Source organism: Phyllobates terribilis, unplaced genomic scaffold (genome assembly GCF_046119375.1).
Source record: "Phyllobates terribilis strain yellow unplaced genomic scaffold, ASM4611937v1 Scaffold_2__4_contigs__length_985480577, whole genome shotgun sequence".
In the NCBI taxonomy this organism is placed as follows: Eukaryota; Metazoa; Chordata; class Amphibia; order Anura; family Dendrobatidae; genus Phyllobates; species Phyllobates terribilis.
Window position 1 is genome coordinate 179,065,610 of NW_027362762.1, and position 1,153,433 is coordinate 180,219,042.

Below are 1,153,433 nucleotides of genomic sequence, written 5' to 3' on the forward strand. Positions count from 1 at the left end.
AGCTCTAGCTGGGCTCCCTGAATCTAGCTAACAGGAGCCTCGTGCTCCACTGCTGAACTATTAACTGAGTTCTCTAGACTAGACTTAGCTCCACTGCAGACTGACCTCTCTTAGGCTTCTCTACTGCAGGAACTCTTCAGAGGAGCTGAACTGCCTAGCTCCACCTTCCCTATTTATATCCCTAACGGGCTCCCTCTGCTGGTCTGAGGTGGAAGGTGGAGATGTGTGAATGTTTATGGGGGCCTCTTGTGGAGGATTCCATCAATGCACTCTTCTAGAAGCTGTGATACCAAGCGCAGCTGGGCGTCACAGATGCTATTGACGACGAGGTTAGGTTGCGCCTTCCTGGACAGAGACGGAGTACTGGAAGCACGTCAACAACTGCATCCTCAACCACAACTCTGCCTCTGACCACAAGTCGTAGTGGCTCTTCAGGTCGCATGGGCTCTAAGCCTTGCATAGCCTGGGCATTTTTTCAGATCGATAAGGATGACCCAACTCGTGTTATCTGTAATATTTGTCACCAAAAGCTAAGTAGGGGCCAAAAAATCCATAGTTTGAGTATTTCATGCATGAACCGTCACATGGATATGAAGCAAAAGTTGCAGTGGGAAGCTCACTGTGCTACAATGCGGCCTAGCGGGCCGGGCCAACCACCGTCTGCCCCATCTTGTGCATCCGCGGCCTCTTCATCCTCTGTGACTGGGGGGACAGCAGTCACACATGTTTTTGGACGCAGACCTGCCACCTCTTTACCCGCAACAGCCAGTGTGATTGGCCATTTCATTTGGAAGTGGAAACACCAGCTGGTGTTGAGCGCTCTCCGACATTGAGAGCACCACCTTTGGATCAAGGCAACCTAAGTTTTCCTCCTGTATCTTCCTCACAGACCGGCAAGTTTGCCGGGGACTCCCTACTCAACTCCGTCTAAGCACAACAGCCAGCCCTCGGTCCCTCAGATGTGGACAAGTAAAAGACCATTTCCTCCTAGCCATGAGAAAGCTAACAGGTTGAATTTCACCATCTGCAAGCTCTTGGCTACAGAAATGCTGCCTTTCCGCCTGGTGGACACAGAGGATTTTCGAGACCTTATATCCGTCGCAGTGCCCCACTACCAGATGCCCAGTCGGCACTACTTCTCAAAGAAAGGTGTGCCTGCGCTACACCAGCATGTCGCACACAACATCACCGCTTCTTTGAGAAACTCTGTGTGTGACAGGGTGCATTTCACCACAGACACTTGGGCGAGTAGGCATGGACAGGGGCGTTACATGTCGCTGACTGGGCACTGGCTAACTATGGTGACAGCAGGACAAGGAGCTGCTGTCCAAGTCTTGCCGTCCCCACGAGTTGTACGTCAATCCTCTTTATCTAGAAGTTACTCCACTGCTTCTGCCTCCTCAACCTCCTCTCGGTCCTCCACCTGCAGCCAAAGCCTGTCTGGTAATGCCACCCGCTTTCTAACTGCGCAGAAGGAATCCTGCACACCTCCCTACTATGCTGGCAGCAGGGCTCAATGGCATCAGGCGGTGTTTACTTTGAAATGTCTGGGAAATGTGCGTCACACAGCTGAGAAGTTGTGGTCAGCTCTGGAGACCCTGTTTCATGAATGGTTGTCTCCACTGGACCTGCAACCAGGGAAGGCCGTGTGCGACAATGCTGCAAACCCGGGTGCGGCCCTTAGCCAGGGCAATGTCACACACGTGCCTTGTATGGCTCACGTGTTGAACCTGGTTGTCCAGCAATTTTTAGCCCACTATCCCGGACTAGATGGCCTTCTGCAGAGGGCACGGTCGCTGTGTGCTCACTTCCGCCGTTCGCATCCCGCAGCTCAACGACTTACATCTCTACAGAAGTCGTGAAGCCTGCCAGTTCACCGGCTGAAATGCGATGTGCTGACACGGTGGAATTCAACTCTGCACATGTTGCAGCGACTGTGGCAGCACCGACAAGCCCTGGTGCAATACGTTCTGACGTATAGCCTGGGCCAACGAGATCCAGAGGTGGGGCAAATCACGCTGCAGGAGTGGTCTCAGATCAGGGACCTATGAAGTTGACACGCCCCCTGGGCCGTGGGGTACCCGGAGCCGGGCCGGTAGACGCTGGGGGTTGTAGTCACTGTGGCGGCGACCCGGTCCGTGACCCAGGGCGGCTAATCCAAGGGTAATTTGTATATATGGGTTTTATAATGTCCGACTATGCCACCTGTGGAGTACGGCCAAAGGGGCCGCTGCTGCGGAACAGTCCTCTGAAGCTGGTGGTTTTGCAGCAATGGTATTATTACTCCCCACAGGAAGAGTGTAGCTTCAGGGCAGTGTGGGTGGATGATGGTGGTTGTAGTGCAGGGAGTCAGTAATGAACACAGAGTCCGTGTGATGCAGTCCCAAGTAGAGATGAGCGTTGTTCTACTCGAACTGTTCGCTAATCTCAAATTCGAGCTGTTTTGGGCGGTGTTCGAGCCGTTCGGCGAACACGAACAATTTGAGAAAAATTCGGCTGTTCGAGGTTATGTTCGATAACTGTTCGTGCACCAAAATCATAACTGGATTTTTTCTCAGTAATGATGAAAATTAATGTTAATACGCAGTTTGAGTGTACAGCGGGGTGGGGGGAGGCGCAGGGGATGGATCTCTGCAGGAACAATGAAGATCTCCATTTTTTTTTTCTCTTTCCCGCATTTACAGTGGGGAGGTGCAATCTGTCAGCCTATCAGCAGCGCACACACGGAGCGAAGTGCTTTTTTTCACACAAGCAAGGGCATGTGTCATTGGCAGTGTATGTCACATGTCCTTGCCCTATAAGACCAAGCCATTTTCCCCGTCGCCACCATTTTCTCACTGCTGCAGCTGCATGTTAGACGGCACCGCTGTTGCTGTGTGCGCTATACCTTGTTAATTTCAAGCCAATTTTCGCACAAATCTACAGATAGCTTGGGAGTAGGGAATAGTTGTGATTGCAGTCCTTTTAAGGACTAGGTTACAGCATTTCCTACGACTTTTATCAGGCAGGTCTGTGCTCTTAAATAGATAGATTGTGGGAGTAAAGACTAATTGTAATTGGAGTCCTTTTCAGGACTAGGTTACATCAGTTCCTATCAGTTTTTGCCAGGCAGGTCTGTGCCAGTGCTGTGCAAGTTTTTTTCACAGCATTTGGCTGAATCTAGCAAAGCTAATCCTTTTTGGCCTATTGCAGAGTGTGTTAGTCAGTGGAGTAGCCTATCTGTGTTGCAAGATATACCACCTGTGTATAGAATACCAATTTTTTTACTGCACCTAGTGAAGTAAAATCTTTTGGGCATAGCATCATTCTATTAGTCCATCTATACTGACCTCCATCAGGTTGCAAATTGAATATAATTTTTTTCTGCATCTAACTCTGAAAAAATATTTGGGCTTCTAGCTGTATGTGGGACTTGTTGTATTAGTCCATCTATACTGACCTCCATCAGGTTGCAAACTGAATATATTTTTTTCTGCATCTACCTCTGAAAAAATATTGGGCTTCTAGCTGTGTGTGGGACTTGTTCTATTAATCCATCTATACAGACCTCCATCAGGTTGCAAACTGAATATATTTTTTTCTGCATCTACCTCTGAAAAAATATTGGGCTTCTAGCTGTGTGTGGGACTTGTTGTATTAGTCCATCTATACTGACCTCCATCAGGTTGCAAACTGAATATATTTTTTTCTGCATCTACCTCTGAAAAAATATTGGGCTTCTAGCTGTGTGTGGGACTTGTTCTATTAATCCATCTATACAGACCTCCATCAGGTTGCAAACTGAATATATTTTTTCTGCATCTACCTCTGAAAAAATATTGGGCTTCTAGCTGTGTGTGGGACTTGTTGTATTAGTCCATCTATACTGACCTCCATCAGGTTGCAAACTGAATATATTTTTTTCTGCATCTACCTCTGAAAAAATATTGGGCTTCTAGCTGTGTGTGGGACTTGTTCTATTAAACCATCTATACAGACCTCCATCAGGTTGCAAACTGAATATATTTTTTTCTGCATCTACCTCTGAAAAAATATTGGGCTTCTAGCTGTGTGTGGGACTTGTTGTATTAGTCCATCTATACTGACCTCCATCAGGTTGCAAACTGAATATATTTTTTTCTGCATCTACCTCTGAAAAAATATTGGGCTTCTAGCAGTGTGTGGGACTTTCTCCATTAGTCCATCTATACTGACCTCCATCAGGTTGCAAACTGAATATAATTTTTTTCTGCATCTAGCTCTGAAAAAATATTTGGCCTTCTAGCAGTGTGTGGGACTTTCTCTATTAGTCCATCTATACTGACCTCCATCAGGTTGCAAATTAAAAATAATTTTTATCTGCATCTACCTCTGAAAAAATATTTGGGCTTCTAGCTGTGTGTGGGACTTGTTCTATTAATCCATCTATACAGACCTCCATCAGGTTGCAAACTGAATATAATTTTTTTCTGCATCTAGCTCTGAAAAAATATTTGGCCTTCTAGCAGTGTGTGGGACTTGTTCTATTAGTCCACCTATACTGACCTCCATCAGGTTGCAAATTCAAAATAATTTTTTGTCTGCATCTAGCTCTGAAAAAATATTTGGCCTTCTAGCAGTGTGTGGGACTTTCTCTATTAGTCCATCTATACTGACCTCCATCAGGTTGCAAACTGAATATATTTTTTTTCTGCATCAACCTCTGAAAAAATATTGGGTTTGTAGCTGTGTGTGGGACTTGTTCTATTAATCCATCTATACAGACCTCCATCAGGTTGCAAACTGAATAAAAAAATTTTCTGCATCTACCTCTGAAAAAATATTTGGGCTTCTAGCTGTGTGTGGGACTTGTTCTATTAGTCCATCTATACTGACCTCCATCAGGTTGCAAATTGAATATAATTTTTTTCTGCATCTAACCCAGCCAATAGTTTTGGCCTAATACCACAGTTTGGCCACTCAGCTCTGCTCGGTTCCCATCCATTGTTTTTTTGTGCAAACAACTCCAGAGTTGTGAATTAGTTAACCACCAAAATGAGTGGAAAAAGGCCTGCTGCTGGTGGAAAGGGGAATAGGCGTGTTGGGAAGGGGAAAAAAGGTTGTGTCCGTGGGGTAGGTGTTAAAGCAACAGTAACATCTGCAGAAGAAAAACCATCTTCCAGCCAAACTAAAATGTCTACTTCTTTTAGCGGACAATGTGATAAGATCCCTTTCTTACGGCCACGCCAATCGCTACAAATTCCAGATGAGGCACAAAAACAGCAGGTGCTTCAACGGATATCAAGTGCTGCTTTAAGTGGGCTCTCCTCCACATCAACTTCAACATCACAAATACTCCAGTCCTCAAAGGTGTCACCCCAATCGCACTTGCTTCCTCACAGCTCCCAAATCTCCAGCTGCCCGTCTGAGTATGAGGTAGAACAGATGGTTGAGTCTGCAGAGCTGTTTACTCATACTATAGCCTGGGAATCAGAGGTCGACTCCAGCGCTTCTGTGAATCCAGACGAGGAAATGATCTGGACTGATGCCCAGAATCTTTATGAGTCGGATCCAGGACCAGACGCAGAAGGTTCTGACCATAATGTAGACCCTCATTCCCAAACTGTAACTCCTGTTGGTGGAGACAATAAGGAAGACGATGATAAGACTCAAATACCTGATTGGAGCGACAACTTTAGTTTTTTGTCAGGGCAGGAACAGGTGGGCTCTGAGGACGACGGGTGTGATAACGCACAGGGTGATGATGATGAGGTTGGAGATCCCACTTACTGTCAACCCACAGTCAGCCAAGAGATGAGGTCAGCAGAGGAGGTGGAGGAAGATGCTAGTGACGACGAGGTCAGGTTGCGCCTTCCTGGACAGAGACGTAGTACTGGAAGCACGTCAACAACTGCATCCTCAAACACAACTCTGCCTCTCACCACAAGTCGTGGTGGCTCTTCAGGTCGCATGGGTGCTAAGCCTTGCATAGCCTGGGCATTTTTTCAGATCGATAAAGATGACCCAACTTGTGTTATCTGTAACATTTGTCAGCAAAAGCTACGTAGAGGCCAAAAAATACATAGTTTGAGTACTTCATGCATGAACCGGCACATGGACATGAAGCATAAGTTGCAGTGGGAAGCTCAGTGTGCTACAATGCGGCCTAGCAGGCCGGGCCAACCACCGTTTGCCATATCTTGTGCATCCGCGGCCTCTTCATCCTCTGTGACTGGGGGGACAGCAGTCACACCTGTTTTGGGGCGCAGACCTGCCACCTCTTTACCCGCAACAGCCAGCGTGATTGGCAGGTCATCATTTTCTTTGGAGGTGGTAACACCAGCTGGTGTTGAGCGCTGTCCGACATCGATAGCACCACCTTTGGATCAAGGCAACCTAACATGTCCGCCTGCATCTTGCTCACAGACCGGCAGTTTGCCGGGGACACCCTTATCAACCCCGTCTAAGCACAATAGCCAGCCCTCGGTCCCTCAGATGTGGACAAGTAAAAGACCATTTCCTCCTAGCCATGAGAAAGCTAAGAGATTGAATTTCACCATCTGCAAGCTCTTGGCTACAGAAATGCTGTCTTTCCGCCTGGTGGACACAGAGGATTTTCGAGACCTTATGTCCGTCGCAGTGCCCCAGTACCAGATGCCCAGTCGGCACTACTTCTCAAAGAAAGGTGTGCCTGCACTCCACCAGCATGTCGCACACAACATCACCGCTTCTTTGAGAAACTCTGTGTGTGACAGGGTGCATTTCACCACAGACACTTGGACGAGTAGGCATGGACAGGGGCGTTACATGTCGCTGACTGTGCACTGGGTAACTATGGTGACAGCAGGACAAGGGGCTGCTGTCCAAGTCTTGCCGTCCCCACGAGTTGTGCGTCAATCCTCTTTATGTCAAAGTTCCTCCACTGCTTCTGCCTCCTCAACCTCCTCTCCGTCTTCCACCTGCACCCAAAGCCTGTCTGGTCATGCCACAAGCTTTCTAACTGCGCAGAAGGGATCCTGCACACCTCCTTACTATGCTGGCAGTAGGGCTCAACGTCATCAGGCGGTTTTTACATTGAAATATCTGGGAAATGTGAGTCACACAGCTGAGGAGTTGTGGTCAGCTCTGGAGAACCAATTTCATGAATGGTTGTCTCCACTGGACCTGAAACCAGGGAAGGCCGTGTGCGACAATGCTGCAAACCTGGGTGCGGCCCTTCGCCGGGGTAATGTCACACACGTGCCTTGTATGGCTCACGTGTTGAACCTGGTTGTCCAGCAATTTTTAGCCCACTATCCCAGACTAGATGGCCTTCTGCAGAGGGCACGGTCGCTGTGTGCTCACTTCCGCCGTTCGCATCCCGCAGCTCATCGACTTACATCTCTACAGAAGTCGTTGGGCCTGCCACTTCACCGGCTAAAATGCGATGTGCCTACCCGGTGGAATTCAACTCTGCACATGTTGCAGCGACTGTGGCAGCACCGACAAGCCCTGGTGCAATACATTCTGACGTATAGCCTGGGCCAACGAGATCCAGAGGTGGGGCAAATCACGCTGGAGGAGTGGTCTCAGATCAGGGACCTATGCACCCTTCTGCACAGTTTTGAAATGGCGACGAAGATGTTTAGTGCTGACGATGCCATTATCAGCATGACTATTCCGGTGATTTACTTGCTGGAGCACATGTTAAACAGAATTCGGAGTCAGGTGGTGGCACAAGAGGAGGTGGAGGAAGTAGAGGAGGAGGAGTTGTATGCGGAAGGGCTAACATCTGCAAGGTCCAGACGGTCGGCAGCACCAAGGCGGCAGGCATGTGAGGGTGGGGGAGATGGTTTTACCAGGGCGCATGGTAGCAGCCAAACTAGTGAGGAAGGTGCAGGAGCCCAGGAAGAAGTGGAGGACGAACTGATGGAAGACTCATCAGATGAGGGAGACCTTGATCACATTTCTGTTGTGCGAGATTGGGGGGAGAGGACAGAGGAAGGAAGCATGATTGTTACCTCGCCACCAACACAACAGGGACTTGGTGCTCCTGGATGCGCAACACAGATGAGTGCCTTCTTGCTGCACTACCTGCAACATGACCCTCGAATTGTGAGAATTAGAAATAATCCTGACTACTGGGTTGCCACACTGTTAGATCCCCGGTACAAACGTAAATTTGCAGAAATTATTCCTGCCATAGAAAGGGATGCACGCATGCAGGAGTATCAGCAGAGACTGTTGCAGAATCTTACATGTGCTTTTCCACAAAATACCAGTGGTGCACGTAGTGAATCTCACAGTTCCAACTTGCCAACCGTGGGACCGTCAAGTGTTCAGCACTCAAACCGTAACAGAACCACAGTATCTGCTGGTAACATCAATTTTGCGGAATCATTTCACCACTTTTTTAGCCCATCCTTTGCAAGGCCACAGGAGACAAGAAGTCTGACACATAGTCAACGCCTAGAGACGATGGTACAGGAGTATCTCCAAGTAAACATTGAAGCCATGACTGTGTCACTGGACCCTTGCTCTTTTTGGGCTTCCAATCTGGATAAATGGCCGGAGCTAGCCACTTACGCCTTGGAGATCTTGTCATGCCCCGCAGCCAGCGTTCTGTCTGAACGTGTGTTCAGCGCTGCTGGTGGTGTGCTGACAGATAAGCGCACGCGGCTCTCCACTGATAATGTAGACAGACTCACGTTCATAAAGATGAACAAATCATGGATCCGAAATGACTTTTCTACCCCTGTGTCATCCTGGGGAGAGTAAAAGCTTGATGATTGGTTAAAATCACCCTACCAACCATTTTAAGCTTTCAAATTACTAATCATGTTTATCTGTATCTTGGCTGGAAAATAATTTGGGCTTTGTAGCAGTGTGCAGCACTGATTCTATTAGGCCATCTATAATAAGCTCCACCAGATTTAAAATTACTAATCATGTTTATCTGTATCTTGACTGGAAAATAATTTGGGCTTTGTAGCAGTGTGCAGCACTGATCCTATTAGGCCATCTATACTAAAGTTTCACCAGATTTAAAATTAATAATAATTTTTAGCTGCATCTAGCCCGGAAAATAATTTCGGGGCTCCGAGATGCGCAAGACACATAAGTGCCTTCTTGCTGCACTACCTGCAGCATGACCCTCATATTGTCAGAATTCGAAGTAATCATGACTACTGGGTTGCCACACTCTTAGATCCCCCAAACTTTTCGATCAACCTTTTTATTTTAATAAAGACCAAAAAAATGGTCATTTTTGAAATTATAAGCATTAGCAGGTTGTTAGAAACTGAAATCAAACAGTTTTCAACTCAAAACTTTATTCTAGGTGATGTTACATTTTCACATAGGACCCCTTGTTCGAAAGGAGCTTCTGAACTCTCTCGTCCATTGAATTTGTCAGGTTTTGGATGGTTTCTGCTTCAATTGTTTTGCATGAGGACAGAATACCCTCCCAGAGCTGTTGCTTAGATGTGAACTGCCTCCCGCCATCATAGACACTCCTTTTAATGATGCTCCAAAGGTTCTGAATGGGGTAGAGGTCAGGGGAGCATGGGGGTCACACCATAAGTTTGTCCCCTTTTATGCCCATATCAGCCAGAGATGCAGATGTTTTATGTGCAGCATGAGATGGTGCATTATCATGCAAAAAAATGATCTTGCTGTGAAATACACGGTTCTTCTTCTTGAACCATGGCAGGAAGTGCTGTTTGAGAAAATCCACATACATTATGGAGTTCATCTTTAGCGCCTTCAGGGATCCTAAAGGGGCCGACAATCTCTCTCCCCATGATTCCAGCCCAAAACATTACTCCTCCTCCTCCTTGTTGGCGCTGTAGCCGTGTTTGCGTGGGGTGTCCATCAACCAGCCATCCTCCACTCCATCCATCTGGACCATCGAGCGCTGCATGGCACTCATCCGTGAACAAAACAGTTTTGAAATCAGTCTTCATGTAATGTTTGGCCCACTGGAGCCGTTTCTGCTTGTGTGAAGTGGATAGAGGAGGTCGACAGGATGGCGTATGCACAGCTGCAAACCTCTGAAGGACCCTGCATCTTGTTGTTCGGGGGACGTTGGAGGCACCAGCAGCTTCAAAAACTTGTCTGCTGCTATGACAAGGCTTTTTTGCCGCTGCTCTTTCAACCTGACGTAATTGCCTGTAGGAAAGAGTCCTCAATTTGCCCTTATCAGCACGCACACGTGTGTACTGTGAATCAGCTACATACTTCTTGATTGCCAAGACACTTCATCCTGATCATCGCACAATGTTGATTGTAGTCATGCCTTGACCTAAACACTCCACAATTTGTTGCTTCTCAGCAGCCGACACATCCTTTTTCTTTCCCATTTTGGCAGAAAATGTAGGCTGCTTAATAATGTGAGACAGCCTTCTTAAGTAGTCTTGCCTTTCATTGGACACACCTGCCAAACTAATTAGCACAGGTGTCTGCAATTGCTTACAGTAATATAAAGAGCCCTGACACACATCACCATCAATGAGTTTAACTGACAAACAAACAAATTCTTCCCTTATCACTCCTAAACACTTTTTGCATAATAATTTGGAACACAGTGTACATGTGCTTTTCCACAAAACACCAGTGGTTCACGTAGTGAATCTTACAGTTCTAACTTGCCAACCGTGGTCTGTATGGAGTTGTTCAATAAAGGGCCCAAAATTAAGATAACATAGATGGGAGAGGTCTCTATGAATAGGAATTCCTAAGTATTTGATACCCTGTGAGGGCCAGGCAAAGGGAAAGTTGGACTGGATGGAATCCTATATGGATTTGGGGAGGGAGACATCGAGGGCCTCAGACTTCGCTGCATTGATTTTAAAATTTGACCATGTAACAAAGTGTTCTATTTCAGCCATAACAGCATGGATGGATATATGTGATTGAGTGATATATACTAGGACATCATCAGCAAATAGAGAGCACTTGTACTCGGTGCCTCCCACCTCAATCCACCTAATATTGGGGTTATGGCGAATTGATGAGAGCAGGTGCTCCGTCATTAGGATGTATAAGAGAGGGGACAGAGGACATCCCTGCCTTGTCCCATTGGTGATTGTGAAAGGTGATGAAAATGTTCTGACGCGCCCCCTGGGCCTTGGGACACCCGGAGCCGGACCCTTTTTGGTGGATGCTGGTGGTTGTAGTCTCCGTGGTGGCGACCCGGTTCCGTGGCTCAGGGCGATCAAACCAGTGGCGGAACTATTTATGTGGTTTTGATGTTTAAATGTCCGACTACGCCACCCGTGGATTGCGGTCAGAGTGAACCGCCGCTCCAGGGCAGACCGCTGAGGCTGGTGTTGTGGGTGCAGCAGAGCGTAGCATAACTCCCCACGGGAGGAGTATAGCCTCAGGGCAGTGTATGCGGAGGATGGGGGTGATGGTGCAGGGCAGCAGCAGTAACGACACGGAGTCAGTGATGCAGTCCAGGGCCTTTACTCACAGTTCTTATTATCCAGACCACGTCTGCAGGTAACGGCTGCCCACGTCGTACTGTGCTCACCAGGTGAGGGGCTCAGACAACTCCCAGATAACTTTGGAGCGCTTCACAGGACCTCCTTTGTGTGTCCTTTGTCTGGCCTTTCTTACCAACCCTTCTGTCCGGCTGCCTCGGGCCTCCTCTTGGTAAACTTGGTGCCAGTTTCCCTGACCCTATGTGGTGCCTTCATAGCGGGTGTAGCGAGGGGCTGCGCCACATAAAATGTCACAGCCTCCTGTTTCTAGCTGAGGGTCGTTTCCTGCCTCCACTAGTTTCGGGGACCGGTCTCCCCCTTTGGCCTGACCCCTCCACGCAGGTGGATTCGGGCGTGCGGTGGCGACTCGCCCGTCCGCACCCCTGGGATCCCTTCGTTCCTCGTTCCTGGAGCCTTCTCCACTCCTCTTCCTTCCTTCTCCCTCTTCCAGGCCTGGGCCTCTGTTACTAGGCCCGCCTCCGGAGCAGAGCTCATGCAGAGCCCCTGCTCCCTGCCACTTCTGCTCAGACTTCTCTGCACTGAACTAAGATGGTGCCCACCTTTTATACTCCCTTCTCAATGCACCCAGGAACTGCTTCCTCCCTGCTCCTGCACTACAGGGCTCCCCTTCCTCAGTGTTCCCTCCCCCCACTCCAGCCAGGGACAGGGACTGTCGTGCCCATCTCAGGGGCATATTGGTCGCTCTGCCCCACGGCAATGTGGTGTAATGCATGCAGGTGTCGGGTCCTGATCCACACTACATCCTTACCTGAGAGTGAGATATCACACCTCTGGGTGAGGTGCAATACCTCTGTAGCAACCGAGCCCTCAGGGTGCTACAGTTCCATTTATCTTCAGCCTAGGTGACGTATTGCGATACAGGGCCGTGATTTTGGCTATAAAAGGGTCCCCTAGACCCCTACCCCAAGCTTTTTAAGAGAATCATATATGGCGTGCCAGGAGACTCTATGGAATGCTTTCTCAGCATCCAATGAGAGTATCTAATTACAAATTTTTAACTGCATCTAGCCCAGGAAATACTTTGTGCCTAGTAGCAGTGTCTGCTAGTCAGCGGATTATCCCGGCTGTTAAGCAAGCTACACCACCTGTAGTTTGGACACTTAATTTTTTCAAAGGAAATGCTTCGGGACCACGGGATACTCAGTGAAGAGCATCAGGAGGCACCCCAAGGCATAGGGGCTGGGACTGGCAGTAGGATGCCTTGCGGTGGACAGCCGAGCTCGATCCTTATAAAAGCTTTTTAACTGCAGCAGCTTTAGTGGACGCTACTGGAGCTGGAATTACGCGGCTGCTGGCATGAGACTTGCCCTCCAATAGATCCTTGTAAATGGATTTAAAGTGTATTCATTCAAATTAGAGAGACAATTTAAATTAAAAAGCTTAGAGCTGCCTCCACCACAGGGGGGCTCGCTCGACCCACCAGCGGACAGGCACCAGTATTGGGAGAGGGGGGCTGGCCGTCAGGGTTCACCGCGGCTCTGGCACAAACCCGGCGACGCGGAGGTGGCACGGGCAGGAGCGGACTGAACGTGTCGGCTTCTCACTTTTTGGATTTTAGAAGGGCATTACATGCCTATATCTGTGTCTCCCCCTCCTTTAACTCCTCCACCTCTTTTCTTTTCGCATGACTATATGTACTTGTCACTTTTCCATGTGTTAGTTGTGTCTTCTGAGCAGTTTGTCAGCTTTTGGACACCTTTGAAGGTGTTTTCTATGTGTTTCTATGTGTTCTTGTTTGCATGCCATTGGTTTTAACGGTGTTCGAAGGTGTTCGACGAACAGTTCGACGAACAGTTCGGCGAACACACGGGTGTTCGACGAACCGAACCGAACCGAACTCGAACACTACGGGGGTGGCTCAACACTAGTCCCAAGATCTTTACTCACAGTTGTTGCAGTCCAGATTACAGGTACCAGAGCAATCTCCCCCTTCGTGCTGTGCGTACTCAGTGAGGGGCTCAGTCCACCCCAAGATAGCTCCGGAGTACTTAGCAGGACCCCCTTCTGTGTGTCCTATCTCTGGCCTTCTCCCTGCACCTCACACCCAATGACACTTCTATCCGGTATCCTCGGGCCTAGGCGGGCTACGTGTGTTCCGTCCCCTGGGTCCTATGTGGCTACCTTCTTAGTGAGACTGGTGTGGACTTTGGCCTGCAGTACATGAAATGCTGCAGCCTCCGGTTTCTAGTTGAGCCTTGCTGTTTCTCCGCTAGTTGAGGGACCGGTTCCCCTTATCTGGCCTGACCCCTCTACCTCCTGGTAGCAGCTGGCGTACGGGTGGCCTTCTGCATGGCCCGTACCCCTAGGGTCCCTTCGGTTCCTGGAGCCTTCCTGCTCCCACTCCTCTCTTCTCTCCTTCAGTCCTGGGCCTCCCAGGCTAGGCCCGCCTCCCGAGCACAGCTCATGCAGAGCCTCTGCTCCTGACACTTCTGCTCCTCTGACTGGCTTGCTCTTTCTAAGATGGCTTCCTATTTATACTCTCCCTGTCATGTGCTCCCCTAAGCTGCTTTCTCCGCCCACACCCACTACATAGGACCCTCCCACCAGCTAGGGACCTGGGACTGTGCTCTCCCTTAGGAGCAATCTCGCCCTACCCCCACTGCGGGTATGTGTTGGATGCAGGTGTTAGGGTCCCGAGCCATACTCCTTCCTTACCTGAGGGTGAGATACCACACCTCTGGGTGAGATGCAGTAACTCTGTGGCGACTGAACCCTCAGGGGCGCCACACACCCTTCTGCACAGTTTTGAAATGGCGACAAAGATGTTTAGTGCTGACGACGTTGCCATTATCAACATGACTATTCTGGTGATTTACATGCTGGAGCACACGTTAAACAGAATTCAGAGGCAGGTGGTGGGACAAGAGGAGGTGGAGGAAGTAGAGGAGGAGTCGTATGCGGAAGGGATAACATCTCCAAGGTCCAGACGGTCGGCAGCACCAAGGCGGCAGGCATGGGAGGGTGGGGGAGAGCGATTAACCAGGGCGCATGGTAGCAGCCAAACTGTGGAAGAAGGTGCAGGAGCCAAGGAAGAAGTGGAGGACGAACTGGCGATGGGCATGTAAGACTCATCAGATGAGGGAGACCTTGATCACATTTCTGTTGTGTGAGGTTGGGGGGAGAGGGCAGAGGAAGGAAGCATGATTCTTACCTCGCTACCAACACAACAAGGACTTAGTCCTCCTGGATGCGCAAGACACATGAGTGCCTTCTTGCTGCACTACCTGCAACATGATCCTCGGATTGTCAGAATTCGAAGTAATCCCGACTACTGGGTTGCCACACTCTTAGATCCCCGATACAAAAGTAAATTTGCCGAAATAATTCCTGCCATAGAAAGGGATTCACGCATGCAGGAGTATCAGCAGAGGCTGTTGCAGAATCTTACATGTGCTTTTCCACAAAACACCAGTGGTGCACGTAGTGAATCTCACAGTTCTAACTTGCAAACCGTGGGACTATTGAGTCTTCATCACTCAAACCGTAACAGTAACACAGTATCTGCTGGTAACAGCAATTTTGTGGAATCGTTTCACCACTTTTTAAGACCATTCTTTGCAAGGCCACAGGAGACAAGAAGTCTGACACATAGTCAACGCCTAGAGAGTATGGTACAGGAGTATCTCCAAGTGAACATCAAAGCTATGACTGTGTCACTGGACCCTTGCTCATTTTGGGCTTCCAATCTGGAAAAATGGCCGGAGCTCGCCACTCACGCGATCTCATGCCCTGCAGCCAGCGTTCTCTCTGAACGTGTGTTCAGCGCTGCTGGTGGTGTGCTGACAGATAAGCGCACGCGGCTGTCCACTGAGAATGTAGACAGACTCACGTTCATAAAGATGAACAAATCATGGATCCGCAAGGACTTTTCTACCCCTGTGTCATTCTGGGGAGCCTAAAGGCTTGAGGATTTGGTAAAATCACCTCACCAACCGTTTTAAGCAACTCTGGGGCAATTGATGCCACTTAAGTGGTGTCTGTGCCACAATTTTTGGAAAAAATGGAGACTCTTTTTGGAGTCCCCTTGCTGTGTTTTACGTGACCTTGGCATCGTCAATTTCAGGTGGGTTGGGTCGCTACCCCCCCCTTTTAACTGTAAAAAACTACATACACTATGGCTTCGGGTAACACAGATGGTTGAGTCTGAAGAGCTGTTTACTCAGAGGTCTACTCCAAAGCTTCAGTGTCTGCTAGTCAGCGTAGAATTTTTAACTGCATCTAGCCTAGGCAATACTTTGGGCGTAGTAGCCCAGCTGCGAAGCAAGCTGCACCGCCTGTGTATCTAATAAGAATTTTTAAATGCATCTAGCCTAGGTAAACTGTGGGGACCCCCAACCAAACCTAGACGCTCAGCCCCCCTACCGCCCCCCTTTCCTGGACAATACAATAATGTAACTCTTACATCTGGATGGGTGAGGATCGGTCACAGCTTTATTAACTCTTTATACTCATTCCATTAGAAAGGCATTTTATTTCTAAAATAATTCAGCTTGTTGCAGCATGTCCTGGGTCTCCACACCGGCAAGTTGGCCAACAAGTGTAACTCTCCAACATGTCCTTTCTATTTCCAGGCCACGGAGGATCCTGCGTACTCGTATGCAGGACTCTGACCCCCATCCATCACTCTTAACGCTTGTTCCACTCCGTCCTGGAGTCCTGACAGGAATATTTCCAGTCCAATATCCATTAAGTGAACACCGTCGGTCCGTATGAGGCCTGCTTTATCTCCTTCCAGTTGTCGGTGTTGTATCACTACACCACCTCTGTCTCTTCTAAATTTTGCCATCCGAATATTTATTACCCGCCTTGTCCGTTCGATGGCTGTGATGTCTCGCGCACCTTTCCATACCGCCATCGGCACAATCTCTGACCATACTATAGTTAGTTTTGTGAAAAATTCTCTGAAGCGCTCAGTGTTTCATTATTGCCATTAGTTAGGGGCTCTTGTGATGACCTAGGTCATTTCCCCCGGCCTGTATAACTAAGATGACCGGACCTCTTGCCTCTCTCTCTACCTTGATTATCTCCATTAGTACCTGTGGCCATAGCAGGCCTCTAATACCTCTCCAGTTTAAATATGTGTTATGAAACTCTAATTTCCTCCCGCCTGGGCGGACTTTCGCCCTTTTTTCTGCCCAATATATATACGAGTGGTCTATCACTCACACTGTTGGCTTAGCGTCACCTGTAAAAGAAACAAACCACGTTAGGATAACAAGTCCGGTCGTATGTATCTCGCCAAACACGTGGATCGCCATCTCCCTATCCTCTGAACTTCCGTTTCTGACAGTCCTGCTCTTGCTGCTTCCGTGGCCGCGCCTATGCGGAATGAGTGTGTCCCGTAATCTTTGGGGTGGTTCCCTGCTGATGTTATGCATTTATTAAATATAGCTTGGAACTGGTATCTTGATAATGGCGTTCCATCAATGTGTGATAGGAAGAAATTACTTTGTGATCTGATGGTTATATATGTTTTTACTATTGTTACCCGACTCAGTGTACCGTTTGTGGGTTGTAGAAGTACCCAAGTGCCCCTGCCCGCTGGAACCGTTTTCAATTGGCGTATGCGTAGACGTATTGCATTATTGGCTATGACTACGTCCTGGTGTAATAAGCCTCCACTGGTGGTAATTTTGGATTGAGGGACTAATTCGCTTATGCATAGCGCCCCGAAGAAGGCGATCGCAAATGCAGTAGACAGTAGTGTTGCTTCAAATTGTGAGTGTCATGTTAATGGTGTTAGGGATATGATGTGAGAAATCAGTTTTAGTGACACGGGACAGGACGTCTACACTCCTGACTTGGCTGACCCCTTTTCCACCCTTTTATGGATTGTCTGATGATGAATCTCTTTGTCACATCTCCCCAATTCAGTAGTTGGAAGTGAAATGCTACTCCGGTCAGACACCGCTGCGCTGACGCCCCTGATATGCCCCTCATGATTAGCTTGTGGAGAAATTCTATGGTGACTTGTAATCTGGCTTGTTCATATTGGTCAACCCATTTGCCTGCTACTAGTCGTGTCCACTCTTCCCATGCCTTACCATATGCTTGCCACGTCGACGGGGCAACTGACGCTCTGATTAATGGCATCAACTATTCGCCACTAGATCCCATAGGGAGGGTGGGCAACTGTTGCCCGATGGGTGGGCGTTGGGGAGGAGCTCTGTGAAAATCTGCCAATTGAATTGTGATAAAGCGTTAGCAGCAGCTTTAGACCCCTCATCATCGTGGCTAGCGCGGACTCATGCATTGTGTTTTAGGCACAGGAATGCTAGCCGGCGTAGACAGGAGAGACGATGATACCATCTTATTAATGCAGTGCGCTAGGCTGGTGTTTTTTGTTATGAAGCGTATATTTTTGTTAGCCAGGAGCGCGCCCCATATTTCTATTGCTACCACTATTGGGAAGAAAAAATTTTTTCCGGGCTAGATGCGGCTAAAAATTATAATTAATTTCAAAGCTGGTGGAGCTTGGTATAGATGGCCTAATACAATGAGTACCACACACTGCTACTATGCCCAAAATTATTTTCCATGCAAGATGCAGCTAAAAATTATTATTAATTTGAAAGCTGGTGGAGCTTAGTATAGATGGCCTAATAGAATGAGTACCACACACTGCTAATATGCCCAATATTAGTTTACAGGCAAGATGCAGCTAAAAATTATTATTAATTTCAAAGCTGGTGGAGCTTGGTATAGATAGCCTAATATAATGAGTACCACACACTGCTACTAAGCCCAAAATTATTTTCCGGGCTAGATGAAGCTAAAAATTATTTTGAATTTGCAACCTGGTGGAGGTTAGTATAGATGGACTAAAAGAACAAGTCCCACACACTGCTACAAGCCAAAGCCCAAATATTTTTTCAGAGCTAGATGCAGATAAAAATTATATTGAATTTTCAACCTGGTGGTGGTTAGTGTAGATGGACTAATAGAACAAGTCCCACACACTGCTACAAGCCGAAGTCCAAATATTTTTTCAGAGCTAGATGCAGATAAAAATTATATTGAATTTTCAACCTCGTGGAGGTTAGTATAGATGGACTAATAGAACAAGTCCCACACACTGCTACAAGCGGAAGCCAAAATATTTTTTCAGAGGTAGATGTAGATAAAAATTATATTGAATTTGCAACCTGGTGGAGGTTAGTATAGATGGGCTAATAGAACAAGTCCCACACACTGCTACAAGCCGAAGACCAAATATTTTTTCAGAGCTAGATGCAGATAAAAATTACATTGCATTTTCAACCTGGTGGAGGTTAGTATAGATGGACTAATAGAACAAGTCCTACACACTGCTACAAGCCGAAGCCCAAATATTTTTTCAGAGCTAGATGCAGATAAAAATTATATTGAATTTTCAACCTGGTGGAGGTTAGTATAGATGGACTAATAGAACAAGTCCCACACACTGCTACAAGCTGAAGCCGAAATATTTTTTCAGAGGTAGATGCAGATAAAAATTATATTGAATTTGCAACCTGGTGGAGGTTAGTATAGATGGACTAATAGAACAAGTCCCACACACTGCTAGAAGCCGAAATATCTTTTCAGAGCTAGATGCAGATAAAAATTATATTGAATTTGCAACCTGGTGGAGGTTAGTATACATGGACTAATAGAACAAGTCCCACACACTGCTACAAGCCGAAATATTTTTTCAGAGCTATATGCAGAAAAAAATTATATTGAATTTGCAACCTGGTGGAGGTTAGTATAGATGGACTAATAGAATGATGCTATGCCCAAAAGGTTTTACTTCACTAGGTGCAGTAAAAAAATTTGTATTCTATACACAGGTGGTGTATCTTGCAACACAGATAGGCTACTCCACTGACTAACACACACTGCAATAGGCCAAAAAGGATTTGCTTTGCTAGATTTAGCCAAATGCTGTGAAAAAAACTTGCACAGCACTGGCACAGACCTGCCTGGCAAAAAGTGATAGGAACTGATGTAACTTAGTCCTGAAAAGGACTGCAATTACAATTAGCCTTTACTCCCAACCTATCTATTTAAGAGCACAGACCTGCCTGATAAAAGTCGTAGGAAATTATGTAACCTAGTACTTAAAAGGACTGCAATCACAACTATTCCCTACTCCCAAGCTATCTGTAGATTTGTGCGAAAATTGGCTTGAAATTAACAAAGTATAGCGCACACAGCAACAGCGGTGCCGTCTAACATGCAGCTGCAGCAGTGAGAAAATGGTGGCGACGGGGAAAATGGCTGGGTCTTATAGGGCAAGGACATGTGACATACACTGCCAATGACACATGCCCTTGCTTGTGTGAAAAAAAGCAGTTCGCTCCGTGTGTGCGCTGCTGATTGCACCTCCCCACTGTAAATGCGGGAAAGAGAAAAAAATGGAGATCTTCATTATTTCTGCAGAGATCCATCCCCTGCCCCTCTCCCCGCCCCGCTGTACACTCAAACTGCGTATTAACATTAATTTTCAGCATTACTGAGAAAAAATTCAGTTATGATTTTGGTGCACGAACAGTTATCGAACATCACCTTGAACAGCCGAATTTTTTTCAAATCGTTCGTGTTCGCCGAAGGGCTCGAACACCGTCCAAAACAGCTCGAATTTGAGATTGGTGAACAGTTTGAGTCGAACACCGCTCATCTCTAGTCAGGATATTCCTATGCCCTGACCATGGTGGATCACTACTCCTGGTTCCTGGTGGTCGCCCCTGTCAAGGGCCTGACGGCAGAAACTGCGGAGAAGACGTTTCAGGCGTACTTCTGCAGGACCCATGGATACCAGGAGCAGGTGCTGACAGATCAAGGCTCAGCCTTTGAAGTCGAATTGTTCAAAGAGTTCTGCCATCTGTACGGGTGTAAAAAGATCCGGACTACACTGTACTGTGGCGCCCCTGAGGGTTCGACCGCCACAGGGATGCTGCACTTCTTCAATGGAGTGTGGTGTTCCTCCTCTGAGGTAAGACCAGTGTGATAGTCGTGACCCAACCTTTTGCATCCAACACCACATTTCTCCACCAGAGGGGGCTAGTATGCACTAGGTGCTGCTCCCCTGGTTACAGGGAGACTAGGGAACCAAGAGAGAGGGGAACCAGTTAGTGGGTGAGGGTGGAGGACTTACAAGTTAGTTACACTTTAGATTTCATATTTAATTCAAAGCCATCTTTGGTCTTGGTCTTTTGATGGGTCTTTGACTGTTCTTAAGTCATGACCTCCCTCCGGGAGCGCAGATCCTGTGTGGGCCTGCGCCGGCAAGGGACACAGCCCTTGTACCCTGGCCTTGGGACAAGAGGTAGGTTGCAGACAAAGAATGTCTCAACCCGGCCAAGGACCAGGATCAAGAAGGCCCGGAGCTTAGGAGTGTGGCTCCATAGCAAATGGATCCCAGGCAGGATGCAGACCGAGCGGTGTACGCCACCTGTCCTCGCCGACCTGATATATTCAGTGGGACTCCGGCTGCAAGAGGGGTACCAGCCCCCGACACCCGACCTTGCTACTCTACGTCCTGGACGGGAAAGCCCGGTTAGGCCCAGAGGATCCCACCGGATATCGGACGGAGCGGAGCTGCCACCCGTACCCTTGTTCTGAGAGGAGCTCAGAGGGAGAACCGGCCTATTTGCACACACACGGACAGGAAAGAATTCGGTCTGTAGTTCAGGAACACTCTGCTGTAGGGTCGCGACTGAATGCTGGACTTACTCGGAGGTTGTCGGACCCCCATCCCTGGTGACCGCAGGACTCCGCGGGGAGCAGGGAGTCGCCTTCCTTTGCCATTTAAGTGAGTAAAGCCTTGGAAGTTCACCCCTATGGCCTCCGGACTGTTATTTCTGCGCCACACCGCGGGATGCGGGATCCCTTTTCCTTAACTACTACCCCCTCCATCCTGTCCCTCTGCCCTGAGGCCTTGCTCCGCCTGTGGGGAGTAGTATAAACTTTGGCCGCGGTACCACCAGGCCTCAGCGGACTGCAGCGGCGCTGGTGACCCTTTACCAGGCACCACAGGTGGTGCAGTCGTTAATCAGCCACTCAACCCGGACAAGCCCATACCATCTCTTTCTAATGTGATGGCCCAGAGCACGGGTCGGGCCCGGGCCACGGCTGCATCCCACCTCACCATCACAGGGCCTGACACTGAGTCCCCCAACACCAAGGGTACAAATAGGCAGCTGGTAGTTGGGGGCAGCCCGTTCCTGCCTGCTGTACCTGGCTGGACACAAATATAGTGCGAAGCCCCACGTCAATTTTTTTTTAATTATTTCATGAAAATTATTACCTTTCGATGGTTCCCAGGACAGCTCCAGCTCTGCTACATCGAGATGACAGGCTGGATCGCAGCAGAAAGTTGCCATCCAGCCTGTCATGCCGCAGGCAGACACTGAGAAGCGCAGGCATGCTTGCGCTCCTCAGTGTCAGGCTGTGACGGCATCCAGAAGAGCCGAGTCTCTCACACTCACCGCATGCGCAGGAGAATTCTCCCACGCTGTCAGTGACGTGCATGAGGTGAGCTGAGTTCATTGTCGGCTCATCTGGATGCCGTCACAGCCTGACACTGAGGAGCGCAAGCATGCCTGCGCTTTTCAGTGTCTGCCTGCTGCATGACAGGCGGGAAGGCAACTTTCTGCTGCGATCCAGCCTGTCATGTGAATGTAGCAGAGCTGAAGCCGTCCTGGGAACCATGGAAAGGTAAGGATGATGTTGCTTTATTATTTTACTTTTATTGCAGGAGATCGTTGGCTTCAGCTGGAATGGGCGTGAAGGTAGGTATGGTTTAATTTAGAACAATAAAGAATTGTGTGTTTATTTCAATTAAAGGACTTTATTCTGGGTGTTTGTGTTTTTTTTAACTTTGACTATTGGGTTAGTAATGGGGGTGTCTTATAGACACCTCTCCATTACTAACCTGGGCTTGATGTTAGCTGGCATTATAATCTGACATCAACCCCAGCCCTATTACCCCACTGCCACCGCTACAGGGCAGTGGGAAGAGCGAGGCTAAGTGCCAGAATTGGCGCATCCTATGGATGCGCCATTTCTGGGGCGGCTGACGGCTGGTGTTTATAGCCTGGGAGGGGGCCAATATTTATGGCACCCTTCCTGGGCTATTAATTTCAGCCCCCAGCTGTCTGCCTAGCCTTTGCTAGCTATTAAAATAGGGGGGACCCAACGTCATTTTTTTTGGGGTCCCCCATTTTAATAGCTAGTAAAGGCTAGGTATTCAGCTGGGGGCTGATATTAGTAGCCTGGGAAGCTCCGTGGGTATTACCCCCTTCCCAGGCTTCAAACATCTGCCCCAGCCGTCTGCTTAACCTCCTCTAGAGACTAAAATTACGGGGAACCCCACGCCAATTTTTTTTTAATAAATCCTTTATTTTAACACTAAATGACAAGTACAGTAATCAACACTGTAACTGTACTTATTACATATGTGACTGACATGTTTCTATCTATCTAATCTATGTGTGATGCTCTATCTTTCTGTTCTAAATTGTCGGGTACAAATGCTGAATTGCCGGCCGGCTTTTTTAAAGAGACGGTGCATGAAAACACTATTATTTTTTTAAATAAATCCTTTAACACTAAATGACAAGTACAGTAACCAACACCTTCACTGTACTTCTTATATATGTGACTGACATGTTTCTATCTATCTAATCTATGTGTGAAGCTCTATTCTTTCTGTTCTAAATTGTCGGGTACCAGTATATGCCGCTGATGAATTGCCAGCTTTTCATGTTTCACTGTGAGCACTGTTCCCATCGATTTGGGCAACCACTGTAATGCCACAACCACCACGGCTGTGGCATTAGCGTCTTAAAAAAATATTAATTCCTGCTATTCCATTTAATTGTAATGTAAGGGAGATAATGTAATGTCAGCGCTTGAGCAGGAGAATTCTCCCACGCTGGGATGGCATTCTGATCACAGGCTGGATCGCAGCTGACCGCTGCCATCCAGCTTGTCATCCTTCAGAGACACTGCAGAGCGCAGGCATTATGTGAACTTCCGATTCCGGTATTCGATATTGTAAAAGTATCGGAACTCAATATCGGAACTCCGATACAGCGAATATCGGTCGATACCCAATATTTCAGTATCGGAATGCTCAACACTCGTTGTTATATATAAAAGTTTGAAGATTACACCTTTCGTTTTGCCTGTCACAAAAGATTTACAACAGGATTTGTCCGCGCTCAGTTTGGCCTGCAGCAGCAGGTCTTTTCCAGGGGCACCACAAGGAGGAACGGACTCTCCCCCATACACTGCTTAGTCTTCTTCTGCTTATAATATCTTTTGCTCTGATTTTTAGTCTTATGCTTAATGTTCTTCCACTTTTTGTTCTGCAGCTTCTTGTTCTTCTGCTTCTTGGTTTTCTGTCTCTTGTTCTTCTGTATCTTGGTGGTTGTCTTCTTGTTCTTTGTCCTCTTGGTCATCTTCTTCAGGGTCATCTTCTTGGTCTTCTTCGGGGTGGTCTTCAGGGTCGTCTTCAGGGTCGTCGTCTTCGGGGTCCTCGTCTTCTTTGGGGTGGTCTTCAGGGTCCTCGTCTTCAGGGTCGTCGTCTTTGGGGTCCTCATCTTCTTCGGGGTGGTCTTAGAATCATAGAATCATAGAATGGTAAAGTTGGAAGGGACCTCCTGGGTCATCTGGTCCAACCCCCTGCTCAAAGCAGGATTCACTAGATCATCTCGGACAGATGTCTGTCCAGCCTCAGGGTCTTCAGGGTCGTCGTCTTCAGGGTCATCGTTTTCGGGGTCCTTGTCTTCTTTGGGGTGGTCTTCAGGGTCCTCGTCTTCGGGGTCGTCGTCTTCAGGGTCCTCGTCTTCTTCGGGGTGGTCTTCGGGGTGGTCTTCAGGGTCGTCGTCTTCGGGGTCCTCGTCTTCTTCGGGGTGGTCTTCAGGGTCGTAGTCTTCAGGGTCATCGTCTTCAGGGTCGTCGTCTTCTTCGGGGTGGTCTTCAGGGTCGTCGTCTTCGGGGTGGTCTTCAGGGTCGTCTTCAGGGTCGTCGTATTCGGGATCCTCGTCTTCTTCGGGGTGGTCTTCAGGGTCGTCGTCTTCAGAGTCGTCATCGGGGTCCTCGTCTTCCTCGGGGTGGTCTTCAGGGTCCTCGTCTTCAGGGTCATCTTCGGGGTCCTCGTCTTCCTCGGGGTGGTCTTCAGGGTCCTCGTCTTCAGGGTCGTCGTCTTCGGGGTCCTCGTCTTCTTCGGGGTGGTCTTCAGGGTCCTCGTCTTCAGGGTCCTCATCTTCGGGGTCGTCGTCTTCGGGGTCCTCGTCTTCTTCGGGGTGGTCTTCAGGGTCCTCGTCTTCAGGGTCGTCGTCTTCGGGGTCCTCGTCTTCTTCGGGGTGGTCTTCAGGGTCCTCGTCTTCAGGGTCGTCATCTTCAGGGTCCTCGTCTTCTTCGGGGTGGTCTTCAGGGTCCTAGTCTTCAGGGTCGTCGTCAGGGAGATCCAGAGTGATTACCAAGAACCATTTCAAAAAGCTTGAACTTGGAAATGTAGCAGAAGGTACAAGAAGGCTGAGGAACTGCCGAGAACCAGCTGATGGTACTGGAACCCGGATGGGTAGCAGAAGGCACTAGAGCCAATGGAACTACCGAGGACCAGCTGACGGTACTGGAACCCGGTTACTAAGCAGGAGGTACCTGTGCCAGAAAGCACTACCAAGGACCAGCAGACGTTGGTGGAACTTGGAAACCGAGAAGGAGGCACCTAAGCCAAAGGCACTGCCGAGAACCAGCTGACGGTACTGGAACCCGGATGGGTAGCAGAAGGTACAAGAGCAAATGGAACTACCGAGAACCAGCTGATGGTACTGGAACCCAGATGGGTAGCAGAAGGTACAAGAGCCAATGGAATTACCGAGGACTAGCTGACGGTACTGGAACTCGCTTACTAAGCAGGAGGTACCTGTGCCAGAAAGCACTACCAAGGACCAGCAGACGTTGGTGGAACTTGGATACCAAGAAGGAGGCACCTAAGCCAAAGGCACTGCCAAGTACCAGCTGACGGTACTGGAACCCTGATGGGTAGCAGAAGGTACAAGAGCAAATGGATCTACCGAGAACCAGCTGACGATACTGGAACCCGGATAGGTAGCAGAAGGTACAAGAGCCAATGGAACTACCAAGGACCAGCTGACGGTACTGGAACTCAGTTACTAAGCAGGAGGTACCTGTGCCAGAAAGCACTACCAAGGACCAGCAGACGTTGGTGGAACTTGGATACCGAGAAGGAGGCACCTAAGCCAAAGGCACTGCCGAGAACCAGCTGATGGTACTGGAACCCCTCATGGGTAGCAGAAGGTACAAGAGCCAATGGAACTATCGAGGACCAGCTGATGGTACTGGAACTCGGTTACTAAGCAGGAGGTACCTGTGCCAGAAATCACTACCAAGGACCAACAGACGTTGGTGGAACTTGGATACCGAGAAGGAGGCACCTAAGCCAAAGGCACTGCCGAGAACCAGCTGACGGTACTGGAACCCAGATGGGTAGCAGAAGGTACACATGAAAAAAAAAGTTGCAAGGCCGCGAGCCGGCCTGAGTTACCGAAACCCACAGTCCTACAGGGGGTGCTTTTCCTATTGGCACTATGGAACCAGCCTTCATTGCCAGATCCCGCAGCCCACATGGGAGTCACCTAAACTCACCTAACCCGACCGCAACACGACAGGACAACGTATTGGAGGCAAAGTGATGTTGACACTACCCGGAAACAGCTGGCGTGCTGGAACCAGGCTGGGCAGGAGGGAGTGCAGACGGCACTTCTGAGCGGCAACTGGCGGTGTTGGAGCTCAGGGATAAAACTGAGAACAGAGAGGAGCCAGAGGTGTAATTGGAGCAAGTTTTAAATCTGTAGTACAGTGGATGTGGACAGAGCAGGAGAATTTGCCGGACACACAGCTGTGAATCAGCTGACGTTACTGAACCCCAATAACACGGCAGCAAGTGTTGACTGTGCAGGCGGCACTTCTGAGCGGCAACTGGCGGTGTTGGAGCCCAGAGTAAATAGTGAAAACAGAGAGGAGCCAGAGGCCTAATTGGAGCACGTTTAAAATCAGTAGTAGTGTGAATGTGGACAGAGCAGGAGAAATTGCCGGACACACAGCAGGGGAACAGCTGACGTTACTGAACACCAATAACACGGCAGCAAGTGTTGACTGTGCAGACGGCACTTTAGAGCGGCAACTGGCGGTGTTGGAGCTCAGGGATAATACCGAAAACAGAGAGGAGCCAGAGGTGTAATTGGAGCAAGTTTTAAATCTGTAGTACAGTGGATGTGGACAGAGCAGGAGAATTTACCGGACACACAGCTGGGGATCAGCTGACGTTACTGAACCCCAATAACACGGCAGCAAGTGTTGACTGTGCAGACGGCACTTCTGAGCGGCAACTGGCGGTGTTGGAGCCCAGGGTAAATAGTCAAAGCAGAGAGGAGCCAGAGGCCTAATTGAAGCACGTTTAAAATCAGTAGTAGTGTGAATGTGGACAGAGCAGGAGAAATTGCCGGACACACAGCAGGGGAACAGCTGACGTTACTGAACACCAATAACACGGCAGCAAGTGTTGACTGTGCAGACGGCACTTCTGAGCGGCAACTGGCGGTGTTGTAGCTCAGGGATAATACTGAAAACAGAGAGGAGCTAGAGGTGTAATTGGAGCAAGTTTTAAATCTGTAGTAGTAGTGAGAATGTGGACATAGCAGGAGAATTTGCCAGACACACAGCTGGGGATCAGCTGACGTTACTGAACCCCAATAACACTGGACCAAGTGTTGACTGTGCAGACGGCACTTCTGAGCAGCAACTGGCGGTGTTGGAGCTCAGGGATAATACTGAAATCAGAGAGGAGCCAGAGGTGTAATTGGAGCAAGTTTTAAATCTGTAGTACAGTGGATGTGGACAGAGCAGGAGAATTTGCCGGACACACAGCTGGGAATCAGCTGACGTTACTGAACCCCAATAACACGGCAGCAAGTGTTGACTGTGCAGGCGGCACTTCTGAGTGACAACTGGCGGTGTTGGAGCTCAGGGATAACACCGAAAACAGAAAGGAGCCAGAGGTGTAATTGGAGCAAGTTTTAAATCTGTAGTACAGTGGATGTGGACAGAGCAGGAGAATTTGCCAGACACACAGCTGGGGATCAGCTGACATTACTGAACCCCAATAACACAGCAGCAAGTGTTGACTGTGCAGACGGCACTTCTGAGCGGCAACTGGCGGTGTTGGAGCCCAGGGTAAATAGTGAAAGCAGAGAGGAGCCAGAGGCCTAATTGAAGCACGTTTAAAATCAGTAGTAGTGTGAATGTGGACAGAGCAGGAGAAATTGCCGGACACACAGCAGGGGAACAGCTGACGTTACTGAACACCAATAACACGGCAGCAAGTGTTGACTGTGCAGACGGCACTTCTGAGCGGCAACTGGCGGTGTTGGAGCTCAGGGATAATACTGAAAACAGAGAGGAGCTAGAGGTGTAATTGGAGCAAGTTTTAAATCTGTAGTAGTAGTGAGAATGTGGACAGAGCAGGAGAATTTGCCGGACACACAGCTGGGGATCAGCTGACGTTACTGAACCCCAATAACACTGGACCAAGTGTTGACTGTGCAGACGGCACTTCTGAGCAGCAACTGGCGGTGTTGGAGCTCAGGGATAATACTGAAAACAGAGAGGAGCCAGAGGTGTAATTGGAGCAAGTTTTAAATCTGTAGTACAGTGGATGTGGACAGAGCAGGAGAATTTGCCGGACACACAGCTGGGAATCAGCTGACGTTACTGAACCCCAATAACACGGCAGCAAGTGTTGACTGTGCAGGCGGCACTTCTGAGTGGCAACTGGCGGTGTTGGAGCTCAGGGATAACACCGAAAACAGAAAGGAGCCAGAGGTGTAATTGGAGCAAGTTTTAAATCTGTAGTACAGTGGATGTGGACAGAGCAGGAGAATTTGCCAGACACACAGCTGGGGATCAGCTGACATTACTGAACCCCAATAACACAGCAGCAAGTGTTGACTGTGCAGATGGTACTTCTGAGCGGCAACTGGCGGTGTTGGAGCCCAGGGTAAATAGTGAAAACAGAGAGGAGCCAGAGGCCTAATTGGAGCACGTTTAAAATCAGTAGTAGTGTGAATGTGGACAGAGCAGGAGAAATTGCCGGACACACAGCAGGGGAACAGCTGTCGTTACTGAACCCAAATAACACGGCAGCAAGTGTTGACTGTGCAGACGGCACTTCTGAGCGGCAACTGGCGATGTTGGAGCTCAGGGATAATACTGAAAACAGAGAGGAGCCAGAGGTGTAATTGGAGCAAGTTTTAAATCTGTAGTACAGTGGATGTGGACAGAGCAGGAGAAATTGCCGGACACACAGCTGGGGATCAGCTGACGTTACTGAACCCCAATAACACTGGACCAAGTGTTGACTGTGCAGACGGCACTTCTGAGCAGCAACTGGCGGTGTTGGAGCTCAGGGATAATACTGAAAACAGAGAGGAGCCAGAGGTGTAATTGGAGCAAGTTTTAAATCTGTAGTACAGTGGATGTGGACAGAGCAGGAGAATTTGCCGGACACACAGCTGGGAATCAGCTGACGTTACTGAACCCCAATAACACGGCAGCAAGTGTTGACTGTGCAGGCGGCACTTCTGAGTGGCAACTGGCGGTGTTGGAGCTCAGGGATAACACCGAAAACAGAAAGGAGCCAGAGGTGTAATTGGAGCAAGTTTTAAATCTGTAGTACAGTGGATGTGGACAGAGCAGGAGAATTTGCCAGACACACAGCTGGGGATCAGCTGACATTACTGAACCCCAATAACACAGCAGCAAGTGTTGACTGTGCAGATGGTACTTCTGAGCGGCAACTGGCGGTGTTGGAGCCCAGGGTAAATAGTGAAAACAGAGAGGAGCCAGAGGCCTAATTGGAGCACGTTTAAAATCAGTAGTAGTGTGAATGTGGACAGAGCAGGAGAAATTGCCGGACACACAGCAGGGGAACAGCTGTCGTTACTGAACCCAAATAACACGGCAGCAAGTGTTGACTGTGCAGACGGCACTTCTGAGCGGCAACTGGCGGTGTTGGAGCTCAGGGATAATACTGAAAACAGAGAGGAGCCAGAGGTGTAATTGGAGCAAGTTTTAAATCTGTAGTACAGTGGATGTGGACAGAGCAGGAGAAATTGCCGGAAACACAGCAGGGGAACAGCTGACGTTACTGAACCCCAATAACACTGGAGCAAGTGTTGACTGTGCAGACCGCACTTCTGAGCAGCAACTGGTGGTGTTGGAGCCCAGGGTAAATAGTGAAAACAGAGAGGAGCCAGAGGCCTAATTGGAGCACGTTTAAAATAAGTAGTAGTGTGAGTGCGGACAGAGCAGGAGAAATTGCCGGACACACAGCAGGGGAACAGCTGACCTTACTGAACCCCAATAACACGGCAGCAAGTGTTGACTGTGCAGACGGCACTTCTGAGCAGCAACTGGTGGTGTTGGAGCCCAGGGTAAAGAGTGAAAATCGAGAGGAGCCAGAGGTCTAATTGGAGCACGTTTAAAATCAGTAGTAGTGTGAATGAGGACAGAGCAGGAGAAATTGCCGGACACACAGCAGGGGAACAACTGATGTTACTGAACCCCAATAACACGGCAGCAAGTGTTGACAGTGCAGACGGCACTTGTGAGCAGCAACTGGCGGTGTTGGAGCCCAGGGATTACAGTTCAGGTGGTAGAAACATGAACACAACAGGAGACCTGGATACTGTTGCCAACCAATTATTTAATCTGGAAGAGGACTGGCAAATTCATGCGAGATCCAGGCCTTGTTCATTTTCAGAAAAGTAAGCCGGTCAACGTTATCGGAGGATAGTTGGATGCGACGGTCTGTTAGTACACCACCTGCGGCACTAAAGATGCGTTCCGATAATACACTAGCTGCAGGGCAAGCCAGCACCTCCAATGCATACTGGCTAAGCTCTGGCCATGTATCCAGCTTAGAGACCCAAAACTTGAAAGGGGAAGAGCCGTCTGGGAGTACACTGAGAGGGCAAGACATGTAGTCTGTCACCATCTGACGGAAACGTTGCCTCCTGCTGACTGGAGCTGTCTGTGATGGTGTAGACATTTGTGGCGGGGACACAAAACTTTGCCACATTTGGGCCATACTCATCTTGCCTTGTGTTGAGGCCATGCTTCTGCTCCCTCTTTGTGCAGAGCTTCCTCCTCTGCCTCGACGCACTGAGATGCTTTGGAAAGCACTAGCAGCACTGCTCTCGGGTGGAATGGAGAACATGATGGAATGCACCAGTGCGTCTTAGTACTCCCGCATTTTACGCTCCCGGTTCAACGGTGTTATGAGGCTTTGTAAGTTGTCCCAGTAGCGAGGATCTAGGAGGGTGGACACCCAATAATCAGCCATGTTGAGAATGTGGGCGATGCGGCGGTCGTTTCTCAGGCACTGCAGCATGAAATCAACCATGTGCTGCAGACTGCCAACTGGCCAAGAAACTCTGTCCCCTGCTTGAGGCGTGATCTCTGCCTGCTCTGCATCACCCCACCCTCGCTCTAGATACTGACTACTAGAGCATTGTGTACCTCCCTCCTCTGGACAGATGTCTTCCTCCTCCATTGACTCCTCCTCATCCTCCTCACAAAGTGTCCCCTGCCTAGGCCTTTGTGAGGAACCACATTGCGCAGACTGTACAGAAGCAGATGGCATTTGTGACTCCTCATCCTCCACCTCTTCCAAAACCTGCTCCCTTAGTGCTTGCAGTGTTTATTCAAGCAGGCAGACAAGGGGGATAGTCATGCTGACTAGTGCATCATCTGCACTCGCCATCCGCGTGGAATAATCGAAGGCACGCAAAACGTGGCAAATGTCCTTCATAGAGGCCCACTCAGCGGTGGTGAAGTGTGAACGGCGCGCACTGCGACTTGTTTGCGCCTGCTGCAGCTGGTACTCCATTACTGCTGCCTGCTGCTCACACAACCTCTCCAACATATGTAACGTTGAATTCCACCTGGTGGGTAGGTCACATATGATGCGATGCTCCGGAAGACGTAATCGGCGCTGCAGAGCTGCAATGCGCAATCTTGCGTTGCTGGAACGCCGCAAGTGAGCGCACTCCATGCGGACCTTGTGCAGCAGTGCATCAAGATCCGTATAGTCCCTCAAAAAACTCTGCACAACCAAGTTGAGCACATGTGCCAGACATGGGATGTGAGTGAGGTTGCCTAGGCCCAGAGCTGCCACCAGATTTCGGCCATTGTCACACACTACCATGCCTGGCTGGAGATTCGCTGGCACAAACCACACGTCGCTCTGCTGCTTCATGGCATTCCAGAGTTCCTGCGCTGTGTGGCTTCGATTCCCCAAATAAATAAATTTTAATACTGCCTGTTGACGTTTGGCCACGGCTGTGCTCATATCGGTCGTAACAGGTAACCGTTCATGGGTCGATGTGGAGGTAGACCGTGACGGGTCCTGCAGCGCTGATTCAGAGGAACTGGAGTATGAAGAGGAGTCAATGTGTACAGACTGGATTCCTGCAATCCTTGGAGTTGGCAGAACACATACAGCGCCACTCTCAAGATCTGTACCCGGCTCCACAACATTTACCCAATGGGCAGTGAGGGAAAGGTATCGTCCCTGTCCATGCTTACTGGTCGACGCATCGGTGGTCAGGTGGACCTTGCTACTGCCGGGGTTTTGTAGCGCATGTTTAATTTTTCCCTCCACATGCTGTTGCAGGGCAGGGACGGCTTGCCTGCTGAAATAAAAGAGGCTGGGTGGTTGTATTGTGGGACTGCCAATGCCATCAAGTTACGGAAGGTGTCTGTCTCCACCAGCCTGAATGATAGCATTTCAAGGGCCAGTAGTTTTGCAATGCTAGCATTCAGAGCCTGTGCTCAGGGGTGGTTTGCCGAGTATGGGTGCCTTTTCTCCCATGCCTGTGCTAACGATGGCTGTAGACTGGCCTGGGAGTGTGAGGATGACAGGGAACATGGTGCTGTGGGTGGAATGACACTGTGTCTCTGTACAATAGTGCCAGAGGTTCTTCCATGGTGATCCTGTGAGGAAGCCGAACCAGCTGTGTGTGAGCTGGAGGAAGAGGCTACAACATGAGCTGAAGAGGTGGTAGGTGGCGCTGTAGGTTGGCCTAGGTCTCCAGTGTGTCTTTGTAACTCCACCACGTGCTTGGTCCGCACATGTTTCCACATATTTGTGGTATTGAGGTTGCTGACACTTTTCCCTCTTTTCACCTTCTGATTACACAGCTTGCATTTGACAAAGCAAATGTCATCTGCAACTGTGTCATAAAAGGACCAGGCACTGCAAGTCTTGGGAGTGCCCGCTTTGGGTTTTGGAAGAGCCATGCTCCTAATGGGTGCAGAAGTGGAGGCTACAGGCAACCAAGTCTGTCCCCTCCCTCTCCCTCCTTTTGGGGCCGTTCGGGGAATCTCTTCCTCGGTAGCTGCTCCCACTACCTTCCTGTCCCTCACGCCATGATAGGTCAAGGACCTCATCATCTACACCACCCTCTTCAAACAACTGCTTCTCCTGGGTAGTCTCAACAGCACAGTACGCACCAGAAAGTGGCACCTGAGTCTCATCATCAGATGCGTACTGAGGTGTGCTGCTGACCATAGGCACTGGCCCACCCGCCTCTTCAGATTCAGAGAGACAAAACGGTTGCGCATCACTGCATACTACCTCTTCTTCAAATTCTCGAATTCTGCTTGGCTGGCCCCCTCTTTCCAAGCCAAGAGATTCAGAGAACAGATGTAGAGATGGCTCCTGTCCAGGGCTCTCTGACTGCCTCGGCAATTTGGCAGGTGGTGAAGAGACAGATGGGTGCTCTTCAGTGCTCAGGACCTGAGAGGATCTGGAACTAATTGAAGTAGATGCGTTAGCTGCCATCCATCCGGCAACGGCTTCAATTTGGTCCTCCCGCAGCAGTGGGGTACGGCTAGCTCCTACAAAGCTGCGCATAAAGGACTGTTCCCTGGTAAAACTGGGGGATGCTGAGTCACTGGTGCTCGCAGCAGGCACAGAATCCTCACGTCCTCTCCCTGCAGGCACAGAATCCTCACGTCCTCTCCCTGCAGAAACTCCACGCCCACGCCGACGACCACATGCCTTACTCCCTGCCTTCTTCATCTTGGTAGACTGATAAAGATAGGCAGAAAAGTACTAAGGGCTTAGTGTGCTTATTCCTGAACAGCTGCTAACAGGTATAAGAAACACTAATTTTATAAAGTGTGGACTAGACTTTAATATGAGCTAATGTGGCCTACACAACTGTAAATTGGAGTGTTTGGTGAACTTTATTTAGGTTTTTTTTTTGTCACAAAAAGACACTGGATGTGCCCAAAGATGTAATACCGATAGTATCACAAACTTTTTGTAGCTATTACAATGCAGGAAGGTAACTTACAATGCAATAGATGAGGCTACAAAAAATAGGCTAATACTAATCTGGCTGGGGCTGCAGGGCACAAGGCTGCAGAAAGGCTCCTCTATCTACTCCTATATAGTGTGCAGATGCAGAGCACTGTGCACTAGCGCTGCAAGACAAAATAAAACTTCTCTATCTACTCCTATCTAGTGTGTTTGGAACCAATCTAGCTGGATACGGATGGAACCACCACACTAATAGGAGAAATCAGGAAAAATGATCAATTAGCAAAAAAGGACAATGTATGAGGCAGTGACACACGCTGAGCGCACTACAACCAGACGTGGCTGAAGCACACACTACAGCGTGAGCTGCACTCACACACAGAGACCTTGCAGACAGCAGTGAACAGCACAGAGAACTGTGCAGTAGCGCTGCAAGGCACAGCGGTTTATAAAGTAGCTTGGGTAAAGCAGAATAGAGCAAATAGGTAGCTAAAACTGTCCCTCAGAACAGCACCGTCCTATCCCTAACTGAATTCACAGCAGAGTGAGCTCAAAATGGCGGCGGCGGCTTTTATAGTGCATCATGACATCATTTCAGCAGCCAATCACAGCCATGCCATTAGTCAACATACCTACATGCCTAACAGGATGTGCCCACACTTCTTAGGATCCTCATTGACTGAATAAAATGAAACTGGCTCATTGCACTATGGGAACTTCCGATTCTGTTATCCGATATTCTAAAAGTATCGGAACTAAGTATCGGAATTACGATACCGCGAATATCGGCCGATACCCGATATTTCAGTATCGGAATGCTCAACACTATTGATGACCAGTGGGAGAGAGAACCCTACACTGTGTTACAGTCAAGATTCGATAATAGGAAGACCTGCCTAATTAGTAGAGATGGAGGAAGAACAACTGCAATGGTATCAAGGGACCACCTGAAGTTGTGTCCACACCTGCTAAAGCCTCAGGAGGAAGTGCCTCTCACTGAACCGGACGAGCCTAAAGAAGCAGTAATCCACACTGAATTAGGAGATTTCCCAGCAGATTTGCCTCAAATAGGAGGAACGGTGATAATATCTGTGATCCTCTTTTTCCAACAGCCAGAAGTGTTAGAACCTTGCTGTTAGGTTTTTTTTCCTTTGCTGGTCACATGACCTTGTTGGCCTATTTAATCCTGCTCCGCCCTTCTGGCTTTGCTGGACTTCATTGTATATCTACTTTCTAGCTAGCCTGTGCTCTGTATCTAACTCTGTTAGTTTGCTTGGTCTACGGACCTCTATGTTCTATCTATTTTGTTTGTTCGTCTGTCTGCTACTATTTCTGTTAGGAGGTGTCCCATATTCCTTCCAGTCCTTAGTACTTGTAGGGATTCCCTCCTCACATCTATAGGTCTCCGTACAGACTAGATTAGGACTTTAGCAGGTCTGATCGCAGGATCAGGTTCCCTGTTACATCGTAGGGATTCAGCTGAGTCTTATAGTAGGGACAGATCTCCTCTCTTTCCTTAGCTTTGGTAGCAGAACATAACAGTAAGTCCAGCCCTGCTTTGCTTCCGAGATCAGTCGTGTTCAGGATGGTATGGCCGTAGACACTGTTCCTCCGGTGGTGGAGGACGGGGAATATGAAATTTCTCGCATCCTTGACTCTAGACGGTATAGAGGTAGTTTGCAGTATCTTGTGGCCTGGAAAGGTTTCGGACCCGAGGATAACTCTTGGGTGAGGTCAGATGATGTTTCCGCGTCCAGACTTATCAGAGTGTTTCACAGGAGATTTCCTGATAAGCCTGGTCCTAGGGGATCCGGAGGATCCTCTTAGAAGGGGGGGTACTGTTAGAACCTTGCTGTTAGGTTTTTTTTCCTTTGCTGGTCACATGACCTTGTTGGCCTATTTAATCCTGCTCCGCCCTTCTGGCTTTGCTGGACTTCATTGTATATCTACTTTCTAGCTAGCCTGTGCTCTGTATCTAACTCTGTTAGTTTGCTTGGTATACGGACCTCTATGTTCTATCTATTTTGTTTGTTCGTCTGTCTGCTACTATTTCTGTTAGGAGGTGTCCCATATTCCTCCCAGTCCTTAGTACTTGTAGGGATTCCCTCCTCACATCTATAGGTCTCCGTACAGACTAGATTAGGACTTTAGCAGGTCTGATCGCAGGATCAGGTTCCCTGTTACATCGTAGGGATTCAGCTGAGTCTTATAGTAGGGACAGATCTCCTCTCTTTCCTTAGCTTTGGTAGCAGAACATAACAAGAAGACCCTCTACAGCAAGAAGAACCTGTAAGTGCTCCAGAAGAGCCTGCTCAAGAAGAATCCCCGGAAGAAGGATCCCCGGTTGGAGCAGAGGAAGAAGTCCCAGACAATGGTATACTTGCCAGTCCCATGGAGAGGTTAAGGCAGTATTACAACCTATCCACACATAGAACTGACAGGGTAACACAGATACAATCCACACTCCCGTACTACGTAGATCCACACGTAGCACCAAAGGCCAGGCCCCTGTTAGGTTTAGTGAATAAATAGGAATGCCTACAGTATAAATAGTTGCCCCTGGGGTATGTTATAATTGTGAAATTTGCCATGTATTTAATTAATGTTTTGTTTTGCCTTGCTTATGGACAATTTAGGTGACATGGACACTTTAAAATTGTATTTAGTTACCCGTAAGGGTATATATATAAAAGACTCTGAGGCTGAGGACTGTGAGCAGCCCAAAAACTATTCATGTACATAATTGCACTCCCTGGAGTGCCTTGTTACTGACCACTGAACAAAAACCCGTTTGGAAGACGTGGTCCATCACTGGATCACCTATGCCCTGCAGCCACGCCCAGGGCCTACGTGGAGAGTTTGCTGACGGGTCCCTCATACTACTTATCCACTTTTGGTGAAAAGGACACCAGGTTACGGGACTTGCTGTAACCATATTGTTATTATTGTAAATATTATTGCAAATGTATTATTGTTGGTTAACTTGTTTTTGCAAAAATGCTTCAGTACAGGAGTACTGAGTTTTACTAGGGGGGAATGTGGCGCCCAGCTGCGCATGGTGCCACAGAACCCGGAAGGGTGCATGAATGGATTTCTCCACAAGAGGCCCTCACTACATGCAAACACCTCCACCTTCCACCTCATACCAGCAGAGGGAGCCCTGTTAGGGATATATAAAGGGAAGGTGGAGCCAGGCAGCTCAGATAGTTCTTAGTGCAGAGTGTTCAGAGAGGAGCACGTAGGCTGCTTTGTGAGGCAAGCTAGGCCTCCAGCAGTATTGAAGCCTAGTTAGGGCTCCGAGCGTGGCCGAAGGCGAGTGGAAGAAAAGAGAGATAAAGGGGGCAGAGAAGCATACCAGGCTCACCCCAGTATATATACCGGACACCGGGTCCGAGCCTACAGGGACCCTTCACACCCAGTAGGGTTAACCGGAATCCCAGGAGGAGGCCCCGACGTCCAGGGAAAGTGGTTACCAACCGGAGGTCCTACTTCAGAGCAACAGGTGGAGTAAAAAGGAAGACACATAAGCTAGGCACAGTTGCAGGCTGGCCAGGAGCTTACACAGAGGCAGACACGGATCAGGAGGCCTTATACCCGCTCCCTGGGGAGAAGTCCGAAAGTGCGCCCTTCACCTAGAGTACCCTGGACCATAGCTACCAGCTGTACCAGTAAAGGTAACGAAGCAAAACCCCCTGTCTCTGTCCGTTAATCTGGCCGCGCCATTACATCTCTACCTGCACCACAATGCCCAGCGCACCCATCATCTATCTATCTATGCTGCCCTGAGGCCCGCTCCACCTGTGGGGAGCTGTACTATCTTTAGCTGCCTTGTCACCTGCCTCAGAGGACTGCTGCAGTGCTGGTGACCTTCACCAGACACCACAGGTGGCGTCACGAATTTCTCCGAACTTTATTAATAATCGCTACCCCTTTTGTGTGCCCTGGGCCAGCCACCGTGATATATATACTGTCCCCAAACAGGTAAGGCCCACGGGGGCGCGACACAGGCAATCCCTGCATGTTCATTGGCTCTGTATATAGAGCACCAAATAGGCAGGGAGGGGACCTGAGCTCCCGCTGAGCAACCCCGGAAATACTCGGCGAGCGCCCAGCATCTCGAACATGCTCGCTCATCACTAGTCAGGTGCTTGCCTGAGCATCTCACTGCTCGAGTTGCTCAGCGCTAGCCGTGTATTTCCGGGGTTGCTCCGCGGGAGCCTTTGGTCCCCTCCCTGCATGTTTAGTGCTCTTTAGAGCACCAATCAACATGCAGGGATTGCCTGCCACTCACTGTAATGCCATAGCCATGTTGGTTGTGGCATTACAGTGATTGGCTGGCCGCATAGCGTCATCGGGTCTATATCAGACCTGGCACCGCCATGTTCGTCACAGTCACTCCGGAATTAGACAGTGTAGGGAGAGGTGCTGCTGCGTCAGGGAGAGATTTGCTTGTGTATTAGGTAGTGTAGGGAGAAAAACCGTACATTACACATATCCATCTTAACAAACAGTCCTTTTGAGGACTAACTAATCCATCTGCAGAGATATCAGGCAGGCAGTGTATATAGGCAGGCAGGCAGGGTATATAGCAGACTGCAGTGCATATAGCACAAGAGGCTCCATTCTAATTCTGCCTTCTGCTGCTGTTAGATATTTCTATACAAGGGCCCAGGTCTCAGGGGCCAGGAATACTTTTCTTTGGATCTTAATCCTCATTATTTGCTTAAAAAGCAATCCAGAGAACACCATTTTTCTGCGTCATTTGCTTGTTGGCACTGCAGAATACAGCCAGGTCCTTTACATATTACAGCGCTAGAAATACAGCTATTTAAAACTGTGTTTTCTCCATCAAACGGATCACATATACGTTGTCAGAAAATACTGCCATTTCTGGCCTCCATTAAAAAATTCTTTCAGTGTTTCAGTGAAGCTATTCACAGCAGTTTGCTGTTCAAACTACTTACCTACAGGCCAGGTATTTCAAACTCTGTTTTCTCCATCACACGGATCACATATATATTGTCAGAAAATACTGCCATTTCTGGCCTCCATTAAAAATTTCTTTCAGTGTGTCAGTGAAGCAATTCACACCAGTTTGCTGTTCAAACTACTTACCTACAGGCCAGGTATTTAAAACTCTGTTTTCTCCGTCACACGGATCACATATACGTTGTCAGAAAATACTGCCATTTCTGGCCTCCATTAAAAATTTCCTTTAGTGTGTCAGTGAAGCAATTCACACCAGTTTGCTGTTCAAACTACTTACCTACAGGCCAGTAGGATCACATATATTTTCGCTCCAAACTCAGTCATTTGTAGTGAGCGTGGAAGATACTGTCCTCCATTTAAAATGGACAAGGCACGTGGCAAGGGACGGGGAACTGGACGTGATGGTGATGGTGCATGCAGAGGCTGAGGACAAGGCCTTGGGCAAGCTGAAATTGTGCGACAACAAACACCCACATCTTCTCACCTGACCTTCCTGTCCCAATTTCTAGGGGACCGCAGCACACCACTAATGAACCCAGAGCAGTGTCAAAAGGTTGTTGGTTGGATAGCGGATAATGCTTCCAGTCACTTAGCCACCACCACCACCACCACCCTGTCTTCTACACGGTCAAGTCTCAGTAGCCGTGAGTCTGGACCGCATATTCCTCACCCTGATCCTCCTTCCTCCCACCATGCCGAGTGCCCAGAGACAAAAGATCCCACACTTGGACACTGAAGAGCTGTTCACTTTTCCATTTATAGATTCGGGCCTCTCGCCCGTTCCACTTGATGTGGGGCAAGAGGAGATCGCATGTATCGATGCCCAAATATTTGAGCAGCCACGGTCACACGAAGGCGACGGTGGGAAAGTGTCACAAGAGGTGGACGATGATGAGACACAATTGCCAGAAAATCAGCAGGAGGACCAGGGTGCGGAAGTGGAAGACGAGGTGGTGGATGATATAGTAACTGACCCAACCTGGCAGGAGGACATGCAGAGCGAGGACAGCAGCACACAGGGGGAGGGAGGAAGAGCATCCCAACAGGCAGGAAGAAGCAGTGTGGTGGCCGCAGACAGAAGGCAGGCAACCGTTTCCCGTAACATCAACACGAAGGAAGTTGCCAGTACAACTGTTAGGTATTCCCGAGTCTGGTTGTTTTTTAAAGAATCTGCCGATAACCCCTAAAGGGCCATTTGCACCACCTTTCAGGCCAGCATCAGGAGGGGTGGCAAAACGACCAGCCTGACCACCAACAGCAAGATCAGGCACATGGCAGCAAAGCACCCGACTTTGTGGGCCGAACCCCAGGGTCCAGGAACAGTGTCAGCAGTTGGCACCATTGCTTCTTCCACTGTTGTGTATGCAAGCCAATCCCCTGTCCATGGTGCATGCGAAGATGCCTCCTGCCCTGCACCTGTCGTAGCGCACTCTCAAGTAGCAGCTTCAGGAAGCATGTCCATGTCCTTGTCCCAGCGCAGCGTTCAGTTGTCTATATGCCAGTCCTTGGAACGCAAGCGCTAATATGCAGCCAACGCCCCACAGGCCGCACTACTAAATTCTCACATTTCACGACTGCTTGCACTAGAAATGTTGCCTTTTAGGCTCGTGGAGACGGAAGCATTCCACAACCTGATGGCGGCCGCCGTCCCTCGGTACTTGGTTCCCAGCCGCCACTATTTCACCCGGTGTGCCGTCCCCGCATTACACAAGCACGTGTCCCAAAACATTAGCCGTGCCCTCAACAACGCAGTTACTGGGAAAGTCCACCTAACCATGGACACGTGGACAAGTGCTTGTGGGCAGGGACGGTACATCTCGCTGACGGCACACTGGGTTAACATAGTGGAAGCCGGGACCCAGTCGGACCTTGGGACGGAACACGTCCTCCCAGTGCCAGGGATTGCGGGCCTTAGGTCAATTAGGGTTGCCCCCAAGGTATACAGCTCCTGCACCTCATCCACCTCAGCCTCCTCCTCCTCTTCAGCCTCCATCTCCGAAATGACCACATCAGTCACGAACTTGAAGCACTGCAGCAATGCCTCAGCCAAGCAGCAACAGACTATGCTGAAGCTAATATGCTTAGGTGACAAACCGCACAATGTTGAAGAGTTGTGGACAGCTCTGAAAGAGCAGGCAGATCTGTGGCTCACACCGCTGAACTTACAGCCAGGCATGGTCGTGTGTGACAATAGTCGGAACCTGGTGGCGGCTCTGAGGTGAGCCGAGCTCACACACGTACCATGCCTGGCCCATGTGCTTAACCTCGTGGTTCAGCGGTTTCTCAAATTCTACCCGGAGCTGCTGGATCTGCTTGTTAAAGTACGATGCCTGTGTGACCATTTTAGAAAGTCAGCTACAGCTTCTGCCTCCCTTGCCGTGTTTCAGCAGCGATTGCAGCTTCCGGCTCACAGACTGGTGGGTGATGTCCCCACGCGTTGGAACTCTACACTGCAGATGTTGGGAAGGATTTGTGAGCAGAAGAGGGCAGTTGTTGAGTACCAGCATCAACAAGGCCATCGGTATTCAGTTCAGACTCCACACATAAGACCTCAGGGGTGGACATGGATGTCAGACATATGTACCATCCTCCAAAACTTTGAGGACTCCACCAAGATGGTGAGCGGCGATGACGCCATAATTAGCATCACCATCCCGCTTCTCTGTCTTCTGAAATGCTCTCTGCTCACAATCAAAGAGGATGCAAGGAACCATACAGGGTGATTACACACAGCCAAGCCTCATCTCATCCCAACGTGGATTGGGTGACAATGAGGAAGAGGAGGAGGCGGAAGGACAGGAGCTAGTTTCATGCACTATAGATGGTACTACCTGCACAGCTGTCATACCGTCTGTTCAGCGTGGATGGCCACAGGACAGAGAGAAGGAGGAGGAGAGCATGGTCAGTCATCCTCTTGGAGAGGACACGCAATTCTTGCCTGTTTGTAGTCTGGCACGCATGGCTGAGTTTATGTTACGCTGCTGACGTGCCCCCTGGGCAGTGGGGTACCCGGAGCCGGGCCAGTAGACGCTGGGGGTTGTAGTCACAGTGGCGGTGACCCGGTCCGTGACCCAGGGCGGTCAATCCAAGGGTAGTAGATGTATATAGGGGTTTTATAATGTCCGACTACGCCACCTATGAAGTGCGACTAATGAGGCCGCCGCTGTGGAACAGTTCTCTGAAGCTGGTGGTTTGGCAGCGAGGGTGTTATACCTCCCCACAGGAAGAGTGTAGCTTCAGGGCAGTGTAGGTGGATGATGGTGTTTGTAGTGCAGGGAGTCAGTAATAAACACAGAGTCCGTGTGATGCAGTCCCAAGATCCTTACTCACAGTTGTTGCAGTTCTTGTTACAGGGACCCATGTAATGGCCCACGTCATTCTGTGCTCACTCAGTGAGGGGTTCAGCCGACCCCCAGGTAACTCCGGAGTATTTAGCAGGGCCCCCTTCTGTGTGTCCTTACTCTGGCCTTCTCCCTGCACCTCACACCCAGTGACACTTCTATCTGGTACCCTCGGGCCTTGGCGGGCGACGTGTGTTCCGTCCCCTGGGTCCTATGTGGCTATCTTCTTAGTGCGACTGGTGTGGACTTTGGCTTACAGTACATGAAATGCTGCAGCCTCCGGTTTCTAGTTGCGCCTTGTTGTTTCTCCGCTAGTTGAGGGACCAGTTCCCCTTATCTGGCCTGACCCCTCTACCTCCTGGTAGCAGCGGGCGTACGGGTGGCCTTCTGCACGGCCCGTACCCCTAGGGTCCCTTCGGTTCCTGGAGCCTTCCTGCTCCCACTCCTCTCTTCTCTCCTTCAGTCCTGGGCCTCACAGGCTAGGCCCGCCTCTGGAGCAGAGCTCATACAGAGCCTCTGCTCCTTTCACTGAACTGACTGAACTGAGCTCTGATCTAAGATGGTGTCTCTATTTTATACTCTCTCTGTCATGTACTCCCAGGATCTACAGTACATCCTCCACCCCATCCACTACAAGGTTCCCCCTCTCTAGGTGGTGCCCCCCACTCCAGCCAGGGACCAGGGACTGTGCACTCCCGTAGGAGCAATCTCGCCCTGTCCCCCGGAAATGTGGTGTAGTGAATGCAGGTGTTAGGGTCCTGACTCCTGAGCCATACTCCTTCCTTACCTGAGAGTGTGGTACCACACCTCTGGATGAGATGCAATACCTCTGTGGCGACCGAACCCTCAGGGGCGCCACACTGCTTTTCCCATGACCATTGAGTTCTCAAAATTTTGGGTGACAGTCATTACTGGTTGGTGACACTTCTAGACCCATGCTACAAGGAGAACTTTATATCTCTTATTCCTGAAGCGGACAGGACAAAAATGGGGCTGTACCAGAAGGCCCTTGTTGCGGAACTATTAAAAAAATTCCCATCTGAAAACGCTGGAGGCAAAGGTCACACTTCGTTGGACAACCAAGCAGTACAGGCGAGAGAGACACAACTCTAATCCAGCAGAGGCAGGGGAACACTGTCAAAGTTCTGGGAGAGTTTTTTCAGACCATCCCATTTAACAGGCCCTGAGGCGCGGGGTACTCTCACAAGGAGTGCAAAGTTTTGGAAGATGCTGCGGGAGTACCTTGCCGACCGTACCAACGTCCTCCGTGATTCCTCTGTGCCTTATAATTATTGGGTATCCAAGCTGGATACGTGGAATGAACTGGCTCTCTATGCCTTGGAGGTTCTGGCCTGCCCTGCCGCCAGCGTTTTATCAGAGCGGGTTTTTAGTGCCGCTGGTGGAATTATAACTGATAAGCGCATCCGCCTGTCAACTGAAAATGCTGACAGGCTGACTCTTATAAAAATGAACAAGGGCTTCTCAACACCACCGAATGATAGCAGCGTAACATAAACTCAAATCCAGTGTCTTTTCTTGGGAGGTGTATTCCCATGCACCTTTTCACACTCAGACATGGGTATACACTTCCTGATTTTGGCTATTTGCTCTTGTCCTCCTCCATATCATCATCCTCCACCACCATATCACCAGGGTGACCGTGGTCCGTGATGCAACACCCACATAATTTTTTTAAAGACTGTTTATGATGCCCGTAAAAAAAAATTTTTTATTCAGTATGTTCATATATACCCCCCAGGGGTAAATGTTTGTCAGCCCATACACTTAGTGCATGGGCACTACACGTCTCTTCCAAGGGGCATTGAAGTGCCTCCAAATTTTTGGCAGCCCTTGCATTCACTGCATAGGCCAACACTGTGAGAGACTCTCTCCTTTCTAATGGGAATTTGTCATTACTCTGGCCCTGCTCTATGTGTCTTTAAATTCTTAGTGGGGCTTTTCCTAAAATTGTTTAGCCGTTGGACTCACTGCATACCCTATAACTGTATAGCAGACTCTCTCCTTTCTAATGGGAATTTGTCGTTACTGTGGCCCTGCTCTATGTGTCTTTAAATTCTTAGTATGGTTTTTCCTAAAGTTGGTCAGCTGTTGGACTCACTGCATACCCTATAACTGTATAGCAGACTCTGTCCTTTCTAATGGGAATTTGTCGTTACTGTGGCCATGCTCTATGTGTCTTTAAATTCTTAGTGGGGTTTTTCCTAAAATTGGTCAGCCTTTGGACTCACTGCATACCCTATAACTGTATAGCAGACTCTCTCCTTTCTAATGTGAATTTGTTGCTACTGTGGCCCTGCTCTATGTGTCTTTAAATTCTTAGTGGGGTTTTTCCCAAATTTTGGCAGCCCTTGCAGTCACTGCATGGGCATTACCACTATAGGAGACCCGCTCCTTTATAATGGGAACATTTTTTTTACTGAGACCCTCCTCTTTGTCTCTTCAAAGGGGTATTGGGTTGTGTCCAAATTTTTGGCAGCCCTTGCAGTCACTGGATACGCAATAACCATATAGGAGACCCACTTGTTAATAATGGGAACAACAAAGCATAGCCGGCTGATGGCTCTCTAACAATAGCGAGGGCCGACTGCTGGCCTTTTAAGAATAGTAAGGGCCGACTAATGGCCCTATAAAAACAGGTTTTATGACCTTCAGAATCCCTCCATCATAAATAAAACAGGACGTGTCTGATGATGTGTCACATACCACATTGCCAGATAAGGTTGTAAAATGTTAAAATGACACTTCCCGGTGAATGCATTTGTCTTAAAAAATAACGTAAAAAATATAAAACAATAGGATCTTTCTTTAGTATAAAAAATAGCGTCACCAATTTAACCTCAATGTAATCACATTGTTCAGCTCCTGCACCTCCTCCTCCATCTCCGAAATGACCACATCAGTCACAAGCTGACAGCACTGTAGCACTGCCTTGGCCAAACGGTAACAGACTGTGCTGAAGATAACATGCTTAATGCTTAATTGACAAACAGCCCAGCACTGCAGAGTTGTTGAAAGCTGTAACACAGCAGCCTGATCTGTGGCTCTCACCGCTGAACATACAGCCAGGCATGGTCGTGTGTGAACTGGGGAGGGCACGGGTAATGTTGTGGGACCCGTGCTTGTAGAAGGTGGAGACGATACCGGGAGACATAGTGGCGGCTGGGGACCAAGTATGGATACCCGGCCACCGGCATGAGCTTATGAAAAGCTTCCGCCTCCACGAGCCTATAAAGCCACAATGCTCTGACAACGTTGTTGACCGCAGTGACCTGGGAGTCAGAAATGCTTTCAGGGGTCTTCCCCATGCTGTTCCCATGTCATTTGAGCACTGTTCCCATCGATTTGGGCAATTTTTAGGCCCTCTGCAGACCGCCGGGGGGAGCCGCCTGAAAAATGCTTGAGTTTCCCATAGACTTATATTGGGCTCGTTGCTCGGGTCGGTATGTATGGCCCCTCCTTCCTGGTATACGTGGCCCCCATACCAACCTGGTATACGTAGAGCTCATCCCAATCCTGGTATGCATGTCACCCCTTGAATCCCCATCCTGGTATGCATGGCACCCCTTGATCCCCCATCCTGGTATGTATGGCACCCCTTGATACCCGATCCTGGGATGCATGGTACCCCTTGATCCCCCTTCCTGGTATGTATGGCACCCCTTGATCCCCCTTCCAGGTATGCATGGCACCCCTTGATCCCCCATCCTGATATTCATGGCACCCATTGATCCCCCATCCTGGTATGCATGGCACCCCTTTATCCCCCGTGCTGGTATGCATGGCACCATTTTATCCTCATTCTCGAATGCATGGCACCCCTTTATCCCCCATCCTGGTATGCATGGCACTCCTTTATCCCCCATCCTGGTATGCATGGCAGTCCTTGATCCCCCATCCTGGTATGCATGGCAGCCCTTGATCCCCCTTCCTGGTATACATGGCACCCCTTTATCCCCCATGCTTGTATTCATGGAACCCCTTGATCCCACATCCTGGTATGCATGGCACCCCTTGATCACCTATCCTGGTATGCATGGCACCCCTTGAGCCCCCGTCACGCTGTCCACAAAAAATAAATAATCATACTCACCTCCTCTCTCCCCCAGCACTGTCTCGCTCTGCTGCCGACACTCTCACTGCCATGCGCTATCACGCAGTGTAAGATGCTGTGTTGGAATAGTCACGCCAGGACTGTGTGCATGGGGAGCAGTGACCATTCAGTCTCTTGAATAGCCGGCACACTGTACCGCAACGCGGCTCCTACTGCAGCTCTGCGGGTCAGTGTGCCTACTATTAAAGACCATGAATATTCACTACAACCCATGGGAGTGGGTTGTAGGGAATATTCATGAGCTTTAATAGAGGGCACACAGACCGCAGAGCGGCAGCAGGAGCCGCGCTGTGGCTACAGTGTGCCGGCTATTAAGGAAAATGAATATTCATTGCTCTCCACGCCCATGGGCGTCGGGAGCAGGAAATATTCATTTTCATTAGTAGCAGGCACAGCTTAAGCTGCAGCAGGCGGCTGCTGCCTCCTGTGCCATGTGATGCCCCCACACTTCCTACCACGCAGAGCAATACAGTATGTACAGGTATATAGTATTCGGACTATAAGACACCCCCCCCACTTTCCTCCAAAATTTTGGAGGAAAAAAGTGTGTCTTATAGTCTGAAAAATACGGTAATTCATCTTTTTCAGGAGATATTTCACATTATGTACTTAAGCTTCATGGGTGCCAATAACAAAGAGCAGGACTGTACCAGCCACTGGCTATATGATCACAGCCATGTATGTTTGTCTCTGAAATGCTGTGGCCTTTCAGAACATACTTTTAAGAGCCACCAGGGACCGAGCTGCACTATTGACTAGCAGTACAGGCAGATCCATGATGGCTTCTCCCCGCCTGTTGATAGTGACTGACAAGCCTCTGCCCACATGCACGTATAGGCAGAAACTTGCCTGTAAGCATAACTCCCAAATTTTCCAGATGTAGCAGGACAGCCCGAAATTTGTGGAGCTGTCCAACTGATTTCATGATTCCTGTGATACGGTAAAGATCTCCAGTACAAAACACAGCAAAGCAATCCCACAGAATTATGGATCCTCCACCATGCTTAACTGTTGGTAAGGTGTTTTTATTCCTTATAAGCTTCATTGTGCCATCTGTAAGCAATCTGTTACTTTGCATTGCCAAAAAGCTCTATTTTTGTTTCATTTGTCCACAGAACATTTTTCCTGAAGAATTGCGGTTTGTCAAGGTACTCTTTGGCAAAGATCAGTCATTCCTTTTTTTGTCTTTTCTTCAGCAATGGTTTCTTCCTTGGCCTTCACCCATAAATCTCTGCTTGGTTTAGTGTGCGGCGTATGGTACTTGTTGAAACCATGACCCCAGACTGTTCCAGGGTGGCCTTCAGGTCTTTGGATGTTTGACATGGTGTTTATTCCACCATTTGCAAATCATTAAAAATTAGAAACAAATTAGATTCACAATGAGTTGATCCACTCATCTCTAGGTTTCCAGCACTAGAAGTACAGATCCCTACAAGCACTTCAGCATAGAGGCCTTTTATGTAATGTAGTGGCCAGTGGTGTTACTATAGTCCAATGGGTCGCGATGCAAAATTTGGACTTGGGCTCCCACCTGCATGTTCGTCAGATGTATGGGCCCTTGTATTATTTCAGATCCCGTTAAGACATAAGTGTTCACCACCAAAGTAACAATGTCCCCCCTTCTGTAATAATGTCCCCAATTCTAGCCCCTTCCAGTAATATACGTCCTCCATCCTGCCCCCTTTCCAATAATAATGTCCCCCATCCTGGTATAACGTCCCCCATCCTGGGCCCCTTCCAGTAATATATGTTCCCCATCCTGGTATAATGTCCCACATTCTTGGCACTTTCCAGTAATAAATGTCTCCCATCCTGGCCTAATGTGGCCCATCCTGGGCTTCTTCAAGTAATAATGTCCCTGTTCTGCAACATATGTAAAATAAACTAAATTATTTTTCTCACCTTCCCCTGCTCCCATGAAGCTTCTATAACCAGCACAGAAGCAATCTCTGCTACCACAATCATTAAGCCCTTGGTTGTGGCCATGGAGGAGAGCTCAATTTCAGAGTGAAGCTAGCTGTCTTCTGTTTCATTGAAATCTGGCACTAGACAAAAGGAGCTTAGGGTCAGACTAAGGCCTTGTGTATAACATGGCTGAGTGCTATCTGATGTTTTATCGGATAGCACTCAGCCCAATGTTATACTATGGGGCAGTGCAGAGCTGTGATTATTTTCTCATGTCGTATCAGCATGAGAAAACAATCTCAGCTTACAAGTCTATGGGTGCATGTGAAACATCGGACTGCACTCGGATGTCATCCCAGTGCAGTCCAATATATGCCGAGACAGGCAATGGAGGAGATGGAGAAATTACTTTCTCCATCTCCTCCGCACTTGTGCTGAGATTTTCTCATGCGAGACGATGGTAGCACAGAGCACTGACACTCGGCCCCCGCTCGCAGCAGACCTGGAGTCGAGTGTCATTAGCCGATGTTATACGCTTGGGTGACCCCAGTTTAACAGTGAGTTAGAATTAGAGCCAAAGAATCTGAGAGTTGTAGTGCATTTATTTACACATGTTGTGGTACTATTTAAAGGGAATCTGTCAGTAGGTTTTTGCTATGGAAATGGATATCAGAAAATGAGAGACAGAGGGCCTGATTCCAGTGATGTTTCACTTACTGGACTGCTTGGGGTAGTTTTGATAGAATCCCTGTTTTGTCTGATATGGATGGGAAACATATCTGAGCATGGCTTATTGACATATATTGTAATTTAATTTCTGGACACTGATCAGTGTAAAGGTACATTTACATTGCACAATTATCATGAATGAACATTGATAGCAATGTTGTTTTCATGATGATAGTGTAATCTAAACAGGCTGCCGATCACCCAACTAACAAGCAAAATGCTCCTTCATTGGGTAAAATGATTTTTTGGTTTGTATCAAAAGATCATCGTTCTTGCCAGTGCATGTCTAAATGGAGGTGTGAAGCAGGCTGAGGCCAAGATCAGACAGCCGTATTCCACGGTCCTTGTACAGAGGACAATGCCCAGACCGATCACCCGTCTCCTGACCTGGACTAAACCTCATAGGCATACATGGGGCTGATGAGTTGAGGTGAGAAGATCTGTGGATGGTCCGAGCATTGTACTCTGGACATGGACCGTGAAATGCTGCTGTCAAAACCTAGCCTAAAGGGCACGACATTTTTTACATTTTAAAATGGCTTATCCAGGACTATTTTTTTTTCTTATGGGACTAAGAACTTACAGGTCTACCTGCCTGCTTCGACAGTTCACAGACCGCTCCTGCCAGCCATTCAGCTGCTTCAACAGAGCAGTTCTTCCACTTCCGGGCTGCTCTATTGACGGGGCATAACTGTCAACTTCATGCTGATTGACAGCCAGCATTAATGCAGAAAAAAATGCATAAAAAGCACATATTTATGCTGCATTTCTCCTGCCAACTCTCCAGTTATTTGCAGCAGATTTTTCAGCTGTAAATACTGAACATGTGCAAACAGTCTGAGGCCTTCTTCACATCTCTGTATAAAACACCTACGTGAAAAACTGGTACCGGTGTCATCAGTATTTACCATCAGTGTCGTCATTGTTAGGCATGAGAAAACATTTCAATGTTCGGAAAAGTTCACCAAACAATTTGATATTCGCCGAATGTTCGTCGAACATTTCCGAATCCCATAGGAGTCAATGGGGGGACCAAAAAAATGCATGTACAACACCCAGAAACGAGACAAAAAGCTGCCAAAACACATCAAATTAGGTGTAGACACAAGGGAAGTGCCATCAATTGACCCAGATTACAAGTACTATAATTATTATTACTGTGACAGCGACATTTATTCAGTTGCGCTTTACATGTCAAAAGGGGTCACTGACTGGTACAACAGGAGAGAGGACCCTGCCTGCGAGGGCCCACTGTCACGGATATGGTTTGTGGAACCACTGTGCCATGGACCCCGGAGAGCCTGGAGGGGCGTGACTAAGCGAGCACCGGACTGTTCACTAGAACCTCTGATGGTGAGGTTAGACTAGGCTCCCGATGAACGCCAGGTGCCACTCCAGGACAGACCAATGGACGCGCAGCAGCTGGACCCAGTAGGACAGACTTGATGGAGCAGCAGGCAGAGTCTGTATCAGAGTTCAGCAGGCAGAGTCTGTATCAGAGTGCAGCAGGCAGAGTCTGTATCAGAGTGCAGCAGGCAGAGTCTGTATCAGGAGTGCAGCAGGCAGAGTCTGTAACAGAGTTAAGCAGGCAGAGTCTGTATCAGAGTGCAGCAGGCAGAGTCTGTATCAGGAGTGCAGCAGGCAGAGTCTGTATCAGGAGTGCAGCAGGCAGAGTCTGTATCAGGAGTGCAGCAGGCAGAGTCTGTATCAGGAGTGCAACAGGCAGAGTCGGTATCAGAGTGCAGCAGGCAGAGTCTGTATCAGAGTGCAGCAGGCAGAGTCTGTATCAGGAGTGCAGCAAGCAGAGTCTGTAACAGAGTTAAGCAGGCAGAGTCTGTATCAGAGTGCAGCAGGCAGAGTCTGTATCAGTAGTGCAGCAGGCAGAGTCTGTATCAGGAGTGCAGCAGACAGAGTCTGTATCAGGAGTGCAGCAGGCAGAGTCTGTATCAGGAGTGCAGCAAGGACTGGTAAGCAACCTTACACAACTTAGACTGCAGAACGCGAAGGTTCCACTACAGCGAACTGTGGTGCCCCTGAGGGTTTGGTCGCCACAGAGGTACTGCACCTCCACCAGAGGTGTGGTGTCTCCCTTCTCTCAGGTAAGGAGGGAGTGCTGCACGGAACCTGGCTGGGGTGGGGGGAACCCAAAGTTAGGGGGAACCAGTAGTGGGTGTGGGTGGAGGAAGTAGTTTAGGGGAGCACTCATACAGTAGATATATAAAAAGGTAGACATCTTAAAATAGTTGGTGGATTGAGTAGGGACAGTTCAGAGGAACAGTCTGGGAACCTAGTCTCTGTAGGAGCTCTGCTCCACTACAAGGGCCTAGGACAGAGGCCCAGGAGGGGAGCAGGGAGTAGGCTCCATTCTACAGAAAGGAAGGATCCTAGGGGAGTACGGCGAGTGCAGGTGGCTCCCGTACACCACGAACCTGCCAAGTGTCAGGAGGATCTAGGCCGCAAGAAGGGGACCGGCCCCTGGCCCAGTCGTGCAGCTTCAAGCCTCAGCTGGAAAAACCGGAGGCTTCTGACTTCTATAGCCAGGAGCCAAACCCCCACTTCAATCCAAGTAAGGTCAAGCAGGTCTGTGCAACTCCGACGGACAGGGGGGACCTCGCAGCACCCGAACAGGATTCACAGTGGGAAGAACAGGGCAGGAGGGAGTAAGACCCAGCGTGAAGTCGGTCTAGAGAGGTACATAAGAAAGTGGGGTTCTGCCAGGTACACCCGAACTGCCTGAGGAAGGACTGAACCCCTGCCCGGTGAAAGCAGTGAGATGCGGGAGGCTTGCACCAGTACAGTGCACCTGTGGACTGTCTAAGAACTGCGAGTAAATCTTGGATGACTGCACTGAGCTGCCTCCGCTCCTTTATTTCGCCGGTGCCATTTCCCTCCCTGCACTACAACGCCCAGCGCACCTCCATTTTATCTACGCTGCCCTGAGGCCTGCTCCACTTGTGGGGAGCCATTCCATCTTAAGCTGCCCTATCATCTGCCTCAGAGGACTGTCGCAGCGCTGGTGATCCTCACCAGACACCACAGGTGGCGTCACAACAAATCCCCTATAAATATTCCCCTTGTTGCACTGACCGCCCTGGGTCACGGACCGGGCCAGCCACGTGATCTCCCCCAAAAGCAGCCATAAGGCCCGGCTGCCGAGTACCCCACAGCTCTGGGGGACGAATCACAACCCAATAGATGAAGACCCAATAAGGATTCCCCACATTTAAAAAAATTTGTGGCGGACGCCTGCAAAGTGGTATCAATTTCACTACTGTAGAAATACTGTAAATAAGACCCACACCTCTTCCAGTAGAGCCAACCCAGGAGATGGAGACCTAACCAGGAGTGTTCACATTGTCCTAAATGAGGGCCTAACACCACCAAAGTGGCATCAATGTCATCAGACTACAAGTCGTTTAACGTAGACCCATACCTGTCCCACCACAGCCAACCCAGGAGATGCAGACTCAATCGGAAGTGTTTGCATTTAAAAAAATAGGGCCTAAGACCACCATTTTCGTGACCAACAGATTGGAGGTGGTGTAGTTCAACCTCTTAGCTTTGTCACGTATAGGATGAAGCAATCTTTTACGTGACCACAACAGCGGGATTGAGGGCTGGCTGCAGTGCTGAGAGAGGGCAGAGTACGGTGAAACGGGCAAACTGATAGACCATGAGTGAGGTGCAGGTGGAGATGTTACAGTGGATTGAGAAACGTGTGGTGTGCTGAGAGAAACAAACACAGCAGGCATGTCTGCTTCACTTACCGCTGACGAGCTGTCACTCAGCCTAAATGCAGCGGGTATACAGCTGGTTCTGTCGGACACTTGCGTGACACAACTTGGCATGGTAACAGAGGAGGAGAAATAAGCAGCAGAGGTGTTTGATGGGGTGGCTGATGGTTGTTTATTGAAAATCAATTTAGAGTTTATCATGTTTGTGTACCCATTTAGGGAGAATAATATCTACACCAAATGCTCAATCTCAATACAGTATAACTATAGAAATGCATGGAGACCAAAACCTCTTCCACTACAGTCAGCCCAATGGATGGAGACCCATTCAGGATTCCCCACATTTCCAAAAATTAGTGGCAGACGCCAGCAAAGTGTAATCAATTTCACTACAGTAGAAATAGTGTAAATGAGACCCACATCTCTTCCAGTACAGACAATCTAAGAGATGGAGACTTAACCCTAGAACGCATGACCATAAAAATGACCATAAAAATCTACCACTACAGTCAGCCCAATGGATGGAGACCCATTCAGGATTACCCACATTTCCAAAAATTAGCGGCAGACGCCAGCAAAGTGTAATCAATTTCACTACAGTAGAAATAGTGTAAATAAGACCCACGTCTCTTCCAGTACAGACAATCTAAGAGATGGTGACTTAACCCTAGAACGCATGACCATAAAAATTTACACTTTCACATACCTGGGGCCTTTTAGGCCCGTGTGCAAATAATAAATAAATGACCAACTGGAAATGACAAACAACTATATACCTGAGGAATACCTAGAGTTTCAAAATTCTAACTAAAGAAATCTTGCAGAAAATAGAAAACAATTAACAGGGCGGGCCTGCGAGGCCCCAGGTATGCATTCTAGGGTTAACCAGGAGTGTTCACATTGCCCTAAATGACGGCCTAATAAATGCCACCGAAGTGGCATCAATTTCTCTAGAGTATAAGTATTGCAAAGGAGGCTAAAACCAGTTCCTCTACAGCCAACCCAATAGATGGAGACCCAATCATGATTCTCCAAATTTTAAAAAATTAATGGCAGACACTAGCAATGTCTAATCAATTTCACTACAGTAGAAATAATGTAAATAAGACCCACACCTGTTCCAGTACAGCTAACCCAGGAGATGGAGACCTAACCAGGAGTGTTCACATTGCCCTAAATGAGGGCCTAACACCACCGAAGTGGCATCACTTTCACTAGAGTATAAGTATTGCAAAGGAGGCATAAACCAGTTCCACCACAGCCAACCCAATAGATGGAGACCGAATCAGGATTCCCCACATTTAAAAAAAATTGTGGTAGACGCCAGCAAGGTGGCATCAATTTCACTACTGTACAAATAGTGTAAATAAGACCCACACCTCTTCCAGTACGGCCAACCCAGGAGATGGAGACCTAACCAGGAATGTTCATGACGCGCCCCCAGGGCCGTGGGGTACTCAGCAGCCGGGCCTCTGGATGCCGGTGGGGGATATCACGGTGGCTGGCACAGTCCATGGCCCAGGGCGGTCAACAAAAGGGGGGAATTATTTATAGGGGATTTGTAAAGTTCGTGACGCCACCTGTGGAATGCGGCCAAAGGGAGCCGCCGCTGCGGAGCAGTCCTCTGAGGCAGATGTTAGGGCAGCTTATGATGGAACGGCTCCCCACAGGTGGAGCAGCAGGCCTCAGGGCAGTGTAGAAAGCGAGGGTGTGCTGGGAGTTGTAGTGCAGGGAGGGAAAGATGGCGCAGCTGGAATAATGGATGACTGCACCGTACTGCCTCCGTCCGAGTCTTTACTCACAATTCCCATGAGAGTTCATCTGGTGCACTGTACGGGTGCCAGCCTCCCACGTCGCGCTGCGTTCACCAGGACGAGGGTTCAGCTCTTCCTCAGGGAGTTTAGGAGTACCTTACAGTCCAGGAAGGATGGGAAATTTTTAAAAATGAGATTCTCAAAACACAATCGTTAACAATCCCGAAAAGTAGGAAGAATGGGAAGCATTTAAGGAAACCAGGATGGATGAACACAGAACTTAAACACATGCTAAAAAGAAAGAAAAAAATGTTTATCAAATGGAAAGAGGGAGGCATATCTAAAGAAGATTATAATGCAGTCTGCAGATCCTGCAGGGCACGTATCAGGTTAGCTAAAGCTGACAATGAATTAAGGCTTGCAAGAGATGTCAAAAATTAATAAAAAAGGATTTTGGGGGTATGTCAAAAGTAAAAGAAAAGTCAAAGATGCTATAGGATTTTTGCAGGATGAAAATGGTGAAATGGTAAGAAAGGATGTTGAGAAGGCCGAACTTTTTAATTCCTATTTTGCATCTGTTTTCTCTCAGAAAGAAAATGTAACATCAACGGATCTTCACTGTCCTATTAAAGGAATAGAAGAATCCAAGTTATCTGTAAACAGAGAGATTGTGAGGGAATATTTAGCTAACATAAATGAGTTCAAGTCTCCAGGTCTAGATGAATTACACCCCAGAGTACTGAAGGAGATCGTAGAAGAAATCTTTGAAAATTCTTGGAGAACTGGAGAAGTCCCAGAAGACTGGAGAAGAGCAAATGTTGTTCCTATCTTCAAAAAGGGGAAGAAGGTGGACCCAGGGAACTATAGGCTGGTGAGTCTGACTTCTATACCAGGAAAGATCTTTGAACAAATTATTAAACAACATGTATGTAAGTATCTGGATAAGAATGAAGTGATTAACCAGAGTTAGCATGGGTTTGTAACTAACAAGTCATGTCAGACTAACTTAATTTCCTTCTATGACAGAATCACTGAGTGGGTGGATCAGGGAAATGCTGTAGATATAGTATATCTTGACTTCAGCAAAGCATTTGACAAAGTATCTCACACCATCCTTATTGAAAAAATTACCAAGTATGGAATGGACAAGGCAAATGTTAGGTGGATTCATAACTGGCTTAGTGATCGGACTCAAAGAGTGGTCGTAAATGGCTTCACATCCAGTTGGATGAATGTCTCAAGTGGGGTGCCACAGGGCTCTGTCCTGGGACCTGTATTGTTCAACATCTTTATCAAAGATTTAGATGAGGGAATTGAGGGTAAACTGATTACATTTGCTGATGACACAAAGCTAGGAGGGATAGTTAATACTAGAGAAGAGAGAGAGAGGATTCAAAAAGACCTAAATAAACTGGAGCAGTGGGCAGTAACTAACAGAATGGTTTTTAACAGGGAAAAATGCAAAGTACTACATCTGGGCAATAAAAATGAAAAAAGCATATACAAAATGGGAGGAATAGAGCTAAGCTACAGTACATGTGAAAAAGACTTAGGTATACTAATAGATCATAGACTAAACATGAGTCAACAGTGTGATGCAGCAGCAAAAAAGGCAAATACAATTCTGGGATGTATTAACAGAAGCATACAGTCTAGACCACGTGAAGTCATTATCGGACTTTACTCCTCTTTGGTCAGACCTCATCTGGAATACTGCGTCCAGTTTTGGGCACCACAGTTTAAAAAAGACATCGACAAACTGGAGCAAGTTCAGAGAAGAGCGACCAGAATGGTGACCGGTCTGAAAACCTTGTCCTATGAGGAACGGTTACAGGATTTGGGAATGTTTAGCTTGCAAAAAAGAAGACTGAGAGGAGACTTAATAGCTGTCTACAAATATCTCAAGTGCTGTCACATTGTAGAAGGATCATCTTTATTCTCATTTTCACAAGGAAAGACTAGAAGCAATGGGATGAAACTGAATGGGAGGAGACACAGATTAGATATTAGAAAAAACTTTTTGACAGTTAGGGTGATCAATGAGTGGAACAGGCTGCCACGAGAGGTGGTGAGTTCCCCTTCAATGGACGTCTTCAAACAGAGGCTGGACAGACATCTGTCTGAGATGATTTAGTGAATCCTGCTTTGAGCAGGGGGTTGGACCAGATGACCCAGGAGGTCCCTTCCAACTCTACCATTCTATGATTTTATGATTCTATGATTCTATGATGACAGAACCCCACTTTCTTGTGTTTCTCTCTAGACCGTCTTCACGCTGGGTCTTTCTCCCTCCAGCCCTGCGCTTCCCCACTCTCAATCCCACTCGGGTTCTCTGAAGTCCCTCCTATCTTTCTAGAATTCCCGGGCCTGCTTGACCCTCACGGGGATTAGAATAAGGCTGCGGCAACTTGTCTATGAAATCCAGAAGCCTCCGTTTTTTCCAGCCGAGACTTGAAGTTACACGACTGGTCCAGGGGCCGGTCCCCTTCTTGCTTACTACGATCCCTCTGTCTTCTGACAGATTCGGGCCATACGGGTGCCGTCCTGCACTCGCCGTACCTCCTGGGATCCCTTCTTTAAATTGGAGCCTACTCCTCTGCTCCCCTCCTGGGCCTCTAGGACTGGGCCCTACTAGTGGAGCAGAGCTCCTAAAGAGACTCTGCTCCCTGACTGACTGACACACTCTTCTGCTTTTCCACCCTAAGATGGCTTCCCTTTATATATCTCACTCTATAGTGCTCCCCTAAACTGCTTCCTCCACCCACACCCACTACTGGTTCACCCTACCTTTGGGTTCCCCCTACTCCAGCCAGAGACAGGGCTCAGCAGCCACGCACGTGCTTGTTACCCTTCCAGCCAGCCTGGAGCAGTGTAGTGTTGGATGCAGGTGTTGGGGTTCCGGGCAGCTCTCCCTCCTTACCTGAAAGAAGGGGATACCACACCTCTGGGTGAGGTGCAGTACCTCTGTGGCGACTGAACCCTCAGGGGCGCCACATTCACATTGCCGCAAATGAGGGCCTAACACTACCAAAGTGGCATCAATGTCATCAGACTACAAGTAGTTTAACGCAGACCCAAACCTGTCCAACTACAGCCAACCCAATGGATGGAGACACAATCAGAATTCTCCACATTTCCCAAAATTAGGGCCTAAAACCTGCAGCAGCAGCAGCAGCAAGAGCAGGCACAGAAGCCATATCACAGACTGCAATTTCAAGAGATCAATGCAGCACACTCAAAACGACAACATCGCCTACTCTGTACAGTCTGCAATTGGGGTGCAAAAGTCCTTGGAGATCCATTACTTGTTCATCTTGATGAAAGTTAGGTGGTCTACACTTTCAGGGGACAGCCTGGTGCGCTTATCCATCAAAACACTACCAGCAGCACTGAAGAGAGAGCACTGGCTGCCGGGCATGATAAAACCTCTAAGGTGTGACAGGCGAGCTCAGGCCATTCATCCATTTTTGAAGACCAAAATGTAAAAGGGTCCAAACCCTCCCTGATGGTATTGATATTGCACTCTAGATACTCCTGCACCATCCTCTCCAGTCGTTCACCACATGTCAGACTTGTACTCTGTTGTGCTGATGCACGAGCTGGTGCAAAAAATGAAAATGTGTGAAAGGACTCCCAGAAATTGCTTCTGCCACTTACTCTGCTGCTGCTGCTAATGTTTTGGCATTGACGAACTGACGTGCCAGAGGTTGAAAGACTACAGCTGCGATGCACACTGTGTGCCTCACTGTTATCTTGGGGAAAACCTCTATTAAGGTTGCTTAAAAGCTTTTTTCGATACTCCAACATAAGCGGGTCCATTTCCAGGGCGGGAAGCAACTGGAAAAATTGACTCTTATAACGTGGATATAACAGAGTGGCAACCCAGTAGTCAGCATTATTTTGAATCCTAACTATACGGAGATCATGTTGCAGATAGTGCATCAAGAAGGCACTCATATGTTGGGGTCTTCCAGGAGGTCTAAAGCCAGGTTGTATTGTGGGCTGCGTAACACTGATGCTTGTTTCCTCTGTGCCCTCCTGCCAACCACATTCAAACGAGAGGGGATGATTATCCTCTTCATCCTCTGACAGCTGCTCACCCATCACCTCTTCCTCCTCCATTAGTTCCTCGGCTCTTGCACTTTCACTAACAGTTTGCCTGGTATCACCAAACCCCCTCAATCGATGTAATCTGCCATCACTTGGCATCCACCTGTGTGACGACAGTCTGGAAATTTGAGACATTGGTATCCCTTACGCAACCTCCTCTTCTTCTGGGGCTACCACCTCCTGCCGCAGGTTATTCAAAGTTTGCTCCAGCATGTATATGACTGGAATAGTGATGCTGATAATGGCATCGTCAGCGCTAACCAGTTTAGTAGCCATTTCAAAACCGTGCAGAAGGGTGCAGAGGTCCTTAATCTGTTCCCACTGCGCAAACGTGATATGCCCCAAGCTATACATCATGACATACTGCGTCAGAGCTCGTTGCTGCTGGCACAGTCGCTGCAACATGTGCAGAGTGCAATTCCACGGCGTCGGCACATCGCATATTAACCTGTTAACTGGCACGGACAAAGACCTCTGTATCAATGCAAGTCAATGACATGAGGGGTGCGAACTGCAGAAGTGAGCACACAGCTACCGTACTTTGAGAAGCAGCTCATCCATGCCAGGATAGTGGCGGAGAAATCGCTGTACCACCAGGTTGAGGACGTGAGCCATGCAAGGCACGTGTGTGAGCTAACAGGTTCGTACCATTATCGCACACGGCTTTCCTTTGGCTCTAGGTTCAGCGGAGACAGCCATTACTCAAACTGAGCCTGGAGAGCTGCCAACAAGTCTTCACCTGTATGACTGCGATCTCCAAGACATATTAATCCGAAGAATGCCTGATTACAGTGAGCCCTGACTATGCAGTACGGAGGTGATGTGTATTCGCTCCACACCCTTGGAACGCGTGTCTCGTTAAGGCAGAGATTGAGTGGGCAGGTGGAGTCCCTAGAGGAGGTGGAGAACGCAGAAGCAGTGTGGAGGACGTGTGAAATACAGAGGTTTCTTCTGCAAGCCTTGGGGATTCCAAGATTTGTGGAGCAGCCCCTTCCCCGCCTGCCCCCACATCCACCAGAGTCACCCAGTGCCCAGTCAGCGAGATGTAACGCCCTTGGCCATGCTTACTCGTCCACGTGTCTGTGGTGAAATGCACCCTGGCACACATAGATTTAGACAAGAAATGGGCGATGTTGTCTGCGACATGCTGGTGTAGCGCAGGCACAGCTTTCTTAGAGAAGTAATGGCGACTGGGCAACTGGTACTGGTGCGGAGAGAGGGAGGAGTATGGTGAACCGAAAAAACTGGTGGAGCGTGAGTGAGGTGCAGATGTTACGGTGGATTGAGAAACATGCAGTGTGCTCCGTGAAACAAACTAGCAGGCGAGTCCGCTTCCCTTACAGCTGACGGGCTGACTGGAGCGGGTAAAGAACCGGAGTTTCTGCGATTGGAGACCTGCATGACAATACTTGGCATGGTAACAGAGGAGGAGGAAAAAGCAGTGGATGCGTTTGATGGGGAAGCTGATGGTTGTTAAGGTGCGCTGGTCCGTATTTCAGCGCGGTAAGGTAAGGCATGTAGTAGTCAAATTATTGCAGTTTTTCCTTCTACTGAGTTTTTTATCACAAAGTTTGCAGATAACATGAGTTGGCTCATCCTTTGCAGTGACAAAAAAGGCCCATGCTAGGCAACCCTTGCTGAAGACCCGTGACCGCTGCTGGCCACAGCCACGGTTGTGGCTAAGGATGCAGTGCTACTCATGCTTGCATCACTCCGTGTCTGCGCCGTAGGGCAAAATGTAACCTCCTTGTCTTCCTCCTCCACCTCCTCAGATGAGCTACTCGGCTGCGTGACTCTGGGATCACACCAAGTAGGATCTTCAACCTCGTATTCATCCAATGTGTTATTCCATTCCTCGTCCTCAGAATGACCCCTCTCCACTTGTTGCCCTGACAGCACAGTACAGTCCGCATGAGCCTCAGGTATCTGAGTCTTATAGGGATCACCTCCCTCCCCTGTGGTTAACGTCTGGTGACGAGGGTCAGGAACCTGCTCTGACCCTACTTCGTCCTACCCCTAATCCAAGCTAAAAAAAATTTGGCCATTGGTGCAGATGCTTTCCTCCCCTTGACTCTGTGACTGTTTAGAGTACACTTCTGATGCCCATGGTGTAGAATGGGTGAAGAGTTCTACAGACTCGCCCATCTGTGGTTCGCTACAGTCAGCTGGGCAGTTGGCCAGTTGTGACGCAGGGGGCAGCATGGGTAATTGGGGTTCCACCTCTGTGGACTGTACTGCGTGTGATGTTGAGGTGGAGGAAGAAGAGGAGAGGGCACTGGAAGCAGAGCTTGCCATCCACTGGAGCACCTGCTCTTTCAGGGCCTTATCAACAAGGCGTATCGCTGTGCGGCTGCTAAAGGAAGGGATTGCAGTAGGCCGTCCACTAACATAAGTTGTCAGTTGTCTTTGGATAGGATCTGTTTGTGTTGGTTCACTAGTGCTTTCACTAACATTTTTACGTACCCCACGTACACTTTGAACACCAAACCTATTCCCCCTTCCACCACGCCCTCTCTTTTTCCCACTCATGTTGGTCAGATACAGTGGTAGGAACCGAAGAAATTTTTTTTTTGAATGTGGAAGAGGCCAGTTTGACATAGAATATATGCTCCAAAATATTTCAAACTCAGATCTAGCCAGCTGTATCACTTTACTCAGAGCAAAAAATATTTTTGGGTTACTCTGCATAAGCTCTGCATCCACCTGACTTTGACCTCCACTGACGTAGTAGCTGGCTTATAGCACTGTATGAGTTTTGGCACAGGAAAAAATATTTTTTGGACTGGGCCTAGTAAGAGAAGTTTTATTTTACTGTGAAACCAGGACAAGTTCAACGCCACTAAAATAGGATCTGCTTTTTAGTAGACTGGATCAACTTTGCCACAGTAAAAAACATTTGGTGGACTCTGCCTGCCAACCAAAAATATATATAGGTTTGACTTTGCGTACAAGCTGAATTTGACCGCCACTGACGTAGTAGCTGGCTTATAGCACTGTATGACTTTTGGCACAGGAAAAAATATCTTTTGGATTGGGCGTAGCAAGAGAAAAAAATTATTTTTTTTACTCTGAAACCACCTGAAGTTCACTAAAATAGTATCTGACACAAAAAAAAACTTTAGTGCACACAGCTTTCAATATCACAATAGCAACAGAAAAAAAGCAGATTTTGTGCTCTGCAATAAGAAGCTCTGCAGACTGTGCAGAGCACAATTTCAACCTCACGAATCCGAATGTGCCATATTCATGCCAATTTGAAACTTTCGAGCATTTGCCGAACACATTCTCTCAACACTAGTCATCGTCAGTGTTTTTCTGGTATGGATAAAGAAAGAAAGAAATTACTAAGCTTCTCCTATACTTTTGTAATGTTAAACATGTACAGCAGACGGACAGCACGTTTTTTCACAAACTCATAGACTTACTTGTATTGGCACTTGTCATCAGTGCTGCTGGGAAAAACCTATGTAAAGCACCATAGGTTATAATGGGTTCACACATTATAACACATGCCACACATACTGGAAACACAGACGTATGAAGGAGGCCTGATAAGGTTTTTTTTATATTTTTGGTGATTAAAAAATACAGAACTTTGTAGAAAAAAAAATTGTTAGTGTCGCCATAATATTGTGAGACACACATGTGAACACACATTTTATAAAGATTTTATATTATCAATAAAAGTTAATTTTTATTCACAACTTTTTTCCTCTTCTTTCCCCTTCCCTTATGACTGAACGAGCTGTTATAAGAGCATACAGATGAATATCTAAGCAGAGCACCAGATAGAGCGCCCCCACAGGCCGCCCCGAAGCACAAGCATATCATTATCTCCAAACTGAAAGTAAAGATTACACAAGAAGCACAGGACAGATTTCATCAACCAAGGTATCATTTTGATCAGTGCAATGTCGCCCACCTGACAGTGTATGTAGTTTACTCAGCACTATCCTGCTGACAGGTATGCTTTAAAGGTATTACAGTAATTTAAAGGCAGCACATCAAAGGTGTTATCAGAGCATAAAAAAAAAACAACAAAAAAAATCATACACACCCAGGCAAACATACATCACACATACATCATACACACACCCAGGCACACATCACACATACATCATACACAAACCCAGACACACGTCATACATACATGATACCTGCATGAACACACACAATACACATCACAGACACATGACCTGCACACATACACGTTATACATACATATGACATGTATACAGTATATACCCACTCTCTTCTTCAGTAGTGGGGGAGGGAGGCTGAAGTTGCAAATCAGCAGCCAGATGATCTACTGTGTGCAATGCACTGTCTCTGTCAAGCCTCCTTGCCCTCCCTCTTTTTCCCACTGCTGAACTGCTAGTTACATAACAGGAGGGAGGGAGCTCCTGTGTGTGAACATCAGCCACAGCTGGGAAAGGGCTGCACTTGTCTCTCCTCTCCTCAGGGTCAACAGTCTTGTTGTTCCCACCCACCTCCTTTCTCAACCAATTAAAGCCCCATCTCCCCTCACCTCATCATTGATGCTATGCAGTTGCTCTGCACATAAATGATTCCTATGCTATAACTGAAGAGAAGGACCAGGGTGCTGAGAGAAGGAGGAGCTACACAAGGTACACAGCAGCACCACAGCAGGGCTGTGTCAGGCAAACCCTGTGTGTGTGGAGCATACACAGGAAATAAAGTTTATTCAATTAAAGAAAACGTAAACTTGAGATTATGGGCAGCACACTAGCGATGCCCTTTACTACTGCAGAGCTTAATAGTAGCATAGCTCCGGGTGGGCCCCTCAGCGTGCGGGTCCCTGGGCAGCCGTCCCTTCTGCCCCCCGGCCAGAGCCGGCTCTAGGTTTTTGTGGGCCCTGGGCGAAAGAGTCTCAGTGGGCCCCTTTAACACATACCACGATTCATGAAGCACAGATACCGCAGAGAAATATATATATAGTACAAGGCCAAAGATTTCACTTCCTACATTACATGAGCGATATCTATTGTAAATTCTACAATAGCTCAGAAACCGGCAAATCCTCGCAGCGCACAGTGCAGACTGGACAGTATAGTCGTCCATACAGTATTATGGGCCCCATATACTGCTCCATGCAGAATACTGGTCCCCATATAATGCTCCATACAAGATACTGGTCCCCATATAACGCTCCATTCAGGAAACTGGCCCCCATATAACGTTCCATACAGGATACTGGTCCCAATATAATGCTCCATATAGAATACTGGCCCTCACATAATGCCCCATGCAGGATGTCACCCCCACTTATAATGCCCCATGCAGGATGTCATCACCCCCCACCATATAATACCCCATGCCTCCATACATATAAAAAAGAAAAAAATCAAATACCTCACTTCTCACCTGCTGCCGGTGGTCAGCTCTGGACTCCAGCATCGCCGGCGTCTTCCCGCTCTGCGCTGTGACGGCTCAGGAGAGAGCACGGTGTAAAAACGTCACTGCACCCTCTGACCTGAGACATCACAGTGCAGCAGCCGCGGAAAAGACCAGACCTGCTGCGGAGGCACGAGGAGAGGTAAGTATTGTGCTGCCTGGGCCCTGAGCAAGCGAGGGGTAGTGAGCGCTGACACCGCTCTCCTCCACTCATGGGTCCCATTGCGCGCCGGGGTACCCGACAGTGAGTGCCCCCCTCTGCTCTGGCCCCCGGCCCTTGCCCGGGTGCGCCGGGTGCTGATGCCAGCCCTGCCCCTGTAGCTATGCTACTGTGGGCGATCTTTTACTCATTGTTCAGTGCGCATCTGGAGCAGAGTTGGCCATCTAAATTATAATACATTTGTACTCCCCTGCTGCAATCTAACACTGGGCCTACATATCACCAAATAGTTCACCGTTATATATTACAGATGAGTTCTGGTCACATAGGGTTAGCGTAATATGAATATGCCCAGTTACCTCCAGTAATGAAAGACAGTGAAGTATTTAAGCGCCTGCTTGTACTATATAAGAAGCTTCAGTTTCTGCATCACAGTGGTAAATGGCTGCTTTCAAATGAGTTTTTGAAACAACATCAGCTTTAATTGCTTTTATTTTAATTGAATTACCCATTGGTTATCATAGCTGCCTCGGATATATGAAGATTATAATGTGAAACACTTGCAGTGTCATTATTTGTAACTGGCAACACTCCCTGAATAAGATGAACACTCCACAGGCAGAGAGGAGCAGAACTCATTCTACGGGGGTTTGGTAGCCATGCGAATTATAGGAAATATTCTTTTTTTTTCAGCTTCTTTGTGCAGCACCATACTGAATAATAAAGTCAGTATAAATGGAGTGTCTGTATGTAGCAAACACATTTACCAAGCTTTAATTTACTTGCTTGAAGCACACATGTATATTATAGCAGGAGGTTTAAAACAGCAGGCGGCTTAGTGGAAATCTGAATTCATGGACTCGTGGGTAAAATATTTCAAATGCGAATATAAAGCTATGTTCCTACAATGAGTATTTGGTGGGGTTTTGATGTTGCTGATTTTCCGCAGCATTTCATATAGTTTCATAGTTTTAAGGTTGAAGGTAGTTCATCAATTTTAACCTATAGCCTAACATGTTGATTTCTGCACCTATTGGGTAAATTAGGTTAGTTTAAATTTTTTTCATTGCCTTTCTTACATGTGCTTTTATCACGTTTTTGACTCTGCGTTTTTTGTCTCATTTTGGTATGTATTGTTTTAAATAAAGCTCCTTTGTTTTTTGATACTTCCTTGTATTTGACTTTCACAAAACTTTATTGATACAGTCATGTACACATTAAATGCGCTTTTAGTGTGTTTCTGCAAGCGGAGGCGCCTTAAGGCTGCGTGCCCACTATGCGTTTTTCAAGCGTTTTTGGCGTGGAATTTCCGCAGCGAAAACGCTTAAAAAACGCTTGATAATACGTGCCCCATGGTCCCCAATGATAATCCACATGTGGAAATTTCCTCTGCGGATTATCATTGCGGAAAAATACGCAGCATATTCATTAATTTTGCGGACACGCAGCGTTATTGCCGCTATTGACTTGCATTGAATCGCATGCGGATATTAAGCAATTCAATGTGCGGATGGTACCCGGGTCTGGAGAAGAGGAGACTCTCCTCCAGACCCAGGTACCATATTACCTGTTAAAAAAATAATTTAAAATAAAAAATAATAGATTATAGTAACCTTCCGATGGCCCCCGGTTTCCTGTACGATGCGTTCGGTCTGCTGTACGTCTCGCGATGGTCTAAAAGGACCTGCAGTGATGTCATTTAGTCATGGGGGTCATCGGAAGGTAATTCTAGTCTTTATTTGTTATTTTTTACCATTTTTATTCTTTTTTTTAACTATTTCTTGGTCACACTATATAAATCCATGCCGGTTGCATGGATTTATTTACTGTGACCAAGTTGTCAAGCACTTTTCCAAGTGATGCTAAAATCACTTGGAAAGCGTTTGATAACCCGCAGGCAGAAATGCATTCAAAAACGCTTGACAAAAGCTTCTACCTGGCAGGAAAAACGCATGTAAAATCCGAATGCGTTTTTTCTGCCAGGGAGATGCGGAAAAAATCTGCAGCATTTCTGCATCGTTTGCACTTAGCCTAAAAATGCATATGCGTTTTTTACCTGCCTCTTTTGTAATGCAGTATTATAGTATGTGTGTAGTACTTGTTTTAATCTAAAAGGGATGCAATTAGAAAAATAATACAGTTTGTAAGATAAGTACCACGACAGGAGACAAGGGAGACAACCTATCTATGTGATAAACAGATTTTAGGTAACTTCACCAGGCATGAGAACCATAAGAACTCAGTTTACTACGCTAGGCATTGTGACTAGTGTTGAGCGAGCATGCTCGACACTGCTCGGTACTCGCCCGAGCATCACGATACTCGGGATGTTTGGCGAGCACCGAGCATTTCAACTCAGTTTACTACACTAGGCATTGTGACTAGTGTTGAGCGAGCATGCTCGACACTGCTCGGTACTCGCCCGAGCATCACGATACTCGGGATGTTTGGCGAGCACCGAGCATTTCTGGGTTACTCGGGCGGGAGCTCGGGTCTCCGCCCTGCATGTTTGGCGCTCTTTACAGAGCCAATGAACATGCAGGGATTGCCAGCCAGTCACTGTAATGCCGCAGCCATGTTGTTTCTGGGCATTACAGTGATGGGCTGGCCGCACAGCATCACCTTGAGTATTTAAAACCGGGTGCTGCCATCTTGGACACAGTCACTCCGGATCAGACAGTGTAGGGACAGCGCTGCTGATTTAGGGAGAGATATATCCTGCAAAATAGTTAGTGTAGGGTCTGTAAAGGCTGCCAGATCAAACAAAGAGTCCTTCTCAGGACTAATATCCATCCCAGATATCAGGCAGGCAGGCAGGCTGTATAGGAGACGCAGTGGTTATACCAGCAAACGCTGCATTACAGTCCTGTGTGCTCCTGTTGCTGAAATTGCAGGACTTAGCTCCAGGTCTCAGGGGCCAGGAAAAATCCTTTTTTTTCATCTAAATCCTCTTTTTTTTTTCCTCCTTCACACTGTACAAATACCCGTCTTATTAACCTTTTGGTGTCCCCCCCAAAAAAATCCAAAAAAAGTGTGTCACTGATTTCTCAGACACATATATCTGTTGAAAATAGTCTGGTGTAGGCTAGAGAAATAGAAGTGTGGTTTTGCAGTTCCATGGTTCAAACCTCTGTATTATCCACTTTTGGGCCATTTGTATCTAAAAAAACAGTTTGAGTGTGTCGCTCACTGTTCAGCTGCAAATATATATATTTAAAAAAGTCTGGTATACACCAGTAAATTATAACTGTGGTTTTGCTGTTCCATGGTAAAAAATCTCTATTATCCTGTTTTTGGCATTTTTTGCCGAGAAAAAAAAACTAATAGCGTCTCCCTGATTTTTCAGACACAAATATGTGTCACCCTGGCCTGGATGCCTCAAATATAATAAAGCTGTGTCTGAGAGCAAGGGGGAAGTTCTCTAGTCAGGGGAACATTAGCATGCAATACCTCCTGTCTCAGTCCAGTAGGGGGAGCAGGCTGCCCCTATAAAAGCTGGAACTGGGGGCAGGGTTAGAGAGAACTGGACAACCTGTCTCTGGATAGAGAAGTGTCCCAGAGCAGTGAGGGACAGTTGTATTGTACCCTAAGAGGAAGTGTGGCAGTAGGAGAGCCACAAGCCAGAGACAAGGGGCGAAGTGAGCCTGTCTTGGCAGACAAAGAACTCAATTTACCAGACTTTGGTGTCAGAGGCTGGGAGGATTCCACATCCTACAGCAGATAACCAGTCCGCAGGGGACTGTATGTTCCTTGGCCTAAGAAGCCCGGAGGCTCTGCTACAACAGAAGGGACCAGCAAAGCCGTACCAGGCCGGGAGCAGAAAGGAACCCACATTGCAGGCCATACAGGCGAAAATACACGGAGAGCTCGGAAACGTGGGCTGTTACCCTATAAGGAGGAGATAGCGAGAAGGAGCGCAGAGAGCACGGTAGGCATACACCCTCACCCTGACCAGGGCCAATTTCCCAATTGCTCTCAGACATCCAGGTCCCCTCCTAGCCGGGACTGTTTGTGGGTCAGTTCACCTGTTCAAGTAAAGACCCTGGACTGCAACCTGTTGTCTGTGTGCTCCTTGCTCCTCCAGCACTAACGGTACTGGGACGAACTGCACCATCACCCCATCTTCCATTATACTGCCCTGGGGCCGCACTCTTCCCGTGGGGAGTCACACTATCCCAGCTGCATACATCATCAGCCCCAGCGGTCTACCTGGCAGCGGCGGTCCGCACTGACCGCAATCCACGGGTGGCGTAGTCGGACACATCAACAGCGCGTCGCAGACTACCAGTGGTCTGACCACCCTGAGCCACGGAACCGGGTTGCCACTACTACCCCCATCGTTTCCTGAATCCCCAGCTCCGAGTGCCCCACGGCCCAGGGGGCGAGTCAGCTTTGGCGTAGTCGGCAGGATAGTAACCAACCCGCCACAAACGGGTATTTCATGCCTGGAAAAAAAAAAAGACTGTACACGCACCTGAAAAGAGGTTTCCCGCCATCCCGAGCCGTTTCCCGCCATTTTCAGCCATCTCCCGCCATCTTCTGTTGGTTCCCGCCATCTTCAGCCGTTTTCCCGCCATCAGATGCCATCTTCAGGATGCCGCGCGGGAAGAAGAGGGGCGTGGACGTCCAAACCGCGCGAGACCCGAAGCTTTGCCCCACGCACCGACGCTGCGCAAGGTCCTGGAAGGGAGAGAGAGTGACACTGACGTCACCAGGATGCGACGCAAGGTCCTCGTCCGGAGCAGCACCAGCGGAGCCGCGGCCTACAGAAGAGGATCGTCGGAAGGTAGGCCACGCTTAACTAGGGGGGAGGAAGATGTCAGACATGGAGGAGCCCACTACCTCCAGCGCAGCTGCAGCAGCAGCGGTGATGCCATTTTCCCTGCCCTACATCCCTGGAGCGGCCTGGCTGCCTAAGTATTCAGGGGAGCCCCATGCCCTAACTGACTTTAAGGAAAGGCTGTACAGTTTGTTCCAAGTCTACCCCCTGACAGAGGAACAGAAGGTTAGCATACTAACAGGGCAGTTAACTGGCGCAGCCCAAAGGGAGGTAAAGTCATGGATGGCCCGCTGAGGAGAAAAGGACCGTAAAGGGTATTCTGGCCCGGCTGCGGGGTATCTTTGACACACGTACCTCCGCTGAAATTAAAATGAGGTTCTATGGATGTAAGCAGCGGGCACAGGACAGCATCAGAGACTATGCCCTAAATTTGCAGGAAGCCCTGAGGGCCATCCAACAAACTGACCCTGGCAGCGTGCAGGAAACGGTTAAACTACTAACAGAACAATTCATAGAAGGTCTGCTGTCTAGCGCCCACAGGGCCCAACTGCGCCTCATGTTCTTTCAGAACCCTGATCTGACCTTTGCCCAATTTAAGGACAGGGCCATGAGGGTGCTCCGTGAACCCGCAACAAGTGGCGCTATAAACCTACGGCGCCCTGCTCTCACCTACCACCAGGAGGCGGCGCCCTCCCCTATGGACTCTGTGGGGCCCTGAACCAAGCCCCGTCGAAAGATCTGCATCACCAAGTCCAGGAGCTGACCAGAAGCGTCGCGGCATTGACCAGGACCGTGCAGGCGTTACAAGTGGACCCGTCAAGACCCATCGAGCTGGCTTCAAGTCCGGAGGATGTCCCGTGGCGTCGACAGAGGAGGATCCCGTTGTTCCGAGGGAGGCCCACAGACTGCTACGCAGAGGATGGACAACCCATTTGCCGTCGATGCAACCAGCCCGGACTCATTTCCAGGTACTGTAATTTAAACGGGTCCAACCTGGGGCAGAGGGCCCACCCCCAGGCATAAGATCACCAGGCCCTTACAATTGGCGTAATAAGTACGTTGGGGGGCGCCCAGTTTTACCCATGGTGCTGGACGGTATCCCCATGAGCACCTTGCTGGATACTGGGTCGCAAGTAACCACTATCCCTTATGTACTTTTTAAGCAGTATTGGACTGATGCTGATATCACACGGTATCCAGACAGTAACTTGAGCATCATCGCCAGTAATGGCTTACCTGTGCCGCAGATGGGGTTCAAGGAGATGACCATTAAAATTGGTAAAGTTGAACTACCGGCACAGGGAGTAATTATTGTGGACATTGACCGTCGTGAGAGTCACCCTAAAATAACTGTGGGTACTAACGTCATTGAAAATTGTCTTTCAGAGGTAATTGTAATTCTACAACAGGTGGCGGTGAATGCTAGTTCCAGCCAACAGAGAGTCCTCAACAAGGAGATAAAAGCCCTGATGAGACGGCAGCAGGTAGAAATGTCTGGTGGTGAGATCGGTAGCGTAAGACTGAGTGACCCATTCCCCATTTCCATGCCTCCCAAAAGTGAAATGATGATCTGGTGTCGGCTGCAATCGGGTTGAGAGGTAGAGATTACCAAGCCATGGTAGAACCCGTGTACTCGGACAGCAGGCCCACCATTTTGACAGCCCGGGGGGTGGTTGATGTCCGTCATGGGAGGGTGCCCGTTCGCATCCTCAACATTGGGGAGAGGGAGGTACATTTACGCAGGTACGCTACACTTGCCAAACTGTTTGCTGTTGAGCACAAAGCTATCAGGGCCGTGGAACCCTTGCCTCCATCTCCTCAGGCGGAGGGTAATGGCTCCCAGAAACAAAAGGAGGACTGGTGCCAGAAACTCCATGTGGGTGCTGACTCCACTCCCCTGCACCAAAAGCAAGGAGTCTACCGGGTGGTACACGAGTACGAGAGAGTCTTTAGTAAGCACCCGCTAGACTTCGGCAGAGTAAAAGGGATAGAACACCACATCCCCACAGGGAGCCACCCACCAATAAAAGAGAGACACAGACCAGTACCCCCTGCACATTATCAGAACGCCAAGGGTATGCTGCGGGAAATGAAAGAAGCTGGGGTCATTAGAGATAGCTGTAGCCCCTGGGCAGCCCCCCTGGTTCTGGTGAAAAAGAAAGATGGCACCATGAGAATGTGCGTGGACTATAGACAAATCAACCGTATCACCCACAAAGACGCATATCCGCTGCCTAGAATAGAGGAGTCTTTAGCTGCACTAAAATCAGCTTACTTCTTTTCTACTTTGGACCTTACTAGCGGATACTGGCAGGTTCCTGTGGCAGAGGCTGATAAGGAGAAGACCGCCTTCACCACCCCGATGGGACTGAGCGAGTTCAACTGTTTGCCCTTCGGGCTCTGCAGCGCACCAGGGACCTTCCAGAGGCTGATGGAATGCTGTCTAGGGCACCGAAACTTCGAGACTGTCCTCCTTTACCTGGACGACGTGATCGTCTATTCGAAGACTTACGAGGATCATCTAAAGCACCTTGCCGAGGTGTTCGAAGCCCTGGCAGGCTATGGCCTGAAGGTGAAACCATCAAAGTGTCACCTGCTGAAACCAAAGGTCCAGTACCTAGGGCACGTGGTAAGTGCGGAAGGAGTGGCCCCCAACCCTGACAAGGTCACGGCAATCAAGAGCTGGCCAAGCCCCTCGAACATCAAAGAAGTAAGGCAGTTCCTCGGGTTGGTAGGCTACTACTGAAGGTTCATCTCCGGGTTCACTAAGATGGCAGCTCCTATGCAGGACCTCCTGATAGGACAGTCTAAGTCCAGAAGCCCACAGCCACCCTTCAAGTGGGATAAACCGGAAGAGGAGTCCTTCCGCTAGTTGAAGATGGCCCTCACAGGGGATGAGATCCTGGCCTACCCTGATTATGGCCAGCCTTTTATTCTCCACACAAACTCCAGTAATGTGGGACTGGGAGCCGTACTGTCACAAAACCAACAGGGCAGAGAAAGGGTGATCGCGTACGCCAGCCGGAAGCTGAGGCCCACTGAGAGGAACCCGGAGAATTACAGCTCCTTCAAGCTAGAATTCTTGGCGGTGGTGTGGGCCGTAACGGAATGCTTCAAGCATTACCTGGCCTCCGCAAAGTTCACTGTGTACACGGACAACAACCCGTTAACACACCTAGACAGTGCAAGACTTGGTGCCCTGGAACAGCGGTGGATGGCCCGTCTCTCCAATTATGACTTCGTGATCAAGTACCGGGCAGGCAAAACCAATGCCAACGCTGACGCCCTATTGAGAATGCCTCACTTACCTGAAGGTGACGAAGACCCAGAAGAGCTGGAGAAGGTAGAACTCCCCGCGTTTCACCGGTACGGAGCCGCTCAATACTCCCACCGTGTGAAGGAGGAAGATTTAACCACCGTTATGATCAATCCACTACCTCACCACAGCTGGGCCGAGACCCAAGATAGTGACCCTGCAGTCCGCCTGGTGAAAGATCTGCTGACCCAGGAAGACGTCCGCTTAGGTCCGGATGCTCCAGAGGAAGCCAAGCAGCTATGGAAAGAGAAGAACAAGCGGTTCCTCTATGAAGGCAAGCTGTGCAGATGACTTGTCAACCACCGGACACACGAGCTGACCTGGCAAATCGTAGTCCCAAGGCGGGATGCAGCTATGGTCCTGGGGGCTTACCATGACAGAGCGGGGCACTTCGGTTGGAAGAAGCTGGAGTTCCTGCTAAGAGGACGGTTCTTTTGGGTCGGCATGATAGGGGCTGTAGAAAAGTGGTGCAGAGACTGTGGCCCTTGTCACCTAAGGAGGAAGGACCGCACCAGCCAGAAGACACCTTTGAGGCCCATCGTCACCACGCAGCCTCTTGAGCTGGTAGCTCTGGACCATGTCAAATTGGCTCCAAGCCGGTCAGGATACATCTATGCCCTGACAATCGTGGACCACTATTCCCGTTTTCTAGTGGTGGTCCCGGTAAAGGACTTGACAGCCCAAACAGCGGCCAGAGCCTTCCAGCAATACTTCTGCCATCCACACGGGTATCCAGAACAGGTCCTGACAGACCAGGGTCCAACGTTCGAGGCTGAAATCTTCCAAGAGTTCTGCAACCTCTATGGCTGTAAGAAGATTCGGACAACGCCTTACCACCCACAAACCAACGGGATGTGTGAGAAAATGAAAAATATAGTCATTGATCTCCTGAAGACATTGCCCCTGGAGGAACGCAGCCTGTGGCCAGAAAAACTGCCGGGCCTGATAGACTTATACAATCATATCCCGGTGAATGCTACAAACTGCACCCCGGCTTACCTGATGCGAGCTAGACCAGGTAAGCTGCCCGTAGACCTGGAGATGGGAGTCCTAACACCTGAAGACACCTCCCCGGATGCAGACTGTGATACGGAAAGGCAACCGCAGTACAAGAAGGTACAGGAGAGTGTGGAGAAGAGCCTGGCCCAGGTGAGAGAGAGGCAAGAAAGACTCTTCAACCAACACGCCCCTGCTGATCCCCTAGAATCTGGTGAGCAGGTCCTGAAGCGGAAGAGAAGGCTACATAAGTTGGACGACCAGTGGGAAAGGGAACCCTACACCATACTGCAGTCTGACCACGACAACCCGAAGGTGTGCGTGATCACCAAGGACGGAGGAGAAACCACTAGCACCGTCTCCAGAGACCACTTAAAAAGGTGCCCCGAGCAACTTCGTAGTGCAGAAGAGGATCAAAGTGACCTTGAACCCGCAGAGGTCAAGGAAGAAATGACCAGCACCGTTCTCGGGGAGTTCCCTCAGTCCTGGACTCGAATAAACGATGCAATAGTGGTACCCGTCCTGCATTTCCTGCAACCGGTTCCGCAACAACCTACACCGGAGCCAGAAGACAAAGAGGAGCAAGCAGTTCCAGAGGCAGAAGAGCCTGTACCAGCAGCCCAGGAGAGTCAACCCTCTGCTGACAGTGAGCCTGCCATGCCTGCGGTGAGCCAAAGGACCCGCAGACAGCTGCCTGCCTTACCTGTACACCCAGCTGGTAGCTGTACCCCTAACACTAGTGGGGAAAGCCAGGTCAGTCCACCACCAGACAGTGGGTTAAGGAGGTCAACCAGGAGCACAAAGGGGCAGATACCCGCTTGCTGGAGAATATAGGGTGCACTAAAATTGTAAATAACTATGTTGCCAAATGTTGAAATGTTTGCCAAGTTACCTGCATGATTATTAATAGTGTATTTCAGTTTCTTGCAGTTACCGTACGGACTCAAAGGTTATGGACTTTTAATAACCAAGACTTTGTATGGACTGCTTTCGGAGCCTGACCAAGGAATGAACTAAGACTGTAAAGGACTTGGGGTAGGACAGACCCCCACCTGGTTAAGGCTCCCCGTTGTGTTGGTGAGATGGACACCCTGTCACAGACCACACTGTGACCTTAAGAACTCAATCTGTGCGTCACTTTCCTGATAATGTTTTATAGTCATGTGTATTGTCTTTGTTTACTGTTTAGTCCCGGAGTACTAAATTTTACTAGGGGGGAATGTGTCACCCTGGCCTGGATGCCACAAATATAATAAAGCTGTGTCTGAGAGCAAGGGGGAGGTTCTCTAGTCAGGGCAACATTAGCATGCAATACCTCCTGTCTCAGGCCAGTAGGGGGAGCAGGCTGCCCCTATAAAAGCTGGAACTGGGGGCAGGGTTAGAGAGAACTGGACAACCTGTGTCTGGATAGAGAAGTGTCCCAGAGCAGTGAGGGACAGTTGTATTGCACCCTAAGAGGAAGTGTGGCAGTAGGAGAGCCACAAGCCAGAGACAAGGGGCGAAGTGAGCCTGTCTTGGCAGACAAAGAACTCAATTTACCAGACTTTGGTGTCTGAGGCTGGGAGGATTCCACATCCTACTGCAGATAACCAGTCCACAGGGGACTGTATGTTCTTTGGCCTAAGAAGCCCGGAGGCTCTGCCACAACAGAAGGGACCAGCAAAGTCGTACCAGGCCGGGAGCAGAAAGGAACCCACGTTGCAGGCCATACAGGCGAGAATACACGGAGAGCTCGGAAAAGTGGGCTGTTACCCTATAAGGAGGAGATAGCCAGAAGGAGCCCAGAGAGCACGGTAGGCCTACACCCTCACCCTGACCAGGGCCAATTTCCCAATTGCTCTCAGACATCCAGGTCCCCTGCTAGCCAGGACTGTTTATGTGTCATTTCACCTGTTCAAGTAAAGACCCTGGACTGCAACCTGTTGTCTGTGTGCTCCTTGCTCCTCCAGCACTAACGGTACTGGGACGTCCTGCACCATCACCCCAATCTTCCATTATACTGCCCTGGGGCCGCACTCTTCCCGTGGGGAGTCACACTATCCCAGCTGCATACATCATCAGCCCCAGCGGTCTACCTGGCAGCGGCGGTCCGCACTGACCGCAATCCACGGGTGGCGTAGTCGGACACATCAACAGCACGTCGCAGACTACCAATGGTCTGACCACCCTGAGCCACGGAACCGGGTTGCCACTACTACGCCCATCGTTTCCCGAATCCCCCGCTCTGAGTGCCCCACGGCCCAGGGGGCGAGTCAAATATATCTGTTGAAAATAGTCTGGTGTAGGCCAGAGAAATAGAAGTGTGGTTTTGCAGTTCCACGGTTCAAACCTCTGTATTATCCCCTTTTGAGCCGTTTGTATCTAAAAAAAAACAGTTTAAGTGTGTCGCTCACTGTTCAGCCGCAAAAATATATATATTTAAAAGAGTCTGGTATATACCACTAAATTATAACTGGTTTTGCTGTTCCACGGTAAAAAATATCTATTATCCTGCTTTTGGTATTTTTTGCCGTAAAAAAAAAATAATAGTGTCTCCTGATTGTTCAGACACAAATATATCTGTTGAAAATAGTCTGGTGTAGGCCCGAGAAATACAAGTGTGGTTTTGCAGTTCCAGGGGTCAAATCTCTGTATTATCCTGCTTTTTTGCATTTTTTGCTGTAAAGAAAAACAGTAGTGTCTCCTGATTGTTCAGACACAAATATATCTGTTGAAAATAGTCTGGTGTAGGCACGAGGAATACAAGTGTGGTTTTGCAGTTCCACGGGTCAAATCTCTGTATTATCCTGCTTTTTTGCATTTTTTGCCATAAAGAAAAACAGTAGTGTCTCCTGATTGTTCAGACACAAATATATCTGTTGAAAATAGTCTGGTGTAGGCCAGATTACTATTACTGTGGTTTTGCAGTTCCACTGGTCAAATCTCTGTATTATCCTTCTTTTGGCATTTTTTGCCGTAAAGAAAAACAGTAGTGTCTCCTGATTGCTCAGACACAAATATATCTGTTGAAAATAGTCTGGTGTAGGCCCGAGAAATACACGTGTGGTTTTGCAGTTCCACGGGTCAAATCTCTGTATTTTCCTGCATTTTTGCATTTTTTGCCGTAAAGAAAAACAGTAGTGTCTCCTGATTGTTCAGACACAAACATATCTGTTGAAAATAGTCTGGTGTAGGCCAGATTACTAGAACTGTGGTTTTCCAGTTCCAAGGGTCAAATCTCTGTATTATCCTTCTTTTGGCATATTTTGCCATAAAGAAAAACAGTAGTGTCTCCTGATTGTTCAGACACAAATATATCTGTTGAAAATAGTCTGGTGTAGGCCCGAGTAATACAAGTGTGGTTTCGCAGTTCCATGGGTCAAATCTCTGTATTATCCTGCTTTTTTGCATTTTTTGCTGTAAAGAAAAACAGTAGTGTCTCCTGATTTTTCAGACACAAATATATCTGTTGAAAATAGTCTGGTGTAGGCCCGATAAATACAAGTGTGGTTTTTACAATTCCACGGGTCAAACATCTGTATTATCCTTTTTTGGTATTTTTTGCCGTAAAGTAAAACAGTAGTGTCTCCTGATTGTTCAGACACAAACATATTTGTTGAAAATAGTCTGGTGTAGGCCAGATTACTAGAACTGTGGTTTTGCAGTTCCACGGGTCAAATCTCTGTATTATCCTTTTTTTGGCATTTTTAGTCGTAAAGAAAAACAGCAGTGTCTCCTGATTGTTCAGACACAAATATATCTGTTGAAAATAGTCTGGTGTTGGCCAGATTACCAGTACTGTGGTTTTGCAGTTCCACGGGTCAAATCTCTGTATTATCCTGCTTTTGGCATTTTTTGCCGTAAAGAAAAACAGTAGTGTCTCCTGATTGTTCAGACACAAATATATCTGTTGAAAATAGTCTGGTGTAGGCTCAAGAAATACAAGTGTGGTTTTGCAGTTCCACAGGTCAAATCTCTGTATTATCCGGCTCTATTGCATTTTTTGCCATAAAGAAAAACAGTAGTGTCTCCTGATTGTTCAGACACAAACATATTTAATGAAAATAGTCTGGTGTAGGCTCGAGAAATACAAGTGTGGTTTTGCAGTTCCATGGGTCAAATCTCTGTATTATCCTTTTTTGGCATTTTTTGCCATAAAGAAAAACAGTAGTGTCTCCTGATTGTTCAGACACAAACATATCTGTTGAAAATATTCTGGTGTAGGCCAGATTACTAGAAAGGTGGTTTTCCAGTTCCACGGGTCAAATCTCTGTATTATCCTTTTTTTGCATTTTTTGCCATAAAGAAAAACAGTACTGTCTCCTGATTGTTCAGACACAAACATATCTGTTGAAAATAGTCTGGCGTAGGCCCGAGAAATACAAGTGTGGTTTTGAAGTTCCATGGGTCAAATCTCTGTATTATCCTTTTTTGGCATTTTTTGCCATAAAGAAAAACAGTAGTGTCTCCTGATTGTTCAGACACAAACATATCTGTTGAAAATAGTCTGGAGTAGGCCAGATTACTAGAACTGTGGTTTTCCTGTTCCATGGGTCAAATCTCTGTATTAGCCTTCTTTTGGCATTTTTTGTCATAAAGAAAAACAGTAGTGTCTCCTGATTGTTCAGACACAAATATATCTGTTGAAAACAGCCTGGTGTAGGCCAGATTACTAGAACTGTGGTTTTGCAGTTCCACGGGTCAAATCTCTGTATTATCCGGCTTTTTTGAATTTTTTGCTGTAAAGAGAAACAGTAGTGTCTCCTGATTGTTCAGACACAAATATATCTGTTGAAATAGTCCGGTGTAGGCCCGAGAAATACAAGTGTGGTTTTGCAGTTCCACGGGTCAAATCTCTGTATTATCCTGCTTTTTTGCATTTTTTGCCGTAAAGAAAAACAGTAGCGTCTCCTGATTGTTCAGACCCAAATATATCTGTTGAAAATAGTCTGGTGTAGGCCAGATTACTAGAACTGTGGTTTTGCAGTTCCACGGGTAAAATCTCTGTATTATCCTTCTTTTGGCATTTTTTGCCGTAAAGAAAAACAGTAGTGTCTCCTGATTGTTCAGACACAAATATATCTGTTGAAAATAGTCTGGTGTAGGCCAGATTACTAGAACTGTGGTTTTGCAGTTCCACGGGTGAAATCCTTCTTTTGGCATTTTTTGCCATAAAGAAAAACAGTAGTGTCTCCTGATTGTTCAGACACAAATATATCTGTTGAAAATAGTCTGGTGTAGGCCCGAGTAATACAAGTGTGGTTTTGCAGTTCCACGGGTCAAATCTCTGTATTATCCTGCTTTTTGGCATTTTTTGCTGTAAAGAAAAACAGTAGTGTCTCCAGATTGTTCAGACACAAACATATCTGTTGAAAATAGTCTGGTGTAGGCCAGATTTCTAGAACTGTGGTTTTCCAGTTCCACGGGTCAAATCTCTGTATTATCCTTCTTTTGGCATTTTTTGTCATAAAGAAAAACAGTAGTGTCTCCTGATTGTTCAGACACAAATATATCTGTTGAAAACAGTCTGGTGTAGGCCAGATTACTAGTGTTAGAACTCTCCTGTTAGGTTTTTTCTAGTTTGCTGGTCACATGACCATTTTTGCCTATTTATTCCGGCTCCGCCCTCCTGGCCTTGCTGGACTTCATTGTATTTACTACTCTTGAGCTAGCTTGGTGCTCTGTTACCGTTCTCTGTTAGTTTTGCTAGGTCTTCGGACCTCTATGTTCTTTGTTGTGTGTTTGTCTTTGACTGCTACAATTTCTGCTAGGAGGTGTCCAACTTTTTCCCAGTCCCTAGTTCTTGTAGGGATCCCTCCCTTGCATCTATAGGTCTTCGTACAGACTAGCCGAGGACTTTAGCGGGTCTGATCGCAGGATCAGGTTCCCCGTTACATCGTAGGGATCCAGTTTAGTTCTATTGTAGGGACAGATCTCCTGTCTTTCCTTAGTGCTTATAGCAGATCATAACAGTAAGTCCAGCCCAAAAAAATTCTCTAAGGAAAGACCTCCAGTTTCCATCATGGTCTCGATTCAAGATTTGGCTCAACGCTTGCAGGGACTCTCTTTGGAGGTGGCCGAGCTCCAACAACACGTGAGTAGCTGTTCTGGAGCACATTTGGTAGAGCCAAAGGTACGTCTGCCTGATCTATTTTTTGGTGAACAACAAGATTTTTTTTCTTTTAAAAATGCTTGTTTATTGTATTTTCGTTTAAGACCCGGATCCTCTGGTGATGAATCACAGCGCATAGGGTTCATAATGTCACTTTTGCGCAAGGATCCTCAGGGATGGGCCTTTTCTCTCCAACCTAGTGATCCGTGCTTTAGATCAGTGGATAGTTTTTTTCTGCTTTGGGTTTGTTGTACGATGATCCTGATCGTGTCTCATCTGCTGAGTCTGAATTGAGACGTTTGAGGCAGGGATCAGGTAATGTGGAAAAATATTGTTCTCACTTCCGTCGGTGGTCTGCCCAGGTGGGGTGGAACGATTCAGCTTTGAAAAGTTTGTTTCTTGCGGGGGTAGGGGAAAGGGTTAAAGATTTGCTGATTGCTTATCCCACACCTGGAAACTTGCAGGAGGCTATGCAATTAGCTATACGGGTGGACAGGAGACTGCGTGCAAGGGTTAATGAGAGCAAATCCTCTGCTATGTCAGCTCCGAATCTTGAGAGGGTCTGTGCTGAAAAAGGAGAGCCGATGGAGATTGGGGCGATGACACCCCGCTGTCAGGAAAAAGACCGCAGGCTTTCTGAAGGTTTGTGCTTCTATTGTGGAAATTCTGGTCATTTTATTAAGAACTGTGTGCTTCGTATGAACAAAGAAAAAAAAATGGTCAGTTATGCACGTATAGCCTGTTTAAATACTAAGGGAGTATTCCTATCTGCTACTACCGCTGCTCAGGAAGAATTAATTGAATTTCAGGTATTTGTGGATTGTGGTTCTACTCTGAATGTGATTGATGGGGGATTCTTGGAAAAACTTACATTAAAACCTAAACCTTTGTCATCCCCTATTGCTGTGGTTTCTGTTGATGGCTCTCCCTTGAAGAGTGTTACTCACAAGGTCTGTGAGTTTCCCCTCACTATTAATGGTGTTTATCAAGAGAATTTGGATTTGGTAGTATTGAATAATTTGCCTTCTCCAGTAATATTGGGGTTGCCCTGGTTAAAATTGCATAATCCTGTACTGGATTGGTCTACCAATGAAATTAAGTCCTGGAGCCCTAAATGTTATGACAAGTGTTGTAACGGACGTATTGCTGCGGTGGAAAAAGGGGAATTACCTGTACCTATTCAGGATTTTTGGAGAGTTTTTTCTGAGGAGGAGTCACAAATTTTGCCTCCCCATAGAGACTATGATTGTACCATTGAATTTGTCCCTGGAGCGACTCTTCCTAAAAGTCGTTTATTTAATCTTACTATTTCTGAGAGAAAGGCTTTGGAGGAATACATACAGACAAGCTTGGCCGCCGGTCACATTAGGCCTTCCAAGTCTCCTGTGGCTGTTGGATTTTTTTTTGTTAAAAAAAAAGATGGCGGTTTACGTCCTTGTCTGGACTTTCGTGAGATTAATAAAATTACTGTACGCAATCCTTACCCACTGCCATTGATTCCTGATTTGTTTAACCAGTTAGTGGGGGCCAAGTGGTTCTCTTAAATTGATCTCCGGGGGGCATACAATTTGTTGCACATGAAGGAGGGTGATGAATGGAAGACTGCTTTTAACACTCCTGTGGGTCATTTTGAGAATCTGGTTATGCCTTTTGGTCTTACCAATGCTCCAGCATTTTTTCAGAATCTTATTAATGACATCCTTAGACCTTTGATCGGCAAAAATGTGGTTGTGTATTTGGATGACATTCTGATTTATTCGCCTGATCTGGAGTCTCATTGGCGGAGCGTACGTGAGGCTTTACAATTATTAATGGACAATTCGCTTTTTGCTAAGCTAGAGAAATGTGAGTTCGCTGTACAGAGAATTAGTTTTTTTGGGTTACATTATCTCCAGTGAAGGTTTTGAGATGGACCCGGTTAAAGTTCAAGCTGTGCAGGATTGGCCTAGGCCTATTGGTTTGAAATCGATACAGAGGTTTTTGGGTTTCGCCAATTATTACAGAAAATTCATAAAAAATGTTTCTATTATTGTCAAACCGCTGACCGATCTCACTAGGAAAGGTGCTAATGCGGTTCAGTGGACTTCTGAGGCCATTGAAGCTTTTGTGTTTCTAAAGGAGAGGTTCACCTCTGCTCCCATCCTTATGCAGCCTGATGTGACTAAGCCGTTTTTGGTTGAGGTTGATGCTTCTTCTGTGGGGGTTGGTGCGGTGTTGTCTCAGGAAAGCAAGGATGGAGTACATCCCTGTGCCTTTTTTTCAAAAAAATTTTCTGAGACTGAACATAATTACGATATTGGTAATCGGGAATTGCTGGCTATTAAACTCGCATTTGAACACTGGCGTCATCTCTTGGAAGGTGCTGAATTTCCCATTCAGGTTTTCACTGATCATAAAAATCTGATCTATCTTGATGCTGCCAAGCGCTTGAATGCCCGTCAGGCTGGGTGGGCACTTTTTTTCTCGCGGTTTAATTTTTCCGTTACTTACATCCCGGGTACCAAGAATGTTAAAGCGGATGCTTTGTCTCGCAGCTTTTCTCCCATGGTCAGTGCTGAGGAGGAGGAGGAGAGCAATTTACAAGAAGGTGTTGTGATTGCTGCTTTGGACTCCGTTTTGGAGGATGAGATTCTTAAAGCTCAGGAGAATGCCCCATCTAACACTCCCCATGGGAGGTTGTTTGTGCCTAGGACCTTTAGGAGAGATTTGTTTGTTGAGTGTCATGAGTCTCGGTTGGCAGGTCATCCAGGAATTTCTGAGACCAAGAGACTTGTGGGTCGCAGTTTTTGGTGGCCTGGATGGCAGAAGGAAGTCATTAAGTGGGTGCGTCAATGTACTGTGTGTGCTAGATCTAAGTCTTTGCATGCTCCTGCTGCGGGGTTGCTTTGCCCTCTGGAGGTTCCTAGTGCACCTTGGACACATCTGGCTATGGACTTTATTACTGATCTTCCCCCCTCTGAAGGTTTCACGGTCATCTGGGTGGTCGTGGACCGTTTTAGCAAGATGTGTCACTTGGTTCCCTTCATCAAACTGCCTTGCGCTAAGACACTCGCTAAGGCCTTTGTCAAGGAAATTGTCAGACTACATGGCGTTCCTACTGACATTGTTTCTGATAGGGGACCTCAGTTCGTGGCTCGTTTTTGGCGTGCCTTTTGTGACAGGTTGGGAGTTCATTTGTCGTTTTCATCCGGATATCATCCTGAGTCTAATGGCCAGACAGAAAGAAAGAACCAGGATGTTGAGCAGTTCTTGCGTTGCTTTGTGGCAGACAATCAAGAGGGGTGGTCTGAGTTTCTGACACTTGCTGAATTTGCTCTTAACAACCATACATCCTCTTCTGCTGGGTGTTCGCCTTTTTTTTGTTGTACTGGGAGACATCCGTCTTTTGGGTCATTCTCCAAATTGGTATCGGCTGTGCCGGAGGAGGAGAGTTTTTCCGGTGATTTGGAGAGAGTTTTGACGGATGTGCGTGATAATCTTCTGGAGGCTAACAAAAAATCTAAGAGGTACTTTGATAGGAAACGGCAAGAGGTTTCGTTTGCTATTGGTGACATGGTTTGGTTGTCCTCTAAGAATCTGCGATTGAGGATTCCTTCGAAAAAATTGGGTCCCAAGTTTGTTGGGCCCTTTAAGGTGCTTCAGATACTTAACCAATCTGCTGTTAGGTTGGAGGTTCCTACCTCCTGGAAGATTAATCCGGTGTTTCATGTTTCTCTGTTGAAAAAAGCTGATATGTCGGTTGGTGACGCCTCTGCCACTGTTGCTCCGGTGGTGGAGGACGGGGAATATGAAATTTCCCGCATCCTAAATTCTAGACGGTATAGAGGGAGTTTGCAGTATCTCGTCGCTTGGAAGGGATTCGGACCCGAGGATAACTCATGGGTGAGGGCGGATGATGTTTCTGCTTCCAGACTTGTCAGAGCGTTTCACAGGAGGTTTCCTGATAAGCCCGGTCCTAGGGGATCTGGAGGATCCTCTTAGAAGAAGGGGTACTGTTAGAACTCTCCTGTTAGGTTTTTTCTAGTTTGCTGGTGACATGACCATTTTTGCCTATTTAATCTGGCTCCGCCCTCCTGGCCTTGCTGGACTTCATTGTATTTACTACTCTTGAGCTAGCTTAGTGCTCTGTTACCGTTCTCTGTTAGTTTTGCTAGGTCTTCGGACCTCTATGTTCTTTGTTGTGTGTTTGTCTTTGACTGCTACAATTTCTGCTAGGAGGTGTCCAACTTTATCCCAGTCCCTAGTTCTTGTAGGGATCCCTCCCTTGCATCTATAGGCCTTCGTACAGACTAGCCGAGGACTTTAGCGGGTCTGATCGCAGGATCAGGTTCCCCGTTACCTCGTAGGGATCCAGTTTAGTTCTATTGTAGGGACAGATCTCCTGTCTTTCCTTAGTGCTTGTAGCAGATCATAACAACTAGAACTGAGGTTTTGCAGTTCCACGGGTCAAATATCTGTATTATCCTTCTTTTGGCATTTTTTGCCATAAAGAAAAACAGTAGTGTCTCCTGATTGTTCAGACACAAATATATCTGTTGAAAATAGTCTGGTGTAGGCCCGAGTAATACAAGTGTGGTTTTGCAATTCCACGGGTCAAATCTCTGTATTATTCTGCTTTTTTGCATTTTTTGCTGTAAAAAAACAGTAGTGTCTCCTGATTGTTCAGACACAAATATATCTGTTGAAAATAGTCTGGTGTAGGCCAGATTACTAGAACTGTGGTTTTGCAGTTCCATGGGTCAAATCTCTGTATTATCCTTTTTTGGCATTTTTTGCCGTAAAGAAAAACAGTAGTGCCTCCTGATTGTTCAGACACAAATATATCTGTTGAAAACAGTCTGGTGTAGGCCAGATTACTAGAACTGTGGTTTTTCAGTTCCATGGGTCAAATCTCTGAATTATCCTTCTTTTGGCATTTTTTGTCATAAAGAAAAACAGTAGTGTCTCCTGATTGTTCAGACACAAACATATCTGTTGAAAATAGTCTGGTGTAAGCCAGATTACTAGAACTGTGGTTTTGCAGTTCCACGGGTCAAATCCTTCTTTTGGCATTTTTTGCCGTAAAGAAAAACAGTAGTGTATCCTGATTGTTCAGACACAAATATATCTGTTGAAAATAGTCTGGTGTGGGCCCGAGAAATACAAGTGTGGTTTTGCAGTTCCACGGGTCAAATCTCTGTATTATCCTGCTTTTTTGCATTTTTTGCCGTAAAGAAAAACAGTAGTGTCTCCTGATTATTCAGACACAAATTTATCTGTTGAAAATAGTCTAGTGTAGGCCAGATTACTAGAACTGTGGTTTTGCAGTTCCACGGGTAAAATCTCTGTATTATCCTTCTTTTGGCATTTTTTGCCGTAAAGAAAAACAGTAGTGTCTCCTGATTGTTCAGACACAAATATATCTGTTGAAAATAGTCTGGTGTAGGCCAGATTACTAGAACTGTGGTTTTGCAGTTCCACGGGTCACATCCTTCTTTTGGCATTTTTTGCCGTAAAGAAAAACAGTAGTGTCTCCTGATTGTTCAGACACAAATATGTCTGTTCAAAATAGTCTGGTGTAGGCTCAAGAAATACAAGTGTGGTTTTGCAGTTCCACTGGTCAAATCTCTGTATTATCCTGCTCTTTTGCATTTTTTGCCGTAAAGAAAAACAGTAGTGTCTCCTGATTGTTCAGACACAAATATATCTGTTGAAAATAGTCTGGTGTAGGTCCGAGAAATACAAGTGTAGTTTTGCAGTTCCACGGGTCAAATCTCTGTTTTATCCTGCTTTTTTGCATTTTTTGCCGTAAAGAAAAACAATAGTGTCTCGTGATTGTTCAGACACAAATATATCTGTTGAAAATAGTCTGGTGTAGGCCAGATTACTAGAACTGTGGTTTTGCAGTTCCATGGGTCAAATCCCTGTATTATCCTTTTTTGGCATTTTTTGCCGTAAAGTAAAACAGTAGTGTCTCCTGATTGTTCAGACACAAACATATCTGTTGAAAATAGTCTGGTATAGGCCAGATTACTAGAACTGTGGTTTTCCAGTTCCACGGGTCAAATCTCTGTATTATCCTTCTTTTGGCATCTTTTGGCATAAAGAAAAACAGTAGTGTCTCCTGATTGTTCAGACACAAATATATCTGTTGAAAACAGTCTGGTGTAGGCCAGATTACTAGAACTGTGGTTTTGCAGTTCCACGGGTCAAATCTCTGTATTATCCTTCTTTTTGCATTTTTTGCCATAAAGTAAAACAGTAGTGTCTCCTGATTGTTCAGACACAAATATATCTGTTGAATGTAGTCTGGTGTAGGCCCGAGAAATACAAGTGTGGTTTTGCTGTTCCACGGGTCAAATCTCTGTATTATCCTGCTTTTTTGCATTTTTTGCCGTAAAGAAAAATAGTAGTGTCTCCTGATTGTTCAGACACAAATATATCTGTTGAAAATAGTCTGGTGTAGGCCAGATTACTAGAACTGTGGTTTTGCAGTTCCACGGGTAAAATCTCTGTATTATCCTTCTTTTGGCATTTTTTGCCGTAAAGAAAAACAGTAGTGTCTCCTGATTGTTCAGACACAAATATATCTGTTGAAAATAGTCTGGTGTAGGCCCGAGAAATACAAGTGTGGTTTTGCATTTCCATGGGTCAAATCTCCGTATTATCCTACTTTTTTGCATTTTTTGCTGTAAAGAAAAACAGTAGTGTCTCCTGATTGTTCAGACACAAATATATCTGTTGAAAATAGTCTGGTGTAGGCCAGATTACTAGAACTGTGGTTTTGCAGTTCCACGGATCAAATCCTTCTTTTGGCATTTTTTGCTGTAAAGAAAAACAGTAGTGTCTCCTGATTGTTCAGACACAAATATATCTGTTGAAAATAGTCTGGTGTAGGCTCGAGAAATACAAGTTGGTTTTGCAGTTCCATGGGTTAAATCTCTGTATTATCCTGCTTTTTTTAATTTTTTACCGTAAAGAAAAACAGTAGTGTCTCCTGATTGTTCAGACACAAATATATCTGTTGAAAATAGTCTGATGTAGGCCCAAGAAATTCAAGTGTGGTTTTGCAGTTCCACGGGTCAAATCTCTCTATTATCCTGCTTTTTTGCATTTTTTGCTGTAAGGATAAACAGTAGTGTCTCCTGATTGTTCAGACACAAATATATCTGTTGAAAATAGTCTGGTGTAGGCCCAAGCAATACGAATGTGGTTTTGCAGTTCCACGGGTCAAATCTCTGTATTATCCTGCTTTTTTTGCATTTTTTCCTGTAAAGAAAAACAGTAGTGTCTCCTGATTGTTCAGACACAAATATATCTGTTGAAAATAGTCTGGTGTGGGCCCGAGAAATAGAAGTGTGGTTTTTCTGTTCCACGGATCAAATCTCTGTATTATCCTGCTTCTTTAAATTTTTTACCGTAAAGAAAAACAGTAGTGTCTCCTGATTGTTCAGACACAAATATATCTGTTGAAAATAGTCTGGTGTAGGCCAGATTACTAGAACTGTGGTTTTGCAGTTCCACGGGTCAAATCCTTCTTTTGGCATTTTTTGCCGTAAAGAAAAACAGTAGTGTCTCCTGATTGTTCAGACACAAATATATCTGTTGAAAATAGTCTGGTGTAGGCTCAAGAACTACAAGTGTGGTTTTGCAGTTCCACTGGTCAAATCTCTGTATTATCCTGCTCTTTTGCATTTCTTGTCGTAAAGAAAAACAGTAGTGTCTCCTCATTGTTCAGACACAAATATATCTGTTGAAAATAGTCTGGTGTAGGCCCGAGAATTACAAGTGTGGTTTTGCAGTTCCACGGGTCAAATCTCTGTATTATCCTGCTTTTTTGCGTTTTTTGCCATAAAGAAAAACAATAGTGTCTCCTGATTGTTCAGACACAAATATATCTGTTGAAAATAGTCTGGTGTAGGCCAGATTACTAGAACTGTGGTTTTGCAGTTCCATGGGTCAAATCTCTGTATTATCCTTTTTTGGCATTTTTTGCCGTAAAGTAAAACAGTAGTGTCTCCTGATTGTTCAGACACAAACATATCTGTTGAAAATAGTCTGGTGTAGGCCAGATTACTAGAACTGTGGTTTTCCAGTTCCACGGGTCAAATCTGTGTATTATCCTTCTTTTGGCATCTTTTGGCATAAAGAAAAACAGTAGTGTCTCCTGATTGTTCAGACACAAATATATCTGTTGAAAACAGTCTGGTGTAGGCCAGATTACTAGAACTGTGGTTTTGCAGTTCCACGGGTAAAATCTCTGTATTATCCTTCTTTTGGCATTTTTTGCCGTAAAGAAAAACAGTAGTGTCTCCTGATTGTTCAGACACAAATATATCTGTTGAAAATAGTCTGGTGTAGGCCCGAGAAATACAAGTGTGGCTTTGCATTTCCACGGGTCAAATCTCCGTATTATCCTACTTTTTTGCATTTTTTGCTGTAAAGAAAAACAGTAGTGTCTCCTGATTGTTCAGACACAAATATATCTGTTGAAAATAGTCTGGTGTAGGCCAGATTACTAGAACTGTGGTTTTGCAGTTCCACGGATCAAATCCTTCTTTTGGCATTTTTTGCCGTAAAGAAAAACAGTAGTGTCTCCTGATTGTTCAGACACAAATATATCTTTTGAAAATAGTCTGATGTAGGCCCGAGAAATTCAAGTGTGGTTTTGCAGTTCCACGGGTCAAATCTCTCTATTATCCTGCTTTTTTGCATTTTTTGCTGTAAGGAAAAACAGTAGTGTCTCCTGATTGTTCAGACACAAATATATCTGTTGAAAATAGTCTGGTGTAGGCCCGAGAAATACAAATGTGGTTTTGCAGTTCCACGGGTCAAATCTCTGTATTATCCTGATTTTTTTGCATTTTTTCCTGTAAAGAAAAACAGTAGTGTCTCCTGATTGTTCAGACACAAATATATCTTTTGAAAATAGTCTGATGTAGGCCCGAGAAATTCAAGTGTGGTTTTGCAGTTCCACTGGTCAAATCTCTCTTTTATCCTGCTTTTTTGCATTTTTTGCTGTAAGGAAAAACAGTAGTGTCTCCTGATTGTTCAGACACAAATATATCTGTTGAAAATAGTCTGGTGTAGGCCCGAGAAATACAAATGTGGTTTTGCAGTTCCACGGGTCAAATCTCTGTATTATCCTGCTTTTTTTGCATTTTTTCCTGTAAAGAAAAACAGTATTGTCTCCTGATTGTTCAGACACAAATATATCTGTTGAAAATAGTCTGGTGTGGGCCCGAGAAATACAAGTACGGTTTTTCTGTTCCACGGGTCATATCTCTGTATTATCCTGCTTCTTTAAATTTTTTACCGTAAAGAAAAACAGTAGTGTCTCCTGATTGTTCAGACACAAATTTATCTGTTGACAATAGTCTGGTGTGGGCCCGAGAAATACAAGTGTGGTTTTTCTGTTCCACGCGTCAAATCTCTGTATTATCCTGCTTTTTTGCATTTTTTGCTGTAAAGAAAAACAGTAGTGTCTCCTGATTGTTCAAACACAAATATATCTGTTGAAAATAGTCTGGTGTAGGCCCGAGAAATACAAGTGTGGTTTTGCAGTTCCATGGGTCAAATCTCTGTATTATCCACTTTTGGGCCATTTTTACCTAAAAAAAACAGTTTGAGTGTGTCGCTCACTGTTCAGCCGCAAATATATCTATTTAAAATTTTCTGGTATACCCCAGTAAACAATAACTGTGGTTTGCCATTCCACAGTAAAAAATCTTTATTATTCAGCTTTTGGTATTTTTTCCGTAACGAAAAACACCATAGTCTCTCCCTGATTGTTCAGATTGTTTAAAAGAGTCGGGTGTAAGCCAGAGAAATAGAACTGTGGTTTTCCTCTTCCACGGTTCTAATGTACTTTTTATTACCCTTTTTCCATTGATAGTGCGAGTGTAAGCTATTTTACTTCCTTTAAAATGGGCAAGGCGCGTGGCAAGGGACGCGGAAGTGGACGTTCAAGTGATGGTGCATGCAGAGGACGGGGCCGTGGCCAAGGTGAAAATGTGCCACAACCAACAGCCACATCTTCTCGTTCCCACTTCTTGACCGAATTACTAGGGAAGCACAGAACAACACCAGTATTGCGAACTGATCAGTGTGAACAGGATAATAATTGGGTAGCAGATAATACTTCCAGTTACCTGGGCACCACCACCTCCGGTCTGTCTTCCACACGGTCAACTCTTAGTAGCCGTGAGTCTCGACCGCATACTCCTCCTCACCCTGATGCTCCTTCCTCCCACCATGCCGAGTGTCGTCAGACAGCAACTGATCCCACACTTGGACACTCTGAAGAGCTGTTCACTGGTCCATTTCCAGATTTGTGCCCCTCGCCTGCTCCGCTTGAAGTGGTGGAAGAGGTGATCCTATGTAGCGATGCCCAAATATTTGAACAGCCACGGCCACAGGAAGTTGACGCTGGCAATTTGTCACAAGAGGTGGACGATGACGAGACACAATTGCCAGGAAGTGAGGAGGAGGATCGTGGTGGCAAGTGGAAGAGGAGGAGGTGGTGGATGATCTAGTAACTGACCTAACGTGGCAGGAGGACATGCAGAGCGAGGCCAGCAGCACACAGGATGAGGGGGGCAGAGTACCCCAACAGGCACGAAGAAGCAGTGTGGTGGCCACACACAGAAGGCGGGCAACAGTTCCCCGTAACACCAACACGAGGGACGTTGCCAGTACAACCTGTAGGTCTTCCAGAGTCTGGAATTTTTTTAAAGACTCTGCTGATAACCCCAATAAGGCCATTTGTACCACCTGCCATGCCAGCATCAGCAGGGGTGACAAAACTACCAGCCTGACCACCACCAGCATGATCAGGCACATGGCAGCAAAGCACCCGACTTTGTGGGCCGAACCCCAGGGTCCACGACCAGTGTCAGCGGGTGTCACCACTGCTTCTTCCGCTGTTGTGCATGCAATAGAACCCCCTGTTGTGTGTGCAAGGCAATCCCCAGTCCATACTGCATGCAAAGATGCCCCCTCCTCTCAGTCTTCACTTGTTATGGCAGTTTCTCAAGAAACAGCATCAAGGTCCATGTCCACGTCCCACCGCATCGTTCAATTGTCCATATCCCAGACCTTTGAACGAATGCGGAAATTCGCAGCTAACGCCCCACAGGCCACAGTCCTAAATTCGCACATTTCACGACTGCTTGCGTTGGAAATGCTGCCTTTTAGGCTGGTGGAGACAGAATCCTTCCGCAACCTTATGGCGGTGACCTTTACTCGGTACTCGGTCCCCAGCCGACACTATTTTGCCCGGTGTGCCATCCCCGCACTACACAAGCACGTGTCCCAAAACATCTGCCGTGCCCTCAACAACGCAGTTACTGGGAGAGTCCACCTGACAACGGACACGTGGACAAGTGCTTGTGGCCAGGGACGGTACATCTCCCTGACGGCACACTGGGTAAACATAGTGGAAGCCGGGACCCAGTCGGACCTTGGGACGGAACACATCCTCCCCACACCGAGGATTGCGGGCCCAATGTCAGTCAGAGTTGCCCCCACAGTGTACAGCTCCTGCGCATCATCCTCCTCCTCCTCCTCATGTTCAGCCTCCATCTCAGATATCACCACATCAGTTACAAGCTGGAAGCACTGCAGTACTGCCTCCGCCAAGCGACAACAGGCTGTGCTGAAACTCATAAGCGTAGGTGAGAAACCTCACACTGCTTGTGAGTTGTGGACAGCTGTGAAAGAGCAGGCAGATCTGAACCTACATCCAGGCATGGTCGTGTGTGACAATGGCCGTAACTTGGTGGCGGCTCTGAGGCGAGGCGAGATCACACACGTACCATGCCTAGCTCATGTGCTTAACCTCGTGGTTCAGTGGTTTCTTAAATCGTACCCCGAGTTGCCAGATCTGCTCGCCTGTCAGCTCATTTTCGCGAGTCGGCTACAGCTTCCGCCGCCCTTGCTGTGTTGCAGCAGCGTTTGCAGCTTCCGTCACACCTACTGGTGTGTCATGTCCCCACACGTTGGAACTCTACCCTCCACATGTTGCAAAGGATTTGTGAGCAGAAGAGAGCAGTTGTGGAGTACCAGCTGCAACAAGGCCGTCGATATTCAGGTCAGACTCCACACATAAGACCTCAGGGGTGGACCTGGATGTCTGACATATGTACCATCTTGACAAACTTTGAGGAGTCCACCAAGATGGTGAATGGCGATGACGCCATCATTAGTGTCAGCATTCCACTTGTCTGTCTTTTGCAACGCTATCTGCAGAGAATTAAAGAGTAGGCATTGCAGCCAGAGTATGATGAGATTGATCAAGAAGCCGTAGCGGTCGATTACACACAGCCCAGCCTCATCTCATCCCAACGTGCATTGGGGGACAATGAGGGAGAGGAGGAGGAGGAGGAGGAAGAACAAGAGCTTGTTTCACGCGCTATAGACGGTAGTACCTGTACAACTGTCATACCGTCTGAGGACAGGGGGGAGGAGGAGGAGGAGGAGGAGAGCATGGTCAGTCATCATCTTGGTGAGGACACGGAAGTCTTGCCCGTTACCAGTCTGGCACGCATGCCTGACTTTATGTTACGCCGCCTTAACCGTCACCTTCACGTTGTCAAAATGTTGGGTGACAGTCATTACTGGTTGGTGACACTTTTAGACCCCCGCTACAAGGAGAACTTTCACTCTCTTATTCATGAGGTGGAAAGGTCTACAAAAATGGGGCAGTACCAGATGGCCCTTGCTGCAGAACTGTTAAAAAAATTCCAATCTGAACACGCTAGCGGCAGAGGTCACAGTTCGTTGACCAACCAAGGCGTACAAGCGAGAGAGATGCAACTCCAATCCAGCAGAGGCAGGGGAACACTGTCAACGTTCTGGGACAGTTTTCTGAGACCCACCCAGCTTACAGGCCCTGAGGCACGGGGTACTCTCACAAGGAATGGAAAGTTTCAAAAGATGGTGAGGGAGTACCTTGCTGACCGTACCAGCGTCCTTCGTGATTCCTCTGTGCATTTTAATTATTGGGTATCCAAGCTGGACACTTGGAATGAACTCGCTCTGTACGCCTTGGAGGTCCTGTCCTGCCCTGCCGCTAGCATGTTATCCGAGCGTGTTTTTAGTGCCGCTGGGGGAATTATAACTGATAAGCGCAATCGGATGTCAATTGACAATGCTGACAAGCTGATCTTTATCAAAATGAACAAGGGCTGGATTGGGCCAGACTTCTCGTCATCACCACCAAATGACAGCAGATTAACATAAAGTCAAATCCACTGTGTTATTTCGGGAGGTGTATTCACATGCACCGCTTCACACCCACACATGGGTATACGCTTCCTCATTTCTCCTTATCCTCAGCCTCCACCACCACTATACCACCAGGGTGACCGTGGTCCGTGTTGCCATTATTGAAAGTTCCTCCGTCCTTATTTTTGTCAGCTTTTGCTTGGAAGGCATAAGCAAAGACTGTGGGAGACCCACTCCCCAATAATGGGATTGATATTTTTAAGATACTGTACTGTATGGCTCTTGTAAGGGGCATTAAAACCGTCCTGTTAAGCTACTGCGACCTCCACCACTTTTCCGAGGGGCATTAAAAGCGTCTTGTTAAGCTACTGTGACCTCCACCACTTTTTCGAGGGGCATTAAAACCGTCTTGTTAAGCTACTGGGACCTCCACCACTTTTCCGAGGGCATTAAAACCATCTGGTTAAGCTACTGGGACCTCCACGTCTCTTCTGAGGGGCATTAAAAGCGTCTTGTTAAGCTATTGCTACCTCCACCACTTTTCTGAGGGGCATTAAAACCGGATTGTTAAGCTACTGGAACCTCAACCACTTTTCTGAGGGGCAATAAAACCATCTTGTTAAGCTACTGGGACCTCCACGTCTCTTCTGAGCGGCATTAAAAGCGTCTTGTTAAGCTACTGTGACCTCCACCCACCACTTTTCCGAGGGGCATTAAAACCGTCTTGTTATCTACTGGGACCTCCACCACTTTTCCGAGGGGCATTAAAAGCGTCTTGTTAAGCTACTGGGACCTCCACGTCTCTTCTGAGGGGCATTAAAAGCGTCTTGTTAAACCACTCTGAACTCCACAGCTCTTCCAAGGGGCATTGAACTGTTGTTTTTAATTAACTGTAACCTCCACGACTCTTCGAATGGGCATTGCATTTCCTCCTAATTTTTGGCAGCTTTTTCTTGGAAGGCATAAGCAAATACTATGGGAGACCCACTCCCCAATAATGGAAATAATGTTTGTAATATGCTGTACTGCATGGCTCTTGTAAGAGGCATTGCAAGTTCCTCCGTCCGAATTTTTGGCAACTTTTGCTTGGAAGGCATAAGCAAAGACTATGGGAGACACACTCCCCAATAATGGGAATAATGTTTGTAATATGCTGTACTGTTTGGCTCTTCTAAAGGTCATTAAAACCGTCTTGTTAAGCTACTGTGACCTCCACCACTTTTCCAAGGGGCATTAAAATCATCTTGTTAAGCTACTGTGACCTCCACGTCTCTTCCGAGGGGCATTAAAACCATCTTGTTAAGCTACTGGGACCTCCACGTCTCTTCCGAGGGGCATTAAAACCATCTTGTTAAGCAACTGGGACCTCCACATCTCTTCCGAGGGGCATTATAACCGTCTTGTTAAGCTACTGTGACCTCCACCACTTTTCCAAGGGGCATTAAAACCGTCTTGTTAAGCTACTGGTACCTTCACGTCTCTCCCGAGGGGCATTAAAACCGTCTTGTTAAGCTACTGGGACCTCCATGTCTCTTCCGAGGGGCATTAAAACCGTCTTGTTAAGCTACTGTGATCTGCACCACTTTTCCAAGGGGCATTAAAACCGTCTTGCTAAGCTACTGGGACCTCCACGTCTTTTCCAAGGGGCATTAAAACCGTCTTGTTAAACCATTCTAAACTCCACAGCTCTTCCAAGGGACATTGAAATGTTGTTTTTAATTAACTCTAACCTCCATTACTCTTCCAACGGGCATTGCATTTCCTCCTAATTTTAGTCAGCTTTTACTTTTCAATGCATAGGCGAACACTAAGGGAGACCCACTCCCCAATAATGGGTAGAAGGTTTTTAGTATGCTGTAATCCACGTCTGTTTCAAGGGCCATAAAAGTTCCTCATAAGTTTTGGAAAGCCTTCCATTCACTGCTTAGGCCAACAGTGCACAGGAGACCCAGTTGCTATAAATGGAAAAAACGGTTTAGCTAAGGCCCTCTGACCTCCATGTCATTTAAAAGAGGCATTGGAGTGCCTCGAAATTTTTGGTAGGCATTGCACTCACTGTATGCCCTATAATTGTGTAGCCGAACCGCTCCTTTTGGTACAGAAACATATCCTACAAGACATGTGTGGTTGACTGGCCTGATATCGATGTGAATGGTCCCTGTTCCTCCTGCTCTTTCTCCTTTGCCACCACCTCATCCATCATTCATCACCTGAAGCTTTGTTTTAACAGGAGTCATAGAACTGGGATAGTTGCAGGAAAACATCCAGCAATCCTCGGAGGAGGTAGGACATGCGCCAAAACGCTGACCACCTCAGGCCTAGCCGCTACTACATATATGCGCTTGCATTCCAAGGAACAGAAAGCTAAGGAGATGAATGGCCTCATGATCATGAATAATTTACTCGTTGTGTAGGAGGCTGACCACTGCTGCTGTCTACCTTTTGAACTTTGTGTTGAATCCTGATTGACCCAGGATCCGCAATCCTCTATGTCAGGAGGACGTGTTGCATCCCAGTGTCCAACTGTTTCCCCGGCTTCCACAATATTAACCCAGTGTGAAGGCGTGAGATGGACCATCCCTGGCCACATTCACTTGTCCACGTGTTTGTGGTTAGGCTGTCCTTCAAATAGGGGTGGCTGGGGACCGCTTATGGACACCCGGCCGCCCCCAGGTGGCTGGGGACCGTGTGTGGACACCCGGCCGCGGGGCGGCTGGGGACGGAGTACGGACACCCGGCCGCTGGGCGGCTGGGGACTGAGTATGGATACTAGGCCGCTGACGCAGCCATGACATGGTGGCCAGATTCCGCCTCCACATGCCTAAAAGGCCCAATTTGAAGTGCAAGCAAGCTAGCAGTATGGTATTGCAGCCTGGGGGTGGGTAGGTGGCAGGCTGCACACTTACGCTTGCATTCCAAGAAAACAAAGCAGATGCTGACTTCTATCATCATCATGCTCCCCCCCTTGGCACTCTCAACTCCCCTGATGGAGAAGCCAGGGCCCACCGGAGGAGTCTGGTTCTCTGGTGGGCTTGTCCAATGCTGCCCTAAAGCAGGCCAGGCTCAGAAAAGTGTGGGGGAAGTTCAGCGGAGAAATAGGGCGGCTGGGGCCTGTGTGTGGACACCCGGCCGCCGGGCGGCTGGGGACTGAGTATGGATACCAGGCCGCCGACGCAGCCAAGACATGGTGGCCGGCGTCTGCCTGCACATGCCTAAGCAAGCTAGCAGTATGTTATTGCAGCCTGGGGGTGGGTGGCAGGCTGCATACTTGCGCTTGCATTGCAAGGAATGGGTGAGGTACAATTGAACACTGCTCTGGGAGAAGTACTTGCACGGGGATAGTTGCAAGTCAGCATTTTCTGATGCAGCAAGGATCACTTCTGATGGGCACACTTTTAGGCAGTGACCTGGGTGTCAGAGATGATTCCAGGGGTCTTCCCCATGCTGTTCCCATGTCTTTTCAGCACTGTATGCATGTGTCACACAGCACATGGCCAGATAAGGTTGTAAAATGTTAAAATGACATTTCCCGGTGAATGCATTTGTCACGGTTGAAAGCAATACAGAAGTGCAAAAACACATAACAAATGCTACTTGTGAACATAGCCCAAGGTGTGGAGGAGTATTTTTGTTTTTAGTTATTTATTTTACCTTATACACAAGTCTTTACCCTGGAAAGGAAGTTCCTTAACATATTTCACAGGAAAGCACTTTCAGTTTCGTTTTTGAACGTTTTCTTGTGACCCCGTAAAAGTGGCTTAATACCTCTGACCACGTTGTTGACAGCAGTGATCTGGGGGTCAGAAATGCTTCCTGGGGCGATGCCCATGCTGTCCCCATGTCATTTGAGCACTGTCACTATCGTTTTGGGCACTTTTTAGGCTTTCTACAGACTGCCGGGGGTGCCGCCGCTAAAATGCTCGGGTCTCCCATAGACTAATGTGGCACTCCAGGGGTCTGGTTACCACAGTAATAGAAATATTATGTCTGAGAGCAAGTGGGAGGTTTTTCTGGTCAGGAGCCCTAAGCATGCAACACGGCCCGCCCAGACCTGGGAGGGGAGGAATCTACCCTTATAGACTGGGTCTGGGGCGGGATTAGGGAGTGAAGTCCCAGACAGAGACGCAGTCAGAGCCTGGAGTGAAGTTCCAGACACAGGGAGAGTTACAACAGGAGCTCTGTAGGAGCAGGAGCGAGTGCCAGAGGCTGGAAGCTAGAAAGCTCGCCTTGGCTGAAGACACTAAACCCGGACATGGAGTCCGAGGCTGTGGGGACATCCAGGTCCAGCAGCAGAATCCAACCGGCAGGGGATTCCATGTCCTCTGGCCTTAGAAGCCCGGAGGCACGGTCACAAGCAAGGGACCAGCACCGCCATCGTGAAGCGGAGGCTAACGGAAGGCCCCAAGTCACCGGCCATACGGGTGAGCACCACACGGTATACTCAGGGACGTGGGCTACTTCTACCCGCATAGAGCAAGGCAGCCAGGAAAGAGTGCAGATAGTCGGGGAGGCCTACAACTCCACCTGGCCAGGGGAGATCCTGCTTGCTCACAGACTGACCAGGCCCCTACTGCTAACCAGTACTCCCGGGAGGGTCTGCTTTATACCATCAGTAAAGACCCTGAACTGCACCACACGTCTCTGTGTTTCATCGCCGCACCAGCACCATTACTACTGGGACGCTCACACCATCACTCCCATCATCCACACTAGCTGCCCTGAGGCAATACTTCTCCCGTGGGGAGTTATCCCATACTCGGCTGCGCAAACAACATCAGCCTCAGCGGTCGGCAGCGCAGCGGCGGTCCCCACTGACCGCAATCCACGGGTGGCGTAGTCGGACATTTGCTATACATTAAGACTGCCACTGGTTTGACCACCCTGGGCACGGACCGGGTCACCGCCACACGGAGACTACAACCCCCAGCATCCTACAACAGGCCCGGTTCCGGGTTCCCCTGCACAGCACAGGCCTAGGGGGCGCATCATTTATCCAACTCCAGACTACCGAGAGTTAATCGAGTCTCCTTTTGTTTAGGGTTTGAAGGACAGGTCCCAACAAAATGTCCCTTTTTCCCTGAGAAAAACGTACGCCTTTTTTCTTGGGAATCTCTGGAGGGATAGATGATGTAGAGAGACCTCCTAACTGCATAGGTTCCTCCACCTCCCCCTGTACTGGTTCACCACCAGAACCGTTCACGCAACAAGAACTCCAGCTTCTTCCATCCGAAATGCCCTGCTCCGTTGTGGTATGCCTCCAGAACCATAGCCGCGTCTCGTCTTGGGACCACTACCTGCCAGGTCAACTCATGTGTTCGAGAGTTAACCATTCTCCGGCACAGCTTCTCCCTGTAGAGGAACAGCTTACTTTTCTCCTTCCACAGTTGCTTGGTCTCCTCCGGAGCATCTGGGTCAAGACGGGCATCGGCCTGGGTCAGCATTTCCTTCACCAAATGGACTGCGGGATCACTGTCTTGCGTCTCCGCCCAGCTGTAGTGGGGCAAGGGATTGAACGTCACGGAGCGCCTGTCCTTCACACGGTGGGAATACAGGGTAATCCCATGACGGTGGAACGCAGGGAGCTCAACTTCTTCCAGATCTTCTGGATCTTCCCCTACGTCCGGTAAGTTCGGCATCCGCGTTGGCATTTGAGCGTCCTGCCCGGTATTTGATGGTGACTTCAAAGTTGGACAGGCGGGCCATCCATCTCTGTTCAAGGGCACCGAGCCTTGCAGTGTCCAGATGTGTCAACGGGTTGTTATCCGTGTACACTGTGAACTTGGAGGAGGCAAGGTAATGCTTGAAACGTTCGGTCACTGCCCACACTACTGCCAGGAACTCCAGCTTGAATGAGCTATAATTCTCAGGGTTCCTCTCCGTGGGCCGTAGCTTTCGGCTGGCGTAAGCGATCACCCGTTCTTTTCCTTGCTGGATCTGGGACAGTACGGCTCCTAGCCCGATGTTGCTTGCGTCCGTGTGGAGGATAAAGGGCTGGCTGTAGTCTGGATATGCCAGGATTTCATCCCCCGCGAGGGCCATCTTCAGCTGGCAGAAGGACTCCTCTTCCAGCTTTTCCCACCTAAAGGGCGGCTTCTGGTTTTTGGCTTTCCAAGATTGACCTATCAGGAGGTCCTGCATAGGGGCTGCCATTTTGGTGAAACCGGGAATGAATCTTCGGTAGTAGCCTACCAACCCGAGGAACTGCCGCACTTCCTTTATGCTGGAGGGTCTTGGCCAGTCCTTAATCACGGTGATCTTATCAGGGTCAGGAGCCACTCCGTCAGCACTCACCACGTGTCCCAGGTATTGCACCTTTGGTTTCAGGAGGTGACACTTGGAGGGTTTCACCTTTAGGCCGTAGTTAGCCAGAGCTTCGAACACTTCTGCCAGGTGTTTCAGGTGGTCCTCGTAGGTCTTGGAATAGACGATGACATCGTCCAGGTATAACAGGACCGTCTCGAAGTTCCGGTGTCCCAGACAGCATTCCATCAACCGTTGGAAGGTTCCTGGTGCGTTGCAGAGCCCGAACGGCATACAGTTAAATTCGCTGAGACCCATCGGGGTGGTGAATGCGGTCTTCTCCCGGTCCGCCTCTGCTACAGGAACCTGCCAGTACCCGCTAGTGAGATCCAAAGTAGAGAAGAAGTTAGCAGATTTTAATGCAGCTAAGGACTCTTCTATCCTTGGTAACGGGTACGCATCTTTGTGTGTGATACGGTTGACCTTCCTGTAGTCTACACACATTCTCATGGTGTGGTCTTTCTTTTTCACTAAGATTAGTGGAGCTGCCCAGGGGCTACAGCTGTCCCTGATTACCCCAGCCTCCTTCATGTCTCTAAGCATCCCCTTGGCGTGTTGGTAGTGTGCCGGGGGTACGGGTCGGTATCTCTCCTTTATGGGAGGATGGTCTCCCGTGGGGATGTGGTGTTCTACCCCCTTTACTCGCCCGAAGTCTAGCGGGTGTTTACTAAACACTCTCTCGTACTCTCGAACCACCCGATAGACTCCCTGTTTCTGGTGTGAGGGAGTGGAGTCAGTACCCAAATGCAGTTGCTGACACCAGTCCTCCATTGGTTTCTTAGAGCCGTTACCTTCCTCTGGTTGAGATGGAGGCAAGGGTTCCACGGCCTGTACAGAGTTCTGGTTGATGGTGAACAATTTGGCTAGCGTGGCATACCGGGGCAGGTGTACTTCTCTCTCCCCGATATTTATGATGCGAAAGGCACCCTCCCATGGTGTACATCGACCACCCCCCATGCTGTCAAAATGGTGGGCCTACTGTCTGAGTAGACGGGTTCTACCATTGCTTGGTAGTCTCTACCTCTTAGACCAATAGCTGCCCGGCACCAAATCATCATCTCACTTTTTGGGGGCATGGCAATAGGGAACGGGTCACACATTCTCACGCTACCTATCTCACCACCAGATAGTTCCACCTGTTGCCGCTTCATCAGTGCCCGGATCTCTTTTTGGAGCACACGCTGCTGGCCGGAACTGGTGTTCTTGGCAACCTGCTGTAAAATGAGAATCACCTCTGCAAGACAATTTTCAATCACATTAGTTCCCAAGGTTATTCTAGGGTGACTCTCATGACGGTCTATGTCCACTATAATCAGTCCTTGTGCCGCCAGTTCGACTTTACCGATCTTAATGGTCACCTCTTTGAATCCCACCTGCGGCACGGGCTGACCATTGCTGGCGATGATACTCAGGTCGTCATCTGGGTAGCGGGTTATGTCCGAGTCATTCCAGTACTGTTTAAAGAGCACGTACGGGATGGTGGTCACCTGTGACCCAGTGTCTAGTAGGGCACTCATAGGAATGCCATCCAGTACCACAGGCAAGATTGGACGTCTCCCTACGTATTTATCACGCCAGTTTGATGGGCCTGATGGTCTTATGCCTGGGGGTTGGCCCTCTACCCCAGGTTGTGCCCGTTTAAATGACAGTACCTTGCCACATGTCCGGGTTGATTGCAGCGGCAGCAGATGGGTCGTCCGTCCTCGTTGTATCTGTCGCTGGGTCTTCCTCTGGCCGGTGGGGTCCTCCTCAGTCGGCGCCACGGGACGTCCTCCGGTCCGGATGCCAGCTGGATCTTTCCTGGAGAAGAGACCTGTAAAGACTGCACAGTTCTGGTTAGCGCGGCAACGCTCTTAGTCAGCTCTTGGACCTGATGGTGCAGGTCTGTAGCCGGGTCACTGTTTAAAGCCTGCGCATCAGCTCCCACAGGCCCTGCAGACAAGGGCGCCGTCTCCTGGTGGTAAGTGATAGCAGGGCGCCTGTGGGTCACAGCGCCACCTGGTGCCGGTTCTCGGAGCACCCGGATGGCTCTGTCCTTGAACTGTGCAATGTCCAGGTCAGGGTCCTGTAAGGCCATTGCCCGCAACTGGGTTCGGTGGGCATTGCACAGTAGACCCTCAATAAATTGTTCAGTCAACAGCTTATCTTCATTTCCCACGCTGTCAGGGTCTGCCTGCTTAATGGCTCTCAGGGCCTCTTATAGGTTTAGAGCATAGTCTCTTATACTCTCATGTGCCCGCTGTTTACAACCGTAAAATCTGAGCTTTATTTCGGCTGAGGTGCGGGTATCAAATGTGTCTTTCAGCCGGGCTAGTATTTCACTGACAGTCCTCTTCCTCCCAGGTGGCCAGGACTTTACCTCCCTTTGGGCTGCCCCGATTAATTGGGCCACCAGGATGCTCACTTTTTGCTCTTCTGTGAGGGGGTACACCTGGAAGAGGCTATCCAGTCTTTCTCTAAAGTCATTTAGAGTATGAGACTCCCCTGAGTACTGGGGTAGCCAGGTTGCCCCCGGGATATAGGGCATGGTGAATGGCATGACTGCTGCAGCGGTTGCGCTGGCGGTGGCTGTGGCAGTGGAGCTCCCCTCGGTGTCCGGCATCCTCCTCCCCCCTAGTGGACCATGGCCTACCTTGCGATGCTCTTCTTCCGTAGGCCGCGGCTCCGCAGTCGATCGTCGGGGTTGAGGACCTGGCGTCGCGCTCCGATGACGTCAGCGTCGCTCTTCCTCCCTTCCAGGACCTTGGGCAGCGTCAGAGCGTGGGGCGGAGCTTCGGATCTCACGCCATTTCGGCGTCCACGCCCCTCTTCTTCCCGTGCGGCGTCCCGAAGATGGCGTCCGAAGGCGGGAAGAAGGCAGAAGACGGCGGGAAACGGTCCAAGATGGTGTCTGATGGCGGGAATCGGCTCCGGATGGCGGGAAACGACGCCGGACGGCGGGAAACTTCACCACAGGTAAGTATAAAAGTCTCTTTTTCAGGCACGCAGTACCCGGTGGTTGCAGGCACGAAATCCTGCCGACTACGCCAAAGTTGACGCGCCCCCTGGGCCTGTGCTGTGCAGTGGAACCCGGAACCGGGCCTGTTGTAAGATGCTGGGGGTTGTAGTCTCCGTGTGGCGGTGACCCGGTCCGTGCCCAGGGTGGTCAAACCAGTGGCAGTCTTAATGTATATCAAATGTCCGACTACGCCACCCGTGGATTGCGGTCAGTGGGGACCGCCGCTGCGCTGCCGACCGCTGAGGCTGATGTTGTTTGCGCAGCCGAGTATGGGATAACTCCCCACGGGAGAAGTATTGCCTCAGGGCAATACATGTGAGAGATGATGGGAGTGATGGTGTGAGGGTCCCAGTGCTAATGGTGCTGGTGCGGCAAGGAATCACAGAGACGTGAGGTGCAGTTCAGGGTCTTTACTGATGGTACAAGGCAGACCCTCCCGGGAGTACTGGCTAGTATAAGGGGCCTGGTCAGTCTGCGAGCAAGCAGGAGTTCCCCTGGCCAGGTGGAGTTGTAGGCCTCCCCGTTTATCTGCACTCTTCCTGGCTACCTTGCTGTCAGCGGTTACAAGTAGCCCACGTCCTTGAGTATACCGTGTGGTGCTCACCCGTATGGCTGGTGACTTGGGGCCTTCTGTTAGCCTCCGCTCCTGGATGGCGGCGCTGGTCCCTTCTTTGTGACTGAGCCTCCGGGCTTCTATGGCCAGAGGACCTGGAATCCCCTGCTGGCTGGTTTCTGCTGCTGGGTATATATCAGTGCCCACAGCCTCGGACTCCTGTGTCCGGTTTTAGTAACTTCAGCCAGGGTGAGCTATATCTCTGCTCACAGCCCCTGGCCTTCTGCCTCTGCTCCTACAGAGCTCCTGATGTATCTTTTCCTGTGTCTGCAGCTTCACTCTAGGCTCTGCCTGCTCTGCTTGTTCTGCAGGCTCTGTCTCTGTCTGCAGCTTCACACACTAATCCCGCCCCAGACCCAGTTTATAAGGGCAGATTCCTCCCCTCCCAGGTCTGTGTGGGCCGTGTTGCATGCTTAGGGCTCCTGACCAGAGAAACCTCCCACTTGCTCTCAGACATAATATCTCTATTACTGTGGCAACCAGACCCCTGGGGTGTCACATAAACAAGGAGTGCATTTGTGGCCAAACTGCAGTTCTCGCTTTGTCCTGACAGCAGAGGTGGTGCTAGAGAGCAAAACTGAAAAAAATTCTGCGTTTGTTCATAGTGGAGCCGGAGTCAGCATGGTTGATGCTGAGTTTGCTAGGACTCATGGTCTTGCTTGGTGTGTTTTAGCTGAACCTATTTCCATCTTTTCCATTGACTCAGCGCCACTTGCACAAAAAGCATTTACTCAGATTGTACATAATGTAAAACTGAAGGTTGGGTCAGTTCATTGTGAAATCATCCCTTGTTATGTTTTGGACAATCTTCCCACTCTGATTGTCTTGGGTATACCTTGGCTTGTTAAACATAATCCGTTGGTGGATTGGCAAACCGGGGAGATCATTGAATGTGGTGATTACTGCCATGAGAACTGTTTAGATATTTCCATTGCTACTGTCTCTATGGAAATATCTACCTGCTTTTCTGTCTGGTTTTGAGGACATTTTTTCTGAGAAGGGGTGTCAGGATTTGCTTCATCATCGTGCTTTTGACTGTCCTATTAACCTGACTCCCAAAGCTAAACTACCGAAGTCCAGGCTGTATAATTTCTCTGGCCCTGAGAGACAAGCCATTAAGGATTTCATTGCGGAAAGTCTGAAGAAGGGACATATCAGACCCTGATCTTTACCCGTGGCGGCAGGGTTCTTCTTTGTGAAGAAAAAAGATGGCGGTCTACGTCCCTGTTTAGATTTCCGGGAATTAAATCAAACTACCATCCGTGATCCATACCATCTTCCTCTGATTCCTGATGGGTTCAGCCAGGTTGTGGGAGCTAAGGTATTCTCCAAGTTGGATTTAAGGGGAGCCTACAATCTGCTTAGAGAGGGGGGCGAATGGAGAACAGAGTTCAATGCCCTGGAAGGACATTTCGAGAGTCTGGTTATGCCTTTTGGTTTGACCAGGGCACCTGTGTTATTCCAGCATTTCATAAATTATATTTTCTATCATTTGGTGGGGAGGTTTGTGGTGGTCTATCTGGACGATATTTTGGTTTATTCACCTGATCTTGAGACTCATTGGGGGCATGTTAAGCAGGTGCTCCAGATATTAAGGGATAACAAACTTCATGCCAAACTGGAAAAATGTGTTTTCGCTGGTCAGGAGGTGCAGTTTTTGGGGTACTTGTCATCTTCGGCTTATCGGATGGATCTGGAGAAGATCCGTGCAGTTCTTGACTTCCCGAGAACCTGAAGGCTCTACAACGTTTTCTGGACTTTCCTAATCTTTACAGGAAATTCATCCAAAATTACTCTGTTATAGTGAAACCCCTTACTGACATGACTAAGAAGGGGTCTGATTTTTCCAAATGGTCGGATGCTTCCCTTCTGGCTTTTTCTTCCTTAAAGAATCATTTTGTCACTGCACCTATACTCAGTCAACCTGATGTTTCTCAACCCTTTATTGTGGAGGTCGATGTGTCGGATGTCGGGGTTGGGGCTGTGTTGTCTCAGGGTTCATCTCCTGGTAAATGGGGTCCATGCGCCTTCTTTTCTAAAAAATTGTCTTCGGCTGAGAGAAATTATGACGTAGGTAATAGGGAACTTTTGGCGATCAAATTGGTGTTCGAGGAATGGCGACATTGGTTGGAGGGGGTTGTCCATCCTATTACTGTTATTACTGACCATAAGAACCTGTCATATCTCCAGTCAGCTGTCAGCTAAATGTCTCAACCCCTTTTAAGCCAGCTGGTCCCTACTATTAACTAAGTTCAATTTTGTTGTTACTTTTTGTCCAGGGGTCAAAAATGTCAAAGCTGATGCTTTGTCCCGGAGCTTCCCTGGTGGTGGTGACCATGACAACCCTGTCCTGATATTATGGAAAGGGGTAGTCATTTTGGCACTTTATCCTGTACTGGAGGGTGAGGTTTTGGAGGTTCAGGGGGACGCCCCTGCCTCCTGCCCTTCAGGAAAGTTATTTGTACCATCTGATCTGCGCCGCAAAGTAATCAAGGAACATCATAACTCTGTGCTTACTGGACAACCATGTGGTAAGACAACCGCGGACCTCCTCTCTCATCATTTTTGGTGGCCGTGGTTACATTGGGATGTAATTGAACCATCGAATGGTCAGATCGAGCATGTCAATCAGAACTTGGAGACCTACCTCAGGTGTTTCGTCTCCAAAAATCAGGAGGATTGGGCATCCTACTTACCGCTGGCAGAATTTGCCATTAATAATCATCGGCATGAATCCACAGATAGGTCACCGTTCTTCGTTGCATACGGTTATCACCCGCAGTTTGGTACCTTTAGTAGGGGAGGAGCTTTGGGAGTTCCTGAGGAGGAACAGTTTGCCTCATCGATCTCCTCGGTATGGCAGGGTGTTCTGAGTAATCTAAAGATCATGGGAGACAGGTATAAACATATGGCTGACAGAAAACGCTTGCCAGGTCTGGACCTGAATGTGAATGACTTTGTGTGGTTGTCTACCAGGAATTAAAGACTGAAAGTTCCTCCTTGGAAGCTGGGGCCTAGATTTATTGGTTCTTATAAAATAACCGCCGTCATTAACCCAGCAGCATTTCGTCTTGAACTTCCTCAGGCCTTCAAGGTCCACAATGTGTTCCACAGGTCCTTACTCAAAAATTATGTGGAACCTCTTGAGCCCTTGCATCTACCGCCGCCCCCAGTAATGGTTGATGGTAATCTGGAGTTCCAGATTTCGAGGATTGTAGATTCTTGTCTTCAACATCGTTCTCTACAATACCTTGTGCACTGGAAAGGTTATGGTCCGGAGGAGAGGATGTGGGTTTCAGAGTCAGAAGTGAACGCTCCCAGATTGGTTTGCTCATTCCACACCTCTTTCCTGAGAAACCCGGCCCTGAGTGTCCGGAGGCCACTCGTAGAAGGGGGGTACTGTCACAGGTGTGTCAGAGGTGACAGACAGTCGCCCTGCAGTGGGTTGTAGGAGATCTCTAAGTTTGGCATTGCAGACAGCTTCTTAGATAAGAGGCTGTCTTTAGGAACGAGCGGCTACTTCTTTCTTGCTAATTAGGTCTCTGGCCTGGTTGTATATATAGTACAGACCAAAAGTTTAGACACACCTTCTCATTTAAAGATTTTTCTGTATTTTCATGACTATGAGAATTGTACATTCACACAGAAGGCATCAAAACTATGAATTAACACATGTAGAATTATATACTTAACAAAAAAGTGTGAAACAACTGAAAATATGTCTTATATTCTAGGTTCTTCAAAGTAGCCACCTTTTGCTTTGATGACTGCTTTGCACACTCTTGACATTCTCTTGATGTGCTTCAAGAGGTAGTCACCGGAAATGGTCTTCCAACAATCTTGAAGGAGTTCCCAGAGATGCTTAGCACTTGTTGGCCCTTTTGCCTTCACTCTGCGGTCCAGCTCACCCAAACCATCTCGATTGGGTTCAGGTCTGGTGACTGTGGAGGCCAGGTCATCTGGCGTAGCACCCCATCACTCTCCTCCTTGGTCAAATAGCCCTTACACAGCCTGGAGGTGTGTTTGTGGTCATTGTCCTGTTGAAAAATAAATGATGGTCCAACTAAACGCAAACCGGATGGAATAGCATGCCTCTGCAAGATGCTGTGGTAGCCATGCTGGTTCAGTATGCCTTCAATTTTGAATAAATCCCCCACAGTGTCACCAGCAAAGCACCCCCACACCATCACACCTCCTCCTCCATGCTTCATGGTGGGAACCAGGCATGTAGAGTCCATCCGTTCACCTTTTCTGCGTCGCACAAAGACACGGTGGTTGGAACCAAAGATCTCAAATTTGGACTCATCAGACCAAAGCACAGATTTCCACTGGTCTAATGTCCATTCCTTGTGTTCTTTAGCCCAAACAAGTCTCTTCTGCTTGTTGCCTGTCCTTAGCAGTGGTTTCCTAGCAGCTATTTTACCATGAAGGCCTGCTGCACAAAGTCTCCTCTTAACAGTTGTTGTACAGATGTGTCTGCTGCTAGAACTCTGTGTGGCATTGACCTGGTCTCTAATCTGAGCTGCTGTTAACCTGCGATTTCTGAGGCTGGTGACTCGGATAAACTTATCCTCAGAATCAGAGGTGACTCTTGGTCGTCCTTTCCTGGGGTGGTCCTCATGTGAGCCAGTTTCTTTGTAGCGCTTGATGGTTTTTGCAACAGCACTTGGGGACACTTTCAAAGTTTGCCCAATTTTTCGGACTGACTGACCTTCATTTCTTAAAGTAATGATGGCCACTCATTTTTCTTTACTTAGCTGCTTTTTTCTTGCCATAATACAAATTCTAACAGTCTATTCAGTAGGACTATCAGCTGTGTATCCACCTGACTTCTGCACAACACAACTGATGGTCCCAACCCCATTTATAAGGCAAGAAATCCCACTTATTAAACCTGACAGGGCACACCTGTGAAGTGAAAACCATTTCCGGTGACTACCTCTTGAAGCTCATCAAGAGAATGCCAAGAGTGTGTAAAGCAGTCATCAAAGCAAAAGATGGCTACTTTGAAGAACCTAGAATATAAGACATATTTTTAGTTGTTTCACACTTTTTTGTTAAGCATATAATTCCACATGTGTTAATTCATAGTTTTGATGCCTTCAGTGTGAATGTACAATTTTCATAGTCATGAAAATACAGAAAAATATTTAAAGGAAAAGGTGTGTCCAAACTTTTGGTCTGTACTGTATACCTGGTGTTTCTGAAAGGGAGCACCAGCTATATTCTGTTCTACTTGTGAAGGATGCAATACATGTATGGTAGTTAAGACAGGGTAATGCTAGACCAGAATAGGAGGTCACAACTTTCCCCTTTTCCTAGTGTCTGGGCTCCATTTCCCTTTTCCCTCTGTGTTGCACTAGTCTTTCTCTCACCTGGCGTGAAAACATCTGACAGAAGGCAACTGTAAGTAGGATTTTTTGATCCCTCCTCATCCACCCCAATCCCCCTCTCCCCTTCCCCCTCCCCATCCCCCTTTCTGCCACCAAGTGCTGATCACTACTTGATCAGCACTTGATCGCTCGACTTTTGTCTGTTTTTTTTTTTTCGTGCTTCCTGCAGTGGCCGAGCGCTGATCAGTGACCACAGATCACTGATTCCCACTCATGCTCACTGTTTTACATCCCCCTCCTTTGCACCACATCCATGCACACATCCAGCAGCCGCCGAGCATTGATCGGTGACATAGTTCACCGATCCGCACTCATGCTCGCTGTTTGCACCACCTTTAGTTGTTCCTTTTTTTTTTTTCAGAAAAAAAAGTTTACACCAAGCACACTGACACACACACACACTCTAAATAAAGGACTGACACACATGCACCACATACATAAAAAAAAAAGTCCCGCTCATCCCAAACTCGCTATTCAGCGGAGGAGGCATATGCTTTCCTTGCCTCCGACTCTGACAGCGAGGGCGAGGATCCCACCTTTCTTTATTTTTCTGACTCCTCGTCGTCGTCCGCCTCTTCTTCCTCCTCCTCTTCCTCCTCAGGTGCTGCTGAACCACCACGCAGACGCCGCAGGAATGAAGATGAACCAGCGCCCCCCACTACAGACCCCGTATGGACCTCACCCCCTGAATATTATGAGACACTGATTCCCGATTTCGTAGCGGAATCAGGAATCAAGTTTGACACCACCGGCCTCACAGAGATAGATTTTTTCAAAGTCTTTTTCTCTGAGGATTTAGTAAACCTCATGGTGGGCCAAACTAATTTGTAAGCTCATCAATTTTTGGAACAAAACCCCTCTTCATCATTTTCTAACTGGTCTCCTGTAGACGCAGTAAAAATGATGAAGTTTTGGGGCCTGGTCCTTCATATGGGGATCCTGAAGAATCCAGAATTTTGGCAATACTGGAGTGTTGACGTTTAACACTCCAGTGTTCCGCATGGCTATGATCCAGACACGTTTTGAGGCTATCCACAAGTTCTTGCATTACAATGATAGTGCAAGGTGTCCTGCATGCAATGACCCAAACTTTGATTGTATTTCCAAAGTTCGGCTGGTCATCAAGCACTTCAACAACAAATTTGCTGAAGTGTACATGCCCCAAAGGGACATGTGCGTGGATGAGTCCCTAATTAATTTTAAGGGGCGGCTTGGATTCCGGCAGTACCTGCACAGTAAGATGGCCAGGTATGGAATCAAGCTGTATAAACTGTGTGAGAGTGACGCGCCCCCTGGGCCTGTGCTGTGCAGGGGATACCCGGAGCCGGATCACTGGTGGGATGCTGGGGGTTGTAGTCTCCGTGTGGCGGCGACCCGGTCCGTGCCCAGGGTGGTCAAACCAGTGGCAGTCTATTGGTATTGTAATTGTCCGACTACGCCAACCGTGGATTGCGGTCAGTGGGGACCGCCGCTGCGCTGCCGACCGCTGAGGCTGATGTTGTTTGCGCAGCCGAGTATGGGATAACTCCCCACGGGAGAAGTATTGCCTCAGGGCAGCTAGAGTAGATGATGGGAGTGATGGTGTGAGCGTCCCAGTACTGATGGTGCTGGTGCGGCGATGAAACACAGAGACTTGTAATTGCAGTTTCCAAAGCTTTACTCACGGTTGTGATTCTGGTCCCTTGTGCACATGAGGGACCGCCTGAGCCGTGCTGCGTCCACCAGGTGAGGGACTCGGTCAACACCCAGGCAATTCCGGAGTGTGGTTCAGAGCTCCCTTCTCTTTCCTTTCTCTGGCCGTCCCCACCAGTGACCCACCTTTGTCCAGCTTCCTCGGGCCTTCTGTTGGCGAAACCTCTCTCCGGTTTCCCTGACCCTATACGGTATGCCTTTCTGGTGGATGTAGTGAGGGGTGGCACCAAGATGTGGTAACAACCTCCGGTCTTTGGCTGAGGAATCTGTTGCCTCCACCAATTTGGGTTCCGGTACCCTGTTCTGCCAACCCTTCACCCTGTATCTCCTCTGGGCATATGGGGTTCCTTCTGTCCTCGTGTCTCTGGGCCTTTCTCTGTGTTCCTGTTCCTTGCTTCCTTTCTTACTGTCCTTTCTGTTCATTCTCCTTTCTCTCTCTCTCAGGCTCCAGCCTCCTGCCAAGGCCTGCCTGCAGAGCAGAGCCCATGCAGGGGCTCTGCTTCCTGTCTTCTCCTCTCACTCTTAGCTTCTTCTCTGCACTGCACTGACTGCTGTCCTAAGATGGTGCCCACCTTATATACCTCCTTCTAACACCCGAGCCCAGGTGACTAGCAACCAATGGGCTCCTACCTATGCCCAGAGACCCACCCCTATCTGCTCCTACACCACTGGGTTTTCCTCCCCCTCCCCACTCCAGCCAGGAACAGATGCTGTCGTGCCTGCACTTCTGTCTAGTGGGAGCACCGTTGAGCTGTCCCTCGGAAATGGGGTGTGTGTGGTGCATGCAACTTACTGAGTCCTGGTCCACACTCCATCCTTACCCGGGAGTGGAATACCACACCTCTGGTTCGAGGTGCAATACCCCTGTAGCAGCCGAGCTCTCGGGGTGCTACATTCCCCCCTGGTAAATCACAGCACATCCTCGGGCTGGAAAAGAATAAAACAATTTTCAACATACAAAATTTTTAGAATGCATTCGCATATAAGACATTTAACCAAAAAATCATCCCTTTATGGGAGGTACTCTTTTCTTTCCAACGTTACTGGTATAAACATTATAAGACTTTCTTCATACACGGAAAATACTATAGGCTCTTTTAGCAGCAAATTAAACTTTTTCAGTATAAGACATTCTTAAGTAAAACATTTTTTTTTTTTTCAAAAACACATTCTTGAGTTCTGGCCGTGGTGCGACTTGCGACCAGGTGTTCTTTCTTCTTAGGGGAATGGCTGCTCTCAGTCCCCAGCCAGATTAGGAAAAAGGGATGGCTGTTCTCAGTCCCCAGCCAGATAAGGGATATAGGGGTAACTTCCACACAGTTCCACATCAGTCCCAACGGGGACCACACTCCACTCAGCAACAGTTTCTATACCCTTACGGGTAACTATATACAGTTCCATTTACCGTTTACTGGTAACGGTGTCCTCCTGATGCTCCTTCCTCGTAGCCTTCAGATCCTTCCGGATCCTCAGGGTAGTCCATGTCTGGGCGGTACCGCAGCTCCTCCTCTGTTAGACGGTGGACATGGAGGGCATACAGTCCCTTTGCGCCCTTGTGTAGCAGGCCTTGCGACCGAGCCTGGAGAAGGTCGCTGTTGATGACGCCCGGGGTCAGAGGGTGCGACTTTGGGCCTGGGCTGGTGGAGGCAGTGACCAGGGCTGGAGGGCTCGGCAGCAGGGCTTGTTGCGGGGTCTGGAGCAGGTCGGTGTTTGCAGTGCCCGGGATCGGCGGCTCCACCAGGGGGCCCGGGAGCAGGCTGACGCTGGCAGCGTCCGGGACAGGGAGACTCCTCTTACCTGCTCCCGCGACCGCTCCTGCATCACGCGTCTTCTCCTGGTGCTGGTCGGGGCCCGCGATGGCTAGGGCACTGCCGATGCTGGGCAGCTTAGTCTGCTGCCGATCCGCCATCTTGCTCTCCGTTCCTGGTGTCCTCCTCCCCCCTGGTGGACCGTGGCCTACCTTGCGTTGATCTTCCTCCGTAGGCCGCGGCTCCGCAGTTGATCGTAGGGGTTGAGGACCTTGCTTCGCGCTCCTGTGACGTCAGCGTCGCTCCCTCTCCCTTCCAGGACCTTACGCAGCGTCAGTGCGTGGGGCGAAGCTTTGGATCTCGCGCACTTTCGGCGTCCACGCCCCTCTTCTTCCCGCGCGGCGTCCCGAAGATGCCGCCCGATGGCGGGAAAACGACTGCAGATGGCGGGAAGACGGCGGGAAACGACCCAAGATGGCGTCCGATGGCGGGAAATGGTCCAAGATGGCGTCTGATGGCGGGAATCAGCTCCGGATGGCGGGAAACGACTCCGGACGGCGGGAAACTTCGGGAAATGGCGGGAGACTTCTTTTCCAGGTACATGTACAATTTTCTTCAGGCACGCAATACCTGTTTGTGGCAGGTTGGTCTCGATCCTGCCGACTACGCCAAAGTTGACGCGCCCCATGGGCCTGTGCTGTGCAGGGGATACCCGGAGCCGGATCGCTGGTGGGATGCTGGGGGTTGTAGTCTCCGTGTGGCGGCGACCCGGTCCGTGCCCAGGGTGGTCAAACCAGTGGCAGTCTATTGGTATTGTAATTGTCCGACTACGCCACCCGTGGATTGCGGTCAGTGGGGACCGCCGCTGCGCTGCCGACTGCTGAGGCTGATGTTGTTTGCGCAGCCGAGTATGGGATAACTCCCCACGGGAGAAGTATTGCCTCAGGGCAGCTAGAGTAGATGATGGGAGTGATGGTGTGAGCGTCCCAGTACTGATAGTGCTGGTGCGGCGATGAAACACAGAGACTTGTAATTGCAGTTTCCTAAGCTTTACTCACGGTTGTGATTCTGGTCCCTTGTGCACATGAGGGACCGCCTGAGCCGTGCTGCGTCCACCAGGTAAGGGACTCGGTCAACTCCCAGGCAATTCCGGAGTGTGGTTCAGAGCTCCCTTCTCTTTCCTTTCTCTGGCCGTCCCCACCAGTGACCCACCTTTGTCCAGCTTCCTCGGGCCTTCTGTTGGCGAAACCTCTCTCCGGTTTCCCTGACCCTATACGGTATGCCTTTCTGGTGGATGTAGTGAGGGGTGGCACCAAGATGTGGTAACAACCTCCGGTCTTTGGCTGAGGAATCTGTTGCCTCCACCAATTTGGATTCCGGTACCCTGTTCTGCCAACCCTTCACCCTGTATCTCCTCTGGGCATATGGGGTTCCTTCTGTCCTCGTGTCTCTGGGCCTTTCTCTGTGTTCCTGTTCCTTGCTTCCTTTCTTACTGTCCTTTCTGTTCATTCTCCTTTCTCTCTCTCTCAGGCTCCAGCCTCCTGCCAAGGCCTGCCTGCAGAGCAGAGCCCATGCAGGGGCTCTGCTTCCTGTCTTCTCCTCTCACTCTTAGCTTCTTCTCTGCACTGCACTGACTGCTGTCCTAAGATGGTGCCCACCTTATATACCTCCTTCTAACACCCGAGCCCAGGTGACAAGCAACCAATGGGCTCCTACCTATGCCCAGAGACCCACCCCTATCTGCTCCTACACCACTGGGTTTTCCTCCCCCTCCCCACTCCAGCCAGGAACAGATGCTGTCGTGCCTGCACTTCTGTCTAGTGGGAGCACCGTTGAGCTGTCACTCGGAAATGGGTTGTGTGTGGTGCATGCAGCTTACTGAGTCCTGGTCCACACTCCATCCTTACCCGGGAGTAGAATACCACACCTCTGGTTCGAGGTGCAATACCCCTGTAGCAGCCGAGCCCTCGGGGTGCTACAAGAGTACCTCAGGGTACATTCACAAGTTTAGAGTTTATGAAGGGAAGGACTCCCAGATTGAACCCCCTGAATGCCCCCCTGTTCTGGGAGTGAGTGGGAAAATTGTGTGGGACTTGGTGCACTCACTGCTGGTTAAAGGTTATCACCTCTGCCTGGATAACTTTTATACCAGTGTCCCTCTCTTCAAGTCCCTCTCTGTGTGATGTACCACAGCCTGCGGTACTGTCCACAAAAATCAGAGAGGCCTCCCAAAAACGTTAATTGGGCAGCTGCTCAGCAGGGGAGAGAGCAGAGCCCAATTTAGCGACCACCTATTGGTGGTCAAGTAAAAGGACAAGAGGGATGTCTTTCTCTTGACCACCATATATGGTGATGGCAGCACCCTCAGCACTGTGCAAGGTTCCCCTACACAGGTCATCAAACCAGACTGTGTAGTGGGGTACAACAAGTACATGGGGGGGAGTTGATCTCTCTGATCAAGTCCTCCAGGCATACAGTGCTTTGAGAAAGACCAGGTGTGGTATAAGAAGCTGGCTGTGTACATCGTACATCGTACAGATGGCAATGCACACCGCTTTCCTTCTATCACTATGTGCAGGCCAAACTTCTATGTCGTACCTTCGCTTCCAGGAGGTAGTGATCAAGGCCCTGATATTTGGTAGTGGTTATGGAGCGGGCCCCAGTACTTCCGGAACTGAAGGGCCTTGAATTGTACCAGGCCAGCATTTCCCGAGGGAGGTCCCTCACAGCGAAAAAAAAAGTTAAGTCACAAAAGAAGTGCCGAGTGTTTTATCGAAGGGGAATACGCAAGGACACTACTTATCAATGCGACATCTGCCCCGACAAACCTGGCCTGTGCATGAAGGAAAGCTTCAGAAGGTACCATACTTCCATGCACTACTAAATTAATTTCTGACGTATGACAACCTGACGAACACTACACAAATGACGTAGTGTTCGTCAGGTTGTCCTATGTCAGTTGTGTAGTGCTCGTCAGGTTGGGTTGTCCTATATAACTGACATATAACACTACATTATAACATTCACAAATCAGTTATCAGTTCCAAAAAGGGGGCACTTGTTGGGCATTTCCACTGTTTAGGCACATCAGGGACTCTCCAAACGTGACATAATGCCTGCAGACCATTCCATTAAAGTCTGCATTCCAAAGCGTCACTCCTTCCCTTCCGAGCCCTGACATGCGCCCAAACAGTAATTTTCTCCAACACATGGGGTATCAGCGTACTCAGGAGAAATTGGACAACAGATTTTGAGATCCACGTTCTCCTGTTACCCTTGTGAAAATATATTTTTTTACCATTTTTATGGAAAAAAAGCTTTTTTTTTTCAACGTTATAATTTTCTTTGAAGTACCAGGTGGCTCAAGATGCTCACATTACATCTAGATAAATTCAATGGGGGTTCTAGTTTCCAAAAAGAGGGAACTTGTTGGGCATTTCCACTGATTAGGCACATCATGGACTCTCCAAACGTGACATGATGCCTGCAGACAATTCCATCAAAGTCTGCATTCCAAAGCTTCACTCCTTCCCTTCCGAGCCATGGGGTATCAGCGTACTCAGAAATTGAACATCAACTTTTGGGGCCTAATTTCTCCTGATACCCTCGTGAAAATAAAAAAATTGCATCTAAAAGATCGTTTTGTGGGAAAAAAAAGATTTTTTTTCATGACTCTACGTTATAAACTTTTGCGAAACACTTGGGTGTTCAAAGTGCTCACCACACATCTAAATAAGTTCCTTAAGGGGTCTAGTTTCCAAAATGGGGTCACTTGTGGGGGGTGTCCACTGTTTAGGCACATCAGGGGCAATCCAAACGTGACATGGCATCTGCTGTCAATTGCGTACTCAGGAGAAATTGATGAACAACTTTTGGGGTATATTTTCTCCTGGTACACTCGTGAAACTAAAACAAATGCAGCTAAAAGATCGTTTTTGTGGGAAAAAAAGGATTTTTTTTTTCACGACTCTACGTTATAAATAGGGTTGAGCGAGTATGTTCTGTCCAAATATCCTCGGGCCGAGCTCCGAGTATTTATAGCTGCTCGGTGATAAGGTTAAATCACTCCAGTGTGCATGATTTGCAACTGTTTGACAGCTTTATTACATGTGAGGAATGTGTAAGAAATAGACATTCCTCCCATGTAATAAAACTGTCAAACAGTTGCAAATCATGCACACGGGAGCGATTTAACCTTATCACCGAGCAGCTATAAATACTCGGAGCTCGGCCCGAGCATACTCGGCGAAAGGGTTAATAGAACATACTCGCTCAACACTAGTTATAAATAGTGTTGAACGAGCACTAAAATGCTCGGGTGCTCAAAGCTCGGGCCGAGCTCGCCGTGATACTCGGGTGCTCGACCCGAGCAACGAGCCCAATGTTAGTCTATGGGAGACTCGAGCATTTTTGTGGTGGCACCCCCGGCAGTCTTTTAAAAGCCTAACAAGTGCCCAAAACGATAGTGACAGTGCTCAAATGACATGGGGACAGCATGGGGATCACCCCAGGAAGCATTTCTGACCCCCAGGTCACTGCTGTCAGCAACGTGGTCAGAGGTATTAAGCCACTTTTACGGGCTCACAATAAAACGTTCAAAAACGAAAGTGAAACTTTTTCCCTGTGAAATATGTTAAGGAACATCCTTTCCAGGGAAAAGACTTGTGTATAAGTTAAAATAAATGACCAAAAACAAAAATACTCCTCCACACCTTGGGCTATGTTCACAAGTAGCATTTTTTATGCGTTTTTGCACTTTTGTATTGCTTTCAACTATGACAAATGCATTCACCGGGAAATGTCATTTTAACATTTTACAACCTTATCTGGCCATGTGCTGTGTGACACATGCATAAAGTGCTGAAAAGACATGGGAACAGCATGGGGAAGACCCCTGGAAGCATCTCTGACTCCCAGGTCACTGTCTAAAAGTGTGCCCATCATAAGTTAATCTTGCCTCATCAGAAGATGCAGACTTGCAACTATCCCCATGCAAGTTCTAGTCCCAGGGCAGTGTTCAATTGTACCTCCCCCATTCCTTGCAATACAAGCGCAAGTATGCAGCCTGCCACCCACCCACCCCCAGGCTGCAATACCATACTGCTTGCTTGCTTGAACTTGAAATTGGGCCTATTAGGCATGTGGAGGCGGAATCTGGCCACCACGTCATGGCTGTGTTGGCAGCCTGGAATCCATACTCAGTCCCCAGCCGCCCGGCGGCCGGGTGTCCATACTCGGTCCCCAGCCGCCCCGCGGCCGGGTGTCCACACACGGTCCCCAGCCGCCTGGAGGCAGCCGGGTTTCCACAAACGGTCCCCAGCCGCCCCTATTTCTCCTTGGAACATCCCCCCACACACTTTTCTTAGCCTGGCCTGCTTTAGGCAGCATTTGAAGAGCCCACCAGAGAACCAGACTCCTCCGGTGGGCCCTGACTTCTCCATCGGTGGAGTTGAGAGTGCCAAGGTGAGGAGCATGATGATGATGACAGAAGTTAGCATCTGCTATGTTTTCTTTTAATGCTAGTGTAAGTGTGCAGCCTGCCACCCACCCACCCCCAGACTGCAATTCCATACTGCTAGCTTGCACTTGAAATGGGGCCTTTTAGTTTGGAGGAGGCCGAAGCTTGCCACTACCTCATGGCTGCTTCGGCAGTGAGGTATCCCTACTCAGTCAGTCCCCATCCGCCCCTATTTGTCCTGGTGTGCTTTATACATAAGATTAAGCGCGTATACCAAAACATTACCTGTGCCCTCCCCAGTGCATTTAGTGGGAAGGAGAGCCTATTCCACTGTAGTGTGTGCATGCCAAACCCCTGTTCATGGTACATGCGAAGATGCCTCCCACCTTGCACCTGTCGTTGCAGACTTGCAACTATCCCCATTCAAGTCCTTGTCCAAGGGCAGTGTTCAATTGTACCTCTTCCATTCCTTGCAATGTAAGCACAAGTATGCAGCCTGCCACCCACCCACCCCCAGGCTGCAATACCATACTGCTTGCTTGCTTGCATTTTAAATTGGGCCTTTTAGGCATGTGGAGGCGGAATCTGGCCACCACGCCATGGCTGTGTCGGCGGCCTGGTATCCATACTCAGTCCCCAGCCGCCTGGTAGCCGGGTGTCCCCGCTTGCTCCCCAGCCTCCAGGGGGTGGCCGGGTGTCCATACTCGGTCCCCAGCCACCCCTATTTGTCCCGGTAACCTTTCCCACACTTATCTTAGCCTGGCCTGCTTTAGGGCAGCATTGGCCGAGCCCACCGGACTATCAGACTCCTCCGGTGGGCCTTGGCTTCTCCATCAGGGGAGTTGAGAGTGCCAAGGTGAGGAGCATGATGAGGATGAGAGAAGTTAGCATCTGCTTTGTTTTGTTGTAATGCAAGCGCATGTATGTAGTAGCGGCTAGGCCTGAGGTGGTCAGCGTTTTGGCGCATATCCTACCTCCTCCGAGGATTGCTGGATTTTTTCCTGCTACTATCCAAGTTCTATGACTCCCGTTAAAACAAAGCTTCAGGTGATAAATGATGGATGTGGTAGTGGCAAAGGAGAAAGAGCAGGAGGAACAGGGACCATTCACATCAATATAAGGCCAGTCAACCAGATATGTCTTGTAGGATATGTTTCTGTAACAAAAGGAGCGGTTCGGCTACACAGTTATAGGGCATACAGTGAGTGCAATGCCTACCAAAAATTTCGAGGCACTCCAATGCCCCTTGGAAATGACATGGAGGTCAGAGGGCGTTAGCTAAACCTTTTTTTCCATTTATAGCAACTGGGTCTCCTGTGCACTGTTGGCCTAAGCAGTGAATGGAAGGCTTTCCAAAAATTATGAGGAACTGCAATGCCCCTTACAAGAGCCATGTGTGGCACCCCAGGGTCTGGTCACCACAGTAATAGAGATATTACGTCGGAGAGCAAGTGGGAGGTTTCCTGGTCAGGATCCCTTAAACATGCAACATCCTCCTGTCCCAGTCATGGGAGGGGAGAATTCTGCCCTTATAAACTGGATCTGGGGCGGGTTTGAGTGAGTCAGAGAACAGTCAGAGTCAGAGTGAGATCAAGGGAAAGTAACAGCAAGGAGCTCTGTAGGAGCTAGGAGCTAAAGACCAGGGGCTGGAAGCTGAGCAGAGCTTGCCCTGGCAGAAGACAATAGGAACCGGACACAGGAGTCCGAGGTTGTGAGGACTTATATATCCAGCAGCAGAAACCAGCCGGCAGGGGATTTCAGGTCCTCTGGCCATAGAAGCCCGGAGGCTCAGTCACAAGCAAGGGACCAGCACCGCCGTCGTGGAGCGGAGGCTAACAGAAGGCCCCAAGTCACCAGCCATACGGGTGAGCACTACACGGTACACTCAGGGACGTGGGCTACTTCTACCCGCTTACAGCAAGGTAGCCAGGAAGAGTGCAGACAGACGGGGAGGCCTACAACTCCACCTGGCCAGGGAAACTCCTGCTTGCTCACAGACTGACCAGGCCTCTTATGCTAGCCAGTACTCCCGGGAGGGTCTACCTTATAATCCTCAGTAAAGACCCTGAACTGCACTGCAAAGACTCTGAGTCATTCCTGCTGCGCTTGTGCACCATCACCGCCATCATCCACACTCACTGCCCTGAGGCTATACTCCTCCCGTGGGGAGTTATCCCATTCTCTGCTGCGCACACGACACCAGCCTCAGCGGTCTGCCTCCCAGCGGTGGTACTCCCTGACCACAATCCACGGGTGGCGCAGTAGGACAATTAACCTCAAAACCTAAGAAAGTCTGCCACTGGTTTGACCAGCCTGAGCCACGGGACCAGATCACCGCCACGGAGACTACAGACCCCAGAGACCCGGCACCGGGTATCCCACACACGTGTACACACGGCCCAGGGGGCGCGTCACATGCAGTACAGCATATTACAAACATAAGTCCCATTATTGGGGAGTGGGTCTCCCATAGTATTTGCTTATGCCTTGCAAGCAAAAGCTGCCAAAAATTAGGACGGAGAAACTTGCAATGCCACTTACAAGAGCCATGCAGTACAGCATATTACAAACATAAGTCCCATTATTGGGGAGTTGGTCTCCCATAGTATTTGCTTATGCCTTGCAAGCAAAAGCTGCCAAAAATTAGGACGGATCAACTTGCAAAGCCCCTTACAAGAGCCATGCAGTACAGCATATTACAAACATAAGTCCCATTATTGGGGAGTGGGTCTCCCATAGTATTTGCTTATGCCTTGCAAGCAAAAGCTGCCAAAATTTAGGACGGAGAAACTTGCAATGCCCCTTACAAGAGCCATGCAGCACAGCATATTACAAACATAAGTCCCATTATTGGGGAGTGGGTCTCCCATAGTATTTGCTTATGCTTTCCAAGCAAAAGCTGCCAAAAATTAGGACGGAGCAACTTGCAATGCCACTTACAAGAGCCATGCAGTACAGCATATTACAAACATAAGTCCCATTATTGGGGAGTGGGTGTCCCATAGTATTTGCTTATGCCTTGCAAGCAAAAGCTGCCAAAAATTAGGACAGAGCAACTTGCAATGCCCCTTACAAGAGCCATGCAGTACAGCATATTACAAACATAAGTCCCATTATTGGGGAGTGGGTCTCCCATAGTAATGCTTATGCCTTGCAAGCAAAAGCTGCCAAAAATTAGGACGGAGCAACTTGCAATGCCCCTTAGAAGAGCCATGCAGTACAGCATATTACAAACATAAGTCCCATTATTGGGGAGTGGGTCTCCCATAGTATTTGCTTATGCTTTCCAAGCAAAAGCTGCCAAAAATTAGGACGGGGCAACTTGCAATGCCCCTTACAAGAGCCATGCAGTACAGCATATTACAAACATAAGTCCCATTATTGGGGAGTGGGTCTCCCATAGTATTTGCTTATGCCTTGCAAGCAAAAGCTGCCAAAAATTAGGACGGAGCAACTTGCAATGCCCCTTAGAAGAGCCATGCAGTACAGCATATTACAAACATAAGTCCCATTATTGGGGAGTGGGTCTCCCATAGTATTTGCTAATGCTTTCCAAGCAAAAGCTGCCAAAAATTAGGACGGAGCAACTTGCAATGCCCCTTACAAGAGCCATGCAGTACAGCATATTACAAACATAAGTCCCATTATTGGGGAGTGGGTCTCCCATAGTATTTGCTTATGCCTTGCAAGCAAAAGCTGCCAAAAATTAGGACGGAGCAACTTGCAATGCCCCTTTCAAGAGCCATGCAGTACAGCATATTACAAACATAAGTCCCATTATTGGGGAGTGGGTGTCCCAAAGTATTTGCTTATGCCTTCCAAGAAAAAGCTGCCAAAAATTAGGACGGAGCAACTTGCAATGCCCCTTACAAGAGCCATACAGTACAGCATATTACAAACATAAGTCCTATTATTGGGGAGTGGGTCTCCCATAGTATTTGCTTATGCCTTCCAAGCAAAAGCTGCCAAAAATAAGGACGGAGGAACTTGCAATGCTGGCACCCTGGTGGTATAGTGGTGGTGGAGGCTGAGGATAAGGAGAAGAAGATAAAACAGCTGAAACGAGGAAGCTTATACCCATGTGTGGGTGTGAAGCGGTGCATGTGAATACACCTCCCGAAATAACACAGTGGATTTGACTTTATGTTACTCTGCTGTCATTTGGTGGTGATGAGAAGTCTGGCCCAATCCAGCTCTTGTTCATTTTGATAAGGGTCAGCTTGTCAGCATTGTCAGTTGACAGGCGAGTGTGCTTATCAGTAGAGATGAGCGTTGTTCTACTCGAACTGTTCGCCAATCTCAAATTCGAGCTGTTTTGGGCGGTGTTCGAGCCGTTCGGCGAACACGAACAATTTGAGAAAAATTCGGCTGTTCGAGGTTATGTTCGATAACTGTTCGTGCACCAAAATCATAACTGGATTTTTTCTCAGTAATGATGAAAATTAATGTTAATACGCAGTTTGAGTGTACAGCGGGGTGGGGGGAGGGGCAGGGGATGGATCTCTGCAGGAACAATGAAGATCTCCATTTTTTTTTCTCTTTCCCGCATTTGCAGTGGGGAGGTGCAATCTGTCAGCCTATCAGCAGCGCACACACGGAGCGAAGTGCTTTTTTTCACACAAGCAAGGGCATGTGTCATAGGCAGTGTATGTCACATGTCCTTGCCCTATAAGACCAAGCAATTTTCCCCGTCGCCACCATTTTCTCACTGCTGCAGCTGCGTGTTAGACGGCACCGCTGTTGCTGTGTGCGCTATACCTTGTTAATTTCAAGCCAATTTTCGCACAAATATACAGATAGCTTGGGAGTAGGGAATAGTTGTGATTGCAGTCCTTTTAAGGACTAGGTTACAGCATTTCCTACGACTTTTATCAGGGAGGTCTGTGCTCTTAAATAGATAGGTTGTGGGAGTAAAGACTAATTGTAATTGGAGTCCTTTTCAGGACTAGGTTACATGAGTTCCTATCAGTTTTTGCCAGGCAGGTCTGTGCCAGTGCTGTGCAAGTTTTTTTCACAGCATTTGGCTGAATCTAGCAAAGCTAATCCTTTATGGCCTATTGCAGAGTGTGTTAGTCAGTGGAGTAGCCTATCTGTGTTGCAAGATATAACACCTGTGTATAGAATACCAATTTTTTTACTGCACCTAGTGAAGTAAAATCTTTTGGGCATAGCATCATTCTATTAGTCCATCTATACTGACCTCCATCAGGTTGCAAACTGAATATAATTTTTTTCTGCATCTAGCTCTGAAAAAATATTTGGGCTTCTAGCAGTGTGTGGGACTTGGTCTATTAGTCCATCTATACTGACCTCCATCAGGTTGCAAATTAAAAATAATTTTTTTCTTCATTTAGCTCTGAAAAAATATTTGGGCTTCTAGCAGTGTGTGGGACTTGTTCTATTAGTCCTTCTATACTGACCTCCAGCAGGTTGCAAATTGAATATAATTTTTTTCTGCATCTAGCTCTGAAAAAATAGTTGGGCTTCTAGCGGTGTGTGGGACTTGGTCTATTAGTCCATCTATACTGACCTCCATCAGGTTGCAAATTAAAAATAATTTTTTTCTGCATCTAGCTCTGAAAAAATATTTGGGCTTCTAGCAGTGTGTGGGACTTGGTCTATTAGTCCATCTATACTGACCTCCATCAGGTTGCAAATTAAAAATAATTTTTTTCTGCATCTAGCTCTGAAAAAATATTTGGGCTTCTAGCAGTGTGTGGGACTTGGTCTATTAGTCCATCTATACTGACCTTCATCAGGTTGCAAATTAAAAATAATTTTTTTCTGAATCTAACTCTGAAAAAATATTTGGGCTTCTAGCAGTGTGTGGGACTTGGTCTATTAGTCCATCTATACTGACCTCCATCAGGTTGCAAATTAAAAATAATTTTTTTCTGCATCTAGCTCTGAAAAAATATTTGGGCTTCTAGCAGTGTGTGGGACTTGGTCTATTAGTCCATCTATACTGACCTCCATCAGGTTGCAAATTAAAAATATTTTTTTTCTGCATCTAGCTCTGAAAAAATATTTGGGCTTCTAGCGGTGTGTGGGACTTGGTCTATTAGTCCATCTATACTGACCTCCATCAGGTTGCAAATTAAAAATAATTTTTTTCTGCATCTAGCTCTGAAAAAATATTTGGGCTTCTAGCAGTGTGTGGGACTTGGTCTATTAGTCCATCTATACTGACCTCCATCAGGTTGCAAATTAAAAATAATTTTTTTCTGCATCTAGCTCTGAAAAAATATTTGGGCTTCTAGCAGTGTGTGGGACTTGGTCTATTAGTCCATCTATACTGACCTCCATCAGGTTGCAAATTAAAAATTATTTTTATCTGCATCTACAGTACCTCTGAAAAAATATTTGGGCTTCTAGCAGTGTGTGGGACTATTTGTATTAGTCCATCTATACTGACCTCCATCAGGTTGAAAATTCAAAATAATTTTTTTCTGCATCTAACCCAGCCAATAGTTTTGGCCTAATACCACAGTTTGGCCACTCAGCTCTGCTCGGTTACCATCCATTGTTTTTTTGTGCAAACAACTCCAGAGTTGTGAATTAGTTAACCACCAAAATGAGTGGAAAAAGGCCTGCTGCTGGTGGAAAGGGGAATAGGCGTGTTGGGAAGGGGAAAAAAGGTTGTGTCCGTGGGGTAGGTGTTAAAGCAACAGTAACATCTGCAGAAGAAAGACCATCTTCCAGCCAAACTAAAATGTCTACTTCTTTTAGCGGACAATGTGATAAGATCCCTTTCTTACGGCCACGCCAATCGCTACAAATTCCAGATGAGGCACAAAAACAGCAGGTGCTTCAACGGATATCAAGTGCTCCTTTAAGTGGGCTCTCCTCCACATCAACTTCAACATCACAAATACTCCAGTCCTCAAAGGTGTCACCCAAATCGCACTTGCTTCCTCACAGCTCCCAAATCTCCAGCTGCCCGTCTGAGTATGAGGTAGAACAGATGGTTGAGTCTGCAGAGCTGTTTACTCATACTATAGCCTGGGAATCAGAGGTCGACTCCAGCGCTTCTGTGAATCCAGACGAGGAAATGATCTGCACTGATGCCCAGAATCTTTATGAGTCGGATCCAGGACCAGACGCAGAAGGTTCTGACCATAATGTAGACCCTCATTCCCAAACTGTAACTCCTGTTGGTGGAGACAATGAGGAAGACGATGATAAGACTCAAATACCTGATTGGAGCGACAACTTTAGTTTTTTGTCAGGGCAGGAACAGGTTGGCTCTGAGGACGACGGGTGTGATAACGCACAGGGTGATGATGATGAGGTCGGAGATCCCACTTACTGTCAAACCACAGTCAGCCAAGAGATGAGGTCAGCAGAGGAGGTGGAGGAAGATGCTAGTGACGACGAGGTCAGGTTGCGCCTTCCTGGACAGAGACGTAGTACTGGAAGCACGTCAACAACTGCATCCTCAAACACAACTCTGCCTCTCACCACAAGTCGTGGTGGCTCTTCAGGTCGCATGGGTGCTAAGCCTTGCATAGCCTGGGCATTTTTTCAGATCGATAAAGATGACCCAACTCGTGTTATCTGTAACATTTGTCAGCAAAAGCTAAGTAGAGGCCAAAAAATACATAGTTTGAGTACTTCATGCATGAACCGGCACATGGACATGAAGCATAAGTTGCAGTGGGAAGCTCAGTGTGCTACAATGCGGCCTAGCCGGCCGGGCCAATCACCGTCTGCCATATCTTGTGCATCCGCGGCCTCTTCATCCTCTGTGATTGGAGGGACAGCAGTCACACCTGTTTTGGGGCGCAGACCTGCCACCTCTTTACCCGCAACAGCCAGCGTGATTGGCAGGTCATCATTTTCTTTGGAGGTGGTAACACCAGCTGGTGTTGAGCGCTGTCCGACATCGATAGCACCACCTTTGGATCAAGGCAACCTAACATGTCCGCCTGCATCTTCCTCACAGACCGGCAGTTTGCCGGGGACACCGTTATCAACCCCGTCTAAGCACAATAGCCAGCCCTCGGTCCCTCAGATGTGGACAAGTAAAAGACCATTTCCTCCTAGCCATGAGAAAGCTAAGAGGTTGAATTTCACCATCTGCAAGCTCTTGGCTACAGAAATGCTGCCTTTCCGCCTGGTGGACACAGAGGATTTTCGAGACCTTATGTCCGTCGCAGTGCCCCAGTACCAGATGCCCAGTCGGCACTACTTCTCAAAGAAAGGTGTGCCTGCGCTCCACCAGCATGTCGCACACAACATCACCGCTTCTTTGAGAAACTCTGTGTGTGACAGGGTGCATTTCACCACAGACACTTGGACGAGTAGGCATGGACAGGGGCGTTACATGTCGCTGACTGGGCACTGGGTAACTATGGTGACAGCAGGACAAGGGGCTGCTGTCCAAGTCTTGCCGTCCCCACGAGTTGTGCGTCAATCCTCTTTATGTCAAAGTTCCTCCACTGCTTCTGCCTCCTCAACCTCCTCTCGGTCTTCCACCTGCACCCAAAGCCTGTCTGGTCATGCCACAAGCTTTCTAACTGCGCAGAAGGGATCCTGCACACCTCCTTACTATGCTGGCAGTAGGGCTCAACGTCATCAGGCGGTTTTTACATTGAAATGTCTGGGAAATGTGAGTCACACAGCTGAGGAGTTGTGGTCAGCTCTGGAGAACCAATTTCATGAATGGTTGTCTCCACTGGACCTGAAACCAGGGAAGGCCGTGTGCGACAATGCTGCAAACCTGGGTGCGGCCCTTCGCCGGGGCAATGTCACACACGTGCCTTGTATGGCTCACGTGTTGAACCTGGTTGTCCAGCAATTTTTAGCCCACTATCCCAGACTAGATGGCCTTCTGCAGAGGGCACGGTCGCTGTGTGCTCACTTCCGCCGTTCGCATCCCAAAGCTCAGCGACTTACATCTCTACAGAAGTCGTTGGGCCTGCCACTTCACCGGCTAAAATGCGATGTGCCTACCCGGTGGAATTCAACTCTGCACATGTTGCAGCGACTGTGGCAGCACCGACAAGCCCTGGTGCAATACGTTCTGACGTATAGCCTGGGCTAACGAGATTCAGAGGTGGGGCAAATCACGCTGGAGGAGTGGTCTCAGATCAGGGACCTATGCACCCTTCTGCACAGTTTTGAAATGGCGACGAAGATGTTTAGTGCTGACGATGCCATTATCAGCATGACTATTCCGGTGATTTACATGCTGGAGCACATGTTAAACAGAATTCGGAGTCAGGTGGTGGCACAAGAGGAGGTGGAGGAAGTAGAGGAGGAGGAGTTGTATGCGGAAGGGCTAACATCTGCAAGGTCCAGACGGTCGGCAGCACCAAGGCGGCAGGCATGTGAGGGTGGGGGAGATGGTTTTACCAGGGCGCATGGTAGCAGCCAAACTAGTGAGGAAGGTGCAGGAGCCCAGGAAGAAGTGGAGGACGAACTGATGGAAGACTCATCAGATGAGGGAGACCTTGATCACATTTCTGTTGTGCGAGGTTGGGGGGAGAGGACAGAGGAAGGAAGCATGATTGTTACCTCGCCACCAACACAACAGGGACTTGGTGCTCCTGGATGCGCAACACACATGAGTGCCTTCTTGCTGCACTACCTGCAACATGACCCTCGAATTGTGAGAATTAGAAATAATCCTGACTACTGGGTTGCCACACTGTTAGATCCCCGGTACAAAAGTAAATTTGCAGAAATTATTCCTGCCATAGAAAGGGATGCACGCATGCAGGAGTATCAGCAGAGACTGTTGCAGAATCTTACATGTGCTTTTCCACAAAATACCAGTGGTGCACGTAGTGAATCTCACAGTTCCAACTTGCCAACCGTGGGACCGTCAAGTGTTCAGCACTCAAACCGTAACAGAACCACAGTATCTGCTGGTAACATCAATTTTGCGGAATCATTTCACCACTTTTTTAGCCCATCCTTTGCAAGGCCACAGGAGACAAGAAGTCTGACACATAGTCAACGCCTAGAGACGATGGTACAGGAGTATCTCCAAGTAAACATTGAAGCCACGACTGTGTCACTGGACCCTTGCTCTTTTTGGGCTTCCAATCTGGATAAATGGCCAGAGCTAGCCACTTACGCCTTGGAGATCTTGTCATGCCCCGCAGCCAGCGTTCTGTCTGAACGTGTGTTCAGCGCTGCTGGTGGTGTGCTGACAGATAAGCGCACGCGGCTCTCCACTGATAATGTAGACAGACTCACGTTCATAAAGATGAACAAATCATGGATCCGAAACGACTTTTCTACCCCTGTGTCATCCTGGGGAGAGTAAAAGCTTGATGATTGGTTAAAATCACCCTACCAACCGTTTTAAGCTTTCAAATTACTAATCATGTTTATCTGTATCTTGACTGGAAAATAATTTGGGCTTTGTAGCAGTGTGCAGCACTGATCCTATTAGGCCATCTATACTAAAGCTTCACCAGATTTAAAATTAAAAATAATTTTTAGCTGCATCTAGCCCGGAAAATAATTTTGGGGCTCCGAGATGCGCAAGGCACATAAGTGCCTTCTTGCTGCACTACCTGCAGCATGACCCTCATATTGTCAGAATTCGAAGTAATCATGACTACTGGGTTGCCACACTCTTAGATCCCCCAAACTTTTCGATCAACCTTTTCATTTTAATAAAGACCAAAAAAATGGTCATTTTTGAAATTATAAGCATTAGCAGGTTGTTAGAAACTGAAATCAAACAGTTTTCAACTCAAAACTTTATTCTAGGTGATGTTACATTTTCACATAGGACCCCTTGTTCGAAAGGAGCTTCTGAACTCTCTCGTCCATTGAATTTGTCAGGTTTTGGATGGTTTCTGCTTCAATTGTTTTGCATGAGGACAGAATACCCTCCCAGAGCTGTTGCTTAGATGTGAACTGCCTCCCGCCATCATAGACACTCCTTTTAATGATGCTCCAAAGGTTCTGAATGGGGTAGAGGTCAGGGGAGCATGGGGGTCACACCATAAGTTTGTCCCCTTTTATGCCCATATCAGCCAGAGATGCAGATGTTTTATGTGCAGCATGAGATGGTGCATTATCATGCAGAAAAATGATCTTGCTGTGAAATACACGGTTCTTCTTCTTGAACCATGGCAGGAAGTGCTGTTTGAGAAAATCCACATACATTATGGAGTTCATCTTTAGCGCCTTCAGGGATCCTAAAGGGGCCGACAATCTCTCTCCCCATGATTCCAGCCCAAAACATTACTCCACCTCCTCCTTGTTGGCGCTGTAGCCGTGTTTGCGTGGGGTGTCCATCAACCAGCCATCCTCCACTCCATCCATCTGGACCATCGAGCGCTGCATGGCACTCATCCGTGAACAAAACAGTTTTGAAATCAGTCTTCATGTAATGTTTGGCCCACTGGAGCCGTTTCTGCTTGTGTGAAGTGGATAGAGGAGGTCGACAGGATGGCGCATGCACAGCTGCAAACCTCTGAAGGACCCTGCATCTTGTTGTTCGGGGGACGTTGGAGGCACAAGCAGCTTCAAAAACTTGTCTGCTGCTATGACAAGGCTTTTTTGCCGCTGCTCTTTCAACCTGACGTAATTGCCTGTAGGAAAGAGTCCTCAATTTGCCCTTATCAGCACGCACACGTGTGTACTGTGAATCAGCTACATACTTCTTGATTGCCAAGACACTTCATCCTGATCATCGCACAATGTTGATTGTAGTCATGCCTTGACCTAAACACTCCACAATTTGTTGCTTCTCAGCAGCCGACACATCCTTTTTCTTTCCCATTTTGGCAGAAAATGTAGGCTGCTTAATAATGTGAGAGAGCCTTCTTAAGTAGTCTTGCCTTTCATTGGACACACCTGCCAAACTAATTAGCACAGGTGTCTGCAATTGCTTACAGTGATATAAAGAGCCCTGACACACATCACCATCAATGAGTTTAACTGACAAACAAACAAATTCTTCCCTTATCACTCCTAAACACTTTTTGTATAATAATTTGGAACGCAGTGTACATGTGCTTTTCCACAAAACACCAGTGGTTCACGTAGTGAATCTTACAGTTCTAACTTGCCAACCGTGGTCTGTATGGAGTTGTTCAATAAAGGGCCCAAAATTAAGATAACATAGATGGGAGAGGTCTCTATGAATAGGAATTCCTAAGTATTTGATACCCTGTGAGGGCCAGGCAAAGGGAAAGTTGGACTGGATGGAATCCTATATGGATTTGGGGAGGGAGACATCGAGGGCCTCAGACTTCGCTGCATTGATTTTAAAATTTTACCATGTAACAAAGTGATCTATTTCAGCCATAACAGCATGGATGGATATATGTGATTGAGTGATATATACTAGGACATCATCAGCAAATAGAGAGCACTTGTACTCGGTGCCTCCCACCTCAATCCACCTAATATTGGGGTTATGGCCAATTGATGAGAGCAGGTGCTCCGTCACTAGGATGTATAAGAGAGGGGACAGAGGACATCACTGCCTTGTCCCATTGGTGATTGTGAAAGGTGATGAAAATGTTCTGACGCACCCCCTGGGCCTTGGGACACCCGGAGCCGGACCCTTTTTGGTGGATGCTGGTGGTTGTAGTCTTCGTGGCGGCGACCCAGTTCCGTGGCTCAGGGCGGTCAAACCAGTGGCGGAACTATTTATGTGGTTTTCATGTTTAAATGTCCGACTACGCCACCCGTGGATTGCGGTCAGAGTGAACCGCCGCTACAGGGCAGACCACTGAGGCTGGTGTTGTGGGTGCAGCAGAGCGTAGCATAACTCCCCACGGGAGGAGTATAGCCTCAGGGCAGTGTATGCGGAGGATGGGGGTGATGGTGCAGGGCAGCAGCAGTAACGACACGGAGTCAGTGATGCAGTTCAGGGCCTTTACTCACAGTTCTTATTATCCAGACCACGTCTGCAGGTAACGGCTGCCCACGTCGTACTGTGCTCACCAGGTGAGGGGCTCAGACAACTCCCAGATAACTTTGGAGCACTTCACAGGACCCCCTTTGTGTGTCCTTTGTCTGGCCTTTCTTACCAACACTTCTGTCCGGCTGCCTCGGGCCTCCTCTTGGTAAACTTGGCGCCAGTTTCCCTGACCCTATGTGGTGCCTTCCTAGCGGGTGTAGCGAGGGGCTGCGCCACATAAAATGTCAGAGCCTCCGGTTTCTAGCTGAGGGTCGTTTCCTGCCTCCACTAGTTCGGGGACCGGTCTCCCCCTTTGGCCTGACCCCTCCACGCAGGTGGATTCGGGCGTGCGGTGGTGACTCGCCCGTCCGCACCCCTGGGATCCCTTCATTCCTCGTTCCTGGAGCCTTCTCCGCTCCTCTTCCTTCCTTCTCCCTCTTCCAGGCCTGGGCCTCTGTTACTAGGCCCGCCTCCGGAGCAGAGCTCATGCAGAGCCCCTGCTCCCTGCCACTTCTGCTCAGACTTCTCTGCACTGAACTAAGATGGTGCCCACCTTTTATACTCCCTTCTCAATGCACCCAGGAACTGCTTCCTCCCTGCTCCTGCACTACAGGGTTCCCCTTCCTCAGTGTTCCCTCCCCCCACTCCAGCCAGGGACAGGGACTGTCGTGCCCATCTCAGAGGCATATTGGTCGCCCTGCCCCACGGCAATGTGGTGTAATGCATGCAGGTGTCGGGTCCTGATCCACACTCCATCCTTACCTGAGAGTGAGATATCACACCTCTGGGTGAGGTGCAATACGTCTGTAGCAACCGAGCCCTCAGGGTGCTACAGTTCCATTTATCTTCAGCCTAGGTGACGTATTGCGATACAGGGCCGTGATTTTGGCTATAAAAGGGTCCCCTAGACCCCTACCCCAAGCTTTTTAAGAGAATCATATATGGCGTGCCAGGAGACTCTATGGAATGCTTTCTCAGCATCCAACGAGAGTATCTAATTACAAATTTTTAACTGCATCTAGCCCAGGAAATACTTTTTGCCTAGTAGCAGTGTCTGCTAGTGAGCGGATTATCCCGGCTGTTAAGCAAGCTGCACTACCTGTAGTTTAGACACTTAATTTTTTCAAAGGAAATGCTTCGGGACCATGGGATACTTAGTGAAGAGCATCAGGAGGCACCCCAAGGCATAGGGGCTGGGACTGGCAGTAGGATGCCTTGCGGTGGACAGCCGAGCTCGATCCTTATAAAAGCTTTTTAACTGCAGCAGCTTTAGTGGACGCTACTGGAGCTGGAATTACCGCGGCTGCTGGCATGAGACTTGCCCTCCAATAGATCCTTGTAAATGGATTTAAAGTGTATTCATTCAAATTAGAGAGACAATTTAAATTAAAAAGCTTAGAGCTGCCTCCACCACAGGGGGGCTCGCTCGACCCACCAGCGGACAGGAACCAGTATTGGGAGAGGGGGGCTGGCCGTCAGGGTTCACCGCGGCTCTGGCACAAACCCGGCGACACGGAGGTGGCACGGGCAGGAGCGGACTGGCCGTGTCGGCTTCTCACTTTTTGGATTTTAGAAGGGCATGACATGCCTATATCTGTGTCTCCCCCTCCTTTTACTCCTCCACCTCTTTTATTTTCGCATGACTATATGTACTTGTCACTTTTCCATGTGTTAGTTATGTTTTCTGAGCAGTTTGTCAGCTTTTGGACACCTTTGAAGGTGTTTTCTATGTGTTTCTATGTGTTTTTGTTTGCCTGCCATTGGTTTTAACGGTGTTCGAAGGTGTTCGACGAACAGTTCGACGAACACACGGGTGTTCGACGAACCGAACCGAACTCGAACACTACGGGGGTGGCTCAACACTACTTATCAGTTATAATTCCCCCAGCGGCACTAAAAACACGCTCCGATAACACGCTAGCGGCAGGGCAGGCCAGGATCTCCAAGGCATACAGAGCGAGTTTATTCCAAGTGTCCAGCTTGGATACCCATTAATTAAAAGGCACAGAGGAATCACGGAGGACGCTGGTACGGTCGGCAAGGTACTCCCTCACCATCTTGTGAAACTTTCCACTCCTTGAGAGAGTACCCCGCGCCTCAGGGCCTGTAAGCTGGGCGGGTGTCAGAAAACTGTCCCAGAACATTGACAGTGTTCCCCTGCCTCTGCTGGATTGGACTTGCATCTCTCTCGCCTGTACGCCTTGGTTGGGCAACGAACTGTGACCTCTGCCGCTAGCGTGTTCAGATGGGAATTTTTTTAAGAGTTCTGCAGCAAGGGCCTTCTGGTACTGCCCCATTTTTGTAGACCTCTCCACCTCAGGAATAAGAGAGTGAAAGTTCTCCTTGTAGCAGGGGTCTACAAGTGTCACCAACCAGTAATGACTGTCACCCAACATTTTGACAACGCGAGGGTCAAGGTTAAGGCAGCGTAACATAAAGTCAGCCATGCGTGCCAGACTGGTAACGGGCAAGATTTCCGTGTCCTCACCAAGATGACGTCTGACCATGCTCTCCTCCTCCTCCCCCCTGTCCTCAGGCCACCCACGCTGAACCGACGGTATGACACTTGTACAGGTACTACCGTCTACAACGCATGATAGCAGCTCCTGTTCTTCCTCCTCCTCCTCCTCCTCTCCCTCATTGTCCCCCAATGCACGTTGGGATGAGATGAGGCTGGGCTGTGTGTAATCGCCCGCTACGGCTTCTTGATCCATCTCATCATACTCTGGCTGCAATGCCTCCTCTTTAATTCTCTGCAGAGAGCATTGCAAAAGACAGACAAGTGGGATGCTGACACTAATGATGGCATCATCGCCACTCACCATCTTGGTGGCCTCCTCAAAGTTTGTCAGGATGGTACATATGGACATCCAGGTCCACTCCTGAGGTCTTATGTGTGGAGTCTGACCTGAATATCGACGGCCTTGGTGCAGCTGGTACTCCACAACTGCTCTCTTCTGCTCACACATCCTTTGCAACATGTGGAGGGTAGAGTTCCAACGTGTGGGGACATCACACGCCAGTCGGTGTGCCGGAAGCTGCAAACGCTGCTGCAACACAGCTGTAGCCGACTCGCGAAAATGAGCTGACAGGCGGCGTACTTTCACGAGCAGATCTGGCAACTCGGGGTACGATTTAAGAAACCGCTGAACCACGAGGTTAAGCACATGAGCCAGGCATGGTACGTGTGTGATCTCGCCTCGCCTCAGAGCCGCCACCAGGTTACGGCCATTGTCACACACGACCATGCCGGGATGTAGGTTCAGCGGTCTCAGCCACAGATCTGCCTGCTCTTTCACAGCTGTCCACAACTCACAAGCAGTGTGAGGTTTATCACCTAAGCTTATGAGTTTCAGCACAGCCTGTTGCCGCTTGGCGGAGGCAGTACTGCAATGCTTCCAGCTTGTAACTGATGTGGCGATATCTGAGATGGAGGCTGAACATGAGGAGGAGGAGGAGAATGCGCAGAAGCTGTACACTGTGGGGGCAACTCTGACTGACCCTCTGACTGGCCCACAATCCTCGGTGTGGGGAGGATGTGTTCCGTCCCAAGGTCCGACTGGGTCCCGGCTTCCACTATGTTTACCCAGTGTGCCGTCAGAGAGATGTACCGTCCCTGGCCACAAGCACTTGTCCACGTGTCCGTTGTCAGGTGGACTCTCCCAGTAACTGCGTTGTTGAGGGCACGGCAGATGCTTTGGGACACGTGCTTGTGTAGTGCGGGAATGGCACACCGGGCAAAATAGTGTCGGCTGGGGACCGAGTACCGAAGGACGGCCACCGCCATAAGATTGCGGAAGGATTCCATCTCCACCAGCTTAAAAGGCAGCATTTCCAACGCAAGCAGTCGTGAAATGTGCGAATTTAGGACTGTGGCCTGTGGGGCATTAGCTGCGAATTTCCGCTTTCGTTCAAACGTCTGGGATATGGACAATTGAACCCTGCGGTGGGACGTGGATGTGGACGTTGATGCTGTTTCTTGAGAAACTGCCATAACAAGTGAAGACTGAGAGGAGGGGGCATCTTTACATGCAGTATGGACTGGGGATTGCCTTGCACACACAACAGGGGGTTCTATTGCATGCACAACAGTGGCAGAAGCAGTGGTGACACCCGCTGACACTGGTCGTGGACCCTGGGTTTCACCCCACAAAGTCGGGTGCTTTGCTGCCATGTGCCTGATCATGCTGGTGGTGGTCAGGCTGGTAGTTTTGTCACCCCTGATGATGCTTGCATGGCAGGTGGATCATATGTCCTTTTTGGGGTTATCAGCAGAGTCTTTAAAAAAATTCCAGACTCTGGAAGACCTACCGCTTGTACTGGCAACGTCCCTCGTGTTGGTGTTATGGGGAACGGTTGCCTGCCTTCTATCTGCGGCCACCACACTGCTTCTTCCTGCCTGTTGGGGTACTCTGCCTCCCTCCCCCTGTGTGCTGCTGGCCTCACTCTGCATGTCCTCCTTCCACGTTGGCTCAGTTACTGTTATGATCTGCTACAAGCACTAAGGAAAGACTGGAGATCTGTCCCTACAATCAAACTAAACTGGATCCCTACGATGTAACGGGGAACCTGATCCTGCGATCAGACCCGCTAAAGTCCTCGGCTAGTCTGTACGAAGACCTATAGATGCAAGGGAGGAATCCCTACAAGAACTAGGGACTGGGATAAAGTTGGACACCTCCTAGCAGAAATTGTAGCAGTCAAAGACAAACACACAACAAAGAACATAGAGGTCCGAAGACCTAGCAAAACCAACAGAGAATGGTAACAGAGCACCAAGCTAGCTCAAGAGTAGTAAATACAATGAAGTCCAGCAAGGCCAGGAGGGCGGAGCCGGATTAAATAGGCAAAAATGGTCATGTGACCAGCAAACTAGAAAAAACCTAACAGGAGAGTTCTAACAGTACCCCCTCTTCTAAGAGGATCCTCCGGATCCCCAGGACCGGGCTTATCAGGAAACCTCCTGTGAAACGCTCTGACAAGTCTGGAAGCAGAAACATCATGAGTTATCCTCGGGTCCGAAACCCTTCCAAGCGACGAGATACTGCAAACTCCCTCTATACCGTCTAGAATTAAGGATGTGGGAAATTTCATATTCCCCGTCCTCCACCACCGGAGGAACAGTGGCAGAGGCATCACCAACCGACACATCAGCTTTTTTCAACAGAGAAACATGAAACACCGGATTAATCTTCCAGGAGGTAGGAACCTCCAACCTAACAGCAGATTGGTTAAGTATCTGAAGCACCTTAAAGGGCCCAACAAACTTGGGACCCAATTTTTTCGAAGGAATCCTCAATCGCAGATTCTTAGAGGACAACCAAACCATGTCACCAATAGCAAACGAAACCTCTTGCCGTTTCCTACCAAAGTACCTCTTAGATTTTTTGTTAGCCTCCTGAAGATTATCACGCACATCCGTCCAAACTCTCTCCAAATCACCGGAAAAACTCTCCTGCTCTGGCACAGCTGATACCAATTTGGAGAATGACCCATAAGACGGATGTCTCCCAGTACAACAAAAAAAAGGCGAACACCCAGCAGAAGAGGATGTATGGTTGTTAAGAGCAAATTCAGCAAGTGGCAGAAACTCAGACCACCCCTCTTGATTGTCTGCCACAAAGCAACGCAAGAACTGCTCAACATCCTGGTTCTTTCTTTCTGTCTGGCCATTAGACTCAGGATGATATCCGGATGAAAACGACAAATGAGCTCCCAACCTGTCACAAAAGGCACGCCAAAAACGAGCCACGAACTGAGGTCCCCTATCAGAAACAATGTCAGTAGGAACGCCATGTAGTCTGACAATTTCCTTGACAAAGGCCTTAGCGAGTGTCTTAGCGCAAGGCAGTTTGATGAAGGGAACCAAGTGACACAACTTGATAAAACGGTCCACGACCACCCAGATGACCATGAAACCTTCAGAGGGGGGAAGGTCAGTAATAAAGTCCATAGCCAGATGTGTCCAAGGTGCACTAGGAACCTCCAGAGGGCAAAGCAACCCCGCAGCAGGAGCATGCGAAGACTTAGATCTAGCACACACAGTACATTGACGCACCCACTTAATGACTTCCTTCTGCCATCCATGCCACCAAAAACTGCGACTCACAAGTCTCTTGGTCTCAGAAATTCCTGGATGACCTGCCAACCGAGACTCATGACACTCAACAAACAAATCTCTCCTAAAGGTCCTAGGCACAAACAACCTCCCATGGGGAGTGTTAGATAGGGCATTCTCCTGAGCTTTAAAAATCTCATCCTCCAAAACGGAGTCCAAAGCAGCAATCACAACACATTCTTGTAAAATGCTCTCCTCCTCCTCCTCAGCACTGACCATAGGAGAAAAGCTGCGAGACAAAGCATCCGCTTTAACATTCTTGGTACCCGGGATGTAAGTAACGGAAAAATTAAACCGCGAGAAAAAAGTGCCCACCTAGCCTGACGGGCATTCAAGCACTTGGCAGCATCAAGATAGATCAGATTTTTATGATCAGTGAAAACCTGAATGGGAAATTCAGCACCTTCCAAGAGATGACGCCAGTGTTCAAATGCGAGTTTAATAGCCAGCAATTCCCGATTACCAATATCGTAATTAAGTTCAGTCTCAGAAATTTTTTTTTAAAGAAAGGCACAGGGATGTACTCCATCCTTGCTTTCCTGAGACAACACTGCACTGACCCCCACAGAAGAAGCATCAACCTCAACCAAAAACGGCTTAGTCACATCAGGCTGCATAAGGATGGGAGCAGAGGTGAACCTCTCCTTTAGAAACACAAAAGCTTCAATGGCCTCAGAAGTCCACTGAACCGCATTAGCACCTTTCCTAGTGAGATCGGTCAGCGGTTGGACAATAATAGAAACATTTTTTATGAATTTTCTGTAATAATTGGTGAAACCCAAAACCCTCCGTATCGATTTCAAACCAATAGGCCTAGGCAATTCCTGCACAGCTTGAACTTTAACCGGGTCCATCTCAAAACCTTCACTGGAGATAATGTAACCCAAAAAAGTAATTCTCTGTACAGCTAACTCACATTTCTCTAGCTTAGCAAAAAGCGAATTGTCCATTAATAACTGTAAAACCTCACGTACGCTCCGCCAATGAGACTCCAGATCAGGCGAATAAATCAGAATGTCATCCAAATACACAACCACATTTTTGCCGATCAAAGGTCTAAGGATGTCATTAATAAGATTCTAAAAAATGCTGGAGCATTGGTAAGACCAAAAGGCATAACCAGATTCTCAAAATGACCCACAGGAGTGTTAAAAGCAGTCTTCCATTCATCACCCTCCTTCATGCGCAACAAATTGTATGCCCCACGGAGATCAATTTTAGAGAACCACTTGGCCCCCACTAACTGGTTAAACAAATCAGGAATCAATGGCAGTGGGTAAGGATTGCGTACAGTAATTTTATTAATCTCACGAAAGTCCAGACAAGGACGTAAACCTCCATCTTTTTTTTTAACAAAAAAAAAATCCAACAGCCACAGGAGATTTGGAAGGCCTAATGTGACCGGCGGCCAAGCTTGTCTGTATGTATTCCTCCAAAGCCTTTCTCTCAGGAATAGTAAGATTAAATAAACGACTTTTAGGAAAAGTCGCTCCAGGGACAAATTCAATGTTACAATCATAGTCTCTATGGGGAGGCAAAATTTGTGACTCCTCCTCAGAAAAAACTCTCCAAAAATCCTGAATAGGTACAGGTAATTCCCCTTTTTCCACCGCAGCAATACGTCCGTTACAACACTTGTCATAACATTTAGGGCTCCAGGACTTAATTTCATTGGTAGACCAATCCATTACAGGATTATGCAATTTTAACCAGGGCAACCCCAATATTGCTGGAGAAGGCAAATTATTCAATACAACCAAATCCAAATTCTCTTGATGAATACCATTAATAGTGAGGGGAAATTCACAGACCTTGTGAGTAACACTCTTCAAGGGAGAGCCATCAACAGAAACCACAGCAATAGGGGATGGCAAAGGTTTAGGTTTTAATGTAAGTTTTTCCAAGAATCCCCCATCAATAACATTCAGAGTAGAACCACAATCCACAAATACCCGAAATTCAATTAATTCTTCCTGAGCAGTGGTAGTAGCAGATAGGAATGCTCCCTTTGTATTTAAACAGGCTATACGTGCATAACTGACCATTTTTTTTCTTTGTTCATACGAAGCACACAGTTCTTAATAAAATGACCAGAATTTCCGCAATAGAAGCACAAACCTTCAGAAAGCCTGCGGTCTTTTTCCTGAGAGCGGGGTGTCATCGCCCCAATCTCCATCGGCTCTCCTTTGTCAGCACAGACCCTCTCAAGACTTGGAGCTGACATAGCAGAGGATTTGTTCTCATTAACCCTTGCCCGCAGTCTCCTGTCCACCCGTATAGCTAATTGCATAGCCTCCTGCAAGTTTCCAGGTGTGGGATAAGCAATCAGCAAATCTTTAACCCTTTCACCTAGCCCCGCCAGAAACAAACTTTTCAAAGCTGAATCGTTCCACCTGGGCAGACCACCGACGGAAGTGAGAACAATATTTTTCCACATTACCTGATCCCTGCCTCAAACGTCTCAATTCAGACTCAGCAGATGAGACACGATCAGGATCATCGTACAACAAACCCAAAGCAGAAAAAAAACTATCCACTGATCTAAAGCACGGATCACTAGGTTGGAGAGAACAAGCCCATCCCTGAGGATCCTTGCGCAAAAGTGACATTATGAACACTATGCGCTGTGATTCATCACCAGAGGATCCGGGTCTTAAACGAAAATACAATAAACAAGCATTTTTAAAAGAAAAAAAATCTTGTTGTTCACCGAAAAATAGATCAGGCAGACGTACCTTTGGCTCTACCAAATGTGCTCCAGAACAGCTACTCACGTGTTGTTGGAGCTCGGCCACCTCCAGAGAGAGTCCCTGCAAGCGTTGAGCCAAATCTTGAACCGAGACCATGATGGAAACTGGAGGTCTTTCCTTAGAGGAATTTTTTTTGGCTGGACTTACTGTTATGATCTGCTACAAGCACTAAGGAAAGACAGGAGATCTGTCCCTACAATATAACTAAACTGGATCCCTACGATGTAACGGGGAACCTGATCCTGCGATCAGACCCGCTAAAGTCCTCGGCTAGTTTGTACGAAGACCTATAGATGCAAGGGAGGAATCCCTACAAGAACTAGGGACTGGGATAAAGTTGGACACCTCCTAGCAGAAATTGTAGCAGTCAAAGTCAAACATACAACAAATAACATAGAGGTCCGAAGACCTAGCAAAACCAACAGAGAACGGTAGCAGAGGACCAAGCTAGCTCAAGAGTAGTAAATACAATGAATTCCAGCAAAGCCAGGAGGGCGGAGCCGGATTAAATAGGCAAAAATGGTCATGTGACCAGCAAACTAGAAAAAAAGTCACAGGAGAGTTCTAACAGTTACTAGATCATCCACCACCTCCTCCTCTTCCACTTGCGCATCACGATCCTCCTCCTCACTTCCTGGCAATTGTGTCTCGTCATCGTCCACCTCTTGTGACAGATTGCCAATGTCGATTTCCTGTGGCCGTGGCTGTTCAAATATTTGGGCATCGCAACAAGGGATCTCCTCTTCCACCACTTCAAGCGTATCAGGCGAGGGGCCCAAATATGGAAATGGACCAGTGAACAGCTCTTCAGAGTGTCCAAGTGTGGGATAACTTGCTGTCTGACGACACTCGGCATGGTGGGAGGAAGGAGCATCAGGGTGAGGAGGAGTATGCGGTCGAGACTTACGGCTACTAAGAGTTGACCGTGTGGAAGACAGACCAGAGGTGGTGGTGCCCAGGTAACTGGAAGTATTATCTGCTATCCAATTAATAACCTGTTCACACTGATCAGTTCTCAATACTGGTGTTGTTCTGTGCTTCCCTAGTAATTCAGTCAAGAAGTGGTAGCGAGAAGATGTGGCTGTTGGTTGTGGCACATTTTCACCTTGGCCACGGCCCCGTCCGCTGCACGAACCACCACCAGAACGTCCACTTCCACGTCCCTTGCCAGGCGCCTTGCCCATTGTAAATGAAGTAAAATAGCTTACACTTGCACTATCAATGGAAAAAGGATAATTAAGAGTAGATTAGAACCGTGGAAGAGGAAAACCACAGTTATTGTTTACTGGGGTATACCACACTATTTTAAATAGAGATATTTGCGGCTGAACAGTGAGCGACACACTCAAACTGCTTTTTTTTTAGATACCAAAGGCCCAAAACTTGATAGTACAGCGATTTAACCCGTGGAACTGCGAAACCACACTGGGATGTCGGGCCTACACAAGACTATTTTCAACAGATATATTTTTGTGTCACAACAGTCAGGAGACACTACTGTTTTTCTTTACGGAAAAAACTACCAAAAGCTGAATAATAGAGATTTTTTAATGTGGGATGGCAAAACCACAGTTATTGTTTACTGGGGTATACCACACTTTTTTAAATAGAGATATTTGCGGCAGAACAGTGAGCGACACACTCAAACTGCTTTTTTTTTAGATACCAAAGGCCCAAAACTGGATAGTACAGCGATTTGACCCATCGAACTGCGAAACCACACTGGGATATCGGGCCTACACAAGACTATTTTCAACAGATATATTTTTGTGTCACAACAGTCAGGAGACACTACTGTTTTTCTTTACGGAAAAAACTACCAAAAGCTGAATAATAGAGATTTTTTACCGTGGGATGGCAAAACCACAGCTATTGTTTACTGGGGTATACCACACTTTTTTAAATAGAGATATTTGCGGCTGAACAGTGAGCGACACACTCAAACTGCTATTTTTTTAGATACCAAAGGCCCAAAACTGGATAGTACAGCGATTTGACCCGTGGAACTGCGAAACCACACTGGGATGTCGGGCCAACACAAGACTATTTTCAACAGATATATTTTTGTGTCACAATAGTCAGGAGACACTACTGTTGTTCTTTGCGGAAAATATACCAAAACCTGAATAATAGATAGTTTTTACCGTGGGATGGCAAAACCACAGTTATTGTTTACTGGGGTATAACACACTTTTTTAAATAGAGATATTTGCGGCTGAACAGTGAGCGACACACTCAAACTGCTTTTTTTTTAGATACCAAAGGCCCAAAACTGGATAGTACAGCGATTTGACCCATGGAACTGCAAAACCACACTGGGATGTCGGGCCTACACAAGACTATTTTCAACAGATATATTTTTGTGTCACAACAGTCAAGAGACACTACTGTTTTTCTTTACGGAAAATATACCAAAACCTGAATAATAAAGATTTTTTACCGTGGGATGGCAAAACCACAGTTATTGTTTACTGGGTTATACCAGACTTTTTTAAATATATAGATTTGCGGCTGAACAGTGAGCGACACACTCAAACTTTTTTAGATACAAATGGCCCAAAATGGATAATACAGAGGTTTGAACCGTGGAAGTGCAAAACAACACTTCTGTTTCTCTAGCCTACACCAGACTATTTTCAACAGTTATATTTGTGTCTGAAAAATCAAAGACACGCTTTTTTTTTGGGGGGGGGGGACACACCAAAAGGCTAATAAGACGGGTATTTGTACAGTGTGAAGGAGGAAAAAAAAGGAGGATTTAGATGAAAAAAAAAGGATTTTTCCTGGCCCCCGACACCAGGTGCTAAGTCCAGCAATTTCAGCAACAGGAGCACACAGGACTGAAATGCAGCGTTTGCTGGTATAACCACTGTGTCTCCTATACAGCCTGCTTGCCTGGTATCTGGGATGGATATTAGTCCTGAAAAGGACTGTTTGTTTGTTCTGGCAGCCTTTACAGACCCTACACTAACTATTTCGCAGTTTATATCTCTCCCTAAATCAGCAGCGCTGTCCCTACACTGTCTAATCCAGAGCGACTGTGTCCAAGATGGCGGCGCCCGGTTTTAAATCCTCGAGGTGACGCTGTGCGGCCAGCCAATCACTGTAATGCCCACAACCAACTTGGCTGCAGCATTACAGTGACTGTCTGGCAATCCCTGCATGTTCATTGGCTCTGTAAAGAGCGCCAAACATGCAGGGCGGAGACCCGAGCTCCCGCCCGAGTAACCCGGAAATGCTCGGTGCTCGCCGAATATCCCGAGTAGCGTGATGCTCGGGCGAGTACCGAGCAGTGTCGAGCATGTTCGCTCAACACTAGTTATAAACTTTTACGAAATACTTGGAGGTTTAAAGTGCTCACCACACATCTAAATATGTTCCTTAAGGGGGTCTAGTTTCCAAAATGGGGTCACTTGTGGGGGTTTCCACTGTTTAGGCACATCAGGGGCTCTCCAAACGCGACATGGCATCCGCTGTCTGTTCCACCTAATTTTGCGTTGAAAACGTCAAAGCGTGCTCCTTCCCTTCCGAACCCTGCCGCGCTCCCAAACAATGGCTTTCCCCCACATAAGGGGTATCAGCGTACTCAGGAAAAAGTGAACAACAACTTTTGGATTCCATTTTTTCCTGTTATCCTGAACAGGAAATAAAAAAATCGGAGTCTGAAGTGAAATTTTAGTGAAAAAAAGTTAAATGTTCATTTTTTCCTTTCACGTTCAATTAATTGCTGTGAAGCAAGTGAAGGATTAATAAACTTTTTGAATGTGGTTTTGAGCACCCTGAGGGGTGCAGTTTTCAGAATGGTGTCACTTTTGGGTATTTTCTGTCATAAAGGTTCCTCAAAGCGACTTCAAATGTGATGTGAACCCTAAAAAAATGGTTTTGTAAATTTTGTTGGAAAAATGAGAAATCGCTGTTCAACTTTTTAACCCTTATAACTCCCTAACAAAAAATAAATTTTGGTTCCAAAATTGTGCTGATGTAAAGTAGACATGTGGGAAATGTTATTTATTAATAGTGATGAGCGAGCACTAAAATGCTCGGGTGCTCGATGCTCGGGTCGAGCACATTGGAATACTTGGGTGCTCGACCCGAGCAATGAGCCAATGTAAATCTGTGGGAAACTCGAGCATTTTTCAGGCGGCTCCACCCCGGTGGTCTGCAGAGGGCCTAAAAATTGACCAAATTGATGGGAACAGTGCTCAAATGACATGGGGACAGCATGGGAAAGACCCCTGGAAGCATTTCTGATTCCCAGGTCACTTCTGTCAACAACGTTGTCAGAGGTATTACGCCACTTTTACGGACTCACAATAAAACATACCAAAACGAAACCAAAATGGATTTTCCTGGGAAATATGTTAAGCAACATCCTTTCCAGGGTAATGACTTGCATATAAAGCAAAAAAAAAAAACAAAAACAAAAATTCTCCTGCACGCCTTGGGCTATGTTCACACGTAGCGTTTTTGATGCGTTTTTTTCACTTTTGCATTGCTTTCAGCCGTGACAAATGCATTCACCAGGAAATGTAATTTAAACATTTTACAACCTTATCTGGCCATCTGGTGAGTGAGATATCATCACACACATTGTGTTTCATTTAAGAAAGAGGGACTCTGAAGGTCACAGAGCCTATTTTTATAGGGCCATCAGGCGGCCTTTACTATTCTTAAAGTGCCAGCAGTCGGCCCTCACTATTCTTAGAGAGCCATCAGCCGGCTATGTTTTATTGTTCCCATTACTAAAGAGTGGGTCTCCTATACAGTTATTACGTATGCAGTGAGAGGTAGGGCTGCCCAAAATTTGGACGCACCCCAATACCACTTTGAAAATTTGGATGCACCCCAATACCCCTTTGAAGAGACTTAGAGGAGGGCCTCATAAAAAAATGTTCCCATTATTAGGAAGTGGGTCTCCCTTTGTGTTTGCCTATGCAGTGAATGCAAGGGTTGCCAAAAATTTGGAGGCACTCCAATGCCCCTTGGAAGAGACGTAGAGGGCCTTATGAAAAAATGTTCCCATTATTAGGAAGTGGGTCTCCTATAGTGTTGACTTATGCAGTGAATGCAAGGTTTGCCAAAAATTTGGATGCACTTCAATGCCCCGTGGAAGAGACATGGAGGTCAGAGGGCCTCCACAAAACAATGCTCCAATTATTAGGAAGTGGGTCTCCCATAGTGCTGGCCTATGCAGTGAATGCAAGGGTTGCCAAAAATTTGGAGGCACTCCAATGCCCCTTGGAAGAGACGCGGAGGTCAGAGGGCCTCCTGAAAACAATGTTCCCATTATTAGGTAGCGTGTCTCCCATTGTGTTTGCCTATGCAGTGAATGCAAGGGCTGCCAAAAATTTGGAGGCACTCCAATGCCCTTTGGAAGAGACGTGGAGGAGGGCCTCATAAAAAAAATGTTCCCATTATTAGGAAGTGGGTCACCCATTGTGTTTAACTATGCAGTGAATGCAAGTGTTGCCAAAAATTTGGAGGCACTCCAATGCCCCTTGGAAAAGACGTTAAGGAGGGCCTCATAAAAATTGTTCCCATTAGAAAAGAGCTGGCCTTCTATACTTGTAATGCCCATGCACTAAGTGTATGGGCTAACAAACATTTACCCCTGGAGGGTATACATGAATATACTGTATAAAAAAATATTTTTATGGGCATCATAAACACCCTTTAAAAAAATTATGTGGGTGTTGCATCACCGACCACGGTCACCCTGGTGATATGGTGGTGGAGGATGAGGAGATGGAGGAGGACAAGAGAAAATAGCCAAAATCAGAATCAGGAAGCGTATACCCATGTCTGGGAGTGAAAAGGTACATGGGAATACACCTCCCAAGAAAAGACACTGGATTTGAGTTTATGTTATGCTGCTATCATTTGGTGGTGTTGAGAAGTCTGGCCCAATCCAGCCCTTGTTCATTTTTATAAGAGTCAGCCTGTCAGCATTTTCAGTTGACAGGCAGATGTGCTTATCATTTATAATTCCACCAGCGGCACTAAAAACCGGCTCTAATAAAATGCTGGCGGCAGGGCAGGCCAGGACCTCCAAGGCATAAAGAGCCAGTTCATTCCACGTATCCAGCTTGGATACCCAATAATTATAAGGCACAGAGGAATCACGGAGGATGTTGGTACGGTCGGCAAGGTACTCCCTCAGCATCTTCCCATACTTTGCACTCCTTGTGAGAGTACCCCGCGCCTCAGGGCTTGTGCGATGGGAGGGGCTGAGAAAATTCTCCAGAACTTTGACAGTGTTCCCCTGCCTCTGCAGGATTGAAGTTGTGTTTCTCTCACCTGTACTCCTTGGTTGTCCAATGAAGTGTGACCTCTGCCGCCAGCGTTTTCAGATGGGAATTTTTTTAAAAGTTCCGCAACAAGGGCCTTCTGGTACAGCCCCATTTTTGCAGACCTGTCCGCCTCAGGAATAAGAGATATAAAGTTCTCCTTGTAGCGTGGGTCTAGAAGTGTCACCAATCAGTAATTACTGTCACCCAAAATTTTGAGAACGCAAGGGTCATGGGAAAGGCAGCATAACATAAACTCAACCATGCGTGCCAGACTACTAACAGGCAAAACTTTTGAGTCCTCACCAAAAGGATGACTGACCATGCTCTCCTCCTCTTCCTCCGCCTCTCTGTCCTCTGGCCATCCACGCTGAACAGACGGTATGACAGCTGTGCAGGTACTACCGTCTATAGCGCATGAAGCTAGCTCCTGTTCTTCATCCTCCACCTCTTCCTCATTGTCCCCCAATCCACATTGGGATGAGATGAGGCTGGGCTGTGTGTAATCACCCTGTATGGTTCCTTGCTGCATCTCATCGTGCTCCGCCTGCAATGTATCCTCTTTGATTGTGAGCAGAGAGCATTTCAGGAGAAAGAGAAGCGGGATGGTGATGCTAATTATGGTGTCATCGCCGCTCACCATCTTGGTGGAGTCCTCAAAGTTTTGGAGGATGGTACATATGTCTGACATCCATGTCCACTCCTGAGGTCTTATGTGTGGAGTCTGAACTGAATACCGATGGCCTTGTTGATGCTGGTACTCAACTGCCCTCTTCTGTTCACAAATCCTTCCCAACATCTGCAATGTAGAGTCACAAAGCGTGGGGACATCACACAACAGTCTGTGAGCTGGAAGCTGAAAACGCTGCTGAAACACCGCAAGGGTGGCGGAAGCAAAAGATGACTTTCTAAAATGGGCACACAGGCGGCGTACTTTAACAAGCAGAATCGGCAGCTCCGGGTAGGATTTGAGAAACCGCTGAACTACGAGGTTAGGCACATGGGCCAGGCATGGTACGTGTGTGAGCTCCCCTCGCCTCAGAGCCGCCACCAGGTTCCGGCCAATGTCACACACGACCATGCCTGGCTGTAGGTTCAGCGGTGTGAGACACAGATCTGCCTGCTCTTTCAGAGCTGTCCACAACTCTTCAGCATTGTGTGGTTTATCACCTAAGCATGTTGCCGCTTGGCCGAGGCTGCAGTGCTTCCAGCTTGTGACTGATGTGGTCATTTCGGAGATGGAGGCTGAGGAGGAGGAAGAGGTTGAGGAGGATGAGGTGCAGGAGCTGTAGACCATTGGGGCATCCCTGATTGACCTAGGGCCCGCAATCCTCAGCGTCAGGAGGATGTGTTCCGTCCCAAGGTCCAACTGGGTACCGGCTTTCACTGTTCCACTTCCATGTTAACCCAGTGTGCTGTCAGCAAGCACTTGTCCACGTGTCTGTGGTTAGGCTTCCCAGTAACTGCGTTGTTGAGGGCACGGCTAATGTTTTGGGACACGTGCTTGTTTAATGCGGGGACGGCACACCGGGAGAAATAGTGGTGGCTGGGGACCGTTTACCGAAGGATGGCCACCGCCATCAGGTTGTGGAATGCTTCGGTCTCCATGAGCCTAAAAGGCAACATTTCGCGCGCAAGAAGTCATGAAATGTGAGAATTTTGTAGTGTGGCCTGTGGGGCGTTGGCTGTGTATTTGCCCTTGTGTTCCAAGGACTGGGATATGGACAACTGAACGCTGCGCTGGGACAAAGACATGGATGTGCTTCCTGATGCTGCTACTTGAGAGTGTGCAAAGACAGGTGAAGGGCAGGAGGCATCTTCTCGTGCACTATGGACAGGGGATTGGCTTGCATGCAAAACAGCGGAAGAAGCAATGGTGCCACCTGCAGACACTGTTCCTGGACCCTGGGGTTCGGCCCACAAAGTCGGGTGCTTTGCTGCCATGTGCCTGATCATGCTGGTGGTGGTCAAGCTGCTAGTTTTGCCACCCCTGCTGATACTGGCCTGACAGGTGGTGCAAATGGCCTTTTTGGGGTTATCGGCAGAGTCTTTAAAAAAACTACCAGACTCGGGAAGACCTAACAGTTGTACTGGCAACTTCCTTCGTGTTGGTGTTACGGGGAATGGTTGCCTGCCTTCTGTCTGCGGCCACCACACTGCTTCTTCCTGCCTGTTGGGGTGCTCTGCCTCCCTCCCCCTGTGTGCTGCTCTCCTCACTCAAAAATGTCCTCCTGCCAGGTTGGGTCAGTTACTATATCATCCACCACCTCGTCTTCCACTTCCGAACTCTGGTCCTCCTCCTGACTTTCTGTCAATTGTGTCTCATCATCCTCCACCTCTTGTGACATTTTCCCACCGTCGCCTTTGTGTGACCGTGGCTGCTCAAATATTTGGGCATCGCTACATGCGATCTCTTCTTTCCCCGCTTCAAGTGGACCGGGCGAGAGGCCCGAATCTATAAATGGAAAAGTGAACAGCTCTTCAGAGTGTCCAAGTGTGGAATCATTTATCTCCGGGCACTCGGCATGGTAGGAGGAAGGAGGATCAGGGTGAGGATTATGCGGTCCAGACTCACGGCTACTGAGACTTGTCAGTGTGGAAGACAGGGTGGTAGTGGTGGCTAACTGACTGGAAGCATTATCCGCTATCCAACCAACAAACTTTTGACACTGCTCTGGGTTCAATAGTGGTGTGCTGCGTTCCCCTAGGTATTGGGACAGGAAGGTGGGGCGAGAAGATGTGGGTGTTTGTTTTGGCACAATTTCCGCTTGCTCACGGCCTTGGCCTCGGCCTCAAAATGCTCCATCACCATCACTTCCAGTTCCCCGTCCCTTGCCATGAGCCATGCCCATTTTAAATGGAGGACAATTTCTTCCACGCTCACCACAAATGACTGAATTTGGAACAATCTTATATGTGATCCGTGTGACGGAGAAACGACAGTTTTAAATACCTGGCCTGTAGGAAACTATTTTGAACAGCAAACTGGTGTCAATTGCTTCACTGACACATTGAAACAAATTTTCTATGGTGGTTAGAAATGGCAGTATTTTCTGAAAACGTATATGTGATCCGTGTGACGGAGAAAACACAGTTTTGAATACCTGGCCTGCAGGTAACTGTTTTGAACAGCAATTTGGTGTCAATTGCTTCACTGACACACTGAAACAAATATTTTATGGAGGCCAGAAATGGCAGTATTTTCTGAAAACGTATATGTGATCCATGTAACTATTTTGAACAGCAAACCGGTGTCAAAAACTTCGCTGACACAGTGAAAAAAAATTTGGAATGAGGCCAAAAATGGCAATATTTTCTGAAAACGTATATGTGATCCGTGTGACGGAGAAAACACAGTTTTAAACACCTGGTATGTAGGTAACCATTTTGAACAGCAAACTGGTGTCAATTGCTTCACTGACACACTGAAACAATATTTTAATGGAGGTTAGAAATGGCAGTATTTTCTGAAAACTTATATGTGATCTGTTTGACGGAGAAAACACAGTTTTAAATACCTGGCCTGTAGGTAACAATTTTGAACAGACATCTGGTGTCAATTGCTTCATTGACACATAGAAACAAATTTTTAATGGAGGTCAGAAATGGCAGTATTTTCTGAAAATGTATATGCGATCCGTGTGACAGAGAAACCACAGTTTTAAATACCTGGCCTGTAGGTAGCTATTTTTAACAGTAAACCAGTGTCAAAAACTTCGCTGACACAGTGAAAAAAATTTTGGATGGGGGCCAAAAATGGCAGTATTTTCTGAAAACGTATACATGATCCGTGTGACGGAGAAAACACCGTTTTAAATAGCTGGATTTTTAGCGCTGTAATATGGAAAGGACCTGGCTGTATTCTGCAGCGCCAACAAGTAAATGGCGCAGAAAAACGGTGTTCTCTGGATTGCTTTTTAAGCAAATAATGAGGATTAAGATCCCAAAAAATTATTGCTGGCCCCTGAGATCTGGGCCTTTGTCTAGAAATATCTAACAACAGCAGAAGGCAGAAATGGAATGGAGCCTCTTGTGCTATATGCACTGCAGTCTGCTATATACACTGCCTGCCTATATACACTGCCTGCCTGATATCTCTGCAGATGGATTAGTCCTCAGAAGGACTGTTTGTTGAGATGGATATGTGTAATGAAAGTGTTTTCTCCCTACACTACCTAATACACAAGCAAATCTCTCCCTAGCTCAGCAGCACCTATCCCTACACTGCCTGATTCCGGAGTAACTGTGACGAGCACAGCGGCGCCAGGTCTGATATAGACCTGATGATGCTGTGCGGCCAGCCAATCACTGTAATGCCACAACCACCATGGCTGCGACATTACAATGAGTGCAAGGCAATCCCTGCATGTTGATTGGCGCTCTAAAGAGCGCCAAACATGCAGGCAGGGGACCAGAGCATCCGCCCGAGCATCTCGCAAGTAATCGGCGAGCTCCGAGCATCTCAAGTACTGAGATGCTCGGGCGAGTACTGAGTACTTACGAGTATGCTCGCTCACCACTATTTATTAACTATTTTGTGTAACATATGTCTCTGATTTAAGGGCATGAAAAGTCAAAGTTTGAAAATTGCGAAATTTTAAAATTTTTTGCCAAATTTCCATTTTTTTTCACAAATAAACGCAAGAGATATCGAAGAAATTGTACCACTACCATGAAGTACAATATGTCACAAAAAAAAATCTCAGAATCAGCAGGATACGTTGAAGCATTCCAGAGTGATTGCCTCATAAAAGTGACAGTGGTCAGAATTGTAAAAGTTTATTTGGTCATTAACATGCAAACCACCCTCGGGGGTAAATGGGTTAATGGGTCAAACAATTAATTAACTCATTCCTAATGTGACAGCTAAGCTGCTTCTCTTTGTCACGGCTGTGATGTTAGGTGATATTGAGCATGTTGCTTCTCACAACTGCTTTTCCAGGTTTGCATCAGCCTGGAGCACAGAAAATTATTTGTGATTTGTGATGTATTTGTGAAGTTTTGTAAAGAATGTACATCACATAGGACTTGCTGGGACTCCTATTTATACATCACATAGGAGACACTGGGACTGCTGTATATATCACATAGGAGATGCTGGCACTGCTGTATATACATCACATAGGAGAAGCGGAGACTGCTGTATTTACATGACATAGAAAACACTGCAATTGCTGTGTTTACATCACAAAGTAGACGCTATGACTGCTGTATATACGTCACAGGAGACGTTGAGGTCTTATACATCATTGAGGAGTCCTGGGGGCCGTATACAGTACAGACCAAAAGTTTGGACACACCTTCTCATTTAAAGACTTTTCTGTATTTTCATGACTTTGAAAATTGTACATTAACATTGAAGGCATCAAAACTATGAATTAACAAATGTGGAATTATATACTTAACAAAAAAGTGTGAAACACCTGAAAATATGTCTTATATTCTAGGTTCTTCAAAGTAGCCACCTTTTGCTTTGATGACTGCTTTGCACACTCTATAGAATGGGATTTGGGCGTTCCAACTCAAACCAATTTACATGTGATTAGGATAATTATTTCACTAGGTAGGTTTTCATAGTGACTATATAACCACCCCTATTGACTTTCTTACATTAGACCTGAGGAAGGCTATATATCTTTAATTTTAATAGCCGAAACGCGTTGTTTTATTTATAAGTTTTATCTATTTACTAACTTGAATAAATCTTCTGAAGAATTAAATCCTTTTTTTGGATAATCATTCCTTGTGACCCTGGGAGCGCTCAATTGGCTGGATACATACTCTGAACCCTATTCTTACGGACTCCAGCTGGGAGATCCGTTTAATCCAGATAGAAGCTGCATACCAGTGGACCAGCTACCCACATTAGACCAGAATTGGTCGATAAGCCTTGGTACAAGATCTGCTAAAGGTGAGCAGTTCATTTTTCTTCTGTTTCTATATATATATATACATCTACACTTAGATCTGCGCCTGTTTTTTGTTTCTCCCCCCACCAGACCTACAGCCTTGGGGTCGAACACATTGCACACTCTTGGCATTCTCTTGATGAGCTTCAAGAGGTAGTCACCGGAAATGGTTTTCACTTCACAGGTGTGCCCTGTCAGGTTTAATAAGTGGGATTTCTTGCCTTATAAATGGGGTTGGGACCATCAGTTGTGTTGTGCAGAAGTCAGGTGGATACACAGCTGATAGTCCTACCGAATAGACTGTTAGAATTTGTATTATGGCAAGAAAAAAGCAGCTAAGTAAAGAAAAACGAGTGGCCATCATTACTTTAAGAAATGAAGGTCAGTCAGTCTGAAAAATTGGGCAAACTTTGAAAGTGTCCCCAAGTGCCGTTGCAAAAACCATCAAGCGCTACAAAGAAACTGGCTCACATGAGGACCGCCCCAGGAAAGGAAGACCAAGAGTCACCTCTGCTTCTGAGGATAAGTTTATCCGAGTCACCAGCCTCAGAAATTGCAGGTTAACAGCAGCTCAGATTAGAGACCAGGTCAATGCCACACAGAGTTCTAGCAGCAGACACATCTCTACAACAGCTGTTAAGAGGAGACTTTGTGCATCAAGCCTTCATGGTAAAATAGCTGCTAGGAAACCACTGCTAATGACCGGCAACAAGCAGAAGAGACTTGTTTGGGCTAAAGAACACAAGGAATGGACATTAGACCAGTGGAAATCTGTGCTTTGGTCTGATGAGTCCAAATTTGAGATCTTTGGTTCCAACCACCGTGTCTTTGTGCGACGCAGAAAAGGTGAATGGATGGACTCTACGTGCCTGGTTCCCACCGTGAAGCATGGAAGAGGAGGTGTGATGTTGTGGTGGTGCTTTGCTGGTGGCACTGTTGGGGATTTATTCAAAATTGAAGGCATACTGAACCAGCATGGCTACCACAGCATCTTGCAGCGGCATGCTATTCCATTTGGTTTGCGATTAGTTGGATCATCATTTATTTTTCAACAGGACAATGACCACAAACACACCTCCAGGCTGTGTAAGGGCTATTTGACCAAGAAGGAGAGTGATGGGGTGCTATGCCAGATGACCTGGCCTCCACAGTCACCAGACCTGAACCCAATCGAGATTTTTTGGGGTGAGCTGGACCGCAGAGTGAAGGCAAAAGGGCCAACAAGTGCTAAGCATCTCTGGGAACTCGTTCAAGATTGTTGGAAGACCATTTCCGGTGACTACCTCTTGAAGCTCATCAAGAGAATGCCAAGAGTGTGCAAAAGCAGTCATCAAAGCAAAAGGTGGCTACTTTGAAGAACCTAGAATATAAGACATATAAGTATATAATTCCACATGTGTCAATTCATAGCTTTGATGCCTTCAGTGTGAATGTACAATTTTCAAAGTCATGAAAATACAGAAAAATCTTTAAATGAGAAGGTGTGTCCAAACTTTTGGTCTGTACTGTACATCACTGGGGTGGGCTGGGGGGCAGAGAAATCACTTGGGTGGGCTGAACATATATTTTACTGAGAAAGGCTGGAAGCATAGATATCAGTGGGGAGAGCTGAGGGGCATATACATAACTGGGGAGGGCTGGGGGCATATACATCACTGGGGAGGTCTGGGGGGCATAGACATAACTGGGAGGGCTGGGGGCATAGACATCACTGGGGAAAGCTGGGGGCTTAGATAACACGGGAGGGCTGGGGCACAAAGACATCATTGGGGAGGGCTGAGGGACATAGACATTACTGAGATGGGCTTGGGAAGCATAACCATCGCTGGGGAGATTTTGGGGCCATATACATCACTGGGGAGGTGTTGGGCGGCTTACACATCACTGGGGATAATGGGGCTGCCATTGCTCTCTTCATCTGTATGACGGGAGCACATTGTGTGCTATCTCCCCCCACATAGTACGTCTTCTTGGCCATCGTGAGGACGTATTCCTTTAATGCATGCACATGCAGTGTTCAGTAGAGAATTCTGCATGCGCGTTCTCGCAGTGCAAGTGAGGGTTGAAAGGGCAGGCTGATGGCAAAATGTGGCTGCCGTCCCAAGCACTACCATCCACAGGAGTCTGCCACCTCTGGGATAATGAACTAAATCTGTAGCCATCAAGGGTCCACATTATACAAGTACCTTCCTGAACTCAATATGTTTAAAGCTTTCCTTGTATTTGTCATCATCGGCAGTGACTATTGGGTGTTGCATGCCACCCTATGAGCCTATTGAACTTAAAGGGAACCAGTCATGAATAAAAAGAAATGGTATTTATCTGTAACAATAGTGCTTATCTACAGGTAAATACAATTTTATAGATGTGAAGGTGTCTATAACTGGAAGTTCAGCAGAAGGGACAAAATTAAGTTAGATTCTTCTTGCAGTCTCTCTCTCTTCCTCTCTTCCAGTCAAGTAGGTGTCGCCATGGGCTGTGAGCAGTCAGCGCTCTGTACACAGTGTGCATACTGTGATCTCTACCCCTAATTCCCTAATCCTTGGCTGACATCCTGCTTGACAAACAGGCTTCCTAGCAGGATGTCAGTCAAGGAGCAACTGGTGTGATTGAAATGGACAGACCTTGTACAGAGCGCAGACAGTTCACAGCCCCTGGCAACACCTTCTAGATAAATGAATAGGCAGCAGGGTGGTTCAGTGGTTAGCACTGTTGCCTCTTAGCACTTGAGTTTTAGGTTCAAATCCCACCAAGGACAACATCTGAAAGGGGTTTTCATGTTCTCCCTGTGTTTGTGCTGGGTTCCTTCCGTTTCCAACACTCCAAACACATACTGATAGGAGACTTAGATTTTGAGTTGCAATGACACTGATGATAATGTTTGTAAAGTGCTGTAGAATAAATTCTGTTTTCTTTTATGACAGGAACGCTTTAAACTCAAGAGTGTGACATACCCAGTAGTCATTGCCTATGAAAAATATGAGGAAGACTTTGAAGATCTTGATAACTACAAGTTTAGCCCATGAGCATAACAGGGCCTAAAGTCACAAATTTCATAGAGCCAACATAAAATCCCTCCACATAAGACCATCCCACCATCCGTGATCTCAGCTATAAGGGTTCAGCCCCTGCTAGCAACTGAATTACACTGTGACTTTAAGAGACAATGCTCCCCTCTATATGTGTGTGCACTTTGACTAGTTCTCTCTCCCCTGCAGCTTGCTCTTCTAAAACACTCCCTGCCTCCTGTGACTGTGTTAACCCCTCTAGTTGCTGGATGCTTCTGAAGCACAACACTTCCTGTCTCCTGTGCTTGTGTTATTTGTAACAGCTGCTGGATGCTTTTGAAGCAACAGCACTGTTTCTGCATGTCACACCTAGCATTTCTGGTTAATGTCATATTATTTTGGGGTAGGCTAAACAAAGTTTAAAAATTTATTAAATATTATCTTTGTATCCAAAATATATGCTAAACCAAAACATGGCATGGACAACAGACATGGTAGGTGACAGAAAAAAAAAACAATATCAGGGATACGAATGTGTTAGCTGCTAGCAATAGCAAAATTGGTACTGCTGGTAACAGACATCCAGTCAATAATAATATCTATCTCAGGCCATATCCGGCCTCTTTTCCTTCTGGCAGGCATATTAATGGGGAAGATGATGCAGAATACAGAGTGATGTTGTCCCTGACAACAACACCATCAACTGGAGTCAGTGTTCTGCTCAGTCCACCTTCTCCGCTGCCATAAGATTAAATATTTACATAGCGGAATTGTCCCCTAACCCACAACAGCTTGCAGACTAGGGATCATACCACGCAAAGTAAAACTTTGACCAGTTGATTTTTTGGATGAGATGAACAGTCAACCTTTGTTCTCAGAAGACTGGATCATGGAGGAGATAATGAACACTATTCTAATACCAGGTTATGTTGCAGGCTCTGCAAGCAGTGATGACCGAGACACATAGGGACACTGTCAGTTGTAGTGGCACTCTGAGCCAGAATATATTGGGTGGAAATTTGGTGGGGCATGCAAGGAAAGGCAGACCATTTCACACAAGGAGGCATATATCAACTGAACCAGGGATAATTATGTTAATGAAGATGATATTGATGACTCTGTGGTAGAGTAAACCTGATATCCAGACATAGGTGACAATAAGGTCTTTCTGACAGCCAAGACACACTTTTAAATAGTAAGTGGTCAGTGTCATCTTCGCCACCATCATCATTGTTATCCTCCTGTACTGCATGTTGTCCTCTAAGAACACTTCCTCCTTCTCTGTCAAAATCGCAAATATTTATTGTGTGTCGAGGAAACAACCATACACTCCCAGTCTTCAGCTGGTTTGTCTACTAATCTTGCACCTTGTTAAGTAGCTGGTTGTGCAGTTACTGAGAGACAGTAGGCTGGTCTCCGGGCTTGTCTTTTAGCTACAAAGTGTGTGTCACCCCAGGCCTGGATGCCACAAATAATAAAGGCTGTGTCTGAGAGCAGGAGGGAGGTTCCCTGGATAGGGACAATTAGCATACAGCACCTCCTGTCCCAGGCCAGTAGGGGGAGCAGGCTGCCCCTATAAAAGCTGGAACTGGGGGGCAGGGTTAGTGAGAACTGGATGACCTAGCTCAGGACTGAGACTAGTCCCAGAGAAGGAGGGACAGTTCAGCTGTAGCTGAGGAGTCCGTGAGGCAGAGGAGAAACTGCAAGCCAGGGACAGAGGCGACGAGAGCCGGTCCAGGCTGAGAGAACCACACAACCGGACATTGGGGTCCGAGGCTGTCAGGGTTGTAAGCCCAGCAGCAGAGAACCAATCCGCGAGGGATTTCATGTCCTTTGGCCTAAGAAGCCCGGAGGCTCCGCCACAACAGAAGGGACCAGCAAGGCCAAGAGAGGCCAAAGGTAAAAGGAACCCAAGTTGCAAGCCATACGGGCGAGAAGTACACGGCCAGCTCAGGGACGTGGGCTATTACACCACGAAGAGGGGGATAGTCAGAAAGAGCATAGAGAGAACGGTAGGCCTACACACTCACCCTGACCAGTGGGGCTCACCCGAATGCTCTCAGACACCCAGGTCCATTCCTAACCGGTACCACTGTTGGGTCATTAATAATACCTACAATAAAGACCCTGGACTGTTTGAAGTGGACTCTGAACTTTAACTATTGCGGCCTGCACTATCACCCCCAGCATCCACCTACACTGCCCTGAGGCTACACTCTTCCCGTGGGGAGTTATCCTACCCCTGTGCTGCACACCAACACCAGCCTCAGCGGTCTGCCTTGCAGCGGCGGTCATCCCTGACTGCAATCCACGGGTGGTGTAGTCGGACATTCAAAACACTGATAAATAGACTGCCACAATTTGGTCTGACCACCCTGAGCCACGGGATTGGGTTGCCACTACTACCCCCAGCATCGTACAGAAGCCCGGTTCCGGGTACCCCACGGCCCAGGGGGCGAGTCAAGTGCACTGCACTTTAGATACCTGGGACAGCAACTATGACCAGACAATATGTGAGTTTCACAGGTTAGTGGGTGAATGTTTTTTATCTGAGATAGGTGATATGAGGCCACTATGACTGGTATATATATTTTTTTCCAGCACCAGGCAACGGTTATGTCTGGTTTACTTTGACATCCGATATTGGCAGCTAATAAGGGATGTGTGTCACTTTCTGAAGACCTTTGAAGAGGCAACAAAATTTGTCAGTAGGGACACGTGGGAAATCAACAATATTTATGCTGGAAAAAACACCATCATACGAGAGGAGAGAGCAAAAATAATTTTCACCTGTTCAATGCTGTCCTGTGTCTGTTGAGGACCCTTAAGGTGCATGTCACATACTACAAGATTTAGAGAAGAAGGACAAACATCAACTCGTGGATGTGGAGGGGTACATAGATTTGGCACATGCAGGGAATGAGTCAGACAATCAGAGTGAAAATGATAATAACGACACTAGCCACAACAACCAGCTGTCGCAGTGGGTTGATGACAATCAAACAATGGGGCCCTCGGATGTTCTATCGGGCATGGCAAGCTGTATGGTACAATGCTTGTGGGAGGACAAGCATATTATTAACACAAAGTAAAGTGATAATCATTGAATAACCATGCTTTAGACTTTCACTATCAAAGTAAAAGGGAAAATTCAGACCCGTGGATTGCCAAAGCAATGAAGACCACGTTATCTGCCAGAAGTAGAAAACCTAACATTTGTCAAAATGAATCTGGCATTGATCAGTGCAAACGTTCATGCACAGACAGCTGATGCCAATGCTTACTTCGGCTATACCATCTGGCTGCTCTGGCTGCCTCACTGTCCAGTGACTGTCTTTTACACTGTTCTACTGCTTCCAGTGTTCCGATGAACCACACTAAGCTGGGCATCTAATCACTGTCCATCATGCTGTCTATACTGCAGTACATTTGTTGCCAAGGCTGCCAATGCTGCTCCTAAACTGCCACACATTTCCTTTTCTGCCTCGACCTCTCTACTGTGCTGCTCCTCTCATAGCCATAGCCATACCAGCCACAAATCTCCTTGCTCCTCACTTTGGATCATACTGCTAGACTGTACTATTGAAGTGGGTAATAGTGATGGGCGAGCACTAAAATGCTCTGGTGCTCGATGCTCGGGTTGAGCACATTTGAATACTCGAATGCTCAACCCAAGCAACCAGCCCAATGTAAGTCTATGGGAAACTCGAGCATTTTTACAGCGGATCCCCTGGCGGTCTGCAGAGGGCCTAAAAATTGTCCAGATCGATCGGAACAGTGCTCAAATGGCATGGGAACAGCATGGGGAAGACCCCTGGAAGCATTTCAGACTCCCAGGTCACTGCTGTCAACAATGTTGTCAGAGGTATTATGCCACTTTTACGGGCTCACAATAAAGCATACAAAAACGAATCCAAAATGTATTTTCCTGGGAAATATGTTAAGGAACATCCTTTCCAGGGTAATGACTTGTATATAAGGCAAAATAAATAAAACAAACATACTCCTCCACACCATAGGCTATGTTCACACATAGCATTTTTGATGCGTTTTTGCACTTTTGTATTGCTTTCAACCGTGACAAATGCATTCAGCGGGAAATGTCATTTTAACATTTTACAACCTTATCTGGCCATGTGGTGTGTGAGACATGATCAGACACATCCCCTTTCATTTATAAAATAGGGACTCTGAAAGTCACAAAGCCTAATTTTTATAGGGCCATCAGGCGGACTTTACTATTCTTAAAGGGCCAGCAGTCGGCCCTCACTATTCATAGGGAGCCGTCAGCCGGCTATACTTTGTTGTTCCCATTTCTAAAGAGTGGGTCCCCTATACTGTTATTGCGTATGCAGTGAGTGGCAGGGCTGTCCAAAATTTGGATGCACCCAATACCCCTTTGAAAACTTGGACGCACCCCAATACCCCTTTGAAGAGACTAAGAGGAGGGCCTCGTGAAAACAATGTTCCTAATATTACGAAGTGGGTCTCCCATTGTGTTTGCCTATGCAGTGAATGCAAGGGTTGCCAAATATTTGGAGGCACTCCAATGCCCCTTGGAAGAGACATGGAGGTAAGAGGTCCTCCTGAAAACAATGTTCCCATTATTAGGAAGTGGGTCTCCCATTGTGTTTGCCTATGCAGTGAATGCAAGGGTTGCTAAAAATTGGGAGGCACTCCAATGCCCCTTGAAAGAGACAAATAGGGCCTCATGAAAAAATGTTCCCACTATTAGGAAGTGGGTCTCCCATAGTGTTGGCCTATGCAGTGAATGCAAGGGCTGCCAAAAATTCGGAGGCACGCCAATGCCCCTTGGAATAAACATAGAGGGCCTCGTGAAAGCATGTTCCCATTATTAGGAAGTGGGTCTCCCATAGTGTTGGCCTATGCAGTGAATGCAAGGGCTGCCAAAAATTGGGAGGCACTCCAATGCCTCTTGGAATAGACGTAGAGGGCCTCATGAAAAAATGTTCCCAGTATTAGGAAGTGGGTCTCCAATAGTGTTGGCCTATGCAGTGAATGCAAGGGCTGCCAAAAATTGGGATGCAGTCCAATGCCCCTTGGAAGAGACGGAGAGGGCCTCATGAAAGAATGTTCCCATTATTACTCCTTCAAAAGGGAGCAGAGATAAAGGTAGCACTCCCGAAGTCTTCTTAAAAAATACATCCTTTATTGTTATGTGCGGGACATATCAGCGTGCAGCATCGGACTGAGACCCCGAAGGGTGTGCGGGGGAGGGGAGAAAAGAACAACGGCCGTTTCGCTGCCTTCCGGCACTTCAACGGGTCCGAGGTAGTGTTGGCCTATGGAGTGAATGCAAGGGCTACAAAAAATTTAGAGGCACTCCAATGCCCCTTGGAAAAGACGTGGAGGAGGGCCTCATAAAAAAATGTTCCCATTAGAAAGGAGCGTGTCTCCTATACTTGTAATGCCCATGCACTAAGTGTATGGGCTGACAAACATTTACCCCTGGGGGGTATACATGAACATACTGTATAAAAAATTTTTTTGCAGGCATCATAAACACCCTTTAAAAAAATTATGTGGGTGTTGCATCACGGACCACAGTCACCCTGGTGATATGGTGGTGGAGGATGAGGAGAAGGAGGAGGATAAGAGCAAATAGCCAAAATCAGGAAGCGTATACCCATGTGTGGGTGTGAATAGGTGCATGGGAATACACCTCCCAAAAAAAGACACTGGATTTGAGTTTATGTTAGGCTGCTATAATTCGGTGGAGTAGAGAAGTCTGGCCCAATCCAGCCCTTGTTCATTTTTATAAGAGTCAGCCTGTCAGCATTTTCAGTTGACAGGCGGATGCGCTTATCAGTTATAATTCCACCAGCGGCACTAAAAACCCACTCTGATAAAACGCTGGCAGCAGGGCAGGCCAAGACCTCCAAGGCATAGAGAGCCAGTTCATTCCATGTATCCAGCTTGGATACCCAATAATTATAAGGCACAGAGGAATCACGGAGAACGTTGGTACGGTCGGCAAGGTACTCCCTCAGCATCATCCCAAGCTTTGCACTCCTTGTGAGAGTATCCCACATCTCAACACCTGTGCAATGGGAGGGGCTGAGAAAATTCTCCCAGAACTTTGACAGTGTTCCCCTGCCTTTGCTGGATTGGAGTTGTGTCTCTCTCACCTGTACTCCTTGGTTGTCCAACAAACTGTGACCTCTGCTGCCAGCGTTTTCAGATGGGAATTTCAGATGGTACTGCCCCATTTTTGCAGACCTGGCCGCCTCAGGAATAAGAGATAGAAAGTTCTCCTTGTAGCTTGGGTCTAGAAGTGTCACCAACCAGTAATGACTGTCACCCAAAATTTTGAGAATGAGAGGGTCACGGGAAAGGCAGTGTAACATAAACTCAGCCATGCGTGCCAGACTGCTAACAGGCAAGACTTCCGTGTCCTCAACAAGAGGACGACTGATCATGCTCTCCTCCTCCTCCTCTCTGTTCTCAGGCCATCCACGCTGAACAGATGCTATGACAGTTGTACAGGTAATACCGTCTGTAGCGCATGAAACTAGCTCCTGTTCTTCCTCCTCCTCCTCCTCCTCTTTCTCGTGGTCACCCAATCCACATTGGGATGAGATGAGGCTGGGCTGTGTGTAATCACCCTGTCTGGTCCCTTGCTCCATCTCATTGTGCTCCACCTGCAATGCATCCTCTTTGATTGTGAGCAGAGAGCATTTCAGAAGACAGAGAAGCGGGATAGTGACGCTAATTATGGTGTCATCGCCGCTCACCATCTTGGTGGAGTCCTCAAAGTTTTGGAGGATGGTACATCTGTCTGACATCCATGTCCACCCCTGAGGTCTTATGTGTGGAATCTGAACTGAATACCGATGGCCTTGTTGATGCTGGTACTCAACTACTGCCCTCTTTTGCTCACAAATATTTCCCAACACCTGCAGTGTAGAGTTGCAATGCATAGGGACATAACACCCCAGTCTGTGAGCCGGAAGCTGCAAATGCTGCTGAAACACGGCAAGGGCGGCGGAAGCTGTAGGTGACTTTCTAAAATTGGAATACAGACGGAGTACATTAACAAGATAATCCGGCAGCTCTGGTTGGATTTGAGAAACTGCTGAATCACAAGATTAAGCACATGGGCCAGGCATGTTAAGCATGTGAGCTGGCCTCGTCTCAGAGCCGCCACAAGGTTCCGGCCATTGTCACACACGACCATGCCGGGCTGTAGGTTCACGCGTGTGAGCCACAGATCTGCCTGCCCTTTCAGAGCTGTCCACAACTCTTCAGCATTGTGCGGTTTGTCACCTAAGCATATTAGCTTCAACACAGCCTGTTGCCGCTTGGCCAAGGCAGTGCTGCAGTGCTTCCAGCTTGTGACTGATGTGGTCATTTCGGAGATGGAGGCTGAAGAGGAGGAGGAGGCTTAGGAGGATGAGGTGCAGGAGCTGTAGTCCTAGGGCCCGCAATCATTGGCGTCGGGAGGACGTGTTCCATCCCAAGGTCTGACTGGGTCTCGGTGCCGTCAGCGAGATGTACCGTCCCTGCCCACAAGTGCTTGTCCACGTGTCTGTGGTTAGTTGGACTTTCCCGGTAACTGTGTTGTTGAGGGCATGGCTAATGTTTTGGGACGCGTGCTTGTGTAATGCGGGGACGGCACACCGGGAGAATTAGTGGCGGCTGGGGACCGAGTACTGAGGGACGGCTGCCGCCATCAGGTTGTAAAATGCTTCCGTCTCCATGAGCCTAAAAGGCAACATTTTGAGTGCAAGCAGTCACGAAATTTGGGAATTTGTTAGTGTAGCCTGTGGGGCGTTGGCTGCATATTTGCGCTTTCGTTCCAAGAACTGAGGTATGGACAACTGCGCTGGGACAAGGACGTGGACGTGCTTCCTGATGCTGCTACTTGAGAGTGTGCAATGACAGGTGCAGGGCAGGAGGCATCTTTGCATGCACCATGGACAGAGGATTGGCTTGCATGTACAACAGCGGAAGAAGCAGTGGTGTCACCCGCAGACACTGCTCCTGGATCCTGGGGTTCTGCCCACAAAGTCGGGTGCTTTGCTGTCATGTGCCTGATCTTACTGGTAGTGGTCAAGCTGGTAGTTTTGCCACCCCTGCTGATGCTGGCCTGGCAGGTGGTGCAAATTGCCTTTTTGGGGTTAGCGGCAGAGTCTTTAAAAAAACAACCAGACTCGGGAAGACCTAACAGTTGTACTGGCAACTTCCTTCGTGTTGGTGTTATGGGGAACGGTTGCCTGCCTTCTGTTTGCGGCCACCACACTGCTTCTTCCTGCCTGTTCGGGTCCTCTGCCTCCCTCCCCCTGTGTGCTGCTCTCCTCGCTCTGCATGTCCTACTACCAGTTTGGGTCAGTTACTATATCATCCACCACCTCGTCTTCCACTTCTGCACCCTGGTCCTCCTCCTGACTTTCTGGCAATTGTGTCTCATCATCGTCCACCTCTTGTGACACTTTCCCACCGTCGCCTTCATGTGACCGTGGCTGCTCAAATATTTGGGCATCGCTACATGCGATCTCCTCTTCCCCTCCTTCAAGTGAACCGAGCGAGAGGCCCGAATCTATAAATGGAAAAGTGAACAGCTCTTCGGAGTGTCTAAGTGTGGGATCAGTTGTCCCTGGGCATTCGGCATTGTTGGAGGAAGGAGGATCAGGGTGAGGAATATGCAGGCCAGACTCATGGCTACTTCCACTGTGTTGGAGACAGGGTGGTGGTTGTGGTGGCAAAGTGACTGGAAGCCTTATCCGCTATCCAACCAACAACCTTTTGACACTGCTCTGGGTTCAATAGTGTTGTGCTTCGGTCCTCTAGATGTGGGTGTTTGTTGTGGCACAATTTCAGCTTGCCCACGGCCTCGGCCTCTGCATGCACCATCACCATCACATCCAGTTCCCCATCCCTTGCCATGCGCCATGCCCATTTTAAATGGAGGACAATATCTTCCACGCTCACTACAAATGGCTGAATTTGGAGCAAAATTATTTGTGATCCGTGTGACAGAGAAACCACAGTTTTAAATACCTGGCCTATAGGCAACTATTTTGAACAGCAAACTGGTGTCAAAAACTTCACTGACTCACTGAAAATTTTTTTTAATGGAGGCCAGAAATTGCAGTATTTTCTGAAAATGTATATGTGATCCGTGTGACGGAGAAACCACAGTTTTAAATAGCTGGATTTTTAGCACTGTAATATGGAAAGGACCTGGCTGTATTGTGCACTGCCAACAAGCAAATGGCGCAGAAAACGGTGTTCTCTGGATTGCTTTTTAAGCAAATAATGAGGATTAAGATCCCAAAAAAAATATTCCTGGCCCCTGAGACCTGGGCCTATTTCTAGAAATATTTAACAGCAGCAGCAGACAGAACTGGAATGGAGCCTCTTATGCTATATGCACTGCAGTCTGCTATATACACTGCCTGCCTGCCTATATACACTGCATGCCTGATATCTCTGCAGATGGATTAGTCTTCAGAAGGACTGTTTGTTGAGATGGATATGTGCAATATACTTCTGTTCTATTTACACTACCTAATAAACAAGCAAATCTCTCCCTAGCTCAGCAGCACCTCTCCCTACACTGTCTCATTGCGGAGTAGACTGACAAGCACAGCGGCGCCAGGTCTGCAGGATTACAGTGAGTGGCAGACAATCCCTGCATGTTCATTGGCTCTGTACAGAGCACCAAACATGCAGGGAGGGGACCCGAGCATCCGCCCAAGCATCTCGCAAGTACTCGGCGAGCTCCGAGCATCTTGAGTACTGAGATGCTTGGGCGAGTACCGAGTACTTGCGAGTATGCTCGCTCATCACTAGTGGGTAAATGTATTTACTTGAATGTACACAAATATGAAACAGCTCCCAAAATAGGGCTGATTTTTGAAAAGGCTTCCTGACAAGAAGCCATGTAGTTTCTTCACTTTGTTTCCCTTCCCCTAAAAAGGAGATAGTTTTTGATGGCTTGATAAAAAGCTATTGAAATTGCCTAATCATTTTTTAAATAGCAAACAAGTGGCAGACCCCCCCAAAAAATATAATTTTTCAATCCTACTTAAGATAGTTAGGAAACAATAACGTCTTCATGTTCAAAGCAGTATACCTGTTTTATCGCCGTAATTAAAGGTATTATAATGTATATGGATAGTTTCGCTTCTTCATTTAGCAAAGAGCTAAGCTCTTTATACTTCCCAAATGGGTAATTTTTGCACCCAACTGTGTGAAAATGCCATGACCGAAACGGCTGTGTGTGGTTAAATAGGTAGAGGTCTCTTGGATGTTAAAAAGTCTGTGTTTGTATTATAGAGCTTAAACAAGTTCAATATACTTGAATGGGAAATATGAGTGTTATATACCTATTTTCCCGGTAATTAGAGGCTTTTTAGTTATTCTGCTCACAGCAAATTTCATTTTTGAGGAAAATGTGACAAAGCCAATGAATTTGAATTTCAAAAGATTTGCTCATCTCAAGATTTGCTCATCTTTTAAAAAAAAATGTAAAAGATCATACAGGTTGGGAATACATCTCAATTTATTTCTTGCAAAAAGCCCTTATTCACTGAGTCTCAGTGAATATGGACTTTTTGCCAGAAACGCGTTGAGATGTATTCCCAACCTGTATGATCTTTTAAATTATTTTTTAATAAATTGAGGACTTTAATTATTTTTGGGACTCACCAAAATTATTTTCTTATGTGAAGCCTTAAGTCACGGCTACTGGTTGGAGACCCACAACATTGTAAGATGGACTGAGTCATATAAATAGGACATGGTGAGGCAGCTTTTTTGATTATTTATCTTGTGCGCAAAGTTAGTTCAGGGGTTGCCTAGTGGAGACATCATGCTGACTATGCCAACAACATCAAGCTCGCTCATCAGGGCTATGCTATACAGGGTGTCTACAGCTAGATACTGTACCGATGGCATCCCTACATGCTGTTTCCCCCTTCCCCCAGCAGGGATGCCGACATGCTTACCACCACGGCCGCTCAGTGGCGTTTCCATCCCCTGTCACGGCTCCCTGCTCCCAGGACCTGCGTACATAAAATTGTGTTCTATCAGCAGACAGTGAATATACGTTTGGACAGCTGCTTCATCTGCTTCATCTGCTCCAGCTCAAGTATCAGAAACCTTGGCAGCGACTACTCAGCCTGTAACCCAGGCACCTGGAGTTGGTTCTTGTCTGTCTGCTCCACCATGATATGACGGAGATCCCAAGCAATGCCGTGGGCTCGCTGCACTTTGAACTGCTGGCTCACCAGTTCCCCTCCGATCGGTCTAAAGTGGCATTCCTAATGTCCTATCTAGAAAGAGAGGGCCTAGCATGGCTCAACCCCTTGTGAGAGACAGGGGACCCTGTAACCTCAGATCTGAAGGCCTTCCTGGGGGCATTCCGTAAGGTCTTTGATGAGCTGGGCAGTATCACTTTAGCTGCATTCTCTCTCCTCAGACTGCATCAGGCAGATCTGACTGTAGGCCAATATGCCAGTCCAGTTCTGCATTCTGTCTTCCAAACTCAGCTGGAAAAATGAGGCTCTGATAGCTGCCTTCTGGGAGAGATTGTCTGGATGAATTAAAGACGAACTGGCTTGTTGAGATATTCCCACTTCTCTAGATGACCTAATTTATCTGGCTATCTGTATCAACCTCAGGTTTCAGGAGTGCTCCAGAGAGACAGCACGCGAGAGAAATCCACTTCGCCTGGCTCCATCCTTTCAGAGGCCACTTATTCTCCAGCCTTCCGCAACAGCAGTCTCCCCTGAATCTATGCAGGTCAATTTCGTTAAACTGGCTGAGCAATAACAGGAGATCCGTCTAGCCAAGGGATTGTGCTACTACTGAGGTAGCACGGGACACATATCTGCTCTTGTCCCAAGAAGTCGGAAAACTCCCAAGCCTAGGGTCTATATGAGAGGCTACCCTGGGTGAGAGTAATACCTCTCTATGAATGATCCTGAAAGTATCCGTATCATGTGGAGGTTCCCGATTCATTGAGATATCTTACCTGGATTCTGGTCCCGGTAGATCAGTATGAGATTTCTGTTCGACGCCTCCAGAGTCCTTTGATTGCGTCTTCTGTTGATGGAAGGGCCCTATCCGAATCCATTCTCATTGTTACGGAGCAGGTAGAGCTCTGGATAGGAATGCTTCACACGGAGAAGATCGCCTTTTATGTACTTCCTGGTCTGTTACATCCAATTCTCCTGCGTCTTCCGTGGCGACGCATTCATGAGCCCATCCTAGACTGGAGATCCGGAGAGGTGCTTTGTTGAGGACAGTCTTGTCACGAAAGGTGTCTTGTTCCTGTGTGTCTAGTTCGGCCACTGGTGGCGCCATCTACTCTGCCGGGCCTGACACCCGCTTACTGGTCATACACTGACTTCTTCGATAAGAAAGAAGCGGAGAAGTTACCTCCAAATAGGCCATACGACTGTCCCATAGACCTGCTTCCAGGATCCTCACCACCTCTAGGCCGCATCCACCTTCTGTCACAGGTGGAGACCCTAGACATGTCTGACTATGTAAAGGAGAATCTGGCAAGGGGTTTCTTCCAGAAGTCTTCCCCACCGGCAGGAGCTGGCTTCTTCTATGTTAAGAAAAAGGATGGAACTCTCCGGCCATGTATAGATTATAGGGGTCTCAACCAGTTCACGATTAAAAACAAAAATTTGTTGCCACTAATCCCAGAATTATTTAATCATCTTAGAGGTGCCAGGATATTCACCAAGCTGGATTTGAGAGGAGCCCACAACCTAATATGCATAAGCCAAGGAGATAAGTGGAAGACTGCTTTCAACACCCGGGACGGCCATTATGAGTACTGAGTTATACCGTTTGGGCTCAGTAATGCCCCAGCTGTCTTTCAAGAATTTGTGAATGACATCTTCCGAGACCTCATGGTGGTTTATATGTATGATATTCTGTTGTTTTCTCCCAATCTACCCTCTCATAGGAGGAATGTTTGCCAAGTCTTGCAGAGCCAGAAGGGTACATCATAAACAGAAGGAAGAGACAAAGTCATAGTCAGGTAATGGTCGAAGGTCAAAATAGGAGTAGGATAGCAGATCAGAGCAAAGGGGTTAAACAAACGGATGGTCAGAACAAGGTCCAAGGTCAGGCAGCGATACATCAACAAGCAAAATACAAGGCAAAGAGTAACCAAACACACTTAGCTGAAACTACGGCTGACAGCTATCTGGGACTGGCAGCTCAGTTAAATATCTGAACAATCAAGGGAACCAGGAGCACCTGAGAGCTCAGTGCCTTCCAGTCTCAGATTGAATAGCCAAGCGGTCAATAAAAACAGACAGCTCAGCATGCCCCTGCAACATATTGAACAACTGAGCTTTCAATCACTACACAGACAGCTCAGCAAAACTGTGATGAAATCCATGGACAGATGACTCAATGGTCTTTCTGGAAATGGCTATGGAGTCAATTCCCGACCAGCAATGGCTGATTTCACAAGCGGATACAAAATCTTTAATATCAATATGTATGGACGGCCACAAAAAAATCTAGCAATGGCTTTTCATGTAGCAGTAACCCCAGGATGACCACTCAAGACAGAATAATAAAACTCCTGCAATAGACACAATATTAAGTATACAGGCACAAATAATTTGGATCCTGGAGTAGTGGAAGGAGCCAATGACTGGACTTTAGGGATCTTCTCTTCCAACTCTGAGTTTTCCATAGAAACCCCAATACCCTGAGGAAGAATGGAGGATGGAGGCTCTGGAGGAGAACTGAATCGAGACTGCATGATTATGCGTGATCTTTCACATTCTTAGTACCCGGCCTAAATGTGATAAAGAAATTTAAACCTAGAAGTAAACAAGGACCATCTGGCCTGTCTGGGGGTTATTCATTTAGCTGATTCAATGTAACCTAAATTTGTGTGATCAGTGACCACAGTAACTTGATGAACCACCCCCTTCAAAAAATGCCTCCATTCCTCAAAGGCCAATTTAACAGCAAGTAACTCACGATTCCCAACATCATAATTTCTCTCCACAGACAAGAATTGTTTAGAAAAAAAAGCACATGGACACAGGTTAGTCAGAGTTTTGGGCCATGTTATGGATGCGCCATTTCTGGGACCACTGAGAGCTGATATTATTAGCCTCAGAGGGGGCCAGGATCCATGGCACCTTCCCTGGCTATTAATATCAGCAAACAGCTGTCTGCTTAGCCTTTGCTGGTTAGATTTTATAGGGGGAACCTACATTAATTTTTTTCTCGGGTCCCCCTGTAATCTAGCCAATAAAGGCTAAGCAAACAGCTGTGAGAACCAGGGAACATCTTTGGCTAATGGGCCCTTGCCTGTCTAGTAATATCAGCCCCCAGCGGTCGGCTTTCCCTCTGCTGGTCATGAAAATGATGCTGGAGCCCATGCCATTTTTTTATTTAATTCTTCATTTTATTTCATTTATAAGAAATCCCACTCCCACTGTGCTTGTTTTGACACTATGTAAACTCACCCGCAACATGTCAATTTCTGTAGTGGAGACTCCATATTTTGACCAATTGAAATGACATCACATGCGGTGGATCCGCATGTACTGACAAAACAAATGTGGCATTAGAAAGCAGCATTTTGGACTCAGCGAAAGTACCCACCCCGGGTCCGACTGTAATCCAAGGGTTAAATTGATGTCCCATGTTTCTTTTTTCAAATATCTTTATTTAGCTCCAAAAAGCATTCATTGCTGTACAACAACGCATGCAAAAAACGCATGCAAAAAATGCTTATATTACTAGACAGGGAAGGGGCCATTAGCCAAAGATGTTTCCTGGCTATTAATAACAGCTCACAGCCGTTTTCTTAGCCTTTACTGGCTAGATTACAGGAGGGACCGCAGAAAAAAATTGACGTAGGGTCCCCCTTTAAAATCTAACAAACAAAGGCTAAACAGACAGCTGTTTGCTGATATTAATAGCCAGGGAAGGGGCCATGGATCCAGGCCCCCTCCGAGGCTAATAACATCAGTCCTCAGCGACCCCAGAAATGGCTCTTCCATAAGATGCACCTATTTTAGGTCTTAGCCTCGCTCTTCCCACTTGCCCTGGTGCAGTGGCAAGTGGGGTAATAAGGTTGGGGTTCATGTCAGCTTTGTATTGGCAGCTGACATAAAGCCTATGCTAGTAATAGAGAGGCATCTATAAGACGCCCCCATTACTAACTCCATAGTAAACATTAGAAATAAACACACGGCCTGAAAAACCCTTTATTTGAAATAAAAGTCCACACGGTTTTAATCATTTATTTTAAAGTAAAAAACACTGTATGCTCAACTAACATCTTAATCCCTGATGCCCTCATCTCCTGTAAGTAATCAAAAATAAAAAACAACCATATCCCTCACCTGTCCGCCGTGATGACATAATCCCGAGTGTCCCACAGCGATCATTTGTAGGATAGTCACATCAGCAGTTACTGATGAGGCTGCTCTACAAGACAGCAGGCTATATACTGACACAGGAGTGTGATCACTCCTGTGTCAGTGTATAGCGCTGAGCTGCAGTGAGTGTGGTCAATGGAGTTCAATCAGCTGAGAGCTCTGGTGACCTCACTTACGGCGCCACTGCTGCATGAGAACTTTCTCACACGGCAGCGCAGTAAGTGAGGTCACATGAACTCGTCAGCTGATGAAATCGTGTGACCTCTCTCACGGCAACTCATCGCGATACACTGCGGGAGCAATCGCACTCCTGTCAGCGTATCGCCGGCTGCTGAATAGAGCAGTCAAATCTCCAGATGTGTTACATAGTTACATAGTTACATAGTTTATAAGGCCGAAAAAAGACAAGCGTCCATCCAGTTCAGCCTATTTCTTGTGCACTGCAGCTATTCCGCAGCGTTGATCCAGGGGAAGGCAACAAAAAACCATGCGGTATAGGCCAATTTACATCATTGAGGAAAAATTCACTTCCCGACACCAATCTGGCAGTCAGATTAAATCCATGGATTAATTAACTAAGCATAAGATGTAATTTTATTGTTCTCAAGAAAGGCGTCCAGGCCTCTCTTGAACTCTTTAAGTGAGTTGGACATCACCACTTCCTCTCCCAGAGAGTTCCAGAGTCTCACGGCTCTGACCGTAAAGAATCCCCTTCTATGCTGGTGCAGGAACCTCCTTTCCTCCAGACACATAGTGTGCCCCCTCGTCTTTGTCACCATCCTTGGTATAAACAGGTCTTGGGAGAGATCTCTGTACTGCCCCCTGATGTATTTATACATGTTTATGAGGTCTCCCCTAAGCCTTCTCTTTTCCAATGTAAATAGGCCTAATTTTGACAACCTCTCTGGGTATTCTAGTCCCTCCATTCCCTTTATTACCTTAGTCGCCCTCCTTTGTACCCTCTCTAGCTCCAATATGTCTTTCCTGAGCACCGGAGCCCAGAACTGTGCACAATATTCTAAGTGCGGCCTTACCAGCGCTTTATACAGAGGAAGAACAATGTTCTCATCATATGCCCCTATTCCTCTTCTGATGAATGCCATGACTCTATTTGCCTTCGCAGCTGCAACCTGACACTGGGCACTCCAATTTAATTTGCTATTAACCAAGACGCCCAGGTCCTTCTCCATGTCAGATTTCCCCAACGGTTTCCCATTTAATATGTATGGGTGACTGCTGTTTTTCTTTCCCATGTGCATGACCTTACATTTATCGGCATTGAACCCCATTTGCCATTTTTTGGCCCAACTCCCCAATTTATCTAAATCCTCCTGTAGCTGTGCCCTATCCTCATCTGTATTAACTACTTTACAAAGTTTAGTATCATCTGCACATATTGCTATTTTACTATGCAACCCTTCCACTAGATCATTAATAAATATATAAAATAATATAGGGCCCAAGACAGACCCTTGAGGCACCCCGCTAGTAACTCTGACACACCCTGAGCTTACTCCATTGATAACCACCCTCTGCTTTCTATCACTCAGCCAGCTATTTACCCACTTGCACACATTATCCCCCAGACCAAGCATTCTCATTTTATATACCAACCTTTTGTGTGGCACAGTATCAAACGCTTTGGAGAAGTCAAGGTATACAACATCCACTGACTCTGCCCGGTCCAGCTGTGAGCTCACCTCCTCGTAGAAGGCCATCAGGTTTGTTTGGCAGGAGCGATCCCTCATGAATCCATGTTGATATGGAGTTAGACAGTTATTATCATTAAGATATTCTACAATAGCATCTCTAAGAAATCCTTCAAACAATTTACCCACAACAGACGTTAAGCTTACTGGTCTATAGTTCCCAGGGTCACTTTTAGACCCCTTTTTGAATATTGGTACCACATTTGCTTGGCTGTGCTATCAGTGAGATCTGCGTGGGACACTCGATATTACCTGGACTATGGTGGATAGGTGAAGATTATGGTGGTTTATTATTTTTTCTTTATTACAGGAGATATGGGCATTGGGGATTAGAAACATCAAAAGGTCCGCTCATCTCTTGTCAGAACAACGTCCAAGGTCTGGCAGCAATACATCAACAAGCAAAATACAAGGCAAAGAGTAACCAACCACACTTAGCTAAAGCTACAGCTGACAGCTATCTGGGATTGTCAGCTCAGTTAAATAGCTGAACAATCAAGGGAACCAGGAGCACCTGACAAGAGCTCAGCATCTCCCAGTCTCAGATTGGATGGCCGAGCTGACAATAAAACACAGATATCTCAGCACACCCCTGCACCAAGCTGGACAACTGAGCTGTCAATCACTGCACAGACAACTGAACACTAAGGAGTGGAATTGTTACAGCTACTTAGCTGTCAGGTCCCCATTCCAGAGTCTCTACTGTCTGAACCTGTACCTGTACCCTGAATTCGTCTTATCTGTACCTGTACATATGCCCTGAATCTGTCCTGTCTGAACCTGCTTATCGGTTCTGCCTGAACACTGAGCCTGTCCTACGATCCTGAATCCGCTTTGTCTTAACCAGCTCCAATATCTGCTCTGGCTGTTATCCTGTTCCTACCATACAAGCTACTCTGAGTCCATACTGACTCGCCCCCTGGGCCGTGGGGCACGCGGAACCGGGCAATAGGGAGACGCTGGGAGTAGTAGTGGCGGCCCGGTCCCGTGGCTCAGGGTGGTCAAACCAATGGTAGTCTGCTACTGTACTTTAGATAATGTCCGACTACGCCACCCGTGGATTGCGGTTATTAGGAACGCCACTGCAAGGCAGTCCGCTGGGGCTGATGATGGGCGCAGCTGAGGTGATGTGACTCCCTACGGGAAGGGTGCAGCCCCAGGGCAGTGTAGTGGATGTTGGGAGTGATGGTAGTGCGAGTCCCGGTGCTGATAGTGCTGGAGGCGCGAAGGAGCACACAAACAACAAGTTACAGTCCAGGGTCTTTACTCACAGTTCGTTTGTTCCAGGTCACTTCGGCCAGCAGTGACCGCCTGAGCCGTGCTGCGTCCACCAGGTGAAGGGCTCAGTCAACTCCCAGGCAGTTCAGGAGCATGGCACAGGACCCCCTTTTATCCTTTCTCTGGCCTGCCTCACCAGTGACCCACTTTTGTCCAGCCGCCGTGGACCTGTGCGGTTAAACGTGGGCCCCGTCCTCCGCTGTCCTATATGGTGCCTTCCTAGCAGGTTTGATGAGGTGTCGCACCAATATATGATCACGACGACCGGTCTTTGGCTGAGGGTTGTTTCTCCTCCACCAACTTGGGATCCGGTACCCTTAATCTGCCTGACCCTGCACCCTGGATTCTCGTGGGTTCTTAGGGTCCCTTCCACCTTCTTGTTCCTGAGCCCTTCTGTTTCTCTGTCTCTCCTTCTTTGCAGTTCCTTTCTGTTTCTGTTCCTTTCTCTTGGAGCTGAGATGAGCCAGAATCTCAGCACCCCTTCACCTCCTCCTCGGCCTCTTCTCCAGGCCCACTTCTCCTTCTCCTCTCAGGCCCCGGCCTCTTCCCTAGGCCTGCCTCTGGAGCAGCACTCAGCCTGAGCTGCTGCTCCCTGTCTTCTACTCTCCACAGAACCTAGATCTAAGATGGTGCCCACCTTTTATACCTCCATCTAGCCATGAGCCCAGGTGACCAGCAACCAATGGGCTCCTTCCTACGCTCAGGAACCGCCCCCTATCTGCCCCTACAGCACTGGGTGTTCCACCCCTCCCTCCCCACTCCAGCAGGCACATGGTCGGTCGTGCCTGCACTTCTGTCTAGTGGGAGCACCGTTGAGCTGTCCCTCGGAAATGGGGTGTGTGTGCTGCATGCAGCTAACTGAGCCCTGGTCCATACTCCATCCTTACCTGGGAGTGGAATACCACACCTCTGGCAGAGGTGCAATACCCCTGTAGCGGCCGAGCCCTCAGGGCGCTACAATACCTTTTTCCCTGTCCCCTTGGGGTCAGCTGCTGCGGAGTCGGGGTCTGTCCTGGAATGGTACCTGGTGACCACCTGCGGCTCAAGTCTAACCACACCATTAGAGGCTCTAGTGAAGAACCAGGTGGTCGCTTAGTTACACCCTTTCATGTTGTCCGTGACGCAGTGGGTCCACACCCACCAGCGTGACAGATACTCCTTGGTCCTATCTCTCATCCTCACACACAACTTCCTTTTCCTATTTCATTCAGTGTTAACATATGATTGGTCATCAACCGAGCCTGTAAACACAACTCTGATGCATGGTGCATGTCTTCTAACTCCATTTTCAAATCAGACACAAAAAGGCAGACATACTTAGAGGAAATACATCAAATACCACAGTGGACTCTAGATACATTGGCAAGGATATTCCTCTCAAATTTAGGGCATTTAGGATCAATTTAAAGTGGCATTACCATCTCCTTACAAGTTTACTTCTGGATATGCTGCCACTCTTGTCCACAGGCTTTGTGGAATTACAGTCACATTCAAGTTTATATGGCTTAACAGCAATATCAGACGGTCCACAAGCAAGAAATGAATAAACTGAATGTCAAGTAAAAAAGTAAAAGCCAATACAATCATAACCCTTTGTAACAACAAACACAGCACAGTGTAAAGAAGCCATTTTCCATTTTGCTGTAGCATTGTGAATAGGGAGGAGGGGAGCTATTCTACCAATGTCTCATCTACGGCTCTCAGGAAATTAATCACGTGAATTTCATCTCCTTGTAACAGCTTTATTTTATTTATTTTTTATTTTCATGATCACATTGTTTTAATGTGAGTGTAGGGGGGGGGACATTTGTGCAGCCACGGGTGGTAATACAAATTTAACTTCCTGCCACTTAAATCTCCATCCATGAAAGGCCCATTAGTATAATCGCATTTTCTGCTTGCTCTACATCAGCTGAAAGAGCAGTTCTGCTGCATTCAGTGACAGGAGAACGGCAGAATAAGAAGAAAAATGACCAGTGTCATGTGTCCAGGTTTAACTCCTTCAACACTAGTTTGGTCAGGCAATTTTGTATGCAAAATCTTTCCAGCATAATACCTGGGTGTCATAGGATAGTCTGTGCTCTTCCCTTTAGATTCTTAAAATGTAAAAAAGACAAAGTAATGTATGTAAAATAATTGGATTTCAGGGACATAGCTAGATTTTGTTGCATTTCTTGAGAAATTGATATTGTTTTATGTGTGTTTTACCGAAAATGCAAAAACAAATTACCACATTTAAAAGTTAAAGTCCACGCAAAATATGTTTTCGAAAATACTTTGCTGATTTTATCTTTATAGTATGGTGATATTGCTGTTTTCATTTATATCCTGTTGATTATAGAACACAACATATGCCGCAGTGCAGCACAAAGATTATTGTCACTCACAGCCTCTTTTCAATCTATGCATAAAAAAACTATGACTGGGCTCTTCCAGAATCAGAAAGACGGCCTGTCCCTGATATTGCAGATCAGCTCTATTGCATCTGTTGGGCTGAGATGCAATAATGTACACAGCCTGTGGACTAGTGAGTAGTGTTGAGCATTCCGATACTGAAATATCGGGTATCGGCCGATATTCGGGGTATCGGAATTCCGATACTTAATTCCGATACTTTTGCAATATCGTATACCGGAATCGGAAGTTCCCATAATGCAATGAGCCATTTTCATTTTATTCAGCCAATGAGGATCCTAAGAAGTGTGGGCACATCCTGTTAGGCATGTAGGCATCTTAACTAATGGCATGGCTGTGATTGGCTGCTGAAATGATGTCATGATGCACTATAAAAGCCGCCGCCGCCATTTTGAGCTCACTCTGCTGTGAATTCAGTTAGGGATAGGACGCTGTTGTTCTGAGGGACAGTTTTAGCTACCTATTTGGTCTATTCTGCTTTACCCAAGCTACTTTATAAATCGCTGTGCCTTGCAGTGCTAGTGCACAGTTCTCTGTGCTGTTCACCGCTTTCTGCAAGGTCTGTGTGTGTGAGTGCAGCTCACCCTGTAGTGTGTGCTTCAACCACGTCTGGTTGTAGTGCACTCAGTGTGTGTCACTGCCTCATACATTGTCCTTTTTTGCCAATTCATAATTTTTCCTGATTTCTCCTATTAGTGTGGTGGTTCCATCCGTATTCAGCTAAATTGGTTCCAAACACACTATATAGGAGTAGTTAGAGGAGCCTTTCTGCAGCATTGGGCCCTGCAGCCCCAGCCAGATTAGTATTAGCCTATTTTTTCTAGCCTCATCTATTGAATTGTAGGTTACCTTCCTACATTGTAATAGCTACAAAAAGTTTGTGATACTATCGGTATTACATCTTTAGGCACATTCAGTGTCTTTTTGTGACAAAAAAAACCTAAATAAAGTTCACCAAACACTCCACTACACAGTTGTGTAGGCCACATTAGCTCATATTAAAGTCTAGTCCACACTTTATAAAATTAGTGTTTCTTATACCTGTTAGCAGCTGTTCAGGAATAAGCACACTAAGCCTTTAGTACTTTTCTGCCTATCTTTATCAGTCTACCAAGATGAAGAAGGCAGGGAGTAAGGCATGTGGGTGTGGGCGTGGACGTGGAGTTTCTGCAGGGAGAGGACGTGAGGATTCTGTGCCTGCAGGGAGAGGACGTGGGGATTCTGTGCCTGCTGCGGGCACCAGTGACTCAGCATCCCCCAGTTTTACCAGGGAACAGTCCTTTATGCGCAGCTTTGTAGGAGCTAGCCGTACCCCACTGCTGCAGGAGGACCAAATTGAAGCCGTTGTCAGATGGATGGCAGCTAACGCATCGACTTCAATTAGTTCCAGATCCTCTCAGGTCCTGAGCACTGAAGAGCACCCATCTGTCTCTTCACCACCTGCCAAATTGCCCAGGCAGTCAGAGAGCCCTGGACAGGAGCCATCTCTACTTCTGTTCTCTGAATCTCTTGGCTTGGAAAGAGGGGGCCAGCCAAGCAGAATTCGAGAATTTGAAGAAGAGGTAGTATGCCGTGATGCGCAACCGTTTTGTCTCTCTGAATCTGAAGAGGCGGGTGGGCCAGTGCCTATGGTCAGCAGCACACCTCAGTACGCATCTGATGATGAGACTCAGGTGCCACTTTCTGGTGCGTACTGTGCTGTCGAGACTACCCAGGAGAAGCAGTTGTTTGAAGAGGGTGGTGTAGATGATGAGGTCCTTGACCCATCATGGCGTGAGGGACAGGAAGGTGGTGGGAGCAGCTCTGAGGAAGAGATTCCCTGAACAGCCCAAAAAGGAGGGAGAGGGAGGGGGCAGACTTGGTTGCCTGTAGCCTCCACTTCGGCACCCATTAGGAGCATGGCTCTTCCAAAATCCAAAGCGGGCGCTCCCAAGACTTGCAGTGCCTGGTCCTTTTTTGACACAGTTGCAGATGACATTTGCTTTGTCAAATGCAAGCTGTGTAATCAGAAGGTGAAAAGAGGGAAAAGTGTCAGCAACCTCAACACCACAAATATGTGGAAACATGTGCGGACCAAGCACGTGGTGGAGTTACAAAAACACACTGAAGACCTAGGCCAACCTACAGCGCCACCTACCACCTCTTCAGCTCGTGTTGTAGCCTCTTCCTCCAGCTCACACACAGCTGGTTTGGCTTCCTCACAGGATCGCCATGGAAGAATCTCTGGCACTGTTGTACAGAGACACAGTGTAATTCCACCCACAGCACCACTTTCCCAGTCATCCTCACACTCCCAGGCCAGTCATAAGCCATCGTTAGCACAGGCATGGGAGAAAAGGCGCCCATACTCGGCAAACCACCCCCGAGCACAGGCTCTCAATGCTGGCATTGATAAACTACTGGCCCTTGAAATGCTATCATTCAGGCTGGTGGAGACTGACACATTCCGTAACTTTATGGCATTGGCAGTCCCACAATACAATGTGCCCAGCCGCTTTTATTTCAGCAGGCAAGCCGTCCCTGCCCTGCAACATCATGTGGAGGGAAAAATTAAACATGCACTACAAAACGCCGTCAGTAGCAAGGTCCACCTGACCACCGATGCGTGGACCAGTAAGCATGGACAGGGACGATACCTTTCCCTCACTGCCCATTGGGTAAATGTTGTGGAGCCGGGTACAGATCTTGAGAGTGGCGCTGTACGTGTTCTGCCAACTCCAAGGATTGCAGGAATCCAGTCTGTACACATTGACTCCTCCTCATACTCCAGTTCCTCTGAATCAGCGCTGCAGGAGCCGCCACGGTCTACCTCCCCATCGACCCGTGAACGGTTACCTGTTATGATGACCGATAGGAGCACAGCCGTGGCCAAACGTCAACAGGCCGTATTAAAATTAATTTCTTTGGGGAATCGAAGGCACACAGAGCAGGAGCTCTGGAATGCCATCAAGCAGCAGAGCGACGTGTGGTTTGTTCCAGCGAATCTCCAGCCAGGCATGGTAGTGTGTGACAATGGCCGAAATCTGGTGGCAGCTCTGGGCCTAGGCAACCTCACTCACATCCCATGTCTGGCACATGTGCTCAACTTGGTCGTGCAGAGTTTTTTGAGGGACTATCCGGATCTTGATGCACTGCTTCACAAGGTCCGCATAGAGTGCGCTCAATTGCGGCGTTCCAGCAACGCAAGATCACGCATTGCAGCTCTGCAGCGCCGATTACGTCTTCCGGAACATCGCATCATATGTGACCTACCCACCAGGTGGAATTCAACGTTACATATGTTGGAGAGGTTGTGTGAGCAGCAGGCAGCAGTAATGGAGTACCAGCTGCAGCAGGCGCAAACAAGTCGCAGTGCGCGCCGTTCACACTTCACCACCACTGAGTGGGCCTCTATGAAGGACATTTGCCACGTTTTGCGTGCCTTCGATTATTCCACGCGGATGGCGAGTGCAGATGATGCACTAGTCAGCATGACTATCCCCCTTATCTGCCTGCTTGAAAAAACACTGCAAGCACTAAGGGACGAGGTTTTGGAAGAGGTGGAGGATGAGGAGTCACAAATGCCATCTGCTTCTCTACAGTCTGCGCAACGTGGTTCCTCACAAATACCTAGGCAGGGGACACTTTGTGAGGAGGATGAGGAGGAGTCAATGGATGAGGAAGACATCTGTCCAGAGGAGGGAGGTACACAATGCTCTAGTAGTCAGTATCTAGATCGAGGGTGGGGTGATGCAGAGTAGGCCGAGATCATGCCTCAAGCAGGGGACAGCGTTTCTTGGCCAGTTGGCAGTCTGCAGCACATGGTTGATTTCATGCTGCAGTGCCTGAGAAATGACCGCCGCATCGCCCACATTCTCAACACGGCTGATTATTGGGTGTCCACCCTCCTAGATCCTCGCTACCGGACAACTTACAAAGCCTCATAACACCGTTGAACCGGGAGCGTAAAATGCGGGAGTACCAAGACGCACTGGTGCATTCCATCATGTTCTCCATTCCAACCGAGAGCAGTGCTGCTAGTGCTTTACAAAGCAGCTCAGTGCGTCGAGGCAGTGGAGGAAGCTCTGCACAAAGAGGGAGCAGAAGCAGCGCCTCAGCACAAGGCAAGACCAGTATGGCCGAAATGTGGCAAAGTTTTGTGTCCCCGCCGCCACAAATGTCTACACCATCACAGACGGCTCCAGTCAGCAGGAGGCAACGTTTCCGTCAGATGGTGACAGACTACATGTCTTGCCCTCTTAGTGTACTCCCAGACGGCTCTTCTCCCTTCAAGTTTTGGGTCTGTAAGCTGGATACATGGCCAGAGCTTAGTCAGTATGCATTGGAGGTGCCCTGCTGCTAGTGTATTATCGGAACGCGTCTTTAGTGCCGCAGGTGGTGTACTAACAGACCGTCGCATGCGACTATCCTCCGATAACGTTGACCGGCTTACTTTTCTCAAAATGAACAAGGCCTGGATCTCTCATGAATTTGCCAGTCCTCTTCCAGAATAAATAATTGGTTGGCATCAGTATCCAGGTCTCCTGTTGTGTTCATGTTTCTACCACCTGAACTGTAATCCCTGAGCTCCAACACCGCCAGTTGGCGCTCCGAAGTGCCTTCTGCACAGTCAACACTTGCTGCCGTGTTATTGGGGTTCAGTAACGTCAGCTGTTCCCCTGCTGTGCGGACGGCAATTTCTCCTGCTCTGTCCACATTCTCACTACTACAGATTTTAAAGTTGCTCCAATTACACCTCTGGCTCCTCTGTTTTCAGTATTATCCCTGAGCTCCAACACCACCAGTTGGCGCTCGGAAGTGCCGTCTGCACAGTCAACACTTGCTGCCGTGTTATTGGGGTTCAGTAACATCAGCTGTTCCCCAGCTGTGTGTCCGGGAAATTCTCCTGCTTTGTCCACATCCACTGTACTACTGATTTAAAACTTGCTCCAATTACACCTCTGGTTCCTCTGTTTTTAGTATTTACCCTGGGCTCCAATACCGCTAGTTGCTGCTCAGAAGTGCCGTCTGCACAGTCAACGCTTGCTCCAGTGTTATTGGAGTTCAGTAACGTCAGCTGTTCCCCAGCTGTGTGTCCGGCAAATTCTCCTGCTTTGTCCACATCCACTGTACTACTGATTTAAAACTTGCTCCAATTACACCTCTGGTTCCTCTGTTTTTAGTATTTACCCTGGGCTCCAATACCGCTAGTTGCTGCTCAGAAGTGCCGTCTGCACAGTCAACGTTGGCTCCAGTGTTATTGGGGTTCAGTAACGTCAGCTGTTCCCCAGCTGTGTGTTCGGCAAATTCTCCTGCTCTGTCCACATTCACACTACTACAGATTTTAAAGTTGCTCCAATTACGCCTCTGGCTCCACTCTGTTTTTAGTATTTACCCTGGGTTCCAGCACCGCCAGCTGTTTCCTAGCAGTGTCTTTGGCACGGGTACTCCCTCCTGCCCAGCCTGGTTCCAGCACGCCAGCTGTTTCTGGGTAGTGTCAACGTCGCTTTGCCTCCAATGCGTTGTCCTGTTGTGTTGCGGTCAGGTAAGCCGACTCTATGGTGCCTGCAGTTTAGGTGACTCCTATGTGGGCTGCGGGATCTGGCAATGAAGGCTGGTTCCATAGTGCCAATAGGACAAGCACCCTCTGTAGGACTGTAGGTTTTGGTAACTGCGGCTGGCTCGCAGCCTTGAAACTTTTTTTTACATGGGTACCTTCTGCTACCCATCCGGGTTCCAGTACCGTCAGCTGGTTCTCGGTAGTTCCATTTGCTCTTATACCTTCTACTACCCATCCGGGTTCCAGTACCGTCAGCTGGTTCTCGGCAGTGCCTTTGGATTAGGTGCCTCCTTCTCGGTATCCAAGTTCCACCAACGTCTGCTGGTCCTTGGTAGTGCTTTCTGGCACAGGTACCTCCTGCTTAGTAACCGAGTTCCAGTACCGTCAGCTGGTCTTCGGCAGTTCCATTGGCTCTTGTACCTTCTGCTACCCATCCGGGTTCCAGTACCGTCAGCTGGTCCTCGGTAGTTCCATTTGCTCTTGTACCTTCTACTACCCATCCGGGTTCCAGTACCGTCAGCTGGTTCTCGGCAGTGTCTTTGGCATGGCTATTCCCTCCTGCCCAGCCTGGTTCCAGCACGCCAGCTGTTTCCGGGTAGTGTCAACGTAACTTTGCCTCCAATGCGTTGTCCTGTCGTGTTGCGGTCGGGTTAGCCGACTCTATAGTGCCTGCAGTTTAGGTGACTCCTATGTGGGCTGCGGGATCTGGCAATGAAGGCTGGTTCCATAGTGCCAATAGGACAAGCACCCCCTGTAGGACTGTGGGTTTTGGTAACTGCGGCCGGCTCGCGGCCTTGAAACTTTTTTTTACATGGGTACCTTCTGCTACCCATCCGGGTTCCAGTACCGTCAGCTGGTTCTCAGCAGTGCCTTTGGATTAGGTGCCTCCTTCTCGGTATCCAAGTTCCACCAACGTCTGCTGGTCCTTGGTAGTGCTTTCTGGCACAGGAACCTCCTGCTTAGTAACCGAGTTCCAGTACCATCAGCTGGTCCTCGGTAGTTCCATTGGCTCTTGTACCTTCTGCTACCCATCCGGGTTCCAGTACCATCAGCTGGTTCTCGGCAGTGCCTTTGGATTAGGTGCCTCCTTCTCGGTATCCAAGTTCCACCAACGTCTGCTGGTCCTTGGTAGTGCTTTCTGGCACAGGTACCTCCTGCTTAGTAACCGAGTTCCAGTACCATCAGCTGGTCCTCGGTAGTTCCGTTGGCTCTTGTACCTTCTGCTACCCATCCGGGTTCCAGTACCGTCAGCTGGTCCTCGGTAGTTCCTCAGCCTTCTTGTACCTTCTGCTACATTTCCAAGTTCAAGCTTTTTGAAATGGTTCTTGGTAATCACTCTGGATCTCCCTGACGAGGACCCTGAAGACGAGGACCCTGAAGACCAACCCGAAGAAGACGAGGACCCCGAAGACGATGACCCTGAAGACGAGGACCCTGAAGACCACCCCGAAGAAGACGAGGACCCTGAAGACCACCCCGAAGAAGACGAGGACCCCGAAGACGAGGACCCAGAAGACCAACCCGAAGAAGACGAGGACCCCCGAAGACGACGACCCTGAAGACCACCCCGAAGAAGACCAAGAAGATGACCCTGAAGAAGTTGACCAAGAGGACAAAAAAGAGAAGACAAGCACCAAGATACAGAAGAACAAGAGACAGAAAACCAAGAAGCAGAAATACAAGAAGCTGCAGAACAAAAAGTGGAAGAACATTAAGCATAAGACAAAAAATCAGAGCAAAAGATAATATCTAAATTATAAGCAGAAGATGACTAAGCAGTGTATGGGGGTGAGTCCGTTCCTCCTCGTGGTGCCCCTGGAAAAGACCTGCTGCTGCAGGCCAAACTGAACGCGGACAAATCCTGTTGTAAATCTTTTGTGACGGGCAGAACGAAAGGTGTAATGTCCAACCTTTTATAGATAACAACTACAGGAATGCCTGTCACAAATCAGAATATGATGAAGAAGAAGAATATGAAGAAGATGAAGAAGTAGAATATGAAGAATGTAAAAAAAAAGAATAATACGAAGAAGGTGAAGAAGAAGAAGATGAAGAAGGTGAAGAAGAAGTGGATGAAAAAGATGCTGAGGATGATGAAGGAGAAAGTGTGGGAGAAGTAAAAAAGAAGGTGAAGAGCATGGAAGTAGTGAAACATAAATATCTGACAAAATATAAAAATACTTAACATAGTCAATATTTCCGTAACTCAGAACTAGTGTTGAGCCACCCCCGTAGTGTTCGAGTTCGGTTCGTCGAACACCCGTGTGTTCGCCGAACTGTTCGTCGAACTGTTCGTCGAACACCTTCGAAAACCGTTAAAACCAATGGCAGGCAAACAAAAACACATAGAAACACATAGAAAACACCTTCAAAGGTGTCCAAAAGCTGACAAACTGCTCAGAAGACATAACTAACACATGGAAAAGTGACAAGTACATATAGTCATGCGAAAAGAAAAGAGGTGGAGGAGTAAAAGGAGGGGGAGACACAGATATAGGCATGTCATGCCCTTCTAAAATCCAAAAAGTGAGAAGCCGACACGGCCAGTTCGTTCCTGCCCGTGCCACCTCCGTGTCGCCGGGTTTGTGCCAGAGCCGCGGTGGACCCTGACGGCCAGCCCCCCTCTCCCAATACTGGTGCCTGTCCGCTGGTGGGTCGAGCCCCCCCGCAGTGGGGGGGGGTAACATCTGCAGAAGAAAGACCATCTTCCAGCCAAGCTAAGATGTCGACTTCATTTCGTGGACAATGTGATACGATCCCTTTCTTACGGACACGCCCATCGCTACAAATTCCAGATGAGGCACAAAAACAGCAGTTGCTTCAGCGGATATCAAGTGCTCCTTCAAGTGGGCTCTCCTCCACCTCAATTTCAACATCACAACTATTCCAGTCCTCAGAGGTGTCACCCCAATCGCACTTGCTTCCTCACAGCTCCCAAGTCTCCAGCTGCCCGTCTGAGTATGGGGTAACACAGATGGTTGAGTCTGCAGAGCTGTTTACTCATACTATAGCCTGGGAAGCGTAAGTCTGCTCCAGAGCTTCTGTTAATCCAGACGAGGAAATGATCTGCACTGATGCCCAGAATCTTTATAAGTCGGATCCAGGACCAGATGAAGAAGGTTCTGAGCATAATGTAGACCCTCGTTCCCAAACTGTCACTCCTGTTGGTGGAGACAATGATGAAGACGATGATGAGACTCAAATACCTGATTGGAGCGACAACTTGACTTTTCGGTCTGGGCAGGAAGAGGTTGGCTTTGAGGACGACGGGTGTGATAACACACAGGGTGATGATGACGAGATTGGAGATCCCACTTACTGTCAACCCACAGTCAGCCAGTCGATGAGGTCAACGGAGGAGGTGGAGGAGGATGTGACTAGCCCAGGGGATGGGGATGACTCGGTACCCGGGCCTTTGCCTGGCCTTGGGGATGTCGCGGTGGTTGGCTCCCTGGCCCGTACCCTGGGGTCACTCTTTAAAAGAGTGGATAATTGTTAATTTTATAAGAGTTTGTGACGCCACCTGTGGTATCTGGTGAGAAGCACCAGCGCTGAAGCAGTCCACTGAGACCCGTGATAAGGCTGCTCGATGGTATAGCTCCCCACAGGTGGAGCTAGGTCTCAGGGCAGCGTATGCAGGGGGAATGCAGGACAGGCGAGACCCAGCTGGGTCAGAGCAAGAACGGGAACGGACACGGTAGTCACTTCAGTTCCTTTTACTGGAGGAAATTCAGGCACATCCCGGAGCACTGAAGGGTGAAGGGTGAATATCAGGATCCTCCCCAATGAGCGGGTGTAGGGCCTCCTGTTTCTTGCCTCTGCGTAGTAAGTTTCTGACCTGCCTGGAGCTAGGCCTAACTTTGTCTCTGTCCTGCGCTGGCTGACCTTGTGGTAGGGCCTTCTCTTGGAGTTCACGCTCCCACTATGCGGGGCCTAAGCGTCTCCTGGCTCTGTTACGTATCAGCACCTTAGCCATCCTGGGACTTGTAGTTCTCCAGGGATTCCGGTTATGCCTTACTGAATCTAGTTAGCAGGAGCCTCGTGCTCCACTGCTGAACTATTAACTGAGTTCTCTAGACTAGACTGAGCTCCACTGCAGACTGACCTCTCTTAGGCTTCTCTACTGCAGGAACTCTTCAGAGGAACTGAACTGCCTAGCTCCACCTTCCCTATTTATATCCCTAACGGGCTCCCTCTGCTGGTCTGAGGTGGAAGGTGGAGATGTGTGAATGTTTATGGGGGCCTCTTGTGGAGGATTCCATCAATACACTCTTCTAGGATATGTGATACCAAGCACAGCGGGGCGTCACAGATGCTATTGACGACGAGGTTAGGTTGCGCCTTCCTGGACACAGATGGAGTACTGGAAGCACGTCAACAACTGCATACTCAACCACAACTCTGCCTCTGACCACAAGTCGTAGTGGCTCTTCAGGTCGCATGGGCTCTAAGCCTTGCATAGCCTGGGCATTTATTCAGAATGATAAGGATGACCCAACTCGTGTTACCTGTAATATTTGTAACCAAAACATAAGTAGAGGCCAAAAAATCCATAGTTTGAGTACTTCATGCATGAACCGGCACATGGATATGAAGCATAAGTTGCAGTGGGAAGCTCACTGTGCTACAATGTGGCCTAGCAGGCTGGGCCAACCACCGTCTGCCCCATCTTGTGCATCCGCGGCCTCTTCATCCTCTGTGACTGGGGGGACAGCAATCACACATGTTTTTGGATGCAGACCTGCCACCTCTTTACCTGCAACAGCCAGTGTGATTGGCAGGTCATCAGTTCATTGGGAAGTGGAAACACCTGCTGGTGTTGAGCGCTCTCTGACATCGAGAGCACCAGCTTTGGATCAAGGCAATCTAACATGTCCGCCTGCATCTTCCTCACAGACCGGCAGTTTGCCGGGGACATCCTACTCAACCCCGTCTAAGCACAACAGCCAGCCCTCGGTCCCTCAGATGTGGAAAAGTAAAAGACCATTTCCTCCTAGCCATGAGAAAGCTAAGAGGTTGAATTTCACCATCTGCAAGCTCTTGGCTACAGAAATGCTGCCTTTCCGCCTGGAGGACACAGTGGATTTTCGAGACCTTATGTCCGTCTCAGTGCCCCAGTACCAGATGCTCAGTCGGCACTACTTCTCAAAGAAAGGTGTGCCTGCGCTCCACCAGCATGTCGCACACAACATCACCGCTTCTTTGAGAAACTCTGTGTGTGACAGGGTGCATTTCACCACAGACACTTGGACGAGTAGGCATGGACAGGGGCGTTACATGTCGCTGACTGGGCACTGGGTAACTATGGTGACAGCAGGACAAGGGGCTGCTGTCCAAGTCTTACCGTCCCCATGAGTTGTGCGTCAATCCTCTTTATCTCGAAGTTCCTCCACTGCTTCTGCCTCCTCAACCTCCTCTCGGTCCTCCACCTGCACCCAAAGCCTGTCTGGTAATGCCACCTGCATTCTAACTGCGCAGAAGGAATCCTGCACACCTCCTTACTATGCTGGCAGCAGGGCTCAAGGCATCAGTGTTTACTTTGAAATGTCTGGGAAATGTGAGTCACACAGCTGAGGAGTTGTGGTCAGCTCTGGAGACCCAGTTTCATGAATGGTTGTCTCCACTGGACCTGCAACCAGGGAAGGCCGTGTGCGACAATGCTGCATCGCCGGGGCAATGTCACACACGTGCCTTGTATGGCTCACGTGTTGAACCTGGTTGTCCATAAATTGTTAGCCCACTATCCCGGACTAGATGGCCTTCTGCAGGGGGCACGGTCGCTGTGTGCTCACTTCCGCCGTTCGCATCCCACAGCTCAATGACTTACATCTCTACAGAAGTCGTTGGGCCTGCCAGTTCACCGGCTGAAATGCGATGTGCCGACATGGTGGAATTCAACTCTGACCATGTTGCAGCGACTGTGGCAGCACCGACAAGCCCTGGTGCAATACGTTCTGACGTATAGCCTGGGCCAACGAGATCCAGAGGTGGGGCAAATCACGCTGCAGGAGTGGTCTCAGATCAGGGACCTATGAAGTTGACGCGCCCCCTGGGCCGTGGGGTACCCTGAGCCGGGCCGGTAGATGCTGGGAGTTGTAGTCACTGTGGCGGTGACCCGGTCGTGAACCAGGGCGGTCAATCCAAGGGTAATTTGTATATATGGGTTTTATAATGTCCGACTACGCCACCTCTGGAGTGGGGCAAAAGGGGCCGCCGCTGCGGAACAGTCCTCTGAAGCTGGTGGTTTTGCAGCAATGGTATTATTACTCACCACAGGAAGAGTGTAGCTTGAGGGCAGTGTGGGTGGATGATGGTGGTTGTAGTGCAGGGAGTCAGTAATGAACACAGAGTCCGTGTGATGCAGTCCCAAGATCTTTACTCACAGTTGTTGCAGTCCAGATTACAGGTACCAGAGCAATCTCACCCGTCGTGCTGTGCGTACTCAGTGAGGGGCTCAGTCCACCCCCAGATAGCTCCGGAGTACTTAGCAGGACCCCCTTCTGTGTGTCCTTTCTCTGGCCTTCTACCTGCACCTCACACCCAGTGACACTTCTATCCGGTATCCTGGGGCCTTGGCGGGCGACTTGTGTTCCGTCCCCTGGGTCCTATGTGGCTACCTTCTTAGTGAGACTGGTGTGGACTTTTACCTGCAGTACATGAAATGCTGCAGTCTCCGGTTTCTAGTTGAGCCTTGCTGTTTCTGCGCTAGTTGAGGGACCGGTTCCCCTTATCTGGTCTGACCCCTCTACCTCCTGGTAGCAGCAGGAGTACGGGTGGCCTTCTGCACGGCCCATAGCCCTAGGGTCCCTTCGGTTCCTGGAGCCTTCCTGCTCCCACTCCTCTCTTCTCTCCTTCAGTCCTGGGCCTCCCGGGCTAGGCCCGCCTCTGGAGCAGAGCTCATGCCGAGCCTCTGCTCCTGTCACTTTTCCTCCTCTGACTGGCTTGCTCTTTCTAAGATAGCTTCCTATTTATACTCTCCCTGTCATGTGCTCCGCTAAGCTGCTCCCCTAAGCACCCACTACATAGGACCCTTCCACCAGCTAGGGACCTGGGACTGTGCTCTCCCTTAGGAGCAATCTTGCCCTACCCCCACTGCGGGTATGTGTTGGATGCAGGTGTTAGGGTCCCGAGCCATATGCCTTCCTTACCTGAGGGTGAGATACCACACCTCTGGGTGAGATGCAGTAACTCTGTGGCGACTGAACCCTCAGGGACGCCACACACCCTTCTGCACAGTTTTGAAATGGCGACGAAGATGTTTAGTGCTGACGACGATGCCATTATCAGGATGACTATTCCGGTGATTTACATGCTGGAGCACACACTAAACAGAATTCAGAGTCAGGTGGTGGGACAAGAGGAGGTGGAGGAAGTAGAGGAGGAGTCGTATGCGGAAGGGATAACATCTCCAAGGTCCAGACGGTTGGCAGCACCAAGGCGGCAGGCATGGGAGGGTGGGGGAGAGGGATTAACCAGGGCGCATGGTAGCAGCCAAACTGTTGAGGAAGGTGCAGGAGCCGAGGAAGAAGTGGAGGACGAACTGGCGATGGGCATGGAAGACTCATCAGATGAGGGAGACCTTGATCACATTTCTGTTGTGCGAGGTTGAGGGGAGAGGGCAGAGGAAGGAAGCATGATTCTTACCTCGCTACCAACACAACAAGGACTTGGTCCTCCTGGATGCGCAAGACTCATGAGTGCCTTCTTGCTGCACTACCTGCAACATGACCCTCAGATTGTCAGAATTCGAAGTAATCCCGACTACTGGGTTGCCACACTCTTAGATCTCCGGTACAAAAGTAAATTTGCCGAAATAATTCCTGCCATAAAAAGGGATTGACGCATGCAGGAGTATCTGCAGACGCTGTTGCAGAATCTTACATGTGCTTTTCCACAAAACACCAGTGGTGCACGTAGTGCATCTCACAGTTCTAACTTGCCAACCGTGGGACTGTCGAGTCTTCATCACTCAAACCGTAACAGTAACACAGTATCTGCTGGTAACAGCAATTTTGTGGAATCGTTTCACCACTTTTTTAGACCATCCTTTGCAAGGCCACAGGAGACAAGAAGTCTGACACATAGTCAACGCCTAGAGAGGATGGTGCAGGAGTATCTCCAAGTGAACATCGAAGCCATGACTGTGTCACTGGACCCTTGCTCATTTTGGTATTCCAATCTGGAAAAATGGCCGGAGCTCGTCACTCACGCCTTGGAGATCTTGTCATGCCCTGCAGCCAGTGTTCTCTCTGAACGTGTGTTCAGCGCTGCTGGTGGTGTGCTGACAGATAAGCGCACGCGTCTGTCCACTGAGAATGTAGACAGACTCACGTTCATAAAGATGAACAAATCAAGGACTTTTCTACCCCTGTGTTATCCTTGGGAGACTAAAACCTTGAGGATTTGGTAAAATCACCTCACCAACCGTTTTAAGCAACTGTGGGGCAATTGATGCCACTTAACCCTAGAACGCATGACCATAAAAATCTACACTTTCATATACCTGGGGACTTTTAGGCTCGTGTGCAAATAACATGGAATAACTCAAACTCAAATGACAAACAACTATATACATGAAGAATACCTAGAGTTTCAAAATTCTAACTAAAGTAATCTTGCAGAAAATAGAAAACAATTAACAGGGCGGGCCTGCGAGGCCCCAGGTATGCGTTCTAGGGTTAAGTGGTGTCTGTGCCACAATTTTGGGAAAAAATGGAGACTCTTTTTGGAGTCCCCTTGCTGTGTCTTACGTGACGTTGGCATCGTCAATTCCAGGTGGGTTGGGTCGCTCCCCCCCCCTTTTTATCTGTAAGAAACTAGATACACTATGGCTTGGGGTAACACAGATGGTTGAGTCTGAAGAGCTCAGAGGTCTGCTCCAAATCTTCAGTGTCTGCTAGTCAGCGTAGAATTTTTAACTGCATCTAGCCTAGGCAATACTTTGGGCGTAGTAGCCCAGCTGCGAAGCAAGCTGCACCGCCTGTGTATCTAATAAGAATTTTTAAATGCATCTAGCCTAGGCAGACTGTGGGGACCCCCAACCAAACCCAGACGCTCAGCCCCCCTACCGCCCCCCTTTCCTTGACAATACAATAATGTAACTCTTACAACTGGATGGGTGAGGATCGGTCACAGCTTTATTAACTCTTTATACTCATTCCATTAGAAATGCATTTTATTTCTAAAATAATTCAGCTTGTTGCAGCATGCCCTGGGTCTCCACTCCGGCAAGTTGGCCAACAAGTGTAACTCTCCAACATGTCCTTTCTATTTCCAGGCCACGGAGGATCCTGCGTACTCGTATGCAGGACTCTGACCCCCACCCATCACTCTTAACGCTTGTTCCACTCCGTCCTGGAGTCCTGACAGGAATATGTCCAGTTCAATATTCATTAAGTGAACAACGTCGGGCCGTATGAGGCCTGCTTTATCTCCTTCCAGTTGTCGGTGTCGTACCACTACACTGCCTCTGTCTCTTCTAAATTTTGCCATCCGAATATTTATTACCCGCCTTGTCCGTTCGATGGCCGTGATGTCTCGCGCACCTTGCCATACCGCTATCGGCACAATCTCTGACCATACTATCGCTAGTTTTGTGAAAAATTCTCTGAAGCGCTCAGTGTCTAGTTTCATTATTGCCATTAGCTATGCGCTGTTATGATGACCTAGGTTGTTTCACCCGGCCTGTAGAGCTAAGATGACCGGACATCTTGCCTCTCTCCCTACCTTGATTACCTCCATTAGTACCTGTGGCCATAGCAGGCCTCTAATACCTCTCTAGTTGAAATATGTGTTATGAAACTCTAATTTCCTCCCGCCTGGGCAGACTTTCGCCCTTTTTTCTGCCCAATACATATACGAGTGGCCTATCACCCACACTGTTGGCTTAGCGTCACCTGTAAAAGAAACAAACCACGTTAGGATAAAAAGTCCGGTCTTATGTATCTTGCCAAACACGTGGATCGCTATCTCCCTATCCTCTGAACTTCCGTTTCTGACAGTCCTGCTCTTGCTGCTTCCGTGGGCGCGCCTATGCGGAATGAGTGTGTCCCGTAATCTTTGGGGTGGTTCCCTGCCGATGTTATGCATTTATTAAATATAGCTTGGAACTGGTATCTTGATAATGGCATTCCATCAATGTGTGATAGGAAGAAATTACTTTGTGATCTGATGGTTAGATATGTTTTTACTATTGTTACCCAACTCAGTGTACCGTTTGTGGGTTGTAGAAGTACCCAAGTGCCCCTGTCCGTTGGAACCATTTTTGATTTGTGTATGTGTAGACGTATTGCATTATTGGCTATGACTACGTCCTGGTGTAATAAGCCTCCACTGGTGGTAATTTTGGATTGAGGGACTAATTCGCTTATGCATAGCGCCCCGAAGAAGGCGATCATAAATGCAGTAGACAGTAGTGTTGCTTCAAATTGTGAGTGTCATGTTAATGGTGTTAGGGATATGATGTGAGAAATCAGTTTTAGTGACACGGGACGGGACGTCTACACTCCTGACTTGGCTGACCCCTTTTCCACCCTTTTATGGATTGTCTGATGATGAACCTTTGTCACATCTCCCCAATTCAGTAGTTGGAAGTGAAATGCTACTCCGGTCAGACACCGCTGCGCTGACGCCCCTGATATGCCCCTCATAATTAGCTGGTGGAGAAATTCTATGGTGACTTGTGATCTGGCTTGTTCACATTGGTCAACCCGTCTGCCTGCTACTAGTCGTGTCCACTCTTCCCATGCCTTACCGTATGCTTGCCACGTCGAAGGGGCAACTGACGCTCTGATTAATGGCATCAACTATTCGCCACTAGATCCCATAGGGAAGGTGGGCAACTGTTGCCCGATGGGTGGGCATTGTGGAAGAGCTCTGTGAAAATCTTCCAATTGAATTGTTATAAAGCGTTAGCAGCAGCTTTCGACCCCTCAGCATAGTGGCTAGCGCGGACCCATACATTGTGTTTTAGGCACAGGAATGCTAGCCTGGGTAGTAGGCCTAGCACTGGGGGAGACGATGATGCCATCTTATTAATGCAGTGCGCTAGGCTGGTGTTTTTTGTTATGAAGCGTATATTTTTGTAAGCCAGGCGCGCGCCCCATATTTCTATTGCTACCACTATTGGGAAGAAAAATTATTTTCAGATAAATGCAGCTAAAAATTATTATTAATTTAAAAGCTGGTGGAGCTTGGTATAGATGGACTAATACAATGAGTCCCACACACTGCTAGAAGGCCAAATATTTTTTCAGAGCTAGATGCAGATAAAAATTATTTTTCATTTGCAACCTGATGGAGGTCAGTATAGATGGACTAATAGACCAAGTCCCACACACAGCTAGAAGTCCAAATATTTTTTCAGAGCTAGATGCAGATAAAAATTATTTTTAATTTGCAACCTGATGGAGGTCAGTATAGATGGAGTAATAGAGAAAGTCCCACACACTGCAAGAAGGCCAAATATTTTTTCAGAGCTAGATGCAGACAAAAAATTATTTTGAATTTGCAACCTGATGGAGGTCAGTATAGATGGACTAATTGAGAAAGTCCCACACACTGCTAGAAGGCCAAATATTTTTTCAGAGCTGGATGCAGATAAAAATTATTTTTAATTTGCAACCTGATGGAGGTCAGTATAGATGGACTAATAGAGAAAGTCCCACACACTGCTAGAAGGCCAAATATTTTTTCAGAGCTGGATGCAGATAAAAATTATTTTTAATTTGCAACCTGATGGAGGTCAGTATATATGGACTAACAGAGAAAGTCCCACACACTGCTAGAAGGCCAAATATTTTTTCAGAGCTGGATGCAGATAAAAATTATTTTTAATTTGCAACCTGATGGAGGTCAGTATAGATGGACTAATAGAGAAAGTCCCACACACTGCTAGAAGGCCAAATATTTTTTCAGAGCTAGATGCAGAAAAAAATTATATTCAGTTTGCAACCTGATGGAGGTCAGTATAGATGGACTAATAGAACAAGTCCCACACACAGCTAGAAGCCCAAATATTTTTTCAGAGGTAGATGCAGATAAAAATTATTTTTAATTTGCAACCTGATGGAGGTCAGTATAGATGGACTAATAGAGAAAGTCCCACACACTGCTAGAAGGCCAAATAATTTTTCAGAGCTAGATGCAGACAAAAAATTATTTTCAGTTTGCAACCTGATGGAGGTCAGTATAGATGGACTAATAGAACAAGTCCCACACACAGCTAGAAGCCCAAATATTTTTTCAGAGGTAGATGCAGAAAAAAATTATATTCAGTTTGCAACCTGATTGAGGTCTGTATAGATGGATTAATAGAACAAGTCCCACACACAGCTATAAGCCCAATATTTTTTCAGAGGTAGATGCAGAAAAAATATATATTCAGTTTGCAACCTGATGGAGGTCAGTATAGATGGACTAATAGAGAAAGTCCCACACACTGCTAGAAGGCCAAATATTTTTTCAGAGCTAGATGCAGACAAAAAATTATTTTTAATTTGCAACCTGATGGAGGTCAGTATAGATGGACTAATAGAGAAAGTCCCACACACAGCTAGAAGCCCAAATATTTTTTCAGAGGTAGATGCAGAAAAAAATTATATTCAGTTTGCAACCTGATGGAGGTCTGTATAGATGGATTAATAGAACAAGTCCCACACACTGCTAGAAGGCCAAATATTTTTTCAGAGCTAGATGCAGAAAAAAATTATATTCAGTTTGCAACCTGATGGAGGTCAGTATAGATGGACTAATAGAACAAGTCCCACACACAGCTAGAAGCCCAAATATTTTTTCAGAGGTAGATGCAGATAAAAATTATTTTTAATTTGCAACCTGATGGAGGTCAGTATAGATGGACTAATAGAACAAGTCCCACACACAGCTAGAAGCCCAAATATTTTTTCAGAGGTAGATGCAGAAAAAAATTATATTCAGTTTGCAACCTGATGGAAGTCTGTATAGATGGATTAATAGAACAAGTCCCACACACAGCTAGAAGCCCAATATTTTTTCAGAGGTAGATGCAGAAAAAAAATATATTCAGTTTGCAACCTGATGGAGGTCAGTATAGATGGACTAATAGAGAAAGTCCCACACACTGCTAGAAGGCCAAATATTTTTTCAGAGCTAGATGCAGAAAAAAATTATATTCAGTTTGCAACCTGATGGAGGTCAGTATAGATGGACTAATAGAACAAGTCCCACACACTGCTAGAAGCCCAAATATTTTTTCAGAGCTAGATGCAGAAAAAAATTATATTCAATTTGCAACCTGATGGAGGTCAGTATAGATGGACTAATAGAATGATGCTATGCCCAAAAGATTTTACTTCACTAGGTGCAGTAAAAAAATTGGTATTCTATACACAGGTGGTATATCTTGCAACACAGATAGGCTACTCCACTGACTAACACACTCTGCAATAGGCCAAAAAGGATTAGCTTTGCTAGATTCAGCCAAATGCTGTGAAAAAAACTTGCACAGCACTGGCACAGACCTGCCTGGCAAAAACTGATAGGAACTGATGTAACCTAGTCCTGAAAAGGACTGCAATTACAATTAGTCTTTACTCCCACAATCTATCTATTTAAGAGCACAGACCTGCCTGATAAAAGTCGTAGGAAATGCTGCAACCTAGTCCTTAAAAGGACTGCAATCACAACTATTCCCTACTCCCAAGCTATCTGTAGATTTGTGCGAAAATTGGCTTGAAATTAACAAGGTATAGCGCACACAGCAACAGCGGTGCCGTCTAACACGCAGCTGCAGCAGTGAGAAAATGGTGGCGACGGGGAAAATGGCTTGGTCTTATAGGGCAAGGACATGTGACATACACTGCCAATGACACATGCCCTTGCTTGTGTGAAAAAAGCACTTCGCTCCGTGTGTGTGCTGCTGATAGGCTGGCAGATTGCACCTCCCCACTGTAAATGCGGGAAAGAGAAAAAAAAATGGAGATTTTCATTATTCCTGCAGAGATCCATCCCCTGCCCCTCCCCCCACCCCGCTGTACACTCAAACTGCGTATTAACATTAATTTTCATCATTACTGAGAAAAAATCCAGTTATGATTTTGGTGCACAAACAGTTATCGAACATAACCTCGAACAGACGAATTTTTCTCAAATCGTTCGTGTTCGCCGAACGGCTCGAACACCGCCCAAAACAGCTCGAATTTGAGATTGGCGAACAGTTCGAGTAGAACAACGCTCATCTCTACTCAGAACGTCTTAAAAAAAATATTAATTCCTGCTATTCCATTTGATTGGGCTAAACCTCTATGCCTTTATTGTCTCCCCCACCTCCCCCAATACATTGTACATTATTCTTAGTTGTTTTCCTTCATGTAGAATTAACCTTCAAGGAAAGAAAGGGTTTATTTTCATTCCGATATTTCTGTCCCATTGACTTGCATTGGTTTCCGGTATCGGAATCGGCGATATCCGATACTTTTTCGGTATCGGTCCGATCCAATCCGATCCGATATTTCCCGATATCGGAAGGTATCGCTCAACACTACTAGTGAGGCATTGTATTTAAAAGAATACAGACATGTTTTTTATTATCATGTATAACCCCTTTAAACCTTTCTCATCTAGGCAAATTTTCATTTTTGCGCTTTCATGTTTGCTGACCCTTGTTCAAAGAGCAATAACCTTGGTTTTATTTTTTTATTTTATGTGTAAAACGTTGTAGTTTTGAAAGACATTAATTTTGCCTTATGACGTACTGGGACACAAGAAAAAAAATCAAGTGTGATTTAATGATAAAAAAGCGCAATTCCGACGTTGTTTTGGGGATATTGTTTTTTTGCATTTCTGTTTTTGTTGATCTGGCAGCATTATTATTCAGATCAATATGACTGCAACAATACCAGAATTGTATATTTTTTAATCTATTAGTAGTAAAAAAATATTTTAATATAATACATATGACGCTTTGATAACTTTAAATTGTATTTATGTGGTGAGGTGAGGTTTTTTCTTTACACCATTCATCCAATGGATTAATTAATTTTATATTTTGCTAGATTTTAATAGATATTTTGAACGTGTAAAATGATTACTTCTTTTAAAGAAGCACTCCTCCCATCAACATTTTTATCCTCTTAAAATATTGCAGTCATCATATTATATAGCACTGTGTACTTACAATTGCTCATTTTGCCCTTTTGCCCAGCTAATTCTTCTCTTTTCCATTAGGTCTTAAAAACTGACTAGCTGAATCGTTTTAAGCTCTATGTCAAAACAGGAGGTCAATTTTGCCTGTATGACTCACTGCAAAAGTGAATGGCAGGGTAGAGGGGAATAGCAGCTGGGTCAGGAGTTGAAGAAAGGAACGATTTCTGCAGGGAAAAGAGACTTCCTGTTTCTACATAGAGCAGAGAAAAGAAAATAATTAGATGAGCTGAAAGGCAAAATAAGCAAATGTAAGTACACAGTATATACAATATGATGACTGCAATATGTTAAGAGGATAAAAACTTTGATAGGAGTGCTTCTCATTTATTATGCTTTGCTTATATAGCGCCGTCATATTCCGCAGCACTTTACCGACATTATCATCGCTGTCACCATTCGAGCTCACAATCTAGATTTCCTATCAGTATGTTTTTAGAGTGTGGGAGGAAACCGGAGAACCCAGAGGAAACCCACACAAAAACGGGGAGAACATACAAACTCCTTGCAGATGTTGTCCTTGGTGGAATTTGAACCCAGGACCGCAGTGCTACAAAGCAACAGTGCTAACCACTGAGCCACCGTGCTGCCACGGTAAGTTTAATTTGCTTATTATTTGTTTATAGTGGGTGGGGGTGATTCTGACTCGCCCCCTAGGCCTTGGGGCACCCGGAACCGGGCTTCAGTGCAATGTTGGGGGTAGTAGTGGCAACCCGATCCCGTGGCTCAGGGTGGTCAGACCAAATGCTGTGGCAGTCTATTTGTAGGGTTTTGAATGTCCGACTACGCCACCCGTGGATTGCGGTCAGGGATGACCGCCCCTGCAAGGCAGACCGCTGAGGCTGATGTTGGTATGCAGCACAAGGATAGGATAACTCCCCACGGGAAGAGTATAGCCTCAGGGCAGTGTAATAGGATGCTGGGGGTGATGGTGCAGGCCGCAATAATAAGGGTTCAGAGTCTGCTTCAAACAGTCCAGGGTCTTTGTTGTAGTTAGTACTAATGACCCGACAGGAGTACAAGGTAGGAATGGGCCTGGGTGTCTGAGAGCATTCGGGCAAGCCCCACTGGTCAGGGTGAGTGGGTAGGCCTACCGTTCTCTCTCTGCCCTTGCTGACTATCCCCCTTTTTGTGGTATGATAGCCCACGTCCCTGAGCTGGCCGTGTACTACGCCCGTATGGCTTGCGACTCGGGCCTTAGGTACCTGTTGCTTCTCCGTGCTGTACTGGTCCCTCTGTGTGGTGGAGCCTTCAGGCTTCTTAGGCCAAGAACCTGAAATCCCTTGCGGGTTGGTTTTCTGCTGCAGGGCTTGCAACCCTGACAGCCTCGGACCCCAGTGTCCGGTTGTGTAGTTCTCTCTCAGCCAGGATCGGCTCTCGTCGCTTCTGTCCCTGGCTTGCTGTTCCTCCTCTGCCTCCCGGACTCCTCAGCTGCTGCTGACCTGTCCCTTTCCTCTGGGAATCCTTCTGGATGCTTCAGAAGTGAGTCCGGGTCTCTCTAACCCTGCCCTCAGTTCCAGCTTTTATAGGGGCAGCCTGCTTCCCCTACTGGCCTGGGACAGGAGGTGCTGCATGCTAATGGTCCCTGACCAGGGGACCTCCCTCCTGCTCTCAGACACAGCCTTTAATATTTGTGGCATCCAGGCCTAAGGTGACACATTCCCCCCTAGTAAATTTTAGTACTCCGGGACTAAACAAGAAACACAAATACAGGGTATAAATGCATGACCATAAATACAACAGGGAAAGAAATAACAAACAACTCCACATATTTAGTTCTTTAGGTCACAGTGTGGTCTGTGACCGGGTGTCCATATCACCAACACAAGAAGAGGGTCACAGTATGATCCGTGACCGGGTGTCCATTTCACCCCTAAGGCGAAGTTTTTAAGCGATGTGGGGACCTGTCCCTATAAACCCCAAGTTCCTGGCCTTAGGCGTGGCGGCAAGGCTGAGCTACCTACTTTGGACCACAAGAAGGCCACGCCGGACAGGTTTTTCTTCCGTGGTCGTCTGCTTGTTTTTACTTGTTCTTCCTGCTCTCCTGTAGGCACTTGCTGGGTAGGCTGAAGGAAGTGTAGGACGAGTACCACTATTGCATCGTTTATCCGAGTCCAGGTCCGGGGGAACTCTCCGAGAACTGTGCTGATCATTTCTTCCTTGTCCTCTGCGGGCTCAAGGTCATCTTGATCTTCATTTGGACTCTGTAGCCACTCAGGGCACTGTTTTAGGTGGTCTCTGGAGACGGTGCTAGTGGTTTCTCCTCCATCCTTTGTAATCACACATACCTTCGGGTTGTTGTGGTCGGACTGCAGTATTGTGTACGGGTCTCTCTCCCACTGGTCGTCCAGCTTGTGAAGCCTTCTCTTCCACTTCAGGACTTGCTCTCCAGGTTGCAGGGGACCAGCAGGGGCGTGTTGGTTGAAGAGCCTCTCTTGCTTTTCTCTCGCTTGAGCCAGACTCCTCTCCACACTCTCCTGTACCTTCTTGTACTGTAGCCGCCGTTCCGTATCCCAGTCCGCATCTGGGGAGGTGTCCTCGGGTGTCAGGACTCCCATCTCCAGGTCTATAGGCAGCTTACCTGGTCTTGCGCGCATCAGGTAAGCCGGGGTGCAGTTGGTAGCATTCACCGAGATATGGTTGTACAAGTCTATCAGGTCTGGCACCTTCTCTGGCCACAGGCTGCGTTCTTCCAGGGGCAACGTCTTGAGAAGATCAATCACGATATTGTTCATTTTCTCACACAGCCCGTTGGTTTGCGGGTGGTAAGGCGTTGTCCGAATCTTCCTACAGCCGTAGAGGTTGCAGAACTCCTGAAAGACTTCCGCCTCAAACGCTGGACCTTGATCTGTCAAGACCTGTTCCGGATACCCGTGTGGGCGGCAGAAGTGTTGCTGGTAGGCACTGGCCGCTGTTTGGGCTGTCAGGTCTTTAACAGGAACCACCACCAGGAACCGGGAGTAATGGTCCACAATCATGAGGGCATAGATGTAGCCGGACCGGCTTGGAGCCAACTTCACATGGTCCAGAGCTACTAGCTCAAGAGGCTGCCTGGTGACAATGGGCCTCAAGGGTGTCTTCTGGCTGGTACGGTCCTTCCTTCTGAGGTGGCATGGGCCGCAGTCCCTGCTCCACTTCTCTATGGTCCCTCTCATACCGATCCAGTAGAACTGCTCTCTCAGCAGGAGCTCCAGTTTCTTCCACCCGAAGTGTCCCGCTCTGTCATGGTAGGCCTCCAGGACCATTGCTGCATCTCGCCTTAGGACCACTATCTGCCAGGTCAGCTCGTGCGTCCGGTGGTTGACAAGCCTTCTGCACAGCTTGCCCTCGTAGAGGAATAGCCTGCTTTTCTCCTTCCATAACTGCTTGGCTTCCTCTGGAGCGTCCGGGCCAGGGCTAGAGTCTGCCTGGGTTAACAGGTCTTTCACCAGGCGAACTGCAAGGTCACTATCTTGCGTTTCAGCCCAGCCGTGGTGGGGTAAGGGATTGAACATGACGGTGGTTAGGTCTTTGTCTCTTACCCGGTGAGAATACTGAGTGGCCCCACACCGGTGGAACGCCGGGAGCTCCACTTCCTCCAGCTCTTCCGAGTCTTCTTTTCCTTCAGGTAGGTGGGGCATTCTTGATAGGGCGTCTGCTTTGGCGTTGGTTCCGCCTGCCCGGTATTTGATGGTGAAGTCATAATTGGATAGCCGGGCCATCCACCGCTGTTCTAGGGCATCTAGTCTTGCATTGTCCAGGTGTGTCAGCGAGTTGTTGTCCATGTACACAGTGAACTTTGCGGAGGCCAGGTAATGCTTAAACCGCTCTGTGACGGCCCACACCACTGCCAAGAATTCTAGCTTGAAGGAGCTGTAATTCTCCGGGTTTCTTTCAGTGGGCCTCAGCTTCCGGCTGGCATACGCGATCACCCTTTCTCTGCCCTGTTGGTTTTGTGACAGTACGGCTCCCAGCCCCACATTACTGGCATCTGTGTGGAGGATAAAAGGCTGGCCATAATCGGGGTAGGCCAGGATCTCATCCCCCGTGAGGGCCATCTTCAACTGGCGGAAGGTCTTCTCTTCCGGCTTGTCCCACTTGAAGGGTGGCTTTTGACTTCTGGATTTGGATTGACCTATCAGGAGGTCCTGCATTGGAGCTGCCATCTTAGTGAACCCGGGGATGAACCTTCGGTAGTATCCTACCAACCCGAGGAACTGCCTCACTTCTTTGATGTTTGAGGGGCTTGGCCAGCTCTTGATTGCTGTGACCTTGTCGGGGTCGGGGGCTACTCCTTCTGCACTCACCACGTGCCCTAGGTACTGGACCTTCAGTTTCAACAGGTGACACTTTGATGGTTTCACCTTCAGGCCATAGCCTGCCAGGGCTTCGAACACCTCTGCCAGGTGTTTTAGATGGTCCTCGTAGGTCTTCGAATAGACGATCACGTCGTCCAGGTAAAGTAGGACCGTCTCGAAGTTTTGGTGCCCTAGACAGCATTCCATCAGCCTCTGGAAGGTCCCTGGTGTGTTGCAGAGCCCGAAGGGGTATACAGTTGAATTCGCTCAGTCCCATCGGGGTGGTGAAGGCGGTCTTCTCCTTGTCAGCCTCTGCCACAGGAACCTGCCAGTACCCGCTAGTAAGGTCCAAAGTAGAGAAGAAGTTAGCTGATTTTAGGGCTGCTAAAGACTCATCTATCCTAGGTAATGGGTACGTGTCTTTATGGGTGATACGATTGATTTGTCTATAGTCCACGCACATTCTCATGGTACCATCTTTCTTTTTTACCAGAACCAAGGGGGCTGCCCAGGGGCTACAGCTATCTCTAATGACCCCAGCTTCTTTCATTTCTCTCAGCATGCCCTTTGCATTCTGATAATGTGCAGGGGGTACAGGTTTGTGCCTCTCTTTTATTGGTGGGTGGCTCCCGGTGGGGATGTGGTGTTCTACTCCCTTTAGTCGGCCGAAGTCTAGCGGGTGCTCACTAAAAATTCTCTCGTACTCCTGAACCACCCGGTAGACTCCTTGTTTTTGGTGCAGGGGAGTGGAGTCAGCACCCACATGGAGTTTCTGGCACCAGTCCTCATTGTGTTTCTGGGAGCCATTACCCTCCACCGGGGGAGATGGAGGCAAGGGTTCCACGACCCTGATAGCATTGTGTTCAACGGCAAACAATTTGGCTAGTGTAGCGTACCGGGGTAAGAGTACTTCCCTCTCCCCGATGTTTAAGATCCGGACGGGCACCCTTCCATGGCGGACATCAACCACCCCCCTGGCTGTCAAAATGGTGGGCCTGCTGTCTGAGTACAGGGGTTCTACCATGGCTTGGTAGTCTCTCCCTCTTAACCCGATTGCAGTCCGACACCAGATCATCATTTCACTTTTGGGAGGCATGGCAATGGGGAACGGGTCGCTCATCCTCACGCTACCGATCTCACCACAAGACAGTTCTACCTGTTGCCGTCTCATCAGGGCTCTTATCTCTTTCTGGAGGACCCTCTGTTGGCTGGAGCTCGCATTCATCGCCACCTGCTGCAAAATCAGAATTACTTCTGAAAGACAGTTTTCAATCACATTAGTACCCAAGGTTAATTTAGGGTGGCTTTCACGACGGTTAATGTCCACAATGATCACTCCCTGTGCCGGCAGTTCCACCTTACCAATCTTGATGGTCATCTCTCTGAACCCCACCTGCGGCACGGGTTGGCCATTGCTGGCAATGATGCTTAAGTCATCGTCTGGATAACGGGTTATATCTGTGTCACTCCAGTACCGCTTGAAAAGTACGTAGGGGGTGGTAGTCATTTGGAACCCGGTGTCCAGCAGTGCACTCATGGGAATACCGTCCAGCACTATGGGTAAGACCGGGCATCCCCCCACGTACTTATCACGCCAATTAGACGGGCCTGATGACCTTATGCCTGGGGGTTGGCCCTCTGCCCCATGTCGGACCCATTTAAAGTACAGTACCTTGCTATGTGTCCTGGCTGACTGCAACGGCGGCAAATCGGCTGTCCATCCTCAGTGTAACGGTCGGCGGGTCTCCCTCTGAACGACGGGATCCTCCTCTGTCGACGCCACGGGACTTCCTCCGGACTGGAAGCCAGCTTGATTGGTCTTGATGGTTCCACCTGCAACGACTGTACGGTCCTGGTCAGTGCAGCCACACTCTTTGTTAGCTCCTGGACCTGATGGTGCAGGTTTGCAGGCTGAGATGGATTTAGTGCCTGTGCATCAGCTCCCACAAGGTCTGCAGGGTAGGGCGCCGCCCCCTGGTGGTAAGTGATGGCAGGGCGCCAGGAAGCTACAGCACCACCTGGTGCGGGTTCTCGAAGCACCCGGATGGCCCTATCCTTGAACTGCGCAAAAGTCAGATCGGGGTTCTGTAGGGCCATGAGGCGCAGCTGGGTTCTGTGGGTGCTGAACAGCAGACCTTCTATGAACTGGTCAGTCAACAGTTTATCAGTGTCCTGCACGCTGCCAGGGTCAGCTTGCTTTATTGCTCCCAGAGCTTCTTGCAGGTTCAAGGCATAGTCTCTGATACTATCTTGGGCTCGCTGCTTACAGCCATAGAACCGCATTTTGATTTCTGCTGAGGTATGGGTATCAAAGGTACTCCGCAACTGGGTCAGAATGTCTCTTACAGTCCTTTTCTCCTCATCTGACCATGATTTCACTTCCCGCTGGGCTGCACCAGTTAGCTGCCCCGTCAGAATGCTCACTTTCTGTTCTTCTGTCAGGGGATAAACTTTAAATAAACTGTGCAGTCTTTCCTTAAAGTCAGTTAACGTATGGGATTCCCCTGAGTATTGGGGCAGCCAGGCTGCTCCGGGGATGTAGGGCATGGAGAACGGCATCACCGCTGCTGCAGCCACGCTGGTGGTAGAAGGTCCCTCCACGACCGTCATCTTCCTCCCCCCTAGTTAAGTGTGGCCTACCTTCCGTTGATCCTCTTCCGTAGGCCGCGGCTCCGCTGGTGCTGCTCCGGGCGAGGACCTTGCGTCGCGTCCTGGTGACGTCAGCGTCGCTCTCACTCCTTCCAGGACCTTGCGCAGTATCAGTGAGTAGGGCGGAGCTTCAGGTCTCGCGCGGTTTGGACGTCCACGCCCCTCTTCTTCCCGCGCGGTGTCCTGAAGATGGCGTCCGATGGCGGGAACACGGCTGAGGATGGCGGGAAACGGCTGAAGATGGCGGGAAACGGCTCTGGATGGCGGGAAACCTCTTTTTCAGGTAAGTGTCGTCTTTTTCAGGCACGCAATACACGTTTGTGGCGGGTTGGTCACAATCCTGCCGACTACGCCAAAAGCTGACTCACCCCCTGGGCTGTGGGGCACCCGGAACCGGGCTTCAGTGCATTGTTGGGGGTAGTAGTGGCAACCCGATCCCGTGGCTCAGGGTGGTCAGACCAAATGCTGTGGCAGTCTATTTGTAGGGTTTTGAATGTCCGACTACGCCACCCGTGGATTGCGGTCAGGGATGACCGCCGCTGCAAGGCAGACCGCTGAGGCTGATGTTGGTATGCAGTACAAGGATAGGATAACTCCCCACGGGAAGAGTATAGCCTCAGGGCAGTGAAATAGGATGCTGGGGGTGATGGTGCAGGCCGCAATAATAAGGGTTCAGAGTCTGCTTCAAACAGTCCAGGGTCTTTATTGTAGTTAGTACTAATCACCCGACAGGAGTACAAGGTAGGAATGGGCCTGGGTGTCTGAGAGCATTCGGGCAAGCCCCATTGGTCAGGGTGAGTGGGTAGGCCTACCGTTCTCTCTCTGCCCTTGCTGACTATCCCCCTTTTCGTGGTGTGATAGCCCACGTCCCTGAGCTGGCCGTGTACTACGCCCGTATGGCTTGCGACTCGGGCCTTAGGTACCTGCTGCTTCTCCGTGCTGTACCGGTCCCTCTGTGTGGTGGAGCCTCCAGGCTTCTTAGGCCAAGGAACCTGAAGTCCCTTGCGGGTTGGTTTTCTGCTGCAGGGCTTGCAACCCTGACAGCCTCGGACCCCAGTGTCCGGTTGTGTAGTTCTCTCTCAGCCAGGACCGGCTCTCGTCGCCTCTGTCCCTGGCTTGCTGTTTCTCCTCTGCCTCCCGGACTCCTCAGCTGCTGCTGACCTGTCCCTTTCCTCTGGGAACCCTTCTGGATGCTTCAGAAGTGGGTCCTGGTCTCTCTAACCCTGCCCTCAGTTCCAGCTTTTATAGGGGCAGCCTGCTTCCCCTACTGGCCTGGGACAGGAGGTACGGCATGCTAATGGTCCCTGACCAGGGGACCTCCCTCCTGCTCTCAGACACCGCCTTTAATATTTGTGGCATCCAGGCCTAGGGTGACACAATTCAAACTATTTAAAGGGGTTTTCGCACAAGCAAAAGTTACTTTTAATCAATAGATCTTGGAATAACAATAACTTCCACAATTGGATGTGTTTAAGTTAAATGTTCCTGCAATAATTATAAATGTGCCCTTGCTGTGTACTGTGTAATAGATGCATCTAACAATACAGGAACATGGTCTGATCATACCACAGCTCCTGGGCAGGGGAAGAAGAAAAAAAGTATACAGAAAGGACAGCAGGGGATTGCAAATGATTCTTTATTTGAAGTAAAACATTGTTTTAAAACAGGCTGGAAAATGTTTTACTTGACAGAAAGAATCAGCTGTGATCCCCTGTTGTAATATCTGTATACTCTTTTGCGTCCTCGCTGCCAAGGAGCTGTGGTATGATCAGACCATGTTCTGTACACGGTCAGACACGGCCATTACACAGTACACAGTAGGGGCACATTTATAAGATTATCTCAGCACAGGAATATTTTATTTAAACACATCCAATTGTGGAAATTACTATTCCAAAATCTATTGATTTAAATTAACTTTTGTTCGTGGGAAAACCCCTTTAAGTTTAACTTTAATATTTTTTAAAACGTTTTCAATTTATTTCAATTTTTTAACTCCCTCAGCCAACTTGAACTTGTTATGCTTTGTACTATATACTGCAATACTTAAAGGAGTTATCCAGGACTATATTAGTTTATTGGCTCATAGTAAAAAAATAACAGGGAGGTAGTTGCTAACCACCTGCCTGTTCTATCCAGCGCTGGATCAGAGTGGTTACTAACTGCTCCTGCGATTCAGATGCTCCACGTCAACAGAGCAGCTCTTCCTCTTTCGGGCTATTCTGTCAACCAGAAGTGACTTCCATCATCATGCTGATTGACAGCTGAATACCTGCAGTTAGGCAGCGGGGAGCCAGCTGTCAATCATCATGATATTGGTAGTCATGTGGCACCCCTGAGGGTTTGGTCACCACAGAGGTACTGCATCTCAACCAGAGGTGTGGTATCTCACTCTCAGGTATGGAAGGAGCACAGCTCGGGACCCTAACACCTGCATCCAACACATACTCGCAGTGGGGGTAGGGTGAGATTGCTCCTAAGGGAGAGCACAGTCCCGGGTCCCTATCTGTTGGGAGGAGCTATGTAGTGATTGTGGGTGGAGGAAGTAGCTTAGGGGAGCACATGAAAGGAATGTATAAATAGAGAAGCCATCTTGTTTAGTCAGGACAGTCAGAGGTCAGTCTACAGTGAGAGGAGTTGGGAGCAGAAGCTCTGTAGGAGCTCTGCTCAGCCGGAGGGCCTGAGGAGAAGCCCAGGACTGAAAGAGAAGAGAGGAGCAGGAAGGGCTCCAGGAACGAGGTAGGGACCCCAGGGGTACGGGCATTGCTGGAGGCCACCCGTACACCCGAATCTACCAGGAAGTGGAGGGGTCAGGCCACACAAAGGGGACCGGTCCCTCAACTAGCAGAGCACTTTATGTCTCAACTAGAAACCAGAAGCTGCAGTATTTCAAGTTCTGCAGCCAACAGTCCATATCAGCCTCACCAAGAAGATAGCTATAGAGGACCCAGGGGACGGAACAGACGTCGCCCGACAAGGCCCGCAGGTACCGTATTGGGACACTAGGTATGAGGTGCAGGGAGATGGCCAGAGAAAGAACACACAGAAGGGGGTCCCGCTAAGTACTCCGGAGATATCTGGGGGTGGACTGAACCCCTCCCTGAGTAAGCGCAGCACGACGAGGGAAGTTACACTGGTACCTGTAACTTGGACTGCAATAACCGTGAGTAAAGACCCTGAGGACTGCACTCCACCATTTCTGTGATTATTATCTGCGCCATCAAACCCTGCAGTACAACGCCCAGCATCACCTATAACATCTACACTGCCCTGGAGCTAAGCTCTACCTGTGGAGAGCCACACCAGCTTTGCTGCACTAACATCAACTCTAGAGGACCTGCTCCGCAGCGGCGGCTCCCTTTAGCCGCATACCACAGGTGGCGTCAAGAACTTTGTACATAAATCCCCTGTACCACAGAACTCCTTCAAGATTGTTGGAAGATCATTTCCAGGGACTACATCTTGAAGCTCATCAAGAGAATGCCAAGAGTGTGCAAAGCAGTCATCAAAGCAAAAGGTGGCTACTTTGAAGAACCTAGAATATAAGACATATTTTCAGTTGTTTCACACTTTTTTGTTAAGTATATAATTCCACATGTGTTAATTCATAGTTTTGATGCCTTCAGTGTGAATGTACAATTTTCAAAGTCATGAAAATACAGAATAATCTTTAAATGAGAAGGTGTGTCCAAACTTTTCGTCTGTACTGTATGATACTCTTTATATTTTATTGTCAATGAAGTTAGGTTGTTTCCTCATCAGACTTCAGATTTCAAATTAAAGGTGTAGATTATGCAAAATAGTTAGATTTTTTGTGTGTTATAATTGCCATGTGATATCCATTATACTCATATCCTCCACATTACTTTGATTTAACCACTTCGCGCCAGAGCCTGTTTTTGCCTTCACGACCAGGTCAATTTTTTCAATTCTGACCACTGTCACTTTATGAAGTAATTACTCTGGAACGCTTCAACGGATTCCCCTGATTCTGAGATTGTTTTTTCGTGACATACTGTACTTCATGATAGTGGTAAAGTTTCTTCGATATCACTTGCATTTATTTGTGAAAAAATCGGAAATTTGGTGAAAATTTTAAAAATTTTGCAATTTTCAAACTTTGAATTTTCATGCCCTTAAATCAGAGAGATATGTCACACAAAATAGTTAATAAATAACATTTCCCACATGTCTACTTTACATCAGCACAATTTTGGAACCAACATTTTTCTTTGTTAGGAAGCTATAAGGGTTAAAAGTTAACCAGCGATTTCTCATTTTTCAAACAAAATTTACAAAAACATTTTTTTAGGGACCACATCTTATTTGAAGTGACTTTGAGGGGCCTTTATGACAGAAAATACCCAAAAGTGACACCATTCTAAAAACTGCACCCCTCAAGGTGCTGAAAACCACATTCAAGAAGTTTATTAACCCTTCAGGTGTTTCACGGAATTTTTGGAATGTGGAAGAAAACAATGAACATTTAACTTTTTTTCACAAAAAATGTTACTTTAGACCCAATTTTTTTTATTTCACAATTTCACAATGGACTACACAATTTGTAGTGCAATTTCTCATGAGCGCGTTAATACCCCATATGTGAGGGAAAACCACTGTTTGGGCGCACTGCAGGGTTCAGAAGGGAAGGAGTGCCATTAGACTTTTTGAATGTAAAATTTGTTTGAATAATTAGCGGACACCATGTTGCGTTTGGAGAGCTCCTGATGTGCCTAAAAAGTGGAAACCCCCCACAAGTGACACCATTTTGGAAACTAGATCCCTTAGGGAACTTATCTAGATGTGTGATAAGCACCTTGCACCCCCAGGTGCTTCACAGAAGTTTATAATATTGAGCCGTAAAAATAAAATTTTCACATTTTTCCCACAAAAAATGTTTTTCATCCCCTAATTTTGCATTATCATAAGGATAACTGGAGAAATTGCACCATGAAATTTGTTGTGCAATTTCTCCTGAGTACGCCGATACCCCATATGTGGGGAAAAACCACTGCTTTGGTGTACGGCAGGGTTCGGAAGAGAAAGGAGCGCTATGTTGGCTGGGATAGGTTGCAGACACCATGTCTCATTTGAAGAGTCGCTGACATGCCGAAACAGCAGAAACCCCCACAAGTGACCTCATTTTGTAAACTACACCTCTCAAGGAATTCATCTAGGGAAGTAATGAGTATTTTTAAATTTTTAAATTTATACCATTGGGCAGTGAAGAAAACATAATTATATTTTTACCACAAATAAATGTTTTACCCTCAGATTTTACATTTTCACACAGGGCAATGGGTAAAAATGGTTCCAAAATTTGTCACATAATTTCTTCTAAAAGTGGCAATACCCCATATGTGGCTGTATCGTACCGCTTAGCTATACGGCGAGATCTGGGAGGGACGGAGCGCTATTTGACAATTGGAGAGCAAATTATTGTAGAATAGGCATTTGGATTTGGGAGCACAATATTTTCTGAATTTCTTTTGGGGGGCAAGGGCCATTTCACTGTTCCAGAGCCTTTCTGCTACCAGTAACTTGGAAGTCCATATTTTTAAAAGATGACGGACCTAAGTGGGGACTATCTTTTTTTGAGGACTGAGTTGAAGCTTTTATTGTGAACATTTTACGTAACATTTATCCGGCGCTCTAGGCTGAGCACTTACATCGGGGTTTCCATCTAAATTTCCAAGTGATGTAATTCAGATGAAACCCCTGCGGGATCCATTCACTGTAATGAGGCTGCAGAGTTACTCTGGACTCCGTCTGGCCTCTGTTTAGCGGTGTCCTTTTTTTCAGAAGTGCACAAAACTGTGGCCAACCACATTTGCGCAGAGCGCAGGATAAATGTGAGCAGAGCCTTACTGCGATCTTTGGGAGACATAATAAACAAATCAGTAGCAGGTGAAGAATTGGTTTTATTTATTTTTGACACTGTTCCTCGTGCAGTACAAGTGATGAGATTACTTTATTCTTCTGGTCGGTGCGATTACAGAGATACCAGATTTATATCGGGTTTTTATGACTGACAGCTGTCACACACTAAAAGACACTTTTTTTTGCAAAATCTAGTTTTTGCATCGCCATATTTTGAGATCTATAATTTTTCCTTATTTCCGCCGACAGAGTCATGTGATGGCTTGTTTTTTGCGGGACGAGTTGACATTTTTATTGGTACCATTTTTGGGTACGTGACATTTTTTGATCGCTTTCTATTCCGTTTTTTGGGAGGTAAAATTAACAAAAACCAACAATTCAGGAATTGTTTTTTGAGGGTTTTTTTTATGCCGTTCTGCGTGTGGTAAAAGTGATAAGGCAGCATTATTCTTTGGGTCAGTACATTTACAGCGATACTACACTTACACAATAAAACAATTTTATAGAAAAAATATTTTTTTTGCATCGCTTTATTCTGAGAGCTATAACTTTTTTATTTTTCGGCTGATGGAGCTGTATGGCAGCTTTTTTTTGCGGAACAAGATGACGTTTTCAGTGGTACCATTTTTATTTCCATTTTGCTTTTTGATCGCATTTTTTCCACTTTTTGTTTGGCGATATGATGAAAAAGCTTAGCTTTTTGCTCCGTTTTTTATTTATTTTTATTACGGTGTGCACAGAAGGAGTTAATTAGTGTGAAAGTTTTATAGATCGGGTTGTTTCGGACACGGCGATACCAAATATGTGTACTTTTTTGTTTTTACATAAATATACGGATTTATTGGTTTAATATTTTATTTATTTATTTTTATTTATTTTGTGATTTTTTTTTTAATAGTTTGAAAACATTTTTTAGACTTTTTTTTACATTTTTACTTAGTCCCTGTATGGGACATTAATTTTATTTTTCTAATCACTGTTCTCATGCAATGCAATAGACATGTATTGCATTGCATGAGAACTTTGCTGACAGTTTCACACTGTCTGTCTCCTGCTAGACTTCAGCTGCAGGCTGAGCCTAGCATGACACCATGGTGACCTCTGGCTGCCATGACAATGGCAGGTCCTGTAAGACATCAGGGGGCCATCGGAGAGGTAAGTGGACGACCCCCTCTACTCTCACTATCTTCTAAATGCCGCGATCACTATAGATCATAGAATCATAGAATCATAAAATCATAGAATGGTAGAGTTGGAAGGGACCTCCTGGGTCATCTGGTCCAACCCCCTGCTCAAAGCAGGATTCACTAGATCATCTCAGACAGATGTCTGTCCAGCCTCTGTTTGAAGACGTCCATTGAAGGGGAACTCACCACCTCTCGTGGCAGCCTGTTCCACTCATTAATCACCCTAACTGTCAAAAAGTTTTTTCTAATATCTAATCTGTGTCTCCTCCCATTTAGTTTCATCCCATTGCTTCTAGTCTTTCCTTGTGCAAATGAGAATAAAGATGATCCTTCTACAATGTGACAGCCCTTGACATATTTGTAGACAGCTATTAAGTCTCCTCTCAGTCTTCTTTTTTGCAAGCTAAACATTCCCAAATCCTGCAACCGTTCCTCATAGGACATGGTTTGCAGACCAGTCACCATTCTGGTCGCTCTTCTCTGAACTTGCTCCAGTTTGTCTATGTCTTTTTTAAAATGTGGTGCCCAAAACTGTACACAGTATTCCAGATGAGGTCTGACCAAAGAGGAGTAAAGACCGATAATGACTTCACGTGATCTAGACTGTATGCTTCTGTTAATACATCCCAGAATTGTATTTGCCTTTTTTGCTGCTGCATCACACTGTTGACTCATGTTCAGTCTATGATCTATTAGTATACCTAAGTCTTTTTCACATGTACTGTTGCTTAGCTCTATTCCTCCCATTCTGTATATGCTTTTTTCATTTTTATTGCCCAGATCGCGGCATATAGAAGATAGCAAAGGGTTAACATCATTGGGACCTGATCTAATCAGGTCCCGATGATGTCCCCTGTCAGAGCTGTCGCTCTGCACCGCACCCGCAGCGCTTGCAGGACCCTGGGGGTCCTGAGGGCTGCGGGACCATCTGACATTTATGTACAGTGGGCGGTCTGGAAGCTTTTAAAGGGATACTTTTCAGTAGGTTTTTTTTTGTTTCAATTTCACCCCCACAATGCATTTAATAATTAGATGCAAATTTTTGTTCATGTGCAGAAGTGCTTAAGAGATACAGATTATAAAAATTGTGAAATGGATAGTGCTGTTGCTGTAAAGTAATCTTATCAAAATAGTAGGTGGAGGGTTGGAATGACATCTCTATAGTTCTCTTTATAGAGCTTGATAAACATGGTGCAGTCAGAAAGGGAAAACAGAAATGGGAACTACAAAGGAGAAAGAGTTTAGAATTATTAAAGTAAAGCCTGAGGAAGTCAAAACTAGATAAATCTAGATATTTATCTCACAATTGTGTAGACTGGAATATATTGAGGACTGTGATACTGATTTCTGGGAAACTTGGGTGACCACCAATACATGTGCAATTTCACTGTACAGTAGTTATCATGTGAGTTTGCATATGCAAATATGATAGCCAACTGCTTTATCTTGGTTTTGCAGATGTAGCACTAAATGGATTCACACACAATGGCTACATGAAATACAATTTACAGAAATGATGATGAAAAATAAGTACAAGACATTACAAAACATGCAGGAACATACAAAATACATAAAAAAGATATTATCAACAACTAAGCAGACAATAACAATAAACATGTATTATATTCAGCTTCCATATTTGGGGGAGCCCGCACTTCCCTGCTGTACAGCTGACGTCCACATGGACACGAGAGTAGTCTTTGCATCATTCAGTTTCATTTGGACTCCTCTATTCTTTATCTAAAGGCCCCGTCACACTTAGCGACGCTACAGCGATCCCGACAACGATACGACCTGTCAGGGATCGTTGCTGTGTCGCTATGTGATCGCTGGTGAGCTGTCAAACAGGCAGGCTCACCAGCGATCAGGGGAGCAGCGACATCGTGGAAAGAATCTTTCCACGATGTCCTGCTCCTGGTTACCAGCCTGCCTGATAAACAGCGGATTACTAAGTGCGCGTGTGCCCCTAGTAACTCGCTGTTTATCATGGTTACCAGCCTGATCGCTGGTCCCGCTGGTTACACACAGCGATGTGTGCTGACCAGCGGGAGGGCAAAGACCAAAAAATGGTCCAGGACATTCTGCAGCGATCAGCGACCTCACAGCAGGGGCCTGATCGCTGCAAAGTGTCACACATAGCGACATCGCTGGTGAGGTCGCTGTTGCGTCACCAAAACCGGGACTCAGCAGCGATCTCGCTAGCGATCTCGCTATGTGAGACGGGGGCTTAACTTTAACTTTTATTTCCTTAAAACATTATGAAATCCTCCACGTGTTGTTAATGCTTCTATCTGAACAGTGGATTGGTTTCATCAGTATGAAGAGATCTGAGCTCAGCATTTTTGAATTTCATTGTCCTGGAATTAATCACCTTGCACTTTTAAAGACTGAAGCATAACTGAAACTAGCAGCTAACATGTGGATAGGTGATAAGTTTTGTTATGGGACAAAAAACTTTAGCCACATTTTTTAAACTTAAAAAAAAAAAAAAAAAACATTTAGAAGTTAAAATGTACGGTATTTGTTTTTATTTTTTATAGTCTCTTTTCTCTGCTGCAGTGAGAAGATTATTTTTGTGGAACATGTTGAAATGGACAATCTGAGGTCTTATTTACATGTCAGTGATTCTCGTATGAATTCTATCCATGATAGTCACTTATAGAACTGATACCTATTATAGGCATATTCAGATGTCAGAGTTTTTTTGTAGACCAAAAAAAAAAAAGGATTCTATGTTTTTGATCTTAGTCTAAGATCAAACTCACCAATGCATGTCTATGGGTCTGTGAAATTAATAAATTGTACACCATGGGATTTCATCCTAGTTGCATCCCAATGCTGTTCGATTTTCTTGATTGCTTGATTAAAAAAACTTTAGAAAGCTTGTAGGCAAAAAGAACAAAACTGATGAAACTTTGATAAAAAGTGACACACTGGCCAGACAATGATAAAATATGATCTAAAATACTAATGAAAATTTGTCCATTTTTATCTCCATAACAAGATTAATTATCCTTCTCCTCCTAAGTTTGTTATTGGGCAAATTTACTTGATTAGAATCATACCAAATTGAAAATTCCCTGATTACCGAGAAAAGACAATTATTATTCTCTGAGGTCTCTAGAGGCACCAAAACACAATATAGCGTGAGAAGTGACTCTGTATGCCACCTACGCAGCTGGTGCAGCACCCTGGTCCACCAGACAGGTTTTCGGCTCCACCAGTTCAGAAGTCAGTGATTGACTTCATACGGTCATTTGTAGACTGACGTACATTATTGATGTCAATGACATACGTTGTTTCATAACGTGACTGTATGTGACATGCAGAAGTAGTGCTTTTGCAGAGTGTGACATTATTATTATTATTATTATTTATTACAGTGCCATTTATTCCATGGCGCTTTACATGTGAAGTGCTTTAAAAGCATCCAGCAACCAGAGGGGTTAACACAGTCACAGGAGAAGGGAGTGAAGAGAAAGGTGGTGTGTGTGTTCTGTATATCACAGAAGTGCCCCAGCAAGTGAAAAGGATTCAAGTCAGGAGTGAAGCTGAGCACAGGTCAGGTAGAGTTCCTGAACTGGCAGTGCAGAGTATTGTCAGGGATAAAGATAAGGACTGGAAGAAATGCTGTCACAGGGATCATCTCCCTCAGCAAACCCTCCCCCACTCCTCCATCTCACTGTGCTGTAAAGAATGCTGTGTTCATTAATGTGCTTTTGCATTAGAACTGTGCTGTCCTGTACTACTGGGAAGATGGTGAACTTACACTGGCTGCGTGGCTTCTTATTAAATGCTACTGTTCTACCATTTATGAAGACTCTTGTCAAGTGAGTCTGGTCAGCAAATGAAATAACCTACGTGTCTGTGACTGAGTGTCAATACCCCTGTGTGCCTGAGAGAAGCTGCCGAACATGGTCTATGGTCGCCCTGAGTAACGGTTCCCCCAGTATTCCAAAGAAGTCTTGTAACCTGTCTCGCCCCTATCTGAACCTAGCGGCGTGCGTGTAACATGTAGCCTCATAGAACCAAAGACTTGCTCGTAGGGCCGAGGAACTGTGGAGGTTGCTTAAGGAGTCAGGAAAAGGCCTACGACAGGCAAGTATAATTTGTTTTCTAAATTGTTATCCCCTTTCTGGTCCTCAAAAGATACTGAAGTTTTGGAGAGATTTATAACAAATTTAATTTGTTATGGACCGGTTCACTCATCTCTATTAATGGTAATCATCTGAGAATTTTCCAAGAGGCACATGTTGCATTGTTCCGAGTAGCTCCTATGACCAGAGCAATGTAAAATGCCCAGCAATAAAAGAATATTAAAATTTGCTGTTCACCAGGGTTTAATCTTTGCTCTCATAATCAGCTTTACACTAGTCTATTTGGGCATTTTTGGCAGAGATAAATTTAGATAAGTGAGGTGGGGTACATAACTTTAGCTTCACTGCACCAGTCTCCTGTGACTAGATAGTAAAGTGATTAGATAAATGTTTGTATCTGCTTTTCTTTTATGACAATCTGTGTCACTGCTAATGACCAGCACAGAGCCACTAGTGCCCCTTAACAATGCCTTAGAGCTGTTCACATGGACATGCAGTCAGACAGGTGACAGATGCTGCCTTCGGCTGTTTGTATTTACCTGCAGGGAGATTGGGCTTATTCAGCCCCTAAAAAACAATAAAGAAATGATGCCTTGGTAGAAAAAAAAAATGTAGATCTCTATTGCCTGTAGATAATGTTCAATTAGTGAATATATCCAGTATTTATAGAGAACATGTACTGTAACTTTTACATCAGACCAAAGATTTATGGAGGTAGAACAGTCAACTTTTTGTATATTATAGCTCACCTTTCTCTGATTTGGATTGCAACATCATGAAAATCTTTAATTACATATATGCAAATTAAAACAAATATATTTTTACACAGTACAGAAAGTCTACAACAGTTCACAGCTAAAAACAATAGCAACTATTTCACAGTCCAGTCCTGCTTGTTAGATCAGATCATGGCACACTAACAGTCTTAGAGGCTTAAAGCACCACTCTATTTCAGCGCTAGAGTGGTGACACTAATGTAAAACACGGTCCAGGAAAAGCAAAAGAAACACTTCGGTAGTATCAATGTTGTTTGGATTGGAGTTGTCAGCAAATGCACGTAGCATGGTAAAAATAAGCCAGTGAAAAATAGTGGTGCTCTGGTAAAAAGTTCCCACAGCAGGAAAAAAACTTGTAAAACCAAATGAAAAAGAAAGCGGCACTCACCGTATAAAATCACACATTTATTGAAATTCTTTAAATCATGCGGTCAGGGAGAGAGCTGGTCAGATAACGGCCTTTTCTTGTATAGAGACGCTTCTACGGGTCTATTTCAACTTGTTCTAGCTCTCATAGACTTACATTTAGTAATAACTTCTGGATCGCCAGCAAATTGTGATGCTAATCACTATACAAGGACTTACCGAGGGGCAGGATAGTCAAGAGTTCCAGGGTCAGCACCAAGAGGGCTCATAATAGACAGAGGTAAAAGACAAAAGCGGAGTCAGGAAACAGTCCGAGGTCAGAGAATCAGGAAGGTAGCGGATCAAAACTCAGGGGTAAGTCAGACGGAGAGTCAGAAGGTAATTCCAAGTTTGTCAACGAAGATCAAGATATAGTTCAGCTCGCAGAGTGGAAAAACACCACTTGAGCAGAGCTACAATTGACAAAGGGCTGGCAGTTGTCAAAGTTCTAAATAGCCCTGTAATTACCCAGGATAGATGGCACCTGCAGGAGATCCCATAGACCCAGCCAGTTAGGACAGCTGAGCTGTCAATCACAACACTCAGCCTCGGATTGGGCGACAGCGCTGTCACTCATAATCCTGACAGCTCAGCCAGCCCTTGATCCCATAGGGCAGCAGAGTTGTCAGAACTTAGATTAGTGGCACCACTCCAGTTGTAAAATTAAAAAACAAAACTGCTGAAGTGGTACTTTAAGGTTACAGTCACACTATCAGTATTTGGTCAGTATTTCTCATCAGTATTTGTAAGCCAAAACATGAGTGGGTCAAAAATCCAGGAATGGTGATGTGTTTCTATTATACTTTTTCTCTTATTGTTCCAGCCCTGATTTTGGCTTACAAATACTGATGAGAAATACCGACTAAATACTGATAGTGTAACCGTAGCCATGTACATTGACAGTGACACTTGTCAGATTTGAAAAATTGGGCTCGGTTAGTGAAGTCAAAACTGGTTCCTTCAGTAAGCAGTTAAATATTTTACTTCACCTATACGGCCATAGGCTACGGTAGCCATATGCGGCAATAACTCTGAACATTTCAGAATATCTCAATAATTCTGAGACTGTTATTTTGTGACACATTGTACTTCATGTTAATGATAAGTTTAGGTCAATATGTTTTTTGACTTTTTTCTATAAAAATATATGAAATTTATAATAATTAACAATTTTCAGACTTTGAAAGTTTACACCCTTAAATCAAATAGGCATTACCACCCAAACTAATAAAAAAATAACATTTCCGACATGTCTACTTTATTTCAGCATCATTTTTCAAATGTCTTTTCATTTTGTTAAGATGTTAGAAGGGTTAAAATTTAGCAGGAATATTTAACTTTTTCAAGGAAATTTACAAATTCTATTTTTTATGGACCTATTCAGTTTTAAAGTGACTTTGAGGGAACTATATATTAACTGTGCAAGTCTGTTTTGGTAGTGGCACACCTGCTTAAATTGACATATTGGAGACGCATACACACAACACCGATATAACGGACAGGCTTTTTCTTGATTTAGCCTTTTTGGCCGTCACGTAAACCCTGCCTAACAATTCTAGTCACTTGAATATTTTTCCCGGGTTGTCTAAATGTGGTAAAACACTTTTGGAAATTAATTAAACATTATAATTATGTCCAAAATAGATTTTAAATCAAAATGTGATATTTGCAATGCACCTGGTAGTATGAGAGAAAAAAATATATACCATGGAAAAAATGTGGGAGTCCCTAGCAGCAGCACGAGCACCCCTGGCACTGATGGCACCAACCTTCCCGGCAGTGGTAATAGTACACCTGGCCTCCTTTTCTGCTGGCAAGCATGTCAGTGGTGAAGAAACAGAGGACTTCATGGAATTTATGTCTCAGTCACATCAGGATGATGTAGTCTCTATCAGCTAGAATCAGCGATCTGCTCCATCCACCTTCTCTGCCACCATAGTACTTAATGTTGTACATAGTGGAATTTCAGTTCTGATAACTACACCTGTTTCTCTTCATACATGAAGTCACCTAACCCATAGCATCCCATGGGCAAAGGAACATATTACACCAGAACAACTTATTCCAATTAATTTATTGAAAGAATTGAACAGTAAGCCTTTGTACTAGGATGACATGGGGCAGGAGGAGCTAAAGGACAGGATTCTGATGCCAAGTTGTTTTGTTGGCTCTTCTCAGCCATAATTGTTGGTGTACTGGCACAGATAATAACACTCTGAACCAGGGAAAATTTCTTGGTGGGAATCAATCAGGTGAGCAAGAAACTCAGGCCATTTTACACATAAAGGCAACTGTCAGCTGAGCCAAGGATAATGCTGCTGATTATTCGGAACAAAATTGGCATGCCGAGTTTGTGATATAATCAGAGGGGGAGTGTGGCATAAAAAAGTAGAGACAATGTCCAGCCAAAACACCTTCTGGAGGAAGATCTACTTCTTGTTGATATAGGAGGCTCAACTGTGCCTGAAAGTTATGATGGTGGTTGTGGTAGTGGTGGACATCTCGGACCCTGGTCTTCTGTAACATGGAAACTAATTCCAACACTGGATATGTTAGCACCAATCTATTGCAGGCTGTGTTGTTGGAAAATGAGCCGTGTACATTGCATACATCAACTAAGAACTATCAGCACATGAAATGGCATCACTTGCTCATATGGGGAATGCAAACTGACCCACAAGATCAGCAAGGCTCAAGCTATTTTCCTTCCTACTTTTCTTGATTGCCTTTCTGGTACCAGGTCTGCACCCGCAATTATTTCCTTTTCTTTGTCATCAGCCCCATCATCATCCTAATCTACTACTTTCTGTACTGTTCCTCCTCTACTTTCATCACATTGTCACTTAGCATTTTTTGTGTGTACAGCTGGGGTGACTTTCCCAAGTAGAACCCTATGCAGGTTTGGGCCCCTGCACAGGGTAGGACCCAAAGCAATAAATATTGTAACTTATCAATCAAAAACTTTTGGAATTCCATAGATGACATTTTATCTATTAAAATTCTCAATATTTATTGAAATTGTTAATAATTCTTTTGGGTGGGTGAATTGGAGAATTACCCACATAAGATTTGCTACCTGCTTGTTGAAGCAAACAAAAAATCTTGGACTTCTGTATATCTAATTTTCTTAAACAAAATTCTCAATTTTTATCAAAATTCAGAATGATTTTTTGGGGCGGAACTCCCTCAGCACTGCAGCTAAAACAAATAACCAAGGCAGCAGATGAGCATAATTACAATATATGATATGATTGACCAAATGTTTCATCTGCTACTGCACCAACTTAGTGCACATCAGCACACAGAGTTGCAATGTCTGAACAGCCAGGTTCAGTCGTACCTGCATTGTTTCTTTTCTTCGACTGATATCTTGAGTCCTGATCCTATAAACTTGTGGCTCAGCAGTTTGGACCAGTGGCAAGAAGTGGGCATATTTTCATGTCCAGCCTCCAGTGTACTGTCACAGAGGGATTTCAGCAGGGCCAGTGGCTTTGACAGCAGATATGGAAAACCTTGTATCTGTGAAAATGAATCAGATATGGATCCGTGTGGACTTTCATTTATCTACGGTTGATGCTAATCATTGAGTCGTCCATATCATCTGCCTGCCTGACTGTCTGTTCTCTATCTTCAACACTGTGGGCAGCAACTAACAGAATGGTTTTTAACAGGGAAAGTTGCAAAGTCCTACATCTGGGAAAAAAAATGGAAAAAGCATATACAGAATGGGAGAAATAGGGCTAAGAAACAGCACATGGGAAAAATACTTGGGTATACTAATAGATCACAGACTAAACATGACTCAACAGTGTGATGCAGCAGCAAAAAAGGCAAACATAATTCTGGGTTGCATTAACAGATGTTAGAACTCTCCTGTTAGGTTTTTTTTAGTTTGCTGGTCACATGACCATTTTTGCCTATTTAATCCGACTCCGCCCTCCTGGTCTTGCTGGACTTCATTGTATTTACTACTCTTGAGCTAGCTTGGTGCTCTGTTGCCGTTCTCTGTTAGTTTTGCTAGGTCTTCTGACCTCTATGCTTTTTGTCGTGTGTTTGTCTTTGACTGCTACTATTTCTGCTAGGAGGTGTCCAACTTATCCCAGTCCCTAGTTCTTGTAGGGATCCCTCCCTCACATCTATAGGTCTTCGTTCAGACTAGCCGAGGACTTTAGCGGGTCTGATCGCAGGATCAGGTTCCCCGTTACATCGTAGGGATCTAGTTTAGTTCTATTGTAGGGACAGTTCTCCTGTCTTTCCTTAGTCCCTGTAGCAGATCATAACAACAGAAGCATACAGTTTAGATCATGTGAAGTAACTTTCTCCCTCTCTTGCTGTTTGGTCAGATCTCATCTGATATACTGTGTCCAGTTCTGGGCACTACGTTTTAAAAAAGACATAGAAAAAATGGAGCAAGTTCAGAGGAGAACAACCAGGATGGTGAGCTGTCTACAAACAATGTCCTATAAGGAAAGGTTAAAGGATTTGGGAATGTTTAGCTTGCAAAAGAGAAGACTGAGATGAGACTTAATAACTGTCTACAAATATCTCAAGGGATGTAACACTGTGGAGGGATCAGCTTTATTCTCATTTGCACAAAGAAATACTAGAAGCAATTTTATGAAACTGAATGGGAGAATATACAAATTAGATATTATAAAAAAACTCTTTGACAGTGACGGTGATCAATGAGTGGAACAGGCTGCCATGAGAGGTGGTGAGTTCTTCTTCAATTGAAGTCTTCAAATAGAGGCTGGACAGACATCTGTCTGAGATGGTATACTGAATCCTGCATTGACCAGGGGGTTGGACACGATGATCCTGGAGGTCCCTTCCAAGTCTAACATTTTATGATTCTACATAGTTTTCTTAACACCAGTGCTGATAGGCCACAATCATCCAGGCATCTGATCCTTGTCCATCATGTAATCTATACTAATCTATACTACTGCTGCTGCTGGGTCTGTCATTGCTGGCCCTACACTGCCTAATAGGGATGAGCGGACCCGTGGATGTTCAGGGTCAGCTAAACTGCAGTTCAAAGTTCAGTTCAGCGTCAGAATATGACTGAACCCAAAATAAGTCAATGGGGACACAAATTTTGGTGCTTTAGAATGGCTGAAATAATGGTTATAGTATGGGCTAGTGGGCTGCAAAAGGATGCAAAATGGTGGTAAGAGCAGGACAATTGCCCTGCAACAAATGTGGATAGGGAAATGACTTAAATAACATACAATAAAAAAAAAAAATCTTGAACCAGGAGGCGGAGGTTGAAGTGGAAGATGAGGTAGAGGCAGACGTAGCGTTGTAGGTGGAAGAGGCAGAGAGGAGGTATCCAACACTGCTTTTGTATTGTTTTTTTTAGGGAACTGACTTATAAGAACATAGAACTAAAAAAATAAAAAATAAAAATCTAGAACTAGGAGGTGGAGGTTGAAGTGGAGGAGGTGGATGTGGCGGTGTAGGTGGAAAAAGCAGAGGAGGAGGCAGAGGCAGCCAACACTGGTTTTGTGTTTGTTTGTTTGTTTTTATTTGGGGAGGCTCCAAAATTAAACGAATGGCAAATGGAGTGTAACAATGGCTGGATGCGGAAAATATAGTTGTCTAATCAGCCAAAGGTACGGACAAGTCCTGTAGGATCCACGCCTGGTTCATTTTAATGAATGTTAGCTTCCCCATATTGACTGATCACACCCCCTGCCATGCTAAACACATGTTCCGACAGTACACTTGCTGCAGGACAGTCGAGCACCTCCAAGACATAAAGGACAAGCTCAAGCCATGTGTCCAATTTGGAGACTCAGAAGATAAATGGGGCAGACCCATCAATTAGTACATGGAGATGTGTGGACACATACTCTTCCACCATGTTGTTGTAATACTGCCTCCTGATAACATACAGACCATATCAGATAGTGGTGTTGGATGTTGTAGCATGCTGAGAAAGTTTTGCCACATTTCGGCCATGCTAACCCTGCCTTCCAAGGTGGTGGCGGTGCCCCAGCTGCATTGGCGACTTCCTCGTCCTTTGCCTTGTTCTTCCACTGAGCCCCCGCTGCCAGGTGGGAACGACGTTAGTAGTGCTTCTACCAGCATGCGCTTGTATTCACGCATTTTGCTATTCCGCTCCTGTGACAGACGTAATAATGGTACACTGTCCTTGTAGCAGAGATCCAGAAGGGTGGCCACCCAGTGATCAGCAGTGGTAACAATCCGGGCAACTCAGCGGTCGTTGCGCAGGCACAACAGCATGTATTAGCTCATGTGTGCCATGCTGCCCAGAGGCAGTGACAAGCTGTCCTCGGTGGGAGGTGTATTGTCTCAGTACAGGAAACCATATACTCTGTATGCCCTAAGCCACGTTCCAGTGATGCCCATTAGCTACTTTGAGTGCTACCTGTTACGCTCGCGCCCGGACTGACTGGCGTGAGCGTGATTAGTGATCCCACTGTACCATGAACCGAGGAGTGCCTGGAGGGGCGTAACTAAGTATCATCCCGGTCCGACCAAGGTCTCACGGCGGCTCAGTCAACTCCGTGAACCAGGGAGGAACCGAGCAGAGGGACCAGGCGCTACTCCAAGTCAGACCCCGGTCACAGCTGTTGACCCACACCGGGGAATGCAGGAACAGTCAGGTTAGCTGGTATGCAGACAGGTGGGTACTGGCAGGCACGGCTGGTATGACGGCAGGTGGGTACTTAGCAGGCACGGCTGGTATGTAGGCAGGTAGATACTGGCAGGCGCGGTTGGTATGCAGACAGGCGGGTGCTGACAGGAACTGCTGGAATGCAGACAGGCAGATACTGGCAGGTAAGAACGCAGGCTGGATTGGGACCAGTATAGACTGGGATACAGGAACAGAGCCCCAGGTGCAGTGGACTAGCAGAGCAAAACCACAGGAGAGGTGAACAAGCAGAGCGGAGGAAAACCGCAGGTGCGGTGAACAAGCAGAGCGGAGCAAAACCGCAGGTGCGGAGAACAAGCAGAGCGGAGCAAGACCGCAGGTGCGGTGAATAAGCAGAGCGGAGAAAAACCGCAGGTGCGGTGAGCAAGCAGAGCAGAGCAAAACTGCAGGTGCGGTGAACAAGCAGAGCAGAGCAAAACAACAGGTGCGGTGAACAAGTAGAGTGGAGCAAAACCACAGGTGCGGAGAACAAGCAGAGTGGAGCAGAACCGCAGGTGCGGTAAACAAGCGAAGCAGAGCGGAACCGTCGGAGCGGTGAACAAGCAGAGCAGAACAGAACCGCGGGTGCGGTAAACAAGTGGAACAGAGCGGAACCGCCGGAGCGGTGAACAAGCAGAGCAGAACAGAACTGCAGGTGCAGTAACCAAGCGAAGCAGAGCGGAACCGCTGGAGCGGTGAACAAGCAGAGCAGAACAGAACCGCAGGTGCGGTAAACAAGCGGAGTAGAGTGGAACCGCCGGAGCGGTGAACAAGCGGAGCAGAACAGAGCCGCAGGTGCGGTAAACAAGCGGAGCAGAGCGGAACCGCTGGAGCGGTGAACAAGCAGAGCAGAACAGAGCAGAAGGTGAAGGCAGACAGGATAGGGCTCTGTGGAACAGACTGGAAAATACAGGAAGATGGTTAGAACACAGGAGGTAGATACGGAGGCAGGGAAAGGGGACAAGCAGAACCAGATACACACAAGGTACTTACAATGAAATAGCGAGTGGACACAAAACTCACAAACAGAAGTACAGAGACAATGATTTGGAGTTAGGTGCAGGTTCAGACACTGCAGGCAAAGGGAAGGTACGGACATAGAGAGAAATAAGTAACGGGCTAGGACACTGTTCAGACAGGAACTGAACCGGGAACAAGATACAGGAACGAGCCTGGGAACTCAGCTCCCAGGGTGGCGGAAACAAACTAGAAGTCAGAGATACAGGTAGCGGCCCTGGGTACTCAGCCCCCAGGGTGGCGGAAACAGACTAGAAGTCACAGGTACAGGAAAAGGCCCTGGGTACTCAGCTCCCAGGGTGGCGGACAGACTAGAGTCAGGACAGGACCTGGCACCTCAGTTGCAAAAGACAAACTGAGTGAAAGTGTTGCTCAGGCACCTCCTACTGGGTGGAGGGGGTTTAAGCATCCAGTTACTCACAGCAATAGGCTGGGGACGCATTAGGACTGTGCACACAGTAGCTATAAGAAACAAGCAGAAAACCACGCCGACGCCCTAAGCAATCAGACAAGAGACATGGACACAGCAGGTAGTGGAGCAAAGAGTGCAACATGGAGTGACAGGTAAGATTGCGGTCTTGCATGGTGGGAGGTGGTGCACCATGCAAGCACGCCGCCAGGGATGTTACACCACCCTGCTGTGAACATGGTTCCTCGTTCTCCTCATCCTCCAAAACTGTCCCCTGGCTGGACAGTTGTGTACCTGGCCGCTGTTGGTACATGAACCCACCCTCCGAGCCATGTGTGGACGACAGGCCTGATAATGGTGTGAATGGTCCCTGTTCCTCCTGCTCTTCTTCCTCCTGTGCTACCATCTCATCCATCCTCACCTGAAATGTTTTTTCCAGCAGGCATAGAAGTGATATAGTAATGCTTATGATGGCGTCATCAGCGTTGGCCATGTTGGTGGAGTATTCAAACATGTCCTGAATGGAGGCCCACTCATTGGTAGTTAAATGGTGTTGTTCTGCAGAGCAACTCAGCCATGTGTGCTGCAGCTGAAATTCCGCTTTTGCCTGCTGCTGCTCGCACAGTCTCTCCAGCATAAACAAGGTGGACTTCCACCTTGTTGGTATGTCGCATATAAGGCTATGAGCTTGAAGGCAAGCGCAGAGAGCTGAGCAGCAGTATGGTGAAAACATCGAAAGCACGCACACACTGATCGCACTTTCAGCATCAGCTCTAACATAGGAAGCTCGGCACTGCCAAATTTTGCACATGCACCAGGCAAGGGATTTGCATAAAACCGGCTAGGCCTAGAGCTGTTACGAGATTTCGCCCATTATCGGGCTTGAGGTTCATTGGCACCAACCATGGTGGAGGATGCAGAGTAGGAGGAGGCAACCATGACAGAGAAACATCCAGCAATCCTCGGTGGTAGTAGTACATGTGCTAGAATGCCTTCTGCCTTAGGCCCAGCCACCACTACATTTACCCAGTGTGCAGTTAGGGAGATGTAATGTCCCTGGCCATGCTTACTGATCCACATTTTGGTGGTTATATGGACCTTGCCACTGATGGCATTGCGCAGTGCACACCTGATTTTTGTCCGCAACATGTGTATTCAGGGCAGGGATGGCACGCCTGGAAAAGTAGTGTTGGCTGGGAACAACATAGTGTGGAACAGCCACTGCCATCAGCTTTTTAAAATTGTCTCCACCAGCCAGAATAGAAGCATTTCAAAGGCCAAGAATTTGGAAATGCTGTCATTCAGGACCATGGCTCATGGGTGGGTAGGGAGGTATTCCTCTTTCTCTCCATGGTTTGGAGGATGGATAGCTGAACACTTCCATGGGACGGCGTAGAGATGGTTTGTGAAACTTATTGTGGTGGTGCTGTCACATCCTCTCTTTGTGGGGAGGCAGATGGCTCTGTTGATTGTGAGCAGGAGGAAGAGGTCAAGACCACAGCAGAAGAGGGAGTATGAGGAGGCTGAGATCTGTAATGGTTTTTAATGTGTACACTCCACTGCACCTCATGCTTGGAATTCAGATGCCTCGTCATGCAAGTGGTGCTCAGGTTCAGAACGTTTATGCCTCACTTCAGGCTCTGACGGCACAGCGTGCCAACCTCCCATGTCTTGTCGTCAGCACATTGGCTGAAGAAATGCCACGCCATGGAGCTCCTTTTAGCTGGCTTTGGTTTGCTCATTTCCTTGCCACAATGGGCAATAGCAGCCAATTTACTGGCTAGGGGAAGCCCGCTGTGCTTTTGCACCCTGCTGCCTCTTTTGCTGAGCTACTGGGGCAGTGTGACCATCTCCTCTTCCTCTGAACTGTGCACGGCACTAACATGACCTTCGGTCCTTGTGGGGTCTAGGACTTCATTGTTCCCCGCATCTTCTTCCACCCAATCCTCACCCCTGCTCTACTTGCTGGTCTGCACAGTGCAGAAAGATGCTGCTGTTGTCATCTGTGTTTCGTCATCCTCTGAGATGTGCTGCAGTGGTCCGCTGACTTTGTGCACTAGCCCTCCCATGTACTCATCCTCCAACTTAAAAAGTGGTTGGGCATCAGTGCACTCAGTTTCTTCCACTTCTGGAGCAGTGCCAGGTGGATGGGCCACGGAACCCCAGCAAACGGAGTCATCAAAAAGCAGAAGAGTCTGCTGCAGGACTTGGGGCTCAGACTGCTTGGCTGATTTGCAAGGGGGTGAGGTGGAAACTGGATGACCATGGTGCTCAGGTGCCAACTCTATGCTTTCTGCAAGGGATCGGGTAGAAGATAAAGTGAAGGAACCGTAGGCATGGTCAGCAATTCAATCTACAACCAATTAAACATGTTCTGGACTCACCATTCTTGTTGCGGTAGTCAGCCCTACGAAATGATGCAGAACGTCCTGACGCCTGCATGCACCAGAGGAAGGTGTTTCATTTGGACACGTAGCGGGCACTGAACAACCACGTCCTCTCCTTGCAGCAGCTACATCATCACTAGAGATGAGCGGTGTTCGACTAGAACTGTTCGTCAATCTCAAATTCGAGCCGTTTTGGGTGGTGTTCGAGTTGTTCAACGAACCCGAATGATTTGCAAAAAATTCGGCTGTTCGAGGTTATGTTCGATAACTGTTCGTGCACCAAAAGCGTGTCCTGCGTGTCTGGCGCTATTTAGAGCACCAATCATGCAGGGATTGTCTGCCACTCACTGTAATGCCACAGCCATGGTGGTTGTGGCATTACAGTGATTGCCCAAATCGATGGTAACAGTTCTCACAGTGAAACATGAAAAGCCGGCAATTCAGCAGCGGCATACACTGGTACCCGACAATTTAGAACCGAAAGAATAGAGTATCACACATAGATTAGATAGATAGAAACATGTCAGTCACATATATAAGAAGTACAGTTACAGTGTTGGTTACTGTACTTGTCATTTAGTGTAAAGGATTTATTAAAAAAAATATTAGTGTTTTCATGCACCGTCTCTTTAAAAAAGCCGGCTGGCAATTCAGCAGCGGTACCCGACAATTTATAACAGAAAGAATAGAGCATCACACATAGATTAGATAGATAGAAACATGTCAGTCACATATATAATAAGTACAGTGATAGTGTTGATTACTGTACTTGTCATTTAGTGTTAAAATAAAGGATTTATTTAAAAAAAAATTGGCGTGGGGTTCCCCATAATTTTAGTCTCTAGCCGAGGTTAAGCAGACGGCTGGGGCAGATGTTTGAAGCCTGGGAAGGGGGTAATACCCACAGAGCTTCCCAGGCTACTAATATCAGCCCCCAGCTGAATACCTAGCCTTTACTAGCTATTAAAATGGGGGACCCCCCCAAAAAAATGACGTGGGGTCCCGCCTATTTTAATAGCTAGCAAAGGCTAGGCAGACAGCTGGGGGCTGATATTAATAGCCCAGGAAGGGTGCCATGAATATTGACCCCCTCCCAGGCTAGAAACACCAGCCGTCAGCCGCCCCATAAATGGCGCATCCATAGGATGCGCCAATTCTGGCACTTAGCCTCGCTCTTCCCACTGCCCTGTAGCGGTGGCAGTGGGGTAATAGGGCTGGGGTTGATGTCAGCTTATAATGCCAGCTGACATCAAGCCCAGGTTAGTAATGGAGAGGCGTCTATAAGACACCGCCATTACTAACCCCATAGTCAAAGTTAAAAAAAAACACAAACACCCAGAATAAAGTCCTTTAATTGAAATAAAGACACAATTTTTTATTGTTCTAAATTAAACCATACTTACCATCACGCCCATTCCAGCTGAAGCCAATGTCTTCTGCAATAAAAATAAAATAATAAAGCAACATCATCCTTACCTTTCCATGGTTCCCACGACGGCTCCAGCGATTTGAACCGTGGAACTGCAAAACTCCAGTTCTAGTTCTCTGGCCTACACCAGACTCTTTTAAACAGATATATTTGTCTCTGAACAGTCAGCGAGACACTCAAACTGTTTTTTTTATGCAAAAAGGTGGATTACACCCAGATTTGAACCGTGGAAGAGGAAAACCACAGTTCTATTTCTCTGGCCTACACCAGAATCTTATATATGTGACTGACATGTTTCTATCTATCTAATCTATGTGTGATACTCTATTCCTTCTTGTCTAAATTGTCGGGTAACGGTGTATGCCGCTGCTGAATTGCCGGCCGGCTTTTTTAAAGAGAGCGTCTTCTGAGCAGTTTGTCAGCTTTTGGACACCTTTGAAGGTGTTTTCTATGTGTTTCTATGTGTTTTTGTTTGCCTGCCATTGGTTTTAACGGTGTTCGATGGTGTTCTAAGGTGTTCGACGAACAGTTCGACGAACAGTTCCTCGAACATCCCGGTGTTCGATGAACCGAACCGAACCCGAACACTATGGGGGTGTCTCAACACTAATCATCACCACCAGCAGCACCACGACCACATTCACATCCCCTATTTGATGTTCTACTCATGTTTTTCCCTCAAAAAATTACCAGTAGAGAAGAGGCTGGATTTGGGCACACTGCACCAGGCCGTATTGTGGTCACGCTACACCAGCCTGTATTATGGACACGCTGCACCAGCCTGTATTACGGGCACACTACAACAGCCTGTATTACGGGCTTGCTACACCATCCTGTATTACGGTCATCTATATCAGGTTGTATTATGGACACGCTGCACCAGGCTGTATTACAGGCACGCTACACCAGCCTGTATTATGGTCACACTACACCAGGCTGTATTACGAACAAGCTACACCAAGCTGTATTATGGGAATGCTACATCAGTCTGTATTAAAGTCACACTGCACCAGGCTGTATTACGAGCACGCTACACCAGCCTGTATTACAGGCATGCTGCACCAGACTGTTATGACACGCTACACAAGGCTGTTTTGGCACACTACACAAGGTTGTTATGGCACTCTATTCAAGGCTTTGAGGGCACGCTGCACCAAGTTCTTATGGGACTGTACACCAGGCTGTTAGGGCACCAGGTGTCAGAATGGCAGCGCAACACGTGATACGGCCTTTATATAGGCTTGGCATGGCTGTAATTGGCCCGAAACTGCCCATAGCCATAGAGCTTGTTGATTGGCTGAGCTGCAGCCTTTCAACAAGCTTTATTAGGCTAGAGAACCCAACAGCAACACAGACTTCTGTTTGGAAGTTCGGGTTCAGTACAGGACACTAGGTGTTCAGTACAAACCCCGAACTTTACCATTCGGGTTCACTCATCCCTACTTATGGCTTGTTTGTCTCACCAAACCGGAAGCACACTTTCTTTGACCAACCTTGGTTTCTGTATTTTTCTTCAGTTGCAAAATTAAGACAGAGGGGTATTAAACTTCCCTCCTTATTAAAGACTAACAGTGTTAGACAATGAGGCTGACTCCCATGAGGATGAACAAACATCATAACAAGTCTCAATTAATTTTAATAATAATGCATACGATAAGGTCTATCTACTATCAACTGAAATCCTTTCCCTGAGCCAACACTTAAGGGCAAATTATGAAAAATGTTGTAACATCTGCCCAACCTAACAATTTGAAATGAAAGGAAAATACCACCAAACACCTCTGGGCTACAGAGGCGGATAAGTCGATACTATGGAGATGAAGAATGTATTCAAGGGTGACTTCCAAACGTGATACCTCATCACCACCCACATTACTGCTACCTACAAAATCTTTCCAATTCTGCCAACCATAAAACTGTCACGTGGAAGGAGAAACAGATGTCCTGATCAAATCCATTAGCTGGTCTCCACTAGGTCCCACATAATTAACGGGCATGGAATGACTTCCGGGTTGGCATTCAACAACAGCTTCCAGAAATCCTGCCAAAGTGAATGGGGCAAGGCATTAGCCATAGCATTGTTATAACCGGAAACATGACGAGCTCTAAACCATATGTTATGTTGAAGACAGTGTAGAACCAAGTGCCACAACTGGCCCAGGACTGGTAAGGAAGAAGATGACAAGTGGTTTATGCAAAGAACCAAACTTAAGTAATTGGTCCAGAAGAAAATCTTTTGGTTGGCGAACTCCTTTTGGCAAAGCTCAACTGCCGCTACTATAGGACATAATTGCAACAATGTTAAGTTTTTACAAGGGCCAGACTTTTTCCAAGAAGAAGGCCATGGGCAGCACGGTAGCTCAGTGGTTAGCACTGCAGCCTTGCAGCGCTGGGGTCCTTGTTTCAAATTTCTCCAAGGACTATATCTGCAAGGAGTTTGTATGTTCTCCTTGTGTCTGCATGGGTTTCCTCAGCGTACTCCGGTTTCTTCCCTTACTCCAAAAACATACTGGTAGGGAAATTAGATTGTGACCCCCAATGGGGACAGTGCCAATAATGTTTGTAAAGCACTGTGGAATTAATAAAATGAATCATGACATCAAGTCCAATAGACCCAGAAGAATTTGTGAACAGCAAGATGTCATGCTAATAGGAATGACTCTGCAAGCAAAAACCAAACAACCTAATAGTGACTGCATTTGACAAAAGGTGACCAAAAACCATCAATGAAAACAAAAAACCATCAATGAGGTTTTAAAGTTTTTTAATCTTATCAGAGGGTAACCTATATACCATTCACTTGGTATTGATCTGTATGCCTAAACAAGATAACACACGTCAGGCCCTCTGTCTTCTCTTGAGCAAGGGGTACTCCAAATTTTTCCGTGAGGGACTAAAAAATATCTAATAATAATTAGGACCAACAAAAAGGAAATCATACAAGTAATGAGGAATGAATCTGGAACCAGTTTCATAATGCACCACCCATTCAAGAAATGTACTAAAATGCTCAAAATAGGGGCATAATGTGGAACAGTTCAAGGGAAGGCAAGACCAAAAATAGTATTTGCCATCAATGGAACATCCCAAGAGATTATAACAGTTTGGATGCATCGGGAGAAGGCAAAAGGCAGATTCTATGTCAGATTTGTCTAAAACTGCTCCAATACTCTGTAAAGAAAAATGCTTCTGTCAAAAGAGACATAAGACACTGCAGTATCTTTGGAAGGAATAAAATCATTTACTGAAGAACCATTCGATGAGATAGGTTATGTATTAGGCAGAATTTTCCAGGTTCTTTCTTGGGGACTACTCCCAGAGGGGGAACCTGTAAATTTGAATATGGGGGGAACTGAAAGGACCAACTATTCTATCCAAGGAAACTTTAAACAGCTTGTCTCTTAAAACCTATGGATGATCTTTAGCTGATCTTAAATTGGAAGCAAAAAGTGGAAAAATCCTAAATTGGAAAAGAATGAAAAAACTATAAAAATCAAACCAAATCTAATTTGGCTGGTGGCTGATTTATTGCGGTTAAGCTTAGAGATGAGCCAACATTTTAATGTTCGGCTCAGAAATGTTCGCCGAATATTTAAACATTTGCCGAATTCATTTGCCAAATGTTCATCGAACATTTCCGAATACCATAGGATTCAATGGGGGGGCAAAAAAAATGCATATACAACACCTTAAAATGGGCGCAAAAGCTGCCAAAACACATCAAATTAGTGGTAGACACTAGGCAGGCAGGCAGGCTGTATAGGAGACGCAGTGGTTATACCAACAAACACTGCATTACAGTCCTGTGTGCTGCTGCTACTCAAATTGCTAGACTTAGCCCCAGGTCTCAGGGGCCAGGAAAAATCCTTTTTTTTTTCATCTAAATCCTCTTTTTTTTTTTTTTCCTCAGTCACACTGTACAAATACCCGTCTTATTAACCTTTTGGTATTCCCCCCCCCCAAAAAAAAATTGAGTGTGTCTGTGAGTGTTCAGACACAAATATATATTTTTTAAAAGATTCTGGTGTAGGCCAGAGAAATAGAACTGTGGTTTTCCTCTTCCACGATTCAAATCTGGGTGTAATCCACCTTTTTGCATAAAAAAAAACAGTTTGAGTGTCTCGCTGACTGTTCAGACACAAATATATCTGTTTAAAAGAGTCTGGTGTAGGCCAGAGAACTAGAACTGTAGTTTTGCAGTTCCACGGTTCAAATCTCTGTATTATCCACTTTTTTGCATTTTTTCCATAAAAAAATACAGTTTGAGTGTCTCACTGACTGTTCAGACACAAATATATATTTTTAAAAGATTCTGGTGTAGGCCAGAGAACTAGAACTGTGGTTTTCCTCTTCCACGGTTCAAATCTGGGTGTAATCCACCTTTTGCCTTTTTTAAATAAAAAAAAAAACAGTTTGAGTGTCTCACTGACTGTTCAAACAGAAATATATCTGTTTAAAAGATTCTGGTGTAGGCCAGAGAACTAGAACTGTGGTTTTCCTCTTCCACGGTTCAAATCTGGGTGTAATCCACCTTTTTGCCTATTTTACATAAAAAAAAACAGTTTGAGTGTCTCGCTGACTGTTCAGACACAAATATATCTGTTTAAAAGATTCTGGTGTAGGCTAGAGAAATAGAACTGTGGTTTTCCTTTTCCACGGTTCAAGTCTCCTTTTTATTACCCTTTTGCCATTGATAGTGCGAGTGTAAGCTATTTTACTTCACTTACAATGGGCAAGGCGCGTGGCAAGGGACGTGGAGCTGGACGTTCTGGTGATGGTGCGTGCAGAGGACGGGGCCATGGCCAAGGTGAAAATGTGCCACAACCAACAGCCACATCTTCTCGCTCCCAGTTCTTGACCGAATTACTAGGGAAGCACACAACAGCACCACTATTGCGAACTGATCAGTGTGAACAGGTTATTAATTGGATAGCATATAATACTTCCACTCACCTGGGCACCACCAACTCCGGTCTGTCTTCCACACGGTCAAGTGTTAGTAGCTGTGAGTCTCGACCGCATTCTCCTCCTCACCCTGATGCTCCTTCCTCCCACCATGCCGAGTGTCGTCAGACAGCAACTGATCCCACAGTTGGACACTCTGAAGAGCTGTTCACAGGTCCATTTCCATATTTGGGCCCCTCGCCTGCTCCGCTTGAAGTGGTGGAAGAGGAGATCCCATGTAGCGATGGCCAAATATTTGAACAGCCACGGCCACAGGAAGGCGACACTGGCAATTTATCACATGAGGTGGACGATGATGAGACACAATTGCCACGAAGTGAGGAGTAGGACCGTGGTGCAGAAGTGGAAGAGGAGGAGGTGGTGGATGATCTAGTAACTGACCCAACGTGGCAGGGCGAGGCCAGCAGCACACAGGGGGAGGGAGGCAGAGTACCCCAACAGGCAGGAAGAAGCAGTGTGGTGGCCGCAGACAGAAGGCGGGCAACCATTCCCCGTAACACCAACACGAGGGACATTGCCAGTACAACTGGTAGGTCTTCCAGAGTCTGGAATTTTTTAAAGACTCTGCTGATAACCCCAAAAAGGCCATTTGTACCACCTGCCATGCCAGCATCAGCAGGGGTGACAAAACTACCAGCCTGACCACCACCAGCATGATCAGGCACATGTCAGCAAAGCACCCGATTTTGTGGGGCGAACCCAAGGGTTCACGACAAGTGTCAGCAGGCGTCACCACTGCTTCTTCCACTGTTGTGCGTGTAAGAGAACCCCCTGTTGTGTGTGCAAGGCAATCCCCAGTCCATACTGCATGCAAAGATGCCCCCTCCTCTCAGTCTTCACTTGTTATGGCAGTTTCTCAAGAAACAGCATCAACATCCATGTCCACATCCCACCGCAGCGTTCAATTGTCCATATCCCAGACCTTTGAACGAAAGCGCAAATTCGCAGCCAACGACCCACAGGCTACAGTACTAAATTCGCACATTTCACGACTGCTTGTGTTGGAAATGCTGCTTTCTAGGCTGGTGGAGACGGAATCTTTCCGCAACCTTATGGCGGTGGCCGTCCCTCGGTACTCGGACCCCAGCCGACACTATTTTGCCCGGTGTGCCATCCCCGCACTACACAAGCACGAGCCCAAAACATCTGCCATGCCCTCAACAACGCAGTTACTGGGAGAGTCCACCTGACAACGGACAAGTGGACAAGTGCTTGTGGCCAGGGACGGTACATCTCCCTGACGGCACACTGGGTAAACATAGTGAAAGCCGAGACCCAGTCAGACCTTGGGACGGAACACATCCTCCCCACACCGAGGACTGCGGGCCATATGTCAGCCAGAGTTGCCCCCACAGTGTACAGCTCCTGCGCATCATCCTCCTCCTCCTCATGTTCAGCCTCCATCTCAGATATCACCACATCAGTTACAAGCTGGAATCACTGCAGTACTGCCTCAGCCAAGCGGCCACAGACTGTGCTGAACTCATAAGCTTAGGTGATAAACCTCACACTGCTTGTGAGTTGTGGACAGCTGTGAAAGAGCAGGCAGATCTGTGGCTGAGACCGCTGAACCTACATCCAGGCATGGTCGTGTGTGACAATGGCCGTAACCTGGTGGCGGCTCTGAGGAGAAGCGAGATCACACACGTACCATGCCTGGCTCATGTGCCTAACCTCGTGGTTCAGCGGTTTCTTAAATCATACCCCAAGTTGCCAGATCTGCTCGTCAAAATACGCCGCATGTCAGCTCATTTTTGGAAGTCGGCTACAGCTTCCGCCGCCCTTGCTGTGTTGCAGCAGCGTTTGCAGCTTCCGGCACACCGACTGGTGTGTGATGTCCCCACACGTTGGAACTCTACCCTCCACATGTTGCAAAGGATTTGTGAGCAGAAGAGAGCAGTTGTGAAGTACCAGCTGCAACAAGGCCGTCGATATTCAGGTCAGACTCCACACATAAGACCTCAGGAGTGGACCTGGATGTCTGACATATGTACCATCCTGACAAACTTTGAGGAGTCCACCAAGATGGTGAGTGGCGATGACGCCATCATTAGTGTCAGCATCCCACTTGTCTGTCTTTTGCAACGCTCTCTGCAGAGAATTAAGGAGGAGGCATTGCAGCCAGAGATTGATCAAGAAGCCATAGCGGGTGATTGCACACTGCCCAGCATCATCTCATCCCAACGTGTATTGGGGGACAATGAGGGAGAGGAGGAGGAGGAGGAGGAAGAACAGGAGCTGGTCTGATGAGCTGTAGACGGTAGTACCTATACAAGTGTCATACCGTCGGTTCAGCGTGGATGGCCTGAGGACAGGGGGGGAGGAGGAGAGCATGGTCAGTCGTCATCTTGGTGAGGACACGGAAGTCTTGCCCGTTACCAGCCTGGCACGCATGGCTGACTTTATGCTACGCTGCCTTAACCGTGACCCATTGTCAAAATGTTGGGTGACAGTCATTACTGGTTGGTGACACTTTTAGACCCCCGCTACAAGGAGAACTTTCACTCTCTTATTCCTGAGGTGGAGAGGCCTACAAAAATGGGGCAGTACCAGAAGGCCCTTGCAGCAGAACTGTTAAAAAAATTCCCATCTGAACACGCTAGCCGCAGAGGTCACAGTTCATTGCCCAACCAAGGCGTACAGGCGAGAGAGACGCAACTCCAATGCAGCAGAGGCAGGGGAACACTGTCAACATTCTGGGACAGTTTTCTGAGACCCGCCCAGCTTACAGGCCCTGAGGCGTGGGGTAATCTCACAAGGAGTGGAAAGTTTGAAAAGATGTTGAGGGAGTACTTTGCCGACCGTACCAGCATCCTCTGTGCCTTTTAATTATTGGGTATCCAAGCTGGACTCTTGGAATGAACTCGCTCTGTACGCCTTGGAGGTCCTGGCCTGCCATGCCGCTAGCGTGTTATCGGAGCGTGTTTTTAGTGCCGCTGGGGAATTATAACAGATAAGCGCACTCGCCTGTCAACTGACAATGCTGACAAGCTGACCCTTATCAAAATGAACAAGGGCTAGATTGGGCCAGACTTCTCATCACCACCAAATGACAGCAGTGTAACATAAAGTCAAATCCACTGTGTTATTTTGGGAGGTGTATTCCCATGCACCGCTTCACACCCACACATGGGTATACGCTTCCTCCTTTCGGCTGTTTTTTGCTCTTCTCCTTATCCTCAGCCTCCACCACCACTATACCACCAGGGTGACAGTCTATGTTGCCAGTATTGCAAGTTCCTCCATCCTAATTTTTGGCAGCTTTTGCTTGGATGGCATAGGCAAAGACTATGGGAGACCCACTCACCAATAATGGGAATAATGTTTTTAATATGCTGTACTGCATGGCTCTTGTAAGGGGTATTGCAAGTGCCTCCGTCCTAATTTTTGGCAGCTTTTGCTTGGAAGGCATAGGCAAGGACTATGGGAGACCCACTCCCCAATAATGGGAATAATGTTTTTAATATGCTGTACTGCATGGCTCTTGTAAGGGGCATTAAAATCATCTTGTTAAGCTACTATGACCTCCACGCCCCTTCTAAGGGTCATTGATATTGTCTTTTTATTCCACTGGGACCTCCACATCTCTTCCAAGGGGCATTAAAATTGTCTTGTTAAGCTACTGTGACCTCCACGTCTCTTCCAAGGGGCATTGATATTGTCTTTTTATTCCACTGTGACCTCCACATCTCTTCCAAGGGGAATTAAAACCGTCTTGTTAAGCTACTGTGACCTCCACTGTCACAGTTCCTCCTGTGGCGGAAGACGGCGAATATGAAATTTCTCTTATCTTGAATTCTAGATGGCATAGAGGGAGATTACAGTATATTGTCTCCTGGTAGGGTTTCCGTCCCGAAGACAACTCCTGGGTTTGGACGGATGATGTCTCTGCTCCTAGGCTTGTTAAAGCTTTCCACAGCAGGTTTCCGGATAAGCCTGGCCCTGGAGGATCCTCATAAAAGAGGGGGTACTGTTAGAACCCTCCTGTTTGTTTTTTCTATCTTGTGTTTGCGGTCACGTGACCGTCTGCCTTTATATTCCAGCTCCGCCCTTCTGGCTGTGCTGAACTTCAATGTTTGACTGTCTCTCTAGCCTGGTGCTTCTGTGCCTTTCTCTGTCAAGTTCGCTTGGTCCTCTGGGACCTCTAGTACTTTTTGTCAGTTTGTTTTTTTGTGTTCTGCAACAACTTCTGTTTTGGAGGTGTCCCATTGGCAGAGTGTACGTGAAGTTTTGCAGTTATTGAGTGATAATTCACTCTTTGCTAAGCTGGAGAAATGTGAGTTCGCTGTGCAGAAAATTAGTTTTTTGGGCTACATTGTCTCAAGCGAGGGCTTTGAGATGGACCCTGTGAAGGTTCAGGCTGTGCAGGAATGGCCTAGGCCTATTGGTTTGAAATCTATACAGAGATTTTTGGGTTTTGCCAATTATTACAGGAAATTCATTAAGAATTTTTCTGTAATTGTTAAACCACTAACCAATCTCACCAGGAAAGGTGCGAATACGGCCCAGTGGACTACTGAGGCCATTGAAGCGTTTGAGTATCTCAAAGAGAGGTTCAGTTCTGCCCCTATCCTTATGCAACCTGATGAGACCAAGCCTTTTTTGGTCGAGGTCGATGCTTCGTCAGTGGGGGTCGGAGAAGTTTTGTCTCAGGAGAACAAGGGGGGAGTACATCATTGTGCCTTCTTTTCGAAAACATTTTGGGAAACCGAACTTAATTATGATGATGGAAATCGGGAGTTGCTGGCTATTAAACTTGCGTTTGAACATTGGCATCATTTTTTGGATGGCGCTAGATTTCCTATTCAGGTTTTCACAGATCGTAAGAATTTGATCTATCTGGATGCTGCCAAGCGCTTGAATGCCCGTCAAGCTAGGTGGGCACTTTTTTTTTCTCGGTTTCATTTTTCTGTTACCTATATCCCTGGTACTAAGAATGTTAAAGCCGATGCTTTATCTCGCAGCTTCTCTCCTACCGTCGGTTCCGAGGAGGAGGAGAGCATTTTACAGAAAGGAGTTGTGGTGGCGGCTTTGGACTCCGTTTTGGAGAATGGGATTCTGAATGCTCAAGATGATGCTCCATCTAACACTCCCCATGGGAGGTTGTTCGTGCCTAGCGCCTTTAGGAGAGATTTGTTTGTGGAGTGTCATGAGTCTCGGTCGGTCATCCAGGAGTTTCGGAGACTAAGAGACTTATCAGTCGCAGTTTTTGGTGGCCTGGATGGCAGAAGGAAGTCATCAAGTGGGTGCATCAGTGTACTGTGTGTGCTAGGTCAAAGGCTTCACATACTCCTGCTGCGGGGTTGCTTTGCCCTCTGGAGGTTCCTAGTGCGCCTTGGACGCATCTCACTATGGATTTTATTACTGATCTTCCTGTGTCCGAGGGTTTTACTGTCATCTGGGTGGTCGTGGACCGTTTTAGTAAGATGTGTCATTTGGTTCCATTCATTAAGTTGCCCTGTGCCAAGACACTCGCTAAGGCATTTGTTAAGGAGATTGTAAAGCTCCATGGTGTTCCCACGGATATTGTTTCTGATAGAGGAGCTCAGTTTGTGGCTCGCTTTTGGCGTGCTTTCTGTGACAGGTTGGGAGTCCATTTGTCATTTTCGTCTGGTTATCATCCTGAGTCGAATGGACAGACTGAAAGAAAGAACCAGGATGTTGAACAGTTTTTGCGTTGTTTTGTGGTGGACAATCAGGAGGTGTGGTCTGAGTTTCTGCCTCTCGCAGAATTTGCTCTTAACAATCATACATCCTCCTCTGCTGGGTGTTCTCCTTTTTTTGTTGTACTGGGAGACATCCGTCTTTTGGTTTGTTCTCCAAATTGGGGTCGGCGGTGCCGGAGGAGGAGAATTTTTCCGGTGATTTGGAGAGAGTTTGGACTAATGTACGTTGTAACCTTCAAGAGGCTAACAAGAAGTCCAAGAAGTATTTTGACAGGAAACGTAAAGAGGTTTTGTTTACTGTGGGTGACATGGTTTGGTTGTCCTCGAAGAACCTGCGGTTGAGGATTCCCTCTAAAAAACTGGGTCCTAAGTTTGTGGGTCCTTTTAAAGAGCTTCAGGTTGTTAACCCGTCTGTTGTTAGGTTGGATGTCCCTACTTCCTGGAAGATTAATCCTATGTTTCATGTTTCCTTGTTGAAAAAGGCTGACGTATCTGATAGGGACGCCACTGTCACAGTTCCTCCTGTGGTGGAAGACGGCGAATATGAAATTTCTCGTATCTTGAATTCTAGATGGCATAGAGGGAGATTACAGTATCTGTTCTCCTGGAAGGGTTTCGGTCTCGAAGACAGCTCCTGGGTTAGGACGGATGATGTCTCTGCTCCTAGGCTTGTTAAAGCTTTCCACAGGAGGTTTCCGGATAGGCCTGGCCCTGGAGGATCCTCATAAAAGAGGGGGTACTGTTAGAACCCTCCTGTTTGTTTTTTCTATCTTCTGTTTGCGGTGACGTGACCATTTGCCTTTATATTCCAGCTCTGCCCTTCTGGCTGTGCTGGACTTCAGTGTTTGACTGTCTCTCTAGCCTGGTGCTTCTGTGCCTTTCTCTGTCAAGTTCGCTTGGTCATCTGGGACCTGTAGTACTTTTTGTCAGTTTGTCTTTTTGTGTTCTGCAACAACTTTTGTTTAGGAGGTGTCCCATTTTTGTTCCAGTCCTTAGTTCTTTTAGGGACCCCTCCCTTAATTCTATAGGTCTTCGTTCAGACTAGTCGAGGACTAAGGCGGGTCTGTTCACTAGGAACAGGCAGCCCGCTACATCGTAGGGATTCGGCTTAGTCTTACTGTAGGGACAGCTTTCCCCTATATTTCCTTAGTACATGTTGCAGATCATAACATCCACGTCTCTTCCAAGGGGCATTAAAACCACCTGGTTAAACCACTCTGAACTCCACGTCTCTTCCAAGGGGCATTAAAATTGTCTTGTTAAGCTACTGTGACTGTGGCGCCCCTGAGGGTTCGACCGCCACAGGGATGCTGCACCTCTTCAATGGGGTGTGGAATCCCTCCTTCGAGGTAAGAACGGTGCAATGGTCAGGACCCCATCTCCACATCCAACACCACACTCCTCCCACAAGAGGGGGCTAGTAGGCACTAGTGTGCTGCCCCTACTGGGAAAATGGGAGACTGGGAAACCGAGAGATAGGGGGAACCATGTAGTGGGTGAGGGTGGAGGACGCACATTTAGTTTACACTTAATATTTCATATTTAATAAGCAGCCATCTTGGGCTCAAGGTTCTTTTATTGTGATCTTCATCCCTGAACGTGGCTTCTGGGTGAACCTGCAGCGGATGGAGACACGGCCCTCGTACTCTGGCCTTGAGTCGAGGGGCAGGTTGGAGTTAACGTATGTCTCAACCCGGTCAAAGACCATACCCAAGAAGGCCTGGAGCTTAGGAGTGTAGCTCCACCGCAAAAGGATCCCAGGGGGATGCAGACAGAGTGGTATACGCCACTTGTCCTCGCTATTCTGGCCTTATCAGAGGGATTCCGGCTGCAAGAGGGGTACCGGCCCCCCGACACCTGACTTTGCTACTCCACGTCCTAGTCAGGGAAGCCCGGTAGGCCCAGAGGATCCCACCGGGTAACGGAAGTAGCAGAGCTGCCATCCGTAACCTTTTTCTGAGCGTAGTCCAGAGGGAGACCCGGCCTATGTACACACACAGACAGGAGAGGACTCAGTTTGAAGTCTAGGAACACTCTGGTGCGGGGTCCTGATTAAGCACTTGAACCACTCGGAGGTTGTCGGACCCCCGTTCCTGGTGACTGCAGAACTCCGTGAGGAGCAGGGAGAAGCCTTGCAGCTGCACTCTCTACCGTGAGTAAAAACCTGGAAGTCAACCCCTATGGCCTCCGGACTCTTTATTTCTGCATCGCACCGTGCAGCACCAGACCTCCTACACTACAACTCCCTCCATCCTCGTCTCTGCCCTGAGGCCCTGATCTGCCTGTGGGGAGTAGTATCAACGTCGGCTGCCACAACATCCCGCCTCAGAGGACTGCAGCAGCGCTGGTGGCCTTCACCAGGTACCAAAGGTGGCGCAGTCGATAGCAACCACTCAACCCTGATAGCCCGTACCACCCTTTTTAATGTGATGGCCCTGGGCACGGAACGGGTCCAGGCCACGGTTACTACTACCCCCCACCAAACATCTGACCCGGCTCCGTGTAATCCCCTCATCTTCTCAGGGTAGGGCTGCGAGCGTCACACATGACCTCCACGTCTTTTCTAAGGGTCATTGATATTGTCTTTTTATTCCACTGAGACCTCCATGTCTCTTCCAAGGGGCATTGATATTGTCTTTTTATTCCACTGTGACCTCTACATCTCTTCCAAGGGGCATTAAAACCATCTTGTTAAGCTACTGTGACCTCCACGTCTCTTCCAAGGGGCATTAAAACCGTCTTGTTAAACCACTCTGATCTCCACGTCTCTTCCAAAGGGCATTAAAATTGTCTTGTTAAGCTACTGTGCCCTCCACGTCTCTCCAAAGGGTCATTGATATTGTCTTTTTATTCCACTGTAACCTCCACCACTCTTCCGAGGGGCATTGATATTGTCTTTTTATTCCACTGGGACCTTCACGTCTCTTCCAAGGGGCATTAAAACCGTCTTGTTAAACCACTCTGAACTCCACGTCCCTTCCAAGAGGCACTTAAATTATCTTGTTAAGCTTCCGTGAACTCCATGTCTCTTCCAAGGGTCATTGATATTGTCTTTTTATTCCACTGTAACCTCCACCACTCTTCCAAGGGGCATTGATATTGTCTTTTTATTCCACTGGGACCTCCACCACTCTTCCAAGGGGCATTGATATTGTCTTTTTATTCCACTGGTACCTCCACGTCTCTTCCAAGGGGCATTAAAACCGTCTTGTTAAACCACTGTGAACTCCACGTCTCTTCCAAGGGGCATTAAAAACATCTTGTTAATCTACTGTGACCTCCACGTCTCTTCCAAGGGGCATTAAAACCATCTTGTTAAACCACTCTGAACTCCACGTCTCTTCCAACGGGCATTAAAATCATCTTGTTAAGCTACTGTGACCTCCACGTCTCTTCCAAGGGTCATTGATATTCTCTAGTGTTGAGCGAGCACTAAAATGCTCGGGTGCTCGAAGCTCGGGCCAAGCTCAACGTGATACTCGGGTGCTCGAGCCCAATGTTAGTCTATGGGAGACCCGAGCATTTTTGCGGCGGCACCCCCGGCAGTCTGTAGAAAGCCTAAAAAGTGCCCAAAACGATAGTGACAGTGCTCATATGACATGGGGACAGCATGGGCATCGCCCCAGGAAGCATTTCTGATGCCCAGGTCACTGCTGTCATCAATGTGGCCAGAGGTATTAAGCCACTTTTACGGGCTCACAATAAAACATACAAAAATGAAACTGAATCTGTTTTCCTGTGAAATATGTTAAGGAACATCCTTTCCAGGGTAAAGACTTGTGTATAAGGTAAAATAAATAACCAAAAGCGAAAATACTCCTCCACACCTTAGGCTATGTTCACAAGTAGCATTTTTTATGCATGTTTGCAATTTTGTATTGCTTTCAAACGTGACAAATGCATTCACCGGGAAATGTCATTTTAACATTTTACAACCTTATCTGGCCATGTGCTGTGTGACACATGCATACAGTGCTGAAAAGACATGGGAACAGCATGGGGAAGACCCCTGGAAGCATCTCTGACACCCAGGTCACTGCCTAAAAGTGTGTCCATCAGAAATGATCCTTGCCGCATCAGAAGATGCAGACTTGCAACTATCCCCGTTCAAGTCCTTGTCCCAGGGCAGTATTCAAATGTACCTCCCCCATTCCTTGCAATGCAAGCGCAAGTATGCAGCCTGCCCCCCACCCACCGCCAGGCTGCAATACCATACTGCTTGCATGCTTGCACTAGAAATTGGGCCTTTTAGGCATGTGGAGGCGGAATCTGGCCACCACGTCATGGCTGTGTCGGCAGGCTGGTATCCATACTCAGTCCCCAGCCGCCCAGTGGCCGGGTGTCCACGCTTGGTCCCCAGCCGCCAGGGGGCGGCCGGGTGTCCATACTCGGTCCCCAGCCGGCCCCGCGGCCGGGTGCCCACACACAGTCCCCAGCCACCCCTATTTGTCCCGATGCGCCTTATACACAAGCGCACATACCAAAACATTACCTGTGCCCTCCCCAGTGCATTTAGTGGGAAGGACAGCCTAACCACAAACACGTGGACAAGTGAATGTGGCCAGGGATGGTCCATCTCACTGACGCCTTCACACTGGGATAATATTGTGGAAACCCGTACACAGTTGGACACTGGGATGCAACACGTCCTCCAGACATTGAGGATTGCGGGTCCTGGGTCAATCAGGCTTCAACACAAAGTTCAGAAGGTAGACAGCAGCAGTGGTCAGCCTCCTATACAAGGAGTAAATTATTCATGATCATGAGGCCATCCATCTCCTTAGATTTCAGTTCCTTGGAGTGCAAGCGCATGTATGTAGTAGCAGCTAGGCCTGAGGTGGTCAGCGTTTTGGCGCATATCCTACCTCCTCCGAGGATTGCTGGATGTTTTCCTGCTACTATCCCAGTTCTATGACTCCCGTTAAAACAAAGCTTCAGGTGATGAATGATGGATGAGGTGGTGGCAAAGGAGAAAGAGCAGGAGGAACAGGGACCATTCACATCAATATCAGGCCAGTCAACCACACATGTCTTATAGGATATGTTTCTGTACCAAAAGGAGCGGTTTGGCTACACAGTTATAGGGCATACAGTGAGTGCAATGCCTACCAAAAGTTTTGAGGTACTCCAATGCCCCTGGGAAGTGACATGGAGGTCAGAGGGCCTTAACTAAAAGTTTTTTTCCATTTATAGCAACTGGGTCTCCTGTACACTGTTGGCCTAAGCAGTGAATGGAAGGCTTTCCAAAAATTATGAGGAACTGCAATGTCCCTTGAAACAGACGTGGATAACAGCGTACTAAAAACCTTCTACCCATTATTGGGGAGTGGGTCTCCCTTAGTGTTCGCCTATGCATTGAAAAGCAAAAGCTGACTAAAATTAGGAGGAAATGCAATGCCCGTTGGAAGAGTCGTGGAGGTTAGAGGTAATTAAAAACAACATTTCAATGCCCCTTGGAAGAACTGTGGAGTTCAGAGTGGTTTAACAAGACGGTTTTAATGCCCTTTGGAAGAGACGTCTAGATCAGAATGGTTTAACAAGATGGTTTTAATGCCCCTTGGAAGAGACGTGGAGGTCCCAGTGGAATAAAAAGACAATATCAATGCCCCTTGGAAGAGGGGTGGAGGTCCCAGTGGAATAAAAAGACAATATCAATGTCCCTTGGAAGAGTGGTGGAGGTCGCAGTGGAATAAAAAGACAATATCAATGCCCCTTGGAAGAGACATGGAGGTCACAGTAGCTTAACAAGACAATTTTAATGCCTATTGGAAGAGACGTGGAGTTCAGAGTGGTTTAACAAGACGGTTTTAATGCCCATTGGAAGAGACGTGGAGGACTCAGTAGCTTAACAAGACGGTTTTAATGCCCCTTGGAAAAGACTTGGAGTACAGAGTGGTTTAACAAGACAGTTTTAAAGCCCCTTGGAAGACACGTGGAGGTCTCAGTGGAATAAAAAGACAATATCAATGCCCCTTGGAAGGGTGGTGAAGGTCCCAGTGGAATAAAAAGACAATATCAATGCCCCTTGGAAGAGTGGTGGAGGTCGCAGAGGAATAAAAAGACAACATCAATGCCCCTTGGAAGAGACGTGGAGGTCACAGTAGCTTAACAAGACAATTTTAATGCCCCTTGGAAGAGACTTGGAGGTCCCAGGGGAATAAAAAGACAATATCAATGCCCCTTGGAAGAGTGTTGGAGGTCGCAGTGGAATAAAAAGACAATATCAATGACCGTTGAAAGAGTGGTGGATGTCACAGTGGAATAAAAAGACAATATCAATGCCCCTTGGAAGAGTGGTGGAGGTCGCAGTGGAATAAAAAGACAATGTCAATGCCCCATGGAAGAGTGGTGGAGGTCCCAGTGGAATAAAAAGACAATATCAATGACCCTTGGAAGAGACGTGAAGGTCACAATAGCTTAACAAGATGATTTTAATGCCCCTTGGAAGAGACGTGGAGTTCAGAGTGGTTTAACAAGACGGTTTTAATGCCCCTTGGAAGAGACGTGGAGGTCACAGTAGCTTAACAAGATGGTTTTAATGCCCCTTGGAAGAGACGTGGAGATCAGAGTGGTTTAACAAGACGGTATTAATGCCCCTTGGGAGAGACGTGAAGGTCCCAGTGGAATAAAAATACAATATCAATGCCCCTTGGAAGAGTGGTGGAGGTCCCAGTGGAATAAAAAGACAATATCAATGCCCCTTGGAAGAGTGGTGGAGGTTACAGTGGAATAAAAAGACAATATCAATGTTACGTAGAAGAGTGGTGGAGGTCGCAGTGGAATAAAAAGACAATATGAATGCCCCTTGGAAGAGACGTGGAGGTCAAAGTAGCTTAGCAAGACGGTTTTAATGCCCTTTGGAAGAGACGTGGAGTTCAGGGTGGTTTAACAAAACGGTTTTAATGCCCCTTAGAAGAGACGTGAAGGTCCCAGTGGAATAAAAAGACAATATCAATGCCCCTTGGAAGAGTGGTGGAGGTCCCAGTGGAATAAAAAGACAAAATAAATGCCCCTTGGAAGAGCGGTGGAGGTCACAGTGGAATAAAAAGACAATATCAATGACCCTTGAAAGAGTGGTGGAGGTCGCAGTGGAATAAAAAGACAATATCAATGACCCTTGGAAGAGACGTGGAGGTCACAGTAGCTTAACAAGATGATTTGAATGCCCCTTACAAGAGCCATGCAGTACAGCATATTAAAAACATTATTCCCATTATTGGGGCGTGGGTCTCCCATAGTCTTTGCCTGTGCCTTCCAAGCAAAAGATGCTAAAAATTAGAATGGAGGAACTAGCAATGCCCCTTACAAGAGACATGCAGTACAGCATATTAAAAACATCATTCACATTATTGGGGAGTAGGTCTCCCATAGTCTTTGCCTTTGCCTTCCTAGAAAAAGCTGCCAGAAATTAGGACGAAGGAACTTGCAATGCCCCTTACAAGAGCCATGCAGTACAGCATATTAAAAACATTATTCCCATTATTGGGGAGTGGGTCTCCCATAGTCTTTGCCTATGCCTTCCAAGAAAAAGCTGCCAAAAATTAGGACGGAGGAACTTGCAATGCCCCTTACAAGAGCCATGCAGTACAGCATATTAAAAACATTATTCCCATTATTGGAGAGTGGGTCTCCCATAGTCTTTGCCTTTGCCTTCCAAGCAAAAGCTGCCAAAAATTAGGACGGAGGAACTTGCAATGCCCCTTTCAAGAGCCATGCAGTACAGCATATTAAAAACATTATTCCCATTATTGGGGAGTGGGTCTCCCATAGTCTTTGCCTATGCCTTCCAAGCAAAAGCTGCCAAAAATGAGGACGGAGGAACTTGCAATGCCCCTTACAAGAGCCATGTAGTACAACATATTAAAAACATTCTTCCTATTTTTGGGAAGTGGGTCTCCCATAGTCTTTGCCTATGCCTTCCAAGCAAAAGCTGCCCAAGTTAGGACGGAGGAACTTGCAATGCCCCTTACAAGAGCCATGCTGTACAGCATATTAAAAACATTATTCCCATTATTGCGGAGTGGGTCTCCCATAGTCTTTGCCTATGCCTTCCAAGCAAAAGCTGCCAAAAATTAGGATGGAGGAACTTGCAATGCCCCTTACAAGAGCCATGCAGTACAGCATATTAAAAACATTATTCCCATTATTGGGGAGTGGGTCTAACATTGTCTTTGCCTATACCTTCCAAGCAAAAGCTGCCAAAAATTAGGACGGAGGAACTTGCAATGCTGGCAACACGGACCTCGGTCACCCTGGTGGTATAGTTGTGGTTGAGGCTGAGGATAAGGAGAAGAGCAAAAAACAGCCGAAAGGAGGAAGCGTATACCCATGTGTGGGTGTGAAGCGGTGCATGGGAATACACCTCCCAAAATAACACAGTGGATTTGACTTTATGTTACTCTGCTGTCATTTGGTGGTAATGAGAAGTCTGGCCCAATCCAGCCCTTGTTCATTTTGATAAGGGTCAGCTTGTCAGCATTGTCAGTTGACAGGCGAGTGCGCTTATTAATTATAATTCCCCCAGCGGCACTAAAAACACGCTCCGATAACACGCTAGCGGCAGGGCAGGCCATGACCTCCAAGGCATACAAAGCGAGTTCATTCCAAGTGTCCAGCTTGGATACCCAATAATTAAAAGGCACAGAGGAATCACGGAGGGCGCTGGTACTCCTTGTGAGAGCACCCCGAGCCTCAGGGCCTGTAAGCTGGGCGGGTCTCAGAAAACTGTCCCAGAATGTTGACAGTGTTCCCCTGCCTCTGCTGGATTGGAGTTGCGTCTCTCTCGCCTGTACGCCTTGATTGGGCAACGAACTGTGACCTCTGCCACTAGAGTGTTCATATTGGAATTTTTTTAACAGTTCTGCAGCAAGGGTCTTCTTGTACTGCCCCATTTTTGTAGACCTATCCACCTCAGGAATAAGAGAGAGAAAGTTCTCCTTGTAGCGGGGGTCTAAAAGTGTCACCAACCAGTAATGACTATAACCCAACATTTTTACAACGTGAGTGTCACGGTTAAGGCAGCGTAACATAAAGTCAGCCATGCGTGCCAGACTGGTAACGGGCAAGACTTCCGTGTCCTCACCAAGATGACGAATGACCATGCTCTCCTCCTCCTCCTCCCCCTTGTCCTCAGGCCACCCACGCTGAACCAACGGTATGACACTTGTACAGGTACTACAGTCCACAGCGCATGATACCAGCTCCTGCTCTTCCTCCTCCTCCTTCTCCTCCTCTCTCTCATTGTCCCCCAATGCACGTTGGGATGAGATGAGGTTGGGCTGTGTGTAATCGCCCGCTATGGCTTCTTGATCCATCTCATCATACGCTGGCTGCATTGCCTCCTCTTTAATTCTCTGCAGAGAGCGTTGCTAAAGACAGACAAGTGGGATGCTGACGCTAATGATGGCGTCATCGCCACTCACCATCTTGGTGGCTCCTCAAAGTTTGTCAGGATGGTACATATGTCAGACATCGAGGTCCACTCCTGAGGTCTTATGTGTGGAGTCTGACCTGAATATCGATGGCCTTGTAGCAGCTGGTTTTCCACAACTGCTCTGTTCTGCTCACAAATCCTTTGCAACATGTGGAGGGTAGAGTTCCAACGTGTGGGGACATCACACACAAGTCGGTGTGCCGGAAGCTGCAAACGCTGCTGCAACACAGCAAGGGTGGCGGAAGCTGTAGCCGACTTGCGAAAATGAGCTGACAGGCGGCGTACTTTGACGAGCAGTTCTGGCAACTCGGGGTACGATTTAAGAAACCGCTGAACCACGAGGTTAAGCACATGAGCCAGGCATGGTACGTGTGTGATCTCACCTCAGAGCCGCCAGCAGGTTACGGCCATAGTCACACACGACCATCCCTGGATGTAGGTTCAGCGGTCTCAGACACAGATCTGCCTGCTCTTTCATAGCTGTCCACAACTCACAATCAGTGTGACTTTATCACCTAAGCTTATGAGTTTCAGCACAGCCTGTTGCCGCTTGGCTGAGGCAGTACTGCAGTGCTTCCAGCTTGTAACTGATGTGGTGATATCTGAGATGGAGGCTGAACATGAGGAGGAGGAGGATGATGCGCAGGAGCTGTACACTGTGGGGGCAACTCTGACTGACATAGGGCCCGTAATCCTCGGTGTGGGGAGGATGTGTTCAGTCCCAAGGTCCGACTGGGTCCCGGCTTCCACTATGTTTACCCAGTGTCCCGTCAGTGAGATGTACCATCCCTGGCCACAAGCACTTGTCCACGTGTCCGTTGTCAGGTGGACTCTCCCAGTAACTGCGTTGTTGAGGGCACGGCAGATGTTTTGGAACACATGCTTGTGTAGTGCGGGGATGGCACACCGGGCAAAATAGTGTCGGCTGGGGACCGAGTACCAAGGGCCGGCCACCGCCATGAGATTGCGGAAGGATTCTGTCTCCACCAGCCTAAAAGGCAGCATTTCCAATGCAAGCAGTCGTGAAATGTGCGAATTTAGGACTGTGGCCTGTGGGGCGTTGGCTGCGAATTTGCGCTTTCATTCAAAGGTCTCGGATATGGACAATTGAACGCTGCGGTGGGACATGGATGTGGATGTTGATGCTGTTTCTTGAGAAACTGCCATAACAAGTGAAGACTGAGAGGAGGGGGCATCTTTGCATGCAGTATGGACAGGGGATTGCCTTGCAAGCACAACAGGGCATTCTCTTACATGCACAACAGCGGAAGAAGCAATGGTGACAGCCGCTGACACTGGTCGTGGACCCTGGGATTTGCCCCACAAAGTCGGATGCTTTGCTGACATGTGCCTGATCATGCTGGTGGTGGTCATGCTGGTAGTTTTGTCACCCTTGCCGATGCTGGCCTGGCAGGTAGTCCAAATGGCCTTTTTGGGGTTATCAGCAGAGTCTTTAAAAAAATTCCAGACTCTAGAAGACCTACCGGTTGTACTGGCAACGTCCCTCGTGTTGGTGTTACGGGGAACAGTTGCCCACCTTCTGTCTGCGGCCACCACACTGCTTCTTCCTGCCTGTTGGGGTACTCTGCCTCCCTCCCCCTGTGTGCTGCTGGCCTCGCTCTGCGTGTCCTCCTGCCACGTTGGCTCAGTTACTAGATCATCCACCACCTCCTCCTCTTCCACTCCCGCACCACGGTCCTCCTCCTCACTTCGTGGCAATTGTATCTCGTCATCGTCCACCTCATGTGACAAATTGCCAGCGTCGCCTTCCTGTGGCTGTGGCTGTTCAAATATTTGGCCATCGCTACATGGGATCTCCTCTTCCACCACTTCAAGCGGAGCAGGCGAGGGGCCCAAATATGGAAATGGAACTGTGAACAGCTCTTCAGAGTGTCCAACTGTGGGATCAGTTGCTGTCTGACGACACTCGGCATGGTGGGAGGAAGGAGCATCAGGGTGAGGAGGAGTATGCGGTCGAGACTCACGGCTACTAACACTTGACCATGTGAAAGACAGACCGGAGGTGGTGGTGCCTAGGTAACTGGAAGTATTATCTGCTATCCAATTAATAACCTGTTCACACTGATCAGTTCGCAATAGTGGTGCTGTTGTGTGCTTCCCTAGTAATTCGGTCAAGAACTGGGAGCGAAAAGATGTGGCTGTTAGTTGTGGCACATTTTCACCTTGGCCACGGCCCCGTCCTTTGCACGCACCATCACCAGAACGTCCAGTTTCACGTCCCTTACCATGCGCCATGCCCATTGTAAATGAAGTAAAATAGCTTACACTCACACTATCAATGGCAAAAGGGTAATATAAGGAGATTTGAACTGTGGAAGAGGAAAACCACAGTTCTATTTCTTTGGCCTACACCAGAATCTTTTAAACAGATATATTTGTGTCTGAACAGTCAGAGAGACACTGAAACTGTTTATTTTTATGCAAAAATGTGGATTACACCCAGATTTGAACTGTGGAAGAGGAAAACCACAGTTCTAGTTCTCTGGCCTACACCAGAATCTTTTAAACAGATATATCTATGTCTGAATAGTCAGCGAGACACTGAAACTGTTTTTTTTCATGCAAAAAGGTGGATTACACCCAGATTTGAACCGTGGAAGAGGAAAACCACAGTTCTAGTTCTCTGGCCTACACCAGAATCATTTAAACAGATATATTTGTGTCTGAAGAATAAGCGAGACACTCAAACTGTTTTTTTTATGGAAAAAAGGCAAAAAAGTGGATAATACAGAGATTTGAACCGTGAAACTGCAAAACCACTGTTCTAGTTATTCTGGCCTACCCCTGACTCTTTAAAACAGATATATCTGTGTCTGAACACTCACAGACACACTCAACACACTCAATTTTCTTTTTTGGGGGGTGGGAAACCAAAAGTTTAATAAGACGGGTATTTGTACAGTCTGACTGATGGAAAAAAAAAAAAGAGGATTTAGATGAAAAAAAAAGGATTTTTCCTGGCCCCTGAGACCTGGGGCTAAGTCTAGCAATTTGAAAAGCAGCACACAGGACTGTAGTGCAGTGTCTGTTGGCATAACCACTGCATCTCCTATACAGCCTGCCTGCCTGCCTGATATCTGGGATGGATATTAGTCCTGAGAAGGACTGTTTGTTTGATTTTGCAGGCTTTAGAGACCCTACACTACCTATTTCGCAGTATAAATCTCTCCCTAGCTCATCAGCACTCTCCCTACACTGTCTGATCCAGAGCAACTGTGTCCAAGATGGCATCGCCCGGTTTTAAATACTCGAGGTGACGCTGTGCGGCCAGCCAATCACTGTAATGCCCACAACCAACATGGCTGCGGCGTTACAGTGACTGGCTGGCAATCCCTGCATGTTCATTGGCTCTGTAAAGAGCGCCAAACGTGCAGGGCGGAGACCCGAGCTCCCGCCCGAGTAACCCGAAAATGCTCGGTGCTCGCAGAACATCCCGAGTAGTGAGATGCTCGGGCGAGTACCGAGCAGTGTCGAGCATGCTCGCTCAACACTAATATTCTCTTTTTATTCCACTGTAACCTCCACTACTCTTCCAAGGGTCATTGATATTGTTTTTTTATTCCACTGGGACCTCCACCACTCTTCCAAGGGGCATTGATATTGTCTTTTTATTCCACTGGGACCTCCACGTCTCTTCCAAGGTGCATTAAAAGCGTCTTGTTAAGCTACTGTGACCTCCACGTCTCTTCCAAGGGTCATTGATATTCTCTTTTTATTCCACTGGGACCTCCACCACTCTTCCAAGGGGCATTGATATTGTCTTTTTACTCCACTGGGACCTCCATGTCTCTTCCAAGGGGCTTTAAAACCGTCTTGTTAAACCACTTTGAATTCCACGTCTCTTCCAAGGGGCATTAAAACCGTCTTGTTAAACTACTGTAACCTCCACGTCTCTTCCAAGGGGCATTAAAACCGTCTTGTTAAACCACTCTGAACTCCACGTCTCTTCCAAGGGGCATTGAAATGTTGTTTTTAATTACCTCTAACCTCCACGACTCTTCCATCGGGCATTGCATTTCCTCCTAATTTTAGTCAGCTTTTGCTTTTCAATGCATAGGCGAACACTAAGGGAGACCCACTCCCCAATAATGGGTAGAAGGTTTTTAGTATGCTGTAGTCCACATCTGTTTCAAGGGGCATTGCAGTTCCTCATAATTTTTGGAAAGCCTTCCATTCACTGCTTAGGCCAACAGTGTACAGGAGACCCAGTTGCTATAAATGGAAAAAACGGTTTAGTTAAGGCCCTCTGACCTCCATGTCACTTCCAAGGGGCATTGGAGTGCCTCGAAATTTTTGGTAGGCATTGCACTCACTGTATGCCCTATAACTATGTAGCCGAGCCGCTCCTTTAGGTACAGAAACATATCCTACAAGACATGTGTGGTTGACTGGCCTGATATTGATGTGAATGGTCCCTGTTCCTCCTGCTCTTTCTCCTTTGCCACCACCTCATCCATCATTCAGCACCTGAAGCTTTGTTTTAACTGGAGTCATAGAACTGGGATAGTAGCAGGAAAACATCCAGCAATCCTCGGAGGAGGTAGGATATGCGCCAAAACGCTGACCACCTCAGGCCTAGCCGCTACTACATACATGCGTTTGCATTCCAAGGAACAGAAAGCTAAGGAGATGGATGGCCTCATGATCATGAATAATTTACTCATTGTGTAGGAGGCCGACCACTGCTGCTGTCTACCTTCTCAACTTTGTGTTGAAGCCTGATTGACCCAGGACCCGCAATCCTCTATGTCTGGAGGACGTGTTGCATTCCAGTGTCCAACTGTGTCCCGGCTTCCACAATATTAACCCAGTGTGAAGGCGTCAGTGAGATGGACCATCCCTGGCCACATTCACTTGTCCACGTGTTTGTGGTTAGGCTGTTGACGCGCCCCCTGGGCCGTGGGGTACCCGATGCCCGGCCGGTAGATGGTGGGGGATGTCACAGTGGCTGTGACCCGGTCCGTGACCCAGGGCGATAAAAAGTGGTTATTGATAGGGGATTTATAGTGATTGTATAAAGTTTGTGACGTCACCTGTGGTATGCGGCTAAGGGAGCCGCCGCTGCGGAGCAGGTCCTCTGGAGCTGATGTTACTGCAGCAGGGATGGTGTGGCTCTCCACAGGTAGAGCTTAGCTCCAGGGCAGTGTAGATGTAATAGGTTGTGCTGGGCATTGTAGTGCAGTGGTTGATGGCGCAGCAATAATCACAGAGACAATGAAGTTCAGTCCTCAAGGTCTTTACTCACGGTTGTTGCAGTCCAAGTTACAGATGCCAAAGTAACTTCCCTTGTCATGCTGCGCTTACTCAGGGAGGGATTCAGTCCACCCTCAGGTATCTCCGGAGTACTTAACGGGACCCCCTTCTGTGTGCAGAGCCCTGCTCCACTCCTCTCCTGTAGACTGTTCTCACTCACTGCTCTCACTGGACTGATCTGATCTCTCTAAACAAGATGGCTTCTCTATTTATACCTTTCTTCCATGTGCTCCCCTTAGCTACTTCCTCCACCCACACCCACTACATAACCCCTCCCACAGCTAGGGCCCCTGGACTGTGCTCTCCCTTAGGAGCAATCTCGCCCTACCCCCACTGCGGGTATGTGTTGGATGCAGGTGTTAGGGTCCCGAGCTGTATTCCTTCCTTACCTGAGAGAGAGATACCACACCACTGGGTGAGATGCAGTACCTTTGTGGCGACCGAACCCTCAGGGGCGCCACATACCCCCCTGGTAAAACACAGCATGTCTGCGGGCTGGAATAGAGTAAACAGAGTATGTTACAGCCATGCAAATTTTTAGAATGCATTCGCATAGAAGACTTTAAACAACCTTTTTCTTCCCTTTATGGGAGGCACATATAAAACATTTTTCCAGATAAAACATTTTAGATATAAACCATTCTTTTATAGGTTGCAGCACGATCTGCAACCGGGTGTCCCTTTCCTTTATTAAGGTGCAAACTAGCAAACTTGAGCATGAGGGACCCGTCCGAAAACCCTCAACGTAGGCCCTTGGCGTGGCTGCAGGGCATGGATGATCCAGGTGTTGGACCACGTCTTCAGCCACGCCAAACGGGTCTTAGTTCTGAGGTCATCTGTTGTTACATAAAACCAATAAGGGGCACTTTAAGAAGTGCAATTATTTACAATGGAAAGATCTTTGGTTATTCACCGTCCATAACCTGGTAGTCTTTTTAAACGGGTATCAACAAAACCTAAAATGCACACAAATTAGCTTTGGAAACTGGCAGGGTTGTACCCTTCCAGGTAACTATAAACAGTTTCTGCAAAACAAACAGTCTAACAGGGGTGCTCCCTCCGGGGGAACTCTTGGTTCCTGCAGGCTGACCCAGCCGGGCCCTCAGCCTGGGGCAGGCCTCTTTGATTTGCTACACAGTATACTTGAAGGGCATACCAGCCACGCTAGCCCTTGTGATGGGTAAATGTGACTTAGTCACCGGGATATAGATTTCGGCCGGGATGCCCCTGTTGGAGGTGTGGTTCCACATCCCGCCGGTTCACAAACACATCTCTGTCGGTGTGTGGTTCCCTCACAAAGCCCCACCACGCGTCCAGATCGAACTTGACAACTATCCCCTCCAGACGGGGACTACGGGTGGTAGCTCTTGCTTGGTGGGCCCGGGTTTTGGCCGCCATGTTCCGGGCCTCCATCCTTTCCCACCGCACCTGTCGGTCGTGACGTTCCCACTCCAGCTGCAGGAGCTCCCTCCAGCCGGCGATGTCGTCTTGCTGGGCCCTCTCCATTCTCCTTCCCAGCTCCTGGATTTTCATCTGGAGGAATTCAGTATCCTTAAGGGATAACTCTGCCATAGCCTCCTCCAAGGTAAGAGGCCTTGCTGCCTGTTGCAGACCATGGATGGGAGCTGGCTCCTGTCTTTCTCTATCTTGCCCTCCGGGTGCGGTCTGTCTGGACTCTTGGAGACCACACCCTATCTCCCAGGTTTCTTCTCTCCTCTCCCCTTTCGGGGGCAGTTCCATGGCAACTTGCTGTCGGACACACCTTGGGGCGGCCCCCCCAGCTTGGCAGACACATCCACATACATGGTCACTGTTGCTCGGGGCGGGCCTCGCTTTTGGCGTTATTCTGGAACCCGGCCCATGATGGGAGGCGGTTTCTTGTTGTCTTTTGGCTCACACATAATGGCACCCGTTCTTCTAGGGTGGGCGCCACATTCAGTATAAAACACAGTCCTTGTTGGCGCACAATACCAGGTGATAACGGGTGGGTTCATATCCTGTTCGTGACGCCAAAGATGACGCGCCCCCTGGGCCGTGGGGTATCCGATGCCGGGCCGGTAGTTGCTGGGGGATGTCACAGTGGCGGTGACCCGGTCCGTGACCCAGGGCGGTCAATAAAAAGGGGTTATTGATAGGGGATTTATAGTGATTGTATAAAGTTCGTGACGCCACCTGTGGTATGCAGCTAAGGGAGCTGCCGCTGCGGAGCAGGTCCTCTGGGGCTGATGTTACTGCAGCAGGGATGGTGTGGCTCTCCACAGGTAGAGCTTAGCTCCAGGGCAGTGTAGATGTAATAGGTTGTGCTGGGCATTGTAGTGCAGGGGTTGATGGCACAGTCCTCAGGGTCTTTACTCACGGTTGTTGCAGTCCAAGTTACAGGTACCAAAGTAACTTCCCTTGTCGTGCTGCGCTTACTCAGGACGGGATTCTGTCCACCTTCAGGTATCTCCGGAGTACTTAACGGGACCCCCTTCTGTGTCCTTTCTCTGGCCGTCTCTCTGCACCTCATACCAAGTGTCCCTATCCGGTACCTGCGGGCCTTGTCGGGTGACGTCTGTTCTGTCCCCTGGGTCCTCTATAGCTACCTTCTTTTTGAGACTCATCACCAGACGTTAACCGCAAGGGAGGGAGGTGATCCCGATGAGACTCAGATACCTGAGTCTCATGCAGACTGTACTGTGCTATCAGGGCAACAAGAGGAGAGGGGTCACAGTGAGGACGAGGAATGGGATAACACATTGGATGATGACGAGTTTGAAGATTCTACTTGGTGTGAACCCAAAGTCACGCAGCTGAGTAGCTCATCTGAGGAGGTGGAGGAGGAAGACAAGGAGGTTACATTTCGTCCTACGTCGCAGACACGGAGTGATGCAAGCACGAGGAGCACTGCATCCTTAGCCACAACCATGGCTGTGGCCAGCAGCGGTCACAGGTCTGCAGCTTGAAGGCTCAGCAAGGGTTGCCTATCATGGGCCTTTTTTGTCACTGCAAAGGATGAGCCAACTCTTGTTATCTGCAAACTTTACAATAAAAAACTCAGTAGAGGGAAAAACTGCAATAATTTGACTACTACATGCATGAACGTTCACATGCTCAAACAACATTCTTTATGCTGGCAATCTTACCACGCTGAAATGCGGACCAGCGCAACTGAACAATCATCAGCTGCCCATTCAAACGCATCCTCTGCTTCTTCCTCCTCCTCTGTTACCATGATAATTATTATCATGCAGGTCTCCCATCGCAGAAACTCCGGTTCTTTACCTGCTCTAGTCAGGCTGAGTGACAGTCCATCAGCTGTAATGGAAGCGGACACGCCTGCAGCGTTTGCTTCACCGAGCACACCGCATGTTTCTCAATCCACTGTAACATCTGCACCTCACTCACGCTCCACCAGTTTTTCAGGTTCACCATACTCCGCCCTTTCTCGGCACCTTAGCCAGCCCTCAGTCCCGCAGTTGTGGTCACGTAAAATATTATTTCATCCTACGCATGACAAAGTTAAGAGGTTGAACTCCACCATCTCCAATCTGTTAGCCACGGAAATGCTGTCTTTCCGCTTGGTAGATACAGACGGTTTCCGAAAACTGATGGCGGTCGCAGTCCCCCAGTACCAGTTGCCCAGTCGCCATTACTTCTCTAAGAAAGCTGTGCCTGTGCTACACCAGCATGTCGCAAACAACATCACCTGTTCCTTGTCTAAATTTACTTGTGCCAGGGTGCATTTCACCACAGACACCTTGATGAGTAAGCATGGCCAAGGGCGAGACATCTCGCTGACTGGGCACTGGGTGACTCTGGTGGCTGTGGGGGCAGGCGGGGAAGGGGCTGCTCCACAAATATTGGAATCCCCAAGGCTTGCAGAAGAAACCTCTGTATTTCCCACTTCTGCATCCTCCACCTGCACTAGGGCCTCCACCTGCGCACTCAACCTCTGCCTTAATGAGATACACGTTCCAAGGGTGCTGAGCAAATACACACCATCACTGTACTGCACAGTCAGCGCTCACTGTAGTCAGGCAGTCTTCAAATTAATATGCCTTGGAGATCGCAGTCATGCAGGTGGAGAGTTGTGGGCAGCTCTCCAGGCTCAGTTTCAGCAATGGCTGTCTCCGCTGAACCTAGTGCCAGGGAAGGCCGATAACGTTGCGAACCTGTTAACGGCCCTAGGCCGAGGCAAGCTCACACATGTGCCTTGCATGGCTCACATCCTCAACCTTGTGGTACAGCAATTTCTCTGTCACTATCCTGGCCTGGATGAGCTGCTTCACAAAGTACGGAAACTGTGTGCTCACTTCCACCGTTCGCACCTCTCATGTCATCGACTTGCATCAATACGGAGGTCTTTGTCCGTGCCAGTTAACAGGTTGATCTGCGATGTGCCGACGTGGTGGAATTCCACTCTGCACATGTTGCAGTGACTGTGCCAGCAGCAACAAGCTCTGACACAGTATGTCATGACGTATAGCTTGAGGCAACGCAGTACGGACTTGAGGCATATCACGTTGCGGAGTGGGAACAGATTAAGGACCTCTGCACCCTTCTGCACGGTTTTGAAATGGCGAATAAACTGATTAGCGCTGACGATGCCATCATCACCATCACTATTCCGGTCATATACATGCTGGAGCAAACTTTGAATAACCTGCCGCAGAAGAAGAGGAGGTTTCGGAAGGGATACCAATGTCTCAAATTTCCTGACTGTCCTCACACAGGCACCCCAATTGTAGACTGTACAGACTAGGCGATGTTGTCGTTTTGAGAGTGCTGCATTGATCTCTTGAAATTGCAGTCTGTGATATGCCTTCTGTGCCTGCTCTTGCTGCTGAGGCAGATTTTAGGCCCTAATTTTGGGAAATGTGGAGAACTCTGATTGTGTCTCCATCCATTGGGTTGGCTGTAGTGGGACAGGTTTGGGTCTGCGTTAAACTGCTTGTAGTCTGATGACATTGATGCCTCTTCGATGTTGTTAGACCCTCATTTAGGGCAATGTGAACACTCTTGGTTAGGTCTCCATCTCCTGGGTTGGCTGTGCTGGAAGAGGGGTGGGTCTTAGTTACACGATTTGTACAGTAGGGAAATTGATGCCACGTTACTGGCATCTGCCACTAATTTTTTTAAATGTGGGGAATCCTGATTGGGTCTCCATCTATTGGGTTGGCTGTAGTGGAACCTTCCTATTCTGCCGTCTAAGTTGTGTAAGGTTGCGTACCAGTCCTTGCTGCACTCCTGATACAGACTCTGCCTGCTGCACTCCTGATATAGACTCTGCCTGCTGCAATCTTGATACAGAGTGTCTGCTGCACTCTGATACAGACTCTGCCTGCTGTACTCTGATACAGACTCTGCCTGCTGCACTCCTGATACAGACGCTGCCTGCTACACTCTGATACAGACTCTGCCTGCTGCACTCTGATACAGACTCTGCCTGCTGCACTCTGATACAGACTCTGCCTGATGCATTCCTGATACAGACTCTCCCTGCTGCACTCTGATACAGACTCTGTCTGCTGCACCATCTAGTCTGTACTACTGGGTCCAGCTGCTGCGCGTCCGTTGGTCTGTCCTGGAGTGGCACCAGGCGCTCATTGGGAGCCAAGTCTAACCTCACCATCAGAGGTTCTAGTGAACAGTCCGGTGCTCGCTTAGTCACACCCCTCCAGGCTCTCCGGGGTCCATGTCACAGTGGTTCCACAAACCACGTCCGAGACAGTGCACCCTCGCAGGCAGGGTCCTTTCTCCTGTTGTACCAGTCGGTGACCCCTTTTGACATGTAAAGCGCAACTGAATAAATGTCGCTGTCACAGTAATAATAATTATAGTACTTGTACTCTGGGTCAATTGATAGTACTTCCCTGGTGTCTATACCTAATTTTATGTGTTTTGGCAGCTTTTGGTCCCATTTCTATGTGCTGTATATGCATTTTTTGGTCCCCCCATTGACTTCTATGAGATTCGGAAATGTTCGAAGAACATTCGGCGAATAAATTTGGCGAATATCAATTTGTTCGGCGAACTTTTCTGAACCGAACATTGAAATGTTCGCTCATGCCTAGTTAGAAACCGAGCAAAGTATATTTTTAGTGCGGATGAGGCCTATATAACATAGGAGATATTATCCAAATTATTTCACACTGACATGTCCCCTGCAGTATAACGTTAGGAACCGAACAAAGAATATTTTTAGTGTGGATGAGGCCTGTATAACCTACGACATATTCTCCAAACTATTTCAAACTGAGATGTCCCTGCTGTATAATGTTAGGAACCGAACAAAGTATTTTTTTAGTGTGGATGAGGCCTGTATAACAACCGAGATATTCTCCAAACTATTTCAAACTCAGATCTAGCCTGCTATATCACGTTAGGAACAGCAAAAAATAGATTTTATTACTCTGCATAAGCTCTGCATACAGCTGAATTTCACTGCCACTAAAGGACTAGGTGGTTTATAGCAGAGTGCAACACGTTTGCGACAGAAAAAAATATTTTTTGGACTCTGCCTAGCAACAGAAAAAATATTTCTTTTTACTCTGAAAACAGCTGAAGTTCACCGCCACTAATGTAGTATATGGCTAATAGCAGAGTGTATCACGTTTGCGATACAAAAAAATCTTTGGTGGACTGTAGCTAGTAAGAGAAAAAAATATATATTTTTGCTCTGAAAACAGCTGAAGTTCACCACCACTAATGTAGTAGCTGGCTTATAGCAGAGTGTATCACGTTTTCCACACAAAAAAATATTTTTTGGACTCTGCCTAGCAAGAGAAAAAATCTATTTTTTTTACTGTGCATACAGCTGAATTTCACCGCCACTAATGTAGTAGCTGGCTTATAGCATAGTGTATCACGTTTGCGACACAAAAAAATCTTTGGTGGACTGTAGATAGCAAGAGAAAAAAAATATATTTTTACTCTGAAAACAGCTGAAGTTCACCGCCACTAACGTAGTAGCTGGCTTATAGCAGAGTATATCACATTTGCCACACAAAAAGATTAGTTTTTGGACTCTGCCTAGCAAGAGAAAAAAAACAATTTTTTACTCTGAAAACAGCTGAACTTCAACGCCACTAAAATAGTAGCTGGCTTATAGCAGAGAGTATCATGTTTGCTATGCAAAAAAATATTTTTTGGACTCTGCCTAGCAAGAGAAAAAAATATTTTTTTTTACTCTGAAAACAACTGAACTTCAACGCCACTAAAATCATGTTTGCGACACAAAAAATCTTTGGTGGACTCTGGCTAGAAACAGAAAAAAAAAAAATTTTTACTCTGAAAACAGCTAAAGTTCACCGCCACTAACGTAGCAGCTGACTTATAGCAGAGTGTATCACATTTGCCACACAAAAAATTATTTTTTGGACTCTGCCTAGCAACAGAAAAAATCATTTTTTTTACTGTGCAAGTGTGCATACAGCTGAATTTCACCCACCAAAAAATGACAAAGTGGGCTGCTACAGCTTGCACTATCACATTAGCAAATGAAAAAAAAAAGGGTTTTGTGCTCTGCACTTGAGAAGCTCTGCAGAGTCTGCATATAGCTGAATTTCAACCCCACAAAATCAAAAGGTGGGCTACAAGGGCTTGCTTGCTTGGTTTATCACATTAGCACGTGAAAAAGTAGATTTAAGTAATACTCATGCATGGAGCACAATACAAGCAGGGTACAACACAATTCCATGACATGGGCCCTGCTGTTTCTGTCAGAATCTCAGTAATTGTACAAGAAACCAGGGATTGAAGCTTGAAGAGGACAATTTGCATATTCCAGGTGCCTTCTGGGAAAAGCGAATAGTCTCCTTCAGCTAGAAGATCGTTGGGTACAGCCGGGACCAGCTGCTTGGAAAGCATCGCCAAACCAGGGATTGAAGCTTGAAGAGGACAAGTTGCACATTCCAGGTGCCTTCTGGGATAAGCGAATAGTCTCCTTCAGCTAGAAGATCGTTGGGTACAGCCGGGACCAGCTGCTTGGAAAGCATCGCCAAACCAGGGATTGAAGCTTGAAGAGGACAATTTGCATATTCCAGGTGCCTTCTGGGAAAAGCGAATAGTCTCCTTCAGCTAGAAGATCGTTGGGTACAGCTGGGATCAGCTGCTTGGAAAGCATTGCCAAACCTGGGATTGAAGCTTGAAGAGGACAATTTGCATATTCCAGGTGCCTTCTGGGAAAAGCGAATAGTCTCCTTCAGCTAGAAGATCGTTGGGTACAGCCGGGACCAGCTGCTTGGAAAGCATCGCCAAACCAGGGATTGAAGCTTGAAGAGGACAATTTGCATATTCCAGGTGCCTTCTGGGAAAAGCGAATAGTCTCCTTCAGCTAGAAGATCGTTGGGTACAGCCGGGACCAGCTGCTTGGAAAGCATCGCCAAACCAGGGATTGAAGCTTGAAGAGGACAATTTGCATATTCCAGGTGCCTTCTGGGAAAAGCGAATAGTCTCCTTCAGCTAGAAGATCGTTGGGTACAGCCGGGACCAGCTGCTTGGAAAGCATCGCCAATCCAGGGATTGAAGCTTGAAGAGGACAATTTGCATATTCCAGGTGCCTTCTGGGAAAAGCGAATAGTCTCCTTCAGCTAGAAGATCGTTGGGTACAGCCGGGACCAGCTGCTTGGAAAGCATCGCCAAACCAGGGATTGAAGCTTGAAGAGGACAATTTGCATATTCCAGGTGCCTTCTGGGAAAAGCGAATAGTCTCCTTCAGCTAGAAGATCGTTGGGTACAGCTGGGATCAGCTGCTTGGAAAGCATTGCCAAACCTGGGATTGAAGCTTGAAGAGGACAATTTGCATATTCCAGGTGCCTTCTGGGAAAAGCGAATAGTCTCCTTCAGCTAGAAGATCGTTGGGTACAGCCGGGACCAGCTGCTTGGAAAGCATCGCCAAACCAGGGATTGAAGCTTGAAGAGGACAATTTGCATATTCCAGGTGCCTTCTGGGAAAAGCGAATAGTCTCCTTCAGCTAGAAGATCGTTGGGTACAGCCGGGACCAGCTGCTTGGAAAGCATCGCCAAACCAGGGATTGAAGCTTGAAGAGGACAATTTGCATATTCCAGGTGCCTTCTGGGAAAAGCGAATAGTCTCCTTCAGCTAGAAGATCGTTGGGTACAGCCGGGACCAGCTGCTTGGAAAGCATCGCCAATCCAGGGATTGAAGCTTGAAGAGGACAATTTGCATATTCCAGGTGCCTTCTGGGAAAAGCGAATAGTCTCCTTCAGCTAGAAGATCGTTGGGTACAGCTGGGACCAGCTGCTTGGAAAGCATCACCAAACCTATGACTCCTATCATAGGAGTCTGTTATAGACCACCAAATATTGCAGAAGCCACGGAAAGTCTATTAATGAGACAAATAGACGAAGTAGCAAAAAATAACGAGGTGATTATTATGGGGGACTTCAACTACCCCGATATAGACTGGGAAACCGAAAGCTGTAGATCTCAGAAAGGAAACAGGTTTCTGTCAATTATCAAAGACAATTATTTGTCACAACTTGTGCAGGAACCAACTAGAGGGACGGCCCTTTTAGACTTAATATTAACTAACAGGCCAGACAGAATAACTGAGGTGCAGGTCGGGGGGCACCTGGGAAATAGTGACCACAACATTATACAATTCCACATGTGCTTCAGTAGGGAGCCCAGCAAGGGAGTCACAAAAACACTGAACTTCAGGAGGGCAAAGTTTGATCAGCTAAGAGATGCCCTTCACCTTATAGACTGGGATAGTATCTTTAGTAATAGGAGCGCGGATAGAAAATGGGAAATTTTCAAAACAGTCCTACATAGTCACTGTAGAAGGTACATACCTTATGGGAATAAAAGGGCTAGGAATAGGAGGAAGCCAATGTGGCTAAATAAGGAAGTCAAGAGGGCAATGAAAAACAAAAAAAGGGCTTTCGGTAAACTTAAACAAGAAGGCAACGAGGAAGCGCTAATATCTTATAGGGAAAAAAACTAAATCTGTAAGAAACAAATAAGAATAGCAAAAGAGGAGACAGAGAGACTAATTGCCAAGGAAAGTAAAACGAATCCCAAACTGTTCTTTAACTATATAAACAGTAAAAGGATTAAAACTGATGGAGTTGGCCCATTGAAAAATAACCTGGGTAAAATCATAGAGGGCGATGAGGGTAAAGCAAACCTACTCAATAGCTTCTTCTCCACTGTTTTCACAAAAGAAAACAATTTATCGGAGGAAATGCAGAGTGATAAAGTAAACCCTCCGCTAAATATCACCCACCTAACCCAGGAGGAAGCTCAGAAACGCCTAAATAATATCAAAATAGACAAGTCACCAGGCCCAGATGGCATACACCCCCGGGTACTAAAAGAATTAAGTAATGTGATAGACAGACCGCTGTATCTTATATTCAAGCACTCTTTATGGACAGGGACTGTCTCACTTGACTGGCGCCAAGCAAATGTGGTACCAATATTCAAAAAGGGGTTTAAAAGTGACCCTGGGAACTATAGATCAGTCAGCTTAACGTCTGTTGTGGGTAAATTGTTTGAAGGATTTCTTAGAGATGCTATTGTAGAATATCTTAATGATAATAACTGTCTAACTCCATATCAACATGGATTCATGAGGGATCGCTCCTGCCAAACAAACCTGATTGCCTTCTACGAGGAAGTGAGCTCACAGCTGGACCGGGGAGAGTCAGTGGATGTTGTATACCTTGACTTCTCCAAAGCGTTTGATACCGTGCCACACAAAAGGTTGGTATATAAAATGAGAATGCTTGGTCTGGGGGATAATGTGTGCAAGTGGGTAAATAGCTGGCTGAGTGATAGAAAGCAGAGGGTGGTTATCAATGGAGTAAGCTCAGGGTGTGTCAGGGTTACTAGCGGGGTGCCTCAAGGGTCTGTCTAGGGCCCTATATTATTTTATATATTTATTCATGATCTAGTGGAAGGGTTGCATAGTAAAATAGCAATATTTGCAGATGATACTAAACTTTGTAAAGTAGTTAATACAGATGAGGATAGGGCACAGCTACAGGAGGATTTAGATAAATTGGGGAGTTGGGCCAAAAAATGGCAAATGGGGTTCAATGCCGATAAATGTAAGGTCATGCACATGGGAATGAAAAACAGCAGTCACCCATACATATTAAATGGGAAACCGTTGGGGAAATCTGACATGGAGAAGGACCTGGGTGTCTTGGTTAATAGCAAATTAAATTGGAGTGCCCAGTGTCAGGCAGCACCTGCAAAGGCAAATAGAGTCATGGCATGCATCAGAAGAGGAATAGGGGCATATGATGAGAACATTGTTCTTCCTCTGTATAAAGCGCTGGTAAGGCCGCACTTAGAATATTGTGCACAGTTCTGGGCTCCGGTGCTCAGGAAAGACATATTGGAGCTAGAGAGGGTACAAAGGAGGGCGACTAAGGTAATAAAGGGAATGGAGGGACTAGAATACTCAGAGAGGTTGTCAAAATTAGGCCTATTTACGTTGGAAAAGAGAAGGCTTAGGGGAGACCTTATAAACATGTATAAATACATCAGGGGGCAGTACAGAGATCTCTCCCATGACCTGTTTATACCAAGGATGGTGACAAAGACGAGGGGGCACATTATGCGTCTGGAGGAAAGGAGGATCCTGCACAAGCATAGAAGGGGATTCTTTACGGTCAGAGCCGTGAGACTCTGGAACTCTCTGGGAGAGGAAGTGGTGATGTCTAACTTACTTAATGAGTTCAAGAGAGGCCTGGACGCCTTTCTTGAGAACAATAAAATTACATCTTATGCTTAGTTAATTAATCCAGGGATTTAATCTGACTGCCAGATTGGTGTCGGGAAGTGAATTTTTCCTCAATGATGTAAATTGGCCTATACCGCATGGTTTTTTTTTGCCTTCCCCTGGATCAACGCTGCGGAATAGCTGCAGTGCACAAGAAATAGGCTGAACTGGATGGACGCTTGTCTTTTTTCAGCCTTATAAACTATGTAACTATAAAAAAAAAAGTGCTGCAACATCAATTTGACAAGTACACAGCACACAACTTATCTACACTATCTGGCTTCCATACAAGCGCCCATCTATCTAGCTAAAATCTCTCAGTACACAAGGGCACACTGAGCAGGACCCTCTGGCAGCAGAGACATGCATAAAATGATGCTGAGGGAACATGTCCGCTCTTTATATAGAGAGGACATGTGATTTCAGCAGCCAATGGCAGGAGCCCTTGTGTCTGGAGAGTGTGGATGCTTCCTCTGCTCTAATTGGCTAGCCTACAGGAAAAAAAAAAAAAAGAAAACAAGCACGCCGTTGATCTGACCTGTTCTGAGTTTTCCCCAGCCCCTCCACTCATCTGACACGTCCCACTGCTCATCATAAACAAGCACTATGGTAGCCAAACTGTTCAAAACGCTGTCGTTGCCCCGCAATTACATTCCCGCATTTATTCGCCAAACGTTGCCGGTTTTTCCAGAATTTAAGAAATTTTGCTCGCCTTTCCGATCACGAATCCCAATGTGCCATATTCGTGTCAAATTTAAGTTGTAAGATCGGATTTCGAACAAATTCACTCATCACTAGTTAAGATATAACCACGGGCCCATCTCGACTATGCTCACTGGAGTCTTTTTGTTCAATTTAGAAGGGTTTTCCCAGCAGTTTGGAAGGGGGCGTGGACATCAAAAGGCGGAGTGAGCTCCGCCACAGGAGGATTATTAGTGTTTGTATTTGCATAAAGCAAAGATGCAGCAGTGCTCTTTGTTGAATAACCAACACGCTCCTGGGCGAGGGGTGGTCACTGAACCATGACCTTGTGTAGATCCTGATACAGTGGTTATAAAAGGGATTTTGTTTCTGAGCCATCATTAGTCTCAACCAGACAACCATGGATCGAACGTCCAAGCCAATGTCCAGCTGTAAAGCGAGAATTCATACCTCCACCAAGCAGTACCCCCATGAGATTTACAGGAGCTAAAAATAACATCCTGGTAGATGAAGAGTTCCGTACAATGCTCGGGGTGTTTCTGACCCATGATATAAAAAACCTGGAACAGATTATTTTTGCCACTTTCAGTTTCTTATAGTAAACTCGATCTGACAAATGTCAGCATTCTTTGCTCACCATATGCTGGTCAACTGATATTAATGACCATACTGTGTGTACGGTATATACATATACAGTGCCTACAAGTAGTATTCAACCCCCTGCAGATTTAGCTGGTTTGATAAGATGCAAATAAGTTAGAGCCTTCAAACTGCAAACGAGAGTAGGTTTTATGAACAGAAGCATAAATCTTACAAACCAAAAAGTTATGTTGCTCAGTTGAATTTTATTAAATTTTAAACATAAAAGTGTGGGTCAATTATTACACAACCCCTATGTTTAATATTTTGTGGAATAACCCTTGTTTGCAATTACAGCTAATAATCGTCTTTTATAAGACCTGATCAGGCCGGCACAGGTCTGTGGAGTTATCTTGGCCCACTCCTCCATGCAGATCTTCTCCAAGTTATCTAGGTTCTTTGGGTGTCTCATGTGGACTTTATTCTTGAGCTCCTTCCACAAGTTTTCAATTGGGTTAAGGTCAGGAGACTGACTAGGCCACTACAACACCTTGACTTTTTCCCTATTGAACCAGGCCTTGGTTTTCTTGGCTGTGTGCTTTGGGTCGTTGTCTTGTTGGAAGATGAAATTACGACCCATCTTAAGATCCTTGATGGAGGAGCGGAGGTTCTTGGCCAAAATCTCCAGGTAGGCCGTGCTATGCATCTTCCCATGGATGCGGACCAGATGGCCAGGCCCCTTGGCAGAGAAACAGCCCCACAGCATGATGCTGCCACCACCATGCTTGACTGTAGGGATGGTATTCTTGGGGTCGTATGCAGTGCCATCCAGTCTCCAAACGTCACGTGTGTGGTTGGCACCAAAGATCTTGATCTTGGTCTCATCAGACCATAGAACCTTGAACCAGTCTGTCTCAGAGTCCTTCAAGTGATCATGAGCAAACTGTAGACGAGCCTTGACATGACGCTTTGAAAGGAAAGGTACCTTACGGACTAGTCTGGAACGGAGACCATTGCGGTGGAGTACGTTACTTATGGTATTGACTGAAACCAATGTCCCCACTGCCATGAGATCTTCCCGGAGCTCCTTCCTTGTTGTCCTTGCGTTAGCCTTGACTCTTCGGACAAGCCTGGCCTCGGCACGGGAGGACACTTTCAAAGGCTGTCTTGGCCGTGGAAGGCTAACAGTAGTTCCATAAGCCTTCCACTTACGGATGATGCTCCCAACAGTGGAGACAGGTAGGCCCAACTCCTTGGAAAGGGTTTTGTACCCCTTGCCAGCCTTGTGACCCTCCACGATCTTGTCTCTGATGGCCTTGGAATGCTCCTTTGTCTTTCCCATGTTGACCATGTCTGAGTGCTGTTCACAAGTTTGGGGAGGGTCTTAAATAGTCAGAAAAGGCTGGCAAAAGAGATCTTTAATCCACACATGTGAAGCTCATTATTCTTGGTGCCTGAACTACTTCTTAATACTTTAGGGGGACCAAACAGAATTCTTGTGGTTTGAGGGGTTGAATAATAAATGACACTCTGAATTAACTTTTTACGTTTAAAAAAAAAAAAAAATTGCTGCAGTGCATTTCCCACTTCCAGGCTGATCTACAGTACAAATGTCACAATGCCAAGTTAATTCCGCATGTGTCAACCAGCTAAATCTGCAGGGGGTTGAATACTACTGTATATATTTATTTATACATATATGTATATATATACATATATACTGTATATTATACAGATTCAGCCCCACCTCACAACCGCACAGCCCTCCTCCTCCAAAACCAGCTTCTACACCATTACAGAAGATAAACTTTCCTCTCTACTATCAAGATCCCATCTCACCATCTGTGCACTCCACTTGATCCTGTCCTACCTCATCCCAAACCTCACCAGTCTTCATCTCAGCCCTAACCCATCTCTTCAACCTATCACTAATAGCTGGTGTTTTCCCCTCATTTTTCAAACTTTCAAACATGCCTTCATCACACCCATCCTCTGTTCAGCTATCGCCCTATATCACTTCTCCCCTATGCCTCAAAACAACTGGAACAACGTGTCCATTTTGAACTGTCCTCCCACCTCTCCTCCTGCTCCCTCTTTGACCGCTTACAATCTGGCTTTCGACCACATCACTCCACTGAAACTGCCCTGACTAAAGTCACCAATGAGCTACTAACTGCCATATCCAAGCGACACTACTCTGTCCTCCTCCTCCTGGACCTGTCCTCTGCTTTTGACACAGTGTACCATTACTACATATTTTCTCATCTCTTGGCATCACTGACTTGTCCCTATCTTGGATTTCTTCATACCTAACAGACCGGACATTCAGCATCTCCCAGTCACACACCACCTCCTCATCTGGTCCGCTATCTGTTGATGTCTCCCAAGGTTCAGTTCTAGGACCCCTGCTCTTCTCCATCTACATCTACGGCCTGGGACACTTCATAGAGTGCCACGGCTTTCAGTATCATCTCTATGCTGACAACACACAGATCTACCTCTCTGGACCCGATATCACCTCCTTACTAACCAAAATACCACAATGTCTCTCTGCTATCTCATCCTTCTTCTTAGATTTCTAGAACTTAACATGGATAAAACGGAATTCATCATCTTTCCACCATCTCACTCAACCCCTGCACCAAACTTATCCATCAAAGTCAATGGCTGCTCACTCTCCCCAGTCCCACAAGCTCGCTGCCTCGGAGTAACCCAGGACTAGAGATGAGCGGTGTTCTACTAGAACTGTTCGCCAATCTCAATTTCGAGCTGTTTTGGGCGGTGTTCGAGTCGTTTGACGGACGCGAACGATTTGCAAAAAATTCGGCTGTTCGAGGTTATGTTTGATAACTGTTCGTGCACCAAAAGCGTGTCCTGCATGTCTGGCACTATTTAGAGCACCAATCATGCAGGGATTCTCTGCCACTCACTGTAATGTCACAGCCACGGTGGTTGTGGCATTACATTGGTTGCCCAAATCGATGGGAACAGTGCTCACAGTGAAACATGAAAAGTCTGCAATTCAGCAGCGCCATACACCTGTACCCGACAATTTAGAACCGAAAGAATAGAGTATCACACATAGATTAGATAGATAGAAACATGTCAGTCACATATATAAGAAGTACAGTGACAGTGTTGCTTACTGTACTTGTCATTTGGTGTTAAAATAAAGGATGTATTAAAAAAAAAAATTGGCGTGGGGTTCCCCGTAATTTTAGTCTCTAGAGGAGGTTAAGCAGACGGCTGGGGCAGATGTTTGAAGCCTAGGAAGGGGGTAATACCCACGGAGCTTCCCAGGCTACTAATATCAGCCCCCAGCTGAATACCTAGCCTTTACTAGCTATTAAAATGGGGGACCCCCAAAAAAATGACGTGGGGTCCCCCCTATTTTAATAGCTAGCAAATGCTAGGCAGACAGCTGGGGGCTGATATTAATAGCCCAGGAAGGGTGCCATGAATATTGGCCCCCTCCCAGGCTGGAAACACCAGCCGTCAGCATCCCAGGAATGGCGCATCCATAGGATGCGGCAATTCTGGCACTTAGCCTCACTCTTCCCACTGCCCTGTAGCGGTGGCAGTGGGGTAATAGGGCTGGGGTTGATGTCAGCTTATAATGCCAGCTGACATCAAGCCCAGGTTAGTAATGGAGAGGCGTCTATAAGACACCCCCATTACTAACCCCATAGTCAAAGTTAAAAAAAACACAAACACCCAGAATAAAGTCCTTTAATTGAAATAAACACACAATTCTTTATTGTTCTAAATTAAACCATACTTACCATCACGCCCATTCCAGCTGAAGCCAATGTCTTCTGCAATAAATATAAAATAATAAAGCAACATCATCCTTACCTTTCCATGGTTCCCACGACAGCTTCAGCTCTGCTACATTCACATGACAGGCTGGATCGCAGCCGAAAGCTGCCATCCAGCTTGCCATGACGCAGACACTGAGAAGCACAGGCATGCTTGTGCTCCTCAGTGTCTCGCTGTGACGGCATAAAGGTGAGCCGAGGTCATGTCCAATGAACTCAGCTCACCTCATGCACGTCACTGACAGCGTGGGAAAATTCTCCTGCGCTTGCAGTCAGCGTGAGAGAATTCTCCTGCTGAAGCGCTGAGCGCAGGAGATTTTTCCCACGCTGTCAGTGATGTGCATGAGGTGAGCTCATGTCCAATGAACTCAGCTCACCTCATGCACGTCACTGACAGCATGAGACAATTCTCCTGCGCTCAGCGCTTGAGCAGGAGAATTCTCCCAAGCTGGGATGGCATTGAGATGACAGGCTGGATCACAGCTGAGCGCTGCCATCCAGCTTGTCATCCTTCAGAGACACTGCAGAGCGCAAGCATGCCTGCGCTTTGCAGTGTCTATGAAGGATGGCATGCTGGATGGCAGCACTCAACTGCCATCCAGCCTGTTCCCAGCGTGGGAGAATTCTCCTGCTGAAGCGCTGAGCGCAGGAGAATTTTCCCACGCTGTCAGTGACGTGCATGAGGTGAGCTCATGTCCAATGAACTCAGCTCACCTCATGCACGTCACTGACAGCGTGGGAGAATTGCCTGCGCTCTGCAGTGTCTATGAAGGATGGCATGCTGGATGGCAGCGCTCAGCTGCCATCCAGCCTGTCATCTCAATGCCATCCCAGCATGGGAGAATTCTCCTGCTCAAGCGCTGAGTGCAGGAGAATTTTCCCACGCTGTCAGTGACGTGCATGAGGTGAGCCGAGTTCATTGGACATGACCTCGGCTCATCTGGATGCCGTCACAGCCAGACACTAAGGAGCGCAAGCATGCCTGCTCTTCTCAGTGTCTGCGGCATGGCAAGCTGGATGGCAGCTTTCGGCTGCGATCCAGCCAGTCATGTCAATGTAGCAGAGCTGAAGCTGTCATGGGAACCATGGAAAGGTAAGGATGATGTTGCTTTATTATTTTACTTTTATTGCAGAAGACATTGGCTTCAGCTGGAATGGGCGCGATGGTAAGTATGGTTTAATTTAGAACATTAAAAAATTGTGTGTTTATTTCAATTAAAGGACTTTATTCTGGGTGTTGTGTTTTTTTAAATACTTTACTAGAAATTCATGGCGGTCATGTCTAATATTGGCATGACCCCATGAATTTCGGGCTTAGGACCAGCTGATAATGCCTAGCTGGCCCTAACCCCTTTATTACCCAGTGAGCCACCGCACCGGGGCCCTGGATGAGTTGGGCATGATGGTAAGTATGGTTTAATTTAGAACAGTAAAGAATTGTGTGTTTATTTCAATTAAAGGACTTTATTCTGGGTGTTTGTGTTTTTTTTTAACTTTGACTATGGGGTTAGGAATGGGGGTGTCTTATAGACGCCTCTCCATTACTAACCTGGGCTTGATGTCAGCTGGCATTATAAGCTGACATCAACCCCAGCCCTATTACCCCACTGCCACCGCTACAGGGCAGTGGGAAGAGCGAGGCTAAGTGCCAGAATTGGCGCATCCTATGGATGCGCCATTTCTGGGACGGCTGACGGCTGGTGTTTCTTGCCTGGGAGGGGGCCAATATTCATGGCACCCTTCCTGGGCTATTAATATCAGCCCCCAGCTGCCTGCCTAGCCTTTGCTAGCTATTAAAATCGGGGGACCCCACGTCATTTTTTTGGAGGTCCCCCATTTTAATAGCTAGTAAAGGCTAGGTATTCAGCTGGGGGCTGATATTAGTAGCCTGGGAAGCTCCGTGGGTATTACCCCCTTCCCAGGCTTCAAACATCTGCCCCAGCCGTCAGCTTAACCTCCGCTAGAGACTAAAATTACGGGGAACCCCACGCCTATTTTTTTTTTTAATAAATCTTTTATTTTAACACTAAATGACAAGTACAGTAATCAACACTATCACTGTACTTCTTATATATGTGACTCACATGTTTCTATCTATCTAATCTATGTGTGATGCTTTATTCTTTCTGTTCTAAATTGTGGGTACCGGTGTATGCTTCTGCTGAATTGCCGGCTTTTCATGTAATACATTCTACATTATTCTTAGTTGTTTTCCTTCATGTAGAATTAACCTACGAGGAAAGAAAGGGTTTATTTTCATTCCGATATTTGTGTCCCATTGACTTGCATTGGTTTCCGGTATCAGAATCGGCGATATCCGATATTTTTTGGGTATCGGTCCGATCCAATCCGATCCGATATTTCCTGATATCGGAAGGTATCGCTCAACACTAGTTATAAATTGTGGGGTACCGATGCTGAATTGCCGGCCAACTTTTTTAAAGAAACGGTGCATGAAAACACTATTATTTTTTTTCATAAATCCTTTAACACTAAATGACAAGTACAGTAACCAACACTGTCACTGTACTTCTTATATATGTGACTGACATGTTTCTATCTATCTAATCTATGTTTGATGCTCTATTCTTTCTGTTCTAAATTGTCGGGTACCGGTGTATGCCGCTGCTGAATTGCCGGCCAGCTTTTTTAAAGAGAGTGTCTTCTGAGCAGTTTGTCAGCTTTTGGACACCTTTGCAGGTGTTTTCTATGTGTTTCTATGTGTTTTTGTTTGCCTGCCATTGGTTTTAATGGTGTTCGACGGTGTTCTAAGGTGTTCGACGAACAGTTCCACGAACATCCCGGTGTTCGACGAACCGAACCGAATCCGAACACTATGGGGGTGGCTCAACACTACCCGGGACTCTAATCTCTCCTTCAAACCACATATCCAAGCCCTTTCCACTTCCTATTGACTCCAACTCAAAAATATCTCCTGGATCCGTACATTCCTTAATCATGAATCTGCAAAAACCCTAGTGCATGCCCTTATCATCTCCTGCTTCGACTAGTGCAACCTCCTGCTCTGTGGCTTTCCTTCTAACAATCTTGCACCCCTCCAATCTATCCTAAACTCTGCTGCCCGACTAATCCACCTGTCTCCCCACTATTCCCCATCCTCTCCTCTCTGTCAATCTCTTCACTGGCTCCCCATTGCACAGAGACTCCAGTTCAAATCCTAACCATGGCATACAAAGCCATCCACAACCTGTCTCCTTCATACATTTGTGACCTAGTTTACAGGTACTTCCCTGCACGCAACCACCAATCCTCATAAGATCTCCTTTTCTAATCCCGTCTTATCTCTTCTTCCCACAATCGCATTCAAGATTTCTTTCGTGCATTTCACCTGCTCTGGAGCTTTCTACCCCAACATATCAGACTCTCGCCTACAGTGAAAACCTTCAAAAGGAACCTGAATACCCACCTCTTCCAACAAACCTACAACCTGCTGTAACCCTTGTTTCACTATACCGCTGCATGACCAGCTCTACCCTCACCTACTGTATCATCACCCATCACTTGTAGACTGTGAGCGTTCATGGGAAGGGCCTTTCTCTTCTTGTACCAGTCGGTGTCTTGTATTGTTCAAGATTATTGAACTTGTTTTTTATTATGTATGCTCCTTTTTTCACATGTAAAGCGCCATGGAATAAATGGTGCTAGAAAAATTAATAATAATAATAATAATAATACAGATGCTTTTCAGCACTCAGTATGATTAACGTTATCTTTATTTTGCAAGTAGATGCAATTATGACAATGCCAAATTTATATAGCTTTAAGTACTTTATTAATTTTTCATAAAAAAATACACATAAAATAAAATCATTTTTTTAAATATTCAGTGTCTGAGACCTATAACTTTTTTATTTCCCTATAGACAAAGGTGTGTGATTACTTGTTTTTGCAGGACATGCTGTAGTTTTCACTGCTACAATTTTGGGGTGCATACAACTTTATAATCATTTTAAATTTTATACTTGGTATCAAGCATGAACAATAAATCTGGAATTTTTTTTTATATTTTAATGGATGTGACTAGTGACAAAACATTATCTTTACTTATGTTACCTTTAGTTAAAAAATTGCACTAATATTCTGTCTCCGATCTTCATTCCATTATTCATTTTCTGACCACCTAATATGTACAGTACTTTTAGTTGCAGACTTTTTGCTCTAAGTAATACATGCTGGATGTAAGTTCATATGTTCAGAATGATGCTGTCTGGATACTGTTTATGGACACCTTTGACTTGTGAAAAATGACCTTTACTTACAGTACAGACCAAAAGTTTGGACACACCATCTCATTTAAAGATTTTTCTGTATTTACATCACTATGAAAATTGTACATTCACACTGAAGGCATCAAAACTATGAATTAACACATGTGGAATTATATACTTAGCAAAAAAGTGTGAAATAACTGAAAATATGTCTTATAGTCTAGGTTCTTTAAAGTAGCCACCTTTTGCTTTGATGACTGCTTTGCACACTCTTGGCATTCTCTTGATGAGCTTCAAGAGGTAGTCACCGGAAATGGTTTTCACTTCACAGGTGTGCCCTGTCAGGTTTAATAAGTGGGATTTCTTGCCTTACAAATGGGGTTGGGACCATCAGTTGTGTTGTGCCGAAGTCTGGTGGATATACAGCTGATAGTCCTACTGAATAGACTGTTAGCTGCTTTTTTCTTGCCATAATACAAATTTTAAGTAAAGAAAAATGAGTGTCCATCATTACTTTAAGAAATGAAGGTCAGTCAGTCCGAAAAATTGGGAAAATTTTGAAAGTGTACCCAAGTGCAGTTGCAAAAACCATCAAGCGCTACAAAGAAACTGGCTCACATGAGGACCGTCCCAGGAAAGGAAGACCAAGAGTCACCTCTGCTTCTGAGGATAAGTTTATCCGAGTCACCAGCCTCAGAAATCGCAGGTTAACAGCAGCTCAGATTAGAGACCAGGTCAATGCCACACAGAGTTCTAGCAGCAGACACATCTCTTTAACAACTGTTAAGAGGAGACTTTGTGCAGCAGGGCTTCATGGTAAAATAGCTGCTAGGAAACCACTGCTAAGGACAGGCAACAAGCAGAAGAGACTTGTTTGGGCTAAAGAACACAAGGAATGGACTTTAGACCAGTGGAAATCTGTGCTTTGGTCTGATGAGTCCAAACTTGAGATCTTTGGTTCCAACCACCGTGTCTTTGTCCGACGAAGAAAAGGTGAACGGATGAACTCTTCATGCCAGGTTCCCACTGTGAAGCATGGAGGAGGAGGTGTGATGGTGTGGGGGTGCTTTGCTGGTGACACTCTTGGGGATTTATTCAAAATTGAAGGCATACTGAACCAGTATGGCTACCACAGCAGCTTGCAGCGGCATGCTATTGCATCCGGTTTGCATTTAATTGGAACATCATTTATTTTTCAACAGGACAATGACCCCAAACACACCTCCAGACTGTGTAAGGGCTATTTGACGAATAAGGAGAGTTATGGAGTGCTACGCCAGATGACCTGGCCTCCACAGTCACCAGACCTGAACCCAATCGAGATGGTTTGTGGTGAGCTGGACCGCAGAGTGAGGGCAAAAGGGCCCACAAGTGCTAAGCATCTCTGGGAACTCCTTCAAGATTGTTGGAAGACCATTTCCAGTGACTACCTCTTGAAGCTCATCAAGAGAATGCCAAGAGTGTGCAAAGCAGTCATCAAAGCAAAAGGTGGCTACTTTAAAGAACCTAGACTATAAGACATATTTTCAGTTGTTTCACAATTTTTTGTTAAGTATATAATTCCACATGTGTTAATTCATAGTTTTTATGAATCAGTGTGAATGTACAATTTTCATAGTGATGAAAATACAGAAAAATCTTTAAATGAGAAGGTGTGTCCAAACTTTTGGTCTGTACTGTATGTTGCTTCTTTTCATTTAAAAAAAATTGCATAAATATTCAAACTCCAATCTTCATTCCATTATTCATTTTCAAACCCACTTTTGCAACATTGCTCATAGTTTCAGACTTTTTTTCTCTCAGTAATAAATGCTGGATATATGGTTAGTGTGCTCAGGATTCTGCTGCCTCTTCGAGCTCATGTATCAATACAGCTACATACCTGGACTGATTTACCCTGTTCCCGCTCATGAAGGATATTGTGCTTTCCTTCATGTCTACATTTTGAGTGAGCTGGCCTCCCTAATAATTTGTATGCCTCCACCTTTTTTTCTCTTAGTTTTGTACAACCCTTTCACCCACCTGCTGCTATGTGTAAGGCCACGGTCCCACTATCAGTATTTGATCAGTATTCGGTCAGTATTTTTTCTCAGGAGTGGGAGCCAAAATCAGGTGAGGAACAATCAGAGAAAAGGTATAATAGGAACAAGTCACCAACTCTGCTTTTATCACCCACTCCTGGTTTTGGTAAGGGAAGAGCAGAAAGAGCTACCAGTGTCAGGAGCAGAGCAATTGCAATTAGGACATACATAAAGAAGATACAAAAGTTCAGTGTACATAACCTTCAAAAGAGCATTTAAAGGTGACCAAATTGTTGTAGATGTGCAGATGTTGCTCCTCTCTCATTAGTATCCTTTGACTTAATGTTCTTTTATCCCTATGCCTGTTATAATCATCTCTCATTCTGATTCTCTAACTGAATCATGATAACAGATGATTCTAAATGCAATAAAAAAAAGCTCAGCAAGAATTTCTAATCTACAAAGATGTTATTACATTGTCGTTTCTAAATACGCAGGTTTCATCTGCAGTACACTTTAAATGATTGCATGGTATAGAAGATCTATTTTACTGAATGAAAGCCCTTTAATTTACTTCTGCTTTCTAGTGATTATTTAATTTGCCTAATGCCATTTGCGACTTAGCATATTTGATACTGCTTTCACTGGTAGTTTAGCTAAATTTGCTCTGGTTAGAGTTCTGTTCTGTCATCCATGAATCTATGATTAATTGAATGATCTAAATGATCTATAATTCCTTAAAAAACTTTTACTTCTTTTAATAATGTTTGATATTCAATAATATTAAAAATACAGTAGATCAACAAGCAAGACAATTTGCTGGCTACAAAAATAGTGGAGTCTACACTTCTAGAACATACTTTTTTAAATACATTTTATAGCCTATTGTGATGCAGTGATGGGTATGTTGCTGGATAGGAGATATATTACTTCCAGTAGTGCCACTAGTGAACAGCAGGGAAGGAGGTCAAGACCTGACCTGGACCTTCTCTGTTATTCTGGGTTTTTGGGGCAATGCCCGGATTGTACAGCTGCAGGTCTTAGGACAGCATAAATAGACAGCCAGACCTCCTGAGTGTGTGTTTGTGGGTGGGAAAGAGCTGCGGGATGTTTTGTGACAACATCTGATCTGAACGAACTGGTACGTCTGGGTCCTAACCTATGTTGTGGAAACAAGCTGGACTTTTGCTTTGTCTGATGTAAAACTGTGTTTTCTTCTGCTGCCAGTGTGAATAAAACACTGAGCTTGGACTAAAAACCTGTGTGTGCCTCTTTACTGCGTCCCTACCATTTCCTACCAGAGCGAATCCCCACAATTGATGGCTTGAAGAGGGCATACGCAGTGAGGCCAGTGTTAAAACCAGTCGTTTTTGCTTCTGACTAGCCTGCCAGTGTATGTCCTGGATAAAGGAATTGTCACAAACCCAGACAAGGATTTCTGCAGAGATGGAGGCGGCGGTGAAAGTGCTCCTCGAAGCCACCCGGCAGCAACCAGCTGCTGGTTCAGCACCTGACGGCGCTACAGACAGCAGAAACTATGCGGGCGGTCAACGCAGCAATCCTCAAAATGGAATCCTCAGATGATGTTGAGACATACCTGGACATGTTTGAGGCAGTAGCCGAGAGGGAGGGTCTACCCCTGGATCAATGGGCAGAAGTCATCACTCCATTTCAGGAGTTAGGACTAGTGATGAGCGAGCACTAAAATGCTCGGGTACTCTTTGCTCGGGTCGAGCAAATTGGAATACTCGGGTGCTTGACCCGAGCAACGAGCCCAATGTAAGTCTATGGGAAACTCGAGCATTTTTCAGGCGGCTCCCTCCGGCGGTCTGCAGAGGACCTAAACATTGCCCAAATAGATGGGAACAGTGCTCAAATGACATGGGAACAGCATGGGGAAGACCCCTGGAAGCATTTCTAACTCCCAGGTCACTGCTGTCAACAACGTTGTCAGAGTATCACGCCACTTTTACGGACTCACAATAAAACATACAAAAACAAAACCAAAATGGATTTTCCTGGGAAATATATTAAGGAACATCCTTTCCAGGGTAATGACTTGTATATAAGGCAAAATAAATAACCAAAACCAAAAATACTCCTACACACCTTGGGCTATGTTCACACGTAGCGTTTTTGATGCGTTTTTGCACTTTTGCATTGCTTTTAACAAAGACAAATGCATTCACTGGGAAATGTCATTTTAACATTTCACAACTTTATCTGGCCATGTGGTGTGTGACACATCATCAGACACATGCATACAGTGCTGAAAAGACATGGGAACAGCATGGGGAAGACCTCTGGAAGCATTTCTGACTCCTAGGTCACTGCCTAAAAGTGTGCCCATCATAAATGATCCTTGGCACAAGCAAAGATGCCTCCCGCCATGCACCTGTCGTTGCAGAGTTGCAACAATCACCATCCATGTCCTTGTCCCAGTCCAGCTTTCAGTTGTCCCTACCCCATTCCTTGGAATGCAAGCGCAAGTATGCAGCCAGCCACCCACCCACCCACTCACAGGCTGCAATACTATACTGCCAAATTTTTGACCGCTGCTTGCACTTGAAATGTGGCCTTTTAGGCTCGTGGAGGCGGAAGCTTTTCATAACCTCATGCCGGCGGCGGCCGGGTGTCCATACTCGGCCCCCAGCCACCACTGTTTCTCCCGGTGTCGTCTCCGCCTTCCACAAGCACGGGTCCCACAACATTACCCGTGCACTTACTAGGAAGGACCGCCTACCCACAAGCACGTAGACAGGTGAATGTGGCCAGGGACGGTACGGAGCCAGTCCACAGCTTTTTTGCTGAGAGTTGTATTTAGCTCGGTGAAAAGACTGGCATAGAGGGAAACCGTATCTACCCAGGGTGTCATTTCTCCGTCACCAGGTTCCGCCCATTGTCACACACAACCATGCTTGGCTGTATGTTCAGCGGTGAGAGCCACAGATCAGGCTGTGTTACAACAACTCTGCAGCGCTGGGCGCTTTGTCAATTAAGCAGTAAGCATGTTATCTTCAGCACAGCCTGTTGCCGCTTGGCCAAGGCAGTGCTGCAGTGCTGTCAGCTTGTGACTGATGTGGTCATTTCGGAGATGGAGGAAGAGGTGCAGGAGCTGAACAATGTGATTACATTGAGATTAAATTGGTGATGCTGTTTTTTATACTAAAGAAAGATCCTATTGTTTTATTTTTTTTACGTTATTTTTTAAGACAAATGCATTCACCCGGAAATGTCATTTTCACATTTTACAACCTTATCTGGCAATGTGGTGTGTGACACATCATCAGACACATCCTTTTTTATTTATGATGGAGGGACTCAGAAAGTCATAAAGCCTATTTTTATAGGGCCATCTGATGGCCCTTACTATTCTTAAAAGGCCAGCAGTCGGCTATGCTTTGTTGTTCCCATTATTAACAAGTGTGTCTCCTATACTGTTATTGCGTATCCAGTGACTGCAAGGGCTGCCAAAAATTTGGACGCAACCCAATACCCCTTTGAAGGGACATAGGGGAGGGTCTCAATAAAAAAAATGTTCCCATTATAAAGGAGCCGGTCTCCTATAGTGGTAATGCCCATGCTGTGACTGCAAGGGCTGCCAAAATGTTGGAAAAACCCCACTAAGAATTTAAAGACACATAGAGCATGGCCACAGTAACGACAAATTCCCATAAGAAAGGAGAGAGCCTGCTATACAGTTATAGGGTATGCAGTGAGTCCAACGGCTGACCAATTTTAGGAAAAACCCCACTAAGAATTTAAAGACACATAGAGCAGGGCCACAGTAACAAGGTACGACATGTTCCCATTAGAAAGGAGAGAGTCTGCTATATAGTTATAGGGTATGCAGTGAGTCCAACGGCTGACCAAATTTAGGAAAAACCCCATTAACAATTTAAAGAGACATAGAGCAGGGCCACAGTAACGACAAATTCCCATTAGAAAGGAGAGAGTCTCCCATAGTGTTGGCCTATGCAGTGAATGCAAGGGCTGCCAAAAATTTGGAGGCACTTCAATGCCCCTTGGAAAAGACGTGGAGGAGGGCCTCATAAAAAAAATTCCCATTAGAAAGTAGCAGGCCTCCTATACTTGTAATGCCCATGCACAAGTGTATGGGCTGACAAACATTTACCCCTGGGGGGGTATACATGTGTGGCACCCCTGAGGGTTCGGTCGCCACAAGGGGGGGTACTGCAGCCTGTCAGCAGGTGTAGTGTCTCCTCACCCAGGTAAGGAAGGTGCACTGGTCAGGACCCTGAATCTACATTCAACACTACACACTCCTGACCTATGGAAGGCAAGTATGCACCATAGTGCTGCCTCAGCAGGATCACGAGTAGGGGGAACCAAAAGTTAGGGGAACCATGTAGTGGGTGAAGGGTAGAACACACTTTTAGCTACACATATAGTTTTATATATATTACCCAGCCATTTTAAGCACAAGGTTCTTTGATTGTGGTCTTCACAGCTGACAGTGGCCTCATGTAGGAGCCTGCAGTGTGCTGAAGATACACGGTCCTCGTGCCCTGACCTTGACACGAGGAGCGGGAAGGAATTAACAGAGTCAAGTTCCCTTGCTTGAGAAGGTTGGGAGCTTTAGTGACAGCTCCACAAGCAAAAGGATCCCAGGGAGCACGGACGGAGCGGCGTACGCCACCTGTACTCTCCATTCTGGCCTGGCCAGAGGGACTCATGCTGCATGAGGGGTGACCGGCCCCCGATATCTGACTTTGTTACTTCATGTCTCAGTCAGAAAAGCCCGGAGGCTTAGTGGATCCCGGGAGGCATACAGACGGAGCAGCCTACGCCACCTGTACCCCTCTACCTGCGTTTATCCAGTGGGACCCAGCCTTTGCACGCACACACATAGGAGAGGTTCAAAGGGGACTGTTAGGAACACTCGAAGGGTCCCGATGGAGGTACCTGAATTCCTTGGGTGCACTGAGCTCTCATCCCTGGTGGCCGCAATGATCCGTGAGGAGCAGGGAGAAGCCTTGCCGCTGCTAAAAGAACTGTGAGTAAAAGACCTGGAAGACTATCCCTATGGCCTCTGGTTCCTTCATTTCTGCACTGCACCACACAGCACCTGAGTGACCCAGGACTACTCTCCCCATCCTCCTGTCACATCTGCCCTGAGGCCCTGCTCTCTCCTGTGGGGAGTTATAACATCGCCTGCTGCCATTACATCCAGCCTCAGAGGACTGCTAGCAAGGCTGGTGGCGCATCACCAGACACCACAGGTGGCGTAGTCGATAATACCACTCAACCCTGATAGCCCATTGCTTTCATGTGACGGCCCTGGGCACGGAACGGGTCCAGGCCACGACTGCCTCCCCAACATCTGACCCGGCTCCGAGTACCCCATTTCCCAGGGAGGGCTGCGAGCGTCACACATGAACATACTGTATAAAAAATTTATTTACGGGCATCATAAACACCCTTTAAAAAAATTATGTGGGTGTTGCATCACGGACCACGGTCACCATGGTGATAAGGTGGTGGAGGATGAAGAGAAGGAGGAGGACAAGAGCAAATAGCCAAAATCAGGAAGCGTATATCCATGTGTGGGTGTGAAAAGGTGCATGGGAATACACCTCCCAAGAAAAGACACTGGATTTGAGTTTATGTTACGCTGCTATAATTCGGTGGTGTTGAGAAGTCTGGCCCAATCCAGCCCTTGTTCATTTTTATAAGATTCAGCCAGTCAGCATTTTCAGTTGACAGGCGGATGCGCTTATCAGTTATAATTCCACCAGTGGCACTAAAAACCCGCTCTGATAAAACGCTGGTGGCAGGGCAGGCCAGGACCTCCAAGGCATAGAGAGCCAGTTCATTCCACGTATCCAGCTTGGATACCCAAGAATTATAAGGCACAGAGCAATCACGGAGGACGTTGGTACGGTCGGTAAGGTACTCCCTCAGCATCTTCCAAAACTTTGCTCTCCTTGTGAGATTACACCGTGCCTCAGAGCCTGTGCGATGGGAGGGTCTGAGAAAACTCTCCCAGAACTTTGACAGTGCTCCCCTGCCTCTGCTGGATTGAAGATGTGTCTCTCGCCTGTACTCCTTGGTTGTCCAACGAAGTGTGCCCTCTGCTGCCAGCGTTTTCAGATGCAAATTTTTTTAATAGTTCCGCAACAAGGGCCTTCTGGTACAGCCCCATTTTTGTAGACCTGTCTGCCTCAGGAATAAGAGATGTAAAGTTCTCCTTGTAGTGTGGGTCTAGAAGTGTCACCAACCAGTAATGACTGTCACCCAAAATTTTGAGAACGCGAGGGTCATGGGAAAGGCAGCGTAACATAAACTCAGGCATGCGTGCCAGACTACTAACAGGCAAGATTTCCGTGTCCTCACCCAGAGGATGACTGACCATGCTCTCCTCCTCCTCCTTTCTGTCCTCTGGCCATCCACGCCGAGCAGACGGTATGACAGCTGTGCAGGTAGTACCATCTATAGTGCATGAAACTAGCTCCTGTCCTTCCTCCTCCTCCTCTTCCTCATTGTCACCCAATTCAAGTTGGGATGAGATGAGGCTTGGCTGTGTGTAATCACCCTGTATGGTTCCTTGCTCCATCTCATCGTGCTCCGCCTGCAATGCAACCTCTTTGATTGTGAGCAGGGAGCATTTCAGAAGACAGAGAAGCAGGATGGTGACGCTAAATATGTCGTCATCGGCGCTCACCATCTTGGTGGAGTCCTCAAAGTTTTGGAGGATGGTACATATGTCTGACATCCATGTCCACTCCTGAGGTCTTATGTGTGGAGTCTGAACTAAATACCGACGGCCTTGTTAATGCTGGTACTCAACAACTGCCCTCTTCTGCTCACAAATCCTTCCCAACATCTGCACTGTAGAGTTCCAACGCGTGGGGACATCACACACCAGTCTGTGAGCCCGAAGCTGCAAACGCTGCTGAAACACGGCAAGGGCGACAGAAGCTGTAGCTGACTTACTAAAATGGTCATACAGGCGGTGTACTTTGACAAGCAGATCTGGCAGCTCCGGGAAGTATTTGAGAAACCGCTGAACCACGAGGTTAAGCACATGGGCCAGGCATGGTACGTGTGTGAGCTTGCCTCGCCTCAGAGCCGCCAACAGGTTCCAGCCATTGTCACACACAACCATGCCTGGCTGTATGTTCAGCGGTGTGAGCCACAGATGTGCTTGCTCTTTCAGAGCTGTCCACAACTCTTCAGCATTGTGCAATTTGTCACCTAAGCATATTAGCTTCAGCACAGCCTGTTGCCGCTTGGCAGAGGCAGTGCTGCAGTACTTCCAGCTTGTGACTGATGTAGTCATTTCGGAGATGGAGGCTGAAGAGGAGGAGGAGGCTGAGGAGGATGAGGTGCAGGAGCTGTAGACAGTGGGGGCAACCCTGATTGACCTAAGGCCCGCAATCCTTGGCGTCGGGAGGACGTGTTCCGTCCCAAGGTCCAACTGGGTCCCAGCTTCCATTATATTAACACAATGTGCCGTCAGCGAGATGTACCGTCCCTGCCCACAAGCACTTGTCCACGTATCCATTGTTGGGTGGACTTTCCCAGAAACTGCGTTGTTGAGGGCACGGCTAATGTTTTGGGACACTTGCTTGTGTAATGCGGGGACGGCACACCGGGAGAAATAGTGGTGGCTGGGGACTGAGTACCGAGGGACAGCCGCTGCCTTCAGGTTGCGGAATGCTTCCATCTCCATAAGCCTAAAAGGCAACATTTCGAGCGCAAGCAGTCATGAAATGTGAGAGTTTAGTAGTGTGGCCTGTGGGGCGGTGACTGCATATTTGCGCTTGCGTTCTAAGGACTGGCGTATGGACAACTGAAGGCTGCGCTGGGACAAGGACATGGACGTGCTTCCTGATGCTGCTACTTGAGAGTGCGCAACGATAGGGGCAGGGCAGGAGGCATCTTCGAATGCACCATGGACAGGGAATTGGCTTGCATGCAGAACAGTGGAAGAAGCAATGGTGCCACCTGCAGACACTGTTCCTGGACCCTGGGGTTCGGTCCACAAAGTCGGGTGCTTTGCTGCCTTGTGCCTGATCATGCTGGTGGTGGTCAGGCTGGTCATTTTGCCACCCCTGCTGATGCTGGCCTGGCAGGTGGTGCAAATGGCCTTTTTGGGGTTATCTGCAGAGTCTTTAAAAAACAGTCAGACTCGGGAAGACCTAACAGTTGTACTGGCAACTTCCTTCGTGTTGGTGTTACGGCGAAAGGTTGCCTGCCTTCTGTCTGCGGCCACCATACTGCTTCTTCCTACCTGTTGGGGTGCTCTGCCTCCCTCCCCCTGTGTGCTGCTCTCCTCGCTCTGCATGTCCTCCTGCCAGGGTGGGTCAGTTACTATATCATCCACCACCTCGTCTTCCACTTCCGCACCCTGGTCCTCCTCCTGACTTTCTGGCAATTGTGTCTCATCATTGTCCACCTCTTGAGACACTTTCCCACCATCGCCTTTGTGTGACCGTGGCTGCTCAAATATTTGGGCATCGCTACACGCGATCTGCTCTTGCCCCTCTTCAAGTGGACCGGACGAGAGGCCTGAATCTATAAATGGAAAAGTGAACAGCTATTCACAGTGTCCAAATGTGGGATCAGTTGTCTCCAGGCACTCGGCATGGTGGGAGGAAGGAGGATCAGGGTGAGGAATATGCGGTCCAGACTCACGGCTACTGAGACTTGACCGTGTGAAAGACAGGGTAGTGGTGGTGATGGTGGTGGCTAAGTGACTGGAAGCATTATCCGCTATCCAACCAACAACCTTTTGACACTGCTCTGGGTTCAATAGTGGTGTGCTGCGGTCCCCTAGGAATTGGGACAGGAATGTCTGGCGAGAAGATGTGGGTGTTTGCTGTGGCACAATTTCAGCTTGCCCACTGCCTTGTCCACTGCCTCTGCATGTGTGGCACCCCAGGAGTCCGATTGCCACAGTGGCATTGCCTCCCTCACAAGAGGGTGATGCCATGCCTGGAAGCAAACAGGGGTCCCCTAGTCAGGTATACTAACATGCAACACATTCCTGGCTCCAGACCAGCAAGGGGAGCTCCTCCCCTTAGCAACTGGGATCTGGAGGCAGGGTTAGTTAGACTTAGTGAGAGGAGTTGAAGTCAGGACGTTGAAGAGGAAAGACCTAGGGAGTGGAGCTGTGCGGCAGTTCACCCCTGAGGATAGGAGCACGGAAGAAACGGACACCGGAGTCCATGGTTGTGGGGCACCAAAGGTCCAGCAGCAGAAACCGGAGGGCAGGAGACTGCAGGTCTCCTGGCCCCACCAGACGCCCGGAGGCTCAGCAGCACAGCAGGGCCCAGCACCGCCACGTGGGAGCGACACTCCAGGAAGGCCCGACCTGCCTGCCATACGGGTGAGCACAAGGATGTTGTACTCAGGGACGAGGGCCACAGCACAGCTACAAGCAGCAGGGCAAGAGAGATTAGTGCAAAAGGGAAGGCCTACAACTTCACCTGGCGAGGTGAATTCCTTACTTGCTTCCAGGCTGCCCGTACTTCCACTTCTAGCCAGCACCCGTGTCCCGGTCTGCCTAATCACCGCAAGTAAACATAAGAGGTAACCGCCATTGAGTTGTGGACTGATTATTAACTGCACCATCACCCCTGCACTACACCGCCCAGCATCATCTACTACAATACAACATCTACACTGCCCTGGAGCTAAGCTCTAACTGTGGAGAGCCAAACCAACTCTGCTGTGTCATCATCAGCTACAGAGGATCTGCACCGCAGCGGCGGCCCCACATAGCCGCATACCACAGGTGGCCTCACGAATTGCATGCATAAAAACTATAAAATCCCCCTTTTCACTGACCGCCCTGGGTCACGGACTGGGTCACCGCCACTGTGACAACTCCCTTAGCAACGACAGGCCCGGCAACGAGTACCCCACGGCCCAGGGGGCGCGTCACATGCACCATCACCATCACGTCCAGTTCCCTGTCCTTTGCCACGTGCCTTGCCCATTTTAAATGGAGGACAGTATCTTCCACGCTCACTACAAATGACTGAGTTTGGAGCGAGCTTATATGTGATCCGTGTGACAGAGAAAACAGAGTTTTAAATACCTGGCTTGTAGGTAACTAGTTTGAACAGCAAACTGGTGTGAATTGCTTCACTGACACACTGAAAGAAATTTTTAATGGAGGCCAAAAATGGCAGTATTTTCTGACAACGTATATGTGATCCGTGTGACGGAGAAAACAGAGTTTTAAATACCTGGCCAGTAGGTGAGTAGTTTGAACAGCAAACTGGTGTGAATTACTTCACTGACACACTAAAGGAAATTTTTAATGAAGGCCAGAAATGGCAGTATTTTCTGACAAGGTATATGTGATCCGTGTGACGGAGAAAACAGAGTTTTATATACCTGGCCTGTAGGTAAGAAGTTTGAACAGCAAACTGGTGTAAATTGCTTCGCTGACACCCTGAAAGAAATTTTTAATAGAGGCCAGAAATGCCAGTATTTTCTGACAACGTATATGTGATCCGTTTGACGGAGAAAACACAGTTTTATATAGCTGGATTTCTAGCGCTGTAATATGGAAAGGACCTGGCTGTATTCTGCAGTGCCAACAAGCAAATGGCGGTGTTCTCTGGATTGCTTTTTAAGCAAATAATGAGGATTAAGATCCAAAGGAAAGTATTCCAGGCCCCTGAGACCTGGGCTTTGTATAAAAATATCTAACAGCAGCAGAAGGCAGAATTGGAATGGAGCCTCTTGTGCTATATGCACTGCAGTCTGCTATATACCCTGTCTGCCTGCCTATATACACTGCCTGCCTGATATCTCTGCAGATGGATTAGTTAGTCCTCAAACGGACTGTTTGTTAAGATGGATATGTGTAATGTATGTTTTTTCTCCCTACACTACCTAATACACAAGCAAATCTCTCCCTGACGCAGCAGCACCTCTCCCTACTCTGCCTGATTCTGGAGTGACTGTGATGAACATGGCGGTGCCAGGTCTGATATAGACCTGATGACGCTGTGCGGCCAGCCAATCAATGTAATGCCACAACCAACATGGCTACGGCATTACAGTGAGTGGCAGGAAATCCCTGCATGTTGATTGGCACTTAATGATGAGCGATTATGTTTTGTTAACCCTTTTGCCGAGTATACTCGGGCGAGCACCGAGTATTTATAGCGTGCTCGGTGATATGTTTGAATCACTCCCGTGTGCATGATTTGCGACTTTTTGACAGCTTTGATACATGTGATGAATGTCTGCTTCTTTCACATTCCTCACATGTAATAAAGCTGTCAAACAGTCGCAAATCATGCGCAGGGAGTGATTGAAACATATCACCGAGCACGCTATAAATACTTGGTGCTCGCCCAAGTATACTCGGCGAAAGGGTTGACAAAACATACTCGCTCATCACTATTGGCGCTCTAAAGAGTGCCAAACATTCAGGGAGGGGACCCGAGCTCCCGCCGAGCAACCCCGGAAATACTCGGCGAGTGCCGAGCATCTCGAGCATGCTCGCTCATCACTAGTCAGGACCACAGAAGACCTATTGTGATTTACCGGCTGAGCAAGCGGTGGACTACACAATCGTCAAGTTAAGATTCTGACATGACTTGGTGTAAATGTGTTGGTTTGGACCCATCGGGTGCATCAGTTGGAGTTAAACCCTTCAAAACTAACGAGGTCCCAGTGTTATAACTTACTGCACCTGATACAAAAGTGGTGGCAGCCTGAGGCACTGTCTCCCACTGCCCTTGTGGACCGCATAGTGGCTGATAAATTCTGAAGGGCCTTACCACAACCTCTCCAGTGCTGGGTCAGACATTCGTTCCCTAGTAATGCCCTCCAGATGGTGAACCTCATAGAGAGGTAAAGGGCTACTGAGGTACACTGGGGAGGGTGGTGGGAAAGTCCTGAAAGTCGCCGCCCGAGACCCATGGCGCAGAAACAAGGAGGGCCGCTCAGGATGTATCCGGTAGAGAACTGACCCCAATAGTCTGTTAGTGTTGCCAGGAGCCAGGCCATGTAAGGGCCGACTGCCACCTTGCTGAGCCCATGGACGCAAACTTTGTGTAGCGACAGTCCCTATATCCTAAAATAGTCAATGTGATCGGCACCACGGAAGCCCCCTTGATAAACATTTATGTCAAGTTGAAATAGAAGGCATCGGAGCCTTGTGACCCCTGTACAGGTTAACCTGGTGCGACCCAGCGAGTTCATCAGACGGAAAATAGGGGTATTATGTATCCACGGGGACTTAAAGACTATCCCACTGCACTGTTTATAATAAAAAAACGAGCCAGGAGATGTTGCCATGAGGTGGGAGTGGTTGCTAGTCTGTACTACAAGCTGATAGATGGTAGGGTTTTTCCCTTATCTGCCCTGTGGCCAACAGTTGTCCCACCCAGTGAATGTGAGAACACGCAAGTAGCGACACTGTCGCATTGTTCAAAAGTGGTGCAACAACCTTGTGGCCCTGAGGAAGAGGTGCAGAAAACCCTCCTGGAAGTGATAGCGGTGGAAATAGAGGACTTGCCATCGGGACCGAATTGTCAGACTTAAATGTCTCTGGTGACAATTTTGGTACGGCGCAACTCCAAGATCCTACTTTATCCCAGGTCAGGGAAAATGTAGTAATTGTTGATGGGGAACCCCAGCAACTTGGGGCAGACATAATGGTTCCTTACTTTGAAGTTAGCCGAGACTTGGTGTACCGGGTCAATCTAGTACGAGGCGAAACTATAGAATAATTGCAAGTGCATGGACCTTGCCCACCAACATGTACTTGTCAGACACCTGGGCACTAAGAAAACCCTGGATCGAATTCTGCAGCGGTTTTACTGGCCAGGTGTTTTCCAAGAGGTGAAGCGGTATTGTGACTCCTCTTCAGTATGTCAGGTGACGAGCCCCCAGCTGCATTTCGGGAGTTCTTTGGTACCTCTACCGATTATAGAAGTACTGTTTGAAAGAATAGCCATGGATTTGGTAGGGCAGTCATTGAGCCCACCAGGGGTCACTAGCATATTCTGGTAGTCCTTGATTATGCTATGCGGTATCTAGAGGCGGTTCCTCTGCGCCATACGCTGGCTAAACTCATAGCCAAAGAACTAATGGGCATGTTTTCTGGGGTGGTGATACCTAAGCAGATTTTAATAGACCAAGGAACTGGCAAGTGCCCTTGACGGAGGCCGCCAGGGAGAAAACGGCCTTTATCACACCCGAAGGGCTGTATCAAGATAAGTTATTACCTTTTGGCTTGCATGGTGCTCCGGAAAAGTTCCAGCAGCAAATGGATGACATTCTCCTTACACATCAGCTATATGCCTCAGCATACCTCGGTGATATTGTGGTCTATAGCGTGGACTGGGAGAGTCACCGATCAAAGGTGTAAGCGGTAGTGGACTCCCTTCGGCATGCAGGATTGATCGCCAAACCAAGGAAAAGTACCATAGGGTTGGAAGAACTTCCGTATCAAGGGTATATCATTGGACGGGGAGTCATCAAACCCCAGACGAATAAAATAGAAGTGATACATAACTGGCCCCGTCCTCTCACGACGAGCCAGGTGAGAGCTTTCCTAGGATTAGTTGGGTATTACAGGAGATTTATTCCCAATTTTGCAACGCTGTTGTTTCAATTGATGGACTGCCTGAAAGGGAGGCAATCCATAATGGTCCGCTGGTATGTTCAGACCTAGGAGGTTTTCGTGACATTGAAGTCGGTGTTTTGTGGGACACCTGTCCTGGTTATGCCCAACTTCAAAATAAAGTTTATTGTGCAGACAGATGCCTTGAAAGTACTGTAGGTCTAGGCACAGTACTGTCTCAGGAAATTAACAGGGAAGAGCACCCCATTGGTTACCTGAGCCAAAAGCTCACCCCAACCGAAACCAGGTACAGTATAGTGGAGGGGGAATGCCTTGCCATTAAGTTGGCACTCGTATCTCTCCGCTATTATTTGCTGGGGAGGACATTCCACCTGTGACCGGTCATTCCCCTCTTACTTGAATGAGTCAAGCCAAGGAGGGGAATGCTTGTGTCACCCGATGGTTCCTTTTCCTACAAAATTTAAAGTTTACAGTGGAACACCAGGCAGGCAAGCTGCAGGATGCCCTATCCAGAGTCCATTGTATGGCGATTGTCCACCCCTCCCAGGTTGAACAAAGTAGGGTGATGTGATGCAGTGAGGTGTATGGTGCTGGATGGGAGATAAATTCCTTCCAGTAAGTGCCTTTCTTACTGGTGAACTGCTGGGAAGGAGGTCGAGACCTGGCCTAGACCTTCTCTGCTATTCTGGGTTTTTGGGACAATGTCCGGTTTGCACAGCTGCAGGTCTTAGGACAGCATAAATAGACAGCCAGAACTCCTCAGTGTGTGTTGGTGGGTCAGAAAGAGTTGATGGATGTTTTGTGGCAACATCAGACCTGAATGGACTGGCATGTCCGGCCCTAAATTATGTTGCGGAAACAAGCTGGACTTTTACTTTGTCTGATGTAAGACTGTTTTTTTTCTGCTTCCAGTGTGAATAAAACACTGAGCTTGGACTGAAAACCTGCATGTGTCTCTTTACTGCGTCCCTGCCATTTCCTACCAGAGCGAATTCCCACGCCATGTACAATATTACACAGTTTTTTTTATTGTTCATTTGTTTTCTAAATGCAAAATTAAGCAACGTTCTAAAAAACATCTTCATTAAAAAAGGCCCAGCATGTTGTTGCTGTAGAGTCTGTGCAGTTCCTTTATATGACTGACTGTGTTGCTACATCTGACATTGAGCACACACAGCATGCTGCTGGTTGCTATCTCTTCTGTCCCTTCTTTCAGTGGTAGAAACAGCAGAAAAAAGGGGAGGGCGTTGTACATAGTAAGTTAGCAGATCAGAGTAGGGAGATTGAGATAGTTGAACACCTAATAACCCCCTATAAACATAAGACTAACGTTGGCCCAACCCGTTGATATCACCCAACGTTCTGTATATGAGGGCCTCCCAACTCTCCTCGGACAGATTATATCAGGGGAAAGAAGGTTCCAGCATGTCAGATTTCTGACATCTTAAACTTTTATTTTCTAAGAGATAAGTCACCGCCACAGGAGTCTGGCAGTTGCTCTTTCTTAGAGAACACACAGGAACCGAGCGCTCCTGTGTATGGGGGACTCAGGAGTAATAGCTGTTGAATGAATGACCCTTTGGCTGACAGCTATATATTATGAATAGGTGCTGTAGTCTTCAGGGAGGAGAGGTCACAGGGTGTACTGTATCAAGGTGTAAATAGGGAGGGAAGAACATATACAGCTAAGTTAGCAGGCAAAGGGGACAAATCAGTGTATATCAGGGTAGAATGAAAGAATAAAAACCACAGCAGTACAGAGAGAGCATGTCCCTAATATTGTAGGCTATTGAAAGGGAAGTAGTATATGAATGAAGTTTTACTAATATATGAGAATGAATGAAGGCAGCTGCATCCTGGATGCACAGGACTCACACCAGACATGTATTGCTGTATTGGATCCCACTCGGATCAATTTTTTTCTATGAGGCCGTGCATATGTCCGATTTTTTTTCCCTCGGACAGAGTATGCCTGAGCAAAAAATCAAAGCATGCCCGATTTGCACCCAATATTTTGATCGCACTTGGCCATGCAAGTCAATGAGTGTGTGGAAAATATGGGACTGCACTCAGATAACATCTGAGTGCAGTCCGATTTTCACGGACTGACACAATGGAGAGGATGGACAATGTTTTTTTTCCATATTCTCCTCATCCGAGAAAATTAGCTTACACTATAATAATCAGAGTGTGATTAGCATAATTGGCCTGAGTCTCTCGAATGAGAAAGAATGCAATCATATGACCCTAGACTAGAAGTTTGAAATTAGCTGCCTGTTTCAAACTGTATGTTGAGGTCTGAAAAATAAATGAAGATTAGAGATTGCAGATTGAAATTTAGTACAGCTTTTTTTTTAAATTTCAGGTTAACTAATAAAATATACTATTGTTTCCTAAATTACACAACTGTTGCATAAATCCAATCCTTGTGATGATACTCTGGCGCAGGGATCGTTGACATTCAGACTGAAAAGGGGATTACAAAGTTATTACCGTAAATAAATGATGTATGTTTCTAAATATTATCTAAAGAAATTTAGAAGGTTTATTGTCAATAAGTTGATACAAAAAAACAAATTTCCAAGAAATTTTTACTTATATAAAGTGGGCTAAAAATCAATCAGAAATATATTCTGCTGTTTTAAATATATGTATTTTGTAGGTTGATAGAAAGAACTTTGAACGTAGAAAACATAAAGGTAAAGCAAAGCTTCTTCATTCCCTCTGTATTTGGAAGGTTAATTAATGGAAAGTCTCAGCTGTCTTTCGAGACTCTATTCCATCTGGTGCACTTGGCAAAATATTGGAATGAAAGAAATGAGTCTCCGAGCTCCGTTCTATTCCCTCATACGCTCTCAATCAGCAAACAGTAATAAATATACATATATTGTATATTATAGCCTTCACTAGGCAGAATGAGAAGCAGAGCGGATTCAGAAGCAATAGTAACTGGGAAGACGTAGTCACTAGAATGGACATGTCGAGATTCTCATGTGAATACAAATCTTGTACACTACGCCAAGCATCTATCAACCATTTATTGAGGAGTCAGGAAAGAATGATACATTTGTCTTTCAACTGACAGTATTTTTTTGTCATAGTATTAATACAATGCTGGAAATGAATAAGTATTTTTGTCCGGCAAAGTTGTAGTTTATAGAGACAATAAATCCTAACTATGATAGAAAAAGGCATTAGCTTGATATAATATGTTGTAGATATGTTGCAAGATGCACTGATGACAGTAAGGCTATGTGCCCACGTTGCATTTATGAAGCAGAAAATTTCTGCTGCATGAGGCTGTGTGCCCACGTAGCATTTTTCAAGCGTTTTTGATGCGGAATTTCCGCAGCGTAAACGCTTGAAAAACGCTTGGTAACACGCACCCCATGGTCCCCAATGGGATTCCGCAAGTTCTATGCACATGCTGCGGATTTTTCCGCAGCGTTTATGCTGCGTTCAAAAATCCGCAGCATGTCATTTAATTTTGCGTTTCCGCAAGCAGAATTGCCTTTGTTCAATGCATAAAAAACGCAAGGCAATTCCGCATGTGGAAAACGCGTGATAAACGCGCGAAAAAAGCGCGATAAACGCGTGCGGAATTCCGCATGCGTTTTTCCGGGAGAGGACTTGCATTTATGCAGCAGAAATTTTCTGCTTCATAAATGCAACGTGGGCACATAGCCTAAATGCAAGTCCTCTCCCGGAAAAACGCATGCGGAATTCCGCACGCGTTTATCGCGCTTTTTTCGCGCGTTTATCACGCGTTTTCCACATGCGGAATTGCCTTGCGTTTTTTATGCATTGGACAAAGGCAATTCTGCTTGCGGAAACGCAAAATTAAATGACATGCTGCGGATTTTTGAACGCGGCATAAACGCTGCGGAAAAATCCGCAGCATGTGCATAGAAGTTGCGGAAACCCATTGGGGATCATGGGGTGCGGGTTACCAAGCATTTTACAAGCGTTTCCGCTGCGGAAATTCCGCATCAAAAACGCTTGTAAAACGCTACGTGGGCACACAGCCTAAGAATTTATTTAGAAACATGTGTGTTTTAAATGTAATATTATTATTCACTATTTGCATGTAGTAAATTAAATTTGTAAGCCAAGATGAGGCATCTGCAAGTCATAGAAATTCCCATTGGAATTGGAAAGAGTGAGAACATTCTAATCAGCATTTGCTTGGGCCATGGTACACAATTAGTTCTGTCATAGATTTACTGCAACAGAGAGGAGCCTGAATGACTGCAGCATCTGAGTTCACATACTCCTACATAGGATAGTAGCAATTCTCCCTCTTATTAAATGGTGCTGGTTTCTTTCAGCAGTGCAGGAGTTAAACTGTTCAGCTTTGAGTCTCTGTAGCTTCCTTCTTGGAAGTTCTCAGCTGTGCAGTATCAGCCACTCCGCTCTCCTACATAGTTTCTGCTCTGGCAATCTGGATTGCCAGTGTTAAGTCTTATACTGCCTGGTAAGGAATGGAGGATTCAGTGTTTGGTAGAGGAGTTTAAGGAGAGTTGTTCTGTGACTGTTGCTTGGTGTTTTGGCTGTATGCGCAGTCGCTTCCTCTTCTATTTTTGATTACTTTACTAATCCCTTCGGTGTTTTCCCTCTCTTGTCCGTGAGTGTATATTTTGTGTAACATACCTGGCGGCGTCCTTGCATAGTGGTCCATCTCCCACTGTGCAAGAGCGCGCACTTGATCTCCTGTCCAGGGTGTCTCTCTGGCTTCCCTCCATGCTGTCTGTTTGCTTCTGTGTCTGCTGCTTAAGGGCGGCGCCCGATCACTTCCTGCTTTTTGTACCTGCTGTAGGCACACCCCTTGTGCGTCCTCAGCCTATTGCTGTCTATCACCTGGTATTTAAACCAGCTGCCCCAATTAACTGATGCCTGAGCATCTTGCCCTGTCAGTTGGCTTTTGCCTCTGACATGCCAGGTCCTGTCTTTGTTACCTGTCTTGCAGTATCTGTTTCCATGTCTGTACTGTGTCCTATCTGTGTACCTTAACCTGCAGTCTGTACTCGTTCCTTGCCTGTTCGTTCCGCCTTCCTGGAGGCTGTATTTCCAGGCCAGTCTGAACACGCTCCTTGCCTGTTCGTCCCGCCTCTCTGGGGGCCGTATTCTCAGACCCGCTCCTGTATCCCGCTGCAGTGTCGGTCTCTTCCGTACACTCAGTTCCAGTCTGAACTCTCTCCTATCTTTTACCTGTTTTTTCTCTATGTCCGTTCCTTTCCTTTTTCTGCAGAGTCTGTGCTCGTACCTAACTCCTGCTCGTTGTCACTTTACTTCCGTTTGTGAGTTTGTGGTCCACTCGCTACTTCTCTGCAAGTACCCTGTGGGTATCTGGTTCTGCCTTTCCCTTCTAGTGTGTTCTGTGGGAACAGAGCCTTGTCCACCGCGTCTGCGGTTTTCGCTTTGCCCAGCTCTGTCCACCGCGTCTGCGGTTTTCGCTTTGCTCAGCTCTGTCCACCGCGTCTGCGGTTTTCGCTTTGCTCAGCTCTGTCCACCGCGTCTGCGGTTTTCGCTTTGCTCAGCTCTGTCCACCGCTTCTGCGGTTTTCGCTTTGCTCAGCTCTGTCCACCGCGTCTGCGGTTTTCGCCTTGCTCAGCCCTGTCCACCGCGTCTGCGGTTTTCGCTTTGCTCAGCTCTGTCCACCGCATCTGCGGTTTTCGCTTTGCTCAGCTCTGTCCACCGCGTCTGCGGTTTTCGCTTTGCTCAGCTCTGTCCACCACGTCTGCGGTTTTCGCTTTGCCCAGCTCTGTCCACCGCGTCTGCGGTTTTCGCTTTGCTCAGCTCTGTCCACCGCGTCTGCGGTTTTCGCTTTGCCCAGCTCTGTCCACCGCGTCTGCGGTTTTCGCTTTGCTCAGCTCTGTCCGCCGCATCTGCGGCTTTCGCTTTGCTCAGCTCTGTCCACCGCGTCTGCGGCTTTCGCTTTGCTCAGCTCTGTCCACCGCGTCTGCGGTTTTCGCTTTGCTCGGCCCTGTCCACCGCGTCTGCGGTTTCGAATTTGTCTCCCAGTCTGTACTGGACCCTACCCAGCCTGCGCTCTAGTCTGCCTGTCCCTGTATTCCCCGGTGTGGGTCAACAGCCGTGTCCGGAGTCTGACCTGGAGTAGACCCTGGTTCCTCTGCTCGCTTCCTCCCTGGTGCACTGGCGTCGTATGCCGTCGTGCGACCTTGGTCGGATCGGGCAGATACTTAGTTACGCCCCTCCAGGCACTCTCCGGTTCATGGCACAGTGGGATCACTACATAAACAAGCACACGCCAACCAGTCCGGGCGTGTGCATTACATTTTGTATGTTTGGTATTTTTATTTATCCCTGTACATCCTTTCCTTGTTTGTCTGGTTTGTGTATTTACATACACTATTCCTCCCCACTTCCCTGGGTGGGGAAGGGGACAGATAAGGACTGATTCAGGAGAACAGGAAGGTACATGACCCCAGCATCTTCACCATCAGAAGTAACCTGGGGAGCAGGGATAGCTAGGGTGCCCCTAGTGTTAGGGACAGGGTAAGAGCCCTTGGTCCTGAGTTATCAGGCAACAGAATCATGACAAGATCAAAGTAGTATAAAGTTTGAGTTATGACAAAAATGTATTAATGTAGTTTATTTAATTAGAGGTAAATATGTGTCCACCCTTACCTTTCCATGAATTTCAAAAAGGACTCCAATTTCTTCTGATACAAATTCTATATATTATTATGACATGCTAGGAAGACCATAGACAGTATGTAATGTACATCACAGCCAAATAGCATAAAATTATCTCCATGGTATTGTGAAATTATGCTTTTTTAATGCCTTTACGACATGGTCAGTAATAATACGTAGCTGTGCCCTGGCCCTTATGGACCAGCTACGTACTATTACACGCGCTACGATCTCGCCCACACACAAGCGGTGCGGGGCGATCGCTGCCGGGTGTCAGCTGATTGTCACAGGAGCCGCTGGCACATTAACCCCTGAAATGCTGCGATCAAAGTTTATCGCAGCATTCCGGGAGCAAGGGGAGGTAAGCGCCGATACTTACCTCTTCTACAGTGTCCCGCGCTGTCTTAGCCGGGTCCCGGATGTTGTCATGGTGACCCGATATCATCATGACGACATCCGGGTCACCAGGAGGCAAGAAGTTATTTTGGTCATGCGCAGTGCATGACCAAAGTAATTTCTGCATGCAGCGTTGACAGGCTGTATATAGTAAAGAGATGCTGCTGCTGCATCTCTATGCTATATAAGCGATCAGGCTGCAAAAAGTGAAAGTCCCATGGTGGGATAAATAAACCAATAAAAGTACACATATTTAGCATCGCCGTGTCAGGAACGACCTGAACTATAAAACTGTCCCACTAGTTAACCCCTTTAGTGAACATGGTAAAAAAAAACAAAAAAAAAACAAGGCAAAAAACGATGCTTTATCATCATACCGCCAAACAAAAAATGAAATAAAACGTGATCAAAAAGACGAATGTAAATAAAAATGGTACCGCTGAAAACGTCATCTTGTCCCACAAAAAAGAAGCCACCATACAGCTCCATCTGCCAAAAATTCAAAAAGTTATAGTGCTCAGAATAAAGTGATACAAACAATTATTTTTTCTAGAAAATAGTTTTTATTGTGTAAAATCACCAAAACGTAAAAAACTATATAAATGTGGTACCGCTGTAAACGTACTGACCCAAAGAATAATGCTGCTGCAAAAAAAAACAACAATTCCTCAATTGTTGGTTTTGTTTATTCTGCCTCCCAAAAATCAGAATAGAAAGCGATCAAAAAATGTCACGTGACCAAAAATGGTCCCAATAAAAATGTCAACTTGTCCCGCAAATAACAAGCCCTTACATGGCTCTGTCGGACGAAATATGGAAAAATTATAGCTCTCAAAATATGGCAATGCAAAAACTAGTCTTTGAAAAAAAAGCGTCTTTTAGTGTATGACAGCTATTAATCCTAAAAACACTATATGAATCTGGCATCGCTGTAATTGAATCGACCCGAACAATAAAGTCATCTAATCACTTATACCGCATGAGCAAAGGCATAAAAAATAAACTTTAGGGTTAGGTTTGTGCTAGGGTTAGGGTTGTGCTAGGGTTAGGGTTAGGGTTGTGCTAGGGTTAGGGTTGTGCTAGAGTTAAGGTTGTGCTAGGGTTAAGGTTAGGGTTGTGCTAGGGTTACGGTTGTGCTAGGGTTAGGGTTAGGGTTGTGCTAGGGTTAGGGTTGTGCTAAAGTTGGAATTTTTTTCAAAAGTAATGAAAAAAAAAAGATGACTATATGGCGACCAGTGTTAAGTGCCTGTGCTCGCTACTTGAGTTTGCATTGGGTGCTCGGGTATGCACTGAGTATCGCGGGTGTTCAAGTGACATGCTCGAGTCTCCGCCCCATTTGCTTCATGGCGAGAAAAAGTTGCATGGATTGCCTGCCATGCACGAGCGATCTCCGCATGTTTTTTTTGGGTGTCTAACAGCCATGAAACATGCGGGGCGGGGACTCGAGCATGTCACTCAAGCACCCGCGATACATGATGCATACCCGAGTACCCGATGCAAACTCAAGTAGCAAGCACTTGCGCTCAAGACTAATGGCAACTTATTCAATATGATGACCTAATGTTATCAAATTCTGTGTCGTACCTCTGGGTTGAAAATGTTCAATATACCCTTGATAAAATCCTTGAGGGGTCTAGTTTCCAAAATGGGTTCACTTGTGGGGGTTTCAACTATTTAGGTGCGCCAGGGGCTCTCCAAACGCGACATGGCATCCCCTTTCAATTCTAGCCAATTTTGCGTTCAAAAAGTCACACAGTGCTCCTTTCCTTCTGAACCCTGTTGTGCGCCCAAACAGTGTATTTTCCCCACATATGGGGCATCGGCGTACTCAGGAGATATTGCAAAAAAGTTTTTGGGGTCCATTTTCTCCTTTTATCATGGTGAAAACAAAAAATTTGGGGCTAAAACATAATTTTTGTGGAAAAAGTTTGATTTTTTTATTTTTGCTGCTCCATGTTATAAACTTCTGTGAAGCACCTGGGAGTTCAGTGTGCTCACCACACATCTAGATAAGTTCCGTGAGGGGTCTAGTTTCCAAAATGGTGTCAGTTGTGGGGGGTTTCCACTGTTTAGGCACATCAGGGGCTCTCCAAATGCAACATGGCGTCCGCTAATTATTCAAGCAAATTTTACATTCAAAAAGTCAAATGGCGCTCCTTCCCTTCCGAACCCTGCCATGCACCCAAACAGTGGTTTTCTCTCACATATTGGGTATTGGCTTACTCAGGAGAAATTTCACAACAAATGGTATGGTGCAATTTCTCCTGTTACCCTTATAAAAATGCAAAATTGGGGGCTGAAAAACATTTTTGTGGGAAAAATGTGAAAATTTTATTTTTGCGGCTCAATATTACAAATTTCTGTGAAGCACCTTGGGGTTCAAGGTGCTCAGCACACATCTAGATAAGTTCCCTGAGGGGTTTAGTTTTCAAAATGGTGTCACTTGTGGGGAATTTCCACTTTTTAGGCACATCAGGGGCTCTCCAAACGCAACATGGCATCCACAAATTATTCAAGCAAACTTTACATTCAAAAAGTCAAATGGCGCTCCTTCCCTTGCGAACCCCTGCCGTACACCCAACCAGTGGTTTTCTCCCACATATGGGGTATCGGCATGCTCAGGAGAAATTGCACATGAAATGGTATTGTAAAATTTCTCCTGTTACCCTTATAAAAATGCAAAATTGGGGGCTGAAAAACATTTTTGTGGGAAATATGTGAAAATTTTATTTTTACGGTTGAATGTTATAAACTTCTGTGAAGCACCTGGGGGTTCAAGGTGCTCACCACACATCTAGATAAGTTCCCTGAGGGGTCTAATTTCCAAAATGGTGTCACTTGTGAGGGGGTTTCTACTGTTTAGGCACATCAGGGGCTCTCCAAACTCAACATGGCGTTCGCTAATTATTCAAGCAAATTTTACATTCAAAAAGGCAAATGGCGCTCCTTCCCTTCCGAACCCTGCAGTGCGCCCGAACAGTGTTTTTTCCCCACATATTGGGTATCAGCATGCTTAGTAGAAATTATACAACAAATGTTGGGGTCCATTTTTTCTGTTATCCTTGCAAAAATAAAAAAATTGGGGTCTAAAGTAACATTTTTGTGAAAAAAGTTAAATGTTCATTTTTTTCTTCCACATTCCAAAAATTCCTGTGAAGCACCTGAAGGGTTAATAAACTTCTTGAATGTGGTTTTGAGCACCTTGAGCGGTGCAGTTTTTAGAATGGTGTCACTTTTGGGCATTTTCTGGCATAAAGGCCCCTCAAAGTCACTTCAAATGTGTGGTCCCTAAAAAATGGTTTTGTACATTTTGTTGGAAAAATGAGAAATCACTGGTCAACTTTTAACCCTTATCCTAACAAAAAAAAAATTTGGTTCCAAAATTGTGCTGATGTAAAGTAGACATGTGGGAAATGTTATTTATTAACTATTTTGTGTGACATATCTCTCTGATTTAAGGGCATGAAAATTCAAAGTTTAAAAATTGCGAAATTTTCAAAATTTTGGTCAAATTTCCATTTTTTTCACAAATAAACATAAGTCATATTGAAGAAATTTTACCTCTATCATGAAGTACAATATGTCATGAAAAAACATTCTCAGAATCAGGGGTATCCGTTACAGCGTTCCAAAGTTATTACCTCATTGTTATGTTCTGCAACTTAGAACTAAGGAATAGGAGGGAAAAGCTGTCCCTGCACGAAGACCTGTAGGAAGGGGAAAGGGGTCTCTAAAAGATCTAAGGGCTGGGAGCAAAGGCAGGAGACCTCCTAAAAGAAAAGTTAGTTGCAGAAACGAAGATTAAAGGGAACAAAACTGGTGGAACAAGAACTCCCAGGATAACAATTGTCCAAAACACAAAGAACTAAGCAAGGCTACTTAGCCAGAGCACACGCGTAACAACACTGATGTCCAGTGGAGAATGGGAGCCAGGTGCTGGGTAATAAAGAGTGCAGAGATCACGTGACCAAGAAACCCAGCACCAGAGGAAAAGACTAGAAGCCAGCAAACCACAACAAGATGGCCGATAGTAAAACAAAATAGATTCTAACACTCAGAATTGTAAAAAATGGCCTGGTCATTAACGTGCAAACCACCCTCGGGGGTAAAGAGGTTAAGTCAATCATCTTATGCCACTTATCGTGGATGTATCTACTTCATAATTTTTTGCTTTGTTGTGGATATCGATTTTTTTGCAAGAGGTACAACGTGAAGTGCAGCCATATTGCATTCAACTTTTCACTCCTTCCCATAGCCAATTTGCGCTTTTGCGGTTTTATTTTTTCCTCCTCTTCTTCCAAGAGCCATGACTCTTTTTATTTTTTTCTGTCCATATAGAAGCGCGAGGGCTTGTTTTTTTGCGGTACGAGTTGTACTTTTGAATAAATTTATTCATTTTCCACATAGTGCACTGTAAAATGAGAAACAAAAAATTCTAAATGTGTTGAAATTGCGAAAAAATGTAATTCTGAAGTTTTAGGGGGAATTTTTTTTATACTGTGTGGTAAAAATTACCTTGTACAGTTTTTTTAATTATTTTAGTGGTGAAAAAAAAGGAATTTGTAAAAACTTTGCAGATACAGTGTTGCTATTTTCTGAGAAATGTATAGGAAAATTGCATTGACCCAAGCTGCATATCGCGGTTTGTATTGTGACGTTACGATCGGCAACCCTAGGTTCCATTTTTAGTAGACAGACATACTGGTTAGTAGCCACCGGCACTGCCAGAGAAGTTTTCTGCCTTTTCAGCTGTAATTATACAGAATCAAGTAAGCTGTGGATGGCGCCATTTATATGGACAGTTGGATCTTTTACTAGCTGCACCACAACAGGTTAGTGTACCCATTTACTATTCCTATTTGGATTGAATGTGGTTTCGCACAACTTGGTATATCTGGTGGTTTATGTAATATTTTTACTAAATCCTGGTATCTTAATACAGAATTATACACTACTTATCATTATGCACGAGTAGACAGTTAATTATTAGTATTCTATTACAATCCTGTGGTGGTTCATAATCACTATTTTGCTGAAGTTGATTATTATAAAGTTTATTAGTTAGCACAAGTGGTATTTTTCAAATTTCGAGACTTGTAACGTTTTCATTTTTCAGTTGATTGAGCTGTGTGTTTGCTTATTTTTTGTGGGACGAGACAACGTTTTTGTTGATACCATTCTGGAAGAGATATGATATTTTCATCGCTTCTTACAGCTTAATTTGTGGTGTTGCGGCGACCAAAAAAAATGCAATTTTGGGGTATTGGAATTTTTTCTGTTTACAATGTTTACTGATCGGGTTAATTATTTTTATATTTTGATAGACTGGCCTTTTTGGACTTGGCAATACCACATGTGTATTTTTTAACTTTTTTATCTTTATTTTTAATGGGGTGGAATAGGGAGTGATACAAACTCCTATATTTTTTGTTGTATTTTTTTCATATTTTTTAGAACTTTTTGTTTTTACTCTTCACTGTTTTTGCTAGTCCCCTTAGCGGACTTGAAACTGTGATTGTCTGATCACTTATGCTACATACAGCAATACTACATAGTACAGAACAGTCAGCCTTTGTTCTCAGAAGATTTGTTGCCGGAGGAGATGAACAACACGATTCTAATGCCAATCTGTGTTGCAGGCTTTGCGAGTCATGGTGGTAGAGAAACTATCTTTGGTACTAGGACTCTAAGTCAGAGCAATATTTATGGGTGGGAATCAAGTGAAGGGTGCAAAGACAGCTGGCCATTTTATACACAGAGGCACTCATAAGCCGAATCATGGATGAAAATGATGAAGATGATGACAAAACAAGGGAACCAGACAGGGATAATGAAGAGTTGGGTCATCACAAAGGGAGGTTGATGGCATCAGTGAAACACAATGCAGGTGACGTGCATAAAAAACATCCTCTCGGGCCAAATCAGCTTTCAGAGCGGTTAGCTCTGGAGCAGGTAATGTCGCACATGCTGTTGGCGGATGAGGCTCGACAATGCCTGAAAGCTCTGGTCATGATGGTGAGTTATACATGTCAGCTTCTCACGTGTGGGAATTTTTTTCCACGTTGCTGGATCCATCCTAGAACACAGAAATTATATCACTCTGTCAGAACATGAACTGGCATCACTTGTTCATGTAGGAATAGCAAACCAAACAGCAAGATGAGCAAGGTTCAAGCAGTCCTCCTTCCTCTGCTCAGGATCATCTTCCTGGTAACCAGTCTGCACCTGCAAGTAGTGCCTTGTCATTGAAATCAGCTCCTTCATCATCCTCACCTACTGCTTTCCATACACTTCCTCCTATACTTCTATTGCATCATCAGTTCTCATTTTGTGTGCCAAAGAAAAATCTGTTTAATCATCCAATTGCATGAAAATTGTTCTCCCATTCACAATTGTCCAAATTCACAACTATTGATGCCAGATCACCTGGATTGTTTTGCCTTTTGTGAAATAATTACGTTCGCTCATGCCAATTGGAAGATATTTAGCCTCAAATATTAATTGTACCAAAAAGCTGTCCCTGTCAGGTTTGGTCACAAAATCCAACATTTGTTTAACCAACAATTTATTGTATTATGTGCATCAAGTTTTCGATACAACAAACTCACCTTCTTTCTAAGGCCTCAGTCAGACATCTGTTTTTCTCATGTACAAGAAAAATGGGCCGATTATTTTGATCAAAGTTTGATCAGAATGTGGTTCAATTGTCATCCGTTTTTCTCGTATATGAGGGAAAAAAAAAAGTTTCACTCCATTCTCTATTGTAACACTCATGAAAATTGGACCGCACTCGGATGGCACTTAGAGTGTGGACATATTTTTTCACAGAATTTTAGACTTGCATTGCCCTTTTTGATCTACCCTCAGATCAAAATTGGACATGTCTTTGCGATTATCCTAAAAATCATGGACATGTGAATGGCCCCATAGACTAACACAGGTATGAGTGGTATCTGTGAAAACTTTGGAGAGCACTCGCAAGCAAGTTTGCATTACAGAGCTCAAAACGCATTCAATTCACTCCAAGGGGAACTCATAGTGTACTACGCATATTTTCTAGGCAATTAGAGGTTTTTTTTTTCAATATGTTATTTGTGCAAATTAATTCTCCAAAAATTAAATTTCTTTGGAAAATTTGGTGAATGCCAAACTTGTATGTATGTGTTGATTATGGTACCTATAAAGAAAGTAAACTGTTTATTTGTATAGTAGGTAAAGTTCCTGCAGATTAATTATATCACTATTTAATAGCACATTTCTTTATTGATACTTTGCACTTTAACATGTGGCAGGTGGGCTATGTGCCCCCTTGGAGTTATGATTTCAATCTCTGCAGGCTCTTACACAAGCATTTTTAATACTGGTTCACTTATCCCAGCTTGTCACACACACCGTTCTTGGTTTTCTATATGCTATGTTGTTATTGTTGCCTCTTCTTCTGGTGCCTATCTTTACCGTGTGACTGACATGCACTGCTACTTCAGTCTCGTCACACTGTCCCATCATCACTGATACATGGCCAGATAGATGTGGCAGCTCACAGCTATGAATAAATGTGTTTCCAATATCTTGTTTCTTTGAGGAAAATAGCATCAAAATGCAGCTGGTTTAAAGTCCATCATTGCTCTGGGAGTCTTATGAATAATTGAATAAGCAACATGCTTACCAAGAGTCTCAGCGGTGCAGTGAGCGGAGGGAGCGGATGGTTTCCCTGTATCTCTTGTTTAACCAAGTCTGTAAGATCCCAATTAGCTACATCTCCCAGGAGATCCTATTCAGGCAATCTTTACAAATTGGTATATTAGGCCTTTAGTAGAATTCATCAAAGACATTACTGCTACTGATATGTAGTAAGCCAGTAAGGTGGCATATTTGCTCATAAATGTGATATTTCAGGCAGCAAGGGAGTGATCAGCATGAAAAAGAACCTTCTCTGTAAAAATCCAGATTAGGGTCTGGTTGCTGGTGTAGGGAGAGAAGAGTAGGCTCATGTGCCATCCAAACTGTTTTGCTCTTGGACTTTCTAATGACCTTAGGAATCAGATGACAAAGCTTCTTAAACTGTTGTCCGGCCTTAGGGTACAAGTCTGCAGTCACTCCATGTGACTGCAGACTTGTAGATCCGCACAGTGCACGCACTGCGCGTTGTAAGGATTCTCCAGTGCCAGTGCCTGTAGCATGTGACTACAAGTATGCGATTTGCATACATGTGGTCACATGCTGACTAGACATGCACAGCATTACTCAATGCAAGTGTATTGAGCAAGGCTGAAACGTTTAGTCGGAATATGGTCGGAAGTATGCAAATAGTATACTTGTGGTCACATGACTGCCTGCTCCCGGCACTGGAGAATCCTTACAGTGTGCGGTGCGGCCGGACAAACCCTTTAACTTGTTTTCATTGGACAACCCCTATAATTTGTATCCATGAGATAGCTGATAACTTATTGATTAGGGGGGGGTCTGAAAAGTGGCGCCCACACCAATTGTCAGAACATGGCACTTTTATCCCTTTTAGAATGGAGCTTCAGAGTGCATGCACAACGGCTGCTCTATTCACTCCCTATGGGACTACCGAATATGTGCTCATTTTGTTATGGCAGCCCACATAGAAAAATTGAGTAGTGGTCGAGAATGTGCACTGCAGCTCTATTCTAACGGATAAAAATGTCATATCAGTGATCAAAGTTCCCATTCTAATGATTGCTGAAATCCCAGCAGTTGGACACCCACTGGTCAATAATTCATCACCTATTCTGTGGATAGGTGATAACGTTTTTTCACCAGAGAACCCCTTGTTCATCGTACAGAGTTTTCTACTTGGGGAAACCAGATGATACAATAGTAGAAGTTAATTATGTATTTATATATAGTATGGCAGACAGTAAGCCTTTCTACCGAGTAGCTAGGGAAAAGCAATAGCGTTCAGTTAGAGTGTGTTAACACAGAGGTTTTCTGAGGTGGAGGAAAAAGCTGCTCTTTTTGTAGGTGTTTTTTTTTACATTTGTTCTTTGATGCAGTTTTTGAAGCATTCTTGTTCCACACGGTGTATTGCAGCTGTTGCCTTGATAGTATCAAGTTTGAAGGTGATTCCTCAAGGAGTCTGCCTTATAAAAATGAAATGGCACTCCTATTTTTTCTGTTTAGGGTTTTTAAAACATTGTTAGAAAAAAAACCTCTGAAAAAAAACCTTACCATATAAACAGCAATGTAGATTTTCGAGTGAAAATAGGAAGAATATTCAAAGATTATTTGAAGCAGTCTTTGAGGAGAATTTTGAGATGGATGCTCTCAAAAATCATCCTCACAAAGCTACATATGAACCTAGTCTTAGTAGACAAACAGCTTTGGATTTTTTTATGGAGATGCAAATTGCTTTGCCTGTATAAGAAGAAAAATATAAATGCTTGTGACCATTCTGAAAGAAAATCCACTATGTTGGATTAAACTTCTCTGTGCCATGAAAGCTCGTAGCTCAGAAGGTATCAGAGGATACCTTTTCTTTTTAGAATGATCATTTGCAGAGCATTGAATCAGCTGGGTACCACTAAGAGGCACATCAACTGTATTTGCTGCTGGCCTTTACAGCAACATTTTTCTAGTGAAAGTAATCAAGTAGCATGGGACAGACACGGTGCACTCTTTCTAGGAGTTATTTGTCTATTAGCCAGAGAAGAAAGCTACTGAGAAAGTATAGCTTTCATCCTCGTGAAACCAGTCTGTTAATGTAATATGTTGTTGTGTATTTAAAGACGCACTCCGCCCATTAAAACTTGTATCCTCTTAATATATTGCAGTCATCATATTACAGAGCTTGGAATCATATAGCTAGTCTGTTTGTAATCACGTGATGTCATAGACCTAATAGAAAAGAGAAGAATTAACTGGGTAGAAAGGCAAAATGAGCAATTGTAAGTACACAGTGCTAAATAATATGATGATTGCAATATATTAAAAGGATAAAAACTTTGATGGGAGGAGTGCTCCTTACATATCCTTCAGTGGACCATCGTACGTTCCCAACTATATAAGCTGATTGACAAGGGCAGGAGCTTGTCTTGTTGTGACACCCTAATTAACACTACAAAGAAATATTTTTTGCAACTTTTCTTTTTCTGCATAACAATCTCTATGATGTTGGGTTAGTAGAATTTGACTGAACAGTTTTGGTAGCATCGGGATGGTGGATCCTGAGGAAGAAGTCGGATGACTTTGAATCGCTTTGACAATAAATCACTTTGAATTATCTTCTGGCTCATGGATCCTTTATCGGAATTTCAGCAGTGCGGAGTAAACCCACCATCCCTATACTACCACAGTTTATCCTTGTAGGCACTGCAGCAGCGAATATAGTGGTTGTGTCGCACATAACCCCATCAGGTGAGCACCTCCTGCATTTTTTAATTTCATCTAACTTGGATAAGACCCTGTTGTACTTTACATTTTTTTAGCATACTGAACAGCTTTGGCATACGTTAAACACTAACTTTATTCATGTTTCTTTACTGTATTTTCCTAGTAGGCTACAATGAACTAGATACTACAGGTGAGGTGCAGTGGACATTTCCAGTTGATGTGATCCCCGATGCAGCCAAAATTGCCACTCATGAAACAATACCTAACTAAAACTTGCTGCTGATGCTAAATTTCCATTGTCCCTGAATTGTATGGCTTAATGTAAAATCAAGAAAGAGAGAAAATTGCTTATAAAAATCAGGTGATGACATTCAGATTCTCAGTGTCTTAGTTACAGAAGACGTGATGTGCTTTCCACTAAGTGTTCGGTTTTACCTGTGATCTTTGATAATTTTCTGCCATGTGAAACCATTTTATAGACATTGCTGGACAACAATAGTTGTCTTGCACACATGTTCTTAATGTAGATGATGTGAATATGGCCCTATGGTGCTCATAAAAGGTTGCACAAAACATTTCAAAGAGATTTTTCAGTAATTTGGTGGGATCCGGGTGTAATTATAGTTCAAACAAAGAATAAACACCAAATCACCAAATGCTGGTACTAATACCCAATCTATTAATATAACAATACTGTATACTAACAAGCAGATAAAACACAGTGTTACAAATATAGCGATCAAATGATCACATTGTGCGACATAAAAATTTTAACAAAATTTAAAAATGTGTTTAAAAAAATAAGAAGTCAAAGTTTAAAAAATACAATTTTTACAATCAAAAATGTTTTATTAAAAGAAAAAAGAGAAAACAAATGACTATGTATTTGTAATGACTCATACTATAAAATGATAATCTAAGTGATTCTGCTAAGTGAATGTTGGAAAAAGAAAAAAGGAAGAAAACAAGCAATTATACTACGAATGAAGAATAGATATGTTATGAATCCTTGAACATCGACACTAAAATATTTTTTCAAGTGTTTTTATTATGCAAAAGTAGTAATACAAAATATACTCGATTCACCATTTGAGTGTTTTTTAGGTCACTTTTATTTTTTGTCTTGTGGTTTTTGTTGCAGTTTTCTGCATCAAATTCTTCAGAATGGTACATAATATTCGTGATTGTGCAATGTAAAAAAAAAGGTCTTTATTCTTGTCTTTTACCTGTTTTACATCTTTTTAGCCCAATAAGTTTCCAAAATGGCTCAGATATTGCTCCAAAATAATTGTTGTACATAAAATCACTTCATGTGGGGACTAAAGAACATTCACACTCAACTTTAATTTTTTAAATTGCTGCAATGAATGAATCAGCACAAAAAAATCTGGAAACCCCAAACCCCAACCACAATGGTGAACTTAAAATAAAAAGCATGCAAACACATAAAGTACAATTTAAAAAGGTGCAGACTAAAATAAGAATTAGGAGCAAATGAAAAACAGGTGTAAAATACCAAAAAGTAGACAAAAAAAGCCACAAATGGAGTAATGGATGGTGCTCAAAGTTGCTATATTGCTGTAATAATACTGACCCTCACAAAAGTTAAGATGTAATTTACACTGCACAGTGGATACTTTAAAAACAAAACATAAACAAGAATTGTAAATTTGATATATTTCCACTTCCATCAAAAAAAGTAGCTGAAAAGTTATACAATATAATGGTTACTTTTTTTTTTTATCTTGCATGCTGACCAACGCAAGAAGCCTGACCAATAAGGCGGATGAGCTGCGGGCGCTTATATCGGAGGAGAGGTATGACATCGTAGGTATAACAGAGACTTGGCTAGACGATAGCTACGACTGGGCGGTAAATTTAACAGATTATAGTTTATTTAGAAGGGACCGGAAACAGGGGAAGGTCGGAGGAGTCTGCTTATATGTAAAGTCACGTCTAAAGCCCAGACTAAGGGAAGATATAGGAGAGGGAGAAGAGGGGGTCGAGTCCATGTGGGTAGAGATAGAGGGGGCAAAAAAATAATAATAAAATATTACTGGGGGTCTGCTATAAGCCACCCAATATAACAGAGGAGAATGAGAAACTGCTATTAGGACAAATAGACAAAGTAGCAAAACATAATGAGGTGATTGTAATGGGGGACTTCAACTACCCGGATATTGACTGGGAAACAGAAACCTGTAGATCGCAGAAAGGAAAAAGGTTCTTGACAAATATCAAGGATAATTATCTCTCCCAACTAGTGCAGGAACCAACGAGAGGGAAGGCAGTGTTGGACTTAATATTGACTAATAGGCCTGATAGAATAACTGAGGTACAGATAGGGGGGCACCTAGGTAATAGCGATCATAATATTATCAATTTCAAAATGCCCTTCAGTAGGGTTATCAATAAGGGAACAACTAAAACATTAAACTTTAGGAGGGCGAAGTTTGATCAGCTGAAAGAAAACCTTCAACTTATAGACTGGGACAAAGTTCTTAATCAAGGAAATACGAATAGTAAATGGGAAACCTTCAAAAGAATTCTGAATACTCAGTGCGAGAGGTATATACCGTATGGGAATAAAAGGGCCAGAAATAAGAGGAAACCAATATGGTTGAATAAGAACGTAAAAGGGGCGTTAAATAGCAAAAAAGAGGCATTCAAGAGATTAAAACAGGAAAACAGCAAGGAGGCACTAATGTGTTACAAGGAAAAAACGAGAACCTGCAAAAAACAAATAAAAATAGCAAAGGAGGAAACAGAGAGACGTATTGCTAGGGAAAGTAGATCAAATCCCAAACTGTTCTTTACGTATATAAATAGTAAAAGGATTAAATCGAATAATATTGGACCGATAAAAAGTGATGAAGGCAAAATCATAGAGAAAGATGAGGATAAAGCTAATCTATTAAATAAATTTTTTTCGTCAACTTTCACAAAGGAAAAAGAACTAACAGGCGAAATGAGAAGTGACAAGCTTAATCCTCCACTAAGTATGACAAATCTAACCCAAGCTGGGGTACAGAAACGCCTCAGTAACATTAAAATAAACAAATCACCAGGACCTGATGGCATACACCCACGGGTACTAAGGGAACTAAGTAATGTGATAGACAGACCGTTATATCTTATATTTAAGGACTCTGTTGAGACTGGGTCTGTACCACTTGATTGGCGACAGGCGAATGTAGTGCCAATATTCAAAAAGGGAGCAAAAAGTGACGCCGGAAACTATCGGCCGGTGAGTCTGACGTCCGTTGTGGGCAAAATTTTTGAAGGCTTTATTAATGAGGCAATCATGGAGCATCTTGACGCTAATAATCTATTAACCCCGAACCAACATGGATTCATGAGGAATCGCTCCTGCCAAACAAACCTGATTGACTTCTACGAGGAGGTTAGCTCTCGAGTAGATCAGGGGGAACCAGTGGATGTCGTGTATCTCGACTTCTCAAAAGCGTTCGATAGCGTGCCACATAATAGGTTGGTATACAAAATGAGAATGATGGGGCTGGGGGAAAATGTCTGCAAGTGGGTAGCTAACTGGCTAAAGGATAGAAGGCAGAGGGTGGTTATAAATGGAATATACTCAGATTGGGTAAGCGTCACTAGTGGGGTACCACAGGGGTCTGTACTAGGCCCAATGTTATTTAATATCTTTATTAACGACATAGTCAACGGGATAAATAGTAAAATATCAATATTTGCAGATGACACAAAGTTATGTAAAACAATTAATACAAAAGAGGATAGTGAAGACCTTCAGAGGGATTTGGATAAGCTGGGTAGGTGGAGCATTAAATGGCAAATGAGGTTTAACGAGGAGAAATGTAAGGTCATACATATGGGAAGGAAAAATGGAAGTCACCAGTACTCACTGAATGGGAAATCATTGGGGAATTCAGAGATGGAGAAGGACTTGGGCATCTTGATTGATAGCAAACTAAATTGGAGTGCCCAAAGTCAGGCCGCTGCTGTAAGGGCAAACAGGGTAATGGGATGTATCAGAAGAGGTATAGCTGCAAAGGATGAGAACATTGTTCTTCCACTGTACAAAGCACTGGTCAGACCACACTTGGAATACTGTGCTCAGTTATGGGCCCCAATATATAGAAAGGATATAAATGAGCTTGAAAAGGTACAAAGGAGGGCAGCAAAATTAATAAAGGGAATGGAGGGACTGCAATACCCAGAGAGGTTGGCAAAACTAGGACTATTCAGCCTGGAAAAGAGAAGGTTGAGGGGGGACATAATAAATGTGTACAAATATGTTAGGGGACAGTATAGAGACCTTGCCCGGGATTTGTTCAAAAGGAGGGATATTACGGTAACAAGAGGGCACTCACTAAGACTGGAAGAGAAAAGGTTTCAGCACCAGCATAGGAAGGGGTTCTTTACGGTAAGAGCAGTGAGAATATGGAATTCACTGAGTGAGGAGACGGTAATGTCGGATTCACTACACCAGTTCAAGCGGGGACTGGATGCTTTTCTAGATACCAGGCAGATTTCTGCATATACTTAAAAATAGAATAAAATAGTAGGTTGATACAGGGATTTATTCTGACTGCTGGTTTCAGAGTCGGGAGGGAATTTTTCCTCAGGTGAAGATTGGCTAAATCATTTGGGGTTTTTGCCCTCCTCTGGATCAACTTTAGCAACTACAGAACTTACAGGTCGAACTTGATGGACGTAAGTCTTTATTCGGCTTTACAAACTATGTACTTACCTCTCCTGATTCCGATGGTGAACATTGCATCCCCTCTCTGCAGTGGACAGTCTCCTCTATTCTGCTGCGTGTCAGGCTTTCAGGGCAACCTAACGTGCTCCTGTTTCGTTGTCTGCCTGGGTTATTTAAAACCAGTTTGCTGCCTGAGTATTCAGGTAATCAGCATTCCGGCTACTATGATACACCTCCCAGCTTAGAATACTGAACCACTGTTGCAAATATGAATGTACTATTTCAGTCATTATTGGTCCAGCATTGCTATGTCAGACACCGCTGCTACAACACTCCTACTACAGTGAATGCTGTTCCATCTATACTACATAAGTCATTGCTGTTCTATCTCTGTTGCTTCAGTCAATGCTGTTCAAGTTTTGTTTCTATCAGTCATCATTATTCGTGTCCTGCTACACCAGTTCAGAGTCTCCTCTACAGCCTGTTAGTTTTTTGACACCGCTTCACTCCAACTCGACCATCTCGCTACACCAACGTCACCTGTCCATATTGCTGAAATACTGCTAATCTGGCCCAGAGGCTTTGAGAATCCACCTCAATGTTATGATTGCGTAACAACTCACACGAGAAAATAGGTAAAACACTAAAAAATAGACAGTAACCCAGTCGGTTCCTTTACAGACTAGAGATTCTGACCCCGCAGTCCCTAGCAGTTCCTACATGGGCTGGAATAGCCCTAAAAACAGACTAAACAATGGCAGCTTGGACTTATGCTCTCTGAAAGGCCATAGAGTGTATCACGTTCCTCCCAAGGAACTGGAGGGTAGAGCAGAGTGCAATTTACCTATAATAATAATAATTTTAATTTATATAGAGCCAACATATTCCGCAGCTCATTACAATTAAGTAGGGACATATATAAACAATATAAACAATACAATGTATCATATTTCAACAGTTACAGGAGGATTGAGGGCCCTGCTCGCAAGCTTACAATCTACAGAAGGGAAGTAGTGCTGAGAAAGAAATCCCAGAGTCAGTTAAAACAAACCACGAAATACAAAATGAGAAGATAGGGTACATACTGCAAGAGAGTATGCTGCCTACTTCCTAAACAAGAAACAGAAGAGCAGGGTGAAAGCATAATCAAGATAAACCCTAGCTGGTCTTTCACTGACTGGCATAAACTATGGCATTATTACTGGACATCCAAATGAGAATATAACCAACAGGAAACACCAGCAGGGGGGAAGTATATATAGCCGCACCCCAAAGGTGATTGGGCAGACAAATAAATAAACAAAAACATCTGTTAACCTAAAAAGACTAAAGCAAGGATACCAGACAATAAACACCTGGAGAAAAGGTATAACTGCTGTGGCTCAGCGAAAAGAGAAGCTGACCACAAAGCACAGGTTCATGGTTTCGAACCCAGACGCATGATAATAAGATATAAGAATATGAAATGGAGTCATAGCTTTTTGGATGTAGCTATGAAAAAAAGGTGCCTTGTCCTTCAGAGTACAATTGCCTTACTCCATTTAGGAATTACGTGGTAATAAAAAAAAAGGCTACTTTTTGGTATAATAAATTTGATTCACTAAAACGCACCCTTGAATTATTTTTACCTATACGCAAAGTCAGCTAAAATGTCTTAAAACTTTTACAATATTTTTTTTTTATAAAAAATATCTCCCTATGAGAAAATAATTGTAATTTGAAGATAATGAAGGATTCATTGAGTAAGGCTTACAACATGCTGTAGCTGGACACAAAACGTCATTGTTCTCATCTGCTGTTTTCAATATCTATGTCTCTGCTCATTACCACATCTCCATATCAGTATTATATGACACTTGTCTCTTTATTATCACCTTACTGTGCTTTTTCTATTCCCTTTTCCTCCAGCTCTATATCCTGCTACCAATTTATATAACTCCTTCCTGCTGAGCATTTTTTTTCCAGTTTCTTAGCCCATTTTATTTTCCGGAATATCTTCTCACCTATAGCACATCCACATTTTATTTGGTTTCCTTTGTCCTTTCTGTAGGCAGCAATAAAAAGGCTGTCCAGCATTTCTTTATGTGTTGATTAGGTGTTACACAACTTCTAACTCCGCTTCATGTTCCAATGTACGAAGACTATAGAGAATTAGCAATGTCTTATTAACACATAATCACAGCACTAATAATCATACAATATCGCCAACGCTTCACCATTCTCAATTAGATGTAATTTCTGCCAGTACAATGGAATTGGTGCCCGCTCCCACCCAAGTCGATTAATTAGTAGGGACACTGCTGAGGGTCAGTAGACTAACAGTTCTTTTACCATTCATTAACCAGATCATTGGGGATGATGTGAGTATGAGGCAGTGGAACATTTTTCAGTCAAAACTTATTAAGGACCATACTCTGAAGATAAGAAAAAGCTAATTATGCTGTTAAGGAAGCAATTAAATGAGAGGGAGCAAGTTGGAATGGGTAGCAAGGTTTTCTAGATTAAAACAATGGGGATATTTTAAATAAGGCAATTAAAAAGCGGGCCAGTGGTATTATGATAAGCTCCAACCCACAGGGATCATTTCATTGACGATAACCCAACTCTTAAGTTCCAGCTACACAGTTAGGAACCAAAGCAATTTATCTTCTGTTTTATTCTGAAGATGAAATAATGAAGACGGTGTAGAGAAGTTTGGTTATTTTAATCAATTAATTTATACATGCAAAAGTGATTCTGTGAATTAAAAAATGATGAAAATAATTGACTTTTAAATTATATGATAAAATCTTTATATTAAAGTCAGAACCCATGACATCTTCACAACATTATAAAGATATAGCTTTTTCTGCATCCTAATGACCCAATTAATGGAGCCACAATCATATGGAAAACAATGGATAATACATTATGAGCCCATTGTGTTTATGATTATTGGTTATTAGGTGAGTTATTACTATTGGGGGCATTATTTAGCAATATCGTTCTCTATCTCTTCCTACCTTACTCTATTACTCACCAAATTAATTTAACCCTTTCTTTTTTTTCTTAATCAATTCTATATTGAAAATGTGGTTAATACATCATATTGGAAAATTTCTATGTAATCCTTTAATGCGTTGCTTAACTTCAACCATTTCTTGACCAGGGAACTTTTTGCTTTTGCGCCTTCGTTTTTCATCGCCTTCTTCAAAGATTCAGACCTTTTTTTCTTGCTCCGTCAACAGGAGGGTTGTTTTGCTGGAAAAAGATGTTGTTTTGAATAACACCATTCATTGTAATAATATAATGTACTGAAAAAAGGAGATAAAAATTCCAAGTGGGACTTAATGGTAAAAAAAAGATGTAATTCTGCAATTTTTTTTCTTTTTGCCTTTTGTTCAGGATAACGACGATATTAAATTGCATATTTTTTTTTTAAATGGGGTTTCCCCATGAACAAAGTACCGGTACATTTTAATCAATAGATATTGGAAAAAGAAATAGTTCCACGACTAGATGTGTTTAGCAATGTTTCTGTGCTGAGATAATCTTATAAATGTGTCTCTGCTGTGTACTATGTAATGACTGTCTGACCGTACAGGGACATGGTCTGATTATACCACATCTCCTGGGCAGGGGAGAAACAAAAGAGAGGATACAGCAGGATAGTTTCAGACAGGGTGTTTAGCGGCTTCTCCACCTTTGCAGGCACATGGCAGATGAAAGATGCACTAAATTCATTAAGAGGCACACATCTCTTAATAAATTGGACACATCTTACTCTAGCTCAGTGTTTCCCAAACTCCAGTCCTCACGGACCCCACAGGTCGTGTTTTCAGGATCTCCTTAGTATTACACAGGTGATGGAAGTATCATCAAGGTATCAGGAATTCTCTCACCTGAGCAATACTAAGGAAATCCTGAAAACATGGCCTGTGGGGTCCGTGAGGACTGGAGTTTGGGAGACATTGCTCTAGCTCATTCTTTGTCAAAACTGATATACAAAATTCCTTTTGATTAAATGGGGCCTTCATGTACTTTTACACATATGTTACATATTTTATGTAAATGTGAAAATAAAAAACAATAATGTAAAACTAAAAGAAAATCTGAAAATTAATTTTAATCAGTTTTTGTTATAAAATATTTTTCATATATGATATTTATATATGTTATTAATTATTATGTGACTATTTACAGAAAAAATATTGACATAAATTACCTTTCATATTTGCTATTACAGCAATATGAATAGGCTAAAACTTCCTGCTTTCTGTATATCAGTTTTCCTACATAGATTAGGACAAGAGCAAAATAAATTCATACTAATTAGTGGAAAATAGACTTTTGACCACACTGTTAGGCTGAGTTCACACGATGCGTATTTAATGCGTTTCCGCTGCGTTTTTGCAGTTGCGTAAACGCCGCGGAAACGCATTAAAAACGCATGGTAGAAGGGCATCAATGTTCCCCAATTGAAATCCGCATGTGCTGTGCCCATGATGCGGATTTTTCCGCAGCGTAAACGCTGCGCTCAAAAATCCGCAGCATGTCAATTAATTTTGCGGAAACGCGGCGTTTTCGCCGCCATTGATTTGCATTAGAACGCGCCAATTCCGCAAGACTGCATTTGTACTTGCGCTATTGGCGTGTTCTAATGTGCGGATGGTACCCGGGTGTAGAGGAGAGGAGAGTCTCATCCACACCCAGGTATCATTAAAAAAACCGTAAAAAAAGAATAAAATAAAAAATAAATGTATACTTACCTTCTGTCGGCCCACGCTGCGCTCCTGCTTGGTTCCCGGCACTTGCAGTGAGTTGTAGGACCTGCGCTGACGTTAGAGTCATGTGACGGGTCACGTGACGCTGACGTCAGCAGGTCTTTCAATTCAAAGTTGCCAGGAGAACGGAGTGAGCGGGACACCGGGGGCCATCGGAGGTAAGTATATACACTCTCTCGGGTCACACTATATAAATCCATGCTGTTTGCATCTTGACTTTTTAGATTTTTTTGGAAAACTTATCAAAAATTCACAGACTGACAATATTTTTTATGGATACATATAACCATAATAAATCATTATGATTATCATTGATACAGGTATACAGCCCATAATTTTTATATGATAAGATTAGCTGCATTCACTGTAAAATTTACGATGATAATTACAGTCAAAATGTATAAGTTTCTTCAACTTAAAAAAAATCACAGATTCCTTAATTTTTTTTCAGTTCATTGTTTGTGACTGAAATGTCACAGATCAATCGATCAATCAATCAATCAATCAATAATCCTTATATGGAAGGGTTTCTTGTTTGTTTAAAAACTTTTCTATTGTGGATTCATTACATTTAATTTTCTATCATTTTCGGAATTTGATATTTTTATACTGAACATGATATGGCTTCATAGGTCGAATTTCACTTTCAAATGCTGTAGCACAAACATGAAATCCTATCACAAATGAAGCCAACAACCATATATTATCAGAATGTGAAAAAAACAATTTGTTCTGAAAATGTTTATTTAAGTGTCAGCAGCAGTGTTTCTCAACATAAATAAGGAACAAAAATAACAGAAAAAATCAGAATCAGATTTGTCAGTCACATGACCACTGGGATTAAAGTAACACTCGGAGTAAAATTGAACTACGTTACACCTAGTGAGGGGATAATGCATGAGTCAAAAATTCTCTAGTCTATTTGGTGTTTTTTCAGTCCTTAACATTCACTTATAAACATTTGTACATGGCTGTATTTAGAGATGAGCAAATAAATTCAAGTGCAATAGAACTTTTCTTCAATGTTACAAACATCCGCATTTGCCAAATCGCTGTTTTTTTTGTAATTTGCTTCTGTGCAGATTCAGAAAAATGGTAGCTGTTGGCTTCCTTTTTCTGAACCATAAAAGGCTATCAAAAAGTTAAAACATTTTAAAAAAATGGCTTCTCACCATCACCCATCTGGTTATGGTCACATTTTCTGATCTCATCTGAGAGTGCTACAATGCCTGAGTCTCTTACACTGAGCTAGAATTTACGGCACTGATGAGACCCGGATTGTTTTGCATATGTCATAATGTCATAACATCGTGACATTTTGCATGCTTGCATAGAACCTTCCTGGTCCTCATCAGTGTCAGAAGTCACACCCTGGAGTGAAGAGGCCCTGGAATTTCAGTGTTCGCTGCTTGGATTAGAAGTTGCAGTAAAGGTCGAAGGGGTGGCAGTGTGGAGTGGAAGGGCCAAAGAGGTGAGCGGTAAGGTAAGTGTAATGTCTATCAGAGGCCACAGGGTCAAAAAGGCTACCTTGGACAGACTTGGCATAAGATACTCTGTTGGGAAGATTCCAGAGGAACCCCGACCTTAACACTTTAACCTCTGTTCAGGGATCTGGTCTTACAATGGGTTCCAATGGATTGTTTCCACTGAAGGGCTGCCGTCCGGAAGAGTGAACCAAGGGATCGCGAAGGAGGGTCAAAGCCAAGAGGTCATGTCAAGAGCAAAATAGTAAAACAAGAGGATAGTTGAACACCGAGATCAGAAGACAGGAGAAATCAGGAAACCAACAGAAGCAATGTGTAACCGAGTTACTCACCACTCAGGCCACCCTGCGGGGTCCCCTGCTCCGGCTTCTGTGCATCAGGGTCTACACTTAACGCACAGGTCCCCTAGCAGTGTGCTTAGGGCGTGCGTGCTCCCTGTCTCTCAAAGAGACAGTGCGCACGCTCCTAATGTGTTCCCAGTCAATAACCAGGAGACACTTAGTACTTAAGGCACCGCCACCTTTTGGGGAGTGCTTGAGCAACATTAGTGTTTAGTCAGTCTGCAAGCTGCTATCACATCGTTAGGTCCCTGTACTTGTCCAGTTAAACCTATACCAGTCCTATGTACCTGAGCCAGCATAGTCTGAATCTGTACCTTAAGCCTGAAGCCGCACTTGCGGTACCTGAACTTGAAACCGCACCTGTTGTATCTAAACCTGAAACCGCTCCAAAGGTACCTGAACCTGAAACTGCTCTGGCGGTTTAAATACCGGGTAGTGAAGAGCAGGGGCGTACATAGGAATTATGGGGCCCTATAGCAGAAGTTCTAATAGGGCCCCCCCCCCCCCCCCAAAAAAAAGTAAATAATTGTCGGGGTCACAGAAGAGCAGATCTCACAAATTTCCAGCCTCTACATAGTAATTTTCCTCCTGCTGAAGTCCTAGATTCCTTTTTCATTGCCCCATAAAGTGTGATGCCAACAAAAGTGTTCCCAAACACAGTATGATACCCCCATGGTGAATTCCTCCACATTCACAGTATAATGACCATATTGTACCCCACCTCAACTCCCAAGGCAAAGTATGGTGACCCCAACACAGTATTATCTCCCAACTGTGACCCCCACACAGCCCTCCATGCAGTATAATGGGCCTACATACAATATAATGACCCCACACCTCTCCACACTCCACAGAGTATAATGCACTCACCATGGTCCTCCACACAGTATAATGCACTCGCCATGATCCTCCATACAGTATAATGCACTCGCCATGATCCTCCATACAGTATAATGCACTCACCATGGTCCTCCACTCAGTATAATGCACTCACCATGGTCCTCCACTCAGTATAATGCACTCGCCATGGTCCTCCACACAGTACAAGACACTCGCCATGGTCCTCCACACAGTATAAGACACTCGCCTTGGTTCTCCACACAGTATAAGACACTCGCCATGGTCCTCAACACACTATAAGACACTCGCCATGGTCCTCCATGCAGTATAATGCACTCGCCATGGTCCTCCATGCAGTATAATGCACTCGCCATGGTCCTCCACGTAGTATAATGAACTCCCCATGGTCCTCCACGCAGTATAATGCTCTCCCCATGGTCCTGTATGCAGTATAATGCACTCGCCATGGTCCTCCACACAGTAAAATGCACTCGCCATGGTCCTCCACACGGTATAAGACACTCGCCATGGTCCTCCACACGGTATAAGACACTTGTCATGGTCCTCCACACAGTATAGACACTCGTCATGGTCCTCAGCACAGTATAAGACACTCGCCATGGTCCTCCACACAGTATAATGCACTCGTCTACGCAGTATAATGCTCTCTCCATGGTCCTGTATGCCGTTTAATGCATTCGCCATGGTCCTCCACACAGTATAATGCACTCCCCATGGTCCTCCACGCAGTATAATGCACCCCATGGTCCTGTACGCAGTATAATGCAGCCCCCCATAGGGTAAAATGCAGCTTCCCCCCACCATAGGGTAAAATGCAGCCCCCAGTCCTCCAGTTTTATCAGTACTCACTGATTTATAAATAAATGCATACTTACCACTCCTCGTTCCCCACTGCTTCAGTCTCTGCAGCGCGTCTCCGTCATCACCTCAGCAGCTGCCAGCTCCACTGTATGACAGAGCGTGGAGCGTCATCACGCCGCTGCGTCAGACGCAGAGGAGGAATGATTGGAGAGAGAGTGTCACATGATGTTCCCTCCTCCATCGTTGCTATCAACCAGGGCCGACTCCAGGTTTTCGTGGGCCCCGGGCGAAAGAATCTCAGTGGGCCCTTTAATACATACCAACATTCATGATGCACAGATACGGCAGAGAAATATAGGTATAGTACACAGGGCCCAGGCTGTCCCCTCATCCTTCATATATACAGACATGCACACACACACAGTACGCAGACACGCACACACACACACATTACACAGACACGCACACACACAGTATGCAGACATGCACACACACAGTAGGCAGACATGCACACACACACAGTACGCAGACACGCACACACACAGTACGCAGACACACACACAGTATGCAGACACGCACACACACAGTACGCAGACACGCACACACACACAGTACGCAGACATGCACACACACAGTATGCAGACACGCACACACACAGTACGCAGACACACACACACACAGTACGCAGACATGCACACACACACAGTACGCAGACACGCACACACACAGTGCGCAGACATGCACACACAGTATGCAGACACGCACACACACAGTACTCAGACACGCACACACACACTGTACGCAGACATGCACACACACAGTATGCAGACACGCACACACATAGTACGCAGACACGCACACACACACAGTACGCAGATGTGACGCTCTCAGCCCTCACCCTGGGAAGTGGGGTTACTCGGAGCCGGGTCTGATGGGTTGGGATGCAGTCGTGGCCCGGACCCGGTCTGTGCCCAGGGCGGTCACGTAAAAGATTGAATTGGCTATCAGGGTTGAGTTGTAATTTTCCGACTACGCCACCTACGGTTCCCGGTGATGGACACCAGCGCTGTTTCAGTCCACTGGGGCCGGTGTTACAGACAGCTAAGATGTGACGGCTCCCCGCAGGCGGAGCAGGCCTCAGGGCAGTGCGAGAAAGGATGGTGGGTGCAGTGCCGTGCAGGAAATAACAGGCTGAAGCGGGGTGTGAAGTCATCCAGGGTTTTTACTCCCATTAAGATGAGCTTTAGCCGCAAAGCTTCCCTCTGCTCCTCGCGGCGTGCTGCGGCCACCAGGAAGGGGGTCCAGCACTTTCCAGATAGATCAGGAGCACCTGTCGAGACCCCTCTGGTGTGTGTTCCTCTCCCAGGTAAGTTCTCCCACTAAGTCTCCTCTCAACTGTATGTGTGGTTAGAACTAGGTGTAAGGCCGGGTCCCACTGGATGAACGCAGGTAGAGAGGTACAGGTGACGTATGCCGCTCTGTCCGTATCCCTCCTGGGATCCACTGAGCCTCCGGGCTTTTCTGACAGAGACGTGAAGTAACAAAGTCAGATATCGGGGGCCGGTCACCCCTCTTGCAGCAGGAGTCCCTGCTGTAAGAGTAAGAAATACAGGTGGCGTACGCTGCTCCCTCCGTATCCCCCAGGGATCCTTTTGCCTATGGAGCTTTTCTCCTCCGCTCCCCTCCAGGCCTTCTTAGGTCAGGACCTTGACTGGGTAGAGGCAGTAGTTAACTCTGACCCACTCCTCGCCTCAAGGCCAGAGAACGAGGACCGTGTATCTTCAATAGGCTGCAGGTTCTATCCGAAGGCCACAATCAGCGGTGAAGATCACAATCAAAGACCTTGAACCTAAGATGGCTGTTAGTTAAATATGTTTTGATAAGTGTACCCTTAAAGTGTGTCCTCCACCCTCACCCACTACATGGTTCCCCCTATCTTTGGTTCCCCCCACCTCCTATATCCCGGGCCGGGGCAGCACCCTGATGCATTTAGGCCCCCCTACAGGACAGGAGTGGTGTAGTGTTGAGTGATGAAGTAGGGTCCTGAGAAGTGCTCCATCCTTACCTGGAAGAGGAGATACCACACCTCAACTGAGGTGCAGTGCCCCTGTGGCGACTGAACCCTCAGGGGTGCCACACAGACATGCACACACACACACACGCACACACACAGTATGCAGACACGCACACACACAGTACGCAGACATGCACACAGACACAGTATGCAGACACACACAAACACACAGTACGCAGATATGCACACACACAGTATGCAGACACGCACACACAGTACGCAGACATGCGCGTACACACAGTACGCAGACACGCGCGCGCACACAGTGCGCAGACATGCGCACACACAGTACGCAGACATGCACACACACAGTACGCAGACATGCGCACACAGTACGCAGACATGCACACACACAGTACGCAGACATGCGCACACACACAGTACGCGGACATGCACACACACAGTATGCAAACATGCACACACACAGTACGCAGACATGCACACACACACACAGTACGCAGACACGCACACACACACAGTACGCAGACATGCACGCACACACAGTACGCAGACATGCACGCATATGGTATGCAGACATGCACGCACTTGGTACGCAGACATGCACGCACACGGTAAGCAGACATGCATGCACACGGTAAGCAGACATGCACGCACACGGTAAGCAGACATGCACGCACATGGTAAGCAGACATGCACATGGTACACAGATATGCACATACACAAACAGATACACAGATAAGTACACATACAGACATACGTACATATTTGAGCACATTCTTAAAAACACATAAAACAGACATAAATATATATATACACAGTCATACACACTGACATACACACAAGACACATTAGAAATATATTTAATATGGGGATTGGGGAATCTGGCGACAAGCCTCACTCACCTGCCCCTTGGGCTGTGTCCGGTCCAGCTGTGCAGGGCCGCCGGCTTGTCTCATGGCCATCACAGGCCCTGGACCATCAGAGGGGCCCACTCGCCTTTGGGGCCCACACCACTTCCCCAGCATCTCCGCAGGGAGGACTTCCGGCGGTGTTTGATTGCCAGCACTTCATCAGGGCCCCCCTCCTGCTCCACCGGCGCTGCTTAACTGACGACACTTCATCAGGGCCCCCCTCGGGGCCTCCCTTCATCAGGGCCCCCTTCGAGGCCTCCCTTCGTCCGGACCCCCCTCGGGGCCTCCCTTCATCAGTGCCCCCCTCGGGGCCTGCCTTCATCAGGGCCCCCCTCGGGGCCTTCCTTCATCAGGGCCTCCCTACATCAGGACCCCTTCTTCATCTGGACCCCCCTCCTGCACCCTCCGCTCTGCTGCTTGATTGCCGCCGCTACCCCCCGGCACTATTTTCAGGCATGGCCACGCGCAGTGCGCTGTGCGGCTGTGTCTGCTAGTAATGATGGCAGGGGTGACACAAGCACAATTAAAGGTGCAGTGTCGCCCCTGCCGTGTCATTACTATAATACACAGCCGCAGAGCGCACTGCGCGCGGCCATGCCTGAAGACAGTGCCGGTGGGTGGCGGTGGTAATCAAGCAGCTGAGTGGGGAGTGCTGGAGGGGGGAGACTGCTATGAGGCCCCCCCAGCTCACAGGCTCCATAGCAGCCGTGTGGCCTGCCGCCATTGGCGGTACGCCACTGGTGATGAGCGAGCATGTTCGCTACTGCTCGGTGCTCGCCCGAGCATCTCACTACTCGAGATGCTCGTCGCTCGCCGAGTATTTCTGGGGTTGCTCGGCGGGTGCTCGGGTCCCCTCCCTGCATGTTTAGAGCTCTTTAGAGCACCAATCAACATGCAGGGATTGCCTGCCACTCACTGTAATGCCATAGCCATGTTGGTTGTGGGCATTACAGTGATTAGCTGGCCGCACAGCGTCATGAGGTCTATATCAGACCTGGCGCCGCGATGTTCATCACAGTCACTCCGGAATTAGTGTAGGGAGAGGAGCTGCTGCATCAGGGAGAGATTTGCTTGTGTATTAGGTAGTGTAGGGAGAAAAACCGTACATTACACATATCCATCTTAACAAACAGTCCTTTTGAGGACTAACTAATCCATCTGCAGAGATATCAGGCAGGCATTGTATATAGGCAGGCAGGCAGGGTATATAGCAGACTGCAGTGCATATAGCACAAGAGGCTCCATTCCAATTCTGCCTTCTGCTGCTGTTAGATATTTCTATACAAAGGCCCAGGTCTCAGGGGCCAGGAATACTTTTCTTTGGATCTTTATCCTCATTATTTGCTTAAAAAGCAATCCAGAGAACACCGTTTTTCTGCGCCATTTGCTTGTTGGCACTGCAGAATACAGCCAGGTTCTTTCCATATTACTGCGCTAGAAATCCAGCTATTTAAAACTGTGTTTTCTCCGTAAAACGGATCACATATAAGTTGTCAGAAAATACTGCCATTTCGGGCCTCCATTAAAAATGTCCTTTAGTGTGTCAGTGAAGCAATTGACTGCAGTTTGCTGTTCAAACTACTTACCTACGGGCCAGGTATTTAAAACTCTGTTTTCTCTGTCACACGGATCACATATACGTTGTCAGAAAATACTGCCATTTTTTGCCTCCATTAAAAATTTCCTTTAGTGTGTCAGTGAAGCAATTCACAGCATTTTGCTGTTCAAACTACTTACCTACTGGCCAGGTATTTGACGCGCCCCCTGGGCCGTGGGGTACTCGGTAGCCGGGCCTGTCATTGCTAGGGGAGATGTCACAGTGGCAGTGACCCGGTCCGTGACCCAGGGCGGTCAATAAAAGGGGCTTTTGGGAAAGGGGATTTATAGTTTTTATATAAAGTTCGTCACGCCACCTGTGGTATGTGGCAAAAGGGAGCTGCTGCTGCGGAGCAGGTCCTCTGAAGCTGATGTTAGTGCAGCAGAGTTGGTTCAGCTCTCCACAGGCAGAGCTTAGCTCCAGGGCAGGAAATGGTGATGTTATAGATGTTGCTGTGCAGTGTAGTGCAGGGGATGATGGCGCAGTAATAATTTGCAGAGACAGTGGGGTGCAGTCTTCAGGGTTTTACTCACGATTTTTAGACTCCAAGTTACCAGAGCCAGGGTAACTTCCCACGTTGTCCTGTGCTTACTCAGGGAGGGGTTCAGCAAACCCGCAAGTACCTCCGGAGTACATAACGGGACCCCCTTCTCTGTGTTCCTTCTGGCCGTCTCCCTGCACCTCACACCGTGTCCCAAGCAAGTGACCGCGGACCTTGTCGGGCGACGTCTTCTTTGTCCCCTGGGTCCTCTATGGCCACCTTTTTGGTGAGTTAGATGTGGCTTTTGGCTGCAGCACCTGAAATGCTTCACCCTCTGGTTACCTAGTTGAGACTTGAAGAACTCTGCTAGTTTAGGGGCCGGTCCCCTTCTGCGGCTCAATACCTCCACCGCCTAGGAGATTCGGGTGTACCGGTGGCCTCCAGCACTGCCTGTACCTCTGGGATCCTTTCGGCTTTACTGGAGCCTTCCTTCCTGCTCCTCTCTTCTTTCTGTCCTGGGCCTCTCTCACTAGGCCCTCCTCCTGAGCAGAGCTCCTGCTGAGCTCCTGCTCCACATACTCTCCTCCTCTGATTGAAATTATCAGACTGACCTCTCCTCACAAGATGGCTTCCCCTTTTTATATCCTCCTTCCCAAGTGCCCCCCTGAACTTCTTCCCCCACCCACACCCACTACATGGTTCCCCCTCCCTTTATTCCCCCCACTCCAGCCAGGGACAGGGCTCAGCAGCGCAGCAGTGCATCTTGTCCCTCCTGCTGGTCTGGAGTAGTGTAGTGTTGGATGCAGGTGTTAGGGTCCCGGGCAGTACTCCTTCCTTACCTGAGAGTGAGATACCACACCTCTGGGTGAGATGCAGTACCTCTGTGGCGACTGAACCCGCAGGGGCGCCACATATTTAAAACTCTGTTTTCTCCGACACATGGATCTCATATACATTGTCAGAAAATTCAGTGTGTCAGTGAAGCAATTCACAGCACTTTGCTGTTCAAACTACTTACCTACAGGCCAGCTATTTAAAACTCTGTTTTCTCCGTCACACAAATCACATATAAGTTCGCTCCAAACTCAGTCATTTGTAGTGAGCGTGGAAGATACTGTGTGGCGCCCCTGAGGGTTCGGCCGCCACAGGAATGCTGCACTTCTTTAATGGAGTGTGGTGTTCCTCCTCTGAGGTAAGCCTGGTGTGATGGTAGTGACCTAGCCTTTTGCATCCAACACCACAATTCCACCAGAGGGAGCTAGTATGCACTAGGTGCTGCTCCCCTGGTTACAGGGAGCCTGGGGAACACAAAGTGGTAGGAAAAAGTTAGTGGGTGTGGGTGGAGGAACAGTTAGTTAGTTACACTTCTAATTTTATATTTAATAGTATGCCATCTTTGATCTTGGTTCTTCTTTCTGGTCCTTCGGTCTCTTGCTGGTCCTTTTGGTTCTGTGTGGACCTGTCCTGTCAAGTGGTCGTACTGTGCTGTCAAAATACTGTGTGTAAAGTGACTTCCCTCCGGGAGCGCAGATCCTGTGTGGGCCTGCACCGGTATGGGACACAGCCCTCGTACCCCGATCTATGGGACGAGAGGTAGGTTGCAGACGAGGAATGTCTCAACCCGGCCAAGGACCAGGATCAAGAAGGCCCGGGAGCTTTAGAGTGTGGCTCCCTAGCAAATGGGTCCCGGGGAGGATGCAGACGGAGCGGAGCACTCCACCTGTCCTCGCCTACCTGATCTATTCAGAGGGATTCCGGCTGCAGGAGCGGTACCGGCCCCCGACACCCGACCTCATACTCTATGTCCAGGACGGGAAAGCCCGGTTAGGCCCTGAGGATCCCGGCGGGCTTCGGATGGAGAGGAATTGCCACCCGAGCCCTACACCTGAGAGGAGCTCAGAGGGAGACCCGGCCTATCTACACACGCACAGATGGGAGAGGGTAAAGTCTGTAGTGCAGGAACACTCTGGTGTAGGGATGCTACCTCACACTGGACTTCCTCGGAGGTAGTCGGACCCCCGTCCCTGGTGGCCGCAGGACTCCGCGAGGAGCAGGGAGAAGCCTTGCGCTGCTTAAGAGAACTGTGAGTAAAGCCTCGGAAATTCATCCCTATGACCTCCGGACTGTTCATTACGCGCCATACCACGCGACGCGGTGCCCGCACTCCCCGCGATACTACTACTACCCCCTTCATCCTGCCTTGCCTGCCCTGAGGCCGCGCTCCGCCTGTGGGGAGCAGCGAGAACTTTAGCCGCCATGACATCGGGCCTCAGTGGACTGTAGCGGCGCTGGTGGCGCATCACCACACAACACAGGTGGTGTAGTCGACAATTACCACTCAACCCGGAAAGCCCTAACATCATTTTCAATGTGACGGCCCTGGGCACGGAACAGGTCCAGGCCACGACTGCATCCCCGTTCTCAACGTCGGACCTGGCTCTGAATACCCCATCTTCCCAGGGCAGGGCTTGCGAGCGTCACAACTGTCCTCCATTTAAAATGGGCAAGGCACGAGGCAAGGGACGGATAACTCAACGTGATGGTAATGGTGCATGCAGAGGCTGAGGACAAGGCCGTGGGCAAGCTGAAATTGTGCCACAACAAACACCCACATATTCTCGCCTGACCTTCCTATCCCAATTTCTAGGGGACCGCAGCACACCACTATTGAACCCAGAGCAGTGTCAAAAGGTTGTTGGTTGGATAGCGGATAATCCTTCCAGTCACTAAGCCACCACCACCCTGTCTTCCACACGGTCAAGTCTCAGTAGCCGTGAGTCTCGACCGCATGTTCTTCACCCTGGTCCTCCTTCCTCCCACCATGCTGAGTGCCCAGAGACAACTGATCCCACACTTTTACACTGAAGAGCTGTTCACTTTTCCATTTATAGATTCGGGCCTCTAGCCCGGTCCACTTGAAGCAGGGCAAGAGGAGATCGCATTTAGCGATGCCCAAATATTTGAGCAGCCACGGTCACACAAAGGTGACGGTGGGAAAGTGTCACAAGAGGTAGACGATGAGGAGACACAATTGCCAGAAAGTCAGGAGGAGGACCAGGGTGCGGAAGTGGAAGACGAGGTGGTGGATGATATAGTAACTGACCCAACCTGGCAGGAGGACATGCAGAGCAAGGACGGCAGCACACAGGGGGAGGGAGGCAGAGCACCCCAACAGGCAGGAAGAAGCAGTGTGGTGGCCGCAGACAGAAGGCAGGCAACCGTTCCCCGTAACACCAACACGAAGAAAGTTGCCAGTAAAACTGCGAGGTCTTCCCAAGTCTGGTTGTTTTTTAAAGACTCTGCCGATAACCCCAAAAAGGCCATTTGCACCACCTGCCAGGCCAGCATCAGCAGGGGTGGCAAAACAACCAGCCTGACCACCACCAGCATGATCAGGCACATGGCAGCAAAGCACCCGACTTTGTGGACCAAACCCCAGGGTCCAGGAACAGTGTCTGCAGGTGGCACCATTGCTTCTTCCGCTGTTGTGCATGCAAGCCAATTCCCCGTCCATGGTGCATGCGAAGATGCCTCCTGCCCTGCACCTGTCATTGCGCACTCTCAAGTAGCAGCATCAGGAAGCACGTCCATGTCCTTGTCCCAGCGCAGCGTTCAGTTGTCCATACCCCAGTCCTTGGAACGCAAGCGCAAATATGCAGCCACCGCCCCACAGGCCACACTACTAAATTCTCACTTTTCACGACTACTTGCCCTCGAAATGTTGCCTTTTAGGTTAGTGGAGACGGAAGCATTCCGCAACTTGATGGCGGCGGCCATCCCTCAGTACTCGTTGCCCAGCCGCCACTATTTCTCCTGGTGTGCCGTCGCCGCATTACACAAGCACGTGTCCCAAAACATTAGCCATGCCCTCAACAACGGAGTTACCGTGAAAGTCCACCTAACCACGGACACGTGGACAAGTGCTTGTGGGCAGGGACGGTACATCTTGCTGACGGCACACTGAGTTAACATAGTGGAAGCCGGGACCCAGTCGGACCTTGGGACGGAACACGTCCTCCCGACGCCAAGGATTGCGGGCCCTAGGTCAATCAGGGTTGCCTCCATGGTCTACAGCTCCTGCACCTCATCCTCCTCAGCCTCCTCCTCCTCTTCAGCCTCCATCTCCAAAATAACCACATCAGTCACAAGCTTTAAGCACTGCAGGATGGCCTTGGCCAAGCGGCAACAGGCTGTGCTGAAGCTAATATGCTTAGGTGACAAACCACACAATGCTAAAGAGTTGTGGACAGCTCTGAAAGAGCAGGGAAATCTGTGGCTCACATCGCTGAACCTACAGCCAGGTAGCTTCCGCCGCCCTTGCCGTGTTTCAGCAACGTTTGCAGCTTTCGGCTCACAGACTGGTGTGTGATGTCCCCAAGCATTGGAACTCTACACTGCAGATGTTGGGAAGGATTTGTGAGCAAAAGAGGGCAGTTGTTGAGTACCAGCATCAACAAGGCCGTCGGTATTCAGTTCAGACCTCACACATAAGACCTCAGGAGTGGACATGGATGTCAGACATATGTACCATCCTCCAAAACTTTGAGGACTCCACCAAGATGGTGAGCGGCGATGACACCATAATTAGCATCACCATCCCGCTTCTCTGTCTTCTGAAATGCTCTCTGCTCACAATCAAAGAGGATGCATTGCAGGCAGCGCACGATGAGATGAAGCAAGGAACCATACAGGGTGATTACACACAGCCAAGCCTCATCTTATCCCAATGTGGATTGGGTGACAATAAGGAAGAGGAGGAGGAGGAGGAAGGACAGGAGCTAGTTTCATGCACTATAGACGGTATTACCTGCACAGCTGTCATACCGTCTGTTCAGCGTGGATAGCCAGAGGACAGAGAGGAGGATGAGGAGGAGGAGAGCATGGTCAGTCATCCTCTTGGTGAGGACACGGAAGTTTTGCCTGTTAGTAGTCTGGCACGCATTTCTGAGTTTTTGTTATGCTGCCTTTCCTATGACCCTCACATTCTCAAAATTTTGGGTGACAGTCATTTCTGGTTGGTGACACTTCTAGACCCATGCTACAAGGAGAACTTTATATCTCTTATTCCTGAGGCGGACAGGTCTACCAAAACGGGGCTGTACCTGAAGGCCCTTGTTGCGGAACTATTAAAAAAATTCACATCTGAAAACGCTGGCGGTAGAGGGCAAACTTCGTTGGACAACCAAGGAGTACAGGCGAGAGAGACACAACTCCAATCCAGCAGAGGCAGGGGAACACTGTCAAAGTTCTGGGAGAGTTTTCTGAGATCCTCCCATCGCACAGGCTCTGAGGCGCGGGGTACTCTCACAAGGAGTACAAGGTTTGGGAAGATGCTGAGGGAGTACCTTGCCGACCGTACCAACGTCCTCCCTGATTGCTCTGTGCCTTATAATTATTGGATATCCAAGCTGGATACGTGGAATGTACTGGCTCTCTATGCCTTGGAGGTCTGCCGCCAGCGTTTTATCAGAGCGGGTTTTTAGTGCCGCTGGTGGAATTATAACTGATAAGCGCATCCGCCTGTCAACTGAAAATGCTGATAGGCTGACTCTTATAAAAATGAACAAGGGCTGGATTGGGCCAGACGTCTCAACACCACCGAATGATAGCAGCGTAATATAAACTCAAATCCAGTGTCTTTTCTTGGGAGGTGTATTCCCATGCACCTTTTCACACCCAGACATGGGTATACGCTTCCTGATTTTGGCTATTTGCTCTTGTCCTCCTCCATCTCCTCATCCTCCACCACCATATCACCAGGGTGACCGTGGTCCGAGATGCAAACCCACATAATTTTTTTAAAGGGTGTTTATGATACCCGTAAAAAACATTTTTTATGCAGTATGTTCATGTATATCCCCCAGGGGTAAATGTTTGTCAGCCCATACACTAAGTGCATGGGCATTACAGTATAGGAGGCCCACTCCTTTCTAATGGGAACATTTTTTTATGAGGCCCTCCTCCACGTCTCTTCCAAGGGGCATTGAAGTGCCTCCAAATTTTTGGAAGCCCTTGCATTCACTGCATAGGCCAACACTATGGGAGACTCTCTCCTTTCTAATGGGAATTTGTCGTTACTGTGGCCCTGCTCTATGTGTCTTTAAATTCTTTGTGGGTTTTTTCCTAAAATTGGTCAGCCTTTGGACTCACTACATACCTTATAACTATATAGCAGACTCTCTCCTTATGGGAATTTGTCGTTACAGTGGCCCTGCTCTATGTGTCTTTAAATTCTTAGTGGGGTTTTTGCTAAAATTGGTCAGCCTATGGGCTCACTGCATACCCTATAACTGTATAGCAGACTCTCTCTTTTCTAATGGGAATTTGTCGTTACTGTGGCCCTGCTCTATGTGTCTTTAAATTCTTAGTGGGGTTTTTCCTAAAATTGGTCAGCCGTTGGACTCACTGCATACCCTATAACTGTATAGCAGACTCTCTCCTTTCTAATGGGAATTTGTCTTTACTGTGGCCCTGCTCTATGTGTCTTTAAATTCTTAGTGGGGTTTTTCCTAAAATTGGTCAGCCGTTGGACTCACTGCATACCCTATAACTGTATAGCAGACTCTCTCCTTTCTAATGGGAATTTGTCGTTATTGTGGCCCTGCTCTATGTGTCTTTAAATTCTTAGTGGGGTTTTTCCTAAAATTGGTCAGCCGTTGGACTCACTGCATACCCTATAACTGTATAGCAGACTCTCTCCTTTCTAATGGGAATTTGTCTTTACTGTGGCCCTGCTCTATGTGTCTTTAAATTCTTAGTGGGGTTTTTCCTAAAATTGGTCAGCCGTTGGACTCACTGCATACCCTATAACTGTATAGCAGACTCTCTCCTTTCTAATGGGAATTTGTCGTTACTGTGGCCCTGCTCTATGTGTCTTTAAATTCTTAATGGGGTTTTCTCAAATTTTGGCAGCCCTTGCAGTCACAGCATGGGCATTACCACTATAGGAGACCCGCTCCTTTATGATGGGAAAATTTTTTTTACTGAGACCCTCCTCTATGTCTCTTCAAAGGTTTATTGGGTTGCGTCCAAATTTTTGGCAGTCCTTGCAGTCACTGGATACGCAATAACAGTATACGAGACCCACTTGTAAATAATGGGAACAACAAAGCATAGCCTGCTTATGGCTCTCTAACAATAGCGAGGGCCGACTGCTGGCCTTTTAAGAATAGTAAGGGCCGTCTGATGGCCCTATAAAAATAGGCTTTATGACTTTCAGAGTCCCTCCAGCATAAATAAAACAGGATGTGTCTGATGATGTGTCACACACCACATGGCCAGATAAGGTTGTAAAATGTTAAAATGACATTTCCCAGTGAATGCATTTGTCTTAAAAAATAACGTAAAAAAACAAAACAATAGGATCTTTCTTTAGTATAAAAAACAGCCTCACCAATTTAACCTCAATGTAATCACATTGTTCAGCTCCTGCACCTCCTCCTCCATCTCTGAAATAACCACATCAATCACAAGCTGACAGCACTGCAGCACTGCCTTGGCCAAGCGGCAACAGGCTGTGCTGAAGATAACATGCTTAATGTTTAATTGACAAACCGCCCAGCGCTGCAGAGTTGTTGAAAGCTGCAACACAGCAGCCTGATCTGTGTCTCTCACCGCTGAACATACTGCCAGGCATGGTCGTGTGTGACAATGGGTGGAACCTGGTGACGGAGAAATGACACCCAGAGTGAAAAGCTTCCGCCTCCATGAGCCTAAAAGGCCATATTTCAAGTGCAAGCAGCTGCCCAGAAATCTAGCAGATTAGTGTTGCGGCCTGTGGGTAGGTGGCTGGCTGCATACTTGCGCTTGCATTCCAAGTAACAGAAAACTAAGCAGATGGTGGCCTCTATCATCATTATGGCCTCACCTCGGCACTATGAACTCTCCTGAAGGAGAAGCCAGGGCCCACCGGAGGAGTCTCCGGTTCTCTGTTGGGCCCGTCCAACCCTGCCGAGAAGCAGCCCTGGCTAAGAAAAGTGTGGGGGAAGGTTCCCGGACACTCTATGGCTGCTTTTTTAATGTGGATCGGTCATGCTTATGCATGTTATTTCTTAAACTGCATTGCAGATCAGGCCATTGGCCAACTCTGTATTCATGAAATTAAATGCGCAAAGAAAGATGTTTGTGTGTCAAAGCACCACCGACAAGTGCGAGTTGATGTTGGACGAGCTGCCATTGCTTCTGCAACAAGCTGCATTAGAGGACTTCCTGGGAGAAATGACACCCAGGGTAGATACGGTTTCCCTCTATGCCAGTCCTTTCACCGAGTTAAATACAACTCTCAGCAAAAAAAGCTGTGGACTGGCTCCGTACCGTCCCTGGCCTCATTCACCTGTCCACGTGTTTGTGGTTAGGCGGTCCTTCCCAGTAAGTGCACTGGGGAGGGCACGGGTAATATTGTGGGACCCATGCTTGTGAAAGGCAAAGACGATACCGGGAGAAATAGTGGCAGCTGCGGACCAAGTATGGACACCAAGCCGCCGCCGGCATGAGGTTATGAAAAGCTTCCGCCTCCACGAGCGTAAAAGGCCACATTTCAAGTGAAAGCAGCTTTAGAGTACTTCCTGGGAGAAATGACAGCTGGGTAGATATGGTTTCCCAAGTACTTTCACCAAGCTAAAGAATATGGCTGTGGTGAAATACAACTCAGCAAAAAAAGCTGTGAACTGGCTCCGTACCGTCCCTGGCCACATTCACCTGTCCACGTGTTTGTGTTTATGCGGTCCTTCCCAGTAAGTGCACTGGGGAGGGCACGAGTAATGTTGTGGGACCCATGCTTGTGGAAGGCGGAGACGACACCGGGAGAAACAGTGGTGGCTGGGGACCGAATGCCGTCGCCGGCATGAGGTTATGAAAAGCTTCCGCCTCCACAAGGCTAAAAGGCCACATTTCAAGTGCAAGCAGCTGTCAAAAATTTGGCAGTATAGTATTGCAGCCTGTGGGTGGGTGGGTGGCTGGCTGCATACTTTCGCTTGCATTCCAAGGAATGGGGTAGGGACAACTGAACGCTGCACTGGGACAAGGACGTGAACGGTGATTGTTGCAAGTCTGCAACGACAGGTGCATGGCAGGAGGCATCTTCGCATGCTCCAAGGATCACTTATGATGGGCACACTTTTAGGCAGTGACCTGTAAGTCAGAAATGCTTCCAGAGGTCTTCCCCATGCTGTTCCCATATCTTTTTAGCACTGTATGCATGTGTCTGATGATGTGTCACCCACCACATGACCAGATAAGGTTGTAAAATGTTAAAATGACATTTCCCAGTGAATGCATTTGTCACGGTTGAAAGCACTGCAAAAGTGAAAAAACGCATCAAAAACGCTACATGTGAACATAGCCCAAGGTGTGGAGGAGTATTTTTGGTTTTGGTTATTTATTTTGCCTTATATACAAGTCATTACCCTGGAAAGGATGTTACTTAAAATATTTCCCAGGAAAATCCATTTTGGTTTTGTTTTTGTTTGTTTTATTGTGAGTCCGTAAAAGTGGCGTAATACTCTGACAACGTTGTTGACAGCAGTGACCTGGAAGCCAGAAATGCTTCCAGGTGTCTTCCCCATGCTGTTCCCATGTCATTTGAGCACTGTTCCCATCGCTTTGGGCAATTTTTAGGCCCTCTGCAGACCGCCGGGGGGAGCCGCCTGAAAAATGCTCGCGTTTCCCATAGACTTACATTGGGCTCGTTGCTCGGGTCAAGCACCCGAGTATTCCAATTTGCTCAACCCGAGCAACGAGTACCCGAGCATTTTAGTGCTCGCTCATCACTAATACAGGGCAGTCCCACCCTGGGCTCTCAGAAAGGAGCAATCAAAACCAGATCAGTTCCCTGATCCTGTGGCACCAAAAGTCCCAGGAATAAAACAGGACTGATGATGTCAAGCATCACCCACAACAAAGGTGCTGTACAGCCTAGCGATTGAAGCAGAGATCGGAACAAATGTTACAATGAGCATAAGGATTTGTTTTATCCTTTAGGCTATGTGCCCACGATGCAGAAATGCTCAGGATTTTTCCTGAGCATTTCTGCATCTCCCTGGCAGAAAAAACGCATGCAGATTGTACATGCGTTTTTCCTGCCAGGGACATGCGGATGTGAAGCGTTCTTCACATGCATTTCTGCATGCGGATTGACAAGCTCTTTCCAAGCGATTTTAGCGTGGCGCCCCTGAGGGCTCAGTCGCCACAGAGGTACTGCACCTCACCCAGAGGTGTGGTGTCTCCTTATCTCAGGTAAGGAGGGAGTGCTGCCCGGAACCCCAACACCTGCATCCAACACTACACTACTCCAGGCCGGCAGGAAGGGCAAGACACAATGTATGTTTCCTGCTGAGCCCTGACCCTGGCTGGAGTGGGGGGAACCCAAAGGTAGGGGGAACCAGTAGTGGGTGTGGGTGGAGGAAGTAGTTAGGGGGAGCACTTTGGTAGGAGAGATAAATAGGGAAGCCATCTTAGGGTGGCAGGCGAGTAGTAAGAAGACAGTTCAGAAGAACAGTCTGGGAGCAGAGTCTCAGTAGGAGCTCTGCTCCACAACCAGGGCCTAGTGTCAGAGGCCCAGGAGGGGAGGAGGGAGTAGGCTCCGTTCTAAGAAGGGATCCTAGGGGGTATGGCGAGTGCAGGACGGCACCCGTATGCCCCGAATCTGTCAGAAGACAGAGGGATCGTAGCCGCAAGAAGGGGACCGGCCCCTGGCCCAGTCGTGTAGTTCAAGTCCCGTCTGGAAAAACCGGAGGCTTCTGGCTTATATAGTCAGTTGCCGAAGCCGCATTCTAATCCCCGTGAGGGTCAAGCAGGTCTATGAACTCCGACGGACAGGAGGGACTTCAGAGCACCCGAGCGAGATTGAGAGTGGGCAGCGCAGGGCAGGAGGGAGAAAGACCCAGTGTGAAGTCAGTCTAGCTAGGAACACGAGAAAGTGGGGTTCTGCCAGGTACTCCTAATCTGCCTGAGGAAGAGCTGAACCCCTGCCTGGTAAACGCAGCGCGACGCGGGAGGCTGTAAGCTGACAGTGCACCCTGAGGAACTAAAGAACTGTGAGTAAAGACTCGGATGACTGCACCGCACCGCCTCTGTCCATTATTTCGTCTGTGCCATCTTTCCCCCTGCACTACAACACCCAGCGCAACCTTCACCGCCTTACACTGCCCTGGAGCTAGCTCTACCTGTTGGAGAGCCACACCATCCCTGCTGCCGTAACACCAGCTCCAGAGGACTGCTCCACAGCGGCGGCTCCCTTTAGCTGCATTCCACAGGTAGCGTCACGAACAATCCCAAAAACCCCATATAAAAATATCCCCCCTTTTGCACTGACCGCCCTGGGTCACGGACCGGGCCAGCCACCGTGATATCCCCCAACCGGCATCCAGAGGCCAGGCTGCTGAGTACCCCACGGCCCTGGGGGTGCGTCATTAGCATCAATTGGAAAGTGCTTGTCAACTTGGTCACACTATATAAATCCATGCAAACGGCATGGATTTATATAGTGTGACCTTAAAGAATGTTTAAAAATAAAAAAATAAATCTATACTTACCTTCCGATGGTCCCCGGAGTCTTGCTTCGCTCCGTTCTCCCTTGCCGGGAGCTCGCGATGCACTGCTCTGAAGGACCTGCCGTCACATGACTATGACATCAGCGCTGGTCCTTCTGTCCACCGCGAGCTGCCGGCAAGGGAGGACAAGCGCAGCGGGGGCCGTCAGAAGGTAAATATGATATTTATTTTTTATTTTATTCTTTTTTTCACAGGTTCTATGGTACCCAGGTCCAGAGGAGAGTCTCCTGTCCTCCACACCCGGGTACCATAGCCGCATATTGAAACGCATGGAATGCGCATCTACATATGCAGTGATGCATAATCCATGCGTTTCAATGCAAGTCAATGGCGGCGAAAACGCAGCGCTTCCGCAAAATAATTGATAGTGCTGCATTTTTTTCCGCAATGATAACCCGCAGCGGAAATTTCCGCAGCATGTGCACAGCATGCGGATTATCATTGGGGACCATGGCAGGCCTTCTACCATGCCTTTTTTAAGCGTTTCTGCAGTGTTTTTGCCCCTGCGGAAACGCTTAAAAAACGCATCGTGGGCACACAGCCTTACATGTTACGTTTATCATGATCTATTCCCAAGAGACCCCAGAGCATAGCAAGAGACATTAAATTTGCAACGAATATTTTCTCCATGAATTGAATTTCATAGGAAAATCCACGCGAACAAGAGAATTAGAATTTTGCCTGGTCCAGTCATCTCTATGGGAGGTATTGGGAGCTATATTGTACATTATGGCAATTTCCTATGATAGTGTTTAGTATATGTAAATGGGGATCCAGTAATGACAGATAAGGTGTATTTGTACTCGAATCTCTTCTAAATCTCCGCTCCATCTGAAGCATTGTTGTCAAGGGCTCTTTGTAGGACAGGTGTTAGAAAATGCTGCAGCTTAAGCTGTTTGTGAGTCTGTGTGGGTTGGGGAGAATGACAGGCAGGGGGTATGAATAATGTTGATCATGCAGTTTTGCATCTGTTATCTAAGGGCTGTGAAATGATATAACGATGATGAGGATTTAACCTTTTCATATGAGGATCTACTTATTACATATTTGAAAAACTCAAAGCAGTGCTGGTAGGTCAACAGAGCTGAAGAGTTAAAATGTAAAGTATTTGCGCATTGCATTTGACAGCAAGCCTCAAATCCAGATCTTTCACATCAAATGCCTTTGCTGAGGCAAAATAGTCATATCTAAAAATATACCATCTTCAGTACACAACAATGTGCTGAAACTGAAAGGCTTCCCTTCCATATACAGATGCATGCTTTACTTCTACACCTCAACCATATTTGTTTCCTGGATCCATATGTTCAACCACTGGATAAAAAGATTTTTTTATATTAATATTTAGCTGCAAAAAAAGTTTTGTCCGACTGTTTCACATATGTCTCACTGAATGGTTTGTTAACTTTAGGCATATAATATGTCAAATTTATAAACATTAAATATGTAAGCATAAAAATATATTAAGCATTTTTTATGTATTAAATGTGTGTGTGTGAGCATGTAGTGTAGTGTGAGTGCAATATACTCACTTATCACCACTGTGTCCAGTATCCAGTGCCGTTCTCAGCTGACGTCACTGCAATTCTGACTATCCGGCTCTTTGTATACGCTATGCATGAGCCGAAAGTCAAATTTACAAGGAAAGTCTATGAAGCTTCGTTCTGACGCTCCATAGGCTTTCATTGTAAATGAGAATCCTGGGTCATACAGAGCGCAGCATGACCCCGGCCAGCCGGCAGAGTGGTGATGTCATTGAGCAGCAGAGAACAGTGCTGCATACCGGAAACAGCGGTGATAGTGAGTATATTACTACACTCACACTACACTACATGCACACACATATTTAACCCCTTAAGGACCCTGGGATTTTCCTTCTTTGCATTTTCATTTTTTGCTCCCCTTGTTCCCAGAGCCATAGCGTTTTTATTTTTTGGTCAACATTGCCGTGTGAGGGCTTATTTTTTGCGGGACGAGTTGTACTTTTGAACGACATTACTGGTTTTACCATATCATATATGGGAAAACGGGAAAAAAATTCCAAGTGCGGTGAAATTGCAAAAAAAGTGCAATACCACAGATGTTTTTTTTTTTTTTTTTTTACCACGTTTACTGAATGCTAAAACTGACCTGCCATTCTTATTCTCAAGGTCATTATGAGTTCGTAGATACCAAACATGTATAGGTTCTTTTTTATTTAAGTAGTGAAAAAAAAATTCCAAAGTTTGCTAAAAAAAAAAATGGCACCATTTTCCAAGACACGTAGCTACTCCATTTTTCGGGATCTGGGGCCGGGTGGGGGCTTATTTTTTGGGCGCCGAGCTGAAGTTTTTATTGATACCATGTTGTGGTAGATACGATGTTTTGATCGCCCGTTATTGCATTTTATTGCAATGTTGCAGCGACCAAAAAGCGTAATTCTTTTCTCATTACGCCGTTTACCGATCGGATTAATTTTTTTTTTATATTGATAGATCGGGCGATTCTGAACGTGGTGATACCAAATATGTGTATGTGTTTTTTTTTATTATTTTATTTTGAATGGGGCGAAATGGGGTGATTTAAACTTTTATATTTTTTTAATATTTTTAAAAACTTTTTTTTTACACTTTTTGCATGCTTCAATAGTCTCCATAGGAGACTAGAAGCAGCACTTGTCTGATTGCCTCTGCTACATAGAGGTGATGAGCAGATCATCTCTATGTAGCAGAAATGCTCCTGTACTATGAGCACCGACCACTAGGTGGCGCTCATAGTGATCTTTACATGACAACCACTGGGGTCTACTGCAGACCCAGGATTGTCATGCCCATGCATCGGTGACCCGCGATCACGTGACGGGGTCACCGATGGGCAGGGTAAGTGACGTGCTTCCGGCCTGGCGCTGTTAAATGCTGCTGTCAGAGATTGACATGTTAACACCCGCGGGTGGATCGTGATTCCACCCGCAGCTGTTGCGGGCACATGTCAGCTGTATAAATCAGCTGACATGTGCCCGGTTCAGTGTGGGCTCACCGCCGGAGCCCGCCCTGAACAAGGGGTGACAGCCTGGTGCATACTATTACGCTCCAGGCTGTAAAGGGGTTAATACATAAATCATTTTGTGTCAGGTTTCTTTTTGTGCATTAAAGAAGCACTATCTTCTGAGCAGTGTTCAGTGAGCTTAGAAATTATATTTAATTCATTTTAATTATTTTAGTAGCCTCAAGTTCTGCTTCAGTTTAAAGAAATTACTGGGGCAAATGTGACATGCAGAAGTAGTGCTGTTGCTTTAAAAGCATTCAGCAACTATTAGAAGTAACACAAGCATATGAGACAGGAAGTGTTGTGCTCCAGAAGCATGCAGCAACTAGAGGGGTTAACACAGTCACAGGAGAAGGGGAGTGTTTTAGCAAAGCCCCAGGGGGATTGTGGGGAAGTTGTTTACTGTCTGGCTGGAGCAGAAGAGAAAGGTGGTGTGTGTGTTCTGCATCTGACAGAAGCGCCCCTGCAAGTGAAAATGATTCAAGTCAGGAGTGAAGCTAAACACAGGTCAGGTAGAGTTCCTGAACTAGCAGTGCAGAGTATTGTCAGGCAGAAAGATAAGGACTGTAAGAAATGGTGTCACAGGGATCCTCTCCCTCAGCAACCCCCCCTCTTCCTCCATCTCACTGTGCTGTAAAGAATGCTGTGTTCATTAATGTGCCTTTGCATTAGAACTGTGCTGTCCTGTACTACTGGGAAGACTGTGAACTGCTGTGCTGCTAAAGAAACTGCACTGTTTGTCACTGGAGCCTGTTGCTCATAAGACTTAACTTGCACTGGCTGTGCAGCTTCTTATTAAATGCTACTGTTGTACCGTTTATGAGGACTATTGTCAAGTGTGTCTGGTCAGCAAGTGAAGCAACCTATGTGTTTGTGCCTAAGGGTCAATACCCTTGTGGGCCTGAGAGAAGCTGCAGCACATGGTCTATGGTTGCCCTGAGTAACGGTTCCCCCAGGATTCCAAAGAATTCATGTAACCTGTCTTACCCCTATCTGAACCTAGCGGCGTGTATGTAACACAAACATAACATAACGATTAATGCATGGGAGGACATACCATTAGAACTAATCTGTCTGTCAAGTGGTCGCACAGGGGCCAAGAGGTAAGGTGGCCACTTCTACCTGTAAAGCAGCAAGCAGCTTCTATCAAATATACATAAATGGGTCCATTATGGTGAGGTTTTGGACTGTAAATGGCCGATATACAGTTCTTGCACAGGGGCTCTTTTTTCCTATATCCGCTCCTCGGATATGACCAATCTACATTGACTGATAATAAGGAAACAAGCTTTTCTACATAGGTTTTTCTACATAGAACACCAGCAAAATTCTCTTTCTTCAATAAAAATGATTTTTATGCAAGTTTAAAAACTATTGTTCTTGCCTGCAAGTTGTCCTGTGTAAACAGAACAATGTTCACAGAACAATTGTTTTATCGATCATTTTACGCACACGTGAAGTGTTTGGCCTGTCTAAACAGGCCATTAAGGGGGTATTCCTAAGTTTCGATGTTATCCAATATCTGTAGAATAGAGGATAACTTTCCAACTGCTAGGAGTTCAACCAGTGGAACCCTGACAGATTCCGAGAACCGGGCCTCTGAAGAGCGCCATGTGAATGGTGCAGTGGTCAATCATTCACGCATCCATTCCATTCATCCTTGGTGGAAATGACAAAGACAACCTGAGAGCAGAGCTTGGTTATCTCTGGCTGTTCCATTAAAAATGAGTGGAGCGACACTGTTCATGATTGACTACCGAAACCGGGCTGTTCACAGCCCTGTTTCTTGAGATCAGTGGGGATCCCAGTGGTCGGACCCCCAGAGATCAGGAAGCTATCATTTCCAAACTTGAGAATACCTCGTTATAATTAACTGCTGATCGCCTTGCAGGTAGCTCATCAGTGATCGTTTAACCCTAGAACGCATACCTGGGGCCTCGCAGGCCCGCCCTGTTAATTGTTTTCTATTTTCTGCAAGATTACTTTAGTTAGAATTTTGAAACTCTAGGTATTCCTCAGGTATATAGTTGTTTGTCATTTTTGTTTGAGTTATTCCATGCTATTTGCACACGGGCCTAAAAGGCCCCAGGTATGTGAAAAAGTAGATTTTTATGGTCATGCGTTCTAGGGTTAATGGTCATGATCAGGCAGTGTAAATGGACCTTTAGTCTATGGGGCTCTTTTTTACAAGTAGTTTTCTCTGTTATCACAGTTTTTATTAACTTTTAGACAGGAGAAAGACAGTATTATGTGGTGCCTATTTCAGATGACAGGCTATCTGTGTGTTAGATAGTTGTCTTGATGTCTCAACGCTAGAGCCATTGTTATGTAGTACTTATCTGTACTGGCTAACAGAGGGGGGTCCTGGGTGAGGAAACTTCTCTATATCACCATAATGCCCCAATATGGCATAAACTTGGGCACATTTCCACCTGTAATGAGTGCTGACCAACAATATAACAAGCCAATTGGTGGCAGACTAAAGCACCACTTCAACGTTTTTTTTTCAATTTTACCACTGTAGTGATGCCACTAATCTAAGTTCCCTGTCCTTAATATTATACTTACCAGACGCTGTCTTCATCTTTTATCGGCTCCTCTCCAGTCGGTCTTTTTGCAGTCTGTGACCTACTGGATCGCTCCAGTGTTTGCTTAGTGAGCCGGAAGTTACTACTCAATCTACTCAATGTAAGTCTATGAGAGCCAGAAGGGACCAGAACAAGGCTTACATAAACTTACACTGTGAGCTTGTGACCATTATCTCTGACTTTCGATCAGTCAGAAGTTGCGGTTACAAGATGGCGGAGCGGGACTGGGGCGACGTAGGGAGCAACTAAAGACAGTGACTGGTAAGCATATTACTAGGGTCAGGGAACTTATATTAGTGGCACCACTTCAGTGCTGAAATAAAAAAAATGCTGGAGTAGGGCTTCAAGGATTTTTAACACTGGTTTACATAAACTGCATGAGGATGAACAATATGGTAGTTAACATGGTAGTTCAATCTCCATACAGTGCATACATTGTAAACAACACATCTCCCCATGTAAACTGCGATTAGGGTCTGCATGTACAATCCGGAATGCTGCATTTGTTTATTCTTTGACTGATCGCTGGTACGTTCACATGGGCCAAAAGCCCTTATGAATGAACATTCATCCAATTATTGGCCCACATAATCATATATTAGTTTTTCACTGCAAAAATCTCTATTTAATGGATATACAGTTACATAATGTTGTAATATCCTGTTGTCTCTCCAACCTATGTCTCTCTTCACTATCATTTACAATTCACAACCGATGGACATATCGTCTCATAAAACTTCATAAGGCTGAAACCTGACATAAAAAGTTGGTTTTATCTTATATGGTACATTGGCTCTCCCTTCTTATTTCTTCATCTATCATTCACAGAACTCCAACCTTCTTTCAGGCAATGGGCAGGACACTAGTTCCTTTTTTAACTTGCTAATCTAACAGCACAGCTGTTGTATCAAAGGTCTTGGGTCTGTCTCTGAATTTTTAATCCCTTTTGGCTATTTCAGAAGTCTCTGTCACTTTCCATTCCCCTCTTGTCCTCTCACCTCTGTACAGCTGAGCCTTTCCCCAGTATGATATGATGCAGTCACAGACGCCTGCATATTGTGTCAAAGGCTTTACATTTTTCTTCTTCTAAATGTACAGATTGAAATGCTCGAGTGCTCAACCCGAGCAACAAGCCCAATGTAAGTCTATGGGAAACTCAAGCATTTTTCCGACGGCCCGCCCCAGGAGGTCCACAGGGGGCCTAAAAATTGCCCAAATCGATGGGAACCATGCTCAAATGACATGGGAACAGCATGGGGAAGACCCCTGGAAGCCTCTCTGACTCCCAGGTCACTGCTGAGAACAATGTTGCCAGAGTATTACACCACAATAAAACATACAAAAACGAAACCAAAATGGATTTTCCTGGGAAAAATGTTAAGAAACATCCTTTCCAGGGTAATGTCTTGTATACAAGGCAAAATAAATAAACAAAAACAAAAATGATCATCCACACCTTTGGCTATGTTCACACGTAGCGTTTTTGATGCGTTTTTGTACTTTTGCTTTGCTTTCAACAGTGAAGAATGTCATTTTAACATTTTACTACCTAATCTGCCCATGTAGTGTGTGAGATATGATCAGACACATCCATACAGTGCTGAAAAAACATGGGAACAGCATGGGGAAGACCCCTGGAAGCATCTCTTATTCCCAGGTCACTGCCTAAAACTGTGGTCATCAGACGTGATCCTATATTACTGCGGTAATAATACCTTTGGCAATGTGACAAATATTAAATTCCATTTAAAATGAGCAAGGTGTGTGTCAAGGGACAGGGAAGTGGACGTAATGGTGATGGTGCACGCACAGGCCGAGGCCATGGGCAAGATGAAACTGTGCTTGCTGAGGAAGCACAACAAACACCCACATCATGTTGAACTACCTTACTGTCCCAATTTCTAGAGGGCCGTGGAACACCACTATTGAAGCCAGAGCAGTGTGAAAAGGTTGTTGGTTGCATAGTAGATAATGCTTCCAGTCAGTCTGCCGCCATCACCACGGCAGTCTTCCACATGGTCCAGTCTCAGTAGCCGTGAGTCTGGACTACATTATTATTACTCTAGCGCCATTTATTATATGCCACTTTACATGTGAAAAAGGGGTATACATTGAAAAAACAATTACAATAATCTTGAACCAAAATGTGACAGTGACTGGTATAGGAGAGGAGAGGACCCTGCCTGCGAGGGTTCTCAGTCAACAAGGGATGGGTGAGTATACAGTAGGTGAGGATAGAGCTGGTCGTGCAGCGGTATGGTGGAGCGAGGGTTCCTGCAGGTTGTATGCTTGTCAGAAGAGGTGGGTTTTCAGGTGCCTTTTGAAGGTTTTAACAGTAGGCAAGAGTAATGTTGGGGTAGAAAGTTGCAGAGTAGGGGGGATGCACGGGACAAATCTTGTATGCGATTGTGGTCAGAGGAGATAAGAGGGGAGTAGAGAAGGAGATCTTGTCAGGATCGGAGGTTGTGTGCAGGTAAGTACCGGGAGATTAGGTCAAAGATGTATGGAGGAGACAGGTTGTGGATGGCTTTGCATGCCAAGGTTAGGAATTTGTAATTGGAGTCTCTGGGCAATGAGGAGCCAGAGAAGGGATTGACAGAGAGGAGAGGCCAGGGAATAACGGGGGGACAAGTGGATTAGTCGGGCAGCAGAGTTTAGGATAGATTGAAGGGGTGCGAGAGTGTTGGAAAAGAGGCCACAGAGCAAGAGGTTGCAGTGGTCGAGGAGGGAGATGATGAGGACATGCATTAGTGTTTTTGCAGATTCGTGGATGAGGAATGTGTGAATCCGGGAGATATTTTTTACTTGGAGTCGGCATATTCCTTACTCTGATGCTCCTTCCTCCCACCATTCCGAGTGCCCTGAGACAACTGATCCCACACTTGGATACTCCGTAGACCTGTTTTGTTCATCTTTCCATTTATAGATTCTGGCTAGTGGTGAGCGAACACTAAAATGCTCAGGTACTCGTTGTTCGAGTCGAGCAAATTGGAATGCTCAAGTGCTCGGTCCGTGCAATGAGCCCAATGTAAGCCTATGGGAAACTCTAGCATTTTTCCGGCGCCACCCCCCCTCCCCCTCAGAGGTCTGCAGAGGGCCTACAAATTGCCCAAATCGATGGGAACATCTCTAACTCCCAGGTTACTGCTGTGAACAATGTTGTCAGAGTATCACGCCACTTTTACAGACTCACAATAAAACATACAAAAACGCAATCCGAAATGGATTTTCCTGGGAAAAATGTTAAGGAACATCCTTTCCAGGGTAATGACTTGTATATAAGGCAAAATAAATAACCAAAAGCAAAAATGCTCCTCAACACCTTGGGCTACGTTCACACGTAGCGTTTTTGATGCGTTTTTGCACTTTTGCATTGCTTTCAACGGTGAAAAATACATTCACCGGTAAATGTCATTTTAACATTTTACTACCTTATCTGGCCATATTGTGTCTGAGTCATGATCAGACACATCCTGTTTCATTTATGAAGGAGGGACTCTGAAAGTCACAAAGCCTTCTTAAAGGGCCAGCAGTCGGCCCTCGCTATTGTTAGAGAGCCATCAGCCGGCTATGCTTTGTTGTTCCCACTATTAATGAGTGGGTCTCCTATAATGCTATTCCATATGCAGTGACTGCAAGGGCTGCCAAAAATTTGAATGCACCCCAATATTCCTTTGAGGAGACATAGAGGAGGGACTCAGGAAAAAAAAATTGTTCCCATTATAAAGGAGCTGGTCTCATATAGTGGAAATGCCCATGCAGTGACTGCAAGGGCTGCCAAAATTTGGGAAAGACCCCAATACCAATTTAAAGACACATAGAGGTAGGCCTCAGTAACGACATGTTCACATTAGAAAGGAGTTGTTCTGCTATACAGTTATAGGGTATGCAGTGAGTACAACGGCTGCCAAAATTTGGGAAAAACCCCAATAACAATTTAAACACACATAGAGCTGGGTCACAATAATGACATGTTCCCATTAGAAAGGAGCGATTCTGCTATATAGTTATAGGGCATGCAGTGAGTACAACGGTTGCCAAAATTTAGGAAAAACCCCAATGCCAATTTAAAGACATATAGAGCTTGGCCTCAGTAATGACATGTTCCCATTAGAAAGGAATGGTTCTGCTATACAGTTATAGGGTATGCAGTGAGTACAACGGCTGCCAAAATTTAGTAAAAACCCCAATACCAATTTAAAGACCCATGGAACTGGACCTCAGTATCGACATGTTCCCATTAGAAAGAAGCTGATCTGCTATACAGTTATAGGGTTTGCAGTGAGTTCAATGGCTGCCAAAATTTAAGAAAATCCCCAATACCAATTTAAAGACACATAGAGCTGGGCCTCAGTAACAACATGTTTCCATTAGAAAGGAGCAGTTATGCTATACAGTTATAGGGTATGCAGTGAGTACAACGGCTGCCAAAATTTTGGAAAAACCCCAATAACAATTTAAAGACACATAGAGCTGGGCCTCAGTAACAATATGTTCCCATTAGAAAGGATCGGTTCTGCTATACAGTTATAGGGTATGCAGTGAGTACAGCGGCTGCCAAAATTTGGGAAAAACCCAAATAAGAATTCAAAGCACATGGAGATGGGCCTCAGAAACGACATGTTCCCATTAGAAAGTAGTGATTTTGCTATACAGTTATAGGGTATGCAGTGAGTACAAGGGCTGCCAAAATTTAGGAAAAACCAAATACCAATTTAAAGACACATAAAGCTGGGCGTCAGTAACAACATGTTCCCATTAGAAAGGAGCGGTTCTGCTATACAGTTATAGGATTTGCAGTGACTGCAATGGCTGCCAAAAATTTGGACGCACTCCAATGCCCCCCTTGAAAGAGACGTAGCAGAGGGCCCCATGAAAAAAATGTTCCCATTATTAGGAAGTTGGTCTCTCATACTGTTTGCCTATGCAGTTAATGCAACGGCTGCCAAAAATTTGGAGGCACATCAATGCCCCTTGCAAGAGATATAGAGGTCGGAGGGCCTCATGAAAAAACTGTTCCCATTATTAGGAAGTGGGTCTCCCATTCTGTTTGCCTATTCAGTGAATACAATGGCTGCCAAAAATTTTGAGGCACTCCAATGCCCGTTGCAAGAGACGTAGAGGTCGGAAGGCCTCATGAAAAAAATGTTCCCATTATTAGGAATTGGGTCTCCCATACTGTTTGCCTATGCAGTGAATGCAATGGCTGCTAAAAATTTGGAGGCACTCCAATGCCCCCTGCAAGAGACGTAGAGATCAGAGGGCCTCATGAAAAAAAATGTTCCCATTATTAGGAATTGGGTCTCCCATACTGTTTGCCTATTTCAGTGGAATGGAGCAAAACAATTAAGCTCCACCACTTATATACTGTCCGGGAGATCTTGATATGCACATAATTCTTTATAATGCACAGAGCTGATTTCTGAGAGTCTCTGTTTGTATAGACAGCACAGTAGGAGGGGAATTGTTGCCCCTCTATGAAATGTTTGAATGTGCTGCTATATATGCTTAAGCTTAGGGTTGTGTGCAATATGTCTAGCTTGTTCGTCCACACATAATGATGTATCATTGTAATTTATTGTTAGTTTTTAAAGATTATAAGAAAAAGTTATATTTTATTATCTGGATCTTTGCTACATAGAGATTGAATATATATCTGGTTAAAACCTCCTACACGTTGTCAGACTGCTAACAAGCAAGACTTCCAAGAGGACGACTGACCATGCTCTCCTTCTCATCCTCCTCCTCCTCGCTCTCCTCAGGCCATCCACGCTGAACAGACAGTATGACAATTGTGCAGGTAGTACCGTCTATTGAGCAGGAAACCTGCTCCTGTTCTTCCTCCTCCTCCTCTTCCTCATTATCACCCAATCCATGTTGGGATGAGATGAGGCTGGGCTGTATGGAATCACCCTGTATGGTTCGTAGCTCCATCTCATCGTTCTCCGCCTGCAATGCCTCCTCTTTAATGGTGAGCAGTGAGCATTTCAGAAGACAGAAGCGGGATGGTGACGCCAATTATGTAGTCATCGTCGCTCACCATCTTGGTGGAGTCCTCAAAGTTTTGGAGGATGGCACAGAAGTCTGGCATCCATGCCCACTCCTGAGGTCTTATGTGTGGAGGCTGATCTGAATACCGACGGCCGTGTTGATGCTGGTAGTCAACAACGGCCTTCTGCTGCTCACAAATCCTTCCCAACATCTGCAACGTTGACTTCCAACATGAGGGGACATCGCAAACCAGTCGGTGAGCTGGAAGTTGCAATCGCTGCTGAAGAATGGCAAGGATGGCAGAACTTGTAGCTGTCTAAAATGGGCACACACGCGGCGTACTTTGACAGATCCGGGTAGGTTTTGCGAAACTGCTGAACCACGAGGTTAAGCACATGGGCTAGGCCTGGTATGTGTGTGAGCTCACCTCGCTTCAGAGCCACCACAAGGTTCCGGCCATTGTCACACACGACCCTGCCTGGCTGTAGGTTCAGCAATGTCAGACGCAGATCTGCCTGCTATTTCAGAGCTGTCCACAATTCTTCGGCGGTGTACGATTTGTCACCTAAGCATATTCGCTTCAGCACAGCCGGTTGCCACTTGGCCGAGGCAGTGCTGCAGTGCTTGCAGGTTTGACTGATGTGGTCATTTCAGAGATGGAGGCTGAAGAGGAGGAGGAGAATGTGCAGGAGCTGTAGAATGTGGGGGAAACCCTGATTGACCCAGGGCCCGAAATCCTCAGCATCAGGAGGAAGTATTCCGTCCCAAGGTCCGAGTGGGTCCCGGCTTCCACTTTATTAACCCAGTGTGCTATCAGCGAGATCTCCCGTCTCTGCCTACAAGCACTTGTCCACGTGTCCATGGTTAGGTGGACTTTCTCAGTATCTACGTTGTTGAGGGCACGGCTAATGTTCTGGGACAGGTGCTTGTGTAATGCAGGGACGGCACACCAGGAGAAATAGTGGTGGCTGGGGACCGAGTACCGAGGGATGGCCGCCGCCATCAGGTTGTGGAAAGCTTTCATTTCCATGAGCCTAAAAGACAACATTTCGAGCGCAAGCATTCGCGAAATGTGTTAATTTAGTAGTGTGGCCTGTGGAGCGTTGGCTACATATTTGTGCTTGCGTTCCAAGGACTGGGGTAGGGACACATGGGGACAAGTACGTGGACTTGGTTGCTGATGGTGCTAGTTGACAGTGTACAATGACAGGTTCAGGGTGGGAGGCATCTTTGCATGTGCTATGGACAGGGGATTGGTGTACGCGCACAACAGCAGAAGAAGCAGTGGTGTCCCCCCAGACACTGTTTCTGGACCTTGGCGTTTGGCCCACCTAGCCGGATGCTTTGCTGTCATGTGCCTGATCATGCTGGTGGTGGTCAGGCTGCTCATTTTGCTACTTCTGCTGATGCTGGCTTGGCAGATGGTGCAAATGGCCTTTTTGGGGTTATCTGCAGAGTCTTTAAAAAAAGCAGACTTGGGAAGACCTAACAGTTGTACGGGGAACGCTTTCCTGCCTTGTGTCTGTGGCCACCACACTGCTTCTTCCTGCCTGTTGTGGTGCTATGTCTCCCTGCCTCTCTGTGCTGCTGTCTTTGCTCTGCATGTCCCCCTGCCAGGTTGGGTCAGTGACTATATCATCCACCACCTCGTCTTCCACTTCCGCCCCCGAGTCCTCCTCCTGACTTTCTGGCAATTGTGTCTCATCATCATCCACCTCTTGCGACAGTAATTGCACTTTCCCACCGTCGCCTTCGTGTGACCATGGCTGCTCAAATATTTGGGCATCGCTACACGCGTTCTCCTCTTACCACGCTTGAAGATGTCTGGGCGAGAGGCCCGAATCTATACATGGAAAAGTGAACAGCTCTTCTGAGTGTCCAAGTGTATGATCAGTTGTATCCAGTCACTTGGCATTGTGGAAGGAAGGAGGATCAGTGTGAGGAATATGTGGTCCAGACTCATGGTTACTGAGACTTGACCGTGTGGAAGACAGGGTGGTGGTGGTGGTGGCAAAGTAACTGGAAGCATTATCTGCTATCCAACCAACAACCTTTTCACACTGCTGTGTGTTCAATAATGGTGTACTGCGGTTCCCTACTAATTAGGACAGGAAGGTTTGGCGACAAGATGTGGGTATTTGTTGTGGCACAATTTCAGCTTGCCCACAGCCTTGGCCTCAGCCTCTACATGAACCATCACCATCACGTCCAGTTCCCCGTCCTTTGCCATGCGCTGTGAAGACCCGGCGTCTTCTGTGGGCGTAACGCTGCTCAGACAACACAGGGTGAGGGTAAAACTGAGTGGCAATACTTTATTGAACCACAAAGTGGACAATAAACACACAGAACAGTCCCAGCAAATACCCAAGATGGTAAAACATTACAGAGTCTGACCCTTCCTTCTACGCCCACCTGGGAAAGAACAGCTGCGACTTTGGAAACTTCCAGGACTGACTACATCAACCAGTGCCCCCCCCGCTTATGGCAGGCCCCCACAGAGAGGAGGTAGCAGCAAGTTTAGGAAGCCAGCAGTCCATCGAGGTACAAGTCCCACCCTGGCCTCTCTGAGAGTTTTCATGGGTTACAGGCGACCGGTGGGTCCCTCCTGGCAACCCCAAACAACATATCCATGGGGTCAGGTGACTTCTTCGTCCTGACCTGGTCTCCCCAAAATGTATCCATGTCTCTTTGATGGTTAATGGAGCAGATCTTCCCAGCCAGGGCCGGTACCCTTAGGCTAGAATCATGTAAAATACAAATCTGTGTCTCTTTGGGTAAAGCCATGCAATCTATCTGCTCCTGCTGTCCTGAAGGATGTCTCTCATTCTCCTTGTAAAGTCTTTCTCCAATCTCTGTTTCAAGTCTGACTGCTACAGAAGCACATGTCCTTTTAAATACACATCCACAGGTCAAGGGTCATCAGTCACATGTCAGAGGTAAAGGTGCAGGGCTCAGCTATCATTGTTTTAGCTAATCTATTTACATAGTTGGTATCACAGGGGCTGTTGCAAACAAACATCTAGCTGACCCCTAGTATAGTTTGTCATTAGCATTGTAAACATGATTGTTTCCAAAGGAATAGAATTCAACATTCAGAGTTATACAAATACTGGTCTGTTCTTATTGACTAGACACAAATACACAAAGATAATAGGATGATCCAAAAATATCCATCACATCTTCTTAATGTTTAAAAAAATTCTTGCTTTATTCAAATTCTCATAAAAAAACATTTGTAGAGATCAAGATCTCCACAAATGTTTTTTTATGAGGATTTGAATAAAGCAAGAATTTCTTTAAACATTAAGAAGATGTGCTGAATATTTTTGGATCATTCTTGCATGTGACTTGGACGCTATTCCCTGCACCTTCGTGGATAACTGCACCTGCTGTGGACAATTTAAGGGTGAGCTGATAAAAAAATGTTTTTTTTTTCCTATATTACAAAGATAATGGGGTATTTCTCTTGCCTTAACAAATCTAATCATCTGGCTTATTAAGATTTTAGGCTGTATCATCACACGCGCCTTGCTCATTTTAAATGAAGGACAATATTTTCCACATTCACTACAAATGGCTGAATTATATGTGATACATCTGACGTACAAACACGGTTTTAAATAGCGGCCCTGTAGTTTACTATTCTTCGCAGCGAGCTCGTGTGAATAACTTCACTGACACACTGCAACAAACTGTAAGTGGAGGACAGAAATGGCTGAATTTGGACCGCAGTTATATGTGATACGTCTGACGGACAACCACGGTTTTAAATGGCGGCCCGGTAGTTTACTATTCTTCACAGCGAGCACATGTGAATAGCTTCACTAATACACTGCAACAAACTGTAAATGGTGGACAGAAATGTCTGAATTTGGACCGCAGTTATATGTGATACGTCTGACGGACAACCACGGTTTTAAATAGCGGCCCTGTAGTTTACTATTCTTCACAGCGAGCATGTGTGAATAGCTTCACTGACACACTGCAACAAAATGTAAATGGAGGCCATTATTTTCCACGTTCACTACAAATTTCTGGATTTTTATCGCTGTAATATGGCTGTATTCTGCAGTGCTAACAAGCAAATGGAGCAGAAAAATGGTGTACTCTGGATTGCTTTTTAAGCAAATAATCAGGATTAAGATCCAAAAAAAAATTAGCCCTGGCCCTTGATATCTGGGGCTATGTGTCACGGGGTTACCGCAATGGGGTGGTGCCAGAAAGCCGCAGTGTCTGAGGGCTCCTACTCCGGCTCCAAAAAGAAGCACTTCTCCTTCATTTTAAGACATGTTTTATTTCTTCTGGCAGAACAGGGGTTAAACGACCATGTTGGAAATCTTAGTGCTCACAGCTGAGCTCGGTTAGCCACTCCTTTTCCCTTTATAATCTGGGCTCTGATTTTAGTCCTTGTCAGAGCTAGCTTTTGCTGCAAGACTAACGGAGGGATGGGAGTTATTATGAGAAGGAGAGTTGGAGGGATTATCAGAAACTGTTGTTTGGTTTGTATGCATGGTAATTCCTTATCCTTCTCCATTTCTCCCTCTCGGAGACCCTTTCAAACACCATCAGGAAGGCCTCTTCATCATCTTCCGGGGTCATTTTCTGCAAGGCCCGTCTTACCGCCTTCTGGATGTAGGAGTCATCAGCCGGACTTGGGGTTGGGGTGCTCATAATACCCTGGATGGCGGTTGCCAGAAGCTGCATCTGCTGCCGCTGCTCCTGCTGGTGCTGCTGGATCTGCTGTAACAACAGCCTGTTGATCTCCTGCTGGTGCTGCTACGACTGGACAAGGTGTTTCAGCAGGTCCTCCATTTTGTTCGGCGTCGCTGGCTGACTTGTAGCAGACTTCACCCAGGACATGCAGTCCTTCCTATAGAAATAAATGGACCGAACACCATAATACAATAACATAATAAATGGTCAGGGTACTCCCTAATGAACATGAAGCCTACAAAAAACGGAGTAGAGAACCCTCAAAAGCAATTATTAATGCATAAAATGATTTTTATTTATAGAAAAATTAAAATTACATATATCACATATAGCAAAAGATCAAACGGGGTAGGAAAAACACAGTGCAGAAACGGCAATTATGAGTGGGTCCCCCATGGGGTGAAAGTTGGCCAACCTTACACTTAGGGTAGCACAATCAGTAAAATACTCAACAGTGCAAGCACAAAGAAATCATATGTCAGGAATGGAAGGCCTAAGTAGCAAAGAGGGGAGTTCAAATGACCAAAATGATAAAGTGGGTACAGTAAGAGACTCACCCATAGGGACGCAAGTCACCACCCAGCCAAACTGCAGCCCCGACGCGCGTTTGGACACACCTTCTCATTTAAAGATTTTTCTGTATTTTCATGACTTTGAAAATTGTACATTCACACTGAAGGATTCAAAACTATGAATTAACACATGTGGAATTATATACTTAACAAAAAAGTGTGAAACAACTGAAAATAACTTATATTCAAGGTTCTTCAAAGTAGCCACCTTTTGCTTTGATGACTGCTTTGCACACTCTTGGCATTCTCTTGATGAGCTTCAAAAGGTAGTCACCGGAAATTGTCTTCCAACAATCTTGAAGAAGTTCCCAGAGATGCTTAGCACTTGTTGGCCCTTTTGCCTTCACTCTGCGGTCCAGCTCACCCCAAAACATCTCGATTGGGTTCAGGTCTGGTGACTGTGGAGGCCAGGTCATCTGGCGTAGCACCCCATCACTCTCCTCCTTGGTCAAATAGCCCTTACACAGCCTGGAGGTGTGTTTGGGGTCATTGTCCTGTTGAAAAATAAATGATGGTCCAACTAAACGCAAACCAGATGGAATAGCATGCCGCTGCAAGATGCTGTGGTTGCCATGCTGGTTCAGTATGCCTTCAATTTTGAATAAATCCCCAACAGTGTCACCAGCAAAGCACCCCCACACCATAACACCTCCTCCTCCATGCTTCACGGTGGGAACCAGGCATGTAGAGTCCATCCGTTCACCTTTTCTGCGTCGCACAAAGACACAGTGGCTGGAACCAAAGATCTCAAATTTGGACTCATCAGACCAAAGCACAGATTTCCACTGGTCCAATGTCCATTCCTTGTGTTCTTTAGCCCAAACTTGTCTCTTCTGCTTGTTGCCTGTCCTTAGCAGTGGTTTCCTAGCAGCTATTTTACCATGAAGGTTTGCTGCACAAAGTCTCCTCTTAACAGTTGTTGTAGAGATGTGTCTGCTGCTAGAACTCTGTGTGGCATTGACCTGAGCTGCTGTTAACCTGTGATTTCTGAGGCTGGTGACTCGGATAAACTTATCCTCAGAAGCAGAGATGACTCTTGGTCTTCCTTTCCTGGGGCGGTCCTCATGTGAGCCAGTTTCTTTGTAGCGCTTGATGGTTTTTGCAACTGCCCTTGGGGACACTCTCAAAGTTTGCCCAATTTTTCAGACTGGCTGACCTTCATTTCTTAAAGTAATGATGGCCACTCATTTTTCTTTACTTAGCTACTTTTTTCTTGCCATAATACAAATTCTAACAGTCTATTCAGTAGGACTATCAGCTGTGTATCCACCTGACTTCTGCACAACACAACTGATGGTCCCAACCCCATTTATAAGGCAAGAAATTCCACTTATTAAACCTGACAGGTCACACCTGTGAAGTGAAAACCATTTCCGGTGACTACCTCTTGAAGCTCATCAAGAGAATGCCAAGAGTGTGCAAAGCAGTCATCAAAGTAAAAGGTGGCTACTTTGAAGAACCTAGAATATAAGACATATTTTCAGTTGTTTCACACTTTTTTGTTAAGTATATAATTCCACATGTGTTAATTCATAGTTTTGATACCTTCAGTGTGAATGTACAATTTTCAAAGTCATGAAAATACAGAAAAATCTTTAAATGAGAAAGTGTGTTCAAACTGTTGGTCTGTACTGTATATATATGTATATACTGTACATATATATATATATATATACACTGCTCAAAAAAATAAAGGGAACATTCAAATAACACATCCCAGATCTGAATGAATGAAATATTCTCATTGAATACTTTGTTCTGTACAAAGTTGAATGTGCTGACAACAAAATCACACAAAAATCAACAATGGAAATCAAATTTATTAACCAATGGAGGCCTGGATTTGGAGTCACCCCCAAAATTAAAGTGGAAAAACACACTACAGGCTGATCCAGTTTTGATGTAATGTCCTTAAAACAAGTCAAAATGAGGCTCAGTATTGTGTGTGGCCTCCACGTGCCTGTATGACCTTCTTACAATGCCTGGACATGCTCCTGATGAGGTTGCGGATGGTCTCCTGTGGGATCTCCTCCCAGACATGGACTAAAGCATCCGCCAACTCCTGGACAGTCTGTGGTGCAACGTGACATTGGTGGATGGAGCAAGACATGATGTCTCAGATGTGCTCAATTGGATTCAGGTCTGGGGAACGGGCGGGCCAGTCCATAGCTTCAATGCCTTCATCTTGCATGAACTGCTGACACACTCCAGCCACATGAGGTCTGGCATTGTCCTGCATTAGGAGGAACCCAGGGCCAACCGCACCAGCATATGGTCTCACAAGGGGTCTGAGAATCTCATCTCGGTACCTAATGGCAGTCAAGCTACCTCTGGCGAGCACATGGAGGGCTGTGCAGCCCTCCAAAGAGATGCCACCCCACACCATTACTGACCCACTGCCAAATCGGTCATGCTGAAGGATATTGCAGGCAGCAGATTGCTCTCCGCGGCGTCTCCAGACTCTGTCACGTCTGTCACATGTGCTCAGTGTGAACCTGCTTTCATCTGTGAAGACCACACGGTGCCAGTGGCGGCTTTGCCAATCCTGGTGTTCTGTAGCAAATGCAAACGTCGGACCCTCATACCACCCTCATGGAGTCGGTTTCTAACCGTTTGTGCAGACACATGCCCATTTGTGGCCTGCTGAAGGTCATTTTGCAGGGCTCTGGCAGTGCTCCTCCTGTTCCTCCTTGCACAAAGGCGGAGGTAGCGGTCCTGCTGCTGGGTTGTTGCCCTCCTCCTACGGCCCCCTACACGTCTCCTGGTGTACTGGCCTGTCTCCTGGTACCGCCTCCAGCCTCTGGACACTACGCTGACAGACACATCAAACCTTCTTGCCACAGTTCGCATTTATGTGCCATCCTGGATGTACTGCACTACCTGAGCAATTTCTGTGGGTTGTAGAGTCCGTCTCATGCTACCACGAGTCTGAAGGCACAACCAACATTCAAAAGTGACCAAAACATCAGCCAGAAAGCATTGGTACTGAGATGTGGTCTGTGGTCCCCACCTGCAGAACCACTCCTTTGTTGAGTGTGTCTTGATAATTGCCAATAATTTCCATCTATTGTCTATTCCATTTGCACAACAGCATGTGAAATTGATTGTGACAATATAGTGACAATATATATATACACTGCTCAAAAAAATAAAGGGAACACTTAAACAACAGAGTATAACTCCAAGTAAATCAAACTTCTGTGAAATCAAACTGTCCACTTAGGAAGCAACACTGATTGACAATCAATTTCACATGCTGTTGTGCATTGTATATATTTAGCATGGATGACTATGCTTTTCAATTCAATTGGAAAAATATATACTGATATATATCTGAATACTGATGTATATCAACAAATGTATACAGTATAACCAGGTCAATAGAAGTGTTTGGGCACATTTATCTGGAGAATTAACTTTTATATACAGGTGCATCTCACTAAATTAGAATATCATCAAAAAGTTAATTTATTTCAGTTCTTCCATACAAAATGTGAAACTCATATTATATAGAGTCATTACAAACAGAGTGATCTATTTAAAGTGTTTATTTCTGTTAATGTTGATGATTATGGCTTATAGTCAATGAAAACACAAAAGTCATTATCTCAGTTTATTAGAATAATTAACAAAAAACTAATTAATCTGCAAAGACTTCCTAAACGTTTAAAAAGGCCCCTTTGTCTGCTTCAGTAAGCTCCACAATCATGGGGAAGACTGCTGACTTGACAGATGTCCAGAAGGCAGTCATTGATACACTACACAAGGTCCCAGAGTTCCAGTTTTCATTTGGAAATCAAGGTCCCAGAGTCCAGAGGAAGAGTGGAGAGGCCACAATCCAAGCTGCTTGAAGCCTAGTGTGAAGTTTCCACAGTCAGTGATGGTTTGGGGAGCCATGTCATCTGCTGGTGTAGGTCCACTGTGTTTTATCAAGACCAAAGTCAGCGCAGCCGTCTACCAGGACATTTTAGAGCACTTCATGCTTCCCTCTGCCGACAAGCTTTTTGGAGATGGAAATTTCATTCTCCAGCAGGACTTGGCACCTGTCCACATTGACAAAAGTACCAATACCTGGTTTAAAAACAACAGTATCACTGTGCTTGATTGGACAGCAAACTCGCCTGACCTTAACCCCATAGAGAAACTATGGGGTATTGTCAAGAGGAAGATGAGAGACACCAGACCTAACAATTCAGATGAGCTGAAGGCTGCTATAAAAGCAACCTGGGCTTCCATAACACCTCAGAAGTGCCACAGGCTGATCGCCTCCATGCCACGCCGCATTGATGCAGTAATTGATGCGAAAGGAGCCCCGACCAAGTATTGAGGGCATTTACTGAACATACGTTTCAGTAGGACAACATTTCGGATTTTAAAATAATTTTTCAAGCTATTGTTATAAAGTATTCTAATTTACTGAGATAATGACTTTTGTGTTTTCATTGGCTGTAAGCCATAATCATCAACATTAACAGAAATAAACATGTTAAATAGATCACGCTGTTTGTAATGACTCTATATAATATATGAGTTTCACTTTTTGTACTGAAGAACTGAAATAAATTAACGTTTTGATTATATTCTAATTTAGTGCGATGCACCTGTATGTCAAAATTAGAGACCAAACAGCATAAACCTGGCTTATCAAGAATGCAGAAAAATCTGACTGCTAGTTGAGATGTTTACTGATAGCAGCCAAGAAATCACTTTGTATAAATGGATAATAAATAAACAAGCTGTCACCAGAAAGATGACATGTCAATAAATCAAAACTGATCAAAATGTACCCAATAAAAACTCTCTTGAGAGAAAGATACATTGCACTAATAACAACCAAGTTTATAAACCGCCACTGGAATTCTAAAAATAAATAAAGAAATAAGTTATAACAATTAGAAAAAAAACATTTTATTAAAAGAAAACATTGGATCTGTGTTCCAACCTTACTAACAATTTTATACACGTCTCAAATATAGACAAACACAAAAACATGCAATTTACAATATATGCAAACATGTAATATTTTAATTACTTTAAAATGCATTACTGCTATATTTACTATCAATCTGAGGTTCACAGCACAAATTTTGATAAAATTGAGAGCAAGCCTGTCAAGGCAACCTTTAGGCTATGTGCCCACGTTGCAGAAATGAAGCAGAAAATTTCTGATTCATTTCTGCAAGTCCTCTGCCGGAAAAATGCATGCGGAATTCCGCACGCGTTTTTCGCGCGTTTATCGCGCGTTTTCCACATGCGGAATTGCCTTGCGGTTTTTATGCATTGCTCAAGGCAATTCCGCTTGCGGAAACGCAAAATTAATTGACATGCTGCGGATTTTTGAACGCAGCATAAACGCTGCGGAAAAATCCACAGCATGTGCATAGAACTTGCGGAATCCCCTTGGGGACCATGGGGAGCAGATTACCTAGCGTTTTACAAGCGTTTCCGCTGCGGAAATTCCGCATGAAAAACGCTTGTAATCCGCAATGTGGGCACGCAGCCTTACTTGGAGAGGATCTGTTTTTGTGCTTTTCCAGTGCAATTTCAGCAGATTTGTACCTATCCATTTATTTCACAGTATTTAGAAGCTGCTCACATTTTTCACTCTTGTTTTCAATGTCCAGTTTTTTGATGATACGTATAACCAATATTTACTGGCCTGAACCAGCCTCTGCTGAATGAGGTCAGTGGCATAGAGAACATCTGACTGCAGAGTTATGAAGAGACTCCCACATTTTACTAATCGAACAAGGACGATTTTTGCACTGGAGAATGATGGAAGGTTGCCTTTCAGCAGAGACATCCCAGCTGGTGAGATATGGGGACAATCGCTTGAAATATTAATCCTCAGATCTGCCTGAAACCAAACTATAAAGTGTCTCTGCCAGTGGTCTCTTACCAACTCTAAAATGGTTTAAGCTACTCCATTCACCAGATGCCAGGGGGTTGCCCCGGATTTTACCCTTTAACACCTATACGGGGACCTGGAATTACTCAGGGCTGAGGCCACATAATCAGCTTCTGTATATGTGCAGGCTCACTGGAGAGGTCAGGTCACTGGGTCAGAACCAGGAGGGCAGTATGCTACAAAATGAACAAGGAAAAGATTGCTCAGTAAACAGGTGGCAGTCAGACAACAGGGATATAAGTAAGCAAGAGGTAGAAGCTAAAAGCACAGGACTGAACCAGAGAAAACAAAACTGCATCTGCCAGTTACCAGCAGTAAGCTGGGAACATCAGTAGGGTGTGGTGCTGTCCTATTGGCCAAGGCAGAGATCTGATTAAACCATCTGGACAGCAAACACATCCATATCTCCAGGCTGGATGGCAATACAACTCTCAGTGGCTGGACAGCGTGTGCACTGCACAGAGCTTCTGGTCTCCATGTCTGTCCAATCACCAACAACACTAGCAGAATGAATATGGCAGTGCCTGATGACAGGAGCAGACATTGTATGAACAGGTCCTGGAGGAGATGTGACACAAAATGTGTGAATGAATGCAATATATAACTTGAAAAATGATATGCTGCTACATTTTTTGTTGTTACCCCAAATTAGTTGGACTGAAATTATTACTGTCTTGTAGGGCATGTGTGACACCCCAGGGGTCTGGTTGCCACAGTGATAGAGATGTTATGTCTGAGAGCAGGTGGGAGGTCCTTTGGTCAGGGATCCTGTGCATGCCACACCTCCTGCCCAGTCTTGGGAGGGGAAGAACTTACCCTATATAAACCCGGGGGCTGAAGCAGGGTTAGGAGTCAAGGAGAGTAGAGACAGAGAAGCAGCATAGGAAGAAACAGCAGAAGCTCAGTGGGAGCAATATTACTACGAGTCAGGGGCTGGCAGCTGCAGAGCACGCCCTGACTGAGAAGCTTTCTTACCGGACCCGGCGTCCGAGGCTGTGGGGACTAACTCTTACCCAGCAGCAGAAGCCGACCGGCAGGGGATTTCAGGTCCTCAGGCCCAGAAACCCGAAGGCACGGTCACACGCGTGGGACCAGCGCCGCCATCGTGGAGCGGACGCCATTAGAAGGCCCCGAGTCACCGGCCATACGGGTGAGCACCACACGGTACACTCAGGGACGTGGGCTACTTATATCCGCTTCTAGCAAGGTAGCCAGAAGAGTACAGTCAGTTTGGGAGGCCTACAACTCCGCCTGGCCAGGGGAGATCCCATCTGCTCAAGGACTGACCAGGCCCCGTTCACTAGCAAGTACTCCGGAAGGGTCTATCGTTGTTACCAGTAAAGACCCTGAATTACACCGCACCGTCTCTGAGTGGTTCCTGCTACCCCCATCATCCACATCTGCTGCCCTGAGGCCATACCCCTCCCGTTGGGGGTTATACCATCTACGCTGCACCATCCATCCACCGGCCTCAGCGGACTGTCCTGCAGCGGCAGCTCCATAGCTGCATTCAACGGGTGGCGTAGTCGTCCTGCATCTACCGCTGTTACATCGCCGCTCAGTTTGACTCCCTGGGCACGGACCGGGTCACCGCCACGAGACTACAACCCTCAAGAGATCCGGCTCCGGGTAAGCTCCCGCGTGCGCAACGCAGCGCGACACAGGCCCAGGGGCGCGTCACATGCAGCTTCTATCTGGCTACTGTGCAGTAATCTCACAAGCATGTTGCAAGTTTGGATAAGTCAAGGTTATTTAAAGGCAGTGATGTAGAGAAGTTTTAATTCAAAGTGACTGCTGCATCTTTACAAGGAGTGCATCAGAAGAGAAACTGTGGCAGCGGGTAACCTTTTAGAGACTCAAAGTAAAATAGTAGGGTAGGTTGCGTAGCCTACATTAATTTTGATACATACAAGCCAACCTGGTGGGAGGCTACCCACCTTTAAAGACTTCATTGCCAAAACAGAGGCTTCTTGAAGGTTTCTCTTACTCTTGGCATAGTTGGTAGTATCACAGAACAACATGTCACAGTCAAACTTGGCCGATGATCCAAGCTATATCTGCCAATCCTCCTGCCCTCTCCTCTATAACTAATTGAAGCAACTACAGTCAGTGTACCAAAGCTTAATGGGAAGAACATTCGACTTTCTGATTGGAATAAAAGGTTACTGTCACACGATTGTATCTAGTTCCTGTAATCCACAAGCTGGATCTGGTGCTCAACACCATAAAGAGAAATGTTTAGAAAGTAGTGTTAGCATAGTCATCCAAGTAGACAGACACTCAGGATGCCATATTTTCATGCCTGAAGATGTTGACGTCGCCACAGCCTTGGCAAATTGACCTACAATATAGCCAATGATATGATGAAACATTTCAGCAATCTTGTTAAGCTTGTCCCACAGACTTTAAAGACTATTAAGCAAAATCTAGATGGTGTGTTGTGGTGCCTGACATGGTCCAAATAGTCAGTGACCAATTTGTAGCTAAACTGACTAGCAGAAATCTCCAGCAGTCTATGAGACTGTCTGATCAAAGGAAATTTCCACAATTGTTCAGAAGGCCATCAAATTGAGGATAGTAATAGTGAAACTTTGCCTGTGAAATGGACCCATAGTCTTTCCTTGCTACTAAAACTGCTTTGGATGTCAACTCAACCCTCTTCAGCCCTTTGCATAGAACTGACACAATGGTGGCATAAATTGTCACAGACAACTGGTGCCAACAACTCTTGAACAGTCTGCAGCTGAGGGATGAACAGCAGGTAACCTTAGTAGTAAAAGCTCATTATTGGTTCTTAAGAGACCTGTCAAGCAGTGCCTGGTTTCCTGCATATTTACTGGACACCTGGTATATCTGACTGGGGCCAGAAATAAATATTAGACAGGGCTGAACAGCACAGCTGCGCTCAATATGTGGTGGCTGCTGAAGAGTGTTATGGGTCTGCTCCTGTTCAAATAAAGTTATCAATATAGACGAGCGAATCTCTCAAAATTGATTCCACCAATTCAAAAGAAATTTATCGAGCTCTGAGATCTCTCCAGACTCCAAAGCAAAGTAAATAAGGAGCTGGGAATTGGTTTAAAAAATATTAAATACATCATACTCACCTATCCTAGGCCTTCACCTGTCCTACAACACATACCCTGCCACGGCTCCCCAGTTTTCCACGGTGGTGTTGGGTTATGACATATGTTGCCCACATAAGTGTTTGCGTGAGACCAATCATGGCCTTTGTCAGAGAGGAAGCGCAGGAAGAACCAAAGACCAGCAAAGAGGATGCAGAAGCTGTGGCAGCAGATGGAGGAAGGTGGGTAAGACATGTGAGGACTAGCAAAGGTGAGTATAATTTATTCTAGATTTATCTCCTTTTCAGCAATCAAAGAACGATAAAAAAAATGAAGGCTGGCCACCTGTTTACTGGATTCATTCAGTAAAAATCCCCAAAAATGCAGAATTGAAAAATTTGTAATGAATTCGTTTATTTACAGATTGATTAACTCATCTCTAGTCATCAATATTTTATGACCCACAACTTACAATATATAACCTTGAGACCCAAACCAAGATAGGATCCTAAACTTGTGAAATTTATTAAGGACAGATTTATTTACTTTCCTATTGGATACAGTACTGCTTTTAGCTGGCAGAAAACATTGCAAATTCCTTATTGTCTTTTCCCATTAAAAGTGGTATTTTATGTAGTAATTGTACTTGTTGCATTTTACCTTTACATATTTGTCAATAGAGAAAAATATGCACAGTACAGAAACACCAAAGATAGTGATCGATTTGCAGAGGATTGAGTTCAAGGGCAGCACAGTGGCTTTTTAGCACTGGGTTCCTGGGTTCAAATGCCACCAAGGACAACATCTGCAAGGAGTTAGTATGTTCTCCCTATGTTTGTGTGAGTTTTTTCAGGTTTCCTCCCACATTCCAAATGTGATGGGTAATTTAGATTGTGAGACCCAATCTGGACAGTGATGATGTGTACAAAGCACTGTGGAATTAATGATACTATAGAAGTGAGTAAAAATAAAAAAATAAAGTTGAATTTGCTCAAATTCGTGGTTTCACACAATTTTGAAAACTTGAGATTTGATTGAAGATTTAAAAAATCTCTCTCTCCTCTTTCCGTCCCATTCCATCACCCCCTTTTGTATCCAATACTGAAATACACACAGATTTATTCCAAATTTTTGGGAAAATTTGGAAACGCCCAGAAATTTGTAATTCAGAACATCCGCTCATCTACAATAGTGATTGATTCCATTTAAAACATACAGTGCACTACTCCCCAACTATCAGTAAGATGGAGTTTAAGCATTATCCTCTTTCTCTTTATAGCGTCCTGTTTATGTTCGGATACAATCTGCTGCAGACTTGTGTTTCCGTTCCTAGAAGTGAAATATGTAACAGGCTCCTCATGTGACAGTTATTATCCTGGTGTCTCCTTTGTGACAGAGGGCATTTGGGCGTTAGGGCTTGGGTGCTCATGTCATGTCTAACATGACCCAGATCAATTTCCCTGTGACTAAGGCAGAATTAACACAGGCAACAGTTTTTATTTAATAGGATGCATCTCTGAATTTGGCAATAAGTACTATTTGAATGAATTTTCCCTATAACTGAACATAAAAAAAACATTGACATATTCCTCTGAAGAGAACTGGTTTGGTGTCAATTACCCCTTCACTCCCGAGCATATCTTTCTCATTTTCCCATTGATATAGGCATTTGGGAATCTTGTTTTTTTTAGCCTGATGATTTGTAGTTATGAATTTCACCATTCAATTTACCATAAAATGTAGTGAAAATTTGAAGTGAGATGAAATGGTCAAAAAAACGCAATTCCACCACTGTAAGGTTTCGTTTTTAAGGTGTTCATTATATGGTAAATATAACCTTTCAACCTAATCAACTTTATTCTGCAGGTCGCTTTGATTATGGTAATACCAAACTTGCATTTTGAACAAAGTTTGAACTATTTTTGTTATTTTATGCAATTTTCTGAGACCTGTGTTTTTATTTTGCCATTGATGGAGATGTGTGAGGGTTGTTTTTTTTGCGCAGTGAGCTACCATTTTCATTTATACAATTGGGGGCTGCGTACTGTTTTGATCACTTTTTATTTTGCTTTTTTTTACAGAGGTGTAGTGATTGAAAAGCTCCAATTCTGGCATTTCAATTTTTTTCACCTTATGATGTTACCATGAGGGTAAATAAATTTTTATGTTTTGCCTAGACCAGACATTTACAATCAAGGCAATACGTAATGTTTTTTTTTCTTGTCATTCTATTTATTTGTTTTTAATGGAGTAAAAGAGGGGTGATGCAAATTGTTTTATATTTTTTATTTTTTTAGATTTTTAAAACTTTTTAATTTTTTTTACTTCCCTTAGGGGTCTTGAGACCTGTGATCATCTGATAGCTTGCAATACTGGTGTATTGCAGTTTATAGTGTAAATCACAGTCTTCTATGAAACTCTACTGGTTGGGCTTCACAGGAGTACCAAGAGGGTAGCAACAGGGGAGTTCAGCAGGCCCTCGGCTTCCATGGCTATCCATCGGAACACCTTGATCATATTGCAAGTTTCCGATGGCAGCTGGTTCATGAGTGCACTGGCAAAAGTTTAATTGAAATATCATTGCCAGACATTGAGAGTGGTATCTAAATGGTTATGATCAAAGATTGGAGATCAGCAGCTAATTGTTACAGTTACCGGCAATATAACTGCGTTTGTAGAGAGATCAACTCTTGAGACAGCTCCACAAATGCAGGGTCCAGTGCGGATGTACAGTTACATCTTATGCATCAAGTGCTTAATAGACTTTGGTTGTCATCTGTAACTGTATAATTCTCAGTTTCGAGCTGAAATTTAGGTTTGCAGCTTAAAAGGGTTGTCCGGTCTTAAATCGCAAGTCAGCAGTCACTCTATGTGCGTACGCTGTGAGGATTCTCCGGTGTCAGCACCGGGAAAGCTGGCTATATGCATATTTCCGGCCACATTCCAACTAGACTATTTCCGGGACGCTTAATACAAGTGTATTGCATGAGGCTTCAAACAGTCTAGTTGGATTCTGGCTTGGAGTATGCATATGGCATACTTCTGGTCACATGACCGCTGTTCCCGATGCTGACACCGGAGAATCCTTTTAGCGAGCAGTTCGTTCGCTGTGAGGATTCACAAGCCTGCAGTCACATAGAGGGCCTGCAGACCTGTCATTTAGGATCGGACAACCCTTTTAATAACAAATTAGCAGAGATAAAACAAATATCCTGAGAATCGCAAGAAATTGAAATACAAAGTATATTGGAAGGTTGTGCAAGCTTTTTAATTAATTAAAGTGATTAAACTGTATTTATATAAAATCCATTTATCTAGATACAAAAACTGCAAAACAAGATTCAATATTAAACATACACTTTAGAAAACATAACACATTACATTGTGCGATACTAAAATTTCTACTAATCGCGATAAATGTAATGAAAACATTAAAAGCATTCTATAATCACTATAAACATCACCGATTTCCATACTACAATTCTTCAGTTCCTTCAGTGATTGACTTCTATTAAACACTTGAGGCATGAGTTTGGTTAATACTGGAAAATTCATTTCAAATATCATCCTCTCTGCATCTTATAGCTTGATCTTTAACAATGGCCTCTTCCAAGACTTAGAGAGACCGCTACTAATTAGGGACCACAGAAAGAAAAACCCCTAAATTGTACAGTGATTTAAAAGCCACACAGTTTGAACAGAGAAGCAGGAGAGACGCTGTCATCTTCAAAATTAAAATGTTATCCGGCATTATTATTTCCTGTATCTGTCTTTTTCACATCCGCCTGTGAAAATGTCAAATATGCAATTAAGTTGCTTCTTCCATGGAAAATCTGAGTTTTTTCCTCTTTCCACCCCTGTAAAACAAGTAAACAGTCAATTAGAGTGTTACCTGCCTCTGTATGTGCTTGCTGCTAATTATCTATGCTTTGCATGCTGCTTTTCTGGGAGGCAAGGAGTGATGGCGAAGGTTATCTTGAGCTAATTAAATAGGTGAATGCCCCGTTGCTAGAAATACCCCAGATTCTGGCAGAAACATTAATAGAAAACATTGTCCACTCTCTAGCTGCAAAATATAATAGAAAAGAAATTATGACTGTTGTAATTACTACTTATCATCAGGCGGTGGGTGGTGCACTATGTAATTTTTTTTTTATATCACCTGACATTAAAAGGTCTTGTCTTCGGACTTTAACTAGAGAATAGAAATGAAAGTGTAGAGTTTTATTCCTCTGTTTTATTTTTTACAGTCTGTGTGCAATTTATATGGTTTTCTTGAAAATGTGAGGCTCAGGTATTACATGGAACCATATAATTGGCACCAACTACTGTATGCCAATAATCTAATTTTTATCTTTTAAACTTTCACTGTCATTTCAAACAACTTGTTCTCATTTACCAGTATAGATGACACGCATGAAAGTTTTAAATTATTTTATTTAACGCTTTTTGATGTTTTACACATTAACAACCTATCCAAAGTGGTCACCACGTTGTGTCTCGCTTTCTTCTAGATGGCCATCGACTGTCTGTCTCTAAGTAAAGTCCGTCACTGGTAATAGAGTTTACAAGATAGGATACAGGATTGGAGTCGAGACTATTATACTGTTTTCTGCTAATAGAAACTCAGCTGCAGAGTCTCTCCTATACTTCTGTGTGATCACTCATCTCTATAGACCGATGATTGATCAGTGCAAGAGTCGGGGCAGTACCCTATGAGATGGCTGTGAAACATATAAAACATTCGGGACCTCAGACATACCTCAAGCCACCCCTTTCTTCATTTTGATAGCTATGATGATCGACAGTCTGTATTACCCAGGATGTCAACTTGACATACCAGAAGACACTTTTCCTACTTTTCAGCACCCTTCTTAGTTTCTGCAATAGCTAGTTTTAAAGGGAACCTAAAAGTAGATGCCTGCTGCTCGATCCACAGACAGCATGTATCATACACTGACTGTATGATTTCAGCCAAGCATGTTGACTTTGAAACGCTGCTGCATTTCAGAATTTTTTTTTATAAGTCATTGGGAATTAAGCCGCACGAGTGACTAATCGGCAACCCTAGGGCCTGGCAACTTCTCCGCACCCACTCCCCTTGAGTGATGGGTCTCTCCCTACATGTGTGTATAGGGAGAGACCTGTCAGTCATTGGCAGTGGGGTCTGGCTTTCTGACTAATCACCAGTGCGGACCAAGTTCCATGGCGGTTCAAACACATATGGCTAAAATAAGTGTGACATACATACTGTATGTGCATCAGACAACATGTACCAGCTGTTAGGTTCCCTTAAAGAATGCATACCCAGAAGGGCATGTATTCAGGACCTGTAGTAGCAGAAATGATAGAAAGGAAGTCATTGTCAGCATAGCACTGAAAGACTCCCATGCAATCTATATGCCCCCTCAATGGGGTAAATACAAAGTAGTAGTGCAGAGGCAACAATGCAAAAATGATGAAAAGAAGCCTGCAGCACCAATAAAAGTAACTCAGACAGGGATAGAATAGGTTCTTACTGAGGACTGTGCCCTTTTTTATGAAAAGAAAGGTATACTTTAAGGACTCTTGGAGTTTATGGTTCATTACTACAGAAGTTGCAGTTGCACTCTGATCCAGAAACGCTACTGTTAAAAGGGAATCTGTCACAAGGTTTTTACCACCAAATCTGAGAGTAATATAATGAAGAGACAGATACCCTGATTCCAGCAATGTATGACTTATTAGGCTGCTTGCTGCAGTTTTAATAAAATTACTGAGTTATCAGCAGGAAATTATCACTAGGGGACTAGTAATCCTGTTGCCATGTAGTTCTCCATATTCATGAGCTCTGTATAACCCCATCTCACCACTGAAGGCAGGTTTCTGCCTATGCACAGTGTACACGTAAAACTGTAAATCAATCGTGTGCGCGGGGTTATACAGGGCTCAGCATTCAGAGAACTGATAGATCTGCAGCAGAGAAAACACTGATTTTATAAAAACTGCAGCAAGTAGCCCAGTAAGTGATACATCGCTTCAATCAGTGTCCCTGCCCCAACATCAGGCTGCTCTCAGATGGGACAGCAAAAACCTGGTGCCAGATTTCTTATAAATTAGTAGACCTCAGTACTATAAATGTCACATATCAGTTTGGGGCCCCTGATCCAAATTTGGCATTAAGGTTTACTACTGTGATAGGAAGGAAAGACAAGTTCAAACATACTTTCCTGGCAGAAAACAGATATTTCATGGTTGAAAAATCAACTTTAAATCTTTTATAGTAAAATGGGCTGCTAGAAAACTAGGTCAAAGATTAATATTATTGTATGCACATAGGATTATGGATTCAAAATATTGTAATCTAAATAATCTAAGAATCCTCAGCCTTTCTACGATGTTCTTAGCACCATTCAAAAGTATGTGACAATTTACAGTACCAACAGAGGTATACACAGGAGAGAAGGCCCCATACAAAAATGAAACAGGGCTCCCATTATAGTTTTTTTGTTTTGTAACCCTAGAGAAAGAACCTAGTGACTTTTTTACTCTTTCACCCATTTTCTGCAGCTTTAACCATGTAGTTCTGCTGTATACAGGAGTTCTGCATACAGAGTCATAGGTAAAGGCTCATGGGTCCTAACACAAAAGTTCATCTTGGGATCCCCCTACTACCCTCACTACCAATGACAAAAACCTGAAATCTTACCATGTGTATGTTAGTCTTTACATCATATAAATATTGGCTTATAAACACAGAAATATTATTGCTCTGAATTAATTTTGTGGGCTGGAGAGTGATTTCCGGTCTGACAGAATACTGAAATGCTGTAGCTGATCAGCGGCTGCTGATTGACTGCAGTGGTCATGTGATATAACATAGAATTGACATCACAGGAATGGTGATGGTCTTTTATTTTGTTTCTTGTTGAGAAACTATTAAAAAGGAAATTGTCTTGTAGTGGACAAGCCCTTTAAATCAGACTTCAGTCCCCCGAAATTATTTCAGACGTTAATTCAAAAGGTTAGATCCCAACATAGTTCAAAACCTCCATTACCCCTAAATCAACACCATAAATCAGACCCCAGAATAATTCTAGAGACCCAGACCTGACTGCAAATCAATCCAGACCTCAGACCAGATCCATCCATTTACTTCTTACTTCTCAGTCAGGTCCTCTTCAGCTCCGAGCATCACTACACTGGCTGTGTAAGAACTCAGATTGATGGTGTGTAATAACTGGAGCTTTTGTATACTCATCTAATGGAGATCGCATAGGCCACAGCTCCTACCATAACTTGACCGACGGTTGCCTGCCCCTCTGGTTTCTTGGCCAAGACGATTCTAATGGACTGCTTGAATCGGTTCTTGCTATGTAATAAGAAAGTGGATGAGACCGATCATGTCTGTGACCCCTCTTACCAAGGGCACCATTGCATCTCTTAGGGCTGCTTCTCTGGTATATACACTATGCCTTTAGTAACATTTGAGAGAAAACAAGCAGTCTACATGCTTTCTAATGCCAGCTGTAGTCTTGCAAAAAGAACAAATTCTAAAGAAAAGGGACACATAGTAAAATAAAGAATAAGATATATTCTCCAGTAGATGATGCATTTGTTTTGTACGCTGCGTTGCATGAACATTATTTATTTTAGGTTTATGGACTCTGTGGTAATAATACATTTCTCTTCTGTGGCTTTCCATTTGTCTCGGCTAAGAGACCTGAATAATCTTCCCAGATACCAGTCTAATTGTATGAGTAAGGAGCTGGTGCAGCGACTGAGTAAAACAACACTTCCCGTTTGCATAAGACATTAATCTCCAATAGACAAAGAGAATTGGGCATTCAATTAACAAGTACGTTCCACAGCTCAGTCCATGACAGTGGGTCTAGTTAAAAAGCAGTAACTGTAATAAATAAATAGGTTTGGCTTATTTTATTAGATTACTTTATTATTCCTAATACTACGTTATTTTTTAATTCAGCCTCCATGAAATATGTGCTAATCTGAGAGGAGCATGATGTAGAGGCAGAAACCCTGGTTTCAGAAATGTGTTACTTTCTTGGCTACTTGCTTTAGATGTGATAAAATCACTTTTTTGGATATATCATAGGTCTGGTACGTATCTTTGGGGCTTTGCACCTGACTTCTTTGTGCTGTTTTTGGATTTTTTTCTTTTTGTTTCATTAGCAAGAGATTATCACTTGAGGACTAGTAATCCTGCTGCCATTAAGTCCTCTGCATTCATGAGGGCTATCAAACCCCACCCCCACTACTGATTGGGAGCTTTCTGCCTATTAACAGTGATGTGGGAAGGATTATACAGAGCTCAGCATTCAGAGAACTGGTAGATCTGCAGTAGATAAAACAGTGATAATAATATCAAAACTGCAGCAGGCAGCCCAGGAAATGATACATCGGAAGAATCAGGATCTCTACCCCAGTGTCATGCTGCTCTCACATAGGGTATCAAAATCCTGGTGAGAGATTACCTTTAAACAAATATAAGAGGGCAACAACATCTCAGTGGACAAAACATTTTGTCTCTTTTGCTCCATTCTACACTTTTACAAAGTGTTGAAAAAGCCCTTCAGGCCTGAGCAAAACCCGGCGGAACTGTTCCCAGGCAGAAGAGTTGCAGAGGGGACGAAATTAGACAGTGCCCTGAGTCCAGGGACATTGATGAAACCAGCCTTCAATATAAAAGGTCAATGCCCAAAATAGGAGTGTATTTGGTGCCAAGAGAAGTGGCAGACCCTTTTGCTGCAGCTCCAGCAGCCAATCCAGTAGGCTGCAACCGCTGCCACCAGCCAGACCCAAAGGTCGACGGTCAAGCACCATAGCCCAAAGCTACGCCGGTCAAGGTCCAGACTACACCTGTCGATGGTCGAGCACTGAAGTACCGAAAGACGCTGGTCAAGGCCCCTGACCCAGACAACTCCAGTCAACAGTCAAGGATCAGATTCCACCGACACAGACCGAGGAGACACCCATCAGTGGTCAAGCACTGAAGAGGTCCTGAGAATACCAGGCCAGAGACTTCAGCCTAGGCTGGTGATCAGAGGAAGCTGTCACTTCAAGCACAGACTTACGGTAACAGGCTTGGGCACAGAGAGGGCAGCAGACCAGATGGGGTCTGGCCGATGCTAGATCAGCCTAGAGAGCATTGATAGACTTTGTAATGGAGATGTGCGGCTAGAAAAGCAGAGCAGTGGCCCTAGTCAAGGCCCAGGAAGCTGCAGCAACTGCTAGAGACTGTTCCCGCCAAATATTGTGCTTGCCCCTTTCTCCCATTAGAAGTAGTTTCGACAATAGACTTGGAGCTGATTTAGGAGTTTCTTTTTGTATACTAATTCATATACCTTTGCTATCTAGTTTCTTGTCAAAGACTTTGTAAATATTGTTCTTTTGTGATTTGCCACTCTCAATCGTCTTACCATCCACTAGATCCCCCAATTCTTGCACTTAGCTTTGACTCTTCCCGATTGCCCTTGTGCATTGGCAATCGGGGTATTGGTTTTGTGGTTGATGTCAGCTGTGCAATGACTGCTGACATCAAGCCCAGGGGTTACTAATGGAGAGGCATCTGTCAGAGACCCCCATTACTAACCCCATAGTCAAAAGAAAGAAACACACATACAAAAGTCCTTTATTTGTAAAAGGCACTCCTCGACAATTTCCCTTTTTTACCCATTTATTTCCATAAAAAATAATCCTCAATCAGCTGACATCAACTCCAAAACCATTACCCTGATTGCCAACGCACCAGGGCAATCAGGAAGAGCTGAGGCTAAATGCCAGAATTGGCGCATCTGGGAAGGGGCAAATATCCATAGACCTTCCCAAACTATTAATATCAGCCTGCAGCTGTCTGCTTAGCCGGCTAAGCAGACAGCTCTGATCTGATATTAATAGGCTGGGAAGCTCCATGGTTTTTGGCCCCATCCTAGACTAATAAGACCAGCTCACAGCTGTCTGCTTTGCCTGGTTATTAAAAATAGGGGGGACCCACGCCATTTTTTTACATTTATTCCTAAAAAGCTGCAGGATAGGCTCCACAGAGCTTATTAAATATCTGATGGCTATCTCTTTCTCTCTATCAATCTACAAGTAACTATCTCTGTATATAATATTGCTTTATCAGTTAGAAAACTAGCTTTAAATGACATAGAGAATACAGTATGTAAAATATTATGTAAAAAATGCATTGCATATGGATTGCATATGCATGTCATATGAATGCTTACTGAGAAAAATCACATTGTACTCACATGACACTCTTCCGACTTTTCAGGAGCAATATCAGAGCATTTTTTTTTTAACGCAGATGAGAGCGATCCCTAAAACAAAAAAATAGCCTATTAAAATTCCAAATGGCTTATCCTTCTGTCCCCCAACTACCTATTAGACATAATATATGCACAGTGTAGGAATAACTCTTTATCTTCTTGTCTCTGCAGCCAGCTTGTGTAAAAAAAAGGTTTTTCATCTCCACCTTTTAGGAGCCATAACTTTTAGTTTATTATTTTTCTATTTACATAGCTGTTTGAGGACTTGCTTTTTGTTGGGCAAGTTTTATATTTAATAGCACTATTTATTGTACTAATTTCTATATTTTTAAGTTCAAAGGGCTGTATTATGGTTTTTTTTGTGGGGTAAGCATTCTTTTTTATTAATATAATTTTGGGCTATATATACATTTTTAATCGCTTATTATTATTGTTTTTATGTGTTTTTATTGTGTTGTTCATTGTTCAGCAATTGTGATAAATTACAATATTAATACTTTGTACTGGTATATATTTATTTTTATTATGATTATTATTAATAATAATAATCTTAATAATAATAATATTTTCATAATAAATAGGAAAAGGAAAGCTGTGCTTCTTTGGTATTTATATTTTCTGTAGCCTAATGCATATAGCATATATTTTGTTAGTCCCTCTATGAGGCTTGAACATATGAATGCTTGATTGTAATAGATTTGTATTATTGCCTATCCGCATAATCCTCTGGAAAAACTTGAAGAGGTATTCTCAAATTCTTAAATTGCTTCAGTTAGTTCAACATAAAAATAAGAAAGTTTGCATTTTTTCTATCTGCTGTCATTGTCTTGCAATGAAAGCTTTTATCTTTCATAGTTTACAGCTGGTTTCCAAGGAGCTTGGCCACTAATGGTGCCTGAACAGACTGTGGTCGAGTATGCATAGTAGCCACATTCCAGAAGATGTGTTAAGCCCTATATCCTAGGCACCTCTCTCCAGCCTATTGATTCCCCTCCCTCTCAGATCCTGACAAGCTGCTGTTATAAATCTTGATAAATCACCAGTCCCCACTATTGGCTGCTTTCAGACCAGCTCTCCTAATAAGGGCTCTTACTGTCCCAAGCAATGTGCTTGCTCAAATGTCCTGTCATCTCTATATGTAAATACAGTGATAGCAGTGTAGACTCAGAAAAAAAACACTAATAGCTGAATGTGTTACAGCAGAACCTGTGCTGAGCTTTATAGTTCTACTAATACTACAGCTCTCCTGCTCACCAGGCCTATATATATGGCTGCATCCTGTTACTTGTCATATGTTTTTTTGTCCTGAGGAACAAGTGTGGTACTTCAAAACACATAGACAAAACAAACAAACGCTTATTTTTCCAGTGTGGATTTGGTCTTATTATTATCTACCAGCAGCACGGATTTTCCTTTTTTTTTTCCTTTCCACATACTTGGATTCAGCCTTTGGACCCGTGGACCTGCTGCAGCTGGTATTACATGCTTTCTCAAATGTTGTGGGATCACAAAATTATCAGGCTGGCATAACCTTTTATCTGTTTTTAACAAAATTTTTAACTGGACAAGACCCTATTGTGCTTTTCTTTCCTTCTTAGTACTTAGCTCACCAGTAGTGTTGAGCGAGCACTAAAATGCTCGGGTGCTCGAAGCTCGGGCCGAGCTCACCGTGATACTCGGGTGCTTGACCCGAGCAACGAGCCCAATGTTAGTCTATGGGAGACCCGAGCATTTTTGCGGAGGCACCCCCGGCAGTCTGTAGAAAGCCTAAAAAGTGCCCAAAACGATAGTGACAGTGCTCAAAAGACATGGGGACAGCACGGGCATCGCCCCAGGAAACATTTCTGACCCCCAGGTCACTGCTGTCAACAACGTGGTCAAAGGTATTAAGCCACTTTTACGGGCTCACACTAAAACGTTCAAAAACGAAACTGAAACTTTTTTCCTGTGAAATATGTTAAGGAACTTCCTTTCCAGGGTAAAGACTTGTGCATAATGTAAAATAAATAACCAAAAACAAAAATACTCCTCCACACCTTGGGCTATGTTCACAAGTAGCATTTTTTATGCGTTTTTTCACTTTTGTATTGCTTTCAACCGTGACAAATGCATTCCCCCGGAAATGTCATTTTAACATTTTACAACCTTATCTGGCCATGTGCTGTGTGACACATGCATACAGTGCTGAAAAGACATGGGAACAGCATGAGGAAGACACCTGGAAGCATCTCTGACACCCAGGTCACTGCCTAAAAGTGTGCCCATCAGAAGTGATCCTTGCCTCATCAGAAGATGCAGACTTGCAGCTATCCCCGTGCAAGTCCTTGTCCCAGGGCAGTGTTCAATTGTACCTCCCCCATTCCTTGCAATGCAATCGCAAGTGTGCAACCTGCCACCCACCCACCCCCAGGCTGCAATACCATACTGCTAGTTGGCTTGCACTTGAAATTGGGCCTTTTAGGCATGTGGAGGCAGACGCCGGCCACCATGTCATGGCTGCGTCGGCGGCCTGGTATCCATACTCAGTCCCCAGCCGCCCGGCGGCCGGGTGTCCACGCTCGGTCCCCAGCCACCAGGGGGCGGCCGGGTGTCCATACTCGGTCGCCAGCCGCCCCGTGGCCGGGTGTCCCTACACGGTCCCAAGCCACCTGGGGGCGGCCGGGTGTCCATAAACGGTCCCCAGCCACCCCTATTTCTCCTGGGAACTTACCCCACACTTTTGTTAGCCTGGCCTGCTTTAGGGCAGCATTGGACGAGCCCACCAGAGAACCAGACTGCTGCGGTGGGCCCTGGCTTCTCCATCAGGGGAGTTGAGAGTGCCAAGGTGAGGAGCATGATGATGATTATAGAAGTTAGCATCTGCTTTGTTTTCTTGGAATGCAAGAGTAAGTCTGCAACCTGCCACTCACCCACCCCAAGGCTGCAATACCATACTGCTAGCTTGCACTTGAAATGGGGCCTTTTAGTTTTGAGGAGGCCGAAGCTGGCCACTACCTCATGGCTGCTTCGGCAGTGTGGTATCCATACTCAGTCCCCAGCCGCCCGGCGGCCGGGTGTCCACGCTCGGTCCCCAACCGCCAGGGGGCGGCCGGGTGTCCATACTCGGTCCCCAGCCGCCCCGCGGCCGGGTGTCCACATGTGGTCCCCAGCTGCCTGGGGGCGGCCGGCTGTCCATAAACGGTCACCAGCCACCCCTATTTCTCCTTGGAACTTCCCCCACACTTTTCTTAGCCTGGCCTACTTTAGGGCAGCATAGGACGAGCCCACCAGAGAATCACACTCCTCCGGTGGGCCCTGGCTTCTCCATCAGGGGAGTTGAGAGTGCCAAGGTGAGGAGCATGATGATGATGATAGAAGTTAGTGTCTGCTTTGTTTTCTTGGAATGCAAGCGCATGTATGAAGTAGCGGCTAGGCCTGAGGTGGTCAGCGTTTTGGCGCATATCCTACCTCCTCCGAGGAATGCTGGATGTTTTCCTGCTACTAACCCAGTTCTATGACTCCCGTTAAAACAAAGCTTCAGGTGATGAATGATGGATGAGGTGGTGGCAAAGGGGAAAGAGCAGGAGGAACAGGGACCATTCACATCAATATCAGGCCAGTCAACCACACATGTCTTGTAGGATATGTTTCTGTACCAAAAGGAGCGGTTCGGCTACACAATTAAAGGGCATGCAGTGAGTGCAATGCCTACCAAAAATTTCGAGGCACTCCAATGCCCCTTGGAAGTGACATGGAGGTCAGAGGGCCTTAACTAAACCGTTTTTTCCCTTTATAGCAACTGGGTCTCCTGTGCACTGTTGGCCTAAGTAGTGAATGGAAGGCTTTCCAAAAATTATGAGGAACTGCAATGCCCCTTGAATCAGACGTGGATTACAGAATACTAAAAACCTTCTACCCATTATTGGGGAGTGGGTCTCCCTTAGTTTTCACCTTTGCATTGAAAAGCAAAATCTGACTAAAATTAGGAGGAAATGCAATGCCCGTTGGAAGAATGGTGGAGGTCGCAGTGGAATAAAAATACAATAACAATGCCCCTTGGAAAAGTGGTGGAGGTCGCAGTAGCTTAACAAGAAGGTTTTAATGCCCATTGGAAGAGACGTGGAGGTCGCAGTAGCTTAACAAGATGGTTTTAATGCCCCTTGGAAAAGTGATGGAGGTCGCAGTAGCTTAACAAGACTGTTTTAATGCCCCTTGGAAGAATGGTGGAGGTCACGGTGGAATAAAAATACAATATCAATGCCCCTTGGAAAAGTGGTGGAGGTCGCAGTAGCTTAGCAAGACGGTTTTAATGCTCCTTGGAAGAGATGTAGCGGTCGCAGCAGCTTAACAAGACGGTTTTAATGCCCCTTGGAAGAGACGTGGAGGTCGCAGTAGATTAACAAGACTGTTTTAATGCCACTTGGAAGAATGGTGGAGGTCGCGGTGGAATAAAAAGACAATATCAATGCCCTTGGAAAAGTGGTGGAGGTCGCAGTAGCTTAGCAAGACGGTTTTAATGCCCCTTGGAAGAGACGTGGAGGTCGCAGCAGCTTAACAAGACGGTTTTAATGCCCCTTGGAAGAGACGTGGAGGTCGCAGTAGATTAACAAGACTGATTTAATGCCCCTTGGAAGAATGTTGGAGGTTGCAGTGGAATAAAAAGACAATATCAATGCCCCTTGGAAAAGTGGTGAAGGTCGCAGTGGCTTAACAAGACGGTTTTAATGCCCCTTGGAAGAATGGTGGAGGTCGCAGTGGAATAAAAAGACAATGTCAATGCCCCTTGGAAGAGACGTGGAGGTCGCAGTAGCTTAATCAAACCGTTTTAATGCCCCTTGGAAGAAACGTTGAGGTCGCAGTAGCTTAACAAGACGGTTTAATGCCCCTTGGAAGAGACATGGAGGTCGCAGTAGATTAAAAAGACTGTTTTAATGCCACTTAGAAGAATGGTGGAGGTCGCGGTGGAATAAAAAGACAATATCAATGCCCTTGGAAAAGTGGTGGAGGTCGCAGTAGCTTAACAAGACTGTTTTAATGCCCGTTGGAAGAGACGTGGAGGTCGCAGTAGCTTAACAAGATGGTTTTAATGCCCCTTGGAAGAATGGTGGAGGTTGCAGTGGAATAAAAAGACAACATCAATGCCCCTTGGAAAAGTGGTGGAGGTCGCAGTAGCTTAGCAAGACGGTTTTAATGCCCCTTGGAAGAGAATTGAAGGTTGCAGTAGCTTAACAAGACGGTTTTAATGCCCCTTGGAAGAATGGTGGAGGTCACAGTGGAATAAAAGACAATATCAATGCCCCGTGGAAGAGACAAGGAGGTAGCTTAACAAAACCATTTTAATGCCACTTGGAAGAAACGTGGAGGTCGCAGTAGCTTAACAAGACGGTATTAATGCCCCTTGGAAGAGACGTTGAGGTCGCAGTAGCTTAACAAGACAGTTTTAATGCACCTTGGAAGAGACGTGGAGGTTGCAGTAGCTTAACAAGATGGTTTTAGTGCCCCTTGGAAGAGACGTGGAGGTCGCAGTAGCTTAACAAGATGGTTTTAATGCCCCTTGGTAGAGACGTGGAGGTCGCAGTAGCTTAACAAGACGGTTTTAATACCCCTTGGAAGAATGGTTGAGGTCACAGTGGAATAAAAAGACAATATCAATGCCTCTTGGAAAAGTAGTGGAGGTCGCAGTGGAATAAAAAGACAATATCAATGCCCCTTGGAAAAGTGGTGGAGGTCACAGTAGCTTAACAAGACGGTTTTAATGCCCCTTGGAAGAGATGTGGAGGTCGCAGTAGCTTAACGAGACGGTTTTAATGCCCCTTGGTGGAGACGTGGAGGTCGCAGTAGCTTAACAAGACGGTTTTAATGCCCCTTGGAAGAATGGTTGAGGTCGCAGTGGAATAAAAAGACAATACCAATGCCCCTTGGAAAAGTAGTGGAGGTCACAGTGGAATAAAAAGACAATATCAATGCCCCTTGGAAAAGAGGTGTTGGTCGCAATAGCTTAACAAGACGGTTTTAATGTCCCTTGGAAGAGACGTGGAGGTCACAGTAGCTTAACAAGACGGTTTTAATGCCCGTTGGAAGAATGGTGGAGTTCGCAGTGGAATAAAATGACAATATCAATGCCCCTTGGAAAAGTGGTGGAGGTCGCAGTAGCTTAACAAGACGGTTTTAATGTCCCTTGGAAGAATGTTGGAGGTCGCAGTGGAATAAAAAGACAATATCAATGCCCCTTGGAAAAGTGGTGGAGGTCGCAGTAGCTTAACAAGACGGTTTTAATGCCCCTTGGAAAAGTGGTGGAGGTCTCAGTAGCTTAACAAGACGGTTTTAATGCCCCTTGGTGGAATAATGGAGGACGCAGTGGAATAAAAAGAAAAATATCAATGCCCCTTGGAAAAGTGGTGGAGGTCGCAGTAGCTTAACAAGACGGTTTTTATGCCCCTTACAAGACCATGCAGTACAGCATATTAAAAACATTATTTCCATTATTGGGTAGTGGGTCTCCCATAGTCTTTGCCTATGCCTTCCAAGCAAAACCTGCCAAAAATTAGGAAGGAGGAACGTGCAATGCTGGCAAACAAGAGCCATGCAGTAAAGCATATTAGAAACATTATTCCCATTATTGGGGAGTGGGTCTTCCATAGTCTTTGCCTATGCCTTCCAAGCAAAAGCTGCCAAAAATTAGGACGGAGGAACTTGCAATGCTGGCAACACGGACCACGGTCACCCTGGTGGTATAGTGGTGATGGAGGCTGAGGATTAGAGATGAGCGTTGTTCTACTCGAACTGTTCGCCAATCTCAAATTCGAGCTGTTTTGGGCGGTGTTCGAGCAGTTCGGCGAACACGAACGATTTGAGAAAAATTCGGCTGTTCGAGGTTATGTTCGATAACTGTTCGTGCACCAAAATCATAACTGTATTTTTTCTCAGTAATGATGAAAATTAATGTTAATACGCAGTTTGAGTGTACAGCGGGGTGGGGGGAGGGGCAGGGGATGGATCTCTGCAGGAATAATGAAGATCTCCATTTTTTTTTCTCTTTCCCGCATTTACAGTGGGGAGGTGCAATCTGTTAGCCTATCAGCAGCGCACACACGGAGCGAAGTGCTTTTTTTCACACAAGCAAGGGCATGTGTCATTGGCAGTGTATGTCACATGTCCTTGCCCTATAAGACCAAGCCATTTTCCCCGTCGCCACCATTTTCTCACTGCTGCAGCTGCGTGTTAGACGGCACCGCTGTTGCTGTGTGCGCTATACCTTGTTAATTTCAAGCCAATTTTCGCACAAATCTACAGATAGCTTGGGAGTAGGGAATAGTTGTGATTGCAGTCCTTTTAAGGACTAGGTTACAGCATTTCCTACGACTTTTATCAGGCAGGTCTGTGCTCTTAAATAGATAGGTTGTGGGAGTAAAGACTAATTGTAATTGGAGTCCTTTTCAGGACTAGGTTACATCAGTTCCTATCAGTTTTTGCCAGGCAGGTCTGTGCCAGTGCTGTGCAAGTTTTTTTCACAGCATTTGGCTGAATCTAGCAAAGCTAATACTTTTTGGCCTATTGCAGAGTGTGTTAGTCAGTGGAGTAGCCTATCTGTGTTGCAAGATATACCACCTGTGTATAGAATACCATTTTTTTTACTGCACCTAGTGAAGTAAAATCTTTTGGGCATAGCATCATTCTATTAGTCCATCTTTACTGACCTCCATCAGGTTGCAAACTGAATATATTTTTTTCTGCATCTACCTCTGAAAAAATATTGGGCTTGTAGCAGTGTGTGGGACTTGTTCTATTAATCCATCTATACAGACCTCCATCAGGTTGCAAACTGAATATAATTTTTTTCTGCATCTACCTCTGAAAAAATATTTGGGCTTCTAGCTGTGTGTGGGACTTGTTCTATTACTCCATCTATACTGACCTCCATCAGGTTGCAAATTGAATATAATTTTTTTCTGCATCTAGCTCTGAAAAAATATTGGGCTTCTAGCTGTGTGTGGGACTTGTTGTATTAGTCCATCTATACTGACCTCCATCAGGTTGCAAACTGAATATATTTTTTTCTGCATCTACCTCTGAAAAAAATATTGGGCTTCTAGCTGTGTGTGGGACTTGTTCTATTAATCCATCTATACAGACCTCCATCAGGTTGCAAACTGAATATAATTTTTTTCTGCATCTAGCTCTGAAAAGATATTTGGCCTTCTAGCAGTGTGTGGGACTTTCTCTATTAGTCCATCTATACTGACCTCCATCAGGTTGCAAACTGAATATAATTTTTTTCTGCATCTAGCTCTGAAAAAATATTTGGCCTTCTAGCAGTGTGTGGGACTTTCTCTATTAGTCCATCTATACTGACCTCCATCAGGTTGCAAATTGAATATAATTTTTTTCTGCATCTAGCTCTGAAAAAATATTGGCCTTCTAGCTGTGTGTGGGACTTGTTGTATTAGTCCATCTATACTGACCTCCATCAGGTTGCAAACTGAATATATTTTTTTCTGCATCTACCTCTAAATAAATATTGGGCTTCTAGCTGTGTGTGGGACTTGTTCTATTAATCCATCTATACAGACCTCCATCAGGTTGCAAACTGAATATAATTTTTTTCTGCATCTAGCTCTGAAAAAATATTTGGCCTTCTAGCAGTGTGTGGGACTTTCTCTGTTAGTACATCTATACTGACCTCCATCAGGTTGAAAACTGAATATAATTTTTTTCTGCATCTAGCTCTGAAAAAATATTTGGCCTTCTAGAAGTGTGTGGGACTTTCTCTATTAGTCCATCTATACTGACCTCCATCAGGTTGCAAATTGAATATAATTTTTTTCTGCATCTAGCTCTGAAAAAATATTGGGCTTCTAGCTGTGTGTGGGACTTGTTGTATTAGTCCATCTATACTGACCTCCATCAGGTTGCAAACTGAATATATTTTTTTCTACATCTACCTCTGAAAAAATATTGGGCTTCTAGCTGTGTGTGGGACTTGTTCTATTAATCCATCTATACAGACCTCCATCAGGTTGCAAACTGAATATAATTTTTTTCTGCATCTAGCTCTGAAAATATATTTGGCCTTCTAGCAGTGTGTGGGACTTTCTTTATTAGTCCATCTATACTGACCTCCATCAGGTTGCAAATTAAAAATAATTTTTATCTGCATCTAGCTCTGAAAAAATATTTGGGCTTCTAGCTGTGTGTGGGACTTGTTCTATTACTCCATCTATACTGACCTCCATCAGGTTGCAAATTGAATATCATTTTTTTCTGCATCTAGCTCTGAAAAAATATTGGGCTTCTAGCTGTGTGTGGAACTTGTTGTATTAGTCCATCTATACTGACCTCCATCAGGTTGCAAACTGAATATATTTTTTTCTGCATCTACCTCTGAAAAAATATTGGGCTTCTAGCTGTGTGTGGGACTTGTTCTATTAATCCATCTATACAGACCTCCATCAGGTTGCAAACTGAATATATTTTTTTCTGCATCTAGCTCTGAAAAAATATTTGGCCTTCTAGCAGTGTGTGGGACTTTCTCTATTAGTCCATCTATACTGACCTCCATCAGGTTGCAAATTAAAAATAATTTTTATCTGCATCTAGCTCTTAAAAAATATTTGGGCTTCTAGCTGTGTGTGGGACTTGTTCTATTACTCCATCTATACTGACCTCCATCAGGATGCAAATTGAATATAATTTTTTTCTGCATCTAGCTCTGAAAAAATATTGGGCTTCTAGCTGTGTGTGGGACTTGTTGTATTAGTCCATCTATACTGACCTCCATCAGGTTGCAAACTGAATATATTTTTTTCTGCATCTACCTCTGAAAAAATATTGGGCTTCTAGCTGTGTGTGGGACTTGTTCTATTAATCCATCTATACAGACCTCCATCAGGTTGCAAACTGAATATAATTTTTTTCTGCATCTAGCTCTGAAAAGATATTTGGCCTTCTAGCAGTGTGTGGGACTTTCTCTATTAGTCCATCTACACTGACCTCCATCAGGTTGCAAACTGAATATAATTTTTTTCTGCATCTAGCTCTGAAAAAATATTTGGCCTTCTAGCAGTGTGTGGGACTTTCTCTATTAGTCCATCTATACTGACCTCCATCAGGTTGCAAATTGAATATAATTTTTTTCTGCATCTAGCTCTGAAAAAATATTGGGCTTCTAGCTGTGTGTGGGACTTGTTGTATTAGTCCATCTATACTGACCTCCATCAGGTTGCAAACTGAATATATTTTTTTCTGCATCTACCTCTGAAAAAATATTGGGCTTCTAGCTGTGTGTGGGACTTGTTCTATTAATCCATCTATACAGACCTCCATCAGGTTGCAAACTGAATATAATTTTTTTCTGCATCTAGCTCTGAAAAAATATTTGGCCTTCTAGCAGTGTGTGGGACTTTCTCTATTAGTCCATCTATACTGACCTCCATCAGGTTGCAAACTGAATATAATTTTTTTCTGCATCTAGCTCTGAAAAAATATTTGGCCTTCTAGAAGTGTGTGGGACTTTCTCTATTAGTCCATCTATACTGACCTCCATCAGGTTGCAAATTGAATATAATTTTTTTCTGCATCTAGCTCTGAAAAAATATTGGGCTTCTAGCTGTGTGTGGGACTTGTTGTATTAGTCCATCTATACTGACCTCCATCAGGTTGCAAACTGAATATATTTTTTTCTGCATCTACCTCTGAACAAATATTGGGCTTCTAGCTGTGTGTGGGACTTGTTCTATTAATCCATCTATACAGACCTCCATCAGGTTGCAAACTGAATATAATTTTTTTCTGCATCTAGCTCTGAAAAAATATTTGGCCTTCTAGCAGTGTGTGGGACTTTCTCTATTAGTCCATCTATACTGACCTCCATCCGGTTGCAAATTAAAAATAATTTTTATCTGCATCTAGCTCTGAAAAAATATTTGGGCTTCTAGCTGTGTGTGGGACTTGTTCTATTACTCCATCTATACTGACCTCCATCAGGTTGCAAATTGAATATAATTTTTTTCTGCATCTAGCTCTGAAAAAATATTGGGCTTCTAGCTGTGTGTGGAACTTGTTGTATTAGTCCATCTATACTGACCTCCATCAGGTTGCAAACTGAATATATTTTTTTCTGCATCTACCTCTGAAAAAATATTGGGCTTCTAGCTGTGTGCGGGACTTGTTCTATTAATCCATCTATACAGACCTCCATCAGGTTGCAAACTGAATATATTTTTTTCTGCATCTAGCTCTGAAAAAATATTTGTCCTTCTAGCAGTGTGTGGGACTTTCTCTATTAGTCCATCTATACTGACCTCCATCAGGTTGCAAATTAAAAATAATTTTTATCTGCATCTAGCTCTGAAAAAATATTTGGGCTTCTAGCTGTGTGTGGGACTTGTTCTATTACTCCATCTATACTGACCTCCATCAGGTTGCAAATTGAATATAATTTTTTTCTGCATCTAGCTCTGAAAAAATATTGGGCTTCTAGCTGTGTGTGGGACTTGTTGTATTAGTCCATCTATACTGACCTCCATCAGGTTGCAAACTGAATATATTTTTTTCTGCATCTACCTCTGAAAAAATATTGGGCTTCTAGCTGTGTGTGGGACTTGTTCTATTAATCCATCTATACAGACCTCCATCAGGTTGCAAACTGAATATATTTTTTTCTGCATCTACCTCTGAAAAAATATTGGGCTTCTAGCTGTGTGTGGGACTTGTTCTATTAATCCATCTATACAGACCTCCATCAGGTTGCAAACTGAATATAATTTTTTTCTGCATCTAGCTCTGAAAAAATATTTGGCCTTCTAGCAGTGTGTGGGACTTTCTCTATTAGTCCATCTATACTGACCTCCATCAGGTTGCAAACTGAATATAATTTTTTTCTGCATCTAGCTCTGAAAAAATATTTGGCCTTCTAGCAGTGTGTGGGACTTTCTCTATTAGTCCATCTATACTGACCTCCATCAGGTTGCAAATTGAATATAATTTTTTTCTGCATCTAGCTCTGAAAAAATATTGGGCTTCTAGCTGTGTGTGGGACTTGTTGTATTAGTGCATCTATACTGACCTCCATCAGGCTGCAAACTGAATATATTTTTTTCTGCATCTACCTCTGAAAAAATATTGGGCTTCTAGCTGTGTGTGGGACATGTTCTATTAATCCATCTATACAGACCTCCATCAGGTTGCAAACTGAATATAATTTTTTTCTGCATCTAGCTCTGAAAAAATATTTGGCCTTCTAGCAGTGTGTGGGACTTTCTCTATTAGTCCATCTATACTGACCTCCATCAGGTTGCAAACTGAATATAATTTTTTTCTGCATCTAGCTCTGAAAAAATATTTGGCCTTCTAGCAGTGTGTGGGACTTTCTCTATTAGTCCATCTATACTGACCTCCATCAGGTTGCAAACTGAATATAATTTTTTTCTGCATCTAGCTCTGAAAAAATATTTGGCATTCTAGCAGTGTGTGGGACTTTCTCTATTAGTCCATCTATACTGACCTCCATCAGGTTGCAAACTGAATATAATTTTTTTCTGCATCTAGCTCTGGAAAAATATTGGGCTTCTAGCTGTGTGTGGGACTTGTTGTATTAGTCCATCTATACTGACCTCCATCAGGTTGCAAACTGAATATATTTTTTTCTGCATCTACCTCTGAACAAATATTGGGCTTCTAGCTGTGTGTGGGACTTGTTCTATTAATCCATCTATACAGACCTCCATCAGGTTGCAAACTGAATATAATTTTTTTCTGCATCTAGCTCTGAAAAAATATTTGGCCTTCTAGCAGTGTGTGGGACTTTCTCTATTAGTCCATCTATACTGACCTCCATCAGGTTGCAAATTAAAAATAATTTTTATCTGCATCTAGCTCTGAAAAAATATTTGGGCTTCTAGCTGTGTGTGGGACTTGTTCTATTACTCCATCTATACTGACCTCCATCAGGTTGCAAATTGAATATAATTTTTTTCTGCATCTAGCTCTGAAAAAATATTGGGCTTCTAGCTGTGTGTGGAACTTGTTGTATTAGTCCATCTATACTGACCTCCATCAGGTTGCAAACTGAATATATTTTTTTCTGCATCTACCTCTGAAAAAATATTGGGCTTCTAGCTGTGTGCGGGACTTGTTCTATTAATCCATCTATACAGACCTCCATCAGGTTGCAAACTGAATATATTTTTTTCTGCATCTAGCTCTGAAAAAATATTTGTCCGTCTAGCAGTGTGTGGGACTTTCTCTATTAGTCCATCTATACTGACCTCCATCAGGTTGCAAATTAAAAATAATTTTTATCTGCATCTAGCTCTGAATAAATATTTGGGCTTCTAGCTGTGTGTGGGACTTGTTCTATTACTCCATCTATACTGACCTCCATCAGGTTGCAAATTGAATATAATTTTTTTCTGCATCTAGCTCTGAAAAAATATTGGGCTTCTAGCTGTGTGTGGGATTTGTTGTATTAGTCCATCTATACTGACCTCCATCAGGTTGCAAACTGAATATATTTTTTTCTGCATCTACCTCTGAAAAAATATTGGGCTTCTAGCTGTGTGTGGGACTTGTTCTATTAATCCATCTATACAGACCTCCATCAGGTTGCAAACTGAATATAATTTTTTTCTGCATCTAGCTCTGAAAAAATATTTGGCCTTCTAGCAGTGTGTGGGACTTTCTCTATTAGTCCATCTATACTGACCTCCATCAGGTTGCAAACTGAATTTAATTTTTTTCTGCATCTAGCTCTGAAAAAATATTTGGCCTTCTAGCAGTGTGTGGGACTTTCTCTATTAGTCCATCTATACTGACCTCCATCAGGTTGCAAATTGAATATAATTTTTTTCTGCATCTAGCTCTGAAAAAATATTGGGCTTCTAGCTGTGTGTGGGACTTGTTGTATTAGTGCATCTATACTGACCTCCATCAGGCTGCAAACTGAATATATTTTTTTCTGCATCGACCTCTGAAAAAATATTGGGCTTCTAGCTGTGTGTGGGACATGTTCTATTAATCCATCTATACAGACCTCCATCAGGTTGCAAACTGAATATAATTTTTTTCTGCATCTAGCTCTGAAAAAATATTTGGCCTTCTAGCAGTGTGTGGGACTTTCTCTATTAGTCCATCTATACTGACCTCCATCAGGTTGCAAACTGAATATAATTTTTTTCTGCATCTAGCTCTGAAAAAATATTTGGCCTTCTAGCAGTGTGTGGGACTTTCTCTATTAGTCCATCTATACTGACCTCCATCAGGTTGCAAACTGAATATAATTTTTTTCTGCATCTAGCTCTGAAAAAATATTTGGCATTCTAGCAGTGTGTGGGACTTTCTCTATTAGTCCATCTATACTGACCTCCATCAGGTTGCAAACTGAATATAATTTTTTTCTGCATCTAGCTCTGGAAAAATATTGGGCTTCTAGCTGTGTGTGGGACTTGTTGTATTAGTCCATCTATACTGACCTCCATCAGGTTGCAAACTGAATATATTTTTTTCTGCATCTACCTCTGAAAAAATATTGGGCTTCTAGCTGAGTGTGGGACTTGTTCTATTAATCCATCTATACAGACCTCCATCAGGTTGCAAACTGAATATAATTTTTTTCTGCATCTACCTCTGAAAAAATATTTGGGCTTCAAGCTGTGTGTGGGACTTGTTCTATTACTCCATCTATACTGACCTCCATCAGGTTGCAAATTGAATATAATTTTTTTCTGCATCTAGCTCTGAAAAAATATTGGGCTTCTAGCTGTGTGTGGGACTTGTTGTATTAGTCCATCTATACTGACCTCCATCAGGTTGCAAACTGAATATATTTTTTTCTGCATCTACCTCTGAAAAAATATTGGGCTTCTAGCTGTGTGTGGGACTTGTTCTATTAATCCATCTATACAGACCTCCATCAGGTTGCAAACTGAATATAATTTTTTTCTGCATCTAGCTCTGAAAAAATATTTGGCCTTCTAGCACTGTGTGGGACTTTCTCTATTAGTCCATCTATACTGACCTCCATCAGGTTGCAAATTAAAAATAATTTTTATCTGCATCTAGCTCTGAAAAAATATTTGGGCTTCTAGCTGTGTGTGGGACTTGTTCTATTACTCCATCTATACTGACCTCCATCAGGTTGCAAATTGAATATAATTTTTTTCTGCATCTAGCTCTGAAAAAATATTGGGCTTCTAGCTGTGTGTGGGACTTGTTGTATTAGTCCATCTATACTGACCTCCATCAGGTTGCAAACTGAATATATTTTTTTCTGCATCTACCTCTGAAAAAATATTGGGCTTCTAGCTGAGTGTGGGACTTGTTCTATTAATCCATCTATACAGACCTCCATCAGGTTGCAAACTGAATATAATTTTTTTCTGCATCTACCTCTGAAAAAATATTTGGGCTTCAAGCTGTGTGTGGGACTTGTTCTATTACTCCATCTATACTGACCTCCATCAGGTTGCAAATTGAATATAATTTTTTTCTGCATCTAGCTCTGAAAAAATATTGGGCTTCTAGCTGTGTGTGGGACTTGTTGTATTAGTCCATCTATACTGACCTCCATCAGGTTGCAAACTGAATATATTTTTTTCTGCATCTACCTCTGAAAAAATATTGGGCTTCTAGCTGTGTGTGGGACTTGTTCTATTAATCCATCTATACAGACCTCCATCAGGTTGCAAACTGAATATAATTTTTTTCTGCATCTAGCTCTGAAAAAATATTTGGCCTTCTAGCAGTGTGTGGGACTTTCTCTATTAGTCCATCTATACTGACCTCCATCAGGTTGCAAATTAAAAATAATTTTTATCTGCATCTAGCTCTGAAAAAATATTTGGGCTTCTAGCTGTGTGTGGGACTTGTTCTATTACTCCATCTATACTGACCTCCATCAGGTTGCAAATTGAATATAATTTTTTTCTGCATCTAGCTCTGAAAAAATATTGGGCTTCTAGCTGTGTGTGGGACTTGTTGTATTAGTCCATCTATACTGACCTCCATCAGGTTGCAAACTGAATATATTTTTTTCTGCATCTACCTCTGAAAAAATATTGGGCTTCTAGCTGTGTGTGGGACTTTTTCTATTAATCCATCTATACAGACCTCCATCAGGTTGCAAACTGAATATAATTTTTTTTCTGCATCTAGCTCTGAAAAAATATTTGGCCTTCTAGCAGTGTGTGGGACTTTCTCTATTAGTCCATCTATACTGACCTCCATCAGGTTGCAAACTGAATATAATTTTTTTCTGCATCTAGCTCTGAAAAAATATTTGGCCTTCTAGCAGTGTGTGGGACTTTCTCTATTAGTCCATCTATACTGACCTCCATCAGGTTGCAAACTGAATATAATTTTTTTCTGTATCTAGCTCTGAAAAAATATTTGGCCTTCTAGCAGTGTATGGGACTTTCTCTATTAGTCCATCTATACTGACCTCCATCAGGTTGCAAACTGAATATAATTTTTTTCTGCATCTAGCTCTGAAAAAATATTGGGCTTCTAGCTGTGTGTGGGACTTGTTGTATTAGTCCATCTATACTGACCTCCATCAGGTTGCAAACTGAATATATTTTTTTCTGCATCTACCTCTGAAAAAATATTGGGCTTCTAGCTGTGTGCGGGACTTGTTCTATTAATCCATCTATACAGACCTCCATCAGGTTGCAAACTGAATATATTTTTTTCTGCATCTAGCTCTGAAAAAATATTTGTCCGTCTAGCAGTGTGTGGGACTTTCTCTATTAGTCCATCTATACTGACCTCCATCAGGTTGCAAATTAAAAATAATTTTTATCTGCATCTAGCTCTGAAAAAATATTTGGGCTTCTAGCTGTGTGTGGGACTTGTTCTATTACTCCATCTATACTGACCTCCATCAGGTTGCAAATTGAATATAATTTTTTTCTGCATCTAGCTCTGAAAAAATATTGGGCTTCTAGCTGTGTGTGGGATTTGTTGTATTAGTCCATCTATACTGACCTCCATCAGGTTGCAAACTGAATATATTTTTTTCTGCATCTACCTCTGAAAAAATATTGGGCTTCTAGCTGTGTGTGGGACTTGTTCTATTAATCCATCTATACAGACCTCCATCAGGTTACAAACTGAATATATTTTTTTCTGCATCTACCTCTGAAAAAATATTGGGCTTCTAGCTGTGTGTGGGACTTGTTCTATTAATCCATCTATACAGACCTCCATCAGGTTGCAAACTGAATATAATTTTTTTCTGCATCTAGCTCTGAAAAAATATTTGGCCTTCTAGCAGTGTGTGGGACTTTCTCTATTAGTCCATCTATACTGACCTCCATCAGGTTGCAAACTGAATTTAATTTTTTTCTGCATCTAGCTCTGAAAAAATATTTGGCCTTCTAGCAGTGTGTGGGACTTTCTCTATTAGTCCATCTATACTGACCTCCATCAGGTTGCAAATTGAATATAATTTTTTTCTGCATCTAGCTCTGAAAAAATATTGGGCTTCTAGCTGTGTGTGGGACTTGTTGTATTAGTGCATCTATACTGACCTCCATCAGGCTGCAAACTGAATATATTTTTTTCTGCATCGACCTCTGAAAAAATATTGGGCTTCTAGCTGTGTGTGGGACATGTTCTATTAATCCATCTATACAGACCTCCATCAGGTTGCAAACTGAATATAATTTTTTTCTGCATCTAGCTCTGAAAAAATATTTGGCCTTCTAGCAGTGTGTGGGACTTTCTCTATTAGTCCATCTATACTGACCTCCATCAGGTTGCAAACTGAATATAATTTTTTTCTGCATCTAGCTCTGAAAAAATATTTGGCCTTCTAGCAGTGTGTGGGACTTTCTCTATTAGTCCATCTATACTGACCTCCATCAGGTTGCAAACTGAATATAATTTTTTTCTGCATCTAGCTCTGAAAAAATATTTGGCATTCTAGCAGTGTGTGGGACTTTCTCTATTAGTCCATCTATACTGACCTCCATCAGGTTGCAAACTGAATATAATTTTTTTCTGCATCTAGCTCTGGAAAAATATTGGGCTTCTAGCTGTGTGTGGGACTTGTTGTATTAGTCCATCTATACTGACCTCCATCAGGTTGCAAACTGAATATATTTTTTTCTGCATCTACCTCTGAAAAAATATTGGGCTTCTAGCTGAGTGTGGGACTTGTTCTATTAATCCATCTATACAGACCTCCATCAGGTTGCAAACTGAATATAATTTTTTTCTGCATCTACCTCTGAAAAAATATTTGGGCTTCAAGCTGTGTGTGGGACTTGTTCTATTACTCCATCTATACTGACCTCCATCAGGTTGCAAATTGAATATAATTTTTTTCTGCATCTAGCTCTGAAAAAATATTGGGCTTCTAGCTGTGTGTGGGACTTGTTGTATTAGTCCATCTATACTGACCTCCATCAGGTTGCAAACTGAATATATTTTTTTCTGCATCTACCTCTGAAAAAATATTGGGCTTCTAGCTGTGTGTGGGACTTGTTCTATTAATCCATCTATACAGACCTCCATCAGGTTGCAAACTGAATATAATTTTTTTCTGCATCTAGCTCTGAAAAAATATTTGGCCTTCTAGCACTGTGTGGGACTTTCTCTATTAGTCCATCTATACTGACCTCCATCAGGTTGCAAATTAAAAATAATTTTTATCTGCATCTAGCTCTGAAAAAATATTTGGGCTTCTAGCTGTGTGTGGGACTTGTTCTATTACTCCATCTATACTGACCTCCATCAGGTTGCAAATTGAATATAATTTTTTTCTGCATCTAGCTCTGAAAAAATATTGGGCTTCTAGCTGTGTGTGGGACTTGTTGTATTAGTCCATCTATACTGACCTCCATCAGGTTGCAAACTGAATATATTTTTTTCTGCATCTACCTCTGAAAAAATATTGGGCTTCTAGCTGAGTGTGGGACTTGTTCTATTAATCCATCTATACAGACCTCCATCAGGTTGCAAACTGAATATAATTTTTTTCTGCATCTACCTCTGAAAAAATATTTGGGCTTCAAGCTGTGTGTGGGACTTGTTCTATTACTCCATCTATACTGACCTCCATCAGGTTGCAAATTGAATATAATTTTTTTCTGCATCTAGCTCTGAAAAAATATTGGGCTTCTAGCTGTGTGTGGGACTTGTTGTATTAGTCCATCTATACTGACCTCCATCAGGTTGCAAACTGAATATATTTTTTTCTGCATCTACCTCTGAAAAAATATTGGGCTTCTAGCTGTGTGTGGGACTTGTTCTATTAATCCATCTATACAGACCTCCATCAGGTTGCAAACTGAATATAATTTTTTTCTGCATCTAGCTCTGAAAAAATATTTGGCCTTCTAGCAGTGTGTGGGACTTTCTCTATTAGTCCATCTATACTGACCTCCATCAGGTTGCAAATTAAAAATAATTTTTATCTGCATCTAGCTCTGAAAAAATATTTGGGCTTCTAGCTGTGTGTGGGACTTGTTCTATTACTCCATCTATACTGACCTCCATCAGGTTGCAAATTGAATATAATTTTTTTCTGCATCTAGCTCTGAAAAAATATTGGGCTTCTAGCTGTGTGTGGGACTTGTTGTATTAGTCCATCTATACTGACCTCCATCAGGTTGCAAACTGAATATATTTTTTTCTGCATCTACCTCTGAAAAAATATTGGGCTTCTAGCTGTGTGTGGGACTTTTTCTATTAATCCATCTATACAGACCTCCATCAGGTTGCAAACTGAATATAATTTTTTTCTGCATCTAGCTCTGAAAAAATATTTGGCCTTCTAGCAGTGTGTGGGACTTTCTCTATTAGTCCATCTATACTGACCTCCATCAGTTTGCAAACTGAAGATAATTTTTTTATGCATCTAGCTCTGAAAAAATATTTGGCCTTCTAGCAGTGTGTGGGACTTTCTCTATTAGTCCATCTATACTGACCTCCATCAGGTTGCAAATTGAATATAATTTTTTTCTGCATCTAGCTCTGAAAAAATATTGGGCTTCTAGCTGTGTGTGGGACTTGTTGTATTAGTCCATCTATACAGACCTCCATCAGGTTGCAAACTGAATATATTTTTTTCTGCATCTACCTCTGAAAAAATATTGGGCTTCTAGCTGTGTGTGGGACTTTTTCTATTAATCCATCTATACAGACCTCCATCAGGTTGCAAACTGAATATAATTTTTTTTCTGCATCTAGCTCTGAAAAAATATTTGGCCTTCTAGCAGTGTGTGGGACTTTCTCTATTAGTCCATCTATACTGACCTCCATCAGGTTGCAAACTGAATATAATTTTTTTCTGCATCTAGCTCTGAAAAAATATTTGGCCTTCTAGCAGTGTGTGGGACTTTCTCTATTAGTCCATCTATACTGACCTCCATCAGGTTGCAAACTGAATATAATTTTTTTCTGTATCTAGCTCTGAAAAAATATTTGGCCTTCTAGCAGTGTATGGGACTTTCTCTATTAGTCCATCTATACTGACCTCCATCAGGTTGCAAACTGAATATAATTTTTTTCTGCATCTAGCTCTGAAAAAATATTGGGCTTCTAGCTGTGTGTGGGACTTGTTGTATTAGTCCATCTATACTGACCTCCATCAGGTTGCAAACTGAATATATTTTTTTCTGCATCTACCTCTGAAAAAATATTGGGCTTCTAGCTGTGTGTGGGACTTGTTCTATTAATCCATCTATACAGACCTCCATCAGGTTGCAAACTGAATATAATTTTTTTCTGCATCTAGCTCTGAAAAAATATTTGGCCTTCTAGCAGTGTGTGGGACTTTCTCTATTAGTCCATCTATACTGACCTCCATCAGGTTGCAAATTAAAAATAATTTTTATCTGCATCTAGCTCTGAAAAAATATTTGGGCTTCTAGCTGTGTGTGGGACTTGTTCTATTAATCCATCTATACTGACCTCCATCAGGTTGCAAATTGAATATAATTTTTTTTCTGCATCTAGCTCTGAAAAAATATTGGGCTTCTAGCTGTGTGTGGGACTTGTTCTATTAATCCATCTATACAGACCTCCATCAGGTTGCAAACTGAATATAATTTTTTTCTGCATCTACCTCTGAAAAAATATTTGGGCTTCTAGCTGTGTGTGGGACTTGTTCTATTACTCCATCTATACTGACCTCCATCAGGTTGCAAATTGAATATAATTTTTTTCTGCATCTAGCTCTGAAAAAATATTGGGCTTCTAGCTGTGTGTGGGACTTGTTGTATTAGTCCATCTATACTGACCTCCATCAGGTTGCAAACTGAATATATTTTTTTCTGCATCTACCTCTGAAAAAATATTGGGCTTCTAGCTGTGTGTGGGACTTGTTCTATTAATCCATCTATACAGACCTCCATCAGGTTGCAAACTGAATATAATTTTTTTCTGCATCTAGCTCTGAAAAAATATTTGGCCTTCTAGCAGTGTGTGGGACTTTCTCTATTAGTCCATCTATACTGACCTCCATCAGGTTGCAAATTAAAAATAATTTTTATCTGCATCTAGCTCTGAAAAAATATTTGGGCTTCTAGCTGTGTGTTTGACTTGTTCTATTAATCCATCTATACTGACCTCCATCAGGTTGCAAATTGAATATAATTTTTTTTCTGCATCTAGCTCTGAAAAAATATTGGGCTTCTAGCTGTGTGTGGGACTTGTTGTATTAGTCCATCTATACTGACCTCCATCAGGTTGCAAACTGAATATATTTTTTTCTGCATCTACCTCTGAAAAAATATTGGGCTTCTTGCTGTGTGTGGGACTTGTTCTATTAATCCATCTATACAGACCTCCATCAGGTTACAAACTGAATATATTTTTTTCTGCATTTACCTCTGAAAAAATATTGGGCTTCTAGCTGTGTGTGGGACTTGTTCTATTAATCCATCTATACTGACCTCCATCAGGTTGCAAACTGAATATAATTTTTTTCTGCATCTAGCTCTGAAAAAATATTTGGCCTTCTAGCAGTGTGTGGGACTTTCTCTATTAGTCCATCTATACTGACCTCCATCAGATTGCAAACTGAATATAATTTTTATCTGCATCTAGCTCTGAAAAAATATTTGGCCTTCTAGCAGTGTGTGGGACTTTCTCTATTAGTCCATCTATACTGACCTCCATCAGGTTGCAAATTGAATATAATTTTTTTCTGCATCTAGCTCTGAAAAAATATTGGGCTTCTAGCTGTGTGTGGGACTTGTTGTATTAGTCCATCTATACTGACCTCCATCAGGTTGCAAACTGAATATATTTTTTTCTGCATCTACCTCTGAAAAAATATTGGGCTTCTAGCTGTGTGTGGGACTTGTTCTATTAATCCATCTATATAGACCTCCATCAGGTTGCAAACTGAATATAATTTTTTTCTGCATCTAGCTCTGAAAAAATATTTGGCCTTCTAGCAGTGTGTGGGACTTTCTCTATTAGTCCATCTATACTGACCTCCATCAGGTTGCAAATTAAAAATAATTTTTATCTGCATCTACCTCTGAAAAAATATTTGGGCTTCTAGCTGTGTGTGGGACTTGTTCTATTACTCCATCTATACTGACCTCCATCAGGTTGCAAATTGAATATAATTTTTTTCTGCATCTAGCTCTGAAAAAATATTGGGCTTCTAGCTGTGTGTGGGACTTGTTGTATTAGTCCATCTATACTGACCTCCATCAGGTTGCAAACTGAATATGTTTTTTTCTGCATCTACCTCTGAAAAAATATTGGGCTTCTAGCTGTGTGTGGGACTTGTTCTATTAATCCATCTATACAGACCTCCATCAGGTTGCAAACTGAATATAATTTTTTTCTGCATCTAGCTCTGAAAAGATATTTGGCCTTCTAGCAGTGTGTGGGACTTTCTCTATTAGTCCATCTATACTGACCTCCATCAGGTTGCAAACTGAATATAATTTTTTACTGCATCTAGCTCTGAAAAAATATTTGGCCTTCTAGCAGTGTGTGGGACTTTCTCTATTAGTCCATCTATACTGACCTCCATCAGGTTGCAAATTGAATATAATTTTTTTCTGTATCTAGCTCTGAAAAAATATTGGGCTTCTAGCTGTGTGTGGGACTTGTTGTATTAGTCCATCTATACTGACCTCCATCAGGTTGCAAACTGAATATATTTTTTTCTGCATCTAGCTCTGAAGAAATATTGGGCTTCTAGCTGTGTGTGGGACTTGTTCTATTAATCCATCTATACAGACTCCCATCAGGTTGCAAACTGAATATAATTTTTTTCTGCATCTAGCTCTGAAAAAATATTTGGCCTTCTAGCAGTGTGTGGGACTTTCTCCATTTGTCCATCTATACTGACCTCCATCAGGTTGCAACCTGAATATAATTTTTTTCTGCATCTAGCTCTGAAAAAATATTTGGCCTTCTAGCAGTGTGTGGGACTTTCTCTATTAGTCCATCTATACTGACCTCCATCAGGTTGCAAACTAAATATAATTTTTTTCTGCATCTAGCTCTGAAAAAATATTTGGCCTTCTAGCAGTGTGTGGGACTTTCTCTATTAGTCCATCTATACTGACCTCCATCAGGTTGCAAACTGAATATAATTTTTTTCTGCATCTAGCTCTGAAAAAATATTTGGGCTTCTAGCTGTGTGTGGGACTTGTTCTATTAGTCCATCTATACTGACCTCCATCAGGTTGCAAATTGAATATAATTTTTTTCTGCATCTAACCCAGCCAATAGTTTTGGCCTAATACCACAGTTTGGCCACTCAGCTCTGCTCGGTTCCCATCCATTGTTTTTTTGTGCAAACAACTCCAGAGTTGTGAATTAGTTAACCACCAAAATGAGTGGAAAAAGGCCTGCTGCTGGTGGAAAGGGGAATAGGTGTGTTGGGAAGGGGAAAAAAGGTTGTGTCCGTGGGGTAGGTGTTAATGCAACAGTAACATCTGCAGAAGAAAGACCATCTTCCAGCCAAACTAAAATGTCTACTTCTTTTAGCGGACAATGTGAAAAGATCCCTTTCTTACGGCCACGCCAATCACTACAATTTCCAGATGAGGCACAAAAACAGCAGGTGCTTCAACGGATATCAAGTGCTCCTTTAAGTGGGCTCTCCTCCACATCAACTTCAACATCACAAATACTCCAGTCCTCAAAGGTGTCACCCCAATCGCACTTGCTTCCTCACAGCTCCCAAATCTCCAGCTGCCCGTCTGAGTATGAGGTAGAACAGATGGTTGAGTCTGCAGAGCTGTTTACTCATACTATAGCCTGGGAATCAGAGGTCGACTCCAGCGCTTCTGTGAATCCAGACTAGGAAATGATCTGCACTGATGCCCAGAATCTTTATGAGTCGGATCCAGGACCAGACGCAGAAGGTTCTGACCATAATGTAGACCCTCATTCCCAAACTGTAACTCCTGTTGGTGGAGACAGTGAGGAAGACGATGATGAGACTCAAATACCTGATTGGAGCGACAACTTTAGTTTTTTGTCAGGGCAGGAACAGGTTGGCTCTGAGGACGACGGGTGTGATAACGCACAGGGTGATGATGATGAGGTTGGAGATCCCACTTACTGTCAACCCACAGTCAGCCAAGAGATGAGGTCAGCAGAGGAGGTGGAGGAAGATGCTAGTGACGACGAGGTCAGGTTGCGCCTTCCTGGACAGAGACGTAGTACTGGAAGCACGTCAACAACTGCATCCTCAAACACAACTCTGCCTCTCACCACAAGTCGTGGTGGCTCTTCAGGTCGCATGGGTGCTAAGCCTTGCATAGCCTGGGCATTTTTGCAGATCGATAAAGATGACCCAACTCGTGTTATCTGTAACATTTGTCAGCAAAAGCTAAGTAGAGGCCAAAAAATACATAGTTTGAGTACTTCATGCATGAACCGGCACATGGACATGAAGCATAAGTTGCAGTGGGAAGCTCAGAGTGCTACAATGCGGCCTAGCCGGCCGGGCCAACCACCGTCTGCCATATCTTGTGCATCCGCAGCCTCTTCATCCTCTGTGACTGGGGGGACAGCAGTCACACCTGTTTTGGGGCGCAGACCTGCCACCTCTTTACCCGCAACAGCCAGCGTGATTGGCACGTCATCATTTTCTTTGGAGGTGGTAACACCAGCTGGTGTTGAGCGCTGTCCAACATCGATAGCACCACCTTTGGATCAAGGCAACCTAACATGTTCGCCTGCATCTTCCTCACAGACCGGCAGTTTGCCGGGGACACCCTTATCAACCCCGTCTAAGCACAATAGCCAGCCCTCGGTCCCTCAGATGTGGACAAGTAAAAGACCATTTCCTCCTAGCCATGAGAAAGCTAAGAGGTTGAATTTCACCATCTGCAAGCTCTTGGCTACAGAAATGCTGCCTTTCCGCCTGGTGGACACAGAGGATTTTCGAGACCTTATGTCCGTCGCAGTGCCCCAGTACCAGATGCCCAGTCGGCACTACTTCTCAAAGAATGGTGTGCCTGCGCTCCACCAGCATGTCGCACACAACATCACCGCTTCTTTGAGAAACTCTGTGTGTGACAGGGTGCATTTTACCACAGACACTTGGACGAGTAAGCATGGACAGGGGCGTTACATGTCGCTGACTGGGCCATGGGTAACTATGGTGACAGCAGGACAAGGGGCTGCTGTCCAAGTCTTGCCGTCCCCACGAGTTGTGCGTCAATCCTCTTTATGTCAAAGTTCCTCCACTGCTTCTGCCTCCTCAACCTCCTCTCGGTCTTCCACCTGCACCCAAAGCCTGTCTGGTCATGCCACAAGCTTTCTAATTGCGCAGAAGGGATCCTGCACACCTCCTTACTATGCTGGCAGTAGGGCTCAACGTCATCAGGCGGTTTTTACTTTGAAATGTCTGGGAAATGTGAGTCACACAGCTGAGGAGTTGTGGTCAGCTCTGGAGAACCAATTTCATGAATGGTTGTCTCCACTGGACCTGAAACCAGGGAAGGCCGTGTGCGACAATGCTGCAAACCTGGGTGCGGCCCGTCGCCGAGGCAATGTCACACACGTGCCTTGTATGGCTCACGTGTTGAACCTGGTTGTCCAGCAATTTTTAGCCCACTATCCCAGACTAGATGGCCTTCTGCAGAGGGCACGGTCGCTGTGTGCTCACTTCCGCCATTCGCATCCCGCAGCTCAGCGACTTACATCTCTACAGAAGTCGTTGGGCTTGCCACTTCACCGGCTAAAATGCGATGTGCCTACCCGGTGGAATTCAACTCTGCACATGTTGCAGCGACTGTGGCAGCACCGACAAGCCCTGGTGCAATACGTTCTGACGTATAGCCTGGGCCAACGAGATCCAGACGTGGGGCAAATCGCGCTGGAGGAGTGGTCTCAGATCAGGGACATATGCACCCTTCTGCACAGTTTTGAAATGGCGACGAAGATGTTTAGTGCTGACGATGCCATTATCAGCATGACTATTCCGGTGATTTACATGCTGGAGCACATGTTAAACAGAATTCGGAGTCAGGTGGTGGCACAAGAGGAGGTGGAGGAAATAGAGGAGGAGGAGTTGTATGCGGAAGGGCTAACATCTGCAAGGTCCAGACGGTCGGCAGCACCAAGGCAGCAGGCATGTGAGGGTGGGGGAGATGGTTTTACCAGGGCGCATGGTAGCAGCCAAACTAGTGAGGAAGGTGCAGGAGCCCAGGAAGGAGTGGAGGACGAACTGATGGAAGACTCATCAGATGAGGGAGACCTTGATCACATTTCTGTTGTGCGAGGTTGGGGGGAGAGGACAGAGGAAGGAAGCATGATTGTTACCTCGCCACCAACACAACAGGGACTTGGTGCTCCTGGATGCGCAACACACATGAGTGCCTTCTTGCTGCACTACTTGCAACATGACCCTCGAATTGGGAGAATTAGAAATAATCCTGACTACTGGGTTGCCCCACTGTTAGATCCCCGGTACAAAAGTAAATTTGCAGAAATTATTCCTGCCATAGAAAGCGATGCACGCATGCAGGAGTATCAGCAGAGACTGTTGCAGAATCTTACATGTGCTTTTCCACAAAACACCAGTGGTGCACGTAGTGAATCTCACAGTTCCAACTTGCCAACCGTGGGACCGTCAAGTGTTCAGCACTCAAACCATAACAGAACCACAGTATCTGCTGGTAACATCAATTTTGCGCAATCATTTTACCACTTTTTTAGCCCATCCTTTGCAAGGCCACAGGAGACAAGAAGTCTGACACATAGTCAACGCCTAGAGACGATGGTACAGGAGTATCTCCAAGTAAACATTGAAGCCATGACTGTGTCACTGGACCCTTGCTCTTTTTGGGCTTCCAATCTGGATAAATGGCCGGAGCTAGCCACTTACGCCTTGGAGATCTTGTCATGCCCCGCAGCCAGCGTTCTGTCTGAACGTGTGTTCAGCGCTGCTGGTGGTGTGCTGACAGATAAGCGCACGCGGCTCTCCACTGATAATGTAGACAGACTCACGTTCATAAAGATGAACAAATCATGGATCCGAAACGACTTTTCTACCCCTGTGTCATCCTGGGGAGAGTAAAAGATGGATGATTGGTTAAAATCACCCTACCAACCGTTTTAAGCTTTCAAATTACTAATCATGTTTATCTGTATCTTGGCTGGAAAATAATTTGGGCTTTGTAGCAGTGTGCAGCACTGATTCTATTAGGCCATCTATAATAAGCTCCACCAGATTTAAAATTACCAATCATGTTTATCTGTATCTTGGCTGGAAAATAATTTGGGCTTTGTAGCAGTGTGCAGCACTGATCCTATTAGGCCATCTATACTAAGCTCCACCAGATTTAAAATTAATAATAATTTTTAGCTGCATCTAGCCCGGAAAATAATTTTGGGGCTCCGAGATGCGCAAGACACATAAGTGCCTTTTTGCTGCACTACCTGCAATATGACCCTCATATTGTCAGAATTCGAAGTAATCATGACTACTGGGTTGCCACACTCTTAGATCCGCCAAACTTTTCGATCAACCTTTTCATTTTAATAAAGACCAAAAAAATGGTCATTTTTGAAATTATAAGCATTAGCAGGTTATTAGAAACTGAAATCAAACAGTTTTCAACTCAAAACTTTATTCTAGGTGATGTTACATTTTCACATAGGACCCCTTGTTCGAAAGGAGCTTCTGAACTCTCTCGTCCATTGAATTTGTCAGGTTTTGGATGGTTTCTGCTTCAATTGTTTTGCATGAGGACAGAATACCCTCCCAGCGCTGTTGCTTAGATGTGAACTGCCTCCCGCCATCATAGACACTCCTTTTGATGATGCTCCAGAGGTTCTGAATGGGGTAGAGGTCAGGGGAGCATGGGGGTCACACCATAAGTTTGTCCCCTTTTATGCCCATATCAGCCAGAGATGCAGATGTTTTATGTGCAGCATGAGATGGTGCATTATCATGCAAAAAAATGATCTTGCTGTGAAATACACGGTTCTTCTTCTTGAACCATGGCAGGAAGTGCTGTTTGAGAAAATCCACATACATTATGGAGTTCATCTTTAGCGCCTTCAGGGATCCTAAAGGGGCCGACAATCTCTCTCCCCATGATTCCAGCCCAAAACATTACTCCTCCTTGTTGGCGCTGTAGCCGTGTTTGCGTGGAGTGTCCATCAACTAGCCATCCTCCACTCCATCCATCTGGACCATCGAGCGCTGCACGGCACTCATCCGTGAACAAAACAGTTTTGAAATCAGTCTTCATGTAATGTTTGGCCCACTGGAGCCGTTTCTGCTTGTGTGAAGTGGATAGAGGAGGTCGACAGGATGGCGTATGCACAGCTGCAAACCTCTGAAGGACCCTGCATCTTGTTGTTCGGGGGACGTTGGAGGCACCAGCAGCTTCAAAAACTTGTCTGCTGCTATGACAAGGATTTTTTGCCGCTGCTCTTTTAACCTGACGTAATTGTTTGTAGAAAAGAGTCCTCAATTTGCCCTTATCAGCACGCACACGTGTGTACTGTGAATCAGCTACATACTTCTTGATTGCCAAGACACTTCATCCTGATCATCGCACAATGTTGATTGTAGTCATGCCTTGACCTAAACACTCCACAATTTGTTGCTTCTCAGCAGCCGACACATCCTTTTTCTTTCCCATTTTGGCTGAAAATGTAGGCTGCTTAATAATGTGAGACAGCCTTCTTAAGTAGTCTTGCCTTTCATTGGACACACCTGCCAAACTAATTAGCACAGGTGTCTGCAATTGCTTACAGTGATATAAAGAGCCCTGACACACATCACCATCAATGAGTTTAACTGACAAACAAACAAATTCTTCCCTTATCACTCCTAAACACTTTTTGCATAATAATTTGGAACACAGTGTACATGTGCTTTTCCACAAAACACCAGTGGTTCACGTAGTGAATCTTACAGTTCTAACTTGCCAACCGTGGTCTGTATGGAGTTGTTCAATAAAGGGCCCAAAATTAAGATAACATAGATGGGAGAGGTCTCTATGAATAGGAATTCCTAAGTATTTGATACCCTGTGAGGGCCAGGCAAAGGGAAAGTTGGACTGGATGGAATCCTATATGGATTTGGGGAGGGAGACATCGAGGGCCTCAGACTTCGCTGCATTGATTTTAAAATTTGACCATGTAACAAAGTGATCTATTTCAGCCATAACAGCATGGATGGATATATGTGATTGAGTGATATATACTAGGACATCATCAGCAAATAGAGAGCACTTGTACTCGGTGCCTCCCACCTCAATCCACCTAATATTGGGGTTATGGCGAATTGATGAGAGCAGGTGCTCCGTCACTAGGATGTATAAGAGAGGGGACAGAGAACATCCCTGCCTTGTCCCATTGGTGATTGTGAAAGGTGATGAAAATGTTCTGACGCGCCCCCTGGGCCTTGGGACACCCGGAGCCGGACCCTTTTTGGTGGATGCTGGTGGTTGTAGTCTCCGTGGCGGCGACCCGGTTCCGTGGCTCAGGGCGGTCAAACCAGTGGCGGAACTATTTATGTGGTTTTGATGTTTAAATGTCCGACTACGCCACCCGTGGATTGCGGTCAGAGTGAACCCATTTGTGTGTCCTTTGTCTGGCCTTTCTTACCAACCCTTCTGTCCGGCTGCCTCAGGCCTCCTCTTGGTAAACTTGGCGCCAGTTTCCCTGACCCTATGTGGTGCCTTCCTAGCGGGTGTAGCGAGGGGCTGCGCCACATAAAATGTCAGAGCCTCCGGTTTCTAGCTGAGGGTCGTTTCCTGCCTCCACTAGTTCGGGGACCGGTCTCCCCCTTTGGCCTGACCCCTCCACGCAGGTGGATTCGGGCGTGCGGTGGCGACTCGCCCGTCTGCACCCCTGGGATCCCTTCATTCCTCGTTCCTGGAGCCTTCTCCGCTCCTCTTCCTTCCTTCTCCCTCTTCCAGGCCTGGGCCTCTGTTACTAGGCCCGCCTCCGGAGCAGAGCTCATGCAGAGCCCCTGCTCCCTGCCACTTCTGCTCAGACTTCTCTGCACTGAACTAAGATGGTGCCCACCTTTTATACTCCCTTCTCAATGCACCCAGGAACTGCTTCCTCCCTGCTCCTGCACTACAGGGTTCCCCTTCCTCAGTGTTCCCTCCCCCCACTCCAGCCAGGGACAGGGACTGTCGTGCCCATCTCAGGGGCATATTGGTCGCCCTGCCCCACGGCAATGTGGTGTAATGCATGCAGGTGTCAGGTCCTGATCCACACTCCATCCTTACCTGAGAGTGAGATATCACACCTCTGGGTGAGGTGCAAAACCTCTGTAGCAACCGAGCCCTCAGGGTAATACAGTTCCATTTATCTTCAGCCTAGGTGACGTATTGCGATACAGGGCCGTGATTTTGGCTATAAAAGGGTCTCCTAGACCCCTACCCCAAGCTTTTTAAGAGAATCATATATGGCGTGCCAGGAGACTCTATGGAATGCTTTCTCAGCATCCAACGAGAGTATCTAATTACAAATTTTTAACTGCATCTAGCCCAGGAAATACTTTGTGCCTAGTAGCAGTGTCTACTAGTCAGCGGATTATCCCGGCTGTTAAGCAAGCTACACCACCTGTAGTTTTGACACTTAATTTTTTCAAAGGAAATGCTTCGGGACCATGGGATACTCAGTGAAGAGCTTCAGGAGGCACCCCAAGGCATAGGGGCTGGGACTGGCAGTAGGATGCCTTGCGGTGGACAGCCGAGCTCGATCCTTATAAAAGCTTTTTAACTGCAGCAGCTTTAGTGGACGCTACTGGAGCTGGAATTACGCGGCTGCTGGCATGAGACTTGCCCTCCAATAGATCCTTGTAAATGGATTTAAAGTGTATTCATTCAAATTAGAGAGACAATTTAAATTAAAAAGCTTAGAGCTGCCTCCACCACAGGGGGGCTCGCTCGACCCACCAGCGGACAGGCACCAGTATTGGGAGAGGGGGGCTGGCCGTCAGGGTTCACCGCGGCTCTGGCACAAACCCGGCGACACGGAGGTGGCACGGGCAGGAGCGGACTGAACGTGTCGGCTTCTCACTTTTTGGATTTTAGAAGGGCATGACATGCCTATATCTGTGTCTCCCCCTCCTTTTACTCCTCCACCTCTTTTCTTTTCGCATGACTATATGTACTTGTCACTTTTCCATGTGTTAGTTGTGTCTTCAGAGCAGTTTGTCAGCTTTTGGACACCTTTGAAGGTGTTTTCTATGTGTTTCTATGTGTTTTTGTTTGCCTGCCATTGGTTTTAACGGTGTTCGAAGGTGTTCGACGAACAGTTCGACGAACAGTTCGGCGAACACATGGGTGTTCGACGAACCGAACCGAACTCGAACACTACGGGGGTGGCTCAACACTACTGAGGATAAGAAGAAGAGCAAAATACAGCCGAAATGAGGTAGCGTATACCCATGTGTGGGTGTGAAGCTGTGCATGGGAATACACCTCCCGAAATAACACAGTGGATTTGACTTTATGTTCATCTGCTGTCATTTGGTGGTGATGAGAAGTCTGGCCCAATCCAGCCCTTGTTCATTTTGATAAGGGTCAGCTTGTCAGCATTGTCAGTTGACAGGCGAGTGCGCTTATCAGTTATAATTCCCCCAGCGGCACTAAAAACACACTCCGATAACACGCTAGCGGCAGGGCTGGCCAGGACCTCCAAAGCATACAGAGCGAGTTCATTCCAAGTGTCCAGCTTGGATACCCAATAATTAAAAGGCACAGAGGAATCACGGAGGACGCTGGTACGGTCGGCAAGGTTCTCCCTCACCATCTTTTGAAACTTTCCACTCCTTGTGAGAGTACCCTGCACCTCAGGGCCTGTAAGCTGGGCGGGTCTCAGAAAACTGTCCCAGAATGTTGACAGTGTTCCCCTGCCTCTGCTGGATTGGAGTTGCGTCTCTCTCGCCTGTACGCCTTGGTTGGTCAATGAACTGTGACCTCTGCCGCTAGCGTGTTCAGATGGGAATTTTTTTAATAGTTCTTCAGCAAGGGCCTTCTGGTACTGCCATATTGTTGTAGACCTCTCCACCTCAGGAATAAGAGAGTAAAAGTTCTCCTTTTAGTGGGGGTCTAAAAGTGTCACCAACCAGTAATGACTGTCACCCAACATTTTGACAACGCGAGGGTCATGGTTAAGGCAGCGTAACATAAAGTCAGTCATGCGTGCCAGACTGGTAACGGGCAAGACTTCCGTGTCCTCACCAAGATGACGACTGACCATGCTCTCCTCCTCCTCCTCCTCCTCCCCCCTGTCCTCAGGCCACCCACGCTGTACCGACTGTATGACAGTTGTACAGGTGATACCGTCTACAGCGCATGATACCAGCTCCTGTTCTTCCTCTTCCTCCTCCTCCTCTTCATCATTGTCCCCCAATGCACGTTGGGATGAGATGAGGCTGGGCTGTGTGTAATCGCCCATTATGGCTTCTTGATCCATCTCATCATACTCTGGCTGCAATGCCTCCTCTTTAATTCTCTGCAGAGAGCGTTGCAAAAGACAGACAAATGTGATGTTGACGCTAATGATGGCATCATCGCCACTCACCATCTTGGTGGACTCCTCAAAGTTTGTCAGGATGGTACATATGACAGACATCCAGGTCCACTCCTGAGGTCTTATGTGTGGAGTCTGACCTGAATATCAACGGCCTTGTTGATGCTGGTACTCCACAACTGCTCTCTTCTGCTCACAAATCCTTTGCAACATGTGGAGGGTAGAGTTCCAACGTGTGGGGAGATCACACACCAGTCGGTGTGCCGGAAGCTTCAAACGCTGGGCGGAAGCTGTAGCCGACTTCCGAAAATGAGCTGACAGGCGGCGTACTTTGACGAACAGATCTGGCAACTCAGGGTACGATTTAAGAAACCGCTGAACCATGAGGTTAAGCACATGAGCCAGGCATGGTACGTGTGTGATCTCGCCTCAGAGCCGCCACAAGGTTACGGCCATTGTCACACACGACCATGCCTGGATGTAGGCTCAGCGGTCTCAGCCACAGATCTGCCTGCTCTTTCACAGCTGTCCACAACTCACAAGCAGTGTGAGGTTTATCACCTAAGCTATTTCAGCACAGCCTGTTGTCGCTTGGCTGAGGCAGTACTGCAATGCTTCCAGCTTGTAACTGATGTGGTGATATTGGAGATGGAGGCTGAACATGAGGAGGAGGAGGAGGATGATGCGCAGGAGCTGTACACTGTGGGGGCTACTCTGACATAGGGCCCGCAATCCTCGGTGTGGGGAGGATGTGTTCCGTCCCAGGGACCGACTGGGTCCCGGCTTCCACTATGTTTACCCAGTGTGCCGTCAGGGAGATGTACCGTCCCTGGCCACAAGCACTTGTCCACGTGTCCGTTGTCAGGTGGAGTCTCACAGTAACTGTGTTGTTGAGGGCACGGCAGATGTTTTGGGACACGTGCTTGTGTAGTGCGGGGATGGCACACCGGACATAATAGTGTCGGCTTGGGACCGAGTACCAAGGGACTGCCACCACCATAAGGTTACAGAAGGATTCAGTCTCCACCAGCCTAAAAGGCAGCATTTCCGAAGCAAGCAGTCATGAAATGTGTGAATTTAGGACTGTGGCCTGTGGGGCATTGGCTGCGAATTTGCGCTTTCATTCAAAGCTCTGGGATATGGACAATTGAACGCTGCGGTGGGACATGGACGTGGACGTTGATGCTGTTTCTTGTGAAACTGCCATAACAAGTGAAGACTGAGAGGAGGGGACATCTTTGCATGCAGTATGGACAGGGGATTGCCTTGCACGCACAACAGGGGGTTCTATTACACGCACAATAGCGGAAGAAGCAGTGGTGACCCCGCTGAAACTGGTCGTGGACCCTGGGGTTCGCCCCACAAAGTTGGGTGCTTTGCTGACATGTGCCTGATTATGCTGGTGGTGGTCAGGCTGGTAGTTTTTTCACCCCTGCTGATTCTGGCATTGCATGTGGTACAAATGACCTTTTTGGGGTTATCAGCAGAGTCTTTAAAAAAATTCCAGACTTTTGAAGACCTACCGGTTGTACTGGCAACGTCCCTCGTGTTGGTGTTACGGGGAACGGTTGCCCGCCTTCTGTCTGCGGCCACCACACTGCTTCTTCCTGCCTGTTGGGGTACTCTGCATCCCTCCCCCTGTGTGCTGCTGGCCTCGCTCTGCATGTCCTCCAGCCACGTTGGGTCAGTTACTAGATCATCCATCACCTCCTCCTCTTCCACTTGCGCACCACGATCCTCCTCCTCACTTCGTGGCAATTGTGTCTCGTGATTGTCCACCTCTTGTGACAAATTACCAGCATCGACTTCCTGTCGCCGTGGCTGTTCAAATATTTGGGCATCGCTACATGGGATCTCCTCTTCCACCACTTAAAGCGGAGCAGGCGAGGGGCACAAATATGGAAATGGACCAGTGAACAGCTCTTCAGAGTGTCCAAGTGTGGGATCAGTTGCTGTCTGACGACACTCGGCATGGTGGGAGGAAGGAGCATCAGGGTGAGGAGGAGTATGCGGTCGAGACTCACGGACACTAAAACTTGACCGTGTGGATGAGAGACCGGAGGTGGTGGTGCCCAGGTAATTGGAAGTATTATCTGCTATCCAATTAATAACCTGTTCACACTGATCAGTTCGCAATACTGGTGTTGTAGTGTGCTTCCCTAGTAATTCGGTCAAGAAGTGGGAGCGAGAAGATGTGGCTGTTGGTTGTGGCACATTTTCACCTTGGTCACGGCTCCGTTCTCTACACGCACCATCACCAGAATGTCCCTTGCAACGCACCTTGCCCATTGTAAATGAAGTAAAATAGCTTACACTCGCACTCAATGGAAAAAGGGTAATAAAAAGGAGATTAGAACCGTGGAAGAGGAAAACCACAGTTCTATTTCTCTGGCCTACACCAGACTCTTTTAAACTGATATATTTTTGTCTGACCAGTCAGGGAGACACTATTACAGTTTTTTTTTACGGCAAAAAATGCAAAAAGCAGGATAATACTGAGATTTGAACCGTGGAACTGCAAATCCACAGTTCTATTTCTCTGGCCTACACCAGACTCTTTTAAACAGATATATTGGTGTCTGACCAGTCAGGGAGACACTATTACAGTTTCTTTTTACGACAAAAAATGCCAAAAGCAGGATAATACAGAGATTTGACCCGTGGAACTGCAAAACCACTGTTCTATTTCTCTGACCTACACCAGACTCTTTTAAACAGATATATTGGTGTCTGACCAGTCAGGGAGACACTATTACAGTTTTTTTTTACGGCAAAAAATGCCAAAAGCAGGATAATACAGATATTTGACCCGTGGAACTGCAAAACCACAGTTCTATTTCTCTGGCCTACACCAAACTCTTTTAATCAGATATATTGGTGTCTGACCACTCTGGTAGACACTATTACAGTTTTTTTTTACTGCAAAAAATGCCAAAAGCAGGTTAACACAGAGATTTGACCCGTGGAACTGCAAAACCACAGTTCTATTTCTCTGGCCTACACCAGACTCTTTTAAACAGATATATTGGTGTCTGACCAGTCAGGGAGACACTATTACAGTTTTTTTACAGCAAAAATGCCAAAAGCAGGATAATACAGAGATTTGACCCGTGGAACTGCAAAACCACTGTTCTATTTCTCTGGCCTACACCAGACTCTTTTAAACAGATATATTGGTGTCTGAAGAGTCACAGACACTCTCAATTTTTTTTTGAGGGGGGGGGGTAATACCTAAAGGTTAATAAGACGCGTATTTGTACAGTCTGACTGAGGAAAAAAAAAAAATTCAGGATTTAGATGGAAAAAAAAAGAATTTTTCCTGCCCCCTGAGACCGGGGAATAAGTCTAGCAATTTGACCAACAGGAGCACACAGGGTTGTAATGCTGCATTTGCTGGTAAAACCACTGCATCTCCTATACAGCCTGCCTGCCTGCCTGCCTGATATCTGGGATGGATATTAGTCCTGAGTAGAGATGAGCGTTGTTCTACTCGAACTGTTCGCCAATCTCAAATTCGAGCTGTTTTGGGCGGTGTTCGAGCCGTTCGGCGAACACGAACAATTTGAGAAAAATTCGGCTGTTCGAGGTTATGTTCGATAACTGTTCGTGCACCAAAATTATAACTGGATTTTTTCTCAGTAATGATGAAAATTAATGTTAATACGCAGTTTGAGTGTACAGCGGGGTGGGGGGAGGGGCAGGGGATGGATCTCTGCAGGAACAATGAAGATCTCCATTTTTTTTTCTCTTTCCCGCATTTACAGTGGGGAGGTGCAATCTGTCAGCCTATCAGCAGCGCACACACGGAGCGAAGTGCTTTTTTTAACACAAGCAAGGGCATGTGTCATTGGCAGTGTATGTCACATGTCCTTGCCCTATAAGACCAAGCCATTTTCCCCGTCGCCACCATTTTCTCACTGCTGCAGCTGCGTGTTAGACGGCACCGCTGTTGCTGTGTGCGCTATACCTTGTTAATTTCAAGCCAATTTTCGCACAAATATACAGATAGCTTGGGAGTAGGGAATAGTTGTGATTGCAGTCCTTTTAAGGACTAGGTTACAGCATTTCCTACGACTTTTATCAGGCAGGTCTGTGCTCTTAAATAGATAGGTTGTGGGAGTAAAGACTAATTGTAATTGGAGTCCTTTTCAGGACTAGGTTACATCAGTTCCTATCAGTTTTTGCCAGGCAGGTCTGTGCCAGTGCTGTGCAAGTTTTTTTTCACAGCATTTGGCTGAATCTAGCAAAGCTAATCCTTTTTGGCCTATTGCAGAGTGTGTTAGTCAGTGGAGTAGCCTATCTGTGTTGCAAGATATACCACCTGTGTATAGAATACCAATTTTTTTACTGCACCTAGTGAAGTAAAATCTTTTGGGCATAGCATCATTCTATTAGTCCATCTATACTGACCTCCATCAGGTTGCAAACTGAATCTAATTTTTTTCTGCATCTAGCTCTGAAAAAATATTGGGCTTCTAGCTGTGTGTGGGTCTTGTTCTATTAATCCATCTATACTGACCTCCATCAGATTGCAAACTGAATATAATTTTTTTCTGCATCTAGCTCTGAAAAAATATTGGGCTTCTAGCTGTGTGTGGGTCTTGTTCTATTAATCCATCTATACTGACCTCCATCAGGTTGCAAACTGAATATAATTTTTTTCTGCATCTAGCTCTGAAAAAATATTTGGCCTTCTAGCAGTGTGTGGGACTTGTTCTATTAGTCCACCTATACTGACCTCCATCAGGTTGCAAACTGAATATATTTTTTTCTGCATCTACCTCTGAAAAAATATTGGGCTTCTAGCTGTGTGTGGGACTTGTTGTATTAGTCCATCTATACTGACCTCCATCAGGTTGCAAACTGAATATATTTTTTTCTGCATCTACCTCTGAAAAAATATTGGGCTTCTAGCTGTGTGTGGGTCTTGTTCTATTAATCCATCTATACTGACCTCCATCAGGTTGCAAACTGAATATAATTTTTTTCTGCATCTAGCTCTGAAAAAATATTTGGCCTTCTAGTAGTGTGTCGGACTTTCTCTATTAGTCCATCTATACTGACATCCATCAGGTTGCAAATTAAAAATAATTTTTATCTGCATCTACAGTACCTCTGAAAAAATATTTGGGCTTCTAGCTGTGTGTGGGACTTGTTGTATTAGTCCATCTATACTGACCTCCATCAGGTTGCAAACTGAATATATTTTTTTCTGCATCTACCTCTGAAAAAATATTGGGCTTCTAGCTGTGTGTGGGACTTGTTGTATTAGTCCATCTATACTGACCTCCATCAGGTTGCAAACTGAATATATTTTTTTCTGCATCTACCTCTGAAAAAATATTGGGCTTCTAGCTGTGTGTGGGTCTTGTTCTATTAATCCATCTATACTGACCTCCATCAGGTTGCAAACTGAATATAATTTTTTTCTGCATCTAGCTCTGAAAAAATATTGGGCTTCTAGCAGTGTGTGGGACTTGTTGTATTAGTCCATCTATACTGACCTCCATCAGGTTGCAAACTGAATATATTTTTTTCTGCATCTACCTCTGAAAAAATATTGGGCTTCTAGCTGTGTGTGGGACTTGTTGTATTAGTCCATCTATACTGACCTCCATCAGGTTGCAAATTGAATATAATTTTTTTCTGCATCTAACCCAGCCAATAGTTTTGGCCTAATACCACAGTTTGGCCACTCAGCTCTGCTCGGTTACCATCCATTGTTTTTTTGTGCAAACAACTCCAGAGTTGTGAATTAGTTAACCACCAAAATGAGTGGAAAAAGGCCTGCTGCTGGTGGAAAGGGGAATAGGCGTGTTGGGAAGGGGGAAAAAGGTTGTGTCCGTGGGGTAGATGTTAAAGCAACAGTAACATCTGCAGAAGAAAGACCATCTTCCAGCCAAACTAAAATGTCTACTTCTTTTAGCGGACAATGTGATAAGATCACTTTCTTACGGCCACGCCAATCGCTACAAATTCCAGATGAGGCACAAAAACAGCAGGTGCTTCAACGGATATCAAGTGCTCCTTTAAGTGGGCTCTCCTCCACATCAACTTCAACATCACAAATACTCCAGTCCTCAAAGGTGTCACCCAAATCGCACTTGCTTCCTCACAGCTCCCAAATCTCCAGCTGCCCGTCTGAGTATGAGGTAGAACAGATGGTTGAGTCTGCAGAGCTGTTTACTCATACTATAGCCTGGGAATCAGAGGTCGACTCCAGCGCTTCTGTGAATCCAGACGAGGAAATGATCTGCACTGATGCCCAGAATCTTTATGAGTCGGATCCAGACGCAGAAGGTTCTGACCATAATGTAGACCCTCATTCCCAAACTGTAACTCCTGTTGGTGGAGACAATGAGGAAGACGATGATAAGACTCAAATACCTGATTGGAGCGACAACTTTAGTTTTTTGTCAGGGCAGGAACAGGTTGGCTCTGAGGACGACGGGTGTGATAACGCACAGGGTGATGATGATGAGGTTGGAGATCCCACTTACTGTCAACCCACAGTCAGCCAAGAGATGAGGTCAGCAGAGGAGGTGGAGGAAGATGCTAGTGACGACGAGGTCAGGTTGCGCCTTCCTGGACAGAGACGTAGTACTGGAAGCACGTCAACAACTGCACCCTCAAACACAACTCTGCCTCTCACCACAAGTCGTGGTGGCTCTTCAGGTCGCATGGGTGCTAAGCCTTGCATAGCCTGGGCATTTTTTCAGATCGATAAAGATGACCCAACTCGTGTTATCTGTAACATTTGTCAGCAAAAGCTAAGTAGAGGCCAAAAAATACATAGTTTGAGTACTTCATGCATGAACCGGCACATGGACATGAAGCATAAGTTGCAGTGGGAAGCTCAGTGTGCTACAATGCGGCCTAGCCGGCCGGGCCAACCACCGTCTGCCATATCTTGTGCATCCGCGGCCTCTTCATCCTCTGTGACTGGGGGGACAGCAGTCACACCTGTTTTGGGGCGCAGACCTGCCACCTCTTTACCCGCAACAGCCAGCGTGATTGGCAGGTCATCATTTTCTTTGGAGGTGGGAACACCAGCTGGTGTTGAGCGCTGTCCGACATCGATAGCACCACCTTTGGATCAAGGCAACCTAACATGTCCGCCTGCATCTTCCTCACAGACCGGCAGTTTGCCGGGGACACCCTTATCAACCCCGTCTAAGCACAATAGCCAGCCCTCGGTCCCTCAGATGTGGACAAGTAAAAGACCATTTCCTCCTAGCCATGAGAAAGCTAAGAGGTTGAATTTCACCATCTGCAAGCTCTTGGCTACAGAAATGCTGCCTTTCCGCCTGGTGGACACAGAGGATTTTCGAGACCTTGTGTCCGTCGCAGTGCCCCAGTACCAGATGCCCAGTCGGCACTACTTCTCAAAGAAAGGTGTGCCTGCGCTCCACCAGCATGTCGCACACAACATCACCGCTTCTTTGAGAAACTCTGTGTGTGACAGGGTGCATTTCACCACAGACACTTGGACGAGTAGGCATGGACAGGGGCGTTACATGTCGCTGACTGGGCACTGGGTAACTATGGTGACAGCAGGACAAGGGGCTGCTGTCCAAGTCTTGCCGTCCCCACGAGTTGTGCGTCAATCCTCTTTATGTCAAAGTTCCTACACTGCTTCTGCCTCCTCAACCTCCTCTCGGTCTTCCACCTGCACCCAAAGCCTGTCTGGTCATGCCACAAGCTTTCTAACTGCGCAGAAGGGATCCTGCACACCTCCTTACTATGCTGGCAGTAGGGCTCAACGTCATCAGGCGGTTTTTACATTGAAATGTCTGGGAAATGTGAGTCACACAGCTGAGGAGTTGTGGTCAGCTCTGGAGAACCAATTTCATGAATGGTTGTCTCCACTGGACCTGAAACCAGGGAAGGCCGTGTGCGACAATGCTGCAAACCTGGGTGCGGCCCTTCGCCGGGGCAATGTCACACACGTGCCTTGTATGACTCACGTGTTGAACCTGGTTGTCCAGCAATTTTTAGCCCACTATCCCAGACTAGATGGCCTTCTGCAGAGGGCACGGTCGCTGTGTGCTCACTTCCGCCGTTCGCATCCCGCAGCTCAGCGACTTACATCTCTACAGAAGTCGTTGGGCCTGCCACTTCACCGGCTAAAATGCGATGTGCCTACCCGGTGGAATTCAACTCTGCACATGTTGCAGCGACTGAGGCAGCACCGACAAGCCCTGGTGCAATACGTTCTGACGTATAGCCTGGGCCAACGAGATTCAGAGGTGGGGCAAATCACGCTGGAGGAGTGGTCTCAGATCAGGGACCTATGCACCCTTCTGCACAGTTTTGAAATGGCGACGAAGATGTTTAGTGCTGACGATGCCATTATCAGCATGACTATTCCGGTGATTTACATGCTGGAGCACATGTTAAACAGAATTCGGAGTCAGGTGGTGGCACAAGAGGAGGTGGAGGAAGTAGAGGAGGAGGAGTTGTATGCGGAAGGGCTAACATCTGCAAGGTCCAGACGGTCGGCAGCACCAAGGCGGCAGGCATGTGAGGGTGGGGGAGATGGTTTTACCAGGGCGCATGGTAGCAGCCAAACTAGTGAGGAAGGTGCAGGAGCCCAGGAAGAAGTGGAGGACGAACTGATGGAAGACTCATCAGATGAGGGAGACCTTGATCACATTTCTGTTGTGCGAGGTTGGGGGGAGAGGACAGAGGAAGGAAGCATGATTGTTACCTCGCCACCAACACAACAGGGACTTGGTGCTCCAGGATGCGCAACACACATGAGTGCCTTCTTGCTGCACTACCTGCAACATGACCCTCGAATTGTGAGAATTTGAAATAATCCTGACTACTGGGTTGCCACACTGTTAGATCCCCGGTACAAAAGTAAATTTGCAGAAATTATTCCTGCCATAGAAAGGGATGCACGCATGCAGGAGTATCAGCAGAGACTGTTGCAGAATCTTACATGTGCTTTTCCACAAAATACCAGTGGTGCACGTAGTGAATCTCACAGTTCCAACTTGCCAACCGTGGGACCGTCAAGTGTTCAGCACTCAAACCGTAACAGAACCACAGTATCTGCTGGTAACATCAATTTTGCGGAATCATTTCACCACTTTTTTAGCCCATCCTTTGCAAGGCCACAGGAGACAAGAAGTCTGACACATAGTCAACGCCTAGAGACGATGGTACAGGAGTATCTCCAAGTAAACATTGAAGCCACGACTGTGTCACTGGACCCTTGCTCTTTTTGGGCTTCCAATCTGGATAAATGGCCGGAGCTAGCCACTTACGCCTTGGAGATCTTGTCATGCCCCGCAGCCAGCGTTCTGTCTGAACGTGTGTTCAGCGCTGCTGGTGGTGTGCTGACAGATAAGCGCACGCGGCTCTCCACTGATAATGTAGACAGACTCACGTTCATAAAGATGAACAAATCATGGATCCGAAACGACTTTTCTACCCCTGTGTCATCCTGGGGAGAGTAAAAGCTTGATGATTGGTTAAAATCACCCTACCAACCGTTTTAAGCTTTCAAATTACTAATTATGTTTATCTGTATCTTGACTGGAAAATAATTTGGGCTTTGTAGCAGTGTGCAGCACTGATCCTATTAGGCCATCTATACTAAAGCTTCACCAGATTTAAAATTAAAAATAATTTTTAGCTGCATCTAGCCCGGAAAATAATTTTGGGGCTCCGAGATGCGCAAGACACATAAGTGCCTTCTTGCTGCACTACCTGCAGCATGACCCTCATATTGTCAGAATTCGAAGTAATCATGACTACTGGGTTGCCACACTCTTAGATCCCCCAAACTTTTCGATCAACCTTTTCATTTTAATAAAGACCAAAAAAATGGTCATTTTTGAAATTATAAGCATTAGTAGGTTGTTAGAAACTGAAATCAAACAGTTTTCAACTCAAAACTTTATTCTAGGTGATGTTACATTTTCACATAGGACCCCTTGTTCGAAAGGAGCTTCTGAACTCTCTCGTCCATTGAATTTGTCAGGTTTTGGATGGTTTCTGCTTCAATTGTTTTGCATGAGGACAGAATACCCTCCCAGAGCTGTTGCTTAGATGTGAACTGCCTCCCGCCATCATAGACACTCCTTTTAATGATGCTCCAAAGGTTCTGAATGGGGTAGAGGTCAGGGGAGCATGGGGGTCACACCATAAGTTTGTCCCCTTTTATGCCCATATCAGCCAGAGATGCAGATGTTTTATGTGCAGCATGAGATGGTGCATTATCATGCAGAAAAATGATCTTGCTGTGAAATACACGGTTCTTCTTCTTGAACCATGGCAGGAAGTGCTGTTTGAGAAAATCCACATACATTATGGAGTTCATCTTTAGCGCCTTCAGGGATCCTAAAGGGGCCGACAATCTCTCTCCCCATGATTCCAGCCCAAAACATTACTCCACCTCCTCCTTGTTGGCGCTGTAGCCGTGTTTGCGTGGGGTGTCCATCAACCAGCCATCCTCCACTCCATCCATCTGGACCATCGAGCGCTGCACGGCACTCATCCGTGAATAAAACTGTTTTGAAATCAGTCTTCATGTAATGGTTGGCCCACTGGAGCCGTTTCTGCTTGTGTGAAGTGGATAGAGGAGGTCGACAGGATGGCGTATGCACAGCTGCAAACCTCTGAAGGACCCTGCATCTTGTTGTTCGGGGGACGTTGGAGGCACAAGCAGCTTCAAAAATTTGTCTGCTGCTATGACAAGGCTTTTTGGCTGCTGCTCTTTCAACCTGACGTAATTGCCTGTAGGAAAGAGTCCTCAATTTGCCCTTATCAGCACGCACACGTGTGTACTGTGAATCAGCTACATACTTCTTGATTGCCAAGACACTTCATCCTGATCATCGCACAATGTTGATTGTAGTCATGCCTTGACCTAAACACTCCACAATTTGTTGCTTCTCAGCAGCCGACACATCCTTTTTCTTTCCCATTTTGGCAGAAAATGTAGGCTGCTTAATAATGTGAGAGAGCCTTCTTAAGTAGTCTTGCCTTTCATTGGACACACCTGCCAAACTAATTAGCACAGGTGTCTGCAATTGCTTACAGTGATATAAAGAGCCCTGACACACATCACCATCAATGAGTTTAACTGACAAACAAACAAATTCTTCCCTTATCACTCCTAAACACTTTTTGCATAATAATTTGGAACGCAGTGTACATGTGCTTTTCCACAAAACACCAGCGGTTCACGTAGTGAATCTTACAGTTCTAACTTGCCAACCGTGGTCTGTATGGAGTTGTTCAATAAAGGGCCCAAAATTAAGATAACATAGATGGGAGAGGTCTCTATGAATAGGAATTCCTAAGTATTTGATACCCTGTGAGGGACAGGCAAAGGGAAAGTTGGACTGGATGGAATCCTATATGGATTTGGGGAGGGAGACATCGAGGGCCTCAGACTTCGCTGCATTGATTTTAAAATTTGACCATGTAACAAAGTGATCTATTTCAGCCATAACAGCAGGGATGGATATATGTGATTGAGTGATATATACTAGGACATCATCAGCAAATAGAGAGCACTTGTACTCGGTGCCTCCCACCTCAATCCACCTAATCTTGGGGTTATGGCGAATTGATGAGAGCAGGTGCTCCGTCACTAGGATGTATAAGAGAGGGGACAGAGGACATCCCTGCCTTGTCCCATTGGTGATTGTGAAAGGTGATGAAAATGTTCTGACGCACCCCCTGGGCCTTGGGACACCCGGAGCCGGACCCTTTTTGGTGGATGCTGGTGGTTGTAGTCTTCGTGGCGGCGACCCGGTTCCGTGGCTCAGGGCGGTCAAACCAGTGGCGGAACTATTTATGTGGTTTTGATGTTTAAATGTCCGACTACGCCACCCGTGGATTGCGGTCAGAGTGAACCGCTGCTACAGGGCAGACCGCTGAGGCTGGTGTTGTGGGTGCAGCAGAGCGTAGCATAACTCCCCACGGGAGGAGTATAGCCTCAGGGCAGTGTATGCGGAGGATGGGGGTGATGGTGCAGGGCAGCAGCAGTAACGACACGGAGTCAGTGATGCAGTCCAGGGCCTTTACTCACAGTTCTTATTATCCAGACCACGTCTGCAGGTAACGGCTGCCCACGTCGTACTGTGCTCACCAGGTGAGGGGCTCAGACAACTCCCAGATAACTTTGGAGCACTTCACAGGACCCCCTTTGTGTGTCCTTTGTCTGGCCTTTCTTACCAACACTTCTGTCCGGCTGCCTCGGGCCTCCTCTTGGTAAACTTGGCGCCAGTTTCCCTGACCCTATGTGGTGCCTTCCTAGCGGGTGTAGCGAGGGGCTGCGCCACATAAAATGTCAGAGCCTCCGGTTTCTAGCTGAGGGTCGTTTCCTGCCTCCACTAGTTCGGGGACCGGTCTCCCCCTTTGGCCTGACCCCTCCACGCAGGTGGATTCGGGCGTGCGGTGGCGACTCGCCCGTCCGCACCCCTGGGATCCCTTCATTCCTTGTTCCTGGAGCCTTCTCCGCTCCTCTTCCTTCCTTCTCCCTCTTCCAGGCCTGGGCCTCTGTTACTAGGCCCGCCTCCGGAGCAGAGCTCATGCAGAGCCCCTGCTCCCTGACACTTCTGCTCAGACTTCTCTGCACTGAACTAAGATGGTGCCCACCTTTTATACTCCCTTCTCAATGCACCCAGGAACTGCTTCCTCCCTGCTCCTGCACTACAGGGTTCCCCTTCCTCAGTGTTCCCTCCCCCCACTCCAGCCAGGGACAGGGACTGTCGTGCCCATCTCAGGGGCATATTGGTCGCCCTGCCCCACGGCAATGTGGTGTAATGCATGCAGGTGTCGGGTCCTGATCCACACTCCATCCTTACCTGAGAGTGAGATATCACACCTCTGGGTGAGGTGCAATACGTCTGTAGCAACCGAGCCCTCAGGGTGCTACAGTTCCATTTATCTTCAGCCTAGGTGACGTATTGCGATACAGGGCCGTGATTTTGGCTATAAAAGGGTCCCCTAGACCCCTACCCCAAGCTTTTTAAGAGAATCATATATGGCGTGCCAGGAAACTCTATGGAATGCTTTCTCAGCATCCAACGAGAGTATCTAATTACAAATTTTTAACTGCATCTAGCCCAGGAAATACTTTGTGCCTAGTAGCAGTGTCTGCTAGTCAGCGGATTATCCCGGCTGTTAAGCAAGCTACACCACCTGTAGTTTAGACACTTAATTTTTTCAAAGGAAATGATTCGGGACCATGGGATACTTAATGAAGAGCATCAGGAGGCACCCCAAGGCATAGGGGCTGGGACTGGCAGTAGGATGCCTTGCGGTGGACAGCCGAGCTCGATCCTTATAAAAGCTTTTTAACTGCAGCAGCTTTAGTGGACGCTACTGGAGCTGGAATTACGCGGCTGCTGGCATGAGACTTGCCCTCCAATAGATCCTTGTAAATGGATTTAAAGTGTATTCATTCAAATTAGAGAGACAATTTAAATTAAAAAGCTTAGAGCTGCCTCCACCACAGGGGGGCTCGCTCGACCCACCAGCGGACAGGCACCAGTATTGGGAGAGGGGGGCTGGCCGTCAGGGTTCACCGCGGCTCTGGCACAAACCCGGCGACACGGAGGTGGCACGGGCAGGAGCGGACTGGCCGTGTCGGCTTCTCACTTTTTGGATTTTAGAAGGGCATGACATGCCTATATCTGTGTCTCCCCCTCCTTTTACTCCTCTACCTCTTTTATTTTCGCATGACTATATGTACTTGTCACTTTTCCATGTGTTAGTTATGTCTTCTGAGCAGTTTGTCAGCTTTTGGACACCTTTGAAGGTGTTTTCTATGTGTTTCTATGTGTTTTTGTTTGCCTGCCATTGCTTTTAACGGTGTTCGAAGGTGTTCGACGAACAGTTCGACGAACAGTTTGGCGAACACACGGGTGTTCGACGAACCGAACCGAACTCGAACACTACGGGGGTGGCTCAACACTAGTCCTGAGTAGTGTTGAGCCACCCCCGTAGTGTTCGAGTTCGGTTCGGTTCGTCGAACACCCGTGTGTTCGCCGAACTGTTCGTCGAACTGTTCATCGAACACCTTCGAACACCGTTAAAACCAATGGCAGGCAAACAAAAACACATAGAAACACATAGAAAACACCTTCAAAGGTATCCAAAAGCTGACAAACTGCTCAGAAGACACAACTAACACATGGAAAAGTGACAAGTACATATAGTCATGCGAAAAGAAAAGAGGTGGAGGAGTAAAAGGAGGGGGAGACACAGATATAGGCATGTCATGCCCTTCTAAAATCCAAAAAGTGAGAAGCGGACACGTTCAGTCCGCTCCTGCCCGTGCCACCTCCGTGTCGCCGGGTTTGTGCCAGAGCCGCGGTGAACCCTGACGGCCAGCCCCCCTCTCCCAATACTGGTGCCTGTCCGCTGGTGGGTCGAGCGAGCCCCCCTGTGGTGGAGGCAGCTCTAAGCTTTTTAATTTAAATTGTCTCTCTAATTTGAATGAATACACTTTAAATCCATTTACAATGATCTATTGGAGGGCAAGTCTCATGCCAGCAGCCGCGTAATTCCAGCTCCAGTAGCGTCCACTAAAGCTGCTGCAGTTAAAAAGCTTTTATAAGGATCGAGCTTGGCTGTCCACCGCAAGGCATCCTACTGCCATTCCCAGCCCCTATGCCTTGGGGTGCCTCCTGATTCTCTTCACTGAGTATCCCATGGTCCCGAAGCATTTCCTTTGAAAAAATTAAGTGTCCAAACTACAGGTGGTGTAGCTTGCTTAACAGCCGGGATAATCCGCTGACTAGCAGACACTGCTACTAGTCACAAAGTATTTCCGGGGTTAGATGCAGTTAAAAATTTGTAATTAGATACTCTCGTTGGATGCTGAGAAAGCATTCCATAGAGTCTCCTGGCACGCCATATATGATTCTCTTAAAAAGCTTGGGGTAGGGGTCTAGGGGACCCTTTTATAGCCAAAATCACGGCCCTGTATCACAATACGTCACCTAGGCTGAAGATAAATGGAACTGTAGCACCCTGAGGGCTCGGTTGCTACAGAGGTATTGCACCTCACCCAGAGGTGTGATATCTCACTCTCAGGTAAGGATGGAGTGTGGATCAGGACCTGACACCTGCATGCATTACACCACATTGCCGTGGGGCAGGGCGACCAATATGCCTCTGAGATGGGCACGACAGTCCCTGTCCCTGGCTGGAGTGGGGGGAGGGAACACTGAGGAAGGGGAACCCTGTAGTGCAGGAGCAGGGAGGAAGCAGTTCCTGGGTGCATTGAGAAGGGAGTATAAAAGGTGGGCACCATCTTAGTTCAGTGCAGAGAAGTCTGAGCAGAAGTGGCAGGGAGCAGGGGCTCTGCATGAGCTCTGCTCCGGAGGCGGGCCTAGTAACAGAGGCCCAGGCCTGGAAGAGGGAGAAGGAAGGAAGAGGAGCGGAGAAGGCTCCAGGAACGAGGAATGAAGGGATCCCAGGGGTGCGGACGGGCGAGTCGCCACCGCACGCCCGAATCCACCTGCGTGGAGGGGTCAGGCCAAAGGGGGAGACCGGTCCCCGAAACTATTGGAGGCAGGAAACGACCCTCAGCTAGAAACCGGAGGCTGTGACATTTTATGTGGCGCAGCCCCTCGCTACACCCGCTAGGAAGGCACCACATAGGGTCAGGGAAACTGGCGCCAAGTTTACCAAGAGGAGGCCCGAGGCAGCCGGACAGAAGTGTTGGTAAGAAAGGCCAGACAAAGGACACACAAAGGGGGTCCTGTGAAGCGCTCCAAAGTTATCTGGGAGTTGTCTGAGCCCCTCACCTGGTAAGCACAGTACGACGTGGGCAGCCATTACCTGCAGACGTGGTCTGGATAATAAGAACTGTGAGTAAAGGCCCTGGACTGCATCACTGACTCCGTGTCGTTACTGCTGCTGCCCTGCACCATCACCCCCATCCTCCTTATACACTGCCCTGAGGCTATACTGCTCCCGTGGGGAGTTATGCTACGCTCTGCTGCACCCACAACACCAGCCTCAGCGGTCTGCCCTGCAGCGGCGGTTCACTCTGACCGCAATCCACGGGTGGCGTAGTCGGACATTTAAACATCAAAACCACATAAATAGTTCCGCCACTGCTTTAACCACCCTGAGCCATGGTACCGGGTCGCCGCCACGAAGACTACAACCACCAGCATCCACCAAAAAGGGTCCGGCTCCGGGTGTCCCAAGGCCCAGGGGGTGCATCAGAACATTTTCTTCACCTTTCACAATCACCAATGGGACAAGGCAGGGATGTCCTCTGTCCCCTCTCTTATACATCCTAGTGACGGAGCACCTGCTCTCATCAATTCGCCATAACCCCAATATTAGGTGGATTAAGGTGGGAGGCACCGAGTACAAGTGCTCTCTATTTGCTGATGATGTCCTAGTATATATCACTCAATCACATATATCCATCCATGCTGTTATGGCTGAAATAGATCACTTTGATACATGGTCAAATTTTAAAATCAATGCAGCGAAGTCTGAGGCCCTCGATGTCTCCCTCCCCAAATCCATATAGGATTCCATCCAGTCCAACTTTCTCTTTGCCTGGCCCTCACAGGGTATCAAATACTTAGGAATTCCTATTCATAGAGACCTCTCCCATCTATGTTATCTTAATTTTGGGCCCTTTATTGCACAACTCCATACAGACCACGGTTGGCAAGTTAGAACTGTAAGATTCACTACGTGAACCGCTGGTGTTTTGTGGAAAAGCACATGTACACTGTGTTCCAAATTATTATGCAAAAAGTGTTTAGGAGTGATAAGGGAAGAATTTGTTTGTTTGTCAGTTAAACTCATTGATGGTGATGTGTGTCAGGGCTCTTTATATCACTGTAAGCAATTGCAGACACCTGTGCTAATTAGTTTGGCAGGTGTGTCCAATGAAAGGCAAGACTACTTAAGAAGGCTGTCTCACATTATTAAGCAGCCTACATTTTCTGCCAAAATGGGAAAGAAAAAGGATGTGTCGGCTGCTGAGAAGCAACAAATTGTGGAGTGTTTAGGTCAAGGCATGACTACAATCAACATTGTGCGATGATCAGGATGAAGTGTCTTGGCAATCAAGAAGTATGTAGCTGATTCACAGTACACACGTGTGCGTGCTGATAAGGGCAAATTGAGGACTCTTTCCTACAGGCAATTACGTCAGGTTAAAAGAGCAGCGGCAAAAAAGCCTTGTCATAGCAGCAGACAAGTTTTTGAAGCTGCTGGTGCCTCCAACGTCCCGCGAACAACAAGATGCAGGGTCCTTCAGAGGTTTGCAGCTGTGCATACGCCATCCTGTCGACCTCCTCTATCCACTTCACACAAGCAGAAATGGCTCCAGTGGGCCAAACATTACATGAAGACTGATTTCAAAACTGTTTTGTTCACGGATGAGTGCCGTACAGCGCTCGATGGTCCAGATGGATGGAGTGGAGGATGGCTGGTTGATGGACACCCCACGCAAACACGGCTACAGCGCCAACAAGGAGGAGGTGGAGTAATGTTTTGGGCTGGAATCATGGGGAGAGAGATTGTCGGCCCCTTTAGGATCCCTGAAGGCGCTAAAGATGAACTCCATAATGTATGTGGATTTTCTCAAACAGCACTTCCTGCCATGGTTCAAGAAGAAGAACCGTGTATTTCACAGCAAGATAATTTTTTTGCATGATAATGCACCATCTCATGCTGCACATAAAACATCTGCATCTCTGGCTGATATGGGCATAAAAGGGGACAAACTTATGGTGTGACCCCCATGCTCCCCTGACCTCTACCCCATTCAGAACCTCTGGAGCATCATCAAAAGGAGTGTCTATGATGGCGGGAGGCAGTTCACATCTAAGCAACAGCTCTGGGAGGGTATTCTGTCCTCATGCAAAACAATTGAAGCAGAAACCATCCAAAACCTGACAAATTCAGTGGACGAGAGAGTTCAGAAGCTCGTTTCGAACAAGGGGTCCTATGTGAAAATGTAACATCACCTAGAATAAAGTTTTGAGTTGAAAACTGTTTGATTTCAGTTTCTAATAACCTGCTAATGCTTATAATTTCAAAAATGACCATTTTTTTGGTCTTTATTAAAATGAAAAGGTTGATTGAAAAGTTTGGGGGATCTAAGAGTGTGGCAACCCAGTAGTCATGATTACTTCGAATTCTGACAATATGAGGGTCATGTTGCAGGTAGTGCAGCAAGAAGGCACTTATGTGTCTTGCGCATCTCGGAGCCCCAAAATTATTTTCCGGGCTAGATGCAGCTAAAAGTTATTTTTAATTTTAAATCTGGTGGAGCTTAGTATAGATGGCCTAATAGGATCAGTGCTGCACACTGCTACAAAGCCCAAATTATTTTCCAGTCAAGATACAAATAAACATGATTAGTAATTTTAAATCTGGTGGAGCTTATTATAGATGGCCTAATAGAATCAGTGCTGCACACTGCTACAAAGCCCAAATTATTTTCCAGCCAAGATACAGATAAACATGATTAGTAATTTGAAAGCTTAAAACGGTTGGTAGGGTGATTTTAACCAATCATCAAGCTTTTACTCTCCCCAGGATGACACAGGGGTAGAAAAGTCGTTTCGGATCCATGATTTGTTCATCTTTATGAACGTGAGTCTGTCTACATTATCAGTGGAGAGCCGCGTGCGCTTATCTGTCAGCACACCACCAGCAGCGCTGAACACACGTTCAGACAGAACGCTGGCTGCGGGGCATGACAAGATCTCCAAGGCGTAAGTGGATAGCTCCGGCCATTTATCCAGATTGGAAGCCCAAAAAGAGCAAGGGTCCAGTGACACAGTCATGGCTTCAATGTTTACTTGGAGATACTCCTGTACCATCGTCTCTAGGCGTTGACTATGCAGACTTCTTGTCTCCTGTGGCCTTGCAAAGGATGGGCTAAAAAAGTGGTGAAATGATTCCGCAAAATTGATGTTACCAGCAGATACTGTGGTTCTGTTACAGTTTGATTGCTGAACACTTGACGGTCCCACGGTTGGCAAGTTGGAACTGTGAGATTCACTACGTGCACCACTGGTGTTTTGTGGAAAAGCACATGTAAGATTCTGCAACAGTCTCTGCTGATACTCCTGCATGCGGGCATCCCTTTCTATGGCAGGAATAATTTCTGCAAATTTACTTTTGTACCGGGGATCTAACATTGTGGCAACCCAGTAGTCAGGATTATTTCTAATTCTCACAATTCGAGGGTCATGTTGCAGGTAGTGCAGCAAGAAGGCACTCATGTGTGTTGCGCATCCAGGAGCACCAAGTCCCTGTTGTGTTGGTGGCGAGGTAACAATCATGCTTCCTTCCTCTGTCCTCTCGCCCCAACCTCGCACAACAGAAATGTGATCAAGGTCTCCCTCATCTGATGAGTCTTCCATCAGTTCATCCTCCACTTCTTCCTGGGCTCCTGCACCTTCCTCACTAGTTTGGCTGCTACCATGTGCCCTGGTAAAACCATCTCCCCCACCCTCACATGCCTGCCGCCTTGGTGCTGCCGACCGTCTGGACCTTGCAGATGTTAGCCCTTCCACATACAGCTCCTCCTCCTCTACTTCCTCCACCTCCTCTTGTGCCACCACCTGACTCCGAATTCTGTTTAACATGTGCTCCAGCATGTAAATCACCGGAATAGTCATGCTGATAATGGCATCGTCAGCACTAAACATCTTCGTCGCCATTTCAAAACTGTGCAGAAGGGTGCATAGGTCCCTGATCTGAGACCACTCCTCCAGCGTGATTTGCCCCACGTCTGGATCTCGTTGGCCCAGGCTATACGTCAGAACGTATTGCACCAGGGCTTGTCGGCGCTGCCACAGTCGCTGCAACATGTGCAGAGTTGAATTCCACCGGGTAGGCACATCGCATTTTAGCCGGTGAAGTGGCAGGCCCAACGACTTCTGTAGAGATGTAAGTCGCTGAGCTGCGGGATGCGAACGGCGGAAGTGAGCACACAGCGACCGTGCCCTCTGCAGAAGGCCATCTAGTCTGGGATAGTGGGCTAAAAATTGCTGGACAACCAGGTTCAACACGTGAGCCATACAAGGCACGTGTGACATTGCCCCGGCGAAGGGCCACACCCAGGTTTGCAGCATTGTCGCACACGGCCTTCCCTGGTTTCAGGTCCAGTGGAGACAACCATTCATGAAATTGGTTCTCCAGAGCTGACCACAACTCCTCAGCTGTGTGACTCACATTTCCCAGACATTTCAAAGTAAAAACCGCCTGATGACGTTGAGCCCTACTGCCAGCATAGTAAGGAGGTGTGCAGGATCCCTTCTGCGCAGTTAGAAAGCTTGTGGCATGACCAGACAGGCTTTGGGTGCAGGTGGAAGACCGAGAGGAGGTTGAGGAGGCAGAAGCAGTGGAGGAACTTTGACATAAAGAGGATTGACGCACAACTCGTGGGGACGGCAAGACTTGGACAGCAGCCCCTTGTCCTGCTGTCACCATAGTTACCCAGTGCCCAGTCAGCGACATGTAACGCCCCTGTCCATGCCTACTCGTCCAAGTGTCTGTGGTGAAATGCACCCTGTCACACACAGAGTTTCTCAAAGAAGCGGTGATGTTGTGTGCGACATGCTGGTGGAGCGCAGGCACACCTTTCTTTGAGAAGTAGTGCCGACTGGGCATCTGGTACTGGGGCACTGCGACGGACATAAGGTCTCGAAAATCCTCTGTGTCCACCAGGCGGAAAGGCAGCATTTCTGTAGCCAAGAGCTTGCAGATGGTGAAATTCAACCTCTTAGCTATCTCATGGCTAGGAGGAAATGGTCTTTTACTTGTCCACATCTGAGGGACCGAGGGCTGGCTATTGTGCTTAGACGGGGTTGATAAGGGTGTCCCCGGCAAACTGCCGGTCTGTGAGGAAGGTGCAGGCGGACATGTTAGGTTGCCTTGATCCAAAGGTGGTGCTATCGATGTCGGACAGCGCTCAACACCAGCTGGTGTTACCACCTACAAAGAAAATGATGACCTGCCAATCACGCTGGCTGTTGCGGGTAAAGAGGTGGCAGGTCTGCGCCCCAAAACAGGTGTGACTGCTGTCCCCCCAGTCACAGAGGATGAAGAGGCCGCGGATGAACAAGATATGGCAGACGGCGGTTGGCCCGGCCGGCTAGGCCGCATTGTAGCACACTGAGCTTCTCACTGCAACTTATGCTTCATGTCCATGTGCCGGTTCATGCATGAAGTACTCAAACTATGTATTTTTTGGCCTCTACTTAGCTTTTGCTGACAAATGTTACAGATAACACGAGTTGGGTCATCTTTATCGATCTGAAAAAATGCCCAGGCTATGCAAGGCTTAGCACCCATGCGACCTGAAGAGCCACCACGACTTGTGGTGAGAGGCAGAGTTGTGTTTGAGGATGCAGTTGTTGACGTGCTTCCAGTACTACATCTCTGTCCAGGAAGGCGCAACCTGACCTCGTCGTCACTAGCATCTTCCTCCACCTCCTCTGCTGACCTCATCTCTTGGCTGACTGTGGGTTGACAGTAAGTGGGATCTCCAACCTCATCATCATCACCCTGTGCGTTATCACACCCGTCGTCCTCAGAGCCAACCTGTTCCTGCCCTGACAAAAAACTAAAGTTGTCGCTCCAATCAGGTATTTGAGTCTCATCATCGTCTTCCTCATTGTCTCCACCAACAGGAGTTACAGTTTGGGAACAAGGGTCTACATTATGGTCAGAACCTACTGCGTCTGGTCCTGAATCCGACTCATAAAGATTCTGGGCATTAGTGCAGATCATTTCCTCGTCTGGATTCACAGAAGCGCTGGAGTCGACCTCTGATTCCCAGGCTATAGTATGAGTAAACAGCTCTGCAGACTCAACCATCTGTTCTACCTCATACTCAGACGGGCAGCTGGAGATTTAGGAGCTGTGAGGAAGCAAGTGCGATTGGGGTGACTCCTTTGAGGACTGGAGTATTTGTGATGTTGAAGTTGATGTGGAGGAGAGCCCACTTAAAGGAGCACTTGATATCCGTTGAAGCACCTGCTGTTTTTGTGCCTCATCTGGAATTTGTAGCGATTGGCGTGGCCGTAAGAAAGGGATCTTTTCACATCGTCCGCTAAAAGAAGTAGACATTTTAGTTTGGCTGGAAGATGGTCTTTCTTCTGCAGATGTTACTGTTGCTTTAACACCTACCCCACGTACACAACCTTTTTTCCCCTTCCCAACACGCCTATTCCCCTTTCCACCAGCAGCAGGCCTTTTTCCACTCATTTTGGTGGTTAACTAATTCACAACTCTGGAGTTGTTTGCACACAAAAAACAATGGATGGTAACCGAGCAGAGCTGAGTGGCCAAACTGTGGTATTAGGCCAAAACTATTGGCTGGGTTAGATGCAGAAAAAAATTATATTCAATTTGCAACCTGATGGAGGTCAGTATAGATGGACTAATAGAACAAGTCCCACACACAGCTAGAAGCCCAAATATTTTTTCAGAGGTAGATGCAGAAAAAAATTGTATTCAGTTTGCAACCTGATGGAGGTCAGTATAGATGGACTAATAGAACAAGTCCTACACACAGCTAGAAGCCCAAATATTTTTTCAGAGGTAGATGCAGAAAAAAAATATATTCAGTTTGCAACCTGATGGAGGTCAGTATAGATGGACTAATAGAGAAAGTCCCACACACTGCTAGAAGGCCAAATATTTTTTCAGAGCTAGATGCAGATATAAATTATTTTTAATTTGCAACCTGATGGAGGTCAGTATAGATGGACTAATAGAGAAAGTCCCACACACTGCTAGAAGGCCAAATATTTTTCAGAGCTAGATGCAGAAAAAAATTATATTCAGTTTGCAACCTGATGGAGGTCAGTATAGATGGACTAATAGAACAAGTCCCACACACAGCTAGAAGGCCAAATATTTTTTCAGAGGTAGATGCAGATAAAAATTATTTTTAATTTGCAGCCTGATGGAGGTCAGTATAGATGGACTAATAGAGAAAGTCCCACACACTGCTAGAAGGCCAAATATTTTTTCAGAGCTAGATGCAGACAAAAAATATTTTTAATTTGCAACCTGATGGAGGTCAGTATAGATGGACTAATAGAGAAAGTCCCACACACTGCTAGAAGGCCAAATATTTTTTCAGCGCTAGATGCAGAAAAAAATTATATTCAGTTTGCAACCTGATGGAGGTCAGTATAGATGGACTAATAGAACAAGTCCCACACACTGCTAGAAGCCCAAATATTTTTTCAGAGGTAGATGCAGAAAAAAATTATATTCAGTTTGCAACCTGATGGAGGTCTGTATAGATGGATTAATAGAACAAGTCCCACACACAGCTAGAAGCCCAAATATTTTTTCAGAGGTAGATGCAGAAAAAAATTATATTCAGTTTGCAACCTGATGGAGGTCAGTATAGATGGACTTTTAGAGAAAGTCCCACACAGTGCTAGAAGGCCAAATATTTTTTCAGAGCTAGATGCAGACAAAAAATTATTTTTAATTTGCAACCTGATGGAGGTCAGTATAGATGGACTAATAGAGAAAGTCCCACACACTGCTAGAAGGCCAAATATTTTTTCAGAGCTAGATGCAGAAAAAAATTATATTCAGTTTGCAACCTGATGGAGGTCAGTATAGATGGACTAATAGAACAAGTCCCACACACAGCTAGAAGCCCAAATATTTTTTCAGAGGTAGATGCAGATAAAAATTATTTTTAATTTGCAACCTGATGGAGGTCAGTATAGATGGACTAATAGAGAAAGTCCCACACACTGCTAGAAGGCCAAATATTTTTTCAGAGCTAGATGAAGACAAAAAATTATTTTGAATTTGCAGCGTGATGGAGGTCAGTATAGATGGACTAATAGAGAAAGTCCCACACACTGCTAGAAGACCAAATATTTTTTCAGAGCTAGATGCAGACAAAAAATTATTTTGAATTTGCAACCTGATGGAGGTCAGTATAGATGGACTAATAGAACAAGTCCCACACACTGCTAGAAGGCCAAATATTTTTTCAGAGCTAGATGCAGAAAAAAATTATATTCAGTTTGCAACCTGATGGAGGTCAGTATAGATGGACTAATAGAACAAGTCCCACACACTGCTAGAAGCCCAAATATTTTTTCACAGCTAGATGCAGAAAAAAATTATATTCAATTTGCAACGTGATGGAGGTCAGTATAGATGGACTAATAGAATGATGCTATGCCCAAAAGATTTTACTTCACTAGGTGCAGTAAAAAAATTGGTATTCTATACACAGGTGGTATATCTTGCAACACAGATAGGCTACTCCACTGACTAACACACTCTGCAATAGGCCAAAAAGGATTAGCTTTGCTAGATTCAGCCAAATGCTGTGAAAAAAACTTGCACAGCACTGGCACAGACCTGCCTGGCAAAAACTGATAGGAACTGATGTAACCTAGTCCTGAAAAGGACTGTAATTACAATTAGTCTTTACTCCCACAATCTATCTATTTAAGAGCACAGACCTGTCTGATAAAAGTCGTAGGAAATGCTGTAACCTAGTCCTTAAAAGGACTGCAATCACAACTATTCCCTACTCCCAAGCTATCTGTAGATTTGTGCGAAAATTGGCTTGAAATTAACAAGGTATAGCGCACACAGCAACAGCGGTGCCGTCTAACACGTAGCTGCAGCAGTGAGAAAATGGTGGCGACGGGGAAAATGGCTTGGTCTTATAGGGCAAGGACATGTGACATACACTGCCAATGACACATGCCCTTGCTTGTGTGAAAAAAAGCACTTCGCTCCGTGTGTGCGCTGCTGATAGGCTGACAGATTGCACCTCCCCACTGTAAATGCGGGAAAGAGAAAAAAAAATGGAGATCTTCATTATTCCTGCAGAGATCCATCCCCTGCCCCTCCCCCACCCTGCTGTACACTCAAACTGCGTATTAACATTAATTTTCATCATTACTGAGAAAAAATCCAGTTATGATTTTGGTGCACGAACAGTTATCGAACATAACCTCGAACAGCCGAATTTTTCTCAAATCGTTCGTGTTCGCCGAACGGCTCGAACACCGCCCAAAACAGCTCGAATTTGAGATTGGCGAACAGTTCGAGTCGAACAACGCTCATCTCTAGTCCTGAGAAGGACTGTTTGTTTGATTTGGCAGGATTTAGAGACCCTACACTACCTATTTTGCACTCTATAGCTCTCCCTAAATCAGCAGCACTCTCCCTACACTGTCTGATCCCGGGCGACTGTGTCCAAGATGGCGGCGCCCGGTTTTAAATACTCGAGGTGACGCGTGCGGCCAGCCAATCACTGAAATGCCCACAAACAACAACAGTGCTGCGGCATTACAGTGACTGGCTGGCAATCCCTGCATGTTCATTGGCTCTGTAAAGAGCGCCAAACGTGCAGGGCGGAGACCCGAGCTCCCGCCCGAGTAACCCGGAAATGCTCGGTGCTCGCCGAACATCCCGAGTAGCGAGATGCTCGGGCGAGTACCGAGCAGTGTCGAGCATACTCGCTCAACACTACTCACAAGGACTGTGATTCAAGGAGTAGTGCCCGCCCCACCAGAAACCAGAAGGTGAAAGAGACTGGAAAGCTGTGAGCTGCTTGAGAGACGACATGAGAATAACCCTGTGATAGCAGAGTGTTAAAGTGGAAGACTTGGAGCCTCCCATTAGGCTCCAGCCTGCATTGACTCATTGAGAGGGGATATACAGCCTATAAACACCCTCCAATCATAACCAACAGTTTCCAAATCTACTATATAATTGTCTTATCCCGTCTGTCTGTCTGTCTGTCTGTCTATCTGTCTGTCTGTCTGTCTGTCTGTCTGTCCTGGAAATCCCGCGTCGCTCATTGGTCCGGCAGCGGCCAATCAGCGCCGCGAGATTTCTGAAAAAAGATGGCGGCCGTTAGCGGCTCATCTGGCGGACGGAGGTCAGCGGCGATGCAGCGGGGAGATGAGCGGCGCTAGCAGCACAACTACCCCGACCGGCGCCGCTGACCTCCATGCGGCTAACGTCGGAAGATCAGCGGCTTGGCCCGCTGATCTCCCGACAGTAAGTGTGAACGGAGGACCGGGGAGCGGCGCCGCCGGTCGGGATGCTTCTGCTGTGAGCAGCCGATCATCTCCCGGCTTCTCGCAGCAGAAGGAGCCGCACAGGCAGCGCCACTCCCCGGTCCTTGCTAATACGGAGCCGCACAAGCAGCGCCGCTCCCGGGCCCACACTAATACAACGCTGATTGGTCGCGGTGACCGGCCGCGACCAATCAGCGAGATGGGCGGCAAATTTAAACGCCGCTCTGCTGATTGGTCGCGGTCGCCGGCCGCGACCAATCAGCGAGATGGCCGGCAAATTTAAACGTCGCTCTGCTCTTTGGTCGCGGTGGCCGGCCGCGACCAATCAGCGAGATGGGCGGCACATTTAAACGTCGCTGTGCTGATTGGTCGCGGTGGCCGGCCGCGACCAATCAGCGAGATGGGCAGCAAATCTAAACGCCGCTCTGCTGATTGGTCGCGGTGGCCGGCCGCGACCAATCAGCGATATAGGCTGCAAATTTAAATGCAGCTCTGCTGATTGGTCGCGGTGGCCGACCGCGGCCAATCAGCGAGATTAGCGCCAAATGCAAACACCGCTGTGCTGATTGGTCGCGGCCGCCAGCCGCGACCAATCAGCGAGATTGGCGCCAAACTTAAACAACGTTCTGCTGAGTGGTCGCGGCCGCCGGCGACCGTTACCAATCAGCGATTTTGGCGCCAAATTTAAACACCGCTCTGCTCATTGGTCCCGGCCGCCGGCCGGCCGAGACCAATCAGCGAGATTGCCGGCAAATTTAAACAACGCTCTGCTAATTGGTCGATTTTATCGCCAAATTTAAACAAGCTCTCTGGTCCTCACTAACACAGTACGCTGATTGGTCGCGGCCGCCACCCGTGACCAATCACCGATATTGCCGCCAAATTTAAACACTGTTTTGCTGATTAGTCGCGGTTGCCGACCGCGACCAATTAGCGATTTTGGCGCCAAATTTAAACAACGTTCTGCTGATTGCGCCCGGTCGGCCGCATACATATTCTAGAATACCCGATGCGTTAGAATCGGGCCACCATCTAGTATATAATATAGCACCTACTCAAAAACTGAGAAAGCAATATTTTATGTACAAAAAATATTTATTTTATTAATACTGAAAAAAGTAACAAATTAACATATAATGATTACTGATGGGCGAGCACTAAAATGCTCGTGTGCTCGATGCCCTGGTTGAGCAAATTGGAATACTTGGGTGCTCGACCCGAGCAACGAGCCCAATGTAAGTCTATGGGAAACTCGAGCATTTTTCAAGCGGCTTCCCCCGGCGGTCTGCAGAGGGCTTAAAAAATGCCTAAATCGATGGGAACAGTGCTCAAATGGCATGGGAACAGCATGGGGAAGACCCCTGGAAGCATTTCTGACTCCCAGGTCACTGCTGTCAACAACGTTGTTAGAGGTATTACGCCATTTTTACGGACTCACAATAAAACATACAAAAACAAATCCAAAATGGATTTTCCTGGGAAATATATTAAGGAACATATTTTCCAGGGTAATGACTTGTATATAAGGCAAAATAAATAACCAAAAACCAAAATACTCCTCCACACCTTGGGCTATGTTCACATGTAGCGTTTTTGATGCGTTTTTGCACTTTTGCATTGCTTTCAACCAAGACACATGCATTCACTGGGAAATGTCCTTTTAAAATTTTGCAACCTTATCTGGCCTTTTGCTGTGTGACACATCATCAGACACATGCATACAGTGCTGAAAAGACATGGGAACAGCATGGGCAAGACCTCTGGAAGCATTTTTGACTCCCAGGTCACTGCCTAAAAGTGTGCCCATCATAAGTGTTCCTTGGTGCATGAGAAGATGCCCCCCACCATGCACCTGTCGATGCAGACTTGCAACAATCATCATCCACGTCCTTGTCCCAGTGCAGGGTTCAGTTGTCCCTACCCCATTCCTTGGAATGCAAGGGCAAGTATGCAGCCAGCCATCCACCCACCCACAGGCTGCAATACTATACTGCCAAATTTTTGACAGCTGCTTGAACTTGAAATGTGGCCTTTTAGGCTCGTGGAGGCGGAAGCTGCCCACAATCTTATGGCGGCGGCGACCGGGTATCCATACTCGGTCCCCAACCGCCACTATTTATCCTGGTATCATCTCCGCCTTCCACAAGCACAACATTACCCGTGCCCTCCCCAGTAAACATACTGGGAAGGACCGCCTACCCACAAACACGTGATCAAGTGAATGTGGCCAGGGAAGGTACGGAGCCAGTCCACAGCTTTTTTTTGCTGAGTTGCATTTCACCACAGCCATATTGTTTAGCTTGGTGAAATGACTTAGGAAACCATATCTACTCCACCTGTCATTTCTCCCAGCAAGTCCTCTAAAGCTGTTTTCACTTGAAATGTGGCCTTTTAGGCTCGAGGAGGCGGAAGCTTTTCACCATCTCATGCCGGCGGAGGCCGGGTGTCCATACTCAGTCGTCAGCCGCCACTGTTTCTCCCAGTATCGTCTCCGCCTTCCACAAGCACGGGTCCCACAACATTACCCGTGCCCTCCCCAGTGCACTTACTGGGAAGGACCGCCTACCCACAAACACGTGGACAGGTGAATGTGGCCAGGGATGGTACGGAGCCAGTCCACAACTTTTTTTGCTGAGAGTTGTATTTCACCACAGCCATATTCTTTAGCCTGGTGAAAGGACTGGCATAGAGGAAAACCGTATCTACTCTGGGTGTCATTTCTCCCAGGAAGTCCTCTAATGCAGATTGTTGCAGAAGCAATGGCAGCTGTCCAACATCAACTCGCACTTGTCTGTGATGCTTTGACACACAAACATCTTTCTTTGTGCATTTAACTTCATGACTACAGAGTTGGGCAATGGTTTGATCTGCAATGCGGTTTGAGAAATAACATGCATAAGTATGTCCGATTCACATTAAAAAAGCAGCCATTGAGTGTCTGGGAACCTTCCCCCACACTTTTCTTAGCCAGGGCTGCTTCTTGGCAGGGTTGGACGGGAACACCAGAAAACCGGAGACTCCTCCGGTGGGCCCTGGCTTCTCCTTCAGGAGAGTTCATAGTGCCGAGGTGAGGCCATGATGATGATAGAGGCCACCATCTGCTTAGTTTTCTGTTACTTGGAAGGCAAGCGTAAATATGCAGCCAGCCACCCAACCACCCACTTACCCACTGGCCGCAATACTAAACTGCCAGATTTCTGGGCAGCTGCTTGCACTTGAAATGTGACCTTTTAGGCTCGTGGAGGCGGAAGCTTTTTACAACCTCATGCCTCATGCCTCGTATCCATACACGGTCCCCAGCCATCACTATGTCTCCCGGTGTTGTCTCCCCCTTCCTTCTACAAGTGTGGGTCCCTGAACATTACTGCTGGTACTCTTCTGTGAGAATCTGCTTGCCTCCTACCAGCCTGGAATATTTCCAGTAAACTATGGTATGATGCCATGGTATTAGCACCGCCCCCAGTACCAGTAGCGAAGCCATCCCCAATTTCCTTCTCAGGAATTGTATTTGGTAGACTGAGTGGCTGCCCAAATACATTAGCTTCTGACTAAAGGAACTGAAGATAGAGTGGCAGTAGGTGCAAGTTTCTTCAGCCTGTAAGATATCATGTGAACGGGGTGAACGGCAGCACATTGGATCAGTGGTTAGCACTGAAGCCTTGCAGCGCTGGGATCCTGGGTTCAAATCCCAGCAAGGACAACATCTGTAATGATTTTGCATGTTCCCCCCGTGTTTGCGTGGATTTACACCTCAGAAAAAAAGCAGCCATAGAGTGTCCGGGAACCTTCCCACACACTTTTCTTAGCCAGCCAGGCAGGGTTGGATGGTCCCACCAGAGAATCCTCTGGTGTGCCCTGGTTTCTACATCAGGAGAGTTCATGATAGCGCTAATTTTGCAGCTGCTATGGGGCTCTTGAGCGGGGGAGAAAGGTGAGCCCTCAAAATAAAATCCTCTGGTGGGCCCAATGTTTTTCAATCTGAAACAGCTTCTCAGTGGGAGTTGTATTTCACCACAGTCATATTCTTTAGTTCGGTGAAAGGACTGGCATAGAGGGTAACCGGATCTACTCCGGCTGTCATTTCTCCATCACCAGGATCTGCCCATTGTCACACATGACCATGACTGGCTGTATGTTCAGCGGTGAGAGCCACAGATCAGGCTGCTGTGTTACAGCTTTCAACAACTCTGCAGCGCTGGACGTTTTTTCACCTAAGCATTAAGCATGTTATCTTCAGCACAGCCTGTTGCTGCTTGGCCAAGCAGTGCTGCAGTGCTGTCAGCTTGTGACTGATGTGGTCATTTCGGAGATGGAGGAGGAGGTGCAGGAACTGAACAATGTGATTACATTGAGGTTACATTGGCGACTCTGTTTTTATACTAAAGAAAGATCCTACTGTTTGTTTTTTTTACGTTATTTTTTAAGACAAATGCATTCACCGGGAAATGTCATTTTAACATTTTACAACCTTATCTGGTCATGTGGTGTGTCACACATCATCAGACACATCCTGTTTCATTTATGATGGAGGGACTCTGAAAGTCACAAAGCCTATTTTTATAGGGCCATCAGGCGGGCCTTACTATTCTTAGAAGGCCAGTGTGAGGACCTGGCCACTTTCTAAATACTTTTCCAGCACTGAACACTCCTTTTCATCAATCTTAATTGTGTGTTTTGTTAGAAATTTGCTTGCTGTGTTTTGTTAGTGATTTGTTTGCTCATCAGTTCAACCTCAGGTATCTATTCCATTCAGTGACCATATCTCCGAGACCTTGGGCCATTGTTCTCTCTGTCACCACAGGTAGTCTAACATGCAAACCCAGGGGATGGGTTCCACCTGAGAAAATATCTCCACTAAGGCACAATTAGCTGGGGGAGGGAGGGGTGAGCTCTTCTGCCGATTCAGGGGGCTGAATGCTGTGCAGGAGAAAGGTAAGATTCATTGCTAGTCTGACTGAGATCTGGGTGGTATCACGGGCTGCGGTCGTGATATCCATCATCCTAAGGAGCATATGCTGTGACTGCCAATATACCGGCGGGAGATACAAAAAGCTGTGGGCCAACCAAAAGTTGGGAGGCAGTGGGTATCACCTGGTACGGGGCAGTGGAACTACTGATCCCAGGTTGGAAACTCAAGGACTAAGAGAATTGCCTGTTTTACATTTACCTGGAATTGCTGTTCACCGTGTTCAGAAGGAATAAAATTAATTGCATCGATAACCTGCTTAGGTGATTATTAAAATCTATAACTGCACATCTTTACAAGTGGTGGCAGCAGTGGGATCACCTATCTCTGGACAGCATACCAGGGAAAGTTACTGAGCGGTGTCTTGGCAGAAGAGATGACAGACTCCATCTACAAGAGGCTCAAAAAGGAGGAGCTGAAAACTCTTTGCTCTGGGAGAGAGCTAGAGTGGTTGCCAGAGGATAACCGTGCGACTATAATACAACGCTTGGACGATTGGGACCGTGAACAGCCACAGGAGGAGGTCAGTTCAGATGTGGAGGAGGCCCTCTCCCTGGAGGGACCACAGCCCAGGACTGTCATCCAGATGGCAGAGGATCAACCAACTGAGTTGAGGCGGCTGCTGGACGCGCTAGGAGAGCGGTCCACGGAGATGGAGCGGGCGGCAGTGCTAAGCAAATATCTGGGGGTGCATGTAGCGATACCCCCACCCGCCCCAGTGCAGAGGACAATGGATAACAGGAGAGAGGGGCCTACATCTTTAAGGTACCGAGATATACCACAGTTTAATGAGGAAACCTCAGATATTGATGAACATCTCCGGTTATTTCAGAACCTCTGCCTGCTGCATGAGGTGTCAGTCCGTGACTGGCCCAGATTTTTGAGCGTTGGCCTGACTGGAAAAGCAAGAGAAGCTTTTAATAACTTGCCTTTGATGGATCAGAGATGTTACTCTACCATTCGCAGTGCATTGCTAGAGAGGTATGCCGTCACGCCGGAAACCTACGGGAGGAAGTTTCGGGAGACTGACAAGCCCACTGCACACACACATCGGGAGTTTGCCAACACGCTGCGGACGGCATGCACTCGGTGGATAGAAGGACTGGGGGTTCGGGAAGCAGAACATGTAATGGACGTAATCATGCTGGAACAAGTTATGTCAAAGCTCCCAGGTAATTTAAAAGAATGGGTGGCAGATAGAAAGCCACTCAGCCTGGATGAGGCTGCCAGATTGGCTGATGATTGGTCTGCCAATCGACCCGGGCAACGTGGAAGTACAGCCCCAGTGAGTCAGTAACCAGGGCTTACACGGAGGCCAGTGACACCCATGGACCACCTAGAGGAGATACTGGGATTTTGTACTTCACAAAGAGGGGGAGGTTTCCCAAGCCCCCAAGTACGGCCCACGTCAGGGCGACGAGGGTTAAGTTGCCATAACTGTGGATGTATGGGACACTTTGCCAGGGAATGCCAGGAACGTTAAAGCTCACATCATCCACGTCCCCAACAAGTGAACACTGTACAGCAATGGGGTTGGAATACTGAGGGAGAGAGGATTCCACTACCCCGACCAGAAGAGGAAGAGGCATATGTGGTAGAAGGACAAGTGTCTCGGACTAGATGGGACACCTCCGCGTCCTTGAACCAGCATCTGCAGCCGGTCTGGGTAGAGGGCGTGGAGGCTGTGGGGCTCCATAACTCCGGAGCCTCAGTCACATTGATCAAAGACCATTTAGTACCAGACCAATGTATTGTCCCCGGCAGCCAGATGTTAGTCCATGTAGCTGGGGGAGAATCTCTGAACATTCGAAGGGCCCGACTACATTTAGACTGGGGTCACAGTCATGGAATAGAGGATGTAGGAGTAGCTCGGCACCTACCAGTAGATGTGTTGCTGGGAAACAACCTAGGAACAGGTTTGGTTTGCCACTGGGCCAATGTTGCAACCCGAAGCCAAGGACCAGTTTACACTGCATCAGCCGAGAGTGAACAGAGCGATCTCGACATGCTGACAACCCCCCCGCCAATGGTGATTAATGCACAAAATACAACGCCTGTTAGCATGACAGAATGTGACCTGGGGGGAGGTAAATGACACCAGCGAGGAGTTACAGGGAGATTCATCCCTAGCAGGATTGAGGAGTGCAGCGGCTGCCGAAGGGTCTGAAGAAGAGGGGGTCCGCATTATATGGGAAAGAGGGTTGATGTATCGGGTGACACGAGACACAGTGGGGAGAGATAACAAGCAGTTGGTGTTGCCGGAGAAATACAGAAGGGAGATTCTGTCCTTAGCCCATGAAGGTCCATTAGGGGGACACTTGGGAGAAAGAAAGACCCAACGCAGGGTTATGAGCAGGTTCTTCTGGCCCGGGGTGACCCTTGAAGTAAAAACATTTATAAGCTCCTGTGAGACTTGTCAAAGAGTGGGAGGCCCCCTGCGCAGAGCTCCTTTACAACCCATGCCGTTAATAGCAGAACCTTTTCAACATGTAGGGGTGGATTTGATAGGTCCCCTGCCTCAACCCAGTCGCTCAGAGAAGAGATATATATTAACAGTTGTAGATTATGCCACCCGATACCCTGAGGCGGTAGCTCTCCGAGGAATAGATACAAAAAGGGTGGCCCACGCATTAGTTGAAATATTTAGCAGGGTGGGTTTCCCGAAGGAGTTTTTTTCAGATCAGGGAACCCAATTCACGGGTGAGGTATTGCGTACCCTGTGGAGTCGGTCCTGGGTACCACCAGTGTTCACCACTGTATACCACCCACAAACAAATGGACTCTGTGAGCGGTTCAATGGGACCCTGAAACGGTTGATCTGCGCATACTTAGAGGCAGAGGGGGGGGGACTGGGAAGAAGCTCTGTCCCAGCTCCTGTTTGCCTACAGAGAAGTGTCACAGGCTTCTACCGGTTTTTCACCATTCGAACTCTTATATGGCAGGCAGCCTTGGGGCCCGCTAGACTTGGTGCGAGAACACGGGGAAGACCGATCTGATTCTGGGGGGGTGCCAGTGCTCCGCTATGTTAGGCAGTTGCGAGAGAGGATACAACACCTTGGGCGTCTTGCACGGGTACATCTAGGGGAGGTACAAGGGCAACAGAAAACCTACTATGATAGGGGCACCCAGCCCTGAGAATTCACAGTAGGCCAGCAAGTGCTGGTACTATCTCCCGTCCGCTATGACAGGTTACAGGCCAACTGGGAGGGTCCTTAAACCATAGTTGACAAAAAGGGTGCAGTCACCTATCGGGTAGCATTCGACACACACCACACCCAAACCAAGGTTATTCATGTTAACCGATTAAAAGCATACCAGGCCAGAGATACATGTGCGATAGCTATATGCTGTCCCCCTCCAGATGCCTCAGAACCTGATCCCCTGCTGGACTTATTACAGCACTCCAAAGAAAAGGGAAGGGTGGAGCAAGTCACCTTAGGGGATCATCTCTCCCCTGCCCTATCCAGCCAACTACGGGTGTTATTAGACCAGTATTGTGGGCTCTTCTCTAACCAGCCTGGCCGGACCACTCTGACTGAGCATCGAGTGGACACTGGGACAGCAAGGCCGATTCAAAAGCCGCTGTACCGAGTGGCACCCGAGGTTCAGCAGATGATTCGGAGGGAAGTGGAAGAAATGTTAGAGTTGGGAGTGGTGGATCCCTCGTGCAGTCCCTGAGCGGCCAGCGCAGTCCTTGTTCCAAAAAAGGACAAGAGCACAAGGTTCTGCGTAGACTACAGGAGGCTGAACGAGATAACCATCACTGATGCCTACCCCATGCCCCGAATAGATGATCTGTTAGACCAAATGGGGGAGCGACATTTGCGTCCACCTTAGATCTCAGTAAAGGATACTGGCAGATCCCTTTGTCACCAGACGCCCAGGAGCGTTCAGCTTTCCTCACTCCCTTGGGTCTGTTCCAATTTACGGTCATGCCATTTGGGATGAAGAATGCACCAGCTACCTTTCAACGAATGGTGGTTGTCATGCTTGCAGGCTGTCAGGAGTTCTCCCAGGCTTATCTGGATGATATTGCCATATTCAGTAAGACCTGGGAGGAGCACCTGCAGCATGTGAGGGAGATACTCCAGCGCATTCAGCAGGCTGGCTTAACCATCCGGGCAGACAAGTGCCAAATGGGGATGGCTGAGGTCCAGTACCTAGGACATTGAGTAGGGGGTGGTATGATAAAGGCTGACCCAGCCAAAGTGGAAGCAATAACTTAGTGGCCCCGACCACACAACCAAAAGCAAGTGCAAGCCTTCTTGGGTACCACCGGGTATTACCGAAAATTCATTGCGGGGTACAGTACTATAGCAAAGCCTCTGACTGACCTGACAACAAAGAAATTCCGAAGACAGATAGAATGGACTGAACCATGTGAACAGGCTTTTGTGAAGCTTAAACAAGCCCTGGCGGGGGCCCCCGTGCTGGCTTCAGCCGATTACACCAAGAGATTCCTGGTGCAGACTGATGTCTCAGACACTGGGTTGGGCGCTGTCCTTAGTCAGGTGGATGGCACAGGGCAGGAACACCCAGTGGTATACCTTTCAAGGAAACTGCTAGACCGAGAGAAAGCATATGCCACTGTCACGCCCCCGGGGCAATGGGGTACTCGGCAGCCGGGCCTATGGATGCTGGTGGGGGATATGTCACAGTGGCTGGCCCGGTCCATGGACCAGGGTGGTCAACCAAAAAGGGGATTGTAACTTGGATAGAAAATAAAGATAAAGTAAATAGTTTGTGACGCCACCTGTGGTACCTGGTAAGGTTTACCTGTGCTGCTGCAGACCTCCGGGGGGTGATGGGATGGCAGCTGAAGTTTTTCTGCTCCCCACAGGTGGAGCGGGCCCCCGGGGCAGTGTGGAGTTTGGTGGGTGGTGATGCTGGGACTTGTAGTGCAGGCAGGATGGCGCAGCAGGAGTAATTGACAGAGACAGGGGATTCGCTTCAATACCTTTACTGGTGCGGATGTCAGGTACGGTCCAGGGTACTCAGTAGGATGGGTAAACTTCAGGACTTCTCCCCAGTGAGCGGGTATAAGGCCTCCTGGTCCATGTCTGCCTCTCTGTATGTTCCTGGCCAGCCTGCAACTGGGCCTAGCTTATGTGTCGTGCTGTTCCTTCACCTGTTGCTCGGTAGTAGGACCTTCTGCTGGCAACCACTATCCCTGGTAACGCTGGGGCCTTCATGGTTTCTGGTCCTGTAATGGGTCTAGCTTCAGGTCTGCCAAGGACTTGTAGTCCTCCTGGAATGCCGGTGATCCCTACTGGGTATAAAGGGACCCTGTAGGCACGGACCCGGTGTCCGGTTTGTATATCGGGGTGAGCCTATGATGCTCCTCTGCCCCCTCAACTCCTCTCTCCTTTCTCCTCTTGCCTTCGGCCACACTCGGGGCCCTCTGAACTCAGCAGCAGACGCGCTGCATCTTCGCTGCTCTCAGCGTCAGCACGCTCTCAGACTCTCTGACTCTGTCTGACTGATCTACTAACTGAACTGCCTGGCTCCACCCTCTATATATATATCTCCCTAACGGGCTCCCTCTGGGGGTATGAGGTGGAAGGGTAGAGGTGTTTGTATGTAATGAGGGCCTCTTGTGGAGAAGTCCATCCATGTGACGCGCCCAAGGGATGGGGACTCGGTGCCCGGGCCTTGCTGTTAGTTTTAGGGGATACCACGGTGGCCGGCTCCCGAGGCCGTACCCTGGGGTCACTCTTTAAAAGAAAGAAGGAATGATGGGTCAAGGTGTACGGGATAGGGAAAGTTAGTGACACCACCTGTGGTGTCTGGTGAGGATCACCAGCGCTGCTACAGTCCTCTGAGGCCGGTAATCAGGCAGCTTAGATGTTGCGGCTCCCCTCAGGTGGAGCGGGGCCTCAGGGCAGCGTAGGAAAAGGGATGCAGGACAGAGGGGACCCAACCGGGTCGGAGGAAGAATAGGCACACACACGACAGTTCACTTCAGTACCTTTACTGGTGGTGTTTCAGGCACGATCCAGGGCACTGTAGGGTGAAGGGTGCATTTCAGGACTCTCCCCAGTGAGCGGGTGTGGGGCCTCCTGTTTCTTGCCTTTTCCTGTTAAGTTTATGACCTGCCTGAAGCTAGGCCTAACTTGGTCTCTGTTTTGCACCGGCTGACCTGGTGATAGGGCCTTCTGTTGAAGATCACACTCCCTGGTCTCTTGGGCCTCAGTGATTCCTGACCCTGGTATTACAGTCAGCTTTTGGTGTTCCTGGGACATGTAGTTCACCAGGGATTCAGGTTGTTTCTGCTGGTTCTAAAGATCCTTGCAGACGCGGACCCGGTGTCCGGTAAATGCTTGTGGGGTGAGCTGGTTAAGCTCCTCTGCCCCCTATGTAGCTCGCTTACTCCACTTGCCTTCGGCCTGCTCGGGGCCCTCACTAGGCTTCAGACTGGCAGTAGGCCTCGCTACTCTTCACCGCTCTTATGGCGTCGGCACGCCTTAGGCTCACTAGTCTGAGCTCTCTCTGGACTGAGCTCCACTGCCGGCTGACCTCTCTCAGGCTTCTCTACTGCAGGAACTCTCTCACAGACTGCATTGCCTAGCTCCACCTTCCCTTTTTATATCCCTATCCGGGCTCCCTCTGGTGGTCTGCGGTGGAAGGTGGAGGTGTGTGTATGCTACGAGGGCCTCTTGTGGAGGAATCCATCCATGCACCCCTCTAGGATCTGTGGCACTAATGCGCAGCAGGGGTGCCACACATGCACCCTGAGTCCTGTGGTACCTGTGAACAGCAGGGTGCCACACCACCATAGAAAAGGAATGCTTGGCTATTGTCTGGGCACTGAAAAAACTATTATCCTATGTGTATGGGAGGGAATTCACCATAGTAACGGATCACAATCCACTGACCAGGCTGCACCGGGTGGCGGGGGAGAATGGGCGATTATTACGATGGAGCCTGGCATTGCAACCGTTTAACTTTACCATTTCTCACAAAAAGGGGAGAGACCATGGCAATGCTGATGGCCTATCGAGACAAACTGAGGAAGCCCTGAACCGCCAGAGAAAGGTGGATAGTCAATCCCAGGAAATGGAGACCAGCGCTGGCCGTGCTGGAAAAGTGGGGGAGGAGAGTGAGGACCCGCCGAGCAACCCGGAAATACTCGGCGAGCGCCGAGCATCTTGAGCAGTGAGATGCTCGGACGAGCACCGAGCAGTAGCAAGCATGCTCGCTCATCACTAATAATGATGTTAAAAAGCGCACAGAATTTTTTTATACAGAGACACCCTCAATAAAGGAGTGGTTCTGCAGGTGGGGACCAAAGAACACATGTCAGTACTAGTGATGAGCGAGCATGCTCGCTACTGCTCAGTGCTCACCCGAGCATCACACTGCTTGAGATGCTCGGCGCTCGCCGAGTATTTCCGGGTTGCTCGGGCGGGAACTAGGGTCCCCTCCCTGCATGTTTGGCGCTCTTTAGAGAGCCAATGAACATGCAGGGATTGCCTGCCATGCACTGTAATGCCATAGCCATGTTGGTTGTGGGCATTACAGTGATTGGCTGGCCGCACAGCGTCATCAGGTCTATATAAGACCTGGTGCCGCCATGCTCGTCACAGTCACTCCGGATCAGACAGTGTAGGGAGAGCTGCTGCTGCGTTAGGGAGAGATTTGATTGTGTATTAGGTAGTGTAGGGAGAAAAACTATACATTACACATATCCATCTTAACAAACAATCCTTCTGAGGACTAATCCATCTGCAGAGATATGAGGCAGGCAGGGTGTATAGGCAGGCAGTGTATATAGCAGACTGCAGTGCATATAGCACAAGAGGCTCCATTCCAATTCTGCCTTCTGCTGCTGTTAGATATTTCTATACAAAGGCCCAGGTCTCAGGGGCCAGGAATACTTTTCTTTGGATCTTAATCCTCATTATTTGCTTAAAAAGCAATCCAGAGAACACCATTTTTCTGCACCATTTGCTTGTTTCGGGAGAGGTGCTGCTGCGTCAGGGACAGATTTGCTTGTGTATTAGGTAGTGTAGGGAGAAAAACGGTACATTACACATATCCATCTTATCAAACAGTCCTTCTGAGGACTAATCCATCTGCAGAGATATGAGGCAGGCAGGGTGTATAGGCAGGCAGTGTATATAGCAGACTGCAGTGCATATATCACAAGAGGTTCCATTCCAATTCTGCCTTCTGCTGCTGTTAGATATTTCTATACAAAGGCCCAGGTCTCAGGGGCCAGGAATACTTTTCTTTGGATCTTAATCCTCATTATTTGCTGAAAAAGCAATCCAGAGAACACCGTTTTTCTGCGCCATTTGCTTGTTTTGGGAGAGGTGCTGCTGCGTCAGGGACAGATTTGCTTGTGTATTAGGTAGTGTAGGGAGAAAAACCGTACATTACACATATCCATCTTAACAAACAGTCCTTCTGAGGACTAATCCATCTGCAGAGATATGAGGCAGGCAGGGTCTATAGGCAGGCAGTGTATTTAGCAGACTGCACTGCACATAGCACAAGAGGCTCCATTCCAATTCTGCCTTCTGCTGCTGTTAGATATTTCTATACAAAGGCCCAGGTCTCAGGGGCCAGGATTACTTTTCTTTGGATCTTAATCCTCATTATTTGCTTAAAAAGCAATCCAGAGAACACCGTTTTTTCTGCGCCATTTGCTTGTTGGCACTGCAGAATACAGCCAGTTCCTTTCCATATTAGAACGCTAGAAATCCAGCTATTTAAAACTGTGTTTTCTCCGTCAAACGGACCACATATACGTTGTCAGAAAATACTTCCATTTCTGACCTCCATTAAAAATTTCCTTTACTGTGTCAGTGAAGCAATTCACCGCAGTTTGCTGTTCAAACTACTTACCTACAGGCCAGGTATTTAAAACTGTGTTTTCTCCATCGCACGGATCACATATACGTTGTCAGAAAATTCTACCATTTCTGGCCTCCATTAAAAATTTCTTTCAGTGAATCAGTGAAGCAATTCACAGCAATTTGCTGGTCAAACTACTTACCTACAGGCCAGGTATTTAAAACGCTGTTTTCTCCATCACACGGATCAAATATAAGTTCGCTCCAAACTCAGTCATTTGTTGTGAGCGTGGAAGATACTGTCCTCCCTTTAAAATGGGCAAAGCACGTGGCAAGGGACGGGGAACTGGACGTGATGGTAATGGTGCATACAGAGGCCGAGGACAAGGCCGTGGGAAAGCCGAAATCGTGCCACAACAAACACCCACATCTTATCGCCTGACCTTCCTGTCTCAATTTCTAGGGGACCGCAGCACACCACTAATGAACCCAGAGCAGTGTCACTTAGCCACCACCACCCTGTCTTCCACATGGTCAAGTCTCAGTAGCCGTAAGTCTGGACCGCATATTCCTCACCCTGATCCTCCTTCCTCCCACCATCCCGAGTACCCAGAGACACACTTGGACACTCAGAAGAGCTGTTTACTTTTCCATTTATAGATTCGGGCCTCTCTCCCGGTCCACTTGAAGCAGGGCAAGAGGAGATCGCGTGTAGCGATGCCCAAATATTTGAGCAGCCATGGTCACACGAAGGCAACAGTGGGAAAGTGTCACAAGAGGTGGACGATGATGAGACACAATTGCCAGAAAGTCAGGAGGAGGACCAGGGTGTGGGAGTGGAAGACGAGGTAGTGGATGATATAGTAACTGACCCAGCCTGGCAGGAGGGCATGCAGAGCGAGGCAGAGCACCCCAACAGGCAGGAAGAAGCAGTGTGGTGGCCGCAGACAGAAGGCAGACAACCGTTCCCCGTAACACCAACACAAAGGAAGTTGCCAGTACAACTGTTAGGTCTTCCCGAGTCCGGTTGTTTTTTAAAGACTCTGCCCATAACCCCAAAAAGGCCATTTGCACCACCTGCCAGGCCAACATCAGCAGGGGTGGCAAAACGACAAGCCTGACCACCACCAGCATGATCAGGCACATGGCAGCAAAGCACCCGACTTTGTGGGCCGAACCCCAGGGTCCAGGAACAGTGTCTGCAGGTGGCACCATTGCTTCTTCCGCTGATGTGCATGCAAGCCAATCCCCTGTCCATGGTGCATGCGAAGATGCCTACTGCCCTGCACCTCTCGTTGCACACTTTCAAGTAGCAGCATCAGGAAGCACGTCCATGTCCTTGTCCCAGCGTGGCGTTCAGTTGACCATACCCCAGTCCTTGGAACGCAAGCGCAAATATGCAGCCAACGCCCCACAGGCCACACTACTAAATTCTCACATTTCACAACTGCTTGCGCTCGAAATGTTGCCTTTTAGGCTCGTAGAGACAGAAGCATTCCGCAAGCTGATGGTAATGGCCGTCCCTCGGTACTCGGTCCCCAGCCACCACTATTTCTCCCGGTGTGCCGTCCCCGCATTGCACAAGCACGTGTCCCAAAACATTAGCCATGCCCTCAACAATGCAGTTACCGGGAAAGTCCACCTAACCACGGACACGTGGACAAATGCTTGTGGACAGGGACGGTACATCTCGCTGATGGCACACTGGGTTAACATAGTGGAAGCCGGGACCCAGTCGGACCTTGGGACGGAACACGTCCTCCCAACGCCAAAGATTGCGGGCCCTAGGTCAATCAGGGTTGCCCCCATGGTCTACAGCTCATGCACCTCATCCTCCTCAGCCTCCTCCTCCTCTTCAGCCTCCATCTCCAAAATGACCACATCATTCCCAAACTGGAAGCACTGCAGCACTGCCTCGGCCAAGCGGCAACAGGCTGTGCTGAAGCTAATATGCTTAGGTGACAAAGCGCACAATGCTGATGTGTAGTGTTGAGCCACCCCCGTAGTGTTCGAGTTCGGTTCGGTTCGTCGAACACCCGTGTGTTCGCCGAACTGTTCGTCGAACTGTTCGTCGAACACCTTCGAACACCGTTAAAACCAATGGCAGGCAAACAAAAACACATAGAAACACATAGAAAACACCTTCAAAGGTGTCCAAAAGCTGACAAACTGCTCAGAAGACATAACTAACACATGGAAAAGTGACAAGTACATATAGTCATGCGAAAATAAAAGAGGTGGAGGAGTAAAAGGAGGGGGAGACACAGATATAGGCATGTCATGCCCTTCTAAAATCCAAAAAGTGAGAAGCCGACACGGCCAGTCCGCTCCTGCCCGTGCCACCTCCGTGTCGCCGGGTTTGTGCCAGAGCCGCGGTGAACCCTGACGGCCAGCCCCCCTCTCCCAATACTGGTGCCTGTCCACTGGTGGGTCGAGCGAGCCCCCCTGTGGTGGAGGCAGCTCTAAGCTTTTTAATTTAAATTGTCTCTCTAATTTGAATGAATACACTTTAAATCCATTTACAAGGATCTATTGGAGGGCAAGTCTCATGCCAGCAGCCGCGGTAATTCCAGCTCCAGTAGCGTCCACTAAAGCTGCTGCAGTCAAAAAGCTTTTATAAGGATCGAGCTCGGCTGTCCACCGCAAGGCATTCTACTGCCAGTCCCAGCCCCTAAGCCTTGGGGTGCCTCCTGATGCTCTTCACTAAGTATCCCATGGTCCCGAAGCATTTCCTTTGAAAAAATTAAGTGTCTAAACTACAGGTGGTGTAGCTTGCTTAACAGCCGGGATAATCCGCTGACTAGCAGACACTGCTACTAGGCACAAAGTATTTCCTGGGCTAGATGCAGTTAAAAATTTGTAATTAGATACTCTCGTTGGATGCTGAGAAAGCATTCCATAGAGTCTCCTGGCACGCCATATATGATTCTCTTAAAAAGCTTGGGGTAGGGGTCTAGGGGACCCTTTTATAGCCAAAATCACGGCCCTGTATCGCAATACGTCACCTAGGCTGAAGATAAATGGAACTGTAGCACCCTGAGGGCTCGGTTGCTACAGACGTATTGCACCTCACCCAGAGGTGTGATATCTCACTCTCAGGTAAGGATGGAGTGTGGATCAGGACCCGACACCTGCATGCATTACACCACATTGCCGTGGGGCAGGGCGACCAATATGCCCCTGAGATGGGCACGACAGTCCCTGTCCCTGGCTGGAGTGGGGGGAGGGAACACTGAGGAAGGGGAACCCTGTAGTGCAGGAGCAGGGAGGAAGCAGTTCCTGGGTGCATTGAGAAGGGAGTATAAAAGGTGGGCACCATCTTAGTTCAGTGCAGAGAAGTCTGAGCAGAAGTGGCAGGGAGCAGGGGCTCTGCATGAGCTCTGCTCCGGAGGCGGGCCTAGTAACAGAGGCCCAGGCCTGGAAGAGGGAGAAGGAAGGAAGAGGAGCGGAGAAGGCTCCAGGAACGAGGAATGAAGGGATCCCAGGGGTGCAGACGGGCGAGTCGCCACCGCACGCCCGAATCCACCTGCGTGGAGGGGTCAGGCCAAAGGGGGAGACCGGTCCCCGAACTAGTGGAGGCAGGAAACGACCCTCAGCTAGAAACCGGAGGCTCTGACATTTTATGTGGCGCAGCCCCTCGCTACACCCGCTAGGAAAGCACCACATAGGGTCAGGGAAACTGGCGCCAAGTTTACCAAGAGGAGGCCCGAGGCAGCCGGACAGAAGTGTTGGTAAGAAAGGCCAGACAAAGGACACACAAAGGGGGTCCTGTGAAGTGCTCCAAAGTTATCTGGGAGTTGTCTGAGCCCCTCACCTGGTGAGCACAGTACGACGTGGGCAGCCGTTACCTGCAGACGTGGTCTGGATAATAAGAACTGTGAGTAAAGGCCCTGGACTGCATCACTGACTCTGTGTCGTTACTGCTGCTGCCCTGCACCATCACCCCCATCCTCCGCATACACTGCCCTGAGGCTATACTCCTCCCGTGGGGAGTTATGCTACGCTCTGCTGCACCCACAACACCAGCCTCAGCGGTCTGCCCTGTAGCGGCGGTTCACTCTGACCGCAATCCACGGGTGGCGTAGTCGGACATTTAAACATCAAAACCACATAAATAGTTCCGCCACTGGTTTGACCGCCCTGAGCCACGGAACCGGGTCGCCGCCACGAAGACTACAACCACCAGCATCCACCAAAAAGGGTCTGGCTCCGGGTGTCCCAAGGCCCAGGGGGTGCGTCAGAACATTTTCATCACCTTTCACAATCACCAATGGGACAAGGCAGGGATGTCCTCTGTCCCCTCTCTTATACATCCTAGTGACGGAGCACCTGCTCTCATCAATTCGCCATAACCCCAATATTAGGTGGATTGAGGTGGGAGGCACCGAGTACAAGTGCTCTCTATTTGCTGATGCGCTAAAGATGAACTCCATAATGTATGTGGATTTTCTCAAACAGCACTTCCTGCCATGGTTCAAGAAGAAGAACCGTGTATTTTACAGCAAGATCATTTTTCTGCATGATAATGCACCATCTCATGCTGCACATAAAACATCTGCATCTCTGGCTGATATGGGCATAAAAGGGGACAAACTTATGGTGTGACCACCATGCTCCCCTGACCTCTACCCCATTCAGAACCTTTGGAGCATCATTAAAAGGAGTGTCTATGATGGCGGGAGGCAGTTCACATCTAAGCAACAGCTCTGGGAGGGTATTCTGTCCTCATGCAAAACAATTGAAGCAGAAACCATCCAAAACCTGACAAATTCAATGGACGAGAGAGTTCAGAAGCTCCTTTCGAACAAGGGGTCCTATGTGAAAATGTAACATCACCTAGAATAAAGTTTTGAGTTGAAAACTGTTTGATTTCAGTTTCTAACAACCTGCTAATGCTTATAATTTCAAAAATGACCATTTTTTTGGTCTTTATTAAAATGAAAAGGTTGATCGAAAAGTTTGGGGGATCTAAGAGTGCGGCAACCCAGTAGTCATGATTACTTCGAATTCTGACAATATGAGGGTCATGCTGCAGGTAGTGCAGCAAGAAGGCACTTATGTGTCTTGCGCATCTCGGAGCCCCAAAATTATTTTCCGGGCTAGATGCAGCTAAAAATTATTTTTAATTTTAAATCTGGTGGAGCTTATTATAGATGGCCTAATAGGATCAGTGCTGCACACTGCTACAAAGCCCAAATTATTTTCCAGTCAAGATACAGATAAACATGATTAGTAATTTGAAAGCTTAAAACGGTTGGTAGGGTGATTTTAACCAATCATCAAGCTTTTACTCTCCCCAGGATGACACAGGGGTAGAAAAGTCGTTTCGGATCCATGATTTGTTCATCTTTATGAACGTGAGTCTGTCTACATTATCAGTGGAGAGCCGCGTGCGCTTATCTGTCAGCACACCACCAGCAGCGCTGAACACACGTTCAGACAGAACGCTGGCTGCGGGGCATGACAAGATCTCCAAGGCGTAAGTGGCTAGCTCCGGCCATTTATCCAGATTGGAAGCCCAAAAAGAGCAAGGGTCCAGTGACACAGTCGTGGCTTCAATGTTTACTTGGAGATACTCCTGTACCATCGTCTCTAGGCGTTGACTATGTGTCAGACTTCTTGTCTCCTGTGGCCTTGCAAAGGATGGGCTAAAAAAGTGGTGAAATGATTCCGCAAAATTGATGTTACCAGCAGATACTGTGGTTCTGTTACGGTTTGAGTGCTGAACACTTGACGGTCCCACGGTTGGCAAGTTGGAACTGTAAGATTCACTACGTGCACCACTGGTGTTTTGTGGAAAAGCACATGCAAGATTCTGCAACAGTCTCTGCTGATACTCCTGCATGCGTGCATCCCTTTCTATGGCAGGAATAATTTCGGCAAATTTACTTTTGTACCGGGGATCTAACAGTGTGGCAACCCAGTAGTCAGGATTATTTCTAATTCTCACAATTCGAGGGTCATGTTGCAGGTAGTGCAGCAAGAAGGCACTCATGTGTGTTGCGCATCCAGGAGCACCAAGTCCCTGTTGTGTTGGTGGCGAGGTAACAATCATGCTTCCTTCCTCTGTCCTCTCCCCCCAACCTCGCACAACAGAAATGTGATCAAGGTCTCCCTCATCTGATGAGTCTTCCATCAGTTCGTCCTCCACTTCTTCCTGGGCTCCTGCACCTTCCTCACTAGTTTGGCTGCTACCATGCGCCCTGGTAAAACCATCTCCCCCACCCTCACATGCCTGCCGCCTTGGTGCTGCCGACCGTCTGGACCTTGCAGATGTTAGCCCTTCCGCATACAACTCCTCCTCCTCTACTTCCTCCACCTCCTCTTGTGCCACCACCTGACTCCGAATTCTGTTTAACATGTGCTCCAGCATGTAAATCACCGGAATAGTCATGCTGATAATGGCATCATCAGCACTAAACATCTTCGTCGCCATTTCAAAACTGTGCAGAAGGGTGCATAGGTCCCTGATCTGAGACCACTCCTCCAGCGTGATTTGCCCCACCTCTGGATCTCGTTGGCCCAGGCTATACGTCAGAACGTATTGCACCAGGGCTTGTCGGTGCTGCCACATGTGCAGAGTTGAATTCCACCGGGTAGGCACATCGCATTTTAGCCGGTGAAGTGGCAGGCCCAACGACTTCTGTAGAGATGTAAGTCGCTGAGCTGCGGGATGCGAACGGCGGAAGTGAGCACACAGCGACCGTGCCCTCTGCAGAAGGCCATCTAGTCTGGGATAGTGGGCTAAAAATTGCTGGACAACCAGGTTCAACACGTGAGCCATACAAGGCACGTGTGTGACATTGCCCCGGCGAAGGGCCGCACCCAGGTTTGCAGCATTGTCGCACACGGCCTTCCCTGGTTTCAGGTCCAGTGGAGATAGCCATTCATGAAATTGGTTCTCCAGAGCTGACCACAACTCCTCAGCTGTGTGACTCACATTTCCCAGACATTTCAAAGTAAAAACCGCCTGATGACGTTGAGCCCTACTGCCAGCATAGTAAGGAGGTGTGCAGGATCCCTTCTGCGCAGTTAGAAAGCTTGTGGCATGACCAGACAGGCTTTGGGTGCAGGTGGAAGACCGAGAGGAGGTTGAGGAGGCAGAAGCAGTGGAGGAACTTTGACATAAAGAGGATTGACGCACAACTCGTGGGGACGGCAAGACTTGGACAGCAGCCCCTTGTCCTGCTGTCACCATAGTTACCCAGTGTCCAGTCAGCGACATGTAACGCCCCTGTCCATGCCTACTCGTCCAAGTGTCTGTGGTGAAATGCACCCTGTCACACACAGAGTTTCTCAAAGAAGCGGTGATGTTGTGTGCGACATGCTGGTGGAGCGCAGGCACACCTTTCTTTGAGAAGTAGTGCCGACTGGGCATCTGGTACTGGGGCACTGCGACGGACATAAGGTCTCGAAAATCCTCTGTGTCCACCAGGCGGAAAGGCAGCATTTCTGTAGCCAAGAGCTTGCAGATGGTGAAATTCAACCTCTTAGCTTTCTCATGGCTAGGAGGAAATGGTCTTTTACTTGTCCACATCTGAGGGACCGAGGGCTGGCTATTGTGCTTAGATGGGGTTGATAAGGGTGTCCCCGGCAAACTGCCGGTCTGTGAGGAAGATGCAGGCGGACATGTTAGGTTGCCTTGATCCAAAGGTGGTGCTATCGATGTCGGACAGCGCTCAACACCAGCTGGTGTTACCACCTCCAAAGAAAATGATGACCTGCCAATCACGCTGGCTGTTGCGGGTAAAGAGGTGGCAGGTCTGCGCCCCAAAACAGGTGTGACTGCTGTCCCCCCAGTCACAGAGGATGAAGAGGCCGCGGATGCACAAGATATGGCAGACGGTGGTTGGCCCGGCCGGCTAGGCCGCATTGTAGCACACTAAGCTTCCCACTGAAACTTATGCTTCATGTCCATGTGCCGGTTCATGCATGAAGTACTCAAACTATGTATTTTTTGGCCTCTACTTAGCTTTTGCTGACAAATGTTACAGATAACACGAGTTGGGTCATCTTTATCGATCTGAAAAAATGCCCAGGCTATGCAAGGCTTAGCACCCATGCGACCTGAAGAGCCACCACGACTTGTGGTGAGAGGCAGAGTTGTGTTTGAGGATGCAGTTGTTGACGTGCTTCCAGTACTACGTCTCTGTCCAGGAAGGCGCAACCTGACCTCGTCGTCACTAGCATCTTCCTCCACCTCCTCTGCTGACCTCATCTCTTGGCTGACTGTGGGTTGACAGTAAGTGGGATCTCCAACCTCATCATCATCACCCTGTGTGTTATCACACCCGTCGTCCTCAGAGCCAACCTGTTCCTGCCCTGACAAAAAACTAAAGTTGTCGCTCCAATCAGGTATTTGAGTCTTATCATCGTCTTCCTCATTGTCTCCACCAACAGGAGTTACAGTTTGGGAATGAGGGTCTACATTATGGTCAGAACCTTCTGCGTCTGGTCCTGGATCCGACTCATAAAGATTCTGGGCATCAGTGCAGATCATTTCCTCGTCTGGATTCACAGAAGCGCTGGAGTCGACCTCTGATTCCCAGGCTATAGTATGAGTAAACAGCTCTGCAGACTCAACCATCTGTTCTACCTCATACTCAGACGGGCAGCTGGAGATTTGGGAGCTGTGAGGAAGCAAGTGCGATTTGGGTGACACCTTTGAGGACTGGAGTATATGTGATGTTGAAGTTGATGTGGAGGAGAGCCCACTTAAAGGAGCACTTGATATCCGTTGAAGCACCTGCTGTTTTTGTGCCTCATCTGGAATTTGTAGCGATTGGCGTGGCCGTAAGAAAGGGATCTTATCACATTGTCCGCTAAAAGAAGTAGACATTTTAGTTTGGCTGGAAGATGGTCTTTCTTCTGCAGATGTTACTGTTGCTTTAACACCTACCCCACGGACACAACCTTTTTTCCCCTTCCCAACACGCCTATTCCCCTTTCCACCAGCAGCAGGCCTTTTTCCACTCATTTTGGTGGTTAACTAATTCACAACTCTGGAGTTGTTTGCACAAAAAAACAATGGATGGTAACCGAGCAGAGCTGAGTGGCCAAACTGTGGTATTAGGCCAAAACTATTGGCTGGGTTAGATGCAGAAAAAAATTATATTCAATTTGCAACCTGATGGAGGTCAGTATAGATGGACTAATACAACAAGTCCCACACACAGCTAGAAGCCCAATATTTTTTCAGAGGTAGATGCAGAAAAAAATATATTCAGTTTGCAACCTGATGGAGGTCAGTATAGATGGACTAATACAACAAGTCCCACACACAGCTAGAAGCCCAATATTTTTTCAGAGGTAGATGCAGAAAAAAATATATTCAGTTTGCAACCTGATGGAGGTCTGTATAGATGGATTAATAGAACAAGTCCCACACACAGCTAGAAGCCCAATATTTTTTCAGAGGTAGATGCAGAAAAAAATATATTCAGTTTGCAACCTGATGGAGGTCAGTATAGATGGACTAATACAACAAGTCCCACACACAGCTAGAAGCCCAATATTTTTTCAGAGGTAGATGCAGAAAAAAATTACATTCAGTTTGCAACCTGATGGAGGTCTGTATAGATGGATTAATAGAACAAGACCCACACACAGCTAGAAGCCCAATATTTTTTCAGAGGTAGATGCAGAAAAAAATATATTCAGTTTGCAACCTGATGGAGGTCAGTATAGATGGACTAATACAACAAGTCCCACACACAGCTAGAAGCCCAAATATTTTTTCAGAGGTACTGTAGATGCAGATAAAAATTATTTTTAATTTGCAACCTGATGGAGGTCAGTATAGATGGACTAATAGAGAAAGTCCGACACACTGCTAGAAGGGCAAATATTTTTTCAGAGCTAGATGCAGAAAAAAATTAGATTCAGTTTGCAACCTGATGGAGGTCAGTATAGATGGACTAACAGAGAAAGTCCCACACACTGCTAGAAGGCCAAATATTTTTTCAGAGCTAGATGCATACAAAAAATTATTTTGAATTTGCAACCTGATGGAGGTCAGTATAGGTGGACTAATAGAACAAGTCCCACACACTGCTAGAAGGCCAAATATTTTTTCAGAGCTAGATGCAGAAAAAAATTATATTCAGTTTGCAACCTGATGGAGGTCTGTATAGATGGATTAATAGAACAAGAGCCACACACAGCTAGAAGCCCAATATTTTTTCAGAGGTAGATGCAGAAAAAAATATATTCAGTTTGCAACCTGATGGAGGTCAGTATAGATGGACTAATACAACAAGTCCCACACACAGCTAGAAGCCCAATATTTTTTCAGAGGTACTGTAGATGCAGAAAAAAATATATTCAGTTTGCAACCTGATGGAGGTCAGTATAGATGGACTAATACAACAAGTCCCACACACAGCTAGAAGCCCAAATATTTTTTCAGAGGTACTGTAGATGCAGATAAAAATTATTTTTAATTTGCAACCTGATGGAGGTCAGTATAGATGGACTAATAGAGAAAGTCCGACACACTACTAGAAGGCCAAATATTTTTTCAGAGCTAGATGCAGAAAAAAATTATATTCAGTTTGCAACCTGATGGAGGTCAGTATAGATGGATTAATAGAACAAGACCCACACACAGCTAGAAGCCCAATATTTTTTCAGAGGTAGATGCAGAAAAAAATATATTCAGTTTGCAACATGATGGAGGTCAGTATAGATGGACTAACAGAGAAAGTCCCACACGCTACTAGAAGGCCAAATATTTTTTCAGAGCTAGATGCAGAAAAAAATTATATTCAGTTTGCAACCTGATGGAGGTCTGTATAGATGGATTAATAGAACAAGACCCACACACAGCTAGAAGCCCAATATTTTTTCAGAGGTAGATGCAGAAAAAAATATATTCAGTTTGCAACCTGATGGAGGTCAGTATAGATGGACTAATACAACAAGTCCCACACACAGCTAGAAGCCCAATATTTTTTCAGAGGTAGATGCAGAAAAAAATATATTCAGTTTGCAACCTGATGGAGGTCAGTATAGGTGGACTAATAGAACAAGTCCCACACACTGCTAGAAGGCCAAATATTTTTTCAGAGCTAGATGCAGAAAAAAATTAGATTCAGTTTGCAACCTGATGGAGGTCAGTATAGATGGACTAATAGAATGATGCTATGCCCAAAAGATTTTACTTCACTAGGTGCAGTAAAAAAAATTGGTATTCTATACCCAGGTGGTATATCTTGCAACACAGATAGGCTACTCCACTGACTAACACACTCTGCAATAGGCCAAAAAGGATTAGCTTTGCTAGATTCAGCCAAATGCTGTGAAAAAAACTTGCACAGCACTGGCACAGACCTGCCTGGCAAAAACTGATAGGAACTCATGTAACCTAGTCCTGAAAAGGACTCCAATTACAATTAGTCTTTACTCCCACAACCTATCTATTTAAGAGCACAGACCTGCCTGATAAAAGTCGTAGGAAATGCTGTAACCTAGTCCTTAAAAGGACTGCAATCACAACTATTCCCTACTCCCAAGCTATCTGTATATTTGTGCGAAAATTGGCTTGAAATTAACAAGGTATAGCGCACACAGCAACAGCGGTGCCGTCTAACACGCAGCTGCAGCAGTGAGAAAATGGTGGCGACCGGGAAAATGGCTTGGTCTTATAGGGCAAGGACATGTGACATACACTGCCAATGACACATGCCCTTGCTTGTGTGAAAAAAAGCACTTCGCTCCGTGTGTGCGCTGCTGATAGGCTGACAGATTGCACCTCCCCACTGTAAATGCGGGAAAGAGAAAAAAAAATGGAGATCTTCATTGTTCCTGCAGAGATCCATCCCCTGCCCCTCCCCCCACCCCGCTGTACACTCAAACTGCGTATTAACATTAATTTTCATCATTACTGAGAAAAAATCCAGTTATGATTTTGGTGCACGAACAGTTATCGAACATAACCTCGAACAGCCGAATTTTTCTCAAATTGTTCGTGTTCGCCGAACGGCTCGAACACCGCCCAAAACAGCTCGAATTTGAGATTGGCGAACAGTTCGAGTAGAACAACGCTCATCTCTACTGATGAGTTCTGGACAGCTCTGAAAGAGCAGGCAGATCTGTGGCTCACACCTCTGAACCTACAGCCAGGCATGGTCATGTGTGACAATGGCCAGAACCTGGTGGCGGCGCTGAGGCGAGGCGAGCTCACACACGTACCATTCCTGGCCCATGTGCTTAACCGCGTGGTTCAGCGGTTTCTCAAATCCTACCCAGAGCTGCCGGATCTGCTTGTTAAAGTACACCGCCTGTTTGCCCATTTTAGAAAGTCAGATACAGCTTCCGCCGCCCTTGCCGTGTTTCAGCAGCGTTTGCAGCTTCCGGCTCACAGACTGGTGTGTGATGTCCCCACACGTTGGAACTATACACTGCAGATGTTGGGAAGGATTTGTGAGCAGAAGAGGACAGTTGTTGAGTACCAGCATCAACAAGGCTGTCGGTATTCAGTTCAGACTCCACACATAAGACCTCAGGAATGGACATGGATGTCAGACATATGTACCATCATCCAAAACTTTGAGGACTCCACCAAGATGGTGAGCGGTGATGACGCCATAATTAGCGTGACCATCCCACTTCTCTGTCTTCTTAACCGCTCTCTGCTCACAATCAAAGAGGATGCATTGCAGATGGAGCATGATGAGATGGAGCAAGGCACCATACAGGGTGATTACACACAGCCAAGCCTCATCTCATCCCAACGTGGATTGGGTGACAATGAGGAAGAGGAGGAGGAGGAAGAAGGACAGGAGCTAGTTTCATGCACTATAGATGGTACTACCTGCACAGCTGTCATACCGTCTGTTCAGCATGGATGGCCAGAGGAGAGAGGAAGAGGAGTAGGAGGAGGAGGAGGAGAGCATGGTAAGTCATCCTCTTGGTGAGGACACGGAAGTCTTGCCTGTTAGTAGTCTGGCACGCATGGCTGAGTTTATGTTACGCTGCCTTTCCCATGACCCTCGCGTTCTCAAAATTTTGGGTGACAGTAGACCCACGCTACAAGGAGAACTTTATATCTCTTATTCCTGAGGCGGACAGGTCTACAAAAATGGGGCAGTACCAGAAGGCCCTTGCTGCGGAACTATTAAAAAAATTCCCATCTGAAAACGCTGGCGGCAGAGGTCACACTTCGTTGGACAACCAAGGAATACAGGCCAGAGAGACACAACTTCAATCCCGCAGAGACAGGGGAACACTGTCAAAGTTCTGGGAGAGTTTTCTCAGGTCCTCCCATCGCACAGGCCCTGAGCCGCGGGGTGCTCTCACAAGGAGTGCAAAGTTTGGGAAGATGCTGAGGTAGTACCTTGCCGACCGTACCAATGTCCTCCGTGATTCCTCTGTGCCTTATAATTATTAGGTATCCAAGGTGGATACGTGGAATGAACTGGCTCTCTATGCCTTGGCCTGCTCTTGCGCCAGCATTTTATTAGAGCGGGTTTTTAGTGCCGCAGGTGGAATTATAACTGATAAGCGCATCTGCCTGTCAACTGAAAATGCTGACAGGCTGACTCTTATAAAAATGAACAAGGGCTGGATTGTGCCAGACTTCTCAACACCACCAAATGATAGCAGCATAACATAAACTCAAATCCAGTGTCTTTTATTGGGAGGTGTATTCCCATGCACCTTTTCACACCCACACATGGGTATACGCTTCCTGATTTTGGCTATTTGCTCTTGTCCTCCTCCTTCTCCTCATCCTCCACCACCATATCACCAGGGTGACCGTGGACCATGATGCAACACCCACATAACTTTTTTACAGGGTGTTTATGATGCCCTTAAAAAAAATTTTTTATACAGTATGTTCATGTATACCCCCCAGGGGTAAATGTTTGTCAGCCCATACACTTAGTGCATGGGCATTACAAATATATGAACCCCGCTCCTTTCTAATGGGAACATTTTTTTATGAGGCCCTCCTCCGCGTCTCTTCCAAGGGTCATTGAAGTGCCTCCAAATTTTTGGCAGCCCTTGCATTCACTGCATAGGTCAACACTATGGGAGACTCTCTCCTTTCTAATGGGAATTTGTCGTTACTGTGGCCCTGCTCTGTGTGTCTTTAAATTCTTAGTGGGGTTTTTCCTTACATTGGTCAGCCGTTGGACTCACTGCATACCCTATAACTATATAGCAGACCCTCTCCTTTCTAATGGGAACATGTCGTACCTTGTTACTGTGGCCCTGCTCTGTGTGTCTTTAAATTCTTAGTGGGGTTTTTCCTAAAATTGGTCAGCCATTGGACACACTGCATACCCTCTAACTGTATAGCAGACTCTCTCCTTTCTAATGGGAACATGTCGTACCTTGTTACTGTGGTCCTGCTCTGTGTGTCTTTAAATTCTTAATGGGGTTTTTCCTAAAATTGGTCAGCCGTTGGACTCACTGCTTACCCTATAACTGTATAGCAGACCCTCTCCTTTCTAATGGGAGCATTCGTACCTTGTTACTGTGGCCCTGCTCTGTGTGTCTTTAAATTCTTAGTGGGGTTTTTCCTAAAATTGGTCAACCGTTGGACTCACTGCATACCCTATAACTGTATAGCAGACCCTCTCCTTTCTAATGGGAACATGTCGTACCTTGTTACTGTGGCCCTTCTCTGTGTGTCTTTAAATTCTTAGTGGGGTTTTTCCTAAAATGGGTCAGCCATTGGACTCGCTGCATACCCTATAACTGTATAGCAGACTTTCTCCTTTCTAATGGGAACATGTCATACCTTGTTACTGTGGCCCTGCTCCGTGTTTCTTTAAATTCTTAGTGGGGTATTTCCTAAAATTGGTCAGCCGTTGGACTCACTGCTTACCCTATAACTGAATAGCAGACCCTCTCCTGTCTAATGGGAACATGTCGTAAATTGTTACTGTGGCCCTGCTCTATGTGTCTTTAAATTCTTAGTGGATTTTTTCACAAATTTTGGCAGCCTTTGCAGTCACAGCATGGGCATTACCACTTATAGGAGACCCGCTCCTTTATAATGGGAAATTTTTTTTACTGAGTCTCTCCTCTATGTCTCTTCAAAGGGGTATTGGGTTGCGTCCAAATTTTTGGCAGCCCTTGCAGTCACTGGATACGCAATAACAGTATAGGAGACCCACTTGTTAATAATGGGAACAACAAAGCATAGCCGGCTGATGGCTCTCTAACAATAGCTAGGGCCGACTGCTGGCCTTTTAAGAATAGTAAGGGCCATCTTATGTCCCTATAAAAATAGGCTTTATGACTTTCAGAGTCCCTCCATCATAAATAAAACAGGATGTGTCTGATGATGTGTCACACACCACATTGCCAGATAAGGTTGTAAAATGTTAAAATGACATTTCCCGGTGAATGCATTTGTCTTAAAAAATAATGTAAAAAAAACAAAACAATAGGATCTTTCTTTAGTATAAAAAACAGCATCACCAATTTATCCTCAATGTAATCACATTGTTCAGCTCATGCACCTCCGCATCCATCTCCGAAATGACCACATCAGTCACAAGCTGACAGCACTGCAGTACTGCCTTGGCCAAGCGGCAACAGGCTGTGCTGAAGATAACATGCTTAATGCTTAATTGACAGCAGAGTTGTTGAAAGCTGTAACACAGCAGCCTGATCTGTGGCTCTCACCGCTGAACATACACCCAGGCATGGTCATGTGTGACAATGGGCGGAACCTGGTGACGGAGAAATGACAGCCGGGGTAGATAAGGTTTCCCTCTATGCCAGTCCTTTCACCGCGCTAAAGAATATGGCTGTGGTGAAATACAACTCCGACTGAGAAGCTGTTTCAGATTGAAAAACATTGTGTCCACCAGAGGATTTGATTCTGAGGGCTAACCTTTCTCACCCGCTCAAGAGCCCCATAGCAGCTGCAAAGTTAGCGCTATCATGAACTCTCCTGAGGTTTGAAGCCAAGGCACACCAGAGGATTCTCTGGTGGGACCGTCCAACCCTGCCAAGAAGCAGTCCTGGCTAAGAAAAGTGTGTGGCAAGGTTCCAGGACGCTCTATGGCTGCTTTTTTACTGAGGAGGAAACACACGCAAACACGGGGAGAACATACAAAGTCCCTGCAGATGTTGTCCTTGCTGGGATTTGAACCCAGGATCCCAGCGCTGCAAGGCTTCAGTGCTAACCACTGATCCAATGTGCTGCCGTTCACCTTCTAATATCTAACAGGCTGGAGAAACTTGCACCTACTGCCACTCTATTTTCAGCTCCTTTGTGAGAAAATGTATTTGGGCAGCCACTCAGTTTACCAAATAAAATTCCTGGGAAGGAAATTGGGGATGGCTTTGCTACTGGTACTGGGGGCAGTGCTAATACCATGGCGTTGTACCATAGTTTGCTGGAAATATTCCAGGCAGGTAGGAGGCAAGCAAATTCCCACAGAAAAGTACCAGCAGTAAGGTTCAGGCCACATTTCAAGTGCAAGCAGCTTTAGAGGACTTCCTGGGAGAAATGACACGCAGGGTAGATACGGTTTCCCTCTATGCCAGTCCTTTCACCGAGCTAAATACAACTCTCAGCAAAAAAAGTTGTGGACTGGCTCCGTACCATCCCTGGCCACATTCACCTGTCCACGTGTTTGTGTTTAGACGGTCCTTACCAGTAAGTGCACTGGGGAGGGCACAGGTAATGTTGTGGGACCCGTGCTTGTGGAAGGCGGAGGTGATACCGGGAAATATAGTGGCGGCTGGGGACCGAGTATGAACACCCGACCGCCGCCGGCATGAGCTTGTGAAAAGCTTCCGCCTCCACGAGCTTAAAAGGCCATATTTCAAGTGCAAAGAGCTGCCCAGAAATCTGGCAGTTTAGTGTTGCAGCCTGTGGGTGGCTGGCTACATACTTGCCCTTGCATTCCAAGTAGCAGAAAATTAAGCAGATGGTGGCCTCTATCATCATCATGGCCTCACCTCGGCACTATGATCTATCCTGAAGGAGAAGCCAGGGCTCTCCGGAGGAGTCTCGGGTTCTCTGGTGGGCCCATCCAACCCTGCCGAAAAGCAGCCCTGGCTAAGAAAAGTGTGGGGGAAGGTTCCCGGATACTCTATGGCTGCTTTTTTAATGTGGATCGGCCATGCTTATGCATGTTATTTCTCAAAACGTGTTACAGATCAGGCCATTGTCCAGCCCCTTATTCAAGAAATTAAATACACAAAGAAAGATGTGTGTGTGTCAAAGCACCACCGACAAGTGCGAGTTGATGTTGGACGGGCTGCCATTGCTTCTGCAACAAGCTCAATTACAGGACTTCCTGGAAGAAATGACACGCAGGGTAGATACGGTTTCCCTCTATGCCAGTCCTTTCACCGAGCTAAATACAACTCTCAGCAAAAAAAGTTATGGACTGGCTCCGTACCGTCCCTGGCCACATTCACCTGTCCACGTGTTTGTGGTTAGGCGGTCCTTCGCAGTAAGTGCACTGGGGAGGGCACGGGTAATGTTGTGGGACCCGTGCTTGTGGAAGGCGGAGGCGATAACGGGAAATATAGTGGCGGCTGAGGACCGAGTATGGACACCCTGCTGCCGCCGGCATGAGGTTGTGAAAAGCTTCCGCCTCCACGAGCCTAAAAGGCCACATTTCAAGTGCAAGCAGCTGTCAAAAATTTGGTAGTATAGTCTTTTAGGCAGTGACCTGGGAGTCAGAGATGCTTCCAGAGGTCTTCCCCATGCTGTTCCCATGTTTTTTCAGCACTGTATGCACGTGTCTGATGATGTGTCACACACCCAATGATAAGGTTGTAAAATGTTAAAATGACATTTCCCAGTGAATGCATTTGTCTTGGTTGAAAGCAATGCAAAAGTGCAAAAACGCATCAAAAATGCTACGTGTGAACACAGCCCAAGGTGTGGAGGAGTATTTTTGTTTTTGGTTATTTATTTTGCCTTATATACTGTACAAGTCATTACCCTGGAAAGGATGTTCCTTAACTTATTTCCCAAGAAAATCCATTTTGGTTTTGTTTTCGTATGTTTTATTGTGAGTCCGTAAAAGTGGCGTAATACTCTGACAACGTTGTTGACAGCAGTGATCTGGGAGTCAGAGAGGCTTCCAGGGGTATTCCCCATTCTGTTCCCATGTCATTTGAGCACTGTTTCCATCGATTTGGGCAATTTTTAAGCCCTCTGCAGACCGCCGGGGGGAGCCGCCTGAAAAAATGCTCGAGTTTCCCATAGACGTACATTGGGCTCGTTGCTCGGGTCGAGCACCCGAGTATTCCAATTTGCTCAACCCGAGCAACGTGTACCCTAGCATTTTAGTGCTCGCTCATCACTACTCAGTACCATTGCTTTCTGGCTGATGTTATAGTCACTTTTGAATGTTGGTTGTGCTTTGACACTCGTGGTAGCATGAGACAGACTCTACAACCCACAGAAGTTGCTCAGGTAGTGCAGCTAATCCAGGATGGCACATTAATGCGAGCTGTGGCAAGAAGGTTTGCTGTGGCTGTCAGCGTAGTGTCCAGAGGCTGGAGGCACTACCAGGAGACAGGCCAGTACACCAGGAAACGTGGAGGAGGCCGTAGGAGGGCAACAACCCAGCAGCAGGATCGCTAACTCCGCCTTTGTGCAAGGAGGAACAGGAGGAGCACTGCCAGAACCCTGCAAAATGACCTGCAGCATGCCACAAATGTGCATGTGTCTGCACAAATGGTTAGAAACCGACTCCATGAGGGTGGTATGAGGGCCTGACGTCCACAGATAGAGGTTGTGCTCACAGCCCAACACCATGCAGGATTAGCAAAGTTGCCACTGGCGCCCTGTGCTCTTCACAGATGAAAGCAGGTTCACACTGAGCACATGTGACAGATGTGACTGAGTCTGGAGACGCCATAGAGAGCGATCTGCTGCCTGCAACATCCTTCAGCATGACCGGTTTGGCAGTGGGTCAGTAATGGTGTGGGGTGACATTTCTTTGGAGGGCCGCACAGCCCTCCATGTGCTCGCCAAAGGTAGCCTGACTGCCATTAGGTACCGAGATGAGATCCTCAGACCCCTTGTGAGACCATATGCTGGTGCTGTTGTCCCTGGGTTCCTCCTAATGCAGGACAATGGCCGACCTCATGTGGCTGGAGTGTGTCAGCAGTTCCTGCAAGATGAAGGCATTGAAGCTATGGACTGGCCCGCCTGTTCCCCAGACCTGAATCAGATTGAGCACGTCTGGGACATCATGTCTCGCTCCATCCACCAATGTCACGTTGCACCACAGACTGTCCAGGAGTTGGCGGATGCTTTAGTCCAGGTCTGGGAGGAGATACCACAGGAGACCATCCGCAACCTCATCAGGAGCATGCCCAGGCGTTGTAGGGAGGTCATACGGGCACGTGGAGGCCACACACAATACTGAGCCTCATTTTGACTTGTTTTCAGGACATCAGCTGGATCAGCCTGTAGTGTGTTTTTCCACTTTAATTTTGGGGGTGACTCCAAATCGAGGCCTCCATTGGTTAATAAATTTGATTTCCATTGATGATTTTTGTGTGATTTTGTTGTCAGCACATTCAACTTTGTACAGAACAAAGTATTCAATGAGAATGTTTCATTCATTCTGATCTAGGATGCGTTATTTGAGTGTTCCCTTTATTTCTTTGAGCATTGTATATTGCTTCCTCAGTTTTTGTGTAGGTATTATTGAGAGAGGATGATGGAGTGAAGAGGGAGCCTTCTGTCTCTGTATAACCACTTAGCTGCCACAATTGTTGTTGCCTGTGGTGTCTAAGGGGTTAAGAGTAATCTCTAGAGTTGAGTAATACAATTCACAGGATCCTGGTCCAGCAGTCACTGGTTCTTCGGCTGAACCAGAGCCCTGTGAACTTCCTTCTATCTGACACCATCATGGGTGACTTTTGTGATTAGTCAACCCCCCTGACATAATTTTTAAATATACAATGTCTTTTTTATTCATCAAGAAATATTTTTTAGATTCATGAAACAGTAGATTAATAGTAATTACTTTAGGCTAAACTTAGTCTTAAATATGATTATACAAGATACTATATAATGGGTATATTCATATTAAATCATGAGTGGAAAAAATTTGAGTTTAATAAATGTGTGACAAAATCCTCCTTCTACAATTATTGGGGGGAGATTTATCAAAATCAGTAGTAGGAAAAATTGCCTAGAGCAATTATCCATAGCAGCCAATGATATTGCAACTTTTAATTTCACTCTGATAAATGAGAGATACAGTTTGGTTGCGTTGGGTAACTATAACTACTCCACTTTTCCTTTGCACTTGTTTTAATAAACCTCTCCCATTGTATGACATCACTGCTCACACTCTATGACATCACCAAGCAGTCAGTCATTAACCTTACCCCAATAAGGATTTGGTGAGTTTTTGATGTAACAGATTTTCTGCAGCATTTCTGCATCTTACTTAGGTTACTTACTTTTTTCCTTTGTGTCCGTGAGTTCTGCTTTTTCTTTGTCTCTTTTTGTTTTGTCGTGTTTTAAATAAAGCTGCTTTGATTTTGATCTTTCCTGGTATTTGACTTTGACAAAACTTTATTGATACAGTCATGTGCGGATTACATTCCGTATATTTTTATTGTATTTTTGCAGCAAAAAAACACTGAAAGTGCATATGAGTTTTTAACCTGTGGTTTTGCGAAATCTAATGCATGTGGTGAAAATCTGCACATGAAACTCAGCATACCCACAGGTGAAATTGACATGTTGTGGATTTCAGCCATGCACCGTAGGTCAGTTTACATTGCGTTAAAAACAAAGCACGGTGGGCTTGAGATTTCTATAAATCCCATCCTCTCTGCTTGAACTGGAAGACGCTGTGGTTTTAGCAAAGCAGAAATATGTGTGGCGTCCTGAGGGTTCGGTCGCCACAGAGGTACTGCATCTCACCCAGAGGTGTGGTGTCTCCTTCTCTCAGGTAAGGATAGAGTGCTGCTCGGGACCCTAAAACCTGCATCCAACACTACACTACTCCAGGCCAGCTGGAGGGGCAAGATATGTCGCGCTTCCTGCTGAGCCCTGTCCGTGGCTGGAGTGGGGGAACCCAAAGTAGGGGGAACCATGTAGTGGGTGTGGGTGGAGGAAGTAAATCAGGGGAGCATTGAAAGGAGTGATATTAAAAGAGGGTGGAACATTCTAGAGAGAGTTCAGTCAGAGGAGGACAGTGAAAGGAGCGGGAGCTCTGTGGGAGCTCTGCTCGGGAGGAGGGCCTGAGGAGAGGACCAGGATGGACTGAGGAGGAGAGGAGCAGGAGAAAGGCTCCAGGAACGTGGAAGGGACCCCAGGGGTATGGGAAGTGCTGGAGGCCACCCATAGGCCCGAATATGCCAGGCGGTGGAGGGGTCAGGTCGCACAGAGGGGACCGGCCCCTAAACTAGCAGAGTTCTTCAAGTCTCAACTAGGAAACCGGAGGCTGTAGTATTTCAGGTACTGCAGCCACAATCCACATTAGTCTCACCAAGAAAGTAACCATAGAGGACCCAGGGGACAGAGAAGACATCGCCCGACAAGGTCTGCAGTCACTGGATTGGAACACTAGGTGTGAGGTGCAGGGAGACGGCCAGAAGGAAAACACAGAAAGGGGTCCTGCTATGTACTCTGGAGGTACCTGAGGGTTGACTGAACCCCTGCCTGGTGAATGCAGCGCGACGTTGGAGGCTGTAAGCTGTACAGTGCAACTTGAGGAACTTGACAACTGTGAGTAAAACCCTGAAGACTGCACCCCACCATCTCTGTCAGTTATTGAAGACTGCACCCCACCATCTCTGTCAGTTATTGCTGCTGCGCCATCACCCCCTGCACTACACCATAACATCAACATCTACACTGCCCTGGAGCTAAGCTTTACCTGTGGAGAGCTAAACCAACTCTGCTGCATTTACACCAGCTCCAGAGACCTGCTCCGCAGCGGCGGCTCCACATAGCCGCATATCACAGGTGGCGTCACGAACTGTATATAAAAGCTATAAATCCTCTGTAAATATTCCCCTTTTGATTGACCGCCCAGGGTCACGGACCGGGTCACCGCCACTGTGACATCTCCCCTAGCAACGACCGGCCCGGCACCGAGTACCCCACGGCCCAGGGGGCGCGTCATATGCAGGGTCAAAAACGCACCAAAAACTCATTGTGGGAACTTAGTCAAAGATGCTGTGTTTTTTGTGCAGCAAAAATATGAAGCAGAAAAAAATCACAGAAAAGTAATAGAAAACTCACTCAAACTCATTGTGGGAACTTAAAGGGTTGTCTGGTCTACATTGATAACTCTACAGTCACTGAGTGTGACTGCAGGCTTATGAATCCCCCCAGCACACAAACTGTGCACTGCAAGGATTCACCGTTTTCTGAGCCGGAACCGGCAGATTCGAATGCATTATGCATACTCCCTACCAGAACTTGACTAATGGCATCGACCATACACTTGTATCGTTCATTACAAGTTTTGACCACACCCCAATCCACACCTATTTACCTTTTTTTTTTTTTTACCAGGGCTGGAGGATTTGTCAGAGGGGTGATGGCAGTGAGGGAAATTCAGCAGATGCCCAAGACTGCAGGGCGTATACCCAAATCCGGTACTGTCTGCTGTATCTGGGACAGTTGGGACTAGAGATGAGTGGATCGATTCACGGGAATCTGGTCCAGTGTCCAGGTCAGTGCTACCTGGTCAATGGATGGGAGGCCATAAATCTCTTACCTTCCGGTGTTCTTGGCACGGCTTTTGATCACCCAGGAGCGGGGCAACATCATCTGTGCATCCTGCTCATCTCTAGTTGAGACCTATGGATTTATATTTTGTTCATTCATTCATAGTTGTAGCAGCCAGAACTTTCTAATCTTTATGGAGCTTCACTATACGACATCTGGCTTTTTCGTGTCTGTAAGGCCGTGTTCTCAAGTAGCAGAAATACTGTGTTTTATGTTTTCTTCAGATGTCCGCACCACACTACACAACAACAATCTTCTCCCCCTTATTTAACGAGTTTTTAGTGCAGATGTGAAGCTGCGTTTTTAATGTGTTTTTTTTTTTATAGGGCAAGAAAAGTTTTGATTCTGCACTTAAAAAAGTTACTGCGTTTTTTTACATTCTTTTTTTAGGCTCCACATAGAAGACAAGAGAGAAAAAATAAGCACCAAAGCCGCACAGTTCAGCTGCGTCTTTAGACCACAAGGGGCGCTCTTTGCTTGGACAGTTAAACACAGCAGAATTTAAATGCAAAAAAAAGCATCAGAAAATACGCATCATTTACGGTACATGTGAATACGGTCTAAATTTCCAAGCAAGTGGATGTGATTTCATGAAATCTCTGCCCTCTGTGGTCTAAAGAAGCTGCTGAACTCAGAAGTTTTGGTGCATTTCTTCTCTATGGGCTTCTTCTGAAAAAAACACGTGAAAAAAAACACTATTGCATTTTAAAGCGCAGAATCAAAGCTTTACTGTACTATTAAAAAAGCATTAAAATCTCTACTTCACATTTCCACCAAAATTGTATCAAATAAGGGGAAAAGTGCATAAAAGAAACACAGCAAACAAGCAATAATCACAGAAGATTTTTATTGCCTTGTATGGTGAGGACTAGTGTTGAGCGAGCATGCTCGACACTGCTCGGTACTCACCCGAGCATCTCACTACTCGGGATGTTCGGCGAGCACCGAGCATTTTCGGGTTACTCGGGTGGGAGCTCGGGTCTCCGCCCTGCATGTTTGGCGCTCTTTACAGAGCCAATGAACATGCTGGGATTGCCAGCCAGTCACTGTAATGCCGCAGCCATGTTGGTTGTGGGCATTACAGTGATTGGCGCCGCCATCTTGGACACAGTCGCTCCGGATGAGACAGTTTAGGGAGAGTGCTGCTGAGCTAGGGAGAGATTTATACTGCAAAATAGGTAGTGTAGGGTCTCTAAAGTCTGCAAAATCAAACAAACAGTCCTGAGGACTAATATCCATGCCAGATATCAGGTAGGCAGGAAGGCAGGCTGTATAGGAGACGCAGTGGTTATACCAACAAACACTGCATTACAGTCCTGTGTGCTGCTTCTCAAATTGCTAGACTTAGCCCGAGGTCTCAGGGGCCAGGAAAAATCCTTTTTTTTTTCATCTAAATCCTCATTTTTTTCCTCAATCAGACAGTACAAATACCCGTCTTATTAACCATTTGGTATTTCCCCCCTCCCAAAAAAATTGAGTGTGTCTGTGAGTGTTCAGACACAAATATATCTGTTTAAAAGAGTCTGGTTTGGGCCAGATAACTAGAACTGTGGTTTTGCAGTTCCACGGTTCAAATCTCTGTATTATCCACTTTTTTGCCTTTTTTCCAGAAAAAAAAACAGTTTGAGTGTCTCGCTGACTGTTCAGACACAAATATATCTGTTTAAAAGATTCTGGTGTAGGCTAGAGAAATAGAATTGTGGTTTTCCTCTTCCATGGTTCAAATCTGGGTGTAATCCACCTTTTTGCCTTTTTTACATAAAAAAAACAGTTTGAGTGTCTTGCTGACTGTTCAGACACAAATATATCTGTTTAAAAGATTCTGGTGTAGGCCAGAGAAATAGAACTGTGATTGATAGTGCGAGTGTAAGCTATTTTACTTCATTTACAATGGGAAAGGCGCGAGGCAAGGGACGTGGAACTGGACGTTCTGGTGATGGTGCATGCAGAGGATGGTGTCTGTGGCCAAGGTAAAACTGTGCCACAACCAACAGCCACATCTTCTCGCTCCCAGTTCTTGACCGAATTACTAGGGAAGCACACAACAACACCACTATTGCGAACTGATCAGTGTGAACAGGTTATTAATTGGATAGCAGATAATACTTCCAGTGACCTGGGCACCACCACCTCTGGTCTGTCTTTCACACGGTGATGCTCCTTCCTGCCACCATGCCGAGTGTCGTCAGACAGCAACTGATCCCACAGTTGGACACTCTGAAGAGCTGTTCACTGGTCCATTTTCATATTTGGGCCCCTCACCTGCTCCGCTTGAAGTGGTAGAAGAGGAGATCCCATGTAGTGATGGCCAAATATTTGAACAGCCACGGCCACAGGAAGGCGACGTTGGCAATTTGTCACAAGAGGTGGACGATGACGAGACACAATTGCCACGAAGTGAGGAGGAGGATCGTGGTGCGGAAGTGGAAGAGGAGGAGGTGGTGGATGATCTAGTAACTGAGGACACGCAGAGCGAGGCCAGCAGCACACAGGGGGAGGAAGGCAGAGTACCCCAACAGGCAGGAAGAAGCAGTGTGGTGGCCGCAGACAGAAGGCGGGCAACCGTTCCCCGTAACACCAACACGAGAGACGTTGCCAGTACAACCGGTAGGTCTTCCAGAGTCTGGAATTTTTTTAAAGACTCTGCTGATAACTCCAAAAAGGCCATTTGAACCACCTGCCAGGCCAGCATTAGCAGGGGTGACAAAACTACCAGCCTGACCACCACCAGCATGATCAGGCACATGTCAGCAAAGCACCCGACTTTGTGGGGCGAACCCCAGGGTCCACGACCAGTGTCAGCGGGTGTCACCACTGCTTCTTCCGCTGTTCTGCGTGTAAGAGAACCCTCTGTTGAGCGTGCAAGGCAATCCCCTGTCCATACTGCATGCAAAGATGCCCCCTCCTCTCAGTCTTCACTTGATATGGCAGTTTCTCAAGAAACAGCATCAACGTCCACGTTCACGTCCCACTGCAGCGTTCAATTGTCCATATCCCAGACCTTTGAACGAAACCGCAAATTCGCAGCCAACGCCCCACAGGCCACAATCCTAAATTCGCACATTTCACAACTGCTTGCGTTGGAAATTCTGCTTTTTAGGCTGGTGGAAATGGAATCCTTCCACAACCTTATGGCGGTGGCCGTCCCTCGGTACTCGGTCCCCAGCCGGCACTATTTTGCCCGGTGTGCCATCCCCGCACTGCACAAGCACATGTCCCAAATCATCTGCCGTGCCCTCAGCAACGCAGTTACTGGGAAAGTCCACCTGACAACGGACACGTGGACAAGTGCTTGTGGCCAGGGACGGATACATCTCCCTGATGGCACACTGGGTAAACATAGTGGAAGCCGGGACCCAGTCGGACCTTGGGACGGAACACATCCTCCCCACACCGAGGATTGCGGGCCCTATGTCAGTCAGAGTAGCCCCCACAGTGTACAGCTCCTGCGTATCATCCTCCTCCTCCTCCTCATGTTCAGCCACCATCTCAGATATCACCACATCAGTTACAAGCTGGAAGCACTGCAGTACTGCCTCAGCCAAGCTGCAACAGGCTGTGCTGAAACTCATAAGCTTAGGTGATAAACCTCACACTGCTTGTGAGTTGTGGACAGCTGTGAAAGAACAGGCAGATCTGTGGCTGAGACCGCTGAACCTACATTCAGGCATGGTCGTGTGTGACAATGGCCGTAACCTGGCGGCGGCTCTGAGGCGAGGCGAGATCACACACATAACATGCCTGGCTCATGTGCTTAACCTCGTGGTTCAGCGGTTTCTGAAATCATACACCGAGTTGCCACATCTGCTCGTCAAAGTACTCCGCCTGTCAGCACATTTTCGGAAGTTGGCTACAGCTTCCGCCGCCCTTGCTGTGTTGCAGCAGCGTTTGCAGCTTCCGGCACACCGACTGGTGTGTGATGTCCCCACACATTGGAACTCCACCCTCCACATGTTGCAAAGGATTTGTGAGCAGAAGAGAGCAGTTGTGGAGTACCATTATCAACAAGGCCGTTGGTATTCAGTTTATACTCCACACATAAGACCTCAGGAGTGGACCTGGATGTCTGACATATGTACCATCCTGACAAACTTTGAGGAGTCCACCAAGATGGTGAGTGGCGATGACTCCATCATTAGCGTCAGCATCCCACTTGTCTGTCTTTTGCAACGCTCTCTGCAGAGAATAAAAGAGGAGGCATTGCAGCCAGAGTATGATGAGATGGATCAAGAAGCCATAGCGGGCGATGACGCACAGCCCAGCCGCATCTCATCCCAATGTGCATTGGGGAACAATGAGGGAGAGGAGGAGAATGGAGAGGAGGCAGAACAGGAGCTGATATCATGCGCTGTAGAGGGTAGTACCTGTACAACTGTCATACCGTCGGTTCAGCGTGGGTGGCCTGAGGACAGGGGGGAGGAGGAGGAGGAGGAGGAGAGCATGGTCAGTCTTCATCTTGGTGAGGACATGGAAGTCTTGCCCATTACCAGTCTGGCACGCATGGCTGACTTTATGTTACGCAGCCTTAACCATGACCCTCGCTTTGTCAAAATGTTGGGTGACAGTCATTACTGGTTGGTGACACTTTTAGACCCCCGCTACAAGGAGAACTTTCCCTCTCTTATTCCTGAGGTGGAGAGGTCTACAAAAATGGGGCAGTACCAGATGGCCCTTGCTGCAGAACTTTTAAAAAAATTCCCATCTGAACACGCTAGCGGCAAAGGTCTCAGTTCGTTGCCCAACCAAGGCGTACAGGCGAGAGAGACGCAACTCCAATCCAGCAGAGGCAGGGGAACACTGTCAACGTTCTGGGACAGTTTTCTGAGACCCACCGAGCTTACAGGCCCTGAGGCGCGGGGTACTCTCACAAGGAGTGGAAAGTTTCAAAAGATGGTGAGAGAGTACCTTGCCGACCGTACCAGCGTCCTCCGTGATTCCTCTGTGCATTTTAATTATTGGGTATCCAAGCTGGACACTTGGAATGAACTCTCTCTGTAGGCCTTGGAGATCCTGGCCTGCCCTGCCGCTAGCGTGTTATCGGAGTGTGTTTTTAGTGCCGCTGGGGGAATTATAACTGATAAGCGCACTCGCCTGTCAACTGACAATGCTGACAAGCTGACCCTTATCAAAATGAACAAGGGCTGGATTGGGCCAGACTTCTCATCACCACCAAATGCAGCAGAGTAACATAAAGTCAAATCCACTGTGTTATTTCGGGAGGTGTATTCCCATGCACCACTTCACACCCACACAAGGGTATACGCTTCCTCATTTCGGCTGTTTTTTGCTCTTCTCCTTATCCTCAGCCTCCACCACCACTATACCTCCAGGGTGACCGTGGTCTGTGTTGCCAGCATTGCAAATTCCTCCATCCTAATTTTTGAAAGCTTTTGCTTGGAAGGCATAGGCAAAGACTATGGGAGACCCACTCCCCAATAATGGGAATAATGTTTTTAATATGCTGTTCTGCATGGCTCTTGTAAGGGGCACTGCAAGTTCCTCCATCCTAATTTTTGGCAGCTTTAGCTTAGAAGGCATAGGCAAAGACTATGGGAGACCCACTCCCCAATAATGGGAATAATGTTTTTAATATGCTGTACTGCATGGCTCTTGTAAGGGGCATTAAAATCGTCTTGTTAAGCTACTGTGACCTCCACGTCTCTTCCAAGGGGCATTGATATTGTCTTTTTATTCCACTGCGACCTCCACCACTCTTCCAAGGGGCATTCATATTGTCTTTTTATTCCACTGCGACCTCCACCACTCTTCCAAGGGGCATTGATATTGTCTTTTTATTCCACTGGGACATCCACGTCTCTTCCAAGGTGCATTAAAACTGTCTTGTTAAACCACTCTGACCTCCACGTCTCTTCCAAGGGGCATTAAAACCATCTTGTTAAACCACTCTGACCTCCTCGTCTCTTCCAAGGGGCATTAAAACTGTCCTGTTAAACCACTCTGACCTCCACGTCTCTTCCAAGGGGCATTAAAACAATCTTGTTAAACCACTGCGACCTCCACGTCTCTTCCAAGGGGCATTAAAACCATCTTGTTAAACCACTCCGACCTACACGTCTCTTCCAAGGGGCATTAAAACCATCTTGTTAAACCACTCTGACCTCCACATCTCTACCAAGGGACATTAAAAACATCTTGTTAAACAACTCTGACCTCCACGTCTCTTCCAAGAGGCATTAAAACTGTCTTGTTAAACCACTCTGAACTCCACGTCTCTTCCAAGGGGCATTAAAACCGTCTTATTAAGCTGCTGTGACCTCCACGTCTCTTCCATGGGGCATTAAAACCGTCTTGTTAAACCACTCTGACCTCCACGTCTCTTCCAAGGAGCATTAAAACCGTCTTGTTAAGCTACTGTGACCTCCACGTTTCTTGCAAGGGGCATTAAAACCATCTTGTTAAAACACTCTGACCTCCACGTCTCTTCCAAGGGGCATTAAAACTGTCTTGTTAAACCACTCTGACCTCCACGTCTCTTCCAAGGGGCATTAAAACCATCTTGTTAAACCACTCTGACCTCCTCGTCTCTTCCAAGGGGCATTAAAACTGTCCTGTTAAACCACTCTGACCTCCACGTCTCTTCCAAGGGGCATTAAAACAATCTTGTTAAACCACTGCGACCTCCACGTCTCTTCCAAGGGGCATTAAAACCATCTTGTTAAACCACTCCGACCTACACGTCTCTTCCAAGGGGCATTAAAACCATCTTGTTAAACCACTCTGACCTCCACATCTCTACCAAGGGACATTAAAAACATCTTGTTAAACAACTCTGACCTCCACGTCTCTTCCAAGGACATTAAAACCGTCTTGTTAAACCACTCTGACCTCCACGTCTCTTCCAAGGGCATTAAAACAGTCTTGTTAAACCATTCTGACCTCCACGTCTCTTCCAAGGGGCATTAAAACCGTCTTGTTAAACCTCTCTGACCTCCACGTCTCTTCCAAAGGGCATTAAGACTGTCTTGTTAGACCACTCTAACCTCCACGTCTCTTCCAAGGGGCATTAAAACCGTCTTGTTAAACCTCTCTGACCTCCACGTCTCTTCCAAAGGGCATTAAGACTGTCTTGTTAGACCACTCTAACCTCCACGTCTCTTCCAAGGGGCATTAAAACCGTCTTGTTAAACCACTCTGACCTCCAAGTCTCTTCCAAAGGGCATTAAAACCGTCTTGTTAAGCTACTGTGACCTCCACGTCTCTTCCAAAGGGCATTAAAACCGTCTTGTTAAATCACTCTGATCTCCACGTCTCTTCCAAGGGGCATTAAAACCGTCTTGTTAAGCTACTGTGACCTCCACGTCTCTTACAAAGGGCATTAAAACCGTCTAATTAAAACACTCTGACCTCCACGCCTCTTCCAAGGGGCATTAAAACCATCTTCTTAAACCACTCTGACCTCCACATCTCTTCCAAGGGGCATTAAAACAGTCTTGTTAAATGACTCTGACCTCCACGTCTCTTCCAAGGGGCATTAAAACCGTCTTGTTAAACCACTCTGACCTCCACGTCTCTTCCAAAGGGCATTAAAACCGTCTTGTTAAACCACTCTGACCTCCATGTCTCTTCCAAGGTGCATTAAAACCGTCTTCTTTAGATGCTGTGACCTCCACGTCTCTTCCATGGGGCATTAAAACCGTCTTGTTAAACCACTCTGACCTCCACGTCTCTTCCAAGGAGCGTTAAAACCGTCTTGTTAAGCTACTGTGACCTCCACGTTTCTTGCAAGGGGCATTAAAACCGTCTTGTTAAACCTCTCTGACCTCCACGTCTCTTTCAAGGGGCATTAAAACCATCTTGCTAAACCACTCTGATCTCCAAGTCTCTTCCAAGGTGCACTAAAACCGCTTTGTTAAACTATTCGGAACTCCACGTCTCTTCCAATGGGCATTAAAACCGTCTTGTGAAGTTGCTGTGGCGTCCACTTCTATTCCAATGGGCATTAAAACCGTCTTGTTAAACCACTCTGACCTCCACGTCTCTTCCAAGGGGCATTAAAACCATATTGTTAAGCTCCTGTGACCTCCACGTCTCTTCCAAGGGGCATTAAAACCACTTTGTTAAAACACTCTGACCTCCAATTCTCTTCCAAGGGGCATTAAAACCATCTTGTTAAACCACTCTGACCTCCACGTCTCTTCCAAGGGGCATTAAAACCGTCTTGTTAAACCACTCTGACCTCCACATCTCTTCCAAGGGGCATTAAAACCATCTTGTTAAACCACACTGACCTCCACGTCTGTTCCAAGGGCATTAAAACTGTCTTGTTAAGCTACTGTGACCTCATCGTCTCTTCCAAGGGGCATTAAAACCGTCTTGTTAAATCACTCTGATCTCCACGTCTCTTCCAAGGCGCATTAAAACCATCTTGTTAAGCTACTGTGACCTCCACGTCTCTTACAAGGGGCATTAAAACCGTCTTGTTAAAACACTCTGACCTCCACGTCTCTACCAAGGGGCATTAAAACCGTCTTGTTCAGCTACTGTGACCCCCTCGTCTCTCACAAGGACATTAAAACTGTCTTATTAAACCACTCTGACCTCCACGCCTCTTCCAAGGGGCATTAAAACCATCTTGTTAAACCACTCTGACCTCCACGTCTCTTCCAAGGGGCATTAAAACAGTCTTGTTAAACCACTCTCACCTCCACGTCTCTTCCAAGGTGCATTAAAACCGTATTGTTAAGCTTCTGTGACCTCCACGTCTCTGCCAAGGGGCATTAAAAACATATTGTTAAACCACTCTGACCTCCAATTCTCTTCCAAGGGGCATTAAAACCATCTTGTTAAACCACTCTGACCTACACGTCTCTTCCAAGGGGCATTAAAACCGCCTTGTTAAACCACTCTGACCTCCACATCTCTTCCAAGGGTCCTTAAAACCGTCTTGTTGAGCTACTGTGACCTCCACGTATCTTACAAGGGGCATTAAAACCGTCTTGTTAAAACACTGTGACCTCCACGTCTCTACCTAGGGGCATTAAAACCGTCTTCTTAAGCTACTGTGACCCCCTCGTCTCTTCCGAGGACATTAAAACTGTCTTATTAAACCACTCTGACCTCCACGCCTCTTCCAAGGGGCATTAAAACAGTCTTGTTAAACCACTCTCACCTCCACGTCTCTTCCAAGGGGCATTAAAACCGTATTGTTAAGCTTCTGTGACCTCCACGTCTCTACCAAGGGGCATTAAAACCATTTTGTTAAATCACTCTGACCTCCAATTCTCTTCCAAGGGGCATTAAAACCATCTTGTTAAACCACTCTGACCTCCACGTCTCTTCCAAGGGGCATTAAAACCATCTTGTTAAACCACTCTGACCTCCACATCTCTTCCAAGGGGCATTAAAATCATCGTGTTAAACCACACTGACCTCCACGTCTGTTCCAAGGGCATTAAAACCGTCTTGTTAAGCTACTGTGACCTCATCGTCTCTTCCAAGGCGCATTAAAACCATCTTGTTAAGCTACTGTGACCTCCACGTCTCTTACAAGGGGCATTAAAACCATCTTGTTAAACCACTCTGACCTCCACATCTCTACCAAGGGACATTAAAAACATCTTGTTAACAACTCTGACCTCCACGTCTCTTCCAAGGACATTAAAACCGTCTTGTTAAACCACTCTGACCTCCACGTCTCTTCCAAGGGCATTAAAACAGTCTTGTTAAACCACTCTGACCTCCACGTCTCTTCCAAGGGGCATTAAAACCGTCTTGTTAAACCTATCTGACCTCCACGTCTCTTCCAAAGGGCATTAAGACTGTCTTGTTAGACCACTCTAACCTCCACGTCTCTTCCAAGGGGCATTAAAACCGTCTTGTTAAACCTCTCTGACCTCCACGTCTCTTCCAAAGGGCATTAAGACTGTCTTGTTAGACCACTCTAACCTCCACGTCTCTTCCAAGGGGCATTAAAACCGTCTTGTTAAACCACTCTGACCTCCAAGTCTCTTCCAAAGGGCATTAAAACCGTCTTGTTAAGCTACTGTGACCTCCACGTCTCTTCCAAAGGGCATTAAAACCGTCTTGTTAAATCACTCTGATCTCCACGTCTCTTCCAAGGGGCATTAAAACCGTCTTGTTAAGCTACTGTGACCTCCACGTCTCTTCCAAAGGGCATTAAAACCGTCTAATTAAAACACTCTGACCTCCACGCCTCTTCCAAGGGGCATTAAAACCATCTTCTTAAACCACTCTGACCTCCACATCTCTTCCAAGGGGCATTAAAACAGTCTTGTTAAACGACTCTGACCTCCACGTCTCTTCCAAGGGGCATTAAAACCGTCTTGTTAAACCACTCTGACCTCCACGTCTCTTCCAAAGGGCATTAAGACAGTCTTGTTAAACCACTCTGACCTCCAATTCTCTTCCAAGGGGCATTAAAACCGTCTTGTTAAACCACTCTGACCTCCATGTCTCTTCCAAGGTGCATTAAAACCGTCTTCTTTAGATGCTGTGACCTCCACGTCTCTTCCATGGGGCATTAAAACCGTCTTGTTAAACCACTCTGACCTCCACGTCTCTTCCAAGGAGCGTTAAAACCGTCTTGTTAAGCTACTGTGACCTCCACGTTTCTTGCAAGGGGCATGAAAACCGTCTTGTTAAACCTCTCTGACCTCCACGTCTCTTTCAAGGGGCATTAAAACCATCTTGCTAAACCACTCTGATCTCCAAGTCTCTTCCAAGGTGCACTAAAACCGCTTTGTTAAACTATTCGGAACTCCACGTCTCTTCCAATGGGCATTAAAACCGTCTTGTGAAGTTGCTGTGGCGTCCACTTCTATTCCAATCGGCATTAAAACCGTCTTGTTAAACCACTCTGACCTCCACGTCTCTTCCAAGGGGCATTAAAACCATATTGTTAAGCTCCTGTGACCTCCACGTCTCTTCCAAGGGGCATTAAAACCACTTTGTTAAAACACTCTGACCTCCAATTCTCTTCCAAGGGGCATTAAAACCATCTTGTTAAACCACTCTGACCTCCACGTCTCTTCCAAGGGGCATTAAAACCGTCTTGTTAAACCACTCTGACCTCCACATCTCTTCCAAGGGGCATTAAAACCATCTTGTTAAACCACACTGACCTCCACGTCTGTTCCAAGGGCATTAAAACTGTCTTGTTAAGCTACTGTGACCTCATCGTCTCTTCCAAGGGGCATTAAAACCGTCTTGTTAAATCACTCTGATCTCCACGTCTCTTCCAAGGCGCATTAAAACCATCTTGTTAAGCTACTGTGACCTCCACGTCTCTTACAAGGGGCATTAAAACCGTCTTGTTAAAACACTCTGACCTCCACGTCTCTACCAAGGGGCATTAAAACCGTCTTGTTCAGCTACTGTGACCCCCTCGTCTCTCACAAGGACATTAAAACTGTCTTATTAAACCACTCTGACCTCCACGCCTCTTCCAAGGGGCATTAAAACCATCTTGTTAAACCACTCTGACCTCCACGTCTCTTCCAAGGGGCATTAAAACAGTCTTGTTAAACCACTCTCACCTCCACGTCTCTTCCAAGGTGCATTAAAACCGTATTGTTAAGCTTCTGTGACCTCCACGTCTCTGCCAAGGGGCATTAAAAACATATTGTTAAACCACTCTGACCTCCAATTCTCTTCCAAGGGGCATTAAAACCATCTTGTTAAACCACTCTGACCTACACGTCTCTTCCAAGGGGCATTAAAACCGTCTTGTTAAACCACTCTGACCTCCACATCTCTTCCAAGGGTCCTTAAAACCGTCTTGTTGAGCTACTGTGACCTCCACGTATCTTACAAGGGGCATTAAAACCGTCTTGTTAAAACACTGTGACCTCCACGTCTCTACCTAGGGGCATTAAAACCGTCTTCTTAAGCTACTGTGACCCCCTCGTCTCTTCCGAGGACATTAAAACTGTCTTATTAAACCACTCTGACCTCCACGCCTCTTCCAAGGGGCATTAAAACAGTCTTGTTAAACCACTCTCACCTCCACGTCTCTTCCAAGGGGCATTAAAACCGTATTGTTAAGCTTCTGTGACCTCCACGTCTCTACCAAGGGGCATTAAAACCATTTTGTTAAATCACTCTGACCTCCAATTCTCTTCCAAGGGGCATTAAAACCATCTTGTTAAACCACTCTGACCTCCACGTCTCTTCCAAGGGGCATTAAAACCATCTTGTTAAACCACTCTGACCTCCACATCTCTTCCAAGGGGCATTAAAATCATCGTGTTAAACCACACTGACCTCCACGTCTGTTCCAAGGGCATTAAAACCGTCTTGTTAAGCTACTGTGACCTCATCGTCTCTTCCAAGGGGCATTAAAACTGTCCTGTTAAACCACTCTGACCTCCACGTCTCTTCCAAGGGGCATTAAAACAATCTTGTTAAACCACTGCGACCTCCACGTCTCTTCCAAGGGGCATTAAAACCATCTTGTTAAACCACTCCGACCTACACGTCTCTTCCAAGGGGCATTAAAACCATCTTGTTAAACCATTCTGACCTCCACATCTCTACCAAGGGACATTAAAAACATCTTGTTAAACAACTCTGACCTCCACGTCTCTTCCAAGGACATTAAAACCGTCTTGTTAAACCACTCTGACCTCCACGTCTCTTCCAAGGGCATTAAAACAGTCTTGTTAAACCACTCTGACCTCCACGTCTCTTCCAAGGGGCATTAAAACCGTCTTGTTAAACCTCTCTGACCTCCACGTCTCTTCCAAAGGGCATTAAGACTGTCTTGTTAGACCACTCTAACCTCCACGTCTCTTCCAAGGGGCATTAAAACCGTCTTGTTAAACCTCTCTGACCTCCACGTCTCTTCCAAAGGGCATTAAGACTGTCTTGTTAGACCACTCTAACCTCCACGTCTCTTCCAAGGGGCATTAAAACCGTCTTGTTAAACCACTCTGACCTCCAAGTCTCTTCCAAAGGGCATTAAAACCGTCTTGTTAAGCTACTGTGACCTCCACGTCTCTTCCAAAGGGCATTAAAACCGTCTTGTTAAATCACTCTGATCTCCACGTCTCTTCCAAGGGGCATTAAAACCGTCTTGTTAAGCTACTGTGACCTCCACGTCTCTTCCAAAGGGCATTAAAACCGTCTAATTAAAACACTCTGACCTCCACGCCTCTTCCAAGGGGCATTAAAACCATCTTCTTAAACCACTCTGACCTCCACATCTCTTCCAAGGGGCATTAAAACAGACTTGTTAAACGACTCTGACCTCCACGTCTCTTCCAAGGGGCATTAAAACCGTCTTGTTAAACCACTCTGACCTCCACGTCTCTTCCAAAGGGCATTAAGACAGTCTTGTTAAACCACTCTGACCTCCAAGTCTCTTCCAAGGGGCATTAAAACCGTCTTGTTAAACCACTCTGACCTCCATGTCTCTTCCAAGGTGCATTAAAACCGTCTTCTTTAGATGCTGTGACCTCCACGTCTCTTCCATGGGGCATTAAAACCGTCTTGTTAAACCACTCTGACCTCCACGTCTCTTCCAAGGAGCGTTAAAACCGTCTTGTTAAGCTACTGTGACCTCCACGTTTCTTGCAAGGGGCATTAAAACCGTCTTGTTAAACCTCTCTGACCTCCACGTCTCTTTCAAGGGGCATTAAAACCATCTTGCTAAACCACTCTGATCTCCAAGTCTCTTCCAAGGTGCACTAAAACCGCTTTGTTAAACTATTCGGAACTCCACGTCTCTTCCAATGGGCATTAAAACCGTCTTGTGAAGTTGCTGTGGCGTCCACTTCTATTCCAATGGGCATTAAAACCGTCTTGTTAAACCACTCTGACCTCCACGTCTCTTCCAAGGGGCATTAAAACCATATTGTTAAGCTCCTGTGACCTCCACGTCTCTTCCAAGGGGCATTAAAACCACTTTGTTAAAACACTCTGACCTCCAATTCTCTTCCAAGGGGCATTAAAACCATCTTGTTAAACCACTCTGACCTCCACGTCTCTTCCAAGGGGCATTAAAACCGTCTTGTTAAACCACTCTGACCTCCACATCTCTTCCAAGGGGCATTAAAACCATCTTGTTAAACCACACTGACCTCCACGTCTGTTCCAAGGGCATTAAAACTGTCTTGTTAAGCTACTGTGACCTCATCGTCTCTTCCAAGGGGCATTAAAACCGTCTTGTTAAATCACTCTGATCTCCACGTCTCTTCCAAGGCGCATTAAAACCATCTTGTTAAGCTACTGTGACCTCCACGTCTCTTACAAGGGGCATTAAAACCATCTTGTTAAAACACTCTGACCTCCACGTCTCTACCAAGGGGCATTAAAACCGTCTTGTTCAGCTACTGTGACCCCCTCGTCTCTCACAAGGACATTAAAACTGTCTTATTAAACCACTCTGACCTCCACGCCTCTTCCAAGGGGCATTAAAACCATCTTGTTAAACCACTCTGACCTCCACGTCTCTTCCAAGGGGCATTAAAACAGTCTTGTTAAACCACTCTCACCTCCACGTCTCTTCCAAGGTGCATTAAAACCGTATTGTTAAGCTTCTGTGACCTCCACGTCTCTGCCAAGGGGCATTAAAAACATATTGTTAAACCACTCTGACCTCCAATTCTCTTCCAAGGGGCATTAAAACCATCTTGTTAAACCACTCTGACCTACACGTCTCTTCCAAGGGGCATTAAAACCGCCTTGTTAAACCACTCTGACCTCCACATCTCTTCCAAGGGTCCTTAAAACCGTCTTGTTGAGCTACTGTGACCTCCACGTATCTTACAAGGGGCATTAAAACCGTCTTGTTAAAACACTGTGACCTCCACGTCTCTACCTAGGGGCATTAAAACCGTCTTCTTAAGCTACTGTGACCCCCTCGTCTCTTCCGAGGACATTAAAACTGTCTTATTAAACCACTCTGACCTCCACGCCTCTTCCAAGGGGCATTAAAACAGTCTTGTTAAACCACTCTCACCTCCACGTCTCTTCCAAGGGGCATTAAAACCGTATTGTTAAGCTTCTGTGACCTCCACGTCTCTACCAAGAGGCATTAAAACCATTTTGTTAAATCACTCTGACCTCCAATTCTCTTCCAAGGGGCATTAAAACCATCTTGTTAAACCACTCTGACCTCCACGTCTCTTCCAAGGGGCATTAAAACCATCTTGTTAAACCACTCTGACCTCCACATCTCTTCCAAGGGGCATTAAAATCATCGTGTTAAACCACACTGACCTCCACGTCTGTTCCAAGGGCATTAAAACCATCTTGTTAAGCTACTGTGACCTCATCGTCTCTTCCAAGGCGCATTAAAACCATCTTGTTAAGCTACTGTGACCTCCACGTCTCTTACAAGGGGCATTAAAACCATCTTGTTAAACCACTCTGACCTCCACATCTCTACCAAGGGACATTAAAAACATCTTGTTAACAACTCTGACCTCCACGTCTCTTCCAAGGACATTAAAACCGTCTTGTTAAACCACTCTGACCTCCACGTCTCTTCCAAGGGCATTAAAACAGTCTTGTTAAACCACTCTGACCTCCACGTCTCTTCCAAGGGGCATTAAAACCGTCTTGTTAAACCTCTCTGACCTCCACGTCTCTTCCAAAGGGCATTAAGACTGTCTTGTTAGACCACTCTAACCTCCACGTCTCTTCCAAGGGGCATTAAAACCGTCTTGTTAAACCTCTCTGACCTCCACGTCTCTTCCAAAGGGCATTAAGACTGTCTTGTTAGACCACTCTAACCTCCACGTCTCTTCCAAGGGGCATTAAAACCGTCTTGTTAAACCACTCTGACCTCCAAGTCTCTTCCAAAGGGCATTAAAACCGTCTTGTTAAGCTACTGTGACCTCCACGTCTCTTCCAAAGGGCATTAAAACCGTCTTGTTAAATCACTCTGATCTCCACGTCTATTCCAAGGGGCATTAAAACCGTCTTGTTAAGCTACTGTGACCTCCACGTCTCTTCCAAAGGGCATTTAAACCGTCTAATTAAAACACTCTGACCTCCACGCCTCTTCCAAGGGGCATTAAAACCATCTTGTTAAACCACTCTGACCTCCACATCTCATCCAAGGGGCATTAAAACAGTCTTGCTAAACGACTCTGACCTCCACGTCTCTTCCAAGGGGCATTAAAACCGTCTTGTTAAACCACTCTGACCTCCACGTCTCTTCCAAAGGGCATTAAGACAGTCTTGTTAAACCACTCTGACCTCCAAGTCTCTTCCAAGGGGCAATAAAACCGTCTTGTTAAACCACTCTGACCTCCATGTCTCTTCCAAGGTGCATTAAAACCGTCTTCTTTAGATGCTGTGACCTCCACGTCTCTTCCATGGGGCATTAAAACCGTCTTGTTAAACCACTCTGACCTCCACGTCTCTTCCAAGGAGCGTTAAAACCGTCTTGTTAAGCTACTGTGACCTCCACGTTTCTTGCAAGGGGCATTAAAACCGTCTTGTTAAACCTCTCTGACCTCCACGTCTCTTTCAAGGGGCATTAAAACCATCTTGCTAAACCACTCTGATCTCCAAGTCTCTTCCAAGGTGCACTAAAACCGCTTTGTTAAACTATTCGGAACTCCACGTCTCTTCCAATGGGCATTAAAACCGTCTTGTGAAGTTGCTGTGGCGTCCACTTCTATTCCAATGGGCATTAAAACCGTCTTGTTAAACCACTCTGACCTCCACGTCTCTTCCAAGGGGCATTAAAACCATATTGTTAAGCTCCTGTGACCTCCACGTCTCTTCCAAGGGGCATTAAAACCACTTTGTTAAAACACTCTGACCTCCAATTCTCTTCCAAGGGGCATTAAAACCATCTTGTTAAACCACTCTGACCTCCACGTCTCTTCCAAGGGGCATTAAAACCGTCTTGTTAAACCACTCTGACCTCCACATCTCTTCCAAGGGGCATTAAAACCATCTTGTTAAACCACACTGACCTCCACGTCTGTTCCAAGGGCATTAAAACTGTCTTGTTAAGCTACTGTGACCTCATCGTCTCTTCCAAGGGGCATTAAAACCGTCTTGTTAAATCACTCTGATCTCCACGTCTCTTCCAAGGCGCATTAAAACCATCTTGTTAAGCTACTGTGACCTCCACGTCTCTTACAAGGGGCATTAAAACCATCTTGTTAAAACACTCTGACCTCCACGTCTCTACCAAGGGGCATTAAAACCGTCTTGTTCAGCTACTGTGACCCCCTCGTCTCTCACAAGGACATTAAAACTGTCTTATTAAACCACTCTGACCTCCACGCCTCTTCCAAGGGGCATTAAAACCATCTTGTTAAACCACTCTGACCTCCACGTCTCTTCCAAGGGGCATTAAAACAGTCTTGTTAAACCACTCTCACCTCCACGTCTCTTCCAAGGTGCATTAAAACCGTATTGTTAAGCTTCTGTGACCTCCACGTCTCTGCCAAGGGGCATTAAAAACATATTGTTAAACCACTCTGACCTCCAATTCTCTTCCAAGGGGCATTAAAACCATCTTGTTAAACCACTCTGACCTACACGTCTCTTCCAAGGGGCATTAAAACCGCCTTGTTAAACCACTCTGACCTCCACATCTCTTCCAAGGGTCCTTAAAACCGTCTTGTTGAGCTACTGTGACCTCCACGTATCTTACAAGGGGCATTAAAACCGTCTTGTTAAAACACTGTGACCTCCACGTCTCTACCTAGGGGCATTAAAACCGTCTTCTTAAGCTACTGTGACCCCCTCGTCTCTTCCGAGGACATTAAAACTGTCTTATTAAACCACTCTGACCTCCACGCCTCTTCCAAGGGGCATTAAAACAGTCTTGTTAAACCACTCTCACCTCCACGTCTCTTCCAAGGGGCATTAAAACCGTATTGTTAAGCTTCTGTGACCTCCACGTCTCTACCAAGGGGCATTAAAACCATTTTGTTAAATCACTCTGACCTCCAATTCTCTTCCAAGGGGCATTAAAACCATCTTGTTAAACCACTCTGACCTCCACGTCTCTTCCAAGGGGCATTAAAACCATCTTGTTAAACCACTCTGACCTCCACATCTCTTCCAAGGGGCATTAAAATCATCGTGTTAAACCACACTGACCTCCACGTCTGTTCCAAGGGCATTAAAACCATCTTGTTAAGCTACTGTGACCTCATCGTCTCTTCCAAGGCGCATTAAAACCATCTTGTTAAGCTACTGTGACCTCCACGTCTCTTACAAGGGGCATTAAAACCATCTTGTTAAACCACTCTGACCTCCACATCTCTACCAAGGGACATTAAAAACATCTTGTTAACAACTCTGACCTCCACGTCTCTTCCAAGGACATTAAAACCGTCTTGTTAAACCACTCTGACCTCCACGTCTCTTCCAAGGGCATTAAAACAGTCTTGTTAAACCACTCTGACCTCCACGTCTCTTCCAAGGGGCATTAAAACCGTCTTGTTAAACCTCTCTGACCTCCACGTCTCTTCCAAAGGGCATTAAGACTGTCTTGTTAGACCACTCTAACCTCCACGTCTCTTCCAAGGGGCATTAAAACCGTCTTGTTAAACCTCTCTGACCTCCACGTCTCTTCCAAAGGGCATTAAGACTGTCTTGTTAGACCACTCTAACCTCCACGTCTCTTCCAAGGGGCATTAAAACCGTCTTGTTAAACCACTCTGACCTCCAAGTCTCTTCCAAAGGGCATTAAAACCGTCTTGTTAAGCTACTGTGACCTCCACGTCTCTTCCAAAGGGCATTAAAACCGTCTTGTTAAATCACTCTGATCTCCACGTCTATTCCAAGGGGCATTAAAACCGTCTTGTTAAGCTACTGTGACCTCCACGTCTCTTCCAAAGGGCATTTAAACCGTCTAATTAAAACACTCTGACCTCCACGCCTCTTCCAAGGGGCATTAAAACCATCTTGTTAAACCACTCTGACCTCCACATCTCATCCAAGGGGCATTAAAACAGTCTTGCTAAACGACTCTGACCTCCACGTCTCTTCCAAGGGGCATTAAAACCGTCTTGTTAAACCACTCTGACCTCCACGTCTCTTCCAAAGGGCATTAAGACAGTCTTGTTAAACCACTCTGACCTCCAAGTCTCTTCCAAGGGGCAATAAAACCGTCTTGTTAAACCACTCTGACCTCCATGTCTCTTCCAAGGTGCATTAAAACCGTCTTCTTTAGATGCTGTGACCTCCACGTCTCTTCCATGGGGCATTAAAACCGTCTTGTTAAACCACTCTGACCTCCACGTCTCTTCCAAGGAGCGTTAAAACCGTCTTGTTAAGCTACTGTGACCTCCACGTTTCTTGCAAGGGGCATTAAAACCGTCTTGTTAAACCTCTCTGACCTCCACGTCTCTTTCAAGGGGCATTAAAACCATCTTGCTAAACCACTCTGATCTCCAAGTCTCTTCCAAGGTGCACTAAAACCGCTTTGTTAAACTATTCGGAACTCCACGTCTCTTCCAATGGGCATTAAAACCGTCTTGTGAAGTTGCTGTGGCGTCCACTTCTATTCCAATGGGCATTAAAACCGTCTTGTTAAACCACTCTGACCTCCACGTCTCTTCCAAGGGGCATTAAAACCATATTGTTAAGCTCCTGTGACCTCCATGTCTCTTCCAAGGGGCATTAAAACCACTTTGTTAAAACACTCTGACCTCCAATTCTCTTCCAAGGGGCATTAAAACCATCTTGTTAAACCACTCTGACCTCCACGTCTCTTCCAAGGGGCATTAAAACCGTCTTGTTAAACCACTCTGACCTCCACATCTCTTCCAAGGGGCATTAAAACCATCTTGTTAAACCACACTGACCTCCACGTCTGTTCCAAGGGCATTAAAACTGTCTTGTTAAGCTACTGTGACCTCATCGTCTCTTCCAAGGGGCATTAAAACCGTCTTGTTAAATCACTCTAATCTCCACGTCTCTTCCAAGGCGCATTAAAACCATCTTGTTAAGCTACTGTGACCTCCACGTCTCTTACAAGGGGCATTAAAACCGTCTTGTTAAAACACTCTGACCTCCACGTCTCTACCAAGGGGCATTAAAACCGTCTTGTTCAGCTACTGTGACCCCCTCGTCTCTCACAAGGACATTAAAACTGTCTTATTAAACCACTCTGACCTCCACGCCTCTTCCAAGGGGCATTAAAACCATCTTGTTAAACCACTCTGACCTCCACGTCTCTTCCAAGGGGCATTAAAACAGTCTTGTTAAACCACTCTCACCTCCACGTCTCTTCCAAGGTGCATTAAAACCGTATTGTTAAGCTTCTGTGACCTCCACGTCTCTGCCAAGGGGCATTAAAAACATATTGTTAAACCACTCTGACCTCCAATTCTCTTCCAAGGGGCATTAAAACCATCTTGTTAAACCACTCTGACCTACACGTCTCTTCCAAGGGGCATTAAAACCGTCTTGTTAAACCACTCTGACCTCCACATCTCTTCCAAGGGTCCTTAAAACCGTCTTGTTGAGCTACTGTGACCTCCACGTATCTTACAAGGGGCATTAAAACCGTCTTGTTAAAACACTGTGACCTCCACGTCTCTACCTAGGGGCATTAAAACCGTCTTCTTAAGCTACTGTGACCCCCTCGTCTCTTCCGAGGACATTAAAACTGTCTTATTAAACCACTCTGACCTCCACGCCTCTTCCAAGGGGCATTAAAACAGTCTTGTTAAACCACTCTCACCTCCACGTCTCTTCCAAGGGGCATTAAAACCGTATTGTTAAGCTTCTGTGACCTCCACGTCTCTACCAAGGGGCATTAAAACCATTTTGTTAAATCACTCTGACCTCCAATTCTCTTCCAAGGGGCATTAAAACCATCTTGTTAAACCACTCTGACCTCCACGTCTCTTCCAAGGGGCATTAAAACCATCTTGTTAAACCACTCTGACCTCCACATCTCTTCCAAGGGGCATTAAAATCATCGTGTTAAACCACACTGACCTCCACGTCTGTTCCAAGGGCATTAAAACCGTCTTGTTAAATCACTCTGATCTCCACGTCTCTTCCAAGGCGCATTAAAACCGTCTTGTTAAGCTACTGTGACCTCCACGTCTCTTAGAAGGGGCATTAAAACCGTCTTGTTAAAACACTCTGATCTCCACGTCTCTACCAAGGGGCATTAAAACCGTCTTGTTCAGCTACTGTGACCCCCTCGTCTCTTCCAAGGACATTAAAACTGTCTTATTAAACCACTCTGACCTCCACGCCTCTTCCAAGGGGCATTAAAACTATCTTGTTAAACCACTCTGACCTCCACGTCTCTTCCAAGGGGCATTAAAACAGTCTTGTTAAACCACTCTCACCTCCACGCCTCTTCCAAGGGGCATTAAAACCGTATTGTTAAGCTTCTGTGACCTCCACGTCTCTGCCAAGGGGCATTAAAACCATTTTGTTAAACCACTCTAACCTCCAATTCTCTTCCAAGGGGCATTAAAACCATCTTGTTAAACCACTCTGACCTACACGTCTCTTCCAAGGGGCATTAAAACCATCTTGTTAAACCACTCTGACCTCCACATCTCTTACAAGGGTCATTAAGACCGTCTTGTTAAGCTACTGTGACCTCCACGTCTCTTACAAGGGGCATTAAAACCGTCTTGTTAAAACACTGTGACCTCCACGTCTCTACCAAGGGGCATTAAAACCGTCTTGTTAAGCTGCTGTGACCCCCTCGTCTCTTCCAAGGACATTAAAACTGTCTTATTAAACCATTCTGACCTCCATGCCTCTTCCAAGGGGCATTAAAACCATCTAGTTAAACCACTCTGACCTCCACGTCTCTTCCAAGGGGCATTAAAACAGTCTTGTTAAACCACTCTCACCTCCACGTCTCTTCCAAGGGGCATTAAAACCGTACTGTTAAGCTTCTGTGACCTCCACGTCTCTACCAAGGGGCATTAAAAGCATTTTGTTAAACCACTCTGACCTCCAATTCTCTTCCAAGGGGCATTAAAACCGTCTTTTTAAGCTACTGTGACCTCATCGTCTCTTCCAAGGGGCATTAAAACCATCTTGTTAAATCACTCTGATCTCCACGTCTCTTCCAAGGGGCATTAAAACCGTCTTTTTAAGCTACTGTGACCTCCACGTCTCTTCCAAAGGGCATTAAAACTGTCTTGTTAAAAATCTCTGACCTCCACGCCTCTTCCAAGGGGCATTAAAACCATCTTGTTAAACCACTCTGACCTCCATGTCTTTTCCAAGGGGCATTAAAACCGTCTTGTTAAACCACTCTGACCTCCAAGTGTCTTCCAAAGGGCATTAAAACTGTCTTGTTAAGATGCTGTGACCTCCACGTCTCTTCCACGGGGCATTAAAACCGTCTTGTTAAACCACTCTGACCTCCAGGTCTCTTCCAAGGAGCATTAAAACCGTCTGGTTAAGGTACTGTGACCTCCACGCTTCTTGCAAGGGGCATTAAAACCGTCTTGTTAAATCACTCTGACCTCCACGTCTCTTCCAAGGGGCATTAAAAACGTATTGTTAAGCTACTGAGATCTCCACGTCTCTTCCAAGGGGCATTAAAACCCTTTTGTTAAACCACTCGGAACTCCACGTCTCTTCCAAGGGGCATTAAAACCGTCTTGTGTAGCTACTGTGGCCTCCACGTCTCTTCCAAAGGGCATTAAAACTGTCTTGTTAAAAAAACTCTGACCTCCACGCCTCTTCCAAGGGGCATTAAAACCATCTTGTTAAACCACTCTGACCTCCACGTCTCTTCCAAGGGGCAATAAAACCGTCTTGTTAAACCACTCTGACCTCCATGTCTTTTCCAAGGGTCATTAAAACCGTCTTGTTAAACCACTCTGACCTCCACGTCTCTTCTAAGGGGCATTAAAACTGTCTTGTTAAGATGCTGTGACCTCCACGTCTCTTCCACGGGGCATTAAAACAGTCTTCTTAAACCACTCTGACCTCCAGGTCTCTTCCAAGGAGCATTAAAACCGTCTTGTTAAGGTACTGTGACCTCCACGCTTCTTGCAAGGGGCATTAAAACCGTCTTGTTAAAACACTCTGACCTCCACGTCTCTTCCAAGGGGCATTAAAACCGTCTTGTTAAGCTACTGTGACCCCCTCGTCTCTTCCAAGGACATTAAAACTGCCTTGTTAAACCACTCTGACCTCCACGCCTCTTCCAAGGGGCATTAAAACCATCTTGTTAAACCACTCAGAACTCCACGTCTCTTCCAAGGGGCATTAAAACCGTCTTGTGTAGCTACTGTGACCTCCACTTCTATTCCAAGGGGCATTAAAACCATCTTTTTAAACCACTCTGACCTCCACGTCTCTTCCAAGGGGCATTAATACCGTCTTGTTAAGCTACTGTGACCTCCACGTCTCTTCCAAGGGGCATTAAAACCATTTTGTTAAACTACTCTGACCTCCACGTCTCTTCCAAGGGGCATTAAAACAGTATTGTTAAGCTACTGAGACCTCCACGTCTCTTCCAAGGGGCATTAAAACCATTTTGTTAAACCACTCTGACCTCCAATTCTCTTCCAAGGGGCATTAAAACTATCTTGTTAAACCACTCTGACCTCCACGTCTCTTCCAAGGGGCATTAAAACCGTCTTGTTAAACCACTCTGACCTCCACATCTCTTCCAAGGGGCATTAAAACCATCTTGTTAAACCACACTGACCTCCACGTCTCTTCCAAGGGGCATTAAAACCGTCTTGTTAAGCTACTGTGACCTCATCGCCTCTTCCAAGGGGCATTAAAACCGTCTTGTTAAATCACTCTGATCTCCACGTCTCTTCCAAGGGGCATTAAAACCATCTTGTTAAGCTACTGTGACCTCCACGTCTCTTCCAAGGGGCATTAAAACCGTCCTGTTAAAACACTCTGACCTCCACGTCTCTTCCAAGGGGCATTAAAACCGTCTTGTTAAGCTACTGTGACCCCCTCGTCTCTTCCAAGGACATTAAAACTGTCTTGTTAAACCACTCTGACCTCCACGCCTCTTCCAAGGGGCATTAAAACCATCTTGTTAAACCAATCTGACCTCCACGTCTCTTCCAAGGGGCATTAAAACAGTCTTGTTAAACCAATCTCACCTCCACGTCTCTTCCAAGGGGCATTAAAACCGTATTGTTAAAATACTGTGACCTCCACGTCTCTTCCAAGGGGCATTAAAACCATCTTGTTAAACCACTCTGACCTCCACGTCTCTTCCAGGGGGCATTAAAACCGTCTTTTTAAGCTACTGTGACCTCATCGTCTCTTCCAAGGGGCATTAAAACCGTCTTGTTAAATCACTCTGATCTCCACGTCTCTTCCAAGGGGCATTAAAACCATCTTGTTAAGCTACTGTGACCTCCACGTCTCTTCCAAGGGGCATTAAAACCGTCCTGTTAAAAAACTCTGACCTCCACGTCTCTTCCAAGGGGCATTAAAACCGTCTTGTTAAGCTACTGTGACCCCCTCGTCTCTTCCAAGGACATTAAAACTGTCTTGTTAAACCACTCTGACCTCCACGCCTCTTCCAAGGGGCATTAAAACCATATTGTTAAACCAATCTGACCTCCACGTCTCTTCCAAGGGGCATTAAAACAGTCTTGTTAAACCAATCTCACCTCCACGTCTCTTCCAAGGGGCATTAAAACCGTATTGTTAAAATACTGTGACCTCCACGTTTCTTCCAAGGGGCTTTAAAACCATCTTGTTAAACCACTCTGACCTCCACGTCTCTTCCAGGGGGCATTAAAACCGTCTTTTTAAGCTACTGTGACCTCATCGTCTCTTCCAAGGGGCATTAAAACCGTCTTGTTAAATCACTCTGATCTCCACGTCTCTTCCAAGGGGCTTTAAAAGCGTCTTTTTAAGCTACTGTGACCTCCACGTCTCTTCCAAAGGGCATTAAAACCGTCTTGTTAAAACACTCTGACCTCCACGCCTCTTCCAAGGGGCATTAAAACCATCTTGTTAAGCCACTCTGACCTCCAATTCTCTTCCAAAGGGCATTAAAACCATCTTGTTAAACCACTCTGACCTCCACATCTCTTCCAAAGGTCATTAAGACCGTCTTGTTAAGCTACTGTGACCTCCACGTCTCTTCCAAGGGGCATTAAAACCGTCTTGTTAAACCACTCTGACCTCCACATCTCTTCCAAGGGGCATTAAAACCATCTTGTTAAACCACACTGACCTCCACGTCTGTTCCAAGGGCATTAAAACTGTCTTGTTAAGCTACTGTGACCTCATCGTCTCTTCCAAGGGGCATTAAAACCGTCTTGTTAAATCACTCTGATCTCCACGTCTCTTCCAAGGCGCATTAAAACCATCTTGTTAAGCTACTGTGACCTCCACGTCTCTTACAAGGGGCATTAAAACCGTCTTGTTAAAACACTCTGACCTCCACGTCTCTACCAAGGGGCATTAAAACCGTCTTGTTCAGCTACTGTGACCCCCTCGTCTCTCACAAGGACATTAAAACTGTCTTATTAAACCACTCTGACCTCCACGCCTCTTCCAAGGGGCATTAAAACCATCTTGTTAAACCACTCTGACCTCCACGTCTCTTCCAAGGGGCATTAAAACAGTCTTGTTAAACCACTCTCACCTCCACGTCTCTTCCAAGGTGCATTAAAACCGTATTGTTAAGCTTCTGTGACCTCCACGTCTCTGCCAAGGGGCATTAAAAACATATTGTTAAACCACTCTGACCTCCAATTCTCTTCCAAGGGGCATTAAAACCATCTTGTTAAACCACTCTGACCTACACGTCTCTTCCAAGGGGCATTAAAACCGCCTTGTTAAACCACTCTGACCTCCACATCTCTTCCAAGGGTCCTTAAAACCGTCTTGTTGAGCTACTGTGACCTCCACGTATCTTACAAGGGGCATTAAAACCGTCTTGTTAAAACACTGTGACCTCCACGTCTCTACCTAGGGGCATTAAAACCGTCTTCTTAAGCTACTGTGACCCCCTCGTCTCTTCCGAGGACATTAAAACTGTCTTATTAAACCACTCTGACCTCCACGCCTCTTCCAAGGGGCATTAAAACAGTCTTGTTAAACCACTCTCACCTCCACGTCTCTTCCAAGGGGCATTAAAACCGTATTGTTAAGCTTCTGTGACCTCCACGTCTCTACCAAGGGGCATTAAAACCATTTTGTTAAATCACTCTGACCTCCAATTCTCTTCCAAGGGGCATTAAAACCATCTTGTTAAACCACTCTGACCTCCACGTCTCTTCCAAGGGGCATTAAAACCATCTTGTTAAACCACTCTGACCTCCACATCTCTTCCAAGGGGCATTAAAATCATCGTGTTAAACCACACTGACCTCCACGTCTGTTCCAAGGGCATTAAAACCATCTTGTTAAGCTACTGTGACCTCATCGTCTCTTCCAAGGCGCATTAAAACCATCTTGTTAAGCTACTGTGACCTCCACGTCTCTTACAAGGGGCATTAAAACCATCTTGTTAAACCACTCTGACCTCCACATCTCTACCAAGGGACATTAAAAACATCTTGTTAACAACTCTGACCTCCACGTCTCTTCCAAGGACATTAAAACCGTCTTGTTAAACCACTCTGACCTCCACGTCTCTTCCAAGGGCATTAAAACAGTCTTGTTAAACCACTCTGACCTCCACGTCTCTTCCAAGGGGCATTAAAACCGTCTTGTTAAACCTCTCTGACCTCCACGTCTCTTCCAAAGGGCATTAAGACTGTCTTGTTAGACCACTCTAACCTCCACGTCTCTTCCAAGGGGCATTAAAACCGTCTTGTTAAACCTCTCTGACCTCCACGTCTCTTCCAAAGGGCATTAAGACTGTCTTGTTAGACCACTCTAACCTCCACGTCTCTTCCAAGGGGCATTAAAACCGTCTTGTTAAACCACTCTGACCTCCAAGTCTCTTCCAAAGGGCATTAAAACCGTCTTGTTAAGCTACTGTGACCTCCACGTCTCTTCCAAAGGGCATTAAAACCGTCTTGTTAAATCACTCTGATCTCCACGTCTATTCCAAGGGGCATTAAAACCGTCTTGTTAAGCTACTGTGACCTCCACGTCTCTTCCAAAGGGCATTTAAACCGTCTAATTAAAACACTCTGACCTCCACGCCTCTTCCAAGGGGCATTAAAACCATCTTGTTAAACCACTCTGACCTCCACATCTCATCCAAGGGGCATTAAAACAGTCTTGCTAAACGACTCTGACCTCCACGTCTCTTCCAAGGGGCATTAAAACCGTCTTGTTAAACCACTCTGACCTCCACGTCTCTTCCAAAGGGCATTAAGACAGTCTTGTTAAACCACTCTGACCTCCAAGTCTCTTCCAAGGGGCAATAAAACCGTCTTGTTAAACCACTCTGACCTCCATGTCTCTTCCAAGGTGCATTAAAACCGTCTTCTTTAGATGCTGTGACCTCCACGTCTCTTCCATGGGGCATTAAAACCGTCTTGTTAAACCACTCTGACCTCCACGTCTCTTCCAAGGAGCGTTAAAACCGTCTTGTTAAGCTACTGTGACCTCCACGTTTCTTGCAAGGGGCATTAAAACCGTCTTGTTAAACCTCTCTGACCTCCACGTCTCTTTCAAGGGGCATTAAAACCATCTTGCTAAACCACTCTGATCTCCAAGTCTCTTCCAAGGTGCACTAAAACCGCTTTGTTAAACTATTCGGAACTCCACGTCTCTTCCAATGGGCATTAAAACCGTCTTGTGAAGTTGCTGTGGCGTCCACTTCTATTCCAATGGGCATTAAAACCGTCTTGTTAAACCACTCTGACCTCCACGTCTCTTCCAAGGGGCATTAAAACCATATTGTTAAGCTCCTGTGACCTCCATGTCTCTTCCAAGGGGCATTAAAACCACTTTGTTAAAACACTCTGACCTCCAATTCTCTTCCAAGGGGCATTAAAACCATCTTGTTAAACCACTCTGACCTCCACGTCTCTTCCAAGGGGCATTAAAACCGTCTTGTTAAACCACTCTGACCTCCACATCTCTTCCAAGGGGCATTAAAACCATCTTGTTAAACCACACTGACCTCCACGTCTGTTCCAAGGGCATTAAAACTGTCTTGTTAAGCTACTGTGACCTCATCGTCTCTTCCAAGGGGCATTAAAACCGTCTTGTTAAATCACTCTAATCTCCACGTCTCTTCCAAGGCGCATTAAAACCATCTTGTTAAGCTACTGTGACCTCCACGTCTCTTACAAGGGGCATTAAAACCGTCTTGTTAAAACACTCTGACCTCCACGTCTCTACCAAGGGGCATTAAAACCGTCTTGTTCAGCTATTGTGACCCCCTCGTCTCTCACAAGGACATTAAAACTGTCTTATTAAACCACTCTGACCTCCACGCCTCTTCCAAGGGGCATTAAAACCATCTTGTTAAACCACTCTGACCTCCACGTCTCTTCCAAGGGGCATTAAAACAGTCTTGTTAAACCACTCTCACCTCCACGTCTCTTCCAAGGTGCATTAAAACCGTATTGTTAAGCTTCTGTGACCTCCACGTCTCTGCCAAGGGGCATTAAAAACATATTGTTAAACCACTCTGACCTCCAATTCTCTTCCAAGGGGCATTAAAACCATCTTGTTAAACCACTCTGACCTACACGTCTCTTCCAAGGGGCATTAAAACCGTCTTGTTAAACCACTCTGACCTCCACATCTCTTCCAAGGGTCCTTAAAACCGTCTTGTTGAGCTACTGTGACCTCCACGTATCTTACAAGGGGCATTAAAACCGTCTTGTTAAAACACTGTGACCTCCACGTCTCTACCTAGGGGCATTAAAACCGTCTTCTTAAGCTACTGTGACCCCCTCGTCTCTTCCGAGGACATTAAAACTGTCTTATTAAACCACTCTGACCTCCACGCCTCTTCCAAGGGGCATTAAAACAGTCTTGTTAAACCACTCTCACCTCCACGTCTCTTCCAAGGGGCATTAAAACCGTATTGTTAAGCTTCTGTGACCTCCACGTCTCTACCAAGGGGCATTAAAACCATTTTGTTAAATCACTCTGACCTCCAATTCTCTTCCAAGGGGCATTAAAACCATCTTGTTAAACCACTCTGACCTCCACGTCTCTTCCAAGGGGCATTAAAACCATCTTGTTAAACCACTCTGACCTCCACATCTCTTCCAAGGGGCATTAAAATCATCGTGTTAAACCACACTGACCTCCACGTCTGTTCCAAGGGCATTAAAACCGTCTTGTTAAATCACTCTGATCTCCACGTCTCTTCCAAGGCGCATTAAAACCGTCTTGTTAAGCTACTGTGACCTCCACGTCTCTTAGAAGGGGCATTAAAACCGTCTTGTTAAAACACTCTGATCTCCACGTCTCTACCAAGGGGCATTAAAACCGTCTTGTTCAGCTACTGTGACCCCCTCGTCTCTTCCAAGGACATTAAAACTGTCTTATTAAACCACTCTGACCTCCACGCCTCTTCCAAGGGGCATTAAAACTATCTTGTTAAACCACTCTGACCTCCACGTCTCTTCCAAGGGGCATTAAAACAGTCTTGTTAAACCACTCTCACCTCCACGCCTCTTCCAAGGGGCATTAAAACCGTATTGTTAAGCTTCTGTGACCTCCACGTCTCTGCCAAGGGGCATTAAAACCACTTTGTTAAACCACTCTAACCTCCAATTCTCTTCCAAGGGGCATTAAAACCATCTTGTTAAACCACTCTGACCTACACGTCTCTTCCAAGGGGCATTAAAACCATCTTGTTAAACCACTCTGACCTCCACATCTCTTACAAGGGTCATTAAGACCGTCTTGTTAAGCTACTGTGACCTCCACGTCTCTTACAAGGGGCATTAAAACCGTCTTGTTAAAACACTGTGACCTCCACGTCTCTACCAAGGGGCATTAAAACCGTCTTGTTAAGCTGCTGTGACCCCCTCGTCTCTTCCAAGGACATTAAAACTGTCTTATTAAACCATTCTGACCTCCATGCCTCTTCCAAGGGGCATTAAAACCATCTAGTTAAACCACTCTGACCTCCACGTCTCTTCCAAGGGGCATTAAAACAGTCTTGTTAAACCACTCTCACCTCCACGTCTCTTCCAAGGGGCATTAAAACCGTACTGTTAAGCTTCTGTGACCTCCACGTCTCTACCAAGGGGCATTAAAAGCATTTTGTTAAACCACTCTGACCTCCAATTCTCTTCCAAGGGGCATTAAAACCGTCTTTTTAAGCTACTGTGACCTCATCGTCTCTTCCAAGGGGCATTAAAACCATCTTGTTAAATCACTCTGATCTCCACGTCTCTTCCAAGGGGCATTAAAACCGTCTTTTTAAGCTACTGTGACCTCCACGTCTCTTCCAAAGGGCATTAAAACTGTCTTGTTAAAAATCTCTGACCTCCACGCCTCTTCCAAGGGGCATTAAAACCATCTTGTTAAACCACTCTGACCTCCATGTCTTTTCCAAGGGGCATTAAAACCGTCTTGTTAAACCACTCTGACCTCCAAGTGTCTTCCAAAGGGCATTAAAACTGTCTTGTTAAGATGCTGTGACCTCCACGTCTCTTCCACGGGGCATTAAAACCGTCTTGTTAAACCACTCTGACCTCCAGGTCTCTTCCAAGGAGCATTAAAACCGTCTGGTTAAGGTACTGTGACCTCCACGCTTCTTGCAAGGGGCATTAAAACCGTCTTGTTAAATCACTCTGACCTCCACGTCTCTTCCAAGGGGCATTAAAAACGTATTGTTAAGCTACTGAGATCTCCACGTCTCTTCCAAGGGGCATTAAAACCCTTTTGTTAAACCACTCGGAACTCCACGTCTCTTCCAAGGGGCATTAAAACCGTCTTGTGTAGCTACTGTGGCCTCCACGTCTCTTCCAAAGGGCATTAAAACTGTCTTGTTAAAAAAACTCTGACCTCCACGCCTCTTCCAAGGGGCATTAAAACCATCTTGTTAAACCACTCTGACCTCCACGTCTCTTCCAAGGGGCAATAAAACCGTCTTGTTAAACCACTCTGACCTCCATGTCTTTTCCAAGGGTCATTAAAACCGTCTTGTTAAACCACTCTGACCTCCACGTCTCTTCTAAGGGGCATTAAAACTGTCTTGTTAAGATGCTGTGACCTCCACGTCTCTTCCACGGGGCATTAAAACAGTCTTCTTAAACCACTCTGACCTCCAGGTCTCTTCCAAGGAGCATTAAAACCGTCTTGTTAAGGTACTGTGACCTCCACGCTTCTTGCAAGGGGCATTAAAACCGTCTTGTTAAAACACTCTGACCTCCACGTCTCTTCCAAGGGGCATTAAAACCGTCTTGTTAAGCTACTGTGACCCCCTCGTCTCTTCCAAGGACATTAAAACTGCCTTGTTAAACCACTCTGACCTCCACGCCTCTTCCAAGGGGCATTAAAACCATCTTGTTAAACCACTCAGAACTCCACGTCTCTTCCAAGGGGCATTAAAACCGTCTTGTGTAGCTACTGTGACCTCCACTTCTATTCCAAGGGGCATTAAAACCATCTTTTTAAACCACTCTGACCTCCACGTCTCTTCCAAGGGGCATTAATACCGTCTTGTTAAGCTACTGTGACCTCCACGTCTCTTCCAAGGGGCATTAAAACCATTTTGTTAAACTACTCTGACCTCCACGTCTCTTCCAAGGGGCATTAAAACAGTATTGTTAAGCTACTGAGACCTCCACGTCTCTTCCAAGGGGCATTAAAACCATTTTGTTAAACCACTCTGACCTCCAATTCTCTTCCAAGGGGCATTAAAACTATCTTGTTAAACCACTCTGACCTCCACGTCTCTTCCAAGGGGCATTAAAACCGTCTTGTTAAACCACTCTGACCTCCACATCTCTTCCAAGGGGCATTAAAACCATCTTGTTAAACCACACTGACCTCCACGTCTCTTCCAAGGGGCATTAAAACCGTCTTGTTAAGCTACTGTGACCTCATCGCCTCTTCCAAGGGGCATTAAAACCGTCTTGTTAAATCACTCTGATCTCCACGTCTCTTCCAAGGGGCATTAAAACCATCTTGTTAAGCTACTGTGACCTCCACGTCTCTTCCAAGGGGCATTAAAACCGTCCTGTTAAAACACTCTGACCTCCACGTCTCTTCCAAGGGGCATTAAAACCGTCTTGTTAAGCTACTGTGACCCCCTCGTCTCTTCCAAGGACATTAAAACTGTCTTGTTAAACCACTCTGACCTCCACGCCTCTTCCAAGGGGCATTAAAACCATCTTGTTAAACCAATCTGACCTCCACGTCTCTTCCAAGGGGCATTAAAACAGTCTTGTTAAACCAATCTCACCTCCACGTCTCTTCCAAGGGGCATTAAAACCGTATTGTTAAAATACTGTGACCTCCACGTCTCTTCCAAGGGGCATTAAAACCATCTTGTTAAACCACTCTGACCTCCACGTCTCTTCCAGGGGGCATTAAAACCGTCTTTTTAAGCTACTGTGACCTCATCGTCTCTTCCAAGGGGCATTAAAACCGTCTTGTTAAATCACTCTGATCTCCACGTCTCTTCCAAGGGGCATTAAAACCATCTTGTTAAGCTACTGTGACCTCCACGTCTCTTCCAAGGGGCATTAAAACCGTCCTGTTAAAAAACTCTGACCTCCACGTCTCTTCCAAGGGGCATTAAAACCGTCTTGTTAAGCTACTGTGACCCCCTCGTCTCTTCCAAGGACATTAAAACTGTCTTGTTAAACCACTCTGACCTCCACGCCTCTTCCAAGGGGCATTAAAACCATATTGTTAAACCAATCTGACCTCCACGTCTCTTCCAAGGGGCATTAAAACAGTCTTGTTAAACCAATCTCACCTCCACGTCTCTTCCAAGGGGCATTAAAACCGTATTGTTAAAATACTGTGACCTCCACGTTTCTTCCAAGGGGCTTTAAAACCATCTTGTTAAACCACTCTGACCTCCACGTCTCTTCCAGGGGGCATTAAAACCGTCTTTTTAAGCTACTGTGACCTCATCGTCTCTTCCAAGGGGCATTAAAACCGTCTTGTTAAATCACTCTGATCTCCACGTCTCTTCCAAGGGGCTTTAAAAGCGTCTTTTTAAGCTACTGTGACCTCCACGTCTCTTCCAAAGGGCATTAAAACCGTCTTGTTAAAACACTCTGACCTCCACGCCTCTTCCAAGGGGCATTAAAACCATCTTGTTAAGCCACTCTGACCTCCAATTCTCTTCCAAAGGGCATTAAAACCATCTTGTTAAACCACTCTGACCTCCACATCTCTTCCAAAGGTCATTAAGACCGTCTTGTTAAGCTACTGTGACCTCCACGTCTCTTACAAGGGGCATTAAAACCGTCTTGTTAAAACACTGTGACCTCCACGTCTCTACCAAGGGGCATTAAAACCGTCTTGTTAAGCTACTGTGACCCCCTCGTCTCTTCCAAGGACATTAAAACTGTCTTATTAAACCATTCTGACCTCCATGCCTCTTCCAAGGGGCATTAAAACCATCTTGTTAAACCACTCTGACCTCCACGTCTCTTCCAAGGGGCATTAAAACAGTCTTGTTAAACCACTCTCACCTCCACGTCTCTTCCAAGGGGCATTAAAACCGTATTGTTAAGCTTCTGTGACCTCCACGTCTCTACCAAGGGGCATTAAAAGCATTTTGTTAAACCACTCTGACCTCCAATTCTCTTCCAAGGGGCATTAAAACCATCTTGTTAAACCACTCTTACCTCCATGTCTCTTCCAAGGGGCATTAAAACCGTCTTGTTAATCCACTCTGACCTCCAATTCTCTTCCAAGGGGCATTAAAACCATCTTGTTAAACCACTCTGACGTCCACGTCTCTTCCAAGGGGCATTAAAACCGTCTTTTTAAGCTACTGTGACCTCATCGTGTCTTCCAAGGGGCATTAAAACCGTCTTGTTAGATCACTCTGATCTCCACGTCTCTTCCAAGGGGCATTAAAACCATCTTGTTAAGCTAATGTGACCTCCACGTCTCTTCCAAAGGGCATTAAATCTGTCTTGTTAAAACACTCTGACCTCCACGTCTCTTCCAAGGGGCATTAAAACCGTCTTGTTAAACCACTCTGACCTCCACGTCTCTTCCAAGGGGCATTAAAACCAACTTGTTAAACCACTCTGACCTCCACGTCTCCTACAAGGGGCATTAAAACCGTCTTGTTAAGCTACTGTGACCTCATCGTCTCTTCCAAGGGGCATTAAAACCGTCTTGTTAAATCACTCTCATCTCCACGTCTCTTCCAAGGGGCATTAAAACCGTCTTGTTAAGCTACTGTGACCCCCACGTCTCTTCCAAGGAGATTAAAACTGTCTTGTTAAACCACTCTGACCTCCACGCCTCTTCCAAGGTGCATTAAAACGATCTTTTTAAACCACTCTGACCTCCACGTCTCTTCCAAGGGGCATTAAAACCATCTTGTTAAACCACTCTGACCTCCACGTCTCTTCCAAGGGGCATTAAAACAGTCTTGTTAAGCCACTCTGACCTCCAAGTCTCTTCCAAGGGGCATTAAAACCATCTTGTTAAACCACTCTGACCTCCAAGTCTCTTCCAAGGGGCATTAAAACCGTCTTGTTAAACCACTCTGACCTCCACGTCTCTTCCAAAGGGCATTAAAACCGTATTGTTAAGCTACTGTGACCTCAACGTCTCTTCCAAGGGGCATTAAAACCGTTTTGTTAAACCACTCTGATATCCATGTCTCTTCCAAGGGGCATTAAAACCATCTTGTTAAACCACTCTGACCTCCACGTCTCCTCCAAGGGGCATTAAAACCGTCTTGTTAAGCTACTGTGACCTCATCGTCTCTTCAAAGGGGCATTAAAACCGTCATGTTAAATCACTCTCATCTCCACGTCTCTTCCAAGGGGCATTAAAACCGTCTTGATAAACCACTCTGACCTCCACGTCTCTTCCAAGGGGCATTAAAACCATCTTGTTAAACCACTCTGACCTCCACGTCTCCTCCAAGGGGCATTAAAACCGTCTTGTTAAGCTGCTGTGATCTCTTCGTCTCTTCCAAGGGGCATTAAAACCGTCTTGTTAAATAACTCTGATCTCCACGTCTCTTCCAAGGGGCATTAAAACCGTCTTGTCAAGCTACGGTGACCCCCACGTCACTTCCAAGGAAATTAAAACTGTCTTGTTAAACCACTCTGACCTCCACACCTCTTCCAAGGTGCTTTAAAACCATCTTGTTAAACCACTCTGACCTCCACGTCTCTTCCAAGGGGCATTAAAACAGTCTTGTTAAACCACTCTGACCTCCACGTCTCTTCCAAGGGGCATTACAACCGTCTTGTTAAACCACTCTGACCTCCACGTCTCTTCCAAAGGGCATGAAGACCGTCTGGTTAAACCACTCTGACCTCCACGTCTCTTCCAAGGGGCATTAAAACCGCCTTGTTAAGCCACTCTGACCTCCACGTGTCTTCCAAGGGGCATTAAAACAGTCTTGTTAAACCACTCTGACCTCCACGTCTCTTCCAAGGAGCATTAAAACCGTCTTGTTAAGCTACTGTGACCTCCACGCTTCTTGCAAGTGACATTAAAACTGTCTTGTTAAACCACTCTGACCTCCACGTCTCTTTCAAGGGGCATTAAAACCATCTTGCTAAACCACTCTGACCTCCTAGTCTCTTCCAAGGGGCATTAAAACCGTTCTGTTAAACCACTCGGAACTCCACGTCTCTTCCAAGGGGCATTAAAACCGTCTTGAGAAGCTACTGTGACCTCCACTTCTATACCAAGGGGTATTAAAAAAGTCTTTTTAAACCACTCTGACCTCCACGTCTCTTCCAAGGGGCATTAAAACCGTCTTGTTAAGCTACTGTGACCTCAACGTCTCATCCAAGGGGCATTAAAACCATTTTGTTAAACCACTCTGACATCCACGTCTCTTCAAAGGGGCATTAAAACCATCTAGTTAAACCACTCTGACCTCCACGTCTCTTCCAAGGGGCATTAAAACCGTCTTGTTAAACCACTCTGACCTCCACGTCTCTTCAAAGTGGCATTAAAACCATCTTGTGAAACCACTCTGACTTCCACGTGTCTTCCAAGGGGCATTAAAACCGTCTTGTTAAGCTACTGTGACCTCAACATCTCTTCCAAGGGGCATTAAAACCGTCTTGTTAAATCACTGTGACCTCCACGTCTCTACCAAGGGGCATTAAAACCGTCTTGTTAAGCTACTGTGACCCCCTCGTCTCTTCCAAGGACATTAAAACTGTCTTATTAAACCATTCTGACCTCCATGCCTCTTCCAAGGGGCATTAAAACCATCTAGTTAAACCACTCTGACCTCCACGTCTCTTCCAAGGGGCATTAAAACAGTCTTGTTAAACCACTCTCACCTCCACGTCTCTTCCAAGGGGCATTAAAACCGTATTGTTAAGCTTCTGTGACCTCCACGTCTCTACCAAGGGGCATTAAGAGCATTTTGTTAAACCACTCTGACCTCCAATTCTCTTCCAAGGGGCATTAAAACCATCTTGTTAAACCACTCTGACCTCCACGTCTCTTCCAAGGGTCATTAAAACCGTCTTGTTAAACCACTCTGACCTCCAATTCTCTTCCAAGGGGCATTAAAACCATCTTGTTAAACCACTCTGACCTCCACGTCTCTTCCAAGGGGCATTAAAACCGTCTTTTTAAGCTACTGTGACCTCATCGTCTCTTCCAAGGGGCATTAAAACCATCTTGTTAAATCACTCTGATCTCCACGTCTCTTCCAAGGGGCATTAAAACCGTCTTGTTAAGTTACTGTGACCTCCACGTCTCTTCCAAAGGGCATTAAAACTGTCTTGTTAAAACACTCTGACCTCCACGCCTCTTCCAAGGGGCATTAAAACCATCTTGTTAAACCACTCTGACCTCCACGTCTCTTCCAAGGGGCATTAAAACCGTCTTGTTAAACCACTCTGACCTCCATGTCTTTTCCAAGGGGCATTAAAACCGTCTTGTTAAACCACTCTGACCTCCACGTCTCTTCCAAGGGGCATTAAAACTGTCTTGTTAAGATGCTGTGACCTCCACGTCTCTTCCACGGGGCATTAAAACCGTCTTTTTAAACCACTCTGACCTCCAGGTCTCTTCCAAGGAGCACTAAAACCATCTTGTTAAGGTACTGTGACCTCCACGCTTCTTGCAAGGGGCATTAAAACCGTCTTGTTAAACCATTCTGACCTCCACGCCTCTTCCAAGGGGCATTAAAACCATCTTGTTAAACCACTCTGACCTCCTCGTCTCTTCCAAGGGGCATTAAAACAGTCTTGTTAAACCACTCTCACCTCCACGTCTCTTCCAAGGGGCATTAAAACCGTATTGTTAAGCTTCTGTGACCTCCACGTCTCTACCAAGGGGCATTAAAAGCATTTTGTTAAACCACTCTGACCTCCAATTCTCTTCCAAGGGGCATTAAAACCATCTTGTTAAACCACTCTGACCTCCACGTCTCTTCCAAGGGGCATTAAAACCGTCTTGTTAAACCACTCTGACCTCCAAATCTCTTCCAAGGGTCATTACAACCATCCTGTTAAACCACTCTGACCTCCACGTCTCTTCCAAGGGGCATTAAAACCGTCTTTTTAAGCTACTGTGACCTCATCGTCTCTTCCAAGGGGCATTAAAACCGTCTTGTTAAATCACTCTGATCTCCACGTCTCTTCCAAGGGGCATTAAAACCGTCTTGTTAAGCTACTGTGACCTCCACGTCTCTTCCAAAGGGCATTAAAACTGTCTTGTTAAAACACTCTGACCTCCACGCCTCTTCCAAGGGGCATTAAAACCATCTTGTTAAACCACTCTGACCTCCATGTCTTTTCCAAGGGGCAATAAAAACGTCTTGTTAAACCACTCTGACCTCCAAGTCTCTACCAAAGGGCATTAAAACTGTCTTGTTAAGATGCTGTGACCTCCACGTCTCTTCCACGGGGCATTAAAACCGTCTTGTTAAACCACTCTGACCTCCAGGTCTCTTCCAAGGAGCATTAAAACCGTCTGGTTAAGGTACTGTGACCTCCACGCTTCTTGCAAGGGGCATTAAAACCGTCTTGTTAAATCACTCTGACCTCCACGTCTCTTCCAAGGGGCATTAAAAACGTATTGTTAAGCTACTGAGACCTCCACGTCTCTTCCAAGGGGCATTAAAACCCTTTTGTTAAACCACTCGGAACTCCACGTCTCTTCCAAGGGGCATTAAAACCGTCTTGTGTAGCTACTGTGACCTCCACGTCTCTTCCAAAGGGCATTAAAACTGTCTTGTTAAAACACTCTGACCTCCACGCCTCTTCCAAGGGGCATTAAAACCATCTTGTTAAACCACTCTGACCTCCACGTCTCTTCCAAGGGGCAATAAAACCGTCTTGTTAAACCACTCTGACCTCCATGTCTTTTCCAAGGGGCATTAAAACCGTCTTGTTAAACCACTCTGACCTCCACGTCTCTTCCAAGGGGCATTAAAACTGTCTTGTTAAGATGCTGTGACCTAAACGTCTCTTCCACGGGGCATTAAAACAGTCTTGTTAAACCACTCTGACCTCCAGGTCTCTTCCAAGGAGCATTAAAACCGTCTTGTTAAGGTACTGTGACCTCCACGCTTCTTGCAAGGGGCATTAAAACCATCTTGTTAAATCACTCTGACCTCCACGTCTCTTCCAAGGGGCATTAAAAACGTATTGTTAAGCTACTGAGACCTCCACGTCTCTTCCAAGGGGCATTAAAACCCTTTTGTTAAACCACTTGGAACTCCACGTCTCTTCCAAGGGGCATTAAAACCGTCTTGTGTAGCTACTGTGACCTCCACTTCTATTCCAAGGGGCATTAAAACCATCTTTTTAAACCACTCTGACCTCCACGTCTCTTCCAAGGGGCATTAAAACCGTCTTGTTAAGCTACTGTGACCTCCACGTCTCTTCCAAGGGGCATTAAAACCATTTTGTTAAACTACTCTGACCTCCACGTCTCTTCCAAGGGGCATTAAAACCGTATTGTTAAGCTACTGAGACCTCCACGTCTCTTCCAAGGGGCATTAAAACCATTTTGTTAAACCACTCTGACCTCCAATTCTCTTCCAAGGGGCATTAAAACTATCTTGTTAAACCACTCTGACCTCCACGTCTCTTCCAAGGGGCATTAAAACCGTCTTGTTAAACCACTCTGACCTCCACATCTCTTCCAAGGGGCATTAAAACCATCTTGTTAAACCACACTGACCTCCACGTCTCTTCCAAGGGGCATTAAAACCGTCTTGTTAAATCACTCTGATCTCCACGTCTCTTCCAAGGGGCATTAAAACCATCTTGTTAAGCTACTGTGACCTCCACTTCTCTTCCAAGGGGCATTAAAACAGTCTTGTTAAACCAATCTCACCTCCACGTCTCTTCCAAGGGGCATTAAAACCGTATTGTTAAAATACTGTGACCTCCACGTCTCTTCCAAGGGGCATTAAAATCATCTTGTTAAACCACTCTGACCTCCACGTCTCTTCCAGGGGGCATTAAAACCGTCTTTTTAAGCTACTGTGACCTCATCGTCTCTTCCAAGGGGCATTAAAACGGTCTTGTTAAATCACTCTGATCTCCACGTCTCTTCCAAGGGGCATTAAAACCATCTTGTTAAGCTACTGTGACCTCCACGTCTCTTCCAAGGGGCATTAAAACCGTCCTGTTAAAACACTCTGACCTCCACGTCTCTTCCAAGGGGCATTAAAACCGTCTTGTTAAGCTACTGTGACCCCCTCGTCTCTTCCAAGGACATTAAAACTGTCTTGTTAAACCACTCTGACCTCCACGCCTCTTCCAAGGGGCATTAAAACCATCTTGTTAAACGAATCTGACCTCCACGTCTCTTCCAAGGGGCATTAAAACAGTCTTGTTAAACCAATCTCACGTACACATCTCTTCCAAGGGGCATTAAAACCGTATTGTTAAAATACTGTGACCTCCACGTCTCTTCCAAGGGGCATTAAAACCATCTTGTTAAACCACTCTGACCTCCACGTCTCTTCCAGGGGGCATTAAAACCGTCTTTTTAAGCTACTGTGACCTCATCGTCTCTTCCAAGGGGCATTAAAACCGTCTTGTTAAATCACTCTGATCACCACGTCTCTTCCAAGGGGCTTTAAAACCGTCTTTTTAAGCAACTGTGACCTCCACGTCTCTTCCAAAGGGCATTAAAACCGTCTTGTTAAAACACTCTGACCTCCACGCCTCTTCCAAGGGGCATTAAAACCATCTTGTTAAACCACTCTGACCTCCAATTCTCTTCCAAAGGGCATTAAAACCATCTTGTTAAACAACTCTGACCTACACGTCTCTTCCAAGGGACATTAAAACCATCTTGTTAAACCACTCTGACCTCCACATCTCTTCCAAGGGTCATTAAGACCGTCTTGTTAAGCTACTGTGACCTCTACGTCTCTTACAAGGGGCATTAAAACCGTCTTGTTAAAACACTGTGACCTCCACGTCTCTACCAAGGGGCATTAAAACCGTCTTGTTAAGCTACTGTGACCCCCTCATCTCTTCCAAGGACATTAAAACTGTCTTATTAAACCATTCTGACCTCCATGCCTCTTCCAAGGGGCATTAAAACCATCTTGTTAAACGACTCTGACCTCCACGTCTCTTCCAAGGGGCATTAAAACAGTCTTGTTAAACCACTCTCACCTCCACGTCTCTTCCAAGGGGCATTAAAACCGTATTGTTAAGCTTCTGTGACCTCCACGTCTCTACCAAGGGGCATTAAAAGCATTTTGTTAAACCACTCTGACCTCCAATTCTCTTCCAAGGGGCATTAAAACCATCTTGTTAAACCACTCTGACCTCCATGTCTCTTCCAAGGGGCATTAAAACCGTCTTGTTAATCCACTCTGACCTCCAATTCTCTTCCAAGGGGCATTAAAACCATCTTGTTAAACCACTCTGACGTCCACGTCTCTTCCAAGGGGCATTAAAACCGTCTTTTTAAGCTACTGTGACCTCATCGTCTCTTCCAAGGGGCATTAAATCCGTCTTGTTAAATCACTCTGATCTCCACGTCTCTTCCAAGGGGCATTAAAAGCGTCTTGTTAAGCTACTGTGACCTCCACGTCTCTTCCAAAGGGCATTAAATCTGTCTTGTTAAAACACTCTGACCTCCACGCCTCTTCCAAGGGGCATTAAAACCATCTTGTTAAACCACTCTGACCTCCACGTCTCTTCCAAGGGGCATTAAAACCGTCTTGTTAAACCACTCTGACCTCCATGTCTTTTCCAGGGGGCATTAAAACCGTCTTGTTAAACCACTCTGACCTCCACGTCTCTTCCAAGGGGCATTAAAACTGTCTTGTTAAGATGCTGTGACCTCCACGTCTCTTCCACGGGGCATTAAAACCGTCTTTTTAAACCACTCTGACCTCCTGGTCTCTTCCAGGGAGCATTAAAACCGTCTTGTTAAGGAACTGTGACCTCCACGCTTCTTGCAAGGTGCATTAAAACCGTCTTGTTAAACCATTCTGACCTCCACGCCTCTTCCAAGGGGCATTAAAACCATCTTGTTAAACCACTCTGACCTCCACGTCTCTTCCAAGGGGCATTTAAACAGTCTTGTTAAACCACTCTCACCTCCACGTATCTTCGAAGGGGCATTAAAACCGTATTGTTAAGCTTCTGTGACCTCCACGTCTCTACCAAGGGGCATTAAAAGCATTTTGTTAAACCACTCTGACCTCCAATTCTCTTCCAAGGGGCATTAAAACCATCTTGTTAAACCACTCTGACCTCCACGTCTCTTCCAAGGGCATTAAAACCGTCTTGTTAAACCACTCTGACCTACAAATCTCTTCCAAGGGTCATTACAACCATCTTGTTAAACCACTCTGACCTCCACGTCTCTTCCAAGGGGCATTAAAACCATCTTGTTAAATCACTCTGATCTCCACGTCTCTTCCAAGGGGCTTTAAAACCGTCTTTTTAAGCTACTGTGACCTCCACGTCTCTTCCAAAGGGCATTAAAACCGTCTTGTTAAAACACTCTGACCTCCACGCCTCTTCCAAGGGGCATTAAAACCATCTTGTTAAACCACTCTGACCTCCACGTCTCTTCCAAGGGGCATTAAAACAGTCTTGTTTAAGCACTCTGACCTCCACGTCTCTTCCAAAGGGCATTAAGACCATCTTGTTAAACCACTCTAATCTCCACGTCTCTTTCAAGGGGCATTAAAACCGTCTTGTTAAACCACTCTGACCTCCAAGTCTCTTCCAAGGGGCATTAAAATCGTCTTGTTAAACCACTCTGACCTCCATGTCTCTTCCAAGGGGCATTAAAACCGTCTTGTTAAACCACTCTGACCTCCATGTCTCTTCCAAGGGGCATTAAAACTGTCTTGTTAAGATGCTGTGACCTCCACGTCTCTTCCATGGGGCATTAAAACCGTCTTGTTAAACCACTCTGACCTCCAGGTCTCTTCCAAGGAGCATTAAAACCTTCTTGTTAAGCTACTGTGACCCCCACGCTTCTTGCAAGGGGCATTAAAACCATCTTGCTAAACCACTCTGACCTCCTAGTCTCTTCTAAGAGGCATTAAAACAGTTTAGTTAAACCACTCGGAACTCCACGTCTCTTCCAAGGGGCATTAAAACCGTCTTGTGTAGCTACTGTGACCTCCACTTCTATTCCAAGTGGCATTAAAACCAACGTTTTAAACCACTCTGACCTCCAAGTCTCTTCCAAGGGGCATTAAAACCGTCTTGTTAAGCTACTGTGACCTCCACTTCTCTTCCAAGGGGCATTAAAACCATTTTGTTAAACCACTCTGACCTCCACGTCTGTTCCAAGGGGCATTAAAACAATCTTGTTAAACCACTCTGACCTCCTCGTCTCTTCCAAGGGGCATTAAAACCGTATTGTTAAACCACTCTGACCTCCACGTCTCTTCCAAGGGGCATTAAAACCGTCTTGTTAAATCACTCTGACCTCCACGACTCTTCCAAGGGGCATTAAAACCGTCTTGTTAAGCTACTGTGAGCTCCACGTCTCTTCCAAGGGGCATTAAAACCGTCTTGTTAAAACACTCTGACCTCCACGTCTCTTCCAAGGGGCATTAAAACCGTGTTGTTAAGCTACTGTGACCCCAACGTCCCTTCCAAGGACATTAAAACCGTCTTGTTAAACCACTCTGACGTCCACATCTCTTCCAAGGGGCATTAAAACCGTCTTGTTAAAACACTCTGACCTCCACGTCTCTTCCAAGGGGCATTAAATCCGTGTTGTTAAGCTACTGTGACCCCAACTTCCCTTCCAAGGACATTAAAACCGTCTTGTTAAACCACTCTGACCTACACGTCTCTTCCAAGGGGCATTAAAACCATCTTGTTAAACCACTCTGACCTCCACGTCTCTTCCAAGGGGCATTAAAACAGTCTTGTTAAACCACTCTGACCTCCAAGTCTCTTCCAAGGGGCATTAAAACCATCTTGTTAAACCACTCTGACCTCCAAGTCTCTTCCAAGGGGCATGAAAACCGTCTTGTTAAACCATTCTGACCTCCACGTCTCTTCCAAGGGGCATTAAAACCATATTGTTAAGCTACTGTGACGCAAGCAGGTGTAGTGTTGTAGAAACTTAAAACTTAACATTTATTACCTTAAGATAAAATATGTGCAAAAATACAAGGACATAAAAACACACAGATGAACTGTCTGTGATATACAATAGCCAAAGAACTTCCATATATTGTTGCTTCCAAAGATAAAGGTATATGACATATAAGGATATTATATCTCTGACACAACCAAGGGAAAAATGGCAATAAGAGAAAATGGAGCCTACGGTACACTATACCAACTGGTTATGCCTCAAAAGTGTGAGAACATGGAAACATTAGCCCTATCAATGGTGACCATTTAACCTTATTATATATAGAAATGGAACATCCTCACCAGTTTTGATATCCGTTCACACTCTCAGACTTCAGAGTAGCTCCATATGATGGGGGCAGACCAAAACTCATAAGGTCACCAGCCCATCACAAAATACCGCTCCCGACGCGTTTCTTAGCCTTAGCTCGTCATCAGGGGAAAAGGAGAGAAGACATGCGGTATGCACGCTGCCCAAAATCGCGCAGCTCATTCATCAGACAGCGCCATCCGACACTTTGATAAGTCCTCTTTTAAATCCTGGTCGCGCTATGTTCGCGATCGTGTCACTTCCGGTTCCGGTCAACTGACATCCGGTATGTGGAACGCAGATGCCGGCTGTGACACGCAAGCGTCACTTCCGGTGTGCGCATCACATACAAGGAAGAAACCGCACACTACGGAGCGACGATTAAGGGGTACACAAGGTAGCCAACTAACATCTTGTGTTGGATGGTGCCAAGAAGCCCTCCCATCCCCAAATACCCCAAACCAGGGCGAGTATCCAGACCATACAGTAGCTGACACTCATCCAGGAACATACCATATATGCGGCGGTATATACTAACCGCGTCTGTTCTGCCCCAGTGGTTCAGGAGCTGGAGATACTTCATAGGTCAAAACCGCACAGTGGGTGCCACGGCCTCAATGAGCAGTTGTCCTATAGGTCATTCCTATAAGTGCAGGGTGAACTAGGGAGAGGAGTGTAGGGACAGCCGTCGAGGAGTGGGGGCGCCACCTGCGCAGGTCTTTAGGGTGCCAACCTCCACTGTAAGGTAGGGTGACTTTGTTAGCTACTTAATAGGGCTTTTTATAGGTCCTCTGTCCCCTTACATTTATGTTTCTCTCTCTCTCCTTTTCTGTGATTTGCGGTCCCTCATAGTTCCCCTCATGGGTCCCCTCATACTCCTTCTTATATATGTTTTCATACCTCCCCTTTTTTTCATAATTTCATTTTCATCTCCATATTTTTATCTTCATTACCCTATTTGGGTTTCAAGTGCGCTCTTTGGGCTCGGCCGTGGCACCCACTGTGCGGTTTTGACCTATGAAGTATCTCCAGCTCCTGAACCACTGGGGCAGAACAGACGCGGTTAGTATATACCGCCGCATATATGGTATGTTTCTGGATGAGTGTCAGCTACTGTATGGTCTGGATACTCGCCCTGGTTTGGGGTATTTGGGGATGGGAGGGCTTCTTGGCACCATCCAACACAAGATGTTAGTTGGCTACCTTGTGTACCCCTTAATCGTCGCTCCGTAGTGTGCGGTTTTTTCCTTGTATGTGATGCGCACACCGGAAGTGACGCTTGCGTGTCACAGCCGGCATCTGCGTTCCACATACCGGATGTCAGTTGACCGGAACCGGAAGTGACACGATCGCGAACATAGCGCGACCAGGATTTAAAAGAGGACTTATCAAAGTGTCGGATGGCGCTGTCTGATGAATGAGCTGCGCGATTTTGGGCAGCGTGCATACCGCATGTCTTCTCTCCTTTTCCCCTGATGACGAGCTAAGGCTAAGAAACGCGTCGGGAGCGGTATTTTGTGATGGGCTGGTGACCTTATGAGTTTTGGTCTGCCCCCATCATATGGAGCTACTCTGAAGTCTGAGAGTGTGAACGGATATCAAAACTGGTGAGGATGTTCCATTTCTATATATAATAAGGTTAAATGGTCACCATTGATAGGGCTAATGTTTCCATGTTCTCACACTTTTGAGGCATAACCAGTTGGTATAGTGTACCGTAGGCTCCATTTTCTCTTATTGCCATTTTTCCCTTGGTTGTGTCAGAGATATAATATGCTTATATGACATATACCTTTATCTTTGGAAGCAACAATATATGGAAGTTCTTTGGCTATTGTATATCACAGACAGTTCATCTGTGTGTTTTTATGTCCTTGTATTTTTGCACATATTTTATCTTATGGTAATAAATGTTAAGTTTTAAGTTTCTACAACACTACACCTGCTTGCATCTACATTTATTTTCGTGTAGTTATTTCTAAAAATCCCCGCTGCTGTAATTTAAGCTACTGTGACCTCTACGTCTCTTCCTACTGGCATGAAAAACGTTTTGTTAAACCACTCTAACCTCCACGTCTCTTCCAAGGGGCATTAAAACCATCTTGTTAAACCATTCTGACCACCACGTCTCTTCCAAGGGGCATTAAAACCATCTTGTTAAACCACTCTGACCTCCACGTCTCTTTCAAGGGGCATTAAAACCATCTTGCTAAACCACTCTGACCTCCAAGTCTCTTCCAAGGGGCATTAAAACCGTCTTGTTAAACCACTCAGTACTCCACGTCTCTTGCAAGGGGCATTAAAATCGTCTTGTGAAGCTACTGTGACCTCCACTTCTATTCCAAGGGGCATTAAAACCTTCTTGATAAACCACTCTGACCTCCACGTCTCTTCCAAGGGGCATTAAAACCGTATTGTTAAGCTACTGTGACCTCCACGTCTCTTCCAAGGGGCATTAAAACCATTTTGTTAAACCACTCTGAATTCAACGTCTCTTCCAAGTGACATTAAAACCATCTTGTTAAACCACTCTGACCTCCACGTCTCTTCCAAGGGGCATTAAAACCGTCTTGTTAAACCACTCTGACCCCCACGTCTCTTCCAAGGGGCATTAAAACCATCTTGTTAAACCACTCTGACCTCCACGTCTCCTCCAAGGGGCATTAAAAGCGTCTTGTTAAGCTACTGTGACCCCCACGTCTCTTGCAAGTAAATTAAAACTGTCTTGTTAAACCACTCTGACTTCCACGCCTCTTCCAAGGTGCATTAAAACCATCTTGTTAAACCACTCTGACCTCCACGTCTCTTCCAAGGGGCATTAAAACAGTCTTGTTAAACCACTCTGACCTCCACGTCTCTTCCAAGGGGCATTAAAACCGTCTTGTTAAACCACTCTGACCTCCACGTCTCTTCCAAAGGGCATTAAGACCGTCTTGTTAAACCACTCTGACCTCCACGTCTCTTCCAAGGGGCATTAAAACCATCTTGTTAAGCCACTCTGACCTCCACGTCTCTTCCAAGGTTACATTAAAACCGCCTTCTTAAGCCACTCTGACCTCCGCGTGTCTTCCAAGGGGCATTAAAACAGTCTTGTTAAACCACTCTGACCTCCATGTCTCTTCCAAGGAGCATTAAAACCGTCTTGTTAAGCTACTGTGACCTCCACGCTTCTTGCAAGTGACATTAAAACTGTCTTGTTAAACCACTCTGACCTCCACGTCTCTTTCAAGGGGCATTAAAACCATCTTGCTAAACCACTCTGACCTCCTAGTCTCTTCCAAGGGGCATTAAAACCGTTCTGTTAAACCACTCGGAACTCCACGTCTCTTCCAAGGGGCATTAAAACCGTCTTGAGAAGCTACTGTGACCTCCACTTCTATACCAAGGGGTATTAAAAAAGTCTTTTTAAACCACTCTGACCTCCACGTCTCTTCCAAGGGGCATTAAAACCGTCTTGTTAAGCTACTGTGACCTCAACGTCTCATCCAAGGGGCATTAAAACCATTTTCTTAAACCACTCTGACCTCCACGTCTCTTCCAAGGGGCATTAAAACCATCTAGTTAAGCCACTCTGACCTCCACGTCTCTTCCAAGGGGCATTAAAACCGTCTTGTTAAACCACTCTGACCTCCACGTCTCTTCAAAGTGGCATTAAAACCATCTTGTGAAACCACTCTGACCTCCACGTCTCTTCCAAGGGGCATTAAAACCGTCTTGTTAAGCTACTGTGACCTCAACATCTCTTCCAAGGGGCATTAAAACCGTCTTGTTAAATCACTCTGACCTACACGTCTCTTCCAAGGGGCATTAAAACCGTTTTGTTAAGCTACTGTGAGCTCCACGTCTCTTCCAAGGGGCATTAAAACCGTCTTGTTAAAACACTCTGACCTCCACGTCTCTTCCAAGGGGCATTAAAACCATGTTGTTAAGCTACTGTGACCCCAACGTCCCTTCCAAGGACATTAAAACCGTCTTGTTAAACCACTCTGACCTCCACGTCTCTTCCAAGGGGCATTAAAACCATCTTGTTAAACCACTCTGACCTCCACGTCTCTTCCAAGGGGCATTAAAACAGTCATGTTAACCACTCTGACCTTCAAGTCTCTTCGAAGGGGCATTAAAACCATCTTGTTAAACCACTCTGACCTCCAAGTCTCTTCCAAGGGGCATTAAAACCGTCTTGTTAAACCACTCTGACCTCCTCGTCTGTTCCAAAGGGCATTAAAACCTTATGGTTAAGCTACTGTGACCACCACGTCTCATTCAAGGGGCATTAAAACCGTTTTGTTAAACCACTTTAACCTCCACATCTCTTCCAAGAGGCATTAAAACCATCTTGTTAAACCACTCTGACCTCCACGTCTCTTCCAAGCGGCATTAAAACCGTATTGTTAAACCACTCTGACCTCCACGTCTCTTCCAAGGGGCATTAAAACCGTCTTGTTAAACCACTCGGTACTCCACATCTCTTCCAAGGGGCATTAAAACCGTCTTGTGAAGCTACTGTGACCTCCACTTCTATTCCAGGGGGCATTAAAACCGTCTTGATAAACCACTCTGACCTCCACATCTCTTCCAAGGGGCATTAAAACCGTATTGTTAAGCTACTGTGACCTCCACGTCTCTTCCAAGGGGCATTTAAACCATTTTGTTAAACCACTCTGACCTCCACGTCTCTTCCAAGGGGCATTAAAACCATCTTGTTAAACCACTCTGACCTCCACGTCTCTTCCAAGGGGCATTAAAACCATCTTGTTAAACCACTCTGACCTCCACGTCTCCTCCAAGGGGCATTAAAAGCGCCTTGTTAAGCTACTGTGACCTCCACGTCTCATCCAAAAGGGACATTAAAACCATTTTGTTAAACCACTCTGACCTCCACTCTCTTCCAAGGGGCATTAAAACCGCCTTGTTAAGCCACTCTGACCTCCACGTCTCTTCCAAGGGGCATTAAAACAGTCTTGTTAAACCACTCTGACCTCCACGTCTCTTCCAAGGAGCATTAAAACCGTCTTGTTAAGCTACTGTGACCTCCACGCTTCTTGCAAGTGACATTAAAACTGTCTTGTTAAACCACTCTGACCTCCACGTCTCTTTCAAGGGGCATTAAAACAATCTTGCTAAACCACTCTGACCTCCTAGTCTCTTCCAAGGGGCATTAAAACCGTTCTGTTAAACCACTCTGACCTCCACGTCTCTTCCAAGGGGCATTAAAACCGTCTTGAGAAGCTACTGTGACCTCCACTTCTATACCAAGGGGTATTAAAAAAGTCTTTTTAAACCACTCTGACCTCCACGTCTCTTCCAAGGGGCATTAAAACCGTCTTGTTAAGCTACTGTGACCTCAACGTCTCATCCAAGGGGCATTAAAACCATTTTGTTAAACCACTCTGACCTCCACGTCTCTTCCAAGGGGCATTAAAACCATCTAGTTAAACCACTCTGACCTCCACGTCTCTTCAAAGTGGCATTAAAACCATCTTGTGAAACCACTCTGACCTCCACGTCTCTTCCAAGGGGCATTTAAACCGTCTTGTTAAGCTACTGTGACCTCAACATCTCTTCCAAGGGGCATTAAAACCGTCTTGTTAAATCACTCTGACCTACACGTCTCTTCCAAGGGGCATTAAAACCGTCTTGTTAAGCTACTGTGAGCTCCACGTCTCTTCCAAGGGTCATTAAAACCGTCTTGTTAAAACACTCTGACCTCCACGTCTCTTCCAAGGGGCATTAAAACCGTGTTGTTAAGCTACTGTGACCCCAACGTCCCTTCCAAGGACATTAAAACCGTCTTGTTAAACCACTCTGACCTCCACGTCTCTTCCAAAGGGCATTAAAACCATCTCGTTAAACCACTCTGACCTCCACGTCTCTTCCAAGGGGCATTAAAACAGTCATGTTAACCACTCTGACCTCCAAGTCTCTTCGAAGGGGCATTAAAACCGTATTGTTAAACCACTCTGACCTCCACGTCTCTTCCAAGGGGCATTAAAACCGTCTTGTTAAACCACTCGGTACTCCACGTCTCTTCCAAGGGGCATTAAAACCGTCTTGTGAAGCTACTGTGACCTCCACTTCTATTCCAGGGGGCATTAAAACCGTCTTGATAAACCACTCTGACCTCCACATCTCTTCCAAGGGGCATTAAAACCGTATTGTTAAGCTACTGTGACCTCCACGTCTCTTCCAAGGGGCATTTAAAAAATTTTGTTAAACCACTCTGACCTCCACGTCTCTTCCAAGGGGCATTAAAACCGTCTTGTTAAACCACTCTGACCTCCACGTCTCTTCCAAGGGGCATTAAAACTATCTTGTTAAACCACTCTGACCTCCACGTCTCCTCCAAGGGGCATTAAAAGCGTCTTGTTAAGCTACTGTGACCTCCACGTCTCATCCAAGGGACATTAAAACCATTTTGTTAAACCACTCTGACCTCCACTCTCTTCCAAGGGGCATTAAAACCGTCTTGCTAAACCACTCTGACCTCCACGTCTCTTCCAAGGGGCATTAAAAACATCTTGTTAAACCACTCTGACCTCCATGTCCCCTCCAAGGGGCATTAAAAGCGTCTTGTTAAGCTACTGTGACATCATCGTCTCTTCCAAGGGGCATTAAAACCGTCTTGTTAAGCTACTGTGACCCCAACGTCTCTTCCAAGGAAATTAAAACTGTCTTGTTAAACCAGTCTGACCTCCACGCCTCTTCCAAGGTGCATTAAAACCATCTTGTTAAACCACTCTGACCTCCACGTCTCTTCCAAGGGGCATTAAAACAATCTTGTTAAACCACTCTGACCTCCACGTCACTTCCAAGGGGCATTAAAACCGTCTTGTTAAACCACTCTGACCTCCACGTCTCTTCCAAAGGGCATTAAGACCGTCTTGTTAAACCACTCTGACCTCCACGTCTCTTCCAAGGGGCATTAAAACCGTCTTGTTAAACCACTCAGACCTCCATGCCTCTTCCAAGGGGCATTAAAACCGTCTTGTTAAACCACTCTGACCTCCACGTCTCTTCCAAGGGGCATTAAAACCGTCTTGTTAAACCACTCTGACCTCCACGTCTCTTCCAAAGGGCATTAAGACCGTCTTGTTAAACCACTCTGACCTCCACGTCTCTTCCAAGGGGCATTAAAACCGTCTTGTTAAGCCACTCTGACCTCCACGTCTCTTCCAAGGGGCATTAAAACCGTCTTGTTAAACCACTCTGACCTCCACGTCTCTTCCAAGGGGCATTAAAACCGTCTTGTAACGATGCTGTGACCTCCACGTCTCTTCCATGGGGCATTAAAACCGTCTTATTAAACCACTCTGACCTCCACGTCTCTTCCAAGGAGCATTAAAACCGTCTTGTTATGCTACTGTGACCTCCACGCTTCTTGCAAGGGGCATTAAAACTGTCTTGCTAAACCACTCTGACCTCCACGTCTCTTTCAAGAGGCATTAAAGCCATCTTGCTAAACCACTCTGACCTCCTAGTCTCTTCCAAGGGGCATTAAAACTGTTCTGTTAAACCACTCGGAACTCCCGTCTCTCCCAAGGGGCATTAAAACCGTCTTGTGAAGCTACTGTGACCTCCACTTCTATATCAAGGGGCATTAAAAAAGTCTTTTTAAACCACTCTGACCTCCACGTCTCTTCCAAGGGGCATTAAAACCGTCTTGTTAAGCTACTGTGACCTCCACGTCTCTTCAAAGGGGCATTTAAACCATTTTGTTAAACCACTCTGACCTCCACGTCTCTTCCAAGGGGCATTATAACCATCTTGTTAAACCACTCTGACCTCCACATCTCTTCCAAGGGGCATTAAAACCGTCTGGTTAAACCACTCTGACCTCCACGTCTCTTCAAAGTGGCATTAAAACCATCTTGTGAAACCACTCTGACCTCCACGTCTCTTCCAAGGGGCATTAAAACCGTCTTGTTAAGCTACTGTGACCTCAACATCTCTTCCAAGGGGCATTAAAACCGTCTTGTTAATTCACTCTGACATCCACGTCTCTTCCAAGTGGCATTAATATCGTCTTGTTAAACCACTCTGACCTCCACGTCTCTTCCAAGGGGCATTAAAACCGTCTTGTTACGATGCTGTGACCTCCACGTCTCTTCAATGGGGCATTAAAACCGTCTTATTAAACCACTCTGACCTCCACGTCTCTTCCAAGGAGCATTAAAACCGTCTTGTTAAGCTACTGTGACCTCCACGCTTCTTGCAAGGGGCATTAAAACCGTCTTGCTAAACCACCCTGACATCCACGTCTCTTTCAAGGGGCATTAAAGCCATCTTGCTAAACCACTCTGACTTCCTAGTCTCTTCCAAGGAGCATTAAAACCGTCTTGTTAAGCTACTGTGAGCTCCACGTCTCTTCCAAGGGGCATTAAAACCGTCTTGTTAAAACACTCTGACCTACACGTCTCTTCCAAGGGGCGTTAAAACCGTGTTGTTAAGCTACTGTGACCCCAACGTCCCTTCCAAGGACATTAAAACCGTCTTGTTAAACCACTCTGACCTCCACGTGTCTTCCAAGGGGCATTAAAACCATCTTGTTAAACCACTCTGACCTCCACGTCTCTTCCAAGGGGCATTAAAACAGTCATGTTAAACCACTCTGACCTCCAAGTCTCTTCGAAGGGGCATTAAAACCACCTTGTTAAACCACTCTGACCTCCAAGTCTCTTCCAAGGGGCATTAAAACCGTCTTGTTAAACCACTCTGACCTCCACGTCTCTTCCAAGGGGCATTAAAACCTTATTGTTAAGCTACAGTGACCTCCACGTCTCTTCCAAGGGGCATTAAAACCGTTTTGTTAAACCACTCTAACCTCCACTTCTCTTCCAAAGGGCATTAAAACCATCTTGTTAAACCACTCTGACCTCCACGTCTCTTCCAATGGGCATTAAAACCGTATTGTTAAACCACTCTGACCTCCACGTCTCTTCCAAGGGGCATTAAAACCATCTTGTTAAACCACTCGGTACTCCACATCTCTTCCAAGGGGCATTAAAACCGTCTTGTGAAGCTACTGTGACCTCCACTTCTATTCCAAGGGGCATTAAAACCGCCTTGATAAACCACTCTGACCTCCAAGTCTCTTCCAAGGGGCATTAAAACCGTATTGTTAAGCTACTGTGACCTCCACGTCTTTTCCAAGGGGCATTAAACCATTTTGTTAAACCACTCTTACCTCCACGTCTCATCCAAGGGACATTAAAACCATCTTGTTAAACCACTCTGACCTCCACGTCTCTTCCAAGCGGTATTAAAACCGTCTTGTTAAACCACTCTGACCTCCACGTCTCTTCCAAGGGGCATTAAAAACATCTTGTTAAACCACTCTGACCTCCACGTCTCCTCCAAGGGGCATTAAAAGCGTCTTTTTAAGCTACTGTGACATCATCGTCTCTTCCAAGGGGCATTAAAAACCTCTTGTTAAATCACTCTGATCTCCACGTCTCTTCCAAGGGGCATTAAAACCGTCTTGTTAAACCACTCTGACCTCCACGTCTCTTCCAAAGGGCATTAAGACCATCTTGTTAAACTACTCTGACCTCCAAGTCTCTTCCAAGGGGGATTAAAACTGTCTTGTTAAACCACTCTGACCTCCACGCCTCTTCCAAGGGGCATTAAAACCGTCTTGTTAAACCACTCTGACCTCCACGTCTCTTCCAAGGGGCATTAAAACTGTCTTGTTATGATGCTGTGACCTCCATTTCTCTTCCATGGGGCATTAAAACCGTCTTATTAAACCACTCTAACCTCCACGTCTCTTCCAAAGAGCATTAAAACCGTCTTGTTAAGCTACTGTGACCTCCATGCTTCTTGCAAGGGGCATTAAAACCGTCTTGTTAAACCACTCTGACCTCCACATCTCTTTCAAGGGGCATTAAAACCATCTTGCTAAACCACTCTGACCTCGTAGTCTCTTCCAAGGGGCATTAAAACCGTTCTGTTAAACCACTCGGAACTCCACGTCTCTTCCAAGGGGCTTTAAAACCATTTTTTTTAAACCACTCTGACCTCCACGTCTATTCCAAGGGGCATTAAAACCTTCTTGTTAAACCACTCTGACCTCAACGTCTCTTCCAAGGGGCATTAAAACCGTCTTGTTAAACCACTCTGACCTCCACGTCTCTTCCAAGTGGCATTAAAACCATCTTGTGAAACCTCTCTGACCTCCACGTCTCTTCCAAGGGGCATTAAAACCGTCTTGCTAAGCTACTGTGACCTCAACATCTCTTTCAAGGGGCATTAAAACCGTCTTGTTAGACCACTCTGACCTCCAAGTCTCTTCCAAGGGGCATTAAAACCGTCTTGTTAAACCACTCTGACCTAAACGTCTCTTCCAAGGGGCATTAAAACCATAATGTTAAACCACTCTGACCTCCACGTCTCTTCTAATGGGCATTAAAACCATCTTGTTAAACCACTCAGACCTCCACGTTTCTTCCAAGGGGCATTAAAACCGTCTTGTTAAACCACTCTGACCTCCACGTCTCTTCCAAGGGGCATTAAAACCATCTTGTTAAACCACTCTGACCTCCACGTCTCCTACAATGGGCTTTAAAACTGTCTTGTTAAGCTACTGTGACCTCATCGTCTCTTCCAAGGGGCATTAAAACCGTCTTGATAAACCACTCTGACCTCCACGTCTCTTCCAAGGGGCATTAAAACCATCTTGTTAAGATGCTGTGACCTCCACGTCTCTTCCATGGGGCATTAAAACAGTGTTATTAAACCACTCTGACCTCCACGTCTCTTCCAAGGAGCATTAAAACCGACTTGTTAAGCTACTGTCACCTCCACGCTTCTTGCAAGGGGCATTAAAACCGTCTTGTTTAACCACTCTGACCTCCACGTCTCTTTCAAGTGGTATTAAAACCATCTTGCTAAACCACTCTGACCTCCTAGTCTCTTCCAAGGGGCATTAAAACCATTCTGTTAAACCACTCGGAACTCCACGTCTCTTCCAAGGGGCATTAAAACCGTTTTGTTAAGCTACTGTGACCTCCACGTCTCTTCCAAGTGGCATTAAAACCATTTTGTTAAACCACTCTGACCTCCACGTCTCTGCCAAGGGGCATTAAAACCATCTTGTTAAACCACTCTGACCTCCACGTCTCTTCCAAGGGGCATTAAAACCGTCTTTTTAAACCACTCTGACCTCCACGTCTCTTCCAAGTGGCATTAAAAAAATCTTGTTAAACCACTCTGACCTCCACGTCTCTTCCAAGGAGCATTAAAACCGTCTTGTTAAGCTACTGTGAGCTCCACGTCTCTTCCAAGGGGCATTAAAACCGTCTTGTTAAAACACTCTGACCTCCACGTTTCTTCCAAGGGGCATTAAAACCTTGTTGTTAAGCTACTATGACCCCAAAGGCCCTTCCAAGGACATTAAAACCGTCTTGTTAAACCACTCTGACCACCACGTCTCTTCCAAGGGGCATTAAAACCATCTTGTTAAACCACTCTGACCTCCACGTCTCTTCCAAGGGGCATTAAAACAGTCTTGTTAAACCACTCTGACCTCCACGTCCCTTCCAAAGGGCATTAAGACCGTCTTTTTAAACCACTCCAACCTCCACGTCTCTTCCAATGGGCATTAAAACCGTCTTGTTAAACCACTCTGACCTCCACGTCTCTTCCAAGTGGCATTAAAAAAATCTTGTTAAACCACTCTGACCTCCACGTCTCTTCCAAGGAGCATTAAAACCGTCTTGTTAAGCTACTGTGAGCTCCACATCTCTTCCAAGGGGCATTAAAACCGTCTTGTTAAAACACTCTGACCTCCACGTTTCTTCCAAGGGGCATTAAAACCTTGTGGTTAAGCTACTGTGACCCCAAAGTCCCTTCCAAGGACATTAAAACCGTCTTGTTAAACCACTCTGACCACCACGTCTCTTCCAAGGGGCATTAAAACTGTCTTGTTAAACCACTCTGACCTCCACGTCCCTTCCAAAGGGCATTAAGACCGTCTTGTTAAACCACTCTGACCTCCACGTCTCTTCCAGCGGGCATTAATACCATCTTGTTAAACCACTCTGACCTCCATGTCTCTTCCAAGGGCCATTAAAACCATCTTGTTAAACCACTCTGACCTCCACTTCTCTTCCAAGGAGCATTAAACCGTCTTGTTAAACCACTCTGACCTTCACGTCTCTTCCAAGGGCCATTAAACCCATCTTGTTAAACCACTCTGACCTCCACGTCTCTTCCAAGGGCCATTAAAACCGTCTTGTTAAACCACTCTGACCTCCACGTCTCCTACAATGGGCTTTAAAACTGTCTTGTTAAGCTACTGTGACCTCATCGTCTCTTCCAAGGGGCATTAAAACCGTCTTGATAAACCACTCTGACCTCCACGTCTCTTCCAAGGGGCATTAAAACCATCTTGTTAAGATGCTGTGACCTCCACGTCTCTTCCATGGGGCATTAAAACAGTGTTATTAAACCACTCTGACCTCCACGTCTCTTCCAAGGAGCATTAAAACCGACTTGTTAAGCTACTGTGACCTCCACGCTTCTTGCAAGGGGCATTAAAGCCGTCTTGTTTAACCACTCTGACCTCCACGTCTCTTTCAAGTGGTATTAAAACCATCTTGCTAAACCACTCTGACCTCCTAGTCTCTTCCAAGGGGCATTAAAACCATTCTGTTAAACCACTCGGAACTCCACGTCTCTTCCAAGGGGCATTAAAACCGTTTTGTTAAGCTACTGTGACCTCCACGTCTCTTCCAAGTGGCATTAAAACCATTTTGTTAAACCACTCTGACCTCCACGTCTCTGCCAAGGGGCATTAAAACCATCTTGTTAAACCACTCTGACCTCCACGTCTCTTCCAAGGGGCATTAAAACCGTCTTTTTAAACCACTCTGACCTCCACGTCTCTTCCAAGTGGCATTAAAAAAATCTTGTTAAACCACTCTGACCTCCACGTCTCTTCCAAGGAGCATTAAAACCGTCTTGTTAAGCTACTGTGAGCTCCACGTCTCTTCCAAGGGGCATTAAAACCGTCTTGTTAAAACACTCTGACCTCCACGTTTCTTCCAAGGGGCATTAAAACCTTGTTGTTAAGCTACTGTGACCCCAAAGGCCCTTCCAAGGACATTAAAACCGTCTTGTTAAACCACTCTGACCACCACGTCTCTTCCAAGGGGCATTAAAACCATCTTGTTAAACCACTCTGACCTCCACGTCTCTTCCAAGGGGCATTAAAACAGTCTTGTTAAACCACTCTGACCTCCACGTTCCTTCCAAAGGGCATTAAGACCGTCTTTTTAAACCACTCCAACCTCCACGTCTCTTCCAATGGGCATTAAAACCGTCTTGTTAAACCACTCTGACCTCCACGTCTCTTCCAAGTGGCATTAAAAAAATCTTGTTAAACCACTCTGACCTCCACGTCTCTTCCAAGGAGCATTAAAACCGTCTTGTTAAGCTACTGTGAGCTCCACATCTCTTCCAAGGGGCATTAAAACCGTCTTGTTAAAACACTCTGACCTCCACGTTTCTTCCAAGGGGCATTAAAACCTTGTGGTTAAGCTACTGTGACCCCAAAGTCCCTTCCAAGGACATTAAAACCGTCTTGTTAAACCACTCTGACCACCACGTCTCTTCCAAGGGGCATTAAAACTGTCTTGTTAAACCACTCTGACCTCCACGTCCCTTCCAAAGGGCATTAAGACCGTCTTGTTAAACCACTCTGACCTCCACGTCTCTTCCAGCGGGCATTAAAACCATCTTGTTAAACCACTCTGACCTCCATGTCTCTTCCAAGGGCCATTAAAACCATCTTGTTAAACCACTCTGACCTCCACTTCTCTTCCAAGGAGCATTAAACCGTCTTGTTAAACCACTCTGACCTCCACGTCTCTTCCAAGGGCCATTAAACCCATCTTGTTAAACCACTCTGACCTCCACGTCTCTTCCAAGGGCCATTAAAACCGTCTTGTTAAACCACTCTGACCTCCACGCCTCTTCCACGGGGCATTAAAACCGTCTTGTTGAACCACTCTGACCTCCACATCTCTTCCAAGTGGCATTAAAACCATCTTGTTAAACCACTTTAACCTCCACGTCTCTTCCAAGGGGCATTAAAACCGTCTTGTTAAACCACTCTGACCTCCACGTCTCTTCCAAGGGGCATTAAAACCATCTTGTTAAACCACTTTGACCTCCACGTCTCCTACAGGGGGCATTAAAACTGTCTTGTTAAGCTAGTGTGACCTCATCGTCTCTTCCAAGGGGCATTAAAACCGTCTTGTTAAATCACTCTGATCTCCACGTCTCTTCCAAGGGGCATTAAAACCGTCTTGTTAAGCTACTGTGACCCCCACGTTTCTTCCAAGGACATTAAAACTGTCTTGTTAAACCACTCTGACCTCCACGCCTCTTCCAAGGTGCATTAAAACCATCTTGTTAAACCACTCTGACCTCCACGTCTCTTCCAAGGGTCATTAAAACCATCTTGTTAATCCACTCTGACCTCCACGTCTCTTCCAAAGGGCATTAAGACCGTCTTGTTAAACCACTCTGACCTCCACGTCTCTTCCAAGGGGCATTAAAACCGTCTTGTTAAACCACTCTGACCTCCACGTCTCTTCCAAGGGGCATTAAAACCGTCTTGATAAACCACTCTGACCTCCACGACTCTTCCAAGGGGCATTAAAACCGTCTTGTTAAACCACTCTGACCTCCACGTCTCTTCCAAGGGGCATTAAAACCGTCTTGATAAACCACTCTGACCTCCACGTCTCTTCCAAGGGGCATTAAAACTGTCTTGTTAAACCACTCTGACCTCCACGTCTCTTCCAAGGGGCGTTAAAACCATCTTGTTAAGATGCTGTGACCTCCACGTCTCTTCCATGGGGCATTAAAAACGTGTTATTAAACCACTCTGACCTCCACGTCTCTTCCAAGGAGCATTAAAACCGTCTTGTTAAGCTACTGTGACCTCCACGCTTCTTGCAAGGGGCATTAAAACCGTCTTGTTTAACCACTCTGACCTCCACGTCTCTTTCAAGTGGCATTAAAACCATCTTGCTAAACCACTCTGACCTCCTAGTCTCTTCCAAGGGGCATTAAAACCGTTCTGTTAAACCACTCGGAACTCCACGTCTCTTCCAAGGGGCATTATAACCGTCTTGTTAAGCTACTGTGACTTCCACGTCTCTTCCAAGGGGCATTAACACCATTTTGTTAAATCACTCTGACCTCCACGTCTCTGCCAAGGGGCATTAAAACCATCTTGTTAAACCACTCTGACCTCCACGTCTCTTCCAAGGGGCATTAAAAACGTCTTGTTAAACCACTCTGACCTCCACGTCTCTTCCAAGGGGCATTAAAACCGTCTTGTTAATACACTCTGACCTCCACGTCTCTTCCAAGGGGCATTAACACCTTGTTGTTAAGCTACTGTGACCCCAAAGTCCCTTCCAAGGACATTAAAACCGTCTTGTTAAACCACTCTGACCTCCACGTTTCTTCCAAGGGGCATTAAAACCAACTTGTTAAACCACTCTGACCTCCACGTCTCTTCCAAGGAGCATTAAACCGTCTTGTTAAACCACTCTGACCTCCAAGTCTCTTCCAAGGGCCATTAAAACCATCTTGTTAAACCACTCTGACCTCCACGTCTCTTCCAAGGGCCATTAAAACCGTCTTGTTGAACCTCTCTGACCTCCACATCTCTTCCAAGTGGCATTAAAACCATCTTGTTAAACCACTCTGACCTCCACGTCTCTTCCAAGGGGCATTAAAACCGTCTTGTTAAGCTACTGTGACCTCAACATCTCTTCCAAGGGGCATTAAAACCGTCTTGTTAAGCCACTCTGACCTCCACGTCTCTTCCAAGGGGCATTAAAACCATCTTGTTAAACCACTCTGACCTCCACGTATCTTCCAAGGGGCATTAAAACAGTCTAGTTAAGCCACTCTGCCTCCACGACTCTTCCAAGGTTCCAAGGAGGATTACATCCGTCTTGTTAAACCACTCTGACCTCCACGTCTCTTCTAAGGGGCATTAAAACCGTCTTGTTATACCACTCTGACCTCTACGTCTCTTTCAAAGGGCATTAAAACCGTCTTGTTAAACCACTCTGTCCTCGACGTCTCTTCCAAGTGGCATTAAAACCGTCTTGTTAAACCACTCAGACCTCCACGTCTCTTCCAAGGGGCATTAAAACCGTCTTGTTAAAGCACTCTGACCTCCACGTCTCTTCCAAGGGGCATTAAAACCGTCTTGTTAAACCACTCTGACCTCCACCTCTCTTCCAAGGGGCATTAAAACCATCTTGTTAAACCACTCTGACCTCCACATCTCTTCCAAGGGGCATTAAAACCATCTTGTTAAGCCACTCTGACCTCCACGCCTCTTCCAAGGGGCATTAAAACCATCTTGTTAAACCACTCTGACCTTCACGTCTCTTCCAAGTGGCATTAAAACCATCTTGTTAAACCACTCTGACCTCCACGTCTCTTCCAAGGGGCATTAAAACTGTCATGTTAAGCTACTGTCACATCAACGTCTCTTCCAAGGGTCATTAAAACTGTCTTGTTAAACCACTTTGACCTCCACGTCTCTTCCAAGGGGCATTAAAACCATCTTGTTAAACCACTCTGACCTCCACGTCTCTTCCAAGGGGCATTAAAGCAGTCTACTTAAACCACTCTGACCTCCACGTCTCTTTCAAGGGGCATTACAACCGTCTTGTTAAACCACTCTGACCTTCATGTCTCTTCCAAGGGGCATTAAAACCGTCTTGTTAAACCACTCTGACCTCCACGTCTCTTCCAAGGGGCATTAAAACCGTCTTGTTAAACCACTCTGACCTCCACGTCTCTTCCAAGAGGCATTAAAACCGTCTTGTTAAACCACTCTGACCTCCACGTCTCTTCCAAAGGGCATTAAATCCATCTTGTTAAACCACTCTGTCCCCCACGTCTCTTCCAAGGGGCATTAAAACCATCTTGTTAAACCACTCTGCCCTCCACGTCTCTTCCAAGGGGCATTAAAACCGTCTTGTTAAACCACTCTGACCTCCACTTCTCTTCCAAGGAGCATTAAAACCATCTTGTTAAACCACTCTGTCCTCGATGTCTCTTCCAAGGGGCATTAAAACCATTTTTTTCGTTTTTGAACGTTTTATTGTGAGCCCGTAAAAGTGGCTTAATACCTCTGACCACGTTGTTGACAGCACTGACCTGGGGGTCAGAAATGCTTTCTGGGGCGATCCCCATGCTGTCCCCATGTCATTTGAGCACTGTTACTATCGTTTTGGGCACTTGTTAGGCTTTTAAAAGACTGCCGCGGGTGCCGCCGCAAAAATGCTTCGGTCTCCCATATACTAACATTGGGCTCGTTGCTAGGGTCGAGCACCCGAGTATCACTGCGAGCTCGGCCCGAGCTTCGAGCACCCTAGCATTTTAGTGCTCGTTCAACACTAGTTGTTAACTGATCAGATTAATCTATTTTATATTTTGTTAGATCGAACTTTTACAAACAGAGCAATACCAAATATGTGTATTTTTTAATTGTTTCATTTTTAATTGGGCAAAAGGGGGGTGATTTGAACTTTTGTGGTTTTTTTTATTTTTATTTTTTTATTTTTTTCAAATATTTTTTTCATTTCTCACTTTTGCTGTTTTGAATAGTCCTTTTACAGGAGTTGAAGCTGCAATTGTCTGATCGCTTGTACTATACATAGCAGTGTACCTTGACTTTCTTAACAACCCATCAGCGCCCTGCAATTATGTGACAGGGGCGCTGATAGGCAGGATGAATGACATACTTCCAGCCGACACAAGTTAAATCCCGCTGTCAGTGATTTACAGAGGGATTTAACTGGTTAACAGCCTCAGGCAGAGCACTGCTCCACCTGCAGCTGTTAAAAGCACATGATGGCTGCTTAAGTCAGTCATCATGTATGGGGAAAGATGTAGGCTCGGTCCACATCAATTGCAGGGACACAACCTTTGACATAAATTTACGTCAGAAGTCGTAAAAAGCTCAAAAAAAAAAGTTTAATTTTTGGGTAAAATTTGTCAAACCTGGCGAAATCAAATTTCAATCAATCTGCTCACCTCTACTGATCTAAATTTCTCCTTTTATTCTCAGCTGGTGTTCTGCTGCTTAACTCTTTCTTAGCCCTTCCCTACTGCCTTTCCACCACAATATCTTGATCTCCATCAGCTCAGATTTTTTTCATGACAGCATGACTTCAGAACATGTTTTGAGGCTGAGCTGAAGCTGTAAATGCAGGTGAAGAGTAGACTGGTACTGTGGAGGAGAACATAGGCAGCAGAAGCCAGTGGAGGAATACTGGAGAGACAAAGCAGCAGGGTCAGAGTGGCTAGGTGAGTATTTAATTGCATTTGACTATCATTCGATATGTATAGAATAAATTCAATGCAAATCTAATTTCCCAGCCTCATTTCAAAGAATCTGGAGAATTAAAATTTTAGCAGACTTGCTTGTCTCTTGTAAAGACTAAAGGGAAGACTGGAGCCAGAGAGAGGAAATCGGTAGAGGATCGGGCAGGGAGCTGTAGCGGCAGAACAGGAAAGAGATGAGTTAAATTTTTTCTTTTATTATTTTTTAACCCCTCTGTTAATTACTCATTGGGGTCTGGAGAGACTTTGGAGAATAATAAACATATTGTACTAGCAATCAATGTACATTCTATTCACATCGAGTTTCCTGGCTGAATTCGAGAAAGTTTGCCCAATTTGAATTTTGTCAGACTTGCTCATCTCTAATGAGGAATGATATTTATTTAACTGGGTATGTGTTAGATTAATACACGTGTAATAGTTAGGAAGGGTGTAACCTTCCCCTGGGACTGAAATAGTTAGAATTACATATCCCCATAGTTAGGCAGTCTCTAAACTGCTATTAGGTCAGGTTACGGGGTTAATTTGAGTGGCGCAGTCAGTGGAGTAAGGGGGAAACGTAGTGACAGGGATAGACATTGGGCATGTCTAGAGGTTAGATACAATTTCTTGTGGGGCTGCAGTACTTTTTATCAGCCACAGGATGCCACTGCTGGGCACAGTTGTCAGTGAAGGCAAGGCAGTTGCTAAGCAGATGGCTTAGTGGGTGGAGCCTCGGGGTGTGCTAAAAATAGCTGCAGCCATTATTTTTGATTCAGTTGAAGCCCTGTCAGGGAACTCTTACGTGCGGACTTCCAGGGAAATTAGCTGCTAGGGCTCTCTACCCTCAGACCGTGAATCCGTAGTGTGAATATCTCCTCACGCAGGAGTCCCTTTAGCCAGCCGGAGGAACTCAACGGAGGTATTGAGGACCCGGGGCACTTCTTGTCTGCAGGTAGCAGAGGAAGATAGGACTCCAAGATAAGCCATAAGGGAGATAAAGGATCTGGGCACAATGTCGCTGGTGAGAAACCGTCTCTTAAGCCCCCGTCTCACATAACGAGATCGTTAGCGAGATCGCTGCTGAGTCACGGTTTTGGTAACGCAACAGCGACCTTACCAGCGATGTCGCTATGTGTGACACTTTGCAGCAATCAGGCCCCTGCTGTGAGGTCGCTGATCACTGCAAATTGTCCTGGACCATTTTTTGGTCCTTGCCCTCACGCTGTTCAGCACACATCGCTGTGTGTGACCAGCGGGACCAGCGATCAGGCTGGTAACCATGATAAACAGCGGGTTACTAGGGATACTTAGTAACCCGCTGTTTATCATGGTTACGAGCCTGCTACGGTGAGGGGTAACCTCCCGCTCACCGTAGCAGAGTGGTAACCATGATAAACAGTGGGTTACTAAGTGGATGTGTGCCCCTAGTAACCCACTGTTTATCATGGTTACCAGCCTGCTACTGCTTCAGCAGCAGGCTGGTAACCAGGAGCAGGACATCGTGGAAAGATTCTTTCCACGATGTCGCTGCTCCCCTGATCGCTGGTGAGCCTGCCTGTTTGACAGCTCACCAGCGATCACTTAGCGATGCACCAGCGATACCAGCCAGGTCACATCGTTGTCGGGATCGCTGGTGCGTCGTTATGTGAGACGGTACCCTTAGGCTAAGAAATAGAAACAGAGAGATGCTTCACCTAAAGAGGGCACCAGGGCTGAAGATGATTTTAGCACCTGTATGGGAGACAAGAACCTGTTGGGCCTTATCCAATCTACCAGACTGTAAATATTGTAATTACTCCTTTCCCCCAAGTAAAACCCCAGTTATGGTTAATAACTTTGTGTCCTCTGAAATTATTACTGCCCTGGTCCCAGAAGAGAAATGTCTAGAGACAGCTGCGATCAGATGGTGTGAAGTAAGTGAAGAATATCACATGCACAGCCACACATCAGAGGGAGGACACAAATTGTCCCCCTGTCTACCCTAGCAGCCAATTTCCCTGGACGTCCGCACGTAAGAGTTCCTGTCTTACGAATTAGGTGTCCCAGCGAGGTAGTCGTGGGTGAGTTGTGGCCCCTGCTCGCTTTGGCACCTTACACATGCAATACATTTTTCAATTAATCCCTACCTAAATACTGATTAGTAGGCATCCTCAATGTTTAAATGACCTTTTTGCTTTATTCGTGACACACTACATTCAGCTAGAAGCATAGAAATCTCTAGCTCCTTTTACTATGCTACACCCAGTAATTTTTTTATTTCATTTTTCAATTGAAGTGACTCATGTTTCATCCTACGTCAGAGCATAAAACAGGAAATGCATCTCCAGCAGTGGCAGGCTTATATCAGTGTGCTTCAAATCCGGAACCCATCACTTTCTAGTCTTATAATTGCTACCGTGATCGCTTTCAGCTTAGCTGAGATGCTGACAGACAGCTACACAAAGCAAAGAGCTTTAGCTGTGGCCGCTACACATCCAAGTGATGAGAGGTGTCATTGGGAGGCAGGCGTGTGGACACAGAGCACTGACTGGTGTGCAGGTCAATGAACCAGTCACTCCCTTCCCTCTCACGCTACCTGGCACCTGCCTGGACATAACAACCTAGTCTTTGACAGATATGTCTCACCTGAGTGGACCCCAAATGTCATCTAATCTACATTTCGTTGTGTCCATCATCATCTTCATCATCTCACTAAAATTGGCAGCATGCAGCCAAAGGGTTATAAGAGTCTGAAGACATTGTTCTGCAATTTTTGGACACACCTACTGTAATCTGTGCATTTATTTATTGCAGCAAGTGACAGGCAATGAATAATCCCAGTGAAGCAAATATAAATTTATATAGTTTATGCAAGTGGCACTGGGCAGGAATTTTATTAGAGAATTGTATTTGCAACAGCACTTTCTAAATGGATCTTTTCTATACTGTGTTGCAGAAATGGGTGCTGCAATCGAATTAAAAATCACAGAGAGCACATGGCTGAAACCCACTACAAACTTACTGATAGCAGAGACAATTTGTCATTACTACTTTTTCATAGTCCTATTAACCATGATGGAATGTTGATTTAGACAGTTACTACATTTACAAACAATATAAAACCCACCATGATTTTCCTCCATGAATCAAACTTTGACCTTCTATGAATGAGCATTTATGAGTATGAAAAGTTTATCTGGTTGTTCAGTGACATACAGTAAGCTGAAGCTTCTGGGTGCGAGTAAAAAAATGATATATCAGTCACCCACCCTCTCTCCTCCCTATCATACATCATTTATAATAGTGTGTCAAGAGTTGCCAACCATATAAAAATTCCTGGACAGTCTTTAAAAAATCTTTTTTGACCTGTCTGTAAATAAAATTTAAGACATCTATGATTTTTTTTGGAGCTCAATAAACTTATACAGATTATTTTGACTGTAATTGTCATCATTTTATAGTTTACAGTGAATGCAGCTGATATGTTCATATTAGAATTGTGGGCTGTAGACATGGATCATTATAATCATAGTGATTTATTATGGCTTACCAATGTGTCCGAAACAAATATTTCTGTCCTTGGTTTTTTGATAAGCTGTCCAGAAAAAATAAAAAGTCAAGTTGGCAGCCCTGGTGTCCTCTCATGTAGAACCTACCTCTCAACACCCTATAATTGGTAGATTTTTCTTTGTACAAAAATTCTAGAATAAATTCCTCAATAATTATTGGACCGCAAGATGTTGTACATTTATTTATGAGTGAACAATTACAAAGTTTACTAAATTATATATATATATATATATATATATATATATATATACAGTACAGACCAAAAGTTTGGACACACCTTCTCATTTAAAGATTTTTCTGCATTTTCATGACTATGAAAATTGTACATTCACACTGAAGGCATCAAAATTATGAATTAACACATGTGGAATTATATACTTAACAAAAAAGTGTGAAACAACTGAAAATATGTTTTATATTCTAGGTTCTTCAAAGTAGCCACCTTTTGCTTTGATGACTGCTTTTCACACTCTTGGCATTCTCTTGAAGATCTCACCCTGTGGAGTCAAAATGATCTCAAGAACGGTGAGCAAAAATCCCAGAACCACACGGGGGGACCTAGTGAATGACCTGCAGAGAGCTGGGGCCAACGTTACACAGGCTACCATCAGTAACACATACTGCGCCGCCAGGGACTCAGATCCTGCAGTTCCAGACGTGTCCCCCTGCTTAACCCATTACATGTCCGGTGCATATCTGGAGTTTGCTAGAGAGCTTTTGGTTAATCCAGAAGAGTATTGGGAGAATGTCATATGATCAGATGAAACCAAAGTTGAACTGTTTGGTAGAAACACAACTAATCGTGTTTGGAGGAGAAAGAATGCTGAGTTGCATCCATAGAATACCATACCTACTGTGAAGCATGGGGGTAGCAACATCATGCTTTGGGGCTGTTTCTCTGCCAAGGGACCAGGACGACTGATCTGTGTACATGAAAGAATGAATGGGGCCATGTCTCGTGAGATTTTGAGTGCAAACCTCCTTCCATCAGCAAGGGCATTGAAGATGAAATGTCGCTGGGTCTTTCAGCATGACAATGATCCCAAGCACACCACCAGAGCAATGAAGGAGTGGCTTCGTAAGAAGCATTTCAAGGTCCTGAAGTGGCCTAGCCAGTCTCCAGATCTAAACCCTATAGAAAACCTTTGGAGGGAGTTGAAAGTCCGCGTTTCTCAACGACAGCCCCAAAACATCACTGCTCTAGAGGAGATCTGCATGGAGGAATGGGCCAAATACCACCAACAATGTTTGCCAACTTTGTGAAGACTTACAGAAAACGTTTGACCTCTGTCATTACCAACAAAGGATATATAGCAAAGTATTGAGATGAACTTTTGTAATTGACCAAATACTTATTTTCCACCAAAATCTGAAATAAAAAATTCTTTCCAAATCAGACAAAGTGATTTTCAGGATTTGTTTTCTCATTTTGTATCTCATAGTTGAGGTCTACCTATGATGTCAATTACAGGCTTTTCTCATCTTTTTAAGTGGGAGAACTTGCACAATTGGTGGCTGACTAAATACTTTCTTTCCCCACTGTAAGAATTCAGATCCTTTGAACAGTATTGAGTAGAAGAACCCTTTTGAGCTAGTACAGCTATGAGTCTGCTTTGAAATAATGCAACAAGTTTTTCACACCTGGATTTGGGGATCCTCTGCCATTCTTCCTTGCATATCCTCTCCAGTTCCATCAGGTTGGATGGTGAACGTTGGTGGCCAGCCATTTTCAGGTCTCTCCAGAGATGCTCAATTGGGTTTAGGTCAGGGCTCTGATTGGGCCAGTCAAGAATGGTCACAGAGTTGTTCTGAAGCCACTCCTTTGTTATTTTAGCTGTGTGCTTAGGGTCATTGTCTTGTTGGAAGGTGAATCCTCGGCCAAGTCTGAGGTCCAGAGCACACTGGAAGAGGTTTTCATCCAGAATATCTCTGTACTTGGCTGCATTCATGTTTCCTTCAATTGCAACCAGTCGTTCTGTCCCTGCAGCTGAAAAACACCCCCATAGCATGTTTCACTGTTGAAATTGTATTGGGCAGGTGATGAGCAGTAGCTGGTTTTCTCCACACATACCGCTTAGAATTATCACCAAAAAGTTCTATCTTTGTCTCATCACACCAGAGAATGTTATTTCTCATAGTCTGGAAGTTTTTGAGCAAACGCTATGTGGGCTTTCATATGTCTTGCACTGAAGAGAGCCTTCCGTCGGGCCACTCTGCCATAAAGGCCCGACTGGTGGAGGGCTGCAGTGATAGTTAACTTTGTGGAACTTTCTCCCATCTACCTACAGCATCTCCGGAGCTCAGCCACAGTGATCTTGAGGTTCTTCTATACCTCTCTCACCAAGGCTTTTCTCCCACGATTGCTAAGTTTGCCTGGACGGCCAGGTCTAGGAAGTCTTCTGGTGGTCCCAAACTTCTTCCATTTAAGGATTATGGAGGCCACCGTGCTCTTAGGAACTTTGAGTAATGCAGAAATTCTTTTGTAACCTTGGCCAGATCTGTGCCTTGCCACAATTCTGTCTCTGATCTCCTTGGGCAGTTCCTTTGAGCTCATGATTTTCATTTGGTCTGACATGCACTGTGAGCTGTGAGGTCTTATATAGACAGGTATGTGCCTTTCCAAATCAAGTCTGATCAGTTTAATTAAACACACCTGGACTCCAATGAAGGCGTAGAACCATCTCACAAGGAAATGGACAGCATGTGACTTAAATATGAGGGTCTGAATACTTATGACCATGTGATATTTCAGTTTTTCTTTTTTAATAAATTTGCAAAAATTCTACATTTCTGTTTTTTTAGTCAAGATGGGGTGCAGAGTGTACTTTGATGAGGAAAAAAATGAACTTTTTAGAATTTACCAAATGGCTGCAATGAAACAAAGAGTTAAAAATTTAAAGGGGTCTGAATACTTTCCGTACCCACTGTACATTAGAATTCTGTAACATAGGAAACTGCAAATAGCCCTGTAAATGATTCATAGCTGCTGAGAAAAAAACGGATTGCACACAACGGATGACAAGTGAGAAGAAAATCTTCCCACTTTTTTGAATGAAAATTTGACCGATTTTTTTTTATACTGTCGTGTGAACCTAGCCTAATACCGATACTGATAATTACACCCAGTATACAGGAGAGAAGTGGTATTGTGCAGTGTATATATACAGATACAATGATTTATGCCCCAAAGGCAATATATATATATATATATATATATATATATATATATATATATATATATATATATATATACACTGCTCAAAAAACTAAAGGGAACACTCAAATAACACATCCTAGATCTGAATGAATGAAGTATTCTCATTGAATACTTTGCTCTGTACAAAGTTGAATGTGCTGACAACAAAATCACACAAAAATCATCGATGGAAATCAAATTTATTAACCAATGGAGGCCTGGATTTGGAGTCACCCCCAAAATTAAAGTGGAAAAACACACTACAGGCTGATGCAACTTTGATGTAATGTCCTTAAAACAAATCAAAATGGGGCTCAGTATTGTGTATAGCCTCCAAGTGCCTGTATGACCTCCCTACAACACCTGGGCATGCTCCTGATGAGGTTGCGGATGGTCTCCTGTGGGATCTCCTCCCAGACATGGACTAAAGCATCCGCCAACTCCTGGACAGTCTGTGGTGCAACGTGACGTTGGTGGATGGAGCGAGACATGATGTCCCAGATGTGCTCAATCGGATTCAGGTCTGGGTAATGGGCGGGCCAGTCCATACCTTCAATGCCTTCATCTTGCAGGAACTGCTGACACACTCCAGCCACATGAGGTCTGGCATTGTCTTGTATTAGGAGGAACCCAGGGCCAACCGCACCAGCATATGGTCTCACAAGGGGTCTGAGGATCTCATCTCGGTACCTAATGGCAGTCAGGCTACCTCTGGCGAGCACATGGAGGGCTGTGTGACCCTCCAAAGAAATGCCACCCCACACCATTACTGACCCACTGCCAAACCGGTTATGCTGAAGGATGTTGCAGGCAGCAGATCGCTCTCCATGGCGTCTCCAGACTCTGTCACGTCTGTCACATGTGCTCAGTGTGACCCTGCTTTCATCTGTGAAGAGCACAGGGCGCCAGTGGCGATTTTGTCAATCCTGGTGTTCTGTGGCAAATGCCAAGCGTCCTGCACGGTGATTATGCAGGGCTCTGGCAGTGCTCCTCTTGTTCCTCCTTGCACAAAGGCAGAGGTAGCGGTCCTGCTGCTGGATTGTTGCCCTCCTACGGCCCCCTCCACGTCTCCTGGTGTACTGGCCTGTCTCCTGGTAGCGCCTCCAGCCTCTAGACACTACACTGACAGACACAGCAAACGTTCTTGCCACAGCTCGCATTGATGTGCCATCCTGTATGAGCTGCACTACCTGAGCAACTTCTGTGGGTTGTAGAGTCCGTCATATGCTACCATGAGTGTGAAAGCACAACCAACATTCAAAAGTGACCAAAACATCAGCCAGAAAGCATTGATACTGAGATGTGATCTGTGGTCCCCACCTGCAGAACCACTCCTTTATTGAGTAGGTCTTGATAATTGCCAATAATTTCCATCTATTCTCTATTCCATTACATATATATATATATCTATATATATATATATATATATAAACGTATATATATATAAACGTATATATATATATATATACGTATATATATATATATATATATATATATATATATATATATATATATATATATATATATATACATATATACACACACTAATAATATCATAACTGAGCAGCACCAAATCTTAAGGAGTGGATGATATGCTTTTAGGACACATACCCATAAATCAAATGGATTTATAAAAATAAAATAAGCAGCACACTGATTAAATGTGAAAAAAGTAGACTCTGTATTAGCCCAAGTGGCAACATTTTGGTTCCATAGCAGAGAAATGTTGTCATGGAGCGAAATGTTGCCACATGGGCTAATACAGAGTCCTCCACTTTTTTTCACAATTAATCGGAGTCCTGCTTATTTTATTTACATGTGTAAGTTTATATGTGTGTGTATATGTACACATATACACACATACATAATTAGAGCGGATACGGAGATTTACACCATGCATACAGGACAGAAGACGCATATGTAGAGGGGAGCACACAGGGCCGTTACCATCACGCTGTGTGCCGAAACTTTATACTCTTCGCCCAATGCCCCCTCTACTATTAAGGACTGAGACCGAAGTGTGTGCTGAAATGGAGGATTTGCTGTACTCACTGTTACACCGTACATGGAACCGACACCGACTTCAAGCAAGATAGGAGCTCATAGATCCGGGTTAACAGACTCGCTTTTACTGTGCAATTCTTCCATGCACGACTGCAGTATACAGATCAAGACAAGTTCTTTTGTTAGTGGAGTACCCTTGGTTATGTGCCTTTCCAGTGTTCGTTCTCTTCCTGTCCAGAGACCCAACATCATCCACATCCACAGCTGAGAATCTCCCTTCTAGAGATATAGAGGACTCGCCTTGAGCACCTCTGACAGGTCATGAGCCTAGGACTGTGCCGGTTTCCAGATTCCGTCTCAAATGTGTCCTCATTCTGTTCTGATAATTTGCACTAGTAAAACACTTCTTCACTGCTGATACTGCTGATGGAGTCTGCTTTCCTGTCTGCTCAGTCTTCCTCCAACACTCCGCTCTTTCTCTCTCTGGATATCCAGGACTGGTGTGGCCTAACACAGGCCTCCCCTAACGGCAGTCTTACTGCCTAAGTCACTCTCTGACTACAGCTCCTAACTCACACTCTCCCCTACTATCTGAAACCCGGAATTGATTTTCTCTAAAACAGTTCTAAACCCCTCCCAATTAATGATGTAACCCCTGGATTAACTAGTGTCTGGGCAGTGTAGTGTACTGAATCCTTATCTATTGCATAGTTCCCCCTTCTGGGCAGACCTCCTGCATCCCAGGGACGGCCTTAGGCAGCGCCTGTAGGAGAACCAGTATACAATAATCGGCCATAGGGAATTCACACAACAAACACTTTTATCAAAATAAATAACATTATATAAATACATAACAGTTATCAGATAACTAAACAACCCCTTCTTGACTCGACACCTTCTTCACCCGCCAGCCCCCTACACAATATTTGCTACAATCAATTATATACACAGCGCCACACTGTATACTGTGTTAAGGAATATAGAGTGTAGCTGTGTATACACTATATAGTGAAGAGATGTGCCTCTGTATATACTGTGGATTCCACACTATATTCTATATACATAGGGCCATACTATATAAACATCTGCACTCTATATACTATATATACACAACTCTACATTATACACTATATTAAGACAGTGTTATACTATATACTATATTATTCTGCAATCACATAGGAGACACACATATATATCAGAAAGAAGACACTGAGGCAGATGTATATGTGGCACCCCAGGGGTCTGGTTGCCACAGTGGTAGAAATACCATGTCTGAGAGTGAGCCCCAGTCCAGGGAGGGGAGGAACCTGGCCTTTATAAACTGGATCTGGGGCGGGGTTAGAGAGTTGAGTGGAGTAGTTCCAGAGGAAGGGACAGAGGAGCAGCAAGGAGTTCTGTAGGAGACTGAAGCAGAGAGCCAGGGATTGGAGCTGATAGAGCTCATCCTGGCAGAAGACGCAGAGAACCGGACAACGGAGTCCGAGGCTGTGAGGATATCCACATCCAGCAGCAGAAACCACCTGACAGGGGATTTCAGGTCCTCTGGCCATAGAAAGCCCAGAGGCTCAGTCACACACAAGGGACCAGCACGGCCATCGAGGAGCGGAAGGTACCAAAGGCCCCAAGTCACCAGCCATACGGGTGAGCACCACACGGTACACTCAGGGACGTGGGATACTACACGACTACAGCAGGGTAGCCAGGAAGAGTGCAGTCAGACGGGAAGGCCTACACCTCCACCTGGCCAGGGGGACTCTTGTTTGCTCACAGACTGACCAGGCCTCTAATGTTAGCCAGTACTCCCGGCAGGGCCTTCTTCATTACCAACAGTAAAGACCCTGAACTGCACTGCACGGACTCTGAGTCAATTTCTGCTGCGCCCATGTACCACAACCCTCACCATCTACACACGCTGCCCTGAGGCTATACTCCCGTGGGGAGTTATACTACCCTCAGCTGCGCACACAACATCAGCCTCAGCGGTCTGCCCCGCTGCGGTGGTTCTTAGCGACCACAATCCACAGGTGGTGTAGTCGGACATTTAAACATTAAAAACCAAATAAACAGATCCGCCACTGGTTTGACCACCCTAAGCCACGGGACCGGGTCGCCGCCACGGAGACTACAAACCCCCAGCATTACACAGAGACCCGGCTCTTCCCCCACACATGGCCCAGGGGGCGCGTCAACTTTGGCGTAGTCGGCAGGATTTCGTGCCCGCAACCACCGGGTACTGCGTGCCTGAAGAAAGACTGTGATACTTACCGTGGTGAAGTTTCCCGCAATCCGCAGCCGTTTTCCCGCCATCCGCAGCCATTTTCTCGCTATTGGGCGCCATTTTCGGGACGCCACGCGGGAAGAAGAGGGGCGTGGACGCCAAAAGCGCGCGAGAGATGAAGCCCCGCATTACGTACTGACGCTGCGCATGGTCCTGGAAGGAGCCCAGCAGATGCCGACCTCACCAACGCGCGACGCAAGGTACTCGACCGCGACGATCGCCTGCGGAGCCGTGGCCTATGGAGAGGAAGCAACGGAAGGTAGGCCACGGTTAACTAGGGGGGAGGAAGAAACCAGGAATGGAGGGAGCTCCCACCGCCAGCGCGGCTGCTGCCGCAGTGATGCTGTTCACGATGCCGTATATCCCCGGAGCGGCATGATTACCCCAGTACGCAGGGGAGTCGCATACCCTGAACGACTTTAAAGAAAGATTGAATAGCCTATTCAAAGTATACCCCCTGTCTGAGGAACAAAAAGTGAGCATCCTGATAGGTCAGTTAATCGGAGCAGCCCAAAGAGAAGTGAAGTCCTGGTCAGCCAGGGAAAAGGGGACTGTGAAGGAAATACTGGCCCGTCTAAAGGACACTTTTGATACCAGCACTTCAGCAGAGATCAAGCTAAAATTTTCTGGATGCAAACAGCGGGCACAAGACAGTATACAGGACTATGCTTTGAATTTGCAGGAGGCCCTGGGAGCCATTAAGCAGGCAGACCCTGACAGCGTGCAGAATGAGGATAAGCTGTTGACTGAACAGTTCATTGAGGGTCTACAGTCCAGCGCCCACCGAACCCAGTTGCGTGTAATGGCCTTGCAGAACCCTGATTTGGACTTTGCACAGTTTAAAGACAGGGCCATCCGGGTGCTCCGAGAACCGGCACCAGGTGGCGCTGTAACCCACAGGCGCCCTGCTATTACCTATCACCAGGAGGCGGCGCCCTTGTCTGCAGAGCCTGTGGGAGCTGAGGCACAGGCTTTGGACAAAGCCCCGGCTGCAGACCTGCACCATCAGGTCCAAGAGCTGACCAAAAGCGTTGCCGCGCTAACCAGAACTGTGCAGTCTTTACAGGTGTCCCCTCCAGGAAAGATCCAACTGGCTTCCAGTCCGGAGGACGTCCCTTGGCGCCGACAGAGGAGGATCCCATCGTCCAGAGGAAGGCCCAGTGACCGCTACGACCTAGACGGACAACCCATCTGCCGCCGCTGCAACCAACCAGGACATATGGCAAGGTACTGTTATTTAAACGGGCCCAACCTGGGGCAGAGGGCCGAACCCCAGGCATAAGATCATCAGGCCCATCGAGCTGGCATGGTAAGTACGTAGGGGGACGACCGGTCTTGCCTGTGGTGCTGGATGCAATTCCTATGAGTGGACTACTGGACACAGGTAACCACCATCCCCTATGTGCTTTTTAAGCGGTACGGGAATGACTCAGATGTTACCCGCTACTCAGATAACGATTTGAGCATCATCGCCAGCAATGGTCAGCCCGTACCGCAGGTGGGATTCAAGGAGGTGACCATCAAAATTGGTAAAGTTGAACTGCCAGCGCAAGGACTGATTATTGTGGACATTGACAGTCGTGAAAGCAGCCCTAAGATAACCTTGGGTACTAATGTTATTGAAAATTGTCTTGCAGAGATAATTGTCATATTACAGCAGGTTGCGGTGAACGCCAGCTCCAGCCAGCAGCGTGTCCTACAAAAAGAGATCAGAGCCCTGATGAAAAGGCAACAGGTAGAACTGTCTGGTGGTGAGATTGGTAGTGTTAGAATTAGTGACCCGTTCCCTATCGCCATGCCCCCAAAAAGTGAGATGATGATCTGGTGCCGGACTTCAATCGGGTTAAGAGGAAGGGACTACCAAGCCATGGTAGAACCCGTCTACTCAGACAGTAGGCCCACCATTTTGACAGCACGGGGGGTGGTTGATGTACGCCATGGGAGGGTACCCGTCCGCATCCTAAACATTGGGGAAAGAGAAGTATACTTGCCCCGGTATGCCACTCTAGCCAAATTGTTCACTGTTAACCAAAACTCTGTAAAGGCCGTGGAACCCTTGCCTCCATCTCAACCAGAGAAGGGTAATGGCTCCAAGAAACAAATGGAGGACTGGTGTCAGAAGCTGCATGTGGGCATCGACTCCACTCCTTCACACAAAAAGCAGGGAGTCTACCGGGTGGTTCAGGAGTACGAAAGGGTCTTTAGCAAACACCCGCTAGACTTTGGGCAAGTAAAGGGGGTAGAACACCACATCCCCACAAGAGACCATCCACCCATAAAGGAAAGATACCGACCTGTACCCCCTGCACACTATCAGAATGCCAAGGGAATGTTGCGAGAAATGAAGGAGGCTGGGGTAATCAGGGACAGCTGTAGCCCCTGGGCAGCTCCACTAGTTCTTGTGAAAAAGAAAGATGGCACCATGAGAATGTGTGTAGATTACAGAAAGGTCAACCGTATCACACACAAAGATGCGTACCTGTTACCTAGGATAGAGAAATCTTTAGCTGCATTAAAGTCTGCTAACTTCTTCTCCACTTTGGATCTTACTAGCGGGTACTGGCAGGTTCCTGTAGCAGAGGCAGACAAGGAGAAGACCACGTTCACCACCCCGATGGGTCTCAGCGAATTCAACTGTATGCCGTTCGGGCTCTGCAATGCACCAGGAACCTTCCAGCGGTTGATGGAGTGCTGTCTGGGGCACAAGAATTTTGAGACGGTCCTGATATACCTGGACAATGTCATCGTGTATTCCAAAACATATAAGGACCATCTGAAACACCTGGCAGAGGTGCTTGACTACCTGGCAGGCTACGGCCTAAAGGTGAAACCCTCCAAGTGTCATCTACTGAAACCAAAAGTACAGTACCTGGGACACGTGGTGAGTGCTGATGGAGTAGCTCCAGACTCTGATAAGATCACAGTGATTAAGGACTGACCAAGACCCTCCAGCATAAAGGAAGTGCGCCAGTTCCTCGGGTAGGTAGGCTACTACCGAAGATTCATCCCCGGGTTCACCAAAATGGCAGCCCCTATGCAAGACCTCCTGTTAGGTCAGTCAAAGACCAAGAATCAGAAGCCGCCCTTCAGGTGGGACAAGCTGGAAGAGGAGTCTTTCCGCCAGCTGAAGATGGCCCTCACGGGGGATGAGATCCTGGCTTACCCTGACTACGGCCAGCCTTTCATCCTCCACACAGACGCCAGTAACGTGGGGCTGGGAGCCGTAATATCCCAGATCCAGTAGGGCAGAGAGCGGGTAATTGCTTACGCGAGCCGAAAACTACGGCCCACAGAGAGAAACCCTGAGAATTATAGCACCTTCAAGCTAGAGTTCCTGGCTGTGGTGTGGGCAGTGACGGAACGTTTCAAACATTACCTTGCCTCTGCCAAGTTCACTGTGTACACGGACAACAACCCGTTGACACACCTGGACACTGCAAGACTTGGTGCCCTGGAGCAAAGATAGATGGCTCGGCTGTCCAACTATGAGTTTACTATCAAATACCGGGCGGGACGCACAAATGCCAATGCAGACACCCTGTCCAGGATGCCAAACTTGCCGGACGGAGGGGAAGATTCAGAAGAACTGGAAGAGATTGAACTCCCTGCGTTCCACCGTCATGGGATTACCCAGTGTTCCCACTGTGTAAGGGACAAGCACTCTGCCACGTTCAACCCCTTACCCCACTACAGCTGGGCGGAGATGCAAGACAGTGACTCAGCAGTCCGCCTGGTAAAAGAGATGCTGACACAGGCTGATGCCCGCCTTGACCCAGATGCTCCGGAAGAGACCAAACAGCTGTGGAAGGAGAAACGTAAACTGTTTCTCTACAAGGGGAAGCTGTGCTGGAGAATTGTCAACTCCCGGACACATGAGCTGACCTGGCAGGTAGTGGTCCCGAGACGAGACGCGGCTATGGTCCTGGAGGCATACCACGACGGAGCAGGGCACTTTGGATGGAAGAAGTTGGAGTTCCTGTTGCGTGAACGGTTCTTCTGGGTAGGCATGAGAGGGGGGCCATTGAGAGATGGTGCAGAGACTGCGGCCTGTGTAACCTGAGAAGAAAGGACCGTGCCAGCCAGAAGACTCCCCTGCAGCCCATCATCACCAAGCAGCCTCTAGAACAGGTAGCCCTGGACCATGTGAAGCTGGCTCCAAGTAGGTCCGGGTACGTCTACGCCCTCACCATCGTAGACCACTACTCCCGGTTCCTGGTGGTTGTTCCTGTCAAGGACTAAACGGCTCAGACAGCAGCTAGAGCCTTCCAGCAGCACTTCTGCCGTCCACACGGGTATCCGGAGCAAGTGTTGACTGACCAAGGTCCAGCCTTCGAAGCGGAGGTCTTCCAGGAGTTCTGCAACCTGTATGGCTGCAAAAAGATAAAGACAACGGCCTATCACCCCCAAACCAACGGATTGTGCGAGAAGATGAACCAGGTGGTGATAGACTTGCTGAAAACGTTGCCCCTGGAAGAACGCAGTCTGTGGCCTGAAAAACTGCCTGATCTGGTGGACTTGTATAACCACATCCCAGTAAATTCCACCAACTGCACCCCGGCTTACCTAATGAGAGCAAGACCTGGTAAGCTGCCTATTGACCTGGATATGGGAGTCCTGACACCCGAGGACACCTCGCCAGAGGCAGACTGGGATACAGAACGGCAGCAGCAGTACCGGAAAGTGCAGGAGAGTGTTGAGAGAAGTCTGTCTCAAGCAAGAGAAAGGCAAGAGAGGACTTACAACCAGCATGCTCCCGCTGTTCCCCTGGCACCTGGAGAGCAGGTCTTGAAGAGGAAGAGGCGGCTCCATAAGTTGGATGACCAGTGGGAGAAAGACCCGTACACAGTACTGCCCTCAAGCCATGAAAATCCGAAAGTATGCGTTATCAGTAAGGATGGAGGAGAGACCACAGCCACTGTCTCCAGAGACCACCTGAAGAAGTGTCCCGAGCAGCTGCAAAGCACTGATGAAGACCAACATAGCCCTCAACCCGCAGAGGAAAGGGAAGAAATGGTCAGTACAGTACTCGGAGAATTTCCCCGGTCCTGGACACAAATTAACAACGCTATTGTGGTACCCATCCTTACCTTTCTCCAGCCAGCCCCTCAAGGGCCTACAGAAGAGCAAGTAGTGTTGGAAGAGCAACCGGCCCCGGAGGCAGAAGATTCCATACAAGCAGCCCAGGAGAATCAACCCTCTGCTAGTAGTGAGCCTGCCGTGCCCGTGGTAAGCCAAAGAGTACGCAGAAAGCTGCCCAACCTACCTGTAACATCTCCAAACACCTGTAGTGCAGACACTAGCGAGCCCACTACACAAGGGGTGGAAACAGGGGACCCAGAAAGAACACCACCAGGTAGTGTGTTACATAGGTCCACTAGGAGCACTAGAGGTCAGAAGCCCGCTCGCTTGAGAATCTAAAAAAAAAATGATATATACCTGTATATTGGAAATGTTGAAATGTTTTATGTTTGTTGCATGAATAATAATTATGTTTCTCAAGTTGCCCGACAGGGTTTATGGACTGACAGGTTATGGACAATGAATAACCAGAACTGTACCTTGTAAATAGTTGCACCTGTTAAGTGCCCCTTTTATCCGGACCACAGAATAAAAACCCGTGGAGGTGGCTGAAGACGTGGTCCAATGTCGGATCATCGATGCCCTGTAGCCTCCCCAGGGCCTACGTGGAGGGTTTGGGACGGGTCCCTCAAAATACATCTTGGGTGACATGGACACCTGGTTACGGAAGCGCCGTGACCTATAAAGACTGAACTCCTTGTACATATGTTGATGTGTTATTGCTTATACCCTGTTATGTATGTTTTCATAAAATGTGTTTAGTCCCGGAGTACTAAAATTTACCAGGGGGGAATGTGGCACCCCAGGGGTCTGGTTGCCACAATGGTAGAAATACCATGTCTGAGAGAGAGCATGGGTTTTCCTGGTCAGGAGCACTGTTGCATGCAACGCCTCCTGCCCCAGTCCAGGGAGGGGAGGAACCTGGCCTTTATAAACTGGATCTGGGGCGGGGTTAGAGAGTTGAGTGGAGTAGTTCCAGAGGAAGGGACAGAGGAGCAGCAAGGAGTTCTGTAGGAGATTGAAGCAGAGAGCCAGGGATTGGAGCTGATAGAGCTCATCCTGGCAGAAGACGCAGAGAACCGGACAACGGAGTCCGAGGCTGTGAGGATATCCACATCCAGCAGCAGAAACCACCTGGCAGGAGATTTCAGGTCCTCTGGCCATAGAAAGCCCAGAGGCTCAGTCACACGCAAGGGACCAGCACCACCATCGAGGAGCGGAAGGTACCAAAGGCCCCAAGTCACCAGCCATACGGGTGAGCACCACACGGTACACTCAGGGACGTGGGCTACTACACGACTACAGCAGGGTAGCCAGGAAGAGAGCAGTCAGACGGGAAGGCCTACACCTCCACCGGGCCAGGGGGACTCTTGTTCGCTCACAGACTGACCAGGCCTCTAATGTTAGCCAGTACTCCCGGCAGGGCCTTCTTCATTACCAACAGTAAAGACCCTGAACTGCACTGCACGGACTCTGAGTCATTTCTGCTGCGCCCATGTACCACAACCCTCACCACTACACACGCTGCCCTGAGGCTATACTCCTCCCGTGGGGAGTTATACTGCCCTCAGCTGGTCACACAACATCAGCCTCAGCGGTTTGCCCCGCAGCGGTAGTACTCAGTGACCGCAATCCACAGGTGGCGTAGTCGGACATTTAAACATTAAAAGCCAAATAAACAGATCCGCCACTGGTTTGACCACCCTGAGCCACGGGACGGGGTTGCCGCCACGGAGACTACAAACCCCCAGCAAGTTTCTTGTTAATTATTTTAATTTAATGAGATAATGACTTTGTGTTTTCATTGACTGTAAGCCATAATCATCAACATTAACAGAAATAAACACTTGAAATAGATCACTCTGTGATGACTCTATATAATATATGAGTTTCACTTTTTGTATTGTAGAACTGAAATAAATTAACTTTTTGATGATATTCTAATTTTGTGAGATGCACCTGTATATACAGCAATCTATATACATTATACAGGTGAAACTGCAACTGCTGTATATACACAAAAAAAAGTTTCCATCTTGGGACTCAGATCCCTGATATGGGAGGAGGATGAAGAACTGAAATGTGTACAGCATCGGGTGTGCAGAAGAGCAGATCCCTGGGACTGGTGAGCAGAGCGCACAAAAAAAGGTGTTCTGATCCTGATGCAGGCCAGTGTCAGACTGAAAGAGCCTTGTGCGCCCTGCAGCAGCCATTGTCAGTGTGTGAAAGCGACTGTTTATCTATTTTACGATTTTAAGCCACAAATCTATGGAAATATGTATGAAATAAAGACTTTTTCCACCACTGTGCTATTAGTTTTTTTTCTGTTCTGCTTTCAGGACACTTGTGTCCCTTGGTGCAGTTTGTTATAAAAAATACAAACCACTCTTTACTCACCCTCCCCAGGTTCATCGCTACATCTCCAATGTTGCTCCTAGTGCCTGTTGTTTGCAGCATTGACATCACGTCCAAGGTGCTGCAGCCAGTTTGTGAGCTTATTATGCCGCCCATATCAGCAGTGCTGCTGAGCTCATCAGCGCTACAGGCAGGAGGTAACGATGGAGACACCGCGCTGTACCTGGGAATCTTGAGTAAAGCGCGGTTTGGTTATTTTTCTCTTCTGAAAATAGAAAACCCTTTTAATGACCTGTTTGTATTCAGGTGATCGGAAGCTGAGCTGCACACACCTCCATGAAACAGTTTATGGAGCTTTGGTATCCACTACCTACAGTCTACTGTTTATATCCGGCCACTGCTGGAGCTGATTGTTAGGGGGTGGGTGTCAGTGCTGCAAAAAAGTGATATTGATTACCTATCCATACACTATACATACTGTAGAATGGCAGGTGGAGCTATAAGTTGTAAAAACCTTTTACCACAATTTTACTCCTCAGACTTAGAGCTGTCTGTTCTTAGCCACAGGCCCACCTTTATCTGAATTTTATTTTCAACACATCCTTATATTAATAGATCTATGACTTTGGTAAGATTGATTGCCCTGACAATGTTATTCTCCTTGTGGTAATTTCCTAGTAACTCATTACTTTTGTTAATTATATCAAATTATAAGCATATATTATGCAGTTACCCAGACTGAGCAATAGCACACAGAGAGGAATAATTTATCAAACATCCAGTAATACGAAGAGAAAATGAAAAGAATAGCAGTAGAAAGAGGATGAATAGTTTAAACATTCAATAATGAATGAAACTATGATGATAATAATAATAATAATTATTATTATACCTCCAATTCCCCAAATGTTGGTATGCCAAGCAAAATATGAAAAGAGCAAGGATGCAATTATTTGGAAATCTCTTATAGCCACATTTTATTCAGAACATAGAACACAGATCAGAAGGTGAAAGGTTCAAATTTCACTTAAAAAAAATTAACTCATTTAGAAATTGATGTCAGTGTAACGCGGCGTGGGGCGGCAGCCGCGGATGAGCCACTCCCCTGAGGCACCCTGGCACGTTACACAAAAGTTGAGGTCTTGACTGGGTGTGTGGACTTGTGCTGTGAGGTCATTAGGCCCGTGCAGGCCACATATAACCAATGTTGTTTGTTTGCCAGAACCAGGTGTTTCACAGTTCAATGAGGGAGACCACAGTTCAAAAATCAACTATTTCTAAACAGCAACTTGGTAAGGGTTATATACAAGGGATAGCGGGTACACAGTCGAATGACATTTCCTTTGCAACATGAAGCATTTTTCACACAGTATCCTTCCTTAGTAGTATACTCCAGAGATATTTATGTCCACTAATTCTCCCTACTTCGCCACAGCCCAGCTTTAACACTACAGTCCTGATCAACAAATCTTTTTTACTTGTTCAGCAGTTTTGCATCCTATTTCTTACACTATTAGCGCCCTGGAACGTCTGCTCAGGACCTTTCATTTGCCCCCTGTACTCAGTCTTTTCTAGGTCCATTACCTCTCAGCATTACAAGCCCAAGGTCTCGTGGCTATGCATCCTCGCCTAGTACCTAGTACCCAATTCTGGAAGGCCACTCTGTCTTTATTAGTCACTTATCTTCAGGATCTTGCTATCCCTTCTCTCTGGTCTCCAGTCATCTAGGGTCACCCACAAATATTTTATGAATTATATGGATATGAATATGAATTATAAAATTCTACAAAGAAAATTAAAAACCCTATAATAAAAAAATGGAATTTATGGTAACTTGAAAATGGATTGATAAACAAAGAAATGTAAAGATAATTGATAAATTAGTAAAATATTTTATGAAGGCCCACCCCCTTATATACACATACAGTTGTGCTCAAAAGTTTATACCACGGCAGAATTTTTCCTCTCTTGGCCTTGTTTCAGAGAATATGAATGATTAAAAAAAACTTTTTCTCCACTCATGGTTATTGGTCAGGTGAAGCCATTTATTATCAAACTACTGTGTTTTCTCTTGATAAATCTTAATGACAACCAAAAACATCCTAATTAGAGATGAGCGGTGTTCGACTCGAACTGTTCGCCAATCTCAAATTCGAGCTGTTTTGGGCGGTGTTCGAGTTGTTCGGCGAACGATTTGCAAAAAATTCGGCTGTTCGAGGTTATGTTCGATAACTGTTCGTGCACCAAAAGCGTAACTGGATTTTTTCACATCATGCAGGGATTGTCTGCCACTCACTGTAATGTCACAGCCATGGTGGTTGTGGCATTACAGTGATTGCCCAAATCGATGGGAACAGTGCTCACAGTGAAACATGAAAAGCCGGCAATTCAGCAGCGGCATACATCGGTACCCGACAATTTAGAACAGAAAGAATAGAGCACAACACATAGATTAGATAGATAGAAACATGTCAGTCACATATATAAGAAGTACAGTGATAGTGTTGGTTACTGTACTTGTCATTTAGTGTTAAAGGATTTATTAAAAAAAATAATAGTGTTTTCATGCACCGTCTCTTTAAAAAAGCCGGCCGGCAATTCAGCATCGGTACCCGACAATTTAGAACAGAAAGAATAGAGCATCACACATAGATTAGATAGATAGAAACATGTCAGTCACATATAAAATAAGTACAGTGATAGTGTTGATTACTGTACTTGTCATTTAGTGTTAAAATAAAGGATTTATTTTAAAAAATTGGCGTGGGGTTCCCCGTAATTTTAGTCTCTAGCGGAGGTTAAGCAGACGGCTGGCCACTAATATCAGCCTCCAGCTGAATACCTAGCCTTTACTAGCTATTAAAATGGGGGACCCAAAGAAATGACGTGGGGTCCCCCCTATTTTAATAGCTAGCAAAGGCTAGGCAGACAGCTGGGGCTGATATTAATAGCCCAGGAATGGTGCCATGAATATTGGCCTCCTCCCAGGCTAGAAACACCAGCCGTCAGCCGCCCCAGAAATGGCACATCCATAGGATGCGCCAATTCTGGCACTTAGCCTCGCTCTTCCCACTGCCCTGTAGCGGTGGCAGTGGGGTAATAGGGCTGGGGTTGATATCAGCTTATAATGCCAGCTGACATCAAGCCCAGGTTAGTAATGGAGAGGCGTCCATAAGACACCCCCATTACTAACCTCATAGTCAAAGTTAAAAAAAAACACAAACACCCAGAATAAAGTCCTTTAATTGAAATAAACACACAATTCTTTATTGTTCTAAATTAAATCATACTTACCATCACGCCCATTCCAGCTGAAGCCAACAATCTCCTGCAATAAAAGTAAAATAATAAACCAACATCATCCTTACCTTTCCATGGTTCCCAGGACGGCTCCAGCTCTGCTACATCGAGATGACAGACTGGATCGCAGCCGAAAGCTGCCATCCAGCTTGCCATGCCGCAGACACTGAGAAGCGCAGGCATGCTTGCGCTCCTCAGTGTCTGGCTGTGACAGCATCCAGATGAGCCGAGTGCATGTTCAATGAACTCAGCTCACCTCATCCACGTCACTGACAGCGTGGGAGAATTCTCCTGCGCATGCGGTGAGCGTGAGAGAATTTTCCCACGCTGTCAGTGATGTGCATGAGGTGAGCTGAGTTCATTGAACATGCACTTGGCTCATCTGGATGCCGTCACAGCTAGACACTGAGGAGAGTAAGCATGCCTGCGCTTCTCAGTGTCTGCGGCATGGCAAGCTGGATGGCAGCTTTCGGCTGCGATCCAGCATGTCATGTGAATGTAGCACAGCTGGAGCCATCCTGGGAACCATGGAAAAGTAAGGATGATGTTGCTTTATTATTTTACTTTTATTGCAGAAGACATTGGCTTCAGCTGGAATGGGCGTGATGGTAAGTATGGTTTAATTTAGAACATTAAAAAATTGTGTGTTTATTTCAATTAAAGGACTTTATTCTGGATGTTGTGTTTTTTTTAAATACTTTACTAGAAATTCATGGCGGTCATGTCTAATATTGGCGTGACCCCATGAATTTCGGGCATAGGGCCAGCTGATAATACCAAGCTGGCCCTAACCCCTTTATTACCCAGTGAGCCACCACACCTGGGCCCTGGATGAGTTGGGTACAGCGCCAGAAGATGGCGCTTCTATGAACGCGCCATTTTCTGGGGTGGCTGCTGACTGCAATTTGCAGCGGGGGGGCCCAGAAAGCTTGGGTCTCCCTGTGCTGCGGATTCCAGCCCCCAGCTGCCTAGTTGTACCTGGCTGGACACAAAAATAGGGCGAAGCCGCATGTATTTTTTTTTTAAATTATTTAATGAAATCCATGAAATAATAAAAAAAAAGGGCTTCCCTATATTTTTGTGTCCAGCCTCCAGTTCCTGTAAATTCCTGGGGTGTCTAGCATGAACTGCGCACTTGAGATCTCCCCAGAGTGGCTCAATGATATTGAGGTCAGGAGACTAAGATGGCCACTCCAGAACCTTCACTTTGTTCTGCTGTAGCCAATGACAGGTCGACTTGGCCTTGTGTTGGAACGTCCGAGTACATCCCATGCGCAGCTTCCCGGCTGATAAGCGTAAATTTGCCTCCTGTATTTGCTAATAACGTGCTGCATTCATCTTTCCTTCAACTTTTACCAAGTTTCCTGTGCCTTTGCAGCTCCCACATCCCCAAAACATCAGCGATCCATCTCCATGCTTTACAGTAGGAATGGTGTTCCTTTCCTTGTAGGCCTTGTTGACCTCTTGTAGCATCGGCGTCTCTGCCTCCTGCCGGGCCGAGACGCCGTTCTCCTCACCGCCGCGGTCCCGATCTGGCGTCTTCCTGCTCCCCTGCTGCTGCTGTGGCGTGCACCGTGTGCATATTTCCGGGCACCGTGCTTAGGGCGCGTGCGCTCCGCCCCTCTTAAAGGGGCTACGCGCCATCCTAAAGAGTCCCCGGCCAATGGCCGGAGGACTTCCCCTTTATAAGGCACCTCCTCCAAAATGGAGGTGCCTGTGCAAGGTTGTAGCTCCATGTGCTAACACTTGCTTCAGCCCTCTGGCCCCACCGCCTGTCAGTCCTGCCTGCCAGTCTGTCTTCAGTCCAGCCCGCCAGTCTGTCTACCTGGAGCACCTGCCAGTTACCTGCTGTGCCCACCAGCCTGCATACCCGGAGCACCAGCCAAATAACCTGTCATGCTCGCCAGCTTGCCTACCCGGAGCACTTGCCAAATGACCTGTTGTGCCCGCCTGCTTGCCTACCTAGAGCGCATGTCAGGCTATCAGCCGTACCTGCCTGCCGTGCTCATCCGCTGTACCGGTCAGCTCCTGTCATCTGACCCGTGGGAGTCACCTGCTCTCACACAAGGTCGGTCCCAGAATGGCACCTGGTTCACCTGCCCGGTCCCTCCCTTGTTCACAGAGTCGACTAAGCCGCTTTGTGACCTGGGTCAGGCCGAGTAGGCACTTATTCATGCCCCTCTGGTCCCTCCTTGCACCGAAGCACCGGGGTTCCACCACCCAGACCCGTAACACCTCTCTCCAAATGTAACGTTTATGGTTGTGGCCAAAAAGTTAAATTTTGGTCTCATCACTCCAAATGACCTTGTTCCAGAAGTTTTGAGGCTTGTCTCTGTGCTGTTTGGCGCATTGTAGGCGAGATACTTTGTGGCATTTGCGCAGTAATGGCTTTCTCCTGGCGACTCAATCATGCAGCCCATTTTTCTTCAAGTGCCTCCTTATTGTGCACCTTGAAACAGCCACACTGCTAGTTTTCAGAGAGTCCTGAATTTCAGCTGATGTTATTTGTGTTTTTTTTTTTGCAACCTGAGCAATTTTCCTGGCAGTTGTGGCCAAAATTTTTGTTGGTCTACCTGACCGTGTTTTGGTTTTTACTGAGTTCCTGATTTTCCATTTGTTAATCATAGTTTGAACACTGCTGACTGGCATTATAAATTCCTTGGATATCTTTTTGTATCCCTTTCCTGTGTTATACAGTTCAACTACCTTTTCCCGTAGATCCGTTGACAATTCTTTTGCTTTCCCCATGACTCACAATCCAGAAACGTCAGTGGCTGGATGAAAGATTCAAGAGTCTGTTTGGATCCCAGAAACTCACTCAGCTTTTATGCACACACACTGATTACAAGCAAACAGGTCACAGGTGAGGATGTTACCTTTAGTAGCCATTCAAACCCATTTGTGTCAAATTATGTGCATGTTATTAGGCCAAAATCACTAGGGTATGTGAACTTTTGGTCAGGGTCATTTGGATGTTTTTGGTTGACATTAAGATTTAAAAAGAGAAAACACAGTAGTTTGACAATAAATGGCTTCACCCAACCAATAACCATGAGTGGAGAAAAAGTTTTTTTGTTATCATTCATATTCTCTGAAACAAGGCCAAGAAAGCTAAAATTCTGCTGGGGTATGTAAACTTTTGAGCACAACTGTATATATTCTATATATTGCTCAAGGTGAATAAAACTTTTATTAATCCTTCGGGGAGACCAATTGTGGCATCAACCAACTTGGTACTGTCACCATTAGCAATCACGTTGGAGAAAATTTTGACACGATTAATTAAAAAACAAAAGTATTTTTGTTAGACACAAATGATTTTTTGGGAAAATTAAAAAAATTGATAATATCAGGCAAGACACCATTCTTGTTACTATAGATGTAGTAAATACAGGGTGGGCCATTTATATGGATGCACCTAAATAAAATGGGAATGGTTGGTGATATCAACTTCGTGTTTGTGGCACATTAGTATATGGGAGGGGGAAAGCTTTTCCAGATTTATCGGGAGACCTTGATGGCCATTCAACTGGCCCACGATGACAAATCCACTTTCCAGGAAACTGTTCATGCAAGAATGCTCAGACCTGACACCCATAATGTGGTGGTGCACCATCTTGTTGGAAAAACTCAGGAAACGTGCCATCTTCAGTGCATAAAGAGGGCAACACATCATCATGTAGCAATTTCATGGTCACCAAGGTCTCCCTTAGACTTTTATCTTTGGGGTCATCTGAAGGCAATTGTCTATGCTGTGAAGATACGAGATGTGCAGCATCTGAAACAATGGATACTGGAAGCATGTGCTAGCATTTCTTCTGCGGTGTTGCTATCAGTGTGTCAAGAGTGGGAGAAGAGGGTTGCATTGACAATCCAACACAATGGGCAGCACTATGAACACATTTTATAAGTGGTCATAAACTTGTAAATAACTAATGAAAGAATAAAGTTACATTAAAACCAAATACACCATTGTTTTTCTTATGAAATTCTCAATAAGTTTGATGTGTCACATGACCCTCTTCCTATTGAAAATAACAAAGTTGGAACCAAAATGGCTGACTTCAAAATGGCCGCCATGGCCACTACCCATCTGGAAAAGTTTTCCCCCTCCCATATACTAATGTGCCACAAACAGGAAGTTGATATCACCAACCATTCCCATTTTATTTAGGTGTATTCATATAAATGGCGCACCCTGTATATACACTCCTATAGAAAACAGTAAAGGACTTGAAGCTGTTAATTGGATCTTGAATTTGAATAATTTTTCTGAGTCCCAAATTAACTTTATTATTGATCTTCTAATATTGGTTTTAAACTAGAATTATTTCTTTTTCAAGATACTTTATATTGTCAAAGAAGGGGTTCGGCAATGGATGTTGATGTGGCCCTCCCATATGCAAATGCATATATGGCATTTTTTGAAGTAAATTTCATACACAATCTTTTTTATTTCAAACACACGCTAAGACGTGGTATAGGTATATTGATGATGTCATTTGTATATGGGCAGGGCCACTTGAATCATTATTTGTCTTTGAGAAATATTTGAACATTTTCTAGGGGGGGGAGTTAAAAATTACTATGTCACAAAATATGTGGGAAATCAATTTTCTTGATACATTAATTATTAAAAATCATTGAAAAAGTTTTGATATTGATCTTTATAAGAAAATCACCAATAAAAATCATGTTTTACTCTCTGAGAGTGCACATTCTTATTCTTTAAAGAAGTCTATTCCAAAATCACATTTTAAAAGCGTTCGAAGAATAGTGTCTGAACCCGCAAAGTGTGAACGTAGACTCACAGAAACTAAATCCAATTTTATGGCAAGAGGTTATCCTGTACACCTTTTAGATACAGCTAAACAGGATTCTTTGAATGTAAGGACTCCAGCAAGTGATAAATCGATTAGGATTCCTTTTGTTAGAGAATATCATCCTATTAATTTGAAGGTTGATCAGATTATTAAAAAATATTGGTACACTTTGCATCAAGAGTACCCAGATATATTAGAGTTTAAGAGTCACCAAATGACTTGCAATAAAAAATTACCAAATATTAAAAAATAAACTGGTACCTGCAAATTTGGGAAGTGAGATAAGAGAGTACAGACAAACTTTAATTTCCAGTAAAAGAAATGGAGCATACCCCTGTTTAAGTTGCGCTCAGTGCAATAACTTTATTAAAGGAGAGTTTTTTACTCACCCTCAGACAGAATTAAAGTTTTTTTTTACTTGTCTATCAAATAACATTATTTATATGGTTACATGCCCTTGTGGTCTTGCTTACGTTGTAGAGACTACATAGTAAGTAGGCACTCATGTAAATAAACATAAATCGACAATTAGATGTGAGGCTATTACATTACTGCTCCCAGCTCATTTTCAAGAAAAAAAATCACACAATTGCACAACTGAAATATCAAGTGTTAGAGCAAGTGGTAGCTCCCAGAAGGGATGGTAATATTAAAGTGATTCTCCCCCAAAGGGAGGCACATTGGATTCATAGGTTAAAAACATTATCCCAAATGGATTCATTAAGGATTATGAAATTAATTGTATTCTGAGATTTAATTTTTATTTTATTTTTTTCTTTTGGTAATATAAATAAATTAATATAATTTTTTACGTCCCTATCATGTTGATTCGACATTGATGAATTGCTTGAAATGAAGTAAAATACATTGAAGTAAAAGTGCATTCTTAGTGACCTGTATATCACCCTTTGATCCTCTTTCCTTTTACATCTCCTTCCTTCACTGGTTCCACCTTCTTCCCCACTTACCTAACTTTTCCTCTCATTTCTCCTTTTCTATATATATATTGTTTGTTCGATATATGCTGTTTTTTTGTGTTGCCTTTTTTCCCCCTTCCCCTATTATTGTAAACTTTCCTCAATAAAAAATAATCTGATGAAATGAAGTAAAATAATGAAAGAAGTGGGTGTTTGAATTGTTGCAAATCTAAAATTTAGTCTGATTAATAAATAAATAAATGAATTAATATGGCATTAAAAAATATTATGAATATAAATTAAAAAAAATGAAAAAAATGATATGGATATGAATATGTATTAGAAAATTATATAAAGATGATTAGAAATATCTATAAAGATAATAAAAAATTGAAATGTATAGTAACTTGAAAAATTAAATTTCTATCCAATAGTAAATATTATTTAGAAATTATTCAGCCATGATGTATATAATCAATTCCCAATTAATAAGGAAAGAAAAGAGGAAAAAAAAAATCAAAAATATTAATCAAAAGAAATCATCAGTACAAGTATTTATTATTTGTTACATTTCTTTTGATTTGGTATAGCATGTTTTCTCTGATTTATACATGCATTATCTAATTATAAGTATGTAAATTGTATAAGATTCATTATAACAAAATGTATTAGAATACGGCTTCTTTCATATATGATGTCATTTCCTTGATGTAATCCTTTATAAACCTATCTATTTATCTTGACTGCATTGTTGAGAAAAGCCTGGGATGGGCTGAAATGTCCTAATTGGATTTGCACTGGAGTGAACAGCAATTATTCATTCAACCCTTGAGTGCCGGGATTCATTTCCTCTACACCCTCTACACCCTCCAATATGGCACTGCTCATTCCGCACTCCAGACCCTGTCTCCCTTCCCAACTGGAAGAAGTCTCTCTCCCCAAGTCTAGCCCCTCCCTCTGTCGGCTAGTCCCAAACATGAACTCTAACCTTATCCTACAGTCAAATATCTACACATACTAAACGTTACATTATTACACACAATTCATTAAACAAAATTTACACAAGACGCAAGACACAATTCACATAACACTTTACATAATGTGATTGGTGTCTTCAGGGGTAGGAAGGCGACCCCAGCAGTCCACCATCCTTACATCAGCAACACATCTCAAAAAAGTTGGGACAGGGCCATGGCTACAATTATGTAACATTCTCTCTTATTTTTACAACAGTCTGTAAACATCTGGGAAGTAAGGAGACCGATTGCTGGAGTTTTAGGAGAGGAATTTTGCCCCATTCCCGTCTGATGTAGGATTCTAGCTGCTCCATAGTCCTGGGCCTTCTTTGCCAGATTTTTCATTTCATAAAACGCTAAATGTTTTCTATTTGTGAAAGGTCTGGACTGCAGGCGGCCGGTTCATCATTCAAACTCTTCTTCTGTGAAGCCATGTTGTTGTGATGGATGCAGTAGGTGGTTTAGCCTTGTCTTGCTGAAATATGTAAGGCCATCCTTGAAATAAACGTCTGGATGGGAGCATATCTTGTTCTAAAACCTCTATATAATGCTCATAGTGCCTTTCAAGATGTGTAAGTGACGCGCCCCCTGGGCCATGGGGTACCCGGTGCCGGGCCGGTAGATGCTGGGGGTTGTAGTCACTGTGGCGGTGACCCGGTCCGTGACCCAGGGCGGTCAATCCAAGGGGAATTTATTTGTATAGGTGTTAATGTCCGACTACGCCACCTGTGGAATGCGGCCAATGGAGACCGCCGCTGCGGAACAGTCCTCTGAAGCTGGTGGTTTTGCAGCAAGCGTGGTATAACTCCCCACAGGAAGAGTTAGCTTCAGGGAAGTGTGTGTGTGGATGGTGGTGATTGTTGTGCAGGGAGTCAGTAATAAACACGGAGTCAATGGGATGCAGTCTCAGGTCCTTTACTCACAGTTGTTTCATTCCAAGTCATCGCTGCAGATCACGACTTCCCACGTCATCCTGTGTTTACTCAGTGAGGGGTTCAGTCCACCCCCAGGTAGCTCCGTAGTGCTTAGCAGGACCCCCTTCTATGTGTCCTTTCTCTGGCCTTCTCCCTGCACCTCACACCTAGTGACTCCAATCTGGTACCCTCGGACCTTGGCGGGCGACGTCTGTTCTGTCCCCTGGGTCCTATGTGGCTACCTTCTTAGTGAGACTGGTGTGGACTTTTGGCTAACGGTACATAAAGTGCTGCAGCCTCCGGTTTCTAGTTGAGCCTTGCAGTTCTCCACTAGTTGAGGGACTGGTTCCCCTTATCTGGCCTGACCCCTCTACCTCCTGGTAGCAGCGGGCGTACGGGTGGCTTTCTGCACGGCCCGTACCCCTAGGGTCCCTTCGCTTCTTGCTCCTGGAGCCTTTCCTGCTCCCTCTCCTCCTTGCTTCTCCTTCCTCTCAGGCTCAGGCCTCCTGACTAGGCCCGCCTCTGGAGCAGAGCTCCTACAGAGCCTCTGCTCCTGACACTTTCCTCCTCTGACTGAACACTGATCTAAGATGGTTTCCCATTTTATATACTCCTACTCAAGTGCTCCCAGGATCTACTTCCTCCATCCCATCCACTACATGGTTCCCCCTCTCTAGGTGGTTCCCCCCACTCCAGCCAGGGACCAGGGACTGTGCTCTCCCCTAGGAGCAATCTCGCCCTGTCCCCCTGGAAATGTGGTGTAGTGAATGCAGGTGTTAGGGTCCTGAGCTGTACTCCTTCCTTACCTGAGAGTGAGGTACCACACCTCTGAATGAGATGCAGTACCTCTGTGGCGACCGAACCCCCAGGGGCACCACATAAGCTGCCCATGCCATAGGCACTAATGCAACCACAAACCATTAGAGATGCAGAATTTTCATCTGTGTGTTGATAACAAGCTAATTGGTCCCTCTTCTATTGATTCTGCAAGACATGACATCTGTGGTTTCCATTAAGAAATTCAAATTTTGATTAATCTGACCACAGAGCAATTTTAAATTTACCTCAGTCCATTTTAAATTGGCTTTGGCCGAGAGAAGATGGCAGCGTTTCTGGATTGTGTTGATATATGACATCTTCTTTCAATGATAGAGCTTTCACATGCATTTGTGGATTGTACAGCAAACTGTGTTCACAGACTATTATTACAATGATTTCTGGATGTATTCCTGAGCCTATGCAGTGATTTGCACGACTGAATCATGTCTGTGTTTAATGCAGTGCCACAAGGTGGCCCATAGATCACGTGGATTTTTCTAGAATCTCTGAATTTTTTGATGATATTATGTACTGTATATGTTCTGAAATTCAAAAGTATTTGCAAATTACCTTGATGAACATTTTTCTGAAATTGTTCCACAATTTTTAAGCACACTTGTTCATAGATTGGTGAACCTCTCACCATCTTTGCTTTTGAGACTCTGCCTATCTAACATGCCCTTTTTATTGGCAGTCATATGCCTTAGTTGAAAAATTAACCTTCAGCTGTTTTTCATTAGCACCACTTACTTTTACAGCCTTTTGTGAGCCCTGTCCCAACTATTTTGAGATTTCTTGTTGCCATCAATTTCTAAATGAGTTATTTTTTTAAAATAAATGGAAAAATGTGTAACTTTCACCTTCTGATCTGTGTTCTATGTTCTGTTGTGAATAAAATATGATTATAAGAGATTTCTAAATTCTTGCATTCTTGTTTTCATTACATTTTACACAATATTCCAACTTTTTTAGACTTGGGATTGTATTATTATTATTATTATTATTGTTACTACTATTATAAACTAGAAACATACACGATAGACGATAATAAAAAAATATACAAACTATTATTATTTTCAGGAACATGGTATTGGTTTTATTAGTATCACTAATAATAATAATAATAATAATAATAATAATAAATAATAATATCCAATACAGAATAACACTCAACAAATGACTACATGACAAATGTTAATTTTTTTATGACATTTATAATCAATGGGCCAATTTTACAAATTCTTGCTAATGATGAAAAGCATGCTGAAATACGATGTGCCAAATTAATTAGCATTACTCATTATCATTATCATTACCATGCACCAAGACAAAAAATACACTCCAGTTAAGGATTGTATTACATTTTTGTTGAAAATTATGCACTTTTTTGTGTAAGTTCTGATGAAATAGTTGGCCACATTTGGCAACTCCCTCTTCTGGCTAAGCTCCGCCCACCTTTACAAAAGTTTGTTGACTGGCATCAAAGCGCCAAAAGTCACAACTTCTTTGTGCAACAGTTTTGCGCAATTTTGCATTGCACAGAAACTTTGTAACATTCAAAGTATTTTTTTGCTTGAAAACTGCTCTATGAATGGGTACCACAGTCTAAAGATGCATCAAATTTATTTCAGTGTCTCAGGCTGGATTGTTTCTTTAAAAATTTTACTCTAACTTTGCCCCATCTCTTCACTAGCTTATTTTTAGGTTTATTTTTTTCACCAAAATTTGGTATTTTAAGCCATGTCCCTTTCTACCTAAGCTCTCCAAACAGTTATGCCATCGTTTTGAGTGTAGCACAAACTATTGTTAAATACATAGGTCTAAAACTAGATATGACAATTTGCACCTAAGTCAAAGTACATTCACATTATTAAAATTGACCAGTATGTGTTATATAAAGAAGGTAAGAAATTCCAATAATAATTGTTTAATGATGAAGAAATTCAGAATTATGGTTAATTGGAGACTTAAAGAGAACCTGACATCAGGATTATGCATTAGAGATGAGCGGTGTTCGACTAGAACTGTTCGCCAATCTCAAATTCGAGCTGTTTTGGGCGGTGTTCGAGTTGTTCGACGAACCCGAACGATTTGCAAAAAATTCGGCTGTTCGAGGTTATGTTCGATAACTGTTCGTGCACCAAAAGCGTGTCCTGCATGGATTGTCTGCCACTCACTGTAATGCCACAGCCATGGTGGTTGTGGCATTACAGTGATTGCCCAAATCGATGGGAACAGTGCCAACAGTGAAACATGAAAAGCCGGCAATTCAGCAGCGGCATACACCTGTACCCGACAATTTAGAACCGAAAGAATAGAGCTTCACACATAGATTAGATAGATATAAACATGTCAGCCACATATATACGAAGTACAGTGAAAGTGCTGCTTACTGTACTTGTCATTTAGCGTAAAGGATTTATCAAAAAAAATAATAGTGTTTTCATGCACCGTCTCTTTAAAAAAGCCGGCCGGCAATTCAGCAGCGGTACCCGACAATTTATAACAGACAGAATAGAGCTTCACACATAGATTAGATAGATAGAAACATGTCAGTCACATATATATGAAGTACAGTGATAGTGTTGGTTACTGTACTTGTCATTTAGTATTAAAATAAAGGATTTATTATTAAAAAAATTGGCGTGGGGTTCCCCTTAATTTTAGGCTCTAGCGGAGGTTAAGCAGACGGCTGGGGCAGATGTTTGAAGCCTGGGAAGGGGGTAATACCCACGGAGCTTCCCAGGCTACTAATATCAGCCCCCAGCTGAATACATAGCCTTTACTAGCTATTAAAATGGGGGACCCCCCAAAAAAAATGACGTGGGGTCCCCCCTAATTTAATAGCTAGCAAAGGCTAGGCAGACAGCTGGGGGCTGATATTAATAGCCCAGGAAGGGAGCCATGAATATTGGCCCCCTCCCAGGCTAGAAACACCAGCCGTCAGCCGCCCCAGAAATGGCGCATTCATAGGATGCGCCAATTCTGGCACTTAGCCTCGCTCTTCCACGCTGCCCTGGTGCGGTGGCAGGGGGTAATAGGGTTGGGGTTGATGTCAGCTTATAATGCCAGCTGACATCAAGCCCAGGTTAGTAATGGAGAGGCGTCTATAAGACACCCCCATTACTAACCCCATAGTCAAAGTTAAAAAAAACACAAACACCCAGAATAAAGTCCTTTAACTGAAATAAAGACACAGTCCTTTATTGTTCTAAATTAAACCATACTTACCGTCACGCCCATTCCAGCTGAAGCCAACGATCTCCTGCAATAAAAGAAAAATAATAAAGCAACCTCATCCTTACCTTTCCATGGTTCCCACGACAGCTTCAGCTCTGCTACATCGAGATGACAGGCTGGACCGCAGCAGAACGCTGCCATCCAGCCTGTCATCCCGCAGACACTGAGAAGCGCAGGCTTGCTTGCGCTGCTCAGCGTCTCTCTGTGACGACATCCAGATGAGCCGAGTTCATGTCCAATGAACTCGGCTCACCTCATGCACGTCACTGACAGCGTGGGAAAATTCTCAAGCTGAAGCGCTGAGTGCAGGAGAATTTTCCCACGCTGTCAGTGACGTGCATAAGGTGAGCTCATGTCCAATGAACTCAGCTCACCTCCTGCACGTCACTGACAGCGTGGGAGAATTCTCCTGCACTCAGCGCTTCAGTGTGAGAATTCTCCCACGCTGAAGCGCTGAGTGCAGGAGAATTTTCCCACGCTGTCAGTGACGTGCATGAGGTGAGCCGAGTTCATTGGACATTAACTCGGCTCATCTGGATGCCCTCACAGAGAGACACTGTGGAGCGCAAGCAAGCCTGCGCTTCTCAGTGTCTGCGGGATGACAGACTGGATGGCAGCGTTCTGCTGCGGTCCAGCCTGTCATCTCGATGTAGCAGAGCTGAAGCTGTCATGGGAACCATGGAAAGGTAAGGATGATGTTGCTTTATTATTTTTCTTTTATTTCAGGAGATCGTTGGCTTCAGCTGGAATGGGCGTGATGGTAAGTATGGTTTAATTTAGAACAATAAAGAATTGTGTGTTTATTTCAATTAAAGGACTTTTTTCTGGGTGTTGTGTTTTTTTTAAATTCTTTACTAGAAATTCATGGTGGTCATGTCTAATATTGGCGTGACCCCATGAATTTCGGGCTTAGGGCCAGCTGATAATGCCAAGCTGGCCCTAACCCCTTTATTACCCAGTGAGCCACCGCATCAGGGCCCTGGATGAGTTGGGTACAGCGCCAGAAGATGGCGCTTCTATGAACGCGCCATTTTCCGGGGTGGCTGCGGACTGCAATTTGCAGCGGGGGTGGCCCAGAAAGCTTGGGCCTCCCTGCGCTGCGGATTCCAGCCCCCAGCTGCCTAGTTGTACCTGGCTGGACACAAAAACAGGGCGAAGCCCCACGTCAATTTTCTTTAAATTATTTCATGAAATAATTAAGAAAAAAGGGCTTCCCTATATTGTTGTGTCCGGCCAGGTACAAATAGGCAGCTGGTGGTTGGGGGCAGCCCGTTCCTGCCTGCTGTACCTGGCTGGACACAAATATAGTGCGAAGCCCCACGTCAATTTTTTTAAAATTATTTCATGAATTTCCTGAAATAATTTAAAAAAATTTAAGTGGGGCTTCGCACTATATTTGTGTCCAGCCAGGTACAGCAGGCAGGAACGGGCTGCCCCCATCCACCAGCTGCCTATTTGTACCTGGCCGGACACAACAATATAGTGAAGCCCTTTTTTTCTTAATTATTTCATGAATTTCATGAAATAATTAAAAAAAATTGAAGTGGGGCTTCGCACAATATTTGTGTCCAGCCAGGTACAGCAGGCAGGAACGGGCTGCCCCCAACCACCAGCTGCCTATTTGTACCTGGCCGGACACAACAATATAGGGAAGGCCTTTTTTTCTTAATTATTTCATGAATTTCATGAAATAATTAAAAAAAAAGTACGTGGGGCTTCGCCCTATTTTTGTGTCCAGCCAGGTACAACTAGGCAGCTGGGGGCTGGAATCTGCAGCGCAGGGAGGCCCAAGCTTTCTGGGCCCCCCCCCGCTACAAATTGCAGTCCGCAGCCACCCCGGAAAATGGCGCGTTCATAGAAGCGCCATCTTCTGGCGCTGTACCCAACTCATCCAGGGCCCTGGTGCGGTGGCTCACTGGGTAATAAAGGGGTTAGGGCCAGCTTGGTATTATCAGCTGGCCCCAAGCCCAAAATTCATGGGGTCACGCCAGTATTAGACATGACCGCCATGAATTTCTAGTAAAGTATTTAAAAAAAACACAACACCCAGAATAAAGTCCTTTAATTGAAATAAAGACACAATTCTTTATTGTTCTAAATTAAACCATACTTACCATCACACCCATTCCAGCTGAAGCCAACGATCTCCTGCAATAAAAGAAAAATAATAAACCAACCTCATCCTTACCTTTCCATGGTTCCCACGACAGCTTCAGCTCTGCTACATCGAGATGACTGGCTGGACCGCAGCAGAACGCTGCCATCCAGTCTGTCATCCCGCAGACACTGAGAAGCGCAGGCATGCTTGCGCTCCTCAGTGTCTCGCTGTGACGGCATCCAGATGAGCCGAGGTCATGTCCAATGAACTCGGCTCACCTCATGCACGTCACTGACAGCGTGGGAAAATTCTCACGCTGAAGTGCTGAGTGCAGGAGAATTCTCCCACGCTGTCAGTGATGTGCATGAGGTGAGCTCATGTCCAATGAACTCAGCTCACCTCCTGCACGTCACTGACAGCGTGGGAAAATTCTCCTGCAATCAGCGCTTCAGCGTGAGAATTTTCCCACGCTGTCAGTGACGTGAATGAGGTGAGCCGAGTTCATTGGACATGAACTCGGCTCATCTGGATGTCGTCACAGAGAGACGCTGAGCAGCGCAAGCAAGCCTGCGCTTCTCAGTGTCTGCGGGATGACAGGCTGGATGGCAGCGTTCTGCTGCGGTCCAGCCTGTCATCTCGATGTAGCAGAGCTGAAGCTGTCGTGGGAACCATGGAAAGGTAAGGATGAGGTTGCTTTATTATTTTTCTTTTATTGCAGGAGATCGTTGGCTTCAGCTGGAATGGGCGTGACGGTAAGTATGGTTTAATTTAGAACAATAAAGGACTGTGTCTTTATTTCAATTAAAGGACTTTATTCTGGGTGTTTGTGTTTTTTTTAACTTTGACTATGGGGTTAGTAATGGGGGTGTCTTATAGACGCCTCTCCATTACTAACCTGGGCTTGATGTCAGCTGGCATTATAAGCTGACATCAACCCCAACCCTATTACCCCCTGCCACCGCACCAGGGCAGCGTGGAAGAGCGAGGCTAAGTGCCAGAATTGGCGCATCCTATGAATGCGCCATTTCTGGGGCGGCTGACGGCTGGTGTTTCTAGCCTGGGAGGGGGCCAATATTCATGGCTCCCTTCCTGGGCTATTAATATCAGCCCCCAGCTGTCTGCCTAGCCTTTGCTAGCTATTAAATTAGGGGGGACCCCACGTCATTTTTTTTGGGGGGTCCCCCATTTTAATAGCTAGTAAAGGCTATGTATTCAGCTGGGGGCTGATATTAGTAGCCTGGGAAGCTCCGTGGGTATTACCCCCTTCCCAGGCTTCAAACATCTGCCCCAGCCGTCTGCTTAACCTCCGCTAGAGCCTAAAATTAAGGGGAACCCCACGCCAATTTTTTTAATAATAAATCCTTTATTTTAATACTAAATGACAAGTACAGTAACCAACACTATCACTGTACTTCATATATATGTGACTGACATGTTTCTATCTATCTAATCTATGTGTGATGCTCTATCTTTCTGTTCTAAATTGTCGGGTACCGCTGCTGAATTGCCGGCCGGCTTTTTTAAAGAGACAGTGCATGAAAACACTATTATTTTTTTAAATAAATCCTTTACACTAAATGACAAGTACAGTAAGCAACACTATCACTGTACTTATTATATATGTGACTGACATGTTTCTATCTATCTAATCTATGTGTGAAGCTCTATTCTTTCTGTTCTAAATTGTCGGGTACAGATGCTGAATTGCCGGCCGGCTTTTTTAAAGAGACGGTGCATGAAAACACTAATATTTTTTTTAATAAATCCTTTACACTAAATGACAAGTGCAGTAACCAACACTGTCACTGTGCTTCTTATATGTGTGACTGACATGTTTCTATCTATCTAATCTATGTGTGATGCTCTATTCCTTCTTGTCTAAATTGTCGGGTACCGGTGTATGCCGCTGCTGAATTTGCCGGCCGGCTTTTTTAAAGAGAGTGTCTTCTGAGCAGTTTGTCAGCTTTTGGACACCTTTGCAGGTGTTTTCTATGTGTTTCTATGTGTTTTTGTTTGCCTGCCATTGGTTTTAACGGTGTTCGACGGTGTTCTAAGGTGTTCGACGAACAGTTCGACGAACAGTTCCTCGAACATCCCGGTGTTCGACGAACCGAACCGAACCCGAACACTACGGGGGTGGCTCAACACTATTATGCATATTAAACTAAAGGTATACCCATAATGGTGCTGTTATACTGATGTAATACATACAGTCAGTGAAGAAATCCGCAGCCTGGTTGTTCTAAAATCATAATTAGAATTTTTGGTCTTTATCCTCTTCCTTATTTAAACTTCACGTCTGCGTTGCCCTAGCCATGGGCGGCACTTGCGCAGATTGATCTCCTGGCATTCTTCAGGAAAATGGTGCCAGTGTCGGCGCATGCGCAGATTCAGATCTCAGCTCAATGACCCGAACCAATAGCAATTTACTGAAGCCCACCGCGAGATCAATGTGCGCAAGTGTTGCCCACAGCTAGGAGGATGCAGGCGCAAAATTTAAATAAGGAAGAGGATAAAGACACCAGAGGCTGCAGAGGGGTTGTGGCAGAGCCGAAGACCCTACCCACAGTCCTGCCCAAAGACCAAAACTTCTAATGATAATTTTGAAACAACCAAATTGCAGATTTTTTCACTGCATATATATATTAAATCAGTATAACAGCACCATTGCTCCCATACCTTTAGTTTCATATGCATAATACTCATGACAGGTTCTCTTTAACAATGGACTGCCCTGAGATCCTATCATTATGGGCTGATAGATTTCACGGCTGCTGCTCTGAAGAGGATATTCACTGAATACAGGCTGCTGCAAATGATGTTTGAATATGGAGGGTACTGGTGGGAAACTGGAGTTCTCTGCTTTCCTGCAGTGTTAATATTGGAATTGCTTGACTTTGAAAAAGCAGATAGATATCCCAACTTGTTGCATAATATAATATTTAATGTGATCCTAACATGAAACATCACTTCACATGATTTCCTTGTTATTTAAGACTATTTTTTTAACAACTGGAATATCTTTTGCCTCTTATATAAGAAAGGATATAAAAAGCTGAAAAAATGCACGTATTCAAAATAAAAATAAGTTCCCAGGTAACGAAATTGAAGCACTAAACTTACATACAAATTGCACTGTATTGATGTGCTTTTTTTGCTTTGAAGCCAGATTCATCCTTTGCTGATATTTTTCTATTTTCTATTCTGTTTGTACTCAACAGGCTACAGTAAAGCTTCTGAAAATGGTTCAGTTCAGTTAGCTGTATAATGCTAAACTCTGCCACTAGAGGGAGCATCATATGAAATTGATCATAAGATGTTATTATGTATATAGATATTTTAGTATGTTACACATTTGCATTACTTACAATGCTTTTAAAACACAGAAAAAATAAACAATTGTCTTTAGCCTTCACTAAAATATATGAGCAAGTTCTCACAGTCGTGCCTCATGTAAGGAGCTATTTCCCCTTTTACGGCACCTGCACCTTAGTGTGCCACTCTACAGCTTGCTGCACACCGCTCTGTTACATTTCAGCAGCAGAACCAAGTTCTAATATTTTGACCGTAATCTATAAAATCCTGAGATGCCAAAAGCCACAAGATTAATCAATAATGATAGTAATGACGTTTCTGCAAGTAGATTCATTTTAAAAGCTATTATGTATTACTGTCATTTTCTTAGATAAATAACAAAGACTGGACTGATATCAGCACACCAGGGCAGGTGTTTATTAATGTATCTGGTGTAAATACATTGAAAAATATTAAGTTCATTACAAACACTGTAGTTATGAAGCCTCTACATTACTCTGCCATGTGCCCTATTGAAGAATTTGAAGCATGCTGCAGTGGAGAAATACTGGTGCAGTGTTTGTAAGGTATATCAGTTGTAACAAAGATGGAGACACATGTAGTGGCCAGGGAGCAGCTTATAGGGGTATTCTCATGTCATTAAATTACTTTCATTAGTTAGCATGCATACAGTGGGTACGGAAAGTATTCAGACCCCTTTAAATTTTTCACTCTTTGTTTCATTGCAACCATTTGGTAAATTCTAAAAAGTTATTTTTTTTCTCATTAAAGTACTCTCTGCACCCCATCTTGACTGAAAAAAACCAGAAATGTACAATTTTTTGCAAATTTATTAAAAATTAAAACTGAAATATCACATGGTCATAAGTATTCAGACTCTTTGCTCAGACACTCATATTTAAGTCACATGCTGTCCATTTCCTTCTGATCCTCTTTGAGATGGTTCTACTCCTTCATTGGAGTCCAGTGGTGTTTAATTAAACTGATAGGACTTGATTTGGAAAGGCACACACCTGTCTATGTAAGACCTCACAGCTCACAGTGCATGTCAGACAAAATGAGAATCATGAGCTCAAAGGAACTGCCGAAGGAGCTCAGAGACAGAATTGTGGCAAGGCACAGATCTGGCCAAGGTTACACAAGAATTTCTGTATTACTCAAGGTTCCTAAGAGCACAGTGGCCTCCATAATGCTTAAATAGAAGAAGTTTGGGACCACCAGAAGTCATCCTAGACCTAGCTGTCCAGCCAAACTGAGCAATCGTGGGAGAAGAGCCTTGGTGAGAGAGGTAAAGAAGAACCCCAAGATCACTGTGGCTGAGCTCCAGACATACAGTGGGGAGATGGGAGAAAGTTCCACAAAGTCAACTATTACTGGAGCCCTCCTCCAGTCGAGCCTTTATGGCAGAGTGGCCCTACGGAAGCCTCTCCTCAGTGGAAGACATATGCAAGCTTGCATAGAGTTTGCTCAAAAACAAATGAAGGACTCCCAGACTATGAGAAATAAGATTCTCTGGTCTGATGAGACGAAGATAGAAATTTTGGTGATAATTCTAAGCGGTATGTGTGGAGAAAACCAGGCACTTCTCATCACCTGCCCATTACAAACTCAACAGTGAAACATAGTGGTGGCCGCATCATGCAGTGGGGGTGTTTTTCAGCTGCAGGGACAGGACGACTGGTTGTAATTGAAGGAAACATGAATGCAGCCAAGTACAGAGATATCCTGGATGACCAGAGCGCTCTGAACCTCAGACTTGGCCGAAGGTTCACCTTCCAACAAGACAATGACCCTAAGCACACAGCTAAAATAACAAAGGAGTGGCTTCAGAACAACTCTGTGACAATTCTTTATTGACCCAGCCAGAGTCCTGACCTAAACTCAATTGAGCATCTCTGGAGAGACCTGAAAATGGCTGTCCATGAATGTTCACCATCCAACCTGATGGAACTGGAGAGGATCTGCAAGGAAGAATGGCAGAGGATCTCCAAATCCAGATGTGAAAAACTTGTTGCATCATTCCCAAGAAGACTCATGGCTGTACTAGCGCAAAAGGGTGCTTCTACTCAATACTGAGCAAACGGTCTGAATACTTATGACCATATGATATTTCAGTTTTTCTTTTTTAATAAATTTGCAAAAATTTCTACATTTCTGTTTTTTTTCAGTCAAGATGGGGTGCAGAGTGTACTTTAATGAGAAAAAAATGAATTTTTTAGAATTTACAAATGGCAGCAATAAAACAAAGAGTGAAAAATTTAAAGGGGTTTGAATACTTTCCGTACCCACTGTATATGTAAGTTTACAATTGACTTGCTTTTCCTATCTGATGTCATTCTTCTGCAATGAGAGCTTTTACCTTTCATAGTGTACAGTTGGTTTCCATGGAGTTGGCCACTAGTGCCTGCCCGGACCCTGGCCAAGTGTATGCAGTAGTTACATTCCATGAGAAGAGTCAAAAAAAATCTGTCAGTTGTTTTTTGCTATTTAAAGGGAATCTGTCACCACTTTGGAGTTATCAGACCTCTACTATGGACATACAGATTATAGAAAAGTAAATCTATACTTACTAGTGATGAGCGAGCATGTTCGCTACTGCTCAGTGCTCGCCCAAGCATCTCACTGCTCGACATGCTTGGCGCTCGCCGAGAATTTCAGGGGTTGCTCGGCGGGAGCTTTGGTCTCCGCCCTGAATGTTTGGCGCTCTTTAGAGAGCCAATGAACATGCAGGGATTGCCTGCCACTCACTGTAATGCCGTAGCCATGTTGGTTGTGGCATTACAGTGATTGGCTGGCCGCACAGCGTCATCAGGTCTATATCAGACCTGGCGCCGCCATGCTCATCACAGTCACTCCGGAATCAGACAGTGTAGGGAGAGCTGCTGCTGAGCTAGGGAGAGATTCGCTTGTTTCTAGGTAGTGTATGTGTACCGACTATATTAGAGACACACATCCATCTCAACAAACAGTCCTTCTGAGGACTAATCCATCTGCAGAGATATCAGGCAGGCAGTGTATATGACGCACCCCTGGACCTGTGTTGCACAGCGTTGCGCATGCAGGAGCTTACCCGGAGCCGGATCTGTTGAGGGTTGTAGTCTCGTGGCGGTGACCCGGTCCGTGCCCAGGGAGTCAGACTAAGTGGCGTTGTATTAGCGGTAGATGTTGGACGACTACGCCACCCGTTGAATGCAGCGAAGGAGCTGCCGCTGCAGGGCAGACCGCTGAGGCCGGTGGTAGGATTGTGCAGCGTTATAGTATCACCCCCAACGGGAGGGGTATGGCCTCAGGGCAGCCGACGTGGATGATGGGGAATCACTCAGAGACGATGCGGTGTAGTTCAGGGTCTTTACTGGTGATAAAGATAGACCCTCCCGGAGTACTGGCTAGCGATCGGGGCCTGGTCAGTCCTTGAGCAGATGGGATCTCCCCTGGCCAGGCGGAGTTGTAGGCCTCCCAAACTGACTGTACTCTTCTGGCTACCTTGCTAGAGGCGGGTATAAGTAGCCCACGTCCCTGAGTGTACCGTGTGGTGCTCACCCGTATGGCCGGTGACTCGGGGCCTTCTAGTGGCGTCCGCTCCACGACGGCGGTGCTGGTCCCACGCGTGTGACCGTGCCTTCGGGTTTCTTGGCCAGAGGACCTGAAATCCCCTGCCGGGCGGTTTCTGCTGCTGGGTAAAGATTAGTCCCCACAGCCTCGGACTCCGGGTCCGGTGATAGCTTCTCAGTCAGGGCAAGCTCTGCAGCTGCCAGCCCCTGACTCCTTATAGCACTGCTCCCACAGAGCTCCTGATGTTCTTTTCCTATATCTGCTTCTCTTCTCTGTCTCTACTTCTTCTCTACTCACTAACCCTGCCTCAGCCCTAGGTTTATATAGGGGAAGTTCTTCCCCTCCCAGGACTGGGCAGGAGGTGTGGCATGCATAGGATCCCTGACCAAGAGACCTCCCACCTGCTCTCAGACATAACATTGCTGTTACTGTGGAAACCAGACCCCTGGGGTGCCACATTCCCCCCTAGTGAAATTTAGTACTCCGGGACTAAACATATTTTTAGAAAAACATAACAAGGTATAAACAATAATAATACAATAAGAAAAACACATAAAGATGGTTACGGCGTGTCCGCAACCGGGTGCAGTTTTGAAGAAAAGCAAGGTGTCCATTTCACCAAAACAGGGAGACGTAACCAGGTAGGGGTCTGTCCTGCCCCGAGTCCTTAACAGTCTTTAGTCCATTCCTAGGTTACGCTCCAACCAATTATACAAGGATTCCCGGTAAATCCACCAAGGACTCCTAAAAATAACTAGAAACACATAATTATTTACAAGTAACAGACAGGTGACCACAAATAAAACAATTTAAACACTTCAAATCCTCCAACGTGCGGGTAACTGGCCTCTAGTGGCCCTAGTGGACCTACGGAGCTGACTGTCTGGCCCTGAACTACAGGGTGTAGGAGCTGTCAAGGGTAAACTGGGCAGCTGTCTACGGGCTCTTTGGCTCACTAGGGGTACGGCAGGCTCACTATGAGCAGAGGGTTGATCCTCCTGTTCTGCTTGTGTGGAGTCTGCTGCCTCCTGGACCGGCTGCTCTTCCAGCTCTACCTGTTGCTCCGTAGGCACTTGGGATGCTGGTTGGAGGAACGTGAGGACGGGTACCACAACTGCACCATTGACTTGAGTCCAGGACCGAGGGAAGTCTCCGAGCACAGTACTAACCATATCTTCCCTTTCCTCTACGGGTCGAGGGTCTTCTTGCTCTCCTTCTGGGTTCCGTAGCTGTTCGGGACACTTCTTCAGGTGATCCCGGGATACAATGGCTGTGGTTTCCCCTCCGTCTTTACTGATGGTACAAACCTTCGGGTTGTCGTGGCTTGAGGGCAGTACAGTGTACGGGTCCTTCTCCCACTGGTCGTCCAACTTGTGGAGCCGTCTCTTCCTCTTCAAGACCTGCTCTCCGGGTACCAGGGGAACAGCGGGAGCATACTGGTTGTAAGTTTTCTCTTGTCTTTCCCTAGCGAGACAGAGACTTCACTCCACGCTCTCCTGTACTTTCCGGTACTGCTGCTGCCTCTCTGTGTCCCAGTCTGCTTCCGGTGAAGTGTCCTCGGGTGTCAGGACTCCCATCTCCAGGTCAACAGGTAGCTTACCAGGCCTTGCCCTCATTAGGTAAGCCGGGGTACAGTTGGTGGAACCTACAGGGATGTAGTTGTATAGGTCCACCAGGTCGGGCAGCTTCTCAGGCCACAAACTGCGTTCTTCCAGGGGCAACGTTTTCAGAAGATCCATTACCACCTGGTTCATTTTCTCACAAAGTCCATTAGTTTGCGGATGATAGGGTGTCGTCCTTATCTTCCGGCAGCCATACAGATTGCAGAATTCCTGGAAGACCTCCGCTTCAAAGGCAGGTCCCTGATCCGTCAGCACTTGGTCCGGGTACCCGTGTGGACGGCAGAAGTGCTGCTGGAAGGCTCTAGCAGCCATTTGAGCTGTTAAGTCCTTAACGGGGACGACAACCAAGAACCGGGAGTAATGATCCACAATGGTTAACGCGTAGACGTAGCCACTTCTGCTTGGGGTCAGTTTTACATGATCCAAGGCTACCAGTTCCAACGGCTGCTTGGTGACGATGGACTGAAGGGGGGTCTTCTGGCTGGCACGGTCCTTCCTTCTTAGGTTGCACGGGCCACAGTCTCTGCACCACCTCTCGATGGTTCCCCTCATGCCTACCCAGTGGAACCACCCACGCAGCAGGAACTCCAGCTTCTTCCATCCGAAGTGTCCAGCCCCGTCGTGGTATGCCTCCATCACCATGGCTGCGTCTCTTCGTGGCACCACTACTTGCCAGATTAATTCATGCGTCCGGGAGTTAACCATTCTGCGGCACAACTTCCCCTTGTAAAGGAACAGTCGACTCTTCTCAGCCCACAGTTGTTTGGCTTCCTCCGGAGCGTCTGGGTCAAGGCGAGCCTCTGGCCGAGTCAGCATCTCCTTCACCAGTCGGACGGCAGGGTCACTGTCTTGCGTTTCCTCCCAGTTGTAGTGAGGCAAGGGGTTAAACGTAGCGGCTTGCTTACTCCTTACCCGATGGGAATACTGGATAGTCCCATGATGGTGAAACGCGGGGAGTTCGACTTCTTCCAGTCCCTCTGGATCTTCTCCTACGTCCGGTAGGTTTGGCATCCTGGACAGGGCGTCCGCGTTGGTGTTGGAGCGTCCTGCCCGGTATTTGATTGTGAACTCGTAGTTGGATAGACGGGCCATCCATCTCTGCTCTAAGGCACCGAGTCTTGCCGTGTCCAGGTGTGTCAACGGGTTGTTATCCGTGTACACGGTGAACCGGGAAGAAGCGAGGTAGTGCTTAAAGCGTTCGGTGACTGCCCACACCACTGCCAGGAACTCTAGCTTAAATGAGCTGTAATTCTCAGGGTTTCTTTGGGTGGGTCGCAGTTTTCGACTGGCGTAAGCGATTACTCGTTCTTTCCCCTGCTGGATCTGGGACAGTACGGCTCCTAGCCCGATGTTACTTGCGTCGGTGTAGAGGATAAAGGGCTGGCTGTAATCAGGGTACGCCAGGATTTCATCCCCCGTGAGGGCCATCTTCAGCTGGCGGAAGGACTCTTCTTCTAACTTCTCCCATTTGAAGGGCGGCTTCTGGTTCTTGGCCTTCCGGGACTGGCCTATCAGGAGGTCCTGCATAGGAGCTGCCTTTTTGGTGAAACCGGGGATGAATCTGCGGTAATAGCCTACCAACCCGAGGAACTGCCGCACTTCCTTTACACTGGAGGGACTTGGCCATTCCTTAATTGCGGTGATCTTATCAGGGTCGGGAGCCACTCCGTCAGCGCTCACCACGTGTCCCAGGTACTGCACCTTTGGTTTTAGGAGGTGACACTTGGAGGGTTTTACCTTTAGGCCGTAGTTTGCCAGAGCTTCGAACACTTCCGCCAGGTGTTTCAGGTGGTCCTCATAAGTCTTGGAATATACGATGACATCGTCCAGGTACAACAGGACCGTCTCGAAGTTTTTGTGGCCCAGACAGCACTCCATTAATCGTTGAAAGGTTCCTGGTGCGTTACAGAGTCCGAACGGCATGTAGGTAAACTCGCTAAGTCCCATCGGGGTGGTGAATGCGGTCTTCTCCCGGTCCGCCTCTGCTACAGGAACCTGCCAGTACCCGCTAGTGAGATCCAAGGTAGAGAAGAAGTTAGCAGATCTTAAAGCAGCCAAAGACTCCTCTATCCTTGGTAAGGGGTACGCATCCTTGTGTGTGATACGGTTGATTTTCCGGTAATCTACACACATCCTCATGGTGTTGTCTTTCTTTTTGACTAAGACTAGTGGAGCTGCCCAGGGGCTACAGCTATCCCTGATCACCCCAGCCTCCTTCATGTCCCTAAGCATCCCCTTGGCGTGTTGGTAGTGTGCAGGGGGTACGGGTCGATACCTCTCTTTTATGGGAAGATGGTCTCCCGTGGGGATGTGGTGTTCTACCCCCTTGACTCGCCCGAAGTCTAACGGGTGTTTACTAAACACTCTCTCGTACTCTTGAACCACCCGATAGACTCCCTGTCTCTGGTGTGAGGGAGTGGAGTCAGTACCCAAATGTAGTTGCTGACACCAGTCCTCCATTGTTTCCTTAGAGCCGTTACTTTCCTCCGGGGAAGATGGAGGCAAGGGTTCTACGGACTGTATGGAGTTTTGATTGATGGTATACAATTTGGCTAGCGTGGCATACCGGGGCAGGTACACTTCCCTCTTCCTGATATTTATTATGCGAACGGGCACCCTCCCATGGCGTACATTGACCACCCCCCGTGCTGTCAAAATGGTGGGCCTACTGTCTGAGTAAACTGGTTCTACCATTGCCTGGTAATCTCTACCTCTCAGACCAATAGCTGCCCGGCACCAAATCATCATTTCACTTTTTGGGGGCATGGCAATAGGGAAAGGGTCACACATTCTTACGCTACCAATCTCACCACCGGAGAGTTCTATCTGTTGCCGTCGCATCAGTGCCCGGATCTCTTTCTGGAGCACTCGCTGCTGGCCGGAGCTGGCGTTCTTGGCAACCTGCTGTAAAAGGAAAATCACCTCTGCAAGACAATTTTCAATTACATTAGTTCCTAGAGTTATCTTTGGGTGACTCTCGTGCTTGTCAATGTCTACAATGATCAGTCCCTGTGCCGCCAGTTCAACTCTACCGATTTTAATGGTCACCTCTTTAAATCCAATCTGTGGCACGGGCTGACCATTGCTGGCGATGATACTCAAATCGTCGTCAGGGTAGCGGGTGATATCCGAGTCATTCCAGTACTGCTTGAAGAGCACGTACGGGATAGTGGTAACCTGTGACCCGGTATCCAGTAGGGCACTCATAGGGATGCCATCCATTACCACAGGCAAGACTGGACGTCCTCCCACATATTTGTCGCGCCAGTTCGATGGGCCTGATGATCTTTTTCCTGGGGTTTGGCCCTCTACCCCAGGTTGTGCCAGTCTAAAGGACAGTACCTTGCCATATGTCCGGGTTGATTGCAGCGGCGGCAGATGGGTTGTCCGTCCTCGTTGTATCGGTCGCTGGGTCTTCCTCTGGCCGGTGGGGTCCTCCTTGGTCGACGCCACGGGATGTCCTCCGGTCCGGATGCCAGCTGGATCTTCCCTGGAGTGGAAACCTGTAAAGACTGCACAGTTCGGGTTAGCGCGGCAACGCTTTTAGCTAGCTCTTGGACCTGATGGTGCAGGTCTGGAGCCGGGTCATTGTTCAAAGCCTGCGCATCAGCTCCCACAGGCCCTGCCGACAAGGGCGCCGCCTCCTGGTGGTAAGTGGTAGTGGGGCGTCTGTGGGTCACAACGCCACCTGGTGCCGGTTCTCGGAGCACCCGGATGGCTCTGTCCTTGAACTGTGCAAATCCCAGATGAGGGTCCTGTAAGGCCATTGCCCGCAACTGGGTTCGGTGGGCATTGCAATATAAACCCTCTATAAATTGTTCAGTCAACAGCCTGTCCTCGTCTCCCACGCCGTCAGGGTCGGTCTGCTTAATGGCTCTCAGGGCCTCTTGTAGGTTCAGAGCATAGTCCCTTATACTCTCTTGTGCTCGCTGCTTGCACCCGTAGAATCTAAGCTTGATCTCGGCTGAGGTGCGGGTATCAAAGGTGTCCCTCAGCCGGGTTAGTATCCCTGCAACAGTCCTCCCCCCAGGTGGCCAGGACTTTACCTCCCTTTCGGCTGCCCCGGTTAATTGGGCCACCAGGATGCTCACTTTTTGCTCTTCTGTGAGGGGATACACCTGGAAGAGGCTATCCAGCTTTTCTCTAAAGTCATGCAGGGTATGTGACTCCCCTGAGTACTGGGGTAGCCAGGCCGCTCCTGGGATATAGGGCATGGTGAAAGGCATGACTGCAGCAGCGGTGGCGCTGGCGGGGGTTGAGACAGTGAAGCTCTCCTCCGTATCCGACATCTTCCTCCCCCCTAGTGGACCGTGGCCTACCTTGCGATGATCCTCTTCCGTAGGCCGCGGCTCCGCAGTGGATCGTCAGGGTTGAGGACCTTCCGTCGCGCTCCTGTGACGTCGGCGTCTGCTGGACTCCTTCCAGGACCTTACGCAACGTCCGGACGTGAGGCGGGGCTTCAATTCTCGCGGGCTTTCGGAGTTCACGCCCCTCTTCTTCCCGCGCGGCGTCTTCAAGATGGCGTCCAACGGCGGGAAAACTCCACGGATGGCGGGAAGAAGGCAGAAGATGGCGCCGGATGGCGGGAAAACTTCGCGGATGGCGGGAAGAAGGTAGAAGATGGCGCCGGATGGCGGGAAACCTCCACGGATGGCGGGAATCTTCACCACTGGTAAGTTTGAACAGTCTTTTGCAGGCACGCAGTACCCGGTGGTTGCGGGCACGAAATCCTGCCGACTACGCCAAAAGTTGACGCACCCCTGGACCTGTGTCGCACAGCGTTGCGCATGCAGGAGCTTACCCGGAGCCGGATCTGTTGAGGGTTGTAGTCTCGTGGCGGTGACCCGGTCCGTGCCCAGGGAGTCAGACTAAGTGGCGTTGTATTAGCGGTAGATGTTGGACGACTACGCCACCCGTTGAATGCAGCGAAGGAGCTGCCGCTGCAGGGCAGACCGCTGAGGCCGGTGGTAGGATTGTGCAGCGTGATAGTATCACCCCCAACGGGAGGGGTATGGCCTCAGGGCAGCCGACGTGGATGATGGGGGTAGCAGGAATCACTCAGAGACGATGCGGTGTAGTTCAGGGTCTTTACTGGTGATAAAGATAGACCCTCCCGGAGTACTGGCTAGCGATCGGGGCCTGGTCAGTCCTTGAGCAGATGGGATCTCCCCTGGCCAGGCGGAGTTGTAGGCCTCCCAAACTGACTGTACTCTTCTGGCTACCTTGCTAGAGGCGGGTATAAGTAGCCCACGTCCCTGAGTGTACCGTGTGGTGCTCACCCGTATGGCCGGTGACTCAGGGCCTTCTAGTGGCGTCCGCTCCACGACGGCGGTGCTGGTCCCACGCGTGTGACCGTGCCTTCGGGTTTCTTGGCCAGAGGACCTGAAATCCCCTGCCGGGCGGTTTCTGCTGCTGGGTAAAGATTAGTCCCCACAGCCTCGGACTCCGGGTCCGGTGATAGCTTCTCAGTCAGGGCGAGCTCTGCAGCTGCCAGCCCCTGACTCCTTATAGCACTGCTCCCACAGAGCTCCTGATGTTCTTTTCCTATATCTGCTTCTCTTCTCTGTCTCTACTTCTTCTCTACTCACTAACCCTGCCTCAGCCCTAGGTTTATATAGGGGAAGTTCTTCCCCTCCCAGGACTGGGCAGGAGGTGTGGCATGCATAGGATCCCTGACCAAGAGACCTCCCACCTGCTCTCAGACATAACATTGCTGTTACTGTGGAAACCAGACCCCTGGGGTGCCACATATATAGGTAGGCAGGTAGTGTATATAGGCAGGCAGGGTATATAGCCGACTGCAGTGCACATAGCACAAGAGGCTCCATTTCAGTTCTGCCTTCTGCTGCTGTTGGATATTTCTAGACAAAGGCCCAGGTCTCAGGGGCCAGGAATAATTTTTTTGGGATCTTAATCCTCATCATTTGCTTAAAAAGCAATCCAGAGAACACCGTTTTTCTGCGCCATTTGCCTGTTGGCACTGCAGAATACAGCTAGGTCCTTTCCATATTACAGTGGTAGAAATCCAGCTATTTAAGACTGTCTTTTCTCCGTCAAAAGGATCACCTATACGTTGTCAGAAAATGCTGCCATTTCTGGACTCCATTAAATTTTTTTTTCAGTGTGTCAGTAAAGTTTTTGATATCGGTTTGCTGTTATAAACAGTTGCCTACAGGCCAGGTATTTAAAACTGTGTTTTCTCCGTCACACGGATCACATATACGTTTTCAGAAAATACTGCCATTTCTGGCCTCCATTAAAAATTTGTTTCAGTGTGTCAGTGAAGCAATTGACACCAGATTGCTGTTCAAAATAGTTACCTACAGACCAGGCATTTAAAACTGTGTTTCCTCCGTCACACGGATCACATATACGCTTTCAGAAAATACTGCTATTTCGGATCTTCATTAAAAATTTGTTGCAGTGTGTCAGTGAAGCAATTGACACTAGATTGCTGTTCAAAATAGTTACCTACAGGCCAGGTATTTAAAACTGTGCTTTCTTTGTCACACGAATGACATATACGTTTTCAGAAAATACTGCCATTTCTGGTCTCCATTAAAAATTTGTTGGAGTGTGTCAGTGAAGCAATTGACACCAGATTGCTGTTCAAAATAGTTACCTACAGGCCAGGCATTTAAAACTGTGTTTTCTTCGTCACACGGATCACATATACGTTTTCAGAAAATACAGCCATTTTTGGCCTCCATTAAAAATTTGTTTCAGTGTGTCAGTGAAGCAATTGACCCCAGATTGCCATTCAAAATAGTTACCTACAGATCAGGCATTTAAAACTGTGTTTTCTCCATCACACGGATCACATATACATTTTCAGAAAATACTGCTATTTCGGATCTTCATTAAAAATTTGTTGCAGTGTGTCAGTGAAGCAATTGACACTAGATTGCTGTTCAAAATAGTTACCTACAGGCCAGGTATTTAAAACTGTGTTTTCTTTGTCACACGAATGACATATACGTTTTCAGAAAATACTGCCATTTCTGGCCTCCATTAAAAATTTGTTTCAGTGTATCAGTGAAGCAATTGACACCAGATTGCCGTTCAAAATAGTTACCTAGAGGTCAGGCATTTAAAACTGTGTTTTCTCCGTCACACGGATAACATATACGTTTTCAGAAAATACTGCTATTTCGGATCTTCATTAAAAATTTGTTGCAGTGTGTCAGTGAAGCAATTGACACCAGATTGCTGTTCAAAATAGTTACCTACAGGCCAGGTATTTAAAACTGTGTTTTCTCAGTCGCACGGATCACATATACTTTTTTAGAAAATACTGCCATTTCTGGCCTCCATTAAATTTTTTTTTCAGTGTGTCAGCAAAGTTTTTTACACCAGTTTGCTGTTCAAAACATTTACCTACAGGCCAGGTATTTAAAATTGTGTTTTCTTCGTCACACGGATCACACATACGTTTTCAAAAAATACTGCCATTTCTGGCCTCCATTAAATTCTTTTTCAGTGTGTCAGCAAAGTTTTTGACACTGGTTTGCAGTTCAAAACAGTTACCTACAGGCCAGGTATTTAAAACTGTGTTTTCTTCTTCACACGAATTACATATAGGTTTTCAGAAAATACTGCCATTTCTGGCCTCCATTAAAAATTTGTTTCAGCGTGTCAATGAAGCAATTGACACCAGATTGCTGTTCAAAATAGTTACCTACAGGCCAGGTATTTAAAACTGTGTTTCCTGCATCACACGGATCACATATAGGTTTTCAGAAAATGCAGCCATTTTTGGCCTCCATTAAAAATTTGATTCAGTGTGTCAGTGAAGCAATTGACACCAGATTGCTATTCAAAATAGTTACCTACAGGCCAGGCATTTAAAACTGTGTTTTCTGCGTCACACGGATCACATATAGGTTTTCAGAAAGCACAGCCATTTCTGGCCTCCATTAAAAATTTGTTTCTGTGTGTCAGTGAAGCAATTGACACCAGATTGCTGTTCAAAACAGTTACCTTCAGGCCAGGTATTTAAAACTGTGTTTTCTCCGTCGCACGGATCACATATACTTTTTTAGAAAATACTGCCATTTCTGGCCTCCATTAATTTTTTTTTTCAGTGTGTCAGCAAAGATTTTGACACCAGTTTGCTGATCAATACAGTTACCTACAGGCCAGGTATTTAAAACTGTGTTTTCTCCGTCACACGAATTACATATACGTTTTCAGAAAATATAGCCATTTCTGGCCTCCATTAAAAATTTGTTACAGTGTGTCAGTGAAGTAATTGACACCAGATTGCTGTTCAAAATAGTTACCTACAGGCCAGGTATTTAAAACTGTGTTTTCTCCGTCGCACGGATCACATATACATTTTTAGAAAATACTGCCATTTCTTGCCTCCATTAATTCTTTTTTCAGTGTGTCAGCCAAGTTTTTGACACCAGTTTGCTGTTCAAAACAGTTACCTACAGGCCAGGTATTTAAAACTGTGTTTTCTCCGTCACACGGATTACATATACGTTTTCAGAAAATACTGCCATTTCTGGCCTCCATTAAAAATTTGTTTCAGCGTGTCAGTGAAGCAATTGACACCAGATTGCTGTTCAAATTAGTTACCTACAGGCCAGGTATTTAAAACTGTGTTTTCTCCGTCGAACGGATCACATGTACTTTTTTAGAAAATACTGCCATTTCTGGCCTCCATTAAATTTTTTTTTCAGTGTGTCAGCAAAGTTTTTGACACCAGTTTGCTCTTCAAAACAGTTACCTACAGGCTAGGCATTTAAACTGTGTTTCCTGCGTCACACGGATCACATATACGTTTTCAGAAAATGCTGCCATTTCTGGCCTCCATTAAAAATTTGCTTCAGCGTGTCAGTGAAGCAATTGACTCCAGATTGCTGTTCAAAATAGTTACCTACAGGCCAGGCCTTTAAAACCGTGTTTTCTCCGTCACACGGATCACATATACGTTTTCAGAAAATACTGCCATTTCTGGCCTCCATTAAATTTATTTAGTGTGTCAGCAAAGTTTTTGACACTGGTTTGCTGTTCAAAACAGTTACCTACAGGCTAGGTATTTAAAACTGTGTTTTATCCATCACACGGATTACATATGCGTTTTCAGAAAATACTGCCATTTCGGATCTTCATTAAAAATTTGTTGTAGTGTGTCAGTGATGCAATTGACACCAGATTGCTGTTCAAAAAAGTTACCTACAGGCCAGGTATTTAAAACCGTGTTTTCTCTGTCACACGGATCACATATACGTTTTCAGAAAATACTGCCATTTCGGATCTTCATTAAAAATTTGTTTCAATGTGTCAGTGAAGCAATTGACACCAAATTGCTGTTCAAAATAGTTATCTACAGGCCAGGTATTTAAAACTGTGTTTTCTGCATCACACTGATCACATATACGTTTTCATAAAATACTACCATTTCTGGCCTCTATCAAAAATTTGTTGCAGTGTGTCAGTGAAGCAATTGACGCCACATTGCTGTTCAAAATAGTTACCTACAGGCCAGGTATCTAAAACTGTGTTTTCTCCGTCTCACGGATCACATATGCGTTTTCAGAAAATACTGCCAATTCTGGCCTTCATTAAAAATTTGTTGCAGTGTGTCAGTGAAGCAATTGACACCAGATTGCTGTTCAAAATAGTTACCTACAGGCCAGGCATTCATAAGTGCGTTTTCTCCGTCACACGGATCACATACACGTTTTCAGAAAATACTGCCATTTCTGGCCTCCATTAAAAATTTGTTTCAGTGTGTCAGTGAAGCAATTGACACCAGTTTGCTGTTCAAAATAGTTACCTACAGGTCAGGTATTTAAAACTGTGGTTTGTCCGTCACACGGATCACATAAAAGTTCGCTGAAAATTCAGTCATTTGTTGTGAGAGTGGAAGATATTGTCCTCCATTTAAAATGGGCAAGGGACGGGGAACTGGACGTGATGGATATGATGGTGCATGCAGAGGCCGTGGGAAAGCTGAAATTGTGCCACAACAAACACCCACATCTTCTCGCTCGACTTTCCTGTCCCAATTAATAGGGGACCGCAGAACACCACTATTGAACACAGAGCAGTGTCAAAAAGTTATTGGTTGGATAGCAGATAATGCTTCCAGGCACTTAGCCACCACCACCTTGTCTTCCACATGGTGAAGTCTCAGTAGCTGTGAGTCTGGACTGCATATTCCTCCACCTAAACCTCCTTCCTCCCACCATGCTGAGTGCCCAGAGACAACTGGTCTCACACTTGGACATTCCGAAGAGCTGTTTACTTTCCCATTTATTGATTCGGGCCTCTCGCCCGGTCCACTTGAAGCGGGGTAAGAGGAGATTGCATGTAGCGATGCCCAAATATTTGAGCAGCCATGGTCACATGAAGGCGACAGTGGGAAAGTGTCCCAAGAGGTGGACGATGATGAGACACAATTGCCAGAAAGTCAGGAGGAGGACCAGAGTGCGGAAGTGGAAGATGAGGTGGTGGATGATATAGTAACTGACCCAACCTGGCAGGAGGACATACAGAGCGAGGACAGCAGCACACAGGGGGAGGGAGGTAGAGCATCCCAACAGGCAGGAAGAAGCAGTGTGTTGGCCGCAGAAAGAAGGCAGGCAACCGTTCAACGTAACACCAACACGAAGGAAGTTGCCAGTAAAACTGTTAGGGCTTCCCAAGTCTGGTTGTTTTTTAAAGACTCTGCTGATAACCCCAAAAAGGCCATTTGCACCACCTGCCAGGCCAGCATCAGCAGGGGTGGCAAAACAACCAGCCTGACCACCACCAGCATGATCAGGCACATGGCAGCAAAGCACCCGACTCTGTGGGCCGAAACCCAGGGTCCAGGAACAGTGTCTGCGGGTGGCACCATTGCTTCTTCCTCTGCTGTGCATGCAAGCCAATCCCCTGTCCATGGTGCATGCGAAGATGCCTCTTGCCCTGCACCTGTCATTTCACACTCTCAAGTAGCAGCATCAGGAAGCACGTCCACGTCCTTGTCCCAGCGCAGCGTTCAGTTGTCCATACCCCTGTCCTTGGAACGTAAGCGCAAATACGCAGCCGACACCCCACAGGCCAAAGTAATAAATTCCCACATTTCACGACTGCTTGCACTCGAAATGTTGCCTTTTAGGCTTATGGAGACGGAAGCATTCCGCAACCTGATGGCGGCGGCCGTCCATCAGTACTCGTCCCCAGCCGCCACTATTTCTCCCGGTGTGCCGTCTCCGCATTACACAAGCACATGTCCCAAAACATTAGCCGTGCCCTCAACAACGCAGTTACTGGGAAAATCCCCCTAACCACGGACACGTGGACAAGTGCTTGTAGGCAGGGACGGTACATCCCGCTGACGGCACACTGGGTTAACATAGCGGAAGCCGGGACCCAGTCGGACCTTGGGACGGAACACGTCCTCCCGACGCCAAGGATTGCGGGCCCTAGGTTAATCAGGGTTGCCCCCACAGTCTACAGCTCCTGCACCTCATCCTCCTCATCCTCCTCCTCCTCTTCATTCAGCCTCCATCTCCAAAATGACCACATCAGTGACAAGATGGAAGCACTGTAGCACTGCCTCTGCCAAGCGGCAACAGGCTGTGCTGAAGATAATATGCTCTGAAAGAGCAGGCAGATCTGTGGCTCACACCGCTGAACCTACAGCCAGGCATGGTCGTGTGTGACAATGGCCGGAACCTGGTGGGGGCTCTGAGGCAAGCTCACACACGTACCATGCCTGGCCCATGGGCTTAATCTCATGGTTCAGCGATTTCTCAAATCCTACCCGGAGCTGCCAGATCTGCTTGTCAAAGTACGCCACCTGTGTGCCCATTTTAGAAAGTCAGCTACAGCTTCAGTCGCCCTTGCCGTGCTTCAGCAGCGTTTGCAGCTTCTGACTCACAGACTGGTGTGTTATATCCCCACAAGTTGGAACTCTACACTGCAGATGTTGGGAAGGATTTGTGAGTAGAGATGAGCGGTGTTCGACTAGAACTGTTCGCCAATCTCAAATTCGAGCTGTTTTGGGCGGTGTTCGAGTTGTTCGACGAACCCGAACAATTTGCAAAAAATTCGGCTGTTCGAGGTTATGTTCGATAACTGTTCGTGCACCAAAAGCGTGTCCTGCATGTCTGGCGCTATTTAGAGCACCAATCATGCAGGGATTGTCTGCCACTCACTGTAATGCCACAGCCATGGTGGTTGTGGCATTACAGTGATTGCCCAAATCGATGGGAACAGTGCCAACAGTGAAACATGAAAAGCCGGCAATTCAGCAGCGGCATACACCTGTACCCGACAATTTAGAACCGAAAGAATAGAGCTTCACACATAGATTAGATAGATATAAACATGTCAGCCACATATATACGAAGTACAGTGAAAGTGCTGCTTACTGTACTTGTCATTTAGCGTAAAGGATTTATCAAAAAAAATAATAGTGTTTTCATGCACCGTCTCTTTAAAAAAGCCGGCCGGCAATTCAGCAGCGGTACCCGACAATTTAGAATAGAAGGAATAGAGAATCACACATAGATTAGATAGATAGAAACATGTCAGTCACATATATAAGAAGTGCAGTGACAGTGTTGATTACTGTACTTGTCATTTAGTGTAAAGGATTTATTTAAAAAAATAATAGTGTTTTCATGCACTGTCTCTTTAAAAAAGCCGGCCGGCAATTCAGCAGCGGTACCCGACAATTTATAACAGACAGAATAGAGCATCATACATAGATTAGATAGATAGAAACATGTCAGCCACATATATACGAAGTACAGTGATAGTGTTGCTTACTGTACTTGTCATTTAGCGTAAAGGATTTATCAAAAAAAATAATAGTGTTTTCATGCACCGTCTCTTTAAAAAAGCCGGCCGGCAATTCAGCAGCGGTACCCGACAATTTATAACAGACAGAATAGAGCTTCACACATAGATTAGATAGATAGAAACATGTCAGTCACATATATATGAAGTACAGTGATAGTGTTGGTTACTGTACTTGTCATTTAGTATTAAAATAAAGGATTTATTATTAAAAAAATTGGCGTGGGGTTCCCCTTAATTTTAGGCTCTAGCGGAGGTTAAGCAGACGGCTGGGGCAGATGTTTGAAGCCTGGGAAGGGGGTAATACCCACGGAGCTTCCCAGGCTACTAATATCAGCCCCCAGCTGAATACATAGCCTTTACTAGCTATTAAAATGGGGGACCCCCCAAAAAAAATGACGTGGGGTCCCCCCTAATTTAATAGCTAGCAAAGGCTAGGCAGACAGCTGGGGGCTGATATTAATAGCCCAGGAAGGGAGCCATGAATATTGGCCCCCTCCCAGGCTAGAAACACCAGCCGTCAGCCGCCCCAGAAATGGCGCATTCATAGGATGCGCCAATTCTGGCACTTAGCCTCGCTCTTCCACGCTGCCCTGGTGCGGTGGCAGGGGGTAATAGGGTTGGGGTTGATGTCAGCTTATAATGCCAGCTGACATCAAGCCCAGGTTAGTAATGGAGAGGCGTCTATAAGACACCCCCATTACTAACCCCATAGTCAAAGTTAAAAAAAGCACAAACACCCAGAATAAAGTCCTTTAATTGAAATAAAGACACAATTCTTTATTGTTCTAAATTAAACCATACTTACCATCACACCCATTCCAGCTGAAGCCAACGATCTCCTGCAATAAAAGAAAAATAATAAAGCAACCTCATCCTTACCTTTCCATGGTTCCCACGACAGCTTCAGCTCTGCTACATCGAGATGACTGGCTGGACCGCAGCAGAACGCTGCCATCCAGTCTGTCATCCCGCAGACACTGAGAAGCGCAGGCATGCTTGCGCTCCTCACTGTCTCGCTGTGACGGCATCCAGATGAGCCGAGGTCATGTCCAATGAACTCGGCTCACCTCATGCACGTCACTGACAGCGTGGGAAAATTCTCACGCTGAAGTGCTGAGTGCAGGAGAATTCTCCCACGCTGTCAGTGATGTGCATGAGGTGAACTCATGTCCAATGAACTCAGCTCACCTCCTGCACGTCACTGACAGCGTGGGAAAATTCTCCTGCAATCAGCGCTTCAGCGTGAGAATTTTCCCACGCTGTCAGTGACGTGCATGAGGTGAGCCGAGTTCATTGGACATGAACTCGGCTCATCTGGATGTCGTCACAGAGAGACGCTGAGCAGCGCAAGCAAGCCTGCGCTTCTCAGTGTCTACGGGATGACAGGCTGGATGGCAGCGTTCTGCTGCGGTCCAGCCTGTCATCTCGATGTAGCAGAGCTGAAGCTGTCGTGGGAACCATGGAAAGGTAAGGATGAGGTTGCTTTATTATTTTTCTTTTATTGCAGGAGATCGTTGGCTTCAGCTGGAATGGGCGTGATGGTAAGTATGGTTTAATTTAGAACAATAAAGGATTGTGTCTTTATTTCAATTAAAGGACTTTATTCTGGGTGTTTGTGTTTTTTTTAACTTTGACTATGGGGTTAGTAATGGGGGTGTCTTATAGACGCCTCTCCATTACTAACCTGGGCTTGATGTCAGCTGGCATTATAAGCTGACATCAACCCCAACCCTATTACCCCCTGCCACCGCACCAGGGCAGCGTGGAAGAGCGAGGCTAAGTGCCAGAATTGGCGCATCCTATGAATGCGCCATTTCTGGGGCGGCTGACGGCTGGTGTTTCTAGCCTGGGAGGGGGCCAATATTCATGGCTCCCTTCCTGGGCTATTAATATCAGCCCCCAGCTGTCTGCCTAGCCTTTGCTAGCTATTAAATTAGGGGGGACCCCACGTCATTTTTTTGGGGGGGTCCCCCATTTTAATAGCTAGTAGAGGCTATGTATTCAGCTGGGGGCTGATATTAGTAGCCTGGGAAGCTCCGTGGGTATTAACCCCTTCCCAGGCTTCAAACATCTGCCCCAGCCGTCTGCTTAACCTCCGCTAGAGCCTAAAATTAAGGGGAACCCCACGCCAATTTTTTTAATAATAAATCCTTTATTTTAATACTAAATGACAAGTACAGTAACCAACACTATCACTGTACTTCATATATATGTGACTGACATGTTTCTATCTATCTAATCTATGTGTGATGCTTTATCTTTCTGTTCTAAATTGTCGGGTACCGCTGCTGAATTGCCGGCCGGCTTTTTTAAAGAGACAGTGCATGAAAACACTATTATTTTTTTAAATAAATCCTTTACACTAAATGACAAGTACAGTAAGCAACACTATCACTGTAGTTATTATATATGTGACTGACATGTTTCTATCTATCTAATCTATGTGTGAAGCTCTATTCTTTCTGTTCTAAATTGTCGGGTACAGATGCTGAATTGCCGGCCGGCTTTTTTAAAGAGACGATGCATGAAAACACTAATATTTTTTTTAATAAATCCTTTACACTAAATGACAAGTGCAGTAACCAACACTGTCACTGTGCTTCTTATATGTGTGACTGACATGTTTCTATCTATCTAATCTATGTGTGATGCTCTATTCCTTCTTGTCTAAATTGTCGGGTACCGGTGTATGCCGCTGCTGAATTTGCCGGCCGGCTTTTTTAAAGAGAGTGTCTTCTGAGCAGTTTGTCAGCTTTTGGACACCTTTGCAGGTGTTTTCTATGTGTTTCTATGTGTTTTTGTTTGCCTGCCATTGGTTTTAACGGTGTTCGACGGTGTTCTAAGGTGTTCGACGAACAGTTCGACGAACAGTTCCTCGAACATCCCGGTGTTCGACCAACCGAACCGAACCCGAACACTACGGGGGTGGCTCAACACTATTTGTGAGCAGAAGAGGGCAGTGGTTGAGTAGCAGCATCAACAAGGCCGTCGGTATTCAGTTCATACTCCACACATAAGGAGTGGACATGGATGTCAGACATATGTACCATCCTCCAAAACTTTCAGGACTCCACCAAGATGGTGAGTGGCGATGACGCCATAATTAGCGTCACCATTCCACTTCTCTGTCTTCTGAAATGCTCTCTGCTCTCAATCAAAGATGATGCATTGCATGCGGAGCATGATGAGATGGAGCAAGGAACCATACAGGGTGATTACACACAGCCCAACCTCATCTCATCCCAACGTGGATTGGGTGACAATGAGGAAGAGGAGGTGGAGGAGGAAAAACAGGAGCTAATTTTATGCGCTATAGATGGTACTACCTGCACAATTGTCATACCGTCTGTTCAGCGTGGATGGCCAGAGGACAGAGAGGAGGAGGAGGAGAGCATGGTCAGAAATCCTCTTGGTGAGGACACAGAAATCTTGCCTGTTAGCAGTCTGACACACATGGCTGAGTTTATGTTACGCTGCCTTTCCCATGACCCTCGCGTTCTCAAAATTTTGGGTGACAGTCATTACTGGTTGGTGACACTTCTAGACCCACGCTACAAGGAGAACTTTATATCTCTTATTCCTGAGGCGGACAGGTCTACAAAAATGGGGTAGTACCAGAAGGCCCTTGTTGTGGAACTATTAAAAAAATTACCATCTGAAAACGCTGGCGGCAGAGGTCACGGTTTGTTGGACAACCAAGGAGTACAGGCGAGAGAGACACAAATGCAATCCAGCAGAGGCAGGCGAATACTGTCAAAGTTCTCGGACAGTTTTCTCAGACCCTCTCATCGCACACACCCTGAAGTGCGGGGTACTCTCACAAGGACTGCAAAGCTTGGGAAGATGCTGAGAGAGTACCTTGCTGACCGTACCAACATCCTCCGTGATTCCTCTGTGCCTTTTAATTATTGGGTATCCAACCTGGATACGTGGAATGGACTGGCTCTCTATGCCTTGGAGGTCCTGGGCTGCCCTGCCGCTAGCGTTTTATCAGAGCGGGTTTTTAGTGCCGCTGGTGGAATTATAACTGATAAGCGCATCCGCTTGTCAACTGAAAATGCTGACAGGCTACCTTTCATAAAAATCAACAAGGGCTGGATTGGGTCAGACAACTCAACACCACCGAATGATAGCAGCGTAACATAAACTCAAATCCAGTGTCTTTTCTTGGGAGGTGTATTCCCATGCACCTTTTCACACCCACACATGGGTATACGCTTCCTGATTTTGGCTATTTGCTCCTCCTCCTTCTCCTCATCCTCCACCACCATATCATCAGGGTGACCGTGGTCCGTGGTGCAACACCCACATAATTTTTTTAAAGGGTGTTTATGATGCCCGTAGAAAAAAAAAATTACACAGTATGTTCATGTATACCCCCCAGGGGTGTTTGTCAGCCCATACAATTAGTGCACGGGCATTCCAAGTATAGTAGATTCGCTCCTTTCTAATGGGAACATTTTTTTATGAGGCCCTCTAAATCTCTTCCAAGGGGCATTGGAGTGCTCCCCAATCTTTGGCAGCCCTTGCATTCACTGTGGGACACCCTCTCCTTTCTAATGTAAATTTGTCATTACTGTGGCCCTGTTCTGTGTGTCTTTAAATTCTTAGTGGGTTTTTCCTAAAATTGGTCAGCCATTGGACTCACTGCATACCCTAAACTGTATAGCAGACTCTCTCCTTTCTAATGGGAATTTGTCGTTACTTTGGCCCTGCTCTATGTGTCTTTAAATTCTTAGTAAAGTTTTTCCTAAAATTGGTCAGCCGTTGGACTCACTGCATACCCTATAACTGTATAGCAGACTCTCTCCTTTCTAATGGGAATTTGTCGTTATTGTGGCCCTTCTTTATGTGTCTTTAAATTCCTATTGGGGTTTTTACTAAAATCGGTCAGCCGTTGGACTCACTGCATACCCTATTACTGTATAGCAGACCCTCTCCTTTTTAATGGGAACATGTCGTACCTTGTTACTGTGGCCCTGCTCTGTGTGTCTTTAAATTCTTAGTGGGGTTTTTCCTAAAATTGGTCAGCCGTTAGACTAACTGCATACCCTATAACTATATAGCAGACCCTCTCCTTTCTAATGGGCACATGTCGTACTTGTTACTGTGGCCCTGCTCTATGTGTCTTTAAATCCTTAGTGGAGTTTTTCCAAAAATTGGACAGCTGTTGGACTCACTGCATACCCTATAACTGTATAGCAGACCCTCTCCATTCTAATGGTAACATGTCGTACTTGTTACTGTGGCACTGCTCTATGTGTCTTTAAATTCTTAGTGGGGTTTTTCCTAAAATTGGTCAGCCGTTGGACTCACTGCATACCCTTTAACTGTATAGCAGACTCCCTCCTTTCTAATGGGAATTTGTCATTACTGTCGACCTGCTCTATGTGTCTTTAAATTCTTAGTGGGGTTTTCCTAAAATTGGTCAGCCGTTGGACTCACTGCATACCCTATAACGGTATAACAGACCCTTTCCTTTCTAATGGGAATTTGTCGTTATTGTGGCCCTGCTCTATGTGTCTTTAAATTTCTAGTGGGGTTTTTCCCAAATTTTGGCAGCCCTTGCAGTCACAGCATGGGCATTACCACTATAAGAGACCTGCTCCTTTATAATGGGAACATTTATTTTTACTGAGACGCTCCTCTATGTCTCTTCAAGGTATTGGGTTGCGTCCAAATTTTTGGCAGCCCTTGCAGTCACTGGATACGCAATAACAGTATAGTAGACCCACTTGTTAATAATGGGAACAACGAAGCATAGACAGCTGATGGCTCTCTAACAATAGTGAGGGCCGACAGCTGGCCTTTTAAGAATAGTAAGGGCCGTCTGATGGCCCTATAAAAATAGGCTTTATGACTTTCAGAGTCCCTCCATCATAACTAAAACAGGATGTGTCTGATGATGTGTCACACACCACATTTCCAGATAAGGTTGTAAAATGTTAAAATGACATTTCCCGGTGAATGCATTTGTCTTAAAAAATAACGTAAAAAAACCCCAAACAATAGGATCTTTCTGTATTATAAAAAATAGGGTCGCCAATGTAACCTTAATTTAATTACATTGTTCAGCTCCTGCACCTCCTCCTCCATCTCTGAAATGACCACATCAGTCACAAGCTGAAAGCACTGCAGCACTGCCTTGGCCAAGCGGCAACAGGCTGTGCTGAAGATAACATGCTTATTGCTTAGGTGACAAACCGCCCAGGGCTACAGAGTTGTTGAAAGCGGTAACACAGCAGCCTGATCTGTGGCTCTCACCGCTGAACATACAGCCAGGCATGGTCGTGTGTGACAATGGGCGGAACCTGGTGACGGAAAAATGACAGCCAGAGTAGGTACGGTTTCTCTCTATACCAGTCCTTTCCCTCGACCTAAAGAATATGGCTGTGGTGAAATACAACTCCCACTGAGAAGCTGTTTCTGATTGAAAAGCATTATGCCCACCAGAGGATTTGATTCTGAGGGCTCACCTTTCTCCCCCACTCAAAAGCCCCATAGCAGCTGCAAAGTTAGTGCTATCATGAACTCTCCTGAGGTAAAAGCCAGGGCACACCAGAGGATTCTCTGGTGGGACCGTCAAACCCTGCCGAGAAGCAGTCCTGGCTAAGAAAAGTGCGGGGGAAGGTTCCCGGACACTCTATGGCTGCTTTTTTAATGTGGATCGGACATGCTTATGCATGTTATTTCCCAAACCGCATTGCAGATCAGGCCATTGTCCAACTCTGTATTCATGAAATGAAATGCACAAAGAAAGATGTTTGTGTGTCAAAGCATCACCAACAAGTGCGAGCTGATGTTGGACGGGCTTCCATTGCTTTTGCAATAAGCTGCATTAGAGGACTTCCTGGGAGAAATGACATCCAGGGTAGATACGGTTTCCCTCTATGCCAGTTCTTTCACCAAGCTAAATACAACTCTCAGCAAAAAAAGCTGTTGACTGGCTCCGTACCGTCCCTGGCCACATTCACCTATCCACGTGTTTGTGGTTAGGCGGTCCTTCCCAGTAAGTGCACTGGGCAGGACACAGGTAATGTTGTGGGACCCGTGCTTGTGGAAGGCGGAGAAGATACCGGGAGAAATAGTGGCGGTTGGGGACCGAGTATGGACACACTGCCGCCGGCATGAGGTTGTGAAAAGCTTCCGCCTCCACGAGCCTGTAAGGCCATATTTCAAGTGCAAGCAACTGCCCAGAAATCTGGCAGTTTAGTATTGCGGCTTGTGGGTGGGTGGGTGGCTGGCTGCATACTTGCACTTGCATTCCAAGTAACAGAAAACTAAGCAGTGATGTGGCCTCTATCATCATCTTGGACTCACCTCGGCATTATGAACTCTCCCGAAGGAGAAGCCAGGGCCCGCCGGAGGAGTCTCCGGTTCTCTGGTGGGCCCGTCCAACCCTGCCAAAAAGCAGCCCTGGCTAAGAAAAATGTGGGGGAAGGTTCCTGGACACTCTATGGCTGCTTTTTTAATGTGGATTGGACATTCTTATGCATGTTATTTCTCAAACCGCATTGCAGATCAGGCCATTGTCCTACTCTGTATTCATTATATTAAATGCGCAAAGAAAAATGTGTGGCAAAAAACCACCGACAAGTGGGAGTTGATGTTGGACGGGCTGCCATTGCTTCTGCAATAAGCTGCATTAGAGGACTTCCTGGGAGAAATTACACCCAGAGTAGATACAGTTTCCCTCTATGCCAGTCCTTTCACCGAGCAGGTGAACTCAGCAAAAAAAGCTGTGGATTGGCTCCGTACAGTCCCTGGCCACATTCACCTGTCCACGTGTTTGTGCTTAGGCGGTCCTTCCCAGTAAGTGCACTGGGGAGGGCACGGGTAAGGTTGTGGGACCCGTGCTTGTGGAAGGCGGAGATGATACCGGGAGAAATAGTGGCGGCTGGGGACCGAGTATGGACACCTGGTCGCCGCTGCCATAAGATTGGGGACAGCTTCTGCCTCCACGAGCCTAAAAGGCCACATTTCAAGTGAAAGCAGCTTTAGAGGACTTTCTGGGAGAAATGACAGCTGGGTAGATATGGTTTCCCAAGTCCTTTCACCAAGATAAAGAAAATGGCTGTGGTGAAATACAACTCAGCAAAAAAAAGCTGTGGACTGGCTCCATACCGTCCCTGGCCACATTCACCTGTCCACGTGTTTGTGGTTAGGCGGTCCTTCCCAGTAAGTGCACTGGGGAGGGCACGGGTAATGCTGTGGGACCCGTGCTTGTGGAAGGCGGAGACAATACCGGGAAAAATAGTGGCAGCTGGGGACAGAGTATGGATACCCGGTCGCCGCCACCATAAGATTGTGGACAGCTTCCGTCTCCAGGAGCCTAAAAGGCCACATTTCAAGTTCAAGCAGCTGTCAAAAATTTGGCAGTATAGTATTGCAGCCTGTGGGAGGGTGGGTGGCTGGCTGCAAACTTACGCTTGCATTCCAAGGAATGGGGTAGGGACAACTGAACGCTGCACTGGGACAAGGACATGGATGGTGAATGTTGCAAGTCTGCAACGATAGGTGCATGGCGGAAGGCATCTTCGCATGCGCCAAGGATCACTTATGATGGGCACACTTTTAGGCAGTGACGTGGGAGTCAGAAATGCTTCCAAAGGTCTTCCCCATGCTGTTCCCATGTCTTTTCAGCACTGTATGCATGTGTCTGATGATGTGTCACACACCATATGGCCAGATAAGGTTGTTAAATGTTAAAATTACAATTCGCAGTGAATGCATTCTTTGTTGAAAGCAATGCAAAAGTGCAAAAACGCATCAGAAACGCTACATGTGAACATATCCCAAGGTATGGAGGAGTATTTTTGGTTTTGGTTATTTATTTTGCCTTATATACAAGTCATTACCCTGGAAAGGATGTTCCTTCACATATTTCCCAGGAAAATCCATTTTGGTTTAGTTTTTGTATGTTTTATTGTGAGTCCGTAAAAGTGGCGTAATACTCTGACAACATTGTTGACAGCAGTGACATGGGAGTCAGAAATGCTTCCAGGGGTCTTCCCCATACTGTTCCCATGTCATTTGAGCACTGTTCCCATCGATTTGAGCAATTTTTAGGCCCTCTGCAGACCGCCGGGGGAGCCACCTGAAAAATGCTCGAGTTTCCCATAGACTTACATTGAGCTTGTTGCTTGGGTCGAGCACCCGAGTATTCCAATGTGCTCGACCTAAGCAACGAGTACCCAAGCATTTTAGTGCTCGCTCATCACTAATACTTACCTGTATGGCCCATGGTAGAGGTGTGATTGCAGAGAAAAGTAGTTCTATCTTTTTGGTTTTCAACAAGCTTGGCGTCCCACGGACGCAAAGCTATCCACGCCCATCTGCTTATTATTCCCCTAAATCGCTATCTATCAGCCTAGTTACCATTTTCCCTTCCCCGCACGTCACAGGGCGCTGTGACGTTCGCTTTCCTTCCTTACCTCCCAGCGCATGCGCAAAGCGCGGCTCTTATAGATCGCGCTTTGTTTCCTCCCGGCCGGGTTTGTATGAGCACAGTGCCACAGAAAACCTTCTTGTTATGCACCGGGAGTCACTGGATTGTAGGGGTGTGTGCCCACGATGTGTTTTTTAAGCATCTATGCAGTGGCAATTCCGCTGCTGAAACGCTTAAAAATTGCTTGGTAGAAGGTCAGCAATGTACCCCAAAGATAATCCGCATGTGCTGTGCACATGCTTCAAAAATCTCCACTGAGGATTATCATTGTGGAAAAATCCGCAGCACTGCCATTAATTTTGCGTAATTGCGGCGTTTTCACCGCCCTTTTGGAAGTGTATTGAGCTGTAGGGTGCATTGCTGCAAAAGGGAAAAAAAACAAACAAAACTCTTTAAATCTTCTTCCTTAGCGAGTGTGAACGAGCTGAGTGTGACCGGAGCGTAAGTGCAAACGAAAGTAAGTGTGTGACTTGGTTTTCAGTGACTTTGGATTCAGGGAGTTTGGAAAGGAGGAACTTGGACTGAATTGCTGTCTGTATTTTATTAATGCTTTACATTTCTTTTTACTTAACATTTCTGTCTAGTGCAATCCCCATTAGAAAATGAGCTCCATTATTGGCAATGCTATCCAGTGTACATCTTGTCACATGTATGCAATCCTTGAACAGCCGGTCGGGGTTGCATACTGCTGCGCGAGATGTGTGCACGTTGTGCGTTTGGAACCCAGGTACTGGATCTAAATGAGCAGCTGGCAACACTGAGATCCATTGACAATATGGAAAGGAGTCTGCTACTCACTGAGCAGCTACTCACTGGGGTAGATGTGGGGGAGGGTGGTAGTAGGGAGCTGCAGGACAATGAGGCCACTAGTTGGGTGACAGTTAGATGGGGGATAGAGGGAAGAGTGCCAGGGAGGCTAGTCCTGATCTGGCACACCCCGATAAGTTTGCAAAGTTGGCAGATGAGGGGAGTGACGGTACAGAGGTAGCACTGCTGCAGCAAGGCATGTCCTCTGAAAGCCGGAGGAGTGTCAGCTCCAGTAAGGAGGGAAATAGGAGAACAGGGCAGGCCAGGCAGGTGCTGGTAGTGGGGGACTCAATTATTAGGGTAACAGATAGGGCAATCTGTCACAAAGACAGGGATCGTCGAACAGTGTGCTGCCTACCTGGCGCTCGAGTCCGGCACATCGCTGATCGGGTTGACAGATTACTGGGAGGGGCTGGTGAGGACCCAGCGGTCATGGTGCACATTGGCACAAATGACAAAGTTAGTGGTTGGTGGAAGGTCCTTAAAGATGATTTCAAGGAATTAGGCTGCAAGTTGAAAGCAAGGACCTCCAAGGTGGTATTCTCTGAAATACTACCTGTACCACGTGCCACGCCAGAGAGACAATGGGAGATTAGGGAGATAAATAAGTGGCTCAGGAACTGGTGTAGGAAGGAGGGATTTGGGTTCCTGGAGAACTGGACTGACTTCTCAGTTGGCTACAGACTCTACGCTAGGGACCGGCTGCATCTCAATGGGGAGGGTGCAGCTGTGCTAGGGGAGAAAATGGCTAGAAGGTTGGAGGAGTGTTTAAACTAGGGATTTGCGGGGGAGGGTATTCATTTTATAGGTGGGGAAGATAGTGCAGATAGTGACCTGGGCACAAATAAACAAATTGGGGGTGGGGTTAGAACAGTCAATAAAGTAAGAAGGAATAGAGGTACAGAGAGATACATAAAATGCATGTACACTAATGCCAGAAGCCCCACCAACAAAATGGAGGAATTAGAATTAATTTTGTTGGAAAATAACTATGACATGGTGGGGATATCTGAGACGTGGCTGGATGAGAGCCATGACTGGGCAGTTAATTTACAGGGCTATAGTCTGTTCAGAAATGACCGTCCAAACAAGCGAGGGAGGGGTGTGTGTTTATATGTAAAATCATCCTTAAAACTCATCTTGCGGGAGGATAATAATAATAATAATAATTTTTATTTTTATAGCGCCAACATATTCCGCAGCACTTAAAATTTTTTAGGGGGGACTTATACAAACAATACAGCATAAACATATCTCATATCAAAAGGAGTGAGGGCCCTGCTCGCAAGCTTACAGTCTATGAGGAAATGGGGGAGACACAAAAGGTAGAATGTACATATATTGTATAATGCAGCCTTGATATACTAAATAGGATAAATAATACATGGACTGGTTGCCTGCCAGTATGTGTGCAGTCCTGACCGAGGCTATTATGTGCATAGTTGGTATTAACCTGAAATTGAAGAAGATTTTAATATGGGGGAAAACTGGGACGGACAACTGGGATGGACAGATGGTGTGTGGAGGCGATACACCAGTCTAAAGAAATGGTTTTTTAGGGTCCGCTTCAAACTGTGGGTATTGGGAATTAATCGAACTGTCCTGGGTACTGCATTCCAAAGAATTGGCGCAGCACGTGAGATATCTTGGAGACCGGAGTGGGAAGTTCGGATTATGGAGGATTTTAGTTTTAAGTCACTGGCAGAACGGAAGGCACGTGTAGGGTGGTAGACTGAGACAAGGGAGGAGATGTAGGGGGGTACTGAAGCATGGAGCGCTTTGGGGTAAGCGTGATAAGTTTAAATTGAACTCTATATTGGATGGGTAACCAATGCAATGACTGGCACAGGGAAGAGGCATCGGTGTAGCGGTTGGCGAGGAATATGATCCTGGCTGCTGCGTTAAGGACGGATTGGAGAGGGGAGAGTTTAGTAAGAGGGAGCCCAATAAGTAGAGAGTTGCAGTAGTCCAGACGGGAATGAATAAGAGCTACAGTAAAAGTCAAAGGTGAGAAAAGTCCTGATTCTTGAGATGTTTATGAGGTGTAGATGACATGAACGAGCGAGTGATTTGATGTGAGGAGTGAAGGAAAGATTTGAGTCAAAAATTACCCCAAGACAGCGGGCTTGTTGCTGGGGAGTAATGGTTGAGCCACAAACGGAAATGGCAATATCGGGCACAGGTAGGTTAGTGGAGAGAGGAAATACGAGTAGTTCAGTTTTTGACAGATTCAGTTTTAGACAGAGGGAGGACATAATGTTAGACACAGCAGAAAGACAATCACTGGTCTTTTGTAATAATGCAGGGGAGGATATATGTGAATCTAATGAAAATGTAGAGTTCCTGTGGGTGGAGATAAGGGGAGGGGGTAAAAATAATAAATTAATGATAGGAGTTTGTTATAAGTCTCCAAAAAAAATGGAAGCAGCGGAGAATATCCTCGTAAAGCAAATAGATGAAGCAGCGACTCAAGGATAAGTCATTATTATGGGGGACTTCAACTACCCTGAAATACATTGGGGACAGAAACCAGTAGTTCAAGCAAAGGTAATAGGTTTTTGACATCTATGAGAGACAATTACCTTTCACAACTGGTTCAGGACCCAACAAAAAGGGGGGCACTGCTAGACCTAATATTAACCAATATGCCAGACCGCATATCAAATATACGAGTTGGGGGTCACTTGGGTAATAGTGATCACAAAATAATAAGTTTTCATGTAACCTTTAATAAGATGTGTAGTAGAGGGGTTACAAGGACACTAAACTTCAGGAAGGGAAATTTCCAGCGGTTGAGAGATGATCTTCGTGCAATAAACTGGGACGATATCCTGAGACATAAAGCTACACAAAGCAAATGGGAGACATTTATTAGTATCCTGAATAGGACCTGTGCACAATATATACCCTATGGGAATAAACATGCTAGAAATAGGAGGAAACCACTATGGTTAACTAGAGCTGTAAGGGGCGCAATAAGTGACAAAAAGAAAGCATTTAGAGAACTAAAGCAAGTAGGTAGTGATGAGGCATGAAATAAATATAGAAAATTAAATAAATTCTGTAAAAATCAAATCAAGGCAGCAAAGATTGAGGCAGAGAGAATCATTGACAGAGAAAGTAAAAATAACCCCAAAATATTCTTTAACTGCATAAATAGTAAAAAATAAAAAAATGATAGTGTTGGCCCCCTTAAAAATAGTCTGGGTGAAATGGTGGATGAGGATGAGGAAAAAGCTAGTATGCTAAATGATTTTTTTTCAACCGTATTTACGCAAGAAAATCGCATGACAGAAAACATGATTAGTGATAACAAAAATTCTCCATTAAATGTCACTTGTTTAACCCACCAGGAAGTACGGCGGCATCTAAAAATCACTAAAGTTGACAAATCCCCGGGCCCGGATGGGATACACCCGCGAGTACTGCAGGAATTAAGTAACGTCATAGATAGACCATTATTTTTAATCTTTAAAGATTCCATAATAACAGGGTATGTATCACAGGACAGGCGTATAGCAAATGTGGTGCCAATATTTACAAAAAGGGGACAAAAACTGAACTTGGAAATTATAGGCCAGTAAGCTTAACCTCTACTGTGGGTAAAATCCTGGAGGGTTTCCAAAGAACCACTATACTAGAGTATTTGAAGAAGAATAACCTTCTAAAACTATTCTGATCAGTTTTTATGAGGAGGCAAGTTCCGGACTGGACCAAGGAAATGCAGTGGATGTTGTGTATATGGACTTTTCAAAAGCTTTTGATACGGTTCCACACAAAAGGTTGATACATAAAATGACAACAATGGGGATAGGGGAAAATATATGTATGTGGGTTAAGAATTGGCTCAGTGATAGGAAACAAAGGGTGGTTATTAATGGAAAACACTCAAACTGGGTCTCAGTTAACAGTGGGGTACCACAGGGGTCAGTATTGGGCCCCCTTCTTTTTAACATATTTATTAATGACCTTGTAGGGGGCATACAGAGTAATATTTCAATATTTGTAGATGACACTAAACTCTGCAGGGTAATCAATACAGAGGAGGACAATTTTATATTACAGGAGGATCTATGTAAACTAGAAGCTTGGGCTGATAAATGGCAAATGAGCTTTAATGGGGATGAATGTAAGGTAATGCACTTGGGGAGAGGAAATAAAATGTATAATTATATGCTTAATTGTAAAACACTGGGCAAAACTGTAACTGAAAAAGACCTGGGTGTATTGGTGGACGACAAGCTCACGTTTAGTGGCCAGTGTCAGGCTGCTGTTGCAAAGGCAAATAAAATAATGGAATGCATTAAAAGAGGCATAGATGCTCATGAGGAGAGCATAATTTTACCCCTATATAAGTCATTAGTGCGACCACACTTAGAATACTGTGTACAGTTCTGGTCTCCGGTGTATAAGAAAGACATAGCTGAACTAGAGCGGGTGCAGAGAAGAGCGACCAAGGTTATTAGAGGACTGGGGGGTCTGCAATACCCAGACAGGTTATTACACTTGGGGTTATTTACTGTACAAAAACGAAGGCTTAGGGGTGATCTTTCTACTGATCTTTTTACTCTGCGGCCATAGACGGTGGACAAGGGGGCATCTTCTACGTCTGGAGGAAACAAGGTTTAATCATAATCACAGACGGGGATTCTTTACTTTAAGAGCAGTGAGACTATGGAACTCTCTGCCACATGATGTTGTAATGAGTGATTCACTATTAAAATTTAAGAAGGGCATGGTTGCCTTTCTTGAAAAGTATAATATTACAGGTTATATATACTAGATTCCTTGATAGGGCGTTGATCCAGGGAACTAGTCTGATTGTCATATGGAGTCGGGAAGGAATTTTTTTCCCCAATGTGGAGCTTAGTGTTTGCCACATGTTTTTTTTTTTGCCTTCCTCTGGATCAACATGTTAGGCTATGGGTTGAACTAGATGGACTTAGTCTTCCTTCAACCTTAAAAACTATGTTACTGTGTTACTATGTATTGACTTGCATTGAATGGTATAATATCTGCATCACTACATGTGCACATGCGGATATTAAGTGATTCAATGTGCGGATGGTACCCGGATCTGGAGAAGAGGAGACTCTCCCAAGATCCGGGTACCATAGTACCTGTAAAAAAAAGAATTTAAAATAAAAATATACATTATACTCACCTTCTGATGGACCCCTGTCTCCTCAGCGATGCGTCCTGGCTGCCCAGCTGCTCAAGATGATCTAAAAGGACCTTCCTTGACATCATTTAGTCACATGACTAAGTGACGACATGGAAGGTCCTTTTAGACCACCGCAAGCTGCCCAACTCACCGGGCGCACCGGATAAGGATAAGGCCATCAGAAGGTGAGTATAATTTTTATCTTTTATTTTTTACCATTCTTTTAAATTCCAGTTGCATGGATTTATATAGTGTGACCAAGTTGTCAAGCACTTTTCCAAGTGATGCTAAAATCGCTTGGAAAAGCACTTGACAACCCACATGCAAAATCGCATGTGAAAAACGCAGGACATAAGCTTGTCCCTGGCAGAAAAACGCATGTAAAATCCGCATGCGTTTTTTTCTGTCAGGGAGATGCAGAAACGCTCAGGAAAAAATCCGGAGTATTTCTGCATCGTGGGCACATAGCCTTAGTCACAGTGACTTCCCGGCGCCTCCGCAAAAGAGCACTGCGGCACTGTGCTCATACAAACTCGGCCGGGAGGAAGCAAAGCATGGTCTATAAGAGCCGCGTATTACCTACCGTGAGGTAAGAAAGCACACGTAACAGGGACCTGTGATGTCAGGGGGAGGGAGGGAAAATGGTAACTAAGTTGATAGGTGGCGATTTAGGGGAATAATAATCAGATAGGTGGGCATTGCTTGGCGTCCCCCGGACGCCAAACCTGTTGAAAACCAAAAAGAAAAAAACGACTTTTCTCTGCAATCAGACCTCTACCATGCGCCATACAGGTAAGTATGGATTTACTTTTCTATAACCTGTATGCCCGTAGTAGCGGTCTGAGTGATAACTTCAAAGTGGTGACAAATTCCCTTTAAAATGAGAGCACCATAATGTAGAGGCAGAGGCTATGACTCCAGCAATGTGTCACTTATTAGGCTGTGTGTAGTGTTGAGCGAGCATGCTCGACACTGCTCGGTACTCGCCTGAGCATTTCACTACTCGGGATGTTCGGCGAGCACTGAGCATTTCCGGGTTACTCGGGCGGGAGCTCGGGTCTCCGCCCTGCATGTTTGGCGCTCTTTACAGAGTCAATGAACATGCAGGGATTGCCAGCCAGTCACTGCAATGCCGCAGCCATGTTGGTTGTGGGCATTACAGTGATTGGCTGGCCGCACAGCGTCACCTCGAGTATTTAAAACAGGGCGCCGCCATCTTGGACCCAGTCGCTCCGGATCAGACGGTGTAGGGAGAGTGCTGCTGAGCTAGGGAGAGATTTATATTGCGAAATAGGTAGTGTAGGGTCTCTAAAGCCTGCAAAATCAAACAAACAGTCCTTCTCAGGACTAATATCCATCCCAGATATCAGGCAGGCATGCAGGCAGGCTGTATAGGAGACGCAGTGGTTATACCAACAACACTGCATTACAGTCCTGTGTGCTGCTTTTCAAATTGCTAGACTTAGACCCAGGTCTCAGGGGCCGGGAAAATTCCTTTTTTTTCATCTAAATCCTCTTTTTTTTTTTTCCTCAGTCAAACTGTACAAATACCCGTCTTATTAACCTTTTGGTATTCCCCCCCCCCAAAAAAAAAAAAAATTGAGTGTGTCTGTGAGTGTTCAGACACAAATATATCTGTTTAAAACATTCTGGTGTAAGCCAGATAACTAGAACTGTGGTTTTGCAGTTCCACGGTTCAAATCTCTGTATTATCCACTTTTTTGCCTTCTTTCCATAAAAAAAAACAGTTTCAGTGTCTCGCCGGCTGTTCAGACACAAATATATCTGTTTAAAAGAGTCTGGTGTAGGCCAGATAACTAGAACTGTGGTTTTGCAGTTCCACGGTTCAAATCTCTGTATTATCCACTTTTTTGCCTTCTTTCCATAAAAAAAAACAGTTTCAGTGTCTCGCCGGCTGTTCAGACACAAATATATCTGTTTAAAAGAGTCTGGTGTAGGCCAGATAACTAGAACTGTGGTTTTGCAGTTCCACGGTTCAAATCTCTGTATTATCCACTTTTTTGCCTTTTTTCCATAAAAAAAAACAGTTTCAGTGTCTTGCTGACTTTTCAGACACAAATATATCTGTTTAAAAGAGTCTGGTGTAGGCCAGATAACTAGAACTGTGGTTTTGCAGTTCAACAGTTCAAATCTCTGTATTATCCAATTTTTTGCCTTTTTTCCCAAAAAAAAACAGTTTCAGTGTCTGGCTGACTGTTCAGACACATATATATCTGTTTAAAAGAGTCTGGTGTAGGCCAGAGAACTAGAACTGTGGTTTTCCTCTTCCACGGTTCAAATCTGGGTGTAATCCACCTATTTGCATAAAAAAAAACAGTTTCAGTGTCTTGCTGACTTTTCAGACACAAATATATCTGTTTAAAAGAGTCTGGTGTAGGCCAGATAACCAGAACTGTGGTTTTGCAGTTCCAAGGTTCAAATCTCTGTATTATCCACTTTTTTGCCATTTTTCCATAAAAAAACTGTTTCAGTGTCTCGCCGACTGTTCAGACACAAATATATCTGTTTAAAAGAGTCTGATGTAGGCCAGATAACTAGAACTGTGGTTTTGCAGTTCCACGGTTCAAATCTCTGTATTATCCACTTTTTTGTCTTTTTTTCTATAAAAAAATACAGTTTCAGTGTCTCGCTGGCTGTTCAGATACAAATATATCTGTTTAAAAGAGTCTGGTGTAGGCCAGAGGACTAGAACTGTGGTTTTCGTCTTCCACGGTTCAAATCTTGGTGTAATCCACCTTTTTGCATAAAAAAAAACAGTTTCAGTGTCTCGCTGACTGTTCAGACACAAATATATCTGTTTAAAAGAGTCTGGTGTAGGACAGATAACTAGAACTGAGGTTTGTCACAAGAGGTGGACGATTGCCACAATGTGAGGAGGAGGACCGTGGTGCGCAAGTGGAAGAGGAGGAGGTGGTGGATGATCTAGTAACTGACCCAACATGGCAGGAGGACATGCAGAGCGAGGCTAGCAGCACACAGGAGGAGGGAGGCAGAGTACCCCAACAGGCAGGAAGAAGCAGTGTGGTGGCCGCAGACGGAAGGTGAGCAACCGTTCCCCGTAACACCAACATGAGGGACGTTGCCAGTACAACCGGTAGGTCTTCCAGAGTCTGGAATTTTTTTAAAGACTCTGCTGATAACCCCAAAAAGGCCATTTGTACCACCTGCTAGGCCAGCATCAGCAGGGGTGACAAAGCTACCAGCCTGACCACCACCAGCATGATTAGGCACATGTCAGCAAAGCACCCGACTTTGTGGGGCGAACCCCAGGGTCCACGACCAGTGTCAGCGGGTGTCACCACTGCTACTTCCACTGTTGTGTGTGTAAGAGAACCCCTGTTGTGCGTGCAAGGCAATCCCCTGTCCATACTGCATGCAAAGATGCCCCCTCCTCTCAGTCTTCACTTGTTATGGCAGTATCTCAAGAAACAGCATCAAAGTCCACATCCACGTCCCACCGCAGCTTTCAATTGTCCATATCCCAGAGCTTTGAACGAAAGCGCAAATTCGCAGCTAACGCCCCACAGGCCACAGTCTTAAATTCGCACATTTCACGGCTGCTTGCGTTGGAAATGCTGCCTTTTAGGCTGGTGGAGACAGAATCCTTCCGCAACCTTATGGCGGTGGCCGTCCCTCGGTACTCGGTCCCCAGCCGACACTATTTTGCCCGGTGTGCCATCCCCGCACTACACAAGCACGTGTCCCAAAACATCTGCCGTGCCCTCAACAACGCAGTTACTGTGAGAGTCCACCTGACAACGGACACGTGGACAAGTGCTTGTGGCCAGGGACGGTACATCTCCCTGACAGCACACTGGGTAAACATAGTGGAAGCCGGGACCCAGTCGGACCTTGGGACGGAACACATCCTCCCCACACCGAGGATTGCGGGCCCTATGTCAGTCAGAGTTGCCCCCACAGTGTACAGCTCCTGCGCATCATCCTCCTCCTCCTCATGTTCAGCCTCCATCTCAGATATCACCACATCAGTTACAAGCTGGAAGCACTGCAGTACTGCCTCAGCAAAGTGGCACCAGGCTGTGCTGAAACTCATAAGCTTAGGTGATAAACCTCACACTGCTTGTGAGTTGTGGACAGCTGTGAAAGAGCAGGCAGATCTGTGGCTGAGACCTCTGAACCTACATCCAGGCATGGTCGTGTGTGACAATGGCCGTAACCTGGTGGCGGCTCAGAGGCGAGGCGAGATCACACACGTACCCTGCCTGGCTCATGTGCTTAACCTCTTGGTTCAGCGGTTTCTTAAATCGTACCCCAAGTTGCCAGATCTGCTCGTCAAAGTACGCCGCCTGTCAGTTCATTTTCGCAAGTTGGCTACAGCTTCCGCCGCCCTTGCTGTGTTGCAGCAGCGTTTGCAGCTTCCGGCACACCGACTGGTGTGTGATGTTCCCACACGTTGGAACTCTTCCCTCCACATGTTGCAAAGGATTTGTGAGCAGAAGAGAGCAGTTGTGGAGTACCAGCTGCAACAAGGCCATCGATTTTCAGGTCAGACTCCACACATAAGACCTCAGGAGTGGACCGGGATGTCTGACATATGTACCATCCTGACAAACTTTGAGGAGTTCACCAAGATGGTGAGTGGCGATGACGCCATCATTAGCGTCAGCATCCCACTTGTCTGTCTTTTGCAACGCTCTCTGCAGAGAATTAAAGAGGAGGCATTGCAGCCAGAGTATGATGATATGGATCAAGAAGCCGTAGCGGGCGATTACACACAGCCCAGCCTCATCTCATCCCAATGTGCATTAGGGGACAATAAGGGAGAGGAGGGAAAGTAGGAGGAGGAGGAGGAAGAACAGGAGCTTGTATCATGCGCTGTAGATGGTAGTACCTGTACAACTGTCATACCGTCGGTTCAGCATGGGTGGCCTGAGGACAGGGGAGAGGATGAGGAGAAGGAGGAGAGCATGGTCAGTCGTCATCTTGGTGAGGACACGGAAGTCTAGCCCGTTACCAGTCTGGCACGCATGGCTGACTTTATGTTACGCAGCCTTAACCATGACCCTCGCGTTGTCAAAATGTTGGGTGACAGTCATTACTGGTTGGTGACACTTTTAGACCACCACTACAAGGAGAACTTTAACTCTCTTATTCCTGAGGTGAAGAGGTCTTCAAAAATGGGGCAGTACCAGAAGGCCCTTTCTGCAGAACTGTTAAAAAAATTCCCATCTGAACACGCGGCAGAGGTCACAGTTCGTTGCACAACCAAGGCGTACAGGCGAGAGAGACGCAACTCCAATCCAGCAGAGGCAGGGGAACACTGTCAACGTTCTGGGACAGTTTTCTGAGACCGGCCCAGCTTACAGGCCCTGAGGCGCGGGGTACTCTCACAAGGAGTGGAAAGTTTCAAAAGATGGTGAGGGAGTACCTTGCCGACTGTACCAGCGTCCTCCGTGATTCCTCTGTGCCTTTTAATTATTGGATATCCAAGCTGGACACTTGGAATGAACTCGCTCTGTACGCCTTGGAGGTCCTGGCATGCTCTGCCGCTAGCGTGTTATCGGAGCGTGTTTTTAGTGCCGCTGGGGGAATAATAACTGATAAGCGCACTCGCCTGTCAACTGACAATGCTGACAAGCTGACCCTTATCAAAATGAACAAGGGCTGGATTGGGCCAGACTTCTCATCACCACCAAATGACAGCAGAGTAACATAAAGTCAAATCCACTGTGTTATTTCGGGAGGTGTATTCCCATGCATCGCTTCACACCCACACATGGATATACGCTTCCTCATTTAGGCTGTTTTTTGCTCTTCTCATTATCCTCTGCCTCCACCACCACTATACCACCAGGGTGATGGTAGTCCGTGTTGCCAGCATTGCAAGTTCCTCCATCCTAATTTTTGGCAGCTTTGGGAGACCCACTCCCCAATAATGGGAATAATATTTTTAATATTCTGTACTGCATGGCTCTTGTAAGGGGCATTAAAATCGTCTTGTTAAGCTACTGTGACCTCCATGTCTCTTCCAAGGGTCATTGATATTGTCTTTTTCTTCCACTGCGACCTACACCACTCTTCCAAGGGTCATTGATATTGTCTTTTTATTCCACTGCGACCTCCACCACTCTTCCAAGGGGCATTGATATTGTCTTTTTATTCCACTGCGACCTCCACCACTCTTCCAAGGGGCATTGATATTGTCTTTTTATTCCACTGCGACCTCCACCACTCTTCCAAGGGTCATTTATATTGTCTTTTTATTCCACTGCGACCTCCACCACTCTTCCAAGGGGCATTGATATTGTTTTTTTATTCCACTGGGACCTCCACGTCTCTTCGAAAGGGCATTAAAACCGTCTTGTTAAACCACTCTGAACTCCACATCTCTTCCAAGGGGCATTAAAATCGTCTTGCTAAGCTACTGTGACCTCCACATCTCTTCCAAGGGGCATTAAAACCATTTTTTTAAACCACTCTGAACTCCACAGCTCTTCCAAGGGTCATTGAAATTTTGTTTTTAATTACCTCTAACCTCCACGACTCTTCCAACGGGCATTGCATTTCCTCCAAATTTTAGTCAGCTTTTGCTTTTCAATGCATAGGCTGATGTGACGCTCGCAGCCCTGCCCTGGGAAGATGGAGGGTTACTCGGGACCGGGTCCTATGGAAGGTGGGGTGCAGCCGTGGCCTGGACCTGTCCCGTGCCCAGGGCCGTCACATTAAAAAGGATGGAAAGGCTATCAGGGTTGAGTGGTTGCTATCGACTACGCCACCTGTGGTACCTGGTGAAGACCACCAGCGCTGCTGCAGTCCTCTGAGGCGGGATGTTGTGGCAGCCGACGTTAATACTACTCCCCACAGGCGGAGCAGGGCCTCAGGGCAGAGGAGAAGGACGGAGGGAGTCGTAGTGTAGGGTGTCCGGTGCTGCGTGGTGTGGTGCAGAAATAACGAGTCCGGAGGCCATAGGGGTCGACTTCCAGGGTTGTTTACTCACGGTGGAGAGTGCAGCTGCAAGGCTTCTCCCTGCTCCTCACGGAGTTCTGCGGTCACCAGGGAACGGGGGTCCGACAACCTCCGAGTAATTCAAGTGCTCGATCAGGACCCCACATCAGACTGTTCCTAGACTTCAGACTGAGTCCTCTCCTATTTGTGTGTGTAGATAGGCCGGGTCTCCCTCTGGACTAAGCTCAGAAACAGGGTACGGGTGGCAGCTCCATTCCTTCCGTTACCCGGTGGGCTCATGAGGACCTGCTTGGCTTCCCTGACTAGGACGTGGAGTAGCAAAGTCAGGAGTCGGGGGCCGGTACCCCTCTTGCAGCCGGAATCCCTCTGAAAAGATCAGAACAGCGAGGACAGGTGGTGTATACCGCTCCGTCTGCATCCCCCTGGGATCCTTTTGCGGTGGAGCTACACTCCTAAGCTCCGGGCCTTCTTGGTCATGGTCCTTGACCGGGTTGAGACATATGTTAATGACGCGCCCCCTGGGCCATATTCTTTTAGGGGGAATATCCGGAGCCGGATCAGATGGGGGTTGTAGTCTTCCGAGTGGCTGTGACCCGGTCCGTGCCCAGGGTGTCAAACTCAGTTGTATGTGGCAGTCATACAGATGTTATAAGTTCTTTATTGTCGACTACGCCACCCGTTGTGTTGCGGTCACTGTGGCCGCCGCTGCAGCAGGGTCCGCTGAGGCTGGTGGTGTAGGTGCAGCTTTGGTGATATAACCGCCAACGGGTGGGGTATAGCCTCAGGGGATCAGGTGCAGAGGATGGGAGTTGTGGTGATGCAGTGTAGACGGCAATCAGAGACAGAGTCGGGTTATGCAGTTTAGGATGTTTTACTCACTGCTGATGTTCTGGTCACTCCAGCTTCGAGTGACCTCCCGAGCCGTGCTGCGTCCACCAGGTTCTGGATCCAGCCAACTCCCAAATAAGTCCGGAGCGTGACCCTGAGCTCTCCTTCAGTCCTTTCTCTGGCCGTCCCCACTACTGATCCACCCAGGTCCAGCTCCCTCGGGCCTTCTGTTGGGAGACCCTTGGCCTTGGGTTCCCTGACCCTCCTCGTGGTATGCCTTCGTGGTGGATGTGGTGGGTGACCGTGGCAAACGCTGCCCACGGTCTCCGGTCTCTGGCTGGGGAGTGTTTTTACCCCCACCAGCTTGGGTTCCGGTACCCTGATGCCGACTCTTCACCCGGGGATTTAAGTTGGGATCTTGGAGTCCTTTTCTGCTGTTTCCCCCTCTGGGTCTCTCTCTCTTCTCCTCTCTCACTCTGGGTCTCTCTTCTCCTCTGCTCCTGACTTTCTCTCTGCAACTGACCCTGTTCTTAGTTGGTGCCCACCTTATATACACCCTCTATGTGTGAGCTCAGGTGACCAGCACCCAATGAGCTCCTATCTTTACCCAGGCTGCTCCCCCTATCTGCCCCTACACTACTTGGGATGTTCCACCCCCCTCCCACTCCAGCCAGGAACAGACTCGGTCGTACCTGCACATTTCTAAGTGGGAGTACCGTCGGTCTGCTCCTCGGAAATGGGATGTGTGTAGTGCATGCAGCCTACCGAGCTCAGATCCACACTCCATCCTTACCCGGGAGTAGAATATCACACCTCTGGGTTGAGGTGCAATACCCCTGTAGCAGCCGAATCCTCAGGGTGCTACATTAACTCGAACCTGCCCCTCGACCCAAGGCCAGGGTACGGGGACCGTGTCCCCATCTGCTGCAGGTCCACACAGGATCCACGTTCAGGGAGGGAGATCACAATCAAAGAACCAAGAGCCAAGATGGCTGTGTATTAAATATGAAATATTAAGTGTAAACTAAATGTGAGTCCTCCACCCTCGCCCACTACATGGGTCCCCCTATCTTTTGGTTCCCCAGTCTCCCAATTCCCAGTAGGAGCAGCACCTAGTGCCTAATAGCCCCCTCTGGTGGGAGAAGTGTGGTGTTGGATGTGGAGGTGAGGTCCTGATCATTGCACCGTTCTTACCTCGAAGGAGGGATACCACACCCCATTAGAGAGGTGCAGCATCCCTGTGGCGGTCAAACCCTCAGGGGCCCCACATGAACACTAAGGGAGACCTACTCCCCAATAATGGGTTGAAGGTTTTTAGTACGCTGTAATCCACGTCTGTTTCAAGGGGCATTGCAGTTCCTCATAATTTTTGGAAAGCCTTCCATTCACTGCTTAGGCCAACAGTGTACAGGAGACCCAATTGCTATAAATGGAAAAAACGGTTTAGTTTAGGCCCTCTGACCTCTATGTCACTTCCAAGGGGCATTGGAGTGCCTCGAAATTTTTGGTAGGCATTACACTCACTGTATGCCCTATAACTGTGTAGCCGAACCGCTCCTTTTGGTACAGAAACATATCCCACAAGACGTGTGGTTGACTGGCCTGATATTGATGTGAATGGTCCCTGTTCCTCCTGCTCTTTCTCCTTTGCCACCACCTCATCCATCATTCATCACCTGAAGCTTTGTTTTAACGGGAGTAATAGAACTGGGATAGTAGCAGGAAAACATCCAGCAATCCTCGGAGGAGGTAGGGTATGCGCCAAAACGCTGACCACCATAATCCTAGCCTCTACTACATACATGCGCTTGCATTCCAAGGAACAGAAAGCTAAGGAGATGGATGGCCTCATGATCATGAATAATTTACTCATTGTGTAGGAGGCCGACCACTGCTGCTGTCTACCTTCTGAACTTTGTGTTGAAGCCTGATTGACCCTGGACCCGCAATCCTCTATGTCTGGAGGACGTGTTGCATCCCAGTGTCCAACTGTATCCCGGCTTCCACAATATTAACCCAGTGTGAAGGCGTCAGTGAGATGTACCATCCCTGGCCACATTCACTAGTCCACGTGTTTGTGGTTAGGCTGTCCTTCCCACTAAATGCACTTGGGAGGGCACAGGTAATGTTTTGGTATGCACGCTTGTGTATAAGGCGCACCGGGATAAATAGGGGCGGCTGGGGACCGTTTATGGACACCTGGCCGCCCCCAGGCAGCTGGGGACTGTGTGTGGGCATCCGGCCGCGGGGTGGCTGGGGACCGAGTATGTACACCCGGCCGCCCCCTGGCGGCTGGGGATCAAGCGTGGACACCCGGCCGCTGTGTGGCTGGGGACTGAGTATGGATACCAGGCTGCCGACGCAGCCATGACGTGGTGGCCAGATTCCGCCTCCACATGCCTAAAAGGCCCAATTTCAAGTGCAAGCAAGCAAGCAGTATGGTATTGCAGCCTGGGGGTGGGTGGGTGGCAGGCTGCATACTTGCGCTTGCATTGCAAGGAATTGAACACTGCCCTGGGACAAGGACTTGCACGGGGATAGTTGCAAGTCTGCATCTTCTGATGCGGCAAAGATCACTTCTGATGGGCACACTTTTAGGCAGTGACCATGTCTTTTCAGCACTGTATGCATGTGTCACGCAGCACATGGCCAGATAAGGTTGTAAAATGTTAAAATGACATTTCCCGGTGAATGCATTTGTCACGCTGTTGACAGCAGTGACCTGGGGGTCAGAAATGCTTCCTGGGGCGATCCCCATGCTGTCCCCATGTCATTTGAGCACTGCCACTATTGTTTTGGGCACTTTTTAGGCTTTCTACAGACTGCCGGGGGTGCCGCCGCAAAAATGCTCGGGTCTCCCATAGACTAACATTGGGCTCGTTGCTCGGGTCGAGCACCCGAGTATCAAGTCTGGTAATAAGAAAAAAAGGAATAGAAGCATTCTGCTAAAAGCATGGATCAGTCCTAGTGTGTACGCGGAGTATTTTACGTGGATTCCTGTCGTGCTGTATGTCAGCACTCAGCAGCACATGTAGTCATTCCTGTACTTCACAGAGGTTAATGCAGCTGCATGTCCTGTTCCTTGCACCTAATGAGCCCTGGGAAGTAACAATAACAAGAAGGTCTCTTTCTGCTTTTATTTTCTCCCCAAGTTTTTTTCAGTAAGCTAATGTCCTTCCTGCCTTTTGCCAAGTTTGTCGGAGAAGTTGACAGAAAGTGCCTATGTGTAACCAATTAGGACTTAGATAACGCACAGCAACCTCTGCTGGCTTCTTCTACATCAGCTGAGAAAGCCCATGATTTTAATTGTTTATTTTGACAGTCTTTGTATGTCAGGAAATAACACGTAACTGCGCCCAGCTGTGAACCCTGTGGAGAATCGTTTCCAATTTGTTTTATTTATAAGCATTTTTCAACAGTGCGTAGTTAACTGTGTCTTTGTATATACATATGCACAACCCGTACATTGTCACCAGGTCCAACAATAATTGATCAAACACTGTATGATGTTCTAGGTGTCTGGAGACTTCAGGAAGTAATGAAATGTAGATACTGACATAAGCAGCCTATGATGTCCCACCCTCTCTGGTGGGACTACTGCTTCCAGTTAGTAGAGCATTCTGGGCAATGTCAATTCTCAACTGCCAAAGAACCACCATCTGATGTTTAGTGAATATTTATTATAATTGCAGCAATTGGCAACTGTAACCCCATTCATTATCCTTATGCTGCAACGTAGAAGCAACATAGCCCAATCTATGGCTGGATAATATGATTAGCAGCCAAAGTCTCTGTGTAGCCCCAGATTAAAGGGAATCTGTCAGCAGTAGGCATGAGCAGATCAATCCACAGAGGATTGAATTCAAGTCACATTTCCTAAAACTTCCATGCAAAGGGGAACATTTTGAGATTCAATGACAGCTGCTACATTAGATTATACGTATGTAGATAGAAGGGAGAGGAGGAGAGAGGAGCTCTGCTTCTAGCTCCTCCCCTCCCATTTACATGAATTGAATGCGCAGCAACTGCCATTGTGACGCCTCTGCTCGAAAGCCCCTTTTTACCCTGGGAGATGGGGGACTCGGAGTCGGGTCCTGTGATGGAGAGTTGGGGTGCAGCCGTGGCCCGGACCCGCTCCGTGCCCAGGGCCATCACAATTAAAAGGATGATGGTGTGGGCTTATCCGGGTTGAGTGGCTGATTACGACTACGCCACCTGTGGCGCCTGGTGATGGCCACCAGCGCCGCTGCAGTCCGCTGAGGCATGGTGGTATGGCAGCCATCGTTGTTACTACTCCCCACAGGCGGAGCAAGGCCTGTGCGGTGTGACACAGAATAAAGAGTCCGGAGGCCATAGGGGTGAACTTCCAAGGTTTTTCTTCTGAGGTCTGAGGTAGAAATATGTACGCGGTTTTGCATAAAACCAATATGGAGCACCTAAAAACATGCAAACTATATACAGGTAGGGAGTCTGTCTGCTGCAAGTCCGCAGGGAGCAATGTCTCCAGAAACCGGGGATAGAAAAATCAAAAACATAAATGTCAACATCTTAACTTTTTTACAGGTTACAACCTCCGGGGCTGCTTAGATCTCGGGTTCCCTCCTGGGAAAAGGCTGGTTCCTCCCGACGGAGGCTGACCGGTCCCCTGAGGCTGAGCGCGAGGGGGCGTCGCTCCCGGATACTTTGTGGACATCCAGGACGTACCACCCCCACACCCCATGGTGGTGAGAGTAAGTCACTATATCGCCCGGGAAGAGGTTCCTGCCAGGGTGTCCCTTCTTCAGCCGCGACTCGACGTCCTGCGTGCGGACAAAGACGTCGTCCTGGTCCTGGGGATTCCTGATGAACCCCCACCCCGCCTCATGGTGGAAGCGGACGACTTTCCCTTCCACACGGGAACTGGGACGGGTTGCCTCTTCATGTCGGGCCTGGGACTTGGCAGCTTTGGCCCGCACCTCGAGGCGCTCGCAGCGGACCTCCCTCTGGCGATGCTCCCGAGCGAGTTGGAGGATCTGCTCACGGCACCGCTCGCTCCTCCTCTGCGCTTCAGCCCGGGTCTACCGGGGGAAGCCCATCAGGACCCCCCCAGTTGTCCCAGGCCCACTCCTCAGCCTCCGGCCAGGTGACTGTCGGTGCGGGTAGCGGTGTCATTAGGGGCTGCTGTGGGTTCTCTGCAAGCGTGGACCAGTCCGGGTTGGAGCCGGTAGATACCTCTGCAGCTTCAGGTACTTCTGATTCGGGAGTAGGGCTAGGGCGGCACCGCAGGTCCCCACCTATAGCTGCCGCCTACAGCTCCGGAGCAAAGACCTGCTCCCAGGTGACCGCGCCAGGCAGGAGATACTCGGCCATGAGGTCCAGGATGGGAACGGTAGGCTCAGCAGCTGGGGCAGGAGTAGCACACTCACCCGCCGCTGGGCCGCTTGTGACCTCTGTCAACGTGTCTCCCTGAGCTTCGGCTCCTTGGCGGAGGGCCCAGATACGCAGCAACATCTCTTCCCGCCACGCAGCCGTCGCCGCCTCCTGGGCCTCTTTCTGTCTCCACATGAGACCCGGGGCTTCCTGATGGAGAAACTCTAAATCTCCAGCTGTTAGGATCTTGCCGCCTCGCTCCCTGCCGGGTAAAGGACCTGAACCGGGTTCAGAAGGCTCGATAGGTTGTGTTCCAGAAGCGTCCATGTCTGCTCCAGAAGATTGCCAACCTCCGACTGCAATAACCGCACCTTGTTGCTTTTCTCCTTCCTCCTCTTTCGGGGCGGTTCCTGGGCGGCATGCTGACAGACCCGCCTTCGTTCAGCCCATCCGGTTTGACGAGCATTACCCCGCGTATAGTCTCTGATGGAAGGGGCGGTCCGCACTTTTGGCGCCATACGGGAGCCCAGCCCACGATGGGAGGTATTAGAAGGCCATCTTTCCACAGCATTATGGCGCCTGTTCTTCTTTTAAGTGAAAACGAAAGTCCAAGGTGTAAGGCACACAGTACCCGGTAGCAATGGGTAATTCCTTCCTTTGCTGCGGGCACGGAATCCTGCCGACTACGGCAAGTTTGTGATGCCTCTACTCGAAAGCCCCTTTTTACCCTGGGAGATGGGGGACTCGGAGTCGGGTCCTGTGATGGAGAGTTGGGGTGCAGCCGTGGCCCAGACCCGCTCCGTGCCCAGGGCCGTCACAATTAAAAGGATGATGGTGTGGGCTTATCCGGGTTGAGTGCGTGGCTGATTACGACTACGCCACCTGTGGCACCTGGTGAAGGCCACCAGCGCCGCTGCAGTCCGCTGAGGCATGGTGGTATGGCGGCCATCGTTGTTACTACTCCCCACAGGCGGAGCAAGGCCTCAGGGCAGAAAGACAGGATGACGGGGGTAGTAGTCTAGAAAGTCTGCATAGTGCGGTGTGACGCAGAATAAAGAGTCCGGAGGCCATAGGGGTGAACTTCCAAGGCTTTACTCACATAAGAGATGGCAGAAGGAAGGCGACTCCCTGCTCCCCGCGGAGTTCTGCGGTCACCAGAGACGAGGGTCCGACAACCTCTGAATAAGTCCAGCGTTCAATCAGGACCCCGCACCAGAGTGTTCCTAAAACTACAGACTGAGTACTGTCCTGTCTGTGCATGTGCAGATAGGCCGGGTCTCCCTCTGAACGTCTCTCGGAAAAAGGGCACGGGTGGCAGCTCTGCTCTTTCCGTTACCCGGTGGGATCCTCAGGGCCTACCGGGCTTCCCCGACCAGGACATGGAGTAGCAAGGTCGGGTGTCGGGGAATGGTACCCCTCCTGCAGCTGGAATCCCTCTGAATATATCAGGTTGGCAAGGACAGGTGGCGTACACCGCTCCGTCTGCATCCTCCCTGGGATCCATTTGCCGTGGAGCTACATTCTTAAGCTCCGGGCCTTCTTGGTCATGGTCCTTGACCGGGTTGAGACATCCATTATCTGCAACCTGCCCCTCGACCCAAGGCTAAGGTCCGAGGGCTGTGTCTCCATCCGATGCAGGCCCACACAGGATCCGCGTTCAGGGTAGGAGGTCACAGTTGAATAGTCAAAAGTACAACCAAAAGACTAAAAAGGACCAAGAACCAAGATGGCTGTGTAATAAATATGAAATATTAAGTGTCACTAAAATGTGAGTCATCCACCCTCACCCACTATATGGTTCCCCTAACTCTTGGTTCTCCAGTCTCCCTGTAACCAGAAGAGCAGCACCTAGTGCATTCTAGCCCCCTCTGGTGGAGAAGTGTGGTGTTGGATGTGAAGGAAGGGTCCTGACCATCACACTGTTCTTACCTCAGAGGAGGAACACCACACTCCATTAAAGAAGTGCAGCATCCCTGTGGCGGTCGAACCCTCAGGGGCACCACACCATCTCTTATCCAAGTAATGGGAAAGTAAGTCTTCCCTAATGATGAGTCAATCTGTTCCAAATCCGATCTCAAAAGTTAAATTTGGCACGAATGAAGCACATTGGGATTCGAGAAAATCGGCAACGTTCAGCGAATAAGTGCGGGAACATGATAGCGGGGCAACTACAGCTTTTTTAACACTTTGGCTAGCATAGTGCTTGTGTATGATGAGCGGGGGACTGGTTAGATGAGTGGAGGGCCTGGTGAGAGCTCAGAAGAGGTCAGAGCAGCGTCACGCTTGTAATATTTTTTTTCCTGTAACTTTAAGTGAAAAAAGTGTGGCTAGCCAATCCGCACGTTGTTCGGTTCCTAACGATATATAACAGGGAACATCTCAGTTTGAAATAGTTTGGAGAATATCTTGAATGTAAGACAGGCCTCATACACAGCAAAAAAAAATACTTTGCTCGGTTCCTAACGTTATACAGCAGGGGACATCTCAGTTTAAAATAGTTTGGAGAATATCTCGTATGCTATACAGGCCACATCCACAGTAAAAAAATACTGCTTCAAGTGGCCTCTCCTTTTCTTCAACATCACACACAGTACAGTCCACAGAGGTGGCACCCCAATTACCCTTGCTTCCCTCCGCGTCACAACTCCCCAACTGACTGTAGCGAACCACAGATGGACGAGTCTGTAGAACTGTTCACTCATTCTATACCATGGGCATCAGAAGTGTACTTCAAACATTCACAGAGGAGGAAAGCATCTGCACCGATGCCCAACATTTTTTTAGGTTGGATTCGGGGCAGGACAAAGTAGGGTCCAAGCAGGTTCCTGACCCTCGTCACCAGACGTTAACCACCAGTGAAGGAGGTTATCCTGATGAGACTCTGATACATGAGCCTCATGCGGACTGTACTGTGCTGTCAGGGCAACAAGAGGAGAAGGGTCGCTCTGAGGGCGAGGAATGGGATAACACATTGGATGATGACGAGGTTGAAGATCCTACTTGGTATGAACCCAGAGTCATGCAGCTGAATAGCTCATCTGGGAAGGTGGTGAAGGAAGACAATGAGGTAACGTTTCGCCCTATGACACAGACACAGAGTGATGCAAGCATGAGGAGCACTGCATCCTTAGCCACAACTGTGTCTGTGGCCAGCAGCGGTCGCAGTTGTGCAGCTTGCAGGGGCGGCAAGGGTTGTCTAGTCTGGGCCTTTTTTGTCACTGCAAAGGATGAGCGAACTCAAGTTATGTAACTGGTCTGGGAGGCGGAACCCATGAGCAACTATACAAGGGGGCGGTCCTTGTAAGGAAGCGGGTGGCGCCCAGGGATGATGGGCAGGTAGTCACAGCAAGTGACCGGGGCAGTCTATGGGTAAACGGGCAGGAGGTCACGGCAAGTGACCGGGACAGTCTCTGGGTAATGGGCAGGTGGTCACGGCAAGTGACCGGGACAGTCTCTGGGTAAACGGGCAGGAGGTCACGGCAAGTGACCGGGACAGTCTCTGGATAACGGGCAGGTGGTCACGGCAAGTGACCGGGACAGTCTCTGGGTAACAGGCAGGTGGTCACGGCAAGTGACCGGGGCAGTCTCTGGGTAAAGGGCAGGTACGACCTGTGACGGCTGAGCCTCCAGGTAGGCTAGCAGGCGAGTAGCAGATGTGTGCTCCCAGGTGAGCAGGCGAGAGTCTCTGGACAGGCAGGTGGTCACAGCACGTGACGGCGGGGCCTCCAGGTAGGCTAGCAGGTGAGTAGCAGATGTGTGCTCCCAGGTGAGCAGGCGAGAGTCTCTGGACAGGCAGGTGGTCACAGCACGTGACGGCGGAGCCTCCAGGTAGGCTAGTGTGGCACCCCAGGGGTCTGGTTACCACAGTAATAGCAATATTACGTCTGAGAGCAGGTGGGAGGTCTCCTGGTCAGGAACCCTAAGCATGCAACACTTCCTGCCCAGTCCTGGGAGGGGAAGAACTTCCCCTATATAAACTGGGGCTGAGGCGGGGTTAGAGGAGAAGAAGAGGAGTCCCAGACAGAGACACAGTCTGGTCTGGAGTGGAGCAGATACAGGGAGAGCAAGATCAGGAGCTCTGTGGGAGCAGTGATAAAAGGGGTCAGAGACTGGAAGCTGTAGAGCTCGTCCTGACTGAAGAGATCTCACCGGACACGGAGTCCGAGGCTGTGGGGACTGATCCATACCCAGCAGCAGAAACCGACCGGCAGGGGATTTCAGGTCCTCTGGCCAAGAAACCCGAAGGCACGGTCACACGCAAGGGACCAGCACCGCCGTTGTGGAGCAGAGGCTACCAGAAGGCCCCGAGTCACCGGCCATACGGGTGAGCACCACACGGTACACTCAGGGACGTGGGCTACTTTTACCCGCTTCTAGCAAGGTAGCCAGGGAGAGTACAATAAGTCGGGGAGGCCTACAACTCCGCCTGGCCGGGGGAGATCCTATCTGCTCACAGACTGACCAGGCCCCGATCGCTAGCCAGTACTCCCGGGAGGGTCTACCTTTGCCACCAGTAAAGACCCTGAACTACACCGCACCGTCTCTGAGTGGTTCCTAGTGCCTGCGTGCAATTCTGCTATCCCCATCATCCACGTCCGCTGCCCTGAGGCCATACCCCTCCCGTTGGGGGTTATACTATCCACGCTGCACAACTGTACCACCGGCCTCAGCGGTCTGCCCTGCAGCTGCGGCTTCATAACCGCATTCAACGGGTGGCGTAGTCGAACAATATAACATCTTATTCTAAGTTCTGCCACTTGGTTTGACACCCTGGGCACGGACCGGGTCACCGCCACGAGGACTACTACCCCTATCAGATCCGGCTCCGGGTATTCCCCCTGCACAGCAGCAGCAGCACAGGCCCAGGGGGCGCGTCACTAGCAGGTGAGTAGCAGATGTGTGCTCCCAGGTGATCAGGCGAGAGTCTCTGGACAGGCAGGTGGTCACAGCACGTGACGACGGAGCCTCCAGGTAGGCTAACAGGCAGGTAGCAGATGAGCGCTCCCAGGTGAGCGGGCAAGCTGGTCCATAGACAGACTGACTGGTGTCGGAAGGCAGACCGTCGGACCTCAGGCTAGCAAGCAGGTAAGCGGATAACAGGCAGGAATCAGACAGCAAACTGGCAGGAAACTGGCAGGTAACTGGCAGGTAACTGGAAACGGGACCTGAGGGCTGAAGCAGAGTAGTGAACAGTGCAACAACATTGCTCGGGCACCTCCATTTTGGAGGAGGTGCCTTATATATGGAGGGATCCTCCGGCCATTGGCCGGGGACTCCTTAGGGCGGCGCGCGCGGCCCCTTCAAGAGAGGGGGAGCGCGCGCGCGCCCTAAGCACAGTGACCGGGGGAGAGCGCGCGCAGCAAGCAGAGCGGGAGGAAGCCACCGGGCATGGATCAGAGAGGTGAGGGGAACAGCATCCCTGCCTAGCAGGAGGCAGGGACGCCGACGCTACAGTACCCCCCTGTAATGCACACGCCCGGGCTGAGCGGCGTGTGCATGTGATTGTAGTGATTCCACTGGACCGTGCCGGAGAGTGAATGCCTGGAGGGGCGTAACTAGGTATTCACCCGATCCGACCAGGGTCGCACGACGGCATACGACGCCAGTGCACCAAGGAGGAACCGAGCAGAGGGACCAGGTGCTACTCCAGGACAGACCCCGGACACGGCTGTTGACCCACACAGGGGAATACAGGAACAGACTGGTAGGCTGGCACACAGACTGGTGGGTATAGGCAGGCACGACTGGTATGCAGGCAGGCGGGTATGCAGGCAGGGGGGTACAGGCAAGCACAGCTAGAGTGCAGACAGGGAAGCACTAGCAGGTAGGAACACAGGCGGGATAGGACCCAGTACACACCGGGACTCAGGAACAATACAGGCAGAGGGGTACAGGCAAGCACAGCTAGAGTGCAGACAGGGAGGCACTAGCAGGTAGGGACACTGGCGGGATAGGACCCAGTACACACTGGGACTCAGGAACAGAACCACAGATGTGGCGGACAAACACAGCAGAGTGAGGCCGCCCAGAGAGGTGAGCGAGAACAGGGCAGGACAAGGCCGCCTGGAGCGGTGAGCAAGAGTAGAGCAGGACAAGGCCGCCAGGAGCGGTGAGCAAAGGGTCAGAGCTGAGCGAGACTGCCGGAGCAGTGAGCAAGAGTAAAGCAGGACGAGACCGCCTGGAGCGGTGAGCAAGAGTGGAGCAAGACTGCCGGAGCAGTGAGCAAAAGGATAAGAGCGGAGCGAGACTGCCGGAGCAGTGAGCAAAAGGGTCAGAGCGGAGCAAGGCTGCCGGAGCAGCGAGCAAAGGAGTCAGAGCAGGCTAGAACCGCCGGAGCGGTGAGCAAAGGAGTCAGAGCAGGCTAGAACCGCCGGAGCGGTGAGCAATGGAGTCAGAGCAGGCTAGAACCGCCGGAGCGGTGAGCAAAGGAGTCAGAGCAGGCTAGAACCGCCGGAGCGGTGAGCAAAGGAGTCAGAGCAGGCTAGAACCGCCGGAGCGGTGAGCAAAGGAGTCAGAGCAGGCTAGAACCGCCGGAGCGGTGAGCAAAGGAGTAAGAGCAGGCTAGAACCGCCGGAGCGGTGAGCAAAGGAGTCAGAGCTGGCAAGGCTGAGCAGGGGGGACAGGGCTCTGTTCACACGGAACAGACAGGAAGGGAAAGGCAGAGCCAGATACTCACAGAGTACTTGCAGAGAAGTAGCGAGTGGACCACAAACTCACAAACGGGAGTACAGAGACAACAAGCAGGAGTTAGGTACAAGTTCAGACTCTGCAGAAAAAGGAAGGGAACGGACATAGAGGCAAAACAGGTAAAGGATAGGAGAGAGTTCAGACTGGAACTGAGTGTGCGGAGGAGACCGACACTGCAGCGGAATACAGGAGCGGGTCTGGGAATACGGCCCCCAGAGAGGCAGGACGAACAGGCAAGGAGCGTGTTCAGACAGGTCAGACAAGATACAGGAACGGGTCTAGGTAATCGGCCCCTAGAAGGCAGGAGGAACAGGCTAGGAGCGTGTTCAGACAGGCCTGGAAATACAGCCTCCAGGATAGGCAGACAAGAGAACACAGAACGGGACCTGGCACCTTCAGAGTGCAAGCACACACTGAATGAAACACTATGCTCAGGCAGGGATAGATGGGAGCAGCTGAGCTATATACCAGGTGACAGACAGCAATAGGCTGAGGACGCACAAGGGGTGTGACCCACAGCAGGTACAAAAAGCAGGAAGTGATCGGGCGCCGCCCTTAAGCAGCAGAAACAGACACAAACAGACAGCATGGAGGGAAGCCAGAGAGACATTCTGGACTGGAGATCAAGTGCGCGCTCTTGCACAGTGGGAGATGGACCACCATGCAAGGATGCCGCCAGGTATGTTACAGTACCCTCCCCCCTTACGCCCCCTCTTCTTCAGGCCTGCCAGAATCTTCCGCAGGGAATTCGAGGACCAGTCGTTCACTTCAAGGAGATCACTTCCACTGTCCACAGGAAAAACTGATCTCATCTGGTTAGCTAGGATGCTACCTCCTATCCAGCCATCCTCAGCAACAGACGAAACGGGTGGAGTACCAGGAACAGCACACAAGGAAGTCTCTCTCCACATATTTTCAGGTGGCACCCCAGAGGGTACAGGAGACAACTGGAAGTCCTTCACCGGGTTGGAGGGGGACAGAGACTTGGGGGTAATCTCTGCTTCGAGGTACATCTGGTCAAGCTCACAGGAAGAAATAGACGGGTTATCAGGTACATAATGAGGAAAAGTCACTGTCTCTTTGTTATCTGGTGGTACCCCGGAGGATTCAGGAAACAACTGGAGGTCCTCCGCCGGGTCAGAAGAGTGCAGAGGCTCAGAGAAAACATCTGCTTCAGAGTACACTAGGTCGGACTCACTGGACGAAGCAGGCGAGGTATCGGGTACCGAGTATAGGAAAGTCTCTGTCCATTCACCACCAGGTGGCACCCCGAAGGGTTCTGGAGACAACTGGCGGTCCTCCGCCTGGTCAGAGGGGTGTAGAGACTCACGGGTAACCTCTGCTTCAGAGTACACTAGGTCGGACTCACTGGACGAAGCAAGCGAGGTATCAGATCAGGATATAGGAAAGTCTCTGTCCATTCACCACCAGGTGGCACCCAGAAGGGTTCTGGAGACAACTGGAGGTCCTCCGCCTGGTCGGAGGGGTGTAGAGACTCGGGAGTAACCACTGCTTCGGAGTACACTAGGGTGGACTCACTGGACGAAGCGAGCGAGGTATCAGGTACAGAGTATAGGAGAGTCTCTGTCCTTTCGCTACCAGGTAGCACCCCGAAGGGTTCAGGAGACAACTGGAGGTCCTCCGCCTGGTCGGAGGGGTGTAGAGACTTGGGGGTAACTACCACTTTGGGGTACCCATTGTCAGGCTCACAGGACGAAGCGGACAAAGTATCGAGTACCGGGTGTAGAGAAGTCTCTCTCCATTTGTCATCGAGTGGTATCCCGGAGGATTCAGGAGGCAACAGGGGGTCCTCCACCAGGTAGTAGAGGTGCACAGACTCTGAGGTAACCACAGCTTTGGAGCATCCTTGGACATGCACACCGGTTAAAGTGGGTGAAGCATCTGATGCCGGGTGCAGGAAGTTCTCCTGTGTGGAGTCTGGATGGGCAGAAGTCTCTTCGGGCAGGAGAACTGGTGCACTACCCACGCACATTACCCGTTGGGGCTTCTCCGGGATACAGGGAGATGAAGCTTCAGTAGGGACTTCAAGGTTGGGGTCAGGAGGTCTCAGGGAGGACAGACCCTGGCGTGACGGCTTGCCTCTACGTCTAGCACGTCTGGACTGCCTCTTGAGGTTGGGAGAAGTATTCCGGAAAGCGTAGTCACCCTGTGAGGATTCTGGGTGGGCAGTAGTCTCATTGGGCTGGAGGACTATTGCGCTACCCACACACATTACCCATCGGGGCTGCTCCGGGATATTGGGAGGTGAAGCTTCAGCAGGAGCCTCCGGGTTAGGATCATCGAAGACCATTAGAAAGTCCACCAGGAAGGCCATTAGGTCCAGGAGGATCGGATCCTGTGTTTCATATAGGGGGTTGATCCATTCCAAGGCATCACCCGCCAGGTAAGACATAATGAATGCCACCTTAACCCGATCGGTGGGAAAACATAGAGGGTAGAACTTGAAGTGTAGCATGCATTGCTCCACAAATGCACGACTTTGTCTTGGATCCCCATAGTAATGTGGCGGATCCGCAGGAACGAGAGCAGATAGATCCATCTGGACGGGTGCGTAATTAGCCTGAAACTCAGCTGAGAAAAAAAAAATTATTTATTTATTTTTAATGCATGTATTCGCTGGAAAACTTCTCAGAGAGCGAAGGCCGTGGGGCTCAACGGGAACCATGGCCTGAGCATGCTGTAATGCACACGCCCGGGCTGAGCGGCGTGTGCATGTGATTGTAGTGATTCCACTGGACCGTGCCGGAGAGTGAATGCCTGGAGGGGCGTAACTAGGTATTCACCCGATCCGACCAGGGTCGCACGACGGCATACGACGCCAGTGCACCAAGGAGGAACCGAGCAGAGGGACCAGGTGCTACTCCAGGACAGACCCCGGACACGGCTGTTGACCCACACAGGGGAATACAGGAACAGACTGGTAGGCTGGCACACAGACTGGTGGGTATAGGCAGGCACGACTGGTATGCAGGCAGGCGGGTATGCAGGCAGGGGGGTACAGGCAAGCACAGCTAGAGTGCAGACAGGGAAGCACTAGCAGGTAGGAACACAGGCGGGATAGGACCCAGTACACACCGGGACTCAGGAACAATACAGGCAGAGGTGTACAGGCAAGCACAGCTAGAGTGCAGACAGGGAGGCACTAGCAGGTAGGGACACTGGCGGGATAGGACCCAGTACACACTGGGACTCAGGAACAGAACCACAGATGTGGCGGACAAACAAAGCAGAGTGAGGCCGCCCAGAGAGGTGAGCGAGAACAGGGCAGGACAAGGCCGCCTGGAGCGGTGAGCAAGAGTAGAGCAGGACAAGGCCGCCAGGAGCGGTGAGCAAAGGGTCAGAGCTGAGCGAGACTGCCGGAGCAGTGAGCAAGAGTAAAGCAGGACGAGACCGCCTGGAGCGGTGAGCAAGAGTGGAGCAAGACTGCCGGAGCAGTGAGCAAAAGGATAAGAGCGGAGCGAGACTGCCGGAGCAGTGAGCAAAAGGGTCAGAGCGGAGCAAGGCTGCCGGAGCAGTGAGCAAAGGAGTCAGAGCAGGCTAGAACCGCCGGAGCGGTGAGCAAAGGAGTCAGAGCAGGCTAGAACCGCCGGAGCGGTGAGCAATGGAGTCAGAGCAGGCTAGAACCGCCGGAGCGGTGAGCAAAGGAGTCAGAGCAGGCTAGAACCGCCGGAGCGGTGAGCAAAGGAGTCAGAGCAGGCTAGAACCGCCGGAGCGGTGAGCAAAGGAGTCAGAGCAGGCTAGAACCGCCGGAGCGGTGAGCAAAGGAGTCAGAGCAGGCTAGAACCGGCGGAGCGGTGAGCAAAGGAGTAAGAGCGGGCTAGAACCGCCGGAGCGGTGAGCAAAGGAGTCAGAGCTGGCAAGGCTGAGCAGGGGGGACAGGGCTCTGTTCACACGGAACAGACAGGAAGGGAAAGGCAGAGCCAGATACTCACAGAGTACTTGCAGAGAAGTAGCGAGTGGACCACAAACTCACAAACGGGAGTACAGAGACAACAAGCAGGAGTTAGGTACGAGTTCAGACTCTGCAGAAAAAGGAAGGGAACGGACATAGAGGCAAAACAGGTAAAGGATAGGAGAGAGTTCAGACTGGAACTGAGTGTGCGGAGGAGACCGACACTGCAGCGGAATACAGGAGCGGGTCTGGGAATACGGCCCCCAGAGAGGCAGGACGAACAGGCAAGGAGCGTGTTCAGACAGGACAGACAAGATACAGGAGTGGGTCTAGGTAATCGGCCCCTAGAAGGCGGGAGGAACAGGCTAGGAGCGTGTTCAGACAGGTCAGACAAGATACAGGAACGGGTCTAGGTAATCGGCCCCTAGAAGGCAGGAGGAACAGGCTAGGAGCGTGTTCAGACAGGCCTGGAAATACAGCCTCCAGGATAGGCAGACAAGAGAACACAGAACGGGACCTGGCACCTTCAGAGTGCAAGCACACACTGAATGAAACACTATGCTCAGGCAGGGATAGATGGGAGCAGCTGAGCTATATACCAGGTGACAGACAGCAATAGGCTGAGGACGCACAAGGGGTGTGACCCACAGCAGGTACAAAAAGCAGGAAGTGATCGGGCGCCGCCCTTAAGCAGCAGAAACAGACACAAACAGACAGCATGGAGGGAAGCCAGAGAGACATTCTGGACTGGAGATCAAGTGCGCGCTCTTGCACAGTGGGAGATGGACCACCATGCAAGGACGCCGCCAGGTATGTTACACCCCCCCTTTAGGCCCCCCCTTTTTTAGGCCAGACAGAAATTTACCAAGGATGAGAGGGGCATGGATGTTCTCCCGGGGCTCCCATGTTCTCTCCTCAGGACCAAACCCCTTCCAATCCACTAGAAAAAAGGACTTTCCTCTTACCCTTTTGGTGGCCAGAATGTTCTCTACCTCAAACTCGTCTTCAGCAGAAACCGGAGCAGGGGGCGTACCTGTAGACTTGGAAAAGGAGTTAAGTACCACGGGTTTGAGAAGAGATACATGGAAGGAGTTAGGGATCCGTAAGTTGGCCGGGAGTTTCAATTTATAGGCCACCGGGTTGATCTGTTTGATAACCTCCAGTGGGCCGATGAACCGAGGCCCTAACTTATAGGAAGGAATCTTGAGCCGGACATATTTGGATGAGAGCCAGACTTTATCTCCGGGACAAAATTGTGGGGAATCCAGGCGTTTTTTGTCGGCGTGTCTCTTCATCCGCTCGGACGACTGAAGGAGTGCGGATCGGGTACTCTCCCAAATGGAGGAAAATTTGCTAACGAGAGATTCCGCAGCCGGGTTGTCCACAGAGGTGGAGACAGGAAAAGGGATCCGAGGATGCTGACCGAAGACTACAAAAAACGGGGATTTAGAGGAAGATTCGCTCTCGTGATTGTTGTAAGAGAACTCGGCCCATGGTAGGAGATCCACCCAGTCAGAATGGTGGGCATTAACGAAGTGCCGGAGGTAACTGGTCAGATTCTGATTGATCCGCTCCACTTGACCATTGGACTGTGGGTGGTAAGCGGAGGAGAAGTCCAGGGTGACGTCGAGCAGTTTACATGTGGCTCTCCAGAAGCGTGAGGTGAACTGAACCCCACGATCCGACACGATGTGGAGAGGCAGACCATGGAGACGGAAGATGTGGCGGATAAAGTCTTTAGCTAGCTCAGGTGCAGACGGGAGGCCTGGCAGGGGAATGAAATGAGCCATTTTGGAAAAGTGGTCAGCGACCACCCAAATGACCGTACAACCGGCAGAGACGGGGAGATCTGTTATGAAGTCCATAGCTATATGCTGCCACGGGGCAGCAGGTACTGGCAGAGGGAGAAGGCGGCCGGCAGGCAGGTGTCTCGGAACTTTGTTGCGGGTGCAGGACACACAGGCAGAAACAAAGTCTATTACGTCCTTGTGCAGGGTAGGCCACCAGTAGTGCCGGGTAATAAGCTGGAGGGTCATTTCTGACCGGCGTGCCCAGCTAGCTTAGACGAGTGACCCCAGTGTAGAATCTTCTCCCGATCGGACACCGTTACGAACGTCTTACCGGGAGGGAGACGATTTAGACTCACGGGGGCTACCTGCATTACTCTGGCGGGATCGATGATGTGTTTAGGCTCCTCCTCAAGATCAGACACCAGAAAGGATCGGGACAGGACAGGGCGTCAGCTTTGATGTTTTTGTCAGCCGGGCGAAAATGAAGAATGAAATCAAAGCGGGCAAAAAACAAGGGCCACCGGGCTTGGCGCGGGTTAAGTCTCTGGGCGCTCTGGAGATATGCCAAGTTCTTGTGGTCAGTGTAAATTATTACCGGGTGAAGAGCCCCCTCGAGCAGGTAACGCCACTCCTCTAGTGCCATCTTAATGGCCAACAATTCTCGGTCTCCTATAGAATAGTTGCGCTCAGAAGAGGAGAAAAGTTTGGAGAAAAAGTCGCAGGTTACCTTTCTTCCGGAAGATGACTTTTGGGTAAGTACCGCCCCAGCTCCGGAGGAGGAGGCGTCAACTTCTAGGAAGAATTGTTTGTTGCCGTCCGGACGATGCAGCACCGAGGCGGAGGAGAAGGCCTGTTTTAAGGAAAGAAAGGCCTCCTCTGCTTCGGGCGGCCATTCTCTGGGGTTCGTACCTTTACGGGTGAGCGCAGAGATAGGGGCGGTCCGGGAAGAGAAGTGCGGTATGAACAGGCGGTAATAGTTGGCGAAGCCCAGGAACCACTGAATAGCCTTCAACCCCTCTGGTCGGGGCCACTTCTGGATGGCAGACAGTTTCTCAGGATCCATTTGTAGACCTGTCTGAGAGATTATGTAGCCCAGAAATGGAAGAGAGGTCTGCTCAAAGATGCACTTCTCATATTTAGCGTAGAGGTGGTTCTGCCTGAGCCTGAGCAGGACCTGACGAACGTCCCTCCGGTGAGTAGGAAGATCCGGAGAGAAGACCAAGATGTCGTCCAGGTACACCACCACGCAGGAGTAGAGAAGATCACGGAAGATGTCATTGACCAACTCTTGAAAGACGGCTGGAGCGTTACAGAGACCGAAGGGCATCACAAGGTACTCATAGTGGCCGTCCCGGGTGTTGAATGCCGTCTTCCACTCATCCCCCTGACGGATACGGACCAGGTTATACACCCCACGGAGATCCAGTTTGGTGAAGATTCTAGCCCCCCTCAGACGGTCAAATAATTCAGGAATGAGCGGAAGGGGGTATTTATTCTTCACAGTAATCTGGTTTAGGCCTCTATAGTCTATACATGGACGGAGTGAGCCGTCCTTCTTTTTGACAAAGAAGAAGCCTGCTCCCGCCGGGGAGGTAGATTTCCGGATAAATCCCCGGGCCAGGTTCTCCTCAATATATTCAGACATGGACCGAGTCTCTGCAGCGGACAAAGGGTAGATTCGCCCACGGGGAGGAGTAGAGCCGGGCATCAGGTCGATTGGGCAGTCGTATGGTCTATGAGGAGGTAAAGTCTCTGCCTCTTTTTTATTGAAGACATCCGCATAAGACCAATAGGGAACCGGAAGACCGGGCAGATTGGCTGGGGTAGGAGAAGGACGGGCAGGACGAACGGGAACTAGACAAGTCTTATGGCAGTCCTGTCCCCAGCGAACGACTTCTCCGGTCTGCCAGTCAAGCACGGGTGCATGTTTCTGTAGCCAAGGCAGGCCAACACAATAGTGCGTGAGAGAGTCCAGGCAGAACATGAAAGGAGATGCTCTCAGAATGCAGCATTCCCACCTGTAGAGTCAGAGATTCGGTGATGAGTTGGATGGGATGTGGTAAGAGGCCCACATCCACGGCGACGACAGATAAAGGTACGGCCAGAGGTTTGGTGGGAATGCGGTATTTTTCTACCAGGGATTGAGAGATGAGATTTCCAGCAGCTCCTGAGTCAAGTTGAGCCAGTTCAAAATAGCGGTTCTCTCCGCAGAAGATAGAGACAGACAGCATCAGGGATGGAGAGGGTTTACTTTTGTCTAGGGCGACCTCTCTGAGCGATCCTAGACACAGGCGTTTCCCGACCTCTCTGGGCAGGAACGGATCCGGTGCTCCTTACTGCCACAGTAGAAACATCTCCCCTCGGCACGGCGTAAGTCTTGACGGGTCTTGACCATCTTGGTCTGGTCGACCTGCATAGGCTCAGGTGAGTGTGCCTGGGGAGTAACAGAGGGAGTGACGGGTCTCTGGAAGGTAGGGGCTAGACGTGGAAACCTCCTCTCACGGGTGACCTCCTTGGCACGCTCCTGGAACCGGATGTCAATCCGGGTGGCAAGTGTAATTAAGTCGTCGAGAGTGGTAGGAATGTCCCGACCGGCGAGTTCATCTTTAATACGGCCGGACAGACCCTCCCAGAAGACGGACACCAGGGCGTCGTTATCCCAGGCCAGCTCCGAAGCAAGGGTACGGAACCGTATGACATATTGGCCCACGGTGAGACTCCCTTGGCAGAGGCATAGCAGAGATGAGGCGGATGAGGTCTTCCGTCCGGGTTCGTCGAAGACCTTCCGGAAAGCTGTGAGAAAGGCTGGCAGGTCGGACACCAGGGGATCTCTTCTCTCCCATAGAGGATTTAGCCAAGCCAGTGCCTCCCCCGTGAGATGGGACATGATGAAGGCTACCTTGGCCCGGTCGGAATTAAACTGGTGGGACAGGAGTTCAAAGTGCAGGGTGCACTGGTTTATGAAGCCCCGAGCTTGAGCGGAGTCGCCTCCGAAGCGAGGAGGTGCAGAAAGCCGGGTTCCGGAGCAGGATACCATGGTATTGGTGGACAGCGGAGCAGCCGGGCTGCGAGTCATGACACTAGCGGTGGTTGCTGGCGGAGCAGTCAAAGTGTCCAGGCGAGAATTGACATTCCGCAGGTGACCCAGGATGGACTCCTGTTGGGACCTCTGTCGGGACAGTTCATGACAAAGGTCCGAGAGCGAGGGAGCTTGGGTGCCACCGGGTTACATGGCCCGAGCAAACTGTAACGGGTCTGGGAGGCGGAACCTCTGAGCAACTATACAAGGGGGCGGTCCTTGTAAGGAAGCGGGTGGCGCCCAGGGAAGATGGGCAGGTAGTCACAGCAAGTGACCGGGGCAGTCTCTGGGTAAACGGGCAGGAGGTCACGGCAAGTGACCGGGACAGTCTCTGGGTAACGGGCAGGTGGTCACGGCAAGTGACCGGGACAGTCTCTGGGTAAACGGGCAGGAGGTCACGGCAAGTGACCGGGACAGTCTCTGGATAACGGGCAGGTGGTCACGGCAAGTGACCGGGACAGTCTCTGGGTAACGGGCAGGTGGTCACGGCAAGTGACCGGGGCAGTCTCTGGGTAAAGGGCAGGTACGACCTGTGACGGCTGAGCCTCCAGGTAGGCTAGCAGGCGAGTAGCAGATGTGTGCTCCCAGGTGAGCAGGCGAGAGTCTCTGGACAGGCAGGTGGTCACAGCACGTGACGGCGGAGCCTCCAGGTAGACTAGCAGGCGAGTAGCAGATGTGTGCTCCCAGGTGAGCAGGCGAGAGTCTCTGGACAGGCAGGTGGTCATAGCACGTGACGACGGAGCCTCCAGGTAGGCTAACAGGCAGGTAGCAGATGAGCGCTCCCAGGAGAGCGGGCAAGCTGGTCCATAGACAGACTGACTGGTGTCGGAAGGCAGACCGTCGGACCTCAGGCTAGCAAGCAGGTAAGCGGATAACAGGCAGGAATCAGACAGCAAACTGGCAGGAAACTGGCAGGTAGCTGGCAGGTAACTGGAAACGGGACCTGAGGGCTGAAGCAGAGTAGTGAACAGTGCAACAACATTGCTCGGGCACCTCCATTTTGGAGGAGGTGCCTTATATATGGAGGGATCCTCCGGCCATTGGCCGGGGACTCCTTAAGGCGGCGCGCGCGGCCCCTTTAAGAGAGGGGGAGAGCGCGCACGCGCGCCCTAAGCACAGTGACCGGGGGAGAGCGCGCGCAGCAAGCAGAGCGGGAGGAAGCCGCTGGGCACGGAGCAGAGAGGTGAGGGGAACAGCGTCCCTGCCTAGCAGGAGGCAGGGACGCCGACGCTACAAGTTATCTGTAAACTTTGCGATAAAAACTCAGTAGAGGGAAAAAGTGCAATAATTTGACTACTACATGCATGAACCTTCACTTGTGCACACAACATGTGGTACGCTGGGTATCTCACTGCGCTGAAATGCGGACCAGCGGACCTCAACAAACATCAGTTGCACCATCAACCGCATCCGCTGCTTCTTCCTCCTCCTCTGTTACCGTGCCAAGTATTGTCACACATGTCTCCCACCAGAGAACCTTTGGTTCTCTACCCACTCCAGTCAGGCTGATGTGATCCCGTCAGCTGAACCGGAAGTGGACATGCCTGCTGTGTTTGTTTCATCGAGCACGCCACATGTTTCTCAATCCACCGTAACATCTCCGCCTGTACCTCACTCACGGTCGAGCAGTTTGTCTGGTTCACCATACTCCGCCCTCTCTCAGCACTTCAGCCAGCCCTCGGTCCCGCAGTTGTGGTCATGTAAAAGATTGTTTCCTCCTACACATGACAAAGCTAAGAGGTTGAACTCCACCATCTCAGATCTGTTGTCCACAGAAATGGTGGTCTTGAGCCCTGATTTTTTTAAATGTGAACAATCCTGATTGTGTCTCCATCTGCTGGGTTGGCTGTAGTGGATGAGGTGTCGGTTCCTATTATACTACTTCTACTCTACTGAAATTGATGCCACTTTGGTGTATTTAGGCCCTAATTTTTTTAAAATGTGAACACTCCTGATTTAGTCTCCATTAACTGGGTTGGCTGTAGTGGAAGAGGTTTCGGTCTCCATTAAACTACTTCTACTCTAGTGAAATTGGTGGTTTTAGGCCCTAATTTTTGGAAATGTGGAGAATCCTGATTGGGTCTCCATCTATTGGGTTGGCTGTAGTGGAAGAGGTGTCATTCCTAATTTTACAATTTCAACTGTTCTGAAATTGATGCCACTTTGCTGATGTCTGCCACTAATTTTTGGAAATGTGGAGAATCCTGATTGGGTCTTCATCTATTGGGTTGGCTGTAGTGGAAGAGGTGTCGTTCCTAATTCTACCATTTCTACTGTAGTGAAATTGATGCCACTTTGGTGGTTTTAGGCCCTAATTTAATCTACTGGGTTGGCTGTAGTGGAATAGGTGTTGATCCACATGATAATATTTATACTATATTGAAATTAATTCTTTGGTGTAGATATTGTTCTCACAGGAGTACACATGATAAAATAGAAATTGGTTTTCTTTCTAACGTGGAATATAAAACAGGCTATATTTCATCTTTTAATTCCTTGGTTCAGATATTGTTCTCCACATGGGGGTACACAGACATGATAACTCAAAATTGGTATAAAATGCAGACTACATCTGAGCTTAAAATTCTTTGGGGCAAATATGGTTCTCCATACGGGGGAAGGGGGGAGGAGTTGGGTCCGAGCAGCTTCCTGACCATCGTCCCCAGACAGTAAACCATGGGTGGAGGGAGGTGATCCTGAAGAGACTCAGATACCTGAGGGTCATGCGGACTATACTGTGCTGTTAGGGCAAGAAGAGGAGGAGGGTGACTGTGAGGGCAAGGAATGAGATAACACATTGGATGATGTTGAGGATTTGGATCCCAATTTTCTGTGAACCCAGAGGCACACAGCTGAGTAGCTCATGTGAGGAGGTGGAGGAGGAGGAAGACGAGGAAGTTACGTTGTGTCCTACTGCGTACACACGGAGTGATGCAACCACGACGAGCACTGCATCTGTGGCACCCCAGGAGTCCGGTTGCCACAGTGGCATTGCCTCCCTCACAGGGGGTGATGCCATGCCTAGAAGCAAGGAGGGGTCCCCTAATCAGGTATATCAGCATCCAACACTTTCCTGGCTCCTGACCAAAAGGGGGAGCTCTCCCCCTTTAAATTGGAACCTGGAGGCGGGGTTAGAAAAGTCACTTGAAGGGGGTAGGAGACAGGTGAGCGATGAGGAAGGACCTAGGGAAGGGAGCTGTGATCAAGCTCGCCCCAGAGGAAGAAGCGCAAGTGAACCGGACACAGAAGCCCATGGTTGTGGGGCACTGAAGGCCCAGCAGCTAAATCCGGAGGGCAGGTGACTGCAGGTTTCCTGGCCCCGCCAGACACCTGGCGGCACAGCAGCACCATATGGCCCAGCACCGTCACGTGGTCCGAGCTACCTGCCATGCAGATGAGGAAAAGTACATTTACTCAGGGACGAAGGCCGCAGCAAAGCTTCAAGCAGCAGGGCCAAAAAGAATAGCACAGAGGGAAGGCCTACCTGGCGAGGTGGATCCCCAACTTGCTTCCATGCCACCCGGACCTCCACTACCAGCTAGTACCCGTGCCCCGGTCTGCTCTGACAAACCGCAAGTAAAAATAGAGGAAACCGCTATTAATGTGTTGTCTGTTAATTACCTGCGCCCTTAGCCCAGCACAACACTGTCCCAGCCGACAACATCTACTCTTCAAATAATCTACACTGCCCTGGAGCTTAGCTCTGCCTGTGGAGAGCTGAACCGACTCTGCTGCGTCACCATCAGCTCCAGGGGATCTGCACCGCAGCGGCGGCCCCATATAGCCGCATACCACAGGTGGCGTCACGAACATTACCTCCAAAAACTTTATTCCCCTTTACTTTATTTCCCCAATTGACTGCTCTTTATTTGACCACCCGGGGCCACGGACCGGGTCACTGCCGCCGTGACTACCCCAAAAAAGACCAGCCCTGCTACCAAGTACCCCACGGCCCCAGGGGGCATGTCAACTTGGCGTCATGAACAGGATCTCCAAAAACTTTATTCCCCTTTTACTTTCCCTTTAATTGACCGCCCTGGGACACAGATCGGGTCACTGCCACCGTGACATCCCCCAGCATCGACCGGCCCGGCTACCGAGCACCCCACGGCCCAGGGGGCATGTCAACTTTCTGTCACAAACAGGATTCGAAGCCCGGTATAACCGGGTACTGTGTGCCATAGACTTTGCTGAACTGTATCATCATGACATTTAACATCAGCAGGGGGGAAGCAGGAGGCCCCGATCCGGAACCGCCGGGTAAGCGATCCCTCTCGCCTGCAGAGCAGCATACTGGTACGCCAGCAAAAATCCAGGACCAGGCTGAGGTTCACTAGGGGGGAGGAAGAAGCCCAACCTAGAAGAGGGTCCAGCTGCGGGCGCTGCTGCAGCAACTGCAATGCCTTTGTCCATGCCGTATATACCAGGGGCGGCGTGGTTGCCCCAGTACTCAGGGGAGTCGCACACCCTGAGCGAATTTGAGGAAAGACAGCGCAGTTTGTTCGAAGTGTACCCCCTGTCTGAGGAGCAGAAAGTGAGCATCCCTATAGGCCAGCTAATCGGTGCAGCCCAGAGGGAGGTGAAGTTCTGGCCAGGCAGGGACAAAAGCACTGTTAAGCAAATTCTGGCCAGTTAAAGGATACCTTTGACACCCGCACAGCAGCGGAGATTAAAATGAAGTTCTACGGGTGCAAACAAAGGGTGCAGGACAGTGTACGGGACTATGCTCTAAACCTTCAGGAGGCGCTGTGGGCCATTAAACAGGTAGACCCCGACAGTGTGCGAGACGAGGGTCTCCTGTCTAACGCTCACATGACACAACTGCATGTTATGGCTCTGCAAAACCCTGATCTGGACTTTGTGCAATTTAAAGACCGGGTCATCCGGGTGCTGCGAGAATCAACCTCAAGTGGCACTGCACCCTTCCGGATCCCAGCTATCACATACCACCAGGAGGTGGCGTCCTTTTCCCCGGCACCTGTGGAGGCTGACGCACAGACCCTAGATAGTGACCCATCTGCAGACCTACGCCTTCAGGTCCAGGAGCTGACCAAAAGTGTGGCTACACTAACCAAAACCGTGAAGGCCATGCAAGTGTCTCCAAATTAAAGAATTCAGCTGGCTTCCAGTCCAGTTGATGTCTCGTGGCGACGGCAGAGAAGAATTCCACCGACCAGAGGGAGAGACAGTGATCGCTACGACCATAACGGACAACCCATCTGCCGCCACTGTCAAAAGGCAGGGCACACCACAATATTCTGCGATTTAAATGAGCAACCCCTGGGGCAGAGGGCCAACCCCCAGGAGTAAGATGACCAGGCCCACAAAGCTGGCGAGACAAGCATGTGGGTTGCTGCCCGGTCCTACCTGTCGTGCTTGATGGCGTCGTGATGAACGCGTTACTGGACACTGGTTCCCAGGTGACAACGATGCCATATATCCTTTTTAAACGATACTGGACTGATTCAGACATTACCCGCAGTCCAGATGAACACCTTAACACCTTTGCCAGCAATGGTCAGCCCTTGCCTCAGGTGGGGTATAAAGAGGTGACCATAAAGGTTGGCCGAGTAGAATTGTCATCACAAGGGTTGATTATTGCAGATATTGATCGCCGAGAAAGTCATCCTATGATAACCTTAGGCACCAATGTGATAGAGAATTGTCTTGGGGAAATTATTGTTTTGTTGCAACTGGTCGTAGAGACTGCCAGTTCTGGTCAGCAGTGAGCTCTGCAGAAGGAGATCAAAGCCCTGATGCTGAGACAACAGGTGGAGCTGTCTGGTGAAGAAGTTGGCAGTGTCAGAGTGAGTGATCCATTCCCTGGTGCAATACCCTCTAGGAGTGAAATATTAATGTGGTGTCGGGCAGCAATAGGTCTCAGGGGTCAAGACTATCAGGCACTGGTAGAACCCGTGTACTCTGATAGTAGGCCCACCATCTTGACAGCCAATGGGGTAGTCAACGTCCGCAAGCGGAGAGTACCAATGCGCATCCTGAATTGTGGGGAGAAAGAGGTCCATTTACCCCGGTATGCCACCCTTGCTAAGCTGTTCACTGTCAGTAACTGTTATGATCTGCTACAGGGACTAAGAAAAGACAGGAGAACTGTCCCTACAATAGAACTAAACTAGATCCCTACGATGTAACGGGGAACCTGATCCTGCGATCAGACCCGCTAAAGTCCTCGGCTAGTCTGAACGAAGACCTATAGATGTGAGGGAGGGATCCCTACAAGAACTAGGGACTGGGATAAGTTTGGACACCTCCTAGCAGAAATAGTAGCAGTCAAAGACAAACACACAACAAAAAGCATAGAGGTCAGAAGACCTAGCAAAACTAACAGAGAGCGGCAACAGAGCACCAACCTAGCTCAAGAGTAGTAAATACAATGAAGTCCATCAAGACCAGGAGGGCGGAGCCGGATTAAATAGGCAAAAATGGTCATGTGACCAGCAAACTAAAAAAAACCTAACAGGAGAGTTCTAACAGTACCCCCTCTTCTAAGAGGATCCTCCGGATCCCCTAGGCCCAGGCTTACCAGGAAACCTCCTGTGAAACGCTCTGACAAGTCTGGAAGCAGAAACATCATCCGCCCTCACCCATGAGTTATCCTCAGGTCCGAAACCCTTCCAAGCGACGAGATACTGCAAACTCCCTCTATACCGTCTAGAATTTAGGATGCGGGAAATTTCATATTCCCTGTCCTCCACCACCGGAGGAACAGTGGCAGAGGCGTCACCATCAGACACATCAGCTTTTTTCAACAGAGAAACACCGGCTTAATCTTCCAGGACGTAGGAACCTCCAACCTAACAGCAGATTGGTTAACTATCTGAAGCACCTTAAAGGGCCCTACGAACTTGGGACCCAATTTTTTAGAAGGAATCCTCAATCGCAGATTCTTAGAGGACAACCAAACCATGTCACCAACAGCAAACAAAACCTCTTGCCGTTTCCTATCAAAGTACCTCTTAGATTTTTTGTTAGCCTCCTGAAGATTACCACGCACATCCGTCCAAACTCTCTCCAAATCACCGGAAAAACTCTCCTCCTCAGGCACAGCCGAAACCAATTTGGAGAATGACCCAAAAGACGGATGTCTCCCAGAACAACAAAAAAAAGGCGAACACCCAGCAGAAGAGGATGTATGGTTGTTAAGAGCAAATTCAGCAAGTGGCAGAAACTCAGACCACCCCTCTTGATTGTCTGCCACAAAACAACGCAAGAACTGCTCAACATCCTGGTTCTTCCTTTCTGTCTGGCCATTAGACTCAGGATGATATCCAGATGAAAACGACAAATGAACTCCCAACCTGTCACAAAAGGCACGCCAAAAACGAGCCACGAACTGAGGTCCCCTATCAGAAACAATGTCAGTAGGAACACCATGTAGTCTGACAATTTCCTTGACAAAGGCCTTAGCGAGTGTCTTAGCGCAAGGCAGTTTGATGAAGGGAACCAAGTGACACATCTTGCTAAAACGGTCCACGACCACCCAGATGACCGTGAAACCTTCAGAGGGGGGAAGGTCAGTAATAAAGTCCATAGCCAGATGTGTCCAAGGTGCACTAGGAACCTCCAGAGGGCAAAGCAACCCCGCAGCAGGAGCATGCGAAGACTTGGATCTAGCACACACAGTACATTGGCGCACCCACTTAATGACTTCCTTCTGCCATCCAGGCCACCAAAAACTGCGACCCACATGTCTCTTGGTCTCAGAAATTCCTGGATGACCTGCCAACCGAGACTCATGACACTCAACAAACAAATCTCTCCTAAAGGTCCTAGGCACAAACAACCTCCCATGGGAGTGTTAGATGGGGCATTCTCCTGAGCTTTAAGAATCTCATCCTCCAAAACGGAGTCCAAAGCAGCAATCACAACACCTTCTTGTTTTATGCTCTCCTCTTCCTCCTCAACACCGACCATGGGAGAAAAGCTGTGAGACAAAGCATCCGCTTTAACATTCTTGGTACCCGGGATGTAAGTAACGGAAAAATTAAACCGCGAGAAAAAAAGTGCCCACCTAGCCTGACGGGCATTCAAGCGCTTGGCAGCATCAAGATAGATCAGATTTTTATGATCAGTGAAAACCTGAATGGGAAATTCAGCACCTTCCAAGAGGTGACGCCAGTGTTCAAATGCGAGTTTAATCGCCAGAAATTCCCGATTACCAATATCGTAATTAAGTTCAGTCTCAGAAAATTTTTTTGAAAAAAAGGCACAGGGATGTACTCCATCCTTGTTTTCCTGAGACAACACCGAACCGACCCCCACCGAAGAAGCATCAACCTCAACCAAAAACGGCTTAGTCACATCAGGCTGCATAAGGATGGGAGCAGAGGTGAACCTCTCCTTTAGAAACACAAAAGCTTCAATGGCCTCAGAAGTCCACTGAACAGCATTAGCACCTTTCCTGGTGAGATCGGTCAGCGGTTTGACAATAATAGAAAAAATTTTTATGAATTTTCTGTAATAATTGGCGAAACCCAAAAACCTCTGTATCGATTTCAAACCAATAGGCCTAGGCCATTCCTGCACAGCTTGAACTTTAACCGGGTCCATCTCAAAACCTTCACTGGAGATAATGTTGCTTAAAAAAACGAATTCTCTGTACAGTGAACTCACATTTCTCCAGCTTAGCAAAAAGCGAATTGTCCATTAATAACTGTAATACCTCACGTACGCTCCGCCAATGAGACTCCAGATCAGGCGAATAAATCAGAATGTCATCCAAATACACAACCACATTTTTGCCGATTAAAGGTCTAAGGATGTCATTAATAAGATTCTGAAAAAATGCTGGAGCATTGGTAAGACCAAAAGGCATAACCAGATTCTCAAAATGACCCACAGGAGTGTTAAAAGCAGTCTTCCATTCATCACCCTCCTTCATGCGCAACAAATTGTATGCCCCCCGGAGATCAATTTTAGAGAACCACTTGGCCCCCACTAACTGGTTAAATAAATCAGGAATCAATGGCAGTGGGTAAGGATTGCGTACAGTAATTTTATTAATCTCACGAAAGTCCAGACAAGGACGTAAACCGCCATCTTTTTTTTTTACAAAAAAAAATCCAACAGCCACAGGAGACTTGGAAGGCCTAATGTGACCGGCGGCCAAGCTTGTCTGTATGTATTCCTCCAAAGCCTTTCTCTCAGGAATAGTAAGATTAAATAAACGACTTTTAGGAAGAGTCGCTCCAGGGATAAATTCAATGGTACAATCATAGTCTCTATGGGGAGGCAAAATTTGTGACTCCTCCTCAGAAAAAACTCTCCAAAAATCCTGAATAGGTACAGGCAATTCCCCTTTATCCACAGCAGCAATACGTCCTTTACAACACTTGTAACACTTAGGGCTCCAGTACTTAATTTCATTGGTAGACCAATCCAGTACAGGATTGTGCAATTTTAACCAGGGTAACCCCAATATTACTGGAGAAGGCAAATTATCCAATACCACCAAATCCAAATTTTCTTGGTGAATACCATTAATAGTGAGGGGAAATTCACAGACCTTATGAGTAACACTCTTCAAGGGAGAGCCATCAACAGAAACCACAGCAATAGGGGATGACAAAGTTTTAGGTTCTAATCTAAGTTTTTCCAAGAATCCCCCATCAATCACATTCAGAGTAGAACCACAATCCACAAATACCCGAAATTCAATTAATTCATCCTGAGCAGCAGTAGTGGCAGATAGGAATACTCCCTTAGAATTTAAACAGGCAATACGGGCATAACTGACCATTTTTTTTTCTTTTAAGGCTGGACTTACTGTTATGATCTGCTACAGGGACTAAGAAAAGACAGGAGAACTGTCCCTACAATAGAACTAAACTAGATCCCTACGATGTAACGGGGAACCTGATCCTGCGATCAGACCCGCTAAAGTCCTCGGCTAGTCTGAACGAAGACCTATAGATGTGAGGGAGGGATCCCTACAAGAACTAGGGACTGGGATAAGTTTGGACACCTCCTAGCAGAAATAGTAGCAGTCAAAGACAAACACACAACAAAAAGCATAGAGGTCAGAAGACCTAGCAAAACTAACAGAGAACGGCAACAGAGCACCAAGCTAGCTCAAGAGTAGTAAATACAATGAAGTCCAGCAAGACCAGGAGGGCGGAGGCAGATTAAATAGGCAAAAATGGTCATGTGACCAGCAAACTAAAAAAAACCTAACAGGAGAGTTCTAACAGTAACAACGCTATAAAGGCAGTGGAACCCTTGCCTCCGTCCGAACAGGCGGAAGACAATGGCCCCAAGGGGCAGATGGTGGATTGGTGTCAGAAGCTACAAGTAGGCACAGACTCCACCCCTTTGCACCAAAAGCATGGGGTGTACCCTGTGGTCCAAGAATATGAGTGAGTCTTTAGCAAATACCCACTAGACTTTGGGCAGGTAAAAGGGGTCCAACATCATATTCCCACAGGAGATCATCGCCCATTAAAGAGAGGTACCGGACTGTACCCCCAGCTCACTATCAATGTGCCAAGGGAATGAGGAAATGTTACGGGAGATGAAGGAGGCTGGGGTGATCAGAGATAGTTGTAGCCCCTGGGCAGCTCCATTAGTCCTCGTTAGAAAGAAAGATGGTACAATGAGGATGTGTGTTGACTATAGGCAGATTAACTGCATTACACATAAGGACGCTTACTCATTACCCAGAATTGAGGAATCATTAGCTGCAATAAGATCCGCTAACTATTTCTCCACTTTGGATCTCACCAGTGGGTATTGGCAGGTTCCCGTGGCAGAGGCAGACAGAGAGAAGACCGCGTTTACGACACCAATGGGCCTCAGCGAGTTCAACTGCATGCCATTCGGGCTCTGCAATGCCCCGGGAACATTCCAGCAGTTAATTGAGTGTTGCCTAGGACACAAAAACTTTGAAACCGTTCTGCTGTACCTAGACGATGTAGTCATCTACTCAAAGACATACGAAGACCACCTGGAGCACCTGGCCGAGGTGTTCGAGGCCTTTTCCGGTTTTGGCCTGAAAGTAAAGCTGTCCAAATGCCACCTGTTGAAGCCCAAGGTGCAGTACCTAGGCCATGTGGTAAGCGCCGAAGGTGTAGCACCAGACCCTGAAAAAGTCACCATGATCAACGACTGGCCAAGACCCCCCACTATCAAGGAAGTGCGGCAGTTCCTCGGGCTGGTAGGCTACTACAGGAGATTCATCAAGGGTTTCACCAAGATAGCGGCACTCATGCAGGACCTCTTAGTGGGTCAGTCCAAGAAGGCCAAGAACCCGAATCCTCCATTCAAATGGGGTAAAACAGAAGATGAATCCTTCACTTGACTGAAGGTGGCTCTTATGGGGGACGAAGTCCTCGCCTACCCCGACTGTGGCCAACCCTTTATACTCTATACGGATGCCAGCAACGTGGGATTGGGAGCGGTGCTGTCCCAGGTACAGCAGGGCAGAGAGAGAGTGATTCCCTACGCCAGCAGGAAGTTCCGTCCCACAGAAAGGAACCACGACAACTATAGTTCCTTTAAGTTGGAGTTTTTAGCCATAGTCTGGGCTGTAACAGAGTGCTTCAAACACTACTTGGCTTCAGCGAAGTTTACAATTTTCACAGACAATAATCCGCTGACCCACCTTGAAACGGTGAAGCTAGGTGTGCTGGAGCAGCGATGAATGGCCCGACTGTCCAACTACGAGTTTACCATCAAGTATCGAGCGGGGCATAAAAACGCTAATGCTGATGCGCTGTCCAGAATGCCCAACTTGCCAGATAGGGGAGAAGACCCGGAAGAGCTGGAGGAGATAGAGCTACCGGCTTTCCATCATCTCGGGGTGACCCAGTGCTCCCACTGTGTGAGGGACAAGAGCTCCGCCAACATAGAGGCCACATTTAACCCATTGCCCCACCATGGATGGGCAGAGACGCAAGATAGCGACCTGGCTGTCCACCTAGTAAAGGAGTTGCTGACGCAAACTGACTCGCACCCTGGTCCAGATGCTCCACAGGAGACCCAACAGCTGTGGAAGGAAAAGGGCAAGCTGTTCATCTACGCAGGAAAGCTGTGTCGAAGGAGCATCAACTCCCGGACACACGAACTGGTCTGGCAGGTGGTAGTCCTGAAGAGGGATGCGCCAATGGTCTTAGAGGAGTACCACGATGGAGCAGGACACTTCAGGTGGAAGAAGTTGGAAGTCCTGCTATGTGAGCGATTCTACTGGGTTGGCATGAGGAAAGCAATCGAGAGATGGTGTCGAGAATGTGGTCCATGCAACCTGAGGCGGAAAGACCGTGATAGCCAGAGGGCTCCCCTGCAGCCCACAGTCACCAAACAACCACTTGAACTGGTAGCCTTGGACCACATGAAGCTAGCCCCAAGTCAGTCAGGCTATGTCTACGCTCTCACCATAGTAGACCACTACTCCCAGTTCCTGGGAGTAGTGCCAGTGAAGGATCAGATGGCTAAGACGGCAGCCAAAGCGTTTCAACAACACTTTTGTCACCCGCACGGTTACCCTGAACGAGTGCTTGCTGACTGAGGCCCAGCCTTTGAAGCAGAAGTGTTCCAGGAATTCTGTAACTTGTACGGCTGCAAGAAAATAAAGACGATGCCGCATCATCCCCAGACTAATGAGTTGTGCGAGAAAATGAACAAGGTGGTAATAGACCTGTTGAAAATGTTGCCCCTTGAAGAAAGTAGCCTGTGGCCAGAGAAGTTATCGAATTTGGTAAACCTATATAACCACATCCCTGTTAACTCCACCACCTGTACACCCGCCTACCTGATGAGGGCAAGACCTGGCAAGTTACCTATTGACTTAGACATGGGAGTTTTAACACCTGCGATGACATCACCAGAGGCAGACTGGGATACGGAGCTGCAGAAACAATACCGCAAGGTGCAAGAATGTGCAGAGAGAAGTTTGTCCCAGGCGAGACAGAGGCAGGAAAGAACTTATAATCAGCACACACCTGCAGTTCCCTTGTCACCTGGAGAACAAGTACTCAAAAGGAAGAGATGAGTTCACAAACTAGATGATCAGTGAGAGGTTGAGCCATACACCGTCTTACCTTCAAATTTCTACAACACCAAGGTATGCCTCATCAGTAAAGATGGAGGAGAGACTTCGGTGGCAGTCTCAAGAGACCACCTAAAGATATGCCCTGATCAATTGAGACTCCAAGAGGAAGACCAAAACAGCCCCCAGCACACAGAAAAGGTGGAAGAGACGGTCCAAACCATTCTTGAAGGATTTCCCCGGTCTTGGACGCAGGTGAACCAAGCAATCATGGTACCTGTCCTGACCTTTCCCTAAGTAGCCTTACCGGAAGACACAGAGACTCAAGAACAGCTGAGAGACCAGACAGCACCAGCAACAGATGCCACAACTTCAGTGGAATGAGTGAATCTACCCCCTGCTAGCGGTGAATCTGTCATGCCCATGGTGAGTCAAAGAAGTCATAGAAGACTACCAAGCCTACCGGTGTTACCTCAGACTAACCGTAGTGTAGTCCAAACTGAGCCCACCACACCAGGGGTAGACACTAGAATCATAGAATCATAGAATTATAGAATGGTAGAGTTGGAGAGGACCTCCTGGGTCATCTGGTCCAACCCCCTGCTCAAAGCAGGACTCACTAAATCATCTCAGACAGATGTCTGTCCAACCTCTGTTTGAAGACGTCCATTGAAGGGGAACTCACCACCTCTCATGGCAGCCTGTTCAACTCATTGATCACCCTAACTGTCAAAAAGTTTTTTCTAATATCTAATCTGTGTCTCCTCCCATTCAGTTTCATCCCATTGCTTCAAGTCTTTCCATGTGCAAATGAGAATAAAGATGATCCTTCTTCAATGTGATAGCCCTTGAGATATTTGTAGACAGCTATTAAGTCTCCTCTCAGTCTTCTTTTTTGCAAGCTAAACATTCCCAAATCCTGTAACCGTTCCTCAAAGGACATGGTTTGCAGACTGGTCACCATTCTGGTCGTTCTTCTCTGAACTTGCTCCAGTTTGTCGATGTCTTTTTTAAAATGTGGTGCCCAAAACTGGACGCAGTATTCAAGATGAGGTCTGACCAAAGAGGAGTAAAGTCCGATAATGACTTCACGTGATCTAGACAGTATGCTTCTGTTAATACATCCCAGAATTGTATTTGCCTTTTTTGCTGCTGCATCACACTGTTGACTCATGTTCAGTCTATGATCTATTAGTATACCTAAGTCTTTTTCACATGTACTGTTGCTTAGCTCTATTCCTCCCATTTTGTATATGCTTTTTTCATTTTTATTGCCCAGATGTAGTACTTTGCATTTTTCCCTGTTAAAAACCATTCTGTTAGTTACTGCCCACTGCACCAGTTTATTTAGGTCTTTTTGAATCCTCTCTCTTCTCTAGTGTTAGCTATCCCTCCTAGCTTTGTGTTATCAGCAAATTTAATCAGTTTACCCTCAATTCCTTCATTTAAATCATTGAAAAAGATGTTGAACAATACAGGTTCCAGGACAGAGCCCTGTGGTACCCCACTTGAGACATTCATCCAACTGGATGTGAAGCCATTTACGACCACTCTTTGAGTCCGATCACTAAGCCAGTTATGAATCCACCTAACAGTTGCCTTGTCCATTCCATACTTGGTCATTTTTTCAATAAGGATGGTGTGAGATACTTTGTCAAATGCTTTGCTAAAGTCAAGATACACTATATCTACAGCATTTCCCTGATCCACCCAGTCAGTGATTCTGTCATAGAAGGAAATTAAGTTAGTCTGACATGACTTGTTAGTTAGAAACCCAAGCTGACTCTGGTTAATCACTTCATTCTTATCCAGGTACTTACATACATGTTGTTTAATAATTTGTTCAAAGATCTTTCCTGGTATAGAAGTCAGACTCACTGGCCTATAGTTCCCTGCGTCCACCTTCTTCCCCTTTTTGAAGATAGGAACAACATTTGCTCTTCTCCAGTCTTCTGGGAGTTCTCCTGTTCGCCAAGAATTTTCAAAGATTATGGAGAGTGGTTCTAAAATTTCTTCTACGATCTCCTTCAGTTCTCTGGGGTGTAATTCATCTGGACCTGGAGACTTGAACTCATTTATGTTAGCTAAATATTCCTTCACAATCTCTCTGTTTACAGATAACTCGGATTCTTCTATTCCTTTAATAGGACAGTGAAGATCAGTTGATGTTACATTTTCTTTCTGAGAGAAAACAGATGCAAAATAGGAATTAAAAACCCAGGTAGGTCATTGGCAACAACTGTACTGCGTAGATTGACCCGTAGTACCAGAGGTCAGCTCCCTGCCCGCTATAGGGACTAAAGATGTAATAACTTTTGTTGAGCATTCCGATACTGAAATATCGGGTATCGACCGATATTCGCGGTATCGGAGTTCCGATACTGAGTTCCGATACTTTTAGAATATCGGATACCGGAATCGGAAGTTCCCATAATGCCTGCGCTCTGCAGTGTCTCTGAAGGATGACAAGCTGGATGGCAGCGATCAGCTTACTGTACTTGACATTTAGTGTTAAAGGATTTATTAAAAAAATAATAGTTTTTTCATGCACCTTCTTTTTAAAAAAGCCGGCCGGCAATTCAGCATCGGTACCCGACAATTTAGAATAGAAAGAATAGAGCATCACACATAGATTAGATACATAGAAACATGTCAGTCACATATATAAGAAGTACAGTGATAGTGTTGATTACTGTACTTGTCATACAGTGTTAAAATAAAGGATTTATTAAAAAAAAAATTGGCTTGGGGTTCCCCATAATTTTAGTCTCTAGCGGAGGTTAAGCAGACGGCTGGGGCAGATTTTTGAAGCCTGGGAAGGGGGTAATACCCACGGAGCTTCCCAGGCTACTAATATCAGCCCCCAACTGAATACCTAGCCTAAACTAGCTATTAAAATGGGGGACCCCAAAAAAAATGATGTGGGGTCCCCCTTATTTTAATAGCTAGCAAAGGCTAGGCAGGCAGCTGGGGGCTGATATTAATAGCCCAGGAAGGGTGCCATGAATATTTGCCCCCCCCAGGCTAGAAACACCAGCCGTCAGCCGCCCCAGAAATGGCGCATCCATTGCAGAAGACATTGGCTTCAGCTGGAATGGTAAGTATGGTTTAATTTAGAACAATAAAGAATTGTGTGTTTATTTCAATTAAAGGACTTTATTCTGGGTGTTTGTGTTTTTTTTTAACTTTGACTATGGGGTTAGTAATGGAGGTGTCTTATAGACGCCTCTCCATTACTAACTTGGGCTTCATGTCAGCTGGCATTATAAGCTGACATCAACCCCAGCCCTATTACCCCACTGCCACCGCTACAGGGCAGTGGGAAGAGAGAGGCTAAGTGCCAGAATTGGCACATCCTATGGATACACCATTTCTGGGGCGGCTGACGGCTGGTGTTTCTAGCCTGGGAGGGGGCCAATATTCATGGCACCCTTCCTGGGCTATTAATATCAGCCCCCAGCTGTCTGCCTAGCTTTTGCTAGCTATTAAAATAGGGGGGACCCCACGTCATGTTTTTGGGGGTCCCCCACTTTAATAGCTAGTAAAGGCTAGGTATTCAGCTGGGTGCTGATATTAGTAGCCTGGGAAGCTCCGTGGGTATTACCCCCTTCCCAGGCTTCAAACATCTGCCCCAGCCGTCTGCTTAACCTCCGCTAGAGACTAAAATTATGGGGAACCCCAAGCCAATTTTTTTTTTAATAAATCCTTTATTTTAACACTGTATGACAAGTACAGTAATCAACACTATCACTGTACTTCTTATATATGTGACTGACATGTTTCTATGTATCTAATCTATGTGAGATGGTCTATTCTTTCTGTTCTAAATTGTCGTGTACCGGTGTATGCCGCTGCTGAATTGCCGGCTTTTCATGTAATACATTCTACATTATTCTTAGTTGTTTTCCTTCATGTAGAATTAACCTACAAGGAAAGAAAGGGTTTATTTTCATTCTGATATTTGTGTCCCATTGACTTGCATTGGTTTCCGGTATCGGAATCGGCGATATCCAATATTTTTTGGGTATCGGTCCGATCCAATCCGATCCGATATTTCCCGATATCGGAAGGTATCGCTCAACACTAGTAATAAGATAATAGTGTATAGTTTACAGTTGTAACCATTAAGTATGAGGGCCTACAGAGACTTCCTGTAAGAACTTTTAAGCAATCATGAGTGTATATAGTTATCATATTTATGAACAAATGGACCACAGGACTAGATATGGTGAAAATAATGTTGAGTAAAGTTAATTGTTGGCCTTGAAAATAAACCGCAGGCATGGCCGAAAACTAGGCCCACCGACGCAGTGCCCTGAAGGCACGCCCAGGGACGATACACGAAGTGGGTTGAGGCGGTTCCCACCAACCAAACTTCAGGTATCCGTAAAAAGACAATTCTCGGATAGCGGCGTAAAGACTAGGTGCCGCAATGACTGCTACCAATTTTTGTTGGGTTTTTGTGATTTTTGCCTTTTGAGACTTTGTGAATTTTTCGTAATGTGAATCGTTATTGTTGTTAATTGTTTAATTCTAAAGGTGTCCTCAGTCCGGGAGTACTGAATTTAACTAGGGGGGAGTGTGGCACCCCAGGAGTCCGGTTGCCACAGTGGCATTGCCTCCCTCACAGGGGGTGATGCCATGCCTAGAAGCAAGGAGGGGTCCACTAATCGGGTATATCAGCATCCAACACTTTCCTGGCTCCAGACTAGAAGGGGGAGCTCTCCCCCTTTAAATTAGAACCTAGAGGAGGGGTTAGAAAAGTCAGCTGAAGGGAGTTGGAGACAGGCGAGCGACGAGGAAGGACCTGGGGAAGGGAGCTGTGATCAAGCTCGCCCCAAAGGAAGAAGCGCAATTGAACCAGCCACCGGAGTCCGTGGTTGTGGGGCACTGAAGGCCCAGAAGCTAAAACCGGAGGGCAGGAGACTGCAGGTCTCCTGGCCCCACCAGACGCCTGGCAGCACAGCAGCACCATAGTGCCCAGCACCGCCACGTGGGAGCGACACTTGAGGAAGGCTCGAGCTGCCTGCCATATGGGTGAGGAAAAAGACATTTACTCAGGGACGAGGGCCGCAGCAAAGCTTCAAACAGCAGGGCCAAAGAGAATAGCGCAGAGCAAAGGCCTACAACTCCACCTGGCGAGGTGGATCCCCAACTTGCTTCCAGGCCACCCGGACCTCCACTACCAGCTAGTAAAAAATAGAGGAAACCGCTATTAATGTATTGTCTGTTCATTACCTGCGCCCTGAGCACTGCACGATACTTTCCCAGCCGACAACATCTACTCTTCAAATCATCTACACTGCCTTGGAGCTTAGCTCTGCCTGTGGAGAGCTGAACCAACTCTGCTGCGTCACCATCAGCTCCAGGGGAAAACTTTATTCCCTTTTACTTTATTTCCCCAATTAACTGCTCTTTATTTGACCCCCTGGGGCCACAGACCCGGGTCATTGCTGCCCTGACTACCCCAAAAAGGCTACTGAGTACCCCACGGCCCCAGGGGGCGCATCAACTTGGTGTCATGAACAGGATCTCCAAAAACTTTATTACTTGTGTTGAGCGAGCACTAAAATGCTCGGGTGCTCGAAGCTCGGGCCGAGCTCGCCGTGATACTCGGGTGCTCGACTCGAGCAACGAGCCCAATGTTAGTCTATGGGAGACCCGAGCATTTTTGCGGCGGCACCCCCGGCAGTCTTTAAAAGCCTAACAAGTGCCCAAAACGATAGTGACAGTGCTCAAATGACATGGAGAGAGCATGGGGATCGCCCCAGGAAGCATTTCTGACCCCCAGGTCACTGCTCAACAACGTGGTCGGAGGTATTAAGCCACTGTTAAGGGCTCACAATAAAACGTTCAACAACGAAACTGAAAGTGCTTTCCTGTGAAATATGTTAAGGAAGTTCGTTTCCAGGGTAAAGACTTGTGTATAAGGTAAAATAAATTACCGCCCAAAAAAATACTCCTCCACACCTTGGGCTATGTTCACAAGTAGCATTTTTTATGCGTTTTTGCACTTTTGTATTGCTTTCAACCGTGACAAATGCATTCACTGGGAAATGTCATTTTAACATTTTACAACCTCATCTGGACATGTGCTGTGTGACACATGCATACAGGGCTGAAAAGACATGGGAACAGCATGGGGAAGACCCCTTGAAGCATCTCTGACACCCAGGTCACTGTCTAAAAGTGTGCCCATCAGAAGTGATCCTTGCCGTATCAGAAGATGCAGACTTGCAACTATCCCCGTGCAAGTTCTTGTCCCAGGGCAGTGTTCAATTGTACCTACCCCATTCCTTACAATGCAAGCGCAAATATGCAGCCAACCACCCACCCACCCCCAGGCTGCAATACCATACTGCTTACTTGCTTGCACTTGAAATTGGGCCTTTTAGGCATGTGGAGGCGGAATCTGGCCACCACGTCATGGCTGCGTTGGCGGCCTGGTATCCATACTCAGTCCCCAGCTGCCCAGCGGCCGGGTGTCAACACTCGGTCCCCAGCCGCCAGGGGGCGGCCAGGTGTCCATACTCGGTCCCCAGCAGCCCCGCGCCGGGTGTCCACACACGGTCCCCAGCCGCCTGGGGGCAGCCGGGTGTCCACACACGGTCCCCAGCCGCCCCTATTTCTCCTGTCAACTTCCCCCCACACCCTTTTCTTAGCCCGGCCTGCTTTAGGGCAGCATTGGACGAGCCCACCAGAGAACCAGACTCCTCCGGTGGGCCCTGGCTTCTCCATCAAGGGAGTTGAGAGTGCCAAGGTGAGGAGCATGATGATGATGATAGAAGTTAGCATCTGCTTTGTTTTCTTGGAATGCAAGCGTAAGTGTGCAGCCTGCCACCCACCCACCCCAGGCTGCAATACCATACTGCTTGCTTGCTTGCACTTGAAATTGGGATTTTAGGCATGTGGAGGCAGAAGCTGGCCACCACGTCATGGCTGCGTTGGCGGCCTGGTATCCATACTCAGTCCCCAGCCGCCCGGTGGCCGGGTGTCCACACTCGGTCCCCAGCCGCCAGGGGGCGGCCGGGTGTCCATACTCGGTCCACAGCCACCCCGCGGCCAGGTGTCCACACATGGTCCCCAGCCGCCTGGGGGCAGCTGGGTGTCCATAAACGGTCCCCAGCAGCCCCTATTTCTCCTGTCAACTTCTTCCCACACACTTTGCTTAGCCCGGCCTGCTTTAGGTCAGCATTGGACGAGCCCACCAGAGAACGAGACTCCTCCGGTGGGCCCTGGCTTCTCCATCAGGGGAGTTGAGAGTGCCAAGGTGAGGAGCATGATGATGATGATAGAAATTAGCATCTGCTTTGTTTTCTTGGAATGCAAGCGTAAGTGTGCAGCCTGCCACCCACCCACCCCCAGGCTGCAATACCATACTGCTTGCTTGCTTGCACTTGAAATTGGGCCTTTTAGGCATGTAGAGGCGGAATCTGGCCACCACGTCATGGCTGCATTGGTGGCCTGGTATCCATACTCAGTCCAAAGCCGCTCGGCGGCCGGGTGTCCACACCCGGTCCCCAGCCGCCGGGGGGTGGCCGGGTGTCCATACTCGGTCCCCAGCCACCCAGCGGCCAGGTGTCCACACACGGTCCCCAGCCGCCTGGGGGCAGCCGGGTGTCCACACATGGTCCCCAGCCGCCTGGGGGCAGCTGGGTGTCCATAAACGGTCCCCTGCCGCCCCTATTTCTCCTGTCAACTTCCCCCCACACACTTTTCTTAGGTCAGCATTGGACGAGCCCACCAGAGAACCAGACTCCTTCGGTGGGCCCTGGCTTCTCCATCAGGGGAGATGAGAGTGCCAAGGTGAGGAGCATGATGATGATGATAGAAGTTAGCATGTGCTTTGTTTTCTTGAAATGCAAGCGTAAGTGTGCAGTCTGCCACCCACCCACCCCCAGGCTGCAATACCATACTGCTTGCTTGCAGTTGAAATTGGGCCTTTTAGGCATGTGGAGGCGGAATCTGGCCACCACGTCATGGCTGCGTTGGCGGCCTGGTATCCATACTCAGTCCCCTGCGCCCGGCGGCCGGGTGTCCACACACGGTCCCCAGCCGCCTGGGGGCAGCCGGGTGTCCATAAACGGTCCCGAGCCGCCCCTATTTCTCCTGTCAACTTACCCCCACACACTTTTCTTAGCCTGGCCTGCTTTAGGGCAGCATTGGACGAGCCCACCAGAGAACCAGACTCCTCCGGTGGGCCCTGGCCTCTCCATCAAGGGAGTTGAGAGTGCCAAGGTGAGGAGCATGATGATGATGATAGAAGTTAGCATCTGCTTTGTTTTTTTGGAATGCAAGCGCATGTATGTAGTAGCAGCTAGGCCTGAGGTGGTCAGCGTTTTGGCGCATATCCTACCTCCTCCGAGGATTGCTGGATGTTTTCCTGCTACTATCCCAGTTCTATGACTCCCGTTAAAACAAAGCTTCAGGTGATAAATGATGGATGAGGTAGAGGCAAAGGAGAAAGAGCAGGAGGAACAGGGACCATTCACATCAATATCAGGCCAGTCAACCACATATGTCTTGTAGGATATGATTCTGTAACAAAAGGAGCGGTTCGGCTACACAGTTATAGGGCAAACAGTGAGTGCAATGCCTACCAAAAATTTTGAGGCACTCCAATGCCCCTTGGAAATGACATGGAGGTCAGAGGGCCTTAACTAAACCATTTTTTCCATTTATAGCAACTGGGTCTCCTGTACACTGTTGGCCTAAGCAGTGAATGGAAGGCTTTCCAAAAATTATGATGAATTGCAATGCCCCTTGAAACAGACGTGGATTACAGTGTACTAAAAACCTTCTACCCATTATTGAGGAGTGGGTCTCCCTTAGTTTTCGCCTTTGCATTCAAAAGCAAAAGCTGACAAAATTAGGAGGAAACGCAATGCCCGTTGGAAGAGTCGTGGAGGTTAGAGGTAATTAAAAACAACATTTCAATGACCCTTGGAAGAGCTGTGGAGTTCAGAGTGGCTTAAGAAGATGCTTTTAATGCCCCTTTGAAGAGACGTGGAGATCACAGTAGCTTAACAAGACGGTTTTAATGCCCCTCAGAAAAGACGTGGAGGTCCCAGTAGCTTAACAAGATGGTTTGAATGACCCTTGGAAGAGACATGGAGGTCACAGTAGCTTAACAAGACGGTTTTAATGCCCATCGGAAAAGTGGTGGAGGTCGCAGTAGCTTAACAAGATGGTTTTAATGCCCCTTACAAGAGCCATACAGTACAGCATCTTAAAAACATTATTCCCATTATTGGGGAGTGTGTCTCCCATAGTATTTGCTTATGCCTTCCAAGCAAAAGCTGCCAAAAATTAGGACGGAGGAACTTGCAATGCCCCTTACAAGAGCCATGAAGTACAGCATATTACAAACATTATTCCCATTATTGGGGAGTGTGTCTCCCATAGTCTTTGCTTATGCCTTCCAAGCAAAAGCTGCCAAAAATTAGGACGGAGGAACTTGCAATGCCACTTACAAGAGCCATGCAGTACAGCATATTACAAACATTATTCCCACTATTGGGGAGTGTGTATCCCAGAGTCTTTGCTTAAGCCTTCCAAGCAAAAGCTGCCAAAAATTAGGACGGAGGAACTTGCAATGCCCCTTACAAGAGCCATGCAGTAGAGCATATTACAAACATTATTCCCATTATTGGGAGTGTGCCTCCCATAGTCTTTGATTATGCCTTCCAAGCAAAAGCTGCCAAAAATTAGGACGGAGGAACTTGCAATGCCCCTTGCAAGAGCCATGCAGTACAGCATATTACAAACATTATTCCCATGATTGGGGAGTGGGTCTCCCATAGTATTTGCTTATGCCTTCCAAGCAAAAGCTGCCAAAAATTAGGGCGGAGGAACTTGCAATGCCCCTTACAAGAGCCATACAGTACAGCATCTTAAAAACATTATTCCCATTATTGGGGAGTGTGTCTCCCATAGTCTTTGCTTATGCTTTCCAAGCAAAAGCTGCCAAAAATTAGGACGGAGGAACTTGCAATACCCCTTACAAGAGCCATGCAGTACAGCATATTACAAACATTATTCCCATTATTGGGGAGTGTGTCTCCCATAGTCTTGGCTTATGCCTTCCAAGCAAAAGCTGCCAAAAATAAGTACGGAGGAACTTGCAATGACCCTTACAAGAGCCATGCAGTACAGCATATTACAAACATTATTCCCATTTTTTTAGAGTGTGCCTCCCATAGTCTTTGCTTATGCCTTCCAAGCAAAACCTGCCAAAAATTAGGATGGAGGAACTTGCAATGCCCCTTACAAGAGCCATGCAGTACAGCATATTACAAACATTATTCCCATTATTGGGGAGTGTGTCTCCCATAGTCTTTGCTTATGCCTTCCAAGCAAAAGATGCCAAAAATTAGGGCGGAGGAACTTGCAATGCCCCTTACAAGAGCCATGCAGTACAGCATATTACAAACATTATTCCCATTATTGGGGAGTGTGTCTCCCATAGTCTTTGCTTATGCCTTCCAAGCAAAAGCTGCCAAAAATTAGGACGGAGGAACTTGCAATGCCCCTTACAAGAGCCATGCAGTACAGCATATTAAAAACATTATTCCAATTATTGGGGAGTGGGTCTCCCATAGTCTTTGCTTATACCTTTCAAGCAAAAGCTGCCAAAAATTAGGAGGAAATGCAATGCCCATTTGAAGAGTCGTGGAGGTTAGAGTTAATTAAAAACAACATTTCAATGCCCCTTGGAAGAGCTGTGGAGTTCAGAGTGGTTTAACAAGACACTTTTAATGCCCCTCAGAAGAGACGTGGAGGTCCCAGTAGCTTAACAAGATGGTTTTAATGCCCCCCAGAAAAGTGGTGTAGGTCCCAGTAGCTTAACAAGATGCCTTTAATGCCCCTCAGAAGAGACGTGGAGGTCCCAGTATCTTAACAGGAGGCTTTTAATGCCCCTCGGAAAAGTGGTGGAGGTCGCAGTAGCTTAACAAGACGCTTTTAATGCCCCTCAGAAGAGACGTGGAGGTCCCAGTAGCTTAACAAGACGCTTTTAATGCCCCTCAGAAGAGACTTGGAGGTCCCAGTAGCTTAACAAGATGCTTTTAATGGCCCTCGGAATTGTGGTGGTCTCAGTAGCCTAACAAGACGCTTTTAATGCCCCTCACAAGAGACGTGGAGGTCCCAGTAGCTTAACAAGACGCTTTTAATGCCTCTCAGAAGAGACACGAAGGTCGCAGTAGGTTAACAAGATGGTTTTAATGCCCCTCAGAAGAGACGTCGAGGTCCCAGTAGCTTAACAAGACGCTTTTAATGCGCCTCAGAAGAGACGTGGAGGTCCCAGTAGCTTAACAAGATGCTTTTAATGCCCCTCAGAAGAGACGTGGAGGTCCCAGTAGCTTAACAAGACGCTTTTAATCCCCCTCGGAAAAGTTGTGGAGGTCGCAGTAGCTTAACAAGAGGCTTTTAATGCCCCTCGGAAAAGTGGTGGAGGTCGCAGTAGCTTAACAAGACGCTTTTAATGCCCCTCAGAAGAGACATTGAGGTCGCAGTAGGTTAACAAGACGGTTTTAATGCCCCTCAGAAGAGACGTCGAGGTCCCAGTCGCTTAACAAGATGGTTTTAATGCCCCTTGGAAAAGTTGTGGAGGTCCCAGTAGCTTAACAAGACGCTTTTAATGCCCCTCAGAAGAGACGTGGAGGTCCCAGTAGCTTAACAAGACACTTTTAATCCCCCTCAGAAGAGACGTGAAGGTCTCAGTAGCTTAACAAGATGCTTTTAATGCCCCTCGGAAAAGTGGCGGAGGTCGCAGTAGCTTACCAAGACGCTTTTAATGCCCCTCAGAAGAGACGTGGTGGTCCCAGTAGCTTAACAAGATGCTTTTAATGCCCCTCAGAAGAGACATGGAGGTCGCAGTAGCTTAACAAGACGGTTTTAATGCCCCTCAGAAGAGACGTGGAGGTCCCAGTAGCTTAACAAGACACTTTTAATGCCCCTCGGAAAAGTTGTGGAGGTCGCAGTAGCTTAACAAGACGCTTTTAATGCCCCTCGGAAAAGTGGTGGAGGTCGCAGTAACTTAACAAGACACTTTTAATGCCCCTTACAAGAGCCATACAGGACAGCATCTTAAAAATATTATTCCCATTATTGGGGAGTGGGTCTCCCACAGTCTTTGCTTATGCCTTCCAAGCAAAAGCTGACAAAAATAAGGACGGAGTAACTTTCAATAATGGCAACACGGACCACAGTCACCCTGGTGGTATAGTGGTGGTGGAGGCTGAGGATAAGGAGAAGAACATAAAACAGCCGAAATGAGGAAGCGTATACCCATGTGTGGGTGTGAAGCGGTGCATGTGAATACACCTTCCTAAAAAACACAGTGGATTTGACTTTATGTTACTCTGCTGTCACTTGGTGGTGATGAGAAGTCTGGCCCAATCCAGTCCTTGTTCATTTTGATAAGGGTCAGCTTGTCAGCATTGTCAGTTGACAGGCGAGTGCGCTTATCAGTAATAATTCCCCCAGCAGCACTAAAAACACCCTCCGATAACACGCTAGCGGCAGGGAAGGCCAGGACCTCCAAGGCGTACAGAGCGAGTTCCTTCCAAGTGTCCAGCTTGGATAGCCAATAATTAAAAGGCACAGAGGAATCACGGAGGACGCTGGTACGGTCGGCAAGGTACTCCCTCACCATCTTTTGAAACTTTCCACTCCTTGTGAGAGTACCCCACGCCTCAGGGCCTGTAAGCTGGGCGGGTCTCAGAAAACTGTCCCAGAACATTGACAGTGTTCCCCTGCCTCTACTGAATTGGAGTTGCGTCTCTCTCGCTTGAACGCCTTGCTTGGTCAACGAACTGTGACCTCTGCCGCTAGCGTGTTCAGATGGGAACTTTTTAACAGTTCTGCAGCAAGGGCCTTCTGGTACTGCCCCATTTTTGTAGACCTCTCCACCTCAGGAATAAGAGAGTGAAAGTTCTCCTTGTAGCGGGGGTCTAAAAGTGTCACCAACCAGTAATGACTGTCACCCAACATTTTGATAACGCGAGGGTCACAGTTAAGGCTGCGTAACATAAAGTCAGCCATGCGTGCCAGACTGGTAACAGGCAAGATTTCCGTGTCCTCACCAAGATGACGACTGACCATGCTCTCCTCCTCCTCCTCCTCCCCCTGTCCTCAGGCCACCCACGCTGAACAGACGGTATGACAGTTGTACAGGTACTACCGTCTACAGCGCTTGATACAAGCTCCTGTTCTTACTCCTACTCCTCCTCCTCTCCCTCATTGTCCCCCAATGCACATTGGGATGAGATGAGGCTGGGCTGTGTGTAATCGACCGCTACGGCTTCTTGATCCATCTCATCATACTCTGGCTGCAATGCCTCCTCTTTAATTCTCTGCAGAAAGCGTTGCAAAAGATAGACAAGTGGAATGCTGACACTAATGATGGCATCATCGCCACTCACCATCTGGGTGGCCTCCTCAAAGTTTGTCAAGATAGTACAGATGTCAGATACCAGGTCCACTCCTGAGGTCTTATGTGTGGAGTCTGACCTGAATATCGATGGCCTTGTTGCAGCTGGTACTCCACAACTGCTTTCTTCTGCTCACAAATCCTTTGCAACATGTGGAGGGTAGAGTTCCAACGTGTGGGGACATCACACACCAGTCGGTGTGACGGAAGCTGCAAAGGCTGCTGCAACTCAGCAAGGGCGGCGGAAGCTGTAGCCGACTTGCGAAAATGAGCTGACAGGCGGCGTACTTTGACGAGCAGATCTGGCAACTCGGGGTACGATTTAAGAAACCGCTGAACCACAAGGTTAAGCACATGAGCCAGGCATGGTACGTGTGTGATCTCGCCTCGCCTCAGAGCCGCCACCAGGTTACGGCCATTGTCACACACGACCATGCCTGGATGTAGGTTCAGCGGTCTCAGCCACAGATCTGCCTGCTCTTTCACATCTGTCCACAACTCACAAGCAGTGTGAGGTTTCTCACCTAAGCTTATGAGTTTCAGCACAGCCTGTTGCCGCTTGGCGGAGGCAGTACTGCAGTGCATCCAGCTTGTAACTGATGTGTTGATATCTGAGATGGACGCTAAACATGAGGAGGAGGAGGAGGAGGATGATGCGCAGGAGCTGTACAATGTGGGGGCAACTCTGACTGACATAGGGCCCGCAATCCTCGGTGTGGGGAGGATGTGTTCCGTCCCAAAGTCTGACTGGGTCCCGGCTTCCACTATGTTTACCCAGTGTGCCATCAGGAAGATGTACCGTCCCTGGCCACAAGCACTTGTCCACGTGTCCGTTGTCAGGTGGACTCTCACAGTAACTGCGTTGTTGAGGGCACGGCAGATGTTTTGGGACATGTGCTTGTGTAGTGCGGGGATGGCACACCGGGCAAAATACTGTCGGCTGGGGACCGAGTACCGAGGGATGGATACCGCCATAAGGTTGCGGAAGGATTCCGTCTCCACCAGCTTAAAAGGCAGAATTTGCAACACAAGCAGTCATGAAATGTGCGAATTTGGGACTGTGGCATTAGCTGTGAATTTCCATTTTGTTCAAAGGTCTGGGATATGGACAATTGAATGCTGCGGTGGGATGTGGATGTTGATGCTGTTTCTTGAGAAACTGCTATAACAAGTGAAGACTGAGAGGAGTGTGTTAGGCATCGGTCTGGTGCTGGATTTGAAATGGGTCCAGGACCTTCTGTGGTTTCCCATTTCAGTCCAGCCAGGGCTGATGCTGCTCAGCATCACCATCAGCCCCAACACCTAGCTGGTCCTCAAGCCCTGTTTGTCTCCCAGGTAGTTGTGCCTAGCAATGTTAAGCCTGGGTTGCAGAGTGAGACAGGGCTTGTGGAATCTAAGTCCTGGTTTTGCCGCACTGAGCATGTCCGTGAACTGGCGGCTCATGATTGGTGGGTTGGCACCCACCTGACCCGGAGACCTGGCACCGCCTGATTGGTTCACGGGTAACGTCACCAATAGCGCGTCGGTGGGCAGGGCTTAGTGTTTAAAAGGCCCGCCCACAAAGATGGCGACGCGCTCTGATGATTTGAGCTGGTAGTTTGTGGTGTGCACGCTGAAACTCTTGGGCTCCTCTAAGAGCCATAGCTTTATGCAGGCAGGTAGCCATATAGAGCGGGTCTGCTCAGTCCGGTAGCACGCCGGCTGAGTGCACGAATACCCGGCGGGTATCACACCCACATACTAGTGCCGACTGCTATAGCGTAGCGCCTGTACCGAAGACAGGGCTACTGCTCCTAGTCCGGTCACACGTCTCCCTGCGGTTCTTGGAGATTGTGTGAACCGCTTTAGCGCCAATCCCCATAGCGTAGCGCCTGTATCAAAGACAGGGCTATTGCTGTTCCCACGGTCGCACGTCTCCCTGCGGTTCTTGGAGATTGTGCGAACCGTCTTACCCTTCCGTGTGCCTTAACACGAAGGGTTAAGATAATTGTTAGGTGCGTCGCCGGTCGCTCTCTCCTCCGTGCAGTTAACGGAGATAGAGCGTACCGCTTTACCATGTCCGGTGTGCTGTTAACACGGACGGGTTATCTGTTTAGTTGTCGCTTTTCCTTTCCACCCGGAAAGTGTTCGGCAGCAGTCCATTAGGCTGCATTGCGGACCCCGGGGTCGGTTGCGTTCCATTTAATTAAAGTTGTCTGCAACCGCCCTCCTAACAGAGGGGGCATCTTTGCATGCAGTATGGACAGGGGATTGCCTTGCACACATAACAGGGGGTTCTATTGCATGCACAACAGCGGAAGAAGCAGTGGTGACACCCGCTGACACTGGTCGTGGACCCTGGGGTTCACCCCACAAAGTCTGGTGCTTTGCTGCCATGTGCCTGATCATGCTGGTGGTGGTCAGGCTGGTAGTTTTGTCACCCCTGCTGATGCTGGCATGGCAGGTGGTACAAATGGCCTTTTCGAGGTTATCAGCAGAGTCTTTAAAAAAATTTCAGACTCTGGAAGACCTACCGCTTGTACTGGCAACGTCCCTCATGTTGGTGTTACGGGGAACGGTTGCCCGCCTTCTGTCTGTGGCCACCACACTGCTTCTTCCTGCCTGTTAGGGGGAGGGAGGCAGAGTACCCCGTGTGCTGCTGGCCTCACTCTGCATGTCCTCCTGCCACGTTGGGTCAGTTACTAGATCATCCACCACCTCCTCCTCTTCCACTTGCGCACCACGATCCTCCTCCTCACTTCCTGGCAATTGTGTCTCATCATCGTCCACCTCTTGTGACAAATTGCCAGCGTCGACTTCCTGTGGCCGTGGCTGTTCAAATATTTGTGCATCGCTACATGTGATCTCCTCTTCCACTACTTCAAGCGGAGCAGGCGAGGGGCACAAATATGGAAATGGACCAGTGAACAGCTCTTCAGAGTGTCCAAGTGTGGGATCAGTTGCTGTCTGACGACACTCGGCATGGTGGGAGGAAGGAGCATCAGGGTGAGGAGGAGTATGCGGTCGAGACTCATGGCTACTAAGAGTCGACCGTGTGGAAGACAGGCCGGAGGTGGTGGTGCCCAGGTAACTGGAAGTGTTATCTGCCATCAAATTAATAACCTGTTCACATTGATCAGTTCGCAATACTGGTGTTGTTCTGTGCTTCCCTAGTAATTCGGTCAAGAAGTGGGAGCGAGAAGATGTGGCTGTTGGTTGTGGCACATTTTCACCTTGTCCACGGCCCCGTCCTCTGCACGCACCATCACCAGAACGTCCACTTCCACGTCCCTTGCCACGCGCCTTGCCCATTGTAAAGGAAGTAAAATAGCTTACACTCGCACTATCAATGGAAAAAGGGTAATAAAAAGGAGATTAGAACCGTGGAAGAGGATAACCACAGTTCTATTTCTCTGGCCTACACCCGACTCTTTTAAACAATCTGAACAATCAGGGAGAAACTATTACTGTTTTTCTTTACGGAAAAAATACCAAAAGCTGAATAATAGAGATTTCTTACCGTGGAACAGCAAAACCACAGTTATAATTTACTGGTGTATACCAGACTTTTTTAAATATATATATTTGCGGCTGAACAGTGAGCGACACACTCAAACTGTTTTTTTTAGATACAAATGGCCCAAAAGTGGATAATACAGAGGTTTGAGCCATGGAACTGCAAAACCACACTTGTATTTCTCGGGCCTACACCAGACTATTTTCAACAGATATATTTGTGTCTGAACAATCAGGAGACACTATTATTTTTTTTTTACGGCAAAAAATGCCAAAAGCAGGATAATAGAGATTTTTTACAGTGGAACAGCAAAACCACAGTTATAATTTACTGGTGTATACCAGACTTTTTTAAATATATATATTTGCGGCTGAACAGTGAGCGACACACTCAAACTGTTTTTTTTTAGATACAAATGGCCCAAAAGTGGATAATAGAGATTTTTTACTGTGGAACAGCAAAACCACACTTCTGTCTCTCTGGCCTACACCAGACTATTTTCAACAGATATATTTGTGTCCGAAAAATCAGGGAGACACTATTATTATTTCTTTTGCGGCCAAAAATGCCAAAAGCAGTATAATAGAGATTTTTTACTGTGGAACAGCAAAACCACAGTTAGAATTTACTGGTATGTACCAGACTTTTTTAAATATATATATTTGCGGCTGAACAGTGAGCGACACACTCAAACTGTTTTTTTTAGATACAAATGGCCCAAAAGTGGATAATACAGAGGTTTGAACCGTGGAACTGCAAAACCACACCAGCCTTTTTTCAACAGATATATTTGTGTCTGAACAATCAGGAGACACTATTATTTACTTTTTACGGCAAAAATTGCGAAAAGCAGGATAATACAGAGATTTGACCCGAGGAACTGCAAAACCACACTTGTATTTCTTGGGCCTACCCCAGACTATTTTCAACATATATGTTTGTGTCTGAAAAAATTAGGAGACACTATTATTTATTTTTTACGGCAAAAAATGGCAAAAGCAGGATAATAGAGATTTTTTACCGTGGCACAGCAAGACCACACTTCTGTCTCTCTGGCCTACACCAGACTATTTTCAACAGATATATTTGTGTCTGAAAAATCAGGGAGACACTATTATTTTTTTTTTACGGCCAAAAATGCCAAAAGCAGGATAATAGAGATTTTTTACTGTGGAACAGCAAAACCACACTTCTGTCTCTCAGGCCTACACCAGACTATTTTCAACAGATATATTTGTGTCTGAAAAATTATGGAGACACTATTATTTTTTTTTTACGGCAAAAATTGCAAAAAGCAGGATAATACAGAGATTTGACCCGTGGAACTGCAAAACCACACTTGTATTTCTCGGGCCTACACCAGACTATTTTCAACAGATATATTTGTGCCTGAACAATCAGGAGACACTATTATTTATTTTTTACGGCAAAAATTGCAAAAAGCAGGACAATACAGAGATTTGACCCGTGGAACTGCAAAACCACACTTGTATTTCTCGGGCCTACACCAGACTATTTTCAACAGATATATTTGTGTCTGAACAATCAGGAGACACTATTATTTATTTTTTACGGCAAAAATTGCAAAAACCAGGATAATACAGAGATTTGACCCATGGAACTGCAAAACCACACTTGTATTTCTCGGGCCTACACCAGACTATTTTCAACAGATATATTTGTGTCTGAACAATCAGGAGACACTATTATTTATTTTTTACGGCAAAAAAAGCCAAAAGCAGGATAATACAGAGATTTGACCCGTGGAACAGAAAAAACACACTTGTATTTCTCGGGCCTACACCAGACTATTTTCAACAGATATATTTGTGTCTGAAAAATCAGGGAGACACTATTATTTTTTTTTTTACGGCCAAAAATGCCAAAAGCAGGATAATAGAGATTTTTTACCGTGGAACAGCAAAACCACACTTCTGTCTCTCAGGCCTACACCAGACTATTTTCAACAGATATATTTGTGTCTGAAAAATCAGGGAGACACTATTATTTTTTTTTATGGCAAAAAATGCCAAAAGCAGGATAATAGAGCTTTTTTTACCGAGGAATAGCAAAACCACACTTCTGTCTCTCTGGCCTACACCAGAGTATTTTCAACAGATTTATTTGTGTCTGAAAAAACAGGGAGACACTTATTTTTTTTTTTACGGCAAAAAATGCCAAAAGCAGGATAATAGAGATTTTTTACAGTGGAGCAGCAAAACCACAGTTATAATTTACTGGTGTATACCAGACTATTTTAAATATATATATTTGCGGCTGAAGAGTGAGCGACACACTCAAACTGTATTTTTTAGATACAAATGGCCCATGGAACTGCAAAACCACACTTCTATTTCTCTGACCTACACCAGACTATTTTCAACAGATATATTTGTGTCTGAAAAATCAGAGACACAATTTTTATTTTTTTATTTTTTTTGGGGGGGGACACTAAAGGGTTAATAAGACAGGTATTTGTACAGTGTGATGGAGGAAAAAAAAGAGGATTTAGATGAAAAAAAAAAGATTTTTCCTGGCCTCCGAGACCTGGAGCTTAGTCCAGCAATTTCAGCAACAGGAGCACACAGGACTGTAATGCAGTGTTTGCTGGTATAACCACTGCGTCTCATATACAGCCTGCCTGCCTGCCTGATATCTGGGATGGATATTAGTCCTGAGAAGGACTGTTTGTTTGATCTGGCAGCCTTTACAGACCCTACACTAACTATTTTTCAGGATATATCTCTCCCTAAATCAGCAGCGCTGTCCCTACACTGTCTGATCCGGAGCGACTGTGTCCAAGATGGCGGCGCCCGGTTTTAAATACTCGAGGTAACGCTGTGCGGCCAGCCAATCACTGTAATGCCCACAAACAACATGGCTGCGGCATTACAGTGACTGGCTGGCAATGCCTGCATGTTCATTGGCTCTGTAAAGAGCGCCAAACATGCAAGGCGGAGACCCGAGTTCCTGCCCAAGCAACCCGGAAATACTCACCGAGAGCCGAGCTTGTTGAGCCCCGTGATGCTCGGGCGAGTACCAAGCAGTGGAGAGCATGTTCGCTCATCACTAATGATAATGTCTATAAAGCACTGTGGAAATTAATGGAGCTATATAAGCAACATATAATACATTTTCCTAAGTCTGAAGGAAGGTGATCACTGTCAATAAAAATTTTGCATCTATCTCACAAATATTAACTTGGCTTTTAATAATTATATACTAAAGGGGTTCTCAGCTAGCTTATTTTACCTTATAAAAGGGGCCCATGGTGGGTCTAAAATAAAGCAAACAAATATTTACCTACTGCAGCCCGACATTCTCCCACACCGTTTCCATTGTTTCACGCAGGTCTTTCCTCCGGTCTCATCATCTGACTGCTGCAGTGACCACTGATTGGTTGCAGCAGCGACATTCCATCTGAACCAGAAGTAAGGAAACCAGTTTGGGACACAACAGCTGTGCGGTGGGGATTGGTAGGACAGTATATTTTTTAACCCCTTCCCTCTGAACCTGTTTTCACCTTAGTGACCAGGCAAAATTTTACAATTCTGACCAGTGTCAATTTATGTGGTAATAACTCTGGAATGTTTCAATAGATCGTAGTGATTCTGAGATTGTTTTTTCACAACACATTGGACTTAATGTTAGTGGTAAATTTAGGCCAATATTTTTTGCATTTATTATATGAAAATATCAGAATTTTGATGAAAATATTGAAAATTTTGCAACTTTCAAACTTTGAATTTTACTGCCCTTAAAACCAGATAATTAGATCACACAAAATAGTTAATAAATAACATTTACAACATGTCTACTTTACATAAGCATCATTTTTGAAACTTTTTTTTGTTACAAAGTTAGAAGAATTAAGGGTTGATTAGCAATTTCTCAATTTTACAACAAAATTTACAAAACCAATTTTTGTAGGGACCACATCACATTTGAAGTGAATTTGAAGGGCCTCTCTGGCAGAAAATGCCCAAAAGTGACACCATGTTAAAAACGGCACCCCTCAAAGTGCTCAAAGCCACAGTCAATAAGTTTATTAACCCTTCAGGTGCTTCTCAGGAACTAAAACAATGTGTAAGGAAAAAAATTAGATTTTACTTTTTCCCTCAGAATTGATCATGTAGCCCCATATTTAGTATTTTTACAAGGGTAACGGGAGAAAATGGACCTTACAGTTTGTTGTGCATTTTCTCTTGAGTACAACAGTACTCCATATGTGGTTGAAAACTATTGTTTGGGTGCACAACAGGGCTTGGAAGGAAAGGAGCAGCATTTGACTTTTGAAGTGCAAAATTGGCTGAAATTGATAGCAGATGCAATGTCGTGTTTGCAGACTCCTGATGTCCCTAAACAGTGGAACTCCTCACAAGTGAGACAATTTGGAAACTACACCCCTCAAGGAACTTATTTACAGATGTGGTGAGCACCTTGAAATCACAGGTGCTTCACAGAATTTTATAAAGTTGAGCCGTGAAAATGAAAAAAATGCATTTTTCCCACAAAAATGTTGGTTTTGCCCCAAATGTTTCATTTTCAGCAGGGTAACAGAAGAAAATGAACCATACAAATTGTTCTACAATTTCTTCTGACTGCGCCAATACCCTAAATATGGATGAAAACTACTGTTTGGGCACACGACTCGGAAGGGAAGTAGCGCTAACTGAATTCTGGAATGCAATTTTGGCTGGAATAGATTGCGGATGTTATGTCACATTTGAACACATTTGAAGAGCCCTTGACATTCCAAAACAGCAGAAATTTCGACAAGTGACCCCATTTTCGAAACTATACTTCTTGTGAAATTCAGATGGGGGTGCAGTGAGCATTTTTAACCTTCAGGCGTTCACAGAATTGTTTAACATTAGGCTGAGTAAATGGAAAATTACAATTTTTTCCACAAAAATGTTGCTTTGGCCCAAGTTTTTAATTTTCCAAAGGGGTAATAGGAGAAAATGAATAGTACAAGTTGTTAAGCAATTTCTCCTGAGTACGCCAATAACCCATATGTGGTTTAAAACTACTTTTGAGACACAGTGCAAAGTTCGGAAGGGTAGAAGCGCCATATTACAATTCAGAATTCGCTGGAATTGTTTGAGGGTGCCATGTCATATTGGCAGAGCCCCTGAGGTACAAAACAGCAGAACACCCCAATAAGTGAATTGATCTACGGCTGTAGTGAGCATGTCAACACCACATGTGCTTCACAGAATTTTATACCATTGGGCGGTGAAGAAAGAATAATTACATTTTTACCACTAAAATGTTGTTTGAAACCAAAAATTTTAAATTTTATGAGGGCTAATAAGAAAAAATGAACCTCACAGTTTGTTGTGCAATTCCTCCTGAGTGCGCCAATACCCTATATGTAATCGGGAACTACTCTTCAGGAAAAGTAGAAAGCTCCGAAGGGAAGGAGCGTCATATTGTAGAGCAGTTTTTGCTGTTATGGTTTACGGGTGCCATGACCCACAGGATGAGCCCCTGAGGTGACAGAACAGCAGAACCCCCCCCAATAATTGACCCCATTTTACAAACTACACCTCTCAATGAATTCATATAAGGGGCAGTAATCACCATGAGTGTGTCACAGAATTTTAAACCAAAAATAATTACATTTTTACCACAAAAATTTTGTTTTTGCCCCAAATTTTACATTTTCACAAGGGGAATTGGGTAAAAATGGCACCAAAATTTGTCACACAATTTCTGCTGAATGTGGCAATACCCTATTTGTGGCTGTACCGTACTGCTTAGCTACATGCAAGAGTCGGGCAGGAAGGAGCACTATTTGGCCCTTGGAGAATCATTGCAGAATAGTTTGCGGACTCCATATACAGAGCCCTTAAGTGCCAGAACAGCTGAATCCCCTCTCTAGTGGCCCCATTTTGGAGACTACACCCCGCTAGGAATTTTTCTACAGGTGTAGTGACAATTTTGACTTTATGGGTGTCTTTCAGAAACAAGCAGCAGTGAATGTTGTCGGTTGAAAATTGCAAATCTGCCATTGTAGTGCCCAGTACATTATGCCCAGCTTGTGCTCCTGAAGACTTGCACCCATTAATTAAGTGGGCTCTCATTGCTACAGAAATGTCAAACATGGATGCTAACTGCCATTTAGGCACACTTTGGGGCTCAGAAGGGAGAGGGGCATTGGAATTTGGGAGCGCAGAATTCGCTGGATTTCTTTTGGGGGATGAGGAGCCATAGAGCTTTTCCAGAGTCTTTGTATTACTGGTTACATGGAAGCCTCCTATACTGTACTTCCGTTGACAGATGACGGACCTGAGTGGTGACTTGCTTTTTTTTTGAGAATTGAGATGAAGCTTTTATTGGGTACATTTTACATAACATTTTGGATCATATTCATCCAGGGCTCTATGCTGAGCACTTACATCGGTGTTTCCTTCAAAGGCCATGGCACCACTATCAGTATTTGGTCAGTATTCGGTCAGTATTTTTTCTCAGGAGTGGGGGCCAAAACCAGGAGTGGGTGATAAATGCATAATTGGTGCACTTGTTTCTATTATACCTTTTCTCTGATTATTCCTCACCTGGTTTTGGCTCCCACTCTTGAGAAAAAATACTGACCAAAGGCTACGTCCTCACTATCAGTATTTGGTCAGTGTTTTTCCTCAGTATTTGTAAGCCAAAACCAGGAGTGGATGATAAATGCAGAATTGGTGCACTTGTTTCTATTATACCTTTTCTCTAATTGTTCCTCACTTGGTTTTGGCTCCCACTTCTGAGAAAAAATACTGACCAAATACTGACAAAATACTGATAGTGTCTTCTAAATGCTGCGATTGCTATCAATGACTTCATCTGAATTTTTCTTGCCAAAACCTTAAAAACAAGAGAAAAGAGTGAACAATAATAAGGCTAAAAATAGGCTGAGGGTAAAAAAATAGATAACAAGAGTAAAGAAAAAACGTCTGCAACACTAAAATGTTGAATTCAACCATACATGAGTATTCTGTATTGTTATATTGTGTGTTGCTAAATAAACATTAATCTGTATAAAAGTATTAACATCCAAAATTGGAAAACAGGAGACTATCGGGAGACATTGACAGCAGTTCAGTGGAGCAGTGTAGGTCCAGTATCATGTGTTTTTTTAATATTTTAGCATTCCCATGAGTATATTTTTAAAATATTTATAAACAGAGGAAAATTTTAGCGACCGAGACAATTTTAACATTAATGGCCAGGCCCAATTTTTTAGATCTGACCAGTGTCACTTCATCTGGTAATAACTCTGGAACTGGAATGTAACCTAGTGATTCTGAGACTTTTTTTTCATGACACATTATTCTTTATATTAGTGGTAAATTTAGGTTTATTTGTGAAAATATCTTAATTTTGGTGAAAATTTTAAAACTTTTAATCTTTATATCCTTAAACCTGTTAGTCATGCTGTACACATTAATTAATAAATAACAATTCCCATATATCTACTTTACATTTGCGTCATTTTATTTTGTTAGGATGTTAGAGGGGTTAAAAGTTTTGTAGCAATTTCACATTTTTTCAATAAATTTACTAAACCTGTTTCTTTAGGGACTTATTCAGATTTAAATGGCAGGGCCTATATATTGGAAACTCCCAAAATGTGATACCATTTAAAGGGAATCTGTCACCCCCCTGGGCAATATCAGACCTCTACTATGGGCATACAGGGTACAGAAAAGTAAATCTATACTTACCTGTATGGCCCATAGCAGAGGTCTGATTGCAGAGAAAAGCACTTTAATCAATTCTCTTCTCCACAGGCTTGGCGTCCGGGGGACACCAAGCAATCCCTGCCTATGTGCTTATTATTCCCCTAAATCCCCGCCTCTCTGCTTAATTATCATATTTCCCCTGCACGTCACAGGTGCCTGTGACAGGCCCTGTGACATGCACTGTGCTCCCTCTACCCTACATGTAGTCAAAACATTCTGTTTGGAAACACGGCAGGGCTTGGAAGGGAAGAAGCGACATTTTTTATTTGGAATATAAATTTGGCTGGAATAGACTGTAGACACCATGTCTAATTTGCAGAGCCACTGAGGTACCAAAACAGCAGAAACCCCCACAAGTGACCCCATTTTGGAAACTACACTGTGTGCCGAATTATTACGCAAATGAGTATTTTGATCACATGATACTTTTTATGCATGTTTTCCTACTCCAAGCTGCATAGGCTTGAGAGCCAACTACCAATTAAGTAAATTTGGTGATGTGCATCTCTGTAATGAGGAGGGGTGTTGACTAATGACATCAACACCCTATATAAGGTGTTCTTAATTATTAGGCAACTTCCTTTCCTTTGGCAAAATGGGTCAGAATAGTGATTTGACGGGCTCTGAAAAGTCCAAAATTGTGAGATGTCTTGCAGAGGGATGCAGCAGTCTTGAAATTTCCAAACATTTGAAGTGTGATCACCGAACAATCAAGCATTTCATGGCAAATAGCCAACTGGGTCGCAAGAAGCGTGTTGGCCAAAAAAGGCGCAAAATAACTGCCCATAAATTTAGGAAAATCAAGCGTGAAGCTGTCAAGATGACATTCGCCACCAGTTTTGCCATATTTCAGAGCTGCCACGTTACTGGAGTATCAAAAAGCACAAGGTGTGCGATACTCAGGGACATGGCCAAGGTAAGGAAGGCTGAAAAACGACCACCTTTGAACAAGAAACATAAGATAAAACATCAAGAATGGGCCAAGAAATATCTTAAGACTGATTTTTCAAAGGTTTTATGGACTGATGAAATAAGTGTGACTCTTGATGGGCCAGATGGATGGGCCAGAGGCTGGATTAGTAAAGGGCAGAGAGCTCCACTCAGACTCACACGCCAGCAAGGTGGAGGTGGGGTACTGGTATGGGCTGGCATCATCAAAGATGAACTTGTGGGACCTTTTTGGGTTGAGGATGGAGTGAAGCTCAACTCCCAGACCTACTGCCAGTTTCTGGAAGACAACTTCTTCAAGCAGTGGTACAGAAAGAAGTCGGTATCGTTCAAGAAAAACATGATTTTCATGCAGGACAATGCTCCATCACATGCATCCATCTACTCCACAGCGTGGCTGGCCAGTAAAGGTCTAAAAGAAGAAAAAATAATGACATGGCCCCCTTGTTCACCTGATCTGAACCCCATAGAGAACCTGTGGTCCATCATAAAATGTGAGATCTACAGGGAGGTAAAACAGTACACCTCTGGGAACAGTGTCTGGGAGGCTGTGGTGGCTGCTGCACGCAATGTTGATCAAAAACAGATAAAGCAACTGACAGAATCTATGGATGGAAGGCTGTTGAGTGTCATGATAAAGAAAGGTGGCTATATTGATCACTAATTTTTTTGGTTTTTGTTTTTGCATGTCAGAAATGTTTATTTCTAAATTTTGTGCACTGATATTGGTTTACCTGGTGAAAATACACAAGTGAGATGGGATTATATTTGGTTTTTATTAAGTTGCCTAATAATTCTGCACAGTAATAGTTACCTGCACAAACAGATATCCTCCTAAGACAGCCAAATCTAAAAAAAAAACCTCCATCTTCCAAAAATATTAAGCTTGGATATTTATGAGTATTTTGGGTTGATGGAAAACATAGTTGTTGATCAATAATAAAAATAATCCTCTAAAATACAACTTGCCTAATAATTCAGCACACAGTATATACCCTTCAAGAATTCATCTAGGGGGTGTTGAGCTTGTTGAATCCGTAGTTGCTTCACAGAACGTTTTAAAATGTGGATATGAAAAAAGAAAATTATGTTTTTTTTCTGCAAAAATGTTGTTTCAGCCCCAAATTTATAATTCTTACAACTGATAATAGGAAAAAATGGACCTCAGTATTTGTTATGCAATTTTTTCCAAACACGAAGATACCCCATATGTTGTCAAAAACTGCTGTTTATGCACATGGCAGGGCTCAGAAAGGAAAAGAGCACCATTTGATTTTTGGAGCTTAAATTTATCTGGAATAGATTGTGAATGTTATATTGCAATTGCAGAGCCCCTGACATGCCAAAAAAGCTGTTTTAGCACCTAATTTATAAAACAGATTGTGGGTTCCATGAGCCGAGCCCCTGGGGTGCCAAAACAACAGAAATCCCCCATAAGTCACCCCATTTTGGAAACTGGATCCCTCAATGAATTCATCTAGGGGTGTGTTGATCATTTTTAACTTACATGTGATTCACAAAACTTTATAACATTTAGCTGCGAAAACCAAAAAAATCATTTTTCAACTAAAATACTGTTTTAGCACCAAATTTACAATTTCCATCAGGGGTAATAGGAGAAAATGGACCCCATAATACTGTTTGAGCTCACGACATGGATCAGATGGGAAGGAGCGCTACTTGGCTTTTAGGATGCAAATTTTGTTTGAATATATTGTGGGCGCCATTAGCTGAGCCCCTGAGGTGCCAGATCAGCAAAAACTCACACAAATAACCCCATATTGAAAACTTCACTGGAGGAGGTCTGACCCCGAAATCCCAATTTTTGTTTTAGATAATCTGTGCTGTATTGTAATATACAACCCCATATACATTTTGTTTTTTGTTTCTACCTTTTGTTCCTCCTGAATTTCACTTCATTCCCTGCACCCAGTTTGTTTACATCTGGCTCTACCAAACCAGGCAGCTTCCTGGGCTTTTTTCCCTAGGCTCACAAACAGAGCTAGCTCCACCCCCAGTCTCAGTGTCCAGCGCCACCCTCTCCTTGCTCACTGCACACTTATTGGCTGCTAGTATCTGCCCCAGCAATGACCTCTGTCATTCATCCAAGCATTGGAAGCGACAGAGGAGGAATCCTGTGTCCTAATATGTAGTGCAATCATCTACCTCACATCACATCCAAAGTGGTGACAGAGCGGTCACATGTCCCCCACATAGGAATACTGTGAGCTGAAAAGTTTACAGTCATATGTGTGTGCAAGAGTGTAAGTATTGTGACAGAGTCACTGGTATGGTATATGAGGGGAGGTATGTGTCACGCAGATTGCTAGCCTGTGTAAACTAAAACCAATAAACTTTCTGCCAGCATGTTATATGCTGGCGGGATTAAATCTTTTAAAGGGCGGGGTTTTATGGTAATGACGTAGCGATGGGAGAGACCTCATTCCCCATACCTCTGCCTCAGGGTTTGGCTGAGCAATGTTTCAATGTTCAGTCCTGTTTTTTTTTTCTCTGTTGTAGAGTGTGAAGTGGCAAAGACTCCAGACTGGAAGGCCACAGCTCAGAGAGGAGTTGAAAGCTGGGACTACAACCTGTGTGGCTAATCCCACACTGCTATGGACTGTGCTATCGATTATCTTTTGTTTTGTTGTTTTGCCAGTATGGCTGTGTTTATTTTGCTGGACCTGCAGGGCTTTATGCCACTAAATAAAGCCTGCAGAGAAAACACGGTTCCTGAGTCTACTTCTGGAAGCGGCCGAGTGAGGCGTCTTACCACAGTATATACAGTGGTGGCCAAAAGTATTGGCACCCCTGCAATTCTGTCAGATAATACTCAGTTTCTTCCTGAAAATGATTGCAATTACAAATTCTTTGGTATTATTATCTTCATCTAATTTGTCTTCAATGAAAAAACACAAAAAGAATTGTCCTAAAGCCAAATTGGATATAATTCCACATCAAACCTAAAAAAGGGGGTGGACAAAAGTATTGACACTGTTTGAAAAATCATGTGATGCTTCTCTAATTCGTGTAATTAACAGCACCTGTAACTTACCTGTGGCACCTAACAGGTGTTGGCAATAACTAAATCACACTTGCAGCCAGTTAACATGGATTAAAGTTGACTCAACCTCTGTCCTGTGTCCTTGTGTGTACCACATTGAGCATGGAGAAAAGAAAGAAGACCAAAGAACTGTCTGAGGACTTGAGAAACCAAATTGTGAGGAAGCATGAGCAATCTCAAGGCTACAAGTCCATCTCCAAAGACCTGAATGTTCCTGTGTCTTCCGTGCGCAGTGTCATCAAGAAGTTTAAAGCCCATGGCACTGTGGCTAACCTCCCTAGATGTGGACGGAAAAGAAAAATTGACGAGAGATTTCAACGCAAGATTGTGCGGATGGTGGATAAAGAACCTCGACTAACATCCAAACAAATTCAAGCTGCCCTGCAGTCCGAGGGTACAACAGTGTCAACCCGTACTATCCGTCGGCGTCTGAATGAAAAGGGACTGTATGGTAGGATACCTAGGAAGACCCCACTTCTTACCCAGAGACATAAAAAAGCCAGGCTGGAGTTTGCCAAAACTTACCTGAGAAAGCCTAAAACGTTTTGGAAGAATGTTCTCTGGTTAGATGAGACAAAAGTAGAGCTTTTTGGGAAAAAGCATCAACATAGAGTGTACAGGAAAAAAAAAGAGGCATTCAAAGAAAAGAACATGGTCCCTACAGTCAAACATGGCGGAGGTTCCCTGATATTTTGGGGTTGCTTTGCTGCCTCTGGCACTGGACTGCTTGACCGTGTGCATGGCATTATGAAGTCTGAAGACTACCAACAAATTTTGCAGCATAATGTAGGGCCCAGTGTGAGAAAGCTGGGTCTCCCTCAGAAGTCATGGGTCTTCCAGCAGGACAATGACCCAAAACACACTTCCAAAAGCACTATAAAATGGTTTGAGAGAAAGCACTGGAGACTTCTAAGGTGGTCAGCAATGAGTCCAGACCTGAATCTCATAGAACACCTGTGGAGAGATCTCAAAATGGCAGTTTGGAGAAGGCACCCTTCAAATATCAGGGACCTGGAGCAGTTTGCCAAAGAAGAATGGTCTACAATTCCAGCAGAGCATTGTAAGAAACTCATTGATGGTTACCGGAAGCGGTTGTTCGCAGTTATTTTGGCTAAAGGTTGTGCAACCAAGTATTAGGCTGAGGGTGCCAATACTTTTGTCTGGCCCATTTTTGGAGTTTTGTGTGAAATGATCAATGATTTGATTTTTTCTTCATTCTCTTTTGTGTTTTTTCCTTGCAAGCAAATTAAATGAAGATAATAATACCAAAGAATTTATGATTGCAATCATTTTCAGGAAGAAACTGAGTATTATCTGACAGAATTGCAGGGGTGCCAATACTTTTGGCCACCACTGTATGTATGTGTTTGTGTGTGTATCCACAATATGTGTGTATAAATATTTATGTGTGTGTGTATATATATATATATATATATATATATATATATATATATATATATATACAGTACAGACTAAAAGTTTAGACACACTTTCTCATTTAAAGATTTTTCTGTATTTTCATGACTATGAAAATTGTACATTGACACTGAAGGCATCAAAACTAGGAATTAACACATGTGGAATTATATACTTAACAAAAAAGTGTGAAACAACTGAAAATATGTCTTATATTCTAGGTTCTTCAAAGTAGCCACCTTTTGCTTTGATGACTGCTTTGCACACTCTTGGCATTCTCTTGATGAGCTTCAAGAGGTAGTCACTGGAAATGGTTTTCACTTCACAGGTGTGCCCTGTCAGGTTTAATAAGTGGGATTTCTTGCCTCATAAATGGGGTTGGGACCATCAGTTGTGTTGTGCAGAAGTCTGGTGGATACACAGCTGATAGTCCTACTGAATAGACTGTTAGAATTTGTATTATGGCAAGAAAAAAGCAGCTAAGTAAAGAAAAATGAGTGGCCATCATTACTTTAAGAAATGAAGGTCAGTCAGTCTGAAAAATTGGGCAAACTTTGAAAGTGTCCCCAAGTGCAGTTGCAAAAACCGTCAAGCGCTACAAAGAAACTAGCTCACATGAGGACCGCCCCAGGAAAGGAAGACCAAGAGTCACCTCTGCTTCTGAGGATAAGTTTATCCGAGTCACCAGCCTCAGAAATCGCAGGTTAACAGCAGCTCAGATTAGAGACCAGGTCAATGCCACACAGAGTTCTAGCAGCAGACACATCTCTTCAACAACTGTTAAGAGGAGACTTTGTGCAGCAGGCCTTCATGGTAAAATAGCTGCTAGGAAACCACTGCTAAGGACAGGCAACAAGCAGAAGAGACTTGTTTGGGCTAAAGAACAAAAGGAAGAGACATTAGACCAGTGGAAATCAGTGCTTTGGTCTGATGAGTCCAAATTTGAGATCTTTGGTTCCAACCACCGTGTCAAAAGGTGGCTACTTTGAAGAACCTAGAATATAAGACATTTTTTCAGCTGTTTCACACTTTTTTGTTAAGTATATAATTCCACATGTGTTAATTCATAGTTTTGGTGCCTTCAGTGTGAATGTACAATTTTCATAGTCATGAAAATACAGAAAAATCTTTAAATGAGAAGGTGTGTCCAAACTTTTGGTCTGTACTGTATATATATATACATACATACAGTATATACACTATATATATACAGTATAGATGTACAGTCATGGCTGAAAGTGTTGGCACCCAAGAAATTGTTCCAGGAAATGACGTATTTCTCACAGAAAATCATTGTAATTACACATGTTTTGTTATACACGTTTATTTCCTTTGTGTATATTGGAGCTTTGGGAGCTGATCCCGGGGAGGGAGGACAATTAAGCCACATGTGTAGTGGGGGAGTTGGTGTAGTGGCATAGAGAGGAGAGGATCTATGGCTGAGGTCCTGGTGCCCATGTATTGATAGCCTATGGAGTTTGGAGATCAGTTGCCGGCTGGGCTGGATCCACTTGCTATCTTTGAGGGATCTGTCATCTGGATTTGAGGAACTTTCTTGAGGACTGTTGCTGCTGGGTACATGGGCTTCGGTCGTGTTATCTGTCATCTGGAAGAGCATGGGCTATTACTACAGACTATACTGGTGGGAGATACGAAACTGTGGGCCAACCAAAAGTTGAGTGACAGTGAGTATCGCCTGGCATGGGGGCAGTGGGACTACCTGCCCCTGAGAGGGGATCTTGTGGACTGGGGCAATGTATTTTGGCTGTCTACCCGGAGTTGTTGTAAAACTATGGGCGTTGTGGAGTTTCTACTCACTTGAGTGTGTCGGGAGGCAAACAGGAAGCATTTCATTTATATGTCCATGTCGGTTTATTACTTCATAAACCCGGCAAAAGCAAAAGGAAAACAAACAGCCTTTTGTGCAGGAAAAAACAAAGTAAAGAGTACTTTAAGCAACATCTCTGGTTAGTCAGTCCTGTGGGGACACAGGCTGGATTGCATCCAGTACCCTGGCTCGGTCTGGAGACAACAACACACAAGAGGCCTTCTCCCTCCAAACACACAGACCATGTGTTAGGCGTCAGGCGTTTGCTGGATTCGAAATGGGTTCAGAACCATCAGTGAACTCTGTGGCTTCCCATTCCAGTCCAGCCAGGGCTGATGCTGCTCAGCATTGTCGTCAGTCCCAACGCCTAGCTGGTCCACGAGATGTACAGGTTGTCTCTTGGGTCTTTGTTCCTAGCAACATGAAGGATAGGTTACGGAGGGAGACAGGGCTGCTAAAGCCTAAGTCCAGGATTCTCTGTACTGAGCATGCCCGTGACATGGCGGACCGTGATTGGTGGTTTGGGAGTCAGCTGATCCGGTGACCTGGCACCGCCTGATTGGTCGCGGGTGACATCACCAATGGTGCGACGGTGGGCAGGGCTTAATCTTTAAAAAGCCCGTCCACAAACATGGCGGCGCGCTCTGATCATTGAGCTGTGATGGTGTTGTGTGGACACTTGGTCTCTTGGGCTCCACGTGTGCTTTAGTTTCTGGCAGGCAGGTTTAGTGGAAATAGGCACGTAGCTTCAGCTGACAGTCTGGCTCCTACAAAGGGGTCTTACACCCCGAGTAGTCTGCAGACATCCTATTCCCGGTACCACCTGTAAGCCACATGGAGAGATACTCCTCAGTCCGGTAGCATGCTGGCTGGGAGCACGTATTTGCCGGCGTGAGTCACACACGCATCCTAGTGCCAAATGTGTAGTCCCTGTGCTGCAACAGGACTACAGATACATTATTTATCGCACATCTCTCGTGTAGTTAACGGAGATAGTGCGAATCTCTATTCCCGTTCCGGTGTGCAGTAACATGGAGGGGATTGTTATTTAAGTTGGCTGTTTTACCTTCTTACCCAGAAGGTGTTCGGCCGCAGTCCACCAGGCTGCATCGCGGACCCCGGGTTTGGTTGCTTTCCATTATTTAATAAAGTTGTTTGCAACCGTCCCCCTAACACCATGTGCCAAATAACGGCCTCCATTTCATACCTTAACCACACCCAGAGGTGAGGTATGTGGGTAGCAAGACCCGCCCATCTCTCAAACTACCCGTAACCCGGTCCCAGGTTCACCAAACAGTCCCCTTAGTGCTTATGTGCACTAGAGCAACACTTCGGGTTACATCACCTTATTTTTTTGCGGGACGATTTGATTTTTATTGATATTTCTTTTAACATATGACTTTTTCGTCTCTTTTTATTCAATTTTTGTGTCAGTATGATGAAAAACTGACATTTTCGGAGTTTTCTATTATTTTTTTTTACAGTATACATTTTGGAAGTCTTGTGTTTGCTAATAAAGGCAGTTCTGTTGCTTTTGGAAACAGTGAAGTCATCGTTCATTGGCTAATTCATGTCACATGGGCACCAACAATTAATCACAGGAGAATTTTTTTGTGATTTACCACAAAGGAGTCAAAGTGTGGTTCCAAACTAAATTAAAGTAAAGGGTGCCAATACCAGTGTCACAACAAGCTTTGTGTTTTTCTATTTTTCCCTCCCATTTTTTTTGTTTTAAATTATTGTTTATCATTTGATCTTTTGTATTTAACACCAGTGCTCTATACCAAAAAACTGTTTCACTTGATTCATTTTTTTCAGGAGATATTCCACATTATGTGCTTAAATTTCATGGGTTCCAATAACGATGAGCAGGACAGTAGGCCCATAATTCTGTAATTCTGATGTGATTGCAGAGAATGTCAGATCTTGGCTGATATCTCATTAAAATCATTGCACACTCGGCCACAAGGACAAATATTTGCCTAGTGTTTTACGTTAATCCTCATAATTGCCAGTAAATTTGATCACATGTATCTGTGATGTCACAGCTCCATAATGTATGTATGGGGCTTCATGTAGAGATACACGCATTACTATTCAAGAATCTAAGAAATGGGGTCATTCAGTGTGGGATCCCTGCAGATCACAGTACAAAGAAATAGCGGCTATTGCCGTGTTAGTATTAATCACTATGTGTTGAGCTCATACTTTATGTTATACTTGTGTTCAGAGATTGCAACAAAATAAGAGAACCAAAGAATATAATCATCTAAAGCGGCATTACAATGCAACTCATTCTGCATGATAAATAGCAGCGATGAAAAGAAATAAGGAAATGTCACTATGCCGGATAATACATGTCACATCCATTAAGATGCTGGTACAGTGATTTTATCACCATAACATGCGCTGTCTTTGATATATTTTGAAAGCGTTTGCTTCTGCTTTACATATAGCCCATCATCGGACTAGCACACCCTCTGGCAATTCGCTGGGTTACCGGCTTTCTTATAATGAAAGATAATAAAAATCAGCACCACAGACAGCTCAGACATTGACTGGCAGCCATTGAACTGTACCTTGTTTCCATATCTTCCAGTGAGCAGGCAATTCATGATAATGAAGGGAAATGGCCATTCACGCAAACCTACACAAGACATTTAAAGTGAAAACACGGTAATGGAGCACATACATTTTTAATATGTTGTAGCCCATTGATTTACGAAATGCTGTTTATGTCAGAGTTCATTTAATAGTCTAAAAATGGTTTTCATCGGTTTAAAAAAACTCATTTTCAAAGAGACTATAAGGGAAATATGCGTTAGTAGAGACAAGTTACTGAGAGGAAATGCTCATCTTTTATCGAGAATGAAGAATGGGTACAAGGGGTCTCATCCTCTGATTTTCCCAAAACAACCATACGTTATGTGATGAGCTTATTGATTTAGAAAAAGTATAATGCTACATTTCCCTATGGTGAAGCTGCAGTTAAATCAAACATTTGTTTCTAGAGATGAGCGTTGTTCTACTCAAACTGTTCGCCAATCTCAAATTCGAGCTGTTTTGGGCGGTGTTCGAGCCGTTCGGCGAACACGAACGATTTGAGAAAAATTCGGCTGTTCGAGGTTATGTTCGATAACTGTTCGTGCACCAAAATCATAACTGGATTTTTTCTCAGTAATGATGAAAATTAATGTTAATACGCAGTTTGAGTGTACAGCGGGGTGGGGGGAGGGGCAGGGGATGGATCTCTGCAGGAATAATGAAGATCTCCATTTTTTTTTCTCTTTCCCGCATTTACAGTGGGGAGGTGCAATCTGTCAGCCTATCAGCAGCGCACACACGGAGCGAAGTGCTTTTTTTCACACAAGTAAGGGCATGTGTCATTGGCAGTGTATGTCACATGTCCTTGCCCTATAAGACCAAGCCATTTTCACCGTCGCCACCATTTTCTCACTGCTGCAGCTGCGTGTTAGACGGCACCGCTGTTGCTGTGTGCGCTATACCTTGTTAATTTCAAGCCAATTTTCGCACAAATCTACAGATAGCTTGGGAGTAGGGAATAGTTGTGATTGCAGTCCTTTTAAGGCCTAGGTTACAGCATTTCCTACGACTTTTATCAGGCCGGTCTGTGCTCTTAAATAGATAGATTGTGGGAGTAAAGACTAATTGTAATTGCAGTCCTTTTCAGGACTAGGTTACATCAGTTCCTATCAGTTTTTGCCAGGCAGGTCTGTGCCAGTGCTGTGCAAGTTTTTTTCACGGCATTTGGTTGAATCTAGCACAGCTAATCCTTTTTGGCCTATTGCAGAGTGTGTTAGTCAGTGGAGTAGCCTATCTGTGTTGCAAGATATACCACCTGTGTATAGAATACCAATTTTTTTACTGCACCTAGTGAAGTAAAATCTTTTGGGCATAGCATCATTCTATTAGTCCATCTATACTGACCTCCATCAGGTTGCAAATTGAATATAATTTTTTTCTGCATCTAGCTCTGAAAAAATATTTGGGCTTCTAGCAGTGTGTGGGACTTGTTCTATTAGTCCATCTATACTGACCTCCATCAGGTTGCAAACTGAATATAATTTTTTTCTGCATCTAGCTCTGAAAATATATTTGGCCTTCTAGCAGTGTGTGGGACTTGTTCTATTAGTCCATCTATACTGACCTCCATCATGCTGCAAATTCAAAATAATTTTTTGTCTGCATCTAGCTCTGAAAAAATATTTGGCCTTCTAGCAGTGTGTGGGACTTTCTCTATTAGTCCATCTATACTGACCTCCATCACGCTGCAAATTCAAAATATTTTTTTGTCTGCATCTAGCTCTGAAAAAATATTTGGCCTTCTAGCAGTGTGTGGGACTTTCTCTATTAGTCCATCTATACTGACCTCCATCAGGTTGCAAATTAAAAATAATTTTTATCTGCATCTACCTCTGAAAAAATATTTGGGCTTCTAGCTGTGTGTGGGACTTGTTATATTAGGCCATCTATACTGACCTCCATCAGGTTGCAAACTGAATATAATTTTTTTCTGCATCTAGCTCTGAAAAAATATTTGGCCTTCTAGCAGTGTGTAGGACTTTCTCTATTAGTCCATCTATGCTGACCTCCATCAGGTTGCAAATTAAAAATAATTTTTTGTCTGCATCTAGCTCTGAAAAAATATTTGGCATTCTAGCAGTGTGTGGGACTTTCTCTATTAGTCCATCTATACTGACCTCCATCAGGTTGCAAACTGAATATATTTTTTTTCTGCATCTACCTCTGAAAAAATATTGGGCTTCTAGCTGTGTGTGGGACTTGTTCTATTAATCCATCTATACAGACCTCCATCAGGTTGCAAACTGAATATAATTTTTTTCTGCATCTACCTCTGAAAAAATATTTGGGCTTCTAGCTGTGTGTGGGACTTGCTCTATTAATCCATCCAATGTGTCCCTGTTGGAGGAAAAGTTGCGAAATCTAGAAGAGAGGTTAACTACCTTGAAAATCATTAAGGAAGGTGAAGAGTTCTTAGACAGAGCAGAATTATCTCTTCATGATTCAGAAAGAGAAGAAATTCGAACTGCACCTGACGAAACAGAGGAATGGAAGCATGTGACCCACAGAAGCAGGAGGATCGAGAGGCAGTCAGCACCCATACTGCTCAGGAACCAGTACCAGGCTCTCACGCAGGAGAACCATGAAGAAATACAGCAAAATAAGACTTTGCCAGCAATGAATAACCTTGTAAGCCCTCAGAATCCTCCTGGATGGAGAAAGAAGAATGTTGTGAAGAAAAAACGGAGAGTGGTGGTCATGGGGGATTCCCTGTTAAGAGGAACAGAGGCCGCTATCTGCAGACCAGACATAACCTCAAGAGAAATGTGCTGTCTTCCAGGAGCAAAAATTAAAGATGTGTCTGACAGGATATCAAGACTCTTCAGACCTACAGATCACTACCCATTCCTGCTAATACATGTGGGGACAATTGACACCGCAAGAAAGGACCTGGATACCATCTGCAGTGACTTTGAAGACTTAGGCAAGAAAGTGAAAGAATTGGGAGGGCAGGTGGTCTTCTCATCCATCCTCCCAGTGGATGGCCATGGAACAATGAGGTGGAATAAGATTCTACAGGTGAACAACTGGCTACGTCGATGGTGCCGTCAACAAGGATTTGGATTTCTGGATCACGGAATGAATTACCTATATGATGGACTAATTGCTAGAGATGGGGTGCACCTTACGAAGACTGGAAAACATGTATTTGGAAGTCGCCTTGCTACACTCATCAGAAGAACTTTAAACTAGAACAATGTGGGAAGGGAAGCAAAAGGCCAGAAAAAGCCATACAGCTGACAAATACTATTGAGATCTCTGCTACTGGAAGTGGAAAGGAAGAACAAAGACAAAACAATTTAAATAATAAAAATATGGGAGGAAGAGAAACCAATCACAAACTAAAATGTTTTTATACAAATGCACAAAGCATGGGCAACAAACAAGGAGAATTGGAACTACTAATGCAGGAAAAGGAATATGATGTCATTGGAATCACTGAAACTTGGTGGGACGATACACATGATTGGAATAAAAGGCTAAAAGGATACAACTTATTTGCAAGAAACAGACTTGATAAACGAGGAGGAGGTGTTGCATTGTATGTTAGAAAAGCGTATATCTGCACAGAGATTGAAGCTTCAGAGACTGGGAGTTCTGTGGAAACTGTTTGGGTAAGAATACAAGGAGAGAACAACGGAAAGGACACCATTGTAGGCATTTACTACAGGCCACCTGGGCAAGCTGAAGATATGGATGAACTCTTTATGTATCAAATGACCAAGTTCTCCAAAAAATATGACGTAGTGGTCATGGGAGATTTCAACTATCCAGACATTTGTTGGGAATCTCTCTCAAGTAAAACTAACAGGTCAAGCAAATTCTTATCCTCTCTTGCTGACAACTTTATCTTCCAAAAGGTAGGGGAGAAAACAAGGGGATCTGCTACTTTGGATCTAATCCTTATAAACAGGGAGGAAATGGTTGAGGAGGTAAAGGTGGCTGAGACCCTAGGAGGCAGCAATCATGCTATTATAGAATTTTGGATAACTAGAGGAGGAAGACATGTGAAGACTCAGACTTCAAGGTTAGATTTTAGAAAGGCAGATTTTAAGAGACTCAGAAAGAGAATAGGAGGGATCCAATAGCTGGATGTCCTTAAGGACAAAAATGTCCAGGAAGGATGGGAAATTTTTAAAAATGAGATTCTCAAAGCACAATCGTTAACAATCCCGAAAAGTAGGAAGAATGGGAAGCATTTAAGGAAACCAGGATGGATGAACACAGAACTTAAACACATGCTAAAAAGAAAGAAAGAAATGTTTATTAAATGGAAAGAGGGAGGCATATCTAAAGAAGATTATAATGCAGTCTGCAGATCCTGCAGAGCACGTATCAGGTTAGCTAAAGCTGACAATGAATTAAGGCTTGCAAGAGATGTCAAAAGCAATAAAAAAGGATTTTGGGGGTATGTCAAAAGTAAAAGAAAAGTCAAAGATGCTATAGGATTTTTACAGGATGAAAATGGAGAAATGGTAAGAGAGGATGTTGAGAAGGCCGAACTTTTTAATTCCTATTTTGCATCTGTTTTCTCTCAGAAAGAAAATGTAACATCAACTGATCTTCACTGTCCTTTTAAAGGAATAGAGGAATCCAAGTTATCTGTAAACAGAAAGATTGTGAGGGAATATTTAGCTAACATAAATGAGTTCAAGTCTCCAGGTCCAGATGAAGTACACCCCAGAGTACTGAAGGAGATCGTAGAAGAAATTTTAGAACCACTCTCCATAATCTTTGAAAATTCTTGGAGAACAGGAGAAGTCCCAGAAGACTGGAGAAGAGCAAATGTTGTTCCTATCTTCAAAAAGGGGAAGAAGGTGGACCCAGGGAACTATAGGCCGGTGAGTCTGACTTCTATACCAGGAAAGATATTTGAACAAATTATTAAACAACATGTATGTAAGTACATGGATAAGAATGAAGTGATTAACCAGAGTCAGCATGGGTTTGTAACTAACAAGTCATGTCAGACTAACTTAATTTCCTTCTATGACAGAATCACTGACTGGGTGGATCAGGGAAATGCTGTAGATATAGTATATCTTGACTTCAGCAAAGCATTTGACAAAGTATCTCACACCATCCTTATTGAAAAAATGACCAAGTATGCAATGGACCAGGCAACTGTTAGGTGGATTCATAACTGGCTTAGTGATCGGACTCAAAGGGTGGTTGTAAATGGCTTCACATCCAGCTGGATGAATGTCTCAAGTGGGGTACCACAGGGCTCCGTCCTGGGACCTGTATTGTTCAACATCTTTATCAATGATTTAGATGAAGGAATTGAGGGTAAACTGATTAAATTTGCTGATGACACAAAGCTAAGAGGGATAGCTAATACTAGAGAAGAGAGAGAGAGGATTCAAAAAGACCTAAATAAACTGGAGCAGTGGGCAGCAACCAACAGAATGGTTTTTAACAGGGAAAAATGCAAAGTACTACATCTGGGCAATAAAAATGAAAAAAGCATATACAGAATGGGAGGAATAGAAGCAACAGTACATGTGAAAAAGACTTAGGTATACTAATAGATCATAGACTGAACATGAGTCAACAGTGTGATGCAGCAGCAAAAAAGAACTGGAGCAAGTTCAGAGAAGAGCGACCAGAATGGTGACTGGTCTGCAAACCATGTCCTATTAGGAACGGTTGCAGGATTTGGGAATGTTTAGCTTGCAAAAAAGAAGATTGAGAGGAGACTTAATAGCTGTCTACAAATATGTCAAGGGCTGTCACATTGTAGAAGGATCATCTTTATTCTCATTTGCACAAGGAAAGACTAGAAGCAATGGGATGAAACTAAATGGGAGGAGACACAGATTAGATATTAGAAAAATCTTTTTGACAGTTAGGGTGATTAATGAGTGGAACAGGCTGCCACGAGAGGTGGTGAGTTCTCCTTCAATGGACGTCTTCAAACAGAGGCTGGACAGACAGCTGTCTGAGATGATCTAGTGAATCCTGCTTTGAGCAGGGGGTTGGACCAGATGACCCAGGAGGTCCCTTCCAACTCTACCATTCTATGATTCTATGATTCTATGATTCTATGATCTATACAGACCTCCATCAGGTTGCAAACTGAATATAATTTTTTTCTGCATCTACCTCTGAAAAAATATTTGGGCTTCTAGCTGTGTGTGGGACTTGTTCTATTAGTCCATCTATACTGACCTCCATCAGGTTGCAAACTGAATATAATTTTTTTCTGCATCTAGCTCTGAAAAAATATTTGGCCTTCTAGCAGTGTGTGGGACTTTCTCTATTAGTCCATCTATACTGACCTCCATCAGGTTGCAAATTCAAAATAATTTTTATCTGCATCTACCTCTGAAAAAATATTTGGCCTTCTAGCAGTGTGTGGGACTTTCTCTATTAGTCCATCTATACTGACCTCCATCAGGTTGCAAACTGAATATATTTTTTTTCTGCATCTACCTCTGAAAAAATATTTGGCCTTCTAGCAGTGTGTGGGACTTTCTCTATTAGTCCATCTATACTGACCTCCATCAGGTTGCAAACTGAATATATTTTTTTTCTGCATCTACCTCTGAAAAAATATTGGGCTTCTAGCTGTGTGTGGGACTTGTTCTATTAATCCATCTATACAGACCTCCATCAGGTTGCAAACTGAATATAATTTTTTTCTGCATCTAGCTCTGAAAAAATATTTGGCCTTCTAGCAGTGTGTGGGACTTGTTCTATTAGTCCATCTATACTGACCTCCATCAGGTTGCAAATTGAATATAATTTTTTTCTGCATCTAACCCAGCCAATAGTTTTGGCCTAATACCACAGTTTGGCCACTCAGCTCTGCTCGGTTACCATCCATTGTTTTTTTGTGCAAACAACTCCAGAGTTGTGAATTAGTTAACCACCAAAATGAGTGGAAAAAGGCCTGCTGCTGGTGGAAAGGGGAATAGGCGTGTTGGGAAGGGGAAAAAAGGTTGTGTCCGTGGGGTAGGTGTTAAAGCAACAGTAACATCTGCAGAAGAAAGACCATCTTCCAGCCAAACTAAAATGTCTACTTCTTTTAGCGGACAATGTGATAAGATCCCTTTCTTACGGCCACGCCAATCGCTACAAATTCCAGATGAGGCACAAAAACAGCAGGTGCTTCAACGGATATCAAGTGCTCCTTTAAGTGGGCTCTCCTCCACATCAACTTCAACATCACAAATACTCCAGTCCTCAAAGGTGTCACCCCAATCGCACTTGCTTCCTCACAGCTCCCAAATCTCCAGCTGCCCGTCTGAGTATGAGGTAGAACAGATGGTTGAGTCTGCAGAGCTGTTTACTCATACTATAGCCTGGGAATCAGAGGTCGACTCCAGCGCTTCTGTGAATCCAGACGAGGAAATGATCTGCATTGATGCCCAGAATCTTTATGAGTCGGATCCAGGACCAGACGCAGAAGGTTCTGACCATAATGTAGACCCTCATTCCCAAACTGTAACTCCTGTTGGTGGAGACAATGAGGAAGACGATGATGAGACTCAAATACCTGATTGGAGCGACAACTTTAGTTTTTTGTCAGGGCAGGAACAGGTTGGCTCTGAGGACGACGGGTGTGATAACGCACAGGGTGATGATGATGAGGTTGGAGATCCCACTTACTGTCAACCCACAGTCAGCCAAGAGATGAGGTCAGCAGAGGAGGTGGAGGAAGATGCTAGTGACGACGAGGTCAGGTTGCGCCTTCCTGGACAGAGACGTAGTACTGGAAGCACGTCAACAACTGCATCCTCAAACACAACTCTGCCTCTCACCACAAGTCGTGGTGGCTCTTCAGGTCGCATGGGTGCTAAGCCTTGCATAGCCTGGGCATTTTTTCAGATCGATAAAGATGACCCAACTCGTGTTATCTGTAACATTTGTCAGCAAAAGTTAAGTAGAGGCCAAAAAATACATAGTTTGAGTACTTCATGCATGAACTGGCACATGGACATGAAGCATAAGTTGCAGTGGGAAGCTCAGTGTGCTACAATGCGGCCTAGCCGGCCGGGCCAACCACCGTCTGCCATATCTTGTGCATCCACGGCCTCTTCATCCTCTGTGACTGGGGGGACAGCGTTCACACCTGTTTTGGGGCGCAGACCTGCCACCTCTTTACCCGCAACAGCCAGCGTGATTGGCAGGTCATCATTTTCTTTAGAGGTGGTAACACCAGCTGGTGTTGAGCGCTGTCCGACATCGATAGCACCACCTTTGGATCAAGGCAACCTAACATGTCCACCTGCATCTTCCTCACAGACCGGCAGTTTGCCGGGGACACCCTTATCAACCCCGTCTAAGCATAATAGCCAGCACTCGGTCCCTCAGATGTGGACAAGTAAAAGACCATTTCCTGCTAGCCATGAGAAAGCTAAGAGGTTGAATTTCACCATCTGCAAGCTCTTGGCTACAGAAATGCTGCCTTTCCGCCTGGTGGACACAGAGGATTTTCGAGACCTTATGTCCGTCGCAGTGCCCCAGTACCAGATGCCCAGTTGGCACTACTTCTCAAAGAAAGGTGTGCCTGCGCTCCACCAGCATGTCGCACACAACATCACCGCTTCTTTGAGAAACTCTGTGTGTGACAGGGTGCATTTCACCACAGACACTTGGACGAGTAGGCATGGACAGGGGCGTTACTCCACAATTTGTTGCTTCTCAGCAACCGACACATCCTTTTTCTTTCCCATTTTGGCCGAAAATGTAGGCTGATTAATAATGTGAGACAGCCTTCTTAAGTAGTCTTGCCTTTCATTGGACACACCTGCCAAACTAATTAGCACAGGTGTCTGCAATTGCTTACAGTGATATAAAGAGCCCTGACACACATCACCATCAATGAGTTTAACTGACAAACAAACAAATTCTTCCCTTATCACTCCTAAACACTTTTTGCATAATAATTTGGAACACAGTGTACATGTGCTTTTCCACAAAACACAAGTGGTTCACGTAGTGAATCTTACAGTTCTAACTTGCCAACTGTGGTCTGTATGGAGTTGTTCAATAAAGGGCCCAAAATTAAGATAACATAGATGGGAGAGGTCTCTATGAATAGGAATTCCTAAGTGTTTGATACCCTGTGAGGGCCAGGCAAAGGGAAAGTTGGACTGGATGGAATCCTATATGGATTTGGGGAGGGAGACATCGAGGGCCTCAGACTTCGCTGCATTGATTTTAAAATTTGACCATGTAACAAAGTGATCTATTTCAGCCATAACAGCATGGATGGATATATGTGATTGAGTGATATATACTAGGACATCATCAGCAAATAGAGAGCACTTGTACTCGGTGCCTCCCACCTCAATCCACCTAATATTGGGGTTATGGAGAATTGATGAGAGCAGGTGCTCCGTCACTAGGATGTATAAGAGAGGGGACAGAGGACATCCCTGCCTTGTCCCATTGGTGATTGTGAAAGGTGATGAAAATGTTCTGATGCACCCCCTGGGCCTTGGGACACCCGGAGCCGGACCCTTTTTGGTGGATGCTGGTGGTTGTAGTCTTCGTGGCGGCGACCCGGTTCCGTGGCTCAGGGTGGTCAAACCAGTGGCGGAACTATTTATGTGGTTTTGATGTTTAAATGTCCGACTACGCCACCCGTGGATTACGGTCTGAGTGAACCGCCGCTGCAGGGCAGACCGCTGAGGCTGGTGTTGTGGGTGCAGCAGAGCGTAGCATAACTCCCCACGGGAGGAGTATAGCCTCAGGGCAGTGGATGCGGAGGATGGGGGTGATGGTGCAGGGCAGCAGCAGTAACGACACGGAGTCAGTGATGCAGTCCAGGGCCTTTACTCACAGTTCTTATTATCCAGACCACGTCTGCAGGTAACAGCTGCCCACGTCGTACTGTGCTCACCAGGTGAGGGGCTCAGACAACTCCCAGATAACTTTGGAGCGCTTCACAGGACCCCCTTTGTGTGTCCTTTGTCTGGCCTTTCTTACCAACCCTTCTGTCCGGCTGCCTCGGGCCTCCTCTTGGTAAACTTGGCGCCAGTTTCCCTGACCCTATGTGCTGCCCTCCTAGCGGGTGTCGCGAGGGGCTGCGCCACATAAAATGTCACAGCCTCCGGTTTCTAGCTGAGGGTCGTTTCCTGCCTCCACTAGTTTCGGGGACCGGTCTCCCCCTTTGGCCTGACCCCTCCACGCAGGTGGATTCGGGCGTGCGGTGGCGACTCGCCCGTCCGCACCCCTGGGATCCCTTCGTTCCTGGAGCCTTCTCCGCTCCTCTTCCTTCCTTCTCCCTCTTCCAGGCCTGGGCCTCTGTTACTAGGCCCGCCTCCGGAGCAGAGCTCATGCAGAGCCCCTGCTCCCTGCCACTTCTGCTCAGACTTCTCTGCACTGAACTAAGATGGTGCCCACCTTTTATACTCCCTTCTCAATGCACCCAGGAACTGCTTCCTCCCTGCTCCTGCACTACAGGGTTCCCCTTCCTCAGTGTTAAATCATAGAATCATAGAATCATAGAATGGTAGAGTTGGAAGGGACCTCCTGGGTCATCTGGTCCAACCCCCTGCTCAAAGCAGGATTCACTAGATCATCTCAGACAGATGTCTGTCCAGCCTCTGTTTGAAGACGTCCATTGAAGGGGAACTCACCACCTCTCGTGGCAGCCTGTTCCACTCATTAATCACCCTAACTGTCAAAAAGTTTTTTCTAATATCTAATCTGTGTCTCCTCCCATTTAGTTTCATCCCATTGCTTCTAGTCTTTCCTTGTGCAAATGAGAATAAAGATGATCCTTCTACAATGTGACAGCCCTTGACATATTTGTAGACAGCTATTAAGTCTCCTCTCAGTCTTCTTTTTTGCAAGCTAAACATTCCCAAATCCTGCAACCGTTCCTCATAGGACATGATTTGCAGACCAGTCACCATTCTGGTCGCTCTTCTCTGAACTTGCTCCAGTTTGTCTATGTCTTTTTTAAAATGTGGTGCCCAAAACTGTACACAGTATTCCAGATGAGGTCTGACCAAAGAGGAGTAAAGACCGATAATGACTTCACGTGATCTAGACTGTATGCTTCTGTTAATACATCCCAGAATTGTATTTGCCTTTTTTGCTGCTGCATCACACTGTTGACTCATGTTCAGTCTATGATCTATTAGTATACCTAAGTCTTTTTCACATGTACTGTTGCTTAGCTCTCTTCCTCCCATTCTGTATATGCTTTTTTCATTTTTATTGCCCAGATGTAGTACTTTACATTTTTCCCTGTTAAAAACCATTCTGTTGGTTGCTGCCCACTGCTCCAGTTTATTTAGGTCTTTTTGAATCCTCTCTCTCTCTTCTCTAGTATTAGCTATCCCTCCTAGCTTTGTGTCATCAGCAAATTTAATCAGTTTACCCTCAATTCCTTCATCTAAATCATTGATAAAGATGTTGAACAATACAGGTCCCAGGACGGAGCCCTGTGGTACCCCACTTGAGACATTCATCCAGCTGGATGTGAAGCCATTTACAACCACCCTTTGAGTCCGATCACTAAGCCAGTTATGAATCCACCTAACAGTTGCCTGGTCCATTGCATACTTGGTCATTTTTTCAATAAGGATGGTGTGAGATACTTTGTCAAATGCTTTGCTGAAGTCAAGATATACTATATCTACAGCATTTCCCTGATCCACCCAGTCAGTGATTCTGTCATAGAAGGAAATTAAGTTAGTCTGACATGACTTGTTAGTTACAAACCCATGCTGACTCTGGTTAATCACTTCATTCTTATCCATGTACTTACATACATGTTGTTTAATAATTTGTTCAAATATCTTTCCTGGTATAGAAGTCAGACTCACCGGCCTATAGTTCCCTGGCTCCACCTTCTTCCCCTTTTTGAAGATAGGAACAACATTTGCTCTTCTCCAGTCTTCTGGGACTTCTCCTGTTCTCCAAGAATTTTCAAAGATTATGGAGAGTGGTTCTAAAATTTCTTCTACGATCTCCTTCAGTACTCTGGGGTGTAATTCATCTGGACCTGGAGACTTGAACTCATTTATGTTAGCTAAATATTCCCTCACAATCTTTCTGTTTACAGATAACTTGGATTCCTCTATTCCTTTAAAAGGACAGTGAAGATCAGTTGATGTTACATTTTCTTTCTGAGAGAAAACAGATGCAAAATAGGAATTCAAAAGTTCGGCCTTCTCAACATCCTCTCTTACCATTTCTCCATTTTCATCCTGTAAAAATCCTATAGCATCTTTGACTTTTCTTTTACTTTTGACATACCCCCAAAATCCTTTTTTATTGCTTTTGACATCTCTTGCAAGCCTTAATTCATTGTCAGCTTTAGCTAACCTGATACGTGCCCTGCAGGATCTGCAGACTGCATTATAATCTTCTTTAGATATGCCTCCCTCTTTCCATTTAATAAACATTTCTTTCTTTCTTTTTAGCATGTGTTTAAGTTCTGTGTTCATCCATCCTGGTTTCCTTAAATGCTTCCCATTCTTCTTACTTTTCGGGATTGTTAAGGATTGTGCTTTGAGAATCTCATTTTTAAAAATTTCCCATCCTTCCTGGACATTTTTGTCCTTAAGGACATCCAGCCATTGGATCCCTCCTATTCTCTTTCTGAGTCTCTTAAAATCTGCCTTTCTAAAATCTAACCTTGAAGTCTGAGTCTTCACATGTCTTCCTCCTCTAGTTATCCAAAATTCTATAATAGCATGATCGCTGCCTCCTAGGGTCCCAGCCACCTTTACCTCCTCAACCATTTCCTCCCTGTTTATAAGGATTAGATCCAAAGTAGCAGATCCCCTTGTTTTCTCCCCTACCTTTTGGAAGATAAAGTTGTCAGCAAGAGAGGATAAGAATTTGCTTGACCTGTTAGTTTTACTTGAGAGAGATTCCCAACAAATGTCTGGATAGTTGAAATCTCCCATGACCACTACGTCATATTTTTTGGAGAACTTGGTCATTTGATACATAAAGAGTTCATCCATATCTTCAGCTTGCCCAGGTGGCCTGTAGTAAATGCCTACAATGGTGTCCTTTCCGTTGTTCTCTCCTTGTATTCTTACCCAAACAGTTTCCACAGAACTCCCAGTCTCTGAAGCTTCAATCTCTGTGCAGATATACGCTTTTCTAACATACAATGCAACACCTCCTCCTCGTTTATCAAGTCTGTTTCTTGCAAATAAGTTGTATCCTTTTAGCCTTTTATTCCAATCATGTGTATCGTCCCACCAAGTTTCAGTGATTCCAATGACATCATATTCCTTTTCCTGCATTAGTAGTTCCAATTCTCCTTGTTTGTTGCCCATGCTTTGTGCATTTGTATAAAAACATTTTAGTTTGTGATTGGTTTCTCTTCCTCCCATATTTTTATTATTTAAATTGTTTTGTCTTTGTTCTTCCTTTCCACTTCCAGTAGCAGAGATCTCAATAGTATTTGTCAGCTGTATGGCTTTTTCTGGCCTTTTGCTTCCCTTCCCACATTGTTCTAGTTTAAAGCTCTTCTGATGAGTGTAGCAAGGCGACTTCCAAATACATGTTTTCCAGTCTTCGTAAGGTGCACCCCATCTCTAGCAAGTAGTCCATCGTATAGGTAATTCATTCCGTGATCCAGAAATCCAAATCCTTGTTGACGGCACCATCGACGTAGCCAGTTGTTCACCTGTAGAATCTTATTCCACCTCATTGTTCCATGGCCATCCACTGGGAGGATGGATGAGAAGACCACCTGCGCTCCCAATTCTTTCACTTTCTTGCCTAAGTCTTCAAAGTCACTGCAGATGGTATCCAGGTCCTTTCTTGCGGTGTCATTTGTCCCCACATGTATTAGCAGGAATGGGTAGTGATCTGTAGGTCTGAAGAGTCTTGATTAGAGATGAGCAGTGTTCGACTAGAACTGTTCGCCAATCTCAAATTCGAGCTGTTTTGGGCGGTGTTCGAGTTGTTCGACGAACCCGAACGATTTGCAAAAAATTCGGCTGTTCGAGGTTATGTTCGATAACTGTTCGTGCACCAAAAGCGTGTCCTGCATGTCTGGCGCTATTTAGAGCACCAATCATGCAGGGATTGTCTGCCACTCACTGTAATGCCACAGCCATGGTGGTTGTGGCATTACAGTGATTGCCCAAATCGATGGGAACAGTGCCAACAGTGAAACATGAAAAGCCGGCAATTCAGCAGCGGCATACACCTGTACCCGACAATTTAGAACCGAAAGAATAGAGCTTCACACATAGATTAGATAGATATAAACATGTCAGCCACATATATACGAAGTACAGTGAAAGTGCTGCTTACTGTACTTGTCATTTAGCGTAAAGGATTTATCAAAAAAAAATAATAGTGTTTTCATGCACCGTCTCTTTAAAAAAGCCGGCCGGCAATTCAGCAGCGGTACCCGACAATTTATAACAGACAGAATAGAGCTTCACACATAGATTAGATAGATAGAAACATGTCAGTCACATATATATGAAGTACAGTGATAGTGTTGGTTACTGTACTTGTCATTTAGTATTAAAATAAAGGATTTATTATTAAAAAAATTGGCGTGGGGTTCCCCTTAATTTTAGGCTCTAGCGGAGGTTAAGCAGACGGCTGGGGCAGATGTTTGAAGCCTGGGAAGGGGGTAATACCCACAGAGCTTCCCAGGCTACTAATATCTGCCCCCAGCTGAATACATAGCCTTTACTAGCTATTAAAATGGGGGACCCCCCAAAAAAATGACGTGGGGTCCCCCCTAATTTAATAGCTAGCAAATGCTAGGCAGACAGCTGGGGGCTGATATTAATAGCCCAGGAAGGGTGCCATGAATATTGGCCCCCTCCCAGGCTAGAAACACCAGCCGTCAGCCGCCCCAGAAATGGCGCATTCATAGGATGCGCCAATTCTGGCACTTAGCCTCGCTCTTCCAAGCTGCCCTGGTGCGGTGGCAGGGGCTAATAGGGTTGGGGTTGATGTCAGCTTATAATGCCAGCTTACATCAAGCCCAGGTTAGTAATGGAGAGGCGTCTATAAGACACCCCCATTACTAACCCCATAGTCAAAGTTAAAAAAAACACAAACACCCAGAATAAAATCCTTTAATTGAAATAAAGACACAATCCTTTATTGTTCTAAATTAAACCATACTTACCGTCACGCCCATTCCAGCTGAAGCCAACGATCTCCTGCAATAAAAGAAAAATAATAAAGCAACCTCATCCTTACCTTTCCATGGTTCCCACGACAGCTTCAGCTCTGCTACATCGAGATGACAGGCTGGACCGCAGCAGAACGCTGCCATCCAGCCTCTCATCCCGCAGACACTGAGAAGCGCAGGCTTGCTTGCGCTGCTCAGCGTCTCTCTGTGACGACATCCAGATGAGCCGAGTTCATGTCCAATGAACTCGGCTCACCTCATGCACGTCACTGACAGCGTGGGAAAATTCTCACGCTGAAGCGGTGAGTGCAGGAGAATTCTCCCACGCTGTCAGTGACGTGCATAAGGTGAGCTCATGTCCAATGAACTCAGCTCACCTCCTGCACGTCACTGACAGCGTGGGAGAATTCTCCTGCACTCAGCGCTTCAGCGTGAGAATTCTCCCACGCTGAAGCGCTGAGTGCAGGAGAATTTTCCCACGCTGTCAGTGACGTGCATAAGGTGAGCTCATGTCCAATGAACTCAGCTCACCTCCTGCACGTCACTGACAGCGTGGGAGAATTCTCCTGCACTCAGCGCTTCAGTGTGAGAATTCTCCCACGCTGAAGCGCTGAGTGCAGGAGAATTTTCCCACGCTGTCAGTGACGTGCATTAGGTGAGCCGAGTTCATTGGACATTAACTCGGCTCATCTGGATGCCCTCACAGAGAGACACTGTGGAGCGCAAGCAAGCCTGCGCTTCTCAGTGTCTGCGGGATGACAGGCTGGATGGCAGCGTTCTGCTGCGGTCCAGCCTGTCATCTCGATGTAGCAGAGCTGAAGCTGTCATGGGAACCATGGAAAGGTAAGGATGATGTTGCTTTATTATTTTTCTTTTATTTCAGGAGATCGTTGGCTTCAGCTGGAATGGGCGTGATGGTAAGTATGGTTTAATTTAGAACAATAAAGAATTGTGTGTTTATTTCAATTAAAGGACTTTTTTCTGGGTGTTGTGTTTTTTTTAAATACTTTACTAGAAATTCATGGTGGTCATGTCTAATATTGGCGTGACCCCATGAATTTCGGGCTTAGGGCCAGCTGATAATGCCAAGCTGGCCCTAACCCCTTTATTACCCAGTGAGCCACCGCATCAGGGCCCTGGATGAGTTGGGTACAGCGCCAGAAGATGGCGCTTCTATGAACGCGCCATTTTCCGGGGTGGCTGCGGACTGCAATTTGCAGCGGGGGTGGCCCAGAAAGCTTGGGCCTCCCTGCGCTGCGGATTCCAGCCCCCAGCTGCCTAGTTGTACCTGGCTGGACACAAAAACAGGGCGAAGCCCCACGTCAATTTTCTTTAAATTATTTCATGAAATAATTAAGAAAAAAAGGGCTTCCCTATATTGTTGTGTCCGGCCAGGTGCAAATAGGCAGCTGGTGGTTGGGGGCAGCCCGTTCCTGCCTGCTGTACCTGGCTGGACACAAATATAGTGCGAAGCCCCACGTCAATTTTTTTAAAATTATTTCATGAATTTCCTGAAATAATTTAAAAAAATTGAAGTGGGGCTTCGCACTATATTTGTGTCCAGCCAGGTACAGCAGGCAGGAACGGGCTGCCCCCATCCACCAGCTGCCTATTTGTACCTGGCCGGACACAACAATATAGGGAAGCCCTTTTTTTCTTAATTATTTCATGAATTTCATGAAATAATTAAAAAAAATTGAAGTGGGGCTTCGCACTATATTTGTGTCCAGCCAGGTACAGCAGGCAGGAACGGGCTGCCCCCAACCACCAGCTGCTTATTTGTACCTGGCCGGACACAACAATATAGGGAAGGCCTTTTTTTCTTAATTATTTCATGAATTTCATGAAATAATTAAAAAAAAAGTACGTGGGGCTTCGCCCTATTTTTGTGTCCAGCCAGGTACAACTAGGCAGCTGGGGGCTGGAATCTGCAGCGCAGGGAGGCCCAAGCTTTCTGGGCCCCCCCCCCCGGCTACAAATTGCAGTCCGCAGCCACCCCGGAAAATGGCGCGTTCATAGAAGCGCCATCTTCTGGCGCTGTACCCAACTCATCCAGGGCCCTGGTGCGGTGGCTCACTGGGTAATAAAGGGGTTAGGGCCAGCTTGGTATTATCAGCTGGCCCCAAGCCCAAAATTCATGGGGTCACGCCAGTATTAGACATGACCGCCATGAATTTCTAGTAAAGTATTTAAAAAAAACACAACACCCAGAATAAAGTCCTTTAATTGAAATAAAGACACAATTCTTTATTGTTCTAAATCAAACCATACTTACCATCACACCCATTCCAGCTGAAGCCAACGATCTCCTGCAATAAAAGAAAAATAATAAACCAACCTCATCCTTACCTTTCCATGGTTCCCACGACAGCTTCAGCTCTGCTACATCGAGATGACTGGCTGGACCGCAGCAGAACGCTGCCATCCAGTCTGTCATCCCGCAGACACTGAGAAGCGCAGGCATGCTTGCGCTCCTCACTGTCTCGCTGTGACGGCATCCAGATGAGCCGAGGTCATGTCCAATGAACTCGGCTCACCTCATGCACGTCACTGACAGCGTGGGAAAATTCTCACGCTGAAGTGCTGAGTGCAGGAGAATTCTCCCACGCTGTCAGTGATGTGCATGAGGTGAGCTCATGTCCAATGAACTCAGCTCACCTCCTGCACGTCACTGACAGCGTGGGAAAATTCTCCTGCAATCAGCGCTTCAGCGTGAGAATTTTCCCACGCTGTCAGTGACGTGCATGAGGTGAGCCGAGTTCATTGGACATGAAGTCGGATCATCTGGATGTCGTCACAGAGAGACGCTGAGCAGCGCAAGCAAGCCTGCGCTTCTCAGTGTCTGCGGGATGACAGGCTGGATGGCAGCGTTCTGCTGCGGTCCAGCCTGTCATCTCGATGTAGCAGAGCTGAAGCTGTCGTGGGAACCATGGAAAGGTAAGGATGAGGTTGCTTTATTATTTTTCTTTTATTGCAGGAGATCGTTGGCTTCAGCTGGAATGGGCGTGATGGTAAGTATGGTTTAATTTAGAACAATAAAGGATTGTGTCTTTATTTCAATTAAAGGACTTTATTCTGGGTGTTTGTGTTTTTTTTAACTTTGACTATGGGGTTAGTAATGGGGGTGTCTTATAGACGCCTCTCCATTACTAACCTGGGCTTGATGTCAGCTGGCATTATAAGCTGACATCAACCCCAACCCTATTACCCCCTGCCACCGCACCAGGGCAGCGTGGAAGAGCGAGGCTAAGTGCCAGAATTGGCGCATCCTATGAATGCGCCATTTCTGGGGCGGCTGACGGCTGGTGTTTCTAGCCTGGGAGGGGGCCAATATTCATGGCACCCTTCCTGGGCTATTAATATCAGCCCCCAGCTGTCTGCCTAGCCTTTGCTAGCTATTAAATTAGGGGGGACCCCACGTCATTTTTTTTGGGGGGTCCCCCATTTTAATAGCTAGTAAAGGCTATGTATTCAGCTGGGGGCTGATATTAGTAGCCTGGGAAGCTCCGTGGGTATTACCCCCTTCCCAGGCTTCAAACATCTGCCCCAGCCGTCTGCTTAACCTCCGCTAGAGCCTAAAATTAAGGGGAACCCCACGCCAATTTTTTAATAATAAATCCTTTATTTTAATACTAAATGACAAGTACAGTAACCAACACTATCACTGTACTTCATATATATGTGACTGACATGTTTCTATCTATCTAATCTATGTGTGATGCTCTATCTTTCTGTTCTAAATTGTCGGGTACCGCTGCTGAATTGCCGGCCGGCTTTTTTAAAGAGACAGTGCATGAAAACACTATTATTTTTTTAAATAAATCCTTTACACTAAATGACAAGTACAGTAAGCAACACTATCACTGTACTTATTATATATGTGACTGACATGTTTCTATCTATCTAATCTATGTGTGAAGCTCTATTCTTTCTTTTCTAAATTGTCGGGTACAGATGCTGAATTGCCGGCCGGCTTTTTTAAAGAGACGGTCCATGAAAACACTAATATTTTTTTTAATAAATCCTTTACTCTAAATGACAAGTGCAGTAACCAACACTGTCACTGTGCTTCTTATATGTGTGACTGACATGTTTCTATCTATCTAATCTATGTGTGATGCTCTATTCCTTCTTGTCTAAATTGTCGGGTACCGGTGTACGCCGCTGCTGAATTTGCCGGCCGGCTTTTTTAAAGAGAGCGTCTTCTGAGCAGTTTGTCAGCTTTTGGACACCTTTGAAGGTGTTTTCTATGTGTTTCTATGTGTTTTTGTTTGCCTGCCATTGGTTTTAATGGTGTTCGACGGTGTTCTAAGGTGTTCGACGAACAGTTCGACGAACAGTTCCTCGAACATCCCGGTGTTCGACGAACCGAACCGAACCCGAACACTACGGGGGTGGCTCAACACTAGTCTTGATATCCTGTCAGACAAATCTTTAATTTTTGCTCCTGGAAGACAGCACATTTCTCTGGAGGTTATGTCTGGTCTGCAGATAGCGGCCTCTGTTCCTCTTAACAGGGAATCCCCCATGACCACCACTCTCCGTTTTTTCTTCACAACATTCTTCTTTCTCCATCCAGGAGGATTCTGAGGGCTTACAAGGTTATTCATTGCTGGCAAAGTCTTATTTTGCTGTATTTCTTCATGGTTCTCCTGCGTGAGAGCCTGGTACTGGTTCCTGAGCAGTATGGGTGCTGACTGCCTCTCGATCCTCCTGCTTCTGTGGGTCACATGCTTCCATTCCTCTGTTTCGTCAGGTGCAGTTCGAATTTCTTCTCTTTCTGAATCATGAAGAGATAATTCTGCTCTGTCTAAGAACTCTTCACCTTCCTTAATGATTTTCAAGGTAGTTAACCTCTCTTCTAGATTTCGCAACTTTTCCTCCAACAGGGACACAAGCTTGTGACGCGCCCCCTGGGCCATATTCTTTTAGGGGGAATATCCGGAGCCGGATCAGATGGGGGTTGTAGTCTTCCGAGTGGCTGTGACCCGGTCCGTGCCCAGGGTGTCAAACTGAGTTGTATGTGGCAGTCATACAGATGTTATAAGTTCTTTATTTGTCGACTACGCCACCCGTTGTGTTGCGGTCACTGTGGCCGCCGCTGCAGCAGGGTCCGCTGAGGCTGGTGGTGTAGGTGCAGCTTTGGTGATATAACCCCCAACGGGTGGGGTATAGCCTCAGGGGGATCAGGTGCAGAGGATGGGAGTTGTGGTGATGCAGTGTAGACGGCAATCAGAGACAGAGTCGGGTTATGCAGTTTAGGATGTTTACTCACTGCTGATGTTCTGGTCACTCCAGCTTCGAGTGACCTCCCGAGCCGTGCTGCGTCCACCAGGTTCTGGATCCAGCCAACTCCCAAATAAGTCCGGAGCGTGACCCTGAGCTCTCCTTCTGTCCTTTCTCTGGCCGTCCCCACTATTGATCCACCCAGGTCCAGCTCCCTCGGGCCTTCTGTTGGGAGACCCTTGGCCTTGGGTTCCCTGACCCTCCTCGTGGTATGCCTTCGTGGTGGATGTGGTGGGTGACCGTGGCAAACGCTGCCCACGGTCTCCGGTCTCTGGCTGGGGAGTGTTTTTACCCCCACCAGCTTGGGTTCCGGTACCCTGATGCCGACTCTTCACCCGGGGATTTAATTTGGGGTCTTAGAGTCCTTTCTTCTTTTTCCCCCTCTGGGTCTCTCTCTCTCCTCTCTCACTCTGGGTCTCTCTTCTCCTCTGCTCGCTGACTTTCTCTCTGCAACTGACCCTGTTCTTAGTTGGTGCCCACCTTATATACACCCTCTATGTGTGAGCTCAGGTGACCAGCACCCAATGAGCTCCTATCTTTACCCAGGCTGCTCCCCCTATCTGCCCCTACACTACTTGGGATGTTCCACCCCCCTCCCACTCCAGCCAGGAACAGACTCGGTCGTACCTGCACATTTCTGAGTGGGAGTACCGTCGGCCTGTTCCTCGGAAATGGGATGTGTGTAGTGCATGCAGCCTACCGAGCTCAGATCCACGCTCCATCCTTACCCGGGAGTGGAATATCACACCTCTGGGTTGAGGTGCAATACCCCTGTAGCAGCCGAATCCTCAGGGTGCTACATTCCCCCCTGGTAAATCACAGCACGTCCTCGGGCTGTAAGACATAAAACAACACCAAAACATACAAATTTTTTTCATAAACACATAAAACATATAAAACATTATATATCAGCATAAAACTTTTCATATAAAACATTCTCGTCGCCTCTGGCTCCTCCTCCGGTCACTGTGCAACGTGTGACCGGGTAAAGTGCGACAGTCTTTCTAGAAAAATGGTTTTCCTATAAAACCGGTAGGGGGCGCTTTAGGACGCGCAACTATATACAAGGATATGGCCGCTCTCAGTCCTCGGCCAGTTAAGGAGGGAAAGGGAATGGCTGCTCACAGTCCTCAGCCTGTGGGATTAAGGGTAAACGGGTAAACAGTTCACACATGCTGGTCCCAACGGGGACTATATTAGCAACAACAGTTTCAGTTTCACGGTTTCAGTTTACGGTTTCAGTTTCACAGTTTCAGTTTACGGTGCCCCGACGGGCAACTATATACAGCTTCTGCTTCGCTGTCCTTAGCGACGGCGTCCTCCTGCTCTTGCTTTATGGTTACCTTTGGCTCTAGTTTCAGACCCGTCCGGGTCCTCTTGTTCTTCTCTCTCTCCGGAGTCGGGGATGGTGGAACTCCGGTGGCCATATAAATGGCTGCCCATCCGGGCACGTGTGCTGGGCGTACAGGTCCTCTCCCAGATGCGGCACTTTTGGTCTTATGGGTGCGGGCGCGGTGGTGGTGGCGCCCGGGTTGCCCAGGCCTTGCGGCCAGGCCTGGGGCACCTGGAAGGTGAAGGGCACCGTCAGGACGGCGGCGCCCTGGGCTACCTGGCCTTGCGGCCAATGCCGGAGGCTCCGCGGAGGTAGGGGGCGCTGTTGGTGATGCGACGCCCGGGAATTCTAGGCCCTGCGACCAGGCTGGTGTTACTTCCTGTTTTGCCACGCTCGGGGTCGGTGCGCATGGCGTCACAGGGGTCGCGGCGGCGGCTTCCGGTTGGGGCCTAGTCTGCGTCGGTGACATGGCGTTTTCGGGCACAGCAGGGGGACTTTCGGGCTCTGCGACGGGGAGCTGGGGCAGGCAAGCGGTGTCCTGGTTTGGGGTATAGACGTCCCCTTTACCTGCCTCCATGCGTTCGGCTCCCTTCTCGGCGCCGTCTCCGGCCTTGGGTCCTCCCGCGCCATCCTCAGAGGCGGTCTGTCTCCTCATCTTGGCTGGCGTGCTCCGGGTCTTGGTTTGCTGGGCCATCTCTCGGCTCCACTCCGCCAATGTCTCTCGCTGTACCCGGGCCATCCTCCGTGCGAGGCCCTCCAGGGCAGTCTGTGCACACTCCCGGTCTCGGGGGAGCTGTGCGAGGACCTCCACTAGGCCTAGTGGGGTCGTGGTTTCCAGCAGGCTCCTGACCAACGGGTCGGTGCTGCTCTGCTCTTCTTCCAGCAGGCTCCTGGCCAGCGGGCCGGTGCTGCTCTGCTTTCTCGCCATCTCCGGGTAAGCTCCTCCGATACTCTTCTCCAGGCTTCTTGCCTCCGGGTGCGCTCGCTCCAGACTGCTCCAGGCGGCACCCATCTTTGTTCTCTTCTTTCGTCTCCTCCCCCTTCGAGGGCGGTCCCGGGGCCACTTGGTGATTGTCAGCTCCAGGGGCGGTTCTTTCACGCTGACAGACACCTCTAGCATCACAGTCTCTGTTGGTGGGGGCGGTTTCCACTTTTGGCGCCATTTTCGGTCCTGGCCCACGATGGGAGGTGGCCTCTCGCCACCCTCTGGCACGCCCATAATGGCGTCCGCTCTTCCAAGGCGGGAAACCTTTGGAAATGGCGGGAATCGCTTCCCAGTGGCGGGAAACTCTGCAGATGGCGGGAAAACGCTGTTAATGGCGGACAACCGGCTGGAATCGACTGGTGATGGGGTCCGATGGCGGGGACCCTCCGGAACCGGCAGGAGACTTCTTTTTGAGGTAAACTCGTTCTTTTCTTCAGGCACGCAGTACCCGGGTGTTGCGGGCACGTAATCCTGCCGACTACGCCAAAGTTGACGCGCCCCCTGGGCCATATTCTTTTAGGGGGAATATCCGGAGCCGGATCAGATGGGGGTTGTAGTCTTCCGAGTGGCTGTGACCCGGTCCGTGCCCAGGGTGTCAAACTGGGTTGTATGTGGCAGTCATACAGATGTTATAAGTTCTTTATTTGTCGACTACGCCACCCGTTGTGTTGCGGTCACTGTGGCCGCCGCTGCAGCAGGGTCCGCTGAGGCTGGTGGTGTAGGTGCAGCTTTGGTGATATAACCCCCAACGGGTGGGGTATAGCCTCAGGGGGATCAGGTGCAGAGGATGGGAGTTGTGGTGATGCAGTGTAGACGGCAATCAGAGACAGAGTCGGGTTATGCAGTTTAGGATGTTTACTCACTGCTGATGTTCTGGTCACTCCAGCTTCGAGTGACCTCCCGAGCCGTGCTGCGTCCACCAGGTTCTGGATCCAGCCAACTCCCAAATAAGTCCGGAGCGTGACCCTGAGCTCTCCTTCTGTCCTTTCTCTGGCCGTCCCCACTATTGATCCACCCAGGTCCAGCTCCCTCGGGCCTTCTGTTGGGAGACCCTTGGCCTTGGGTTCCCTGACCCTCCTCGTGGTATGCCTTCGTGGTGGATGTGGTGGGTGACCGTGGCAAACGCTGCCCACGGTCTCCGGTCTCTGGCTGGGGAGTGTTTTTACCCCCACCAGCTTGGGTTCCGGTACCCTGATGCCGACTCTTCACCCGGGGATTTAATTTGGGGTCTTAGAGTCCTTTCTTCTTTTTCCCCCTCTGGGTCTCTCTCTCTCCTCTCTCACTCTGGGTCTCTCTTCTCCTCTGCTCGCTGACTTTCTCTCTGCAACTGACCCTGTTCTTAGTTGGTGCCCACCTTATATACACCCTCTATGTGTGAGCTCAGGTGACCAGCACCCAATGAGCTCCTATCTTTACCCAGGCTGCTCCCCCTATCTGCCCCTACACTACTTGGGATGTTCCACCCCCCTCCCACTCCAGCCAGGAACAGACTCGGTCGTACCTGCACATTTCTGAGTGGGAGTACCGTCGGCCTGTTCCTCGGAAATGGGATGTGTGTAGTGCATACAGCCTACCGAGCTCAGATCCACGCTCCATCCTTACCCGGGAGTGGAATATCACACCTCTGGGTTGAGGTGCAATACCCCTGTAGCAGCCGAATCCTCAGGGTGCTACATTTGCATTTCTGGCATGTGAAGTTTGGCTTTTCCACTGGCAAGTCTGTGAACATGTAGCAGGATATGCAGCTCACCAAATGGCTCCTGGACTCTTCCATGTTCTTATTGTTAATGTTCTGAAAACAGTGAAAAAAGCTTAAAAAAAAGCTTCAAAATGCCGGCGCGCGGTTTACCGATGTCCTCTTTTCAGCTCCAGCAGCCAAAATCCAGTGTTCTTTGAGCTCGCGGAGACTCTTCACTTACCCCAAAATGCAGTGGGAATATGCAAATTATCTCCTCAGGACTCCTCCCCTGGTTTTCCCTCCCCCCACTCCAGCCAGGGACAGGGACTGTCGTGCCCATCTCAGGGGCATATTGGTCGCCCTGCCCCACGGCAATGTGGTGTAATGCATGCAGGTGTCGGGTCCTGATCCACACTCCATCCTTACCTGAGAGTGAGATATCACACCTCTGGGTGAGGTGCAATACCTCTGTAGCAACCGAGCCCTCAGGGTGCTACAGTTCCATTTATCTTCAGCCTAGGTGACGTATTGTGATACAGGGCCATGATTTTGGCTTTTTAAGAGAATCATATATGGCGTGCCAGGAGACTCTATGGAATGCTTTCTCAGCATCCGAGAGTATCTAATTACAAATTTTTAACTGCATCTAGCCCAGGAAATACTTTGTGCCTAGTAGCAGTGTCTGCTAGTCAGCGGATTATCTCGGCTGTTAAGCAAGCTACACCACCTGTAGTTTGGACACTTAATTTTTTCAAAGGAAATGCTTCGGGACCACGGGATACTCAGTGAAGAGCATCAGGAGGCACCCCAAGGCATAGGGGCTGGGACTGGCAGTAGGATGCCTTGCGGTGGACAGCCGAGCTCGATCCTTATAAAAGCTTTTTAACTGCAGCAGCTTTAGTGGACGCTACTGGAGCTGGAATTACGCGGCTGCTGGCATGAGACTTGCCCTCCAATAGATCCTTGTAAATGGATTTAAAGTGTATTCATTCAAATTAGAGAGACAATTTAAATTAAAAAGCTTAGAGCTGCCTCCACCACAGGGGGGCTCGCTCGACCCACCAGCGGACAGGCACCAGTATTGGGAGAGGGGGGCTGGCCGTCAGGGTTCACCGCGACACTGGCACAAACCCGGCGACACGGAGGTGGCACGGGCAGGAGCGGACTGAACATGTCGGCTTCTCACTTTTTGGATTTTAGAAGGGCATGACATGCCTATTGTAACATACCTGGCTGCGTCCTTGCATAGTGGTCCATCTCCCACTGTGCAAGAGCGCGCACTTGATCTCCTGTCCAGAATGTCTCTCTGGCTTCCCTCCATGCTGTCTGTTTGTGTCTGTTTCTGCTGCTTAAGGGCGGCGCCCGATCACTTCCTGCTTTTTGTACCTGCTGTGGGTCACACCCCTTGTGCGTCCTCAGCCTATTGCTGTCTGTCACCTGGTATATAGCTCAGCTGCTCCCATCTATCCCTGCCTGAGCATAGTGTTTCATTCAGTGTGTGCTTGCACTCTGAAGGTGCCAGGTCCCGTTCTGTGTTCTCTTGTCTGCCTATCCTGGAGGCTGTATTTCCAGGCCTGTCTGAACACGCTCCTAGCCTGTTCCTCCTGCCTTCTAGGGGCCGATTACCTAGACCCGTTCCTGTATCTTGTCTGACCTGTCTGAACACGCTCCTAGCCTGTTCCTCCTGCCTTCTAGGGGCCGATTACCTAGACCTACTCCTGTATCTTGTCTGTCCTGTCTGAACACGCACCTTGCCTGTTCGTCCTGCCTCTCTGGGGGCCGTATTCCCAGACCCGCTCCTGTATTCCGCTGCAGTGTCGGTCTCCTCCGTACACTCAGTTCCAGTCTGAACTCTCTCCTATCCTTTACCTATTTTGCCTCTATGTCCGTTCCCTTCCTTTTTCTGCAGAGTCTGAACTCGTACCTAACTCCTGCTTGTTGTCTCTGTACTCCCGTTTGTGAGTTTGTGGTCCACTCGCTACTTCTCTGCTAGTACCCTGTGGGTGTCTGGCTCTGCCTTTCCCTTCCTGTCTGTTCCGTGTGAACAGAGCCCTGTCCCCCCTACTCAGCCTAGCCTGCTCTGACTCCTTTGCTCACCGCTCCGGTGGTTCTAGCCTGCCCTGCTTCTGCCCACTGCTCCGGCAGTCCTGTCCTGCCCTGCTTCTGCCCACTGCTCCGGCAGTCCTGTCCTGTCCTGCCCTGCTTCTGCCCACTGCTCCGGCAGTCCTGTCCTGCCCTGCTTCTGCCCGCTGCTCCGGCAGTCCTGTCCTGCCCTGCTTCTGCCCGCTGCTCCGGCAGTCCTGTCCTGCCCTGCTTCTGCCCGCTGCTCCGGCAGTCCTGTCCTGCCCTGCTTCTGCCCGCTGCTCCGGCAGTCCTGTCCTGCCCTGCTTCTGCCCGCTGCTCCGGCAGTCCTGTCCTGCCCTGCTTCTGCCCGCTGCTCCGGCAGTCCTGTCCTGCCCTGCTTCTGCCCGCTGCTCCGGCAGTCCTGTCCTGCCCTGCTTCTGCCCGCTGCTCCGGCAGTCCTGTCCTGCCCTGCTTCTGCCCGCTGCTCCGGCAGTCCTGTCCTGCCCTGCTTCTGCCCGCTGCTCCGGCAGTCCTGTCCTGCCCTGCTTCTGCCCGCTGCTCCGGCAGTCCTGTCCTGCCCTGCTTCTGCCCGCTGCTCCGGCAGTCCTGTCCTGCCCTGCTTCTGCCTGCTGCTCCGGCAGTCCTGTCCTGCCCTGCTTCTGCCCGCTGCTCCGGCAGTCCTGTCCTGCCCTGCTTGTGCTCGCTGCTCCTGCAGCCCCGTCCTGCTCTGTTCTTGCCCACCGCTTCGGGCGTTCCCTCTCTGCTGTGGTTGTCTACCGCATCTGCGGTTCTGTGACCCAGTCTGTACTGGGTCTTAACCTTTCTGTGCTTCAGCCCGTCCTTTCGGCCAGTACCTCCCTGCCTGCATACTCGCCTGTATCCACCCATCTGCATACCTGCCGTGTTTGCTTATATCCCCCAGTCTGCGCCAGCCTAACCAGCCTGATCCAGTAATCCCTGTGTGGGTCAACCCCCGTGTCCGGAGTTTGACCTGGAGTAGCACCTGGTCCCTCTGCCCGGTTTCTCCCTGGTGCACTGGCGTCGTATGCCGTCGTGCCATCTTGGTCGGATCGGCCAGATACTTAGTCACGCCCCTCCAGGCACTCTCCGGTTCATGGTCCAGTGGAATCACTACAATCACACGCACACGCCGCTCAGCCCGGGCGTGTGCATAACACCTATATCTGTGTCTCCCCCTCCTTTTACTCCTCCACCTCTTTTCTTTTCGTATGACTATATGTACTTGTCACTTTTCCATGTGTTAGTTGTGTCTTCTGAGCAGTTTGTCAGCTTTTGGACACCTTTAAAGGTGTTTTCTATGTGTTTCTATGTGTTTTTGTTTGCCTGCCATTGGTTTTAACGGTGTTCGAAGGTGTTCGACGAACAGTTCGACGAACAGTTCGGCGAACACACGGGTGTTCGACGAACCGAACCGAACTCGAACACTATGGACGTGGCTCAACACTATTTGTTTCCAAGTTCCCGCACAGATTAATGGTTATTGCTGGGGGTCCCAGCACTAGGATGTTTTATTAATTTTTTGCCAGCTATGGCACCACACTGCCATTTTAATTACATTTCCTATTTCGATAGTATAAATTGATTTTATTTTGCCAGCAAAAAGGATAGTAATCTTGTAGACACTGTTATTAAATGGGAATCTGTTGAACCTATAAAGGATTAAAAAAGGCAAGCACACAGTGCGCCTGTTCTACAGCCCCCTGAATGAGAGCTGTGGGGTCATTGAACTGAATTACCACATTCCTTTAAAAGTGAATATACAAGCCACAAATCAGGCAAACTACCCTGTCAGTCAGGTTTATGCACATTACTGTGTCTAAGAATATTTTTGAACTTTTTCTAATCATTTACTATTTTTTCTTACTTGGGCTTTTACTGGGAATTTTACTTTTCATCTCAATTATTTTATTAACTTTAATGTACTGGCATACAGCAGTGCTTTAAAGTGCATCCTTGAAAAATTTCCATATTTCTGCATAAATTTGACCAAAAATTACATTAAGAGTCCTAAAAGTAGATAATGAGAACCAAATCAAACAATTGAGTCAAAAAATAATAGTCATTTTTTTAAAAATTGGGAAAATTATCCAATATCACATGTATGTGAATTGCAAAAGTACCTGAAGCTTTAGGACTAGCAAATAATTTGAAGGTGAAGTTAGGCTGTGTACCCACGATGAGTTTTTTAAGCATTTCTGCAGCGGCAAAACCGCTAGAGGATAGGAGACTCTCCTCCGGACCCGGGTACCATAGAAACTGTAAAAAAAAAAGAATAAAATAAAAAATAAATGTTATATTTACCTTCTGATGGCCCCCGCTGCGCTCGTCCCCCTTGCTGGCAGATCGCGATGGACTGGAGGACCTGCGCTGACGTCATAGTCATGTGACGGGTCACGCGACGCTGACGTCGGCAGGTCCTTCAGTTTCCTGCGATCTGCCGGCAGCCAGGACGGAGCGAAGCAAGACTGCGGGGGCCATCGGAAGGTAAGTATAGATTTATTTTTTATTTTTAAATATTCCTTAAGGTCACACTATATAAATCCATGCCGGTTGCATGGATTTATATAGTGTGATCAAGTTAACAAGCACTTTCCAAGTGATGCTAAAATCGCTTGGAAAGCACTTGTCAACCCGCATGTGGAAATGCAAGTGAAGAACGCTTCACATCCGCTTGTCCCTGGCAGGAAAAACGCATGTATAATCCGCATGCATTTTTTTCTGCCAGGGAGATGCAGAAACGCTCAGGAAAAATCCGGAGCATTTCTGCATCGTGGGCACATAGCCTTAAAGGCTGTTTTTTTTTTAATTAATAAGATGACAATCATGTGCGAGTTGGCAATCTGTTTTTTTTTAAGGAACAGGGATTTATCAAAGTCTGATCTTGACAGCACATTTGTGGAAGTGTATTATGGCACAAACAAAGGAGATTTCTGAAGACTCAGAAGAATTGTTGTTTAAACTGGAACAAAACCATCTCTAAAGAGTTTGGACACCATTCCACAGTCAGACAGATTATGTACAATTGTAGGAAATTCAAGAACATTATTACCTTCCCCAGGAGTGGTCATTTGTGGAATTACCGTACAACCATCAGGTGTGATTTGTAGAGGCAGTGTTAGTACACAGCTCCATACCTGAGCTCTAATCTACAGTATAACTGTTCTAAATGAGAATATAGAAAAAGTCACTCAACAAAGTAAAAAGAAATGACAGTCCATCATCCTTCATTACTTTTAAACATGAAGGTCAGTTAATCTGGAAAATTTCTACTTGAAGGAACCCTCAAGTGCAGTCATGAAAACCATCAATTGCTGTGATGAAACTGGCTCTCATGAGGACCACCCAAGAAAAGGAAGACCAAGAATTACCACTGCTATAGATGATACATTCATCACCAGCCACAGAAACTGCCAATTGACTGAACCTCAGATAACAATCCTCATAAATAATTAACAGACACCAGATACATTTGAACATAAACTATAAAAAAAAGACTGTGAGAAGCAGTCCTTTATGGTTGAGTTACTGTAAAGAAGCTACTATGAGGGCTGCAAAGAAGAAGAGACTTGTTTGGGTCAAGCAACCTGAGGTCTCGATATTAGATCTGTATTGTGATCTGATGAGTCTAAATTTGAGACTATTGGTCCAAACCACAATGTCTTTGTGAGACACAGAAAAAGTGAGCAGAATGGCTTACCCAAAATGGCTGCTACAGCATTCTGCAATGACATGCCACCCCATCTGGTTTGCAGTTAGTGGGACTGTTGCGTTGCAACATGATAATAAACAACGCAGTCTTCCAGGTTATGTAAGTGCTATGTGACCAAAGGGGAGTTGGATGTAGTGCTGTGGCAAATAACATGGCCTCCATATTCACCCACTATCAACCAAAATTACATGGTTTGCAATGAGTTGGACCGAAGAGTGAAAGCAGTGAAGACAATCAAAAAGTGATCAGCACTAGTGTTGAGCGAACATGCTCGACACTGCTCGGTACTCGCCCGAGCATCACGCTACTCGGGATGTTCGGCGAGCACCGAGCATTTCCGGGTTACTCGGGCGGGATCTCGGGTCTCCGCCCTGCATGTTTGGCGCTCTTTACAGAGCCAATGAACATGCAGGGATTGCCAGCCAGTCACTGTAATGCTGCAGCCATGTTGGTTGTGGGCATTACAGTGATTGGCTGGCTGCACAGCGTCACCTCGAGTATTTAAAACGGGGCGCCGCCATCTTGGACACAGTCGCTCCGGATTAGACAGTGTAGGGACAGCGCTGCTGATTTAGGGAGAGATATAAACTGCGAAATAGTTAGTTTAGGGTCTGTAAAGGCTGCCAGAACAAACAAACAGTCCTTTTCAGGACTAATATCCATCCCAGATACCAGGCAGGCAGGCTGTATAGTAGACACAGTGGTTATACCAGCAAACGCTGCATTACAGTCCTGTGTGCTCCTGGTGCTGAAATTGCTGGACTTAGCACCAGGTGTCGGGGGCCAGGAAAAATCCTTTTTTTTTCATCTAAATCCTCCTTTTTTTTTCCTCCTTCACACTGTACAAATACCCGTCTTATTAACCTTTTGATGTGTCGTCCCCCCCCCCCCCAAAAAAAAGCGTGTCTCTGATTTTTCAGACACAAATATAACTGTCGAAAATAGTCTGGTGTAGGCTAGAGAAACAGAAGTGTTGTTTTGCACTTCCACGGTTCAAACCTCTGTATTATCCATTTTGGGCCATTTGTATCTAAAAAAAAAACAGTTTGAGTGTGTCGCTCACTGTTCAGCCGCAAATATCTCTATTTAAAAAAGTGTGGTATACCCCAGTAAACAATAACTGTGGTTTTGCCATCCCACGGTAAAAAATCTCTATTATTCAGGTTTTGGTAGTTTTTTCCGTAAAGGAAAACAGTAGTGTCTCCTGACTGTTGTGACACAAAAATATATCTGTTGACAATAGTCTTGTGTAGGCCCGACATCCCAGTGTGGTTTCGCAGTTCCACGGGTCAAATCGCTGTACTATCCAGTTTTGGGCCTTTGGTATCTAAAAAAAAAAGCAGTTTGAGTGTGTCTCTCACTGTTCAGCCGCAAATATCTCTATTTAAAAAAGTGTGGTATACCCCAGTAAACAATAACTGTGGTTTTGCCATCCCACGGTAAAAAATCTCTATTATTCAGCTTTTGGTAGTTTTTTCCGTAAAGAAAAACAGTAGTGTCTCCTGACTGTTGTGATACAAAAATATATCTGTTGAAAATAGTCTTGTGTAGGCCCGACATCCCAGTGTGGTTTCGCAGTTCCACGGGTCAAATCGCTGTACTATCCAGTTTTGGGCCTTTGGTATCTAAGAAAAAAGCAGTTTGAGTGTGTCGCTCACTGTTCAGCCGCAAATATCTCTATTTTAAAAAGTGTGGTATACCCCAGTAAACAATAACTGTGGTTTTGCCATCCCACGGTAAAAAATCTCTATTATTCAGCTTTTGGTAGTTTTTTCCGTAAAGAAAGACAGTAGTGTCTGCTGACTGTCGTGACACAAAAATATATCTGTTGAAAATAGTCTTGTGTAGGCCCGACATCCCAGTGTGGTTTCGCTGTTCCATGGGTCAAATCGCTGTACTATCCAGTTTTGGGCCTTTGGTATCTAAAAAAAAAGCAGTTTGAGTGTGTCGCTCACCGTTCAGCCGCAAATATCTCTATTTAAAAAAGTGTGGTATACCCCAGTAAACAATAACTGTGGTTTTGCCATCCCACAGTAAAAAATATCTATTATTCAGCTTTTGGTAGTTTTTTCCGTAAAGAAAAACAGTAGTGTCTCCTGACTGTTGTGACACAAAAATATATCTGCTGAAAATAGTCTTGTGTAGGCCCGACATCCCAGTGTGGTTTCGCAGTTCCACGGGTCAAATCGCTGTACTATCCTGTTTTGGGCCTTTGGTATCTAAAAAAAAAGCAGTTTGAGTGTGTCGCTCACTGTTCAGCCGCAAATATCTCTATTTAAAAAAGTGTGGTATACCCCAGTAAACAATAACTGTGGTTTTGCCATCCCGCGGTAAAAAATCTCTATTATTCAGCTTTTGGTAGTTTTTTCCGTAAAGAAAAACAGTAGTGTCTCCCGACTGTTGTGACACAAAAATATATCTGTTGAAAATAGTCTTGTGTAGGCCCGACATCCCAGTGTGGTTTCGCAGTTCCATGGGTCAAATCGCTGTACTATCCAGTTTTGGGCCTTTGGTTTCTAAAAAAAAAAGCAGTTTGAGTGCGTCGCTCACTGCTCAGCCGCAAATATCTCTATTTAAAAAAGTGTGGTATACCCCAGTAAACAATAACTGTGGTTTTGCCATCCCACGGTAAAAAATCTCTATTATTCAGCTTTTGGTAGTTTTTTCCGTAAAGAAAAACAGTAGTGTCTCCTGACTGTTGTGACACAAAAATATATCTGTTGAAAATAGTCTTGTGTAGGCCCGACATCCCAGTGTGGTTTCACAGTTCCACGGGTCAAATCGCTGTACTATCCAGTTTTGGGCCTTTGGTATCTAAAAAAAAAGCAGTTTGAGTGTGTCGCTCACTGTTCAGCCGCAAATATCTCTATTTAAAAAAGTGTGGTATACCCCAGTAAACAATAACTGTGGTTTTGCCATCCCACAGTAAAAAATATCTATTATTCAGCTTTTGGTAGTTTTTTCCGTAAAGAAAAACAGTAGTGTCTCCTGACTGTTGTGACACAAAAATATATCTGCTGAAAATAGTCTTGTGTAGGCCCGACATCCCAGTATGGTTTCGCAGTTCCACGGGTCAAATCGCTGTACTATCCTGTTTTGGGCCTTTGGTATCTAAAAAAAAAGCAGTTTGAGTATGTCGCTCACTGTTCAGCCGCAAATATCTCTATTTAAAAAAGTGTGGTATACCCCAGTAAACAATAACTGTGGTTTTGCCATGCCACGGTAAAAAATCTCTATTATTCAGCTTTTGGTAGTTTTTTCCGTAAAGAAAAACAGTAGTGTCTCCTGACTGTTGTGACACAAAAATATATCTGCTGAAAATAGTCTTGTGTAGGCCCGACATCCCAGTGTGGTTTCGCAGTTCCACGGGTCAAATCGCTGTACTATCCTGTTTTGGGCCTTTGGTTTCTTAAAAAAAAGCAGTTTGAGTGCGTCGCTCACTGCTCAGCCGCAAATATCTCTATTTAAAAAAGTGTGGTATACCCCAGTAAACAATAACTGTGGTTTTGCCATCCCACGGTAAAAAATCTCTATTATTCAGCTTTTGGTAGTTTTTTCCGTAAAGAAAAACAGTAGTGTCTCCTGACTGTTGTGACACAAAAATATATCTGTTAAAAATAGTCTTGTGTAGGCCGGACATCCCAGTGTGGTTTCACAGTTCCACGGGTCAAATCGCTGTACTGTCCAGTTTTGGGCCTTTGGTATCTAAAAAAAAAGCAGTTTGAGTGTGTCGCTCACTGTTCAGCCGCAAATATCTCTATTTAAAAAAGTGTGGTATACCCCAGTAAACAATAACTGTGGTTTTCCTCTTCCACGGTTCTAATCTTCTCTTTATTACCCTTTTCCCATTGATAGTGCAAGTGTAAGCTATTTTACTTCATTTACAATGGGCAAGGCGCGTGGCAAGGGACATGGAAGTGGACGTTCTGGTGATGGTTCATGCAGAGGACGGGGCCGTGGCCAAGGTGAAAATGTGCCACAACCCACAGCCACATCTTCTCGCTCCCACTTCTTGACCGAATTACTAGGGAAGCACAGAACAACACCAGTATTGAGAACTGATCAGTGTGAACAGGTTATTAATTGGATAGCAGATAATACTTCCAGTTACCTGGGCACCACCACCTCCGGTCTGTCTTCCACACGGTCAACTCTTAGTAGCCGTGAGTCTCGACCGCATACTCCTCCTCACCCTGATGCTTCTTCCTCCCACCATGCCGAGTGTCGTCAGACAGCAAGTGATCCCACACTTGGACACTCTGAAGAGCTGTTCACTGGTCCATTCCAGATTTGGGCCCCTCGCCTGATACGCTTGAAGTGGTGGAAGAGGAGATCCCATATTGCGATGCCCAAATATTTGAACAGCCACGGCCACAGGAAGTCGACGTTGGCAATCTGTCACAAGAGGTGGACGATGACGAGACACAATTGCCAGGAAGTGAGGAGGAGGATCGTGGTGCGCAAGTGGAAGAGGAGGAGGTGGTGGATGATCTAGTAACTGACCCAACGCGGAAGGAGGACATGCAGAGTGAGGCCAGCAGCACACAGAGGGAGGGAGGCAGAGTACCTCAACAGGCAGGAAGAAGCAGTGTGGTGGCCACAGACAGAAGGCAGGCAACCATTCCCCGTAACACCAACACGAGGGACGTTGCCAGTACAAGCGGTAGGTCTTCCAGAGTCTGGAATTTTTTTAAAGACTCTGCTGATAACCCCAAAAAGGCCATATGTTCCACCTGCCATGCCAGCATCAGCAGGGGTGACAAAACTACCAGCCTGACCACCACCAGCATGATCAGGCACATGGCAGCAAAGCACCCGACTTTGTGGGGCGAAACCCAGGGTCCACGACCAGTGTCAGCGGGTGTCACCACTGCTTCTTCCACTATTGTGCGTGCAATAGAACCCCCTGTTGTGTGTGCAAGGCAATCCCCTGTCCATACTGCATGTAAAGATGCCCCCTCCTCTCAGTCTTCACTTGTTATGGCAGTTTCTCAAGAAACAGCATCAACGTCCACGCCCACGTCCCACCGCAGCGTTCAATTGTCCATATCCTATACCTTTGAACGAAACCGGAAATTTGCAGCTAACGCCCCACAGGCCACAGTTCTAAATTCGCACATTTCACGACTGCTTGCATTGGAAATGCTGCCTTTTAGGCTGGTGGAGACGGAATCCTTCCGCAATCTTATGGCGGTGGCTTTCCCTCGGTACTCGGTCCCCAGCCGAAACTATTTTGCCCGGTGTGCCATCCCTGCACTACACAAGCACGTGTCCCAAAGCATCTGCCATGCCCTCAACAACCCAGTTACTGGGAGAGTCCACCTGACAACGGACACGTGGACAAGTGCTTGTGGCCAGGGACGGTACATCTCTCTGACGGCACACTGGGTAAACATAGTGGAAGCCGGGACCCAGTCGGACCTTGGGACGGAACACATCCTCCCCACACTGAGGATTGCGGGCCCTATGTCAGTCAGAGTTGCCCCCACAGTGTACAGCTCCTGCGCATCCTCCTCCTCCTCATGTTCAGCCTCCATCTCAGATATCACCACATCAGTTACAAGCTGGAAGCATTGCAGTACTGCCTCCGCCAAGCGGCAACAGGCTGTGCTGAAACTCATAAGCTTAGGTGATAAACCTCAGACTGCTTGTGAGTTGTGGACAGCTGTGAAAGAGCAGGCAGATTTGTGGCTGAGACCGCTGAACCTACATCCCGGCATGGTCGTGTGTGACAATGGCCGTCACCTGGTGGCGGCTCTGAGGCGAGGTGAGATCACACACGTACCATGCCTGGCTCATGTGCTTAACCTCGTGGTTCAGCGGTTTCTTAAATCGCACCCCGCGTTGCCAGATCTGCTCGTGAAAGTACGCCGCCTGTCAGCTCATTTTCGCAAATCGGCTACAGCTTTGGCCGCCCTTGCTGTGTTGCAGCAGCGTTTGCAGCTTCCGGCACACCGACTGGTGTGTGATGTCCCCACACATTGGAACTCTACCCTCCACATGTTGCAAAGGATTTGTGAGCAGAAGAGAGCAGTTGTGGAGTACCAGCTGCAACAAGGCCGTCGATATTCAGGTCAGACTTCACACATAAGACCTCAGGAGTGGACCTGGATGTCTGACATATGTACCATCCTGACAAACTTTGAGGAGGCCACCAAGATGGTGAGTGGCGATGATGCCATCATTAGTGTCAGCATCCCACTTGTCTGTCTTTTGCAACGCTCTCTGCAGAGAATTAAAGAGGAGGCATTGCAGCCAGAGTATGATGAGATGGATCAAGAAGCCGTAGCGGGCGATTACACACAGCCCAGCCTCATCTCATCCCAACGTGCATTGGGGGACAATGAGGGAGAGGAGGAGGAGGAGGAAGAACAGGAGCTGGTATCATGCGTTGTAGACGGTAGTACCTGTACAAGTGTCATACCGTCAGTTCAGCGTGGGTGGCCTGAGGACAGGGGGGAGGAGGAGGAGGAGGAGAGCATGGTCAGTCGTCATCTTGGTGAGGACAGGGAAATCTTGCCCGTTACCAGTCTGGCACGCATGGCTGACTTTATGCTACGCTGCCTTAACCGTGACCCTCGCGTTGTCAAAATGTTGGGTGACAGTCATTACTGGTTGGTGACACTTGTAGACCCCCGCTACAAGGAGAACTTTCACTCTCTTATTCCTGAGGTGGAGAGGTCTACAAAAATGGGGCAATACCAGAGGCCCTTGCTGCAGAACTCTTAAAAAAATTCCCATCTGAACACGCTAGCGGCAGAGGTCACAGTTCGTTGCCCAACCAGGGCGTACAGGCGAGAGAGATGCAACTCCAATCCAGCAGAGACAGGAGAACACTGTCAACGTTCTGGGACAGTTTTCTGACACCCGCCCAGCTTACAGGCCCTGAGGCGCGGGGTACTCTCACAAGGAGTGGAAAGTTTCAAAAGATGGTGAGGGAGTACCTTCCCGATCGTACCAGCGTCCTCCGTGATTCCTCTGTGCCTTTTAATTATTGGGTATCCAAGCTGGACACTTGGAATGAACTCGCTCTGTACGCCTTGGAGGTCCTGGCCTGCCCTGCCGCTAACGTGTTATTGGAGCGTGTTTTTAGTGCCGCTGGGGGAATTATAACTGATAAGCGCACTCGCCTGTCAACTGACAATGCTGACAAGCTGACCCTTATCAAAATGAACAAGGGCTGGATTGCGCCAGACTTCTCATCACCACCAAATGACAGCATAGTAACATAAAGTCAAATCCACTGTGTTATTCACATGCACCGCTTCACACCCACACATCGGTATACGCTTCCTCGTTTCGGCTGTTTAATCTTCTTCTCCTTATCCTCAGCCTCCACCACCACTATACCACCAGGGTGCCAGCATTGCAAGTTCCTCCGTCCTTATTTTTGGCAGCTTTTGCTTGCAAGGCATAAGCAAATACTATGGGACACCCTCTCCCCAATAATGGGACTTATGTTTGTAATATGCTGTACTGCATGGCTCTTGTAAGGGGCATTGCAAGTTGCTCCGTCCAAATTTTTGGCAGCTTTTGCTGGGAAAGCATAAGCAAATACTATGGGACACCCACTCCTGAATAATGGGACTTATGTTTGTAAAATGCTGTACTGCATGGCTCTTGTAAGGGGCATTGCAAGTTGCTCCGTCCTAATTTTTGGCAGCTTTTGCTGGGAAAGCATAAGCAAATACTATGGGACACCCACTCCCCAATAATGGGACTTATGTTTGTAACATGCTGTACTGCATGGCTCTTGTAAGGGGCATTGCAAGTTGCTCCGTCCTAATTTTTGGCAGCTTTTGCTTGGAAAGCATAAGCAAATACTATGGGACACCGACTCCCCAATAATGGGACTTATGTTTGTAATATGCTGTACTGCATGGCTCTTGTAAGGGGCATTGCAAGTTGCTCCATCCTAATTTTTGGCAGCTTTTGCTGGGAAAGCATAACCAAATACTATGGGACACCCACTCCCCAATAATGGGACTTATGTTTGTAATATGCTGTACTGCATGGCTCTTGTAAGGGGCATTGCAAGTTGCTCCATCCTAATTTTTGGCAGCTTTTGCTGGGAAAGCATAAGCAAATACTATGGGACACCCACTCCCCAATAATGGGACTTATGGTTGTAATATGCTGTACTGCATGGCTCTTGTAAGGGGCATTGCAAGTTGCTCCGTCCTAATTTTTGTCAGCTTTTGCTGGGAAAGCATAAGCAAATACTATGGGACACCCACTCCCCAATAATGGGACTTATGTTTGTAATATGCGGTACTGCATGGCTCTTGTAAGGGGAATTGCAAGTTGCTCCGTCCTAATTTTTGGCAGCTTTTGCTTGGAAAGCATAAGCAAATACGATGGGACACCCACTCCCCAATAATGGGACTCATGTTTGTAATATGCTGTACTGCATGGCTCTTGTAAGGGGCATTGCAAGTTGCTCCGTCCTAATTTTTGGCAGCTTTTGCTTGCAAGGCATAAGCAAGTACTATGGGACACCCACTCCCCAATTATGGGACTTATGTTTGTAATATGCTGTACTGCATGGCTCTTGTAAGGGGCATTGCAAGTTGCTCCGTCCTAATTTTTGGCAGCTTTTGCTGGGAAAGCATTTGCAAATACTATGGGACACCCACTCCCCAATAATGGGACTTATGTTTGTAATATGCTGTACTGCATGGTTCTTGTAAGGGGCATTGCAAGTTGCTCCGTCCTAATTTTTGGCAGCTTTTGCTTGGAAAGCATAAGCAAATACTATGGGACACCCACTCCCCAATAATGGGACTCGTGTTTGTAATATGCTGTACTGCATGGCTCTTGTAAGGGGCATTGCAAGTTGCTCCGTCCTAATTTTTGGCAGCTTTTACTGGGAAAGCATAAGCAAATACTATGGGACACCCACTCCCCAATAATGGGACTTATGTTTGTAATATGCTGTACTGCATGGCTCCTGTAAGGGGCATTGCAAGTTGCTCCGTCCTAATTTTTGGCAGCTTTTGTTGGGAAAGCATAAGCAAATACCATGGGACACCCACTCCCCAATAATGGGACTTATGTTTGTAATATGCTGTACTGTATGGCTCTTGTAAGGGGCATTGCAAGTTGCTCCGTCCTAATTTTTGGCAGCTTTTGCTTGGAAAGCATAAGCAAATACTATGGGACACCCACTCCCCAATAATGGGACTTATGTTTGTAATATGCTGTACTGCATGGCTCTTGTAAGGGGCATTGCAAGTTGCTCCGTCCTAATTTTTGGCAGCTTTTGCTGGGAAAGCATAAGCAATAACTATGGGACACCCACTCCCCAATAATGGGACTTATGTTTGTAATATGCTGTACTGCATGGCTCTTGTAAGGGGCATTGCCTGTTGCTCCGTCCTAATTTTTGGCAGCTTTTGCAGGGAAAGCATAAGCAAATACTATGGGACACCCACTCCCCAATAATGGGACTTATGTTTGTAATATGCTGTACTGCATGGCTCCTGTAAGGGGCATTGCAAGTTGCTCCGTCCTAATTTTTGGCAGCTTTTGCTGGGAAAGCATAAGCAAATACCATGGGACACCCACTCCCCAATAATGGGACTTATGTTTGTAATATGCTGTACTGTATGGCTCTTGTAAGGGGCATTGCAAGTTGCTCCGTCCTAATTTTTGGCAGCTTTTGCTTGGAAAGCATAAGCAAATACTATGGGACACCCACTCCCCAATAATGGGACTTATGTTTGTAATATGCTGTACTGCATGGCTCTTGTAAGGGGCATTGCAAGTTGCTCCGTCCTAATTTTTGGCAGCTTTTGCTGGGAAAGCATAAGCAAATACTATGGAACACCCACTCCCCAATAATGGGACTTATGTTTGTAATATGCTGTACTGCATGGCTCTTGTAAGGGGCATTGCAAGTTGCTCCGTCCTAATTTTTGGCAGATTTTGCTGGGAAAGCATAAGCAAATACTATGGGACACCCACTTCCCAATAATGGGACTTATGTTTGTAATATGCTGTACTGCATGGCTCTTGTAAGGGGCATTGGAAGTTGCTCCGTCCTAATTTTTGGCAGCTTTTGCTGGGAAAGTATAAGCAAATACTATGGGACACCCACTTCCCAATAATGGGACTTATGTTTGTAATATGCTGTACTGCATGGCTCTTGTAAGGGGCATTGCAAGTTGCTCCGTCCTAATTTTTGCCAGCTTTTGCTTAGAAAGCATAAGCAAATAGTATGGGACACCCACTCCCCAATAATGGGACTTATGTTTGTAATATGCTGTACTGCATGGCTCTTGTAAGGGGCATTGCAAGTTGCTCCGTCCTAATTTTTGGCAGCTTTTGCTTGGAAAGCATAAGCAAATACTATGGGACACCCACTCCCCAATAATGGGACTTATGTTTGTAATATGCTGTGCTGCATGGCTCTTGTAAGGGGCATTGCAAGTTGCTCCGTCCTAATTTTTGGCAGCTTTTGCTGGGAAAGCATAAGCAAATACTATGGGACACCCACTCCCCAATAATGGGACTTATGTTTGTAATATGCTGTACTGCATGGCTCTTGTAAGGTGCATTGCAAGTTGCTCCGTCCTAATTTTGGCAGCTTTTGCTGGGAAAGCATAAGCAAATACTATGGGACACCCACTCCCCAATAATGGGACTTATGTTTGTAATATGCTGTACTGCATGGCTCTTGTAAGGGGCATTGCAAGTTGCTCCGTCCTAATTTTTGGCAGCTTTTGCTTGGAAAGCATAAGCAAATACCATGGGACACCCACTCCCCAATAATGGGACTTATGTTTGTAATATGCTGTACTGCATGTGACGCGCCCCCTGGGCCGTGTGTACACGTGTGTGGGATACCCGGTGCCGGGTCTTTGGGGTCTGTAGTCTCCGTGGCGGTGACTCGGTCCTGTGGCTCAGGCTGGTCAAACCAGTGGCAGTCTTTCTTAGGTTTTGAGGTTAATTGTCTGACTGCGCCACCCGTTGATTGCGGTCAGGGAGTACCACCGCTGCGAGGCAGACCGCTGAGGCTGGTGTTGTGTGCGCAGCATAGAATGGGTTAACTCCCCTCGGGAGGAGTATAGCCTCAGGGCAGTGAGTGTGGATGATGGGGGTGATGGTGCACGAGCGCAGCAGGAATGACTCAGAGTCTTTGCAGTGCAGTTCAGAGTCTTTACTGATGATTATAAGGTAGACCCTCCCGGGAGTACTGGCTAGCATAAGAGGCCTGGTCAGTCTGTGAGCAAGCAGGAGTTCCCCTGGCCAGGTGGAGTTGTAGGCCTCCCCGTCTGTCTGCACTCTTCCTGGCTACCTTGCTGTAAGCGGGTAGAAGTAGCCCACGTCCCTGAGTGTACCGTGTAGTGCTCACCCTTATGGCTGGTGACTTGGGGCCTTCTGTTAGCCTCCGCTCCACGACGGCGGTGCTGGTCCCTTGCTTGTGACTGAGCCTCCAGGCTTCTATGGCCAGAGGACCTGAAATCCCATGCCGGCTGGTTTCTGCTGCTGGATATATAAGTCCTCACAGCTTCGGACTCCTGTGTCCGGTTCCTATTGTCTTCTGCCAGGGCGAGCTCTGCTCAGCTTCCAGCCCCTGGTCTTTAGCTCCTAGCTCCTACAGAGCTCCTTGCTGTTACTTTCCCTTGCTCTCACTCTGACTCTGACTGTTCTCTGACTCACTCAACCCTGCCCCAGATCCAGTTTATAAGGGCAGAATTCTCCCCTCCCAGGATTGGGGCAGGAGGATGTTGCATGTTTAAGGGATCCTGACCAGGAAACCTCCCACTTGCTCTCCGACGTAATATCTCTATTACTGTGGTGACCAGACCCCTGGGGTGCCACACATGGCTCTTGTAAGGGGCATTGCAGTTCCTCATAATTTTTGGAAAGCCTTCCATTCACTGCTTAGGCCAACAGTGCACGGGAGACCCAGTTGCTATAAATGGAAAAAAAGGTTTAGTTAACGCCCTCTGACCTCCATGTCATTTCCAAGGGGCATTGGAGTGGCTCGAAATTTTTGGTAGGCATTGCACTCACTGTATGCCCTATAACTGTGTAGCTGAACCGTTGTTACTAGATTTAGCATTGACTGAGCACTCCACCCCCACCCCCATGCCGCAGGTGGTTTTAAATGCATCAGGATCTGTCTTTCCCACACATAAGCAGACGGAGGTCTCTTAGAGAGGTATTCACATTGATAGGTCCTGACATCGAGAAACGCCTTACCGCGGCTGTCAGGTACACATGAATTGGCCAATTTATGCGCTAAGATTTCTCATTTATTTACAGCAGTAATGCTATTCATTTTCCATACTTCATATTTACATGCGCTAAAAAAACTTTTTTTCAAAAATTTTTCATTTATTTCTATTTTTTACAGCAGTTATGCTATTCATATTTCATATCTATATACTCAGTGTTACAGTGTGCTACTTTATTTGTTCATTATATATGGAGGTAGCTGCTCTTAGTAAGCACCTGTTCACACCTATTTCTTATAGTGGAAGTGCCGTCATTTTCTTTGTTACTAGATTTAGCGTTGACTGAGCACTCCACCCCCACCCCCATGCCGCAGGTGGTTTTAAATGCATCAGGATCTGTCTTTCCCACACATAAGCAGACGGAGGTCTCTTAGAGAGGTATTCACATTGATAGGTCCTGACATCGAGAAACGCCTTACCGCGGCTGTCAGGTACACATGAATTGGCCAATTTATGCGCTAAGATTTCTCATTTATTTACAGCAGTAATGCTATTCATTTTCCATACTTCATATTTACATGCGCTAAAAAAACTTTTTTCAAAAATTTTTCATTTATTTCTATTTTTTACAGCAGTTATGCTATTCATATTTCATATCTATATACTCAGTGTTACAGTGTGCTACTTTATTTGTTCATTATATATGGAGGTAGCTGCTCTTAGTAAGCACCTGTTCACACCTATTTCTTATAGTGGAAGTGCCGTCATTTTCTTTGTTACTAGATTTAGCGTTGACTGAGCACTCCACCCCCACCCCCATGCCGCAGGTGGTTTTAAATGCATCAGGATCTCTCTTTCCCACACATAAGCAGACGGAGGTCTATTAGAGAGGTATTCACATTGATAGGTCCTGACATCGAGAAACGCCTTACCGCGGCTGTCAGGTACACATGAATTGGCCAATTTATGCGCTAAGATTTCTCATTTATTTACAGCAGTAATGCTATTCATTTTCCATACTTCATATTTACATGCGCTAAAAAAACTTTTTTTCAAAAAATTTTCATTTATTTCTATTTTTTACAGCAGTTATGCTATTCATATTTCATATCTATATACTCAGTGTTACAGTGTGCTACTTTATTTGTTCAACAGTGCACGGGAGACCCAGTTGCTATAAATGGAAAAAAAGGTTTAGTTAACGCCCTCTGACCTCCATGTCATTTCCAAGGGGCATTGGAGTGGCTCGAAATTTTTGGTAGGCATTGCACTCACTGTATGCCCTATAACTGTGTAGCTGAACCGCTCCTTTTGTTACAGAAACATATCCTACAAGACATATCTGGTTGACTGGCCTGATATTGATGTGAATGGTCCCTGTTCCTCCTTCTCTTTCTCCTTTGCCACTACCTCATCCATCATATATCACCTGAATCTTTGTTTTAACGGGAGTCATAGAACTTGGATAGTAGCAGGAAAACATCCAGCAATCCTCGGAGGAGGTAGGATATGCGCCAAAACGCTGACCACCTCAGGCCTAGCCGCTACTACATACATGCGCTTGCATTACAACAAAACAAAGCAGATGCTAACTTCTATCATCCTCATCATGCTCCTCACCTTGGCACTCTCAACTCCCATGATGGAGAAGCCAGGGCCCACCGGAGGAGTCTGATAGTCCGGTGGGCTCGGCCAATGCTGCCCTAAAGCAGGTCAGGCTAAGAAAAGTGTGGGAAAGGTTACCGGGACAAATAGGGGTGGCTGGGGACCGAGTATGGACACCCGGCCACCCCCTGGAGGCTGGGGAGCAAGTGGGGACACCCGGCCACCAGGCGGCTGAGGACTGAGTATGGATACCAGGCCGCCGACACAGCCATGGCGTGGTGGCCAGATTCCGCCTCCATATGCCTAAAAGGCCCAATTTAAAGTGCAAGCAAGCAGTATGGTATTGCAGCCTGGGGGTGGGTGGGTGACAGGCTGCATACTTGCGCTTGCATTGCAAGGAATGGGAGAGGTACAATTGATCACTGCCCTGGGACAAGGACTTGAATGGGGATAGTTGCAAGTCTGCAACGACAGGTGCAAGGTGGGAGGCATCTTCGCATGTACCATGAACAGGGGTTTGGCATGCACACACTACAGTGGAATAGGCTGTCCTTCCCACTAAATGCACTGGGGAGGGCACAGGTAATGTTTTGGTATACGCGCTTAATCTTATGTATAAGGCACACCAGGACAAGTATGGATACCTCGCTGCCGAAGGAGTCATGAGGTAGTGGCCAGCTTCGGCCTCCTCCAAACTAAAAGGCCCCATTTCAAGTGCAAGCTAGCAGTATGGAATTGCAGTCTGGGGGTGGGTGGGTGGCAGGCTGCACACTTACACTTGCATCAAAATAAAACATAGCAGATGCTAACTTCTGTCATCATCATCATGCTCCTCACCTTGGCACTCTCAACTCCGGTGGGCCCTGGAGAAGTCAGGGCCCACCGGAGGAGTCTGGTTCTCTGGTGGGCTCGTCCAATGCTGCCTAAAGCAGGCCGGGCTAAGAAAAGTGTGTGGGGGGATGTTCCAAGGAGAAATAGGGGCGGCTGGGGACCGTTTATGGACACCCGGCTGCCCCCAGGCGGCTGGGTACCATGTGTGGACACCCGGCCGCGGGGCGGCTGGGGACTGAGTATGGATTCCAGGCCGCCAACACAGCCATGACGTGGTGGCCTGATTCCGCCTCCACATGCCTAAAAGGCCCAATTTCAAGTTCAAGCAAGCAAGCAGTATGGTATTGCAGCCTGGGGGTGGGTGGGTGGCAGGCTGCATACTTGAGCTTGTATTGCAAGGAATGGGAGAGGTACAATTGAACACTGCCCTGGGACTAGAACTTGCATGGGGATAGTTGCAAGTCTGCATCTTCTGATGAGGTAAGGATCACTTATGATGGGCACACTTTTAGACAGTGACCTGGGAGTCAGAGATGCTTCCAGGGGTCTTCCCCATGCTGTTCCCTTGTCTTTTCAGCACTTTATGCATGTGTCACACAGCACATGGCCGGATAAGGTTGTAAAATGTTAAAATGACATTTCACGGTGAATGCATTTGTCATAGTTGAAAGCAATACAAAAGTGCAAAAACGCATAAAAAATGCTACTTGTGAACATAGCCGAAGGTGTGGAGGAGTATTTTTGTTTTTGGTCATTTATTTTAACTTATACACAAGTCTTTACCCTGGAAAGGATGTTCCTTAACATATTTCACAGGAAAAAAGTTTCACTTTCGTTTTTGAACGTTTTATTGTGAGCCTGTAAAAGTGGGTTAATACCTCTGACCACGTGGTTGACAGCAGTGACCTGGGGGTCAGAAATGCTTCCTGGGGCGATCCCCATGCTGTCCTCATGTCATTTGAGCACTGTCACTATCGTTTTAGGCACTTGTTAGGCTTTTAAAAGACTGCCGGGGGTGCCACCGCAAAAATGCTCGAGTCTCCCATAGACTAACATTAGGCTCGTTGCTCGGGTCGAGCACCCGAGTATCACGGCGAGCTCGGCCCGAGCTTCGAGCACCCGAGCATTTTAGTGCTCGCTCAACACTAATCAGCACCTCTGGGAACTCGTTTTAAGACTTCTGCAAAGCTATTTCAAGTGACTAACTGATGAGGGTGCTTGAGAGACTGCCAAAGACGTGTATAGCTGTCAGAGTAAAAGTGGGTACTTATTGAAATCTAAGGTTTAACACATATTCTGTTTTGCTTTACATGTGTTTCTTTGCTCCTTGTTTCCATGTGGGTGTTCTTAATGGTATTGCTGCCATCAGTCTGAATTTATAATGTGTACATTCCAATATGACAAGGGGATCCATTACATTGAACAGGTATGTCCAAATTTTTGACTGGTACTGTATTTTTCATAGAACAGCCAAGGGGGACCTCAGTCTTTTTTATGTCTGTATAAGAAACCACAGCAATCCTCATGATGGAGTTCACTGGGGCTCATTAAAAGGCACCCCTTATAATTACATTTTGCAGATATCTTGTTTAGTGTTGCTTAAGGACTCCAAGTGATTAAATATTCAACAATGTGAGAGTATGACTGTTGTGGTAGATCGACTCACTCGGCTTCTTAAAGAGGCAGACACAGGAACTGTTTCTATTGAAAGTGCGTCTGGTTTATTGCAATCCTCATAAATCACGTCACCAGAAAAAGTAAATACAGCCTTTTCCGGCATAAGGTAAAGCATAAAATATCAAGTCCATAGAATAGTGCTGTTTAGCCCACCTGGCTTAGAGTCCAGCGTCCATGTCCTTTAACAAAGGATTCCCACCAGGAGACCTGCAATCTCCATACATCCAGCCTGTGTGCCACAAACAGCTCAGAGCTTTGACCTCCAGCCCACCACACACCAGATGCTCTGAAAGGCTGTGTATTTTATCCTCTGAGTTCCTCCATTTCTACAGGAGTTCAATCAGCACCAAGATGGCTGCTTAACTTACTCGAGTGCTGGAACCTTTTTCCTATTCACAATCACTGCAGCTATCAAAATCAGTGCTACACATCTCTCTCAATAGTATCCTGCCAGTGACTCTGTTACATTGTTCACTACAATGAAAACCAAGGGAGAAAAAAAATGAAATGTAGGCCAACTATAATGAGGTGAAGAAAAATCACAACTTTTTTGATCAAGCAATTGGTACACAGGAGAAATGCAACTAGAAGGAAGTGGGTGCGCACCCAAGTTAAAAACACAGTAAATGATTCAGAACCATAAAAATAAATATCAAAAATAATATATCAAAGGAAGCTTCTGAGTGCCTAAATCATCTGATGTACTAGGCAAAATTCAAGTATGGTGACAACTGTGCATACCACATGTGAAAGTATCAGTAAAGTAGGTACATGGAGATGCAATGGTATAATAGACAATGCTAAATGATGGCCAGTATGCTCTCCTGTGGAATTGCAATGCTGTAATACCCACCCATGGGGAAAAGCCTAAGCGTATAATGATATGTCTATAAGGATACTAAAGTACAAACGTGCATAGACATATGTGGAATGAATCACCCCATGCAGGTAGATATTGTGTAATATTAGTTAAGATAAGTATATACCTGTGCGGGGGACTGCAGATACTTCCAGGAGGATGCACCCACCCTGGCGCGTGTTTCAACATTTGCCTTCGTCAGGGGTCTCTGGATCCTTTACTGAGTATTTTTACTATGATGTGTGCCCGCTTTCTTCTGCTTGCATTTCTTCTGTGTACAAATTGCTTGATCAATAAAGTTGTGATATTTCTTCACTTCAATGTATTTGGCCTACATTTAGTTTTTTCTCTCTCTTGGTTTCTATGCATTTATACCAATTGGTTGTTATATATTAGCTTGTGTAAGGCAGCGCTAGTCATCATGCTGGGGGACACTCGCTTCACTGGGTCAATTAAAGCACACATGCGACGTTTTCCAGTAACATGAAATCCAGCAGTTTATTACACTTCATAACTGCTTATAACATAGTCCGTCTCAGTGGCTCACCGGCATGTTTACATGCATAACATCCAAGAGCCTATCAAGTGGTAGACAGGCCCACTTGGCTCCAGTTACAGACTTCAGCAAAATAACTATATCAATGTCCATATAACGCACCGCTTTTACTTTTTGCCGGGTCTAGCGGTTTCCATCAGATTTGTTCTGCCACAGCTGTGGCTTTACGGCTTCCCAGATGGGAGTCTCCAGCCCTCGTACCTTCCAAGGCTACTGGCATCTCTTACACACACACAGGGATCCACCCTCTGCCTTTCAGGGCTCTTGTCTTCCAAGCTTCTTGCCCTCCAAGGCTACTGGCATCTCTTACACACAAGGATCCAGCCTCTGCCTTTCAGGCTTTGCCCGCCTTTACCAGGCCTCACTAGGCCACACTCTATAACGGTGTCCCACACACGGGGAACAGGCCTCATGCCTTTCACACTGTCTCAAAAGCACCAAGATTTATATATCCTTCAGTGCATACAGGACCTGTGCTGATGTCACAGTCATGTGATCAGTCCTTCTGTGTGCACAGGACCTGTGCTGATGTCACAGTCATGTGATAAGTCACCTGAGGGAGAGGTACATGGTCAGCCAGAACACACCCTGGACCATTACAGTAATGCCGCAAGCCGCTGCATTACACCTGGCATACATATGCACACTTATGAGGACTTATTTACCTATGACACATTCGTTACCATTATATACATACAAGATTAACATATGAATGTGTTTATTTTACCTTGCTTTTGAGTTTTCTAATCAGATCACTACAATGTACATAGAGGACAAGTACAGACAAGGGTTGCACGCAGCTTTCATACATATATAAGACTGTAGGAGAAATATTTATTCCTTTCCCTCTGTTATTTATATTATATTGGTAGTGTCGCAGGCTGAAACAATGTCCCATGTTGGCAAAGTGAAAGTTGAACATGTTGCTCATTAATTATATGTATACAGTACTGTGTAAATGTTTTAGGCAGGTATGGAAAAAAATGCTGCAAAGTAAAAATGTTTAAAAAATACAAGTGTTAATAGTTCATTTCTTAAATTAACAAAACGTAAATTGAATGAACAAAAGAGAAATCTAAATCAAATCCTTATTTGGTGTGACCGCTCTTTACCTTCAAAACAGCATCAATAAATTTGTACAAAGTCAGGGATTTTGTAGAATTATAGTGAGGTAATCTATGAGTAACCAAAAATACTAAACTGGTGATAATGATCATCATTTTCATATGTAGGCTGAAACACAGCCATTCACTGAACTAAAACAGCTTTGTATGAGGTTTAAAACTAGGTGAGTAAGGCCAAATTTCGCTTCAAAGGTGGATTTGTGGAAGACAGTTTCATGTCACAAGTAATACCCCATAACAAGACTGAGCACAGCAACAAGACATAATCTATTTATATTTATTCAGCAAGGACTTTCCCAGTTAAAAATTTCATAGCAGACTATGGTTTTAAGATATGCTGTTCAAGCTCTTTTGAAGACGCACCAAGAAATGGGCAATGTTGAGGACCATAGATGAAGTGGTCGGCCAAGAAAACTTAGTGCAGCAGGTGAAAAACACATCAAACTTCCTTCCATTCAAGATCAGAAGATGTCCAGCAGTGCCATCAGCTCAGAACCGGCAGCAATCAGTTGGTCCAGCTACATCTATCTAGTGTTCAGAGAAGTCCGTCTTAAAGTGATTTTCATGGAATAATTGAGGCCAAAACCTATTTCTTGGAAACCAGTTCTAGAGACTCAACTATGCATGAAAAAAAAGGCACTGTGGTGCAGAAAAATGACAGCAATTGCTTTGGACTGATGAGTTAAAATATCAAATATTTAGCTGTAACAGAAGGCAGTTTGTACACCCAAAGGCTGGTGAACAGTACAATAAGAGTGTGTGCAGGCAAGAGTAAAGCCTGGTGGAGGGTCCTTTTAAGTTTGGGGCTGCATTCAGCAAATTAAGTTGGGAATTTTGGCAGGATTGTCATATTCATCATGCAATACCATTAGGGAGGCGTCTGATTGACTCCAAATTTATTCTGCAGCAGAACAATAACCCCAAACATAACAGCTAATGTCATTAAGTACTGTCTTCAGCATAAAGAAGAACAATGAGTCTTGGAAGTGATGGTATGGTCCCCAAGAGCCCCCAACATCATTGAGTCTGTGTGAGATTATATGAAGAAACAGAGTGATTTGCGCAAGCCTTCATCCACAGAAGATCTGTGGTTAGTTCTCCAAGATGTTTGGAGCAACCTCCTTTCCAAGTTTCTTCAAAAACTGTGTGCAAGTTTAACTAGAGGAATTTATTCTGTTTTGAAGGCAAAGGGCGGTCACACCAAATGTTGATTTGTTTTAGATTTTTCCTTTGTTCATCCACTTTGCATTTTGCTAATAAAAATAAACTAACACTTCTATTAGCATTTGTATTTTGCTGAATTTCTTCCACACCTGCTTAAAACTTTTTCACAGTAATAAATATTATACATATATACACATATATATATATATATATATTGAAGGAAGCTGATAAATAAATCATTATAGTGAAAATGTTGCATTGTATGCTCTCAGTAAAAATCCAAGAGAAAAAAGAAAGTGAAATAAGTAATTAAGTCAGAGCATCTTAGGATGTAAATGCCCTTTCTCTCAGTTTCTTCACTCGTGTCCCTATTACCACATTAAAAAGATTATGAAGAAATTGGCCTTTTCTTAGCTTCAGTGCTTATTCATAGGAAAAGAGATATTTAAAGGACACTACAGTCGCTAGAATCTTTGCTGCCGTGTGAGGGCTGATTACTCAGTCTGACAAGAAACACAACACAATGCATTGCAGTTTGCTTCAGGTTTCTGAAAGACCCCTCTGGCAGAGAAAGGATTAAGATGCAGTCAGAGAATTGGCAGTGTCTGATTGACACCTGGCTGCAGGGTAGAATTATGGGTGGCAAGTTTGCTTGGGGAAGCCCCTCAGCACTGTTTAAATAAGTAGTCTACTTGTTTCAGGGATTCTCTATAATAAATCACTTCTTAGCAGAGATTTCTAAACAATATTTTAACCATTTTATTATTTTGTATTTTGCATTGGAAGCCACACAGGGGTTCTGCCTTTGCATTTACTAGCTTTAAGTTTTAGAATTAGCCCTGGTGTGCCTACGTGATCTGTCCTGGGCCTTGCCAATGAGCCTATGAGATATATTCTTCACTTAAAAGCGTTCTTCATACACTTACATAGTGAAATGCACTCTAGGCTCTGTTCACATTACATTTATGAACTATGTTTGACACCTGCCAAAAGAGTGTTTCCATGCCTACGTGGGGTTGGTGTGCTTTAGTACACATTTTACCTTTCTTTTGTTCTATACATAAATATACCATATGGAATAATACGGTAAAATGAACTAAGTGGCACCTTATATGATTTTTCTTGTTTTTTGTTTATATTTTACAATGAGAACTTGTTGGTGATATATGCCACAGTATGGTAGTATACTGGCATATCCACACTCTGTGCGCAATTATTAGACTAATGTGTATTTTTCACCATATCATCATTATTATTATTTAGATTTTCCAAGTTGTATAAACTTGAATGCTTGTTGGATGAAGCAGTTTCAGGTGATGATTGTATTTGCGTAATGAGGGTGGATATGGCTTAAGGATACCATACCCTTTATCAAGGTGTAGAATTATTAGCCAGATTCTTTTCCTCAGGCAAAATAGACCAAAAAAGAGATATAATTGATTCGGAAAAATAAAAAATTGTTACAAGTCTTACAGAGGGATGAAGAACTTTTAAAATTGCTAAGATATTGCGGAGTGATGAAAGAAACGTCAAATGTGCTGTTGCTAATAGCCATATGGGTCCCAAAAAAATTGTTGACAAAAAAATTGCCAAATATTTAAGAAGAATCAAACCAGGATTCCATAATCCTCCAGTTGGGCCATATTCAAGAAAAATTGGGGAATGTGCTCTGGAAGCAGTGCTCTTGATAACTGTGTGTTAATTTCAGCAGAGACGAGTCCTGGCTAAAAGAAGTGATGGTGGTTAGTGTTGAGCCACCCCCGTAGTGTTCGAGTTCGGTTCGGTTCGTCGAACACCCGTGTGTTCGCCGAACTGTTCGTCGAACACCTTCGAACACCGTTAAAACCAATGGCAGGCAAACAAAAACACATAGAAACACATAGAAAACACCTTTAAAGGTGTCTAAAAGCTGACAAACTGCTCAGAAGACACAACTAACACATGGAAAAGTGACAAGTACATATAGTCATGCGAAAAGAAAAGAGGTGGAGGAGTAAAAGGAGGGGGAGACACAGATATAGGCATGTCATGCCCTTCTAAAATCCAAAAAGTGAGAAGCCGACATGTTCAGTCCGCTCCTGCCCGTGCCACCTCTGTGTCGCCGGGTTTGTGCCAGAGCCGCGGTGAACCCTGATGGCCAGCCCCCTTCTCCCAATACTGGTGCCTGTCCGCTGGTGGGTCGAGCGAGCCCCCCTGTGGTGGAGGCAGCTCTAACCTTTTTAATTTAAATTGTCTCTCTAATTTGAATGAATACACTTTAAATCCATTTACAAGGATCTATTGGAGGGCAAGTCTCATGCCAGCAGCCGCGTAATTCCAGCTCCAGTAGCGTCCACTAAAGCTGCTGCAGTTAAAAAGCTTTTATAAGGATCGAGCTCGGCTGTCCACCGCAAGGCATCCTACTGCCAGTACCAGCCCCTATGCCTTGGGGTGCCTCCTGATGCTCTTCACTGAGTATCCCGTGGTCCCGAAGCATTTCCTTTGAAAAAATTAAGTGTCCAAACTACAGGTGGTGTAGCTTGCTTAACAGCCGGGATAATCCGCTGACTAGCAGACACTGCTACTAGGCACAAAGTATTTCCTGGGCTAGATGCAGTTAAAAATTTGTAATTAGATACTCTCATTGGATGCTGAGAAAGCATTCCATAGAGTCTCCTGGCACGCCATATATGATTCTCTTAAAAAGCTTGGGGTAGGGGTCTAGGGGACCCTTTTATAGCCAAAATCACGGCCCTGTATCACAATACGTCACCTAGGCTGAAGATAAATGGAACTGTAGCACCCTGAGGGCTCGGTTGCTACAGAGGTATTGCACCTCACCCAGAGGTGTGATATCTCACTCTCAGGTAAGGATGGAGTGTGGATCAGGACCCGACACCTGCATGCATTACACCACATTGCCGTGGGGCAGGGCGACCAATATGCCCCTGAGATGGGCACGACAGTCCCTGTCCCTGGCTGGAGTGGGGGGGAGGGAACACTGAGGAAGGGGAACCCTGTATTGCAGGAGCAGGGAGGAAGCAGTTCCTGGGTGCATTGAGAAGGGAGTATAAAAGGTGGGCACCATCTTAGTTCAGTGCAGAGAAGTCTGAGCAGAAGTGGCAGGGAGCAGGGGCTCTGCATGAGCTCTGCTCCCGAGGCGGGCCTAGTAACAGAGGCCCAGGCCTGGAAGAGGGAGAAGGAAGGAAGAGGAGCGGAGAAGGCTCCAGGAACGAGGAACGAAGGGATCCCAGGGGTGCGGACGGGCGAGTCGCCACCGCACGCCCGAATCCACCTGCGTGGAGGGGTCAGGCCAAAGGGGGAGACCGGTCCCCGAAACTAGTGGAGGCAGGAAACGACCCTCAGCTAGAAACCGGAGGCTGTGACATTTTATGTGGCGCAGCCTCTCGCTAGGAGGGCAGCACATAGGGTCAGGGAAACTGGCGCCAAGTTTACCAAGAGGAGGCCCGAGGCAGCCGGACAGAAGGGTTGGTAAGAAAGGCCAGACAAAGGACACACAAAGGGGGTCCTGTGAAGCGCTCCAAAGTTATCTGGGAGTTGTCTGAGCCCCTCACCTGGTGAGCACAGTACGACGTGGGCAGCCGTTACCTGCAGACGTGGTCTGGATAATAAGAACTGTGAGTAAAGGCCCTGGACTGCATCACTGACTCCGTGTCGTTACTGCTGCTGCCCTGCACCATCACCCCCATCCTCCGCATCCACTGCCCTGAGGCTATACTCCTCCCGTGGGGAGTTATGCTACGCTCTGCTGCACCCACAACACCAGCCTCAGCGGTCTGCCCTGCAGCGGCGGTTCACTCTGACCGCAATCCACGGGTGGCGTAGTCGGACATTTAAACATCAAAACCACATAAATAGTTCCGCCACTGGTTTGACCACCCTGAGCCACGGAACCGGGTTGCCGCCACGAAGACTACAACCACCAGCATCCACCAAAAAGGGTCCGGCTCCGGGTGTCCCAAGGCCCAGGGGGTGCATCAGAACATTTTCATCACCTTTCACAATCACCAATGGGACAAGGCAGGGATGTCCTCTGTCCCCTCTCTTATACATCCTAGTGACGGAGCACCTGCTCTCATCAATTCGCCATAACCCCAATATTAGGTGGATTGAGGTGGGAGGCACCGAGTACAAGTGCTCTCTATTTGCTGATGATGTCCTAGTATATATCACTCAATCACATATATCCATCCATGCTGTTATGGCTGAAATAGATCACTTTGTTACATGGTCAAATTTTAAAATCAATGCAGCGAAGTCTGAGGCCCTCGATGTCTCCCTCCCCAAATCCATATAGGATTCCATCCAGTCCAACTTTCCCTTTGCCTGGCCCTCACAGGGTATCAAATACTTAGGAATTCCTATTCATAGAGACCTCTCCCATCTATGTTATCTTAATTTTGGGCCCTTTATTGAACAACTCCATACAGACCACGGTTGGCAAGTTAGAACTGTAAGATTCACTACGTGAACCACTGGTGTTTTGTGGAAAAGCACATGTACACTGTGTTCCAAATTATTATGCAAAAAGTGTTTAGGAGTGATAAGGGAAGAATTTGTTTGTTTGTCAGTTAAACTCATTGATGGTGATGTGTGTCAGGGCTCTTTATATCACTGTAAGCAATTGCAGACACCTGTGCTAATTAGTTTGGCAGGTGTGTCCAATGAAAGGCAAGACTACTTAAGAAGGCTGTCTCACATTATTAAGCAGCCTACATTTTCTGCCAAAATGGGAAAGAAAAAGGATGTGTCGGCTGCTGAGAAGCAACAAATTGTGGAGTGTTTAGGTCAAGGCATGACTACAATCAACATTGTGCGATGATCAGGATGAAGTGTCTTGGCAATCAAGAAGTATGTAGCTGATTCACAGTACACACGTGTGCGTGCTGATAAGGGCAAATTGAGGACTCTTTCCTACAGGCAATTACGTCAGGTTAAAAGAGCAGCGGCAAAAAAACCTTGTCATAGCAGCAGACAAGTTTTTGAAGCTGCTGGTGCCTCCAACGTCCCCCGAACAACAAGATGCAGGGTCCTTCAGAGGTTTGCAGCTGTGCATACGCCATCCTGTCGACCTCCTCTATCCACTTCACACAAGCAGAAACGGCTCCAGTGGGCCAAACATTACATGAAGACTGATTTCAAAACTGTTTTGTTCACGGATGAGTGCTGTGCAGCGCTCGATGGTCCAGATGGATGGAGTGGAGGATGGCTGGTTGATGGACACCCCACTCAAACACGGCTACAGCGCCAACAAGGAGGAGGTGGAGTAATGTTTTGGGCTGGAATCATGGGGAGAGAGATTGTCGGCCCCTTTAGGATCCCTGAAGGCGCTAAAGATGAACTCCATAATGTATGTGGATTTTCTCAAACAGCACTTCCTGCCATGGTTCAAGAAGAAGAACCGTGTATTTCACAGCAAGATAATTTTTTTGCATGATAATGCACCATCTCATGCTGCACATAAAACATCTGCATCTCTGGCTGATATGGGCATAAAAGGGGACAAACTTATGGTGTGACCCCCATGCTCCCCTGACCTCTACCCCATTCAGAACCTCTGGAGCATCATCAAAAGGAGTGTCTATGATGACGGGAGGCAGTTCACATCTAAGCAACAGCTCTGGGAGGGTATTCTGTCCTCATGCAAAACAATTGAAGCAGAAACCATCCAAAACCTGACAAATTCAATGGACGAGAGAGTTCAGAAGCTCCTTTCGAAAAAGGGGTCCTATGTGAAAATGTAACATCACCTATAATAAAGTTTTGAGTTGAAAACTGTTTGATTTCAGTTTCTAATAACCTGCTAATGCTTATAATTTCAAAAATGACCATTTTTTTGGTCTTTATTAAAATGAAAAGGTTGATCGAAAAGTTTGGGGGATCTAAGAGTGTGGCAACCCAGTAGTCATGATTACTTCGAATTCTGACAATATGAGGGTCATGTTGCAGGTAGTGCAGCAAGAAGGCACTTATGTGTCTTGCGCATCTCGGAGCCCCAAAATTATTTTCCGGGCTAGATGCAGCTAAAAATTATTATTAATTTTAAATCTGGTGGAGCTTAGTATAGATGGCCTAATAGGATCAGTGCTGCACACTGCTACAAAGCCCAAATTATTTTCCAGTCAAGATACAGATAAACATGATTAGTAATTTTAAATCTGGTGGAGCTTATTATAGATGGCCTAATAGAATCAGTGCTGCACACTGCTACAAAGCCCAAATTATTTTCCAGTGAAGATACAGATAAACATGATTAGTAATTTTAAATCTGGTGGAGCTTATTATAGATGGCCTAATAGAATCAGTGCTGCACACTGCTACAAAGCCCAAATTATTTTCCAGTCAAGATACAGATAAACATGATTAGTAATTTTAAATCTGGTGGAGCTTATTATAGATGACCTAATAGAATCAGTGCTGCACACTGCTACAAAGCCCAAATTATTTTCCAGCCAAGATACAGATAAACATGATTAGTAATTTGAAAGCTTAAAAAGGTTGGTAGGGTGATTTTAACCAATCATCAAGCTTTTACTCTCCCCAGGATGACAAAGGGGTAGAAAAGTCGTTTCGGATCCATGATTTGTTCATCTTTATGAACGTGAGTCTGTCTACATTATCAGTGGAGAGCCGCATGCGCTTATCTGTCAGCACACCACCAGCAGCGCTGAACACACGTTCAGACAGAATGCTGGCTGCGGGGCATGACAAGATCTCCAAGGCGTAAGTGGCTAGCTCCGGCCATTTATCCAGATTGGAAGCCCAAAAAGAGCAAGGGTCCAGTGACACAGTCATGGCTTCAATGTTTACTTGGAGATACTCCTGTACCATTGTCTCTAGGCGTTGACTATGTGTCAGACTTCTTGTCTCCTGTGGCCTTGCAAAGGATGGGCTAAAAAAGTGGTGAAATGATTCCGCAAAATTGATGTTACCAGCAGATACTGTGGTTCTGTTACGGTTTGAGTGCTGAACACTTGACGGTCCCACGGTTGGCACGTTGGAACTGTGAGATTCACTACGTGCACCACTGGTGTTTTGTGGAAAAGCACATGTAAGATTCTGCAACAGTCTCTGCTGATACTCCTGCATGCGTGCATCCCTTTCTATGGCAGGAATAATTTCTGCAAATTTACTTTTGTACCGGGGATCTAACAGTGTGGCAACCCAGTAGTCAGGATTATTTCTAATTCTCACAATTCGAGGGTCATGTTGCAGGTAGTGCAGCAAGAAGGCTCTCATGTGTGTTGCGCATCCAGGAGCACCAAGTCCCTGTTGTGTTGGTGGCGAGGTAACAATCATGATTCCTTCCTCTGTCCTCTCCCCCCAACCTCGCACAACAGAAATGTGATCAAGGTCTCCCTCATCTGATGAGTCTTCCATCAGTTCGTCCTCCACTTCTTCCTGGGCTCCTGCACCTTCCTCACTAGTTTGGCTGCTACCATGTGCCCTGGTAAAACCATCTCCCCCACCCTCACATGCCTGCCGCCTTGGTGCTGCCGACCGTCTGGACCTTGCAGATGTTAGCCCTTCCGCATACAACTCCTCCTCCTCTACTTCCTCCACCTCCTCTTGTGCGACCACCTGACTCCGAATTCTGTTTAACATGTGCTCCAGCATGTAAATCACCGGAATAGTCATGCTGATAATGGCATCGTCAGCACAAAACATCTTCGTCGCCATTTCAAAACTGTGCAGAAGGGTGCATAGGTCCCTGATCTGAGACCACTCCTCCAGCGTGATTTGCCCCACCTCTGGATCTCGTTGGCCCAGGCTATACGTCAGAACGTATTGCACCAGGGCTTGTCGGTGCTGCCACAGTCGCTGCAACATGTGCAGAATTGAATTCCACCGGGTAGGCACATCGCATTTTAGCCGGTGAAGTGGCAGGCCCAACGACTTCTGTAGAGATGTAAGTCGCTGAGCTGCGGGATGCGAACGGCGGAAGTGAGCACACAGCGACCGTGCCCTCTGCAGAAGGCCATCTAGTCTGGGATAGTGGGCTAAAAATTGCTGGACAACCAGGTTCAACACGTGAGCCATACAAGGCACGTGTGTGACATTGCCCCGGCGAAGGGCCGCACCCAGGTTTGCAGCATTGTCGCACACGGCCTTCCCTGGTTTCAGGTCCAGTGGAGACAACCATTCATGAAATTGGTTCTCCAGAGCTGACCACAACTCCTCAGCTGTGTGACTCACATTTCCCAGACATTTCAAAGTAAAAACCGCCTGATGACGTTGAGCCCTACTGCCAGCATAGTAAGGAGGTGTGCAGGATCCCTTCTGCACAGTTAGAAAGCTTGTGGCATGACCAGACAGGCTTTGGGTGCAGGTGGAAGACCGAGAGGAGGTTGAGGAGGCAGAAGCAGTGGAGGAACTTTGACATAAAGAGGATTGACGCACAACTCATGGGGACGGCAAGACTTGGACAGCAGCCCCTTGTCCTGCTGTCACCATAGTTACCCAGTGCCCAGTCAGCGACATGTAACGCCCCTGTCCATGCCTACTCGTCCAAGTGTCTGTGGTGAAATGCACCCTGTCACACACAGAGTTTCTCAAAGAAGCGGTGATGTTGTGTGCGACATGCTGGTGGAGCGCAGGCACACCTTTCTTTGAGAAGTAGTGCCGACTGGGCATCTGGTACTGGGGCACTGCGACGGACATAAGGTCTCGAAAATCCTCTGTGTCCACCAGGCGGAAAGGCAGCATTTCTGTAGCCAAGAGCTTGCAGATGGTGAAATTCAACCTCTTAGCTTTCTCATGGCTAGGAGGAAATGGTCTTTTACTTGTCCACATCTGAGGGACCGAGGGCTGGCTATCGTGCTTAGACGGGGTTGATAAGGGTGTCCCAGGCAAACTGCCGGTCTGTGAGGAAGATGCAGGCGGACATGTTAGGTTGCCTTGATCCAAAGGTGGTGCTATCGATGTCGGACAGCGCTCAACACCAGCTGGTGTTACCACCTCCAAAGAAAATGATGACCTGCCAATCACACTGGCTGTTGCGGGTAAAGAGGTGGCAGGTCTGCGCCCCAAAACAGGTGTGAACGCTGTCCCCCCAGTCACAGAGGATGAAGAGGCCGCGGATGCACAAGATATGGCAGACGGTGGTTGGCCCGGCCGGCTAGGCCGCATTGTAGCACACTGAGCTTCCCACTGCAACTTATGCTTCATGTCCATGTGCCGGTTCATGCATGAAGTACTCAAACTATGTATTTTTTGGCCTCTACTTAGCTTTTGCTGACAAATGTTACAGATAACACGAGTTGGGTCATCTTTATCGTTCTGAAAAAATACCCAGGCTATGCAAGGCTTAGCACCCATGCGACCTGAAGAGCCACCACGACTTGTGGTGAGAGGCAGAGTTGTGTTTGAGGATGCAGTTGTTGACGTGCTTCCAGTACTACGTCTCTGTCCAGGAAGGCGCAACCTGACCTCGTCATCACTAGCATCTTCCTCCACCTCCTCTGCTGACCTCATCTCTTGGCTGACTGTGGGTTGACAGTAAGTGGGATCTCCAACCTCATCATCATCACCCTGTGCGTTATCACACCCGTCGTCCTCAGAGCCAACCTGTTCCTGCCCTGACAAAAAACTAAAGTTGTCGCTCCAATCAGGTATTTGAGTCTCATCATCGTCTTCCTCATTGTCTCCACCAACAGGAGTTACAGTTTGGGAACGAGGGTCTACATTATGGTCAGAACCTTCTGCGTCTGGTCCTGGATCCGACTCATAAAGATTCTGGGCATCAGTGCAGATCATTTCCTCGTCTGGATTCACAGAAGCGCTGGAGTCGACCTCTGATTCCCAGGCTATAGTATGAGTAAACAGCTCTGCAGACTCAACCATCTGTTCTACCTCATACTCAGACGGGCAGCTGGAGATTTGGGAGCTGTGAGGAAGCAATTGCGATTGGGGTAACACCTTTGAGGACTGGAGTATTTGTGATGTTGAAGTTAATGTGGAGGAGAGCCCACTTAAAGGAGCACTTGATATCCGTTGAAGCACCTGCTGTTTTTGTGCCTCATCTGGAATTTGTAGCGATTGGCGTGGCCGTAAGAAAGGGTTCTTATCACATTGTCCGCTAAAAGAAGTAGACATTTTAGTTTGGCTGGAAGATGGTCTTTCTTCTGCAGATGTTACTGTTGCTTTAACACCTACCCCACAGACACCTTTTTTCCCCTTCCCAACACGCCTATTCCCCTTTCCACCAGCAGCAGGCCTTTTTCCACTCATTTTGGTGGTTAACTAATTCACAACTCTGGAGTTGTTTGCACAAAAAAACAATGGATGGGAACCGAGCAGAGCTGAGTGGCCAAACTGTGGTATTAGGCCAAAACTATTGGCTGGGTTAGATGCAGAAAAAAATTATATTCAATTTGCAACCTGATGGAGGTCAGTATAGATGGACTAATAGAACAAGTCCCACACACAGCTAGAAGGCCAAATATTTTTTTCAGAGCTAGATGCAGAAAAAAATTATATTCAGTTTGCAACCTGATGGAGGTCTGTATAGATGGATTAATAGAACAAGTCCCACACACAGCTAGAAGCCCAATATTTTTTCAGAGGTAGATGCAGAAAAAAAATATATTCAGTTTGCAACCTGATGGAGGTCAGTATAGATGGACTAATAGAGAAAGTCCCACACACTGCTAGAAGGCCAAATATTTTTTCAGAGGTAGATGCAGATAAAAATTATTTTTAATTTGCAGCCTGATGGAGGTCAGTATAGATGGACTAATAGAGAAAGTCCCACACACTGCTAGAAGGCCAAATATTTTTTCACAGCTAGATGCAGGTAAAAATTATTTTGAATTTGCAACCTGATGGAGGTCAGTATAGATGGACTAATAGAGAAAGTCCCACACACTGCTAGAAGGCCAAATATTTTTTCAGAGCTAGATGCAGACAAAAAATTATTTTGAATTTGCAACCTGATGGAGGTCAGTATAGATGGACTAATAGAGAAAGTCCCACACACTGCTAGAAGGCCAAATATTTTTTCAGAGCTAGATGCAGACAAAAAATTATTTTGAATTTGCAACCTGATGGAGGTCAGTATATATGGACTAATAGAGAAAGTCCCACACACAGCTAGAAGCCCAAATATTTTTTCAGAGGTAGATGCAGAAAAAAATTATATTCAGTTTGCAACCTGATGGAGGTCTGTATAGATGGATTAATAGAACAAGTCCCACACACAGCTAGAAGCCCAATATTTTTTCAGAATTAGATGCAGAAAAAAAATATATTCAGTTTGCAACCTGATGGAGGTCAGTATAGATGGACTAATAGAGAAAGTCCCACACACTGCTAGAAGGCCAAATATTTTTTCAGAGGTAGATGCAGAAAAAAAATATATTCAGTTTGCAACCTGATGGAGGTCAGTATAGATGGACTAATAGAGAAAGTCCCACACACTGCTAGAAGGCCAAATATTTTTTCAGAGGTAGATGCAGATAAAAATTATTTTGAATTTGCAACCTGATGGAGGTCAGTATAGATGGACTAATAGAACAAGTCCCACACACAGCTAGAAGCCCAAATATTTTTTCAGAGGTAGATGCAGAAAAAAATGATATTCAGTTTGCAACCTGATGGAGGTCTGTATAGATGGATTAATAGAACAAGTCCCACACACAGCTAGAAGCCCAATATTTTTTCAGAGGTAGATGCAGAAAAAAAATATATTCAGTTTGCAACCTGATGGAGGTCAGTATAGATGGACTAATAGAGAAAGTCCCACACACTGCTAGAAGGCCAAATATTTTTTCAGAGGTAGATGCAGATAAAAATTATTTTGAATTTGCAACCTGATGGAGGTCAGTATAGATGGACTAATAGAGAAAGTCCCACACACTGCTAGAAGGCCAAATATTTTTTCAGAGCTAGATGCAGAAAAAAATTATATTCAGTTTGCAACCTGATGGAGGTCAGTATAGATGGACTAATAGAACAAGTCCCACACACAGCTAGAAGCCCAAATATTTTTTCAGAGGTAGATGCAGAAAAAAATTATATTCAGTTTGCAACCTGATGGAGGTCAGTATAGATGGACTAATAGAGAAAGTTCCACACACTGCTAGAAGGCCAAATATTTTTTCAGAGCTAGATGCAGACAAAAAATTATTTTGAATTTGCAACCTGATGGAGGTCAGTATAGATGGACTAATAGAGAAAGTCCCACACACTGCTAGAAGGCCAAATATTTTTTCAGAGCTAGATGCAGAAAAAAATTATATTCAGTTTGCAACCTGATGGAGGTCAGTATAGATGGACTAATAGAACAAGTCCCACACACTGCTAGAAGCCCAAATATTTTTTCAGAGCTAGATGCAGAAAAAAATTATATTCAATTTGCAACCTGATGGAGGTCAGTATAGATGGACTAATAGAATGATGCTATGCCCAAAAGATTTTACTTCACTAGGTGCAGTAAAAAAATTGGTATTCTATACACAGGTGGTATATCTTGCAACACAGATAGGCTACTCCACTGACTAACATACTCTGCAATAGGCCAAAAAGGATTAGCTTTGCTAGATTCAGCCAAATGCTGTGAAAAAAACTTGCACAGCACTGGCACAGACCTGCCTGGCAAAAACTGATAGGAACTGATGTAACCTAGTCCTGAAAAGGACTGCAATTACAATTAGTCTTTACTCCCACAATCTATCTATTTAAGAGCACAGACCTGCCTGATAAAAGTCATAGGAAATGCTGTAACCTAGTCCTTAAAAGGACTGCAATCACAACTATTCACTACTAGAGATGAGCGGTGTTCGACTAGAACTGTTCGCCAATCTCAAATTCGAGCTGTTTTGGGCGGTGTTCGAGTTGTTCGACGAACCCGAACGATTTGCAAAAAATTTGGCTGTTCGAGGTTATGTTCGATAACTGTTCGTGCACCAAAAGCGTGTCCTGCATGTCTGGCGCTATTTAGAGCACCAATCATGCAGGGATTGTCTGCCACTCACTGTAATGCCACAGCCATGGTGGTTGTGGCATTAGAGTGATTGCCCAAATCGATGGGTACTGTGCTCACAGTGAAACATGAAAAGCCGGCAATTCAGCAGCGGCGTAGACCGGTACCCGACAATTTAGAACCGAAAGAATAGAGCTTCACACATAGATTAGATAGACAGAAACATGTCAGTCACATATATAAGAAGTACAGTGACAGTGTTGCTTACTGTACTTGTCATTTAGTGTAAAGGATTTATTAAAAAAATATATTAGTGTTCTCATGCACCGTCTCTTTAAAAAAGCCGGCCGGCAATTCAGCAGCGGTACCCGACAATTTAGAATGGAAGGAATAGAGAATCACACATAGATTAGATAGATAGAAACATGTCAGTCACACATATAAGAAGTACAGTGACAGTGTTGATTACTGTACTTGCCATTTAGTGTAAAGGATTTATTAAAAAAAATATTAGTGTTTTCATGCACCGTCTCTTTAAAAAAGCCGGCCGGCAATTCAGCAGGGTACCCGACAATTTAGAATGGAAGGAATAGAGCATCACACATAGATTAGATAGATAGAAACATGTCAGTCACATATATATGAAGTACAGTGACAGTGTTGATTACTGTACTTGTCATTTAGTGTTAAAATAAAGGATTTATTTTAAAAAAAATTGGCGTGGGGTTCCCCGTAATTTTAGGCTCTAGCGGAGGTTAAGCAGACAGCTGGGGCAGATGTTTGAAGCCTGGGAAGGGGTAATACCCACGGAGCTTCCCAGGCTACAAATATCAGCGCCCAGCTGAATGCCTAGCCTTTACTAGCTATTAAAATGGGGGACCCCCCAAAAAAATGACGTGGGGTCCCCCCGATTTTAATAGCTAGCAAAGGCTAGGCAGACATCTGGGGGCTGATATTAATAGCCCAGGAAGGGTGCCATGAATATTGGCCCCCTCCCAGGCTAGAAACACCAGCCATCAGCCGCCCCAGAAATGGCACATCCATAGGATGCGCCAATTCTGGCACTTAGCCTCGCTCTTCCCACTGCCCTGTAGCGGTGGCAGTGGGGTAATAGGGCTGGGGTTGATGTCAGCTTATAATGCCAGCTGACATCAAGCCCAGGTTAGTAATGGAGAGTCGTCTATAAGACACCCCCATTACTAACCCCGTAGTCAAAGTTAAAAAAAAACACAAACACCCAGAATAAAGTCCTTTAATTGAAATAAAGACACAATTCTTTATTGTTCTAAATTAAACCATACTTACAATCACGCCCATTCCAGATGAAGCCAACGATCCCCTGCAATAAAAGAAAAATAATAAAGCGACATAATCCTTACCTTTCGGTGGTTCCCACGACAGCTTCAGCTCTGCTACATCGAGATGACAGGCTGGACCGCAGCAGAAAGCTGCCATCCAGCCTGTCATCCCGCAGACACTGAGAAGCGCAGGCTTGCTTGCGCTCCTCAGCGTCTCTCTGTGACGGCATCCAGATGAGCCGAGTTCATGTCCAATGAACTCGGCACACCTCATGCACGTCACTGACAGCGTGGGAAAATTCTCACGCTGAAGCGCTGAGTGCAGGAGAATTCTCTAACGCTGTCAGTGACGTGCATGAGGTGAGCTCATGTCTAATGAACTCAGTTCACCTCATGCACGTCACTGACAGCGTGGGAAAATTCTCCTGCACTCAGCGCTTCAGCGTGAGAATTCTCCCACGCTGAAGCGCTGAGTGCAGGAGAATTTTCCCACGCTGTCAGTGACGTGCATGAGGTGAGCCGAGTTCATTGGACATGAACTCGGCTCATCTGGATGCCCTCACAGAGAGACACTGTGGAGCGCAAGCAAGCCTGCGCTTCTCAGTGTCTTCGGGATGACAGGCTGGATGGCAGCGCTCTGTTGCGGTCCAGCCTGTCATCTCGATGTAGCAGAGCTGAATCTGTCATGGGAACCATGGAAAGGTAAGGATGATGTTGCTTTATTATTTTTCTGTTATTTCAGGAGATCGTTGGCTTCAGCTGGAATGGGCGTGACGGTAAGTATGGTTTAATTTAGAACAATAAAGAATTGTGTGTTTATTTCAATTAAAGGACTTTTTTCTTGGTGTTGTGTTTTTTTTAAATACTTTACTAGAAATTCATGGTGGTCATGTCTAATATTGGCGTGACCCCATGAATTTCGGGCTTAGGGCCAGCTGATAATGCCAAGCTGGCCCTAACCCCTTTATTACCCAGTGAGCCACCGCACCAGGGCCCTGGATGAGTTGGGTACAGCGCCAGAAGATGGCGCTTCTATGAACGCGCCATTTTCCGGGGTGGCTGCGGACTGCAATTTGCAGCGGGGGTGGCCCAGAAAGCTTGGTCCTCCCTGCGCTGCGGATTCCAGCCCCCAGCTGCCTAGTTATACCTGGCTGGACACAAAAACAGGGAGAAGCCCCACGTCAATTTTCTTTAAATTATTTCATGAAATAATTAAGAAAAAAAGAGCTTCCCTACATTGTTGTGTCCGGCCAGGTACAAATAGGCATCTGTTGGTTGGGGGCAGCCCGTTCCTGCCTGCTGTACCTGGCTGGAGACAAATATAGTGCGAAGCCCCACGTCAATTTTTTTTTAATTATTTCATGAAATAATTAAAAAAAAAGGTCTTCCCTATATTGTTGTGTCCGGCCAGGTACAAATAGGCAGCCGGTGGTTGGGGGCAGCCTGTTCCTGCCTGCTGTACCTGGCTGGACACAAATATAGTGCGAAGTCCCACGTCAATTTTTTTTAAATTATTTCATGAAATAATTTAAAAAAAAAAGGGCTTCCCTGTATTGTTGTGTCCGGCCAGGTACAAATAGGCAGCTGGTGGTTGGGGGCAGCCCGTTCCTGCCTGCTGCACCTGACTGGACAAAAGTATAGTGCGAAGCCCCACGTCAATTTTTTTTAAATTATTTCATGAATTTCCTGAAATAATTTAAAAAAATTGAAGTGGGGCTTCGCACTATATTTGTGTCCAGCCAGGTACAGCAGGCAGGAACGGGCTGCCCCCAACCACCAGCTGCCTATTTGTACCTGGCCGGACACAACAATATAGGGAAGGCCTTTTTTTCTTAATTATTTCAAAATTGAAGTGGGGCTTCGCACTATATTTGTGTCCAGCCAGGTACAGCAGGCAGGAATGGGCTGCCCCCAACCACCAGCTGCCTATTTGTACCTGGCCGGACACAACAATATAGGGAAGGCCTTTTTTTCTTAATTATTTCAAAAATGAAGTGGGGCTTCACACTATATTTGTGTCCAGCCAGGTACAGCAGGCAGGAACGGGCTGCCCCCAACCACTAGCTGCCTATTTGTACCTGGCCGGACACAACAATATAGAGAAGGCCTTTTTTTCTTAATTATTTCATGAATTTCATGAAATAATTAAAAAAAAAATACGTGGGGCTTCGCCCTATTTTTGTGTCCAGCCAGGTACAACTAGGCAGCTGGGAGCTGGAATCTGCAGCGCAGGGAGGCCCAAGCTTTCTGCCCCCCCCCCCCCGCTGCAAATTGCAGTCCGCAGCCACCCCGGAAAATGGCGCGTTCATAGAAGCGCCATCTTCTGGCGCTGTACCCAACTCATCCAGGGCCCTGGTGCGGTGGCTCACTGGGTAATAAAGGGGTTAGGGCCAGCTTGCTATCATGGGGTCACGCCAGTATTAGACATGACCGCCATGAATTTCTAGTAAAGTATTTAAAAAAAACACAACACCCAGAATAAAGTCCTTTAATTGAAATAAACACACAATTCTTTATTGTTCTAAATTAAACCATACTTACCATCACGCCCATTCCAGCTGAAGCCAACGATCTCCTGAAATAAAAGAAAAATAATAAACCAACATCATCCTTACCTTTCCATGGTTCCCATGACAGCTTCAGCTCTGCTACATCGAGATGACTGGCTGGACCGCAGCAGAACGCTGCCATCCAGCCTGTCATCCCGCAGACACTGAGAAGAGCAGGCATGCTTGTGCTCCTCAGTGTCTCTCTGTGACGGTATCCAGATGAGCCGAGGTCATGTCCAATGAACTCGGCTCACCTCATGCACGTCACTGACAGCGTGGGAAAATTCTCACGCTGAAGCGCTGAGTGCAGGAGAATTCTCCCACGCTGTCAGTGATGTGCATGAGGTGAGCTCATGTCCAATGAACTCAGCTCACCTCATGCATGTCACTGACAGCGTGGGAAAATTCTCCTGCACTCAGCGCTTCAGCGTGAGAATTCTCCCACGCTGTCAATGACGTGCATGAGGTGTGCTGAGATCATTGGACATGAACTCACCTCATGCACATCACTGACAGCGTGGGAAAATTCTCTCGCTGAAGCGCTGAGTGCAGGAGAATTTTCCCACGCTGTCAGTGACGTGCATGAGGTGAACTGAGTTCATTGGACATGAGCTCACCTCATGCACGTCACTGACAGCGTGGGAGAATTCTCCTGCACTCAGCGCTTCAGCGTGAGAATTTTCCCACGCTGTCAGTGACGTGCATGAGGTGAGTTCATGTCCAATGATCTCAGCTCACCTTATGCACGTCACTGACAGCGTGGGAAAATTCTCCTGCACTCAGCGCTTCAGCGTGAGAATTCTCCCACCCTGAAGCACTGAGTGCAGGAGAATTTTCCCACGCTGTCAGTGACTTGCATGAGGTGAGCCGAGTTCATTGGACATGACCTCGGCTCATCTGGATGCCGTCAGAGCGAGACACTGAGGAGCGAAGCAAGCCTGCTCTTCTCAGTGTCTGCGGGTTGACAGGCTGGATGGCAGCGTTCTGCTGCGGTCCAGCCTGTCATCTCGATGTAGCAGAGCTGGAGCTGTCCTGGGAACCATCGAAAGGTAAGGATGATGTTGGTTTATTATTTTATTTTTATTGCAGGAGATCGTTGGCTTCAGCTGGAATGGGCGTGACGGTAAGTATGGTTTAATTTAGAACAATAAAGAATTGTGTGTTTATTTCAATTAAAGGACTTTATTCTGGGTGTTTGTGTTTTTTTTAACTTTCACTATGGGGTTAGTAATGGGGGTGTCTTATAGACGCCTCTCCATTACTAACCTGGGCTTGATGTCAGCTGGCATTATAAGCTGACATCAACCCCAGCCCTATTACCCCACTGCCACCGCTACAGGGCAGTGGGAAGAGCGAGGCTAAGTGCCAGAATTGGCGCATCCTATGGATGCACCATTTCTGGGGCGGCTGACGGCTGGTGTTTCTAGCCTGGGAGGGGGCCAATATTCATGGCACCCTTCCTGAGCTATTAATATCAGCCCCCAGCTGTCTGCCTAGCCTTTGCTAGCTATTAAAATAGGGGGGACCCCACGTCATTTTTTGGGGGGGTCCCCCATTTTAATAGCTAGTAAAGGCTAGGTATTCAGCTGGGGGCTGATATTAGTAGCCTGGGAAGCTCCGTGGGTATTACCCCCTTCCCAGGCTTCAAACATCTGCCCCAGCCGTCTGCTTAACCTCCGCTAGAGCCTAAAATTACGGGGAACCCCACGCCAATTTTTTTTTAATAAATCCTTTATTTTAACACTAAATGACAAGTACAGTAATCAACACTATCACTGTACTTATTATATATCTGACTGACATGTTTCTATCTATCTAATCTATGTGTGATGCTCTATCTTTCTGTTCTAAATTGTCGAGTACAGATGCTGAATTGCCGGCCGGCTTTTTTAAAGAGACGGTGCATGAAAACACTATTATTTTTTTAAATAAATCCTTTACACTAAATGACAAGTACAGTAAGCAACACTGTCACTGTACTTATTATATATGTGACTGACATGTTTCTATCTATCTAATCTATGTGTGAAGCTCTATTCTTTCTGTTCTAAATTGTCGGGTACCGCTGCTGAATTGCCGGCCGGCTTTTTTAAAGAGACGGTGCATGAAAACACTAATATTTTTTTAAATAAATCCTTTACACTAAATGACAAGTGCAGTAACCAACACTGTTACTGTGCTTCTTATATGTGTGACTGACATGTTTTTATCTATCTAATCTATGTGTGATGCTCTATTCCTTCTTGTCTAAATTGTCGGGTACCGGTGTATGCCGCTGCTGAATTTGCCGGCCGGCTATTTTAAAGAGAGTGTCTTCTGAGCAGTTTGTCAGCTTTTGGACACCTTTGAAGGTGTTTTCTATGTGTTTTTCTTTGCCTGCCATTAGTTTTAACGGTGTTCGACGGTGTTCTAAGGTGTTCGACGAACAGTTCGACGAACAGTTCCTCGAACATTCCGGTGTTCGACGAACCGAACCCGAACACTATGGGGGTGGCTCAACACTATTCCCTACTCCCAAGCTATCTGTAGATTTGTGCGAAAATTGGCTTGAAATTAACAAGGTATAGCGCACACAGCAACAGCGGTGCCGTCTAACACGCAGCTGCAGCAGTGAGAAAATGGTGGCGACGGGGAAAATGGCTTGGTCTTATAGGGCAAGGACATGTGACATACACTGCCAATGACACATGCCCTTGCTTGTGTGAAAAAAATCACTTCGCTCCGTGTGTGCGCTGCTGATAGGCTGACAGATTGCACCTCCCCACTGTAAATGCGGGAAAGAGAAAAAAAAATGGAGATCTTCATTATTCCTGCAGAGATCCATCCATTGCCCCTCCCCACACCCCGCTGTACACTCAAACTGCGTATTAACATTAATTTTCATCATTACTGAGAAAAAGTCCAGTTATGATTTTGGTGCACGAACAGTTATCGAACATAACCTCGAACAGCCGAATTTTTCTCAAATCGTTCGTGTTCGCCGAACGGCTCGAACACCGCCCAAAACAGCTCGAATTTGAGATTGGCGAACAGTTCGAGTAGAACAACGCTCATCTCTAATGGTGGTCTGCGCTGGATGAGGAAGGAAAGCAAAGATGAAGGACTTCAACTAGAGATGTCACTAGTGAGTTAGTGTGTTACATGTACACTTACACTATAATCTATATACTATATACAGTGCTCCTGTGTATAATGTCACTGGTGATCACTGTTAAGCTTCCTCCACACCCCCAGAGGAAATTAACAGCGAAACAGCGTAGGGGTTCTGAGAGGTGAACTTTCACATAGTGGTCTGTCTCTACCCTTCCCACCAACAGGTTATTAACTATTAGGTGCTACTTTTTGTATCCTCAAACAGCAATGCGATTTTGGTCTATTCACTTGGAATAGGGCAGTTTAGTTATTTTTGCTGCATATTTATGAAGCACTTGGCACTTTACATTCATTTTTGATTGAATACCTGATCCCATGAGTCTGAATTGACTAACTGGTTTTGCACTATTGGCACTTTTTTTCATTCAATATGTCTTCATATTTTTCATATAGTCTAATTTCACCTGAAAAATGTTTTCTAGTTGATTGTTGGAATATCATCTAAACTGAGATATGACTTAGTCTTATACCGCATCTTTCTGTATTGGATGTTCTCCTGTTCCTATTCTATTCCTGTTTTTATGATATATTTTCAATAGAATTATACATTTTTAATTAAAGCTAAAGTCTCTGTTATCCTGTGGGTTTGAAATAACAACCACATTGGATTAAGTATGTAAATATATATATACTTTATATGTATATATATATATATATATATATATATATATATATATATATATATATATATACTTTATACTATGTACAGAGCTCCTGTGTATAATGTCACTTATGGTAATATTAGTATTGTGTTTTTTTATTAATGATCAGTTTTGTAGTATTTGGTCACTGTGTGGTGGTAATAGATGATCTGGTCATCGTGTGGTGATATTTGTCTCTAGTATTTGGTATTATTCGGTCACTATGTGGTGGTAATATGTGATCTGTTCATGGTATGGCGGTATTTGTCCCTTGTATGTGCTATTATTCAGTCACTATGGGATGGTAATATGTAGTCTAGCTATGGTGTAATGGTATTTGTCCATTGTATGTGGTATTAATGGTCATTTTAAAAATGTATGTGACTCATTTACTTAAAGAAAAATAAATAAAAATATACCTAAAAAGAGTATTGGATATTTTAAGAAATTTTTAATAGGTTAGAGTAGAGTAGGACCCTGACAAAAGAGTCTACCTTGTGGTGGCATCTTAAAAAATCTTTTGGCCAAAACAAAAGTTGATGGCTATGTGATATGGTGTTTGATGGGAACTGTTAATATGTCATTGGTGAGGACGTGGTACAGAAGTTGAGTTTTTACAAGAGTGGACAGTGGGACTGTGGAAGGTTTGACGGATGGAGGTGGAGCTGGGGTGGATCCTGGGTGGAGTCTCAAGGGGGCCCAAAAATGTTGCCAGTATGGGGCCCTGAAATTCTTGGTGGCAGTCCTGACTGTGGATGTTTGGGTTTGTCAGGTTTGGCCGAACTGTAGTTCAAAGTTCGCTTTGGCATCCGAACTTGACCTCGAACCCGATCTGAATAGAAATCAATGGGGACCTGAACTTTGGTGCTTTAAAATGGATGTAAAATGGTCATAGTAAGAGCCAGGGGGCTGCAAAAGGAAGCAAAATAGGGGTAAGAGCAGTACAATTGCCCTGAAAAGAAATGTGGATAGGGAAATGACTTAAAATAACATAGAATAAAAAAAATAATAATCTTGAGCCGGAGGCGGAGGTCCAAGTGGAGGAGAAGATTGATGAGAAGGTGGAGGTAGCGGTGTAGGTGGAAGAGGCAGAGGATGTAGCCAACACTTTTTTTGTAGGGGATTTTTTATTTATTTTTTTGAGGGAACTCTGAAGACAGGCTCGGGGGGGCACTCTGCATACAGGCAGTGTAATAATCTGCTGGCCACTCTCTCTCTGTATACAGGCCGTGTAATACTCTGCACCTTTTTGGGGTGCAAAGAATGTGGATAGGCAAATAACTTAAAGGGGTTTTCTTACAAACAAAGTTAATTTTAAAGTTGATTTTAATCAATACATCTTGGAATAATAATAACTTCCACAATTAGATGTTTAAAAAAATGTTCCTGTGTTGAGATAATCTTATAAATGTGCCCCTGCTGTGTACACAAAAATACAGCATGGGATCACAGCTGATTCTTTTTGTGAGATAAAGCATTTCACTGCCTGTTTTTTAAAAATGTTTTACCTCAAAGAAAGAATTATTTGCGATCCCGTGCTGTAATGTCTGTATACTCTTTCGCTTCTTCTACTGCCAGGAGCTGTGTTATGATCAGACCATGTCCCTGTACGGTCAGAAACAAACATTACACAGTACACAGCAGGGGCACATTTTTAAGATTATCTCAGCACAGGAACATTTTTTAAACACATCTAATTGTAGAAATTATTATTATTCCAAGATGTATTCATTAAAATCAACTTTGTTTGACAACCCCTTTAAAATAACTAAAATAAATAACTAAAATAAATGTTTTTTTTTATTTAGGGAAGGAGTAAAGGGCAAGCTCAGGCCATGAGTCCAATTTGGAGACCCAGAAGTTAAATGGGGCAGACCCATCACTCAGTACGTGGAGACATGTGAACACATACTCCTCTTTCACCATGCTGTTAAAACGCTGCCTCCTGCTAATACAGACCATATTAGATGGTGGTGCCGAAAGTTGTTGCATGCTGTGGAAAGTGTGCCACATTTCAGCCATGCTAGACCTCCCTTCTGAGGTGGTTACGGTGCCCCATCTGCGTTGGTGACTTACTCCTCTGCCTCTGCCTTGTGCTTCCGCTGAGCCCCCACTGTCAGTTGGGAACGCTGTCAGTAGTGCAGTAGTGTGTCTACCAGCGTGCGCTTGTATTCCTGCATTTTCTGATCCTGCTCCAGTGATGTAAGTAAGGATGGTAAGTTGTCTTTGTAGTGGGGATCCAGCAGGGTGGCTGCCGAGTAATCAGCACTTTTAAAAATCCGGGCAAATCGGCGGTCATTGCACGGACAAAGTAGCATTTATTGGCTCATGTCTGCCAGGCTGCCCAGAGGCAATGACAAGCTGTCCTTGGTGGGAGGTGTATGATCTGGGTCCTCATTATCCCCCCAGCCATGCTTGTGATGCCCTGAGCAGCTTTTAGTGCCACCCTGCTGTGAACATGGTTCCTCCTCCTCCTCCTCATCCTGCAAAACTGTCCCATGGTTGTTGGTACATGAACCCACCCTCTGAGCCATGTGTGGATGACTGGTCTGATAATGGTGTGAATGTTCCCCGTTCATTCTCCTCTTCCTCCTGTGCTACCGCTTCATCCATCATCGCTTGAAGCTTTTTTTCAAGGAAGCATAGAAGTGGAATAGTAACGGTAATGATGGCGTCATCAGCGCATGGCATGTTCGTGGTGCATTGGAAGCAGCGCAACACGACACACACATAGGTGGTGGTAGGACTTGTGCCAAAACACATTCCGGCTCAGGCCCAACCACCACTATATTTACCCAGTTTGTGCCAGAGATTTTGTATGATTGTCCTGAGGAAGGAGTCGGTGGACTCTGAAACGCGTAGACAATAAACCTACATTTTTATCCATACTAATGGCTTGTCGTGACTCCAGAGAGCGCAGAAACAACTTTCTTTCCCAGCATCTATCTCAGTTTGTGCCAGAGGCACGGTGGGCCCTGACGGCCTGCCCCCCTTTCCCAGTTTGGGTTTGCTCATCCTTACTTGTGGTCCCTTCTTAAATTGGAGATTTATGGTGAAGGAAAACAGTACACCTCTCTTAGCAGTGTCTGGGAGGCTGCAGTTGGTGCTGCCATAAAAGTTGATTGTCAACCAATGAAGAAACTGACAGATTCCATGAATGGAAGACTTATGACTGGTTTTGAAAAGAAAGGTGGCTTAATTGGTCACTGATATTTTTCTTGCATAATAAAGGTGTATATTAATAGTTGCCCAATAATTCTGCACCCAAATATACTCATACAAAAGACAATACCACACTTTCACTTTCTGAAATATTCAGGTTTATTAAACTTTTGGATTGACCAACAACACAGTAGTTGTTAATAACAAAATTAATTATCAAAAATACAAATTAACTAATAATTGTGCATACAGAGTTACAGGCTTTCAGTCTCTGAGATGGAAAAGCAGCCCCAAACCATGATGCTTACTCTATCATGCTTCACAATTAGGTCAGAGTTTTGGTGTGCAGGTTTTTGTATTTCTCAAAATATAACATTGTGGATTTGTGTTACAAATTTCCAGTTTTGTCTCTTTGATCCATAGAATATTTTCCCAGAAGTATATTTGAATGTAGAGGTGCATTTGGACAAACTTGAGATCAGATTCTGTGTTTTTTGGACATCTGCATATCTTTTCGTGAACACCATTCATGTTCAGGTTTTTTGTAAAAGTGAACACATGCACAGAGAATATTACAGTCTTCGAGGGAATCTCACAGGCAGCCAGTGGGGGTAAGGGCAGTAAAGCAGAGCTGACAGCACTGTGAGAGGACAACTGCAAATGTGCTTGTTGTGTTTGTAATGAGACAAGATTCAACTCTGCTACACTGTGTTGGTTATAATCAAGCACAGCTTTGCAGCAGAGCTGACAGCATTATGGGAGGACAAATGCTGCTGCAAATGTTTGTCATGAGACAAAGCTGCTGTACTGAGAAGCTCTGGAGAGGAACAAAAGCACACACAAAATAGGGCAATACCGTCTGGCAAGGGGTAGGTGTAATCAATGGTAGCACTAACCTAAAGGTGTTGTGTGCAGGCACAACACCTATAAATGCATCAAACGCCGCTGCTGCTGCTGCCCCGTGGCTGGAGGAAATGGTTCTTCCAGAGGTAATGGCAAAAAATGGAAGCTGGCACGTTTAGGCGGGCTGCGCTGCGGGAATGAAGAGGCTTGGGATTCCAAGACGGTTTTTATTAATACCAACGCGTTTCTGTGCCAGACCGACGCCTTTCTCAAGGTACAAAAACCAAATCGTCATTCGACTAGACCATAGATCTTAACAGCTCATTTACATATAAGAAAAATGTGGATTTCTCTGGAATAAGACATTGGATCGCAGCTATCAAGGAATCATTTTATTCAACTTTTTACATGCCCACAAAGATGGCTTAGGAGTACTGTTGAGCGAGTATGCTCGTTACTCGAGATTTACGAACATGCTCGGGTGTTTCCCGAGTATCTTCAGCGTGCTCGGGTGTTATGTTTGAGTCACTCTGTGCTCATGATTTGCGACTGTTTGACAGCTTTAATACATGTGAGGAATGCCTTTTTCTTAGGCATTCCTCACATGTATTAAAGCTGTCAAACAGTCGCAAGTCATGCACACAGCGTGACTGTAACATAACACCCGAGCACGCTGAAGATACTCGGGAAACATCCAAACATGCTCGCCCAAATGGTTAACAGAACATACTCGCTCATCACTACTTTGGAGGGTTGATCCTACTGACAGATTCCCTTTCAGTAGGCCTTTTGCTGTTAACCTTGGGTTCTCCCTCATGTTATCAAGTCTACTGAAAGTTATTTGCTTCTAAGCCAGGTTCACGCTAGCTAGTCTTTCATGTGAAGAACAGATTTGTTTTCAGAGTAAAAATTTGGAAATGGACAATTTTTCATCTGTATTGTCATCTGTATGCCTTTTGTATGTTTGTTTTTGACATCCTTATGGCATCCGTATGGTATCTGTTTTATGCAACAATCAGAAAATTCTACAAGGCCAAATACAGTTTCCTATGTTAATAATTGCAACGTACCCTTTAAAAACAAATGCCATATGGATGGTGCCTCTGTGACAATTGTTTTTATTACACGCCCATTAGGTTTAATGGGTCAGTTTAACGCAAGAAACGGATCAGTACTGTATGCTGGTTTTAAAAGCAAAAAAGTAAGAAATATCATCTGAACTATACCATTCACTTACATTGTTTATTTTGCTGTCTTTGTGCTGTCCTTTTGGCACAAGCACAGTTTCTCTGAATGAACAATAAGTGAAACACTTTCTCCTTGCACTGAGATTTACTCAGTGTGCGCAATAAAAAACATGAACGATACTATTTGATTTTTAGTTTAGACTGTATTTGCCTATAACTGACACTTAGATTAAAGAAGTACTCTCGTTATTTTTTTTTAGTCCTAAAACCTGTACAAATGCTTAGGTAATAAATAATCTATAAATCATCTACGCCAGAGGTCCCCAACCGCCGGTCCGCGGACCAGGACCGGGCCGTTGGGGTTTTTCAGCCGGTCCATGGCGCCGCTGACAGTTGTAGAGGATCAGCAGGGAGAAAGCCAGCATGTGATCAGTAGCCTATAAGAAAAGAGGAGGAGGGACTGGCAGTGAATAGATAATTAGCCATGCGGCCCTACTCGCAGAATGTGCTCAGGCAGGAGCAGGGACAAGCAGGTCATGTGTGTCCAGCGCTCCTTCCCCTCCTGCTAGCTGCGAGTTGGAGGGGGAAGGGCTGTGGATGCTAATGGGCAGCTAGATATGACGTCAGGTGTCCCACCCTTATGACTCCTGTAGCTGTGTTCTGGTGTCGTGCGGCCCAGCAGCAGATTTTCTGGTTAAAGTGAAAAAAGCAAATAACAGTGAAAATACATAGCAGCAGTGGCTGTGTCCAGTAGCAGCAGTAGTGGTCATCATTAGTGTTGAGCATTCCGATACTGAAATATCGGGTATCGGCCGATATTCGCGGTATCGGAATTCCGATACTTAATTCCGATACTTTTACAATATCGAATACCGGAATCGGAAGTTCCCATAATGCCTGCTCTCTGCAGTGTCTCTGAAGGATGAGAAGCTGGATGGCAGCGCTCAGCTGCGATCCAGCCTGTCATCAGAATGCCATCCCAGCGTGAGAGAATTCTCCTGATCGTTTAAAAGCCGGCGCGCGGTAAAAAACCGCCTGCTTTTAAACAATCACACAGCCCCATACTGCTTCCCCGCAGCTTCCCACCCCGATCCTCCGCTCCCCTCGCCACCTCCCATCCTGATCGTAAGTTAGGACCGGGCGGGGAGCACAGCACCAAGGAGCGGGGAGCGAAGGACCCGGGCGGGGAAGCCGGCAGTGAAAAGACTTCACCGCCGGCTTTCCCGTTCTGTGCTGCGCTTTCCCGCCGGTTATTTCAAATGAACAGCTGAGGTATCAGGTGATGCCGATCAGCTATTCATTTGAAGTCGCCGCGGTGCCCTCAGAGGGTTCATGTGAGTTCATGCTTGACTGCATGAACTCACATGAACTTTCCCACGGCCGCTCAGGTCAGCCACACCTCGCAGACCATCAGACCCGTCATGATTGGTGTGTGCGGGTGTCTGTGCGATGTCTGCGGGGGTGTGCGCGGTGTCTGTGCGATGTCTGCGAGTGTGTGCGGGTGTGCGCGGTGTCTGTGCGATGTCTGCGGGTGTGTGCGGTGTCTGTGGGTGTGTGCGTGCAGGCAGACATAGGCCGATGTGACACTACTACTCCCATCGGCCTATGTCTGTCCCCCGTCCACTCGTGCCAGCAGGATCAGCTCGATGGGAGCAGTAGTTCCCATCAGCCTGATCCTGCTATTTAAACTGCCCCATGGTCCCCAATAAATTTTAAATACATGTCATTGGTGGCCAGTGGTTATCTACAATAAATTAGTTCATACATTACCTGTCTCCGCCGATCGCCACCTAAAATAAAGTAAAAGATAAAAAACTACACCTATACTCACCTAGACACCTAATTCCCCGAAGCCATCGATCTTCTGTAATAAAATATAAAATAATAAACCACAACCTTATCCTTACCCCTCCGTAGTAGTCCACGAGTGTCCCACGATGATCTCCAGTTCAGAGCAGCCACTTAGAATGTGACCGCTCTGAACCGCTGCCGCCGCTAGAATGACGGGGCCGTAAAGCAGCCCCGTCATTGCATAAGCGGGTTCGCCGGAGTTCAGGCAGCGCTGCTCCGGTTAGCTCCTTTACGGCCCTGCTGTATCGTGAGAAATTCCCACGGTACAGCACTGCCGTAAAGAAGGTCTCCGGAGCTGCGCTGACTGAATGCACTCCGGTGACCTCAGTCAGTGGCTTCCGCTGCCGGGAGCGGACGTGTTCCTGGCAGCGTGAGCTTACAGCAGCCATGCACAGCTGTCACCATCTCCAGATGTGACAGCTGTGCATGGGAGATCAGCGCAGGAACGTGGACAGGTAACTATTTTTTTTTTTTAGTAAACTAAGAATTAAATAAAATGGTGTGTTTTATTTCAAATAAATTATTTTTTTCTGGGTGTAGGGTGTGTTTTTTCTTTTTAACACTTTGTAGGTTAGTAATGGGGGTGTCTTATAGACGCCCATCATTACTAACCTGGGCTTCATGGCAGCTGGCGCTGACATGAACCCCAACCCTATTACCCCCTGCCACCGCACCAGGGCAGTGTGGAAGAGCGAGGCTAAGTGCCAGAGTTGGCGCATCCTATGGATGCGCCATTTCTGGGGCGGCTGACGGCTGGTGTTTCTAGCCCGGGAGGGGGCCAATATTCATGGCTCCCTTCCTGGGCTATTAATATCAGCCCCCAGCTGTCTGCCTAGCCTTTGCTAGCTATTAAATTAGGGGGGACCCCACGTCATTTTTTTGGGGGGTCCCCCATTTTAATAGCTAGTAAAGGCTATGTATTCAGCTGGGGGCTGATATTAGTAGCCTGGGAAGCTCCGTGGGTATTACCCCCTTCCCAGGCTTCAAACATCTGCCCCAGCCGTCTGCTTAACCTCCGCTAGAGACTAAAATTAAGGGGAACCCCACGCCAATTTTTTTTTAAATAAATCCTTTATTTTAACACTAAATGACAAGTACAGTAATCAACACTGTCACTGTACTTCATATATATGTGACTGACATGTTTCTATCTATCTAATCTATGTATGATTCTCTATTCCTTCTATTCTAAATTGTCGGGTACAGATGCTGAATTGCCGGCCGGCTTTCTTAAAGAGACGGTGCACGAAAACACTATTATTTTTTTAATAAATCCTTTACACTAAATGACAAGTACAGTAAGCAACACTGTCACTGTACTTCATATATATGTGACTGACATGTTTCTATCTATCTAATCTATGTGTGAAGCTCTATTCTTTCTGTTGTAAATTGTCGGGTACCGGTGTATGCGCTGATGAATTGCCGGCTTTTCGCATAATACATTCTACATTATTCTTAGTTGTTTTACTTCATGTAGAATTAACCTACAAGGAAAGAAAGGGTTTATTTTCATTCCGATATTAGTGTCCCATTGACTTGCATTGGTTTCCGGTATCGGAATCGGCGATATCCGATACGATATTTCCTGATATCGGAAGGTATCGCTCAACACTAGTCATCATCATCAGATGGGACCTAGATGGGACCGTCTTGTTGCAGGAAAACAAGCCCAGTGCTCCCACTGATCCAGGGAAACAAGCCTGGTGCTCCCACTCATTCTGAACCTATGGTAAGTTGAATCACATTCTCATTATAAATGTCATAATTATATGATAAGTATGCACTAAGCTCCACCCCTCCATAACCCCACCCACATATGACCAAAGCCCCGCCCCCACCCCCACCGGGCCATTGAAAACTGGTCTTGCTTAAAGCCGGTCCCTGGTGAAAAAAAGTTTGCCGACCACTGATCTACTCTATACTTTATTTTGCCAATCACAGCCCCATGTCCTCTTGAGTAACGTGATGGCGATCCTGACTCTCTGGATCTCCCTGCTATCTATCTGTGGACCGGTAGTCGCTTTTACAATGAAAGTCTATGGAGCCGTGTTCTGACTCTTCATAGGCTTACATAATTATCAAAGCTACTACCAGATCACACAATGGGGCAAATACAAAGTGTCTACACCATAGAAGCATAGCGAAGCTGTAAAGCAGCTAGGGTGGGTAGGGGGGCTCGCCTACACCTGCACGTCAAATTCAGGAAAAGTGACTGCATGTCACGGGTGTGTCAGACAGTCATACGGTGTCCGACTGTAGAAGGTCGCTGCATTTTGCTTTACAAACATCTCACTGATCCTTTTATGATTCCTCTCTTTAGGACCCAGAGGTGATTCTTACCTTGCTTGGGATTATACCTTTCCCTTTAGGACCCTGAGGTATCCTCACCTTTCTGCTGTTAATCAGCACTTCCTTGCTGTGTCCTTAAATACATTCCAATTGCTCAGAGAATTGCTGGTTATAGTGTGTTATACCTATTCAGGCTTGGGATTCTAGTAGTTGGCTAGAATTAGCTTGGATTTCCTTCGTGGATTGTTGCGGTGCTTTCTCTGGGGTCATCTTGGAGTGTATCTAAGTTTATTCCCCTGGTTGTTTCCCCTGTGTGTACTTTAGATGGTAGTGGGGCTGACTCAGTGCTCACCCCTCCTGCTTCCTACCTAGGGCCTAGCCTTAGAGTCAGATAGGGCCAGGTTTCCTGCTTGGCGATAGGTGCAGAACCTATTTAGGGTCTATAGGGGAGTTAGGGTTTGTTGTTTAGATCTGTTTAGGGGTCTCCACTCTCCTTTTCCTTAGTGGTAGGGCTCCTTCCCCTTTTCCCATCGTTTTGCGCTGGGTTCTCTTCATACCTGCACGCCCCTCATTAAAACTAGCATAAGAAACCCCAGTCTTAATGAATCTGGGCCATAGAGACCAGTATGAATCAGCGAGTTGAAGGAGCCAAGATTTAACAATCAAACCACATTTCATTAGTAATCAATACAGAAATCTAAGTACGGTAATGCCAAAGGGTTTTATTACTTTACCTTGCAGTTGTACTTAGCCATACAGGCAACCAAACAATCATACCTCAAATACAAATGTTCTATGGGAACAGGATCTGGTATTATGCAGGATGCTATTCACAATCATTCCTTATAGAGAAACTGTAAAAATAGTTAAAAAAGAAAAGCTATTTTAGCATATGACCCTAATAGACAAAGCGTCATAGGAAGGCTCATTTGAAAATGAACAAATAACACTTTCCCTCAATATCAAAAATAACTCCAGATATAAAGATCTATCAGTTTTAAGAAAAAAAATCTGAACAGTATCACTTATGATTGTATTCAACTCCTGAAATACTTTGTGTTATGATAAACAATTTCCTCATATAAAAAGTAACTATGACGCTGAATCACTTAACAGAGACAAGCAGTGAGTCGGGATGGTCAAGGAGTCCAAAGTCAAAAGCCAGGAGGGTAAGTCATAAATAGAAGGAAGAGACAAAGGTGAAGTCAGGTAACGGTCTGAGTTCAAAATACCACTGGATCAGGACAAAGGGGTTAAACAGATGGATGGTCAGAACGAGGTACAAGGTCAGGCAACAAAAGATCAACAAAGAGAACACGAGGCACATAGAGACAAACCACATAAAAACTGAATGTACGTCTGGCAGAGGTCTGGGACTAACAGCCCAGTTAAGTAGCCGGGCAATCACTTGGGACAATGGACACCTGGAGAAAGCCAGCACCTCTCAATCTCAGATTGGAGCGCTGATCTGTCAATCAAAACACTGACAGCTCAGCACGCCCATGAACCAGACTGGACACTGAATTGTCAATCAAAGTACTGACAGCTTCAGTACACCCCTGTACCAGAATGGACGGCTGAGCCGTCAGTAACTGCATCTCAGACACACTGAGGGGTGGAATGGAATCGTGACAGTTACTAGTAGTCTTTTGATATTGAATCCATTTCTGGAGAGTACTAAATATATCAAAAGATGAATAAAGGGATAGTGTCTTATCTAACCCTAGTATCACTGCTAACATACAAGCAGTACATTATATAGTCATGGCCAAAAGTGTTGGCACTCAGAGAATTATTGCAATTACATGTTTTGTTATACATATGTTTATTTCCTTTGTGTATATTGGAACAACACAAAAAAAACAGAGAAAAAAAAGGCAAATTGGACATAATTTTACACTAAACCCCAAAAATTGGCCAGACAAAATTGTTGGCATCTATGCAAAAATCTGGGTTAACAATTTAGTTTCAATCATGTGATCCTCGTTCAAGCTCACCTGTGGCAAGTAACAGGTGTGGGCAATATAAAATCACATCATTACACGCCCATCTCCAGAGATCTTGATATTCCTTTGTCCATGGTGCGCAACATAATCAAGAAGTTTACAACCCATGGCATTGTAGCTATTCTCCCTAGACGTGGATGGTACAGAAAAATTGATGAAAGGTGGCAATGCAGGATAGTCTGGATGGTGGATAAGCTGCCCCAAACAAGTTCCAAAGAAATTCAAGCTGTCCTGCAGGCTCAGGGTGCATCAGTGTCAGAGTGAACTATCCGTTGACATTTGAATGAAATGAAGAGCTATGGCAGGAGACTCAGGAGGACCCCACTGCTGGCTCAGAGACATAAAAAAGCTAGACTACAGTTTGCCAAATTGTATGTAAGTACACCAAAATCCTTTTGGGAAAGAGTCCTGTGGACAGATGAGACCAAGATAGAGATTTTTGGTGAAGCACATCACTCTATTTAAAGAAAACGAAATGAGGCCTACAAAGAAAAGAACACAGTACCTACAGTCAAATATGGTGGAGGTTCAAAGATGTTTTGGGCTTGTTTTGCTGTCTCTTGCACTCGGTGTCTTGACTGTGTGCAAGGCATCATGAAATCTGAAGGTTGCCAAAGGATTGTAGTTCCCAGTGTCAGAAAGATGAGTTTGCATCCTAGGTCATTGGTCTTCCAGCAGGACAATGACCCAAAACATGCTTCAAGAAGCACCCAGAAATGGATGGAAACAAAGAGTTCTGATGTGGCCAGCAATAAGCAATAAGTCCGGATGTAAATCCCATTGAACACATGTGGAGAGATCTTAAAATTGCTGATGGGAGAAGGCATCCTTCAAATATGAGAGACCTGGAGCATTTTACAATAGATGAGTGGTCCAAAATTCTAGTTGAGAGTTGTAAGAAGCTTGTTGATGTTTATAGGAAGTGAATGGTTGCAGTTATTGATTCCAAAGCATGTGCAAAAAAATATTAAGTTGAGGGTGCCCACAATTTTGTCCGGCCCATTTTGAGGATTAGTGTGAAATGATGTCCAACCTGCCTTTTTTCTAAATTTTTTTGTGTTTTTAAAATACACACAAAGGAAATAAACATGTGTATAACTAAAAAAAAAAGTAAAACTGGAATACTTTTCTAGGAGAAATTGTTCATTTTCTGGAACAATTTCAAGGATGCCAACACTTTCGGCCATGACTGTATTATTACATCACAGGGTTATATAACATATCACGTACTGGCGCCCTGCCTAACGCGAAATAAATCACAAATGTTCAAGCAATTTGGATCAAGCAAACATGCAGCGTAAAACAGAATATGCAGTGTAAATGGCACGTGAGCCTCATGTAATGAAAGCGTCATGACACCATGACAAGTTAGCTTCTCGAGGAATTAATCAACTTTCGTACCTTGTACTCCGCAATGTTAAATGGCTATTTGTCCTCAGTGCAGTGAGAATCATAAACCTAACAAATCCTGTATAAGATTTTACCCTACTTTGAATGTTCATGTAATGTCCGGTCCACCTGCAGCCCCCTCCCTCTCTTGATATTTACTGTACTGACAGGTCTGAATAATAACCTATTTAGTGAGCCCTCCCTGTGCCCCTTCTCCCCCTGGAGCCTTCAGTCCTCATCTTTATTCATTAATACGCTTCTACTATGACCTCTGTGTTCCTCTGAGCCACGTCTATTTCCCAGGGGGTAGTATGGGCCTTTTAAAAATGGGAACTGCTAGTTCTTGTGCAAAATTGATTGGATGAAATCTAATATAAATGTCCCATTTTGTGCACAGATTATAAGAGTCAACTTTGTAAATTAACCCATTGCTTTCTAAAGCAATTTCATATACATTTTCACGATCACTACAAGAATAGTGTAAATAAATAAATGAATAAACAGGACAGTAAAATAGATAGATAGATAGATAGATAGATAGATGTAGAGATAGATGTAGAGATATGTATGTGATGTGAAAACATAAAAAAAATAATATATGATACAGTATTTGCATATTGTACTGTATTATAGTGACCTCAGAATCACACATGGAACTAAAATGTGACCACCTCAATACTGTGCCAATAATTTTGTCCCTCTGCTTTATTCTACAAAGTAGTCTATGGGGAGCCAAAACTCTCGGCAAGGTGAATGACCAACTCAGACTACAAAACTAGTCAGCTAAATTTAAACTCTAAAGTATCATTCAGGGGGGATTTAAATCATCGTTGAAGCATAAAGTGTAACTAAACTTTGCTAAATGTTTTTATATTTTTGTGGTCTTTGAATTAACTGTAGATCATTAGGGGTCTGGTTCCTGAGACCTCAAACGATCACTCAAAAGACCGCTCAGAGGTGCGCAGCTCAGGAGGCAGAAGCATACAGATCCTACTTGAGCACACACACTCAACGGAGTAAGGATTCAATAGAAAGTCTGTATTGTGCACTCACTCTCCAGAATTTCAATTGAACCTATACTCAGCTCAATGCGCAGACTATGTTCTCCCAGAAGCTTTGTGGCTTGTCAATATGCATTTCGACAAATTCCAGTCTCGCTTTTTATGATTTTCTTTCAAATGCGATTTCTTCCACAATAGTTTTCAATGAAGGCCACTTTGGCCAAGACAGTGACGGATGGTGTGGCCTGACACTGATATACTTTGACCCCGCAGTTGACCTCTAATCTCTTTGAAAGTTGTGCTGGATTCTTTGGTTACCATTTGTATTATCTGTTTCTTCAATTTGTCATCAATTCTCCTCCTGCAGCCAGATCTAGAGAGGTTGGCAACTGTAGTAACAGGAATATCAAGCTGTTGGGAGATGGTCTTATAGCCTTTATCTTTAACATGCTTGGCTACAATTTTATTTCTAATTTCCTTTGGGCCATGTTCAGTGTTGTACACACCATGATACCAAACAGCACAGTGACTACTTTTCACCCTATTAATAGGGAAACTGACTGATTACAAGTTTTTAGACACCTGTGATACTAATTAGAGGACATAAGCCCCCCTAAAAAACGAGCATATACCATGCAGTACTTAGACAAGTAAATAGTAATAGTGCATGTAAATAACAAAGGGTACTTAGCTAACACTATTTTGATTAAAAAAAAAACATAAAAGCTATCCCACCGTGACAAGGTGTACCCAGTCAGGATGGTCCTATGTCTAGTATTAAAACTTCACAAAGAAAGGAAATGGTTATAGCTCACCATGCTGCTATGGTCATCAGCTACTGTTGGAGATTTCCTGGAGGGTGCCAGTCCTGCTAGTGAAGGCAGCCAAGTAACAGCGAGGGGAGGGGGGGATGTAGTCCAGCATCACCATCTAACATAGTAACAAAGTTTTTAAGGTTGAAGGAAGACTAAGACCATCTAGTTCAACCCATAGCCTAACATGTTGATCCAGAGGAAGGCAAAAAAAAACCATGTGGCAAACACCAAGCTCCACATTGGGGAAAAAAAATTCCTTCGTCACTCCATACGACAATCAGACTAGTTCCCTGGATCAACGCCCTATCAACTATCAAGGAATCTAGTATATATAACCTGTAATATTATACTTTTCAAGAAAGGCATCCATGCCATTCTTAAATTTTAGTAGTGAATCACTCTTTACAACTAGAGATGAGCGTTGTTCTACTCGAACTGTTCGCCAATCTCAAATTCGAGCTGTTTTGGGCGGTGTTCGAGCCGTTCGGCGAACACGAACAATTTGAGAAAAATTCGGCTGTTCGAGGTTGTGTTCGATAACTGTTCGTGCACCAAAATCATAACTGGATTTTTTCTCAGTAATGATGAAAATTAATGTTAATACGCAGTTTGAGTGTACAGCGGGGTGGGGGGAGGGGCAGGGGATGGATCTCTGCAGGAACAATGAAGATCTCCATTTTTTTTTCTCTTTCCCGCATTTACAGTGGGGAGGTGCAATCTGTCAGCCTATCAGCAGCGCACACACGGAGCGAAGTGCTTTTTTTCACACAAGCAAGGGCATGTGTCATTGGCCGTGTATGTTACATGTCCTTGCCCTATAAGACCAAGCCATTTTCCCCGTCGCCACCATTTTCTCACTGCTGCAGCTGCGTGTTAGACGGCACCGCTGTTGCTGTGTGCGCTATACCTTGTTAATTTCAAGCCAATTTTCGCACAAATATACAGATAGCTTGGGAATAGGGAATAGTTGTGATTGCAGTCCTTTTAAGGACTAGGTTACAGCATTTCCTACGACTTTTATCAGGCAGGTCTGTGCTCTTAAACAGATAGGTTGTGGGAGTAAAGACTAATTGTAATTGGAGTCCTTTTCAGGACTAGGTTACATCAGTTCCTATCAGTTTTTGCCAGGCAGGTCTGTGCCAGTGCTGTGCAAGTTTTTTTTCACAGCATTTGGCTGAATCTAGCAAAGCTAATCCTTTTTGGCCTATTGCAGAGTGTGTTAGTCAGTGGAGTAGCCTATCTGTGTTGCAAGATATACCACCTGTGTATAGAATACCAATTTTTTTACTGCACCTAGTGAAGTAAAATCTTTTGGGCATAGCTTCATTCTATTAGTCCATCTATACTGACCTCCATAAGGTTGCAAACTGAATCTAATTTTTTTCTGCATCTAGCTCTGAAAAAATATTGGGCTTCTAGCTGTGTGTGGGTCTTGTTCTATTAATCCATCTATACTGACCTCCATCAGGTTGCAAACTGAATATAATTTTTTTCTGCATCTAGCTCTGAAAAAATATTGGGCTTCTAGCTGTGTGTGGGTCTTGTTCTATTAATCCATCTATACTGACCTCCATCAGGTTGCAAACTGAATATAATTTTTTTCTGCATCTAGCTCTGAAAAAATATTGGGCTTCTAGCTGTGTGTGGGTCTTGTTCTATTAATCCATCTATACTGACCTCCATCAGGTTGCAAACTGAATATAATTTTTTTCTGCATCTAGCTCTGAAAAAATATTTGGCCTTCTAGCAGTGTGTGGGACTTGTTCTATTAGTCCACCTATACTGACCTCCATCAGGTTGCAAACTGAATATATTTTTTTCTGCATCTACCTCTGAAAAAATATTGGGCTTCTAGCTGTGTGTGGGACTTGTTGTATTAGTCCATCTATACTGACCTCCATCAGGTTGCAAACTGAATATATTTTTTTCTGCATCTACCTCTGAAAAAATATTGGGCTTCAAGCTGTGTGTGGGTCTTGTTCTATTAATCCATCTATACTGACCTCCATCAGGTTGCAAACTGAATATAATTTTTTTCTGCATCTAGCTCTGAAAAAATATTGGGCTTCTAGCTGTGTGTGGGTCTTGTTCTATTAATCCATCTATACTGACCTCCATCAGGTTGCAAACTGAATATAATTTTTTTCTGCATCTAGCTCTGAAAAAATATTGGGCTTCTAGCTGTGTGTGGGTCTTGTTCTATTAATCCATCTATACTGACCTCCATCAGGTTGCAAACTGAATATAATTTTTTTCTGCATCTAGCTCTGAAAAAATATTTGGCCTTCTAGCAGTGTGTGGGACTTGTTCTATTAGTCCACCTATACTGACCTCCATCAGGTTGCAAACTGAATATATTTTTTTCTGCATCTACCTCTGAAAAAATATTGGGCTTCTAGCTGTGTGTGGGACTTGTTGTATTAGTCCATCTATACTGACCTCCATCAGGTTGCAAACTGAATATATTTTTTTCTGCATCTACCTCTGAAAAAATATTGGGCTTCTAGCTGTGTGTGGGTCTTGTTCTATCAATCCATCTATACTGACCTCCATCAGGTTGCAAACTGAATATAATTTTTTTCTGCATCTAGCTCTGAAAAAATATTGGGCTTCTAGCTGTGTGTGGGTCTTGTTCTATTAATCCATCTATACTGACCTCCATCAGGTTGCAAACTGAATATAATTTTTTTCTGCATCTAGCTCTGAAAAAATATTGGGCTTCTAGCTGTGTGTGGGTCTTGTTCTATTAATCCATCTATACTGACCTCCATCAGGTTGCAAACTGAATATAATTTTTTTCTGCATCTAGCTCTGAAAAAATATTGGGCTTCTAGCTGTGTGTGGGTCTTGTTCTATTAATCCATCTATACTGACCTCCATCATGTTGCAAACTGAATATATTTTTTTCTGCATCTACGTCTGAAAAAATATTGGGCTTCTAGCTGTGTGTGGGACTTGTTGTATTAGTCCATCTATACTGACCTCCATCAGGTTGCAAATTGAATATAATTTTTTTCTGCATCTAACCCAGCCAATAGTTTTGGCCTAATACCACAGTTTGGCCACTCAGCTCTGCTCGGTTACCATCCATTGTTTTTTTGTGCAAACAACTCCAGAGTTGTGAATTAGTTAACCACCAAAATGAGTGGAAAAAGGCCTGCTGCTGGTGGAAAGGGGAATAGGCGTGTTGGGAAGGGGAAAAAAGGTTGTGTCCGTGGGGTAGGTGTTAAAGCAACAGTAACATCTGCAGAAGAAAGACCATCTTCCAGCCAAACTAAAATGTCTACTTCTTTTAGCGGACAATGTGATAAGATCCCTTTCTTACGGCCACGCCAATCGCTACAAATTCCAGATGAGGCACAAAAACAGCAGGTGCTTCAACGGATATCAAGTGCTCCTTTAAGTGGGCTCTCCTCCACATCAACTTCAACATCACAAATACTCCAGTCCTCAAATGTGTCACCCAAATCGCACTTGCTTCCTCACAGCTCCCAAATCTCCAGCTGCCCGTCTGAGTATGAGGTAGAACAGATGGTTGAGTCTGCAGAGCTGTTTACTCATACTATAGCCTGGGAATCAGAGGTCGACTCCAGCGCTTCTGTGAATCCAGACGAGGAAATGATCTGCACTGATGCCCAGAATCTTTATGAGTCGGATCCAGGACCAGACGCAGAAGGTTCTGACCATAATGTAGACCCTCATTCCCAAACTGTAACTCCTGTTGGTGGAGACAATGAGGAAGACGATGATAAGACTCAAATACCTGATTGGAGCGACAACTTTAGTTTTTTGTCAGGGCAGGAACAGGTTGGCTCTGAGGACGACGGGTGTGATAACACACAGGGTGATGATGATGAGGTTGGAGATCCCACTTACTGTCAACCCACAGTCAGCCAAGAGATGAGGTCAGCAGAGGAGGTGGAGGAAGATGCTAGTGACGACGAGGTCAGGTTGCGCCTTCCTGGACAGAGACGTAGTACTGGAAGCACGTCAACAACTGCATCCTCAAATACAACTCTGCCTCTCACCACAAGTCGTGGTGGCTCTTCAGGTCGCATGGGTGCTAAGCCTTGCATAGCCTGGGCATTTTTTCAGATCGATAAAGATGACCCAACTCGTGTTATCTGTAACATTTGTCAGCAAAAGCTAAGTAGAGGCCAAAAAATACATAGTTTGAGTACTTCATGCATGAACCGGCACATGGACATGAAGCATAAGTTGCAGTGGGAAGCTCAGTGTGCTACAATGCGGCCTAGCCGGCCGGGCCAACCACCGTCTGCCATATCTTGTGCATCCGCGGCCTCTTCATCCTCTGTGACTGGGGGGACAGCAGTCACACCTGTTTTGGGGCGCAGACCTGCCACCTCTTTACCCGCAACAGCCAGCGAGATTGGCAGGTCATCATTTTTTTGGAGGTGGGAACACCAGCTGGTGTTGAGCGCAGTCCGACATCGATAGCACCACCTTTGGATCAAGGCAACCTAACATGTCCGCCTGCATCTTCCTCACAGACCGGCAGTTTGCCGGGGACACCCTTATCAACCCCGTCTAAATACAATAGCCAGCCCTCGGTCCCTCAGATGTGGACAAGTAAAAGACCATTTCCTCCTAGCCATGAGAATGCTAAGAGGTTGAATTTCACCATCTGCAAGCTCTTGGCTACAGAAATGCTGCCTTTCCGCCTGGTGGACACAGAGGATTTTCGAGACCTTATGTCCGTCGCAGTGCCCCAGTACCAGATGCCCAGTCGGCACTACTTCTCAAAGAAAGGTGTGCCTGCGCTCCACCAGCATGTCGCACACAACATCACCGCTTCTTTGAGAAACTCTGTGTGTGACAGGGTGCATTTCACCACAGACACTTGGACGAGTAGGCATGGACAGGGGCGTTACATGTCGCTGACTGGGCACTGGGTAACTATGGTGACAGCAGGACAAGGGGCTGCTGTCCAAGTCTTGCCGTCCCCACGAGTTGTGCGTCAATCCTCTTTATGTCAAAGTTCCTCCACTGCTTCTGCCTCCTCAACCTCCTCTCGGTCTTCCACCTGCACCCAAAGCCTGTCTGGTCATGCCACAAGCTTTCTAACTGCGCAGAAGGGATCCTGCACACCTCCTTACTATGCTGGCAGTAGGGCTCAACGTCATCAGGCGGTTTTTACATTGAAATGTCTGGGAAATGTGAGTCACACAGCTGAGGAGTTGTGGTCAGCTCTGGAAAACCAATTTCATGAATGGTTGTCTCCACTGGACCTGAAACCAGGGAAGGCCGTGTGCGACAATGCTGCAAACCTGGGTGCGGCCCTTCGCCGGGGCAATGTCACACACGTGCCTTGTATGGCTCACGTGTTGAAACTGGTTGTCCAGCAATTTTTAGCCCACTATCCCAGACTAGATGGCCTTCTGCAGAGGGCACGGTCACTGTGTGCTCACTTCCGCCATTCGCATCCCGCAGCTCAGTGACTTACATCTCTACAGAAGTCGTTGGGCCTGCCACTTCACCGGCTAAAATGCGATGTGCCTACCCGGTGGAATTCAACTCTGCACATGTTGCAGCGACTGTGGCAGCACCGACAAGCCCTGGTGCAATACGTTCTGACGTATAGCCTGGGCCAACGAGATTCAGAGGTGGGGCAAATCACGCTGGAGGAGTGGTCTCAGATCAGGGACCTATGCACCCTTCTGCACAGTTTTGAAATGGCGACGAAGATGTTTAGTGCTGACGATGCCATTATCAGCATGACTATTCCGGTGATTTACATGCTGGAGCACATGTTAAACAGAATTCGGAGTCAGGTGGTGGCACAAGAGGAGGTGGAGGAAGTAGAGGAGGAGGAGTTGTATGCGGAAGGGCAAACATCTGCAAGGTCCAGACGGTCGGCAGCACCAAGGCGGCAGGCATGTGAGGGTGGGGAAGATGGTTTTACCAGGGCGCATGGTAGCAGCCAAACTAGTGAGGAAGGTGCAGGAGCCCAGGAAGAAGTGGAGGACGAACTGATGGAAGACTCATCAGATGAGGGAGACCTTGATCACATTTCTGTTGTGCGAGGTTGGGGGGAGAGGACAGAGGAAGGAAGCATGATTGTTACCTCGCCACCAACACAACAGGGACTTGGTGCTCCTGGATGCGCAACACACATGAGTGCCTTCTTGCTGCACTACCTGCAACATGACCCTCGAATTGTGAGAATTAGAAATAATCCTGACTACTGGGTTGCCACACTGTTAGATCCCCGGTACAAAAGTAAATTTGCAGAAATTATTCCTGCCATAGAAAGGGATGCACGCATGCAGGAGTATCAGCAGAGACTGTTGCAGAATCTTACATGTGCTTTTCCACAAAATACCAGTGGTGCACGTAGTGAATCTCACAGTTCCAACTTGCCAACCGTGGGACCGTCAAGTGTTCAGCACTCAAACCGTAACAGAACCACAGTATCTGCTGGTAACATCAATTTTGCGGAATCATTTCACCACTTTTTTAGCCCATCCTTTGCAAGGCCACAGGAGACAAGAAGTCTGACACATAGTCAACGCCTAGAGACGATGGTACAGGAGTATCTCCAAGTAAACATTGAAGCCACGACTGTGTCACTGGACCCTTGCTCTTTTTGGGCTTCCAATCTGGATAAATGGCCGGAGCTAGCCACTTACGCCTTGGAGATCTTGTCATGCCCCGCAGCCAGCGTTCTGTCTGAACGTGTGTTCAGCGCTGCTGGTGGTGTGCTGACAGATAAGCGCACGCGGCTCTCCACTGATAATGTAGACAGACTCACGTTCATAAAGATGAACAAATCATGGATCCGAAACGACTTTTCTACCCCTGTGTCATCCTGGGGAGAGTAAAAGCTTGATGATTGGTTAAAATCACCCTACCAACCGTTTTAAGCTTTCAAATTACTAATCATGTTTATCTGTATCTTGGCTGGAAAATAATTTGGGCTTTGTAGCAGTGTGCAGCACTGATCCTATTAGGCCATCTATACTAAAGCTTCACCAGATTTAAAATTAAAAATAATTTTTAGCTGCATCTAGCCCGGAAAATAATTTTGGGGCTCCGAGATGCGCAAGACACATAAGTGCCTTCTTGCTGCACTACCTTCAGCATGACCCTCATATTGTCAGAATTCGAAGTAATCATGACTACTGGGTTGCCACACTCTTAGATCCCCCAAACTTTTCGATCAACCTTTTCATTTTAATAAAGACCAAAAAAATGGTCATTTTTGAAATTATAAGCATTAGCAGGTTGTTAGAAACTGAAATCAAACAGTTTTCAACTCAAAACTTTATTCTAGGTGATGTTACATTTTCACATAGGACCCCTTGTTCGAAAGGAGCTTCTGAACTCTCTCGTCCATTGAATTTGTCAGGTTTTGGACGGTTTCTGCTTCAATTGTTTTGCATGAGGACAGAATACCCTCCCAGAGCTGTTGCTTAGATGTGAACTGCCTCCCGCCATCATAGACACTCCTTTTAATGATGCTCCAAAGGTTCTGAATGGGGTAGAGGTCAGGGGAGCATGGGGGTCACACCATAAGTTTGTCCCCTTTTATGCCCATATCAGCCAGAGATGCAGATGTTTTATGTGCAGCATGAGATGGTGCATTATCATGCAGAAAAATGATCTTGCTGTGAAATACACGGTTCTTCTTCTTGAACCATGGCAGGAAGTGCTGCTTGAGAAAATCCACATACATTATGGAGTTCATCTTTAGCGCCTTCAGGGATCCTAAAGGGGCCGACAATCTCTCTCCCCATGATTCCAGCCCAAAACATTACTCCACCTCCTCCTTGTTGGCGCTGTAGCCGTGTTTGCGTGGGGTGTCCATCAACCAGCCATCCTCCACTCCATCCATCTGGACCATCGAGCGCTGCACGGCACTCATCCGTGAACAAAACTGTTTTGAAATCAGTCTTCATGTAATGTTTGGCCCACTGGAGCCGTTTCTGCTTGTGTGAAGTGGATAGAGGAGGTCGACAGGATGGCGTATGCACAGCTGCAAACCTCTGAAGGACCCTGCATCTTGTTGTTCGGGGGACGTTGGAGGCACAAGCAGCTTCAAAAACTTGTCTGCTGCTATGACAAGGCTTTTTTGCCGCTGCTCTTTCAACCTGACGTAATTGCCTGTAGGAAAGAGTCCTCAATTTGCCCTTATCAGCACACACACGTGTGTACTGTGAATCAGCTACATACTTCTTGATTGCCAAGACACTTAATCCTGATCATCGCACAATGTTGATTGTAGTCATGCCTAGACCTAAACACTCCACAATTTGTTGCTTCTCAGCAGCCGACACATCCTTTTTCTTTCCCATTTTGGCAGAAAATGTAGGCTGCTTAATAATGTGAGAGAGCCTTCTTAAGTAGTCTTGCCTTTCATTGGACACACCTGCCAAACTAATTAGCACAGGTGTCTGCAATTGCTTACAGTGATATAAAGAGCCCTGACACACATCACCATCAATGAGTTTAACTGACAAACAAACAAATTCTTCCCTTATCACTCCTAAACACTTTTTGCATAATAATTTGGAACGCAGTGTACATGTGCTTTTCCACAAAACACCAGCGGTTCACGTAGTGAATCTTACAGTTCTAACTTGCCAACCGTGGTCTGTATGGAGTTGTTCAATAAAGGGCCCAAAATTAAGATAACATAGATGGGAGAGGTCTCTATGAATAGGAATTCCTAAGTATTTGATACCCTGTGAGGGACAGGCAAAGGTAAAGTTGGACTGGATGGAATCCTATATGGATTTGGGGAGGGAGACATCGAGGGCCTCAGACTTCGCTGCATTGATTTTAAAATTTGACCATGTAACAAAGTGATCTATTTCAGCCATAACAGCAGGGATGGATATATGTGATTGAGTGATATATACTAGGACATCATCAGCAAATAGAGAGCACTTGTACTCGGTGCCTCCCACCTCAATCCACCTAATATTGGGGTTATGGCGAATTGATGAGAGCAGGTGCTCCGTCACTAGGATGTATAAGAGAGGGGACAGAGAACATCCCTGCCTTGTCCCATTGGTGATTGTGAAAGGTGATGAAAATGTTCTGACGCGCCCCCTGGGCCTTGGGACACCCGGAGCCGGACCCTTTTTGGTGGATGCTGGTGGTTGTAGTCTCCGTGGCGGCAACCCGGTTCCGTGGCTCAGGGCGGTCAAACCAGTGGCGGAACTATTTATGTGGTTTTGATGTTTAAATGTCCGACTACGCCACCCGTGGATTGCGGTCAGAGTGAACCGCCGCTCCAGGGCAGACCGCTGAGGCTGGTGTTGTGGGTGCAGCAGAGCGTAGCATAACTCCCCACGGGAGGAGTATAGCCTCAGGGCAGTGTATGTGGAGGATGGGGGTGATGGTGCAGGGCAGCAGCAGTAACGACACGGAGTCAGTGATGCAGTCCAGGGCCTTTACTCACAGTTCTTATTATCCAGACCACGTCTGCAGGTAACGGCTGCCCACGTCGTACTGTGCTCACCAGGTGAGGGGCTCAGACAACTCCCAGATAACTTTGGAGCACTTCACAGGACCCCCTTTGTGTGTCCTTTGTCTGGCCTTTCTTACCAACACTTCTGTCCGGCTGCCTCGGGCCTCCTCTTGGTAAACTTGGCGCCAGTTTCCCTGACCCTATGTGGTGCCTTCCTAGCGGGTGTAGCGAGGGGCTGTGCCACATAAAATGTCAGAGCCTCCGGTTTCTAGCTGAGGGTCGTTTCCTGCCTCCACTAGTTCGGGGACCGGTCTCCCCCTTTGGCCTGACCCCTCCACGCAGGTGGATTCGGGCGTGCGGTGGCGACTCGCCCGTCCGCACCCCTGGGATCCCTTCATTCCTCGTTCCTGGAGCCTTCTCCACTCCTCTTCCTTCCTTCTCCCTCTTCCAGGCCTGGGCCTCTGTTACTAGGCCCGCCTCCGGAGCAGAGCTCATGCAGAGCCCCTGCTCCCTGCCACTTCTGCTCAGACTTCTCTGCACTGAACTAAGATGGTGCCCACCTTTTATACTCCCTTCTCAATGCACCCAGGAACTGCTTCCTCCCTGCTCCTGCACTACAGGGTTCCCCTTCCTCAGTGTTCCCTCCCCCCACTCCAGCCAGGGACAGGGACTGTCGTGCCCATCTCAGGGGCATATTGGTCGCCTTGCCCCACGGCAATGTGGTGTAATGCATGCAGGTGTCGGGTCCTGATCCACACTCCATCCTTACCTGAGAGTGAGATATCACACCTCTGGGTGAGGTGCAATACGTCTGTAGCAACCGAGCCCTCAGGGTGCTACAGTTCCATTTATCTTCAGCCTAGGTGACGTATTGCGATACAGGGCCGTGATTTTGGCTATAAAAGGGTCCCCTAGACCCCTACCCCAAGCTTTTTAAGAGAATCATATATGGCGTGCCAGGAGACTCTATGGAATGCTTTCTCAGCATCCAACGAGAGTATCTAATTACAAATTTTTAACTGCATCTAGCCCAGGAAATACTTTGTGCCTAGTAGCAGTGTCTGCTAGTCAGCGGATTATCCCGGCTGTTAAGCAAGCTACACCACCTGTAGTTTAGACACTTAATTTTTTCAAAGGAAATTATTCGGGACCATGGGATACTTAGTGAAGAGCATCAGGAGGCACCCCAAGGCATAGGGGCTGGGACTGGCAGTAGGATGCCTTGCGGTGGACAGCCAAGCTCGATCCTTATAAAAGCTTTTTAACTGCAGCAGCTTTAGTGGACGCTACTGGAGCTGGAATTACGCGGCTGCTGGCATGAGACTTGCCCTCCAATAGATCCTTGTAAATGTATTTAAAGTGTATTCATTCAAATTAGAGAGACAATTTAAATTAAAAAGCTTAGAGCTGCCTCCACCACAGGGGGGCTCGCTCAACCCACCAGCGGACAGGCACCAGTATTGGGAGAGGGGGGCTGGCCGTCAGGGTTCACCGCGGCTCTGGCACAAACCCGGCGACACGGAGGTGGCACGGGCAGGAGCGGACTGGCCGTGTCGGCTTCTCACTTTTTGGATTTTAGAAGGGCATGACATGCCTATATCTGTGTCTCCCCCTCCTTTTACTCCTCCACCTCTTTTATTTTCGCATGACTATATGTACTTGTCACTTTTCCATGTGTTAGTTATGTCTTCTGAGCAGTTTGTCAGCTTTCGGACACCTTTGAAGGTGTTTTCTATGTGTTTCTATGTGTTTTTGTTTGCCTGCCATTGTTTTTAACGGTGTTCGAAGGTGTTCGACGAACAGTTCGACGAACAGTTCGGCGAACACACGGGTGTTCGACGAACCGAACCGAACTCGAACACTACGGGGGTGGCTCAACACTAATTACAACATCATGCGGCAGAGAGTTCCATAGTCTCACTGCTCTTACAGTAAAGAATCCACGTCTGTGATTATGATTAAACCTTCTTTCCTCCAGATGTAGAAGATGCCCCCTTGTCCTCGTCTCAGGCCTCAAAGTAAAAAGATCAGTAGAATGGTCTTTGTACTGTCCCCTCATATACTGGTATATAGTAATAAGATCACCCCTAAGCCTTCGTTTTTCATAAGTAAATAACCCCAAGTGTAATAACCTGTCTTGGTATTGCAAAACCCCCCAGTCCTCTAATAACCTTGATCGCTCTTCTCTGCACCCGCTCTAGTTCAGCTATGTCTTTCTTATACACCGGAGACCAGAACTGTAGACAGTATTCTAAGTGTGGTCGCACTAGTGACTTGTATTGAGGTAAAATTATGTTCTCCTCATGAGCATCTTTGCCTCTTTTAATGCATCCCATTATTTTATTTGCCTTTGCAGCAGCTGCCTGACACTGGCCACCAAACTTAAGCTTGTCGTCCACCATATTGAAATTCTACTCTGTATGCCCCCTACAAGGTCATTAATAAATATGTTAAAAAGATGAGGGCCCAATACTGACCCCTGTGGTATCCCACTGTTAACTGAGACCCAGTCTGAGTGTGTTCCATTAATAACCACCCTTTGTTTCCTATCACTGGGCCAGTTCTTAACCCACATACATATATTTTCCCCTATCCCCATTGTTCTCATTTTATGTATCAACCTTTTGTGTGGAACCGTATCAAAAGCTTTTGAAAAGTCCATATACACAACATCCACTGCATTTCCTTGGTCCAGTCCAGAACTTACCTCCTCATAAAAGCTAATCAGATTAGTTTAACAGGAACGGTCCCTCGTAAACCCATGTTGATATTGGGTGATGAGGTTATTCTTCTTCAGATACTCTATTATAGCATCTCTTAGGAAACCCTCCAGGATTTTACCAACAGTAGAAGTTAAGCTTACTGGACTATAATTTCCAAGTTCGGTTTTTGTCCCCTTTTTGAATATTGGCACCACATTTGCTATACGCCAGTCCTGTGGTACAGACCCTGTTATTATGGAATCTTTAAAGATTAAAAATAATGGTCTACTTATGATGTTACTTAATTCCTGCAGTACTCGCGGGTGTATCCCATCCGGGCCCGGGGATTTGTCAACTTTAGTGATTTTTAGATGTCGCAGTACTTCCTGCTGGGTTAAGCAAGTGACATTTAATGGAGAATTTTTGTCATCACTAATCATGTTTTCTGTCATACGATTTTCTTGTGTAAATACTGTTGAAAAAAAATCATTTAGCATATTGGCTTTTTCCTCATCCTCATCCACCATTTCACCCAAACTATTTTTAAGTGGGCCAACACTATCATTTTTTAGTTTTTTACTATTTATGTAGTTAAAGAATATTTTGGGATTGGCAATGATTCTCTCTGCCTCAATCTTTGCTGCCTTGATTTGGTTTTTACAGAATTTATTTAATTTTCTATATTTATTTAATGCCTCATCACTACCTACTTGCTTTAGCTATATTTAGCCATAGTGGTTTCCTCCTATTTCTAGCATGTTTATTCCCATAGGGTATATATTGTGCACAGGTCCTATTCAGGATGCTAATAAATGTCTCCCATTTGCTTTGTGTAGTTTTATGTCTCTGCATATCATCCCAGGTTATTGCACTAAGATCATCTCTCAACCGTTGGAAATTTGCCTTCCTGAAGTTTAGTGTCCTTGTAACCCCTCTACTACACATCTTATTAAAGGATAAATGAAAACTTATTATATTGTGATCACTATTACCCAAGTGACCCCCAACTCGTATATTTGATATGCAGTCTGGCCTGTTGGTTAATATTAGGTCTAGCAGTGCCCCCCTTCTTGTTGGGTCCTGAACCAGTTGTGAAAGGCAATTGTCTCTTAAAGTTGTCAAAAACCTATTACCTTTGCTTGAACTACTGGATTATGTTCCCCAATGTATTTCAGGGTAGTTGAAGTCCCCCATAATAATGACTTCTCCTTGAGTCGCTGCTCCATCTATTTGCTTTATGAGGATATTCTCTGCTGCTTCAATTATTTATGGAGACTTATAACAAACCCCTATCAGTAATTTATTATTTTTTCCCCCTCCCCTTATCTCCACCCACAGGGACTCTACGTTTTCATTAGATTCACATATATTCTCACGCAAGATGGGTTTTAAGGATGATTTTACATATAAACACATACCCCCCCCTCGCTTATTTGTATGGTCATTTATGAACAGACTATAGCCCTGTAAATTAAATGCCCAGTCATGGCTCTCATCCAGCCATGTCTCAGATATCCCTATCATGTCATAATTATTTTCCAACCAAATTAATTCTAATTCCTCCATTTTGTTGGTGAGGCTTCTGACAGTGTACATGCATTTTATGTATCTCTCTATACCTCTATTCCTTCTTACGATATTGACTCTTCTAACCCCACCCCCAATTTCTTTATTTGTGCCCAGGTCACTATCTGCACTATCTTCCTCACCTATAAAATGAATACCCTCCCCCCCAATCCCTAGTTTAAACACTCCTCCAACCCTCTAGCCATTTTCTCCCCCAGCACAGCTGCACCCTCCTCATTGAGGTGCAGCCCGTCCCTAGCATAGAATCTGTAGCCAACTGAGAAGTCGGCCCAGTTCTCCAGGAACCCAAACCCTTCCTTGCTACACCAGTTCCTGAGACACTTATTTATCTCCCTAATCTCCCGTTGCCTCTCTGGCGTGGCACATTGTACAGGTAGTATTTCAGAGAATACAACCTTGGAGGTCCTTGCTTTAAGCTTGCAGCCTAATTCCCTGAAATCATCTTTAAGGACCTTCCAACTACCTCTAACTTTGTCATTTGTGCCAATGTGCACCATGACTGCTGGGTCCTCAGCAGCCCCTCCCAGTAATCTGTCAACCCAATCAGCGATGTGCCGGACTCGAGCTCCAGGTAGGCAGTACACTGTTTAACGATCCCTGTCTTTGTGACAGATTGCCCTATCTGTTCCCCTAATAATTGAGTCCCCCACCACCAGCACCTGCCTGGCCTGCCCTGCTCTCCTATTTCCGCCCTTACTGGAGCTGACACTCCTCCGGCTTTCAGAGGACATGCCTTGCTGCAGCAGTGCTACCCCTGTACCGACTCCCCCTCATCTGCCAGCTTTGCAAATTTATTGGGGTGTGCCAGATCAGGACTAGCCTCCCTGGCACTCTTCCCTCTACTCCCCCCTTCTAACTGTCACCCAGCTAGCTGCCTCACTGTCCTGCAGTTCCCTACTACCACCCTCCCCCACATCTACCCCAGTGAGCAGCTGCTCAGTAAGCAGGAGATTACTTTCCATATTGTCAATGGATCTCATTGTTGCCAGCTGCTCATTTAGATCCAGTACCTGTCCTTCCAATCGCACAACATGCACACATCTCGCACAGCAATATGCATCCACGACCGGCTGTTCAATGATTGCATACATGTGGCAAGATGTACACTGGATAGCATTGTCAATAATGGAGCTCATTTCCTAATGGGGATTGCCCTAGACAGAAATGTTAAGTAAAAAGAAATGTAAAGAATTAATAAAATACAGACAGCAATTCAGTCCAAATTACTCCCTTCCAAACTCCCTGAATCCAAGTCACTGAAAAACAAGTCACACACTTCCGTTTGCACTTACACTCCGGTCACACTCAGCTCGTTCACACTGCTAAGGAAGAAGATTTAAAGAGTTTTTTTTTTTTTTCCCTTTTAGCAGCAATCAACCCTACAGCTCAATGCACTACCAAAGGACTTGTAAGGATCTAGATTAAAAAAAATCTTTATTTATGTCTCATTAAAATCAGATTAAAATCAGAACTTCCTGATTTGTTTCTGGCACTGAGCTGTGTCCTTAATCAAAGGATCAAAACCTCACCTTGTGTCAGCCGACCTTGATATAGATGGGGGAAGAGCCAGACCCATGCCCGACTGTTCAGACACGTGTCCTTGGGAAACTATTTAGATTAAAGCGCACCTGTCAGCAGGATTGTGCTCAGTAAACTACATACACTGTCAGATGGGTGACATTACATTGATTAATATGATACCTTGGTTGATGAAATCCGATCTGTGGTTCTTGTGTAATCTTTACTTTCAACTTGGAGATAATGATATGCTCGTGCTTCGGGGTGGCCTGTGGGGTGGGCTCTATCTGGTGTTGTTCTTGCATATTCATCTGTATGCTCTTATGAAAGCTCACTGATTGTTCAGTGACCTGCCTCCTATTCTACATAATGCATCTAGTAGTGCGGGGCTAGGTAAAATAGGAGGCAGGTTAGTGAACAATCAGTGAGCTGTCATAAGAGCATACAGATGAATATGCAAGCAGAGCACCAGATAGAGCGCCCCCCACAGTTCCTCCCCGAAGCACAAGCATATCATTATCTCCAAACTGAAAGTAAAGACTACACAAGAACCACACAATGGATTTCATTAACCAAGGTATCATATTAATCAGTGTAATGTCGCCCACCTGACAGTGTATGTAGTTTACTGACCACAATCCTGCTGACAGGTGCGCTTTAAATCTCATTTCCTTGGTTTGTTTTAATCAAAGGACATACCTAGGTTTCACGTGTCCCTGTGGTCAAATTATTTTCAATATCTTCTAGGGATACCATCATTTTAGCCCAGGCTATTTTCATGAGTTTTTATTTTCTGCTGAACCACAATTCAAAAACAATGTCTGACTTTTATTAGTTGATATTAAGTAAATTTAAATTGAAAATTAATCGGGTCAGTTTCAAGTTATTTCAGTGATCATTGTGGATTTTCTTACTTTTTCAGAAAGGATCCAAAAATTTTGTCCGTGTGTGTAAATGTTACAAAAAGCCCTAAAATGTAAGATGTTTTATCAATAGCAGCTATTCAACATACTAAATTTTGCTCAATATTAAGAGATAAAATTAATAGCAATATAAAAAAAATTATATGTTTCATAAAAATAACATTGAGCGGAATTATTTTCAGCCTATTAGTTTGGCCCTCCGCAACAGTCACAGTCTGTGATGTGGCCCCTCAGACAAATTCAAGGGAATTTGTAAGCAGATTTTTGCTATTTTACATGAAGAAAGCTTGAGATGGGTGCTGATTTCAGTGATGAGTCACTTATTAGAACGTGTGCTGTTGTTTCAGTGCAATAAGTGTTTTATCAGCACTGATTAGCAGCTTTTCGTCAATATACAATAAACACAGAAATCTGCTAATCAGGAGCGTGGGCGGGGTTAGCTTTCTGAGCTCTGCTGCATGCTACATCTAAAAACTCTGATTGTGTCACAACTGCTGCACCCAGTAAACTAAGTGACATACTGTAGGAATCGGAGTCTCTTTCTTTACATTATGCTGCTCTCAGATGAGGTAATAAAAACCTGGTTACATATTCCCTTTAAGTGCCCACCCTTAACATAGAGCATATTGGTAAACATCTATAAAATGAGTCCATAGTGTGTACTATAGACAAGCAGCTGGCAGATTCCTGGATAGGAGGTGCTCAGAGGGTTAACATGACCAATATATGAGTCCACGTTTTTTAGGAATGATTAGTTGATGTGCGGTACTAGTCATTCCCACCCTCCAATCCAGGAGTTGCATTCCTTCTCTTGGAGTGGAGCTGCAAACAGCCAAATACCTCTCGTATTTGGGTCTGTGTATGGAAGGTGGAGGACCTGTGTATGTTGCTTAGACTCTGCAAGAGGCCAAGTATTGGACTTTCAATATTGAGCAGCTGAATCGCTCTGTTTCTCATACTGCTGTATGGACTGTAATTATTTTCTACTGCAAGTTTATGGAGTGAGCGCTGCCTGTGTGAGAGCTGACAACTACCAAAGAGCTGAATCCCTACAATTAGTATTTTGGATGTGGGCACAGGTGATTGCTGGATAAAGTCTATATGTAAAGAAGCAGGATATTAACCCACTTGTTCTCTGCAAAATTTCTACAAAGGAAAATGCAGAAAATCTTGCAGACTGATAAAGTTAGAGTATGTGCGCACGTTCAATATTTTCAGCAGAAAATCTGCAGCAAATTCTGATGGCAGGAAAAACTCAACATAAGATACATGCTTTTTTTTTTAATATGTTTTTGATGCATTTTCTCCAATCATTAGTATGGGTGAAATCTGTAGCAAAAATGCTGAAAGAAGTGATATACTGAAGATTTAGATCTGCTGTAAATCTGCAAGGAAAAAATAAAAAATGGGAATAAGACTTCAGGAATCTCATTCACTTGGCTTGTGCTAGAAAAGCCTTCAGGTTTTGTGACAAATCTGCGCAGAAAAAATGCGACAAAACTGCAACATGGGCACAGAGCCCAAGAGTATCTCCTGTTTAGTCAAGTTTCATATGATCCGTATGAAGCGGATAGCTCTGTTCTGAAACCAGGCAGTCGAGCCAGTTATGCCCATTGGACTACGGCCCATGTTTCTCAGGCTTATGAAGCCAGCCTTACTTTTATCACTTATTTCTAGATTTAGTGCTTCTTAAAAAAGAGAACGGTAATTCCTCATGATGTCTAATTCACACAACCAGGAGCAATAAACATGTTCCACAAAAAATGCAATGCGCAATTTGGATGCAACAAGTTTGGTTATATATTTAGACATGTGTATACAGTATATGCGCTCAGAGCTGCTTTCATCTGTCATGTTCATGTCATTTTCCGCCACTGGAATAATGGTAAGAAAGTGTGAAACAATTTATTTCTGTTATGGGTCGGACAAGATAACAGATTTCACAATCCTCCTGCCTCAGTACCATGAGCATCATTCAGACAGAACCATTTTTTACTTGTCTGCATCTTTTCCTTCTGACCATTGATTTTTTCATTTAGACTGATGAACGATAACCATGATCCTCCAGGAAATGAATAGTTACAGATAAAACACATTAGGGCTTGCTACATTTTTTTGAAATGTGCTTGGCAAAATATTGACACAAATTCCAGATGATACAGGCCAGTGCTCAGTGCCTGGAGCTGCAAGATGAACGTCGCTGCCTGCTCTGCTTATGGTCTCCCTTCAATTTCCAGTCATCTCCATAACTGTTTATTATTTTATTATTAATACTATTAGGGTTATGCAATCTACATAGAATTTCATTGCAAATTATATATTACTCTTATGAATTGGTAGGAGGTTTGAAAAAAAAAATCTCTTTAGTACCTCATTTGCTAAATTATAAATGCAATTATAAATGCAATGCAAGTTCCAGCACAATATTGACAGGCAGTAGGAACGCAGCCAGAGCCGCGCTAGTTGCAGAGCTAGCAGTAGTACCCTGCCCTGGTATTTCAGGGTCTCTTGATTACATAATAAGACATCAGTATTATAAATTGTGCAAGGTAGGTGGAGAGATCTGTTACAGATTTTTCTTTGGGGCGCTGGAATTGGTTATGCCCCTGGTATACAGGGTGTGCAAAGGGTCTGCAACCAAATATTAAGTGAAGGGTGGCAACAATTTTGTCCGGCCTCGTTTTGGGGTTTTGTGTGAAATTAAAGAGTGTCTGCACTTTCGGCCATCACTGTATGTGATGTAGACAGCAGTGTCTCAGTGTATCCTATGTGATAGGTGAGCTGATTTTCCTTTTCTTTTTCGTTTTCTGACAGCATGTGGTGCTTGGAAGCAAGGAACATGTGGCCACATGTGGAAAGCATAAGCAAAAGGAAAAAATCCAGCTTCCAAAATGCTAAAAGTTTTATAGTAAGAAACTTCACACAGTTAAAAGAATTTCAAGGCAAGTGGGGAAAATCTCACATAATGGAGAAGAGCGACGCGTTTCAAACACACACTAGTGTTTTTTATCAAAGCTATGTCAGATATCACATGTGATAGCATTATACTTAATGATGACCAATGAAATAGGTCAAACTAATCACATGATGAGAGATCTCATGAATATTTAAACATGTAAGCATGCCAAAATGAGATCCCTCCAACATGCAAAAACGACAAACCATGAATATTCATTAAAAATATATAAATACACCCAAAAAATACAAGAAATGTACAATTTAAAAAATATAAATGTATAATGCAACATGCACAAAGAACAAAGGAACAAATGTATAATGCAACATGCACAAAGAACAAAGGAACATTAATTCAATAATGGAACAGTATCTCGCGGCGTGCATTGAGACCATCAGGGAAGCGGGATCCAAGATTGTAGATCCAGAACGACTCTCTGGTCAGTAATCGACGTCTAAGATCTCCTCCTCTGTGTGTCCGTTTGACTCTCTAAATGCCAATCACCTGCAAGGAGCTCGTATCTCTCTGATGGTGAGTAATGAAATGTTTTGAGGCATATGATATTGTACGATTGGCACTAGAAAGAGAGGAAATATCAGTTAAATATTCTGAAATACGTACTTTGAGTTTCCTCTTAGTACACCCCACATAGATTTGATTACAGATGTTACACACAATCATATATATTACATTTGTACTATTGTAATTAATGTATTCTTCTGTAACCACAGAATGTGTTAGCATGTGCGACATTTATTGTGTCCACACCCAAAAAACCCTGGATGATCTAGCCAGGTCCTACATTTTTTGCGGGAAGAAAAAAAGGATGGTGAGATAAAGTTACCGATGGTGGTACCTCTTCTAGCCACCACTGAACAATTAGACTGCAGTAACTTAGAGAGATCTTTATCCTCATATAGAATAGCAATATAGTTATAAAAAATTGATTTAATTGCTTCATATTGCAAACTGTACTGTAGTGACAAGACTAATCTATTATACTTGATGTTGGCTCTGGCTTTTCCACTTTTGATCAAATCATTCTGATTTTTGTTCTCGGTTATTTGTCTGGCTCTGTCCAAAGTTCAGTTAGGGTATCCACGTTTAAGTAATTTGGATCGTGAATTTGCCAGCTCCAACATCAATTTATCATCATCATTACAAGTTCTAGTAATGCGGGTATACTCTCCCACTGGTATAACCTTGATAGTATGAGATGGATGGGTACTACCCACATGGAGGATGGTGTTACCTGACAGGGGTTTACAGTATGTACTAGTAGATATAAGTTGATCTCGTTTTCCACTTAAATTCAAATCTAAAAATGAAGTAGATGAAGAATCAAATACATAGGTACAGGAAAGATTGCAATGGCTAACATTAAAGAAATCAATAAATTCTGGTATGGCAGATGCATCACCCCCACAGATGAACACTAGGTCGTCGATGTATCTGCCATACCAGAACACAAAATGTGAAAAGGGATTGTCAGGGCTATAGAGATTACTCTCCTCCCAATAAGCCATGACAAAATTGGCCAGGGAAGTAGAGTGCTGGCACCCATCGACACTCCCCTAGATTGAACAAAAAATTGGTCATCAAAAGAAAAATAATTACAGGTCATAAGAAATCTGACCATCTGGATAATAAAAGACAGAGATCCTCAGTGTAATCACTATATTTGGACAAATGGTATTGCAAAGCCTCTATCACAATCTCTGGCGGAATCGAAGTATAAAGGGCAACTGCATCACAGCTCACCCACGAGAAATCATCTCTCCAAACTATGTTAGAAAATTGCTCCAATACATCACTTGTGTCTTTTAAGAAACCCGATGTTCTTTGGTAAAGTGGTTGCAAAAGGAATTCAACCCATTCATTGAGATGCTCCAATACAGTACCGATACCCGATAGGATGGGTCTCATAGGTGGTGGGCTGACTCCCTTATGAACTTTGGGAAGAGCATGCATGATAGGAGTGACCAGACAGTCTACCACAATATAGTCTCTTTGGGCTTTAGATAAAACTCCCAGAGCAAATCCATCATCCACCTGTTGTTTAATATTATTAACTGGATCTGCACTAAGTCTAAGATAGGTGGTGGTGTCATTCAACAAACTCATAATTTGTGACCTGTAAACCTCGGCATCAAGAATAACAACTAGTCTGCCCTTGTCGGCCATATGTGCAGTAATATTAGACATACTTCTTAATTCCTGAAATGCTTTGCGGTGCACAGATGACAAATTGGGGTGTCCATAATTTGTATGACTGTTAGAGGCCAAAATCTTAAGTTCTCTTTCCATAGTCTCTTGAAATTGTTCCATACAATCCACTCTAGTTTGCAGAGGATAAAAAAGAGATTCTTGGTCTTAAATGTAGTAGCCGTAGAAATATGTTTAACAGTTGGATGCAATGTATCCTGTAAATCTTGTAGATGTAAAGTAGACATTTGTTCTCTAAATGTTAGAAGTCGATGTTCGTTAATAATTGAAGGTGCAGAAAGCTTCTCATTGTCACTGTCCGAAGTCAAAAAATGTTTTTTGATAGTCAAGTTACATATGAATTTGCTAATATCCAAGAGCGTGGAAAAGAGATCAAAATTTTGATCTGGTACAAAATTCCAGCCCAAAGATAAAGCTTAATTTTGTTCCTTGGTCAAAACATTTCCGATATCCTATGTGATGTAGATGGAGCAGTCGAAGTGTCTCTTATGCAATGTATAAGGCAGTCTCAGTGTTCAGAAATGATGAATACAGCAGTCTTGGTGTCTCCTATGTGATGTATGGAGATGCTGCTTGAGTTATATGAACATTACATGAGTAATCATGAATTTTCCACTTTCAGGAGAAATGCATTGAATTATGCATTTGTGTTCAGTACAACTTACTGCTGCAATCATTTTTTTTCAAAACTTACCATGACAAAATTTCATCTGCGCTCCAAAATCCTTGCAAAGCAGTTACGAGTAGCAACATCATCAATATCACTTAACATCACACGCCTCACCAAAGACAAGAAGTTCCAGCCATCATATTAGGGGTGAGGTAATTACATGTTTGACCAAACATGTCAGGCTAATTTTTAATTTGCTATGGCCTTTAAATGATGCTATACAGGAAATATCCAAATGACCCTTTGCCGAAGACAATGTTCCGCACCCCAGCTTTCAGGTAAGTGCAATTATTTGTTTCAATAGAGCAACTGATTATAATAGACCACATAAGCCATTTTAGTTTTATGAGGGCAATATATGGTAGTGTAGTTTGAATACTGTAGGAGATGTTAAAATTATGGGGGGAAAAAAAGGTAAAAAACAGTCCTGATCAATACTAATCCACAGAGGAATGATTAGGACCTATGGGAATAAAAGGTATATGCATGGACTAAATAACTCCTCTCTTTGTAATGGTCCCATGTACAGTGCCTTGAAAAAGTATTTATACCCTGTAAACTTTTCCACATTTTTTAACATTGCACCAAAAACTTAATTATATTTTAGTAATATAGTAACATAGTAACATAGTTTTTAAGGATGAAGGAAGACTAAGTCCATATAGTTCAACCCACAACCTAACATGTTGATCCAGAGGAAGGCAAAAAAAAAAACATGTGGCAAACACTAAGCTCCACATTGAGGAAATAAATTCCTTCGTGACTCCATACGACAATCAGACTAGTTCCCTGGATCAACGCCCTATCAACTATCAAGGAATCTAGTATATATAACCTGTAATATTATACTTTTCAAGAAAGGCATCCATGCCATTCTTAAATTTTAGTAGTGAATCACTCATTACAACATCTTGCGGCAGAGAGTTCCATAGTCTCACTGCTCTTACAGTAAAGAATCCGCGTCTGTGATTATGATTAAACCTTCTTTCCTCCAGACGTGGAAGATGCCCCCTTGTCCCCGTCTTAGGCCTCAGAGTAAAAAGATCAGTAGAAAGGTCTTTGTACTGTCCCCTCATATACTTGTGCATAGTAATAAGATCACCCCTAAGCCTTCTTTTTTCCACAGTAAATAACCCCAAGTGTAATAATCTGTCTTGGTATTGCAGACCCCCCAGTCCTCTAATAACCTTGGTCGCTCTTCTCTGCACCCGCTCTAGTTCAGCTATGTCTTTCTTATACACCAGAGGTCAGAACTGTACACAGTATTCTAAGTGTGGTCGCACTAGTGACTTGTATAGAGGTAAAATGATGTTCTCCTCATGAGCATCTATGCCTCTTTTAATGCATCCCATTATTTTATTTGCCTTTGCAGCTGCTGCCTGACACTGGGCACTAAACGTGAGCTTGTCGTCCACCAATACACCCAGGTCTTTTTCAGTGACAGTTTTTCCCAGTGTTTTACAATTAAGCATATAATTATACATTTTATTTCCTCTGCCCAAGTGCATTACCTTACATTTATCCCCATTAAAGCTCATTTGCCATTTATCAGCCCAAGCTTCTAGTTTACATAGATCCTCCTGTAATATAAAATTGTTCTCCTCTGTATTGATTACCCTGCAGAGTTTAGTGTCATCTGCAAATATTGAAATACTACTCTGTATGCCCCCTACAAGGTCATTAATAAATATGTTAAAAAGAAGCGGGCCCAATACTGACCCCTGTGGTACCCCACTGTTCACTGTGACCCAGTCTGAGTGCATTCCATTAAACCCTTTGTTTCCTATCATTGAGCCAGTTCTTAACCCACTTACAAATATTTTCCCCTATCCCCATTGTTCTCAATTTATGTATCAACCTTTTGTGTGGAACGGTATCACAAGCTTTTGAAAATTCCATATACACAACATCCACTGCATTTCCTTGGTCCAGTCCAGAACTTGCCTCCTCATAAAAGCTGATCAGATTAGTTTGACAGGAACGGTCCCTCGTAAACCCATGTTTATATTGGGTCATGAGGTTATTCCTCTTCAGATACTCTAGTATAGCATCTCATAGGAAACCCTCCAGGAGTTTACCCACAGTAGAGGTTAAGCTTACTGGCCTATAATTTCCAAGCTTGGTTTTTGTCCCCTTTTTGAATATTGGCACCACATTTGCCATACGCCAGCCCTGTGGTACAGACCCTGTTATTATGGAATCTTTAAAGATTAAAAATAATGGTCTATCTATGACGTTACTTAATTCTTACTCGCGGGTGTATCCCATCCGGACTCGGGAATTTGTCAACTTTAGTGATTTTTAGATGTCGCTGTACTTCCTGCTGGGTTAAGCAAGTGACATTTAATAGAGAATTTTTGTGATCACTAATCATATTTTCTGTCATGCAATTTTCTTCTTTAAATAGTGTTGAAAAAAAATCACTTAGCATATTGGCTTTTTCCTCATCCTCATCCACCATTTCACCCAGACTATTTTTAAGGGGGCCAACAATATAATGTTTTAGTTTTTTACTATTTATGTAGTTAAAGAATATTTTGGTATTATTTTTACTTTCTCTGGCAATGAGTCTCTCTGTCTCAATCTTTGCTGCCTTGATTTGGTTTTTACAGAATTTATTTAATTTTCTGTATTTATTTAATGCCTCATCACTATTGTGAGACAGTGACTGGGATCGTATATGAGGGACGTTATATATCCCCCAGAATGTGTACAGAGACCTATTAAACCCATTGGAGTGCATCTCAGTCACAGACACAGCTGCGGCTGCAATGCAGGAATGAAGGTGAGCATTGACCTGGTCAGGCTATCTGGCTAAGGCAGATTAAGTAAAACCCGATAGGGCCTTCATTTCTTGGAGAAGGCTACAGGAAGGCAGTGGGGCGGCCTCCTCCCTCCAACCCGGGTTTTCCAGTGGCTCTTGCCATAGTTCCTTTAAAAACTCTGCATTGAGGGTTAGTGTTCTTCAGTGTTGGGACCTGCTAGGAGCATTGCAGGAAAGCTCGGCGGGCCTGTGTGTAGCTGAACCCATGCCTGGGAAGGCTCTGCACCTATCAGGCTATGAGCGGCCCGGCATGGCCGTTGCCCACGGCAACCGTTGTTTATGGACTTATGTTAACCCGGCTGCGAACCGGAGGACTTTCTGTTTTACCCGTGAGTTGCTGAATAAAAGCTGCTTATGTTGGACTTACTTGAGTCACTGCCTCAGTTACTGTATGGTGTGAACACCGCCGCCTTACAGCTTGGTGGAGAATGCGGGCATTGTAACTGAGGCATACCCCACCGGCAACTGCATGACCACAATCCGGCCTGCCACATTTCAGTCCAAACCCGTGGACAAAATGGAGGAGCTGTTAAGGCAATTGATCCTCACGCAGCGGCAGCAGCAGGAGCTGATTATGCAGCAGCTCACAGCTCTGCGGGAGACACCGACGGCACCAGCCCGGAATGTCGAGAGGCCCGGGGCATGATTCGCTCAGCGTTGAGGAAGATGGGACCGGAGGACGACGTGGAAGCCTTCCTTACCATCTATGACCGCACAGCAGAGCAGGAAAACCTACCAGCCGGCTAGTGGGCGGAAGTGGTGGCTCCGTTTTTAGTTGGCGATGCCCAGAAGGCCTACTTCGACCTCAGACGGGAGGACACCCAGGACTACCGGAGGCTCAAAGGTGAGATCCTTGCCCATCTGGGGGACAATACATACGTGAGGGCTCAGCGCGTAATTTCATAGGCCTTTGTGGAGACCCGACCCACCCAGTCTCAGGCTTATGACCTTCTGCAGCTGGTAAAGAGGTGGCTCCAGCCTGAGACTTTGACTCCAGCCCAGATGGTGGAGAGGGTGGTGGTCGACCGGCTGGTGAGAACTCTGCCGGCCGCTATCCAACATTGGGTGGGGCAAGGGGACCCCGGCACCCTCGACCAGGTGGTCAGCCTGATCGAGCGGTACTCGGCCACTCAGGACTTTATACAGGACTCTGCCCCCTTGCGGCTGTCACGCCGGACCCTGCCAATCCAGGAACCGGGAAAGGGGTCTCGTCCGTCTGCTGAGGACAGTCAGCACCATACCCGTGTTGAAGGGGTACCCTGGAGTGAGAGTGGCAGGAGACCGGTTCCCTCCCAAACGTTCACAAGAACTAACAGTACCTCCACCATTAGGTGCTGGTCTTGTCAGGGGCCGGGAAATGTGGTTGCTAACTGCCCCCTGACTACAGAGCCCATGGACTGCGGGTATAACTGCCGGGTTTCACTGTACAGCCAGACCGTCTGCACTGCGATTGCCAACCCCCCGGACAGGGAACCCCAACTGTGTCAGGTACTGGTTAATGAGTACCCAACTGAGGCCCTCTTAGACTCGGACAGCCTAGTGACTTTGGTACATGAGTCGCTGGTGGCAGGAGACAACCCCAGTGGACGGACAATCAGGGTTGTGTGTATCCATGGGGACCTCCGAGAATACCCAGCCGCGAGGTAGTTTTGTGCACGCCATGTGGGGACACAAAACATGTGGTGGGGGTGGAAAATTACCAGGTGTATCAGCCCGGAAAGAGGAAACCTGAGCAGCTTTATCATGTAAACCTGCTAAAACCTTGGAAAGATTGAGAGTGTTTAGTTACAGACGTCACTCCAGGCATACTGCCAGAGAGTTCTCTACTTTCAGCCAGGGATGCGTCCGGGGGAGAGTTCAGGGTAAGTTATGCTCTCACTAAACGGCAGCAACGGGAGGCTCGCTTGCTGATGCAGCAGAATACTGACGTGTTCTCAGAGCTACCGGGTAGGACTACGGTTCTCCAGCATGACATTGAACCTGGGGTAAGGGTACGAATGAGACCGTACCGGGTACCCGAAGCCCAGAGGCAAGCCATCACGGCTGAGGTAAAACAAATGCTCCAGTTAGGCGTCATCGAGGAATCACAAAGTGAGTGAGCTAGCCCCTTCGTATTGATCCCGAAATCCGACGGATCGTTACGCTTCTGTAACGATTTCTGGAAATTAAATGAAGTGTCGAAGTTGGACCTTTATCCAGTGCCCTGGGTGAATGAGCTGATTGAGAGACTGGGGCAGGCCTAGTACTTTACCATGCTCGATCTCACCAAGGGTTACTGGCAGGTACCTCTCACGAAATCGGCGAAGGAAAAGACCGCCTTCATAACTCCGGAGGGTCTATATCACTATGTGGTCTTACCTTTAGGATTACATGGGGCCCCGGTGACATTCCAGAGGCTGATGGACATAGTGCTCATGCCCCATCAGGAGTACGCGTCCGCGTATCTCGATGATATCATCATCTTTAACACCGACTGGCATACGCACCTATCCCAGGTACAAGCGGTGCTGGATTCTCTCAGAGCCACGGGGATAACGGCAAACCTCCAAAAAAAGTGCGATAGGGCTAGAGGAAGCCCAATATTTAGAGTATATGATTTGGTTATCAAGCCCCAAATCAATAAACTTGAGGCCATTAAAAACTGGCCTAAACCGTCAAGTACAAAACAGATGAGGGCGTTCCTTGGTGTTAGGGGGACGGTTGCAACAACTTTATTAAAATGATATACAACTGAACCCCGGGGTCCGCGGTGCAGCCATGAAGACTGCGGTCGAACACCCACCGCGTAAGCGTGTAAGACAACCAACTTAAAGTGTAAATCCCTCCAGTGTTAACAACACACCTGGACGGGAAAAGGGATTCGCACTATCTCCGTTAACTGCACGAGAGATGTGCTACAAATAATCGTAGCCGTAGCCGTATTAACTGCACAGAGGCTACGCAGCAGGCGCTAGGAAGTGTGTGTGACTCACGCCGGCATGTACGTGCTCCAGCCGGTGTGGGACCGGACTGCGGAGTAACTGTCCATGTGGCTAACAGGCGGTGCCAGGGATACGGGGCCTGTAGTCTGCTCGAGGTGTATAGCAACCTCCTTGCGGGAGCCAGACTGCCAAACGGGAACTACCTGCCTCCCCCAGCTAAACCTGCCTAAGCCCCGCTAAACCTGCCTAAGCCCCGCTAAACCTGCCTAAGAGCCGCTAAACCTGCCTAAGCGACCTGTGCTAATCAGCCAAGCGAAGTCTGGCATCGTCAGGTCACGGAGAGAGCAGCTAGAGAGCACGTGAAGCCTGCCTAAGCTACCTGTGCTAATCAGCCGAGCGAGCTCTGGCATCGGCAGGTCACGGAGAGAACAGCTAAGTGTCCACACAGGAAAACAGCCTAAGCTCAAATGATCAGAGCGCACCGCCATGCTTGTGGGCGGCCTATTTAAAGACTAAGCCCTGCTCACCGTCGCATTATTGGTCGCACTACTGATAATGTCACCCGCGACCAATCAGGGGGTGCCAGGTCACCTGATCAGCTGATACCAAACCACCAATCACGGTCCGCCATGTCACGGGCATGCTCAGTGCAGTGCATCCTGGACTTAGACTGTGGCAGCCCTGTTCCCCTCCGCAACCTATGCTTAACACTACTAGGAACAAAGACCCGAGAGACAGCCTGTACATCTCGTGCACTGGCTAGGCATTGGAACCGATGGCGATGCTAAGCAGCATCCGCCCCGGCTGGACCAGAAAGGGAAACCACAGAATTCACTGATGACTCTGACCCAATTTCAGGTCCAGCAACCGCCCGACGCCTAACACTTGGCATCCTTGGTTATTACCGCCGGTTTATACCTAATTTTGCTGGGAGAACGGCGGCCCTGACCGATCTCTTGAAAGGAAAAAAATCGGTAATGGTTCAGTGGAACCCTCAGGCAGAAGAAGCATTTCAGTCCATGAAGTTGGCCCTGTGTGTACTGTACAGACAAATGCCTCTGAGGTAGGCCTAGGGGCGGTATTGTCACAAAAAGTGAATGGTGAAGAGCACCCGGTCACCTACTTGAGTAGAAAACTTACCCTGGCGGAGGAAAACTATAGAGTGGTAGAGAAGGAGTGTTTGGCTATTAAGTGGGCCTTGGAATCGCTACGGGCATCAGTTCTGCTTGGTGACGGACCACTCACCCTTGGTATGGATGAGGGACGCCAAGGAGAGGAATGCGTGAGTCACCAGGTGGTTTCTGTCACTGCAAAATTTCAGTTTCTCTGTAGAACATCGTGTTGGGAAGTCGCAGGCAAACGTGGATGCCCTGTCCCGGGCACCCTGTATGGTGACAAATGTTCAACCCAACAAGTTTGAACAGAGGGGGGGATATGTAAGGCAGTGACTGGGATCGTATACAAGGAACGTTATATATCCCCTAGAATGTGTACAGAGACCTATTAAACCAGTTGGAGTGGATTGCAGTCACAGACAGCTGCGGCTGCAATGCAGTAATGAAGGTGAGCATTGACCTGTCAGGCTATCTGGCTAAGGCAGATTAAGTAAAACCCGGCAGGGCCTTCATTTCTTGGAGGAGGCTTCCGGAAGGCAGTGGGGCGGCCTCCTTCCTCCAACCCGGGTTTTCCAGTGGCTCTTGCAATAGGTCCTTTAAAAACCCTGCATTAAGGTTTTGTGTTGTTCAGTGTTGAGACCTGCTAGTAGCATTGCAGGAAAGCTCGGCGGGCCTGTGTGTAGCTGAACCCACGCCCAGGAAGGCTCTGCACCCATCAAGCTCTGAGCGGTCCGGCACGGCCATTGCCCACGGCAACCGTTGTTTATGGACTTGTGTTAACCCAGCTGCGAACCGGAGGACCTTCTGTTTTACCCGTGAGTTGCTGAATAAAAGCTGCTTATGTTGGACTTGCTTGGGTCACTGCCTCAGTTACTGTATGGTGTGAACACTGCCGCCTTACACTACCTACTTGCTTTAGTTCTCTAAATGCTTTCTTTCTGTCACTTGTTGCGCCACTTACAGCTCTATTTAGCCATAGTGGTTTCCTCCTATTTCTAGCATGTTTATTCCCATAGGGTATATGACCAATTGCATCTTCATTGCTTCTCTAATTAGTGCTCTCCTTGTTTGGGATGTCAGTATAGGAAAACCATGTCATGCGGCACTGCTTACTGTCCATACCTTTGGTGTACTTCAGACGCACACTGGGCCCTGTCTGACGTCCTGACAGGAAACTGTCTCTGTCCCTTCACCTTATCCCCTCCAACTCTAGGCTAGACCCAACCATTACCTCTAAATTTCCCTACTGTCAGAACACAATAACACCACTATTCTATCATGTCACAGTTCACATTACACAATACAACATCACACTTGTTCTTCAAGGGGGAATGTGGGCAGTATGTCCATTTCCCTACGCATACACTTTCCATATTGAGATGATGGATTGAACAGTGCTCTGGGAGATGTTCAGAGCTTGGGCTATTTTTTATAACCTAACACTGCTTTACTTTTCTCCACAAATCTATTCCTGACCTGTCTGGTATGTTCCTTGGTTTTCACGATGCTATTTTCAAACAAAAAATGTTTTCAAACAAACCTCTGAAGCCTTCACAGAACAGCTGTAGTTATAAATCACACACAGGTGGACCCAATTTACTAATTATGTGACTTCTTGAGACAAATGGTAATTCAGGATTTTATTTATGGTAATAGACTATATGGGGCTGTATACAAATGCACGTCACAATTTTCAGATTTATATTTTAAAAATAATTACAAAGCTATGTATAATTTCCATTACACTTCACAAATACTTGCTACTTTGTGTAAATAAATCACATAAAATCCAAATAAAATACATTTAACTTTGTAGGTATAACTTGAAAAAATGTGGAAAAGTTCACGGGGTATGAATACTTTTTCATGGCACTATATTTATTACCTGAATGCACCACTAAATATAATCCTTTTTTTACTGTCTTCAAGGACATGCTCAAAAAAGTTAAAATTCAAAAAATTATCAAAAGAATAAAATTTTCCTCCGGATGACAACTTATGTTTAGAAATAACCATCTATTTATTTGTTTTGCATAATTAATCCCATTTATGTACACAAATAATTTCAGAGACTTACAGCATTATAGCCCCAAAACTTCTACAAATATATAAAAAGTCAGTAAGGTATGTGGCTTTTCTTACAATATAAAAGAATATTTACTTTTATAGTACAGTGTTAGGCCCCTGGGCTTTCTACTATACTTCTCTCAATGACCCACAAGGTCTAATTTTGTATTTCATAGTCTGTCTGGGAATATCACTTACCAGTAAATCACATTTAATATTTGTGTACGTTCTCTAAGGATCTCATTTCAGTCTATCACAGTTACTGTAAGGGACATGTACATGTGCCACACACTCCTTCTAGCTGCTTTAGGATTATTAAAAACTTGAGACTTGATTACATTTACATTTAGAATACAGAAACTTGTTTCTAAAAAGTTCAGAACTGTTTGTGGTTTACAAAGGTGTTAGTCGATATATTCCAATGGTATACAGTGGGTACGGAAAGTATTCTGACCCCTTTAAATTTTTCACTCTTTGTTTCATTGCAGCCATTTGCTAAATTCTAAAAAGTTATTTTTTTCTCATTAAAGTACACTCTGCACCCCATCTTGACTGAAAATTAACGGAAATGTAGAAATTTTTACAAATTTATTAAAAAAGAAAAACTGAAATATCACATGGTCATTAGTGTTGAGCGAACATGCTCGACACTGCTCGGTACTCGCCCTAGCATCTCGCTACTTGGGATGTTCGGGCGAGCATCGAGCATTTCCGGGTTACTCGGGCGGGAGCTCGGGTCTCCGCCTTGCACGTTTGGCGCTCTTTACAGAGCCAATGAACATGCAGGGATTGCCAGCCAGTCACTGTAATGCTGCAGCCATGTTGTTTGTGGGCATTACAGTGATTGGCTGGCCGCACAGCGTCACCTCGAGTATTTAAAACCGGGCACCACCATCTTGGACACAGTCGCTCCGGATCAGACAGTGTAGGGTCAGTGCTGCAGACCTAGGGAGAGATTTATACTGCAAAATAGTTAGTGTAGGGTCTCTAAAGCCTGCCAAATCAAACAAACAGTCCTTCTCAGGACTAATATCCATCCCAGATATCGGGCAGGCAGGCTGTATAGGAGACACAGTGGTTATACCAACAAACACTGTATTAAAGTCCTGTGTGCTCCTGCTGGTCAAATTGCTAGATTTATCCCCCGCTGTCAGGGGCCAGGAAAAATCCTTTTTTTTTCATCTAAATCCTGTATTTTTTTTCTCCTCAGTCAGACTGTACAAATACACGTCTTATTAACCTTTTGGAATTCCCCCCCCCAAAAAAAAAAATTGAGTGTGTCTGTAACTGTTCAGATACCAATATATCTGCTTAAAATATTCTGGTGTAGGCCAGATAACTAGAAGTTTGGTTTTGCAGTTCCACGGTTCAAATCTCTGTATTATGCAGCTTTTGGCATTTTTTACATAAAAAAAACCAGTAAGAGTGTCTCCCTGACTGTTCAGACACAAATATATCTGTTTAAAATATTCTGGTGTAGGCCAGATAACTAGAAGTTTGGTTTTGCAGTTACACGGTTCAAATCTCTGTATTATGCAGATTTTGGCCTTTTTTACATAAAAAAACAGCAATAGTGTCTCCCTGACTGTTCAGACACAAATATATCTGTTTAAAATATTCTGGTGTAGGCCAGATAACTAGAAGTTTGGTTTTGCAGTTCCACGGTTCAAATCTCAGTATTATCCAGCTTTTGGCATTTTTTACATAAAAAAACCCAGTAAGAGTGTCTCCCTGACTGTTCAGACACAAATATATCTGTTTAAAATATTCTGGTGTAGGCCAGATAACTAGAAGTTTGGTTTTGTAGTTCCACGGTTCAAATCTCTGTATTATGCAGATTTTGGCCTTTTTTACATAAAAAAACAGTAATAGTGTCTCCCTGACTGTTCAGACACAAATATATCTGTTTAAAATATTCTGGTGTAGGCCAGATAACTAGAACTGTGGTTTTGCAGTTCCACGGTTCAAATCTCTGTATTATGCAGATTTTGGCCTTTTTTACATAAAAAAAACAATAATAGTGTCTCACTGACTGTTCAGACACAAATATATCTGTTTAAAAGATTCTGGTGTAGGCCAGAAAACTATGACTGTGGTTTTGCAGTTCCACGGTTCACATCTCTGTATTATCCTGCTTTTGGCCTTTTTTCCATTAAAAAAACATTAATAGTGTCTCGCTGACTGTTTAGACACAAATATATCTGTTTAAAAGATTCTGGTGTAGGCCAGATAGCTATAACTGTGGTTTTGCAGTTCCACGGTTCAAATCTCTGTATTGTCCTACTTTTGGCCATTTTTCATTAGCGTCAGCATCCCACTTGTCTGTCTATTGCAACGCTCTCTGCAGAGAATTAAAGAGGAGGCATTGCAGCCAGAGTATGATGAGATGGATCAAGAAGCCCTAATGGGCGATTACACACAGCCCAGCCTCATCTCATCCCAACGTGCATTGGGGGACAATGAGGGAGAGGAGGAGGAGGAGGAAGAACAGGAGCTGGTATCATAAGCTGTAGACGTTAGTACCTGTACAACTGTCATACCGTTGGTTCAGCGTGGGTGGCCTGAGGACAGGGGGAAGGAGGAGGAGGAGGAGAGCATGGTCAGTCATCATCTTGGTGAGGACACGGAAATCTTGCCCGTTACCAGTCTGGCACGCATGGCTGACTTTATGTTACGCCACCTTAACCGTGACCCTCGCGTTGTCAAAATGTTGGGTGACAGTCATTACTGGTTGGTGACACTTTTAGACCCCCGCTACAAGGAGAACTTTCACTCTCTTATTCCTGAGGTGAAGAGGTCTACAAAAATGTGGCAGTACCAGAAGGCCCTTGCTGCAGAACTGTTAAAAAAATTCCCATCTGAACACGTTAGCGGCAGAGGTCACAGTTCGTTGACCAACCAAGGCGTACAGGCGAGAGAGACGCAACTCCAATCCAGCAGAGGCAGGGGAACACTGTCAACGTTCTGGGCCAATTTTCTGAGACCCGCCCAGCTTACAGGTCCTGAGGCGCGGGGGACTCTCACAAGGAGTGGAAAGTTTCAACAGATGGTGAGGGAGTACCTTGCCGACCGTTCTAGTGTCCTCCATGATTCCTCTCTGCCTTTTAATTATTGGGTATCCAAGCTGGAAATTTGGAATGAACTCGCTCTGTACGCCTTGGAGGTCCTGGCCTGCCCTGCCGCTAGCGTGATATCGGAGCGTGTTTTTAGTGCCGCTGGGGGAATTATAACTGATAAGAGCATTCACCTGTCAACTGAAAATGCTGACAAGCTGACCCTTATCAAAATGAACAAGGGCTGGATTGGGCCAGATTTCTCATCACCACCAAATGACAGCAGAGTAACATAAAATCAAATCCACTGTGTTTTTTCGGGAGGTGTATTCCCATGCACTGCTTCACACCCACACATGGGTATACGCTTCCTCATTTCGGCTGTATTTTGCTCTTCACCTTATCCTGAGCCTCCACCACCACTATACCACCAGGGTGACCGTGGTCCGTGTTGCCAGCATTGCAAGTTCCTCCGTCCTAATTTTGGCAACTTTTGCTTGGAAGGCATAGGCAAAGACTATGGGAGACCCACTCCCCAATAATGGGAGTAATGTTTTGAATATGCTGTACTGCATGGCTCTTGTAAGGGGCATGAAGACTTTCTTGTTAAGCTTCTGTGACCTCCACGTCTCTTCCAAGGGGCATTAAAACTGTCTTGTTAAGCTACTGTGACCTCCACCACTCTTCCAAGGGGCATTAAAACCATCTTGTTAAGCTACTGCGACCTCCACCGCTCTTCAAAGGGGCATTAAAACTGTCTTGTTAAGCTACTGCGACCTCCACCACTCTTCCAAGGGGCATTAAAACCGTCTTGTTAAGCTACTGTGACCTCCACCGCTCCTCCAAGGGGCATTAAAACCATCTTGTTAAGCTACTGTGACCTCCACCACTCTTCCAAGGGGCATTGATATTGTCTTTTTATTCCACTGTGACCTCCACGTCTCTTCCAAGGGGCATTTAAACCGTCTTGTTAAACTACTGCGACCTCCACCACTTTTCCAAGGGGCATTGATATTGTCTTTTTATTCCACTGCGACCTCCACCACCCTTCCAAGAGTCATTAAAACCGTCTTGTTAAGCTACTGCGACCTCCACCGCTCTTCCAAGGGGCATTAAAACTGACTTGTTAAGTTACTGCGGCCTCAACCACTTTTTCAAGGGGCATTAAAACCGTCTTGTTAAGCTACTGCGACCTCCACCACTCTTTCAAGGGGCATTGATATTGTCTTTTTATTCCACTGCGACCTCCTCCGCTCTTCCAAGGGGCATTAAAACCGTCTTGTTAAGCTACTGTGACCTCCACAACCTCCACGTCTCTTCAAATGGGCATTAAAACCGTCTTGTTAAACCACTCTGAACTCCGCAGCTCTTCCAACGGGCATTGAAATGTTGTTTTTAATTAACTCTAACCTCCATGACTCTTCCAATGGGCATTGCATTTCCTCCTAATTTTAGTCAGCTTTTGCTTTTCAATGCATAGGCGAACACTAAGGGAGACCCACTCCCCAATAATGGGTAGAAGGTTTTTAGTACGCTGTAATTCACGTCTGTTTCAAGGGGCATTGCAGTTCCTCATAATTTTTGGAAAGCCTTCCATTCACTGCTTAGGCCAACAGTGTACAGGAGACCCAGGTGCTATAAATGGAAAAAACGGTTTAGTTAAGGCTCTCTGACCTCCACTTCCAAGGGGCATTGGAGTGCCTCAAAATTTTTGGTAGGCATTGCACTTACTGTATCCCCTATAACTGTGTAGCCGAACCACTCCTTTTGGTACAGAAACATATCCTACAAGACATGTGTTGTTGACTGGCCTGATATTGATGTGAATGGTCCCTGTTTCTCCTGCTCTTTCTCCATTGCCACCACCTCATCCATCATTCATCACCTGAAGCTTTGTTTTAACGGGAGTCATAGAACTGGGATAGTAGCAGGAAAACATCCAGCAATCCTCGGAGGAGGTAGGATATGCGCCAAAACGCTGACCACCTCAGGCCTAGCCGCTACTACATACATGCGCTTGCATTCCAAGGAACAGAAATCTAAGGAGATGGATGGTCTCATGATCATGAATAATTTACTCGTTGTGTAGGAGGCTGACCACTGCTGCTGTCTACCTTCTGAACTTTGTGTTAAAGCCTGAATGACCCCGGACCCGCAATCCTCTGTCTGGAGGACGTGTTGCATCCCAGTGTCCAATTGTGTCCCGGCTTCCACAATATTAACCCAGTGTGAAGGCGTCAGTGAGATGGACCATCCCTGGCCACATTCACTTGTCCACGTGTTTGTGGTTAGGCTGTCCTTCAAATAGGGGCGGCTGGGGACCGAGTATGGACACCCGGCCGCCCCCTGGCAGCTGGGGACCAAGCGTGGACACCCAGCCGCTGATCGGCTGGGGACTGAGTATGGATACCAGGCCGCCGACGCAGCCATGACGTAGTGGCCAGATTCCGCCTCCACATGCCTAAAAGGCCAAATTTCAAGGGCAAGCAAGCAAGCAGTATGGTATTGCAGCCTGGGGGTGGGTGGTTGGCTGCATACTTGCGCTTGCATTGCAAGGAATGGGGGAGGTACAATTGAACACTGCCCTGGGACAAGGACTTGCACGGGGATAGTTGCAAGTCTGCATCTTCTGATGCGGCAAGGATCACTTCTGATGGGCACACTTTTAGGCAGTGACCTGGGTGTCAGAGATGCTTCCAGGGGTCTTCCTCATGCTGTTCCCATGTCTTTTCAGCACTGTATGCATGTGTCACACAGCACATGGCCAGATAAGGTTGTAAAATGTTAAAATTACATTTCCTAGAGAATGCATTTGTCACGGTTGAAAGCAATACAAAAGTGCAAAAAAATACTACTTGTGAACATAGCCCAAGATGTGGAGGAGTATTTTTGTTTTTGGTTATTTATTTTACCTTATACACAAGTCTTTACCCTGGAAAGGATGTTCCTTAACATATTTCACAGGAAAGCACTTTCAGTTTCGTTTTTGAATGTTTTATTGTGAGCCCGTAAAAGTGGCTTAATACTTCTGACCACGTTGTTGACAGCAGTGACCTGGGGTCAGAAATGCTTCCTGGGGCGATGTCCATGCTGTCCCCATGTAATTTGAGCACTGTCACTCTCGTTTTGGGCACGTTTTAGGATTTCTACAGACTGCCGGTGGTGCCGCCACAAAAATGCTGGGGTCTCCCATAGACTAACACTGGGCTCGTTGCTCGGGTCGAGCACCCGATTATCACGGTGAGCTCAGCCCGAGCTTCGAGCACCCAAGCATTTTAGTGCTCGCTCAACACTAATGGTCATATGTATTCAGACCCTCTGCTCAGACCCTCATATTTAAGTCACATGCTGTCCATTTCCTTGTGATCCTTCTTGAGATGGTACTACTCCTTCATTGAAGTCCAGTTGTGTTTAATTAAACTGATAGGACTTGATTTGGAAAGGCACACACCTGTCTATATAAGACCTCACCTCTCACAGTGCATGTCAGACCAAATCATGAGCTTAAAGGAACTGCCCAAGGAGCTCGGAGACAGAATTATGGCAAGGCACAGATCTGGCTAAAGTTATAAAAGAATTTCTGCATTACTCAAGGTTCCAAAGAGCACAGTAGCCTCCATAATCCTTAAATGGAAGAAGTTTGGGATCACCAGAAGTCTTCCTAGACCTGGCGTCCAGCCAAACTGAGCAATCGTGGGAGAAGAGCCTTGGTGAAAGAGGTAAAGAAGAAACCCAAGATCACTGTGGAGATGGGAGAAAGTTCCACAAAGTCAACTATCACTGCAGCCCTCAACCAGTTGGGCCTTTATGGCAGAGTGGCCCAATGGAAGCCTCTCCTCAGTGCAAGACACATGAAAGCCTGCATTTAGTATGCTCAAAAACACATGAAGGACTCCCAGACTGAGACTGAGAGAATGAGAAATAAGATTCTCTGGTCTGATAAGACGAAGATAGAACTTTTTGGTGATAATTCTAAGCGGTATGTGTGGAGAAAACCAGGCACTGCTCATCACCTGCCCAATACAATCCCAGCAGTGAAACATAGTGGTGGCAGCATCATGCTATGGGGGTGTTTTTCAGCTGCTGGGACAAGACAACTAGTTGCAATTGAAGGAAACATGAATGCGGCCAAGTACAGAGATATCCTGGATGAAAACCTCTTCCAGAATGCTCTGGACCTCAGACTTGGCCGAAGGTTCACCTTTCAACAAGACAATGACCCTAAGCACACAGCTAAAATAACAAAGGAGTGGCTTCAGAACAACTCTGTAACCATTCTTGACTGGCCCAGCCAGAGCCCTGACCTAAACCCAATAGAGCATCTCCGGAGAGACCTGAAAATGGCTGTCCACCAACATTCCCCATTCAACCTGACAGAACTGGAGAGGATCTGCAAGGAAGTATGGCAGAGGATCCCCAAATTCAGGTGTGAAAAACTTGTTGCATCATTCCCAAGAAGCCTCATGGCTGTACTAGCACAAAAGGGTGCTTCTACTCAATACTGATCAAAGGGTCTGTATACTTATGACCATGTGATATTTCAGTTTTTCTTTTTTAATAAATTTGCAAAAATGTCTACATTTCTGTTTTTTTTTCAGTCGAGATGGGGTGCAGAGTATACTTTAATGAGAAAAAAAATGAACTTTTTAGAATTTAACAAATGGCTGCAATGAAACAAAGAGTGAAAAATGTAAAGGGTGTCTGAATGCTTTCCGTACCCACTGTATTAAGTAAATACACTTTATATGTGAATCTACCATTAATCTGAAGTCTGTACAGGTTGGGACCTAACATATATGCAACTTTTCTAGCCGCACAGGGTTTTAGAATGGAATTGAGTCCTCTGTTATCATGAGAACAGCTTCATACTATCTGTTGTATTACAATGAGCTAAACTAATGAATGTCTGACCTCAAATTTGGAGGGCTTGTTCCGTACTAAACAATTGATGAACTATCTCCAGGATAGGTCATCTGTTTCAGATTGGTGATAGTCTGACACCTAGCATCCCCCACTGATCAGCTGATATTTGCTTCACAGCAGCTGGATGGAAACAATGTATAAAGCAGAACATTAAAACTCCAAATATTGTTTAGTGACCACTGAAGACTGAAGATTACAACAATGTTTTCAGAGAACAATGCAATCAGCAGTCCAAACATGCTCAATCCACATCTTCCCTGACTGACCATCAGTCAGCCAATGATCCCAAACACATTAGACCTTCATTCGAACACATTGATATTAGACTTTAGTCTAATCTGTATGGGGGTGTTTAGAGTAGGGGGCAGTAGTGTAGCTATTGGATGAGCAGAGAGAGCTTTTGCCCCTGGTCCATAATGAGGCCTGCCCAGAGAGACCACCACTCCCAACTGCACAGGATACAGATTTAGTTAAAATCTAGGGTAGAGAAAAGCCATGGTATCCCTGCCCTACCACTCTTCGTTCTGTAGGCTGCAACCTACAGAATATCAGGATCATGGACAGTACATCAGAGTCATGATGCAAGTGGTTTGATAACATCACCACGTTACACCACCTGTACTGAGACCCTGATTGTGTCGGTGGATTCTCTAGAATCTGAGAATAGGTGAGTATATTGTGTTAATATTTTGTTTATTATACAGTACTTGGAAGGTTATGTGGGGAAGTTATATTGTGTCGCAGGGATTACTGTGGGACCTTCATATTTTTTAGGGATCATGTTATGTGGAAGGCCTGTGGGGGCATCAGAAGACATTAGTACTTTTAGGGGCATTCTGGACAATATATGAAATTTTAAGTGGGCACTTAAAGAGGACATTTCGCATGTCTGAACATGTTAAACTGGCAACATCATTAAAGGGGATATCTGGGACTTTAAAAAAAATGTGCCTAAGCACTAACAGGCAGGTAGTTGCTACATACCTGCCTGTTGTGCCCAGTGCCGTTTTCCACCTGCACAGACTGGTCACAGACTTCTGCTGATGTCTCGACAACAGAGCGGCAGTTTGTCTTCCTGTTAACAAGGTGGGACTACTGGTGTCATGCTGATTGACAGCTGGCTCCCTACTGCCTAATTGGTGGAAGTCTTCTGTCAATCAGCATGATGCCAGTAGTCCCGCCCTGTCAACAGGAAGAAAAACTGCTGTTCTGTTGACAGGGAGCAGCTGAATCTTCAGCAGAAGTGGTCATTAACTGGCGCCTATTTCATGAGTTTAATTTTTTTTAAAATTCTGTAGAAGCAGGGTTGAAAAGCAATGTCTGACTTTCATTTGTCCATTATCAAAGATTTTTCATTTATTATTACTTTTGTCAGATTCAAGTTATTTCTGTGACATTGTGGGTTTTTCTTTCATTAAACGAGGGGTACCAACAATTTTGACCACGTGTGTAACAATGTTTTGAACTCTTTTGATTTTCATGCTCCATATCTCACCATCCACTACTGCTTTGAATGTCAGACTACCATCATTTTATAGACAATCATCTTGGCTATCTCATACATAAATTTGACTTGCAACTATTTAGCATATGATTAGTTATGCAGATTCTTGTCATGTCACTGTCAAGTCTTCTTCAACACTGCCTGAATCCTTCTGGGCAAGCTCAGATTCAAGCATCTCTCAACCTAAATCTAATCCCAGGTCTCTTCTACATCTTCCCAAAGTTGGTGCATACTGGTCGTTTCAATTGGCTATGTATAGAGCTTTTTCTTAACTCTATCCACAAGTGTCCAATTGGGTTGAGGTCTTGGGACTGTGGGGGCCAATCCAGCACCTCTATTTCATTGTCATTGAACCATTTCTTTGCCAATCTTGACGTATGCTTTGGGTCGTTGTCCTGCTGGAACACTATGTCGTCCTTTTCATACCTATAATACTAGAGTATACGAAGTAACATGTCTTGTAGGATACTCACATATAGCTCAGCATTGAGACTACCATCGATCCTGGTCAAGTATCCAATGCCTTTGGATGTGAAACAATCCCATATAATCAGGCTTCCTCCACCGAACTTGACAGTTCCTTCAATTTCTTGATTTGTTAGCCCCTTTTTCCCTTGTTTCTTCCAGATCCATTTGCATCCATCTGAACCTAGTCTATTGACTTTGGTCTCATCACTCCAAATCACCTGTTTCCAATATTCATCTGTCCACTTTTTGTCCTTTTTTGCAAACTTGAGCCAACCCTTTTTATGACGATATTGATGTCAAGGCTTCTTCACCTGTTTTCGTGCCACCATTCCAGACTTATGTAACGTGTGTCGCTTGGTGCTTGCACGTACATCTGTGATCTCACTATTAAGAAGCATACGAGCAACCTCCACTGCCATGTTTGTCTTATAGACCTTGTGATGAGCTGACTTGTTGACTCCGATATTTTGCCTGGATGTTCACCTCTTGACTTTTGAATGGATGGACAGACTTCATTTTGTATTCTTTCAACTGTTATAGCACTCACATAATGCAGTTTGGCAATTTTCTTGGCCGAAAGACCGCTATCGATGAGCTGGATGATGCTGTTTCTCTTCTTGGAAAATATTCTTCATGGCTGCTCTTCGATTCAAACCAGTGACCTTTCACATGGATATCAACCTAATAACACACTGAGGTAATAGGGAATGTGAGAACAGGCAGTAATTTGTAGTGTACAGGAAGAAAAAAAAATTTCCATCACCAGTAGCAAAACAGTAACAATGCAGTGGCATAACAAGGCTGTGTTGAAGAAGACATGACAGTGGCATGACAAGAATCTGCATAACTAATCATATGCTAAATAGTTGCAAGTAAAATTTATGAATGAGATAGCCAAGATGATTGTTTATAAAATGATAGTAATCTCACATTCGAAGCAGTAGTGGATGGTGAGATATGGAACCTGAAAGTCAAAAGTTCAAAACATTGTTAACTTTTTTCTCATCAATGTATACTTTTATCTACTCAGCTTTCCACAGGCAGGTTTTAAACACAGTCAGTCATTGGTCCTGCTCTGCCCCCATCTACTTTGTGGCCTGTATGGCACATAGCGAGGTGAGTTACTAGAGTTAGGGATCACCATGATTGGGTACACCTTGACATGGTGGGATGGCTTTTACGCTTTTTTGATTAAAAAAAAAGTTAACTAAATATCCTATGTTTTTTACCACAGTGTGTCTACACATTATGTTTCATTCTAGGTTATATTATGCATAATATATGCATAAAATAACATTTTACATTAATGTATTTTACATTTTTTACTTACATAGGTTTTCTTAACATTTAGTGGCCTAGGTATATAGGCTGCCATTACAAACAGTATCACTGATGGTAAAAGAGGTGCTAAAAGATGTGTTGCATGTGATAAGTGTGTCTGTTCCTGACCACTCCCGGGAGACCTCATCTTCTCGCATTTTCATGTGACACTATCCCAGCATGCATTGTGAGCAGACTTCAACCTGCTGGTGTTTTATGGAGCTGTCCTGACTAATCACCTTACTAGAGCACAGTCTGGAGACCTCGCTCCGTTTCGAGTACTCCCTAGTAACAGATTTATCCTGCTGCTTAAGTCAAGAAGAGCTCATTTTTTCTTTTCCTATAAAAATGAAATATCTCACAGAGACTCTAGTGTCAGAAGCTCATGTTCCTCATATAAAGCAAATCTGCTTTTCTTTTACCTGAATCACACCTTGCCAATTTCTCTTCCTCCTCACTGTTATCCTTCGCACTTACGGTACTTCCCTTCTATATTCATCCAGGTTTTTTGTTTAATGACCTTTAATCCTAAATCATCTCTGATTATACACGTGCTTCCCTCATGCAAAATTACAAGTTCTTAGAATTCCTTCCTAGAAAACTATGAACCAAGTATTTTATAGGCCATAAGAGCTGCACATAAGTACTTTATACATAAAGAAAGATGTATAAATTCCACCATTTCATTTGTAAGTTGTTGATCAAATGTGAAAGCTACACTTAGAGTATGTTAACAATTTCTGCACTCTTGTAGTTAAAACGCTGTTTATAAAACAAAGCACATAGCTGTGTTTTTTGCTCCATTTTTCAGGAGGATTATTACATGTGTGATTTGTCTAAAGTACATGTTAGATAATTTATTCACCAACACTGCAAAAACGCAGCACAAATATTATGCTGCGTTTTTTCATTGTTTCTGCAGTTCCTCATTACTTTTAATGGCAGAAATAAAAAAGCAGTAGCCCAAAGCCAAAGAGTCATCCATCACAATGCACATATATAAATAATAAACCAAGAAAAAATGTGCAGGATAAAAGTAATCGCAATAAGAAATGTAAATAACTTTTACTGCCATTAAAAACATAAATAGATTTATAAAAAAAATACCAAGATACACAGCCACATGGAACAAATAGTGGGTGAGTCAATCAAAAAATATAATGTGGACATAAATAGAATAGGTGAGGGGCAAAGTCAATATCGACCTTTTAATAAGCCTTGCCATATGACTTGGGATAAAAGCTAAACCAGAATCTCAATTTGCAGACAAAAAGTCTGCAAACTATTCTACAATAATTTGTTCTCCAATAGTTAAATAGATCTACTTCCCTCCCAAGTCTCGCAGTGTGGCTAAGCAGTGCTATATAGCCACATATGGGGTATTGGTACGTTCAGCAGAATTTGTGTGACTAATTTTGGTCCCATTTCCACTTGTGTGACACTGTAAAATCTGGACTAAAACTAAATTTTTGTGGTAAAAATGTAATAATTATATTTTCTTCAATGTTCAATGGTTTAAAATTCTGTGACAAACCCGTGGTGTCAATATGATCACTGCACCTGAAGATTAATTCATTGAGAGGTGTAGTTTGTAAAATGGGGTCATGTATGGGGGAGTTCTGCTGTTCTGGCACCTCAAGGGCTCTTCCAATGGTTCATGGCACCGGCAAACCATAACAGCAAAAACTACACTATAATATGGAGCTCCTTCCCTTCTGAGCTTTCCACTGTGCCTGAAAAGTAGTTCCCGATTAGGGCATTGGTGCACTCAGGAGAAATTGCACAAGAAACTGTGAGGTACATTTTTTCTTATTAGCCCTTTTAAAAATTAAAGACTTGTCTCTCAAACAATATTTTAGTTGTAAAAGTATACTAATTATTTTTCTTCACCGCCCAATGGTATAAAATTCTGTGAGGCACATGTGGTTTCAACATGCTCACTGCACCCCTAGATGAATTCAATGAGAGGTGTAGTTTATATAATTGAATCACTTATGGAGGTATCTGCTGTTTTGGCACCTCAGGGGCTCTGCCAATGTGACATGGCACCCTCAAACCATTCCAGCAAAATTTGAACTTGAATATGGCGCTCTTTCCTTTCTGAGCTTTGCACTGTGCCTCAAAAGTATTTTTTGATCACATATGGGTTATTGACATAGTCAGGAGAAATTGTGTAACTAATTGTACTGTTCATATTTTCCTATTATCCCTTTTGGAAATTGAAAATTTGGGTCCAAACCCTCATTTTAGTGGAAAAAAATATTATATATTATATAATTCTGTCACTCACCTTAGGGTTAAAGATGCTCACAACACCCCTACATGAACTCATTAAGAGGTTTAGTTTCCAAAATGGGGTCAATTGTTGGGGTTTCAGCTGTTTTGGCATGCCAGGGGCTCTTCAAATGTGACATGGCATCCCCTATCTATTCCAGCCAACATTGCACTCCAGAATTCAATTGGTGCTCCTTGCATTCTAAGCCCTGCCTTGTGTCCAAACAGTAGTTTTCCACCACATATGGGATATCAGTGTACTCATCAGAAATTGCACAACACATTGTATGGTCCATTTTCTCCTGTTACTCTTGTGAAAGATATGTCTGACAGAGAACCACGGTTTTAAATAGCAGGCCTGTTATTTACTAATATTATTCTACACAGAGACCTAGTGTGAATAGCTTGACCCACACACTGTATCAGAATGGAAAAGGAGGCCAATATTTTTCACGTTCAGTTCAAATTTCTGGATTTTTTATCACTGAAATATGGAACAGATCTGGCTGTATTCTGCAGTGCTAACAAGCAAATGGAACAGAAAAATGGTGTACTGTGGATTGTTTTTTAAGCAAATCATCAGGATTAAGATAAAAAAAAATTGCCCTGCTCCCTGATATCTGGGGCTATGTCTACAAATATCTGTAATTATTACAGCAGCAGCAGACAGGAAGTTCAATGGACCCTCTTGCGCTATATGTGACGCACCCCTGGGCCTGTGTCGCACAGCGTTGCGCATGCAGGAGCTTACCCGGAGCCGGATCTGTTGAGGGTTGTAGTCTGGTGGCGGTAACCCGGTCCGTGCCCAGGGAGTCAGACTAAGTGGCGTTGTATTAGCGGTAGATGTTGGACGACTACGCCACCCGTTGAATGCAGCAAAGGAGCTGCCGCTGCAGGGCAGACCGCTGAGGCCGGTGGTAGGATTGTGCAGCGTGGTAGTATCACCCCCAACGGGAGGGGTATGGCCTCAGGGCAGCCGACGTGGATGATGGGGGTAGCAGGAATCACTCAGAGACGATGCGGTGTAGTTCAGGGTCTTTACTGGTGATAAAGATAGACCCTCCCGGAGTACTGGCTAGCGATCGGGGCCTGGTCAGTCCTTGAGCAGATGGGATCTCCCCTGGCCAGGCGGAGTTGTAGGCCTCCCAAACTGACTGTACTCTTCTGGCTACCTTGCTAGAGGCGGATATAAGTAGCCCACGTCCCTGAGTGTACCGTGTGGTGCTCACCCGTATGGCCGGTGACTCGGGGCCTTCTAGTGGCGTCCGCTTCACGACGGCGGTGCTGGTCCCACGCGTGTGACCGTGCCTTCGGGTTTCTTGGCCAGAGGACCTGAAATCCCCTGCCGGGCGGTTTCTGCTGCTGGGTAAAGATTAGTCCCCACAGCCTTGGACTCCGGGTCCGGTGATAGCTTCTCAGTCAGGGCGAGCTCTGCAACTGCCAGCCCCTGACTCCTTATAGCACTGCTCCCACAGAGCTCCTGATGTTCTTCTCCTATATCTGCTGCTCTTCTCTGTCTCTACTTCTTCTCTACACACTAACCCTGCCTCAGCCCTAGGTTTATATAGGGGAAGTTCTTCCCCTCCCAGGACTGGGCAGGAGGTGTGGCATGCATAGGATCCCTGACCAAGAGACCTCCCACCTGCTCTCAGACGTAATATCTCTATCACTGTGGCAACCAGACCCCTGGGGTGTCACATTCCCCCCTAGTGAAATTTAGTACTCCGGGACTAAACATATTTTTAGAAAAACATAACAAGGTATAAACAAAAACAGTACAATAAAGAAAGACATTAGGATGGTCACGGCATGTCCGCAACCGGGTGCAGTCTTTGAAGAAAACAAAGGTGTCCATTTCACCAAAACAGGGAGACGTAACCAGGTAGGGGTCTGTCCTGCCCCGAGTCCTTAACAGTCTCTAGTCCATTCCTAGGTTACGCTCCAACCAATTGTACAAGGATTCCCGGTAAACCCACCAAGGACTCCTAAAAATAACTAGAAACACATAATTATTTACAAGTAACAGACAGGTGACCACAAATAAAACAATTTAAACACTTCAAATCCTCCAACGTGCAGGTAACTGGCCTCTAGTGGCCCTAGTGGACCTACGGAGCTGACTGTCTGGTCCTGAACTACAGGGTGTAGGAGCTGTCAAGGGTAAACTGGGCAGCTGTCTACAGGCTCTTTGGCTCACTAGGGGTACGGCAGGCTCACTATGAGCAGAGGGTTGATCCTCCTGTTCTGCTTGTGTGGAGTCTGCTGCTTCCTGGACCGGCTGCTCTTCCAGCTCCACCTGTTGCTCCGTAGGCACTTGGGATGCTGGTTGGAGGAACGTGAGGACGGGTACCACAACTGCACCATTGACTTGAGTCCAGGACCGAGGGAAGTCTCCGAGCACAGTACTAACCATATCTTCCCCTTCCTCTACGGGTCGAGGGTCTTCTTGCTCTCCTTCTGGGTTCCGTAGCTGTTCGGGACACTTCTTAAGGTGATCCCGGGATACAATGCCTGTGGTTTCCCCTCCGTCTTTACTGATGGTACAAACCTTTGGGTTGTCGTGGCTTGAGGGCAGTACGGTGTACGGGTCCTTCTCCCACTGGTCGTCCAACTTGTGGAGCTGTCTCTTCCTCTTCAAGACCTGCTCTCCGGGTACCAGGGGAACAGCGGGAGCATACTGGTTGTAAGTTTTCTCTTGTCTTTCCCTAGCGAGACAGAGACTTCGCTCCACGCTCTCCTGTACTTTCCGGTACTGCTGCTGCCTCTCTATGTCCCAGTCTGCTTCCGGTGAAGTGTCTTCGGGTGTCAGGACTCCCATCTCCAGGTCAACAGGTAGCTTACCAGGCCTTGCCCTCATTAGGTAAGCCGGGGTACAGTTGGTGGAACCTACAGGGATGTAGTTGTATAGGTCCACCAGGTCGGGCAGCTTCTCAGGCCACAGACTGCGTTCTTCCAGGGGCAACGTTTTCAGAAGATCCATTACCACCTGGTTCATTTTCTCACAAAGTCCATTAGTTTGCGGATGATAGGGTGTCGTCCTTATCTTCCGGCAGCCATACAGATTGCAGAATTCCTGGAAGACCTCCGCTTCAAAGGCAGGTCCCTGGTCCGTCAGCACTTGGTCCGGGTACCCGTGTGGACGGCAGAAGTGCTGCTGGAAGGCTCTAGCTGCTGTTTGAGCTGTTAAGTCCTTAACGGGGACGACAACCAAGAACCGGGAGTAATGATCCACAATGGTTAACGCGTAGACGTAGCCACTTCTGCTTGGGGTCAGTTTTACATGATCCAAGGCTACCAGTTCCAACGGCTGCTTGGTGACGATGGACTGAAGGGGGGTCTTCTGGCTGGCACGGTCCTTCCTTCTTAGGTTGCACGGGCCACAGTCTCTGCACCACCTCTCGATGGTTCCCCTCATGCCTACCCAGTGGAACCGCCCGCGCAGCAGGAACTCCAGCTTCTTCCATCCGAAGTGTCCAGCCCCGTCGTGGTATGCCTCCATCACCATGGCTGCATCTCTTCGTGGCACCACTACTTGCCAGATTAGTTCATGCGTCCGGGAGTTAACCATTCTGCGGCACAACTTCCCCTTGTAAAGGAACAGTCGACTCTTCTCAGCCCACAGTTGTTTGGCTTCCTCCGGAGCGTCTGGGTCAAGGCGAGCCTCTGGCCGAGTCAGCATCTCCTTCACCAGTCGGACGGCAGGGTCACTGTCTTGCGTTTCCTCCCAGTTGTAGTGAGGCAAGGGGTTAAACGTAGTGGCTTGCTTACTCCTTACCCGATGGGAATACTGGATAGTCCCATGACGGTGGAACGCGGGGAGTTCGACTTCTTCCAGTCCCTCTGGATCTTCTCCTACGTCCGGTAGGTTTGGCATCCTGGACAGGGCGTCCGCGTTGGTATTGGAGCGTCCTGCCCGGTATTTTATTGTGAACTCGTAGTTGGACAGACGGGCCATCCATCTCTGCTCTAGGGCACCGAGTCTTGCCGTGTCCAGGTGTGTCAACGGGTTGTTATCTGTGTACACGGTGAACCGGGAAGAAGCGAGGTAGTGCTTAAAGCGTTCGGTGACTGCCCACACCACTGCCAGGAACTCTAGCTTAAATGAGCTGTAATTCTCAGGGTTTCTTTCGGTGGCTCGCAGTTTTCGACTGGCGTAAGCGATTACTCGTTCTTTCCCCTGCTGGATCTGGGACAGTACGGCTCCTAGCCCGATGTTACTTGCGTCGGTGTAGAGGATAAAGGGCTGGCTGTAATCAGGGTACGCCAGGATTTCATCCCCCGTGAGGGCCATCTTCAGCTGGCGGAAGGACTCTTCTTCTAACTTCTCCCATTTGAAGGGCGGCTTCTGGTTCTTGGCCTTCCGGGACTGGCCTATCAGGAGGTCCTGCATAGGAGCTGCCTTTTTGGTGAAACCGGGGATGAATCTGCGGTAATAGCCTACCAACCCGAGGAACTGCCGCACTTCCTTTACACTGGAGGGACTTGGCCATTCCTTAATTGCGGTGATCTTATCAGGGTCGGGAGCCACTCCGTCAGCGCTCACCACGTGTCCCAGGTACTGCACCTTTGGTTTTAGGAGGTGACACTTGGAGGGTTTTACCTTTAGGCCGTAGTTTGCCAGAGCTTCGAATACTTCCGCCAGGTGTTTCAGGTGGTCCTCATAAGTCTTGGAATATACGATGACATCGTCCAGGTACAACAGGACCGTCTCGAAGTTTCTGTGGCCCAGACAGCACTCCATTAATCGTTGAAAGGTTCCTGGTGCGTTACAGAGTCCGAACGGCATGCAGGTAAACTCGCTAAGTCCCATCGGGGTGGTGAATGCGGTCTTCTCCCGGTCCGCCTCTGCTACAGGAACCTGCCAGTACCCGCTAGTGAGATCCAAGGTAGAGAAGAAGTTAGCAGATCTTAAAGCAGCCAAAGACTCCTCTATCCTTGGTAAGGGGTACGCATCCTTGTGTGTGATACGGTTGATTTTCCGGTAATCTACACACATCCTCATGGTGTTGTCTTTCTTTTTGACTAAGACTAGTGGAGCTGCCCAGGGGCTACAGCTATCCCTGATCACCCCAGCCTCCTTCATGTCCCTAAGCATCCCCTTGGCGTGTTGGTAGTGTGCAGGGGGTACGAGTCGATACCTCTCTTTTATGGGAAGATGGTCTCCCGTGGGGATGTGGTGTTCTACCCCCTTGACTCGCCCGAAGTCTAACGGGTGTTTACTAAACACTCTCTCGTACTCTCGAACCACCCGATAGACTCCCTGTCTCTGGTGTGAGGGAGTGGAGTCAGTAGTTGTAGTTGCTGACACCAGTCCTCCATTGTTTCCTTAGAGCCGTTACCTTCCTCCGGGGAAGATGGAGGCAAGGGTTCTACGGACTGTATGGAATTTTGATTGATGGTATACAATTTGGCTAGCGTGGCATACCGGGGCAGGTACACTTCCCTCTTTCCGATATTTATTATGCGAACGGGCACCCTCCCATGGCATACATTGACCACCCCACGTGCTGTCAAAATGGTGGGCCTACTGTCTGAGTAAACTGGTTCTACCATTGCCTGGTAATCTCTACCTCTCAGACCAATAGCTGCCCGGCACCAAATCATCATTTCACTTTTTGGGGGCATGGCAATAGGGAAAGGGTCACACATTCTTACGCTACCAATCTCACCACCGGAGAGTTCTATCTGTTGCCGTCGCATCAGTGCCCGGATCTCTTTCTGGAGCACTCGCTGCTGGCCGGAGCTGGCGTTCTTGGCAACCTGCTGTAAAAGGAAAATCACCTCTGCAAGACAATTTTCAATTACATTAGTTCCTAGAGTTATCTTTGGGTGACTCTCGTGCTTGTCAATGTCTACAATGATCAGTCCCTGTGCCGCCAGTTCAACTCTACCGATTTTAATGGTCACCTCTTTAAATCCAATCTGTGGCACGGGCTGACCATTGCTGGCGATGATACTCAAATCGTCGTCAGGGTAGCGGGTGATATCCGAGTCATTCCAGTACTGCTTGAAGAGCACGTACGGGATAGTGGTGACCTGTGACCCGGTGTCCAGTAGGGCACTCATAGGGATGCCATCCAGTACCACAGGCAAGACTGGACGTCCTCCCACATATTTGTCGCGCCAGTTCGATGGGCCTGATGATCTTTTTCCTGGGGTTTGGCCCTCTACCCCAGGTTGTGCCAGTTTAAAGGACAGTACCTTGCCATATGTCCGGGTTGATTGCAGCGGCGGCAGATGGGTTGTCCGTCTTCGTTGTATCGGTCGCTGGGTCTTCCTCTGGCCGGTGGGGTCCTCCTTGGTCGACGCCACGGGATGTCCTCCGGTCCGGATGCCAGCTGGATCTTCCCTGGAGTGGAAACCTGTAAAGACTGCACAGTTCGGGTTAGCGCGGCAACGCTTTTAGCTAGCTCTTGGACCTGATGGTGCAGGTCTGGAGCCGGGTCATTGTTCAAAGCCTGCGCATCAGCTCCCACAGGCCCTGCCGACAAGGGCGCCGCCTCCTGGTGGTAAGTGGTAGTGGGGCGTCTGTGGGTCACAACGCCACCTGGTGCCGGTTCTCGGAGCACCCGGATGGCTCTGTCCTTGAACTGTGCAAATCCCAGATGAGGGTCCTGTAAGGCCATTGCCCGCAACTGGGTTCGGTGGGCATTGCAATATAAACCCTCTATAAATTGTTCAGTCAACAGCCTGTCCTCGTCTCCCACGCCGTCAGGGTCGGTCTGCTTAATAGCTCTCAGGGCCTCTTGTAGGTTCAGGGCATAGTCCCTTATACTCTCGTGTGCTCGCTGCTTGCACCCGTAGAATCTAAGCTTGATCTCGGCTGAGGTGCGGGTATCAAAGGTGTCCCTCAGCCGGGTTAGTATCCCTGCAACAGTCCTCCCCCCAGGTGGCCAGGACTTTACCTCCCTTTGGGCTGCCCCGGTTAATTGGGCCACCAGGATGCTCACTTTTTGCTCTTCTGTGAGGGGATACACCTGGAAGAGGCTATCCAGCTTTTCTCTAAAGTCATGCAGGGTATGTGACTCCCCTGAGTACTGGGGTAGCCAGGCCGCTCCCGGGATATAGGGCATGGTGAAAGGCATGACTGCAGCAGCGGTGGCGCTGGCGGGGGTTGAGGCAGTGAAGCTCTCCTCCGTATCCGACATCTTCCTCCCCCCTAGTGGACCGTGGCCTACCTTGCGATGATCCTCTTCCGTAGGCCGCGGCTCCGCAGTGGATCGTCAGGGTTGAGGACCTTCCGTCGCGCTCCTGTGACGTCGGCGTCTGCTGGGCTCCTTCCAGGACCTTACGCAACGTCCGGACGTGAGGCGGGGCTTCAGTTCTCGCGCGCTTTCGGAGTCCACGCCCCTCTTCTTCCCGCGCGGCATCTTCAAGATGGCGTCCAACGGCGGGAAAACTCCACGGATGGCGGGAAGAAGGCAGAAGATGGCGCCGGATGGCGGGAAACCTCCACGGATGGCGGGAATCTTCACCACTGGTAAGTTTGAACAGTCTTTTTCAGGCACGCAGTACCCGGTGGTTGCGGGCACGAAATCCTGCCGACTACGCCAAAAGTTGACGCACCCCTGGGCCTGTGTCGCACAGCGTTGCGCATGCAGGAGCTTACCCGGAGCCGGATCTGTTGAGGGTTGTAGTCTCGTGGCGGTGACCCGGTCCGTGCCCAGGGAGTCAGACTAAGTGGCGTTGTATTAGCGGTAGATGTTGGACGACTACGCCACCCGTTGAATGCAGCGAAGGAGCTGCCGCTGCAGGGCAGACCGCTGAGGCCGGTGGTAGGATTGTGCAGCGTGGTAGTATCACCCCCAACGGGAAGGGTATGGCCTCAGGGCAGCCGACGTGGATGATGGGGGTAGCAGGAATCACTCAGAGATGATGCGGTGTAGTTCAGGGTCTTTACTGGTGATAAAGGTAGACCCTCCCGGAGTACTGGCTAGCGATCGGGGCCTGGTCAGTCCTTGAGCAGATGGGATCTCCCCTGGCCAGGCGGAGTTGTAGGCCTCCCAAACTGACTGTACTCTTCTGGCTACCTTGCTAGAGGCGGGTATAAGTATCCCACGTCCCTGAGTGTACCGTGTGGTGCTCACCCGTATGGCCGGTGACTCGGGGCCTTCTAGTGGCGTCCGCTCCACGACGGCGGTGCTGGTCCCACGCGTGTGACCGTGCCTTCGGGTTTCTTGGCCAGAGGACCTGAAATCCCCTGCCGGGCGGTTTCTGCTGCTGGGTAAAGATTAGTCCCCACAGCCTCGGACTCCGGGTCCGGTGATAGCTTCTCAGTCAGGGCGAGCTCTGCAGCTGCCAGCCCCTGACTCCTTATAGCACTGCTCCCACAGAGCTCCTGATGTTCTTCTCCTATATCTGCTGCTCTTCTCTGTCTTTACTTCTTCTCTACACACTAACCCTGCCTCAGCCCTAGGTTTATATAGGGGAAGTTCTTCCCCTCCCAGGACTGGGCAGGAGGTGTGGCATGCATAGGATCCCTGACCAAGAGACCTCCCACCTGCTCTCAGACGTAATATCTCTATCACTGTGGCAACCAGACCCCTGGGGTGTCACATATGCACTGCAGTCTGCCACATACACTGCCTGCCTGCCTAACTACTGCCTAGCACTCATTATATGCAGTTGGATTAATCCTCAAAAGGACTGTTATTTCAGATGGATATATATATATATATATATATATGTTGTGGAATACCTATACGAACAAGACATTCAATTGACCCTCTTGCATTATATGCACTGCAGTCTGCAACATACCATGCCTCCCAGCCTAACTTTTGCTATCACCACTGATTATTTGCAGCTGGATTAGTCCTCAGAAGGACTGTTAGTTCAGATGGATATATATATATATATATATATATATATATATATATGTTGTGGAATACCTATACTAACTATAAACAAGCAAATCTCTCCCTGACTCAGCAGCACCTCTCCCTACTATGCCTGGTTCCGGGGTAGACTGTGACGAGCATAGTGGCGCAAGGTGTTATATAGACTCTGTGACACTGTGCGGCCAGCCAATCACTGTAATGCCACAACCAACATGGCTACGGCATTACAGTGCTTATAGACAACCCCTGCATGTTCATTGGCTCTCTAAAGAGCATCTAACATGCAGGGAGGGGACCCGAATTCCCGCCCGAGCAACCCGGAAATACTGGACGAGCGCCGAGCTTGTCGAGCACTGTGATGCTCTGGCGAGTACATTCACTCATAACTAGCGCTCACCACACCTCTAGATAAGTTATTTGAGGGGTGTAGCTTCCAAAATGAGGTCACTTGTGGGGGGTTTCCACTATTTAGGCACATCAGGGACTTTGCAAATACGACATGGCGTCCGCTATCTATTCCAGACATTTTTGCGCTCCAAAAGTCAAATGGTGCTCCTTCCCTTCTGAGCCCTGCCATGCACCCAAACAGTAGTTTTCCACCACATATAGGGAATCGGTGTACTCAGGAGAAACTGCACCACAAATTATACAGTCCAATTTCTCCTGTTTTCCTTTGGAAAATGCAAAATTTGGGGCTAAAGCAATATTTTTGATGGAAAAAAAGTAGTTTTCATTTTTTCCTTGCACGTTACTTTAGTTCCTGTGAAGTCCTTAAACGGTTAATAGACTTCTTGAATGTGATTATGAGCACCTTGAGGGGTTCAGTTTTTAGAATGGTGTCACTTTTGGGTATTTTGAAAATGTGGCCCTTGAAACAGAATAGGTTGTGCACCCCTGAAATAAGAAGTGTGTCTCAATACTTTTGTCCAGTGTATGTCTAGCTAGTTAACCTTTATTTAAAACTAATCTGAGTTAAGGCTCATGCAGACGTCCGTGCAAAGCGGTCCAAGCACAAACCGCTAATGTATGAACTGTCTGAGGCTCTTCCAACCTGAACATGACAGATTCATGTATTTCTATGAGGCTGTCCCACTTGGTCGGCAGAGCCGTGGCCAGACCGTGCAATAGTGGCCCATGCTTGGACTGATTTGCACAGATATCTGCATGAGCCCTTGTACTACCTCTAGATTTTGGCTTCGTCGTGCTCCTTTCTTACATCTTTATATCCTCTCGTACTCCTGTGGATAGGTGATAATTTCTTTTCAACCGATAAACCCTTGTCATTTCGACTCTAATTCTGCACTATTCTGGGCACTTCTATGAAGCACCTGTTAATACCATGGGAAACGCAAACTGGTTCTGTTTTCTAAGTTCATTCATTGTCAAACTACTTAAGGCCTCATTCAGACGTCGGTGTTTAAACACGTGAAACAATAGATCCAGTGTCATCAGTGTGTGAATCAGCATCAGTGTGTCATCAGTGCATAGTCCAAGTGTCCTTTTTTACTGTCAGTGTGCACTCGTGTTTTCTAAGGATGGATAAATAAATACAGTGGGGAAAATAAGTATTTGATACACTGACGATTTTGCAAGTTTTCCCACTTACAAAGAATGGAGAGGTCTGTAATTTTTATCGTAGGTACACTTCAACTGTGAGAGGCAGAATCTAAAGATGAAAACCAGAAAATCACATTGTATGGTTTTTACATAATTAAATTGCATTTCATTGCATGAAGTAAGTATGTGATCACCTACCAAATAGAAAGAATTCTGGCTCTCACAGACCTGGTAGTTTTTCTTTAAGAAGCCCTCCTACTCTGCACTCATTGCCTGTATTAATTGCACCTGTTTGAACTAGTTACCTGTATAAAAGACACCTGTCCACACACCCAATCAATCACACTCCAACCTCTCCACCATGACCAAGACCAAAAAGCTGTCTAAGGACAGCAGGGACAAAATTGTAGACCTGCACAAGGCTGGGATGGGCTACAGGACAATAGGCAAGCAGCTTGTTGAGAAGGCAACTGTTGGCACAATTATTATTAGAAGATGGAAGAAACATCTGGGCCTCCATGCAAGTTCTCGCCTCATGGGGTAAGGGTGATTGTGAGAAAGGTCAGGAATAAGCCCAAAACTACACGGGAGGACCTGGTCAATAGATTAAAATCCTGGGGGGCACACAAGGTCCTCCTGCTCATATCAAGCACATGTCTAGGCCTGTTTGAAGCTCACCAATGGCCATATGGATGATCCAGAGGAGTCAGGGGGAGAAGGTCATGTGATCAGATGAGACAAAAATAGAACTTTTTGGTATCAACTCTACTCGCCGTGTTTGGAGGAAGAAGAAGGATGAGTTCAACCCCAAAAACATTGTCCCAACCATGAAGCATGGTGCGGGAAACCATACCTTGGAGGTGCTTTTCTGCAAAGGGGACAGAACGAGTGCACTGTATTGAAGGGAGAATGGATGGGGTCATGTATTGCGAGTTTTTGGCCCACAACCTCCTTCCCTCAGTAAGAGCATTGAAGATGGGTCGTGGCTGGGTCTTCCAGCATGACAATGACCCGAAATACACAGCAAGTACAGCTAAGGAGTGGCTCCGTAAGAAGCATTTCAAAGTCTTGAAGTGGCCTAGCCAGTCTCCAAACCTGAACACAATAGAAAATCTTTGAAGGGAGTTGAAACTCAATGTTGCCCAGCGACTGCCCCAAAAACTGAAAGATCTGGAGCAGATCTGTATGGAGGAGTGGGCTAAAATCCCTGCTGCAGTATATGCAAACTTGGTCAAGTACTACAGGAAATGTCTGACCTCTATAATTACAAACAAAGGTTTCTGTGCTAAATCTTAAGTTCTGTTTTTCTATCGTATCAAATACTTATTTCATTCAATAAAATACAAATTAATTATATTAAAGTCATACAATGTGATTTTCTAGATTTCTTTTTAGAGTCTGTGTCTCACAGTTGAAGTGTATCTACCGTGGAAAAACTTGCAAAATCATCAGTCTATCAAATACTTATTTTCCCCACTGTTCATATATTACAAAGCTTTTCCTATCCTTTGCAATGTTAAACACGTACAGCACATAGATGGCACACGGGTGCCATCTATGTGCAGTACGTGTTTTTCACAGACCCATAGACTTGCATTGGCACTTTTCATCCGTGATACTGGATAAAAACAGACATGTCTCTGTGAGTTTTGCATGGACACGTGGTCCATGAAAAAACACAGACATTTGAATAGCACCTTAGAATATAATGGACATGTGTTCTATCTGTAAAATAAAATGGATAGAACACACATGTGCACTATGGACGTGTGAATGAGGCCTAAAAGGATCCAGTTTCTGATGAAAACTGACACAGTATTCAAAAAAGAATTTTCACTAGTGATCTTATCAACAGGAAGGGGCAGAAACAATTTTATCATTGCACAGCCCCTCTTCCTGTTACTACCTTGTTACAAATGTTTACAAACTATTCTATTATTCTATTCTATTAGACCAGGCGCTTTCGCAGGATTTTCATACGCCTTATGCATTGGTTGCAATTTGTAATCAGGTAGTGAGAGGGAGCAATTTTATAATGCTACTTGACGCTTCTCAATCTCAATTGAGCAACCACTGTAATACGAAAAAGATATCAGATAAAACTTGTAATGTCTGGTGATCACTAGTGATGAGTGCAAGTGCTCGTTACTCGAGTTTGCCTAGGGTTCTTGGGTATGCACAGAGTATTGCGGCTGCTCGAGTGACATGTTCAAGTCCCTGCGCCCGCATGTTTTGTGGCTGTTAGATATTTCACTCTAGCTGCTGCGATATTCGGTGAATTCCCGAGCACCCTAGACAAACTTGAGTAACCACCTCTTGCACTCATCACTAGTGATCACTATAGAGCCCTATCTAAAGCTTCAGGCAACAGATGAACTCTACTGTATTGTTTACACTTTTTCCATTTGGTAAAATGATGCCATAGCACTAGGTATGCCATTACATAATGATTTCTAGGACTCTGTCCCCTGGGACTCCTACTAGTTTAACACTGTCTCCATCACTGTTTAACCCTGCAGAGCAGACCCCCAGACGATCGAAATACAGGGAACTGCAGCCAGCCCAATTCAATTGAATAGGGTGATGTCTGTCAGTTTGGCTGTTGAGTGTTAGGTTGTTTGTACAGTCTAACAATGATTTCTGTTCCTTCTTTCTTGGGATTAGAAAAATGGCAGCTATATTTTTAAAAACAGTAGGAAACTCATCCATGGGTTGAGTCAGGTATTGCAGTTCAGATCCATTGTCGTAAATCAGACAAAGCTACAATACCAGACAAAGCCTGTGGAAAGGCATGATGCTGTTTTTGAAAGAAAGCAGCCATGCTCTTCTAATCCTATATAACCCCTTCAAGGAGGCTATGCACATCTAAATAAGATCAGCCACTTTAAAGCTAATCCATTGTTCATCATATAGATTGTACAAATATTATGACAATCAATGAACAATATATTGCTCAACTTTACTAAGAACTTATGGGCCCTTCTTAAACAGGATTTATGGTGAAGGAAAACAGAACAGCTCTCTGAACAGGCTGGGAGGCTGTGGTGCGTGCTGCCCAAAAAGTTGATCTTCAACAGATTGAAGAAGTTGTACACTACTTTTACATTGATGCCCTATCCATAGGATAGGGCATCAATGTATGATCAGCCGGGATCCCGCACGCGGCACCCCCACCGATCAGCTGTTATCGGTGTACTGCACATCTGCCTCCCATTCAATTGAATGTCCGTGCGGGACCCCGGCCGATCATACATTGATTCCCTATCCGTAGGATAGGGCGTCAATGTAAAAGTAGTGGACAACCCCTTTAAGAAACTGACAGACTCCATGGATAGAAGGGCTATGACTGTTAATGAAAAAAAAGGATGGTTATATTGGTCACTGATATTTTTTTAAATGACAGAAATGAATTTTTGTATATTTTGTCCATTTAACAGATTAAAATAAACAATTGAGATGGGAAAATTTACATTTTTCATTTAGTTGCATAATAATTCTGCACACTAATAGTTGCCCAATAGTTCTGTACACATAGATATTCTCCTAAAGAAGGCAAAACCTCCCTTTTACTATCTGTCAGCAGGTTTTTGCTACCTCATCTGAGAGCAGTATGATGTAGATGCAAAGACCCTGAATACAACAATGCATCACATAGATTACTGGGTGCAGCCTTTCTGACACAGTTTTTAGATTTAGCAATGCAACAGGGCTGAGAAAGTTAACCCCACCCACACCAGGCTTTCAGAGCACATGGCTATAGACAGTGAGCTGCTTATCACAGAAGGGGGAGGAGTCTGACAATTTCCCACATGCCTAATAGTCACAGCAATGTTAATCACCAGGTGATTAATCCTTCAGTCTAAGTAAACAGCACCACACAGCTGGACATGTGACACATCTTTGAGTTCAGTGTTTAAACCCCTTCCCCATGCTGTCCTCAGATTACATAGCAAAAACCTGCTGACAAATTCTCTTTAAATATTCAGGTTTCAGGCTTATTAACCCTTTGGAATGACTAACAGCACCGTCTGTATTCAGTAATAAAATTAGTCATCAAAAATACAAATTGCCTAAAAGATGTGCAGATAGTGTAGTGGCTTGCTAACTTATCATAAATATCATTGAAAGTTTCAAATTTTAGATTAAATACTGTATAGTGTGCACTAAAATCTGGAAATCAATTCATCCCTAAGAAGCAGTAATTTTGTTGGGATTTTTTTTTTCCCAGGTTGAGATGAAAATGACTTTAAATTGAAAAATTCTAAACTCTAAAATCTTGCATCCTGATAACATGACAAGGCTACATAGAGAAACTGTCACAAAATGATTGCATTTCTGATTGTTGAGGTTTGTCACAAGCTATCCAAACGCCTCTTCTTGATCAGTCACATTTGTTTATTAATACCTGTCACTTAAGGATCGAAAAATTAAATAGTTTTTTTCTTATTTTCTATTATCATTATAAAATTAAATTCTAAATTTCACAAAAATATCATGATGTTTTACAAATGCAACAAATGTTATCTTGACAATTAACGCTTTACATACCATGATTCAGCAAATCTATAGGTTTGTACATTTTGTAATTTAAATTTATGAAAAGTCCTCTCAATACATTTTTCATATTGAACTGAACACACAATGTAATAGTGGCTGCAGAGCGGAATAAAATGTGTTTTCTATTTTTTCATTTCGCCATTCCATTGCGGAGATAATAGCAATCAAAATATTAGTGACGTGCCCCCTGGGCCGTGGGGTACCCGATGCCGGGCCGGTAGATGCTGGGGGTTGTAGTCACTGTGGCGGTGACCCGGAACGTGACCCAGGGCGGTCAATCCAAGGGGAATGATAAGTATAGGTTTTTATAATGTCCGACTACGCCACCTGTGGAATGCGGCTAATGGAGGCCACCACTGCGGAACAGTCCTCTGAAGCTGATGGTTTTGCAGCAAGGGTGGTATAACTCCCCACAGGAAGAGTTAGCTTCAGGGCAGTGTGTGGATGATGGTGGTTGTGCAGGGTGTCAGTAATAACCACAGAGTCAGTATAGTGCAGTCCCAGGGTCTTTACTCACAGTTGTCAATTAGGCAAGAATGGACTGGAGTACTGGCTAGAAGTAAGAGTCCGGTCAGCCTGGAAGCAAACATAGAGTCCTCCTTGCCAGGTGGAGTTGTAGGCCTGCCCTTCTCACTATACTCTTTGGCTTTACTGCTTGTAGCTGTGCTGTAGCTCACGTCCCTGAGTGTAACGTGCTGTGCTCACCCATATGGCTGGCAGCTCTGGCCTTGTGCATGCGTCGCTCCTCCGTGGCAGTGTTGGTCCCTCTGTGCTGCTGAGCCTCCGGGCGTCTGATGGAGCCAGGAGACCTGCAATCTCCTGCCCTGCGGTATCTGCTGCTGGGCCTGCAGTGCCCCACAGCCTCGGACTCCGGTGTCCGGTCCTCTGTGATGATCAGCTAGGACAAGCTTCCTCAGCTCCAGTCCCTAGCTCCTCTCTCCTCGATGTCCTGGGCCTCTCACTAGGCCCGCCTCCGGAGCAGAGCTCTTGCAGAGCCTCTGCTCCTTCACTTCTCCTCCTCTGACTGAACACTCTGTCTGGACTTACATCCCAAGATGGCTTCCCTCTATATACTCCTACTCAAGTGCTCCCAGGATCTACTTCCTCCACCCCATCCACTACATGGTTCCCCCTCTCTAGGTGGTTCCCCCCACTCCAGCCAGGGACCAGGGACTGTGCTCTCCCGTAGGAGCAATCTCGCCGTGGCCCCCGGAAATGTGGTGTAATGAATGCTGGTGTTAGGGTCCTGAGCTGTACTCCTTCCTTACCTGAGAGTGAGATACCACACCTCTGGGTGAGATGCAGTACCTCTGTGGTGACCGAACCCTCGGGGGTGCCACATTAGCATATAATGAGTTAACTTTTTTAAGTCCAAGAGGGTGTTTTTTCTTAATTTTTCACCTGAGGCATGTACTTCTTCCCCCTGCATAAGCTGACCAATCATAAGCAGGCAGCAACATCCTAGAGAGGGAGCACGCCCACCATATCTTAGGTTTCCCTTATGTGAGTTGTAAGGATACAGAGCTGATCTCCTGCTCTAAACTTGAGCATGATTAGAAAGTGCTGGGTAAAGAGCACATGTGACTCACACCTTCCAGATAGGGTTGAAGGGTTGATGTGGTGGTGGGGGGGGGGGCAGTACTGCGTGCCCACTATGAGTTTTTGAAGCGTTTTTGCCGCGGAATTTCGGCACCGAAAACGCTTAAAAATGATTGGTAATACGTCCCCCATGGTCCCCAATGATAATCCACATGTGCTTTGCACATGCTGTGGAAATTTCCGCTGCGGATTATCATTGCTTAAAAATCCACAGCATGTCCATTATTTTTGCGGAAACGCGGCGTAATTGCCGCCATTGATTGGCATTGAATCGCTTAATATCCGCATGACTACATGTGCACATGCGGATATTAAGCAATTCAATGTGCGGATGGTACCCGGGTCTGGAAAAGAGGAGACTCTCATCCAGACCCGGGTACCATAGTACCTGTTAAAAAAAAGAATTTAAAATAAATGATATACATTATACTCACCTTCTTATGGCCCCCGGTCTTCTCTCCGGTGCGTCCTGGCTCCCCGGTGGCTCGCGATGGTGTAAAAGGACCTTCCATGACGTTATTTAGTCATGTGACAGGTCACGTGACCGCTGACAGCGGTCGCGTGACCTGTCACATGACTAAATGACGTCATGGAAGGTCCTTTTACACCACCACAAGCAGCCCAAGACACCGGACGCACCGGAGAGAAGTCTGGGGGCCATCAGAAGGTGAGTATAATGGTTTTTTTTTACCATTTTTATTCTTTTTTTAACTATTAACTTGGTCACACTATATAAATCCATGCTGGTTGCATGGATTTCTATAGTGTGACCAAGTTGTCAAGCACTTTTCCAAGTGATGCTAAAATCGCTTGGAAAAGCGCTTGATAACCAGCATGCGGAAATGCATGCAAAAACGCTTGACAAATGCTTCTACCTGGCAGGAAAAACACATGTAAAATCCGCATGCGTTTTTCCTGCCAGGGAGATGCAGAAAAAATCAGCAGCATTTCTGCATGTTGGGCACTTAGCCATAGTTTAGCTGTGTCCTATTGCAAAACCTTTCTATCAGCTCTGCTGTACTGCCCCTCTCCTACACTGCCTGTCCAAAGGTGAGAGCTCAACTTGAAAGCTCAGGATGAACAATTCTATAGATCTCAACCAGATAAGTTGATGATGATGGGTCATTCGCAACCTATCCAAGGCAAATAATCGGCTCCCTGATGGGAGCGATGGGAGGCGGCATCTCGGTGACAGTCACTAAATTCTCTGAAAGACTCTTAGTGGGTATAAAATGAGATTCATTTGTCCTGATGAAGAAGTCTGTGAACTTTGAAACATGTTGACTAATAAAACCGCAATTTTTAACACATGCATCCTGGATCTGTAACAGCCGTTTTACTAAGCTTTCTTTATTGTTATGGCACGCAACCCTGCCAGGTGGGCACATCCCTGCACCTATCGTTCTTATATCCTATATCAGGGTAAGACCCTATTTTGCGCAATTGTCTTCCAGTTTTCTCCTATAAGATAACATTTGTTACATCTTTAGATTCAATACTAAATTACTCAAAAATACACCACAATTAAACAGCCTTATCATACTTATAAAGGCAAAAAACAGTCACTGAATGAAATCTAATACACCAAATTGGTGCATGAAAAGGGGTACACTTTTTACAATGTTTGCTTTATACAGTACATACCTGTACTATAAGCATGTAGGGGAGACCAGTGCACCAAATATTGTATTCCATAACAAAAGATTCAATTTGACAAGGGAAACATTGAAATAAAGAGGTCAAGGAAATGCCAATTCAATGTTCCTAGATCTATTGAAGAGTACAGATTAAAGAAAACTTTACTTATGCACTGACTAATGGATGCTATGCTTTCATATTACTTTTTAATGGGCAGTACTTGCCATCATTCTTTTTCAGCTTGGCACAGGACTACCTGTCTAAGTAACCTTGAAGTAACGATTGAGATGTAAATTGAATAACTACTAGTGTTGAGCGAACATACTCGACACAGCTCGGTACTCGCCTGAGCATCACGCTACTCGGGATGTTCGGCGAGCACCGAGCATTTCCGGGTTAATCGGGCGGGAGGTCGGGTCTCCGCCCTACATGTTTGGCACTCTTTACAGAGCCAATGAACATGCAGGGATTGCCAGCCAGTCACTGTAATGCCGCAGCCATGTTGTTTGTGGGCATTACAGTGATTGGCTGGCCGCACAGCGTCACCTCGAGTATTTAAAACCGGGCGCCGCCATCTTGGACACAGTCGCTCCGGATCAGACAGTGTAGGGGCAGCGCTGCTGATTTAGGGAGAGATATATCCTGCAAAATAGTTAGTGTAGGGTCTGTAAAGGCTGCCAGATCAAACAAACAGTCCTTCTCAGGACTAATATCCATCCCAGATATCAGGCAGGCAGGCAGGCTCTATAGGAGACGCAGTGGTTATACCAGCAAAAGCTGCATTACAGTCCTGTGTGCTCCTGTTGCTGAAATTGCTGGACTTAGCTCCAGGTCTCGGGGGCCAGGAAAAATCCTTTTTTTTTCATCTAAATCCTCTTTTTTTTTTTTCCTCCTTCACACTGTACAAGTACCCATCTTATTAACCTTTCGGTGTCCGCCCCCCCCCCCCCCCAAAAAAAGTGTGTCTCTGATTTTTCAGACACAAATATATCTGTTCAAAATAGTCTGGTGTAGGCTAGAGAAACAGAAGTGTGGTTTTGCAGTTCCACGGTTTAAACCTCTGTATTATCCACTTTTGGCCATTTGTATCTAAAAAAAACAGATTGAGTGTGTCGCTCACTGTTCAGCTGCAAATATATATATTTAAAAAAGTCTGGTATACACCAGTAAATTATAACTGTGGTTTTGCTGTTCCACGGTAAAAGATCTCGAATATCCTGCTTTTGGCATTTTTTGCCGTAAAAAAAAAACTAAAAGTGTCTCCCTGATTTTTCAGACACAAATATATCTGTTGAAAATAGTCTGGTGTAGGCCCGAGAAATACAAGTGTGGTTTTGCAGTTCCACGGGTCAAATCTCTTTATTATCCTGCTTTTTTGCATTTTTTGCTGTAAAGAAAAACAGTAGTGTCTCCTGATTGTTCAGACACAAATATATCTGATGAAAATAGTCTGGTGTAGGCCCGAGAAATACAAGTGTGGTTTTGAAGTTCCACGGGTCAAATCTCTGTATTATCCTGCTTTTTTGCATTTTTTGCTGTAAAGAAAAACAGTAGTGTCTCCTGATTGTTCAGACACAAATATATCTGTTGAAAATAGTCTGGTGTAGGCCCGAGAAATACAAGTGTGGTTTTGCAGTTCCACGGGTCAAATCTCTGTATTATCCTGCTTTTTTGCATTTTTTGCTGTAAAGAAAAATAGTAGTGTCTCCTGATGGTTCAGACAAAATATATCTGTTGAAAATAGTCTGGTGTAGGCCAGATTACTAGAACTGTGGTTTTGCAGTTCCACGGGTCAAATCTCTGTATTATCCTGCTTTTTTTGCATTTTTTGCTGTAAAGAAAAACAGTAGTGTCTACTGATTGTTCAGACACAAATATATCTGTTGAAAATAGTCTGGTGTAGGCCCGAGAAATACAAGTGTGGTTTTGCCGTTCCACGGGTCAAATCTCTGTATTATCCTGCTTTTTTGCAAGTTTTGCTGTAAAGAAAAACAGTAGTGTCTCCTGATTGTTCAGACAAAATATATCTGTTGAAAATAGTCTGGTGTAGGCCAGATTACTAGAACTGTGGTTTTGCAGTTCCACGGGTCAAATCTCTGTGTTATCCTGGTTTTTTGCATTTTTTGCTGCAAAGAAAAACAGTAGTGTCTCCTGATTGTTCAGACACAAATATATTTGTTGAAAATAGTCAGTTGTAGGCCAGATTACTAGAACTGTGGTTTTGCAGTTCCACGGGTCAAATCTCTGTATTATCCTGCTTTTTTACATTTTTTGCCGTACAGAAAAACAGTAGTGTCTCCTGATTGTTCAGACACAAATATATCTGTTGAAAATAGTCTGGTGTAGGCCCGAGAAATGCAAGAGTGGTTTTGCAGTTCCACGGGTCAAATATCTGTATTATCCTGCTTTTTTGCATTTTTTGCCGTGAAGAAAAACAGTAGTGTCTCCTGATTGTTTAGACACAAATATATCTGTTGAAAATAGGCTGGTGTAGGCCCGAGAAACACAACTGTGATTTTGCAGTTCCATGGGTCAAATCTCTGTATTATCCTGCTTTTTTGCATTTTTTGCTGTAAAGAAAAATAGTAGTGTCTCCTGATTGTTCAGACACAATATATCTGTTGAAAATAGTCTTGTGTAGGCCAGATTACTAGAACTGTGGTTTTGCAGTTCCACGGGTCAAATCTCTGTATTATCCTGCTTTTTTGCATTTTTTGCCGTGAAGAAAAACAGTAGTGTCTCCTGATTGTTCAGACACAAATGTATCTGTTGAAAATAGTCTGGTGTAGGCCCGAGAAATACCAGTGTGGTTTTGCAGTTCCACGGGTCAAATTTCTGTATTATCCTGACTTTTTCCCTTTTTTTGCCATAAAGAAAAACAGTAGTGTCTCCTGATTGTTCAGACACAAATGTATATGTTGAAAATAGTCTGGTGTAGGACCGAGAAATACCAGTGTGGTTTTGCAGTTCCACGGGTCAAATCTCTGTGTTATCCTGGTTTTTTGCATTTTTTGCTGCAAAGAAAAACAGTAGTGTCTCCTGATTGTTCAGACACAATATATCTGTTGAAAATAGTCTGGTGTAGGCCAGATTACTAGAACTGTGGTTTTGCAGTTCCACGGGTCAAATCTCTGTATTATCCTGCTTTTTTGCATTTTTTGCCGTAAAGAAAAACAATAGTGTCTCCTGATTGTTCAGACACAAATATATCTGTTGAAAATAGTCTTGTGTAGGCCCGAGAAATACAAGTGTGGTTTTGTCGTTCCACGGGTCAAATCTCTGTATTATCCTGCTTTTTTAAATTTTTTGCTGTAAAGAAAAACAGTAGTGTCACCTGATTGTTCAGACACAAATATATCTATTGAAAATAGTCTGGTGTAGGCCCGAGAAATACAAGAGTGGTTTTGCAGTTCCACGGGTCAAATCTCTGTATTATCCTGATTTTTTGCATTTCTTGCTGCAAAGTAAAACAGTAGTGTCTCCTGATTGTTCAGACACAAATATATCTGTTGAAAATAGTCTGGTGTAGGCCCGAGAAATACAAGTGTGGTTTTGCAGTTCCACGTGTCAAATCTCTGTATTATCCTGCTTTTTTGCATTTTTTGCTGTAAAGAAAAACAGTAGTGTCTCCGGATTGTTCAGACACAAATATATCTGTTGAAAATAGTCTGGTGTAGGCCACAGAAATACAAGTGTGGTTTTGCATTCCACGGGTCAAATCTCTGTATTATCCTGCTTTTTTGCATTTTTTGCCGTGAAGAAAAACAGTAGTGCCTCCTGATTGTTTAGACACAAATATATCTGTTGAAAATAGGCTGGTGTAGGTCCGAGAAACACAACTGTGATTTTGCAGTTCCATGGGTCAAATCTCTGTATTATCCTGCTTTTTTGCATTTTTTGCTGTAAAGAAAAATAGTAGTGTCTCCTGATTGTTCAGACACAATATATCTGTTGAAAATAGTCTCGTGTAGGCCAGATTACTAGAACTGTGGTTTTGCAGTTCCACGGATCAAATCTCTGTATTATCCTGCTTTTTTGCATTTTTTGCCGTGAAGAAAAACAGTAGTGTCTCCTGATTGTTCAGACACAAATATATCTGTTGAAAATAGTCTGGTGTAGGCCCGAGAAATACAAGTGTGGTTTTGCAGTTCCACGGGTCAAATCTCTGCATTATCCTGCTTTTTTGCATTTTTTGCTGCAAAGAAAAACAGTAGTGTATCCTAATTGTTCAGACACAAATATATCTGTTGAAAATAGTCTGGTGTAGGCCCGAGAAATACAAGTGTGGTTCTGCAGTTCCACAGGTCAAATCTCTGTATTATCCTGCTTTTTTGCTTTTTTTACCGTAAAGAAAAACAGTAGTGTCTCCTGATTGTTCAGACACAAATATATCTGTTGAAAATAGTCTGGTGTAGGCCCGAGAAATACAAGTGTGGTTTTTTCAGTTCCACGTGTCAAATCTCTGCATTATCCTGCTTTTTTTTGCATTTTTTGCTGTGAAGAAAAACACTAGTGTCTCCTGATTGTTCATATACAAATATATCTGTTGAAAATAGTCTGGTGTAGGCCCGATAAATACAAGTGTGGTTTTGCAGTTCCACGGGTCAAATCTCTGTATTATCCTGCTTTTTTGCATTTTTTGCTGTAAAGAAAAACAGTAGTGTCTCCTGATTGTTCAGACACAATATATCTGTTGAAAATAGTCTGGTGTAGGCCAGATTACTAGAACTGTGGTTTTGCAGTTCCACGGGTCAAATCTCTGTATTATCCTGCTTTTTTTCTTTTTTTGCCGTAAAGAAAAACAGTAGTGTCTCCTGCTTGTTCAGACACAAATATATCTGTTGAAAATAGTCTGGTGTAGGCCCGAGAAATACCAGTGTGGTTTTGCAGTTCCACGGGTCAAATCTCTGTATTATCCTGTTTTTTTGCATTTTTTGCTGTAAAGAAAAACAGTAGTGTCTCCTGATTGTTCAGACACAATATATCTGTTGAAAATAGTCTGGTGTAGGCCACATTACTAGAACTGTGATTTTGCAGTTCCACGGGTCAAATCTCTGTATTATCCTGCTTTTTTGCATTTTTTTCCCGTAAAGAAAAACAGTAGTGTCTCCTGATTGTTCAGACACAAATATATCTATTGAAAATAGTCTGGTGTAGGCCCGAGAAATACAAGTGTGGTTTTGCAGTTCCACGGGTCAAATCTCTGCATTATCCTGCTTTTTTGCATTTTTTGCTGCAAAGAAAAACAGTAGTGTCTCCTAATTGTTCAGACACAAATATATCTGTTGAAAATAGTCTGGTGTAGGCCCGAGAAATACAAGTGTGGTTCTGCAGTTCCACGGGTCAAATCTCTGTATTATCCTGCTTTTTTGCTTTTTTTACCGTAAAGAAAAACAGTAGTGTCTCCTGATTGTTCAGACACAAATATATCTGTTGAAAATAGTCTGGTGTAGGCCCGAGAAATACAAGTGTGGTTTTCCAGTTCCACGTGTCAAATCTCTGCATTATCCTGCTTTTTTTTGCATTTTTTGCTGTGAAGAAAAACACTAGTGTCTCCTGATTGTTCAGATACAAATATATCTGTTGAAAATAGTCTGGTGTAGGCCCGATAAATACAAGTGTGGTTTTGCAGTTCCACGGGTCAAATCTCTGTATTATCCTGCTTTTTTGCATTTTTTGCTGTAAAGAAAAACAGTAGTGTCTCCTGATTGTTCAGACACAATATATCTGTTGAAAATAGTCTGGTGTAGGCCAGATTACTAGAACTGTGGTTTTGCAGTTCCACGGGTCAAATCTCTGTATTATCCTGCTTTTTTGCTTTTTTTGCCGTAAAGAAAAACAGTAGTGTCTCCTGATTGTTCAGACACAAATATATCTGTTGAAAATAGTCTGGTGTAGGCCCGAGAAATACCAGTGTGGTTTTGCAGTTCCACGGGTCAAATCTCTGTATTATCCTGTTTTTTTGCATTTTTTGCTGTAAAGAAAAACAGTAGTGTCTCCTGATTGTTCAGACACAATATATCTGTTGAAAATAGTCTGGTGTAGGCCACATTACTAGAACTGTGGTTTTGCAGTTCCACGGGTCAAATCTCTGTATTTTCCTGCTTTTTTGCATATTTTGCCGTAAAGATAAACAGTATTGTCTCCTGATTGTTCAGACACAAATATATCTGTTGAAAATAGTCTGGTGTAAGCCCGAGAAATACAAGTGTGGTTTTGCAGTTCCACGTGTCAAATCTCTGCATTATCCTGCTTTTTTGCATTTTTTGCTGTGAAGAAAAACACTAGTGTCTCCTGATTGTTCAGATACAAATATATCTGTTGAAAATAGTCTGGTGTAGGCCCGAGAAATACCAGTGTGGTTTTGCAGTTCCACTGGTCAAATCTCTGTATTATCCTGTTTTTTTGCATTTTTTGCTGTAAAGAAAAACAGTCGTGTCTCCTGATTGTTCAGACACAATATATCTGTTGAAAATAGTCTGGTGTACGCCAGATTACTAGAACTGTGGTTTTGCAGTTCCACGGGTCAAATCTCTGTATTTTCCTGATTTTTTGCATTTTTTGCCATGAAGAAAAACAGTAGTGTCTCCTGATTGTTCAGACACAAATATATCTGTTGAAAATTGTCTGGTGTAGGCCCGAGGAATACAAGTGTGGTTTTGCAGTTCCACGGGTCAAATCTCTGTATTTTCCTACTTTTTTGCATTTTTTGCTGTATAGAAAAACAGTAGTGTCTCCTGATTGTTCAGACACAAATATATCTGTTGAAAATAGTCTGGTGTAGGCCCGAGAAATACAAGTGTGGTTTTGCAGTTCCACGGGTCAAATCTCTGCATTATCCTGCTTTTTTGCATTTTTTGCTGCAAAGAAAAACAGTAGTGTCTCCTGATTGTTCAGACACAAATATATCTGTTGAAAATAGTCTGGTGTAGGCCCGAGAATTACAAGTGTGGCTTTGCAGTTCCACGGGTCAAATCTCTGTATTATCCTGCTTTTTTGCATTTTTTGCCGTAAAGAAAAACAGTAGTGTCTCCTGATTGTTCAGACACAATTATATCTGTTGAAAAATGTCTGGTGTAGGCCGAGAAATACAAATGTGGTTTCGCAGTTCCACGGGTCAAATCTCTGTATTATCCAGCTTTTTTGCATTTTTTGCCGTATAGAAAAACAGTAGTGTCTCCTGATTGTTCAGACTCAAATGCATCTGTTGAAAATAGTCTGGTGTAGGCCCGAGAAATACCAGTGTGGTTTTGCAGTTCCACGGGTCAAATCTCTGTATTATCCTGTTATTTTGCATTTTTTGCTGTAAAGAAAAACATTAGTGTCTCCTGATTGTTCAGACACAATATATCTGTTGAAAATAGTCTGGTGTAGGCCATATTACTAGAACTGTGGTTTTGCAGTTCCACGGGTCAAATCTCTGTATTATCCTGCTTTTTTGCATTTTTTGCCGTAAAGAAAAACAGTAGTGTCTCCTGATTGTTCAGACACAAATATATCTGTTGAAAATAGTCTGGTGTAGGCCCGAAAAATACAAGAGTGGTTTTGCACTTCCACGGGTCAAATCTCTGTATTATCCTGCTTTTTTGCAATTTTTGCCGTAAAGAAAAACAGTAGTGTCTCCTGATTGTTCAGACACAAATATATCTCTTGAAAATAGTCTGGTGTAGGCCCGAGAAATACAAGTGTGGTTTTGCAGTTCCACGGGTGAAATCTCTGTATTATCCAGCTTTTTTGCATTTTTTGCCATAAAGAAAAACAGTAGTGTCTCCTGATTGTTCAGACACAAATGTATCTGTTGAAAATAGTCTGGTGTAGGCCCGAGAAAAAACAGTGTGGTTTTGCAGTTCCACGAGTCAAATCTCTGTATTATCCTGTTTTTTTGCATTTTTTGCTGTAAAGAAAAACAGTAGTGTCTCCTGATTGTTCAGACACAATGTATCTGTTGAATATAGTCTGGTGTAGGCCAGATTACTAGAACTGTGGTTTTGCAGTTCCACGAGTCAAATCTCTGTATTATCCTGCTTTTTTGCATTTTTTGCCGTAAAGAAAAACAGTAGTGTCTCCTGATTGTTCAGACACAAATATATCTGTTGAAAATAGTCTGGTGTAGGCCCGAAAAATACAAGTGTGGTTTTGCAGTTCCACGGGTCAAATCTCTTTATTATCCTGCTTTTTTGCATTTTTTGCCGTAATGAAAAACAGTAGTGTCTCCTGATTGTTCAGACACAAATGTATCTGTTGAAAATAGTCAGGTGTAGGCCCGAGAAATACAAGTGTGGTTTTGCAGTTCCACGGGTCAAATCTCTGTATTATCCTGTTTTTTTGCATTTTCTGCTGTAAAGAAAAACACTAGTGTCTCCTGATTGTTCAGACACAAATATATCTGTTGAAAATAGTCTGGTGTAGGCTCGAGAAATACATGTGTGGTTTTGCAGTTCCACGTGTCAAATCTCTGTATCATCCTGCTTTTTTGCATTTTTTGCCGTGAAGAAAAACACTAGTGTCTCCTGATTGTTCAGACACAAATATATCTGTTGAAAATAGTCTGGTGTAGGCCCAAGAAATACCAGTGTGGTTTAGCAGTTCCGCTGCTCAAATCTCTCCATTATCCTGGTTTTTTGCATTTTTTGCTGTAAAGAAAAACAGTAGTGTCTCCTGATTGTTCAGACACAATATATCTATTGAAAATAGTCTGGTGTAGGCCCGAGAAATACAAGTGTGGTTTTGCAGTTCCACGGGTCAAATCTCTGCATTATCCTGCTTTTTTGCATTTTTTGCTGTAAAGAAAAACAGTAGTGTCTCCTGATTCTTGAGACACAAATATATCTATTGAAAATAGTCTGGTGTAGGCCCTAGAAATACAAGTGTGGTTTTGCAGTTCCACGGGTCAAATCTCTGCATTATCCTGCTTTTTTGCATTTTTTGCTGCAAAGAAAATCAGTAGTGTCTCCTGATTGTTCAGACACAAATATATCTGTTGAAAATAGTCTGGTGTAGGCCCGAGAAATACAAGTGTGGTTTTGCAGTTCCATGTGTCAAATCTCTGTATCATCCTGCTTTTTTGCATTTTTTGCCGTGAAGTAAAACACTAGTGTCTCCTGATTGTACAGACACAAATGCATCTGTTGAAAATAGTCTGGTGTAGGCCCGAGAAATACCAGTGTGGTTTTGCAGTTCCACGGGTCAAATCTCTGTATTATCCTGTTTTTTTGCATTTTCTGCTGTAAAGAAAAACACTAGTGTCTCCTGATTGTTCAAACACAAATATATCTGTTGAAAATAGTCTGGTGTAGGCCCGAGAAATACATGTGTGGTTTTGCAGTTCCACGTGTCAAATCTCTGTATCATCCTGCTTTTTTGCATTTTTTGCCGTGAAGAAAAACACTAGTGTCTCCTGATTGTTCAGACACAAATATATCTGTTGAAAATAGTCTGGTGTAGGCCCAAGAAATACCAGTGTGGTTTAGCAGTTCCGCTGCTCAAATCTCTCCATTATCCTGGTTTTTTGCATTTTTTGCTGTAAAGAAAAACAGTAGTGTCTCCTGATTGTTCAGACACAATATATCTATTGAAAATAGTCTGGTGTAGGCCAGATTACTAGAACTGTGGTTTTGCAGTTCCACGGGTCAAATCTCTGTATTATCCTGCTTTTTTGCATTTTTTGCCGTAAAGAAAAACAGTAGTGTCTCCTGATTGTTCAGACACAAATATATCTGTTGAAAATAGTCTGGTGTAGGCCCGAAAAATACAAGTGTGGTTTTGCAGTTCCACGGGTCAAACCTCTGTATTATCCTGCTTTTTTGCATTTTTTGCCGTAAAGAAAAACAGTAGTGTCTCCTGATTGTTCAGACACAAATGTATCTGTTGAAAATAGTCTGGTGTAGGCCCGAGAAATACAAGTGTGGTTTTGCAGTTCCACGGGTCAAATCTCTGTATTATCCTGTTATTTTGCATTTTTTGCTGTAAAGAAAAACAGTAGTGTCTCCTGATTGTTCAGACACAAATATATCTGTTGAAAATAGTCTGGTGTAGGCCCGAGAAATACAAGTGTGGTTTTGCAGTTCCACATGTCAAATCTCTGTATCATCCTGCTTTTTTGCATTTTTTGCCGTGAAGAAAAACACTAGTGTCTCCTGATTGTTCACACACAAATATATCTGTTGAAAATAGTCTGGTGTAGGCCCGAGAAATGCAAGTGTGGTTTTGCAGTTGGACGGGTCAAATCTCTGTATTATCCTGCTTTTTTGCATTTTTTGCCGTAAAGAAAAACAGTAGTGTCTCCTGATTGTTCAGACACAATATATCGGTTGAAAATAGTCTGGTGTAGGCCAGATTACTAGAACTGTGGTTTTGCAGTTCCACGGGTCAAATCTCTGTATTATCCTGCTTTTTTGCATTTTTTGCCGTAAAGAAAAACAGTAGTGTCTCCTGATGGTTCAGACACAAATATATCTGTTGAAAATAGTCTGGTGTAGGGCCGAGAAATACAAGTGTGGTTTTGCAGTTCCACGGGTCAAATCTCTGTATTATGCTGCTTTTTTAAATTTTTTGCTGTAAAGAAAAACAGTAGTGTCACCTGATTGTTCAGACACAAATATATCTGTTGAAAATAGTCTGGTGTAGGCCCGAGAAATACAAGTGTGGTTTTGCAGTTCCACGGGTCAAATCTCTGTATTATCCTGATTTTTTGCATTTCTTGCTGGAAAGAAAAACAGTAGTGTCTCCTGATTGTTCAGACACAAATATATCTGTTGAAAATAGTCTGGTGTAAGCCTGAGAGATACAAGTGTGGTTTGGCAGTTCCACGGGTCAAATCTCTGTATTATCCTGCTTTTTTGCATTTTTTGCCGTAAAGAAAAACAGTAGTGTCTCCTGATTGTTCAGACACAAATATATCTGTTGAAAATAGTCTGGTGTAGGCCAGAGAAATACAAGTGTGGTTTTGCAGCTCCACGGGTTAAATCTCTGTATTATCCTGCTTTTTTGCATTTTTTGCCGTAAAGAAAAACAGTAGTGTCTCCTGATTGTTCAGGCACAAATATATCTGTTGAAAATGGTCATTTGTAGGCACGAGAAATACAAGTGTGGTTTTGCAGTTCCATACGTCAAATCTCTGTATTATCCTGCTTTTTTGCATTTTTTGCCATAAAGAAAAACAGTAGTGTCTCCTGATTGTTCAGACACAAATATATCTGTTGAAAATAGTCTGGTGTAGGCCAGAGAAATACAAGTGTGGTTTTGCAGTTCCACGGGTTAAATCTCTGTATTATCCTGCTTTTTTGCATTTTTTGCCGTAAAGAAAAACAGTAGTGTCTCCTGATTGTTCAGGCACAAATATATCTGTTGAAAATAGTCATTTGTAGGCACGAGAAATACAAGTGTGGTTTTGCAGTTCCATACGTCAAATCTCTGTATTATCCTGCTATTTTGCATTTTTTGCCGTAAATTAAAACAGTAGTGTCTCCTCATTGTTCAGACCCAAATATATCTGTTGAAAATAGTCATTTGTAGGCACGAGAAATACAAGTGTGGTTTTGCAGTTCCACGGGTCAAATCTCTGTATTATCCTGCTTTTTTGCATTTTTTGCCGTAAAGAAAAACATTAGTGTCTACTGATTGTTCAGACACAAATATATCTGTTGAAAATAGTCTGGTGTAGGCCAGAGAAATACAAGTGTGGTTTTGCAATTCCACAGGTAAAATCTCTGTTTTATCCTGCTTTTTTGCATTTTTTGCTGTAAAGAAAAATAGTAGTGTCTCCTGATTTTTCAGACTCAATATATCTGTTGAAAATAGTCTGGTGTAGGCCAGATTACTAGAACTGTGGTTTTGCAGTTACACGGGTCAAATCTCTGTATTATCCTGCTTTTTTGCATTTTTTGCCGTGAAAAAAAAACAGTAGTGTCTCCTGATTGTTCAGACACAAATATATCTGTTGAAAATAGTCTGGTGTAGGCCCGAGGAATACAAGTGTGGTTTTGCAGTTCCACGGGTCAAATCTCTGTATTTTCCTGCTTTTTTGCATTTTTTGCTGTAAAGAAAAACAGTAGTGTCTCCTGATTGTTCAGACACAAATATATCTGTTGAAAATAGTCTGGTGTAGGCCCGAGAAATACAAGTGTCGTTTTGCAGTTCCACGGGTTAAATCTCTGTATTATCCTGCTTTTTTGCATTTTTTGCTGTAAAGAAAAACAGTAGTGTCTCCTGATTCTTCAGACACAAATATATCTATTGAAAATAGTCTGGTGTAGGCCCGAGAAATACAAGTGTGGTTTTGCAGTTCCACGGGTCAAATCTCTGCATTATCCTGCTTTTTTGCATTTTTTGCTGCAAAGAAAAACAGTAGTGTCTCCTGATTGTTCAGACACAAATATATCTGTTGAAAATAGTCTGGTGTAGGCCCGAGAAATACAAGTGTGGTTTTGCAGTTCCACGGGTCAAATCTCTGTATTATCCTGCTTTTTTGCATATTTTGCCGTAAAGAAAAACAGTAGTGTCACCTGATTGTTCAGACACAAATATATCTATTGAAAATAGTCTGGTGTAGGCCCGAGAAATACAAGTGTGGTTTTGCAGTTCCACAGCTCAAATCTCTGTATTATCCTGATTTTTTGCATTTCTTGCTGCAAAGAAAAACAGTAGTGTCTCCTGATGGTTCAGACACAAATATATCTGTTGAAAATAGTCTGGTGTAGGGCCGAGAAATACAAGTGTGGTTTTGCAGTTCCACGGGTCAAATCTCTGTATTATCCTGCTTTTTTGCATTTTTTGCAATAAATTAAAACAGTAGTGTCTCCTGATTGTTCAGACACAAATATATCTCTTCAAAATAGTCTGGTGTAGGCCAGAGAAATACAAGTGTGGTTTTGCAGTTCCACGGGTCAAATCTCTGTATTATCCTGCTTTTTGCATTTTTTGCCGTAAAGAAAAACAGTAGTGTCTCCTGAATGTTCAGACACAAATATATCTGTTGAAAATAGTCTGGTGTAGGCCCGAGAAATGCAAGAGTGGTTTTGCAGTTCCACAGGTCAAATATCTGTATTATCCTGCTTTTTTGCATTTTTTGCCGTGAAGAAAAACAGTAGTGTCTCCTGATTGTTTAGACACAAATATGTCTGTTGAACATAGTCTGGTGTAGGCCCCAGAAATACAAGTGTGATTTTGCAGTTCCACGGGTCAAATCTCTGTATTATCCTGCTTTTTTGCATTTTTTGCTGTAAAGAAAAATAGTAGTGTCTCCTGATTGTTCAGACACAATATATCTGTTGAAAATAGTCTGGTGTAGGCCAAATTACTAGAACTGTGGTTTTGCAGTTCCACGGGTCAAATCCCTGTATTATCCTGCTTTTTTGAATTTTTTGCCGTGAAGAAAAACACTAGTGTCTCCTGATTGTTCAGACACAAATATATCTGTTGAAAATAGTCTGGTGTAGGCCCGAGGAATACAATTGTGATTTTGCAGTTCCACGGGTCAAATCTCTGTATTATTCTGCTTTTTTGCATTTTTTGCTGTAAAGAAAAATAGTAGTGTCTCCTGATTGTTCAGACACAATATATCTGTTGAAAATAGTCTGGTGTAGGCCAGATTACTAGAACTGTGGTTTTGCAGTTCCACGGGTCAAATCTCTGTATTATCCTGCTTTTTTGCATTTTTTGCCGTAAAGAAAAACAGTAGTGTCTCCTGATTGTTCAGATACAAATATATCTGTTGAAAATAGTCTGGTGTAGGCCCGAGAAATACAAGTGTGGTTTTGCAGTTCCACGGGTCAAATCTCTGTATTATCCTGCTTTTTTGCATTTTTTGCCGTGAAGAAAAACACTAGTGTCTCCTGATTGTTCAGACTCAAATATATCTGTTGAAAATAGTCTGGTGTAGGCCCGAGAAATACAAGTGTGGTTTTGCAGTTCCACGGGTCAAATCTCTGTATTATCCTGCTTTTTTGCATTTTTTGCCGTTAAGAAAAACAGTAGTGTCTCCTGATTGTTCAGACTCAAATATATCTGTTGAAAATAGTCTGGTGTAGGCCCGAGAAATACAAGTGTGGTTTTGCAGTTCCACGGGTCAAATCTCTGTATTATCCTGCTTTTTTGCATTTTTTGCCGTAAAGAAAAACAATAGTGTCTCCTGATTATTCAGACACAAATATATCTGTTGAAAATAGTCTGGTGTAGGCCCGAGAAATACAAGTGTGGTTTTGCAGTTCCACGGGTCAAATCTCTGTATTATCCTGCTTTTTTGCATTTTTTGCCGTTAAGAAAAACAGCAGTGTCTCCTGATTGTTCAGACACAATATATCTGTTGAAAATAGTCTGGTGTAGGCCAGATTACTAGAACTGTGGTTTTGCAGTTCCACGGGTCAAATCTCTGTATTATCCTGCTTTTTTGCATTTTTTGCCAAAAAGAAAAACAATAGTGTCTCCTGATTGTTCAGACACAAATATATCTGTTGAAAATAGTCTGGTGTAGGCCCGAGAAATACAAGTGTGGTTTTGCAGTTCCACGGGTCAAATCTCTGTATTATCCTGCTTTTTTACATTTTTTGCCGTAAAGAAAAACAATAGTGTCTCCTGATTATTCAGACACAAATATATCTGTTGAAAATAGTCTGGTGTAGGCCCGAGAAATTCAAGTGTGGTTTTGCAGTTCAACGGGTCAAATCTCTGTATTATCCTGCTTTTTTGCATTTTTTGCCATTAAGAAAAATAGTAGTGTCTCCTGATTGTTCAGACACAATATACTGTTGAAAATAGTCTGGTGTAGGCCAGATTACTAGAACTGTGGTTTTGCAGTTCCACTGGTCAAATCTCTGTATTATCCTGCTTTTTTGCATTTTTTGCTGTAAAGAAAAACAGTAGTGTCACCTGATTGTTCAGACACAAATATATCTATTGAAAATAGTCTGGTGTAGGCCCGAGAAATACAAGTGTGGTTTTGCAGTTCCACAGCTCAAATCTCTGTATTATCCTGATTTTTTGCATTTCTTGCTGCAAAGAAAAACAGTAGTGTCTCCTGATGGTTCAGACACAAAAATATCTGTTGAAAATAGTCTGGTGTAGGGCCGAGAAATACAAGTGTGGTTTTGCAGTTCCACGGGTCAAATCTCTGTATTATCCTGCTTTTTTGCATTTTTTGCAATAAATTAAAACAGTAGTGTCTCCTGATTGTTCAGACACAAATATATCTCTTCAAAATAGTCTGGTGTAGGGCAGAGAAATACAAGTGTGGTTTTGCAGTTCCACGGGTCAAATCTCTGTATTATCCTGCTTTTTGCATTTTTTGCCATAAAGAAAAACAGTAGTGTCTCCTGAATGTTCAGACACAAATATATCTGTTGAAAATAGTCTGGTGTAGGCCCGAGAAATGCAAGAGTGGTTTTGCAGTTCCACGGGTCAAATCTCTGTATTATCCTGCTTTTTTGCATTTTTTGCTGTAAAGAAAAATAGTAGTGTCTCCTGATAGTTCAGACACAATATATCTGTTGAAAATAGTCTGGTGTAGGCAAAATTACTAGAACTGTGGTTTTGCAGTTCCACGGGTCAAATCCCTGTATTATCCTGCTTTTTTGCATTTTTTGCCGTGAAGAAAAACAGTAGTGTCTCCTGATTGTTCAGACACAAATATATCTGTTGAAAATAGTCTGGTGTAGGCCCGAGGAATACAATTGTGATTTTGCAGTTCCACGGGTCAAATCTCTGTATTATCCTGCTTTTTTGCATTTTTTGCTGTAAAGAAAAATAGTAGTGTCTCCTGATTGTTCAGACACAATATATCTGTTGAAAATAGTCTGGTGTAGGCCAGATTACTAGAACTGTGGTTTTGCAGTTCCACGGGTCAAATCTCTGTATTATCCTGCTTTTTTGCATTTTTTGCCGTAAAGAAAAACAGTAGTGTCTCCTGATTGTTCAGATACAAATATATCTGTTGAAAATAGTCTGGTGTAGGCCCGAGAAATACAAGTGTGGTTTTGCAGTTCCACGGGTCAAATCTCTGTATTATCCTGCTTTTTTGCATTTTTTGCCGTGAAGAAAAACTCTAGTGTCTCCTGATTGTTCAGACTCAAATACATCTGTTGAAAATAGTCTGGTGTAGGCCCGAGAAATACAAGTGTGGTTTTGCAGTTCCACGGGTCAAATCTCTGTATTATCCTGCTTTTTTGCATTTTTTGCCGTTAAGAAAAACAGTAGTGTCTCCTGATTGTTCAGACTCAAATATATCTGTTGAAAATAGTCTGGTGTAGGCCCGAGAAATACAAGTGTGGTTTTGCAGTTCCACGGGTCAAATCTCTGTATTATCCTGCTTTTTTGCATTTTTTGCCGTAAAGAAAAACAATAGTGTCTCCTGATTATTCAGACACAAATATATCTGTTGAAAATAGTCTGGTGTAGGCCCGAGAAATACAAGTGTGGTTTTGCAGTTCCACGGGTCAAATCTCTGTATTATCCTGCTTTTTTGCATTTTTTGCCGTTAAGAAAAACAGCACTGTCTCCTGATTGTTCAGACACAATATATCTGTTGAAAATAGTCTGGTGTAGGCCAGATTACTAGAACTGTGGTTTTGCAGTTCCACGGGTCAAATCTCTGTATTATCCTGCTTTTTTGCATTTTTTGCCGAAAAGAAAAACAATAGTGTCTCCTGATTGTTCAGACACAAATATATCTGTTGAAAATAGTCTGGTGTAGGCCCGAGAAATACAAGTGTGGTTTTGCAGTTCCACGGGTCAAATCTCTGTATTATCCTGCTTTTTTGCATTTTTTGCCGTAAAGAAAAACAATAGTGTCTCCTGATTATTCAGACACAAATATATCTGTTGAAAATAGTCTGGTGTAGGCCCGAGAAATTCAAGTGTGGTTTTGTAGTTCAACGGGTCAAATCTCTGTATTATCCTGCTTTTTTGCATTTTTTGCCGTTAAGAAAAATAGTAGTGTCTCCTGATTGTTCAGACACAATATACTGTTGAAAATAGTCTGGTGTAGGCCAGATTACTAGAACTGTGGTTTTGCAGTTCCACGGGTCAAATCTCTGTATTATCCTGCTTTTTTGCATTTTTTGCCGTAAAGAAAAACAGTAGTGTCTCCTGATTGTTCAAACACAAATATATCTGTTGAAAATAGTCTGGTGTAGGCCCGAGAAATACAAGTGTGGTTTTGCAGTTCCACGGGTCAAATCTCTGTATTATCCTGCTTTTTTGCATTTTTTGCCGTAAAGAAAAACAGTAGTGTCTCCTGATTGTTCAGACACAAATACATCGGTTGAAAATAGTCTGTTGTAGGCCAGATTACTAAAACTGTGGTTTTGCAGTTCCACGGGTCAAATCTCTGTATTATCCTGCTTTTTGCATTTTTTGCCGTAAAGAAACACAGTAGTGTCTCCTGATTTGTCAGACACAATATATCTGTTGAAAATAGTCTGGTGTAGGCCGGAGAAATACAAGTGTGGTTTTGCAGTTCCACGAGTCAAATCTCTGTATTATCCTGCTTTTTTAAATTTTTTGCTGTAAAGAAAAACAGTAGTGTCACCTGATTGTTCAGACACAAATATATCTCTTCAAAATAGTCTGGTGTAGGCCAGAGAAATACAAGTGTGGTTTTGCAGTTCCACGGGTCAAATCTCTGTATTATCCTGCTTTTTGCATTTTTTGCCGTAAAGAAAAACAGTAGTGTCTCCTGAATGTTCAGACACAAATATATCTGTTGAAAATAGTCTGGTGTAGGCCCGAGAAATGCAAGAGTGGTTTTGCAGTTCCACGGGTCAAATATCTGTATTATCCTGCTTTTTTGCATTTTTTGCCGTGAAGAAAAACAGTAGTGTCTCCTGATTGTTTAGACACAAATATGTCTGTTGAACATAGTCTGGTGTAGGCCCCAGAAATACAAGTGTGATTTTGCAGTTCCACGGGTCAAATCTCTGTATTATCCTGCTTTTTTGCATTTTTTGCTGTAAAGAAAAATAGTAGTGTCTCCTGATTGTTCAGACACAATATATCTGTTGAAAATAGTCTGGTGTAGGCCAAATTACTAGAACTGTGGTTTTGCAGTTCCACAGGTCAAATCCCTGTATTATCCTGCTTTTTTGCATTTTTTGCCGTGAAGAAAAACAGTAGTGTCTCCTGATTGTTCAGACACAAATATATCTGTTGAAAATAGTCTGGTGTAGGCCCAAGGAATACAATTGTGATTTTGCAGTTCCACAGGTCAAATCTCTGTATTATCCTGCTTTTTTGCATTTTTTGCTGTAAAGAAAAATAGTAGTGTCTCCTGATTGTTCAGACACAATATATCTGTTGAAAATAGTCTGGTGTAGGCCAGATTACTAGAACTGTGGTTTTGCAGTTCCACGGGTCAAATCTCTGTATTATCCTGCTTTTTTGCATTTTTTGCCGTAAAGAAAAACAGTAGTGTCTCCTGATTGTTCAGACACAAATATATCTGTTGAAAATAGTCTGGTGTAGGCCCGAAAAATACAAGTGTGGTTTTGCAGTTCCACGGGTCAAATCTCTGTATTATCCTGCTTTTTTGCATTTTTTTGCCGTAAAGAAAAACAGTAGTGTCTCCTGATTGTTCAGATACAAATATATCTGTTGAAAATAGTCTGGTGTAGGCCCGAGAAATGCAAGTGTGGTTTTGCAGTTTCACGGGTCAAATCTCTGTATCATCCTGCTTTTTTGCATTTTTTGCCGTGAAGAAAAACACTAGTGTCTCCTGATTGTTCAGACTCAAATATATCTGTTGAAAATAGTCTGGTGTAGGCCCGAGAAATACAAGTGTGGTTTTGCAGTTCCACGGGTCAAATCTCTGTATTATCCTGCTTTTTTGCATTTTTTGCCGTAAAGAAAAACAATAGTGTCTCCTGATTATTCAGTCACAAATATATCTGTTGAAAATAGTCTGGTGTAGGCCCGAGAAATACAAGTGTGGTTTTGCAGTTCCACAGGTCAAATCTCTGTATTATCCTGCTTTTTTGCATTTTTTGCCGTTAAGAAAAACAGCAGTGTTTCCTGATTGTTCAGACACAATATATCTGTTGAAAATAGTCTGGTGTAGGCCAGATTACTAGAACTGTGGTTTTGCAGTTCCACGGGTAAAATCTCTGTATTATCCTGCTTTTTTGCATTTTTTGCCGAAAAGAAAAACAATAGTGTCTCCTGATTGTTCAGACACAAATATATCTGTTGAAAATAGTCTGGTGTAGGCCCGAGAAATACAAGTGTGGTTTTGCAGTTCCACGGGTCAAATCTCTGTATTATCCTGCTTTTTTGCATTTTTTGCCGTAAAGAAAAACAATAGTGTCTCCTGATTATTCAGACACAAATATATCTGTTGAAAATAGTCTGGTGTAGGCCCGAGAAATACAAGTGTGGTTTTGCAGTTCCACGGGTCAAATCTCTGTATTATCCTGCTTTTTTGCATTTTTTGCCGTTAAGAAAAACAGCACTGTCTCCTGATTGTTCAGACACAATATATCTGTTGAAAATAGTCTGGTGTAGGCCAGATTACTAGAACTGTGGTTTTGCAGTTCCACGGGTCAAATCTCTGTATTATCCTGCTTTTTTGCATTTTTTGCCGAAAAGAAAAACAATAGTGTCTCCTGATTGTTCAGACACAAATATATCTGTTGAAAATAGTCTGGTGTAGGCCCGAGAAATACAAGTGTGGTTTTGCAGTTCCACGGGTCAAATCTCTGTATTATCCTGCTTTTTTGCATTTTTTGCCGTAAAGAAAAACAATAGTGTCTCCTGATTATTCAGACACAAATATATCTGTTGAAAATAGTCTGGTGTAGGCCCGAGAAATTCAAGTGTGGTTTTGTAGTTCAACGGGTCAAATCTCTGTATTATCCTGCTTTTTTGCATTTTTTGCCGTTAAGAAAAATAGTAGTGTCTCCTGATTGTTCAGACACAATATACTGTTGAAAATAGTCTGGTGTAGGCCAGATTACTAGAACTGTGGTTTTGCAGTTCCACGGGTCAAATCTCTGTATTATCCTGCTTTTTTGCATTTTTTGCCGTAAAGAAAAACAGTAGTGTCTCCTGATTGTTCAAACACAAATATATCTGTTGAAAATAGTCTGGTGTAGGCCCGAGAAATACAAGTGTGGTTTTGCAGTTCCACGGGTCAAATCTCTGTATTATCCTGCTTTTTTGCATTTTTTGCCGTAAAGAAAAACAGTAGTGTCTCCTGATTGTTCAGACACAAATACATCTGTTGAAAATAGTCTGTTGTAGGCCAGATTACTAGAACTGTGGTTTTGCAGTTCCACGGGTCAAATCTCTGTATTATCCTGCTTTTTGCATTTTTTGCCGTAAAGAAACACAGTAGTGTCTCCTGATTTGTCAGACACAATATATCTGTTGAAAATAGTCTGGTGTAGGCCGGAGAAATACAAGTGTGGTTTTGCAGTTCCACGAGTCAAATCTCTGTATTATCCTGCTTTTTTAAATTTTTTGCTGTAAAGAAAAACAGTAGTGTCACCTGATTGTTCAGACACAAATATATCTATTGAAAATAGTCTGGTGTAGGCCCGAGAAATACAAGTGTGGTTTTGCAGTTCCACAGCTCAAATCTCTGTATTATCCTGATTTTTTGCATTTCTTGCTGCAAAGAAAAACAGTAGTGTCTCCTGATGGTTCAGACACAAATATATCTGTTGAAAATAGTCTGGTGTAGGGCCGAGAAATACAAGTGTGGTTTTGCAGTTCCACGAGTCAAATCTCTGTATTATCCTGCTTTTTTTCATTTTTTGCAATAAATTAAAACAGTAGTGTCTCCTGATTGTTCAGACACAAATATATCTCTTCAAAATAGTCTGGTGTAGGCCAGAGAAATACAAGTGTGGTTTTGCAGTTCCACGGGTCAAATCTCTGTATTATCCTGCTTTTTGCATTTTTTGCCGTAAAGAAAAACAGTAGTGTCTCCTGAATGTTCAGACACAAATATATCTGTTGAAAATAGTCTGGTGTAGGCCCGAGAAATGCAAGAGTGGTTTTGCAGTTCCACGGGTCAAATATCTGTATTATCCTGCTTTTTTGCATTTTTTGCCGTGAAGAAAAACAGTAGTGTCTCCTGATTGTTTAGACACAAATATGTCTGTTGAACATAGTCTGGTGTAGGCCCCAGAAATACAAGTGTGATTTTGCAGTTCCACGGGTCAAATCTCTGTATTATCCTGCTTTTTTGCATTTTTTGCTGTAAAGAAAAATAGTAGTGTCTCCTGATTGTTCAGACACAATATATCTGTTGAAAATAGTCTGGTGTAGGCCAAATTACTAGAACTGTGGTTTTGCAGTTCCACAGGTCAAATCCCTGTATTATCCTGCTTTTTTGCATTTTTTGCCGTGAAGAAAAACAGTAGTGTCTCCTGATTGTTCAGACACAAATATATCTGTTGAAAATAGTCTGGTGTAGGCCCAAGGAATACAATTGTGATTTTGCAGTTCCACAGGTCAAATCTCTGTATTATCCTGCTTTTTTGCATTTTTTGCTGTAAAGAAAAATAGTAGTGTCTCCTGATTGTTCAGACACAATATATCTGTTGAAAATAGTCTGGTGTAGGCCAGATTACTAGAACTGTGGTTTTGCAGTTCCACGGGTCAAATCTCTGTATTATCCTGCTTTTTTGCATTTTTTGCCGTAAAGAAAAACAGTAGTGTCTCCTGATTGTTCAGACACAAATATATCTGTTGAAAATAGTCTGGTGTAGGCCCGAAAAATACAAGTGTGGTTTTGCAGTTCCACGGGTCAAATCTCTGTATTATCCTGCTTTTTTGCATTTTTTTGCCGTAAAGAAAAACAGTAGTGTCTCCTGATTGTTCAGATACAAATATATCTGTTGAAAATAGTCTGGTGTAGGCCCGAGAAATGCAAGTGTGGTTTTGCAGTTTCACGGGTCAAATCTCTGTATTATCCTGCTTTTTTGCATTTTTTGCCGTGAAGAAAAACACTAGTGTCTCCTGATTGTTCAGACTCAAATATATCTGTTGAAAATAGTCTGGTGTAGGCCCGAGAAATACAAGTGTGGTTTTGCAGTTCCACGGGTCAAATCTCTGTATTATCCTGCTTTTTTGCATTTTTTGCCGTAAAGAAAAACAATAGTGTCTCCTGATTATTCAGTCACAAATATATCTGTTGAAAATAGTCTGGTGTAGGCCCGAGAAATACAAGTGTGGTTTTGCAGTTCCACAGGTCAAATCTCTGTATTATCCTGCTTTTTTGCATTTTTTGCCGTTAAGAAAAACAGCAGTGTTTCCTGATTGTTCAGACACAATATATCTGTTGAAAATAGTCTGGTGTAGGCCAGATTACTAGAACTGTGGTTTTGCAGTTCCACGGGTCAAATCTCTGTATTATCCTGCTTTTTTGCATTTTTTGCCGAAAAGAAAAACAATAGTGTCTCCTGATTGTTCAGACACAAATATATCTGTTGAAAATAGTCTGGTGTAGGCCCGAGAAATACAAGTGTGGTTTTGCAGTTCCACGGGTCAAATCTCTGTATTATCCTGCTTTTTTGCATTTTTTGCCATAAAGAAAAAAAATAGTGTCTCCTGATTATTCAGACACAAATATATCTGTTGAAAATAGTCTGGTGTAGGCCCGAGAAATTCAAGTGTGGTTTTGCAGTTCAACGGGTCAAATCTCTGTATTATCCTGCTTTTTTGCATTTTTTGCCGTTAAGGAAAATAGTAGTGTCTCCTGATTTTCAGACACAATATATCTGTTGAAAATAGTCTGGTGTAGGCCAAATTACTAGAACTGTGGTTTTGCAGTTCCACGGGTCAAATCCCTGTATTATCCTGCTTTTTTGCATTTTTTGCCGTGAAGAAAAACAGTAGTGTCTCCTGATTGTTCAGACACAAATATATCTGTTGAAAATAGTCTGGTGTAGGCCCGAGGAATACAATTGTTATTTTGCAGTTCCACGGGTCAAATCTCTGTATTATCCTGCTTTTTTGCATTTTTTGCTGTAAAGAAAAATAGTAGTGTCTCCTGATTGTTCAGACACAATATATCTGTTGAAAATAGTCTGGTGTAGGCCAGATTACTAGAACTGTGGTTTTGCATTTCCACGGGTCAAATCTCTGTATTATCCTGCTTTTTTGCATTTTTTGCCGTAAAGAAAAACAGTAGTGTCTCCTGATTGTTCAGACACAAATATATCTGTTGAAAATAGTCTGGTGTAGGCCCGAAAAATACAAGTGTGGTTTTGCAGTTCCACGGGTCAAATCTCTGTATTATCCTGCTTTTTTGCATTTTTTTGCCGTAAAGAAAAACAGTAGTGTCTCCTGATTGTTCAGATACAAATATATCTGTTGAAAATAGTCTGGTGTAGGCCCGAGAAATACAAGTGTGGTTTTGCAGTTCCACGGGTCAAATCTCTGTATTATCCTGCTTTTTTGCATTTTTTGCCGTGAAGAAAAACACTAGTGTCTCCTGATTGTTCAGACTCAAATATATCTGTTGAAAATAGTCTGGTATAGGCCCGAGAAATACAAGTGTGGTTTTACAGTTCCACGGGTCAAATCTCTGTATTATCCTGCTTTTTTGCATTTTTTGCCGTTAAGAAAAACAGCAGTGTCTCCTGATTGTTCAGACAAAATATATCTGTTGAAAATAGTCTGCTGTAGGCCAGATTACTAGAACTGTGATTTTGCAGTTCCACTGGTCAAATCTCTGTATTATCCTGCTTTTTTGCATTTTTTGCGTAAAGAAAAACAGTAGTGTCTCCTGATTGTTCAGACACAAATATATCTGTTGAAAATAGTCTGGTGTGGGCCCGAGAAATACAAGTGTGGTTTTGCAGTTCCACGGGTCAAATCTCTGTATTATCCTGCTTTTTTGCATTTTTTGCCGTAAAGAAATACAGTAGTGTCTCCTGATTGTTCAGACACAAATATATCTGTTGAAAATAGTCTGGTATAGGCCCGAGAATTATAAGTGTGGCTTTGCAGTTCCACGGGTCAAATCTCTGTATTTTCCTGCTTTTTTGCTTTTTTTGCCATAAAGAAAAACAGTAGTGTCTCCTGATTGTTCAGACACAAATATATCTGTTGAAAATAGTCTGGTGTAGGCCCGAGAAATACAAGTGTGGTTTTGCAGTTCCATGGGTCAAATCTCTGTATTATCCTGCTTTTTTGTATTTTTTGCCGTAAAGAAAAACAGTAGTTTCTCCTGATTGTTCAGATACAAATATATCTGTTGAAAATAGTCTGGTATAGGCCCGAGAATTACAAGTGTGGCTTTGCAGTTCCACGGGTCAAATCTCTGTATTATCCTGCTTTTTTGCATATTTTGCCGTTAAGAAAAACAGTAGTGTCTCCTGATTGTTTAGACACAAATATATCTGTTGAAAATAGTCTGGTGTAGGTCCGAGAAATACCAGTGTGGTTTTGCAGTTCCACGGGTCAAATCTCTGTATTATCCTGCTTTTTTGCATTTTTTGCAGTAAAGAAAAACAGTAGTGTCTGCCGATTGTTCAGACACAATATATCTGTTGAAAATAGTCTGGTGTAGGCCAGATTACTAGAACTGTGGTTTTGCAGTTCCACGGGTCAAATCTCTGTATTATCCTGCTTTTTTGCATTTGTTGCCGAAAAGAAAAACAGTAGTGTCTCCTGATTGTTCAGACACAAATATATCTGTTGAAAATAGTCTGGTGTAGGCCCAAGAAATACAAGTGTGGTTTTGCAGTTCCACGGGTCAAATCTCTGTATTATCCTGCTTTTTTGCATTTTTTGCCGTTAAGAAAAACAGCAGTGTCTCCTGATTGTTCAGACAAAATATATCTGTTGAAAATAGTCTGGTGTAGGCCAGATTACTAGATCTGTGGTTTTGCAGTTCCACGGGTCAAATCTCTGTATTATCCTGCTTTTTTGCATTTTTTGCCGAAAAGAAAAACAATAATGTCTCCTGATTGTTCAGACACAAATATATCTGTTGAAAATAGTCTGGTGTAGGCCCGAGAAATACAAGTGTGGTTTTGCAGTTCCACGGGTCAAATCTCTATATTATCCTGCTTTTTAAATTTTTTGCTGTAAAGAAAAACAGTAGTGTCACCTGATTGTTCAGATACAAATATATCTGTTGAAAATAGTCTGGTGTAGGCCCGAGAATTACAAGTGTGGATTTGCAGTTCCACGAGTCAAATCTCTGTATTATCCTGCTTTTTTGCATTTTTTGCTGTGAAGAAAAACAGTAGTGTCTCCTGATTGTTCAGACTCAAATATATCTGTTGAAAATAGTCTGGTGTAGGCCCGAGAAATACAAGTGTGGTTTTGCAGTTCCACGGGTCAAATCTCTGTATTATCCTGCTTTTTTGCATTTTTTGCCGTTAAGAAAAAAAGTAGTGTCTCCTGATTGTTCAGACACAATATATCTGTTGAAAATAGTCTGGTGTAGGCCAGATTACTAGAACTGTGGTTTTGCAGTTCCTCGGGTCAAATCTCTGTATTATCCTGCTTTTTTGCATTTTTTGCTGTAAAGAAAAACAGTAGTGTCTCCTGATTGTTCAGACACAATATATCTGTTGAAAATAGTCTGCTGTAGGCCAGATTACTAGAACTGTGATTTTGCAGTTCCACGGGTCAAATCTCTGTATTATCCTGCTTTTTTGCATTTTTTGCGTAAAGAAAAACAGTAGTGTCTCCTGATTGTTCAGACACAAATATATCTGTTGAAAATAGTCTGGTGTGGGCCCGAGAAATACAAGTGTGGTTTTGCAGTTCCATGGGTCAAATCTCTGTATTATCCTGCTTTTTTGTATTTTTTGCCGTGAAGAAAAACAGTAGTGTCTCCTGATTGTTCAGACTCAAATATATCTGTTGAAAATAGTCTGGTGTAGGCCCGAGAAATACAAGTGTGGTTTTGCAGTTCCACGGGTCAAATCTCTGTATTATCCTGCTTTTTTGCATATTTTGCCGTTAAGAAAAACAGTAGTGTCTCCTGATTGTTCAGACACAAATATATCTGTTGAAAATAGTCTGGTGTAGGTCCGAGAAATACCAGTGTGGTTTTGCAGTTCCACGGGTCAAATCTCTGTATTATCCTGCTTTTTTGCATTTTTTGCAGTAAAGAAAAACAGTAGTGTCTGCCGATTGTTCAGACACAATATATCTGTTGAAAATAGTCTGGTGTAGGCCAGATTACTAGAACTGTGGTTTTGCAGTTCCACGGGTCAAATCTCTGTATTATCCTGCTTTTTTGCATTTGTTGCCGAAAAGAAAAACAGTAGTGTCTCCTGATTGTTCAGACACAAATATATCTGTTGAAAATAGTCTGGTGTAGGCCCAAGAAATACAAGTGTGGTTTTGCAGTTCCACGGGTCAAATCTCTGTATTATCCTGCTTTTTTGCATTTTTTGCAGTAAAGAAAAACAGTAGTGTCTGCCGATTGTTCAGGCACAAATATATCTGTTGAAAATAGTCTGGTGTAGGCCCGAGAAATACAAGTGTGGTTTTGCAGTTGCACGGGTCAAATCTCTGTATTATCCTGCTTTTTTGCATTTTTTGCCGTTAAGAAAAACAGCAGTGTTTCCTGATTGTTCAGACACAATATATCTGTTGAAAATAGTCTGGTGTAGGCCAGATTACTAGAACTGTGGTTTTGCAGTTCCACGGGTCAAATCTCTGTATTATCCTGCTTTTTTGCATTTTTTGCCGAAAAGAAAAACAATAGTGTCTCCTGATTGTTCAGACACAAATATATCTGTTGAAAATAGTCTGGTGTAGGCCCGAGAAATACAAGTGTGGTTTTGCAGTTCCACGGGTCAAATCTCTGTATTATCCTGCTTTTTTGCATTTTTTGCCATAAAGAAAAAAAATAGTGTCTCCTGATTATTCAGACACAAATATATCTGTTGAAAATAGTCTGGTGTAGGCCCGAGAAATTCAAGTGTGGTTTTGCAGTTCAACGGGTCAAATCTCTGTATTATCCTGCTTTTTTGCATTTTTTGCCGTTAAGGAAAATAGTAGTGTCTCCTGATTTTCAGACACAATATATCTGTTGAAAATAGTCTGGTGTAGGCCAAATTACTAGAACTGTGGTTTTGCAGTTCCACGGGTCAAATCCCTGTATTATCCTGCTTTTTTGCATTTTTTGCCGTGAAGAAAAACAGTAGTGTCTCCTGATTGTTCAGACACAAATATATCTGTTGAAAATAGTCTGGTGTAGGCCCGAGGAATACAATTGTTATTTTGCAGTTCCACGGGTCAAATCTCTGTATTATCCTGCTTTTTTGCATTTTTTGCTGTAAAGAAAAATAGTAGTGTCTCCTGATTGTTCAGACACAATATATCTGTTGAAAATAGTCTGGTGTAGGCCAGATTACTAGAACTGTGGTTTTGCATTTCCACGGGTCAAATCTCTGTATTATCCTGCTTTTTTGCATTTTTTGCCGTAAAGAAAAACAGTAGTGTCTCCTGATTGTTCAGACACAAATATATCTGTTGAAAATAGTCTGGTGTAGGCCCGAAAAATACAAGTGTGGTTTTGCAGTTCCACGGGTCAAATCTCTGTATTATCCTGCTTTTTTGCATTTTTTTGCCGTAAAGAAAAACAGTAGTGTCTCCTGATTGTTCAGATACAAATATATCTGTTGAAAATAGTCTGGTGTAGGCCCGAGAAATACAAGTGTGGTTTTGCAGTTCCACGGGTCAAATCTCTGTATTATCCTGCTTTTTTGCATTTTTTGCCGTAAAGAAATACAGTAGTGTCTCCTGATTGTTCAGACACAAATATATCTGTTGAAAATAGTCTGGTATAGGCCCGAGAATTATAAGTGTGGCTTTGCAGTTCCACGGGTCAAATCTCTGTATTTTCCTGCTTTTTTGCTTTTTTTGCCATAAAGAAAAACAGTAGTGTCTCCTGATTGTTCAGACACAAATATATCTGTTGAAAATAGTCTGGTGTAGGCCCGAGAAATACAAGTGTGGTTTTGCAGTTCCATGGGTCAAATCTCTGTATTATCCTGCTTTTTTGCATTTTTTGCAGTAAAGAAAAACAGTAGTGTCTGCCGATTGTTCAGACACAATATATCTGTTGAAAATAGTCTGGTGTAGGCCAGATTACTAGAACTGTGGTTTTGCAGTTCCACGGGTCAAATCTCTGTATTATCCTGCTTTTTTGCATTTGTTGCCGAAAAGAAAAACAGTAGTGTCTCCTGATTGTTCAGACACAAATATATCTGTTGAAAATAGTCTGGTGTAGGCCCAAGAAATACAAGTGTGGTTTTGCAGTTCCACGGGTCAAATCTCTGTATTATCCTGCTTTTTTGCATTTTTTGCCGTTAAGAAAAACAGCAGTGTCTCCTGATTGTTCAGACAAAATATATCTGTTGAAAATAGTCTGGTGTAGGCCAGATTACTAGATCTGTGGTTTTGCAGTTCCACGGGTCAAATCTCTGTATTATCCTGCTTTTTTGCATTTTTTGCCGAAAAGAAAAACAATAATGTCTCCTGATTGTTCAGACACAAATATATCTGTTGAAAATAGTCTGGTGTAGGCCCGAGAAATACAAGTGTGGTTTTGCAGTTCCACGGGTCAAATCTCTATATTATCCTGCTTTTTAAATTTTTTGCTGTAAAGAAAAACAGTAGTGTCACCTGATTGTTCAGATACAAATATATCTGTTGAAAATAGTCTGGTGTAGGCCCGAGAATTACAAGTGTGGATTTGCAGTTCCACGAGTCAAATCTCTGTATTATCCTGCTTTTTTGCATTTTTTGCTGTGAAGAAAAACAGTAGTGTCTCCTGATTGTTCAGACTCAAATATATCTGTTGAAAATAGTCTGGTGTAGGCCCGAGAAATACAAGTGTGGTTTTGCAGTTCCACGGGTCAAATCTCTGTATTATCCTGCTTTTTTGCATTTTTTGCCGTTAAGAAAAAAAGTAGTGTCTCCTGATTGTTCAGACACAATATATCTGTTGAAAATAGTCTGGTGTAGGCCAGATTACTAGAACTGTGGTTTTGCAGTTCCTCGGGTCAAATCTCTGTATTATCCTGCTTTTTTGCATTTTTTGCTGTAAAGAAAAACAGTAGTGTCTCCTGATTGTTCAGACACAATATATCTGTTGAAAATAGTCTGCTGTAGGCCAGATTACTAGAACTGTGATTTTGCAGTTCCACGGGTCAAATCTCTGTATTATCCTGCTTTTTTGCATTTTTTGCGTAAAGAAAAACAGTAGTGTCTCCTGATTGTTCAGACACAAATATATCTGTTGAAAATAGTCTGGTGTGGGCCCGAGAAATACAAGTGTGGTTTTGCAGTTCCATGGGTCAAATCTCTGTATTATCCTGCTTTTTTGTATTTTTTGCCGTGAAGAAAAACAGTAGTGTCTCCTGATTGTTCAGACTCAAATATATCTGTTGAAAATAGTCTGGTGTAGGCCCGAGAAATACAAGTGTGGTTTTGCAGTTCCACGGGTCAAATCTCTGTATTATCCTGCTTTTTTGCATATTTTGCCGTTAAGAAAAACAGTAGTGTCTCCTGATTGTTCAGACACAAATATATCTGTTGAAAATAGTCTGGTGTAGGTCCGAGAAATACCAGTGTGGTTTTGCAGTTCCACGGGTCAAATCTCTGTATTATCCTGCTTTTTTGCATTTTTTGCAGTAAAGAAAAACAGTAGTGTCTGCCGATTGTTCAGACACAATATATCTGTTGAAAATAGTCTGGTGTAGGCCAGATTACTAGAACTGTGGTTTTGCAGTTCCACGGGTCAAATCTCTGTATTATCCTGCTTTTTTGCATTTGTTGCCGAAAAGAAAAACAGTAGTGTCTCCTGATTGTTCAGACACAAATATATCTGTTGAAAATAGTCTGGTGTAGGCCCAAGAAATACAAGTGTGGTTTTGCAGTTCCACGGGTCAAATCTCTGTATTATCCTGCTTTTTTGCATTTTTTGCAGTAAAGAAAAACAGTAGTGTCTGCCGATTGTTCAGGCACAAATATATCTGTTGAAAATAGTCTGGTGTAGGCCCGAGAAATACAAGTGTGGTTTTGCAGTTGCACGGGTCAAATCTCTGTATTATCCTGCTTTTTTGCATTTTTTGCCGTTAAGAAAAACAGCAGTGTTTCCTGATTGTTCAGACACAATATATCTGTTGAAAATAGTCTGGTGTAGGCCAGATTACTAGAACTGTGGTTTTGCAGTTCCACGGGTCAAATCTCTGTATTATCCTGCTTTTTTGCATTTTTTGCCGAAAAGAAAAACAATAGTGTCTCCTGATTGTTCAGACACAAATATATCTGTTGAAAATAGTCTGGTGTAGGCCCGAGAAATACAAGTGTGGTTTTGCAGTTCCACGGGTCAAATCTCTGTATTATCCTGCTTTTTTGCATTTTTTGCCATAAAGAAAAAAAATAGTGTCTCCTGATTATTCAGACACAAATATATCTGTTGAAAATAGTCTGGTGTAGGCCCGAGAAATTCAAGTGTGGTTTTGCAGTTCAACGGGTCAAATCTCTGTATTATCCTGCTTTTTTGCATTTTTTGCCGTTAAGGAAAATAGTAGTGTCTCCTGATTTTCAGACACAATATATCTGTTGAAAATAGTCTGGTGTAGGCCAAATTACTAGAACTGTGGTTTTGCAGTTCCACGGGTCAAATCCCTGTATTATCCTGCTTTTTTGCATTTTTTGCCGTGAAGAAAAACAGTAGTGTCTCCTGATTGTTCAGACACAAATATATCTGTTGAAAATAGTCTGGTGTAGGCCCGAGGAATACAATTGTTATTTTGCAGTTCCACGGGTCAAATCTCTGTATTATCCTGCTTTTTTGCATTTTTTGCTGTAAAGAAAAATAGTAGTGTCTCCTGATTGTTCAGACACAATATATCTGTTGAAAATAGTCTGGTGTAGGCCAGATTACTAGAACTGTGGTTTTGCATTTCCACGGGTCAAATCTCTGTATTATCCTGCTTTTTTGCATTTTTTGCCGTAAAGAAAAACAGTAGTGTCTCCTGATTGTTCAGACACAAATATATCTGTTGAAAATAGTCTGGTGTAGGCCCGAAAAATACAAGTGTGGTTTTGCAGTTCCACGGGTCAAATCTCTGTATTATCCTGCTTTTTTGCATTTTTTTGCCGTAAAGAAAAACAGTAGTGTCTCCTGATTGTTCAGATACAAATATATCTGTTGAAAATAGTCTGGTGTAGGCCCGAGAAATACAAGTGTGGTTTTGCAGTTCCACGGGTCAAATCTCTGTATTATCCTGCTTTTTTGCATTTTTTGCCGTGAAGAAAAACACTAGTGTCTCCTGATTGTTCAGACTCAAATATATCTGTTGAAAATAGTCTGGTATAGGCCCGAGAAATACAAGTGTGGTTTTACAGTTCCACGGGTCAAATCTCTGTATTATCCTGCTTTTTTGCATTTTTTGCCGTTAAGAAAAACAGCAGTGTCTCCTGATTGTTCAGACAAAATATATCTGTTGAAAATAGTCTACTGTAGGCCAGATTACTAGAACTGTGATTTTGCAGTTCCACTGGTCAAATCTCTGTATTATCCTGCTTTTTTGCATTTTTTGCGTAAAGAAAAACAGTAGTGTCTCCTGATTGTTCAGACACAAATATATCTGTTGAAAATAGTCTGGTGTGGGCCCGAGAAATACAAGTGTGGTTTTGCAGTTCCACGGGTCAAATCTCTGTATTATCCTGCTTTTTTGCATTTTTTGCCGTAAAGAAATACAGTAGTGTCTCCTGATTGTTCAGACACAAATATATCTGTTGAAAATAGTCTGGTATAGGCCCGAGAATTATAAGTGTGGCTTTGCAGTTCCACGGGTCAAATCTCTGCATTTTCCTGCTTTTTTGCTTTTTTTGCCATAAAGAAAAACAGTAGTGTCTCCTGATTGTTCAGACACAAATATATCTGTTGAAAATAGTCTGGTGTAGGCCCGAGAAATACAAGTGTGGTTTTGCAGTTCCATGGGTCAAATCTCTGTATTATCCTGCTTTTTTGTATTTTTTGCCGTAAAGAAAAACAGTAGTGTCTCCTGATTGTTCAGATACAAATATATCTGTTGAAAATAGTCTGGTGTAGGCCCGAGAAATACAAGTGTGGTTTTGCAGTTCCACGGGTCAAATCTCTGTATTATCCTGCTTTTTTGCATTTTTTGCCGTGAAGAAAAACACTAGTGTCTCCTGATTGTTCAGACTCAAATATATCTGTTGAAAATAGTCTGGTGTAGGCCCGAGAAATACAAGTGTGGTTTTGCAGTTCCACGGGTCAAATCTCTGTATTATCCTGCTTTTTTGCATTTTTTGCCGTTAAGAAAAACAGTAGTGTCTCCTGATTGTTCGGACTCAAATATATCTGTTGAAAATAGTCTGGTGTAGGCCCGAGAAATACAAGTGTGGTTTTGCAGTTCCACGGGTCAAATCTCTGTATTATCCTGCTTTTTTGCATTTTTTGCCGTAAAGAAAAACAATAGTGTCTCCTGATTATTCAGACACAAATATATCTGTTGAAAATAGTCTGGTGTAGGCCCGAGAAATACAAGTGTGGTTTTACAGTTCCACGGGTCAAATCTCTGTATTATCCTGCTTTTTTGCATTTTTTGCCGTTAAGAAAAACAGCAGTGTCTCCTGATTGTTCAGACAAAATATATCTGTTGAAAATAGTCTGCTGTAGGCCAGATTACTAGAACTGTGATTTTGCAGTTCCACGGGTCAAATCTCTGTATTATCCTGCTTTTTTGCATTTTTTGCGTAAAGAAAAACAGTAGTGTCTCCTGATTGTTCAGACACAAATATATCTGTTGAAAATAGTCTGGTGTGGGCCCGAGAAATACAAGTGTGGTTTTGCAGTTCCACGGGTCAAATCTCTGTATTATCCTGCTTTTTTGCATTTTTTGCCGTAAAGAAATACAGTAGTGTCTCCTGATTGTTCAGACACAAATATATCTGTTGAAAATAGTCTGGTATAGGCCCGAGAATTACAAGTGTGGCTTTGCAGTTCCACGGGTCAAATCTCTGTATTATCCTGCTTTTTTGCATATTTTGCCGTTAAGAAAAACAGTAGTGACTCCTGATTGTTTAGACACAAATATATCTGTTGAAAATAGTCTGGTGTAGGTCCGAGAAATACCAGTGTGGTTTTGCAGTTCCACGGGTCAAATCTCTGTATTATCCTGCTTTTTTGCATTTTTTGCAGTAAAGAAAAACAGTAGTGTCTGCCGATTGTTCAGACACAATATATCTGTTGAAAATAGTCTGGTGTAGGCCAGATTACTAGAACTGTGGTTTTGCAGTTCCACGGGTCAAATCTCTGTATTATCCTGCTTTTTTGCATTTGTTGCCGAAAAGAAAAACAGTAGTGTCTCCTGATTGTTCAGACACAAATATATCTGTTGAAAATAGTCTGGTGTAGGCCCAAGAAATACAAGTGTGGTTTTGCAGTTCCACGGGTCAAATCTCTGTATTATCCTGCTTTTTTGCATTTTTTGCCGTTAAGAAAAACAGCAGTGTCTCCTGATTGTTCAGACAAAATATATCTGTTGAAAATAGTCTGGTGTAGGCCAGATTACTAGATCTGTGGTTTTGCAGTTCCACGGGTCAAATCTCTGTATTATCCTGCTTTTTTGCATTTTTTGCCGAAAAGAAAAACAATAATGTCTCCTGATTGTTCAGACACAAATATATCTGTTGAAAATAGTCTGGTGTAGGCCCGAGAAATACAAGTGTGGTTTTGCAGTTCCACGGGTCAAATCTCTATATTATCCTGCTTTTTAAATTTTTTGCTGTAAAGAAAAACAGTAGTGTCACCTGATTGTTCAGATACAAATATATCTGTTGAAAATAGTCTGGTGTAGGCCCGAGAATTACAAGTGTGGATTTGCAGTTCCACGAGTCAAATCTCTGTATTATCCTGCTTTTTTGCATTTTTTGCTGTGAAGAAAAACAGTAGTGTCTCCTGATTGTTCAGACTCAAATATATCTGTTGAAAATAGTCTGGTGTAGGCCCGAGAAATACAAGTGTGGTTTTGCAGTTCCACGGGTCAAATCTCTGTATTATCCTGCTTTTTTGCATTTTTTGCCGTTAAGAAAAAAAGTAGTGTCTCCTGATTGTTCAGACACAATATATCTGTTGAAAATAGTCTGGTGTAGGCCAGATTACTAGAACTGTGGTTTTGCAGTTCCTCGGGTCAAATCTCTGTATTATCCTGCTTTTTTGCATTTTTTGCTGTAAAGAAAAACAGTAGTGTCTCCTGATTGTTCAGACACAATATATCTGTTGAAAATAGTCTGCTGTAGGCCAGATTACTAGAACTGTGATTTTGCAGTTCCACGGGTCAAATCTCTGTATTATCCTGCTTTTTTGCATTTTTTGCGTAAAGAAAAACAGTAGTGTCTCCTGATTGTTCAGACACAAATATATCTGTTGAAAATAGTCTGGTGTGGGCCCGAGAAATACAAGTGTGGTTTTGCAGTTCCATGGGTCAAATCTCTGTATTATCCTGCTTTTTTGTATTTTTTGCCGTGAAGAAAAACAGTAGTGTCTCCTGATTGTTCAGACTCAAATATATCTGTTGAAAATAGTCTGGTGTAGGCCCGAGAAATACAAGTGTGGTTTTGCAGTTCCACGGGTCAAATCTCTGTATTATCCTGCTTTTTTGCATATTTTGCCGTTAAGAAAAACAGTAGTGTCTCCTGATTGTTCAGACACAAATATATCTGTTGAAAATAGTCTGGTGTAGGTCCGAGAAATACCAGTGTGGTTTTGCAGTTCCACGGGTCAAATCTCTGTATTATCCTGCTTTTTTGCATTTTTTGCAGTAAAGAAAAACAGTAGTGTCTGCCGATTGTTCAGACACAATATATCTGTTGAAAATAGTCTGGTGTAGGCCAGATTACTAGAACTGTGGTTTTGCAGTTCCACGGGTCAAATCTCTGTATTATCCTGCTTTTTTGCATTTGTTGCCGAAAAGAAAAACAGTAGTGTCTCCTGATTGTTCAGACACAAATATATCTGTTGAAAATAGTGTGGTGTAGGCCCAAGAAATACAAGTGTGGTTTTGCAGTTCCACGGGTCAAATCTCTGTATTATCCTGCTTTTTTGCATTTTTTGCAGTAAAGAAAAACAGTAGTGTCTGCCGATTGTTCAGGCACAAATATATCTGTTGAAAATAGTCTGGTGTAGGCCCGAGAAATACAAGTGTGGTTTTGCAGTTGCACGGGTCAAATCTCTGTATTATCCTGCTTTTTTGCATTTTTTGCCGAAAAGAAAAACAATAGTGTCTCCTGATTGTTCAGACACAAATATATTTGTTGAAAATAGTCTGGTGTAGGCCCGAGAAATACAAGTGTGGTTTTGCAGTTCCACGGGTCAAATCTCTGTATTATCCTGCTTTTTAAATTTTTTGCTGTAAAGAAAAACAGTAGTGTCACCTGAATGTTCAGACACAAATATATCTGTTGAAAATAGTCTGGTGTAGGCCCGAGAAATACAAGTGTGGATTTGCAGTTCCACGAGTCAAATCTCTGTATTATCCTGCTTTTTTGCATTTTTTGCTGTGAAGAAAAACAGTAGTGTCTCCTGATTGTTCAGACTCAAATATATCTGTTGAAAATAGTCTGGTGTAGGCCCGAGAAATACAAGTGTGGTTTTGCAGTTCCACGGGTCAAATCTCTGTATTATCCTGCTTTTTTGCATTTTTTGCCGTTAAGAAAAACAGTAGTGTCTCCTGATTGTTCAGACCCAATATATCTGTTGAAAATAGTCTGGTGTAGGCCAGATTACTAGAACTGTGGTTTTGCAGTTCCACGGGTCAAATCTCTGTATTATCCTGCTTTTTCGCATTTTTTGCCGAAAAGAAAAACAATAGTGTCTCCTGATTGTTCAGACACAAATATATCTGTTGAAAATAGTCTGGTGTAGGCCCGAGAAATACAAGTGTGATTTTGCAGTTCCACGGGTCAAATCTCTGTATTATCCTGCTTTTTAAATTTTTTGCTGTAAAGAAAAACAGTAGTGTCACCTGATTGTTCAGACACAAATATATCTGTTGAAAATAGTCTGGTGTAGGCCCGAGAATTACAAGTGTGGATTTGCAGTTCCACGAGTCAAATCTCTGTATTATCCTGCTTTTTTGCATTTTTTGCTGTGAAGAAAAACAGTAGTGTCTCCTGATTGTTCAGACTCAAATATATCTGTGGAAAATAGTCTGGTGTAGGCCCGAGAAATACAAGTGTGGTTTTGCAGTTCCACGGGTCAAATCTCTGTATTATCCTGCTTTTTTGCATTTTTTGCCGTTAAGAAAAACAGTAGTGTCTCCTGATTGTTCAGACACAATATATCTGTTGAAAATAGTCTGGTGTAGGCCAGATTACTAGAACTGTGGTTTTGCAGTTCCTCGGGTCAAATCTCTGTATTATCCTGCTTTTTTGCATTTTTTGCTGTAAAGAAAAACAGTAGTGTCTCCTGATTGTTCAGACACAATATATCTGTTGAAAATAGTCTGCTGTAGGCCAGATTACTAGAACTGTGATTTTGCAGTTCCACGGGTCAAATCTCTGTATTATCCTGCTTTTTTGCATTTTTTGCGTAAAGAAAAACAGTAGTGTCTCCTGATTGTTCAGACACAAATATATCTGTTGAAAATAGTCTGGTGTGGGCCCGAGAAATACAAGTGTGGTTTTGCAGTTCCACGGGTCAAATCTCTGTATTATCCTGCTTTTTTGCATTTTTTGCCGTAAAGAAATACAGTAGTGTCTCCTGATTGTTCAGACACAAATATATCTGTTGAAAATAGTCTGGTATAGGCCCGAGAAATACAAGTGTGGCTTTGCAGTTCCACGGGTCAAATCTCTGTATTATCCTGCTTTTTTGCTTTTTTTGCCATAAAGAAAAACAGTAGTGTCTCCTGATTGTTCAGACACAAATATATCTGTTGAAAATAGTCTGGTGTAGGCCCGAGAAATACAAGTGTGGTTTTGCAGTTCCATGGGTCAAATCTCTGTATTATCCTGCTTTTTTGTATTTTTTGCCGTGAAGAAAAACAGTAGTGTCTCCTGATTGTTCAGACTCAAATATATCTGTTGAAAATAGTCTGGTGTAGGCCCGAGAAATACAAGTGTGGTTTTGCAGTTCCACGGGTCAAATCTCTGTATTATCCTGCTATTTTGCCGTTAAGAAAAACAGTAGTGTCTCCTGATTGTTCAGACACAAATATATCTGTTGAAAATAGTCTGGTGTAGGTCCGAGAAATACCAGTGTGGTTTTGCAGTTCCACTGGTTAAATCTCTGTATTATCCTGCATTTTTGCATTTTTTGCAGTAAAGAAAAACAGTAGTGTCTGCCGATTGTTCAGACACAATATATCTGTTGAAAATAGTCTGGTGTAGGCCAGATTACTAGAACTGTGGTTTTGCAGTTCCACGGGTCAAATCTCTGTATTATCCTGCTTTTTTGCATTTGTTGCCGAAAAGAAAAACAGTAGTGTCTCCTGATTGTTCAGACACAAATATATCTGTTGAAAATAGTCTGGTGTAGGCCCGAGAAATACAAGTGTGGTTTTGCAGTTCCACGTGTCAAATCTCTGTATCATCCTGCTTTTTTGCATTTTTTTGCGGTGAAGAAAAACACTAGTGTCTCCTGATTGTTCAGACACAAATATATCTGTTGCAAATAGTCTGGTGTAGGCCCGAGAAATACAAGTGTGGTTTTGCAGTTGCACGGGTCAAATCTCTGTATTATCCTGCTTTTTTGCATTTTTTGCCGAAAAGAAAAACAATAGTGTCTCCTGATTGTTCAGACACAAATATATCTGTTGAAAATAGTCTGGTGTAGGCCCGAGAAATACAAGTGTGGTTTTGCAGTTCCACGGGTCAAATCTCTGTATTATCCTGCTTTTTTGCATTTTTTGCTGTGAAGAAAAACAGTAGTGTCTCCTGATTGTTCAGACTCAAATATATCTGTTGAAAATAGTCTGGTGTAGGCCCGAGAAATACAAGTGTGGTTTTGCAGTTCCACGGGTCAAATCTCTGTATTATCCTGCTTTTTTGCATTTTTTGCTGTGAAGAAAAACAGTAGTGTCCCCTGATTGTTCAGACACAAATATATCTGTTGAAAATAGTCTGGTGTAGGCCCGAGAATTAAAAGTGTGGCTTTGCAGTTCCACGGGTCAAATCTCTGTATTATCCTGCTTTTTTCCTTTTTTTGCCGTAAAGAAAAACAGTAGTGTCTCCTGATTGTTCAGACACAAATATATCTGTTGAAAATAGTCTGGTGTAGGCCCGAGAATTAAAAGTGTGGTTTTGCAGTTCCATGGGTCAAATCTCTGTATTATCCTGCTTTTTTGTATTTTTTGCCGTGAAGAAAAACAGTAGTGTCTCCTGATTGTTCAGACTCAAATATATCTGTTGAAAATAGTCTGGTGTAGGCCCGAGAAATACAAGTGTGGTTTTGCAGTTCCACGGGTCAAATCTCTGTATTATCCTGCTATTTTGCCGTTAAGAAAAACAGTAGTGTCTCCTGATTGTTCAGACACAAATATATCTGTTGAAAATAGTCTGGTGTAGGTCCGAGAAATACCAGTGTGGTTTTGCAGTTCCACTGGTCAAATCTCTGTATTATCCTGCTTTTTTGCATTTTTTGCAGTAAAGAAAAACAGTAGTGTCTGCCGATTGTTCAGACACAATATATCTGTTGAAAATAGTCTGGTGTAGGCCAGATTACTAGAACTGTGGTTTTGCAGTTCCACGGGTCAAATCTCTGTATTATCCTGCTTTTTTGCATTTGTTGCCGAAAAGAAAAACAGTAGTGTCTCCTGATTGTTCAGACACAAATATATCTGTTGAAAATAGTCTGGTGTAGGCCCGAGAAATACAAGTGTGGTTTTGCAGTTCCACGTGTCAAATCTCTGTATCATCCTGCTTTTTTGCATTTTTTTGCCGTGAAGAAAAACACTAGTGTCTCCTGATTGTTCAGACACAAATATATCTGTTGCAAATAGTCTGGTGTAGGCCCGAGAAATACAAGTGTGGTTTTGCAGTTGCACGGGTCAAATCTCTGTATTATCCTGCTTTTTTGCATTTTTTGCCGAAAAGAAAAACAATAGTGTCTCCTGATTGTTCAGACACAAATATATCTGTTGAAAATAGTCTGGTGTAGGCCCGAGAAATACAAGTATGGTTTTGCTGTTCCACGGGTCAAATCTCTGTATTATCCTGCTTTTTTGCATTTTTTGCTGTGAAGAAAAACAGTAGTGTCTCCTGATTGTTCAGACTCAAATATATCTGTTGAAAATAGTCTGGTGTAGGCCCGAGAAATACAAGTGTGGTTTTGCAGTTCCACGGGTCAAATCTCTGTATTATCCTGCTTTTTTGCATTTTTTGCTGTGAAGAAAAACAGTAGTGTCCCCTGATTGTTCAGACACAAATATATCTGTTGAAAATAGTCTGGTGTAGGCCCGAGAATTAAAAGTGTGGCTTTGCAGTTCCACGGGTCAAATCTCTGTATTATCCTGCTTTTTTCCTTTTTTTGCCGTAAAGAAAAACAGTAGTGTCTCCTGATTGTTCAGACACAAATATATCTGTTGAAAATAGTCTGGTGTAGGCCCGAGAAATACAAGTGTGGTTTTGCAGTTCCACGGGTCAAATCTCTGTATTATCCTGCTTTTTTGCATTTTTTGCCGTGAAGAAAAACAGTAGTGTCTCCAGATTGTTCAGACACAAATATATCTGTTGAAAATAGTCTGGTGTAGGCCCGAGAAATACAAGTGTGGTTTTGCAGTTCCACGGGTCAAATCTCTGTATTATCCTGCTTTTTTGCTTTTTTTGCCATAAAGAAAAACAGTAGTGTCTCCTGATTGTTCAGACACAAATATATCTGTTGAAAATAGTCTGGTGTAGGCCCGAGAAATACAAGTGTGGTTTTGCAGTTCCATGGGTCAAATCTCTGTATTATCCTGCTTTTTTGTATTTTTTGCCGTGAAGAAAAACAGTAGTGTCTCCTGATTGTTCAGACACAATATATCTGTTGAAAATAGTCTGCTGTAGGCCAGATTACTAGAACTGTGATTTTGCAGTTCCACGGTCAAATCTCTGTATTATCCTGCTTTTTTGCATTTTTTGCGTAAAGAAAAACAGTAGTGTCTCCTGATTGTTCAGACACAAATATATCTGTTGAAAATAGTCTGGTGTGGGCCCGAGAAATACAAGTGTGGTTTTGCAGTTCCACGGGTCAAATCTCTGTATTATCCTGCTTTTTTGCATTTTTTGCCGTAAAGAAATACAGTAGTGTCTCCTGATTGTTCAGACACAAATATATCTGTTGAAAATAGTCTGGTATAGGCCCGAGAAATACAAGTGTGGCTTTGCAGTTCCACGGGTCAAATCTCTGTATTATCCTGCTTTTTTGCTTTTTTTGCCATAAAGAAAAACAGTAGTGTCTCCTGATTGTTCAGACACAAATATATATGTTGAAAATAGTCTGGTGTAGGCCCGAGAAATACAAGTGTGGTTTTGCAGTTCCATGGGTCAAATCTCTGTATTATCCTGCTTTTTTGTATTTTTTGCCGTGAAGAAAAACAGTAGTGTCTCCTGATTGTTCAGACTCAAATATATCTGTTGAAAATAGTCTGGTGTAGGCCCGAGAAATACAAGTGTGGTTTTGCAGTTCCACGGGTCAAATCTCTGTATTATCTTGCTTTTTTGCATATTTTGCCGTTAAGAAAAACAGTAGTGTCTCCTGATTGTTCAGACACAAATATATCTGTTGAAAATAGTCTGGTGTAGGCCCAAGAAATACAAGTGTGGTTTTGCAGTTCCACGGGTCAAATCTCTGTATTATCCTGCTTTTTTGCATTTGTTGCCGAAAAGAAAAACAGTAGTGTCTCCTGATTGTTCAGACACAAATATATCTGTTGAAAATAGTCTGGTGTAGGCCCAAGAAATACAAGTGTGGTTTTGCAGTTCCACGGGTCAAATCTCTGTATTATCCTGCTTTTTTGCATTTTTTGCAGTAAAGAAAAACAGTAGTGTCTGCCGATTGTTCAGGCACAAATATATCTGTTGAAAATAGTCTGGTGTAGGCCCGAGAAATACAAGTGTGGTTTTGCAGTTCCACGTGTCAAATCTCTGTATCATCCTGCTTTTTTGCATTTTTTGCCGTGAAGAAAAACACTAGTGTCTCCTGATTGTTCAGACACAAATATATCTGTTGCAAATAGTCTGGTGTAGGCCCGAGAAATACAAGTGTGGTTTTGCAGTTCCACGGGTCAAATCTCTGTATTATCCTGCTTTTTTGCATTTTTTGCCGTGAAGAAAAACAGTAGTGTCTCCAGATTGTTCAGACACAAATATATCTGTTGAAAATAGTCTGGTGTAGGCCCGAGAAATACAAGTGTGGTTTTGCAGTTCCACGGGTCAAATCTCTGTATTATCCTGCTTTTTTGCTTTTTTTGCCATAAAGAAAAACAGTAGTGTCTCCTGATTGTTCAGACACAAATATATCTGTTGAAAATAGTCTGGTGTAGGCCCGAGAAATACAAGTGTGGTTTTGCAGTTCCATGGGTCAAATCTCTGTATTATCCTGCTTTTTTGTATTTTTTGCCGTGAAGAAAAACAGTAGTGTCTCCTGATTGTTCAGACACAATATATCTGTTGAAAATAGTCTGCTGTAGGCCAGATTACTAGAACTGTGATTTTGCAGTTCCACGGTCAAATCTCTGTATTATCCTGCTTTTTTGCATTTTTTGCGTAAAGAAAAACAGTAGTGTCTCCTGATTGTTCAGACACAAATATATCTGTTGAAAATAGTCTGGTGTGGGCCCGAGAAATACAAGTGTGGTTTTGCAGTTCCACGGGTCAAATCTCTGTATTATCCTGCTTTTTTGCATTTTTTGCCGTAAAGAAATACAGTAGTGTCTCCTGATTGTTCAGACACAAATATATCTGTTGAAAATAGTCTGGTATAGGCCCGAGAAATACAAGTGTGGCTTTGCAGTTCCACGGGTCAAATCTCTGTATTATCCTGCTTTTTTGCTTTTTTTGCCATAAAGAAAAACAGTAGTGTCTCCTGATTGTTCAGACACAAATATATCTGTTGAAAATAGTCTGGTGTAGGCCCGAGAAATACAAGTGTGGTTTTGCAGTTCCATGGGTCAAATCTCTGTATTATCCTGCTTTTTTGTATTTTTTGCCGTGAAGAAAAACAGTAGTGTCTCCTGATTGTTCAGACTCAAATATATCTGTTGAAAATAGTCTGGTGTAGGCCCGAGAAATACAAGTGTGGTTTTGCAGTTCCACGGGTCAAATCTCTGTATTATCTTGCTTTTTTGCATATTTTGCCGTTAAGAAAAACAGTAGTGTCTCCTGATTGTTCAGACACAAATATATCTGTTGAAAATAGTCTGGTGTAGGCCCAAGAAATACAAGTGTGGTTTTGCAGTTCCACGGGTCAAATCTCTGTATTATCCTGCTTTTTTGCATTTGTTGCCGAAAAGAAAAACAGTAGTGTCTCCTGATTGTTCAGACACAAATATATCTGTTGAAAATAGTCTGGTGTAGGCCCAAGACATACAAGTGTGGTTTTGCAGTTCCACGGGTCAAATCTCTGTATTATCCTGCTTTTTTGCATTTTTTGCAGTAAAGAAAAACAGTAGTGTCTGCCGATTGTTCAGGCACAAATATATCTGTTGAAAATAGTCTGGTGTAGGCCCGAGAAATACAAGTGTGGTTTTGCAGTTCCACGTGTCAAATCTCTGTATCATCCTGCTTTTTTGCATTTTTTGCCGTGAAGAAAAACACTAGTGTCTCCTGATTGTTCAGACACAAATATATCTGTTGCAAATAGTCTGGTGTAGGCCCGAGAAATACAAGTGTGGTTTTGCAGTTGCACGGGTCAAATCTCTGTATTATCCTGCTTTTTTGCATTTTTTGCCGTAAAGAAAAACAGTAGTGTCTCCTGATTGTTCAGACACAAATATATCTGTTGAAAATAGTCTGGTGTAGGCCCGAGAAATACAAGTGTGGTTTTGCAGTTCCACGGGTCAAATCTCTGTATTATCCTGCTTTTTTGCATTTTTTGCCATAAAGAAAAACAGTAGTGTCTCCTGATTGTTCAGACACAAATATATCTATTGAAAATAGTCTGGTGTAGGCCCGAGAAATACAAGTGTGGTTTTGCAGTTCCACTGGTCAAATCTCTGTATTTTCCTGATTTTTTGCATTTTTTGCTGCAAAGAAAAACAGTAGTGTCTCCTGATTGTTCAGACACAAACATATCTGTTGAAAATAGTCTGGTGTAGGCCCGAGAAATACAAGTGTGGTTTTGCAGTTCCACGGATCAAATCTCTGTATTATCCTGCTTTTTTGCATTTTTTGCCGTGAAGAAAAACAGTAGTGTCCCCTGATTGTTCAGACACAAATATATCTGTTGAAAATAGTCTGGTGTAGGCCCGAGAATTAAAAGTGTGGCTTTGCAGTTCCACAGGTCAAATCTCTGTATTATCCTGCTTTTTTCCTTTTTTTGCCGTAAAGAAAAACAGTAGTGTCTCCTGATTGTTCAGACACAAATATATCTGTTGAAAATAGTCTGGTGTAGGCCCGAGAAATACAAGTGTGGTTTTGCAGTTCCACGGGTCAAATCTCTGTATTATCCTGCTTTTTTGCATTTTTTGCCGTGAAGAAAAACAGTAGTGTCTCCAGATTGTTCAGACACAAATATATCTGTTGAAAATAGTCTGGTGTAGGCCCGAGAAATACAAGTGTGGTTTTGCAGTTCCACGGGTCAAATCTCTGTATTATCCTGCTTTTTTGCATTTTTTGCCGTTAAGAAAAACAGTAGTGTCTCCTGATTGTTCAGACACAATATATCTGTTGAAAATAGTCTGGTGTAGGCCAGATTACTAGAACTGTGGTTTTGCAGTTCCTCGGGTCAAATCTCTGTATTATCCTGCTTTTTTGCATTTTTTGCTGTAAAGAAAAACAGTAGTGTCTCCTGATTGTTCAGACACAATATATCTGTTGAAAATAGTCTGCTGTAGGCCAGATTACTAGAACTGTGATTTTGCAGTTCCACGGGTCAAATCTCTGTATTATCCTGCTTTTTTGCATTTTTTGCGTAAAGAAAAACAGTAGTGTCTCCTGATTGTTCAGACACAAATATATCTGTTGAAAATAGTCTGGTGTGGGCCCGAGAAATACAAGTGTGGTTTTGCAGTTCCACGGGTCAAATCTCTGTATTATCCTGCTTTTTTGCATTTTTTGCCGTAAAGAAATACAGTAGTGTCTCCTGATTGTTCAGACACAAATATATCTGTTGAAAATAGTCTGGTATAGGCCCGAGAAATACAAGTGTGGCTTTGCAGTTCCACGGGTCAAATCTCTGTATTATCCTGCTTTTTTGCTTTTTTTGCCATAAAGAAAAACAGTAGTGTCTCCTGATTGTTCAGACACAAATATATCTGTTGAAAATAGTCTGGTGTAGGCCCGAGAAATACAAGTGTGGTTTTGCAGTTCCATGGGTCAAATCTCTGTATTATCCTGCTTTTTTGTATTTTTTGCCGTGAAGAAAAACAGTAGTGTCTCCTGATTGTTCAGACTCAAATATATCTGTTGAAAATAGTCTGGTGTAGGCCCGAGAAATACAAGTGTGGTTTTGCAGTTCCACGGGTCAAATCTCTGTATTATCCTGCTATTTTGCCGTTAAGAAAAACAGTAGTGTCTCCTGATTGTTCAGACACAAATATATCTGTTGAAAATAGTCTGGTGTAGGTCCGAGAAATACCAGTGTGGTTTTGCAGTTCCACTGGTTAAATCTCTGTATTATCCTGCATTTTTGCATTTTTTGCAGTAAAGAAAAACAGTAGTGTCTGCCGATTGTTCAGACACAATATATCTGTTGAAAATAGTCTGGTGTAGGCCAGATTACTAGAACTGTGGTTTTGCAGTTCCACGGGTCAAATCTCTGTATTATCCTGCTTTTTTGCATTTGTTGCCGAAAAGAAAAACAGTAGTGTCTCCTGATTGTTCAGACACAAATATATCTGTTGAAAATAGTCTGGTGTAGGCCCGAGAAATACAAGTGTGGTTTTGCAGTTCCACGTGTCAAATCTCTGTATCATCCTGCTTTTTTGCATTTTTTTGCGGTGAAGAAAAACACTAGTGTCTCCTGATTGTTCAGACACAAATATATCTGTTGCAAATAGTCTGGTGTAGGCCCGAGAAATACAAGTGTGGTTTTGCAGTTGCACGGGTCAAATCTCTGTATTATCCTGCTTTTTTGCATTTTTTGCCGAAAAGAAAAACAATAGTGTCTCCTGATTGTTCAGACACAAATATATCTGTTGAAAATAGTCTGGTGTAGGCCCGAGAAATACAAGTGTGGTTTTGCAGTTCCACGGGTCAAATCTCTGTATTATCCTGCTTTTTTGCATTTTTTGCTGTGAAGAAAAACAGTAGTGTCTCCTGATTGTTCAGACTCAAATATATCTGTTGAAAATAGTCTGGTGTAGGCCCGAGAAATACAAGTGTGGTTTTGCAGTTCCACGGGTCAAATCTCTGTATTATCCTGCTTTTTTGCATTTTTTGCTGTGAAGAAAAACAGTAGTGTCCCCTGATTGTTCAGACACAAATATATCTGTTGAAAATAGTCTGGTGTAGGCCCGAGAATTAAAAGTGTGGCTTTGCAGTTCCACGGGTCAAATCTCTGTATTATCCTGCTTTTTTCCTTTTTTTGCCGTAAAGAAAAACAGTAGTGTCTCCTGATTGTTCAGACACAAATATATCTGTTGAAAATAGTCTGGTGTAGGCCCGAGAATTAAAAGTGTGGTTTTGCAGTTCCATGGGTCAAATCTCTGTATTATCCTGCTTTTTTGTATTTTTTGCCGTGAAGAAAAACAGTAGTGTCTCCTGATTGTTCAGACTCAAATATATCTGTTGAAAATAGTCTGGTGTAGGCCCGAGAAATACAAGTGTGGTTTTGCAGTTCCACGGGTCAAATCTCTGTATTATCCTGCTATTTTGCCGTTAAGAAAAACAGTAGTGTCTCCTGATTGTTCAGACACAAATATATCTGTTGAAAATAGTCTGGTGTAGGTCCGAGAAATACCAGTGTGGTTTTGCAGTTCCACTGGTCAAATCTCTGTATTATCCTGCTTTTTTGCATTTTTTGCAGTAAAGAAAAACAGTAGTGTCTGCCGATTGTTCAGACACAATATATCTGTTGAAAATAGTCTGGTGTAGGCCAGATTACTAGAACTGTGGTTTTGCAGTTCCACGGGTCAAATCTCTGTATTATCCTGCTTTTTTGCATTTGTTGCCGAAAAGAAAAACAGTAGTGTCTCCTGATTGTTCAGACACAAATATATCTGTTGAAAATAGTCTGGTGTAGGCCCGAGAAATACAAGTGTGGTTTTGCAGTTCCACGTGTCAAATCTCTGTATCATCCTGCTTTTTTGCATTTTTTTGCCGTGAAGAAAAACACTAGTGTCTCCTGATTGTTCAGACACAAATATATCTGTTGCAAATAGTCTGGTGTAGGCCCGAGAAATACAAGTGTGGTTTTGCAGTTGCACGGGTCAAATCTCTGTATTATCCTGCTTTTTTGCATTTTTTGCCGAAAAGAAAAACAATAGTGTCTCCTGATTGTTCAGACACAAATATATCTGTTGAAAATAGTCTGGTGTAGGCCCGAGAAATACAAGTATGGTTTTGCAGTTCCACGGGTCAAATCTCTGTATTATCCTGCTTTTTTGCATTTTTTGCTGTGAAGAAAAACAGTAGTGTCTCCTGATTGTTCAGACTCAAATATATCTGTTGAAAATAGTCTGGTGTAGGCCCGAGAAATACAAGTGTGGTTTTGCAGTTCCACGGGTCAAATCTCTGTATTATCCTGCTTTTTTGCATTTTTTGCTGTGAAGAAAAACAGTAGTGTCCCCTGATTGTTCAGACACAAATATATCTGTTGAAAATAGTCTGGTGTAGGCCCGAGAATTAAAAGTGTGGCTTTGCAGTTCCACGGGTCAAATCTCTGTATTATCCTGCTTTTTTCCTTTTTTTGCCGTAAAGAAAAACAGTAGTGTCTCCTGATTGTTCAGACACAAATATATCTGTTGAAAATAGTCTGGTGTAGGCCCGAGAAATACAAGTGTGGTTTTGCAGTTCCACGGGTCAAATCTCTGTATTATCCTGCTTTTTTGCATTTTTTGCCGTGAAGAAAAACAGTAGTGTCTCCAGATTGTTCAGACACAAATATATCTGTTGAAAATAGTCTGGTGTAGGCCCGAGAAATACAAGTGTGGTTTTGCAGTTCCACGGGTCAAATCTCTGTATTATCCTGCTTTTTTGCTTTTTTTGCCATAAAGAAAAACAGTAGTGTCTCCTGATTGTTCAGACACAAATATATCTGTTGAAAATAGTCTGGTGTAGGCCCGAGAAATACAAGTGTGGTTTTGCAGTTCCATGGGTCAAATCTCTGTATTATCCTGCTTTTTTGTATTTTTTGCCGTGAAGAAAAACAGTAGTGTCTCCTGATTGTTCAGACACAATATATCTGTTGAAAATAGTCTGCTGTAGGCCAGATTACTAGAACTGTGATTTTGCAGTTCCACGGTCAAATCTCTGTATTATCCTGCTTTTTTGCATTTTTTGCGTAAAGAAAAACAGTAGTGTCTCCTGATTGTTCAGACACAAATATATCTGTTGAAAATAGTCTGGTGTGGGCCCGAGAAATACAAGTGTGGTTTTGCAGTTCCACGGGTCAAATCTCTGTATTATCCTGCTTTTTTGCATTTTTTGCCGTAAAGAAATACAGTAGTGTCTCCTGATTGTTCAGACACAAATATATCTGTTGAAAATAGTCTGGTATAGGCCCGAGAAATACAAGTGTGGCTTTGCAGTTCCACGGGTCAAATCTCTGTATTATCCTGCTTTTTTGCTTTTTTTGCCATAAAGAAAAACAGTAGTGTCTCCTGATTGTTCAGACACAAATATATATGTTGAAAATAGTCTGGTGTAGGCCCGAGAAATACAAGTGTGGTTTTGCAGTTCCATGGGTCAAATCTCTGTATTATCCTGCTTTTTTGTATTTTTTGCCGTGAAGAAAAACAGTAGTGTCTCCTGATTGTTCAGACTCAAATATATCTGTTGAAAATAGTCTGGTGTAGGCCCGAGAAATACAAGTGTGGTTTTGCAGTTCCACGGGTCAAATCTCTGTATTATCTTGCTTTTTTGCATATTTTGCCGTTAAGAAAAACAGTAGTGTCTCCTGATTGTTCAGACACAAATATATCTGTTGAAAATAGTCTGGTGTAGGCCCAAGAAATACAAGTGTGGTTTTGCAGTTCCACGGGTCAAATCTCTGTATTATCCTGCTTTTTTGCATTTGTTGCCGAAAAGAAAAACAGTAGTGTCTCCTGATTGTTCAGACACAAATATATCTGTTGAAAATAGTCTGGTGTAGGCCCAAGAAATACAAGTGTGGTTTTGCAGTTCCACGGGTCAAATCTCTGTATTATCCTGCTTTTTTGCATTTTTTGCAGTAAAGAAAAACAGTAGTGTCTGCCGATTGTTCAGGCACAAATATATCTGTTGAAAATAGTCTGGTGTAGGCCCGAGAAATACAAGTGTGGTTTTGCAGTTCCACGTGTCAAATCTCTGTATCATCCTGCTTTTTTGCATTTTTTGCCGTGAAGAAAAACACTAGTGTCTCCTGATTGTTCAGACACAAATATATCTGTTGCAAATAGTCTGGTGTAGGCCCGAGAAATACAAGTGTGGTTTTGCAGTTCCACGGGTCAAATCTCTGTATTATCCTGCTTTTTTGCATTTTTTGCCGTGAAGAAAAACAGTAGTGTCTCCAGATTGTTCAGACACAAATATATCTGTTGAAAATAGTCTGGTGTAGGCCCGAGAAATACAAGTGTGGTTTTGCAGTTCCACGGGTCAAATCTCTGTATTATCCTGCTTTTTTGCTTTTTTTGCCATAAAGAAAAACAGTAGTGTCTCCTGATTGTTCAGACACAAATATATCTGTTGAAAATAGTCTGGTGTAGGCCCGAGAAATACAAGTGTGGTTTTGCAGTTCCATGGGTCAAATCTCTGTATTATCCTGCTTTTTTGTATTTTTTGCCGTGAAGAAAAACAGTAGTGTCTCCTGATTGTTCAGACACAATATATCTGTTGAAAATAGTCTGCTGTAGGCCAGATTACTAGAACTGTGATTTTGCAGTTCCACGGTCAAATCTCTGTATTATCCTGCTTTTTTGCATTTTTTGCGTAAAGAAAAACAGTAGTGTCTCCTGATTGTTCAGACACAAATATATCTGTTGAAAATAGTCTGGTGTGGGCCCGAGAAATACAAGTGTGGTTTTGCAGTTCCACGGGTCAAATCTCTGTATTATCCTGCTTTTTTGCATTTTTTGCCGTAAAGAAATACAGTAGTGTCTCCTGATTGTTCAGACACAAATATATCTGTTGAAAATAGTCTGGTATAGGCCCGAGAAATACAAGTGTGGCTTTGCAGTTCCACGGGTCAAATCTCTGTATTATCCTGCTTTTTTGCTTTTTTTGCCGTGAAGAAAAACAGTAGTGTCTCCTGATTGTTCAGACTCAAATATATCTGTTGAAAATAGTCTGGTGTAGGCCCGAGAAATACAAGTGTGGTTTTGCAGTTCCACGGGTCAAATCTCTGTATTATCTTGCTTTTTTGCATATTTTGCCGTTAAGAAAAACAGTAGTGTCTCCTGATTGTTCAGACACAAATATATCTGTTGAAAATAGTCTGGTGTAGGCCCAAGAAATACAAGTGTGGTTTTGCAGTTCCACGGGTCAAATCTCTGTATTATCCTGCTTTTTTGCATTTGTTGCCGAAAAGAAAAACAGTAGTGTCTCCTGATTGTTCAGACACAAATATATCTGTTGAAAATAGTCTGGTGTAGGCCCAAGACATACAAGTGTGGTTTTGCAGTTCCACGGGTCAAATCTCTGTATTATCCTGCTTTTTTGCATTTTTTGCAGTAAAGAAAAACAGTAGTGTCTGCCGATTGTTCAGGCACAAATATATCTGTTGAAAATAGTCTGGTGTAGGCCCGAGAAATACAAGTGTGGTTTTGCAGTTCCACGTGTCAAATCTCTGTATCATCCTGCTTTTTTGCATTTTTTGCCGTGAAGAAAAACACTAGTGTCTCCTGATTGTTCAGACACAAATATATCTGTTGCAAATAGTCTGGTGTAGGCCCGAGAAATACAAGTGTGGTTTTGCAGTTGCACGGGTCAAATCTCTGTATTATCCTGCTTTTTTGCATTTTTTGCCGTAAAGAAAAACAGTAGTGTCTCCTGATTGTTCAGACACAAATATATCTGTTGAAAATAGTCTGGTGTAGGCCCGAGAAATACAAGTGTGGTTTTGCAGTTCCACGGGTCAAATCTCTGTATTATCCTGCTTTTTTGCATTTTTTGCCATAAAGAAAAACAGTAGTGTCTCCTGATTGTTCAGACACAAATATATCTATTGAAAATAGTCTGGTGTAGGCCCGAGAAATACAAGTGTGGTTTTGCAGTTCCACTGGTCAAATCTCTGTATTTTCCTGATTTTTTGCATTTTTTGCTGCAAAGAAAAACAGTAGTGTCTCCTGATTGTTCAGACACAAACATATCTGTTGAAAATAGTCTGGTGTAGGCCCGAGAAATACAAGTGTGGTTTTGCAGTTCCACGGATCAAATCTCTGTATTATCCTGCTTTTTTGCATTTTTTGCCGTGAAGAAAAACAGTAGTGTCCCCTGATTGTTCAGACACAAATATATCTGTTGAAAATAGTCTGGTGTAGGCCCGAGAATTAAAAGTGTGGCTTTGCAGTTCCACAGGTCAAATCTCTGTATTATCCTGCTTTTTTCCTTTTTTTGCCGTAAAGAAAAACAGTAGTGTCTCCTGATTGTTCAGACACAAATATATCTGTTGAAAATAGTCTGGTGTAGGCCCGAGAAATACAAGTGTGGTTTTGCAGTTCCACGGGTCAAATCTCTGTATTATCCTGCTTTTTTGCATTTTTTGCCGTGAAGAAAAACAGTAGTGTCTCCAGATTGTTCAGACACAAATATATCTGTTGAAAATAGTCTGGTGTAGGCCCGAGAAATACAAGTGTGGTTTTGCAGTTCCACGGGTCAAATCTCTGTATTATCCTGCTTTTTTGCATTTTTTGCCGTTAAGAAAAACAGTAGTGTCTCCTGATTGTTCAGACACAATATATCTGTTGAAAATAGTCTGGTGTAGGCCAGATTACTAGAACTGTGGTTTTGCAATTCCACTGGTCAAATCTCTGTATTATCCTGCTTTTTTGCATTTTTTGCCGAAAAGAAAAACAGTAGTGTCTCCTGATTGTTCAGACACAAATATATCTGTTGAAAATAGTCTGGTGTAGGCCCGAGAAATACAAGTGTGGTTTTGCAGTTCCACGGGTCAAATCTCTGTATTATCCTGCTTTTTTGCATTTTTTGCAGTAAAGAAAAACAGTAGTGTCTGCTGATTGTTCAGGCACAAATATATCTGTTGAAAATAGTCTGGTGTAGGCCCGAGAAATACAAGTGTGGTTTTGCAGTTGCATGGGTCATATCTCTGTATTATCCTGCTTTTTTGCATTTTTTGCCGTAAAGAAAAACAGTAGTGTCTCCTGATTGTTCAGACACAAATATATCTGTTGAAAATAGTCTGGTGTAGGCCCGAGAATTACCAGTGTGGTTTTGCAGCTCCACTGGTCAAATCTCTGCATTATCCTGTTTTTTTGCATTTTTTGCTGTAAAGAAAAACAATAGTGTCTCCTGATTGTTCAGACACAATATATCTGTTGAAAATAGTCTGGTGTAGGCCAGGTTACTAGAACTGTGGTTTTGCAGTTCCACGGGTCAAATCTCTGTATTATCCTGCTTTTTTGCATTTTTTGCCGTAAAGAAAAACAGTAGTGTCTCCTGATTTGTCAGACACAAATATATCTGTTGAAAATAGTCTGGTGTAGGCCCGAGAAATACAAGTGTGGCTTTGCAGTTCCACTGGTCAAATCTCTGTATTATCCTGCTTTTTTGCTTTTTTTGCCATAAAGAAAAACAGTAGTGTCTCCTGATTGTTCAGACACAAATATATCTGTTGAAAATAGTCTGGTGTAGGCCCGAGAAATACAAGTGTGGTTTTGCAGTTCCATGGGTCAAATCTCTGTATTATCCTGCTTTTTTGCATATTTTGCCGTTAAGAAAAACAGTAGTGTCTCCTGATTGTTCAGACACAAATATATCTGTTGAAAATAGTCTGGTGTAGGTCCGAGAAATACCAGTGTGGTTTTGCAGTTCCACGGGTCAAATCTCTGTATTATCCTGCTTTTTTGCATTTTTTGCAGTAAAGAAAAACAGTAGTGTCTGCCGATTGTTCAGACACAATATATCTGTTGAAAATAGTCTGGTGTAGGCCAGATTACTAGAACTGTGGTTTTGCAGTTCCACGGGTCAAATCTCTGTATTATCCTGCTTTTTTGCATTTGATGCCGAAAAGAAAAACAGTAGTGTCTCCTGATTGTTCAGACACAAATATATCTGTTGAAAATAGTCTGGTGTAGGCCCAAGAAATACAAGTGTGGTTTTGCAGTTCCACGGGTCAAATCTCTGTATTATCCTGCTTTTTTGCATTTTTTGCAGTAAAGAAAAACAGTAGTGTCTGCCGATTGTTCAGGCACAAATATATCTGTTGAAAATAGTCTGGTGTAGGCCCGAGAAATACAAGTGTGGTTTTGCAGTTCCACGTGTCAAATCTCTGTATCATCCTGCTTTTTTGCATTTTTTGCCGTGAAGAAAAACAGTAGTGTCTCCTGATTGTTCAGACACAAATATATCTGTTGCAAATAGTCTGGTGTAGGCCCGAGAAATACAAGTGTGGTTTTGGAGTTGCACGGGTCAAATCTCTGTATTATCCTGCTTTTTTGCATTTTTTGCCGTAAAGAAAAACAGTAGTGTCTCCTGATTGTTCAGACACAAATATATCTGTTGAAAATAGTCTGGTGTAGGCCCGAGAAATACAAGTGTGGTTTTGCAGTTCCACGGGTCAAATCTCTGTATTATCCTGCTTTTTTGCATTTTTTGCCATAAAGAAAAACAGTAGTGTCTCCTGATTGTTCAGACACAAATATATCTATTGAAAATAGTCTGGTGTAGGCCCGAGAATTAAAAGTGTGGCTTTGCAGTTCCACAGGTCAAATCTCTGTATTATCCTGCTTTTTTCCTTTTTTTGCCGTAAAGAAAAACAGTAGTGTCTCCTGATTGTTCAGACACAAATATATCTGTTGAAAATAGTCTGGTGTAGGCCCGAGAAATACAAGTGTGGTTTTGCAGTTCCACGGGTCAAATCTCTGTATTATCCTGCTTTTTTGCATTTTTTGCCGTGAAGAAAACAGTAGTGTCTCCAGATTGTTCAGACACAAATATATCTGTTGAAAATAGTCTGGTGTAGGCCCGAGAAATACAAGTGTGGTTTTGCAGTTCCACGGGTCAAATCTCTGTATTATCCTGCTTTTTTGCATTTTTTGCCGTTAAGAAAAACAGTAGTGTCTCCTGATTGTTCAGACACAATATATCTGTTGAAAATAGTCTGGTGTAGGCCAGATTACTAGAACTGTGGTTTTGCAGTTCCACTGGTCAAATCTCTGTATTATCCTGCTTTTTTGCATTTTTTGCCGAAAAGAAAAACAGTAGTGTCTCCTGATTGCTCAGACACAAATATATCTGTTGAAAATAGTCTGGTGTAGGCCCGAGAAATACAAGTGTGGTTTTGCAGTTCCACGGGTCAAATCTCTGTATTATCCTGCTTTTTTGCATTTTTTGCAGTAAAGAAAAACAGTAGTGTCTGCTGATTGTTCAGGCACAAATATATCTGTTGAAAATAGTCTGGTGTAGGCCCGAGAAATACAAGTGTGGTTTTGCAGTTGCATGGGTCAAATCTCTGTATTATCCTGCTTTTTTACATTTTTTGCCGTAAAGAAAAACAGTAGTGTCTCCTGATTGTTCAGACACAAATATATCTGTGGAAAATAGTCTGGTGTAGGCCCGAGAAATACCAGTGTGGTTTTGCAGCTCCACTGGTCAAATCTCTGCATTATCCAGTTTTTTTGCATTTTTTGCTGTAAAGAAAAACAATAGTGTCTCCGGATTGTTCAGACACAATATATCTGTTGAAAATAGTCTGGTGTAGGCCAGGTTAATAGAACTGTGGTTTTGCAGTTCCACGGGACAAATCTCTGTATTATCCTGCTTTTTTGCATTTTTTGTTGTAAAGAAAAACAGTAGTGTCTCCTGATTTGTCAGACACAAATATATCTGTTGAAAATAGTCTGGTGTAGGCCCGAGAAATACAAGTGTGGTTTTGCAGTTCCACGGGTCAAATCTCTGTATTATCCTGCTTTTTAAATTTTTTGCTGTAAAGAAAAACAGTAGTGTCACCTGATTGTTCAGACACAAATATATCTGTTGAAAATAGACTGGTGTAGGCCCGAGAATTACAAGTGTGTCTTTGTAGTTCCGCGGGTCAAATCTCTGTATTATCCTGCTTTTTTTGCCGTAAAGAAAAACAGTTGTGTCTCCTGATTGTTCAGACACAAATATATCTGTTGAAAATAGTCTGGTGTAGGCCCGAGAATTACAAGTGTGGCTTTGCAGTTCCACGGGTCAAATCTCTGTATTATCCTGCTTTTTTGCTTTTTTTGCCGTAAAGAAAAACAGTAGTGTCTCCTGATTGTTCAGACACAAATATATCTGTTGAAAATAGTCTGGTGTAGGCCCGAGAAATACAAGTGTGGTTTTGCAGTTCCATGGGTCATATCTCTGTATTATCCTGCTTTTTTGCATTTTTTGCCGTAAAGAAAAACAGTAGTGTCTCCTGATTGTTCAGACACAAATATATCTGTTGAAAATAGTCTGGTGTAGGCCCGAGAATTACCAGTGTGGTTTTGCAGCTCCAATGGTCAAATCTCTGCATTATCCTGTTTTTTTGCATTTTTTGCTGTAAAGAAAAACAATAGTGTCTCCTGATTGTTCAGACACAATATATCTGTTGAAAATAGTCTGGTGTAGGCCAGATTACTAGAACTGTGGTTTTGCAGTTCCACGGGTCAAATCTCTGTATTATCCTGCTTTTTTGCATTTTTTGCCGTAAAGAAAAACAGTAGTGTCTCCTGATTTGTCAGACACAAATATATCTGTTGAAAATAGTCTGGTGTAGGCCCGAGAAATACAAGTGTGGCTTTGCAGTTCCACGGGTCAAATCTCTGTATTATCCTGCTTTTTTTGCCATAAAGAAAAACAGTAGTGTCTCCTGATTGTTCAGACACAAATATATCTGTTGAAAATAGTCTGGTGTAGGCCCGAGAAATACAAGTGTGGTTTTGCAGTTCCATGGGTCAAATCTCTGTATTATCCTGCTTTTTTGTATTTTTTGCCGTGAAGAAAAACAGTAGTGTCTCCTGATTGTACAGACTCAAATATATCTGTTGAAAATAGTCTGGTGTAGGCCCGAGAAATACAAGTGTGGTTTTGCAGTTCCCCGGGTCAAATCTCTGTATTATCCTGCTTTTTTGCATTTTTTGCAGTAAAGAAAAACAGTAGTGTCTGCCGATTGTTCAGACACAATATATCTGTTGAAAATAGTCTGGTGTAGGCCAGATTACTAGAACTGTGGTTTTGCAGTTCCACGGGTCAAATCTCTGTATTATCCTGCTTTTTTGCATTTTTTGCCGTGAAGAAAAACAGTAGTGTCCCCTGATTGTTCAGACACAAATATATCTGTTGAAAATAGTCTGGTGTAGGCCCGAGAATTAAAAGTGTGGCTTTGCAGTTCCACAGGTCAAATCTCTGTATTATCCTGCTTTTTTCCTTTTTTTGCCGTAAAGAAAAACAGTAGTGTCTCCTGATTGTTCAGACACAAATATATCTGTTGAAAATAGTCTGGTGTAGGCCCGAGAAATACAAGTGTGGTTTTGCAGTTCCACGGGTCAAATCTCTGTATTATCCTGCTTTTTTGCATTTTTTGCCGTGAAGAAAAACAGTAGTGTCTCCAGATTGTTCAGACACAAATATATCTGTTGAAAATAGTCTGGTATAGGCCCGAGAAATACAAGTGTGGTTTTGCAGTTCCACGGGTCAAATCTCTGTATTATCCTGCTTTTTTGCATTTTTTGCCGTTAAGAAAAACAGTAGTGTCTCCTGATTGTTCAGACACAATATATCTGTTGAAAATAGTCTGGTGTAGGCCAGATTACTAGAACTGTGGTTTTGCAGTTCCACTGGTCAAATCTCTGTATTATCCTGCTTTTTTGCATTTTTTGCCGAAAAGAAAAACAGTAGTGTCTCCTGATTGCTCAGACACAAATATATCTGTTGAAAATAGTCTGGTGTAGGCCCGAGAAATACAAGTGTGGTTTTGCAGTTCCACGGGTCAAATCTCTGTATTATCCTGCTTTTTTGCATTTTTTGCAGTAAAGAAAAACAGTAGTGTCTGCTGATTGTTCAGGCACAAATATATCTGTTGAAAATAGTCTGGTGTAGGCCCGAGAAATACAAGTGTGGTTTTGCAGTTGCATGGGTCAAATCTCTGTATTATCCTGCTTTTTTGCATTTTTTGCCGTAAAGAAAAACAGTAGTGTCTCCTGATTGTTCAGACACAAATATATCTGTTGAAAATAGTCTGGTGTAGGCCCGAGATATACCAGTGTGGTTTTGCAGCTCCACTGGTCAAATCTCTGCATTATCCTGATTTTTTTGCATTTTTTGCTGTAAAGAAAAACAATAGTGTCTCCTGATTGTTCAGACACAATATATCTGTTGAAAATAGTCTGGTGTAGGCCACGTTAATAGAACTGTGGTTTTGCAGTTCCACGGGACAAATCTCTGTATTATCCTGCTTTTTTGCATTTTTTGCCGTAAAGAAAAACAGTAGTGTCTCCTGATTTGTCAGACACAAATATATCTGTTGAAAATAGTCTGGTGTAGGCCCGAGAAATACAAGTGTGGTTTTGCAGTTCCACGGGTCAAATCTCTGTATTATCCTGCTTTTTAAATTTTTTGCTGTAAAGAAAAACAGTAGTGTCACCTGATTGTTCAGACACAAATATATCTGTTGAAAATAGACTGGTGTAGGCCCGAGAATTACAAGTGTGTCTTTGTAGTTCCGCGGGTCAAATCTCTGTATTATCCTGCTTTTTTTGCCGTAAAGAAAAACAGTTGTGTCTCCTGATTGTTCAGATACAAATATATCTGTTGAAAATAGTCTGGTGTAGGCCCGAGAATTACAAGTGTGGCTTTGCAGTTCCACGGGTCAAATCTCTGTATTATCCTGCTTTTTTGCTTTTTTTGCCGTAAAGAAAAACAGTAGTGTCTCCTGATTGTTCAGACACAAATATATCTGTTGAAAATAGTCTGGTGTAGGCCCGAGAAATACAAGTGTGGTTTTGCAGTTCCACGGGTCAAATCTCTGTATTATACTGCTTTTTTGCATTTTTTGCTGTGAAGAAAAACAGTAGTGTCACCTGATTGTTCAGACTCAAATATATCTGTTGAAAATAGTCTGGTGTAGGCCCGAGAAATACAAGTGTGGTTTTGCAGTTCCACTGGTCAAATCTCTGTATTATCCTGCTTTTTTTCATTTTATGCCATTAAGAAAAACAGTAGTGTCTCCTGATTGTTCAGACACAATATATCTGTTGAAAATACTCTGGTGTAGGCCAAATTACTAGAACTGTGGTTTTGCAGTTCCACGGGTCAAATCTCTGTATTATCCTGCTTTTTTGCATTTTTTTGCTGTAAAGAAAAACAGTAGTGTCTCCTGATTCTTCAGACACAATATATCTGTTGAAAATAGTCTGGTGTAGGCCAGATTTCTAGAACTGTGGTTTTGCAGTTCCACGGGTCAAATCTCTGTATTATCCTGCTTTTTTGCATTTTTTGCCGTGAAGAAAAACATTAGTGTCTCCTGATTGTTCAGACACAAATAAATCTGTTGAAAATAGTCTGGTGTAGGCCCGAGAAATACAAGTGTGGTTTTGCAGTTCCACGGGTCAAATCTCTGTATTATCCTGCTTTTTTGCATTTTTTGCCTTTAAAAAAAACAGTTGTGTCTCCTGATTTTTCAGACACAATATATCTGTTGAAAATAGTCTGGTGTAGGCCCGAGAAATACAAGTGTGGTTTTGCAGTTCCACGGGTCAAATCTCTGTATTATCCTGCTTTTTTGCATTTTTTGCCGTGAAGAAAAACCGTAGTGTCTCCTGATTGTTCAGACTCAAATATATCTGTTGAAAATAGTCTGGTGTAGGCCCGAGAAATACAAGTGTGGTTTTGCAGTTCCACGGGTCAAATCTCTGTATTATCCTGCTTTTTTGCATTTTTTGCCGTTAAGAAAAACAGTAGTGTCTCCTGATTGTTCAGACACAAATATATCTGTTGAAAATAGTCTGGTGTAGGTCCGAGAAATACCAGTGTGGTTTTGCAGTTCCACGGGTCAAATCTCTGTATTATCCTGCTTTTTTGCATTCTTTGCTGTAAAGAAAAACAGTAGTGTCTCCTGATTGTTCAGACACAAATATATCTGTTGAAAATAGTCTGTTGTACGCCAGATTACTAGAACTGTGGTTTTGCAGTTCCACGGGTCAAATCTCTGTATTATCCTGCTTTTTTGCATTTTTTGCCGTAAAGAAAAACAGTAGTGTCTCCTGATTTGTCAGACACAAATATATCTGTTGAAAATAGTCTGGTGTAGGCCCGAGAAATACAAGTGTGGTTTTGCAGTTCCACGGGTCAAATCTCTGTATTATCCTGCTTTTTTAATTTTTTTGCTGTAAAGAAAAACAGTAGTGTCTCCTGATTGTTCAGACACAAATATATCTGTTGAAAATAGTCTGGTGTAGGCCCGAGAAATGCAAGTGTGGTTTTGCAGTTCCACGGGTCAAATCTCTGTATTATCCTGCTTTTTTATATTTTTTGCCGTGAAGAAAAATAGTAGTGTCTCCTGATTGTTCAGACACAATATATCTGTTGAAAATTGTCTGGTGTAGGCCAGATTACTAGAACTGTGGTTTTGCAGTTCCACAGGTCAAATCTCTGTATTATCCTGCTTTTTTGCATTTTTTGCCGTAAAGAAAAACAGTAGTGTCTCCTGATTGTTCACACACAAATGTATCTATTGAAAATAGTCTGGTGTAGGCCCGAGAAATACAAGTGTGGTTTTGCAGTTCCACGGGTCAAATCTCTGTATTATCCTGCTTTTTTGCATTTTTTGTTGTAAAAGAAACACAGTAGTGTCTCCTGATTGTTCAGACACAATATATCTGTTGAAAATAGTCTGGTGTAGGCCAGATTACTAGAACTGTGGTTTTGCAGTTCCACGGTTCAAATCTTTGTATTATCCTGCTTTTTTGTATTTTTTGCCGTAAAGAAAAACAGTAGTGTCTCCTGATTGTTCAGACACAAATATATCTGTTGAAAATAGTCTGGTGTAAGCCCGAGAAATACAAGTGTGGTTTTGCAGTATCACGGGTCAAATCTCTGTATTATCCTGCTTTTTTGCATTTTTTTCCGTGAAGAAAAACAGTAGTGTCTCCTGATTGTGCAGACACAAATATATCTGTTGAAAATAGTCTGGTGTAGGCCCGAGAAATACAAGTGTGGTTTTGCAGTTCCACTGGTCAAATCTCTGTATTATCCTGCTTTTTTGCATTTTTTGCCGTTAAGAAAAACAGTAGTGTCTCCTGATTGTTCAGACACAAATATATCTGTTGAAAATAGTCTGGTGTAGGCCCGAGAAATACAAGTGTGGTTTTGCAGTTCCACGGGTCAAATCTCTGTATTATCCTGCTTTTTTGCATTTTTTGCCGTGAAGAAAAACAGTAGTGTCTCCTGATTGTTCAGACACAAATATATCTGTTGAAAATAGTGTGGTGTAGGCCAGATTACTAGATCTGTGGTTTTGCAGTTCCACGGGTCAAATCTCTGTATTGTCCTGCTTTTTTGCATTTTTTGCCGAAAAGAAAAACAGTAGTGTCTCCTGATTGTTCAGACACAAATATATCTATTGAAAATAGTCTGGTGTAGGCCCAAGAAATACAAGTGTGGTTTTGCAGTTCCACGCGTCAAATCTCTGTATTATCCTGCTTTTTTGCATTTTTGCCATAAAGAAAAACAGTAGTGTCTGCTGATTGTTCAAACACAAATATATCTGTTGAAAATAGTCTGGTGTAGGCCCAAGAAATACAAGTGTGGTTTTGCAGTTCCACGTGTCAAATCTCTGTATCATCCTGCTTTTTTGCATGTTTTGCCGTGAAGAAAAACAGTAGTGTCTCCTGATTGTTCAGACACAAATATATCTGTTGAAAATAGTCTGGTGTAGGCCCGAGAAATCCAGTGTGGTTTTGCAGTTCCACTGGTCAAATCTCTGCATTATCCTGTTTTTTTGCATTTTTTGCTGTAAAGAAAAACAGTAGGGTCTCCTGATTGTTCAGACACAATATATCTGTTGAAAATAGTCTGGTGTAAGCCAGATTACTATAACTGTGGTTTTGCAGTTCCACGGGTCAAATCTCTGTATTATCCTGCTTTTTTGCATTTTTTGCCGAAAAGAAAAACAGTAGTGTCTCCTGATTGTTCAGACACAAATATATCTGTTGAAAATAGTCTGGTGTAGGCCCGAGAAATACAAGTGTGGTTTTGCAGTTCCACGGGGCAAATCTCTGTATTATCCTGCTTTTTTGCATTTTTGCCATAATGAAAAACAGTAGTGTCTGCTGATTGTTCAAGCACAAATATATCTGTTGAAAATAGTCTGGTGTAGGCCCAAGAAATACAAGTGTGGTTTTGCAGTTCCACGTGTCAAATCTCTGTATCATCCTGCTTTTTTGCATGTTTTGCCGTGAAGAAAAACACTAGTGTCTCCTGATTGTTCAGACACAAATATATCTGTTGAAAATAGTCTGGTGTAGGCCCGAGAAATCCAGTGTGGTTTTGCAGTTCCACTGGTCAAATCTCTGCATTATCCTGTTTTTTTGCATTTTTTGCTGTAAAGAAAAACAGTAGGGTCTCCTGATTGTTCAGACACAATATATATTTTGAAAATAGTCTGGTGTAAGCCAGATTACTAGAACTGTGGTTTTGCAGTTCCACGGGTCAAATCTCTGTATTATCCTGCTTTTTTGCATTTTTTGCCGTAAAGAAAAACAGTAGTGTCTCCTGATTGTTCAGACACAAATATATCTGTTGAAAATAGTCTGGTGTAGGCACGAGAATTACAAGTGTGGCTTTGCAGTTCCACGGGTCAAATCTCTGTATTATCCTGCTTTTTTGCATTTTTTGCCGTGAAGAAAAACAGTAGTGTCTCCTGATTGTTCAGACTCAAATATATCTGTTGAAAATAGTCTGGTGTAGGCCCGAGAAATACAAGTGTGGTTTTGCAGTTCCACGGGTCAAATCTCTGTATTATCCTGCTTTTTTGCATATTTTTCCGTGAAGAAAAACAGTAGTGTCTCCTGATTGTTCAGACACAAATATATCTGTTGAAAATAGTCTGGTGTAGGCCAGATTACTAGAACTGTGGTTTTGCAGTTCCACGGGTCAAATCTCTGTATTGTCCTGCTTTTTTGCATTTTTTGCCGAAAAGAAAAACAGTAGTGTCTCCTGATTGTTCAGACACAAATATATCTGTTGAAAATAGTCTGGTGTAGGCCCAAGAAATACAAGTGTGGTTTTCCAGTTTCACGTGTCAAATCTCTGTATCATCCTGCTTTTTTGCATGTTTTGCCGTGAAGAAAAACAGTAGTGTCTCCTGATTGTTCAGACACAAATATATCTGTTGAAAATAGTCTGGTGTAGGCCCGAGAAATCCAGTGTGGTTTTGCAGTTCCACTGGTCAAATCTCTGCATTATCCTGTTTTTCTGCATTTTTTGCTGTAAAGAAAAACAGTAGGGTCTCCTGATTGTTCAGACACAATATATCTGTTGAAAATAGTCTGGTGTAAACCAGATTACAAGAACTGTGGTTTTGCAGTTCCACGGGTCAAATCTCTGTATTATCCTGCTTTTTTGCATTTTTTGCCGTAAAGAAAAACAGTAGTGTCTCCTGATTGTTCAGACACAAATATATCTGTTGAAAATAGTCTGGTGTAGGCCCGAGAATTACAAGTGTGGCTTTGCAGTTCCACGGGTCAAATCTCTGTATTATCCTGCTTTTTTGCTTTTTTTGCCGTAAAGAAAAACAGTAGTGTCTCCTGATTGCTTAGACACAAATATATCTGTTGAAAATAGTCTGGTGTAGGCCCGAGAAATACAAGTGTGGTTTTGCAGTTCCACGGGTCAAATCTCTGTATTATCCTGCTTTTTTGCATTTTTTGCCGTGAAGAAAAACCGTAGTGTCTCCTGATTGTTCAGACTCAAATATATCTGTTGAAAATAGTCTGGTGTAGGTCAGAGAAATACCAGTGTGGTTTTGCAGTTCCACGGGTCAAATCTCTGTATTATCCTGCTTTTTTGCATTCTTTGCTGTAAAGAAAAACAGTAGTGTCTCCTGATTGTTCAGACACAAATATATCTGTTGAAAATAGTCTGTTGTAGGCCAGATTACTAGAACTGTGGTTTTGCAGTTCCACGGGTCAAATCTCTGTATTATCCTGCTTTTTTGCATTTTTTGCCGTAAAGAAAAAGAGTATTGTCTCCTGATTTGTCAGACACAAATATATCTGTTGAAAATAGTCTGGTGTAGGCCCGAGAAATACAAGTGTGGTTTTGCAGTTCCACGGGTCAAATCTCTGTATTTTCCTGATTTTTTGCATTTTTTTGCTGCAAAGAAAAACAGTAGTGTCTCCTGATGGTTCAGACACAAATATATCTGTTGAAAATAGTCTGGTGTAGGGCCGAGAAATACAAGTGTGGTTTTGCAGTTCCACAGGTCAAATCTCTATATTATCCTGCTTTTTTGCATTTTTTGCCATAAATTAAGACAGTAGTGTCTCCTGATTGTTCAGACACAAATATATCTGTTGAAAATAGTCTGGTGTAGGCCACAGAAATACAATTGTTGTTTTGCAGTTCCATGGGTAAAATCTCTGTATTATCCTGCTTTTTTGCATTTTTTGCCGTGAAGAAAAACACTAGCGTCTCCTGAATGTTCAGACACAAATATATCTGTTGAAAATAGTCTGGTGTAGGCCCGAGAAATACAAGTGTGGCTTTGCAGTTCCACATGTCAAATCTCTGTATCATCCTGCTTTTTTGCATTTTTTGCCGTGAAGAAAAACAGTACTGTCTCCTGATTGTTCAGACACAAATATATCTGTTGAAAATAGTCTGGTGTAGACCCGAGAAATACCAGTGTGGTTTTGCAGGTCCACTGGTCAAATCTCTGCATTATCCTGTTTTTTTGCATTTTTTGCTGTAAAGAAAAGCAGTAGTGTCTCCTGATTGTTCAGACACAATTTATCTGTTGAAAATAGTCTTGTGTAGGCCAGATTACTAGAACTGTGGTTTTGCAGTTCCACGGGTCAAATCTCTGTATTATCCTGTTTTTTTGCCTTTTTTGCCGTAAAGAAAAACAGTAGTGTCTCCTAATTGTTCACACACAAATGTATCTGTTGAAAATAGTCTGGAGTAGGCCCGAGAAATACAAGTGTGGTTTTGCAGTTCCACGGGTCAAATCTCTGTATTATCCTGTTTTTTTGCAGTTTTTGCTGTAAAGAAAAACAGTAGTGTCTCCTGATTGTTCACACACAAATGTATCTGTTGAAAATAGTCTGGTGTAGGCCCGATAAATACAAGTGTGGTTTTGCAGTTCCACGGGTCAAATCTCTGTATTATCCTGCTTTTTTGCATTTTTTGCCGATAAGAAAAACAGTAGTGTCTCCTGATTGTTCAGACACAAATATATCTGTTGAAAATAGTCTCGTGTAGGTCCGAGAAATACCAGTGTGGTTTTGCAGTTCCACGGGTCAAATCTCTGTATTATCCTGCTTTTTTGCATTTTTTGCTGTAAAAGATACACAGTAGTGTCTCCTGATTGTTCAGACACAATATATCTGTTGAAAATAGTCTGGTGTAGGCCAGATTACTAGAACTGTGGTTTTGCAGTTCCACGGGTCAAATCTCTGTATTATCCTGCTTTTTTGCATTTTTTGCCGTAAAGAAAAACAGTAGTGTCTCCTGATTGTTCAGACACAAATATATCTGTTGAAAATAGTCTGGTGTAGGCCCGAGAAATACAAGTGTGGTTTTGCAGTTCCATGGGTCAAATCTCTGTATTATCCTGCTTTTTTGCATTTTTTTCCATGAAGAAAAACAGTAGTGTCTCCTGATTGTTCAGACACAAATATATCTGTTGAAAATAGTCTGGTGTAGGCCCGAGAAATACAAGTGTGGTTTTGCAGTTCCACGGGTCAAATCTCTGTATTATCCTGCTTTTTTGCATTTTTTGCCGTGAAGAAAAACCGTAGTGTCTCCTGATTGTTCAGACTCAAATATATCTGTTGAAAATAGTCTGGTGTAGGCCCGAGAAATACAAGTGTGGTTTTGCAGTTCCACGGGTCAAATCTCTGTATTATCCTGCTTTTTTGCATTCTTTGCTGTAAAGAAAAACAGTAGTGTCTCCTGATTGTTCAGACACAAATATATCTGTTGAAAATAGTCTGTTGTAGGCCAGATTACTAGAACTGTGGTTTTGCAGTTCCACGGGTCAAATCTCTGTATTATCCTGCTTTTTTACATTTTTTGCCGTAAAGAAAAACAGTAGTGTCTCCTGATTTGTCAGACACAAATATATCTGTTGAAAATAGTCTGGTGTAGGCCCGAGAAATACAAGTGTGGTTTTGCAGTTCCACGGGTCAAATCTCTGTATTATCCTGCTTTTTTGTATTTTTTGCCATGAAGAAAAACAGTAGTGTCTCCTGATTGTTCAGACACAATATATCTGTTGAAAATTGTCTGGTGTAGGCCAGATTACTAGAACTGTGGTTTTGCAGTTCCACAGGTCAAATCTCTGTATTATCCTGCTTTTTTAAATTTTTTGCTGTAAAGAAAAACAGTAGTGTCACCTGATTGTTCAGACACAAATATATCTGTTGAAAATAGTCTGGTGTAGGACCGAGAAATACAAGTGTGGTTTTGCAGTTCCACGGGTCAAATCTCTGTATTATCCTGCTTTTTTGCATTTTTTGCCGATAAGATAAACAGTAGTGTCTCCTGATTGTTCAGACACAAATATATCTGTTGAAAATAGTCTCGTGTAGGTCCGAGAAATACCAGTGTGGTTTTGCAGTTCCACGGGTCAAATCTCTGTATTATCCTGCTTTTTTGCATTTTTTGCTGTAAAAGAAACACAGTAGTGTCTCCTGATTGTTCAGACACAATATATCTGTTGAAAATAGTCTGGTGTAGGCCAGATTACTAGAACTGTGGTTTTGCAGTTCCACGGGTCAAATCTCTGTATTATCCTGCTTTTTTGTATTTTTTGCCGTAAAGAAAAACAGTAGTGTCTCCTGATTGTTCAGACACAAATATATCTGTTGAAAATAGTCTGGTGTAGGCCCGAGAAATACAAGTGTGGTTTTGCAGTTCCACGGGTCAAATCTCTGTATTATCCTGCTTTTTTGCATTTTTTTCCGTGAAGAAAAACAGTAGTGTCTCCTGATTGTTCAGACACAAATATATCTGTTGAAAATAGTCTGGTGTAGGCCCGAGAAATACAAGTGTGGTTTTGCAGTTCCACGGGTCAAATCTCTGTATTATCCTGCTTTTTTGCATTTTTTGCCATGAAGAAAAACAGTAGTGTCTCCTGATTGTTCAGACACAAATATATCTGTTGAAAATAGTCTGGTGTAGGCCAGATTACTAGAACTGTGGTTTTTCAGTTCCACGAGTCAAATCTCTGTATTATCCTGCTTTTTTGCATTTTTTGCCATAAAGAAAAACAGTAGTGTCTGCTGATTGTTCAAGCACAAATATATCTGTTGAAAATAGTCTGGTGTAGGCCCAAGAAATACAAGTGTGGTTTTGCAGTTCCACGTATCAAATCTCTGTATCATCCTGCTTTTTTGCATGTTTTGCCGTGAAGAAAAACACTAGTGTCTCCTGATTGTTCAGACACAAATATATCTGTTGAAAATAGTCTGGTATAGGCCCGAGAAATCCAGTGTGGTTTTGCAGTTCCACTGGTCAAATCTCTACATTATCCTGTTTTTTTGCATTTTTTGCTGTAAAAAAAAACAGTAGGGTCTCCTGATTGTTCAGACACAATATATCTGTTGAAAATAGTCTGGTGTAAGCCAGATTACTAGCACTGTGGTTCTGCAGTTCCACGGGTCAAATCTCTGTATTGTCCTGCTTTTTTGCATTTTTTGCCGTAAAGAAAAACAGTAGTGTCTCCTGATTGTTCAGACACAAATATATCTGTTGAAAATAGTCTGGTGTAGGCCCGAGAAATACAAGTGTGGTTTTGCAGTTCCATGGGTCAAATCTCTGTATTATCCTGCTTTTTTGCATTTTTTTCCATGAAGAAAAACAGTAGTGTCTCCTGATTGTTCAGACACAAATATATCTGTTGAAAATAGTCTGGTGTAGGCCCGAGAAATACAAGTGTGGTTTTGCAGTTCCACGGGTCAAATCTCTGTAGTATCCTGCTTTTTTGCATTTTTTGCCGTGAAGAAAAACAGTAGTGTCTCCTGATTGTTCAGACACAAATATATCTGTTGAAAATAGTCTGGTGTAGGCCAGATTACTAGAACAGTGGTTTTGCAGTTCCACGGGTCAAATCTCTGTATTATCCTGCTTTTTTGCATTTTTTGCCATAAAGAAAAACAGTAGTGTCTGCTGATTGTTCAAGCACAAATATATCTGTTGAAAATAGTCTGGTGTAGGCCCGAGAAATACAAGTGTGGCTTTGCAGTTCCACATGTCAAATCTCTGTATCATCCTGCTTTTTTGCATTTTTTGCCGTGAAGAAAAACAGTAGTGTCTCCTGATTGTTCAGACACAAATATATCTGTTGAAAATAGTCTGGTGTAGGCACGAGAAATACAAGTGTGCTTTTGCAGTTCCACGGGTCAAATCTCTGTATTATCCTGTTTTTTTGCCTTTTTTGCCGTAAAGAAAAACAGTAGTGTCTCCTAATTGTTCACACACAAATGTATCTGTTGAAAATAGTCTGGAGTAGGCCCGAGAAATACAAGTGTGGTTTTGCAGTTCCACGGGTCAAATCTCTGTATTATCCTGTTTTTTTGCAGTTTTTGCTGTAAAGAAAAACAGTAGTGTCTCCTGATTGTTCACACACAAATGTATCTGTTGAAAATAGTCTGGTGTAGGCCCGAGAAATACAAGTGTGGTTTTGCAGTTCCACGGGTCAAATCTCTGTATTATCCTGCTTTTTTGCATTTTTTGCCGATAAGAAAAACAGTAGTGTCTCCTGATTGTTCAGACACAAATATATCTGTTGAAAATAGTCTCGTGTAGGTCCGAGAAATACCAGTGTGGTTTTGCAGTTCCACGGGTCAAATCTCTGTATTATCCTGCTTTTTTGCATTTTTTGCTGTAAAAGATACACAGTAGTGTCTCCTTATTGTTCAGACACAATATATCTGTTGAAAATAGTCTGGTGTAGGCCAGATTACTAGAACTGTGGTTTTGCAGTTCCACGGGTCAAATCTCTGTATTATCCTGCTTTTTTGCATTTTTTGCCGTAAAGAAAAACAGTAGTGTCTCCTGATTGTTCAGACACAAATATATCTGTTGAAAATAGTCTGTTGTAGGCCAGATTACTAGAACTGTGGTTTTGCAGTTCCACGGGTCAAATCTCTGTATTATCCTGCTTTTTTGCATTTTTTGCCGTGAAGAAAAACCGTAGTGTCTCCTGATTGTTCAGACTCAAATATATCTGTTGAAAATAGTCTGGTGTAGGCCCGAGAAATACAAGTGTGGTTTTGCAGTTCCACGGGTCAAATCTCTGTATTATCCTGCTTTTTTGCATTCTTTGCTGTAAAGAAAAACAGTAGTGTCTCCTGATTGTTCAGACACAAATATATCTGTTGAAAATAGTCTGTTGTAGGCCAGATTACTAGAACTGTGGTTTTGCAGTTCCACGGGTCAAATCTCTGTATTATCCTGCTTTTTTACATTTTTTGCCGTAAAGAAAAACAGTAGTGTCTCCTGATTTGTCAGACACAAATATATCTGTTGAAAATAGTCTGGTGTAGGCCCGAGAAATACAAGTGTGGTTTTGCAGTTCCACGGGTCAAATCTCTGTATTATCCTGCTTTTTTGTATTTTTTGCCATGAAGAAAAACAGTAGTGTCTACTGATTGTTCAGACACAATATATCTGTTGAAAATTGTCTGGTGTAGGCCAGATTAATAGAACTGTGGTTTTGCAGTTCCACAGGTCAAATCTCTGTATTATCCTGCTTTTTTAAATTTTTTGCTGTAAAGAAAAACAGTAGTGTCACCTGATTGTTCAGACACAAATATATCTGTTGAAAATAGTCTGGTGTAGGACCGAGAAATACAAGTGTGGTTTTGCAGTTCCACGGGTCAAATCTCTGTATTATCCTGCTTTTTTGCATTTTTTGCCGATAAGAAAAACAGTAGTGTCTCCTGATTGTTCAGACACAAATATATCTGTTGAAAATAGTCTCGTGTAGGTCCGAGAAATACCAGTGTGGTTTTGCAGTTCCACGGGTCAAATCTCTGTATTATCCTGCTTTTTTGCATTTTTTGCTGTAAAAGAAACACAGTAGTGTCTCCTGATTGTTCAGACACAATATATCTGTTGAAAATAGTCTGGTGTAGGCCAGATTACTAGAACTGTGGTTTTGCAGTTCCACGGGTCAAATCTCTGTATTATCCTGCTTTTTTGTATTTTTTGCCGTAAAGAAAAACAGTAGTGTCTCCTGATTGTTCAGACACAAATATATCTGTTGAAAATAGTCTGGTGTAGGCCCGAGAAATACAAGTGTGGTTTTGCAGTTCCACGGGTCAAATCTCTGTATTATCCTGCTTTTTTGCATTTTTTTCCGTGAAGAAAAACAGTAGTGTCTCCTGATTGTTCAGACACAAATATATCTGTTGAAAATAGTCTGGTGTAGGCCCGAGAAATACAAGTGTGGTTTTGCAGTTCCACGGGTCAAATCTCTGTATTATCCTGCTTTTTTGCATTTTTTGCCGTGAAGAAAAACAGTTGTGTCTCCTGATTGTTCAGACACAAATATATCTGTTGAAAATAGTCTGGTGTAGGCCCGAGAAATACAAGTGTGGTTTTGCAGTTCCACGGGTCAAATCTCTGTATTATCCTGCTTTTTTGCATTTTTTGCCATGAAGAAAAACAGTAGTGTCTCCTGATTGTTCAGACACAAATATATCTGTTGAAAATAGTCTGGTGTAGGCCAGATTACTAGAACTGTGGTTTTTCAGTTCCACGGGTCAAATCTCTGTATTATCCTGCTTTTTTGCATTTTTTGCCATAAAGAAAAACAGTAGTGTCTGCTGATTGTTCAAGCACAAATATATCTGTTGAAAATAGTCTGGTGTAGGCCCAAGAAATACAAGTGTGGTTTTGCAGTTCCACGTATCAAATCTCTGTATCATCCTGCTTTTTTGCATGTTTTGCCGTGAAGAAAAACACTAGTGTCTCCTGATTGTTCAGACACAAATATATCTGTTGAAAATAGTCTGGTATAGGCCCGAGAAATCCAGTGTGGTTTTGCAGTTCCACTGGTCAAATCTCTACATTATCCTGTTTTTTTGCATTTTTTGCTGTAAAAAAAAACAGTAGGGTCTCCTGATTGTTCAGACACAATATATCTGTTGAAAATAGTCTGGTGTAAGCCAGATTACTAGCACTGTGGTTCTGCAGTTCCACGGGTCAAATCTCTGTATTATCCTGCTTTTTTGCATTTTTTGCCGTAAAGAAAAACAGTAGTGTCTCCTGATTGTTCAGACACAAATATATCTGTTGAAAATAGTCTGGTGTAGGCCCGAGAAATACAAGTGTGGTTTTGCAGTTCCATGGGTCAAATCTCTGTATTATCCTGCTTTTTTGCATTTTTTTCCATGAAGAAAAACAGTAGTGTCTCCTGATTGTTCAGACACAAATATATCTGTTGAAAATAGTCTGGTGTAGGCCCGAGAAATACAAGTGTGGTTTTGCAGTTCCACGGGTCAAATCTCTGTAGTATCCTGCTTTTTTGCATTTTTTGCCGTGAAGAAAAACAGTAGTGTCTCCTGATTGTTCAGACACAAATATATCTGTTGAAAATAGTCTGGTGTAGGCCAGATTACTAGAACAGTGGTTTTGCAGTTCCACGGGTCAAATCTCTGTATTATCCTGCTTTTTTGCATTTTTTGCCATAAAGAAAAACAGTAGTGTCTGCTGATTGTTCGAGCACAAATATATCTGTTGAAAATAGTCTGGTGTAAGCCCGAGAAATACAAGTGTGGCTTTGCAGTTCCACATGTCAAATCTCTGTATCATCCTGCTTTTTTGCATTTTTTGCCGTGAAGAAAAACAGTAGTGTCTCCTGATTGTTCAGACACAAATATATCTGTTGAAAATAGTCTGGTGTAGGCACGAGAAATACAAGTGTGCTTTTGCAGTTCCACGGGTCAAATCTCTGTATTATCCTGTTTTTTTGCCTTTTTTGCCGTAAAGAAAAACAGTAGTGTCTCCTGATTGTTCACACACAAATGTATCTGTTGAAAATAGTCTGGTGTAGGCCCGAGAAATACAAGTGTGGTTTTGCAGTTCCACGGGTCAAATCTCTGTATTATCCTGCTTTTTTGCATTTTTTGCCGATAAGAAAAACAGTAGTGTCTCCTGATTGTTCAGACACAAATATATCTGTTGAAAATAGTCTCGTGTAGGTCCGAGAAATACCAGTGTGGTTTTGCAGTTCCACGGGTCAAATCTCTGTATTATCCTGCTTTTTTGCATTTTTTGCTGTAAAAGAAACACAGTAGTGTCTCCTGATTGTTCAGACACAATATATCTGTTGAAAATAGTCTGGTGTAGGCCAGATTACTAGAACTGTGGTTTTGCAGTTCCACGGGTCAAATCTCTGTATTATCCTGCTTTTTTGTATTTTTTGCCGTAAAGAAAAACAGTAGTGTCTCCTGATTGTTCAGACACAAATATATCTGTTGAAAATAGTCTGGTGTAGGCCCGAGAAATACAAGTGTGGTTTTGCAGTTCCACGGGTCAAATCTCTGTATTATCCTGCTTTTTTGCATTTTTTGCCGTGAAGAAAAACAGTAGTGTCTCCTGATTGTTCAGACACAAATATATCTGTTGAAAATAGTCTGGTGTAGGCCCGAGAAATACAAGTGTGGTTTTGCAGTTCCACGGGTCAAATCTCTGTATTATCCTGCTTTTTTGCATTTTTTGCCGTGAAGAAAAACAGTAGTGTCTCCTGATTGTTCAGACACAAATATATCTGTTGAAAATAGTCTGGTGTAGGCCCGAGAAATACAAGTGTGGTTTTGCAGTTCCACGGGTCAAATCTCTGTATTATCCTGCTTTTTTGCATTTTTTGCCGTGAAGAAAAACAGTAGTGTCTCCTGATTGTTCAGACACAAATATATCTGTTGAAAATAGTCTGGTGTAGGCCAGATTACTAGAACTGTGGTTTTGCAGTTCCACGGGTCAAATCTCTGTATTATCCTGCTTTTTTGCATTTTTTGCCATAAAGAAAAACAGTAGTGTCTGCTGATTGTTCAAGCACAAATATATCTGTTGAAAATAGACTGGTGTAGGCCCAAGAAATACAAGTGTGGTTTTGCAGTTCCACGTATCAAATCTCTGTATCATCCTGCTTTTTTGCATGTTTTGCCGTGAAGAAAAACACTAGTGTCTCCTGATTGTTCAGACACAAATATATCTGTTGAAAATAGTCTGGTATAGGCCCGAGAAATCCAGTGTGGTTTTGCAGTTCCACTGGTCAAATCTCTACATTATCTTGTTTTTTTGCATTTTTTGCTGTAAAAAAAAACAGTAGGGTCTCCTGATTGTTCAGACACAATATATCTGTTGAAAATAGTCTGGTGTAAGCCAGATTACTAGAACTGTGGTTTTGCAGTTCCACGGGTCAAATCTCTGTATTATCCTGCTTTTTTGCATTTTTTGCCGTAAAGAAAAACAGTAGTGTCTCCTGATTGTTCAGACACAAATATATCTGTTGAAAATAGTCTGGTGTAGGCCCGAGAAATACAAGTGTGGTTTTGCAGTTCCATGGGTCAAATCTCTGTATTATCCTGCTTTTTTGCATTTTTTTCCATGAAGAAAAACAGTAGTGTCTCCTGATTGTTCAGACACAAATATATCTGTTGAAAATAGTCTGGTGTAGGCCCGAGAAATACAAGTGTGGTTTTGCAGTTCCACGGGTCAAATCTCTGTATTATCCTGCTTTTTTGCATTTTTTGCCGTGAAGAAAAACCCTAGTGTCTCCTGATTGTTCAGACTCAAATATATCTGTTGAAAATAGTCTGGTGTAGGCCCGAGAAATACAAGTGTGGTTTTGCAGTTCCACGGGTCAAATCTCTGTATTATCCTGCTTTTTTGCATTCTTTGCTGTAAAGAAAAACAGTAGTGTCTCCTGATTGTTCAGACACAAATATATCTGTTGAAAATAGTCTGTTGTAGGCCAGATTACTAGAACTGTGGTTTTGCAGTTCCACGGGTCAAATCTCTGTATTATCCTGCTTTTTTGCATTTTTTGCCGTGAAGAAAAACAGTAGTGTCTCCTGATTGTTCAGACACAAATATATCTGTTGAAAATAGTCTGTTGTAGGCCAGATTACTAGAACTGTGGTTTTGCAGTTCCACGGGTCAAATCTCTGTATTATCCTGCTTTTTTGCATTTTTTGCCATAAAGAAAAACAGTAGTGTCTGCTGATTGTTCAAGCACAAATATATCTGTTGAAAATAGACTGGTGTAGGCCCGAGAAATGCAAGTGTGGTTTTGCAGTTCCACGGGTCAAATCTCTGTATTATCCTGCTTTTTTAATTTTTTTGCTGTAAAGAAAAACAGTAGTGTCTCCTGATTGTTCAGACACAAATATATCTGTTGAAAATAGTCTGGTGTAGGCCCGAGAAATGCAAGTGTGGTTTTGCAGTTCCACGGGTCAAATCTCTGTATTATCCTGCTTTTTTGTATTTTTTGCCATGAAGAAAAACAGTAGTGTCTCCTGATTGTTCAGACACAATATATCTGTTGAAAATTGTCTGGTGTAGGCCAGATTACTAGAACTGTGGTTTTGCAGTTCCACAGGTCAAATCTCTGTATTATCCTGCTTTTTTAAATTTTTTGCTGTAAAGAAAAACAGTAGTGTCACCTGATTGTTCAGACACAAATATATCTGTTGAAAATAGTCTGGTGTAGGACCGAGAAATACAAGTGTGGTTTTGCAGTTCCACGGGTCAAATCTCTGTATTATCCTGCTTTTTTGCATTTTTTGCCGATAAGAAAAACAGTAGTGTCTCCTGATTGTTCAGACACAAATATATCTGTTGAAAATAGTCTCGTGTAGGTCCGAGAAATACCAGTGTGGTTTTGCAGTTCCACTGGTCAAATCTCTACATTATCCTGTTTTTTTGCATTTTTTGCTGTAAAAAAAAACAGTAGGGTCTCCTGATTGTTCAGACACAATATATCTGTTGAAAATAGTCTGGTGTAAGCCAGATTACTAGAACTGTGGTTTTGCAGTTCCACGGGTCAAATCTCTGTATTATCCTGCTTTTTTGCATTTTTTGCCGTAAAGAAAAACAGTAGTGTCTCCTGATTGTTCAGACACAAATATATCTGTTGAAAATAGTCTGGTGTAGGCCCGAGAAATACAAGTGTGGTTTTGCAGTTCCATGGGTCAAATCTCTGTATTATCCTGCTTTTTTGCATTTTTTTCCATGAAGAAAAACAGTAGTGTCTCCTGATTGTTCAGACACAAATATATCTGTTGAAAATAGTCTGGTGTAGGCCCGAGAAATACAAGTGTGGTTTTGCAGTTCCACGGATCAAATCTCTGTAGTATCCTGCTTTTTTGCATTTTTTGCCGTGAAGAAAAACAGTAGTGTCTCCTGATTGTTCAGACACAAATATATCTGTTGAAAATAGTCTGGTGTAGGCCAGATTACTAGAACAGTGGTTTTGCAGTTCCACGGGTCAAATCTCTGTATTATCCTGCTTTTTTGCATTTTTTGCCATAAAGAAAAACAGTAGTGTCTGCTGATTGTTCAAGCACAAATATATCTGTTGAAAATAGTCTGGTGTAGGCCCAAGAAATACAAGTGTGGTTTTGCAGTTCCACGTGTCAAATCTCTGTATCATCCTGCTTTTTTGCATGTTTTGCCGTGAAGAAAAACACTAGTGTCTCCTGATTGTTCAGACACAAATATATCTGTTGAAAATAGTCTGGTGTAGGCCCGAGAAATCCAGTGTGGTTTTGCAGTTCCACTGGTCAAATCTCTACATTATCCTGTTTTTTTGCATTTTTTGCTGTAAAGAAAAACAGTAGGGTCTCCTGATTGTTCAGACACAATATATCTGTTGAAAATAGTCTGGTGTAAGCCAGATTACTAGAACTGTGGTTTTGCAGTTCCACGGGTCAAATCTCTGTATTATCCTGCTTTTTTGCATTTTTTGCCGTAAAGAAAAACATTAGTGTCTCCTGATTGTTCAGACACAAATATATCTGTTGAAAATAGTCTGGTGTAGGCCCGAGAATTACAAGTGTGGCTTTGCAGTTCCACGGGTCAAATCTCTGTATTATCCTGCTTTTTTGCTTTTTTTGCCGTAAAGAAAAACAGTAGTGTCTCCTGATTGTTCAGACACAAATATATCTGTTGAAAATAGTCTGGTGTAGGCCCGAGAAATACAAGTGTGGTTTTGCAGTTCCACGGGTCAAATCTCTGTATTATCCTGCTTTTTTGCATTTTTTGCCGTGAAGAAAAACCCTAGTGTCTCCTGATTGTTCAGACTCAAATATATCTGTTGAAAATAGTCTGGTGTAGGCCCGAGAAATACAAGTGTGGTTTTGCAGTTCCACGGGTCAAATCTCTGTATTATCCTGCTTTTTTGCATTCTTTGCTGTAAAGAAAAACAGTAGTGTCTCCTGATTGTTCAGACACAAATATATCTGTTGAAAATAGTCTGTTGTAGGCCAGATTACTAGAACTGTGGTTTTGCAGTTCCACGGGTCAAATCTCTGTATTATCCTGCTTTTTTGCATTTTTTGCCGTGAAGAAAAACAGTAGTGTCTCCTGATTGTTCAGACACAAATATATCTGTTGAAAATAGTCTGTTGTAGGCCAGATTACTAGAACTGTGGTTTTGCAGTTCCACGGGTCAAATCTCTGTATTATCCTGCTTTTTTGCATTTTTTGCCATAAAGAAAAACAGTAGTGTCTGCTGATTGTTCAAGCACAAATATATCTGTTGAAAATAGACTGGTGTAGGCCCGAGAAATGCAAGTGTGGTTTTGCAGTTCCACGGGTCAAATCTCTGTATTATCCTGCTTTTTTAATTTTTTTGCTGTAAAGAAAAACAGTAGTGTCTCCTGATTGTTCAGACACAAATATATCTGTTGAAAATAGTCTGGTGTAGGCCCGAGAAATGCAAGTGTGGTTTTGCAGTTCCACGGGTCAAATCTCTGTATTATCCTGCTTTTTTGTATTTTTTGCCATGAAGAAAAACAGTAGTGTCTCCTGATTGTTCAGACACAATATATCTGTTGAAAATTGTCTGGTGTAGGCCAGATTACTAGAACTGTGGTTTTGCAGTTCCACAGGTCAAATCTCTGTATTATCCTGCTTTTTTAAATTTTTTGCTGTAAAGAAAAACAGTAGTGTCACCTGATTGTTCAGACACAAATATATCTGTTGAAAATAGTCTGGTGTAGGACCGAGAAATACAAGTGTGGTTTTGCAGTTCCACGGGTCAAATCTCTGTATTATCCTGCTTTTTTGCATTTTTTGCCGATAAGAAAAACAGTAGTGTCTCCTGATTGTTCAGACACAAATATATCTGTTGAAAATAGTCTCGTGTAGGTCCGAGAAATACCAGTGTGGTTTTGCAGTTCCACTGGTCAAATCTCTACATTATCCTGTTTTTTTGCATTTTTTGCTGTAAAAAAAAACAGTAGGGTCTCCTGATTGTTCAGACACAATATATCTGTTGAAAATAGTCTGGTGTAAGCCAGATTACTAGAACTGTGGTTTTGCAGTTCCACGGGTCAAATCTCTGTATTATCCTGCTTTTTTGCATTTTTTGCCGTAAAGAAAAACAGTAGTGTCTCCTGATTGTTCAGACACAAATATATCTGTTGAAAATAGTCTGGTGTAGGCCCGAGAAATACAAGTGTGGTTTTGCAGTTCCATGGGTCAAATCTCTGTATTATCCTGCTTTTTTGCATTTTTTTCCATGAAGAAAAACAGTAGTGTCTCCTGATTGTTCAGACACAAATATATCTGTTGAAAATAGTCTGGTGTAGGCCCGAGAAATACAAGTGTGGTTTTGCAGTTCCACGGATCAAATCTCTGTAGTATCCTGCTTTTTTGCATTTTTTGCCGTGAAGAAAAACAGTAGTGTCTCCTGATTGTTCAGACACAAATATATCTGTTGAAAATAGTCTGGTGTAGGCCAGATTACTAGAACAGTGGTTTTGCAGTTCCACGGGTCAAATCTCTGTATTATCCTGCTTTTTTGCATTTTTTGCCATAAAGAAAAACAGTAGTGTCTGCTGATTGTTCAAGCACAAATATATCTGTTGAAAATAGTCTGGTGTAGGCCCAAGAAATACAAGTGTGGTTTTGCAGTTCCACGTGTCAAATCTCTGTATCATCCTGCTTTTTTGCATGTTTTGCCGTGAAGAAAAACACTAGTGTCTCCTGATTGTTCAGACACAAATATATCTGTTGAAAATAGTCTGGTGTAGGCCCGAGAAATCCAGTGTGGTTTTGCAGTTCCACTGGTCAAATCTCTACATTATCCTGTTTTTTTGCATTTTTTGCTGTAAAGAAAAACAGTAGGGTCTCCTGATTGTTCAGACACAATATATCTGTTGAAAATAGTCTGGTGTAAGCCAGATTACTAGAACTGTGGTTTTGCAGTTCCACGGGTCAAATCTCTGTATTATCCTGCTTTTTTGCATTTTTTGCCGTAAAGAAAAACATTAGTGTCTCCTGATTGTTCAGACACAAATATATCTGTTGAAAATAGTCTGGTGTAGGCCCGAGAATTACAAGTGTGGCTTTGCAGTTCCACGGGTCAAATCTCTGTATTATCCTGCTTTTTTGCTTTTTTTGCCGTAGAGAAAAACAGTAGTGTCTCCTGATTGTTCAGACACAAATATATCTGTTGAAAATAGTCTGGTGTAGGCCCGAGAAATACAAGTGTGGTTTTGCAGTTCCACGGGTCAAATCTCTGTATTATCCTGCTTTTTTGCATTTTTTGCCGTGAAGAAAAACCGTAGTGTCTCCTGATTGTTCAGACTCAAATATATCTGTTGAAAATAGTCTGGTGTAGGCCCGAGAAATACAAGTGTGGTTTTGCAGTTCCACGGGTCAAATCTCTGTATTATCCTGCTTTTTTGCATTTTTTGCCGTTAAGAAAAACAGTAGTGTCTCCTGATTGTTCAGACACAAATATATCTGTTGAAAATAGTCTGGTGTAGGTCCGAGAAATACCAGTGTGGTTTTGCAGTTCCACGGGTCAAATCTCAGTATTATCCTGCTTTTTTGCATTCTTTGCTGTAAAGAAAAACAGTAGTGTCTCCTGATTGTTCAGACACAAATATATCTGTTGAAAATAGTCTGTTGTAGGCCAGATTACTAGAACTGTGGTTTTGCAGTTCCACGGGTCAAATCTCTGTATTATCCTGCTTTTTTGCATTTTTTGCCGTAAAGAAAAACAGTAGTGTCTCCTGATTTGTCAGACACAAATATATCTGTTGAAAATAGTCTGGTGTAGGCCCGAGAAATACAAGTGTGGTTTTGCAGTTCCACGGGTCAAATCTCTGTATTATCCTGCTTTTTTAATTTTTTTGCTGTAAAGAAAAACAGTAGTGTCTCCTGATTGTTCAGACACAAATATATCTGTTGAAAATAGTCTGGTGTAGGCCCGAGAAATGCAAGTGTGGTTTTGCAGTTCCACGGGTCACATCTCTGTATTATCCTGCTTTTTTGTATTTTTTGCCATGAAGAAAAACAGTAGTGTCTCCTGATTGTTCAGACTCAAATATATCTGTTGAAAATTGTCTGGTGTAGGCCAGATTACTAGAACTGTGGTTTTGCAGTTCCACAGGTCAAATCTCTGTATTATCCTGCTTTTTTAAATTTTTTGCTGTAAAGAAAAACAGTAGTGTCACCTGATTGTTCAGACACAAATATATCTGTTGAAAATAGTCTGGTGTAGGACCGAGAAATACAAGTGTGGTTTTGCAGTTCCATAGGTAAAATCTCTGTATTATCCTGATTTTTTGCATTTCTTGCTGCAAAGAAAAACAGTAGTGTCTCCTGATGGTTCAGACACAAATATATCTGTTGAAAATAGTCTGGTGTAGGCCCGAGAAATACAAGTGTGGTTTTGCAGTTCCACGGGTCAAATCTCTGTATTATCCTGCTTTTTTGCATTTTTTCCCGTTAAGAAAAACAGTAGTGTCTCCTGATTGTTCAGACACAAATATATCTGTTGAAAATAGTCTGGTGTAGGTCCGAGAAATACCAGTGTGGTTTTGCAGTTCCACGGGTCAAATCTCTATATTATCCTACTTTTTTGCATTCTTTGCTGTAAAGAAAAACAGTAGTGTCTCCTGATTGTTCAGACACAAATATATCTGTTGAAAATAGTCTGTTGTAGGCCAGATTACTAGAACTGTGGTTTTGCAGTTCCACGGGTCAAATCTCTGTATTATCCTGCTTTTTTGCATTTTTTGCCGTAAAGAAAAACAGTAGTGTCTCCTGATTTGTCAGACACAAATATATCTGTTGAAAATAGTCTGGTGTAGGCCCGAGAAATACAAGTGTGGTTTTGCAGTTCCACGGGTCAAATCTCTGTTTATCCTGCTTTTTTAATTTTTTTGCTGTAAAGAAAAACAGTAGTGTCTCCTGATTGTTCAGACACAAATATATCTGTTGAAAATAGTCTGGTGTAGGCCCGATAAATGCAAGTGTGGTTTTGCAGTTCCACGGGTCAAATCTCTGTATTATCCTGCTTTTTTATATTTTTTGCCGTGAAGAAAAACAGTAGTGTCTCCTGATTGTTCAGACACAATATATCTGTTGAAAATTGTCTGGTGAAGGCCAGATTACTAGAACTGTGGTTTTGCAGTTCCACAGGTCAAATCTCTGTATTATCCTGCTTTTTTAAATTTTTTGCTCTACAGAAAAACAGTAGTGTCACCTGATTGTTCAGACACAAATATATCTGTTGAAAATAGTTTGGTGTAGGACCGAGAAATACAAGTGTGGTTTTGCAGTTCCACAGGTCAAATCTCTGTATTATCCTGATTTTTTGCATTTCTTGCTGCAAAGAAAAACAGTAGTGTCTCCTGATGGTTCAGACACAAATATATCTGTTGAAAATAGTCTGGTGTAGGCCCGAGAAATACAAGTGTGGTTTTGCAGTTCCACGGGTCAAATCTCTATATTATTCTGCTTTTTTGCATTTTTTGCCATAAATTAAAACAGTAGTGTCTCCTGATTGTTCAGACACAAATATATCTGTTGAAAATAGTCTGGTGTAGGCCCCAGAAATACAAGTGTGATTTTGCAGTTCCACGGGTCAAATCTCTGTATTATCCTGCATTTTTGCATATTTTGCTGTAAAGAAAAATAGTAGTGTCTCCTGATTGTTCAGACACAATATATCTGTTGAAAATTGTCTGGTGTAGGCCCAAGAATTACAAGTGTGGCTTTGCAGTTCCACGGGTCAAATCTCTGTATTATCCTGCTTTTTTGCAGAAAAGAAAAACAGTAGTGTCTCCTGATTGTTCAGACACAAATATATCTGTTGAAAATAGTCTGGTGTAGGCCCGAGAAATACAAGTGTGGTTTTGCAGTTCCACGGATCAAATCTCTGTATTATCCAGCTTTTTTGCATTTTTTGCCGTGAAGAAAAACCATAGTGTCTCCTGATTGTTCAGACTCAAATATATCTGTTGAAAATAGTCTGATGTAGGCCCGAGAAATACAAGTGTGGTTTTGCAGTTCCACGGGTCAAATCTCTGTATTATCCTGCTTTTTTGCACTTTTTGCTGTAAAGAAACACAGTAGTGTCTCCTGATTGTTCAGACACAATATATCTGTTGAAAATAGTCTGGTGTAGGCCAGATTACTAGAACTGTGGTTTTGCAGTTCCACTGGTCAAATCTCTGTATTATCCTGCTTTTTTGCATTTTTTGCCGCAAAGAAAAACAGTAGTGTCTCCTGAATGTTCAGACACAAATATATCTGTTGAAAATAGTCTGGTGTAGGCCCGAGAAATACAAGTGTGGTTTTGCAGTTCCACGGGTCAAATATCTGTATTATCCTGCTTTTTTGCATTTTTTGCCGTGAAGAAAAACAGTAGTGTCTCCTGATTGTTCAGACACAAATATATCTGGTGAAAATAGTCTGGTGTAGGCCCGAGAAATACAAGTGTGGTTTTGCAGTTCCACCGGTCAAATCTCTGCATTATCCTGCTTTTTTGCATTTTTTGCCGTTAAGAAAAACAGTAGTGTCTCTTGATTTTTCAGACACAAATATATCTGTTGAAAATAGTCTGGTGTAGGTCCGAGAAATACCAGTGTGGTTTTGCAGTTCCATGGGTCAAATCTCTGTATTATCCTGCTTTTTTGCATTTTTTGCCATAAAGAAAAACAGTAGTGTCTCCTGATTGTTCAGACACAATATATCTGTTGAGAATAGTCTGGTGTAGGCCAGATTACTAGAACTGTGGTTTTGCAGTTCCACGGGTCAAATCTCTGTATTATCCTGCTTTTTTGCATTTTTTGCTGTAAGGATAAACAGTAGTGTCTCCTGATTGTTCAGACACAAATATATCTGTTGAAAATAGTCTGGTGTAGGCCCGAGAAATACAAGTGTGGTTTTGCAGTTCCACGGGTCAAATCTCTGTATTATCCTGCTTTTTTGCATTTTTTGCTGCAAAGAAAAACAGTAGTGTCTCCTGATTGTTCAAACACAAATATATCTGTTGAAAATAGTTTGGTGTAGGCCCGAGAAATACAAGTGTGGTTTTGCAGTTCCACGGGTTAAATCTCTGTATTATCCTGCTTTTTTGCATTTTTTGCCGTGAAGAAAAACAGTAGTGTCTCCTGATTGTTCAGACACAAATATATCTGTTGAAAATAGTCTGGTGTAGGCCCGAGAAATGCAAGTGTGGTTTTGCAGTTCCACGGGTCAAATCTCTGTATTATCCTGCTTTTTTGTATTTTTTGCCGTGAAGATAAACAGTAGTGTCTCCTGATTGTTCAGACACAATATATCTGTTGAAAATTGTCTGGTGTAGGCCAGATTACTAGAACTGTGGTTTTGCAGTTCCACAGGTCAAATCTCTGTATTATCCTGCTTTTTTAAATTTTTTGCTGTAAAGAAAAACAGTAGTGTCACCTGATTGTTCAGACACAAATATATCTGTTGAAAATAGTCTGGTGTAGGACCGAGAAATACAAGTGTGGTTTTGCAGTTCCACAGGTCAAATCTCTGTATTATCCTGATTTTTTGCATTTCTTGCTGCAAAGAAAAACAGTAGTGTCTCCTGATGGTTCAGACACAAATATATCTGTTGAAAATAGTCTGGTGTAGGGCCGAGAAATACAAGTGTCGTTTTGCAGTTCCACGGGTCAAATCTCTGTATTATCCTGCTTTTTTGCATTTTTTGCAATAAATTAAAACAGTAGTGTCTCCTGATTGTTCAGACACAAATATATCTGTTGAAAATAGTATTGTGTAGGCCTGAGAATTACAAGTGTGTCTTTGCAGTTCCACGGGTCAAATCTCTGTATTATCCTGCTTTTTTGCTTTTTTTGCCGTAGAGAAAAACAGTAGTGTCTCCTGATTTGTCAGACACAAATATATCTGTTGAAAATAGTCTGGTGTAGGCCCGAGAAATACAAGTGTGGCTTTGCAGTTCCACGGGTCAAATCTCTGTATTATCCTGCTTTTTTGCTTTTTTTGCCGTAAAGAAAAACAGTAGTGTCTCCTGATTGTTCAGACACAAATATATCTGTTGAAAATAGTCTGGTGTAGGCCCGAGAAATACAAGTGTGGTTTTGCAGTTCCACGGGTCAAATCTCTGTATTATCCTGCTTTTTTGCATTTTTTGCCGTGAAGAAAAACCGTAGTGTCTCCTGATTGTTCAGACTCAAATATATCTGTTGAAAATAGTCTGGTGTAGGCCCGAGAAATACAAGTGTGGTTTTGCAGTTCCACGGGTCAAATCTCTGTATTATCCTGCTTTTTTGCATTTTTTGCCGTTAAGAAAAACAGTAGTGTCTCCTGATTGTTCAGACACAAACATATCTGTTGAAAATAGTCTGGTGTAGGTCCGAGAAATACCAGTGTGGTTTTGCAGTTCCACGGGTCAAATCTCAGTATTATCCTGCTTTTTTGCATTCTTTGCTGTAAAGAAAAACAGTAGTGTCTCCTGATTGTTCAGACACAAATATATCTGTTGAAAATAGTCTGTTGTAGGCCAGATTACTAGAACTGTGGTTTTGCAGTTCCACGGGTCAAATCTCTGTATTATCCTGCTTTTTTGCATTTTTTGCCGTAAAGAAAAACAGTAGTGTCTCCTGATTTGTCAGACACAAATATATCTGTTGAAAATAGTCTGGTGTAGGCCCGAGAAATACAAGTGTGGTTTTGCAGTTCCACGGGTCAAATCTCTGTATTATCCTGCTTTTTTAATTTTTTTGCTGTAAAGAAAAACAGTAGTGTCTCCTGATTGTTCAGACACAAATATATCTGTTGAAAATAGTCTGGTGTAGGCCCGAGAAATGCAAGTGTGGTTTTGCAGTTCCACGGGTCACATCTCTGTATTATCCTGCTTTTTTGTATTTTTTGCCATGAAGAAAAACAGTAGTGTCTCCTGATTGTTCAGACACAATATATCTGTTGAAAATTGTCTGGTGTAGGCCAGATTACTAGAACTGTGGTTTTGCAGTTCCACAGGTGAAATCTCTGTATTATCCTGCTTTTTTAAATTTTTTGCTATAAAGAAAAACAGTAGTGTCACCTGATTGTTCAGACACAAATATATCTGTTGAAAATAGTCTGGTGTAGGACCGAGAAATACAAGTGTGGTTTTGCAGTTCCACAGGTAAAATCTCTGTATTATCCTGATTTTTTGCATTTCTTGCTGTAAAGAAAAACAGTAGTGTCTCCTGATGGTTCAGACACAAATATATCTGTTGAAAATAGTCTGGTGTAGGCCCGAGAAATACAAGTGTGGTTTTGCAGTTCCACGGGTCAAATCTCTGTATTATCCTGCTTTTTTGCATTTTTTCCCGTTAAGAAAAACAGTAGTGTCTCCTGATTGTTCAGACACAAATATATCTGTTGAAAATAGTCTGGTGTAGGTCCGAGAAATACCAGTGTGGTTTTGCAGTTCCACGGGTCAAATCTCTATATTATCCTGCTTTTTTGCATTCTTTGCTGTAAAGAAAAACAGTAGTGTCTCCTGATTGTTCAGACACAAATATATCTGTTGAAAATAGTCTGTTGTAGGCCAGATTACTAGAACTGTGGTTTTGCAGTTCCACGGGTCAAATCTCTGTATTATCCTGCTTTTTTGCATTTTTTGCCGTAAAGAAAAACAGTAGTGTCTCCTGATTTGTCAGACACAAATATATCTGTTGAAAATAGTCTGGTGTAGGCCCGAGAAATACAAGTGTGGTTTTGCAGTTCCACGGGTCAAATCTCTGTTTATCCTGCTTTTTTAATTTTTTTGCTGTAAAGAAAAACAGTAGTGTCTCCTGATTGTTCAGACACAAATATATCTGTTGAAAATAGTCTGGTGTAGGCCCGATAAATGCAAGTGTGGTTTTGCAGTTCCACGGGTCAAATCTCTGTATTATCCTGCTTTTTTATATTTTTTGCCGTGAAGAAAAACAATAGTGTCTCCTGATTGTTCAGACACAATATATCTGTTGAAAATTGTCTGGTGAAGGCCAGATTACTAGAACTGTGGTTTTGCAGTTCCACAGGTCAAATCTCTGTATTATCCTGCTTTTTTAAATTTTTTGCTCTACAGAAAAACAGTAGTGTCACCTGATTGTTCAGACACAAATATATCTGTTGAAAATAGTTTGGTGTAGGACCGAGAAATACAAGTGTGGTTTTGCAGTTCCACAGGTCAAATCTCTGTATTATCCTGATTTTTTGCATTTCTTGCTGCAAAGAAAAACAGTAGTGTCTCCTGATGGTTCAGACACAAATATATCTGTTGAAAATAGTCTGGTGTAGGCCCGAGAAATACAAGTGTGGTTTTGGAGTTCCACGGGTCAAATCTCTATATTATTCTGCTTTTTTGCATTTTTTGCCATAAATTAAAACAGTAGTGTCTCCTGATTGTTCAGACACAAATATATCTGTTGAAAATAGTCTGGTGTAGGCCCCAGAAATACAAGTGTGATTTTGCAGTTCCACGGGTCAAATCTCTGTATTATCCTGCATTTTTGCATATTTTGCTGTAAAGAAAAATAGTAGTGTCTCCTGATTGTTCAGACACAATATATCTGTTGAAAATTGTCTGGTGTAGGCCCAAGAATTACAAGTGTGGCTTTGCAGTTCCACGGGTCAAATCTCTGTATTATCCTGCTTTTTTGCCGTAAAGAAAAACAGTAGTGTCTCCTGATTGTTCAGACGCAAATATATCTGTTGAAAATAGTCTGGTGTAGGCCCGAGAAATACAAGTGTGGTTTTGCAGTTCCACGGATCAAATCTCTGTATTATCCAGCTTTTTTGCATTTTTTGCCGTGAAGAAAAACCATAGTGTCTCCTGATTGTTCAGACTCAAATATATCTGTTGAAAATAGTCTGATGTAGGCCCGAGAAATACAAGTGTGGTTTTGCAGTTCCACGGGTCAAATCTCTGTATTATCCTGCTTTTTTGCACTTTTTGCTGTAAAGAAACACAGTAGTGTCTCCTGATTGTTCAGACACAATATATCTGTTGAAAATAGTCTGGTGTAGGCCAGATTACTAGAACTGTGGTTTTGCAGTTCCACTGGTCAAATCTCTGTATTATCCTGCTTTTTTGCATTTTTTGCCGCAAAGAAAAACAGTAGTGTCTCCTGAATGTTCAGACACAAATATATCTGTTGAAAATAGTCTGGTGTAGGCCCGAGAAATACAAGTGTGGTTTTGCAGTTCCACGGGTCAAATATCTGTATTATCCTGCTTTTTTGCATTTTTTGCCGTGAAGAAAAACAGTAGTGTCTCCTGATTGTTCAGACACAAATATATCTGGTGAAAATAGTCTGGTGTAGGCCCGAGAAATACAAGTGTGGTTTTGCAGTTCCACCGGTCAAATCTCTGCATTATCCTGCTTTTTTGCATTTTTTGCCGTTAAGAAAAACAGTAGTGTCTCTTGATTGTTCAGACACAAATATATCTGTTGAAAATAGTCTGGTGTAGGTCCGAGAAATACCAGTGTGGTTTTGCAGTTCCATGGGTCAAATCTCTGTATTATCCTGCTTTTTTGCATTTTTTGCCATAAAGAAAAACAGTGGTGTCTCCTGATTGTTCAGACACAATATATCTGTTGAGAATAGTCTGGTGTAGGCCAGATTACTAGAACTGTGGTTTTGCAGTTCCACGGGTCAAATCTCTGTATTATCCTGCTTTTTTGCATTTTTTGCTGTAAGGATAAACAGTAGTGTCTCCTGATTGTTCAGACACAAATATATCTGTTGAAAATAGTCTGGTGTAGGCCCGAGAAATACAAGTGTGGTTTTGCAGTTCCACGGGTCAAATCTCTGTATTATCCTGCTTTTTTGCATTTTTTGCCATAAAGAAAAACAGTAGTGTCTCCTGATTGTTTAGACACAAATATATCTGTTGAAAATAGTCTGGTGTAGGCCCGAGAAATACAAGTGTGGTTTTGCAGTTCCACGGGTCAAATCTCTGTATTTTCCTGATTTTTTGCATTTTTTGCTGCAAAGAAAAACAGTAGTGTCTCCTGATTGTTCAAACACAAATATATCTGTTGAAAATAGTTTGGTGTAGGCCCGAGAAATACAAGTGTGGTTTTGCAGTTCCACGGGTTAAATCTCTGTATTATCCTGCTTTTTTGCATTTTTTGCCGTGAAGAAAAACAGTAGTGTCTCCTGATTGTTCAGACACAAATATATCTGTTGAAAATAGTCTGGTGTAGGCCCGAGAAATGCAAGTGTGGTTTTGCAGTTCCACGGGTCAAATCTCTGTATTATCCTGCTTTTTTGTATTTTTTGCCGTGAAGATAAACAGTAGTGTCTCCTGATTGTTCAGACACAATATATCTGTTGAAAATTGTCTGGTGTAGGCCAAATTACTAGAACTGTGGTTTTGCAGTTCCACAGGTCAAATCTCTGTATTATCCTGCTTTTTTAAATTTTTTGCTGTAAAGAAAAACAGTAGTGTCACCTGATTGTTCAGACACAAATATATCTGTTGAAAATAGTCTGGTGTAGGACCGAGAAATACAAGTGTGGTTTTGCAGTTCCACAGGTCAAATCTCTGTATTATCCTGATTTTTTGCATTTCTTGCTGCAAAGAAAAACAGTAGTGTCTCCTGATGGTTCAGACACAAATATATCTGTTGAAAATAGTCTGGTGTAGGGCCGAGAAATACAAGTGTCGTTTTGCAGTTCCACGGGTCAAATCTCTGTATTATCCTGCTTTTTTGCATTTTTTGCAATAAATTAAAACAGTAGTGTCTCCTGATTGTTCAGACACAAATATATCTGTTGAAAATAGTATTGTGTAGGCCTGAGAATTACAAGTGTGTCTTTGCAGTTCCACGGGTCAAATCTCTGTATTATCCTGCTTTTTTGCTTTTTTTGCCGTAGAGAAAAACAGTAGTGTCTCCTGATGGTTCAGACACAAATATATCTGTTGAAAATAGTCTGGTGTAGGCCCGAGAAATGCAAGAATGGTTTTGCAGTTCCGTGGGTCAAATATCTGTATTATCCTGCTTTTTTGCATTTTTTGCCGTGAAGAAAAACAGTAGTGTCTCCTGATTGTTTAGACACAATATATCTGTTGAAAATAGTCTGGTGTAGGCCAGATTCCAAGGACTGTGGTTTTGCAGTTCCACAGGTCAAATCTCTGTATTATCCTGCTTTTTTGCATTTTTTGCCATGAAGAAAAACAGTATTGTCTCCTGATTGTTCAGACAAAAATATATCTGTTGAAAATAGTCTGGTGTAGGCCCGAGAAATACAAGTGTGGTTTTGCAGTTCCACGGGTCAAATCTTTGTATTTTCCTGATTTTTTGCATTCTTTGCTGCAAAGAAAAACAGTAGTGACTCCTGATTGTTCAGACACAAATATATCTGTTGAAAATAGTCTGGTGTAAGCCAGAGAAATACAAGTGTGGTTTTGGAGTTCCACGGGTCAAATCTCTGTATTATCCTGCTTTTTTGCATTTGTTGCCGTAAAGAAAAACAGTAGTGTCTCCTGATTGTTCAGACACAAATATATCTGTTGAAAATAGTCTGGTGTAGGCCCGACAAATACCAGTGTTGTTTTGCAGTTCCACTGGTCAAATCTCTGTATTATCCTGCTTTTTTGCATTTTTTGCTGTAAAGAAAAACAGTAGTGTCTCCTGATTGTTCAGACACAAATATATCTGTTGAAAATAGTCTGGTGTAGACCAGATTACTAGAACTTTGGTTTTGCAGTTCCACGGGTCAAATCTCTATATTATCCTGCTTTTTTGCATTTTTTGCCGTAAAGAAAAACAGTAGTGTCTTCTGATTGTTCAGACACATATATATCTGTTAAAAATAGTCTGGTGTAGGCCCGAGAAATACAAGTGTGGTTTTGCAGTTCCACGGGTCAAATCTTTGTATTTTCCTGATTTTTTGCATTTTTTGCTGCAAAGAAAAACAGTAGTGTCTCCTGATTGTTCAGACACAAATATATCTGTTGAAAATAGTCTGGTGTAAGCCAGAGAAATACAAGTGTGGTTTTGCAGTTCCACGGGTCAAAGCTCTGTATTATCCTGCTTTTTTGCATTTTTTGCCATGAAGAAATACAGTAGTGTCTCCTGATTGTTCAGACACAAATATATCTGTTGAAAATAGTCTGGTGTAGACCCGAGAAATACAAGTGTGGTTTTGCAGTTCCACGGGTCAAATCTCTGTATTATCCTGCTTTTTTGCATTTTTTGCTGTAAAGAAAAACAGAAGTGTCTCCTGATTGTTCAGACACAAATATATCTGTTGAAAATAGTCTGGTGTAGGCCAGATTACTAGAACTTTGGTTTTGCAGTTCCACAGGTCAAATCTCTATATTATCCTGCTTTTTTGCATTTTTTGCCGTAAAGAAAAACAGTAGTGTCTCCTGATTGTTCAGACACATATATATCTCTTAAAAATAGTCTGGTGTAGGCCCGAGAAATAGAAGTGTGGTTTTGCAGTTCCACGGGTCAAATCTCTGTATTATCCTGCTTTTTTGCATTTTTTGCTGTAAAGAAAAATAGTAGTGTCTCCTGATTGATCAGACACAATATATCTGTTGAAAATAGTCTGGTGTAGGCCAGATTACTAGAACTGTGGTTTTGCAGTTCCACGGGTCAAATCTCTGTATTATCCTGCTTTTTTGCATTTTTTGCCGTGAAGAAAAACAGTAGTGTCTCCTGATTGTTCAGACACAAATATATCTGTTGAAAATAGTCTGGTGTAGGCCCGAGAAATACAAGTGTGGTTTTGCAGTTCCACGGGTCAAATCTCTGTATTATCCTGCTTTTTTGCATTTTTTGCTGTAAAGAAAAACAGTAGTGTCTCCTGATTGTTCAGACACAAATATATCTGTTGAAAATAGTCTGGTGTAGGCCAGATTACTAGAACTGTGGTTTTGCAGTTCCACGGGTCAAATCTCTGTATTATCCTGCTTTTTTGCATTTTTTGCCGTAAAGAAAAACAGTAGTGTCTCCTGATTGTTCAGACACATATATATCTGTTGAAAATAGTCTGGTGTAGGCCCGAGAAATACAAGTGTGGTTTTGCAGTTCCACGGGTCAAATCTCTGTATAATCCTGCTTTTTTGCATTTTTTGCCGTAAAGAAAAACAGTAGTGTCTCCAGATTGCTCAGACACAAATATATCTGTTGAAAATAGTCTGGTGTAGGCCCGAGAAATACAAGTGAGGTTTTGCAGTTCCATGAGTCAAATCTCTGTATTATCCTGCTTTTTTGCAAGTTTTGCTGTAAAGAAAAACAGTAGTGTCTCCTGATTGTTCAGACACAAATATATCTGTTGAAAATAGTCTGGTGCAGGCCCGAGAAATGCAAGTGTGGTTTTGCAGTTCCACGGGTCAAATCTCTGTATTATCCTGCTTTTTTTCATTTTTTGTCGTAAAGAAAAACAGTAGTGTCTCCTGATTGTTCAGAAACAAATATATCTGTTGAAAATAGTCTGGTGTAGGCCAGATTACTAGAACTGTGGTTTTTCAGTTCCACAGGTCAAATCTCTGTATTATCCTGTTTTTTTGCATTTTTTGCCGTAAAGAAAAACAGTACTGTCTCCAGATTGTTCAGACACAAATATATCTGTTGAAAATAGTCTGGTGTAGGCCCGAGAAATGCAAGTGTGGTTTTGCAGTTCCACGGGTCAAATCTCTGTATTATCCTGCTTTTTTGCAAGTTTTGCTGTAAAGAAAAACAGTAGTGTCTTCTGATTGTTCAGACACAAATATATCTGTTGAAAATAGTCTGGTGTAGGCCCAAGAAATGCAAGTGTGGTTTTGCAGTTCCACGGGTCAAATCTCTGTACTATCCTGCTTTTATGCATTTTTTGCCGTAAAGAAAAACATTAGTGTCTCCTGATTGTTCAGACACAAATATATCTGTTGAAATTAGTCTGGTGTAGGCCCGAGAAATACAAGTGTGGTTTTGCAGTTCCACGGGTCAAATCTCTGTATAATCCTGCTTTTTTGCATTTTTTGCCGTAAAGAAAAACAGTAGTGTCTCCAGATTGCTCAGACACAAATATATCTGTTGAAAATAGTCTGGTGTAGGCCCGAGAAATACAAGTGAGGTTTTGCAGTTCCATGAGTCAAATCTCTGTATTATCCTGCTTTTTTGCAAGTTTTGCTGTAAAGAAAAACAGTAGTGTCTCCTGATTGTTCAGACACAAATATATCTGTTGAAAATAGTCTGGTGCAGGCCCGAGAAATGCAAGTGTGGTTTTGCAGTTCCACAGGTCAAATCTCTGTATTATCCTGCTTTTTTTCATTTTTTGTCGTAAAGAAAAACAGTAGTGTCTCCTGATTGTTCAGAAACAAATATATCTGTTGAAAATAGTCTGGTGGAGGCCAGATTAATTGAACTGTGGTTTTGCAGTTCCACAGGTCAAATCTCTGTATTATCCTGTTTTTTTGTATTTTTTGCCGTAAAGAAAAACAGTACTGTCTCCAGATTGTTCAGACACAAATATATCTGTTGAAAATAGTCTGGTGTAGGCCCGAGAAATGCAAGTGTGGTTTTGGAGTTCCACGGGTCAAATCTCTGTATTATCCTGCTTTTTTGCAAGTTTTGCTGTAAAGAAAAACAGTAGTGTCTTCTGATTGTTCAGACACAAATATATCTGTTGAAAATAGTCTGGTGTAGGCCCAAGAAATGCAAGTGTGGTTTTGCAGTTCCACGGGTCAAATCTCTGTACTATCCTGCTTTTATGCATTTTTTGCCATAAAGAAAAACATTAGTGTCTCCTGATTGTTCAGACACAAATATATCTGTTGAAATTAGTCTGGTGTAGGCCCGAGAAATACAAGTGTGGTTTTGCAGTTCCACGGGTCAAATCTCTGTATTTTCCTGATTTTTTGCATTTTTTGCTGCAAAGAAAAACAGTAGTGTCTCCTGATTGTTCAGACACAAATATATCTGTTGAAAATAGTCTGGTGTAGGCCAGAGAAATACAAGTGTAGTTTTGCAGTTCCACGGGTCAAATCGCTGTATTATCCTGCTTTTTTGCATTTTTTGCCGTGAAGAAAAACAGTAGTGTCTCCTGATTGTTCAGACACAAATATATATGTGTTGAAAATAGTCTGGTGTACGCCGGATTACTAGAACTGTGGTTTTGCAGTTCCACGGGTCAAATCTCTGTATTATCCTGCTTTCTTGCATTTTTTGCCGTGAAGAAAAACAGTAGTGTCTCCTGATTGTTCAGGCACAAATATATCTGTTGAAAATAGTCTAGTGTAGGCCCGAGAAATACAAGTGTGGTTTTGCAGTTCCACGGGTCAAATCTCTGTATTATCCTGCTTTTTTGCATTTTTTGCTGTAAAGAAAAATAGTAGTGTCTCCTGATTGATCAGACACAATATATCTGTTGAAAATAGTCTGGTGTAGGCCAGATTACTAGAACTGTGGTTTTGCAGTTCCACGGGTCAAATCTCTGTATTATCCTGCTTTTTTGCATTTTTTGCCGTGAAGAAAAATAGTAGTGTCTCCTGATTGTTCAGACACAAATATATCTGTTGAAAATAGTCTGGTGCAGGCCCGAGAAATGCAAGTGTGGTTTTGCAGTTCCACGGGTCAAATCTCTGTATTATCCTGCTTTTTTTCGTTTTTTGTCGTAAAGAAAAACAGTAGTGTCTCCTGATTGTTCATAAACAAATATATCTGTTGAAAATAGTCTGGTGTAGGCCAGATTACTAGAACTGTGGTTTTGCAGTTCCACGGGTCAAATCTCTGTATTATCCTGTTTTTTTGCATTTTTTGCCGTAAAGAAAAACAGTACTGTCTCCAGATTGTTCAGACACAAATATATCTGTTGAAAATAGTCTGGTGTAGGCCCGAGAAATGCAAGTGTGGTTTTGCAGTTCCACGGGTCAAATCTCTGTACTATCCTGCTTTTTTGCATTTTTTGCCGTAAGGAAAACTTTAGTGTCTCCTGATTGTTCAGACACAAATATATCTGTTGAAATTAGTCTGGTGTAGGCCCGAGAAATACAAGTGTGGTTTTGCAGATCCACGGGTCAAATCTCTGTATTTTCCTGATTTTTTGCATTTTTTGCTGCAAAGAAAAACAGTTGTGTCTCCTGATTGTTCAGACACAAATATATCTGTTGAAAATAGTCTGGTGTAGGCCAGAGAAATACAAGTGTAGTTTTGCAGTTCCACGGGTCAAATCTCTGTATTATCCTGCTTTTTTGCATTTTTTGCCGTGAAGAAAAACAGTAGTGTCTCCTGATTGTTCAGACACAAATATATATGTGTTGAAAATAGTCTGGTGTAGGCCGGATTACTAGAACTGTGGTTTTGCAGTTCCACGGGTCAAATCTCTGTATTATCCTGCTTTTTTGTTTTTTTTGCCGTGAAGAAAAACAGTAGTGTCTCCTGATTGTTCAGACACAAATATATCTGTTGAAAATAGTCTAGTGTAGGCCCGAGAAATACAAGTGTGGTTTTGCAGTTCCACGGGTCAAATCTCTATATTATCCTGCTTTCTTGCATTTTTTGCTGTAAAGAAAAATAGTAGTGTCTCCTGATTGAGCAGACACAATATATCTGTTGAAAATCGTCTGGTGTAGGCCAGATTACTAGAACTGTGGTTTTGCAGTTCCACGGGTCAAATCTCTGTATTATCCTGCTTTTTTGCATTTTTTGCCGTGAAGAAAAACAGTAGGGTCTCCTGATTGTTCAGACACAAATATATCTGTTGAAAATAGTCTGGTGTAGGCCAGATTACTAGAACTGTGGTTTTGCAGTTCCACGGGTCAAATCTCTGTATTATCCTGCTTTTTTGCATTTTTTGCCGTAAAGAAAAACAGTAGTGTCTCCTGATTGTTCAGACACATATATATCTGTTGAAAATAGTCTGGTGTAGGCCCGAGAAATACAAGTGTGGTTTTGCAGTTCCACGGGTCAAATCTCTGTATAATCCTGCTTTTTTGCATTTTTTGCCGTAAAGAAAAACAGTAGTGTCTCCAGATTGCTCAGACACAAATATATCTGTTGAAAATAGTCTGGTGTAGGCCCCAGAAATACAAGTGTGGTTTTGCAGTTCCATGAGTCAAATCTCTGTATTATCCTGCTTTTTTGCAAGTTTTGCCGTAAAGAAAAACAGTAGTGTCTCCTGATTGTTCAGACACATATATATCTGTTGAAAATAGTCTGGTGTAGGCCCGAGAAATACAAGTGTGGTTTTGCAGTTCCACGGGTCAAATCTCTGTATAATCCTGCTTTTTTGCATTTTTTGCCGTAAAGAAAAACAGTAGTGTCTCCAGATTGCTCAGACACAAATATATCTGTTGAAAATAGTCTGGTGTAGGCCCGAGAAATACAAGTGTGGTTTTGCAGTTCCATGGGTCAAATCTCTGTATTATTATGCTGTTTCTTTGCATTTTTTGCTGTAAAGAAAAACAGTAGTGTCTCCTGATTGTTCAGACACAAATATATCTGTTGAAAATAGTCTGGTGTAGGCCAGATTACTAGAACTGTGGTTTTGCAGTTCCACGGGTAAAATCTCTGTATTATCCTGCTTTTTTGCATTTTTTTTCGTAAAGAAAAAGAGTAGTGTCTCCTGATTGTTCAGACACAAATATATCTGTTGAAAATAGTCTTGTGTAGACCCGAGAAATACAAGTGTGGTTTTGCAGTTCCACGGGTCAAATCTCTGTATTATCCTGCTTTTTTGCATTTTTTGCCGTAAAGAAAAACAGTAGTGTCTCCTGATTATTCAGACACATATATATCTGTTGAAAATAGTCTGGTGTAGGCCCGAGAAATGCAAGTGTGGTTTTGCAGTTCCACAGGTGAAATCTCTGTATTATCCTGCTTTTTTGCAATTTTTTGCTGTAAAGAAAAACAGTAGTGTCTCCTGATTGCTCAGACACAAATATATCTGTTGAAAATAGTCTGGTGTAGGCCCGAGAAATACAAGTGTGGTTTTCCAGTTCAATGGGTCAAATCTCTGTATTGTCCTGCTTTTTTGCAAGTTTTGCTGTAAAGAAAAACAGTAGTGTCTCCTGATTGTTCAGACACAAATATATCTGTTGAAAATAGTCTGGTGTAGGCCAGAGAAATGCAAGTTTGGTTTTGCAGTTCCACGGGTCAAATCTTTGTATTATCCTGCTTTTTTGCATTTTTTGCCGTAAAGAAAAACAGTAGTGTCTCCTGATTGTTCAGACACAAATATATCTGTTGAAAATAGTCTGGTGTAGGCCAGATTACTAGAACTGTGGTTTTGCAGTTCCACGGGTCAAATCTCTGTATTATCCTGTTTTTTAAATTTTTTGCTGTAAAGAAAAACAGTAGTGTCTCCTGATTGTTCAGACACAAATATATCTGTTGAAAATAGTCTGGTGTAGGCCAGATTACTAGAACTGTCGTTTTGCAGTTCCACGGGTCAAATCTCTGTATTATCCTGCTTTTTTGCATTTTTTGTCGTAAAGAAAAACAGTAGTGTCTCCTGATTGTTCAGACACAAATACATCTGTTGAAAATAGTCTGGTGTAGGCCCGAGAAATACAAGTGTTGTTTTGCAGTTCCACGGGTCAAATCTCTGTATTATCCTGCTTTTTTAAATTTTTTGCTGTAAAGAAAAACAGTAGTGTCACCTGATTGTTCAGACACAAATATATCTATTGAAAATAGTCTAGTGTAGGCCCGAGAAATACAAGTGTGGTTTTGCAGTTCCACGGGTCAAATCTCTGTATAATCCTGCTTTTTTGCATTTTTTGCCGTAAAGAAAAACAGTAGTGTCTCCAGATTGCTCAGACACAAATATATCTGTTGAAAATAGTCTGGTGTAGGCCCGAGAAATACAAGTGTGGTTTTGCAGTTCCATGAGTCAAATCTCTGTATTATCCTGCTTTTTTGCAAGTTTTGCTGTAAAGAAAAACAGTAGTGTCTCCTGATTGTTCAGACACAAATATATCTGTTGAAAATAGTCTGGTGCAGGCCCGAGAAATGCAAGTGTGGTTTTGCAGTTCCACGGGTCAAATCTCTGTATTATCCTGTTTTTTTGCATTTTTTGCCGTAAAGAAAAACAGTACTGTCTCCAGATTGTTCAGTCACAAATATATCTGTTGAAAATTGTCTGGTGTAGGCCCGAGAAATACAAGTGTGGTTTTGCAGTTCCACAGGTGAAATCTCTGTATTATCCTGCTTTTTTGCATTTTTTGCTGTAAAGAAAAACAGTAGTGTCTCCTGATTGCTTAGACACAAATATATCTGTTGAAAATAGTCTGGTGTAGGCCCGAGAAATACAAGTGTGGTTTTGCTGTTCCATGGGTCAAATCTCTGTATTATCCTGCTTTTCTGCAAGTTTTGCTGTAAAGAAAAACAGTAGTGTCTCCTGATTGTTCAGACAAAAATATATCTGTTGAAAATAGTCTGGTGCAGGCCCGAGAAATGCAAGTGTGGTTTTGCAGTTCCACGGGTCAAATCTCTGTATTATCCTGCTTTTTGCATTTTTTGTCGTAAAGAAAAACAGAAGTGTCTCCTGATTGTTCAGACACAAATATATCTGTTGAAAATAGTCTGGTGTAGGCCCGAGAAATACAAGTGTGGTTTTGTAGTTCCACGGGTCAAATCTCTGTATTATCCTGCTTTTTTAAATTTTTTGCTGTAAAGAAAAACAGTAGTGTCACCTGATTGTTCAGACACAAATATATCTATTGAAAATAGTCTGGTGTAGGCCCGAGAAATACAAGTGTGGTTTTGTAGTTTCACGGGTCAAATCTCTGTATTATCCTGATTTTTTGCATTTCTTGCTGCAAAGAAAAATAGTAGTGTCTCCTGATTTTTCAGACACAAATATATCTGTTGAAAATAGTCTGGTGTAGGCCCAAAAAATAGGAGTGTGGTTTTGCAGTTCCACGGGTCAAATCTCTGTATTTTGCTGCTTTTTTGCATTTTTTGCCGTAAAGAAAAACAGTAGTGTCTCCTGATTGTTCAGACACAAATATATCTGTTGAAAATAGTCTGGTGTAGGCCCGAGAAATACCAGTGTTGTTTTGCAGTTCCACTGGTCAAATCTCTGTATTATCCTGCTTTTTTTGCAATTTTTGCAGTAAAGAAATACAATTGTGTCTCCTGATTGTTCAGACACAAATATATCTGTTGAAAATAGTCTGGTGTAGGCCAGATTACTAGAACTGTGGTTTTGCAGGTCCACGGGTCAAATCTCTGTATTATCCTGCTTTTTGCATTTTTTGCGTTAGATAAAAACAGTAGTGTCTCCTGATTGTTCAGACACATATATATCTGTTGAAAATAGTCTGGTGTAGGCCCGAGAAATACAAGTGTGGTTTTGCAGTTTCACTGGTCAAATCTCTGTATTATCCTGCTTTTTTGCATTTTTTGCTGTAAAGAAAAACAGTAGTGTCTCCAGATTGTTCAGACACAAATATATCTGTTGAAAATAGTCTGGTGTAGGCCCGAGAAATACAAGTGTGGTTTTGCAGTTCCACGGGTGAAATCTCTGTATTATCCTGCTTTTTTGCATTTTTTGCCGTAAAGAAAAACAGTAGTGTCTCCAGATTGCTCAGACACAAATATATCTGTTGAAAATAGTCTGGTGTAGGCCCGAGAAATACAAGTGTGGTTTTGCAGTTCCATGAGTCAAATCTCTGTATTATCCTGCTTTTTTGCAAGTTTTGCTGTAAAGAAAAACAGTAGTGTCTCCTGATTGTTCAGACACAAATATATCTGTTGAAAATAGTCTGGTGTAGGCCCGAGAAATACAAGTGTGGTTTTGCAGTTCCATGGGTCAAATCTATGTATTATTATGCTGTTTTTTTGCATTTTTTGCTGTAAAGAAAAACAGTAGTGTCTCCTGATTGTTCAGACATAAATATATCTGTTGAAAATAGTCTGGTGTAGGCCAGATTACTAGAACTGTGGTTTTGCAGTTCCACGGGTAAAATCTCTGTATTATCCTGCTTTTTTGCATTTTTTTTCGTAAAGAAAAAGAGTAGTGTCTCCTGATTGTTCAGACACAAATATATCTGTTGAAAATAGTCTGGTGTAGGCCCGAGAAATACCAGTGTTGTTTTGCAGTTCCACTGGTCAAATCTCTGTATTATCCGGCTTTTTTTTTACATTTTTTGCTGTAAAGAAAAACAGTAGTGTCTCCTGATTGTTCAGACACAAATATATCTGTTGAAAATAGTCTGGTGTAGGCCAGATTACTAGAACTGTGGTTTTGCAGTTTCACGGGTCAAATCTCTGTATTATCCTGCTTTTTTGCATTTATTGCCGTAAAGAAAAACAGTAGTATCTCCTGATTATTCAGACACATATATTTCTGTTGAAAATAGTCTGGTGTAGGCCCGAGAAATGCAAGTGCGGTTTTGCAGTTCCACAGGTGAAATCTCTGTATTATCCTGCTTTTTTGCATATTTTGCTGTAAAGAAAAACAGTAGTGTCTCCTGATTGCTCAGACACAAATATATCTGTTGAAAATAGTCTGGTGTAGGCCCGAGAAATACAAGTGTGGTTTTCCAGTTCCATGGGTCAAATCTCTGTATTATCCTGCTTTTTTGCAAGTTTTGCTGTAAAGAAAAACAGTAGTGTCTCCTGATTGTTCAGACACAAATATATCTGTTGAAAATAGTCTGGTGTAGGCCAGAGAAATGCAAGTGTGGTTTTGCAGTTCCACGGGTCAAATCTCTGTATTATCCTGCTTTTTTGCATTTTTTGCCGTAAAGAAAAACAGTAGTGTCTCCTGATTGTTCAGACACAAATATATCTGTTGAAAATAGTCTGGTGTAGGCCAGATTACTAGAACTGTGGTTTTGCAGTTCCACGGGTCAAATCTCTGTATTATCCTGTTTTTTAAATTTTTTGCTGTAAAGAAAAACAGTAGTGTCTCATGATTGTTCAGACACAAATATATCTGTTGAAAATAGTCTGGTGTAGGCCAGATTACTAGAACTGTGGTTTTGCAGTTCCACGGGTCAAATCTCTGTATTATCCTGCTTTTTTGCATTTTTTGTCGTAAAGAAAAACAGTAGTGTCTCCTGATTGCTCAGACACAAATATATCTGTTGAAAATAGTCTGGTGTAGGCCCGAGAAATACAAGTGTGGTTTTGCAGTTCCACGGGTCAAATCTCTGTATTATCCTGCTTTTTTAAATTTTTTGCTGTAAAGAAAAACAGTAGTGTCACCTGATTGTTCAGACACAAATATATCTATTGAAAATAGTCTGGTGTAGGCCCGAGAAATACAAGTGTGGTTTTGCAGTTCCACGGGTCAAATCTCTGTATAATCCTGCTTTTTTGCATTTTTTGCCGTAAAGAAAAACAGTAGTGTCTCCAGATTGCTCAGACACAAATATGTCTGTTGAAAATAGTCTGGTGTAGGCCCGAGAAATACAAGTGTGGTTTTGCAGTTCCATGAGTCAAATCTCTGTATTATCCTGCTTTTTTGCAAGTTTTGCTGTAAAGAAAAACAGTAGTGTCTCCTGATTGTTCAGACACAAATATATCTGTTGAAAATAGTCTGGTGCAGGCCCGAGAAATGCAAGTGTGGTTTTGCAGTTCCACGGGTCAAATCTCTGTATTATCCTGCTTTTTTGCATTTTTTGTCGTAAAGAAAAACAGTAGTGTCTCCTGATTGTTCAGACACAAATATATCTGTTGAAAATAGTCTGGTGTAGGCCAGATTACTAGAACTGTGGTTTTGCAGTTCCACGGGTCAAATCTCTGTATTATCCTGTTTTTTTGCATTTTTTGCCGTAAAGAAAAACAGTACTGTCTCCAGATTGTTCAGACACAAATATATCTGTTGAAAATTGTCTGGTGTAGGCCCGAGAAATACAAGTGTGGTTTTGCAGTTCCACAGGTGAAATCTCTGTATTATCCTGCTTTTTTGCATTTTTTGCTGTAAAGAAAAACAGTAGTGTCTCCTGATTGCTTAGACACAAATATATCTGTTGAAAATAGTCTGGTGTAGGCCCGAGAAATACAAGTGTGGTTTTGCTGTTCCATGGGTCAAATCTCTGTATTATCCTGCTTTTCTGCAAGTTTTGCTGTAAAGAAAAACAGTAGTGTCTCCTGATTGTTCAGACAAAAATATATCTGTTGAAAATAGTCTGGTGCAGGCCCCAGAAATGCAAGTGTGGTTTTGCAGTTCCACGGGTCAAATCTCTGTATTATCCTGCTTTTTGCATTTTTTGTCGTAAAGAAAAACAGAAGTGTCTCCTGATTGTTCAGACACAAATATATCTGTTGAAAATAGTCTGGTGTAGGCCCGAGAAATACAAGTGTGGTTTTGTAGTTCCACGGGTCAAATCTCTGTATTATCCTGCTTTTTTAAATTTTTTGCTGTAAAGAAAAACAGTAGTGTCACCTGATTGTTCAGACACAAATATATCTATTGAAAATAGTCTGGTGTAGGCCCGAGAAATACAAGTGTGGTTTTGTAGTTTCACGGGTCAAATCTCTGTATTATCCTGATTTTTTGCATTTCTTGCTGCAAAGAAAAATAGTAGTGTCTCCTGATTTTTCAGACACAAATATATCTGTTGAAAATAGTCTGGTGTAGGCCCAAAAAATAGGAGTGTGGTTTTGCAGTTCCACGGGTCAAATCTCTGTATTTTGCTGCTTTTTTGCATTTTTTGCCGTAAAGAAAAACAGTAGTGTCTCCTGATTGTTCAGACACAAATATATCTGTTGAAAATAGTCTGGTGTAGGCCCGAGAAATACCAGTGTTGTTTTGCAGTTCCACTGGTCAAATCTCTGTATTATCCGGCTTTTTTTTTACATTTTTTGCTGTAAAGAAAAACAGTAGTGTCTCCTGATTGTTCAGACACAAATATATCTGTTGAAAATAGTCTGGTGTAGGCCAGATTACTAGAACTGTGGTTTTGCAGTTTCACGGGTCAAATCTCTGTATTATCCTGCTTTTTTGCATTTATTGCCGTAAAGAAAAACAGTAGTGTCTCCTGATTATTCAGACACATATATTTCTGTTGAAAATAGTCTGGTGTAGGCCCGAGAAATGCAAGTGCGGTTTTGCAGTTCCACAGGTGAAATCTCTGTATTATCCTGCTTTTTTGCATTTTTTGCTGTAAAGAAAAACAGTAGTGTCTCCTGATTGCTCAGACACAAATATATCTGTTGAAAATAGTCTGGTGTAGGCCCGAGAAATACAAGTGTGGTTTTCCAGTTCCATGGGTCAAATCTCTGTATTATCCTGCTTTTTTGCAAGTTTTGCTGTAAAGAAAAACAGTAGTGTCTCCTGATTGTTCAGACACAAATATATCTGTTGAAAATAGTCTGGTGTAGGCCAGAGAAATGCAAGTGTGGTTTTGCAGTTCCACGGGTCAAATCTCTGTATTATCCTGCTTTTTTGCATTTTTTGCCGTAAAGAAAAACAGTAGTGTCTCCTGATTGTTCAGACACAAATATATCTGTTGAAAATAGTCTGGTGTAGGCCAGATTACTAGAACTGTGGTTTTGCAGTTCCACGGGTCAAATCTCTGTATTATCCTGTTTTTTAAATTTTTTGCTGTAAAGAAAAACAGTAGTGTCTCATGATTGTTCAGACACAAATATATCTGTTGAAAATAGTCTGGTGTAGGCCAGATTACTAGAACTGTGGTTTTGCAGTTCCACGGGTCAAATCTCTGTATTATCCTGCTTTTTTGCATTTTTTGTCGTAAAGAAAAACAGTAGTGTCTCCTGATTGCTCAGACACAAATATATCTGTTGAAAATAGTCTGGTGTAGGCCCGAGAAATACAAGTGTGGTTTTCCAGTTCCATGGGTCAAATCTCTGTATTATCCTGCTTTTTTGCAAGTTTTGCTGTAAAGAAAAACAGTAGTGTCTCCTGATTGTTCAGACACAAATATATCTGTTGAAAATAGTCTGGTGTAGGCCAGAGAAATGCAAGTGTGGTTTTGCAGTTCCACGGGTCAAATCTCTGTATTATCCTGCTTTTTTGCATTTTTTGCCGTAAAGAAAAACAGTAGTGTCTCCTGATTGTTCAGACACAAATATATCTGTTGAAAATAGTCTGGTGTAGGCCAGATTACTAGAACTGTGGTTTTGCAGTTCCACGGGTCAAATCTCTGTATTATCCTGTTTTTTAAATTTTTTGCTGTAAAGAAAAACAGTAGTGTCTCATGATTGTTCAGACACAAATATATCTGTTGAAAATAGTCTGGTGTAGGCCAGATTACTAGAACTGTGGTTTTGCAGTTCCACGGGTCAAATCTCTGTATTATCCTGCTTTTTTGCATTTTTTGTCGTAAAGAAAAACAGTAGTGTCTCCTGATTGCTCAGACACAAATATATCTGTTGAAAATAGTCTGGTGTAGGCCCGAGAAATACAAGTGTGGTTTTGCAGTTCCACGGGTCAAATCTCTGTATTATCCTTTTTTAAATTTTTTGCTGTAAAGAAAAACAGTAGTGTCACCTGATTGTTCAGACACAAATATATCTATTGAAAATAGTCTGGTGTAGGCCCGAGAAATACAAGTGTGGTTTTGCAGTTCCACGGGTCAAATCTCTGTATAATCCTGCTTTTTTGCATTTTTTGCCGTAAAGAAAAACAGTAGTGTCTCCAGATTGCTCAGACACAAATATGTCTGTTGAAAATAGTCTGGTGTAGGCCCGAGAAATACAAGTGTGGTTCTGCAGTTCCATGAGTCAAATCTCTGTATTATCCTGCTTTTTTGCAAGTTTTGCTGTAAAGAAAAACAGTAGTGTCTCCTGATTGTTCAGACACAAATATATCTGTTGAAAATAGTCTGGTGCAGGCCCGAGAAATGCAAGTGTGGTTTTGCAGTTCCACGGGTCAAATCTCTGTATTATCCTGCTTTTTTGCATTTTTTGTCGTAAAGAAAAACAGTAGTGTCTCCTGATTGTTCAGACACAAATATATCTGTTGAAAATAGTCTGATGTAGGCCAGATTACTAGAACTGTGGTTTTGCAGTTCCACGGGTCAAATCTCTGTATTATCCTGTTTTTTTGCATTTTTTGCTGTAAAGAAAAACAGTACTGTCTCCAGATTGTTCAGACACAAATATATCTGTTGAAAATTGTCTGGTGTAGGCCCGAGAAATACAAGTGTGGTTTTGCAGTTCCACAGGAGAAATCTCTGTATTATCCTGCTTTTTTGCATTTTTTGCTGTAAAGAAAAACAGTAGTGTCTCCTGATTGCTTAGACACAAATATATCTGTTGAAAATAGTCTGGTGTAGGCCCGAGAAATACAAGTGTGGTTTTGCTGTTCCATGGGTCAAATCTCTGTATTATCCTGCTTTTCTGCAAGTTTTGCTGTAAAGAAAAACAGTAGTGTCTCCTGATTGTTCAGACACAAATATATCTGTTGAAAATAGTCTGGTGCAGGCCCGAGAAATGCAAGTGTGGTTTTGCAGTTCCACGGGTCAAATCTCTGTATTATCCTGCTTTTTTGCATTTTTTGTCGTAAAGAAAAACAGTAGTGTCTCCTCGTTGTTCAGACACAAATATATCTGTTGAAAATAGTCTGGTGTAGGCCAGATTACTAGAAATGTGGTTTTGCAGTTCCACAGGTCAAATCTCTGTATTATCCTGTTTTTTTGCATTTTTTGCTGTAAAGAAAAAGAGTAGTGTCTCGTGATTGTTCAGACACAAATATATCTGTTGAAAATAGTCTGGTGTAGGCCACATTACTAGAACTGTGGTTTTGCAGTTCCACGGGTCAAATCTCTGTATTATCCTGCTTTTTGCATTTTTTGTCGTAAAGAAAAACAGAAGTGTCTCCTGATTGTTCAGACACAAATATATCTGTTGAAAATAGTCTGGTGTAGGCCCGAGAAATACAAGTGTGGTTTTGTAGTTCCACGGGTCAAATCTCTGTATTATCCTGCTTTTTTAAATTTTTTGCTGTAAAGAAAAACAGTAGTGTCACCTGATTGTTCAGACACAAATATATCTATTGAAAATAGTCTGGTGTAGGCCCGAGAAATACAAGTGTGGTTTTGGAGTTTCACGGGTCAAATCTCTGTATTCTCCTGATTTTTTGCATTTCTTGCTGCAAAGAAAAATAGTAGTGTCTCCTGATTTTTGAGACACAAATATATCTGTTGAAAATAGTCTGGTGTAGGCCCAAGAAATACAAGTGTGGTTTTGCAGTTCCACGGGTCAAATCTCTGTATTATCCTGTTTTTTTGCATTTTTTGCTGTAAAGAAAAACAGTAGTGTCTCCTGATTGTTCAGACACAAATATATCTGTTGAAAATAGTCTGGTGTAGGCCGGATTACTAGAACTGTGGTTTTGCAGTTCCACGGGTCAAATCTCTGTATTATCTTGCTTTTTTGCATTTTTTGCCGTGAAGAAAAACAGTAGTGTCTCCTGATTGTTCAGACAGAAATATATCGGATGAAAATAGTCTGGTGTAGGCCCAAAAAATAGGAGTGTGGTTTTGCAGTTCCACGGGTCAAATCTCTGTATTTTGCTGCATTTTTGCATTTTTTGCCGTAAAGAAAAACAGTAGTGTCTCCTGATTGTTCAGACACAATTACAGCTGTTGAAAATAGTCTGGTGTAGGCCCGAGAAATACCAGTGTTGTTTTGCAGTTCCACTGTTCAAATCTCTGTATTATCCTGCTTTTTTTGCAATTTTTGCAGTAAAGAAATACAATAGTGTCTCCTGATTGTTCAGACACAAATATATCTGTTGAAAATAGTCTGGTGTAGGCCAGATTACTAGAACTGTGGTTTTGCAGTTCCACGGGTCAAATCTCTGTATTATCCTGCTTTTTTGCATTTTTTGCGTTAGATAAAAACAGTAGTGTCTCCTGATTGTTCAGACACATATATATCTGTTGCAAATAGTCTGGTGTAGGCCCGAGAAATACAAGTGTGGTTTTGCAGTTTCACTGGTCAAATCTCTGTATTATCCTGCTTTTTTGCATTTTTTGCTGTAAAGAAAAACAGTAGTGTCTCCAGATTGTTCAGACACAAATATATCTGTTGAAAATAGTCTGGTGTAGGCCCGAGAAATACAAGTGTGGTTTTGCAGTTCCACAGGTGAAATCTCTGTATTAGCCTGCTTTTTTGCATTTTTTTGCTGTAAAGAAAAACAGTAGTGTCTCCTGATTGCTCAGACACAAATATATCTGTTGAAAATAGTCTGGTGTAGGCCCGAGAAATACAAGTGTGGTTTTGCAGTTCCATGGGTCAAATCTCTGTATTATTATGCTGTTTTTTTGCATTTTTTGCTGTAAAGAAAAACAGTACTGTCTCCTGATTGTTCAGACACAAATATATCTGTTGAAAATAGTCTGGTGTAGGCCAGATTACTAGAACTGTGGTTTTGCAGATCCACGGGTAAAATCTCTGTATTATCCTGTTTTTTTGCATTTTTTGTCGTAAAGAAAAAGAGTAGTGTCTCCTGATTGTTCAGACACAAATATATCTGTTGAAAATAGTCTTGTGTAGACCCGAGAAATACAAGTGTGGTTTTGCAGTTCCACGAGTCAAATCTCTGTATTATCCTGCTTTTTTGCATTTTTTGCCGTAAAGAAAAACAGTAGTGTCTCCTGATTGTTCAGACACAAATATATCTGTTGAAAATAGTCTGGTGTAGGCCAGATTACTAGAACTGTGGTTTTGCAGTTTCACGGGTCAAATCTCTGTATTATCCTGCTTTTTTGCATTTATTGCCGTAAAGAAAAACAGTAGTGTCTCCTGATTATTCAGACACATATATATCTGTTGAAAATAGTCTGGTGTAGGCCCGAGAAATGCAAGTGTGGTTTTGCAGTTCCACAGGTGAAATCTCTGTATTATCCTGCTTTTTTGCATTTTTTGCTGTAAAGAAAAACAGTAGTGTCTCCTGATTGCTCAGACACAAATATATCTGTTGAAAATAGTCTGGTGTAGGCCCGAGAAATACAAGTGTGGTTTTCCAGTTCCATGGGTCAAATCTCTGTATTATCCTTCTTTTTTGCAAGTTTTTCTGTAAAGAAAAACAGTAGTGTCTCCTGATTGTTCAGACACAAATATATCTGTTAAAAATAGTCTGGTGTAGGCCAGAGAAATGCAAGTGTGGTTTTGCAGTTCCACGGGTCAAATCTCTGTATTATCCTGCTTTTTTAAATTTTTTGCTGTAAAGAAAAACAGTAGTGTCACCTGATTGTTCAGACTCAAATATATCTATTGAAAATAGTCTGGTGTAGGCCCGAGAAATACAAGTGTGGTTTTGTAGTTCCACGGGTCAAATCTCTGTATTATCCTGATTTTTTGCATTTCTTGCTGCAAAGAAAAACAGTAGTGTCTCCTGATTTTTCAGACACAAATATATCTGTTGAAAATAGTCTGGTGTAGGCCCAAGAAGTACAAGTGTGGTTTTGCAGTTCCACGGGTCAAATCTCTGTATTATCCTGTTTTTTTGCATTTTTTGCTGTAAAGAAAAACAGTAGTGTCTCCTGATTATTCAGACACATATATATCTGTTGAAAATAGTCTGGTGTAGGCCCGAGAAATACAAGTGTGGTTTTGCAGTTCCACAGGTGAAATCTCTGTATTATCCTGCTTTTTTGCATTTTTTGCTGTAAAGAAAAACAGTAGTGTCTCCTGATTGCTCAGACACAAATATATCTGTTGAAAATAGTCTGGTGTAGGCCCGAGAAATACAAGTGTGGTTTTGCAGTTCCATGGGTCAAATCTCTGTATTATTATGCTGTTTTTTTGCATTTTTTGCTGTAAAGAAAAATAGTAGTGTCTCCTGATTGTTCAAACACAAATATATCTGTTGAAAATCGTCTGGTGTAGGCCAGATTACTAGAACTGTGGTTTTGCAGTTCCACGGGTCAAATCTCTGTATTATCCTGCTTTTTTGCATTTTTTGTCGTAAAGAAAAAGAGTAATGTCTCCTGATTGTTCAGACACAAATATATCTGTTGAAAATAGTCTGGTGTAGGCCCGAGAAATACAAGTGTGGTTTTGCAGTTCCACGGGTCAAATCTCTGTATTATCCTGCTTTTTTAAATTTTTTGCTGTAAAGAAAAACAGTAGTGTCTCCTGATTGCTCAGACACAAATATATCTGTTGAAAATAGTCTGGTGTAGGCCCGAGAAATACAAGTATGGTTTTCCAGTTCCATGGGTCAAATCTCTGTATTATCCTGCTTTTTTGCAAGTTTTGCTGTAAAGAAAAACAGTAGTGTCTCCTGATTGTTCAGACACAAATATATCTGTTGAAAATAGTCTGGTGTAGGCCCGAGAAATGCAAGTGTGGTTTTGCAGTTCCACGGGTCAAATCTCTGTATTATCCTGCTTTTTTGCATTTTTTGCCGTAAAGAAAAACAGTAGTGTCTCCTGATTGTTCAGACACAAATATATCTGTTGAAAATAGTCTGGTGTAGGCCAGAATACTAGAACTGTGGTTTTGCACTTCCACGGGTCACATCTCTGTATTATCCTGCTTTTTTGCATTTTTTGCCGTGAAGAAAATCAATAGTGTCTCCTGAGTGTTCAGACACAAATATATCTGTTGAAAATAGTCTGGTGTAGGCCCGAGAAATACAAGTGTGGTTTTGCAGTTCCACGGGTCAAATCTCTGTATTATCCTGCTTTTTTGCATTTTTTGCTGTAAAGAAAAATAGTAGTGTCTCCTGATTGATCAGACACAATATATCTGTTGAAAATAGTCTGGTGTAGGCCAGATTACTAGAACTGTGGTTTTGCAGTTCCATGGGTCAAATCTCTGTATTATCTGGCTTTTTTGCATTTTTTGCCGTAAAGAAAAACAGTAGTGTCTCCTGATTGTTCAGACACAAATATATCGGTTGAAAATAGTCTGGTGTAGGCCCAAAAAATAGGAGTGTGGTTTTGCAGTTCCACGGGTCAAATCTCTGTATTTTCCTGCTTTTTTGCATTTTTTGCCGTAAAGAAAAACAGTAGTGTCTCCTGATTGCTCAGACACAAATATATCTGTTGAAAATAGTCTGGTGTAGGCCCGAGAAATACAAGTTTGGTTTTGCAGTTCCATGGGTCAAATCTCTGTATTATTATGCTGTTTTTTTGCATTTTTTGCTGTAAAGAAAAATAGTAGTGTCTCCTGATTGTTTAGACACAAATATATCTGTTGAAAATAGTCTGGTGTAGGCCCGAGAAATACAAGTGTGGTTTTGCAGTTCCACGGGTCAAATCTCTGTATTATCCTGCTTTTTTAAATTTTTTGCTGTAAAGAAAAACAGTAGGGTCTCCTGATTGTTCAGACACAAATATATCTGTTGAAAATAGTCTGGTGTAGGCCGGATTACTAGAACTGTGGTTTTGCAGTTCCACGGGTCAAATCTCTGTATTATCCTGCTTTTTTGCATTTTTTGCCGTGAAGAAAAACAGTAGTGTCTCCTGATTGTTCAGACACAAATATATCTGTTGAAAATAGTCTGGTGTAGGCCCGAGAAATACAAGTGTGGTTTTGCTGTTCCATAGGTCAAATCTCTGTATTATCCTGCTTTTTTGCAAGTTTTGCTGTAAAGAAAAACAGTAGTGTCTCCTGATTGTTCAGACACAAATATATCTGTTGAAAATAGTCTGGTGTAGGCCAGATTACTGGAACTGTGGTATTGCAGTTCCACGAGTAAAATCTCTGTATGTATTATCCTGTTTTTTTGCATTTTTTGCTGTAAAGAAAAACAGTAGTGTCTCCTGATTGTTCAGACACAAATATATCTGTTGAAAATAGTCTGGTGTAGGCCATATTACTAGAACTGTGGTTTTGCAGTTCCACGGGTCAAATCTCTGTATTATCCTGCTTTTTTGCATTTTTTGCTGTGAAGAAAAACAGTAGTGTCTCCTGATTGTTCAGACACAAATATATCTGTCGAAAATAGTCTGGTGTAGGCCCCAGAAATACAAGTGTGGTTTTGCAGTTCCACAGGTCAAATCTCTGTATTATCCTGCTTTTTTGCATTTTTTGCTGTAAAGAAAATAGTAGTGTCTCCTGATTGATCAGACACAATATATCTGTTGAAAATAGTCTGGTGTAGGCCAGATTACTAGAACTGTGGTTTTGCAGTTCCACGGGTCAAATCTCTGTATTAACCTGCTTTTTTGCATTTTTTGCCGTAAAGAAAAACAGTAGTGTCTCCTGATTGTTCAGACACAAATGTATCGATTGAAAATAGTCTGGTGTAGGCCCAAAAAATAGGAGTGTGGTTTTGCAGTTCCACGGGTCAAATCTCTGTATTTTCCTGCTTTTTTGCATTTTTTTCCGTAAAGAAAAACAGTAGTGTTTCCTGATTGTTCAGACACAAATATATCTGTTGAAAATAGTCTGGTGTAGGCCCGAGAAGTACAAGTGTGGCTTTGCAGTTCCACGGGTCAAATCTCTGTATTATCCTGCTTTTTTGCATTTTTTGCTGTAAAGAAAAACAGTAGTGTCTCCTGATTGTTCAGACACAAATATATCTATTGAAAATAGTCTGGTGTAGGCCCGAGAAGTACAAGTGTGGCTTTGCAGTTCCACGGGTCAAATCTCTGTATTATCCTGCTTTTTTGCATTTTTTGCCGTAAGGAAAAACAGTAGTGTCTCCTGATTGTTCAGACTCAAATATATCTGTTGAAAATATTCTGGTGTAGGCACGAGAATTACAAGTGTGGCTTTGCAGTTCCACGGGTCAAATCTCTGTATTATCCTGCTTTTTAGCATTTTTTGCCGTAAAGAAAAACAATAGTATCTCCTGATTGTTCAGACACAAATATATCTGTTGGAAATAGTCTGGTGTAGGCCAGATAACTAGAACTGTGGTTTTGCAGTTTCACGGGTCAAATCTCTGTATTATCCTGCTTTTTTGCATTTATTGCCGTAAAGAAAAACAGTAGTGTCTCCTGATTATTCAGACACATATATATCTGTTGAAAATAGTCTGGTGTAGGCCCGAGAAATGCAAGTGTGGTTTTGCAGTTCCACAGGTGAAATCTCTGTATTATCCTGCTTTTTTGCATTTTTTGCTGTAAAGAAAAACAGTAGTGTCTCCTGATTGCTCAGACACAAATATATCTGTTGAAAATAGTCTGGTGTAGGCCAGATTACTAGAACTGTGGTTTTGCAGTTCCACGGGTCAAATCTCTGTATTATCCTGCTTTTTTGCATTTTTTGTCGTAAAGAAAAACAGTAGTGTCTCCTGATTGTTCAGACACAAATATATCTGTTGAAAATAGTCTGGTGTAGGCCCGAGAAATACAAGTATGGTTTTGCAGTTCCACGGGTCAAATCTCTGTATTATCCTGCTTTTTTAAATTTTTTGCTGTAAAGAAAAACAGTAGTGTCACCTGATTGTTCAGACACAAATATATCTATTGAAAATAGTCTGGTGTAGGCCCGAGAAATACAAGTGTGGTTTTGTAGTTCCACGGGTCAAATCTCTGTATTATCCTGATTTTTTGCATTTCTTGCTGCAAAGAAAAACAGTAGTGTCTCCTGATTTTTCAGACACAATATATCTGTTGAAAATAGTCTGGTGTAGGCCCAAGAAATACAAGTGTGGTTTTGCAGTTCCACGGGTCAAATCTCTGTATTATCCTGTTTTTTTGCATTTTTTGCTGTAAAGAAAAACAGTAGTGTCTCCTGATTATTCAGACACATATATATCTGTTGAAAATAGTCTGGTGTAGGCCCGAGAAATGCAAGTGTGGTTTTGCAGTTCCACAGGTGAAATCTCTGTATTATCCTGCTTTTTTGCATTTTTTGCTGTAAAGAAAAACAGTAGTGTCTCCTGATTGCTCAGACACAAATATATCTGTTGAAAATAGTCTGGTGTAGGCCCGAGAAATACAAGTGTGCTTTTCCAGTTCCATGGGTCAAATCTCTGTATTATCCTGCTTTTTTGCAAGTTTTGCTGTAAAGAAAAACAGTAGTGTCTCCTGATTGTTCAGACACAAATATATCTGTTGAAAATAGTCTGGTGTAGGCCCGAGAAATGCAAGTGTGGTTTTGCAGTTCCACGGGTCAAATCTCTGTATTATCCTGCTTTTTTGCATTTTTTGCCGTAAAGAAAAACAGTAGTGTCTCCTGATTGTTCAGACACAAATATATCTGTTGAAAATAGTCTGGTGTAGGCCAGATTACTAGAACTGTGGTTTTGCAGTTCCATGGGTCAAATCTCTGTATTATCCTGCTTTTTTGCATTTTTTGCCGTGAAGAAAAACAATAGTGTCTCCTGATTGTTCAGACACAAATATATCTGTTGAAAATAGTCTGGTGTAGGCCCGAGAAATACAAGTGTGGTTTTGCAGTTCCACGGGTCAAATCTCTGTATTATCCTGCTTTTTTGCATTTTTTGCTGTAAAGAAAAATAGTAGTGTCTCCTGATTGATCAGACACAATATATCTGTTGAAAATAGTCTGGTGTAGGCCAGATTACTAGAACTGTGGTTTTGCAGTTCCATGGGTCAAATCTCTGTATTATCTGGCTTTTTTGCATTTTTTGCCGTAAAGAAAAAGAGTAGTGTCTCCTGATTGTTCAGACACAAATATATCGGTTGAAAATAGTCTGGTGTAGGCCCAAAAAATAGGAGTGTGGTTTTGCAGTTCCACGGGTCAAATCTCTGTATTTTCCTGCTTTTTTGCATTTTTTGCCGTAAAGAAAAACAGTAGTGTCTCCTGATTGCTCAGACACAAATATATCTGTTGAAAATTGTCTGGTGTAGGCCCGAGAAATACAAGTGTGGTTTTGCAGTTCCATGGGTCAAATCTCTGTATTATTATGCTGTTTTTTTGCATTTCTTGCTGTAAAGAAAAATAGTAGTGTCTCCTGATTGTTCAAACACAAATATATCTGTTGAAAATCATCTGGTGTAGGCCATATTACTAGAACTGTGGTTTTGCAGTTCCACGGGTCAAATCTCTGTATTATCCTGCTTTTTTGCATTTTTTGTCGTAAAGAAAAAGAGTAGTGTCTCCTGATTGTTCAGACACAAATATATCTGTTGAAAATAGTCTGGTGTAGGCCCGAGAAATACAAGTGTGGTTTGGCAGTTCCACGGGTCAAATCTCTGTATTATCCTGCTTTTTTAAATTTTTTGCTGTAAAGAAAAACAGTAGTGTCTCCTGATTGCTCAGACACAAATATATCTGTTGAAAATAGTCTGGTGTAGGCCCGAGAAATACAAGTGTGGTTTTCCAGTTCCATGGGTCAAATCTCTGTATTATCCTGCTTTTTGCAAGTTTTGCTGTAAAGAAAAACAGTAGTGTCTCCTGATTGTTCAGACACAAATATATCTGTTGAAAATAGTCTGGTGTAGGCCCGAGAAATGCAAGTGTGGTTTTGCAGTTCCACGGGTCAAATCTCTGTATTATCCTGCTTTTTTGCATTTTTTGCCGTAAAGAAAAACAGTAGTGTCTCCTGATTGTTCAGACACAAATATATCTGTTGAAAATAGTCTGGTGTAGGCCAGATTACTAGAACTGTGGTTTTGCAGTTCCACGGGTCAAATCTCTGTATTATCCTGCTTTTTTGCATTTTTTGCCGTGAAGAAAATCAATAGTGTCTCCTGATTGTTCAGACACAAATATATCTGTTGAAAATAGTCTGGTGTAGGCCCGAGAAATACAAGTGTGGTTTTGCAGTTCCACGGGTCAAATCTCTGTATTATCCTGCTTTTTTGCATTTTTTGCTGTAAAGAAAAATAGTAGTGTCTCCTGATTGATCAAACACAATATATCTGTTGAAAATAGTCTGGTGTAGGCCAGATTACTAGAACTGTGGTTTTGCAGTTCCATGGGTCAAATCTCTGTATTATCTGGCTTTTTTGCATTTTTTGCCGTAAAGAAAAACAGTAGTGTCTCCTCATTGTTCAGACACAAATATATCGGTTGAAAATAGTCTGGTGTAGGCCCAAAAAATAGGAGTGTGGTTTTGCAGTTCCACGGGTCAAATCTCTGTATTTTCCTGCTTTTTTGCATTTTTTGCCGTAAAGAAAAACAGTAGTGTCTCCTGATTGCTCAGACACAAATATATCTGTTGAAAATAGTCTGGTGTAGGCCCGAGAAATACAAGTGTGGTTTTGCAGTTCCATGGGTCAAATCTCTGTATTATTATGCTGTTTTTTTGCATTTTTTGCTGTAAAGAAAAATAGTAGTGTCTCCTGATTGTTCAGACACAAATATATCTGTTGAAAATCGTCTGGTGTAGGCCAGATTACTAGAACTGTGGTTTTACAGTTTCACGGGTCAAATCTCTGTATTATCCTGCTTTTTTGCATTTTTTGTCGTAAAGAAAAAGAGTAGTGTCTCCTGATTGTTCAGACACAAATATATCTGTTGAAAATAGTCTGGTGTAGGCCCGAGAAATACAAGTGTGGTTTTGCAGTTCCACGGGTCAAATCTCTGTATTATCCTGCTTTTTTAAATTTTTTGCTGTAAAGAAAAACAGTAGGGTCTCCTGATTGCTCAGACACAAATATATCTGTTGAAAATAGTCTGGTGTAGGCCGGATTACTACAACTGTGGTTTTGCAGTTCCACGGGTCAAATCTCTGTATTATCCTGCTTTTTTGCATTTTTTGCCGTGAAGAAAAACAGTAGTGTCTCCTGATTGTTCAGACACAAATATATCTGTTGAAAATAGTCTGGTGTAGGCCCGAGAAATACAAGTGTGGTTTTGCTGTTCCATAGGTCAAATCTCTGTATTATCCTGCTTTTTTGCAAGTTTTGCTGTAAAGAAAAACAGTAGTGTCTCCTGATTGTTCAGACACAAATATATCTGTTGAAAATAGTCTGGTGTAGGCCAGATTACTGGAACTGTGGTTTTGCAGTTCCACGAGTCAAATCTCTGTATGTATTATCCTGTTTTTTTGCATTTTTTGCTGTAAAGAAAAACAGTAGTGTCTCCTGATTGTTCAGACACAAATATATCTGTTGAAAATAGTCTGGTGTAGGCCATATTACTAGAACTGTGGTTTTGCAGTTCCACGGGTCAAATCTCTGTATTATCCTGCTTTTTTGCATTTTTTGCCGTGAAGAAAAACAGCAGTGTCTCCTGATTGTTCAGACACAAATATATCTGTCGAAAATAGTCTGGTGTAGGCCCGAGAAATACAAGTGTGGTTTTGCAGTTCCACAGGTCAAATCTCTGTATTATCCTGCTTTTTTGCATTTTTTGCTGTAAAGAAAAATAGTAGTGTCTCCTGATTGATCAGACACAATATATCTGTTGAAAATAGTCTGGTGTAGGCCAGATTACTAGAACTGTGGTTTTGCAGTTCCACGGGTCAAATCTCTGTATTATCCTGCTTTTTTGCATTTTTTGCCGTAAAGAAAAACAGTAGTGTCTCCTGATTGTTCAGACACAAATGTATCGATTGAAAATAGTCTGGTGTAGGCCCAAAAAATAGGAGTGTGGTTTTGCAGTTCCACGGGTCAAATCTCTGTATTTTCCTGCTTTTTTGCATTTTTTGCTGTAAAGAAAAACAGTAGTGTCTCCTGATTGTTCAGACACAAATATATCTATTGAAAATAGTCTGGTGTAGGCCCGAGAAATACAAGTGTGGTTTTGCAGTTCCACAGGTCAAATCTCTGTATTTTCCTGATTTTTTGCATTTTTTTCTGCAAAGAAAAACAGTAGTGTCTCCTGATTGTTCAGACACAAATATATCTGTTGAAAATAGTCTGGTGTAGGCCCGAGAAGTACAAGTGTGGCTTTGCAGTTCCACGGATCAAATCTCTGTATTATCCTGCTTTTTTGCATTTTTTCCGTAAGGAAAAACAGTAGTGTCTCCTGATTGTTCACACTCAAATATATCTGTTGAAAATATTCTGGTGTAGGCACGAGAATTACAACTGTGGCTTTGCAGTTCCACGGGTCAAATCTCTGTATTATCCTGCTTTTTTGCATTTTTTTGCTGTAAAGAAAAACAGTAGTGTCTCCTGATTGTTCAGACACAAATATATCTGTTGAAAATAGTCTGGTGTAGGCCCGAGAAATACAAGTGTGGTTTTGCAGTTCCACGGGTCAAATCTCTGTATTATCCTGCTTTTTTGCATTTTTTGCCGTAAAGAAAAATAGTAGTGTCTCCTGATTGTCCAGCCACAAATATATCTGTTGAAAATAGTCTGGTGTAGGCCAGATTACTAGAACTGTGGCTTTGCAGTTCCACGGGTCAAATCTCTGTATTATCCTGCTTTTTTGCATTTTTTGCCGTAAGGAAAAACAGTAGTGTCTCCTGATTGTTCAGACTCAAATATATCTGTTGAAAATATTCTGGTGTAGGCACGAGAATTACAAGTGTGGCTTTGCAGTTCCACGGGTCAAATCTCTGTATTATCCTGCTTTTTTGCATTTTTTGCTGTAAAGAAAAACAGTAGTGTCTCCTGATTGTTCAGACACAAATATATCTGTTGGAAATAGTCTGGTGTAGGCCCGAGAAATACAAGTGTGGTTTTGCAGTTCCACGGGTCAAATCTCTGTATTTTCCTGCTCTTTTGCATTTTTTTCTTTAAAGAAAAGCAGTAGTGTCTCCTGATTGTTCAGACACAAATATATCTGTTGAAAATAGTCTGGTGTAGGCCCGAGAAATACAAGTGTGGTTTTGAAGTTCCACGGGTCAAATCTCTGTATTATCCTGCTTTTTTGCTGTAAAGAAAAACAGTAGTGTCTCCTGATTGTTCAGACACAAATATATCTATTGAAAATAGCCTGGTGTAGAACCAAGAAATACAAGTGTGGTTTTGCAGTTCCACGGGTCAAATCTCTGTATTATCCTGCTTTTTTCATTTTTTGCCATAAAGAAAAACAGTAGTGTCTCCTGATTGTTCAGACACACATATATCTGTTGAAAATAGTCTGGTGTAGGCCCGAGAAATGCAAGTGTGGTTTTGCAGTTCCATGGGTCAAACCTCTGTATTATCCACTTTTGGGCCATTTTTACCTTAAAAAAAAACAGTTTGAGTGTGTCGCTCACTGTTCAGCCGCAAATATATCTATTTAAAATTGTCTGGTATACCCCAGTAAACAATAACTGTGGTTTTGCCATTCCACGGTAAAAAAATCTCTATTATTCAGCTTTTGGTATTTTTTCCGTAAAGAAAAACAGTAATATTTTCTCCCTGATTGTTTAGATTGTTTAAAAGAGTCGGGTGTAGGCCAGAGAAATAGAACTGTGGTTTAACTCTTCCATGGTTCTAATCTACTTTTTATTACCCTTTTTCCATTGATAGTGCGAGTGTAAGCTATTTTACTTCCTTTACAATGGGCAAGGCGCGTGGCAAGGGACGTGGAACTGGACGTTCTGGTGATGGTGCGTGTAGAGGACGGGGCCGTGGCCAAGGTGAAAATGTGCCACAACCAACAGCCACATCTTCTCGCTCCCACTTCTTGACCCAGTTACTAGGGAAGCACCCTACAACACCAGTATTGCGAACTGATCAGTGTCAACAGGTTATTAATTGGATAGCAGATAATATTTCCAGTTACCTGGGCACCACCACCTCTGGTCTGTCTTCCACACGGTCAACTCTTAGTAGCCGTGAGTCTCGACCGCATGCTCCTCCTCACCCTGATGCTCCTTCCTCCCACCATGCCGAGTGTCGTCAGACAGCAACTGATACCACACTTGGACACTCTGAAGAGCTGTTCACTAGTGTTGAGCCACACCCATAGTGTTCGGGTTCGGTTTGGTTCGTCGAACAAAGGGATGTTCGTGGAACTGTTCGTCGAACACCTTAGAACACCGTCGAACACCGTTAAAACCAATGGCAGGCAAACAAAAACACCTAGAAACGCATAGAAAACACATAGAAAACACCTTCAAAGGTGTCCAAAAGCTTACAAACTGCTCAGAAAACACTCTCTTTAAAAAAGCCGTCCGGCAATTCAGCAGCGGCATACACCGGTACCCGACAATTTAGAACAGAAAGAATAGAGCATCACACATAGATTAGATAGATAGAAACATATCAGTCACATATATAAGAAGTACAGTGACAGTGTTGCTTACTGCACTTGTTATTTAGTATTAAAGGATTTATTTAAAAAAATAATAGTGTTTTCATGCACCGTCTCTTTAAAAAAGCCGGCCGGTCATTCAGCATCGGTACCCGACAATTTAGAATAGAAAGAATAGAGCATCACACATAGATTAGATAGATAGAAGCATGTCAGTCACATATATAAGAAGTACAGTGATAGTGTTGATTACAGTACTTGTCATTTAGTGTTAAAAGAAAGGATTTATTAAAAAAAAAATTGGCGTGGGGTTCCCCGTAATTTTAGTGTCTAGCGGAGGTTTAGCAGACGGCTGGGGCAGATGTTTGAAGCCTGGGAAGGGGGTAATACCCACGGAGCTTCACAGGCTACTAATATCAGCCCCCAGCTGAATATCTAGCCTTTACTAGCTATTAAAATGTGGGACCTCAAAAAAATTGACGTGGGGTCCCGCCTATTTTAATAGCTAGCAAAGGCTAGGAAGACAGCTGGGGGCTGATATTAATAGCCCAGGAAGGGTGCCATGAATATAGGCCCCCTCCCAGGCTAGAAACACCAGCCGCCAGCCGCCCCAGAAAGGGTGCATCCATAGGATGCGCCAATTCTGACCCTTAGCCTCGCTCTTCCCACTGCCCTGTAGTGGTGGCAGTGGGGTAATAGGGCTGGGGTTGATGTCAGCTTATAATGCCAGCTGACATCAAGCCCAAGTTAGTAATGGAGAGGCGTCTATAAGACACCCCCATTACTAACCCCATAGTCAAAGTTAAAAAAAAAACACAAACACCCAGAATAAAGTCCTTTAATTGAAATAAACACACAATTCTTTATTGTTCTAAATTAAACCATACTTACCATCACGCCCATTCCAGCTGAAGCCAATGTCTTCTGAAATAAAAGTAAAATAATAAACCAACATCATCCTTACCTTTCCATGGTTCCCACGACGGCTCCAGCTCTGCTACATTCACATGACAGGCTGGATCGCAGCCGAAAGCGTGGGAAAATTCTCCTGCGCTTGCAGTGAGCATGAGAGAATTCTCCTGCTTAAGCGCTGAGCGCAGGAGAATTTTCCCACGCTGTCACTGACGTGTATGAGGTGAGCTCATGTCCAATGAACAGAGCTCACCTCATGCACGTCACTGACAGCGTGGGAGAATTCTCCTGCGCAAAGGGCTTCAGCAGGAGATTTCTCCCACTCTGGGATGGCACTGAGATGAGAGGCTGGATCGCAGCTGAACGCTGCCATCCAGCTTGTCATCCTTCAGAGACACTGCAGAGCGCAAGCATGCCTGTGCTCTGCAGTGTCTATGAAGGATGGCATGCTGAATGGCAGCGCTCAGCTGTGATCCAGCCTGTCATCTCAATGCCATCCCAGCATGGGAGAATTCTCCTACTGAAGCGCTGAGCGCAGGAGAATTCTCCCACTCTGTCAGTGACGTGTATGAGGTGAGCTGAGTTCATTGGACATGAGCTCACCTCATGCACGTCACTGACAGCGTGGGAAAATTCTCCTGCTGAAGCGCTGAGCGCAGGAGAATTTTCCCACGCTGTCAGTGACGTGCATGAGGTGAGCTGAGTTCATTGGACATGACCTCGGCTCATCTGGATGCCGTCACAGCCGGACACTGCAGAGCGCAAGCATGCCTGCGCTTTTCAGTGTCTGCGGCATGGCAAGCTGGATGGCAGCTTTCGGCTGCGATCCAGCCTGTCATGTGAATGTAGCAGAGCTGGAGCCATCCTGGGAACCATGGAAAGGTAAGGATGAGGTTGCTTTATTATTTTACTTTTATTTCAGAAGACATTGGCTTCAGCTGGAATGGGCGCGATGGTAAGTATGGTTTAATTTAGACCATTAAAAAATTGTGTGTTTATTTCAATTAAAGGACTTTATTCTGGGTGTTGTGTTTTTTTAAATACTTTACTAGAAATTCATGGTGGTCATGACTAATATTGGCGTGACACCATGAATTTCGGGCTTAGGGCCAGCTGATAATGCCAAGCTGGCCCTAACCCCTTTATTACCCAGTGAGCCACCGCACCAGAGCCCTGGATGAGTTGGGTACAGCGCCAGAAGATGGCGCTTCTATGAACGCGCCATTTTCTGGGGTGGCTGCGGACTGCAATTTGCCTCGGGGGGGGGGGGCAGAAAGCTTGGGCCTCCCTGCGCTGCGGATTCCAGCCCTCAGCTGCCTAGATGTACCTGGCTGGACATAAAAATAGGGCGAAGCCCCATGTATTTTTTTTTAAATTATTTCATGAAATTCATGAAATAATTAAAAAAAAAAGGGCTTCCCTATATTGTTGTGTCTGGCCAGGTACAAATAGGCAGCTGGTGGTTGGGGGCAGCCCGTTCCTGCCTGCTGTACCTGTCTGGACACAAAAATAGGGCGAAGTCCCACGGCAATTTTTTTAAAAGTATGCACTCCACCCCCATGCCGCAGGTGGTTTTAAATGCATCAGGATCTGACTTTCCCACACATAAGCAGACGGAGGTCTCTTAGAGAGGTATTCACATGGCTAGGTCCTGACATCGAGAAACGCCTTACAGCGGCTGTCAGGTACACATGAATTGGCCAATTTATGGGGTAAGATTTCTCATTTATTTTACAGCAGTAATGCTATTCATTTTTCATACTTCATATTTACATGCGCTAAAAAAAATTTCAAAAATATTTTTCATTTATTTCTATTTTCTACAGCAGTTATGCTATTCATATTTCATATTTCATATCTATATACTCAGTGTTACAGTGTGCTACTTTATTTGTTCATTATATATGGAGGCAGCTGCTTTTAGTAAGCACCTGTTCACACCTATTTTTTTGTAGTGGAAGTGCCGTCATTTTCTTTGCTACTAGATTTAAGCTTTGACTGAGCACTCCACCCCCATGCCGCAGGTGGTTTTAAATGCATCAGGATCTGACTTTCCCACACATAAGCAGACGGAGGTCTCTTAGAGAGGTATTCACATGGCTAGGTCCTGACATCGAGAAACGCCTTACCGCGGCTGTCAGTTATACATGAATTGGCCAATTTATGCGCTAAGATTTCTCATTTATTTTACAGCAGTAATGCTATTCATTTTTCATACTTCATATTTACATGCGCTAAAAAAAAATTTCAAAAATATTTTTCATTTATTTCTATTTTCTACAGCAGTTATGCTATTCATATTTCATATTTCATATCTATATACTCAGTGTTACAGTGTGCTACTTTATTTGTTCATTATATATGGAGGTAGCTGCTCTTAGTAAGCACCTGTTCACACCTATTTTTTTGTAGTGGAAGTGCCGTCATTTTCTTTGCTACTAGATTTAAGCTTTGACTGAGCACTCCACCCCCATGCCGCAGGTGGTTTTAAATGCATCAGGATCTGACTTTCCCACACATAAGCAGACGGAGGTCTCTTAGAGAGGTATTCACATGGCTAGGTCCTGACATCGAGAAACGCCTTACCGCGGCTGTCAGGTATACATGAATTGGCCAATTTATGCGCTAAGATTTCTCATTTATTTTACAGCAGTAATGCTATTCATTTTTCATACTTCATATTTACATGCGCTAAAAAAAATTTCAAAAAAATTTTTCATTTATTTCTATTTTCTACAGCAGTTATGCTATTCATATTTCATATCTATATACTCAGTGTTACAGTGTGCTACTTTATTTGTTCATTATATATGGAGGTAGCTGCTCTTAGTAAGCACCTGTTCACACCTATTTTTTTGTAGTGGAAGTGCCGTCACTTTCTTTGTTACTAGATTTAAGCTTTGACTGAGCACTAGTGTTGAGCCACCCCCGTAGTGTTCGAGTTCGTTTCGGTTCGTCGAACACCCGTGTGTTCGCCGAACTGTTCGTCAAACTGTTCATCGAACACCGTCGAACACCGTTAAAACCAATGGCAGGCAAACAAAAACTCATAGAAACACATAGAAAACACCTTCAAAGGTGTCCAAAAGCTGACAAACTGCTCAGAAGACATAACTAACACATGGAAAAGTGACAAGTACATAGAGTCATGCGAAAAGAAAAGAGGTGGAGGAGTAAAAGGAGGGGAAGACACAGATGTCATGCCTTTCTAAAACCCAAAAAGTGAGAAGCCGACACGGCCAGTCCGTTCCTGCCCGTGCGACCTCCGTGTCGCCGGGTTTGTGCCAGAGCCGCGGTGGACCCTGACGGCCAGCCCCCCTCACCCGATACTGGTGCCTGTCCGCTGGTGGGTCGAGTGAGCCCCCCTGTGGTGGAGGCAGGTCTAAGCTTTTTAATTTAAATTGTCTCTCTAATTTGAATGAATACACTTTAAAAGGGGGAGACCGGTCCCCGAAACTAGTGGAGGCAGGAAACGACCCTCAGCTACAAACCGGAGGCTGTGACATTTTATGTGGTGCAGCCCCTCACTACACCCGCTAGGAAGGCACCACATAGGCTCAGGGAAACTGGCGCCAAGTTTACCAAGAGGAGGCCCGAGGCAGCCGGACAGAAGCGTTAGTAAGAAAGGCCAGACAAAGGACACACAAAGGGGGTCCTGTGAAGCGCTCCAAAGTTATCTGGGAGTCTGAGCCCCTCACCTGGTGAGCACAGTACGACGTGGGCAGCCGTTACCTGCAGAAGTGGTCTGGATAATAAGAACTGTGAGTAAAGGCCCTGGACTGCATCACTGACTCCGTGTCGTTACTGCTGCTGCCCTGCACCATCACCCCCATCCTCCGCATACACTGCCCTGAGGCTATACTCCTCCCGTTGGGAGTTATAGTACACTCTGCTGCACCCACAACACCAGCCTCAGTGGTCTGCCCTGCAGCGGCGGTTCACTCTGACCGCAATCCACGGGTGGCTTAGTCGGACATTTAAACATCAAAACCACAAAAATAGTTCCGCCACTGGTTTGACCGCCCTGAGCCACGGAACCGGGTCGCCGCCACGGAGACTACAACCACCAGCATCCACCAAAAAGGGTCCGGCTCCGGGTGTCCCAAGGCCCAGGGGGCGCGTCAGAACATTTTCATCACCTTTCATAATCACCAATGGGACAAGGCAGGGATGTCCTCTGTCCCCTCTCTTATACATCCTAGTGACGGAGCACCTGCTCTCATCAATTCGCCATAACCCCAATATTAGGTGGATTGAGGTGGGAGGCACCGAGTACAAGTGCTCTCTATTTGCTGATGATGTCCTAGTATATATCACTCAATCACATACAGTGGTGGCCAAAAGTATTGGCACCCCTGCAATTCTGTCAGATAATACTCAGTTTCTTCCTGAAAATGATTGCAATCACAAATTCTTTGGTATTATTATCTTCATTTAATTTGCTTGCAAGGAAAACACACAAAAGAGAATGAAGCAAAAATCAAATCATTGATCATTTCACACAAAACTCCAAAAATGGGCCGGACAAAAGTATTGGCACCCTCAGCCTAATACTTGGTTGCACAACCTTTAGCCAAAATAACTGCGAACAACCGCTTCCAGTAGCCATCAATGAGTTTCTTACAATGCTCTGCTGGAATTGTAGACCATTCTTCTTTGGCAAACTGCTCCAGGTCCCTGATATTTGAAGGGTGCCTTCTCCAAACTGCCATTTTGAGATCTCTCCACAGGTGTTCTATGGGATTCAGGTCGGGACTCATTGCTGGCCACCTTAGAAGTCTCCAGTGCTTTCTCTAAAACCATTTTATAGTGCTTTTGGAAGTGTGTTTTGGGTCATTGTCCTGCTGGAAGACCCATGACCTCTGAGGGAGACCCAGCTTTCTCACACTGGGCCCTACATTATGCTGCAAAATTTGTTGGTAGTCTTCAGACTTCATAATGCCATGCACACGGTCAAGCAGTCCAGTGCCAGAGGCAGCAAAGCAACCCCAAAACATCAGGGAACCTCCGCCATGTTTGACTGTAGGGACCGTGTTCTTTTCTTTGAATGCTTCTTTTTTTTTCTTGTACACTCTATGTTGATGCTTTTTGCCAAATAGCTCTACTTTTGTCTCATCTGACCAGAGAACATTCTTCCAAAACGTTTTAGGCTTTCTCAGGTAAGTTTTGGCAAGCTCCAGCCTGGCTTTTTTATGTCTCGGGGTAAGAAGTGGGGTCTTTCTGGGTATCCTACCATACAATCCCTTTTCATTCAGACGCCGACGGATAGTACGGGTTGACACTGTTGTACCCTCGGACTGCAGGGCAGCTTGAACTTGTTTGGATGTTAGTCGAGGTTCTTTATCCACCATCCGCACAATCTTCCTTTGAAATCTCTCGTCAATTTTTCTTTTCCGTCCACATCTAGGGAGGTTAGCCACAGTGCCATGGGCTTTAAACTTCTTGATGACACTGCTCACGGAAGACACAGGAACATTCAGGTCTTTGGAGATGGACTTGTAGCCTTGAGATTGCTCATGCTTCCTCACAATTTGGTTTCTCTAGTCCTCAGACAGTTCTTTGGTCTTCTTTCTTTTCTCCATGCTCAATGTGGTACACAAGGACACAGCACAGAGGTTGAGTCAACTTTAATCCATGTTAACTGGCTGCAAGTGTGATTTAGTTATTGCCAACACCTGTTAGGTGCCACAGGTAAGTTACAGGTGCTGTTAATTACGCGAATTAGAGAAGCATCACATGATTTTTCAAACAGTGCCAATACTTTTGTCCACCCCTTTTTTTAGGTTTGGTGTGGAATTATATCCAATTTGGCTTTAGGACAATTCTTTTTGTGTTTTTTCTTTGAAGACAAATTAAATGAAGATAATAATACCAAAGCATTTGTGATTGCAATCATTTTCAGGAAGAAACTGAGTATTATCTGACAGAATTGCAGGGGTGCCAATACTTTTGGCCACCACTGTATATCCATCCCTGCTGTTATGGCTGAAATAGATCACTTTGTTACATGGTCAAATTTTAAAATCAATGCAGCGAAGTCTGAGGCCCTCGATGTCTCCCTCCCCAAATCCATACAGGATTCCATCCAGTCCAACTTTCCCTTTGCCTGGCCCTCACAGGGTATCAAATACTTAGGAATTCCTATTCATAGAGACCTCTCCGGTCTATGTTATCTTAATTTTGGGCCCTTTATTGAACAACTCCATACAGACCATGGTTGGCAAGTTAGAACTGTAAGATTCACTACGTGAACCACTGGTGTTTTGTGGAAAAGCACATGTACACTGTGTTCCAAATTATTATGCAAAAAGTGTTTAGGAGTGATAAGGTAAGAAATTTTTTGTTTGTCAGTTAAACTCATTGATGGTGATGTGTGTCAGGGCTCTTTATATCACTGTAAGCAATTGCAGACACCTGTGCTAATTAGCTTGGCAGGTGTGTCCAATGAAAGGCAAGACTACTTAAGAAGGCTGTCCCACATTATTAAGCAGCCTACATTTTCTGCCAAAATGGGAAAGAAAAAGGATGTGTCGGCTGCTGAGAAGCAACAAATTGTGGAGTGTTTAGGTCAAGGCATGACTACAATCAACATTGTGCGATGATCAGGATGAAGTGTCTTTGCAATCAAGAATTATGTAGCTGATTCACAGTACACACGTGTGCGTGCTGATAAGGGAAAATTGAGGACTCTTTCCTACAGGCAATTACGTCAGGTTAAAAGAGCAGCGGAAAAAAAGCCTTGTCATAGCAGCAGACAAGTTTTTGAAGCTGCTGGTGCCTCCAACGTCCCCCGAACAACAAGATGCAGGGACCTTCAGAGGTTTGCAGCTGTGCGTAAGCCATCCTGTCGACCTCCTCTATCCACTGCACACAAGCAGAAACGGCTCCAGTGGGCCAAACAATACATGAAGACTGACTTCAAAACTGATTTGTTCACGGATGAGTGCCGTGCAACACTCGATGGTCCAGATGGATGGAGTGGAGGATGGCTGGTTGATGGACACCCCACGCAAACACAGCTACAGCGCCAACAAGGAGGAGGTGGAGTAATGTTTTGGGCTGGAATCATGGGGAGAGAGACTGTCGGCCCCTTTAGGATCCCTGAAGGGGCAAAGATGAACTCCTTAATGTATGTGGAGTTTCTCAAACAGCACTTCCTGCCATGATTCAAGAAGAAGAACCGTGCATTCCACAGCAAGATCATTTTCATGCATGATAATGCACCGTCTCATGCTGCACATAACACATCTGCATCTCTGGCTGATATGGGCATAAAAGGGGACAAACTTATGGTGTGACCCCCATGCTCCCCTGACTTCTACCCCATTCAGAACCTCTGGAGCATCATCAAAAGAAGTGTCTATGATGGCGGGAGGCAGTTCACATCTAAGCAACAGCTCTGGGAGGGTATTCTGTCCTCATGCAAAACAATTGAAGCAGAAACCATCCAAAACCTGACAAATTCAATGGACGAGACAGTTCAGAAGCTCCTTTCGAACAAGGGGTCCTATGTGCAAATATAACATCACCTAGATTAAAGTTTTGAGTTGAAAACTGTATGATTTCAGTTTCTAATAACCTGCTAATGCTTATAATTTCAAAAATGACCATTTTTTTTGTTCTTTATTAAAATGAAATGGTTGATCGAAGAGTGTGGGGGATCTAAGAGTGTGGCAACCCAGTAGTCAGGATTACTTTGAATTCTGAGAATCTGAGGGTCATGTTGCAGGTAGTGCAGCAAGAAGGCACTCATGTGTCTTGCGCATCTAGGAGCCCCAAAATTATTTTCCGGGCTAGATGCAGCTAAAAATGATTATTAATTTTAAATCTGGTGGAGCTTAGTATAGATGGCCTAATAGAATCAGTACTGCACACTGCTACAAAGCCCAAATTATTTTCCAGCCAAGATACAGATAAACATGATTAGTAATTTTAAATCTGGAGGAGCTTAGTATAGATGGCCTAATAGAATCAGTACTGCACACTGCTACAAAGCCCAAATTATTTTCCAGCCAAGATACAGATAAACATGATTAGTAATTTTAAATCTGGTGGAGCTTAGTATAGAAGGCCTAATAGAATCAGTACTGCACACTGCTACAAAGCCCAAATTATTTTCCAGCCAAGATACAGATAAACATGATAAGTAATTTTAAATCTGGTGGAGCTTAGTATAGATGGCCTAATAGAATCAGTACTGCACACTGCTACAAAGCTCAAATTATTTTCCAGCCAAGATACAGATAAACATGATTAGTAATTTGAAAGCTTAAAACGGTTGGTAGGGTGATTTTAACCAATCATCAAGCTTTTACTCTCCCCAGGATGACACAGGGGTAGAAAAGTCGTTTCGGATCCATGATTTGTTCATCTTTATGAACGTGAGTCTGTCTACATTATCAGTGGAGAGCCACGTGCGCTTATCTGTCAGCACACCACCAGCAGCGCTGAACACACGTTCAGACAGAACGCTGGCTGCAGGGCATGACAAGATCTCCAAGGCGTAAGTGGCGAGCTCCGGCCATTTATCCAGATTGGAAGCCCAAAAAGAGCAAGGGTCCAGTGACACAGTCATGGCTTCAATGTTTACTTGGAGATACTCCTGTACCATCGTCTCTAGGCGTTGACTATGTGTCAGACTTCTTGTCTCCTGTGGCCTTGCAAAGGATGGGCTAAAAAAGTGGTGAAATGATTCCGCAAAATTGATGTTACCAGCAGATACTGTGTTTCTGTTACGGTTTGAGTGCTGAACACTCGACGGTCTCACGGTTGGCAAGTTGAAACTGTGAGATTCACTACGTGCACCACTGGTGTTTTGTGGAAAAGCACATGTAAGATTCTGCAACAGTCTCTGCTGATACTCCTGCATGCGTGCATCCCTTTCTATGGCAGGAATAATTTCTGAAAATTTACATTTGTACCGAGGATCTAACAGTGTGGCAACACAGTAGTCAGGATTATTTCTAATTCTCACAATTCGAGGGTCATGTTGCAGGTAGCGCAGCCAGAAGGCACTCATGTGTGTTGCGCATCCAGGAGCACCAAGTCCCTGTTGTGTTGGTGGTGAGGTAACAATCATGCTTCCTTCCTCTGTCCTCTCCCCCCAACCTCGCACAACAGAAATGTGATCAAGGTCTCCCTCATCTGATGAGTCTTCCATCAGTTCGTCCTCCACTTCTTCCTGGGCTCCTGCACCTTCCTCACTAGTTTGGCTGCTACCATGCACCCTGGTAAAACCATCTCCCCCATCCTCACATGCCTGCCGCATTGGTGCTGCCGACCGTCTGGACCTTGCAGATGTTAGCCCTTCCGCATACAACTCCTCCTTCTCTACTTCCTCCACCTCCTCTTGTGCCCCCACCTGACTCCGAATTCTGTTTAACATGTGCTCCAGCATGTAAATCACCGGAATAGTCATGCTGATAATGGCATCGTCAGCACTAAACATCTTCGTCGCCGTTTCAAAACTGTGCAGAATGGTGCATAGGTCCCTGATCTGAGACCACTCCTCCAGCGTGATTTGCCCCACCTCTGGATCTCGTTGGCCCAGGCTATACGTCAGAACGTATTGCACCAGGGCTTGTCGGTGCTGCCACAGTCGTTGCAACATGTGCAGAGTTGAATTCCACCGGGTAGGCACATCGCATTTTAGCCAGTGAAGTGGCAGGCCCAACGACTTCTGTAGAGATGCAAGTCGCTGAGCTGCGGGATGCGAACGGCTTAAGTGAGCACACAGCGACCGTGCCCTCTGCAGAAGGCCATCTAGTCTGGGATAGTGGGCTAAAAATTGCTGGAAAAGCAGGTTCAACACGTGAGCCATACAAGGCACTTGTGTGACATTGCCCCGGCGAAGGGCCGCACCCAGGTTTGCAGCATTGTCGCACACGGTCTTCCCTGGTTTCAGGTCCAGTGGAGACAACCATTCATGAAACTGGTGCTCCAGAGCTGACCACAACTCCTCAGCTGTGTGACTCACATTTCCCAGACATTTCAAAGTAAAAACCGCCTGATGACGTTGAGCCCTGCTGCCAGCATAGTAAGGAGGTGTGCAGGATCCCTTCTGCGCAGTTAGAAAGCTTGTGGCATGACCAGTCAGGCTTTGGGTGCAGGTGGAGGACCGAGAGGAGGTTGAGGAGGCAGAAGCAGTGGAGGAACTTTGATATAAAGAGGATTGACGCACAACTTGTGGGGACGGCAAGACTTGGACAACAGCCCCTTGTCCTGCTGTCACCATAGGTACCCAGTGCCCTGTCAGCGACATGTAACGCCCCTGTCCATGCCTACTCGTCCAAGTGTCTGTGGTGAAATGCACCCTGTCACACACACAGTTTCTCAAAGAAGCGGTGATGTTGTGTGCGGCATGCTGGTGGAGCGCAGGCACACCTTTCTTTGAGAAGTAGTGCCAACTGGGCATCTGGTACTGGGGTACTGCAACGGACATAAGGTCTCGAAAATCCTCTGTGTCCACCAGGCGGAAAGGAACCATTTCTGTAGCCAAGAGCTTGCAGATGGTGAAATTCAAACTCTTAGCTTTCTCATGGCTAGGAGGAAATGGTCTTTTACTTGTCCACATCTGAGGGACCGAGGGCTGGCTGTTGTGCTTAGACGGGGTTGAGAAGGGTGTCCCCGGCAAACTGCCGGTCTGTGAGGAAGATGCAGGCGGACATGTTAGGTTGCCTTGATCCAAAGTTGGTGCTATCGATGTCTGACAGCGCTCAACACCAGCTGGTGTTTCCACCTCCAAAGAAAATGATGACCTGCCAATCAAACTGGCTGTTGCGGGTAAAGAGGTGGCAGGTCTGCGTCCAAAAACAGGTGTGACTGCTGTCCCCCCAGTCACAGAGGATGAAGAGGCCGCGGATGCACAAGATGGGGCAGACGGTAGTTGGCCTGGCCGGCTAGGCCACATTGTAGCACAGTGAGCTTCCCACTGCAACTTATGCTTCATGTCCATGTGCCGGTTCATGCATGAAGTACTCAAACTATGTATTTTTTGGCCTCTACTTAGCTTTTGCTGACAAATGTTACAGATAACACGAGTTGGGTCATCTTTATCGATCTGAAAAAATGCCCAGGCTATGCAAGGCTTAGCAACCATATGACCTGAAGAGCCACCACGACTTGGGGTCAGAGGCAGAGTTGTGTTTGAGGATGCAGTTGTTGACGTGCTTCCAGTGCTACGTCTCTGTCCAGGAAGGCACAACCTGACCTCGTCGTCACTATCATCCTCCTCCACCTCCTTTGCTGACCTCATCTCTTGGCTGACTGTGGGTTGACAGTAGTGTTGAGCCACCCCCGTAGTGTTCGGGTTCGGTTTGGTTCGTCGAACACCTTAGAACACCGTCGAACACCGTTAAAACCAATGGCAGGCAAACAAAAACACATAGAAACACATAGAAAACACCTTCAAAGGTGTCCAAAAGCTGACAAACTGCTCAGAAGACGCTCTCTTTAAAAAAGCCGGCCGGCAATTCAGCAGCGGCATACACCGGTACCCGACAATTTAGACAAGAAGGAATAGAGCATCACACATAGATTAGATAGATAGAAACACGTCAGTCACACATATAAGAAGCACAGTGACAGTGTTGCTTACTGTACTTGTCATTTAGTGTAAAGGATTTATTTAAAAAAATAATAGTGTTTTCGTGCACCGTCTCTTTAAAAAAGCCGGCCAGCAATTCAGCAGCAGTACCCGACAATTTATAACAGAAAGAATAGAGCTTCACACATAGATAGATAAAAACATGCCAATCACATATATAATAAGTACAGTGATAGTGTTGGTTACTGTACTTGTCATTTAGTGTAAAGGATTTATTAAAAAAAATAATAGTGTTTTCATGCACCATCTCTTTAAAAAAGCCGGCCGGCAATTCAGTACCCGACAATTTAGAATAGAAAGAATAAAGAATCACACATAGATTAGATAGAAACATGTCAGTCACATATATATGAAGTACAGTGACAGTGTTGCTTACTGTACTTGTCATTTAGTGTTAAAATAAAGGATTTATTAAAAAAAAAATTGGCGTGGGGGTCCCCGTAATTTTAGGCTCTAGCGGAGGTTAAGCAGACGGCTGGGGCAGATGTTTGAAGCCTGGGAAGGGGGTAATACCCACGGAGCTTCCCAGGCTACTAATATCAGCTCCCAGCTGAATACCTAGCCTTTACCAGCTATTAAAATGGGTGACCCCCCCAAAAAAATGACGTGGGGTCCCCCCTATTTTAATAGCTAGCAAAGGCTAGGCAGACAGCTGGGGGCTGATATTAATAGCCCAGGAAGGGTACCATGAATATTGGCCCCCTCCCAGGCTAGAAACACCAGCCATCAGCCGCCCCAGAAATGGCGCATACATAGGATGCGCCAATTCTGGCACTTAGCCTCGCTCTTCCCACTGCCCTGTAGCGGTGGCAGTGGGGTAATAGGGCTGGGGTTGATGTCAGCTTATAATGCCAGCTGACATCAAGCCCAGGTTAGTAATGGAGAGGCGTCTATAAGACACCTGCATTACTAACCCCATAGTCAAAGTTACAAAAAAACACAAACACCCAGAATAAAATCCTTTAATTGAAATAAACACACAATTCTTTATTGTTCTAAATTAAACCATACTTACCACCACGCCCATTCCAGCTGAAGCTAACGATCTCCTGCAATAAAAGAAAAATAATAAAGCAACCTCATCCTTACCTTTCCATGGTTCCCAGGACAGCTCCAGCTCTGCTACATCGAGATGACTGGCTGGACCGCAGCAGAACGCTGCCATCCAGCCTGTCATCCCGCAGACACTGAGAAGCGCAGGCATGCTTGCGCTCCTCAGTGTCTCGCTGTGACGGCATAAAGATGAGCCGACAATGAACTCGGCTCACCTCATGCACGTCACTGACAGCGTGGGAGAATTCTCCTGCACTCAGCGCTTCAGCTTGAGAATTTTCCCACGCTGTCAGTGACGTGCATGAGGTGAGGTCATGTCCAATGAACTCAGCTCACCTCATGTACGTCACTGACAGCGTGGGAGAATTCTCACGCTGAAGCGCTGAGTGCAGGAGAATTTTCCCACGCTGTCAGTGACGTGCATGAGGCTGATATTTAAATTTGGCGCACAAATTGGTGATTGGTCGCGGGCAGCGTCCGCGACCAATCAGCACAGTAGTGTTTAACTTTGGCGGCAAGATCAGTGATTTGTCTCGGTCAAGACGGCGACCAATCACCGATTTGTGAGGCACATTTAAATAGCGGCCGCGACCAATCAGCACAGCGTTGTTTAAATGTGGATCCAAGATCGGTGATTGGTCACGGCCGATATTTAAATTTGGCGCACAAATCTGTGATTGGTCGCGGGCAGCGTCTGCGACCAATCAGCACAGTAGTGGTTAACTTTGGCGGCAAGATCAGTGATTTGTCTCGGTCAAGACGGCGACCAATCACCGATTTGTGAGGCACATTTAAATAGCGGCCGCGACCAATTGGATGCCAGCGCCGCTCCCCGGTCCTCCCTTCACACCCTAGCCGCATAGATGTCAGCGGCGCTGCCTGTGCGGATACTTCCGCTGCGAGAACCCGTGACATGAGCGGGCGCTCGCAGCAGAAGTATCCCGACCCGCAGCGCCGCTCCCCGGTCCTCCCTTCACACCCTAGCCGCTGATGTCCCCACAGTATCAGCATGGTGTTACAAAGGTCCGGACATTTGTGTTAAAAATCGTTGATTGGTCGCTGGCGCTGCCCGCGACCAATCACCGATTTGGGTGCCAAATTTAAATATCAGCCGTGACCAATCACCGATTTGGGCGCCAAATTTAAATATCCTCCGCGACCAATCACCCATCTTGGCTCCACATTTAAACACCGCTGTACTGATTGGTCGCGGACGCTATTTAAATGTGGCGCCAAAATCGGTGATTGGTCGCGCCCAGCGTCGGCGACCAATCAGCACAGCGGTGTTTAAATGTGGAGCCAAGATTGGTGATTGGTTGCGGCCGATATTTAAATTTGGCGCCCAAATCGGTGATTGGTCGCGGGCAGCGCCAGCGACCAATCAGCGATTTTTAACACAAATGTCCGGATCTTTGTAACACCATGCGGATACTGTGGGGACATCAGCGGCTAGGGTGTCAAGGGAGGACCGGGGAGCGGCGCTGCGGGTCGGGATACTTCTGCTGCGAGCAGTCGCTCATCTCCCGGCTTCTCGCAACGGAAGTATCCGACCAGGCAGCGGCGCTCCCCGGTCCTCACCAATACGATTAGCTGATTGGTCGCGCTCTCCGCACGCGACCAATCAGTGATCTTGGCGCTAAAGTTAAACACCGCTCTGCTGATTGGTCGCGGACGCTGCCCGCGACCAATCACCGATTTGGGCGCCACATTTAAATAGCGGCCGCGACCAATCAGCGAGCTTGGCGCCAAATTTAAACAACGCTCTGCTGATTGGTCGCGGACGCCAGACGCGTCCAATCAGTGAGATTGGCGCCAAATTTAAACAACGCTCTGCTGATTGGTCGCGGACTCCAGCCGCGACCAATCAGCGAGATTGGCGCTAAATTTAAACCCCGCTCTGCTAATTGGTCGCGGATGCCGGCCGCGACTAATCAGCATTATTGGCGCCAAATTTAAACACCGCTCTGCTGATTGAACGCGGTCGCCGTCCGCGACCAATCAGTAGTATTGGCGCCAAATTTAAACCCTGCTCGGCTGATTGGTCACAGTTGCCTTCCGCGACCAATCAGCGATTTTGACGCCAAATTTAAACACTGCTCTGCTGATTGGTCGCGGCCGGCGATTGCGACCAATCAGCATTATTGGCGCCAAATTTAAACCCTGCTCTGCTGATTGGTCGCGACCGCCGGCCGCGACTAATCAACATTGTTGCCGCCAAATTTAAACACCGCTCTGCTGAATGGTCGAGGTCGTGACCAATCACCATTATTGGCGCCAAATTTAAACACCGCTTTGCTGATTGGTCGCGACCACAACCTATCAGCATTATTGCCGCAAAATTTAAACCCCGCTCTGCTGATTAGACGCGACCGCCGGCCGTGACCAATCAGTGATATAGTCGCCAAATTTCAACACCTCTTTGCTGATTGGTCGCGGTTGCTGGCCGCGACCAGTCAGCGATTTTGGCGCCAAATTTAAACACCGCTCTGCTGATTGCGCCGGGTCTGCCGCATACATATTCTAGAATACCCGATGCGTTAGAATCGGGCCACCATCTAGTTTCATGAAATAATTTTTAAAAAAATTGACGTGGGGCTTCGCACTATATTTGTGTCCAGCCAGGTACAGCAGGCAGGAACGGGCTGCCCCCAACCACCAGCTGCCTATTTGTACCTGGCCGGACACAACAATATAGGGAAGCCCTTTTTTCCTTAATTATTTCATGAATTTCATGAAATAATTAAAAAAAAAAAATACGTGGGGCTTCGCCCTATTTTTGTGTCCAGCCAGGTACAACTAGGCAGCTGGGGGCTGGAATCTGCAGCGCAGGGAGACCCAAGCTTTCTGGGCCCCACCCGCTGCAAATTGCAGTCCGCAGCCACCCCGGAAAATGGCGCGTTCATAGAAGCGCCATCTTCTGGCGCTGTACCCAACTCATCCAGGGCCCTGGTGCGGTGGCTCACTGGGTAATAAAGGGGTTAGGGCCAGCTTGGCATTATCAGCTGGCCCTAAGCCCGAAATTCATGGGGTCACGCCAATATTACACATGACCACTATGAATTTCTAGTAAAGTATTTAAAAAAAACACAACACCCAGAAAAAAGTCCTTTAATTGAAATAAACACACAATTCTTTATTGTTCTAAATTAAACCATACTTACGATCACGCCCATTCCAGCTGAAGCCAACGATCTCCTGCAATAAAAGTAAAATAATAAAGCAACCTCATCCTTATCTTTCCATGGTTCCCACGACAGCTTCAGCTCTGCTACATCGAGATGACAGGCTGGACCGCAGGAGAACGCTGCCATCCAGCCTGTCATCCCGCAGACACTGAGAAGCGCAGGCTTGCTTGCGCTCCTCAGTGTCTGGCTGTGACGGCGCACAGCAACAGCGGTGCCGTCTAACACACAGCTGCAGCAGTGAGAAAATGGTGGCGATGGGGAAAATGGCTGGGTCTTATAGGGCAAGGACATGTGACATACACTGCCAATGACACATGCCCTTGCTTGTGTGAAAAAAAGCACTTCGCTCCATGTGTGCGCTGCTGATAGGCTGACAGATTGCACCTCCCCACTGTAAATGCGGGAAAGAGAAAAAAAAATGGAGATCTTCATTATTCCTGCAGAGATCCATCCCTGCCCCTCCCCCCGCCCCGCTGTACACTCAAACTGCGTATTAACATTAATTGTCAGCATTACTGAGAAAAAATCCAGTTATGATTTTGGTGCACGAACAGTTATCGAACATAACCTCGAACAGCCGAATTTTTTTCAAATCGTTCGTGTTCGCCGAAAGGCTCGAACACCGCCCAAAACAGCTCGAATTTGAGATTGGCGAACAGTTCGAGTCGAACAACGCTCATCTCTACTGAGCACTCCTCCCCCATGCCGCAGGTGGTTTTAAATGCATCAGGATCTGACTTTCCCACACATAAGCAGACGCAGGTCTCTCAGAGAGGTATTCACATGGCTAGGTCCTGACATCGAGAAATGCCTTTCTGCGGCTGTCAGGTACACATGAATTGGCCAATTTATGCGCTAAGATTTCTCATTTATTTTACAGCAGTAATGCTATTCATTTTTCATACTTCATATTTACATGCGCTAAAAAAAAATTTCCAAAATTTTTTTCATTTATTTCTATTTTCTACAGCAGTTATGCTATTCATATTTCATATTTCATATCTATATACTCAGTGTTACAGTGTGCTACTTTATTTGTTCATTATATATGGAGGTAGCTGCTCCTAGTAAGCACATGTTCACACCTATTTTTTTGTAGTGGAAGTGCCGTCATTTTCTTTGTTGTTATGCTACTGTGACCTCCACGTCTCTTCCAAGGGGCATTCAAACTGTCTTGTTAAGCTACTGGGACCTCCACGTCTTTTCCGAGGGGCATTAAAACTGTCTTGTTACGCTACTGTGACCTCCACGTCTCTTCAAAGGGGCATTAAAAGCGTCTTCTTAAGCCAGTCTGAACTCCACAGCTCTTCCAAGGGACATTGAAATGTTGTTTTTAATTACCTCTAACCTCCACGACTCTTCCAACGGGCATTGCATTTCCTCCTAATTTTAGTCAGCTTTTGCTTTTCAATGCAAAGGCGAAAACTAAGGGAGACCCACTCCCCAATAATGGGTAGAAGGTTTTTAGTACGCTGTAATCTACGTCTGTTTCAAGGGGCATTGCAGTTCCTCATAATTTTTGGAAAGCCTTCCATTCACTGCTTAGGCCAACAGTGTACAGAAGACCCAGTTGGTATAAATGGAAAAAACGGTTTAGTTAAGGCCATCTGACCTCCATGTCATTTCCAAGGGGCATTGGAGTGCCTCAAAATTTTTGGTAGGCATTGCACTCACTGTATGCCCTTTAACTGTGTAGCCGAACTGCTCCTTTTCTTACAGAAACATATCCTACAAGACATTTGTGGTTGACTGGCCTGATATTCATGTGAATGGTCCCTGTTCCTCCTGCTCTTTCTCGTTTGCCACTACCTCATCCATCATTTATCACCTGAAGCTTTGTTTTAACGGGAGTCAAAGAACTGGGATAGTACCAGGAAAACATCCAGCAATCCTCGGAGGAGGTAGGATATGCGCCAAAACACTGACCACCTCAGGCCTAGCCGCTACTACACATGCGCTTGCATTCCAAGAAAACAAAGCAGATGCTAACTTCTATCATCATCATCTTGCTCCTCACCTTGGCACTCTCAGCTCCCCTGATGGAGAAGCCAGGGCCCACCGGAGGAGTCTGGTTCTCTGGTGGGCTCGTCCAATGCTGCCCTAAAGCAGGCCAGGCTAAGAAAAGTGTGGGGGAAGTTCCCTGGAGAAATAGGGGTGGCTGGGGACCGTTTATGGACACCCGGCCGCCCCCAGGCGGCTGGGGACCGTGTGTGGACACCTGGCCGCGGGGCGGCTTGGGACCGAGTATGGATACCAGGCCGCCAACGCAGCCATGACGTGATGGCCAGATTCCACCTCCACATGCCTAAAAGGCCCAATTTCAAGTGTAAGCAAGCAGTATGGTATTGCACCCTGGGGGTGGGTGGGTGGCAGGCTGCACACTTACGCTTGTATTCCAAGAAAACAAAGCAGATGCTAACTTCTATCATCATCATCAAGCTCCTCACCTTGGCACTCTCAACTCCCCTGATGGAGAAGCAAGGGCCCACCGGAGGAGTCTGGTTCTCTGGTGGGCTCGTCCAATGCTGCACTAAAGCAGGCCGAGCTAAGAAAAGTGTGTGAGGGGAAGTTGACTGGAGAAATAGGGGCGACTGGGGACCGTTTATGGACACCCAGCTGCCCCCAGGCGGCTGGGTACCGTGTGTGGACACCCGGCCGCGGGGCGGTTGGGGACCAAGTATGGACACCCAGCCGCCCCCTGGCGACCGCAGACCGAGTGTGGACACCCGGCCGCCGGGCGGCTGGGGACTCAGTATGGATACCAGGCCGCCAACGCAGCCATGACGTGGTGGCCAGATTCCGCCTCCACATGCCTAAAAGGCCCAATTTCAAGTGCAAGCAAGCTAGCAGCATGGTATTGCAGCCTGGGGGTGGGTGGGTGGCAGGTTGCACACTTACGCTTGCATTGCAAGGAATGGGGGAGGTACAATTGAACACTGCCCTGGGACAAGAACTTGCATGGGGATAGTTGCAAGTCTGCATCTTCTGATGCGGCAAGGATGACTTCTGATGGGCACACTTTTAGGCAGTGACCTGGGTGTCAGAGATGCTTCCAGGGGTCTTCCACATGCTGTTCCCATGTCTTTTCAGCACTGTATGCATGTGTCACACAGCACATGGCCTGATAAGGTTGTAAAATGTTAAAATGACATTTCCCGGTGAATGCATTTGTCACGGTTGAAAGCAATACAAAAGTGCAAAAACGCATAAAAAATGCTACTTGTGAACATAGCCCAAGGTGTGGAGGAGTATTTTTTTTCTGGTTATTTATTTTACCTTATACACAAGTCTTTACCCTGGAAAGGAACTTCCTTAACATATTTCACAGGAAAGCAGTTTCAATTTCGTTCTTGAACGTTTTATTGTGAGCCCTTAAAAGTGGCTTAATACCTGTGACCACGTTGTTGACAGCAGTGACCTGGGGGTCAGAAATGCTTCCTGGGGCGATGCCCATGCTGTCCCCATGTCTTTTGAGCACTGTCACTATCGTTTTGGGCACTTTTTAGGCTTTCTACAGACTGCCGGGGGTTCCGCCGCAAAAATGCTCGGGTCTCCCATAGACTAACATTGGGCTCGTTGCTCGGGTCGAGCACCCGAGTATCACGGCGAGCTCGGCCCGAGCTTCGAGCACCCGAGCATTTTAGTGCTCGCTCAACACTAATAACTACTGAAAAAGAAAAAAAGAAAAAATTATTTGCAGAATAGTTTAACAAAATACCTTAGAGATAAAGAGAGTAAAACAAGGTAAAAACACCTAACCGATTACATAAATATATAGACTGATATTCTAACTTGTCAGCTAGATGTGGGCTAGAACAGGGGCATCGTTTACAGTGCTCTGAGTATCAGCTAGTCATTAAAGGCTGAAACAGAGGAACTAAGCTGTGGTATGTGCTGTTTGCTGCCTCCTAGCAGAAGGGGTTCCTCAGCTACACAGGTTGGCCACAGAAAACAACATTAATTATCTCTCCTATCTTTTGCAGGAGAGATAATTGTTGAGCAGCAGGTGACAGTTTCCCTATGCTTCTCCTACTGGTGTTACAACACAGAAGCTGGGGTCAGAAGTATAATTAGTCCATGTTGCCCAGGAAGAGAGAGAAGGAGGGGACGTCTGAAACAGTCCTCCATCCCTCTTTACAGCCAGCTACTATTATAAATAGAATGTTCTTTGGGATTGAGTTGACTCAGTTGCTATGTTTGGTTAGTGACGTTACAAACATGTCATGGAGCAGGTTAAAGGGGTTCACTGATAAATGTAATAAAATAAAAAACATAAATAATGCACACTTAAATATTAAATATTTTTCTAAATACCTTTATTTAGCAAAAAGGTATACAGTGGGGAAAAAAAGTATTTAGCCACCAATTGTGCAAGTTCTCCCACTTAAAAAGATGAGAGAGGCCAGTAAACGGCATCATAGGTAGACCTCAACTATGAGAGACAAAATGAGAAAACAAATCCTGAAAATCACATTGTCTGATTTGGAAAGAAACTTTTTTCAAATTTTGGTGGAAAATAAGTATTTGGTCAATTACAAACAAGCAAGATTTCTGTCTCTCACAGACCTGTAACTACTTCTTTAAGAGGCTCCTCTGTCCTCCACTCATTACCTGTAATACTGGCACCTGTTTGAACTTGTTATCAGTATAAGGCTATGTGCCCACCATGCAGAAATGCTCAGGATTTTTTCCTGAGCGTTTCTGCATCTCCCTGGCAGAAAAAAACGCATGCGGATTGTAAATGCGTTTTCCTGCCAGGGTCATGCAGATGTGAAGCGTTCTTCACATGCATTTCCGCATGCGGGTTGATAAGCGCTTTCCAAGCGATTTTAGCATCACTTGGAAAGTGCTTGTCAACTTGGTCACACTATATAAATGCATGCAAACAGCATGGATTTATAAGTGGTGTTCAAAATTCCTGCATAGGCATGAAGAAAACTATATATTTCATACTTCTGCATCTCTACAGTGAAACTGGTGGAACATATATGTTTTTGTAATCCCTCATTGTATGCCATACTCATTTTTGAATGTCCCAAGTGTATAAATTGTTATGGTATGCGCATTTTTGATAATTTTTTTTACAGCACAACCATACCTACACCAGTACAGTGTGTAGAATGGTGAACAGGTTTCTAAGTTCATTAACTTCCAATGCAAGTTCACACAGACTTAAATTTTACTTTTTAAGATTTATTATTTTTTATTTAATTCAGAGTCCTGAAAAGGGCCTTTTGAGTGCATCTTTAGCTTCTAATACTTTATTGGCCAGCCTTTGCTCTTGAGCACCAACTTGCATCTCTGTGGCATTGAGTGAACAAGCTTCTGCAGATGTTCAAGAGTGATGATGTGGTTCCAGGCCTGTATCAGAGACTCAATCAACTCTCTCTTGGTCCTTGGCTGTTTTTTAGATATTTCTATTGATACCTTGTGCCACAAATTTTCAATTGGATTGAGGTCCGGGGACTGGGCTGGCCAGTCAATAGTAGCCACCTTGTTCTTTTTTTTCCATTCCGTTACTGTCTTAGCTCTGTGACAAGGAGCATTATCATCCTGGAAGATATAATCCCCTGAAAACAGGTGTTGAGCAGAAGGCAGCATTTTCTTATTAAGGATGTCTATGTATTTTTTTGCATTAACCATACCCTCCACAATATGAAGCCTTCCAACACCATTGGCTGCCATACAGACCCAGACAATTACTTTCATGGGATGTTTCACAGAGAAGCTCAAACACTCTGGCTTGTACTCTTCATGTGGAAACCTTCTCACATAAGACTTGCCATCATTTCCTAAAATGCAAAAAGTGCTTTCATCACTAAATAGCACTTTTTCCCACTCCTCCTTCCTCCATTTTGAATATTTCAATGCCCACAGTTTTCGCCTTTGTCTTTGTATGGCTGTCATCAATGGCTTCTTTCGGCCCTTGCACACTCTCAATCCTGCTTCCAAACATCTCTTCCTAACAGTTGATGTTGATACCTCAATATTGCACTTTTCTTGCCATTCTCGCAGAAGCTGAGGAGAGATGAGCTTTCGATTGGCAAGGGATGTTCTTATCAGTACTCTATCCTCCCTTTTAGTTGACTTTCTGGGCCGACCAGATCTGGACCTGTCCTGGGTAATTCCAAGCTGCTTATGTTTCTGCAAAATTCTTACGACTGTACTCTGATTACAGCCGACCTTCCTTGCAATCTTGGGGCCAGTATAACCCTCTTCATGTAGCACCACAACTCGCACACGATACTCTGCTGACAAGGCTCCCATCATAATGCTGTACAGTATGATTCACTAGATAGACCAACAGATAAAACAAACAAACAAAGCAGCAGATGTGATGCAATGTAATGGAATGTGATTGGCTGCCATATCCAGGTTATGATTGGTCACAAGAACCTCATCTGTGATTGGCTAATTTTGCATCTGAAGCTGTACAATATTTAGTTGTGCTTTCAATTCCCATATTGTTGCAATAATTTCAGGCAAAACTGCTTCAAAAGCTAAAAATATTACAGGGAGAGAATGCAAAATTGTATTCTGAACAAAACCATATATAATATGTCATATTAGCATCGAAGATATTTGACAGAAAACGTTTAAAACTTGAAAAATCAATTTATCCTATGCCTATGCAGGACTTTTGAATGCCACTTGTATATAGTGTGACCTTAAAGAATGGTAAAAAATAAAAAAGAAATCTATACTTACCTTCCGATAGCCCCCGGTGTCTTGTTTCCCTCTGTCCCGGCTGCCGGCAGCGCTACACTGAAGGACCTGCCGACGTCAGCGTCGCGTGACCCGTCACATAACTCTGACGTCAGCGCAGGTCCTTCAGTACATCGCGAACTGTCGACATGCGAGGAGGAGCGCATCGCGGGCCGCCAGAAGGTAAGTATATCTTTATTTTTTATTTTATTCTTTTTTTTTACAGTTTTCTATGGTACCCGGTAGTGTTGAGCCACCCCCGTAGTGTTCGAGTTCGGTTCGGTTCGTCGAACACCCGTGTGTTCGCCGAACTGTTCGTCGAACTGTTCGTCGAACACCTTCGAACACCGTTAAAACCAATGGCAGGCAAACAAAAACACATAGAAACACATAGAAAACACCTTCAAAGGTGTCCAAAAGCTGACAAACTGCTCAGAAGACACAACTAACACATGGAAAAGTGACAAGTACATATAGTCATGCGAAAAGAAAAGAGGTGGAGGAGTAAAAGGAGGGGGAGACACAGATATAGGCATGTCATGCCCTTCTAAAATCCAAAAAGTGAGAAGCCGAGACGGCCAGTCCGCTCCTGCCCGTGCCACCTCCGTGTCGCCGGGTTTGTGCCAGAGCCGCGGTGAACCCTGACGGCCAGCCCCCCTCTCCCAATACTGGTGCCTGTCCGCTGGTGGGTCGAGAGAGCCCCCCTGTGGTGGAGGCAGCTCTAAGCTTTTTAATTTAAATTGTCCCTCTAATTTGAATGAATACACTTTAAATCCATTTACAAGGATCTATTGGAGGGCAAGTCTCATGCCAGCAGCCGCGTAATTCCAGCTCCAGTAGCGTCCACTAAAGCTGCTGCAGTTAAAAAGCTTTTATAAGGATCGAGCTCGGCTGTCCACCGCAAGGCATCCTAGTGCCAGTCCCAGCCCCTATGCCTTGGGGTGCCTCCTGATGCTCTTCACTAAGTATCCCGTGGTCCCGAAGCATTTCCTTTGAAAAAATTAAGTGTCCAAACTACAGGTGGTGTAGCTTGCTTAACAGCCGGGATAATCCGCTGACTAGCAGACACTGCTACTAGGCACAAAGTATTTCCTGGGCTAGATGCAGTTAAAAATTTGTAAGTAGATACTCTCGTTGGATGCTGAGAAAGCATTCCATAGAGTCTCCTGGCACGCCATATATGATTCTCTTAAAAAGCTTGGGGTAGGGGTCTAGGGGACCCTTTTATAGCCAAAATCACGGCCCTGTATCACAATACGTCACCTAGGCTGAAGATAAATGGAACTGTAGCACCGAGGGCTCGGTTTCTACAGACGTATTGCACCTCACCCAGAGGTGTGATATCTCACTCTCAGATAAGGATGGAGTGTGGATCAGGACCCGACACCTGCATGCATTACACCACATTGCCGTGGGGCAGGGCGACCAATATGCCCCTGAGATGGGCACGACAGTCCCTGTCCCTGGCTGGAGTGGGGGGAGGGAACACTGAGGAAGGGGAACCCTGCAGTGCAGGAGCAGGGAGGAAGCAGTTCCTGGGTGCATTGAGAAGGGAGTATAAAAGGTGGGCACCATCTTAGTTCAGTGCAGAGAAGTCTGAGCAGAAGTGGCAGGGAGCAGGGGCTCTGCATGAGCTCTGCTCTGGAGGTGGGCCTAGTAACAGAGGCCCAGGCCTGCAAGAGGGAGAAGGAAGGAAGAGGAGCGGAGAAGGCTCCAGGAACGAGGAATGAAGGGATCCCAGGGGTGCGGACGGGCGAGTCGCCACCGCACGCCCGAATCCACCTGCGTGGAGGGGTCAGGCCAAAGGGGGAGACCGGTCCCCGAACTAGTGGAGGCAGGAAACGACCCTCAGCTAGAAACCGGAGGCTCTGACATTTTATGTGGCGCAGCCCCTTGCTCCACCCGCTAGGAAGGCACCACATAGGGTCAGGGAAACTGGCGCCAAGTTTACCAAGAGGAGGCCCGAGGCAGCCGGACAGAAGTGTTGGTAAGAAAGGCCAGACAAAGGACACACAAAGGGGGTCCTGTGAAGCGCTCCAAAGTTATCTGGGAGTTGTCTGAGCCCCTCACCTGGTGAGCACAGTACGACGTGGGCAGCCGTTACCTGCAGACGTGGTCTGGATAATAAGAACTGTAAGTAAAGGCCCTGAACTGCATCACTGACTCCGTGTCGTTACTGCTGCTGCCCTGCACCATCACCCCCATCCTCCGCATACACTGCCCTGAGGCTATACTCCTCCCGTGGGGAGTTATGCTACGCTCTGCTGCACCCACAACACCAGCCTTAGCGGTCTGCCCTGTAGCGGCGGTTCACTCTGACCGCAATCCACGGGTGGCGTAGTCGGACATTTAAACATCAAAACCACATAAATAGTTCCGCCACTGGTTTGACCGCCCTGAGCCACGGAACCGGATCGCCGCCACGAAGACTACAACCACCAGCATCCACCAAAAAGGGTCCGGCTCCGGGTGTCCCAAGGCCCAGGGGGTGCGTCAGAACATTTTCATCACCTTTCACAATCACCAATGGGACAAGGCAGGGATGTCCTCTGTCCCCTCTCTTATACATCCTAGTGACGGAGCACCTGCTCTCATCAATTCGCCATAACCCCAATATTAGGTGGATTGAGGTGGGAGGCACCGAGTACAAGTGCTCTCTATTTGCTGATGATGTCCTAGTATATATCACTCAATCACATATATCCATCCCTGCTGTTATGGCTGAAATAGATCACTTTGTTACATGGTAAAATTTTAAAATCAATGCAGCGAAGTCTGAGGCCCTCGATGTCTCCCTCCCTAAATCCATATAGGATTCCATCCAGTCCAACTTTCCCTTTGCCTGGCCCTCACAGGGTATCAAATACTTAGGAATTCCTATTCATAGAGACCTCTCCCATCTATGTTATCTTAATTTTGGGCCCTTTATTGAACAATTCCATACAGACCACGGTTGGCAAGTTAGAACTGTAAGATTCACTACGTGAACCACTGGTGTTTTGTGGAAAAGCACATGTACACCGCGTTCCAAATTATTATGCAAAAAGTGTTTAGGAGTGATAAGGGAAGAATTTGTTTGTTTGTCAGTTAAACTCATTGATGGTGATGTGTGTCAGGGCTCTTTATATCACTGTAAGCAATTGCAGACACCTGTGCTAATTAGTTTGGCAGGTGTGTCCAATGAAAGGCAAGACTACTTAAGAAGGCTCTCTCACATTATTAAGCAGCCTACATTTTCTGCCAAAATGGGAAAGAAAAAGGATGTGTCGGCTGCTGAGAAGCAACAAATTGTGGAGTGTTTAGGTCAAGGCATGACTACAATCAACATTGTGCGATGATCAGGATGAAGTGTCTTGGCAATCAAGAAGTATGTAGCTGATTCACAGTACACACGTGTGCGTGCTGATAAGGGCAAATTGAGGACTCTTTCCTACAGGCAATTACGTCAGGTTGAAACAGCAGCGGCAAAAAAGCCTTGTCATAGCAGCAGACAAGTTTTTGAAGCTGCTTGTGCCTCCAACGTCCCCCGAACAACAAGATGCAGGGTCCTTCAGAGGTTTGCAGCTGTGCATATGCCATCCTGTCGACCTCCTCTATCCACTTCACACAAGCAGAAACGGCTCCAGTGGGCCAAACATTACATGAAGACTGATTTCAAAACTGTTTTGTTCACGGATGAGTGCCGTGCAGCGCTCGATGGTCCAGATGAATGGAGTGGAGGATGGCTGGTTGATGGACACCCCACGCAAACACGGCTACAGCGCCAACAAGGAGGAGGTGGAGTAATGTTTTGGGCTGGAATCATGGGGAGAGAGATTGTCGGCCCCTTTAGGATCCCTGAAGGCGCTAAAGATGAACTCCATAATGTATGTGGATTTTCTCAAACAGCACTTCCTGCCATGGTTCAAGAAGAAGAACCGTGTATTTCACAGCAAGATCATTTTTCTGCATGATAATGCACCATCTCATGCTGCACATAAAACATCTGCATCTCTGGCTGATATGGGCATAAAAGGGGACAAACTTATGGTGTGACCCCCATGCTCCCCTGACCTCTACCCCATTCAGAACCTTTGGAGCATCATTAAAAGGAGTGTCTATGATGGCGGGAGGCAGTTCACATCTAAGCAACAGCTCTGGGAGGGTATTCTGTCCTCATGCAAAACAATTGAAGCAGAAACCATCCAAAACCTGACAAATTCAATGGACGAGAGAGTTCAGAAGCTCCTTTCGAACAAGGGGTCCTATGTGAAAATGTAACATCACCTAGAATAAAGTTTTGAGTTGAAAACTGTTTGATTTCAGTTTCTAACAACCTGCTAATGCTTATAATTTCAAAAATGACCATTTTTTTGGTCTTTATTAAAATGAAAAGGTTGATCGAAAAGTTTGGGGGATCTAAGAGTGTGGCAACCCAGTAGTCATGATTACTTTGAATTCTGACAATATGAGGGTCATGCTGCAGGTAGTGCAGCAAGAAGGCACTTATGTGTCTTGCGCATCTCGGAGCCCCAAAATTATTTTCCGGGCTAGATGCAGCTAAAAATTATTTTTAATTTTAAATCTGGTGAAGCTTATTATAGATGGCCTAATAGGATCAGTGCTGCACACTGCTACAAAGCCCAAATTATTTTCCAGTCAAGATACAGATAAACATGATTAGTAATTTGAAAGCTTAAAACGGTTGGTAGGGTGATTTTAACCAATCATCAAGCTTTTACTCTCCCCAGGATGACACAGGGGTAGAAAAGTCGTTTCGGATCCATGATTTGTTCATCTTTATGAACGTGAGTCTGTCTACATTATCAGTGGAGAGCCGCGTGCGCTTATCTGTCAGCACACCACCAGCAGCGCTGAACACACGTTCAGACAGAACGCTGGCTGCGGGGCATGACAAGATCTCCAAGGCGTAAGTGGCTAGCTCCGGCCATTTATCCAGATTGGAAGCCCAAAAAGAGCAAGGGTCCAGTGACACAGTCGTGGCTTCAATGTTTACTTGGAGATACTCCTGTACCATCGTCTCTAGGCGTTGACTATGTGTCAGACTTCTTGTCTCCTGTGGCCTTGCAAAGGATGGGCTAAAAAAGTGGTGAAATGATTCCGCAAAATGGATGTTACCAGCAGATACTGTGGTTCTGTTACGGTTTGAGTGCTGAACACTTGACAGTCCCACGGTTGGCAAGTTGGAACTGTGAGATTCACTACGTGCACCACTGGTATTTTGTGGAAAAGCACATGTAAGATTCTGCAACAGTCTCTGCTGATACTCCTGCATGCGTGCATCCCTTTCTATGGCAGGAATAATTTCTGCAAATTTACTTTTGTACCGGGGATCTAACAGTGTGGCAACCCAGTAGTCAGGATTATTTCTAATTCTCACAATTCGAGGGTCATGTTGCAGGTAGTGCAGCAAGAAGGCACTCATGTGTGTTGCGCATCCAGGAGCACCAAGTCCCTGTTGTGTTGGTGGCGAGGTAGCAATCATGCTTCCTTCCTCTGTCCTCTCCCCCCAACCTCGCACAACAGAAATGTGATCAAGGTCTCACTCATCTGATGAGTCTTCCATCAGTTCGTCCTCCACTTCTTCCTGGGCTCCTGCACCTTCCTCACTAGTTTGGCTGCTACCATGCGCCCTGGTAAAATCATCTCCCCCACCCTCACATGCCTGCCGCCTTGGTGCTGCCGACCGTCTGGACCTTGCAGATGTTAGCCCTTCCGCATACAACTCCTCCTCCTCTACTTCCTCCACCTCCTCTTGTGCCACCACCTGACTCCGAATTCTGTTTAACATGTGCTCCAGCATGTAAATCACCGGAATAGTCATGCTGATAATGGCATCGTCAGCACTAAACATCTTCGTCGCCATTTCAAAACTGTGCAGAAGGGTGCATAGGTCCCTGATCTGAGACCACTCCTCCAGCGTGATTTGCCCCACCTCTGAATCTCGTTGGCCCAGGCTATACGTCAGAACGTATTGCACCAGGGCTTGTCGGTGCTGCCACAGTCGCTGTAACATGTGCAGAGTTGAATTCCACCGGGTAGGCACATCGCATTTTAGCCGGTGAAGTGGCAGGCCCAACGACTTCTGTAGAGATGTAAGTCGCTGAGCTGCGGGATGCGAACGGCGGAAGTGAGCACACAGCGACCGTGCCCTCTGCAGAAGGCCATCTAGTCTGGGATAGTGGGCTAAAAATTGCTGGACAACCAGGTTCAACACGTGAGCCATACAAGGCACGTGTGTGACATTGCCCCGGCGAAGGGCCGCACCCAGGTTTGCAGCATTGTCGCACACGGCCTTCCCTGGTTTCAGGTCCAGTGGAGACAACCATTCATGAAATTGGTTCTCCAGAGCTGACCACAACTCCTCAGCTGTGTGACTCACATTTCCCAGACATTTCAATGTAAAAACCGCCTGATGACGTTGAGCCCTACTGCCAGCATAGTAAGGAGGTGTGCAGGATCCCTTCTGCGCAGTTAGAAAGCTTGTGGCATGACCAGACAGGCTTTGGGTGCAGGTGGAAGACCGAGAGGAGGTTGAGGAGGCAGAAGCAGTGGAGGAAAAATGACATAAAGAGGATTGACGCACAACTCGTGGGGACGGCAAGACTTGGACAGCAGCCCCTTGTCCTGCTGACACCATAGTTACCCAGTGCCCAGTCAGCGACATGTAACGCCCCTGTCCATGCCTACTCGTCCAAGTGTCTGTGGTGAAATGCACCCTGTCACACACAGAGTTTCTCAAAGAAGTGGTGATGTTGTGTGCGACATGCTGGTGGAGCGCAGGCACACCTTTCTTTGAGAAGTAGTGCCAACTGGGCATCTGGTACTGGGGCACTGCGACGGACATAAGGTCTCGAAAATCCTCTGTGTCCACCAGGCGGAAAGGCAGCATTTCTGTAGCCAAGAGCTTGCAGATGGTGAAATTCAACCTCTTAGCTTTCTCATGGCTAGGAGGAAATGGTCTTTTACTTGTCCACATCTGAGGGACCGAGGGCTGGCTATTGTGCTTAGACGGGGTTGATAAGGGTGTCCCCGGCAAACTGCCGGTCTGTGAGGAAGATGCAGGCGGACATGTTAGGTTGCCTTGATCCAAAGGTGGTGCTATCGATGTCGGACAGCGCTCAAGACCAGCTGGTGTTACCACCTCCAAAGAAAATGATGACCTGCCAATCACGCTGGCTGTTGCGGGTAAAGAGGTGGCAGGTCTGCGCCCCAAAACAGGTGTGACTGCTGTCCCCCCAGTCACAGAGGATGAAGAGGCCGCGGATGCACAAGATATGGCAGACGGTGGTTGGCCCGGCCGGCTAGACCGCATTGTAGCACACTGAGCTTCCCACTGCAACTTATGCTTCATGTCCATGTGCCGGTTCATGCATGAAGTACTCAAACTATGTATTTTTTGGCCTCTACTTAGCTTTTGCTGACAAATGTTACAGATAACACGAGTTGGGTCATCTTTATCGATCTGAAAAAATGCCCAGGCTATGCAAGGCTTAGCACCCATGCGACCTGAAGAGCCACCACGACTTGTGGTGAGAGGCAGAGTTGTGTTTGAGGATGCAGTTGTTGACGTGCTTCCAGTACTACGTCTCTGTCCAGGAAGGCGCAACCTGACCTCGTCGTCACTAGCATCTTCCTCCACCTCCTCTGCTGACCTCATCTCTTGGCTGACTGTGGGTTGACAGTAAGTGGGATCTCCGACCTCATCATCATCACCCTGTGCGTTATCACACCCGTCGTCCTCAGAGCCAACCTGTTCCTGCCCTGACAAAAAACTAAAGTTGTCGCTCTAATCAGGTATTTGAGTCTTATCATCGTCTTCCTCATTGTCTCCACCAACAGGAGTTACAGTTTGGGAATGAGGGTCTACATTATGGTCAGCACCTTCTGCGTCTGGTCCTGGATCCGACTCATAAAGATTCTGGGCATCAGTGCAGATCATTTCCTCGTCTGGATTCACAGAAGCGCTGGAGTCGACCTCTGATTCCCAGGCTATAGTATGAGTAAACAGCTCTGCAGACTCAACCATCTGTTCTACCTCATACTCAGATGGGCAGCTGGAGATTTGGGAGCTGTGAGGAAGCAAGTGCGATTTGGGTGACACCTTTGAGGACTGGAGTATTTGTGATGTTGAAGTTGATGTGGAGGAGAGCCCACTTAAAGGAGCACTTGATATCCGTTGAAGCACCTGCTGTTTTTGTGTCTCATCTGGAATTTGTAGCGATTGGCGTGGCCGTAAGAAAGGGATCTTATCACATTGTCCGCTAAAAGAAGTAGACATTTTAGTTTGGCTGGAAGATGGTCTTTCTTCTGCACCTACCCCACGGACACAACCTTTTTTCCCCTTCCCAACACGCCTATTCCCCTTTCCACCAGCAGCAGGCCTTTTTCCACTCATTTTGGTGGTTAACTAATTCACAACTCTGGAGTTGTTTGCACAAAAAAACAATGGATGGTAACCGAGCAGAGCTGAGTGGCCAAACTGTGGTATTAGGCCAAAACTATTGGCTGGGTTAGATGCAGAAAAAAATTATTTTTAATTTGCAACCTGATGGAGGTCAGTATAGATGGACTAGTAGACCAAGTCCCACACACCGCTAGAAGCCCAAATATTTTTTCAGAGCTAGATGCAGAAAATTTTTTTATTCAATTTGCAACCTGATGGAGGTCAGTATAGATGGACTAATAGACCAAGTCCCACACACTGCTAGAAGCCCAAATATTTTTTCAGAGCTAGATGCAGAAAAAAATTATTTTTAATTTGCAACCTGATGGAGGTCAGTATAGATGGACTAATAGACCAAGTCCCACACACTGCTAGAAGCCCAAATATTTTTTCAGAGCTAGATGCATTAAAAAATTATTTTTAATTTGCAACCTGATGGAGGTCAGTATAGATGGACTAATAGACCAAGTCCCACACACCGCTAGAAGCCCAAATATTTTTTCAGAGCTAGATGCAGAAAAAAATTATATTCAATTTGCACCCTGCTGGAGGTCAGTATAGAAGGACTAATAGAACAAGTCCCACACACTGCTAGAAGCCCAAATATTTTTTCAGAGCTAAATGAAGAAAAAAATTATTTTTAATTTGCAACCTGATGGAGGTCAGTATAGATGGACTAATAGACCAAGTCCCACACACTGCTAGAAGCCCAAATATTTTTTCAGAGCTAGATGCAGAAAAAAATTATTTTTAATTTGCAACCTGATGGAGGTCAGTATAGATGGACTAATAGACCAAGTCCCACACACCGCTAGAAGCCCAAATATTTTTTCAGAGCTAGATGCAGAAAATTTTTTTATTCAATTTGCAACCTGATGGAGGTCAGTATAGATGGACTAATAGACCAAGTCCCACACACTGCTAGAAGCCCAAATATTTTTTCAGAGCTAGATGCAGAAAAAAATTATTTTTAATTTGCAACCTGATGGAGGTCAGTATAGATGGACTAATAGACCAAGTCCCACACACTGCTAGAAGCCCAAATATTTTTTCAGAGCTAGATGCAGAAAAAAATTATTTTTAATTTGCAACCTGTTGGAGGTCAGTATAGATGGACTAATAGAACAAGTCCCACACGCTGCTAGAAGCCCAAATATTTTTTCAGAGCTAAATGAAGAAAAAAATTATTTTTAATTTGCAACCTGATGGAGGTCAGTATAGATGGACTAATAGACCAAGTCCCACACACTGCTAGAAGCCCAAATATTTTTTCAGAGCTAGATGCAGAAAAAAATTATATTCAGTTTGCAACCTGATGGAGGTCAGTATAGATGGACTAATAGAATGATGCTATGCCCAAAAGATTTTACTTCACTAGGTGCAGTAAAAAAATTGGTATTCTATACACAGGTGGTATATCTTGCAACACAGATAGGCTACTCCACTGACTAACACACTCTGCAATAGGCCAAAAAGGATTAGCTTTGCTAGATTCAGCCAAATGCTGTGAAAAAAACTTGCACAGCACTGGCACAGACCTGCCTGGCAAAAACTGATAGGAACTGATGTAACCTAGTCCTGAAAAGGACTCCAATTACAATTAGTCTTTACTCCCACAATCTATCTATTTAAGAGCACAGACCTGCCTGATAAAAGTCGTAGGAAATGCTGTAACCTAGTCCTTAAAAGGACTGCAATCACAACTATTCCCTACTCCCAAGCTATCTGTATATTTGTGCGAAAATTGGCTTGAAATTAACAAGGTATAGCGCACACAGCAACAGCGGTGCCGTCTAACACGCAGCTGCAGCAGTGAGAAAATGGTGGCGACGGGGAAAATGGCTTGGTCTTATAGGGCAAGGACATGTGACATACACTGCCAATCACACATGCCCTTGCTTGTGTGAAAAAAAGCACTTCGCTCCGTGTGTGCGCTGCTGATAGGCTGACAGATTGCACCTCCCCACTGCAAATGCGGGAAAGAGAAAAAAAAATGGAGATCTTCATTGTTCCTGCAGAGATCCATCCTCTGCCCCTCCCCCCGCCCCGCTGTACACTCAAACTGCGTATTAACATTAATTTTCATCATTACTGAGAAAAAATCCAGTTATGATTTTGGTGCACGAACAGTTATCGAACATAACCTCGAACAGCCGAATTTTTCTCAAATTGTTCGTGTTCGCCGACCGGCTCGAACACCGCCCAAAACAGCTCGAATTTGAGATTGGCGAACAGTTCGAGTAGAACAACGCTCATCTCTAGTACCCGGGTCCGGAGGAGAGTCTCCTCTTCTCTAGACCTGGGTACCATCCGCACATTAGAACGCATGGAATGCGCATCTACATATACAGTGATGCGTAATCCATGCGATCTAATGCAAGTCAATGGCGGCGAAAACGTAGCACTTCCGCAAAATAATTGGTAGTGCTGCGTTTTTTTCCACAATGATAATCCGCAGTGGAAATCTCCGCAGCATGTGCACAGCACATGCGGATTATCATTGGGGAACATGGCATTCCTTTTGCCGCTGCGGAAATGCTTAAAAAACGCACCGTGGGCATACAGCCTAAGGCTTTGTGCCCACGATGCAGAAATGAAGCAGAAATTTTCCTGACCTTTTCTGCATCTCCTTGCCAGAAAAATGCATGCGGATTCTATGTGCGTTTTTGGTGCGTTTTTGATGCGTTGTTTTCATGCGTTTTGTAAGCGTTTTTGAAGCCAAATAAAGTTAGTGAAAAAAAAAAAAAGGGCCAATATGTAATTTCCTAGTTAAACCCCTATTCACCATTTTGGAAGTATTAAGCAGGCCTTGTATTTTAAAACATGGTGTTCAATAAGTATTATTTAAGGCCCGAGTATTACGAGAAATGATTTCTCTTCACGGTTTCCCTTGGCCTTTAACAGCTCCCAGCACTTAGGCTCAGCGAGTTCTCATTTTCTTCCAAAAAGACAAGAGCATTTGTCTATTTCTACCTGTTTAGTATGCTTGATATCAGTAAATTATCCCTGTTTGAGCTTAAAAAATAAAAAAAATTGGGTGGGCTCACGCGTATTTTTAATAACCAGCAGAGGGAAAGCAGACAGATGAAGGCTGATGTTATAGTCTGGGAAGTAGCCAAGGATCATGGCCCCTCTCTAGGCTATTAATATCAGGCCGCAGCAGTTAGCTTAGCCTTTACTGCCCATTCTACAGGGGTACCCCAAAAAAAAAATATATAGGGTCCCCCTATAAATTTGAGCCAGCAAAGGCTAGGCGGACAGCTGCGACCTGATATTAATAGCCTAGAAAGGGGTCATGGTTATAGGCCCCCTCCCAGGCTATAATATCAGCTCTCAGCCGCCCCAGATTTGGCGCATCATATTTGTGCGCCAAATCTGGCGCTTAGCCTCGATCTTCCATACTGCCCTGGTGCAGTGGCAGGGGGTAATAGTGGTGGGGTTCATGTCAGCGCCAGCTGCCATGAAGCCCAGGTTAGTAATGAGGGGCGTCTATAAGACACCCCCATTACTAACCTACAAAGAGTTAAAAAAAAAAAACACACTAGACCCAGAAAAAAATTATTTATTTGAAATAAACGACACAATTTTATTTAATTATTAATTTACTAAAAAAAAAATAATTACCTGTCCATGTTCCTGCGATGATCTCCCATGCACAGCTGTCACATCTGGAGATGTGACAGCTGTGCATGGCTGCTGTAAGCTCACACTGCCAGGAACACGTCCGCTCCCGGCAGCGTGAGCCCCTGACTGAGGTCACCGGAGTGCATTCAGTCAGCGCAGCTCCGGCCCTGCTGTACCGTGGGAATTTCTCAAGGTCAAAGGGGCCAGAAAGGAGCTCACCGGAGCAGAGCTAGCTGAACTCCGGTGAACTCGCTTATGCAATGACGGGGCCGCTTTACGACCCTGTCATTGTAGCGGCGGCAGTGGTTTAGAGCGGTCACATTTTATGTGGCTGCTCTAAACTGGAGATCTTCGTGGGACACTCGTGGACTACTACGGAGGGGTAAGGATAGGTTGTGGTTTATTATTTTATATTTTATTACAGGAGATCGATGGCTTCGGGGAATTAGGTGTCTAGGTGAGTATAGGTGTAGTTGTAAATTAAAAAATAAATAAATAAGTAAAATCAAAAAAATATGGGGGCATAAAAAAAAAATAAAAAAAAAGATATAGGGGCAAAATATAAACCTATGGGGGCCAAAAATGAACATATAGGGGCAGTTTAAAGGACACATTAGGGCAATTTTAACAGCAGGATCAGGCTGATGGGAACTACTGCTCCCATCGAGCTGATCCTGCTGGCACTAGTGGACGGGGGACAGACATAGGCTGATGGGAGTAGTAGTGTCACATCAGCCTATGTCTGCCTGCACGGAGACACCGCACAGAGCACCCGCAGACACCGCAGACAACGGCAGACACATGCAGACACCGGCAGACACACGCAGACACCGGCAGACACCAGCAGACACACACAGACACACGCAGACATACGCAGACATACGCAGACACCCGCAGACACTGTAGACACACGCAGACACACACAGACACACGCAGACACACGCTGACACCCGCAGACACCGCAGACACACGCAGACACTTACCACACTAATCATGACCGGGGCATTCAGGTCCATCCTTTTGTACCACCCCAGATGCTCAGCCATGATCCAGGAAGACGGGAATGGTATGGGATTCTCGTCTTCCTGGATTTGTGGGATGGCTGGAATGCCCCGGCATGAGGTCACTTCCCATTTGCTGCGGTCTTGTGTTCCAAAATCGCAGCAAATGCGCTTCAATTCCGCAAATAGTTTTACATATTTGCAGATTTGAAGGGGCTCAATGCAAGTCTATGGCGGCGAAAACGCAGCGCTTACGCAAAATAATTGGTAGTGCTGCGTTTTTTTCCGCAATGATAATCCGCAGCGGAAATGTCCGCAGCATGTGCACAGCACCAGAAACAAAATTGAAGCCCTACACCAGGCTAGGAAGACTGAATCTGCAATAGGCAAGCAGCTTGGTGTGAAGAAATCAACTGTGGGAGCAATAATTAGAAAATGGAAAACATACAAGACCCCTGATAATCTCCCTCGATCTGGGGCTCCACACAAGTTCTCAACCCGTGGGGTCAAAATGATCTCAAGAACGGTGAGCAAAAATCACAGAACCACACGAAGGGACCTAGTAAATGACCTGCAGAGAGCTGGGACCAACATTACACAGGCTACCATCAGTAACACACTACGCCACCAGGGACTCAGATCCTCCAGTGCCAGACGTGCCCACCTGCTTAAGCCATTACATGTCCGGGCCCATCTGAAATTTGCTAGAGAGCATTTGGATGATCCAGAAGAGTATTTGGAGAATGTCATATGGTCAGATGAAACCAAAGTATAAGTGTTTGGTAGAAACACAACCCGCCGTGTTTGGAGGAGAAAGAATGCTGAGTTGCATCTAAAGATCACCATACCTACTGTGAAGCATGAGATTGGCAACATCATGCTTTGGGGCTGTTTCTCTGCCAAGGGACGAGGACAACTGATCCGTGTACATGAAAGAATGAATGGGGCATTGTATCATGAGATTTTGAGTGCAAACTGTTACGGGTCCGGGTGGTGGAACCTCTGTGCCGAGGTGCAAGGAGGGACCCAGAGGGGCGTGACTAAGTATCCACCCAAACCAACCCTGGTCGTACGGCAGCTAACGACACCGTGACCTGGGAGGATCCGGGCTGAGGGACCAGGTGCTACTCTGGGGACGACCTTGTAAGAGAGCAGGTGGCTCCCACAGGTCAGATGGCTGGGACTGACCGGTATGGCGGATGGACACGGCAAGCAGGCGGAAGTCTCTGGTAGCTGACAGATGGTCACAGTTCGAGAAAGCAGGGCAAGTAGCAGTCTTTAGGTTTACCAGGAAGGTGGTCACTGCAAGTGACGGCAGGGTCTCCAGGGTCTCCAGGCAGGCTGGCAGGAAACAGGCGGGTGCTCCCAGGTGAGTGGGCAGACAGACGAGGCAGGTAACTGGCAGGTAACTGGTGGGCGCTCCCAGGTGAGCGGGCTGACGGACACAGCAGGTAACAGGCGGATGCACCCAGGTAAGCGGACTGGCAGACAGGGCAGGTAACAGGCGGGTAACAGGTGAGCGCTCCAGGTGAGCGGGCTGGCAGGCTCGGCAGGTAACGGGCAGATAACAGGCTGGCAGGCAGGATGAGGAGTCAGGCTAGCAGTGGGACCTGAGGGCTGAAGCAAAGATCAGACACAGTGCAAACAACTTTGCTCGGGCACCTCCATTTTGGAGGAGGTGCCTTATATATGGGAGGTCCTCCGGTAATTGGCTGGGGACTCCTTAGGACGGCGCGCGCGGTCCCTTTAAGAGAGGGGGAGCGCGCGCCCTAAGCACACTGCCGGGGAAAGAGCGCGCGCCGGCAGCAGCGGGGAGAGAAGCACTGGAGGACGTCGCGCCAGTAGCGGGGAGGTGAGAGGGATGGCGTCTCTGCCTAGCAAGGGGCAGAGACGCCGATGCTACACAAACCTCCTTCCATCAGCAAGGGCATTGAAGATGAAACGTGGCTGGGTCTTTCAGCATGAAAATGATCCCAAGCACACCACCAGAGAAACGAAGGACTGGCTTCGTAAGAAGCATTTCAAGGTCCTGGAGTGGCCTAGCCAGTCTCCAGATTTAAACCCTATAGAAAACCTTTGCAGGGAGTTGAAAGTCCGTGTTGCCCAGCGACAGCCCCAAAATGTCACTGCTCTAGAGGAGATCTGCATGGAGGAATGGGCTAACATACCAGCAACAGTGTGTGCCAACCTTGTAAAGACTTACAGAAAACATTTGACCTCTGTCATTGCCAACAAAGGATATATAACAAAGTATTGAGTTGAACTTTTGTAATTGACCAAATACTTATTTTCCACCAAAATTTGAAAAAAATTTCTTTCCAAATCAGACAATGTGATTTTCAGGATTTGTTTTCTCATTTTGTCTCTCATGGTTGAGGTCTACCTATGATGTCAATTACAGGCCTCTCTCATCTTTTTAAGTGGGAGAACTTGCACAATTGGTGGCTGATTAAATACTTTTTTTCCCCGCTGTACATTATATAGTGAACTCTATCAGGATTTCAAAGATAAGTAAAGAGCTTGTCTGTGGAGATGCAGAGGTGCACTCTCCGCCAAGTAAAGAAGTCTTTCAAAGATGGCAACTGCTATCTATCTCATTGTGCTGCCCTTCCCAGATTTCAGAAGACATTAAGTAGGACGGGCTCCGTGAAGTACTAGACAGACATAATAAAACTGTCAGACTGACTGACATCTGTCTCGAGCAGATGTTTGTCTCACAGCTGGTCATGCTACGCATCCTCTGAAATCTAGGACAGGTTGTGATTGATGGTAGTTGACATCTTTAAAATCCAGACAGAGTGCAGTAGATAAAGCATACCTTTTTGCTACATATAAATAAATAGAAACATTTTTAATATTTAAATGTGTATTTTTTATTTTATTTTATTACATTTCTCAGAGAACCTTTTTAACGTGCTGCCTCCCTTTATTCTGCACAGGCAATTGCATTACTGAAATACAATTTTAAATGTGCGTCACATCAAGAACACCCTGCCACCTACTGTTTACTTAACCGCCAAGTAGTATTCTACCTTTTTTCCCTTCCTGCAGAGCCCCTTTGCCCCTTTTTGTCTTTCACTTTACTATTGTTATTATTTATTATTATAGCGCCATTTATTCTATGGCGCTTTACATGTGAAAAGGGGTACACATAATAAAAAACAAGTACAATAATCGTGAACAATACAATTCATACTGTAGGTGAGGGTAAAGCTGGTCAAGCAGCGGTATAGTGGACTGCGGGTTACTGCAGGTTACAGGCTTGTCAGAAGGTAGTTCTTCAGATTTTGTTTTGAAGGTTTCCACGGTAGGCAAGAGTCTCATATTTTTGGGTAGAGCATTCCAGAGTAGGGGGGATGCATGGGTATGTGGATGTGGGAAGAGGAGGAAAGAGGAAAGTAGAGAGGAGATCTTTCGAAGATCGAAGGTTGCGTGCAGGTAATTACTGGGAGACTAGGTCACAGATGTATGGAGGAGACAGGTTGCGAATGGCTTTGTATGTCATGGTTAGGGTTGTGAACTGGAGTCTTTGGGCAATGGGGAGCCAGTGAAGGGATTGGCAGAGAGGAGAAGCCAGGTAATAGCAGGATGACAGGTGGATTAGTTGGGCAGCATAGTTTAGGATAGATTGGAGGAGTGTGAGAGTGTTAGAAGGGATTCCACGGAGCAGGAGGTTGCAGTAGTCAAGGCGGGAGATGATGCGGGCAATAGTGTTTTTGCAGATTCTTGGTTAAGGAATGTACAGATCCGGGAAATATGTTTAAATTGGAGTTGGCAGGAGGTGGAAAGGGCTTGGATATGTGGTTTGAAGGAGCGGGCAGAGTCAAGGGTTACCCCGAGGCCGCGTGCTTGTGGGACTGGGGAGCAAGCGCAGCCATTGACTTTGATGGACAGGTCTGTTGCTGGGGTTGAGTGAGATGAGGGAAAGATGATGAATTCTGTTTTGACCATGTTAAGGTTTAGAAATAGAGCAATGAAGAAGGATAAAATAGCAGACAGACATTGTGGTATTCTGGTTAGTAAGGCAGTTAGTATGGGTTCAAGTGCACAGGTGGTGAGATGTGATCTGGAGAGTAGAGAGGAAAGTTTATCTTCTGTAATGTCAGAAAATCTGGTTTAGGAGGAAGAGGGCTGAGTAGCTATGAGGAGGGGCTGTGGGGACGGAAGGCCAAAGATTTTTCTGATGTTGTCAAACTTCTGCTTGAAGAATGAGACAAAGTCTTCAACTGAGCTGAGAAAAGAGGGAAGAGGTGCTGGGGGACAGAGGAGAGAATTTAAAGTGTTATGAATAACTGTTTAAGGTTGTGAGATGGGGATGATATGAGAGATGAAAAGTAGGTTTGTTTTGCAGCAGTGAGTGTGGACTTGAAACTGGTGAGGGACTGTTTGTATGTGATGAAGTGCTCTTTGAAAAGGGATGTTTTCCATTAGCATCCCTGGAAACTTGCCTCAGTTCTTTAGTCAGACTGGTGTGTCAGGGTTGCCTGTTGATTGTGCAAGCATTTGTATGTGTGAGGGGGGTAACCGATTCGAGAGCTGCTTCTGTTGTGGTATTATATAAAGCTGTAGCAGCATCTGTTTCGTGTAAGGTACCTTTGTCTGCAAGAGGGAGAAGGGACTCAGAAAGTGAGTGTAAATCAAGGTGCTTGAGATTGATCCTTTCTATTCTCCTGTGGATGTGCATTACTTTTGTTCATCATTCAACAGGTGAATGGCTGTATTCCTGATCAGAAAACCAAAGGGCTTTTTTTATCCAGAGTAAAGTCTTGATACTGCTGCTTTGGAGATTGGACTTTTATTAGAAGAATAACTGCAGATCTCCTGGGAAATTTGTTTCTGTGTTTTTCCCCCTAACCAATGGTAGGCGTGGTGAGTTATTTGCCTTCAATGCAACCATTTTTCATGGATTAAAAAGGTGAGGCATGGTCACTCATACATATTTAGGAATACATGGGACAACACCCTTTTGACCATAGCTCCCTTTCCTACCTTAGGACAGATTGTAGCTGCATTGCAATTTGTGTTTTTAATATAGGAGTGGACTTTTTCAGAGACATGGCTTTGCTGGGTAAGAAATCTTCAGCTCCTACTGTCTCTAATTACTGATATACAGAAAGGCAATAGCAGTCCAATCCTGCACTTAGGCAGCAGAATAGCTAATGGGCTTTGCAAATAATAGATCTGGAAAATACGTTCCATCTAATGATCAGTCTCATGTATGCATGTTTGCATTGCTCCTCTGCACAACCTAACTAAATGTCTAGAACTTGGTGCAATTAGTGGAGAGGAGAAGGAAACTACACAATTTGAGGAAGCATATCCAGGCACAGCACTTAATTCTCCTCCATAGTTCTGGTCCAGGGATCTTAAAAAGAAAAAGGACAGAAGAAAATATCATCAGGATCAGCGCCGGACTGGAGTACCTGGGGCCCACCAGCACCATGCAGTTACCGTGTATAGGAATAACATAAGTCCACAAACTCTTTCAAAATGAATCAACTTTATTAACCAATAAATAACCAATATAATGAATAAATAACAAACTAAAGAAACACTCCTGGCAAAAGAGGAACACGGTTATCTTATTCACATCAGTGTGTGAAAAAGTGCCATAACAGAACAATAACAATAAATACTTTCAAGGTACATGCTCTTAAAGTATAAGTGCCACAAATTGAACCTGCATCTATCTAGCATCCCAGCAGCCAGCATCATTGTAGCAGCACCAAACTTGGCCCACTGGGAAAACTTAAAGAATTCTGTAAGCATTTTGTAAGTTTGTATTGCACGTTTTCCTCTCCTCTATAATACAGTACCATTCAATTGTTAGTGAAAGGCCCAAAACAACAAATAAACACACACTAACAGTCATTCAGCAGCAAAATTACAAAAGTTTTTTTTTCAGAACAGAAGATGACATTGCATACGTATTAATAATGTCATCATAGTCTAAGTTCCTTGAAATGTCATACTCAATGTTCAACAGAAGGAGTGACTCTAAAAGCTCCTGTCCAATCGAAGACCTCAGATGATTTTTTACAATTTTCAGCTTTGAGAACACTCTTTCACATGAAACCTGGGTGCAAGCAAGTGTAAGAAGTGTCTTGTAAACTGCAAAAAATGTTTGCATAAGCAGCAGAATGTAAATTGTAGTCATATAAAAGTCTGTAGCAGCAGGAGAGAGTTTTTTTGCGGGACGAGTTGTACTTTCAGATGCAATCATTTATTTTACCACATAGTGTACAGGGAAATGGCAACACATATTACAAGTGCAGTAAAATTGCAAAAAAAGTGCAATTACACGTTTGTTTATTGGGTTTTTTAGTCACCATGTTCACTATATGGTAAAGGGACGTGACAGTGTGATGTCTCGGGTCAGTACGAGTTCGTAGATACCAAACATGTATACCTTCACTGGTGTCTAAGTGGTGAAAACAAATTCACAAGTTTGAAAAAAAATCACACTTTTCGCGCCATGTTCTGCGCACTGTAGTGTTCTCATTTTTTTTGGATCTGGGGCTGTTTGACGGCTTATTTTTTGCGTCTTGAGCTGATGTGCATCTCTGCTACTGTGTAGTAGTCACAACTAGTGTTGAGCCACCCCCGTAGTGTTCGAGTTCGGTTCGTCGAATACCCGTATGTTCGCCGAACTGTTCGTCGAACTGTTCGTCGAACACCTTCGAACACCGTTAAAACCAATGGCAGGCAAACAAATACACATAGAAACACATAGAAAACACCTTCAAAGGTGTCCAAAAGCTGACAAACTGCTCAGAAGACACAACTAACACATGGAAAAGTGACAAGTACATATAGTCATGCGAAAAGAAAAGAGGTGGAGGAGTAAAAGGAGGGGGAGACACAGATATAGGCATGTCATGCCCTTCTAAAACAAAAAAAGTGCGAAGCTGACACGGCCAGTCCGTTCCTGCCCGTGCCACCTCCGTGTCACCGGGTTTGTGCCAGAGCTGCGGTGGACCCTGACGGCCAGCCCCCCTCTCCCAATACTGGTGCCTGTCCGCTGGCAGGTCGAGCCCCCCCGCGGTGGGGGGGGAGTAACAACTGCAGTAGAAAGACCATCTTCCAGCCAAACTAAGATGTCTACTTCTTTTCGTGGACAATGTGATACGATCCATTTCTTACGGACACGCCCATCGCTACAAATTCCAGATGAGGTACAAAAACAGCAGGTGCTTCAACAGATATCAAGTGCTCCTTCAAGTGGGCTCTCCTCCACCTCAACTTCAACATCACAAATACTCCAGTCCTCAGAGGTGTCACCCCAATCGCACTTGCTTCCTCACAGCTCCCAAGTCTCCAGCTGACCGTCTGAGTATGGGGTAACACAGATGGTTGAGTCTGCACAGCTGTTTACTCATACTATAGCCTGGGAAACGGAGGTCTGCTCCAGAGCTTCTGTTAATCCAGACGAGGAAATGATCTTCACTGATGCCCAGAATCTTTATAAGTCGGATCCAGGACCAGATGAAGAAGGTTCTGAGCATAATGTAGACCCTCGTTCCCAAACTGTAACTCCTGTTGGTGGAGACAATGATGAAGACGATGATGAGACTCAAATACCTGATTGGAGCGACAACTTGACTTTTCGGTCAGGGCAGGAAGAGGTTGGCTCTGAGGACGACGGGTGTGAGAACACACAGGGTGATGATGACGAGGTTGGAGATCCCACTTACTGTCAACCCACAGTCAGCCAGTCGATAAGGTCAGCAGAGGAGGTGGAGGAGGATGTGACTAGCCCAGGGGATGGGGATGACTCGGTACCCGGGCCTTTGCCTGGCCTTGGGGATGTCGCGATGGTCGGCTCCCGGGCCCGTACCCTGGGGTCACTCTTTAAAAGGGTGGATAATTGTTAATTTTATAAGAGTTCGTGATGCCACCTGTGGTATCTGGTGAGAGGCACCAGCGCTGCAGCAGTCTACTGAGGCCAGTGATAAGGCAGCTCGACGGTATAGCTCCCCACAGGTGGAGCTAGGCCTCAGAAAAGCGTATGCAGGGGGAATGCAGGACAGGCGAGACCCAGCTGGGTCAGAGCAAGAATGGGAACGGACACGGTAGTCGCTTCAGTACCTTTTACTGGTGGAAATTCAGGCACATCCCGGAGTACTGTAGGGTGAAGGGTGCATATCAGGATCCTCCCCAATGAGCGGGTGTAGGGCCTCCTGTTTCTTGCCTCTGCGTAGTAAGTTTCTGACCTGCCTGGAGCTAGGCCTAACTTTGTCTCTGTCCTGCGCTGGCTGACCTTATGGTAGGGCCTTGTCTTGGAGTTCACGCTCCCAGTATGCGGGGCCTAAGCGTCTCCTGGCTCTGTTACGTATCAGCACCTTAGCGATCCTGGGACTTGTAGTTCTCCAGGGATCCCGGTTATGCCTTACTGGGTCATAGAGATCCCGGTAAGCTCGGATCCGGTGTCCGGTAAATGCTTCGGGGTGAGCTGGTTAAGCTCCTCTGCCCCTTCTGTACTAACTTGCCACTCGCCTTCAGCCTACTCGGGCCCTCACTAGGCTATACACAATAACGGCAACTTGCCGCGCTTTACCGATCCTATGGCGCCGGCACACCTTAAGCTCTAACTGGGCTCCCTGAATCTAGCTAGCAGGAGCCTCGTGCTCCACTGCTGAACTATTAACTGAGTTCTCTAGACTAGACTGAGCTCCACTGCAGACTGACCTCTCTTAGGCTTCTCTACTGCAGGAACTCTTCAGAGGAACTGAACTGCCTAGCTCCACCTTCCCTATTTATATCCCTAACGGGCTCCCTCTGCTGGTCTGAGGTGAAAGGTGGAGATGTGTGAATGTTTATGGTGCCTCTTGTGGAGGATTCCATCAATGCACTCTTCTAGTATCTGTGATACCAAGTGCAGCGGGGCGTCACAGATGCTATTGACGACGAGGATAGGTTGTGCCTTCCTGGACAGAGACGGAGTACTGGAAGCACGTCAACAACTGCATCCTCAACCACAACTCTGCCTCTGACCACAAGTCGTAGTGGCTCTTCAGGTCGCATGGGCTCTAAGCCTTGCATAGCTTGGGCATTTTTTCAGATTGATAAGGATGACCCAACTCGTGTTATCTGTAATATTTGTCACCAAAAGCTAAGTAGAGGCCAAAAAATCCATAGTTTGAGTACTTCATGCATGAACCGTAACATGAATATGAAGCATAAGTTGCAGTGGGAAGCTCACTGTGCTACAATGCGGCCTAGCGGGCCGGGCCAACCACCGTCTGCCCCATCTTGTGCATCCGCGGCCTCTTCATCCTCTGTGACTGGGGGGACAGCAGTCACACATGTTTTTGGACGCAGACCTGCCACCTCTTTACCCGCAACAGCCAGTTTGATTGGCAGGTCATCAGTTCATTTGGAAGTGGAAACACCTGCTGATGTTGAGCACTCTCCGACATCGAGAGCACCACCTTTGGATCAAGGCAACCTAACATGTCCGCCTGCATCTTCCTCACAGACCGGCAGTTTGCTGGGGACATCCTACTCAACCCCATCTAAGCACAACAGCCAGCCCTTGGTCCCTCAGATGTGGACAAGTAAAAGACCATTTCCTCCTAGCCATGAGAAAGCTAAGAGTTTGAATTTCACCATCTGCAAACTGTTGGCTACAGAAATGCTGCCTTTCCGCCTGGTGGACACAGAGGATTTTCGAGACCTTATGTCCATCGCAGTGCCCCAGTACCAGATGCCCAGTCAGCACTACTTCTCAAAGAAAGGTGTGCCTGCGCTTCACCAGCATGTCGCACACAACATCACCACTTCTTTGAGAAACTCTGTGTGTGACAGAGTGCATTTCACCACAGACACTTGGACGAGTAGGCATGGACAGGGGCGTTACATGTCGCTGACTGGGCACTGGGTAACTATGGTGACAGCAGGACAAGGGGCTGCTGTCCAAGTCTTACCGTCCCCACGAGTTGTCCGTCAATCCTCTTTATCTCGAAGTTCCTCCACTGCTTCTGCCTCCTCAACCTCCTCTCGGTCCTCCACCTGCACCCAAAGCCTGTCTGGTAATGCTACCTGCTTTCTAACTGCACAGAAGGAATCCTGCACACCTCCTTACTATGCTGGCAGCAGGGCTCAACGGCATCAGTGTTTACTTTGAAATGTCTGGGAAATGTGAGTCACACAGCTGAGGAGTTGTGGTCAGCTCTGGAGACCCAGTTTCATGAATGGTTGTCTCCACTGGACCTGCAACTAGGGAAGGCCGTGTGCGACAATGCTGCAAACCTGGGTGCGGCCCTTCGCCGGGGCAATGTCACACATGTGCCTTGTATGGCTCACGTGTTGAACCTGGTTGTCCATCAATTTTTAGCCCACTATCCCGGACTAGATAGCCTTCTGCAGAGGGCACGGTCGCTGTGTGCTCATTTCCGCCGTTCGCATCCCGCAGCTCAACGACTTACATCTCTACAGAAGTCGTTGGGCCTGCCAGTTCACCGGCTGAAATGCGATGTGCCGACACGGTGGAATTCAACTCTGCACATGTTGCAGCGACTGTGGCAGCACCGACAAGCCCTGGTGCAATACGTTCTGACGTATAGCCTGGGCCAACGAGATCCAGAGATGGGGCAAATCACGCTGCAGGAGTGGTCTCAGATCAGGGACCTATAAAGTTGACGCGCCCCCTGGGCCGTGTGGTACCCGGAGCCGGGCTGGCAGACGCTGGGGGTTGTAGTCACTGGGGCGGTGACCCGGTCCGTGACCCAGGGCGGTCAATCCAAGGGTAATTTGTATATATGGGTTTTACAATGTCCGACTACGCCACCTGTGGAGTGCGGCCAAAGGGGCCGCCGCTGCGGAACAGTCCTCTGAAGCTCGTGGTTTTGCAGCAATGGTATTATTACTCCCCACAGGAAGAGTGTAGCTTCAGGGCAGTATGGGTGGATGATGGTGGTTGTAGTGCAGGGAGTCAGTAATGAACACAGAGTCCGTGTGATGCAGTCCCAAGATCTTTACTCACAGTTGTTGCAGTCCAGATTACAGGTACCAGAGCAATCTCCCCCGTCGTGCTGTGCGTACTCAGTGAGGGGCTCAGTCCACCCCCAGATAGCTCCGGAGTACTTAGCAGGACCCCCTTCTGTGAGTCTTTTCTCTGACCTTCTCCCTGCACCTCACACCCAGTGACACTTTTATCCGGTATCCTCGGGCCTTGGCGGGCGACGTGTGTTCCGTCCCCTGGGTCCTATGTGGCTACCTTCTTAGTGAGACTGGTGTGGACTTTGGCCTGCAGTACATGAAATGCTGCAGCCTCCGGTTTCTAGTTGAGCCTTGCTGTTTCTCCGCTAGTTGAGGCACCGGTTCCCCTTATCTGGCCTGACCCCTCTACCTCCTGGGAGCAGCGGGCGTACTGGTGGCCTTCTGCACGGCCCGTACCCCTAGGGTCCCTTCGGTTCCTGGAGCCTTCCTGCTCCCACTCCTCTCTTCTCTCCTTCAGTCCTGGGCCTCCCAGGCTAGGCCCGCCTCCAGAGCAGAGCTCATGCAGAGCCTCTGCTCCTGTCACTTCTCCTTCTCTGACTGGCTTGCTCTTTCTAAGATGGCTTCCTATTTATACTCTCCCTGTCATGTGCTCCCCTAAGCTGCTCCCCAGCTAGGGACCGGGGACTGTGCTCTCCCTTAGGAGCAATCTCGCCCTACCCCCACTGCGGGTATGTGTTGGATGCAGGTGTTAGGGTCCCGAGCCATACTCCTTCCTTACCTGAGGGTGAGATACCAAACCTCTGGGTGAAATGCAGTAACTCTATGGCGACTGAACCCTCAGGGGCGCCACACACCCTTCTGCACAGTTTTGAAATGGCGATGAAGATGTTTAGTGCTGACGACGATGCCATTATCAGCATGACTATTCCGGTGATTTACATGCTGGAGCACACATTAAACAGAATTCAGAGTCAGGTGGTGGGACAAGAGGAGGTGGAGGAAGTAGAGGAGGAGTCGTATGCGGAAGGGATAATATCTCCAAGGTCCAGACGGTCGGCAGCACCATGGCGGCAGGCATGGGAGGGTGGGGGAGAGGGATTAACCAGGGCGCATGGTATCAGCCAAACTGTTGAGGAAGGTGCAGGAGCCGAGGAAGAAGTGGAGGACGAACTGGCGATGGGCATGTAAGACTCATCAGATGAGGGAGACCTTGATCACATTTCTGTTGTGCGAGGTTGGGGGGAGAGGGCAGAGGAAGGAAGTATGATTCTTACCTCGCTACTGACATAACAAGGACTTGGTCCTCCTGGATGCGCAAGACACATGAGTGCCTTCTTGCTGCACTACCTGCAACATGACCCTCGGATTGTCAGAATTCGAAGTAATCCCGACTACTGGATTGCCACACTCTTAGATCTCCGGTACAAAAGTAAATTTGCCGAAATAATTCCTGCCATAGAAAGGAATTCACGCATGCAGGAGTATCTGCAGACGCTGTTGCAGAATCTTACATGTGCTTTTCCACAAAACACCAGTGGTGCACGTAGTGAATCTCACAGTTCTAACTTGCCAATCGTGGGACTGTCGAGTCTTCATCACTCAAGCCATAACAGTAACACAGTATCTGCTGGTAACAGCAATTTTGTGGAATCGTTTCACCACTTTTTTAGACCATCCCTTGCAAGGCCACAGGAGACAAGAAGTCTGACACATAGTCAACGCCTAGAGAGGATGGTACAGGAGTATCTCCAAGTGAACATCGAAGCCATGACTGTGTCACTGGACCCTTGCTCATTTTGGGATTCCAATCTGGAAAAATGGCCGGAGCTCGCCACTCACGCCTTGGAGATCTTGTCATGCCCTGCAGCCAGCGTTCTCTTTGAACGTGTGTTCAGCGCTGCTGGTGGTGTGCTGACAGATAAGTGCACGCGGCTGTCCACTGAGAATATAGACAGACTCACGTTCATAAAGACAAACAAATCATGGATTCACAAGGACTTTTCAACCCCTGTGTCATCCTGGGGAGACTAAAAGCTTGAGGATTTTGTAAAATCACCTCACCAACCGTTTTAAGCAACTGTGGGGCAATTGATGCCACTTAAGTGGTGTCTGTGCCACAATTTTGGGAAAAAATGGAGACTCTTTTTGGAGTCCCCTTGCTGTGTCTTATATGACGTTGGCATCGTCAATTTCAGGTGGGTTGGGTCGCTCCACCCCCGCTTTTAACTGTAAGAAACTACATACACTATGGCTTGGGGTAACACAGATGGTTGAGTCTGAAGAGCTGTTTACTCAGAGGTCTGCTCCAAAGCTTCAGTGTCTGCTAGTCAGCGTAGAATTTTTAACTGCATCTAGCCTAGGCAATACTTTGGGCGTAGTAGCCCAGCTGCGAAGCAAGCTGCACCGCCTGTTTATCTAATAAGAATTTTTAAATGCATCTAGCCTAGGCAGACTGTGGGGACCCCCAACCAAACCCAGACGCTCAGGCCCCCTACCGCCCCCCTTTCCTTGACAATACAATAATGTAACTCTTACAACTGGATGGGTGAGGATCGGTCACAGCTTTATTAACTCTTTATACTCATTCCATTAGAAAGGCATTTTATTTCTAAAATAATTCAGCTTGTTGCAGCATGCCCTGGGTCTCCACTCCGGCAAGTTGGCCAACAAGTGTAACTCTCCAACATGTCCTTTCTATTTCCAGGCCATGGAGGATCCTGCATACTCGTATGCAGGACTCTGACCCCCACCCATCACTCTTAACACTTGTTCCACTCCATCCTGGAGTCCTGACAGGAATATGTCGAGTCCAATATCCATTAAGTGAACACTGTCGGGCCGTATGAGGCCTGCTTTATCTCCTTCCAGTTATCGGTGTCGTATCACTACACCACCTCTGTCTCTTCTAAATTTTGCCATCCGAATATTTATTACCCGCCTTGTCCGTTCGATGGCCGTGATGTCTCGCGCACCTTGCCATACCGCTATCGGCACAATCTCTGACCATACTATAGTTAGTTTTGTGAAAAATTCTCTGAAGTGCTCAGTGTCTAGTTTCATTATTGCCATTAGTTATGCGCTCTTGTGATGACCTAGGTTGTTTCCCCCGGCCTGTATAACTAAGATGACCAGACCTCTTGCCTCTCTCCCTACCTTGATTACCTCCATTAGTACCTGTGGCCATAGCAGGCCTCTAATACCTCTCCAGTTGAAATATGTGTTATGAAACTCTAATTTCCTCCCGCCTGGGCGGACTTTCGCCCTTTTTTCTGCCCAATATATATACGAGTGGCCTATCACCCACACTGTTGGCTTAGCGTCACCTGTAAAAGAAACAAACCACGTTAGGATAAAAAGTCCGGTCTTATGTATCTCGCCAAACACGTGGATCGCCATCTCCCTATCCTCTGAACTTCCGTTTCTGACAGTCCTGCTCTTGCTGCTTCCGTGGCCGCGCCTATGCGGAATGAGTGTGTCCCGTAATCTTTGGGGTGGTTCCCTGCCGATGTTATGCATTTATTAAATATAGCTTGGAACTGGTATCTTCATAATGGCGTTCCATCAATGTGTGATAGGAAGAAATTACTTTGTGATCTGATGGTTATATATGTTTTTACTATTGTTACCAGACTCAGTGTATCGTTTGTAGGTTGTAGAAGTACCCAAGTGCCCCTGCCCGCTGGAACCATTTTCGATTGGCGTATGCGTAGACGTATTGCATTATTGGCTATGACTACGTCCTGGTGTAATAAGCCTCCACTGGTGGTAATTTTGGATTGAGGGACTAACTTGCTTATGCATAGCGCCCCGAAGAAGGCGATCGCAAATGCAGTAGACAGTAGTGTTACTTCAAATTGTGAGTGTCATGTTAATGGTGTTAGGGATATGATGTGAGAAATCAATTTTAGTGACACTGGACGGGACGTCTACACTCCTGACTTGGCTGACCCCTTTTCCACCCTTTTATGGATTGTCTGATGATGAATCTTTGTCACATCTCCCCAATTCAGTAGTTGGAAGTGAAATGCTACTCCGGTCAGACACCGCTGTGCTGACGCCCTTGATATACCCCTCATCATTAGCTGGTGGAGAAATTCTATGGTGAGTTGTGATCTGGCTTGTTCACATTGGTCAACCCGTCTGCCTGCTACTAGTCGAGTCCACTCTTCCCATGCCTTACTGTATGCTTGCCACGTCGACGGGGCAACTGACGCTCTGATTAATGGCATCAACTATTCGCCACTAGATCCCATAGGGAGGGTGGGCAACTGTTGCCCGATGGGTGGGCGTTGGGGAAGAGCTCTGTGAAAATCTGCCAATTGAATTGTGATAAAGCGTTAGCAGCAGCTTTAGACCCCTCAGCATCGTGGCTAGCGCAGACCCATACATTGTGTTTTAGGCACAGGAATGCTAGCCGGCGTAGTAGGCCTAGCACTGGGAGAGACGATGATACCATCTTATTAATGCAGTGCGCTAGGCTGGTGTTTTTTGTTATGAAGCGTATATTTTTGTTAGCCAGGCGCGCGCCCCATATTTCTATTGCTACCACTATTGGGAAGAAAAATTATTTTCAGGGCTAGATGCAGCTAAAAATTATTATTAATTTCAAAGCTGGTGGAGCTTGGTATAGATGGCCTAATACAATGAGTACCACACACTGCTACAAGCCCAAATATTTTTTCAGAGCTAGATGCAGATAAAAATTATATTGAATTTGCAGCCTGGTGGAGGTTAGTATAGATGAACTAATAGAACAAGTCTCACACACTGCTACAAGCCGAAATATTTTTTCAGAGCTAGATGCAGAAAAAAATTATATTGAATTTGCAACCTGGTGGAGGTTAGTATAGATGGACTAATAGAACAAGTCTCACATACTGCTACAAGCCAAAATATTTTTTCAGAGCTAGATGCAGAAAAAAATTATATTGAATTTGCAACCTGGTGGAGGTTAGTATAGATGGACTAATAGAACAAGTCCCACACACTGCTACAAGCCGAAGCCCAAATATTTTTTCAGAGCTAGATGCAGAAAAAAATTATATTGAATTTGCAACCTGGTGGAGGTTAGTATAGATGGACTAATAGAACAAGTCCCACACACTGCTACAAGCCGAAGCCCAAATATTTTTTCAGAGCTAGATGCAGATAAAAATTATATTGAATTTGCAACCTGGTGGAGGTTAGTATAGATGGACTAATAGAACAAGACTCACACACTGCTACAAGCCGAAATATTTTTTCAGAGCTAGATGCAGAAAAAAATTATATTGAATTTGCAACCTGGTGGAGGTTAGTATAGATGGACTAATAGAACAAGTCCCACACACTGCTACAAGCCAAAGCCAAAATATTTTTTCAGAGCTAGATGCAGATAAAAATTATATTGAATTTGCAACCTGGTGGAGGTTAGTATAGATGGACTAATAGAACAAGTCCCACACACTGCTACAAACCAAAATATTTTTTCAGAGCTAGATGCAGATAAAAATTATATTGAATTTGCAACCTGGTGGAGGTTAGTATAGATGGAGTAATAGAACAAGTCCCACACACTGCTACAAGCCAAAATATTTTTTCAGAGCTAGATGCAGAAAAAAATTATATTGAATTTGCAACCTGGTGGAGGTTAGCATAGATGGACTAATAGAACAAGTCTCACACACTGCTACAAGTCGAAATATTTTTTCAGAGCTAGATGCAGAAAAAAATTATATTGAATTTGCAACCTGATGGAGGTTAGTATAGATGGACTAATAGAACAAGTCCCACACACTGCTACAAGCCGAAGCCCAAATATTTTTTCAGAGCTAGATGCAGAAAAAAATTATATTGAATTTGCAACCTGGTGGAGGTCAGTATAGATGGACTAATAGAATGATGCTATGCCCAAAAGGTTTTACTTCACTAGGTGCAGTAAAAAAATTTGTATTCTATACACAGTTGGTGTAGCTTGCAACACAGATAGGCTTCTCCACTGACTAACACACACTGCAAGAGGACAAAAAGGATTTGCTTTGCTAGATTTAGCCAAATGCTGTGAAAAAAACTTGCACAGCACTGGCACAGACCTGCCTGGCAAAAAGTGATAGGAACTGATGTATCCTAGCCCTGAAAAGGACTGCAATTACAATTAGTCTTTACTCCCAACCTATCTATTTAAGAGCACAGACCTGCCTGATAAAAGTGATAGGAACTGATGTAACCTAGCCCTGAAAAGGACTGCAATTACAATTAGTCTTTACTTCCAACCTATCTATTTAAGAGCACAGACCGGCCTGATAAAAGTCGTAGGAAATGATGTAACCTAGTCCTTAAAAGGACTGCAATCACCACTATTCCCTACTCCCAAGCTATCTGTAGATTTGTGCGAAAATTGGCTTGAAATTAACAAAGTATAGCGCACACAGCAACAGCGGTGCCGTCTAACATGCAGCTGCAGCAGTGAGAAAATGGTGGCGACGGGGAAAATGGCTGGGTCTTATTTGGCATGGACATGTGACATACACTGCCAATGACACATGCCCTTGCTTGTGTGAAAAAAAGCAGTTCGCTTCGTGTGTGCGCTGCTGATTGGCTGACAGATTGCACCTCCCCACTGTAAATGCGGGAAAGAGAAAAAAAAATGGAGATCTTCATTATTTCTGCAGAGATCCATCCCCTGCCCCTCCCCCCGCCCCGCTGTACACTCAAACTGCGTATTAACATTAATTTTCAGCATTACTGAGAAAAAATCCAGTTATGATTTAGGTGCACGAACATTTATCGAACATAACCTCGAACAGCCGAATTTTTTTCAAATTGTTCGTGTTCGCCGAACGGCTTGAACACCGCCCAAAACAGCTCGAATTTGAGATTGGCGAACAGTTTGAGTCGAACACCGCTCATCTCTAGTCACAACACAGGGAGAGGTTAAACATCCAAGTATTTAATATGTATTGCAAATAAAGAATGTTCCCATTCTTAATATCCAAAAAAACAAATGACTGACAACAATCCACTATATCTAGACTAATAATACCATATAGAAGAGAGAAATACCGCCACACCATGACCAGAACACATACCACCATATAGTGATCAAATACTACCAAGTACAAGGTATATATACTGCCACACCATGAGAAGACAACACATTACCACCACATAGTGACTGTTCGAATAATACCGCATACAAGGGACAAATACCGCCACGCCATGACCATGGCACATAATGGCACCAGATAGTGACTGATAATGAAAATGTAAAAAAGCTCTGTATATAGAGTCAGTGTACAGATAATGTAGAGATTATCGGTGACATTATACACAGGAGCTCTGTGTATAGTGTCAGTGTAGAGGTAATACAGTGATCACCAGTGACATTATGCACAGGAGCTCTGTATATAGTGTTAGTGTGTGTGTATAGGTAATACAGTGATCACCAGTGACATTATGCACAGGAGCTCTGTATATAAGGTCAGTGTGTGTGTATAGGTAATACAGTGATCACCAGTGACATTATGCACAGGAGCTCTGTATATAGTGTCAGTGTGTGTGTATAGGTAATACAGTGATCACCAGTGACATTATGCACAGGAGCACTGTATATAGTGTCAGTGTGTGTGTATAGGTAATACAGTGATCACCAGTGACATTACACACAGGAGCTCTGTATATAGTGTCAGTATGTGTGTATAGGTAATACAACGATCACCAGTGACATTACACACAGGGACTCTGTGTATAGTGTCAGTGTGTGTGTATAGGTAATACACATACTCACCAGTGATGTCTCTAGGTGAAGTTCTTTATCTGCAGACCGATATATCACATCTTCTATGCAGGACTTATTTCTGCAGAAAATAACATAGTTAGCTATAACTGATCACTTCCAGAGCACAATCCACACTTTTCCCAAGATTTCTACACTACATGAAATGACAAAAAAGCAACATAGTGCCGCACTACACAGTAACAGTGCTCCAGTATCATTCTGTGCCTGCTCATCTCTGTCAGCAGACATATTTGTCTGATGGCAAAGATGTAGCAGAGCCGAAGACAGAAGACCTATGGATTACGTTGGAGTGAGGATTTTTCTTTATTAAAGATGGAGTCCCTAAATGTGTTTTATTTTTAACAAAAAAAAATGTTTCTGTCTTTTCTTTTCTGTTTACTAGAAATTCATGGTGGCTATGTCTAATTTGTCATGACACCATGAATTTCGGGCTTAGTACCAGCTGATAATACAAAGCTGGCCTGGTACTAACCCTACTACCCAGGGTGCCACTCACCACCAGGGCCGCTGGAAGAGCCGGGTAAAGCACCTGGAAATGGTGCTATGATGAATGCGCCATTTTCAGGGGTGGCTGCGGGCTGCGATTTTCAGCGTGGGGGGCCAAGAACGCTTGGGCCTTATCATGCTGCGAATCCCAGCCCCCAGCTGCCTTGTTTTATCTGGCTGGCGATCAACTTATGGCTAGAGCTGGGCAATGGGCATGATTATCAAATAATATATACCTGACAGGAGCCCATAGATTCTGCTGGCTCCAATGATATATACCTGACACGAGCCCATACATTCTGCTGCCTCCAATAATATATACCTGACAGGAGCCCATAGATTCTGCTGCCTCGAATAATATATACCTGACACGAGTCCATACATTCTGCTGCCTCCAATAATATATACCTGACAGGAGCCCATAGATTCTGCTGCCTCCAATAATATATACCTGACAGGAGCCCATACATTCTGCTGCCTCCAATAATATATACCTGACAGGAGTCCATACATTCTGCTGCCTCCAATAATATATACCTAATATATACCTGACAGGAGCCCATACATTCTGCTGCCTCCAATAATATATACCTGACAGGAGCCCATAGATTCTGCTGGCTCCAATAATATATACCTGACAGGAGCCCATAGATTCTGCTGCCTCCAATAATATATACCTGACAGGAGCCCATAGATTCTGCTGCCTCCAATAATATATACCTGGTAGGAGCCCATACAGTCTCCAGCCTCCAATAATATATACCTGACAGGAGCCCATACACTCTCGTGCCTCCAATAATATATGCCTGGTAGGAGACCATACACTCTCGTGCCTCCAATAATATATACCTGGTAGGAGCCCATACATTCTCCAGCCTCCAATAATATATACCTGACAGGAGCCCATACACTCTCGTGCCTCCAATAATATATACCTGGTAGGAGCCCATACATTCTCCTGCCTCCAATAATATATACCTTACAGGAGCCCATAGATTCTGCTGCCTCCAATAATATATACCTGACAGGAGCCCATACATTCTCCTGCCTCCAATAATATATATCTGACAGGAGCCCATACATTCTTCTGGCTCCAATAATATATACCTGACAGGAGCCCATAGATTCTGCTGCCTCCAATAATATATACCTGGTAGGAGCCCATAGATTCTGCTGCCTCCAATAATATATACCTGACAGGAGCCCATACATTCTGCTGCCTCCAATAATATATACCCGACAGGAGCCCTTAGATTCTGCTGGCTCCAATAATATATACCTGACAGGAGCCCATAGACTCTCCTGCCTCCAATAATATATACCTGACAGGAGCCCATAGATTCTGCTGCCTCCAATAATATATACCTGACAGGAGCCCATAGATTCTGCTGCCTCCAATAATATATACCTGGTAGGAGCCCATAGATTCTGCTGCCTCCAATAATATATACCTGACAGGAGCCCATAGATTCTGCTGCCTCCAATAATATATACCTGACAGGAGCCCATAGATTCTGCTGGCTCCAATAATATATACCTGACAGGAACTCATAGATTCTGCTGGCTCCAATAATATATACCTGACAGGAGCCCATAGATTCTGCTGCCTCCAATAATATATACCTGACAGGAGCCCATAGATTCCGCTGGCTCCAATAATATATACCTGACAGGAGCCCATAGATTCTGCTGGCTCCAATAATATATACCTGACAGGAGCACATAGATTCTGCTGCCTCCAATAATATATACCTGACAGGAGCCCATAGATTCTGCTGCCTCCAATAATTTATACCTGACAGGAGCCCATAGATTCTGCTGGCTCCAATAATATATACCTGACAGGAGCCCATAGATTCTGCTGCCTCCAGTAATATATACCTGACAGGAGCCCATACATTCTCCTGCCTCCAATAATATATACCTGACAGGAGCCCATAGATTCTGCTGCCTCCAATAATATATACCTGACAGGAGCCCATAGATTCTGCTGCCTCCAATAATATATACCTGACAGGAGCCCATAGATTCTGCTGCCTCCAATAATATATACCTGGTAGGAGCCCATAGATTCTGCTGCCTCCAATAATATATAACTGACAGGAGCACATAGATTCTGCTGCCTCCAATAATATATACCTGACAGGAGCCCATAGATTCTGCAGCCTCCAATAATATATACCTGACAGGAGCCCATAGATTCTGCTGCCTCCAATAATATATACCTGACAGGAGCCCATAGATTCTGCTGCCTCCAATAATATATACCTGGTAGGAGCTCATACATTCTGCTGTCTCCAATAATATATACCTGGTAGGAGCCCATATATTCTCCTGCCTCCAATAATATATACCTGAAAGGAGCCCGTACATTCTGCTGCCTCCAATAATATATAGAAGAAGCGAAAACGTATAAAAATGGCATTAAAAAACAATATTTTTATTATTCAAATATAAATATATAAATAGTGACAGAAAAGAAATAAGCACAATGACAATGGGTAATTATTAGTGTTGAGCGAGCACTAAAATGCTCGGGTGCTCGAAGCTCGGGCCGAGCTCGCCGTGATACTCGGGTGCTCGACCCGAGCAACGAGCCCAATGTTAGTCTATGGGAGACTCGAGCATTTTTGCGGTGGCTCCCCCGGCAGTCTGTAGAAAGCCTAGAAAGTGCCCAAAACGATAGTGACAGTGCTCAAATGACATGGGGATCGCTCCAGGAAGCATTTCTGCCCCCCAGGTCACTGCTGTCAACAACGTGGTCAGAGGTATTAAGCCACTTTTACAGGCTCATAATAAAATGTTCAAAAACGAAAGTGAAACTTTTTTCCTGTGAAATATGTTAAGGAACATCCTTTCCAGGGTAAAGACTTGTGTATAAGTTAAAATAAATGACCAAAAACAAAAATACTCCTCCACACCTTCGGCTATGTTCACAAGTAGCATTTTTTATGCGTTTTTGCACTTTTGTATTGCTTTCAACTATGAAAAATGCATTCTCCGTGAAATGTCATTTTAACATTTTACAACCTTATCTGGCCATGTGCTGTGTGACACATGCATAAAGTGCTGAAAAGACAAGGGAACAGCATGGGGAAGACCCCTGGAAGTGTGTCACCCTACCTGGATGCCACTAGTGTAATAAAGCTGTGTCTGAGAGCAAGGGGGAGGTTCTCTGGCCAGGGGAACATTAGCATGCAATGCCTCCTGTCTCAGGCCAGTAGGGGGAGCAGGCTGCCCCTATAAAAGCTGGTACTGGGGATAGGGTTAGAGAGAACTGGATTGCCTGTCTCAGCTCTGAGACGTGTCCCAGAGTGGAGCAGGGACAGAAAGTTGATTGCACCTAAGAGGAAGTGTGGCAGTAGGAGAGAGCCACAAGCCAGAGACAAGAGGCGAGGAGAGCCTGTCTTGGCAGAGAAAAGACTTCATTTTACCAGACTTTGGTGTCTGAGGCTGGAAGGATTCCACATCCCCCAGCAGAGAACCAGTCCGCAAGGGACTATACATTCCTTGGCCTAAGAAGCCTGGAGGCCCTGCCACAACCGAAGGGACCAGTAAAGCCGTACAAGGCTGGGAGCAGAAAGGAACCCACGTCGCAGGCCATACAGGCGAGGAAGCACGGAAAGCTCGGAAACGTGGGCTGTTACCCTATCAGGAGGAGATAGCCAGAAGGAGCGCAGAAAGCACGGTAGGCCTACACCCTCACCCTGACCAGGGCCAATTTCCCCGTTGCTCTCAGACATCCAGGTCCCCTCCTAGCTGGGACTGTTTGTGGGTCAGTTTACCTGTTTAGTAAAGACCCTGGACTGCAACCTGTTGTCTGTGTGCTCCTTGCTCCTCCAGCACTACCATCACTCCCACCATCCACTATACTGCCCTGGGGCCGCACTCTTCCCGTGGGGAGTCACACTACCATAGCTGCACACCTCATCAGCCCCAGCGGTCTGCATGCAGCGGCGGTTCCTAATAACCGCAATCCACGGGTGGCGTAGTCGGACATAATCAATATAACGGACTACCACTGGCCTGACCACCTTGAGCCACGGAACCGGGTTGCCACTACTACTCCCATCGTTCCCTATTGCCCGGATCCGAGTGCCCCATGGCCCAGGGGGCGAGTCAGTTTTGGCGTAGTCGGCAGGATTTCGTGCCCGCAACCACCGGGTACTGCGTGCCTGAAAAAGACTTTTGTAACTTACCTGTGGCGAAGTTCCCCGCCGTCCGGAGTCGTTTCCCGCCATCCGGAGCCGATTCCCGCCATCAGACGCCATCTTGGACCGTTTCCCGCCGTCTTCTGCCGTCTTCCCGCCATCCGCAGCTGCTTCCCGCCATCGGACGCCATCTTCAGGACGCCGCGCGGGAAGAAGAGGGGCGTGGACGTCAAAACCGCGCGAGATCCGAAGCTCCGCCCCACGCTCCGACGCTGCGCAAGGTCCTGGAAGGGAGAGAGAGCGACGCTGACGTCATCAGGACGCGACGCCAGGTCCTCGTCCATAGCAGCAGCAGCGGAGCCGCGGCCTACAGAAGAGGATCGTCGGAAGGTAGGCCACGCTTAACTAGGGGGGAGGAAGATGTCGGACACAGAGGAGCCCACTACCACCAACGCAGCTGCAGCAGCGGTGATGCCCTTTTCCCTGCCTTACATCCCTGGAGCGGCCTGGCTGCCCAAATACTCAGGGGAGCCCCATGCCCTAACTGACTTCAAGGAAAGACTGTATAGTTTGTTCCAAGTTTACCCCCTGACAGAGGAACAGAAGGTCAGCATACTGACAGGGCAGTTAACTGGCGCAGCCCAAAGGGAGGTAAAATCATGGCCCATTGAGGAGAAAGGGACTGTGAAGGGTATTCTGGCCCGGCTGCGGGGTACCTTTGATACACGTACCTCCGCTGAAATTAAAATAAGGTTCTATGGGTGTAGGCAGCGGGCACAGGACAGCATCAGAGACTATGCCCTAAATCTGCAGGAAGCCTTGAGGGCTATTCAACAAACTGACCCTGGCAGTGTGCAGGAAACGGATAAACTGGTAACAAAACAATTCATAGAGGGTCTGCTGTCTAGCGCCCACAGGGCCCAGCTGCGCCTCATGTTCTTCCAGAACCCCGACCTGACCTTTGCCCAATTTAAGGACAGGGCCATAAGGGTGCTCCGTGAATCTGCAACCAGTGGCACTATAAACCCCCGGCGCCCTGCTATCACCTACCACCAGGAGGCGGCGCCCTCCTCTATGGACTCCGTGGAGGCTGATGCACAGGCCCTGAACCAAGCCCCGTCGAAAGGCCTGCACCACCAAGTCCAGGAGCTGACCAGGAGCGTTGCGGCGTTGACCAGGACCGTCCAGGCGTTGCAAGTGGACCCGTCAAGACCCATCAAGCTGGCTTCAACTCCGGAGGATGTCCCGTGGCGTCGACAGAGGAGGATCCCGTCGTTCCGAGGGAGGCCCACAGACCGCTACGCAGAGGATGGACAGCCCATTTGCCGTCGATGCAACCAGCCCGGACACATTTCCAGGTACTGTAATTTAAACGGGTCCAACCTGGGGCAGAGGGCCGACCCCCAGGCATAAGATCACCAGGCCCTTATAATTGGCGTGATAAGTACGTTGGGGGGCGCCCGGTTTTACCCGTGGTGCTGGATGGTATCCCCATGAGCGCCTTGCTGGATACTGGGTCACAAGTAACCACAATCCCTTATGTACTTTTTAAGCAGTATTGGACTGATGCTGATATCACACGGTATCCAGACAATAACTTGAGCATCATCGCCAGTAATGGCTTACCCGTGCCGCAGATGGGGTTCAAGGAGATGACCATTAAAATTGGTAAAGTTGAACTACCGGCACAGGGAGTGATTATTGTGGACATTGACCGTCATGAAAGTCACCCTAAAATAACTGTGGGTACTAACATCATTGAAAATTGTCTTTCAGAAGTAATTGTAATTCTACAACAGGTGGCGGTGAATGCTAGTTCCAGCCAAAAGAGAGTCCTCAACAAGGAGATAAAAGCCCTGATGAGACGGCAGCAGGTAGAACTGTCTGGTGGTGAGATCGGTAGCGTAAGACTCAGTGATCCATTCCCCATTTCCATGCCTCCCAAAAGTGAAATGATGATCTGGTGTCGGACTGCAATCGGGTTGAGAGGTAGAGACTACCAAGCCATGGTAGAACCCGTGTACTCAGACAGCAGGCCCACCATTTTGACAGCCCGGGGGGTGGTTGATGTCCGTCATGGGAGGGTGCCCGTTCGTATCCTCAACATTGGGGAGAGGGAAGTACACTTACCCAGGTACGCTACACTCGCCAAACTGTTTGTCGTCGAACACAAAGCTATCAGGGCCGTGGAACCCTTGCCTCCATCTCCTCAGGCGGAGGGTAATGGCTCCCAGAAACAAAAGGAGGACTGGTGCCAGAAACTCCACGTGGGTGCAGACTCCACTCCCCTGCACCAAAAACAAGGAGTCTACCGGGTGGTACGGGAGTACGAGAGAGTCTTTAGTAAGCACCCGCTAGACTTCGGCAGAGTAAAAGGGATAGAACACCACATCCCCACAGGGAGCCACCCACCAATAAAAGAGAGGCACAGACCTGTACCCCCTGCACATTATCAGAACGCCAAGGGTATGCTAAGGGAGATGAAAGAAGCTGGGGTCATTAGAGACAGCTGTAGCCCCTGGGCAGCCCCCTTGGTTCTGGTCAAAAAGAAAGACGGCACCATGAGAATGTGCGTGGACTATAGAAAAATCAACCGTATCACCCACAAAGACGCATATCCGCTGCCTAGAATAGAAGAGTCTTTAGCCGCACTAAAATCTGCTAACTTCTTTTCTACTTTGGACCTTACTAGCGGGTATTGGCAGGTTCCTGTGGCAGAGGCTGACAAGGAGAAGACCGCCTTCACCACCCCGATGGGACTGAGCGAATTCAACTGCATGCCTTTCGGGCTCTGCAACGCACCAGGGACCTTCCAGCGGCTGATGGAATGCTGTCTAGGGCACCGAAACTTCGAGACGGTCCTCCTTTACCTGGACGACGTGATCGTCTATTCGAAGACCTACGAGGACCATCTCAAGCACCTGGCTGAGGTGTTCGAAGCCCTGGCAGGCTATGGCCTGAAGGTGAAACCATCGAAGTGTCACCTGCTGAAACCAAAGGTCCAGTACCTAGGGCACGTGGTAAGCGCGGAAGGAGTGGCACCCGACCCTGACAAGGTCACGGCAATCAAGAGCTGGCCAAGCCCCTCGAACATCAAAGAGGTGAGACAGTTTCTCGGGTTGGTAGGCTACTACCGAAGGTTCATCCCCGGGTTCATTAAGATGGCAGCTCCTATGCAGGACCTCCTGATCGAACAGTCCAAGTCCAGAAGTCAAAAGCCACCCTTCAAGTGGGATAAACCGGAAGAGGAGTCCTTCCGCCAGCTAAAGTTGGCCCTCACTGGGGATGAGATCCTGGCCTACCCTGATTATGGCCAGCCTTTCATTCTCCACACAGATGCCAGTAATGTGGGACTGGGAGCCGTACTGTCCCAAAACCAACAGGGCAGAGAACGGGTGATCGCATACGCCAGCCGGAAGCTGAGGCCCACAGAGAGGAACCCGGAGAATTACAGCTCCTTCAAGCTAGAATTCTTGGCGGTGGTGTGGGCCGTGACGGAACGCTTCAAGCATTACCTGGCCTCCGCAAAGTTCACCGTGTACACGGACAACAACCCGTTGACACACCTGGACAATGCAAGACTGGGTGCCCTGGAACAGCGGTGGATGGCCCGTCTCTCCAACTATGACTTCGTGATCAAGTACCGGGCAGGCAAAACCAACGCCAACGCGGACGCCCTATCAAGCATGCCTCACTTACCTGAAGGTGACGAAGACCCAGAAGAGCTGGAGGAGGTAGAACTCCCCGCGTTTCACCGGTATGGAGCCGCTCAACACTCTCACCGCGTGAAGGAGGAGGATCTAACAACTGTGATGATGAATCCCCTACCTCACCACAGCTGGGCCGAGACCCAAGATAGTGACCCTGCAGTCCGCCTGGTGAAAGATCTGCTGACCCGGGAAGACGCCCGCCTAGATCCAGATGCCCCAGAGGAAGCCAAGCAGCTATGGAAGGAGAAGAGCAAGCTGTTCCTCTACGAAGGCAAGTTGTGCAGAAGGATTGTTAACCACCGGACGCACGAGCTGACCTGGCAAGTCGTGGTCCCAAGGCGAGATGCAGCTATGGTCCTGGGAGCTTACCATGACAGAGCGGGACACTTCGGTTGGAAGAAACTGGAGTTCCTACTAAGAGGAAGGTTCTTTTGGGTCGGCATGAGAGGAGCTGTGGAAAAATGGTGCAGAGACTGTGGCCCTTGTCACCTAAGGAGGAAGGACCGTACCAGCCAGAAGACACCCTTGAGGCCCATCGTCACCACGCAGCCTCTTGAGCTGGTAGCTCTGTACCATGTCAAATTGGCTCCCAGCCGGTCAGGATACATCTATGCCCTGACAATTGTGGACCACTATTCCCGTTTTCTAGTGGTGGTCCCGGTAAAGGACTTGACAGCCCAAACAGCGGCCAGAGTCTTCCAGCAATATTTCTGCCGTCCACACGGGTATCCGGAACAGGTCCTGACAGACCAGGGTCCAGCGTTCGAGGCTGAAATCTTCCAGGAGTTCTGCAACCTCTATGGCTGTAAGAAGATTCGTACAACGCCTTACCACCCCCAAACCAACGGGATGTGTGAGAAGATGAACAATATAGTCATTGATCTCCTGAAGACGTTGCCCCTGGAGGAGCGCAGCCTGTGGCCAGAAAAACTGCTGGACCTAATAGACATGTACAACAATATCCCGGTGAACGCTACAAACTGCACCCCGGCTTACCTGATGCGAGCCAGACCGGGTAAGCTGCCCGTAGACCTGGAGATGGGAGTCCTAATACCTGAGGACACCTCCCCAGATGCGGACTGGGATACGGAAAGGCAACTGCAGTACAAGAAGGTACAGGAGAGTGTGGAGAAGAGCCTGGCCCAGGTGAGAGAGAAGCAAGAAAGACTCTTCAATCAACACGCCCCTGCTAGTCCCCTAGAACCTGGTGAGTAAGTCCTAAAGCGAAAAAGAAGGCTACATAAGTTGGACGACCAGTGGGAAAGGGAACCCTACACCGTACTGCAGTCTGACCACGACAACCCAAAGGTGTGCGTGATCACCAAGGACGGAGGAGAAACCACTAGTGTCGTCTCCAGAGACCACCTCAAAAGGTGCCCCGAGCAACTCCGCAGTGCAGAAGAGGATCAGAGTGACCTTGAACCCGCAGAGGACAAGGAAGAAATGATCAGCACCGTTCTCGCCCTTTTTTCTGCCCAATATATATACGAGTGGCCTATCACCCACACTGTTGGCTTAGCGTCACCTGTAAAAGAAACAAACCACGTTAGGATAAAAAGTCCGGTCTTATGTATCTCGCCAAACACGTGGATCGCCATCTCCCTATCCTCTGAACTTCCGTTTCTGACAGTCCTGCTCTTGCTGCTTCCGTGGCCGCGCCTATGCGGAATGAGTGTGTCCCGTAATCTTTGGGGTGGTTCCCTGCCGATGTTATGCATTTATTAAATATAGCTTGGAACTGGTATCTTCATAATGGCGTTCCATCAATGTGTGATAGGAAGAAATTACTTTGTGATCTGATGGTTATATATGTTTTTACTATTGTTACCAGACTCAGTGTATCGTTTGTAGGTTGTAGAAGTACCCAAGTGCCCCTGCCCGCTGGAACCATTTTCGATTGGCGTATGCGTAGACGTATTGCATTATTGGCTATGACTACGTCCTGGTGTAATAAGCCTCCACTGGTGGTAATTTTGGATTGAGGGACTAACTTGCTTATGCATAGCGCCCCGAAGAAGGCGATCGCAAATGCAGTAGACAGTAGTGTTACTTCAAATTGTGAGTGTCATGTTAATGGTGTTAGGGATATGATGTGAGAAATCAATTTTAGTGACACTGGACGGGACGTCTACACTCCTGACTTGGCTGACCCCTTTTCCACCCTTTTATGGATTGTCTGATGATGAATCTTTGTCACATCTCCCCAATTCAGTAGTTGGAAGTGAAATGCTACTCCGGTCAGACACCGCTGTGCTGACGCCCTTGATATACCCCTCATCATTAGCTGGTGGAGAAATTCTATGGTGAGTTGTGATCTGGCTTGTTCACATTGGTCAACCCGTCTGCCTGCTACTAGTCGAGTCCACTCTTCCCATGCCTTACTGTATGCTTGCCACGTCGACGGGGCAACTGACGCTCTGATTAATGGCATCAACTATTCGCCACTAGATCCCATAGGGAGGGTGGGCAACTGTTGCCCGATGGGTGGGCGTTGGGGAAGAGCTCTGTGAAAATCTGCCAATTGAATTGTGATAAAGCGTTAGCAGCAGCTTTAGACCCCTCAGCATCGTGGCTAGCGCAGACCCATACATTGTGTTTTAGGCACAGGAATGCTAGCCGGCGTAGTAGGCCTAGCACTGGGAGAGACGATGATACCATCTTATTAATGCAGTGCGCTAGGCTGGTGTTTTTTGTTATGAAGCGTATATTTTTGTTAGCCAGGCGCGCGCCCCATATTTCTATTGCTACCACTATTGGGAAGAAAAATTATTTTCAGGGCTAGATGCAGCTAAAAATTATTATTAATTTCAAAGCTGGTGGAGCTTGGTATAGATGGCCTAATACAATGAGTACCACACACTGCTACAAGCCCAAATATTTTTTCAGAGCTAGATGCAGATAAAAATTATATTGAATTTGCAGCCTGGTGGAGGTTAGTATAGATGAACTAATAGAACAAGTCTCACACACTGCTACAAGCCGAAATATTTTTTCAGAGCTAGATGCAGAAAAAAATTATATTGAATTTGCAACCTGGTGGAGGTTAGTATAGATGGACTAATAGAACAAGTCTCACATACTGCTACAAGCCAAAATATTTTTTCAGAGCTAGATGCAGAAAAAAATTATATTGAATTTGCAACCTGGTGGAGGTTAGTATAGATGGACTAATAGAACAAGTCCCACACACTGCTACAAGCCGAAGCCCAAATATTTTTTCAGAGCTAGATGCAGAAAAAAATTATATTGAATTTGCAACCTGGTGGAGGTTAGTATAGATGGACTAATAGAACAAGTCCCACACACTGCTAAAAGCCGAAGCCCAAATATTTTTTCAGAGCTAGATGCAGATAAAAATTATATTGAATTTGCAACCTGGTGGAGGTTAGTATAGATGGACTAATAGAACAAGACTCACACACTGCTACAAGCCGAAATATTTTTTCAGAGCTAGATGCAGAAAAAAATTATATTGAATTTGCAACCTGGTGGAGGTTAGTATAGATGGACTAATAGAACAAGACTCACACACTGCTACAAGCCGAAATATTTTTTCAGAGCTAGATGCAGAAAAAAATTATATTGAATTTGCAACCTGGTGGAGGTTAGTATAGATGGACTAATAGAACAAGTCCCACACACTGCTACAAGCCGAAGCCAAAATATTTTTTCAGAGCTAGATGCAGATAAAAATTATATTGAATTTGCAACCTGGTGGAGGTTAGTATAGATGGACTAATAGAACAAGTCCCACACACTGCTACAAACCAAAATATTTTTTTAGAGCTAGATGCAGATAAAAATTATATTGAATTTGCAACCTGGTGGAGGTTAGTATAGATGGAGTAATAGAACAAGTCCCACACACTGCTACAAGCCAAAATATTTTTTCAGAGCTAGATGCAGAAAAAAATTATATTGAATTTGCAACCTGGTGGAGGTTAGCATAGATGGACTAATAGAACAAGTCTCACACACTGCTACAAGTCGAAATATTTTTTCAGAGCTAGATGCAGAAAAAAATTATATTGAATTTGCAACCTGATGGAGGTTAGTATAGATGGACTAATAGAACAAGTCCCACACACTGCTACAAGCCGAAGCCCAAATATTTTTTCAGAGCTAGATGCAGAAAAAAATTATATTGAATTTGCAACCTGGTGGAGGTCAGTATAGATGGACTAATAGAATGATGCTATGCCCAAAAGGTTTTACTTCACTAGGTGCAGTAAAAAAATTTGTATTCTATACACAGTTGGTGTAGCTTGCAACACAGATAGGCTTCTCCACTGACTAACACACACTGCAAGAGGACAAAAAGGATTTGCTTTGCTAGATTTAGCCAAATGCTGTGAAAAAAACTTGCACAGCACTGGCACAGACCTGCCTGGCAAAAAGTGATAGGAACTGATGTATCCTAGCCCTGAAAAGGACTGCAATTACAATTAGTCTTTACTCCCAACCTATCTATTTAAGAGCACAGACCTGCCTGATAAAAGTGATAGGAACTGATGTAACCTAGCCCTGAAAAGGACTGCAATTACAATTAGTCTTTACTTCCAACCTATCTATTTAAGAGCACAGACCGGCCTGATAAAAGTCGTAGGAAATGATGTAACCTAGTCCTTAAAAGGACTGCAATCACCACTATTCCCTACTCCCAAGCTATCTGTAGATTTGTGCGAAAATTGGCTTGAAATTAACAAAGTATAGCGCACACAGCAACAGCGGTGCCGTCTAACATGCAGCTGCAGCAGTGAGAAAATGGTGGCGACGGGGAAAATGGCTGGGTCTTATTTGGCATGGACATGTGACATACACTGCCAATGACACATGCCCTTGCTTGTGTGAAAAAAAGCAGTTCGCTTCGTGTGTGCGCTGCTGATTGGCTGACAGATTGCACCTCCCCACTGTAAATGCGGGAAAGAGAAAAAAAAATGGAGATCTTCATTATTTCTGCAGAGATCCATCCCCTGCCCCTCCCCCCGCCCCGCTGTACACTCAAACTGCGTATTAACATTAATTTTCAGCATTACTGAGAAAAAATCCAGTTATGATTTAGGTGCACGAACATTTATCGAACATAACCTCGAACAGCCGAATTTTTTTCAAATTGTTCGTGTTCGCCGAACGGCTTGAACACCGCCCAAAACAGCTCGAATTTGAGATTGGCGAACAGTTTGAGTCGAACACCGCTCATCTCTAGTCACAACACAGGGAGAGGTTAAACATCCAAGTATTTAATATGTATTGCAAATAAAGAATGTTCCCATTCTTAATATCCAAAAAAACAAATGACTGACAACAATCCACTATATCTAGACTAATAATACCATATAGAAGAGAGAAATACCGCCACACCATGACCAGAACACATACCACCATATAGTGATCAAATACTACCAAGTACAAGGTATATATACTGCCACACCATGAGAAGACAACACATTACCACCACATAGTGACTGTTCGAATAATACCGCATACAAGGGACAAATACCGCCACGCCATGACCATGGCACATAATGGCACCAGATAGTGACTGATAATGAAAATGTAAAAAAGCTCTGTATATAGAGTCAGTGTACAGATAATGTAGAGATTATCGGTGACATTATACACAGGAGCTCTGTGTATAGTGTCAGTGTAGAGGTAATACAGTGATCACCAGTGACATTATGCACAGGAGCTCTGTATATAGTGTTAGTGTGTGTGTATAGGTAATACAGTGATCACCAGTGACATTATGCACAGGAGCTCTGTATATAAGGTCAGTGTGTGTGTATAGGTAATACAGTGATCACCAGTGACATTATGCACAGGAGCTCTGTATATAGTGTCAGTGTGTGTGTATAGGTAATACAGTGATCACCAGTGACATTATGCACAGGAGCACTGTATATAGTGTCAGTGTGTGTGTATAGGTAATACAGTGATCACCAGTGACATTACACACAGGAGCTCTGTATATAGTGTCAGTATGTGTGTATAGGTAATACAACGATCACCAGTGACATTACACACAGGGACTCTGTGTATAGTGTCAGTGTGTGTGTATAGGTAATACACATACTCACCAGTGATGTCTCTAGGTGAAGTTCTTTATCTGCAGACCGATATATCACATCTTCTATGCAGGACTTATTTCTGCAGAAAATAACATAGTTAGCTATAACTGATCACTTCCAGAGCACAATCCACACTTTTCCCAAGATTTCTACACTACATGAAATGACAAAAAAGCAACATAGTGCCGCACTACACAGTAACAGTGCTCCAGTATCATTCTGTGCCTGCTCATCTCTGTCAGCAGACATATTTGTCTGATGGCAAAGATGTAGCAGAGCCGAAGACAGAAGACCTATGGATTACGTTGGAGTGAGGATTTTTCTTTATTAAAGATGGAGTCCCTAAATGTGTTTTATTTTTAACAAAAAAAAATGTTTCTGTCTTTTCTTTTCTGTTTACTAGAAATTCATGGTGGCTATGTCTAATTTGTCATGACACCATGAATTTCGGGCTTAGTACCAGCTGATAATACAAAGCTGGCCTGGTACTAACCCTACTACCCAGGGTGCCACTCACCACCAGGGCCGCTGGAAGAGCCGGGTAAAGCACCTGGAAATGGTGCTATGATGAATGCGCCATTTTCAGGGGTGGCTGCGGGCTGCGATTTTCAGCGTGGGAGGCCAAGAACGCTTGGGCCTTATCATGCTGCGAATCCCAGCCCCCAGCTGCCTTGTTTTATCTGGCTGGCGATCAACTTATGGCTAGAGCTGGGCAATGGGCATGATTATCAAATAATATATACCTGACAGGAGCCCATAGATTCTGCTGGCTCCAATGATATATACCTGACACGAGCCCATACATTCTGCTGCCTCCAATAATATATACCTGACAGGAGCCCATAGATTCTGCTGCCTCGAATAATATATACCTGACACGAGTCCATACATTCTGCTGCCTCCAATAATATATACCTGACAGGAGCCCATAGATTCTGCTGCCTCCAATAATATATACCTGACAGGAGCCCATACATTCTGCTGCCTCCAATAATATATACCTGACAGGAGTCCATACATTCTGCTGCCTCCAATAATATATACCTAATATATACCTGACAGGAGCCCATACATTCTGCTGCCTCCAATAATATATACCTGACAGGAGCCCATAGATTCTGCTGGCTCCAATAATATATACCTGACAGGAGCCCATAGATTCTGCTGCCTCCAATAATATATACCTGACAGGAGCCCATAGATTCTGCTGCCTCCAATAATATATACCTGGTAGGAGCCCATACAGTCTCCAGCCTCCAATAATATATACCTGACAGGAGCCCATACACTCTCGTGCCTCCAATAATATATGCCTGGTAGGAGACCATACACTCTCGTGCCTCCAATAATATATACCTGGTAGGAGCCCATACATTCTCCAGCCTCCAATAATATATACCTGACAGGAGCCCATACACTCTCGTGCCTCCAATAATATATACCTGGTAGGAGCCCATACATTCTCCTGCCTCCAATAATATATACCTTACAGGAGCCCATAGATTCTGCTGCCTCCAATAATATATACCTGACAGGAGCCCATACATTCTCCTGCCTCCAATAATATATATCTGACAGGAGCCCATACATTCTTCTGGCTCCAAAAATATATACCTGACAGGAGCCCATAGATTCTGCTGCCTCCAATAATATATACCTGGTAGGAGCCCATAGATTCTGCTGCCTCCAATAATATATACCTGACAGGAGCCCATACATTCTGCTGCCTCCAATAATATATACCCGACAGGAGCCCTTAGATTCTGCTGGCTCCAATAATATATACCTGACAGGAGCCCATAGACTCTCCTGCCTCCAATAATATATACCTGACAGGAGCCCATAGATTCTGCTGCCTCCAATAATATATACCTGACAGGAGCCCATAGATTCTGCTGCCTCCAATAATATATACCTGGTAGGAGCCCATAGATTCTGCTGCCTCCAATAATATATACCTGACAGGAGCCCATAGATTCTGCTGCCTCCAATAATATATACCTGACAGGAGCCCATAGATTCTGCTGGCTCCAATAATATATACCTGACAGGAACCCATAGATTCTGCTGGCTCCAATAATATATACCTGACAGGAGCCCATAGATTCTGCTGCCTCCAATAATATATACCTGACAGGAGCCCATAGATTCCGCTGGCTCCAATAATATATACCTGACAGGAGCCCATAGATTCTGCTGGCTCCAATAATATATACCTGACAGGAGCACATAGATTCTGCTGCCTCCAATAATATATACCTGACAGGAGCCCATAGATTCTGCTGCCTCCAATAATTTATACCTGACAGGAGCCCATAGATTCTGCTGGTTCCAATAATATATACCTGGTAGGAGCCCATAGATTCTGCTGCCTCCAATAATATATACCTGACAGGAGCCCATAGATTCTGCTGCCTCCAGTAATATATACCTGACAGGAGCCCATACATTCTCCTGCCTCCAATAATATATACCTGACAGGAGCCCATAGATTCTGCTGCCTCCAATAATATATACCTGACAGGAGCCCATAGATTCTGCTGCCTCCAATAATATATACCTGACAGGAGCCCATAGATTCTGCTGCCTCCAATAATATATACCTGGTAGGAGCCCATAGATTCTGCTGCCTCCAATAATATATAACTGACAGGAGCACATAGATTCTGCTGCCTCCAATAATATATACCTGACAGGAGCCCATACATTCTGCTGCCTCCAATAATATATACCTGACAGGAGCCCATAGATTCTGCAGCCTCCAATAATATATACCTGACAGGAGCCCATAGATTCTGCTGCCTCCAATAATATATACCTGACAGGAGCCCATAGATTCTGCTGCCTCCAATAATATATACCTGGTAGGAGCTCATACATTCTGCTGTCTCCAATAATATATACCTGGTAGGAGCCCATATATTCTCCTGCCTCCAATAATATATACCTGAAAGGAGCCCGTACATTCTGCTGCCTCCAATAATATATAGAAGAAGCGAAAACGTATAAAAATGGCATTAAAAAACAATATTTTTATTATTCAAATATAAATATATAAATAGTGACAGAAAAGAAATAAGCACAATGACAATGGGTAATTATTAGTGTTGAGCGAGCACTAAAATGCTCGGGTGCTCGAAGCTCGGGCCGAGCTCGCCGTGATACTCGGGTGCTCGACCCGAGCAACGAGCCCAATGTTAGTCTATGGGAGACTCGAGCATTTTTGCGGTGGCTCCCCCGGCAGTCTTTTAAAAGCCTAACAAGTGCCCAAAACGATAGTGACAGTGCTCAAATGACATGGGGATCGCCCCAGGAAGCATTTCTGCCCCCCAGGTCACTGCTGTCAACAACGTGGTCAGAGGTATTAAGCCACTTTTACAGGCTCATAATAAAATGTTCAAAAACGAAAGTGAAACTTTTTTCCTGTGAAATATGTTAAGGAACATCCTTTCCAGGGTAAAGACTTGTGTATAAGTTAAAATAAATGACCAAAAACAAAAATACTCCTCCACACCTTCGGCTATGTTCACAAGTAGCATTTTTTATGCGTTTTTGCACTTTTGTATTGCTTTCAACTATGAAAAATGCATTCTCCGTGAAATGTCATTTTAACATTTTACAACCTTATCTGGCCATGTGCTGTGTGACACATGCATAAAGTGCTGAAAAGACAAGGGAACAGCATGGGGAAGACCCCTGGAAGTGTGTCACCCTACCTGGATGCCACTAGTGTAATAAAGCTGTGTCTGAGAGCAAGGGGGAGGTTCTCTGGCCAGGGGAACATTAGCATGCAATGCCTCCTGTCTCAGGCCAGTAGGGGGAGCAGGCTGCCCCTATAAAAGCTGGTACTGGGGATAGGGTTAGAGAGAACTGGATTGCCTGTCTCAGCTCTGAGACGTGTCCCAGAGTGGAGCAGGGACAGAAAGTTGATTGCACCTAAGAGGAAGTGTGGCAGTAGGAGAGAGCCACAAGCCAGAGACAAGAGGCGAGGAGAGCCTGTCTTGGCAGAGAAAAGACTTCATTTTACCAGACTTTGGTGTCTGAGGCTGGAAGGATTCCACATCCCCCAGCAGAGAACCAGTCCGCAAGGGACTATACATTCCTTGGCCTAAGAAGCCTGGAGGCCCTGCCACAACCGAAGGGACCAGTAAAGCCGTACAAGGCTGGGAGCAGAAAGGAACCCACGTCGCAGGCCATACAGGCGAGGAAGCACGGAAAGCTCGGAAACGTGGGCTGTTACCCTATCAGGAGGAGATAGCCAGAAGGAGCGCAGAAAGCACGGTAGGCCTACACCCTCACCCTGACCAGGGCCAATTTCCCCGTTGCTCTCAGACATCCAGGTCCCCTCCTAGCTGGGACTGTTTGTGGGTCAGTTTACCTGTTTAGTAAAGACCCTGGACTGCAACCTGTTGTCTGTGTGCTCCTTGCTCCTCCAGCACTACCATCACTCCCACCATCCACTATACTGCCCTGGGGCCGCACTCTTCCCGTGGGGAGTCACACTACCATAGCTGCACACCTCATCAGCCCCAGCGGTCTGCATGCAGCGGCGGTTCCTAATAACCGCAATCCACGGGTGGCGTAGTCGGACATAATCAATATAACGGACTACCACTGGCCTGACCACCTTGAGCCACGGAACCGGGTTGCCACTACTACTCCCATCGTTCCCTATTGCCCGGATCCGAGTGCCCCATGGCCCAGGGGGCGAGTCAGTTTTGGCGTAGTCGGCAGGATTTCGTGCCCGCAACCACCGGGTACTGCGTGCCTGAAAAAGACTTTTGTAACTTACCTGTGGCGAAGTTCCCCGCCGTCCGGAGTCGTTTCCCGCCATCCGGAGCCGATTCCCGCCATCAGACGCCATCTTGGACCGTTTCCCGCCGTCTTCTGCCGTCTTCCCGCCATCCGCAGCTGCTTCCCGCCATCGGACGCCATCTTCAGGACGCCGCGCGGGAAGAAGAGGGGCGTGGACGTCAAAACCGCGCGAGATCCGAAGCTCCGCCCCACGCTCCGACGCTGCGCAAGGTCCTGGAAGGGAGAGAGAGCGACGCTGACGTCATCAGGACGCGACGCCAGGTCCTCGTCCATAGCAGCAGCAGCGGAGCCGCGGCCTACAGAAGAGGATCGTCGGAAGGTAGGCCACGCTTAACTAGGGGGGAGGAAGATGTCGGACACAGAGGAGCCCACTACTACCAACGCAGCTGCAGCAGCGGTGATGCCCTTTTCCCTGCCTTACATCCCTGGAGCGGCCTGGCTGCCCAAATACTCAGGGGAGCCCCATGCCCTAACTGACTTCAAGGAAAGACTGTATAGTTTGTTCCAAGTTTACCCCCTGACAGAGGAACAGAAGGTCAGCATACTGACAGGGCAGTTAACTGGCGCAGCCCAAAGGGAGGTAAAATCATGGCCCATTGAGGAGAAAGGGACTGTGAAGGGTATTCTGGCCCGGCTGCGGGGTACCTTTGATACACGTACCTCCGCTGAAATTAAAATAAGGTTCTATGGGTGTAGGCAGCGGGCACAGGACAGCATCAGAGACTATGCCCTAAATCTGCAGGAAGCCTTGAGGGCTATTCAACAAACTGACCCTGGCAGTGTGCAGGAAACGGATAAACTGGTAACAGAACAATTCATAGAGGGTCTGCTGTCTAGCGCCCACAGGGCCCAGCTGCGCCTCATGTTCTTCCAGAACCCCGACCTGACCTTTGCCCAATTTAAGGACAGGGCCATAAGGGTGCTCCGTGAATCTGCAACCAGTGGCACTATAAACCCCCGGCGCCCTGCTATCACCTACCACCAGGAGGCGGCGCCCTCCTCTATGGACTCCGTGGAGGCTGATGCACAGGCCCTGAACCAAGCCCCGTCGAAAGGCCTGCACCACCAAGTCCAGGAGCTGACCAGGAGCGTTGCGGCGTTGACCAGGACCGTCCAGGCGTTGCAAGTGGACCCGTCAAGACCCATCAAGCTGGCTTCAACTCCGGCGGATGTCCCGTGGCGTCGACAGAGGAGGATCCCGTCGTTCCGAGGGAGGCCCACAGACCGCTACGCAGAGGATGGACAGCCCATTTGCCGTCGATGCAACCAGCCCGGACACATTTCCAGGTACTGTAATTTAAACGGGTCCAACCTGGGGCAGAGGGCCGACCCCCAGGCATAAGATCACCAGGCCCTTATAATTGGCGTGATAAGTACGTTGGGGGGCGCCCGGTTTTACCCGTGGTGCTGGATGGTATCCCCATGAGCGCCTTGCTGGATACTGGGTCACAAGTAACCACAATCCCTTATGTACTTTTTAAGCAGTATTGGACTGATGCTGATATCACACGGTATCCAGACAATAACTTGAGCATCATCGCCAGTAATGGCTTACCCGTGCCGCAGATGGGGTTCAAGGAGATGACCATTAAAATTGGTAAAGTTGAACTACCGGCACAGGGAGTGATTATTGTGGACATTGACCGTCATGAAAGTCACCCTAAAATAACTGTGGGTACTAACATCATTGAAAATTGTCTTTCAGAAGTAATTATAATTCTACAACAGGTGGCGGTGAATGCTAGTTCCAGCCAAAAGAGAGTCCTCAACAAGGAGATAAAAGCCCTGATGAGACGGCAGCAGGTAGAACTGTCTGGTGGTGAGATCGGTAGCGTAAGACTCAGTGATCCATTCCCCATTTCCATGCCTCCCAAAAGTGAAATGATGATCTGGTGTCGGACTGCAATCGGGTTGAGAGGTAGAGACTACCAAGCCATGGTAGAACCCGTGTACTCAGACAGCAGGCCCACCATTTTGACAGCCCGGGGGGTGGTTGATGTCCGTCATGGGAGGGTGCCCGTTCGTATCCTCAACATTGGGGAGAGGGAAGTACACTTACCCAGGTACGCTACACTCGCCAAACTGTTTGTCGTCGAACACAAAGCTATCAGGGCCGTGGAACCCTTGCCTCCATCTCCTCAGGCGGAGGGTAATGGCTCCCAGAAACAAAAGGAGGACTGGTGCCAGAAACTCCACGTGGGTGCAGACTCCACTCCCCTGCACCAAAAACAAGGAGTCTACCGGGTGGTACGGGAGTACGAGAGAGTCTTTAGTAAGCACCCGCTAGACTTCGGCAGAGTAAAAGGGATAGAACACCACATCCCCACAGGGAGCCACCCACCAATAAAAGAGAGGCACAGACCTGTACCCCCTGCACATTATCAGAACGCCAAGGGTATGCTAAGGGAGATGAAAGAAGCTGGGGTCATTAGAGACAGCTGTAGCCCCTGGGCAGCCCCCTTGGTTCTGGTCAAAAAGAAAGACGGCACCATGAGAATGTGCGTGGACTATAGAAAAATCAACCGTATCACCCACAAAGACGCATATCCGCTGCCTAGAATAGAAGAGTCTTTAGCCGCACTAAAATCTGCTAACTTCTTTTCTACTTTGGACCTTACTAGCGGGTATTGGCAGGTTCCTGTGGCAGAGGCTGACAAGGAGAAGACCGCCTTCACCACCCCGATGGGACTGAGCGAATTCAACTGCATGCCTTTCGGGCTCTGCAACGCACCAGGGACCTTCCAGCGGCTGATGGAATGCTGTCTAGGGCACCGAAACTTCGAGACGGTCCTCCTTTACCTGGACGACGTGATCGTCTATTCGAAGACCTACGAGGACCATCTCAAGCACCTGGCTGAGGTGTTCGAAGCCCTGGCAGGCTATGGCCTGAAGGTGAAACCATCGAAGTGTCACCTGCTGAAACCAAAGGTCCAGTACCTAGGGCACGTGGTAAGCGCGGAAGGAGTGGCACCCGACCCTGACAAGGTCACGGCAATCAAGAGCTGGCCAAGCCCCTCGAACATCAAAGAGGTGAGACAGTTTCTCGGGTTGGTAGGCTACTACCGAAGGTTCATCCCCGGGTTCATTAAGATGGCAGCTCCTATGCAGGACCTCCTGATCGAACAGTCCAAGTCCAGAAGTCAAAAGCCACCCTTCAAGTGGGATAAACCGGAAGAGGAGTCCTTCCGCCAGCTAAAGTTGGCCCTCACTGGGGATGAGATCCTGGCCTACCCTGATTATGGCCAGCCTTTCATTCTCCACACAGATGCCAGTAATGTGGGACTGGGAGCCGTACTGTCCCAAAACCAACAGGGCAGAGAACGGGTGATCGCATACGCCAGCCGGAAGCTGAGGCCCACAGAGAGGAACCCGGAGAATTACAGCTCCTTCAAGCTAGAATTCTTGGCGGTGGTGTGGGCCGTGACGGAACGCTTCAAGCATTACCTGGCCTCCGCAAAGTTCACCGTGTACACGGACAACAACCCGTTGACACACCTGGACAATGCAAGACTGGGTGCCCTGGAACAGCGGTGGATGGCCCGTCTCTCCAACTATGACTTCGTGATCAAGTACCGGGCAGGCAAAACCAACGCCAACGCGGACGCCCTATCAAGCATGCCTCACTTACCTGAAGGTGACGAAGACCCAGAAGAGCTGGAGGAGGTAGAACTCCCCGCGTTTCACCGGTATGGAGCCGCTCAACACTCTCACCGCGTGAAGGAGGAGGATCTAACAACTGTGATGATGAATCCCCTACCTCACCACAGCTGGGCCGAGACCCAAGATAGTGACCCTGCAGTCCGCCTGGTGAAAGATCTGCTGACCCGGGAAGACGCCCGCCTAGATCCAGATGCCCCAGAGGAAGCCAAGCAGCTATGGAAGGAGAAGAGCAAGCTGTTCCTCTACGAAGGCAAGTTGTGCAGAAGGATTGTTAACCACCGGACGCACGAGCTGACCTGGCAAGTCGTGGTCCCAAGGCGAGATGCAGCTATGGTCCTGGGAGCTTACCATGACAGAGCGGGACACTTCGGTTGGAAGAAACTGGAGTTCCTACTAAGAGGAAGGTTCTTTTGGGTCGGCATGAGAGGAGCTGTGGAAAAATGGTGCAGAGACTGTGGCCCTTGTCACCTAAGGAGGAAGGACCGTACCAGCCAGAAGACACCCTTGAGGCCCATCGTCACCACGCAGCCTCTTGAGCTGGTAGCTCTGTACCATGTCAAATTGGCTCCCAGCCGGTCAGGATACATCTATGCCCTGACAATTGTGGACCACTATTCCCGTTTTCTAGTGGTGGTCCCGGTAAAGGACTTGACAGCCCAAACAGCGGCCAGAGCCTTCCAGCAATATTTCTGCCGTCCACACGGGTATCCGGAACAGGTCCTGACAGACCAGGGTCCAGCGTTCGAGGCTGAAATCTTCCAGGAGTTCTGCAACCTCTATGGCTGTAAGAAGATTCGTACAACGCCTTACCACCCCCAAACCAACGGGATGTGTGAGAAGATGAACAATATAGTCATTGATCTCCTGAAGACGTTGCCCCTGGAGGAACGCAGCCTGTGGCCAGAAAAACTGCTGGACCTAATAGACATGTACAACAATATCCCGGTGAACGCTACAAACTGCACCCCGGCTTACCTGATGCGAGCCAGACCGGGTAAGCTGCCCGTAGACCTGGAGATGGGAGTCCTAATACCTGAGGACACCTCCCCAGATGCGGACTGGGATACGGAAAGGCAACTGCAGTACAAGAAGGTACAGGAGAGTGTGGAGAAGAGCCTGGCCCAGGTGAGAGAGAAGCAAGAAAGACTCTTCAATCAACACGCCCCTGCTAGTCCCCTAGAACCTGGTGAGTAAGTCCTAAAGCGAAAAAGAAGGCTACATAAGTTGGACGACCAGTGGGAAAGGGAACCCTACACCGTACTGCAGTCTGACCACGACAACCCAAAGGTGTGCGTGATCACCAAGGACGGAGGAGAAACCACTAGTGTCGTCTCCAGAGACCACCTCAAAAGGTGCCCCGAGCAACTCCGCAGTGCAGAAGAGGATCAGAGTGACCTTGAACCCGCAGAGGACAAGGAAGAAATGATCAGCACCGTTCTCGGAGAGTTCCCTCAGTCCTGGACTCGCATAAATGATGCCATAGTGGTACCTGTCCTGCATTTCCTGCAACCGGCACAGCAACAACCAACACCAGAGCCGGAAGGTGAAGAGGAGCAAGCGGTTCCAGAGGCAGAAGAGCCTGTACCAGCAGCCCAGGAGAGTCAACCCTCTGCTGACAGTGAGCCTGCCATGCCTGCGGTAAGCCAAAGGACCCGCAGACAGCTGCCTGCCCTACCTGTACACCCAGCTGGTAGTTGTACCCCTAACGCTAGTAGGGAAAGCCAGGTTGGTCCACCACCAGACAGTGGGTTAAGGAGGTCAACCAGGAGCACAAAGGGACAGATACCCGATCGCTGGAGAATATAGAGTGTACTAAAAATTGTAAATAACCCTGTTGCCAAATGTTGAAATGTTTGCCAAAGTTACCTGCATGTTTATTAATAGTGTGTTTCAGTTTCTTGTAGCTACCGAAAGGACTCAAAGGTTATGGACTTTTTATAACCAGGACCTTGTATGGACTTCGTTCGGAGCCTAACCCAGGAATGAACTAAGACTGTGAAGGACTTGGGGTAGGACAGACCCCCACCTGGTTAAGGCTCCCGTTGTACTGGTGATATGGACACCCGGTCACAGACCACACTGTGACCTTAAGAACTCAATTTGTGCGACGTCTGTCTATTAATGTTTTATCGTTATGCATATTGTCTTTGTTTATTATTTAGTCCCGGAGTACTAAATTTCACTAGGGGGGAATGTGTCACCCTACCTGGATGCCACTAGTGTAATAAAGCTGTGTCTGAGAGCAATGGGGAGGTTCTCTGGCCAGGGGAACATTAGCATGCAATGCCTCCTGTCTCAGGCCAGTAGGGGGAGCAGGATGCCCCTATAAAAGCTGGTACTGGGGACAGGGTTAGAGAGAACTGGATTGCCTGTCTCAGCTCTGAGACGTGTCCCAGAGTGGAGCAGGGACAGAAAGTTGATTGCACCTAAGAGGAAGTGTGGCAGTAGGAGAGAGCCACAAGCCAGAGACAAGAGGCGAGGAGAGCCTGTCTTGGCAGAGAAAATACTTAATTTTACCAGACTTTGGTGTCTGAGGCTGGAAGGATTCCACATCCCCCAGCAGAGAACCAGTCCGCAAGGGACTATACATTCCTTGGCCTAAGAAGCCTGGAGGCCCTGCCACAACCGAAGGGACCAGTAAAGCCGTACAAGGCTGGGAGCAGAAAGGAACCCACGTCGCAGGCCATACAGGCGAGAAAGCACGGAAAGCTCGGAAACGTGGGCTGTTACCCTATCAGGAGGAGATAGCCAGAAGAAGCGCAGAAAGCACGGTAGGCCTACACCCTCACCCTGACCAGGGCCAATTTCCCCGTTGCTCTCAGGCATCCAGGTCCCCTCCTAGCTGGGACTGTTTGTGGGTCAGTTTACCTGTTTAGTAAAGACCCTGGACTGCAACCTGTTGTCTGTGTGCTCCTTGCTCCTCCAGCACTACCATCACTCCCACCATCCACTATACTGCCCTGGGGCCGCACTCTTCCCGTGGGGAGTCACACTACCATAGCTGCACACCTCATCAGCCCCAGCGGTCTGCATGCAGCGGCGGTTCCTAATAACCGCAATCCACGGGTGGCGTAGTCGGACATAATCAATATAACGGACTACCACTGGCCTGACCACCCTGAGCCACGGAACCGGGTTGCCACTACTACTCCCATCGTTCCCTATTGCCCGGATCCGAGTGCCCCACGGCCCAGGGGGTGAGTCAGAAGCATCTCTGACTCCCAGGTCACTGTCTAAAAGTGTGCCCATCATAAGTGATCCTTACCGCATCAGAAGATGCAGACTTGCATCTATCCCCATGCAAGTTCTAGTCCCAGGGCAGTGTTCAATTGTACCTCCCCCATTCCTTGCAATACAAGCTCAAGTATGCAGCCTGCCACCCACCCACCACCAGGCTTCAATACCATACTGCTTGCTTGCTTGAACTCGAAATTGGGCCTTTTAGGCATGTGGAGGCGGAATCTGGCCACCACGTCATGGCTGTGTTGGCGGCCTGGAATTCATACTCAGTCCCCAGCCGCCCGGCGGCCGCGTGTCCATACTCGGTCCCCAGCTGCCCCGCGGCCGGGTGTCCACACACGGTCCCCAGCCGCCTGGGGGCAGCCGGGTGTCCATAAACGGTCCCCAGCCGCCCCTATTTCTCCTTGGAACATCCCCCACACACTTTTCTTAGCCCGGCCTGCTTTAAGCAGCATTGGACGAGCCCACCAGAGAACCATACTCCTCCGGTGGGCCCTGACTTCTCCATCGGTGGAGTTGAGAGTGCCAAGGTGAGGAGCATGATGATGATGACAGAAGTTAGCATCTGCTATGTTTTCTTTTAATGCAAGTGTAAGTGTGCAGCCTGCCACCCACCCACCCCCAGACTGCAATTCCATACTGCTAGCTTGCACTTGAAATGGGGCCTTTTAGTTTGGAGGAGGCCGAAGCTGGCCACTACCTCATGGCTGCTTCGGCAGCGAGGTATCCATACTCAGTCCCCAGCCACCCATATCTGTCCTGGTGTGCCTTATACATAAGATTAAGCGCGTATACCAAAACATTACCTGTGCCCTCCCCAGTGCATTTAGTGGGAAGGAGAGCCTATTCCGCTGTAGTGTGTGCATGCCAAGCCCCTGTTCATGGTACATGCGAAGATGCCTCCCACCTTGCACCTGTCATTGCAGACTTGCAACTATCCCCATTCAAGTCCTTGTCCCAGGGAAGTGTTCAATTGTACCTCTCCCATTCCTTGCAATGCAAGCGCAAGTATGCAGCCTGCCACCCACCTCCAGGCTGCAATACCATACTGCTTGCTTGCTTGCACTTTAAATTGGGCCTTTTAGGCATGTGGAGGCGGAATCTGGCCACCACGCCATGGCTGTGTCGGCGGCCTGGTATCCATACTCAGTCCCCAGCCGCCTGGTGGCCGGGTGTCCCCAGCGTGCTCCCCAGCCTCCAGGGGGTGGCCGGGTGTCCATACTCGGTCCCCAGCCACCCCTATTTGTCCCGGTAACCTTTCCCACACTTTTCTTAGCCTGGCCTGCTTTAGGGCAGCATTGGCCGAGCCCACCGGACTATCAGACTCCTCCGGTGGGCCCTGGCTTCTCCATCAGGGGAGTTGAGAGTGCCAAGGTGAGGAGCATTATGAGGATGATAGAAGTTAGCATCTGCTTTGTTTTGTTGTAATGCAAGCGCATGTATGTAGTAGCGGCTAGGCCTGAGGTGGTCAGCGTTTTGGCGCATATCCTACCTCCTCCGAGGATTGCTGGATGTTTTCCTGCTACTATCCAAGTTCTATGACTACCGATAAAACAAAGCTTCAGGTGATAAATGATGGATGAGGTAGTGGCAAAGGAGAAAGAGCAGGAGGAAGAGGGACCATTCACATCAATATCAGGCCAGTCAACCAGATATGTCTTGTAGGATATGTTTCTGTAACAAAAGGAGCGGTTCGGCTACACAGTTATAGGGCATACAGTGAGTGCAATGCCTACCAAAAATTTCGAGCCACTCCAATGCCCCTTGGAAATGACATGGAGGTCAGAGGGCGTTAACTAAACCTTTTTTTCCACTTATAGCAACTGGGTCTCCCGTGCACTGTTGGCCTAAGCATTGAATGGAAGGCTTTCCAAAAATTATGAGGAACTGCAATGCCCCTTACAAGAGCCATGTGTGGCACCCCAGGGGTCTAGAGATATTACGTCGGAGAGCAAGTGGGAGGTTCCCTTGTCAGGATCCCTTAAACATGCAACATCCTCCTGCCGCAATCCTGGGAGGGGAGAATTCTGCCCTTATAAACTGGATCTGGGGCGGGGTTGAGTGAGTCAGAGAACAGTCAGAGTCAGAGTGAGAGCAAGGGAAAGTAACAGCAAGGAGCTCTGTAGGAGCTAGGAGTTAAAGACCAGGGGCTGGAAGCTGAGCAGAGCTCACCCTGGCAGAAGACAATAGGAACCGGACACAGGAGTCCGAAGCTGTGAGGACTTATATATCCAGCAGCAGAAACCAGCCGGCAGGGGATTTCAGGTCCTCTGGCCATAGAAGCCCGGAGGCTCAGTCACAAGCAAGGGACCAGCACCGCCGTCGTGGAGCGGAGGCTAACAGAAGGCCCCAAGTCACCAGCCATACGGGTGAGCACTACACGGTACACTCAGGGACGTGGGCTACTTCTACCCGCTTACAGCAAGGTTGCCAGGAAGAGTGCAGACAGACGGGGAGGCCTACAACTCCACCTGGCCAGGGGAACTCCTGCTTGCTCACAGACTGACCAGGCCTCTTATGCTAGCCAGTACTCCCGGGAGGCTCTACCTTATAATCATCAGTAAAGACCCTGAACTGCACTGCAAAGACTCTGAGTCATTCCTGCTGCGCTCGTGCACCATCACCCCCATCATCCACACTCACTGCCCTGAGGCTATACTCCTCCCGAGGGGAGTTATCCCATTCTATGCTGCGCAAACAACACCAGCCTCAGCGGTCTGCCTCGCAGCGGTGGTACTCCCTGACCGCAATCCACGGGTGGCGCAGTCGGACAATTAACCTCAAAACCTAAGAAAGACTGCCACTGGTTTGACCAGCCTGAGCCACGGGACCGAGTCACCGCCACGGAGACTACAGACCCCAGAGACCCGGCACCGGGTATCCCACACACGTGTACACACGGCCCAGGGGGCGCGTCACATGCAGTACAGCATATTACAAACATAAGTCCCATTATTGGGGAGTGGGTGTCCCATGGTATTTGCTTATGCTTTCCAAGCAAAATCTGCCAAAAATTAGGACGGAGCAACTTGCAATGCCCCTTACAAGAGCCATGCAGTACAGCATATTACAAACATAAGTCCCATTATTGGGGAGTTGGTGTCCCATGGTATTTGCTTATGCTTTCCCAGCAAAAGCTGCCAAAAATTAGGACGGAGCAACTTGCAATGCCCCTTACAAGAGCCATGCAGTACAGCATATTACAAACATAAGTCCCATTATTGGGGAGTGGGTGTCCCATAGTATTTGCTTATGCTTTCCCAGCAAAAGCTGCCAAAAATTAGGACGGAGCAACTTGCAATGCCCCTTACAAGAGCCATGCAGTACAGCATATTACAAACATAAGTCCCATTATTGGGGAGTGGGTGTCCCATAGTATTTGCTTATGCTTTCCCAGCAAAAGCTGCCAAAAATTAGGACGGAGCAACTTGCAATACCCCTTACAAGAGCCATGCAGTACAGCATATTACAAACATAAGTCCCATTATTGGGGAGTGGGTGTCCCATACTATTTGCTTATGCTTTCCCCAGCAAAAGCTGCCAAAAATTAGGACGGAGCAACTTGCAATGCCCCTTACAAGAGCCATGCAGTACAGCATATTACAAACATAAGTCCCATTATTGGGGAGTGGGTCTCCCATAGTATTTGCTTATGCTTTCCCAGCTAAAGCTGCCAAAAATTAGGACGGAGCAACTTGCAATGCCCCTTACAAGAGCCATGCAGTACAGCATATTACAAACATAAGTCCCATTATTGGGGAGTGGGTGTCCCATAGTATTTGCTTATGCTTTCCAAGCAAAATCTGCCAAAAATTAGGACGGAGCAACTTGCAATGCCCCTTACAAGAGCCATGCAGTACAGCATATTACAAACATAAGTCCCATTATTGGGGAGTGGGTGTCCCATAGTATTTGCTTATGCCTTGCAAGCAAAAGCTGCCAAAAATAAGGACGGAGGAACATGCAATGCTGGCACCCTGGTGGTATAGTGGTGGTGGAGGCTGAGGATAAGGAGAAGAAGATTAAACAGCCGAAACGAGGAAGCGTATACCCATGTGTGGGTGTGAAGCGGTGCATGTGAATACACCTCCTGAAATAACACAGTGGATTTGACTTTATGTTACTCTGCTGTCATTTGGTGGTGATGAGAAGTCTGGCCCAATCCAGCCCTTGTTCATTTTGATAAGGGTCAGCTTGTCAGCATTGTCAGTTGACAGGCGAGTGCGCTTATCAGTTATAATTCCCCCAGCGGCACTAAAAACACGCTCCGATAACACGCTAGCGGCAGGGCAGGCCAGGACCTCCAAGGCATACAGAGCGAGTTCATTCCAAGTGTCCAGCTTGGATACCCAATAATTAAAAGGCACAGAGGAATCACGGAGGACGCTGGTACGATCGGCAAGGTACTCCCTCACCATCTTTTGAAACTTTCCACTCCTTGTGAGAGTACCCCGCGCCTCAGGGCCTGTAAGCTGGGCGGGTGTCAGAAAACTGTCCCAGAACATTGACAGTGTTCCCCTGCCTCTGCTGGATTGGAGTTGCATCTCTCTCGCCTGTACGCCTTGGTTGGGCAACGAACTGTGACCTCTGCCGCTAGCGTGTTCAGATGGGAATTTTTTTAAGAGTTCTGCAGCAAAGGCCTTCTGGTATTGCCCCATTTTTGTAGACCTCTCCACCTCAGGAATAAGAGAGTGAAAGTTCTCCTTGTAGTGGGGGTCTACAAGTGTCACCAACCAGTAATGACTGTCACCCAACATTTTGACAACGCGAGGGTCACGGTTAAGGCAGCGTAACATAAAGTCAGCCATGCGTGCCAGACTGGTAACGGGCAAGATTTCCGTGTCCTCACCAAGATGACGACTGACCATGCTCTCCTCCTCCTCCTCTTCCTCCTCCCCCCTGTCCTCAGGCCACCCACGCTGAACCGACTGTATGACACTTGTACAGGTACTACCGTCTACAATGCATGATAGCACCTCCTCCTCCTCCTCCTCTCCCTCATTGTCCCCCAATGCACGTTGTGATGAGATGAGGCTGGGCTGTGTGTAATCGCCCGCTACGGCTTCTTGATCCATCTCATCATACTCTGGCTGCAATGCCTCCTCTTTAATTCTCTGCAGAGAGCGTTGCAAAAGACAGACAAGTGGGATGCTGACACTAATGATGGAGTCATCGCCACTCACCATCTTGGTGGCCACCTCAAAGTTTGTCAGGATGGTACATATGTCAGACATCCAGGTCCACTCATGAGGTCTTATGTGTGGAGTCTGACCTGAATATCGACGGCCTTGTTGCAGCTGGTACTCCACAACTGCTCTCTTCTCACAAATCCTTTGCAACATGTGGAGGGTAGAGTTCCAACGTGTGGGGACATCACATACCAGTCGGTGTGCCGGAAGCTGCAAACGCTGCTGCAACACAGCAATGGCGGCGGAGATGCTGTAGCCGACTTGCGAAAATGAGCTGACAGGCGGCGTACTTTCACAAGCAGATCTGGCAACTCGGGGTACGATTTAAGAAACCGCTGAACCACGAGGATAAGCACATGAGCCAGGCATGGTACGTGTGTGATCTCACCTCGCCTCAGAGCCGCCACCAGGTTACGGCCATTGTCACACACGACCATGCCGGGATGTAGGTTCAGCGGTCTCAGCCACAGATCTGCCTGCTCTTTCACAGCTGTCCACAACTCACAAGCATTGTGAGGTTTATCACCTAAGCTTATGAGTTTCAGCACAGCCTGTTGCCGCTTGGCGGAGGCAGTACTGCAATGCTTCCAGCTTGCAACTGATGTGGTGATATCTGAGATGGAGGCTGAACATAAGGAGGAGGAGGTGGATGCGCAGGAGCTGTACACTGTGGGGGCAACTCTGACTGACATAGGGCCCGCAATCCTCGGTGTGGGGATGATGTGTTCCGTCCCAAGGTCCGACTGGGTCCCGGCTTCCACTATGTTTACCCAGTGTGCCGTCAGAGAGATGTACCATCCCTGGCCACAAGCACTAGTCCACGTGTCCGTTGTCAGGTGGACTCTCCCAGTAACTGCGTTGTTGAGGGCACGGCAGATGCTTTGGGACACGTGCTTGTGTAGTGCGGGGATGGCACACCGGGCAAAATAGTGTCGGCTGGGGACCGAGTACCGAGGGACGGCCACCGCCATAAGATTGAGGAAGGATTCCATCTCCACCAGCCTAAAAGGCAGCATTTCCAATGCAAGCAGTCGTGAAATGTGCGAATTTAGGACAGTGGCCTGTGGGGCGTTAGCTGCGAATTTCCGCTTTCGTTCAAAGATCTGGGATATGGACAATTGAACGCTGCGGTGGGACGTGGACGTGGACGTTGATGCTGTTTCTTGAGAAACTGCCATAACAAGTGAAGACTGAGAGGAGGGGGCATCTTTACATGCAGTATGGACAGGGGATTGCCTTGCACACACAACAGGGGGTTCTATTGCACGCACAACAGTGGAAGAAGCAGTGGTGACACCCGCTGACACTGGTCGTGGACCCTGGGGTTCGCCCCACAAAGTCGGGTGCTTTGCTGCCATGTGCCTGATCATGCTGGTGGTGGTCAGGCTGGTAGTTTTGTCACCCCTGCTGATGCTGGCATGGCAGGTGGAACATATGGCCTTTTTGGGTTTATCAGCAGAGTCTTTAAAAAAATTCCAGACTCTGGAAGACCTACCGCTTGTACTGGCAACGTCCCTCGTGTTGGTGTTACGGGGAACGGTTTCCTGCCTTCTGTCTGCGGCCATCACACTGCTTCTTCCTGCCTGTTGGGGTACTCTGCCTCCCTCCCCCTGTGTGCTGCTGGCCTCACTCTGCATGTCCTCCTTCCACGTTGGGTCAGTTACTAGATCATCCACCACCTCCTCCTCTTCCACTTGCGCACCACGATCCTCCTCCTCACTTCCTGGCAATTGTGTCTTGTCATCGTCCACCTCTTGTGACAGATTGCCAACGTCGACTTCCTGTGGCCGTGGCTGTTCAAATATTTGGGCATCGCAACATGGGATCTCCTCTTCCACCACTTCAAGCGTATCAGGCGAGGGGCCCAAATATGGAAATAGACCAGTGAACAGCTCTTCAGAGTGTCCAAGTGTGGGATCACTTGCTGTCTGACGACACTCAGCATGGTGGGAGGAACGAGCATCAGGGTGAGGAGGAGTATGCGGTCGAGACTCACGGCTACTAAGAGTTGACCGTGTGGAAGACAGACCGGAGGTGGTGGTGCCCAGGTAACTGGAAGTATTATCTGCTATCCAATTAATAATCTGTTCACACTGATCAGTTCTCAATACTGGTGTTGTTCTGTGCTTCCCTAGTAATTCGGTCAAGAAGTGGGAGCGAGAAGATGTGGCTGTTGGTTGTGGCACATTTTCACCTTGGCCACGGCCCCGCCCTCTGCACGAACCATCACCAGAACGTCCACTTCCACGTCCCTTGCCACTCGCCTTGCCCATTGTAAATGAAGTAAAATAGCTTACACTTGCACTATCAATGGAAAAACGGTAATAAAGAGTAGATTAGAACCGTGGAAGAGGAAAACCACAGTTATTGTTTACTGGGGTATACCACACTTTTTTAAATAGAGATATTTGCGGCTGAACAGTGAGCGACACACTCAAACTGCTTTTTTTTTAGATACCAAAGGCCCAAAACTGGATAGTACAGCGATTTGACCCGTGGAACTGCGAAACCACACTGGGATGTCGGGCCTACACAAGACTATTTTCAACAGATATATTTTTGTGTCACAACAGTCAGGAGACACTACTGTTTTTCTTTACGGAAAAAACTACCAAAAGCTGAATAATAGAGATTTTTTACCGTGGGATGGCAAAACCACAGTTATTGTTTACTGGGGTTTACCACACTTTTTTAAATAGAGATACTTGCGGCTAAACAGTGAGCGACACACTCAAACTGCTTTTTTTTTAGATACCAAAGGCCCAAAACTGGATAGTACAGCGATTTGACCCGTGGAACTGCGAAACCACACTGGGATGTCGGGCCTACACAAGACTATTTTCAACAGATATATTTTTGTGTCACAACAGTCAGGAGACACTACTGTTTTTCTTTACGGAAAAAACTACCAAAAGCTGAATAATAGAGATTTTTTACCGTGGGATGGCAAAACCACAGTTATTGTTTACTGGGGTATACCACACTTTTTTAAATAGAGATATTTGCGGCTGAACAGTGAGCGACACACTCAAACTGCTTTTTTTTTAGATACCAAAGGCCCAAAACTGGATAGTACAGCGATTTGACCCGTGGAACTGCGAAACCACACTGGGATGTCGGGCATACACAAGACTATTTTCAACAGATATATTTTTGTCACAACAGTCAGGAGACACTACTGTTTTTCTTTACGGAAAAAACTACCAAAACCTGAATAATAGAGATTTTTTACCGTGGGATGGCAAAACCACAGTTATTGTTTAATGCGGTATACCACACTTTTTTAAATAGAGATATTTGCGGCTGAACAGTGAGCGATACACTCAAACTGTTTTTTTTTTTAGATACAAATGGCCCAAAATGGATAATGCAGAGGTTTGAACCGTGGAAGTGCAAAACAACACTTCTGTTTCTCTAGCCTACACCAGACTATTTTCAACAGTTATATTTGTGTCTGAAAAATAAGAGACACGCTTTTTTTTTGGGGGGGGGGACACACCAAAAGGTTAATAAGACGGGTATTTGTACAGTGTGAAGGAGGAAAAAAAAAGGAGGATTTAGATGAAAAAAAAAGGATTTTTCCTGGCCCCCGACACCTGGTGCTAAGTCCAGCAATTTCAGCAACAGGAGCACACAGGACTGTAATGCAGCGTTTGCTGGTATAACCACTGTGTCTCCTATACAGCCTGCCTGCCTGGTATCTGGGATGGATATTAGTCCTGAAAAGGACTGTTTGTTTGTTCTGGCAGCCTTTACAGACCCTACACTAACTATTTCGCAGTTTACATCTCTCCCAAAATCAGCAGCGCTGTCCCTACACTGTCTAATCCGGAGCGACTGTGTCCAAGATGGCGGCGCCCCGTTTTAAATACTCGAGGTGACGCTGTGCGGCCAGCCAATCACTGTAATGCCCACAACCAACATGGCTGCAGCATTACAGTGACTGGCTGGCAATCCCTGCATGTTCATTGGCTCTGTAAAGAGCGACAAACATGCAGGGCGGAGATCCGAGCTCCCGCCCGAGTAACCCGGAAATGCTCGGTACTCGCCGAACATCCCGAGTAGCGTGATGCTCGGGCGAGTACCGAGCAGTGTCGAGCATGTTCGCTCAACATTAGTAATTATTGGATCAGGAAAAACCCCGCTACATCTTGAGACCCCTCATAAGTATATATTCCTGTACATAATGGATACAAGCAAAATCCACAGGAGGGTAAGAGGAGAGAGAGAGAGGGGGAAGAAGACAAAATACGCGGTGGAGGTAGAGACATAGGCAGAGTACAAAGTATCAATCAAACAAGGGTGAGATACCCGTTATTTCAAGTGGAAAACTATAATAATCAGTAATTTATGGTACTCACCCAGATAGTTAGTACACTCTCTAGGATATAGGGGGCACAGGGAGGCAGATAGTTTTCCTTCACGGAGGGCCTCAACGCGCTTTTCGCGTCGGCTTTATCAAGAGGTAATAGACAAGGACCGAAATAAATAGGACCTTGAATGATCACATGGGCGATCATGTGATCGCCACATCATGGCTGCCGTGAGGGCCGCCCAATCGGGCGCATGCGCCGGGGTCATGGCAACCCCAGCAGCCGCGCGCCTTCCGTCATGGCTGGCGCGTATCCCGGAAGTGTCCAATGACAATATTCGGGAACGCGTCATCGTCATAGAGACAGACGCGCGCGGGTGCCGGATCTCGAATAACCCAGCGCATGCGCATCGCAGGCCATCGCAGCAGGCCACAGTGTGTCCCATAGAGGACAACAGTAAGTATCGTGAGTAGTGTTGAGCATTCCGATACTGAAATATCAGGTATCGGCCGATATTCGCGGTATCGGAATTCCGATACTTAATTCCGATACTTTTGCAATATCGTATACCGGAATCAGAAGTTCCCATAATGCAATGAGCCATTTTCATTTTATTCAGCCAATGAGGATCCTAAGAAGTGTGGGCACATCCTGTTAGGCATGTAGGCATCTTAACTAATGGCATGGCTGTGATTGGCTGCTGAAATGATGTCATGATGCACTATAAAAGCCGCCGCCGCCATTTTGAGCTCACTCTGCTGTGAATTCAGTTAGGGATAGGATGCTGTTGTTCTGAGGGACAGTTTTAGCTACCTATTTGGTCTATTCTGCTTTACCCAAGCTACTTTATAAATCGCTGTGCCTTGCAGTGCTAGTGCACAGTTCTCTGTGCTGTTCACCGCTTTCTGCAAGGTCTCTGTGTGTGAGTGCACCTCACCCTGTAGTGTGTGCTTCAGCCACGTCTGGTTATAGTGCACTCAGTATGTGTCACTGCCTCATACATTGTCCTTTTTTGCCAATTCATAATTTTTCCTGATATCTCCTATTAGCGTGGTGGTTCCATCCGTATTCAGCTAAATTTGTTCCAAACACACTATATAGGAGTAGATAGAGAAATTTTTTTGGTCTTGCAGCGCTAGTGCACAGTGCTCTGCATCTGTACTGTTCACCGCTGTCTGCAAGGGCTGGTGTGTGAGTGCAGCTCACCTTGTAGTGTGTGCTTCAACCACGTCTGGTTGTAGTGCACTCAGTGTGTGTCACTGCCTCATACATTGTCCTTTTTTGCCAATTCATAATTTTTCCTGATATCTCCTATTAGTGTGGTGGTTCCATCCGTATTCAGCTAAATTGGTTCCAAACACACTATATAGGAGTAGATAGAGAAATTTTTTTGGTCTTGCAGCGCTAGTGCACAGTGCTCTGCATCTGTACTGTTCACCGCTGTCTGCAAGGTCTGGTGTGTGAGTGCAGCTCACCCTGTAGTGTGTGCTTCAACCACGTCTGGTTGTAGTGCACTCAGTGTGTGTCACTGCCTCATACATTGTCCTTTTTTGCCAATTCATAATTTTTCCTGATTTCTCCTATTAGTGTGGTGGTTCCATCCGTATTCAGCTAAATTGGTTCCAAACACACTATATAGGAGTAGTTAGAGGAGCCTTTCTGCAGCATTGGGCCCTGCAGCCCCAGCCAGATTAGTATTAGCCTATTTTTTGCAGCCTCATCTATTGCATTGTAGGTTACCTTCCTACATTGTAATAGCTACAAAAAGTTTGTGATACTATCGTTATTACATCTTTAGGCACATCCAGTGTCTTTTTGTGACAAAAAAAAACCTAAATAAAGTTCACCAAACACTCCACTTTACAGTTGTGTAGGCCACATTAGCTCATATTAAAGTCTAGTCCACACTTTATAAAATTAGTGTTTCTTATACCTGTTAGCAGCTGTTCAGGAATAAGCACACTAAGCCCTTAGTACTTTTCTGCCTATCTTTATCAGTCTACCAAGATGAAGAAGGCAGGGAGTAAGGCATGTGGTCGTGGGCGTGGGCGTGGGCGTGGAGTTTCTGCAGGGAGAGGACGTGAGGATTCTGTGCCTGCAGGGAGAGGACGTGGGGATTCTGTGCCTGCTGCGGGCACCAGTGACTCAGCATCCCCCAGTTTTACCAGGGAACAGTCCTTTATGCGCAGCTTTGTAGGAGCTAGCCGTACCCCACTGCTGCGGGAGGACCAAATTGAAGCCGTTGTCGGATGGATGGCAGCTAACGCATCGACTTCAATTAGTTCCAGATCCTCTCAGGTCCTGAGCACTGAAGAGCACCCATCTGTCTCTTCACCACCTGCCAAATTGCCCAGGCAGTCAGAGAGCCCTGGACAGGAGCCATCTCTACTTATGTTCTCTGAATCTCTTGGCTTGGAAAGAGGGGGCCAGCCAAGCAGAATTCGAGAATTTGAAGAACAGGTAGTATGCAGTGATGCGCAACCGTTTTGTCTCTCTGAATCTGAAGAGGCGGGTGGGCCAGTGCCTATGGTCAGCAGCACACCTCAGTACGCATCTGATGATGAGACTCAGGTGCCACTTTCTGGTGCGTACTGTGCTGTCGAGACTACCCAGGAGAAGCAGTTGTTTGAAGAGGGTGGTGTAGATGATGAGGTCCTTGATCCATCATGGTGTGAGGGACAGGAAGGTGGTGGGAGCAGCTCTGAGGAAGAGATTCCCCGAACAGCCCAAAAAGGAGGGAGAGGGAGGGGGCAGACTTGGTTTCCTGTAGCCTCCACTTCGGCACCCATTAGGAGCATGGCTCTTCCAAAATCCAAAGCGGGCGCTCCCAAGACTTGCAGTGCCTGGTCCTTTTTTGACACAGTTGCAGATGACATTTGCTTTGTCAAATGCAAGCTGTGTAATCAGAAGGTGAAAAGAGGGAAAAGTGTCAGCAACCTCAATACCACAAATATGTGGAAACATGTGCGGACCAAGCACGTGGTGGAGTTACAAAAACACACTGAAGACCTAGGCCAACCTACAGCGCCACCTACCACCTCTTCAGCTTGTGTTGTAGCCTCTTCCTCCAGCTCACACACAGCTGGTTCGGCTTCCTCACAGGATCGCCATGGAAGAATCTCTGGCACTGTTGTACAGAGACACAGTGTAATTCCACCCACAGCACCACTTTCCCAGTCATCCTCACACTCCCAGGCCAGTCTACAGCCATCGTTAGCACAGGCATGAGAGAAAAGGCGCCCATACTCGGCAAACCACCCCCGAGCACAGGCTCTGAATGCTGGCATTGCTAAACTACTGGCCCTTGAAATGCTATCATTCAGGCTGGTGGAGACTGACACATTCCGTAACTTTATGGCATTGGCAGTCCCACAATACAACGTGCCCAGCCGATTTTATTTCAGCAGGCAAGCCGTCCCTGCCCTGCAACATCATGTGGAGGGAAAAATTAAACATGCGCTACAAAACGCTGTCAGTAGCAAGGTCCACCTGACCACCAATGCGTGGACCAGTAAGCATGGACAGGGACGATACCTTTCCCTCACTGCCCATTGGGTAAATGTTGTGGAGCCGGGTACAGATCTTGAGAGTGGCGCTGTACGTGTTCTGCCAACTCCAAGGATTGCAGGAATCCAGTCTGTACACATTGACTCCTCCTCATACTCCAGTTCCTCTGAATCAGCGCTGCAGGAGCCGTCACGGTCTACCTCCACATCGACCCGTGAACGGTTACCTGTTATGGTGACCAATATGAGCACAGCCGTGGCCAAACGTCAACAGGCCGTATTAAAATTAATTTCTTTGGGGAATCGAAGCAACACAGCGCAGGAGCTCTGGAATGCCATCAAGCAGCAGAGCGACGTGTGGTTTGTGCCAGCGAATTTCCAGCCAGGCATGGTAGTGTGTGACAATGGCCGAAATCTGGTGGCAGCTCTGGGCCTAGGCAACCTCACTCACATCCCATGTCTGGCACATGTGCTCAACTTGGTCGTGCAGAGTTTTTTGAGGGACTATCCGGATCTTGATGCACTGCTTCACAAGGTCCGCATAGAGTGCGCTCACTTGCGGCGTTCCAGCAATGCAAGATCACGCATTGCAGCTCTGCAGCGCCGATTACGTCTTCCGGAACATCGCATCATATGTGACCTACCCACCAGGTGGAATTCAACGTTACATATGTTGGAGAGGTTGTGTGAGCAGCAGGCAGCAGTAATGGAGTACCAGCTGCAGCAGTGCGCGCCGTTCACACTTCACCACCACTGAGTGGGCCTCTATGAAGGACATTTGCCACGTTTTGCGTGCCTTCGATTATTCCACGCGGATGGCGAGTGCAGATGATGCACTAGTCAGCATGACTATCCCCCTTATCTGCCTGCTTGAAAAAACACTGCAAGCACTAAGGGACGAGGTTTTGGAAGAGGTGGAGGATGAGGAGTCACAAATGACATCTGCTTCTCTACAGTCTGCGCAACGTGGTTCCTCACAAAGGCCTCGGCAGGGGACACTTTGTGAGGAGGATGAGGAGGAGTCAATGGATGAGGAAGACATCTGTCCAGAGGAGGGAAGTACACAATGCTCTAGTAGTCAGTATCTAGAGCGAGGGTGGGGTGATGCAGAGCAGGCAGAGATCACGCCTTAAGCAGGGGACAGCGTTTCTTGGCCAGTTGGCAGTCGCAAGCACATGGTTGATTTCATGCTGCAGTGCCTGAGAAATGACCGCCGCATCGCCCACATTCTCAACACGGCTGATTATTGGGTGTCCACCCTCCTAGATCCTCGCTACCGGGACAACTTACAAAGCCTCATAACACCGTTGAACCGGGAGCGTAAAATGCGGGAGTACCAAGACGCACTGGTGCATTCCATCATGTTCTCCATTCCAACCGAGAGCAGTGCTGCTAGTGCTTTACAAAGCAGCTCAGTGCGTCGAGGCAGTGGAGGAAGCTCTGCACAAAGAGGGAGCAGAAGCAGCGACTCAGCACAAGGCAAGACCAGTATGGCCGAAATGTGGCAAAGTTTTGTGTCCCCGCCGCCGCAAATATCTACACCATCACAGACGGCTCCAGTCAGCAGGAGGCAACGTTTCCATCAGATGGTGACAGACTACATGTCTTGCCCTCTTAGTGTACTCCCAGACGGCTCTTCTCCCTTCAAGTTTTGGGTCTGTAAACTAGATACATGGCCAGAGCTAAGTCAGTATGCATTGGAGGTGCTAGCTTGCCCTGCTGCTAGTGTATTATCGGAACGCGTCTTTAGTGCCGCAGGTGGTGTACTAACAGACCGTCGCATGCGACTATCCTCCGATAACGTTGACCAGCTTACTTTTCTCAAAATGAACAAGGCCTGGATCTCTCATGAATTTGCCAGTCCTCTTCCAGAATAAATAATTGTTGGCAAAAGTATCCAGGTCTCCTGTTCTGTTCATGTTTCTACCACCTGAACTGTAGTCCCTGAGCTCCACCACCGCCAGTTGGCGCTCGGAAGTGCCTTCTGCACAGTCAACACTTGCTGCCGTGTCATTGGGGTTCAGTAACGTCAGCTGTTCCCCGGCTGTGCGGACGGCAATTTCTCCTGCTCTGTCCACATTCTCACTACTACAGATTTTAAAGTTGCTCCAATTACACCTCTGGCTCCTCTGTTTTCAGTATTATCCCTGAGCTCCAACACCGCCAGTTGGCGCTCAGAAGTGCCGTCTGCACAGTCAACACTTGCTGCCATGTCATTGGGGTTCAGTAACGTCAGCTGTTCCCCTGCTGTGCGGACGGCAATTTCTCCTGCTCTGTCCACATTCTCACTACTACAGATTTTAAAGTTGCTCCAATTACACCTCTGGCTCCTCTGTTTTCAGTATTATCCCTGAGCTCCAACACCGCCAGTTGGTGCTCGGAAGTGCCGTCTGCACAGTCAACACTTGCTGCCGTGTTATTGGGGTTCAGTAACGTCAGCTGTTCCCCTGCTGTGCGGACGGCAATTTCTCCTGCTCTGTCCACATTCTCACTACTACTGATTTTAAAGTTGCTCCAATTACACCTCTGGCTCCTCTGTTTTCAGTATTATCCCTGAGCTCCAACACCGCCAGTTGGCGCTCGGAAGTGCCGTCTGCACAGTCAACACTTGCTGCCGTGTTATTGGGGTTCAGTAACGTCAGCTGTTCCCCTGCTGTGCGGACGGCACTTTCTCCTGCTCTGTCCACATCCACTGTACTACTGATTTAAAACCTCCTCCAAATACACCTCTGGCTCCTCTGTTTTCAGTATTATCCCTGAGCTCCAACATCGCCAGTTGGCGCTCGGAAGTGCCGTCTGCACAGTCAACACTTGCTGCCATGCTATTGGGGTTCAGTAACGTCAGCTGTTCCCCTGCTGTGCGGACGGCAATTTCTCCTGCTCTGTCCACATCCACTGTACTACTGATTTAAAACCTCCTCCAAATACACCTCTGGCTCCTCTGTTTTCAGTATTATCCCTGAGCTCCAACATCGCCAGTTGGCGCTCGGAAGTGCCGTCTGCACAGTCAACACTTGCTGCCATGCTATTGGGGTTCAGTAACGTCAGCTGTTCCCCTGCTGTGCGGACGGCAATTTCTCCTGCTCTGTCCACATCCATTGTACTACTGATTTAAAACCTCCTCCAAATACACCTCTGGCTCCTCTGTTTTCAGTATTATCCCTGAGCTCCAACACCGCCAGTTGGCGCTCGGAAGTGCCGTCTGCACAGTCAACACTTGCTGCCATGTTATTGGGGTTCGGTAACGTCAGCTGTTCCCCTGCTGTGTGTCCGGCAAATTCTCCTGCTTTGTCCACATCCACTGTACTACTGATTTAAAACTTGCTCCAATTACACCTCTGGCTCCACTCTGTTTTTAGTATTTACCCTGGGTTCCAGCACCGCCAGCTGGTTCTCGGTAGTTCCATTTGCTCTTGTACCTTCTACTACCCATCCGGGTTCCAGTACCGTCAGCTGGTTCTCGGCAGTGCCTTTGGATTAGGTGCCTCCTTCTCGGTATCCAAGTTCCACCAACGTCTGCTGGTTCTTGGTAGTGCTTTCTGGCACAGGTACCTCCTGCTTAGTAACCGAGTTCCAGTACCGTCAGCTGGTCTTCGGCAGTTCCATTGGCTCTTGTACCTTCTGCTACCCATCCGGGTTCCAGTACCGTCAGCTGGTCCTCGGTAGTTCAATTTGCTCTTGTACCTTCTACTACCCATCCGGGTTCCAGTACCGTCAGCTGGTTCTCGGCAGTGACTTTGGCACGGGTACTCCCTCCTGCCCAGCCTGGTTCCAGCACGCCAGCTGTTTCCGGGTAGTGTCAACGTCACTTTGCCTCCAATGCGTTGTCCTGTCGTGTTGCGGTCGGGTTAGCCGACTCTATGGTGCCTGCAGTTTAGGTGACTCCTATGTGGGCTGCGGGATCTGGCAATGAAGGCTGGTTCCATAGTGCCAATAGGACAAGCACCCCCTGTAGGACTGTGGGTTTTGGTAACTGCGGCCGGCTCGCGGCCTTGAACTTTTTTTTACATGGGTACCTTCTGCTAACCATCTGGGTTCCAGTACCGTCAGCTGGTTCTCGGCAGTGCCTTTGGATTAGGTGCCTCCTTCTCGGTATCCAAGTTCCACCAACGTCTGCTGGTCCTTGGTAGTGCTTTCTGGCACAGGTACCTCCTGCTTAGTAACCGAGTTCCAGTACCGTCAGCTGGTCTTCGGCAGTTCCATTGGCTCTTGTACCTTCTGCAACCCATCCGGGTTCCAGTACCGTCAGCTGGTCCTCGGTAGTTCCATTTGCTCTTGTACCTTCTACTACCCATCCGGGTTCTAGTACCGTCATCTGGTTCTCGGCAGTGACTTTGGCACGGGTACTCCCTACTGCCCAGCCTTGTTCCAGCACGCCAGCTGTTTCCGGGTAGTGTCAACGTCACTTTGCCTCCAATGCGTTGTCCTGTCGTGTTGCGGTCGGGTTAGCCGACTCTATGGTGCCTGCAGTTTAGGTGACTCCTATGTGGGCTGCGGGATCTGGCAATGAAGGCTGGTTCCATAGTGCCAATAGGACAAGCACCCCCTGTAGGACTGTTGGTTTTGGTAACTGCGGCCGGCTCGCGGCCTTGAACTTTTTTTTACATGGGTACCTTCTGCTACCCATCCGGGTTCCAGTACCGTCAGCTGGTCCTCGGTAGTTCCATTTGCTCTTCTACCTTCTACTACCCATCCGGGTTCCAGTACCGTCAGCTGGTTCTCGGCAGTGACTTTGGCACGGGTACTCCCTCCTGCCCAGCCTGGTTCCAGCACGCCAGCTGTTTCCGAGTAGTGTCAACGTCACTTTGCCTCCAATGCGTTGTCCTGTCGTGTTGCGGTCGGGTTAGCCGACTCTATGGTGCCTGCAGTTTAGGTGACTCCTATGTGGGCTGCGGGATCAGGCAATGAAGGCTGGTTCCATAGTGCCAATAGGACAAGCACCCCCCTGTAGGACTGTGGGTTTTGGTAACTGCGGCCGGCTCGCGTCCTTGAACTTTTTTTTACATGGGTACCTTCTGCTACCCATCCGGGTTCCAGTACCGTCAGCTGGTTCTCGGCAGTGCCTTTGGATTAGGTGCCTCCTTCTCGGTATCCAAGTTCCACCAACGTCTGCTGGTCCTTGGTAGTGCTTTCTGGCACAGGTACCTCCTGCTTAGTAACCGAGTTCCAGTACCGTCAGCTGGTCTTCGGCAGTTCCATTGGCTCTTGTACCTTCTGCTACCCATCCGGGTTCCAGTACCGTCAGCTGGTTCTCGGTAGTTCCTCAGCTTTCTTGTACCTTCTGCTACATTTCCAAGTTCAAGCTTTTTGAAATGGTTCTTAGTAATCACTCTGGATCTCCCTGACGAGGACCCTGAAGACGAGGACCCTGAAGACCAACCCTAAGAAGACGAGGACCCCGAAGACAACGACCCTGAAGACGAGGACCCTGAAGACCACCCCGAAGAAGACGTGGACCCTGAAGATCACCCCGAAGAAGACGAGGACCCTGAAGACCACCCCGAAGAAGACGAGGACCCTGAAGACCACCTCGAAGAAGACGAGGACTCCGAAGACGAGGACCCAGAAGACCAACCCGAAGAAGACGAGGACCCCGAAGACGAGGACCCCCGAAGACGACGACCCTGAAGACCACCCCGAAGAAGACCAAGAAGATGACCCTGAAGAAGTTGACCAAGAGGACAAAGAAGAGAAGACAAGCACCAAGATACAGAAGAACAAGAGACAGAAAACCAAGAAGCAGAAATACAAGAAGCTGCAGAACAAAAAGCGGAAGAACATTAAGCATAAGACTAAAAATCAGAGCAAAAGATAATATCTAAATTATAAGCAGAAGATGACTAAGCAGTGTATGGGGGTGAGTCCGTTCCTCCTCGTGGTGCCCCTGGAAAAGACCTGCTGCTGCAGGCCAAACTGAACGCGGACAAACCCTGTTGTAAATCTTTTGTGACGGGCAGAACGAAAGGTGTAATGTCCAACCTTTTATAGATAACAACTACAGGAATGCCTGTCACAAATAAGAATATGATGAAGAAGAAGAATATGAAGAAGATGAAGAAGTAGAATATGAAGAATGTAAAAAAAAAGAATAATACGAAGAAGGTGAAGAAGAAGAAGATGAAGAAGGTGAAGAAGAAGAGGATGAAAAAGATGCTGAGGATGATGAAGGAGAAAGTGTGGGAGAAGTAAAAAAGAAGGTGAAGAGCATGGAAGTTGTAGTGCCGGCGTCCCTGCCCTCTGCTAGGCAGGGACGCTGTTCCCCTCACCGCTCTGCTCCGTGCCCGGCGTCCCTCTCCCGCTCTGCTGGCAGCGCGCGCTCCTTCCCGGCCACTGTGCTTAGGGCGCGCGCGCGCGCCCTCCCTCCCTCTTAAAGGGGCCGCGCGCGCCGTCCTAAGGAGTCCCCGGCCAATGGCCGGAGGACTTTACCATATATAAGGCACCTCCTCCAAAATGGAGGTGCCCGAGCAATGTTGTTGCACCGTTCTACTCTGCTTCAGCCCTCAGGTCCCTTGCCAGTTACCTGCCAGTTACCTGCCAGATTCCTGCCAGCTTGCTGTCCTAATCCTGCCTGATTTCCTGTTACCTGCCTGCCTGCCTGCCTGAGGTCCGACGGTCTGCCTTACAACTCCGGTCAGTCTGTCTAAGGACCAACTTGCCCGCTCACCTGGGAGCGCACATCAGCTACCTGCCTGCTTGCCTGAGGTCCGACGGTCTGCCTTACAACTCCGGTCAGTCTGTCTAAGGACCAACTTGCCCGCTCACCTGGGAGCGCACATCAGCTACCTGCCTGCTTGCCTGAGGTCCGACGGTCTGCCTTACAACTCCAGTCAGTCCGTCTATGGACCAGCTTGCCCGCTCACCTGGGAGCGCTTCTCCGCTACCTGCCTGCTTGCCTGCCCGGAGGCTCCGCTGTCACGTGCTGTGACCACCAGCTATTCCAGACTCTTGCCCGCTCACCTGGGAGCGCTTCTCCGCTACCTGCCTGCTTGCCAGCCCGGAGGCTCCGCTGTCACGTGCTGTGACCACCAGCTATTCCAGACTCTTGCCCGCTCACCTGGGAGCGCTTCTCCGCTACCTGCCTGCTTGCCTACCTGGAGGCTCCGCCGTCACGTGCTGTGACCACCTGCTATTCCAGAGACTCTCGCTTGCTCACCTGGGAGCACACATCCTCCATCTGCCTTGCTAGCCTACCTGGAGGTTCAGCCATCACAGGTCGTACCTACCCTTTACCTAGAGACTGCCCCGGTCACTTGCCGTGATCTCCAGCCCGTTCTTCCAGAGACTGCCCCGGTCACTTGCCGTGACCTCCAGCCCGTTCTTCCAGAGACTGCCCTGATCACTTGCCGTGACCTCCTGCCCGTACACCCAGAGACTGTCCCGGTCACCTGCTGTGACTGCCTGCCTGGTCGCCACCCGCTCCCTTACAAGGACCGCTCCCTTGTATAGTAGCCCAGAGGTTCCGCCTTCCAGACCCGTTACAGTTTGCTCGGGCCATGGAACCCGGTGGCACCCAAGCTCCCTCGCTCTCGGACCTGTGTCATGAACTGTCCCGTCAGAGGTCCCAACAGGAGTCCATCCTGGGTCACCTGCGGAATGTTAATACTCGCCTGGACACTCTGACTGCTCCACCAACAACCTCCGCCAGTGCCATGTCTCGCAATCCGGCAGCTCCGCTGTCCACTAACACCATGATATCCTACCCCAGACCTCGGCTTTCTGCACCTCCTCGCTTCGGAGGCGACTCAGCCCAGGCTCGGGGCTTCATAAATCAGTGCACCCTGCACTTTGAACTATTGTCCCACCAGTTTAACTCCGACCGAGCCCAAATTACATTCATCATGTCCCATCTCACAGGGGAGGCCCTGGCCTGGCTAAATCCTCTATTGGAGAGAGGAGACCCCCTGGTGTCCAACTTGCCTGCTTTTCTCACGGCTTTCCGGAAAGTCTTCGACGAACCCGGACGGAAGACCTCATCCACATCATCGTTGCTACGCCTCCGTCAGGAAAGTCTCACCATGGGCCAATATGCCATACGGTTCCGTACCCTTGCCTCGGAGCTGGCCTGGGATAACGACGCTCTGGTTTCCGTCTTCTGGGAGGGTCTGTCCGGCCGTATTAAAGATGAACTTGCCGGTCGGGACATTCCTACCACTCTCGATGACTTAATAACTCTTGCCACCCGGATTGACCTACGGTTCCAGGAGCGTGCCAGAGAGGTCACCCGTGAGAGGAGGTTACCACGTCTAGCTCCTACTTTTCAGAAACCCGTCACTCCTTCTGTCTCTAACCAGGTACACCCTCCTGAGCCTATGCAGGTCGACCAGACCAAGATGGTCAAGACCCGTCAGGACTTACGCCGTGCCGAGGGGACCTGCTTCTACTGTGGCAGTAAGGAGCACCGGATCCGTGCCTGCCCGGAGAGGTCGGGAAACGCCTGTGTCTAGGTTCGCTCAGAGAAGTCCACCTAGACAAGAATAAATCCTCTCCATCCCTGCTGTTGTCAGTTTCAATCGTCTACGGGGAGAACCGTTATTTCGAACTAGCCCAACTGGACTCTGGAGCAGCCGGGAATCTTATTTCACAGTCCCTGGTAGAGAAATACCGCATCCCCACCAAACCTCTGGCTGTACCCTTGTCTGTTACTGCCGTGGATGGGGGGCTCTTACCACGCCCCATCCAACTCATCACCGAATCCATTACTCTGCAGGTGGGAATGCTGCATTCTGAAAGTATCTCCTTCCATGTTCTGCCTGGACTCTCTCACGCCCTCTTGCTAGGCCTACCTTGGCTCCAGAAACATGCACCCGTTCTTGACTGGCAGACCGGAGAAGTCCTTCGCTGGGGACAGGGCTGCCATAAGACCTGTCTGGTTCCCGTTCATCCCGTCCTTCCTTCTCCTACCCCAGCTAATCTACCTGGACTTCCGATTCCTTATTGGTCTTATGCTGATGTCTTTAATAAAAAGGAGGCAGAGACACTACCCCCTCATAGACCATACGACTGCCCTATCGAACTGTTACCTGGTACTTCTCCTCCCCGTGGGCGTATTTATCCATTATCCGCTGCTGAGACCCGGTCGATGTCCGAATATATTGAGGAGAATCTGGCCAGGGGATTCATCCGGAAATCTACCTCCCCGGCGGGAGCAGGCTTCTTTTTCGTCAAAAAGAAGGACGGATCTCTCCGTCCCTGTATAGACTATAGAGGCCTTAACCAGATCACGGTGAAGAATAAGTACCCCCTTCCGCTCATTCCGGAGTTATTTGATCGTCTGAGGGGGGCTAGAATCTTCACCAAACTGGACCTCCGTGGGGCGTACAACCTGGTTCGTATCCGTCAGGGGGATGAATGGAAGACGGCATTCAACACCCGGGACGGCCACTATGAATATCTGGTAATGCCCTTTGGCCTCTGTAACGCTCCTGCCGTCTTTCAAGAGTTGGTCAATGACATCTTCCGGGACCTTCTCTACTCCTGCGTAGTGGTGTACCTGGACGACATCTTGGTCTTCTCTCCGGATCTCCAGACTCACCGGAGGGATGTTTGTCAGGTCCTGCTCAGGCTCAGGCAGAACCATCTCTACGCTAAATATGAGAAGTGCCTCTTTGAGCAGACCTCGCTTCCGTTTCTGGGCTACATTATCTCTCAGACCGGCCTACAAATGGATCCTGAGAAACTGTCTGCCATCGAGAAATGGCCCCGACCAGAGGGGTTGAAGGCTATTCAACGGTTCCTGGGCTTCGCCAACTATTACCGCCTCTTCATCCCGCACTTCTCTTCCCGGACTGCCCCAATTTCCGCGCTCACCCGTAAGGGTACTAATCCCAAAGAGTGGCCGCCCGAAGCAGAGGAGGCCTTTCTTTCCCTAAAACAGGCCTTCTCTTCCGCCCCGGTGCTGCATCGCCCGGACGGCAACAAGCAGTTCTTCCTGGAAGTTGACGCCTCCTCCTCTGGAGCCGGAGCGGTACTTACTCAAAAATCATCTTCCGGGAGAATGGTAACTTGTGGCTTCTTCTCCAAACTCTTCTCCTCTTCTGAGCGCAACTATTCCATAGGAGACCGAGAGTTATTGGCCATCAAGCTGGCGTTGGAGGAGTGGCGTTACCTACTCGAGGGGGCTCTTCATCCGGTAATAATTTACACTGACCACAAGAACTTGGCTTACCTCCAGCATGCCCAGAGACTTAACCCGCGCCAAGCCCGGTGGTCCTTGTTTTTTGCTCGCTTTGATTTTGTTCTTCATTTTCGCCCGGCTGACAAAAACGTCAAAGCAGACGCCTTGTCCCGATCCTTTCTGGTGTCCGATCTCGAGGAAGAACCTAAACATATCATCGATCCCGCCAGAGTAATGCAGGTGGCTCCCGTGAGTCTAAATCGTCTCCCTCCCGGTAAGACGTTTGTTTCAGTACCTGATCGGGAGAAGATCCTACACTGGGGCCATTCGTCTAAACTAGCTGGCCACGCCGGTCAGAAAAAGACCCTCCAGCTTATTGCCCGGCACTATTGGTGGCCTACCCTGCACAAGGACATAATAGACTTTGTTTCTGCCTGTGTGTCCTGCGCCCGCAACAAAGTCCCGAGACATCTGCCAGCCGGACGCCTCCTTCCGCTTCCTGTACCTGCTGCCCCCTGGCAGCATATAGCAATGGACTTTATAACTGATCTCCCCGTCTCTGCCGGTTGTACGGTCATTTGGGTGGTCGCTGACCGCTTTTCCAAGATGGCTCACTTTATTCCCCTGCCAGGCCTTCCGTCTGCACCCGAGCTGGCTAAAGACTTTATCCGCCACATCTTCCGTCTTCATGGCCTGCCCCTCCACATCGTGTCGGATCGTGGGGTACAGTTCACCTCACGTTTCTGGAGAGCCACTTGTAAACTACTAGACGTCACCCTGGACTTCTCTTCCGCTTACCACCCACAGTCCAATGGTCAAGTGGAGCGGATCAATCAGAACCTGACCACTTACCTCCGGCACTTCGTTAATGCCCACCATTCTGACTGGGTGGATCTCCTACCATGGGCCGAGTTCTCTTATAATAATCACGAGAGCGAATCCTCCTCCAAATCCCCGTTTTTTGTAGTCTTTGGTCAGCATCCTCGGATTCCTTTTCCTGTCTCCACCTCTGTGGACAACCCGGCTGCGGAATCTCTCGTTAGCAAATTTTCCTCCATATGGGAGAGTACCCGGTCCGCACTCCTTCTGTCATCCGAGCGTATGAAAAGACACGCTGACAAAAAACGCCTGGATCCTCCACAATTTCATCCAGGAGATAAAGTCTGGCTCTCATCTAAATATGTTCGACTCAAGATACCTTCTTACAAGTTAGGACCTCGGTTCATCGGTCCTCTGGAGGTCATCAGTCAGATCAACCCGGTGGCCTATAAATTGAAACTCCCGGCCAACTTACGGATCCCTAACTCCTTCCATGTATCTCTCCTCAAACCCGTGGTGCTTAACTCTTTTTCCAAGTCTACAGGTACGCCTCCTGCTCCGGTTTCTGCTGAGGACGAGTTTGAGGTAGAGAACATTCTTGCCACCAAAAGGGTAAGAGGAAAGACCTTTTTTCTGGTAGATTGGAAGGGGTTTGGTCCTGAGGAGAGAACGTGGGAGCCCCGGGAGAACATCCATGCCCCTCTCATCCTAGCTAAATTTCTATCTGGCCTAAAAAAGGGGGGGCCTAAAGGGGGGGTACTGTAGTGCCGGCGTCCCTGCCCTCTGCTAGGCAGGGACGCTGTTCCCCTCACCGCTCTGCTCCGTGCCCGGCGTCCCTCTCCCGCTCTGCTGGCAGCGCGCGCTCCTTCCCGGCCACTGTGCTTAGGGCGCGCGCGCGCGCCCTCCCTCCCTCTTAAAGGGGCCGCGCGCGCCGTCCTAAGGAGTCCCCGGCCAATGGCCGGAGGACTTTACCATATATAAGGCACCTCCTCCAAAATGGAGGTGCCCGAGCAATGTTGTTGCACCGTTCTACTCTGCTTCAGCCCTCAGGTCCCTTGCCAGTTACCTGCCAGTTACCTGCCAGATTCCTGCCAGCTTGCTGTCCTAATCCTGCCTGATTTCCTGTTACCTGCCTGCCTGCCTGAGGTCCGACGGTCTGCCTTACAACTCCGGTCAGTCTGTCTAAGGACCAACTTGCCCGCTCACCTGGGAGCGCACATCAGCTACCTGCCTGCTTGCCTGAGGTCCGACGGTCTGCCTTACAACTCCGGTCAGTCTGTCTAAGGACCAACTTGCCCGCTCACCTGGGAGCGCACATCAGCTACCTGCCTGCTTGCCTGAGGTCCGACGGTCTGCCTTACAACTCCGGTCAGTCCGTCTATGGACCAGCTTGCCCGCTCACCTGGGAGCGCTTCTCCGCTACCTGCCTGCTTGCCTGCCCGGAGGCTCCGCTGTCACGTGCTGTGACCACCAGCTATTCCAGACTCTTGCCCGCTCACCTGGGAGCGCTTCTCCGCTACCTGCCTGCTTGCCAGCCCGGAGGCTCCGCTGTCACGTGCTGTGACCACCAGCTATTCCAGACTCTTGCCCGCTCACCTGGGAGCGCTTCTCCGCTACCTGCCTGCTTGCCTACCTGGAGGCTCCGCCGTCACGTGCTGTGACCACCTGCTATTCCAGAGACTCTCGCTTGCTCACCTGGGAGCACACATCCTCCATCTGCCTTGCTAGCCTACCTGGAGGTTCAGCCATCACAGGTCGTACCTACCCTTTACCTAGAGACTGCCCCGGTCACTTGCCGTGATCTCCAGCCCGTTCTTCCAGAGACTGCCCCGGTCACTTGCCGTGACCTCCAGCCCGTTCTTCCAGAGACTGCCCTGATCACTTGCCGTGACCTCCTGCCCGTACACCCAGAGACTGTCCCGGTCACCTGCTGTGACTGCCTGCCTGGTCGCCACCCGCTCCCTTACAAGGACCGCTCCCTTGTATAGTAGCCCAGAGGTTCCGCCTCCCAGACCCGTTACAGAAGTAGTGAAACATAAATATCTGACAAAATATAAAAATACTTAACATAGTCAATATTTCCGTAACTCAGAACGTCTTAAAAAAAATATTAATTCCTGCTATTCCATTTGATTGGGCTAAACCTCTATGCCTTTATTGTCTCCCCCACCCCCCCCCCCATACATTCTACATTATTCTTAGTTGTTTTCCTTCATGTAGAATTAACCTACAAGGAAAGAAAGGGTTTATTTTCATTCCGATATTTCTGTCCCATTGACTTGCATTGGTTTCCGGTATCGGAATCGGCGATATCCGATACTTTTTCGGTATCGGTCCGATCCAATCCGATCCGATATTTCCCGATATCGGAAGGTATCGCTCAACACTAATCGTGAGTATGGAACAGCGCAACACATATCAGAAGAAAATAGGGACCGCATGAGAAATAGAGGGGAATAGTGGCAGAGGACGAAAAAAGGAAGGAAAAATGAGCAAAAAAAATATATAGAAAGCGAAAAATACAAATAATAATAGAGAAATATAACAAAAAGTAATAAAAGCTAAAAAAAAAAAAAATTACATTTCAGAGCATCTGGTGAGGGGATCTCTGTGACTGCGGCGGAGAGGGAGGCCTTGGCTAACTTAGAGGACCTCCTTCAGGAGCAGGAGCAACCGTTGACAGGTGGGTCACTACAAGCAAGATATCCCAAGTCTACAAGATTCCCTCCCTTGTCCCTTGAGCCCAGCGATAGAGCTGTTTGTGTGTCTTGTGGCGGGCGATCTAAGACGCCTCCCTTCACAGAGACGTCGTGATAACCTCAACTATCCACAGCGCACAGCACTCAGTGAATTACAATCTTTATCTGACATTGTTATCAAGCCAGCTGATAAGGGAGGGAATATTGTCCTCTGGCCTTGCTCCCTCTATGAGAGGGAGGCCCTGCGTCAACTTAGAGACACCCAAACTTATACTCGATTGTTGTAGCGTCGGCGTCCCTGCCTCCTGCTAGGCAGGGACGCTGTTCCCCTCACCTCTCCGCTCCGTGCCCAGCGTCTTCCTCCCACTCTGCTGGCAGCGCGCGCTGCTTCCCAGCCACTGTGCTTAGGGCGCGCGCGCGCGTGCTCCCCCTCTCTTAAAGGGGCCGCGCGCTGTCCTAAGGAGTCCCCGGTCAATGGCCAGAGGACCTCACCATTTATAAGGCACCTCCTCCAAAATGGAGGTGCCCGAGCAATGTTGTTGCATAGCCTATCACTCTGCTTCAGCCCTCAGGTCCCGTTACCAGATACCTGCCGGTTACCTGCCAGTTACCTGCCAGATTCCTGCTTGATACCTGCCTGATACTTGTCTATCTGCTTACATTCCTGCGGTCCGACAGTCTGCCTACCAGCCCTGCCAGTCTGTCTATGGATCTGTTTGCCCGCTCATCTGGGAGCGCTCATCTGCTACCTGCCTGCTAGCCTACCTGGAAGCTCTGCCGTCACGTGCTGTGACCACCTGCCTGTCCAGAGACTCTTACCCGCTCACCTGGGAGCGTCCGCCTGCTACCTGCCTGCTAGCCTACCTGGAGGCTCTGCCGTCACGTGCTGTGACCACCTGCCTGTCCAGAGACTCTTACCCGCACACCTGGGAGCGTCCGCCTGCTACCTGCCTGCTAGCCTACCTGGAGGCTCCGCCATCACGTGCTGTGGCCACCTGCCTGTCCAGAGACTCTTACCCGCTCATCTGGGAGCGTCCGCCTGCTATCTGCCTGCTAGCCTACCTGGAGGCTTAGCCGTCACCTGCTGCGACCACCTGCCTGTCCAGAGACTCTTGCCCGCTCACCTGGGAGCGTCCACCTGCTACCCGCCTGCTAGCCTATCTGGAGGCTTAGCCGTCACTTGCCGTGACCACCCGCCTGTCAAGAGACTGTCCCCGTCACTTGCCGTGACCTCCTGCCCTTCTACCCAGAGACTGTCCCCGTCACTTGCCGTGACCTCATGCCCTTCTACCCAGAGACTGTCCCCGTCACTAGCCGTGACTACCTGCCCGCCTACCCTGGGAGCCACCCGCTTCCTTACAAGGACTGCCCCTTTGTATAGTTGCTCAGAGGTTCCACCTCCCAGACCCGTTACAATTGTCTTGTAATCCCACGGCCTCCTTCTCCGACGCACTCCAGGGTATTTTGGGTCGAGCCTGCGATCGGGGCCTTATTGATAGAAAGACCGTGGAGGCACTTACCATCCGCTTCCCAAAAACGGCCACTTTCTATCTTCTTCCGAAGATTCATAAGGACGCGGTCAACCCCCCGGGACGTCCGATCATGTCGGGTCTAGAAGGCCTATGTGGCTCCATATGTCAATACATTGACAACCATCTTCGACCCTTAGTTGAGACCCTTCCTTCTTACATCAAAGACACGACGGACGTCCTGACTCGGGTTGATGGCGTCCTCCTCACAAATGACACCCCTCTTGTCACGGCCGACGTCGAAAGTCTATATACATGCATTGGCCACAATCTGGGCCTGGCTGCAGTCCGCCTCTTCCTGAGTAGTTCCGATCTGGACGGCCCTTCGAGAGAATTCATCCTCGAGCTCCTTGAATTTGTCCTCTGCCATAACTATTTTCTGTTCAAGGATAGGGTGTACCTCCAGATACGCGGCACGGCAATGGGGGCGGCCTGCGCCCCCTCGTACGCCAATCTCTTCCTTGGTGCGTGGGAGAGGGAGATTTTTGGGGATGAGGGGACGCGGGGCGCGGACCATGTCGTGTCGTGGATGAGGTACATAGATGACATTCTATTCTTCTGGCAGGGGACGGTCGAGGAGCTGGAGGAGTTTATGGTGCAACTGAATTCTAACAATCATGCAGTGAGGTTATCATATACATACAGTCCTAAGAAGATCGATTTTTTGGACATTACATTGGAGGTGGATTCTGAATGTCGTGTCCAAACTGATCTATTTAGGAAACCCACAGCTGTGAATTCTCTCATCCACGCTACATCTGCACATGACTCTTCTACCATCAAAGCCGTCCCGATCGGACAATTTCTCAGGGTGAGGCGGATCTGCTCGACTAAGTTTAAGTTTGAGACACTTGCTTCTGATTTGGCCGAACGATTCAAACATAGGGGATATAGTAATCGATGTATCGGCCGTGGCTATAGAAGAGCTCGGAACACTCCCCGTGATCACCTCATCCATCCCCTTCCTGGATGCAAACAGAAAAGTCCGGACAGGATTCGCTTTATCTCCACATTTAACTCTGAGTGGTGTGGGGTGCAGCGTATCCTTTCCCGACATTGTGATGTATTGGGTACGGAGCCCTCCCTGAGGGAATATATTGGGGAATCTCCGTGCATGACACCTCGAAGCTCCAATACCCTAGCAGACATTTTGGTTTCCAGCCATTATGTCGCTTCCGGGAGAAACCCCTTTGGCTCCCGTGGCCCTACCTTGGGGACCTTTCCATGTGGTCACTGTGCCGTCTGCGCCAATGTCCTACGTACCACTACGTTCACGAACTCTGACGGCTCCCGCAATTTTAACATCCGTCATCACATCTCTTGTAGCACTACACATGTGATCTATCATACTATATGTGGATGTGGACTCATCTATGTAGGTCTCACATCTAGGGAGATGCGGGTCAGAGTCCGTGAGCATGTGAGGGACATTGGCGCGGCAGGGGTGATCCTTGATCCTCGGGAGCTCAAGACTCTACCATGGCACTTTAAATCTGCCCATAACTGTGATCCTCGATCACTGAAGGTTTGTGGCATTGATGTGGTACACTTGGGCTCCCGGGGAGGGAATGCCAAACGCCTCCTGGCGCAAAAGGAGGCCAGGTGGATCATCACTCTTGATACTCTTTCGCCACGGGGGCTTAAAGAACATCTAGGCTTCTCCTCGTTCTTATGATTTCTCTCTAGGAATATGTCTTTATTTATATGTATACATTTTCTATGGAGATGATTAGCCTCGATGTTATTATTAATATTATTATTATTACTATTATTTTCATTTTTTATTTTTTATTTTATTTTTTGGCTTCTACATGTGCGTCTCCTGTGTCTGATTTCATCTTTGGGCTTGCTCTTCTCCTGGTGCCCTCAGGGGTTTCCCCTAGATGCTTTTCCTAGGGGTTAAACATCCACTTTTTGTTTTTATGGTCACTTTAATCTGTTGTGTGCTCTAATACTCATATCTGTTTATTTTTTGTTTAGTGCTCCTTATCACATTTCCCCCTGCACTTCCCATCCTGACATTTGGATCAGTGGCTTCTCTTATCCCGTCTATATGACGACCAAGCTGGAACTAGGAACACCCTCCAAGATTTTTCTTCTAGCAAGATCATTTCGTGCAACTTGTCTGTTTTTTATTTTTATTATTTTTGTACATCTCTATTGTTGTTTTTTTTATCTTTTATTTCTTTTTGTTATATTTCTCTATTATTATTTGTATTTTTCGCTTTCTATATATTTTTTTTGCTCATTTTTCCTTCCTTTTTTCGTCCTCTGCCACTGTTCCCCTCTATTTCTCATGCGGTCCCTATTTTCTTCTGATATGTGTTGCGCTATTCCATACTCACGATACTTACTTTTGTCCTCTATGGGACACACTGTGGCCTGCTGCGATGGCCTGTGGTGCGCATGCTCTGGGTTATTCGCGATCCGGCACCTGCGCGCGTCTGTCTCTATGGCGATGACGGGTTCCCGGATATTGTCATCTGACACTTCCGGGATACGCGCCTGCCATGACGGACGGCGCGCGGCTGCTGTGGTTGCCATGACCCCGGCGCATGCGCCCGATTGGGCGGCCCTCACGGCAGCCATGATGTGGCGATCACATGATCGCCCATGTGATCATTCAAGGTCCTATTTATTTAGGTCCTTGTCTATTACCAACATGTGCCTCTTGATAAAGCCGACGCAAAACACGCGTCGAGGCCCTCCGTGGATGAAAACTATCTGCCTCCCTGTGCCCCCTATATCCTAGAGAGTGTGACGCGCCCCCTGGGCCAGTGTTGTTAGGGATACCCGGAGCCGGATCAGATGGGGGTTGTAGTCTCCGAGTGGCTGTGACCCGGTCCGTGCCCAGGGTGTCAAGCTCAGTGTGTGGCAGTCCTTACTGATGTTACTAAAGTTCTTTATGTCGACTACGCCACCCGTTGAATTGCGGTCACTACGGCCGCCGCTGCAGCAGGGTCCGCTGAGGCTGATGGTGTTTGTGCAGCTTAGGTAGTATAACCCCCAACGGGAGGGGTATAGCCTCAGGGGGTCAGGTGCAGAGGATGGTGGTTGTGGAAGTGCAGGGATGATGGTAATAAGAGTCAGAGTCGGGTTGTGCAGTTCAGGGTTCTTTACTTACTGCAGATGTTCCGGTCACTCCGGCCTTGAGTGACCACCCGAGCCGTGCTGCGTCCACCAGGTCCTGGACTCGGCCAACCCCCAAGTAGTTCTGGAGCGTGGTTCTGAGCTCCCTTTCTGTCCTGTCCTCGTCTCTGGCCTTCCCCACCAGGGATCCACCTATGTCCGGCTCCCTCGGGCCTTCTGTTGGTAACCCTTGACTCTGGGTTCCCTGACCCTACGCGTGGTCTGCCTTCCGGGTGGATATGGTGGGTGGCCGTGGCAGATGCTGCCCACGGCCTCCGGTCTCTGGCTGAGGTATGCTGTAGCCCCCACCAGTTTGGGATCCGGTACCCTGTTGCCAACTCTTCACCCTGTGATTGTATTTGGGTTCTCAGAGTTCCTTCTTTCTCCCCCTCTGGGTCTTTCGTTCTCTCCTCTCTCACTCTGGGCCTGGGGCTGCTCTGCTCCTCTGCTCTCCTCCACTCCTCTGCAAAGACTGATGTCTCTCTGACTTCTCACAGACCGACTGTGGCAGACTGACTGTGGCTGACTGACCCTGATCTTAGATGGTGCCCACCTTAAATACTCCCTCTATGTGTGAGCTCAGGTGACCAGCACCCAATAAGCTCCTAACTTTACCCAGGCTGCTCCCCCTATCTGCCCCTACACTACTGGGATGTACCACCCCCCTCCCACTCCAGCCAAGGACAGACTCGATCGTACCTGCACATTTCTAAGTGGGAGTACCGTTGGTCTGCCCTCCGGAAATGGGATGTGTGTAGTGCATGCAGCTGACTGAGCTCAGTTCCACACTCCATCCTTACCCGGGAGTGGAATACCACACCTCTGGGTTGAGGTGCAATACCCCTGTAGCAGCCGAATTCTCAGGGTGCTACATTCCCCCCTGGTAAATCACAGCACGTCCTCGGGCTGTAAGATATAAAACATCCAAAACATACATTTTTTTTTCATAAACATAAACATATAAAACATATAAAACATCACATATATTATCAGCAATAAACTTTTCATATAAATAACATTCCTGTAAACATTCCTGTCTCTGGTACCTCCGGTCACGGTGCAACTTGTGACCGGGTAAAGTGCGACAGTCTCTTGAAGAAACACGGTTTCCTATAAAACCGGTAGGGGGGCGCTTTAGGAAGCGCAACTATATACAAGGGGATATGGCCGCTCTCAGTCCTCGGCCAGTGGGGAAATGGGACACACGGGGTTAACAGTTCAGTTCTCTGGTCCCAACGGGGACTATATTAGCAGCAACGGTTCACTGTGCCCCGACGGGCAACTATATACAGCTTCTACTCTGCTGTACTCAACGACGACGTCCTCCTGCTCTTTCTTTGTGATTAACTTTAGCTTCAGACCCGTCCGGGTCCTCTTGCTCCTCCTCACACCGCAGCTCCTCCTCCGTCAGGCGATGCACATGGAGGGCGTAGGGTCCTTTGGCACACTTGTGCCGGGTGAAGGTGACCTCGTCCCCTATATAAAGGTCACGACCTCTGTGTCCCTCCGGTGGGTGGGACTCAACGTCTCTTCTGGTCACGAAGACGTCGCCTGGGGTGCGGTGATCTCGGATGAAGCCCCACCCGTGCTGCATATTAAACTTGATCACAGTCCCGGTGGAAGGGGGACCATGAGCTGCACGGGGACTCCTCCTGGCCCGGCTCTTCTGCTCCGCGCTCTTTATTTGGGCTTGTTGTTCCCGGACCCGCCTCTCTCTCCGCTCCCTCTCAAAGACCTCGAGCTGCTGCCGGCAGCACTCTGCACGCTCCGCTGCAGCTGCCCGGGTGTCCTGAGTGAACCCCATGAGGTCTTCTCCGGTGGGGTCCCACTCAAACTGTGCCTCCTCTAGCGGGGGCGAGATCCTCTTTATGGGCTTTGGAGCCGGGATCAGGGGTTCGTCTAGGGGTCTCTCTTTCCGGAGTCGAGGATGGTGAAACTCCGGTGGCCATATGAAGGGCTGCCCATCCGGGCACGTATGTTGGGCGAACAGATCTTCTCCCAGATGCGGCACTCTTGGTTTTATGGGCGCGGTGGTGGTGGCGCCCGGGTTGCCCAGGCCTTGCGGCCAGGCCTGGGGCACCTGGAAAGTGAAGGGCACCGTAAGGACGGCGGCGCCCTGGGCTACTTGGCCCTGCGACCAGGCCGGTGGCTCCGCGGAGGTAGGGGGCGCTGTTGGTATTGCGGCGCCCGGGGGTACTAGGCCCTGCGACCAGGCTGGTGGTACTTCCTGCTTGGTCACGCTCGGGGTCGAGGCGTGTGACGTCACAGGGGTCGCGGCTGCGGCTTCCGGTTGAGGCCTAGTCTGTGGCGGTGACGTTGCGGTTACGGGCACGGCAGGGGGTACTTCGGGCTCTGCGACGGGGAGCTGGGGCAGGTATGCGGTTTCCCGGTTTGGGGTAGAGACGTCCCCTTTACCTGCCTCCTTTCGTTCGGCTCCCTTCTCGGCGCCGTCTCCGGCCTTCAGTCCTCCTGCGCCATCCTCAGAGGCGGTCTGTCTCCTCGTCTCGGGTGGCGTGCTCCGCTGACGGGTTCTTGTCTGCTGGGCCATCTCACGGCTCCATTCCGCTAACGTCTCTCGCTGCACCCGGGCCATCCTCCGTGCGAGGCCCTCCAGCGCAGTCTGTGCACACTCCCGATCTCGGGGGAGCTGTGCCAGGACCTCCACTAAGCCTAGTGGGGTCGTTGCTTCTAGCAGGCTCCTGACCAACGGGTCGGTGCTGCTCTGCTCTCCTCTCGTTGTCTCCAGCAGGCCTTCTGGGGTGGCGACCGGCAATAGGCTCCTGACCACTGGGTCGGTGCTGCCTGGAGTGGCGGCCCGCATCAGGCTCCTGACCGCTGGGTCGGTGCTGCCTGACTCTCCCTCCAGACGTCTTGTCTCCGGGTGCGCTCTCTCCAGACTCCTCCAGGCGACACCCATCTTTGTTCTCTTCTTCTGTCTCCGCCCACACCGAGGGTGGTCCCGGGGCAACTTTGTGATTGTCAGTTCCAGGGGCAGTTCTCTTACGCTGATGGACACTTCCAGCATCACAGTCTCTGTTGGTGGGGGCGGTTTCCGCTTTTGGCGCCATTCTTCGACCTGACCCACGATGGGAGGTGGCCTCTTGCCACCCTCTGGCACGCCCATAATGGCGTCCGCTCCCCCAAGGCGGGAAATCCTTGGAAATGGCGGGAATCGTCTCCCAGTGGCGGGAAACTCCATGGATGGCGGGAAAAAGCTGCAAATGGCGGACAACCGGCGGGAAACGACCTGTGATGGGGCCCGATGGCGGGGACCCTCCGGAACCGGCAGGAGACTTCTTTTTGAGGTAACGGTGTACTTTTCTTCAGGCACGCAGTACCCGGTTGTTGCGGGCACGTAATCCTGCCGACTACGCCAAAGTTGACGCGCCCCCTGGGCCAGTGTTGTTAGGGATACCCGGAGCCGGATCAGATGGGGGTTGTAGTCTCCGAGTGGCTGTGACCCGGTCCGTGCCCAGGGTGTCAAGCTCAGTGTGTGGCAGTCCTTACTGATGTTACTAAAGTTCTTTATGTCGACTACGCCACCCGTTGAATTGCGGTCACTACGGCCGCCGCTGCAGCAGGGTCCGCTGAGGCTGATGGTGTTTGTGCAGCTTAGGTAGTATAACCCCCAACGGGAGGGGTATAGCCTCAGGGGGTCAGGTGCAGAGGATGGTGGTTGTGGAAGTGCAGGGATGATGGTAATAAGAGTCAGAGTCGGGTTGTGCAGTTCAGGGTTCTTTACTTACTGCAGATGTTCCGGTCACTCCGGCCTTGAGTGACCACCCGAGCCGTGCTGCGTCCACCAGGTCCTGGACTCGGCCAACCCCCAAGTAGTTCTGGAGCGTGGTTCTGAGCTCCCTTTCTGTCCTGTCCTCGTCTCTGGCCTTCCCCACCAGGGATCCACCTATGTCCGGCTCCCTCGGGCCTTCTGTTGGTAACCCTTGACTCTGGGTTCCCTGACCCTACGCGTGGTCTGCCTTCCGGGTGGATATGGTGGGTGGCCGTGGCAGATGCTGCCCACGGCCTCCGGTCTCTGGCTGAGGTATGCTGTAGCCCCCACCAGTTTGGGATCCGGTACCCTGTTGCCAACTCTTCACCCTGTGATTGTATTTGGGTTCTCAGAGTTCCTTCTTTCTCCCCCTCTGGGTCTTTCGTTCTCTCCTCTCTCACTCTGGACCTGGGGCTGCTCTGCTCCTCTGCTCTCCTCCACTCCTCTGCAAAGACTGATGTCTCTCTGACTTCTCACAGACCGACTGTGGCAGACTGACTGTGGCTGACTGACCCTGATCTTAGATGGTGCCCACCTTAAATACTCCCTCTATGTGTGAGCTCAGGTGACCAGCACCCAATGAGCTCCTAACTTTACCCAGGCTGCTCCCCCTATCTGCCCCTACACTACTGGGATGTACCACCCCCCTCCCACTCCAGCCAAGGACAGACTCGATCGTACCTGCACATTTCTAAGTGGGAGTACCGTTGGTCTGCCCTCCGGAAATGGGATGTGTGTAGTGCATGCAGCTGACTGAGCTCAGTTCCACACTCCATCCTTACCCGGGAGTGGAATACCACACCTCTGGGTTGAGGTGCAATACCCCTGTAGCAGCCGAATCCTCAGGGTGCTACAAGTGTACTAACTATCTGGGTGAGTACCTTAAATTACTGATTATTATAGTTTCCCACTTGAAATAACAGGTATCTCACCCTTGTTTAATTGATACTTTGTACTCTCCCTATGTCTCTACCTCCCCCGCGTATTTTGTCTTCTTCCCCCTCTCTCTCTCCTCTTACCCACCTGTGGATTTTGCTTGTATCCATTATGTACAGGAATATATACTTATGAGGGGTCTCAAGATGTAGCGGGGGTTTTCCTGATCCAATAATCACCCTCCTCCTCACGCAGAGGAGGCAGAGGGGCACTGCGGCAGCAGGCAGAGCAGGGAGATCGCTCTCCCTGCTTTGCTGCTGCAGAGGGCCAATCACTAATCATATCGGCAGTGCTGCCGATATGATTAGCAAACCGGGGAGGCCCTCTGTTCTCTATACAGAGCCCAGGGGGGGAAGGGGGGCCGGGCTTGGGGGTGTGGCCAGCGGGACCTGGGGCCTACCGGAGGTTTTCCCGATCCTCCGGTGGGCAAGTCGGCCCCTGATCAGGATGTATGGTGGCAAGGGGAAAAGTTTGGAAGCGAAAATCATTATCGAGCTGATGAACAGGAGAGGGGGCCTAAAAAACATCACTGTCAGAAACATAATTGATGTAAATACTTTTATCCCCAAAAATGACAAAAGTATCCATGCCTGTGGGAAATCATTTCTCTGGACCTGGACACTGTATCACAGATTTAAAAGTCTTAATACTAAAAGGTCATTTTAAGGACGACAGAGAGAGAAGAACTTGGAAATTCAAACTGATAAGGATTTTCAATTCTTTAATAATTTGCCTATGAATTTAGACATTGCTGCTGGTATAAGTGTCTCTAGGCTTTAGTACCCTATTTATATGTTTTCTAGCCCCTTTAATTGTGGGGCTTTTTTTTAATTGCTTTTTTATCAGTGTCTTGTTTGTGTTTATAATAAAATCTAACTGTATATTTTATATATTTGTAAGTGCACCTTCTCTTTTATTGTGTAGCACCTTCTTTGTTTTTTCCATTACTTACTTGACACAATGAGTTACGCTCCCTATTTTAGTAATTTCGGTGCCCACAGTTTTACTAATGTAATTTGGCGCAAGCAGCATAAATCACTAAATTCATCCTATCAGGTGTCAACAGTCCATGTTTTTGTGACAGAACCCCTGGATCTTCTAAAAGCTGTGGATGGATGTTTGGACAGTAGGGCTAGTCAAGCATTCTGGCTGACCAATATCATCTCTTCCAGATGCCCTGTGGAAAAAAAGACACTTTCAGCAGAACAATACACCATGCCACAAGTGAAATAGCTTCTTCTTTTTTTTTTGCTATCCAATACAGTATATGGTAAATGAAATGATGGCAAAAAAAACTAGCCCTGGCATTAGGGGTTTAATTAACCCTGGGCGATTTTCCGTTTTTTTTTTTTTCGTTTTTGGTTTTTCCTCCCCTTCTTCCAAGAGCCATAACTTTTTCATTTTTCTGTCCAAATAGCTGTATAAGGCCTTGTTTTTTGCTGGACGAATTGTACTTTTGAATAATATAATTCATTTTCTCTTGTGATGCACTGTAAAGTGGGAAAAAAATTACAAGTGTGTTGAAATTGCAAAAAAAAAATGCAATTTCACAATTTTTGAGGGTTACTTTATTTACCAAGTTCACTATATGGTAAAACATGAACTGACAGTATGATTCTCTAGGATAGTACAATTACACAGATACCAAACATGCATAGTTTTTTTTTTAGTTAAGTGGTAAAAAAAAATTCGGAAATTTGTAAAAAAAAAACAAAAAAAAAACCTTGGCTTGTGTTTACATATTCCGAGACCTGTAATGCTTTCAATTTTCAGGATATAGCACTTAGTTTTTGTGTCCTGACCTAACTTTTTTACTGATACCATTTTGGAGTAGATGTTGCGGTGGTCAAAAAAAACGTAATTCTGGTGTTTTTATTTTTTTCTCGTCATTTACCGATAAGATTCATTTACTTCATACTTTGATAGATTGAACTGTTACAAATGCAGCGATGTCAAATACATGTATTTTCTTTTTTGTTAATGTTTTATTTTTAATGGGGAAAAAGGGTTGCTGATTTGAACTTTTGTGGTTTTTATTTTTTTTTACATATTTCTAAAAACTTTTTAATTTTTTTTTTTACTGTGTTTAATGGTGCCCTTAGGGGACTTGAAGCTACGATCATCTAATTGCTTGTGCACTGCTATGTATAGTGAAAATCACAATCTATGAATGCCAGCCACAGCCTGGCTTTCACAGGAGAATAATCATGACAAGCACGGGGGTCTTCAGCAGACCACTAACTGTCATGGCAACCGATCGGCGCCCAGCTATCATGTCACGTGAGTGCCAATTGGCATGTGGAACGACGCGCCCTCTTTCTGACCCGTGTTAAATGCGCTGTCATAGATTGACAGCAGCATTTAACAGGTTAATGGCCGCAGGTGGAGCGGATCTGACTAAATCAACCATCCTTTGTTGGGAAATATGTGGGCTCGGCGTACGAGCACGCATCAAATTAGGAACAAGACATATGATATAAAAGGTACATCATATGTCATGAAGGGGTTAAAGAAGAAAAAAGATAAATGCAAATAATAATAGATAAAAATATTTCTCTTCTACAGACTCACATCAAATAATGACAATAGAAATTCCCATTATTGTGATTTAATACTGGGTACAAAATGGCTGGATGGATAACTCCTCCCATGCCTTTATAGTGTTAAGTGCTATTGTAAAGTCTGTATAAATCTGTTATAAAGCAGTACAATGCACCAGAGACACTGTCATATTTGGTATATTAATACTTTTGCCCTACATCACATTTTCTCATTCATAAATGCATCAGATTCTTTCTTTGCAAATAATTTATTACAAGAAGAATATTCCTGCCAAGCCTTTTTGTTGCAATGAAACAATCACAGAGCTTCAGGATTACACTAGCGGACATCCAGCAGCTTCCCCTGGTGATAAAACGTTCAGGTAACCGTCTTAACAAAAAATCATTGTGAATTTTATCCTAGGAATTACAAATGAAATGTATTCAGGATGAAAGCAAATCAGAGTGATATTTACAATAGGTCATGTATCTGAAGCTTAACCCTTCTTCTGAACAATAATGTGGTGCCGGACAAAAGCCAGGTAAGAATGCCTTCAAAATTATAGTGACAGCCAATTGTGATGAATAAAATCTCAAATAATAGCAGAAAATCTTCAGATGTCAGTTTTTTTTATGTATGAGTTGTATCCAAGTTTCTGATGTGTACTGGAGACTCGTCTGATTTTACCAATGTAAGTCAATGGGTTTGTGAAGAAATCAGACAGCACTCAGATGCCATCCATGATCTGTCTATATTCACAGACTATTTGATAGGAGAAGCTTTAGAAACCTCCATCATTTCTTTTTTGCATTTGAGAAAAATTGATGAAACTCTAATGGTAAAAATGAACACTAACCAAAGTCTGATGATAAAATGAGAAGACACAATTTAATTATATTCTGTATATAAATACCCCATCAACATATATTACTAAATTGTTAGAAACTTTACAACCTGTGCAAATGTTTTTATCATACAGTAAATATATTTGGAAAAATGTGTATAAAACAAAACTATTTCCCTTAAAGTGTACGTGTCATGTTTAACATGGTGTGTAACCTTCAGGCATCAGATTATAGGGCAGGAGAAGCTGAACATATTGATATGTAGTTTTGTGGGATAAGGTACAGAATAACTTGTATTTCATTTAACTACCTGCCTATTCTGGGCACTAATATTATGATAGGTAATAAGAAAATATAATCAAATCTATTGAAATTTCAATTTGCCAGATTGAGGGAAATTTTTCCCCCACATTAAATTCACAGAGAGTAAATTGTACTCTAATTGACCTTAAAAAACTGTGTCCAACCTTTTAATTTCTATAACTCCTTCACGACATATGACGTACTGTACATGCACATCATGTGTTGTGTCCCGGCCTTTGATGTGTGCTCCCATGCACAGCTGGCATCTTTCCTGCCACATGATGGCTTAGATTTATCTAAATCTCTCACCAATCACCAATATAAACTCTCCTTTACAGCCTGTTGGCCTTGCTCCGATTACACCAGAAGTGGATGGAAACCATTCCAAATCTTTCTGATGATGACTGAGAGAATGTTACTAATTATTTTTTCAATTCGGTGGTTGGTGCTAGAGACTTCCTGTTTCAGTATGAGTTTATCCATGACACATATTAAATTCTGACTTAATTTAATAAAAAAACAGGTATATCCAGTAATGAATCACACTTTTAGTGTCAGTCAGACCAAGGCACCTTTCTGCATGCGGGTTGGCTATCTAAGCAGGTTCTCCCATTTTGGTCCTCTGTTCTTTAGGTTCTGAATATACATCTTAATTTCCCCAAAATGTTATTCCCTCAAACCTGTTTGTTAGGTGTAGTAGACATCATAGATTCGAACACACATAAGAGGATTTTGTTTAGATTTCCACTCTTTTGCGCTTGGAAAATTGTGATTATGACTTGGAAGTCACTTAACACCCCTACCCTGTCTCATTAGCTTAATTTGATTAATCGGTATGTACCCCAACATAAGATCGTATATATAAATTGTAAGTGCCCACCGAAATTTGATCAAATCTGGGAAGGAGTGGACCTCCAACCATGCCATGACTTGATACTCTCTTGCTTATGCATGTCTTAGGCGGTTGGCGAGTAGGTGGTCTCAAGATTCCCATTCTACTGTGTTCATGGGTGCGGGTGTGTGTGTTTATATGAATCGGCTAACATCTACAGATGTGGTTAAGTATATTCTCCATAATTTATTTGAATACAACAAGACAAAATTCTGCATTAAAACAATAAGTGATATATATATATATACTGTATACTTGTTCAGAACAAATTTACACTCTTTATAATCTAGTTTACGTGAAAATTGCCATTATATACATTTGGATTCATGGCTCACTTCAGGGTATATGGCACAAAAGTGAGGAAGATAATTGTGCTGATAGCTGCGTTAGAGGTGAATTGTTCGGCTATTATTAAAGGTGAAACAGTGCAATATCCTACTAAAGGCTTCCGTATTGAGTTGATTAGCTTTTTCACTTGTAATATTCAGGTTTTTGAAAAGAAAACAAGGGAGATGAATAAAGATACTAATAAACAAGGGGTCGAAAAGAACAAATTTAGTAAAACTACAATTGCTGGACATTTTCATGATGGCAGTCATCGGGTTCATGATCTGAAATTACTTATTTTGGAGAAAATTAGTGGCCCTTATAGTGAAACCACTAAGATCAGATTACTCCAACAAGACGTGTTCTGCATTTCTGCACTTGTACTCTGGGATTAAATAAATCTTGTAATTTTAGTGTTCTTTTGCAGTTTAGTCTATAACTGGGAGTATGCAGCGGTTTACTCTTTATTTGAATATTCCGTATAAATATACTACTTTTTAAATGCGTATTAGTCATGATATAGGTGCCAGATTGAGTATAGTACTGACCGTTGATAGTGTTGTAGGTAGCAATAAATGCTGCTCCATGTATCATATTAAGTGTATTGACTGAAATTATAGTTGAGTCACTTCTACCTCCCATCCACGATTCCTCACAATTTTCCGCAACCTTTCTAACCTCAAGCCCATTCGCCCAGCCCTTGCTTCCCCAGTCCCTCTAACAGGAACTCTATGGAATGCTCGCTCTATCTGCAACAAACTTTCATACATCCATGATCTTTTTATCACTAACAAACTTTCCTTCGTTGGCATCACTGAAACCTGGCTCACCACCTCTGACACAGCCTCACCAGCTACATTTTCATATGGTGGATTCCACCTCTTTTACCCCCTCCCCGCCCCAGCAACAAGCATGGTGAAGGAGTTGGTTTTCTCCTGTCAGATAACTGCTCCTTTATCCCAATTCCACTACCACCCTCCGTTACTCTCCCTTTTTTAAGGTTTTCATCATCTACTCCCCATCCAACCTCCAACTGGCTGTCATTTAGTGCCCTCCAGTGCCATCAAACACCTTTTTTGACTACTTCACCACCTGGCTACTTAATTTTTTCTTTCCGCTGACATCCCCACTATCAACATGTGTCACTTCAACATCCCCATTGACACCTCTCGCTCAGCTGTCTCTAAGCTTTTATCTCTCACTTTCTCCTTTGGTCTTGCTGGAACTCATTTTCACCCGCCTGTGTTTCCTATCTAACCTCTCTAACTCATCTGTCCCCTGTCTGAGCACAACCTACTCACATTCTCTTCCCTCTCCTCTCCAGGTGAACAATCATAGAATCATAGAATCATAGAATGGTAGAGTTGGAAGGGACCTCCTGGGTCATCTGGTCCAACCCCCTGCTCAAAGCAGGATTCACTAGATCATCTCAGACAGATGTCTGTCCAGCCTCTGTTTGAAGACGTCCATTGAAGGGGAACTCACCACCTCTCGTGGCAGCCTGTTCCACTCATTAATCACCCTAACTGTCAAAAAGTTTTTTCTAATATCTAATCTGTGTCTCTTCCCATTTAGTTTCATCCCATTGCTTCTAGTCTTTCCTTGTGCAAATGAGAATAAAGATGATCCTTCTACAATGTGACAGCCCTTGACATATTTGTAGACAGCTATTAAGTCTCCTCTCAGTCTTCTTTTTTGCAAGCTAAACATTCCCAAATCCTGCAACCGTTCCTCATAGGACATGGTTTGCAGACCAGTCACCATTCTGGTCGCTCTTCTCTGAACTTGCTCCAGTTTGTCTATGTCTTTTTTAAAATGTGGTGCCCAAAAGTGTACACAGTATTCCAGTTGAGGTCTGACCAAAGAGGAGTAAAGACCGATAATGACTTCACGTGATCTAGACTGTATGCTTCTATTAATACATCCCAGAATTGTATTTGCCTTTTTTGCTGCTGCATCACACTGTTGACTTATGTTCAGTCTATGATCTATTAGTATACCTAAGTCTTTTTCACATGTACTGTTGCTTAGCTCTATTCCTCCCATTCTGTATATGTTTTTTTCATTTTATTGCCCAGATGTAGTACTTTGCATTTTTCCCTGTTAAAAACCATTCTGCCCACTGCTCCAGTTTATTTAGGTCTTTTTGAATCCTCTCTCTCTCTTCTCTAGTATTAGCTATCCCCCCTAGCTTTGTGTCATCACCACTTCACAAACTTTCACACCCTTGCAGAAATCTCCAAAACCTTGATTTACACTCACTTTCTGAGTCTCTTCTCCCTCTTGCAGTCTTAGGTACCTTTCACAATGCAGATGCTGCTGCCGCTTTATATAACATCATGACAGCTGCAGCTCTCGAATCATTCTCCCCCCTCACACATACCAAAGCTCCCACAATCCACATGCAACCCTGGTACACCAGTCTGACTAAAGAACTGAGGCAAGCATCCAGGGTTGCTAAGCGGAGATGGAAGGGATCCCACTCCAATGAGCACTTTTTTGCATTCAAACAGTCCCTCAGCACTTTGAAGTACACACTTACTGCAGCAAAACAAACATACTTCTCATCTCTCATATCATCTCTGTCTCACAACCCAAAACAGCTATTCAACACTTTCAATTTTCTCCTGTCACCCAGCACCTTCTCCTCTCATCACAGTTGATGACTTTGCCTCATTCTTTAAGCATAAGATCAATAACATCAAGAAAACATTGGCCTACAACCCCTACAGCCCCTCCTCATAACTACTCAGCCCCCCTCCTCCAAAACCAGCTTCTCCACCGTTACAGAAGATAAACTTGCCTCTCTACTCTCAAGATCACATCTCACCACCTGTGCACTCAACTCGATCCTGTCCCACTTCATTCCAAACCTCCCCACAGTCTTCATCCCAACCCTAACCCACCTCTTCAACATATCACTAACAACTGGTGTTTTCCCCTCATGTTTCAAACATGCCTCGATCACACCCATCCTTAAAAAGCCCTCCCTTGACCCATCATCTTTGTCTAGCTATTGCCCCATATCACTTCTCCCCTATGCCTCAAAACTATTAGAACAACACGTCCATATTGAACTGTCCTTCTACCTCTCCTTCTGCTCCCTCTATGACTGCTTACAATCTGGCTTCATTCCACTGAAACTGTCCTGACTAAAGTCACCAATGACCTACTAACTGCCAAATCCAAGCACCACTACTCTGTCCTCCTTCTCCTGGACCTGTTCTCTGCTTTTGACACAGTAGACCTTTCCCTCTTACTAAAGATTCTCTTATTCCTTGTCATCACAGACTTGGCTCTATCTTGGATCTCTTCATACCTGACAGAACGGACATTAAGCATCTCCCACTCACACAACATCTCCTCATCTTGTCAATATCTGTCAGTGTCCCCCAAGGTTTAGTTCTAGGATCTTTGCTCTTCTCCATCTACACCTTCAGCCTGGGACAGCTCATAGAGTCCCATGGCTTTCAATATCATCTCTATGCTAATGACAGACAGATCTACCTCTCAGGACCCGATATCACTACCTTACTAACCAAAATCCCAAAATGTCTGTCTTCTATTTCATCCTTCTTCTCTGCTCTATTTCTAAAAAATCCTGTATCAATATCAGATCACAAGTTTCGCTTCCATTCTCAGCCTGGTACCCTAACAGAACCTACTGCAGAGTACCAGTAATACAACCTAGTGCTCAGTGACCTAATACAGCCTGGTGCAGAATACCCAAATACAGCCTGGTGCCCAGTGACCTAACACAGCCTGGTGCAGATTACCCAAATACAGCCTGATGCACAGTAACCTAATACAGCCTGGTGCAGATTACCTAAATACAGCCTGGTGCACAGTAACCTAATATAGCCTGGTGCAGAGTACCCGTAATACAGTGAATCACTAGCTACATCAACAGCTTTCGTTTCATTCAAGTTCTTGCTTTTTGTCATCGTGTTCTGTTTCTTGTTGTCTCTTATGAGTATCATCTGATGAAAATGAGTGTTCCTTTATAACCATTTATAAATCATTTGTGAGCGAGAGTAGGGGGCAGAGACTGCAGCAGAATAGGGAGCAGGAGGCGGCTTAGATCTTTCTGTTTTTTTCAGGTGTGTACTCCACTGCAGCTCATGCTTTGCATTCAGATGCATCGTCATGCAGGTGGTAATCATGTTAAGAACATTTATGCCTTACTTCAATCTCTGATGACACAGCTTGCTAACCACCCATGTCTTGTCAGGGAGCTCCTTTGAGCTGGCTTTGGTGTGCTCAGTTCGTTGGCGCAGCGGGATTGGATGGCCTTGACTCCATGTGGAGTTAAGGACCTCATCATTCCCCATCGCAACTTTACAGTCTATCCTTAACTCTGCTGCCGGACTAATCCACCTCTCTCCTTACTACTCCTCCACATCTCCCCTCTCCAAATCCCTCCATTGGCTCTCAATTCCACAACCTATCCATGTCAAGCTATTAACACTGACCTACAAAGTCATCCATAAGCTGTCTCCCCAATATATCTCTGAATTAATCACCTGATATCTCCCGTACTCTCCAGTCCTCCCAAGACTGGATTCTCTCCTCCACAATTGAACATTCCTCATCCAATCACCTGCAAGACTGCTCCCGAGTATCTCCCATCCTCTAGAATTCTGTGCCCCAACATGTCCGATTATCCCCTACATTCGAAACTTTCAAGCAGAACTTGAAAACCCATATCTTCAGAACAGCTTATAACCTGCAATGACCCCGCTACCACCTCACCACTATCCGTGCTGCCGCCTCATCAACACCTGAGCTGCTGCAATCCCCAAACCTACTGTCTCCTTTCCAATTATAATGTAGAATGTAAGGCTGCAAGGGTAGGACCCTCTCCCCCTCTGTACCTGTCTGTCACTATTAATGGTAATGTGGAGGAGGGGAAGGGAGGTTAGAAAGCTTATCACGTTGTAAATCATGGGATCAATATTTCAACCGGAGTTCATCCCGCCGGAGATCAAAGGCAAATAATAGAGGGGAAGCCAGCGGCACATCTAACCAGGATATGTATAAAATGTATCTTTTATTGGAAAAAAATTAAAACATGGTAAAAGTGAAACCTCAAGAAACCTATTAGCTTGTTCATTGTAATTTCAATTTGTGTTTTGTATGTAACCCCCTCAATGGTGCTATAAAAATAAATAATAATAATAATCCCTCGCATGATCTTCCACCCAGTCCTCACCCCTGCCCTGCTTGCCAGTTTGCACACAGCAGAAAGCCACAGCAGTTGGCATCGTTGTTTTGTCATCATCATCATCTAAAATTTGCTGCGGTGGTACGCTGATCATTTGCACTACTCCTCCCATGTACTCATCCTCAAACAGAGCAAGTGGTTGGGCATCAGGGCACTCTGAACCACAACCAGTGAAGTCATCAAAAAGCAGAAGTGACTGCCGCATGACTTGGGGCTCAGACTGCTTGCCTAATTTACAAGTAGGTGAGGTGGAATACAGATGCTCATGTGCTGCAGGTGCAAACTCTACGCTTTCAGCAGGGAACCAGGAAGAATACAAAGTGAAGAGACTGGAGACACTGTCAGCCATCCAATCTAAAACCTCTTCTACTTGCTCTGGCTTCACCATTTGTCCAGCGGTACTAGGGCCTACGAAATTACATAGAACGTCCTTTCACCTGCGTGTACCAGAGTAAGGTGTTTCATTTGGGCGCAAATTCTATTTGCATCAAATCAACTCCGTCATCTCTAGTGATAACTATTAGTGTTGAGTGAGCACTAAAATGCTCGGGTGCTCGAAGCTCGGGCCGAGCTCATCGTGATACTCGGGTGCTCGACCCGAGCAACGAGCCCAATGTTAGTCTATGGGAGACCCGAGCATTTTTGCGGCGACACCCCCGGTAGTCTGTAGAAAGCCTAAAAAGTGCCCAAAACGATAGTGACAGTGCTCAAAAGACATGGGGACAGCATGGGCATCGCCCCAGGAAGCATTTCTGACCCCCAGGTCACTGCTGTCCACAACGTGGTCAGAGGTATTAAGCCACTTTTACGGGCTCACAATAAAACGTTCAAAAACGAAACTGAAACGGTTTTACTGTGAAATATGTTAAGGAACTTCCTTTCCAGGGTAAAGACTTGTGTATAAGGTAAAATAAATAACCAAAAACAAAAATTTCACCCGTGACAAATGCATTCACCGGGAAATGTCATTTTAACATTTTACAACCTTATCTGGCCATGTGCTGTGTGACACATGCATACAGTGCAGAAAAGACATGGGAACAGCATGGGGAATACCCCTGGAAGCATCTTTGACACCAAGGTCACTGCCTAAAAGTGTGCCCATCAGAAGTGATCCTTGCCGCATCAGAAGATGCAGACTTGCAACTATCCCTGTACAAGTCCTTGTTCCAGGGCAGTGTTCAATTGTACCTCCCCCATTCCTTACAATGCAGGCGTAAGTGTGCAACCTGCCACCCACCAACCCCCAGGCTGCGATACCATACTGCTAGCTTGCTTGCACTTGAAATTGGGCCTTTTAGGCATGTGGAGGCAGACGCCGGCCGCCATGTCATGGCTGCGTCGGCGGCCTGGTATCCATACTCGGTCCCCAGCTGCCCCGCGGCCGGGTGTCCACACACGGTCCCCAACTGCCTGGGGGCGGCTGGGTGTCCATAAACGGTCCCCAGCCTGCCCTATTTCTCCTTGGAACTTCCCCCACACTTTTCTTATCCAGGTCTGCTTTAGGGCAGCATTGGACGAGCCCACCAGAGAACCAGACTCCTCCGGTGGGCCCTGGCTTCTCCATCAGGGGAGTTGAGAGTGCCAAGGTGAGGAGCATGATGATCATGATAGAAGTTAGCATCTGCTTTGTTTTCTTGGAATGCAAGCATAAGTGTGCAACCTGCCACTCACCCATCCCCAGGCTGCAATACCATACTGCTAGCTTGCACTTGAAATGGGGCCTTTTAGTTTGGAGGAGGCCGAAGCTGACTACTACCTCATGGCTGCTTCGGCAGCGAGGTATCCATACTCAGTCCCCAGCCGCCCAGCGGCCGGGTGTCCACGCTCGGTCCCCAGCCGCCAGGGGACGGCCGTGTGTCCATACTCGGTCCCCAGCCGCACCGCGGCCAGGTGTCCACACACGGTCCCCAGCTGCCTGGGGGCGGCCGGGTGTCCATAAACGGTCCCCAGCCGCCCCTATTTCTCCAGGGAACTTCCCCCACACTTTTCTTAGCCTGGCCTGCTTTAGGGCAGCATTGGACGAGCCCACCAGAGAACCAGACTCCTCCGGTGGGCCCTGGCTTCTCCATCAGGGGAGCTGAGAGTGCCAAGGTGAGGAGCAAGATGATGATGATAGAAGTTAGCATCTGCTTTGTTTTCTTGGAATGCAAGCGCATGTGTAGTAGCGGCTAGGCCTGAGGTGGTCAGTGTTTTGGCGCATATCCTACCTCCTCCGAGGATTGCTGGATGTTTTCCTGGTACTATCCCAGTTCTTTGACTCCCGTTAAAACAAAGCTTCAGGTGATAAATGATGGATGAGGTGGTGGCAAAGGAGAAAGAGCAGGAGGAACAGGGACCATTCATATCAATATCAGGCCAGTCAACCACACATGTCTCGTAGGATATGTTTCTGTACCAAAAGGAGCGGTTCGGCTACACAGTTATAGGGCATACAGTGAGTGCAATGCCTACTAAAAATTTTGAGGTACTCCAATGCCCCTTGGAAGTGACATGGAGGTCAGAGGGCCTTAACTAAACCGTTTTTTCCATTTATAGCAACTGGGTCTCCTGTGCACTGTTGGCCTAAGCAGTGAATGGAAGGCTTTCCAAAAATTATGAGGAACTGCAATGCCCCTTGAAACAGATGTGGATTACAGCATACTAAAAGCCTTCTACCCATTATTGAGGAGTGGGTCTCCCTTTGTGTTCACCTATGCATTGAAAAGCAAAAGCTGACTAAAATTAGGAGGAAATGACAAGACAGTTTTAATGCCCCTTGGAAGAGACGTGGAGGTCGCAGTGGAATAAAAAGACATTATCAGTGCCCCTTGGAAAAGTGGTGAAGGTCACAGTAGCTTAACAAGACGGTTTTAATGCCCCTTCGAAGAGACGAGGAGGTTGCAGTAGCTTAACAAGATGGTTTTAATGCCCCTTGGAAGAGACGTGGAGGTCGCAGTAGCTTAACAAGATGGTTTTAATGCCCCTTGGAAGAGACGTGGAGGTCGCAGTAGCTTAACAAGACGGTTTTAATGCCCCTTGGAAGAATGGTGGAGGTCGCAGTAGCTTAACAAGATGGTTTTAATGCCCCTTGGAAGAATGGAGGAGGTCGCAGTGGAATAAAAAGACAATATCAATGCCCCTTGGAAAAGTGGTGGAGGTCACAGTAGCTTAACAAGACGGTTTTAATGCCCCTTGGAAGCGACGTGGAGGTAGCAGTAGCTTAACAAGACGCTTTTAATGCCTCTTGGAAGAGACGTGGAGGTCGCAGTAGCTTAACAAGATGGTTTTAATGCCCCTTGGAAGAATGGTGGAGGTCGCAGTGGAACAAAAAGACAATATCAATGCCCCTTGGAAAAGTGGTGGAGGTCGCAGTAGCTTAACAAGACGGTTTTAATGCCCCTTGGAAGAGACGTGGAGGTCGCAGTAGCTTAACAAGACGGTTTTAATGCCCCTTGGAAGAATGGTGGAGGTCGCAGTACCTTAACAAGATGGTTTTAATGCCCCTTGGAAGAATGGAGGAGGTCGCAGTGGAATAAAAAGACAATATCAATGCCCCTTGGAAAAGTGGTGGAGGTCACAGTAGCTTAACAAGACGGTTTTAATGCCCCTTGGAAGCGACGTGGAGGTAGCAGTAGCTTAACAAGACGCTTTTAATGCCTCTTGGAAGAGACGTGGAGGTCGCAGTAGCTTAACAAGATGGTTTTAATGCCCCTTGGAAGAATAGTGGAGGTCACAGTGGAACAAAAAGACAATATCAATGCCCCTTGGAAAAGTGGTGGAGGTCGCAGTAGCTTAACAAGACGGTTTTAATGCCCCTTGGAAGAGACGTGGAGGTCGCAGTAGCTTAACAAGACGGTTTTAATGCCCCTTGGAAGAATGGTGGAGGTCGCAATGGAACAAAAATACAATATCAATGCCCCTTGGAGAAGTGGTGGAGGTCACAGTAGCTTAACAAGATGGTTTTAATGCCCCTTGGAAGAATGGTGGAGGGCGCAGTAGAACAAAAAGACAATATCAATGCCCCTTGGAAAAGTGGTGGAGGTCACAGTAGCTTAACAAGACGGTTTTAATGCCCCTTGGAAGAGGCGTGGAGGTCGCAGTAGCTTAACAAGACGGTTTTAATGCCCCTTGGAAGAATGGTGGAGGTCGCAGTGGAACAAAAAGACAATATCAATGCCCCTTGGAATAGTGGTGGAGGTCGCAGGAGCTTAACAAGACGGTTTTAATGCCCCTTGAAAGAGACATGGAGGTCGCAGTTGCTTAACAAGACGGTTTTAATGCCCCTTGGAATAATGGTGGAGGTCGCAGTGGAATAAAAAGACAATATCAATGCCCCTGAAAAAAGTGGTGGAGGTCGCAGTAGCTTAACAATACGGTTTTAATGCCCCTTGGAAGAGACGTGGAGGTCGCAGTAGCTTAACAAGACGGTTTTAATGCCCCTTGAAAGAATGGTGGAGGTCGCAGTGGAATAAAAAGACAATATTAATGCCCCTTGGAAAAGTGGTGTAGGTCGCAGTAGCTTAACAAGACGGTTTTCATGCCCCTTACAAGAGCCATGCAGTACCGCATATTAAAAATATTATTCCCATTATTGGGGAGTGGGTCTCCCATTGTCTTTGCCTATGCCTTCCAAGCAAAAGCTGCCAAAAATTAGGACGGAGGAACTTGCAATGCTGGAAAACAAGAGCCATGCAGTACAGCATATTAAAAACATTATTCCCATTATTGGGGAGTGGGTCTCGAATAGTCTTTGCCTATGCCTTCCAAGCAAAAGCTGCAAAAAATTAGGACGGAGGAACTTGCAATGCTGGCAAACAGGAGCCATGCAGTACAGCATATTAAAAACATTATTCCCATTATTGGGGAGTGAGTCTCCCATAGTCTTTGCCTATGCCATCCAAGCAAAAGCTGCCAAAAATTAGGATGGAGGAACTTGCAATGCTGGCAACACGGACCATGGTCACCCTGGTGGTATAGTGGTGGTGGAGGCTGAGGATAAGGAGAAGAGCAAAATATAGCCGAAATGAGGAAGCGTATACCCATGTGTGGGTTTGAAGCGGTGCATGGGAATACACCTCCCGAAATAACACAGTGGATTTGACTTTATGTTACTCTGCTGTCATTTGGTGGTGATGAGAAGTCTGGCCCAATCCAGCCCTTGTTCATTTTGATAATGGTCAGCTTGTCAGCATTGTCAGTTGACAGGTGAGTGCGCTTATCTGTTATAATTCCCCCAGCGGCACTAAAAACACGCTCCGATAACACGCTAGCGGCAGGGCAGGCCAGGACCTCCAAGGCCTTCAGAGCGAGTTAATTATAAGTGTCCAGCTTGGATACCCAATAATTAAAAGGCATAGAGGAATCACGGAGGACGCTGGTACGGTCGGCAAGGTACTCCCTCACCATCTTTTGAAACTTTCCACTCCTTGTGAGAGTACCCCGCGCCTCAGGGCCTGTAAGTTGGGCGGGTCTCAGAAAACTGTCCCAGTATGTTGACAGTGTTCTCCTGCCTCTGCTGGATTGGAGTTGCGTCTCTCTCGCCTGTACGCCTTGGTTGGTCAACGAACTGTGACCTCTGCCGCTAGCGTGTTCAGATGGGAATTTTATTAACAGTTCTGCAGATAGGGCCTTCTGGTACTGCTACATTTTTGTAGACCTCTCCACCTCAGGAATAAGAGAGTGAAAGTTCTCCTTGTAGCGGGGGTCTAAAAGTGACACCAACCAGTAATGACTGTCACCCAACATGTTGACAACGCGATGGTCACGGTTAAGGCCGCGTAACATAAAGTCAGCCATGCGTGCCAGACTGGTAACGGGCAAGACTTCCATGTCCTCACCAAGATGATGACTGACCATGCTCTCCTCCTCCTCCTCTTCCTCCCCCCCCCTGTCCTCAGGCCACCCACGCTGAACCGACTGTATGACAGTTGTACAGGTACTACCGTCTACAGCGCATGACACCAGCTCCTGTTCTTCCTCCTCCTCTCCCTCATTGTCCCCCAATGCACATTGGGATGAGATGAGGCTGGGCTGTGTGTAATCGCCCATTACGACTTCTTGATCCATCTCATCATACTCTGGCTGCAATGCCTCCTCTTTAATTCTCTGCAAAGAGCGTTCAAAAAGACAGACAAGTGGGATGCTGACGCTAATGATGGCTTCATAGCCACTCCCCATCTTGGTGGACTCCTCAAAGTTGGTCAGGATGATACATATGTCAGACATCCAGGTCCGCTCCTGAGGTCTTATGTGTGGAGTCTGACCTAAATATCGACGGCCTTGTTGCAGCTGGTACTCCACAACTGCTCTCTTCTGCTCACAAATCCTTTGCAACATGTGGAGGGTAAAGTTACAACGTGTGGGGACATCACACACCAGTCGGTGTGCCGGAAGCTGCAAACGCTGCTGCAACACAGCAAGGGCGGCGGAAGCTGTAGCTGACTTCCGAAAATGAGCTGACAGGTGGTGTACTTTGACGAGCAGATCTGGAAACTCGGGGTACGATTTAAGAAACCGCTGAACCACGAGGTTTAGCACATGAGCCAGGCATGGTACGTGTGTGATCTCGCCTCGCCTCAGAGCCGCCACCAGGTTACGGCCATTGTCACACACGACCATGCCTGGACGTAGGTTCAGCGGTCTCAGCCACAGACCTGCCTGCTCTTTCACAGCTGTCAACAACTCACAAGCAGTGTGAGGTTTATCACCTAGGCTTATGAGTTTCAGCACAGCCTGTTGCCGCTTGGCTGAGGCAGTACTGCAGTACTTCCAGCTTGTAACTGATGTCGTGATATCTGAGATGGAGGCTGAACATGAGGAGGAGGAGGATGATTCGTAGGAGCTGTACACTCTGGGGGCAACTCTGACTGACATAGGGCCCGCAATCCTCGGTGTGGAGAGGATGTGTTCCGTCCCAAGGGCCGACTGGGTCCCGGCTTCCACTATGTTTACCCAGTGTGCCGTCAGGGAGATGTACCATCCCTGGCCACAAGCACTAGTCCACGTGTCCGTTGTCAGGTGGACTCTCCCAGTAACTGCGTTGTTGAGGGCACGGCAGATGTTTTGGGACACGTGCTTGTGTAGTGCGGGGATGGCACACCGGGCAAAATAGTGTCCGCTGGGGACCGAGTACCGAGGGACGGCCACCGCCATAACGTTGCGGAAGGATTCTGTCTCCACCAGCCTAAAATGCAGCATTTTCAACGCAAGCAGTCGTGAAATGTGCGAATTTAGGACTGTGGCCTGTGGGGCGTTGGCTGCGAATTTGCGCTTTCGTTCAAAGGTATGGGATATGGACAATTGAACGCTGCGGTGGGACGTGGACGTGGACGTTGATGCTGTTTCTTGAGAAACTGCCATAACAAGTGAAGACTGAGAGGAGGGGGCATCTTTGCATGCAGTATGGACAGAGGATTGCCTTGCACGCACAACAGGGGGCTCTATTACACGGACAACAGCGGAAGAAGCAGTGGTGACACCCGCTGACACTGGTCGTGGACCCTGGGGTTCGCCTCACAAAGTCGGGTGCTTTGCTGACATGTGCCTGATCATGCTGGTGGTGGTCAGGCTGGTAGTTTTGTCACCCCTGCTGATGCTGGAATGGCTGGTGGTACCAATGGCCTTTTTGGGGTTATCAGCAGAGTCTTTAAAAAAATTCCAGACTCTGGAAGACCTACCGGTTGTACTGGCAACGTCCCTCGTGTTGGTGTTACGGGAAACTGTTGCCCGCCTTCTGTGTGTGGCCACCACACTGCTTCTTCCTGCCTGTTAGGGTACTCTGCCTCCCTCCCCCTGTGTGCTGCTGGCCTCGCTCTGCGTGTCCTCCTGCTACGTTGGGTCAGTTACTAGATCATCCACCACCTCTTCCTCTTCCACTTGCGCACCACGATCATCCTCCTCACTTCGTGGCAATTGTGTCTCGTCATCGTCCACCTCTTGTGACAAATTGCCAGCGTCGACTTCCTGTGGCCGTGGCTGTTCAAATATTTGGGCATCGCTACATGGGATCTCCTCTTCCACCACTTCAAGCGGAGCAGGCGAGGGGCACAAATATGGAAATGGACCAGTGAACAGCTCTTCAGAGTGTCCAAGTGTGGGATCAGTTGCTGTCTGACGACACTCGGCATGGTGGGAGGAAGGAGCATCAGGGTGAGGAGGAGTATGCGGTCGAGACTCACGGCTACTAAAACTTGACCATTTGGTGGTGCCAAGGTAACTGGAAGTATTATCTGATATCCAATTAATAACCTGTTCACACTGATCAGTTCGCAATGCTGGTGTTGTAGTGTGCTTCCCTAGTAATTCGGTCAAGAAGTGGTAGTGAGAAGATGTGGCTGTTGGTTGTGGCACATTTTCACATTGGCCACGGCCCCGTCCTCTACACGCACCATCACCAGAACGTCCAGTTCCACGTCCCTTGCCACGCGCCTTGTCCATTGTAAATGAAGTAAAATAGCTTACACTCGCACTATCAATGGAAAAAGTGTAATGAAAAGGAGATTAGAACCGTGGAAGAGGAAAACCACAGTTCTATTTCTCTGGCCTACACCAGTCTCTTTTAAACAGATATATTGGTGTCTGACCAGTCAGGGAGACACTATTACAGGTTTTTTTTACGGCAAAAAATGCCAAAAGCAGAATAATACAGAGATTTGACCCGTGGAACTGCAAAACCACAGTTCTATTTCTCTGGCCGACACCAGTCTCTTTTAAACAGATATATTGGTGTCAGACCAGTCAGGGAGACACTATTACAGTTTTTTTTTTACGGCAAAAAATGCCCAAAGCAGGATAATACAGAGATTTGACCCGTGGAACTGCAAAACCACAGTTCTATTTCTCTGGCCTATACCAGACTCTTTTAAACAGATATATTGGTGTCTGAACAGTCACAGACACACTCAATTTTTTTTTTTGGAGGGGGAATACCAAAAGGTTAATAAGATGCGGATTTGCACAGTCTGACTGAGGAAAATAAAAAATACAGCATTTAGATGAAAAAAAAAAGAATTTATCCTGGCCCCTGAGACCGGCGGATAAGTCTAGCAATTTGACCAACAGGAGCACACAGGACTGTAATGCAGCGTTTGCTGGTATAACCACTGCGTCTCCTATACAGCCTGCCTGCCTGCCTGATATCTGGGTTGGATATTAGTCCTGAGAAGGACTGTTTGTTTGATTTGGCAGGCTTTAGAGACCCTACACTACCTATTTCGCAGTATAAATCTCTCCCTAACTCAGCAGCACTCTCCCTACACTGTCTGATCCGGAGCGACTGTGTCCAAGATGGCGGCGCCCGGTTTTAAATACTCGAGGTGACGCTGTGCGGCCAGCCAATCACTTTAATGCCCACAAACAACATGGCTGCGGCATTCCAGTGACTGGCTGGCAATCCCTGCATGTTTATTGGCTATGTAAAGAGCGCCAAACATGCAGGGCGGAGACCCGAGCTCCCGCCCGAGTAACCCGGAAATGCTCGGTGCTCGCTAAACATCCCGAGTAGTGAGATGCTCGGGCGAGTACCGAGCAGTGTCGAGCATGCTCGCTCAACACTAATAACTATCTTACAACTTGGACTGCCATTGATTAAAAGAATGATGGACTGTGCCCACCATTTGAAAGGAATGATGGTCAGATTACAGCGCCAGTCAATATCGATGTGACTGATAGAGATAGTACAAAACTCATCTATCTTAGTCAGTCCTCGTCATCTAATAACAATTACAGTATGCACACTTACGCATGGAAGGCTGTCAATAAGTGAATAAGACTGCTCTCTGGACTTCTATACATAGAATGACAGGGTCCCTCATGCATCATTTAGCCATGAAGGAAATCATGGTAATAGCATAGTTTAGTAAGTGCTAGCCTCTCTCACTTCCTTTTTGTTCGCTTATGGTAACTTTTTGATGAGTTCATTTTAAGGTCAGCAGGCCAAGCTTGTGAGTAGAGATGAGCGTTGTTCTACTCGAACTGTTCGCCAATCTCAAATTCGAGCTGTTTTGGGCGGTGTTCGAGCCGTTCGGCGAACACGAACAATTTGAGAAAAATTCGGCTGTTCGAGGTTATGTTCGATAACTGTTCGTGCACCAAAATCATAACTGGATTTTTTCTCAGTAATGATGAAAATTAATGTTAATACGCAGTTTGAGTGTACAGCGGGGTGGGGGGAGGGGCAGGGAATGGATCTCTGCAGGAACAATGAAGATCTCCATTTTTTTTTCTCTTTCCCGCATTTACAGTGGGGAGGTGCAATCTGTCAGTCTATCAGCAGCGCACACACGGAGCGAAGTGCTTTTTTTCACACAAGCAAGGGCATGTGTCATTGGCAGTGTATGTCACATGTCCTTGCCCTATAAGACCAAGCCATTTTCCCCGTCGCCACCATTTTCTCACTGCTGCAGCTGCGTGTTAGACGACACCGCTGTTGCTGTGTGCGCTATACCTTGTTAATTTCAAGCCAATTTTCGCACAAATATACAGATAGCTTGGGAGTAGGGAATAGTTGTGATTGCAGTCCTATTAAGGACTAGGTTACAGCATTTCCTACGACTTTTATCAGGCAGGTCTGTGCTCTTAAATAGATAGGTTGTGGGAGTAAAGACTAATTGTAATTGGAGTCCTTTTCAGGACTAGGTTACATCAGTTCCTATCAGTTTTTGCCAGGCAGGTCTGTGCCAGTGCTGTGCAAGTTTTTTTCACAGCATTTGGCTGAATCTAGCAAAGCTAATCCTTTTTGGCCTATTGCAGAGTGTGTTAGTCAGTGGAGTAGCCTATCTGTGTTGCAAGATATACCACCTGTGTATAGAATACCAATTTTTTTACTGCACCTAGTGAAGTAAAATCTTTTGGGCATAGCATCATTCTATTAGTCCATCTATACTGACCTCCATCAGGTTGCAAACTGAATCTAATTTTTTTCTGCATCTAGCTCTGAAAAAATATTGGGCTTCTAGCTGTGTGTGGGTCTTGTTCTATTAATCCATCTATACTGACCTCCATCAGGTTGCAAACTGAATATAATTTTTTTCTGCATATAGCTCTGAAAAAATATTTGGCCTTCTAGCAGTGTGTGGGACTTGTTCTATTAGTCCACCTATACTGACCTCCATCAGGTTGCAAACTGAATATATTTTTTTCTGCATCTACCTCTGAAAAAATATTGGGCTTCTAGCTGTGTGTGGGACTTGTTGTATTAGTCCATCTATACTGACGTCCATCAGGTTGCAAACTGAATATAATTTTTTTCTGCATCTAGCTCTGAAAAAATATTGGGCTTCTAGCTGTGTGTGGGTCTTGTTCTATTAATCCATCTATACTGACCTCCATCAGGTTGCAAACTGAATATAATTTTTTTCTGCATCTAGCTCTGAAAAAATATTGGGCTTCTAGCTGTGTGTGGGTCTTGTTCTATTAATCCATCTATACTGACCTCCATCAGGTTGCAAACTGAATATAATTTTTTTCTGCATCTAGCTCTGAAAAAATATTGGGCTTCTAGCTGTGTGTGGGTCTTGTTCTATTAATCCATCTATACTGACCTCCATCAGGTTGCAAACTGAATATAATTTTTTTCTGCATCTAGCTCTGAAAAAATATTTGGCCTTCTAGCAGTGTGTGGGACTTGTTCTATTAGTCCACCTATACTGACCTCCATCAGGTTGCAAACTGAATATATTTTTTTCTGCATCTACCTCTGAAAAAATATTGGGCTTCTAGCTGTGTGTGGGACTTGTTGTATTAGTCCATCTATACTGACCTCCATCAGGTTGCAAACTGAATATAATTTTTTTCTGCATCTAGCTCTGAAAAAATATTGGGCTTCTAGCTGTGTGTGGGTCTTGTTCTATTAATCCATCTATACTGACCTCCATCAGGTTGCAAACTGAATATAATTTTTTTCTGCATCGAGCTCTGAAAAAATATTGGGCTTCTAGCTGTGTGTGGGTCTTGTTCTATTAATCCATCTATACTGACCTCCATCAGGTTGCAAACTGAATATAATTTTTTTCTGCATCTACCTCTGAAAAAATATTGGGCTTCTAGCTGTGTGTGGGACTTGTTGTATTTGTCCATCTATACTGACCTCCATCAGGTTGCAAACTGAATATAATTTTTTTCTGCATCTAGCTCTGAAAAAATATTGGGCTTCTAGCTGTGTGTGGGTCTTGTTCTATTAATCCATCTATACTGACCTCCATCAGGTTGCAAACTGAATATAATTTTTTTCTGCATCTAGCTCTGAAAAAATATTGGGCTTCTAGCTGTGTGTGGGTCTTGTTCTATTAATCCATCTATACTGACCTCCTATCAGGTTGCAAACTGAATATAATTTTTTTCTGCATCTAGCTCTGAAAAAATATTTGGCCTTCTAGCAGTGTGTGGGACTTGTTCTATTAGTCCACCTATACTGACCTCCATCAGGTTGCAAACTGAATATATTTTTTTCTGCATCTACCTCTGAAAAAATATTGGGCTTCTAGCTGTGTGTGGGGCTTGTTGTATTAGTCCATCTATACTGACCTCCATCAGGTTGCAAACTGAATATAATTTTTTTCTGCATCTAGGTCTGAAAAAATATTGGGCTTCTAGCTGTGTGTGGGTCTTGTTCTATTAATCCATCTATACTGACCTCCATCAGGTTGCAAACTGAATATAATTTTTTTCTGCATCTAGCTCTGAAAAAATATTGGGCTTCTAGCTGTGTGTGGGTCTTGTTCTATTAATCCATCTATACTGACCTCCATCAGGTTGCAAACTGAATATAATTTTTTTCTGCATCTAGCTCTGAAAAAATATTTGGCCTTCTAGCAGTGTGTGGGACTTGTTCTATTAGTCCACCTATACTGACCTCCATCAGGTTGCAAACTGAATATATTTTTTTCTGCATCTACCTCTGAAAAAATATTGGGCTTCTAGCTGTGTGTGGGACTTGTTGTATTAGTCCATCTATACTGACCTCCATCAGGTTGCAAACTGAATATAATTTTTTTCTGCATCTAGCTCTGAAAAAATATTGGGCTTCTAGCTGTGTGTGGGTCTTGTTCTATTAATCCATCTATACTGACCTCCATCAGGTTGCAAACTGAATATAATTTTTTTCTGCATCTAGCTCTGAAAAAATATTGGGCTTCTAGCTGTGTGTGGGTCTTGTTCTATTAATCCATCTATACTGACCTCCATCAGGTTATAAACTGAATATAATTTTTTTCTGCATCTAGCTCTGAAAAAATATTGGGCTTCTAGCTGTGTGTGGGTCTTGTTCTATTAATCCATCTATACTGACCTCCATCAGGTTATAAACTGAATATAATTTTTTTCTGCATCTAGCTCTGAAAAAATATTGGGCTTCTAGCTGTGTGTGGGTCTTGTTCTATTAATCCATCTATACTGACCTCCATCAGGTTATAAACTGAATATAATTTTTTTCTGCATCTAGCTCTGAAAAAATATTGGGCTTCTAGCTGTGTGTGGGTCTTGTTCTATTAATCCATCTATACTGACCTCCATCAGGTTGCAAACTGAATATAATTTTTTTCTGCATCTAGCTCTGAAAAAATATTGGGCTTCTAGCTGTGTGTGGGTCTTGTTCTATTAATCCATCTATACTGACCTCCATCAGGTTATAAACTGAATATAATTTTTTTCTGCATCTAGCTCTGAAAAAATATTGGGCTTCTAGCTGTGTGTGGGTCTTGTTCTATTAATCCATCTATACTGACCTCCATCAGGTTGCAAACTGAATATAATTTTTTTCTGCATCTAGCTCTGAAAAAATATTGGGCCTTCTAGCAGTGTGTGGGACTTGTTCTATTAGTCCACCTATACTGACCTCCATCAGGTTGCAAACTGAATAAATTTTTTTCTGCATCTACCTCTGAAAAAATATTGGGCTTCTAGCTGTGTGTGGGACTTGTTGTATTAGTCCATCTATACTGACCTCCATCAGGTTGCAAACTGAATATAATTTTTTCTGCATCTACCTCTGAAAAAATATTGGGCTTCTAGCTGTGTGTGGGACTTGTTGTATTAGTCCATCTATACTGACCTCCATCAGGTTGCAAATTGAATATAATTTTTTTCTGCATCTAACCCAGCCAATAGTTTTGGCCTAATACCACAGTTTGGCCACTCAGCTCTGCTCGGTTACCATCCATTGTTTTTTTGTGCAAACAACTCCAGAGTTGTGAATTAGTTAACCACCAAAATGAGTGGAAAAAGGCCTGCTGCTGGTGGAAAGGGGAATAGGCGTGTTGGGAAGGGGAAAAAAGGTTGTGTCCGTGGGGTAGGTGTTAAAGCAACAGTAACATCTGCAGAAGAAAGACCATCTTCCAGCCAAACTAAAATGTCTACTTCTTTTAGCGGACAATGTGATAAGATCCCTTTCTTACGGCCACGCCAATCGCTACAAATTCCAGATGAGGCACAAAAACAGCAGGTGCTTCAACGGATATCAAGTGCTCCTTTAAGTGGGCTCTCCTCCACATCAACTTCAACATCACAAATACTCCAGTCCTCAAAGGTGTCACCCAAATCGCACTTGCTTCCTCACAGCTCCCAAATCTCCAGCTGCCCGTCTGAGTATGAGGTAGAACAGATGGTTGAGTCTGCAGAGCTGTTTACTCATACTATAGCCTGGGAATCAGAGGTCGACTCCAGCGCTTCTGTGAATCCAGACGAGGAAATGATCTGCACTGATGCCCAGAATCTTTATGAGTCGGATCCAGGACCAGACGCAGAAGGTTCTGACCATAATGTAGACCCTCATTCCCAAACTGTAACTCCTGTTGGTGGAGACAATGAGGAAGACGATGATAAGACTCAAATACCTGATTGGAGCGACAACTTTAGTTTTTTGTCAGGGCAGGAACAGGTTGGCTCTGAGGACGACGGGTGTGATAACACACAGGGTGATGATGATGAGGTTGGAGATCCCACTTACTGTCAACCCACAGTCAGCCAAGAGATGAGGTCAGCAGAGGAGGTGGAGGAAGATGCTAGTGACGACGAGGTCAGGTTGCGCCTTCCTGGACAGAGACGTAGTACTGGAAGCACGTCAACAACTGCATCCTCAAACACAACTCTGCCTCTCACCACAAGTCGTGGTGGCTCTTCAGGTCGCATGGGTGCTAAGCCTTGCATAGCCTGGGCATTTTTTCAGATCGATAAAGATGACCCAACTCGTGTTATCTGTAACATTTGTCAGCAAAAGCTAAGTAGAGGCCAAAAAATACATAGTTTGAGTACTTCATGCATGAACCGGCACATGGACATGAAGCATAAGTTGCAGTGGGAAGCTCAGTGTGCTACAATGCGGCCTAGCCGGCCGGGCCAACCACCGTCTGCCATATCTTGTGCATCCGCGGCCTCTTCATCCTCTGTGACTGGGGGGACAGCAGTCATACCTGTTTTGGGGCGCAGACCTGCCACCTCTTTACCCGCAACAGCCAGCGTGATTGGCAGGTCATCATTTTCTTTGGAGGTGGGAACACCAGCTGGTGTTGAGCGCTGTCCGACATCGATAGCACCACCTTTGGATCAAGGCAACCTAACATGTCCGCCTGCATCTTCCTCACAGACCGGCAGTTTGCCGGGGACACCCTTATCAACCCCGTCTAAGCACAATAGCCAGCCCTCGGTCCCTCAGATGTGGACAAGTAAAAGACCATTTCCTCCTAGCCATGAGAAAGCTAAGAGGTTGAATTTCACCATCTGCAAGCTCTTGGCTACAGAAATGCTGCCTTTCCGCCTGGTGGACACAGAGGATTTTCGAGACCTTATGTCCGTCGCAGTGCCCCAGTACCAGATGCCCAGTCGGCACTACTTCTCAAAGAAAGTTGTGCCTGCGCTCCACCAGCATGTCACACACAACATCACCACTTCTTTGAGAAACTCTGTGTGTGACAGGGTGCATTTCACCACAGACACTTGGACGAGTAGGCATGGACAGGGGCGTTACATGTCGCTGACTGGGCACTGGGTAACTATGGTGACAGCAGGACAAGGGGCTGCTGTCCAAGTCTTGCCGTCCCCACGAGTTGTGCGTCAATCCTCTTTATGTCAAAGTTCCTCCACTGCTTCTGCCTCCTCAACCTCCTCTCGGTCTTCCACCTGCACCCAAAGCCTGTCTGGTCATGCCACAAGCTTTCTAACTGCGCAGAAGGGATCCTGCACACCTCCTTACTATGCTGGCAGTAGGGCTCAACGTCATCAGGCGGTTTTTACATTGAAATGTCTGGGAAATGTGAGTCACACAGCTGAGGAGTTGTGGTCAGCTCTGGAGAACCAATTTCATGAATGGTTGTCTCCACTGGACCTGAAACCAGGGAAGGCCGTGTGCGACAATGCTGCAAACCTGGGTGCGGCCCTTCGCCGGGGCAATGTCACACACGTGCCTTGTATGGCTCACGTGTTGAACCTGGTTGTCCAGCAATTTTTAGCCCACTATCCCAGACTAGATGGCCTTCTGCAGAGGGCACGGTCGCTGTGTGCTCACTTCCGCCGTTCGCATCCCGCAGCTCAGCGACTTACATCTCTACAGAAGTCGTTGGGCCTGCCACTTCACCGGCTAAAATGCGATGTGCCTACCCGGTGGAATTCAACTCTGCACATGTTGCAGCGACTGTGGCAGCACCGACAAGCCCTGGTGCAATACGTTCTGACGTATAGCCTGGGCCAACGAGATTCAGAGGTGGGGCAAATCACGCTGGAGGAGTGGTCTCAGATCAGGGACCTATGCACCCTTCTGCACAGTTTTGAAATGGCGAGGAAGATGTTTAGTGCTGACGATGCCATTATCAGCATGACTATTCCGGTGATTTACATGCTGGAGCACATGTTAAACAGAATTCGGAGTCAGGTGGTGGCACAAGAGGAGGTGGAGGAAGTAGAGGAGGAGGAGTTGTATGCGGAAGGGCTAACATCTGCAAGGTCCAGACGGTCGGCAGCACCAAGGCGGCAGGCATGTGAGGGTGGGGGAGATGGTTTTACCAGGGCGCATGGTTGCAGCCAAACTAGTGAGGAAGGTGCAGGAGCCCAGGAAGAAGTGGAGGACGAACTGATGGAAGACTCATCAGATGAGGGAGACCTTGATCACATTTCTGTTGTGCGAGGTTGGGGGGAGAGGACAGAGGAAGGAAGCATGATTGTTACCTCGCCACCAACACAACAGGGACTTGGTGCTCCTGGATGCGCAACACACATGAGTGCCTTCTTGCTGCACTACCTGCAACATGACCCTCGAATTGTGAGAATTAGAAATAATCCTGACTACTGGGTTGCTACACTGTTAGATCCCCGGTACAAAAGTAAATTTGCAGAAATTATTCCTGCCATAGAAAGGGATGCACGCATGCAGGAGTATCAGCAGAGACTGTTGCAGAATCTTACATGTGCTTTTCCACAAAATAACAGTGGTGCACGTAGTGAATCTCACAGTTCCAACTTGCCAACCGTGGGACCGTCAAGTGTTCAGCACTCAAACCGTAACAGAACCACAGTATCTGCTGGTAACATCAATTTTGCGGAATCATTTCACCACTTTTTTAGCCCATCCTTTGCAAGGCCACAGGAGACAAGAAGTCTGACACATAGTCAACGCCTAGAGACGATGGTACAGGAGTATCTCCAAGTAAACATTGAAGCCACGACTGTGTCACTGGACCCTTGCTCTTTTTGGGCTTCCAATCTGGATAAATGGCCGGAGCTAGCCACTTACGCCTTGGAGATCTTGTCATGCCCCGCAGCCAGCGTTCTGTCTGAACGTGTGTTCAGCGCTGCTGGTGGTGTGCTGACAGATAAGCGCACGCGGCTCTCCACTGATAATGTAGACAGACTCACGTTCATAAAGATGAACAAATCATGGATCCGAAACGACTTTTCTACCCCTGTGTCATCCTGGGGAGAGTAAAAGCTTGATGATTGGTTAAAATCACCCTACCAACCGTTTTAAGCTTTCAAATTACTAATCATGTTTATCTGTATCTTGACTGGAAAATAATTTGGGCTTTGTAGCAGTGTGCAGCACTGATCCTATTAGGCCATCTATACTAAAGCTTCACCAGATTTAAAATTAAAAATAATTTTTAGCTGCATCTAGCCCGGAAAATAATTTTGGGGCTCCGAGATGCGCAAGACACATAAGTGCCTTCTTGCTGCACTACCTGCAGCATGACCCTCATATTGTCAGAATTCGAAGTAATCATGACTACTGGGTTGCCACACTCTTAGATCCCCCAAACTTTTCGATCAACCTTTTCATTTTAATAAAGACCAAAAAAATGGTCATTTTTGAAATTATAAGCATTAGCGGGTTGTTAGAAACTGAAATCAAACAGTTTTCAACTCAAAACTTTATTCTAGGTGATGTTACATTTTCACATAGGACCCCTTGTTCGAAAGGAGCTTCTGAACTCTCTCGTCCATTGAATTTGTCAGGTTTTGGATGGTTTCTGCTTCAATTGTTTTGCATGAGGACAGAATACCCTCCCAGAGCTGTTGCTTAGATGTGAACTGCCTCCCGCCATCATAGACACTCCTTTTAATGATGCTCCAAAGGTTCTGAATGGGGTAGAGGTCAGGGGAGCATGGGGGTCACACCATAAGTTTGTCCCCTTTTATGCCCATATCAGCCAGAGATGCAGATGTTTTATGTGCAGCATGAGATGGTGCATTATCATGCAGAAAAATGATCTTGCTGTGAAATACACGGTTCTTCTTCTTGAACCATGGCAGGAAGTGCTGTTTGAGAAAATCCACATACATTATGGAGTTCATCTTTAGCGCCTTCAGGGATCCTAAAGGGGCCGACAATCTCTCTCCCCATGATTCCAGCCCAAAACATTACTCCACCTCCTCCTTGTTGGCGCTGTAGCCGTGTTTGCGTGGGGTGTCCATCAACCAGCCATCCTCCACTCCATCCATCTGGACCATCGAGCGCTGCACGGCACTCATCCGTGAACAAAACTGTTTTGAAATCAGTCTTCATGTAATGTTTGGCCCACTGGAGCCGTTTCTGCTTGTGTGAAGTGGATAGAGGAGGTCGACAGGATGGCGTATGCACAGCTGCAAACCTCTGAAGGACCCTGCATCTTGTTGTTCGGGGGACGTTGGAGGCACAAGCAGCTTCAAAAACTTGTCTGCTGCTATGACAAGGCTTTTTTGCCGCTGCTCTTTCAACCTGACGTAATTGCCTGTAGGAAAGAGTCCTCAATTTGCCCTTATCAGCACGCACACGTGTGTACTGTGAATCAGCTACATACTTCTTGATTGCCAAGACACTTCATCCTGATCATCGCACAATGTTGATTGTAGTCATGCCTTGACCTAAACACTCCACAATTTGTTGCTTCTCAGCAGCCGACACATCCTTTTTCTTTCCCATTTTGGCAGAAAATGTAGGCTGCTTAATAATGTGAGAGAGCCTTCTTAAGTAGTCTTGCCTTTCATTGGACACACCTGCCAAACTAATTAGCACAGGTGTCTGCAATTGCTTACAGTGATATAAAGAGCCCTGACACACATCACCATCAATGAGTTTAACTGACAAACAAACAAATTCTTCCCTTATCACTCCTAAACACTTTTTGCATAATAATTTGGAACGCAGTGTACATGTGCTTTTCCACAAAACACCAGCGGTTCACGTAGTGAATCTTACAGTTCTAACTTGCCAACCGTGGTCTGTATGGAGTTGTTCAATAAAGGGCCCAAAATTAAGATAACATAGATGGGAGAGGTCTCTATGAATAGGAATTCCTAAGTATTTGATACCCTGTGAGGGACAGGCAAAGGGAAAGTTGGACTGGATGGAATCCTATATGGATTTGGGGAGGGAGACATCGAGGGCCTCAGACTTCGCTGCATTGATTTTAAAATTTGACCATGTAACAAAGTGATCTATTTCAGCCATAACAGCAGGGATGGATATATGTGATTGAGTGATATATACTAGGACATCATCAGCAAATAGAGAGCACTTGTACTCGGTGCCTCCCACCTCAATCCACCTAATATTGGGGTTATGGCGAATTGATGAGAGCAGGTGCTCCGTCACTAGGATGTATAAGAGAGGGGACAGAGGACATCCCTGCCTTGTCCCATTGGTGATTGTGAAAGGTGATGAAAATGTTCTGACGCACCCCCTGGGCCTTGGGACACCCGGAGCCGGACCCTTTTTGGTGGATGCTGGTGGTTGTAGTCTTCGTGGCGGCGACCCGGTTCCGTGGCTCAGGGCGGTCAAACCAGTGGCGGAACTATTTATGTGGTTTTGATGTTTAAATGTCCGACTACGCCACCCGTGGATTGCGGTCAGAGTGAACCGCTGCTACAGGGCAGACCGCTGAGGCTGGTGTTGTGGGTGCAGCAGAGCGTAGCATAACTCCCCACGGGAGGAGTATAGCCTCAGGGCAGTGTATGCGGAGGATGGGGGTGATGGTGCAGGGCAGCAGCAGTAACGACACGGAGTCAGTGATGCAGTCCAGGGCCTTTACTCACAGTTCTTATTATCCAGACCACGTCTGCAGGTAACGGCTGCCCACGTCGTACTGTGCTCACCAGGTGAGGGGCTCAGACAACTCCCAGATAACTTTGGAGCATTTCACAGGACCCCCTTTGTGTGTCCTTTGTCTGGCCTTTCTTACCAACACTTCTGTCCGGCTGCCTCGGGCCTCCTCTTGGTAAACTTGACGCCAGTTTCCCTGACCCTATGTGGTGCCTTCCTAGCGGGTGTAGCGAGGGGCTGCGCCACATAAAATGTCACAGCCTCCGGTTTCTAGCTGAGGGTCGTTTCCTGCCTCCACTAGTTCGGGGACCGGTCTCCCCCTTTGGCCTGACCCCTCCACGCAGGTGGATTCGGGCGTGCGGTGGCGACTCGCCCGTCCGCACCCCTGGGATCCCTTCATTCCTCGTTCCTGGAGCCTTCTCCGCTCCTCTTCCTTCCTTCTCCCTCTTCCAGGCCTGGGCCTCTGTTACTAGGCCCGCCTCCGGAGCAGAGCTCATGCAGAGCCCCTGCTCCCTGCCACTTCTGCTCAGACTTCTCTGCACTGAACTAAGATGGTGCCCACCTTTTATACTCCCTTCTCAATGCACCCAGGAACTGCTTCCTCCCTGCTCCTGCACTACAGGGTTCCCCTTCCTCAGTGTTCCCTCCCCCCACTCCAGCCAGGGACAGGGACTGTCGTGCCCATCTCAGGGGCATATTGGTCGCCCTGCCCCACGGCAATGTGGTGTAATGCATGCAGGTGTTGGGTCCTGATCCACACTCCATCCTTACCTGAGAGTGAGATATCACACCTCTGGGTGAGGTGCAACATGTCTGTAGCAACCGAGCCCTCAGGGTGCTACAGTTCCATTTATCTTCAGCCTAGGTGACGTATTGCGATACAGGGCCGTGATTTTGGCTATAAAAGGGTCCCCTAGACCCCTACCCCAAGCTTTTTAAGAGAATCATATATGGCGTGCCAGGAGACTCTATGGAATGCTTTCTCAGCATCCAACGAGAGTATCTAATTACAAATTTTTAACTGCATCTAGCCCAGGAAATACTTTGTGCCTAGTAGCAGTGTCTGCTAGTCAGCGGATTATCCCGGCTGTTAAGCAAGCTACACCACCTGTAGTTTAGACACTTAATTTTTTCAAAGGAAATGATTCGGGACCATGGGATACTTAGTGAAGAGCATCAGGAGGCACCCCAAGGCATAGGGGCTGGGACTGGCATTAGGATGCCTTGCGGTGGACAGCCGAGCTCGATCCTTATAAAAGCTTTTTAACTGCAGCAGCTTTAGTGGACGCTACTGGAGCTGGAATTACGCGGCTGCTGGCATGAGAATTGCCCTCCAATAGATCCTTGTAAATGGATTTAAAGTGTATTCATTCAAATTAGAGAGACAATTTAAATTAAAAAGCTTAGAGCTGCCTCCACCACAGGGGGGCTCGCTCGACCCACCAGCGGACAGGCACCAGTATTGGGAGAGCGGGGCTGGCCGTCAGGGTTCACCGCGGCTCTGGCACAAACCCGGCGACACGGAGGTGGCACGGGCAGGAGCGGACTGGCCGTGTCGGCTTCTCACTTTTTGGATTTTAGAAGGGCATGACATGCCTATATCTGTGTCTCCCCCTCCTTTTACTCCTCCACCTCTTTTATTTTCGCATGACTATATGTACTTGTCACTTTTCCATGTGTTAGTTATGTCTTCTGAGCAGTTTGTCAGCTTTTGGACACCTTTGAAGGTGTTTTCTATGTGTTTCTATGTGTTTTTGTTTGCCTGCCATTGTTTTTAACGGTGTTCGAAGGTGTTCGACGAACAGTTCGACGAACAGTTCGGCGAACACACGGGTGTTCGACGAACCGAACCGAACTCGAACACTACGGGGGTGGCTCAACACTACTTGTGAGGTTTCTGAAAGATTGTTTAGAGGGCTTAAGTTCATCTTATTTAATTAGGACCACTTTCAATGTGAAGATTTGACAATAAAAGGCCAGCACAGTGAGAAGAATCCAATTGAAGAGGGCACCCCGAATTCCTTGCCTTTCTTTTGACTGCCGTAATGATAATTAGAAGTGGTTATTCATGCAGTTATTATTGGGTCAATTTGATTTTAATTATTTTTCAGGATTTTTTTTACAATTATTTCATTATTTATTACAAGTTTATTCTATTATTATTGTTTCAATATTTGGTTACTTTTAATAAACACGGTGGCCCTTTTTTGACCATAATTTTGCGACAGTATATTTTCTATTATTATGTTATTAGGATGATGGGGTTTATGCTACCATGAGCAAGGAGCTAATAAAAAATGGCTTTCTGAATTGTTTCCCTCATTCTGTAGAAATCTGCTCAGCAAATTCTGTTTTATAACATGCTCCTTTCAGATTGGACACTATTTTCAAAGTGACAGGTTCCCTTTAAAAGGCCATGTACACCTTTGTAATCATTTTTTTTAAATAGTTTTTGTTTCTCAATATTCACATTTAATTTCACTGTCTAAAATGTATCTATATATATATATATATATATATATATATAGTTTTTGCATCACCAATTTGCAAGTAATGAACAGTTCAGTGACATAATGAATAAATAAAGAGGAGGACACCAGGTAAATATACAAACCAGTTCCTCAATAATGGTAAATTTATACCAGAATTTTGGGTAGCTTTGAACCCCTTTAGTTGAATTTCTTTATTTGGAAGATTATGAAAAAGTTTGATAACTAAATATAATATAATGGTAGATGTATGAAGCACAAAAAGAATTCTTAGTATTCCACATGACTGTTCTCATTTACACCCACTCCTCTGAATAGTCGTATTCATTTAATCAGCCTTGACTTTTATATGTATTTATGACAAGTAACTAATTGCCAATTAAAAGATAATAGTTGATAACAATACACAGTAGTCTTGTCTCATCACTTCATAAAAAAATAATGGACATTGTTTCACTTGAAGAGTGAGTGTTTGTTTAGTAACAATAGATTTTCTGTTGACCCCAGTAAGAACACAGATAATTTGTGAACCAGCGATGTTATAGAAAGCAAGGAGAAGCATGTCTACATATCTCAATAACATGGATGAACCTCTTTTCTTCAGATTGATCTAGCTCTTTTTTTCTTTACCATCACATGCCTGATCATAGGGTCTGAATCCATTTATTGAGGTGTCCTTTAGATTTTAAATAGAGTTGTCCTACAACAAGGATGTTTAGTCTCTTTAAATCCAGTCTTGACAAGCCATATTGGTTTCTTCAGTGGTTCTCTCACTTTTTCCCTCTTTTTGTGATCCAGTTTGCTGGATTGCCCCATCAACATTTGCATTGCTCGCAATACTTAGGCCCCATGCATATGTATAGAATATAACAAAAGTGAGTACACCCCTCACATTTTGTAAATATTTTATTAGATCTTTTCAGCCAGTTATAGATCATAACTGCTAACTTTTGCTGGTTGGAATTCTGGAGCTTCCTAGATGATAGTGAAGCTCTTCGATGAACAGTTTTGGCTATAGCCATAATACTTTTCAAATCTCCCCTTCAAGCCTTGATTGTAGCCTCCTCAGGGGATCTGGACATTTTTAATGGTGGCTAGAACATTTGGTAATAGCCCAGGAGGTCTCCCTTTATTCCAGGAGCCTCCTAGATTTTCCGGAAGTGTTGGCAAAGATGCGATAGATAGAGACAAGTAGATAAATAAATAATGTGTGATGAATTACACACGTGGTCAAAATTGTTGGTACCCCTGGTTCAATGAAAGAAAAACTCACAATGGTCACAGAAATAACTTGAATCTGACAAAAGTAATAATAAATTAAAAATCTATGAAAATGGACAAATGAAAGTCAGTCATTGATTTTCAACCCTGCTTCCACAAAATTAAAAAAAAAATAAACTCATGAAATAGGCCTGGTCAGAAATGATGGTACCCCTGAAAATAATGTGACAAAAGGGACTTGTTAAATCAAGTTGTGTCCACTAATTAGCATCACAGGTGTCTACAATCTTGTTATCAGTCAGTGGGCCTGTATATAGGGCTACAGATAGTCACTGTGCTGTTTGGTGACATGGTGTGTACCACACTCAACATGGACCAGAGGAAGCAAAGGAAAGAGTTGTCTCAGGAGATTAGAAAGAAAATTATAGACAAGCATGTTAAAGGTACAGGTTTTAAGACCATCTCCAAGCAGTTTGATGTTCCTGTGACTACAGTTGCACATATTATTCAGAAATTTAAAATCCATGGGGCCGTAGCCAACCTCCCTGGACGTGGCCACAGGAGGAAAATTGATGACAAATCAAAGAGACGATAATACGAATGGTAACAAAAGAGCCCAGGATAACTTCTAAAGAGATTAAAGGTGAACTTCAAGCTCAAGGAACATCAGTGTCAGATCGCACCATCCGTCATTGTTTGATTCAAAGTGGACTTCATGGGAGACGACCAAGAAGAACACCATTGTTGAAAAAAAATCATAAAAAAGCCAGACTGGAATTTTCCAAACTACATGTTGACAAGTCACAAAGCTTCTGGTATAATGTCATATGGACAGATAAGACAAAAATGGAAGTTTTTGGCAAGACACATCAGCTCTATGTTCACAGATGGAAAAATTAAGCATATCAAGAAAAGAACACTGTCCCTACAGTGAAACATGGTGGAGGCTATGTTATGTTCTGGGGCTGCTTTGGGTGTCTTGAATCTGTGCAGGGTACAATGAAATCTCAAGACTATCAAGGGATTCTAGAGAGAAATGTGCTTCCCAGTGTCAGAAAGCTTGGTCTCAGTCGCAGGTTATCGGTCTTGCAAAAGGATAATGGCCCAAAACACACAGCTAAAACACCCAAGAATGGCTAAGAGGAAAACATTGAACTATTCTTAAGTGGCCTTCTATGAGCCCTGACCTAAATCCTATTGAGCATCTTTGGAGAGAGCTGAAACGCTGTCTGGAAAAGGCAACCTTCAAACACAAGACAACTGGAGCAGTTTGTTCTTGAGGAGTGGGCCAAAATACCTGTCGAGAGGTGCAGAAGTCTCATTGACAGTTACAGGAATCGTTTGATTGCAGTGATTGCCTCAAAAGGTTGTTCAACAAAATTTTAAGTTAAGAGTACCATCATTTCCGTCCAGGCCTATTTCATGAGTATAATTTTTTAATGAGTTTCATTTTTTAAAATACTCTGCCTATGGGGGTGCATTATACTGTAGACTACATATGGGGGTGCATTATACTATAGACTGCCTATGGGGTGCATTATGCTATAAACTCTGAGCGTTTTTGATTGCTTTATACTATATAGACTGCCTATGGGGGTGCATTATACTCATTATACTATATATAGACTGCCAATGGGGATGCATTATACTATATAATCTGCCTATGGTGGTGAATCATACTATATACTCTGCCTATGGGGATGCATCATACTATATAGACTGCCTATTGGCGTGCATTATACTATATACTCTGCCTATGGGGATGCATTATACTATATACTCTGCCTATGGGGGTGCATTATGCTATAGAGGCCTATGGGGTGCATTATACTATATGGAGGCCTATGGGGGTGCATTTTACTATATAGAGTCTGCCTATGGGGGTGAATTATACTATAGACTGCCTATGGGGGTGCATTATACTATATAGGCTGCCTATGGGGGTGCATTATACCATATATAGACTGCCAATGGGGGTGCATTATACTATATAATCTGCCTATGGGGGCGCATTATACTATAGACTCTGCCTATGAGGGTGCATTATACTTTATAGGCTCTGCCTATGGGGGTGCATTATACTTTATAGGCTCTGCCTATGGGGGTGCATTAAACCATATAGACTGCCTATGAGGGTGCATTATACTATATATTCTGTCTATGGAGGTGCATCATACTATATATTCTGCCTATGGGAGTGCATTATACAATATACTCTGCCTATGGGGGTGCATTATATTATAGAGGCCTATGGGGTACGTTATACTATATGGAGGCCTATGGGGGTGCATTTTACAATATAGAGTCAGGCCTATGGGGATGCATTATACACTATATGGAGACCTATGGGGGTGCATTATACTATATACTCTGCCTTTCGGGGTGCATTATACTATAGACTGCCTATGGGGGTGCATTATACTATATAGACTGCTTATGGGGGTGCATTATACTATATAATCTGCCTATGGGGGTGCATCATACTATATAATCTGCCTATGGGGGTGCATTATACTATTGACTCTGCCTATAGGGATGCATCATACTATATAGACTGCTTACAGGGGTGCATCATACTATATGCTCTGCCTATAGGGGTGCATTATACTATATACTCTGCCTATGGGAGTGCATTATACTATAGACTACCTATGGGGTGCATTATACTATAGACTGCCTATGGGGGTGTATTATACTATAGACTGTCTATGGGGGTGCATTATACTATAAACTCTGCCTATTGGGAGTGCATTATACTATATGGACTGCCTATGGGGGTGCATTATACTATATATTCTGCCTATGGGGGTGCATCATACTATATACTCTGCCTATGGGGGTGTATTATACTATAGGCTCTGCCTATGGGGGTGCATCATACTATATAGACAGCCTATGGGGGTGCATCATACTATATAGACAGCCTGTGGGGGTGCATTATACTATATACTCTGTCTATGGGGTGCATTATACTATAGAAGCCTATGGGTTGCATTATACTATATGGAGTCTTCCTATGGGGGTGCATTATACACTATATGGAGGCCTCTGGGGTGCATTATAGTATATACTCTGCCTATGGGGGTGCATTATACTATAGACTGCCTATGGGTGTGCATTATACTGTATACTCTGCCTATAGGGGTGCATTATACTATATACTCTGCCTATAGGGGTGCATCATACTATATAGACTGCTCACAGGGGTGCATCATACTATATACTCTGCCTATGAGGGTGCATTATACTATATACTTTGCCTATGGGGGTGCATTATACTATAGACTACTTATGGGGGTGTATTATACTATAAACTCTGCCTATTGGGAGTGCATTATACTATATAGACTATATAGACTGCCTATGGGGGTGCATTATACTATATATAGACTGCCAATGGGGGTGCATTATACTATATAATCTGCCTATGGGGGTGAATCATATTATATACTCTGCCTATGGGGGTTCATCATACTATATAGACTGCCTACAGGGGTGCATTATACTATATACTCTGTCTATGGGGGTGCATCATACTATATACTCTGCCTATGGGGGTGCATTATACTATATACTCTGCATATGGGGGTGCATTATACTATAGAGGCCTATGGGGTGCATTATACTATATGATGGCCTATGGGAGCGCATTTTACTATATAGAGTCTGTCTATAGGGGTGCATTATACACTATATGGATGCCTATGGGGGTGCATTATACTGTATAAAGTCTGCCTATGGGGAGTGTATTATACTATAGAGGCCTATGGGGAGTGTGTTAAACTATATTGGGGACTATCTGGTGCATTATACTATATGTAGGCTATTTAGGGGGCCATCATACAGTGTGTGAGATAATGTGGGGTCTTTGTATAGTGTGGGGGCCATCATGCAGTGTGGGGATTACAGTGAGGGCCATCATACAGTGTGGGAAATAATGTTGGGTTTTTGTACAGTGTGGGGGCCATCATACAGTGTTCGGGTCATCAATTTGGAGGCTACTAAGGGGTCAGTATACTGTGTGGGGGGTACTATACAGTGCAGGGGCATTATACTATGTATAAGAGAGCATCATACTGTGAAGAGAGGAGCTGTACATGGGGGGAGACTCAGGACATTATTAAATGTTAAGTGGGCACTTATCCTTATAGGGGCACTCAGGTTATTGTGTCAAAGGGGCAAACAGGGCATTATTACTTTCTAGGGGGCAAAATATGGGCTGTAATTTCAAAGGCACTTGCACACAGCATTTCTATAGTCTAGAGGTTTGTTTTACCATTTAGAGGGCACACAGCAGGTGCAGTAATAGGAACACAGCAGCAGCAGCTCAGTATTGGGGTATCAGCAGGATGAGGGGTTTGTGCAGGTTGGGAATAGATGTGGATGGTGCCCAAAATGTAAGGAGTCAAATGTGTCTCTGTTGTAATCTCTGCAGCCAAGTGGTGGATGGAGAAGTTGTCGTGCCAGCCTGGGCCAGATGGAAAATATGGGAAAAGTGAATGATTTCATCACAAAGGACATCACCTGTAAGGTACTATATATAACTGTACTGTAATCTCTATTCTGCAGGACTGGTATCTACCACTATATGGTCACCATATAGCAGTAATATCAGTGTTGGTCTTTATATAGAGATTTTTTTTAGTAACAGCACAGTCATCTGCTGAGGTTCTCCTACATCCACTATTAGGGTGCTCCACCATAACTGTAATCAGGGTTACATGGTTAGGGGCCCACTCAGAAGTTTTGCCCCCCCTGAACCAAAACTCTAACTATGCCTCTGGATTAAAGTTTATACTGATCACAGTAAATAACAATTAAAATAGCCCCATAAAGCCCAATTATTCCTGACAAAGCTACCCAATGATAGCAATTTGCACTTCCATTAGTATGATGTTTCAAAATCTGAATTCACCTAACCTGGCAATGTTTTTCCACTGATCAGTGATTCAATTCTCAGGTAACAATTCTTGACATCCCCCTCTAACCCCTTTGTAGATGAGTTGTTTCCTCCCACAGGACTCCCTTTCACTGGATGTTTTTTTCTTGATCACACTATTCTCAGTATACTCTACAGAGTTGCACAAAAAACGCACGAGGATGGCAGCTTTTGAAATACTGGCACCGGCTAAACCAGCAGCAATAACCATGCCTTTTTCAAAGTCGCTAAGATCACTTAACCTCTTCACGAGATGGCTAATTTCCTATTTTATGTTTTTGTTTTTTCCTCCCTTTCTTTCCAGAGCGATAACTTTTTTATTTTTTTGTCCACTTAGACATATGAGAGATTGTTTTTTTGCAGGACCAGTTGTACTTTTGAATGGCACCATTAATTTTACCACAAAGTGTACTGGAAAATGGGAAAAAATTCCAAGTGGGGAGAAATTGTGAAAACAATTTTTTTGGAAATTGTTTTTACAATGTACATTTTGTGGTAAAAATTACCTTGAAGTATGAGTCTGCTCATCAGTACGATTATGATGATACCAAACATGTCCAGTTTTTTTATTATTTTAGTGGTGAAAGAAAATCAGAAGTTTGAAAAAAAAAATTGGGGGTTTGTGTGGACATTGTCTGAGACCCATAACGTTTTTATTTTTCGATTGATGGAGCTGTGTGATGGATTAAATTTTGTGGGGTGAGATAACATCTCTATTGATACCATTTTGGGATAGATATGATGTTTTGATCGTTTGTCACAGCATTTTTTGTGGTACTGCAGCAACAACAAAAAAAAAGTAATTTTAGCGTTCTTGATTTTATTTCATTTAGGGTATTTACAGATTGGGTTAATTATTTTTATATTTTGATAGGTCAGACTTTTCTGAATGCGGCGATACCACATATGTGTATTTTTTTATTACATTTTTCTTAAAGGGGGAAAAGGAGGGTGATTTGAAGTTTGATTTTTTTAATTTTTTTCATATTTTTTAAAACTTATTTTTTACTTTTCACTGTTCTTAATAGTCCCCTTAGTCCACTTGAAGCTGCGATCGTCTGATGGTTTGTACTATACACTGCAATGTCGCAGCATTGCTATGTATAGTGAAAATCACAGTCTCTTAGGAAGAGCTGGATTTACAGACTGGATTTCAAGGGAGCTCTGTAAAGATAAACATGGAGGTCTACAATAAAGCTCCTACTGCCACAGCAACTCATCGGCGATCTACGATCATGTTACTGACTCGCCGATGGGCGTTTACAATAAAGTGTTGCGATGTCGGCGCACTGTTAATGCTGCTGTCAGAGTTTGACAGTAGCATTTAACATGTTAACAATCGTGGACGGTGCTTCGCACCACCCACAATTGTTAGGGTCAGGTCCTGGCAGTAACACACAGCTATTACCTGCTGGGTAAGGGGCAGGCTTACCCAGTGAGCCCGCTCCATACACCCGCTTCCGACTTTGGCTGTACATGTACGGTGGATGTTGTGAAGGGGTTAATTTTGCAATTCTAATATGGATTCACATGAAACTGTTCCATGGGAAACTTGATTTTATGCTTCACTCACTGCCTTATATTGCATGAATTGGTTTAGAGGGATTGTCTACATTGGATTGGGACAAAAGTCTGCAGTCATTTACATGACTGCAGACTACCAAATTGTGCAATCTGCAGTCACATACAGAGAATGCAGACTTTTGTCCCAAGCATGGACGCCTTTAACTTGATCAAATCTAATAGTGACTTAGCGGTACTCACTCCTGTCCTCGAGGCTAGGGCGCAACATACTTTTTAGAAATTTGATAAATTAAAATTGTGAGTTTTTACTGATTTTAACCCCTTTCCGACCCAAGGCGTACTAATACGTATCTGTGCCCTGGGACTTATGGACCAGATACGTATTAGTACGCCCTATCTTTAAAGTGGTGATAAAATTAAAATTCCGGTGCCATCTTACCTCAGGGTAGATGGCGCCGGCATCTCGGAGGGTGGCGCCGCCCCCCCCCCCGCACCCACGATCGCTGTGATTGGCTGTTCAATTCTGAACAGCCAATCACAGCATTTCTCACTGTTTCCGGCAATCAGATTGCAGGAAACAGTGCTGTGCAGCCTAGGATCGGTGCTCCTAAGAGCACCGATCCTAGGCTGTTGCCTAGTAACCCCAGCCCTCTCCCCAAACTGCTAGGATCGGTGCGATCGCCGATCAAATCGATTGCACCGATCACAGCGGGACCGCGCGGTAACAGGGCGGTCACGGGGCGGTGACCGGCTTGTGACCTGCCTGTCACCTCCCCATAACCCCCTGTGAAGTCATACAAGCCCCCAGCCAGCTCTGATTGGAGCGATCGATGAGCCTGCTGAAAGAAGAACAGAGAAGACTTTGGTAAGTGCATCTCTGTTCTCCCCTCATCCACCCCTCTCCCCCCACCCCTCCTTTTTACCAATTTATTTTTTTCGTGCGTCCTGCAGCGGCCGAGCACTGAGCAGTGTCTACATCACTGATCAACGTCCGTGCTCGCTGCTTTTCACGACTTTTCTTTTTTTCTTTTCACGACTTTTCTTTTTTTCTTTTCCGTGTTCGCTGTTTTCACGACTTTTCTTTTTTTCTTTTCCGTGTTCGCTGTTTTCACGACTTTTCTTTTTTTCTTTTCTGTGTTCACTGTTTTCACGACTTTTCTTTTTTTCTTTTCTGTGTTCGCTGTTTTTACGACTTTTCTTTTTTTCTTTTCTGTGTTCGCTGTTTTCATGACTTTTCTTTTTTTCTTTTTTTTCTCTTCTTTCTCTTCTTTTTCTTGTCCCTGTCAATTCCCCCCCTCCACCTTTGCACCACATCCGCGCACACACCCAGCAGCTGCCGAGAGTTGATTGGTGACATAGTTCACCGATCCGCACTCGTGCTCGCTGTTTGAACCACCCATGGTAGTTCTTTTTTTTCTCTTTTTTTTCTGGAAAAAAAAGTTCACACCAAGCACACTGACACACACACACTCTAAATAGAGTGAACCGCTGCTACAGGGCAGACCGCTGAGGCTGGTGTTGTGGGTGCAGCAGAGCGTAGCATAACTCCCCACGGGAGGAGTATAGCCTCAGGGCAGTGTATGCGGAGGATGGGGGTGATGGTGCAGGGCAGCAGCAGTAACGACACGGAGTCAGTGATGCAGTCCAGGGCCTTTACTCACAGTTCTTATTATCCAGACCACGTCTGCAGGTAACGGCTGCCCACGTCGTACTGTGCTCACCAGGTGAGGGGCTCAGACAACTCCCAGATAACTTTGGAGCATTTCACAGGACCCCCTTTGTGTGTCCTTTGTCTGGCCTTTCTTACCAACACTTCTGTCCGGCTGCCTCGGGCCTCCTCTTGGTAAACTTGACGCCAGTTTCCCTGACCCTATGTGGTGCCTTCCTAGCGGGTGTAGCGAGGGGCTGCGCCACATAAAATGTCACAGCCTCCGGTTTCTAGCTGAGGGTCGTTTCCTGCCTCCACTAGTTCGGGGACCGGTCTCCCCCTTTGGCCTGACCCCTCCACGCAGGTGGATTCGGGCGTGCGGTGGCGACTCGCCCGTCCGCACCCCTGGGATCCCTTCATTCCTCGTTCCTGGAGCCTTCTCCGCTCCTCTTCCTTCCTTCTCCCTCTTCCAGGCCTGGGCCTCTGTTACTAGGCCCGCCTCCGGAGCAGAGCTCATGCAGAGCCCCTGCTCCCTGCCACTTCTGCTCAGACTTCTCTGCACTGAACTAAGATGGTGCCCACCTTTTATACTCCCTTCTCAATGCACCCAGGAACTGCTTCCTCCCTGCTCCTGCACTACAGGGTTCCCCTTCCTCAGTGTTCCCTCCCCCCACTCCAGCCAGGGACAGGGACTGTCGTGCCCATCTCAGGGGCATATTGGTCGCCCTGCCCCACGGCAATGTGGTGTAATGCATGCAGGTGTTGGGTCCTGATCCACACTCCATCCTTACCTGAGAGTGAGATATCACACCTCTGGGTGAGGTGCAACATGTCTGTAGCAACCGAGCCCTCAGGGTGCTACAGTTCCATTTATCTTCAGCCTAGGTGACGTATTGCGATACAGGGCCGTGATTTTGGCTATAAAAGGGTCCCCTAGACCCCTACCCCAAGCTTTTTAAGAGAATCATATATGGCGTGCCAGGAGACTCTATGGAATGCTTTCTCAGCATCCAACGAGAGTATCTAATTACAAATTTTTAACTGCATCTAGCCCAGGAAATACTTTGTGCCTAGTAGCAGTGTCTGCTAGTCAGCGGATTATCCCGGCTGTTAAGCAAGCTACACCACCTGTAGTTTAGACACTTAATTTTTTCAAAGGAAATGATTCGGGACCATGGGATACTTAGTGAAGAGCATCAGGAGGCACCCCAAGGCATAGGGGCTGGGACTGGCATTAGGATGCCTTGCGGTGGACAGCCGAGCTCGATCCTTATAAAAGCTTTTTAACTGCAGCAGCTTTAGTGGACGCTACTGGAGCTGGAATTACGCGGCTGCTGGCATGAGAATTGCCCTCCAATAGATCCTTGTAAATGGATTTAAAGTGTATTCATTCAAATTAGAGAGACAATTTAAATTAAAAAGCTTAGAGCTGCCTCCACCACAGGGGGGCTCGCTCGACCCACCAGCGGACAGGCACCAGTATTGGGAGAGCGGGGCTGGCCGTCAGGGTTCACCGCGGCTCTGGCACAAACCCGGCGACACGGAGGTGGCACGGGCAGGAGCGGACTGGCCGTGTCGGCTTCTCACTTTTTGGATTTTAGAAGGGCATGACATGCCTATATCTGTGTCTCCCCCTCCTTTTACTCCTCCACCTCTTTTATTTTCGCATGACTATATGTACTTGTCACTTTTCCATGTGTTAGTTATGTCTTCTGAGCAGTTTGTCAGCTTTTGGACACCTTTGAAGGTGTTTTCTATGTGTTTCTATGTGTTTTTGTTTGCCTGCCATTGTTTTTAACGGTGTTCGAAGGTGTTCGACGAACAGTTCGACGAACAGTTCGGCGAACACACGGGTGTTCGACGAACCGAACCGAACTCGAACACTACGGGGGTGGCTCAACACTACTTGTGAGGTTTCTGAAAGATTGTTTAGAGGGCTTAAGTTCATCTTATTTAATTAGGACCACTTTCAATGTGAAGATTTGACAATAAAAGGCCAGCACAGTGAGAAGAATCCAATTGAAGAGGGCACCCCGAATTCCTTGCCTTTCTTTTGACTGCCGTAATGATAATTAGAAGTGGTTATTCATGCAGTTATTATTGGGTCAATTTGATTTTAATTATTTTTCAGGATTTTTTTTACAATTATTTCATTATTTATTACAAGTTTATTCTATTATTATTGTTTCAATATTTGGTTACTTTTAATAAACACGGTGGCCCTTTTTTGACCATAATTTTGCGACAGTATATTTTCTATTATTATGTTATTAGGATGATGGGGTTTATGCTACCATGAGCAAGGAGCTAATAAAAAATGGCTTTCTGAATTGTTTCCCTCATTCTGTAGAAATCTGCTCAGCAAATTCTGTTTTATAACATGCTCCTTTCAGATTGGACACTATTTTCAAAGTGACAGGTTCCCTTTAAAAGGCCATGTACACCTTTGTAATCATTTTTTTTAAATAGTTTTTGTTTCTCAATATTCACATTTAATTTCACTGTCTAAAATGTATCTATATATATATATATATATATATATATATAGTTTTTGCATCACCAATTTGCAAGTAATGAACAGTTCAGTGACATAATGAATAAATAAAGAGGAGGACACCAGGTAAATATACAAACCAGTTCCTCAATAATGGTAAATTTATACCAGAATTTTGGGTAGCTTTGAACCCCTTTAGTTGAATTTCTTTATTTGGAAGATTATGAAAAAGTTTGATAACTAAATATAATATAATGGTAGATGTATGAAGCACAAAAAGAATTCTTAGTATTCCACATGACTGTTCTCATTTACACCCACTCCTCTGAATAGTCGTATTCATTTAATCAGCCTTGACTTTTATATGTATTTATGACAAGTAACTAATTGCCAATTAAAAGATAATAGTTGATAACAATACACAGTAGTCTTGTCTCATCACTTCATAAAAAAATAATGGACATTGTTTCACTTGAAGAGTGAGTGTTTGTTTAGTAACAATAGATTTTCTGTTGACCCCAGTAAGAACACAGATAATTTGTGAACCAGCGATGTTATAGAAAGCAAGGAGAAGCATGTCTACATATCTCAATAACATGGATGAACCTCTTTTCTTCAGATTGATCTAGCTCTTTTTTTCTTTACCATCACATGCCTGATCATAGGGTCTGAATCCATTTATTGAGGTGTCCTTTAGATTTTAAATAGAGTTGTCCTACAACAAGGATGTTTAGTCTCTTTAAATCCAGTCTTGACAAGCCATATTGGTTTCTTCAGTGGTTCTCTCACTTTTTCCCTCTTTTTGTGATCCAGTTTGCTGGATTGCCCCATCAACATTTGCATTGCTCGCAATACTTAGGCCCCATGCATATGTATAGAATATAACAAAAGTGAGTACACCCCTCACATTTTGTAAATATTTTATTAGATCTTTTCAGCCAGTTATAGATCATAACTGCTAACTTTTGCTGGTTGGAATTCTGGAGCTTCCTAGATGATAGTGAAGCTCTTCGATGAACAGTTTTGGCTATAGCCATAATACTTTTCAAATCTCCCCTTCAAGCCTTGATTGTAGCCTCCTCAGGGGATCTGGACATTTTTAATGGTGGCTAGAACATTTGGTAATAGCCCAGGAGGTCTCCCTTTATTCCAGGAGCCTCCTAGATTTTCCGGAAGTGTTGGCAAAGATGCGATAGATAGAGACAAGTAGATAAATAAATAATGTGTGATGAATTACACACGTGGTCAAAATTGTTGGTACCCCTGGTTCAATGAAAGAAAAACTCACAATGGTCACAGAAATAACTTGAATCTGACAAAAGTAATAATAAATTAAAAATCTATGAAAATGGACAAATGAAAGTCAGTCATTGATTTTCAACCCTGCTTCCACAAAATTAAAAAAAAAATAAACTCATGAAATAGGCCTGGTCAGAAATGATGGTACCCCTGAAAATAATGTGACAAAAGGGACTTGTTAAATCAAGTTGTGTCCACTAATTAGCATCACAGGTGTCTACAATCTTGTTATCAGTCAGTGGGCCTGTATATAGGGCTACAGATAGTCACTGTGCTGTTTGGTGACATGGTGTGTACCACACTCAACATGGACCAGAGGAAGCAAAGGAAAGAGTTGTCTCAGGAGATTAGAAAGAAAATTATAGACAAGCATGTTAAAGGTACAGGTTTTAAGACCATCTCCAAGCAGTTTGATGTTCCTGTGACTACAGTTGCACATATTATTCAGAAATTTAAAATCCATGGGGCCGTAGCCAACCTCCCTGGACGTGGCCACAGGAGGAAAATTGATGACAAATCAAAGAGACGATAATACGAATGGTAACAAAAGAGCCCAGGATAACTTCTAAAGAGATTAAAGGTGAACTTCAAGCTCAAGGAACATCAGTGTCAGATCGCACCATCCGTCATTGTTTGATTCAAAGTGGACTTCATGGGAGACGACCAAGAAGAACACCATTGTTGAAAAAAAATCATAAAAAAGCCAGACTGGAATTTTCCAAACTACATGTTGACAAGTCACAAAGCTTCTGGTATAATGTCATATGGACAGATAAGACAAAAATGGAAGTTTTTGGCAAGACACATCAGCTCTATGTTCACAGATGGAAAAATTAAGCATATCAAGAAAAGAACACTGTCCCTACAGTGAAACATGGTGGAGGCTATGTTATGTTCTGGGGCTGCTTTGGGTGTCTTGAATCTGTGCAGGGTACAATGAAATCTCAAGACTATCAAGGGATTCTAGAGAGAAATGTGCTTCCCAGTGTCAGAAAGCTTGGTCTCAGTCGCAGGTTATCGGTCTTGCAAAAGGATAATGGCCCAAAACACACAGCTAAAACACCCAAGAATGGCTAAGAGGAAAACATTGAACTATTCTTAAGTGGCCTTCTATGAGCCCTGACCTAAATCCTATTGAGCATCTTTGGAGAGAGCTGAAACGCTGTCTGGAAAAGGCAACCTTCAAACACAAGACAACTGGAGCAGTTTGTTCTTGAGGAGTGGGCCAAAATACCTGTCGAGAGGTGCAGAAGTCTCATTGACAGTTACAGGAATCGTTTGATTGCAGTGATTGCCTCAAAAGGTTGTTCAACAAAATTTTAAGTTAAGAGTACCATCATTTCCGTCCAGGCCTATTTCATGAGTATAATTTTTTAATGAGTTTCATTTTTTAAAATACTCTGCCTATGGGGGTGCATTATACTGTAGACTACATATGGGGGTGCATTATACTATAGACTGCCTATGGGGTGCATTATGCTATAAACTCTGAGCGTTTTTGATTGCTTTATACTATATAGACTGCCTATGGGGGTGCATTATACTCATTATACTATATATAGACTGCCAATGGGGATGCATTATACTATATAATCTGCCTATGGTGGTGAATCATACTATATACTCTGCCTATGGGGATGCATCATACTATACAGACTGCCTATTGGCGTGCATTATACTATATACTCTGCCTATGGGGATGCATTATACTATATACTCTGCCTATGGGGGTGCATTATGCTATAGAGGCCTATGGGGTGCATTATACTATATGGAGGCCTATGGGGGTGCATTTTACTATATAGAGTCTGCCTATGGGGGTGAATTATACTATAGACTGCCTATGGGGGTGCATTATACTATATAGGCTGCCTATGGGGGTGCATTATACCATATATAGACTGCCAATGGGGGTGCATTATACTATATAATCTGCCTATGGGGGCGCATTATACTATAGACTCTGCCTATGAGGGTGCATTATACTTTATAGGCTCTGCCTATGGGGGTGCATTATACTTTATAGGCTCTGCCTATGGGGGTGCATTAAACCATATAGACTGCCTATGAGGGTGCATTATACTATATATTCTGTCTATGGAGGTGCATCATACTATATATTCTGCCTATGGGAGTGCATTATACAATATACTCTGCCTATGGGGGTGCATTATATTATAGAGGCCTATGGGGTATGTTATACTATATGGAGGCCTATGGGGGTGCATTTTACAATATAGAGTCAGGCCTATGGGGATGCATTATACACTATATGGAGACCTATGGGGGTGCATTATACTATATACTCTGCCTTTCGGGGTGCATTATACTATAGACTGCCTATGGGGGTGCATTATACTATATAGACTGCTTATGGGGGTGCATTATACTATATAATCTGCCTATGGGGGTGCATCATACTATATAATCTGCCTATGGGGGTGCATTATACTATTGACTCTGCCTATAGGGATGCATCATACTATATAGACTGCTTACAGGGGTGCATCATACTATATGCTCTGCCTATAGGGGTGCATTATACTATATACTCTGCCTATGGGAGTGCATTATACTATAGACTACCTATGGGGTGCATTATACTATAGACTGCCTATGGGGGTGTATTATACTATAGACTGTCTATGGGGGTGCATTATACTATAAACTCTGCCTATTGGGAGTGCATTATACTATATGGACTGCCTATGGGGGTGCATTATACTATATATTCTGCCTATGGGGGTGCATCATACTATATACTCTGCCTATGGGGGTGTATTATACTATAGGCTCTGCCTATGGGGGTGCATCATACTATATAGACAGCCTATGGGGGTGCATCATACTATATAGACAGCCTGTGGGGGTGCATTATACTATATACTCTGTCTATGGGGTGCATTATACTATAGAAGCCTATGGGTTGCATTATACTATATGGAGTCTTCCTATGGGGGTGCATTATACACTATATGGAGGCCTCTGGGGTGCATTATAGTATATACTCTGCCTATGGGGGTGCATTATACTATAGACTGCCTATGGGTGTGCATTATACTGTATACTCTGCCTATAGGGGTGCATTATACTATATACTCTGCCTATAGGGGTGCATCATACTATATAGACTGCTCACAGGGGTGCATCATACTATATACTCTGCCTATGAGGGTGCATTATACTATATACTTTGCCTATGGGGGTGCATTATACTATAGACTACTTATGGGGGTGTATTATACTATAAACTCTGCCTATTGGGAGTGCATTATACTATATAGACTATATAGACTGCCTATGGGGGTGCATTATACTATATATAGACTGCCAATGGGGGTGCATTATACTATATAATCTGCCTATGGGGGTGAATCATATTATATACTCTGCCTATGGGGGTTCATCATACTATATAGACTGCCTACAGGGGTGCATTATACTATATACTCTGTCTATGGGGGTGCATCATACTATATACTCTGCCTATGGGGGTGCATTATACTATATACTCTGCATATGGGGGTGCATTATACTATAGAGGCCTATGGGGTGCATTATACTATATGATGGCCTATGGGAGCGCATTTTACTATATAGAGTCTGTCTATAGGGGTGCATTATACACTATATGGATGCCTATGGGGGTGCATTATACTGTATAAAGTCTGCCTATGGGGAGTGTATTATACTATAGAGGCCTATGGGGAGTGTGTTAAACTATATTGGGGACTATCTGGTGCATTATACTATATGTAGGCTATTTAGGGGGCCATCATACAGTGTGTGAGATAATGTGGGGTCTTTGTATAGTGTGGGGGCCATCATGCAGTGTGGGGATTACAGTGAGGGCCATCATACAGTGTGGGAAATAATGTTGGGTTTTTGTACAGTGTGGGGGCCATCATACAGTGTTCGGGTCATCAATTTGGAGGCTACTAAGGGGTCAGTATACTGTGTGGGGGGTACTATACAGTGCAGGGGCATTATACTATGTATAAGAGAGCATCATACTGTGAAGAGAGGAGCTGTACATGGGGGGAGACTCAGGACATTATTAAATGTTAAGTGGGCACTTATCCTTATAGGGGCACTCAGGTTATTGTGTCAAAGGGGCAAACAGGGCATTATTACTTTCTAGGGGGCAAAATATGGGCTGTAATTTCAAAGGCACTTGCACACAGCATTTCTATAGTCTAGAGGTTTGTTTTACCATTTAGAGGGCACACAGCAGGTGCAGTAATAGGAACACAGCAGCAGCAGCTCAGTATTGGGGTATCAGCAGGATGAGGGGTTTGTGCAGGTTGGGAATAGATGTGGATGGTGCCCAAAATGTAAGGAGTCAAATGTGTCTCTGTTGTAATCTCTGCAGCCAAGTGGTGGATGGAGAAGTTGTCGTGCCAGCCTGGGCCAGATGGAAAATATGGGAAAAGTGAATGATTTCATCACAAAGGACATCACCTGTAAGGTACTATATATAACTGTACTGTAATCTCTATTCTGCAGGACTGGTATCTACCACTATATGGTCACCATATAGCAGTAATATCAGTGTTGGTCTTTATATAGAGATTTTTTTTAGTAACAGCACAGTCATCTGCTGAGGTTCTCCTACATCCACTATTAGGGTGCTCCACCATAACTGTAATCAGGGTTACATGGTTAGGGGCCCACTCAGAAGTTTTGCCCCCCCTGAACCAAAACTCTAACTATGCCTCTGGATTAAAGTTTATACTGATCACAGTAAATAACAATTAAAATAGCCCCATAAAGCCCAATTATTCCTGACAAAGCTACCCAATGATAGCAATTTGCACTTCCATTAGTATGATGTTTCAAAATCTGAATTCACCTAACCTGGCAATGTTTTTCCACTGATCAGTGATTCAATTCTCAGGTAACAATTCTTGACATCCCCCTCTAACCCCTTTGTAGATGAGTTGTTTCCTCCCACAGGACTCCCTTTCACTGGATGTTTTTTTCTTGATCACACTATTCTCAGTATACTCTACAGAGTTGCACAAAAAACGCACGAGGATGGCAGCTTTTGAAATACTGGCACCGGCTAAACCAGCAGCAATAACCATGCCTTTTTCAAAGTCGCTAAGATCACTTAACCTCTTCACGAGATGGCTAATTTCCTATTTTATGTTTTCGTTTTTTCCTCCCTTTCTTTCCAGAGCGATAACTTTTTTATTTTTTTGTCCACTTAGACATATGAGAGATTGTTTTTTTGCAGGACCAGTTGTACTTTTGAATGGCACCATTAATTTTACCACAAAGTGTACTGGAAAATGGGAAAAAATTCCAAGTGGGGAGAAATTGTGAAAACAATTTTTTTGGAAATTGTTTTTACAATGTACATTTTGTGGTAAAAATTACCTTGAAGTATGAGTCTGCTCATCAGTACGATTATGATGATACCAAACATGTCCAGTTTTTTTATTATTTTAGTGGTGAAAGAAAATCAGAAGTTTGAAAAAAAAAATTGGGGGTTTGTGTGGACATTGTCTGAGACCCATAACGTTTTTATTTTTCGATTGATGGAGCTGTGTGATGGATTAAATTTTGTGGGGTGAGATAACATCTCTATTGATACCATTTTGGGATAGATATGATGTTTTGATCGTTTGTCACAGCATTTTTTGTGGTACTGCAGCAACAACAAAAAAAAAGTAATTTTAGCGTTCTTGATTTTATTTCATTTAGGGTATTTACAGATTGGGTTAATTATTTTTATATTTTGATAGGTCAGACTTTTCTGAATGCGGCGATACCACATATGTGTATTTTTTTATTACATTTTTCTTAAAGGGGGAAAAGGAGGGTGATTTGAAGTTTGATTTTTTTAATTTTTTTCATATTTTTTAAAACTTATTTTTTACTTTTCACTGTTCTTAATAGTCCCCTTAGTCCACTTGAAGCTGCGATCGTCTGATGGTTTGTACTATACACTGCAATGTCGCAGCATTGCTATGTATAGTGAAAATCACAGTCTCTTAGGAAGAGCTGGATTTACAGACTGGATTTCAAGGGAGCTCTGTAAAGATAAACATGGAGGTCTACAATAAAGCTCCTACTGCCACAGCAACTCATCGGCGATCTACGATCATGTTACTGACTCGCCGATGGGCGTTTACAATAAAGTGTTGCGATGTCGGCGCACTGTTAATGCTGCTGTCAGAGTTTGACAGTAGCATTTAACATGTTAACAATCGTGGACGGTGCTTCGCACCACCCACAATTGTTAGGGTCAGGTCCTGGCAGTAACACACAGCTATTACCTGCTGGGTAAGGGGCAGGCTTACCCAGTGAGCCCGCTCCATACACCCGCTTCCGACTTTGGCTGTACATGTACGGTGGATGTTGTGAAGGGGTTAATTTTGCAATTCTAATATGGATTCACATGAAACTGTTCCATGGGAAACTTGATTTTATGCTTCACTCACTGCCTTATATTGCATGAATTGGTTTAGAGGGATTGTCTACATTGGATTGGGACAAAAGTCTGCAGTCATTTACATGACTGCAGACTACCAAATTGTGCAATCTGCAGTCACATACAGAGAATGCAGACTTTTGTCCCAAGCATGGACGCCTTTAACTTGATCAAATCTAATAGTGACTTAGCGGTACTCACTCCTGTCCTCGAGGCTAGGGCGCAACATACTTTTTAGAAATTTGATAAATTAAAATTGTGAGTTTTTACTGATTTTAACCCCTTTCCGACCCAAGGCGTACTAATACGTATCTGTGCCCTGGGACTTATGGACCAGATACGTATTAGTACGCCCTATCTTTAAAGTGGTGATAAAATTAAAATTCCGGTGCCATCTTACCTCAGGGTAGATGGCGCCGGCATCTCGGAGGGTGGCGCCGCCCCCCCCCCGCACCCACGATCGCTGTGATTGGCTGTTCAATTCTGAACAGCCAATCACAGCATTTCTCACTGTTTCCGGCAATCAGATTGCAGGAAACAGTGCTGTGCAGCCTAGGATCGGTGCTCCTAAGAGCACCGATCCTAGGCTGTTGCCTAGTAACCCCAGCCCTCTCCCCAAACTGCTAGGATCGGTGCGATCGCCGATCAAATCGATTGCACCGATCACAGCGGGACCGCGCGGTAACAGGGCGGTCACGGGGCGGTGACCGGCTTGTGACCTGCCTGTCACCTCCCCATAACCCCCTGTGAAGTCATACAAGCCCCCAGCCAGCTCTGATTGGAGCGATCGATGAGCCTGCTGAAAGAAGAACAGAGAAGACTTTGGTAAGTGCATCTCTGTTCTCCCCTCATCCACCCCTCTCCCCCCACCCCTCCTTTTTACCAATTTATTTTTTTCGTGCGTCCTGCAGCGGCCGAGCACTGAGCAGTGTCTACATCACTGATCAACGTCCGTGCTCGCTGCTTTTCACGACTTTTCTTTTTTTCTTTTCACGACTTTTCTTTTTTTCTTTTCCGTGTTCGCTGTTTTCACGACTTTTCTTTTTTTCTTTTCCGTGTTCGCTGTTTTCACGACTTTTCTTTTTTTCTTTTCTGTGTTCACTGTTTTCACGACTTTTCTTTTTTTCTTTTCTGTGTTCGCTGTTTTTACGACTTTTCTTTTTTTCTTTTCTGTGTTCGCTGTTTTCATGACTTTTCTTTTTTTCTTTTTTTTCTCTTCTTTCTCTTCTTTTTCTTGTCCCTGTCAATTCCCCCCCTCCACCTTTGCACCACATCCGCGCACACACCCAGCAGCTGCCGAGAGTTGATTGGTGACATAGTTCACCGATCCGCACTCGTGCTCGCTGTTTGAACCACCCATGGTAGTTCTTTTTTTTCTCTTTTTTTTCTGGAAAAAAAAGTTCACACCAAGCACACTGACACACACACACTCTAAATAAATTACTGACACACATGCACCACATACACGGAAAAAAAAAATGGCCGGCTCATCCCAAACTCGCTATTCAGCGGAGGAGGCATACTCTTTTATTGCTTCCGACACTGAGACCGACAGCGAGGGCGAGGATCCCACATTTCTTTGCTTTTCTAACGCCTCATCGTCCTCCTCTTCCTACTCTTCTTCCTCCTCTTCTTCCTCAGGTTCTCCTGGACCGCCCCGCAGTCGTAGCAGGAGAGAAGATGTTCCAGTGCCCCCCAATACTGACCCCATATGGACCTCGCCCCCCGAAAATTTTGAGCCATTGATCCCTGATTTCGTGGCGGAATCAGGAATCAAGTTTGACAACACCTGCCTCACAGAAATAGACTTTTTCAAAGTCTTTTTCTCTGAGGATTTTATAAACCTCATGGTGGGCCAAACTAATGTGTACGCTCATCAATTTTTGGAACAAAACCCCTCTTCATCATTTTCTGACTGGTCTCCTGTAGACGCAGAAGAAATGATGAAGTTTTGGGGCCTGGTCCTTCATATGGGGATCCTGAAAAAAACAGAGATTCGGCAATACTGGAGTGTTGACGTTTTGTATAACACTCCAGTGTTCCGAATGGTGATGATTCGGAAACGTTTTGAGGCCATCCACAAGTTCTTGCATTACAACGATAATGCAAGGTGTCCTGCACGCGATGACCCGAACTTTGATCGTCTTTTCAAAGTTCGGCCGGTCATCGAGCACTTCAACAACAAGTTTGGTGAAGTGTACGTACCCCAAAGGGACATCTGCGTGGATGAGTCCTTAATTGCTTTCAAGGGGCGGCTTGGATTCCGGCAGTACCTGCCCAGTAAAAGGTCCAGGTATGGGATCAAGCTGTATAAACTTTGTGAGAGTACCTCAGGGTACATTCACAAGTTTAGAGTTTATGAAGGGAAGGACTCCTGAATGCCCCCCTGTTCTGGGAGTGAGTGGGAAAATTGTGTGGGACTTGGTGCACCCACTGCTGGATAAAGGTTATCACCTGTACGTGGATAACTTTTATACAAGTATTCCACTCTTCAAGTCCCTCTCTGCGCGACATACCACAGCTTGCAGTACTGTCCACAAAAATCAGAAAGGCCTCCCAAAGAGGCTAATTGGCCAGCTGCTCAGAAGGGGTGAGAGCAGAGCCCAATGTAGCGACCAACAACTTGGTGGTCAAGTACAAGGACAAGAGGGATGTCCTTCTCTTGACCACCATACATGGTGATGGCAGCACCCTCAGCACTGTAAGAGGTTCCACTACACAGGTCGCCAAACCAGACTGTGTAGTGGGGTACAACAAGTACATGGGGGGAGTTGATCTCTCCGATCAAGTCCTCCAGCCATACAGTGCTTTGAGAAAGGCCAAAGTTTGGTATAAGAAGCTGGCCGTGCACATTGTTCAGATGGCAATGCACAATGCTTTCCTTCTGTCTCAATGTGCAGGCCAGACTTCTGCGTCGTATCTTCACTTTCAGGAAACAGTTATCAAGGCCCTGATATTTGGCAGTGGTGGCGGAGCGGGTCCCAGTACTTCTGGAACTGAAGGACCTTGAATTGTACCGGGCCAGCATTTCCTGGGGCAGATCCCTCACAGCGGAATAAAGGGTAAGTCACAAAAGAAGTGTCGAGTGTGCTACCGAAGAGGAATACGCAAGAACACCATTTACCAATGTGACACCTGCCCCGACAAACCTGGCCTCTGCATGAAAGACTGCTTCAGAAGATACCATACCTCCATGGACTATTGAATTAATTTCTGACGTATGAGAACCCGACGAACACTACACAGCTGACGTAGTGTTCGTCAGGTTGTCATACTTCAGCTGTGTAGCATTTGTCAGGTTGTAATACACAACTGGCATATAACACTACATAATAAAATTTACAAATTAGGAATCCGTTCCAAAAAGGGGGCACTTGTTGGGGAGCTCCAATGTTTAGGCACACAGGGGCTCTCCAAACGCGACATGATTCCAATTTGTTAGCGGACACCATGTCGCGTTTGGAGAGCCCCTGTGTGCCTAAACGTTGGGGCTCCCCCACAATTGACCCCATTTTGGAAACTAGACCACCCCAAGGCACCTATCTATATGCATAGTGAGCACTTGGAACCCCCAGGTGCTTCACAAATTAATCCGTAAAAATGAAAAAGTGTGTTTTTTTCCACTTTTTCATTTTTACGAATCAATTTGTGAAGCACCTGGGGGTTCCAAGTGCTCACTATGCATCTAGATAGGTGCCTTGGGGGGTCTAGTTTCCAAAATGGGGTCAATTGTGGGGGAGCTCCAATGTTTGGGCACACAGGGACTCTCCAAATGCAACATGGTGTCCGCTAACAAATTGAATGGAAAATCGGCTCAAATTGTTAGCGGACACCATGTTGCGTTTGGAGAGCCCCTGTGTGCCCAAACATTGGAGCTCCCCCACAAGTGACTCCATTTTGGAAACTAGACCCCCCAAGGCACCTATCTAGATGCATAGTGAGCACTTGGAACCCCCAGGTGCTTCACAAATTGATTCATAAAAATGAAAAAGTGTTTTTTTTTCACTTTTTCATTTTTACGAATCAATTTGTGAAGCACCTGGGGGTTCCAAGTGCTCACTTTGCATCTAGATAGGTGCCTTGGGGAGTCTAGTTTCCAAAATGGGGTCACTTGTGGGTGAGCTCCAATGTTTGGGCACACAGGGACTCTCCAAATGCAACATGGTGTCCGCTAACAAATTGAATGGAAAATCGGCTCAAATTGTTAGCGGACACCATGTTGTGTTTGGAGAACCCCTGTGTGCCCAAACATTGGAGCTCCCCCACAAGTGACCCCATTTTGGAAACTAGACCCCCCATGGCACCTATCTATATGCATAGTGAGCACTTGGAACCCCCAAGTGCTTCACAAATTGATTCGTAAAAATGAAAAAGTGAAAAAAAAAAAACTTTTTCATTTTTATGAATCAATTTGTGAAGCACCTGGGGGTTCCAAGTGCTAACTATGCATCTAGATAGGTGCCTTGGGGGGGTCTAGTTTCCAAAATGGGGTCACTTGTGGGGGAGTTCCAATGTTTGGGCACACAGGGGCTCTCCAAACACAACATAGTGTCCGCTAACAATTTGAGCCGATTTTCCATTCAATTTGTTAGCGGACACCATGTTGCATTTGGAGAGTCCCTGTGTGCCCAAACATTGGAGCTCCCCCACAAGTGACCCCATTTTGGAAACTAGACCCCCCAAGGCACCTATCTAGATGCATAGTGAGCACTTGGAACCCCCAGGTGCTTCACAAATTGATTCGTAAAAATGAAAAAGTGAAAAAAAAAACACTTTTTCAGTTTTATGAATCAATTTGTGAAGCACCTGGGGATTTCAAGTGCTCACTATGCATCTAGATAGGTGCCTTGGGGGGTCTAGTTTCCAAAATGGGGTCACTTGTGGGGGAGCTCCAATGTTTAGGCACATCAGGGGCTCTCCAAACGCAACATGGCGTCCGCTAACTATTTAAGCAAATTTTACAATCAAAAAGTCAAATGGCGCTCCTTCTCTTCCGAGCCCTGCCGTGCGCCCAAACAGTGTTTTTTCCCCACATATGGGGTATTTCCGTGCCCAGGGGAAATTGCTCAACAAATTTTGGGGTCCATTTTTTCTTGTTACTAGTGTTGAGCCACCCCCGTAGTGTTCGAGTTCGGTTCGGTTCGTCGAACACCCGTGTGTTCGCCGAACTGTTCGTCGAACTGTTCGTCGAACACCTTCGAACACCGTTAAAACCAATGGCAGGCAAACAAAAACACATAGAAACACATAGAAAACACCTTCAAAGGTGTCCAAAAGCTGACAAACTGCTCAGAAGACACAACTAACACATGGAAAAGTGACAAGTACATATAGTCATGCGAAAAGAAAAGAGGTGGAGGAGTAAAAGGAGGGGGAGACACAGATATAGGCATGTCATGCCCTTCTAAAATCCAAAAAGTGAGAAGCCGACACGTTCAGTCCGCTCCTGCCCGTGCCACCTCCGTGTCGCCGGGTTTGTGCCAGAGCCGCGGTGAACCCTGACAGCCAGCCCCCCTCTCCCAATACTGGTGCCTGTCCGCTGGTGGGTCGAGCGAGCCCCCCTGTGGTGGAGGCAGCTCTAAGCTTTTTAATTTAAATTGTCTCTCTAATTTGAATGAATACACTTTAAATCCATTTACAAGGATCTATTGGAGGGCAAGTCTCATGCCAGCAGCTGCGTAATTCCAGCTCCAGTAGTGTCCACTAAAGCTGCTGCAGTTAAAAAGCTTTTATAAGGATCGAGCTCGGCTGTCCACCGCAAGGCATCCTACTGCCAGTCCCAGCCCCTATGCCTTGGGGTGCCTCCTGATGCTCTTCACTGAGTATCCCGTGGTCCCGAAGCATTTCCTTTGAAAAAATTAAGTGTCCAAACTACAGGTGGTGTAGCTTGCTTAACAGCCGGGATAATCCGCTGACTAGCAGACACTGCTACTAGGCACAAAGTATTTCCTGGGCTAGATGCAGTTAAAAATTTGTAATTAGATACTCTCGTTGGATGCTGAGAAAGCATTCCATAGAGTCTCCTGGCACGCCATATATGATTCTCTTAAAAAGCTTGGGGTAGGGGTCTAGGCGACCCTTTTATAGCCAAAATCACGGCCCTGTATCACAATACGTCACCTAGGCTGAAGATAAATGGAACTGTAGCACCCTGAGGGCTCGGCTGCTACAGACGTATTGCACCTCACCCAGAGGTGTGATATCTCACTATCAGGTAAGGATGGAGTGTGGATCAGGACCCGACACCTGCATGCATTACACCACATTGCCGTGGGGCAGGGCGACCAATATGCCTCTGAGATGGGCACGACAGTCCCTGTCCCTGGCTGGAGTGGGGGGAGGGAACACTGAGGAAGGGGAACCCTGTAGTGCAGGAGCAGGGAGGAAGCAGTTCCTGGGTGCATTGAGAAGGGAGTATTAAAGGTGGGCACCATCTTAGTTCAGTGCAGAGAAGTCTTAGCAGAAGTGGCAGGGAGCAGGGGCTCTGCATGAGCTCTGCTCCGGAGGCGGGCCTAGTAACAGAGGCCCAGGCCTGGAAGAGGGAGAAGGAAGGAAGAGGAGCGGAGAAGGCTCCAGGAACGAGGAATGAAGGGATCCCAGGGGTGCGGACGGGCGAGTCGACACCGCACGCCCGAATCCACCTGCGTGGAGGAGTCAGGCCAAAGGGGGAGACCGGTCCCCGAAACTAGTGGAGGCAGGAAACGACCCTCAGCTAGAAACCGGAGGCTGTGACATTTTATGTGGCGCAGCCCCTCGCTACACCCGCTAGGAAGGCACCACATAGGGTCAGGGAAACTGGCGCCAAGTTTACCAAGAGGAGGCCCGAGGCAGCCGGACAGAAGGGTTGGTAAGAAAGGCCAGACAAAGGACACACAAAGGGGGTCCTGTGAAGCGCTCCAAAGTTATCTGGGAGTTGTCTGAGCCCCTCACCTGGTGAGCACAGTACGACGTGGGCAGCCGTTACCTGCAGACGTGGTCTGGATAATAAGAACTGTGAGTAAAGGGAGACAACCAGCAGACACATAGCCCCCCTAAAAAATAACTTTTATTAATAATCTCTAAAAAGGACCTAAAAGTCCATAGACAAACAACAATAATACTCTAAATGATAGGACATATAGAATCAGGTAATACACCGACCGGGAGGGAATACAGATTCAAGCTGTCCCTGTTATGTCCCTAAATCCTGTCCCTACCTGACAGCGGAGGTTGGCACCCTAATTTGTACTTCGTGGCGCCCCCGCTCAACGTCGGTATCCCTAATGTCCCTACAAGGACCCTTGTCTTAAATTAAACAAAACCACAATAGTGAGAAAGGGTAGAAAAAGTGAACGTATAAATACAAAAGCCGATAATAGGTCAATGATTATAGATGGCCAAATTCATTTGGTCGGGTAAACATAAATGCTCTAGGGTAGAGGAGCACAGTGCTTGTTTCTCCATAGCCAAAACAAATCAAATAGCAGCCAGAGCAATCAAATATGGACACATGCTACACTTTGATAGTCCAGCTATATACCTCAAAAGGGGGCTCAGAAAGCAAAATCCCACCCAGGTAGATGTCTCCCCATACATCAAATGGGATTTAAGTATTGGTATTTGAAAAAGCATAATATCTATATCAAAGTATCAGGTCCAGACTCTGTCTGTCATAGATGTACATAATAGTAGACAGAAAGAAGGACACTTATCATTATTAGTCCCTATACCTTTTCAAAGAGAGACACTCATCATTATTAGTCCCTATTCCTTTTCAAAAGACCAGAAAATGGCAATCAGAATATACATTTTCATTAGTAAAAAAACAATAACACTAAAACCTAAATGGTCCCCAATTCCAGCAGTCAGAAAGTAGATATCATTAGTAAGTAAAAAAATGACACTTATCCTTAGTAGTCCCAACGCGTTTCCCCCTAGTTTCCACCAGGGTTCATCAGGGGATCTGGGGAAGACCTCAATCCCTCACCCCAGATTGCCAGACAATGCTGCATGTGTAGGAGATTCTTGCACATATACCTCCCTTATAAACTCAGCTCAGCCCCATAATTAGTGATAATCGCAAACGCCTGTGTACTGCTGTCATCGTACACATGCCCGGCGTCCACCGCCAAATGTAAGTCCGTGGACCGCACATGGAACGCACGCACCCGGAAATGACGATATGCTAATGACGCCCACCGGAAATGACGTCACCAGACTGCATCAGAGTATCTGAAGCGCATCTGGAACGCACACACCCGGAAGTAACGGTGTCTAACTAGCGTCCATCGGGATATGATGTCATCCAAATGTGGCGGTACATGGTTAGGAGGCAAAGTCTACACCCATCCCCATATACGTTTGTCAGTAATTGTCATGGTAGCCAGCAATGCAAACACCGGCCAGACGGGCATACCTCCCACCAACATACCCCATATATTTAAAGTGCCATAGACGGACAGGTCGGCACCAGGGCTAAGATGTCCAAAAGTTATTCAGCGCAAAATAAATGTACACGCTGTACACCGGAGGACAAAGGCATTCAGTATATAATAAATAGGAAGGTTGGAGTCTGACTATTATATAATTAAAGTGTTATCCACATATTACAATGTTGTTTATCATCCACAGAGTATTTAACGCTGTTAGAGTAGGAGAAAAATAAGTCCCAAACATATAAATACATATTTAGCCACAATGGGTATATACATATGGTGATCATTAGACCAATACCATATAGGCTGGTTCTATTCGGCCCCTAATATCACATTCTTGGAATCAGATAAAACTCGAGAAGCTCAACTGTTCATTAATGCCCCCAGGGGCCATTGACTCCATCCAAAAGATCCAACGGGCCTCCCGTTGGAGTATTTTTTTATTCCAGTCACCCTGCCTGATTGACCGTGCCACAACCTCCAAAACCCTAAATGAAATGCATCTCACATCACCCCCATGTTTAGATATTATATGTCTGGCGAGTGGTGTATCCCTGCCATGCCTAACGTCTCCAAGGTGCTCGCCTATCCGGACGCGTAATTCACGTTTCGTTTTCCCGATATAATCCATTGGACACGTACACGTGCAGAGGTACACCACTCCTGACGTTTTGCAGTTGGCGAAATCTTTCATCTCGTATGTGCGTTTAGTCACTGCACTCACAAAACTCTTTGAAGGTGTGACAAATTTACAGAAGGAGCAGTGACCACATCTGAACGTACCCTTAGACCTACTTCTCAACCATGTGATCTCCTTCATCTGAGGCGTAAAGTGACTATGTACGACTGTATCCTTCACGGATCTCCCCCTCCTATATGTAACCGAAGGTGTTTTTGGGACCAAGCCCACCACATCCGGATCTGCTCGTAGGATCCCCCAGTATTTTTCAAGAATGCCCATTACTTTTCTTGACTGATCATCATAGGTGCCTATCAGTCGTGTGATGGACTCAGAGTTACATCTATCTCTTGGAGTGAGGAGGGACGATCTATCTGTCGTCCTTGCCTGTTGATATGCCTTGTCTATTACTCCTTCAGGATAACCCCTAGTTCTAAGCCTATGAGATAGAATACACGACTCAGATTGAAAGTCATTCCACGAGGAACAGTTCCTCCTCACCCTAAGGAACTGTCCCTTAGGAATGCCTCTTTTTAGAGGCGGAGGATGGAAGCTCCCCCACTCTAGAAGGCTATTGGTTGCAGAAGGTTTACGATACAGTGAAGTTTTTAAAGTACCATCACCATTTCTTGAGATTTTTAAATCCAGGAAGGAGATCTCGTCCACTCCCACCTCACAAGTGAAGGATAGTCCAAAAGGGTTAACATTCAGATGTGCCACGAACGTCCGAAAAGATGCCTCATCCCCTGCCCACAGGACGAGGATGTCGTCAATATATCTGCCCCAGAAAAGTATCCGTGGGGCCCAGACGACATCCTCGTCTCTGAACACAACAGTATCCTCCCACCAACCCAGGAGTAAATTAGCGTACGTAGGGGCACAAGGGCTCCCCATCGCTGTGCCCCTGAGTTGGTGGTAGTATCTCCCATTGTATAGAAAATAATTATGTCGTAATACAAAATCCAAAAGTTCCAGGAGAAATTTATTGTGTGGCCTCAGGTGTGTCCCTCTACTTTTCAAATAGTATTCGACGGCTGTTAAACCCACTTCGTGTCGAATACTACTATATAGAGCCTCAACATCAATTGAGGCCAAAATCGTATTGGAATCAATGGACACACCTTCTAATTTGTTCAAAAGGTCCATAGTATCCCTCAGATATGATGGGAGGGCTAGGACAAATGGTCTCAAGACCTTATCCAAATACACACTCGAATTTTGGCATAGGGCATCAATCCCTGCAATAATAGGTCTTCCCTTGAGGGGGCTGATGCCCTTGTGTATCTTGGGAAGTGCATAGAACGTCGCTGTTACAGGCCATTTCGGAATGAGGAAATCATATTCATTTTTCGAGAGCAGATTCATTGTCAGTGCACATGACAGAATCTTAGATAGTCCCACCATATATTCACTGCTGGGATCCTTCCGTAAGACTTCGTATGTGGACACATCTGATAGGAGACCCTGACACATTTCAATATACTGGGTGTCGTCCAAGACAACAATGTTGCCGCCCTTATCAGAGGGCTTCAGCACTACTGCATTATTAGCACCCAGGGATTCCAACGCCCTTTTTTCCCCCAAAGACAAATTAGAACGTGCTGGTTCATATCTTGGGTTAATATTACGGATCTCTTCAGAAACCAATTTAAGGAAGATATCTATGCCCTCTATGTCACCGACTGGGGGCATCCTAGTGCTCCTAGGTTTCAGATCAGAGAAGGGTCCGAGGCCAGGACTCCTCTGTCCCTCCTCTGATAATTCTGATAATGTTAACACATCCGGGAGATCCTCCAGGGATATGCCCAAATGTTGGCACTTCAATCTGTCATTATGCAGAAAAAACTTTCTCCATTTTAATTTTCTGGTAAAGAGGTTAATATCTTTTATCCAAGAAAAAGGGTCAAATCTCGTTGTTGGGACAAATGTGAGGCCTTTCCGGAGGACAGACCTCTCACAATCAGACAAAGCATAAGAAGATATATTAATTATCTGGTTTTCATTATCCTCTGGAAGATCATTAGTCCTATAGCCCATTACCTGTGTGTTTGGGGCCCAGTGCGTTCCCGCAGTTTGTAAGGAAGGAGGCCCCTTGTTTCTAAAAAAGACGATGAGGAAGAGGAGGACTGTGCAGATGGGGATATAAGACTGCCCCCTCTTTGTTCCAAAATTTGTTCCTGCCATCTCCTTTGGTAGCCCCTCCTCCCTCGTCCCCTACCTCTATGGTTAACCTTACCACCGAGGTGCCTTACTCCCCCTTCAGCATCTGAAGACTCAGGGTCGGAGGAGGAGATATCTACAGGGAAATTAGCCCCCTCACTAAGACCCGGATAGGCACGCTTTTCACGAAAGTCTGCACAGTCCCTCAAAAACCTCTTATGTTTTCTATCTTTAATATTTAGTTGAAAACGTTCAACCGCAGTTTTTAGATTATCCTCCTTGTTAGAAAAGTCAGGGTTAGTCCTATATTTCAATACTTCCTCAGTTAGCTCTCTCAGTCTACTAGAAGTTCTTTCCAATGTTATTTTTTCCTCATTCAATAGAATCTGCATAAACCTAACGGAGGAAGCTGTAGACTCCTCCTCCCACCTAGACAACAGACCCGGAGTTCTACACCTTTGTGCTGGTGCAATGTGTATTCTCAGGCCTCTTGGGACTATTTTTTGTTTAATATAACTCTCAAGGGATTGTACCTCCCACCAAGATTTAATGTTGTCTTTAAACGCCCTCAGTAGCTCAGTAAACACTGCTTTTAGGGTAGGAGTTGCTGAGGAGCTATTCTCCAATTCAGCTTCAGAAAAAACCTCTCGAGCATCATCCATCCATTTATTAGTATCAAAAGGGCCTGATAAGAAGCCAGCCATACTAGAAAATCAATTTAAACACCTAAACAAAATATCACATGAGGGGCCTAATAAATAGAGACAACCAGCAGACACATAGCCCCCCTAAAAAATAACTTTTATTAATAATCTCTAAAAAGGACCTAAAAGTCCATAGACAAACAACAATAATACTCTAAATGATAGGACATATAGAATCAGGTAATACACCGACCGGGAGGGAATACAGATTCAAGCTGTCCCTGTTATGTCCCTAAATCCTGTCCCTACCTGACAGCGGAGGTTGGCACCCTAATTTGTACTTCGTGGCGCCCCCGCTCAACGTCGGTATCCCTAATGTCCCTACAAGGACCCTTGTCTTAAATTAAACAAAACCACAATAGTGAGAAAGGGTAGAAAAAGTGAACGTATAAATACAAAAGCCGATAATAGGTCAATGATTATAGATGGCCAAATTCATTTGGTCGGGTAAACATAAATGCTCTAGGGTAAAGGAGCACAGTGCTTGTTTCTCCATAGCCAAAACAAATCAAATAGCAGCCAGAGCAATCAAATATGGACACATGCTACACTTTGATAGTCCAGCTATATACCTCAAAAGGGGGCTCAGAAAGCAAAATCCCACCCAGGTAGATGTCTCCCCATACATCAAATGGGATTTAAGTATTGGTATTTGAAAAAGCATAATATCTATATCAAAGTATCAGGTCCAGACTCTGTCTGTCATAGATGTACATAATAGTAGACAGAAAGAAGGACACTTATCATTATTAGTCCCTATACCTTTTCAAAGAGAGACACTCATCATTATTAGTCCCTATTCCTTTTCAAAAGACCAGAAAATGGCAATCAGAATATACATTTTCATTAGTAAAAAAACAATAACACTAAAACCTAAATGGTCCCCAATTCCAGCAGTCAGAAAGTAGATATCATTAGTAAGTAAAAAAATGACACTTATCCTTAGTAGTCCCAACGCGTTTCCCCCTAGTTTCCACCAGGGTTCATCAGGGGATCTGGGGAAGACCTCAATCCCTCACCCCAGATTGCCAGACAATGCTGCATGTGTAGGAGATTCTTGCACATATACCTCCCTTATAAACTCAGCTCAGCCCCATAATTAGTGATAATCGCAAACGCCTGTGTACTGCTGTCATCGTACACATGCCCGGCGTCCACCGCCAAATGTAAGTCCGTGGACCGCACATGGAACGACACCCAGTATATTGAAATGTGTCAGGGTCTCCTATCAGATGTGTCCACATACGAAGTCTTACGGAAGGATCCCAGCAGTGAATATATGGTGGGACTATCTAAGATTCTGTCATGTGCACTGACAATGAATCTGCTCTCGAAAAATGAATATGATTTCCTCATTCCGAAATGGCCTGTAAGAGCGACGTTCTATGCACTTCCCAAGATACACAAGGGCATCAGCCCCCTCAAGGGAAGACCTATTGTTGCAGGGATTGATGCCCTATGCCAAAATTCGAGTGTGTATTTGGATAAGGTCTTGAGACCATTTGTCCTAGCCCTCCCATCATATCTGAGGGATACTATGGACCTTTTGAACAAATTAGAAGGTGTGTCCATTGATTCCAATACGATTTTGGCCTCAATTGATGTTGAGGCTCTATATAGTAGTATTCGACACGAAGTGGGTTTAACAGCTGTCGAATACTATTTGAAAAGTAGAGGGACACACCTGAGGCCACACAATAAATTTCTCCTGGAACTTTTGGATTTTGTATTACGACATAATTATTTTCTATACAATGGGAGATACTACCACCAACTCAGGGGCACAGCGATGGGGAGCCCTTGTGCCCCTACGTACGCTAATTTACTCCTGGGTGTGTGGGAGGATACTGTTGTGTTCAGAGACGAGGATGTCGTCTGGGCCCCACGGATACTTTTCTGGGGCAGATATATTGACGACATCCTCGTCCTGTGGGCAGGGGATGAGGCATCTTTTCGGACGTTCGTGGCACATCTGAATGTTAACCCTTTTGGACTATCCTTCACTTGTGAGGTGGGAGTGGACGAGATCTCCTTCCTGGATTTAAAAATCTCAAGAAATGGTGATGGTACTTTAAAAACTTCACTGTATCGTAAACCTTCTGCGACCAATAGCCTTCTAGAGTGGGGGAGCTTCCATCCTCCGCCTCTAAAAAGAGGCATTCCTAAGGGACAGTTCCTTAGGGTGCGGAGGAACTGTTCCTCGTGGAATGACTTTCAATCTGAGTCGTGTAATCTATCTCATAGGCTTAGAACTAGGGGTTATCCTGAAGGAGTAATAGACAAGGCATATCAACAGGCAAGGACGACAGATAGATCGTCCCTCCTCACTCCAAGAGATAGATGTAACTCTGAGTCCATCACACGACTGATAGGCACCTATGATGATCAGTCAAGAAAAGTAATGGGCATTCTTGAAAAATACTGGGGGATCCTACGAGCAGATCCGGATGTGGTGGGCTTGGTCCCAAAAACACCTTCGGTTACATATAGGAGGGGGAGATCCGTGAAGGATACAGTCGTACATAGTCACTTTACGCCTCAGATGAAGGAGATCACATGGTTGAGAAGTAGGTCTAAGGGTACGTTCAGATGTGGTCACTGCTCCTTCTGTAAATTTGTCACACCTTCAAAGAGTTTTGTGAGTGCAGTGACTAAACGCACATACGAGATGAAAGATTTCGCCAACTGCAAAACGTCAGGAGTGGTGTACCTCTGCACGTGTACGTGTCCAATGGATTATATCGGGAAAACGAAACGTGAATTACGCGTCCGGATAGGCGAGCACCTTGGAGACGTTAGGCATGGCAGGGATACACCACTCGCCAGACATATAATATCTAAACATGGGGGTGATGTGAGATGCATTTCATTTAGGGTTTTGGAGGTTGTGGCACGGTCAATCAGGCAGGGTGACTGGAATAAAAAAATACTCCAACGGGAGGCCCGTTGGATCTTTTGGATGGAGTCAATGGCCCCTGGGGGCATTAATGAACAGTTGAGCTTCTCGAGTTTTATCTGATTCCAAGAATGTGATATTAGGGGCCGAATAGAACCAGCCTATATGGTATTGGTCTAATGATCACCATATGTATATACCCATTGTGGCTAAATATGTATTTATATGTTTGGGACTTATTTTTCTCCTACTCTAACAGCGTTAAATACTCTGTGGATGATAAACAACATTGTAATATGTGGATAACACTTTAATTATATAATAGTCAGACTCCAACCTTCCTATTTATTATATACTGAATGCCTTTGTCCTCCGGTGTACAGCGTGTACATTTATTTTGCGCTGAATAACTTTTGGACATCTTAGCCCTGGTGCCGACCTGTCCGTCTATGGCACTTTAGATATATGGGGTATGTTGGTGGGAGGTATGCCCGTCTGGCCGGTGTTTGCATTGCTGGCTACCATGACAATTACTGACAAACGTATATGGGGATGGGTGTAGACTTTGCCTCCTAACCATGTACCGCCACATTTGGATGACATCATATCCCGATGGACGCTAGTTAGACACCGTTACTTCCGGGTGTGTGCGTTCCAGATGCGCTTCAGATACTCTGATGCAGTCTGGTGACGTCATTTCCGGTGGGCGTCATTAGCATATCGTCATTTCCGGGTGCGTGCGTTCCATGTGCGGTCCACGGACTTACATTTGGCGGTGGACGCCGGGCATGTGTACGATGACAGCAGTACACAGGCGTTTGCGATTATCACTAATTATGGGGCTGAGCTGAGTTTATAAGGGAGGTATATGTGCAAGAATCTCCTACACATGCAGCATTGTCTGGCAATCTGGGGTGAGGGATTGAGGTCTTCCCCAGATCCCCTGATGAACCCTGGTGGAAACTAGGGGGAAACGCGTTGGGACTACTAAGGATAAGTGTCATTTTTTTACTTACTAATGATATCTACTTTCTGACTGCTGGAATTGGGGACCATTTAGGTTTTAGTGTTATTGTTTTTTTACTAATGAAAATGTATATTCTGATTGCCATTTTCTGGTCTTTTGAAAAGGAATAGGGACTAATAATGATGAGTGTCTCTCTTTGAAAAGGTATAGGGACTAATAATGATAAGTGTCCTTCTTTCTGTCTACTATTATGTACATCTATGACAGACAGAGTCTGGACCTGATACTTTGATATAGATATTATGCTTTTTCAAATACCAATACTTAAATCCCATTTGATGTATGGGGAGACATCTACCTGGGTGGGATTTTGCTTTCTGAGCCCCCTTTTGAGGTATATAGCTGGACTATCAAAGTGTAGCATGTGTCCATATTTGATTGCTCTGGCTGCTATTTGATTTGTTTTGGCTATGGAGAAACAAGCACTGTGCTCCTCTACCCTAGAGCATTTATGTTTACCCGACCAAATGAATTTGGCCATCTATAATCATTGACCTATTATCGGCTTTTGTATTTATACGTTCACTTTTTCTACCCTTTCTCACTATTGTGGTTTTGTTTAATTTAAGACAAGGGTCCTTGTAGGGACATTAGGGATACCGACGTTGAGCGGGGGCGCCACGAAGTACAAATTAGGGTGCCAACCTCCGCTGTCAGGTAGGGACAGGATTTAGGGACATAACAGGGACAGCTTGAATCTGTATTCCCTCCCGGTCGGTGTATTACCTGATTCTATATGTCCTATCATTTAGAGTATTATTGTTGTTTGTCTATGGACTTTTAGGTCCTTTTTAGAGATTATTAATAAAAGTTATTTTTAGGGGGGCTATGTGTCTGCTGGTTGTCTCTATTTATTAGGCCCCTCATGTGATATTTTGTTTAGGTGTTTAAATTGATTTTCTAGTATGGCTGGATTCTTATCAGGCCCTTTTGATACTAATAAATGGATGGATGATGCTCGAGAGGTTTTTTCTGAAGCTGAATTGGAGAATAGCTCCTCAGTAACTCCTACCCTAAAAGCAGTGTTTACTGAGCTACTGAGTGCGTTTAAAGACAACGTTAAATCTTGGTGGGAGGTACAATCCCTTGAGAGTTATATTAAACAAAAAATAGTCCCAAGAGGCCTGAGAATACACATTGCACCAGCACAAAGGTGTAGAACTCCGGGTCCGTTGTCTAGGTGGGAGGAGGAGTCTACAGCTTCCTCCGTTAGGTTTATGCAGATTCTATTGAATGAGGAAAAAATAACATTGGAAAGAACTTCTAGTAGACTGAGAGAGCTAACTGAGGAAGTATTGAAATATAGGACTAACCCTGACTTTTCTAACAAGGAGGATAATCTAAAAACTGCGGTTGAACGTTTTCAACTAAATATTAAAGATAGAAAACATAAGAGGTTTTTGAGGGACTGTGCAGACTTTCGTGAAAAGCGTGCCTATCCGGGTCTTAGTGAGGGGGCTAATTTCCCTGTAGATATCTCCTCCTCCGACCCTGAGTCTTCAGATGCTGAAGGGGGAGTAAGGCACCTCGGTGGTAAGGTTAACCATAGAGGTAGGGGACGAGGGAGGAGGGGCTACCAAAGGAGATGGCAGGGACAAATTTTGGAACAAAGAGGGGGCAGTCTTATATCCCATCTGCACAGTCCTCCTCTTCCTCATCGTCTTTTTTAGAAACAAGGGGCCTCCTTCCTTACAAACTGCGGGAACGCACTGGGCCCCAAACACACAGGTAATGGGCTATAGGACTAATGATCTTCCAGAGGATAATGAAAACCAGATAATTAATATATCTTCTTATGCTTTGTCTGATTGTGAGAGGCCTGTCCTCCGGAAAGGCCTCACATTTGTCCCAACAACGAGATTTGACCCTTTTTCTTGGATAAAAGATATTAACCTCTTTACCAGAAAATTAAAATGGAGAAAGTTTTTTTCTGCATAATGACAGATTGAAGTGCCAACATTTGGGCATATCCCTGGAGGATCTCCCGGATGTGTTAACATTATCAGAATTATCAGAGGAGGGACAGAGGAGTCCTGGCCTCGGACCCTTCTCTGATCTGAAACCTAGGAGCACTAGGATGCCCCCAGTTGGTGACATAGGGGGCATAGATATCTTCCTTAAATTGGTTTCTGAAGAGATCCGTAATATTAACCCAAGATATGAACCAGCACATTCTAATTTGTCTTTGGGGGAAAAAAGGGCGTTGGAATCCCTGGGTGCTAATAATGCAGTAGTGCTGAAGCCCTCTGATAAGGGCGGCAACATTGTTGTCTTGGACGACACCCAGTATATTGAAATGTGTCAGGGTCTCCTATCAGATGTGTCCACATACGAAGTCTTACGGAAGGATCCCAGCAGTGAATATATGGTGGGACTATCTAAGATTCTGTCATGTGCACTGACAATGAATCTGCTCTCGAAAAATGAATATGATTTCCTCATTCCGAAATGGCCTGTAACAGCGACGTTCTATGCACTTCCCAAGATACACAAGGGCATCAGCCCCCTCAAGGGAAGACCTATTGTTGCAGGGATTGATGCCCTATGCCAAAATTCGAGTGTGTATTTGGATAAGGTCTTGAGACCATTTGTCCTAGCCCTCCCATCATATCTGAGGGATACTATGGACCTTTTGAACAAATTAGAAGGTGTGTCCATTGATTCCAATACGATTTTGGCCTCAATTGATGTTGAGGCTCTATATAGTAGTATTCGACACGAAGTGGGTTTAACAGCCGTCGAATACTATTTGAAAAGTAGAGGGACACACCTGAGGCCACACAATAAATTTCTCCTGGAACTTTTGGATTTTGTATTACGACATAATTATTTTCTATACAATGGGAGATACTACCACCAACTCAGGGGCACAGCGATGGGGAGCCCTTGTGCCCCTACGTACGCTAATTTACTCCTGGGTTGGTGGGAGGATACTGTTGTGTTCAGAGACGAGGATGTCGTCTGGGCCCCACGGATACTTTTCTGGGGCAGATATATTGACGACATCCTCGTCCTGTGGGCAGGGGATGAGGCATCTTTTCGGACGTTCGTGGCACATCTGAATGTTAACCCTTTTGGACTATCCTTCACTTGTGAGGTGGGAGTGGACGAGATCTCCTTCCTGGATTTAAAAATCTCAAGAAATGGTGATGGTACTTTAAAAACTTCACTGTATCGTAAACCTTCTGCGACCAATAGCCTTCTAGAGTGGGGGAGCTTCCATCCTTCGCCTCTAAAAAGAGGCATTCCTAAGGGACAGTTCCTTAGGGTGCGGAGGAACTGTTCCTCGTGGAATGACTTTCAATCTGAGTCGTGTAATCTATCTCATAGGCTTAGAACTAGGGGTTATCCTGAAGGAGTAATAGACAAGGCATATCAACAGGCAAGGACGACAGATAGATCGTCCCTCCTCACTCCAAGAGATAGATGTAACTCTGAGTCCATCACACGACTGATAGGCACCTATGATGATCAGTCAAGAAAAGTAATGGGCATTCTTGAAAAATACTGGGGGATCCTACGAGCAGATCCGGATGTGGTGGGCTTGGTCCCAAAAACACCTTCGGTTACATATAGGAGGGGGAGATCCGTGAAGGATACAGTCGTACATAGTCACTTTACGCCTCAGATGAAGGAGATCACATGGTTGAGAAGTAGGTCTAAGGGTACGTTCAGATGTGGTCACTGCTCCTTCTGTAAATTTGTCACACCTTCAAAGAGTTTTGTGAGTGCAGTGACTAAACGCACATACGAGATGAAAGATTTCGCCAACTGCAAAACGTCAGGAGTGGTGTACCTCTGCACGTGTACGTGTCCAATGGATTATATCGGGAAAACGAAACGTGAATTACGCGTCCGGATAGGCGAGCACCTTGGAGACGTTAGGCATGGCAGGGATACACCACTCGCCAGACATATAATATCTAAACATGGGGGTGATGTGAGATGCATTTCATTTAGGGTTTTGGAGGTTGTGGCACGGTCAATCAGGCAGGGTGACTGGAATAAAAAAATACTCCAACGGGAGGCCCGTTGGATCTTTTGGATGGAGTCAATGGCCCCTGGGGGCATTAATGAACAGTTGAGCTTCTCGAGTTTTATCTGATTCCAAGAATGTGATATTAGGGGCCGAATAGAACCAGCCTATATGGTATTGGTCTAATGATCACCATATGTATATACCCATTGTGGCTAAATATGTATTTATATGTTTGGGACTTATTTTTCTCCTACTCTAACAGCATTAAATACTCTGTGGATGATAAACAACATTGTAATATGTGGATAACACTTTAATTATATAATAGTCAGACTCCAACCTTCCTATTTATTATATACTGAATGCCTTTGTCCTCCGGTGTACAGCGTGTACATTTATTTTGCGCTGAATAACTTTTGGACATCTTAGCCATGGTGCCGACCTGTCCGTCTATGGCACTTTAAATATATGGGGTATGTTGGTGGGAGGTATGCCCGTCTGGCCGGTGTTTGCATTGCTGGCTACCATGACAATTACTGACAAACGTATATGGGGATGGGTGTAGACTTTGCCTCCTAACCATGTACCGCCACATTTGGATGACATCATATCCCGATGGACGCTAGTTAGACACCGTTACTTCCGGGTGTGTGCGTTCCAGATGCGCTTCAGATACTCTGATGCAGTCTGGTGACGTCATTTCCGGTGGGCGTCATTAGCATATCGTCATTTCCGGGTGCGTGCGTTCCATGTGCGGTCCACGGACTTACATTTGGCGGTGGACGCCGGGCATGTGTACGATGACAGCAGTACACAGGCGTTTGCGATTATCACTAATTATGGGGCTGAGCTGAGTTTATAAGGGAGGTATATGTGCAAGAATCTCCTACACATGCAGCATTGTCTGGCAATCTGGGGTGAGGGATTGAGGTCTTCCCCAGATCCCCTGATGAACCCTGGTGGAAACTAGGGGGAAACGCGTTGGGACTACTAAGGATAAGTGTCATTTTTTTACTTACTAATGATATCTACTTTCTGACTGCTGGAATTGGGGACCATTTAGGTTTTAGTGTTATTGTTTTTTTACTAATGAAAATGTATATTCTGATTGCCATTTTCTGGTCTTTTGAAAAGGAATAGGGACTAATAATGATGAGTGTCTCTCTTTGAAAAGGTATAGGGACTAATAATGATAAGTGTCCTTCTTTCTGTCTACTATTATGTACATCTATGACAGACAGAGTCTGGACCTGATACTTTGATATAGATATTATGCTTTTTCAAATACCAATACTTAAATCCCATTTGATGTATGGGGAGACATCTACCTGGGTGGGATTTTGCTTTCTGAGCCCCCTTTTGAGGTATATAGCTGGACTATCAAAGTGTAGCATGTGTCCATATTTGATTGCTCTGGCTGCTATTTGATTTGTTTTGGCTATGGAGAAACAAGCACTGTGCTCCTCTACCCTAGAGCATTTATGTTTACCCGACCAAATGAATTTGGCCATCTATAATCATTGACCTATTATCGGCTTTTGTATTTATACGTTCACTTTTTCTACCCTTTCTCACTATTGTGGTTTTGTTTAATTTAAGACAAGGGTCCTTGTAGGGACATTAGGGATACCGACGTTGAACGGGGGCGCCACGAAGTACAAATTAGGCTGCCAACCTCCGCTGTCAGGTAGGGACAGGATTTAGGGACATAACAGGGACAGCTTGAATCTGTATTCCCTCCCGGTCGGTGTATTACCTGATTCTATATGTCCTATCATTTAGAGTATTATTGTTGTTTGTCTATGGACTTTTAGGTCCTTTTTAGAGATTATTAATAAAAGTTATTTTTTAGGGGGGCTATGTGTCTGCTGGTTGTCTCTATTTATTAGGCCCCTCATGTGATATTTTGTTTAGGTGTTTAAACTGTGAGTAAAGGCCCTGGACTGCATCACTGACTCCGTGTCGTTACTGCTGCTGCCCTGCACCATCACCCCCATCCTCCGCATACACTGCCCTGAGGCTATACTCCTCCCGTGGGGAGTTATGCTACGCTCTGCTGCACCCACAACACCAGCCTCAGCTGTCTGCCCTGCAGCGGCGGTTCACTCTGACCGCAATCCACAGGTGGCGTAGTCGGACATTTAAACATCAAAACCACATAAATAGTTCCGCCACTGGTTTGACCACCCTGAGTCACGGAACCGGGTCGCCGCCACGAAGACTACAACCACCAGCATCCACCAAAAAGGGTCCGGCTCCGGGTGTCCCAAGGCCCAGGGGGTGCGTCAGAACATTTTCATCACCTTTCACAATCACCAATGGGACAAGGCAGGGATGTCCTCTGTCCCCTCTCTTATACATCTTAGTGACGGAGCACCTGCTCTCATCAATTCGCCATAACCCCAATATTAGGTGGATTGAGGTGGGAGGCACCGAGTACAAGTGCTCTCTATTTGCTGATGATGTCCTAGTATATATCACTCAATCACATATATCCATCCATGCTGTTATGGCTGAAATAGATCACTTTGTTACATGGTCAAATTTTAAAATCAATGCAGCGAAGTCTGAGGCCCTCGATGTCTCCCTCCCCAAATCCATATAGGATTCCATCCAGTCCAACTTTCCCTTTGCCTGGCCCTCACAGGGTATCAAATACTTAGGAATTCCTATTCATAGAGACCTCTCCCATCTATGTTATCTTAATTTTGGGCCCTTTATTGAACAACTCCATACAGACCACGGTTGGCAAGTTAGAACTGTAAGATTCACTACGTGAACCACTGGTGTTTTGTGGAAAAGCACATGTACACTGTGTTCCAAATTATTATGCAAAAAGTGTTTAGGAGTGATAAGGGAAGAATTTGTTTGTTTGTCAGTTAAACTCATTGATGGTGATGTGTGTCAGGGCTCTTTATATCACTGTAAGCAATTGCAGACACCTGTGCTAATTAGTTTGCAGGTGTGTCCAATGAAAGGCAAGACTACTTAAGAAGGCTGTCTCACATTATTAAGCAGCCTACATTTTCTGCTAAAATGGGAAAGAAAAAGGATGTGTCGGCTGCTGAGAAGCAACAAATTGTGGAGTGTTTAGGTCAAGGCATGACTACAATCAACATTGTGCGATGATCAGGATGAAGTGTCTTGGCAATGAAGAAGTATGTAGCTGATTCACAGTACACACGTGTGCGTGCTGATAAGGGCAAATTGAGGACTCTTTCCTACAGGCAATTACGTCAGGTTAAAAGAGCAGCGGCAAAAAAGCCTTGTCATAGCAGCAGACAAGTTTTTGAAGCTGCTGGTGCCTCCAACGTCCCCCGAACAACAAGATGCAGGGTCCTTCAGAGGTTTGCAGCTGTGCATACGCCATCCTGTCGACCTCCTCTATCCACTTCACACAAGCAGAAACGGCTCCAGTGGGCCAAACATTACATGAAGACTGATTTCAAAACTGTTTTGTTCACGGATGAGTGCTGTGCAGCGCTCGATGGTCCAGATGGATGGAGTGGAGGATGGCTGGTTGATGGACACCCCACGCAAACACGGCTACAGCGCCAACAAGGAGGAGGTGGAGTAATGTTTTGGGCTGGAATCATGGGGAGAGAGATTGTCGGCCCCTTTAGGATCCCTGAAGGCGCTAAAGATGAACTCCATAATGTATGTGGATTTTCTCAAACAGCACTTCCTGCCATGGTTCAAGAAGAAGAACCGTGTATTTCACAGCAAGATCATTTTTTTGCATGATAATGCACCATCTCATGCTGCACATAAAACATCTGCATCTCTGGCTGATATGGGCATAAAAGGGGACAAACTTATGGTGTGACCCCCATGCTCCCCTGACCTCTACCCCATTCAGAACCTCTGGAGCATCATCAAAAGGAGTGTCTATGATGGCGGGAGGCAGTTCACATCTAAGCAACAGCTCTGGGAGGGTATTCTGTCCTCATGCAAAACAATTGAAGCAGAAACCATCCAAAACCTGACAAATTCAATGGACGAGAGAGTTCAGAAGCTCCTTTCGAACAAGGGGTCCAATGTGAAAATGTAACATCACCTAGAATAAAGTTTTGAGTTGAAAACTGTTTGATTTCAGTTTCTAATAACCTGCTAATGCTTATAATTTCAAAAATGACCATTTTTTTGGTCTTTATTAAAATGAAAAGGTTGATCGAAAAGTTTGGGGGATCTAAGAGTGTGGCAACCCAGTAGTCATGATTACTTCGAATTCTGACAATATGAGGGTCATGTTGCAGGTAGTGCAGCAAGAAGGCACTTATGTGTCTTGCGCATCTCGGAGCCCCAAAATTATTTTCCGGGCTAGATGCAGCTAAAAATTATTATTAATTTTAAATCTGGTGGAGCTTAGTATAGATGGCCTAATAGGATCAGTGCTGCACACTGCTACAAAGCCCAAATTATTTTCCAGTCAAGATACAGATAAACATGATTAGTAATTTTAAATCTGGTGGAGCTTATTATAGATGGCCTAATAGAATCAGTGCTGCACACTGCTACAAAGCCCAAATTATTTTCCAGCCAAGATACAGATAAACATGATTAGTAATTTGAAAGCTTAAAACGGTTGGTAGGGTGATGTTAACCAATCATCAAGCTTTTACTCTCCCCAGGATGACACAGGGGTAGAAAAGTCGTTTCGGATCCATGATTTGTTCATCTTTATGAACGTGAGTCTGTCTACATTATCAGTGGAGAGCCGCGTGCGCTTATCTGTCAGCACACCACCAGCAGCGCTGAACACACGTTCAGACAGAACGCTGGCTGCGGGGCATGACAAGATCTCCAAGGCGTAAGTGGCTAGCTCCGGCCATTTATCCAGATTGGAAGCCCAAAAAGAGCAAGGGTCCAGTGACACAGTCATGGCTTCAATCTTTACTTGGAGATACTCCTGTACCATCGTCTCTAGGCGTTGACTATGTGTCAGACTTCTTGTCTCCTGTGGCCTTGCAAAGGATGGGCTAAAAAAGTGGTGAAATGATTCCGCAAAATTGATATTACCAGCAGATACTGTGGTTCTGTTACGGTTTGAGTGCTGAACACTTGACGGTCCCACTGTTGGCAAGTTGGAACTGTGAGATTCACTACGTGCACCACTGGTGTTTTGTGGAAAAGCACATGTAAGATTCTGCAACAGTCTCTGCTGATACTCCTGCATGCGTGCATCCCTTTCTATGGCAGGAATAATTTCTGCAAATTTACTTTTGTACCGGGGATCTAACAGTGTGGCAACCCAGTAGTCAGGATTATTTCTAATTCTCACAATTCGAGGGTCATGTTGCAGGTAGTGCAGCAAGAAGGCACTCATGTGTGTTGCGCATCCAGGAGCACCAAGTCCCTGTTGTGTTGGTGGCGAGGTAACAATCATGCTTCCTTCCTCTGTCCTCTCCCCCCAACCTCGCACAACAGAAATGTGATCAAGGTCTCCCTCATCTGATGAGTCTTCCATCAGTTCGTCCTCCACTTCTTCCTGGGCTCCTGCACCTTCCTCACTAGTTTAGCTGCTACCATGCGCCCTGGTAAAACCATCTCCCCCACCCTCACATGCCTGCGGCCTTGGTGCTGCCGACCGTCTGGACCTTGCAGATGTTAGCCCTTCCGCATACAACTCCTCCTCCTCTACTTCCTCCACCTCCTCTTGTGCCACCACCTGACTCCGAATTCTGTTTAACATGTGCTCCAGCATGTAAATCACCGGAATAGTCATGCTGATAATGGCATCGTCAGCACTAAACATCTTCGTCGCCATTTCAAAACTGTGCAGAAGGGTGCATAGGTCCCTGATCTGAGACCACTCCTCCAGCGTGATTTGCCCCACCTCTGGATCTCGTTGGCCCAGGCTATACGTCAGAACGTATTGCATCAGGGCTTGTCGGTGCTGCCACAGTCGCTGCAACATGTGCAGAGTTGAATTCCACCGGGTAGGCACATCGCATTTTAGCCGGTGAAGTGGCAGGCCCAACGATTTCTGTAGAGATGTAAGTCGCTGAGCTGCAGGATGCGAACGGCGGAAGTGAGCACACAGCGACAGTGCCCTCTGCAGAAGGCCATCTAGTCTGGGATAGTGGGCTAAAAATTTCTGGACAACCAGGTTCAACATGTGAGCCATACAAGGCATGTGTGTGACATTGCCCCGGCGAAGGGCCGCACCCAGGTTTGCAGCATTGTCGCACACGGCCTTCCCTGGTTTCAGGTCCAGTGGAGACAACCATTCATGAAATTGGTTCTCCAGAGCTGACCACAACTCCTCAGCTGTGTGACTCACATTTCCCAGACATTTCAAAGTAAAAACCGCCTGATGACGTTGAGCCCTACTGCCAGCATAGTAAGGAGGTGTGCAGGATCCCTTCTGCGCAGTTAGAAAGCTTGTGGCATGACCAGACAGGCTTTGGGTGCAGGTGGAAGACCGAGAGGAGGTTGAGGAGGCAGAAGCAGTGGAGGAACTTTGACATAAAGAGGATTGACGCACAACTCGTGGGGACGGCAAGACTTGGACAGCAGCCCCTTGTCCTGCTGTCACCATAGTTACCCAGTGCCCAGTCAGCGACATGTAACGCCCCTATCCATGCCTACTCGTCCAAGTGTCTGTGGTGAAATGCACCCTGTCACACACAGAGTTTCTCAAAGAAGCGGTGATGTTGTGTGCGACATGCTGGTGGAGCGCAGGCACACCTTTCTTTGAGAAGTAGTGCCGACTGGGCATCTGGTACTGGGGCACTGCGACGGACATAAGGTCTCGAAAATCCTCTGTGTCCACCAGGCGGAAAGGCAGCATTTCTGTAGCCAAGAGCTTGCAGATGGTGAAATTCAACCTCTTACCTTTCTCATGGCTAGGAGGAAATGGTCTTTTACTTGTCCACATCTGAGGGACCGAGGGCTGGCTATTGTGCTTAGACGGGGTTGATAAGGGTGTCCCCGGCAAACTGCCGGTCTGTGAGGAAGATGCAGGCGGACATGTTAGGTTGCCTTGATCCAAAGGTGGTGCTATCGATGTCGGACAGCGCTCAACACCAGCTGGTGTTACCACCTCCAAAGAAAATGATGACCTGCCAATCACGCTGGCTGTTGCGGGTAAAGAGGTGGCAGGTCTGCGCCCCAAAACAGGTGTGACTGCTGTCCCCCCAGTCACAGAGGATGAAGAGGCCGCGGATGCACAAGATATGGCAGACGGTGGTTGGCCCGGCCGGCTAGGCCGCATTGTAGCACACTGAGCTTCCCACTGCAACTTATGCTTCATGTCCATGTGCCGGTTAATGCATGAAGTACTCAAACTATGTATTTTTTGGCCTCTACTTAGCTTTTGCTGACAAATGTTACAGATAACACGAGTTGGGTCATCTTTATCGATTTGAAAAAATGCCCAGGCTATGCAAGGCTTAGCACCCATGCGACCTGAAGAGCCACCACGACTTGTGGTGAGAGGCAGAGTTGTGTTTGAGGATGCAGTTGTTGACGTGCTTCCAGTACTACGTCTCTGTCCAGGAATGCGCAACCTGACCTCGTCGTCACTAGCATCTTCCTCCACCTCCTCTGCTGACCTCATCTCTTGGCTGACTGTGGGTTGACAGTAAGTGGGATCTCCAACCTCATCATTATCACCCTGTGCGTTATCACACCCGTCGTCCTCAGAGCCAACCTGTTCCTGCCCTGACAAAAAACTAAAGTTGTCGCTACAATCAGGTATTTGAGTCTCATCATCGTCTTCCTCATTGTCTCCACCAACAGGAGTTACAGTTTGGGAATGAGGGTCTACATTATGGTCAGAACCTTCTGCGTCTGGTCCTGGATCCGACTCATAAAGATTCTGGGCATCAGTGCAGATCATTTCCTCGTCTGGATTCACAGAAGCGCTGGAGTCGACCTCTGATTCCCAGGCTATAGTATGAGTAAACAGCTCTGCAGACTCAACCATCTGTTCTACCTCATACTCAGACAGGCAGCTGGAGATTTGGGAGCTGTGAGGAAGCAAGTGCGATTGGGGTGACACCCTTGAGGACTGGAGTATTTGTGATGTTGAAGTTGATGTGGAGGAGAGCCCACTTAAAGGAGCACTTGATATCCGTTGAAGCACCTGCTGTTTTTGTGCCTCATCTGGAATTTGTAGCGATTGGTGTGGCCGTAAGAAAGGGATCTTATCACATTGTCCGCTAAAAGAAGTAGACATTTTAGTTTGGCTGGAAGATGGTCTTTCTTCTGCAGATGTTACTGTTGCTTTAACACCTACCCCACGGACACAACCTTTTTTCCCCTTCCCAACACGCCTATTCCGCTTACCACCAGCAGCAGGCCTTTTTCCACTCATTTTGGTGGTTAACTAATTCACAACTCTGGAGTTGTTTGCACAAAAAAACAATGGATGGGAACCAAGCAGAGCTGAGTGGCCAAACTGTGGTATTAGGCCAAAACTATTGGCTGGGTTAGATGCAGAAAAAAATTATATTCAATTTGCAACCTTATGGAGGTCAGTATAGATGGACTAATAGAACGAGTCTCACACACAGCTAGAAGCCCAAATATTTTTTCAGAGGTAGATGCAGAAAAAAATTGTATTCAGTTTGCAACCTGATGGAGGTCAGTATAGATGGACTAATAGAACAAGTCCTACACACAGCTAGAAGCCCAAATATTTTTTCAGAGGTAGATGCAGAAAAAAATTATATTCAGTTTGCAACCTGATGGAGGTCAGTATAGATGGACTAATAGAACAAGTCCCACACACTGCTAGAAGGCCAAATATTTTTTCAGAGCTAGATGCAGAAAAAAATTATATTCAGTTTGCAACCTGATGGAGGTCAGTATAGATGGACTAATAGGCTTGAAATTAGCAAGGTATAGCGCACACAGCAACAGCGGTGCCGTCTAACACGCAGCTGCAGCAGTGAGAAAATGGTGGCGACGGGGAAAATGGCTTGGTCTTATAGGGCAAGGACATGTGACATACACTGCCAATGACACATGCCCTTGCTTGTGTGAAAAAAAGCACTTCGCTCCGTGTGTGCGCTGCTGATAGGCTGACAGATTGCACCTCCCCACTGTAAATGCGGGAAAGAGAAAAAAAAATGGAGATCTTCATTATTCCTGCAGAGATCCATCCCCTGCCCCTCCCCCCACCCGCTGTACACTCAAACTGCGTATTAACATTAATTTTCATCATTACTGAGAAAAAATCCAGTTATGATATTGGTGCACGAACAGTTATCGAACATAACCTCGAACAGCCGAATTTTTCTCAAATCGTTCGTGTTCGCCGAACGGCTCGAACACCGCCCAAAACAGCTCGAATTTGAGATTGGCAAAGAGTTCGAGTTGAACAACGCTCATCTTTACTTGTTACCCCTGTGAAAAAAAAAAAAAATGGATCTAAATTAACATTTTTGTGAAAAAAGTTAAATGTTCATTTTTTTCTTCCACATTTCAAAAATTCCTGTGAAGCACCTGAAGGGTTAATAAAGTTCTTGAATGTGGTTTTGAGCACCGTGAGGGGTGCAGTTTTTAGAATGGTGTCACTTTTGGGTATTTTCTGTCATAAAGACCTCTCAAAGTGACTTCAAATGTGATGTGGTCCCTAAAAAAATGGTTTTGTAAATTTTGTTGGAAAAATGAGAAATCGCTGGTCAACTTTTAACCCTTTTAGCTCTCTAACAAAAAAAAATTTTGGTTCCAAAATTGTGCTGATGTAAAGTAGACATGTGGGAAATGTTATTTATTAAGTATTTTGTGTTACATATCTCTCTGATTTAAGGGCATAAAAATTAAAAGTTTGAAAATTGCAAAATTTTCTAAATTTTTGCCAAATTTCCGCTTTTTTCACAAATAAACGCAAGTGATATCAAATAAATTTTACCACAATCATGAAGTACAATATGTCACGAAAGAACATTCTCAGAATCAGGGGGATCCGTTGAAGTGTTCCAGAGTAATTACCTCATAAATTGACAGTGGTCAGAATTGTAAAAATTGGCCTGGTCATTAACGTGCAAACCACCCTCGGGGGTAAAGGGGTTAATCATAAAGCTTCTTGCCCTGAACCTAAGCTGTTTTACCAGGGAAAGATCTGTTATTTATTTTTATCCCAAGATTTTTTTATTACTTCTACATGACAAATGCTTTCTCTCCTGTCCATGAGGCTATGGCGCGACATACAGTACTTTTTAGAAATTGGATAAATTCAAATTGTGAGTTTTTACTTATTTTAACCATAAAGCTGTTCTTGCCCTGAACCGAAGCAGTTTTACCAAGGAAAAATCTGTTATTTATTTTTACCCCAAGATTTTTTTTATTACTTCTACATGACAAATGCTTTCTTGCAGTTTTTTTTTATCTCACGCCTTGTTTTCTATGATGACATCTGTGGTGTAAGTGTATTTATTTTTATACGGTAGGTTATAGCTTTAAGGTTTATGTTTAGATTCTGTTTATGTAGGACATTTTATTATTGCTGATGGTGCACACTAAAAGGCGTGAAAAAAAGCAGATGTCTTGTTTCCAGAACAATTCCATCTTGTGTACCAACAATTAAAAATGTAATGGCTTTAGATACAGCTGTCAGACTATAAAATAGCATACATATCCAGGATTTGTCAAAGCTACAGTTAAGAGGACGGATGTAAGAAATGAAAACCGAATCTAATGAATTATATTGGCCATTTCACACTATGAGGTAAGTGCAAAGTATATAGTAGTCTACTTCTGACAGTTAGTGATGGACGAGCACTAAAATGCTTGGGTATTCGTTGCTCGGGTCGAGCACATTGGAATACTCGGGTGCTCGACCCGAGCAACGAGCCCAATGTAAGTCTATGGGAAACTCGAGCACTTTTCACGTGGCTCCCCCTGGCGGTCTGCAGAGGGCCTAAAAATTGCCCAAATCGATGGGAACAGTGCTCAAATGACATGGGAACAGCATGGAGAAGACCCCTGGAAGCATTTCTGACTCCCAGATCACTGCTGTCAGCAACGTGGTCAGAGTACTACGCCACTTTTACGGACTCACAATAAAACATACAAAAACGAAACCAAAATGGATTTTCCTGGGAAATATGTTAAGGAACATCCTTTCCAGGGTAATGACTTGTATATAAGGCAAAATAAATAACCAAAATCAAAAATACTCCTCCACAACATGGGCTATGTTCACACGTAGCGTTTTTGATGCGTTTTTGCACTTCTGAATTGCTTTCAACCAAGACAAATGCATTCACCAGGAAATGTCATTTTAACATTTTACAACCTTATCTGGCCATGTGGTGTGTGACACATCATCAGACACATGCATACAGTGCTGAAAAGACATGAGAACAGCATGGGGAAGACCTCTGGAAGCATCTCTGACTCCCAGGTCACTGCTTAAAAGTGTGCTCATCATAAGTGATCCTTGGCGCATGCGAAGATGCCTCCCGCCAGGCACCTGTCATTGCAGACTTGCAACAATCACCGTCCACGTCCTTGTCCCACTGCAGCGTTCAGTTGTCCCTACCCCATTCCTTGGAATGCAAGCGCAAGTATGCAGGCAGCCACCCACCCACCCACTTACAGGCTGCAATACTATACTGCCAAATTTTTGACAGCTGCTTGCACTTGAAATGTGGCCGTTTAGGCTCGTGGAGGCGGAAGCTTTTCACAACCTCATGCCGGCGGCGGCCGGGTGTCCATACTCGGTCCCCAGCCGCCACTATATTTCCTGGTATCGCCTCCACCTTCCACAAGCACGGGTCCCACAACATTACCAGTGCCCTCCCCAGTGCACTTACTGGGAAGGAGCGCCTAACCACAAACACGTGGACAGGTGAATGTGGCCAGGAACGGTACGGAGTCAGTCCACAACTTTTTTTGCTAAGAGTTGTATTTAGCTCGGTGAAAGGACTGGCATAGAGGGAAACCGTATCTACCCTGCGTGCCATTTCTCCCAGGAAGTCCTGTAATTGAGCTTGTTGCAGAAGCAATGGCAGCCCGTCCAACATCAACTCGCACTTGTCGGTGGTGCTTTGACACACACACATCTTTCTTTGCGCATTTAATTTCTTGAATACAGAGTTGGACAATGGCCTGATATGCAATGCATTTTGAAAAATAACATGCATAAGCATGGCCAATCCACATTATAAAAGCAGCCATAGAGTGTCCGGGAACCTTCCCCCACACTTTTCTTAGCCAGAGCTGCTTTTCGACAGGGTTGGATGGGCTCACCAGAGAACTGAAGACTCCTCCGGCGGGCCCTGGCTTCTCCTTCAGGAGAGTTCATAGTGCCGAGGTGAGGCCATGATGATGATAGAGGCCACCATCTGCTTAGTTTTCTGTTACTTGGAATGCAAGTGCAAGTATTCAGCCAGCCACCCACCCACCCACAGGCCGCAACACTAAACTGCCAGATTTCTTGGCAGCTCTTTGCACTTGAAATATGGCCTTTTAAGCTCGTGGAGGCGGAAGCTTTTCACAACCTCATGCCGGCGGCGGCCAAGTGTCCATACTCAGTCCCCAGCCGCCACTATATTTCCCGGTATCGCCTCCGCCTTCCACAAGCACGGGTCCCACAACATTTCCCGTGCCCTCCCCAGTGCACTTACTGGGAAGGAGCGCCTAACTACAAACACGTGGACAGGTGAATGTGGCCAGGGACGGTACGGAACCAGTCCACAACTTTTTTTTACTGAGAGTTGTATTTAGCTCGGTGAAAGGACTGGCATAGAGGGAAACCGTATCTACCCTGCGTGTCATTTCTCCCAGGAAGTCCTCTAAAGCTGCTTGCACTTGAAATGTGGCCTGAACATTACTGCTGGTACTTTTCTGTGGGAATTTGCTTGCCTCCTACCAGCCTGGATTATTTCCAGCAAACTATGGTAAGACGCCATGGTATTAGCACTGCCCCCAGTACCAGTAGTGAAGCCTCACAAAGGAGCTGAAGATAGAGTGGCAGTAGGTGCAAGTTTCTCCAGCCTGTTAGATATTAGAGGGTGAACGGTTCAAATCCCAGCAAGGACAACATCTGCAAGGACTTTGTATGTTCTCCCCGTGTTTGCGTGTGTTTCCTCCTCAGTAAAAAAGGAGCCATAGAGTGTCCGGGAACCTTCCCACACACTTTTCTTAGCCAGGACTGCTTCTCGGCAGGGTTGGACGGTCCCACCAGAGAATCCTCTGGTGTAGTAATAAGGTAACACCAGCTCACCTGAGCAATGACGTCCTGAAGCATAGGTTCGATGAACCATTCGCAGTAGTTCCACAGCATAAGGAGAAAGGATTACCAGCTTCATGAATAGTTCAAAAAATAGGTTTCTTTATTGTGAAAAAAGCTCTTTAAAAACAGATTCCATTGTCACATAGTTAACCTTTCTTACCCGCTCAAGAGCCCCATAACAGCTGCAAAGTTAGCGGTATCATGAACTCTCCTGAGGGAGAAGCCAAGGCACACCAGAGGATTAGGAGAAAGGATTACCAGCTTCATGAATAGTTCAAAAAATAGGTTTCTTTATTGTGAAAAAAGCTCTTTAAAAACAGATTCCATAGTCACATAGTATAGACAGGGCAACGCGTTTCGAACGCTAAAGATGCGTACTTTGTCTTGACAAAGTACGCATCTTTAGCGTTCGAAACGCGTTCCCCTTGCTATACTATGTGACTATGGAATCTGTTTTTAAAGAGCTTTTTCACAATAAAGAAACCTATTTTTTGAACTATTCATGAAGCTGGTAATGTGACGACTCTACTCAGAGAAGCCCGTGTTCTACCCTGGGTGATGGGGGACTCGGTGTCGGGCTCTGTGATGGAGAGATGGGATGCAGCCGTGGCCCGGGCCCGACCCGTGCTCAGGGCCGTCACATTAGAAAGAGATGGTGTGGGCTTGTCCTGGTTGAGTGGCTTATTTTAACGACTACGCCACCTGTGGTGCCTGGTGAAGGGTCACCAGCGCTGCTGCAGTCCACTGAGGCCCGGTGTCATGGCGGCTAAAGTTCTCGCTGCTCCCCACAGGCGGAGCAAGGCCTCAGGGCAGGCAAACAGGAAAGAGATGGGGTAGTAGTGCGGGGAGTACGGGCACCGCGTCGCATGGTATGGTGCGTAATGAACAGTCCGGAGGCCATAGGGGTGAACTTCCAAGGCTTTACTCACTTAGAGATGTCAGCGGGAAGGCGACTCCCTGCTCCCCGCGGAGTCCTGTGGCCACCAGGGACGGGGGTCCGACTACCTCCGAGAAAGTCCAGTGTTCGGTAGCGACCCTACACCAGAGTGTTCCTGCGCTACAGACTTCACCCTTTCCCGTCTGTGCATGTGTAGATAGGCCAGGTCTCCCTCTGAGCTCCTCTCAGGACTCGGGCATGGGTGGCAATTCCTCTCAATCTGATGCCCGGTGGGATCCTCAGGGCCTAACAGGGCTTTCCCGTCCAGGACATAGAGTACAAGGTCGGGTGTCAGGGGCCAGTACCCCTCTTGCAGCCGGAATCCCTCTGAATAGATCAGGTAGGCGAGGACAGGTGGCGTGCTCCGCTCCGTCTGCATCCTCCCCGGGACCCATTTGCTGGGGAGCCACACTCTAAAGCTCCCGGGGCCTTCTTGATCCTGGTCCTTGGCCAGGTTGAGACATTCCTTGTCTACAACCTACCTCTCGTCCCAAGGCCAGGGTACGAGGGCAGTGTCCCTTACCGGCGCAGGCCCACACAGGATCTGTGCTCCCGGAGGGAGGTCACATTACACACAGTATTTTGATAGCACAGTACGACCAACTAACTAGGGAGAATTAGCAGAAGGACCAGCAAAAGACCGACTGGGCAGATCAAAGATGGCTTTCTATTAAATATGAATTCTAAAGTGTAACTAACTTGTAAGTTCTCCACCCTCACCCACTAACTGGTTCCTACCACTTTGTGTTCCCCAGTCTCCCTGTAACCAGGGGAGCAGCACCTAGTGCATACTAGCTCCCTCTGGTGGAGAAGTGTGGTGTGGGATGCAAAAGGTTAGGTCACAACTATCACACTGGCCTTACCTCGGAGGAGGAACACTACACTCCACTAAAGAAGTGCAGAATCCCTGTGGCGGTCGAACCCTCAGGGGCACCACAGGTAATTCTTTCTCCTAATCCTCTGGTGTGCCTTGGCTTCTACCTCAGGAGAGTTCATGATACCACTAACTTTGCAGCTGTTATGGGGCTCCTGAGTGGGTGAGAAAGGTTAGCCCTCAGAATCAAATCCTCTGGTGGGCACAATGTTTTTCAATCTAAAACAGCTTCTCAGTGGGAGTTGAATTTCACCACAGTCATATTCTTTAGCTTGGTGAAAGGACTGGCATAGAGGGAAACCGTATCTACCCCGGCTGTCATTTCTCCGTCACCAGGTTCCGCCAATTGTCACACACGACCATGCCTGGCTCCCTGGCTGCCTGTTAGAGCCATAGTTCAGGCTGCTGTGTTACAGCTTTCAAAAACTCTGCATCGCTGGGCGGTTTGTCAATTAAGCATTAAGCATGTTACCTTCAGCATAGCCTGTGTTAGAACCTTGCTGTTAGTTTTTTTTTCCTTTGCTGGTCACATGACCTTGTTGGCCTATTTAATCCTGCTCCGCCCTTCTGGCTTTGCTGGACTTCATTGTATATCTACTTTCTAGCTAGCCTGTGCTCTGTATCTAACTCTGTTAGTTTGCTTGGTCTACGGACCTCTATGTTCTATCTATTTTGTTTGTTCGTCTGTCTGCTACTATTTCTGTTAGGAGGTGTCCCATATTCCTCCCAGTCCTTAGTACTTGTAGGGATTCCCTCCCCACATCTATAGGTCTTCGTACAGACTAGATTAGGACTTTAGCAGGTCTGATCGCAGGATCAGGTTCCCTGTTACATCGTAGGGATTCAGCTGAGTCTTATAGTAGGGACAGATCTCCTCTCTTTCCTTAGCTTTGGTAGCAGAACATAACAGTAAGTCCAGCCTGCAAATTCTCTAAGGAAAGATTTTTTTTTTTTTTTTTTTTTTTTTGTTCCATCATGGTGTCGGTTCAGGATTTGGCTAAACACCTGCAGGGACTCTCTCTGGAAGTGGCCGAGCTCCGTCAGCACGTGAGTAACTGTCCTGGAGCATATTTCTTGGAGCCTAAGGTATGTTTGCCGGATTTATTTTTTGGTGAACATCGAGAATTTTTTTCATTTAAAAATGCTTGCTTATTGTATTTTCGTTTGAGACCCAAGTCCTCTGGGGATGAATCCCAGCGCGTAGGGTTCATAATGTCACTTTTGCGCAAAGAGCCTCAGGAGTGGGCCTTTTTTTTGCAACCTAGTGATACATGCTTCAGATCAGTGGATAGTTTTTTTTCTGCTTTAGGACTATTATATGATGATCCTGACCGTGTGGCATCAGCTGAGACTGAGTTGAGACGTTTAAAACAAGGATCAGGTAATGTCGAAAAATATTGTACTCATTTTCGTCGTTGGTCCACTCAAACAGGGTGGAACGATTCTGCTCTGAAAAGTCTATTTCTTGCTGGGCTCAGTGAAAGGGTTAAAGACCTGCTAATTGCTTATCCTACACCTGAGGATTTGCAACAGGCTATGCAATTAGCTATACGGGTGGATAGAAGACTGCGTGCTAGGGTTAATGAGAGCAAATCCTCTGCTATGTCAGTTTCTGGTTATGATAATGTGTGTACTAACAGTGGTGAACCGATGGAGATTGGATCGGTGGCACCTCGCTCTCAAGAAAAAGACCGTCGTTTTTCGGAAGGCTTGTGTTTCTATTGCGGAAAATCTGGTCATTTGATTAAAGGCTGTGAGCTTCGTATGAAGAAAGAAAAAAAAATGGTCAGTCACGCCCGTATTGCCTGTTTAAATTCCAAGGGTATATTTTTAGCTGCTTCCACGATTGCTCAGGAAAAATTAATGGAATTTCGGGTGTTTGTTGATTGCGGGTCTACACTGAATGTAATTGATGGGGGATTCGTGGAAAAACTCAATTTAAAACCTGAACCTTTATCATCCCCCATTGCTGTGGTTTCTGTGGATGGCTCCCCTTTGAAGAATATTACTCTCAAGGTCAGTGAATTTCCTCTCACTATTAATGGTGTTCACCATGAGAAATTGGATTTGGTAGTGTTGAATAACTTGCCTTCTCCAGTAATATTGGGTTTGCCCTGGTTAAAATTTCACAATCCTGTACTGGATTGGTCTACCAGTGAAATTAAATCCTGGAGCCATAAATGTTATGACAAGTGTTGTAACGGGCGTATTGCAGCTTTGGATAGGGGAGAATTGCCTGTTCCTATTCAGGATTTTTGGAGAGTTTTTTCTGAGAAGGAATTGCAGGTTTTGCCTCCCCATAGAGACTATGATTGTTCTATTGAATTTGTCCCTGGAGCGACTCTTCCTAAAAGTCGTTTATTTAACCTTACTATTCCTGAGAGGAAGGCTTTGGAGGAATACATACAGACAAGTTTGGCCGCCGGTCACATTAGGCCCTCTAAGTCTCCTGTGGCGGTTGGATTTTTTTTTGTAAGAAAAAAGGACGGCGGTTTACGTCCTTGTCTGGATTTTCGTGAGATTAACAAAATTACTGTACGCAATCCTTACCCACTGCCATTGATTCCTGATCTGTTTAACCAGTTATTGGGGGCCAAGTGGTTCTCTAAAATTGACCTTAAGGGGGCATACAATCTGTTGCGCATGAAGGAAGATGAGATTCTTAAAGCTCAGGAGAATGCCCCATCTAACACTCCTCATGGGAGGTTGTTTGTGCCTGAGACCTTTAGGAGAGATTTGTTTGTTGAGTGTCACGAATCTCGGTTGGCAGGTCATCCCGGAATCTCTGAGACCAAGAGACTGGTGGGTCGCAGTTTTTGGTGGCCTGGATGGCAGAAGGAAGTCATTAAGTGGGTGCGCCAATGTACTATATGTGCTAGATCTAAGTCCTCACATACTCCTGCTGCGGGGTTGCTTTGTCCTTTGGAGGTCCCCAGTGCTCCTTGGACACATTTGGCTATGGACTTTATAACTGACCTTCCCCCCTCTGAGGGTTTTACTGTCATCTGGGTGATCGTGGACCGTTTTAGCAAGATGTGTCACTTGGTTCCCTTCGTCAAACTGCCCTGCGCTAAAACTCTCGCTAAGGCCTTTGTCAAGGAAATTGTCAGACTTCATGGCGTTCCTACTGACATTGTTTCTGATAGGGGTCCTCAGTTCGTGGCTCGTTTTTGGCGTGCCTTTTGTGACAGGTTGGGAATTCATTTGTCGTTTTCGTCCGGATATCATCCTGAATCTAATGGCCAGACAGAAAGGAAAAACCAGGATGTTGAGCAGTTCTTGCGTTGTTTTGTGGCAGACAATCAAGAGGGGTGGTCTGAGTTTCTGCCACTTGCCGAATTTGCTCTGAACAATCATACATCTTCTTCTGCTGGTTGTTCGCCTTTTTTTTGTTGTTCTGGGAGACATCCGTCGTTTGGGTCGTTCTCCAAGTTGGGATCTGCCGTGCCTGAGGAGGAGAATTTTTCCGGTGATTTGGAAAGAGTTTGGACGGATGTGCGTGGTAATCTTCAGGAGGCCAACAGAAAATCTAAAGACTACTTTGATAGGAAACGACAGGAGGTTTTGTTCGCTGTTGGTGACATGGTTTGGTTGTCCTCTAGGAATCTGCGGTTGAGGATTCCTTCTAAGAAATTGGGTCCCAAGTTTGTAGGGCCCTTTAAGGTGCTTCAGGTTGTCAACCAATCTGCTGTTAGGTTGGAGGTTCCTACCTCCTGGAGAATTAATCCGGTCTTTCATGTCTCTCTGTTAAAAAAAGCTGTTGTGTCGGATGGTGACGCCTCTGCCTCTGTTCCTCCGGTGGTGGAGGACGGGGAATATGAAATTTCTCGTATCCTTGACTCTAGACGGTATAGAGGTAGTTTGCAGTATCTTGTGGCCTGGAAAGGTTTCGGACCCGAGGATAACTCTTGGGTGAGGTCAGATGATGTTTCCGCGTCCAGACTTATCAGAGCGTTTCACAGGAGATTTCCTGATAAGCCTGGTCCTAGGGGATCCGGAGGATCCTCTTAGAAGGGGGGGTACTGTTAGAACCTTGCTGTTAGTTTTTTTTTCCTTTGCTGGTCACATGACCTTGTTGGCCTATTTAATCCTGCTCCGCCCTTCTGGCTTTGCTGGACTTCATTGTATATCTACTTTCTAGCTAGCCTGTGCTCTGTATCTAACTCTGTTAGTTTGCTTGGTCTACGGACCTCTATGTTCTATCTATTTTGTTTGTTCGTCTGTCTGCTACTATTTCTGTTAGGAGGTGTCCCATATTCCTCCCAGTCCTTAGTACTTGTAGGGATTCCCTCCCCACATCTATAGGTCTTCGTACAGACTAGATTAGGACTTTAGCAGGTCTGATCGCAGGATCAGGTTCCCTGTTACATCGTAGGGATTCAGCTGAGTCTTATAGTAGGGACAGATGTCCTCTCTTTCCTTAGCTTTGGTAGCAGAACATAACAGCCTGTTGCTGCTTGGCCAAGGCAGTGCTGCACTGCTGTCAGCTTGTGACTGATGTGATCATTTCGGAGATGGAGGAGGAAGTGCATGAGCTGAACAATATGATTACATTGAGGTTAAATTGGTGATGCTGTTTTTTATACTAAAGAAAGATGCTAAGACAAATGCATTCACCGGGAAATGTCATTTTAACATTTTATAACCTTATCTGGCAATGTGGTGTGTGACACATCATCAGACACATCCTTTTTTATTTATGATCAAGGGACTCTGAAAGTCAGAAAGCCTATTTTTACAGGAACATCAGACGGCCCTTACTATTCTTAAAAGGCCTGCAGTAGGCCCTAGCTATTGTTAGAGAGCCATCAGCCGGCTATGCTTTGTTGTTCCCATTATTAACAAGTGGGTCTCCCATACTGTTATTGCGTATCCGGTGACTGCAAGGGCTGCCAAAAATTTGGACGCAACCCAATACCCCTTTGAAGAGACATAGAGAAGGGTCTCGGTAAAAAAAATGTTCCCATTATAAAGGAGCGGGTCTCCTATAGTGGTAATGCCCATGCTGTGACTGCAAGGGCTGCCAAAATTTGGGACAAACACCACTAAGAATTTAAAGACATATAGAACAGGGCCACAGTAACAAGGTACGACATGTTCCCTTTAGAAAGGAGAGGATCTGCTATACAGTTATAGGGTATGCAGTGAGTCCAACGGCTGACCAATTTTAGGAAAAACCCCACTAAGAATTGAAAGACACACAGAGCAGGGCCACAGTAACAAGTACGACATGTTCCCATTAGAAAGGAGAGGGTCTGCTATACAGTTATAGCGTATGCAGTGAGTCCAACGGCTGACCAATTTTAGGAAAAACCCCACTAAGAATTTAAAGACACATGGAGCAGGGCCACAGTAACAAAGTGCGACATGTTCCCATTAGAAAGGAGAGGGTCTACTATATAGTTATAGGGTATGCAGTAAGTCCAACGGCTGACCAATTTTAGGAAAAACCCCACTAAGAATTTAAAGACACATAGAGCAGAGCCACAGTAACAAGGTACGACATGTTCCCATTAGAAAGGAGAGGGTTTGCTATACATTTATAGGGTATGCAGTGAGTCCAACGGCTGACCAATTTTAGGAAAAACCCCACTCAGAATTTAAAGACACATAGAGCAGAGCCACAGTAACAAGGTACAACATGTTCCCATTAGAAAGGAGAGGGTCTGCTATACAGTTATAGGGTATGCAGTGAGTCTAATGGCTGACGAATTTTAGGAAAAACCCCACTAAGAATTTAAAGACACACGGAGCAGGGCCACAGTAACAACAAATTCCCATTAGAAAGGAGAGAGTATCCCATAGTGTTGGCCTATGCAGTGAATGCAAGGGCTGCCAAAAATTTGGAGGCACTTCAATGCTCCTTGGAAGAGACGTGGAAGAGGGCCTCATAAAAAAATGTTCCCATTAGAAAGGAGCGGGCCTCCCATACTTGTAATGCCCATGCACTAAGTGTATGGGCTGACAAACATTTACCTCTGGGGGGTATACATGAACATACTGTATAAAAAAAAATTTTCACGGGCATCATAAACACCCTTTAAAAAATTATGTGGGTGTTGCATCACGGACCACGGTCACCCTGGTGATATGGTGGTGGAGGATGAGGAGAAGGAGGAGGACAAGAGCAAATAGACAAAATCAGGAAGAGTATACCCATGTGAAAAGGTGTGAAAAGGTGCATGGGAATACACCACCCAAGAAAAGACACTGGATTTGAGTTTATGTTACGCTGCTATCATTCGGTGTTGTTGAGAAGTCTGGCCCAATCCAGCCCTTGTTCATTTTTATAAGAGTCAGCCTGTCAGTATTTTCAGTTGACACGCGGATGTGCTTATCAGTTATAATTCCACAAGCGGCACTAAAAACCCACTCTGATAAAACGCTGGCGGCAGGGCTGGCCAGGACCTCTAAGGCATTCCACGTATCCAGCTTGGATACCCAATAATTATAAGGCACAGAGGAATGACGGAGGACGCTGGTACGGTCGGCAAGGTACTCCCTCAGCATCTTCCCAAAGTTTGCACTCCTTGTGAGAGTACCCCATGCCTCAGGGCCTGTGCGATGGGAGGGTCTGAGAAAACTCTCCCAGAACTGAAGCTGTGTCTCTCGCCTGTACTCCTTGGTTGTCCAACGAAGTGTGCCCTCTGCCGCCAGCGTTTTCAGATGGGAATTTTTTAATAGTTCCGCAACAAGGGCCTTCTGGTACTGCCCCATTTTTGTACACCTGTCCGCCTCAGAAATAAGAGATATAAAGTTCTCCTTGTAGCGTGGGTCTAGAAGTGTCACCAACCAGTAATGACTGTCACCGAAAATTTTGAGAACGCGAGGGTCATGGGAAAGGCAGCGTAACATAAACTCAGCCATGTGTGCCAGACTACTAACAGGCAAGACTTCCGTGTCCTCACCAAGAGGATGACTGACCATGCTCTCCTCCTCCTCCTCCTCCTCTCTGTCCTCTGGCCATCCACGCTGAACAGACAGTATGACAGCTGTGCAGGTAGTACCATCTATAGTGCATGAAACTAGCTCCTGTCCTTCCTCCTCCTCCTCTTCCTCATTGTCACCCAAACCATGTTGGCATGAGATGAGGCTTGGCTGTGTGTAATCAC